This window comes from Mesoplodon mirus (assembly GCF_964341445.2).
Source record: "Mesoplodon mirus genome assembly, chromosome: 10".
Taxonomy (NCBI): Eukaryota; Metazoa; Chordata; class Mammalia; order Artiodactyla; family Ziphiidae; genus Mesoplodon; species Mesoplodon mirus.
The window spans coordinates 33879635-35026224 of record NC_138986.1 but is presented as its reverse complement, the minus strand read 5'-3'; the positions used below and the strand labels follow the sequence as shown (position 1 = coordinate 35026224).

The window sequence follows — 1146590 nt, the reverse complement described above, 5'->3', positions numbered from 1 at the left end:
GTCACGAACCCGTGTCCTCTGCATCAGCAGGTGGACTCTCAACCACTGCGCCATCAGGGAAACCCAAAAAAACGATTTTTAAATCATTAAGTAGTGATGATTTAATGACTTGATTTAAAAAATTAATCTCGGAATAAGTTGGAGGAGAAATAATTTAGTAAGTTCCTCTACTCAATAAAAAACTAAGGAAAGACATTATTTTACACTTCTTAAAGAAGTAGTTTAGGGCTTCCCTGGTGGCGCAGTGGTTGAGAATCTGCCTGCCGATGCAGGGGACATGGGTTCGTGCCCCAGTCCGGGAAGATCCCACATGCCGCGGAGGGGCTGGGCCCGTGAGCCATGGCCGCTGAGCCTGCATGTCCAGAGCCTGTGCTCCGCAACGGGAGAGGCCACAACAGTGAGAGGCCCGCGTACCGCAAAAAAAAAAAAAAAAAAAGAAGTAGTTTAATAAAATCAAAACAAAGAACCCAGAAAAACAAAAATAAAAACACTTGGTATTTAACATCCAAGGGATTTTCCTCATGTGGTAACTATTTAGAAGCAGATCCTATTTATCACTAAGTTTGCCCCTACTGATCTTTTTCCCATAACCATTAAGAAACAGTTATGACTCATTTTAGGAACACACCAAATACTATGGGAAAATAGATTATAGTTTTATCCAAACCAGCAGTGAAAATAATTTATGAATCCAAAATGTCAGAGACAAGCAGAGTCAGTTTAGGAAAGTGGGTCATTTTCATGCAAATGAGTCCTAGCTTTCTTGATTGCCATCTTAGTCTCCTTTTAAATGTTGAAGTTTTTAGGGTGGGAGGGGGGAAAATGAATTATTGTGGTAAACCAATATTTCCACTTGTTGACTGTGGAATATTTAAAGCATAGCTTAATATGCAACATGTGAAAGGAAGGGTCAAGAGAATAGAGCTTAATTTGTATCCATATGATCCAATCAAATGCGAAATGCTACGATTTATAGAAAGGAAGAGATCATTAGAATGTGCTGCTCCAGGTCTCCAGATTTTTCAAATTTATTATGAAAATTGTCCTTTCCACAATCATCAAAATAGATTGTTTGGGGCTTCCCTGGTGACACAGTGGTTGAGAGTCCACCTGCCGATGCGGGGGACACTGGTTTGTGTCCCGGTCCGGGAGGATCCCATGTGCCACAGAGTGGCTGGGCCCGTGAGCCATGGCCGCTGAGCCTGTGCATCCAGAGCCTGTGCTCCGCAACGGGAGAGGCCACAGCAGTGAGAGGCCCGCATATCACAAAAAAAAAAAAAAAATAAAATAAAATAGATTGTTTGGTCACAGCCATTCCTGCAGGCCAAAGCAATTTGAAATTCAGGGCCAGTATCAATTTCCTTGCCTCTACCCTTTCCACCACCCACTGCTTAACAACCAGTCAATTAGATAATAAATAAATTAAGACTAAATTAACAAGGAACAATTAAAAATTAATAAGTTTAAAGAAAAATTGCTGTAGAAAAGCATCAATTGTTTCAGGTTTAATATAGTCACTAGGGGAGAGTAATATAAAACCAGTCAGTAGATGTATTTCCTGTCTGTCTTAGTCCCTTTGGACTGCTATAACAAAACAGCAGAGCCTAGTAGCTTATAGATAACAGTTCTGGAGGCTAGGAGTTCAAGATGAAGGCACTGGAAGATTTTGTGTCTAGTGAGGGCCCACTTTGTGGTTAACAGATGGAAACTTCTTGTTGGGTCCTCACATTGTGGAACAAGCTAAGGATCTCTCTGGAGCCTCTTTTACAAGGGCACTAATCCCAATCATGAGGGCTCCACCCACATGACCTAATAACCCTATCTCCTAATACCATTACAACAGGCATTAGGATTTCAAGATATGAATTTGGAGGGGGACACATTCAGACCATAGCACCATCCACTAATTAGGTATCATTTAAATGAATAAATAATCAAATGATAGATTCCACCATCCTTATTGTATTGTTAATTAACAATAGTGCTTTGAGGGGCCAATAGAGCTACCCAATTAGATTTAGTATTTCCATGTGTATAGGTTACATATTCTCTTAAAATTTTCTGTCAGGTCTCCAGGTAGAGGTTAAAGCCTTATATTATTTTGTAATAATTTCTCTACAATCCCTGGCATCTATAGTAAATATTAATGTTTTTCAGCCTGTAAAATGATAAGAAAACATATTATTGCTTTTGTAGATATATAACTTTATAAGTTTTGATACCAAAAAAAAAGAAAATTTGAAAATACAGAACTCTAGCTTTGCAAAGAAAGTGATTTAATTATCAGTTTGAAGGAAAAGTCTTTATCTATGAAAATAAGACTGAACTACTGAACTAGCTAGCAAAACTAAGCACTATCCAAGCAGTGCTTCAAAAGATTGAAAAAAAATACATCTTTGAGTAGCATTTCAGATGGAGAAGTAGGTGGGTGTAAGATTATTTTGGACCCTCAGAGAAAAGTAGCATATTGTCCTGCTTTTCCTTGTGTCACTTAAAACACTATACAAAACTCAAATATTAAGTTAAAAGTGAATTAAGAAGACAAATTCATTCCCAAATCACTTCTTAAAGCTTGGAAAGAAAAACAATGCTAAAGAAGAAGAAAATAATTAAAAGTGGAATCCCCTGTACATTCTAATTTGCAAGATGAAACTTCAGATTTACTACAAAGTGCTGCATTATGGTTCTAAAGACACCTCACCAGCCCTAATCCATAACTGTCCTCAGTGCTTCCCCAGCCTTCATTGGATACCACATTTCCAGCTTCTTCTTTGCACGGCGTCCAACCTGTACTCCCAGAAACTCAGTGCTAGATTTCCCAATAGAAAGTCTAAGGGATTCGCAAAGCAGAGGTAAAGAAAAGCAATCTTTGAAAAAAAATTACTGTTTTATATTACAAAACAATTTTTGAAGGAAAAATGCTATTCAATATTGCCGAAGTGGCAGTGAAGTTGTCACAATGAGAAAAATGAGAACTTTGTTGAACTTTCTCACCCCTGTTTTACAGTTTAATATTGTTTTACTTTGCAACACATAAAGGAAAGGAATGACAGCATCGTTCAATACAGGAAGCCTCCACAACCTTGATCCAGCCCGACTGCACTGTCATAACCACCTACTGTCCACCCTCCTCCACACCTCCCTGGTCCTAAGCCTGGTTTGAGAAGCACCAGTGATGCTATACAAACACGAGGAACTGCTCTCCATCCTGGGTGCCTTGGGAAAATCTCCAGCTATTCCAGTTTCAACCTGGACAGGAGCCAGATTTGTAAGCAAATGCTCGAAGCCCCAGTCACCCTTTCTGCCTTGTGTTTCTTTCATTTCCTGTGTGAGATAACTGGTCCAGAAGCTCAGCTTTTCCTCCCAGGATGAATCATGTAAAACCTTACAGGACAGGAAAAAATAAGGAAAAGAAAGAAAAAAAGGAAAAGAAAATTCCAGAGTCCCCATAATGAAAGAACATGAGAGGAATGAGAGAGAACATACTAGAGGTTACCAGACACTCCCATTCTTTCTAGTGCTGGGTAGCTTTAACCCACACCCACGTCAATTGTCTTTACTTCAAGAAGCTGTCTCTCTATAAATAAACTGACCAATGTATCTTTAAAACACAAACGGCTTGGACTGTAAAAATAAACTTTGCAAAATAAATACCAAATAACATCTGGAGGCAAAACTTTGGAGGGGATGGGGTGAGAGAGAGTGCTAACTTCTTAGTTCTATCACTAAAGTATGGGCTTCATTTTTTAAATTTAGGACATGCTTTCCATTATTAACCAAACACAAACCAAAAATGTACTAATTTTACTTTAAAATCCCAAATAATGTAATACTGTCTGTAATTATGTCTTTGAGCTAACCTTAGTGATATTTTAACTCTGTTTTCTAGTATTTGAAACTAAGTGTTCAGTTACTAAGCCACTTCATTTAAATATGAAAATGGTTTGTATTTAGCTCTAATTATTATTTGTGCGGGTAGCCAAGAAAAATACCCCCTTTTGCCTTGGGAAACTAAAATCTCCAATGTAATGTGCTAGGAAGATGCAACATTTCCATCCTAAAAGAATACAATAGTTATTATTACATTAAATTATTTCTCCTTGCAATGACAAGCAAAAAGGCCATGTTCCGTCTGCTTCTCATATGCATCCAACTTGTGGGTAGTGATCCCATTCAGTTAATATTTATAAAGACAGCAACTGGTCAGACACTCTTCATATGCAAGAAAATTATAAGGAATGCTTGAGTCTCTCCTACTGAATTTAAGGATTATTGTGTGGATACTTGCCCCAGAGTCACTTTGCTTATTTTGTGTAAAGCTCTCATAAAATTTTTGTAGGTGACATAGGCATTGTATGTCCAATGCCAAAGAAAAAAACATTAGAAACTTCTGTAATTTTGTAAGTAAATTGTAAGACCTCCAAAAAGATATATATCTTCATGCCTAATTTATAGTGAATAATAATAATCAGCTTAATTATTCCAAACTTATGTACCCTCAGTTATTTCTTCTTCCTACTTCATAAATCTTGATTTTTTTAAATAATGAAACAAACCTATCCATTACTAGTAGGATAATAAATATTTCTCATTAGTCAAATAAATATGTAAGGATGTTTAATCTCACATAAGTGTTTTTTAAAAGTGCACTCATTTCTCTTTCCATAGGGACTAGAGTTTGGCAGAGGATGTTGCTGAGATATGGCCTGAGATATCATCTCATCTGCTAACAGTCTGCTTCTCATGACACATATTCTATTTTTCACATATGGCCTAAACTATACCAGCAAAATGGGGAACTCAGTTTTCCTATCTAAAAAAAAAGACACCATTTGACTGCATCACGAAACACTCCAAATGCACTTCAGAAGAAACAGCCAAGATGAATAGTTAGATGGGCTTGCTGGAGAACATTGGGTGACAAGTCATCACACATTTCATTACAATTTTTTTTTCTTTCTTTTTCTGATTAACCAAAATGCCAGTTTTAGGCAGGCTGCATAAAGGATGTTTTAAATTCCAGTCTCTTCTATCAGGAACTGTAAATGTTGGCAGTAGGTCAAATTTACCCAGACTACAAGTTGTAATAAATTTAAAAGACTCTTCCTCAGCTTTGATGATTAACCATTTCCTCTCTTTCAACAAACAAAACTTCAGCAAACAAAAATAAAAAGGTATTCATATTGCAAGTTTCAAAAAGAGCATTTGCTTTTCATTCTACAAGTTTTTAAATGTCACAAAGTAAAACATATTTAAGCAGAAACAAATATCCCATAGCTCCACAGAAGGGAAGAGGAAGTGCAAACATGGGAGGCACAGTGCTGGCCATTTTCCCATCTCTCTACCTCCACTGCCCCTTGACTGCCCTCTTCAGTGACTCCTGGCTCCTGTTTCTCTCCTGATCAATAGACGCCCATTTGTCAGCATCAAGAAACAATCCAAATGTGCTTCAGAAGAAAAAGCCAAGACGAATAGTTGGATGGAATCATTGGCGAACACTAGGAAATAAGTCTGGGGTTACCTTGTTGAGTGAAAGTTAATGGAAAGGGCACAGTCTTTGGAGAGTGGAAGAGTTGCCGTTAAATCCCTCCATCACAGACTAACTGTGCAATCCTGGAAAAGTAATAATTTAAGTTCTTTCATTCTCATTATCCTCTTGTATAAAATGAATATATTATTCCAGACTATACAGAGTTGTTGTGAGGATTAAAGGAAGCAAAGTATATGGTTTGCAAAATAAATTAATTAATTAAAATAAAGTTTTAAAAAAGTATACAACTTGCCAGGCACATAGTGGGTACTCAGTAAGTTGTTGCTGTTATCGTAAGATCTTATATGTGCTTTGTTTAAAATCTTTAGAATTTCCAAATCACTCGAAACGGAAGTTCTTATATATACAGCCATGTTCTATTGCAGTTTGCTTCACTGCACTTCACAGCTATTGCATTTTTGACAAACAAGGTTTGGGACAACCCTACTTTGTCAGATGATGGTTAGCATTTTTTAGTAATAAGATATTTTTGTTTTGTAGATATCAGCAATGTATTTCTAAATATTCTTTATTTTATTTTATTTTTTTATTGAAGTATAGTTGATTTACAATGTGTTAGTTTCAGGGGTACAGCAAAGTGATTCAGTTATACATATATATATATCTATTATTTTTCAGATTCTTTTCCTTTATAGGTTATTACAAAATATTGAGTAGAGTTCCCTGTGCTATACAGTAGGTCCTTATTGGCTATCTATTTTATGTGTAGTAGTGTGTATACATTAATCCCAAACTCCTAATTTATCCCTTCCCCCTTTCCTCTTTGGTAATTGGTAACCATAAGTTTGTTTTCTATGTCAGTGGGTCTATTTCTGTTTTGTATATAAGTTCATTTGTATCTTTTTTTTTTTTTTTTGAGATTCCACATATAAGCGATATCATAGGATACCTCTGTCTTGGTATCACAGTGCTTGTGTTCAAGTCACCCTTATTGTACTCAATAACAGCCCCACAGCACAAGAGTAGTGATGTTGGCAATTCAGATACACCAAAGAGAAGCCGTAAAGTGTTTCCTTTAAGTGAAAAGGTGACAGTTCTCAATAAGGAAAGAAAAAAAATTGTATGCTGAGGTTGCTAAATTCTATGGTAAGAACAAATCTTCTATCTGTGAAATTGTGAAGAAGGAAAAAGAAATTCGTGTTAGTTTTGCTGTCCCACCTCAAACTACAGAAGTTACAGGCACAGTGGGTAATAAGTGCTTACTTAAGATTAAAAAGGCATTAAGTTTGCACAATAAGACATTCAGAGAGAAAGAGGGAATAATCACATTCATTTAACTTTTATTGCAGTATATTGTTACAATTATTTGATTTTATTATGTTATTGTTTTTAATATCTTACTGTGCCTAATTTATAGATTAAACTTTATCATAGGTATGTATGTATAGGAAAAAAACATAGTATATATAGGGTTTGGTATTATCTGCAGTTTCAGGCATCCCCTGTGAATAAGGGGAGACTACTGTAGTTCTTTGCCAGTGAAACAAGGTAGGAGAGAAGTGATGGAGTCATAGGCCATGAGAAGAGTCTGGCATAAAAGAGCATACATATGCTGTTTGCAGAACTCCAAGTAGCTTTTGTGTTCTCTAGCAAGAGATTTGGTGGCTGTGTGGGCAGGGAACAGGTGACAAATGGCCTTATAAGCTATGTGAAAGACTTAGGACTTTATCTTGAAAAGAGTGATGAGTCTGGGAAGGGTTGTGAGAAGGGCAATGGAATGATTCTATTTGGCTTACAAAGATGGCTTTGGTGACAAAGAAAGGATGAACTTTTTTAAAAAAATGAACAAAAGAAGACTCAGATGAGGAGCAGTTTTAAGTATGGGGTATAAAATTATATTACTGAACTCAAAAATAAATAGAGCCTGAATTAATGAAGAGAGAAAGGTGAAGGAGAGTAGGGAATAGATATCGACATCATTTGAAAGTAGGAGCTACAAAATGTAGTGACCAGTAGGAAAAAGCTGGTGAGTGAAGTGAATCCCATGTTTCTCTTGGTGTGTCTGAGGATAGAGGTGTCACTACCCAGAGAATTGACTACAGGTAAGAGTCGATTGCTTCTTTGCTTTGTTGATTTTGAGATGTGTGAGGAATTCAAAGGGGATGAACTCAAGGGAGTCTGAAATACAGGTCTGTCTCTATTAAAATGTATAAAATGTAGAAATATCGAATTAGGAGTAATTATCAAATAAATAAACCGGAGGGCATGAGTGAGTGGATCTGAGCAGAATACATTAAAAGAAAAGAAAAAAGATTGAACACACTCAGCAATATTTAAAGAGTGAGCAGAGAAAAGGGAAGTTATGAAGGGAACTGTAAAAGTCAGTCTGTGAGGTAAATAAAGAACAAAGAAAGTGACAACACAGAAACATTAGGGGTGGGAATCAAAAGAAGCTGTGATAATATCAAACGCTACAACAAAATCAGTTAATCTAAAGGCCCCATGTTGCCAGGGTTTGCAAATCTGGTAATCTTTCAACTTGTTTCCTCAAAGTTGCGTGAACAGAATTCAGATTCCAATGTGCTGAGAACAGAATGGGAAGTAGGGAACTGCAGACATGGAAGCAAAGCAGTGGGGAAGCTCTCCTCTTGGTGAATGAGAAAGGGAACCCAGAGCAGGGCCCACACAGAGTCAAATTATCTTTTACTTGGGTCTGCTTTCAAAGAAAGAAATTGGACTAGAGCCTGTTCACCTGCTAAAGCAAAGGAGAAAAAGGATTTTCCTGGTTTCACAGACAAGGAGTACAATTATGCTAACCTGTAATAAAAGTAAAAGTACAACCAAAGATATTGTAATAAGCATGGAGGACAAATAGCAATTTAAACAGTATTTCCATTTTAACATCCTTCTCCCAACACATCTTCCAACTCTCTCTCAAATCCCCATATCACTTTGTAATTCTCAGCAAGATCTTTTTTTTTTTTTGTCTTCTCCTTTATTTGTCTCTTTTTCCACAAAAATGCATTCGGTAATGCTATTTTACCTTAACTGATTTTTCTATCCAAAATCAATCTATATCACTGCCCTCCTTAACACCCAGGTAAAATTTTTCAACTTTTAGACAACATTGCCTTCTCAATTTTTTGCCCAAAACTTGTATATACTATATTAATTTCTACTTTTTGTTACTTTATAAATGAATTACAAGTAAAATCAAAAAAGGATGAGTCCTTTTAAAAATATAAAAGACTGAAAACTTAAAGTATAATAATAAAGTATAAAATATAAAGTATAATATATTATTAGTATCACTTTAAGGATGCCATATCTCCTCCTCCATCAAATTGTAAGTCAGTGTTTGAATCATGAGTACAAGTCATTGACAAGAAGGAAAGCTGTTCAAGTCAACTTATCACTACCTAGTAGAAAATTTTTACAAAGAAAAGTTTAAACCTACTAGGTATAATATATAGTCTATGAAGCATAAATTTTTGGCTCCATATTTGCTTTCCTTTTTTCAAATACATGCAGCAGCAGTCCAATGTATGCAATCCTGTTTAATGAAACCAGTTATATTTTGTTGCAGTTTGTAACTCTGTCTTTCACATATTGGCACAGTTTCATCTATTCAATTAAAAATTAGATGTTTTACTCATGTGTTTAGTTGCTGATAGGAAACATCTTGTGCTCAGCATATTCAGCAAAAAATTGGGCTAAATTGTCTCCATTAACTTATTTGGTGTCTAGAAACAGAAACCTAATGTAATGCTTATTGTATAGATCCAATAGTAAGTATAGAATTCTAGTTTTCTGCCTGATAGAAACTCAGATAGCCAGTAAAAATCACATATCTTCACAGTTCCTCCTAAATAAAAAAGAGAAAAACTTGCTTTCAAGTCAGATTTTAAGAATTTTCTTAAATCTGTTGTACATTCTTTTGAAAAACAACATCAATTATGTTTTATCACCTCCTCAAAACAGCTCATTTTTTAAAATTACTTTATTTTCAAAACATATTTTCTTTTGCCTAAATAACAGGGCCTGCCCTGAGGAACAAATGTAGATTCTGAAGACTACACCAAAGTCATGTGTTTATATCTAACAAAATTATAAAACTAATATTAAGCTACTGACGCAGAAGCAAGAAGACCAGACATTACTTTCAGGGGAGACTGTACAGGCCACCGAGGAATTACCACAGCTCTCAGACATCAGGCTCTGCCTTACAAATCACACTTTTCCTTTCCTGTCATGTTTTATGGTATAGGAGATTTTGGGGGGTTTTGTCTTGTTTTGTTTTTAGAGTTTATAAAGTAATAAATTAGGGAAATTTCAAACACTATCTTGAATTTCAACGAGTTTCTCTGGATATTTTCATGAATAAATTTACAGAAGTGGCTACAATTAGATGGATTCATATCTAGCTGAGCAACATTATAGAAGGAATATTGGTAAAATTCTCTGTGTCAACCTGCAGTTTCTATGATGGTGCACCAAAGTCTTTGTCCTTCATCCTTTACTGTTATTTCCTCTCAATAGGTTGGATGAAGCTAAAGAAATTTGAAAAAAATATATGAGAATGCTGAGAGAAATAACTGATGCTTTGGATGAGAAAATAAGAATTGTAAAACAGCCACATAAACTGCTATGTCAGTCCGGCACCAAAATGATAAAATCAGGAAGAAAAGAAAGCATAGACCTACATTAAAGTACAACAAACTAAAAAGGAGCAAGGGAACTAATAGCCATTGGCATGGAAAAAATCAACCCATAGAGGTTCTAGTTGACCACAAGCTTTGTAGGGCTAAGAGTTTGATATGGTATGTAAAGGAGCTAATGAAGGATGGTACTGTGGACCAGCCATCCCTCAGGGCTGCTGCTATTTCCACCTCAAGGGCAGGTCCTGGGAATTAGCTAATCTGAGTGTCTGTACACCTGGACTAGAATGTCTTCAGAGACCCACAATAAAATCCCCTTATCAGTTAGCTTAGAATCTTGAAAAGTGACATTTCACTCATGTTCTCAAGCCACTGCCTGTTCAAGTTCACCCCTGAGTTCTATGGGGAAATGGGAGGTCAGTGAATCCCATAACATAGGTGGGATTTTCTCAGGAGGGGAGAGGATTCAGGTTTGCCTGATTAAATACCAACTCTCTCTCTCCAGGCCACCCCTGTCTTTGAGAAAATTAGTCAAATTTCAGCTAAAACAAAGAAATGGAGAGCTCAGTTTATGAAGAATTTGGTAACATGTTGCATTCTAAGTATGGGGTTGGGAGAGATGAAAGGGAGGAGTGGATAATTCAGACTTGAAGCAACATAGATTATACAGAGAAAGGATCCAGTTTGGGGGAGGTGACCAAGGATAAGAGGGATGTGCATGAAGGAGGAAGAGCCAGAAAAATGAGATTTCCTGTTACTGTTTTTAAGCCTTAGCTTCTCCTTAAAACTCAGGACCTCTAGCATAATCAAGCTTCACACTTACAAGCAATTGCCATTTTCTGATGTCCTACTCACTTCCTGCACGCTTATCAAAGGCTTGAGCATATCAATCATAAGGTCAGGTTTTTGCCCCTATTTCTACTGCATCTTGGATGACTGCCACTTCTGTGCAGACAGCATACCCAACACTCCAACCTCACTGTCTATATATCTCTATAGGGACACCCTGGACCATACAACATCCAGAATTCTTCCAGCTCTGAATTTATAATTTCTGGATCTCCACAATCTATGGTGATCTCATCTTTTCTGCTCCCTCAACCTATTGGTCTACAAAAAATATTGTTGAATCTCATTAAGGACTCTAATCTTTTGTCCTTCAATTTATCTTAATCTTTCATCCTCCTCATGGCTTCATTAAATTATTCAGCTGAGCTTCATTTTCCTCATTTGTAAATGAGAGTAGTAATACCTATATCGCATATTTGATGTGAAGATTAGATATAAATTACGTAAAACACATAACATTGCTCCTTGCTAAGTGTAGGCATTCAATGATCATTATCAACTTCGATCCATCTAAACTTCATAATTCATTACTTAAAAAACTCTCTTGCCAAAACCATCACTGTCTTTGCCCTTTTATCCTTCTGCACCAAATTAGCTCTAGCCCAGGATCAACCAGTCACTTCTTTTCTAGTCTCATATCTGGCTGCCAAGCACTGCTAAAAACAAATGCCACAACCGCATGGATTGATGTCACTACAAATTCATGGTCTCCCACATCAGTAAAACCTCTACCCCTAGTCCACTTCCTCTCTAGTTCTCCACAACAATATTTTCAAACCTTCACCGCTCTGATTTTTTCCATCACTCTGAGTAAATGAACTCTCATTTAGAGAGAAAAATAGAGACCATAATACAAGACCATTCTCCACTCCATGTGTCTCCCCCAAAGACAATCAGATGTAAATATAGTTAGAGCCACCTTTACTCCTTTTCTTTATATTTTAGCTAAGTGGTTGTCCTTCTTCATTTCCAATGTTAATCCTCCCATCTTTTCTTTGAAGTACATCTTTCCATTTCTTTGAGAACCTTACTTAAATCAAGTGTTTTTTCCCCTCTTCTGTACCTTTAACTTCTCTTTTTTTTCTAGCATCCCCCATCTTGTCTCTTTATCTCCTTCTAGTGATCACCTGACTTTTCTGTTTCCTCTTAGAACCATGTTTCTCCAAAGAGCAGTTAGTACTTACCTCCACTTCCCCATTTCCTAGGACTGTCCGAACCATTATATCGATGCTTCTTTACCTCCACTAAATCCAGTCTTACAAATGTCTCTCTAGGTGCTAAAAACAGTAGACATATCAGTCCTTACCCTACAGGACCTCTCTACTACTCCTGATGTTATTTATCATTTTTCTTCTTGAAACTCTTTCCTCAGATGATTGTTATATCACCTACTCTTGATTTTCCTCCTTTATCTCACATAGAGAAAAATCTCATTCACTGACAGGATTTTAGCTACCATTTAACATTAATACTCCAACATCTAAATCTCCAGCCCTGGTCCACTCCAGATCCATGTAGCTAATGCATAATTCAAGAAAAACAACCAAACAAGCAAACAAACCAAAGGTCTTGACTTGGATGCCCTATAGCATCTCAAACTTGTTATGTACCAAATTGAACTCACTATCTTCCACCTACCTTCAAATTTGCTTATCTCTTTTTTTTCCCATCTTGGTAAACTGCCACTTCCCATCCATTTTTTACAGTCAGAAATGGCATTCAACCTTCACATTTATCCAATGATTAAGTCCTCTCAATTTTTTTCTTAATGTTCCTTAAAGCCATAACTTTGTTATTATTATTACTCCATGATTACTGTCAAACACTGGCCTTCCATGTGGTTTTCTACAAGACGTTCCTCATCATTTCTGCTGAAAGTCACTGGAGCCATATTCAAATAAATATTGCTATTTATCCTTTCTTACTTTTATAAGTAAGTACTTATGGGCCCCTTTGCCCAGAAGCCTCTGGAGAGTCTCATCGTGTGAGAGACTTCCCTTCTCATGCAACTCTGTCCAAGCACTGCCTAATAAAGCTTGCCCTGTGTTACTGTCTCTCGTGAACATATTTTTTTCCTTGATGAGCCCCAAATTCATTTAACCTGGGCAATGACCACATTATACTTCTTTCAGGATAAAACCCAATATTTTTAGCAGAGCATATCAGAGAACTCACCATCTGGTCTATTTCTCCAGCCTCACTTCTTGCAGATACTTTTCTTTGTACCTGCTACAATCCAACAGTACCTTATTAATTGCATTTCCTCAAATGGCTATAATCTGTCTCATGTTGGTTCTATGATAAATTCTTTATTGGGATAATAAAACAATACCCAAATATCAGTAGAAAAATTTAAATCAACCAAGGTTAATAAAAGGTTAGTTAACTGTTTATGCTGTATTCTTCAGAGGCTCAAGTCAACAACCATTCATTTATTCCTTCAACAAATATTTAGCACATACGTACTCTGTGCTTGGCATTCTTCTAGGTACTCAAGGTAGATCAGTGAATAAAATGGACACACACACACCAATACCTGTTAAGCTTCATTCCAGAGGGGGATAGGGTGAGTTGGCAATTTTAAATAGATTTCAGGGCGGAGACACGTGAGTGAGTTTGGGATTTTACTTTGGGATGAATGGGGAGCCAATAGAGGGAGTGAGCAGAGACGTGTCATGATCTGACCAAAATTTCAACAGAATAACTTTAGCTTCTAGGTTAAGAATAGATTTAGAGGATAAAGAACAAGGGAAGAAGCTGAGAAAAGAGGGTGTCCTAGAGTAGGGTGATACCAATGGAGCTGGTGATAGAAGGAGAGATCCTAGAGTATTTTGAAAACAGAGCTACCAGATTTGCTCATAGGTTATAAGTAGGGTGTGAAAGAAACAAAGGAGTTAAGAATGACTCCAATATGTTTTGGTCTCAACATCTAGAAAGATGGAGTGGCCATTAACTATGTGATAGGGAAGACTTTAAGTAAGGTCTTAGCATTTATTCTTTCTCTTCAAGCTTAACCTTTCTCCTCAATGAACAGTAATTGTTATTGTGTACCAAAGCTTTGAAAACATACCTTGATTCCTGGAGAAAAAATAATCCAAACCAAGCAATCCCATCTCATATTATACAGTGAAATAATTGCAAGTTGGGTGGAGCAATGTGTTCTAGATACTCTGATATTCCATATGGTCTAAAGCACAATACAATCCAAATTGCATCCATAATAATGAGTCACAAACAGGAACTGTTTAAGACTTGGAAAAAATACAGGATAAATACCAGAATGGATTTTGAGATTTATGGTGAAAAATCGATTTTTCTTTAGTTTTGTTTTATAACCTTCTTTTTCCTCTTCATCCTCTCTTCTATTACCTTCTAGTTTGTTATTCTTTTCTCCTTTCTAAAATTGCATTTTTTCTTGGTTTCTCTTTGATCTATTAAATTTTCAAGGCATTGGTTTTATACTTAAGTTAAAATATGATTTCTGAAGCATGTGTGGATTAGAGTTCATCCAAATCATCATGTTTTATTTTCATCAGCCTCTTTCTGTTAGCAATACAAAAAGACCCAAGTCTACTACAAAGCCGAACTGGTAACAGAGGGGCACTGATGATTCTTTTCATTGAGAGTAAGCAGAATAGGTACTTGCTTTATTATTTGCTTGAGCAAAATACACACATTGCTTTAAAAATAGAAAGTCCCGGGCCTCCCTGGTGGCGCAGTGGTTGAGAGTCCGCCTGCCGATGCAGGGGATACGGGTTCGTGCCCCGGTCTGGGAGGATCCCATATGCCGCGGAGCGGCTGGGCCCGTGAGCCATGGCCGCTGAGCCTGTGCGTCCGGAGCCTGTGCTCCGCAACGGGAGAGGCCACAACAGTGAGAGGCCCGCGTACAGCAAAAAAAAAAAAAAAAAAAATAGAAAGTCCCAGGATGAGGATAATCAAATATTTATGTCAGTCTGGGGAAAAAAAAAGCATAAATTTTAAAGTCAGAAGACTTGGGAACTGCACATTATATCTTGTAAACTAACTTTGGGCAAGTCATTTAACCTCTCTGAGTCATAGCTTCCTCAGCTACAGGCATCATTCTATAGTTTTTGTCTTTTTTTCCTTCCTGTTTATCTTATTTATTTCTTCCATTCGTCTTTACTTTCTTTCACTTCCTCTCTCCACCTCTTCTTTTTCTCTCTCCCTTCCTTCCTACCTTCCTTCTTACCTTCTTTCTTTCTTCTTTTCCTGCTTCCTTTCTTCCTATTATACTTCATGCTATATAGAATTTGAGATTTCAATAAAAACATGCCCAATAAAAAGTAGAAAAATGAAAATAGGAATAGGAAGCCAAGAGTACAAATAAGTAACCTATAAAGCACCAACAGAGCTGTAATAGTTGATCTCTAAGCAATTAAAATTGAAAAGATTTAGCTTAGATTACTATGCTTCGATTAGAAGAAAGATATTCAATCAACACTGTCAGCTGGAGAGAAGCAACTACACCACTTTATGGAGGTGTTTGCACCTCAGTTCTCAGTCTACTCCATCACTTGCACACATGATGTAAGTATTTATTTCCATTCCTAATATGGTCTTTCTAAAACTCTCCCTATCTTTCCATACACTTACGAGGTCGGTAAACATTAAGTTGTTTAACCTCTCTGAAATCAGTTTCATTATCTGTAAACACTAAAATAAAAACATAAATCTGGGCATTTCTACAAGAATGAAATAACAGATGTGAAAGTGTTTGTAATAGTTCTTTATTACTATATAACCATACTGCCACAAACCTAGAGGCTTAAAACAACCCAAATTTTTTATCTCAAATTCTCCAGGGTGAAGTGTCTGGGCATAGCTTAACTGGATCCACTGCTCAGGGTCTCATAAAACTGTAATCAAGGTGCTGTTCATGATGCTGTTCTCATTTGGAGCTCAGGGTTCTCTTCCAAGCTTAGTCATTGATGAGAGAATTCAGCTCCTTGCAGTTGTAGGACTGAGGTACCCATTTTCTTTGTAGCTATTGGCTAGTGATCAAAAGTCACTCGAAGTTCCTTGCCATGTGGCTCCCATAGTCAGTTCATAGCACAGAAGTTTGCTTTCTTCTAAGTCAGTAGGAGTGTATTTGCTGATGCTTCTTATCTCTTTTATGAGCTCACTCAATTAGGTCAAGCTCACTGAGGATAATCTCCATTTGAGATTGATCAGTCAACTAGTTAATAACCTAATCATAAGAGTGATACCCCATCATATTCACCCACACTCATGACCCATGACTATACAAGGTCATGGGTCATTGGGGATTAGCCTAGAATTCTGCCTGTTGTATGTAACATATCATAACACCCACTCCCCACATATAAAACAAGTTTTTATAAAAAGTGCAACTTGGTTTAATCTTTTGGCACACCAGATCTTGACTGGTTCAGTCTGGGTACCACTATAGAACAATATTACCTTAAGGATTTCTCCAATTCCTGAATTTTTTGCTTTCTTCATTCATCTCTGTCATTCATTTAGCAAATATTAGTTGACTATCCACTATATGCTATGCACAATGCTAGGCAGTGGTGTCATAGTAAGATAGGCATAGTCTCAACCTTCATGGAGCTTATAGTTAGTCCTGAGAGAATAAAACAAATAAACAAAACAAAAAAACAAATAAGTAAACAAATAGATACAATCTTTGCAAATTATGGTAAGAGCTTTCAGTCATTAAAGGGATTTTAGCAGAAAAGTCACATTATTCAGATGGCATTTTTAGAAAATGACACTGAACATTCTTGAGATTAATGTTTATTGAGATTGACTGGACCCATTCATGAAATGAGAATTTGGGATTATTTACCCCAAATAAACATAAATATGTTGGCCTTAGGGAGAACTCAAGACTCTTTCATAAGCCTACTTTAAATTCCACTCACAATTAAGAAAAACTCTAGTCTAATTTTATTCAAGCCTCAGAGCACTGAGCTTGGGCCACAGTCCTAGTAAGGGGATTAAGACGTGTCTGCCCCAGTCTAGTCACTCAAGTCCCTTCTTTAATCTCTGTATATTTTTGCCAGTAAATGTGATCTCAATTAGAATTTTCTCCAACTGGAATGGCTCATCATTTAGGATTAGTTTGGCTGCATATAACATAATAATATTGACTTAAACAAGAAATACATTTATTTCTATCTTGTTTTAAAAAAAGCCAGAAGATATGTGTTCCAGGGCTGATATGGAGCTCCATGATATCATAGACCCAGGTTTCATCAACTTCAGCTCATGCCTTCCACCTCATGGTCCAAGAAAATGAGGCAAATTCTCTGGGAATTGGTACAAGGGAACAGCCAGTTGAAAAGAAGGAGGCATGAAGAAGAAATGGGCAAAGAGCACATGCCAGCTGATCATGAAAGAAGGTTTTTGAGAAGCTGTAAAAACAAAAACAAACAAACCAAAAAACCTTCTGCTTACATATCATTCACCTCAATTGCATGCCATACCTAGCTGCAGGGAAGATTAGAAAATGGAGCCCTTTTTCCAGGCAGTCATATTTCCAAATAAAATCCAGGGTTTCCATTACAGGAAGAAAAGGGAAATGAAAACCAGAGTAGGCAACTAGCAGTCTCCGCCATGTGGTCTAGGCCAAGACATGAATTTGAGTGGAATAGGCAAAGTCCTCTGCTTTGGGCCAGTTTTATTTTGGGCCACTCAGGCTAACTCAGTCTAGACAAAAGGGGTGCTCTACCTGGGCCAGCCCCATCAACTAGCATTCTCAATATAGAATTTGAAGTTGAAGCCCCAACTAGGACTGGTAGAGCAACTTTTTATGTAAAAAAAAAATAGAGCAATTGAAAGTCTTGATGTATTAGTCAGGATTCTATCACATATAAGTGACAGAAACCCACCTCAAACTAGCTTAAGCAAAAGGGGAAGTTTTATTGGAAAGATATTTGTCTAATGTTCAGAACTTAGAAAAATACCAAACAACCTAGACTTTGGAAGAATAAGGGTTGAACTTGTCTCAGGAATAAACCAGATACTGGGGGACTCTTCTGTATATGATAATATTCTCAAGACATTCTCCCTACTTCTCACCTCTATTTTAGGGGGTAGCAATTAGCTTTATTTTCCTGAGTTTCTCATTATGGTCAATATGTAGAATGCCTCCTGACTATTCAGTCACATCCTACAGTTTCTGACTAGAGAGGAGATAGAAAGAGATTAAATTCCTGGAAAGAGACTCTGATTTGCCCAGTTTGGGAAATATTCCCATCCATGGACCAATCAATCTCAGCCCCCAAGTGAACCAGGTAGATGAAAACAGGAATGAATGGGTGCTTTACATGAAGAAGGAGGAAAGCAACTGAGCAAATAAACTCAACAAAGGTCTGCTGGACTCGGAGCTGATATACTAAAGTTTTGGAAGTCCTGAACATCAGTTCAGGCAAAAAGAGGCCAAAAGAGAATAGATGTTTCTGAGAGGCAAAAAAGAGAATAGATGTTTCTGTATATAATATAGAATTTTAATATTTCTTCAGGAGTAAATCAAGAGTAAGACCTATTTAAGGGACTTTTCATTTCTCTGTGGGAACAAAGGGTGTTCTTGATTAAGAGAAGAAGTTCATTTTGCTTAGATTTATAGAAAGAAAAGAGTTTTCAGACACTTTATATTTCTGGCCTCATATAACTGAGATAAATTAGATAAATCAGGCTTTTATCTGGTGTATGTTGCATAACTGGTTAGTTCTTCCACCCAGCTGCATAAGAAAAACCAAGGAAGGGATCTTCCTTGAGTTCCTCTCCCAGCCAACCCAAAAAAATGTAGAGGGAGGGAATACAACCAGCTCTGCCCTATGCCTTGGGCCAAACATTTTCTTGGTTTTTGTGCTTTCTTCCTGATTGTTGCTTGATGGTATGCTTTCCTTGACTCAGAGTGCGACATTCAGAATTCAGATTTAAACTTTGGAGTAGAAGCAAAGAAAACAAGTAGGTCTTCTGCCGGACTTCATCACTTAGGACCAATTAACCAAGTCAAAAGAATTAGAGTATGGTCTAGGCTAGCTCAGCCACTGAAGCTTTCCATGGGAGTTTGGAATCAACATCAGATAGCAATAAAGTGTCCCTATGTTTGTTTGTTTCTGTGCTTGGTTTTTCATTTGTTTGTTTTTGTTTTTGTTTTGTGAGTATGGTTAACTGTTAAGAATAGAATCAAAGTACTTGGGATGCTCTGTCACGGCTAACCTTATCTCTTTCCATAAAAGTTGCAGTTCACACATATGTATATTATGCACACTCACACACTCATATACATTTTTACAACTATATGTATGCATACATATGGGATTCTGATATACTAATATAGTAAAGTTCTAAACTAGACGTTTAATTCCTTTTTACTAAGGAGCTTATGAGAGCCCTTTAGCCAGAGTAGATGAGAATATACAGTATATGTACTGCTTCAATCTGGAATCCTCTTATATTCTCTTCTACAGCTGTGATAGTTTTTATCAGGCCACCTACATTGGGATTTGTGTTTTTCTTATTTAAAAGCCCTCATTACTATTTTCAGAGTATCTTTTTTTTTATATCTACATGCTCAAATTTTACTACCAGTTGATTTCTATGGAGAGTTGATTCTTCTAATTTGTTCCATAAAATACTTTCAGCCTGTTTTACTTCTTAACCTTGAAATGCTCCCTCTCTCCCTCCCTCTCTCTCTCTCTCTCCCCTCTCTCTCTCTGTCTGTTTCTTTTTTGGATGTATGAATGGATGGCTGGTGGATGGATAAGAAGAAAGGGAGGAAAGGAGGGAGAGAGAAAGAGAGAGACAGAAAGAAAGAAAGAAAGGAAGGAAGGGAGGGAGGGAGGGAAGAAGGAAGGAAGGGAACAAAGACAGTAACAAAGAAAGAGAAAGTTCTCAGAGAGCACTGGTATTATGTTCCAAAGACATTGGTAAGAAGGATTATCTCCAGATGGGTTGATAACAACTTTGATATTGACTAAAACATGAATATCATATATGACATGTCCTATGTCGACACTGACTACAGCATTTGTATTTAACAATTTCACATACACCACCGTACAGGTTAAACATAGTTAATACTCAGTTTCCTTCTCCATTGGTTGAGGATAAACACAAAGGTGATAGAATCACAGGAGCCCCAGCAGTGGCAAAAAGAGGCTCAGAAAAAAGAGACTGAGGCTGCTGAGTACAAACTTTACAGCCTCACTGCTTGGCCTTTTCAGGGCCTTAGGAATGAGTCGGGGAAAGGCTTTGCAGGACCTAGGAGTGAATTTAATCGTCCATTTGGCACTTTGAAATCAGGGAATCAGTAAGAGATGGCATCTCCCTTAACTTCCATTGTTTCATGGTGGCCCGGGTCATGTCAGAGAGCCTAACATAGTCAGAACAAGTTAGCTATTGCCCTCCCATTTAGAAGTCTTCTTGACCTGAAAATGTCAATGAGCCTGTGATATGTGTTAACCTTGGAAAACCTCTTCTCTTTATTACATCATTATTACTTGTGCCAACTTGTAAGTATAATTAGAATGTAAGAAAAATGAGTTTGAATTAAATTGAAGGCAGACAATAGTTACTATTCTTAAAAAAAATGGACAAACTAGTGTCTAATCTAGTTACATATAAACTGTGTCGTTATGACACAAGAAGTAGAGCAAACAGATGTGGAAAATGCCACCTGCTATCTGTTAAAGCACCAACTCCTATGAGGGACTAAAATTTAAATGTAAATTTGAACCAATTCAAATTTCATTGCTAAAATGTTATCACTCCCATTTCCTGCATTTTGATATGTGCAGGGCTGGGGACACAGTGTTCTGCCCAGATCACCTTGGATCCCCATTACCTGCCCTCTGCCAGTTTCCTGTCTGTACCTCAAACTCTTTTGGAAACTGCCTAAGGCCAACTGGAGCTGCTTTTTGCCCACAGACTTGGAGCAAAGGAGCCGAAGGTGCCTGAGAGCTTATGTACCTCTCACAGCCCCAGCCCTTGGCCATTTACTTACCGACACAGAACTATGAAGGCCTAGCTCTTTCCCCTTCCAGTCAGAACATATGTCGCTGTGAATTTCACCTTCCAGAGAATTTGACATTCCCCCAGATCAGGCTAAGGCCCCTCCCTGGCTTCTTTTGCTTCCCTGTCCTGCTAGCCTGACTCTCTTCCCAGTGTCTCCTGAGCACTTCCTGTACAAATCACATGGCTGGGGCTGCTATACTTCTGAGAAACCTAGCCTAAGACAATATGCTGTCTTGAATAGAAGAGAAAATGATAAACATGGAGACGGTCTGTCAGAAACTGCACAGGGCTCCAAGTTCACCCACAGAACCGCCCTTCACAGAAATGCCATCTGTTAGACGTGTCACTCCAAAAAAAAAAGGGTTGAAATCCCTCCACAAATTAAGCCTGGTTGAGGAATCTTTTTACATATTCAGTCTTTGTGCCTCAGAAGAGAGAAATAAAGTTAGTGTCCATATGAGCTTAAAGATTCTTACATCAATTGAATTTTTGAAATTTTGAAGAGAGAGAAATGTATCACAATCTACTTATCTTTTAAAATTATTAATGGGAATGTTGAATTATATGGATTTATTCTGAAAATAATTAAATTGCCACTTCAGTTACTTTCTAGAGAAAGGTGAAAAACAGAGGAGGAAAAGAGCAGAGTACAGGAATGCAGACAAGGAGACACAGTGAGAAACAAAACTTATAATTCTGACTATGCTTAGAGAGTGCTTCTTGGGGACCAATTACCATTTGCATATGCACACACATTTGTATGTGTACACAGACACACATATACATATACCTATACGCATGTGTGTGTGTAGGTACATATTTATCCTCCTAACAATTCTATGATTGGGCACTATTATCATCTTCATATTTCAAATGGGAAAACTGTAACTCTGAGATGTGAAGTTATTGGTCCAAGGTCATTGCTCAGTATATGGCAGAGCTGAGGTCTGGTCCCAGGCAATCTGGCTCCAATGTCTGTACTTTAATCTGCTATGCTGTACTACCTGTCCTGGGAGAGAGTGAGAGAAGTAAGTAGAAAGTGGCAGAGACAGAAAAGGAAAAATGGAAAGTTAATTAAACATGTAAAAATTGACCCATACATAAAGGATTGGGCAGAAAGGTATCAACAGAGAGAACACACACACACATCCCACAGAGGCAATGGGAAATTGATATAAAAAGATTCATACTGTAACACAATCACGGAGAGGGATTCATACACACAAAAAAGGCATGCAGACTTTATAAAGACAGACCAATATACAAACCAAGGTGGGAAAAGGCATACATATAAATAAGCAGGACTCAGGAAGAATGGGACGGACCAGCTAAAGGAGACTGGGAACTGGAATTCAGGCAGACAGAGCTTTACTTATTGCAGGAATGGCTTTGTTGGCGTGATTTGAAGGGAATCATCCATCTTCCTGGATAGAGAGAGGAGAAGAACTGACATTAACTATCCTAAAAAGGAAAATTAAGTCCAAGATTCAGAATATCCATTATCTACTGCTGTGTTAAAAATGACTCTGAAACTTAATGGCTTAAACAATAACCATGTTGTTATATGTCATCATTTTGTGAGTCAGGAATTTGCATACACTCAGCTGAGCAATTGTTTTGCTCCACAGGGTACTGACTCACTGGTTTTCACCTGGTGCTGTGCTGGGTTGTGCTGGGTTGTGCTGGAAGGTCTAAGGTAGCTTCACTGTCACTCTTAACATCTTGCCACAGTCAATGGGAGGGCTGGGCTCAGCTAGACCTCTCTGTCCCTCTCCTTGTATTCGCAGGCTTTGCCATGTGGTCTCTCCAGCACTGTAGTCTGACTTCTTATTTTGTGGTCTGGGGCTTCAGGAAACCAAAGCAGAAGCTGCTAGCCTCCTAAAAACAAGGTCTAGAGTGGCCATAGTCTCTCTCACTGAACTCTATTAGTCAAAATAACCTCATGCCAGCCCAGATTCAAGAAGAGGGCAAGTACACCCTATCTCGTGATAGAAGGAGTGTCAAAAATTTTGTGGCTGTCATTCATCTGTCACACCATCCAAGCAGAAACAGGCTAGTAATGCACAGGTGTCAGAGGAACCAGCAAAAGCTCAAGCCTTGGACATTTTGCAGAAGGAAGTGTCATGGGAAGCTAGAGTTTAAGAACAGAAAATGTCTCTGAGGCAAACTGAGGGTTGGATAATTATGAGAAAAGAAAGAAAAAGAAAGAAAGAAAATGACAGACTATGTGGTTGCAGTCCCATACTTCATTTAGAACTAACTAAACATGCTGCATTTCTTGGCCCAGAAGGTTGTCTTCAGGTCCTAAATCACATGTTTACATTGTGCATATTGGCTTGACTTCCTACATAGCTTTCTCGTTCAGACTCTACAGCCATATTTTTAAGATTGTCAGTTCTGGTGTGTTTCATTGTCCTTTGTATTTCTGATACATCTTCATTCTGTAAATATATCTGGGCACATGTGATTCATTACTAGTACATAGCACCATCACGAGAAGACACACACAAAGGAAGGAGTGGATACGTGCCTGGTAACAGGACTGACCGATAAGTAATTAAATGAGCAGAATTTTCTTCTTCCAAGGCAAAAACAGAATAGTTCGAAATAAAGTAATTGATGTGGGCAAAGTACTCACTCTGGTGTCAAGTATAAATCTACCATACCATTTGAAAGGTGACTTGTTTATTCTATATTTAATATGAAGTGAGTACTACTTATTTTCTAGGATTGTTGGGATTATTCAAGAAAATGTATATTATGTGGATAGCACATAATAGTCATTCAACAAATTATAGCAATCATTATGAATATCACAATTCTTAATATCATAAAGCAAGTAGAGAACTAGAATAAAAGAATAAAACTCATAGGTGCAGCCCTAGGATCTGGTTGAACCTCTTTGCCTCTAGAACCTTAATTTCTAAGTATTTTATTTATTTTATGTGTGTAACTCACATAATTACACAGATATTATGTGAATAGTCTATATGTATAACTCATATGATTATGTATTGTATTAAATCAGAAAATACATGTTACATTGTAGTTTTTACCAAAATTTATTTTTAGAAATATCGTTCATTCTACTGTAAATTTGATCTGAGTTGACTAATTATGTTCGCTTATCCTCTTCATGAACATGAAAATTTAGAAGACATTATTGTTAATGATTTAAAATCTTTAAATCTTTGTAATAGATTTAAAAGTGACTTTTTATGACCACAATGACTGCTTGGTGTTATTTCTTAATTTTTCCTAGTGTATTTAAAAGTAATACACTTGAAGAATGCATGTAGTACTGCAAAAGAAAGTTCCAAATATGTTAGTTGTCTTCTAATATAGAAGAGAATTTAAAATAGGTCCCCATATCTATTATATAGATTCCCTTAGTCTGGCAGTTCCTATTTTCTTTATTAACAGAATCTGGTCATCAGGTCATAACATATTATTTGTTTCCTCCTCTCTGTACCCTCCAGTTAGAATTAATCTCTCCTTCATTCTCCCTTCTTTGTAAGGGGGGTTATGTTGTGTTTTCTTAAGAACTATTTTGACAACTTAATTTGATGCTTTATTTAAAGTTGTTTGTGTTTTTGCCTGCCTTCCCCACTTGGTAATGAATTCATGAAAGATAGAAGACCCTTAACCTATGTTCAAAATACAAACCAAAATACAAATCAAAAGACTTTGTATATAAAAGTTATTCAGTAAAAGAGATTAAATTTGCTAACACATACAAATAAACCAATCATGTACTTCATTAACCAGCCAAAACCAGATGATAATATAAAACAATAAATACTGACTTTTTATAGCAACAGAAATACTTTTTTATGATGGACTATTTAAAACACATATCCTTACTAAAGTATTTCTGACTAGTTTTTTTTTTTGTTTTTTTTTTCCAGTACGCCGGCCTCTCACTGTTGTGGCTTCTCCCATTGTGGAGCACAGGCTCCGGACACGCAGGCTCCGGACGCACAGACTCAGCGGCCATGGCTCACGGGCCCAGCCACTCCACGGCATGTGGGATCTTCCCAGACCGGGGCACGAACACGTGTACCCCGCATCAGCAGGCGGACCCTCAACCACTGTGCCACCAGGGAAGCCCTCTGACTAGTTTTAATCCAAAAATATATCATCTAGTGTCTTGAAACAGAATTGCAACTAGTATAATTTCTAGAGTTTAGACAAGAGTTACTCCAAGTGTAGTCTGAAGACCAGCAATAACATCATGACCTCAGAACTTGTCAGAAATACAAAGTATCTGACTTCACCACAGATCTACTTAATCAGAATCTCTGTATGCAGGAATCAGGAATCTGTGTACAAATTCACTGGATGATTTTGAGGCATGCTAAAGTATGAGAGATACTGTTCTAAGTACTTATTAAAACAAAACAAACAAATAAAAACACCTCTAACCTGAAAGAGAATTAGAGGGTATTATAATCTAGCCCTTTACTTATTTGTTGGATGAGAAATTGAGGCCAAGAAGGGATAAGGTAATTGCCTAGATGGTGGAACCAAGACCACAATCAGAACTTTTGATTCCAGACCAGTGTTTTATTATTTTTTTCACAGTAACCTCCCTAAAAAAAAAAATCATTTTCTCTTAAAACAAAACACATAGTCTTTGGGATAATACTACATGGAATTTGAATCAATGCTAGGTAGAATTTGGGATACAAAATATATTCATCCTTTGTTACAAATTGTCAAGTTAACCAAAAGTTATTAAATAAAGAGAAGCATGGAAAGGTTGTATTCCTTTTTTACATATATACATCTTTATTGGAGTATAATTGCTTCACAATGCTGTGTTAGTTTCTGTTGTACAACAAAGTGAATCAGCCATATGCATACATATATCCCCATATCCCTCCCTCTTGCATCTCCCTCCCACCCTCCCTATCCCACCCCTCTAGGTCATCTCAAAGCACCGAGCTGATCTCCCTGTGCTATGCTGTTGCTTCCCACTAGCTATCTATATTACATTTGGTAGTGTATATATGTCCATGCCACTCTCTCACTTCATCCCAGCTTCCCCTTCTCCACCACCCATGTCCTCAAGTCCATTCTCCATGTCTGCGTCTTTATTCCTGCCCTGCCACTAGGTTCATCAGTACCGTTTTTTTTTTAGATTCCCTATATATGTGTTAGCATACGGTATTTGTTTTTCTCTTTCTGACTTACTTCACTCTGTATGACAGTCTCTAGGTCCATCCACCTCACTACAAATAATTCAATTTTGTTTCTTTTTATGACTGAGTAATATTCCATTGTATATATGTGCCACATCTTCTTTATCCATTCATCTGTTGATGGACATTTAGGTTGGTTCCGTGTCCTGGCTATTGTAAATAGTGCTGCAATTAACATTATGATATATGTCTCTTTTTGAATTATGGTTTTCTCAGGGTATGGAATCTGGCAGTGTGTGACCTTTCTATTCATTCTATCACTGAGCAATAAACAATTAGGCACTTGCATGTGCTCTCACAGTTACAAATGAGGGAAATTTCACTCCAGATGTGCAACTCCATCATGATGTAGCCCTTCCTCCCAATGACGGATTTAGGAAGAGCCAATATTTATGTCTTGTTTCTGACCTTAAAGGGAAACATTTGTTCTTTTTTTTTTTTTTTTTTTTTTGTGGTACACGGGCTTCTCACTGTTGTGGCCTCTCCCGTTGCAGAGCACAGGCTCCCAACGCACAGGCTCCGCGGCCATGGCTCACGGGCCCAGCCGCTCCGCGGCATGTGGGATCTTCCCGGACCGGGGCACAAACCCGTGTCCCCTGCATTGGCAGGTGGACTCTCAACCACTGTGCCACCAGGGAAGCCCAAACATTTGTTCTTTTACCATTAAGTATTATGTCAGCTGTAGGTTTTTGTGGATTTCCTTTTCAGGCTCTGGGAGTATGCTTGTGTTATTTCTTTGCTGAGTATTTTTATCAGGAATAGATGTCGAATTTTGTCAAGTGCTTTTTCCATTTGTTGAGATGTTTTCGATATGATTTTTCTTTTTTATCTTGTAATTTAGTGAATACGTTGATTTATTTTCTGTTAAACCAGCTTTATATTCCTGGGATAAAGCCTACTTGATTACGATGTATTACCCATTTAATATATTTAGGGGCTCAATTTGCTAAAATTTTGTCTGGATTTTTTGTATAGATGCTTATGAGGCATATTGATGAGTGTTTTTTCTTATTTGTTTGTTTTGTTTAGCTTCTTGGAATGCCTTGCCTGGTTTTGGTATCACTTTAATGCACAAGTTGGAAAATATTCCTTACTCATTAATATTTGGAATAGTCTGTGTAGAATTAATGTTGCTTTTCCCTCACCAGGTAAGCAAGATGAGGCTGGAATTATCTTTGTGGGAAGTGTTATAACTACAATCTATCTCTTTAACAGATACAGAGGTATTCAAATTTATTCCTGCTTGAGTGAGCTTTGGTGATTAATGTCTTTCAATTTAAAAATTTCCTCCCTTCTTCATGGCCTGGAAACTGCTCCCCCCAGCCCTTTGGGGTTACTTTGTCCCCAGGCTCAGCCCCCAAGTGTCCCTGCATGGCATATGGTGTCCACTCCCAAGCTGTGAGTATACATGGCCAATAAACATCTGCCAGTCTCCTCTGTCCATTGTTGAGTGCCATGTGTTTGGCTACCTCATACTATTTAGAGTGAAGGATACTGTTGAACAGTATCCAAAGCAGCCTTCAGTCTAGGGCTAATGTAGTCCCACTAAGGTGATACTCTTCTGAGAATTCTTTCTGATGAACTCTGTGTTGTATGGTCTTTACGTGTTTGTTGATATGAACATGAACAATTCCCAACCCTGAGTGATTTCTAGGAATTATTCTGCCTACTCCTTCATGGAGGTTCTTTCTATGTTCCTCAGATAGTTTTTCTCTTATTTATATGTAGGTCACTTCTCAGCTAAAGACTCAAGAGATCCCTCTGAAAACCTCTGGAACTCTTTTTGCACAGTTTATTTCTCTTCAGAAATTTCACCAGCAAATTCTAGCCAACTCAGGCCCCCAAACTCTTACTTTTTTTCTCTTCAATTTTGCAAGACACTTAGGCTGTTCAGGTTCCTATAACTGTATTGCAGCATGAAAACTGTCTCTGGGCAATAACCTGGTAAAAACATAAGTCTTGCACTGCTTATTTCCCTTCTCCCAGGGGTTATAGTCCTGTGCTATTTGCTATCCAATGTCCAAAAACTTACATTTCCTGTGTGTCTCTTTTTGTAGTTGTTTAAGACAATAGATGTGGGTAAAATCTGGTCTCTATTAGTTCATCTTGACTAGAAGAGGAACTTCTAGTTAAAAATTTTAAAGTGTATTCTTAAACAAATAATTATGTGCTCATAAACTTTTAAAAACATAAATAAAAGCTAATTTCCCCTTTTAAAATTCTGAGAATTTATAGACACATAAAGGACTTCTTAGCTTTTAAACATTTACTTAGAAACTCTGAAAACTGTTCATTTTCACCAAGATGTATGTGATATTACATTTGCAAACAAAGCAACTGACAGGGGATCAATCTCCAAATGTACAAACAGCTTATGTAGCTCAATATCAAAAGAAACAAACAACCCAATCAAAAAATGGGTGGAAGATCTAAATAGACATTTTTCCAAAGAAGACATACAGATGGTTAAAAAGCACATGAAAAGATGTTCAACATCACTAATTATTAGAGAAATGTAAATCAAAACTGCAATGAGGTATCACCTCACACTGGTCAGAATGGCCATCATCAAAAAATCTACTAAGAATAAATAAATGTATGGAGAAAATGGAACCCTCCTACAGTGTTGGTGGGAATGTAAACTAGTACAGCCACTATGGATAACAGTATGAGGTTCCTAAAAAACTAAAAATAGAACTACCATATGATCCAGCAATGCCTCTCCTTGGCATATATCTGGAGAAAACCATAATTCAAAAAGACACATACATCCCAACGTTCACTACAGCATTATTTACAATAGCCAGGACATGGAAGCAACCTAAATGTCCATCAACAGAGGAATGGAAGAAGATGTGGTACATGTATACAATGGAATATTACTCAGCCATAAAAAAACAAAATAATGCCATTAGCAGCAACATGGATGAACCCTAGAGATTGTCATACTGAGTGAAGTAAGTCAGACAGAGAAAGACAAGTATCATATGATATCGCTTATATGTGGAATCTAAAAAAAGGCTACAAATGAATGTATCTACATAACAGAAATAGAATGGCAGGTGTAGAAAATAAACTTATGGTTACCAGGGGGTAAGGCGGGGGAGGGATAAATTGGAAGATTGGGATTGACACATACACACTACTACATATAAAATAGAAAACTAATAAGGACCTACTGTATAGCACAGGGAACTCTACTCAATACTTTGTAATGGCCTGTATGGGGAAAGAAGCGAAAAAAGATTGGATATATGTATATGTATAACAGACTCACTTTGCTGTACACCTGAAACTAACATAACATTGTAAATCAACTATACCTTTATAAAAATTTGTTTTTAAAAAGATGTATGTGATATTTCTTGGCAGTGTTTCCTTTTTCTCAATTCTGACTTGCAGCTCTTTGTCATCATATATCTCTAGATTAAAAAACAGATACAGAAGAACAGACAAAGAGCAATGCTACAAATGGAAACTAAGAAAATGATATTCAAGACATATACCTCTCCTTAAAAAATTCCTCATAGGGAAATCAAAACTCTTGAGTGCTTTCACAAAATTTGTACAAAATAATGACAAGAAAATAAGGGTCCAATCCAAGAGATTAGAAAAAAGAATATAGTAAATGAAAATAAGATACAGAGGAAAGGAATTAATAAAGATAAAAGTTGGAACTTTTATCTTAGTTAAAAGAAATTCAAGGCAGAATTGGAAAGCAGAAGAAGAGCATGAACAAACACGGCGAACTGAGCTGGCGTAGATGGCTTCCCTCTGACTATAAAGAAAATTCTGAATGAAATATTTTTTAAATAGCTTAACACAACTCTCAGCTTGAAAGGAATACAAGAAGACTCCAGGAGCCATAAACATAGAACTAAAGCAATAGTAGAGAGGGAAGTTGAAGCTACGTCTTTGCCCATGGAGTATTCAAAGAGATATATCATAGGGGCTGGGATTAGAAGGCAAAGAGGAAGATTGAAGTGTGACAAAGTGTTGCACAATGGAAAATTTTAACACCTTTCTCCCAGGAACTGACAGTTAATGCATAGTTACTGATAGTTAATGTTAAAACATTTTTTAAAGAAGTGAGCAACAACATTAATAATTTAGACAACAATTAGGGAATGCACATTCTTTTTAAGCTCTAATAAGACATTTTCAAAGGTTGATTAGGCTTCAGACAACAAAGTATTCTCAACAAATGCCCCCAAAATGAATAACATATACCACATTCCATAACTACTCTGCTACAAAATGAAAAACCAATCATGTATACCCTAAAAAATAAACAAAAAAATCAAAATCATAGTAGCAAATATCTGGACATTTAAGCGAGCACAATTCTAGATAAGTCATGAGTCAAAGAAGAAATAATAACGGACAGTATTTATTATTAAGTCATGAATTACAACTAGACTCCCATACAGCAAACCTTGTGCAATCAAAACAGTTTTCAGAGGAAAATGTATAGGCTTAAAATGTATATATTACAAAACAAGAAAAACTAAGAATTAATGAGCCAGTCATCCTTCCAAGAACAGAAAAATAATAACAGGATAAGTCCTAGAAATAGATAAGGAGAATAATACAACTAAGATCAAATATCTATTAATGTAAGAAACAAAGATACAAACCAGAGAATCAAATTATTCAAAAAATTATTTTTTGATAAAACTAATAAAATAGAAAAATATATAACAAGTTTGATGGAAGAGAGAGAGGACAAGAGGGAAAAAGGGAGAGAAGGGATTGGAGAGAGAAAGAAAGAAAGAGAGAGGGAAGGAGTTATGCTGGTAAATCAGCTCTCTCTGGTGTGGAGGTAGGTGCTAATTTGTAAGATTTCTGATTTCCATAGTTTAAATATTCCCACTATTTCTGATTTTAATCTACAGACATGATGTCACTGTGCACATGTTGGGAAGAGATACACAGAGTTGGGTCTGGGAAGCTGGTACAATCCAGCTCCAGCACACCACTGGAGAGAAGTCACAAACAAACAATATTAGAATTGAAAAACAGAGCGCAATGTACTAAAGATTTAAAACATTAAAAGAGAATATCCTGAATAATTCTGTCAACCTAAGTGAAAATGTGGACAATTTCTTCGAGAACTATAACTTACCAAATCTACCCAAAAGGAAACTAGACTAGAATTAGGTCATTAAGATAGTGAATTAATATTGATAGTTTCAAATTCACCCACTACTTAAGAAAATAAAATGAAACAAACAACTTGGCCCATGAGATTTTATAAATAAATTTTACCAAATACTTAAAGCAGTAGTTTTTAAAGTGGAGCTCTCAGAACATAAGCATCAGCATCACCTGAGTACTTGTTAGAACTGCAAATTCTCAAGTTCCACTTCATACCCACTAAATTAGCAATCCTGGGTATGAGCCGATGAATCTGTACACGATGCAGGCTGAAGTTTGAGAATTTTGTTTCAAGGAAAAGATCAACCTAAAATTATACAAACTATTTTAGAGGACAGTAAAAACAGAAATTCCTCTCTAGTGATTTCATTTTATAAAGCCAATAAAGCCTTCACTCCAAAATCAGATATAAACACTACAAGAAAGAAAAATTATAAGCTAATGTCACATGGGATAAAAACTCTCTAAACAAACTATTAACAAATGGAATCCACCAATGTTTGTGTGTGTTTGTTTCTGTGTGTGCCTTGACTAAGTTGAGAATATGAGGAAATCTGTTACTCTATTTGCCACACTGATGAATTAAAGGAGAAAAGTACCGTATGATGATCTCTATAAGTACAGAATGTATTTTTGATAAGTTTAAATATCCACTCATGATAATAATAATTAACTCTTAGCAAAGTAGAAATAGAAAATTTTTAACCTGATAAGAATTATCTATTAAAAATATTCAATAAACATAATAGTTTGATAAAATTATAGATTTTTAAAAATTAGGAACAAGATAAAAATACCTGCTATTGCCACTTCTACTCAGCTTTGTATTGGAGATCCTATCTATGCAGTAAAATAATAAAAGAAATAAAAGGATATGGAATAGAAAGAAAGAAAGCTCATTCTTTTTAAGTGATGTTATTGTAAATACAAAAATTCAGGATACTTTATAGACAAATTAATTAATAAAGTTCAACAAGGGTGCTAAATATGAGATCACTATACAAAAATCAATAGGATTCCTCTGCAATAACAAATTTTCTCATTTACAATAACTTAAAAAACTTTAACTCACTTAGGAATAAATCTAACACAATAAGCCAGATATAAAACCCTAATGTTTAGTGATATAAACACTAAATAGATGGAAAGGATAGAGTGTTTTTGAAAAGGATGAAAATATTTAAAGATATCATTTCCTTCCAAATTAGGTTGCCAGAGTTATCAAATTAAAATAGAAAATAATTAAACTTCAATTCCAAATAAATAATTTTAAAAACTCTTTTGTAGAAGTATGTCCCAAATATTGTATGGGATGCACTCGCACCAAAAAAATTATCACATATATATAATAATTATACAAATATATATATTTGTTGATTATTTGAAGTTCAAATTTAACTTGGCATCTTGGATTTTATTGGGTAACCCTATGCTATTGATCCAGTATAATACAAACAACCCCAACAGGTTTTTTATGGAGTTTAGAAATAATCCTAAAAATCATATGGAAGAGTAAAACATGTGATATATAAATATGAAAATGGCTTTTCCAAGAATAATGGGTAATATAAAGAAAACCTATATTACCCCTGTGTTTCTCCTTTACTCTCACATTACTATAAGACTCACAATACTGCTGACATCAGCTATGGGGGGCTTTCCACACACCAAGAAATTCTGTGACACCAGCTGGGTGTCCTACAATTTAACTCAATTCTGACACTATCTACTAAGAGATAGCATCTTACACCACAGGTTAAAGGCTCAGTCTCACAAGGCTGCCCCCATCCTCAGAGGCCAATAACAAGTCTAGGGTACAGGTTGTTACCTGTACTTCTGACTGATCAGCTGTAAATTGGAGTTCCCATAACCACCTCCTCAGGTTCAATTAATTTTCTACAGCTGTTCACAGAATTCAGTAAAACAGTTTACTTACTGTTTACCAATTTATTATAAAAGAATATGACAAAGAATACAGATGAACAGCCAGATGGAAGAGATGCATAAGGAAAGGTATGTGGGAAGGATTGTGGGGTTTCCAAGCCCTCTCGGGGCACACCACTCTCCCAGCACCTCCACTTTGTTTAGCATCCCGGAAGTTCCTTGAACATGGTACCTTTGGGATTTTTATGGAGGCTTCATCATGTAGATGTGATTATCATCGACTCAGTTCCAGCCCCTCTCCCCTTCTTGGAAGATAGAAGGTGAGGCTGAAAATTCTAAACTTCTAATCATGTCTTGGTCTTTCCAGTGACCAGCCCACATTGAGGAGTCCACCAAGAGTCACTGCATTAGAATAAAAGACACTGCTATCACCCAGGAAATTCCAAGGGATTTAGGAACTCTGTGTCAGGAATAGGATCAAACACCAAATATTAGACAAAAGGACACTCCTAGTTCTTTTATCACTTAGGAAGTTCTAAGAATTTTAGGAGATTTGTGCCAGGAACCCGGGGCAGATATATACATGTGTATATATATATATATATATATATATAATTTTTTTCTATTGTCTCACAGGCAGGTTTCTGCTTTAGACCTATGGTTAAAGAGATTAAAGAAATACTTAAAGAGACATTTTTAAGAAGCCTAACACAAAACAAGGGAGTGTCTTTCCCAAAGATAAACTCAGCTTTTCACCCAGAACTCATAAACCTCAGCCCTGATTATACCTGCGTTGGCCTATTCCTTCCTGCTAGGTGGCAAGGCCAGGGGAAAGGAGACCCTCCACATCACTGGTCATTATTTTCATTCATTTTCTTCTCTTTCCTTCAGGGACTCAAAGAGTGCATTTGATTTGAGGCAATGAAAAAGCAAGACAACTATTATCATTTGAAAATGAGTCATGACAGCTATTTTACCTCAAGAACCACATTCCAGGCATGATCAGATCTTAGCCTCATCCTGGGATAGATCCAGCATCTCAAGAGAAAGTAGACCAGATCAGTGAATGGTGTTGGTAAGATCAATGTAGGATTCTATCCTGGTTGATAGATGCAACTGAGTAACAGGAAATTTAGAGAAAAAGCACACTTACATAAAAATGTTATCATGAGTAGAACTTGTATCACTTAGACTTTTAGGTGCAAGAAACAAAAGTCAACCCAGCCTAACAAGCACAGAGGAATATATTGGAGGATTGAAGAACATGGGACATCTTTACACAACCTCAGAGTCAGTCACGGAAAAGTCAAAAGCCAAGGTTTCTATGGGGAAAATGAAAAGGAAAGGACAGTCACAGCCAGATGGAGTTGATCCACTCCAACTGCTTTTTCTACCTTTTCCCACATTCCACATGAGCTTCAAATTCCAAGGAGAGGAAAGGATCTGATTGGTATAGCTTGGGTCACATGTCCATCCCTTGGCCATGGGAAATAGGGACATCTTGATTGATAGTTCCGTGGTTGCACCCAATAGTGAAGGAGTAGTTCTCCCAATGTAAGTTCAGGGTACCATTTCAAAAGAAGGAGAAGTGGATTTTTGGCAGCCTTATACAATAGATGTCCAGGGCATGACTGAATAACACAGGTTTTGAGAAATGTACCAATGTAGAACAGTATTGTGATTACAAGTAGAACCTTGGTGCAAGACCATGATTTTTTTAGCAAGAGAAAGGATTTTCTCAAGATCAGTCATTCTAGGAAGTGGTTAATGCTAGAGGAGGAAATGAGATAGGCCTCTGTCTGGAAGAGGAAGGGTCTTTCTTCACTCTCTGGAGCTGCAGGCATCGTGCTGATGCCAAGATGTTATCTTAGAACTACCCCTGCCTGTGGTGGCTTCTGGGAATCTCTGTGTGCTGTGAGAGGTGCAGTAGCGACAATGAAGAAGGATAAGCTACATTCTGGAGCTTCCTGTATCCGTGACAGTGGTTGTGGAGTCCTTCCGTTTCATGGACAGTACCCCTGAGTGAGTGGTGCATAACTGGTGCATGGTAAAAAAACAAAAAACAAAACAACCCCCCCCCAAAAAACTGCCCTCCCCAACAACAAAACAAAAAACCCAGTTATTTGCACTGCAGGAGTTTCTTCTTTGCTTAAGATCAGGATGGGGTTTCCTCAATGGTGACCAATAGATGGTCTGTGGCCAACAGAGTAACACTCAAGAGAATCAGCAGCAGCAACATAGCATAGAAGCCAGATGAGAATGCTGGAGTGAAAGAAACAGCTTAGTCCAAAGCAAGCATTTAGTGAAAATCCATGTAACCATATCTTGCATAATGAGATTCATATAAAAAGACAAAGAGTAAGCTAGAAACACATACATATATATGTAATACATATAAATGTGTACATTTATGTATGTATAATAAACACAACGCATATTTCACTTAGGAAATAACTGCTCTAATATTTCCAACAGTTTTCATTCCCCTCTTAATTTATGGTATTTTTGATGTACAGAAACTTGTCATTTTTATGGTATCAAATACCTTCCTTTTCCACTGTAATTTCTTCCATTTCTTTTATGCTTGGAAAGTGCTTTTCTGCAAAATGCCAGTGTTGTGGTATCTATAGTTCACTTTAAAGAACTTGAGCATAGACAGTGTGCTACAATGTATGTGCTACTTGGCTTAAGCTACTTGTTATGTGTAGCTATTTGCCCTAATTAGAATTTCCCATCCAAACGGTAATCAGCTAGCACTCAGTCAGAAAGGCCACACTCCAAATAACCCAAGCTAGCTTCAGCTAGCTTGTCTCTAATCACCACCAGAACTTTTGCTAATCGATATACAAATGGTAGAGAAGGATTTTCGTTGGGGAGATGAGTTCTTATTGGTGAAGCTAATGGCATTTGAAATATGTATGTTGGATAAAAAATTTCAGAGACACTTCCTACCCTTTCTTAAATAGTATGTAAGAATTTAAGGAGCCCTATATCCTGTTTGCTTAGGGATGACACCAAGACTTGATCCCTGAGATGTTTTGCCTACTTTCTAATAAAAATTGGATAAATGGCTGCTTGTGGGGAAAAATTTGGTCTGAGACTTGCTTTCTCTATAATCTGATAGAGAGGTTGTGATGAAATAGTTAACCTTCACTTACCTCTAACCCTTGGAGGTTACCATTCTTTAACAAAAAAAACCCAAGAGTTAGGCCAACTCACAAGAACCAGTTAAATATCCACCTGTGTTTTCTTCTAATTTATTTCATGGTTTTATCTTTTATATCTAACTCTTGATCCATCCAGAGTTTTTCATCTCAAATGGCTACAGGACTGGAGCCACTTGTCTAAATGCGTGAGGCAAGCTGGCATAAAATGGGAGGCAGGGGCTTCCCTGGTGGCGCAGTGGTTGCGAGTCCGCCTGCCGATGCAGGGGACACGGGTTCGTGCCACGGTCCGGGAAAATCCCACATGCCGTGGAGCAGCTGGGCCCGTGAGCCATGGCCGCCGAGCCTGCGCGTCCGGAGCCTGTGCTCCGCAACAGGAGAGGCCACAACAGTGAGAGGCCCGCGTACCGCAAATAAATAAATAAATAAATAAATAAATAAATAAATAAATAACAAATAAAAATGGGAGGCAGGAAGAACTGTGCCCAATTGCTGAGCACCAGGGGGGCCACCACCCCTCTGCTCCTGCCAACTGCTGCCATCTGGGAATGTGGGTCCAGCACTGCTCTATCTTCCGATTTACTTTTTCTTCCCAAGCTGTTTTTTTTTCAACTTTTATATTTTGATGTACATTTTTCTGATTTTTAAAATACAATGCAACAGACAGTATACATTTGTGGCCCAATTATGGTACAAGGGTGGCCAGCTTGCAATCTTTGCTTTACAGTATAAGAGGTGGAGAGTAGATATTTTTTCCTCCAAGTATGCAAGTTTTCCCCAAAACTGTTTCATGAAAACACACAGCCTTTCTTGTTAAGATCTTATTCTTCCTTCATCAAACACTGTACACTTGTTTACTAGCAGCTGTCAATTATTTCCTGCACATTTGGGTAAATTTAAGACTAACTTGTCCATCTCCAACAACGTCCTTTCAGATTTTGATTTGAAATTTTAATTTCAAAGTAAATCCTCATTAATTTGAAATTTTAAATAATATTAATAAAATAAATAATACTTATTTTACAATTTTAATAAAATATTAATTTTTATAATCTATTTTATATCTAAATATTTGACTTAAGTTTTTTCTAGTTCTAAGAATTTTATAATTTATTCTTTTAGATTTTCTAAATGTATAACTGAATAAGTGGGCATCATTTTCTGGGCTATCAAACATTTTATATAACATGGAGAGTTTCCATTTATTGAAAGTTTAAAGAGCTCAACATTAAAACTGTCATGACTTGGAACTCTTTTTTGAAGTAATTCCATGATTATTGGATATATGTTTTGTGAGTCTTATCACTTTTTACTTTCCTAAAAAAGTATTTTATTTTTTAAGCCTTTTATTGATATCAGCTATGTGCCTCTGTTCTATGAGCTTTGGGCAGTAAAGACATACAAGGCCCCTATTCTCAAGGAACTTACATTCTCAGAAGCAAAAACAGATAATAAACCAAGAAATAAAATTTTCAAATATCATGTAACAAAAAATGCTTTGATGATATTAAGAATGTGATATGATAAAGAACGGCAGGCTGAGGGATGGTTGGAGAATTATGAGTAGTCAGAAAAAAACTTCTCTGAGGAAGTGACATTTAAGGCAAAGACATCATTGACAAGAAAGAACCACCAAAGATCCAGGGGAAGAAGTTTGTCTTAGTCCATCTGGGCTGCTATACCAAAATACCACTGACTGGTTAGCTTATAAAGAACTGAAACTTACTACTCACAGTTCTGGAGGTTATAAGTCCAAGATCAGGGTGCCAGCATGATTGGGTGAGAGCTCTCTACCAGGATGCAGACCTCTCCTTGCAGCCTCACAGGTGGAAGAGCTAGGGAGCTCTGTAGGGTCTCTTTTATAGAACACTAATCCCATTCATGAGGGCTCCACCCTCACAACCTAATCTCCTCCCAAAGGCCCCACCCACTAATATCATCACCTTTATGAATTTAGGATTTCAACATGAGTTTTGGGGAGACACAGTTACTCAGACCATAGCAAGATTTTATGTAGAAGGCACAGTTAGTCCAAAGTGTAAGAAAAATTTCTGTGTGTACAAAAAATTAGTATGTTCCAAGTTATTCATGTCACTGGAATTTTCAAATTTATTAGTATAGTGTTTTCAAATGATGTTAACTTCTTCCATTATATATGACTGTTTTTCTTTCTTATTCTTAATAATAATGCTTATTTATATTTTACATCTTTTCTTAATAAAATTTGTCCAAATTTATCTATTATATTGTGCATTTATTTTTAAATCAAACAAAACTTTTGGATTATTGATTCTACTTTGATTTTTATATCTAGGATTTTATTTCTCTATTCTTGTGTCCTTTTAAAAATTCTTGGTTTTGTTCTTTATTTTTAGTAATAAAACATTTTAAGTTTTTGAAATTTTCTCTGAAGTTAGTTTTGCCCATGTTCAAAAAATGCTAATACATTGTGTTCTTGTTATTCTTGTTTTAAGATTGTCTCAAATTATAATACTGATTTTATTGTTGGTCCAAGATTTAGAGACTTTACTTGGAACTTTGAAATGAATTTTTTCCCATTTAATACTTTGTTATTAATATCTAATTTAACTACATTGTTTATCAGAAAAATATGGCCCAATAAACTTCTGAGAAATTTATTGAAATATTCTTTGCAGTCTAAGTATATGAGTTTTTTTTTTCTCTTTCTCTGTTTGGTAATTATTACATGGACACTTGAATATAAGGTATATCTTCCTTATAGATATAAAGTTTATTGTATATCCATTGATTCAGCCTTAAACTATCATGCAGTTTCTCCTTGTCATTATCTTTTTTTTTACTATGTACTCTGTCAAAGGTTGAAAGATGTATCAGTTGTGCAAAACAGATTTTTTTCACACTTGCCTTATATTTCTAACAGTTTAGAAGGATTGTGAAAGTGTGAGAGCCAGAAATATGAAAGTTTGTAGCTAGACTATGGGATTGTTTGTTGCCAGCACTAGGAACTGAATCATGTATCAGGTTGTTTCTTGTTGCAAATACTACAAGAAAACCTAACTCAAACTGACAAACAATATAGGGGCTGTATATGAGCTCACATAATTGAGAAGTTCAGAGAAAAGACAGCTTTTCAATGTGCTTCAATGAGGCCTCTGCCTTTCTCTAAGTCTTGCTGTCCTGCATCTATCAGTTTCATCTTCAGCCAGTTTTCCTCAGGGTAACAATACGGATGAGGCAGTTAAAGGTGTGACACCTGCGCTTGATGCCATCCAAAGGAGGAGAGGGTCTGTATTCCAAAACTCTCTGTAAAAGTCCCAGAATTTCACATCCTCCACTTACAAGGATGAAGTAATATTTCCTAGAATCTCATGGACCCCTATGGATATCAGGGACAATGGGAAGAACAAAAGGGGAAAACTCAGTTCTAGTCAGAGTTGTAGCACATTCCTTGCCTGTTGATGCCCAGCCTCACATTGGCACTTGTATATTCTGCTTTATATCTAAGGGAGCTGGAAAAGTTATTTTCCAGAATCCACTGACCACTGGTTTCCTGCGTGGTTCTTTCGATGGAACATACTTATATGAAAATAGAAGGAGGGGGAGGGAGAATGTGACTCTTTTCTTGTTCCTGGCTCTGGCAGTAGTGGGGTTGGCGACTGCTGGTCGCCATGAGTTCCTGGATTCCTGTAGGCTCAGTGAGCATATGGGTCCTGGCTTCCTGCTGCAGCAATTCATACAGAAGTGCTCTATAGCAGCGTATGGGGGTATATGAATAGGCTCCTGGGAACATCAATAAACCCTTTGCTCCACCAACCTTAGGAGAGTTAGTGAGTTTCTGCAGTTACTGATTTCAGGGTATCCTCATCTTCCCTCTTTTGGTCCTCCAGTTTCATAATACTTTTAATGCAGTTCACTGCATTAAATTCCCTTTGTTTGAAATACTTAAGGTGGTGTCTGTTTTCCAAACAGGACCCTGATACACCACAGTGAAAAATATTTCAAGTTTCTAGGTTATAGTTGTATTAAACTGATCATTGATAGACATATAATTCCATAAATAAATAAATAAGAATTCAAATATGCATGATTATAAAACCATTTAACATTGATTTCCTAACCTAACCATTTGGAGGCAAATGTGGCATTGCAAAACATATTTGCTGCCCGTAAGATTGTAAGCTATTTCCTTTATGTAATAGGGCGCACTGTTTAAGTGTCAGGTTGCCTCTTCCGTTGTGGAGCACAGGCTCCGGACGCGCAGGCTCAGCGGCCATGGCTCACGTGCCCAGCTGCTCCACGGCATGTGGGATTTTCCCGCACTGGGGCACGAACCCGTGTCCCCTGCATCGGCAGGCGGACTCGCAACCACTGCGCCACCAGGGAAGCCCTAAGTGTCAGTTTTATTAAAATAATAATCTAGCTTTAAATTAATAAATGGTTCTGCCAATAAATAAAATAGAGCATTTATTCAATACAATGCTCAATGAGGTCATGTCTAATGAAACAAGCATGGACTTTGGAAATAATATAATAGCTAATATTGTCAATATAAAACATCTAAAAATCAATACATACATCATGTACAGATACAATCAGGGTTAGGAAAGGCGTGCTTGCCTTTACAAACTATAAAATCTGACTCAGTGACTGTTTCGTGTTGGGCTATTTCCCAGGCATACAATTGTCATAACTCAGTTGTAACTTCCACGGCTGCTGTAGAAGCACTAAGAATGAGCCAAAGAGAGAGAACTGATTATCACATTAGGTAAAGGATGAGCACCAGCAAAACTGTCTAGTCTACTACTATTTACAAAGGAATTCTAGTAGAAAAGTACATATTTTTGATAACTGAAGAGCATGTCAAATGGTAGGACAGAGAGCAAGCTATATATCAGCTCTTGGAGCAAAATCTTCAACTGAAATGGAAAAGTTTGCTTTCTAAAACTTCCTCTTGGCTTTATTTCTATTCATCTGCTAGCTATAATGACTGGTACATTCCTGAATCTGGTTTGTTCTGTATCCAGACACATGAGAAAGTTGTGTCCACAGTTATCAGATGACTGCTGGCATGTGGGAAGAAATCTAGCTTAGGGTTGGTGCACAAAATAGTCCCAGACTATTTTACATTACACTAGAACTAGTGTTCTCAAAGTTCTTGGTCTTGGGACCCCTTTATACTCTTAAAACCTATAGAAGGCTCAAAAGAAGTATTGTTTATATATGTTAATTTATCAATATTTACCAGACTAAAACTGAGAACTGTTTAAAATAGTTATTAATTCATTAAATTCATTAAAATTAATTCATCAATTAAAATTAATTCATTAAAAATAACCCATTAATGTTAACACTAATAACCCCATAAATATTTCCTGATAAATAACTAGTTTTAAAACCAAAGTTAACTTAGTGAGAAGAGCAGTATTATTTTATGTTTTGCAAATTTATTTAATGCCTGACCTAATTAATATAGCCAAATTCTAGAATCTGCTTCTACATTCAACCTGTTGTTATATCACATATCATGTGGCCTCTGGAAAACTCCACTGTACTAAAGTGAAAGGGGGTGGGGGAGAAACAAGGCAACTAGAGTCTTTGTATATATTATTATCCAAATAATTTTTACCTCTGGGATCTTCTGAAAGGATCTCAAGGACCCCCAGGGAACACTAGAAAACACTCTGAAAACCACTGCCCTAGAGTAGCTACATCAATTGTTTTCAAAACATTTTGCACTGTAACACATACAATTTTCTCATGCATGTTTTCATGGATGTCTTCAGATGTTAACTAAACAGAATATTTTGATCATTAAACTAACAACATCAAACATTTTTATATGTTGGGGGGATAGTATAGGGAGGAAGGGGGTACCTGAGACGTGTGGTATTCATGAACACATTTTATATGCTTGTGGAAAATAGACAGTCAGTTATGAATAATGAGCAATTCCTAGCAGTCTTTTGCAACTCCTTGATTCAATGAAGCAAAATAGAATGAAAATGATAATAACATTATCACAGAGATACCTTGAATCTGTTGGGCTCTGATTTATTTCTTTATAAATAGAGTTTGGGCATCTTGACAATTACTGGAAACCAATTACTTTTCAAATAATTCTGTCCATGTTGAGAGGTGCCCTCCTGTATTACTCATAGACAGAAACTCATACTACCTTTCAGGTGTGGTGAAGGTGGGGTGCATAACATTCCATACACTCAATTTTCCTCTCTATATACAATTGCTGACAAATAAGAAGTTTTTATTCATTTATATATATATATATATATATATATATATTTTTTTTTTTTTTTTTTTTTTTTTTTTTTGCCGTACGCGGGCTTTTCACCGTTGTGGCCCCTCCCGCTGCAGAGCGCAGGCTCCGGATGCGCAGACACAGCGGCCACGGCCCACAGGCCCAGCCGCTCCGCAGCACGTGGGATCCTCCCGGACCGGGGCACGAACCCGCGTCCCCTGCATTGGCAAGCGGACTCTCAACCACTGCGCCACCAGGGAAGCCCCATTTATATATTATTTAGTATATAAATGTGTGTGCACATATTCATTCAATCATTCAACATATATTTCCAGAGAGCCTCTCTAAATGTGTTAGGTGCTATTCTTGGCAGTTGGAATACAAAATAGAACACAAATTCTTGACCCCGAGAGACTTAGGTTTTAGTGTGCAGAGACACACGATAGAGATAAACAGGTAAACGAAGTCATCCTTTACATTGTGCTAAGTATTAGCGAGAAAAAGGTGAGAGGAATAAGAAATACTGGAAATGGGGGAATGTCACGATTTAAAATAGTTTGGCAAGTAGAGGCCTGACTGAAAAGATGGCATTTGAGCCCAGACAGAGGGAGAAAGCCACTATGGTGAAGAGTTTTCCAAGCAGAGGAAAGAGCAACTGCAGAGACCGAGGTTGAGAGACTTTGTAGAGTCTTCTTAGAACACAAAGCTAAACAAGCAGTTTGTGAGGTCAGGGAGGTAATGAGGGGAGAGTCTTAGCACCACTCTTAAGGACTTTGGTTTTTACTTTGTTTTGGGAAGTCTTCCAACAAAGATGTGGTATGACTGACTTCCTTTTTAATAAGTTTACTGTGGCCTCGGGGTGCAGAACAGACTCAAAGGAAAGCAAGGACAGAAGCAAGAAAACCAGTCCTTGGTCTAAGAGATAATGTAGGTTGTAGTAGAGGCGGTCAGTAGTCCAATTCAAAACGTGTTTCGAACGAAGAACCAACAGATTATTTGCAAAGTGGTTATGGGGCATAAGAGAAAGAGAGAAAGTACGGATAGGTGTGAGCAAGGAAAGATGATGTGAGCAAGAGCTATTCACTGAAATGACTACTAAGACTATGGCTGTGGCTGAGAGAGAGTTTGAAGCCTGTAACGGCGTTTTAGTGGGATTCCTGTTAATTCCTTTCTTGCACGCAGATGGATAGACAGACAGATCAGCAGATAGGTAGACAGAATAAAAGAAAATGCACATATATATAAACACTGAAAATTTTCCAACCTTGAAAATTAACCATAAACAGTTAATGAGAGTTCAAAATGCAACAGCATTGCAAGTTAAGAAGATGTTGGTAAGGAATGTTGAAACATATATTCTTTTAAAAATAAAAAAGCATGCTCTTCCACCTTTTTCGTTTTACTACAAATTAAGAAAATACAATCAGTTCCAAAAAAAGATGATGTATATGCTAAAATGAAATGGAGGGTACTGCCAGGATTCTGATGTTTGAAACCAAACACGTGCAATAAAATAAAGCCATTTCTTTAGTTTTAGATTCTTATGCTGATGAATCTCTTCCTCCAGCTTCCTGGGCCCTAGTCTAAGAAAAATGAGCCCAAAGCAAAGTAAGACTTTTTTTTCCTATTAAATTGCTCAGTGGTTCAAAAGATGAATAAATTGGAACTTTTTTTTTTTTTTTGAAAGAGAACAAGTAGTTTTGCCAAGGACTCTTCACCCCCAAATCCAGCTAGGCGTCCAAAGGGCTTCTCCTGGATCTCGAAGCTGGGTTTCTGAGCAGCACCACCTGCTGGTCCTACACATGTCTTACTTCCTCGGCCCCAAATCTCTCTCTGGTGTACTTGCATTCTTTCAGAATTCTTCGGCACCTAATTACAAGTAAAGCAAAGTATAAAGCAGTTAGAAGCGGCGGAACTACAGCTCCCCAAACACAGGAGAAGGTAGGCAACCTGCGGCGTGCGTCAGGAACGGGGCGTGGGGAACTAGGGCGGAGCTGGGCTGGCGCTAGCTCACGGGTGCGCGGCGCTGCTTCCGCATCGCGCGGCCCCGCCCCCGCGACGCTACCGGCGGTCACGTGACGGCCGCGCGCGCGTCCCCGGCCGCTGCGGGTTCCGAGGCCGAAGAGAAAAGACTGCGAGGCGACCGCGGCTGTGGCCACAGAGGTGCGAGTAGGGGCGAAGCCCACTCGAGGGGCAGGGTGAAAGTTAGCCGCTCCGGGATTCTAACTCGGGGAGAGAAGTGATGGCCCGCGGTGTCACCTCCAACGGCGACGCGCTCTGGGTCGGCCCTGCGCTCCGGGCCTGAGAGGGGCGGCGGCGGCGGGGTCAGGGACCGATACGTAGGTGGACGCCCTTGGGCCGGCGGGACCGCGGCTGTTGCGCCGAGCCGGGGTGGGACAGCTCAGCCCTTTCCGTCGCTCCCAGCTTGGCTGCTGTCGCAGGCAAGAAGACGGTGACGGGCTCTGCGTTGGCTGGGGCCGCCGCAGCGCCTGCCCTGGGCGACAGCCCGGAGCTGGTCACGGTCCGGGTGCGAGAGGCGGAGCAGCGGCCATTACTGCGCAGCCTCTTCCGCCGGGGTCCTCGTCGCTGCCTTTGGTGGCAGACAGGTCCCTCTCCTCTCCCCTCATCGGTGGTGTCAGGCCTCTACACGGGGACTTTTGGCCTCAAGATTTAGGGGCGGCAATGGTTTGAGGGGTATCCTACTCGCAGTTTCCCGTGCGGAGGCCTCTACCCGGGCCTTGGGTCAGGGCGTAGAGTTCCTGCATTTTGTCTTTTTCCGGAGTGTCTTTGGCTTCTTTCTCTTCCCTCTTTCCCTCCTCCTCCTGTTCAGTTTCTGGGTATTGCCTAATATGACGAGCAGTCCCTCGCCTTGCTCTCGTTAAGCCCAGCTCTGTTATTAAAGCATCAGAATCATTAAGAGATCTCTCAATACCCGTTGAGCCTCCAAAAACCTTGGTGCATCTTAACAGCGGAGGCTGTTGCTTTGTTCTTCTGGTTGCTGGGTGCGGAATTCTCTCCCTACCCCCCATCCCGACTGAAAGAGTACGGGTCTTATATCGTTGCCGCTGTTTTATTTCCGTGGGCATCTAGAGAAAGGCTGAAAAATTGTTTTGAGTTTACACACACTTCTGGCAACTAGATCTTTTCCCCTTGATAGCGCTTTTAATATGTTCTTCTTTTCCCTAAGTGCCATTTTAGTGAGCACTTATTTCTCAAGTTTCTAAAGTACGTACATTTTGTTTGTTAAGTAATATTTTGTTTATTAAGTAATATTAAAACTGTGGAATTGAGAGAAGAAAGCCCAGAAATGATAGAAAAATGCATTGTCTTTGGATGATTGACATTTCAGGTACCCCTCCAATGTGTGTACTTTTAAAATAGAATTTGAAAGTATGACATTGGCGTTAAAAGCAGTATATACTTACGGAAACTGGAAGACTTAAAACTGTTTTTGTTTTTTTAGTAAGTGAATCTATATTTAGACTTTTAAAAGACGTGTCATATAGGACACAGGAGGAAAATGACCTGCACAAATAACAGGATTTATGATGTTGGCTTTGCTGTTTTTGTGACCAGCAAATACTGTTTGTGTTGAATGTCTGGGAGTGCTCTAAAAATCATGAAAATACGTCAAGTAATCCAATTTTAAAGAGCAAACCGGAAAAGTGAAAAACCACTTTAGAAATAGATTTTGGATGTGTTTGTTTTAGCTTGTACATCTTAAATTGGAGCATTTTGTTAAGCCGAATCTTTGATTTAGAATTTATGTTTCAAGTGGGCCAGTGTAAATTGTGGGCAAAATGAAAATAATGGTAAACATTTGTAGGATTTGGTTATTTACTCGTTGTTAAAAACTTGGTAGAATTATAATCATCAGGAAAACTGTTTTTCCAAATAGCTGATCATTAGACAAGCGGAAGAAAAAAAGAATTTTTTTTTTTTTTTCAGGAGACATGTGTCAACTGGTAAAGTATTTTGTTTTTGAGTTGTCACAAGGATAGGGCAGGTTTTTTTTTTTTTTTGAAAGGATCTAAAAATGATTTCTTGACTTAGTAGAAGAAAAAGATAGTATTAAATTTTTTCTTTTCACAATATTGATCTGCATAGAGAATATTTTCTCATGTATTAGCAATTTACTAGCATAAAACACCTGACACACTGTCAGTTGGGTATTTGAATGTTTTTTTCCCCCCAGTGTTAGTAACAGAAGGTGAACCTTTTCCATCCTCTTGCCTGGTTTTTGATTGTGCCTAAGGAACCTGATTTTGTCTGACCAGCTGGATTAGAAACTGTCTTTGTGGGTATGGAATCCATCTTATTTACATTCTGCTACAACCACTTGTGCTACTTATGGACTGTTGAGTGTTCATGGCTTATTACCCTTTGAGTTAGTTAAAACAAAACCCGTTGTTAAATCGTATTAATTAAAGTATTTAGAATTATGGACGTATAGAGTAGGGTGAAATAACTAAGACATGGGAGTTGTGACTTGACCAAGGTCACACAGATAATTAGCAGCAGAGCTTTTCTTATTTACAAAATGGTTGCAGGCTATGCAACTTCTGGTTTATGTGATTAAAAGAAAGTATTTGTTCACATTCACATTTAATGTTTTGTTAAAATAAAATGCAAAGCCCACCTTTTTGGGTGGAAAATATAAAGATTTAATTCTTGGGTATGAAGATTGTGAAGCCCGGAGATTGTCATACAGTAATGTTTTTTATGGGAAGTGTTAAACGCAGTGGTGGAAATAATTCTTTAACATAGAATACTGTAAAATATTGAACCCCATTTAGTTGAAATGAGTTTTGACCGAAGACTTCTGTCTCCCAGTATGACGTGTGCTTTCTGTAAGCTGAGTTTTAGCAGATGAGAAGGAAAGCTAAAAATGGAAACATTAGGGCATTTAGTTACATCTCTCAATTTGGGACTCTTTCTTAAGAAATATCAAGATGTATCTGCTAAATTACACCCGATCTCTCTCTCTCTCTGTTCCTTCTTTTACTGGTCCTTGCTTTTTTTTCTTTTTTCTTTTTTGACTTTGTATACCAAAAGTTGTAAGATTTGTAGTATTTTTCTTTTCTGGCACTGATATCTTTTATATAGAACATTTCCTGTTTTGTGTATTTTGAATAAAGAGTAAGGACTATTTTATTAAACATTAGCTGTTAGTATAATTGGAAAAATACAGGAAATCTTCAGATCTTTGTAATTTGATATTTTAACTGTTACATGCTTATCTTTTTCTTTGATGAGTTCTTTTAAAAAAGATAATCATTTATTTGAATCTGTAATCTAAAAAAACCCTTTTTTTTTGACTCCATGACTGACTTGAAAAGTAGACTTGTAATTAAGCCTATTTTCAAAGATAACAGTAGGTGCAAATAATAGGAGCCTGAATTTGTTGAGTGCTCACAAATTATAAATAATACAATATTCATTTTCAGTTATACTTAATTGGTTGAATGGGTAAATGATTTAAATTAACTGATACTCTCTAATCTCTTTTATATATTTTTAAATTCAGTCTGCCACTTTTTTTCTTTAGAATTGTTAAGGGGCAGAAATATCTCATTTAGTTTCATATGTTTTCTCTTTCTATGTTACCTTCTTAATGGTTCATTTCTGTATAAGTTTGCACCTTAAGAAGGAACCTTAACCCATTAGCTAATTGGTATTTGCATGTCAAAATGTTGTGGTAAATTTTACTGTAATAATTCATAAATTGTGTTGACTTTGGTCATAATTTACAAATCATTCATTGCAGAAGGAATTATGTATGTTTGCCAAGTTAATTCTGGCCTGTACTTAGAATTATACTATTCTTTTATCTTTGGTTGAAAGTAAAAGCGTCCCCCTCCCTCCATTAAAGAAAAAAATATTCGGTTTCAAGTGTAGAAGTTTTCTGAGGGCTACTTTACATGACTGTTCTGAATATTACTGATATATGCCATACCCTATGTTGTGCCCATTGGCATTGTAATTCTCAGAGGCTAGAGTTGATGGATCTATTTGGTAGAATTAGGACTAGCTAAACCAGTCAGTTTTGATCACAGCAAAATATGCAATTTTTTTTCATCTGTGCCAGCAAAGATGTGAGTAAAGTAACATGGAGTTCATTTTCTTTATTCAACAATTCTTGTAGTAAATTGCCAGTTTTGTGTTGGAAAAAACCTGTTGGTATGCAAGACATTCTAAACCTGCATTACCAGTCTGGTAGCCACTAGCCATATGGAGCTATTGAGCAAACTATGTGGCTAGTCTGAATTGAGTTGTGCTATAAGTAAAATACACACTAGATTTCAAAGAGTGTACACACACACACACGCACGAGTGTAAAATAGCACATTAATAATTTATATTAAATAACCTGTGGAAATGATAATGTTTAGAATATATTGGGTTAAATAAAATATATTCTTTAAATTAAATCTGCCTGTTTTCTTATTATTGTTAATGTGGCTAATAGAAAATGTGAACTTACATATGTGGCTTGCATCATCTTTCTATTAGATAATGCTATTCTAGACCTTTTCTTTGAGATACAGCACATTGAGGAAAATATTTTTTTAAAGATATACTTGAGCTTGAATCTCATCTCCCAGTATTGATAGTTTCGTGATTTGGGGTTAAATCCTTGTGGGCTTGGGTTTCCTCATTTATAAAATTTCTCACAGAGTCATTTTGAGGATTCAATGATGTAATGGGTCTACTAGTGCTTCCTGAACTTTAATATGCATATGAAATACCTGAGATCTGATTCTCTTGGTAGGGGGTGGGGCTTCAGATATTTTGTCTGTAAGGAACTCCCAGGTAATGCTGATGTTGCTAGTTGAGGACCACAGTTGTCATAGCTAGGCTCTAGATGACTACATAGGTTTTAGTTCATTTTCCTCCCCTCAACATAATCCATTTAGAGTCAGCTTTGAAATTTAGCCGTGGGATACAGGAATTGGAAAAGTCCCCGTAGCTTGCAAGATTTACTAAGATTGGTTTTATTCCTAGATTTTTATCTGCATTCTGTAGAATTCATTGCCAGTGAATAAAGCTGGATAAATGATGTACTTGTCAAAAGATATAAAGATGGCATGAATTTTATATTTGTAAATGTAGTAACTCCCTCTGTTAGATTTTAAGTTGTTTAAAGAAAGGGTTAGAGCTTAGATATCTTTATGTCTTTTGTGGTTGGGTGCCTATTCACAATTAGAATGCAAATGTTGTGTTATGTTAGTAAATAAATTTAGTTTTTCATTCATCCAAGAAATACCAGTTCAAGTTGTCAACAACTGATTGGCAGTTTACTGGCCGCTTAGAGATATAAACAGTCCTTGTCTTCAGGGGGCTCATGGTTTACTAGAAGAGTCAGAAGCGAACAGATGATTGCAGTGCATATGATAAATTCAGTAATAGAAGAATTACAAAATAGAGGGGAGGGAACAGTTTTTTGGAGGTAGTCAGAGAAAGGTAGTAGCATTCTTTTTAGCCTTAAAAGAGGGAGACTATACCAGGCAGGAGGAAATACAGAACTACAAAGGGAAGTTTGGAGAACTGAGTAATTAGGTGTAAGTAGAGTATTAATTTGTGAGAGAGAAATAAGACTAGAGAGTTATTTAGGTTTCAGGTCTTTAAGGCTTTTGAATATTGTCTTAAGGAGCTTTACCTTTGTTGTATAGGCTGGAGAGCCCGTATAGGGCTTCGCGTATGGAAGGCTTCATTTTTCTTTTTAAGTCTATCACACTCAGAGACTTGGTGAATAAATTTAAGGGGTGATACTGAAGCAAGATAATCAGGCTGAACAGTAGTCCAGGAGAGAGAGGATAAAAGTCTAAACTAAGGGACTAGCAATGGCAAGAGAATGGAGGATAGATTCCAAAGGTGTTAGGGATGAAAGTTGACAGAATTTGGTGTGATGTGTTGGGAGGGGAATGAGAAAAAGGATTTTGTTTTTCTCTGTCAGCACTCATTGGTTAAGGCATGGAAGCTGAGATGTCACATTGTATGATATATGCAGAGATGGGGGTGTGTAGAGTATGTGTAGATGAGAGAGATATGAGAGAACCAAGCATTCTCTTAAGAAGTTAAAATGGTTGGGCTCCAGATTGGGCAGGAAAGGAAATGAGATCAGGTATTGGAGAAAGGAAAGTAGGTGGTCAAGAGACTGGAGGGCCCCTTGAAATTAAAGGGTGGGTGTGGGAATGAATAAGTGAGCCGAAAGGACCGGAGCTTGTGATCTGAGAGTGAGATTAAGATTCTAGAGAGGCAGTAATTTTAGGAGGCATCTAGGTCCAAATGTGGCCGTCATTTTTTTGGGGGGGGAGGGGGGTGATGAAGTTCATTGAATTTAGGATTTTAGGAATTGAAAAACAAGGACAGTGTTTCTCAAATTGTATTCGATGGACTACCTGCATCAGCATCACTTGAGGTGAGATTCCTGGGCTGAAACCCATCTCTACTGGCCTACAGTATCTCGGGTTAGAGCCCGAGAATGTGTATTTCTAACAAGCCACCTCTGTGGGGCAAGTTCAGGAACCTCTGAGTTAGGTGTTGAATGGCTTATTCTCAAGGATATTTAAATAGGTTCATAGTGAGATGTCAGGAGATAAGATGAATAGGATGACCAGTAATGAGTAGATTAAGTCAGTACCTTATAAGGGTTAAGAGAGAATAGCTATAGGGGATTATAGCCAATGGTTGGAGACTTCGAAGAATAAGTGGGGGGGTTTTGTTTGTTTTTAAGAGTAATGATGTTAGAATAGTAGAGTGTTTCTTACTGTCCTGTGTGTGAAACTGGACAGTTTCTATTTTGAGTAGGCTACAGGAGGGAAGTGAATGATGGAGTATTCTTTGGTGCCATTGAAGTTGTAGGCTCTTGGAGGGTAAAGTGAAAGCGCTGTGGGGGAAAGTCAGGACAGTGGAGTCCTTCTCATGTAAAGACTAAGTTCTAAAGTCAGAGTAAAACAAAAAGTCAAGTTGTTTAGAAACCCTCTCTAGTCAGTTACTTTTGAAAGTTCTCCAGTTTTGAAACAGATTGCATACTGTTTGGCCTGTTAAACATTTGGTGAGATAGGCTGGCTTGTACTTAAAGGCCATATATCGTCTTAAAAATCTTTAAATACTAAAATTACAAATTTTTTAGGGAGATGGATTCCCACACTGAGTGGCACATGGAACTGAAAGAGTATTTGTCTCTCCTGTCTTGTGGTTACTGTGAAGCCCCTCATCTCTTTAGTCATCATGTATGCCTGATTCTGATTTCTGTGTGGTAAAATGAGCCTCCTACAGTGGGCATGATGAAGTGGAAGGAGGAAATACTAAATGAGAAGAAAGAGGATTAATGGCTGAGATGATGCTTTAGTTGGTGACTCTGGACCTCCTGGACAACAGGCATCTTGAGAGAAGGTTGGCTTAAACTTGGACATACGTATAAATACCAGGAGGTCCTAGTTAATGTGATGATGACCTTGCCTTCCCATACATTACCTTCTTGTAGGAAGGCAGTGGCTATGGAATACATTCCATGTGGACTACTTTGTCCATAAAGAACTTGTTTCACTTAAATTTTTTTTCTTGTGGTAAAATATATCAGTTGGCCATAGATGGGTTTATTTCTGGACTCTCTCTTCTGTTGGTATCTTTGTCTATCCTTATGCCAGTACCACCCTGTCTTGATTACTACAGATGTGTAGTAAGTTTTGAAATCGAGAAGCTTGAACTCACCAACTTTGTTCTTTTTCAAGATTATTTTGGCTATTTGGGGCCCCTCACAATTCCATATGAATCTGAGGATTTGTTTCTTCATTTCTGAAAAAAAGACTCTTGGAATTTTGATAAGAATTATGTTTAATCTGTAGATCACTTTGGATAGTTCTGTCATCTTCATAGTCTTCCAATCCGTGAACACCAGTTGCCTTTCCATTATTTAACTCTTCTTTAATTTCTTTCAGCAGTGCTTTGTAGTTTTCAGTGTACAGGTCTTTCACCTCCTTGGTTAAGTTGATTTCTAGGTATTTCATTCTTTTAGATGCTATTATAAATGGAATTGCTTTCTTGATTTCCTGTTTGAATTGTTGACTGCTAGGTACAGAAACAGAACTGACTTTTTTGTGCATTGAACTTATAACAAACTGCAACTTTTCTGAATTTGTTTATTAGCTTTAATAGCTTTCTTGGGGATTCTCCAGAATTTTCTATATAGAGAATAGAGAAAAATTTTACTGTCTCTGCAAATAGTTAATGGTTTTACTTCTTCCTTACCAATCTGTATGCTTTTCATATCTTTTTCTGGTCTAATTGCTCTGGCTAGAACTTCCAGTAAAGTGTTGAATAGCAGTGGTGAAAGCAGGCATCCTTGTCTTGAAATTTTTCCACTTTTGAGATAAAATTTGCCAGTGAATTTTGTTAAATGAAGAATCATACATAATTGACTGAAATTAATTTTTAATGTTGTTGATCTTAGTCTGTAGAGAAGTTGATGTTGAAATTTTTCTTTTGCAGCACAGGATGATCCAGCAATGGAGGAGAAAATATTGCAAACTGGCTGATTGCTCGTGAAGATGATGTTTTATTTTTGTGACAGACATCTGTGGGATCTGTAATAGAAATGTAAGTATGACATTATGTTTGTTCCAAAGCTGCAGTAAATTAACTGGACTGGTATAAAATGTAATAAATCAAGTATCTGTCATAGTTAGTTTTAATTATACAAAATGAGCATTTTATATAGACTTTTAGATCTTTGAGTTGAAAATTTTATTCACATTAAATTATTATTAATGTAGATTTCTTTAAAAAAATCTCTTCATAGGGAAAAATCTCTATTAAAAAGTGGAACTGAAGACAGAGAAATTTGCTCATAGAAGGCTAAAAAAAAAAAACCTGGAAAGATAGATCTCCAGGTCTTCTAGGTTCTACTTTTTCTTTACATAGTAATTTACTTAAATAACCAACCTAAGGAGATAATATCAGCCTTTATAAATAAGAAAGACTTATGGGTTATAAAACACTAGTTATTAAAAACATGTTTCACTAAATTAAATAGGTTTTTTTAATTAATTGGTTTTTTTAACAAGTTAGTACATGCATTTTAATTCCTATTGGAGTCACTGTAGTCCCCAGTTTTACTAGTTCTGTTTTCCTGTCAGTTTCTCTTTCTGAAGCATGCTTTAAAATGTTACTACTACCTTGATCTTGCCCATATTGAACTTCATTCTGTTATTGATGAAACTTTTTCACACAATGAACATCATATTTCTGTCTTCCAAGTTGATGTGAAAAAATATCCAACTTGAGTCACTCATGAAAAATGCAGTGAACACTTTACTTTTACAGTTTGGTGATAACAGTGTTTAATATACTTGACCAGAGAGTGACCCTTATAGATACTATTTCACATGTTCTCCCAGTTTGACATATAACTATTGTTATCTACTTTTCCAATATGGTGCTTTGATTATATATTCCCATTAAAAGTATGACCATGTCATTCTTAGTCGGTGTTGAGAATTTGATAAAAGACAATTGAAACCAGTAAGCATTTTTCTTTAAAATTGGGACAAATATATTTTTTATTTAACCCTGTTCATGTATTATCTATCTATATACATATGTATATTTTTTAATCCTGTAGGTCAGATAGTCTGACCATCAGACTATCATGGCCATCAAGGAACTAGACTGTGGTGTAGTCAGTAAGACACATATGTAATTAATAATTATATAGTGGAAGAAATACTATATTGAGGCAACAATAAAATGCTTTCAGAACTGAGAGGATTTATTCCATCTGAAGGGTTCAGAGTGAACAGGGAGCTTTTGGTTTGGTCTTAAAGAATGAATAGAATTTTAACAGTCTGAGAAAACTAGGAATTATTTTTTAAGCCAAGGGAATGGGGAAGGGCACAGCTGTCTAAATATCAAGGTATCTTAGGGGAGTCGGGGAGCAGTCCTATGTGTGAAGGTGGAGAGGGAAATAGAGACTTCACAGGGAATGAGTGTTTATTTAGTGCTTACTTATTGCCAGGTGCTTACTGGGTATTTTACTTGGATTATTGAATTCAGTCACAAGATAGTAGTAGCCTTATTTACTGATGAAGAAACAGAGATGAAGTCATTTTCCCTGGGTCAGTGTTTACCAAATATCTCTGAGAATAATCTACTAGAACACTTGTTGAAAACTGAGTTTTAGACTCTAACCCAGATGTGTCCAGATTTCCAGGAGAGAGCACACCAGCTAATTCTTATCTTTAGAGAAGTTTGGGAAACACTGTTCTAGGTCAACAGTAAGAATAAATGATAGACTTTAACTAAGTCTGTTTTACTCTGAAGGCTATGTCAGTGTAATTGAAAGCTAGTGCTTAGGAATTTCTATGAGATTATGTAGGCAATAGAAAACTATTGAAGACTGAGTGGAGGGGAGACTAATTAGACATAATTGAACGGAGGAAAGATGAAGAAGAAGGGACTGAGGTCAGGAAGGCCACTTGGGAGGTCAGTATTTTGTACAAGAGTGTGTCCAAGAGGCCAGAATTAAGGTCACAGCTTTAAAGGGAACACATTCTAAAGAAGTTTCTGTTGCAGAAAAGCAAAGTGGCCAAGGAATAGGGGAGCACTGAGGATGACTCCCAAGTTTTATCCAAGATAGAGACCAAAGGAAGAGGGTGTAGGTTTAGGGGAACAGATAATTTTGGTTTTATTAATGTTTGATTTCAGGTGACTGGAGAATATTGAGGTAGACTTTTTGAATACAGAATTGGAAATACAGATTTTAGGTATCCAGAACAGTTCTGGATATTAGATTTGGGGACTCATGGGGGTTTATATATATATACTATATATCTACTGAGTATTCCAAACTAATACATACATATAAGTTTGGAATATTCAGTAGATTGTCTAGGCGTAGAATGTAGTATGAAAATTTGGTCACCCACAGAGCACCTGTGAGGAATACTGGTATTTAAGGGAAGCTAAAGAAGGTAGAAAAAAAATGATACAGAAAGGAGAATTAGGAGAGAGTACCATCATGGAAATGAATAATATAAATTTTTAGAAAGAGAGTCGATGGTTAATAATATCATTTAGTGCAATGTGATGGAATAGATCAGACTGAAAGAGGTCATTAGACTTAGCATGTTAGTTGATTTTGAAATTTAGGGATGGAGAATATTAATCGAAATCTTGGAGGAATTGGGATGGTTTAGCTTTGAAAACTAGCAGTACCCCATCTTGGGCCAAGAGGAATGATGATGAGGTAGAGTGAAGATAAAAATAAATTTTGAGGAGTCATTCATACCTAATTTCTTAATAAGGGAGTCCAGAATATCTCTTTACTAAGAGGTTGGAGAAGTTTTGTAATAGTCTTTGTGGGAATAGGGAAAGAAAGATGTCTTAGCTGAGTAAAAAGTAATTGATAGCAGGCTTGATGGATTCTGGGAATCAAAATAGCTAATCATTGTACGGTGCTCACAATTTTTGCACCATATATTTCACTACAAATATAGAAATTTTCATAAGTTGAAGAGTAACTTTTGTAAGTTCTCTCCTTGCTTGACCCTTCTTTTTTTGCAAATGTCTCCCCTTGTGGCTTTTGAGGTGGCAGTCTTACTTTATTCCCCATTCCTCTCTGACCATTCCTCCCATCCTTTGCCTCACTTATAAATGTTGGAGTAATCCAAGGTTCTATCGTTGGCCCTTTTGTGTGCTCTCTCTACAGGTTTAATTTGGGCATTTGTACATTTTCATGTCCCAAGAACCATGTATGTGTTGGTGACTCATGAGACTTCTTTCTGCTTAGATTTCTTCAGAGCACCTATCTAGTAAACTCAACTGTCATCTACCTGTCTTCATCTGAAGACTTTATACATATCTCAAAGTCATTGTGTCAACTTGCCTCAAGTTCTGAATCTTGATGAATGATGCCATCATCCATCAGTAACTAAATGCTTTCATTTCTGTTTCCTTGGTATTTCTTATATTCTATTGTTGGAACCTTACATCTGCCCCCCCCCAATTATCTTATACCTGGATTACTATAAATTTTAGTTTCCTTTTAGCCCCATGACATCAAGTCTTCCTCCAGACTCCTGTCCAAATGGTCCTGATAAACTACTAAACTGACTGTCACTTCCTAACATAAAACCTTTCAGTGAATTCCTGTTGCCTCCTTAGGGGTTCATATATGGACCAGCTTCATAGAGATCCTTGAACTCCTTGACGTTATATGTAAGATTTCCTTAATAAGACTGTGACCTAAAAATGTTTAAGAACCATTTGTATTTAAAATAAGTGTTTAAACTTACTAAGCTTAATGTACAAGGTCTTTGCAATACTTCTTGCATAGTACATTTCATCCATTCAAAATGTATCTATCCCCTCCCTGCTAGTTACTGGGGAGTACAAAGGAAGAAATGGTATCTGTTACACTTATCAGAAACCATTAGGTAATGTAGTGTTCTTTAACTCTGATGGCAGGTTTTATTATCCATTTCTCTGCTAGCGCCATGGGCATGGTAGATGCTCAGACACTTTCTCTGTTCAAAACTGAAAAGGAGGGCTTCCCTGGTGGTGCCAGTGGTTGGGAGTCCGCCTCCCGATGCAGGGGACACGGGTTCGTGCCCCGGTCCAGGAAGATCCCACATGCCATGGGGCGGCTGGGCCCATGAGCCATGGCTGCTGAGCCCGCGCGTCCGGAGCCTGTGCTCCACAACGGGAGAGGCCACAGCAGTGAGAGAGGCCTGCATACCACACACACACACAAAAAAAAGACTGAAAAGGTGTAAGGAGAAATACATGACAGCTCTTGCAGCAGGTGATAAAAATGTCATTCCTTTATCTGTCTGTGTAATTTCTTAGTAACTTCCTGAAGTCTTTTCTAAAATTATTGATGGCGGTTCTTATATTTGGATAGTCATGATTATTTTAGAGGCATTCTGTAACAGTTAAGGGTAAAGACTATGAAGTCAGATCACCTGGATTATGAAACCTAGATTTGAGGCTGGCTCCATCACTTAATGAACTGTGGCTTTGGGTATTTCTTCACCTGAACTATCTGTACCTCAGTTTCCTCATCTGTAAAATAAGGAGAACAGTGGACCCATTTCGTAGGGTGATAAGAGGATTAGATATAAAGTGCTTTGCAAAGTATCTGCCACATATTATGCAATCAGTAAATGTTAGTTGTTATATTTTAATGTAATAAGATATGCATCAGCAGCCATCCAACAGAAATCAAACACCCACCAATTACAACACTGTACAATAGGAAAAGTTAAGAATTTTGTCTTAAGGACTTAGGAATGGTCATTGTTAAAATTAAAATTTTAATGTTATATTTTTAACTTGTACTAAACCTCAAACTCTTTATATTCCAGCAGAACTAAAGATTTGAGGAATTTTTTTCTTTTAAAAAATAGTCAAAGTTTTGGGAAGGAAGATGACATTCTTTTTTGGTCTGCACAAGAGATGTTGCAGTACCTTATTCTTTATTCCCTTTTTTATGTTTTTAATTGGATTCTGAGCCCAGACTTAAAAATCTGACTTTTAATACTTGTAGTTTTTTTTTTTTTTTTTTTTTTTTTGCTGTACGCGGGCCTCTCACTGCTGTGGCCTCTCCCGTTGCGGAGCACAGGCTCCGGACACACAGGCTCCGCGGCCATGGCTCGCGGGCCCAGCCGCTCCGCGGCATGTGGGATCTTCCGGGATCGGGGCACGAACCCGTGTCCCCTGCATCGGCAGGCGGACTCTCAACCACTGCGCCACCAGGGAAGCCCAATACTTGTAGTTTTTATTGCTGGCAGAAATTTCTTCAATACTATGTAAGCTAAAAGGTCTTTTTAATTTATAGTAATTTTACCTTTCTTTTGACTAATGAAATGTCTTTAAGAAGATAAAACAAAATCTGAATACTTGGAGATTTCCACTAAATCTGCCCATATCTCTCTATATTTGGTCTTGTTGAAGAGAGAAGCCTTACTAGCATTAATAGATGTTTGTCTTCCAGAAATATTTTACATAGTTTAGAAGAAGAATGGGATTTATGCTTAAAAGTCATAATATCGGGCCTCCCTGGTGGCGCAGTGGTTGAGAGTCCGCCTGCCGATGCAGGGGATGCGGGTTCGTGCCCCGGTCTGGGAGGATCCCATATGCCGCGGAGCGGCTGGGCCCGTGAGCCATGGCCGCTGGGCCTGCGCATCCGGAGCCTGTGCTCCGCAACGGGAGAGGCCACAACAGTGAGAGGCCCGCAAAAAGGAAAAAAAAAAAAAAAAAAAAAAAGTCATAATATCACATTAAGAGTTCAGTTAGTAAAAAAGTCTTGGAAAATGAGTGAAACATTTACTGTGTTCTTCAGCAGAGTTGGACTAACGTCATTCCAAATTTCTACATATTATTCTTAATTTAGTAACCAGGAAATAAATTCCCTTTTTCAAAATGATCTCTGAAGTTTCCTGAGACATTTATTAGTTAGGGAATACCTCTCTTTGATTAGCATTCTCTTTATCAAATCCTTGCTCTACAAAAAGGAAAGGAAAAAAAACATTTCTTACATATCAGTATGATCCTCTGAACATACTCAGTCTCCAACCTATTTGAAGATCATTGAAACTATGCAAAGAAAAAAATCTGTTTTGTAGACTAGATTAAAATGGTAATGAAAATTACCTTGAAGTGTGTCTATAGATAGATAGGCTAGTGGTTTGGGTTGCTTTGTCTCTATCTTGTTAAATATCTTAATGGTATCTTGTCCACTGTATGTGCCTCATCCAGAGTTACGTAAAAAGTATAAGTTCTCTCCGTGTCTTAGTTGGTGATAGACTAGGAGTGTACTTGGTGGGCTAAACAGAATCAGAATTTGATGTTTGCTATGGCAAATTGATAGTTGAAAGTGCTTTAGGTGAATGAAACTTTAACTATCTTGTTTCTCTCTGTTTTCTGATGAAGTTTATTCAATTTTACTTCATTCTAATGAGGGAACCAAAATACCTGCCCCAAAAGAATTGTTTTGCCTTTCTAAATAAGCATGTTGCTTTCACAGTTCATGTCTTCCCCTGGGATGGCTGTAATTGCTTTTTTTAGTTTGTTAATTATATGTTTATGTTTATTTGTGCATGCAGGAGTAAGAGTCATATAAAATATTGATCATATTAAACAGGATGGAGAGTGATGTTTCTAGGTTGAAAACTTTCTTTTTTGTAGATAACTGCATCTAATGGAAGATCGACTTTTGGGGTTAATTTTACTTAAATACAACAGGGTTTGGGATTATGTATCTTTTAAAAGTATGGCGTTCATCCAAGTTGCACTGTTGGATATTTTATTTACATTTTACTAGACATTTTCTTTTTAAACTTTTAAATTTATTGGCCTGTCCTTTGCCCAGAAGGTACCTAGATAGTTTAGGATATGGACTTATTGTATATGAGGTGTTGCTATTGTTTTTTCAAAGTACTGATGAGCATTAGCCCATTTCAACATTTTGTCTTCCAAATAGAATCAAACATCTCTCTTACTCAGTTAAATTATTACTTGTGGATGGAGGGCTTCCTTATTTTCTTTTTCTTTCTTGGGTTTCAAATAAATTTGGAGATTTAAAAAAAGATTTTCAAGAATTTCATTGACAACTGATTTCTTTAACTTAAATTGAAAGGGATGAAAGAATATATGTACTAATTGTTCACCCTTTCTACAGCTGATTTTAGTTCTTTTTGTTATGAAAATGTTTAAAGTTATCCTGAGATTTAAATGTAGCGATAGAACCTGATGAATTAAAACTAGGTAGCCAGTGCCTTACAACTGTTTTCAGAGTTCCTTTCCTGAGCATAGCCTATATATAGCTTTTGCCAACAAACAGAAAAGTGAGAAGCTAAATTCAGTTAGCAAGTATTTATTATGTACTATGTGATGAGCATGTATTAGATATCTTAGAAAAGGGAATTTTGAGTCAAAACATGAATTTTTCCTGTTTTACTGATGAGAAAACTGAAGTCCCAGAAGCATGGTGTGTGAGATATTTTTCCTTTTAAATCTCTTAAAGATACATTGGGCACTGAGTATAGTATTTGGCCAAATTGAAAGTAGTGTACATAAACTGTTACCACAGTGTAAGATTACCTGGGACAGACAAAAGTATTCTGACTCTTTTGCTAAATGACAAATGAAATATGTGGTATTCTGTCTCTTGCCATTTTGGAAAGTACTTAGATTTTGTATTCAAGAAATACATATGAGTTTTTGAGAGCCTAACAAAATATTCTGTGTACAGCCAGTTCATTTTAGGGGAAATAGGTGGGGGATATTAATTGACCGGTTGAGAAGCATGTGCTTTCACTTTATAACTCAGATTGTTAAATTACGAAATCTTTGAAGGGACAAGTGTATCTCAAAATACTCTGAAGCTCCTGTAGTGCCTAACACATATTAAGAGATCATATTTGGTTGACTTAGAATTTACCATAGGTTAGGAAAAAGTTGTATTTTACTAGGTTCTGTAACTTAGGTTTTGGTAAAGGAGTTGATTGGAAATGAAATTAAAGGTTGAAAAAAAAGGATGGGAAATAAAGCATTTCATGGAGATCAGTTCTTTCCCTTGAGACTGTGTGTTGCTTCCTTTTCTAGATAAGTGCAGTCTTTTCAAAAACTTACTATCATTTTGAACCTTGCCTGTTGAGGAACCAAGGACACAGAAAAAGCAGTAAGAGAATGTATTTTTGTTTGATTAGATGTACTGTGATGAAAGCCTAAGAGATAAGTGTAAACATTTTTACTGACTATACCTTTTGTAACCATCGAACCCATTTTTGAGAGCTTGATCTTGGGAAAAAAGCAAATATCCTTATAGTGATTAAATTCTAAATATTCCGTATTTAAAATGATAGAACCAACTAGTAGAGAGAGATTGCCACTCACTTTAAGCAGCAGTTAATTAAAGGTTGCTAGTCTCTGTGAGGTCTTCACCTCCATTTCTCAGTCTTTCACTTATCACTCGTATACTCCCCCTTATCATTTTCTCCCCCTTTAAAATATCTGTGGTTTCCTATTACTATGGGATTAAACCAAATCAGATGTTTCTTTAGCAGGGCACAATAAGGTTTTCAGGTTGGACATCTGGTTACCCTTTCAGCTTAATTTCCTGCTGCTCCATTGCTTATGACTCAGTGCTTTTGCACGTCTCTGCCTTGAATCTCCTCCACTCCCCAGCCTCCTGCACCCCAAATTTTCTAACCTCTGTCTATCCTCTCATCTCTCTTATCATTGTTACTTTTAATAAGTATCCTAACACATTTCAGTTATTGCAGGAATCAGGTCACATTGTGAATATCTGCTTGTTTGCATGTACGTTTCCTTATTTAACAGAGAAGGTATGTGTCTTATTCATCTTTAGATCCATCAATACTCAGAATTGTATACGGACGATAGTAGTAGTTTAATAAATGTTTATCTGAATCAGTAAGATGGAAGTTCCAAATTTTTATGCCAGTGTTTAAGCTTTATACATCCAGTTTGACAAATCTTTTTGATTTTTTAATTTAATTTTTAAAATTTTTATTGGAGCTTAGTTGATTTACAGTGTTGTGTTAGTTTCAGGTGCATAACAAAGTGAATCAGTTATACATACACATATATCCACTATTTTTTTTTTAATTTTTTTCTTATAGAGGCCATTATAGAGCATTGAGTGGAGTTCCCTGTGCTATACAGCAGATTCCTATTAGTTACCTATTTTATATATAGTAGTGTGTATATGTTAGTCCCAGTCTCCCAGTTTATCCCTCAAACTTATGGTACCTTATCCCCTGGTAACCATAAGTTTGTTTTCTACATCTGTGACTCTACTTCTGTTTTGTAAATAAGTTCATTTGTACCCCTTTTTTTTTTGGATTCCACATATAAGTGATATCATATGATATTTGTTTTTCTCTGTCTGACTTCACTCAGTATGACAATCTCTAGGTCCATCCATTTTGCCACAAATGACATTATTTTGTTCTTTTTTATGGCTAATATTCCATTGTATATATGTACCATATCTTCTATCCATTCCTCTGTTGATGGACACTTAGGTTGCTTCCATGTCCTGGCTATTGTAAATAGTGCTGCAGTGAACATCAGGGTGCATGTATCTTTTTGAATTATGGTTTTCTCTAGGTATATGCCCAGTAGTGGGATTGCTGGGTCGTGTGGTAGTTCTATTTTTAGTTTTTTAAGGAACCTCCATACTGTTCTCCATAGTGGCTGCACCAATTTACATTCCCGCCAACAGTGTAGGAGGGTTCCCTTTTCTCCACACCCTCTCCAGCATTTATTGTTTGTAGATAGTTTGACAAATCTTTGGGGTTTTTTCCTCTCTCCTTTCTCTTCAGGGCAACTTCGGTATTCATGTCATTTTCTCCCGTGGTTATATGATTGTAACATTTGTTGAGCCCTTTTTTTTTTTTTTTTTTTTTTTTTGCTGGGGTGGTTTCCCACTTAAGTTTTATGAATTCATGGAGGCTTTCTCAAGAGAGATATAAGATGGGTAGTAGTTTGTCCATGGTGGGGGGCATGAGAGGCAAGAAGTGAAGAAATATTCCATATAGAGAAAAGCTATTATTGGAGGGAGTAGCCACTGTGGCTGGAAGCCTGATCAAGGGGAAGTTTGATGTGAGATGAGGCTAGCGTGGGAGCTGGCATCCCGACCATGCAGGGCATATAGATCCTGGTCTTTACCCTAAAATCAACCTTTTAAAAAGGGGTAGGGCTGGACCCATTAAAAGGCATATGCAGTAATTTAATAAATAGTGTTTGCTTGGTGACTAGGGAAGGTTAGAGGTGGATAGTAGATGGATTTAGGGGATATTTAGGAGATAAAATATAAAACTTGCTGATTTTTTTGGTTGGGGAGGGGTTAGGAGAAAGACAGCTTCAATGATGGATTTCTGGCTTGAAAAGCAGATGAATAGAGGTGTCTCCAGAGGGGCATTTAGGGAGTGAGTAAATAAGGAGGAAGCAGATCATAAATTCAGTTTTTGTGCCTTGAAGACATCCAAGAAGAGATCTAAAATAGGCAATTAAAAGTATAGGTACAGGGCTGAAAGGAGAGACCTGGGCTGGTGATTGTCAACTTATGAGTCGGTAGCAGTTGAAGGCATGAATATAGATGAGATCGTCTTGAAAGAGTATAGCAAGAAGAGCATATATATGGTTTAGAAAGAGGCAGCAACAACAGAAAAGGCCATAAGAAGAGAGCGTTTCACAGAGGGGGAATGAAATGACTGGTTTAACCAGTGTTTTTAGATTATACAGCAGAGAAGGGGAATTTCTAGAATTTAAACTCTGGTATTGATTTCATATGGTCTTCTTGTCAAGTACCAAAAGTACATTAATACATGGCAATATTTGCAAAACTGCACCTAGTAGTATCCTAAAAGGCTACAAAATTTGTTACTTTCTGCAACTGTAACCTGAATTACTTTTAGCGATTTTCTGTTTCTCTACTTTCCAGACTGATTGTAAAAGTCTAGATGGGTTGTATTGATATATTTTAAAATCTTTGCATTTAGTTCTATCTTGTAAGTTCTGTGAGTGAATAGAAATGGTGTATTTATTTGAAATATGTACTTTGGTTGTATGTTTTTATTCTTGGCTTAACATTTGTGTGCCTCATTGCCCCCCGCAAGTAAAAATTAATACAAATCAAAAAGATTTTTCTGTACAAGTTAGAGTTTTTTCTCTACTTTCATTTTTGTATCCCCATTGTCTAGGATGTGGCTTGCATGTAACAGGTACTTAATGTTTTCTGAATTGTTGAATTAAGGTATTGGAAGAGTTAAAATAAGATTTTAATACTATATGTATTTTCTCTCATTTTCTCAGGATGGCTGGCTGTGGTGAAATTGATCACTCAATAAATATGCTTCCTACGAACAGGAAAGCAAATGAGTCCTGTTCTAATACTGCACCTTCTCTAACTGTCCCTGAATGTGCCATTTGTCTGCAAACATGTGTTCACCCAGTCAGTCTGCCTTGCAAGCATGTTTTCTGCTATCTATGTGTGAAGGGAGCGTCATGGCTTGGAAAGCGATGTGCCCTCTGTCGACAAGAAATTCCCGAGGATTTCCTTGATAAGCCAACCTTATTGTCACCAGAAGAACTCAAGGCAGCAAGTAGAGGAAATGGTGAATATGCATGGTATTATGAAGGAAGAAACGGGTGGTGGCAGTATGATGAGCGCACTAGCAGAGAGCTGGAAGATGCTTTTTCCAAAGGTAAAAAGAGCACCGAAATGTTAATTGCCGGGTTTCTGTATGTTGCCGATCTTGAAAATATGGTTCAATATAGGAGAAATGAACATGGACGTCGCAGGAAGATTAAGCGGGATATAATAGATATACCAAAGAAGGGAGTAGCCGGACTTAGGCTGGACTGTGATGCTAATACCGTAAACCTAGCAAGAGAGAGCTCTGCTGATGGAGCGGACAGTGTATCAGCACAGAGTGGAGCTTCTGTTCAGCCTCTAGTGTCTTCTTCTGTAAGGCCCCTGACGTCAGTAGATGGTCAGTTAACAAGCCCTGCAACACCATCCCCTGATGCAAGCACTTCTCTGGAAGACTCTTTTGCACATTTACAACTCGGTGGAGACAGCATAGCTGAAAGGAGTCATAGGGGGGAAGGAGAAGAAGATCATGAGTCACCATCTTCAGGCAGGGTACCAGCACCAGACACTTCCATTGAAGAGACCGAATCAGATGCCAGTAGTGATAGTGAGGATGGATCTGCGCTTGTTGCGCAACACTCCTTGACCCAACAGAGACTTTTGGTTCCTAATCCCAACCAGACAGTATCTGATCGATCTGATCTATCAGGAGCTGATCGATCTGTGGCAGGGGGTGGAACAGTGGGTGTCAGTGTCAGATCCAGAAGGCCTGATGGACAGTGCACAGTAACTGAAGTTTAAGAAAGTTTTCAGATCCGTGCTCAAGGTAAAAATGGTTATCTGTAAATTTTTGCCCACATAACATTATACTCATCCCTAGTAGTGCATTTTGGGAGTTGGGGTGGGAAGGGGTATGGTAAGGATAGACCTGTAATTAAAATGCCTAACATGTCTCTGTTGAGAAATTTATTTAATATAAGGAACTTGGGTGTTAATAGTTGAGAGCTGTTTAGTAATAACCCAGTTTTCTTGAGGTCTGTTTATAGTTTTTTTAAATATCTTCAGTTCTTTTGGCCAGCGTGTATTATCTGTGCATTAACGATCCTCATCTGACTCTTGCATTGTCATATTTTTCTGCATGGAATGACATAAAACCATTACTAAAATTTGGCACCTATGAGATGTCTGGGATCAGTATGAACAAGCAGCTTAATTAATGTGAGCATAGATGTGAATTTGGGGTTTTAAAATAGATGAATAACAACTATTTAATAGTAAAGTTACTGAAATGGAAATGTAAAGGAAACAGCTTATAACTTATGTTTCAGAATCTTGTCTGTAACACACTTCATGGCGTTCCCATAGGCTTTGCTGTCTAGTCCTTGTAGTTTGAGGTGTGTCTTGATCCACATTTTTCTTTTTGATTACAGACTTTATAATTTAATAAATACTAGAGTTTATCAAAAATAATCTGTCTCTTGTTTGAGTCTGGAAGGGGATGGAAACATTTGACATCTGTAGCCAAAAGGTAACTAAAAAGGGGGTGATTTGAATTGGTGGTATATTCAGCTTACATAATCACCTGCTCAGAAAAGTTTGATTTCTTCATAGAGGATATTTAAACAGAGTCTACAGGGAATGTTCATGGAATAAATATGTATGGAAATAAACCTAAAGCCTGTGAGACTTAAAGGCCTTAAATAACTGATAGTAGAGACAGTGTATATATATTAGATTTTCTTTGCCAGTATTCATTAATGGCTAACCCTAATCTGAATTAAATGGCAGGCTTATTTTTAAACAGCATTAGTAGACACAAAGTGATTCAACACAAAATGTTGTACAATCTATATAGCAAGGTAGGAAGCATTGGGTTAACCTGGTAATCCAGAATTTGATTCTGAAGAAAAGTAACGTGAGTTTCTCTTCTGTATTTTCCTAAGTAAAACAGTAGGATCACGAAGCATACGCAAGTTGTCTTTAATATGATTTTTCAAAGGTGAGTTGAATGTTACAATAGCAAATATAAATTGTCACTACTTTTTAAATTTATTTTTTTACATATTTATTGGAGTATATATATAATTGCTTTCAATGTTGTTAGTTTCTGCTGTACAACAAAGTGAATCAGCTATATGTATACATATATCCCCATATCCCCTCCCTCTTAAGCCTCCCTCCCACCCTCCTTATCCCACCCCTCTAGGTGGTCACAAAGCATTGAGCTGATCTCCCTGTGCTATGCAGCAGCTTCCCACTAGCTAGCTAGCTATTTTACATTTGGTAGTGTATATATGTCAGTGCTACTTTCTTTGTCCCAGCTTCCCCTTTCCCCACTGCATCCTCAAGTCCATTCTCTACATCTGCGTCTTTATACCTGCCCTGCCACTAGGTTCATCAGTACCATTTTTTGAGATTCCATACGTATGTGTTAGCATACGGTATTTGTTTTTCTTTCTGACTTACTTCACTGTATGACAGACTCTAGGTCCATCCTTTTACCTCTTGTTGTGATAGGTTAGAATTAGGACTTAATTCTTTGACTTACGTTTTTTAAAGTCTGTATTACTGAGATGATCATAAAAGTTTGAGTTGCACATTATTATTAACTTTACTTTTAAAAGATAGCTAGTTATAAAAGAAGAAACGCTAGCTACTTTTCAGAAAAAAATAGAAATCTGATGTAAAATGCAAACGTATGTCACAGGATGCTTCCTCGGTCTCTGCAGTCTTTGGCAGTTTTGATCACAGTTAAATTTGATTACTACGTAAACTACAGTACTTCTTAACTACTGGTTTGGAAATTCTAGAGCACACAAATGAACTGGCCAATTTTGTAGCTAGTAGACTTTCTATATGGTGGCTATCATTGTTTTGTAGATAATTTAAAATAGAAGTCTAATAATTATTTAAAAGATCAAATAAATAAGGCCCAAATTTGTAGAGGGTTGAGGTGAGGAGCATCTTTATTTAAAAGAAGGGCTGTTACCCATGACTTCTTTACTCCAGCTGCTTGGCGCAGAAGAAGAGGACTAATCATACCTTTGCATATTTTCCTGTCCCCTGACCCCTCTCCACTTTTGCTCTCTAAGTTTCATTAAGCTATTTTTGTAAATTATTTCCAGGTAAGGCAAGACAAAGACTTTATGAAAAATAACACCAGAAATAGATTTTGTGTATTTTTTTCTTTTAAAAACTGGTCTTTGGTTATAGCCTAAGAACTAATATGGGAATTTGGGAATTGCTAGTAATTTTTAAGCTGAAAGTGTTGCATATTTTAGTCAGATGCTCAAAATTACTTGTTAAGTACCCAAATAGACTGAAAACTAGGCCAATGAGTTCAGGTATTCAAACAGTTGTTTAAAACTGAAATACTAATAGTAGCCTTCAGAGTAGTTTTGACATTCATATTTAATATCATTTAACTTTTATACATATTAATCATTGGAGTTTTACTTGCAGTACATATTTTTTAAAACTATTTGTTAAACTTTCCTTTCCTAGCAATAGCCTCTAAATTTGCGGGTCCACCCCAAACTGTTCCTAAAAGATCTCTTTCAGTCTGTAATGCCTCCTCTAAACAAAGCTCTTTGCTTGAAGAAACAGATTTTTTCAAAGCTCTAATTACTTCTGGTGGCCCTTTGATAAACTGCTGTAGCCACTCTTGTGCCTCTCTGAGACATTCGGTTTCATCTGAAGACTGCAAGACCTCCTCAACCATTCCTATTTGTAAAGCCTTTTTTGAATCCAGCTTAAGGGCCCCACTTAACACTTTGAGGGCTTGTCTACTGCCAATTATTTCAACTAGCCGGGTAGCACCTCCCCAGCTTGGTATTACTCCCATCTCCTTGTGGACAAATCTGATCTCACTTTCGGTAGTCATTAACCTGCAGAAGAAAAAAGAAAAAACTTAATTGAAACTATATATGCTTTAGTCACAAAGTACTACCTATTCATAATCTGATCTGAAATCTCCATAGCTCTTTACAGGTAGGTGTGTTGTATTAAAAACAATGTTCAAAAAAATCTGGCTAAGTATAGAATTCAATTTATTGCACAGTATTTAGCACTTACCTTTGAAAACATGGTCAACATTCTTGTGCTCGCTTATCTTTTACTTTGCATATAAGAATCTAATCTTTCTTTATGTTTACTTCTAAAAGCCCCAAGTGTATCTTTCTCAAGTGAGTGGTGGCCTACTGAGAAAACCCGTATTCAAGTGAAAATATGCGCGTAAGGAATGTTAGGTGCATACCATGAAAAAAATGCATAGTAAGTTAAACTCAGTAGTCCTGGGGGGGGGGAAATGTTTGTTTGTTTTTTTTAACTCAGAATTGATTGATCCACTCTTCCAACAAATATTTCCTAAGCACTACCAATGCTAGATGCGGGACTACAGGAATGACCGAAATAAAATCCCTATGCTGAGTTTACATTCCTGTTAGGAAAGACACTGCACAGATATAATGTCAGTGGTGATAAATGCTATAAAGAAAATGAGGCAAGGAACTAGAGAATGAGGCTGTGTGTGTGCTATTTTAGATGGAGTCCTCTGAATATCTGAGCAGCTTACCCAAGTCAGTGAGCGATGCAAAATTCTGGGAGGGAATTCCAGGAAGAGGGAATTGCAAGTGCAAAGGCCTTGAAGTAGAACTGCTTAGTATCTCTGGGGAACAGGCTAATGTAGCTTGAATAGAGCCAACAGAGAGTAATGGGGGATGAAATCAGACAGGTAAGCTTATAGGCACTCAAGAGGTCAGGTTTTATTTTTTAAGTGTGAAGCTCTTTAGGAGGAGGCTGACCTAAGGAGTAGTATCTGATTTGTAAGCGTAGCCTATTTAGCATTTAATAGCACACCAACTATTTAAGGAACTTTATGTTAACTAATCCTCAGAACAACCCTATGAGGTACAGTAACACGCTCATTTTACAGAGGGAAACAGAGGCAACAGCGATTAAATAAATAGCGAACCCAAGGCCATGCAGCTATAGCAGGACCAGAATTTTAAATCCAAGAAAGTCAGCTTCATTATGTGTGCTCTTAACCTCACAGTACATAAAATAGTTAACTAGATGAGTGGAAGCAGGGATACCATTGAAGTTGATAGTGGCTTGGGTTGGACTTGAGTGATTTCCTATAGCAGGGATTCATTTCCCCCAAATCTTGGGACTTCTATGAATAGGGGGATGAATAATCAAGTGGAACAATAAAAGGGAATAAACACAAAGAGATTAGTGGGCACAGCAATCACATTTGCCAGTTAAATATGTGTATAGTATTAACAGGCTGCATAAAGCTATACTGTTTAGAGAATGCAGCGTATGAGTTTTATTTGGACTGCATTCTTCAATGCATTCACTATGTTAAAATCTCTAATTTGGACCAAAACTCATGTCTGAATTTTAATTTTTTAAGAAAAATTATTGCTTTCAAACTACTCATTACAAAAACGAAGACTTTAAGATAGTTCTGGTTTTCCAAAGAGTTCAATGCTTAGCTGCAGGTGGTTTGGTTCTTTTAGCACCAAGAACAATAGACTTTCAGTCTCTGACCCTTTAATCAAGAGAAATATTCCAGTAGAGACTTCTCACAAAAGCCTATTTACTAACCCACTGGGAAAGAGAACTTTCTCTTCACAGCTGTGAATTCCTATAAGAGAAAATCTGCCTCAATTATGGACAACTGCTATTAGAAGCAAATAGCCATGAAAATAGTAGTTTTCAATAAATAATTTTTAAATGGGAGGGAAGAAAGAACAAGTATCTTAATCTGAATCTAGCCCCAAGTTGTGAGAGGAGTACTGTCTTATAATAAACAGAAATCAAGGTCAAAAATTAAGGAAGTAGAATAGACATTACAATAATGTCTAATAGACTTGGAAATAGGAATATTGTTAATGAAAATCCTATAAAGCTTTTCACAGAATAAATGTGTCACAGTTCCTAATTATATACTGGAATTGACACTGATGGCTCAGATCTATGCCTACAGTACAGAAAAGGATTATGTCAGGGAAAAATTCATTTAAAATCAGCTGAACATAAAAGTTGGTTAAAGTTCTAGATGCTGGGATAGTGTAAATGAACTTATGACAACAAAAGTTATTATAGGGCCTCCCTGGTGGCGCAGTGGTTGAGAGTCCGCCTGCCGATGCAGGGGATACGGGTTCGTGCCCCGGTCTGGGAGGATCCCATATGCCGCGGAGCGGCTGGGCCCGTGAGCCATGGCCGCTGGGCCTGCGCGTCCAGAGCCTGTGCTCCGCAACGGGAGAGGCCACAACAGTGAGAGGCCCGCATACCGCAAAAAAAAAAAAAAAAAAAAAAAAAAAAAAAGTTATTATATATGTAAGCATATTTATATTTGGAATTATTTGCTTCTAAAGAAGAATGTTTATTACCATCTTTATACCATGTGTGGTTTTTCCCTTTTGCCTTATTTTACAAGGTGAGGTATGAATTTTGTAACTAACAAATCCTGAGGTGATCTTTATAAAAATACCTATTGTGATCAAACTCTGACATCCATTCTTTACATGTCATGCCTAGGGTGTACTTGTGTACTGATGTACATATTATCAGTACATTAGAAAATATGACCAAAAAATGTATTAGTGACAAAAGAACACAAAATAGTTCAGTCTAACAATGAGAGAAATATGGAACATTCAGATGATAACCTTTCACAATACTCTTTATTAACCTAAAAGTTAGTTTAAATATAAAATCTTTAATGGTGATAACCAGAATTTATGAAGAAAATGTCATATCAACAAGATGCATCCAAAAACAGAAACTGCTTCCTGATAGGCCTTATAGGATTATACACTAATTACTGCTAGAGTTTAGATGCAGTTACCTGGTACCACCTGTAATGTAATTTAGTGCAAGGGATAATCTATTAATCTATGTAGAAAACTGGAAGACCTGAATCTTAAGATTCTGAAGCCTTATAGCCAACTCATTTATAAAACCATATTAAACTCTCTTATTTTTAAAAGTAAAAATTATAAGTATCATCTGTTTATTAGTGTCATTATTATTGGCAAAGTTGAAAATTTCCTGTGACACCTTGGGGGAGAGGAGGAAATTAATCAAATATGGATATACCTGGTGTTATAGTATGGATGCATCAGTGTTATAGGAAACACTACCCATAACTTGAGGAACAGTATCACCTTTGACAGGTGTTGCAAGGTCAATGTTGATACCTGAAAAGACTCTTCATTGTGCTACTACTTTCTGATGAGTTAGCTATAAGTTGCAGGACTTTGAACAAATGTATTCAAGAAAAACAATTTTAAAACAATTACCAAATTTTACTAAAACAGGAAGCTTTTTAGTAAAAGTTATAAAAAAGTTTTTTAAAAATCTTTATTATTGGGCCTCCCTGGTGGCGCAGTGGTTGAGAGTCCGCCTGCCGATGCAGGGGATACGGGTTCGCGCCCCGGTCCAGGAGGATCCCATATGCCGCGGAGCGGCTGGGCCCGTGAGCCATGGCCGCTGAGCCTGCGCGTCCGGAGCCTGTGCTCCGCAACGGGAGAGGCCACAACAGTGAGAGGCCCGCGTACCGCCAAAAAAAAAAAAAAAAAATCTTTATTATTAAAGAAAGGTACTTTTACTGATTTCTGTGGCAAAGAGTTAGAAACACATAAATAACTGCATTGGGATAGAGTAGGAGCTTTGATGTGAAGTGCATAAATGTAAACCAGGCTGCCTGGCTTGGCCACTAGACCAGCTGCATTTTACACCTTGTAAAATACAGCAAAGAAAAAAGACACATGGTATAAAGAGGATGAGGAAGAGTAGATTACTTAACATCCCTGGGCCTCAGTATGCTTGTTTATAAAATAGATATAACAGTAGTACTTATGCCATAGAATTACCATGTGTATTAAATGGTTAATATATGAAAGTTACTTAGAACATACATACACCACAATTCTTTTAAACAGAATCTTAGAGGAATTGTGTTTATATATGTTTAAAAAAAATCAGTGTGAAATTTTCTGTCTGAGCCACATCTATAGAACACAGTATTATTTTTACTTTTATTTGGAATATAAAAATTGTATGTATTTTGTAGCCTCACAGTGTACACATTAAACTATGTGTACTAGCTTTTATTAGCAAGTTGGTTACATTAATAGATAAGTCATTACAAATACAGCAGATGTTTCTGCTAGAAAGACATTATAAAGTTGTTTCCTGGACTAAACTCACTCAGTCCCTAAAGTATTGAATGTAAAAGAGCTATACTCACACTGGAAGCCCAGCAAATAATGATATACTACCTTTCCTCAATATCTGTTAATGGAGAATACAAAATATATACAATTTTTCATTTCCAAATAAAGGTAGAAATAAAACTGTTCTGTTATAGATATGGCTGAAGCAGAAGATTCCAAGTTGATTTAAAAAAAGAAAAATAGACGTATATCTCTCTAAGACTAACTTAAGGAATATCGTGCAATATAAGTAAAAGCTGAAATATTTAAAAATTTTAAAGAAAGCAGTCCTGTTACAAAATTAAATCACATGATATCAATTTAAAGTCTGAAATCATTGATTTAAATAAACTTTAGGGCCAGAAACTGCTGGTCCTTATACATGGTATTAAGAACGAACCGGGCTTCCCTGGTGGCGCAGTGGTTGAGAATCTGCCTGCCAATGCAGGGGACACGGGTTTGAGCCCTGGTCTGGGAAGATCCCAAATGCTGCGGAGCAACTAGGCCCGTGAGCCACAACTACTGAGCCTGCACATCTCGAGCCTGTGCTCTGCAACAAGAGAGGCCGCGACAGTGAGAGGCCCGCACACCGCGATGAAGAGTGGCCCCTGCTCGCTGCAACTAGAGAAAGCCCACGCACAGAAACGAAGACCCAACACAGCCATAATAAATAAATAAATAGAACGAATCAAATACAACAAAGCAAACTGGTGATATGGGGAAATATGGCACATAAAATTATATAATAGCAACAACATATCTGACCACAAACAATACTTTAAAACCATGCTTTGAACGCAGACACTTATTTGTGCATGTACTTTCCTGGCACCTCCTTCCTCCTGTTTTCTACCTGCCATCACAACATAAGATAAATTATGGACAATAGAAGGAAAGACCCCAAAGATTCTCCCCATACCTCACTGTTCTGATTTCCTGCTCTCAGCTGATTGTCCTCATGAGGCTCCGTGTATTTTATGCAAAGAGACTGCTTGACTAAGAGAGTATGTGGTTGAATGAGTGAATATTGTGTGTGTGTGTGCATGCGTGTGTGTGTGTGGTACAGTGAGACAGAAACAGTAAAATGCTTTGGGATTATAGTCTGATTTTAATAGTCAGTAATCCTAGCATGCTCAGAGGTGCATTTTCTTGATATCACAGGCTCTAAAATAAGTCTTTCCGCATAATACAGTGATAACTACAAAACAAAGCAACATGCGTGGGCAGCGTGACTGCTTCCTAAGGTGGACATCTCATATTTAGAGAACAGGCACTGCCGCAGCAAAAATGGAATTTGTTTTCTAATGACTCTGGGATGTGCTGGTTGGTGTGTGTGTGCACGCGCACATTTGTGCAAGTGTGTATATATATATATATTTTTTTTTTTTTTTTTTTTCTTTTTGCGGTATGCGGGCCTCTCACTGTTGTGGCCTCTCCCGTTGCGGAGCACAGGCTCCGGATGCGCAGGCCCAGCGGCCATGGCTCACGGGCCCAGCCGCTCTGCGGCATATGGGATCCTCCCAGACCGGGGCACGAACCCGTATCCCCTGCATCGGCAGGCGGACTCTCAACCACTGCGCCACCAGGGAGGCCCGCAAGTGTGTATATTATGTGTATTTTGTGTTTTACCTATTAAATTAGTATTTTAAGAAAAGAGCTACCTACAGTAGCTCCCTTGGGACAAGGCTGTTTCTAGCTCCCCTTCTTTGTAATATACTTTGAAGTAATGGGTAGCAGCTGGAAATGCTAATACCTTTGGCTGAGGGTTATTTATATTCATGAAAGCAATGTTAGAGATTGAAAACAAATTAGATAGGCAGGCTCTAAATTGCATAATTGAGAATCTTATTTCTCTAGGGAGATGGAGGAATAAAAATGTATTTTTCATCCAGTGTATATAAACAGCTAAATCTTAGATACTCCAAAGAAGAGCAAAAAGAAAATGCAGACAATTCACACACACACACACACACACACACACACAGATACACATCAATGAACATGGGAAAATTTATGCCTCATTGAAACCTTTAAAAATTGCAAATTAAAATAAAATTTAATTTTTGATTATCAAAATTAGAAAAGATCTTTTAAAAGAGTAATACTCATTGTAAGAAAAGATGCTCTCAAACAGACACTCATATACTGCTGGTAGTTGTATAAAGTGGCAGAATATTTCCTGGAGGATAACTTGGCACCATATATCAAACACCTTAAACATTTTCACATCCCTTGACCAAGTACTTGAACTACTTAATAAGTACTAGGATTTATTCTAAGGAAATAATCCAAAAGAACAAAGCCTTATTTATAAGGCAGTTCTCACAGCATTAATCATAATAGAGAAAAATTAGAAACAACCAAAGGAGGATATTTTAGTAATCCAAACTGATGGAATATTTTAAATTTATTAAATTCATGTTTTCCAAGTACATTAAATATAAACTATATGTCATATGATCCTAATTTTAAAAAAATAGTTATACATCTGTTTTAAAAAGATGTGAAGAAAGCACACCACAGTGCTAATGCTAATTATCTTTGAATGGCAACAACTTTAATTTTTAGTCTATAACTCACTGTACATTTAAAAAAATTTTTAATGTACAATAAGGTATATTTTACAATATGTAAAATATTTCTGAAATAAGTATTTTCAAAATAATCTAGAACCTTGTTATTCAATGTGTGGTCTGTGGACCAGCAACATCAGCATCACCTCAGGCTTCACCCCTGAGATGAAATCAGAACTGCATATTATTAATAAAATCCCCAGGTGATTCATATTCACCAGAATGCACACATATCCTTTTACAACCAGAAAGCACAATAAACATTTTAAAAATATCATCACCTGTATTATTTACTATTGATGTTATAACACAAACTTACTGGCTTAAAAATAAATTATCTCAGTTCTGAATGTGAAGAACTCTGACAACTAAGTGCAGTACATGATTTCACAGTGGAGGAAAAGTCCAGGAGTGCTATACTGGATATTACTGCTGAATCGACACAACTGGAATATGGATAGTATGTTAGATAAAAGTATGGCATTGATGTTAAACTTCCTGCATTTGACAACTGTGCTGTGGTTAAATAAGGAAATACTCTAGTTCTTAAAAAATAATATATATTTATGTGAGTACGTGTGTGTTTAAAGGAGTAAAAGGGCAAGACATTTGCAACCTACTCAAATTTCTCAGAAAAAAATTATTATATATATAAAACATACGTATACACACACACACACACACACACACACACACACACACGAGGTGAAAAACAAAACAGCAAAGTGTTAAAAATCGGTAAATTTAAGTGATTATGTAGTATAGGAAAATTCTCTGTCCCGATTGGTTCCGGGACCCCCCACATATATCAAATCCTCAGATGCTCAATTTCTTCATATAAAATAGTATTTTTATGTAACCTACACACACCCTCCCATATACTTTAAATCATCTCTAGATTATTTATAGCTAATACAATGTAAATGCTATGTCAACAGCTGCAAGCACATGGCAAATTGAAGTTTTGCTTTTTGAAACTTTCTGGAATTGTTTTTCCAGAATATTTTCAATCCTTTGCTGAATCCTTGAATTTGGAACCCGCAGATACAGAGGGCTGACTATATTTCCAAACAAAAAATGCAATTCCAGTTTCTCTCTTATACCAAATTAAGTAGCAAAAACTAAATATTAGACATGTAATTAAACTGTTTACATGCTTTTGATTGCCAAAAGTTGATGCTGAAAAGCCAAGCAGTCTGAGTTTGTCATTTTCTATTTTCTAGGGTAGTTCTGAGAGATTTTCTTTTCTCTCCCCTTTGTCCCACCTCGACCCCCTTTTTTTGAATGACATGGAATAAGACAGAAAGCAGAATCAAGGAATGAGTGTTCTAAGTACCTCCTAAAACACATTCTGGAAACTTGAGCTTGAAACCAATCTAAGAAACCATACTATAGTTACACTTAAAATAATGTTTATATCAACGAACCTTTATAAATGTGGTGTATATAGGAACTCTTATTGTTTTCTAAAAAGTACCTAAATAAAAGTTTAAAAAGAGTTACAAAGGTAGCTTAGAGTAACAAAGTTACCAATTTTAATTGGTGATCAAATAGGAATATAAAAGCAAAAAATCTGGCAACTATATTCTCTATGCCAAGCCCATATGATGTAGGTGGAATGGTCCCACAAAGATGTCTGGGCCCTAATCCCTGGAAGCTGTGCATAGTAAACATAGTAAAAGGGACTGTGCAAATGTAATTAAGGTTATATACATCAAAATAGGGGCATTATCCTTGATTACCTGAGTGGGCCTAATCTAACCACATGAGCTCTTAAAAGCAGAAAACTTTCTCCAGCTGGAGTCAGAGAGATGCAGCAGAGGGGAAAGTGAGAAAGATTCAAAGTATGAAAGGAACTTAACCCACCACTGCTGAAGGGGGGGCCACATGGAAAACATGAGAAGGAATGCAGGCATCCTCCAAGAGCAAAGACTGGCCCCTGGCTGACAGGCTGACAGAAAAACAGGGACCTCAGTCTTACAAGTGCACGGGCTGAATTCTGCCAGCTGTAACCAGGATGAACCTGGAAGTAGATGAGCCCTCAGAGCCCTCAGAGCCCAGTCCAGCCAACATATTGATTTGGGCCTTGTGTGACCAGGTTTAGAGAAGCCAGTTGAGCCCAGCCAGATTTCCAACCTATACCTCTGTGAGATAAACTGATGTTGTTATAAGCCACTAAATTTGTGGTAATTTGTTATGGCTGCAATAGAAAACTAATACTCAAATAAATATTTCCTTAATTTATATTTCATTCTAGATATTTTAATCAAGACAGATTTTAAAATTTGAAGCAAATGATTTTAACACAGTTCTAGCTTTTTATTTCCTCATCAATTTTGTCACTAAAGGGAAAGATAATGTTAGAGTGACGAGACTGTGAGCACTGTAGAATGTCATTTTTTAATTCGTAAGTTAATGTTTTGCTTTAGAAAATGTTTTTAAAAAGCCATTTTCTCTAAGAAAGTTTAAATGAAAATTATGACTCAATTGAAGGCAATTTAGTATGAGGGTCTATATATGCCATGTAGACCTGTTTCTGACATTAATTCATTACATGTATTATCAGCTGGTGCTTAAAGGGTTTTGGGGCAGGGAGTAGGATAATGCTAGAATGGTGCATGAGCTCAATTCTTTGGAATATTCATAGTAAGATTATTTCTCTTCTTCTTCTGTCAGTTGAGTGAATTCCAGGCAATTCTCCAAGGTAAGAAAGTTAAGCTAAAAAGAGCCAACCTAAGGAAGGAACTTATCTTTTTAGCAGAATGCTATGAAAGCTTTTGGTGGTTTTTTTATAACAAGCAGGTGTTTTTATAATATAATTTGTCATAGAAGATAATTGACAGGGTACTGATCAAGTTGGGGGGAAAATCAGCTAGAGTAATTTGTATTGATTTATCACTACCTTGTAACTGTGGCTAGTAATGTACTTCAGTATACAACCCTCTCTATTAGCCTTTATCTTTTAAGAACTCTTGCATTTAGTATAAAGATTTAAAAGGGCTGAATAGTCTAGGACAATGCTTTTCACACTTCTATTGTGAAGGATCAGTTTCTATTTTTTTAAAAATTCTTATCAGTTGTGAATCAGAAATTTTATAAAATGTAATAAAACTGTATTACTAGAAAAATCAAACAAAACCCCAAGGCATACAAGTTTCTTAAATGGCAGTGCCTAGCTAGCCATGGTGCTAAACTATGTTTAATGAATGACTCTACTGAATGCAATTTAATATGAGGGTCTGTATATGCCAAGTAGTTGGTCCACAAATGAATATGTCTTCATTGGAAAAGTGACTGTATCTGGTTATGTTACTGAATATATCTGATGAGGGCAGTACCCTCAGACAACTCATAATCAAAGAAACTAAATATTTTATGAGGCTCTAGGAACACATGATGCTTCATTTAGAGAATAACATAGCAAGGTAAATTAGCAGTATTAAAGGACTAAATAATCTCTATTTTTTCTGTGATTTTGCCTTTTGGCCTAAACCCTAACTACACCCAAACACAGGTCAGGAATGAATATAAAGGATGATGCCAAAGTCTAATAAATGCTTAAAGATGAACACCAGACTCTGTGTTAGAGGGTACACTTTCTCCAGAGTGCATCTATAAAGTTTTAACTTGCACTTACTTTTATGCAGAGAATGTTGTTTTTTTATGTAGAGAATTTTTAAGTGTAATAATGTATACTCACATATACCTTAGGATTCTTTAAATATATTAAATTATACTTAAATATATACTTTATATCTTATATATATTATATAATTATATATTTAAATTATATATTCCACAAGTACCTGTGTTTCAGGGTAAAGTGAGAAAGCATTTAATCCTTTCACACACAGAGAGCATTTATATTTAGTCTCATATTGTCCATGAAGCCAGTAACTGCTTCCTCCTCACAGAATGAAATGTAGCTTCCTGATGCAATCTGCACTGATGACAGCAGAGGTCACTGTCATGTGAAATCACCATTTTTCGTTGTGTACAAGAATCCTCCCCAGTTAGTAAGTACTAGTTTTCAGAGAGACTGGGATCTTTGTAAATTGTCTTATACACCAAAACTATTTTAAAATCCCGATTTATGTGAATACAAAGTGATATATTTCAACTTATAAATTGAAACCTGTCATAAATTTAAAAGAGAAAAATTAATATATCAATAAAATGTTACTACTTTGCATGAATTAGCTTACTGAATCTTTCCTCATAGTATTTCTATTAGTATATGATGCCATTTATATTAAGTTCAAAAAGAAAAAAAAATAGAATATATTGGTTACAGAATAGTTAACTTATAAAACTATACAGGAAAGTAAGAAAGTAATTATCATAAAATACAGGGTAATAGCTTCCTATAGATGGAAATGAAGGGTCTATGACTTAGAAGGTGCATGTATGAGGGTTCAGGAGTGCCAGTAATCTTTCAATTCTTTTTTTTTTTTTTTTTTTTTTTTTTTTTTGCGGTACGCGGGCCTCTCACTGTTGTGGCCTCTCCTGTTGCGGAGCACAGGCTCCAGACGCACAGGCTCAGCAGCCATGGCTCACGGGCCCAGCCGCTCCACGGCATGTGGGATCCTCCCAGACCGGGGCACGAAGCCGTGTCCCCTGCATTGGCAGGTGGACTCTCAACCACTGCACCACCAGGGAAGCCCCAATCTTTCAATTCTTGACCTATAATATGGTTACATAGGTTCCTATTTTGTAGCAAGTCATTAAACTGAACATTTATGTTTTATACACACAAAACCAAAATATAGAAGGCCTTATCAAAATTGTGTCATTCCTATAAAGTACAGCTAGCCAATACTAAAAAGAATTCTAGGGATTGAATGGTTAATTGGTCCCAAATAACTTTCTCTAATTAAATTCCCTAATCAGCCCAAAATCTCCACAAAGTTACTACAAATCACAGTAAAGATAGGAAATAGTTCTCAGAAAACCTCTTGTTATTTGTAAGAGGAAGACTTAAGCAGTCTCTTTCTCTATTCTCTTTACTTTATTTCTCTGGGTTTTTTTAGTTCTTTACTTTTCTTGTATAATTCTTGGGAATCTTAAAGTTTCATATATTTTCTCGGTTTCCTTCCCCAGGGACTTTGCTAATATGGATTTGATTTATTCAAATCCTTTTGTTAACTTTTTGAAATGCATAGTAATGAAATAATTATGGAGTTATACTAGGCTGACTAAAATTATCTACTTTAATGATTGGCAAAAAGAAAATATTCACTAATTGATTATCCTGTTTAAGAATAAATAAAATATTGATATTCGGGCAAAGAATGAATTTGAGCATGTTAATTACACCTGTGCACGGAGTCATACAATTCTTTTCCTACCTGAAATCACACGCTGTAGTAACCTCTGCTCCTCCACCCAGGGCCCGACCTTGAACTAGTGCAACACTTATTAAAGGAAGTCTGTATATTGAAGGAAAAAGGAAAAATGGATGTTAATATTTTTAATTTTGATATTAATTTACAAATACTTTTAAAACTTAAGGTGCAGTAGAAACAAAATTACTGAACTATGTTTATAAAAATAATCACACCTCAAAGTATAGAACTATTAGCCAATGTATCATGAGCAAAACAGTATAATAATGAAGATAAAATAATTCATACTAAATGCTACGTAAGCTTATCAAAATACCTCCCCAAATCATTATATATTTTTAAACTATAGACATATCAACTTTCTTCCAAATAAATGGATGTTTTTGTATAATGCAGGCACACCTCATTTCATTGTGCTTCGCTTTATTGCGCTGGATTAGGCTTTGACTAACAGTTACCAAGTTGTGAATACAAAGGAAAAGTTCTTGAAGGAAATTAAAAGGGGTACTCCAGTGAATATATGAATGATAAGAAAGCAAAACAACCTTACTGCTGATAGGAAGAAAGTTTTATTGGTCTAGATAGAAGATCAAATCAGCCACATTTCCTTAAGCCAAAGCCTAATCCAGAGCAAGGTCCTCACTCTGTTCAATTCTATGAAGACTGAGGTGAGGCAGATACAGAAGAAAAGTGTGATGCTAGCAGAGGTTGGTTCATGAGAATTCAGGAAAGAAGCCATTTCTGTAACATAAATGTGCCAGATAAAACAGCAAGTGCTGATACAGAAGCTGCAGCAAGTTATACAGAAGATCTAACTAAGGTAATTCATGAAGGTGGCTACACCAAACAACAGATTTTCAATGTAGACAAAACAATCTTATATTAGAAGATGCCATCTAGGACATTCATGGCTAGAGAGAAGTCAATGCCTGGCTTTAAAGTTTCAAAGGACAGGCTGACTCTCTTGTCAGGGGCTAATGCAGCTGGTGACTACTAGTTGAAGCTAATGCTTATTTAACATTCTGCAAATCTTAGGGCTTTTAAGAATTACGCTCAATCTACTCTGTGCTCTATAAATGGAACAACAAGGCCTGGGTGACAGCACATCTGTTTACAACAGGTTTTACTGAATATTTTAAGCCCACTGCTGATTTACTGTTCAGAAAAAAAGATTCCTTTCTAACTATTACTGCCCAGGGCTTCCCTGGTGGCACAGTGGTTAAGAACCCACCTACCAATGCAGGGGACATAGGTTCAAGCCCTGATCCGGGTAGATCCCACATACCACAGAGCAACTAAGCCTGTGCGCCACAACTACTGAGCCTGCACTCTAGAGCCCCCAAGCCACAACTACTGAGCCCGCATGCCACAACTACTGAAGCCCACGCACCTAGAGCCTGTGCTCCGCAACAAGAGAAGCCACTGCAATGAGAAGACAGCGCAACACAACAAAGAGTAGCCCCTGCTCACTGCAACTACAGAAAGCCCGCACACAGCAACAAAGACCCAATGCAGCCAAAAATAAATAAATAAAATAAATAAATTTATAAAAACCAAAAAAACAAACTATTACTGCCCACTGACAATACACCTGGTCACCCAAGAGCTCTGATGAAAGTGTACAATGAAATTAATGCTATTTTCATGCTTGCTAACACAACATCCATTCTGCAGTCTGTGGATCAAGTAGTAATTTTGACTTTCAAGTCTCATTATTTAAGAAATACATTTCATAAGGCTATAGCTGCCATAGATAGTGATTCCTCTGATGGATCTGGGCAAAGTCACTTGAAAACCTTCTGGAAAGGATTCACCATTCTAGATGCCACTAAGAACATTTGCAATTTATGGGAAGAGGTCAAAATATCTACATTAACATGAGTATGAAGAAGTTGATTCCAAATCTCTTGGATGACTTTGAGGGGTTTAAGACATCAGTGGAGGAAGTAACTGAAGATGTGGTGGAAACAGCAAGAGAACTAGAACTGAAGCCTGAAAATGTGACTGAGTTGCTGCAATCTCATGATAAACTTTAACAGATGAGGAGTTACTTCTCATGGATGAGCAAAGAAGGTGGTTTCTTGAGATGGAATCTACCCTGGTGAAGATGTTGTGAAGACTGTTGAAATGACAACAAAGGATTTAAAATGTTAAATAAACTTATTTGATAAAGCAGCAGCAGGGTTTGAGAGGACTGACTCCAATTTTGAAAGAAGTTCCTCTGTGGGTAAATGCTATCAAACAGCACTGTATGTTACAGAGAAATCATTCATGAAAGGAAGAGTCAACTGATGCAGGAAGCTTCACTGGTGTCTTGTTTTAAGAAATTACCACAGCCATCCCAGCCCTCAGCAGCCACCACCCTGATCAGTCAGCCACCGTCAACACTGAGACAAGACCTTCCACCAGCAAAAAGTTTACGATTCACTGAAGGCTCAGGTGATGGTTAGCATTTTTTAGCAATAAAGTATTTTTAAATTAAGGTATGTACATTTTTTTAGACATAATGCTATCGCATACTTAATAGACTATGGTAGAGTGTAAACATAATTTTATATGCACTGGGAAACCAAAAAATTCTTGTGACTTGCTTTATTTCAATATCACTTTATGCAGTGGTCTGGAACCTAACCTGCAATATCTCTGAGGTAGGCCTGTATACAGCTCCTGGAACTTTTCAGCAGCTGGCAATCGGGAATAATTCAATGTGATATTGTCTTAGTCCATTTTTATTGGTATCAAATTATGGATGGGGGCTTCCCTGGTGGCGCAGTGGTTGAGAGTCCGCCTGCCAATGCAGGGGACACGGGTTCGTGCCCCGGTCTGGGAAGATCCCACATGCCGCGGAGCGGCTGGGCCCGTGAGCCATGGCCGCTGAGCCTGCGCGTCCGGAGCCTGTGCTCCGCAACGGGAGAGGCCACAACAGTGAGAGGCCCAAATAACGCAAAAAAAAAAAAAAAAAAAAAAAATTATGGATGGGAAAATTAAGGCTGTATCCAAAAGGAAGAATTGTGGTACAGAAGATTGAGCTCCAGAACTGTTATTGAAGGTTCCTATCAAAAATGTTTTCATTACTCACTGAAATGATCCAGAGACTGATCCTATATAAAAGAATGGTTCTGAAGTAAAAATAAGTCTTAACCTTTCGTGTTTGCAAAGACCCACTTTGAAAAAGTGTGTATTTAAAAGGTGAATTTAAAATGTTTTTAAAGTACAGAATTTTTTGTAGGTCTAACCAAAATGAAAAGGTGCAGGTCTAAAGTAATTGCAAATTTCTTAACACACACTGCTTCCAAATAAAAAGGATTTTTTTTTTTTTTTTTGGCTGTATCAGGTCTTAGTTGCGGCACGCAGGAACTTCATTGAGTCATGCAGGATCTTTCGTTGCAGCATGCGGGCTCTTCCTGGCAGGGCACGGGCTTCTCTCTATTTGTGGCATGTGGGATTTTTTCTCTCTCTAGTTGTGGCACACGGGCTCCACAGCACGTGGGCTCTGTAGTTTGCGGCACGCAGACTCTCTAGTTGATATGCGCGAGCTCAGTAGTTGTGGCACATGGGCTTAGTTACCCTGCAGCATGTGGGATCTTAGTTCCCTGACCAGGGATCGAACCCACATCCTCTGAATTGTAAGGTGGATTCTTTACCACTGGACCAACAGGGAAGTCCCTAAAAAGGGTTATTTAAAAAAAAAAAACCTAAGTTTTAAGATTTATTTAAGAAAAGTCAAATGTAATTGGGAGAAGTAGGTGAATAGGAGCTAAGACAATGAAGAAGGTATTTTAAACAGTAATGTTGATTCCACTTTTCTTTCTAGACTCACAAAGAGTACCAAAAATACAGTGACGTCCAATGAACAAGTATGCTAAATAAATACGAATTTCCTTAGTTTTAATTATATTTAAATTGTTTACATTCAGAATATAGAAGTAGAAAGCTAATCAGCCCAATCATTTCACAGTTTGTAACCCCAAATGCAAAATGACAGGCCCAAAATTTTCTCCTTTTTCTTCCTCATCTAGGTGCAAAGTGAATCCATCTTCCTCGGAAATCTGTAAAAGCCTTCTCCAATTAGTAACTCTTTTTCTGTCTCCTTGCGGATACAGACCACTTCACTATACATTCTACTAATTTTGAATATTAGGTAATCTTTATGTGTCATCTCTTGACCAGTGTCTATTCTGCTCTAGTAACAGTATTTAACTTTCCCATGTCTATACCTAAAATATAGCCAGATTATACCTAAATATTAGCTCTTTAGGGAAAAGTGCTATGTCTTTAATTCTTTTTATCTCTCATCTCTTATTTTTTAAGAGACATACTTGTATGTCCTTCAGTAATATTTAATTATATGACAATCCTTGATGGCACAAATAGTTCATCATTAGAATAAATATGATTAGAAAATCAGTGACTACTTTTTAACTACTGCAAATCACAGAATGAAGAGCTATTTTTGGTTTATTAGAAATTATATTTTAAAAACAAAGATACATTACCTCATAAATCTTGTTAAGGTGTTTTGCATGAACATGCATAGGGCCATTCCATCCTTTAAATAAGAATAAGCACAAAGATACAATGCAAATGTATTATATAAGAAATTATTAAAAAACACTTTCAGGATTTAGAAAGTAATAAAGCCAAAAATATACCAAACTTTATAAAATGAGGTTATCATTTAAAACTCTTTGAAGCTGTCTGAAATGCAAATTATGCGGTATTTAATTGTGTTGATCTTCTAGGGTTCCTTGAGCTCAGCTTTGCATGAGCTATTAGTAAAGACTTAGGTGTGAGAGAGAGAGTAACTCTCACACCTAAGTCATATACCCCAGAAAAGAGGAGAGTTCTACTCAGGGTAATTTGGAGGGAAGAGGCATAAGACAAACCCACCTATTATCCCAAACTCTGATCCCCTAAGAATATAAACATAAAAAACAAGTTTCCTAATAGTAGTGTAAACTCATTGCCTCTTCTTTTTTCCCTCATATACTTTCTTCAACCTAGTATAATGTGGTCTTCAGCCTTCTCTCAAAAGACTCTCCTCAAAGCTTTCTAATAATCTCCTGTTTGTTAAATTAAATGGCTTTTCCTTATCCTCATCTTCCTCTGTGTCTCCATAATATATATAGCATCTTGCTCTGACCAGTTTCTTCATTTTGATATTCTCAGTTTCTAGCAACATCTTCCACTCCTGATCCTCTTCCTATTTCTTTGATTGTTATTTTCCACTTTTCTTCTTTATCTCTTTTTATTCAGCTAAATGCTATTACCAAAAATCCAATCCATGATTCTCTTTCTCCCCTTTATCTACAATTTCTCCCTTGGAAGTCTCAACCATTCCCATTGCTTCAACTACTGGTTTCATGTAGAGTCCCAAAACCTGCTAGAAATTTCACATTCTGCTAAGACTTCAAATTCAGCATGGCAAAACCAACTGCTTGTGGAAAAGCTGGGTTTTAATCCTAGTGTTGCCACATAATAATAACATAAACTTGAGCAGGTCATAACTATGAACTTCAGTTTTCTCATCCATAAGGAAGGAATGAAAAATTTAAAAACCTGTTCTATCTGACTTAAAGAATGGTTGGAAAGATGAAAATGTACCTAGATACTCTGTAAAAGATCACAGAGTGAGTTCTGAGTTAATAGGCAAGGTTTTCTGGTCCAAAAGGCTCAGAATTTTGGTATTATCTTTAACTCTTCCATTTTACAGTCCTCCCATGCTCAATGAGTTAACAAGCATGTCCCCTCAATCCTTCCTTTGAAATATTTCCAATGCAAATCCCTTCTTTTTCTATTTTCTCTGCCGCAACACTAGTTCAGACTTGTGTTACTCATGCTTAGATTATTACAACAGCCTTGCTTCCTAACTGGTCTCTCTATATTTTTCTTTTTCCTCTGTGATATATCTTGCATTCTGCCTGAAAAACCTCCCTGTAGGATGATAATTTCATATCACCAATAAAATGAAGTCTAAATTCCTTGGGAAGGATTGATCCCAAACTATTTAACCAACTTTATTGACTACTGCACCCCTCATCCAAGCATCTTAACTTCTGCAACGACAAACTATTTGTCATTCTTTTAACACCTTACAGTTATGGTTGTTCCTGTGTCTTTGCTCACATCATTCCCACTATTTGGAACAGCCTGTCCTTTTCTCTACCTATTTCAAGGAATGCCCAGATCAAATATTTTTCCATCAAGAGTTTCTAAATCCCACAGTAATAGTTTTCTCCTTTGTGTTTCTGCAGTATTTTTACTTTTCTAACTTAACTACAGAATTTATAGATTGTATACACTGTGTTTGGATTTATTATCAGTCACATCATCTATACAAAATAAGGATAGGGAACGTAATCAGTAGAATGTGGTCCCAGTTCCCAGTCCTCAAAAATCTTGTGAGAAATAAAGAAATGCAACATGCATCAAGGTATAGTATAATAAGTATTTTAAGAAATGCTTGAACAAGCTGAGAACAGTGGCAAATAAGAAACAATTCATTTCAACTGGGTTGGGGTAGTTGAGAAGGCTTTATAGAGGAGAAGGGGAGATGGCATTTGCTACGCCTAGATAATAAAGTCTTTGAGGCTAACAAAATGCCTTCTTTATCCTCAGAAGCTAGTAGTACAATGTTCTGCATATAGTATGTGCTTGCTGAAGTTAACTGACTCAGATGAATTTGAGATGGAGAACTATGTTGATTCATAAAACAAAGGCAGTCAATGAATGGTAAAAACCAGTATGATACAAATTTCCTAACTGAAAGCCTTTATCAGGAAGGTTAGTCTATACAATAAAGTGATGAGAAAATTAACACAAGCACAAAGAGCTAGAAGGTTTAAAACTAGAATAGTTTATATTCTATTAAAAATCTTTCCTATAAAGCCTGTTAAATTATCTCAACAAAGTAAATTTAATAGGCTTATTTTCTATTACTAGATTTTAGAGTACTTAAAATACTGATGGAATTATTTAGAATTGGTAGAAATAAAAGTGAAGTGGGTATTAACCTATGTACTATTATACTTCTCATTCAAAAGATAAAAGTCACACTAAAAATGTTTAAGAGCAATATGGAATAATGGATAACAACACAGACTCTAGAGCTAAACTGCCTAGGTTTGAATCTGGGCTCTACCACTTTATAGCTAGTTTGAATTTTGGCAAGATACTTAACCTCTCTGAGCCTCAGTCTCCTCACCTGTAAAATGGTGCTAGTAATAGTACCTATATCTCATTAGGGGAATTAGTAATAAATAAGTTATAACACGGAAGAGCTTAGAACAGTGCCTGACATACAGTACTAGAACAAGAATGTTATCTATCATCGTTATAATTAATATCAGTAATAGCAATCAGATAATAGGTATGCTTTGGCTTTAAATGTATCATAAAGTAGAGATTACATTGCACTAGCCAACATGACCTAGGGAGAAGAAATATTTAATTTATTAAATTTATTCCCCAAAGCTATTGAGCCAACAATGACTAAATGTTCAGGCCTCTTCCTAGGCTACAGGATGAAAATAAGCCAGTGACAGAGAAACCGTGACTTGTGATAGAATAAACTGAAAGAAAGGAACCAATGAAAATCTAGACCTACTCTGATGAATGAAAGTTGGGAGCTCCGAACTTAAACTTAACAAAGCTTTTCAGAGCTGCTGCAGAAGGGGATACTTCCATCCTATCTGGATGATACCCTGAGACCCAACCCTCTTCCTCCAGCTCCTCCTAGAATAACAAAGATGAGACGCACGATGCCCAGCCTAAGTGCCAAAGGGAACTATCAACATCATATTTACTCTAAGCCACATGTATCCTGAGTGGAAAAATGCCCAGCCTGTAAACATATCTTATCCTAGAACTGTTAGTGAACCACTGACAGAAATCATCTGCCCTGGCCAGGCAGGGTCATAACTGCTTGAATGAATTATCTCACAGCAGGAGGTCCCGATAAGGAAAACAGAACTGACAAGCTACCACCAGCCGGAAGAGGGGCCAAAATGAGGGAGGAGATGCCAGCCCATAATATGTCCTGCCAACCTCCCAGAAATCCTCACGCTGGAAACCATCTTGACTGAGAGATGTATGCGCTGCCAGGAATTGGACCAAATATGGGCACAAGCAAGACAATTAGCCAGAGACAACCTGGAAAGCTAACCCCATTACCATAAAACCTGAGACTGAAAGCCACGTGGCACAGCAGTTCTCCTGGGTTCCTTATACCCGGCTGTTTTCCGCCCAGGCACCCCTTCCTAGTAAAGTCTTTTGCTTTGTCAGTACAGGTGTCTCCTTGGACAATTCAATTCTGAGTGTTAGACAAGAGTCCACTCTTGGGCCCTGGAAGGGGTCCCCCTTACAGTAACATAACCATAAATGAGCCTCTTTTTTTTTTCCCTAAGTGCTTGTTGTATGAATTTATTAATTTCCTCAAAATACATGGAAGGGTTTCAAGAAAATTATAATAGCTTGTCTACAAATTAATAAGGCTACAATGGAACTGTACAATAGTCATAGCGAAAGCAAAGAAGTTAGACAAGAACTTTGAGGTCGCTGTGGAAATTTAAGCAACAGAGAAATAGGGGGCAACAGATTGGTAGAAAAGTAACAAGGGAGGTCAGCGGACAAAGGAGGATATTATCTTCCAGCTAGATTAAGAGTATAAAGGTTTCTAAAATGCCAGACTTTTCCTTGAGGCATTAAACCCAGTCACTGCAGAGTAAGCAGGGTTTTATTACCCCAAATCTTGAAACTTCTAATTGGATTTTGATTATTTCTGCCCTCTGAAAAAAGACTTCTTTTAGTCTGCAGAACATTGGTAGTATCAATTCAAATCTTATAAATGGGTTAATACTTACACTAGATTTTTTTCCTATTTTATTTTTTTCCGTCCCATAACTTTTTCAGGGCTAACGCTTGAGTTATGCTAATTCATCTCCCTGCCTGGACCTTCTCAACCAAGGATTAACTGCCTAATAGAAACAATTAGAGCTCTTTTCCTGCTCATTAAACAAAGGGTACCAATATGAAACCAACCTCTTAGGAGACCATGTACATAAAGAAAAAAAAAACTAGAATGACAGATAAGCAAATATAATGTTGATGACTGTTGATACTATTATGAGTACATGAGGGTTTCAACGTATTAGTCTGAGAAGAAAAATAGTGCCTGTCATGTCAGTAAACAAAGGATGTCACAGCCATCAGTCACAGCAGCCACTGCCAATGGTTAGCCCCGAGGGAACTCGGGATGGAAACAAGGAATGCCCCCCAACTAGCAGTCATTAGACTGCAGCCACCCCAACAGTGCAGATTTAAGGAAACTCAGGATGAGAAAACACAGGACACTGGTCCCAGATAGCTGAAGTGCCTATCAAAGGAATGATTTCAGTGAGCCCAGACTCTTACACCTCCCTATACATAGAAAAGCAGTAAATTCCTTAACTTGAGATATCTGGTTTTCTTTAATTAACAATAATCTTTTGACATTCCGACTACCTGCCCTTTGTTGCAAATACTCCTATATATTCTGGTTCCCCCTCACCTCCTCGGAGCAGTTTCTCAGGGTTATTTGAGATGCTGTCTCCAGGCTTGAAGTCCTAAGAATGTCCGCCAAAAAAACCTTTTAGGTCATGTACTTTTTTTCAGTCGACGCGTCTACTTTTGTTTATATTTGATAATTTTCATTAATAAAATATTTTTTCAAAACTGAAAACATATAGTGGCAAAAACATCAGCATAATTATCTTTTTTTTAAAAGCCATTTAATAATCACTTTCATGTATCTTATTATAATGAGAAGGGAAAGTAACCCAATTACTAAAATCATGTATTCTACTTATCTCATCACCCTCAGAAGAGCAAATTCACCAAATAAGCAGATGCAATGACGCATTTGCAACAACAAAGAGTAAGTATATTAGATAAAGAAGAGCTTTGTTGAGAGAAAGGCTGTTTATACTCAAAGTCATGTTAAGCATCTCAGCTGTGAGGGACAGATGCGTTTATATGTGCAGCTGCAATTCATAAACATGTACGAGCCTCAAAAGTCCCAAGGCCACTGAAAATTTCAGTTTTACACATATTTATAGTTACTTCTCAGGCATACAGGAATATGTTCTATATGAGAAATGGAAATAGTTAACAGGAACTTTATGTAAACTGCTTCCAGTTCTTATTAATTTTAAAAATCATGTGACAAATACACCATACTTTATAAATATTACTGTGTTTCTTAATATTATCCATGAAGAGACTTTACTCAAATTGTTTATTTCTATGCTATACATTTCCTATAACTATGACTAAGAACGTTTCATAAAAGTACAATAAAGGATCCATCTACACAAAAAAATGCTTTAAATAAAATAAGGTATTTTAAATACCAATCTGGGCTTGAAGCATACACACTGTAAAGCAGAAGCACAATTCCAGATTTTTTTTCCTAATGAGACTGGCAGATGTGCATAACTACAAGGGACGAACACCAGCAGTGTTATTTAAGCATTGGGGTAACACCACCCGAGTTCTCAGCTGCTGATCAAAAGTCAATCTTACTCTACTGCAGGCATTCAAGACAGCAGATTACTTGGAGAATGTCCTTACTGGAAAGAATAAACTTTATTTAGTGATCCCTTACCTGAAGTCTGAATAAAAATGATACATATTTTCCTACATGATTTACATCAGACTGGCTATATATATGTGAAACAATTAGCATGTCTCCACTTTTAGTTTTTACATTTATAGGGAAAAAAATGCTGGCCGCATAATCTAGTTAGACAGAAACAACCTTCTAACTAGAAGAAAGCAAAATAACCTTTCACATTTTTAGGGGTGTTTTCCTCTCTATACATTCCCTGCTCCACCAGTGCCTGCTTGACCTACACCCTACTCACATGACTGACCTTCCTACATACCTGCCCCAGGCCCCAGTCAGTGACTGTTCTTAACAACCTGAGGTTAATTCCCCTTAAAATTGGCAATCTCCCATCTCCCCTTGCCCTTGGAGTGAAGACTGTCCTGCCCTGTCCCACCCGCCATCTGCTGCAGATGGTGGGGTGTTGCTCCAGGACCTTGCTTCAGACGCTCCCCCTATCCACTGAACCACTGATGTCTCTGTCACTGACTCCGGGCTCTTTCTTAGGTCTTAAAGCTGGGCAGATACAGGCCTTGCAGGCCTGCAGGGTGCAGCCCAACGCTGACAACACACCAGACCCACAGTAATCTATTATCTCATTCTACAGTATCTTTAATACTGTCTTTTGTGAACAAAGTAAAGTGCTTAGCAATACAATTATTCTAGAAATGGAAAATTATAATCAAATGACTTGCAGGTCACATAGTTAATTATCAGTAAAGCTTGGGCAAGAATCCATATATTCAGATCCCCAGCTTAGTGCTCTTGATAGGGACAGATTAAAGGGACAAAGTAGGTGATTAAATAGTTAATCCCACTAGGGGACTGTAAGTAAAGACAAAGTATGGGAGACCCTGTAAGTTAATGATCACTCAAGAAAGCAGGTTTGCTTCACCACAAAACCAAGCAGGCTTGCTTAGCAGCAAAATCATGTAACAGAAGCATGAGACATGCCCCAAACAATAAAATAATGGTGGATTGAGACCCACATCCTGTCCAGTGAGGTCAGTAATTTAATGATTTCTAGGACATGCTTCTCTGCATACACTGAAAATAAAAATATAAGGAAAAGGTGACATTATACTGAAAGCTGAGATGATTTACCATATTTTAGTATATGTTACCACCTTTTTGCTCATTTCCATTACACCATGACAGCCCCAGTTTGACCATGTAGGGACAAGAAAAACCCCCCACCCGACATGGAGGAGGAACCAATGTTGGAAGCATGATGTCTACTCAAGAATGAGGAAGAAGGTGGTCTTCTCCCCCTCCCCACTTTTCCTTTGATTATAAAACTGTAGCCCACTAAGTTCTCAGGGCAGCACCCTCCTGCCTGCCTGCTTGTAAACCTATAAGCATCCTATTCTAATAAATCATTTCTTATCTGTCACTTTGCCTCTTGCTGAATTCTTTCCGATCTGAGACATAAAGGACCAGAGCTCCTCGGAGGCCCCCCACCCCGAGATGCATTTCTGCAGTTTCACTCTAACCGTTCAGAGGCATTACAAATTTAAGGCTAGTGCTGCTACAAATTATGGATCATCATGGATGATGATCTTTGAAATAAAAATAATAGCTACCTTTTTCAGACACCATGCTAGTAGGCACTTTATATATATTACCTTGAATCCTCACAATAGCTCTGTGAAATATACAATTCTTATTTAAAGATTAGGAAAATAAGACTTAGAAAGAATAAGTGATTTACCCAGTCACTTAGCCAGAAAATGTTGAAACCAGCATTCAAATACAAATCTATCAAAATTTCCAAAAGAGAGATCCTTCCTCATATATTATGCAGATCGAGATCATTATACTACATAGAGTGGTAAGAGAGTTGCGCAATAACATTAAAACATTATTACCTACATACAGCTCACATCTATAATTAAATGGCAACAGATATCTTTTTTACTTTTTCTTCTCTCTCTCTCTCTCTCACTCTCTCTCTCTCTCTCTCTTTTTTTTTTAATTTTCTGCCTAGGGGATGTTAGTGGACGGCTGAAATCAAGAAAAACAGGTTGCTTGGAGGACAGATAATGAGAGATGATTTGGATTCCTTTTCTGTAATCGTAATTCAAAAGAAAATTTTTTAACTGTTAACATTTTTTGAAGTCTACCATGTGCCAAAGCTATGCTAGGTACCTCATGGAAAACTCCTTATCATGAGATGCTAAGGAACTTCCACTTAAAAAATTAAAATCCTTGCTGGCTTTAATAATGAACTTTTTATTGCTAGTCTTCCTGTCCTTCATTTTATTCCTCATTACTTCACACTATTACAAGCTAATCTTTACTTTAAGAAGCAAAACAAAAACTCTGATCCTTGGAAAGCTATTAAAGAAAAGCTGTCATGATAATAACCATATAAGTAGAATATAAGTATCTTAGCCCAGATGTCTGACAAACATGTAGAACCTATTGTATAATTCATACAATACTTGCCTCTGGAGTTCCTAGTGCTTTCACAGCATTCAGATCAGATCCTGAGGAGAAAGTATTTTTTGCTCCATGGACAATAAGACCTTTCCCCTCTGTCCAATTTTCCAACTCAATCACTTTTTCCAGAAGTTGTAGCATCATTACACCTGCCAGAGGGGAGGGGGAATCAAAAACACATAAAATATTGGACAAATAGAAATAATTTAGAAACTGTAAGGTGTCAAACAAGACTCTTAGGTCACAAATTTTACAAATATTTACTGAATGTCTATCAAATGCCTATCATGTTGGTACTAAGGAGTATATACAAAAGAGGCAAGCATGACAGTCTCTGCTTTAAAAGTTTACAATTTGACAGTGACCTCTTTCTCTCTCTCTCTCTCCCTTAATTAAGAAGTCACATAAATATGTGGTTAGGTAGAAAAAATAAGGCTGGCCCTAAGTATGAGAAATCTGTACCAGTAGTTAAAATAATCTTTTTGACTTTGTAAAATAAACATAAGAGTTGAAACAGACCTTAAAGAGTATCTGGTTGGCTGATTTTCAAACAAGGGCCTTGAGAGTTGTGTGGTGTGGGGCTCATTCATCATCTCACAACCCAACCCAACCCAACCACCATCATCCAAATCAAAGCAGTTCTCCTTGTATTAGTTTTAAATATTAGGCATCAAATTAATACTTGTTTCCGTTTGAATAAAAAGTTTTACTAATATAAATTATAAATTGTAGCTATTCAGTAGTAAGTTAAAACAAGTATTTACCTAGTCTAAATCTCTAGAGCAGTCTTACCTTTCTAATTTTATTTTTCCTAGGCTAATATAAAAATTGGCTTTTATTCTCTGAACCAGTTGAAGGTATGCAGCTGCACTGTCCAGTAAAGTAGCCACCACCCACATGTAGTCATTGAGCACTTGAAACATGGCTAGCCTAAACTGAGATGTGCAGTAGTGTGAACAGCTTTTGGCAGGAAAGGCCTCTTTGCAGGAAGGAGCTCTCTACAGGAGGCCCCTTTTGTCTTGTCACTAACCTTAAGCCAGGCACCCCCATCCTCTACTCATCTCTGGCCCTAGCACAACTTTCAGATCTTTTGATCACACAATACGTTGCCTAACCTGTTGGCTCTTTCCGTAGATCAAAGAAGTAGAAATGAAGAATAAGAAATTAAGAGATGACCAGATCTCTTCCCTAGCTTCCCCTTCAGAAATCTCGAGAACAAATCTGTGTGAACAAGACAGCATCTAATGAAAAATCACAAGAAGTCAACAAGCCTGCACACACTGGGGGATGGCGATGATTCTGACCCCTTATCTCAACGACTGATATTACTTCCCCTTTTCCCTTTAAGACTTTCATGGCTGAGCAGAATCCTCAGAGGTGGTTTTTGGGGGACATTGAGTCCAACGTCTCCCCAGATTGCCAGCATTCTGATTAAAAGCTACTTTCCTTTTTACCAACATTTGTCTCTTGAGTATTGATTTTTGAGTGGCAAGCAACCAGACCTGATTTGGTAACGGTAGTGTAAAATACATACCAGATTTCAGAGAATTGGTATGAAAAAAAAAAAAGAGGAAAATACCTCATTAATAATTTTTGTAACAGTCATTTGTTGAAATATTTTGAGTACACTGGGTTAAATAAAATGTTATTAAAATTAATTTTACCTTTCTTTTTCCTTTTTAGAAATATGGCTACTAGAAAATTTTATATTATATATGTAGCTGACACTTGTGTCCTGCATTATACTTCTATTGGTTAACATTAATAGAGATATCTCTGAATTCTGCTGAATGTAAAGAAAAGTCATCTTGTGTTTAAAGACCCACCACTGATAATTTACAAAGTTTAGGGCTTCCCTGGTGGCGCAGTGGTTGAGAGTCCGCCTGCCGATGCAGGGGACATGGGTTCGTGCCCCAGTCTGGGAAGATTCCACATGCCACGGAGCGGCTGGGCCCGTGAGCCATAGCCGCTGAGCCTGTGCGTCCGGAGCCTGTGCTCCGCAACAGGAGAGGCCACAACAGTGAGAGGCCCGTGCACCGAAAAACAAACAAACAAACAAACAAAAAACCAAAGTTTACAGTCTACTGAATTATGTGTATAAGTATGATTATATATAGACACAAGAAACTTTACTGGGATATTTCTGAACCCAATATTTCAAATGCTACTATAAAATATAATTCGCTCCCCCCACAATAAGTATATAGCTAACAAATAGAGATTGCCAAAATCACCTGGAAACACGAGCGCTGGGTAGTCAGGAAGGTAACTCATGAGCTCTCGTATAACATCATGGTAGAATAATTCAAATTTGAGCTTTGGCAAAAAATTACAAATTATCACAGGTCCTGGACTTTGAGGTCTCTTAAATATAAAATTCTTATATGCCAAGAGTGCTGCCTAGTAAATAGAAGGTATTTACCTGTATCTCAGAGTTAGAAAAGGGGCAACAAGTTAGGCAAGTGCAGTGTTTTCAGTGATTATTGGAACTACATGGTTAAAATGACAGTCTTATTTCAGTTCATAGAAAAAAAAATTAAGCTAAATAATTTTTTTTTTTCATTTTAGGCTTTTCTCTTTAGGTTTTAAAATCTTTGAAACATCCTTCCCTTTGTCTCCCAGTGACATTAGCTGAACACAAACAAATGAAGTTATTAAGCAGTTAAAATTTCAATGGAGGGCTCCCCTGGTGGCGCAGTGGTTAGGAGTCCACCTGCCGATGCAGGGGACACGAGTTCGAGCCCTGGTCCGGGGGGATCCCACATGCCGCGGAACAACTAAGCCCGTGCGCCATAGCTGCTGGGCCTGTGCTCTGGAGCCCGTGAGCCACAACTACTGAAGCACATACACCTAGAGCCTGAGCTCCGCAACCAGAGAAGCCACAATGAGAGGCCCACACATGGTAACGAGGAGTGGCCCCCCGCTCGCCGCAACGAGAGAGCCACACGCAGCAACAAAGACCCAATGCAGCCAAAAATAAATAATAAAATAAATGAATAAATTTATAAAAAAAAATTTCAATGGAAAAAATAATCAAGATTAATTTGATGGTTTCATTTTTACCAACATCCATATTCACGGATTTTTAAAAAACATTAAAATATTCACAATTAGTAAAAGTGTTCCTGGTTCAGGTGATAGTTTTGTTTTGTTTTCTCATGTTCTACAAAGAGTACTATGACTTTCAAGAATTCTGTCAACAGATTTAAGGATAAAAGCATGGGATAGCAGGTTAGATTTAGTGTCATTTTTTAACTAACAAAAGAAAGCTCTCTATACCTGAGAAGGCATTCATTTTACTTGGATTGTTCAGAGTAAGAATGCCAATGCCACTGTCTTCCTTCCGAAGGTCAATGGATCCACCAGGAAACTGCTCAAGTTTTCTTTTCACTTCTTCCTCATGGAAGCCATGAGAGGTATTATAAAGTGACAATCCTATTTGTTGTAGCAACTTTGTCTTCATAGGGATGGGTGATGTCTTCAAAACACAACTTGCCATTTCTGGAAAATAGAGGTAAGTATGCAGTAGTCTGGATAAACAGACACATTTAGAATATTATACATTAATAGGCTTTAGTGAGAGACCTTTCTGTTTATTGGGAGGACCTTCCTACTTCTCAAAATACTCTCTGAGAAGTGTATAGGATTGCTTCCCCTCCCCCCCGCTTCTCAAACCAAAGGATACAAGTTACATTATTTCAGTATATCATCAGGAGATGATGATGTAGTTATAGGGCATTTACTGAGATCCAACACACTAGGAGGACTTAGAAAAATGTTGCTGTTCTGTAGTTAGCACCATCTCCTGCCTTCAGGGAGTTTTCCTCATAACAGCAGTTCTTCTTCCTCTAACTCTAAATCTAAGAATAAATTCAGTCCAGAAGTCCCCTTGGAAACAATCTCTATGCAGAAACGCTACAGAGCAGTTCCAGTCTCTAACAGAAAATTTATTTTTAGTATTATCCTTACCTTATGTAATGCTTTATAGAAAAAGCTGGAAGGGGTCCTGAGGAAAGTGGGCAAAGAAATAGGAATGTATGTGTGTGGTTTCTGTGTTCCCCAAAATTCTGTCACTCTTCTCACTTTATATATCTCATCTCTGGGTAATCTCCTATCTGTCCAAATGCTTTTTTGCCCTATGTAAGTACTTTTGTTCACATAAAAAATACATTCAGAAAATTATACAAATCATAAGTTACAGTTCAATGAATTTTCACAAGGTAAATACATTCAAGTAAATAGCGCTCAGATCAAGAAACAGAACATGACTCCAAATAAAAATCACAACTATCTTGACTTCTAATACCCAAGATTAGCTTGCCTGCTACTGAACTTTATATAAATTGAAAAATATAGTAAATATTCTTTTATGTCTGGTTTCAACTACGTTTGTGACACCCATTACTATTATTATGTGTAATTAGATTCTAAATAGCCCATTCTTTTCATTGTTGTATTTTATTATATGAATATACCACAATTCATCTATTCTAATGTAAACAGTCATCTGGGTTGTTTCTGGGTTTTGGCATTACAAGTAGAGCTGCTGTGAACATTTTAGTATCTGTCTTTTGGGTCAACAAGTATGCATTTCTGCTGGCTATATCTAGAAATGGAATTAGTGGGTCAGGCAGCAGCTGGCTAAAACTGCTTGTTAAACACTGAAGAATTTTGCAAGTTTCTTTTTAAATCATGGGTAGCTTGAAATTAACCATGGTGAGAGTATTAGCAAACTCTACATATCAATCTCTCCCCCACACCCTCCCCCCACACACAGCCATTTTCTGGGTACACCACTGGTCATAATGATCACATCTGTTTATTTATTTCACTTTAAAAGATGCTGCCTAAGAGTTTTCACACCCACAGCTAGTGAACGTTCCAGTTGTTCCACAACCTTGTTATCACTTGCCAATGTCTTTTTTTCCCTTTCTTTCCATTTTAGGCATTCTAGAGTGGTATATCATTGTGGTATCACTTTGCATTTCTATGATGTCTAATGAAGTCAAGCTCCATTTTCATATGCTTATTTGTTATTTGCATATCATCTTTTGTAAAGTGCCTCTTCAAGTTTTCTTGCTCATTTTTTGCCTTTTTAGTACTAATTTGTCGTAATTCTTTTATTCATTTGCCTACAGTTGTTTTTTTTTTTTTAACAAGTATGTATTACTTTTAGTATCGTTCCTTATTTTTTATTTATTTATTTTTGCTGTGTTGGGTCTTCGCCTCTGTGCGAGGGCTTTCTCCAGTTGTGGCAAACGGGGGCCACTCCTCATCGCGGTGCGCGGGCCTGTCACCATCGCGGCCTCTCTTGTTGCGGAGCACAGGCTCCAGACGCGCAGGCTCAGCAATTGTGGCTCACGGGCCTAGTTGCTCCGCGGCATGTGGGATCCTCCCAGACCAGGGATCGAACCCGTGTCCCCTGCATTAGCAGGCAGACTCTCAACCACTGCGCCACCAGGGAAGCCCTGCCTACAGCTTTTATTAAAACTCATAAGACAACAAATCTACATTTCCATCTCTAGTTGAGACCTTATGCCCGAGTACTCCTAAATCAAACAAAAATCTACTTCCTAACTCCTCACCTCTAGATGTACCACAGGTTTCTCAAAATCACTGTGTAAACCTAACTCACACATTTAAAACCTGTAACTACTTTATTCCTTCCCTTAACTATCCATAGTATCTTCAACCCAGAAAGCCACAGCAGAAAACCCAATCTCCTTCCCCACCTTCATTTCTCATATGCAACTTTTTTATTTTTCCCATCCTTTACTTCTTCTATGACTAACATAGTTCAAACCTATGTACCTGGATGAATACAGTGGTCACCAATTAGTTGTACACTACACCTTAAAATCAGAGCTATCTTTCTACTGTATGCCTCTAGAAGTACAAATCTTCATATACATTTTCAAAGAAATTGAAAAGATTTAAAATTAGTCCTTCTCAGGACTTGAGCATGAACCTAAAAAATGACCTGAAGGGGAAATAAAGTGATAAAGGTGGGAAATTTTAGGTTTACGGGAAATGAAAGGGATGGGGGGGGGAAATACAATGTTTTTACTAATTAAAAAGTATGAAATAGTTATGAAAAAACACAAGGATTTTGGAGGCTTCCTAAATTATCAACTAAATATAAGTATCAAGTTCTCTCAAGATTCTCTTAGCTAGCAGAAGAAATCTACACTAAAAAGTTCAGGAGTTATTGAGAAATTACAAGCAATGGGGCTAGAAATAAGTTAAATTAGCAAAACTTATATTCTCATGACAAGATATATATGTATATTTATATGTATGCTCACAACTCCAGCAATGTGCAATAAAGCCCTCTCATCCCCAACCACTGTTCTTTCTTTTTCATCTCCCCTTTCACTATCCCTAGATTCAAGTTCAGTGATAAAAGTCTGTGGGAAAAATAAGGAAATATGTCAAAATATATCATTCAAAATGAGTTTGGAAGCCTTCCTTGCTTTTTAAAAGACAAATTGCAAGAAACATACATAATAACTAGATTAGCAATTAAGATAAATCTTTTAAAACAAGACAGTATTCTTTCTTGGATTATTTAAAGTAGATAATAGCTTTGTTCTAAGAATAAAAAATGGTTGAATAGTTTCTTTGCATAAAAGCCATTAAGTAAATTACACCATGTGTATATAGGTTTTTATAGCCAAGAAGTTCAAAGGACTGGGATCCTAGTATATAAACATACATGCATATGATAAGAGCATTTGGTAAGATATAATTGGTAACAATTCAATTGGTATTTATTGAGTTCCTATTTAGTGATCTCCCCTTTGCTAACTAGCTATTTCAGAGAGAAAAAAAAAGTATTTTTAGTTTTATCAAAAAAACAAAATACATACACACTCAGCAATAATATTCAACTCTCTAGTTGAAAATAGAACAAAATCCCTCCTTTTATTAAGCTCTATTAGAGACCTGCATCAAATTTAAAATATAGCCTTAACTTCATAAAAGGATTTTTTTCTCTTCACCAATAAACTTTTATCATGAAGTCTAAGAATTTTCTATAGGCAGAAATGGATCCAAAGACATTAAATCGGTGCATAGGATTATACTTTATTTCCCTTCATTCTTTCCAAGTTTTAACATTCTAAGCAGAAGTAGAACAAAAATCAAGCAACATCCTAGTTCTGCTGGGGAGTAACCAAAGAAAGAAGTAAACTCAGATCAGCTCTTTTTTTGCAGTGTCTTGTGGCCAAAATACTGGCAGAGGGCGCTACTTTCAAAATACTCTCATCTTACGTATTTCCAGAGTATCAGTTCTTCACCTGATTACGTTAGCACTAATCTATTAGAATGAAAATTATATAGTCCCACTACCCTCCCAAAACAAATCTAGAAAACAAACAGAAAATAGGGCCCACATTTCCAATTTACAAGTAATGAAAGCTTACCTTTATGTGAAGCTTTCCTCTAGAGAGTGACCTGCTTACTGTCAAATTCTGAAACAACAGGAAAGCTCTCGAAGTTCTCACTCTGCTTTTTCTCCAAATAAATACATGTAACTTTTTAAAACAAATTATCAATTTATAAAAACCTTTAAAACTTCAGACACTATTTTAGGTAACTAAATAGCTGCCTAGAATCACAAGTCTTTTGAATAGACAAGAACATACTTTACATAAAGGCTATCAGATGAAATCAAAACATTTATGAGGTTATATGAAACTGTGCGACACTACTATTCATGTATTACTTCTATAAAAGATTGCTTTCATTTACTTACTTTGAAATCAGGTTGTATTACAGTTAGCCAGAATGAAAATAAATGTAGACATGAAGAATGAAGAAAGCCAACCTAACATACTTTTGAAAAAGTTAGGTTTCAGAATGAATGTGTTGTAGTTCTTAACCTAAGTAATGGATACACAGGTATTTCTTTTCATTGTTGCCTTTCTTTAAACTCTTCTTATGTTCTTTTCACTATATGCATGTATGCTACATTTCTCACTAAACATTTTTTTAACTGAAGGATATCATTCCAAATTTGGGGGGGGATGGTCTCTACCTTTGCCACTAATCTCTCCCAACCTTCTAAACTGCCAATTTCAAAACTAGTTTTCTAAGTACTCTGTTTTTTGCATAGAAGATATTTCATAAAGCACACAAATATTGCCACTGGTGGCCACATAGGTGTCTGAAGGTTCTGGCAGGTCTGACAACTGAGCAAGTGTCCTTATTAAAGGTAATGATATTTCTTAAAAATTGATGTACAACTAGAAACCAGATAAGAAAGAATTAGAGATGAAGCTCCTGCCTCCAGTAAATTCAAAAACTCTTATGGGTAGGGGCCACATCTTATTCACGGCTTTAGCATACAGAGCTTTACATTTAATATTTGTGGTACTAAATGATACCTAATGTGGTTATCACCATACAGGGATTACTGCACCTAACCATCATTTCCCAAACTAAATAAAGATCTCTATTTGCCAGATAGAAAGTTTATTTCATTGTTAGGATTCTAGGAAATGCAAGTCCAGGATATATAGCTCCAAGTGCTCAAGGGTATTACAGTCAGCCAGAGAAGGAGATCTCCTTTTCACTGGCCCCTGGTCAGTTTGATCCAGGACCACCACTCCGCCGTCAGTCCTAGCTTCAGAGCCCCTGCTCCTTTTCACAAAAAAACACAAAAGCTTTGGGTCTGATATTTTTTTTCTTTTCATGTTTACAAATTGGGTTTGCATACAACACAATCTCTATTGGATCATTAATCAAAATACTAACACTTTTAAAAGTAATAGATAACAAGACATCGCTCTACTTATTTATAATGTTTGTAGTTGGTAATACGTATTTTACAAGGGTCTGGTTAGTAGTATTCTTCATACTTTAACTATATAACCAGATTTCCCTCACAAGGGTTAGGACTAGCCTGTTACATTCTCTAACTTCCTAGGAATGAGAGGCAATTTACCCAGTGAGCACTGAGGTTAAGACCATGTCACAGCTAAGACCCGGCGCAACCAAAATAAATAAAAATTAATTAATTAATTAATTTTTAAAAGACCTAGTAACTGTTTGTGGCAAATTTAAATGGGGAACCCATGACTTGACCTATTTTGCCCTACCTTCCCCACTCCTCCTTCAAAGGAAGACACTACCGGTTTTGAGCCAACAACATTCAAATTACTACAGCTTTCTGTAGAAGGCAACAGAGTGAAACTGTTTCCATTGGCACTGCTGCCACGTTGGATCTCTTTGTTCTGATCTCCCTCCTTTCCTCCTTTACCTCTCTACTGGGTTCTCTCTCTCTCTCCTCTTTCTTTTTCAGCTTGTGTGGTACATGGAAGCAGGGGCTGCCTTTAATCTTCGGAAGGCATCTGAAGAAGGTTAAAGGCAGTAGGGCTCAGGGCTTCTTAGGCCTGCTTCTAGTCTAAGAAAAATAAGCTCTCAAGGTCACCTGCCAGATCAGTTCACAAAACTGAGAGGTCTACATAGAGGGTCAGAGCCAAACACAATATGACCAAGCTTGCTTTTGCCTAGAATATGCTCTATGCATGTTCTGCCCCTGGGGATAAGTCATATATAGAAGAGACCACTCAATGGAAAATTCAGTTGGGGCAGAGGTCTTTTCCACATTGACCATGACTTCAGTATAAAAGAACTGTGCCAAAGAAACTTGATGAGAACTTAAATGGCTATTTAAAAAAATAAATAAATTTCCCTATGCTTTCCATAGTATTCTGTTTAGGGAAAAGAATAAGGAGTTAAACTAGAAAATAAGAAGGGGTAAGGCTTATAAAATCATTAGCATTTTTAAGTATTATGAAGGGATAATAGAATCAATAAATGTTATCTTCTCTCATTGTAAGGAGTCTGTCTGTTCTGTCTTCATACACTTCCCCACCTCCAATAACCAAAACAAGGGCAATTAATATAGACATCATCAGATCTGTATCTCCTCATACTTAAATCATTACAAATTTAAATATTCATGTTACTAATATTTTTGCCTCATCGGACAACTTTGATATGCTGATTTTTCCATGGAAACCTTATAATAAAAACCTCATTATCCTTTTTCTCTATTGATTCCATATTTTTTTTCTTTTCCCCCCTCACTCTTGTCCCCCTTCCACTAACTCTCCTTTCTTTTCTCTCCTCCCCTCATATCCCTTTGTCTGTGCCACACACGAGTACCAGAGAAACTCAAGGGCACTGCTTAAGCCTATTAGATTTGCTGACCTCAAGTTTAGGGATCCAGTTCTTGACATTTGAAATAGCCTATTATAGATACTTTCATCCCAATTCTAAACTGAGATTAAATTAGACAATAGTTCAGTACTTAGAAGATGACAAGGTGTAAACCGCTATTAAACTACCATATTATCTGAAAGTATAAGTGAACAAACAAGGGCTGAGATTCTGGTCTTTCATAAGCATGTAGTTAAGCAATCGGCATTTTGGATTTGTTCCAGGATCAGAGGCAACGAAAAGGTTCGGAGGCATTTTTGATTTTATAAATTTTCTTCAGGACAAAAAGTATGTTAACTGCTAGACAATAAACACAAACACATACTTAATAAGAAAACAATTAGTTTAACACAGGGAGTAAACAACAAAAAATCAAAACTATTCTACTTCAGACTGTCAGTATATGACCTGTTTTTCGTATTTTAGTTTGGTTTTAGGCTGTCATTTATTATCCTACCTTTCAAGTTTCATTACGTGCCATACATACCCTTCTTCCTCTCAGCCAAAATGAACTTCTTTCAGTTTTTCAAATCCTTCCGGTGTTCTCTTCATTCTCTCCAAGCCTCTGAATATGTGCTTCCCCCACCCATTACACTTTTTTCTTCCTCAGAGTAACTCCAAGTCATCTCCTTTAATACTCGAAACTATACAAAATACTTCTACTATCTGTTCTCACAGTATTTATATTCTTTATTAACCCTCATTCACGCTTTCCTGTAATTACTGCTTTAACCAAATCTTCCCACTAGATTTAGCTGCAAGAGGGCATTTGCAGTGCCTAGTACAGTACTTGACAAATAATATTCACCAGCAGTAATTTGGCACACAATGCTCGAGAATCCATAATGCCATACAAGGCTTAAGAAGCTGTCCACACACCAACTCTACCTACGCGCTTTATTATTCCCACCACTCACCCGGTTTCGGCTCCATTCTTCCTTGCAAGCTGGTCTCTCTTCTTGGAATGCTGATCACTGCCTGTGCCCCAAATAATTGAGATCTGCTCATCTTTCAGATCAGACCAATAAAATATCAAGAAAAGATCCTCTGTTTTATTACCATGCTCCTCCCTCCCCCAGCAGATTTCGCAATTATACGTGTGTGTAGCATTAAAAGGATTAATGAGGCTCAAAAGAATTGTAGAATGAAAGAACATTTATCAAAAATGAGTTAGTCATTTTTGTTGTTGTTGAAAAGTTGGCTGCATGAAACGAAGGATGCAAATTTTACTTAAGCAAGGTAATTTTTTTTTTTTTTTGCGGTACGTGGGCCTCTCAGTGAGGTGGTCTCTCCCATTGCGGAGCACAGGCTCCGGACGCGCAGGCTCAGTGGCCATGGCTCACGGGCCCAGCTGCTCCGCACCATGTGGGATCTTCCCGGACCGGGGCACGAACCCGTGTCCCCTGCATCGGCAGGCAGACTCTCAACCACTGCGCCACCAGGGAAGCCCAAGCAAGATAATTTAATACAGGTAGTGAGAAGGACAATTACAGAGTTCCCAGGGAATATTACCTACTGTTGAAATCAACTTCTAGGCCCAAAATGGAGCTGTTCTTGCTACGGGTGCAACATCAGCAAACCAAAACTTAGACAACCTCCATTAGATAACTTTCTGTATAAAGGCTTTATCCTTCCTGTGAGCACTCACTCACTTAGCAGTTGGCCCAACTCCTTTGGAATCGGGCTGTTCCTGTTGGAACTGTGCTGGTATTTGACCTGCAGACCGTTTAGGAATTTTCTTTTGCTCTAGGAAAAAAACCTGAGAAATGGGATCTCAGTAATCTACATGTTGGAGTTCCCCCCCTCCCCTTTCGGGGACTCTGGACAGTATTATATTTAAAAATTGCAGTCCTACCTCATGCACGTTTCAAACGAAGAAAGAAAGACGTGTCTTCTGAGGTCTCTCTTTCCCCTCCTCCAATTTTCTTTGTCTCAGGCCCTGCCTCCAGTGCCAGCTTCCTCCTTCCCTTCTCCAAGACGGGTACTAACACGGTTCAGATAGTGGGAGTCTCTGCAATAGGCCTTTTTTTAGGCCTTTTGAGACATGCCCACTCTTCAATCCTTAACTTCCTCTGCCCCCTATTCATTTATTAGGCCAAGACTTTTTAGAAAAGTATCATGCTGGGATTTCTTCCTCCCCAAAAAGGAAATAATAATTCTAGAATTTGACAGTAGATAAATAAGCCTTCAAAGCAATAAACTCATTCCTTGTAATACCCCTATTTTACCTGTGCGAAAACCCGAGGCCAGGGATGGAGCTTTGTCCAGAACCTCTGAACAATAAATAACACCGTTATCCCTCAGTACCCTATTGTTCCTAACCCCTGCAAGCTACTGACATCCATTCCTACTGAGATCAAATTTTTCGATAAACTCTTCTATTCTCTACTTTGTTATACTATGTAGATAATCTGTTTCTCTGCCCCCCCACTTCTCAAATTTCTTCACAGAAAGACAGCATCCACCTGTTAAAATGTTTGGCCTTAAGGGGATGTAATGTCTCCAAAGAAAAACTGCAGTTTGCTCAAACCCAGGTTCAATATTTAGGACACCTGATCTCGAGGACAGTGGAATGCATTCTTTAATAGGTATGCAGAAATTTCTAAAAAGACAAGAGGACTCCGAAAAGACAGCTCTAAGAGGGTCCTTACAGTATGCAATTAAACAGGTTAACTTAGTCCATCTGCCAGGAATACAGTTTGGATCCAAATATTCTCTTTGAGTTTTGTACCAGGCTATAAGATCTGTGTGTCTGTCTGTATGTTATGTGCGTCCATATATGTGTTATAGATATGTGTTCTTTTTATACCTCCAGATGGTATTGCCAAAATTAATTTATAAAAACAGTTCTATTTAACTGGCCTAAAAAAATTAAGTACTTATATAAATTAAATTATCAGAAATATAAGAGAAACTCAAACAGATGCTTTTGTGGTTCATGTGATCTGGGAAAATATCTGGCATTAAAGCTAGTTTAAATTTGTTAGTCTAATTGAAACAGGCATGTCTTTAGCGTTATCAGCATTAAATATAATACTTTTATTCTACTTGGGTTTACTAGTCAAAGAAGTTCATGTTATCTCTGTTGCAAGTTTGTTAGAAAAAAAATTTGCTTGAGTTGATGGCTGACTTTGTCTAATGTCTCATGAAGTTTTTGTGAGTAATTTAAACATAAATGTTGGGAACAAATAATTCAGATAGATGAAAATGGGGTTAAGAGTTTTTAGGTGCAACAATTATGTTTTATGATATGTGTCCTTAAAAAAAATAGCAGACTCAAATCTTTATTGAATGTCTGGATCATTCTCCAAACATGATAAATTACTAAAACATTAATTACTGAACACAGATCTATTGACTTTTGGCTTTCTATTTTAGAGAAACCAAAGATAAATTTTTGCCTTTTAGTAACCATGTCTTGTGTCACACTGAAAGACTGTACTATTTAAAAGGGCATGTGCCTTTATAAATTTTTGTCTTTTAGTAAACATGTCTTGTGTCACACTGAAAGACTGTACTATTTAAAAGGTCATATGCCTTTGGAAACTAGAAAATACATTTATAAATTTGCTAGTCTAAAATTGCTTACTTCTTAGTTTTCACTAGAAATCAAAGTTTCTAAGGGTTATATATCTGATTAATAAATATGATTAAAGCTACTAGAAATAAGGAAGACATCGCTGTATGCAAAGGAAGTAGTTTTGTCCTAAAGTAAAATGTTGCCAGAATAAAAAGGAAAAGACAAAATCTAAATGTAAAAAGAAAACTGTAGAAGGGTTTGTGAAACAAGAATCTTTTGAAAGAAATTTTATATGCAATAAAGTAGGATAAGATTAAATATACTTGCTATAAGAGTTTTTAAAGTGAGCTTTAATATCAATAGTGTACTTAAGTAAAACTGGAACTTAATTTTCTTTCAGCTGCTAAAAGCACAAAGTTTGCTTGGCCTATTGGTCTGCTCCTGATAAGAGATTGTGAAAGGTTTTTCCTTACTTTTTTGTGTTTTATCAAAATTATTTCCTGTGCTTTTATAAAAAAGCTGTCTCTTTTATAAAGAAGAGCTAAGGGTTTGGTTTGGTTTTTTGTTTTTGTTTTGCAGCTATGTAACCTTCTCTATTTGTCTTTTGAAATCTTTTTGTCATTTTGATTAAATAGATACTTAGTGTTTTGTAATCTTCGGTAATCTTATTTGGTCAAATGTCCAAAACCTTTTGATATTTTTGAAACACTTCCCCAAAATCAAACTCTAAATTAAGTCATTTTGACCTGAAAATAACTTTGGGAATCTCCAGACGGCCCCTGGGACTTCTCAAAGGACTTGTTCTCTCTTCTTATAAAAAGGGAGATGTTAATCAGGTTTATCTGATATGTCAAATTATATGGGAAGCTTTGTCAAATAAATGATGATAAACTTTCTTAGGTTATGTTGTATACGTGAATGTTATTAAATGTTCTAGAGATGGTATGAAAATTCCTATGATTCTGATGTGTCCTGGCATAATGTTATCAGCCATGATTTTAAGGATGTAGTCACAGAAATAACCAAATTGACTTGTCAACTACATTATAATGAACCTTCATCAGATCTTTAATCATTACTATTTTTAAGTTTTTGTCAGTTATAGACAGTTGTTGTTTTACTCTGGTGCTTTTGCAAATATCAATTCTAGCACCTTTAACCGCAGAAAAGATCCTGACAAATACTCTAGAATGCAGGTGTTAGATAACTATAAGATATTACACAGAACTAGATTTAAAGGACCCTTTTCTTCCTCTCCTTTAAGAAAACGTATCTTTGTATCAAAGGTTAAAACATTTTTTTCTCCTGTCCTGATCCCTCCAGAATTCAAAAACTTAAGTATGTTTTTCATGACAATATGTGTACTTGCATAAATTCAATGAGAATCTGTTCTCCTCATAACAAGACACAACTGGAAATATTGGCTATATTACCAAGGCTTTGGCTGGATTATCATATTCAAGAAAGATGTACATAGACAGATATGACCAGAAAGCTTTAAGGAATTTCTCAAAAATAATAAATAAATCAGCCTGGTACCTTGCTTACAAGATTCCAGCAAAACAATTTTGAAAAAGAGCTTATATGGTCAATCACTATTCTTGCTGCATTTATGTAAATAATCAAACCAAGTTTAATACCAACAAATTAGTTTTACTATGATTATCTTTGATAAAAGTGAGGACAATCATAGAGAGAAAAATCATGTTTGCACTTACGTAGCTATTAAGTTCTAGTTCTATCAATTATCTTCAAGGTTTTGTCATATACCTGCACACTGGACTGGATCCTACATTCTTCTAGTCTCCAATAATGTCTGGCTACTCCTCTCCAGACTAATGTTTTCAATTTTCTTCCACTCTTCTGATTTGAAATCAGTAAGAACAAAGACTGCCTTGAATCCTCTTGGAAGGGACTATACCAGGTCCTCCTCACTACCCAGAAGGCAGCCAAACTTCAGGGACTCGAACCTTGAGTACACATCTCACAGCTAGAGAAGACAGCACCTGACATGTGGTCCTACACACACACTGGAAACCTCCAAATCGAAATGACTAGGAAGAGAAGCAGCTGACAACGGAGGCATACAGCTTTCCAAAGATGACCTGACCAGGCCTGTATACCCTTTTTCTCACTGTTGCTTTTTTTTTACTCTCTCTCTCTTTCACAGAAAGACAATGCCCTTGTTTGTATTTCCCAAATCCTCTTCTTTTGATAATGGCCTTTCAGAAACTACCTCATCATCACCCCATAACAAATTAGTCTTTTCACCTGCTTTTTTTTTTTTTTTTTTTTTTCAAAGAGTTAGAAGGTTCAGAATTCACTGAAGTCTTTCTTTCATCTGGACTATAAACTGTTTCGGGATTCTTACCTAGATTCACGGTCTCTAAATTTGCAAGCTTACAGCTGTCTTGCTGGATAACACACTTGGTTCTAAACAGCTCTTTTGGGATAACAATACTATTTTAATATGTCTTTGAAGTTCTGCTGTTTTTGCAAAGAGCTCATCAGCTATTGCTCCATACTTATTCCTGCCCTGTCTTCCCAACATGCTCAGTTAATTCTCACACGGACCGCGCCGCCGAACCCCCGCGGGTCGCCGTCTGGAATCCCTGTGGAGAAACACTAAAGTCTGTTACGCAGAGACAGCTAGCGTCCTCTCCTAGACGGTACTTACTTAAAGCGAAGCCCCTACGGCCACAAGCTCCCGCAGCTCCCAGGGACGCCAACTTCCCCTTCCGCCCCGCCGCGCCCCTCTTCTGCTCCGCCCGGATCCTCTTCCGTTTCCCCGCCCCCGACCCCGCCGCGGCCGCTGCTCTCCCCTCTTCCGCGGCCCGTTTCCTGTTTTACGCGTCGGCTCTTTCTCCCGGCGCTCCTGTGCCGCTCCACGGCGGGCACCCCAGACCCAGAAGCCCCGCCGGCGCCGCGTAGCACCCCGTTGTTGGCCGGGTGCCCGCCCTCGTGTCGTGAGCGAGCCCTGAAAGCGGGCTCCTATCGGCCGAGCTTCGCGACGCAGGGCCGGGGCTGGTGCCCGGAAGCCCCGAAATCCTGCTCTGTTTCAGGCTCCTGTGTAAACGTGGAAAGAGTGAAGGAGAAGGAAGCCAGTTTAGGAGAATTTCGAAAGGGGAGGGGAGAGGAAGTTATCTAGGCTGTGCCTTCTTACACATGTCATCTGTGTTATTGAGTGGAGAGAGGCATTTTTGTGTTTTTTGTTTTTGCCAGAAAGCATATGCACCGCGTGTAATAGCGTCATTGTAACGCTCAACAAGCTTAAAATTATTTGCCAATCCAAAGTGCTTTGGAAGGTAGCTGAAAAGGTGCTCAGGAGTTTGGAGGAAGGGGAACAAGTTTGGCAGCTACTGAAGATTCATAGAAGGTAGCACAGAAGATGACAGTTAGTCAGTACTGTGACTAATACGCTGATAGACCAGTATTTCTTTTCTGTAATCGCACTTCACCCACAGAAGTGCCTCTTCACCCACAGCTATGGGAATATAGTTAGAGTAGATGGGAATCTGCAATGACGTGTCAGTGGTGGTAGGCAGTGGGCCTAAATAACGAATTCTATTGATATTTACTTGAATTTCATGTTGAAATTCCCTCACACCCCCTACACACACACACACACACACACACACGTGTACATTTGTAATTAGCCTTGATAAATTGGAATCTACTTTGAGGCTAAACCACAAAAAGTATTTATTTATTTAAGTGTCCTGAGAGGACAGGAAGGTGGGAGCTGGGAGGGCTGAGACCAGGATATCTGATACTGGCTTCCCATATCCTGTAGAAAAAGTTTTCTATTCCAAGAGCTAGTCTTCCACATTTTTTTTGTTTGTTTTCCAGTAGTGTTCTGGTTGCCCATCTGTATGAATAGCATTTCAGTGTACATTTACATACAACTTAGTGTAAAAACACCATTTACTACAATAACCGTTGTGCCGAACCACAAACTACAAAGTTAATGTGCTGTAATATTAGCATGTCATTGCCTAGTCTACCTTTAACTGCTGGCTCAATCTGCAAATATTGGATGGCCATTTCTTTAATCATTTGAGTTTTCATAAAATACATATCCAGTTATTCTTCCCCTCCTTCACTTGACTTGCTGTTAAACTGCGTTTCTTCCTTTTACTCCATCTCATGTTCTACAGTCAAGACTTTTCAGTATCTACTCTTCTGAGAGATTGGCTCAAAATAGCTTTCAGTCTTGAGGCACATAAAATTTTCTATGTCACAATTAGTTTTTTTCTGAATTTTTATAACAATTCCAAAAGACTTTTGGACCTTAAAAAGTATTATGACCCAACTTTATATCTGGATAGGTCACCATTCATCCCTTTCTAAAGAGTTTGGATGTCCAAGAAAAACCCAATTGAGAGATAAAAGTAGATATTTTTATCAAATATGAAAAGCATCAAGTGACTATAACTTCTGTTACTTTGCGATTTTCTTCTCTTCTCTGTCTCTTCCATGCATTTCCCCTCTCCCTCTCTCTCTTTCCGACACTTCCTCACTTCCTAAATAGCAAGAGATATTCCCTCCCATCTATTTTTAAAAGAGTGTAATTCTCTGTTGGCATTAGAAAAAAATGTTTTTTTCTGTTTAGGAATATAATGTTACTGTGCACATATGAAAATTTTAAGGAAAAACAAAAACCTTCCCTAGTCCCATTCACAGAGATAACTGCTAATATTTGAGTATATTCTAAAAATATAAATTGATAGAGTCTATCTATAGCAATATCTATATCTGATGGCCATATGTATATATATGTATATATATATAAAGGAATATTATTCAGCCATAAGAAAGAAGGGAAGTCCTGCCATTTGCTACAATATGAATGGATCTTGAGGGCATTATAGTAAGTGAAATAAGTCAGAGAAAGATAAATACTGTATGATATCACTTATTTGTGAAATCTAAAAAAGCCAAAGTCATAGAAAAAAAGCCAAAGTCATAGAAACTGAGACCAGAAAGGTGGTTACAAGGGGCTGGGGTATGGGGAAAATGGGGAGATATTAGTCAAAGTTACAAAATTTAAATTACATAAGATGAATAAATCCTGGAGATCTAATGTATAGCATGATGACTATGGCTAGTAATACTGTATTGTATACTTGAACTTTGCTAAGAGAGTAGATCTTAAGTGTTCTCACCACACACACACACACACACACACACACACATACACACACGGTAACTGTGAAGTGATGGATATGTTAATTAGCTTGATTGTGGTAATCATATCACAATGTATACATATATTAAAGCATCACATTGTATACATTAAGTATATACAATTTTATTTGTCAATTATACTTCCATGAAGTTGCGGGGGGGAAGAAATAGGATAATGACACCTTCAACTATTGCTGTTGAATTGTGTTTTTCTAAGTCTGTTTCTCCCTTCAATTTTGTAAATTCTTCCTGTATTTTGTGGCTCTAACTTTAGGTAAACATGTGGTTATGAATGTTTTATCTTCCTAAGGGTGACACTGTTATCATTTTTAAAGTCCCTCTTTGTCTCTTGTAACATTTTTTAAAAGTCCAATTTGCTTTATATCAGCATACACATTCCAGCTTTCTTATTGTTACTATTTACATGATATATGTTTTTCTATCTTATTACCTTCAACCTATTTGTATCTATAAATCTAAATTTGTCTACTCTCACAACATATACTTGCCTGTTATTTTTAACCAGCATCACAATCTCTGCCTTTTTATTGGATTGTTTAACTCACTCACATTTAATGTTATTATTAATATAGTTGATTTACACCTGCCATTTTATCTTTTGTTTTCTGTCTCATTTCTTTCTTTCCTTTACTTTTCCTTCACTTCTTAGTTTTGCATTAATGATTGTTTTCTCTTGTTACATTTTTTTTTCCTTTTACAGTTTTTTCATTATTTGGGGGTTATTTTCTTAGTGGTTGTTCTGGGGTTTGCCATATACATCTTACCTTATCAGAGTCTACTTCAGATTTATACTAACTTAATTCCAGTAACATATAGAAATGTTACTCCTATAGAGTTCTTTTTTCTGCATTTTGGTTCCATTATTATTATTATACATACTGCATTTATAAATGTTACAAACTGCACAGTACATTGTTATAAGTGTTAATTTATATAGTTGTATATCTTTTAAAAAAACTGAGAGGAGAAAAAAGCAAATGTATATTTATATCATTTATTATATTAACCTTATTTATCATTTATGGTTCTCTTTCGGATTTGAGTTACCATCTAGTGTCATAGCCTTATTCCAATACAGCTTTGCTCCCACCAATCTCCTCTGTGCTATTATTGGCAAATATATTACATTTCTATATGTTATAGACCTACTTATATACATGCTGTTTTACATAATTGCTTTTTAAATCAAGAAAGGAGAAGCAATACACATTCAATGTTTTATCATTACATAATTATTTTATCAGTATCTTTTTTCTTTTTTTCATTTGGTTTCCAACTGCTGTCTGAGGTCACTTGCTTTCAGCCTGAAGAGGTTCTCCTAGTATTTCTTGTTAGTTGGATTCACTTACAATGAATTTTTTTCAGTTTTTGTTTACCTGACATTGTCTTTATTACAGCTCCATTGTGCTGCTTTCAAATTTTTCTCTTTAGACAAAGATGTCTTTAGACAAAAATGTCTTTGAACATTTAACTGTCATGTTGCTGGGTAGCTCTCTTTGTGTTTTTCCTACTTGTAGTTTGTTGAGCCTCTTGGATGTGTAGATCAATGTTTTTTTAATCAAATATGAAAATTTTTCATAATTTCTTTGAATAAGTTTTTGCAGTTTTGTTTGTTTGCTTGCTTCATTCTCTCTCCTTTCTCTGCTCTGGTAATCCTATTATGTGTATGTTGGTGAGCTTAGTGTGTTATGTGTTTCTCTTAGGCTCTGTTCATTTTTCCTTCATTCTTTTTGTCCTCTCTGTTTTTTTTGGATTGTATACTCTCTATCAACCTTTCTTTATATTTGCTAATTTTTTCTTCTGCCAGTTCAATTCTATGGTTGAGCCCTGTAGTGATTTTTCTTTTTTTGGTTATTGTATTTTCAATTTTAGAATTTCTATTTGTTTCTTTTTTGTAATTTCTTTCTCCTTTTTGATATTCTCTCTTTGGTGAGGCATTATCATTGTACCTTCCTTTAATTCTTTAAGCATGATTTCCTTTGATTCTTTGAAGATATTTGTGATAGCTGCTTTGAAGTCTGCTATGGTCAACATCTGGGCCCCTTCAAATAAAGTTTCTATTGCCTGCTTTTAAAAAAAAAAAAACTGTGTATGTGTCACCGTTTCCAATTTCTTGCATGTCTCCTTTTTTTTTTAACTTTACATTTTAGGTAATAGATTGTAGTAACTCTGCATATGATTCTCCCCCACCCATTTGGTGCTTATCATTGTTTACTTGTTTATTTCTTTAGCTACTGCTGCTGCTATCTTAGCTTGAAGGCTCTGATGTTGCTCCTGAGAGAGTACTGCAAACGTTCCTGGGATGATAGTGGTTTTAACAGGGCTTTCTTTGACTGTCTCTTTCCCTGATCACACCCAGATGTTAGACTCCTTCAATTGCTGGCTGATCTTCTGTATTGTTTTATAGTGCCCTTGGGCATAAATTGCTCCACAGTTTGATGCAATTAAATTTGGGCCTCATTTTAGGGGTAGTATGTCTGAAGCCAGTGTATGAAGATTGCTCTGACTCCAGGAGTGATTTTCTTGGGCATCTCTTCCCCTGTTTCCCTCTAGCAAACTTGCTGGCCAGCCTTTTAGCTTGGCATTCTCACTCCCAACAAACAGCTCCATTGTTTCTAAGAGCACCCTTAGGCTCGACCTTTCCCACACTCTGTTTCATATAAAGTTAGTTCATCTGGTAGAGTTTCAGAAAGAGCTTCAGCTGCCAACAAGGACCAGTGCGAGTATATTTCTCAGCTTGGCACTTAACCACCCAGGAGATTTAAAATAAAACCCTAAGACTGCTTGAACCATGCCTGTGTTTACAAATTCTCAAGGGAGATGTCTTTCCTCACTCATAGCTCAAATTAAGTCAGACACATTTTCTGGATGTATAGATATTGCCTCATTTATCATTTTTCAGAAGGCACAGCCCTTCAAAGATCACAACTTTGTGCAGGGGTGGGAGGGCAGGACTCAGTTTAACTCTCCACCTGGAATGGTCCCAAGGTCTTATTTCTTTTCGAATTTAGAACACAATTAGAACACAAACCTCTAGATAACCTAGATCAGAAAATACCCTGAAGGCCACTTTAACTCACCATTGTAAAGCACACAGAACAGTAACCAGCAGATAGAAAGCACTGTATATAAATAGAATTAAGTAAATAAATAGAAAATATCATGTAGGAAATCGTTGATGGTATCAGGAATGTTTAACTTGGAGAAGTTGTGACATTTTGTCAGGATTGGGAAGGAGTAGACAGATCATCTGACAGCTCTCTCTGCCTAGTTTCAAATATGTGAAAGGTGAAGAAGTTGAAATAGATTTGTTCTATGTGACTTAAATGAGCAGGATTAAGACTGATCCCTCATTGAATATTACAGCTATTGTTGTCTGGCAGTGGAAAACATAAAGAACTGAAATATTATCATTTGATTTACTTTCTTTTTTGTTTGCTTGTTTTTTTGCGGTACACAGGCCTCTCACTGTTGTGGCATCTCCCATTGCGGCACACAGGCTCTGGATGCGCAGGCTCAGCAGCCATGGCTCACGGGCCCAGCCACTCCGCCGCATGTGGGATCTTCCCGGACCGGGGCACGAACCCATGTCCCCTGCATCGGCAGGCGGACTCTCAACCACTGCGCCACCAGGGAGGCCCTACTTTCTTTTTTACAAACTTTAATGGTCACATATGTAAAATTTTACTCATGAAATTGCAAAAAATTAACATTAAGTAATAAACCTTTAAAAGTAATACTAAGTTTTCAAAACATGGCTATGGGCTCCACAATATTACATAATGTAGAAATGGCATGATTTGTTTAACCATTCCCTTGTTGTAGAGTTAATTTTTGCTCTTAAGAACAGTACTGTGCAAAACGTCATATTCCCTTTTTAAAAGATCACTGACAAATTCCTTAGGTAGATTGTTAGAAGTGTTAAAATGTCATGAACAAGTTTTAAAGGCATTTGATATTTGATTCCAATTTGTTTTCTAGAAAGGTTAGACCAATTTACTCTTCCACCAGCAGTACATGATCATGTTCATCTCATTTCTGTAATTTCTGGGTGCGTTTACTTCTATTTTAAAAACAGAAACTCATGTTTGCAACCTGTAATACTTGAAGTACAGGTGTTGCGCATAAAATATACAATAGATTTGTGTTGTAACAAGACACTAAGATAGTTGCCAAATTGATGGACATGCACGTGTTATTGTTTTAATAACTTCCCATGTCCTCATTCTGCTGTTTCTGTTGAATTATCCCCTCATTTCTGTTGCCTGGAGGAGACTACTCACAGTTCCAGATGGTATCTGTTTGAAAGCTGTGTGGTTTTTAGATGCCAACTGTAACTGTCTTTTGCAGCAATAGACATAGAATCTAAAAGTAAATCCATTTTAGATTCTTTCTCATATGACATTTTCTCTTCCTAAAATAGCATGAAGTCCTTGATATCTAAGAAATAGTTTTTATTAAAGATCAGAGACTATACTCTTCAGAATTGGAAATTTTTTTTTTTAAGTTTGAAGGCCTTGGGTTACAATTTAAATTTTACTCAAAACACAGATTCTGCTGTTTTGGGTGGTAGGAAAATCTGAAGCTGCATTTGCTAGTATATCTTCTATAAGTTATTTAGATAAGTAAATAAGTGATCCAGAGTGTTTACTGCTATTCCACACTGTACAGAGTATATAGATATACTATGCAAACTTACCTTGGGCAAAGAGAGCTGTGATGTGTGGTCAAATTATCTCATTAGATCAAAAGTGAGTATTCATGAGACTGGCATGACTGAATCAACCTCATTCATTTATATCTTCAGGCAAATGTAAACCAACTCCTTATATTGCACAGAGTATCTTCACTTAAAAGTCCTCTTTTTAGAGAGAATAAAAAGACATCAGAAGTCAGTCTATAGACAGGGGAGTTGTTTTGAGTGACAGGTACCTTTTCTGTTATCCCCGAAGGAACATTGCCTAGGCAGCCACTGACTCTTCAGACAAGTAAGGGTGGCTTTGACATCATGGCCTCTTGACCTCATGGCTAGAACACATTTCGACACACAAGCCATATCCCACTGGAACTCACTTGCTCTTACAGTTGAGTTCAGTAATCTGTATGCCTTTTTTTTCTTTCTCTACTGCAGTCATCATTTATATTTTAGAAATGCTTCCTTTGAGATCTTTAAAAATTGAATTTCAGGAAAGAAAATATCACAACTGGAAAAAAGCCATACTTGTAGGGAAAATATTTGTGCCATCTGTCTTTAAATTGATCACCAACTGTTTTTGTTTAGGTGAATGTAGCAATTTATATTTTAAAAGATGGCAAGACAAACAGAAAATATAACTACCACCCACTTTGAAATTTAATTAATTGAAATATTATCCTTTATCATCTTTCAGAAGTGCCAGCCTAAAGTTTAAGTCCTCTGTTCATCAGCCTCCGAGACTCTATCTCAAGTTACATGGCTGTAGAACTGGGGCTATTACCCACCGTGCTGTGCCCCTGTCCACTCTGCCTCCTCCTTGCTTGGCTTACAATGGCCTGTGATTCCTTGTTCCCTGATACACTTCTCAGAGAGACTACTCTCCTTCTTCTCTCTCCCCTTTATATTCTCTGTTCATCCTGTTCACCCAACCAGAGAAGTCTCATAGCTTTTTACTATCAATTAAAATTCTACACTGTCTGACTAATGCCAAGTTACCCATTAACATTTTACTTGATGTGTACGGAAACATACCTCTCCATCTTGCTTATATCATATAACTTCACCTTTAGAATTGTATTCAGGTTGTTTATTTTTGTATACTTTTCATCTTTATTGTTTTGAACTTATCTATTTATTGCTTTATTAAATTTCATAATATCTAGTACAAATATGGATACAATAGGCCTTTAACAAATACTAGTGATCTAGAAATAATTTTAGTTCATTCTAAAATATGTACATTTTGCAATGATCAAAGAGTTGAAATGTTATCAAGATAAAAGATTACAAATGGGATAATAATGACAACAGCAAAAACTATAATTTTCTTTCTTGGCTTTTGGCAACATTTGAGAATATTTTTTCAACCAAGATTAAATAAAAGATGGTAATGCACACCCTTTGGGTCTAATTTTTCAAGGGTGGATACATAAAAGTGTGGAAATATAGGTGGGGATGGTAGATGGTGAAAAGAAAATTCCTTGCTACCTGTAATGTTTAGTGTATGAGCCTAAGAGAAACACAACAAACCACACTTCTGTTGGGAAGTAAGTTGACCACATAAGTTGTCTGCAAACTCCTCAAAGACTGAGCCGCTGTTATAGTCAACTAAGGCTGAAGATGGCTTCTGAAACAAAAAATAATAATTTTGACTGAACTTGCCATTAATGTTGAGGCAATGAATATTTCTCATACCTAGCACATTAATTTGAGTTTTTAAAGATATCTTGCCTACATTATAAAAATATTTGAAACTCTTTAAAAGTTAAAGGAAATATAAAAGTAAAAGAGTTAAAACAGTGCAAAAAACACTTGACAAAAGTAAATTGATATTTATTACCAGGAATCTGACTATAGTTTATTATGGCAGGTAGATATTCTGTTTTACTTTGAGATTTCTGACAGATAAGATACAGAGGAAATCAGATGAGGTGTTATAATTCTAGTGATCTTATAGCAGAAAGTGTGTCATTTGGATTATAGTGACAATCTTTTTCTTACGCTGCATTTAAAGAGAAATTTTCAAGTCAGTTGCTATGTAAGGGAAATTAGGTACTATTTTGGTAAATAATTTCATGCTTTGTTCAAATCCTTTTGGAATTTGGAGTTGAGCAATCCTGAATTTGAATCCTGGGTCCTGCTAGTTGTAGAACTGTTACACACATTCTTTAAGTTTGAGTTTTCACATATGTAAAATAAGAATAATACCAGCACCTATCTTGTAAAATAGTTTTGAATAAATATATAGGATGTAGAAAGTGATAAATAAATGATAGAAATATAACACTGTTATTGTTTCACTGAGGGCTAATTTATAATATAGATGCAGACTAGAGATATTAGAGGATTTGGAAAATGAGCAGGTCCACTACACTCCCTTTGCAATTTCAGATATCCCAAATAATCTTGTGATAAGTGTCGAATCACAGTCAACTTGGGGTGATTTTTATGCTATACTTCAAGTGTTGGTATTTCACATTTCTCATCACAAATACAGCTAACTATGAGAAATCACATTGATATCCTACTGTAAAATTTTAAGAACATAGCTTATTCTTACACAAGGTAAGCAAGCAATAAAAATCTATCAAGAATAAACAATATTTGGAAAACAGAGGTAAGTGAAGCTGTCAGAAGTAAAAAAATGTATTTGTTAAAATAAAACCAAAATGGATAGTTAAACAGTAAATTAGAAGAGAATTACTTAAATGGAATTTGTAACTGAAAAAATATTACAGACTATAGGATAAAGGGAAAACAAATATATTAAAGAGTTTTTAAAAGAAATGCATGAAAATGTCTAACTTTCATCTAATTGAAGAGCTAGAAAAGATAGATTTGATAGACTGGAGGAATAACAATGTTCAATGAGATACCGACTGAAAACATTCCAGAACTATTGAAAAATATGAATCTACAGATCCTGGAAGCAAAAAAACAATTTAAGATATACTGTAATTTATAAAAAATAAATGCATACATAGCAAACCATTGTGAAACTGCATTAACACCAAAGTCGGGGGGAGTTCTTAAATTAGTTGAAGAGGAAGAACAGATACCTGTGCATAATCACAGACTCAAACTGTTCAACAGACTCACACAAAACACTGAAGTGTATTCAACATCAATATCCAGGAGACCCCAAACTGTCAGACCCCATTTTCAGAATCCCTTTCCCTCACCAGTATGTGGTTGCTTTTAGAGTGTTGAGAACTGAGTATGGGCCAAGTTAGCACAAGAAAGCCACTGTACACACCTTCCTTTCTTCAGTGCAACGGCAGTTTATAAATTACAGATTATTTACAGTGACCAATCTGCATGGAACAGATCCACCATGCTAAAAGCATTCCTAGCTCTGTAATCAGCACATCGAAACCCCTGCATAACCCTCATGGATTTCTTAGTCAGTAAGTTCCACCAGTTAACATTTGCAAGGAGTTCTGCTCAGGGTCAAGCTTGCCTCTGGTGTCCTTGTGGAGCAAGGAATGGCTTCCAGACCCATCGTTATTCTTTCCATTCCAAACTACAGAGGAGTAACCACAATAATAGGATTACAGCAAACTTTTCAACAGCAACAATGAAATCTAGAAGAGAGAGGGGTAAGCTGTGACAAAGCGAAAGAGAGGCATGGACATATATACAGTACCAAACGTAAGGTAGATAGATAGTGGGAAGCAGCCGCATAGCACAGGGAGATCGCTCCGGCTTGGTGCTTTGTGACCGCCTGGAGGGGTGGGATGGGGAGGGTGGGAGGGAGGGAGACACAGGAGGGAAGGGATGTGGGAACAGATGTATATGTATGACTGATTCACTTTGTTATAAAGCAGAAACTAATAAAAAAATTAAAAATAATAATAAAAATAAAAAATCTTCAAATTATTGAGAGAAAATAACTCTCAACTTAGAATTGCATGTTTAGCAAAACCTTTTAGAATGAAAGGAAAATAAAAATATTTACAAGTAAAGAACTGAGTTTACTACCTTCCCAGAGTCCACCATAAAGCAGCATTTAAAGACACACTTCCGAAGAAGTAAGATCATCTTGGATGGTCTGGAATGCAAAAGGCTTGCTGAACTAATAAAATGGTAAGTTTTATTATGTGAAAGTTATATAAATTAATATGACATTTTTCAAAAAGCAAAGAAGAATGTCTGACAGAAAGATAGACAAAGACTGTTCTAGTATGTTTCCCTTCAAAAAAGTGATATGGAAATATTCAGTACCACTTGAATCCAGAAGAGGAGAGCCCGAGTTTCAGTGGCAAGAAATGGGCATTTTAAAGGAGTTTCAAGACGCTGTTAGAGCAGAACATGGATTACACGGTACGTCAGAAATGAGTATAGAGAGACACAAAGACTGAGGTCTTGTGGGTTATACCAAGCTCTGTGGATCTTATGCTTTTTATATGCCATCACTGCTTCTAATATCCACTTCCATAATTGTACTTATACCAGATTATGGTCATTTACTTACTTATCTTTCCTGCTATAATGTGAGGCCCTCTCTAGAAGTATCTAATTTGCCTTTGTATGACCAAATGCTTAGCAGTTCCTGGTAATAATCATTGCTAAAAGCATGCTCATTAAATGACTAAATAGTTAATATTATGTTCCTTTGCCTTGTCACATAGATTTAAGTACTTTCTTGTTTGTGGCCCCATATAGCCTGTACATACCTCTAATATTACCTGTTATTGTTAAAAAATTTTTCTGTTAGACTATTAACCCTTAGAGGGTAGAGTTAGTCTTTTTATCTCCCATTTCTGTCACAAGACACTTCATAAGTGTTAGTTTAGTAAATGAATATAAGTATGCATGTGTCAGTTAATGAAACCAAACACCATAATGGACTGAGGTGTGTGATAAACACCCTCCAAGGAAGAGGATCAGTGGTGTGTTGGAGTTTACCTATACCAGCTCATGAGAGTCAACTGATAAATATTCAGGAATTTTGTGAGCTACTTGATATCACACTGGTACCTGGAAATTGGCCATGTTAGAAACAATGTACACCATGGAAATCAGCAAATGCTACAATCACCGCGTTTTTTGTTTACTTTTCCCCCCCAGAAAACCAGTTGTAAAACATTTACCAGCACCCACGTTCAGAACCCTAACTCTTAGATCAGATGTTTATACATGTTATATCCTGGAAAGAAGGAAAATTTTGTAAATAGGCAGGATCTAGTTGCTCTGCAGCTGTTTTAATCTAGACTCAGATCACTCACCAGACAATAACCTCCCTCACTCCATTCAGCCAAGCCCAGGATGTGAGGTTTCTGCTTCTACTGCTTTGTAAACTGCATTAGCTTCACTAGATGCCCACCAGCCCACCAACAGATGACTTACTTTCCACTGAACAAGAGGATCAGATGGAGAGGGACCTCTCTTCTTTCTCACATGAATGAATGGATCAGAAAGAATAATCTGTTGGGTCACCTGTTTGTAGTTCCTTGCAAGTACATTTTTGTTATTTTTTTGTTAGTCAACACTTCATCATTTTTCATGTTTGAAACTCAGTTTCTGAGTAGTCATGATCTTACGCTCATGAGTTCAGGATGAACATAGCTCTATAAAACAAAGGAACTGACCTAGGTTTAAGATTTAGTAGAAGAAGAAAACTGTATGCCAATATAAATGGAAGCCCTGCAATAAATCAAAAGAACATAGTATTAACAATTATATGGTGGTAATACAAAATGAACTTAGCCAATTTTGCCAAATGGACCATGATAAGGATGATAAGGTGTCTAGCTCATTAAGTGTTTCACTCAATAATATTGGCACAACCATGAAATGTCAGGCCCTGTGCTAAGGGCATGGGATTCATTAATGTGCAGATCACTAATGTTCCCTTCCTTTGTGAAGCTTACAGTCTAGTGGGGAATCTGACAATGAAACAGACAATCCAAGTAGAGTGTGTTTAGGTGCTCTGATGGGGCAGCACACAATCACTGGCACAAGCTTCCACTGAAAACCAGAGAATGCCAATTCTTCCATGCAATCTCCTAGGAATGTGCCTTTCTTTAACTTCGAGTCATCTCTATTTTAAGAGCATTCATTACATTCTTTTGGCTGGGAGCAGTAGGAACCAATTCTGACTAGCATAAGCAAAAACAGGGAATTTGTTGGAAGACAGACATATCTCACACAATCAAAAGAAAAATGAAGATGCAAGAAAGGAAGGAAGGGGACTTCCCTGGTGGCGCAGTGGTTGAGAGTCCGCCTGCCGATGCAGGGGACACGGGTTCGTGCCCCAGTCCGGGAAGATCCCACATGCCGCGGAGTGGCTGGGCCCGTGAGCCATGGCCGCTGAGCCTGCGCGTCCGGAGCCTGTGCTCCGCAATGGGAGAGGCCACAACAGTGAGAGGCCAGCGTACCGCAAAAAAAAAAAAAAAAAAAAAAGCAATATACATAGGACCAGACACATGTGTATATTGATATTCTGTAAATCCAAATGGCTGAACTTTCCTAGCTCTTTATTTCCTAAAAAGTCTTACCTCTTCCCTGCTTCTCCCAGAGATGTTAGCTTTTTAATTTCATTCTATTGTTATTCATCCATTTGTTTTTTATTTATTTTTACATTCATTCATTCCATATTTATTGAATACTTGCTTTTTATGATGCACATTCCACATCCTGAATGAGATATAAAGATGTATAAGAGATGTTCCTTATCCTGAAGGATTTCATAGTCTCCTGTGTCACACAGGCCTGTAAACAGATAAATTAAAATACCAGAATACCACAAAAATGATAGAATTGCTACTGGAGCACAGGGGAGGGTTGTTGCTTGGTATGCTTGGGGACATTTGAGACAGAACACGGAGGATGAGAAAAGTTGGGCAGACAGAAAGAACAATAATTCCTTGCAAGTAACAGCATGTACAAAAGCACAAAGTTCTAACAGGAACTTGTGATGTTTGGGAAATGATGACCAGTTTCATGTGGGCAGAATAAAGAGATACATCTGATGTAACCAAGAAGTTTGACTGGATGGATGTTGGAAAAAGCAGCTCCAAGTTTTCTAGCTCAGGAAATAGAATAAATACTGCATATAGTAGAAATGCATTAAACAAGTCTAAGAATATAGCATAGAGTTCAGTTTTGGACATCTGAGACTGTATAAAACCCTGAGGTCACTTGTAGAACAATTATACTGTCTTTCCAGTAGTTAAAAAAAGTTTTCACTAGTATAGATGGTCTTGCTTTGTTCTCAATAATCAGAAAATAAAAGAATAGGTAAATATACTACTAGCTTAAAAAAAAGACTTTATTTCCTGCTATTGATAATAATACTGGAAAACTGGACCATATTTCTACTACACTTATTTAATTAACTCAGGGGGCTTAAATAGAAGTGTGGTCCAGCTTTCCGGTATTATCCATTTTTTAATTAATTGAAACAGTAACACAGATAACTTGCAATGCTAGTTACTAAAATAATTGAAATTAGAATGGATGCAGATGGATAGGGCCAGAGCAAAGTTGTAACATCCATATTGAAAATAAATTAGACCCTCTTGCACTGTTGGTAGGAATGTAAATTGATACAGCCACTATGGAGAACAGTATGGAGGTTCCTTAAAAAACTAAAAATAGAACTACCATATGGCCCAGCAATCCCACTGCTGGGCATATACCCTGAGAAAACCATAATTCAAAGAGTCATGTACCACAATGTTCATTGCAGCACTATTTACAATAGCCAGGACATGGAAGCAACCTAAGGGCCCATCAACAGATGAATGGATAAAGAAGATGTGACACATATATACAATGGAATATTACTCAGCCATAAAGAAACGAAATCGAGTTATTTGTAGTGAGGTGGATGGACCTAGAGTCTGTCATACAGAGTGAAGTAAGTCAGAAAGAGAAAAACAAATACCGTATGCTAACACACATATATGGAATCTAAAAAAAAAGGTTCTGAAGTATCTAGGGGCAGGACAGAAATAAAGACAGACGTAGAGAATGGACTTGAGGACACGGGGAGGGGGAAGGGTAAGCTGGGACGAAGTGAGAGAGTAGCATTGACATATATACACTACCAATGTAAAATAGATAGCTAATGGGAAGCAGCTGCATCACACAGGGTGATCAGCTCGGTGCTGTGTGACCACCTAGAGGGGTGGGATAGGGAAGGGTGGGAGGGAGATGCAAGAGGGAGGGGATATGGGGATATATGTATACATAGAGTTGATTCACTTTGTTATACAGCAGAAACTAACACACCATTGTAAAGCAATTATACTCCAATAAAGATGTTTAAAAAAATAAATTAGATCATGATGGGGGAGATAAATCCATTATATATCTTAAAAAGTTAACTGATTTACATCACAAATTTGGTTTTCTACTAATTTGGTGTAAATATGTTTGTTTTATGTATATATCTACATGAAATAATCTATTATAAAGTACTATGAACTATTGGAATAGAATAATATAACACATTTCTTATATGTTTTCTTTTTTTCAAACTTTTTATTTTAAAATAGTTTCAAATTATAGGAAAGTTACAAGAAAAATTTGAATAACTTACACTACCGCAATATCGCACTCAGTAAGTTTAGCATTGATACAATAGCTTTATCAAATCAACAATTTATATTACCATTTGGACAATTTTCTCATAATGTTTATGTGGTCTTTTTTTTCAGTATAAGACTAGTCTAGGCTCACACATTGCAGGAAGTTGTCACGTCTCTGTATTCTATCATCTGAAATAGTTCACCAGCCTATGAGGTTGATATTTTGGAGACTATGGTCAAGTTATTTCATAGAATATTCTTGAATATTTATTTGTCTTTTTTTTTTCATAGTTAGATACAGGTAGTGCCTTCCTGGCCAGAATGCTACAAAAGTGATGTTGTGTTCTTTTTAGGGTGTCATATCTGGAGTCACATGATATCCACCAGCCCCTTCTTGGTGATGTTAATTTTGATCACTGGTCAGTATGTTGTCTGGTTTCTCCACTGTATCCTTACTAACTTCCTCCTTGAAACTGATAAATAGTCTATGGGGTTAAAACAATTCTGCTATTCAACAAACTCATCAAACTTAACCCTAGCCCCTGCCTTCATATCCATCTATTGATTATTCTTCCCCAAATCAATATTTACTATAATGGAGGCAAAATGATTTCACAACTCCAGTGCTCGTTCCACGTGTATTAGTTGTCATTCTACTCTAAGTAAGGGCTTTTCCTCTCCTCTATTTATCTATCTGTAATGTGGACTCATGGATTACTATTTTATTTGATGATATTACCATCTTTATGTATTTGAATAATTAAAATGTCTCAGATTGCCAAAGTGGAGACACTTCAGGCTGTCTTCTGTATTACTTATTTATGCCCCCATTGTGGGGTTTTTTTGTTTTGTTTTGTTTCCTTTCTCATGAGTACTTCCATAATTTCTGGCACAACAATGGGTTCCAGGATCATCTTGTACCTTCCTTGCCCCAACTCTGAAATAAGTCATCTTATTTTATCAGCTTTATGGAGCCATTTAAAACATTTTACTTTTTAACATTCAAAACATAAGCCAAAGATTTACTCTAGCATTCTGGATCTATTCCTCATTATCGCTTGCTAGGAAGAATATTAAAAGTGTTCTCTTTTTAATAAATATGCAGCTCATTTTTAAATATAATCACACTTCTGTGGATTAAAAATATCAACACTAAGAAATCTCTGATAGAACTTGTAAATCAGAGAATATCATGCTGGATTAGAATATTTTCCTTGGCCTCTAGGGCATGTTAACAAGGACTGAGGTGCTAATCACACAATTAAGTATTGCTCAAATGATGGGAGCAACTGTGGAATCTATGTTTGTCTGCCCGACATCTGTTGCTCGTTAGCTCGGTACATCTATCAGTTCTGGTGATGCAGCTCTTTGCATTCTGCCAAAACTGTCAGCAGTAAAAATTTGCTTTCATGACTAATTTTTAAACAATTTGAAGCACCACCTGTTATTTTTCTTAATATGATCTTTTAATCACATGATCCAATAATATGACTTTCTGCTTCTCAAAATGAAATACTGTATATTCATTGATCAAAAATATCTCAGTTAAGTAACATTAGAATACAAAGATGGGGTAAGTTTAGGAATAGAGTAATAGACCCTGATTCTAAGACAAGCTATTGCACAATGAAATGAAATTGCAGTCTGACCCATTTCATTTCTTTAGTGCATTATGCAAGTTATAGAGATCATACGGTAGTACTTTAAGTAATGCAACTTATATAATGTGGGATGCACATCTGAGTAAAACCTTACAGCAGACAAAGGAAGAATTTTGAAATTAGTGTTCTTGGGCTTTTCTGTGAGTACTATTTTTCCTTCTAGAATCTTTTTTATATTTCTGGACCCGTTTGAGAGACAGCAAGGATAAATAATTATCCTATTATTTTTTTTCATTTTTAGTATTTTAGCCAATATTTCTAAAGGGAAGAATACGGTATGGTATGATATTGTATGATATGAGAAATATTTGATAACTTCTGAAGGCTTTTTCTAAGTTTTTGATGTGGCACCAGCAATTTTGGGGATAGAAGACCCAAAGCTTCCATTTCATCAGTTGAATTAAAAGTTGAGCAAGGCTTGACTGACTGCATATACAGTGGTTTTCAGCGTTGCCTTCCTGAAGATTACTCCCAACATGTGAGACACTTTTTCTGTGATAGCAGAGGGTATGCCAGCATGCAGTTGTCAGAAAGCATGAGGCTGGGAGCCAAATGGGTCTCTACTTGAGTGGTGACCACTTCAAAGCTGTGTGAATTTACAAAGGACACTTACACTCACAGATTTCACTCTACAAATCTATTAAGTGGGTGATGGCAATAACCATTTCATAGGATTATGTGAAGTTTAGGTGAGATAAACTAATAAAAGTGTTTTGAATATTTTGAATTGTTCCTTCTTCTTCTTCATGTTAACATTAGGCTTGTCTTCATCTTCTCTGGATTGTCAATAAATAACTTTGGAAACAATGCACTTGGACAAATACTAAACATATGAAAACCATAGAAAAACACCTCTACTGAGAATTTTTATTACATCAAGCACTATCAAAATACTTTTATAAATACTCATTTATTCTTAACAATCCTATAAATTATAACTTACTTCCATTTTGCAAATGAGAAAAATGAAGAATGGAAATGTAAATAATGTGCCATAGGTCTTTAAGTGACAAAGGTGGTGTTTGAACTTAGATCTGCTGGACTTCTGTCTTCAATTTCTGTATTCAATGTTAACTTTGTTATGTGTCTTGCTATTTTCATTCACAATCAGAAGAAAGATGAGATGTTATAAGAGGAAAGAAATTTCCATGGGCTATAATGAACTGTGAGTGAGACTGGGAGTGCTCATCTGTGAAATTCATTGAAAACAACCAAGAATATCATCAGAGAACATCACTATTAAAAGTGAAAGGCAGGAGCTTCCCTGGTGGCGCAGTGGTTGAGAGTCCGCCTGCCGATGCAGAGGACACGAGTTTGTGCCCCGCTCCGGGAAGATCCCACATGCCGCAGAGCGGCTGGGCCCGTGAGCCATGGCCGCTGAGCCTGCACGTCCGGAGCCTGTGCTCCACAACGGGAGAGGCCACAACAGTGAGAGGCCCGCGTACTGCAAAAAAAAAAAGTGAAAAGCAAAGGAGAGCCAGAAAGAGAAAATTTGCTTTCTGTTTTTTCAGATGGTAGACTTCATCCAAGAAAGAACTGTGAGAAGTTCTGTAAAATGTTGTTTTTTAAACATTGGCGAGGAAGAGAAGTTTTTAAAAAAATTTGTAAATTAAAACAGAAGAGACACATCAACCAACAACAAAACCTAGAATCAAACAGGTACGAGTTACTCTGAGAACAAAAGAATCGGAGAACCTGAAATCTAAAGTATGGCTCCTACTAAGAGAATGAATCACAAAAGGAGATTAAGAGGTTAACTCAGAATTGGCTTACTTTCACATACTATCTTGTCTTAAAGAACACTTATCAGATCAAACGAGGAAGAGAGTACGAGGAAGAGAGTCAACATACATGGTTATGGTTGAATTTGTTTGACTTGCTTTTTTCATTTTTATTTCTTATGCTTAAAATGTTAATTTACCGATTATATATGTTGGATTTCGCTTCATGGCACACTACACCAAAACTTAGCTCCATGAAGCGACAAACATTTATTTGGCTCATGAAATTTTGTTTGGCCTGGGCTCCACTGGTCTGAGTCTGCAGGTCTTTTTTTTTTTTGGCGGTATGCGGGTCTCTCATTGCTGTGGCCTCTCCCGTTGCGGAGCACAGGCTCCGGACACGCAGGCTCAGCGGCCATGGCTCACGGACCCAGCCTCTCCGCGGCATGTGGGATCTTCCCGGACCGGGGCACGAACCCGTGTCCCCTGCATCAGCAGGCGGACTCTCAACCACTGCGCCACCAGGGAAGCCCCCTGGCTCCTTATTTTAAGTTCTTGCTCTTTCAACTTCATTTTGTAGCTTCATTTTGGATCAGGAGAAGTGGGCGTTAGGGAAGCTTTTCAGGCAGAGCAAATAACATGAGCAAAGGAGCAGAAAATGGCTGTTTGGTTTGGCTAACGCTCACTGTGTGTGTTCAGAAAAAAATAGAAGATGGGAGAAAGAGCAGGGCTGTGGTGATGAGGCCTTGGATGTCAGGTTTGGGATTTTGCATTTTACTCTGAGCATTGCGTGCCGTATATATATTTTTCGAGAAAGTAATTGAAGTAAAGAAACCTTATTTTTATCAGTAAAAATGCTGTTGATTTGCTCTTGAGATTAAGCTGATTTTCATCTTAGTAGGAACAGGAGGAGACAGAGAAGTCGTTCACTTTGCACTTGCCAATGATAAGCTCCCAAGGCCCACGCCTTCCTTCATTCCCTGTGTGGGAGGAAGCACCTAATCCTGGCCAGCTGGCTCCTCTGTGTGCACTGGGCAGGAGAGTGACACGGTTAGACAGGGTGGTTGCATCAGCTCCACCTTTGCCACCATTTTTCTGCCAAATGCCTAAACGAAGGAGCCACATCTTTGTACAAAGGACAAGGCATTTCTTTTTTCGATTGATAGATACTTCTATGGACTCCTTGTTTTCAAGGCAAAGGAGAATTATTTGTTTAGATTTTTCTTTTAAATTCTCAACACAGCATCAGAGCCATGCCTTTAAAACATGTGTAAGATCATGTCGTTCCTTTGCTTAAAGCCCTGCCAGGGCTTTCTATTTTGCTTGGAGTGGAAGTGTAAGCCTTTAAAACATCTCAGCCGGCCGGCCTCACACAACCTGGCTCCCCATGACCCTTCCAGTCTCTTCTATTTTTCTCTCTCTTGCTCGCTCTTCTCCAGCCACACTGGCCTCTTTACTGGGTCTCTCACTCCCCAGACACTCCACTGCCTCAGGACATTTGGTCTCCTTATTCCTTCTACCTAGAACACTTTTCCCCCAGATACATACAGAGTTCACTTCCTCACCTTCTTAAGATCCTGGCTCAAATATCCTCTTCCCAATGAGCCCTCATTAATCACTCTGTTTAAATTGAATCCCCATTCTAGCACATTCTGTCTTCTTTCTAGTTCATTTCCCAACATCTTACTTCCCACCTGGTGTCCAAAATCTTTTCTCTGTATGTTTTTTCTTGTTTTTTCTTCCTTCATTAAACTGTAAGCACCAAGGGAAGGGATTTTATCAGCTTGTGTTCACCCAGACCCACGACAATGCCTAATACGTAAAGGTGCTTGATAAATATTTGTTGAACGAAATAAATGAGATCTTTTATTCTCTGAATATCGTGCATAGCATTTCTTTGGGTCTTCTGGCTTATTAAAATGACCTCTAATCTTCTTATGGATTTCTATGAACCTAGAGGAATTTCTTCATCCTCCTGCATATTTTGGGTTACAGTGTTAGAAGCTTCATTTTTGTTTTATATTCAGGACTGGCAATGTCATCAGGGTTTTAATCAGATGGAACAAAGATGACCTATTTTATGTAGGTCATAGAATGGGGTTTGGCAAATCCTGGGAACTTGAAAAAAAATCTCCATCTGCTGAGTGGGACAGAGGCACCATATGTGGTCAGAAATATTATGACTCAATCCGTCTAGTCTGTCATTTCTACATGTATGCATTTAACTTGTGCTATTACAGTATTGTTTTATGCTTACTGACTGCTAACTTTGGAAATGCTTCAAAGTATGTCTGTTTTTCTCTATAACCATGTTTTAATACTTGAGGGCAAAGGCCCAGGTTACTGTGATGTCTAAAATGGTGGCGTGTGCAGAGGCTCAATAAAATATAGGTTAACTCATATTTATGGTTCAGTGATGACTGTCTTTTAATTCTGACAGTCAAATAATGCCATAAAAATTATAATCATATTCCATGGGTATCAATTATACCAAGCTATTCAAGATATACATAAGAACAAATAAATCTTGCATGTTTTTAAAATATCAAGATATGTGGAATCAGAGAATAGAAGAAAAGGAATAAGTGAAAGAATAACTTGCCATTATGTTGCTTCAACTTTTATCTCCAGTTATTTAAGCATGAGAACAGTTTCAGAATGTTAATTAATCTTATCCATCCTGGTGTGTCTTGTTTCCATATAGTGTTATAAAATTAACTGGCATAGTATTCATAAGAACAATGTTAATGAATCCTGCAGACTCATAGATTCTCCCTATGCTTCACTGACAAAGAGTTTTAGAAGAGGGACAAAGTTGTGTTTGAGAAAGAACCAGTGCTATACACCTTTATTCTATTGCAAGATGGAAGCTAGTCAGCTCTGACCTGGAAAAGAAAGACAAAGAAGCAATGTCCCCTAACCCCAGACTGGAATCTATTGGCTGTCTTAAAGCCTCACCCAGTAGACTCCAAACCCATGTCACTGTTGTACCATTCACTTCCTCTCTGCCATGCCTCTTCCCAGTTTCCTGGAATCTCAAGGATTGAGAAACAACACTGCCTCAGAATATGTTCAAAGTCCCTGAAAACAAAGTCTATTTATTAAGACAACAATGACCTAAGTTTCTTAACCAGAAAAATGGTCCTCAGAATCTTGGGGCATTCTACAAAGAAACAGTTGACATGAATGGATATCCCTTAGCTACTATCAAATACAACAGGAGCATCTGGGAAGGGATTTTGACAGTTGATACCTATAACATTTTTGCCAAGTTTAGTGGGCCAAAAATATATTCTGGCATAGTATGGCAGTCCCGAGTTCCTAGAATTAATTTCTTAAGAATATGAAGAACGCTTTTGACTCATATACTTTATTGAAGCCTACTGTCATTTTCTTCAAAGATAAAATGTCACTGGCTTGTTTCAAAATTTTCATTAGTACCCACTGGTTTACTTAATAAAGTATAAACATTTTAGCCTTATTATTCCAGTCTCTCCTGAAGCCTCCCCTCCAGGTAACCTCGTCCACTCACTGTTTTCCAAATTCCAGTGGAGGCTTCAGGAATTCCTATTTGTCATGTCTTTGCCAACAAATTTGTCTTTCACTTAACATGACCTATGTGCCTAGGTCCAGTCAAATCCAGCATCTGTCATAAATGCTCCCCTCCAATTTTGATTTTTAGGCATTTAATTGCATAGAATACTCAGAATCATGAATTTGATGTCAGACTTTATCTCTTACTAGAAGTGAAATCTTAGACAGGTTCCTGTTTCCCTAAATCCCAATTTCTTTATCCATTGTATGGTGGTAATAATACCAAATTCAGAGTTTTAGTGAAGGCCAAACTTTGTACACTTTAATAAATTATAGAAATATTGTGTATATCATAATTTTTGTTTAATACCATGTATTGTTTTAGTTACAATTTTATGTATTGTATTTTTGTATTGTATTGTATTGTATTTTTTCTCCATCTACATCCTGAATTCTTGAGAATGCTGTATAGTTCTTATACTATGTCTTCTCAATACTCCTGTCCAAGTACTTTTCTATTCTATATAAACAAAGATATTTGTCAACTAATGGGGTGGATTTGATAGTGATAAAATACTTCCAGAGTATCTCATGTTAAATATTTTATTAGTTGGTAAGCAATATGTGAAAATAGCACTTAATTCTTTGTTGTTGTTAATTACAGGGGACGTGGGGTAATTTAAAACAGAATTGTGACAAAGAGGAGCTAAGTTCTGTATATTAATAAAAAATTACATATCCCTCCATTTTATCTCTCTGCCTGAAAACCGATGCTGAATTTGATCAAATGTAACCTATTACTCACTGCTTTAGCTTTAAAAGCTAGAACACTGACTTGAATCTCTGACTACAGAATGACTTGTAATTCAACCTGTTGGGGGCTGGCTGTGTATCAAACCACAGTGGCTTTAATTAGATCTTTCAAACAGCTGACAAAAGTGGAAAAGCTGGGGGTGGGGTAGGGAGAGAGAAAAGATGCTTTGTTTTAGGGACCTATTTTTTTTTAATCCATTGATCAAAGGACCTGAGTGGCTGCTTCAGAGACTCAAGTCAGTGGAGTCTCCAGGGTTTACTTTAGTCGGTCTCTAGGGTAAACAGGACAGCCTGCAGCAGAGCAAGAAAAATATGTAATGCAGCCAAATAGATTATTTCAAAGTCACCTTTCAGTTATTAATTTGAAGTTGAGCAATCTGTTTTTCTATATGAGGATACAATTATCACAAGTGTTCATTAAGACTTCAAAGCATGGGCAAAGGTAACGTGAGATTCATCCAGTATTCCTTCTCCTCTTATCTTTGGTAGCTGCTATTGACTTGTCAGTGATGGCTCACTGTCAAGTGATGGCTTCCAATGAGGGCAAAACGTGTGGGCTCTCCTTATAAAGAGGGAAAAAAATAACAGGACTATTTTTTTCATGATTCCCAGTAGTTCTAAATGCTTTAGATGATTTAATTGGATTAAGGAGAAGGAATTGTTCAAGTCACTTTAAAAATCATAGGAACTGTGCAGTTGCTTGAAGAATGAGGGAGAGAAAAATTACTGGATAAAACATACTGTGTTATTTAGAAAAGTGATTTTTAGCAACTCAGCAACATCTATCAAAAGATTTAAAAGGTTCATTCTTATTTACTTAGAAATCTTATTCCTGATAATCTTTCTTTTTTAGAAATATTTATTTATTTAGGCTGCGCTGGGTGTTAGCTGTGGCACGCAGGATCTTTGTTGCAACATGTGGGATCTTTTAGTTGCAGCATGCAGTCTTAGTTGGGGCATGCGGACTTTTAGTTGCGGCATGCATGCTGGATCTAGTTCCCCGACCAGGGATTGAACCCGGGCCCCCTGCACTGGGAGTGCAGAGTCTTACCCACTGGACCACCAGGGAAGTTCCTCTGATAATCTTTCAAAAGAAAATAATGTTAAATATGCAGGAATAAAAGCTTTATCCACCAAAATATTAACTGCTGTAAAAAATGAACCATAATGCAACAATTAAAATGTTACCATTAAAAGCGATACTTGTAAATAACATAGGATAATGTTAAGAGAAAAAAGTCAGACACAAAATTATGTTTATATGGTACAATTAAAGCTATAGTAACAAAGTGACATATAAAATATCATAAAAGAAAATATGCTAAAGGGATTATATCTATGTATAGGTAGTAACAAGATACCTCCTTAACTTTTCTTATAATATTTAAGGGAAAATACAAGTTAAAAATAAGAGGCTTATTTCTTTTTGTTGAAAATAAGGGAAGAAATCTTCCTCTCTTCCTTTTTCTCAGAGCATTTACTTTAGAAAACTTGTAACTGTAATTTCTCCTCTTTTTGAAATATATGTAAGTCCTTTTGGAGACTAGATAGTCCTTTGTCAGCTTTATGAACCAGGAACATTTTCTCTTAAAGATCTGGGAACCAGGGCCTCCCTGGTGGCGCAGTGGTTGAGAGTCCGCCTGCCGATGCAGGGGATACGGGTTCGTGCCCCGGTCTGGGAGGATCCCATATGCCGCGGAGCGGCTGGGCCCGTGAGCCATGGCCGCTGGGCCTGCGCATCCGGAGCCTGTGCTCCGCAACGGGAGAGGCCACAACAGTGAGAGGCCCGCATACCGCAAAAAAAAAAAAAAAAAAAAAAAAAAAAAAGATCTGGGAACCATCTCTTTGAAATGTAAACATCAAACTTTTTTGCCCTGTGAGGACACAGTGAGCAGAATGAACCTGGAAGGGTCCTCACGAGACAACAAACCTGTCCAACCTGTTGGCCGCCTTGATTTTGGACTTCCTAGCCTCCAGAGCTATGAGAAGTAAATATTTAAGGCTTCCTGCCCCCTCCACCACCCCCATCACACACAACAGGAAACGTAAACATTGAGGAAGACGGCATCCCTATCTCCCAGTCTCTGTGGATGGGCAGGAGCCTAACTTTAGTGGGCACCGGGCTCCAAGTTGCAAAACTACCTTCTGTCATAAGAACGTGAGAAGTTTGTTTTCCCTCTGGATAGGTCAGTTAGCTAACACAGATGGCCACCCCAATTACCAGGTGAATTTAGGATGAACTCTACGCACCAGGCAGTGCTGCCCGGTCCTCCCTTTGAGGATTAGTTATTATTACCTTGAAAATAGATGTTCTAGAGTCTGTCATACAGAGTGAAGTAAGTCAGAAAGAGAAAAACAAATACCGTATGCGAACACATACATATGGAATCTAAAAAACAAAATTGGTTCTGAAGAACCTAGGGGCAGGACAGGAATAAAGATGCAGACATAGAGAATGGACTTGAGGACACAGGGAGGGGGAAGGGGAAGCTGGGACGAAGTGAGAGAGTGGCTTGGACATATATACACTAGCAAATGTAAAATAGCTAGCTAGTGGGAAGCAGCCACATAGCACAGGGAGATCAGCTCGGTGCTTTGTGACCACCTAGAGGGGTGGGATAGGGAGTGTGGGAGGGAGACGCAAGAGGGAGGAGATATGGGGATATATGAACATGTATAGCTGATTCACTTTGTTATAAAGCAGAAACTAACACACCATTGTAAAGCAATTATACTCCAATAAAGATGTTAAAAAAAAGAAAAAGAAAATAGGTGTGCAATGGACTGTATCAGCTTGGCTATATAAGAGGGTAAGACGCCTTTCTGTCTTTGCAATCTCTTAGCAGGTTACCTGTGATGTGCATTATAGTCTGGTTTAACACCTATTCAAAAACAAAAGTGCTGTCTTTCTCTATTACTTTTTTGGGTTGGGAAAACAGTGTTTTTAATTATATTTCTCTAACAATTTCAAATTTTATATAATAAGCATTATTATGAATACAATGGAAAAAATAGTTTATTTTGTAATTAGCTTCTATTTTGTAATTGATTTCTTAATCTTTTTGTTAACAGTTTATAACTACTTTATTAGTGTATCCTACTCTAAGCTATAAACTCCTTTTAGCTCCAGACTGACTTTTCCAAGTCAAAAGAATTCTTTTGATTGTTCCATTTTCTTCTGAGCTGCATGTTGTAGGGTTTTAAGCTTGAGAAATACATATCTTGCAGCAACTAGGAGCTCCACCGGTCTCCCATGGAGATCAACTTAAAACCTCCTCTGCTTTTCAAAGCAACCAGTTTATTGTTAGTCTGGTTAACCCTTCCCTTGGTCTCTGCTTTCTGGTTTAAAAATATTTCTTTTTTCTTTCTTTTCTCTATTGAGAATCAGAAAACAACAAGAAATGTTTTAGCATGTGTGTCCCAAATATTGTGTTCTACCTACCTACCTACCTATCTATCTATCTACCTATCTATCTATCTACCTACCATCATCATCCATCATCTATTTATCTATCTTTGTGTTAACAATCGGTTCAGAGTAGAATAAACCAATACAGTGATTATGAACCGATTGTTGTTTATCTGAAGTTCAAATTTAAGTGGGCATTCTGTATTTATAATTGTTAAGTATAGCAACCCCACATGTATGGTCATCATAAATATGCTTATTGGAACAGTTTTCCTCAGGATGGTAATTTCTTAACCCGGGTCAGGGTCATTAACTCAGTATTTTATAGTCTCTTATTTAAAATAAGTTAATAGATTAAACACAATTAAGCTAACAGATAATGCTTATATAATTTAAATGAATAGAAAGTGATTTATTTATAAGATAAAAATATTTTTCCTTATTCTTTAGAGGAAAATTAAGTTAATTTTGTAATTAGGACACTAGAAGATAAAAATCATTTGAAAGACTAAAAATAAATCATATTTTGTTTATATCTTTTAAAATTTGTTTTCCCTTTACACATATCTGTTTCTATAACATTTTGAGTAGAAAATACAAAGGTATTTGCTATATATAAGTGAAATCCCATTACATTTTTCCACTCTACAGTATAACAACATTTTTTCCTACAGTCAAAAGATTAAGTGCCTATTTGCTACTAAGTCCTCTAAACTTCTCTAAATTCTTTTTTCTCTTTCCCTGGATGCTACAGTTCACAGATATAAGGAGAGACACCTTGAGATGGCTGGTGTCAGTAGCTCATTTCCTTCCCCTTTTGGTAGCTAGCTAGACTCTGATCTGAGTCAGCCTGATGAAAGAACAAGCTGACAGCAGTGTCTGAGCTCTGGGGCTCCCCCTTTCCAACAAGGCTGTTTTTAATGTCCCATGACATTATTAAAAGAAGTTCCCCTTGTTACACGTTCAAAATCAAGTGGCCATGTCCTACCCTTCTTGCTCTATTAGTATGTAGAATAGTAGTATCTGATGAGGTCTTTCTCCTAGAGCCCTTTCTATGATGAGAGAGTCCTGCTCTCCCCTCCTCAGCTTGCCTCTGTGAGCTATGCAGGGTGTGCAGGTCAATGGGATGGAGTGCACCTTGCTGTTGTTGAGTGTGCCTGACTGTATGTTTCCCCAGGACAACCACTTTACTTTTTTTAAAAAATTTTTTTGCATTACGCGGGCCTCTCACTATTGTGGCCTCTCCCGTTGCAGAGCACAGGCTCCGGACGCGCAGGCTCAGCGGCCATGGCTCACGGGCCCAGCCGCTCCGCGGCATGTGGGATCTTCCCGGACCGGGGCACGAACCCATGTCGCCTGCATCGGCAGGCGGACTCTCAACCACTGCACCACCAGGGAAGCCCCCACTTTACTTTTATACCTCTGGTTGCTAACGTGTGTGTCTCTGCCCCCGTTGCATGACATGCACTGCCTGAATTTGGTGACAGTAACAGCCATGTGATTTAGAACCAGATCTGTCTTTTCATTTAAATAATTATGGAAGTTTTGTTTAATAAGCCATGAACATTTTAGAGTGTAAATTACAGAGTTGGAGAAGAGATAACAGGTGAATGAATATATTTTCAGGTTTTGTAAATTAAATTAGGATGACCTGGGTAAGAGGTGCTTGCTTAGGGCACAAATGTGAAATGCAGTTTAAAGGATGATCCTCAGTGATTTATTAATCTTCTCCTTTTTTGAATGGATTGAATACATTTACGGTATTCAATACCATAAAAGAAGAGCAGACTTATTCCTTGCTCTTCTCCTTCACACAAACAAGTTAATATCCTGAGTACAATTTGGGAAAACCCCCCCACAAATTTCTTTGTTCTCTTACTAGCAGCTTGAAATTTCTATGTAGTGTGCCAATTTAAGCCTATAAACCCTCTTTGTCACTTTTACTGAGATCTATAAGTAAATGATCCTGCTACGTATTGGTGATAATTTCATTTTGCTCTAAAATATTGGAGTAAAAAATAAAGTTTCCCAACAGGTGCCACGTACTATCATTTTTCCTGTTAAGGCATTTTAAATCAAATGTTTAATTTTATAATAAGTTCTGCAGAAGCATTTTGGATTTTCCCACTTGCCTTTGTAGACCCTGCTGTGTATGGTCAGGGCTGGAAGACTACACATCTTAAGCTCCTTCGATACTGGCAGGAGATCACGATGATAAAGGAAAAGAGAAGCTTCTGGCTTCTAGCTCCCACCCAGTGGTAATTGCTGGTGTCATTGTAATGGTAGTGGAGGTGAGGTGATTTCAGACTCGACAGTCCAAATGGAAGCTGCACTTTTCTATATGAAATGGTCCTTATTTCAGATCCTAGAATCAGCCCTGACAGAGCTTCCAACAGCGCAGCATCAAGTGTGTGCTCCAGGCCAGGAACATTAGCTCCTAATCTCTAGGTATTACATCTTCTTCTTTCTTGCTCCTCTAGTCCCCATCATCAGTTTGTTCTTCCAGAAATGCCAGTACCTTTGTTATCAATTTCCTGTTCTTTTGTGTTTAGATTCCTACCATTGTTTCTGCTTTCCTGACTGGCCCCTGACTGATAAAGTACTGATACGAAGCCACTAGAAATCCTACACTACAAACAGGACATCTGTCTTTGACACCAGAATGAAGAGGCATCTTAGGAATTATGCTCTTTTTATAGCAAGGTATATGGTTTTACAAAAGAATGACAAAGTACATTCATGCTTTGGAAATGTAAATAGAAGTGGTTTTTATATTATAAACTCAACGCAGCTTACTGGAATGTATATTTACTTTGAGATTTGTGTTTAAAAAGACAATATTTTCTTCATGCTTAAAAGTTTGGGGCAGAAAATTTTATTAGTGAATTCTACCAAACACTTGAAGAAAAATTAATACCAATCTTTCACAAACTCTCCAAAAAATAAAAGGAGGAACACTTCACATCACATTCTATGAGGCCAGTATTACCAATATTACCCTCATACCAAAACAATGTATAAAGGTATCACAAAACATCTACAGACCAATATTCACTATGAATATAGATGCAAAAACCCTCAATGACAAAATACTAGCAAACTGAAGCCAGTAACATATAAAAGGGATTAAACACCATGAGCTAGTAGGACTTATTACAGGACTTCAAGTTTGGTTTAGCATATCAACTCAACCAATGTAGTCCACCATATCAATTGGATAAAAGATAAAAATCACATGATTATTTCAACTGATGCAAAAAAAAAAAAACATTCAGCAAAAGCCAACCCCCTTTCATGATAAAAAAAAAAAAAAACACTCACCTAACAACAACAAAAAAAACCACTCAACTAAGAAATGGAAGGAAATTTTTTCAAATTGATAATGAAGAACTGTGAAAAGCCTATAGCTAACATCATACTTAATAATGAAAGACTGATGTTTTCCCCCTAAGATTAGAATAAGACAAGGCTGTCCACTCTTGCTGCTTCTATTTAACATTGTTCTGGATATTCTATCCCAGTCAATTGGTGAAGAAAAAGAAATGAAAGACTTCCTGATTAGAATGGAGGAGTTATAACTATGTCTATTTGCAGATGCTAGGATCTTGTATGTAGAAAATTCTAAGGAAACACCCCACCATACACACACAAATATTAGCACTTACAAATGAATTCAGCAAGATTGCCAGACACGGGATCAATATATAAAAATAAATTGTATTTCTATAGACTATTAATGAGCAATCTGAAAATAAAAAGAAACAATTCCATGGACAATAGCATCAGAAAGAATAAAATGATTAAAACTGATTTTAACAAAAAAAGTGCAAAACTCATACACTGGAAACTACAAAACTATGGAAAGAAATTAAAGAAGATAGAAATAAATGAAAAGATATCACATGTTTGTGGATCAGAAGACATAATAAAGATGGCAATAGTCTCCATATTGATCTACAGATTGAATATAGTCCCTACCCAAAACCCGGCTGCATTCTTCTTTTGCAGAAAGTGATAAGCTGATCCTAAAATTTATATGGGAATGTAAGGAGCCCAGAAACTTACTCTAAAGCTACAGTAATCAAGACAATGTTGTACTTGCATCAAGATAGACATACAGATGAGTGGAATAGAACTGAGAGTCCAGAAATAAATCATTTATTTTTATCAGTTATGCTGGGGAAATTGGGTATCCACATCCAAAATAATAATAGTTAGAGCCTTGCTTCATGTCATATACAAAAATTGACTAAAAATGGATCATAAAACTAAAAGTAAGCTAAAAAGCAACATACTTATAGAAATATAGAAATGAACCTTTATAACCTTGCATTAGGCAATGGTTTTTTAGATATTACACCAAACACACAAGTGACAAAAGAAAAAATAGATAAATTGGACTTCATCAAAATTAAGAACTTTTATGCTTCAAAGGACGCCATTAAGAAAATTTAAAAAAAAAACAAAACAATAATAGAAAATATTTGCAAATCATGTATCTGATAAGGAACTTGTGTCCAGAATATGTAAAAAATTCCTAAAAGTCAGCAAGACAACAAAGTTAAACATTGGGAAAGAATTTGAATAGACTGTTCTTCAATGAAGACAAACACATAGCCAATAAGCACACATAAAGATGCTTAACGTCATTCATCATTAGGCAGAAGCAAATCAAACACACGGAGATACCACTTCACATTCAGCAGGACTGCTAAAATAAAAAATCCTGGGCTTCCCTGGTGGCGCAGTGGTTGAGAGTCCGCCTGCCGATGCAGGGGACACGGGTCCGTGCCCCGGTCCGGGAAGATCCCACATGCCGCGGAGTGGCTAGGCCCATGAGCCATGGCCGCTGAGCCTGTGCGTCCGGAGCCTGTGCTCCTTAACGGGAGAGGCCACAGCAGTGAGAGGCCCGCGTACCACAAAAAAAAAAAAAAAAAAAAAAAATCCTGACAATATAAAGTGTTACCAAGGATGTGGAGATATTGGAACCCTCGTACATTGCTAGTGAGATTGTAAATGGAGAAGCCACTTTGGAAAAACATTTGGTAGCTCCTCAAAATGTTAAACGTAGACTTACCATGTGAGTCAGAAATTCCATATGTAGCTATCTGATCAAGAGAAATGAAGCATATATTCTCACAAAAACCTGTACCTGAATGTTCTGAGCAGGATTATTTATAATAGCCCACAAACTGAAACAACCCAAAAGTCTATCAACTAATGAATGGGAAAAAATATGTTCTAACCATACAATGGAATATTACTGGGAAACAAAAGAAGTGAAGTACTTACACATGCTACAATGTGAAGGAACCTTGAGAAAATTATGCTGGGTAAAAGAAACCAGTTATAAAAAGCCATATCTCATATGATTCCATTTATATGAAATTTCCAGAAAGCCAAATCCATAAAGAAAGTAGATTAGTAGTTGCCATGGGCTTGTGTGGGGCAGGGGAGGGGAAAGGGGAGTGTAGGGGATGAAATGGAGAGTAACTATTACTAGTACAGGATTTCTTTTTGGGGTGATGAAAATGTTCTACAATCAGATGGTGGTGATGGTTGTATAATTCTGATAATAAACTAAAACCGACTGTATTATGCACATTAAAATGATGAACTTTATGGTTTATGAATTACATCTCAATAAAGCTTTTACAAAAAGAAATTGCTTGGTGAAGACTTCTTATTCTAGCCAATATGAAGTAGCCCAATTCTTCCCAGGTCGTTTTTCTTTAAACACACTGGACATAACACAATAAACAAACATCAGAAGTCTCTGAAAGCTGGGATAAAGATGGAAGAGGGACCAGTTACCCCAGGATGTGAGGCACGGTGTGGGATTCAGTTCCTTGGTTTTTCTTTTGGCCTTTCATATAACTCAGACAGGGCACCGGGGAAGCCTGCAACCTGGACCACCAACAGGCACAGGCAAAACGAACTCCAAGCAAAGCCTATTTGTTCTGATCAAAGGACCAGGAAAAAGGCAGCCTAACAGAACATAAAAGCTTCTTGACAATACCCACTGTACTCCAGCAAAATACCACTACAGTACAATACACTGTCCACCTCACTGACTGCACACCCTCTATGGTTTTGGCAAAGATAAGTGGGGAGCCAATCTACCTCTTAATCAGTAGAGGAAGGTGGCAATCCTCTGGTGTTTCTTCCTGGGTAGTAGTGTTAGTGGAGTCCAGCTGGAAGCTGAGCCTCCACCCCACTACGGCATCAATGAAGTAGAATGAGGAGGTGCAAGCTGTGCTAGTCTTTAGTCTGCATACCTGTTGTCTCCAGGGCCAAGTGGAGAGCCAAGTCTCCATCCTTGTCTGGCATCAAGGTGGACAGGTGGTATGAAGTGGGCTGGATGGCACTCTGGTTTCCTCCACTCTGGTGGAGGAAACTGCAAACAAAACCCACAGGGAAATGCAAACAAAAACCACAATGAGATATTACTACCTATTAGAACATTTAAAATAAAAAATATAATAATAACAAATACTGGGGAGGGTGAAGAGAAACTGGATTTCTAATACATTGTTTTTGGGAATGTAAAACGGTACATCCACTCTGGAAAATGGTTTTCCGGATTTTACAAAACTAAAAATACACTTATCATACTACCCAGCAATTGTACTCTTTTTGGGCGTTTACCCCAGTGAAATGAAAACTTATTTCACACAAAAACCTGTGAATGTTTAGAGCAGTTTATATAGTAAAATACTGAAAACTACTCAATGTCTTTAAGTGGATGTATCGTTGAACAAACTCTGGTATATCCATGCAATGGAATACTACTCAGCAATAAAAAGTAGTGAACTAATGATACATGCAACAAACCAAATGGATCCCCAAGGACATTACATTTACTGAAAGAAGTTAATTTCACAACATTTCATTGTATATGATTCCATTCATATAGCGTCTTTGAATTGAGAAAACTAGAGAAATGGAGAACAGGTTAGTGGCTGCCAGGGCACAAGGATGGGTGTAGTGCAGGAAGGAGGGAGACACAAACACGCAGAGGCAGGAAAGGATGTGCTTTTGTGATGATAGAACAAGCAATTATTTTGATTGTGGTGGTAATTATACAAATTTGTGCATAAAAAAAGTGCATAAAACTACACACAAACACATGAATGCAGGTTTTAAAACGGTAATATCCTAATGTCAATTTCCTGGTTTTGATTTTACACTAGAGCTTTATAAGGTGTCATCATCAGGGGAGGCTGGGTAAAAAAGGATGCATGGGGGATTCTTTGTTCTATTTTCTCAACTTCCTATGAGTCTATTATTACTTCAAAACAAAAAGTATAAGAAACTGTGTTTAGTACATGCCAACTCAATGAAAAGTAGATACTCTGATTTTCTTTGTTGGTGAATATTTTGCTGATTTTATGTAAGCCTAGAAAGCATAACCTGCTTAGGCACGATTGTTGATTGGAAAATTTGGTACTCCCGTGCTGAGGGAATAAAGGGCTGACAACATTACCATCCCAAGAAATTAATCTGAACATGCTACTAGGGGAAGAACAGAGTGTGCTAAGGCACTGGCTGCTAGAGCGGAAAAGCTGAAAAGCGAGATTTTGTCACGTCTTCAGAGACCTGCACAGCCAGTCTTTAGAGAAATTATTTAGTTACTGCAAGAGTCAGTGTTTTCAAACTTTAGATTACCTGCCACGTAAAGTCATTGATTCCAAAAAGGAGTTTAAGAATTTCTAACAATTACTGTCATTGTGTATTTTGTTTACAAGTGCTTGATTCCTTCTAAGTTCTACTTCCTGCCAATAGCAAATATATATACTAAAAAAAATCTGTACTGTGTGTTATCATTTTTTCACTTATACATTTAAAATGTAGTAATTTTAAAATTGTATTCCCTACAGGAAATACACTTTGTGATTTAAAACAGGAAGTTTGGATCACAAGCTGAATATTGAGTAAAATAAAACAGATGATTTAAAATTTTTAGTACATCCAGAAATCACCAAAGGTCAGAGAGATGAGTTTTTCCAGTGAAAATGATGGTGAAAAGGTCATAGACCATTCTCTTTACTACTGAACTAGTACTAGGTAGCTGCCATCTAAAAATAGTAGGATGTACTTAGAGGCATATTTCAAATAGGAGCTATAATATCGTGGACCTGCCAAAGGTCTAGTCCTTTATATATTTCAGTGGATAAAACCCTACGAATAATTGCATAAACCATCACTGTTCTTGTGGTTAATATTAAAATGAACTGTTCAAACAACCAGAAAATGTCGCACCAACAGTGAAAAAAAAATATTAGGTAGGAATGAAAAACACAATTGAAAAGTTAAAATTTCCTGATGATTAAAGTCTATTTAAACAAAAAAAACCCCAGACCTTGGTGAAACTCCATGCTATAGCTATGGTTATACCTGTTTGGGGCTTAAAAAGAAACTGACAAGGTGAAAAAGATACAATTATTAAATGATGTTCAATAGTTCTAACACACCAGAAGTATATCCTGGAATGACTGACTGAGAGACGAAAATTAACTTTGCTCTTTATTTTTTATTTATTAATTTTTTTGCTGTACGCGGGCCTCTCACTGTCGTGGCCTCTCCCGTTGCGGAGCACAGGCTCCGGACGCGCAGGCTTAGTGGCCATGGCTCACGGGCCCAGCAGCTCCGCGGCATGTGGGATCCTCCCGGACCGGGGCATGAACCCGTGTTCCCTGCATTGGCAGGCAGAAGCTCAACCACTGCGCCACCAGGGAAGCCCTTTGCTCTTTATTTTAACTGAAAAGCATGGACACTAATAATTTGGCAATTTAATTAATCCTTGCCCATTAATTTTATATGGATGATTTAGAGTAAAATAACAGTAAAAATAAATTTTAAACTATATATGAGATTTATTTTTAATGAATGAAAATACACATTGATGAGTGTATGCAGAGAAATGAATCTATGATGTTGACATTGATGGGGAAGGTCACTTTTTATATCCTGCATGAATCAGCAGCCCTGAAGCCGTGCATCAATAATACCTCCTTTCAAAGAGTTTGTTTTTTGCTTTTCTTTGTGTATTACTGGGTTGGAAATAAATGCTGAATTTTGTTTAAAATTAACAAAAATAATTATTTAGACGCTTATCTTTTAGATAAACTTATAAGGAAATGGGAAATGAGTCTGAAAACTTGCACTTTGACATGTATATGTGCTGGTTTAGACAGAGAAAAATGCTGATCAGATTTTCAATTTAGTAGAATTACTCTTTTTTAAATGGAGAATTAAAAACTTGTAAAAATGGCTAAAATATGGGTTAAAATGATGAATCACTGCTTTGGCTAATGATAAACAGCAGTTCTCAGAGTTGGCTTATTTAGCAAAAACTTGTTAAGATTGAAATCTTTGTGAAAGTGAAATTGTGAAAGCTTTCACTGGGCGTGATAAGACTGCAGCAGAATTAAAGTGTGAGAGTTGTAAAGAGTTGACCTTATCAACAATGAAATTTTGTAAATTTTAATTCAATGACCTGTGATAAAAGTTAGTCCATATACTGTTTTTTTTTTCCTTCACAAAGGCCCTTCAACTGTTTTTCTCCTAAGACAATAAAAGAGACAGCATTACAATATTTCATATAACATGTCAACTTTTCAGCTAAAAGATACTTAACAAAATTTCTAACAGCAGTCAATTCAAACATAGAGGAATACTATCTCTTTGGTAGTGATCTTGTATCTTGCCTCAGTGATTATGCTTATAAAATTTACAAAAGAGTGAAAAAAATGATCTCAATTTGTATGCACATTTTAAGTGCTAAAAATATGGTGACACACGGGGGCCTCCCTGGTGGCGCAGTGGTTGAGAGTCCGCCTGCCGATGCAGGGGATACGGGTTCGTGCCCCGGTCTGGGAGGATCCCATATGCCGCGGAGCGGCTGGGCCCGTGAGCCATGGCCGCTGGGCCTGCGCATCCGGAGCCTGTGCTCCGAGACGGGAGAGGCCACAACAGTGAGAGGCCCGCATACCGCAAAAAAAAAAAAAAATATGGTGACACTATGACAAGAAGAGAAATGACTATACAATGTAAATTCAGGTGGCTCAATTTTAGGAAATAAATAAATTCAGTCCAGTGGTAATTAAATAAGGAAGCAGACAGGAAAACCTATTTTGAAGTTCCTGATAGGAGGTGATTAAAACATTTCATTCTGGGGGCTTCCCTGGTGGCACAGTGGTTGAGAGTCCGCCTGCCGATGCAGGGGACACGGGTTCATGCCCCGGTCCGGGAGGATCCCGCATGCCGCAGAGCGGCTGGGCCCGTGAGCCATGGCTGCTGGGCCTGCGTGTCCAGAGACTAACATTTCATTCTGTTTTGTTAAACAGTTAACAAAAATTTTTTGTTAATTTATTCAACAAACATTTATTGAGCTTACTCTCTGCTAGCACCTTCCTAAGTGCTTGGCAAAGGCAGTAAACAAAGCAAACAAAATTCCTGTTTGTTTAAGGACTGTAAAAATTTTCAAGTTACAACCCCCCAAAATTAAAGAATTTTAGACAACGTCAGAGACGTTTGGGTAGTGATTTCTTTTCTCTGCTCTTAGAGAAGACTTCCTGGAAATAGTCAAAGAACACCAGTCTAGATGCTCTCTTACTTCTCTCAATATCTAGGTCGTTAATTTGAGAATCAGAAGGTTGCTTGAGTTAGTGTGGAAAAGTGAGCTGATGGCATTGGGTGACCTCGTGGCACAGATCAGTGTGTGGGAACCTCTTCCTGCCGACACAGAATGGAATAATCCTGTGGTCAGAAACTTCATGTTCTCAGACCCTGGCCTTTTTTTTTTAACTGGACAGCAGTGGATCAACAATGGATACTCTTGCTCTCAGGTACCTTTGCCTCTGCTCCATGAAATCTACCTCCTTTCCATTCAGATAGAGCTCAGAGAAGTTGACTACGTTTCACTTTCTTTAGTTATAATAACATTGCATTTCTTTTTCTCTAAGACTGTATTCTATTCTCAGATGCAATATGGGTGTTACCTATGCTGATCCACTTCATATATACAGTAATTTTCTAAGAACTTCTTCTAAAAATGGTGTTACTCTTTGATGATGTGCCTATTTTTATTTTTTATTGAAGAAATATGTCACTTTCAAGTTCTGGGGTATCTTAGAGAAAAACATAGGCAGAACACTCTATGACATAAATCAGAGCAAGATCCTTTTTGACCCACCTCCTAGAGAAAGGGAAATAAAAACAAAAATAAACAAATGGGACCTAATGAAACTTAAAAGCTTTTGCACAGCAAAGGAAAACATAAATGAGATGAAAAGACAACCCTCAGAATGGGAGAAAATATTTGCAAATGAAGCAACTGACAAAGGATTAATCTCCAAAATATACATGCAGCTCATGCAGGTCAACATCAGAAAAACAAACAACCCAATCCAAAAACGGGCAGAAGACTTAAATAGACATTTCTCCAAAGAAGGTATACAGATTGCCAACAAACACATGAAAGGATGCTCAACATCACTAATCATTAGAGAAATGCAAGTCAAAACTACAATGAGGTATCACCTCACACCAGTCAGAATGGCCATCATCAAAAAATCTACAAACAATAAACACTGGAGAGGGTGTGGAGAAAAGGGAACCCTCTTGCACTGTTGGTGGGAATGTAAATTAATTCAGCCACTATGGAGAACAGTATGGAGTCTCCTTAAAAAACTAAAAATAGAACTACCATACGACCCAGCAATCCCACTACTGGGCATATACCCTGAGAAAACCATAATTCAAAACGAGTCATGTACCACAATGTTCACTGCAGCTCTATTTATGATAGTCAGGACATGGAAGCAATTTAAGTGTCCATCGACAGATGAATGGATAAAGAAGGTGTGGCACATATATACAATGGAATATTACTCAGTCATAAAAAGAAATGAAACTGAGTTATTTGTAGTGATGTGGATGGACCTAGAGACTGTCATACAGAGTGAATTAAGTCAGAAAGAGAAAAACAAATACCATATGCTAACACATATATGTGGAATCTAACAAACAAACAAACAAAAATGGTTCTGAAGAACCTAGGGGCAGGATCAGAATAAAGGCACAGATGTAGAGAATGGACTTGAGGACACGGGGAGGGGGAAGGGTAAGTGGGATAAAGTGAGAGAGGGGCATGGAAATATATACACTACCGGGGCTTCCCTGGTGGCGCAGTGGTTGAGAGTCCGCCTGCCGATGCAGGGGACATGGGTTCGTGCCCCGGTCTGGGAGGATCCCACATGCCGCAGAGCAGCTGGGCCTGTGAGCCATGGCCGCTGAGCCTGTGTGTCCGGAGCCTGTGCTCCACAGTGGGAGAGGCCACAGCAGTGAGAGGCCCGCGTACCGGAAAAAAAAAGAAAAAGAAAAAGAAATATATACACTACCAAATATAAAATAGCTAGCTAGTGGGAAGTAGCCACATAGCACAGAGAGATCAGCTTGGTGCTTTGTGAACACCTAGAGGGGTGGGATAGGGAGGGTGGGAGGGAAACGCAAGAAGGAGGAGATATGGGTATATATGTATATGTATAGCTGATTCACTTTGTTATAAAGCCAAAACTAACAGACCCTTGTAAAGCAATTATACTCCGAAAAAGATGTTAATAAAAAAAATTAAGGGAAATTCTCAATGAAAGCAAAATAAACAATTCCATTGTCATGCATAAAACATAAGTGAAAAGGAACTATTCACTCTTTGCCTTCCTCTTCTCTTCTTTGGGAAAAGAACCTGAACTAAGAGTCGAAGAGCCACCTATTTATTTCTAAACATTATCTTGGGAAATATTTATTCTATTATCTTGGCTATTTAATTTTTCCTTCTGTAATGAGAAATCACAATGGCTGCCTTGGAGCTTGTTGTTAAGAAGTAAAAAACTCAAGGCATATGAATGTGCTTTGCAAACCATCAAGTCCCGGATGCACATGGGTGTACAAGAAGGCATAACACTGGTGTTTGAATCTGGCTGGGTTCCTGGCCCTATAACCTTTGCAGCCATGCAGACCTCTCCAAGTTTCGGGTTTCTCTCCTCTAGATGAGATTGCTCTGTGTGGTTTCTAAGGTCCTTCCTATTCTAGATTCTTCTCTCATTTCTAGACTCCATCACAGCTTCATATAAGCAGAATTTTTTTTTGTTTTCAGAATTTGCCAGTCTTACCTGTTGGATTCATGAGATCATTGTAATATATGTCAGGTTTTAAGTCTTATGATTTTTTTTCCCACTGAGACAAAGATTAAAAAATGTTGGGGCTTCCCTGGTGGCGCAGTGTTTGGGAGTCCGCCTGCCGATGCAGGGGACACGGGTTCGTGCCCCGGTCCGGGAGGATCCCACATGCCACGAAGCGGCTGGGCCCGTGAGCCATGGCCGCTGAGCCTGCGCATCCGGAGCCTGTGCCCCGCAACGGGAGAGGCCACAGCAGTGAGAGGCCCGCGTACCGCAAAAAAAAAAAGTGCAGAATTTGAAGTAAAATCATACTATATTAGAAATTGTAATATGCCTAAAAATAATTTAACTAATTTCATCATGTAAAAGCAAATTTCAGAGGAGTATTCCTTTTTCAAAGAAAACTTAATCGGACTCAATAAGCAGAAAAATGGGCACAAAATGGTGTCAGTACATGAGAAACTAGACGTGTTGGCATACGGCCGGGTGTAGGAATCAGGCAGGCTTGGTCTTTAGACTCTACTATCTAGAAACATGTTAGGAGAAGCTAGGTTGAACTGTGTACATATTTGAGTTTAGACTTTGAAAAACTCTCAGCTGGAGTTTCACCAGGAAAGGAGGAAAATAAAAATGTTCCTCACGTATACCGATGCCACAGCAAGTGTCTCCCCACCTATTTTACTTGATAGTTTCCAATGACTGAAGAGATTTCATTATCAAGTAGTTGTTTGTCAGCAAGTGTGCCTCAAAATAATTTAAAAAATCTTTGTAGGAAAGCAGATTCTCCTTTTGAGGTCCAGATGTTTTCTCAGGATGACGTGGAGTCTGGCTAAATCCTCTATGTAGAGGTAAATCATGTTTTGTGCATGTTAATATCTTGTCATCTTCATTGTCTATGTAAAAATAAATGAAACTTATGGATAATTTTTGATAAAATGAATTATGCAACGTTATTTATATTTGGCTTCGGGCATAAGGGAATATGGAGAACTCGGGCAAAGGTTGTGCACGTGTGTGCACATACGCACACCCACAGAAACTCAAGCACTCTTCTCTGCCTCATTCTTATTCCTTTCTGAGATCAACCTACAATATCAATAACCCTCTATTGAAATAATATAAGAATTTCCCCCCAAAAAAAGTCTGCCAGGGAAAACTTCTAATCAAGTGCTTCTGAAATGTTTACAAATCCCTTAAATCCAGCAATGATGGCATAATAAAGGTATGTTGTTGGGAAGAAAATGCCCATCCAAAGTAGAAAAACTACTGGTTAAAAATCACGATACATCAAACATGTATTTTCAAGGATAATTTCCATTTAACTCGTAGGTTTTTCCATAAAAATTGTAAAATATTTTAAAAGAGAAAACAGAACATTCAAATAATCCTTGTTTTAGTTTTTCCATCTTTACAATCAAGGAGTTGGACTAGATGCTAAGTTTTTTTCAGCTCTAATATTCTATGATTTTTGTGAACATAAGATGTTAAAACGTGTCCCCCTTTCATTCAAATGGTTAGAACAAGTGGCATAAAATTGTGATGCCTGACAATATTACCCTTTTAATTTACAGATAACAAAGGCAAGTTCCAGAGAAGTAACATGACTACCCAGTGGTGTCCATCCACTGGGGTATGAATCAATGTCACTGCTTCCAAATCTCCCTAATCATCAAATATTTTGCTTTGTTTCATTAAGGACTCAAGATTCCCTCCCCACCCTTGGAAATTCTGCTTTAGTAGTTATGGGGTGAGGTCAGGAATCTAATTTAAAAAACAATCTTCAATATTCTGACTTGTAATTCAAGTTAGGAACCACAGATCCACGTCAGACTACCTGGAATGCAGTGAAGGAGAGGAGCAGCTATGTCACACAGCCCTTGGGCAGGCTCTCCAGTGTTACACAGCAGAATCTTCCTACCAGGTCCATCAGTTCATACCATAGACTACCACCTCCCCAGTGTTTTCTCCCTTCTAGATGAAAAGCATGTTATATGAGTGACATCATTTGATGTCTAGGTTACTTTTCTCTGATAGTCTTCCTATGGAAAAGGATATTCCTGAAAGAAACAAGAATTAAAAGACTGGATCTATAGCCTTTACTTATCATCTGCTCCAACCTCACATTCTAGAAGTTTAATTCTGCTCAACTCCTGGAAGCTCTCCTACTGGTAAGTATGAATCTGTCCATCACCATGCAACACTCTTGAGCCTTTAAGGCAGTCTGGGATTTGAAAATTAATTACTTTACCTCAAGTCATGGTATAATGAAGTGAATTTCTCTAAATTGTTAGAGAATGTATCACAAGGAGAAGGTTCTTTGAATACTTTTGCCATAAGAATTCCTTAACCTTTTTGCTAGTAAAAGAAAAGCTTAAATAGAATTACTATCTAATAATGTAGCTGGTTTTACATAGAGACAATGGAGAGCAAAGTTGCTTCTAAGATCTTTCATGTAGAATTCCAAGCACCTCAACATTCATATTTCTGTCAGTTCTCAATATAGATATAATATGCTCACTATTCATGAACTGTGGCCCAAAAACAGTTTCTGCCCCTATGCTGCCCCATGGATGCCAAAGGTTAGTTTAAGGCTTTTTTAATGTAGTACACTATAAGAAATATAATTCAGCTCTCAATGAAATATCATTCCTGATTTTCTTTGTTAATAAAAAATTGAATTAGTCTCTTATCTACTAATTCTAGGGGAAAGGTTAGAAAAAGGAAAAAGTGAATAACTTACCTCTCAATATGTATGACTCCAAATAAAGTAGCTGAACAAAAATTTACTATAATTTTACCAAAGAGTAGAATTCAGCATAATTGAATTTCTTTTTATATCCTATTTAAGGTATTTTGTTACTGAAGTTGCCAAAATGAATTCATGGTTTAGTCATCACATCATTTATAAAGCAGTCTTAGGATGCTGGCTCTGAGGATCAAGTATACAGGGAAAGCTGCAATAGACTGCTGAATGATATATCAAAGCTTTTGTGAACATTTTATGTTTGCTTTAGAAGGCTAATCTGTTTAAACCTGTAACACTTTTATTTTTTTAAAAGAGTAAACAAGGAGATCAATGGTATTAGTCTATCTTTATATGGGTTAAGGAACTATGAGTTGTCTGTAGAAATCTACTAACGTTAGATATATGTATAATTAGTTTTGTGTGTAGTTGGGACCAAGGAAGTGGTTAGTTAATATAGGTACCTCAAGAGCCTTAAGTGGATACCTATTAAAAGGTATAAAAAATATAAATAATACTGTATATTTTTAAAAATTTTAAATAAACACAAAGAATATATAGGTATACATGTTATAATTTCAAAGTCAACACTAGCACATAAGTTTTTCTTATCTAAATACATACTGATACTTCCTATATCAACACATGCACCTACAAAACACACGGCCATGCAAATAACCTTGCTTTCTGCCACTTGCAAGAAAGTTGGAATATACAATATAGTACATTGTTTCAACTTAAATCATACTGGCAAATTAATGAGGATGGCATTTAAAAATTCTGATCTAAAAAATCAAAATACAGGAGGATAATTGTTCCATAGATTAAAAACACTGAAGACTGATGGGAAGTTAAGATTTCAATTGTCCCAGTAATCTTGAAAGATACAGAAGAGACAGAATTGGTTGTAAACACTCAGAATACTCTGTTTGGCAATTGGGACTTTTGTAATCCAGCAATCCAGGCCAGAGACTCACACCATCGATGCTTCTGATCGCAGAGCAATGGGAAAGTTGTGGACAGTTCTCCGCAAGGCAGGGGGTGCCGATGGAGATCTGGATGCCCACCTGGACGGGAGACGGCGATTTGCTGGTCTAGCAGGTCGGGAAAATCCTTTTCCATGTGAGCATTTCACTGCCACGGATTCCTTAAGACACAAATGAAGACATTCATCTCACTATTCAGGCACCAACATTGAGCTTAATATATTATGGATCCCAACTATAGGATTAATGTATTGTATTACCATGTTTACAAGCAAGAAAAAGCATTGAAAATTAAATAAGCTATTCCTGGTCTTGAATGTTTTAATCAAAACAATTCACTTTTAATATGAATATAGCATTTGATAATCTTGTAGATATCCACACTGACAAGTTTTAATACAACTGATTTCTTTTTAGAACTAACTATGAGTTAATGTTATGTTAGAACTCAAGTTCATGTTAGATAAAATTGATATGATAGAACTAAAGATTTTTCTTAGTGGAGTGTTAGGATATTTTAGTGTTTTTTTAAGATAATAATTTAAAGAAGAATTAATTTATGTCCAGTTATTTTATGTCAAGTTGACACTTTTAGAGATCATAAGCAAAAGGCACACAAACCACCAAATGATTTGTCGGATGCTATCTTTTTTTTTCCACTAAGAACCACTGTTACTATCTTTAAAAAGTTTCAAAATTATCATTAAAATACTTTAAAATATAACTTCATTCTATTTGCTAAGAAAGAGTTGTGATCTATCTTGGGTATCTTCCGAAGACTGAAAACTCCTCCCTTCTCTTCCTTTCGTTTTCTTTCATTTCTTCCTACTTCTCTTTCTTTTTATTTTAATGGAAGAAAAGCATTCTAGGACTCTTGCCATTAAGAAACAGTTAAAAAGCTTTCATGACACATTTGTACTTTGATTCTTATTGACCTTCTTAACAAAGCCTGTGCTTTTTCACCTGAGACGGGCAGTAAGGACAGCCTTTATTTCTATGAGAGTAACCTGCATTTGCTTTTTCTCTCTTTGGAGTCTTATTTTTTTAAACCTGTTCCTGGGGGGGAGGGATGGAGAACTACTCTTAACGATCGACAGCAGAGGACCCTTCCCAAACCTCCTCCTATCAGTACAAAAATGGGAGATATTTAGTAATATTTGTTCATGAGAATTTTGGCTGATTATTGTATATGTGCTTTCATTTCCCATCTGAAGCCACAGGACCTTACAGGTATTTATGGGCTCAACTAAAAAAAAACAGAAATAGAAAAGCAGAATAATTATTTGTGCTTTGGGCAAACAGGCAAAATTTCTGATAAACTACATGTAAACTGATACTTTTGTAGGGCTTGAAAGCCTCATAAAAATAATTTCTTACACCAGAAGGAGGCAACCTGCCTCGTTTAAAACAATGGTGCATATACATTGCACTATGTAAAACCAGGATTTTCAAAGCATTGGCTAATTATAACTGTATGTCACCTTGTAACTTTTTATAAATTATGCATAAAAGGTGCTGATGGATAGCTCTTCACTGTAAATACAAATCTCTTCAACCTCTTTTTCTCCTCTAAGTTTATACTCTTTTGCAAGCAAACTGGAATAAAGAAAGGATAACAGTTTATTTAAATACCCATTTTTTTGGGGGGCAGGCAATTTCCACACAAAGAATTTATACAAATAATAATGACCTTAAATTTTTTTATGCTATACTATCATTTTTCTTTTCGTATACTGCCTTTTAGCTCCACAATAAGAGAACTGCAGTAAGGCACTATTTTAAGTGATTTTTTTTTTTACCCAAACTCATATTCATGTGACTAATCCCTTGAGGAAGAACATGAATCAAATTCTGGGAATGACTGAACCAACCATAGCTAATAACCGAAAAGTGCAAGTTATTTATAAATACTTCCTATATACTTTAAAAAATATAAACACTTTAACAGAATAAGATTCTATAAATGAACAGACGCACATTCAGAATATTTTTTCAAGAAAGAAACACAGCAAACATGTGATCTTTTTGAGGTTCTTAAGAATTTATTAGATTGTGTTGTGCCATTTCAGAATTTAAATAAAAGTTATAATGTGCTAAACCCAGACTTAAAAACTATGCTTTTAAAAGTTCATGTTGAGTTACAATTCTAAGGTTTATATTTACTCACAAATGAAGGGTCAAGGAACTAAGAAGATGCCAAAACATGTGCCTACATTCTATTTATATGAATGGGCAATGACTGAACTCTGAGCCATTGCTAAATATGGATGCAGTTCTACCAAAATATGTTAAATTTCTTTCTCACCTCAGTTACCTTTTTCCGATCTGCTCCTTGCTTCACTTGCTGTGCTCCACACATAGCTGGCTTTTGCTGAAGCTCTTGTTCTATTTGGAGCTTTTTTAAATGCTGACTTAATGTGGCTCCACCACTGACATCAGAATTACACTTGGTCCAATTAGCCTGGAAGCATTTAGAATTTTGCAATGAGGACCCCGCTGATGTCTCATAGGTTTTCAGCAGCTTTTCCACCACACCATAATTTGACCTGGGATCAGCTGACCTTGGTCGGCCAGACAAATTACTTGGTCTCCAGTCATGCTCGTGGAGCATATTCCGGTAACTGCTAGGGCTTATGTGTTCCTGCATTTGTCCGAATAGGCCTGTTGTGGGTTTTTTGGTAGAATTATCATGCACATTTTCCCTGGGCACAGGCACGGGGGCACTGGTTTTCAGAATGTCAGAAACACTGTCACTTTCTGAGATGTTACCTGTGCAAGAAATTAAAGTATCATAGGGCTGAAGATCTTCAGATGGTTCTCCGTAGCTTTGACTTTGCTGTACTGCATGACAATTTCTATTTGTTCTAAATACGATTCTGTTAAATTCATCAGTCTTTGTTGCCAGCTTTTCATTCCTAGTAGTCCTTTCAAAGCCACAACTGAAACTTCTCAGCGGGCTGCTGCTCTGTGTCACCAAGGAGCTACAGACATTGCTTATGTGAAGATCAGGGTGAGATTTAGCAGGGTGATCTGGAATCACCTTTTCATATTTTGGCTTATTGGGAATAGAGCAGGTTTTCTGAAACCATGGTGTAGAGGGGCTATTTTTTGCACCAATCCCAGTGTCGCATGACCACATGGTAAGTCCAACATTTTCATTACATGAAGGCTTTTTATCTATTTTGGTTTCTGGTGCCAAAGAAGAAAATGTGATACCATCTTTCAAAGTCTTCCTTTCATTTAGACACAGCGTAGGCATCTCATCGTGCCTCCAGAGGAAATGAGGGTTGCAGTTCTTTTCGCCTTGACCTTCTTGGGCCACCCAGCCATTGTGGTCTGAACTTTCCTTCAAACTTTCATGGGCTTGTGCAGAACATGAGCTGGGAAAATTTCGAGATGTACTTCTTGGAGGAGGAACTGGTGGGGTTTCACTTCTTTGCAGGTCAGTTTTATCAGTTCCACCTTTTTTCTTAGAATTGTTTTGGAAAACATCAGTACAGCTCAGATTCTTTCTATTTTTCTTTTTCTCTTTTTCTAAACTGGTTGAAGTAATGCACTGGTTGTTGCTGATCATGTGATCTCCATAAGGCATATTAATTACAACTGGTGTTTCCTGGAGAAAAGAATCTGACTTCATCCTAGACAATTATAAAACATGGTATATTAGTGATGACTTTATTTATGATAAGCTCTTAAAAGACACTGGGGCTAAAGCAATGGATTCTGTTATAGGAAAAGGAGTCACAACTTCCTTAAACATTATTTTTATATAAATCCCATAGTACAAAACTTCAAGTCCCTTCTACTGCCGGATAAAGGCCACCTCTCAGTGCTGTATTCAACTCTATATACATAGTTTGACCCAAACTACCTTTTTAACTGTGTCTCTCATTTTTTTCTATTACCTAAACTTCACCTACACTTAGACTCGACTGTGTGTAGTCTCTTGGGTGTCTGCTATTGGCGTTCCCATTTCTATAGGTTTTCTCTTGCCATTTCCTTATATCCGCTTTGCCTACTGAATTCCTATTTATAATGTCTTCTGAGCTCAAACTCCTCCCCTTGAATTTGAAATAACATTCTAAGTAGTGTGACAGAAATCTGAATCAAAGCGCAAACAGACGTGAGCAATACCAAATGGAAGGTGTTATTTGGGCATGAAAGAAAAGTGATCATCTTTTTTTTTTTTAATGAGTAAAGGACATATAAGCAAAAGAGAGCTGCAGTACAAATAGTGTGGCTATTCTAGGAACAGTGAGTACTTTGGTGTGGATGGAATATAAAAAAGTGGGAAGGATGACGGCAAATAAAAGAGAAATATTAGGTCAAACTGTAATGACTTTGAATTACATACTAAGGATTTTGAGCTTTTCTCGAAAGGCAATAAGTGGCAGTGAGAACTTTATACCAGGTGTGGCTTGTAAAAAAAAAATTGGCAAGTAAGAATTATTGAAATAAAAACCTAAATATAGCAAGAATGTGGGTTCACAAATTAACATTAATTAATCATACTGATACATACAAATCATATTTATATCTCTTCAACTTATATTATGAGATAGCTTACAATAAAATGCATACAAATACCCATTAGCAGAGAGTAGTAGGCAAAAGCTCAATGGAAAAGTGGAAGGCAAAATTATGTAAAAAACACGGTTGGGTAAGAAAATCTGTTGTAAGTCAGTACAAAAATTCTCTCTGAGCTTCCAAAAAGCTAAAGAAAAATAAGGGTCCACATTCCTATAGCTTCTAAGAGAAGTATACTGCCCCACTAGGAGATAAATGGTGATCCTAGAACAATCCATCTTTACTTAACTTGTAGAGAATTCCAATTTATTTTTCAATTTGGCTAAAACTTATCCTTACGGTTATAAGGGTGCTTCTGAACTAAAAGAGCATGTTTTACAGCACTGTATAAATATGTTTGTGTGTACATATTTACAATATGTTATTCTGAAAATTATGAATGCTTCCATTATGTAGAAAACTAAATGGCTCAAAATGTTTCAGTAGAACATCATTATATAATTAAAACACCATTGTTAAATTTGACATAGTTTAAAGATGTATTTAACTAGATTAATCCAGTATACTCTTCCACTGGCCAAATACTCAAAATCAAAAAGAACTCCATTGGAGTATACTTGTTAATTTATTATTTATTATGGTTAGTATAACTTCACTAAACACCAAAAAAGTAAAGTACGCCTAATAGTCAAACTACAAAGAGAACTAGAAGATTTGCTTTAAGAATTAGTGAACAGAGAAACATACACTTTAAGTTTTTATCTCCTAAGATAACATATTTTAACAGCATTATTAATTCTCACTAACAAAGTGTTAGATGCTAAAGGAAGTTTGGATTCATTAACTAAAAACAACATTCTTTTTGATTTTCCAACATAAAAATCATCATAGATGTACCAGCCTACCTTCTGTGGTTAGAACGCTTTCGAATTTCCTCTTGAAAGCTGCATAATTCTTCACTAACTTTGGCAAGTTCTTCAAGAGCCTTTATACATATAAGCAATAGCATGTTAGCCCTTTGAAATGTAAATATGTCTTTAGAAACAGTTCTAGGCCAATCCTGGCTTACTTACTGTGTTGAGGGCGCCAGAGCAGCTCTTGTTCTCTTCCTCAGAAGTTCTCAGGTCAGGCGGGGTCTCACATTCCTTTTGGTTGTCTGTGGCCATAGAATCTATTAACCCTACTTTTGATTTTTTGATTGTTTTTTGTTCCTTACACATTTGATTTCTTTCACTGAGTAAGCTCTGCTCTGTTTTACCTTTTTTTCCCAGACCATCCCTGTGATTCATCCCTGTAAATTCACATTGTCTTGAATTGGGATAATTTGGAGAAGATTCCATCATTTTGTCTTGAATGGCCTTTTCACGATCAAGATCAATAATCACACGTTCACTCATGTTGATTTTCCTCCGAAGCTTTACTTCATGGCAGAGCTGTAAAGAAAACAAAGATAAAAATTTCCCCCTAATCCACTCTCTCAATATTTTTGATACTAAGCATACTGTTCTGAGCTCTCTCTGCCATATTACTACATACTACCCCATGGTACGAATGCTTATGCTTCCAAATAACACTTCTAAAGTCTGGATTAGCTGGAACAACTTTGAGGAACCATAAAGACTACTTTCAGTAGGTCAAAGCATGGATGGTAATTTCTATTCTTCTGAGTAGAAATCAACCCATTCAAAAATGAAACAAACCTGTGTTTATGTATAGATATCATGATCATACAGAAGCACTGTTAACAAAATTGGAATGACTCAAATCAATTACTGGCAATGCTCTCTAACTGCTTTCAGAGAGAAGCAAGAGTTTAACTAACATTAAGGTCATATTTTAAAAATATATGATCCTATATGCCAACATTTAACTATCTAAATAGTTGACAATCTCATATAGTAACTCAGCTAATTCTGTCCCTAAGTAGACATTTCGCAATCAAAATATGTTACTTTTGGAAGTACATTGGTGAGGGACAGGTAATTCTGAGACTTTTTTTTTTTTTATTTCCAAGGCTACATACATTCAAAAAATGTTTCCTGTCCTAATTAAAACAAATGTGACCCTGTCCTAGGTAATACAATAGAACTCTAAGGCGTTGATTATCTATTAGTCTATGCTAAAGTGGGCCCCAAATTAGTTCTTGAGAGTTCAGTTTAATCTGCAGGCTATTACTGGCTTTCTCTTCAGGCTTGTGTTCTGGGAAAGCTTGTCAAATTCCAAAGACAGTCAGAGAACTATTAAAGCAAATGACTCTACATCTTACAGTCACAACCTATATCTGCACTACATCTAGTATTCAAAGAATAACAGAGAACTTCTGCTCCCAGATCCTTGCCCTGGCCGTGAGCCCCAGCTGAGCCCTAGCCACCACCCCCCTCTGCAGAAGACCCTCCAGCACTAGGAGCCAAGTGGCTTACAGGATCTTGGTGCTCCAGCCAGGGGTCAGGCCTGAGCCTCTGAGGTGGGAGAGCCGAGTTCAGGACATCGGTCCACCAGAGACCTCCCGGCTCCATGAAATATCAAACAGTGAAAGCTCTCCCAGAGATCTCCATCTCAACACTAAGACTCAGCTCCACTCAACAACCAGCAAGATACTGTGCTGGACACTCCATTCCAAACAACTAGCAAGAGAGGAACACAACCCCATCCATTAGCAGAGAGGCTGCCTAAAATCATACTAAGTTGACAGACACCCAAAACACACCACCGGATGCAGTCCTGCCCACCAGAAAGACAAGATCCAGCATCATCCACCAAAACACAGGCATCGGTCGCCTCCACCAGGAAGCCTACACAACCCACTGAACCAAACTTACCCACTGGGGGGAGACACCAAAAACAATACGAACTACGAACCTGCAGCCTGCGAAAAGGAGACTCTAAACACAATAAATTAAGCAAAATGAGAAGACAGAGAAATACACAGCAGATGAAGGAGCAAGGTAAAAACCCACCACATCAAACAAATGAAGAGGAAATAGGCAGTTTACCTGAAAAAGAATTCAGAGTAATGATAGTAAAGATGATCCAAAATATTGGAAATTGAATGGAGAAAATAAAAGAAACATTTAACAAGGACCTAGAAGAACTAAAGACCAAACAAACAATGGTGAACAACATAATAAATGAAATTAAAAATTCTCTATAAGGAACCAATAGCAGAATAACTGAGGCAGAAGAACGGATAAGTGACCTGGAAGGTAAAACAGTGGAGATAACTACCACAGAGCAGAATAAAGAAAAAAGAATGAAAAGAATTGAGGACAGTCTCAGAGACCTCTGAGACAACATTAAACGCACCAACATAAGAATAGTAGGGGTCTCCGAAGAAGAAGAGAAAAAGAAAGGGACTGAGAAAATATTTGAAGAGATTATTTCCTATATTCCTTCCCTAATATAGGAAAGGAAATTGTCAAGTCCAGAAAGGGCAGAGTCCCATACAGGATAAATCCAAGGAGAAACGTGCCAAGACACATATTAATCAAACTATCAAAAATTAAATTCAAAGTAAAAAATATTAAAAGCAGCAAAGGAAAAACAACAAATAACATACAAGGGAATCCCCATCAGGTTAACAGGTAATCTTTCAGCAGAAACTCTGCAAGCCAGAAGGGAGTAGAAGAACATATTTAAAGTGATGAAAGGGAAAAACCTACAACCAAGATTACTCTATTCAGCAAGGATCTCATTCAGATTCGACAGAGAAATTAAAACCTCTACAGACAAGCAAAAGCTAAGAGAATTCAGCACCACCAAACCAGCTTCACAACAAATGCTAAAGGAACTTCTTTAGGCAGGAAACACAAGAGGAGGAAAAGACCTACAATGACAAACCCAAAACAATTAAGAAAATGGAAATGGGAACATACATATCGATAATTACCTTAAATGTAAATGGATTAAATGCTCCCACCAAAAGACATAGACTGGCTGAATGGATACGAAAACAAGACCCGTATATATGCTGTTTACAAGAGACCCACTTTAGACCTAGGGACACATACAGACTGAAAGTGAGGGGAGGGAAAAAGATATTCCATGTAAATAGAAATCAAAAGATAGCTAGAATGGCAATTCTCATATCAGAAAAAATAGACTTTAAAATAAAGGCTATTACAAGAGACAAAGAAGGACACTTTGATCAAGGGATCAACCAAAGAATAAGATATAGCAATTGTAAATATTTATGCACCCAAAATAGGAGCACCTCAGTACATAAGGCAAATGCTAACAGCCATAAAAGGGGAAATCAACAGTAACACAATCATAGAAGGGGACTTTAACACCCCACTTTCACTAATGGACAGATCATCCAAAATGAAAATAAATAAGGAAACACAAGCTTTAAATGATACATTAAACAAGATGGACTTAATTGATATTTATAGAACATTCCATCCAAAAACAACAGAATATGCTTCCTTCTTAAGTGCTCGAGGAACACTGTCCAGGATAGATCATATCGTGGGTCACAAATCAAGCCTTGGTAAATTTAAGAAAATTGAAATCATATCAAGTATCTTTTCTGACAACAATGTTATGAGCCTAGATATCAATTACAGGAAACAATCTGTAAAAAATACAAACACATGGAGGCTAAACAATACACTACTAAATAACCAAGAGATCACTGAAGAAATCAAAGAGGAAATCAAAAAATACCTAGAAACAAATGACAATGAAAACACGACGAAGTTTATAGCAATATAATCCTACCTCAAGAAACAAAAGAAATCTCAAATAAACAACCTAACCTTACACCTAAAGCAATCAGAGAAAGAAGAACAAAATAACCCCAAAGTTAGCAGAAGGAAAGAAATCATAAAGATCAGATCAGAAATAGATGAAAAAGAAATGAAGGAAATGATAGAAAAGATAGAAAAGCTGGTTCTTTGAGAAGATAAACAAAATTGATAAACCATTAGCCAGGCTCATCAAGAAAAAAAGGGGAAGACTCAAATCAATAGAATTAGAAATGAAAAAGAAGTAACAACTGACACTGCAGACATATGAAGGATCATGAGAGATTACTACAAGCAACTCTATGCCAATAAAATGGACAACCTGGAATAAATGGACAAATTCTTAGAAAAGCACAAGCTTCCATGACTGAACCAGGAAGAAATAGAAAATATAAACCAACCAATCACAAGCATTGAAATTGAAACTGTGATTAAAAATCTTCCAACAAACAAAAGCCCAGGATCAGATGGCTTCACAGGTGAATTCTACCAAACATCTAGAGAAGAGCTAGCACCTATCCTTCTCAAACTCTTCCAAGATATAGCAGAGGGAGGAACACTCCCAAACTCATTCTACGAGGCCACCATCACCCTGATACCAAAATCTGACAAAAATATCACAGAGAAAGAAAACTACAGGTCAATATCACTGATGAACATAGATGCAAAAATCCTCAACAAAATACTAGCAAACAGAATCCAAGAGCACATTAAAAGGAACATACACCATGATCAAGTGGGGTTTATCCCAGGAATGCAAGGATTCTTCAATGTACACAGATCAATCAACGTGATACACCATATTAACAAATTGAAGAATAAAAACCATATGACCATCTCAGTAGATGTAGAAAAAGCTTTTGACAAAATTCATCAGTCATTTATGATAAAAACCCTCCAGAAAGTAGGCATAGAGGGAACTTACCTCAACATAATAAAGGCCATATATGACAAACCCACAGCCAACATTGTTCTCAATGGTGAAAAACTGAAACCATTTCCACTAAGGTCAGGAACAAAACAAGGTTGCCCACTCTCACCACTGTTATTCAACACAGTTTTGGAACTTTTAGCCACAGCAATCAGAGAAGAAAAATAAACAAAACAAAACTCTTCTTTTCCAAATCGGAAAAGAAGAGTAAAAATGTCACTGTTTGCAGATGACATGATACTATACATAGAGAATCCTAAAGATGCTACCAGAAAACTACCAGAGCTAATCAATGAATTTGGTAGTGTAGCAGGATACAAAATTAATGCACAGAAATCTCTTGCATTCCAAAACACTAATGATGAAAAATCTAAAAGAGAAATCAAGGAAACACTCCCATTTACCATTGCAACAAAAAGAATAAAATACCTAGAAATAAACCTACCTAAGGAGACAAAAGACCTGTATGCAGAAAACTATAAGACACTGATGAAAGAAATTAAAGATGATGCAAACAGATGGAGAGATATACCATGTACTTGCATTGGAAGAATCAACATTGTGAAAATGACTATACTACCCAAAGCAATCTACAGATTCAATGCAATCAAACTACTCTCAAACTGCCAATGGCATTTTTCACAGAAGTAGAACAAAAAATTTCACAACTTGTATGGAAACACAAAAGACCCCGAATAGCCAAAGCAATATGAGAAAGAAAAATGGAGCTGGAGGAATCAGGCTCTTGGACTTCACACTATACTACAAAGCTACAGTAATCAAGATAGTATGGCACTGGCACAAAAACAGAAATATAGATCAACGGAACAGGATAGAAAGCCCAGAGGTAAACCCACGCACATATGGTCACCTTATCTTTGATAAAGGAAGCAAGAATATACAATGGAGAAAAGACAGCCTCTTCAATAAGTGGTGCTGGGAAAACTGGACAGCTACATGTATAAGAATGAAATTAGAACATTCCCTAACACCGTACACAAAAATAAACTCAAGATGGATTAAAGACCTAAATGTAAGGCCAGACACTATAAAACTGTTAGAGGAAAATACAGACAGAACACTCTATGACATAAATCACAGCAAGATCCTTTTTGACCCACCTCCTAGAGAAATGGAAATAAAAACAAAAATAAACAAAATGGGACCTAATGAAACTTAAAATCTTTTGCACAGCAAAGGAAACCATAAAAGATACGAGAAGACAAGCCTCAGAATGGGAGAAAATATTTGCAAACAAAGCAACTAACAAAGGATTAATCTCCAAAATTTACAAGCAGCTCATGCAGCTCAATATCAGAAAAACAAATAACCCAATCCACAAATGGGCAAAAGACCTAAATGACATTTCTCTGAAGAAGATATACAGATTGCCAACAAACACATGAAAGGATGCTCAAAATCACTAATCATTAGAGAAATGCAAATCAAAACTACAATGAGGTTATCACCTCACACCAGTCAGAATGGCCATTATCAAAAAATCTACAAACAATAAACACTGGAGAGGGTGTGGAGAAAAGGGAACCCTCTTGCACTGTTGGTGGGAATGTAAATTAATTCAGCCACTATGGAGAACAGTATGGAGTCTCCTTAAAAAACTAAAAATAGAACTACCATACGACCCAGCAATCCCACTACTGGGCATATACCCTGAGAAAACCATAATTCAGAAAGAGTCATGCCCCACAATGTTCATTGCAGCTCTATTTACAATAGCCAGGACATGGAAGCAACCTAAGTTTCCATCAACAGGTGAATGGATAAAGAAGGTGTGGCACATATATACAATGGAATATTACTCAGCCATAAAAAGAAATGAAATTGGGTCATTTGTAGTGAGGTGGATGGACCTAAAGACTGTCATACAGAGTGAAGTAAGTCAGAAAGAGAAAAACAAATACCATACGCTAACAGATATATATGGAATCTTAAAAAAAAATTGTTCTGAAAAACCTAGGAGCAGGACTAGAATAAAGACACAGATGTAGAGAATGGACTTGAGGACACAGGGAGGGGGAATGGTAAGCTGGGATGAAGTGAGAGAGTGGCATGGACATATATACACTACCAAATGTAAAACAGATAGTTAGTGGGAAGCAGCCGCATAGCATAGGGAGATCAGCTCAGTGTTTTGTGTCCACCTAGAGGGGTGGGATAGGGAGGGTGGGAGGGAGACACAAGAGGGAGGAGATATGGGGATATATGTATATGTATAGCTGATTCACTTTGTTATACAGCAGAAACTAACATACCATTGTGAAGCAATTATACTCCAATAAAGATGTTAAAAGAAAAAAAAAAGAATAACAGATTTACTGCTGCTCAATATTTACCTAAATCTCAGATGAGTGAAGCACTATAATATAGTTAATGCCTGAAGGATATGCCATGCATTTATGCTGTAAATACTAATAAATCTGTAGTTGGATGAAGTCAGGATAGCATCAAATTGCAGCCATGAATCAACTGTTTTGGTGCCTGTAAAATTATCTGTACTGAACATTTGTGGCCATTATAATTTTGGCTGACTTTGAGGGACATTATAAGAAGCAACCCTCAAAACACCATGCTAAATCTAAGGATGCTATTGGTAGCACCGTCCTCTTTTAGAGGAGTCATGGGTGGAAACAAAATTACTTTAGTTGCAAAATCAGGGACGAAAGTGCTATTTCTGGGAAATAGGTTTGCTTTTGTTTTCTGAATACTGAGAAACATGCATTTGATCATTTTTTGTCACTTACTAGAAAGAGATTTGTTGCATGCATTTCACAAAGGATACTTCCTCTTGTCTTCATTTCATCTTTCTCTTCTAGTTTTGGAATACTTTACCTTACATAGAATTTTATTCGACATCTTAAATTCTCTTGGGGACTTAGGTGAAGTATGAATAAACAAATATCATTATATTATTGATGGAAAACCATTTATTTTGTAAAAGGAAATCTGTGTTACTCGGTACCTAGCTCTTTTCAATGGTTATCTGATCAAAGGAGACAATCAGGAAAGATGGCAATGTGATAAAAAAAATTGCCAGGCATCTAGTAACTCTATTAAGGGTATCTATCTGGATTAATCTAGGTTTCAAAGATCCAAGTACGTACATCTTCATCTTGTAATAGCAAATGCAATGATTGTGGATAGTTGCTGAACAAAGAATCATTAGCATCTTAATACCTAACATTGATCCTCTCACTAATGACATTTTTACTTGGAATCACAGAAGTTATATGCATGCACCGGGAAATGTATAATTTTCTAATATATGGCTTAATAAGTTGTGTCTGATTTAATACACAGAGCTTAGTGATAAATACGAAAGAAATACAGTCTATTATGCTTGTGGCATGTTACATTTTTTCCAAGTGTTGATTTTTAATTTTAGTTAAAAATATTGTCTTGATTTTCTGTGACATGTGCGGACAATTTCCTCCTGTTTTCTACTCCCAGCTTTGTAGCCTCTAAGAAGGTACATTCTTACAGGTACAAAGCTGGAAGTGGGAAAAAATACATACATACTATGCCATTTTATATAAGGAACTTGAGAGCATCCATGAATTTTGGTATCCACAGGGGCTCCTGGAACCAATCTCCCATGTATACCGAGGGACAACTATATTAGTATGATAAGGGGAGCACAATGCTAGTATTCAGGTATTGAACAGCATCATCTCTCGGTGGGTAGTTTGGGTAAGCACATTATGTAAACATATTCCCAGGTATGGTGTTGTATACTGCAGGCAGAATGACATAAATAGCACCACAGCTACTATCCAAGATAAAGAAAAAATATTCCAGCCCTTCTGTCAGTATTTCTATGGACTATCACCTATGTTTAAAGTATGTTTAATGCCTGCTAATTGATAAGGCTAATGTTTTCCATAGATGGAATCTACAGAGCTGTCAGAATAATTATTTGACAATAACAAATTTAACCGGACAGCAGAATATCTTAGCTACATGGCTTAAACAACTGGCTAGACTAATCCTGACTCCCTTAATTATTTTGCTTGGATGCTAGAATTATCTGAGATTATTACTAACTGGACCTTCCAAACCTTTGGAAGCCAATGAGTTCAGGTTTCGAATTGGAGTTGTGGATTTTGATTTGACCTAGCCATCTCCCTGTTGATCCAATCTGAGCCTCTGGGTGCAGAAGTTAAGAGAGCAAGCAAAACGCATTTTCCAAACTATAGAAGGATGAGAAGTAAATTCTCCTTTCAATCTGTAATCATCTACTACAGGGCTGCCTTCTCAGCTTTATTTTAGAGTAGTCACATGGCTATTCTTTTTTATTTTTCCTTTTAGCATGCCCATTTTATTTTATTCATAACCAATTATAGGGCTGTTAATAAGAAAAATATTTGCACTATAAACACATAAAGCACCAGCTTTGATTGTCTGTGAATAAAGGCCAAGGAGTCTGTTAAAATAACTGCCTTGGCAATGTGCACAAGACCATATAAGTCAACAGCAGGGAATGTTACAAGAAAGCAAGATAAGTATAAATAATTTTCAGTTGGAACAAGCTTGAATATACATCAATGCAGATACTTAAAGGAAATATTCTGGGCCAAACAGGGTGAAGGAATAAAATTATTATTTGTATTAGAGTCTCGGCATGTCATTTTTAATAAATTCTTTCCAAATAAATGTGCCACACCTTGCCAGGATAAATACCATGTCCACCTCCATTTTCTTTTTGATATATGCCACTCTTTTGGATTATACTGAATTATCTAATACATAACTGTCTTTAGTAGACATTATTCATAAGTCATCTCTGAAAAGATCTGTATTTTAATGCCCAATTATAATTTTACTAAAATATGTTCTACTAATTATATTTTTCTTCTGTTTTCACCCTGGGCCCGGAATTTGAAAACTTATGCAAAATACATACCTCACTTTTGATACCACGGCACTCTAGTCAGAAAATAATAAATTGATACACTTTAGAAAGACATTTCAAGTTCTAATTTGCATGCAAAACTATAAAATAAGCATAGTCTCTACGGTAACATTGGGTTAGGTTATGCTATTTTTGGTCTAGTAAATATCACTGAGACATGCATCTTTTAGGTGGAATTGGAAAGTAAAAATAGTTTCCAATACAAAACGAACCAACAGAATTTTCATTCTGAGTTTTAAGTTTCCAGTGCATTCAAAACAAATCAACTTGTACCTCTTCTATCTTCTTCTGCATGATCTTCCATTGACTTTCCCATTCCTTTCTTTCATTGTCAAACTGGTCCAGTAATTCCATCTTTTCCTTGCGCCAGTTAGTCTCTGTGTTCTCCCACTGCTTATGTAGGTCCATGGCAACCGTGTGAGTGTTAGTGAAGGGGTGTTTCTGCCCGTCTCTGCCTTCTCTTAACTGTTTCTTGGAAGCTTGGAGCTGTTTTATTTGAAGCAGTCTCACTTGCCTTTAAAACAAAGCCTAATATAAACATAACAAGAGAGAGTTCCAAATCCATGTGCTTTCTGGAAACATTTTATCAGTTTGTCAAGAGCCATTGACATAAACAAACTTTAGGAAAATTGGACTCAAAAGAAGAGATGACAAAAATATCTGCCTAAGGAGAAACTAACACAGTCAAAGAAAAAAGTATCATCCAAACTTTTTTTCTTCCCCTTTCTGAGACCAGACAGGAAAATTACAGTGGACAGATTGGTTAAATGCATGTGTGAGATATAAGTATTCATTTAACTAACCACCTAATCTGAACATAGAATTTTTCATGAATATCTAAGAGTGGAAGTACGAAATTCAACTGTTTAGTCACATCTACACAACTGTGGTGGATTCTGCTGCAATGGAATTACTCCTTCTGTTCTGATGCAACCAGATTATATATTTCTGTGACTTAAAGTCCTGAGATGGTATTGGGCTACAATCTCAATTTTACACTCAGAGTTCAAGCTTGTGGCAAACGTGATTACTGTATCAATAAGACCCCAATGTTGGTAGTAAGTCTGGGACTGATGTATCAGCAAGAAACCAAACTAAAGCATAAAAAATACTGTCATTATTTTATTTCATCAAGTAAAATGTAAAAGCAGCAAAATTATCCTGAAAGCCATATGTTAACACTTATCCATGCTCTTTTTTCCTTCTAATAGACTATATATCAGAACCTATCTTCTGATACTGAATACAGAGAAATGAAAAAAACGTTTTCATCAGTTTGCAGGGAAATTCTTTATCATATTAAGGAGTGACTGAAATAATTAGGTTTCTAGCATTCAGGGCATGTGTTTTCAGGATCTGAAGATGCACTTTAAAATACCTGATTGGTAACTCTGTTATAAATCACCTAAAATTTCTGAGATTTAGTTTATTTATATTAAAATGGGGGATATCCACAGGGTTATTACCAAGATTAAATGACATATGGACTGCAAATTGGTTTGAGAAATATAAAATTTTCCCTATTTTTTGATTTAAAAAATCTTGTGCTGACATCCACTGAGAATATTTTTATTACTAAAGTCAGATACATTTTTTAATGGGTAGAAATGCACATTTAAAATGTTTGAATCTCCTTCTAAGATAATCACGCCTATAAGAAGTCTTAACTCTTTAGCTTTTAAAAAGCTAAAGAGTTGGCCAAAAAAAGCTAATTTGGCCATGACCAAAATGTCTTAACTTACCAGGTGGTAGCTGATGCTAATTTTGAGCAAAGTTCTCGAGACTCAGTAGCTGCCTGGGTTCTGGCATTGTCTAATGAAGCCCACATAACCAGGAAGTAAGCCCCATTCTGCAGTCATAGAAGACGGCCACATATTTTATATCCCAAATATAACATAAACATTGAAGACATTCGATTTTTGTCAGACTGCTCTGAACATGCATATCCAAGTGGTAAATTGTTCCAAACATGTATTTTTGAGTTGCAATCTATTAATGAATTATAATAGACTAATAAGGATTTTAAAATGTCAGTGATATATGCAGGGCTCCACCCTCAAAAACACCCTAATAATATTGGGATCTATATGGTTACTCTTCTATCAAAAATTTTGCTACAGATACTTTGATCATCCTTACCTATTTCTTTGGCACTCATAAAACTATGACTAATTCAGCCAAGAAAAACAAGTAATTTCAGATTTAGCCATTAAAAACACTATCACGTCTCATTTTATCCACTCAGCCATGCCTTTTTTCTAATCTCATTTTCCATCCTCTCTGTCATCCTTCCTTCCTTTTGCTACCCTCCAATCCTGTGAGACAGGGACCACAAGTACCTGCCACAGCAAATGCAAGTTGTCCCAAAATAAATGTGTCGATGGAGACATAACAAAATGAAGATAGTAAAGAATGTACAGAATTTTGTGTTTTGGTGAATCTGTTATTGATCTTGATTACCTATTAATTTCTAGGTTCATCTAATAACTATTCGCAGGAAATGCAGACAGTGCTAATTTTGAGACTGCAGACTGCTTTAAACTATATGTAATTAACTGTGAGCTGAAACTATCTTGCTGACTAGCAGGTATTTAACATTGAAACTACTTAGGAAGAGTGAAGTGGTTTCAGACATCAAGAGGTAGTTCTAGATTTAACCAAGGGTGTTACAGAAAGAGAGCAAACTAATTTCAAGCTACCTGGAGAAGAGGTGCTATGATACTCCATGTTTCATTCCATCTTTAAACACTGTAAATGTTCAGAAATCATCATGAAGTTTCTCCTACAATTATGTAGCAAATGGCTCCAATTTTTCTTTTTATTTCTAACTCTTCTTGAACCACTTCCAGGTCAGGGTGAAAGGGCACAAGACCCTTTTCTTTTTTACCTACTTGAAGAAGATCATCCAGGAAAACCCTCAATCAGGCTTGCCCCTGGTAACAGGACTATACATGAACCCAGGTAATGTTCCCTAAGCAGACAGAATCCCGCACTTCATTGCAAAGAGCCAAATTCATCACTTAATACGGCGAAGGGCCAATCTACAGAGCTTCCCCTTTCCAGGACCAGAGCAATATCTAGTGCCTTAAAATGTAATGGTTATGGATAAAAAACAAGCCTTGGAAAGAAAATTCCTATAGGGCAATATCTGTGCCAATTTCTGTGGGAGGGTTTATTTCACCTTTCTAGTATCTATGTCTTGTCATAAATGTCAAATGTAATACGGCTAAATATATTGCTTTCTCCTCTAAAAATAAAGTGGGGTCCATAGAGTTTTGGGAGAATTAAATGTGCACGAAAGAGAATGCTTAATCAAAGCGACTAACACTGCTTTGGACCATAATGGATGCTCAATAAATGCCTGTTTCTTGGTTTCTTCCTTCTGTCCTTGTCTCCCTCCCGTTTTGTGTTCCCCCTACTCTCCTTCCTTTTATTTTGTGTTCCCCCTACCCTCCTTCCTTTTATTTATCTTCCTCTAGAATAAAACTGATTTTGATTTTGATTTAATTAGAAGATTCATAGAAGCAAGTGTAATTGTGTGAACTCATATTTTTAACAGTTTTCCTTTGCTCTCAGTATTTTTCAAGTATTTTACGAATACAAGGCAGGTTAAATATTTAGGAAACTTTTTTATTGTTAGCAAAAATTTGAATAGACAAATCTTATATAAAACTGCTTTTGTTATAATTCTCCCTAAATGTTAAAAAAAATCCAACTAATAGAGCAATCTTGTAGGGACATAACGTTCTGTAATGAAAAGTTATGGGGTAAAATGGCTCAGCCGATTCAAAAACTCAATCTCAGTGCTTTCTGCTGAGGCAAATATAAAAGTTCTCTTTGTTCCTAGTTGTCACTTGTTTTCGCCCACAGATATTGGTATCTCTGTGGGAGATAAGGAAGAATTTCTGCGATCTACACCCTTCACTCTCCATTTCATTTCACTCCCTCCAGAATGTCATTCAGAATAAAATTTGATTAGAGCAAATGTAAAAGGACAGAGGGAGCTGCACTACTTAGTCATGCACACGTTCTTCCCCCAACAACTCTAAGCGAGCATTACATAATCCATTTTAACCTACTTCCCCCTCCCCAAGGCCGGAAGCCAGAATTGTAGAAGGGTTGTGAGTGGGTTGCATAAGTATGGGGATGGGAGGAAAAGAGTTCTGCTAACCTTCCGGCCCTACTAGGAAGCAAAATTTAAAAGTAACACAGAAGTTTCACAATAAATCATTTCTATTTCCCATGTTAGCCTCAAGTAGGTCATGGTAACACTTCTTCGTCTGAGGGGTGCTCCCTTCTCACTACACCTTGGTTGTTACCATTTCAACCTTCATCTCCCCCATTGAAAACTGGACTTTAGCCAAACAAATGAAACAGCGTTAGGGGAGTTGACTCGATTGCAACTTCTCTCTTCTGAGAGTCTTGTTCAGAGTGTTTGTTTCTTGCTCTCTGATTTCCTTTTTATAAACATACTGCTTTTCATATAATTGAAAAATTTTCACTTGTAGGAGGTTACATATTCCAATAGGAATGCCACACACAGTAGGTACTGTCAATCTCACAATTCTTAGAACCATCATTTGCCTTGGAGATGCTTTGCTTCCTCTTAACTTTGAAGAATTAGGAATTCCCACATCTATACCCATCAAAGTTATGCACCATTTGCCTCCAAGATTCTCTAGCCCTTTCTCTAGGCTATTATGAATCACTTGCATCATTTCAACTGATTATAAGACCTTATTCCTCCCCTACTGTTCACTGGCGAATGCATTTTTTCAAAGAAAACTGACTTGATTTTGTTACAAAGCAAAAGGGAATTTAAAAAAATTCCTATTTCTTGCTATTTCAGAATTGTTCCTCATGTTCCAATAGGGTCAAAGGGATACTACCACGTGCAATTCTGAAATCAATTTTGCCTTTTCATTTTATTATCTTCTCCTTGTTTCCTCTCCAGTTATATATTCAAACTAGAAAATATCCCAAATACAGGAGCACTGATTTTACTTCTCTTAGCTCATAAAAGCTTTGAAAGATGCATTTGGCTTGGATAAACAAACACCTAAACTTAACCAGCTTAAACAGTAGAAGCTCTAGTGGTAAGGTTCCCTCCTAATTGCAGATTAACCCATTATGAATGGCATGCACTTCAACTCAAATCACAGAAACACTTATCATGCAGTAAGCAAACCATCATCTTGGATGAATTTCACTGATTTATTTTTCACTGCAATTTTCAAATACCAGCAATTTCAAGGGTTGTGAACTTTACTTTGCAAATGTTAAAAAGTCTTCATCCTAATGAAAATAGTGTTCTAAAAAATAAATTTAGTGAAATCTTATGGTAGGGAAAGTGGTGTTCAAAGTACTGAGAAGCAGTGTTTCAAAAACACAGTCTCAGAGAGCAGATGGTACCATCAGTCCAGAGTCAGGAAATCCACTCACAGCAGCTGGACCTTCTCTTCCCTGGGAGTCAGTAAAATCCGTTACGCACCCTGTTCCACTGTTTTTAAGCCAAGACACAGACACTGAATCAGACAGATGTTGAAATCACCCTCCACTTAAACAGTATCCACAGTTTCAAATATGTCAACAGCGGCCCTCTATATTTTGCCACAATTAGTCACTTGCTTTCAAACTGCCAGAAAGAAACATACCTTTTTGCTCTGGGGAGAAATCCTATGGATGTCCGACCACTGGTCAATCTAGCAATGGGAGGACAGCCGGTTGTTTTAAAGAGAAAAGTCTCAGCACGGTGAATCTTGCTTCTTTGCACAAAATGGGAATGCAAAATAAGTCCAACCATTTAACAGAGAGATACTGACAAGTCCCTTTGAAACCTCCACCATTTCACAAATCAAAAAGCTACTCAGCTCATGTCACAGCAGCAGCTGAGGTTACTGTGACGTCAGTTTCTCGGAGGCGGCCTTCAAGCCATCTCTTCCAACCAGAGCTCTGTAACTTTAGAGCAGCTCCTACTCTGGGTAAACAACTCCAGGTCCAGGACATTTTTAACTTTTATAAGGGAGCCCAGTATTTCCAAACTTGCCAAAAGAGCTGGTGTTAATATCACACAATGACAATGGCCAATTTTACATTCCATTTATTTGGAAAAGTTAACTCCTTTTTTACAGGCAATAATCATCTCTTTGCCTACCTCTCTCTTTCCCCTTTTAAAAATGTACTTTTCGATGCCTTTGGAAGTTGGTCTCTGGATGTGGCAGAACAATATGTGCAGAAATTTTACATATATAATCTCAAAAGATTTATGAAAAGGTATCAAACTTCTGTCTTGAAATAAAGTAGAAATGGCATATATGAAGACCAGCCTTCTAGTTCTTTGTGATTCTATGGCAGCTTGCTGCTTATATCTATAGTGATGGTGATGTCTTTCTGCTAGTGGAAATCAAAGCCCATGGGAGAGGATGATACTTATTGTGATAAGGAAAAAACCAATGAGATACCCATGTACTTGTTTTCAATAAAGGTGTGCTGCAGCCTAATTCAGCAAATAAACTACATAAAAGTTTAAATAATATGGGCTTATCCTAAGTCTAAAGTCTGTGTGGTCATTAAAGCATTACATAATCCCTGTCACATTATTTTTGCCTGCTTCCAGATTCCAGATAAATATTTCATGGGGAGTTAAAAAGTTGACTAAGAATGACCTGTTCATAGTAGGACTTTAGTACACGTAGGACAATTGAATGAAATCATACTCTGTGTTTTGAAAGCCTGGCATCAAAAGCAAAAACCACCCCCCCGCCCCCAAATCTCAAAAGCAATGACAACGACAATAGTTAGAGTAATAATAGTGATGACTCATGGAGAGACAGCTCTCTGCAAGGCTCTGTGCTAAGTACTTCTAATATCTAAGGTATCTTTATCTTAGCTCACTCTCAGAAAATGTGTCTGTAGATATTAACCCAAGTTTACTGATAAAACCAAGGTTCAAAGAGGCAGAGTATCTTGCCAAAATTCACAGAAACTTGACCATGCAGAGAAGTAGGTCTTGGAAACAGTTTCTCTAACTGAAGACCCTGGAATTTTGTCACAGAGATATTGGTTTCAAATTACTGCCACTATTTATCTGTGTGAACTTCGAGTTTGTTACTCCTGTAAGGGGATAATTATATTTACTTTGCAAGGATGTTGTAAGAGTATGAGGGGGTCCTTACAGTGCCAGGCACTTAAGAAATGTTAGTTCATTCTGCCTTTGCCCTTATCAGGACACTCCGGACCTCTCTTCCACTCCAGACCTCTTAACTTCCATGTGTCATTGGTAAATCAAATTAAAACTGTTTTCTACACCCTATCTGAACTTCAGATAATCTGTAGCTAATTACAGGAGGAATTATGTTGTGCTATCCTCTATACTATCCCTCAATAGTACCTGTTTCGATGCCCTTTTTCATGGATGTCCCAGTGATTATTTATTGCAGGTGCTTCATCTGCTTCTTGTCATGGTAAAGTTGACCTTAAATTATATCAAAAATAGAATAAAAAACTAGGGACAAAAAACTTTGACAGAATTTCTCCCAAGTCTACCATTAATTGTAGTACTTACCAACCCTTTCTGTTGAATAATTTTTTATGCATATTAGCTAAAATTTCCATGCTATATTTCATACCCCAGAGAAATAAAGCAATGCAATTAGATGACAGCACACAAAGGCAATAAATACTCAGCTCAGGTATTTCTGAACCTTTCCACTAAAAATTTCTAAGAAAGCTTTGTTTTAAGAAAAGATCCTGCTGTTATGTACATAAAACGAATGGATTTTGAAAACAGATGCTGGTATACCCAGCCCTATAGTGATATTCAGACATCTTGAAGTGCCTGACATTTTCAAGCAGGTGTCAAATGGCTGAAAACCTTATGGAAAAAAATGCAATTTGTTGCACAATCCAGGTCACTTTTAATCCATTTAAATATTTAAACCTTCAAATATGAAAGTGACTCAAATTACTGCTCTATATATTAGAGAGAATTTGGAAGAATCATTCATATCTGATGTCATACTAATCCCATTTCAGTGTATAACAAATATGCAAAGAAATGCATGTAACAATTCTTAATGTAAAGTAAATGTAGAAACATGAGCTGCTATCAAGAAACAAAAAAAGGAAATCCTGGAAAGGGTTTGAAAAGATCTATATAAATGATGCTATTAAGCCACAAACTAAAACATTTTGGAAAGGGGGAAAGAGCAATGAGTGCATAAATGTCACTAGCAGGTGTTTCCAGACTTACAGAATTTTAGAGCCAGAAAGAACCCCTGAAATCATCTAGCCAAGCTTCTAATTTTACAGCTGAGGAAAGAGGCCCTGATGTTAAGCCATTTGCTCAAGGTCACAAAGGCACTAACTAGCAATGCCAGGAATAGAATCCAGGTCTTCTAATTCCTGGAGAAGTGCCTTAAAGTTTAAAATTCCAAGGAGCTCAAGGAAGGGAATAGAACCCAGGGATAAGAGTTTGGGGTGTGAGACATTTATTTCTGGCTTCATTAAATCTTAAATTCAGTTCTCTTCTAAGTCCCAAATGAGGGAGCTAATACTTCATCTTCCAAGTATAACACAGGAGTCATGTAACAGAGTATTTATCTTCATGGCTATTTATTTAAAGAGGTTTGTATCCTTCAATAATGTAAATCCTCGGTCAGAATACGAAGACAAAAGAACTTTAACTTAGTGATGGAAGAAAATCTAGGGATAAATGCACCAACTTGCCTTTAGTATACCACTGCACAATTACTTTACAGTTTCCTGTCTGAAGGATGATCTTGAAGCACCAAGAAGCAGTTATTTATTTAATCTCTTTATACTGGGTGGCTTCTGATTTTTGCTTGTATAGTTTTTCAGCCCCTTTTTCTTTTACTCTTTAAACATATTTACCAGTTAAAGGGGTACTGTATTTCTATTTTCATTGTAAACGATATGGAAAAAATTGGAAAAGAGATGACTTTGAAAAACTGAACTCATTCTTATAGCATATTATAATTTAGGAACTAGGGGACTTCGCTGGTGGCGCAGTGGTTAAGGATCGCCTGCCACTGCAGGGGATACGGGTTTGATCCCTGGCCCGGGTAGATCCCACATGCCGCGGAGCAGCTAAGCCCGTGTGCCACAACTACTGCGCCTGCGCGTTCTAGGGTCCGTGCTCCGCAAAGAGAAGCCACTGCAGAGAAGCCCGCGCACCGCAGCAAAGAGTAGCCCCTGCTCGCTGCAACTAGAGAAAGGCCGTGCAGCAACGAAAACCCAACACAGCCAAAAAAAAGAAGCTATTACATGTGGCATTTTAAATAATCCTTCCTTCTAGAATAATGTCTGCCCTTTACAATTTTCAAAGCGCTTTATGATACATCTCAGTTGTTTAGCAGAACTCTCTTGAACATGAAACGATCTTCCATTCTTAGGGAGAGGTCTTGGGCATTCCAATTAACATTCCACTTAAAAAGTATTTGTGAGCACCAGCTCTCGGCCAGCTGTAGTGTTAGATCCTGAGGACTGGAAGAAGAATAAGACAAATCTTTGTCCTCAACAAGCTCCATCAACTCTGAAGATCCCTGAAATGTGACCTGCAGCATGACTGTCCACTTCCTGAGTATTCCATGAAACAAATTTATAAGCAAATGTGGGGTGCTTCTCCTGGTAATCTCCATAGTGTTCCACCAAGGGGACCACAGTCCCGTGTTGTGTTACTCCCAGGCCTTGCTGCACACTGCAATCGCTCAAAGAATTATTTAAAAGTTCCTAAAGCTGGAAATTTCCTCCACTTTCTGAACTAGACCATCCAGTGGTGAGGCCCAGTTTTCTTAATTTTTATAAAGTTCTACAGCTGAGTCTGTGAAATTTGGTCCTGTGTTATTTGAGTCCTAGAATGACAGAGTTCGGACTCTGTGTTAGCAAAAGAAATAGGTTGACACTTATTAGAATCTGTTTTAGATTATACAATAATGAGAGTCACACACAAAGTATTTATTATCCATGGAAGTTACATGCTTAGGTTGTTGTGTTTCAGCTAACGTGCTATTTTCCCAGTGCTGGATGTTTTTTCCCTAGAATCACGGGATGCTGGCTGTCTCTTCTATTCTGAGGGATGGTGACATGTCAACAGATTTTTTAGCCAAGCAAATCTGTCATGGGGCTTATGTACAGGCATTTCCAGACGACAGAAATATTCAAAAGAAATAGTTTCAAACTATCTGTTTTATTTTATTTTTTAAAGTACTGGTCTATATTTTGAGGAAACAAAACAATAAAACATTTTAAAAATGTGAGCTATTTAAGACTAGAGACAGATCTTCCTTACGGTTTTCAAATTTGTTTTTAGCATCTCACTATATTATTTTCAGATTCTTTACTTGGGAGATGTTGATAATGATGACAACAAAAGCTAAGTAATACAGGAACTGTTCTAGGGCTACCTCTCATTTCATTCCAGAAAAGGGCCTTGGGAATGCCTTTCCACCACAAGAGGGCCACCCTGAGTCACTTCTGTTAGGAAGTTCTAGCAGGAAAGCAGGTCTAAGAGAGGCCATTTAGGGAGTATAATATGAAGGACAAAGGAACTGATCTGTATTCTCCCAGTCCTGCCCCATCCCAGAGTGTTGCTACCCCACCTATATCTTCTACCAGAAATAGGAGACAGCATTATATTTTTAGTAATTGTCTAATCAAATGCCATTGACAAAGGAAGCGATTACTGGCTAGTCACAACTTTGCTCAGAAAAGGAGAGTTGCTACTCCCAATTAAAAGAATGAGAAATCCCCTGAAAGAACAAACAGTGAAACAGATCTCTCCAGACTACTAGACCCCTAGTTCAAAAAGGAGGTAATAAAAATGCTAAAGGAATAAGAAAGATGATTGATAGAAGTTCAGAGCACTGTAACAAGGAACTGGAAACTCTAAAGAGGAACCAATTGTAGTTTAGATAACTCAATTGCTGTGATTACAAACCCATCTAAAAGAAAAAAAGAAACAGCTAACACACAAAAGGGCTGGAAGGAACAATCAATATAGGTAAGCTTTGATCGGAGCCTGGGGAAAGTAGTCTTTTTCATTCGTGGGCCGGGGAGCAGGGAGAGAGACGGAAGATCAAAAAGAGGAACTGTATGAGTGGTGCTAGATTTTGAGGGGCTAATGTGAGAGGTCTTGGTGCCCAGGTGCAAAGAAATATGGCATCATGATGTGAGAAGGCTACGGTAAAGGATCTGGAGATGAGGGTCCAGGAAGGGAGGCCCACAGTCACACTTCAGTGTAGCCTTGGGTCCACTCCAATCAGAGACGTCTGCAGAGACAGCTGGACCCACTCTCTACACCAAGATCTCTTAGTTAAGTCCACAGAGACTCTAACAATGCCTTGACGCCTATGCTTGGCCCTTACACTATATTCTTTTGTTGTCGTTGCCACTGAAATATTTTGCACAGTAAGATTCCTTCATTCTTTCTTTTCCAATTATTTTGCATCTACCCTACTGTTTTTAATCCATCTACTTTCCACAAATATGAGTACTTCAAACAAATAGCTACTTGGGAATAAATTACATTCCCTCGTAAGTGACAAGTGTGACCAGAGGCATGAGTTTCTCTTCCTGGAGAGCTTTCTCACTCTAAGATTTGAAGGTCCATTGCTGGGGGATCCTCATTTTCCTTCAGCTACCTCCTCTGGCTGCTTTCCTGGGGCTTTTCCCACTACATGGAGTCTAAGCAGGTAGAATAATGCTAAGACCTTCCATACAGTGGTTCTGGTGCTTCTGCAGATACACATTTCCTTTCAGGTAAAGGAGCTCAGATTCCAAAATCCAGAATACATTAATTTTGCTGACTCATTATGTTAACCACCATCCCCTCCCCCCATCGAAGTTCTAAACGACTGATCTAGGCTGACACATAGGATGTCTATTTAAATAGTCTAAGTCTGTTTTATCTGTCCAGGAGTTAATAATACAGAGGGAATGACAAACGGAATGGATTGTACAAAAACTGCACATGTTCATGAAAAAGAAAGGGAATTACAAACTAGATGCTAAACTGAGTTCTGACATAAACAAATAAAAGACACTATATGGTATTTTTTTAAAAAAGCTCTTAAATTCTCTTTCCTTACTAAGCCATTTGAGGTAAGTGGACAAACTGATGAGCTTCTCTCTGCCCCTCAGACTCTTTAAATTTTCAAACACATAGGTTAAGGCAGGAACTTTCAACATGAACTCAAAGAGCTGACTTGCTGACTTCACAGGTACATTATGTTGAAGTATCTCAGAAAGGAACAAATGTTTGTCAGCCTTCGATGATCACTTATGCCTCTTGCTTGTTAACACAGATTTTATAAGCAGCTCAGCTCAAAACACTCAGAAGAGACTACAGAAAAAAAACATGTAAAGCACACTTTTTCAGAATCAATGATTTCCAGAGTTCCATCTTTGGAGTTGGCAGTATAACAAAGCTACTGAAATAGTTGTATCATTCCTGAATACTTCAGGGTCCCTTCCCATTTTGTGAAATGAGTAACTCTTCTAAACGTTTCTGAAAGGCTCTAGTTTTTCAATTAGTGCAATCCTCCAACATACTGTTTATTTAATATCTATCTTGGTACAAGATAAAACTTTTAAATTATTTACCTAATATGCCTAAAAATGTTCTGGTAATTTAAAAGAAAAAGAATCAAAACAAAAGCAAAATATTATGAACTGAACTTGAAATACCCTAAACAGAAATTTTGGTTTAGACAACATTCAAAGAAACATTCTCATCCACAAGTCAAAACAGTTACATGAATATTTTTTGAAAGGCTGAAAAACTGCTAAACACCACTGATTATATACTCTTATAGTAAATTTTATGAATTTATAAAATCTTACAATTTTATTTTCAGATGTTGGATTTTCATGGTATTTGATTTAGCTATAGGAAAACTTAGATAACTATGAACTAAAAAAACCTTTTATAATTGTAACAATGAAATTGAATAATCAAGAAATGTCAATACATTTAAGCTTAGTAAACATAAACATCTGAGTCATAAGATAAGATGAGGTTCTTTGAGACATCACAGCCTGGTTTGACAGTGGGAAGTGAAAGGTGGAGATTTTTCCTTATTTTTAACAGGCAAGTGTTGTCTTTGCTGCTCCTGTTCTCTGATCAAGCGAGATTATAACAGCACTCTACTTGAAAGTGGTTTCTAAAAATGCTGTCAACTTTTCCCACTTTCTGATATTATCCTCTACCACTTTCTCTTCAATCCTTATATTCAATTAGAGCATCTCAGCCAAAGCATGACTCTACCAGAGGAAAGTGGGCTGTGGTTCTATAAGAATATAGCTACCAACACTGCATGAATATTTAGAGTTAAGGCTTAGCTACCAAATTGACATTCCAAACTTCATTGGCAGCTGATGAAATAACCATATCCCACTCTACCACACAGATTGAAATGAAGGCTGGAGAACGCAAGCCAATACGCATTCCAGGCTGAGCACTGAATTTTCCCTTGTTTTATGAGTTTGAGCCTGTTCTGCTTAAAAGTAGCCAATTGAATTCTTTTTTTCCTTAAATCTAGGCCAAATTACCAAAGACACTCCTTCCTACACACAAGAATGTGCACACAAAGGAATTTTTTGTTTGTTTGAACTTATTTTCAGTGTGATGTTTAAATAGCACAGATTCAAAGGTGCAAATATGAGAAGATTCCTTGTCTCAATAATTGAAGGATTTTGTTTTCTTCATGAACAAAGAAGCCTGGGTGTTCCTCTTTTAGAGCTAGCTTTATACAACAAAGATAATGCAAGGAACAGGATCAAAGGAGAGGGGAAGGAGATATTGGGGGCTCTCTTTCTGAGGTCTTGGGTCATCTTTGTTAACTTTTCTTCCCATGACTATGCCCTGTGGTGTAAGGGAGAGATGCACCCTAGATCCTTGGTGCTCATAGAACAGCCTGAAGTTTCAGGGAGAAGGGACAAGGTCACCTTGTGCCTGCTGGCAGTTTGCTGAGACCACCTTCCAACTACCGGCCCCCAGCAGTCCCCTAAGATAGATGCAGGTCTGAATTCTCTGACACTAGGTGCATTTCCTATTGTACACCACAGTGTGTAGAGGTGTGTGCGTACACACAGGCACAAACTGAGAAGTCGGCTATGCAGTGGGTAGAGCACAGTTGGAAAGAGCCTCCAAGTCTGTCCTGTTTCCCCTCATCATTATCTTACTGGGGTTGCATATATGAAGAGCCTGGATGGAGTTCAAAATTGTCATAAAATTCTTCTATAAAGTCAATGCCTTAGGAAGCCATAGGTAAGATTGATACCCTTGTTGCCAGGATGACTTTAATTCCTCACAAGAGATCTGAGGGCAAGGTTGGTGTTTTGGTTAGCCCAGCCATCCCTTGGTTAGCATCTCCTTTCTTGTTCAGGTCACAAGATATTGTTGAGGTATATGTACCAGCCCTGCATTGCTTTATGGTATTATTCCATCCAAGAATGCCTAGGGATTTTATTGTGTTCTCTTAGGGAAATCTAACATGCTCTCAGGTATGCAATGAACAATAAATTGCAACCACAAACCTTTTTGTGCACTTCAATAATAGTACATGTCAAAGTTAGCTGTTTACATGTCTGTTCTGGTCAATCAATCAATTGAAAGCTGTGAAGTAGAAACTGAACCTCAATTTCCTCTAGACCTAATATAGGGACACTTCAAAATGTTTGTTAAGTAGACAAAGGATCCATGCTCTATCTTTTTGCTCCATTCTCACATCTCTTTGTGTATGCTTTCTCGTCTGGGTTTGGAGGGTAGAATCAGCTGGCATCCATCATTATTGCTGGGACACCGTATCCTCTCTGTGGATCACATGGGGAAGCTTTGTAGCAGAGATGACTGTATAATGACAAAGTGGTTGTTTGTTAGGGTGTGTGTGAGATCATCTTGAGGCTTTAATTCAGCATTCACATGTGTCTGTATCTCCAAGTGTGTGTGTGAGCCTGCATACACAATATTGACCTCGGTTCTCCTTTCTGTCATGTATTACTCCTATTTGTCTTCTCTGATATTGTTTGCTTTAAACACCTGTATGAATGAAAGGGGAGTTTTCTAACACTATCACCAGTGTGGCAAGAGAACTGCTTTGTCATTAGAGGACTTGTGGCAAAGGCCGTATGACAAAGGTGGAAATGCCCTAGAGAGGATACGGATATCCACTGAATGCCTGGGACTTTAAGGTCTACTAAAACCTAGACAACTGATGATTCTATACGGCTATTATCACATGGTTTACTATAACCGTGGTATAAGCTGTATCTACATATTTTTGATAATTCAAACATCTAAAGAATTGGTTCTTGGGAGTTTAAAAAAATATATATATAAATGCTTGGGCTCATACATTCAGTTTCAATTAGTGTGAAGTAGGGTCTCAATTCTAAAAGCATGCCAGGAATTCTGATGCATGGCTAAGGTTGAAAACCACTGATCTAGATATTTAGCTCTTGATTCTCCTTGTGGTAAAGAAAGTTTCAATTCTAAAGCCAGTAGAAACTGGCTTTAAGAATAAAGCCACACAGGGTACTGAATATCCACAATCCTTCTGAAGTGAACAAGCGCACTGCATGCCATGCTTCCCCACAGGGATAATGTTAGGAATCTGGGAAGGACAATTATTTGAAATTCTGACCCCTTTCCTCTAAATGCCAATGAGCTTCCAGTCATTGTGACTGGAACCGGCAACACCTCCATAAGCTACCAAATGCTCCATAGGTAGCTGGGAGTCATTGTTCAGCTGGCTGTATCTGGCTCCCAAGGCAATAAATATTTCAGATAAATTTCAGCCTCAAACATTTACCTTCAGTTCCACTTCCATTGCCAACATGGTTCCTCTGAGATGGTGGTCTAGGGGTTGACCAAGGATCTAACAGACAAACTTTGATTTTTAAAGTGGTTGCTTTTCCTGAGATGAAAATTTTTTAAAAGTAACACTTGAATAATTAAGTATAGCATTTATGTTATTTCATTTGTTCTTGTCATGACGTTCTATCTAGCCATTTGAATCTCTAAGACAAAAAGCCACAAGTATGTAGTGACAGATTCGAACTGTTGGTCAACCACTCCTCACTCCCGGTCTCTCCTCCCCACAAAACAAAATGAAAACCAAAATAAATTGAAAACCATGGAGATTAAGAGCAGGTATTATAAACTAAATTTTAAACTATTATGTAGTTTTTTTTTATTAAATTAATACTCAAAGGGAAACTGACGTGCTGGGTGATGAGGACTCAAAAGACTGTTGCCAGTACCAAATTTTGTATTAGAGCAAAGATTTTCCATATATTATTTTTTATGTTGAGGGCAAGACACTTCACTTTACTACAGATTTTCATATCCACCAACCAACATGCAAGTATCTCTACGTCTGTGACGTCAACGAGTGCTAGTATTTCTGAATCTTGGTGACAGTAGGGCAGTCTAGCTTTCCACTCTGTAAATTGCCAATGAGGTTGACAGAGTAGGACCTTTTGGGTACAGGGAACCTATCCAGGCCACTTTAGGTAGGAGGAGAAAGGGTAATGTTGAGGTTCACCAAAGTAAGTTTGTCTAGAGAGCAACTCCCACTGGAACTATGCTACTGGCTTTGGACTGTGATTTAATGAAATTCTACAGAATGACTATTCTTTTCTCTACTCAAAATATTTAATATATTGTATTTCTAGCATATTTCCTGCTCCAGAAGCAGTTCTGTGTGGTAACCTATTATAGAGGACAGGACTCCAGGCAAAAACTTGATTAGCAATATATAGCTCCAAGTATAACAGGTAAATGCAGAAATGGTTGGTTTGGTTGGAATGGCTGAAGCTGGCCAAGTGCAGTAGGATGAAGATAATTACTTTCTCAACGAACTAAGGCCTAATCCACTCTCATGCTTCCAAACACATCTTTTTAGACAGAACACCATTAGTATCACAATAAATAGTTTAGTTCCCATGATGGTCACATTTCATTTGTTCACCATAATTTTCATTGATGTTTATTGGTTATCAAAATTATGTTGTTAGTCTGTTGCAACCTAGCAAAAGTACTTTATAAATCTATATATTTTCTAAGATGTGACCAACTTGTGAATGTCCAGCTTCTGAATTATCATAATAGTCAAATACTGAGAAATAATTGAGAGACCTAGGCAATTTTTACAGTCATTCTTACAGTGATTTAAGAAGAGTGCAAATCAAGATGTAAAAGAAAGAAGTAAAAATTAAAATGATTTATAAAAAGAGAAGTCATACTTACTCCCTTACCTGAAACATTTAATGCTCAGGCTTCTTATTGAATTTAGTAGTGGTAAGATGTGTCTTTTTAAAGAAATAAGCAGTCTTCAGTGTTTTTATAGCATTGGTTACTACAGAAATTATACTTCTTTTACTTCTTGTCTTGAAGGGTGAACAAAACAAACAAACTGAAAATACTACAATGAATGGTAAATGATGAAAGATTTACAGTACAAAAAACAGTGTAAAAAGGAAGACAAGTTTAAATATTGTTGTGTAAGAAAGTGATGAAAATAATACAAGAATGAGAATAAGTAAAATGATAGGCTGGAACATCTGGGAAGGTAAATGCAAAGACAAAAAGAAGAATTCATTAATAATAATTTTTAAAACTTAAGTTTATATCAACTAATCTAAGCATTCATTCAACTTACAATAGAGAACCCTCCCTTATATATATTTATAAAGTCTGAAAACCTACTATTATGTACAGTACTTTCTCTCACTCTGATTTCTATCTCTTCACCCTGAGAATATAACTGAAAAACCACATGCTCAAAGTATTCAAAAATTTGAAACTAGGAAATTAAAAACCAACTATGTGATATAATACATAGAGGAAAAAAAATCTTTAACATTTAGAAATTCAACAAGTTTTATTATAAAATTTTTTTTTTAAATAGCAAAGCAAAGCAGCATGCAAGATAAATAAGCAATAGGGTTGCAATTTTTCTAGTTGTGACTAACAGGCAGTTAATCTAATATCATGCTTCTGTGTATAAACTGATTTTTAAGTTTAACCCTCTTGCGTGTCTTAAAAGCCATGCATGCTGTTGTTCTTCCGTGGGTTCTCCAATGGATACAAGATACCAGCCTTGCTAGAGGAGTAGCACTGCCTGTTTGTTTTATAAACTCTCTTCCGTGCTTAACCCTGACAAAATGCATCAGTCTTTGGCCACCATACCTGGCTAGAGCAGATCAGTCCAACTCATCGGGTGTGCCTCTACAATTAGGATGAAGGAAAAATGCTGGTTTTCCCTGTTCGGGAATAGTTATTACTATTTCTCTGAATTAGTGTTGCCTTAAAGCTAAGGTATAACACTCCTTCCCCAGTCCTGAGATTCTCCGTTATAGAGCCGACAGTGATTTTCTCTAGAAATAAAGATCATGTTACTTCGACGTGTGGTAGGTACATCAGTGGCTCCTATTTGCTCCTCTTGGTAGGGATCCAGACACAATATCATCTCTCTTTACCTCTGGTTTCTACATTCTTTCCAGGAGTTATGCATCAATCCTGATCATTTAGTGATTTGAAAATATTTAAGCTTAATTTTAATCTCGGCTCGAAAACCACAGATCAGCAATGGAAGATTTCTATTCGGAATCTTCTTGCAGCTCAATCTATTAGAATCAGTAGAGTAATATTGAAAATGTCGACCTTCAATAATCATATATTTTAGAAATCCTTTCATCTTTACACAAAAACTGGGGGTGGGGGGTGGAGAGAGGGGGAGGCGGGTAAACTTCCCTTTTAAGCAAAACAGAGGGAGAATAGTTACTAAGTGATTGGATTACGAAAACCTCAGGCCTGAAGAAGGACAGTGTGAAAGAACAAGTGCGCCATGGGGCTTCCAAGCCCAGAGAGGCTCTGAGCTGGGACTTCCCTAAAGCGGGGCTTGGAGGTCGGTGCGCGGAGTCGCCCCTCCAGGGACCGCGGCTCCGCGGACCAGCCTCGCCATCGCCGTGGCTCGCAATAGGCAGAACTGTACCTGACTCACGGATATGGGCTCCTCGGCGCCGGCATCGTCTGCGGACTTGGGCACCTCGAGGCGGTCGATGAAGGTCTGCAGCTCCTTGCGGAAGGCCTTCATCTGCGCGTTGATGCGGTAGAGCAGCTCGTGCTCGCGGATGCGGCTGCCATCGTCCTCCTCGTCCATCAGTCCGAACAGGTCCCCGTTGGCCACGTAGATGCGCGCCTCGGTGATGATGGTGCTGGTGTCAGCAATGAGCCGGTCGATGGTCTTGCCCAGGCGCTCAGCCTCCGAGCGGATGTCCTTCATCTGCTGCCGGTCAGAGAAGCTCTTGGGCCAGGGCCCAGGCGCGGGGTAGAAGGAGCGGGTGGGTGTGAGGCAGCGGATGTTGCGCACCTCCTCCGAGTCGCTCTCGCCGCCGATGGGCCCTTCGCGCTTGCGGTGCGGCGGCCGCGAGTCGTCGTCGCTCTCCTTCTTGCCCGCATCGCTCTCGGCGTCGCTGTCGCGGGGGCTGCCGCGGATGCCCAGGTGCGAGGCCAGGTCGTAGCGCTGCATGTTGGACATGAGCACGCGGTTCTCGTACTGCAGCTGCATGACCTTGCCGCTGAGCTCGTTGATCTGCAGGCGAGCCGCCTTCAGCTCCTCCTGCAGGGCCTCGGTCTTGGCGCTGTCGTGGTGCCGCGCGCTCTCGTGGCCGCCCGACTTGTACTTGTACTTGTTGAGCTCCGCCGTGATGCGCTTGTTCTGCTCCTCCAGGTCGGCCACGTTCCTTCGCAGCAGCTCCGTCTCGTCTTCCACCAGCTGCAGGTGCTGCCGCAGCTCCGACAGGGATTCGCTCTGCTCCCGCAGGAGGGGGTTGGCCGAGCCGTTAAAGTCGTCGCCCTTCAGGTCATCCAGTTCCGCCTTCAGGCCTCTGTTCTCCACCTCTAGTTCGACGATTTTTCTGCCCAGGATGTTGGCTTCTTCCTCCACCAGCCTCAGCCGCAGCTTGAGCTCAGCCTCTCTGGTACTGGGAGGCCCCCCGGCTTCTCCTTTAGGCAAAGGACTGTCCAGATCCCCATAAAAGGATCTGTACTTCTGGAGCTCGTGTTCGAATCTGTCCTTTTCTTTATCAATCTTGGCCATTTTCTTTCTCATCAAAGCAGCTTCTTCCTTCACGAACTGCAGCTGGCATTTCAGATCTTCATTGTCCTCCTCATTTGGGAAAAAAAAAGGGAAGCGGACAGGGGATCATTTTTATGTAAATAAAACAACCAAAAAGGGACACCTGCAAAAATAACTCCTTTTTCTTGTAAATAAGATTTAATGAGACAGAGAGCCAGAGAAGTAGATGCTGTACATTTTTTCCAAATCATTTAAATTCTTTGGCAGAGAAAAGATTAGGACAATATTACATCCTGGAAACCAAAAGAGAAGGGAATATAAAAAGAGAAAAACTGTGGTCATCACTATTCAGAGAATTATACGTTCTCACTGCATACAACTGTTTGGCTGTCATTTTCAACAATGTTCATTTTGTTTGTTCTGTTTTTCTCATGGTTTGAGTTCCCCTGACTGTAGTAAATATGAAACCTCTTCCCTGGAAGGAGCATGTGCTTAATATGTACTCACTGCCATTTACTGAGTTCTGACTCTCAGCCAGATACTGTAAAGTTGTTCACATGTATGACCTAATTTAACGTGCAGAGTAAGCTTATGAGTAGGTATTAAAATTCCTGGTTTAAAGATGTTCAATAGCTTGTTCAAGGTTACATAGCTCATAAGTGGCAAAGGACAAAGATGAAATTGGAATTCGGTTCTGACACTAAAGCTTAGTTTGGCACATGATCACTCGGCCATACAGCAAGTAATCTGTCCTCCATCTTTATTCAAGGAAGAATTGTTTTTAAAGGGCTTAAAAGTAGGGAAAGTTTAACACTGGAATGGTCCATCCAAGAAGAAATTGGTAAGTGTTCCATCTAGATCACTCTTAAAATTGGATTTATTTCCATCAGTCTGAAATGGATAGAACTAGTTCTGCCTGGTAAAAGGATGATGGGGTAGACCCTGTAGAAGTTCTTCTCACACATTCTCAGGACAACCTTCAAACCCTAATCATTAACTAAATGGAAAACTACAAACAGAAAAATGGAAATCAACTCTTTCTCAGAGAGCTAATATAAAAACACATTATTATGTCCAAGGACATATTTCCCAAGGACAATTTCCCCAAACTCTCTTTTAAGTATGCACTTGGGGCATACCGTGTAACTTCTGTGGACTTTGGTTTCCTCATTTTAAAAAATGGGAAGGAATAGGGCTTCCCTGGTGGCGCAGTGGTTGAGAGTCCGCCTGCCGATGCAGGGGACACGGGTTCGTGCCCTGGTCCGGGAGGATCCCACATGCCACGGAGCGGCTGGGCCCGTGAGCCATGGCCGCTGGGCCTGCGCGTCCGGAGCCTGTGCTCCGCAACGGGAGAGGCCACGACAATGAGAGGCCCGCATGCCACAAAAAAAAAAAAAAAAAGACTCAGTCTTAAGAAGATACAGATGACATAAGAGGAAGGGGAACATAAAGATGATGAGGGCCCAAAGAAGTGAACTGAGCTTGGCTTTAACCTAGCCACTACTGGAAGCTAAGTTGCACTCTGATAAATTATATATATTAACTCATTTAATCTGTACAACTCTCTATTATGACCCCATTTTAAGGATGAGGAAACAACTTGTCTAAGGCCATGCAGCTGGTACGTGGCAGAGATTTCCATGTAGGCAACCTGATCCTAAAGTTACTGTTTTTAACTGCTAAGCAATACCACTTCTCAGTATATAAAGTCACTGTGCTGCTGGAGGAACATGTGAGGCATACATAGAAGAAATTGAACAAAATGAAATAAAAAGCTATATAAATAATAGCAGGTCGAACCATATGAAATTGCCATTTGTGTAGGTCAGAACCAACAGCGTGTTGGCAATTTCATATGGCTCATCTAGAAAAGGGGGACATGGGAGTATTCAAAAGTGCATATTGATCCTGCTGCAGAGTGCCAGACACTAGACACTGATGAGTGCAAGCTGAGTAAGATGGCCCCTGCCTACAATATGCCCTGGCTAAGTACGGGAGATGAATATGTAAATATGAATTACAACAATATGGGATGCTTGCCCTAACGTAAGTATGTGACTCAATGGTCCTCAACCTTGACTGAGCAATAGAATCATCTATGGACTATTTTATAATTGAGATCTCCCATCTGAGACAGTCCAATCAATCTTCTGGGGTGGGTTTTTGAAAAAAGACAGGTAATAACCTCTGAAAATAAATGAATTGGAAATGATAGCAGGGACTTCAAAGGCCATAATAGCATCCTTGTAAATTTCCCAGGACATTTATGTGCATGAAATAAAAACTGGTGGATTGCAACATGTCTTGACTGTTGTAAGGCCCCAGGTCCCACTGAGAAGTTGATGAAAGATGCGTATGTCTTTTGCAGAAAAGTGCCCCTGTGCACATGGAGTGGGGGTCCACAGAGCCAGGAACAAACAGTTAAGAATTCCTGGATTAGAGAATGTTGTTGAAAAAAAATAAATAAGCTTTACCATGGGAAGTATAAGAATAGGACAAACACGAGTTAAAAAAAAATAAACTGTCAATTAAAGCTGACATAAGATTTTTAGAACGGGGAGCATATAGCCCCTCTCCCTCAGTGAGGTGGGGAAGAGAACTGATGCATAAAATTATGGCAAAGACACAGTGGGAGAGTTGTGGTGACAGAGCATATATGAACTTATTAAGGGGATGATGAGAAAGGTGCAAAAAGGAGATGATTTTGGTAGAAGACTCTGGGATTCTAGAACTGCCGAGGCCTATAAATGTTCATGTGCAGCACCAGGGGAAAAATTAACTAAGGACAGCGCAGGGAGAGCGAGGAAGAGGAAAATTAACAGTTAATATGTTATGCTTTTTAAAAAATGAGTGAGATCAACTTTTTCAACTTTTGAATATTTAAGTATTGCTTTAGTTAAAATTATCTAATGAGAAAACCCCTTGTAAGAATTAAAAAAAAAGTACATATGCTACAGTCCTATAGATCCCAAATTATACATTTAAAAATCAATATCTAGCCAAGTATTTTTAACGAGCCATAATATCATAGCTGTCCCTAAATATTTCCTCTTCTGTTTTAAAATCTCCTTTATTACATCCACCAGCACCTCTGCTCACCCTAAATGTAGACCTAGTCTTTACTGTGGCTGTGTTTCTAAGTCTCTTAACAAGCCCATGTTGAAGACATGTTTTAAGTTTTATTTTTATTCCTTAATTTCCTTTCTTTTGCTTCCCCAGTCATTGGTAGAGAGAACTACTTCATTCTAGGACTCTCCAAAGCCATCAGGAGTCTCTCTCTCCCCTCTGCCACCCTTCCTACAACATTCCTTTCTTTACGATCTCCTGATACTATAGGAATAGCTATTCTATTGTCCTTATTAATTATGAGTGAACAAGACCAGCACCATGGGTACAGTTCTTAAATGTAGCAACACATAAAGTACTAATGACATTCTGCTGTGTGCTTACAATGCAAAAGCAATAATAACAGGGATGTTAGTGCTAGCTTTTAAAGAAAAGATACTGAATGCTTTATATTGTCTCCTGCATCTACAGCTACATAATTGATATGCATAATTTAACTCTGTTTTACACGAGTGTATCTGGTTACTATGTCTACTTATAGATGTAGCTTATTATTATATACATTTAGAGATGTTTGATGTACTAGCTGAAATTTTATTTCCACATACCTCTGTGGGAGTCTGTTGAGCCTTCTTTTCAGATTTTGGCAAATCTTTGCTTCCTCTTCTCTTTAAAGATAGCTGAAATAAAGCATAAATAGATTTAGTTTGGTAAACTACAATTTTAATTCAATTTTATATTTTTAAGTATCCTAATTTCCTATGATAAAACCAAGCCAAATGAAAAGTGCTAGTTTAATAGCCATAAGGGAGGGAAAAAACCCCAAACCAGATAGATTTAGATATATTTTACTTTGGATGGGGATATATATCACAATAGAAGAGTAGCTGGCAATTATCAAGTTGATTTGAGAAATACAGGAAACCTACTATAAAAATGCAGAAAAGCAATTTGGAGAAAATTTAGATTGATAATTCAATATATTATATTATTCAAATGAAAGAAATACTTGTTAGCATTCTACATCATTAAAGAAAAAAAAGGAATACGGTATTATTTGCAGTTGGACTTAGGTTGTTATAAGCTTATAAAGACAAACTTTCAGTGGATTTATGTAGAATTTGAAGAATTTCATTCTTTCCTCACCACACATGCATGTAGACAAACATGATACACATGTTCATATACACTCTTCCACACACATGTAATACAGTAGGGAATAGTAGGCGTTATAGTAAAATGGAGATGGCATGCTCCATCTAAAGGAGCCGGCTGAGAGGGAATTAGGAATGTAGACTTTTTCAAAAGAAGCTGGAGATCTGGATTTTTATGTAAAATCTCCCCCATTTTATTGGCTGGCTCTAATTGAAATTCAAACAAATAACACTTTGTAGGTCAAAAAATACACACCTAGTATCAAATCCTTTCATGGACCAGCAGTCTTGATCTCTGGTGCTCAGTTCCATTTCTCACCACCATTAAAATAAAGTTCCGCTGTATGAATAGTAACTGTATGTATGAATATCTACCATGTACCAAATACTGAGCTGGATACACAATTAAATAATGTACCTACCATTAGTAAGCTCACAATTTAACGTGGGAGACAGGGATGCAAACAAAGTACAAGTTGGCAAATGACATGCTTTAGGTTCTGTAAAGAAGGGACTTTGTCCTAGTGTGGCGTCACCACCATGAGAATAATAGTTGTCACACAGCAGATGTTGAAAAAAATATTTGCTGAACTAATGAGTGAATATGAAATATGAGATTCTGAGGTCAAACAGGAGGATGGCGGTACAGGCTGACAGTAAAAGGAGGCACGGTTTCTCTAAAGAGCAGGTTTCATGAATTTGCCAAGAACTGCAAATTAAATTCTTCACATGTTAATTTCTAACCCAGTTCCAGTGTTAAATGCTGGCATACGTTCATGCTGCAACTGCTTTCATTCAGTATAAAAAGGAAACTACAGAGCCAAATGAATAGTCTACGTGGTTATTTATTTCTAGTTCACAGACATTCTCCATGTTGCTTGTATAATTTTCTTAGAAACAGAAGCTGTGGGGACTGATTCACCATAACCAAAAGTGATTTAGGAACCAAGCAGCAAAAACAGTCTCAAGAAAACCAAGAATATAGTGAGCTGAACTAGGGAATCCTGGAACATTCTGTATAGGGGCTACCTACAAAGAACCACCTAAGTTTATTTTGTTAAATATTTATGGAATGCTCTTACTTTGAATTTACTCCATTATATGTTTATTTAGCACTTACTAATGTACTTCATAAGGTACCATAATAAAAACAGCACAGTCTCTGCTCATTATGAGGTTCCTGATTTACTTGGCAAATGGCCAGTTCAGTCTACAATTTAATACAGTGCGATGTAAGCAATGATAATGCAGAAGCAATATTAACTGGCATTGATTGAGGACTAATTCACGTCAAACACTTTATATACATTACCCCAACTAATTCTTAAAACACCCCTTTAGTCTCCTTTTGCAGATGGTAACACTAAAGCTTAGAGAGGTTAACTAGATTATTTAAAGCAGTGGTTCTCAAAGTACGATCCCCAGAACAACATCATCGGTGTCACTTGGTAACTTGTGATAAATGCAGATTCTCGGGACCCATCCCAGAACTACTGAATCAGAAACTCTGGAGATGGGACCTTGTGAGCCACAATTTAACCTCTCCAGGTGATTCTGATGCATGATAAACTGTGAGAAGCACTGGTCTAAAGTCACCACTTGGTAAGAAGCAAAATCAGATTTTGACCCAAGTCTTTCTGACCTTTATTATTTACTAGATCACAAAGAAGAAAGGCTTAATCAGTCTAGGGCTGGAGATGGTATGGGGAACTAGAGATGATTTCCAGAAAGAAGTAACAGCTTATCTTGAATCTGGTAGATGAGGACTAACACAGCTAAAGATGGAGAGGAGGGCGAAGGGAAGAACAAAGCATTCCATGTAGAAAGACCATTTCTGGAACACAAAGAAATTTGGGATGGCTGTAACAAAGTGTGAGGAGAGGGTGACATGGGATTTACTATCAGATCTTGAAGGACATTGAATAAAGTTTGGATTTTACCTCGTCAAGTCAAATTATTGTCCTAAGGTCAATTAGAAGTATTAAGAGGTTTAAATGACTAAATTATTAATTTACTAAATTTAATTATCCAGTTAATTAGAATAATTAATTAAATCACAATGATTAAATTGCAGTATTAGATTAGTTAAATTTAATTATTACATTAAGTTATTATTAAAGGAGTATCCATAATCAGATTGTCATAGAAGAAATACAAAGACACAAAGGTGGCAGTCCAAATGACCATGAGGTAAAGGGATGACATGCAAGTGAAATAAGGGAAAGTGTGCTCTGGTTCTGAGAACTTTGGGGGGGGGGTGTTTTTCATTCATTCCATATATATCTGTTGAGTTCTGGCATATATACGGTACAGTATGGTTATGCAAATATGAGAAATATTTTACTCTCCTCCCAAAGAGCTAACTGTTTATGATGGTAAAAAGAATGCAGATAATTAGTTAAAACAGTAGACAGAATTAACTGCATTTATGAATAAAGAACAAACAAACAACTGAGAGAGCAAAGAAACAGCTATGATTCCAGATGTGGGGAAATCAGAGAAAATCATCCAAGAGCACTGACCTTTGAAGGATGTGCAACATTTCAACAGAAATAAAACCAAGTAAACAGCAAGGGCAAAGGTGTGGAGGAATAAGCATGCCTTACAGATGAATGGTGACAGAGACACTATAGAGACGAGGCAGAAGAAGACGCTTCCGGGACTGAGGTCAGCTTCTGGAGATGAGAAATTTAGATTTTATCCTGTGGGCAATGTTAAAATTAGCCCTCTAAATTAATACAGGAGAAATGCTGAAACTAGGCCATCCTTTCTTAAGAGGCATTTTCTATTTTACTTTTATTTAAACATCACTCAAGTGGTGGGTCAAACTCAAAGCTCTGAGAGGTTTCCCCCTAAATAAAAATATATTGCCTTTAAGGAACCCCCAAGACTACCTGTACCTTTACGTATCACATTTAAATTTTCAATAAATACTTAATCATCGTTTCGTATTCCTGTAAGTTTTTATTAACTTTCTGACCCCAATGAAACAAAGATGAGAGATTCATTTGGGAAGAGAAAGTTGGAGAAATAAGGTAAGTCTAAACAGTCTCTTTCCCATGAGGATAAAATTTTGTCACCCGCCCCAATCACCCCATCCCACGTTCATGCACTAAATCTAGGGACCTCTATAAGGGGACCAGTTTAGGAGGCTAGAACTACATCTCACATTTTCATCTTTGTTCTCAGAGTAGGCACGTCAGGTGGCTCTCTAGATAAATATGTTGAAAACATGTCTTGTCCACATCTTAATCCTTTGCATTCCCATCCTCAGCTATCCAAAAGAGACTGCTGTTCTTTTTATCCACGTGAAGGCCAGGAATTAGAGTTTTACCAAAAATTGTTTGCACAGCAATTATATAAATTGGATTTGTGTTCTAAAATGTTTTGAGACTGGCTTTCTTCCTTGATTAAAATTTGGTACATTTCTTAATACGTCATCTCTTTGTGTTTTTAGCAATTAAACAACAGAGAAGAACCTGTCTAAAATGTTATTTTTATACATATTATTTGTACAAAAATCTCCTATGTTTTTAATAAAATTAAAGAGGGACCCACTTGTATAGTGATTAAATCAAGAAGGAAACTATAACTGTATTAATATAGGATTTATGGAGCACTAAATGTGTGCCATGTACTTCCCTAAGTACTTAATATGTATCCATTCATTTAATCTTACCAGTCTTAGGAGTTTGCTACCATTATCCAAAGCACACAAAGGATAAACCACTTAGCTAGCAAATGTTAGAGCCAGGATGTAAGTTATCCAGCTTCACAGCTTTTGCTCTGAACAATTACATCCCACTGCTACTCCAAAAGAAGTAAAGTAGAGGGTTGTATTACTTCTGGGCATATCCTTCTGTATGCTATTACATCATAGCTGCATGGGTTTGAGGCACTAGTTTGCATGTATTACACATGAGCAATGTATTTTTCTATTGTCAACACAGAAGTCAGCAGAAGTGACATATACACTCACTGGTTCTTATAGCCATCCTGTGAATGCTTGTGACTTCAGGGTGACATTGGAAGTGAGGCATGGGGATTTCTGACTGAAGGCTGGAGGAAAACTGAAAGAGCCAGGAACTCTGGCTCTGCTACCATCTGAATGTTTGTGTCTCCTCAAAATTCATATGTTGAAATCCTAATGCCTAAGATGGTGGTAACAGGAGGTAGGACCTTTGGGAGGTGCTTAGATCATGAGAGTGGAGCCCTCAAGAATGGGATTAGTGCCCTTTTAAAAGAGACCCCACGGAGCTCTCGAGCCTCTTCTTCCATATGAGTATACAAGTTTGTGACCTGGAAGAGGGCTCTCCCTTGGCCATGCTGGCATGCTGAGCTGGGACTTCCCAAACTGTGAGAAATAAATTTCTATCATTTATAAGCCAACCAGTCGGTGAGATTTTGTTATAGCAACCCATTTTGAAAGGGAACAGGAGAGGCTCTTGTCCCTAGAAGTCCTCCTCCTTGCCTTGTGTTACATCCTTGACACCTGGCAGAGGAGAGGCAGGTAAGAGCACCCAGAGATCTTGCCCACAACCACATTCTCCACTCTCTCCCCTCAATGTATGAGGCAGGGTCCCAAGCTTTATACAAGACATGATCTTGAGAAGCAAAGGGAATGTGGGTGAAGGAGGCATGCTAGGGTGATCAGGTCTTGTTACTTTTCTCTGGCAAATCTTCCAGTGGTTTTCCAGCTTGCTCAGTCAGAGCCATGCTTTACTAAGGCACAGGAGACCCTGACTACACAGTGGATTTGTCCTGGTAACATTTTAAAAAGACATGACCAGGCTTCAACCCAGACAAATTTCAATAGATTCTGGGGCTGGGCTCAGGAATTTTTTCCAAGCTCCCACAGTGGGTAAAATGTACAGCTGGCTCTGAACCACAACCCTGCTCTATGTGGTCAGCCCTGCCCCCCACCCCAAACAAGCTCTCCAACCTCATCCCCACCTCAATCCTCCTCTGCTCTCCCGGCTCCAGTGTCACCAACATCCTTGTGGTTCCTCAAACATGCCAAGCATGCTCCAGATTGGGCCTTTCCTCTGCCTGCAACACTCTTCCTTCATACACTCTCACTACCCACTCCCATAGCTCATTCAGGGTCCCTAAGAGGGGCCTTCCCAGACCACTTGGTATAAAAAAACAGGGAAGCCCCTATAAAATACCTCCTCTTCTCTCTTCTCCACACATTCCTTGTCTTCCTAACCCCGCTTTATTTTTCTCCAGACCTCCTCTCACCCTCTGACGTGTGTATCTGTTTCACGTCTGTCTCATTCTGGGAGGTGAGCTCCACACACGCAGGACCTTTGTAATGTTCTGTGATAGCTCTGGCTCTTAGAAATATACCTGGCACAAAGTAGTTGCTCAGACAATGTCAGTTGAATGAGAAAGTAGCTACTTCAACCTTATTTTTTACGTAGCTTTGTTTTTGAAGCATCCTAATCCAAGAAATTGGTAGGTTAAAACAAACAAATAAGTCCATTTAAAAAGTTCCATTTAAAGCTTAGAAAAACAAAGTGTCTCAACCTTTCCAACAAAAAGACTAAAGAGTAAAAAATGTATGAGCTGAAAAGTATTTAAAATGGAACATATGATACACCTTTGTTCTGTTCTAATACTTTTTTTGATTTTTACCAATTCACTTTCCCAGCATGATAAATTAAGATTCTAGGTCTCAAAATCATTTTGTAAAGGATATTTGCTACCAACACTCTTTGATGGCCTATCTGCCTTTGTGGCTTCTTCTCATCAGCACCTCTCCAACAGTTTCTCTTCTGCCCCTGGCCCTGGAAGTCTACAGAGTCTCTGCTTCTCTTCCTGCCCTCAAGCCCAGATCAAGACAGTCTTCACCAAAGTGCATTCTTAAGTGACCTCTTCTTAGCTCTCAGTCGTGGAAGGAACCAAGTCAATGACTCTCCATACTCTTTCACTTTCCCTAGCCTTGGGGAAACATCAATGTGATAATTCTTATGTGAACTAAGTTACTTTCCATGTAATATAATTCACCAAGGATTTATAAAACATAATCTGGAAATTATGGGCATAAAGGGACCTAACCTTTGGGTTCCTACCAGTGTCTCTTATACATTAGACTTAAGACTTTATTAGTGATAAAGGCTTTCCACAGTAAAACTCTTTACAAAACTGGCTGTATTTTTCCCCTCCCAGTAAATAGTCCATTTACAATATGCCCCATTAAGAGGCAGAGTCATTTTCTGCACCTCTTCAAACTGGGCTGGCCTTGTGACCCGCTTTGACCAATAAAATACAGTAGGAGTAAAATGTGGTAGGAAAGATGACATGCTAGTTCTGACTCTACCCTCAAGAGATCGTGCACATTTCTGCTCATTCTCTCTTGGAAACGTGCTGCCCCATGTGACAAGTCTGGGGTAGCCTGCTGGATGAAAAGAGTCACATGGCCCAGTTATTCCCATTGTCCTAGCCAACAGCCAGCCAACTCCCAGAAGCAGAGCTTCCCAACTGACTGTCAGCTGACCACAAATATATTTGGGGACCCAACTGAGACCAGAATAATCCATACAGAGGGCAAAAGAATTAGGCAAATAAATGACAGTTTAATGCCACTAAATTTTGTGATAGTTTGTTGCACATAAACAGCTATTACATTTACCAAATACTTTTCATCATTGAGTTTGAAAAATTGAGTTGATATTTATTTTAAAAAATCCTTTATTCAAATCCCAGAAAAGCAAAAGACATACATAAAAGGCCAGGTAAAAGAGCTGAAGGGAGGATCAAAAAACATAGGAAAAAAAGAAAGTCAATGTACTTTCTTTGTTTTTATTTTTCCCCTACTTTTGTCAATATTTTGATTCCATAAAATATTTTTTTAATAAAACTGAGCTTTAAATAAGTTATCATAAAAGCTTACAAAAGGCAGATGCTTCTCTTAAGATGCTTCTTTTAATAGAAGAAGGTGTTTAATTAGCACCGAAGGCGTGATATAAGTTAAATGCTAATAAAGTTCATCCTAACCGTCAAGCTTAATACAGGGTCTGGCTCAGCACATTTTTGAAGTACTTCTTCTATTTGAACTTAGCTTTTATCCTTTCTTTTTCAGAAGAAGTGATGTATACATCTTTACAGTGCTTCCCTCGATCTAGGTTTCTAATTTATATCTGTCAATTTTATTTGTCCTTTTGTTTCTATAGTTTTCTTAGGCAAGGGAAGAAAAATCATCTTACAAAACTTCCTAATTCAGTCAATTTACAAAGTTGAAACATAAAAAATTCAAAGAAAGCTGTATTGAGAAAATTCTCAATTGCATTTTAAGGACTAGATTTCCCAAACTCCTACTGATTGTTAGTTTAAAAGGCCAGAATTTAGAAAAGAACAGAATAGAGAAGAAAGGAAAAGAAAGTTGTCATTAATTAATCTATTCCAAGAAACAACTTTGGAAGATTTGGGGAAGAAAATTAATCAACAATTTAAATCTGGGATTTGTTCCCAGCAAATACTAATATTTATTAGTATTAGTATTAGTATTTATTTAAAAAACTTAATTTTTCATTCTTGGGGAAGATGGGGATCCCCTTCTGAATATTATCACAGAGGTACATGTCACACATGGAGAGGTGTATCTGGCATACAGAGTGTGTGTCATGGCGGTGGAGACCCACATCTGCAAGAATAAATCAACCCTCTTCTGCCAGAAGGTTATCTTCTCCTTCTGTCCTGTAAGCCCAGGCCCCTTCTGAGTTATGAGGCTTCAAAACTTATTTTTTCTTACCTACAGTGAATGCCTAAGTAAACACTTTCAAAAGCTGGAAAAGCTAGTTTTCTGCTCTACTTCGAACCAATGCCAAATTGAAATAGCTGGGATCATGTTCTTTGTTATTTAAAGAGATTTTTTAAAATAAAAGAATCCTATGAATTTTCCTTTTCTTGGCTCCTTCATGCTTCTCCCTTTGTGCTGATGTAGATATCCACAGCAGAGGTCAGACTGAATACAGAGTTGTATAAATTCTTTATTGCTAAAGAATATTAATGTGTGAATTCTGTAGAGCATGCTATCAAACCAAACCACCAATGAAAGAGAAAACATTAGAACTTTTGCCTATGCGGGAGTCAGGATTATCTCCTCAGGGCCACAAGGCTTTGAATGGCTCTAGAGTTGCATAGTGTCTTTCCTTTTTAAAAGTCATTCCTTGGTGCCAATCATTATTTTAGATCTCTTCTGCTCTCTTCCTAGAATATTGCTTGTTACTAGTGCTTAAATGTTGTTAGATTGGAACTCACTTGCCATAATTAGTACAGTGAAATTTAGGTAAGCCAGAAACTTGAAAAGCAAAATACTGAACTTAACTCCAGAAAATCCAAAAGGTCTGAAGGACCATGTGGTGTCAGAGGGAAAAAAATGAAGGTTTCTCTCATTAATGGGATGTGGTTGCTATAGAACTAGAGGAAATGAAATTGGGAGGAAACTGGAGATAATACTATAATAGTTGGGGCTTATAAAATCTTTGTAAAAAACATCCCTTTTAAAAGTTAGGTTTGGACCCAATAATTGCCTGCCTTCCATTGTGTGCCTTATAGTATATGACCAAACACCTCCTGTTCCTTAGACAGAGTTAGTCTCTGTATTCTCTAAGCTACTTGAAGATATTCAAAGGGTTCAAGGCTACTGGTGAGAGAGTTTCTGATACAAGAATCTCCTACATCATTTTAGAAAACCTCTATTGGAGTAGGGTGTAGGTTGTTAGAAGGTCTTCCAAATTATCAATAATAAACTGATCCCCAAACAAGACCACCTTGCTTTAAAAAAGCAAAGGCAACATGATAAGAGTGCTTCTCTGATATTCATATCACATATTACACTTGGATAGGTATATCCTGAAAAGGCCTCAGAAAGTCCCGCACAAATGAATAGATACAGGACTGGAAGCTTTCTCAATTGAGACTATTTTTTTTTAAACCTGAGAGCCTGGTTAATGACTTTTGAAGTAATAATCATTAAAAAATTATTTTATGTCTTAGATACTTGATCCACAGTAAATGTATGCTTACTAAGCGATGAATGTCATCAGCAAATGTGGAGATTTATATTCCCTTCTAATTTGCTCTAGTTAATGACTTGAGTTCTAAGCACCACTGCATTTAGTAATTAAAATGCATTTAGAAAATTATGGCTGGGCAGTGAAAGCAGTTTCTTATGGCTTTTCTCTATAATAAGGCAAAGAAAAGAATCGCTGCCAGCATTTGTATGTTAAAATAATGATTTGTCCAGTTTTTATATTGTGTATCGGCCAGCTTCTACTTAATTAATGCAGTGATATTAACATCATTTTTGTATCAACTTTAGAATCTTGTAAGAAATATGTTTGAAGTGCCATTAAAGATGACAGGATGCTAAGGGGTGGGTATTACACAGGTGCTTTACCCTTTACACAGTCACACATTTAGATATTTTGTGATAAAATTTCAAAGGTCAGAGTATTCAGTAATTCCCAAAATGCACTTCCGAGGCAGGGGAGTAGAATCAAGTTTCTGGGATAATTCCTAAACTAAGTTAAAAAGTGATAGCCCATAATTGTGCTTTAAAAATTTTGGAATTAGTTGCTAAATTTTAAAATGTGGACAGTTTACATTTTAGAAATTAAGATTTCTAGTTTCAGTTGAAAAATTAGAAGACCTGGTAAAGTTGGGTCCTGATTATGGCGTGGCAACCTTGGATTGGAACTGACTACTGAAACATACATACAATATCCATTTAGCCCCATCACTCAACACAGATAGCCTCACTCATTCATATAACCTGTTTGACCCCCGAGTGACAGCGGAATGGTCAAACTCTGCTCTGGACTGCTAAGGTCACATATGTGGAAGGAGCCCAAGAAACTCAATCTTCCATTCAGTACCTTACAGGAATGCTTTCTATATACCACCTAGACCCTGCCTTTGCTCTTCCAGGAGCTTGCTTCGATAGGAGGCAGGCAATACAATCCCTTTACAAATGGCTCTAATGGATAAAATGTCTTTATTTTCATCTCAAATCCACTTAAAGTAGAAATCACTTAAAGTGATTCAAAGAATAAATCTACTTTATCGTCTATATTAAATCCTTTCATTTAGAAGGGAGTGATCACATCTCAAGTATTTCTCCTCCAGTCTGTATATAATACCCAGTACTTTTAAGCATTCATCATGTGACACGGTTTCATGTCTAGCTTACAGTCAACTTAACTCCCTAAGCCTTTTTTGTGTAAATAGCTATGAATATATTTCTCTCCTTTTTGTATTTGTGTAAATTAAAAAAAATCAAATTGTAAGACATCACATTTATTCATATTAAATTTCATTATTAATTTGGGTTTACTGGTCTAGTACGCTAACCATTTTTTTTTTGTTATGTCCTTGCCTGTATTTTTCTTGATTGCTACAAAAGAGGATTCTGCCTACATATTCTTTTATTAGAGTATAAGGAATGTACTAGACATGTAGTTGAAATAACATGAAAACGTTTATAAACACAGCATGCCAATGACAATCTCTATAACCTCAATCCATGCATCAAGTAAAAATCATGAATAAAGTATAATCATAGAATATTTTCTCCACAAGTCTTAAATGGATTGGAAAAAAATCTTGTTTCCATGGTTTAATTCAATGATAATCAACTTATTCCTGGGAAATTGGCCTTTTACCATTTTTATTTATTTATTTTTTTTATTTTTTTTTTTTTCTTTTTGCGGTATGCGGGCCTCTCACTGTTGTGGCCTCTCCCGTTGCGGAGCACAGGCTCCGGACGCGCAGGCCCAGCAGCCATGGCTCACGGGCCCAGCCGCTCCGCGGCATATGGGATCCTCCCAGACCGGGGCACGAACCCGCATCCCCTGCATCGGCAGGCGGACTCTCAACCACTGCGCCACCAGGGAGGCCCCCTTTTACCATTTTTAAAGCTAGAGAAAGTAAAGGCAGAAGTAATTGGTTTTAAAAAAATTCAGAGTATATTTAAAAGCACAAAGAACCAAATCCAAACTTTTAAAAGCAAATAATACATCCACAGGCTGTGTTTTGTTTGCATGTATATATGCACATTCATAGAGCAAGTGAGTATGAGTGTGTGTGTATGTCTATGTGCATACATGCGTATGTAAATATGTGTGTGTATGCATCGGACCATGTGAGAGTATGTGCATGTGTACACATGTATGTGTTTTAGGTCCTGGAAGGAATTTCAGCACATCTTAAAAATTGCTCAGTGAATTCTAAAACACAAAGATAGAATCTCTGTAACCTCTATCCATATACCAAACACATAGTTTGAAATCTATTAGAGATATGAGAACACATGCTCACTGAAATAAGTTATAATCTTATTTTACTTTATATTAAGGGATATCTTGATATTCTTTGGAAGTGTACTGTTTTTGATCAAACCAGCTCATTTCAAAGTTACTTTGGAATAAATGGAAAATCACTAAATTTCAGAAATTTTAATTTGAACAAAAACAAGTACCATATTTTAGGCTAAATAAATTTACTTAATTCCTTAATACAATGTTAAAGAATGCACACATATTCACACACATCTTCTTTAGACATGAGAGCAACTTAACAGCTACACATACATTAGTCCCTTTATAAATAATAAATAAGTACCTGGAAGATACATGCATGAGTAGAGCATGAGCTATCACCGGAATAGGAAGAAAATATTCCATATATTAAGGAAGTTATGGAAAGTAATCACAAATGAACCAGATTCATTTCCTAATGTATTATTTTTTAAAGAAAATTTACCCTGTTCACCTTGTTATTCTAATTAAAAGAATTTGGGATAACATGACATGAAGCTATCTCTTTCTTCCTATTAAAATATACTTGAAGGCAAAGATTAAAATGTACATGCAGTAAGACTGGAAACTAAGATTAATGGTCAAGCATTTGTCAGAATCTGAGAAAATTTTCCTTCAATGATAGCATCAGTGGAATTCAACAAAGAAATAGTGTATCTCATATGTAGCCTTTACGGTCTGAAACAAAAGAATTGGAGCTGCAAATCAATCAGGACTAGACATCCCTGTTTCTTAAAAGTTAAACACAAATTTGCCATATGACTCAGCAATTCCACTCTTAAGTATATACCCAAGAAAAATGAAAACTTATATTCACCAAGGACTTACACAAGAATATTGTTAAGCATTATTCATAATAGCTCAAATGGGAACAGCCTAAATGTCCACCTACTGATGAGTAGATACATAAAGTGTAGTATCCATGTAATAGAATACTATTCAGCAATAAAAAATGAACTACTGATACACGATATGACACAGATGAGCCTCAAAAACATTATGTTAAGTGAAAGAAGCCAGGCAGAAACACTGTTATGATTTCGTTTATATGAAATGTCTAGAAAAGGGAAGTCAATAGATATAGGAAGTAGATTAGTGGTTGGGGATTAACAGTAAATGGGAATGAGGGATCTTACAGAGGTGATAAAACTGTTCTAACACCGATTTATTGTAATAATTGTACAACTTGGAAAATTTGCTAAAGAAAAAAACATTGAATTGTACAGCTGTAATGGTTAACTATATCAGGGGTCCCCAATCCCTGGGCCACAGACTGATACAGGTCTGTAGCTTGTTAGGAACCGGGCTGCACAGCAGGAGGTGAGCAGTGGACTAGCGAGCGAAGTTTCATCTGTATTTACAGCCGCTCCCCATCGCTCGCATTACCGCCTGAGCTCCACCTCCTGACAGATCAGTGGCGGCATTAGATTCTCATAGGAGCGCGAACCCTACTGTGAACTGTGCGTGCGAGGGATCTAGGTTGCACGTTCCTTAAGAGAGTCTAATGCCTGATGATCTGAGATGGAGCTGAGGCAGTGATGCTAGCACTGGGGAGCGGCTGCAAATACAGATTATCATTAGCAGAGAGGTTTGACTGCACAGAGATCATAATAAGTCAGTTGTTTGCAGACTCATAACAAAGCCCTAACAGTGAGTGGCAAGTGACAATGAAGCTGCATCTTATGGAGTAGACTGGACATAAGCAACACGCTTCGGGTGTCACTGTCTCCCATCACCCCCAGATGGGACCATCTAGTTGCAGGAAAACAAGCTCAGGGCTCCCACTGATTCTGCATTATGATGAGTTATATAATTATTTCATTATATATTACAAGGTAATAATAATAGAAATAAAGTACACAGTAAATGTAACGTGCTTGAATCATTCCGAAACCATCCCCCCCTACCCTGGTCCATGGAAAAATTGTCTTCCACGAAACCAGTCCCTGGTGCCAAAAAGGTTGGGGACCGCTGAACTATATGATATATAAAACATACCTCAATAAAGTTATTTAAAAAACCCCAAACAACTAGGCAGCCAACACTTCTACATCCCTACTTTCCCCAACACATGCAAAAATATTGCACAAGCTCTACTTTGCCATGTATCTGGAGAAATGGCCTGGTCCCTTTGCGATCAGCAGCTCTCTGGTTATTAAAACTCCAGAACAAGTAGGAACCAAGTAGGGAAGGAGATAGATAATTAATTGTGCAATGAGTCAAGAGATATACTCTTTCCTTATCCAGGGCATCATGGGTAGAAGCATAGACAGAAAAGCCTTGAGGGCAACTATATTGGGGTTTATTGTTTTTCTTATATTAAAGTAGGCAAAGAACAACTACAAGCTGCTTCAAATGTTTCTGAGATTCAAATTTTCCTCATAGTCAGTGTGCCTGAGTGCTGCAGTAGTAGACTTTCCTATGTTCTTTCAGAATAGGCCAAAAAGATGAATGTCTACTAGCCAACAGAAATTGGGTTGGAGTCGTGCATATCAAGTTGCACCACAGCTTTGGATCTGAGAGCCGGCACCAAGGGGGACTAAGAAAAAGTTACACAGTGAGTGTCTTGAGCCAAGACTGAATTTAAAAAGAAAATCTGACGTTCAATGATAACAGTTTCTAAAAAGAAACAAAAATTAGAAAAAGAGACGGAAGTGCATTGGACAAAAACACTTCAATAGGGAAAGGATAGTCTTTTCCACAAATGGTGCTAGGGCAACTGGAACTCCACATGCAAAAAGATGAATTTAGAAACCTAACTCACACCATACACATAAGTTAATTCAAAATTGATCGTAGACCTGAGTGTAATTTCTAAAACTAGGAAACTCTTAGGAAAAAAAAAACAATAGAATGATTTTCCTGTGGGTTAGGTGAAGATGTCTTAGATGTGACACCAAAAGCACAAGTAATAAAAGAAAAAACATTTATAAATCGGACTTCATCAAAATTTAAAACTTTTGTTGCATTTTAAAAAGCACCATTAAAAAAGTGAAGACAATCCACAGAAGAAAACATTGCAAATCATACATCTGATAAAAGGCTTGTATCCAGAATATATAAAGAGCTTAAATTCGAACTCAAGAATATGTAGACTAACCATCCAATTCAAAATAAACAGAAAACTGAATAGACATTGCACAAAAGATATATGAATGGAAAATAAGCACATGAAAAGATGTTCAGCATTATTGGGGAAACACAAATTTAAACCACAAAGGTATCCCGCTCAACATTCAATAAAATAGCTATAATAAAAAAGGTAGGTAATAAGTGTTGACAAGGATGTTGATAAATTGGAACCCTCCTGCATTGCTGGTGAGAATGTAAAGTGGTTGGTACAGCCACTTTGAAAAGAAGTTTGGCAGTTTCTTTAAAAAGTTAAACATAAATACATCATATGACCCATAAATTCTACTCTTAGATATCTACTTAAAGATATTGAAACACAGGTCCACACAAAAACTTATATGTGAAGGCTCATAGCAGCATTATTAATAAAAATGGAAAAAAATCCAATGTCCATCAACTAATGAATGGGTAAACAATGTGATGTATACATATCTATATATATATACACACACACACACAATTGAGTATTATTTGGAAATAAAAAGGAATGAAGTATTGATACATGCTACAACAAGAATCAAGCTCAAAAACATTAGGCTAATTTGCAGCAACATGGATGGACCTAGAGATTAGCATACTATGTGAAGTAAGTCAGAAAGACAAAGACAAATGCCATATGATATCACTTATATGTGGAATATAAAATATGACACAAATGAACTATTTAAGAAACAGAAACAGACTTAGGGTTACCAAAGAGAAAAGGGGTGGGGGAGGGATAAATTAGGAGTTTGGGATTAGCAGATACAAACTACTATAGATAAACAACAAGGTCCTACTGTATTGCACAGGGAACTATATTCAATATCCCGTAATAAACCAGAATGGAAAAGAATATGTATATATATGTATAACTGAATCACTTTGCTGTACAGCAGAAACTAACACATTGTAAATAAACTATACTTTAATAAAAAATAAAACAAAACAAATCAAAACATTAGGCTAAGTGAAAGGAGCCAGATGCAAAAGGCCACATATGGTATGATTACAATTATATGAAATATTCAGAAAATACAAAGCTATAGATGTAGAAAACATATTAGTGCTCGACTGAGGTCAGGGGTGAGAAGAGAAGGTGACTGCAAATGGCCACTAGGAATCTCTGTGCAGTGATAGAAATGTTCAAAAACTGATTATGGAGATGGTTGCACAATTCTGCACATTTACGAAAAAACATTAAATTGTACACTTAAAACAAGCGAACTTATGATATGTAAATTACACCTTAATAAAGCTGTTAAAATAAAATGTATTGGGTCAATTTTAAACAACTATTCAGGGAATTCCCTGGCGGTCCAGTGGTTAAGACTCAGTGTTTTCACTGCTGTGGGCCTGGGTTCCATCCCTGGTGGGGAACTAAGATCCTGGAAGCCACGTGGCACAGCCAAAAAGAAAGAAAGAAAGAAAAGAAAAGAAAAAGTTCAGATAAAAAGAAAGGAAAAAAACAAAAAAAGGCCTGAATATTATTTTGAAATAATTTTCAAAGTACAGAAAGCAGCTTTGAAAACTGCTTAATATGATAATAAATTCTTAATAATCTTACTCTTAATAAGATAATAAATATGGCCTCTATGAACTAAAAATAGAACGTCATAGAAGAGATTACTCTCTGAAACAGGGAGCTGTTGGGAATAAGAAAATTCACAAAGGACACTAAAATTCAATGCAAAAATTAAATTTTGCACTGGAATCTTTAAAGAGCATGACGGACACAGCAATTAACTCAGTGATATTAAGAACAAACTTGAGAAATTGTCCAACACAGGTGAAAAGGATAAAAAAGGTGAAAGGATGAGAAAAATATGTATAAGAAGTACAAAGTGAAGAAAATCCTAGGGAAAAAATAGAGCATATGTGATTATCAAGCCTAGACTACAAGAAAGTTCCTCTGAGATAATTAATAAATAGATGTTAATTTTCCAATTAAAGGGTCTATACATTTTGGGTATATTACAAAGACCATCACCTAGATATGCCCTGGCAGTGTTTTTAAACTGGTTATTCTCCTTCAGCTATCCAGATTCATTCTTGCCCCTTCTCTGCCCTGCTCTGTACTTTGAGAAGTTGACCTTTGCAGACTGTTTTACCCAGGCTCCCTCCCCTATCAATTACCTTCTATTTGGGTTTGGCCAATTGAAGGCACTGGCAGAAATGCTGAGGGATAGGGGGCAGGAAGAGAGAGAGTTCAGGGGCATTCTCCTTGCTCCCTCACTTTTTTCAACACCACATCTTAGTAGTAGCTAAGACCCCTCCAGATGACAGCTCCCACTAGGTGGATCCTCTCCACAGTTCCAGTTTTCACTGGCTCCTGTAACACCATTTCCTCAGCAATGTCCTCATTTCTAGAGGTATTGATGGCTTCCAAGTGTTGTTGCTAGTCTTCTCTGAATGCCTCACCAGCTCAAATTAAGAGTTTGTTCCCTTAATCTTACCTGCACCACTGTGAGTAATCCTATTCATTTGAGCCATCTAGGGTGAATTTTACTTCCTACTGAAGGACGCTGATTTATACAAAGGGTAAAGAAAAATATCCATAAACATGCAGAGAGAAAATAATTTGATATACAAAGGACTCAAAGTCAGACCAATCACACGCTTCTCCACTGCAAAACAAATGCCAGACGCTAATGGAAAAAAAATATATAATATGAGAAGAAAAAATTTTGACTCAAAAATTTCATTCTGCGTTCCTATGTGAAGTCAACCAAATGCTAACTGGTTGTATTAAAGCTGTTTGCTATGTATTAAAAAAAAAACAACAAAAAACCCCTCAAAGTTAACACTAGTAGAATTAAAAATATCTTTAAAATATCTTTAAAACTTTTTAAAAATTTATCTTCTGAATCACTGTAGAACATAATTATTCTAATTTAGCCTTATCTCTAAGTAAATGAATTTGATAATTGCATTTTATCCTTGAAGGACAATACTTTCCATATAACAGATCCTCCTAAATACAAACAGATGGCTACCGTTTCATAAAGTTCTATGAAAACCCTTTCTTCCATGTGCAAGGAGGCAGTGGATATAATCAGATACCAACATATTCGTTACTCATTATGCACTTGAATGCAATAATCAGTTGGGCTGTCTAATTATTTCTACTATTACTCAAGGCTCTTGGCCAATGTAAGAATGTTTACTTTGTGAATGAAAGAAAAAATAATGTACTTAATTTTATTTACCACTTTGATTGATTGGCTAGACAAATTAGAAATAACTGAGCTAGCCAGAAGATGAATATAGAACACTTTGAATTTTTAATTTTAAGCGCTTCTGAGTTGTCATGCTGAATATAGATGGCTCCATTAAGTAAAATATATAAGTATAAAATGGAAAATGTCAGGAGAGCAGCTAAATGACATCTTTAAATGTCATCTTCAAATGTCATTTACCATCTGGATAAAGATCACTTTAACTGACCCTGAAATGTAAAAATGGAATCAGAACAGACATCAAATAAGTGACTGTATTTCCATTAAAATGCAATCAAGTATAAAATATTCAATATATGACTGAATTTTAAATTTGGAAAATACTTCCTAATATACAGTGAAATTGCTTGTTATATTTACTCAAACGTAACACAAGTATTGGAAAACAGAGAAACCAAGTAAATTCTAATTTTGGGAGCTAAAGCTGGGCTCTTCTGACAGCAATCATGTCTTCTGAAACACTGCTTCTCTTGCCTGTGCACTTATTGATAGTTTTTGTACGTATAACGGTGTGTGTGTGTGAATTAAATGAAATATGGTTATTAAATGCAGAGAGCACAGAATTTAGCTGTGGAGTCAACAAAAGCTACAAAACAATCTAAAGTATCTTGTGCTTGAATACAAGAGCCCTCTCCTCCGTGCTAAGATGTTTCTTTTTAAGAAGAATGTTTATAGGGCAGCAAAGGTAGGAGAGAAACATTTATCCAGACAAATTAGTGCTGTTAGCCCCTTTGATGGATGCAGGGGCAGACAGTGCAGCCTCATTGTAAGCACGTCCCCAAAACCATTGCAAATGTGAGCTAATGGATGGTGAAGCAGCAAGGACTAAGGACATGCCCCATGCCTCATATCTTAGGACAGACAGAAGTTAGAATGGTTCCATAGTGAAGCTAGATGTAAGGGGGAACTTCAGAAAGTAGCAGACATTCGTGGGAAAAGAGAAAGCAAAAGTGTTTCAAAGGCCTATATAAAAGAACAAGCGCCCTAGGTAGATCTAAAGTTTCAACCTCATGGACTTAAAATTTCTTTCTAGGAGTTGTCTTAATCAGCTAATCTAGAGCTATGTGATAATCATAATATTATTATCACATATTATATTATTATACTAACAACAACAAAATCGGATGTCTATATCATCATACCTTACAGTTTTTCAAGCACTTTCACCCATGTTACCTCCTGTTATCCTTGTGAATAGACTGGATAGGGAAAACATTTATTTTCCTTTAACAGGTGATTAAATTGAGAATCAACCATTAAATAACCTATCTGAAGTAACACAGGTATAAAATCTGTAAAAAGAAGAGCCAGGAGCAACAGACCTGAAAACATTTTTCTAGCTTTATGTTCTCAGTTGTTTTTGGGTTTTTTTCCTCCAAAGATTCCCTTTTTGTGAGATAAAATAGATTTTTCCTATAGACACACCTTGGAAGTATTCTCTCAAAGCCTGCCCAGAGCAATCCTTAAATGTGTGCTACAGGTACAGAACTTAAAGATTCTAGGAGTACTGAGGTCTCTACCAAGGGCAGGTCATGTGTGGGTCAGGAAGAAGACGGAAGGGGCAGCCTGAGTCCCTGCAGTGAGGCCAAGCTGGCTAGTGGAGACCATGGGCTTGGAGGCAGATGGACTAGTGTGGACCTGGCCTGCTTTCTGAGCATTGAGTGTTCAGCTCTAAAATGAAACTATTAACAACACGATACATAAAGTGACTGGCTTATAATTAGTACTCAACACTGGTAGCTATTGAACAACTGCAGCCCTGGGGTAATTTTCCACATCTCCCCAGCCAAATTAACTGCTGAATTGACTGTCCCAAACATTGAAAATTTAAAGCAAATTTAGATAGTTTTGGGGAGTGAAAGGATCTGCAGCCTTCTCCCATTCTCTAAACATGCAGTTCACACTTTCTCACCAAAGAACACAGAAGTTAAACTGCAGAACTGATACCCAGGATATCAGAGCTGCCCTCTTGTTTTTGAACTCCCGTCCTCATTCCCCCTCCCAAGAAGCCTATGAGATCTTGTTTCGGGGAAGAGTTGCTGCTTCTGGAGAATAACTGGGGTTTGCAAGAAGCAAGGTAGAAGCGTGGAAATTTCTAGGAGGCAGCAAAATCTCAAGAGACCTCTAATTCTGGAAGTGGGGTGAGGCTGGAGTTAGTCATCTTCTTCCTTCTCATCATATTTGTACAGCCTCAGCACCATGGAAAGAGCCCTGATTCTGAGTCACATTTTTTGTTCTCTCTGCAAAATAGGGCCTGAAACACCTCTCCTAATTTCCATTCGCTCTCTCATTCAAAATTATTTATTGTCTGTCAAATTTTGTCAACAACTTCCAGTTGTTGTGGATACAGTGATGAGTAAGACAGACTTAGTCCTTAACCTCAGGGAATTTACACTCTAGTGCAGGAAAATGTTCTAGACAAATTAAATATGAAATTGAAGTTGTTATAATATTACAAAATGTATGGTCTAACTGACTACAAGCCAGGCACTGAACTGGATGCTGAAGGTGCCACAGTGATCAAAATAGGTAGGGCCCTGTCTTCAGTGTTCACCACACTGAGACAGTGAACATCAAAGTATTCAGTACTCAGTATTCAGTATTCAGCAAATACTTTGCTGTCAAATACAACCTCTAGAAGGTTGTCTTTTCTATCAGAAAGTAATTAACTTTCTGATAGGAAAGACTACTACTCTCATGGCGACATTAACTGTTATTCCCTTATACACACTATACACATACTCAGTAAATGTTTGTTTAAAAATATTTGCTAAATTAAAGTCAGATCAAAGTCTTGGGATTTTAGCCTCATGGAAAAGGCTGAGACAGAGAGTAGATGCTATTTTCTGCCACTGCTAGAGGCAGGGCCGTTCTCAGGAGGCCAAGGGTGGCCATGGGTAGAGGGCAGTGGTAGAGAACAGTGTTGACCATTACTGCCCCAAAGCCTAAAAGCACCACAGGGACAAGTTAGGTCACAACTACACCCCTGAGTAAGGAAGGGACTAGGTTGTTTAATGGGGGCTGGCTCTACATGAGGTTTTTGTATGTCACACACACAACAAAGGCCAAAGGACCTCAAAAAGATTCTTATTATGCTCTTGGAAACATAAAGACTTTCACCTTCAAAAAACATCGGAGAAGTCTCATATTATTTTAATAATAGCTAAAGACAAATGTTTGGATGTTTAACTGATGACCAGCACTCATTAACTTGTGCCACACACCATAGAGTGAGAACCTGGCAGCCTTCCGGGGGCAGATTTCACTGCAGAGAATTATACGTTTAAAGAACTCACCTCAGAGACTTTCCGCACAACTTAGAATGTCTAGGTACCATCATTCAATACTCTGGTTTATTTCTTATTGGAAAAGATGGTGAATTCTTTGGTCATCATGATGTCTTATTGGCCTCCTGGGTTGGAGAACTAAGACTACATACAAAGTGGGGCTCAGATTATTCAGAAAGCTTCACTTATTCTCAGCCCTGCACATCGGGTCTTCAGTTCTGATTTCTACACTAAACCAGGTCCTTGAATGCTGAATAGTAGCAACAACCAGAGAGTGTTGTAGGTCTTGGTCTCTGTGGTTGAAAACCCTTCAGCAGAGCCCTCAGTGAGTGCAAACTCTCAGTTTAATGCAACATTCTGATATCTCTGTGTGTGTGTGTGTGTATATACACTGCCCAGTGTATATATTCTGCCCAGTGTATATATTCCACTACAGCGGAAGCGCAGAGTCTTAACCACTGGACCACCAGGGAAATCCCCTGATATCTGTATATCTGTAGCCTCCATGGTATCCATATGGCCACATTCTAGCAGATAATAAATTACTGTTCAATAAATACCTGTTGATTGAATATACAAAAAATTACAGTAATAAAATAATAGTAGTGATATGAAGTGGCATCCTGACTATGAATAGAACTTTCAGGAAGCACAGAGATGGATAACGGATAATGTCGAAAATGACATTTTCATAGAGACCTTTGAGAGCATTCAGTTTAATTTCTGCATTTATGGATAAAGAAACTGAGGCCTAAAAATTTCACATTATTTGCTCAACATAACAGGGAATGAGAGGTGAGACTTCAAAGCCAGTTTCTAGACTCCATGACATATGTGATTTTTAATAAGTCACCCTCAAATTCACAGCTAATGACAAAGTGTCTTCACTTTATTTTCTACAAAATTTAAATTCCTAATTTATTAAGTGTATAGGTGAGAACTGACAATTTTTACAAAGGCTCATCCATCCATTGGTTGCCATCCATCATCACATAAAGTCTGTTTATAATTGTCAACATTCTGCTGTACTATAATTGATTTTCTTCATGGTTATTCTGGAGACCTCTCATGAAACCTGGTGTTACCTCCATATTAGGTCACAGCTAGGTAAGAATTTCATTCAATATTTCTCTCCCTGACTTGACTGCTACTAAACTTAGATTAACAGTGTACATCCCCTGGACTAAGTTTTCCTTCATGTTCCCAGAATTCTTCTGTGACCAAAGTTTTAAACCCTTATTTCAATGGTTATGATTTACCAAGAACCATTTCAAACCCCTTTTTAAAGTAGGTTGGATAGAGAAGTCAGAGAAGTAAACCACTCTGCAATAACTACGTGGTAACATGCTTCCATGAAGATACCGAAACACAGGTTAGCTGCTCAGCTTTCAGGGGCAAATCACTCAAAGTTCGGCCTAAAGCCCCAGGTCCTCTGTTAAACTGGCAGAGTCCAGGGTGAGAGACTTAGCTCCCATGGATATGGTTTATCAGCAAGTGCAACAACCATTTCAAAATACATTTATCATTTATTAAACAAGTTCTATGAAGCCATGGGAACTGCATGTGTACTCAATGGGAGGTGCTTAGTCCATTATTGTAAGAATACATCATTTGTACAGTGCCTTACTGTTTCAAGAATATAAAGTTTGAAATTCCAGCCAAGAAAAGAACTGAAATCTGATCCATTGTACAGGGTGTGTAATGCTGATGTGTACTTTTATATAAAACAAAACCCAGAAATTTGAGGTTTATAATAAAAAAATCAATATTTTTCACAAAATAAGCCACCAACAGGGATTTTCTGATCTGTGTACTACTTCACTTTTACTGGGAACTCGGCATCAGGGTAAAAGAAAAGTGCCATTTACCCAAATGAGTCTTGGGATTCACTTCAAAGTGCATATAATTGCATATGTAATTTCGTTTAAAAAATCCAATAAGGTTTATAATTCCAAAATCAATATATCTTTAAAAATCCAACAATTGGTAACCTGGAAGACAAGCTTTTCCATGCTTACCTGGCACATTATTCTTTGCTTTTAATTTAGTTTCTTTTATTTCTGCCTATGTTATTCAACAAACCACTGCCTCTGAGAAGATGTGACTAAAGTCATAGTGTTTAATTGATGCATTTCAAAATATTTATGGTAATTTCATCAAAAATATCAATGATTACTGTTCCATTTTTCAAATTATAAGTTAACTACCAGAACCAGGGGGAAATACTTGAATGCCAAAGAAATTCCCCATTTAAACTGTGTTTTGGGCTGCTGCTTTGCTGATTTATCACTCAGTATTTCTTTTTGCACTTAAACATGCCCTATCAAAACCAAGTATGGTTACAATCAGCTCTTTATTTTATATAAGAAAATAAGTAGGTAGTTGTAAACAGTCAGGACAAACATTTGTTTATTAAAGTGTTCTGCCTGTACAGAGAGTCTGAGTAAACAGATATATTCTCTATGTACTCCATAAATTTTTTTTTTTAAAAAACAGAGGCATTACTGTTGAAATTTATAGTACTAATTATTTTTGTGTTCTAGAATGAAAGTTCATTGTAATAGATAGGATATATTAACCAAGTGCACAGAAAATAGAAGTCCCAAGATAGATGGTGCTATTTCAGTAGGCCAGTTAACAGCCCCCTAGAGCAAAGGCCAATAAAAGCTAAGAAAAATATTTTAAGAGTCTTGGGTTGGGGTGAGGGATGAGACAACACAAAGAGATTCTGAACTGAAAAAGATCTAACAAACAGTTCTCATCATCATCATCTCAGTTACTGCTACTCTTTTTTCCTTTTCCATCTTTAAAGATCCTCTGTTGGTTCATTCTTTTCTCAAATATCTGTCAGCAGTGCTTCTCCAAGTACCAGACTTTAAAGGTGACATGAGAAGATGCCTTTCTCCTGAAGAGCACAGGGCTTTCAAAGCTTTGAAAATAAAGGCTGTTCCCACAGCAGTAGGACTTCAGAAAGGGCAGTGATCCTCAATTAACTGTAGCAGAGATTCACGCCTCATAGAACCTCCTCCATACTGTATATAGCCTACTCTATATTCTCACTACGTGTGCATGAACCCATCCTGGCATTCAAAGAGCTAGTTGTAGTTTCCATTAAATAACATTTACAAAAACCTCTGTCTCACTGATTGTTTGTGATGCTGAAAGACAGAAAAGCATTTTCCCCAGGTTACATAAAGGTAAAGGCATTTTTCTACTGCAAGAAAGCATAATGCCAGTAGTAATCAATGTTTTGTAAGTGGGATGAGAATGCCACTAAGATTCTAAGGCAGCATCCTAAGAGATCCCTCTTGTTTACAGGTGGCAGAACATCAGCTGTTCAACACAAGCAATGAGTAGCAGTAGAGTCAACTAATTATCTCCATCCTGCCTCTACTCAACTCTCTTTCCCCCAGTACCGACTCCCTACTCTCAGGGGGAGAAGATAAGCAGATGGCTGTGAGCAGGTACACAGGACCTTGTGCAACCAGCCCTGAGAGCAATTGGTCAACACCCTTGAAGCCAGTTAAACTCTTAGAAAATGGTTTCCAAACTCCAGCAGATGACCTACTGTTCCCAGTTGTGCTGTTCTACATCTATATGACTCCATATAAGAAACTAAAATCTGCGAGTTGGAGGATTGCTTCTCTCTAGTATATTCTATTGGGCATTTTATGATTTTACTCCATAACTAGTGCATTTTCTTCATAATGGAAAGCTTGGCCTGGTTCTGTTTTCTCCACTGGTAGAACGCCTCAAAGTGATAAAAGTTGTGTAGTTAACACTCACCAAAGAGTTGAATATGTTTTCATTTTACAAACAAGAAAGCAGATGATTAACTGAAGTTGTTGTAGTTAGATGGGGACAAGTCAGGCTTCAAACTCACAACCTCTACCACACAAAGTAAGCCAGTTATGATTGCAATTCCGTTTTTATATTTATTTTTTTGGAGGATAACAAAATCACCATTACAAAAATCTTAATTTCAATGAAACACTTCTGATTTCTAAACTATTTTTAAACTACTTTTTGTTTCTGACACTTTTCTGAACACTATGAAGGTCAACCTCTAGTGAATGATTATGGAACTTTTCTACCAGAATATATTTCATTTTCTCTTTATTGTACCATTTAGAATCCTTCAGATATTTAACTTCTGCTTTCTCTCCCTTCTTCTCTATTTCCATTTCTTTCCCCTATCACCACTCATCTACTCAAACTGTGAATGCTATTTTAGAGCCCATTTTAAAACTAAAAGGTCACTTTAAAAGCCAATGTCCTGCATACCTGCTCCTAAATTTTTTACACTTTTATTGTTGTAGTCTCTAATTAGGGATTGGAGTTTGGCTTTTATAAGTCCAAGGAGGATGAGAATTTCTTCTTTGGCATGAACATATACCCACATTGCCTAATGCAGCAAGAGTATCTTCCTAATTCAGAGTTAGAACCCTGATGCAGGAAACAGTTATAAGAAAAAGTGTGGAAAACAAATGGAAATGCATTTTTACAATGATTCTCCTGAGGACATCCCCAGATTCCAGTCATTTTTTTCTGGTAGCCAGATTATCTTGGCTTTTATTTTAAGATGGGAAAAGTCTCATCTCTCTGGCTAATGGACAGCCAGTCTACAAGAATTTCCCCCTTTTCTGGACACAGGATGAAAATCAGAAAGCTCTTATGCCATTCTTAAATCCAACTTTCCAGATATCCACTTGAAAAACATTGATATAATGCCAAATCACGAGGCATTTTTTTATCCCTTATAATCAGTGAAGTTTGTTTTGGCTTGAATATTTTTAATTGGATAAACGAAGAGTATGGAAGAAGGCAAGTGAGGTCTGAATATGGAATGGAGCCTTATGGAACTGACAATGAGCTTTCTTTTTGCTTGTCCATAAGAAGGTATTTAAGAGCTATTCTTATAGGTTGAATTGTGCCCCTGCCCCAATTTACATGTTGAAGTCCTAACACCAAGCAAGTACCTCAGAATGTGACCTTATTTGGCGATAGGGTCTTTACTGAGACAATCAAGCTACAATAAAGCCATTACAGCGGGTCCTAATCTAATTTGGTGTCTTACAAGAAGGGGAAATTTGGTCATAGACAGCTATGGGGAGAATGTTATGTGAGTGTGAAGATGTATATATATATATATAAGCCAAGGAGAGAGGCCTGGAATAGATCCTTCCTTCACAGCCCTCAGAAGAAACCAACCCTGCCAACACCTTGATTTTGGACTTTTAGCCTCCAGAACTGTGAGAAAATAAACTTCTATTGTTTAAGCCACTCAGTTTGTAGTACTTCCTTATGACAGCCCCACCAAATAACAGCTACCTACTTAATTTTTTCAAACTTTCAATTTTTCACAAACTTCAACTGTACATTATTATCGAAGAAACCTATCCTTGTATGTATATTAATTTAATATTTGATCTCTCAACTTTAGAATAAAATCTATGCTGTTCTTTAATGGTAATGTCCTGGACTTCATGATAAAAGTCATGATAGCTGCAAGAGGTGTGGAGATTCATTGAAAATAACATTTTATAACTGAATACACTGAGGCAAGCAGAAGTTAAAGGACTTTTAAGTCACCCGATTAGTTACTGGTGAAGATAGTCCCACGGCCCCCAGTCGCCATGTTTTTCTGCTGTAGCACACAGCCACCCTTAGGTATTAGCTATCAGAACAATGATTTTTTTTTTTTTTTTTTTTGGTGGTACGTGGGCCTCTCACTGTTGTGGCCTCTCCCGTTGCGGAGCACAGGCTCCGGATGCGCAGGCTCAGCGGCCATGGCTCACGGGCCTAGCCGCTCCACAGCATGTGGGATCTTCCTGGACCGGGGCACGAACCCGTGTCCCCTGCATCGGCAGGCAGACTCCCAACCACTGCACCACCAGGGAAGCCCCAGTACAATGATTTTGCCCTAATCTGTCATGTTAAAAATGTTTAAATTCAGGATAATATAAGAATAAGTGGAAACTTAGATCACAGAACAGTTTACCCCACTGAAACAGTGTTCTACAAATTCCTGCCACACATTCTTAATTGATAACTGATATTTTCACTGTTACACGGTAGTTATATTTTTATACCATTTCGAGATAAACACAGCAGTGGAACGTGCCAATATCTCAGTTAGTCTATGGGAAGATTAGGATTTTCATTTAAATTCTGCATATTTAAGCAGAGGAAGTATTCAGAGGACCACGTGTGTATTTGCTAATTCTCAATAATGGTTTTTACAAGTTGTACTGTACATTTTCAGGCAGTTTTCAAGGAAGAATATTATTTTAATTCAAACTGTTACTTATCACAAAGCTATTTTTTTTAAACATCTTTATTGGAGTATAACTGCTCTACAATGGTGTGTTAGTTCTAATTATTTCTTGATACATCTTTCTGTTTCTTTTATTCTCATTATTTTCTTGGATACTGATTTTGTGCTTTGAGAAGATTCAGGGGAAACATGGTAGGAATCTTCTAATAGCTGATGTGGAAGAGAACACTGACTCTTGTATCCGAAAGGGTAGGACTGAGATGAATTTATTAAAGTTACAAATAGATATCGATTTCAACTCAAAACAAAGAAAACCTTAAACAGAGCTATGCTGTGATAAAATTGGCTGCTGGAGGTGATCTTAAGGGCTAGTCACTGGTGAAGTTCTAAATATTAGACCATTTGGGGCTTTGTTGTAAGGAGGAACCAAGCAATGATTAGATTAGATTGAATGGCCTTTATGGTCTTTTTCATCCTAAAAGTCTGTGCTTCTATGAACTCAGTAGTAATCTCACAGGATTAGCGCTTCCCCTCAACTAACAGAAGGCTTATTCCTTCATACTCCTGATATCTTGTGTGTTTGGTATAGCTGTGTAATTTATTTAATTAACATCCATTTAGATATCACACACGAAACAACCGTCACAGCTCATATATGTCAAGTCAGAGGTAGGGTGGAGGCCAGAATTTCTTCTTTGCTACTTATTTATTAGTATGAAATCATGTATCTGTTACTATATTGGGTGAGAAAAACAAACTGTCCTATAATCATAAAAAATTGAATTATTTTAACAGTCATATTAGTCTTTGGTACTCTCTATGAAGAGCTAAATATATATAGCACGCCATGAGATAACTGATTACTAACCTCCTTCATTTTTTCCAGTTCATTCTGCAGAGCTTGCTTTGCTATCTCAACTTCTATAAGCTGTTGCCTCAGTTTCTCATTTTCATCTTCTGTTGTTGTTCGCTTTTCTTCCACATTTTCCAATTCATGGTGAAGTCTCACAGATACATCCTTTGCTACCTAAATTAAAGTGTTTTTAACAATAAAATGTAATTAAAGACAATACAATAAATGGGCTAAAATTATATTAAAAGTACTAGAACCAATATGTATATAGTGTCTACCATATGCCAGGCATCATTCCAGATGCATTACATATAAGCCATTTCACTTACATAAACCATTTAACTCTCTCAACAATCCCATGAAATAGATCCTATTATTATTCCTGTTTTATAGATGAGGAAAACTGAGTCTCATGGAGGTAAAGTAATATGTTCAAGGTGACACAGCTAACAAGTGGCCAGGTAGTCTGGCTCTCCACTCTGTTCCCCTAATGTCTACATGACATCATGGTTATAAATGTTCAATTGTGTTTTATCATGTGTAGAGATTTCACAAATCTCTAATTCCACAACAAAACTATGAGGTAGATGCCTCCATTATCACTTATTTTAAAGACTAGAAAATAAAATATTCCCAGGTAGGGTCTGGGGCTTGAATTTTGATCCTATCATTCCAGGTGCTTAGTTTTAAGAAATATTTTAGTCTTTGAGACTTTTGTTTGTTTGTTTAAATCAGTGTGTGCATTTTTGCCTCCTGTTTTAAGATTACCTCAGAAATTTTAGGGTTTGGAAGAAAAGTGGGGCAGTCTGGTGCTGTAGCTCAGGACACAGGCTGTGGTTTTGGACTGGGTGGGGAGCCAGCCTGACCAACTACTAGCCAAGTTCCAGGGCTAGGGGCTGGGCACTTAACTTCCGTAAAAGGTTAATCGTGGGCACCTGTAAAATGATGCTATTCATAATCCCTTCCTTACAGGTTTTTTTCCTTGAGAACTAAATGAAATAATAATATGAGTAACAATGGTTGCCACAGTGCCTGGTGCCTAGTCAACACTCAACAAATGTCAGAAATGATACAACGGCTTTCATAAAATGTTTTCCCATGGCTTTCTTAAAAAAAAAAAACAAGATAATTACACTCGGCTTTTGAATCTTCATGAAATTAATACAATTAAAATTATATTTCGTTTGCTGTCCCAGACCATGAAGATAACATCTGATTTGCGTTGTCAGTGAATCTGCCTACAGTGAAACCGAACAAACAGACCACACCTATCTAAAAAACGCACTTCAAAGTTGAAATTTCTCCACTGGGGGAGACTCTGAAGAAGCAATCTCACTAAGAACATGGTTCTTTCATTTAGCGCACTCACCCTTTACTTTTCCAAAAGGGACCACAAGCTGGACAGTTTTCCTTTCTGGGAGTTATCTAAGTGGTAATTACAGAAAGGAAGGAGTTCTGGAAGAAGGCGTTGGGGACGGGGGCGTCTTTCAGAGAGAAATCTTAACTCTAATATCTTCCCAGTGCTGTTCCTATTCTGGGCTTCAACTCCACTAAAGGAGTCTTCACCGCGCTGCTCCAGAGGGCCTGACTCCATCTGGCCTGCGCTTGGAGGACAGTCTCTGGAAGTCAGATCAAGGCCTGAGCTCTGCCACGCCGTTTCCGCCGCGGAAGGAGGCGCCCTCCTCCCACCACCTCTGTAAACGTCACCGTGGCTCCCAGAAGAGCCCGAAGAGCACGCTCTCTGCAAGACCCTCCCCCCACACAGGACTCTTCAGACCCACCTGTCCGTTCTTCCTCTTCCCTTTCCGGGACCTTGACATTCTGTGATTGGCGCTGCGAAACTCCGTGTCCCTAGAGTTCTTTGCCAAACACCACTGAAGGCCTTTCAACGCAAAGCGCCCTTGACCGGAGTCCCCACCCACCGCCCCTGCCGCGCGCCCCCCGGGCCCCGGCGCCTCAGACCTTGAGGTCCTGCTCCAGGCTGCGCAACAGCTCCCCGTCGATTTCCCCGGTCTGCGCGTAGCGGAGCCTTTTGCGCTCGGCTTTGCGGAGGCGGTACTGCAGGATCCGGCAGTTTTTGTTGGCTCTCTCCAACTCGTGGCGCATTTCCTGCAGTTGACAGGCATCCTCCTCGAAGAAAGTGTCCCTCATCTCGTCCATCTCGGTCCTCAGTTCATCGATCTCGTTCTGAGGCGGTGACAGGCCACGGGTCAAAATTAGCTTCGCCTCCCACCCCTCGGACATATACCGTCTACACCCCATCCCAGCTCCAAATTCTCAGCTTTACTGCTCCCTCTCCATGAGACAGGAATGACCCGGAGCTGAATGAACGAGAAGAAACTAGGAAAAAACGGGTCTTCTTTAGGCCTTCCCTCGCTCTCCTACTCCAGCTCTGTCCGTGAAAAAGTGAGCCAAACCATAATAATCGGAGAAACGAAGGCCCAGATTTGGATCTCAATAAAAACCTAACGCTGCTGATCGCAAGCCCTTTTAGATCCGGAAAGGGCCTAGGGACCCCCTCCCCTCATTTCCTGTTCCCCTCCCTCTTGAAGGCTCCCTAACAGGTTAGCAGCCTCTCACTCCCGCCGGGACACGCCCTAATGCTCCGAGGCCCACACCTCCCCTCCTCAGACCCGTCCCCCCCACCCTCCTCACCTTGAGAGTCTCGTTTTCCTCCCGCAGCTTCTCCATCTCCTCCTGCATTTCCTCCTGCTCCTGGAGCTGCTGCGGGTGCGGCTGCGACGAAGGGGGCGCCGCTGCCTGCATGCCGCCGCCGCCGCTCGCGCTGCCCTCTGCGCCCTGTTGGGGGCCCTCTGCTGCCGCCGCCATTGGGGAGGTGGGAGGGAGTGCGAGGGGCTCACAAATGGCAGGGGCGCCAGCGACCGGAGAGCTGCGGTTGCTGCCGCCGCCGCCGTTCTTAGAGTGCATCTGAGCCGCGGCCGCCGCCGCCGCCGCCGCCGCCCGCTCTTTCTTGAGATGGAACTGGATGAGCTCAGACTGCAGACATCCTTCCTTCCAGTAGCTCCCTCCGCCACCGCTGCCAGGCCCCACAACGCCAATCCCGGAGTTTCTGCTGCCGGAGCCTGGGGTTTTGCCCGCAGAGGAGGTGGATGGCGAGGAGGAGGCCCCCTCCGCGCCGCTGCCGCCCCTCGGCTGAGCGCGTACGCTTTTCCCTCGCCAGCCCCTGGGCGGCGGCGGCGGCGGCTGCGGAGCGCCCCCCTCCCTTTCCCCAGAGCCGCTGCCGGCTCCTCCTCCTTCCCCACCCCCTCCTCCTCCTTCTCCGAGCGGAGGGGGTTCCCCGAGTTTAGAGGACGCGGGCTCTAGCTCCCGGGGCGGCTCCTCCGACGCGCCAGGCCTCCTGACACCCACCGGGGCCAGGGTCGCCACAGGGGCCGCTTCAGCACCAGCCAAGGACTGGACAGCTCCCGGCGCGGCCCCCTTGGGCGCCAGGGGCGCGGCCTTCTCCGCCCCTCCTCCGCTTCCTCGGGCGCTGGCCGGAGGCGCCGTGCGGCTCCCGGTCTTGTTGCCCTGCTGCTGCTGCAGCTGCTGCTGTCGAATAGAATTGAGTTTAGTGCCAGCCCCTACCGGGGACCGGGTGACCGCGGTGGTCTGTCGGACCGAATTGTCCCTCGGTCTAGCGGGTGACTGAGCACGCTGCTGCTTTCTGCTGCTGCCCTCCGGGTGCAAGCGAGCCTCAGTGGCAGCTGTGGCGGCAGAAGCTGCGGCTGTGGCAGGGGCAGCGCCCCCCGTCGGTGGCTGACTCATTGCGGTCTAGGAAGAATCTATTAGAGGCGATTTACAATAGTCTATCACCAGATCACTCTCTTCCCTCCTCACTGCCAGCAACCTTCCTTTCTAATCTGGGACAGAAACAAAAGAAGGAAAGCACACAGCGTGTCTGCATTGTTACAGAGCAGAGAGTGATTTTCCGTAACAAGAGAAGCCCTAGAAAATGAGATTTGGACGGCGCTTAATAGAAGACTAGACTTTAGAACTAGGATGTAGGATCGTCAATTCTCATTTTGCCCACGGAGGCGCTATCTCCATCTCACGCCACCTCAGTAAAATGAAGGTCTGAAAGCTGCTGAACCTCCCATTCTCACGGTAGCAGGTTATGGCAAGGATGGAGTCAGAAAGGAATTGATGGGGAGTTTTTTGTTTGTTTGTTTGTTTGTTTAAGAAGATAAGGTCAAGAAGCTTCAGAAGGAAAATAAGTCCAAATGCTAGGACTGTCAATACGCTGATTTTTCAGCTTTGGTTTCCTCACTATCAAATCTGCGTTTCAAAGCCTAATTTCATGGAGAAAGTTTTAATTGATATTCCCAAGTGTCAGTTAGATGAAAAGGGTTATGAAAGGGTTTTCCTTAGAGAACACTTGTTATGGATAAATGATACTTTTCTCAAACAGCTCTAGCCCTTAATGTTGCACTTTGTGAGAGAAATACACCCAATTTCCTTTAGACTAGAACTAAAAGAAAATATAAATGAATGACTTTAAGCCAACTTCAGTTTCAAGAAAATATGGCATTAAAAATCATCTATGTGGTTTAGTCATTAGCAGCGCTGAAGGGATTTTTCTTTTTCTTTTAATTAATTTATTTTTTAGTTTTGAGAAATAAATTAAAAATCATTTGGAAATATTTATTGGTGGCTCTGCACAATTTCTTAAATTACAGGTGATAACTTTTTCTACACTTATCTAAATTTCATTGTTCTTGTGAATTGCTTTAGTTTTAAGTGTAATTGCTAAACAGAAAGTATTTTCATTATTAAGGCAAAGGTGTACTTTTAAAGTGCCCAGTCCTTTCCATGAAGCCAAATTCTAAGACACACCCTGCACCCAAGAACGCTGGCGCATCCTCACTCACGGTGGTTAAGATCAACTTCTGTTTTGTATTTTTTCCAAAATAAATCCATCACTGGCTTTTAAAATCTGGAAAATAGCAACTCAAAACCCATTGCCTCCTGTTTTTTTCTCCCTAGTGATCCAGCTGCTTAGTCAGCTAGTCAGTTAGGTGCCTTTTCCTTAGAAATATAATTTCTCTCTTAAGGGCATGACTGAAAAGGGCATGACTAGGCAGAAAGTTCTGCTTAAAAAAAAAAAATCCTATTAGGGGAGGAGATACTTGCTAGTTACTTTACTAGCATTAGTCCTGTTATTGTCTAAGTATCATAGCTTAGTCAATGTGTAGTAATCCCTCATTTTATAAAGAAATATTACTGGAAGACTCCTCCACCTCCCTTTCTCTTTCTGGTATCTCCTTCCAACTCAATTTGGAAAATAATAGTGAACAAAGAAGACATGGGGAGGGGGAGGGAGGAGTCATCCATCAACTTATTTTCTACATGTTCTCCCAGAGCAACATGCTCCTAGAATACCTGGTCTAGTTCACTGGCAGGTCACACTAACCGGGATCACCCAAATAAGTTATATTGCCTATGCAAACTTATTTTTGTTTTGAATTAGGCAGAACCACTCTGAAGCTGAGAGCCACCAGAGAACGCTTAATTCGCCCCCCGTACAGTTCTACCGCAGGAGAAAGCTCGAGTTCCAGGAACTCGGCTCCCACAATCAAAGGTACCTGGCTGCTGTCACGTGGTTCTCACAAAGTACCAGGATGCTGTGTCTCTTTGAGGCTTCTCCTATGAAATTCGCCAACCCAGCAACCCCAGCACGGCCTAAACCAACAATTTTAATCTCAAGTTTTATCTGCCCATTCACCCTCCCCATCCCTTTAGAAAATCCAGAACTGCTCACTTCTTGGCAGAGGCGATGTTTTGAAGCTGGAGCAAATCAACAGCGCTTTCCTTCTGATCTTCCGGGGACCTCAGGGTTCTTACTGTGTCTTTTCGGAGGCGAGGAGAGTTTAACTTCTTAGTTTTATATATGCGACTATCTGGCTGAGCACTTTTGACTTTGGGCCGGTTCGCCCCAGCTCCACACCCGCTCTGTTTCTCCAAACAATGGCGTTAACGTGGAGGCTCAGCGGCCGGAAGAGCGGATTACTCCTTGGCGGCCCGCGGCTGGGCTGGAGTTGCGGCTCTGAGCAGGCGAACACGCAAGGTACCAAGCCGTGCCAGACGCTCCCCGGGAAGTGCACTGATATTCGTGAGCTGGCCTCACCGGACTGGGCAGGGGAGGGGGCGGGATTGCAAGGGAGGACTGCGTAGAAGTAACCAAAGAGAGGCTACTTTCAAAAGGGAAGAGAAGAAGGCGGAGTGCGGAGACGGAGGGGCGGGCGGCAAGAAGACAAAAAGGCCAGAACCACGCCCGCGATGGAAGACCGGTAGTCAGGCTCACAGTCCTCGCTGCACTCGCATACCCCTTACTCGGCGGAAGATTCCCAAACCGCTCGAAATCGGATGCACTGGCTTTCCTCAAAGCTTTGTCCTGGACCGCGTCAATCGCCGTCAATTATTTACTTGAGCTTTTCGCAGGGAGGCGGATTCCAACAGCCTTCCGGGCTTGACTGACGTCTCCTGATGCAGTGGCAAGGCGCTGGCGGGCGCCTGCTGGGAGTTCTCTTTGTTCGCTCTCTTTAATTCTCAGTCGAGCTCCCCACGCGGTGCGCCTTCCCCACCCCCAGCCCGGGCGGAGTCTTCAGACGTCCTTTCCACGGGTAGATAAATGGTTGCCAGACTAACGGTCCCACAGACAAAGGGTTCTTGTCATGCCACGACTAGTTTAGTACAAACCGAATAAATACCGGTTTACAGCGATCCTTTACAGTTGGGTTTGCCTTCGGTACATTTTCTTCTCTCCTTTATTAAGTTCCAGTTTCCACTGTGAATACAAGGAACAATTACTAGGATCCATAATCTTTATAGTAGTGCATGCGGGTAACAGGAATCATCTAATGTATTTATTATAAGATAGGCATTTAAAGGAAATTCAGGGGAAAAAGGGAATTCAGAATATGTGCCTTTACGATGTACAAGAATCCATACTGCTTCACAGTAATAGTATTTTTAAATGACCGGAAAATTCTCTTTTCCCTTCTAGTTTTGTTTATTTTTATTTTTTGGTGGTGATGGGAGGGGGAGTGGTGTGGAGGGAAGTATGAAGTTCTCCTTACCTTTAAGAATTCCTTGGTGAACTTGAAGATAAGAATGAAAATAAACACTGTTTTAGAAAGGGTATTTTATTTATTTTAAATTTCTCGTACATTAATATTGTGGTTTTGTATGTAAAATGAGGTCAGTATCTTGAATAATTTTTTATATTAATATGAATTTTAGTGTAACAGATTTTATTTTCCAAGTGTAATATCTTGCATTAAAAATGAAATAACACAATTTAGGAGTGTTTTGCATACAAACAATATCATTACAGCAAAATAAAAAGATGTTCAAGCCCTGGTGATTAGTATCTCCAGCAATATATACGACAAATATAGCAGCAGGACAAAATCATTCAAGTACTTATCTGCTCCCAAATAGTTAAATGCCTAGCTTATGCCTGGCACTGTCCAAGGTCCTGGGTATGCAAAGATAAGAAATAGTTCCTGTCTGGGAAGGCTTAAGCATATTGATGAGAATTGGGATAATTTCCATATAATCCTTTAAATACTTTTGGAAAGTGGAAATGTGATGTCTGTGACTCTATAATGAATAGCTCAGACTTTGACTAGCATACCAAAAATACAGAGAAAAAGGCAAAGTAAAATGTAATCACAATTTACTTGGAATTTATGCTAAATAATAAATTGTCATTATGTACTCAAATTTGAGTTGCGATTTCCTTAAGAAATACTAAGATTCATTTAACCAAAATGTATAAAATATTTTTCAGGTTAATCTTTACAAATCAAATAATATTATAAACATAGTCTGTGGACAGAAAACCTACCTGGTCCTGCTTCTTTAAGAACTTGTACTCTGTTCAGGCATCTATGCTTCAATTTTTCCTAAGGCAGTATTATTTATTTCAATGCAATTAGTAACTTTAAGTCTAATAAAAATCAAGATTTCATTATCATGCATTCTTAAGCACATTATCATGTGCTTAGGTGTGTCATTTTATAATATAGTATTATGCAATTTCAAGGTTTAAAACTTTTTAATAATAAAGATTAAGTATGAGCAATATTTAGGATGCTTCTTTACTCATGTAAATATGCCATAAGAAGAACTTTTGAATTGGAAATTTATCTTATTTATTTTATTTGCTAGTTAAAATTATATTTCTCCAATTAAGCAAGCACCAAAGATGATTATTCAAAGATTTTTGTCAGGGGCTTCCCTGGTGGCACAGTGGTTGAGAGTCCGCCTGCCGATGTAGGGGACACTGGTTCGTCCCCTGGTCCGGGAAGATCCCACATACCGCGGAGGGGCTGGGCCCGTGAGCCATGGCCGCTGAGCCTGCGCGTCCGGAGCCCGTGCTCCGCAACAGGAGAGGCCACAACAGTGAGAGGCCCGCGTACCGCAAAAAAAAAAAAAAAAATGTTTACTGTGTTTCAGAAGCAGACTGGCCAACTGACCTTTTAATGTGTGTAATAATAAATCATCCACTCTGTAGCACAGTAATGTGGATCTTTGATCAAGGGAAGGCTAAGGTCTCAACTTCGAAGCCCTTAAGAAATACATAGATTAAAATATCTACCCTTTGATTCTCATCACTTTAACTATATAACAGCTCTTTACCTACATAGCTTTACAGTTTGCAAGGGACTTTCACTTTGTATGCTCAAAATACTGTGAAGTAAATACTATTTTCTCCATTTAAAACCTGGAGTAACTGAGTTTCAGTGATGTTAAGTGACTTATTCAGGTTCAGTTTCACAATCAGAACTTGAACTTAGGTCCTCTTCCATTGTCTCCTTTTTTATATTTTTCCCACATGCTTTTCATACCATAACTTAAAAATCTTAATCTCTAAGCCTGATTTTTCACCGGTATCCTAGTCTGATCTTTTCACATATGTACAGGCTCTCTACATGTGGAAATAATACTATCACCTCAAATGTCATGTGAATTTTTCCTCTTTCCTCTAACTAGCATCGATTTCTATTCTATTTTTCTTTTAGTTGAGAAAAACTGTATTCTATATCTTTTTTCCTTTTAGTGAAATCATCATTTTATATACTTTCCCACTAAACACTGGGTTCTTCATTGCTTAATATTTTTCCTTTGCTTCTATATCCATTATTTTCTTTCAAAATATTTCCTAGGCTTATCTTTTTTTTAAATTTCCTGTGCAATCACTATCAAAACCCAGATCCTAAACTACTGCAAATACTTTCTATATTAGATAGATTCTTTCTGCTAAATCCACACTGTCCAATGCTGCCAGTTTACACCTTTATTAAACAAAATTTTCCTCACATCATTCTTACAGTCACTGTGTCATGTTCAAACTCTTCTTCCTAGACTTCAAGGGGCTGCACTGTCCCCATCCTATGCCAAAATGTATTCCCTAATACATATTCTCTGTCTTCTTAGACTTATTGTCTCTTTTCCCTATAAGTATGTGGTCTTGTTTTGCTTGTATACTTTTCCTCTTGTCATTTTCCATACTTGGTATGTCTGTCTTCCTTTCCTGTCCAAAAGTTACCCATATTTTAAGGTTTAGTTTAAGTTTCAAATCCTTCTTTCATATGAATTTAGGCAAGTTATTTAAAATTTCTGAACCTCAGTTTTTTTCACACTAATTCATTCATCTTTTTATAAATTTAACATATATTATTGAATTTATTTTAATAGACCTAATTTATGTGATAATTATTATACAATAGTGAAAGTAATTCATATCACAGTGCATGAAACATGCACTAATTATAACTAATGATCAGTGATAATTACTATGTGCCTGGCACTGTAAGCTATCAATAAATGTTAGCTATTACTGTCAATTAATACTTTAGGAATATAATTATATTACACAAAATTCTACTATTTTTGAATTTCCACAGAACTAATAAACAACGTGACACTGTTAGAAACGCTTGGTTAATCTTGTATTATTTTATAATTGTCCACTCAGATAGTAAATATCTTAAAATAATACTCTTGTTTCCCTCAGTGTCTTCAGCAGAGAGCTGGGCACATTGAGGCTGGTTAGTATAGAGATTGGATTGGTTGGTAAATTTCTAGTGATGGAGAAAAGCTGATATTTTCAGATCCATCCTCTGTTTTTGGAGAGTAATTTAGCTTGGATATGTGCCATTGTCTTGACCTTTACTGACATAGGTATGCATTCACCTACCACATTTGTTATCTGGATTACATTTTGGATAATAATTTAAGAATCATAGACTGTTTGGGTTGTAAACACCATGATTTATCTTTTTATCTCTAAGCAGGCTACCCAAACCATATAATACTTTGGGTTTAGCCTAATTTCAGCCTTCTCAATAAAGTCTGTTCTACAACCTCTTGGACTAAATGTACACATATTTTAACATTAGGGGCAAAAACCTATGGTTTAATTCATATACTGGATTAAGATTGCTACTTGTGAATGGCAGAAATTGCTACTCTACCACAGATGTTTTATTTACTCTTGCTTCTGCTGTTGTGGAAGTTTGCAATTGGGTATTGCATAGCCAAACTTCTGTTGCATTACTTCTATAAATGCTCATGAATATCAACCCTTGATAATTCAATTTAATGTCTAGCCACTCATTATAGCCAAAATATTATCAGGCATCTGATTTCAATCCCATTCCATATTCAATCTTAATCTTAGTGGAGATTTTTAACAAGTCTAGTAGTGATTATGTAAATGTTATACACTTTTAAGTTTGTTGTTAAATTTCCCCTAATTCTACTAGTTTAATAGCTCAGAACTGTCAAATTTCATATAACAGTGCTTTAATAATTTTTTATCTTCTTACCCTAAATCCTCCTTCATCAATAATTAAATTTCCCTAATATGAGTATAGTAGGCATCCTAAGTTACTCTATACTTCACTGGGAAATTTTAGTACAACTTTTTCTATATTCTATTTGTAAATATTGTCTCCAGAATGTCTTTTGCCTTTTGACTTTATGGTGTTTTGCACAAAATTTTTAATTAATATGTGGATACATTTTTCAATCATTATATTTATAGCTGTTAGTCTTTATGTCTAGCTTAGAAAGGTCTTCCCATTACAAAATTATAATTATATTTTCATGCATAGCTTTAATTCAGATATAATTAAAAATTTTTTTAAATCAGTTGTTTCAAATAAATCTGGAAATTATTTTTGTGAACGATGTGATATAGTAATTTAAGTCTGGTTTAAGTAAACGAATAATCAGTTATCCTTTCTCCACTGATAATCGTAGTAGTTGTTGTTGTTCTTTGTCTTACTGTGATGATGAATGTTATAAATAACATCTTTTGATTGCTGATGAAGGTAGTCCAACTTTTCAAGTATTTTATATGATTTATAAATTTAATCCTAAAAATATGTAGGTACTGTTACTACCCCCATTTTATACATTAGGATATCAAGGTTCAGTGAGATTAAATAATTTTCCCAAGGTGACAGTTTAGTGTCAGACTCAGACTTGAAACCAGCCATGCTAGCTCCAGAATGCATGCTGTTAATTATCATACTATTTTTATAATATTCTATATTCCGATAATAATGTTGTCTTTTCTGCATACCCAGTCTGTTCACTGATCTATTCCTATGCTGATATATGCTACTTTAATTATAATAAATTCATAAACCATGTTGATTTCTGGTAGGGCTTGTCCCCTCGTATTCTTTTAAATCTTTTCTTGTTTCCTTATTTCCATTTTCTCTCTCATGTGAACTTTAGAATTAGCTTATCAAGTTTTATGGAAATCCTGCTGTGATTATCTAGCTTTATACATTTACTTGGGAAAATTCATGTCTTTATAATATTAGAGTATTTTTGCTAGGAACATAATCTACCTGTTGACTTTGATTATTTTAAATGGTCCTTAATAATGTTTCTTTTTTGTCATTGTTATAGTCTTGCACTTATGTTTTGGCCTTATTTTCAGGTATTTCAAAATATCTGTTTCAATTGTAAACAGCATATTTCTCAACTATATTTTCCAATTATTTGTTGCTATGTATGAAAACTATAATTAGTTGATTTTTGTCTCTGCCATGTAGCTGAATGATGTTGTAAATTTCATTTTTCATTCACTATTTTAAATGTTTTGTAGAAATGAAGAACATGAAAACCTTTTGAATTGCCTTTAGAAATGAAGAATGTAAAATCGTTACACAAACGAATAAACATTCCCTGAATCTACCCACTAAAAGTCAGTAAATTTTATGGATTTTGAGCTAGTCAATGTGCATGTGAACAAATTTTCTTCACTTGAATGATTTTTTCTTTGCTGTCTTTTTTTTTTCACCTTTTCTTTTTCTTTTGCATAAAGAAGTCTAAGAAAAAATGATATGCCTGTTTACATTATTAAGATAATCTAAAATCTTGCTTAACCAACTACAGAGTGCCTGACAAAGTGAAAAGATCAGTATTGTGCAGTGATTCCTTTCACTACGTTTTGTCAATCTCAGCACTTTTAAAAGGCAAAAACTTCATACTACTAATGTCATTGATGGTCTGAGACAACCTGAAGAATGTTTTGTTTAAAGAACACACACACACACACACAACACATAAAAGTATACACCTCTGAAGTGTAAAAAAAGTCAATGCAACAAACTAGTGTCAACCATTCTAGATGAAACTCCCCATTTTGACCAAAAGCATCTTGCCAAAGATGGACAGAACTAGCATAATAGCAGGTTTTAGTGGTTTAGAAAAATATGCTACCTTTACAGAATGCTTCAAACTCTATAGTGTTTCCATACATTATTTCTTTTAATCTTTATCACAAAGTAATAGTGCTTTGAATCAGAAATATTTCAGAGGAAGTTAAAGTAACATGCAATGCCTGATGAAAGGAACCTTTAAATCACACATCTCATGATTGATAGCAATTGTACAGAATATGTGGAAATAGTACAGTTGCTTGATTTAAAGTCTAAGAACTAAAATTAGGGAACAAGCATTGTACTAAGTCTTTCAACATTTAGTGGATTCCTGTTTGGGATGATATATATATATCTCATATATATATCTGTATATATAGATGAATATATATATATTCAAAAGGTGGAAGTTTTCTGGACTTTTGGGAAGACTCTCCTACCCTTCCACACTCCTTTTCCAAAAGCATTTTAAAGCAATATAAGACATTTTATAATATTCAGGTATATTTTGTAATGTTTTTACAATATTTAGTGTTCACAAATTTCAAAGAAAACTAAATAAGATCCTGCTTTCATGTTTACATTCTAGAGTATAACTTATGGATACTTCTAAGAAAATATAAACCTAAGTGAAAATCAGATAAGTGCTGATTTTATGTAGGTGTTAAGGAAACTTATTGGAGAGACATTTAGTTAGGGAAAACCTCATGGAAGGAAAAAACTCAAGCTGGCCTTGAGAGAACTGCAGGTTTGACCCATTTATTGAATTCCCCTGGCTGACAGTGATCTACTTCTGCCTTAATTCTGTTTCATTCTTTCCATATTTTTCATTGAACTTTCACTGAACTTTCAGCATATGTTATAAGCTTCTTGAGAACAGGGGCCATGTCTTGCTCATAGTTACATCCCTACTGCATATGTACCTATTCACTGTTCTTTGCTCACAAAAGTTTATTTATCCATAAAAATGTGCATATTTGAATGATATTGCTATATTATCACAAATGCATGTAATATTCCTCTCATATAGATTGGGATGTGTGAGGCCACATCTTACATATTTTATACCCTTCCCAGCTTTTAGACCAGGGTTTTGCCAATTATGAGTGCTTCATAAAGATTCTCAATTGAATGGGAATGTTGTGAAAGGGAAGAGGAATCTAAGCAAAGGAAATGAAAGATATAGACTAAGGCAAGGAAGGACGCCAAAGTGAAAGATGTAGAATCTTTCTGTTAATGACTACTCAGGTATCTTCAGGAGTTTTCCAACATCAGTAATAACTCCACCTTTCCAGTTATTTAATTCAAAATTCTTGACTCCTTTCTTCTTCCCTACACACCCCCTTAAGCAATCAGGTAGTCTCGTCAGCTGTAGATACAAAATAATTTCCATATAGACTCATTTCTCACTACTCTCACTGCTCCCACCACGGTCCAAAGGAAAATGATCACTTCCCAAAGAGCATCTCCCTGCTTCTACACTTGCTCTCTTTCCTATGTAAGTAATGTCCACAGGGTGACCAGAGTGATATTTTCAACTGCAAGTCAGAACATGTTGCTCTTCTGCTCAAACCTTAAAACGGCTTGCCATCTCTCCCAGGGCAAAACCTACGGTACACGTATGGCTCACGGAGGCCAGGGGGTCTGGCTCCCTCACTCTCTCTGCCCTGCTCCTGTCCCACTCTCCCCTTTCACACTGGACTCCTTGCTTTTTCCTCAAACACCACATGCACACTCATGACTCAGGATTTTTGAAGCATTGTTTCCCTTCCGTTAAGAATGCTCTTCTCTAAAATAGTCACTTGCCTCACCTCCACACCTCCTCTGGTCTTTTTTCAAGTGTCACCTTCTCTGACTGTACCAATATCTTAATTTCTTTGTACAAACTTGTGCCCATTCAACAATCTCTATCTTCCTTACCATGCTTTTTTCCCCCCTTCATAGCACGTATCTGCATTTAACATACTCTATAGTAATTGATTTTTCCTGTCTAAAATGGGAGCTACAAGACGGTAGAGCTTTGGGTTTTTTCACTGCTCTATCTCTAGGACCCAAAACACAGGACATTAGTAAGCACTCAAAAATGTTTTTATTTATTTGAACAAATGAACGAATAAATACAAAGTCAGTGCATAAGTAAATAAGAACTCATGGAGGTTTCAAATGTCAAAACAGAGTTTTGCTTTGATATACAAAGAAACAGAGATATACTATGGATACTAGAAGAAAAGATTAAAGATTATTTGCAGTCAGAGAGAGAATAAATCTCAGGAAGACAAAGAGAGTAAGGAAGAGATTACTGTAATCCAATCTGAGATCACTGGAATCTGGTTTAGGAACGGTTATAGAACTGGAGCAAAAGTAATGAATTCAAAAGGGACAAAAAGTGAATTGGCTGAAATAACTACAGGGGGTGGAGGCAAGTAGCATTTCACAGATATTCTTAATAATACTGTGATCTTCAAGAGCTGGAAACTGTTGGGCCGCTTTCAGCAAGAAAGAAGGTGGGAAGGTTTGGAAGAATGACACTGCTGTTACGGAGGAAGAGTGATGGTTTATTGAGATTTTTTTTTTTTTTAATCGTTTTGAACCCACAGTGTTCTTTATTGCAATGATGTAGAGGATGAATGAAAACAAACTTTTTAAGGTCATAAAACACTTTTTTAAAGCATGTTTGTTTTGTTTTGTTGGTTTTTTTTGCGGTACGCGGGCCTCTCACTGTCGTGGCCTCTCCCGTTGCGGAGCACAGGCTCCGGACGCGCAGGCTCAGCGGCCATGGCTCACGGGCCCAGATCCGCGGCACGTGGGATCTTCCTGGACAGGGGCACGAACCCGTGTCCCCTGCATCGGCAGGCGGACTCTCAAGCACTGCGCCACCAGGGAAGCCCTAAAGCATGATTTTACTTTTTATGTTTTATATCGCTCCTCCATACATACATCAGACAGCTGTATTTGACCTGCATACCAATCAACAGAGCAGCGATTCTGTACTGCTCCAAGTTAATTTAGGGTATGTTCCTGCTGGGTCTGAAAAAGTCATGAAACAATAAATGAGTCCCCAGGTTCTTTCTGATCCTGTCCCCCAGTAGTGTCCCCATCTTAAGAGTCTGCTTTCAAAGACATTAATAGACTGCAAGATACTACATTTTTCTGCTGAGACAGAGAGAGCTGGAGAAAAAGGGAGAGGGAGAGGAAAGAGAGAAAGAGAAAGAGAGAGGGATCTACATTGGTTTATTGCTTTGAGGTTCTGCACCAGAACGCTAGTATCTTCTACTATTTCCTTTAGTCTTGAATTTCTGAGAACGTAAGTACTGTGAAATATATATTATCCCATTAGTTTTTAAGAGTAGAATCAGGACCACTATAAGTTAACAGAATAAAGTTATGCCACTTACCTACCCTCCAAAACTACTGATCTTCCCAGTAGCAGAATATCTGGGAAAGCTGAGCCATCCAGACTTTTAGGACTGAAGTGATGGTTGTAAGAGGTAACATCCATTTTCAAAGGGCTTGGCATTTCTGGGGAGGCACTTCCTTTCAAGGTTCTACTCATATCTAATGGGTCACAAGCTTGGAACTTATTCTCCTTATTTTGCCTTTTGCCGTCTTTGCACTTTTTCTCTTTTGGTATTATTAAATACGATGGGAGTTAGACTTGAACAGATTATGGGGTAAGGACTTAAACTGCTCGCTATACTTTTGAATGAACAAAATGAGTGACCACCTGGATTAGTAAGAATTCCTCTGGCTAAAGTGATGATAACCCAAATCAAACTGCGGCAAAAAGGGATATTTATTGGAGGGGCACCCTGTTTTCAAATGTGATAAAAGAAGTGTGACTAATCAACCCTTGGGACTTGAACACTGCCAGGACTCTCTTGGCCTCTTGTCTCTGTGTCTCTGCTTTTCAGCTTCATCTTTTTCTACTCAAGGCCAGTTCCTGCCCTGCTTCCCCAGCACCTGCATCCCACATCTTGGTGATCCCACTTCCAAGGAGGCACTGACTGGCTTTTCCTAATTCTAGTTTGAAAAAAACCCAGGGAGGGATTCTGAATCACTCTTTTTAGGTCATAGGTTCACCCTTGGTGTATTCTGCCACGACCAAGAGGCCATGACGTGGGGTCCTGCACAAGGAAAGACTCTTCTGCTCATTTCATGGATGAGGAAACTGAGGGACAGGGATGATAACTGACTTGTCCAAGGTCATTCAACTAGTACAATGCCATTTGATCACTATCTATAGAAGTCGTTAAATAAATATTAGTTAAAATTGGACTTGCAATCATTAAAAAAGCCATCTGGAAGGAGCCTAAAACAGAAGGCGGTGAAAACAAGATGGTAGGCTATATTTAATAGGTTATATAGCACCATCTAGTGGTGATCCAGAGAATTTCATTATTCACATTTCACTGTAATAACCGAGGAAGTTTTGTTTCCTGTCATCTTTAAAAAGGGATAATAAATTAGAAATATATTTACATTCACAAATTTACATATTTTATGGGCCTAGCCATAAAACAGTGCACATTTAAAGGATCATTCCAATTAATATTTAAGAAACCAGTCTTGTAATGCTGATGTTAACAATAACTTTGAATTGAAAAAAAATTAGAATGAATTCTCTTGCAGAAAATAGTCATTTGTTATCAAATGCAGTATAAAATGAGTCAGATTTCAAGGTTGGCAACCAACAGTCTAGTAAAACAGATAGTCTTCTTTCTGGGAAACAAACAGTTGCTACTACGAATGAAGTTAAAAGTAAGTGCTAGAGACCTTTCCGGAGAAGTGCTTGCTTATCCTACAGGCGAGCACTGGCCCTGCTCTGCAGTTTGCTGCTAGGATAGGAGAGAAGGAGCTGTAGGGTGCTGAGCTGGCCAGTCAGCCTGGTTCTGAATCCATGTATCCACTCTGGTGCAACCAAATGTGTGATTTACAACAGCAGGATTCTAGCATTTATCATTTCTACATAGTACAACACAATTTTTAGGTAAGGGAAAAGTGATTTCCTTACACAAAAATACTGACACTTGACTGAATATTTTTAAGGTTATATTTAATTCAACATCATTTGATAATTTTTTAGTATAAACTTACATTTCTATTGCAGAAATGATATTTCATAGTGTTGCCAAAATACCGGCTTCCCTGTGCACCAAGGCCAAACAGAAATATGGAGACAGGAATTTTGGAGGAAGAGAGAGATGGCTTTATTTTTCTGCTAGGCAGAAGGGAAGACACAGCAGGCTAGCGCCTCAAGAACTTTGCCCTCCCACCTTGGGAATCAGGGAAGATTTTCTATGTGGGGATCGCAGTCCAGGTGGGGTATATGATAATGATCAAAGCAGTGAAGGTCTTGCATTCCTCCTTTCCTTTGCATTATTTCAAAACAGTCATCGCTGGCGTCAGGCCACCGGGTAACTGGGGTCCAGCAGTCTGGTAACTGCAACCGTTTGCCTCTGGTTTATCGGCCCATGACCTTGTTTCTGACATGCAAAAACTATAGGGGGTGATTTGTTACGAGGGGCATATAGAATGTAAGTGCCGGGACATAATAATAGGGAGTGAGAGACACGGGATGTAACTCACACAGAGTTAGGGGTGATAGGTGCCGAACGTAAACTACATAGTGTCAGGGAGTGAGGTTAGCTTTGTAAAGTACAAATCTAGTTACTACAAATTAGTGACAGTTAAAGTAAAACAAGGAGTGATTAACTCTTTCAGGCCGGGTTATGTTTCTTCTCTAGCCTGTTCACTGTTCCCTTTATTTTCCTTGTTCTCAGGGGAGGGAAAACTTCATTTCTATTTTTGCTGCAACAATAGTACATGTGATCAGTAAATTTGTTCCTGGAGCATTAGAAGGGTAATAAGAGATTTTATATGTCTTTAGAGGATTCACCATACCATGCTCTATAAGACTGGAATCAGGCTAATATTTATAACCCTCCAGTTATTTGATGAGGTCATTCAAATTATGATATGACCCACAAAGGGAAAAGAAAAACCCATGAGTAAGAGGTAACTTGAATGTGATATTTTCTTCCCTTGAGGCAACTAGATTTCATGATGTGTGGAAATATCATTCCATCCTTCCCTTAGGTAAAAAAAAGAGCTGCTATTCCAGCTTGTTAATTAGTCTAGTTTTCAATTTCTGTATCTACTGCCATCATGGGAGCAGTTTACAGGGCCCTGGTATACTAAGGTTCAGGCAAATGCAAGGAATTGAGGAGTAAGATATAAAACTAGATACATTTTGCATATAGATCTCTTTTATGTGGAAGCAAGGTTGTCCTTCCTTTTTAACGGAGTCTTAAAATAATAAAATATATATCTGTAGTCATTACTATATTTTATTTGGAATTAATGAGTGGGTAATATATTCTACTAAGTATATCTGGAATATTTATTGAAACCATCTGGATTCCTAATAGTTATTTTAAGTATCATGTTAACCACAATTTTAAAAATGTTTTACAAGGCTATAGAAAGCAGCATGTCCTGCAGTATCTCCCCCTCTACCTCATTCTTTCCTTGTAGAGAAATTTGGAGGTGACATAGGAATTGCCTGGGATTCCTCCGGAATCAACACTGGTATACACACTCAGGGCTCAGAATCTCGGGGATCGGCATTCGGTCATGTTCCCAAGACTGGGAAAGTATACTGGAGAGCACTTCTGTATCCAAGCAGGATGCAGGATTCCTGGCCATCCTCCAGGCATGGTCCACAGCCTTGCACATTAAAATGAAGCGAACGCTATTAATCACCAATTCTCCATGATAAGACATAACTTAGCCTTTTCTTGGCAGTGACCAGGAACAGTTTTGCAAATTATTCAGTGACACTATGAGACAAGTCAGCTCAGGTGTGGCTAGAATGGGATCCAGGAAGGTGTGTTTAAGGGCTAGGAGTGTCTGCGCATCTTCAGCACACTGTCGGAGGTCCTTCTCCAAGGCCTAGTGCAGTGGACTTGTCCTTGCCTGGGTCAGCTGTGCCTGGCCCTGCCTCTAACCTGACCTAAGGATTTAGAAGCACAACTGCCTCCATGACTCTTCCTAAGGTCAGTCTTTAAAAGGAGAGGTTCGTTGGGCCCATCACTAATGCTGACAGGACTCCAGGCTTTAGCTGAGTTGGTTTGTGATGGAAACCAGATGAAAGAAGAAGTCTCTTCCCTGGAGCCTCTGAAGGATAATTCAAAGAGGGGGAATGGGGCTCCAAAGAAGGTGTGCTTTAATCGATTTTGTGACCAAGTCTCTGGTTCCATGTGGTCTTTTTAGACCCTCCAGGTAGGACCATCCCAAACGAGTTGATTCTCAAAATGGGTCCCTTCCGATGAGGGCCCTAATATTGATGAAATCCTTCCCCTTCCTTCCATGGGCCTTGAATGAGAATCAACTCCAAATTGCTATGTTCTCTACAAATATTTCCGACATCTTCCTCAGTCCTCAGTTTCCTGCTGGAAACTCACAGGTCCAAAAACCCCAGGAGAACTTGCAAATATTCTTTTGCCTACCTCCGCCATGTTTCCTGCAGGCCCACAATTTTCTATCCCACCTCACTACTCATTTCCCCTCTTCTCTCATATTAGGCACCTGGGTGCCTTTCTAAGCGTACCATTTACCAAGGGGTGGGAGACTTTTCCTCGCCCAGGGGGTGTGCAATAGGGAGACCAGCCCTCTACTAGACTGTTGTTCTCACTCCCTGAGCCTGAGACTGGGGCTTTTGCTACCGTTGGCGACCATGGTTCCTATACCTACCCTTCTTTCCAGGACCAAGTATGAGGCAAACCTTGGATACAAAGTCACCTTTTGGAAATGCAATGTGAAGTAAGGGAAGGGGCAGAGACAATTTAGCAAAATACCCCTAAGGAGACATGCAAGGAAGGGGCCCTTCTTGGTTCTTAAATGCTTCCCACTGCTCCACTCATTACTCTAGGTCCTTAGAAATGGAGGAAATGGAGCACGTGACAACCTGTACCAGGACAGGATGAAGAGAAGAGGCATGAACCTAGGTGAGAGCAAAAGGATCCCCCCTTCTCCCTTTTTCCTTCTTTTATTTCCTTCTTCCTTCTTTTCTGTCCTTCCTTTCTTTCTCCCTTCCTCCTTCCTTCCTGATAGTGTTCTCAGATCTTTCTGAAAACTGTCCATCGACTCTCCAGGTAAGCTAGAGAACTGCTGGGTGGTTTGTCTTCACCAAGCTCAATCTCACTGTAATCATGTCTTCCGGAAATTGCTGGAAGTTATTTTTCTCTGATTGCTCTTAATTAAAAAAAAATATTTCTTTACAATGTCAATGGGTATAATGTAAATAAATCAGCTCAGCCAACAAACTTGAAATGGTAAATGGCTCTTTCAAAAATAAAATCTACTATTTTCAATTCTTAAGTGTCAAAATGTAAGTGAATCTTCCTTTAAGTATTAAAGACGGATGGAAATGATATACTAAAACTCAGCTCCAACCATACACCAGTGGTGGTAGCTCTCTAAAAAGTGTTATCCTGGGCTGCCCTGGTGGCGCAGTGGTTGAGAGTCCACCTGCCAATGCAGGGGACACGGGTTCGTGCCCCAGTCCAGGAAGATCCCACGTGCCGTGGAGCTGCTGGGCCTGTGAGCCATGGTCACTGAGCCTGCGTGTCTGGAGCCTGTGCTCCGCAAAAACTTCTGTAATGCTTGATTTAAAAAATTAGTTTCTTGCAACAAAGGGATGCCACTTAACACCAAAGCTGTTTTCTCAGTTGTTTGTATGCTTTTAAACTTAGTTCACAATTCAAAATGAGTGTTAGTGCCGCCTCCAGTCTATGCCACTGTACCTCACCTTCATTCTCATACCCAGACATCTTCACTTTTACATCCTCATTTTATTTCTTCAGTGGAAAACAGCACTTTGGTCCCAAATCAAACCTGTTCTCTCTGTCCGCACTCCATGCTTGGAATCTCTTCTGTTTCTTTATTTAACTCAATTAGATCTCTGACGCCTATAATCCAGTTTGCTGGCTGATCTGTCAAACTAATTCTAAATCTAGCCGTAGTTGTCTTCATTTTCTCTAAGATGTAATCTCATATTAACTCATTATTGTGACTCTATTAAAGATACCATAGGACCAAGGGCTTGTGTTATTTTTTCAGGGACTGAATACTTGGTTTGACAGCTCTCTGCCCTCAGCCTGGATATTTACAATAATTCCCATGCTTCCAATCATACTGAAGCTGATACATAACTAAGGTGTCCTTAAAAAAAATGTCATCTCCCTCTTCTATAGCTGTCAAATTGAAGTAAGTTAACATCTCAAAATTCTATAAAGTCCGGGGCTTCCCTGGTGGCACAGTGGTTGAGAGTCCGCCTGCCTATGCAGGGGACACGGGTTCGTGCCCCGGTCTGGGGAGATCCGATCATGCCATGGAGCGGCTGGGCCCGTGAGCCATGGCCACTGAGCCTGCGTGTCCGGAGCCTGTGCTCCGCAACGGAAGAGGCCCCAACAGTAAGAGGCCCGTGTACCGCAAAAAAAAAAAGAAAAAAATTCTACAAAGTCCCGAAACAAGTTGTCTAAAATGACACAAACTGTGGATGGTAAGATTTATCTTCTTGGTAACTTCTTAGGAGTATTGAAATTTTTTTCAAGAAGGTAGCTGTGCGCCCCCTGCTGGCAGGCTGTCTCATTGGTATGGCAACCCTGCAGAAACGCTCCCCTGTTCCCAAGAACTGTTTGTTCTTCCATGTGGCCAGAACCATCTCCAGCTCACTCTCTTGACTGGTCCATTGCTACAACCTTCGAAATGTAGGGCACATCTCTTGCAAATAAATGTGCCAGATGGAAGAATCGTAATAGCTGGGTTGTAGGCCTGTTTCTATTCCTGATGCAATACGTGATTTGGGACAATGTCTCTGGACTGGACCTCAGTTCCTTAGGACATAAAATGAGTGTTTTGGATTATATGATTTTTCATGTTTCTTCCTGTTCTAAAGTTTAAAACACTCACTCATCTCAAGGTGCCGTCCCTATTTATTACTTACTATCATGGTCCACTGGCTCCTGAGAGGGAGAATGAGGCAGGTATGGTAACTGTTAACTCAAAATTGCTAGGAAATTAAATCCTAGCCCATATATGTGTTTTATTTTTCTCTTCTGTATACCTTATAATTTATCGCCACATGGTAGCTAAAAGTTAAAATAGAGATCCATCCTTCCTTCATGAGGATTTTATTAATCAAACCCAAATGATAAATTTCCTTAAGAGAAATGATACATGATCTATGTGTGTTTCCTAACATCAGATTCTGGATGGTGGTTAGCATGTCTGAACCATAGGACCATCCTCTTCTTATTAGTCCTGCATGGGAACAAGGCCTGGACTTACCAGTGAACCTGTTGGCTTTCCTTCATCTAGATCAGGGTTTCTCAACCTTGGCATTAATTTACATTTCTGGCCACTTAATTATTGAAGTGGCTGGCATGTGCGTTGTGGGATTCGTAGCAGAATGTCTGGCCTCTGCCCACTAGATGTCAGTAGCATGCTCTCTTCCAGGTATGACAACCAAAAATGTTTCCAGACAGTGCCAAGTGTCCCTCAGTTGGCAAAATCGCCCCCAGTTGAGAACCACTGGTTTAGTTCAACACAGGGCCTGAAAGTGCTCATGATCGGATCTCTTGAGTCTATGTTCCTGGGGAACACAGTGGTGAGTAACTATGACAGCAGAGTATTTAATGCTCTTACTGATTTTTGGTTTGTGTCCTGGCCAGCAATCTTCTGTGAGTGGCACATAATGTCACTATGTTTTGACTTTAGAGTTTGTTGATGGAACGTTCATCGTTGGTTTATGGTCTGTTTGTCCATTAAATTTCTACAAGGAGAAGTGTTTGTCACCAGGATTTGGAATACATCATTAGTGCCTCGTCTATTTGCTCTTTGTATGTTCTCCCTATCTCCTTCACCATATAGACCATCATTAGCCAAAACATCGACCAAAACTCTGTTGCTCTGAGTCATTCCTTGTATATTACCTTTGTTATATTTTGCTACTCTCCTCTTGATTCTGTTAAACAGGGGCTCCCTGAGTTTGAGAGTCAACAATCCCTTGAAGGAAATCCCAGTTCCTAAGAGCAATATGTATTGTAATTTTAATTTCTGTGCTGATTGATACATAATGACTAAGGCATTGCTAAAATCATTTTGAAAAAAAGGGCAATTGAAGGATTTCTAGAGAAAATATTATTCCCAATTTTAAAATGTCAATTCCTTAAGAAAAAGCTTTTCTGCTATAATTTATCATACAAATAAAAGGACTTTAACTTTGAATCAAGTTAATGGCCATGCTTACAATGTTACTGTATAACAATTTATAACACAAATTGATATATAACAGAACTATAGGTCTTTAAACAATGTAAAAGTAAATGGGATAAAATGTAAAAATAGTTCAAGTAATATCCTAAAATTTGATAAATACTTAGAACCTTAGACTAGGTTGATACTATCTTCTGGATTTTATCAATAGTTTTACAATAATGCTAACATAATATTATTGTTTTTAGGTTACAGTTTTACAGACATAAAGTTGTATTTTTATAGACAGCTGTCCATCAAAGGCTAACAGTACTTCAACAAAATCTTAGGATTACAAACATATAAACATATATGTTCAAGGAAATTGAATTGTAATAGCTGGGGTTGACTCTTGTAATTTTTTTTAATATGTTAAAAATAGCAATTATTATTCTGTTATTTTCTGACCATCTTAATTCTAAAAGAAACTCTTTATACACTCAACTCATATATTAGATCCAACAAAGACATAATTGTATCAGAAAAATTAATAATCTTTGTATTTATTTAAGCCAACATAATCAGAGTTGGAATATATGCCTCACATTACAGAAAAAAAATTAATAACCAGTCCATATTATATAATTAGATTATATAAATCATTAAGAAAAAGAAATATCCCAACACAAAAATAGATAAGAAAGTGAAGAGGCAATTAATTCAAGAAGGAGGAACTGGTTAAAAATTATTTGCAAAGGTTCTTGATCTTACAAAAAGAAAAAGAAAAGAATTAAAATTTTATTTTATCAGTTATATTGGCAAAAATTACAGCAATTTATAATAGCATTGCTAAGAGTTGTTGGGATGTGCACATTAATAAGATTAATAGTGTAAATCAATATTATATATCCTTCCTGAAGTTCCATATGATAACATCTTTGAAAATTTAAATTTATGTATATTTTGACCTACAGGAAAAGGTTTCCTACTGCAGGTATACTTTAAAAATATTTTTTAATTGAAATATAGTTGATTTACAATGTTGTGTTAGTTTCAGGTGTACAGCAAAGTGATTCAGTTGTACATATATATATATATATATATATATATTGTTTTTTAGATTCTTTTCCATTATAGGTTATTACAAGATATTATATGTATAGTTCCCTGTGCTATACAGTAGGTCCTTGTTGGTTATCTATTTTATATATATAGTAGTGTGTATATATTAATCCCAAACTCCTAATTTATCCCTCCCCGATTCCCTTTCCCCTTTGGTAACCATAAGTTTGTTTCCTATGTCTGTGAGTCTATTTCTGTTTTTTAAATAAGTTCATTTATATCATTTCTTTAGATTCCACATATAAGTGACATCATATAATATTTGTCTTTGTCTGACTTACTTCTCTTAGTATGATAATCTCTAGGTCCATCCATGTTGCTGCAAATGTCATTATTATATTCTTTTTTATGGCTGAGTAATATTCCATTGTGCATATACACCATATCTTCTTTATTCATTCACCTGTTGATGGACACTTAGGTTGCTTCCATGTCTTGACTATTGTAAGTAGTGCTGCCATAAACATTGAGGTGCATGTACCTTTTTGAATTATAGTTTTCTCTGGATATATGCCCAGGAGTGGGATCGCTGGACCATATGGTACTCTATTTTTAGCTTTTTAAGGACCCTCCATACTGTTCTCCATAATGGTTGTACCAATTTACATTCCCACCAAGAGTGTAGGAGGGTTCTTTTTTCTCCACACCCTTTCCAGCATTTATTATTTGTAGACTTTTTGAAGATGGCCATTCTGACTGGTATGAGGTGATACCTCAATGTAGCTTTGATTTGCATTTCTCTAATAATTAGAGATGTTGAGCATCTTTTCATGTGCCCATTGGCCATCTGTATGTTTCTTTGGAGAAATGTCTATTTAGATCTTCTGCCCATTTTTTAAAAAATGTGTTGTTTGTTTTTTTGATGTTGAGCTGTATGTGCTGTTTGTATATTTTGGAAATTAATCCCTTGTTGGTAGCATTGTTTGCAAATATTTTCTCCCATTCTGTAGGCTGTCTTTTCATTTTGTTTATGGTTTCCTTTGCTGTGCAAAAGCTTTTAAGTTTAATTAGGCCCCATTTGTTTATTTTTATTTCCATTACTCTAGGAGACAGATCTAAAACATTTCTGCTGCAATTTATGTCAAAGAGTGTTCTGCCTATGTTTTCCTCTAGGAGTTTAATAGTATCTGGTCTTACATTTAGGTCTTCAATCCATTTTGAATTTAGTTTTTGTATATGGTGTTAGAGAATGTTCTAATTTCATTCTTTTACATGTGTCCAATTTTCCCAGCACCACTTGTTGAAGAGACTACCTTTTCTCCATTGCGTATTCTTGCCTCCTTTGCCTGGATCATATGGTAAGTCAATTGAAACATTTTGAATAAACTCCATATCGTTTTCCATAGTGGCTGCACCACTTACATTGTCTCATATGGGAGTGAGTTTACTGCCTCCCTCCAGCAGCAGTGGTCCTTTCCTTGGTATCAGTACAGCATCTTGGATATGAGGAGGCTTCTGCCCCTTGCAGTAGCAGATGTCCTTTACTTCTATTTCTCCCTCAGCAGCAAGTAACCTTTTCCTGGGACCAGGAAACAATAGGGTTTTCTGTCCTCCTGAAGCATCAGAGAGTTTTTTGTTTCATATGAGAGAATGGTCCAAATATTGCACCTGTCTCTTAGCAGCAATCATCTATGGAGGGAACTCCTGCAGGTCTCCTGACCTGTACCAAATCTTTTTCATGAGCCATATGATGCAGCTCAGGAAGAAGAGCTGCTGAGTAAATCTGTATTCCTATTATGTCTTGGGGTCCCAGGGATTCTAAACTGTCATATTAGCCCACACACAGCTTTTAAGAATTTGTTAGAATTTCAGTTGCTTTCCTCTTACCCATATTATGGCTGCCACCTCTTTCCCTGTGCTTTGCCAAAAGCAAAACTTCTTAGGGCTCATCTCTCTTGGAAGGGCTTGATGTTCTCTAGGATTCAGCTCACCTTTTTGCCTTTGATTGTATTTCTCCATGGGCCGAAATAAATTTATGATTTTGAATATTACATGACTTTTTTTTCTCAGTATGAGAGTGATATTCTCCCATGGCTTCTGCTTAAGCAGAACTCCTTCATTTTTATATACAAAGTGCCTTGATCACCTCTGTTCATTGAGTTGCTAAGTAGTGTAGAAAGGACACCTCTTTTGCCATGTTATCTAGCATATAACAGCACACAATGTAGAAAAAGTAAAAATCCTGTAGACTTTTTTTTACTTACCCCAATGTGTGTTTGGAAAAGAAAAGCATAGCAATAGGAAGTCACATGCCATAATTCTTGTTTTCCCTAACTTTTATGTTTTTAAGGTCTATTGAAATATTCAGTAGACCTGGGCAACCAAAGAAACTCAGGAGAGCCCTCTCTAAAACTTCAGGAAAACTGACTGCAAGTTCTGGAGGAAACCTCATCAAGGGCCCTTCCAACATGGTGTGGTGTGAACGAGGCTAAAGAGATGAGCCTGAGGCAGCAGTCATGCTTCCCACTGGGAACAGAAAGAATGATTACTGGATGAGGAGACATCCAGCAGTAAGATAAATCATCCATAGTATGGAATTACATAACTCATAAAGGTCAGACAGCTTCCTGGCATTCACTGTTATGGAAAGAAAGGCCTGCTGGCTACTCTGGCAGAACCAATGACTATCTCTGGGCAAGTAGGGAGGTGAGAACCCTTTGCCATCCTACTTCTTTCAAGAAAGAAAAGATTAATTTCAAATAGATGCTAACAGCTTATTTCTCTACAAAATAATTCATTTTCTCACTCATAGGTAGGTGTAGTAAGGTCCGAAAAATGTCTCACAGCTGTAATAATTTTAAAATAAAAGCATTCTTACTTAGGCCTTATGCATGAAAAAGGCATTTTGGGCAGGATTTAGTTGAAATAAGTACCCTCTACAGATGGAGTAATTTGAAACTATTTTGAGATCTTGGGTAATTCAGAGCAAATAGCACACTCTTTTACTGATGCATAAGCTGAAAAATAATCACTTCTAAAATAAGCTCATGCACGTATTCAGACCTCTACCAGACATCAGTGACATTGTGCTCTCAATATTATTTATGACCCACAATATAGTCTTCTGAGTTTGAGCAGTAATGACAGTAGGAAAAATGAGAAAATAAACCAAAGGTTGTAGAGAAGTTACTGAACCAGAAACAAAGATGGCTCTTTTTCGCAGATTTTATATAAAATCTGAGCCCCACTGAAGCTGAAGAACAGGTGGGATGACTTTAAAAAAGGAAACCATCAATACAATAAAGAAACAAACATAGAGTGGTATATTTTTAAATGAGAGTTTAAGTGTAGTGCCAGCTTATAGTAGAAGTGAGAAAAAAATTAAAAGTAATAAATACAGTACAGCTGAGAGAGGACAGCTGATAATCAGAGGTGATAGAAAGTGGGGGTCTGAGGATGCACAAAGGATAAGGACTCAGAGTAACATAGCAGCCTGGGTGTAATCAGTGAAAGATCTGAAAAGTTTGTCATAACATTTAAATAGTCCTGGTCTGAAAATGTGCCATCCACTACCCCATGCTTGAGGCATCAGTAAACAAGCAGAATAAATTGTTCTCCATATAATAGTTCCTCACATCAACAAGATATTTCAGGTAGTGCAGGCTATGAAACTGTGAACACTACAACAGGCCATGGAAGCATTTCCTGTGACACAAGGAAAAGCTAGGGCAAAATACAATGAGGCACTGTTGCCTGGGCAGTAGGGTGTATAGAAAATGATAGAACATAATAATGTAAGGTAAAGTTACAATTAACTTAAGCAAGAGAAAAAAAATCTATGCTCAATTTCAGTCAAGCAGAGAATATTTCCAACGGGTCAATTCATATATATTTTATAAATTAAGACTTAATAGGGTAATTGGTAAAATCTATTTATAGAACATGAACAAATGTTTTAAAAAGTGAAAATATTAAAAAACATTTAAAAATATGTTTCCATTTAAGATGAAGGACATTTCAAAGTATTAGACATTCTCGATGTTGCCATATGTATTTTGCTGCTAGAGAGTTGTAGAGATAAATCTGAAGAAGCAGACAAATTATCAAGTAATATTACTACTTTTAAATTTATTAATTAGAAATTAATATTAATTAATTCATAAATTAATACTACTAATTCAATAAGAAAAAGGTAATACGCCTAAAGAAAAAGTGGGCAAAAGATGTGATGGGAAAATGCAATAATAAAGAAATACAGATGGCTAATAAATTTATAAAAATATTTATCATCACAAGGATAAAGCTTAAAATTAAAACTGACTTATCAAATCAGAAAAAAATATGTAGATACTATCAGTCCAGTGTTAGCCCTAGACTGGGAAAATAGACTCTCATTAGCAGCTATATCATAAATTATTGTAAATTTTTCATCGCAATTTGGCAGTATGTATCAAAAGCCTTAAAAATGTTCATATCCTTGGATTCGGAAATCCCAATTATAAAAATATATTTAAGAAACATAATTGAGCAAGAGTGGTAATATAGAATGACATGGAGGAAAACTGGAGAAAGTTCTAATTGGATTTCAGTTTTGTTTCCTCTTCTATCAAAATGCCAATTTAGAATAATTCCTGATTCCCTCCTCCAAGATTAGCCCATAGGAAAAGCACCAAGAAAAAAATAGAAAATTACAGAAATCCCTGAAGTGACTGTGTGAAGATGGTGGTGGCTTTCACCTGGAACAGGATGCAGCCAGGCAGTGAGAAAAAAATAAAATAAAACGACCACATTTCCTGCTGCTTTTTAAGGAAGAAAATCAGGGCAGTATAAAAGGCCCCTGTTTAGAAGTAGCTAAGGAAAACAGGAGATGAATTAACTTCTGGAAGTCACATCCTCACCTTTCCTCTTCCAAACTACCAGGGCTGATGAACTACAATTGCCCACTTGGAAGGTTGGTGTCCCAACCAGTCTTAACCGACTCAAGCTCAAACTGGACACAGCTGATTCCAAGTTCCTGAAAAACAGCTCAGATAAACATCTTATTGTTTAGGCTGTGTGATGCTTGGAGGACATCTAAGTTTTTGTAAAAACAATAAGAGTGAGCTTGATCAGTGAAAGCAAGTTACAGTTCATTATCTATTAAGCAAGTCATAGTTGAATGGATCTGATGACTACCCTCGATTTTACAACACATGTACTTTACATTTGGTATTTTTCTAAGACGAAAAGAAATTTTATCAAGGTGTTTAGTTTTATTTGACTGCATAAACTTCATAGATCTCTTGCAAGATCTCTTAGACTTCTTTCTCTTGTTTAGAATACTTCATTCAAAACTCATTCAGTCTTCTGAAATCTAAGGCCTCAGGTTGCAATGAATAAACTTTAATGTGTTTGATTATGGGATTTGGCTCAGACTCTACTTGAGGTTATTTAATGCATGTATTTTCTTATGTCCTGAAACGTAAATGACAGTTTGATAGGATATAAAATCCTCAGATCTAAGGTTTTTTTCCTTCAATGCTTTGAAAATTCTACTCCATTGTCTTTTTGCAGTTACTGGTGGAATATCTAAGTCATTTGATTATTATGTTTCTCTCTGCAAGTTTTTAGAATGTATCATGATTTTTTATATTCTCAAACTTACTTAACTTTCTAAAACCTGAAAAACTTTTGCATTCTAAATTACTAGTGTATTTGTATCAGTTGTCTATTGCTATGCTACAGGTCACCCCCAAACTTAGCAGCTTATAACAACATTCATGCATGAACCCACTGTCTGTGGGTCAGCAATTTGGGTTAGGCTCTGCTGGCAGATTTTCTGTTGCTCTTGCCTTGGCTCACTAATGTGATTTTTTAGTAATCTCGGGGCTGGATTTAAGCTGTATGATATAGAACAACCTCAGCTTTGGTGATTGGCTTCCTGTCATCTCATTCTCCACCATGTACCTCTTCAGCAAGCTAGATGGAGCTTGTTCACATGGTGTGTGCTTTCTAAAAGGGCAAGAGCAGAAACAGCAAGGCATCTTAATGTCTAGGCTGGCAAGTTGCTCAGCATCACTTTCATTACATTCTATGGGCAAAGCAAATCACCAATCATCTCAGTTGAAGTGGAGAAATACATTCTATCCCTTCATGGGTGGAACTGCACAGATTTTGTGGCCATTATATCTAACACAGTGATATTATCCATACAGGATTATGGACCTACTTTATCACAAGAGGGTGAGTGTCAAAACTATCAAGGAAAATATTCCTGTTTCTACTGGAGTGTCTAATTCTGAGAATTCATTTTGACTTAATGAAAGATAGAAAATAAGGAGAAACACAACAGGTAAGGTTTTAAATAGAACATTTAAACAAGGAAGAATTATTGTTAAAAATCCACAGCAATCACCAAAAGAATGGAGAAATGGAAGTGAAAGTAAATGAAATGATGTTATAGGAATGTGTCAATAAGTTGTTCAGTGGGGTAATTGCCATCTTGGTGAGTCTGCCTGGTAGTTACGAGTTGTAAGTGAATAAGGATGCCCAGGAACTATTCTCCATGGAAGACAAATGTCGAAGGAAAGACAAGTGTCACTAAAGACAAAGCAATGGAAATGGAGGGAATGTCTATGAAGGAGGTGAGGATTATATTTGTCAATTATTTAAAATGGAGCAACTACCAAATGTAAAATAGACAGCTAGTGGGAAGCAGCTGCTTAGCATAGGGAGATCAGCTTGGTGCTTTGTGACCACCTAGAGGGGTGGGATAGGGAGGGTGGGAGGGAGACACAAGAGGGAGGGGATATGGGGATATATGTATACCTATAGCTGGTTCACTTTGTTATACAGCAGAAACTAAGACAACAATGTAAAGCAATTATACTCCAATAAAGATATTAAAAAATAAATAAATAAAATAAAATAAAATGGATCAGAGAACACAATGGAAAAAGCTCAAAGAGGATTCAGTGTAGCAAAAGAAAGGTGAGCCTAGGTTCAAGTATTTTGAAGGAAACTATCTGTGCTTGAGAATATTTGCTACAGCTATCCCCCCAAAATCTCATTTTTCTGACAGAATGACATGTCTCTAGCTGTTGATTGTGATCAACAAAGGATGTGAAGACCTTGGGAAAAAGTTTTGTTTGGATAATAAAGAAAGGACAGTCAAAGCATCACTGTACATAAATAAATCAACTCAATGACCTGGCAACTTAGAACTGGCAACATATCAAAAAGAATAATAAATATTAATCTACCTTTGTACAAAGATGAGTTGCATTGAATTCTGAGTTATTGTGGTTTAGGTAATCTCAAGGCAAGAACACACTGAAGCTGGAAAAAGACTTAAGTTCAAGTCTTCCATTCCAAGGGTGAGTCTGGAAAGAGTTAAACCTCTCGCCTAAGATTGGATGGATATACAGTGGCCTTGGGGATTCTACCCGTATGTGTCTCAAGCCAAGCCAAATATCTGGGAGTCACCTTTCAGATTCCCCTTTCTTTTCACATCCCATGCACTTCAGCAAAAAACAATATTATTTCTTACAAGGAAGACCACAGAGAGTCTTGAGAAAGGTTCCTCCATGTGCAAACAGAGAGGGGGAGTAGCTGCTTCTGGAAGAGGGACAAAAAACTCCTTTTGGCCCCTTCTCTCTTATTCTTTTATGGAACAAAAGCCCAAATCTCTGTGTGTGGGAATAATATGGCAACAAATTGTCACTCTGAGGACACTGGGAGAAGGTAAGATAAAAACTGTGTAAACATGGGGAAAGGGGAATACATGGCAGAAGGCCTAAAACTAGAACAAGAGAAGGGTGAATAGCACTTTTGCACCTAGATGACCTAAGTTCCAATAGCTCAGAATTCAATGTAGCCTGTCTTTGTACAAAAATATATTAATATTTATTATTCCTTTTTGGTACGTTGCCATGTTCAAAAATTTTTTTGAAGCATATGAAGTCAAAGAAATGAATGTACTTCCAAGCTGGAAAGAAATTAGCACCAGACTCGGATATCGAAGATTGATATGTTAAAGTCCCTAATGGAAGAGGTGGTCAACATACAAGATCATACAGCTAATTTCAGCAAAGGGATAGAAACCTTAAGAAATAAGAAATGGAAATGTTAACAGAGATGAGGAATGTCTATGAAAGATATATCATATCTCATTAATATACCTTGCTGAGGCAAAAAAAATTGGTGAACTTGAAAATAGGTGAATGGAAATTACCAAAACATAAATGAATTAAAGGTAGGGAAAAATAGAAAAGAAAAAAGAGAATGGGCAGAAGAAATATTTGAAATATTAATGACTCAGAATTTTCCAAAATTAATGATACACATAAAACTACAAACCCATGAAGTACAGAAAACACCAAACAGGATACATAAATTAAAAGAAATAATTAGCATATTATATGCAAACTGCTGAAAACAAAGAAAACTCCTGAAAGTATCCAGAGGAAAAAAAGAAACATTACGTACTGTACTCTTCAGAGTAACTGAACTCTTTTTACATTGGCCTATTCAGAATATATTCAGAATACATCTCATTTCTTAAAGGCAAATGAAATTAAGTCCACTGAAAGTGTATCTTATTGCATGCAAAGCAACGTGCTGAATCATGGAAGATTTGTGAGAATAGAACTTGAGCTGATTGAAAAAAAAGTACAATAGGGTAAAGTGGAGATGAGAAGGAGAAAGCTACAATCAAACATAAAGTGTGAAAACAGCAAATGGATTATTCAAAGGGACAGTGAATGAGGTATTTCTCTGTAACGAAGATAGCTGGATAAGGTTGAAAAGCTGACAGGTGATCAAAACATTGTAGTCTGGACTTGGTTAAGTGGAGAGCAGGGTTTATAGTAATATCTTTTTTTTTTTTTTTTTTTGCGGTACGCGGGCCCCCCACTGCCGCAGCCTCTCCCGTTGGGGAGCACAGGCTCCGGACGCGCACCCAGCGGCCATGGCTCACGGGCCCAGCCGCTCCGCGGCATGTGGAATCCTCCCAGACTGGGTCACGAACCCGTGTCCCCTGCATCGGCAGGTGGACTCTCAACCACTGCGCCACCAGGGAAGCCCTATAGTAATATCTTGAATGGTGTCATAACAAGATCAAAACAGTGCCATGAGATCTTATTCTAAATGCACTGCATAAGATGGACTGGATCAGGAGGGACAAGAATTCGGGGCAGCAGTACCCTAACTTTGCAGTGTTCCAGGAATGGAGTGATAGCTCTTAAAATTAGGTAATTTTTTAAAAAAGGAAAATTTAAAGAGATAACCAATAAGACTTGTAGAAAGCTGGTGGAGATTGTAGGGACAGTGCCCTCAATCAAGGGGTAAGAGTTAGGTAACCAAAATCATGTGTAGATGTGATTTATCTCGCACTTTCTTCTCTTCCGGGGTTTCAAACAGGGTTCTAGTGATATTCTCCTCTTGTGGCTCTAGATCTCACAAAAAGTTAATGTTTAACCTGCATACCAGGTCAAGGAGTTCAGGGTACATCTTTGTTTTAAATATGTTTCCAGTGTATAATTTTCAAGTATATCCATGTCCTTGTTCCAAAGAAGATGCAGTTTTGGTGGTTTTTTTTTTTTTATTTTGGTTTTGGTTTTTGCTTTTTTCCCTTTATATTTCATTCCATAGTAGAGGGAATAAAGATAATTTTACAAAGGAGTTAATAATTACCCATTTCAGACAAAAAGTATAACCAAGGAATATTTAATCAGGAAAAATATAGCCTATCTGCTATACTATTACACTTGTATAAATATATCACGTGTAATTAAAATATTAACTATAAAAATATTTTACATGCTCTTAAGTATAAACCAGTTAAATATTTAGGGACCTTATTTTATTTTATTTTATTTGTTTTTTAAAATTAATTTTTACTGGAGTAGGGATACTTTATTTTAGAAATGTTGACTATACCTTCTGTTTTGGACAGTTCAAAAAATTTTATTGATTACTAGGACTCTTCATTTGTGAGCATAAAGCCATGTGCTTTGCATACAAAAAACTCTAAATCTTTTTACTCTTCGACCAAGGGTGGGGAATAGAAGAAGGATGAAAGTATGGCTCCATAGTTCTCTGGGATCTAGCCTTGCATTCTACCATTCCCAAGATAGTATCATTGTCCATAAGTGTAGAGATGGAATTTTAGCCATCACTTTCACAATCCAAACCACAACACAGATGAAGGGATAAGGAAGTGGCATGTCCTCTTCTTGTAAGGGACATGTGGGCACCATATCTATTTATGTTCCAGTGGCCAGCAATTAGTAACGTGGTTGCTTGGGCCAGGGATACTGGAAATGTAGTCTTAATTCTGGTTGTCCATGTTCCTAACTAAAATTGGGAATTAACTAGGAAAATTGGGGATTAACTAGGAATTTTTGCCAACAAACTGGCTTGGTCTGCTGGATACACAGGCACACTTCAAGCTTCTCCCTTGCAACAGAAACTTCTATTAAGTGGATCTTTCATATATTTTTCATAAATCCTAGTATATCAACATTCATATATACTGTGCAATATATTAAAGCTTTTTTTGAGAAGGAAGTACTCTAATATCATATGTGATATATTTTTAAATCATAATTTAGGCTTGGGAACTCCTGGAAGGTGTCTGTAGCTTTATCTATAATATTACAGGCCATCCTAACCTCAGTTATTCTTTAGGTTCTGATGCAGGAGTTCCAAAATTCAACTATTTTATATGTTAGCCAATATATCAATTTCACATACATTACCCCCCCAAACACTAGTTGAATAGCTTTTGCATGGAGAAAACTCAGCCCTTTTAGAGGATTCCATTCCTTTATAATGAAATTGTAATCACCAGGAATTTTTTTTTATATTAGTTGAAAATTACACCTGAAATTAGAATCGGTTAGACTTTGTCTTTCCCTCTGGAATCTAGAGATATGTGATTCAGTATGGGAGCTAGTAGTTTTCATATTCAATAAACATACTTACTAAATGTATAAAAAGTTTTTTCTTAGTCTTTGGTGAGAGATAAACTAATGGGCATCTGAAGGTTTTCCATCAGGGACCTATAATCAAACATTCTCTAGAAGTACTCACAGGACTCAGCATGTAGTTATACTCAGGGATAAGATTCTCTACAGTGATGTAGTAGGATATGCAGCTGAACCCTAAGGGAAAAGACACAGGCAGAGTCTAGAGGAATGCATGTGTAGGTTTCCAGGTATGCTCTCTCCCTCCCGTGAGAGGTGACACAGAGCACACTTTCTGCCCAGCAACAAACATGCAGCAACATATGTGTGATGTTTCCACCCAGGGATGCCCATTAAAAGCTCAGTGCCCAAGATGTTTATGGGGGGCTAGTCACATAGGCATCCTCTGGTTTACTAGGGGGCTGGTCACATATGAAAATTCCAGACTCTACAAGGAAGCAGGTGTTTCACACATACCTTATTGTTTGCACAGTCTAGGTAGAGTTAATCACCTTGTCACTTAGCTGTAGATTGGGAACTTTGAGAGTCAAGTACACAAATGCCAGCCAAGGGTCAACCTTGTCAGCAGGTTTTTCTTATAATAGCAATCTCAGGTTTGCTATGTAAACTCTTTTCTGCAAAGACAAGTAAATTCCATGTCTTTATATTTCTAGATGAATAAGGTCAAGACAGATGTGTAGGAGTGTGCTTAACTTCATAGGCATTAAAGGACAATGTAAATATAGTAGCAGTTTCCTAAAAGTGTTTAAAATATTGACTCATTCAACATTAAAATTTTCAACAGCTTTTTTCAATTGTCATGTGAATAACATATTGATGATGTTATTAAACAAGGGAAGCCCATTTTTTTCATTTTCTTTTTTTAAATTGAAGTATAGTTGATGTACAATATTATATTAGTTTCAGGTATACAACATAGTGATTCAACATTTTTATGGATTATACTCTATTTAAATTTATTACAAAATAATAGCTATATTTATATATATATAGTGCTGTATAATATGATCTTGTTGATCACTTATTTTATACATAGTAGTTTGTATCTCTTAATTCTCTACCTCGAACTGCCCCCCTTCCCTTCCCTCTCCCTTCTGGTATCCTCTAGTTTGCTCTCTTTACATGGGGAAGCAGCCTGTTTTCACTGGTAAGACTTTCCCAGGGAAGGACTATCATCTCCAGGAAAAAGAACAGAGATTTGATATGCTAGGATATAAGCAAATACCATGACTTCTTCCTCCACTTCCCAATAAAAGCTCTGCCACAATCTCCACCCCCAGCTCTGGCATGATGGCTTTCCTTCCTCCCTGGGCCTGTGCACTAGTTGGTTGCATTTCTGTTTCTTTAGCAGGAGCTTTCAGTCTCTCAGATCTGTATCCCCCCCTGTGGGATGAGAGTCCTGGTCAGTTCAGTGACTACAGGGTGGAGAATGGGAAGTATGTTATTGAACCCTGGGTATACTCTAAGAGAATGGGGATGTATAAAATCCTCTTGAACAAAACAGCCAGTTATTTTGAGAAATTTGAACCAGATAATGAACAAAATTTTTTATGGGGATTGCCTTTGCAGCATGGCTGGCAATATACTACAGGTAAGAATGGCCCTTGTTTTTATTCTAATGATCTTCCAATATAACCATGTTGTAATTGGGAAATGGAACTCTGTATACACCATAGCATGTCTTTGAAAATCGATTCTTTTCTTTTTCCTCTTTTCCCCTCATAACCATTATTTTTCTACTGCTTCTCCTTCTCCTCCATCAATCTTTCTGTGTTGCCTGTTTTGACTAGAAACTGCAATGGGGCATATGGCATAGTTGCCAAACACAAAAAGACTTCATATCCAACCTATTGGGCATTCTACAAATATTTATTGAACTCCTACTAGGTGCCAGACTCTATTCTAAGCACTGGGATGAACAAAACAGTCAAGGAGATATGGATTAAAAGCAGAAGGTGATGTCAAATTAGTTTGAATTTTGTAAAGTTCTAACTATGATAACCTATACATGGAGATGGAGAGAAGCAGGAGTGGCACCTTGTTCCTGAGGATGTTTCTCTGCAAAAGATTGATTCCTTTCAAAAATAAAATACATTCTAGTGTTTAGTTAGAAGATATGTTTGGGCCAAAGACTCACAAATGATAAGATATTTTGGCTGATGGAGAAGCTCATGAAACAGAGTGGTGGTGCCTCCTTCCTCCATACTGGTAATACCACCAATAAGGAAATTTGTTCTGTTCTGATGGAAAAAATATAGGGAGAAGATTAAGGTTTATCTAAGATCTGAGGGGGAGTCACATACAGGAGCTACTGAAGTTGGCAATTCATGCACCTTTGGTCAGGTGATGTCTTGAGACTCAAACCAACTCCTGTTTATCTGGCTTTCCTCAGAGTCAAAAAGATAGAGATCCAGGAGAAATCATTAGCACACAGTCCACCATGGGAGGCACGCCAGACTCCGGGGCCTGGGGGCCGGCGGTAGATGGAGGCTGAATGCTTTTCTTATTCTTTCATTCCATTCACATATTATGATCAAGCCTGACTAAACTCATCTAATGATGGGCTTATATGTCTCCAGCATTTTCTAAAAGCAGCTGTGGGGTGCAGATAAGTAAGTATTGCAGACAGTTTCCCTGTCGTCAAAGACCTTACAACACAACTGAAACAGAAAAGGTATTAGAAATTAAACAGAGAACAATAAATAACAACTCTTTGTTAAAAATTAAAGTGCAAAACAAGGGACAGAGTGGAGTCAGCTGGAGTAATCAGAAAAAAAGAATGCATTTGAACTGAGATTTGAAATGTGGACAGAATTTCACTGTGGAAAAAGAAACAAAATCTACTAGGGTATAAAAGAATGAACAAAAGCAGAGGTTCTCGCATGTAGCTGCAGGTTGAAAACAAATATCTAGTTTTTAAAAATATCAATGTCTAGGTCCACCACCAGAAATTCTATTCTGATTTAATAATATGGAAAATTAAGCTACAGAACAGAGCCTGGAAATAGCATGGCATAGGTATATGTGACTGAGTGCAGGTGTGTGTGCACACTCACGTGCGTGTGCAGTCTGAGGAATAATCAATTAGGAAAACTCACACTTGTAATATTCATGCAGGTTAACAGCATTAACAAGTTCTTTATCAATCATTGCTTTGAGAACGATTAGGTTAGGAAAAGGAGAATAATTACAAAAGCAAATAATATTCAAAACAGATAATCCAAAAGTGGAATACTGCGGTGATGTTAGATCAAGGAATAGAAATTGGTTCTGAGATGGGAAATGAAGGGTGAAGAGTGATAGGAAGATAAACACAAGTCATCAAAAGAAAAATGTTTGTGCATCTTTGCAAACAAACTGTGCCTAGGTAAGGAACGATTATTACCAGCTTCAAAATGTGCATAATAAATAATCTGTGCATACTCTCTCTCCTAGGCAGATTAGTTGATCCCAGCCGAAGGACAGACTGTGGCTATGAATCTGGAGATCGTTTGTGCATCTCTGTGGACAGTTGGTGGGCTGGTATGTTCATATAATAGCAAAATAGGTAATAACCTTCCCGCAAAGAAAACATTCAACCTAAAATCTGAGGGACAGAGACAAAAACAAAAACAGCACTATTCCTCTGTAAAAAGGAATTTACTTCATCATGTACCTTGTGGCCTTTATGTCACATTCTAGGATTTATGGCCACAATTTTAATAATGATTCCTTAGGACATATTTCACACGGGGACTGAATTGAGGAACAGCAAAGGACGACGGCCTTTGAATGGCCAGCACTGGCGGTTAGACGGGAGGTCCCACAGGCCAGAGGGTTTCCAAGGACGAGGCAGGATGAGAAAGGAGAGGACAAGAAAATGATGCTTTCTCCTCATTTTGCTCAGATAAAATGTGTTTAACTTTGAAACTCAAAAAAATGTCAGAGATTAATCTACCACAAATTGTTCTATCAATCAGTAATCTAAGGCCTCTGTCGGATATTTAATACTAAACTAATTAGAAGGTAGTTTCTAATTCTTTAACTTTATTTTATGTTTTAGTAGTGAAATTAATTTACACACACTTTCTTAGAGATATTTCCCAATAATTAGAAACCAAGTCACATTAAATTTCACTTTCTTGCAGTGACACCCATCATATACACCTTTACCTATTTTTCTCATAGGATACCACTGGAGTCTTTTCAAAGACTCACAGATAGTCATGACTACAGATCTAGAATTCAAGCTTCTTCTGTCTCACATGGACTCCATAGTTTGGAGTGTAAGCCTGCTACCCTGGGGCATAGGACTGCATTCAAAATACATGTCTATGATGAAAAATGTTCTGCATCACCAGTGGGAATCAGTACAACAAGCTTTATAGTCAACTATATCATGATGTCTAAATTTGCTGGAATAGGTTCCGTTTAGAGAGAAATTTTAAAAATCTTAATTCAGTGTTAATTTAATTATCCAAAGATCTATTGCCAACACTTACCCAACATTTTTGCTTTAAAGACCTAATGTAAGACAAGGACTTTGTGACATCATGGTTGCACATTAAACTTGGTTAAATAAAATACAAAATATCAATACTATAACCATATTAAGATAATTTAGAAAAAAATCACATTTCATGGTAAAACCTCAGCTAGAGGTGTTGTATCACTCTGTGCACAAGTAGATATCTTTCTTCCATTTTTACATAATGCTTTGAAAACTGAATGGTACCAAATTCATTAAAATTACTTTTTGTTTTAAAATATTGTAGTCAACTATTTTAACCCATATTCATTTCTAATTGTAGGGTTATTAACAGAAACATGTTAAAGTTATGTAATATGATCCTTAGGGAGATTCTCAATATTTTGCAGTGACTTTTTTTCATGTTCCTGGATCTGTGAGTTTTTGCTTAATGGTTTACAGATTACTTTAAAATATCCTCTATCACATTTGTTAGCACTTGTGGTAATAATAAGTGTTTTGCAATTACAGATATAAATTACTTTCTATGTGCACTACCCTTCCTTGCTGCGGTTGATTCTGGCATAATGGGGATATCATCAGATCAAGTCCTGCTTTTGCCACCACCTAAGGACCAGACAAAGTTTTGTCTTAATATTTCTAGTTGTCAGTCATCCTTTCCTAAGACGATGAACAAGTGGAATGCCCTTTACAAGGTGCCTTTATTAAGTTTTATAATTTATTCTCTTAGGAGGTGGTAAGATAATTTCTTTTCTTTTTTTTTTTGTATAATGCTTTCTGTTTAGGTTTTTGTGTGCATTACATGCTATAAAAATGTAAAATTTTATGCCAGTTATATTAATGTCATTACATTACAGCAGGGCATTACATGTCATTTACACCCTCTGAACCAATGCAGCATTAATAGAAAATCTATCCACTCTTCTCACCCTAAATAAGCCATACATAAATGTGAGAGCACATAGGATATCTCACTGAATGAAAAGATTATTCTGGTAAATTGAACCTTCAAGTCAACTGAGCAATAACACTTGGGAGAAATATGATTATGGAGTTGGTTTTAGAATAGTCAATTAACTTATTTCAAGTGATTTGATAAGTGGTCACAAATAGGTATATCTAAACAATTATGTGGCAATCAAAACCAAATATTCAGTGACCAAAATAAAATACATTGGTTAAGCACCGTCATGAACCAAAATCAATGCTAAAAGACAAATTTACTAGTTCTATAGATTATTAGTTCATTTTTAAAGATGTGATTAAATTAAATATTCTGGTAATTCCCCTCCCCCCCCCTTTTTTTTTTGCGGTACGTGGGCCTCTCACTTTTGTGGCCTCTCCCGTTGCGGAGCACAGGCCCCGGATGTGCAGGCTCAGCGGCCATGGCTCATGGGCCCAGCTGCTCCGCGGCATGTGGGATCTTCCCTGACCGGGGCACAAACCCGCGTCCCCTGCAACGGCAGGTGGACTCTCAACCACTGCGCCACCAGGGAAGCCCTCCCCCTTTTCTTAATGTTAAACTTTTGTGGTAATTTCAACTATGGTAGCAGAAAAACTACTGATAAACAAAAAGTAAAGTTCTCTTGGTCAGTATAAAATGCTGACTTTTGGGAAAACACATGCAGTTCATCTCTTATAGATGCACTCAATATTACTACTAATAATAGATAATTATTATAGTCTTTACAGAGTGTTAGTCACTAATGGCTTACACAAATTAATCCATAGAAACAAAATTTTCCTGTCATGTAGAATATTGCTAAATTGTAAATGTGAACAAAATTAAATTGCAGAGAATTGTTATAGTTGCTCAAATATGAATAAATTTCTTCTCTTTAATATAGCATTTGCAGTCACCTTCTAGTAGCTTTGATGACTTGTTGAAGTACTTGTGGGATGCACATCTCTCATCCTTGAAAGATGCTTACAAAATTTTTGAAGATAGGTAAGAATGGATCCCAAGTTATTTCTACTTAATATGGCAAATAATTTTTCATCTTATTTATGCCTTTTTATTCATTTTCTAATATCAATCTTCCTATTAAATGTTATATTTAATCATTAGGGATTTTAATGATGATGTGTGATTATCTTAGTATGATCAGGCTTAAAAATTGTTTTATGAAGAAGGGGCAAAAATTTGAGAAAAAAATCTTGTACCAACCAACCAACCAACCAATGAACCAACCAACCAACCAGCTAACCAACCAAACAACCAAAAAAACATACAACCAATTTCTCTCTATTAAAAAAAAAAAAGAAAAGAAATTATCACTGTTTTTTTTAATCATAGGCACATAATATGGTAGCTACATACTTGGGGAAGAAAATTAAGTAGCATCAGGGTTTGCATACAAAATAGCCTAGAAGATTATCAAGCTACTCCACAGGTACACTTAGAAGTATTATACAACTAGATTTGAGAGTGTAAGAATGATTTGTGTTAAGATGTGAATAGCACTGTATTAGTTAGTGTTCTTCACAGAGACAAACCCAATAGGAGATGATAGATTTATAGATAGATGATAGATAGATATAGATTTTTTATTAGGAACTGGCTCCTATGACTATGGAGGGTGGCAAATCTATAATTTGCAAAGCCAATGTCCAGTTCAAGTAAAAAGGCTGCAGCTGCTATAGAACCAGGAAGAGCCTATGTCTCAGCTTGAAGGCCATCAGCCAAGAGAATTCTCTCTTACTCACTGAAAGATTAGTTTTTGTTCTAGTCAGGATTTCAACTGATTGGAGGAAGCCTATCCACATTATAGAGGGCAAGTTGCTTTACTCCGTCTACAGATTTATATGGTAATATCTTCCAAAAATACCCTCACAGAAATACCCAAAATAATGTTTGACCAAATATCTGGGCACCCTGTGGCCCAGTCAAGTTGGTGCATAAAATCAATGATTACAGACACTATTTAGGGGGTGGAGTCAATCCCCAAGAGTGAAGTATGGGGCTAGAAATCTGGGTATAGTATAAAACAGGAACAACAACAACAACCAAAATCAGGGCTCACTGGCCTTATACAAGCAAATTTTTAAATCCAGGCAAGAATGTTGGGTACCTCATAGTCCACTGGTTGTTGTCTGTCTCACGAACTCCATCATCCAGTAAGGTAAATAAATCACCTGATTAGCAGGTTCACAGCCTATGTCCTCCTTTACCTATTGGTTTCAACAACTAGGTATTAAATTTGAGCAATCCAAACAGTGATAAACTCAGTTTTCTCATCTTTGAATTTGTAATAATAACAGTACATACTACATAGGGTAATTTTGGGGATTAAATCTATCTGTGCATCATGCTTAACTATCATCATCACAAGAGGCAGTAGAGGGCAGTTGTAAAGAACATGAACTTTAAAGCCAAGTTGCTAGGGTTTCAGTCCTGACTCTGCAATTAATTAGATGTGTGGCCCTGTATTGCATCCAGTCTTTCTCACACGAATGTGAGGCACAATAAACAGCCATTAACCCTCAGCGTCATATGACAGTAAGCGTTGATTGCTCACGTGCCTGAGGCTTAGCTGGGCAGCTCTGCGGATCTTTCCTGGGCTCATGTCATGTTGGCTGATTTTTACCGGCCCCACAGGGGTGAGTGGGAAAGTTCACCTCTGCTCCACCTGTCTCTCGTTCTCCATCAGGCAAGCCTGGGTGTTCTTCACTGTAATGACAGAATACAAAAGAGAGAAACCAAGTGTGAAAATGCATTTTAAGCTTATGCTGTGTCAAGTGGGCTAATACATATTTTTTAATTTTTAATTGAAGTATAGTTGATTGACAATATTGTGCTTTAGGTATACAGCAAGGTAATTTGGTTTTATAATATATGTATATAAATATATATGTATATACATGTACATGTACATATATATATTTATATACATGTATATGTACATATACATACATATGTATCTATATTCTTTTTTATTCTTTTCCATTATAGTTTATTACAAGATATTGAATATAGTCCCCTGTGCTATACAGTAAATCCTTATTTATCTATTTTATACATGGTAGTGTGTATCTGGGGAAGGGGCACTGGAAAATGACAAGCCAAAAAACAGGGACATAGAGAGTATTGAAGAATTGAGGCCATGTTTACAATCTGTAGAGCCTGGGAACTTCCTTAAAACCTCATGAGTTACTTTCTTTAAGTAAAAATAAATACTAGGAGTTGTTTCTTTACATGAGACAATACTGAACCCTGTGTAGTCTACATATACTTACATAAAACTCTGGTCCTGGATCCACAGATTGGCTGGTACATGTATATATTTTATGTTTTAAAATATATTTTAAATTAAAATGAGCCTTTTAAGGTGTATTTTTCTTTTTGCTTGGACATATTTTAACTGACTTATTGGTTGAATTGTTCAATAGCACATTCAATAGAATAATGTGAAAGGCTTCCATTGAATTTCATTTGTGCTCCTATGGCCTCTGTGTCTTGATCTGGTGCCCACATCCCTTTCCCCCTTTCCTAGTGTTGCTGACTCCCTTGCAATTTGTTTAACCCATTGTTACTAGGCTATGTGGCTATCGGTCAAAATCCTTATGAATTCACATTTCCTTTAATCCTTACTTCATAATCAGCTGTGAGGTGACTAAAAATAGTCAACTGTGAATCCAAACCAAACTCTTCTCTCATTAAGAGTCCACTGTATGCAGTCTTCCACTTCTGGAGAGGCAGGGAGGAGCCTGTGTGCATGTGAAAGTTTCACAGCAAGGTTTCTTCTCTGGGTTATGTTATGATTTGCTTAACATTGACAAACATGATGCAAATGTTTTCTGTTTAATAGACCCTGCATATGTACTTTGGAAACAGAAAAATTAGAATATAACTTAATTACTAGAAAATTGAATATAATCTAATGAGAAAACAAACTTTTAAATATATGAGTAATATAGTGCTTTGGGAATATAGTGGAGTAGGAAATAGTTGATTCCACCTCAGGTGGGATGGCAGACTTTGTGAAGGAGGTGACACCTATGATGAGACTTAAAAGAGAATGTAGCTGGTGAGCAAAGCAGGGAGTAGACAGTGTTTCAGGGGGAACAACTTCATTCAAAACCTGCAAGTTGTTCAGCAGTGGGTGGGGACAGGAGCCATGAATTATATAGTTATAAAACTAATTACTACACCCTAACCTTTCCACTGTAATAACTTGTTCCCCAAATAGGTGAGAGTTTGGTTTCCCGGCAGATTTCCTCCACTAGAAAAAAACCCATGTATTCAGAAAATCAGACCAGAAAAACAGACATCTGTCTCTCTAGGGTGCTCAGTGTTTTAGGGGTCTCCTGACCCTAGGAAATCAACAGTTTTACTAAGGCTGCCTGAGTCTAGCAGAGATTTTACCTTGGAAACTTTGATTTTTATCTGCACATTTCTACTACTTAGTCATAGTCTAACACCTGGTTATATGATTCCCAAGGTATAAGGTATCTGGTTAATAGAGATAAAAAACTCAAAATAAAATATAAACAAGTGATGGGATGGTCCTTTCCAAATTTAAAATTTTAATTAGTTATATCTTCAAAGGCAGGCACTCAAGCCATCACATTCTAAAACTAAAAGCTACATTCTTAGTTTGTTGGCAGAAGGTGATCTTTCCTAGAAAATGACGAGGCTGAAATTCTGAGTGGAGTAGTTATAATTGTACATGTTTCCACTTGTCTTTTAGGTTAGAATATTATTCTAAACCAGAAGCAGATTTTGGAAGAGATTGGTGTGTGGCTTTGGACTATTTAGCTGCAGCCTGCTTTCCTACAACCTTTATTCGAGTATCTGAGTTCCAGAAGGGCCTGCCACCACGAGTGCTTGTTGATGGGGATAAAGCCCCCTTCATCAGTGACTTTACTGACTTTCAGAACGCAGTCCTGCTTGGTCTAAATCTTCTTCATGAAGTGGATAACGCTACAGGTAAAGGCCTTATAAACAATACCTTAAAGAAAATCAATATTGTGTTGAATAGATAAAAGAAGAAATAATGATTATCAGAGATATAAGTTGTTAAAGCACATACTCTCAAAGAAAGTCATGGTTTCTTAAGGGTATCCATCACACACATTTTGGTCCTTGCATTCATGGCTTGTCCTTTCTTATGGGTCCTGTTAGACTGCACCCCACAGTCCTGCAATCCTTGCAACAGCCCAGCCATGTCAGCTACAGAGACGTCAGCCATTTATTGGACAGGAAATCTTATGAAGTCAGAGGCAAAGGGACTGGAGCAACACCCTACGGTGGTACAGCCAATAGCCGGCAGGACACAGTAACAACCTTTGCTACACAGGGGAGGAGGAGGCTATCAGTTATAAGGGACGTGACATCAGAAGGGCTCCTTGGTTTCCAGGGGGATTGTTGGAATATGCCTCCCCTCAGCTCTTTGGGTTAGAAACTTGCAAGGGCCACTGTTTCCTATTGAGTACCCAACATACTGGAGCCGTTCTGGTCCGAGGACTAGAACAATCATTAGCTGAGGGTTGAGCTGATCACGAAGGTAGTTACTGATTAAAGTTTCAGCTTAGGAGGGGGAGGCAATCATGCACATAAATTAAGGGTAAGGCAGTGCTGGGTGGAGCAAGGCATACACAGACAGCAAGAGAGCAGCCATCTTATGGGGCCTGATCATACAGGTCCTTATTTACCCATGAAACTACCAGACTACTTTGTGTACTTCATTAATCTACAAACCCAGATATATTCTTTTTTGTTGTTGTTGTTATAGTATTTTTTTAAAGAAAAACCTTAATATCACTCTCAGATTTAGAAAAAAAATAAGAAAACCTGCCGTGATTAATGAGAAAACTAGCAAACTGACTTATGTGAGTTCCCTCCATCCAGCCTTACTAGTCATGGCAGAAGTATTCTGCTTCAGCCCCTCAATTGTAGGGTTTCCTAGCAGAGTGAAAACCAGAAGAAATCTTTAATTGCAAGTTTGAATTACTACATCATCCTAATTTTCCAGACATGCTCTTATGCAGTGAACCAAACTTAAAACATAATTAAAATATTAGTATTTTAAAAACAAAAAAAGAATCTGAAAGATTTAAAAGACATAAAAGCAAAGTAAACATTAAACTATAAGTTTTTGAACTCTTATTTGCATTAAGTAGAGTAAAAAACCCAAACGTCTTAGGGGCTTCATGCAACTGAAGTCTTTTCTTGCTCCAGTAATGGTTCCAGGGCAGTGTTCTCAGTCCGTGGCAGCTTTCCTTCACACAATGAGTAGCAGACTGAAGATCCTTACATCTGTGGTTCTTCCAGCCCCTGGCCTCTACATTATTCACATTTCACCAGCAGAAAGACACTATAGTGTTGGAGAAAGCCTGGATATTTCTCTCACTTCATCTCATACTCTATTGGTATGAAATAGTCACATTGTCCCATATCTGTACACAAAGGGGGCTAAGGAATTAAATTGTTGCCCAGGAACCACTCTTGTGTGACAAATCTACACCATGAAAGGAGATGCATGAATTTTAGGAGTCGCCTAGCCATCTCTGCCAAATTATTACATAGTATAATTGCATTCTAGGCCTGGATGGTATAAGCTGGCTCTTACCTGTTAAGATGCAAAGGGTAAAGAACTGAGTCAAGAGTTGAAAGTCCTTGAAAGCTTGGAAGGCCCATGCTACAATATTTTATTAAAAGATTCAATTTTATTGAAATTTAGCTTTGGATTTAATGTGTGGTTTTGAGTTACTCTCACAAGAAAAAAATTTGTGATTAAATATTGAAAACTACTGATTTAAAAAAAATAAACCTTGATAGCATAATTGTTTAGATATCACATAATAAGGCATTTACTATTATCTATCCATTATTATCATGGCCAACCACTCTCCACACTCCCACTGACACTCAGACTTCAGTAACAGTGCCAAAGGCCTTGGAATTTCCAAATAAGCAGAGGATAGGGAAAACATATATTAAAAACAAAGCATAATTAAAATACAAATAGTGACATTTAAAAATGAACATTTTAAATTAATTCAGTAGAAATACATATTTACTTTCACAAAAATACTTTCAAAGTATCATTTAACACTTTTTAGTCTCCAGAAGTATTTTATGATGTTCTTCACAAGGAACCTGAGTTAAATACATATGAATAAATAAGTAAAATCAAACTTTTCAGGCCTCAGGTTAGCTCTTTAACATTTTCACTGATGATAAGAATTGGCATGGAGGAGTTTTTTAGTTTCTAATTATGTAAAATTCTCAACAACCTTTCCATCTTCAGTGGCATCAGCTTTTAATCCTTGACTACACATATTCTAACACTAGAGAACTCATATTAAAGCTGAGAAATAATATTAGGTAATAAATAAGCAGTAAGAAAAGAAAGCTTGCATAGGTTTTTTGTTTTTTTATGGGTGATATTGAAAATAAACAGTGAAGACTGAGTGAAGGTTCAAATCTGTCAGAAGCTAGATTCAAGGTAATGAAATTCAAAGTGCTTTAAAAACTTATTAAACTTTACGTTTCAAGGCTGAGGCCAGCTGACCCCTTCACTGCCCCATCCTGACCAAGAAGGTCATTGCCTCATCCTCCTTTCTTTGAATGGGGACAACTGTTTGCTGAAGTGTGATGAGTGAAGAAGTGGGAGAAAATGAGCTTGGGCATCTCAAAAGCTTCAATTCAGATAGCAACATAGGAGGCTCCTGAGCTTACCTCTTTCAATAGACACACCTAATCTAGGGCTACATACAAAACAATTCCTTCTGGAAAGGATCCAGAAACTAGCTGAGAGACTCCTACACATCAGGCGAATGAGAAAAAAATCCCACATTGAAACAGGAAGGAGTATCTGTGCTATAAACCCCACCCCTGGCACAGTGACACATGCCTCGGAGGGATCTTACAACTCCCAGATTCTCCCTGAGTAGTGGAGGGTTTGGATCTGGCATCTCAACTTTTAAGACTTCCACCTGAGAGATGGGCCGCCAAAACAACTAGCTTTTTTTTTTTTTTTTTTTTTTTTTTTTTGCGGTACGAGGGCCTCTCACTGTTGTGGCCTCTCCCGTTGCGGAGCACAGGCTCCGGAAGCGTAAGCTCAGCAGCCATGGCTCACGGGCCCAGCTGCTCCGCAGCATGTGGGATCCTCCTGGACCGGGGCACGAACCCGCGTCCCCTGTCTCGGCAGGCGGACTCTCAACCACTGCGCCACCAGGGAAGCCCACATCTAGCTTTGAAAGGCAACAGGGATTGCATCCATGAGACCCAGGAGGCTAAAGTGAACTAAGAGATACTTCTCAAAGGGCTTGTGCAAACTCACTGTGGCAAGCCCCTCAGAGCCCAAAGCAGAGGCAGCAGACTGAAATGGGCCCAGTCTTTCCATGAAAGAGGCCTATTTGCTTATCTTAATAGCTGCAGACTGAACGGCAGTCTTCTAATTTAATGCACATCAAGGGGCTAGCTACAATATTCTCCAGAGACTGGAATCCCATTGGGTGCCATCTTCACACTCTTCCTCTGTCTCACTCCAGATTGCTGATATATCCTGGAAAGGAACTTGTGCACACATTTGGTGCCCCACTTTTTTACAGCTGCCATGCAGGGGATACCCCTTGAGTGCCTGGCTGCAGTCTCCAGCAGAGTTTAAGTTCATGGGTTCCACAGGACTGTAACAAACAAAAGCTATAGCCTGAGGATCCAGCTTACAATCAGCCTACATCTAGGTGCTTCCTGAGATCCTCCCCTTTGGGACACTGACAGGTCTTGGCACACCCTCAATTACTGGGAGACACTAAGAACAAAAAAAATTGCTTAGACAATCACAAAGATTGAGAAACAACCAAGAGCTGGGTCAGGGTTAAATGATAAATTTCATGTCCTATACAAGGCCACTCCTTCAAGGCAGAGAGGGATGGCTGTTTTATACAATGCACAGAAATCAACACAGAGAGTCAAGAAATGTGAAGAAAAAAGGAGTATGTTCCAAATGAAAGAACAAGATAACACCTCAGAAGAAAACCCTAATGAAACAGAGATAAGTGATTACCTGATAAAGAGTTCAAAATATTGGTCATGAAATGCTCACTGGGGTCAGGAGGACAATGCATGAACATTGTAAAGTAAAAAAGTAAAAGTAAAAAAATTTGACACAGAGAAAATACCAGACAGAAATCACAGAGCTGAAGAATACAATAACTGAACTGAAAAATTCAATAGAGGGGTGGATTTGACCCCTGGTCGGAGAACTAAGATCCCAGTGTGACCAAAAAAAAAAAAAAAAAAAAAAAAAATTAAACAGAGTAAAGATAGCTTAAGTTCCAAATAAAATGAACCTAAGGAGACCCACACCAAGACACATTATAATTAAATTATCAAAAGTTAAAGACAAGGAGAGACTCTTAAAAATAACAGAAGAAAAACAAATTATGTAGAAGGGAACCTCCATAAGACTGTCAGCAGGTTTTTCAGCAGGAGCTTTGCAGGCCAGAGAGAGTGGCACAATATATTCAAAGCGCTGAAAGAAAAAACATGCCAAACAATAATGCTCTACCTGGCAAAGCTGTTTGTCAGAATTGAAGGCAGCTCTTTGAAGAAAAGCAAAAGCTGGAGTTCAACACCATGAAGCAGCCTTATAAGAAATGTTAAAGGGACTTTTTAAAGCTGAAACAAAGGGTGCTAATTAGTAACAGGAAAACATATAAAATATGTCTCATTGATAAAGGTAAAATACAGTTAAATTCAGAATAATCTAATGTTGTAATGGTGGTGGGTTAATCATTTATGAATCTAGTATGAAGATTAAAAGACTAAAGACTAAAAATAACTATAACTTCAATTACTTGTTAATGGGTACATAAGACAAGAGATGTCAATTGTGACACAGAACATAAAACTTGGGGGGTGGGGCATGAGAGTAAAAATGTAGAACTTTAGAATGTCTTCAAACTTAAGTTGTAGGCTTAAAGTAGACTGTTATAAATATAACATTTTATGTTAAGTCTCATGGTAACCACAAAGCAAAAATCTATAGTAGATACAAAAAAAGGTAAAGAGAAAGGAATCTAAGCATACCCTACAGAAAATCATCAGTCACATAGAAAGAGAGCAAGAAAAGAAGAAAAGCACAAAGGAATTATAAAACAACCAGAAACAATGAACAAAATGGCAATAAGTCCATACCTATCAATAATTACTTTACTGTCAATGGACTAAATTCTCCAATCAAAAGACATAGAATGGCTGAATGGATAAAAGGTAAGACCCAACTGCATGCTGCCTCCAAGAGACTCACCTCAGCTTTAAGGAAACTCAGACTGAAAGTGAAGGGTTGGAAAAAGATATCCCATGCAAATGGAAACCAAAAGAAAGCTCAGGTAGCTACACTTATATCAGAAAAAATAGACTTTAAGACAAACATTGTAAGAAGAGACAAACAGGATCAGTATATAATAATAAAGGTTCAATTCCACAGGAGGATACAACATTTGTAAATATTTATGCACCCAACATAGGAGGACCTAAATATATAAAGCACGTATTAACAGAACTGAAGGGAGAAATAAATAGCAAAAAAATAATACTAGGGGACTTCAACATATCAATAGATAGATCATCCAGGGAGAAAATCAATAAGGAAGCATCTAGGATTGAAAAGTATTTTGGAGATTATTAGAGTTTGCAAACCACTGGCCCAATAATGGATCAAGGCATTTTTGTTTGCTCTACAAATATATTTAAAATATCAAATTATTTGTGAAAATATAATAATGATAAATTTCATGAAAATCTAAATTTCTGAGACTCTCCTAAAAACATTATAATGCAGGGTATGGTGGGGCCATATTTCTGCATGTCACCAAGTTCCTGAAGTTGAATAGGAACTGCCTCTCCTTGAAATAGTTTTTATAGCTACCATCACTACTAATTTTCTTTTTTATTTTCTCTTTATTATTCTCCCTCTTCATCTCCATCCCAGATTTATCTTAAGGTGAAATTCCAGGATCCCTGAATTCCCTCCATGGGTTTTTCACATGGCCAGGTCTGCAAACACCTGGCCCCAGTGAACAGCGTCTCATGGACACAGCAATCCTTGGGTGCACAGCTGTACCGTGCACAACTCCCACTACTAATTTTCTATATTTATCTAATCTCAAACATTTATGTTACCTTCCTAGTCTCTGTGGACATTAGTTTTTGCAGCCTCCAATATAAGTGATGACTAGTGTTATATATATGAGTTAAATCCCTCAAGGAATGAGTACTGGTAATTGTGCAGTATCAATATATCACATTTTTTTTGCCCTTATCCAAAATCAAAACCAGTCAAGACAAGCAAAGGAATGAGTGAATGGAACCTCAGCTTTAATGCTGGAAAACAATTGAAGAATATGATTTAGACATGCAGCAACAATGTTCTCCCTAAGACATACCCCTACTCTAGACCTGGGAAAGGGCACCCAAGGGAAAGTTTGCAGAATAGGTCAGTATCCTAGTCACTTCCTCACTAGTCTAGATAGAAAAAAGAGAAAAAGAGCTATTCCTGGATCTTAGGACTTTAGTAGATTAGCTCTAGCCTATTGAAAAGCATGAACTGAAGGCTCATACCCATTAATCAGGTAACATGCTTTATCTCCATGGAAAGGAGCAAAGGATGTTCATGAAAATAGCTCTTAATGGAAATTAAGCATTATCCTCCTATCCCCAAAGAGCCTAGGAAGAAAAAGAAGTATACCTGGGACCAAGTATTCTGGATACTGCCAAACTGTTACCTCTTGTACAGTAACAGATCTAACCTAAAACATTTCTTCTTTTCAAAAACTGTTTTTAAAACTCTAACTTATTTTCTTTTTACTTAAAATGCACTTTAATTGCTGTACATTTTACTGATTTATTTTTAAGTATATGTAATATATTCAAACTTAAAAAGTCTAAGTGACACATCAAATGAAAACAAAGTCTTTCTTCACTTGTATCTCTTGGTCTTCCACCTAATTTTAAAAAATCAGTCCTTGGTGCAAATTTATTGAATTTTAAAAAATACTTAAAACAGTGCAAATAAATGAATAAATAAAACCCATGTTGTCTGTACAAATGAAATCATACTCACTGCTCTGCACTATACTTTTTACTAGAAAATCTTCATGGAGCTTTTTCTGTATCAGGACATATTGATCCAACCCACTTTGTTTAAATGATATGTAGTGTTTCTTTTAATGAATATACCATAACTGTGGACATTATTTTCTGTTATAAGCTGGTAGCAATAATGTAACAATGGCATTTTATGTATACATTTCTTGCCATAATTTATTATTTTACCAATAAATGTGTAGAAAGGAAATGTATTCAAGTTGATGGGTCATATATTGCCAAATGGTATTCAAAAAAATTTTCAGGAGTTTACATTTTTGTTATAAAACTATGAATTAAGGTTCTTATTTTCTCCAACCTACTATCATATAGCAATTTCTATAATTTGTGTGTAATGTAGAAAGTGCTACTTCACTCATATGAATTTACAATTCTTTGACTGTGTTTGTGTGCTTTTCCTAGTTTTCTGGTTTATTGCTTATACTTCTTACTGAGTTTTGCATGAAGACCTGGTCAATTATTTTTATTTATTTATTTATTTATTTATTTTTTTAATTTAATTTTATTTTTTTGCTTTATAACAAATTTAATCAGTTATACATATACATATGTTTCCATATCCCCTCCCTTTTGCGTCTCCCTCCCACCCTCCCTATCCCACCCCTCCAGGCGGTCACAAAGTACCGAGCTGATCTCCCTGTGCTATGCGGCTGCTTCCCACTAGCTATCTACCTCACGTTTGGTAGTGTATATATGTCCATGCCGCTCTTTCACTTTGTCACAGTGGTCAATTATTTTTAAATTAAAAAACTTTACGTGTATAATTATCATGTAATGTACATATATTTGTATCCAAAACACATAGAATTTTTTTAAAATAAACATTTTAGCAAATGCGTATACATTTAAATTTACATGTAATTATTTTATATTTTTCCTAGATTCACTATCTTTGACTATATGGAAAATTTTAATGAAGACACAGGTGGCAAAGAAGCTAGCTCTAGAGACTTTTGAAGCAATCCTTGCAATCTTTAATCCAACGTTTCTGGAAATGATTAATGAATTAAAATGAACAATTCTAACAAATTGAACAACAGTAATTTCAAAATTTAACACTATCATAATCATATAGTTTTCCTGTTTTTGGTGTTTTTGACTTATGCTCATTTGTTAGTATTTTGTCCATACATTCCTAACTTTAAATTCAACGTAATGCAATGATTATTTTGCTCAATTAATAATTCTTGATTTTTGAATTCATTAACACTTAAAATGTTTAGGATCTAAAGACAATTGTATTAAGCTATCACAAATCACTAAGAAATTAATAAACAGACAATAAACTTGTATGGCTCTTCTGTTGTTATCCTAGGTAACCCAATTTCATGAAATTTAGAGCAATATGTCTAGCTGATTTATAACCAAAGTCCAGAACATTTTAAAATGAAGTACTGACATTCAATTAAAGTTTTAAAACTCATAAAACTGACTTGGCAAATAGAATATATAATGTTTGTTAGGGTTTTTTGTGTGTGTGTTTTCAATGACAACAAGTGTACAGCAATTAGGTAAGTTTCCCCTCCTTTGGCCCACAATTGATAATGAATGCTTAAGGATCAAATTTCTCAAGGTTGCTCTCGTAGGAGACAGTATCCACTGGCTAGGAGGTGGTGACTTGTAGAGCCACATGAAGCTTTCATATAAAGGTTTTCCCAGTGATAGGGACAGAGTAAAGGAACAAAGTAGGTCAGTTTTGGGGGGCTCCAAGGAGCTCCGGTTCTTTATGGCTCAGCAAAGAAAGAATTCAGTGAGAGGCAAAGTGATAAATAAGAAGTGATTTATTAGAATAGGACACTTCTGAGGCTTACAAGCAGGCTAGCGAAAGGGTGCTGTGCCCTGAGAACTTAGTGGGCTACACTTCTATAATCAAAGGAAAAGTGGGGAGGGGAAAAAGACCACCTTCTTCCTCATTCTTGAGGAGACGTCATCGGTTCCTCCTCCACTTCAGGCGGGGGAGTTTTCTTGTCCCTATGTGGTCAAGCTGGGACTGTCATGGAGGAACGGAAATGAGCAAAAAGACGGTAACATATGCTAAAAGTGGTTAATCATCTCAGGTTTTAGTATAATGTCACCTTTTCCTTATATTTTTGTTTTTAGTGTGTGCAGAGGGGTGTGCCCTAGTAATCATAAAATTGCTGAGCTCACTGGGCAGGCAGTGGATCTCATACAACCACTGTTTTATTGTTTGGGGGCAGGTCTCATGCTTCTGTTGCATGGTTTTGTTGTTATGCAAGCCTGCTCAGCTTTGTGGTTAAGCAAACCTGCTGTCTTGAGTTACCATTAACATACAGGGGTCTCCCATACTTTTTTCTGTACTTACAATCCCCTATCAGGATTAACTATTTAATTACCTACTTTGTTCCTTTACTCCGTCCCTATCACCAGGACTCATCCATAGAATAAATCTACCCACTAATGGGTAGAAAAAGAAATTAGAGAAATTGGTTTGAATGATATGGGCATCAGAGTAGAAAAGATATACTTTAAATCTCAGCTCTATTGTTTTCCAGGGTGACTTGAGCAATTTTTCTAACCCCCTCCGTGCCTCAGTTTAGTTATTGTTAAAATGAGATTATAAAACCTACTTGCAGAATTATTTTGAGAAGTCAATAAAAACATAGATATAAAGTGACTAAGACTCTTCCAAATGAGTAGTAGGCATCCACAAAAATTAGCATACAATAACTGTGCTCAAAGATCAATGACATGCATTGTATTGTTGGTGCAGTAAAAACATCTTTGATGAGCCAAGACCATGATTAAATTTTTATTGAATCCAAAAGCACACAAAAAATTTCCTGGTCGCTGTAGACAACAGAGGCAGTGCAGCAAACACTCTCCCAAAATCTTCTACCCCAAAAATGTGAAGTAACTGTCCATTTATGAAATGTCTACACAAAACCAAACCCTCAATATTACTTGAAGACAGACAATGCTAAAAAGACAAAATAACTCCCAGTAAAAAGAGAAAAATCAACAAATTCCAGTGCCCCAGGAACACAGGCTTTGACTCCATCTCAGCAAGCAAAAAGGCAGACCACGAAAAACTGTAGGGTAGGTGAGGAGCGTAGATAACAAAGAATAGCAAGAAAAGGGAATATACTATATTTAATAGGTTATATACTACGATCTAGTGATTGTCGACTGAAAAAAAATTCATAATCTAAAAGTTGAGAGGTATGTTTTATTCGGCAGACATTCTTAGGACTTCAAGCCTGGGAGACAGCATCTCAGATAATGTTGAGAAAACTGTTCTGAGGAGGCAATGGGGGAGCCAGGATATATAGGAGTTCTTACAACAAAGGGCAGGTAGTTGGAACGTCAAAAGATTGTTGTTAATTAAAACCAGATATCTCAAGTTAAGGAATTTAGTGCTTTTTTAAGTGTGGGAAGATGCAAGAGTCTGAGCTCACTGAAATCATTACTTTGGTGTACATACACCTCAGCTATCTGGGGCCAGTGTCCTGTGTTTTCTCATCCTGCGTTTCGTCAAGCTGCACTGTTGGGGGTGGCTGCAGTCTGATGACTGCTAGATTGCAGGCATTCCTCGTTTCCATCCCGAGTTCCCTCAGGGCTCACCATCAGGTTGGCTACAATCACTGATGGCTGTGACATCCTTTGTTTACTGATACGGCAGGCAGCATTCTTAGTCCACGTGATGATCTAGAAAATTTCGTCATTATTCATAGTTCACTCTATTAATAACCAAGGAAATTTTATTTTGCTTAATGTAAATTTTTTTAAAGTATCACAAATAGAAAATATATTTATAATCACACATTTACATGTTTTATGGGGCCAGTAAGAAAACAGCACATGTTTAATGATAATTTCAGTTAATTTTCAAAAACCCAGCTTTGCAGTGCTGAGGTTGACAATAACTTTAAAATTTAAAAAAATCTGAATAAATATATTGCAGAAAATAGTCATTTGTTCTCAACTGTAATATAAAATGAACCGTATTTCAAGGTTTGCAACAGACAGTCTAGTAAGACAGACAGTCTTCTTTCTGGGAAACAAATAGTTGCTATTATGAATGAAGTAAAAAGTAGGCATATGTGTCTAAGGAGAGGGTCTGTGAGCTTGGATATCCCCAAAATAATGAACATATCAACCACTCAGATCCTGACTTCAAAACACCATTTTCCAATAAACAAAGAAGGATGCCTTTGAGAAATGGTTGATTCTAGGGTTGAGGCAGGTAAAGGAAAAGATGAGCTTGAAATACCTTGTAATTCCAGAAAGCAATGAAGTGTTTAAAAATAAATGGATATATATGTCAAAAGGGACTTCCACTAGCGAATACTAGGATAATGGACTATTAAAATATATAATAAAATATATTCACCTCTATATCTATCTATCTGTCTGTCTATCTATCTACCTATCTGCCTACTTACCTACCTACCTGCTTTTAATCTATTTATATTGAAAATCCTGAGTTCACACCAATACCTCCAATTCTAATCCAACAGCACAGGGGTTATTTTAGTTTTCACACTTTTCGTGTTTGTAACTCTCTAACAGTGAAAAAACGTTTGTCTTCCATTACTTTTAAATATGCATTTATTTAATTTTTCTGTACATAAGTCAGTCTTTCATCTATGCCACAACCTCTCTTCTGTATGGATGCCCTCCTCACCCTATTTGGGCTCCAGTGTCCCATTCTATATAGCCTCTATCAGTGAATCCCTCTGCATATTGTTAGGGCTCTGGCTCCCTAGGCTGGGTCTTTCCTCTCAGGGAATGTCTTTCTAGCCGTTTCTTTCTTTCTTCTTTTTTTTTTTTAAACTTCAATCATTCTTTGGCAGACTAGTCCTTTGTTTTTTTTAATTTATTTATTTATTTATTTTTGCTGTGTTGGGTCTTCGTTTCTGTGCGAGAGCTTTCTCTAGTTGTGGCAAGCGGGGGCCACTCTTCATCGTGGTACGCGGGCCTCCCACTGTCGCGGCCCTTCCCGCCGCGGAGCACAGGCTCCAGATGTGCAGGCTCAGTAGTTGTGGCCCACAGGCCCAGCCGCTCTGCGGCACGCGGGATCCTCCCAGACCAGGGCTCGAACCCGCGTCCCCTGCATTAGCAGGCAGACTCTCAACCACTGCGCCACCAAGGAAGCCCTCTTTTTTTTTTTTAATGGTAATTTTTCTGTTTTTTTTGGCTGTGCCAGGTCTTTAGCTGCAGCATGCAGGCTTTTAGTTGTGGCATGCGGGATCTAGTTTCCAGATGAGGGATGGAACCCTGGCCCCCTGCATTGGGAGAGCAGAGTCTTAACAACTGGACCACCAGGGAATTCCCTCTAGCCGGGATTAAATTCTGTTTTCCTGCACCTAGGCCTCCACTTTGTGAGTGCACCTTTTTCACCTTTCTTGGACTCTGGATCTCCATGCTGGGTCACCATGACTCCCCTTCTATCCCCAACTCCTATCTTGCCCTGTTTACCTATTAGATTTTGTGTGAATTATTCAGGAAAGTTAGGGAAGGGAAGGGAAAGAAAGGGGACAAATTTGGAGTCATTTATAATATCTTTCTTCCTTTCATATGGCACTATACTCAAAGTATATCCAGAATACAATCACTTATTACCATTTCTATTATGGTCCAAGATAACACCATATGTCCTCTGGATGATCACAATAGCCTCCTTACTGATTTCACATTACCTCTACAGTACAGTCTCAACTGAGAAGCAAGTTTGGTCACTCCTCTGCTCAGAAGCCTTCTCTATATTCTCCATTTCCTTCCAAGTTAAAAAAAGAAAGTCCTTATGGTGAACTACAAGAGCCTACATAATCTGCCCTTATATACCTGAGTCCTAAACGTTGGCCTCCCAAACCCATTATCACTCTGATTATATCTCCTACTTCTTTTCTCCTTGTTCAATGGCCTTTCTGCTCTTCCAAAAGCACACCAGGCCTACTCCCAACTTTCAAACTTTGTGGTTGCTCTTCCTCTTTGCCTGGAGTAGTCTTACTCCAGATATCCTCAAGGCTCCTTCCCTCTCCTCCTTCACATCTTTGCTGAAATATCTCTTTCTTAGCAAGACATCACTGATGAACCTTTTAAAATTTAAGTGCTCAATGTCGGCTGAAAAAAAATGCACAACCTAAAAGTTGAGAATTATGTTTTCTTTGGTGAACAAAGGAGGATAAGTATCTTCCCAACACACACCTAGATGCATCATATTTAAACTGATGGAATCCGAAGATAAAGAAAACATATTAAAGGACACCAGAGAGACAAATTACATGCAGAAGAATAAAGATTCCAACAGACATCTCTTCAGAAACTATACAGATTACTATAGATTGAAATCTGTGTGCCAAAAAAATATAGATGAAAGAAATAAAGACATTTTCAGTAAAACAAAATGAAAATAAATGCCACCATCACCACGACCGTGAACAATACTACTATCAACAACAGAGAATTCATTACCTGCAGGACTGCATTAAAAAGATATTAAAGGATGTTCTTCAGACACAAGAAATTTGATACCAGACAGAAGCTAAAAAAATAATGAAGACTGCTAGATATGATTTAAAAAAGCAAATATAAATTTTGCATGCTTATTAGTAATTTCTCTAAAAGACAATTGACATTTAAAGAAAAATGATAGCAATTTGTTTGTATCATATGTAAAAGTAAAATTATGACCATAGCACAAAGAAGAAAACAAAATGAGAATATTCTAGTACCACACATGCGGTAACACAATATTACTTGATGATAGACTAATTAATTATGGTTGTATGGTGTAATCCTAAGAACAACCGATTTATTATTTTAAATAATTTGTACTTCTAAAGTGATATGAAGTAAGCAAATAGTAGAGATAAAATGATATCATAAAAAATACTCTGCAAAAAAGGCAAGAAGAGGTAAATGTGATTACAAAGAAACATGCCTCTTTGTGATTGGTAGATTTAATCCAAAGATTTAAAATTATGTTAAATACAAATGGCCTAATCATAAAAGTTAAGGGCTGTCACCTGAAATAAAAATGCACCGCATGAGAGCTGTGAGTTCAGTTTTATTTGGGGACATACCGAGGATTATAGCCCAGGAGACAACCTCTCAAATAACTCTGAGGAACTTCTTTGAAGAGATAGGTGGGGAGGCCAGTATATATGTAATTTTGGTGAAGGGGTACTTGCAATCAAGCACACATTTTGGTAGAGGTTACTGCTCATCATGGGAGACAGATATCTCAGTTAATGATTTAAGTGCTTTTCTAAATATGGGAAGATGTGAGAACCTGGGTTTATAAAATCTTCTCCTGAAAATGTTTAACTATCTGATGGCCTGTTCTTCCAATTTTCCCAGAGCACAGAGTGCCTTGTTCTTGATCTGCACCCTGAATTCTTTCTAGGTTGTATTGTAGGTCAATGACTGCAGTGGCTAATGACTCAATTCTTATAGAACCGGGTGGCAAGCAACCTTCATTAGTTGGCAGAATTATGATTGTTTTTTCTCTGGATAAAAAAAATCAAGACCCAATTATATGGTGTAAACAGAAGATAGAGATAAAAAAAAATGTAATATAAAAAGACAAGATAGGGCTTCCCTGGTGGCGCAGTGGTTGAGAGTCTGCCTGCCAATGCAGGGGACACAGGTTCGTGCCCTGGTCCGGGAAGATCCCACATACCGCGGAGCGGCTGGGTCCATGAGCCATGGCCGCTGAGCCTGCGCGTCCAGAGCCTGTGCTCCGCAACAGGAAAGGCCACAACAGTGAGAGGCCCGCATACTGCAAAAACAAAAAACAAACAAAAAAAACAAAACAAAACAAAAAGACACGATAATTAAGAGAGTCATATGGTAAGAATTCTAGTCTCTAAAATTTTCTACTTAAGTTTTATTTCCTGAAGCTATAGTGCAAATATGAGAACACTAAAAACATGGAAAGCATTTTTGGAGTTATCTTTTATAAATTTTTTAGACTACATATGTATATATATCCCATAAACTTAATCATTATTGTGAAGTTTAAAAAATAATTTATCTGAACCAATAAATCACTTCAGAGTTTTTCATTATTTGATCTGAACCTCAGGTGAGGGTGGGCATCTGCGTATAGTTTGTATATTAAATGTTCAGTCCATATGTTCCTTTCTGAACATAGCCCACTCATTCTCTTCATAAAATGGATCAATTGCCAATTATTTTTACTCTGTTACTGTATTAGTCTTTGTTCACAGCTCATTGTAGCCCGAGTGCAAAACTAACAGGAAAACCAATACAGAGGGTACATTTCACCAAACAAAATTTATCTCTAGGTAGTTTGTGTTTGGACAAGGATAGGTCAGTTAGTTATGGGCTGCGAGCCTGTAATGAGCTTTGGGCAGAAATAATGAGTCATGTGCAAATAGAGTAAAGGAAGCCAGTTTATATATAGCAAGGGAAGAAAAACTACAATGCACAGTGATAAATGGAAATGAGCTCTCCTAAAGCTCAAGAAATATAAAAAGTACTTTACTTGGTATCTGATGATTTTTTTAGCTGTTAGTTCTGATATCCAATGACAACCGTTTGCTCTTTCATCCCACTGTTTCAATGCAGTAGCATTCTTGTACTCCACAGAAATCCTCCAGCTTTTTTCCTTAATTTACTCCAGCTATTTCACTCCACAAAACTAAATTACTCTAATTTTAAATTTGTAATATAATTACTAATCAAGATACTACCAACCACCATTTCTGATATGAAATAGAACAGTTCCTATTGTATTAAAGCCATCAATAGTAAAAACATAGTATATTACTTTGTGATGATGAAACTTATCATGTGTTTATTGCACTGCAACTGTGCCATATTTTCATATCTATCCTTGAATACATATAATACAGAGATAATCTTATGAATGCTGTGGTAGCAGAAATAATGGTTCTGAAAAGATATCCAAGAATACATGAATATGTTGACTTAGATGGTGAAAGAGATTTGCAGATGTGGTTAAATTAGGATCTTGAGACGAGAGACTACCCTGGATTATTTGGGTGAATTCATTCTGATCATAATGGTCCTTATAAGTAAAAAAAACGAACACAGGAAGGTCAGAATCAGAGAGAGGTTTGAAGATGCATGGTACCGGCTTTGAGGATGCAAGAAGAGGCCATGAACAAAGGAATGAGGACACCTTCCAGAAACTGCAAAAAAGAGAGGTGATTCTCCCCTATACCTTCCAGAATAAACTCAGTCCTGTTAACATCTTGATTTTTGTCCAGAGAAACCAATTTCAGACTTGTGATCTCCAGCGCTGCAATGCAATTTGTGTTGTTTTAAAGCCTCCAAGTTTGTGATAATTTGTTACAGCAGCAAAATGAAACTAATACAAATGGTTTAAAATATTAGCACATGAAGATTTCTATGAATGGTAGAGTTGCTGGAGTTCACTATGGGTATATTTCATGGTTCTAGATTCCTGGAGTTTGTATTAAAGTAATAATTGATTTTTGATATAATTAAGTGTCTTGTTCATCAAACGTGTGTACTCTGTGCCACAATTACTGTGTTGTATGTATTATACAGAATGCTCACTACCATCTGGTTATTGAATTAGTCAACCTTTATAACGAAAATCTTGTAGACTCTTCATTAATCTTCTTTATGTCTATAATCTTAATTTTTTCAACAGGAATATTGAGGTACAGGGAAATTTGATTAGTTGCTCTAGGTTCAACTAGCTGACACCAATTGGAAAATGGCAAGAGCTTAGCTACAAACTCTAGTCTTTCTGATGTTAATGCCAATGTTATTTCACCAAGCTCAATTTATTTATTTTATTTTTCCAAATAGTTTGCTAGTGGGTATACTGTGCCTGTGGATGGAGTCCTATGTAATCTTGTGTAAGCAGGCTTCATAAAAGCTTTGGAAGGAAAGTCACCAAGAGGACTAGCAGTAGGCAGAGCCACCTTCTTGTGTATTATCTCTTCTTAAAGGAGAGAAATATTGTCCTCTGTGACCCTGAAGTATTCCATAAAAATGAAGTATCCCATAAAATATGAACTAAAAAAATCTGAACATAATTTAAAAAATTTTTCAGAGGGAACATTGCTAAATCAGGTAATACATTCTAAACCAATAGTTCATTTTTAAGCACTTTAGAAATTCAAATTCACTATTCAGATTTTCATTTAAAATATTCTGCCTCTTGACTTCTGTCCACGAAAATCTATTCCTCTAAATTTCATGAAATTAATTTAAGTAGAATAATATCCCAAAAGTCTAATCAGCATTTTATTACATTTATTAACTTATCAGCATTTGCCAGTTATTCAACTGAATCTATACTGGACAGTTAACACTTTAGTTATTATTGGAGAACACTGTTCCTTGAAAATTTATCATTGTGGATTTTTATTTTATTATAAATTTCCAGGAGCATTTCGTTAAAACAATGAAGAATGAATTCCAAAATCTCTAGAAACAGTTTCTTGTAACTTTTAACTTCATTAAAATTTTCCATATAACGAGAGACAGTTTTCCTAGAAAATTTAAAGACATTTAAAAGTTGTAGGTAAAATTTTAACTTTGATCCCAAAAGATGAAATTATTTCAAACAAAATTCAATTTAACAAAATTCATTTCGATTTCAATTAGTATAAAATTAGCATGTTTTCATACATTTTAAAATAAAAGATGTTTTGCTCTTTAAAATTATGTTATGCCTTCATATTCAAATTTATAAGATACATAAGTAACTGAAGAGAATAGTGGATACAGCAGTGATTAAAAGAATAAGATCCATAAAAAAGTGAAGTGATATTTTTTGTATATTAGACTATTGCAAATTTTAAAGTTTGCTAATACTCATTTTTGGTGTCTATGCAGAAATATGAACCTTAATAAACAGTTTGTGTGGGTTTTTTTTTTGTTTTTGTCTTTATTTTGATAAGAACATAATCTATACCACACTCTTTCATTGCCATTTGGCAATACCTGATCATAAATTCATTCCCAGTAATTTAATCTGTCACCATTCCAACAAATTAAATTAATGAAAGTAGACATCAAATGTCACTTTGCATTGCTTAAAATTGGAAAGAATATAAATCCATTCAGTGGAAAGTTGTGTATTATTTAAAGAGAATGATGTCTGTTAATATTTGTTGACTTGCTAATATCTAAAATATACATGATTAGTTAAAAATATATAGCATAGAACAGTGCCATACATATAATCTCTTTTATACAAATACAGAGTTTTTATCAAATAATTTATTCATTTATTTATATTCACTAGTTCATATAACTATTTTTGTAGAAGTGGGCCCAAAACTTAAATATATGTAAGTATATATATCAGGCAAGAAATCATGGTATGGAGGTTAAGTGATGATGATGGAGAAGGTAAGTTTTATTTGCATTTAATAACTTTCTGTAGTGTTTGAATTTTAAATAACAGACATATACTGAATATATTTTAAAAATAAGGAAAATAATAGTCATAAAATGAAATGTTATTATGAAATAGAAAAAAGTAGTAACGGTTGTGAATTTTGGGTAGACCAAATATGTCAGAATGGATTGATCAGTTAATGAACAAGAAAGAGGATACAGAAGCCTTGAGCTTGGCCTATTGCCCTTTTTTCTTCTATTAGTTCTCTGTTGGGAAAATCATATTTATTTCCCATTACTTTACTTTATGAGTAGTTATTTCCATTAACATACCTGGACTTTTGCCCTACCCCTAATTCTTCTACAGGAGGTCCTTGACTAGAATTGGTTAGAACTTACACATCAAAGTCTCAGGAGTCAGGAATCACTCTTTTCCCCGTATTTTTCCACATTAAGAGTGAGGCAGGGCAGCCACACAAGCAAGTGGTATAATCTGCAGACTAAACTTTCCCTTGCATGACTTTTCCCAAGTTTGGTTAAGGTAAATAAATATTTTTTTTAAATGCCAAAGTAATGGAGACTTGAAGTCACAAAAATATCATGGCATAAAGGCTAAAATACAAGAAAATTTAGTGCAGTTGCTAGTGTAAAGAAAAATCTTAAAATTTTTTATATCAAAAATGTAGTTGAATATTATGTTAAAAAGTTTAATATGTTAACTATGAACCAGACATGTTCAACTGTAAAAATATTTTGATTAATGATATTCTATTTATTATTATTTTGTCTATACTTGAATTAACTAAAAATATCTGCCAAGGTTTTCAGCACAGTTTCTGAATTCTGAGCATCAGTGGGAACATGCAATTACTAGAGGAAGTGAGGAAGCTAGGTAACTTGTTTAACTGTGTTCCAATTTACTGTTTCTTTTCTGCATCTTTTTCTTTTTTATTGTAGCCTACAGTGAATTCAAAACTCCTTAACAAATCCAAAGCTAATTTTAGTAAAAGTAGAGCTTACAAAAATTTAGAAATATTATAATTTTTAAATGAAATAAACTCTAACCATTCATCTAATCCCTCATTCTTTACATACTAAGAAGTTCAAGTTTGTTAAATCATCTTGACCTAGATTTTACTTTCTGTGTCTGACAATGTGGCAAAGATGACCGGCAATTCAACAGATTTTGAGATTCCCCTATCAGTGGGGCTCAGACAAGAATGAACTTTCCCAAGTGCCTCCCATCCTCCATCCAGTGGGGCTGTATTTTTGCCAAAGGTATGTGAGATAAAGTTATGCTTGTCTCTTCTAGTCCTAGGCCTTTAAAAGAGGGTCTCTCTTTAAGGTCTCTAATTCCTTTGATTTTTGTACTGAGCATACAATGGTGAAGCTGTAAAGATTGACGAGCCACAGATTGAAGGATCCTAAGTCCCTGAATTACCATGGAAGAAAGCCTCCTTTCAATTGAGTAAACATCCTGAATCATCATGTGAGAGAGAAATAGAATCCTATTGAGTTTTGCCATTATAATTAAAAGTTTATTTATTCAAATATCGTGTTACCCTAAGTAACGCATACACAATTTTAAATTTACAATGCATTCATTTTTATTTTGACTCATATCTTCTTTCTGAATTTGGCTTTAGGGAATAGAAATTAGGTATATGTGTATATATATATATATATATATATATATATATATATATATATATATATATATATATATATATATACACACACACACATATATATATATTTTTTTCCTCAATAGAACAAGGGTAAATGGTAAATAGTATCTGGGAAATTGAATGATACAGTAATTTTCGAATTTACCATTATGTGATTTCTTCTGTTTTCCACTATTAGTAAGTCTAGGATTTGGAAATTTTGGAGAAATATACCTCCTCCAAAACCAGAAATTTAGGGGGTCAGATTTTTTTCTTTATGTCTATAATCTGTAGAACTGGCTGAAGAAAGTTCACATAACAAAATTATTTCATGGCAAGTATCATTATTATATTTATTATGTTTTTCATTTTAAAACAAAATAAAATAAAATAGCAAAACTTATCCAAGAAAGAAATAGAGATTTCTCTTATCTCCTTGTCAAACTAAAATGTGGTGGTACTGACCTGCTGTTTTTGTGCAAAGACCCCAGAAGAGAGGACATGCTAAGTAAGGGAGGGCCTATAATATGTCCCATTAAATGAAATCCATCATAAGCCCACAAAGAGGACTCCCCTGGTGGCTCAGTGGTTAAGAATCCGCTTGCCAATGCCGGGGACCCAGGTTCGATCCCTGGTCCAGGAAGATACTACATGCCATGGAGCAACTAAGCCTGTGCACCACAACTACTGAGCCCACGTGCCACAACTACTGAAGTCCGCATGCCCTAGAGCCCGTGCGCTGCAACTACTGAGCCCGCATGCTGTAACTACTGAAGCCCATGCGCCTAGAGCCCATGCTACACAACAAGAGAAGCCAACACACTGAGAAGCCTGTGCACCAAAACGAAGAGTAGCCCCTGCTCGCCACAACTAGAGAAAGCCTGCATGCAACAACGAAGACCCAACACAGACAAAAATAAATTAAAAAAAAAAAAAAGCCCACAAACGTTATTGTGAAAACTTTGAAACAGATACGTACAGGAAGTCAAAATTTCTTTCTTTAGACGATCTGTTGTAAGGATTCATAATTATGATTCTAGTGATATTTCATTACCTATGAAGTCAACACAACATATAGAATTTACAAAAAAATAAAGTCTCTGTGTCACCTACCTGTATACTTATACACTTTGTGGAGAAAATTTAGACCAAGCAGGACTGTGTTCTGAAAGCCTGTAGAGTCACTGATGAAGGGGGCTTTATCCCCACTAACAAGCATTTGTGTTGGCAGGCCCTTCTGGAGACAATATGTTCTAATCAAAGCTGAAGGGAAGAGGGGTGGAGCTAAATAATCCACAAACAAAGCCCTGCTGCTTTCAAACTCTGCTTCTTGTTTACAGCAATGTTGTAACCTAATAGACAAGTGAGGGGAAGTATGCATTTAGAATTAGTCTACTCAGAACTCTGCCAACTGAACTTATAAAACAGCTAATTTCTTCAAAACTACATTATTCTAATTTTTAGATTACAGACTGTAAAAATGTGGTATTGATTTAGCCCCTAGATTTGAAGCTTTGAAGAGATGTTCTTAGAATTTAAATCTAGAAATTATCATCACAGAAAATATGGACTTTTAGTCAAATGTTTTGCCTTTTTCTTAAAACATGCTCTACTTGAATAAACTCTGGAATGTAACCAACTCTCATTGTTTCAAAATGTAAAGATATAAATCAAAGAGGATTAGCAATTTCTGCTGGATTTGGATATCTCTTTAAGGACACGATTTTCATTTCAGGTAACCACTGAAAAATGAAATAACATATGGAGAATTTTTCCTGATTTTCAGGTAGTTTGATATTTTTTCCTAATGATATATACTAGACAGACAATTTTTCTCTTTTTTTCAGGTGTACAACATAATGATTTGATACTTGTGTATATTGCAAGATGATCACCACAAGTCTAGTTAACATTAGTCACCCTACACAGTTACAGATTTTTTTCTTGTGATGAGAACTTTTAATATCTACTCTCTTAGAAACTTTCATATACACAATACAGTACCATTAACTATAGTCAACATGCTGTACATTATGTCTTCATGACATTTATTTTATAACTAGAAATTTGTACATTTTGACCCCTTTCCCTCATTTCACCTACCTCCCGCCTCTGGCAACCACCAATCTGTTCTTTGTGTCTACGAGCTTGGTTTTTGTTTTTTGGGGGTTTTGTTTTTAAGATTCTACATATAAGTGAGGGCACACAGTATTTGTCTTTCTCTGTCTGACTTATTTCACTTAGAGTAATGCCCTCAAAGTCCATCCATGTTGTTGCAAGTGGCAAAATGTCCTTCTTCTTTATGGCTGAATAATATCCCATCGTGTATATATACCACATTGTCTTTATCCATTCATCTGTCGGTGGACACTTAGGTTGTTTCCATGTCTTGGCTAGTGTAAATAATGCTTCAATGAACATGAGGTGTGCATATATTTTTTTCAAATTAGTGCTTTCATTTTTTTTTTCAGAAAAATACCCAGAAGTGAAATTGCTGGATCATATGGTAGTTCTATTTTTAATATTTTGAGGACTCTCCATACTGTTTTCTATAGCGGTTGCACCAATTTACATTCCATTTTCTCTTCTTATTGACAAAGAAATTTTAATTTTTAATTTGTAATGAATAATGTTATCTCTGTATTATTTGTATCACCTGGTCTGGAAATATACTTACTTATAAAATACTTTCAAGTTTTATCCAGTAAAATGTTTTCTTATCAGTTTTATCTTTATCATAATACTTCCCGATGGTTGACATATAGGTAAATTGAAAAAGATTTCAGTGAAAAAGATAGTGTAAGATAGAAAGATAGTATAAGATTAAAAAGATAACTTTAGATCCATTCTTATCTATTGTGAAATTTTTGATGAGCAACCTTCAAGGATGAGACATGTGTAACCCATAAGTACTTCAAGAGGTCATCAAAGTTACTTGAATATGACTTTACCTGCTATCCAAGAAGGAAAATGTTATTAATATTTAGGCAATTATAACAATCCCTCTTTCTGAAAATCAATTCTATTTATAAATATAATTTTTCAATATTCTAAATGAGGGGAGAACATTTAAGAGTTAAAGTATAAGAGACTTAATGCTTAATTCTCCCCAAAGAGCTTAATATTAGCTATATTGATTACTATTATTACTGAATCCATTTGAAAGAAATAAACCATATGATTTTCCTTTTTCATTTCTAATTCTATTGATTTGAGTCTTCTCCCTTTTTTTCTTGATGAGTCTGGCTAATGGTTTATCAATTTTGTTTATCTTCTCAAAGAACCAGCTTTTACTTTTATTGATCTTTGCTATCGCTTCCTTCATTTCTTTTTCATTTATTTCTGATCTGATTTTTATGATTTCTTTCCTTTTGCTAACTTTGGGGGTTTTTTTGTTCTTCTTTCCCTCATTGCTTTAGGTGCAAGGTCAGGCTGTTTACTCGAGATGTTTCCTGTTTCTTAAGGTGGGATTGTATTGCTATAAACTTCCCTCTTAGAACTGCTTTTGCTGCATCCCATAGGTTTTGGGTCATCGTGTCTCCATTGTCATTTGTTTCTAGGTATTTTTTAATTTCCTCTTTGATTTCTTCAGTGATCACTTCGTTATTAAGTAGTGTATTGTTTAGCCTCCATGTGTTACAGATCTTTTCCTGTAATTGATATCTAGTCTCCTAGCATTGTGGTTGGAAAAGATACTTGATACAATTTCAACTTTCTTAAATTTACCAAGGCTTGATTTGTGACCCAAGATATGATCTATCCTGGAGAATGTTCCATGAGCACTTGAGAAAAATGTGTATTCTGTTGTTTCTGGATGGAATGTCCTATAAATATCAATTAAGTCCATCTTGTTTAATGTATCATTTAAAGCTTGTTTTTCCTTATTTATTTTCATTTAGGATGATCTGTCCATTGGTGAAAGTGGGGTGTTGAAGTCCCCTACTATGAATGTGTTACTGTTGATTTCCCCTTTTATGGCTGTTAGTATTTGCCTTATGTATTGAGGTGCTCCTGTGTTGGGTGCATAAATATTTACAATTGTTATATCTTCTTCTTGGATCGATCCCTTGATCATTATGTAGTGTCCTTCTTTGTCTCTTCTAATAGTCTTTATTTTAAAGTCTATTTTGTCTGATATGAGAATTGCTACTCCAGCTTTCTTTTGATTTCCATTTGCATGGAATACCTTTTTCCATCCCCTTACTTTCAGTCTGTATATATCTCTAGGTCTGAAGTGAATCTCTTGTAGATAGCATATATATGGGTCTTGTTTTTGTATCCATTCAGCCAATCTGTGTCTTTTGGTGGGAGCATTTACTCCATTTACATTTAAGGTAATTATCGATACGTATGTTCCTATTCCCATTTTCTTAATTGTTTTGGGTTCGTTATTGTAGGTATTTTCCTTCTGTTGTGTTTCTTGCCTACAGAAGTTCCTTTAGCATTTGTTGTAAAGCTGGTTTGGTGGTGCTGAACTCTCTCAGCTTTTGCTTGTCTGTAAACGTTTTAATTTCTCCATCAAATCTGAATGAGATCCTTGCTGGGTAGAGTAATCTTGGTTGCAGGTTTTTCTCCTTCATCACTTTAAATATGTCCTGCCAGTCCCTTCTGGCTTGTAGAGTTTCTGCTGAAAGATCAGCTGTTAACCTGATGGGGATTCCCTTGTGTGTTATTTGTTGTTTTTCTCTTGCTGCTTTTAATATGTTTTCTTTGTGTTTAATTTTTTACAGTTTGATTAATATGTGTCTTGGCGTATTTCTCCTTGGATTTATTCTGTATGGGACTCTCTGTGCCTCCTGGACTTGATTAACTATTTCCTTTCCCATATTAGGGAAGTTTTCAACTATAATCTCTTCAAATATTTTCTCAGTCCCTTTCTTTTTCTCTTCTTCTTCTGGAACCCCTATAATTCGAATGTTGGTGCATTTAATGTTGTCCCAGAGGTCTCTGAGACTGTCCTCAGTTCTTTTCATTCTTTTTTCTTTATTCTGCTCTGTAGCAGTTATTTCCACTATTTTATCTTCCACCTCACTTATCCATTCTTCTGCCTCAGTTATTCTGCTACTGATCCCATCTAGAGTATTTTTAATTTCATTTATTGTGTTGCTCATCGTTGCTTGATTCATCTTTAGCTCTTCTAGGTCCTTGTTAACTTTTTCTTGCATTTTGTCTATTCTATTTCCAAGATTTTGGATCATCTTTACTATCATTATTCTGAATTCTTTTTCAGGTAGACTGCCTATTTCCTCTTCATTTGTTAGGTCTGGTGGGTTTTTATCTTGCTCCTTCACCTGCTGTGTGTTTTTCTGTCTTCTCATTTTGCTTATCTTACTGTGTTTGGGGTCTCCTTTTTGCAGGCTGCAGGTTCGTAGTTCCCGTTGTTTTTGGTGTCTGTCCCCAGTGGCTAAGGTTGGTTCAGTAGGTTGTGTAGGCTTCCTGGTGGAGGGGACTAGTGCCTGTGTTGTGGTGGATGAGGCTGGATCTTGTCTTTCTGGTGGACAGGTCCACGTCTGGTGGTGTGTTTTGGGGTGTCTGTGGCCTTATTATGATTTTAGGCAGCCTCTCTGCTAATGGGCGGGGTTGTGTTCCTGTCTTGCTAGTTGTTTGGCATAGGGTGTCCAGCACTGTAGCTTGCTGGTTGTTGAGTGAAGCTGGGTGCTGGTGTTGAGATGGAGATCTCTGGGGGATTTTCGCCGTTTGATATTATGTGGAGCTGGGAGGTCTCTTGTGGACGAGTGTCCTGAAGTTGGCTCTCCCACCTCATAGGCAAAGCACTGACTCCTGGCTGCAGCACCAAGAGCCTTTCATCCACACGGCTCCTCAGTTTGGGATGATTCGTTGTCTATTCATGTATTCCAAAGATGCAGGGTACATCAAATTGATTGTGGAGCTTTAATCCGCTGCTTCTGATGCTGCTGGGAGAGATTTCCCTTTCTCTTTGTTATTCTCACAGCTCCCGGGTCTCAGCTTTGGGTTTGGCCTCGCCTCTGCGTGTAGATCGCCGGAGGGCGTCTGCTCTTCGCTCAGACAGGACGGGGTTAAAGGAGCAGCTGATTCGGGGACTCTGGCTCACTCAGGCCGGAGGGGAGGGAGGGGTACGGAGTGCAGTGCGAGCCTGCGGCGGCAGAGGGCGGCGTGACGTTGCACCAGCCTGAGGCACGCCGTGCGCTCTCCCGGGGAAGCCGTCCCTGAATCCCGGGACCCCAGCAGTGGCGGGCTGCACAGCCTCCCCAGAAAGGGGGTGTGGACAGTGACCTGCGCTCGCACACTGGCTTCTTGGCAGCGGCAGCAGCAGTCCCAGCGTCCCACGCCCGTCTCTGGGGTCCACGCTTTTAGCCATGGCTAGCGCCCGTCTCAGGAGCTCCTTTAAGCAGCGCTCTTAATCCCCTCTCCTTGCGCACCAGGAAACAAAGAGGGGAAAAAAAGTCTCTTGCCTCTTCCGCAGCTCCAGACTTTTTCTCGGACTCCCTCCTGGCTAGCCGTGGTGCACTAACCCCTTCAGGCTGTGTTCACGCCGCCAGTCCTCTGCATGCGCTCTGACCGAAGCCCGAGCCTCAGCTCCCAGCCCCGCCCGCCCTGGCGGCCGAGGAGACAAACCTCTCGGGCTGGTGAGTGCCGGTCGGCACCGATCCTCTGTGCGGGAATCTCTCCGCTTTGCCCTCCGCACCCCTGTTGCTGTGCTCTCCTCCGCTACTCCGAAAGTTTCCCCCTCCGCCACCCGCAGTCTCCGCCCGCGAAGGGGCTTCCTAGTGTGTGGAAACGTTTCCTCCTTCACAGCTCCCTCCCACTGGTGCAGGTCCCATCCCTATCCTTTTGTCTCTGTTTATTCTTTTTTCTTTTCCCCTACCCAGGTACGTGAGGGAAGTTTCTTACCTTTTGCGGGGTCTGAGGTCTTCTGCCAGCGTTCAGTAGGTGTTCTGTAGGAGTTGTTCCACGTGTAGATGAATTTCTGGTGTGTTTGGCTCTCGCTCTGGCTCTCGCTCTGGCCCTCGCTCTGGCTCTGGCTCTCGCGCTCTCTCGCTCTCGCTCTCGCGCGCTCTCGCGCGCTCTCGCTCTCAACCGTATGATTTTGAAATGCTCAGAATTTTATACTGTAGTATTTCATTTACTTGTTTTTCTCTTGCCATGCAATGAACTTTCCACAAAGTTTTAAAAGTCAAAAATGGGAGGAGGTATAAGAGTATTTTCACCTAATCTTATGCAGCATAATGAACAAGTTCTCTAAAGGGAAACCTGATCTTTCGTTGTTTACTCTCTCACCTGTGACACTTCACTTTGGACATCAACATTTGATTCTGATTGTCAGATTATCATTTTAGTCAGTGCAGGTGATGGTTTATAAAGTGAGTTGAAATAAGCTGATCAAATTCACCTCAATTTATTCCCTAGTAGTATTTATAGAGTTTACTGCTCACTTGACCTGAAAATGTGATGAACATGCACTATGAAGACATAATTTCTACAGGTTTTGAATATAATTTATTTGGTGTGAAAAGAATGGATAGGGCAGTCTTAATATTAATGTGGGTGCTAATGAGATAGGATGTCATGCAGTAATCTACTCATATTAATATTGTTGTCATCCTAATAAAGATTTAGATACTAGAACTTTATTCCTTAGGAACATACTGTTCAATGCATAAAAAATCTTACATTAAATATTATTCAAAATTTACCTGGCTACTCTCGAAGAGTATTACTTAAAACCCTAAAAAAAACCCTGCCAAAACCTGGTAAAATTTATTCCATTTTTTCATTGTATCTGGAAAGGATGAATAACAGCTAGAAACATTATAACAAAAATTCATCTGATCCTTGGATGGTGGCAGAAAGGTGACATTGTATGATGATATTCCCATCATGCCAGAATCAACCACAGCAAGGAAGAGTATTACAGAGAAATAATTAAGGTCTGTATAAACAAAAAGTTATTAATGTATTACAAATTTTGTAATTTGTCCTATGTAATTTGTCCTACTTTTGTCCTATGTATTTAAAGCAAGTTTTGAGGTTACTAGTTTTCTCTAATTGATATTTTCATAATTGGATAAATTAACTACTAATTTTTAAAATACTATCTAAAACCTCATGTCAAAACATTCACAATATTTGGGTCAAAGAGATTTTTCTTTTTTTTTTTATTTTTGTAAAAGCAGTAGTTCTCATTTCTATTTTCGTTTCTATAATTGGGATGCTAGATTGAATTCTTTGAGGAAAGGTCATCAATTTGAGTTTTGATTGTTACCTTAAACTCACCAGCCCACCAACCGTCCACAGAGATACATAGATGATCCCCAGATTCATGGCCACAGTCTGCCCTTTGGGTGGGATCAGCTAAAGAGAAAGGATCAAGGGCTGGGTTTACAAGGCTCATTTTGAAGCTGTAGATATACTAGATACATTAGGTTTACAGAAATGCACAAAATATTTTTCTTTTAAAGAATTGTGTCAGCCTTCCCATCACTGTTGTAAAAAAATTAATAAACAGAAACCCAGGGCTTCCCTGGTGGTGCAGTGGTTGAGGATCTGCCTGCCAGTGCCGGGGACATGGGTTCGAGCCCTGGTCCAGGAAGATCCCACATGCTGCCGAGCAACTAAGCTCATGCACCATAACTACTGAGCCTGCACTCTAGAGCCCGCGAGCCACAACTACTGAAGTCCGCGTGCCTAGAGCCCGTGCTCCACAGCAAGAGAAGCCACTGCAATGAGAAGCCCGCGCACCGCAACGCAGAGTAACCCCTGCTTGCTGCGACTAGAGAAAAGCCCGTGCGCAGCAACAAATAACCAACACAGCCAAAAATAAATAAATAATTTTATTTATTAAAAAACCCAACAGAAACCCAAATTAGATTAAATTAAATTAAAATTTGGGAGACCAGAATGGAGAGCTCTCACACCTTGCAATGATAGCAGATCCCAACAGGAAGAAGAAAAACTCCTTTTCTTTCCTCACAAGGATTCAGCCAAGGAAAAGCCATGGACTCTTTGCTTATTATAGCCCTACCAACTTCCTTTTTCTTCTATAAAAGTGTGCTCCTTCCCTTGCCATGCGGGCACTTGCATGTTGTTTTGCATGGTTGCAGACCCTGAACTGCAATTCTCTGCTGATCCTGAAAAAAACCATATTCCATAGAGAAATATTTGGCTGTCTATTTATTTGTTTATTTGGTCAACATTTTGGCGGTCCACGCAGGGACCTGAGAAGATCCTCAAAGGCTCTGGGCTTGTGGGCAAACAGGTGTGGTACACACAACTGACCCCATTATCACTCACTGCTTTCTCAGTGACCCTGGAGCTTGAAGGTATGTCTTTCTCCTAGATCTGAGCTCATGCTCTCTTTGTATTTGATGCTCTGTAGGCTTTATTTGGGATCTATTTTAAGTGTCGTCTTTCTGGTTAAGTCCTTGTTCTATATGCAAGTACCTGTTTGGCATTTTGGTCTGATTTTGAGATTAGACTGTTTCAACTGAAAAGCCTTAGACCCATTCTTTTGGAACAGGGGAAAGAATCCCTTGCTTCACTGAAATCGTGTTGGTTTTTTAGCCTTTGACATATTCCTTTGGAAAGGGTTATTTTCTGGAAATTGGCTGAAAAGACTTTTGGCCTGGTTTCTCTGAGACCAAGCTGTTTTTTAACATTGGCTGGTATTAGGCTTGCAAGTTGTTTGAGCTGTAAGCTGTTCAAGCTGTTTGAAAATTGTTCTTTGATCTCAGAGAGGCAGCAGTTAGTGGTCTTGAAACAAGATCTTAGTTCCCTGCCCAGGAAGTGAACCTGAGTAGCCTGGATGAAAACCAGGAATCCTATCTGCTAGACCACCAGGGGCTAGAGGCTAGAAGCAAAGTTGCCCTGGCTCTTGCCCCCATTTGAAAGCAAGAATATTTCAAGGAGGCAAAAACTGCAAAAACAGGTACAAAGTTTATTAATAGAGACACAGCACAACATGTGGGAAAGCACACAAAGAGTTTATTTAGACAGAAGCAAAACATGAATACACACCTGGAGAGAAATGGTGTGGGTATCCTCCTTAATGAGGAGGAGTACAGTAAAGAGAAAGTCAAATCATTTATACAGGGGCAGTTCTTCTGAGTTTTTGTTTTCCTCTGTCCAATTATCTCATTTCTTTTCTCATATCTGACCTATCTTAGGGCCCTATCCAATATGTGCACACATCTTTTTGCCAAGATGGATTCCAGCGGAGGCTTATGGGAGGCTTTAAAACACCTACTATGGGATGGTGCTCCCTCCCTTTCTGACCCCCCAAGGAGCCTTTCAGTTGGGGAGGTTTCCTTGACCTCAGGAGTGATAGATGTGGTCATCTTATCTCTTTACTCCAGCAGGGCTCAGCCCCTGCCACTAATTTTGTCCTTGGAGTGTCAGGGAAAACAAAGCTCCGATTTACTCCACTTGACAAACCCCAGCTGCTCAGCCCTGGGGCCCATCTACCGCCTACCTCACTTTCACTCTAAAGAAAAACCTCTGAGAAATGGGATCCCAGTTACCTAAGAATTTTGAGAGTGCCCTCTGCCCTCCCCCCGGACTCCAGCCAATTTTATATTTAAAAACAGTGGTCCTTCCTCGTGCACATTTGCAACTAAATGGATCAACCTGGCCAAACAACAATTTAAAATATCCATGGCCATTATGGGGAATTTTTGAAATCTCCATACAATTTTCTTAAAACCAAATTGGACTACAATAGCTTAAAAATTTCCAGAACTGAGTGAAATGCTTATTTCAATTGGTATTTTGAGGCTTCCCAATATTATTGGGAGTCTAAAATTGTATCTCTGCAAATTAAGATTTTAAGATGAACTGAGACAAACAATTCAAAAAAGATAAAATGTCTCCCAAAGCCTCATGCTCTTCTCCCTTGGCTCCTCCTTCAGCACCACCTGTCTCTTTCCCCAGCTCTCCCTGTCCAGACTCCACCTCTCATGCCATCATCCCCTTTCCTTCTACACCACCCACACCTCCTCTATACCCTCAATTCCCCCACGCCAACTCTGTCACCTAACTTCCCCTTTCTCTGAAATTCTCCCCATTCCCTTTTCCTCTGAACTTGTCAGAATCTGTCCCTTTAAAATTAAGCCTTCTGAGGATCCAGAGAGCAAACCCTCCATTTCTTATATTCCCTGCACTAAATTTGAACTGCAAGTCATTGTCAAATCTTTTCCCCAAATAACTGAAGATCCTCACAGATTTGCTAAGGAATTTAATATTGTCATTCAAACTTACCAAACTGGTTTATCTGACTTATATTAGCTAGTTCATATGCTTGTTGGTGAAGACCAGGCTCAGCATTGCATAAAACCTGCTAATAGGGAAATCCTGAAAGATCTCTAGAATGACAACGGGGAGATCAGCCCACTAACTTACTATATGATCAGGCTCAAGCTATCTCTAGGTGACTTCATCAAGCAATTTCTAGGGTTTTTCTAAAGCCTGTTGATTGGAACAAAATTCAGCCTTGCACACAAAAATCTGATGAACATATTCATGACAATTACAACCAACTTCAGGTTGATTTTAAAGAAAATTCTGGCCTTCCTTTAGATGTTGATTCCACCTGGGTAGTTTTTAACTCTATGTTTATTCATGAGTTGAAGTGAGACCTCTCCCTTATAGTAAAAAGGACCAGGATGGAATAGGAAACTAGGTCTACTCTAGAGTCAGTTAATCTGGCCAACCAGCTGTCTCATATTCTAGATGAATCACCTCAAAGGAAGACTGCCAAAATTCTTCATCTTCAACTCCAGGAAATGAAGGCTCTTAAATGAAACAAAATCCTCCCAGTTTCATTTATTATTGCAATAAGCCAGGACATTGGAAAGAGATTATTATAAATGTAAGTGTTTTATGAGACTTCAGTCTTCTAATCAGGCTTTCCAGTGTCCTTCTGATTCTCAGTGATGGGGCTTTAAGGAATTACGTTCTGTGGAAATAAAATTTAAAATGGCCCCTATATTCAGTAATTATTGAATGCCATACTTTTACCTGCAACTTTAGCTATTATTAAGATTCCAGGGCATTCTAAACTTGATTCTGTTAGCTAAGTAAAATCACCCTGCCAATATTTCCACAAGGAATGCTGCCCTTAAAGGTAGCATTAGCAGCCAAACTTCTGTCATGTTCCAAAGGGCCCCCAAATGGTAACTTAGAAAAACTGGCTAGAGAAGTCCAACAGTGGGCCTCAGGAAAGGAAAAACAAGATTGTAAATTTAACAGTTGTTGGTTTGGTAAAAAAAAAAAGAAAGCTCTGGTTTGACCAAACAACAACCAGTCTCACTGGAGACTCTAAAATTCCCACCCTTCACCACTGTCAAAATGATAGCCTTCATGAATCAATATTGGGGGAGAAACATTAATAAGGCCACAAAAAGTGCCTGTCTTACTTGTCCCACTTATCTGAAGTACAACGCAGAGAAGCCTGTTCGTACTGCTCCTAGGCATTTTAAACTGCCTAACGGACCAAAGTCTGGAAAATGGATTTCATACAACTTCCTTTGTCTCATGGGTAAAAATGTTTTAGTTACAATCTGTATATTTTCACATCAGACTGAATCCCTCCCTTGTAAACAGCCTACTGCCTCTTCCGTGGTAAAAGTCCCTTTGGAAAACATTTTCCCTACCTGGGGAACTCCTCTAAAACTTCATAGTGATTGAAGAACTCATTTTACTGGCCAAGTACTTTAAGTCTGTGCTGTTTGGCCAGTTTTATAACTATTTCACTGCACTTATTATCTTTAACCCTCTGGTTTAGTTGAATGCACTAATGCATTATTATTATTTTAAATTCTATTTATTTATTTTTTGCCACATTGGGTCTTTGTTGCTGTGTGTGGGCTTTCTCTAGTTGTGGCGAGCGGGGGGTTTCTCTTCGTTGCGGCCTGCGGGCTTCTCATTGCGGTGGCTTCTCTTGTTGTGGAGCACGGGCTCTAGGTGCACAGGCTTCAGTAGTTGTGGTGCATGGGCTCAGTAGTTGTGGCTCGCAGGCTCTAGAGTACAGGCTCAGTAGTTGTGGCGTATGGGCTTAGTTGTTCTGAGGCATGTGGGATCTTCGCGGACCAGAGCTCGAACCTGTGTCCCCTGCATTGGCAGGTGGATTCTTAACCACTACGCCACCAGGGAAGTCTCCACTAATGCATTATTAAGACTCAATTGGCGAAATTTGTAGATGCCCTCCAAATACCTTGGCCAAAAGCATTGCTGTGAGATCCTTTTGGAACTCACAAACTCTCAACTTTTGAGATAGTCATGGGATACCAACGCACTTGATTCTTGCTTCTTTTGGCCCATAGCTGATGAAAAGGGAAACACTTATATATTGCAAAGGCGTAATTGTTTCTATTAAAAATAACAGTGTGGCTTCCCTGGTGGCGCAGTGGTTGAGAGTCTGCCTGCCGATGCAGGGGACATGGGTTCTTGCCCCGGTCCAGGAAGATCTCACTTGCTGTGGAGCAGCTGGGCCCGTGAGCCATGGCCACTGAGCCTGCGCATCCGGAGCCTGTGCTCTGCAACGGGAGAGGCCACAACAGTGAGAGGCCCGCGTACCACAAAAAAATAAAAAAATAAAAAATAGCGATGCTTCGGTAGAGCAATCTTCTCACAGTGTGCTCTTGGGAGATAAAGGCATTAAGAGTTACACTTTGCTACCAGGAAATTCTGTCTATTGGAAAAGACACTTCTAGAAGAACTCTCTTCAGCCTCACTGAAGAGACCCCTGTCAGGTACTGTTAACCAAGAAAGTTTGTCTATCAACTGTTAACCACTTCTAATTTATGCAAAAATTTAATATAACCTGGAAGTGAAATCCACTGAAAGTTTATTTGACAATATTTTTTCTTGGTTAACTATCAGTAAACATGCAATAAATATTTTCACCTGCATTTTCTTTGCTAAATCCAATGTATCTTCTATCATTTAATCTGTTGAAATGTCTTCAAATTTACCTGAGAAAATAAACTTGGTGCTTTGTATAACGGGATGACATAGTCATCTAAATGTGTGTTGACACTGAAACAGAAGTAGCCGAAAAATTACTTAAGGACATTATAATCTTCCAGGACATGAGGTGGTTTACTACATCACAGATTGCAGGCACAAAATTAGGATTCTTGCACTTTAGTTATAATCTCTGATGTAAAACTGAATAAAGATAATATAAAAACTGTAATTAACCTGCTTCTATTGGTGTAACCTTCTAGTGGTGTAATCAAAGGCAATATTTGTATGTGTGAAGCCTGAGTATGTGTTATCGTTTTGATATGTTATTAGGTTAATTTGTATATGTTAGGATTCAGTTTTTTGTTTTTAACCTGTCTTCATTTAATTTTATTTTTAACATAGATTATTAACATTTTAAATATCAAAACTTTGAGAAACTATATATACAAATTTTTATTTCTTTCCCTACCCTTTCCCAACACATTTTTGCTCACACATCATGGGTAACAAATTAAGTAGTTTCTGGTTTATCCTTTCTTTGTTTTTTTAAAATGAATATATCTATATTACATCTATATTTATCTGTCTATTTATCTATCTCCATATTATTGTATCTATCTCTTATTTATTCCATACTTCTACACAATGTAGAATATTATGTTTATTCTTTGGTTGCCTGATTTTTTTCACTTAGTTTTTTTCCCTGGGAAATTACTCTATATGTCTTCATAGAGATTTTTTTATTTAATTTTTTTTTTTGCTAACTACTTAGCATTGCTCTGTGCAGATGTTCAATAGTTTTTTCAACCAATATCCTATGAGTGGTCATTTCGATTTTTTGGCCAAAGTGGCAGGAGGAAATTCCATTCCATTTCAATTTCTGCCCCACAGCCAAGGCATGAATGTACAGTCCTACCCTCCAAAAGGCCAGTAGCATGAAGCCCTGTGTCTCTATGGCCTCCACACCTGCAGTTTCTGCCCCCACCTAGATGGTCACTCAGTGACTACAGGTGCCTCAGGGAAGCGACCTTTACCTTACAGATGACACCAGCAGAGATTGAGTGGGAGCCCAACAGCACCAGAAGAACCACCAGACCGGAATATCATTGTAAGAGCTGAGAAAACTGTCATTAAGATTAAAGACTACAAGAGTAGACAAGATTCATATGCTTAACCTAAACAGGGCTATTCCCTGCTAAAATGGAAGATTTATATAGGCCTTAGAATCTTCTAACATAATAACCAAAATGTCTAAGACACAGTAGAAATCACCAGATATGCTAAGAACCAGAAAAACCACTATTTTCATGAGAAATTACAATCAATGTCAATACCAAGGCAAATCAGATGTTGGAATTATCTGTCAAAGATTTTAAAACAGCCAACATATAAATGCTTTAGGATCTAATAGACATTTATAGTACATTCCACCCAATAGCAGCAACATACAGATTATTTTCAAGTGCCTGTGGAACAGTCACAAAGATAGAACACATCCTGAACATAAAATAAACCTTAACAAACTTAAAAGAATTGAAATCATAGAGTACGTTTTCTGGCCACAGTGAAATCAAGCTAGAAATTAATAACAGAAGGACAACAAGAAAATTACCCAGGATACAAGATTAACAAACAAAAATCAATAGCATTTCTATATATTAATAAGTGGAAACCAATTTTTTTAAGTACCATGTACAATCGCTCCAAAGAAAATGAAATACTTAGGTTTGAATCTAAGAAAACATGTAAAACAATCTACATGATGAAAGAAATCAAAGAAAACCTAAATGCTTGTGGAGACATACCATGTTTGTGGTTTGGAAAACTCAATATAGTAAAGATGTCAGTTTTTCCTAAATTTATCTGTAAGTTTAATATAATTGTTACCAACATATCAAAATGTAGGGTTTTTGTTTTTACTAGCTATAAGCAATCTTACTCTAAAATTTTTACAGAAAGGGAAAGACCCTATAATAGCTAAAAACTATTTTGAACTAGAAGAATAAAGTGGGAAGAATCATTCATCTTGGCTTCCTACATAGCCACAGGAATCATGACAGTGTGGTACTGCTGGTAGAATACACACATAGAAACACAGAAAATATAAAAAAGACTCAAATCAAACTCCTAGAGATAAAAACTACAAATGACAAATATACAACCAATTAGATAATCTATTGGTGATATTAACAACCAATTAGATAGGGCTGACAGAAGAGTAGTAAACTTGAAGTCAGAACAACAATGACAACAAAAGTACCTACAAGAAACAAAGAAAAAAATAATTTAAAAAAAAGACATCAGTGAGCTTTGGGATAACTCCAGTTGCCATAATATACATGTAATTGTAGTCCCAGAAGAAGGGGCAAGATAGAAAATTATTTTAAGAAATAAGAGCTGAAAATTTTCCAAATTTGATGAAAAATAGAGCCCATAGATCCAACAAGCTCAATGAGCTCCATATACAATAACCATGAAGAAAACTGCACCAAGGCATATCATAATGAAATTATTCAAAACCAGTGATTAAGATAAAATCTTAATAGCAGAGAGATTAAAAAGACATATGAAAAAACCCCCACGAAGATAAGTTGATTTCTCCTTATACACACACACACACACAATGCAAGTAAGAAGACAGTGCAACACCTTTAAATAAATAAATAAATAATAACTTAGAATTACACACCCAGTAAAAAATATTTTAAAAGAGATGAAATAAAGGATCCTTCAGACATACCCTAGCTGAAAGAATTGATCACCTGCAGATCCACAGTACTGGAAATGTTGAAGGATATTTAGGCAGAAGAAACAACATATCTGATGGAGATGTGGATCCGCAGAAAAGAGAGAAGAACACTGTAAATGGCAAGCATGGACAAACAAGTATGATTTTTTCCTTAAAATGTAAAACCCTGAAAAGATAGTTGGCTATTTGAACAAAAATGGTAACAATGTACCGTGAGGTTTATAATATATATAAGTCAAATATATTATGCCTAGAAGGGGAAAATGGAAATATATTAAGATTCTTATACTGTACATGACATGGTATAAAAGTCACTTGAAAGTTGACTGGGATAAGTTAATTATGCATGTTATAAACCCTAAAGCAACCACCAAAAGTGCAAATCCAAGAGTCATAGGCAATAAGCTATATGTTTATTGAGTCTAAGATTCAGTATTAGCCAAAATGTCAGTTCTCCTAAATTTGAAATTTAGATTCAACGCAGCCCACATTAACATCTGAGAAAGGTTTTTTTTTTTTTTTGTAAACATGGATAAGCTGATTACAAGATTCATATGGAAAAGCAAAAGAACTCAAATAGTAAAAATGAATCAAAAAAAAAAAAGAAAAAAGTAGGAGCACTAGTCAATTCGAAGACATTATACAGTTAATCAAGACAGTATAGTATTAATTAATGGGTAGGTCAATGGAACAGAACAGAGAGCCCAGAAATAGACCCATACAGACACTGTCAACTTATTTTTGACAAAGCTGCAAAGGCAGTTGAGTTGGGGTATTTTTAGGAAATGGAGCTGGAATAAATGGATGTCCATATGCAAAAATACAAGTCCTGGCATATGCCTCACAGTTTGTATAAAAGTTAGCTCAAAATGGATTATTGACCTACATGTAAACTACAAAACTAAAACTTTCAGAAGAAAACATAGGAAAACATCTCCATGACCTTGATTTTAGTGATGTTTTGAGATATAACACCAAAAGCACAATCTAAAAACAAAACGAAACACACATATGTAGATAGATAGATAGATAGATAAATTGGGATTTACCAAAATTAAAATTCTTGCTCAGCAAAAGACACTGTTAAGAGAGTAAAAAGATGTCACTGACAGAAAGTATTTGCAAATCACATAGCTACTGTAGGTCTTATATCTAGAATACATAAAGAACTCTTAAAATTTAAGATTTAGAAAACAATATACTCAATTAAACATGTGTAAAAGTTATGAACAGATATCTCATCAGAGAAGATATATGGTTGACAAAAGAACACATGAAAAGATGCTCAATATAATTTTTCAATAGGAAACTATTAACTAAAACCACAATGAAATACTAAAACACACCTATTTTAATGGTTAAAACTGAAGGGAAAAAACCGACAGTAATAAATGCTGGCCAGAATGGGTAGTAACAGAAACTCTTATTCATTGCTAATGGACATGCAAAATACTAGAGCTTTGCTGGAAACTAGTTTGTCTGTTTCTTATAAAGTTAAACATAGAATTACATAAGACCACATAATTTTTTATCTAGATATTTCCCCTAATTATTTGAAAATTTACCTTACTTCAAAAAAAACAACAACCCATACATCAATAGCAACTTTAATGTTTGCTAAAATAGCAAAAAATGGGAAACAATCCAGAAGTTGTTAAACAGGTGAATGAATAAACTAGTGTGTCCTGCTTATCATAATGGAACTCTAATCAGCAATAAAAAGCAACAAATTATTGATTCAGAAACAACAAAAATGAGTCAAGTTCATTTTGTTAAACAAACCAACAAAAAAGGCAAGACCTAAAAAGCTACCTGGGGGCTCAGGGGAAGATGGCGGAAAAGACGCGGAGATCACCTTCCTCCCCACAGATACTACCAGAAATTCATCTACACGTGGAACAACTCCTACAGAACACCTACTGAACGCTGGCAGAAGACCTCAAACCTCCCAAAAGGCAAGAAACTCCCCACATACCTGGGTAGGGCGAAAGAAAAAAGAATAAACAGAGACAAAAGAATAGGGACGGGACCTGCACCAGTGGGAGGGAGCCGTGAAGGAGGAAAGGTTTCCACACACTAGGAAGCCCCTTCGCGGGCGGAGACTGCGGGTGGCAGAGGGGGAAAGCTTCAGAGCCACGGAGGAGAGCACAGCAACAGGGGTGCGGAGGGCAAAGCGGAGAGATTCCCGCACAGAGGATCGGTGCCGACCGGCACTCACCAGCCCGAGAGGCTTGTCTCCTCGGCCGCCAGGGCGGGCGGGGCTGGGAGCTGAGGCTCGGGCTTCGGTCAGAGCGCATGCAGAGGACTGGCGGCGTGAACACAGCCTGAAGGGGTTAGTGCACCACGGCTAGCCAGGAGGGAGTCCGGGAAAAAGTCTGGAGCTGCGGAAGAGGCAAGAGACTTTTTTTTCCCTCTTTGTTTCCTGGTGCGCAAGGAGAGGGGATTAAGAGCGCTGCTTAAAGGAGCTCCTGAGACGGGCGCTAGCCGTGGCTAAAAGCGTGGACCCCAGAGACGGGCGTGGGATGCTGGGGCTGCTGCTGCCGCCGCCAAGAGGCCTGTGTGCGAGCGCAGGTCACTGTCCACGCCCCCTTTCCGGGGAGCCTGTGCAGCCCGCCACTGCTGGGGTCCCGGGATTCAGGGACGGCTTCCCCGGGAGAACGCATGGCGCGCCTCGGGCTGGTGAAACGTCACGCCGGCCTCTGCTGCCGCAGGCTTGCCCCACACTCCATGCCACTCCCTCCCCACCCCCGCCCTCCGGCCTGAGTGAGCCAGAGTCCCCGAATCAGCTGCTCCTTTAACCCCGTCCTGTCTGAGCGAAGAGCAGACGCCCTCCGGCGATCTACACGCAGAGGCGGGGCCAAATCCAAAGCTGAGACCCAGGAGCTGTGAGAATAAAGAAAGGGAAATCTCTCCCAGCAGCATCAGAAGCAGCGGATTAAAGCTCCACAATCAATTTGATGTACCCTGCATCTTTGGAATACATGAATAGACAACGAATCATCCCAAACTGAGGAGCCGTGTGGATGAAAGGCTCTTGGTGCTGCAGCCAGGAGTCAGTGCTTTGCCTATGAGGTGGGAGAGCCAACTTCAGGACACTCGTCCACAAGAGACCTCCCAGCTCCACATAATATCAAACGGCGAAAATCCCCCAGAGATCTCCATCTCAACACCAGCACCCAGCTTCACTCAACAACCAGCAAGCTACAGTGCTGGACACCCTATGCCAAACAACTAGCAAGACAGGAACACAACCCCGCCCATTAGCAGAGAGGCTGCCTAAAATCATAATAAGGCCACAGACACCCCAAAACACACCACCAGACGTGGACCTGTCCACCAGAAAGACAAGATCCAGCCTCATCCACCACAACACAGGCACTAGTCCCCTCCACCAGGAAGCCTACACAACCTACTGAACCAACCTTAGCCACTGGGGACAGACACCAAAAACAACGGGAACTACGAACCTGCAGCCTGCAAAAAGGAGACCCCAAACACAGTAAGATAAGCAAAATGAGAAGACAGAAAAACACACAGCAGGTGAAGGAGCAAGATAAAAACCCACCAGACCTAACAAATGAAGAGGAAATAGGCAGTCTACCTGAAAAAGAATTCAGAATAATGATAGTAAAGATGATCCAAAATCTTGGAAATAGAATAGACAAAATGCAAGAAAAAGTTAACAAGGACCTAGAAGAGCTAAAGATGAATCAAGCAACGATGAGCAACACAATAAATGAAATTAAAAATACTCTAGATGGGATCAATAGCAGAATAACTGAGGCAGAAGAATGGATAAGTGACGTGGAAGATAAAATAGTGGAAATAACTGCTGCAGAGCAGAATAAAGAAAAAAGAATGAAAAGAACTGAGGACAGTCTCAGAGACCTCTGGGACAACATTAAACACACCAACATTCGAATTATAGGGGTTCCAGAAGAAGAAAACAAAAATAAAAGGACTGAGAAAATATTTGAAGAGATTATAGTTGAAAACTTCCTTAATATGGGAAAGAAAATAGTTAATCAAGTCCAGGAGGCACAGAGAGTCCCATACAGAATAAATCCAAGGAAAAATATGCCAAGACACATATTACACAAACTGTCAAAAATTAAACACAAAGAAAATATATTAAAAGCAGCAAGAGAAAAACAACAAATAACACACAAGGGAATCCCCATCAGGTTAACAGCTGATCTTTCAGCAGAAACTCTGCAAGCCAGAAGGGAGTGGCAAGACATATTTAAAGTGATGAAGGAGAAAAACCTGCAACCAAGATTACTCTACCCAGCAAGGATCTCATTCAGATTTGATGGAGAAATTAAAACGTTTACAGAGAAGCAAAAGCTGAGAGAGTTCAGCACCACCAAACCAGCTTTACAGCAAATGCTAAAGGAACTTCTCTAGGCACGAGACACAACAGAAGGAAAATACCTACAAAAACGAACCCAAAACAATTAAGAAAATGGGAATAGGAACATACTTATTGATAATTACCTTAAATGTAAATGGAGTAAATGCTCCCAACAAAAGACACAGATTGGCTGAATGGATACAAAAACAAGACCCATATATATGCTATCTACAAGAGACCCACTTCAGACCTAGAGATACATACAGACGGAAAGTAAGGTGATGGAAAAAGATATTCCAGGCAAATGGAAATCAAAAGAAAGCTGGAGTAGCAATTCTCATATCAGACAAAATAGACTTTAAAATAAAGACTATTAGAAGAGACAAAGAAGGACACTACATAATGATCAAGGGATCGATCCAAGAAGAAGATATAACAATTGTAAATATTTATGCACCCAACATAGGAGCACCTCAATACATAAGGTAAATATTAACAGCCATAAAAGGGGAAATTGACAGTAACACATTCATAGTAGGGGACTTTAACACCCCACTTTCACCAATGGACAGAGCATCCAAAATGAAAATAAATAAGGAAACACAAGCTTTAAATGATACATTAAACAAGATGGACTTAATTGATATTTATAGAACATTCCATCCAAAAACAACGGAATACACATTTTTCTCAAGTGCTCATGGAACGTTCTTCAGGATAGATCATATCTTGGGTCACAAATCAAGCCTTGGTAAATTTAAGAAAATTGAAATTGTATCAAGTATCTTTTCCGACCACAATGCTAGGAGACTAGATATCAATTACAGGAAAAGAGCTGTAAAAATACAAACACATGGAGGCTAAACAATACACTACTTAATAACGAAGTGATCACTGAAGAAATCAAAGAGGAAATTTAAAAATACCTAGAAACAAATGGCAATGGAGACACGATGACCCAAAACCTATGGGATGCAGCAAAAGCAGTTCAAAGAGGGAAGTTTATAGCAATACAATCCCACCTTAAGAAACAGGAAACATCTCGAGTAAACAACCTGACCTTGCACCTAAAGCAATGAGAGAAAGAAGAACAAAAAACCCCCAAAGTTAGCAAAAGGAAAGAAATCATAAAAATCAGATCAGAAATAAATGAAAAAGAAATGAAGGAAATGATAGCAAAGGTCAATAAAAGTAAAAGCTGGTTCTTTGAGAAGATAAACAAAATTGATAAACCATTGGCCAGACTCATCAAGAAAAAATGGGAGAATACTCAAATCAATAGAATTGGAAATGAAAAAGGAGAAGTAACAACTGACACTGCAGAAATACAAAGGATCATGAGAGATTACTACAAGCAACTATATACCAATAAAATTGTAAACCTGGAAGAAATGGGCAAATTCTTAGAAATGCACAACCTGCCAAGACTGAATCAGGAAGAAATAGAAAATATGAACAGACTAATCACAAGCACTGAAATTGAAACTGTGATTAAAAATCTTCCAACAAACAAAAGCCTAGGACCAGATGGCTTCACAGGCGAATTCTATCCAACATTTAGAGAAGAGCTAACACCTATCCTTCTCAAACTCTTCCAAAATATAGCAGAGGGAGGAACACTCCCAAACTCATTCTACGAGGCCACCATCATCCTGATACCAAAATCAGACAATGATGTCACAAAGAAAGAAAACTACAGGCCAATATCACTGATGAACATAGATGCAAAAATCCTCAACAAAATACTAGCAAACAGAATCCAACAGCACATTAAAAGGATCATACACCTCGATCAAGTGGGGTTTATTCCAGGAATGCAAGAATTCTTCAATATATGCAAATCAATCAACGTGATACACCATATTAACAAATTGAAGGAGAAAAACCATATGATCATCTCAATAGATGCAGAGAAAGCTTTCGACAAAATTCATCACCCATTTATGATAAAAACCCTGCAGAAAGTAGGCATAGAGGGAACTTTCCTCAACATAATAAGGCCATATAGGACAAACCACAGCCAACCTCATCCTCAATGGTGAAAAACTGAAACCATTTCCTCTAAGATCAGGAACAAGACAACGTTGCCCACTCTCACCACTCTTATTCAACATAGTTTTGGAAATTTTAGCCACAGCAATCAGAGAAGAAAAGGAAATAAAAGGAATCCAAATCAGAAAAGAAGAAGTAAAGCTGTCACTGTTTGCAGTTGACATGATACTATACATAGAGAATCCTAAAGATGCTACCAGAAAACTACTAGAGCTAATCAATGAATTTGGTAAAGTAGCAGGATACAAAATTAATGCACAGAAATCTCTGGCATTCTTGTACACTAATGATGAAAAATCTGAAAGTGAAATCAAGAAAACACTCCCATTTACCATTGCAACAAAAAGAATAAAATATCTAGGATTAAACCTACCTAAGGAGACAAAAGACCTGTACACAGAAAATTATAAGACACTGATGAAAGAAATTAAAGATGATACAAATAGATGGAGTCATGTACCACAATGTTCATTGAAGCTCTATTTACAATAGCCAGGACATGGAAGCAACCTAAGTGTCCATCGACAGAAGAATGGATAAAGAAGATGTGACACATATATACATGTTCCTGGATTGGAAGAATCAACGTTGTGAAAATGACTATACTACCCAAAGCAATCTACAGATTCAATGTAATCCCTATCAAATTACCATTGGCATTTTTCACAGAACTAGAACAAAAAATTTCACAACTTGTATGGAAACACAAAAGACCCTGAATAGCCAAAGCAACCTTGAGAAAGAAAAACAGAGCTGGAGGAATCAGGCTCCCTGACTTCAGACTATACTACAAAGCTACAGTAATCAAGACAGTATGGTACTGGCACAAAAACAGAAGGATAGATCAATGGAACAAGATAGAAAACCCAGAGATAAACCCACGCACATATGGTCACCTTATCCTTGATAAAGGAGGCAGGAATGTACAGTGGAGTAAGGACAGCCACTTCAATAAGTGGTGCTGGGAAAACTGGACAGCTACCTGTAAAAGTATGAGATTAGATAACTCCCTAACACCATACACAAAAATAAACTCAAAATGGATTAAAGACCTAAATGTAAGGCCAGACACTATCAAACTCTTAGAGGAAAACATAGGCAGAACACTCTATGACATAAATCACAGCAAGATTCTTTTTGACCCACATCCTAGAGAAATGGAAATAAAAACAAAAATAAAGAAATGGGACCTAATGAAACTTAAAAGCTTTTGCACAGCAAAGGGAACCATAAACAAGACGAAAAGACAACACTCAGAATGGGAGAAAATATTTTCAAATGAAGCAACTGACAAAGGATTAATCTCCAAAATTTATAAGGTGCTCATGTAGCTCAATAGCAAAAAAACAAACAACCCAATCCAAAAATGGGCAGAAGACCTAAATAGACATTTCTCCAAAGAAGATATACAGACTGCCAACAAACACATGAAAGAATGCTCAACATCATTAATCATTAGAGAAATGCAAATCAAAACTACAATGAGATATCATCTCACACCAGTTAGAATGGCCATCATCAAAAAATCTAGAAACAATAAATGCTGGAGAGGGTGTGGAGCAAAGGGAACACTCTTGCACTGCTGGTGGGAATGTGAATTGGTACAGCCACTATGCAGAACACTATGGGGTTCCTTAAAAACTGCAAATAGAACTACCATACGACCCAGCAATCCCACTACTGGGCATATAACCTGAGAAAACATAATTCAAAAGGAGTCATGTACCACAATGTTCATTGCAGCTCTATTTACAATAGCCAGGACATGGAAGCAACCTAAGTGTCCATCGACAGATGAATGGATAAAGAAGATGTGGCACATATATACAATGGAATATTAGTCAGTCATAAATAGAAATGACATTGAGTTATTTGTAGTGAGGTGGATGGACGTCAGAGGGTGTTCTTCCTATATTTTCCTCTAAGAGTTTTATAGTGTCTGGCCTCACATTTAGGTCTTTAATCCATTTTGAGTTTATTTTTGTGTATGGTGTTAGGGAGTGTTCTAATTTCATTCTTTTACGTGTAGCTGTCCAGTTTTCCCAGCACCACTTATTGAAGAGGCTGTCTTTTCTCCATTGTATATTCTTGCCACTTTTATCAAAAATAAGATAATAGGGCCTCCCTGGTGGCGCAGTGGTTGAGAGTCCGCCTGCCGATGCAGGGGATACGGGTTCGTGCCCCGGTCTGGGAGGATCCCATATGCCACGGAGCGGCTGGGCCCGTGAGCCATGGCCGCTGGGCCTGCGCATCCGGAGCCTGTGCTCCGCAACGGGAGAGGCCACAACAGTGAGAGGCCCGCATACCGCAAAAAAAAAAAAAAAAAATAAGATAATGATATGTGTGTGGGTTTATCTCTGGGCTTTCTATCCTGTTCCATTGATCTATATTTCTGTTTTTGTGCCAGTACTATACTGTCTTGATTACTGTAGCTTTGTAGTATACTCTGAAGTCCAGGAGCCTGACTCCTCCATCTCCATTTTTCTTTCTCGTGATTGCTTTGGCTATTCGGGGTCTTTTGTGTTTCCATACAAATTGTGAAAATTTTTGACTAATTCTGTGAAAAATGCCATTGGTAGTTTGCTAGGGATTGCTCTGAATCTGTAGATTGCTTTAGGTAGCATAGTCATTTTCACAATGTTGATTCTTCCAATCCAAGAACATGGTATTTCTCTCCATCTGTTTGTATTGTCTTTAATTTCTTTCATTAGTGTCTTATAGTTTTCTGCATACAGGTCTTTTGTCTCCTTAGGTAAGTTTATTCCTAGATATTTTATTCTTTTTGTTGCAGGGGTAAATGGGAGTGTTTCCTTAATTTCTCTTTTAGATTTTTCATCATTAGTGTATAGGAATGCAAGAGATTTGTGTACATTAATTTTGTATCCTGCTACTTTACCAAATTCATTGATTAGCTCTAGTAGTTTTTTGGTAGCATCTTTAGGATTCTCTATGTATAGTATAATATCATCTGCAAACTGACAGTTTTACTTCTTTTTCAATTTGGATTCCTTTATTTCTTTTTCTTCTCTGATTGCGGTAGCTAAAACTTCCAAAACTATGTTGAATAATAGTGGTGAGAGTGGGCAACCTCGTCTTGTTCCTGACCTTAGTGGAAATGGTTTCAGTTTTTCACCATTGAGAACGATGTTGGCTGTGGTTTTGTCATCTATGGCCTTTATTATGTTGAGGTAAGTTCCCTCTATACCTACTTTCTGGAGGGTTTTTATGATAAATGACTGTTGAATTTTGTTGAAAGCTTTTTCTGCATTGAGATGATCATGTGGTTTTTATTCTTCAGTTTGTTAATATGGTGTATCACATTGATTGATTTGCATATATTAAAGAATCTTTGCATTCCTGGGGTAAGCCCCAATTGATCATGGTGCATGATCCTTTTAATGTGCTGTTGGATTCTGTTCACCAGTATTTTATTGAGGATTCTTGCATCTATGTTCATCAGTAATATTGGCCTGTAGTTTCTTTCTTCGTGACATCGTTGTCTGGTTTTGGTATCAGGGTGATGGTGGCCTCGTAGAATGAGTTTGGGAGTGTTCCTCCCTCTGCTATATTTTGGAAGAGTTTGAGAAAGATTAGTGTTAGTTCTTCTCTAAATGTTTGGTAGATTTCACCTGTGAAGCCATCTGGTACTGGGCTTTTGTTTTTTGGAAGATTTTTAATCATAGTTTCAATTTCAGTGATTAGTCTGTCTACATTTTCTATTACTTCCTGATTCGGCCTTGGAAGGTTGAGCTTTTCTATGAATTTGTCCATTTCTTCCAGGTTGTCCATTTTATTGACATATTGTTGCTTGTAGTAATCTCTCATGATCCTTTGTATTTCTGCAGTGTCAGTTGTTACTTTTCCCTTTTCATTTCTAATTCTATTGATCTGAGTCTTCTCCCTTTTTTTCTTGATGAGTCTGGCTCAGGGTACATCAAGTTTATTGTGGGTATTTAATCTGGTGCTGCTGAGTCTTCACGGAGAGATTTCCCTTTCTCTTCTTTGTTCGCACAGCTCCAGGGTCAGCTTTGCTTTTGGCCCCACCTCTGTATATAGGTCGCCGTCAGCATCTCTTTCCTCCCAGACAGGATGGGGTTAAAGCAGCGGCTGATGAGGGAGCTCTTGCTCATTCATGCGGGGAGGGGGGGAAGGGAGGGCTTTGGTAGTTATAATTGGAATGTGGGGGCAGCCTGCGGTGGCAGAGGCTGCCATGGTGTTGCAACAGCCTGAGGTGCTCGTTGTGTTCTTCGGGGGGTGGGGTGGGGTGGGGGGACAACCGGCTCACGCCTGTCTCTGGAGCTCATTTAGGCGATGCTCTGAATCCCCCCTCCTTGCACACCCGAAACAATGGTCTCTTGCCCCTTAGGCAGTTCCAGACTTTCTCCCGGACTCCCTTCTGGCTAGATGTGGTGCACTAACCCCTTCAGGCTGTGTTCACGCCTCCAGCCCCAGTCCTCTCCCTGCTCTCCAACCGAGGCCCGAGCCTCAGCTCCCAGCCCCGCCCGCCCCGGCGGCCGAGCAGACAAGCCTCTCGGGCTGGTGAGTGCCGGTCGGCACCGATCCTCTGTGCGGGAATCCCTCCGCTTTGCTCTCTGCACCCATGTTGCTGCGCTCTCCTCCGTGGCTCCGAAGCTTCCCCCCTGCCCACCCCCACCTCCCTCAGTGAAGGGGCTTCCTAGTGTGTGGAAACCTTTCCTCCTTCACGGCTCCCTCCCACTGGTGCAGGTCCCATCCCTATCCTTTTGTCTCTGTTTTTTCTTTTTTCTTTTGCCCTACCCAGGTACGTGGGGAGTTTCTTGCCCTTTGAGAGGTCTGAGGTCTTCTGCCAGCGTTCAGTAGGTGTTCTGTAGGAGTTGTTCCACGTGTAGATGTATTACTGATGTATCTGTGGGGAGGAAGGTGATCTCTTCGTCTTACTCCTCACCATCTTGAAGGTTCCCCTCCAATGATAAATAACTTATATATATCAGATCTCTATTTGGAGAGGTCATCCTAAAATTTTAGAAAGTCCCACCACCTCAAAAAGTGTACAATATATAATTAATTAAGACATGCCAAAAATAAAAAGAAAGTGTATGATACTTTGAAGAATTGTGTTAACAGGAGAAGCTGTATTTAGAATAATTTTGAAAAAAGAAATCAATATGTCTCCTGTTCTAAAAAGGCCAGAGGGAAATGCCATAGTCTTCTTATTAATTGATCATTAAGGAAATGAGAATGCATCAGAATACCTTAGTTTGATGATACAAGCCTGTGGGTTCAAGCCATTTATTTGCCCAGGTTCTCTGTCCGTGAAGGAGTTTGACTTCCTCTGGAGAGTTCTCTGCAGGGACAAAAGGTCACGTCTAAAGAGCATGAATATACAGCCATGCTGGCTTATCTGTTGTAAATATATAAATCAATCCTGTGTTTAAAATAAAGTTTTGTTTTGTTTGGCTTGATTACTGTGAACCAAGTGCCTAAGTTCAATCAATGCTGGGCATAAAAACAAAGTAAACTTTGTGTGCATAAGGAGGAACAGCAAATCCTGGGCAAGGACTAAGGAGTCTTTGCCTGAGGAACTGGCCAAGATCACTTCCATCCATTGGGTTTTAAATGTTTCCATCTGTTCAATTTCCAGTAATTAAGCAAAAATTTATTGAGTGTTTAATATGGTCTAGGTACTGTGTACGTGACTGGGAACAAAAAATTGAAAAAAGCATAGTTCCTACTATGGTGGAACATTGTCCAGTTTACGAAAGTAGATAAATGAACAAGGCTCATGTTGTAAATGCTTACATACATGTGAGTTCAGAGTCTTCTGATAATACAGAGTAAAAGCATCTTAGTAGGAGAGGAAAGTCAATAGTAATTCCCAATTTATATCTACATAGGCTTGAAAGGAAGGGGTCCTTGCTGCGGGTGCTTCTCTTCCCTAGGGTGGGATGCTAATGTCATTTAGTATGGAGGGAAGGGTGAAAGACTTCCAGAGACATAGAGGGAAATCACACACACACAAAAATTATCCTATATCCATACTCAGCTAAGTACTCATGTAGCTGAAAATAGGCAATTCTGAGCCTAGCTCTTTTTTTTAAATTGAAGTATAACTGATTTACAATGTTGTGTTAATTACTGCTGTACAGCAAAGTGATTCAGTTATACATATATATACCATCTTTTTTTACATATTCTTTTTTATTATGGTTTATCATAGGATATTGGATATGGTTCTCTGTGCTACACAGTAGGACCTTGTTTTTTATCCATTATATATATAAAAGCTTACATCTGCTAACCCCAACCTCCCACTCCATCCCTCCCCCAAACGCATCCCTCTCGGCAACCACTAGTCTGTTCTCTATGTCTATGATTCTGTTTCTGTTTCATAGGTAGGTTCATTTGTGTCATATTTTAGATTCCACATATAAGTGATATCATATGGTATTTGTCTTTCTCTTTCTTACTTCACTTAGTATGATAAACTCTAGTTGCATCCATGTTGCTGCAAATGGCATCATTTTGTTCTTTTTATGGCTGAGTAGTACTCCATTGTATAAATGTACCACATCTTCTTTATTCACTGCTCTGACAATGGACATTTAGGTTGTTTCCATATCTTGGCTATTGTGAATAGTGCTGCTATGAACATAGGGGTGTATATATCCTTTTGAATTACAGCTTTGTCTGGATATATGCCCAGAAGTGGGATTGCTAGATCATATGGTAATTCTATTTTTAGTTTTCTGAGAAACTTCCATACTGTTTTCCAGAGTGGATGGGCCTAGATCTTAATTCCATCAAGTAGAAATGACCTGTCGTACATTAAATATTCATTTTTTTCTATAAGTGCCACTATGAGGTAATTCAAGAGACGGTTGTTACAATATGGTGTTGGGTGATGAGTTTTTATAATGTTGGAAAAAAGAAATTGCTGATAGAAAAGCCATTGATGGCATTTTTACTTCTAGTACAAATATATATATGGGTATATGGGTCTGCATTTATAGCTGTCATATTAAGATGATTTTATTTAAAGTAAGTGGTGTGATTGTGCTTCAGCACTGACATATTAAAATACATTTATTTATTTTATATTTCTTTTGATTTCCTTTTCATGTTTCCTGAGTCTAGAGAGTAATTGTCTATATATATAAAATATTTTTGTACTTTAAAAATGTGCTTAATTTTCCAAAAGTATAATGACCATACATTTCAAAGGAAAAATGTATATACTTTTGTTCAGAATTGTGTATTTTTATCATTTTGGAAAATGATGTCACCAAAGGCGATGCTTCCCATGCTATTTCAGTTATTAGGAAAATACTCATTTATCAGGTTTCATTAGTAGTTTTCACAGTCGTGTGATTTGTCATATAAGTGCAAATATCTAACTATTTCAATATCATTTCTTTAATAGTTGTGTCCAGCATTTTCAAATCCAGCAATGGCAGGTGGAGTCCTTTTCATTGTGCATCCCTCTGATCCTTCCTCTGTCCTCACATCTCTCTCTAACCCAGCCAGGAAAGGTTCTCTGATTTTAAAACCTCTGATCCAGGGCTTCCCTTGTGTCGCAGTGGTTGAGAGTCCGCCTGCTGATGCAGGGGACGCGGGTTTGTGCCCTGGTCCGGGAAGATCCCACATGCCACAGAGTAGCTAGGCCCGTGAGCCATGGCCGTTAAGCCTGCTCGTCCGGAGCTTGTGCTCCACAACGGGAGAGGCCACAACAGTGAGAGGCCCGTGTACTGCAAAAAAAAAAACAACAACAAAACAAACAAAAACCTGTATGGTACTGGCCCAGAAACCGATACCAAGATCAATGTAACAAACTAGAGAACCCACAAATAAACCCACCCTCATATGTCACTTAATCTATGATAAAAGAGGCAAGATTATACAATGGGGAAAAGACAGCCTCTTCAAAAACTGGTGTTTGAAAAACTGAATAGCTTCATGCAAAAGAAAGAAACTCCACAAAAGTGTACACTATATAATTATGTCAAAAATAAAAAGAAAGTTTATGATACTTTGAAGTCTTATGTTAACAGAAAATGGAACTTTTTCCATTCTATCCATAGTATAATTTCATAAAATACCTTTAGAAAAGGAAGAAAAAAAAATAGCATGTCTCTTATTCCAAATAAGACCAGAGAAATGTAATAAGAAATGTCTCTTATTAATGTATCTTCAAAGACTTGATGCATCGGAATGACCCAAGCCTCTAAGACTAAACAGTTAACTTAATTATCCAAGCCCCTAAGCCCAAACTGTTGACTCCTGCTGCCCAGATTTTGTTTGCACCCACATGAGGACTTGACCAACTTCACTTCTAACACAGTGTGTTGTAAATTCTTCTTATTCATTAGGTTTTCCAATAAGTCAGCTGACACTTTCTGAGTGCTATTAAGAGGTAGGCATTGCCGGGGCTTCCCTGGTGGCGCAGTGGTTGAGAGTCCACCTACCGATGCAGGGGACACGGGTTCGTGCCCCGGTCCGGGAGGACCCCACATGCCGCTGAGCGGCTGGGCCCGTGAGCCATGGCCGCTGAGCCTGCGGTCCGGAGCCTGTGCTCCGCAACGGGAGAGGCCACAACAGTGAGAGGCCCGCGTACCAGAAAAAAAAAAAAAAAAAAGAGTTAGGCATTGTGCTAGACACTAGGACTGTAAAATTGAAAAAGACGTTGTTCCTGCTACCTGGAGCTCATTCTGTGTAGAAATACTGATAAGCAGATAAGTGAACATGGCTTATACAATGAATGCTATCATCAGCACAGAGTACTATGGGAACACAGAGGAAAAGCACAGCAGGAAAGGAGAGTCAGGCAGTACTTCTCACATTAGAGCCACATAGTTTTGAAAGGACTTCATTCCTCACTTAGATGCTAATCTTCCCTAGGGCAGGGCACTAATAACATTTAGTGTGTGTGTGTTGAGGGGTGGGGGAGACCAATGTGAAAGTCTTCCAGACAAATTAGAGGAATGTTAACCACAAACAAAAAAAGTCATATATCTATGTCCTGTTGACAACTTATGTGGTTGAGAAATCTGTTTATAATTATTTGAGCCTAGGTCTTAATTCCATTTTATTTCTAAACAGAGTATTTTTGCATTTTTAATATTCACTAAATTTCTAGAAATATCACTATGAGGTAACTCCAGGGAAGACTGCTGTGTTATTTTGTTAGGTGATTAATAGTTTATCATGTTGGAGAATGACATCATTAATGGGAAAGCCATTCATTTTTTTTTCCTGCTTTAAAAACATACAAGTGAGTCTACACTTGTAGCTGCCTTATTTAGATTATTACACTTATAGGAATAGTGCGGTTGACCATTTATATATTAAAATACATATTTCATTAATATTTGTTTACTTTCATTTCTCTTTCATGTTTCAATTGGAGCATACTGTTGTTTTTTAATTTGTATGTAGGTAGTTTATATTTTCTGTGATTTTCAACTTCTAGTTATAAAGTAGGTATCGTCAAGTATTTAATGTTAAAAGAGGGTCATGTTTGATATGATTCTTTAAAAAAAAAGAAAAAAGAAGGAAGGAAGAAGAGTCCAAAATTTGTGGCTTTTACTTTGTGTAAGCATTTGTGGGAAGTTGAGAAAGATTGAGGTGTTTCAGACTGGAAACCTAGTGATCCGTGCTCTGCACTGGCAAAATATTTGTATAAACTATTGCCAGGTATACAATAGACTAAAAACCTTGTGCAAAGAAAAGTTGCACCATTAGAAGACGTGACTGAAATTTTCAGAATTTTGGTATTTTTTCGATTCAAAGTCCTAAGAGAGACAGGAATTTAAACTGAATGTAGCCAACCTGTAAGCAGAGGTATAAGAGACTACAACTCTGCTATAGGAAGCACTCTGCCTTGAATTTATAATAGAAGATGACCAAAACTCAGGTAATTTGGGACTTTTCCATGCTTTCATTTTCAGAAGGAAAGTTTTAAATTAGTTATGCTCTTTCTATTGTATACGTTGTATTACATAGTAGGAACAGAAAAAAAAATTTTTTTATTTATCATCAATTCTATTATGAGGAGTTCACCTGGATCATATTGGCAGGACCACACAGCACCCAAAAATTGTGAACACTGGTTAACCAGGTTTTAGAAGGATTTTGAGGTTGGCTTCCTTGGAGAGGGAAATGGCAAGAGCGTTAGACTTGTGGGGAAAGGATAGACACAAATACTTGAGTGGATAGGAGTACAGTCGGTGGCAAAGACCTCTAGCTGTCCTCCATGTTCACTTCCCCATTATCTCACAGCAATATAACTCAATAAAGTTTTACACATAATACCCACTGCATCGTTTTCCCCTCCATGCACATACCTTGAACAAAGATTACATTTTCCAGCATCCCTTTCAGGTAGATATGGCCCTGTGACATGTGGAGTGGGACATGAGCAGAGTCACGTGTAGAATTTCCAAACGTGTCTTTCAAGATTTTAGGGACCACTCCTTCATTCCTGTCAATTGGAATGTAAATGTAAATGTTGGATGAGTGAAAGTCATCTTGTATCATGTGGATGAGTGCTAGACTGGAGGGATGAAGAGCAGCAAGATATAAGATACCTTATTTTTACTGCAAATCTTACATACTGTGCACTGTGCCCCATCACTTGAAAAACTATGAGGGCTGTCTTACACCAGAGTTACACAACAATACCAATTGTTCTGTTTTCTTTCTTTCATACTTATATTGAAACCATTCTGTGTAAGAATAATTTTGAATAACACTTCACTTAACATCTATTTATTATCTTATTATAAAATAGTATTACTTTGATCATTATTTGTTTCTAACAGGGGATTTTGTTAAAACACAAACATAAGTGACATTAAAGTTAAGATTTATGATTTAAAACTGATTATCTCAACATTTAACTGAGAGGAAAACTGTGCTGAATAAAAACAATTAACACTTTAAATAGCATAAATATATATTTTTATGTAACATAAAGTTATACATACATATACAGGTGAGTACTGTTCTCTAAAAACGTGGGCTGCATGCTTGTGGCAGAATATAATCTGGAACGTGTGTCTGTCGATAATAAATTGGTCAGCAAAACAGTAATCACTCTAGATGTTACAGGCAGAAATATTAACACTAAAAATTAGTTGATTGCAGAATTATTGTTAGGGCTGGAGGAACAAAGCTCAAGGAAAGCTGCCACTGAATCCAGCAGATAAGGAGACTGAAATATAGAGTATTTTTCAATATTTTTAATACTCTCAGATGCCTTCTTTTTTTATTAATTTAATTTAATTTTTTTTGAAGCAGATTTTTCATAGGATAGTTCCCAGAGTCTGATGCAGACATCATCTGCAACCTGCCCGGGTATCTGCCCACGTCTGTCAGAGAAGAATTAGGGCTGCTTCTTCTTCTCTTCCACCTTACAAATCCTGCAATTGTATCCAGAACTTTCCTTCACACGTAAATCAAGGAAATGTCTTCCCCGTCAGTGCAAGGGATTAAAGATGATGATGAACTAACAATAGGCAAATTGTCACAGTCCACACTTCTGTTAACTCAGCATATGTAAACATCCTTCTAGCCTTATTTAATTTTCAAATGCCAACAATAAAATCAACCTCGTGTTCCATCAAACGTGACAGCACCATCCTTCCTACAAATGAATACAGGTTCTTCCTCTATCCAGAAAGTGGTGAACACAAGTTTTGTCATTTACTCTCTGTATCCATCATGATCATTTCCCTTCCCTTCTAGGTTCAATCAAATTTCCCTTGGACATTCTACAGCCCAACAGTAAAATTTTAGGGTCAAATTTATATTAAATTATAGGGAATGGAAAAGAAGCCACTTAAAAGATACAAATATATAAATAATCAAACAAGGAAGAAAATAAACCTATCCTCAATAGTAGCCATTATTGGAACTGGTTGGGGGAAAATTGTGACTTACCTCTTCTAAACCTAATCAAAATTCTTGTCCTTGTAGAATGACCCAAGACTTTAATCCCGAAGTGTCTAAGCCTATAATAGCCCTGCATGTATTGAGTTGCTGCAGAAGTCCACTTTTGACTGTTATCAACATATCTTGCAGAAAGGTCAATTAACTCAGCACATTTTTCTTTATCTACCAATCTGAAATAGGAAACTCCTTGAAGCCATAAGCGATGATGGAAGAAGAGCTAGAAGTGCAGTATAATTAGGTGTTTCTAATTACTACTTCCAAGAGTTGTTACCAGTATGATTAAACAGCTTTCAGAGAAAAAAAATACTACTTACAACAAAATTTATTGCAAGGGTAACCCAAGAACATTTGTCAACAAGAGGTACACATTTGATGAGTTTTTTAGCACAAGGATAAGAAATATTTGTCTATTTATTGCCCATCTCATAAACAGCCACCTCCATTAATTCATACTTGACAGCAGTGTCATGGCTCATGTAGATGTACCTTATTTATTTGTTCTAGCCAAGGATGGGTTGAAAAGAAGTAGTAATATTATCTCACTATGAGCACCCACAGTGATCTTTGTAATGTATAATTCAAACCAAGTTTCCCTCTTGTTTTCAGTCTACTTTAACTTTGAATTCTGTAGAAGACTATTAAAAAAAGGTTCAACTTTAGTAAATCTATAAAGGTATTAGTGACCTGCTTCTCAAATGAAAATACATATGGGTATGTGTGTGTGTGTGTGTGTGTGTGTGTATGTATTGCATATATTGCAGGAAAATAGACCATGAAATACATATTTTAAAAATATTTTTTGTGACTGGGGCTATACTTAATGAACATTTAATAATGTTGTATCCACTTTTTGGCACCACACGGTTGTAATAAATATTCTCTTTCTCATAGCTTTAGCTTTGGATATTTTAGAATGAGCTTCACTTCAGCATTCCTAGCTAAAATAGTTTATGTTTGTTTCTTAATATTATCTACATATTATCTGAATAGATGAGTGTAATGCATCATAATTTTCCCCCCAACTAGTTATTTCTTTTAACTTTATTCTTTCTGGTGGGTGAATTAATGGTATTTCATTGGGTTTCTTAAATTTGCATTTTCCATTGGTGTGGCTGGACATGTTTTCATATATGTACTTATTTATATGTACTAAAATTTGGGTATCATGATCTATGAATTTACTGTTTGTATTATTTGCCAATTTGGGATATCTGATTGGTGAAAAAATGTCACCCCATTGCTTGTTTATTTATAATTTACATTTCCCTGACTACAAGTGAGGTTGAATAAATTTTCATGTGTTTATTGACAAATTTTATCTCATTTGCTGTGATTTGACTGTTTTTGCCAATTTTCATTTTCTACTCAAGTTATAATGTCACTTTGCATTTTTCTATACAAACTTCATTTTCTATGTGACAAAGAATTTTTAATTTTTTCTCTTTTTGACTTTTGAAATACTTTTAAAAGCAAATTTCTTTCACTTTAGTTTTTTTAACTTTTTAAAATATTGAATTAAAGATACTACAAGTTCTATAGTGCTTTACAATTTTCTAAAATTTCACACACATTATTTCATATAATTCTGTAATGACCCTTTTTTTAATCCCCTACCTTTATATTGCCCCTTCCCCTTCCCTATCCCCACTGGTAACCACCAGTTTGTTCTCTATGTCTGTTAGTCTGCTTCTTTTTTATTTTATTCACTAGTTTGCTGTATTTTTTAGATTCCACATATAAGTGATATTATACAGCATTTGTCTTTCTCTGTCTGACTTATTTCACCTAGTATAATGCCCTCCAAATTCTACTCATGTTGATGCAAATGGCAAATGAAATAGTGACCTTTGCCATGCATTTTATTATTTATAATCAAACATACCCATTTTTCAGTTTGTGAAATCTGAATATACATCCTTGATTTCAAAATTCTCTCCCACGTCAATTTTATGCAGATTCACATAAGTTGTATTCTGATCATTTTACTCTTATTTTTCACCACATGGTCTTTTAATCAACTAAATCATGTTCTTTATAGTTTGATCCAAGATATTAATATCATTATATTTATTAAAAAATAAAGAAAAAACATACTTTAAAAAATTTAGCCAAGAGAAAAAAATAAGCTTTTTATTTTATACTAATAGCTGGGAAATTATACTTTTTAAAAAATAATTTAATCTATGAGGAGTCTATGAATACAAATTGTATGCATTTTCAACCAACATGTTCTGGTGATCACATCCTCTTTCATTTTAAATCAAGTCCATAACACTGATGGAAGAAATTTTCATGTATTGGGGTATGGGGAAGTCATTCTGGCTTATACATGATTTGGCTTGAACTTTATGTTAGTTAGGCAGCCTGTCGTATGGCCTGTCAAACATGCATTGTACATCTGCTTTAACCATTAAAGAAAAGAATGCATTTAAAAATCAAAATGGAGTAAGAGTGGTCCAGGCATTCAAAATGGAGGCAGGTGGCCATTGTGGATATGGTTTCAGACATGTTATTGCATCACTGAGAACTTAAATTTCCTGAACTCTGTCAAACTCATGGACACCACCAGCTGTTTTCAAAACAACATCTGCTAGCAGCTGCCAGCTGCAACCTTATGGTCCCAAGGTCTCCCGTTGTATTTATGTAACAATTTTGGACCCCAACCAATCTTTGCTTAACAAGTACCCTTACTTCTAATCCTAATTCTTAACAATTTATGTAACTTTGCATTTTTGCCATTATAGGCTTCCCCATTTTGTGGTCCCTTGGAGCACAATGTAGGTGCTTCTTGAATCTGTATCTCCCAGGCTACGGTGCTCAGTTTGGCTCAAATAAAACTCTCCTCTATTTCTTATTAGAGATTATTTATTGATTATTTGCTTCAACACCACTATTCTATTTTTCTTTTAATCCAAGAGAACTTGATGTGTCCTTTTTAAATGCTACTGTAAATCATACAGATCAGCTCATACTATTTTATCTTTAAATTACAATACCGTAAAATTGACTTTTTTTCCTTTTGGTATACAGTTCTATAAATTTTGAGATGTGTATAGAGTAATATAAACACGAACTATAGTCAGGACACAAAAGAGTTTCATCACTCCCAGGACTCTTTCATAAAGATAATCTACCCAGTAAAGTTCACACTGTGAATTTCTACCCATCTTCTGTAGGCTATGGTTTCAATGTCAGCTCAGTTTTTGAAGCCTTGCAATGCCACAGCACTACTGGATATGTGCCCTATTTAGCAGTCAGTCTGGGATCTGGGAAATTCGATGTACTTAGTAGCTCAGTTCTTAAAATATTATGCTAATTTGAAATAGATCTACGCATATGCAAGTCGAAGTATGCTCAGAAGTTCTTAATTTGTGGATGGCCTTTCTGAGCTCTTCCTTATCCATGAATCTGGAGATAGCTTGTGCTTATCAGCTGACAGCTGATGTACTCTTAGATTCATTTGAATAATAAAATACCCAACTAAAATCCTATTACAAAGGATCTGTTCAACTGAAAGCACTGTTAAAAAACAAAAGAAAACAAATAAATACAACACTTTCTAAAAACCAAACTGCCATATAGTTTATTCCTATGTCATATCACCACCCTGTGGTCTTTATATCCTAGGACTTAACAACACCACAAATCAAGTTTTCCTTTAGGATATTTCCTAGTTTTCCTTAAAAGTGGTCTATGAAACTGCACAAGATAACAGGACTCTGCAGAACTGCCAGAAAGGTGCTTTGAACCACAAGGTATATGGAACCTCTTAGATAAAGAATTATATGGAACGAGGAGAAAATTATTAGTTAGCCCATATCTAGAATCGAGACTCAATCTTCAGATTAGCTTGATTTTTATGAACTATTTCAGATCCTTAGGTCCCTATCTTTAGTCATGGAAATACACTCAGAAATGATAAAATCAGCTATGTGTATCTATAGTAAAAAATATTCTGAAATACCTATGAAAATCAATAGAAACATAATATCCAACTTACCCCAAATAATGGATGTTCTAAACTGGGCTGTCTTTTTTTCTTTTTTCTTTTTTTTTTTTTTTTTGCGATACGCGGGCCTCTCACTGTTGTGGCCTCTCCCGTTGCGGAGCACAGGCTCCAGATGCGCAGGCTCAGCGGCCATGGCTCACGGGCCCAGCCACTCCGCGGCATGTGGGATCCTCCTGGACCGGGGCACGAACCCGGCATCGGCAGGCAGACTCTCAACCACTGCACCACCAGGGAAGCCCCTAAACTGGGCTATCTTTAAGTGGATATTTTAAAAATTAAATTTTGTGAATATCAAGTTCAATTATTCACAAATTATTGACAGTAATTTTATGATACAAAATTAAGCACAAAATATGAAGAAACTGTTTTACCATGTTGATAGATTAAATTTAACTAAACAAAGCACCATCCTTCAAAAAATCATCAGTTTTACATAGAAAAGTATAAATTGTAGTAATGGCTGTCATGGTTTTTACAATTATGAATTCTTATCTATTTGAATTACCCTTCCTTGTTTCAGTTGATTCTGACATAATGAGATATTCTCAGACCAATGGACAATTTTGATCAAGGGATCAGCTAAATTTTAGTGTGTATAACAAAACAAAATTATATGTATACAATAAAATTATAACAAAAATTAGCTGCCATTCATCTCTCCCAACAGCAGTAAAAAATCAAAATGCATTTTAACTATTTTGGGGTATAAAAGGACAATTTTTTGTATTTAAAAACAGGTAAAGTATTTGGTGTGTTGAACTTTACATTTTTCTAAGAATTGATTCTTATAATGAAAATGTAAATTATTATTGTAGTAGTAATGCTACTATAGTATGATGTATCTTTATCAATTCTCTTCAACAAAGTATTGACAGGTACTCATCTATTCCTTTCTTTACAAACAAAATTAAAGATATAGTCACAACATCTTGAAGGATGGAGAAGGAGGGGTTTAGTGAACTGAAATTTCGAATCTACCAAAACTAACTCTTTGTATGGATATAATTGTGGAAATGGTTTTTACAGAGTTGATCAGGAACAATTTTGTGCTTAAAACTGAGCATTTGTTGGCCAAAAGTAAGGCTTACTGTAGAAAGCAGACATGGTCTAAGTTTGATTATGGAAAACATAGGTTTACTACCCTTTTATAAAACCAGGTTTTTTAAAGATGTTATTAGATTAAATGTTGTATTTTTTCCTCAGTTCTCACAATTGTTAACATTCTAAAAGGAAAACACATAAGCATATACCCCAAATCTGATTCTAGCCATTATGAATATGATACACTTTGAAAGCATTTCAGATCATTCCAGATGCATATCTAATACTACGTAAGCTTTTTCCTGTGTTTTAAGCATAAAAGGCTTTACATATATATAATAACCACAAATGGTGTTCCTCCCTCATTTATAAGACTGTAAAATTACATGCATAAATAAAATTGATTTTCAGTTAGAGTGATTTTACTGTTGCCTAAATATCAATAAGACCCTCGCCCTTAGGTTAGTATTCACAGGCATCTTCCAGTAATCTTGTTGGCCTATTGAAGAACTGATGGACTGCGTATAGCTTGTACCTGACAGTTACTGACATTTTAAATGATGAGTAACATTAGATTCTTATTACTTCAAATCATCGTTTCTTCTTGATGTAAAAACACATTTTCGGTCTCATATTTTTCCTCCAGAAATATCATTAAATTTTTAAATTTATTAATATAATAATTGTTGAGGAAGCAAACCCCAGAAAATATTATATTGTGTTTATAAATTAAAATAGGCAGAAAATACTGTGTGAAAAAGCAGTCATGTACCCTCCCTCCCAAAGCAAAAAATTACAAGGACATTTTCTAAAAGTTCACTTATTACCAATTTCTGCTTATAACTTTTTTTTTTTTAATTGGGGTATAGTTGCCTTACAATGTTGTTTTAGTTTCTGCTGTACAATGAAGTGAACCAGCTATGTAATGGGGAGTAAATATCTTCATATCTGAATATTTAGATCACAGAACTATACATCATCACAGCACTCTTGAATAAAAACAACTAGCAGTATGATATGACAAATGAGGCAATGCACAAGAGTGAAACAAGGTTAACTAGAAGATCACTCCCTAACATTCAGTATATAAACAAAACATAAAGCTGCTTGTTAACATATAACACCAGAAATGTGTGTGTTATCAAAACTGGGTGTTAATAAGTGATATAATCTAAAGCCATCAACTATCCAGAGTGAGACTGATGTGTGTTAGAAATAGTGTATCCCTACATTCTTGCCTGATAAGAAGTTTGCCTGCACTTTGTTCAGTGGCAGATACTATCTAATCGTCTCCTTGACAATTAGGGAAGGTGAGACTCAGAGAAAACTCAATAAGTCTGCATTTACTCCTACAATTTTTTTTAAAGATTTGAATATTATGAAGCAAAATTTGCAAAAAGCTGGGTTTCCTTTGTGGAGTGCAGCCCTCATTCCTACAATTTTTTTTTTTTTTTTTTTTTTTGCGGTACGCGGGCCTCTCACAGTTGTGGCCCCTTCCGCTGCGGAGCACAGGCTCCGGATGCGCAAGCTCAGCGGCCATGGCTCACGGGCCCAGCCGCTCCGCGGCACGTGGGATCCTCCCGGACCGGGGCACGAACCCATGTCCCCTGCATCGGCAGGCGGACTCTCAACCACTGCGCCACCAGGGAAGCCCCCTACAATCTCGATAAGAAATCTTTTTCTAAAGGATCTATCACAGTGGATTCTCATTACTGGAGATTAACAGCCCTTCATAGTGACTTTGCTAACTTATAGGACAGTGTTGCCTGATTTAAGTTTTCTCCACAACGCACCTTATTCTACAGGTTCTACGAATTCTTTGATATATCTTACATTGTATGGCATGGATAGGAAAAGAATTAGAAGTTCAATCATAGATATGTCATTACAATGCATGATCAAAAAACGAAGTGTGACTTCTAGATATCATCCAATGTTTTTGCAACATTTGCTGGGCACCTTTATGGCTCTCCAACAGTTGGCCTGACCTCTCCATGGGGTCCTCAGATAAGAGATCCTTTGCAACCTGCCCTTTGATTGACCTGGAGGCAATGTGAAGTCTTTCTGTTCCTTTCCTGGGTCTCACTACTTTTGCTTCCTTCAGTGCTCTTGAACAGAAAAAAAAAACAAAAACAAAACTACAACAACAAAAAACATTAAACATGAAAACCTGCCCAAAGAATGGAAACAATAATTAAAACTGCCTTACCAGAATTTTGCCTGTCCAGTTCTGCAGTTTTCAGACATAACCGAAAATTCTTTCCCCGAATCCTAGTGTTCTGCTCCTTCCCCAACTCCTAGGTTATATCACAAAAGAAACAGTCTATAATTGAAAATTTGACAGTTACTCTTTCAGTCTAGCTCCAGAATAAATGTGCCTTGTTGGACCAAATTTTACCATAACTGAATCATTTGTAGTGATTACAGTAAAAATATCTAAATTAATATGGGCATGGAAAGAGGCAGCTTACGCATTTTTAATTATATTAAGAATAACTTTTTAGATATTATAAATAAATTCTAGGTTTGGAAGGTATAACTATCTCTTACCTTTTAGAATATAAAGAAAAGAAGATTGAGTGGAGACTTAGAAGGATTTTTTTAAAAACTTGGATGTCACAAATTTTAGCTTTTTATAAACTCCAATTTTACTGACAGTCAGCATGGGATTAGATATTGTGTTTGGAAAACATTGGTGAAGATAAGGGAGAAGCAAACTTTTGAGAAAATGGCTGCTTAGATTTATAAACTAGACAACTAGCAACATCTAGTGGTCATCCATATGATCAACCCTTCTCTTCATTTCCATTGTTGCTTAGAATTCAGTCACATGCCAAAATTCTTGGTAGGTATTTTGAATTAGGTTAAAATAAAATAAAATAAATACAGAAAACAATATAATCTGAAATCTAAGCATTAGTTCTAATGTATATATAATATAAAAATATAATACACATATTGTTATTCACAACTGTTTGGTTTATGAGCAATAGGATTTAATACACTGAGCATTAAACAGTGTTCAGCTGCTTTACTTGTCATAAGAAGGGCTAAAATTTTGCTATATAAAGCAGACAGGACTTAATTTTACCAACTTTAACCCTAAAAGTTAAATTAATATTTAAAAACTCCTGTTATAGATAACTCTTTATTATTTTAACTGATAGAACTGGCATGGATTTTGAACCATTATTTATTTTACTCAACTGTTTGAAATAAGACAATAAGAACAGGTTTCAATCCTTGAATATACATACAGTGATAGTGAGGGCTCATACACATGTAAAGAAATAATAGCTAATAGTTACTTGGGTCAAAAGAAAGCTTCTTGGGGTTTTTATATTTTTCATGGCCAGGCTATAAATAAATAAGTAAGAGTTGAATACAGGTTAAAAACTCTCAGAAAATCGATGATTCCTTGGGAGAAAATATTTACAAATGGTGCAATTGACAGGGGCTTAATTTCCAAAATATACAAACAGGTCATGCAGCTCAATATCCAAAAAAAAAAAAAAAAAATCAAAAAACAGGCAGCAGACCTAAATAAACATTTCTCCAAATAAGACATACAGATGACCAACAGGCACATGAAAAATGCTCAACATCGCTAATTATTTGAGAAATGCAAATCAAAATTATAATATGTCACTTCACACCAGTCAGAGTTGCCATCATCAAAATGTCTACAAATAATAAATGCTGGAGAGGGTGTGGAGAAAAGGGAACCCTCTTACGCTATTGGTGGGAATGTAAATTGGTGCAGCCACTATGGAGAACAGTATGGAGGTTCCTTAAAAACTAAAAATAGAGTTACCACATGATCTAGCAATCCCATTCCTGGGCGTATACCCAGAGAAAACAGTAATTCAAAAAGATATATGCACCCCAATGTTCATGGAAGCACTATTTACAATAGCCAAGACATGAAAGCAACCTAAGTGTCCATCAACAGATGAATGGATAAAGAAGATGTAATACAATGGAATATTACTCAGTCATAAAAAAGAATGAAATAATGTCATTTGCAGCAACATGGATGGACCTAGAGATTATCATACTAAGTGAAGTATGTCAGACAAAGACAAGTATATGATATTACTTACATGAATCTAAAAAAATGATACAAATGAACTTATTTACAAAACAGAAATAGACTCACAGACACAGAAAACAAACTTATGGTTACCAAAGTGGAAATGGGGGAGGGATAAATTAGGAGCTTGGAATTAACAGATACACACTACTATAAATAAAATATATAAACAACAAGGTCCTGCTGTATAGCACAGGGAACTATATTCAACATCTTGTAATGACCTATAATGGAAAAGAATCTGAAAAATCATATATATATATATATATATATATATATATATATACACACACATACATATACATATATATATCTGAATCACTTTGGTGTACGCCAGAAACTAACACATTGTAAACCAACTATACTTCAATTTAAAAAAAGAAAATAGACAATTCCTATTAACATAATTCAAATTCTCAAAAAGATTATTTCAAAAATTAATATAACATATAGTATGGATACTGAAAACATAAACAGGATTGCAATCTAAAAAGAGAGGGAAGAAATGGAGGAAAGAGATTAATGTTTATTTATGCACATTGCAAGTGCCAGACACTGGGTAGTACTTCATGTGCATCTGTCATCGTAATTCACTTCCATGGTAATTCTGGAGACAGATGTCATTGGCTGCCCCCCTCCACCCTATTATATAAATAAATGAAGTTCCACTTCTGTGATCATTCAACCAGTAAGTCACGAATCTAGGTTTGAATTCAGGTCAATCTGACTCCAAAATCAGTGCTCTCAAAGTTTTACATATGATATCAGCATTTATTTTTTAGTTTTCTAAATGTTTTGCAAGCCCAGGAAAGAAATGGCTCCAGGGTCACACATGTTGTCTTGAAAGATACCCCACTGGTCAAGTCTCTCTTTTATTCACTATTGAACAAAGTCTTTCATTTCATGCTTTCATTTAACTATTATGCATTCATGATACTAGAGAAAGCTTAAAATAACAATCTATGTTGAAGGCAGCATAGTAAATTAAATTTACACATTAAAAATTTATTCATTTAAAAATTATGTATTACATACCCACAATGTGTCACTGCAAATACAAAGACAAATGACACAAACCGCCTGAATACCAGGAACTCAGTGAAAATATATGCAAACAAGTATTTTCAACATTGAACATATGTTGTTGTATGCTATGTACTGTAGTAGTAGAGGAGAAGTGGGGATGATAGTGTCTGCTTGAATGAATCTTGCAGAATTCACAGAGATGTTTGAACGCTGCAGTTCACTAGCCTGATTGAGGTGGGATAGAAGATCATGCCAGTTAGAAAAAGGAGTCCATGTAACTAAAGGCAAGAAAGAGATGGACAGAAGTAGATGGATGTGACACACATTTAGAAGGTAATAATACATCAAGGATAATGACTCCCCATGGCCTTAGAATAATGGGAAATATGCATCATCACCAGGATGCAGGAGAGCCTGGTGTGATGCCCTGACCCCGTTCCCAACAGTCACTAATTATTCATTTCCTATTTTGGTATCACTTACTATATAATATAGTTGTAACATTTTCTCTTATTTTAAAAACTGTAATACATTTATTGCCCAAAAGTCCAGCTATATACTTCTATAATTTAGCCCTCACTCCTTGCTTTACATGGTAGTAAGTAAGGGACCATAAAAATGACTGTGCAAACTGAAACTGTGCAAAGTGCTCTTAATAGTCAATGGGAACTATTAAAATTGTTCCATGACCTTTAAAAATTTTGTCTAGACATTAATCATATTGTCATTTATAAATGTACAAGCAAATAAAAAATAGTAAAACTAATATTTATCTAGTACACTATAATTTAAAATGGCAACATTGAGAATTGAAGTGTCATGTTTCTTTGTAAAACGCATCAGAAATAGTGTGAACAGTCCCTGCCTTTTCTCATTGTATATCTTACAATACAGAGCAAGCACACCTTCATGAATTGTCATACTTCTAAGTTTGGATCCAACATTGTATCCCTTCAAAGTTGTGAAATATCTCAGAGGGTTCCTGTAATATGTAAATTTGTGCTGTTGCTACCTCTTCTGAGATGATTCATACTTTTTACCACACCCACTTTCCTCATTTATGCCTTCACGTTCCTCTCTGGCTGCATACTTTAACTCTCTCAAACGGCAGCAGTGCCAACATTCTCACAGTGAGCTGTTCTTCCACAACTCCATTCTCGTTTGAGTTTCACTGTCAGTGTTCTCACGTTTCTTTTATTTGCTCACTTTCATTTTGGTTGGATTCTTTGAAACCCTCTTTGGATTATCCAATTGTGTAAAACGTCAGGTGAACTTATCACTGGGAGACCAGGAAGCAATACAACTACATTCTTTGCTGTTCTTGTGTAACTGGGTAATAGATGTGCAGTAAGTGCCCAGTTACCAACATACTTTAAAAGAATCGATGTGATGGGCTTCCCTGGTGGCGCAGTGGTTGAGAGTCCGCCTGCCGATGCAGGGGACATGGGTTCGTGCCCCGGTCCGGGAAGATCCCACATGCTGCGGAGCGGCTGGGCCCATGAGCCATGGCCGCTGAGCCTGCGCGTCTGGAGCCTGTGCTCCACAACGGGAGAGGCCACAGCAGTGAGAGGCCCGCGTACCGCCAAAAAAAAAAAAAAGAATCGATGTGATTTGTCACTGATCAATATGTACATGTGTTATTTACACAGGGATTTGTGGACTGAAGAGCTAGAAGCCATCTTTGCTCTTTGTGAAACTGAAATTTGAACTGTTTTGCTGCGGGACTGGTGTTATTTGGTGTTAACTAAACCATAGACTGAAAACTGTGCATGTTGGAACTGTGCAAGGCAAGAATTGCCTGTACACACATGCGCACACACACACACATTGGACTTACCACACCAAGTGTGGAACCGAAAATTTCATACACTGCTGATTGAAATGAAAAAATAGGACTATCATGGGAATCATTTTGGTAGTTTCTTAAAAAGTTAAACACATACCCACTATATGACCCAAACATTTTACTCCTAGATATTTACCCAAGAGAAGTAGAAGCATCTCTCCATAGAAGGATTAGTACAGAATTGTTCATAGCACATTATTTGTATAGCCAAAAACCTGGAAACAATTTAAATGTCCATCAACAGGTGAGTGGATAAACAACTTGTGGTCTATCCATACAATGAAACAGTACTCAGCAAAATAAAGAATAAACAATTTTATATGCAATATAACATGTATGACACTCAAAATAATTACACTAAATACAAGAAGGCAGACAAAAAATTATATACTACATGATTCCACTTATAAAAAGTCTGGAAAATACAAACTAATTTACAATGATAGAAAGAAGATGGAAAGTAGTGACATAAGGACAGGGAAGAAAGACAAAGAAAAGTAAGAGGAATGGCATGTTGTTCATTATGTTGATTGAGGTGATGGTTTTATGTCTATAAATATATGTCCAAATTTATCCAATTTTCCATTGTGATTATGTGCAGTTTATTGTGTGTCAATTATACCTTAATAAAGTTGTTATAAATATTAAAATATATTTCATTTTTGTCTTTTTTTACTGTTATTAACTTTGTATATACTTAAAATTTGTATTGCTTTACACTTGTTCAATGGTAATATAAATTAATTAAAATAAATTTGGTTTAATCTTTTTTCAAAAATTTGTTCTGACCTTTATAACATGACAAGAATTTTGACTAATTACTGCCAAGATATCATTAAAGTTCTAAGTCATTCTTATTGTCCAGAAAATTTCTAAAAATAGGTAATGAAACCTAAAAGGTTTTTAGACTTTTAACCTTAATTATATGACTAATAGATCAGTCACATAAAAGTGACTGATTTTATCATTAAAAGTACTTAGCATGGCTGCCAGCTGTTGGAATATGGAGGTAACTGGTCACAGAAACATTTGAAAATAGAAATTGTGTTTTTTCTTCCAATGAGTAAATTTTTCAATAAATTTAGAAAAAATAAATTAGGATAATTCAAAATATTGAATTAAATCCTGGGCAATCCTGAATTTCAGTCCTGGGCATATTATTCAATATAAAAGTGTATTTTTTTAAAAACTTACTGAAATTCCTATCTATGATGGGTTTAAATATACTCTGTAGAAATAACATAACAAATGGGTGGTATCCTAAAATGAATTTATGGAGCAAGACATTTGAAATAATATTTTAAAATATTAATAAGTTTATAGTTGCAGAAATCATGGAAAATCATAGGCCTTCTCCTTCCTTCTTCATAACTTAAACTTATGTTTTGACATTAATTGAGTCAAACTTCAAGGTGGAGAGGTCTATGAATCAGAACAGGAGCATGTAGGAGAGAAGCACCACGATTCTTGTTGCTGTTGCCATGTTGTAACTGGGTATTTGTGGCCCCAGCTGCTGCTAATGGTGAGGTATTCTTGCAAATAAAATTAAAATTAACAAGTTTACATGCATAGTTTACTTCATACAAATTGACAAATAGTGTTCCCCAGACTACCAAGTTTCAGAAGCAAAAGAGCCATTAGTTTGGCAATTTGGACCCTTCACTCTGTGAAGTATTGTTAACCTTGCTCAGAGGTTGGAATGCTACAGTATCCTAGTAATGTTGCCTGGCATTTCCAGTGATGAACTATTTGCTCTAGGCTGTAGCTCTTTGTAACTACTTTAACAGAAGAAGTGCAAAGAGAAGAAAATAGGAATGCTGTTCTTAAATACTTTGACATGAAATCAGAACTGACCTGAAATCTAATATAGCCTAAGCAGTATTGATTTCAATGGCAAAATCAAAATCAAGCAGACAAAATATTTTTATTGTTAAAATGGAAATGAGTCTATGGGAAATAACATGTACATTAATACCCAAACTTAATAATTCAACCAACATCAATGCAATATTTTCTATGTCTGAAATATTTGTCTCAAAACAAAGATCAAGATTATGGATTGGGACAATTACTGCTTCATGTGGTATAACATTTCATTTTAAAAATAATAACTTTTAAATAATAAATAATTATGTTATTATCATTTAATTTTTAATGATTTTAAGATTTATTTTGTTAATATTCCCTTCTTTAAATGTTTTATAATATCAAATACCTACTTCAGGTAAGCAACATTTTTACATCTTATCACAATTTATTATTTCTTAAGAGAAAAACATGCATTTATTACATTTTATTTCTTACTGAAAACCTCTGACACTAAAATTCTGCCACACAAAATGATTCACTGTTTACTATTATGGGCACTAATTATTATTTAAAAAAACAAAAATTATTATTTTAAAATATAACAAAAACCTACAATTTGGAGAATTCCCCAGTTTCCCATGAATTCTAATTACCTATTCTCAAATCCCCAGTATTAATATCTATAGAGAATTTGAAAAGACTCTGTTAGCAGTTTTATTTATTTCCCACTCTAACAGTCCTGATTTACAGATTTATTTAAAATCTACCTTTACCTCTAATTTCCACAGCTTGGGGTATGAGCCCTGGAATTAGATTGTTCTTGCCTACCAAGTTGTCCAGGATTTTATAAACCCATGTCCAAAATTTCACCTCTCCATGACTTTGTTGTGAGAATGGAAAGTAGTAGTATTTTGAGTACATCTTTCTATACATATACCAAAATGAAATAATTAACTCATTCATACACAAACCATGACAACAAAAACCACAAAAAGTCATATGAAACAAAATATATGGTCAAATTCCCACTCTCCTAAGGGAAACCCTGATAAAGCTAATTTATATTTTAGACTTTTAGTATCTAAATGAGAAATATATATGGATAACTTTTATCTTTTAACACTTCTAATATATAATCCAGTAATCCAGATGAGATTATTATCAGGGAATTATTTCCATGTGATGAGAAGAGAGAAATGATACAGCTTTTCTCCTCCAATAGCATACTATTGAGATGGAGGGAAGGGGGCAGGGCACAACCCTTAAAGAATGACACAGCCATTGAGACAAAAATATGACAAAAACTGGTTAGAACCTGTAAGGCCTAAGATGGTGGAAGATTTGACTTCCAGTAGACCTTGAGAGCCTTATTATATGCTTATTGTAATACATTAGCATATGCTAAATGACACACCCACAGGTGCCGTGACAGTTCCTCCTCCTGGCATTACCAACCCAAGTGAAAACATACTTCCTTCCACTAACATAAAGCAGTGTTGCCAGCTCTTAAACTTAATATAAAAGAAATCATGCAGCATATACTATTTCTGTGTCTGAATTCTATCATTCAGTGTTATGGCTTTGAAATATATTCACATTGTTGCATGTATCATCGCACTCATGTTGTTGTAGCATTTTCCACAATCTAGTTGTCTATTCTATGGCTCATTGGCATGGATTATGCCCAGTTTGAATAAGGCTGCTACAAACATCTTTGTACATGTCCTATTCGTAGGTTAATGCACTCAGTTTTGTTTCATTTACACGTAGGAGTGGAAATTCTGAGTCATAGAGCAGTTATTTGTTTAGCTTTGGTAGATACTGTAGTTTTCCAAAGTAGATGTATCAGTTTAAACTCCCACCAGCAATATGTGTGAGTTCTGATTGCTCCACACTTTCTTCAAAACTTGTTCTTGTCATTTAAAAAAAAAAAATCTTAGCCATCTGGTGGATTTGTAATGTTATATGTCATCATGGCTCTAATTTGCATTTTCCTAAAGATTGCTGTGATTTTGAGCACATTTACATATGCTCATTATCCATTTGGATATCCTTGTTTATGAAATGCCTGCTTAAGCCCTCTATCCTTTCTTAAAATTAGGTTGTCTGCATTTTACTTAATAATTTGTAGGAGTTGTTTATATATTCTGGATATAATTCTTTTGTTGGATGTGTATACAGCAAATACAGTCTCCCATTCTTTGAATTCTCTTTTAACGTACCATTCTTTCTTGATTCTCAGATCTTTATTTCTGGATTTATTTTCTTTCTTAGAGTACATCCTTTATACAGTCTTGTGCTGATAATTCAATTGATTATAAGTCTTCTCTGTTTTTGTTAACCTGTAAAGGTTTTTTATCCTTATTTTTTTTTAATTATGTTGTTTCACAGTTCTTAAGAGTGCTTCCCCCAGTACCCTGGCTTCTGGCTTCTGTCTTGGCCTTGGTAAAGTTTACTGTTGCCCCAGTTGATATCCCAGCCTTATCTTTGTAGACATCTTCTCAAATTTCACTATTATATGATGTGTTGGGAAATTAGTTTTTTATCCTTCTTGAGATATTCTGTATTTTTTAAATCTGAGAATTGGTATCATTTATTAATTCTAGAAAGTTCTCTGGTATCATCTCTTTGAATATTGCCTCACCTCAGCCTTGCACCAGTCTCCCAATTTCTCTTGCTCTAACTCTAATTAAACAAATATTATGCCTTCTTAAACTGATCTGTCTTTTAACATCTCTTTCATACTTCCCATCGTCTTTTTTTGCTGCATTCTGGGTGATGACTTAAGAACTACTATCCCCACAATTTTTTCTTCTGTTGTGCTTAAACATTTTAAAATTATTACTTCTTTTCTAATATTTTTATGTTTATTTTGTATTCTTACAAGGACAAGACCATTAGAATAAGTTTCAGTTTCAGATTGTCAATCAATATACAAGACACATTAGGCTTGCCCAGTACCAAGTTTGCTTACCTTAGTAAAGAGTAATAAGTAGGAAGAACCAGGTGGGGTTGGGGTCCCAGTTTGAGGTAGTGTGGTCAGGGCAGGTATTTGTATGAAACCTGAATGAAGTGAGGGACTGACCTGTGTAGATATCTGAGCAAAAAGCTTTTCCTGGTGGAGAGAAACCAAAGGCAAAGGCCTGGAGGCAAGACCGTCCTGTCCTGTCTGATGAACAGTGAGGAGGCCAGCATGACTTTCGCACGTTGAGAAAGGTGATAAGAGGTCAGAGAAGTAACAGGAACAGATCCTGTAGGGCTTTGTAGATCACGTTAGGAATTTTGGCTTCTACTCTGAGTGAGATGGGAAGCAACAGTGGTGTGAAATAATATATGTTTTAATGGATCTTTCTGACTACTGTGTTGAAAATAAACTGATTGGTAGCAAGAGCAGGAATGGGGAGAATGGTTACAGGGTTACTGCAGAAACCCAGGAAGAGATGACTGAACATGGGTCACACTGGTAGCCCAGTAGAAAGCAGTAAAAAGTGGTAAAACTGTGCAAATGTTTTGATGGTAAAATCAAAAGAGTACTTTCATTCTGTTAGACTCAGTTTTTAGTATTCCAGCCTATCAGGATATATTCAGATCCTAATTCTGACTCTTCCTCCCAGGAATTTTACATACCCTTTTCCTTTTAGAAGTAACTTGTAACTTAAGACTTTGGATAAACATCCAGAAGTTTCATTAATGTTGACTTTGATCTTAAAACAAAAACTTTTTATATTAAAGTCTTGGTTATAAGAGCCAAACATACCTCAAAGAACACTCCTTTCTTCATTTCTCACTCCCTTTCCATCCCCTTCCCCAAACTGTTTGATTCAGTTAGGAAGAGGGCAGCATTGATCACTGGAGGTCTTGGCATCTAGCTATGCAGCCCCATCATCCTGTGAAATCTGGTCATTGTGCTCAGCACTATAGGTCCCTGGCTGCAGGGAACAGGGTGAGGAGGTAAAGAGGCCTCTTCTCCTGGCCTCAACACAGGTAGCCTCTTCCTTAATAGTTAAGAATTCATTTCAATCCTAGTTAAAGAATATCTTAGCTGTTACAGGAAGATAGTTATTAAACGTGACAGAGAACATACACACACGGGAAAGAAAATTTATTTTCAACCTCCCAAAATCTTCCATAGATGAACATGAAGTTTATTATACCTTTCAAATTCAAGAGAGCTGGAAGCACAGTACATAAAAGGACTTACATTGTTAGAAATGTTATATATAATTTCCACTAGAAAGCTCTTGATGATTTACGACCAAACTAAGACATACATTCTCTTGATCTTTTTTTTTTTTTTTTTTTTTTTTTTTGCGGCAGGCGGGCCTCTCACTGTTGGGGCCTCTCCCGTTGCGGAGCACAGGCTCTGGACGCGCAGGCTCAGCGGCCATGGCTCACGGGCCCAGCCACCCCATGGCATGTGGGATCTTCCCGGACGGGGCACGAACCCATGTCCCCTGCATCGGCAGGCGGACTCTCAACCACTGCGCCACCAGGGAAGCCCCTCTTGATTTTCTAATCAAAGAACTGTACCTACTAAAAGCACAGATTTGATTGTTCTCATATACCAAATAAAAATACTAGCCTTTCATTATTATTTGAAAAATAACAAACTGGCCAAGGAGTTCTATGAGTTTGCCAAGGTTGTTGAGAAAGGATTCTCAGTGGACTTCAATAATCAAATATGGGGACATAAACTTTTAAAAGTTCTTGTTCTTCTGGGCACAAACAAGCAAAATAGATAAAAGTTAAACCATCTTAGAAAATTTTAGAAATCATAAATAACAATACATTACCACATCAAATCCTTAAATAATCCTTAGGGTATTGGAAATCAGGGTTCATTTCCACTGAAAAAGGAAGAAAAAAAAGATACAAAAAGTAAGCTAAATAAGAATATAAACATTGTATGAAAGATTTCTAATTTTTTTCTGTTGAAAAGTTTTTTTATGATTTGTTATCTTCAGAAACTCTTTAGTACTAAGCCAATGAATAATTTCTATACATAATGTAAAATAATTATGATATGAGATTACCTAAATTTTTGTATAGAGTACAACCTGTGAACCAAGTCCAAAGTTGGCAATTAAATTCCTGTATAATTCTCTGTCTCTTCATTTTGTTAGAGGCAAAATAATGTTGTACCTGTATACTTAATACATAAATAATAAATAAATGAAATGGCTTTCCTACTATCCTAATAAACATTTATCTAAAGAGTTATCTAGTGTACAGTACATAAAATAATAAGGCATATTATCAGATCTTTGGTGATATTGCAGTAATGAACTCTGGTTATTAGGGGACAGGGGAGAAAGTAATGGAAAATTCCTGTAACTAACAATGGCTTTGGCTGTCAAGTCTCAAACACACTTATTCATCATGTATTTCTAAAACAAAATGAAAATGTGAAGTCAAACTCATTTCCACAGCTCCAAGGGAATCAGATAAGAAACCTGATTATTTTAGATCACTCTCAGATCTAATTATTTTTTGTTATTTTTAACAGTAACGATGGTAACACTAAAAAAAGGTAAAACAAATTGAGAAAAATGAAAATATTTGGTGAGCTTTTATCTTATTTTCAACTGGTTTTACTCGGAAACTAAAATATAAAATTAATTTCCAATTGCTTAATTGTCAGCAGTGGGAATGAGAACCACAAAAAGTGTGCACATCAAATAAACATGTCCTAAGTAACAATAAAACAATGCACATAGATTATGGCACAGCAGAATAGACTATGTGAATTCCATATCACAGGTTGCTCTTTAAGTTTTATCTGTTAAAACTTTTAAGGTTGTTTCCTCCTTTGCAGTGGCCAGTCAAGTTTCTTCTGGGGTCCACTGGGAAATAGCTGTTTTTTTCAGCTAGAAGGCTAGGCTTGCTTTTCCATTGCAACATTTATGTTCACTGCCCAAGTGGCTTCAGTCACATCTCATTATTTTTGACGTTTTTCATTTTTGAAGATTTCTGTAAGAAAAAAAGATTAAGCGGGGTCCATCAGAAATATGCATTAGAAATAGGAAAGACACTACTTGCTTTCAAACACTGTCTGTAGGAAACTCACATGCATATATGTTTTTTTTTTTTGACAACTAATTGAGAACAAAATAAGAGAGCCAAAAAAAACAAAAAAACAAACAAAAAAAACCCCAAGGAACTAATTCAAACCCTTCAGAAACAAAGTAGATATTTCTGTGAGATAATACCTTAAATTTATAAAGTGTTTTTCCGTTTACAAAATGCTTTTCTTTGCATTTTAGTTTATCCTTATAAAAACTCTATTTTCTAGGTAATGTAAGGTAAAAAAACTGAACTTGAGGTGTAGTTAAGAGACTTGCCGAGCAATCACACAGCTAGTAAGAGGCTGGAGCTTGACTGTGTTCTAAAAAATGTCGATTGCAGACCCATTACCTCAGCTGTGACACAATGGCTATGGAATGGAGCCCAAACCTAGTGGAGTTCTAAAGATGGCAGAGGAGAAAAGGGTACCTATAATGTTAAACTGAAGAAAAGCAACAGGCCTCAAGCATAAGTTGTACGATCTCTAGCTTCTAATGAACATATACACAGACTTGACATTAACACATCATGTCACACTTGCAAGGAAAGCAAGCTACATGGCAGAGAGGAATTCTGTCTGTGTTCAGGGAAGACAGACATTTCTTTCCATTATGGCTTTGTGGAGCATGGGTGGTTTAAGAAAAGAACCCTAATAGCATGAACTATAATGGTCAAGAGGTACAGAAGACTGATCATTTCTTTCACTCTCCCACACCTCATTGTACTAGTGGTATGTTAAGTGCTAGCCACGTGGACCCGGAGAGGAACCCTCTGAGCTCACACCCTTGAGCGCTCATTAGCCTATGACTTCCTCCCTGCCTCCCTCCCTTCCTCCCTTCTCCTCTTCTTCCTTCCTTTCTTCCTCCCTTCCTCTCCCTTTTCCTCCCTCTTCCTCTTCTTCCCTTCCTTCCTTCCTTCTTTCTTCCTTCCTTTTCTACTACACACTGGCTCTATATAACCTTAAGGAAGTTAACTAACTTTTACGTACCTTGTTTCCTCATCTTTGAAAACAAGAGTGGGGAAGGGATAATAATGCTTATTTTATAGGGTTATGACAAAGATTAAATGAGTCAATAAATGTAAAGAGTTTTATATTTTACAATAAAGAGGTTTACTGTCTCACCAACTGTTAGCTATTTTTACTATATGTGTGAAATATAAAGACAAAATATACAGTTTTGTGACCTCTGAGGAGCTCATAGAATAACTGGGAAAGAAGAAAGGGGATGTCAAAGCAGAAAGAAGTAGAATTTCTCAGCACATCATGTTAGTTCCCCTAAACAGCCTGAATTTACTTTCCTCTGTCAACATCTCCCCTCAGGGCTAAGTGATGCTGGGGGTTTGGAGGTGGGGTCCAATGAGAGGAAGATCGCCTGGATCCCATGCTTTCCTTGATTTCATTCTCTCTCCTCATCATCCACTATCCCCAACTGCTGCCTTTAGATTTTCAGGTCTTTCTTTTATCACAAACAGCAATAAAACTACACACTGTACAATGTATATTACAGCTGAAAGAACACAGGATTTTTAGGCAGTATGCCCAGATTTAAGTCCCACTTCTACCATTTACTATCTTTGCGCCTTTATCTGCATAAAGGGATAACAACCGAATTCTTCCCTCACAGCGTTGCTTTTCCTGAGGGGAGAGGTGGGGAGGGCAAATGAAATAGATATATTGTAGTACAGAGAAACAATCTGAAGAACTCCGTCTGACTCCTGATTCTAAGACACACTCGCTGCGCGTCTTGAGGAATCTCTGAATTCTATTTTCTTACCAATGAACGAGTTTTGGTAGTAATAACTGAATCATAGAGTTGAGGAAACATCAAATGAAATAAAGGACCTGCAAGTGCTCTGTAAAACATAAAGTGCAACAGAAATATTACTTGCTATTACTAGCTCATATTCACATAAAACTATTATAAGCCTGTAGTTTGAAAGTTCAATTTGTCATCTTGACAGTTATTAGTCTCACTCTCCCTTGTCAATAAACTGATTTAAGATAGTACAGGGTTAAGCAGAAAAATGGGAGGTGAGGGAGTAGAATAATTAGATTATCTCAATATAAAATAATAGGATTTAAACAATCTTAATTTTGGAAGGGAGCTTATAAGTTGCCTCTCCCTGCCTGATCTAGCCCCATCTTCCACCCAGGGTAGGGATCCCCTAAATAACGCCTGTGCTTTAGTGGTCAGCTGAAGTAGGCAAAGCTGACTTCACATTGCATAGAGACTTTGTTCTTTATTGCATTAACTTTCAAGAAATCTCAAAATGTGAAAGAACCGATTTCTCTGACAATTATTTAGGTTTTAAAATTCAAATTGATTTAAAGCCCTCAAATCTTCTGGCATTCATCGACCACTCCTTTGGAAATGTCACAAACTTAATTTGGAGGTGATGTTTCTTACTTTGAATTGAATATTGACTGATTACTTTAGAATACTCATAGTTACTTAGATGATCATATTAACTGAGGGACATGGAATCATGTACACTCAGTTCCCTGGAGGTCAAGCCAAATACTTCATCCGTAGAAGAACAGATACAGAATGAAGTTTTATTTTGTTTCGTTTTGTTTTTCTCTCTAAAATATATTCTTTGATAGTAAAAATGTCCTTCCATAGTCAAAATCTATATCTTTGTAAGAACAGACTACTGTTTAATCCACAAAATGAAGCTTTAAAAATACCATAAAATTAGATGAGTAATTTTTTGAATGAGAGTATTAAGTCAAATAAAATCTCCGTTTCATCTTATTTTTGAGGAATCCAGTTCAGGTATATATAAAAATGCTTTACATTCTCTTATAAAGCTGGTGTTTCCTAAACAGTTACTTGAACCAAGGCTAGTCACACCCTACATTTTCCCTTTGGGGAACTTTTGAGTGTCACTGTCCTCAAATTGCTCAACCTGATGGTGAACAGTAAAACCTGCAGTAAGCACATCTACCTGCTTTAGGAAGCAGCTTCTTTGTGAAACTTCCTGAAATCTCTTCCAAACATTTTCAACTGAATTTTCATCCATGTACCCATTTTAATATTTGTACCCATCCTCTACTTTCTCTCCCTTAGCATCTTTTGTAACTAAGTTATTGGTTGAAATTGAAAAACAAATGATACAAGTTAATAGCTGCTTTATTCTTCTTCTCATCTGTGGTGGTTACAAGATATTACATCATTTTTCAAAGATGACTCGTATATTTATACTCCTGGCAGCTGTTTTTGCATGTTTGATAAGTGTCATACATTATCTGTCCAGTACAGAATGGGAGTTTGGGGTTCATTTCTCTATTCAAGAAATATTTATTGAGAACCCACAGTAAGCCAGGAACTCTTTTAAAGCTAAAGATAGAGCAAATTGATAAAAATTCCTGTCCTCATGGTGCCCTCATGTGGGGAAAGTGGCTCACAGTCAAAATAAAGAAACAAAGTGTGTAGCATGTTAGTTGGCATAAGGGAGATCGGTAGTCCCAGATAAAGAGATTACAATTTTAAATAAGGTGTGAATGGAAGGAATCGCCGAGAAGGTAATGGCTAAGGAAAGACCTAAATGAGACAAAGATAAAAGCCATGTAGATCTCTGGGGGGAAGACTATACCACTTAGAGAAAATAGCCTGTGTTGGTGTTGAAGATGGAGCACCCCTAGCGTTTCTGAGGAGCAGTGGGAAGCCAATGTAGCTAGAATAGAGAGAAAAGAGAAGTAGAGAGACCACTGGAGGACTTTGAAGAAAAGAGTTACATGACATGACTAAGGTTTTAACACATTCACTGTGGCTGTCATGTTGAGAATGGACAATACTGAGGCAAGGGCAGAAGAAGATTGACTGGTTAGAAAGCCAATAACAAGAATCCAGATGAAAAATGATGATGGCTTGGACTAGGTTGACAGCAGTGAACAGGTAAAAAATAGACAAATTCTAGATACTGTTTGAGGATAAAGCCAATAGGGTTTGCTGATGGAGTGGGTGTGATGAAGAGAAGGGGAGAAGAAGAGACAGGTTGTTCACAATTCTTCTACTGCATTACCTTTCAAAGTGTCGTCAAAGATCGCTGTATCACAGTCACCCAAAAAACATGTTGAAAGCAATTCCTAGTTCCTTTCTCAGAACTTCTGAATCAGATTCTCTAGAGCAGAGGTTAGCAAACTTTTCCTCTAGAGGGCCAGATCGTAAAAATTTTAGGCTTTGCATATGGTCTCTGTTAAAACTACTCAGTTCTGCTGATACAGCACACAAGTAGCCACAGGCAATGTGTAAATGAATAAGCATGGCTGTGGTCCAATCAAACTTTATATAAACATTGAAATTTGAATTTCAAATAATTTTCATGTGTCAGAAAATATTTTTTTTCAACTTTTTAAAAATAAAAAAAACACACAAATATTTTTAGCTTGGGGGGAGTACAATAACAGGCAATGGGACACATTTGACCCACCACCAGAGGTTGCCAACCCCACTCTAGAGAGCACATCCCAAGAATATGTATTTTTAACATACTCATTAAGTGACTTTTTATGCACAAGAACTTAGAGACTCACTGAGATAAATTTCGAAAGTCATCAGTTCCTTTTTGCTTTGCTTAATTCATTGGTCAAAATAAAGATGGGTCTCATGAATGAAGTAAGAACCAGAATTGACTGAAATAATGGATTAAAAAAAAGATTATCGCTTGCCAATAAGAAAAAAGTTTAGAAAAAAAAAGGGAAAGGAAATTTAAAATGATAACATTAGAAGTTATTAATAAGGAAAATTAGGAAATTGGGGAGAGGCTTATTATTTATAGGAAAACTCTACAGTTTCAAAAAATGCATTTACCATTAAAAAGGATCAATCAATGATTTGCATGTGACTCCATAAAGGTGAAAGGCAGAGGTCACCATATCGATCCAACCCCTTGTTCTACCCAAGTTAAGATACTGTCACTGGTCTTAAGAAAAATATTATTTTGCCATGTGAAAGAATAGTACCTATTGTAATTTGCACTCCATGCACAGAGTTCCTGTCTGTTGTAGGAGCACTGTATCAGGTCTCAGTTGTTATGGGTTTACACCATGACATCTCTTTTTCTGTTTTATCATCTAATGCTTCAATTGCTTTTCTTTCTAGTATTGCACACAAATCATAAAATCATATGGGAGAAATAAGAAAAAAGATATTTACTTAAACAGACTTGTTAATCATACTACTGAAAGAACGATCATTCTGGGCTTAAAATAATTGATTTTGTTTCTTCATTTGGTATCTCTCAACTTTATCTCTACTTTGCTGACAATCTTCTTTGTCTCAAGATTTAACGCACCAAAGTTTTACTTCTGAGACTGGATCAAACAGAAATTGACAATTTTTATTTTAGAGAAAATAATTTTTAATAAACTCAAATGCAGTTTCAAGTCTGAACAGATAGACCTAAAACTATTAGAAAATAGCTTTTGAAGTTTTTAAAGAACTTATTGGTGAAAAAAAATAAGTTCATAAGTATCTAGCGAGCATTATGAAAAATATGAGTAGTAATGAGAAGAGAAAGGAAATGAAGAGTAAGACAAGACTTCAACTAGGCTATCTCAATAAGGTGTCTTGGTCTCATATGCCTAACTCCTAAAGCTGAAAGATATATTTCTTCAAATTTCTAATAGATTCCTTTATAAACTAATATGAGACATGGTTAATATTATGCCACAGCAATCAATATGCAGTAGGTGCTAAATGAAGGCTATAATAATGATAAGAATAATTTTCTAGTGTCTACACTGTGCCAGCCTCATTATAGAATTTCATGCGAGGCAGGCATTTTTATCTTTATTTTACAGATAAGGAAACAAAATCCCAAAGAAATTCAACATTCTTTGAATTAGAGTTTGGTCTTGGGTCTGTCTGGTGGCAAAGCCTGCACATTTCCTCTATACCCCACCATCTTGCCGAATGTTTCCCGAGGGGATAATGTTCCTGTCCAGCCACAGACTGAGGAGAGAACGAAGTGGAAAGAAAAGAAAAGAAAAAGGTTGCACTGCCTGGAGAATTTTTTTTCCCTTTCAATATGGTATATTGTTTTGCTTTTATAATTAACATTCAGCTGATGAGATCTCCCATTGGTGAAGGCTGACGAGTCAGATTTTCCAAGAAAAGCAAGCACTGCAGGAAATAAATTAATCTCTAGGGAAGAAGAGGGGCAAGGCTGTCAGTACTCACACAACTGCCTAATAGGAAATGATATTTCAGAATTGTTCAAAGAATTAAATGACTGCGGTTCTCCTTCCAGCATATTCTTAAACATTTAAGCCTTCCAAAAGGAGGGAAATAGGTTGCTATAAAGTGAAGAGCAATCTTATAACATTTTACTTTAGGCTGTCAGTATTTCTAAACTGAAAACAGTATTCCCTGGAAATGTAAGGGAAATTCTACTGGTGTCATTATTTTGTTTACATTATGAAAAATCTGCATTGACGTTAAGTAGAAGAACAAAAGATATACCAGATTTTAGGATTACCAGTTTGAAATTATCTAATATCTTAAACAATGATTTATTTAGTCCTTAGAAGTAAAAGTAATTATTGTGCTTAGAACTACACATTATCTAGAATAACAGTGAATTACTGAAGTCCACATTTTTTTAAAATTGAGAAACAAGGATATATTTTATTATTTCTAAAGTACCAAACTCTTGATAACACATATTCAGTCATTCAGTCAAGGTCTTTAAAATAGAACCTTGTCTAATTCTCAAAATAGTTTTAATAGAGAAGTGCCTTATGCTTTGTTTCCCATCATAAAGGAAAATCTGAGGTTTAAACATTAAGATTGAGAGTACCCTTGTCCCTGTGCTTAGCCACAGCCACCCCCTGCCTCTGCAGGAGATCCTCCAACACTAGCAGAAAGAGCAATGGATCTGACTCAGCTGAGAATCACCAGAAAAAATAGAAGCATTTAGCAGGAGAATCTATTAAACACTGCCCTAGACAAGGCGCTAGTTAAACCAGCGTTAAAAAGAAGCCTGGGGGCTTCCCTGGTGGCGCAGTGGTTGAGAGTCCGCCTGCCGATGCAGGGGACACGGGTTCGTGCCCTGGTCCAGGAAGATCCCACATGCCGCGGAGTGGCTGGGCCCATGAGCCATGGCCGCTGGGCCTGCATGTCCGGAGCCTGTGCTCCGCAATGGGAGAGGCCACAACAGTGAGAGGCCCACGTACCACAAAAAAAAAAAAAAGAAGCCTGGGAGAGACCTTCAAGATGGCGGAGGAGTAAGATGTGGAGATCACCTTCCTGCCCACAAACACATCAGAAATATATCTACATGTGGAACAACTCCTACAGAACATGCACTGAATGCTGGCAGAAGACCTCAGACTTCCCAAAAAAATATTTTTTTTTCCTTTTTCTCTTTTTGTGAGTGTGTATGTGTATGATTCTTTGTGTGATTTTGTCAGTATAGCTTTGCTTTTACCATTTGTCCTAGGGTTCTGTCTGTCCTTTTTTTTTTTTCAGTATAGTCTTTATGGCTTGTTATAATTGGTGGATTTGTTTTTTGGTTTTGTGGCTCTCTTCTTTCTTTCCTTTTTTAAAAATTATACATTAATTCTTTTATTTTTAATAATTTTTTTATTTTTATAACTTTTATTTATTTATTTTCTTTTTTTTTTTTCTCACTTTTCTTCTGAGCTGTGTGGCTGACAGGGTCTTGGTGCTCTGGCCAGGTGTCAGGCCTGTGCCTCTGAGGTGGGAGAGATGAGTTCAGGACATTGGTCCACCAGAGACCTCCCAGCTCCACGTAATACCAAACAGCAAAAGCTCTCCCACAGACCTCCAACTCAGCACTAAGACCTAGCTCCATGCCAACGACCAGGAAGCTACACTGCTGGACACCCTATGCCAAACAACTAGCAAGACAGGAGCACAACCCCGCCCATTAGCAGAGAGGCTGCCTAAAATCATAAAAAGGTCACAGACATCCCAAAACACACCACCGGATGTGGTCCTGCTCACCAGAAAGACAAGATCCAGCCTCATTCACCAGAACACAGGCACTAGTCGCCTCCACCAGGAAGCCTACACAACCCACTGAAACAACTTTAGCCGCTGGGGGCAGACACCAAAAACAACGGGAACTACGAACCTGCAGCCTGCAAAAAGGAGACCCCAAACACAGTAAGTTAAACAAAATGAGAAGACAGAGAAACACACAGCAGATGAAGGAACAAGGGAAAAACCCACCAGACCAAACAAAAGAAGAGGAAATAGGCAGTCTACCTGAAAAAGAATTCAGAGTAATGATAGTAAAGATGATGCAAAATCTTGGAAACAGAATGGAGAAAATACAAGAAATGTTTAACAAGGACCTAGAAGAACTAAAGAGCAAACAAACAATGATGAACAACATAACAAGTGAACTTAAAAATCCTCTAGAAGGAATCAATAGCAGAATAACTGAGGCAGAAGAACGGATAAGTGGCCTGGAAGGTAAAATAGTGGAGATAACTACCGCAAAGCAGAATAAAGAAAAAAGAATGGAAAGAATTGAGGATAGTCTCATAGACCTCTGAGACAACATTAAACGCACCAACATAAGAATTGTATGGGTCCCAGAATAAGAAGAGAAAAAGAAAGGGACTGAGAAAATATTTGAAGAGATTATTTCCTATATTCCTTCCCTAATATAGGAAAGGAAATAGTCAAGTCCAGAAAGGGCAGAGAGTCCCATACAGGATAAATCCAAGGAGAAACATGCCAAGACACATATTAATCAAACTATCAAAAATTAAATACAAAGAAAAAAATATTAAAAGCAGCAAGGGAAAAACAACAAATAACATACAAGGGAATCCCCATAAGGTTAACAGGTAATCTTTCAGCAGAAACTCTGCAAGCCAGAAGGGAGTGGAAGGACATATTTAAAGTGATGAAAGGGAAAAACCTACAACCAAGATTACCCAGCAAGCATGTCATTCAGGTTCCACAGAGAAATTAAAACCTCTACAGACAAGCAAAAGCTAAGAGAATTCAGCACCACCAAACCAGCTTTACAACAAATGCTAAAGGAACTTCTCTGGGCAGGAAACACAACAGAAGGAAACGACCTACAATAACAAACCCAAAACAATTAAGAAAATGGTAATAGGAACATACATATCAATAATTACCTTAAATGTAAATGGATTAAATGCTCCAACCAAAAGACATAGACCGGCTGAATGGATACAAAAACAAGAGCTGAATATATGCTGTCTACAAGAGACCCACTTCAGACCTAGGGACACATACAGACTGAAAGTGAGGGGATGGAAAAAGATATTCCATGCAAATGGAAATCAAAAGAAAGCTGGAGTAGCAATTCTCATATCAGACAAAATAGAGTATAAAATAAAGACTATTACAAGGGAGAAAGAAGGGCACTGCATAATGATCAAGGGATCAAACCAAGAAGAAGATATAACAATTGTATATATTTATGCACCCAACATAGGAGCACCTCAACATATAAGGCAAATGCTAACAGCCATAAAAGGGGAAATCGATGGTAACAGAATCATAGTAGGGGACTTTAACACCCAATTTCACCAATGGACAAATCATCCAAAATGAAAATAAGGAAACACAAGCTTTAAATGATACATTAAACAAGATGGACTTAACTGATATTTATAGGACATTCCATCCAAAAACAACAGAATACACTTTCTTCTCAAGTGCTCATGGAACATTCTTCAGGATAGATCATATCTTGGGTCACAAATCAAGCCTTGGTAAATTTAAGAATATTGAAATCGTATCAAGTATCTTTTCCGACCACAACACTATGAGACTAGATATCAATAAGAGGGAAAAAATCTGTAAAAAAATACAAACACATGGAGGCTAAACAATATACTACTAAATAACCAAGAGATCACTGAAGAAATCAAAGAGGAAATCAAAAAATACCTAGACACAAATGACAACAAAAACACGATGACCCAAAACTATGGGAGGCAGCAAAAGCAGTTCTAAGAGGGAAGTTTATAGCAATAAAATTGCACCTCAAGAAACAAGAAATTTCACAAATAAACACCCTAACCTTACACCTAAAGCAATTAGAGAAAGAAGAAGAAGAACAACAAAAAAAACCCAAAGTGAGCAGAAGGAAAGAAATCATAAGTATCAGATCAGAAAGAGATGAAAAATAATGAAGGAAACAATAGCAAAGATCAATCAAACTAAAAGCTGGTTCTTTGAGAAGATAAAGAAAACTGATACACCATTAGCCAGACTCATCAAGAAAAAAAGGGAGAAGACTCAAATCAATAGAATTAGAAATGAAAAAGGAAAAGTGACAACTGATACTGCAGAAATACAAAGGATCATGAGAGATTACTACAAGCAACCATATGCCAATAAAATGGACAACCTGGAAGAAATGGACAAATTCTTAGAAAAGCACAACCTTCTGAGGCTGAACCAGGAGGAAATAGAAAATATAAACAGACAAATCATAAGCACTGAAATTGACACTATGATTAAAAATCTTCCAACAAACAAAAGCCCAGGACCATATGGCTTCACAGGCGAATTCTGTCAAACATTTAGAGAAGAACTAACACGGATCCTTCTCAAACTCTTCCAAAATATAGCAGAGGGAGGAACACTCCCAAACTCATTCTATGAGGCCACCATCACCCTGATACCAAAACCAGACAAAGATGTCACAAAAAAAGAAAACTACAGGCCAATATCACTGATGAACATAAATGCAAAAATCCTCAAAAAAATACTAGCAAACAGAATCCAACAGCACATTAAAAGGATCATACAATGTGATCAAGTGGGGTTTATTCCAGGATGCAAGGATTCTTCAATATACGCAAACCAATCAATGTGATACACCATATTAACATACTGAAGAATAAAATCCACATGACCATTTCACTAGAGGCAGAAAAAACTTTCAACAAAATTCAACAGTCATTTATGATAAAAACCCTCCAGAAAGTAGGCATAGAGGGAACTTACCTCAACATAATAAAGGCCATAGATGACAAACCCACAGCCAGCATCATTCTCAATGGTGAAAAACTGAAACCATTTCCTCTAAGATCAGGAACAAGACAAGGTTGCCCACTCTCACCCCTGTTATTCAACATAGTTTTGGAAGTTTTAGCCACAGCAATTAGAGAAGAAAAAGAAATAAAAGGAATCCAAATCAGAAAAGAAGAAGTAAAGCTGTCACTGTTTGCAGATGACATGATACTATTCATAGAGAATCCTAAAGTCACTACCAGAAAACTACTAGAGCTAATCAATGAATTTGGTAAAGTAGCAGGATACATAATTAATGCACAGAAATCTCTTGCATTCCTATACACTAATGATGAAAATTCTGAAAGAGAAATAAAGGAAACACTCTCATTTACCATTGCAACAAAAAGAATAAAATACCTTTTGTCTACCTAAGGAGACAAAAGACCTGTATGTAGAAAACTGTAAGACAATGATGAAAGAAATTAAAGATGATACAAACAGATGGAGAGATATACCATATTCTTGGATTGGAAGAATCAACATTGTGAAAATGACTATACTACCCAAAGCAATCTACAGTTTCAATGCAATCCCTATCAAACTACCAATGGTATTTTTCACAGAATTAGAACAAGAAATTTCACAATTTGTATGGAAACACAAAGACCCCGAATAGCTAAAGGAATCTTGAGAAGGAAAAATGGAGCTGGAGGAATCAGGCTCCCTGACTTCAGACTATACTACAAAGCTACAGTAATCAAGACAGTATGGTACTGGCACAAAAAGAGAATTATAGATCAATGGAACAGGACAGAAAGCCCAGAGATAAACCCATGCACATATGGTCATCTTATCTTTGATAAAGAAAGCAAGAATATACAATGGAGAAAAGACAGCCTCTTCAATAAGTGGTGCTGGGAAAACTGGACAGCTACATGTAGAAGTATGAAATTAGAACACTCCCTAACACCATACACAAAAATAAACTCAAAATGGATTAAAGACCTAAATGTAAGACTAGACACTGTAGAACTCTTAGAGGAAAACATAGGCAGAACACTCTTTGACATAAATCACAGCAAGATCCTTTGTGACCCACCTCCTAGAGGAAGGGAAATAAAAACAAAAATAAACAAATGCGACCTAATGAAACTTAAAAGCTTTTGCACAGCAAAGGCAAACATAAATGAGATGAAAAGACAAGCCTCAGAATGGGAGAAAATATTTTCAAATGAAGCAACTGACAAAGGATTAATCTCCAAAATATACACGCAGCTCATGCATCTCAATATCAGAAAAATAAACAACCCAATCCAAAAATGGGCAGAAGACCTGAATAGACACTTCTTCAAAGAAGGTATACAGATTGCCAACAAACACATGAAAGGATGCTCAACATCACTAATCATCAGAGAAATGCAAATCAAAACTACAATGAGGTATCACCTCACACGAGTCAGAATGGTCATCAAAAAATCTACAAACAATAAACACTGGAGAGGGTGTGAAGAAAAGGGAACCCTCTTGCACTGTTGGTGGGAATGTTAATTGATACAGCCCCTATGGAGAACAGTATGGAGGTTCCCAATAAACTAAAAATAGAACTACCATATGACCCAGCAATCCCACTACTGGGCATATACCCTGAGGAAACATAATTCAAAAGGAGTCATGTACCACAATATTCATTGCAACTCTATTTACAATAGCCAGGACATGGAAGCAACCTAAGTGTCCATCGACAGATGAATGGATAAAGAAGATGTAGCACATATATATAATGGAATATTACTCAGGCATAAAAAGAAATGAAATTGAGTTATTTGTAGTGAGGTGGATGGACCTAGAGTCTGTCATACACAATGAAGTAAGTCAGAAGGAGAAAAACAAATACCATATGCTAACACATATATATGGAATCTAAAAAAAAAAAGAAAAAAGGTTTCTGAAGCACCTACGGGCAGGACAGGAATAAAGATGCAAATGTACAGAATGGACTTGAGGACACGGGGAGGGGAAAGGGGAAGCTGGGATGAAGTGAGAGAGTGGCATGGACATATATACATTACCAAATGTAAAATAGCTAGCTAGTGGGGAGCAGCCGCATAGCACAGGGAGATCAGCTCGGTGCTTTGTGACCACCTAGAGGAATGGGATAGGGAGGGTGGGAGGGAGATGCAAGAGGGTGGAGATATGGGGATATATGTATACGTATAGCTGATTCACTTTGTTATAAAGCAGAAACTAACACACCATTGTAAAGCAATTATACTGCAATAAAGCTGTTAAAAAATAAAAATAAGATTGAATTAAAGCTCAGTATGAAGTCTTCTTTACCTTCCTATAAATGCATTCTTTCTTTCTAGCTTCCATCTTGACCTCGGTGAAGAGCTTTTCCATGGAGCTTGTTTCCTGTTACCTGTTTAATTTACCACAGTAAGAATGTCCCTAAATGAGGTGAATCATTTCTATGTGGGTCTTACTTAGAGGTGAACAAGAGTGCCATGACTCTATGATATCAGAATAGGCCATGTAATCACATGCTTTCAGAATTGACAGGGCACAAAAGTTTCCTGGGGTACCTCATATTTTGATGAGGGAAATATAACTCAGAAAAATAAAATGGCCTGTGAAAGACTGCACATCTAGGATGTACAGAGCTGGGACTAGACCTTATGGTACCTGCATTTTGTTTTCTGGCCCAGGGGTCTTCTCACTACTTGACAAGTCTAATTAATGGAGGATGAGTCTAAAGATGTAAGAATAATTAGAATATAGTGGAAGCTTCAAAAGCAAGGAAATTCCATTAGAGAATGTTGATCAGGAGAGTATAAAATTTACTCAGTAGAGAATATTTATGTAGAGTAAAACCAAATAGGTATATTTTAAAAGATTATCCTTTCTGGCAAAGATAGAAGTTTCTAGATAGACACATAAAGAGGAAAAAAGAAAACGGCCTTCTATTTAGCCAGTCAGATCACCAGAAGCAATCTCTGCAATTAATGTGTGACCTACATAATAACCAGATCCTCCTCACAACTAAATGATAATCCTCTGATACCAGATGACTTTGCCCTGGGCTAAAGGAAGTCACCTTGCCCACAGTCATGCCCCCTTCTCAAAGGCAGCTGCTTCCAATGATCGACTGAAGCAGGGGCTATAAAAACCTGGTCCCCTCGCCCTAATACAAGACAACTCTGAAGAGCCACACCAGCTCCAGAGCTCCCTGTGTGATCAGCTGAAGTCTTTCTTGTGACTCTATTATGATTTCACTTCTCCCTCTGTTCAGACCTGCTTTCATTCCTCTGCCTTATGTGTTGTTCCTGAGAGTACTTCTCAATAAACTTTCCACTTGCAAGTTCATCCTGGGAACTGGACATAAAACAAACAGCTTAAAACAAACATTTGCACTTAACACATGTCATCTATCAACAATAGCACTGTCACTGATTAAACAGGGAAGCTCTGTGCTCTTCCTGAGCTACTGCAGCTGAGTTAAGGAGGGGAAGGGGTCCATTAGGGAGGCTCAGGGCTTCCATGTCTCTGCACAATTATATTGTTTCTTAGACTCAGAGGACTCAGTGACTCATCTCCAAAAGATTTCTAATCACTTCCCATATCCACAGAATCCATAGAGACCATGAAATTCCCAAGAGGATACAGTTCTCAAAGGAAAAAAGTACAGAAAGAAACTCAGAGACTGTAAGAGCCACATCAGGTGGTCACAGCCAGCACTTTGCAAAATATACTGTCAGGAAGCAAATTTTTCCTTGGCCATTAACTCATAAGTATGCAGAAGTTAATTAGAATAGCTATGATTCAACTGGAGTTTGTTAGGTACTATACTAATTTTAACCTATTTTATCTAATGTAGTTGTCAAAATAGCCTATGGTGTAGCGCTATTACTAACCCAAGTTTACAAATAAAGAGATAGAGACATGGTACACAGCTTGCGAGTAGGGGAGCCAAGGTTTAAACCCAGCAGTCTTAAGTTCAGACTCCAAAAGTTAACCACTTAATCATCCTACTTTTAAAGAACTGTTCTTTTAGTAATTTATGGACAAAACAACGTACAGACTTAATAACAATGTTCCCCAAATAAGACATGGGCCTTGTTGAGCAACCAGAGTGAATCAAGTACCCAGAGAGGAAGGTCACCCATGAGATCTGGTGAAGCATTTTCACCAGCTTCTTAACTGAAGAGGAGCTGGGACTGACAGCACCAATCCTGAGGTAGAGTTTCCTGTGCTCCTGGCTTCAACAGAGCAAACTCTCATTAGATAACATGTGTTCAGCCATTTACAGCGAATCTTCTAGTTTTCTACAGTGAATTTCAAAATAAAGACTTCCCTTTAGTATAATTATTAGATACATATCTGAAATGGTTCCACTTCATCTAACTGAAAGAATAAGGTCTGGGTGTCCAGAAGGAGCAAAACTGGAGATGCAGCTCCCCTGCCTTAATACGTTTTTTTTTGTTTTGTTTTGCTTTGTTTTCTCTGTGATACGCCACAGAGCCTCTAACACTGCCATTCTCATCCAAAGAGAATTTAGGAAATGACTGACTTATGTCTCAAATTTAAAAAGAGGAGAAAGCTCAGAAAGAGTATGATTTGCTTATCCTGAACTCCAAGGTGGTTAATGAATATTCAGAGATGAGCTATCCATTCCAAGTACAGTAAATGTTAAGTACAGATCAAAAGAGGGTTTTTTAATGAAGAAAATATATAATATTTCACAAGACAAAAATGAATTTTGAAGAATTATATTTCTGCTTTACTTTTGTATTTTTATGTATGGAATTATCATTCAATTATAACTCATAATGAAGATAGACTCTATAATTTATTGTAATTTCAAATGGGAAAGCAAGTGAAAATATTGCCCAGATCCACATACTAAGTAATTTTTAAATAAATGCATGTCGAAATTAATGTAAGAAAGGAGATTTCATTTTACTCTCTTGAGTAAAGTTAGTAAGTCTTACTACTAAGTGATGGTTAGTAGAACCATCACTTTAATTTCAGGTCCTCTTTTTTTCTTAAACCATCACTAATAGGCAATAAGTTCAAAGCAGTTTCTGCCCTGGTCTGTAACATACTCTGCACTATTCACTCAGAGCACAAACCTGGGGCTGTCACGTAGCATCCCAGGAAGATGCACACACAGGGAAAGATCAGATAATAAGTTTTCCTATGATTGAAACAAAAACTTTGATCTCAGCAATTGTGTTATCTGGTACCTTTTAGGATCCATAATCTTAAGGAAAAAATAGTTTCCAATGAATTAATAATAGCCTGAGACTCAATACAGTGCAGTAATTTTCACTGCAGTAGTTGTTTCTTTTATAGTCACACTTGGTTAGTATTCGAAATTTGGAGGAATTGCAATATGCATGGTTTTCAAAGCCCTTTACAGAATTTCATTTTTATCATTCAGAAAGAGTCAATGAAAAGGTAATAAGAAAAGCTCTATGGGATATTTTTATAGGAGTGTCAGAAGCCAGTAAGTTAACTACATGAAAGAACCCAGATTGTACAGAGTTTCAGCAGAAACACTTCAGAGACTTTATATGCAGTATTTTGACTTTTACATGCCCTGGGAGGAAAAAAGAGTGCTGGCTACAAAATCAAATAAGGAGGGGAAAAGAACAAATCATATGCTTAAGAATAATTACAGTTTCAACTTTTCTACAAATGAAATGTGAAGTTTTAAAGATAAAGTGTAATGAAATTGAGCTTCTTTGGTGTGTTTAAAATATTGCCAAGAAAGAAAATTCTCATTTCCCGTGCTAACTCATCCAAGATTTCCACAATATGGAAGTTAGTCTGGGTAGCTTAATTGAATGATATCAACTTCTCCACAAGTCCATTGGCTCTTGTTTTGCTTTTAGTAGAGATGAAAAATATCAGATCGCTATCTCTATAAACTAAACTATTATAATTCAAGTCTGCATTAGGTCACTCATCTGACACTTTTAAATTAAAAGCATCTCAATTATTTTGACCTCTTCTCAAGCCATTAAACCTTCTTGTTAATTTTAGCAAACATTTACAAATATTATTGTCATGATAATAAAAGCAATATTAAAATAGAACACTTCCTTGGCCATGAAAACCATAAATGAGAAGAAAAATCTAATAACAGCAAACAATGAACAGACCTAACATCAATATGAGTGCTTGATACTATGCTTCACTTAAAACTAAATTTCAGTGAGATTCGCAGGTCAGGTCCATCACTTTGACTAAGTCATATATTCCAAATAAAATGGCAGTAAGAAGCTGTACATTGTGCATTTGTCATAAAGGCAGTTAAAACCAATATCATGTGGCTTAACAGACCTGTGGTTGCATTGGTGCCTGCTACTGCAGTTTCCCCAGTCTTTCTCTTCTCCTTCTCCAGATCAGCCAAATCATTTTGACAACCAACTGGTACTTTGGAATCCAGGCCAGGTTGATTTGAGTGCAGTTTCTTGGATCTGTCTACACGGAGACTCTGAAATGACATAGGCCGGGGTGACTGATTTCACAAGTAAATTATCAGTCCAAACTAAATGTTTCCCAGAGGTAGGACAAGGATAAACATTTATCATATGGCAAGTTATTTCTGTATATCTGAAACAGAACATTCTATATGTCAAAGTGAGTTATGGATTATATCTTCATCAACCTAATTTGGTAATCTAGGTGTTGAATTTTTTAGGCAATCTAAGTGACTAAAATAAGAAGTCATCTCAGACACAATATCATCTTCAAAGACCATTTGTGTATATTACTTTCTTCTTGTGGAGCTTATAAAATATTTTTATTTAGAACTTTTTCACTCAGTTTTTATTCTTATAGTTTAGTAATCCAGCATTTCATTACACATTACATAATTATTTATTATATAATGAACAGGATTCATTTTGTATTACCTGTACCTTTTATATTATAAAACTAATCATAATATTTACTTTAAAATAACCCACATTTTTATCAGCGTTATCCAAATTTGATAAAGCTCCTCTAGTCAATTTTAGAATGATAATTCATCCTAACAATGAATTAATACAGCAAAATATCAATGGACTCTAAAACACATCTCACATATAAGAAATGTCATAGTGTTTGATGTAGTACTGACATATTGTATTCTTCAAAAGAATCATCAGATAGGAGCAAACACTAAAGACCTAAAAAGGAAATTGAACTTTCAGCACATTGCTTCATAGCGAAATTCAGAATAGAAGTTTTTCAGTTTGAATCTGATTATAAAATATTCAGATTCATAGAGTCAAAAGTAGCCAGTCAATTTGGGCCATCCACACTAGCCATTTTGGTTCACTAAAGGATAGCATAATGAACAACTTTCCTTAAGTTTCTCTTACAGACTGTGTACAGCATTAAATTCATTAAATATTCATTAAAAGCTTGAATCAAAGGCTTTTAAAGCTTGGAAAGAGCCAATAAGGAAATTAGGGGCCAGAAGGATTAAACAATTTACCCAAATTAACAGAATGAACAGTGCCACGCCTCAGGGATATGTCTCCCAACCCTTAGTCCAGTGCTCTTCCCATCACTCTGTGATCCATTTGTTCATTTATTTATTCAGTGTGGTGGACCAGTTGCACCAATGGCCCCAATTCTTCACTTCTCTCTGTATCCATGTCCTTTCTGTGTAATCTTGCAGTGCCCTCCTACTGTGACTTTTGACTTGTCCATGTGACTTTTTCTGGACCAATGGAATATTGACACATGTGACACAGAGAGTTGAAAGATGCTTGCACAATTGGTTTTGCTCATTCTTGTCCTTCCCCTGTGCCATGAGAACATGCCTAGACTAGTCTTCTGGAGGTTGAGCAGGACAGAAAACAGAATCACATTTCCTTAGTTATCCAAGCTAAGACAATCAACAGCCAGAAGAGACTCAGATATTTGGGCAAACCCAACCCAGATCAGCTAAAACTAATTCAGGTCAGCTGAACCCCAGAGCCTCATGAAAAATGTGTTTTTTGCTGGGTGCCACTAAGTTTTTCTGGTGAGTATGCAGCATTGCGTGGCAATAGATAACTGGCATATCCAACAACCATTTATATATAGTATCCCAGATACTAGGAGTATTGTGAGAATATAAACATAAATATAACTTAGCCTCTAAATTATTCAACTACAATTTCTTAAACTGTTTAAGCAGAGAATTAAGAGCGTGGTAAGTCATTTTTGTAGATAATTCTCAAATTCCTTCTTAAATGACAAAAGATGGAATCCTGACGGTACTACCAAGGACAACTCAAAAGATCAGAGTTTGAATGTTGATATTAACTAGAACTAACCCACTACACTTGTTTACATTTGACTCATCCACAGCCCACAAAAAGCTAAGTCCATCACTTGATATGAATTTTAAAATTTATTGTCAAGCATGCACCACCACATAGCTTTGAAAAAAAATACTTTTCCTGATTTTGAACTAGATACTTTGGAAAAAATACTATTATTTCAAGTTATTAGATGAGTATTAAATCATAGTTTCTCAGTACTGAGCAGTAAACTAGATTAAAGAAGGAATGTAGCTTCCTGCTTTTTCATACCAAATTCAATTCATGATATTAAAACAGTGAGGAACTGAAAATGTTAGAAAAAGTTCATGCAAATTATGTAATTTATAGTATATCCCAGACTTCAGAGAAGAAATGCAGAATTTAAAAAAAATTGTTAAACCTGAAAGCTTAACATGAAAGGTTGAGGAGAGAAAATGAACTCTTGGTCAGAATGGATCAAGTATTGCCAAGGCCTGGTGCTTCTTGGTGCAAACCTCTGGCAGGTTGGACATTTTATTTATTTATTTATTCTCTCCCGCCCCTTTTTTTTTTCTTTTTAACATGTTTATTGGAGTATAATTGCTTTACAGTGGTGTGTTAGTTTCTGCTTTATAACAAAGTGAATCAGCTATACATATACATATATCCCCATATCCCCTCCCTCTTGTGTCTCCCTCCCACTCTCCCTATCCCACCCCTCTAGGTGGAAACAATGGACCGAACTGATCTCCCTGTGCTATGTGGCTGCTTCCCACTAGCTATCTATTTTACATTTGGTAGTGTATATATGTCCATGCCACTCTCTCACTTCATCCCAGCTTACCTTTCCCCCTCCCCGTGTCCTCAACTCCACTCTCTACGTCTGCGTCTTTATTCCTGTCCTGCCCCAAGGTTCTTCAGAACCATTTTTGTTTTTAGATTCCATACATATGTGTTAGCATATGGTATTTGTTTTTCTCTTTCTGACTTACTTCACTCTGTATGACAGACTCTAGGTCCATCCACCTCACTACAAATAACTCAATTTCGTTACTTTTTATGGCTGAGTAATATTCCATTATATATATGTGCCACATCTTCTTTATCCATTCGTCTGTCAATGGACACTTAGGTTGCTTCCATGACGCTGGACATTTTATAATATTAGCATTTAATGCTAATATTAGCCTATTAGCATTTCAACAATTAAAAATCCCACTTTGCTAGAGGTAGTCCCCACATTTTGGTCTCCTCTAGTGAAGTTCTGGCAGGCTTTCCAGGCTCTTCTTTGCTTTAGTTATTACAGCCAAGCTCCTGTTCCCAGGCCCTAGTGAGGCAGTCATCTCTTAACCCTGACATGTTCTCTAATCCTTGTTTCCTTAGCCCTTCCCTCCAGGTCCCTGAGTCTTCAAACCATCTCCAGGTATTGATTTTCTGCTACAATAAAATTCCCATAATGCTCCATTTTTTACTGCCAATTGCTCTCCACTGAGCACCACTTCCCCACCCCACCCCACCTCCCACTCTGCCCCCGTCTCTCTCTCCCTCTCTTCTCTCCTATCTCTCAGATCCTTCCACTGTGCCTTTGGAAATTTCACCACATACTAAACTTTCTTTCAGAACATTTCCTCTACCTTCCAACCTTGACTAAAATTCCTCTCTCCATTGAGGACAGCACTTCTGTTGCAAATGAAGATGGCTCCTTATTCCTCAACACCCTAGATACCCTCAGGCTGATGATACTCTGGCACCTAGTGCTGTCCATTGCATCCTTAACTCCTTTCAAAAAATCCCTGCTGCTTTGACATTCTTGCCATCTAGCTATGCACTATCTCCTTTATTGTTGGTATCATTTACCTACTAATCTCTAGTCACAATTCATCCTTCATAAAAAGACTGGAGTATTGTTTTCTCTTCTAGCCCCATGATCCTGAATGATGTTCACAAACATTCCATTCAACACCTTGACTGGATCTCCTTATTACAAATGAACTTTTCATTTCTCTACCTTAGCCTTTCACTCCCAGAGTCATGTCTGAAACCTGACATAACCTGAACATTTTCCACTTTCAAAATCACTAAATGTCCTCTCTCACCTAATCTCCTGTCATCAAGTAGAGTGTCTCTCTCTACTACAGCGAATGCTCTCACTTCCTAGAGTGCTTTTGCCACCAAGACTATACTTGGATCTCATGGGACCTCAGATCTACTAGCTTTCTAGAATCTTTTCCTATTTTTCTCTACATAGCATCCATCCTAATTCTAAAACTTAAGTCTGGTCTGTAATCTGTCACACTTTACCTTTTTCCCATCGGCAGTATTTGCTGTGTCTAGTCACCTCCCTATGCTTGGCTTCTGATCAATCATTCTTAGTCTTTTTTGCTGGTTCAACCTCCTTTACCTAAACATTGACTGTAAAAGTTTCTCAAGGTTTTGTTACTGACCCAGCTTTCTTTTTACCATCCCTAGGTAATTCAAACAATCACATGGCTTAATTTACCATCTACTGTGTATGTTTATGATTCCAGGGGTGGGTGGGGAGAGATTTATGAAATGGGATGAGGCAGGGGTTTGAATGCCATGACAAGCACTCTGGGCTCCAATTCTAATGTCCTTTAGCTCTACAATCCCACCCCTCTCCCCTCCTGTCTTGTGGCTCAGCTATTTCATTTGCCTAGAACATTGTTCACTAACTTTTCTTCCTTAATTTTACTAAGTCTGGGGCTCCTACAAGTTTCTCCTCAGCAATTTTCACAAATGCAATTAAATAATACCTGGTTTAATGTTTAGTGTCTGTCTTCTGATTAAAATAGAAATCCACTGAAAATAAAGACTATGTCTTTCCTATTCACTATTCTTAGTCCTTATTTCAGCATTTAAATATAGTAAACATTAAATAGCTATATATTAAATGAATGAAGAAATGCATGAATAATATACAGACTTAATTTTTATGACTTTTAAAGAAAAAGAGGCTAGTTTATCAATGACCAATACATAGTCACATGTTCACATGTTAGGAGTGATAGCCACTCACTCCTAACAGTAAAGCTTATTATATAGTTGAAAGGCACACACATTTTTAACTTCTTTTATCCATTAAAAAAACACATCGCAAATCCCATGCTTTTAAATGAACTCATTGCTGCAATCATTGCAAACACTATGGTTATGTAACATCCCATACATATGTCTGATTCAAGTTAGATTGGTCACTATCTATGGAAATTATAAATCAAATAATGGTGATGCCAGGTAAAGTGAGAACTTAAGAACTGAGTGTGTATGCACATATTCCCGAGGCATGAGACTGTGGCCTGACAACAATAGAAGAAATAAAACCCTCTGTCAGGCACTGCTGCAGTGATGTCAAGCTTTCAACCTGAAGATCAAGTCCATAGAAAAATGAGAAAAATAAGATGTGTGCAAAGAATAGAGAAGAGCACAGATAAATTTGAACTGGCAGGCCCCGGACCTTTGTGACCACTCTATAGTACTTGAAAAATAGATCCTGTTCATTTTGTGTAATTTCCATTTAACTTGTCATTAGAAATGAGTCATTAACATCCTGTCTGCTAATATAAAATGACTATTAAATTATTTTTCATGTTATTCTTGGCTTGGAGTTTGAGTATGGCTTTTAGTGTTCCTGCTGAAAGCAATGATCCAATTACAAGGTACTGGATATTTTCCTCATGTACAAAGAAAGGAACAAATAAACACTGCCCCAAAAAAGTCAACCCAGGTGTCTATGAAAAAAATTGAAAGACTTTTTCAAAACTATCTTTCAACTCATACCTCAGGCCATGTTGTTGGGTAAAAATTACCCATTTCCAAACAATTTATTGAGATTCCCAGTTCATGATTACATTCACTTTGTGTCTTTTCTCCCCAAAGGCAAATAAGGTTTGCTTTTCAAACTTAGAAAGCCATATAGGGACTGTCTTCGCCCAGGGACTAAACATCATCCACATTTAAAACAACATGAAGTATCCCAGATAATGTACTTTACTTTTTACTTTGCAAAAAATCAATCACTCTCCTAACAGACTAAAAAAATTGACCTCCTTCTCTGCTTATGTACACAACTGCTCCTTTCCACTGCCTGTCCTTTTTCATTTCAGAGTAGTGAACTCAAGGGATAGCTGAGAAGAAATTTCAAATGATATTTAGGAAAAAATTTCTCATGAACTTTCTTCCTCAGAATTAAATTCTACTTAAGACAAAAACAATAGTAACAATAATTCAGAGCCTATACATTAAAATAAAGGATCAAAATCCAATCACAAGAACTACAGGTTTGCTGTGCACATTCAAATTATCATTCCGGGAGAACATGTAATCCTCTATATAGTCTTTCTAATGTGTGTGTGTGTGTGTGTGTGCACGCATGTGCGTGTTTGCATGTGTTTTCTGTTTTGTTTGTTATATGGTTGAATCACCATAAATAATTTAGAAAGTTATCAAGTGGTTTAAAAAAAGTAATAAATTCTCATTGTGCACTATACAGATTCAATTAAATGGAGACAAATGTTTGGGTTTTTTCCTGAGGAAAATATTCAAACAAGCAAGACTAGAAACTGAAAAATAATCTAAAATTGATCAATCCATATAAATAGTCCTCTCTTTCAGGCAATAATCTGAGGCTTCACACAATTATCCATGTATACAAATTAACTGCCTTTTCTGCAAAGAAAACATTCTTCATACCAATTGAAAGAGACTGCTTTTGAGCTTCCTCCGCCCAATTCCAAAGAGAAGCCACATTTGACACCGTTCCTGTCCCTTCCAACCTTAGGTTGTTTGCGGGCAGGGGGTGGGAGGGCATGGGGGTTGCCCAGGCCTGTAGTAGGCAGGCCTCATTTCTTCAGCCCATCAGAAGCCCATCTCCACCTTTCCCATTCCCAGAGCTTCAGGCTGTGGCCTTCCTGGGTGAGACCCTTTGCTGGCATCACTTACCCTCCTCAGACAGGGCTCTTCCCCCCTCAACCATGCACACCTTCTTCTTCCGTTGGGATCACACTGGCCGGGCTCTGAGCTGGTGAATGACTGGGGGCCTCAGCAACAGTCCCAGGTGCATGCATGTGGCTTGACACTTAGATGCTCTTGCACCTAATTGTGATTAACAGGTGGGACCAAGCCCCCTTTTCCCAGCCTGCTCCATGTATCATCAGAAACTCAGACATTTAAAAGAGTTGGGGTTAATATTTGCAAATGAAGCAACTGACAAAGGATTAATCTCCAAAATTTACAAGCAGCTCACGCAGCTCAATAACAAAAAAACAAACAACCCAATCCAAAAATGGGCAGAAGACCTAAATAGACATTTCTCCAAAGAAGATACACAGACTGCCAACAAACACATGAAAGAATGCTCAACATCATTAATCATTAGAGAAATGCAAATCAAAACTACAATGAGATATCATCTCACACCTGTCAGAATGGCCATCATCAAAAAATCTAGAAAAAATAAATGCTGGAGAGGGTGTGGAGCAAAGGGAACACTCTTGCACTGCTGGTGGAAATGTGAATTGGTACAGCCACTATGGAGAACAGTATGGAGGTTCCTTCAAAAACTAAAAATAGAACTACCATATGACCCAGCAATCCCACTATTGGGCATATACCCTGAGAAAACCATAATTCAAAAAGAGGCATGTACCAAAATGTTCATTGCAGCTCTATTTACAATAGCCAGGACATGGAAGCAACCTAAGTGTCCATCAACAGATGAATGGATAAAGAAGATGTGGCACATATATACAATGGAATATTACTCAGCCATAAAAAGAAACGAAATTGAGCTATTTGTAATGAGGTGGATGGACCTAGAGTCTGTCATACAGAGTGAAGTAAGTCAGAAAGAGAAAGACAAATACCGTATGCTGACACATATATATGGAATTTAAGAAAAAAAATGTCATGAAGAACCTATGGGTAAGACAGGAATAAAGACACAGACCTACTAGAGAATGGACATGAGGATATGGGGAGGGGGAAGGGTAAGCTGGGACAAAGTGAGAGAGTGGCATGGACATATATACACTACCAAACGTAAAACCGATAGCTAGTGGGAAGCCGCCGCATAGCACAGGGAGATCAGCTTGGTGCTTTGTGACCACCTAGAGGGGTGGGATAGGGAGGGTGGGAGGGAGGGAGATGCAAGAGGGAAGAGATATGGGAACATATGTATATGTATAACTGATTCACTTTGTTATAAAGCAGAAACTAACACACCACTGTAAAGCAATTATACTCCAATAAAGATGTAAAAAAAAAAAAAGAGTTGGGGTTTTCTGTTTGCCTTGCCCTTTCCTTTGGGTCAGAGAAGAGACAATTGGTCCATGGAAATGAAAGATGCCTGTATCTGCTTCCCTAGTTGCCCTGATAAGAGATGAGAACCTTCCATGTCTGCCCTTCAAGGACCTCCTCTTCCTGCTGGACTTGCTGGGACCAGATCCAAAGAAGACTATCCCTTTTGGAACTGTGATTAGAGATCTTATCACCCATCATACATCATACATCACAGATTATACGATGTTTTCTGGGAAAGAAGCCCTTCATTTACTATCAAGCCTACTTTAAACCTTTAAGCCTACTTTCAAAGACCTGTTTCCAGAACATATTATGTACTAAAGGAAGATATTATAACTACTCACATATTTCAGTTGCATCATTCTCTCTTTGCTGAAAACTGGCAACTAGAAAATTTGACATCTAGAAGTCCCATCATCCTTATGTGATGTTGACTTGGCCACTGCCTTGGGAAAAATCAAATACTAGCTTACAAATGCAAGAAGAACTCAATATAATCACACACCTTGATTGAAAGAAATTTAAGAATTTTCCTCCAGACTCTCAGGGCAGAGAACCTCTTTTTTTTGTGTGTGTGTGTGTGGGTGTGGTACGCGGGCCTCTCACTGCTGTGGCCTCTCCCGTTGCGGAGCACAGGCTCCGGAAGCGCAGGCTCAGCAGCCATGTCTCACGGGCCCAGCCGCTCCGCGGCATGTGGGATCCTCCTGGACCGGGGCACGAACCTGTGTCCCCTGCATCGGCAGGCGGACTCCCAACCACTGCACCACCAGGGGAGCCCCAGAGAACCTCTTTACACTGTTCTGTCAAGCTCAATTCAGTCTACTTCTTGACACTCTAATATCCTATGAATCTAGCCAAAGATGAAATGGACACGAGGTAAATGCTTAACCAACAAATCTTTATTTTAAAATAAGGTCAGAAGAGACAGCTAACCTATACATTTGTTATTCTTTTTTTTTTTTTTTTTTTTTTTTTGTGGTACACGGGCCTCTCACTGTTGTGGCCTCTCCCGTTGCGGAGCACAGGCTCCGGACGCGCAGGCTCAGCGGCCATGGCTCACGGGCCCAGCCGCTCCACGGCATATGGGATCCTCCCGGACCGGGGCACGAACCCGTATCCCCTGCATCGGCAGGCGGACTCTCAACCACTGTGCCACCAGGGAGGCCCCATTTGTTATTCTTAAGGAAATAAATGAGAAGTCTGGCTGCCCTCAAAGATGTTTGCCTCATTAGATAATGGACAAGTGTGCAAAAACGTTTGCTATTTTAGAGCTGCTGTGACAAGTGCATCCCCTACAAAATACCAAGGTTGCCTTACTTATAGCGTTGCGATTATGAACACTGGAATAGCTCTTTGTGTATAAATAAATTTTCTTCTTTTTCTTTATTTTGTCTTCCTGAAAATTTAAAAAGTATTAATTCACATGGTTATTATTTATAACTTTCATGGCTCCTATCTTAATTGGAAAATCCTAACTCTTAGACTCTGTAAGGGTAATTTGTGGCCAAAGGGCAGGAGAATTAATCTTAATTTGAATTGGAGAACAGAAATTCCAGCAACATAAATTATGTGACACATTTTTTTGTTTAGATTAGTTTTTGGTGAAATTAGTTTTGAATCAGTAGACATATGAATAGCATTTGAAAAATGTCCAGCAGAGCAATGCTTGCTGCAGATGGCAGATGGGAACTGCAGTGTACCATATAATAGTTCTGTATCTATAAAAAGAATTCTAAATTCATTTCTTAAAAATTACATTTGAAATGTTTTTAACCTTCTGGGTGTTAGAACACAGACTTTCACATGAGTCTTTGAAAGGCATCCATCCTGGCAACCTGATTTAAAGCATTGCTATACTACTATTTGAGCTAGCAACAATTTTGTTGAGTACAATTTACTATTTCTTCAGCTATTTGCATTATATGAAATGTTAAATGGCATTCTTGCCATCAAAGTGTTGCTAAAATGTAAAAATCCCCTGCTATTGTGAACAAGAGACCAACAAAGGATGTAGTCCTCGAAGGCTGCTTCCCACCCCCTCATCTCAAGCCTGGCAACATTCCTTTGAAACCCTTTCCCATGAAGGCTGACTTTCTGACCTCTTTCTACTCACACACCCTATTCCCCAACCCCTTTATAAAGCATTGTCTGGCACCACCATCCAACAACTTCTCTAAATTTCTACACAATCCTGGCATGACCCTTCCATCATCTCCAGGATCCTCTCCCACTTTGCTCACAATGCCCTCTTCGGCTCCTGTCCCGCTCTTTGCCATCCCTCTACCAGCATGACATCAGAGGACTTTCATGCTCACACCTCTGTGGAACTTTATTTTCTACTCTTTTTTAACCTCTTGTAAGTACAGTCAGAACTTGGACTTCATTGTTCCTCAGAATTTCTCCATCATCAAGATCTTGAGTTCTAGCACTCTCCTCTGTGCTCACACTTGCTTAGCCCTGTTCTTTCCTCTCAGTCTTCAAGTCACTTCTATCAGCCTCCTCCTTGCCTCACTTGTTTTCCTACCCAAGGGGTCCTTAGAACCCACATGTTAACAGTTTTCTCACTGTGGTTGTGAGATTCTCATTTTCCATTCCACTCTCTTTGCCAATCCCTAATAGTCACTTTCTGTTCTCTCACTCACAAAGTGGTAGCTCATTGCTGGTTTAAAAAAAAAGAAGTCTTATAATTTTCCTATTTGTCTCTGACATAAGTTCATGTTGCCTGGTGACATCGGGTCCTCAGTGTGGCTCAGTAATCTGAGGATCTCTGCTTCAGTTCCTTGTGAGGCACCCATAGACGATGTTCCAATATCTTTTCCTCCTTTATCAAGCTCACAGTTGCAACCTGGCATTCCTCAGTCATAGGACGTTATGTAATCACTTAATTTATTGATATCCTGGCCATCTGAAATCAATTTCCACAGCTTCCTTGTCTCTTCTTAGAAAGTCACTTAATCTCTTCTTTCTGACTTACAAAGCATCCTGCCCTCTTTATAAAGTAAGTGCCTCTTCCTCTGACTGTGACCCTTTCTCTCTCACTTTGCCCTTGACTCAATTACTCTGCCCACTTCTCTTCTACTGTATTCTCTGACTCTGTCTCTCCATTTCTTCATTCGTTTTCTGCCAAACTTTAGTGAGAGTGATCTATTCTTACTGCTCCTTTTCCTTCCCTCCCACTCATATATTAACTGGTATTTACTGCATGGAATCTGGTTTCTGTTCCTACCACTTGATTAAAAATATTTTCACCAATAACTTTCTAATCATCAGTCATAAATCCCATGGCCTTTATTCAGACCTCGTGGTTCCCAAGCTTTCGGCTGCACATAACTGTTAACCAGCTCACATTTCTTTAAATACGTTTTCCCCTTGGTCTCCAGAAACACTGTACTCTCTTGGATCCTCGTTCACTCATCTCTTTCTCCATCTTTTCTCTTTCCTACCATCCTCTAAATCAGTGATCTCTAAACCATTCTGATCGCATGTTCATAACAAAAAAAAATTTAAGTATAAAACATAAATTTGATGCATGTGCCAATACATTAAAGTACATATAGTTATGTGCATTTATTCTACTAATTAATCATATGCATTATAAAACTCAAAGTAGAAACTTTAAAAATAATAAAGTTGAAGTAAAAATATTTTAAGCAAAATTTTATTTCATTTATTAATAATACTGAGAAAAATGATTGAATAGTTTTCATTATTTTCTAAATCTTGGTTTAACACTTTGTGTTATAGCAATTCAATTGTTTCCTTCACAATCCAGTTGATTTATAAACTGAGTTTAAATGGTTAAACTGAGTATAAACCACAGAAAATGATGCTTCACAAAAATACATTGATCCGAATGGGAAAAGTACATTGTTAATTGCTCTCACTAAATCATGAGGCATATTTTTCAACAATGTCTACTAATTTTGCAAAGATAATGTTGAAGTTAGCTAGTAACACCCTATCTTCCCTAATGTACAACTGTTTTTTAAAAACTAAACAGATTTGAGTTGATAGTTAATTAATTGATATTTTAACTATTGTGTTCAAAACCCACTGAAATTCTTTGGAGGAATTTGTAAATGGTTAAAAATTTTGTTTCTAAGTTTTTAAAGTTTGTACGATGAGAGGTTTTATATGTTGCACATTGTTTTCAGGAATGAAAGCACATAGCATTCAGAAATATTTCAAAACAATACATTTTTTAAATCTTTATTATAGATGATTCTTTTATGACAGTTATTTTTTGTCCTTTTAATTGAAGGGCCAGCTCAATTGTGAAAGTGTGTGTGTATTCCTCTAGGTTACAGATTACTGACAGGCACTTGGAGTCATGGATTAGGTAGGCAAATTTAAACACTTGACTTTTTGTAAAATAAATCTTAATACTAATAATCTTCAATTTTGGAAAAATAATGTCATAATTTATAAATAAATCTTTATATGGCACAAGGGAATGCCATAATCATTCCCCACCTCACAAAGTTTAATGAGGATACTACTATAATTTTTACTTTTGTTTCTATAAATTAACCATATTCAAAACATCCTGCAGGACTTTGTAAACTTCTGGCTACAATTTCTTTGCTATAGTAACTTGCGTATAATGACACAGGGAATGCATTTCATTTGTGGATTCATCACTCTAACCTTCCTGTAGGATCACTTTTAAAACTTCTAGACAAGGCAGCTCCTCTATCAACTAGTTGGACTTAGTTCACCCATAAATCAATGCTTTCACTAAAGAAATTATTAAGGCATAGAATCATGGCTTCTCCAATGCATCAAAAAATACTTTATGGGTTTCATTACTGAAGCACAATCTAGCAAATATAATAAACATGCATGTCAGGAAAAAACTGAACTCTCTTGCAACTTTATGGAAAATCTCCCTCACTGAGTCATTTGTTTGTACAAATAATAATAATAGCTAACATTTATTTTGTGCTTACTAAGTGTCAGGCACTATTCTATGCCTGTTACATGTATTAGCATATTGAAATCTTCAGCATTTTTTGTCTATACATCTTCTAAGAGTATTTTCATAAAATGAAATGGTTTTAAGTTGTCACCATATTGCTTCTTTGTATTACATTAGTCATTTTTAGGAAGAACTAGTTTACACAATAATATGTAATTCTTTTCTTTACTACTACTGGAAAAACTCAAAAGAGTTAATATTAATTTTAGTGAACTTTAAATATAATGAAGTACTGGATTCAGAATAACATAATTATAAACAGCACTGACTATTGTCTTCATATTCTTACTGTTTAGTTTTAAAATATATTGTTAATCATGAAGGTTTCATTTTCTCAGTTGCTAATGTCACATAACACAGTACAAAATATGGTGAAGTTCGTTGTCGCTTAGAGTGGTTGTAAATCCTTCTTTCTATCTTTTTGATAATTTCAACTTTTTGGCTGACATCTTGATGGGGATGATTAATTCGTCTTTTTTTTTCCTTTTAATGTGGCTGATGGAGAAATATTAGAAGTGTGAAAATTGTCAGTTTTTTTTGTTTTGCTTACATTATAAGTACAATATTTTAATTTATTTACTAAGGTATATAATACTCTCAGAAAAATGTACACATAATGACAGCTCAATGACTTGATACAGATTGGATGCACCTATGTAACCACTACCACCTATGTAAGATCTGAAAATAGAATGTTAATAGCACCTCAGCAGCTCCCTCATGCCCCAACCCACTCACATTTCCAATTCCTCTTCTCCAAAGCTAAACACTACCTTGACTTCTAATATCATAGATTAGTTTTCTTTCTTGTTTGGAAACTTTATATACTGTGAATAACAGAGTATGTTCTCTTTTGTGGCTGGATTCTTTCTTTTTATCTATAACTTCATAGAGTATTCTGTTGTATGAATATACCAAAATTTATTTATGTACTCTACTATTGAAGAACATTTGAACTGTTTCCAGTTTTTAGCTATTACAAATAATACTGCTACAAATATTCCAATGAATGTCTTTTTGTGCACATATATACACGTTTCTTCTGGGTGCACATATACATACATTTCTGTAGGCACATAATTGTTAGGTCATAGAGGGTGTGTATGCCCAGCTTTAGTAGATCTTGCAAAATGATTTCCCACATTATATTCTTATAAGGAGTATATGAGTTTCAGTTTCTCCATATTCTTGCTAAGATTTGGTACCGTCAATGTTTTTATTTAACCACTCTGTGATTCTGTAGGGTTACCTTACAGTGGTTTTAATTTGCATTTCCCAGATGACTAACGAGATTAAACTGTTCTTCAGTGTTATATTGGTCATTGTGAAGTACCTATTTTGTGAAGTAAACATTCAAGTGTTTTGCCCATTTTCTCTATTGTGCTGTCTGTATTTTTGTCATCGATTGGTAAAAGTTTTTTATATACTCTGAATACAAGTCTTTTTTACTATCCCTTATTTATTTTATAAATAGACTTCCTCACTCTGTAGCTTATCTTTTCACTCTTTTAATGGTGTCCTTAGTAGTACAATCTTTAATCTACAGTATTTTTTTTGTAATTTAAAAAAATTGTCCATTTTGTGAGATTTGGTTTTGTTTAAACTGGAAGATACAGTTTTCAAATACCTTGACCAGGTTTATCAAATCTGCAGTGTAGTGCAATTTCCTGAAATCAAGGGTGCCACTGTGTACCTAGGCAAGGTCCCATCTTAGGGATACCCACTCTCTGGAAACAGAAACAAGATCAGTGGCCAGAACTGCTCTATAATTTGAGTTAACAATGATCATCAAGAGCTGCTAACTTCATAAAACCAAAACAAAACAAAACCCCCCAAAACAAAAGACAACCAGATGTTATGTATCTCTTGCTAGAAATACGTAGCACTTTTTATAGAGTAGTCTTTCCAAAAAATCAAATCTGTATCTTTCGAGCTTCAAGATTCAACCATCAATGCACAAGAAAACACATCAGAACATCTTGAAAGGAAGCCCACTCACAGGCAAAGCAATCTTAGGATGTATGACATCTAGAACATATTTCATCTAGAATATATCACGTGGTAGACCAGGAAAAAAAAACAAACTGATATACAGAAATCCTAAGTGAAGTGTAAGAAATCTAAAAATAGAAGGTTTTGGAAAACAACAAAGGGCCCTAAAATATCACAGTTAATTCCAGTTTCTAAACAAGTTGCTCTATGTAACTGGCAAAAGAAAAAGCATTTCCACTCCTGCTTCCCAGCAACCACAGGGAAACAATCGGCAAACTTCATGCTGTGGAAAACTATAGAACTAACCCAGTTTCTCCAACAAGTTGAGAAAAAAAAGGAAGAAATCTATAGATTAAAAGAGACTTGAAAACATGTCATTCAATTGCAATGTATACACCTTATTTAGATCCTGATTCAAACTGTAAGAAAACATTTATGAGACAACCAGGCAAATTTGAATTCTAACTTGATATTTTATAACATTAAGGAGTTATTGCTAATGTTTTCAGGTATGACAACGATATTGTTTGTTCTAAGAATCCCTACATTTTAGAGATATCCACTGAAGTATTTGCTGATGAAATTAAGTAAAATTATGTCTGCTTTTTTTTTTCCCCTCTCCAAAATATCAGTGGGGCTGAAGAGTGAGGGATATAGGTGAAAAAAATTTTGTCTTGAGTTGGTAGTTGATGAAGCTGGGTGAGGGATACTGGGAAGTTTATTATGCTCTTCTTTCTATGTTTGCATGTACTTGCAATTCTCCAGAATAAAAAGTTAAAAAGTAGTTTGGCCTAACTTGAGATCAGGACAATAATAAACTCATGTACAATGTGAGGACACATGAAAAATATAGTGAATTTCAGAAAATAGGCTATAGTTTCTTAAATCTTCTTCTCTCTCTAAAGTTGAGGTTGGTGGTTAGTTCTTGGCCAGGATGATATAGATAGGTCTCCTACAGTCTCAGAGGAGGAGAATTTCAGAGATCTGACTCTACTGCTCTAGGAGCTACACAAGAAATTGCAGTTTTGGGGCTTCCCTGGTGGCGCAGTGATTGAGAGTCCACCTGCCGATGCAGGGGACACGGGTTCGTGCCCCAGTCCGGGAAGATCCCACATGCCACGGAGCAGCTAGGCCCGTGAGAGCCATGGCCACTGAGCCTGCACGTCCGGAGCCTGTGTTCCGCAACGGGAGAGGCCACAACAGTGAGAGGCCCGCGTACCGCAAAAAAAAAAAAAAAAAAAAAAAGAAATTGCAGTTTGGACAATGTTGCAGGGAGTGGGGGAGGAGTCAGCGAGCAAGGCTGCAATCTAACAACAAGGCGGAGTGAAGGAATAAAAATAGGTTGCCTGGTGGCCTGTTCAAAGTCAACATTGGGGATCATGAGAGGCACCTCGAAGAACAAAAACTAGCCAGACAACTTCTGAATCAGGCAACACTGCGTTCAAGAAGCCCTGCGCTGTAGACCAGGGACAATCTGCCTTGCATATTGAGAGCCTTGGAAAGCCCTAAATGACAGTCACCAGGGAAGCTCCTCTGAATGGTAGGCATTAACAGGTGATGAAGCTGTTTCTTACATGGGCAACTCTGTGTTGCCTGCTCTAAGATGCGGAACATAGAGATGTATTTATTTCATGATGATCAGTGTTTCTCCCAAGGGACTCCAGGAAAATCAGCTAGTATGCATTCTTCTTGAAGATTTTTGGGGCACTAATCTTCTAGGCATTCATCAAACTGCATACATTCTTGGTTAATGAAGTTAGTCCAATCATATAGATCTGGACCACCCCCGGAGGATTTGTTAGCAACACAGACCAGATCCTCCAATATGGCCAGTTCATCATTCATGATGGCATTTGTTCTCGGCTAATTATAGTGAATAAAGAGAGAAGAGAAGGATGTTTGGATCCAGGTGTCTTTTCTACCTATATCTGAAATTCTCACTTAAAAAGCCCCCTAATTTAGACATATCTCTTTTGATATTTCAGTAATTCATGTCTAAAGTATTATACTGAGAGGAAATTAATTTTACTATGTATAATTTTTACACTGAGTGGAGAGACCTTAATTTCATACTAAGAAAACATTGAATATGGAGTACAGTTAACATACACATACCCATACATGCATACATACGTACCATTTGAAATTCTACAGAAAATGCTTCAACTCACTTTCACATTACTCTGAAGAAAGAGGAATTCAGTAAAGAGTAAAATTGATGATAAGGGATATTTAAGAGCGATGTACTGGTATGAGCTTTATAAAACAAAAATCTAGACCCAGGGTCATATAAGCACTTTTAAAATCTCTACACAAGTACATGATTTGTCATTATCATGTCAAGTTGAAGCTCAGTTGAAAGAGAAGCCATGAACCAAAACTGATAAATGAAACTCAAGTACCAAAAGATTAAACAATAGCCTCAAGAGCAACAAGACAAGAGAGTCTAGGCTAAAGGCTCATCATTATGATTCAGACCTATTTTCAGATTACTTTTATTACTTGCTTTTTATTTATTCCTCTATATTCTTCTTGATCTCTAATGCAATTGTAGTTGTGTATTATATCACCCTTATTGTCATTAGAAGGTTTGTTTCAGTTTCTGAAAATCAGAAAATGATGAGTAGGGAAAACTGAATAACCAAATGGGATAAAAGAAAAATATCTATCAGTGCCTTACTTTTTCATGTCAGAGAAAAAGTAAAAGAGGAGAACAAAAAACAGGAAGGGACTCACAAAACAATAATAGTGCTTTGGTTATTAATTAAAACACTGCTCAGGGGGTGTTTGATTTAAAATATCATTTTACTCTTTGCCTTATTTCACTCAGTATGACAAGTCAGACAGAGAAAGACAAATATCATATGATATCGCTTATATGTGAAATCTAAAAAAAGGGTACAAATTAACTTATCTACAAAACAGAAATAGAGTTACAGATGTAGAAAACAAATTTATGGTTACCAGGGGCGTAAGGGGTGGGGCAAGGATAAATTGGGAGATTGGGACTGACATATACACACTACTGTATATAAAATAGATAACTAATAAGAACCTGCTATACAGCACAGGGAACTCTACTCAATACTCTGTAACGGTCTATATGGGAAAAGAATCTAAAAGAGTGGAGATATGTATATGTATAACCGAGTCATTTGCTGTACACTTGAAGCTAACACAACATTGTAAATCAACTATACTCCAATAAAAATTTGAAAAAAAGAGCTTTAAAATTTTAACTCTTGAAAAGAATTTTAAAATAAAGTAAAATATCATTTCACTCTTGCTTTAAAAGTTAGGTTGTAAGCAAATATTGATAAAGCAACAGGGAGGTTGTGACTGTGTTTTAGTAGTAATTTTATATTCCCACCAGATGGCAGTCTTCCCTGACTCTTCGCAGCTACCTTCCAGAGTCTAGTTGTTCACTGCTGACCAAGCAATGACATTACATCTATGTACTCGGATGGAATATGGGAAATCTGCCAGAACTCCGTGGCTCCAAGATTAAATATCTCATTTGAAGAGAGACTTCCATGGGCAGAGAGGTTTTTAGTTTTTCAAGTGATATGTATATCTTCAGGACAAAGGGTATTTACATAAACTCTAGGCTTACATTGAGTTTCTCAGGATCACAGTTGGCACCTTTTCTTGATGTTCAGGATGCCAAGAGGCTGGTAAATGCACTAGTGAAGGTTTCAGAGTATTGTATTTCTCAAAGCGGAGCCAAGTAAGAAGTGTTCAAATGCCACCCGTATCTCAAGTATTCTCATCTAATCTCAGCTCCTATAGTGTTTACTTAAAACATTTTCATTTCCTTGGCAAGGAGCTATGTAAATACATTCAATTTTACCTCTTTTATACATATGTCCCTGAGACATTTTGACTAATGTGTTAGGTTGGAGAATTTTACTCTCTACATGTGCATGAATATATCATAAACTAATTCTAGAATAAAAGGCTTATCTCAATGATCAGTGACATTTGCATTCAGAAATTATAGCAATTGAGAATTTATCCATTCTTTGCATTGCTAGCGAGAACCTTATTGCATTTTCAAACTTAATTATTTTTTATTTGTACCTATAACAAATTCACATCCCTGACAGGGATCAGTATTAGTGGACTACTTTTTCAATTTGGGAATTCACACAACCCCTATACTTTATATAGGGAATAGATTAGCAATATTCTCACAGGGGCCTTGGGAAAAGAATCTTCTCAGTCAAGGGAATGATGGTGACTGGAGAGACCAAATCTGAGGTCGGGCTCTGTCATTTTCTCCTTGGGTCTTTCCTACTGAAGGTAGCAGAACATGTAAATTCAAAATATGACTGTAGGAGTTCAGGACATGCCACCCCAAAATATGTTGCTTTGATATACTGATTATTTTGATCTGTGGGCACTTGAAAAATAGCAAATGCAGGGAGAGACTGTCTCTGGAGTGCCCTTATCTGACTAATGGACAGATCCTTCAAAAGGAACTCAATTGTCATAGATTTCCCTCCCTAGGAGTTTCATCAACCAGGCCAGGATTGGCTCTTATCACAGAAGAGACCAGAAGTCGACAACACATTCAGAAAAACTTTCTCACAAACTGTAATAGCTCCCATCTATTCTTCTAAGGGCCCCTTCATCTTTCCTAAAAATCATTTACTCTCCCCTAAGGGGCCTATGTCGCCCTCCCCTTTCCTGATTAAGATGCTATTTAAACATAAATTCTAAAGCTACCTCTTTGGGATACTCAGCTACCCTGGGTATCTCCTATGTACACATGAGGTCTACATGTTAATAAACTTCTGTTTGCTTTCCTCTTGTTGACCTGCCTTTTATTACAAGGGTCTCAGCCGAGAACCCAGAAAGTAGAGGGAAAAATATTTTTCCTCCCCTACACTACTCACACCAACAGAGAAAAGTTCAACTACTGAACAAAGCTATGGGTAAGTCCCACTCTGCCCCAGATTCTCGTTCTCTCCCCGCCACCCCACTTCATACAACACAGTCTGCTGCACATCTAGATAATTTAAGTTATTTTTCATATATATAATATAAAGCAAATGTTAGAATTCAGTATAAATTTAAATTAAAAAAATTCATTATCCAGAACTAAATTCACAGTCGTCCACAGAGAATGGGATTGTAATCAGTTGCCAAACAATGTAGCATATGTGGATACAGTCATGCATAGAAAAGGAAAATTTCCTCTGGATGGGGAATTGGGGACCAAATCAAACAGGGAAACAATGCAACAAGGAGAGGCTCTGGTATGTTCATGAGAGTTGAAAACAGAGATATTTCTATTTTATTCAACAGTGAAGAGTCATAGGTTTCTTATATAAAATTAGAGTTTTCAATTTAACTTCTCTGGTATTTAAAATTCCTCTGTAAGCGCTATTCTATAGCCCAAAGGACAACTTCCAGACTACTTTCTGTGACCTTTAAGTTTATTTCTCAGCCCCATTTCATGCCTCCTCTTCTGTGCTTTGCTTTGTCGTTGCACTAACAGGCCCTGACTTTGCTTATTTTCGAGTCCACCCTGCTACATAGTGTGCTGCTGGCAGTCTCTCTGCTTGTTCACCTTTGAAATTTCCAGTGAGTTCTTAATACATATGTGATGGATTAGTTAATCGATTAATTAACTCACGGTTTGTTTTCTGTCTAGCCTATTTCTGCAAAATTCTAAAATGCCTGGGAAATAAATGCCTATTCATTACTCCCTGAGAAGCCCTGAGATACCTGGGTCTGATATTCATTCCAAAGCTCTGCTGTAGCAAATTTCCACAAACTGGGTGGCTTAAAACGGCAGAAATTATTCTCTGAAAGTTCTGGAGGTCAGAAGTTTGAAATCAAGGTGTCAGCAAGGCCATGTTCTCTTCAGAGACTCTGGAGGAGGCTTTTTGGACAGCTGCTGGTGGCTGTTGCTATTCCTTGGTGTTTCTTGGCTCACAGCTGCTTCATTTCAGCACCTGCCTCCATCTTCACATTGCCTTTTCCACTGTGGTTCTGTGTGTCTAAAGTTCCTCACTTGCTCTCTTATAAGATATGTGTGATGTCATTTATGGTTTACCTGTTAATCCAGGAAGACCTCCTCCTCTCAAGATCCTTAACTTGACCACATCATTGCCATACAAAGAAATATTCATTCTTTTGTCATACAGGGTAAGAGTTAAATTATCATGTAACTAAAATGTAGACATTTTTAGGGACCACGTGTAGCCCACCAAAACCTGAGAGCAAATAACTAACCATATGAGGACACTAAGTCCAAACTGGGTTCAGGTTATCTGTCACTAACACAATATTTTCTTGGTTAGACCTAAGCCTAGATGTTTCTATAGCTCTGAAGAATAACTTTTACATATAGTACCCAGATGAATTGCTGTTGCTAAGTGAACTACAAATGAACTGACACCTCCTAGAGAACAAGAGGATGCAGAGACAGAAGTGAAGACCCTGGTGATAAAAGAGTAACTCGGGAGACAGATCTGATCGATGCCTTCTGGTCCTGTATATTGGACAGGCCAGTGCTGTGAACACCTGGGGATGGAGACCTCAAAACATGCAGTCCAAAGAGAAGCATTTGGGAGCTAGATCCAAAAGGTGGATAAGAAGCCCAAGACAGAAAACAAATTTTCATTTCCATGGAACAAAGGAGTTGAGATAGCAAGCGTGAGCAAACTGTGGGGCAAAAATAAATGAAAGTTACTTCCAACTAACTCCAACGGCTAAGAATAAAGAAAAAAACAGCCAGTGGGAAGGAGGAGGTGGAATGTGAAACAGGGAGGGCTTAGGCAGCCTACTTAATGCTGTAAACCTAACAAGTTGTTCCAAACTAAAATGAGGCTTTGTATAAATCTGCAGTCTGCCACTTTGCCAATATTCTTGTACTCTATGATTCTGTTATACTAATTGTTAAAAACATAAAGTAGCTTCAATATCATTAATTGAAGGGCTCACATTCAGCTGATGTGCACTGGTACCAAGCAGATCAGCATCTCTTTTCAAGTAAGACATGGCCTGAAAGACCAGTGCCCATGTCCATTTTCTCCAGTATCATCTGGTTGTATGCATGGCCATGTCAGGACAGGGCTGGAAAAAGGACCACTGGAGAAGGGATCCTTGGACCTTGAGGCAGAGATTCTCCCCTGATTCCTTCAGGGGAAGAAATAGAAAAATAATTAGAGCTTTGGCAATAGGAACCTAATTAGGGTTTTTTTTTTTCTGCTTAATGGGTCTTTTCTGGGAAGCTGGGAATATCTTATCACAAAGGACATCTAAAATCACTTAAAATACCCGTGAAATTAGGTGCTAGAAACTCAAACACCTTCAGAGCCCATAAAGCAGGGCTGAAGATGAACAATGAGAAAAAAAAGTAAGGACTGTATTTGTGACTGACTCCAGAGTTGAAGTTACCAGTTTGTGACCCTGTTTAATGACAGCATCTTGTCAGACAAATACTACTGAAGTTTGGAAGACTCTAGTGGATTTGAACATTGCTAAAACTTTTTATTGGATGTAAATTTCAAGATGTTCATAGTCATAGCCCAGCGGTTAAAAAAAATAGAACAAAAGAGATTAATAAGGTTATTTATTATAACCTTATTATTAATAAAACCCAATTGCACAGCCAATCCAATTGATTCTCCCCAAAGTGCCTCTTAATTGGCCTAAAACCTCCCAATGGAATTTTAAAATGTTGATCATATGTAAGACCTGCCTCATTTTGCTGCATTGCTATATAAAGATATGAAGGCATAAACAACCTGACCATTTTTTTTTTCTTTTGCTATTTAAAAAGAGAGCTAGTATGGTTACAAATGGCTGTGGAGAAGGGGAGGAATTATTTATTGAAGCAATCTGTGATGGATACAGCATTAGACCTCCAGAGAGCATTTATGCGTTACTAGGATTCCAAAATGCAACTATAAACCATTTCCTGCAATATTTTTAAAGAAATTCTAATAAGGACTTAGGAGGTATTTTATGATATATACATGTCTATATATATAAAAATCGAAAGCTTTAAAAAATTTTTGCCTTTGTAATCATGTTTGAAAATATTTTCACCTTCTTTTCCCCTTCACTGTATATATAGACATTTGCACATATTTGCTTGCCCACACCTAAAAAGTACTTAAATTTTATAGATTCCATCTATGAGAATTAATAAAACCCTACAAATACTGTAACTCTGTAGGAAAGTGAGCTTTAAATCTGCAAATATACTATCTAACCTCACTATTTTCAACAAACATGTGGTTAATGGAGCAGCAAAAGATAACAGTCCACAATACATAAATTATAAACATATGGATAAGCTTACTATTTCCTTTAAACTTTGCTATTAATTTTTCTGGTGTGTTTTCAGTACTTTTAAAGGTCAAATAACCTACAGCTCATTTAAATATAAAATCATGGTTTTTATTTCTCTTGATATTTCTTCTGATCTTGAAAATAGCTCCTAGAATACCATTGTTTGCTGTTGCTTATCAAATTGCATTTGCAACATAGACTTAGAATCATAGAGGGAGGAAGAATCTCCCAGACATATTACGCACTCTTTTCCATAACAAAATAAAAATGCAAAATGGAGCGAATGAGGAGGATAAGCCAACAAAGGATTTACAACTGTTCTAGAATAAAATTTTAAGGCTTAAAGCATACAAAAATCTAGAGACACAACAGAAAGTATTCAGCTAGGAATTTAGAAAATGATTTTACAACCAGCTTCCCCAATTCCCTAAGTGACCTGTGGAAGTCGTTTATGGTTACTCTGCCTTTCAGTTAATCCTTTGCTATGCCAACTCATTCTCATAACAGACCTGCTCATCTAGTCAATTTCTCAATCTGCAAAATAGGAATAACAGTCACTGGCTGACCAAGATAAGGGTCGAGGTTACACGAGGATGCTCAGGCTCGATGGAACACAGAAGAAATCATTGGAACACAGAAGAAATCATTGGAACACAGATACTTTCCCATCAGGTGACAGTTGATCCCCAAGCAAATAATAAACTGACACCAGTGAAAAATGCTAAAAGAAGTGGTTGCTGCAGAACAAGTAAATGAAAACAATTTAAAGAAGTTCTTTACAGAGAAGCCAAGAGAATTACATGAAATAGAGGGGAGAAAAGTATATGGATCATTGTGGAAAACAGCATGGTAGTTCCTAAAGAAATTAAACACAGAATTACTATATGACCTAGCAATGCAACTTCTAGATACACATCCAAAAGAACAGAGAGCAGGGACTCAAATAGATGATTGTATATCAATGGTCATCGTAGCATTATTCACAGTAGCCAAAGGTGGAAGCAAGCCAAATGTCCATTGACAGAAGAACGGATAAACAAAATGTAGAATATTATTCAACCTTAAAAAAGAAATTCTGACACATGCTACAACATGAATGAAGTTTAAAGTTATTATGTAAGTGAAGTAAGCCAGACACAAAAGAACAAATATAGTATGATTTCTTATATGAGGCACCTAGAGTAGTAAAATTCACAGAGGTGGAAAGTAGAATGGTAGTTGCCAGGGTCTGGTGACAGTGGCGGGGGATAATGGGGAGTTATTATTTCATGGGTACAAAGTTTCAGTCTGGGAATATGAAAAAGTTCCTAAGATGGATTGTGGTGATGGCTGCACAACAATATGAATACACTTAACCTCACTGAATTGTGTTCCTAAAAATCAATTAAAGTGGTAAATTTACTTCATGTATATTTCATCACAATAAAAAAATGACATGAAGAATATTTCTTCCTGAGTTAAAAAAATCATTTATTAAAAAGGCTAACAAATAAAATATCAAATTACTCTTAAAATAATATACAGTGTGTGAAAAGATGATTCACAAAAGAAAGGAGAGAGAAAGTGGCTACTCTCTTGAGGAAGGTCAGCATCCTCATAAGTGGTCCAGAGGAGACTAAAGGGCAAGAAGCACCAGTAGGTGCCTGTCTTCTCTAGGTTAAAATAATGATATCTCAGCTCTGGTGCTAGTTTTGCATTAGAACCTCTTAATTTCAAGTTTGTCACTTGTATGCTAATCTGGGCACCAAACACTCCACATATGAAGTCTAAGACTGAGAAAATGTCATCACCCTCAATTTTTCTCTTATCCAAAGTTAAATTAAATGCAAAAGTCAGCTTAACATTTAGAAATTCATGGATGTGAATGGAATGAAAGAAAGAAATTCATGTTAGAAATATGCTTGGTGTTTAAGAGGAGTTAAAGAATGAGATATCTGGGAAAAGAAGAGGGCAGAACTGTAATGTTCAGAGGATGAGCTATTCAGTCTTTGAATGTAGTGGGGATGGAGTATAAAGGTTTCTCAAGATAGACTCTCTTAAGAAAGATGCACAAGCATTTTCTAGTTGCTATGGTAGTAGCTTTGTGGACAGATGCTGAATTCAAACAAAACTACAGACATCTTATTGTGTCCCAGGCTGCTTGACATGTGTGTGATGATGAAGATGAAGATGATTAACTCAATTTCTTTCATAAATCTTAACCCAAATTTCTCAGGCACACAATGTATCATAAAAGCAAATCTTGCACTTAGAATAAGTTATGCTGAAAATATGAATAAATAGTGAAAAGTAGTGTATGTTAATTATTCTAGTAATTTCTGTATTATGCCTATAAGTGTTTCCTTAGGTAAAAGTACAACAGCTCACTAGGCTTTACTTTTTAACAATTTAATATGTTACCCTTTGAAAATTGCTTTTGGCACAGAAAAAAAACTAGGTAGTAAAGACAAATAACTGAGATCTGGAAATAAAGCTTTTATTAAATCACTGAAATTGACCAACTTTCCAAAATCTGGTATCAGATACAATAATCAGAGTTGCCCCTAGAACAGACTTTTCATTGCCTGCTCCTGGCAATTATTCTTCAGTAAGTTACAGAAGCTGAAAATGTCTTTATTGGATTTTCCAGAATCATCTGCTCACTGACCTCAGAAAGTTAAACAGTGGTTGATCCTTTGGAAATTTTCAGCAGAAACAAAATTTGTCTTTAGTAGTCTCTTTTTGCTCATTCTTCCTCCTTCAATTTCCCAACTCCCCTTAATATCCTTATATTACCCCAGGTCCTTCACATTGTATTAAATGTACAACTGAAAAGTATGGGAAAAAGACTAACAGAAAGAAATAAAACACAGTGGAACTTATGCCAAGATGGCCCCTGAGCTTTAGAGATATTTAAACATAGTCCTCTAACTTCACAAAGCAATCAAGCAAGGTGACCAAAAAAGCACTCTCACACATACTAACTTGAGAGAGCTTGAATTATTCCCCAACTCTTATGGAAAGTGATTTGGAAATAGGTATCAAGGCTTTTAAATATTACTATGCCCTTGGCCCATAATTCTACTTGTGGGAAATAAGCCTAAGAACTAATCTTAAATATAAAATGTTTTATAGAGAAAAATTAGAAACAACCATTCAAATGACAATTAAAATTCCAAATAATGCAGAATAACTAGAGAAATTGTGGTGAATCCATAAGGTAGATATTTCAAGTCATTTAAAAAGATGGCCTATAATACTTATAAATATCTTTATGCTATAATTTTGAATGGAAAAAACAACAGTGCAGGTATGTTATACAACAAACTTGCACTGCTGTGTCAAACTATAAGTACTTAAAGGTATTATGTTAAATGAAATAAGTCAGATAGAAAAAAATACAAATATTATATGGTCTCAGCTCTAAAAAACAAAACAAAAACAAACAAACAAAAAAACACCACGAAGCTCATAGATACAGAGAACAAATTGGTGGTTGCCAGAGGCGGGGTGTTACAAGTGGGTAAAATGGGCGAAGGGGGTCAAAAGGTATAAACTTCCAAGTATAATATAAATAAGACATAATTATGTAATATACAGCATGGTGACTATAGTTAATAATACTATGTCACATATTTGAAAGTTGCTAAGAGGGTAAATCTTAAAAATTCTTATCGTAAGAAAAAAGTTTTTAACTATGTACTGTAATAGATGTTAACTAGACTTACTGTGTTGATCACTTCACAAAATACACAAATATAGAATTACTATGCTGTACCCCTGAAACTAATGCAATGGTGTATGTCAATTATACACTGATTTTTAAAAAAGAAACAAGGATGTTAATGTCAGTTCTGTTACTACTACATAACATCTAGAAAGTCACAATTTCTCAGAAACTCATTTTCCATGTTAACCTATAATAATATAATTATGAAATGCTTTACTTAATTAAAATTTGATATTCATACCTCAAATTATTTTATAGTGAAAGCAGCCTGAATTGAAAGCCAGGAGATTAAATGTCCATTCTCAGTTCGACTCCTAACTTTTTATTGATTCCAGGCTAGACAATGTATTAGGAGCAAATAGCATATCTGTATATGAAGGAGTAGCATAAGATGAACTTTAAGGTCTCACTCGGTTTAACATTCCATGATTCCTTCAGTATGGCCTCTATAACAATTTCATATGTCAGAATATTGCCATTGGTAAAAAATTTCCTCATATGTAAAACTTGATCCAGCCCTGAGGATGTTATACCTCGTTGAATCTGGAGCTCACTGCAGGGTGAAAGTTATTTTTCCTTTATCTGGAAAAGCACGTAATTATTCAGTCTATGCCCCTCACAGTGTGAGCAACTTCTTTAGTCTCCATTGTTCAGATATGACAAGAGCATAAGGATATGTGGTGATTATAAACTGACTGCAAGCAAAGCAACTGAACTCGATATTTATTCCAACCCCAGGATTGATGCTCTCTATGTCAAGTTAATGGGGAAGAAAAGTCTTCATGAAACTAGATATGAAGCAATGCACATCAGCAGCTTATTTTGAAAGAATATTTGAAACAGAAAAGAATGATTTATATTCATAAAAGGGCTGTATCATATTTTCACTTCTCCCTCAGGATTTTTGCTTCATGTCCCATATGCCTTCACAGGAAGTGGCATCACTAAGGTAGTAGTAAACTTACAGGTGAGTCTGAAATAGATGCCTTGATAGGACCAGAGATTTTTTTAGAGAATTTTTGAAAGGAGGTTAAGACTCCAGTTAAGCAATCTTATTCTATAAGACCCCGACAAAGCATTACCAGGCCATAGGGTTAAAAGTTCCTGGACCTTACTAGATTGAAGATGAAGTTTAAGCTGTAAAATAGGCCTTATCCCCTGGACTGATAGCTGAACTGGAAGTTTATTAGAGCATAATACATCATGGAGAATTGCAGCCAGCTCCACTGACCACAAAAACACCATGTTCTGAGTATTACAGAATATAGAAATAGATTTGGAATTTTGGGTAGATCAAGGTATTAATAGAAAAGCACTTTGCTTGATCTTTTCTGGGATACTAATAAAAAGCCATTCCTAACCTCTGCTCATTTCTTTATAAAATGGGAGCACTATCTCCCAGAGCATGTGGAAATACTTGTCAAAAATGTTTACACAAATAAAGTGTCATTGGTCTCATTATAATCATTGTTATTAGGAGATATTACCACACTTCTGTCCAGGTCTCAGTTAACTAACTCTATGGGACCTGGGTTGTAATGAGAAAGCTGTCCTTGCAGCAGAGAGAAGAAATTATTGGTATCCTTTCCAATAATTCCAATAAGTAATAGCATATTCTGATCACCTGCAGTTGAAAAAATTTTTCTCTTAAGTGAGAGAAATGACATATTATGGTTTATATATCATCTTTTTGAGTCAACCATAGTTTTTCACCATAGCCTTGACCTACGTGGAAAGTATCACCTCATATATATTTCAAGTACTGATTTTGTTTATATAGTCAATCTGAAAAAAGAAAACACAAAACAACTCATTAACTGTAGGCACAATTTTATTTATGCTTAATCACAAATTCTAAATCAGGATGTCAATGCATCATTAATATAAGAGCTATTCTCTTAGTAAATGTTTGGATTTAGATTCTCAAATGGTAGCACAAAACATGGTCAGACCCAATCTTTTTATCTGATTTAAGGCAGGAAAAATCTGTTTGTTCCAAGACTGGACAATTACTGACATGATTTTAAGTTAATGGTTGAAATTTATGGGAAAGTTAAATTATGATAAAGAGGCAACTTAATATTCATTGCACATTACTTAAATGCTTTACAAGGCATAGATTACACAAGCAGTCCCCACCCTACAAAGGGTTGTATTCCTACACTTGGGTAAGTGATTCAGAGAATTTTTCTATAAAAGTATTCTTAACCATATGTCTAGACTTCTGGACTTTCTCATAACAGTTGTTTTAATGCAGCTGAACTTTAATACAAATGATATTTTCAAACTGATACTTAATACATAATTTTTTACAGTGAAATGTGTATGAAGTTGCAACTCATGATGCTGTGGCGCAATGATGCTGTTATGGACCCAGATTCTTGCTTCTCTCCACTCTGCCATTCTTAGCATGTTAATTCTGTCCACTGTCCAACTCTGGTCACAGTCACAAGGTAACTACTAGCAGCAACTCCACAAAATGCTTCTTTGTTCACATCCACTGTAAGACAGAGACACCTCTCCCTCAACTAAGGAATATAATTTCCTCTCTTTGGTCTCACTGGGCAACCTTGAATCATGTGCCCATCTCCTGACCAATAATGGTTGATAGGAAAATTGCTTTAAATGAATCATAAAATAATCTTGGAGCTTGGAACAGAAGTTTTAAAGAGGGTTATATTAGGAAGGAAGATAGCAATGCATTCTGGACATTCAGAATGCTGCTTTAGGGATTTGAGAAAGACAACCCTGGAGGTAACAAAAACAGATGAGGAAAGAATGGTGAATTGTGGCAACTGTTCAAATTAGTGAATTGTTTATAAATTACCTACTGACAATTTGGGGAATTTTCATAATGTTCATAATGAAATATGTATGTAGGGCTATGCTTCTAGCAAATATTTAACTACCTGGAAAAATTTCCCAAGAAATCAGGTTAAGTGTTACCTTAAAACTTCATCACATTCATTCTTTTCAAAAGACCTCCTTAAAAAACTGTATGACAGCTTGTTATTTTGGTAATAGATTCTTTAAAGAAAAGTCTTGGTCTTCTGGTATGCGAGGCCTCTTTCTTCTAAAACTGCCAGCGAGTACAGAACACATTTCTTCCAGGAACACATAATGCTCCCAAACTATATGTGGCATTAGCATCACCATCACCAATTAGATGCAGGCAACACAATTCAAGGTTATAGCACATGAGAGGCATTAACTCCCTAAATGAAAACGACCTAAATACTTTTCAAATTAAATGTTATTCTAAGAGATTGGTTAGCTCGACTTCCTAGTCTAAGCAAGTTTTGGATTTATAGCTGAGACAGCTATGGAGATATCAAGGAACAAGAATTGTGAGTTTTCCAATAAAATGTTTAACATTTCATGTTGTGATCCAAAATAAACATTTTTTTCCAACACCCTACAGAATGCTGGAAGAAACCATCTGGCATATCAAGATACCATAAAAAAATTTTTTTTACTTTGATATCAACTTACTCTAACTTTTAATTGTGTATTGTACCAACAATATCCACAATCAAAGCAGCAGTAGTTAATCAGCAACATTCTCATCCTACATGTCATGCTTCAGCAATCAATAGTCAACACTAACTCATCCAAGTACAGAAAAGGATTCATGGTATGTAACTAAGGTATGTCATTAAATTATCTTCCTTTTTTGAAAAAAGAAAGACTTTATCATCGTTATCTTTAAAAAATTAGGAATTTCATTTCAATCCTGTTCAATGTAACCTCTTAAAAATCTACATATAAAACTACCAATATGCAAGCAGGTACTCGTCTATATGACTTTGTAAGAACAACCGTACAGGGCGGCTTGTCAGGTTAAAAAGGTAGCACACAAAAATCTCATTAACTTGCAGATCAATGCCACAAAAGCAACTGTGAAATCTTGGACACATTTTACTATACCTAACGTTATTACTAATCAGTTTCACTTTTAGAAGCACAAAAGAAGGAAACTATTGTGACATTTTCTAACAGAATATTTCCATGACGAAATTCAATTTTATTCAACATGGCTGAATGCCCATTGCCTCTAATGGCTACTTTTGACAAGATGATAATAAAAATAATAAGATGAGAATGATCAGTATACAGAACATTTCAGAAAGCATTCTGGCACTTTTAAATGAAGCTTTTGGCTTTTTCCTCTGACTCCCTTAACTGTCACTCAAATGCATCATCTAGTATTTTTCACTAATTATTAACTGCTTACTAAAATGACAGCTACTTCATTTAGCTGAAGAAATAAAGTCTAGAGTGATAGTGTATTTTGTAGTATTTTAATATACTCATCAAATTAATTCTAAAAGTGAGTTTCATCAGAGTGGCTCACTATTTAGCTCTTATAGGGGGAGTGGTAATGTCACTTTGAACTCTGAAATATGCCTGTTCTGCAGTCCAATTATTTATATCCTAATAGAAAATGCCATAACAATTTATCTTGGGTTTTTCATCTATTAAGTGGACAACATATAATGACTTTTCAATTCAGACATTTCCTCATTAAAATGCTTCTGCCAATTTGAGATATTTTGTGGCAAAAATAATAATAAAATAGTGCCATGATCAAAAAATGGTCACCACTTTATTTAGAAGGAAAAGTAGGAAATTAAAAATATCTGTACTGCAAGTCAAAAGAATATTCTTTTGTTCTGTAATAGAACTTTCCAACAGAACTTTCTGGGATGACAATAATGTTCTATATCTGTGCTATCCATTACACTAGTCACTGGCCACATGTGGCTATTTGAGCACTTGAAATGTGACTAGTTGAACTAGGAAACTCTATTTTTAATTTTAGTTAATTTAAATTTAAACAGCCCCACATGGCTAGTGGCCATATTAGCTATGATGTATGGTATAATATGTTACTTGTTTCTACAATTATACTTGGAGTTACTGATGATGTATCTAGACCTTAGAAAAAATACATAAATTTATATTTTTGAATAGACAAAAATGTACTTAAAATGTAATAATCTCTAAAGGCACTAATATGTTTAGGTACTTTATATGTAAAGAGAAATCAATTCACTTATCACATAGATAGGTAACAGATAAGATATACACACATACATGCATGTGTGTATGTATATATATATATATATATATATATATATATATATATATATTAGTAAAGTGTATTAGCTTAAATTAGTTACTTGTTGTATCAACAATCACCAACTCTTAGTGGGTTACAATATAGGTTTATTTGTTATTCCTGTTATATGCTTTTCATGGTTCAGCTGTAGCTAAGCTCTGAGACCAAGGTGACGAGTGGCTACTACCTAGGACCTACTAATTTCTTGGCAAAGGGAACACAACAATGGCGGAACCAAGTACAGGCTCTAAAAGCTTTTGCTTGGAAGTGGCATATGTCACATGTGTCACATTTCATCAGCCAAGTCAAGACACTTGGACCAGTCTGATACCAGTGGTACCAAGAATATTATCTTCCTTCAGTAATAAGATGGTAAAGAACAATCAGACAGAGAAGGGCAGTAAATATTTTGATATAATACAACTTACTCTCCATAGATACATATAGATGTAGTTATAGATATATCCACAATATGTACATGTATATACCTAAGCATATATGTACATATACATATATACTTAGCTTCATCACGAAAGAGATCTGAATTGATTACAATTATATATAAAACCAACAGAATACAAAAAATTAAGAATTGAGAATACAACAAAATTAGAGTCATAAAAGAGTATACAAACATCAAATCATAGGTCCTCTACAGTTGAGAGAGTTGGATTGTAAAAAAGATTCTGAACTTCCTAGTATACTAAATGAGGGCAACATTATCAATTCTAACACTTATATTAATTTTAAGATAAAAATAAATCAGTTTCTTAGAGAAATATATGAAAATTCTATGACAATGAAAGAAATGAATTCCTTAACAATTACCTCGAAATAAATACATATTTTAAATATATATCACTACAATAAATAAAGAACTCAGAGCCTAGCAGGCTTTCAACAGATATTTATTGAATTTAAAAAATAGCAGGAATGTTGAGTTTCCTACAGCAGCAACACAAAAAGTCACTTAATGTGTAAAAAAGCTCAATAAAGTAGAATATATTTTACAAGAAAGCAAGTATATGAATAATTGTGTGACTTGATACAAAGAAAAAGTTTAGAGTATATCGAAGAATGAATGGACTACAGATCATTTAGGTAATCATTCTTAAAAGAAAGTATTACTGGATCATTTTATGAAAAATGAAACTGGCTCTTTATTGGTAACATGATCAGAATTATAATAAAAGTTTACAAGACTTTTTAGTCTAAATTTTATACTTTTAAGCAGATACTTAGGTAGTTGGTGCAATTCTATGCACAATTTAAGGAAGTATAAAATACTCAACTAACAAAAGAACTCAATGCTAGAGATTCAAGGAGTCTTGAAAAAGATATACTAAAAGCCTGAAGTCATATTAGATACTCGCTTTTAAAATGACTATGTGGGGACTTCCCTGGTGGTGCAGTGGTTAAAGAATCTGCCTGGACTATTTAAAAGACTTTTTAAAATTTTTGTCTTTACCTTTTATGATCTCTTCTTCATAGAACAGCTAAAAGGATCATTTCAAAATATAAATTAGATCATGTTACTTCCCTATTCAAAACTCTCTGTTAGCATCCTGTCTTATTCAGAATAGAAATCTAAAGTTATTATTATTGCCTACATGATCTGGCTCCTGGCTAAACTTCAAACTTAGTATTCTACCTCTTATATTTATTCCAGCCATAACAAGAACTTTATCATCTCAAGGCCTTTGCATTGTCTGATCCCTTGGCCTCCGTTCTTCTCCCAGAAATACACATGATTGCTCACTTCATTCCCTAACCACTCTAATTAACTAAAATAGCTGCACCCACCCTCCCACATCATTTTTCTCTAACCTATCTAAACAGTTTTCAATATTTATCAGTCACTGAAAATTATATTTGGCATTGACCTTTGACCTTGCTAAGTTAATCATTTCTATCATCCTTTCTACATTATCTCTTCTTCCTGCTATTTATCTCTCTAAGCATTTCTAGGCTAAATAAACAGAAGTAGGACATTCAGTGTTGTCCACCAAACTTACTAAAATCATAAATATCAAAGAAAAACCTAATAGGCTCTTTATTGCACTGAAAAAAAAGAGATAGATAACTTCTAATGATTAGATAATCATAGAGTCCTACAAAAGTTTGAAATATCTAAGTTGGAGGATAGGTCTTTGGTCCTAGCTTTGCTACTCTCCCTACCCACCATGACCCATGAAAAAAAATTAGCTCATTCACTTGCAAATAATTGAAAATACATAATTAGAGATGACTTCCTTTAGCTTAGTTTATTCTGTCTTTATATACATCTGCATCATCCAATATGTAACTAATAGTCTCATTGGCTATTGAATGCTTGAAATATGACTAGTATGAACCGAGATGTATGTAAATGTAATATACACACTAGATTTTTTGAACTTAAAAAATGTAAATGATCTCATTAATAATTTTATATGATTACATATAAATCAATGAAATTAATATGCTGTAAGTACTGGGTTAAAGTATATAAATCAAATTAATTTCACGTTTTTATTCTTGTTCTTTTTTTGGTATGGTTACTAGAAAATTTAAAATTGCATATATGGCTCATATTTGTAGTTCACATTATATCACTATTGGAGAGATAATTCTTAGAGGGAACATAACAGATAAATCTTATCATTTCCTAAAAGCTGGCTTAATTAGATTTAATTAAGAAAGAAAAATGAGAGCATAAAGTTATCAATCACCAGTTTAGAAAAACACAGAAAAGGATGCAACATAATCTGTATCCTAAGGTTGGCTGATAAAGGTGATTGCTAACACTGAGTGCTTACTAGGTACCTGGGATTGTGTAAGCTTTATCTCATTTAATACTCACAAAACCGCTCAGGACCAGAGTTATTTGCTGCATATTTTTCCATTTGGCCTATTTGTCATTGCCAAATATTAGCTTGTCTTTCTCTTTCATGTGAAGTCTACAAACTTGGGGACTTTTTACTCTAGTAGCTTCCCTTTCGTTTTGAGTAGAATTAATATTAAATAAATGTTAAAACATTAAAAAGTAAAAGTGGTTATGAAATGTATGTGTGCAGGAGAATACTGTGATCAACAAGATTAAAGTATAAAATAAACTGTTCATTAAGTGTGTACAGAGATATCATAGCCTCAACGAGGGACTGAATGGGACTCTAGTTCATTAACACCTTCCCTTGTCTTCACCTTGACTACTTAAGGCTTTATTGTCTAAAATAATGCCCTTGGTAAGGATTCAGGACAAACACCCTGTGTCTGGCTCTACATGCTGGCTCTACCCTAAGGCAATGGCGATCATTGGTAATCACATCGTGACTCGGTAATAGCTTGTGTATTGTCTTACTCCGCACATTCTCTCATTTGATTTCTGAATATCTATATTTTGTTACTTCTTACTTAAAATCTCCAGAAACTGTTCCAACACTGCTTTTCCTTACGAGACGAATATAAATGTTATTGTTTGTTTTGTCCTCTCTCTTTCCTTCCACATTATAATAAAATTAGACCCCCCCAACTGCAGTAGGAGTTTATACTTCATTTTGTTCTGACATCTCCATTTGTATGGGCCACCATGCGGAGGGGAAAGGGGGAACCTCATTAACTTTGAATTTCAAAGCTTCATGTAAACTACAAGTGTCCTATAAATCTATTCCTGCTACAGGAGACCCTAGCATTCTCAAGGGATACTCCCTGAGACTTTCAAGAATTTTCAAAGTCAAGAATACTATTATAGTACATAATTACTTCTTTCAAAATTCAGTAATACAGAATGAAAAAAAAAAGATAAGTGGTTTCTTCAGACTCTTAACGGTCCTACAAACACAAGGCTAAAATCATGCATAAAGCTATTTGAAGGTTAAGAATTGCTACTTTCTTAGGTCTCTTTACTACTCACCAACATTATCAGTTGGCTATTTTCTGGGAAATATTTCACAGAGCAATAAAGTTTTCATCATGGAGTGTAGCTGTGTAGAAGATGATGAAGAGAGAACAATAAAAGCCCAAGTTGAGATGGATGGTGAAGCTAAGTACAGCACACTAGCTTCAAAACATAAGAGATTCAATTTCAGTTGCGGTAAATTGCAAATTGTTACGTATTATTGTGCCTAAAGATTGTTAGCAAAATAATGAAGAGACTTTTGTAATGCCAAATAAAAGAATTACAAAAGCAGTTTAATCAAAAGTATACTGAGTAGGGCTTCCCTGGTGGCCCAGTGGTTGAGAGTCTGCCTGCTAATGCAGGGGACACGGGTTCGAGCCCTGGTCTGGGAGGATCCCGCGTGCCGCAGAGCGGCTGGGCCCGTGAGCCACAACTACTGAGCCTGCGCGTCTGGAGCCTGTGCTCCGCAACAAGAGAGGCCGCGATAGTGAGAGGCCCGCGCGCCGCGATGAAGAGTGGCCCCCGCTTGCCGCAACTAGAGAAAGCCCTCGCACAGAAATGAAGACTCAACACAGCCATAAATAAATAAATAAATAAATAAGCCAAGCATTTGAAGCCCTTTAAAAAAAAATAAATAAATAAAGCCCTCAAAGTGGTTTTCAATGCCCTGTAACATTTGATCCCCTATTAAAAAAAAAAAAAAAAAAGTATACTGAGTATATTTGAATGCTAACTGACCATTACAGTATTCCTTAAAAAAATGTAATTAGCCTTAAATAAATCCTTATTGATACACAATCTAGAGCAAGGTTTTATTGAGGTGCTAATGTAGATGAAAATGGATCAAAATTTAGCCTGCAAAATTCAGAGCATCTGCCCTCATGACTTTCAATTTGTGGGACCCATCTGAAATCACTGTTTAATTTTTCCTGTCCATGGCACCTTAACATGAGAATTCTAACAAACTCTGAATCATCATCCAGTGGGCCCATTACATTGCAGTCTTAGCTCTTCTTAAGAGTGTATATCTTTATGATGCCCACCAGGAACCCCCCTAAGTGAATTTCATACATTCCACATAGCTTTTATTTCTCTGATACAGTAACAAATAATTTTATTGAATGTAACATAAACCATGAATTGAGTAGTATTTGGAAATCTTTGTTTTAAAAAATGTTTAATTTATACTATTGGTAAAAACAGTAGTTATTAAATACACAGTTAGCCTCTTTTCTATTCTACTTCCAGAAATAAGAGATTTCCCTTTCTCAGGTAAGTAAAAATATAAAATTTATTCAACAGGTCCAATAAATTGGTGAGTTATTTATTAATGGTTTATGATAGAACCCCCAAAGGTCCATAAATATATCTTCCTATTTCCTCTTACAATCTCTTTCTCTGAGCACATGCACACAAACACACAAATTGTCTATTTAGTTCTGAGCTTAGCTACTTAATGATTTTTCCATTCATACAGATTATAAATTGGTAGAGGAATATGATGCTTCTTTCATTTAATTAAAGAAGTGTACTTTCAGAGCAAAATAAATGTTAACTAACATTATTTGTATTCCAGGGATTCATCTTCCATCCCTTCTAACTAACTTAAATGCCATGCTGTGTTTCTGGATTCATTAACAACTCCAGGCACATTTCTCTCCACTTGCCTCTGTCAACCCAGCAAGCTGTTCCTTCTGACTTCAAAGTGTGAATATTTTTGCTTCATCATCAGTTTTGTAGTCTGAAGGGAGACTTGGCTTACCTAAAAAGAATCCATACTTTCCAATGAAGACAACAGAATAGGGATGCTAATCACCACTTCCTTTTAAAATATGAGTATGCCTCATCCTCCAAAAAGAAAAAAGACAAGGGAACTTTCTTTTTTTGAAGGAATAAAGGCAAAATGTGAAAGAGATCTTCAAACAGTATTAATTACATTTTTAAAATTCAGAATATTAAAATTACACAACACGATTATCAGCTGAATTATTTATGCATTCAGACAATTATTCAGATCAGAAATTTAACAGTTCCAGTAATATTATCATGTTTCTAAACAAAGTTCCCAAATTACTCAGCGTTTCTACAAAGTTACTTAGATAAAGCTCAATGTTGAGTGTAGAAGTACCACTTTGTGCTCCTCTTATTGGCTTTGCTTTCTAACAGGTTCTAATAGTTTTGGCAGTACTGGTCTTACTTAGCTCCTGTGGCACAGAATCAGTCTTTCTTGCTTATCATATGGCTAACCCTGAAGAATCTTTTAACCTTAAACAATACAAAGTTGAGCTCAATTTAAAATGCAAGAATTACAGTGTTTCAAACATATCACAAGACAACGTTCATTTCTAATTCACTTTGCAGACCTTCCTTTACCAGGTGGCGTTCTGAATTCTGGTCAGCTTATGGCTCTACAGCGACATGGAAACATTTACTTATATTTAGAAGAACCATTTGATTTGCTAAAGCTACATTTCAAGTGAAAAGTTTAATGAGGAAAGAAATAGAGTGGAATAAAACTAACGTTTTTAAGGATTCTGTTAAATTGGGTTAATCATTTGGGTTAATGCTCCCTGGCTTTCTTCACTTTGTTCTTTGTTAATCAGTGACTGAAGATGTTGTTTTAAATTTCTAAGTTTGTTTTATTTATTATGAATAAATTAAAATAGGTATAAATTTCTGAGGACTTAGGTGCTTGGCAGCATATGAAATATTTTCCTACAATATCTTCTTTGATCTCCCCCAGGAACTTACTAGGTTCATTTTACAACTGAGGAAAGAGAGGAACAGAGGTGAAGCAACATGTTCAGTGTCACTAAGTCCATACACTCAGGCTTTGCTGTCTATTGTCTATCATGTTTATTGTTCTGGATTACAAAGATTTTATTTATACCCCATTAGATAATGGACCTTAAAAATTACATTTATATTCCATAGCAATCACTAACCTCACTTTGAAAGTTGGAATTATGAAAGTATTTGATTATTTATTATTTACCTAAACATAGTTTAAAACCAAAAAAGGGATTCTTTCAAGCTGCACCTTAAATTTTTCCCATTCTTTTTATTTCTGTGTAATTACAGAATTAATATATGCAGAGCCCTTACTTCATTATTTTTCCTTCCTCCTGCCCCAGGGTCACTATACTAAGCATGGCATGCATGTATACATCACATATGTGTATCAGAATACATATATGGTCATACACAAACTTGTAGTTTTGTTTTGTGATTTTTTAATAAATGGAAAAATATTGTGTATTTTGTTTTACAATTTGCTTTCTTCACTTAATAATATATCTTGAATACTTTTGTTTTACAATACATCTACATCTGTCTCATTCTTTTAAAATGTAATTTGCAGCAACATGGATGGACCTAGATAGTATCATACTAAGTGAAGCAAGCCAGACAGAGAAAGACAAATATCATATGATATCATTTATATGTGGACTCTAAAAAAAATGATACAAACGAATTTATATACAAAACAGAAATAGACCCACAGACATAGAAAACCAACTTATGGTTACCAAAGGGGAAAGGTGGGGGAGGGGTAAATTAGGAATTTGGGATTAACATATACACACTACCATATAAAAAATAGATTACCAGCAAGGAAGTTATAGCACAGGAAACTATACTCAATATTTTGTAATAATCTATAAGGGAAAAGAATCCGAAGAAATAGATATATATGTATGTATAACTGAATCACTTTGTTATACACCTGAAATTAACACAACATTGTAAATCAACTATACTTCAATAAAAAAAATTAAAAAGTAAAAAAATAAATAAAATAAAATGCATTATGGATATCCTTAGATTATATAATCATCTACTATTAATATATATCTATATTGCTTCCATATGTTCATTATTTGAAACAATGCAACAATTTTTATACTTATGAATGCACATACGGAGGGATTTCTAAAGCCAGATAATGGTAAGTGGAATTGCCAGGTCAAAAAGTATTCATACAGGGTATAAGAGAACCTGTTTCCTCACACTTTTTAACTTATTATCTTTCCTTTTTTCCCCATTTTTGCCCCTAGTGAATTAAAATATCATATTTTTAAATTTGCATATTTGTGATTTTTAGTGAGATTAAGAAGTGTTTCACATATTTTTTGGTCATCTGTATCTCTGTAAATTTGCTATTCATATCATTTGCCCACTTTTCAGAGACAGTGTTTACCTGTTCACTAGGGATTTTTAAGGAAGAGTCCTTATATCTGAGCTTAAAAAAAAATGTTTCTTTATAATTTAATTGCCTAAAGATTAAGCTCTAGAGGTTATCCTCTGGAAAAAACTTGGATGTGATAGTTTGTTTCTGTATAGCCAGAATCACTCAAATATTTTCCTGTTTCTGTCATTCCATTCTTCTCTTTAGTAAGTATACTTGCCAACAGATTCTAATTCCTAAGGCTTTTTCCTGGAAACAACAGCAATAACTTTTAAATCTAATGGCACTATGATGTTTAAATCTAATGGCACTATGTACACTCTCAGAGAAGTCTAAAAATGTAAAAAGTTCTAGTGAATAATTTAGAAGTCCAATCTTTTCATTTAGGTAGCTCACTTAAGGGGGGGAGGTTGGAGAATACTCAGTCTCCAAGGAATTCTTGTTCTATAAAAAGTAAAATTTGTTTATTACACTTCTCTTGGCTCTGCCAGTCATGAGCTACTTAGCATAAAAATGAAGTTATGCTAAATCAAGTTGATAGTACTGGATAAATTCCAGAGTTCAATGTCTGTGTGTGTATAAAGATATGTTGATTCAAACTAAATGCCAAAAGGCTCTAAGTTACTTTTTGCATGGTTTTGAGGATGAAAAATAATTATGAAGCTAGAGGTAATCCCAAGATTTTGATGATAAGCGAATAAAACTTTGGCCTGAAATGCAGTTCCTTGAGGAATAAGGCAAAGAATGTAGCTTTTTGTAATGGCCTCCTATAATTAAGCTAAAGTGGAAGCATTGAGACCTATCAGAATGTTTTTGGAGTACCAACTTATTAAAGAATAGCTGTTTCTGATCATCACACATACTCCTAATATATTTCAGCATGACTAGTATGCCAAGTTCTAAGCTAGAAACTTCCAAAAGATTAATTTACATTTTTAGAACATGTTTGAGTCTCTTTATCCCATTTTCCATCATTAAAACAAAAACACTATTAAAAGTACTTAGAGATCTCTTTAAAATACTTTATGCATTAAAAAAAAACTATCTGCTTTCCTGTGACTGATAGCAGATACAAATCTAAACTTCCACTAAAGGATGTTAAAAGATTTTTTTAAAGACAACAGAAAGATTATGAATATTTTCATCACATATGTGACATCTGGTATCTTCTTCATTCCAAGATCTATAAATGGCTTAAACTTTCATTTAACTTTGTAAAAAGCAACCTTAAGAAAGAAGCTAAACAACCAAAAGCATAATAATTAATACAGCAACAGCTGTACAAGATTCAGTGGCCATGTAATTACATACCAAAGAAAAAGAGTTAACCTTACTCAAGTTCAAAGTGAGAAAATTATAATTAGCCAATTTATTCATTTTTATTCTATAAAATCTTATCTTTAGTGGCTTGTATGAGTGTCTCAGTTATCTATTACTGCACAACAAATCACCCCAAGATTCAGTGGTTTAAAACAACACCATTTTATTATCTTCACCATTCTGCGAATCAACTAAGCTCAGCTCTATGGGATGTCATCTGGGTCTACAGCATCCAAGGTGGCACATTATGTGTCTGACACTTTGGTGGAGAATTCTGGGCTCTGCTGGGATGCTATGATGATTGAGCATCCCAATGGGCTCTTCAACAAGAGAGCCAATTTTTGTACCTGGCAGCTCAGGGCTCTCCTATAAAGCAAGGCAGAACCTCCGAAGACTTCTTCAGGCTTAGACCAGGAATTGGTTCAATGACAGCTGTACTACATTTAGTTGGTTAAAGCAAATCACAAGGCTAGTGCAGATCCAGTGTGATAGAGGACTACAGAGAGACTTGAAGACCAGGATGTGTGGTTCATTGGGGGCTGTTAAGAGTATAGCTAAACGACTCCATGGTATTGTTGTCTTGGCCTCCATTTTGTTTGGCCAAGCAGCCTGTGAGGGGCTTAAACTAACATCAGCCCTTCACGTAAGCACGTGTCCTAGATGACAGCCTTCAGAGTCCCAAGCAAATGTAAGTTCCTGATATGACTTCCTCAAAGGCCCTTGTGATAGTCTCCTTTGCCTCCTAGGTCTTTCCCTTATGCACCCCACAGATAAGACCCCCATGGAGCTTACCAAACTTCACTTTTTTGGTTTGACCAATCCAGGATTAGATCAGAAACCCCAAAGCACCCCACTGGGACCCCAATAAAGGCATGTGCCCCAGTTCCTGCCAGCTCTCTCTGCTGCGTCCTGCCTTGACCTTGCTATGTGGTCCCCCCAGGCTTGCCATGTACTTTCTCCAGCACCTGTGAGTAATAAATTTCTCAGGCTTAATTCTCGTGCAATCTTTTGTTGAACCTTAGCTCACCATCCAACAAGCTGGGACTCCACTTAACAAATGTTTATTTAATAAAGTCACAACAGGGGACTTCTTTGGAAAGTAGCTACCACTGTTATTCCTCTGGCCAAAGATGATGCACATTCCTCCTGCTTTCAAAAAACACTCACAAAACTCCCTAAACCCTCAAAGTTGCATCCCATTTCAACATCTGGATCACACTTTAAATCCAGGATCACACGATGCAAATCAGACCCAGGTGCAATTGACGTTAGTCATGGGTACCTCTTCTTGATCTGTAGATCATGAAGTAAACAAGCTATGTGACCCCCACATACCCAACATACAATGGGGAGACAGGATCAGAAGAACTATAGTAGATACTTCCACTCAAAGAGAGGAGGAAAAATGGGAGTAACATAGGGGTCACTGGTCTGAAAAAATTCTGAGATCCAGGCGAGCACAGTTGCCATTTCACTTTGCTCAGAAGGCAAATATGTTGATTAGGACCCAAATATGTTCCCTGGTGGTGGTCTTCTTGACTACTGGCCCCATGCTCAGGACTCATGACACTACCCTCTGAGACATCGTCTTTCTTTAAGAAATGGTTCATGTTTGCTGCTGAGTAGTGTTCTCAGGCTCTTTCCTGCCAGGACAAAGTTTGAGGGCTCAAAAGCTTTTTTTTTGTTTTAAATAATTTGTTCCTTTCAGTCTAAGCTGGTATAATTCTTTTCAAAACCTGTGGGTTTGTTATATATAAATTATATTCAAATTCATTAGACAAAAATGATATCCATATATTTTCTAGGTGGGATCTTTATTTTGGGTCAATTATGAGGATGCAGAGGCTCACAGCAGAGAGGGTCAAAGAGGCATGTCCTCAAGATTTTTAGAAGTAATTTCTACTGAGAGGAAAAATGAGACACTCTTTTACAATTTCCTGAAGTCTCAAGAGAATTACAGACACACCTTTGGTCTGATCTTGAACTGGAGGCCACAATACTTTACTAGCAGCACTCTGGGTTTGCCATTTTTCCCCTAAGAAAACAAAACTTTTAAGAATATTCCATCACCCCCCCAAATTATTTCATGCCTCTTGTTCAGTGAACGTCTCCCACCCCTGACAACATACGACCTGCTCTGTTCTGATAGATCAGTTTACCCTTTCTAGAATTTTATATAAATTAGAATCATATTTGCTCTTTAATGACTGTCTTCTTTGGTTCAGCATAATGCTTTTGACATTCATTCACGCCTTTGCATTCCGTTTCATTGCTGAGTAAGGTTTCATGGTGTGACTATACACCAATGTGTTTATCCATGCATCTGTGAAATAACATTAGATTGTTTCCAGCTTGGAGTTACAGTAAATAAAGACTCTATAAATATTCTTATACATGTCTTTGTGTGGATATATATGTTTTCATTTCTTTTTGGTAAGTACCTTAAAATGGAATGGGTAAGTCTTATGGAAGATTTATATATAATTTTTAAAAAACATCTGTCATATAGTTTTCTAAAAAAGTTGTTTCACTTAATTCCCATCAGTAGTGTATGAGAGTTCCAGTTCCTCCAAAAGCACATTAAAACTTGATATTGTTAGTCTTTCTAACTTTAGCTATTTGGAAATTCATAGTGATTTAACTATTAATAATGATGATTTTAAATGTAGAACATTTTTTCATATATTTATCGACCATTTAAATGACTTCTTTTGTAAAATGTCTGGTCAAATCTTTTTTCTCTCTTTTTTTCAATTGTGTTTGTGTGTTTTATTGTTGAGTTGTAACTTTTTGGAATGTATAACAGATACGAACACTTTGTCAGCTCTAAGAATCTCTAATATTTTCTTTCGGACTGGGGCTTTTCTTTTCATTTTCAATAGAGTATCTTTAAAGGAGAAGAAATTTTTAAATCTGAAGATTTTTTCCTTAAAATACAAAACAGAGAAAAGATATATGATAGCATAACCTAAAAAGGACAAAATCATTATGCAAATAATTATGTTTTTAATAAAAATAATAAAAAACAATTTTGGCTCTTTCAAGAATAGCATGCTAATTTTTAGACTATGAAAATTTATTTAGTGCTGGATCAAGAACTAGAAGGTGAGTGCTGCTTACCAGATGATGGATAAACACCACTGTGCTAGGGCTATGCTCTGTTACCCACAGATTCTTTGATATTGTGTATTCAATTAATAGTTATTTACATGATAAAAGGGCTGGCTTTTTTAAAATATTACTTGAACTTTCTGAGTAGGATAATTCATTAAAGATTTCTCTTTTACTTTAGAGCATATGTGGAAAGGACACAGACATCCATGAGTTTTGTAACTGTCTCTGGAGGAGCAACTAGGTTTCCTAACATATTAATTATCAGAATCTATTTGTCATGAAATCAAGACTGTAGGAATGCTGTTTAATTTACTATTACAGAGGTGGGAACTTGACAAATACACAAATGCAAACACACTAATGGGGTGCTTTCCAGAATTTTGTTGAGTATGTACCTACACAGCTGAATGTAGAAATTTCAATGCATTCTTAATGCTGGAGGAATTATTGAGGGAGTAAAATAATAATATATGTAATAAATAATATATGTAATAATAATTGAAATAATAATATATATGCTAATGCTCCAAAGTAGCATATCAGTTGGCACTATATAACAAACAGAAGCAAATATAAAAGAAAGATGCTTTCTCACAATTTTGCCTATAGCACAGAATATAGGAAATGAATTTGAGACTAAATTAAGATTTAGAAATGAGTGAGCTTTCCCTTTTTTAACTGCTTCTCACTCCCAATGGTGAATATTTGTATAACCAATGAATACATATTTCCATTCTTCTACTTTCAACCTGAGTTATTATATTTAAAATATATTTTCTGTAGATAATAGTTGGGTCTCTATTTTTTATTGTCTGAGAATTTCTGCCTTTTATTAGCATGTATACCCATTTACATTTAATATGCTTATTGATTATCATCTCTTTCTAGGAATCTAATTATCAGATAAAATTTGAAAATTTCTTACATGCTTAAACTTTTTTAATTTGCCAGCACCTTTACATAGAACAGGCAGAATGCTAAAGGTATACCAATACAGTGATCTTTTTTGTCTTACATAAACCATTTTTTCTTTGAAACAAAATCACCAGAGTATAAGGTTTCACTTTCTATATTGTACAGAGCATGCAGTTGCATTTTATTTTTAGTAAGTTACAGAAGGCAGTACTTCATCCAACCAGATTAGTTTTTTCTTTCTTTCTTTCTTTCTTTTTTGCTTCTCTCCACCTTTATTAAAGTATAATTGGTATACAAAAAGCTGCACATAATCAATACATACAACATGGTGAGTGTGACATAGGTATACACTCGTGTTACTATTACCACAATGATGGTAGTAAACATATTCATCATCTCTGAAAGTTTCCTTGTGACCCTTTGTTTTTGTTGCTGTTTTGTGTTAAGAACACTTAACATGATATCTACCCTTTTAACACATTTTTAAGTAAACAATACCTTATTAACTATAGGCACTATGTTGTACATTAATCTCTGGAGTTTGCTCATCTGTTTTAACATTTATCCATTGAGCAACTCCCCATATCCCCCTCCCCCATCACTGGGTAACTACTGTTCTATTATCTACTTCTATATACTTAACTACTTTAGATGCCTCAATAAGAGAAATCAAGAGTATTTGTCCTTCTGTGACTCACTTATTTCACTTTATATGTCTTTCAGGTCCATCCATGTTGTCACAAATTCATGTATTTCCTTCTATTTTAAGGCTGAATAATATTTCATGGTATGTATGTATCTTCTTTATCCATTCATCTGTCAATGGATATTTGGATTGTTTCCACATCATGGTTATTAAGATTGCAACAAAAATGGGAATGCACATATCTCTGTAACAGCCTGATTTCATTTTCTTTGGATATATACCCAGAAGTGAAATTGCTGGATCATATGGTAGTTCTATTTTCAATTTTTTGAGGAAACTCCATAATGTTTTCCATAGCAGCTACATTTTACATTCCCCCTATAATGTACAAGGGCTCCAAGGTCTCCACAACTTTAACAATATGTAACATTTTTTCTTTTTTATAATAGTCATCCTAATAAGTGTGAGATGATATCCCATTGTAATTTTGATTGGCATTTTCATGATCAGTGATGTGAGCACCTTTTCATATACCTATTGACCATTTGTATGTCTTCTGTGGAAAAATGTCTACTCAAGTCCTTTGCCCATTTTTAAAATCAGTCTTTTTTTTTTTTTTTTTTTTTTACTATTGAGTTGTTGTAGTTCCTTATATATTTTGGAAATTAAGCTCTTATCAGATATATAGCTTGCAAACACTTCTTCCATTCCATAAGTTGCCTCTTCACTATGTAGAAAGTTTTCTTTGCTATGCAGATGCTTTTTAGTTTAATGTAGTCTCACTTTTTTGTGTGTCTATTTTTGCTTTTGTTGCCTGTGCCTTTGGTATCATATCCAAGAAATCATTGCCAAGACTAATGTCAAGAAGCTTTTCCTCCATGCTTTCTCTTTGGAGTTTCAGATCTTACACGTAAGTCTTTAATCCAGTTTGAGTTAATTTTTGTGTATGGTGAAAGCTAAGAGTCCAATTTAATTTTTGCATGTAGATACACAGTTTTCCCAGCACCATTTATTGACAAGTAGGCAACCTTGCCCACTTTCCAGATCTCAGAGAAAAAGCTTTCAGTTTTCACCACTGAGTATGTTAGCTATGGGCTTTTCATTTATGGGTTTTTTTTTGTTAAGTTCTGACTATACTTAATTTTTTGAGAATTTTGTCATAAAAGGGTCTTGAATATTGCCAATGCTTTTTCTGCAACAACTGATATGATTATGCAATTTTTGTCCTTCATTTTGTTAATATGGTGTATCACATTGATTGGTTTGCATATGTTGACCCATTCTGGCATTCCAGGGATAAATCCCACTTGGTTATGGTACATGATCCTTTTAAAGTGCTGTTTAATTTGGTGTGCTAATACTTTATTGAGGCTTTTGGCATCCATGTTCATCAAGGCTATTTGCCTGTAGTTTTCTTTTCTTGTGGTATCTTTGTCTGGCTTTAGTATCACAGTGATGCTGGCCTCATAAAATGAGTTTGGAGGTGTTCTCTCTTCTATTTTTTGGAAGAGTTTAAGAAGGATTAGTATGAATACTTCTTTATTTATTAATTTTTAATTAATTAAATTTATTTATTTATTTTTTGGCTGCATTGGGTCTTTGTTGCTGCATGCAGGCTTTCTCTAGTTGCAGCGAGCGGGGGCTACTCTTCGTTGCGGTGCGCAGACTTCTCATTGTGGTGGCTTGTCTTGTTGCAGATCACAGGCTCTAGGCACATGGGCTTCAGTAGTTGTAGCACACGGGCTCAGTAGTTGTGGCTCACAGGCTCTAGAGCACAGGCTCAGTAGTTGTGGTGCACAGGCTTAGTTGTTCTGTGGCATGTGGGATCTTCCCAGACCAGGGCTCAAACCTGTGTCCCCTACATTGGCAGGCAGATTCTTAACCACTGTGCCATCAGGGAAGCCCCCAATACTTCTTTAAATGTTTGGTAAATTCACCTGCAAAGCCATCCTTGGCTAGTCCTTGCTTTTCTTTGTTGGGAGGTTTTTGATTACTGATGCAATCTCCTTATTTGTTATTGGGTTGGTCAGGCTTTCTATTTGTTTTGATTCAGTGTTAGTAGGCTGTATGTTTCTAGGAATTCAATTGCCCAATTTGTTGGTTTATAATTGTTCATAATAGTCCCTTATGATATTTTTATTTCAGTGGCATCATTTGTAATATCTTCTCTTTTATTTCTGATTTTATTTGAGTAATCATTCATTTTTTCTTAGTCTAGCTAAGGGTTCATCAATTTTGTTTACCTTTTCAAAGAACCAATTTTTAGTTTTATTGATTTTTTGTATGTTTTCCTATTCTCTGTTTAATTTATTTCTGCTCTAATCTTTATTATTTTCTTCTTTGTGCTAATTTTGGCTTAGTTGGTCCTTTTTATAGTTTCTTGAGGTATAAAATTGCGTGGTTTATTTGAGATTTTCCTTTTTTAGTGTAGGTGTTTTTAAACTTCCCTCTCAGTATTGCTTTTGCTGTAACTCATTTTGGTGTGCTTTCATTTTTGTTTGTCTAAGATATTTTCTAATTTCTCTTTTAATTTATTTTTGACCCAATAGTTGTTCAAGGGTATATTGCTTAATTTCCACTAATTTGTGAGATTTTCCAATTTCCTTTTGTTATTGATTTCCAGTTTACTTCCATTGTGATCAGAAAATATACTTGAGATAATTTCAATCTTCTTAAATTTGTTAAGACTTGCTTTGTGACCTAGCATGTGATCTTTCTTAGAGAATGTTCCATGTGCACTTGAAAAGAATATGTAGTCTGCTTGCTGTTGGGTGGAAAGTTCTGTGTATGTCTGTTAGGTTCATTTGGTGTTTAGTGGTGTTCAAGTCCTGTTTCCTTAGTAATTTTCTGTCTGGGTAATCCATCTATTATTGAAAGTGGGTTATTTAAGTCTCCTATTTTCACTGTATTGCTATCTATTGCTACTGTCAGATCTGCCAATGTTTGCTTTATATTTTTAGATGCTCTTATGTTGGGTATATATATATATTTAAAATTGTTTTGTCGTCTTGTTTAACTGATCTTTTTATCATCATGTAATGACCGTCTTTGTCTCTCGTGACAATTTTTTACTTAATGTCTAATTTTTTGATATATAAGCTCAGATAAATATATCTATCTGATATAAATATAGTCACCTCTGCTCTCTTTGGTTCCAATTTGCATGGAATATCTTTTTCTAATCCTTCATTTTTAGTGTGCCCCTCTGATGGCTGCAAGGTGACTGGTTTTTAAGTCGACCACAGAGATGAGGAGAGGAGAAAGGGACTAAAGCCAGTTTGGGATGAATTTTTTGGTACTAACAACTAAAAGAGTCTAATTATCATAGGGTTTACCTATGAAAGCATCTTCCTTTCCAAACCATCAAATAGCAAAGGCAGTCACACAATATCAACATATATATAAAATATCCATGGTACACATGAAAAGATTACATGAAATTAAGTAACAATGTTGATTCTTAACAAATACATTTTTTTCAGAATGATATATAATTAGAAAGTTTTGTGTGAAGTGTATTTATCTCCCCTAGATCTGATTTGATGTAATCTTTAACATATAAAAATACTTCAAAAATGTAATAAGTAAAATATCTCAATTGAGTCTTAAAGATGAAGAACATCTGGTAAACAAACAAAAGCATCTTTGCTTGCTTATTCAAAAATCAGAGTCTTGAGAATACTGACTAAAAAAGTACATCCCAAAGGAAAACATGAAATGAGTATTTACATGACTATTATGCTCAATATATTTATAAAATAGAGAGCAACTAACTGATGATTTTTCATAGATAACTATTATTGCTAAATATTCCAAATTATCCATTTTGGTTGTATATTAAACCCATTCATGTAATTCCAATTTACTTTCTCTGACAGGCTCAAGTTTGCTGATATTTAAGTCACTGAAAGAGCCCCATCTTCTAACATCTACTCACCCTTGGGAGGAGATCTCTTAAGGAAGCATCTTTGTTTGTCATTAAAATATTTCATAAAAACTTAAAGACTTGATAAGCTAGGTATCTCATAAAATATTATAAATTTTATATTTTCATCTTGAGACAATCCTCTCAAAAAGTGCAATTTTGTAAATCACATTGGAAAAATGTACATAAATAAATGTAACAGGCTTATTTTTCTGAAGTAACAAAAGGCATAAGTACCCTGTTTTAGTGTGATTTTTCAGCCTACATATTTGAACAGTAAGTATAATCATAATATCTCCAACAGGTTGGCCATGTATTACTGTTTCAAAAAGCTTTAGGAAATATGCAATGTAATGGAATGTAAAACATTAGCAACTGCTGTGGTCTGAAACTTTGTATAATATAATCTATAAATCTATCTACCCAAATAAACGAATTCAGAAAAAATAAAATGTGATTATATTGTAAATATAAAACCAAAATTTTAAAAAGGATAAGTTTGTTAATATCTGAACATATGTATTTAAAATGAATGTAACTGATCTTGTTGGTCAGTGTTTATTGGGTGTTATGTGCCAAGTACTATTCTCAGTGCTTTTCCTCAATGGATTTGCCTAATACTCACAACAACTTTTCTGAGGCATGTTATTATCCCTGTTTCACAAATGTGAAAACTGAGGGGAAAATGATGTTAACTAATTTGCCCAAGATCAACAGTTAGGAATTGTGGTCTAAGGACCTCCAAACTGCACTCATCCAAAAAAGCAATGAACACTGGCAAAAATCATCAGAATCAACTTTCTAAGAACTCTAGAGATTAATTAAATATTTTGCAAGAATCCAAGAAGTCATTATTCAAGAAAAATGACTGAATCTCGATGAGAACAGTGTGCTTTGTAGGGTCTTGACTTGCTTTAGTCCTATTTCTCTCTCTCCAGCTCTGTTGTAGCCTTGAAAACCAGCAGCCTTGCAATCACAGTAGATGTGAAAGCCAGCAACCTTACAGCCAAGCAGAGTGGCACACTGGGTTTTGAGTTCCTCAAAAAATTAAAAATAGAACTATCATATGATCCAGTAATACCATTTATAGATATTTATCCAAAATAATTGAAATCAGGATCTCAAAGAGATATATGCACTCACATATCCATTGTAACACTATTCATAATAGCCAAGATGTGAAAACAAGCTAAATGCCCAATGAGAGATGAATGGATAAAGAAAATATGGTCTATACATACAGTGGAATACTGTTCAGCCTTAAAATAGAAGGAAATCCTATGAAATTGTGACAACATGGATGGACCTGAGAAACATTATGCTTAGGGAAATGTCAGGCACAGAAGGACATGCACCTCATTATTCTATGTTTATGAAGTATCTGAAGTAATCAAATTCATAGAATCAGAGTGGAAAGGTGGTTGCTAGTGGAAGGAGGGGAAAATGGGCATTACTAATCAATGGACATAAGTTTCAGTTAAGCGACATGAATTCGTTCTGGAGATCTGCTGTATGATATAGCACCTATATTCAACAATTTTGTATTATACACTTAAAATATGTAAATAGGTAGCCCTCTTGTTAAGTGTTCTTTCCACAATAAAGCAATTTTTTTTTTTAAAAAAAGAAAAAGCCTCATTCTTAGAGCATTCCCACTATTACACCAACCTGGCAGCTCTCTGGAAAAGCTCCTTTTGTAGGACTTGCCATTCTTTGACCTGACTCCACACACTCTCTAGGAGTAGCCCTATCCTAGGACTTTTACTGAAAACAACCGTCAGCAATTATTCAGCATTGCATCTTCTTGAAGCTGTGATACCCGTTGTGGCAATCAAAATATAAGGTATCAGGTTATCCCTTTCATATTCTAAATCTCCTAACTTTCTTGTTTCATTTACCTCTCTCCATCACCCTTGCATGCAGATACACATACATACACACAAACACATGTATACCATACATACCACATCACCTTCTTTTAACCAGAAAGCAAAAACCTTGCATAGTTACTCATGCAAAAAAAAAAAAAAAAAAGCTCCAGAGATCACCAATCCACTGAGTATGCCAGCATGACACCCTGCTGCACTCATGTCACCATGTTCTTTATATGACATCATATCTATACTTAAACATATTATGTTTCAGTGAAATTTAGACTCATCATCACAGCCAGGGAAATGTTTTCACCTATCCATCGGAACAATCCTGCAAGTATGTGTGTGTGAAGAACTCGATATGTATACACACATTATTTCTGGGATCACTTTTTTGAATGTATCATAGAGAACAAGTGACACAGAATATCTTGACAACTAATATCATAAAATGACTCTCATTCCTCATCAATACAAACATCACTATGGCATGAGCCTCATGAAGGGAACACATCAGTGTATAATCTGAAATTGTGATGGGTCTGAGACATTACTTATAAGATGAGAAGTCAGACTACCAATGTGATAGGTGGGTAGATAGGTAAATAGTAGGTAAATGGATAGATACGTAGGGAGATAGATCAATCAATTGATCGATCAACAGATAGATAGATAGATAGATAGACAGATATCCTGACAGAAAACACAAAGTCTACGGATCAGAACACAGTTTATCATTTACAGAGCATCTTAGTACTGGCAAGGCTATGGCAACATGATATTACCCTACACAGAGGGATTGTACCACAGTCTCACAAAAGCGTGACACTCAGAGATTTGGCTGGCACAGTGGTCCATCCTCCCCTCTGAATAGGGAGAGACTTTTACTCTGGGAAATAAGTGAATATGTACAGGAAAGAGAAGTCTCATAATCCCTCTGAAGCAACATACTACCTCTATATTCCAGGACATGGTTGTTCTTCAATCACCCTTTAACCAAGTTTGCCATTGGTCTTTCCTCAGAAAGTTTGGACCCTGGGGTAGCACAATAGCATTCACAGAGAATTGACTTCCAGTAACCAGATCTAGGGATTGAGGCTAAACAGTCTAGCGACCTTTCCTGATTTATTCTACAACTCTCTATTATTGAATAATAAAAGTTTAGGAGACTAATGTAAAGGGGGAAAAGGTAAAATGCTTTCTTCATCATTATTGACATTTTCATGAAAGAAATCAATGATATTCATAATTATTGTCTTAGTCTGAACTACATGAACTTTTTTGAGAGTAATCATTTACTGGCAGTACCATGGTACCAAAATATATTTTTAGACTGTAGTATCCTAATTGAAAATAAGTTCTTTTTACATTTTATTCCTATGTCTTTTCTTGAAAAGATACAACAAAAATGATGTCAGCAGAGATTCTCCCTTTTTATCTGAATAGACAATACATTTTTGTATGTTATAAATTCTGTTCAGACAAGGTTACCTCACTTAATCCTCATTACCCTCTACCTGCTTGCCCAGAATATGACAAAATATTAGAGAAATAAATTGACTTTATTTATTTTGATATAGTAAAAATATTTTCAAATAAATTTCAAAAGTATAATAAAATGGTCATAATATCTAGGTCACACTGTAGAAACGAAGCTTTGCTGTCTTGAGCATTGCTGATGTTAATAATTTGGGATCCACTTAGGGCCATAGTGATTCTTTTAAAGCATAAGTCATATCATACCACATCTCTGCTCCAAACCCTTTGGTGGTTCCCTATCTCAGTCAAAGGAAAAAAAACATGTCCTTTCAATAGCCTGTAATAACCTACATGGCCTGACCATCCTGGGTTACAGTTGTTTTTGTTTGTTTGTTGTTTGTTTTGTTTTGTTTTGTTATACCTACATATTCCAACCAATAGACAGTTTGATAAGTAATTGAGTAGGATTAGCATGTAGTTTAGAAAGAAGTCCTAAAGTTATTTAGCTTTGCACTGAAACTACATGAGTTCTGTATATAATTCAAGTGTTTTTCTCTGGTAGATATTTCAAGTGCCTTGAAAATTTGTTCTCTTGTTCAACCCCAGACAAAGACTTAGTTAGCATCTTTTGAGGACAGTCATACACTCATTTGAAATATGGTATTTGGTGCACAGACTATGCCAGTCTAACAAAGGAGATATGTATATCAATATTAATTTTAGCAAGTAAAGTAGTAAATAAAAATTAAAATGCTAAGGAATTCCAAGGAAACTATGGCCAAGATAACTTCATTACTTGGTCCGAACTGGAAAATTCTCCTAAGTGAGGAATACCCAGAGACTTAGATCTGCTCTCTCTCAGAGGAAGATAGAACAGAATTAGAGAGTCATTAATTTTATAAATTTCAAAGAAAAGTTGGTAGCAACGCCAATATACAATCCAAGTGTATTGGCTTAGCACAGTCTTTTTTCTTCTGGTTAGCACACAGAACTACAGAAACAGTGCAGATCCAACGAGGAAAATGGTTTACAACATCCTTCTCTCTCCAACAATGTGTAGCAACAGCATTTTTATATAAAAACAAATATGTGCTTGCTTCTAAATTTAAGTTACTGATGTACCTCATCACAATGCCTTTTACCTAAAGGAAATAACTTTATTTCAAATCATGAAATTTGCATATAAAACAACTGAAATTGAGCTTTTAGGTGAGGCCATAGTAAGTCCCTTTAGATATGTTAATTTTTAGACATGTGTTATTTTTTAGGATTTTGTCGTTACAGTCACCCCGCGATGAAGGTACTATTGCTCTGTTTTGCCAATGATGGAAAAATCAACATGGATTCCATGCAAGGAACAATACAGCAAAAAAGTGATTGAGTCATGCATACACTATCTTTCCAGGAGGCATCATGGGACCATAAGAAGCACAGGGGCTCTGCTGACGGGAGAGCAGGAAGAAAGGCTCACCCTGACACTGAGCAAACTGGGAACCTTGGGCAAGTCTCCTTAGCTATAAAATGGTGATAATGGTACCTATATTACAAGGCTGTGTTATAGGGGTCAAAGGAGATGGAGTACACAAAGCCACTGTGTGTTATTATTATAGTTGCTAGGAAAGACACAACTTGAAAATTTTGTAACATATTTATCGATAACCTAATGTTAGGAAAATTCTGAGAATCATCATTTTGAATTGTTTCTGGCTCTCTCAAAATGCTTCTCATTCTGAACTATTCACTGAAAAGCCTATGTTGCCAATCAAATCTGAATTACTGCTTACCTCTACAGACCACTCTCTTGAACACTGATTACCTTTTAACCATGACTCAAGATTTAGTTTTCATAATAGGAAATAACAGTTGTACAGAGTGGTCTGGCAGGGCTTTATACAACAGCTTCAATCAGGCTGAGATGTGCTTTTGTTAACCATATTTCCTGTAGCTGCACAGACAATGAGAAATCCACTTCTGTGAGCTGAACCAATTATAACTAAGCAAGTATACTTTTTCCCTGCCCTGGTCATGATGTTAAATGTTTGATTAGGAAGGTCTTGTGCTTTTAGCTAAATGGGAGTAAATTTCTTTCCATTTGCAAGAACAAGCTATTTCTGTCTTTCATTCCATAGCCTCTTATTTTTTTATTTTTTTATTTTTTTAATTAGTTTCTGCTTTATAACAAAGTGAATCAGTCATACATATACATCTGTTCCCACATCCATAGCCTCTTAGTGTCTTAATTCTGGTCTCTCAATGCCAAATAAAGTCACAAATGTAACACCCTTGAGATGGGGAAAACAATATTGTTACATTCCTTTGAAAACAAATTAAGTTAGCATCTGGAAGGACTAGGCTGCACCATTGCACAGAATCAGATGCACTGCATGATCTAGGTGAGAACAGAGACAAGTTACACACAAAGAATGGGTTCTAGTGGGCAACATGGGGATGGAATTGGTAGCCCTAGAAAGGAATCTCAAGAAGGGTGTCAAACACAGGGAAACTTTAAGATGAAGTGGATAAAAAGGTGATGGAGATATTGCTGTATGAATGTCTAATGGAGTGACACAACCACAGTAAAACAGGTTTTGGAAGTGCAGGACTGAGATAGGGAAGGGTGGTTCTGAAAAAGGCAGTTCCTGGGAAAATTTTCCCAGAGAAGTACAAAAAGAGAAAAGAGAAAACAGGGGCCAAATCTTACTAAATGCAGAATTAATAAGCCAAAACAGGCCCCATTAAATCAAGCATTCTAGATAAGGGCTTCTCTTATAGGCAATGTCACCAGGCAGACCACCATCCCCCCAAAATACCATAAGCTTATTTTTGGATACTTCAGTTTCTTCTCTTTAAAATTATTTATGAATGGCAAAGCAACCTGTTGATATTTCATGGCACTCAAATGAAGAGTTTCAGTTACTTTTAACTCTTTACCAGTGTATAAATATGGAATCAGAGATTTGTAGAATACTTCAGCTCAAAGAAATGGTACTGATTATTTACTCCAACCTTATTGTACAGTCAAGGATGCTAAGATTATCCCAGATCACATGACAAATTAGTAACAGAGCCAGGACAAGAATCATGTTCTCCTAATTTCCAGGTTTTTTTCTGTTTCTTTTTGTTTTTTTAAATCATAGCCATCTAAGATTAAATTTTCAATATTTTTAAAAGAGAATTATGCCCATATAAAGTCCAAGAGAAGAAAATTATGTTATTAAGAGAAACCAGGTAGAAATAAGCTAAATTTAAAAGGTCAGCAGTAGAGAAGTTATAAGATGAAGATTCCTTATTGAAAGTAAGAGGGAAAAACACAACCCAGAAGACATATTTTTGGCTTTGCACTCGAAATACTTCTAGAACTCACCATTTCTTATTACCTCCATTGCTACCACCCTGGTTCAGGACAGCATTATGGAGACATGTCCCCCAGTTGCTCTCCCTGCTTCCATCCTTGCTCCCTTACTGTCTAACAGCATCACAAAAGTAAGAATGAGTTTAAAATGTTGTCAGTTTATGTCATTCCCCTACTCAATCCTCCAACTGTTTCATGTCCCATGAAAAGTTAAGTGAAAAATTGCTTCATTGTGGTAAGAACACTTAACAAGAGGGCTACCTATTAACATATTTTTAAGTGTATAATACAAAATTGTTGAATATAGGTGCTATATCATATAGATCTCCAGAACTAATTCATCTTGCTTAACTGAAACTTATGTCCATTGATTAGTAATTCCCATTTTCCCCTCCTTCCACTAGCAACCACCATTCCACTCTTTGATTCTATGAATTTGATTACTTCAGATACTTCATAAACGTAGAATAATGAGGTGCATGTCCTTCTGTGCCTGACATTTCCCTAAGCATAATGTTTTTCAGGTCCATCCATGAGCAGTTATTCTCTGAGTTTCAGTTTCCTTGTCTATAAATTAGGAATAAGAGTAACACTCATAGGGACACTTAAAGGATTTAATGAGAATTATTTAGCTATTTGGAATTTAATAAGTCCCCAATGAATAGTTGTTAAAAAAACAAAAATAATAAAATTCCATTTTCAAAGATTGGGAACTCAGGAAAGAATCAAGTCTTTGCAAACTACAAATTCGGTATGGCTGAAGTGTAAATGTGAGGCAAGGTACAGAGAGGAGGAAGGCTTTAGAAATAAAGATGATAAAAAATTCAAAGGAAAACCACAGAGAGCAGAAGAGTTTACTCAGTAAGATTTTCCCTTTACAATGATCAGTATATCAGTGATTTGTATAATATACTTGAATATAGTGTGACCAGAAATAAAGGTTACTATATTTACTGTAAAAAAAAAATCTGCATACAAGTGTATGCACTCAATTCAAACCCGTGTTGTTCGAGAATCAACTGTAGTTAAAAGATGGTCTCAATAATCCATACAAGAAATGATGAAGATCTGAAGTAAGGTGGTATTTATTTAAGAGATATTAAAGAAGTAGAATCTATAGAATTTAATGATTGAAAAGTGGGAAGATGAAGAAAAAACAATTGTTCCTAGGTGTCTGGTTTAGGCTACTCAGTAGATGGTAGTGGCATTTGGAAAGATAAGAAATACAGAAGGAGGATTAAATGTGATTAATGTTATTAAAGACAGTATAGTAGTCATTGTATTGTTCACTAGTATCAGGTTTCCTTCTATTTCCAGGAATAAGGGAAGGTTACACTTTCTCACCCCAATTAGACATGGACTATACTTTTCTTTGGCTAATTAAGTATGTGCAGTGGGTACAGCTAGAGCGAGAGATCTCTCATCAGTGCCTTATTCCCAGGTCACCATTCTCTAGCTTCCTTTATTCACACAGTGACAACCCGCCATGTTCCAGAAAAGGAGCCTCCATCAGTGAGGTTCCTTAATAGAGGATGCCGTGTTTCAGAAAATTTTCCTTTGACAATTTACAGTCCCATGAAACTTTAAGTTATGTACAAATTAAGTACATGGATGATTTCTACAACTTTTTGTGAAGAAAAATAAAAGCATCAATCAGTCGTGGTTTGAATTTTGATTCTAAAATCACAGGCACTTTCAATGGCATTGAGTCTCTTTAAATATTGTTCATTATTTCTACCTGAAGGGTAATACTCCATACTTTTGGTCTTGGAAAGTTACACAATGTTGATGAGCCTTAATCACCTGTAGAATTGAGATAATAATTTTGGGACTACCTTCACTGGATTTTTGTGAGAATTAAATGAGTCCATACAATGTAAAGAAGTTCAGAATGGTGACTGATTCATTGTAAGCATTTAGTTAATAAAGTTCTCCAGTTGTTTATTTTTAGGCTTTTTATGTACTGCTTTTGTCCCTTATATGCTGGACTTCCTCACAGAAGTCCATCTTTTTTTCTCATGACCTACACACTCTCCAGCTTCATATAATTCTCTCACAGAACTTCATTTACCATTTATATTTGCTGACACTTGAATCATCAACTTCAGCCTGGAATTCTTTCCCAAGCTACAGACTGTTGTTAACTTCACACCAGACACCTCATCTCAGACATCTCACAGATATTTCTAACTGAGCATACTTTAAGATAAACTCTCACCTTTTCCCTGCAAAACCATCCTTCTACCTATGTCCTGTGTTCCTGAGTTAATGAATTTCATCACCATCCACTCTGATGCTTATGTCAGAAGTCTGGATATTTTCCTTACACAGTGCCTTTCTTATTCCCTACATTTCAACAATCACACATCCTACAGATAGCATCGCCTAAAATTCACTTGAATATTTCTCTTTCAGTCACAGAGGCAATCATCTTCTATCTCTTATATTAGTACTTTAGCTTTCTAACTGGTTTCCCTGCCTCTATTTGAATGGATTATTTGCTTTATAGAGTGTTTTTCTAAAATAGACATTTGAATAACTTTATTGAGGTATAATTGATGTTGTCACCATTATAAGTGTACAATTCCATGAACTTAATAAATTTATATTTGTGCAACTATTGCCACAATCCAGTTTTAGAACTTTTTCATCACCCAGAAAGTTCCCCCATGCTGCCTGTTTGCATTTCATCACTACTCCTACCCCCCATCCTAGGCAACCACTTCTCTGTTTTCTGTCTCTATAAACTTGCCTTTTCTAGATGTTTTGTATCTAACATAGAAATTTTATTGTATTTCCCAACTGGAAACCCTACAATAGCCTCCATTTTTTCTCTTTAGAATGTCCAAATTCCTTAAAAAACAGCAGTTTAGAAAGGACCAGTCTTTTTTTCTTAAATATGAAATACAACTGATTTTGTTTTTCTTCATTTTTTGGTGTACTAAAACAATGAAATGCAGTATTTCTTTTTAACAGTTAGGAGGATAAGGAGAAAATGAGAACTAGTTTGTTTCAAGTGCTAAGATAAACATTTAAGCTGTGGGTTTCATGGGGCACCAAAGTTTATTGTCAAAGAAGAGGTGAAAGTAACAAAAAAAGTACCTCTTGGAAAAACAGAAAAAAATAAATGATTATAAAGGGAGGAAAACTCAGGAATGGTGGGTGAGGTCTCCAAGAACATGGTAACAAGCCTTAGGAAATTGGCTAAGAAGAGAGAGGTCCACAATCATGTAATCACCTGATGGTGGAACCAGGTAATAGATAGGTTGAGTAACATGAAAACTGAGTTCTGTCCATTGGGAAAGCATGGTGTGGCAGGAACACTAATAAGTCGGTATTGAGGAAGTCTTATTCTCCATCTGAAACAGAGTGATTAAGAAGTGAACTGAACAAATTGTGAACCCTGAGCTAAGAAATTAGGTAATGATCCACCTTTTACGTCTGACCCTCTGTGGTCTTCTACCCTCATATTAATCACTTTTTTGCTACAGCCATTTTAAGCATCTCCTAGATCCTGATAAGGTTATGTCTCCATACTATTGCCAACACAGGATGTTCCTTCTGGCTAGATCACACTAAACATCACTTTACATCTGACTATTTCTACTTGTCTAAACTTACATATTTCAACCCAAACATTAAATATCATTTTCTGAGCTCAATCCCACATTTCACAGGAAATCTTAATAAGCTGTCTTCCAAATCCCTATACTGGCCCCCTAATAGGACTCTTCTCTCCAGTTTCCATACTGTAATTGTCTGTTTTCCTGTGTCTAATACATTAGACAGAAAGTCCACTGAGCACAGATACTGCATTTCATTCACCTAATGTGTCTCCAGTGGTTCTCACAGCAAATGGCACATAACTATGGCTTTGTATCTATGGAACTAAAGTAAGTGTAAACAATTACAATTATTTTTAACATTTAAAAATAATTATTGATATAAATAATTTAAAAGCATTGTATGTACAATGCACAAGTAGAGTAACATTTAAAGAAATGCAAGCCAATAGATTTTTTAATCTTTCTCCTCAATCTTTTATTGCAATTATATAGTTCTAGTTTTCCTCTATGTATCAGTAATGTGCTTTGATTTTTCTTGGCTTATTAAGAATGTCTCCATTATTCTGAGATCCTTTACCCATTAATCCTTGTTAGTCTTTTTCCTTTTATAGGTCCATAGCTCCCTTAATGAAGAAAAGGCTTCTTGTTCTCTCTGGATCTGTGTTATCACTGACTTGATGGGAAATTTCAGAATTACTAGTCCTAGTCCTAGTCTTAGTTCTAGTTCCTGAAGTTTATTTCAGCTAAACCTGAATTGTTACTGAAGAACATTCTGCTGATGCTGGAAATGGCCTTAGACCTTCCCTAAAATTCTAACTTCTCAGATAATTCAAGGTATTCTCCAGCCTTTTCCCATTACTGGATCAGAAAAAAAAAAAAAATCCTGAGTGCAATAAACCCACATTTACAAGAATAACATACTAGAAGGAACCATCTTTATGTAGTCACTTGCCTGACATTTGACATCTTCTAGAGGTATGTGAAAAATGTGAACTGCTATAGACCAGACATGCTGTTACAGGCTGGCATCTTTCAAAGACTAAACTTTCCTTAAAAGATGACATCCAAGCACATTTAAATAGATTTTTTAAAAAATAGATCATTTCCAGTTGCTTTCCTTAATAAATCCTTATACATGACTAATTCTACTGAGCATTTTATATGTATAAAATGAGAAATTTGTGAGTATAGACAGGAACTTAAAAAGTGAGCATGGATAGAGAAGAGATTAAGGATTGTGTTCCAAGGCACTTGAACACTTAGACATGAGGAAGACCAGAGAAAGAACCAGCAAGAAGTTCAAAAGAAAATTCAACCAGTGCAGCATAAGGAAACCAGGAGGGCATGATTTTCCAGAAGACAAAGAAACAATTTCATAAAGTAGGGGGTAACCAACTGTGCCATTCACTGCTTAGTATCTAAATAATATGAGAACTAAGGATTGACCATAAAATTTGGCAACCCAAGTGCCACTTGTAACCACGACCATTACATACTTCTCAGCCTCAATTACCTCCCCTGCAAAAAATAACAGGACCCATTTCATGAAGCAGTGTGAAGGATTAAATAAGATAATAATACCTGTAAGCACCTAGCATAATATCAGCAACAGAGGAAGAGCTCAGTAATGGGCAGGAGGTTTTTTAATTACTGATACAGACCGAAGCTGTCTGTATCATAGACCTTACAAAATTTTATTGAACATAGGATGCTTGACAACCCTGAGAGAGAGAATTTGGCTGGAAAAGAGTCCAGTGTGAATGGAAAAAGCAGAAATGATTACAGCTCAGGGAAGAAGCTGGAACCAGAGACAATGAGGAGAAAAATAGCTTGTGTAGGGCAATTCCTATCCTTGGATAGCAAATAAAGGAACACACCTCTTATGACTTTGTGTTTTATCCTATCTTACAACTGGTAATTGCATACTTTTTAAACATTAGTTAATATTTGGAAAACATTTGAAAACAACAAACTTCCCTTAAGGACAAACAGTATGTAAAGTTTAGTCATCTAAATAAGCACAGGGCTTCCCTGGTGGCGCAGTGGTTAAGAGTCTGCCTGCTGATGCAGGGGACGCGGGTTCATGCCCCGGTCCAGGAAGATCCCACATGCCATGGAGCGGCTAGGCCCGTGAGCCATGGCCGCTGAGCCTGCGCGTCTGGAGCCTGTGCTCCGCAATGGGAGAGGCCACGACAGTGAGAGGCCTGCGTACCACCCGCCCCCCACCAAAAAAAAAAAAAGTATTAAATAAGCACAATGTCACAAGTTAAAATTCCATTCTTATCTCCTACACTATATATTGTCTAACTCCATAATTTTACAATCAGCCCTTTTACATTTTGTATCTGCATAAATGATAGACTTATTATACAGCTCTTGTGGTCTTTGATATATAAAATTATTCCATTTTGGCTAATTTTTTAGTCAATGGCCTTCTGATTTTATAAGATTTCTCCTAATTTTTTCCTCTCCTCATCAGATTTAAAATTAGCTATGTACTTGGTTCATAGTAAAAGTCGTAAACGATGGCATGTCTTACAAAATAACTAAAAGCAATTTGTGTTATTAGAAGTGTTTTTCATCATGATCAGCAAGACCAGGACATCATGATCATATTGAAGTTAGAGTCTGGATGAAGTATAATGAAAAATAATTTAATGTTGTAAAAGGCTGGTTGAAAGTTTGCCCCAAATAATGCATTTTTATGAATCATTTCTTTCTCTATAAATTTTTTGAAAAAAATACTAATTTTTGGAAGCCTATCTTATGCATTCTTTCAGAACCATCTTACGCTCATTTTCTATCTTAACATTTACACAGGAAATTTGGTTTGCAAAGCAAAGCATATGTTCTCAGTTATGTAGGTCTGACATCAGTGATTAAAAGTAATGGTTAGGCTTCCCTGGTGGCGCAGTGGTTGAGAGTCCGCCTGCCGATGCAGGGGACATGGGTTCGTGCCCCGGTCCGGGAAGATCCCACATGCCGCGGAGCGGCTGGGCCCGTGAGCCATGGGCACTGAGCCTGCGCATCCAGAGCCTGTGCTCCGCAAAGGGAGAGGCCACAACAGTGAGAGGCCCATGTACTGCAAAAAAAAAAAAAAAAAAAAGTAATGGTTGACTTGCAAGAAACGTATTTGCTCAAATATATAGCTTATGTCTTATTAATTTATTTCGAGGCAAGGTTTTTATTCTAAAATAAATTCAGAACCGATAAATATAGTAATGAAAAACTCAGATAAATCAGTTTTGGGAAGTGCAAAACCAGTTGGGACTTACCTTCACTAGCTTTCTCCAACTACTCTTTGGATTTTTTAAAAATTTTAAAAGAAAATGAAGGTAGTGAGCTCAAAAACCAGCAGTTAAATACCTAGTGAGCCCACACTCAACTCAAAGATTCTAGACACTAAAATCACTATAGGGGTCTTCCCTGGTGGCGCAGTGGTTGAAAGTCCACCTGCTGATGCAGGGGACATGGGTTCGTGCCCCGGTCCGGGAGGATCCCACATGCCGCGGAACAGCTGGGCCCGTGAGCCATGGCCGCTGAGCCTGCGCGTCCGGAGCCCGTGCTCCGCAACGGGAGAGGCCACAACAGTGAGAGGCCCGTGTACCACAAAAAAAAAAAAAAAAAAAAAAAAAAATCACTATAGGGATTATAGGAAGTTGGAAAGTCAAATGCCCTCCTTTCATACATACTGTGCATCGAACATTCCAAACTGCTGATTCTTCTGTTATAGCTGCTCATTTCTAAACAGGTTATGGACATTTAAGAAAGTGAAAACTATTCTAACCTTTGTAAAGGCCAAAAATTTAATGTGAAATGATTTACTCCAAATTTCATTCAATGATTTTGCAAATCCACTGGAAAAATAAATACTTTTTAATTTACATTTTTTGTGGAGCTAAAAAGTAATACTAACACTGAAAATATAATAATCACACATTTGGTGGTATTTTAGTTCTTGACTCCAAAGATGGGAGAGAGAAGCAAGGAACAATATTAACTAATGTTTTTCATCAGCCCTTCCTCACTCCCCCAGTGAGAGCATTCTCAGTTGGTAAAAAGCTCAAAGACGGGTAAATTCTTGATTCATTCAAGTATTTCCAAGCAGGAGTGTACTTCAACCACCCCAGAATGGAAACAATGTTCTCTGGACAAAAGCTCTTTAGAGAAAATAATTTTTTTTATAAGTTTGATAGCTTGTTCACTTGACGCTTGTAATTCCCTTAAAATCAGGCAATATTTTCTAATGTCTTACTTTAAGCAATTATTTTTCATTTAAAACTCATCTAAACCATTCTTCGGCTATTCAGCTAGAAGTATTAAGGTAGTACATGTCATAACTAGAGTAAAAGTTTGAAAGTTCTGATTACCCTCCCACTTCCAAAAGCACAAAAAGAACTTATAAATATTCTGTGTTTCCCATTGGGCACAGATTTCTACCTGCAAGGTTTCAGTTGGAACTTGAGTTTGGCTAATTTTCAACTCAGCACTTCCTTTATTCATCCTTTGACTGTTTCTCCCATCTTTTTCACTTCTTCCTACTACAGCTGGCTGTTTACAAGCTAATGCCGTTTACTAGACCACAAACCACAGGCAATTCAAAAACCATGATGTAGTAATCTGCCTTAAGAACAGCTTAAATATCTGCTAAAGTATGCTAAAATTGTATCTCACAGTTAAAATTTGTCTTTTTAAAGGAAGATCATGGATTCCCTTAACTTTCCTTGTTATTTGGATTTAAACCTCCAAATTTTTAAGTATGTCTATGTTTCACATTCTTTGCCTTTGGTCTTTGAAAATGGCTGAAATGTTAATTTTCTCTCTTCACAGGGAAACAGACTTTCAGCTTCTATGTTAGACCAAGAGGACACACCAAGAATAGACAGGCATCAATCTTCAGAAGTGCAAAGTTGGTAACAAATCCAAACATGCTTAATGTCTTTACACCACATCAGGTTAACAAAAACAAAAACAAATCACACCCTTTGGGACTATATACTATAGACAACAAATGAGTGGATGTCTCTAAAGATCTAGATTTAGCCTAGGAGTGTGGGCATCTTTACCACTTTTCAGCCACCCTGTCACACCAGATCAGAAATGAGTCTTAGCACCCAGCAGCAGCTGCTGAAGTGTTCTCTCTCTGCACTTCCCAGAAACTATTGCTTTCCTTCTGCCTTTTTCAGTTCTCACTCTAATTCTGGTACAAGGTTTGTTTTCTGCTCAATTCACAGTAACTTCTCATAACTGCCTCCCGTGCTCTTTGCCTTAATGTCTCCCATGCGTGTTCTTCTCCAACAAAATCTAGAAATTCCGGCAGCAAAGTGGACACTTGGGCATTAAATGGCCAGAGTTAGTGAAATGCAAGATTTCTGGTCCCAGATGCAGTCTCCGAAGGAGTGGAATATCTCATCTTTCAACCAAAGGTTTGTTTTTCTATCTGGTTATAGACTTTTTCATGAGAATGCAGAAGTTACATTTCTCCTATGTGGCACTCAGAAGTCATAGCCATATATATCCACGACAGGCAAAAACCCCAGCGAGAATATGCTCTTTCAAACTATGTGAAACTAATTCTGACATAGAAACTAACCACCAGGGAAGGAGGGTTTACCCCAAAACACTGCTATTTAGAACAGAATTTTAGGCCCAGCCTCATTTACTTAGTCACTTTATAATACTGTTTTCATCTGATCAAGTATCAGAATGCACAGATCTTAAAGGTACTATTTTTACATTGTTATAAGCCTAAGAGGAAATTTGAAGGGTCACTTGGTACATTCTCATCCCTTTTTTTTAGATTTCATACATTATTTTCCCAAACAGTTAACGAGCACATTTAAAAAACAAGAATAAAATCCCTCAATGTCAAACTGCATGGGCCTGGAGGTGTGCAGTCAATTCTGTTGAAATCCATCCCCCATCTCATCTGCCCCTGCTTATATCCAAACCACAATTCTCAAATTTCTACTACAGTTGTTTTTCTTATTTATGTATTAGAGAACAGTTGACAATCTTACCTTGGAAAACAATTCTTTCTATTTATCCTAGTTCCAATAACCTGTCCTCAGATAGTCTTAATTTGTAAACTTCTTAGGTGAATGTGTAGGGTTCATAACCGACAATGGATACCTACTACAAGTGAATTTGGCTAACACTGAGTACATTTAGTTTCTTAATTAGACAGCCCGTACAACTATCTTGTTGTGAAATGCAAGAAATGATCTAGAAAAGCTAATGACACTAGGAAGACAAAAGTAAACTATATAATGAAGTATCTGATATTCTTCTCTACATATGTAATAAGGTATTTTAATAAGTTAAGTCAGTTTGAATAGTTAAACCCTGAATAACCGTTACAAATTGTTCTTGAATTTAAAGCAATATTCCACATACAATCCAAAACCTTAGAGGCTGATTTTCAGTGGCTGCTTCCTGCCTGCAAAGTGCTAAAAAAAAAGCCTTATCCAACCACTTCAAACGTATACATAAATAGAAGAGCTTTAATGTAGATATCAGAAGAAATATAAAAGAAATATATAAAAGGATGACATTGTGATCATAAGAAATGGTTGGCTGTGAGACTTTTCGAGTACACTATGCAGAAACTGACAGAGCATCTGTTTAAATTTCAAACACAATCTACTAAGTGGAGTCCTACCTTCATGGTGAGAAAAATTGTTGAAAATAAGGAGGTCAGTAGGTCTGCACACAGGTAAATTATAGCATCCTCTGACATTTTAAACTGATTTCAGAGAAAATATAGCTTTTTATCGACCACACCAGAAATTATGAAGCTTATCATAAACAAAGAATCATAGATTCTCAATGAATTGATAAACTTTCAACCAAGCAGGAATCTCCTGACACCATTACTGACCTAGGGTTTCCTAGCTTCTGCTGAACCCTTTTCAGGGATAAGAAATAAGTTCCAACATATTACTCCAAGATTGTCCTTCCTTTCACTCTCAGCTAGTGTTGTAATGGAAAATAAGAATGCAACCTTTGCCACAAAATAGCTCTTTAAATGTATAAAATAACTAATATCACCTAGTACCAAGTCATTCAAGTTTAGACTCTCACTCAGTTCCCTAAACCATTTACAGAAGGAAATGGCTCCTGGACTTTTTAACATCTTAACAACTCTTAGTATCTTAACAAAGTTCAGGTAATCAATATTCTTTAGGAGTGGGATGCAACACTAGACACAAGAATCCATACGGGGCCTGAAAAATGAACAAGTAGTTAAGAACTATTAAGTTTTTCTGGAATCCTACATGTATGAATTTAGTCAAATATTGCATTTGTTTTCTTTTAGTAGCTGGAGATAATAGGAAATATATGTATTGGTCTCTGGCCCTGGTTCCTGGCACCAAGCTCCTGAAGCCCTTGTAACTTCCTAAATGGTAAGAGCACTAGGAGCATCTTCTTTTTAAATATTTGGTCTTTGACCCCAGCTTCTGACACAGGGCTCCTAAATCTCCTGGAACTTCCTGGGTGATAGGAGTGTCTTTTGTTCTAACGAGGCGATTCTGGGTGAGCTCCTGGATGGCTCCTGGATTGGGGCTGGTCACCAGAAACACCAAGCCATAATTAGAAGCTTGGAATTTTCAGCCCCAATCCCCATTCTCCAGAGAGGGGAGAAGGACTGGAAAAGGAGTTAATAATCGATCATGCTTACATGAGGAAACTTCCATAAAATTCCCAGAAGTACACAGTTCAGAGAACTTTCAGGTTAGTGGACACATCCACACACCAGGGGGGTGGTGTATCCTAACTCTATGGGACAGAAGTTCCTGAGCTCTCGGGACCCTTCCAGACCTCACCCTTCATGTCTCTTTATCTGACTATTCATCTGTATTCTGTATCATATCCTTTAACTGGTAAATGTAAGTAGGTGTTTCCCTGAGTTCTGTGAGCCACTCTAGCAAATTAATGGAACCTGAGGAGGGGGTCCTGGGAACCTCTGATTTGCAGCCAAGTCAGACAGAGGCTGTCGGTAACCTGAGGACCTACTACTTGCAATTGGCATCTGAAGTGGGGAGCAGTCTTGCGGCACTGAGCTCTTAACCTGTGGGACTGAGCTCTTAACCTGTGGGATCTGATGTTATCTCCAGGTAGACAGCGTCTGACTTGAGTTAAGTAATTGCAGGACACCCAACTGGTGTCAAAGAATCGCTTGCTGAGGGAAAAGTTCCATGCATCTGGTGTCGGAGGTGTTGTGAGTGTGGCAGTAGTGTGAGAGTAAAGGAGAAACATAGGAGGAGGACTGAAGGTTTTTCCAAGCAGTAACCTCGATGAAACGTTGTTGTTTTGTGAGTTTCTCTAATAAAACGCGTAGATCATTTTCATTTGACATTCTTTCAAAGGGCATTTTAAATTTATTAAATTTATTGTTTTCTACAAATGGTTTCTTAGAAGTTTAGGATTTTTTATCTCTTCCTTTCTGATTGTAATAGGCATCTACTTTTTTATATCTCCAGACCTTCACATACTGTTATTTGAGACATATTTCTATTATTGGAGACAACGAGTCCTTATTCCCTTCCCCACCAATCCTGGCTGTAGCTGGGGCAGCCAATGAATTGATTGAACCAAGAGATGGGCATGTGATCCAAAGTCCTTCCCTTTTTAAAAATTGGAACTAAACAAAGAGATTATGTTCTTCTCTAGTGATGAAACTACAAGATGCAGGAACTGTCAGAAGTAATGTCCAATGTGTGATGAAAAGGAAGACTCACTCTGGCTGTGTTCTAGATCCTGTTTCCAGTTGTCCCTGAAGCCTAGCTGTATACCCTGAGGTTCTCCAAGGGTACCTGAGCTACTACTTTCATTAAAAGGAAAAAGGGAAAAAGAGCCACTTTGCCAGCAAAACAAGTCCTAGCTTAAATACAGACTTTTCTATCTAAAGTTTTTATTTATTCCTCCCTCCCAATTTTATGTCCTATGTTAGCTTTCTATTGTTGCTGTAACATAAACTTGGTGCCTTAAACAATACGAATTTATTATCTTGGAGTTTTATAAGTCAGAGATTCAACAGGAGTCTCACTGACTAAAAGTAAGGTGTTAGAAGAGCTGTGCTCCTTTCTGGAGGCTCTAGGGAAGAAAGCTTCCTTGTCTTTCTAGCTACTAGAGACCATCTGCATTCCTTGGCTCAATGATCCTTTCCTCCATCTTCAAAGGTAGCAATGCTGCATCTCTTTAAAATTCTTCTGTAGTCACATCTTTCTCTGACCCTGACCTTAAGTGAGAAAAATATTTTAAGGACTCGTGATTAACTTGGACCTACCTGAATAATCCAGGATAATCTCATCTCAAGGTCCTTAATTTTAAGTACATGTGCAAAGTCTCTTTTACTAACCAATGTAGCATATTCACAGTTCTGGAGGCTTAGGTATAGACACCTTGGGTGGGGGGTGAGAGGATGGGGGTAGGGGGATGGGGCATTATTCTGCTTCCCACTAAAAATGACAACAGCATTCCATCTCTCCCATCATTCAATTCAGTAATAAAAATATATTAAACAGGAGAGGCCAGGCACTCTGCACATTAATAGCAGCCTGTTAATCAACATTATTTGGAAACAGTTGTTTAGTTCAGTTTCAAAATGACTCCTTCAAAATTGATTTTTCTGGAAAGGAAATTTCTGCTGGTTTTATCTTTTCCTGAGGATGAGTTTGAAGATGTTTCCTGGATTTCCCCAGCACACAATCAGAATTCAATCTTTGAAATGGAGAATTAAATGCATTTCCATACCCACATTCTTGAAGCCTGAGGCTGCTATCATTCCTGAGTATAGAGAGTAAACACAGCATCTCTCTTTGTTTTACTAATTGCTTTGTTTCCCCAAGCTGCTAGCACATCATCTGCCAGGGCAGAATGCACTATTTCCACACACCAGAGAACCACTGCCTGCCAGATAAACGACTTAAGCTCCGTGGTGTAAGGGCAAGTGCTTTCCAGGCACTCAGCAGGCAGTTTTCAAGAGGCCAAAACTTTAAGCAGAAATGAAGCTGAAACCCCTCCCCTCTCATCTTTAGAGTGGTTATGGAGTTGTGGATTCTGTAATGATATCATACTGCCTGCAATTTTATTGATTTTGTTTTTCAATAGAACTGTTAAAGATGACAATTCTCAGACAGGCAGAATGTGGGCAGATGCCCATGTTCTCACACAGTTCTGCCAAGATATTTTTACATCTTTCCACACATAAAACAAAATGAAGACATGTGTTATAGATGCATGCTACTGGTACCCCCGCCCCCAGAAAAAGGGAGTTGATTGTGTGCTCATTTCCTGGATGAAGTATTAAAACAACTCCACCTAGAAAAAACTGAACAGCACTTCCAAAATAAAAGAGGTTTGCTTCTGAGGCACCTTATAAGCCATTCCTAATTACCAAAACACATTGAAACAGCAGTTTGTAATCATGTGTCATCCCTGCTAGTTCTAATTCCTAAACTTCTTGTCACATATACTGGTTAAGCATCAAAATACAAAACGCCGTAACAGCTTAGGCTCTGTTGATGTTCAATCATCTACTGTGCACCAGAAAGGCTCATTTCAAATATGGCATGAAAGGAAGAAAAGTAAGCAAAAACCAGACTCAGAAGAGACTTGAAATAACTTGCCCCCAGAAAAACACTCAAGAGGAAAAACTGCAAAAGCATAGCCTTACCTTGGGAGACTTGGGCAGACCCACTGTCTTTTCTTCTGCTAAGTTGAGTAGGCTTAACTCTGTTTCCTCCAAGGAGGGATGTTTGGGAGGGCGAGGTGGGGGGTACGAGAAAGAGTTTTCATATCTCCGCATCATATAATACTGTTCTTCAGGGATCTCTTCAACCAGAGTCCTGACTAGAAATGATCCTGGATCCCCAGACAAATTATTAACTAACTGAACAGTCATATTCACGCGGCCAGCAGGAATTTCCCAGCACTCCTTGGGGTTGGCAAAGTCACTTATGAGTAGATAAGAGTCTGTGATAGCTTCCTCCAACCGTAGTCCTGGTGTAGCAGCCAAAATGTCTTCTTCAGTGAAAAGATCTCTCACAGAAACCTTCACATTGAAGGGCAAGTGGAACTGTGCACAGAGCTCAGAAATCTGGTACTGCTTCTTATCATGAATCACCTCTACAAAACCTCCTTCCATGTACAAAGGGAGCAGTGCTGCCTCATAGGATTTTTTGAGGATTTTTTCACAAGCCAGAACGTTCACCACTTTTTTGATCCCTTCACAGAGGACTTCCGTCGCCTGTGAGTGATGCACTAGAAACTGGTCCCCGGGAGATACAGATGACAGCTCGTCATGGGGGGAATGAAAGGCTTTGGTGGCCACCACGTGGAGAGGCTCCTTTTCACTCTTTGCTATCTCAAGGTCATAGGGGGTTGGGAACTCCCGAGGTCGCCGCTTGAATTTGCCTTTATAGCTAGGGGGGATCAAGAAGTGTCTTTTAGGAAAATTGCTTCTAATTTCTGAAGCTAAGATCCTCGATGCCTGGCACTTTTTGTGGATCACAATGGTTTTCCCAGGTTGTAAAACGTTTCTGGGTAGCTGGTTTCCTTGGGGCGCTTCTATGACTTCAGCCACTATGGGGAACTCTTTACTGGTCATTTCAAAAAGATCTTGTGTAGATAACAGCTGAAGAAACCAGTTGGAATCATAACTGTCTGTAATGTCTTTGACTTCAACATCTAAACTGGGGAGGATACGGACTATGTCCTTTCTAACTGGAAAACAAAAAAACAAAAAGACATTTTGTGTATCAAAATGTTGCTCTGAAGTAGTATTAAAATCACTCCAGGGGTACCATACATAAATTTCATTAAAAAAAATCTCAGATGCCCATGATATAACATTTCTTATGTATGACTTTCCTTTTTTAAATTTAAAAATGAAATAGATGGTAAATAAAAACAATACCCATAAATCTGCCTAGTTTTAGAAATAGAAATTAACCAGTATCTCGGAGCCCTACAAACCTCACCAAAATCACATCCTCCTCACTGCAACCTAAGAGTAATCATTCTCCTAATTTTGGTGTTAACCATTCCCTTGTTTTTCTTTGTAGTTTTATCACACATAACATACATGAATATATGTGCACGTGTTTAAACGTATATGTATGTGTTTTTCCAGAAAATTTATTATATCATTTTAGGTCATGCTTTTGAGGTCCAGATATTGTACGTAAAATTATCTTAGAAGAAAGTTTGGGGACTCCAAGTAAGACTCTTCCTGCATAAGGCCCAAGACACATTCTATATACAAATTCTATCCTGTGGGATTTAACCATATTGCAAAATCTTGGGATATAAAGTACTCAAGATTAATATATGGAAATGGATACCAAAATGCAGTCTTTTTCCAATGTGAAAACTATTTCTTTCTTCTGGTGCTATATTAACATCTAGTTAGAAAAGGAGTGGCATAGGATGGGTTACAGTCAAAGGAGCCACTCAGGAACCCTAGATTTGCTGGTAGAGTGCTTACCAATGTATTCTTTGCCTAATGTGTCCCTGGGGACTAATGAATCTCTGTATTCTTTCCAAGAGCCCACTGTCTCAGAAGCCTTTCTTTGAGACTACAGAGACACTTAAAATATTGTCCTGAAATCCTCTGCTCTCCATATACTGTCCCACATAGTATCCTTATAAATGGTCTTGCATTAAAAAATAAAGTTATATGTTAATATAAACAGGATTTTATAATGGTTTATATTTTCTTGACAATTTCCTAACACTTAATGTTTTATAGCCTTTTCACAATCTACCATTGTTTCCCAGTACATCTAGCCACCCCCCGTCTATCAATATTCTTTCTTCCCTGTATGCTTCTGAAAATTAATAATTTGGAAGATTTAGAAGACAGAATGTTTCTCTTATAAAATATTACCTATATTATTATACTTTATATTACTCTTTATGCAGCCTCTGAAAACTATAATTTGTGTCATATTACTTGCACATGCTGTGTAAAAGAGTTCCTAAAAACACAGTATGAAATTGCATTATTTTATTTTCTTGAACATAAAATAGAGAAAAGAAAAAAACCCGATGATTGCCTATAGGCTGAAGTTCAATAAAAATTATAAAGATTCTCCATTAAAAAAAGAACGGGGTGGGAGGAACGCTAAAAAAAACCTTTACCAGTTCATTTTATAAAGTTTAGCAAACCCAAACCTTTGAGATTGTTACCACAGGTTTCCCTGAACCCCAAGGTAATTTTAGAAACTTTAAAATCACACTTATTGAATCAAAATGAACTGTGTTTAAGAATTGTAGAGCTAGGACTAGATGGGTTCATAGACTCAGGTCATTTCTCAAGTTGAGGGAACAACTTGACACTGGTAGAATAGATGCCATTAAGGACTTTCTGAGGGCTTTAAATTGACCATAGGGACCCTAATGCAAGCTAGATCCAGTCTGTATTTGGGCACAATGGGTACGGTGGGGAAAGAATTGTCTTAATAACTTAGGACAACTTTATTGCCAGAGAAAGCCTCCGGGCCAGGCTATCTAACTTCTGTTAAATTTTTATATACCCAATTCCTGACCTACCTTCAGTACTTCTGTACCAAATTCACTGAAGATGTGCTAGCCTATCTCATCCTAGTTGATATATCAGCAGCATTTGACAGAGTAGATTAGACTCTTTGCTAGAGTTACCTCACTTATTTCCTTTTTATCTTATAATTCTTCTCAACTTTTTTTCTGATTTCTTCTCCTCTACATACCACCCACTCCCCCCCCCCACACACACCTTTTAATGTTTCTTCATTCTCCTCCTTTCTCTGTCCACACTCACACCCACATGATCTTACACAGTCTCATGTTTTTAAGTACCATCTGTACGCTGATGATTCCCCAACATGTATCTCTAGCTAAGTAATTCTCCTGCACTCCAAATATCTATTTAAGATCTTCACTTGGCTAATAGATGTCTCAAAGTTAACATGCTTAAACTGAAATTCTGATCTTCCCAACCCAAACCTAATCTATCTGTTGCTCATTCTCTTTGTTTGGTGCAGAAATCTGAGACATCCATAGCTTCTCTCTCTTTTTTCCTAACACTCTACATCCATTACCTCAGAACTACTCTGACCTAAGCAACATTATTTCTTGCCTGGTTTATTGCAGTGGCTTCCTAAACAGTCTTCTTACAGTCATATCTTTCTAGGGAAGCCAGACAGTCTTTTTAAATGTTAAATTGATCATATCTTTCTCCTGTTCATAGCCCCACAGTGGCAGTCCTTTTCACTTCAGTAAAAGTGAAAACCCCTACTGAGGTCCTAGGCACCACGTTGATCTCATCTGCCACTGGGTTGCCTCATTCTAATTTACTGCTCCCTCCATGACCTCCTTGTTGTTAATTAGGTTTTCAAAAAGCTGTTTCCTCTGCCTGCCGTATCCTTCAGCCTGATATATTTATGGCCAACACCTCTTCTTCTTCATGTCTGCTTAAATGTCATCTTCTCCATGAGACTTCTCCAAAATGTGCTTCCCATAGTCTGAACTTTTGTTCCCCTCCCCCAAATTCATTTGTTAAAACCTAATCCTCAATGTGATGGTATTTGGAGGTGGGACCTTTGGGAGGTAATTAGGTAATGAGATTACTGCCCTTGTAAAAGAGACCCCAGAGAGCTCCCTTGCCCCTGTGAGGGCAAGGAGGACATGTGAGGACACAACGAGTAAACAGCCACCTATGAACTAGGAAGTAGACCTTCACCAGACACCAAATCTGCCAGCACCTTGATCTTGGACTTCCCAATCTCCAGAACTGTAAGAAATAAATTTCTGTTGTTTATAAGCCATCCAGTCTACGGCATTTTGTTATAGCCACAAAATGAACTAAGACAGTGCTCTATTTAAAAATGCAACTATCTCTGTCCTTTGCCCTTCTCTGTTTCTCTATTTTCAATGTCATTCTTTACCTTCAATCATTACATATAGTTTGCTTATTTATTATCATCATTATTTATTGTCTGTTTCCCCAAAATGGAACTTATGCTCCACAGGGATAGGAGTCTTTGATTGTTTTGTTCACCAACATATCCTAGTGTCTAGCATGGTCCCTAACACATAGTAGCTACTCAATAAATGAACTGAATGAATGAAAAACAATTGCCAGAACAATGTTCTTGGTTGAGCTGTAAAAGTTGTGATCTAGTAAGCAAGTGGAGTTCCAAGTAAAATTTCACTAGGGGGAGAAAAGTTTCTACTGCTAAAACTCCAGCTATACATCATAGAAGGTATTGTATATTTCATTTAAAACTTGTTGCTTTAGGTTGTAGTTTATCTTACTCAATGACTTATTCAATACAATAAATAGTTTTATTGTTTAATTTCTACAAAATAATAATCTAGACATTTTAGGGTATAAAATTATCATGATGTATACCCTTTAAAAGAATATTCAATACAGGGAAATAGTACATGCAGTGAAAATCAACAACTCTTCTTAGATCCATCAGATAATTGAAGTCACAGGAAAAACTGTCACCTCTAAAACTAGAAAGATGGGTGAATACAGAAAGTTACAGCTTATAGGGGGCAGAAACCACTGATGGAGCCAGCAAAGGTAAGAACACTTTAAGAGTAACTGACTAACTGCTGGAGATTAAGCATGGACAGGCTTGAGAGATAAAAGTTCTGGAGGGCCAGGCTTAGCAGGATCCCCCCACAGTTTCCTGAGTTTACATCCAGGAGCCCCACCAGGTTCTCAGAGTGAAGATCTGAGAAACTTCCCCTCATGCGTTAGGCAGGGTGCCGGGAAAAGTAACCATTTTGAAATACACTCAGATCACTCACTTCTCCTTAAAAAAGGCCTGAGTGAAGGAAAACTATTTTACCACAGCCTAACCAACTTGGGTTTTACCAGTCTAATAACTGATGTGCGGGAAAGGAATTCCCCAACTCCAGCCCCCGACAGACATTCTGTCTCACTAAGGAGATGTGGGGAGAAAAGCTGAGAAGCAGGGTCAGTAAAAGACTAAGACCTAATTACAGGATTATAGAATGCTTCCCCTCCCCTACACCTCACCAACCATATCAGGAAGACTTCTATATAATAACAGGAGATTACAATGGAAAGAATGGCACTTATGACCCTATTTAAGAAGGGGTCTCTAGGGAAAGACAACAGGGAAAACAATAAACAAGGGCATTATGTAAAATTTTAGCTTCTGACACCTACAGGTACAGTAAACAGTGAACACAGCCTAACTCCTAGCCTAAAACCTCACACAAAAGGCCTATTTACCTCAGTTTCTTTTACCCTATACATCATGCCTAGCTTTCAACAAAAAATTACAAGGTATGTTAAAAGGCAAACAGCATAGTCTGAAGAGACAAAGCAAGCATCAAAACCAGACTCAGATATGCAAGAGATTTTGAAATTATCAGACTGGCAACTTAAAATATGATTAATACATTAAAGGCTGTAATGGAAGAAAATGCAAGAAAAGATAGCTAATGTAAGCAGAGGGATGGAAACTCTAGGAAAGAACTACAAGGAAATGCTAGAAATTTAAAACCCAGGAAAAGAATTAAAGAATAACTTTGACATGTTCATCAATGGGCTATACATGGCTAAGGAAAGAATCAGTGAGCTTGAAGATAGATCAATAGAAACTTCCCAAACTGAAAAGCAAAAGAATGAAAAACAACAACACAGAATTTCCGAGACCTGTGGGACAATTACAAAGGTTGTAACGTACACGCATAGAAATTCCAGAAGGAAAAAGGGAGAGAAAGGAAAAGAAGCAATAATGAAGTAATAATGGCTGAGAATTTTCCAAAATTAATGAAGTTTAGAGAAAAAAAGCAGGATAAATACAAAAAGTCAACACCTAGGCATATCATATTCAAACTGCAGAAAATCAAAGAAGAGAGAAAACATGAAGAAGCCAGAAGAAAAAACCCACCTTGCCTGTGGAGGAAGGAGGATAATAATTACATTGGACTTCTCTTTAGAAACCATGAAAGCAGAAAGAGTAAATGGCATATTTAAAGTGTTGAAAGAGAAAAAATTACCAACCTAGAATTCTATATGTGACAAAATTATCCTTCAAAAGTCAAGGGTGGCAGATTATGCCATCCCAAAATATATCACTTTGGTTTAAGGATTATTTTGAGCTAAGTGCACTTGAAAAACAGCAGATTCAAAAAGAACATTCTAATCTCCCCTTTCTCCCTGAAAACAGGAGCTAAGAACTCTCATGTTAAGGATGCCCTCAGCACCAGGAGAAAGAAAACACTCTTCTAACAGGGAGTCAAAGCCAAGAGAATTCTGTACAAACAGACCTTGTTAAAATAATTTGTATCCTCTTAGGCCTCACCTCATAGTTTACTTTTCCACAGTAGCTCAGTTGTTCAACCCAATTTAAAAGCATGCAGCTTTCACCATTTCTTTGGGTCTTCATTTTCTTATGAGGGCTTCCATGTCAAACTTACGCAAATTTGTATGCTTTTCTCCTCTTCATCTGTCTAAGGTCAGTTTAATTCTCTGGCCCAGCCAAAAAAACTCTAAGAGGGTAAAGGTAAAATTTTACCTCCCCTACAAAAGTGAAAGAGAAATAAAGACTTTCTCAGACAAACAAAAGTGAGGGAATATGTCAACAGTAGACCTATCTTGCAAGGAATATAAAAGAAGTTCTTCACAGAGAATAAAATATGTCAGAAACTCAGATCTACATAAAGAAAGAAGAGTATTAGAGAAGGAATAAATGAAGGCAAAATAAAATGTTTTATTTTTCTTATTTTTAATGGATGTAACAGATAACAGATTGTTCAAAATAATAATAGCAACAATATATTGGATGATTATAGCTCATGGATAATGAAATGAATGACGGCAGTGTTACCAGGGACAAGAGTAAGTAGTTGGGAATACTCTGTTATAAGGTACCTGCCATAGCCATGAAGTTGTATAGTGTTAGTTGAAAGTTGGACTTGGATTATATATGCATATTGCAAACTCTAAGTCAATGACTAAAAATATTTTTAAAGTATAATTGATATGCTGAGGAAGAAAGAAAATGGAATCATGTAAAAGGCTCAATTAAAACCATAGTAGGCAGAAAAAGGTGAATAAATAACACATCTAATTTTTGGATGGGGATAAAGATAGATATTAGGAAAGAGGTGGCTACAACATGAGTCTTTAAGGATGGAGAGATATTACAAGCCAAGATAGGGTAGGAGAAAGAATATCATAGGTGGTAAGAAAACCACAGTCATAGATAAGGAAGCAGACTAAATAGGATATAGTCAGTGATTAACATGTAATTCAGTCTCAGGATTTTAAACTAGGGCAGGGAATCGGGACAGGAGACCCACTGAAAGTAAGACTATGTCTGAAGATGGATCTGCCCCTGGAATATTTGAGATTAATAACAACCAAATTAAGTAGATTTTGGCAGATTAATTTGACAGCACAATAGGAAGAGAAGCTGGATTCAGAGCATTTACCTTTCTCTACTAACTGCTATGAAGCCCATAGATAACCAGTATACTGACAACTCACTGTATTTAATTGTTTCTGCATCAACTTCAAACTTTATATATTTTACTGTTATATTAGATAATACATTAAAACAAAACCCTTCTTATTGCTTATACTTTTCTCTTTACTCTTGCATGTTTTAAGTTCTCCATAGCTAAAAGTTAAAATAAAAACATTTTTAAAAAGTTACCTAGAGGTTGTTTGCCCTGAGGCCAATTGGTGGGGCGAATGGTGGACTCCAGGAGGGCTCACACCAAGGAGTACTTCCCAGAACTTCTGCTGCCAGTGTCCTTGTCCCCAAGGTGAGTCAGAGCTGCCTGCACCTCTGCAGGAGACCCTCCAACACTGGCAGGTTTATTGTTAAGATTGAATAAGATCAGTCCCTCCCATCAGGAAGCTTGCACAAGCCTCTTAGATAGCCTCAACCACCAGAGGGCAGACAACAGAAGAAAGAAAAACTACAATCCTGCAGCCTGTGGAAAAAAAAAACAAATTCACAGAAAGACAGACAAGATGAAAAGGCAGAGGGCTATGTACCAGATGAAGAAACAAGATAAAACCCCAGAAAAACAACTAAATGAAGTGGAGATAGGCAACCTTCCAGAAAAAGAATTAAGAATAATGATAGTGGGGCTTCCCTGGTGGCGCAGTGGTTGAGAGTCTGCCTGCCAATGCAGGGGACATGGGTTCGTGACTCAGTCCGGGAAGATCCCACATGCCACGGAGCGGCTGGGCCTGTGAGCCATGGCGGCTGAGCCTGCACGTCCGGAGCCTGTGCTCCACAACGGGAGAGGCCACAACAGTGAGAGGCCCGCGTACTGCAAAAAAACAAAAACAAAAACAAAACAAACAAAAAAGAATGATAGTGAAGATGATCCAGGACCTTGGAAAAAGAATGGAGGCAAAGATCGAGAAGATGCAAGAAATGTTTAACAAAGACTTAGAAGAATTAAAGAACAAACAAACAGAGAAGAACAATACAATAACTGAAATAAAAACTACACTAGAAGGAATCAATAGCAGAATAACTGAGGCAGAAGAACCGATAAGTGACCTGGAAGACAGAATGGTGGAATTCACTGCTGCGGAACAGAATCAACAAAAAAGAATGAAAAGAAATGAAGACAGCCTAAGACACCTCTGGGACAACATTAAACGCAACAACATTTGCATTATAGGGGTCCCAGAAGGAGAAGAGATAGAGAAAGGACCCAAGAAAATATTTGAAGAGATTATAGTCGAAAACTTCCCTAACATGGGAAAGGAATAGCCACCCAAGTCCAGAAAGCACAGACAGTCCCATAAAGGATAAACCCAAGGAGAAACACACCAAGACACATAGCAATCAAATTGGCAAAAATTAAGACAAAGAAAAATTATTGAAAGCAGCAAGGGAAAAATGACAAATAACATACAAGGGAACTCCCAGAAGGTTAACAGATGATTTCTCAGCAGAAACTCTACAAGCCAGAAGGCAGTGGCACAATATATCTAAAGTGATGAAAGGGAAGAACCTACAACCAAGATTACTCTACCTGGCAAGGATCTCATTCAGATTTGATGGAGAAATCCAAAGCTCTACAGACAAGCAAAAGCTAAGAAAATTCACCACCACCAAACCAGCTCTACAACAAATGCTACAGGAACTTCTCTAAGTGGGAAACACAAGAGAAGAAAAGGACCTACAAAAACAAACCCAAAACAATTAAGAAAATGGTAATAGGAACATACATATCGTTAATTATCTTAAATGTGAATGGAATAAATGCTCCAACCAAAAGAAACAGGCTTGCTGAATGGATACAAAAACAAGACCCATATATATGCTGTCTACAAGGGACCCACTTCAGATCTAGGGACACATACAGACTGAAAGGGAGGGGATGGAAAAAGATATTCCATGCAAATGGAAATCAAAAGAAAGCTGGAGTAGCAATACTCATATCGGATAAAATAGACTTTAAAATAAAGAATGTTACAAGAGACAAGGAAGGACACTACATAATGATCAAGGGATCAATCCAAGAAGAAGATATAACAATTATAAATATATATGCACCCAACATAGGAGCACCTCAATACATAAGGCAACTGCTAACAGCTATAAAAGAGGATATCGACAGTAACACAATAATAGTGGGGGACTTTAACACCTCATTTTCACTAATGGACAGATCATCCAAAATGAAAATAAATAAGGAAACAGAAGCTTTAAATGACACAATAGACCAGATAGATTTAATTGATATTTATAGGACATTCCATCCAAAAACAGCAGATTACACTTTCTTCTCAAGTGTGCACAGAACATTCTCCAGGATAGATCACATCTTCGGTCACAAATCAAGGCTTGGTAAATTTAAGAAAATTGAAATCATATCATGCATCTTTTCCAACAACAACAGTTTGAGATTAGAAATAACTTACAGGGCAAAAAAATAAAAAACACCAACACATGGAGGCTAAACAATACGTTACTGAATAACCAAGAGATCACTAAAGAAATCAAAGAGGAAATCAAAAAATACCTAGAGACAAATGACAACAAAAACAAAATGATCCAAAACCTATGGGATGAAGCAAAAGGAGTTCTAAGAGGGAAGTTTATAGCAATAGAGTCCTACCTCAAGAAACAAGAAAAATCTCAAATAAACAATCTAGCCTTATACATAAAGGAACTAGAGAAAGAAGAACAAACAAAACCCAAAGTTAGCAGAAGGAAAGAAATCATAATGATCAGAGCAGAAATAAATGAAATAGAAACAAAGAAAACAATAGCAAAGATCAATAAAACTAAAAGCTGGTTCTTTGAGAAGATAAACAAAATTGATAAACCATTAGCCAGACTCATCAAGAAAAAGAGGGAGAAGACTCAAATCAATAAAATTAGAAATGAAAAAGGAGAAGTTACAACAGACACCACAAAAATACAAAGCATCCTAAGAGACTACTAAAAGCAGCCCTATGCCAATAAAATGGACAACCTGGGAGAAATGGACAAATTCTTACAAAGGTTTAACCTTCCAAGACTGAACCAGGAAGAAATAGAAAATATGAAGAGACCAATCACAAGTAATGAAATTGAAATGTGATTAAAAATCTTCCAACAAATAAAAGTCCAGGACCAGATGGCTTCACAGGTGAATTCTATCAAACGTTTAGAGAAGAGCTAACACTCATCCTTCTCAAACTCTTCTAAAAAATTGCAGACGAAGGAACACTCCCAAACTCATTCTATGAAGCCACCATCACCCTGATACCAAAACCAGACAAAGGTACTACAAAAAAAATTTACAGACGAATATCACTGATGAATATAGATGCAAAAATCCTCAACAAAATACTAGCAAACAGAATCCAACAACACATTAAAAGGATCATACACCATAATCAAGTGGGATTTATCCCAGGAATGCAAGGATTCTTCAATATACATAAATCAATCAGTGTGATAAACCATATTAACAAATTGAAGTATAAAAGCCATATGATCATCTCAATAGATGCAGAAAAAGCTTTTGACAAAATTCAACACCCATTTATGATAAAAACTCTCCAGAAAATGGGCATAGAGGGAACCTACTCAACATAATGAAGGCCATATATGACGAACCCACATCAAACATCGTCCTCAATGGTGAAAAGCTGAAAGCATTTCCACTAAGATCAGGAACAAGACAAGGATGTCCACTCTCACCATTGTTATTCAACATAGTTTTCGAAGTCCTAGGCACGGCAATCAGAGAAGAAAAAGAAATAAAAGGAATACAAATTGGAAAAGAAGAAGTAAAACTGTCACTGTTTGCAGATAACATGATACTATACATAGAGCATCCTAAAGACGCCACCAGAAAACTACTAGAGCTAATCAATGAATTTGGTAAAGTTGCAGGATACAAAATTATTGCACAGAAATCTCTTGCATTCCTATACACTAATGATGAAAAATCTGAAAGAGAAATTAAGGAAACACTCCCATTTACCACTGCAACAAAAAGAATAAAATATCGAGGAATAAACCTACCTAGGGAGACAAAAGACCTGTATGCAGAAAACTATAAGACACTGATGAAAAAATTAAAGATGATACCAACAGATGGAGAGATATACCATGTTCTTGATTTGGAAGAATCAATATTGTGAAAATGACTATACTACCCAATCTACAGATTCAATGCAATCCCCATCAAATTACCAGTGACATTTTTTACGCAACTAGAACAAAAAAATCTTAAAATTTGTATGGAGACACAAAAGACCCTGAATAGCCAAAGCAGTCTTGAGGGGAAAAAACGGAGCTGGAGGAATCAGACTCCCTGACTTCAGACTATACTACAAAGCTACAGTAATCAAGATAATATTGTACTGGCACAAAAACAGAAACATAGATCAATGGAACAAGATAGAAAGCCCAGAGATAAACCCACACACCTATGGTCAACTAATCTATGACAGAGGAGGCAAGGATATACAATGGAGAAAAGACCGTCTCTTCAATAAGTGGTGCTGGGAAAACTGGACAGCTACATGTAAAAGAATGAAATTAGAACACTCCCTAACACCATACACAAAAAAAAACTCAAAATGGATTAGAGACCTAAATGTAAGACCAGACACTATAAAACTCTTAGAGGAAAGCGTAGGAAAAACACTCTTTGACAGAAATCACAGCAAGATCTTTTTTGATCCACCTCCTAGAGTAATGGAAATAAAAACAAAAATAAACAAATGGGACCTAATGAAACTTAAAAGCTTTTGCACAGCAAATGAAACCATAAACAAGATAAAAAGATAACCCTCAGAATGGGAGAGAATATTTGCAAACGAATCAACAGACAAAGGATTAATCTCCAAAACATATAAACCGCTCATGCAGCTCAATATTAAAAAAAAAAAACCTAATCCAAAAATGGGCAGAAGACCTAAATAGACATTTCTCCAAAGACATACAGATGGCCAAGAAGCACATGAAAAGCTGCTCAACATCACTAATTATTAGAGAAATGCAAATCAAAACTACAATGAGGTATCACCTCACACCAGTTAGAATGGGCATCATCAGAAAATCTACAAACAACAAATGCTGGAGAGGGTGTGGAGAAAAGGGAACCCTCTTGCACTGTTGGTGGGAATGTAAATTGATACAGCCACTATGGAGAACAGTATGGATGTTCCTTTAAAAACTAAAAATAGAATTACTATATGATCCAGCAATCCCACTACTGGGCATATACCCTGAGAAAACCATAATTCAAAAACACACATGCACCCCAATATTCATTGCAGCACTTTTTACAATAGCCAGGTAATGGAAGCAACCTAAATGCCCATCGACAGACGAATGGATAAAGAAGATGTAGTACATATATACAATGGAATATTACTCAGCCATAAGCAGGAATGAAATTGGGTCATTTGTTGAGACGTGGATAGATCTAGAGACTGTCATACAGAGTGAAGTAAGTCAGAAAGAGAAAAACAAATATCGTATATTAACACATATATGTGGAACCTAGAAAAATGGTACAGATGAACCGGTCTGCAGAGCAGAAATTGAGACAGAGATGTATAGAACAAATGAATAGACCCCAAGGGGGAAAAGCGGCGGGGGGAGGGGTGGTGGTGGTGTGATGAATTGGGCGATTGGGGTTGACATGTATACACTGATGTGTATAAAACTGATGACTAATAAGGACCTGCTGTATAAAAAAATTAATTAAATACATTTTTCAAAAATTAAAAAAAAGTTACCTAGAATTTGGAAATGACATACTTAAGTTTTCAAACTGAAATAGGCTTAACTAATTTTTATGACAAATTTCATTATATCTAAGTATGTGTCTAATAGAAAGATAAATCAACATTTTTTGTTTTGGTTTTCTTATAAACAAGAAGTTACATGCTCTTATAAAAATATTTTTAAAATATAACAGGGGAGATAAAACATTACAGTCTTTATCAGCTTTAGACTACCACTGCTTACATTTTGGTATATCCAGTGTGTGTGTGTGTGTGTGTGTGTGTGTGTGTGTGTATGTGTGTGTGTGTGTGTGTGTGTGTATTATACATTTTTAAGCAAGCATTTTTATCTTACAAGTAACCCTCCCTCCCACCATAAATGAAAATGGTTACAGAAAATGAGCTAAATTAGAAAATTTCCCAAAAAAGTTATCTTGACTTCAAACTGATAAAGAGATAAGAAGACAGCAACTCGGAGCATGAGAGACATTCCTGATGGTGTTTATTACAAGTTTTTCAGTTTCAAACTAATCTAAAGTAAAAACAATATATACTCATGCAACCTTAGTTTACACTTCCCAAATTTTCTTCCTGGATAAACATGAATTGTTCTGGCTTGGGTAAGTTTTCTGTTTTTCCAAAGGGAGCTCTTGTGAACAAAATTTCCATTCCATCTTCTCTAAAAAGGTAGCATTGGTTTCTTCTCTCTGCTTCTGAGTCATTTCATTAAACATTGTGTTTCTGCCTGTTCTTTCAGGGAAAGTCCCTGTACAGTTAGGGCTCATGTTAATCATAATGTGATGCTTTTCTGCATTTCCCACTGCAACAACTCTTTTAGCCAAGTGTGAATTTGGGGGACGCCACTAAAAATTATCTTTAAAGAGAAAATAAAGGTATACATTTAAGCTTGGTTAATGTTAGGCAATGCATGTTTCCTTGAAGAGCTAATACTCAATTCTGGAATACTCTTTGTCTCAACTCAGCATTCAAGGACCTATCCTTTGCAATTAGGCCTGAATTAGCAGTACATGGTAGGAAATCTACTGAGACAGTCTTATTCAAGTCTTGAAGCAAGATGGTTGTTTCTACATATTTATTTTTAACAAATTTTGTAAATTCTAGCCTGCAGTTTTTCTCAATTTCTAGTTTCTCCTCTATAATTCATGTATTTTTTTGCAAATTTTCACTTTCTAAGATTGATTTTTTACTTTCCAAGACTATAGTTATTTTTTTCTAAAGTTCTTTCATAAATTTTGTCTCCAGCTCTCATTTATTCTGTGAATTATTTTGTTTACATTTTTGCATCACATCATACTCTTCATTACACAATGCACTAATAATTTCTGAACTTGCCTCATTCTAGACTTTAAATTAAAATTTGCTTTATAGTTCATCTATTTGGTCTCAATTTTCTTTACAAATATTCTGTGAATTAATTTTTTTCCATTTATTCAGTTTCATTTCAACTTAAGAGAAGCTATACAATGAATTTCCATTTTGTTGGGTGGTCCTCCTCTGGTTCTACTTCTGTTTGTATTTATAAATAGATAAAGTTCCTTTTGGATCACTCTCCAACATCTGTAGCAGAAAAAAAATCATCAGGACTTTCCTTGAACAATCTTGCGTTTGATATGGCTTTATTTGTAACACTACTCTGTCTTTTACATTTTCATTTAGTTTATAAAAGCTAAGAAAAGTGAAGAGCCATTTTCTTATACTGAATGATACAATTAACATGTTTTCTTCATTGATGTGTCAACTTGACTGGCCTGTTGTAGTCAGCTATTTAATCAAACACTGATCTATGTGTTGCTGTGAAGGTATTTTGTAGACGTGGTTACCATCCAAATAACCTGACTTTAAGTAAAGGATGTTATCCTCAATATGTAGATAAGCCTCATCCAATCAGCTGAAGGTCTAAAGAGCAAAAACAGAAGTTTCCCAGAGAAGAAGAAATTCTACCTCAAGACTGCAGCATAAACTTCTGCCTGAGTTTCCAGCTTGTCAGCCTGTCCTATAGATGTAGAACTTATTAGCCCCCATAATTACATTAGCCAAAGCCTTAAAATTAATTAAATAACTAATTAATATATAATCATGTATAGATAATATAATACAATTACATATAATATCAATTTATATAATATTATATACTTTTTCTCTGGAGAACCCTGAATGATCAAATGTTAATTACTGGTAATTTAAGAATAAATAAATAAATAAATAAATAAAAATATATATGTATATACATATATATATACACACATATATAGTAAAAACTGTACTTTGCTTGCTGTTTGATGTTTTTACTAGCAGTAAGATTTCTGCCTAAAGGAAGAAAATGAAATGGAAGCTGGCTAGAGCATCCACGGGTTCTAAAGATCTTGTTATGTCACAGTACTTTCATGGAAACATTAGGAAAAACATCACTAATAAAAATTGAACCTGTTATATAAATATAAGTGATATCAACTTTGGTGCCAAAAAGTGAATATTCATTCTCCTTAGCTATTAAGTTCATAAATATGTCATTGTAACAAATCAAATCTGGATATGGTGGGTGAGAAAACCTTCTTGATACCTAAATAGGAACTTTGTACTGTACAACATATATAGACAGAAGCAATTATTTTAGTTGCTTCATTCATTCATTCATGTATTTAATTTATTGAATAATGAACATTTACTTTGTCTCAAGCATTGAGAAGATAAAAAGAAATACATAAGAAATTGACTCAGATACTTCCATAAATTACTAAAAATTATGTTGTGTTAAAAAGATTAAGTTTATAAATTACACTTATCACTTAGTAATATTAGCAACCAGTCCTTTCAGGGTTATACTAGGTCCAGGAAAAACTCTGGCCTAGGACCAATTTAAGTAAGTAGTGAGGTTTATGGGTGAAATATGTTGCTTTTCAACTCTTTCTTCCCTCAAATTTTCCATAGGATAAAAAGGAGAAAAAGAAAAAAGAAAAAGTTTCAATGAATCTAAAAGATGTCTGCAATCCTTAAACTAGATAAAGATTGAACTCAGATGGAAGAATGGTCAACGATTCAGTAGAATAGAAAAAGGAAAGCCTATGTGCCTAAGGAGTTCGAGTCCAGTGAAAAGTCAGCCTTTTTGGCCCCACACAACTCCCCAAAAGTTTTCGAATTGGAGGCATAAAGCCCCTCTGAAGGTGGAGGAGAAGGTAGAGGACAAAACAAGGGGATTATGTGAATGTCTGAAGCATGGTTAAACCCAGGTCTTCAGCTTTAATTTGGGGAAGACAGGTGACAACCCCTCCCACCTCTCTCTCTGCAGGAAACAGTACAGGGTCATAGAATCTGGAAAGTAGGCATAGGTAAGCAGGGGAGAAGCATGGAACTGAAAGCAAAGAAGGGAAGTCTAAATCTACGGGGGAACAGTGAAAGCCTCAGCAACTTCTCCACTCAGTTACAATAGTTTCATAACCCCCAGGAGGTATCAAGAAGATTGTTTTCAGATGAAATTGAACAAGTCCTGGAGAAAAGACTCACAGGATCTGAATTTGGGGAATTCTCCAATGAAAAAGCCAACAAAATGAAACCTAAAATTCATAAAACAAAGAGCTTGTATATCAATAGTGCCTCACTTGTAAATTAAATTAAAAATGTGTCTAACATGTAAATATGAACAAATGGGAAATAATCACCAAGAATTTGAGGAAAATGTTTAACAAGAATGACAGACTAAAACTTTAAAAAAGGCCAAAAGAGGCCGATAAAATGCAAGGAACAGTAGAAAACTTTAAGAAATAGTAGTATATTCTCAGAGAGATAAGATATTGAGTTCTTAAAACAAGAACGTGTTAACCGTTAAAAAATGATATAAGAAATAACTCTTAGAAATTAAAAATATGATAGCTGAAATTAAAAATTCATTGAAACAGTTGGAAATGTAGTTAAGAAATTTTCCCTGAAGGTAAACCAAAGACAAAAGAGACATAAAATAAAGAAAATAGTTCTACATTAGTATGGGAGCTTCAAAATGAGATTAGAAGTTACAGAAGGAGAGAAGAGAAAAAACAGTTGAAAGGCAATTATCAAAGAATTTATCCTAGAAATGAAGGACCTGAATTTCCAACCTGAAAACTTTCCTCACAATGAAAGAACAGACCTACCACAAAGCACATTACTGTGAAACTTCTGAATACCATGTAATCTCTCAAAGGCAACACTGGAAACAATAAGTAATTTGAGTCCAGAAATTGCTAGTAAACACAGAAGCAAGTCAAAGAGTAGCCACCAGGATGGTGTTAAATTGAAGTCCCAGGACAACACTGTAATGGAGTAAATGTTTGTGTCCCCTAATATTCATATGTTGAAACTCAACTTCATAATGTGAGGGGGTCAGGAGGTGGCATCTTTGGGAGATGATTAGAATTAGATGAGATCATGAGGATGGAGCCCTCATCAATGAGGTCAGAGCCCTTATAAAAGTCACCAGAGGGCTTCCCTGGTGGTGCAGTGGTTGAGAGTCTGCCTGCCGATGCAGGGGACGCAGGTTTGTGCCCCGGTCCAGGAAGATCCCACATGCCGCGGAGCGGCTGGGCCCGTGAGCCATGGCCTCTGAGCCTGCGCGTCCAGAGCCTGTGCTCCACAACGGGAAAGGCCACAACAGTGAGAGGACTGCGTACCGCAAAAAAAAAAAAAAAAAAAAAGTCACTAGAGGCTTTGCTTCCCCTCTCTGCTCTCTGTGTAAGGATGCTGTAAGGATAAGGATACTGTAAGGATAAGGATACTGTAAGGCTGCAATCTGCAACCTAAAAGAGTTTCCTCACCAGAATTCCACGGTGCTGGCACCCTAATCTCAGCCTTCTAGCCTCTAGAACTGTAAGAAATAAATTTCTGTTGCTTATAAGCCACCCAGTCTATGGTATTTTTATAATAGTACCCCAAGCTAAGACAAGAACCTATGTATTAGTTCTAGAGAGCCACAAATACAGACCGGAGCTTGAGGTTGGAGGGTTCCAGGAGGAATACTTCAGGATAAAAAAAAATAACAGAAGAGGTAGATCTCCTGACAGTTTGCACTCTGGAAAATTGCAATGAATGGCTTTTTTTGTTTTCTTTTACAAAGATGTTGGAAAATACTTCAAGACTTAGGAGAGGATTGAAGAAAACTAAGAAATGAAATAGTAAGGTCATTATTACAGAAAAATAAAGTTATAAAGAAATGGAATTATGGTCATTATCTACCACTTGATTCAGCAATGAACTGTCACAATAATGAAACTGCAAATGCTTAACCATAACTTATCATATACTGAGAGAATGGGGAAAGGGAAGAGGAAGTAGGAATATAAGACCATTAAATCTTCATCACCCCACATGGAACTCAGTAGTTACTGTCTAAAACTGATCACTTGAAACATAGCAATATCCGTATATTATTGGAAATGTGAATGGAAATACAAGAAAGCAGGAGCAAAATATTTAAGGGAGTTACCTCAGAGTAGCAGAATGTGGGGAAAATTTGGGAATGGTCAAGGGCACAAGGTTTGTTGGTAACTTTGTCTTTTTACTACTATTTGACACTTTTGACTTTGATTAAAATGGAAATTATTTTTGAAAATACATGAGCGAAAGACAAAGTCTCAGAATACTAAAAGATTCATGTATTTTTTTTCTTCTATTCATTTGTCATCTATTATACAATATTCAGATACTGCCTTTCTGATATCACCATTCTGCTCATGTGATTTCAGCCCTCTGTTTATAAATGAATTATGTCATATACTTGAGCAGAAACTTTTTCCCAAATTTGAATGGCATTAAGTTTTTCTCATAAAGCAAAACGCAACTTTCCAACTCTTAAAATTTCCACAAGTAAAGAACTACTTATCAATCAATACACCAAAACATAACTCCATTAAAAAGTTTTAAAATCAAGATTTTTTTGAAGCCGCTTTAAACGGCTGGCTCCATTTTTCATTTGCAAATATTATGCGTTCCATTTGTTACGCTAATATGAATTTTATCTTCCTGTTAAAGGCACAAACAGAGTTTGCTATGACTTATGTGAAACCAGTAGTTAGAGGTCTTGGATGGTTATTTATACCTCTTTTCCAAAGAGATTTAGTTTTTAAAAAATCATTAAATGTAGCATAAGAGTTAGAGGGGGTTGGCTTGTGACCAAGAGTTCTCAGGAACAAATATTCCATTTATAAACACTTTGTGCTACATTTCTTTTTTATAAAGCCTAAATTTTCTCATTAGTAACATTAAAAACTAGTACTAGGAGTAGAATATCTTATATTTCCTCTTTTCTCTATTTACTTGCTATGTTCTCTTTTCCACAAATCAATATTTCATAGCTTCCTATAGTTCTCAGTCTTTTCCATCTTGCTTTCCCCGCTAAGGTTTCTCTAAAATCTCCTACCCCTGACAGACCTATTCTTTTTCTTGTCACTTTAGAAAAGAAGGACTCAAGTCAAGAGGAGTTTGAACTTTGAGTACTTTGAGTATCTGACACTCAAAGTCACTGGAAAACAACTTAGCAGGCAACATGCCCTTGATTTCAAGGCAAGTTTGAATCTTCAATATAAGAAAGAATCATGTAAAACAGACCACAATTGATTAAAAAACAGTTTACATTTTATATTTAGAAGAAAAATGCCCATAACAACAATAATTTTTTAAATTTGACTTTTTGTGTTGGACACCCATCCTCTATTTTCAGGAAATATTCTGTAGTCAGTATACATGCAAAGCAGTCTCATATAGTATCTGTCCTGAAATTGCTATACAATGAGAACTAATGTTTAAAATAATCCTTAAGAAATTAAAGGCCCAAAATAATTAAAATCGAAATTCAATTTTAATATCATTAAAGAATGGAAATTGGACTAAAACATTTGGGGAAGGATTTTACTTCATCTAAAGGCTTTCTTCTGGGACCTTAGCTAGCATGAAACCATATTTAAGTCCATCTAAACACTTCTGTTAATATCCCTTGCTCTTCTGTCAATGTTTCTATGTAATAAACTGCACCACCATTCAACCAGCAGATCAAGCCAGAAGCCTGGGAATCAGGTTAACTTCTTTCCCCTTCCAATAGACCTTCAGATCTGGCTAGTTGTACTTCTGAAATACCCATTAAGAAGAGCTGTCCCTATCACTATTGTATTAACCTCCCAGTACTCTGCCACAGAACCAGTGGCCTCACTACAATTCTCCCACCTTGTTTCTCCAACTGAAAAACCATTATTAATTTGCTCTTTGGACAGATGTTAACCCCTTAACATATATTTCAAGATCCTCCATGACTGATTCCACTACCCTATTGCATGCTTTGATATCTGTCTCAGCCTGCCTTCTCCTCTCTTTTCTCACACCAGGTGCACTGGAACCACAGTCTCTTGCTTACCTGCTTTCCTGCAAGTTGCGTCTGCTTCCTCCAATGTTGTCCCCTCTCTCTCAGCCTGCCCATCTCCTATTCAACCTTCAGATCTTAGTTTAAATGTCATTTCCTCAGTGAAGGCCTTCGTGATCCCTAACCTAAATTCATTAAATGCTGTAACCATCTTGTTCATGTGCTTAGGTTCTGGGTTCACCTTCATTTGCATCTGCATGATAGGAGATGCCAATGGTTTTAGAAAAATAACAAAATTTAAAATGAGAAAATGCTATCCATTATTTAGGAAAACTCAGTTATCAATTTTGATTGTACCTTTTGGGAAAACTGACAAAACACTAATGTGAGGTCTAAAGTTTGCTGCGACTTCAATTTTTTGTCAACTTAAAAAAATAATCATGCTGTGGCCTCAATTTTTTGTAGTACAAAAAAAAATCACTACTTGAGTGGAATTCCTTACCTACACCTTTTACTCAAATGAATTAATTGATTTCTGGTTAAATATATGTATGTAACAAAATTTAACATAGCTCTAAAACCTACTCAAAAGGCACGTCAAGTTTTTCACAATTGCATGTGACCAACAGTATTAATGGGAGCAGAGATAAATAGAATTTGAGATATCCAAGGGGTGCTCTTTGACCAAACATTTTTACATATTGCTTTTTTTCTCGGGTGTATTACATATAGTATCTTAATAGAACCTTATTTCATTCTCAAAACAACTCCAAGTCATAGACAAAAGGAATATCATCATCCCCTTTGTATAGACGCAGTTTACATGGCTCACCCAAAGCCACCACCTGTTAAGTTATTGACCAGAGTTAGAATCCAGGACTTTTTACTGCAAATACAGAACTCTTTGTTCCATACTTGTCATGCTTATGTGCCATAATCTTAAAAAGTCAAGGTGTCAGTTTCTTTAGGATTACAATGCTCTCTCCAGCTATTCCTATTTTAAAATGCAAAAATCTTATGAAGATTACATATTAAAATACAGTTATGTGGGAAGAGGGAAAGGGGGAGGATCAGGATAGGGGTATGGGATTAAGATATACAAAGTACTATGTATAAGATAGATAAGCAACAAGCATATATTGTACAGCACAGGGAAATATAGCCATTATTTTGTAATAATTCTAAAGGGAGTATAATGTATAAAAATATTGAATCACTATGCTGTACACCTGAAACTAATATATTGTAAAACAACTATATTTCAAAAGAATCCTTTGGGGCCTCCCTGGTGGCGCAGTGGTTAAGAGTCCGCCTGCCGATGCAGGGGATACGGGTTCGTGCCCCGGTCTGGGAGGATCCCATATGCCGCGGAGCGGCTGGGCCCGTGAGCCATGGCCGCTGAGCCTGTGCGTCCGGAGCCTGTGCTCCGCAACGGGAGAGGCCACAGCAGTGAGAGGCCCGCGTACAGCAAAAAAAAAAAAAAAAAGAATCCTTTTAACCCACACTTATGTGTGAATTAATTTGTCATATCATTTTCCCTTAAGTCAGAAGAACTCCAAGCTAATAGGAGGATTTATGACCAATGAGGGATGGCTGGAAAAAAAAAAAGAAAAAAGGCTCTCACAAAAATAGGAGTAAGGGACACATAAAGAAACTTTATATTCTTACCTCTTTTTTGACCACCTCCATACAAGAAAGCTTCTTTCTAGCCAATTAATTCTCTATTCTAAAAAGTAGCTCTTTTCTGATCCTGTTTTAACTGTCAGTGATAAAAATAAATATTTTAATCTGTCTGTACCTGACAATTACAGCATTTTACATTTGGATAGCACCACACAATTTAAAATATTTGCTTACATACAATACTGAATTTGAGTCTTGCAACAAATACATGATTTGCTTATTTATAGATGAGAATCTGACTCTCAGTGGGCTTAATGGGCAAGTCAGGGACAGAGTTCCATTCTTTAGACTAAAGCTTTTCTCTTTCCCAAACCCCACAATCATGTTCATAAAGCATCATTCTCAGGGGATACTTACATTTCATCACACCTTGAATTTCATAAACAGGCTTGAGAATCACAGCACCATAAAAGCCTTTAGGGAATGGATTTGTTAGGTCCCACTTATTTGAAAAGTCTGTAAGTTTCACAATTCGTGTTCTGTTCTTGGGGATCTTCCATTGGACAATTTCCTTTAGGGTATAAATATGTTCATCATCACACTCATAGAACTCTCCTTCTTGTGACAAAGGCAAAGTAAATGAGTGATTTTGATGATTCCTTAGCACACCACAGTTCACCATTATTTCTCCATTGATCTCTTCGACTGAGTTGAGCATGATTTGCTCACCTTGCTTTATGATGAGATTCTCTAGTTTTATATCCTTCTGATGATAGAAGCAAGGATGCCCCAGTCTACTTGGTCCAATATGGATGGTTCTTGTAATTTCTTCCATAGTGAGGTATGGACTTTTATCAGCCACAATCTTAAAAAGACCTGAGAACAGAATTCTGTGAATTAGAAAGTTCTCATAAGAAAATCACAGCGAGAGAGTTATAAAACAAGTAAAACGTAGCATTTAAAAGTAATGTACCTTTTTCAAGATTAGAGATATTTGTTTTAATCTTGAATTCTTCTAGGTAAAATCTTAATGTATTTTCTGTAGGTTACTGGATTGTCAGATCCAGACAGGCCACATAGATGGAAAGGGGAAAATAGCGTGAGATAGAAAAGGCCCACTTCTTGGAAATGCAATCTGCATGAGATACTGGCTATCTCCCAACCATATGTGTGATCTTGAGCAAGGCATTTAATCTCTCAAGATCGCATTTTTAATTTTTAAAATGAAAGGATTGGATTAGATCAATATTTCCATATATATTCTCTGGAAACACCAAAATTAAAAGATATTCCAGGGCTTCCCTGGTGGCGCAGTGGTTGAGAGCCTGCCTGCCGATGCAGGGGACACGGGTTCGTGCCCCGGTCCGGGAAGATCCCACATGCCGTGGAGCGGCTGGGCCCGTGAGCCATGGCCGTTTGAGCCTGCGCGTCCGGAGCCTGTGCTCCGCAACGGGAGAGGCCACAACAGCGCGAGGCCCACATACCGAAAAAAAAAAAAAAAAAAAAAAAAAAAAGATATTCCAGAAGGAAACTGTTTCATGATCAAATTAACAAATACAAAGCTATTACCTGGAACTAGACCATGGTGATGGTTGTAACGCATTGTGAATGTACGTAATGACACTAAATTGTACACTTTAAAATGGTAAATTTGATGTTATATGCATTTTACCACAATAAAAAATATCTACATATTTCCAAGTAATTTAAGATTTCTCAGAAACTTTATATGCGCTGTGACTCACAAGAGGGGAATATAACATGCAGAATTTCCCAAATTTCTTTCATTCTAAAACTCTTGGGGAAACATTCATAAATAAATTACAAAATAGTATGTCACAATATATTAGTGATCCACATGACTCTCCTTGAGAAACGCCAGGTTAGGTAGTTGTTCTGGATTGAATACTCTTGATTATATATCATTCATTCTTCTCATTACTTTTCTAATTTTGCCATGGTTTCACTATTTCAAATTTTTTCCTCTAATACTATTGGGATAGTCACTGATACAATGAATTTTTGTTCTTTAAGACACAGCTTTTTATGCTTGCATGTTTAAGTTTCATTCTTCTCTGTGAATTATTTTGCTTTTATTTTATAAGCACATGTGTTTTGTAGCACTTTCAGAAATTTATTTATTGAATAAATTTTAATAAATTCCAGAGAAAATAAGAACAAAGGAAAAATGAGGTAATTGCTTTGTTAACCTCAAAGTAAATTAAGACAATTATTATATAATAGCATACACTAAGAAGGCAGTGTATAAAGAATCCTATTAGAATGATATAGCTTGTAAAAGTTATTTATTCATTTAGTCAAAAATACAGTCCAATTAAATTTATCTATGTATCAAATAATTATTAACCAGGTTACAATGTCTTTTATGTGTATTTTGGGTTATGGTACAAAGATTTATGATCTTATTTTTTAGTCGATCTTTGCTCAAACGAAAAAAAATACAGGATTTTGGTTACTTTTAAATATAAATGTCCTGAAAAAGTGGGTGATACAATCCTGGCAAAGGCTGAGGAAGGTAGCATGTGCAATCTGTCCTGAAAACCTTTATAAATCGAATAGTGTTCATTCCCTGCATGGTGTGCTTGAAGACAGTAAGGCAAAGAAACATTTACTTTGAAGGAACTTCTTATTTTATTATGTCTTGTATCAGGGAAAATCCAATAAAATAGTACTCTCGAATTCTCCACAGTAACTGAATTTGTGTGTGTGTGTGCACGTGACCGTGTGCAAGTGCATGCACATGTTTAATCTCATTTGTTTCCATGTGAAGATTTATTTCTAAGAGTCCACAGTCATCATCAGGGTATAAAAAATTCAGCAGTTTTTGTGAAATAAGTTTAACTAATAGCTACCTAGAATCTCATAAGCGTAGAGAAACATGGTTTCATTTCTATCCTCACTATATTGATGACATAAGTCACAGAAGAATTAAGTCAGCATCTTCTTTCCTGGGGAATTGGGTTCACCTAAGGTAATAACAGACCCAAAATGTTATGAAGTAGAAAAAGCCTGAAACCCTAAGGGCCACTATTATTTCAAATTAATCACACACTTCAGAGCTGTCTTGTTGGATGTCTCTATTGCAAGAAAAATCTATCTAAGAAATCTGTGTGTTTTCCCTTAGGAGATGATTAAGGACACAGTTTAGCATGCTAAGTGGCAGAGTACAGGAAAAATATTTTATTAACTTATTTCTTTATATGTTATTGCAGCCAGTCCAAAGAGTCCCTTCTTACAAACAGCCGCTCGATACCATATAAACTAGGGCAAGTATATACAGATATATATGTATATATACATATATATGTGAATGATGTCATATTGGAACTTTAATTTCAGAATACACTATAGCACCATAGATATGATCAGCTTTAAATTCAACCAATTTTTTCTCCATCTTTTTCTCAGAGTGTAATAATAATTTTATACTAGAGAAAATATAATTTGTTATTTTTTCAAAACACAAAACAAAACATATTTCAGGAGCTGAGTGATCATTAGAGACATAATAAAATAAGCCAATATGTAATCCTCACAATGTAAGTTAAAAAGCAGAAAGAAAATAGATTTCTATTTCCAAATTTGATTGTCACCTATTAAAATGGATATTAGTGTTATTTTTACCTAGGAGAAATTGTTCATAAGGAGTATGTTACTTGAGAAACAAAAATTATAAGGAAATGCAATTAGTTGATATGCTGAAAAACAGTCAATAAGTAAATTTAGTCTTTAAGATCTTGTCCCTGAATCTCAGCCTTTTCGGGAGTTTATATTTTTATCCAATTCTTAATGATCTGTAATCATTATTATTAATAGTAACAGTTGAAATTTGCTTAAAAAGTTACAAGCTTGAATAATTTTTTTCATATGCATCATTTATATTCTTTCAAGAACAGTAAAACAAATATTATTACTGGGGGATATAAAAACGGTCATGATTTTCATAGTCGTGGCTATGGAATCTCAAGCCAGACCTTTTAAATCCAAGTCTCATAATCTTACCTCCACATCAGGCCACCTCCCTGTCACACAAATGACTTACAAGGACATTTCCTATGTTTATTCCAGTTCACAAGATATGTATGTGGGTCTCACAGGTTGGCCCTCCCTTTGCATTGGTCAGCTTTTCCAGACCCTCCAGTATGAGAAGAGCTAAAATAACTTCCTGGTTCACAGTGAAGAATTTACACTCATCAGATTTTTTTCTACTTTTTTCTCTATCTCATCAATTCTCACACAAATAGGGAGTAATTTAAAACATTAAAATTTCCACCTGTGTATCACAATACTATTTATATACATAAGATCATTGTGTATGATGTGTGAAAAGAGCTCACAATCTTTTTTCTTTGTCTAATCTCTAGCTTGCTTTCACAGTTCCAACCAAATATATTCCCTCTATCTCTGAGATAAGGAAACTTAGAGTGAACTTTATGTACTAATTCTCATCTTCCTCTCATATTATCAAAATTAAGATTATTAAAATATTAGCAGCTTAGAATGTGCTGGAAATTTACATGTCTGATAGAATTCAATTTTCCAAATTACAATATGAGGTAGCTAGAAATAAAAAAACAAACACTTCACAAATAACCACAGGAAAGTTTGAAGAGATACCATAAATTCTCTATCATCACACAGCTCATAAGATACAAGTAGGATTTTGTGTCTCTAAAGCTCAAGGGCTTAATCACAGGGTTACATATTTAAGCCTTTCATTATTATTGTAAATTGTAAATTTGTTTGTCCAGCCTTTCACCCTCCTTTTGGGTGCAGAAATTTTTAAAACTTTTTAAAACAAGCAACATATGAAAGTGAACTTCACTGATATTTGACATTGATTGGCACTAGTCTCATCTCCTCATACATCAGATGGCCCCATGCCTGGAGGTACAGGCACGTGGGAGGCCTGGGAACTGCACAAGCTGAAGGGGTTGACAGCGCTGTCCACAAGATCATGTTCTTTGAGTGTGCTGCAGACCACCTGGCCATAAGTAAGTGGGTTTCCAGAATACATTATCACAGTTTTTAAATAAAGTAAATCTCACAAAATGGATAAATGGCTTCACACATTTCCTGCAAAGAAATCACGTATTGAAAATAAAACTAATATAAACACAAGTGAACAAAAAAAGGACAAAGTTGACATTTCTACTTTATCTCTTCTTTAGCCATATTATGAAATAAAACAATGGCACTCTTGTCTAATAAAATATGAAGAGTGGCTGAAACTTCTTTAACACTTTAAAGTTATCAAAATGTGGATTCACATCCACTATCATCATAAAGAAATTTGCCTTTGAGATATAGATTAACAACACATCAAATATACATGCATATATATGCATAGCTGCCATGATTTTAAATAAATACATATATATTTGAGATACTGCTCAAAAATTTCTAATGGACTGAGCTATGTGAAGAAGATTTAGAGACAAATCAGACTGCTACATATTTTTGATCATGTGTCTTTTCTCTCTGCCAATGAAGCAAAGTGTGTTTCACTTATTTGTGTGAGTGTATGCCTCTGCCTCTTTAAAATGGTACTTTGTCCTGCAATCAAGTTCCTAAGCATCCTTGTTATTTTATATTTGCCTATATAGGTTTCTCATTCCACATTTTCCTATTATTTTGTTATATTTCCAAGACAATTCTTAGGTCAGCACATCCTACAAAAACTATCTTCTTCAAGACTATCCCAACTCTGGTATTTTGACTAGAATCTTAGCTCAAGCATCTCTATTTAACTTCAGATTAAAACGAGATGCATGAAATACCTTATCAAAGCAAAAAACTCAAAATTCTTGAGCAAAGTAATGAAGCATATAATAATAATAATGTAGAAACTGTGAGAAAATTCTCCAGATTTCTGAGATTATTGAAAATCATCAACTAATGAGTGGTTCAAACAATCCTGACAGAAGTCTCCAAGGACAGAAACAAGAAATGTGAGGAAAGTCAAATTCATAAGAAAATTTTGTGTAGTAATTTAATGGAGTATTTAGGAGGGGGAGAAGACATATCTAAGATGGTGACCAAGTTTGTTAAGTGTTAGATGCTAAGTGTGGCTGTAGAATTCCTATGTGTGAATGTCTTTACACGTACAATGAAATCAGAATTATCTTTAATAGCTATTAACAATTTTTAATGGTTCTTTTACCTGGCGATAAAAAGAATAAATCGTAAAATCTTTTGATTCATTTTTACCTTGATGGTTCAACCACTGCATGAAAAAACACCTTTATTTTTCCAGTAAGGCCTTTAAAGGAGCGATATGCAATATCTAATACATTTGAGATATTTAACAACTAATTTACATTAATAATGTTAGACTTTGAAATCAAATGATATAATTTGATATCAATGCCTAAATCTCTGTTATAATCATGACTTTACTATTAAAAGTGCCATACATCCTTGTTCATGTTAAAGCTTTCTCTCTCCTAAGCAGTGAGAATGAGTAATAGACCTAGGATGAGGCGAGAAGATGTCAGAAATTCTTCTCATAAACCTTGGCAAGAGCACAGTTCTCTGGACTCTTACAGTTCTCCAGGGCACGGCCCCTTTTGTTAGGAGAAGACACATAGAGGTATCAGGACTGGAAAGAATGCCCACAGACATTAGGTCCCCCAAATCTCTCACAAGGCTTTATTAGGAGACCGTCAAAATATCACACATTTACTACTCCTGGCTCTTGCTGACTTTAGGCAATAGAATTTTCAGGCCCAGCAACATACTACTATCCCAATAGGAAAGTGAAGTGGTTAAAAGTATGAATTTTTGATTCAAACAACCTGGGTTTAAGTTTGGCCTCAGTCCTTTCCCCACTGTGTAAACTTGAGAACTTAAACTCTCGGGGTTATAATTTCCTTTTCTGTAAAATGGAGAAAATTGTTTTATCTACCTCATAAAGTCATTGTGATGATTAAATGAGTCAATACATGTAACATGCTTAGATAGCACTTGACACAGAGCAAGCACTGAAAAAGCAAAATACAAGAAATAATAGCTATTCTTTCATACCATTTTCTTTCACTCTGGAATTCTAAGCCATTGTAGGATGATTATAACATCAGAGAGATGAATACTTACAGGGCCAAAGAGGATCCAGTTTGGATCAAATCAGATGAGACAAAATATGTAGAATCCACAGTTCAGTATCTGACACAGGCTGAGCAAAAAAAGTTCCCAGCTACCATTACAGATTTTGCCAGAGTGTCTGATTATGGAAAAGAGCCTCAGGTGACCTCTTTAGGTGCACTGCCTTTGGGGAAATATTTCCAGGTGGCTTTGGGGAATTTGTCTGACTCCAGGCTTTGATAAATTGCTTAGAATTTAACCACCAAAATTTTATGCCCATAATAAGCCGATAGGGAGATGTAAGCACACTTTAAATGCAAATATTGTGCTGGTTGTAGTTATTCACAAGGTATACATTATACACAGTTGCTGAAGTTCCGTTGAACAAAAGAAGCAGCAAAATGCCAAGGCATTTTTGAAAATGTGTTTTATTCATGTCTCTGAAGGGTAGTTGAAGCCAAATGAGGGAGGAGTATACCCTCCCTCTATTTTAATGATCTTAATTTTGCTAATGGAATGTTAGTGGAAAGAGTTTGGGAGCCATGTGGTGCTGATTGCGTTGTTCAGTATTGATGTTGCTTGCAAATTAAATGTACCTAAGTAGCCACCTGTTTATGCTTATGATTATATAAAACCCCATATGTTTCCCTCTCTACACATGGGAGGTAAATATTGAAAAAATTATTCTGGTGTGAAGGGTGAAAACAGCAGCAATTCTTCTATAACTGTCACCATATGCTGTGGTGTTTCCTTTAATGTTGTGCTTTGTCTGACATATTTGCTGATTTTTACCATGCAGTGTTCAAAAAAATCTGTTACCCATGGTTATGCAAAACAATTAAAAATCAGTTTACATTAAATTCAAATTAGGAAGAGAGGTAATTTTCCAACGTAACCATAAGTTTTAAATGGATTTCAGAGCTTAAGATTTAAATAGATTTTGATTTGCACAATAAAGAAAACCAAACTTTTTTTTCCTAAATTCGCCAGCATATATAAAGGAACATTTTCTTCCTAAGCACATCCTTTTGATCCCATATTACTAGGCAACCAAAAAACTAACTCGAGTAACCTAAATTTGAAAATCCCACCTGAAATTGGCAATAACTCTTCAACTGGCAAGCCCACCATCATTTCCACTGGATTGGCTCTGGAAAACAGTTTGCTGGACCTCATACAGAAGATCTGACTGGGTATTTAGTCAGCAAGAGCTCATGAGCAGTTTTTGAGAGAAGTCTTGTTAGAGCATTGGGAGATCCGGCGCAGGTAACGCCTTTGGAACTAGTTCAGACTATTCAGAGATAGGCCCCGACTACAGCTTGCAGGAAAGATCAGAGAGACCGGACTTGCTGTTGTTGATCACTTTAGACACTACAGATAGACAAACTGGAGCTTCATATGGTTAATATCTGATCAAGAGGGATTTAAACGTAAACTGTCTAGCAGCCTAGACGTGACAGTCTCTAACTTCCCAATAAAGTATCACAAAAAGACACAGAATATGTTAGAAAAAGATGAAAATTTACCCCATCCTCAAAAACTAAGCATAATAGGTCAGCTGCCCTCAAAGGCCAGAAGAACTTATTTTCATAATAAGGAAGATAGAGCTGAAATGAGAACATCAGAGGCCTAACCATGCTGGGTCTCATGAAACAAAGAAACCTCTCTAAAGTTTTTTAAAGATATTTAACAATCACTGAGTACCCTCTACAGCCCAAAGTTTGTAGTAAGCACTTAACAATTACCTCTTTTCATTTATTTAAATTCATGTTGCTAAAAAAAAAAAAAAAAAAAAAAACCTGAGACAGAGACACTAAAAACCATTAAACCGTATACTTAAAACAGCTGAGGGCTTCCCTGGTGGCGCAGTGGTTGAGAGTCCGCCTGCCGATGCAGGGGACACGGGTTCGTGCCCCGGTCTGGGAGGATCCCACATGCCGCGGAGCGGCTGGGTCCGTGAGCCATGGCCGCTGAGCCTGCACGTCCAGAGCCTGTGCTCCGCAACGGGAGAGGCCACAACAGTGAGAGGCCCGCGTACCGCAAAAAACAAAAAAAACAAAAAAACAGCTGAATGTTATGCTATGTAAATTATAGTCAATAAGGCTGTTAATTTAAAAAGTGGGAGTGAGGAAGGATAGACAGTTAAGTAATAGCTTGAAAAAAGCAGGTAAATGGGCCCTGTCATTAGTTCCTGGTGGGATGTAAATTGGAAGAATCTTTATTGAATGTGATTTGGTAATATGCATCAAAAGCTTTAAAAACATTTTTACTTTTGAAGTCATAATTTTATGCATATGAAATTATCATAATAATCAGAAATGCAGGCAAAACTTCAGTTAAAAGGCTGTTCATTATAGCATAAATTGCATAAATGACCATGTTTGGAATGAATTTATTAATTATGGTATAAGCATATGATGGACTATTATATAGAAAATAAAAATTATGTTTTGAAGAATATTTAATGACATAGGCAAGTCCTCAGAAATAGGCTTACTTCTCATGATATTAAAACATGTCTGTATGTGTGTAGGTGTACTACCAGAAAACAATAGAAGGAAACTAAATATTAATGCTAAATAGCTCTGGTGATGAGATTATAGGGAGCTATGCTCTCACCCCTGCATTTTCTTCCCTTTTCTAATTTTCTACAAGATAGCTGTGGCATTGGTAAATTTGGGAAAAATCAATACATTTTATAACTTCAAAAAGTTGTGTTCCTTATGTCCATACAAAAATCTACACATGGACGTTTATAGCAGCTTTATTTATAATTGCCAAAACTTAGAAGCAACTAAGATGTCGTTCAGTAGGTGAATGGATAAATAAACTGTGGTACATCCAGACAACGGAATATTATTCAGCGCTAAAGAGAAATGAGCTAGAAAGCCATGAAAAGACATAGGGGAACTGTAAATGCATATTACTAAGCGAAAGAAGCCAATCTGAAAAGACTACATAGTCTATGATTCCAACTGTATGACATTTTGGAAAAGGCAAAACTACGAAAACAGTAAAAAGATCAGTGGTTGCCAGGGGTTGTAAGGGAGAGAGGATGAACAGACCGAACACATAGGATTGTTAGGGCAGTGAAAATACTCTGTATGATGCCATAATAGTGGATACATGTCATTTGTCTAAACCCATAGAACATACAACAACAAGAGTAAACTACAATGTAAACCATGAACTTGAATGATTATGAGGTGTCAAGGTTAATTCGTCAGTTGTAACAAGCGTACCACTCTGGTAGGGGATGTTAACAATGGAGGAGACTATGAATATGTAGAGGTATATGGGAAATCTCTGTACTTTATGCCAATTTTGTTGTGAAAGCCTAAAATTGCTCTAAAAAATAAAGTCTACTGAAAAAAATCTTTTGTTCCAATGACAGAAACTCTAAATCTCTGATATGTAATTATGTATAAATACAGTAATGTGTTTCACCAATGTCCACTTCAGGAAATGAAGACCGAGTAGACAATTTGGACAGTCTGGTTCCTCTCATGAGAGTTCCTCCATGGTGATACTGTTGAGGCAACACCATAAAGAGCTTTGAAGGAATTGTGCATGAAAGAGAAGGAGATGGTAAGAGCAAAAAGTGATGAGATAGATTTTTAGAAGATGTGCACAAAATATTAATACTATGAGAACTTATAGAACAGTGCCAGTTGTAGAAAAGCCTATTTTAAAATGGTATTTCTGAAAGAATTCCGTTCTGATTCTCAAATGTACATGGGTGGGTGAAAAGAACATTTTGACCTAGAACTGCAGTCCATTTGTGTTCCAGATAACATATATTTTAGTTATCAAAAGACCAAAGACTTAGAAAAGAAATCTGATCATGTACTGAAGAGAAGAAAACATAGGTCAATAAAAAATGGAACTAAAAATTAGTGTAAAAGTCTGAATTTTTTGTGCATTTAGATTACTTCACATTTTCTTGCATCGTATATGCAGAATACCCCTTTTTGTCTAGGAAAATATTTTGTATAATAAGCATAGATGAATCTATTTTGCTTAAGTGAGCACAGTGGGGATGAGATGCCTTAAGAGAGGTTGACTGAAAAAACTTGGAAAAATGGTCCATGATTCCTTGAATAGAAAATTGTCCAAAAAGCAGGGAGCCCTATTTAGGGCTTTTCTGAATCATGTGTCATCATAACATCCAGATGGAAAAATAAGAACAAATTCTGCCCTGTAGCTTACTTCTTTTAACACAAGTCATTTAAAAAACAGAAGACAAAAGGTTATTTACTATAAAGCTATCAAATATATTTTAAATATTTTTACATAATTTTCCTATCAGGTCATTTTATAAACTGATATTATAGTAAAAAAAATAGCTACAATCATAAAATGGCTAAATGTGAAAGATTTAGTCATTTCAATGGTACATGAAATATAATAAATTACCACTGAATGTAATATTACATGTTTTCGATCGATTAAGTACATAGTTTCCCAAATGAAACAATGAGAAAATTCATTCTGAATTTTAAGTGAATTATTATTAAATATATTTAATGTATGAATGTACATACATTATGTATTCATTAGGTGTTTTGGTATCCATGCATAAAGGAGCAAGTTTCATAAATTTTAATCATTTAACCTTAATCAATTTCTTGAAGAAATAATTATATTATTAATCCAATTTTGTCATTGGTTATTCTTACTACTTTCCTATATTTTTCACACTTATAATTAAAATGATTTTGGAAACAGTCTTACTGCTAAGGGATATAGATATGTTGGGAGATAATCCTCCACAGCATTTCTACATGCCTCAGAAACTGGAGGTAAAATATTTGTTTCCTGACCAGTATGGAAATGATAGGGAGTATATCCTTCCTGAGAGGGATTTTAGGATATTAAAGTCTCCCTCCTCTCCTCCAAGGAGATTTTCTTACATCCCAAGGTAATAAAGACATGTTTTCTTCAAGGGCAAAGAATGGCAGATTGGCCATCAGCCTCTTATACTTTGGGGATTTCCTAAACTCAGTGTTCCTCCACTGTGCGTTGGGCACCCACCTGGCCTGTTCTATCTCACCCATGGGAGATGAGGCTCAAGGGGAACCATTAAAGCATGATGCTCATGCTGTCTGCTGTACCATGAGAAATCAACTACTACATTCATATAGGCTTATTGTTTCATTACTGATCTAATTTATGAAGTGTGGCAAGTCGGCCTGGCAGCTGCGAGGCTACTTAAAGATGGCTTGACCTCTTGGCAGATGAAATCCATTTTTCCATTTATCTGGTAGAAATTAATTTATGTAGGAAGCACTGCCTAAAGTTTGTCTTTAAAGCATGACTCAAATCCATTAAACATATGAAGGAAATCTTATAGTTAATAAATTTTCTAACATTCATTTAAAAATTCCTATGTCGTTATTTAGGAGTAGCATTAATTTAGATTTTTTTAACATTACAATGCTTACTGCATATAACAGGAAAGTTAGAAAGGATGTCACATACCCAGGGGATTTGTGGATCCCCATTATAACACTGATGTTGGTTGACAAAAAGACCATCTCACTCTTTTCTATGATTAAGCAAGAAGTGCTTCAGAGCACAGACTCTGGAACAGTTTAGATCTGTATTGGTGTTCTCCAATACAGTACCACGGTTGGAGCACTGTATTGAGCATTTGAAATTTGATCACTTGAAATTTGCATGGCCAGACTTGATATGTGCTGTAAGTGGAAAATACATGCTGGGTTTTAGACTTAACATGAAAAGAATGTAAAATATCTCAATAATTTTTCTATTGATTAGATATTAAAAGGATAATATTTTAGACACATATTTTTAACTAAAATACATTATTAAAATTAATTCACTTTTTTTTTTTTTTACTTTTAAAAATATCTGTGCTAGGTAGCCTCTAAGATGGCTCTAGTGATTCCTGTCCCTGCCACCTGGTTGTCACACCTTTGTGCAATCCCCTCCCAGATTGCACCAGCATGTGTCTGTCTGATCAAAAGAATATAGCAGAAGTGATGGTGTTTCACTTCTAAGATTAGGTTATAGAAGACTATGGTTTCCATCTTGGGCTTGCTCTGATCACTCACTCAGGGGAAACCCTATGGAGTGGACCATGTGTCGAAGAAGTGAAGCTTCCTGGGATAGCCACATAAATAATGTTGGATGAATACACATTATATTTCTATTCAACAGTGCTAGTGTAGATTTAACATAACCACTTACTTAATTATGTGATCTTGGGCAAGTTACTTGACCTTTCTGTAACTCTGTTTTCTCATATGTAAAATGTGAATTCAATTTGTAACCTATATATACATAAAAGTGTTTAGAACAGTTTTATATGCAAAAGTATTTAGAATGGTGTCTGGCACATCATTAGGATTCTCATTTGAGAGTGTGATGTGGTCAGGATAGACTGTAGAATAGTAGAGAATGTTCCATGTCTAAGCTCTACTATCACATTTCTTACACATTTTGTTGCCTCCAGCAACAAAATTCCTCCACAATAATAAAATTCATAAAATATGATCTAAAATTTCAAACAGAAAAATATCTTCAATCTAGCCTTGTAATTTTAATGGTGGTTTTATAGATGCAACCACAACCTTCCTTGAACATATGGTTTAGAGATATTATGTAAACTTGCTGTTTAGAAATAAACTCTGTCCATCAGAAGAAAATGTATTGAAACTCTTTCAGGATATTTCTTATGTCTAAAGAGAAAGCATTTATTATTCATGCTTAATAGCAGTATATAGGAGGAACAAATATTTCCAAGAAGTAATCCAGAAATTTGGAACTTCATTATAACCCAAACATTACATGATTTACTGATCTATGTGGACAATGCAATCAACTACCAAATATCAGAATATATTTTTGTTGTGTTTGGCAAGAATGGCATGATTCCTAGCTCATAAAAGGACTTATCTATGAGGGCTGTCTTCTAAAATAACAAATTATGCTTCTAAAGCAGTATGTTTATTTCCATAAAGAACTGGAATGATTGCTTTTTATTTCTTTTAATATATTGAACATTTTTTGAGATGACGCAATAAAGATATATGGAAACATAACATTAATATAGGATACGCAACCAGTTATGTATATTACAAGTTTAGTTCCCCACTCACATTTTAGTGAAAAATCACCTTCCAGTTTGTTCCCTTAAAGAGTCCTTGCCAAATTAACAAAGCTTTTCTTTCTTAATTGTTGCTGAGTTTTCATTTGCTAGAGCTGCATCTATAAAGCTATATTTACTGGTTGAAGGCTGGATATCTTTCTTCAGTAGAGCATCTTTATTTGCAAAGAAAGGGTACCTTAGGTACCCTTGACAAGGTTATGGTCATCTTCATCAAAACTTTTGAACTACCAATGAGAAATTAAGGATCTGTGTTCATATACTTTACTTCAATACAGAACACTGGATGATGTCAGTGAAATGGTGGAATAAGGACCTTTGAAAATTGTCTCCTCCAAAAAGCAGTAGAGAAACTGGTAAAAAAAAAAAAATCATCAGGATTAATTTTTTCAGAATTCTAGAAATTAACCAAAGAATTGCAGCAATCTGGAGAACATAAATTAATGAAAAAGTAGCTGAATCTTGGTAAGAACAGCAAACTTTGTGGCATTTTAACTTGCTTGTATTCCCATTCTTCCAAACCCCTTCAACTCCACAGTAGCCTTGAAAACCAACAGCCCACAATCATGGCAAAGCCAGCAGCCTAACAGTCACAAGATGGAGGAGAAAGAAGTTGGAGTTCCTTCAAAGATCATTCTCAGAAAATTGTCATTATTTGATATGTCTGGTGACTTCCTGGAAGATTCTATTTGTAATGCTGTCTCTATTTGATCTATTTTGAGCTCAATGAGTGGAAAATACTTTTCCTCAGAGCATTTGTCAAAAACAATGAGAGGCAATTATTTAATTTTTGTGGCTGCCTGAAGTGGTGTATAACAGTTGGGGGGAAAAAATGGGCTAACCAAAAACCCTAAAAGGAAAAGCTGAGGAATGAGATGTCCATAAGGACATTGAGAAATTCCAACATATTCCTGGGAATCTAGAAGACCACATACATGTATATGACTGTGCACATGCCCAGAACTGTGCGCATGCTCAAGAAAGACCTGAGAAGTCTGTAAGCTCTCAAATCTGGTTGACTTTGAAGTGCTACATGAACAGGAAGTAAAAGCTAAGCAAGAGTTTTCAGTTGCCTGGTTGGGTGTTGAAAGCATGCCTCCAAATGAACAAAGAACCTCTTAACAAAGACTGGAGACTTCTTGGTTCCAGTTGTTTAAGGAAATATCTGTCCAGACATTCATTGCCCACCAAGCTAATTGAGCAGAGACTTCAATGACCACACATGACTAAGAATGCAGACTTTACAGATTTAGTTCAGAAAAATCACTAAACAACCAGCAAAAACAAGCCCTGAGGAGGGAGGAGAATTCAACTCATAGAGCTGACACATTATATTGTTGAAAATATCCAGTTTTCAACAACAAACTGTGAGACAGGCAAAGGAACAAGAATGTCTGGCCCATAAACAAGGGGAAAGAAAATCAATCAATAGAAACTGTTTCTGAGGAAGCCCAGACACTAGAATTCCTGGAGAAAGAATTTAAACAGCTATATTAAATACGTTTTAAAAACTAAAAGAAACTATGTTTACGAATGAAAAGGAAGTATGGAAATACTTAATAAAGTATTTTATTAAGTCTTAGCAAATAGAGAATATAAGTCAAATTTGAAAACAGGTCAATTGAGATTATCCATTCTAAGAAATAGAAAGTATGAAGAGAAATAAACAAAGACTCAAAGACCTATGAGACACCATCAAGCATATAATACACCCTCTTTTTTTTTCTTTTTGTTGGCTGCACCCCACTGCTTGTGGGATCTAAATTCCCTGACCAGGGATCGAACCCACGGCCCCTGCATTGGGAGCGTGGAGACTTAAACACTGCACCACCAGGGAAGTCCACCATTAAGCATATCAATATGTGAATAATGAATGCCTCAGAAGGAGAGGAGAGAGAGAAAAAAGTGTAGAAAAAATATTGCAGGAAATAATCACAAAAACTTCCAAAATTTGATGAAAAACATTAATCTACACATTTAAGAATCTCAACATACTCCAGGTGGAATAAACTTAGAGATCCATGGCAAGACACATCATGATTAAACTGTTGAAAACCAACAGAGAATTTTGAAAAAAGAAGAGAAGACAAGATTCATCATATACAAGGGTTTCTCATAAGATTAAAAGCTAATTTCTACTTAGAAACCACGGAGGACAGAAATCACTGGGATGACATACTGAAAAGTGCTGAAAGAAAAGGACTATTAACCAAAAATTCTCTGTCCAGAAAAAAAAAAAAAATCCTTTAAAACTAAAAGAGAAATTAAGACATTTCCAGATAAACAAAAACTGAGAGAATTTATCACTACCAAACCTGCCATACAAGAAACACTAAAGGGGGTCATTTAGGCTGAAATGAAAGGACACAAGTCAGTAACTCTATTCCATGTGAAGAAATAGAGTATCAATAAAAATAACTCTGAAAGTAAATTAAAAGAAAATTTAAATGTATGTTTTGTTTTCAATTTTTTTCTCATATCTTATTTTAAAAACATTTGCATAAAAAATAGTTACAAATCTGTGCTGATAGGCACACAATGTATAAAGACGTAATTTTTATAATAATAAAAATTTGAACCAAGGGGTAAGAAACAGAGCTATATGGGAGCCAAATTTTATATGCTATTGAAATTAAATTCATTAATCCAAACTAGATTGTTATAAATTAAGATGTTAATTGTAATCCCCAGGCTACCATTGATAAAATAACTAAATATATATATATATGGGTATTTTTTAAAAAACCACCAGATTTCTGGTTTCTGGCATGGCATATAAGGAGTTTGGAAGTTGTCACTCTGTCCTAAAAAAAAGTGAAAAGTTGAACAAACTGAAAAATCAACAACTATTCTTAGATATATCAGAGAAGTGAGATCACAGGACAAACTCCTGCCTCCAAAACTGGAGAGACAGACAGGCAAGTATAGAGAATCTCAATTTTCCACAAAATAAACTGCTACAAAAACCAATACCAGGGTAGACAAATCCGACCTGTAATTGATGAATTGCTAGAGGCTCAGAGTGGACAAGTCTGAGTGTAAAAAATTCCAGGGAAACTTAGTCATGGGGGGCCCACAATTTTGTAAGTTTTACTACCAAAAACTTAACCAGGCGCTCACAGTGAATATGAGAGAAAAATCCCCTCATGCTTCTGGTGGGGGGAAGGCAAGAGAAACCATTTTGAAATAGGACAGAGCATTCTGTTCTTAATAAGACCTGCCCTCGAGAGAAACTATTGGTGTTTTATCAGGACTCATTGACCCAGAGGGATGAAAATATGCAACTAACACCCACCCTAGCCTTCCACTTAGGGAAAATATGCAACAAAAGCCCACTCTCACCTTTCCACTTGGGGAAAGGGAAATACCCAGCTTTAGCCTGCTCTGGTCTTCCACAGGGGAGAAGGGAAATACCCAACTCCAACCCACTCCAGCCATCCGTCCCACCTAAAGATGCAGAGAATGGGACTGAGAAGCATTCGTGAAGTTCACAATTCAGAGGCACAAGCTCACAAAAATATGATAACAATCATAGGACCAGAGAATGTTTCCGCTCCTGCCACACCTTACTGCCACATTACTAAAGGCCTATTCACTACAGCTCCTTTTAACCAGTACATGATGCCTAACCATCATGAAAAAAAGTACAAGGCATACTAAAAAAAGCAAAAAAAGACAATTGAAGAGACAAATCAAGCATAGAATCAGACACAGATATGGCAGCAATGTTGGAACAATCAGACCAGGTATTTAAAACAATTATGATTAATACGCTAAGGTTTCTAGTGGATAAAGTACAACTGGTGGGCAACGTAAGCAGAGAGACAGAAGCATAAGAGAAAATCAAAATGAAGTGCTAGAGATCAAAAACACTGTAATGGAAATGAAGAATGCCTTTGATGGGCTCATTAGTAGACTGGACATAGCTGAGGAAAGAATCTCTGAGCCTGAGGATATATCAATAGAACTTTCTAAAACAGAAAAGCAGTGAGGAAAAAAATATAAAACAAAGACCCAGAACAGAATATCCAAGTACTGTATGACAACAGCAAAAGGTGTATATGCATAATGGAAATATCAGAAGGAAAAGAAAGAGAAGTAAGAACAGAAGCAATGGGCTTCCCTGGTGGCACTAATAATACGCCTGCCAATGCAGGTGATATGGGTTCGAGCCCTGGTCCAGGAAGATTCCCCATGCTGCAAAGCAACTAAGCCTGTGTGCCACAACTACTGAGCCTGCACTCTAGAGCCCGTGAGCCACAACTACCGAGCCCACGTGCCACAACTACTGAAGCCCACACGCCACAACTACTGAAGCCCACGTGCCTAAAGTCCATGCTCCACAACAAGAGAAGCCACCGAAATGAGAAGCCAGCACCGCAACAAAGAGTAGCCCCAGTTCTCCACAACTAGAGAAAGCCTGCATGCAGCAACGAAGACCCAATGCAGCCATAAATAAATAAATACATACATACATAAATACATACATTTATTTTTAAAAAAACAGAATAAATAATTGAAGAAATAATGATTGATAATTTCCCCCAAATTAATGTCAGACACCAAACCACAGATCCAGGAAGCTCAGAGAACACTAAACAGGATTCTAAAAAAAAACTTCATAAGAACATCATATTCAAACTGCAGAAAATCAAAAATAATGAAAAAATCTTGAAAAAGGTCAGAGGAACAAAATCTTACCTATCATACCTGTAGAAGAACAGAGGTAAGAATTGCATTTAACTACTCCTCAGAAACCATGGAAGCAAGAAGAGAGGAGGGTGAAATATTTAAAGCATTGAGGAAAAAAAACTCCACCAACCAAGAAATCTGAATCCTAATATCCTTTAAAAGTGAAGGAGAATTGAAGACTTTCTCAGACAAACAACGACTGAGGGAATTTGTTCCAATAGACCTGCTTTGCAAGAAACGTTAAAAAAAGTTCTTCAGAGAGAAGAAAAATTGTATGTCAGAAACTTGGAATTACATAAAGGAAAAGCAGCAGAAAAGGAACGAGTGAGGATAAAGTAAAAACTTTTATTTTCTTATTCTTAGTTAATCTTACAAATTTTGTTTGCTCATAATAATAATATCAACAATGTATTCAATTATAATCTGAAAGAATCAATAAAATCTCCTAGAACTAATAAGTATAGCAAGGTTTCAAGATATAGCGTTAATATACAAAAGTCAATCACTTTTATTATACTAGCAATGAACAAGTGGAATTTGAAATTAAAGGCACAAAACCATTTACATTAGCACCAAAACAATGAAATAGGTATAAATCTGACAAAATATGTACAAGATCTATATGAGGAAGACTACAAAACTCTGATGAAAGAAATAAAAGAACTAAATAAATGGAGATATATTCTATCTTCATGAATAGGAATATATAATATTGTTTAGATGTCAGTTCTTCACAGCTGCATCTATAGCTTTAATGCAATGCCAGTCAAAATCGCAGTAAGGGCTTCCCTCGTGGCGCAGTGGTTGAGAGTCCGCCTGCTGATGTAGAGGACACAGGTTCGTGCCCCGGTCTGGGAAGACCCCACATGCTGCGGAGCAGCTGGGCCCGTGAGCTATGGCGGCTGAGCCTGTGCGTCCGGAGCCTGTGCTCTACAACGGGAGAGGCCACAACAGTGAGAGGCCCGAGTACCGCAAAAAAAAAAAAAAAAAAAAAAAGACAAAATCCCAGTAAGTTATTCCGTGGATACTGACAAACTGATTCTGTGGTTTATATGGAGTGGCAAGAAACCTAGGATAGCAACATTAAAGGAGAACAAAGCCAGAGAACTGACAAGACTTACTATAAAGCTGCAGTAATCAACACAGTATCATACTGGTGAAAGAATAAACAAATCAGTGAAACAGAATGGATAGCCCAGAAATAAACCCATCTAAATACAGTCAACTGATCTTTGACAAAGGAGCAAAGGCAATACAATGGAGCAAAAATTGTATTTTCAACAAATGGTGCTAGAACAATTGGACATTCACATGTTAAAAAAAAAAGAATCTAGACCCAGGTCTTAACACCCTTCACACAAATCAACTCAGAATAGATCACAGAGTTAAGTGTAAAATGCAAAACTATAAAACTCTTAAAAGATAATGTAGCAGAAAATCTAGATGAGCTTAGGTTTGATGATGAATTTTTAGACATGACACCACAGGCAAAATCTATGAGAAAAATAGCTGGTGGCGCAGTGGTTGAGAGTCCGCCTGCCGATGCAGGGGACACGGGTTCGTGCCCCAGTCTGGGAAGATCCCACATGCCACGGAGCGGCTGGGCCCGTGAGCCATGGCCACTGAGCCTGCGCGTCCAGAGCCTGTGCTCCACACCGGGAGAGGCCACAACAGTGAGAGGCCTGCGTACCGCAAAAAAAAAAAAAAAAAAAAGAGAGAGAAAAATAATTGATAAGCTGGATTTCATTTTTAAAAAATTGCTCAGTGAATAATATTGTCAAGAGAATGAGAAGACAAGCCACAGTCTGAGAGAAAATATTTGCAAAATATTTGCAAAGGACATACCTGGTAAAGGACTTGTATCCCGAATACACAAAGATCTCTTAAAAGCCAACAATAATAAAACAAATAACCTGATTAGAAAGTGGGCAAAAGACATGAACAGATGCCTCATCAAAGAACGTGGCATGGCAAATAAGCGTATGAAAATATATTCAACATTATACGTCATTAAGGAATTGAAAATTAAAACAATAATAAGATAGCATTATTGTATGCATATTAGAAGAGCCAAAATCCAAAACACTGACAGCATAAAATGCTGATGAAGAAGCAAAGCACCAGGAATTCTCATTCAATGCTAGTAGGAATGCAAAATGATGCAGCCATTTTGGAAGACAGTTTGGCAGTTTCTTTAAACTAAACATATACTTACCATATGGTCCAGCAATCATGTTCCTTGGTATTTACACAAATCAGTTGAAAATTAATATTCACACAAAAACCTGCACATGAATGTTTATAGGAGTTTTATTCATAATTGCCAAAACCTGAAAGCAACCAAGTTGTTCTTCAATAGGTGAGTAGCAAAATGAACGGTGGTATATACAGACAATGAACTATTATTCAGTGCTAAAAAGATATGTTACACACCATGAAAAGACAGTGGTATTTTGATATTGAGGAAGCTGTGCAAATTTGAGACAGGTAGTGTAGTATATGGGAAGTCTCTGTACCTTCTGCTCAAATTTGCTAACGAACCTAAAACAGCTCTAAAAAATAAAGATTTTTTTTAAAAATGGAAATAAAATTGTACACTGGAAAATATCTATTTAACACAAAAGCAGGCAAAAATGGACAAATAGAGAAACACAAAAGACCTAAGACATATGGAAAACAAATAGCAAAATGGAAGATGTAAATCTTACACTATCAATAATTACACTAAATATAAATGGATTAAATAATTAAAAGGCAGAGGTTGGCAGAATGGATTTTTTTAAAAAAGCCCATCCAACTATATACTGTCTACAAGAGACTTACTTGTAGATTCATACTTCAGATTCAAAGACACAAGTTATTTGAAAGTAAAAGAATAGAAGAAGGTAGACCATGAACATAGTAACCAAAAGAGAACTGGAGTGACTACAGTAATATTAGAAAAAAATAGATTTTAAAACTAAAATTGTTTAGAATATTATATAATGATAAAAGGGAAACTCCACCAAAAAAGGTAACAATTATAAACACATATAAACCTTACATCAGAGTCCCCAAATACATGAAGCTAGAGCTGACAGAATTGAAAAGAAAAACAGACAATTCAACAGTAACAGTTGGAAACCTCAATACTCCACTTTCTAAAAGGGATAGAACTAGACAAAAGATCCACAAGGACATAGAATACTTGAACAATCCTATAAACCAACAGACATCTGTAGAACACTCTATGCTGCAACAGCAGAATATATATTCTTCTCAAGTGAACACAGAGCATTCTCCAGGATAGGCCATATGTTAAGCCATAAAACTAGTCTCAAAAGACAAAGTATGTCTTCTGACCACAATAAAATAAAATTAGAAATCATTACCCCCCAAGAAATGGAAAATTCACAAATAAGGAAGGATGGTTTAAAAATATATTGGATTCTTTGAGTTTAAAATCTAACTGGGAGTCTATTGCTATATAGGATGGGGTAATGAGGAGTAATTAGAATTAAACAAGGAATAAGATTTCAGTTGAAAGGGATAAAATATTGGAGCACTTGGAATAATCCTCTCCTCATACAGTTAATTTATTTTAATTTTCCAAAGCTCAGCTCAAGAATAACATTCTCTGAAAAGCTTTCCCTGACTCCACCAATGATGATAATAATGTTCATAATGGTAATATAAGCTGACACTTTTTTATAGCCCTTGTTATATGACAAGTATCACTCTAACCAATCTAAATATATTTCAATATTTAATCCTCCCAACAACACTAAGAGATAGTATTATTATTCCCATTTTACATGAGAAGAGGGTAAATAATTTGGCAAGGTTACCTAACTAAGAAGTGACAGAGTTGGGATTCAAATATAATGATTCCAAAATCCATGTTCTGAAGCATAACCAACTGGAATTAGATCCATCTTATCAAGACTCTCACAGAACCCATGCATACTTCAGTTATACCATACACTAATTACTTTGTAACAGCTTACTAGATTGTTCTCTTTCACTAATCATTCATTGATAAACAATTATTCAACCAACAGGAAATTATTGAGCACATTCCCTGTGCCAGAAAATGTGCTTGTTCATAGAAATAAAGCCACATATGTCATATTTCATCTGTCAAAGAGTTTTAGTCTCAAGCAGAGTTCAGCAAACTATAGTTCACAGGCCAAATTCTGTTGGCCACCTGTTTTTGTAAATAAATTTTTATTGAACCACACCTGTGCTCATTGGTTTATGTAGTGCTCATTGGTTTATAAACCAATTGGTTTATATTGGTTTATCTGTAGCTTCTTTCATGTTACAACATCAGAGTGGAGTAGTTGTTATGGAGACCATTTGTCAGGCAAAGTCTAAAATATTTACTATCTGGTCCTTTACAGAAAAAGTCTGCCAACCCTGGTCTAAAGAATAAGACAAATAAGAAAATCATTAATTACTACCCAATAAGGTGCATGCTACAGTGCCCAAGATACTACAGGAACATAGAGATATCTAGATTAGATTATAGAGTCAGCAAAAGTTTTCTAGGAGACCTGATATCTGACCTAATTTTTGAAGGTTAACTAGTTAAAGAAGAGCAGCCAAACTTGTCAGTATGGCCAGACAGTGAAGTTTAGCAGTGATCCAGGGAGCTAGGAATAAAGAGGGTAAATATGTTTAGGAAATATTAATTAGTTCTACATAACTTATGAAAATATATCTTTAATTTCTTCATTCCCACTATCTGGCACAACTAATGGTGCATATAGTTAAACTCACTAAATATTTGTTATCAGAAAATATTAAGTCCTAAGTAAACAATGTTTACTGAAAAGGGGAGAAAATATTTGCTTTCTATTAGTCCCTAAAATCACTAAACTATAAGAATCCCAATTCTTTCACCCACTGCCCTAGAGTAAAAAAAAACAAAAACTACCACTTTTTCATTGTTTTCAGTTGTAGAGACGTATATAACATTTAAGAATACAGTTTTACAAATGAGAAATGTTTGTAAAATACTGTACCTGGAAAATTCATAGGCAGTTCAAATGGTTGTGGAGACTCACAACCTTCAATGTGCTCACAAATTTCAGCTATGATCTTCTTAATTTTGAGGCCAGTAATTTTAATCACTTCTCCTGTTGACAAACAGCATTCATTTCCAAACATTTCATAAATAGAACCTGAAAAATAAAAGAAAAACAGCTTTTAAAAGAAGAATTCAATAATGAAGAACAAAGTAGGAGTCAAAAGTCTCATATGAAGTGTTTTTATTCAGTTCCTCTCAGATACCTGCTAAACAGGAATTTAATCAAGCTTGGCAAAATATACAGCATGTACCAGGAAAAAATATTAGATTTTCACTTCATCCACTGGGCAAAGTGTAAACAATCTTATTTTTGTTATTATTGTAAATTGAATTTATGGTCCTCAGCACCTTTAGCTCATCTTTCCAAGGTCAAGCTACAACCATGTCTTCCCCTGCTGGATTTATGATCTTTTTTTGGCTAGGTCATAGAATTAAATTCACATGAGTCAACAATGATCTGAGTAAGTACTGCAAACAAGGTTGTAATACAATCTAACATCCAAAGACAGAGCATTTGTACACCAGGGCTTCATATTAAGAGCACCATATCTATTTATAAGACCTAGTTCTCTTCATCATTATGAATATAACATTTTGTCCATTTTATCTCTTGTTTTTGACAAGCTGGAAACAACTCTCAACATCTTTATGGCAATAGGGGGCAGACAAACCCAGATAAACTGAAAAGCTTCATTTTAGTTCAAGATTTCAGTCTCCTTCCTAACAAACCTTTTATCATAGATGTCAAAGCTTAATTTTTCATCCATTTATTTCCCTTTTATATCTCCTGATGGAGGAACACTGAGCAGTGAAATAACCGAAAGATTAGCAACAGGAAAGAGGAGGAGCAAAAGTTCTGGGTAATCTAGCCCCGGTAAAAAGGAAACAACCCCAAAACCACATCTCTGGGATATTATCGCTTTACAATAAAGCAGTAAACTAGAGGTTGATGTAAATAAACATTGCAGAACTGTGGGGTTTGAAACATATCAATTTTTCCTTGCTTCCAATATGATTTATACCCTCTTTACCACACTAACATATAAATAATATGAGCACAAGATTTTAGGTTTATTGGTTGGTTTTCTGAATTCTTCTGTTGAAACACCTCTTCATAGAATCTTGCCTGATACGTAGCAAGTACCTGAAACATTTTTATAGCATTAATGGTTATCATAAAAGTTATTAAGCCCAGCATTCAATCTAGCTTTAAACAACACTGTGGTTTTATCAGAGTCTCTACAGAGAGCAGGGGGCACACGCAAATTAAAACAATTTAAGGAGATTTTAACAAAGGGACAATTTACACACAGGCACAGACAGTTCTTGGCAACACAAGAACATAAATGTCCTGATCTCACTCTTTTTCCTCCATTGGATCATCTAACAGGGTACCCCATTGCCCCAATTCAGCCAGATGCCAGAGGACAATGGAGCTGCTGACTCCACAGAAGTCAGCCTCCCAGGCAGAGTGGAAATGAAAATTTGCACACCAACCTTACTGTCTATTATTTAATGAGGATCATTTTTGCAGACATGCTAGTATATGAGCTCCTTGTATACTTCTAAACTCCCTCCTTTTCTCATACTATTGCCTTAACTACACATGCGTTCATACTTTTTATTAACTCCAATACATTGTGTTGTCAGCCATCTCAAATCCCTCATGGAAAAAACTGGTATATTAAAAAATAATAATAAATCCACAGTGACATTTTCTTCCAGTGAACTCAGAATAATTATTTTCTATGATCCTCTTCCGGAAATTAATCACATAGTAACATTTTACTTCTACAGTATTATCTCATCCTGTACTTAACCTTTTATGACTTTAGTTTCTGTTACTCCCAATTCAATTTTAAGCTTCATGAAAAAAAATATTGCATTATATTATTGCATAACTACCAACACATCAACCTCCCTTCCTCATTCATTCAGCAAACTTTAATGAATACCTACTATGTGTCAGACATTGCAATTGGCAGTAATACAAAATGCATATGCCTTCCCCATAGAAGCACTGTTTTGAAGGGAACAGACAAGTAAGCAGACAATTGAAGCAGATTATGAGAAAGTTATAATATAGAAAATACAGGGCATTGTGGGAGTAAATTGGAGGCATTTAATTAAGCAGTTATATGGGAAAGAGATTAGGGAAAGATCTGTGGAGGAGATGACAGCCGAGCTGAGTTTTAAAGGAAGCATCACAAAATGTTAGGACAGGCAGAGGATATAGTATTTGAAAAGGCAGTGAGATGCGCAAGAGTCTGATACATTCTGGAAACTTCACATAATTTGTTATGTCTCAAATATAAAGTAAGAAATGGGAACTGGTACGAAAGGAGACTGAAGAAGTAGAGGGAATCCGGATCGTGCAGTGTCTTTATAAAATTACCAATAAACAAAAAAGCCAATCAAAGTCTGAAGCAACCTCAGAGTCAGAGAATTTACATTTTCAGTTATCAATGTCCAGGAACTAATGCCAATTTAATGAGAGGTCATATGTTTCTAGGCGCTTGCTATCCAAAGTGTGTCCTGCTGCATCACCTGGGAGCTTGTTAGGATCTTAGCCAGACCCTAGACCTGCTTAATCAGAACCTGCATTTTTAAAAAGACCCCCAGATGATTCGTAAGTACATTAAGGTTTGGAAAGCACTGGTCTAGACAACAAATGTATAACTGAAATAATCTCTGTTCTGAGATTGTTGCAAAACTCACCAAGAGAGAGAAGGACATGTCAGGTAGAGGAAGCACTCAGCGTCATTGAGATGGAGGATGTTGTAAGTAAGGACAGGGAAACGGAAGGATTTTAAACAGCAAAGTGACATGGTAAGATTTTTCTGTGTCACACGAAATACAACGTAATTGGACCTATTCTGTTTCAGCGGAAGTCTGTTTGGCTTAATTTCAACACAACAAATGTCTAATTGCAGATGTAATGTATAGCAAACTGACTCACTTGGAATGCCATCTTTCTTTCAAAGGTTCCATTGGAATTCAAAATTAAAAGATGAGTTTATGTGAGATTACATATCAATTCACAGGGGACAGAAGCCAGAGAATTCTAAGAGAAAATTCTGTGAGTTTTAGTCACCACATAAAAGGCTTTTGACACCTCAGGTCTCTTTCTAATCATCCCTCTCGCTTTGAAAAAAGAAAATCACTTTTTTCAGTCATGTAAGGAAAAGAGCCTCATGGAAATGTTAATCTTTAACATTTATCTTTAATTCTTTGTGACTTCCAATTTCCTCTAAGCAAGAAAGCTATTAATTCATTTTAATAAAGAGAGAGGTCAGTGACACCCAACTCTAGAAAGTTATGTCCCTAATAGGTGACAAGAACATACAGCAAATCTCAAACCCCTGAAACTTGAACAGTTCTTGTACATCATTATCATCATTATAGTGTCTCTTAAAATACATTTTTTTCAGTGAAAATATAAAATGGTTAATTTAAAAAACAGCCAACTTTCATAATCTCAGAACAAGCACATATAATATGCCTAATTGCCTTTTAAAAATTTGCTGAGACGTGTCTGAACTATGTGTTTGTGTAAATATAGATATAAAAATAGTTTTCATTTCATTTTTAACCACAAGACATGCATTTTGAATATGCAAATCTAGAATCTATTAAATCTTTACAGACTGATTCTTTCCAAGTCAGAGCATATGTGTTCACGATAAGGCCAAACATCAGAGAAAGCTGAACAAAGCAGCCTGTTTTCAGTGATCAAACATTGCCCCTGAAGGCTGTAATGAAAGTCATGTGCCTCTGAAATCACCTTTTCTGAAATGCTACTTTGCTCAATAAAAATGACACATTAATATCCTTTTATGAGCCCATCCCTTATTTGACAATCCATATAAGCAATGCTGTAATCACATGGAAGAAACCAAAACAATTGGTTCCATAGATTTTCTTCCTTTTCCTCTACAAAGCTGAAAATGTGTGGCAGTCAGGGAAGAAGAAACTTACATTGTTTAGACACTTTTTCCCCTTTACTCAACATATACCCATTTCCTCATTCCCCACCCCACCATCTCCCACCCCCACCATACCAGCCACTCATCCCATCATCAGCCTTTCAAAGTTCAACCAATCCTAAAGATTCAGCTCATATTCATTGTCTTCTTGAAAGCCTTCCTTTATTCCCACCTAAGTAAGAATTAATTCTTTGCTCTGTGCTCCAATAGTACTTTGCATGTATCTCCATTATGGCCCCTATGTGATCACTATCACAGCCTGCTGTTAGGGTATTATTTTCTGACCATTGATATTATGTATACTTTAGAATTTATTATGATATTCTAAAGAAGAGACATCATCTTAACTATATTTATATCCCTCCTCACATACACACAGCTAATTGCACAGTTTTGTCAATTAGTGGATCCTTAGTGAATGTTAAATTATAACTTAGCTTTACTGTAAAATGACAATAAATTATTGTGAATATAGTAGAAGTCCTTCTCCATTAACAGTTTAAAGCATAGTCAACCCAAGGCTTTGGCATGGGTTATATCTTCATTTGGTATAACTAATAACAAATGTACAAGCATATGTGAGATTAGCTGGTCACCTTGTGAATTCCCTAGACAAGGAATATTAAGGGCAGGTAATTCTACAATATGAATCTCTGCTTGTTAAATTTGCCATTTTTCACTATGTTTACCATTTTTATATTGCTGGCCTTGAGGATGAGGCTCATAAAATGATCTGAGATATGTTTGGAGGAGTTAGGAATTTACTCTGTAAAGTAGGATTGATGTTGTATGACAGGTTTAGGAATTTACTCTGTAAAGTAGGATTGATATTGTACGACAGTGTCTATAGACTGGGCTTGCTGGTAGAGATTTATCCTTGCTCCTCATAAACAATTGTGATTATTCTTTATTATTATTATATGGCCAGTATTCCATAAAGACTATCTCCATCTCCTGTAAGGCAAAGTCATCCCCATGCACTACATGAAGAATATATCTAAAAATAGATGAACATGATATTTGAATGTGGTTTGCATAAAAATAAGCATAAAACAGCAAGCTTGCAGCTTTACTAGGGATGGATTCTACCAGTTAGATACTGGGTATACCACTGAGAGGTATATCTGAATATTGATCGAAAATGATCTTTCAAGGTCATAGAGGCTCTCTTCCCTTCTGCCAATATATCAACATAAAGAGGGCAAAACAGTGGCACCAAGTATTAAGGAAAATGATGGCCAACACCAAGTAGAGCTAAGGTATAATCTCTCTTACTTTTGAGAATATGGAGGTTTTTAACGTGAATTTAGGGTTTAAGTGTTATCCTGGAAATCAAGTTTAAAGACAGAAATATGCTAGAAACTATAGTGAATATTGGTGAGTCTTAGAAAATTTGAACATGGGGAAACAATGAAAACCACAATGGGTGGAAAAGGGTGGAGCCTGAGAGTCAATAAAGCAGGTTAAAATCATAGTGAGCCCAGAAACCAGAAAATGTCCAACTTTTCAACTACTCTGAGTGAAATGTGAGGCATTTAGATGATTAAGTTTTAGTGGTTGAGGAAGAAAGATTAACAGTTTCCTTCACCAGCTAAAAATCTGATGTTTGTTTAATGGTAGAATCAATTTAATAGATTAAATAAAACTGTACTTAGAGCATTTGTAAGTTGGTGTTACGATAGAAGTCATCATCACAGCTCTTTGTGTCAACAAGTATCAGACCAAACGGATTTGAGATGTATGAAATGGATATCCCTCCTACATATCTATGAAATATTTCCTTATGATGATGGAACAAATCAGTGATTCTGCATCTCCCGACATTACAATTGGCCAGATATTCCCCACGTTTTACCCAGATTTTAATTCTCAAAATTACATCGTAAGTAATGTTATAATTTCTTATATGAACAATGTTGCATTGGGAGTTGGTTTGTTGTTTTAGGAATGACTTGATTTCAAGTACATTTTTTATACTTAAGTATAAATACTTGCCTATGTTTTATATCCTAAATGTTAAATAAAGCTATCATAGACCTCCATAGCCATTTAAAATCATAAAATCAATGCACTGATTGAATTGTTTATACGTGGGCTCCAATGAACTATAATGTGTTTATCCGATGCATACAAAATGAAGCTTCACTATATTACAAATTTTCCCTAAGTTCATTAGCATTGAATACTTCATTAACTATTTTGCTTATGAAATATGAATTTTGAAGTTATTTTATGTTCATTGATTTAAATAATTTAAAAAATGCTTGAATTTTGTATGTCTATTTTTAATTTTATTTTTATAATAATTCATTTGTATTGCATTTTATTAAAGTACCAGTCCATAATGGATTGGGAAAAGAAAATAAATTGGACCTTCACTACAGATAGTTTGAGAAGCACTTCTCTAAATGGTTAAGTACAAATATGACCACAGTCAGTCAGTGCAGGGAAACAGGATGTAGCCTCAGGGAGTTAGAGAGTTAGAGTAAAATTTGAACATACTGGAAAAAGAAAAGTTATAGCCTAATACACAAAATTTTAGTCAGTATTATTAACTCATCTATCTCAATGTCACCAGCAGCCTGAGTGCCCTGACTAAAAGACACAGGAAGTTTAATCAACTTGACAGTAATAGTCCTAATTGCAAATTACTACATTGGCATTCTGATTTGTACATTATACTCTTCTGAGTTGTATGAGGCAGTGCTTGAACCTAATTGACCCTGGACACTTTGCACTGTTGGATCTACACAGTAAGAACCAAAGCCAGGAGCAGGTGAAATCCCCTAAGAGATGAATTTTGTGAGTTCTATCTAACTAATTTGCCAGGTATTCTCCATGAGAGAGATGGCAAATATCTATACTATATTCTACCATTCTCCCTTCCCATCAGTAATCATCCATGGCACATTTCCAGCTGAATCCAGATGAGGCCTAATAATCCTCCTCAACATAAAGTTCCTGGTGACTATCCATCAATTGAAAATGGCAAGCCAGGTATAAATTATTCCAGCCCAGTCCTGTACTATGACTTTTCTTGCTTTCTTTAAGCCCCCTTGGGTGATATTTATTTTTAAAGATTTTAATCTTCAGAGTGAACTAATTTACTCTCAAAGGCTTAGTAAAAGAAATCTGGCAGAAGAATACAGGGTCCCTCAATCCATCATTTTTTTCCAGACAGCTGTCTGAACTGAGGCATAAAACATCTAACTTGATAATAATTGCAACTTTATATAGCCCAATGGCAGCTGTAGGATTAGTTTAAATTTCACTTTATATTTCTAAGCCAAGTGCCATTAATTCTAATGATCTCTTGAATCACAGGTCTTAGTGTCAGGAGCTTAAATACCATCACATCCTACTAACATATTAAAATGACTGAGTGTCTATACAATATCTCTACCAACTGGTTGTCCAAACTATATCTGAACACTTTCACTGATGGAATTCCAATTATTTTAAGGTGACCCACTCTACTTTTAAGCAATTGTTAAAAAGCTCTACATTTTAAGTGTAATATGTGTTCTTATGGGATATACACACAATTAGAACAATTTTTACCCTTAGAATCATACAGAAAACAACTATTTAACTCTTATACATAGCAGCCTTAAAATGTGTGAAGATAGCCATCACCAGTTGCTCCTTATAACAAATCAATGTGTCAAACGATTGAAATATGTTCAGGGCCACTGCTTACAGCATAGGTTGCTCATTATAAAACTACCTGAAACACAAGTTATAAGGATGTCAGTGGCATTTTGGAGTTGTGTGACAAGGTATCATGCCCCTCAAAAACACACATGCCCTTGACTGTTCCAGAAGAGGTTTGATAGTGCCTGTTGGGTATGTTCTAAGGTGGCTGCTTCAGCTCCTACCATCATGTTTGAAATTCAGCTAGTGAGAAAGAGAGATAAAGAGAAGGAAACATTCCTTTTGTTTCAGTGGCGTGCAATAGAAATTTCACATGTCAAATACTACTATCACAACCCATTGGCCAAAACTTAATCAAGTGGCCACTTTAAGCATCAAGAGAGCTGTGCAGCATCTTTAGCCAGGCAGCTGCATTCACAGCTGAAAGCTCTATTACCACAGAAGACCGAGAGAACAGATATAGTTAGAGGGGCAGCTAACAGTCTCTGATCCAAAAGGTGAGGGAAAGGTATGTATATTTCAGGATTTAAATTAGGTTGCATGTGCCTATAAAACTTACATTGTCTTATGAAGAAAAAAATGTATATTTTTATTTGAAACACCAAAGACAGGAGGTCTGTTGCTGAGATTGACTACAGGATGAAATTTCAGGGTTGAACTTTATCTCCCTTAAGACATACAACTGTTAAACACACACACACACACACACACACACACACACACACTTCTTCTCTCCATTCATTCCTAGGCATTTAATTAGGTAAAAATCACAGATAAGAATGCCTTCTCTAGAGTCAGTTTCAAAACCAGGATCTACATTTGATAAACGTGTGACTTCAGGCAATATCTTCTTCTATAAAATGGGGATAGTGCCTCAATTTCTTTGTCTTTAAAATGAGGTGGTAATTTTACTTCTGATAGTTGCTTTGAGGATCAAAGTAGATAATCAATTTTTTTTTTTTTTTTTTTGCGGTACGCGGGCCTCTCCCGTTGTGGGGCACAGGCTCCAGACACGCAGGCTCAGCAGCCATGGCTCACGGGCCCAGCCACTCTGAGGCATGTGGGATCTTCCAGGACTGGGGCATGAACCCGTGTCCCCTGCATCAGCAGGTGGACTCTCAACCACTGCGCCACCAGGGAAGCCCCTAGATAATCAATTTTTAAGTGCATAGCCCAGAATGTGGCATCTATTTAGGGTTCAGTAAATATTAGCCATTATTGGTTTCATTATTATTATTTCATATGATGTTGTTTAAGACCGAATAATTCAGTATAATGTTACACTGTTGTAAACTGGTGTGATTTTCTTGGTTAAGATGAAAATAAATGTCTTCTTATGGATAGGGATGAGGTTTTCCCTGAATAAAAAATTGTTATTTTCTTTGTCATCCTAAGAAAGAGAAAATTACTGAAGTGAAAATAGAAACTTGAGAAGATGGACTTGGGCTGGGAATAAAGATACATCAAAGGTCAATTTTTTCCCACCTTGTACCAACGAAACTTGGTATGCCACAAATGGGTTACAAGTATGCCAACATGTTGAAATCCATCTTCCTTGAGGTGACCAACTAAGATAGGTCTGGGATAACTAGTGGCTTTGGCTGGTGGCTCTGGCTGCAAGTTACCTTGTCTATTTACCCCACCCAAACAAATACAGTTGACCCTTAAACATCGCTGGGGTTTGGGGCACCTACCTTCCAGGTAGTTGAAAACCTGCCTATACTGTACAGTCAGCCCTCTGTATCTGTGGTTCCACATTAATATAATCAACAAATTAACTGAATATATTCTATGTGCCAAGCTAAAAAACTATGGTAAGTACTACTGATATAATGGTGACCAAATGATATGTAGTCTTAACCTTCACGAAATATTTAATACACTGAAATAAAAGGCATTAATCAAACAATCATATAAACATATGATTACAAAATGATAATTACTATGAACGAAAACTGCATGTACTAGGAGAAAGGGCCTGGGTTTGGGTTCCATGAATAGTACATCTGTATTATATTTATTTATAAAACCATTCAACAAGTATTTATTGAGTGCTAGGTGTATTAATCTCAAGTTTGTAGTAAAGTCTTATTAAAAGGCTTCAACTGGGACTTCTGTTTCTGGAAAGATGAAGTAGACATACATTTTCCTAACCTCATGTATTCCAGACTTGAAGCTGAAGATACTAGCAACCTAGAAATGCCAATGGGTACAGACAAAAAAAAAAATCTCCAATAAATCCTGTTCTCTCTAGCCAAAAATCCAGGAAAGGAACAGCCTAGTAAAACAGAAAACTTTTTGACAATAATCACTCTACTCAAGCCAAATACCACAGAAAAATGTTTGGTTCCACAACCACCTACACCAGGAAAGGCTGAGTAGAGTCGTTAGAATCTCACCCACAATGAATATAATAAGACGCTCACCCACCCTTTGCTGAGGTGGTGTCAGAAAAGGCAGAGTTGAGAGATGGGACTTGCATCTTTGTGAGACAGTAATAAACTCCCATTTTCTGTCAGGGAAACCAAGTGAGAAGCCCGGACTTCCAACCCTACCGAGCAGTACTGAGGCACACTTTCTCCTCCCCTTGGGGTGATGTCAGAGGATGTCCAGTGAAAAATTAGGACTTTTACCACTAGCCAATGTAATAAGGCACCACTCCATCACAAGGTGTAACTGGAGGCCATGTGTGCAAGAGTAATAAGCACTATTATCCCTCCTATCAAGAGTGGTATCAGCGAAAGCCTAGTGAGGAGACAGTACTCCCACTCTGACCAGCAGTAAGAAGGATCCCTTCCTTTTTGAGTGTCAACAGAGGCTGAAAGGGGAAACTGGGCTTCTAACCCCATTATTATGGCAATAATGAGGCCATACACCTCACCCCCTGTTGGAGAAACAAAAAACAGAAACCAAACAGAAAACTAAATATATAATAGACTTAAGCCTTGACATATCAATAGTTACATGAAATGTAAATGATCTAAATACATCAATAAAAAGAGATTGGTAGAGTGGATTAAAAAAAACATGACCCAAACATATGCTACCTACAGAAGACTCCTTTCAAATATAACAATATAGGCAGGTTGAAAGAAAATGGATGGAAAGAGATATATCACACAAAAATTTATCAAAGGACCGAGCTGATCTCCCTGTGCTATGCGGCTGCTTCCCACTATCTATCTACCAGCTCGGTGCTTTGTGACCGCCTAGAGGGGTGGGATAGAGAGGGTGGGAGGGAGGGAGACGCAAGAGGGAAGGGATGTGGGAACAGATGTATAGGTATGACTGATTCACTTTGTTATAAAGCAGAAACTAATAAAAAAAATTATCAAAGGAAAGCAGGAGTAGCTATATTAACATCAGATAGAGTAAACTTTGGAGTGAAGAAAATTACTAGGGCCAGAGATAGATATTACATAATGATAAAAGGGTCAGTCTACCAAGAAAATACAGCAATCTTAAATATGTATATATCAAACAACAGAGCTTCAAAATATGCCAACTAAAACTGATATAACTGAAAGGAGAAATACACAAATCCACAATTATAGTTGGAGACTGCAACATCCATCTCTCAACAGCAGATAAAATATTAGATAGATTATCAGTAAGGATATAGAAGAACAAGGACACCTTCAAACAACGGGATCTAATCTACCTTTACAGAACACTATACCTAACACAGCAAATACACATTGTTTTCAAGTGCCCATCAGAACATATACTGAGATATCCTGTGCCATAAAACAAGTCTCAACAAACTTAAAGAACTGAATCATAGTATTCTTTGACCACAATGAATTAAACTAAAAATAAATAACAGAAAGATAATAAAAAACTCTCCAAATACTTGAAAATTAAATACCATACCTCCAAATAATCTGTGGACCAAAAGAAAATTGCAACATCTCAAACCACAAATTTTCATAAGGATAAGGAAGTATTGAGGGGAAAATATATATTACTAAATGCTCATATTAAAAAAGAGCAAAATTTCAAATATTCTAAGCCTCTTCCTCAAGAACTTGGAAAGAAAAACATTAAAAAAGAGAAAATCAATGAAGCAAAAGATGATTCCTTGAAAAGATCAATAAAGTTGACAAACCGTTAGCAATTCTGAAAAAGAGAGAAGGTACAAATTACAAATAAGAGGACTAAAACAGAGAATATGACTACAGACCCTCCAGACGTCAAAAAGGAAAAAAGAGAATCCTACAAACAACTTAGCCTACAATTCAACAATTGAGGTGAAACGAACCAGTTCCTCAAAAAACCACAATATACCACAACTCACCTACAATAAAATGAATAATTGGTTCAGTCCTATAACTATTAAGAGAATTGATTCATAGTTACAAAGTCCTAAAAAAGAAATCTCCAGCCCTTGGTTGTTTCAATAAAGAATTCTATAAAACTTATCAGGAGGTATTTTCACCAGTTCTACACAATCTCTTCCAGAAAGCAGAAGAGAGAATATGTACCAATTTATCTTATGAACCTAAAACTACCATTATACCAAAACCAGACAGACATCACAAAAAAGAAAACTGCAGACCAATATCCCTCATCAATACAGACCAAAAAAAATCCTTCAAAAAATTTTAGCTAATAGAATCCAGCAACATATAAAAAAATTATATAACATAACCAAGTGTGCTTAATCCCAAAGATACAAGGTTGGCTCAATATTCAAAGAGCAATCAGTGTAATCCTCTATATCAATAGGCTAAAGAAGAAAAAGCATATGACCAAATAAATTGATGTAGAAACAGCATTTGACAAAGTTAAACACACATTCAAAATAATAAAAAGAACTCTCTGTAAAAGCCAGTATGAAAATGATGAAAAGACAACCTACAGATTAGGAGAAAATATTTGCAAACCATGTATCTGATAGAGAATTTATATCTAGAATTTACAGAGAATTCTCAAAATCAAATAGTAAAAAAATCAATCCAATTAGAAAATGGGCAAAAGACATGAACAATCATTTCATTGAGGAAGATATACAGATGGCAAATGAGCACATTGTTAGCGATTGCTGAGCGCAAATTAAAACCACAATGACAATCACTACATACCTATCAAAATGGCTAAAATAAAAAATAGTGACAACAACAAATGCTGGCAAGGGTGCAGAGAAACTGAATTACTAGTACATTATTGAGGAGAATGTAAAATGGTACAGCCACACAGAAATACAGTTTGGCAGTTTGCTAAAAAAAAGTAACAACATGCAACTACCAGCATTTCACTCTTGGGCATTAATCCCAGAGAAATAAAAAATTATTTTCACACAAAAACTTGTCTACAAATGTTTATAGTAGCTTTATTCATAATAGCCCTGAACAGGAAACAGACCAAATATTCTTCAACATGTGAATAGTTAAACAAATTGTGGTACATTCATACTATGAAATACCCCTCAGCAGTAAAAATGAATGAACTATTAATTCATTCAAAAATCTGGATGAATCTCCAGAGAATTATGCTGAGTGAAAAAGCCAATCCCAAAAGGTTACATACTGTATGATTCTCTTTATATAACACTTTTGAAATGGCAAAATTATTAAAATGCTGAATAGAATAATGGTTAAAAGGTGTTAAGGAGGAGATGAGGGAAGTGGGAAATGGATGTGGCTATAAAAGGGCAACATGAATCACAGTATGATAGAAATGCTCTGTATCTTGACTGTATCAATGTCAATACCCTGGCTGTGATGTTGTACTCTATAGCTTTGTAAGATGTTACAACCAGGCGAAACTGGATGAAGAATACATGGGATTTCTCTGTATTATTGCTTATAATTTCATGGGTCCACAATCATCTCAAAATAAAGGGTTTAATTTAAATATATGTGTGTGTTTGTGTGTGTGTGTGTAGTATGCGTGTGCTGCAGTGCAACTTCTCATACCAGTGTCAGACTGAGAAAGCCTCAGGCAAATACAGGAACACATGCAGACAAAGGGAAGCAGTAGAAGGAGCCTGAAGAAAATGAATAACCCCCAAACTGCAGTAAGTCCTTAGGAGAGTCATGATAGCAGAAATAGAGGCAGTGAGTTATACTGATACTGGAAAAGATGTGAGCCTCTTCCTACCTTTGGGACTTCTAGAGGGACTCTAGAGCAGAACTGTCCATTAGAACTTTTTGCAAGGATGGACATATAATTTGAGCTGCCCAGCACTGAAGCCAACAGCCACATGGGGCTCATGAGCACTTGAAATGTAACTAATGTAGCTGAGGAACCCATAAATTTGTTTACTTTAATTAATTTAAATTTAAATAGCCACATAATGGCTAGTGGTTACCGTATTGAAAAGCATTTCCTTTTTCTACTAAAAGAAAAAAAAAAAGCTTATACGAGAGCCTAGGTTTTGCTGTTGGTAAAGTGCTTCAGAGCTTGGGTAGTTTGGGCATCCCTGTATCACCTTGATTGTCCTCTCATACTAATGATGTCAGCAACAAACAACTTAAAGTATAGTCTCTTACACATGTAGTAGGTGATGTATGATTATGGCCAAACGGGGTTGATGTGGAAGGCTGGTTATTAATATTCATGGGACAGGCATTCCAGAAAGTAAAAATATCACTTTTCAGATTTAAATAAATTAATATGTATTAAAGAATAATCTGACATCTAGTGTCTTTCCAAGATGATCTGATTACAAAATAAAAAGCCAGTGGTTGGAGAGAACTTAGAGCAGATTTGAACTGTAGGCAATATATTGCTATGGTTCTAAGAAAGTTCTCCTAAGAGCTGCTTGCAGAGTAACAAAAGACAGGAGAGGCAATGAGAAGTTACCAGGTGCCATGGGGTGTAAGTATGCAGTGAGGAGAGCCCGAATATAATTGCAGCTGCAAACACTGAAATGGTCCTTCACAAACTGGTGAAAGAAAAGCAGAAAAATGGGGCCAAAATGACTCCCAGACCACGATGCTGGGGCACTAAGAGAAGGTTGGTGTACTAAAATGTGGAAAAACTGGGAAGGAAACACTGTGCTCAGTTCCTGATATATTGTTTCTAACGTCAAATGGTCATCTTTAAGCAGAGATGGTCCTAACCAGTTCCTCTTAAACAACTGTTTGCCAGCAGGCTGCACCAAAATTAATTGGGGAAAATTTTAAAATACAGATTCTAGGGCTTACTCCAAAAATTCTAAATCAGATTCTCCAGGGTAGAACCCAGGAATATGTTTTCTTTTTTTAAAATTCCCTAGTAGATACCAAAGTTTACTTAGGTTTGAGAAATACTGTTATAAATCATGAAATAAGTAAAAGGAAATCAGCACTACATATGTCAACCTGGGAAATGATACAAATTTGGGAGTTAGTTAGTTAAATCTTCAAGAATAAAAACAAAACAAAAGCAACTCTGGATAGATCTGCTCCCGAGAGTGAGAATAGAGTATCTGGGACACGTGCAAAGATAAATATTTAATGTTACTACCTGAAATACGTCAGTATAGACAATGAAATACACATGTATGTGTTCAATACTTTTAACCTATAGCCCTGAAGAAGGGATGAGAAAAATGTTAATATTTGAAGTACACTAATCAGAAATATAAACCCAGGGTGACTAGTTAACACAAAAAAGATTAATCAGAAGTTCATACTCTTAAAACAACTATCACAAGTGTCACCTACATTTATCTTATATTAACATAGTTTTCTTAATTAGAATAATGAATACCAGTCTTAAGATTGCCTTATTGGTGAAATGAGTGGTGTTTAAAATGTGTTGATTTGTTTCAAATGTAACACAGGAGCTCCTGTTCCTACAAAGGGGTATAAGAATCTAGTGAGCCCAATATAGGCCCTGGGCTTCACAATCCTGGTTCAGCAGTTGATTCAAAGCAGTTTTGTCATCTAACTAGAAAGATAGCTGGAATATTGCTGCAGAAGTCTCTAATGAACCTTTCATGCAAGGTGCTGTCAAAGTATTTTAAAAGACAAATAGATGGGACTACATCAAGCTGACACACAGGTCATATAAGTGTTTTGATGCCTGCTTGCAAATAAACATCTTACATTTGACAAAATTTCATTGTATGAGACCACGTACTTCCAAAGATTGAAGACTACCAAAATCTACCAAAAATAACCTAATAACGGTGAATGACAAAATCCATTCTGGTCAGTTTGCAACAAAAGTCATTTTCTCCAGAAAGGTTGGCATGACTTTTTTTTAATCAGTCACTCTTAATAAATAGGATGAAATTAATATTCACCATGGGTTTATTTCAATAAATAAGAGCTACTAAATTTTACTGAGCATTGAGCTTGTGGTTTTTTAAAACACGATGTTCCCTTGAATAATTCTGCTTTGTTTTTTAGAGAAAACTGAATTAGAGAACCAACCAGCATGAAGCCCAACAGTAAAAATACAATGCTGCAGGTCATTTGTCAGATGAATGGCATCTATCAGTAGATAATTTCACTGTCAAATTTTTAATGAGAACTTGCAAACGAATGGCTTATTGTTCCAAGTAAGAAGAGAACGTTCTTAACAGCAGAAATTAAAATTTCCATTCTTACTTCCATCTTTAGTGGTTTAAAGCACTCATTTAAACTTTAAAGCACGTTGCAATAAGAAGTAGTTTACTAAATGTCATCTTTAAAGAAGTCTTCTTCAAAATAATGTTATTTCTATACCAAAAAAGTTTCCTTAGGTATATTATCAGAAAATTCCGATGTTCTAATTAGTAGTTGACCAAAACTATATCATGTATCAATCCAGGAGTGATCACACAATGCGTCAAACATTTGTTAGTGTAGAGCACATGTCACACCTTTGTAGCTGTTATGTCTGACTTCATGAGGATTCTTGAGTTCTTTAAGAGGGCTATGGTGACTTAATGAGCTTTGTTACTGCAAATTCAGCATACTGCCAGGTATTCAGCAGCCATTCAGTGAATTAGCTGAATAAATGGATATTCTTGGAGATTTATTTAATCATTTGATTATTTATGTTTCCTTATAGTTAAGTATCATTAAGAAAGATAATTGTTGATCCTGTTATTTGAAAAAGAAAGTTTTGTTCTTTTTATTAATAATCAGTGGATAGAATAATTGCACAAAGACTTTGTGGATAGGTCTCTGCCTCTATAAAATGAGGTTAATTTTGTTGATCCAGAATGCTGTCTTATTCTAAAAAGAGTAGATTTACTAGAAATGTAGAAAATCACTTTTTTTTTTAAAATGGACAAATTACGAGAGGGCAGGGTATAGAGAAAAGAAAAAGAAAATGGATACTTGGGGCAGTCAGCTGCTTCTCCTGTCGCGGCTCTGATGCACTGGGAGAGACCAGACCGAGGCAGCCAGCGTGGGGACGTCAGCATCGCAATCGCACAGCCTGTGGCTGACCTTCCAAGCTCAGAGCTGCCCCCTCCGCGTCCGATCCGACGGGTCTCACTAAGCTGGTCTTCCAGGATTTACAACCCTCCCTCTCCTGGCCGGTCCCGCCGTGGCGTATTTTCCTACCTGCCAACGGAAGCTGCACCTGCCTTAACCTTCCTCGGGCGGCCATGATTTACACCCGACCCCGGAGCCCGCTCCCAGCCCGGTCACTAGGGTCACAGCCACCTCCTAATCCTGATTTTTTAAAGCATGCAGTGCGTGTATAGTCGACTTGGAATTTTTTTAGGTGTCATCTCTATTATTATCTTCTTAATTATTTGTCCTTTCTTTGAGAGAAAAACTTGATAGCAGTGGATGTTATTTTATACGCTCCCCCCACCCCAGCTTCTGTTTTACTACAGCACATAACTGGTACTCAAAGTACATTTCTGTCAAAGAGCATATGTAAACGTATCCAGTCGCATATGACTACAGTACAAAGGAGAATGGAAGGGAGGCAAGGAGGGAAGGAAGGAAAAGAGGAAGGTCCAGCCTGTGTCTGTTCTAAGACAAGTTCAAATTTTTATTATTGTCAAGTTTCTATTATCTCTCTGAACATGCTAAATCGTTGCTGAATTTTTTTTTTAATTACTGGAATAAATACGTACACTATAATGTATTTAAATAGGGATTTATTTAAATTAGTAACGATGTTACTAATATTCAAAATCAGAGTGGTCTCTGATAATGAACACAATTCAAAACTCACATGATTTGATTTCATAAGTTCTGGGAAAAACTGTTTTAAATATGTTTTAGGCCTTTCCGGATGTCAATAAAGAAGTAACCAAAAAAAGTCCTTCGGTCTGTGGTTAGAATTCACACATGGTTTATGGGGCAGGTGTTCTTTCCTTAACTGACACAAGTGCTGAATCACTAAAACCAATCCTTCTAATCTAGAGTAAAACGGTTTAGACCTAATTATAACAATCAGAAAATCAGAAAGTTAATTTCATTACATAGATTAGTAGAAGCTGTCCCCATTTCCTAATAAATTATTTTTCTTTAAAATAACAACAAAATCTTCTCAAATAATGTCTTTCGCCATTTAAAAACTATTATTTCACATGAAAAAGTTCTGTTTCATTTAAGTAAATTTCATCTAACAGCTTTGCTAAAATCTTAGTTTTAAAATGGTGCAATCTTTCCAAATATTTGTTAGAAGTAGAAAAAGCAGATGTCCCAATTAAAATGTAAAGTTTTCAAGTTCAAGACTTTGAATACTGCATCAAAGATAGACATTTCTAAAAATAATTTTTTAGATTTTCTTTAACACCTTACTTGAAATTATCTTCTCTCCCATTCTCAGTGCTTACTCACCAGTCATTTAGCAGGGCCTAACAAAATTTATTAGTATTATAGTATACAAAAGTGTAAACTACTACATGTAAGGCAAAGTTGTTTCATTTTCTTTTCTTTAGTGTTTTTCAATGTTAAATAATTGACTGAAAATTTGTATCTATTCAAATGAATTTGGTAGTTAATAACCCTAACCAAAATGTCTATTTCACAGCAGTTGAAAATCTAGCATCCAATAAAAAATACAAGTTTTACTTAATTTATTGCTTAGTCATGTCTTTATACTTATAAGATGAAGGAAGTATATGAATAATCTATATTTATATGATTATATGTAAAAACATAGGCTAGCTCTCCATTTTTTTATATTTTTATTACATAGTCAAGGTTGGTACTTAACAATGAAGTTAGACAATTTTAAGTATGAACATTCTACAATAGATGTGAATAACGTGTGCCATTATTGTACAAAAATGCCCACATTTTGGAACATTTCCACTTAAGTAAACAACACAAAAATTTTGCTGTCAGTTATTTTCCTCCACAGCTTTTGAAAATAATACAACTGATATTATCTTATCTGAGCTTCTTTTGCTTGTTTTTAATGTACTTATTTTAGGGATTTTTCCTAAAATAAGGCCTGCTTCAGCTAAGTTTTAGGGAAAAATGTGTTCCGTTCAAGTATAAACACAAAATTGTCCTAAACTTTAAAAACCCTTTTACATTTTTAAACTTCAAATATTTTGATTCTATTTTTTAAAATGTAATGTTTAATTATACTAAAAGGGTGATTCATTGATCTGTAGTGTATGGCCTAAAGGCAGTCTAAAAGCCAAATTGTACAGCAGCTACAATTTGGCTCTTAGAAGTGTTAAGCCTTAGATAAAAAATGATTCCAAAGTTTTTATAGGAAAAAATTCAACATCATTTCAAATAAGATTATGCCATAATGAATGTAATTTTTGCATATTACCAAATCAACATTTTTTCAAGTAAAACTGAACGTTTAGGTTTACCAAGTTCTATTCCGACAGTCATTTTAGTGTCCAACCATATACCACTGACACAAATGGAACAAACTTATATTTATTTTATAAATCATATTATCAATTTCAAATATTGGGATATAATGTTTTACTTAATTTTAAAGCTTAGATATAAAAAGTATTCAACTTTCACTCTCTGTGAACTTATGTCATCCAGAATCAAGAGTAGTTTTAAACCTGTGAAGCTCAACAGAATATGTTACAAATATGTAGCAAATTTTACTGTAGAAATGTAATTCTTGTCTTTAATAAATCGTGATAAATATAAGCTCATGTAGAGAAATACTGGTGCTCTGTTTTCAGTTAGCTGAAATTCTTTTTTAAGAATGTGACAGGCCATATTTCATTAGATTTATACATAATTTTATTCCTCTTGAGTCTGTATAAACCACTATCAATACTGTGAATTCATATTAAAAAGTGAAAAAAGTTTTCTTTTGTCCTAATATTTAAAGCCTATGAAATATGAATAAATGCAAGTTGAATACAATGCTATAATTTCCAAATTTTCGCTGATTTTACTACCATATCCCTAGCTGATTAAATTAAGACTGAAGAAAATTAAATTCAATTAGCCATAAAAGAATTATGTCGGCATTAAAATAGCACAATTTTTTGCCATATGAACTCATATATGCATCAAATTAATAAAAGTCATGTTCATATAATGCATAATTCACTATCTATCGCTATTCAATATACTTGTCTAACTGGTTTAATTTTTTAATGTCATATTTCAATACTTATCAAACTGCAATTGTAACCAGTAATAAGATATTAAAATACAAAACAAGTGTTTATCTAATTCAAGTTATTTCTTGTGTATGTTTATAACCCAACTGTATAGTCAAACAGTAAATAGTTATAAAATTTCTAAAAGCATTGATGGTTCTCTAAGGATAAGATTCACTATAGAATTTTTTAAACTCTTCAGGTAGGCAGAGCAAGAATAAACTTCACTATAAGTTTTATCCCTGGGGCAAATAGGCAAACAGGTGACTTGAAAATATAAATAATAATAATAATTTCAGCAGATAACTCCAAGGATTAAATATCTTTATAATACAATTAATTAAAAAATTTAATAAGATTAAATATATATGTGTACTTGTACTAAATATGTGTATAGATGAGAATATATAAAGTATTATTTAATTAAATTGTGCTAATGTGTTGTATTAGATATATTCACATACATTTATGTATAGACATATACATATATAAAATACATTTATACATGTATTACATATGCTTACACACCCAAATCTATACAAAGATACCTGGCCCATAATAATCCTTCAGTATTTAGAGCTATAATCATAATCACTAAGCTACCATAAACTATGTGCTGATAACAAACATTTATCTCTGACACTTTCTCATTCTAGTGCTCTAATTCATTTATTTTCATTGACAAACTAGCCCACTTTCTCCTGTTTCTCCTCCAACAGAGACTTTTTTTTTCTTTTTTCTTTTTTTTTTTTTTTTTTTTTTTGGCTTGACCAACTCCTCCTCTATCCATATTTTCCATGTTGGTGTTCTTTGAGATCCACATATTTCTTCTGACCTGACACATGGACTACAGGGCAATCCCTGAAACAAACTTCTTTCATGCACTTACTATTCTGTAATATTAAATCTGAGAATTTTACTATGCTTTTTACTTCAGACATACATTTTTTGGGGTTATTGTTCATCTGCATCTGAATGTCCGACAGGAGCTTCATACTCTTTGGAATGTAACTGAATCATGCCTCTATCTCCAAAACGACTGCTGCTCTTGTGGCAAGTCTTATAAGTAATATTTTTATCACCTACCACGTTTACTTAGCCCAGAAACCTCCAGTCTGTCATCAACCCCTCCCTCTTGCTCACAGCTTCTCATAAATTGTCAAGTTCAGAATATTCTACCCAAAAAGACCACCGATCCTGTCTTTTCCCTTCTATTTGTAGCTGCTATTAGCTCCTTGTTGTTTGTCTCATATCCATCTAGTAAACCTCTATTGGAATGGATGTCTAATCTACCATCTGAGATGATTTTTTTGCCTTAAACATTTCAGAAATTCTTTAGCTTTATCTATAATTTTCAAACTTACAGTGAACGTGATCTACTTTTTTACAGTCAGGAAAACACGTTATAAAAATAATATCCTTTTAAAGGTTCCTATTGATTACAGCATAAATTCAATATCCTTATTATAGTTCAGAAGCCACTTAAAATATGACCACAAATTATCTGATCACCTATTATTCCCTGAGCTGTTCTTGGATCATATTTCGAATTTCCAAACTTGTAAAATGATCTAAACACTTTTCTCTCATTCTGAAATTTTCTTATTTGCCTGCTCATCTTCTATATAGGCTGCAGAAAAAAAAATCACCACCTCTTGGTAAGTTTTTTGTGTGATAAGCTGTTTGGGTGGTAAGTTCCCAGTGTTCTCAAAACAGTTTATATCTATTAAAGCACCTTTCACATTGTATCACAAATATTGATTTTTTTAAAATCTATCTTCTTTCACTGGCCTAAGGAGGCCTTAAGGGCAAGAATCAAACTCTATTCATTTTGTAGAAGGAAGGATAGAAGGAAGAAATGAAGGGAGGTAGATATACAATTTAAAGGAATAATTTCCATGATTTTAACATATTTTGTCAGGAAAAAGAAATATGATATTTACTATATTCAAAACACAATATTTAAAAATATTACCTCCTCCAAATCTTACTTTTCCCAAGAGGGAAGAACATTTTCATGGTATTTAAAAATTGCTATAAGAAGCACTTCTGAACATTATATTTATGGGTTTATTTAAGCAAAACTATGCTCTGACTTCTGCAAATGTACATGTGGTTTCATCAGTATTCTTTTTGATAAACAAAAGAAATGGCTAATGGAGTCTCTAGCCATAGTGAAGCGAAGAGTTCTAGCATTGCTTTAGTTGTTTTTGCTAATGTAGATTGACATCTCCAAGTTCCCAATTCTTCTAAGAGTAAAACTCTTACAATATCCAAAAGGACCATATATGGTTCTCCACCATTTCCTCTCTGATATCATTTCTGTTCACTCTCCTCCTCCTTCCAGCCTTACTGGTTTCTCACTTTTTCTGGAATATGCCAACACACTCTCACCGTAATACTTCGCTAAAGATATTCTCTCAACTTGGAAAGCCATTCACCCAGATATGTTTGGTTAACCCCCTCACCTCTCTCAGCTAGAGAGAGCTTGTTGTACTTAAATCATCCCCTGCATGCTTTGTAACTGTGTAGAAAGTTGATTAATTCTTCTGTTACTTGGAATTAAGGCTTTTGAAAATTCTGGCTAACTCAAATGGATCTTAGATCTAAAGATAAGATAAAACTCTTATAAAAAAAACCTGTGCAGTAATGGGTTAACTATTACTTGGGGTGCTCAAACTCTGCACATTTCAAAGAAAGGACTATCCCTTGCTTGGCTCCTGAGAGATAACATCTAAGCCCTTGGAATATCCTGCCAGATAGAGTGTTTCTGTATATCTGGGATCTTGGGCCACACCAGATAGTTTATGGGAACAATGTGATCTATGGTGAATGCCTGTTTTTGTTCACTTGGGGTCCTGGATCATACCACTTAATCTCTAGAGGGCCTAGAGACCCAGTAGCTAAGGTCAGTCACACAAATCCTCAATGCCTATGTAACTGCTCCCATAAAAACATTGGACACAAAGGCACAGATGAGCTTCCCTAACTGGAAACACTTTGTCCTTGTTGTGACACATCATTGCTAGCAGAATTAAGCACTATCCATGTATCTTCACTGGGAGAGGATAACTGACAGTTTGTGCCTGTTTTCTCATACACCTTGCCATATATGCCTTTTTCCTTTGCTGGCTTTAGTTTCTATTCGTTCCCTGTGATAAACCATAACTCTGAGTATAACAGGTTTTCTGAGTTCTGTATTTCTAGAAAATCAACAAGACTGGGAGTGATCTGGTAGGCCCCCAACACAAAACAGGAGGAAATTTTTGTGACTTGGGGTTAGGTAACATGATAACAAAAGTATGAGCCCTAAAAAAAATTGATAATTGGGCTTCTAAATTTAAAACCTTTTTGTTTCAAAAGATAATATTATGAAAGTGAAAAGACAAGCCACAGAAGGGAAGAAAATATTTTCAATTATATAACTGAAAATATTTGCAAATCAAATATCCAGAATACAGAAATAAGTCTTATAGCTCAATAACAAGAGGACAAAGATTGGCAAAAAAAAAGAGACATTTTATTTCAAAAAAGACAAATAAATTGCTTATAAGCACAGGAAAAAAATGTTCAATATCACTTGTCATTAAGGAAATGAAATTAAAACTACTATGAGATACCTTTGGCTATAATACAAAAGACAGTACCAAGTTTTGGTAAGGATTTGGAGAAATTGGAATCCAAATACATTGTAAATGGGAACATAAAACGGTACATTATTCATGTTATCTCCAAAGGGAAATAATACAAATGACCTTTAACTGGTGTTGGATAAACAAAATGTGGTATATCCATACATAAAATACTATTTAGCAACAAAAACACACCAGAATATTAATATATGCTCCAACATAGATGAACCTTAAAAACATTAAGCTAAGTAAAAGAAGTTAGTTTCAAAAGACTACATACTGTGTGATTTATTTTATATGAAATGTCCGGGAAAGGCAAATTTATAGATAGAAAGCAGAGCAGTGGTTGTCTGGGGCTGGAAATGTAAGCAATAATGATTGGCAAATAGCTCAAGGGACTTCTTTGAGGTGATGGAAATAGTCTAAAATTGGTGGTGGTTGCACAACTCTATAAATTTACTAAAAATCATTGAATTGAATACCTATAATGGATGAATTTTATGGTTTAAAAAATTATACATCGGGCTTCCCTGGTGGCGCAGTGGTTAAGAGTCCGCCTGCCGATGCAGAGGACACGGGTTCGTGCCCCGGTCCGGGAAGATCCCACATGCCGCGGAGCGGCTAGGCCCGTGAGCCATGGCCGCTGAGCCTGTGCATCTGGAGCCTGTGCTCCGCAATGGGAGAGGCCACAACAGTGAGAGGCCCGCGTACCGAAAAAAAAAAAAATTATACATCAATTAAGCTGTAAGAAAAATCTAATGGGAAAGGATAGAAAAATAAACAATAAATAATAACCTACATGATATATAAGAAGATAGTGTTTTGGTTCAAAAAAATGAAGAATATAATAATGAGGATAGGGAATATAGCGAAGGAGGAACAGAAAATTTGCAGTATTAAATAGGGTGGTCAGGTAAGCCTCACAGAAAAAGGAGTTAGCCAAGTTGACATCTGGTTGAAGAGCTTGCCAACCCAAGGGAAGAGTGTGAGCAAAGCTTTAAGGCTGGAGCACAACCTCAAGTTTGAGGAACAGTGAGGAGGTCAGTGCGGCAAGAAGGAGAAGATTAGTAAACAATAAACTCAAAGAAATAATGGGAGTAAGGAGAGAAAAATAAAAGGTCTTATTACCCAATATAAGGTCCTTATTTTAAGAAAAAATGGGAGAGCTATAGGAGGTTCTTTAACAGAGGAATGGCATAATCTGGCATACCACTTAAAAGCATGACTCTGGATGCTATGAGAATAGACTTCAGGAGTGAAAGAGAAGTAGGGAGACAAATTAGGTGGCTATTTTGATAATCCTGGCAATAAGTTATGATGATTTGAACCAAGGGGGAAGATGGAGGTTGCAGTGCGAGTGGTGATATTCTGGATAAAGCATGGGGGGAAAATTGGCATCAATTTTTCTCCTTTTAAAAGTTAATTCATACTTTTAAAAAAATTAGAAGATAATACATCAAAATGTTAATCATATTTCTCTCTATTTGATGAAGTTATTGAATATTTGTGCTTCTACTTTGTCCAACTTTCTAGCCATGTGCATGTATTATTTCTATAGAGAAAAATAGAATTTTTTTCAATATCCAGTTCATTGAACAAGATCATAATGCAAACAAACTTTGTTTTTGCAAAAATTTTAAGTCAACACCAAACTGGTTACATATATGAAGTAAATAGTGATAGATGGTAGGGCTTCTCTGGTGGCACAGTGGTTGAGAGTCCACCTGCTGATGCAGGGGACACGGGTTCGTGCCCCGGTCTGGGAAGATCCCACATGCCGCGGAGCGGCTAGGCCCATGAGCCATGGCTGCTGAGCCTGCGCGTCCGGAGCCTGCGCTCCACAGTGGGAGAGGCCACAACAGTGAGAGGCCCGCATACCGAAAAAAAAAAAAAATAGTGATAGATGGTAATGTTAGCAATATGCAGAATAGTCAAAGAAGCAACAGATATTTCCTGAATACAGAGTGGCGAACTCACCTTTCCATAAACACGCGGTAACATTATTACCAACTAACTTTCCTGGCATTATATGACTCTCTCCAGAATGTCTAATGTCTAATTTTTTTAACTGATAGTAAGTACAGTTCCAGTCATAATAAATATAACTTATATCAGTAAGGAAATTTTGTTATGCTGAGATAACGAACAACCTCAAATTCTCAGAGGTTAAAGTAACAAAGGTGTATTTCTCATTTCATTACATGTCCAGTTCAAGTGGGTGAGGGCAGAGTCTCTAATAATTATAGTTACTTAGGGACCCAGACTGTTGAAGGCTCCATTTTGACATGATCTACTAGGATGAAATATGTTAAATTATGAACTAGTTCTTAAAGCATCAGTCCAAAATGATACACTTTATCTCTGCTCTCATTACATTGGCCAATGCAAGTCCTATGGCCACAAAAGTGTAGGGAAGCCCAATTCTATGATGTACTTGAAAGAAAGAGAAAAATCTATGATAATTATTTTTACAAGATGTGAGATAAGAGAAGAAAATATTAGACCTTCAATTCATACTCATTTTTATATAAACAAAATTAACCTATACTAATATTTAATACAAAGGTTTTCTAAAATTTAATTTTAAACTCCATTAGTATTTAATAATAAAGAAATCTTAATTTATTCCTACATCAGATGGTCACATGACATGTATAGTCCACAATATATTGAGACAGATTGGGAATTCCAAAAGAATGAGAGTTAAAAGAATTGTCCTAATTCATTCATATACTTGCAATACTTCCATATAATGGATTTTACATGTGTCAAGTAAAGTTGTTTTAAGAATTATTATAATCTAATTTCAACTCTCACAAAATAGACAATAACTTTGTAAGATGCCTACAGAGACATCTGAGAACTGAAAATTGCAGACCCTATCAAGAAGATGGCAGAATGACACTTCTATTCCTAGTACAAACTTGTCATCAGCTACATACAATTGCTGTCTAAAGAAACTGCCAAAACCAGATTTATAAAGAAGGTTATTTCACATATGGATTGATGGCCACCAACATTAATGATAAATCTTCCCTAAGCATATATTTTATATGGTGTATACATGCTGTATACTGGACCTTTATAAGATATCTTTAAGAGCTATTATTTATAAGTACTGAAATAAATACATTATTAGAGCTATGTCTTTGAATCAGTCTATCACGATATTAAATCAACATTTTTATAAATATTGAAGTATTCAGTAATGGAAATGTTTAATATTTTCAATAATGTTCAATAATAGTTAATATGTTATAACAAAGTTAACTTTTATGAGAGAAAACGGGTTTTATTATTAATAAAAATTTAAATTTAAATTGTTTAAAATACTATTAATTTTATATTTACTTTATCCTCTTACAATTTTAATTATTTTGTATGCCTTAGAATGACCATAAATATCAATAAAGAAACTGATATAGTAAGGTTTATATTATAAATAAAAATAAATTATATATAATTTATTTTTTCCACCAAAATTCTCTCTCCCCAGATCTTCACAACTTTGTCAAATGCACAAACCTAATCATTTAGGTCAAAGTCCTCCCATGCATCCTTTAGTCTTCCCCTTCCTCACACCTCATATCAAATCCATTAGCAAGTCTTGACATTTCTACCTCCAAAGCATATCCTAGATTGGTCATTTCTCTTCCAGCTGAATGAAGGCACCATGATCTCTCTTCTGGATTATTACATGGTCCTAATGTGTCTCAACCCACTTTTACCCCACTAACACCAGAGCAGCCAATGATTCTCCTAAAAAGGTGATCAGGTCCTGTCAATCTCTTGCTGCAAACTGGTCATTAGCACTGATAAAATCTAAACTCCTTGAAATGCTCTTGCCCACTCCTTAAACCTCTTCTCATAAGATTTCCTCTCTGCTTTCTTCTGTATGTTCAAGGTACAGGGATATTTTTCTCTTCCTCAGACTAAGCCCCTTTGGGCCCCCAAATGTTTGCACTAGCTGTTCACTCTGTTTGGAACACTTATCTCCTGGATATTTTCTTGTCTGATTCCTTCTAAACATTCAGGTCTCTGCTACTAAATCAGCTCTTTAGAGTGGCCTTCCCTGATCATTTTATCTTAGAGGTCTCCACCTGCTTCCCCAGCCCCACTCTGTACTAAATTATGTGTTCCATGGCCTTAAGGCCTACAAAATTTGTACATCCCCACGTCCTCAGCCTCATCTCCCACTACACTTCCCTTCAATTGCTCTGCTTTATCCTCACTGTCTCCTCTTTGTTTCTTAATTAGATGAAGAAATCTGTTATGTGGTTTGCACTTGCTCTGTCCTCAGCAGAAATGTTCTTCCAGAAATGTGCAAGGCTCATTAGCTTAGTTTATTCTGGCCTCTGCTCAAATTTCATCTCATCAGAGATATCTGCCCTGATCACCCTATCAAAAGATCATCTCTTCCCTCTGCTTTGCTTTACTCTCTACCTATTTAGATCTTCATGGTACTTGTGTATATTTTAAACCTGTGGGTTGTTTGTCATTTGTTGGAACATAAGCTCCAATAGGGTAGTGGCTTACCCCATCCCCTCCATGATTCTAGGCTTTTGAACAATGCTTGATAATGTGTTATTGTAATTTATATAAGCTAGTCCATGCTGAGGCTCACTTGATGTTTGTCTATAAAACATGCTGCTATGATCATTGTAATATAATCATTTTTGCTTTTTGTAATTATATTTTAAGTTACTTTCTAGAGGTCAGATGTTTATGTACATGTTATACGTGGATGCTTATTGCCCAGTTGAGACCTAAAAAGTCTGTAACCATTTACACACCCACCGCCTGTGCCTCCCCTCATTTCTACACATTCACACCTACATTGGGTTTTGTGGATTTTTAATATCTGTGACCTAAGAAATGACTGAGTGATTTAGTGCTTTATTTGTATTTTATTGTTAGTAAATTTGAAAATTTTTATATGATTCTGGCATGTAAGCTGCCTTTTATATCTTTTTCCCATTTAAAAATTTTATATTCAGGTTTGTTTATTGTTATTTAATAAATTCCTTATACACTGAGGATATTTACATTCTATCTGCTATATATATAGTGAATATTTTCCCAGTTTGTAGTTTGTCTTTCATCCACATTTATGTAATTTTTTTTCAAGAAGGAAGTTTTCTATTTCATAAATTCGATGTTTTCATCTTTTAGAGTCCCTAGTTTAATATTCTTCTGTGGCTTCTTTGAGCACTTTTATTGTTAATATTTTAACTTTTAGTATTTTTTCTCCATTTTAACTTATGTTGGGATATGCAGCAGTAGCGGAATTCAAATTAGTTTTACTTTTTAGAAATGGTTGCTCAGTTTTCCTCATAATATGCCAATATTATGGTAATCACAATAATAATAGTTAAGATTTACTGCAAGATTTCTATTGGTCAGCCGTTTTGCTAACTATTTTGTATACAATAGCTCAATTGATCTTCACATCAAAAAAAAAAACTTCACATCAATTTTCAAGGTTATGATGAAGCTTTTTTTTTTCTTAAGAGAGGGACAAAGCAAATGTTGAATGTTGTAAGTTGACCATGAAATCATCTCTCATGTGTAAACAGTCAGGAGGCCAAGTCCTGAGTTTATAACACACAGATCTATGCCTTATCTCATGACGTAGGGCAATCCAATAAGTGCCTGAGCAACATGCTATTGAGTGTATCATGCTGCCTATTATCATTGTTGTTGTAAACTGGGTACCACAGAACCTTACATGACTTCATGTCGCCTTCCTCAAGTTCCTTCAAACCTCCATTCCCCAAAAATCTCCTGTCATGGAGTCATCACCACAGCATGGGTGAAGCCTGGTTCCACTTCCTGCACCAACACGAGAAAGCATCAAGAGGAGGAAGAATATGTTTCCTTGCACTTAAAACAAGAGACACCCAAAAAATGGAAATAAATGCTTAGAAAAAAATATTCCAAACAAAACTGGAGTAGCAATATGATTATCAAACAAAATAGGACTTAATAAAAAGCTATATAGGGAAACGGATGATAATAATAGAGTTGAAGATATAACCCTCATAGCATAAGGACATGCAACAACTAAACCTCAAAAATATGATGGAACAAAAGATAGAAAGAAATGAGGAGTGAACTAGAAAAATGAACTGCTGAAGGACTATTTCACATAACCCTCTCAGAAAATGACAGGTAAAGCAGAAGAAAAATAAGCAGTGAGAGCAAGATCTGAACAAAACAATTAAAAACAAGCTATTTGGTATATATAGAGAGATAGTGTACTAAACAACAAAACATGCTTTTTTGAGCTCATATGAAATATTTCCAAAATAGGACATGTTTCATGTCATAAAGGAAGCCTGAATCAATTTCAAAGGAACAATAATATAATACAGACTATTGTTCTCTAACAACATACAATAGAATTAGTAACTAAAAGCAAAGAACAGCTAAAGGAAATTTTATATTATCAGTAAATTAAATAAATAGCCATTGGATTTAAAAGGAAAAAATGTTCTTAGAACTGAGTAAGAGTGAAAATACTACATGGCAAAATTTATGGGAAACAAAGAAATATTTAGAGAAAAATACAGGTTTAAGCACACTTACCAAGAAGCAAGAAACGTTTTTAAAATGACTGTGATTTAAACTAGGAAGCTAGAAAAGGAGCAAGAGAGAAAACAGAGGATGCAAGAAAATAATGAAGATCAAGTCAGAAATCAATGAGAGAAGCAAAACAACAGAGAATTTTAACAAAACCAAATTCTGATTTCCCTCCAAAAAATTCCATGTCCAGTAGTTCTTACAGAATTCTATCAAATTAAAGGAAGTGTTTAAAGCCCATTTCTTTTTTTTGCAAATACCTCAGAAAATAGAAAACAACAAAATCTATGTAGCTCATTTTAGAAAGCTAGTGTTATCTTGAATCTAAAATAGAAGATGAGTCTATTAGCTCATTTCAATTACGATCAAATACAAAAATCTTAAATATAATATCAAACTCCTACACTGTATTTCAAATGTATATATGTATAATATGAAAGGATCTTTCAATTTGAAAAGTCTTTAAAGGTAATTTACATTAGCAGACTAAAGAAACCAAACCACGTTATTATCTTAGTCAATGATACAGTATTAAGTTCAATACCTATTTATTATGAAAATACCTAGAAAGGAATAGATAGGAACTTGCTTAATTTAGTGATAGTTAAACACCAGTTCTAGAGCATTATACTTAATGGAGGAATTTTAGATGCATTTTCTTTATGATTCAGAATTCCCATTATTTAACACAGTACTGGAGGCCCTGGACTATACTATGAAGGTAAGAAAAAACGGACAGTTGTAGAACATAGTAGGGAAGAGACACAACTCGATATTTTCTAATGACATCAATATCTATTTAGAAAAACCAGAGAAATAAAAAAGATAAACTACGAGAATTAATGAGAGTTCATCAGTACTGCTAATAATATTCACCTGCATTTTTCCACTTCAGTGGTAACCAGTGAGAACAGAGGAAATACGATATCTATCAACATAGTAATATAGTATGTGTACGTGTCTGCATTCTTGGAACTAGCTTAGAATACACAAGATCTCTATGGAGACATATTTTTAAAATTCTAATACATGATCCCAAAAATGAGCTTTTTGTTTGTTTGTTTGTTTTAATGAGAGATAAACTATGCTCATGGATGGGAAGACCTTACTGTTTAAAAAACTGAAGTCATAATTAAAAACATGTCTAATTTAGAAATCCCAGCTCAGAATGGCTTCATTTGGAATTCTACTAAATATTTAAATAAAAAATGACATCTAATTTATATAATATCTTTAGAAGGAGAGAAAAAGACTTAACCAAGAAGTTCTATAATTTCAACATAACACAAAAACCTCGGTAGGATGTTATAAGAAATAAAAATTATAAGCCAATTTCAACCCTAAAAGAAATATAAAAGTTCTTTACAACTAATAAACTGAATTCAGTGATATATCACCAAATTGATTTTATTCCACAAATAAATGGCTTAACATTCAAAAAACGTCAATGTAAAAAATCATATTATCACAAAAGTTATAGAAAAATATTTGATAAATTAAACATACATTCATGACTTTTTAAAAAACTGGTAAAAAACTAGAAACTTCTTTAAACTAAACAAACATTATATTTAATGATAAATTATTAAAACTTTCTCTCTATGGTTGTGAGTGGGACAAGGAGGTCCTTTATCATTACTCTTATTCAATATTATACTAGAAGCACTAGCTAGTACTTCAACTGAAGGAAAATAAAGTACAATCATTGGAAAGAAGACATAAGATTCAATCAATATACACAGAAAACTTAAATGTGTATATAACAAATCTAAAATAATCTAAAGATATATTCTTAGAATTCAACAAACACAACAAAGAAAAAATGAAAACTTCAAAAGATACCACTTATAATGGAATTTAAAAAATCAAATAACTAAGAATAAATCTGAAATAGAAATGTAAGAACTCCACAAATAAAAATTATAAAATGTTATTGACAGGAGTGAAAAGAGGTCTATTCATATAACTAGACAGATATACTAGGTTCATGGATCAGAAGACTTCATTTAAAATGATGTGAATTCTCTCTAAACCAATGCACTGCTAATAACAAATGGGAGAACCAATTTTACAGTAGTAGTTCTCAAATTTGGCTGCATTTTTAATCATCAGGGAGATTTTTTAAAAACCCAGTGCTTATCACTTACATAATTAAATCCTTGGCTTTTGAGGAGACAGCCAGGTTCTGAAAGTTGCTAAGAAAGTAAATCTTAGACGTCCTCATCACAAGAAAAAAATTGTAATTACATGTGGTAATAAATGTTAACTAGACCTACTGTGGTGATCATTTTGCTATACATACAAATATTGAATCATTATTTTGTATACCTGAAACTAATACAATGTTATACCTAAATTAAATCTCAATTACTTTAAAAAGACTGATAATATCAAGTATTGTCAAAAATATGGGTTAATTAGAGCTCTCATATTCTGCTGGTAGGAATGTAAAGTGGTATAACTATTAGTACTTAGGAAACTTGTTTTCCATTACCTACCCAGGCTGAACATATACACACTGTGTGATGTGGCAATTCCTCGCATTTATACACCCAGTTGAATGCTATACACATGTGAACACACATGTACAAGAATGTTCATGACAACATTACTGTTGACATCTCCAACTGGAAATAATCCAAATGTCCATTAGTAGTGGAATGGATAAATAAACTGTGATATATTCATCCAATGGAATATTATACACACTGGAATAAATAAGCTATATAGAAGAGCATGGATTAATTTTACAAAGATAATATTAACAGATATGTCAAACATAAAAAGATACATATTATAATTTTCCATTAATATAAAGTTCATACATGGGCAAAATTCATGATAATGGTTACTTTTGGGGAGGAATGTGGATAATGATTGAGAAAGGGTATAAGATGGAACTTCCAGAATACTTGTAAGTTTCTATTTCTTGACCATGATGGTGGTTACATGAATGTACTTAATTTGTGAAAATTCATCAAGGTGTACGCTTCTTTCTCTTAATTGAGGTATAACATAATAGTAAAGTATTAAAAGATGAAGATAGTCTGAACACATGGAGAGACTATGTTCTTTAGTAAGACTTAGTGTAAGACTCAATTCTTCCCAAGTTAATCTATAAAATCAATATAATCCAATACAAATTTCAGTTGGATTTTTAAAGTAATCAGTTGATTTATTTAAAGACATGTTTGAAAGGTCTATGAATAGCTACATCAACTTAGAATAAAGGAGTAAAAACAAGAGATTGGTTTCTACAGGAACTATTATTCTAGAGCCATAGTTACAAAAACAATGCGTCAACACAATTGAGAAAATACAGACTAATGACATAGAAGAGATACTTCAGAGACAGACCAACCCAGATGTGAGCATAATTTTAAGACAACAACACAAATCAAAGGGGAAAGGATAACTAGCTTAGTAAATGGTGCTGAGACATTGTGGTTACTATACGGAAAAAAGCTAAAATTGGATTCCTCTCCCCTTCATGGCATAGTTTAAAAATTAAATGTGAAATATAAAACTGTAAAGTTGATATAAAATAAAATAGGAAAATATCTTTGTAAACCGAACATGAAGAAGAACTTTCTTATGAGAAACCTCAAAAGCACAAAAAAATGAGACAAGAAAATGACTTGGGGCCAGCTTAAGAACAAAGATACATTTCATGATATTATATATATGGAAAAATATGGTCTGATTCAAAATAATCAATTTACAAATGAATTAAACAAAACGGTCTATATAAAACTGAAGGCTGCCTGCACCAATTCATTGCCTACAGGTGTGTGTCTGTGTGCTTTTGTGTGTGTGTGTGTGTGTGTATGAACTGGGTCTGACATTTGTCAAGCTTTGTTTTATTTCATAATACCCCAAAAATTATTTTGTCTATAAAAGGGAAAGATTTGCCTACCAAAAATTCTTCATCTTCCCAGTAGTTTGTCTGTATTTAACTCTACTACTACCTCAATTCTACGACTCTGGGAACCAAAAATGCATATTTGCCCAGAAAATGACTCTGTCTTACATGTATTCAAACCACTGCTTAAATATTCTAGGGTATGCGTTGCATGTGTTGTAGGTCTTAATGCTCTTTTACTGAATTAATACAGTAAGTTACAACAAGGCACACTAACTTATTCAATAATCTTAGCTGAACTCTGACTTTAGAACTCTGCCATAGATTCTTTAAAAATTACCTTGCAATTAGTGAACATTAACTTCTATACCTTCAAATAAGAATGCCATTATTTAAGAAATTGGAAGTTAGGCCACTACAGAAAGAGTGAGAGAAGCGCTGATACAAGCAACTTTTAGAAGTGGTTAAGAGTTTGGTGAATTTTTCTTTCTAAATGCTGTGCTTTTAATAGTTGCTTTTTTTAAAACTATATTTTATATTCTAGAAACATAGATATGGAAAACTTAACTTTTCACTCGAGTTACAACCAATTTCAAAGAAAAGGCAGAAATAATTCATCATTCGTGTTGAACTATTTGAAGGCCAAGAAGCTTCACTCAATTCCTAGTCCCTATCCACCCCCCAGAGTCCTATCTCATTTCTTCTTTCTCCAATACTATTGGGTCTCGACCATTCCTCAGTTAATTACTTTCCCTGATGACCACTTTTCCTCTAACAGAATTCATATATTCTGTTAAAAATTTCCACTAAAATTCCCAAGAGTATATACCTTATGAGCACTTTCTAGCCAGAGATGGGAAGGTGCTTACCTTCAAAATAGAAGCCTGACTGGATTTCTAGGACCCTGGGGAGGGTCCTGAGGTCAAGGGAGTGGATGAATTCTTCCAGCGACAATGCCATTGCTTTGGCTTGGGTCTTGTGCAGACCTGGTACTTACAGAAGCTTTTGACTTCTGGGTGTCACTTGTCTGCAACTGTAGTCTCACCTCATCATTCCTTTCTCAGGCAGGAATGTCACACTGGAGCCCGACTTGGGTGGAGTAGCTCTGTGTGGGGAGGGCAGTGAGGAGGCAGGGGACAAAAGGTGTTTCATCTCTTTTTAGTTCTCATTGTGGCTTCATTTCCTTTTAACACTGAAGTAGAACAGGATGGGGGTGTGGTGAGCATATCTGAACAGACACTGCCAAAAAAGCGAAAACTGACAAGTAGCTCTCTTTGTCGCTGGTCCAGGTGTGCATCTCAAGCAGGGGCTAGGATGTTTGAGGTCATGGTTGCTTCTGGTTTGTCAACCAGGAAAGAACAGGAATTCAGGACTAAAGTCCAATCTTAAAAAGGGCACCGTATTAATTCTTTATCTCTTTACTTCACTTCTAAAGTTTGGCTCTGTGCTTTATTTGCATACTCTCAGTGCTTTTATATTAAATTTGGTTACGAAAGTGCTTTGTGTCAGCTCTTTTCAGAAATCTGATACTCTGAAGAGAGGGGATCAAAACCACTTTTATTCTTCCACATTAAAACTGAATATTAAAGGAGAGTGGGGGAGGAGTGCACTATGCAAAGTGATACAGTAAATTAATATTAATTTTCTAATCGTCGCACTATAGTGAAAGTATCTAAATCCATTATTAGGAAACCTGAATTTCCTGGGTTTAGCTCTGCTTTTGACTTACAGGTGACGTCAGCCTTGTCTTCTCTGTCCCTCATTTGTCTCATTTATTTAATGGAGAAAAAGTTAGAGTCAAATAAATTGTATCATTTCTTCTAAGGCCAAAATTCTACAATTCTGATCATGAGGTCCAAATTTGCAGTGGGGAGGGGTGAGGATGACCAAAGTCAAAGGAAGAAAGAAAAGCCTCATAAAAATAAATCTCTTAAAAATCTTCCACTCTCTAGTCTTTGTATTTAAATAAGACAATATTTTAGAGCTAGAGTATACAGTTCAAGGTGGTATTTTTTTTTTTTTTTTTTTTTTTTTTTTTTTTTTTGCGGTATGCGGGCCTCTCACTGTTGTGGCCTCTCCCGTTGCGGAGCACAGGCTCCGGACGCGCAGGCCCAGCGGCCATGGCTCACGGGCCCAGCCGCTCCGCGGCATATGGGATCCTCCCAGACCGGGGCACGAACCCGTATCCCCTGCATCGGCAGGCGGACTCTCAACCACTGCGCCACCAGGGAGGCCCCAAGGTGGTATTTTTAAAGTCTCTTTAAGGGTGACTAAAAGAACACTGGTTGGTATAAATACAGTGAAAGAAGCTAAGAAGCTGCATATTCTCCTTATAAATTGGACTCCAGGCTCCCTGTCTAGAAACTGTTTTAGCCTTAGGCTGCAAAGAGCATACATAGCCAGATAGAGAGGGTCAGGGCACATCCCAGCTCCACCTTCATGTAAATATCTAAGAAAATTAAAGGCACTGCCTTATTTTGATATAGAGCTTATAAAACTCTTTCAGCTCTTAAAATCATATTTGATACTTGCAATAATCTGCCTGGCTTCATTTCTTTCTTTACAAAACTAAAATTTATAAGGCCACATCAATCGTTTTTTCACCAGTAGCTTCTACTTCCTCATTTGCAACTTTTTTGCGCAAAAACCTGCTAAACTTGATCAGTCTGCCTTCTGCACCCCTTCTCCCAAGCTTAGGCCCTTCAATCGACTACAGAAATTGTTTACAGCCTAACTGTATCTCACATGGTTGAATATATGAAAAGAGCTGCTATGGACTGCTCCTTAAAAATTGTACATTTGTTAGAACTGGTACCACAGCAAATTTCATTTGATATCTAAACCAAACTGGACTTCACTTGATTTTTTAAATATTTTCCCACATCAACTTTCTATCTTACTAGTCAAAGAAGCTATTTCAAAATATTACCAATCTTTTACAATTGTCTTTGCTACTCCTGCTTTTGCTCTTTCAACAAATGATCTTCCCTTTCTGTTACATTCTGTTTCTTTCTTTCTCTCAATCTTAGTTAACGACACTACAATTCTCTCACTTTCTCAAGCCAGAAGTCTGAATCATGGGAGATGCCATATCCAGCCTCCAAATCCCTCATGCACTATAGGTGGCAATAATCAATAACACTCACTTTGTTCTTGCTCTGTATCTCCACTATTACTACTTCAGTTCAGATCATAATCACTTCTGACACTGTAGGCAAAGAAATCCTGACATGAACAGCCAAGATGAAATTGACAAATAAGAATAATAAGAGAGTCCCTGAACAACCAAGTAGTAAAATCAATTATTAAAGTTTAATAACTGAAACAGCAGATTACCGGTGTAATAATAGTCTGATCAATGAGAATTCAGAAATAAAGCAAAGCATTGCCAACTAAAGACGGTCCCTCACCACCCAGTTTTACAAGAACTGAGTCATTAGCCACTGCAGTTGCTGGTTTTCAACACATCCTGAAAAGAGTTCAGGACAGAGATCAGGAATGAGGCAGTCAGTGCTGCAGGAAAACTGGCAGAACAGGCCTTCAGATAGTTAGATATTCTCAGGAGAAAATTTTAAGAACTCATTTTCTTGCATCTTCCCATTCATAGAAAAGTACTAAAATCATTAAATGAAATATCTGTTCCTCATGACTAGCAGCAATCTTCCACTGAGCTGTGTGCTTGATTGCACGTATGCCTTCTCCAGAATTACATATATGCTAACCTCCCACCCCACCCCTTTTGAGAAGTTCCTCAGAGCTAACTGAGAGGCTGTCTCCTGGGCTATAGTCCTCAATAAGTCCGCAAATAAAACTGAAACTCACAGCTCTCATGTTTTGCATTTTTATTTCAATCAACAGTATAGGTAATAATTTACTATATGAAAAAGATGAAATTTCAAAGCAGTAGGGGAAAATATTTCATCCAACAAATAGGGGTTAAATAATTTTAAAAATAAGTTTCCCAAAGTTCTATGCAAAAAAATTAAATTTATATCAATTGAAAAATTAAATTTAAGTAAAAATAAACCAAAGGAAAAAATAGAAAAATATCTGGAGAAGTAAGGAAAGAACTATTTCTTAGCATCAATGAAAGTCTTAAGGGAAAAGACTAATAAATTTGACAACAGACATATGAAATACTTCTATAAATTAAAAATGAGCTTTAACAAAATAGAAAAAATACTTTAAATAAAAAATTAATGTCCTGGATCCACAAAGATCACTAATTATTCACACAAAATAAAAATATTTAAGAATTTCTGCTTCTGGCTATTAGCTTGGATTTGACCAACTCTTCCACCAAGGACAACTTGAGAAGTGGATACTTTTTTTAAACCAGTTTTAAAGAACAAGAGAGCCATCAGGGAAGTCAGGACTTGAGAATCAAGATCTGGAAAGGCAGGGAAACACAAGGTGAGGGGATTCCAATATTCTACACTTCTTTTCCCCTCAAGGCATTTGTGGATTAGTAGTTGGCACCAAGAGAGAAGCTGAAAAGCAAAGCAAAAAGTGGTAGTAAAGAGATTGGTTCAAGATGGTGGAAGAGAAGGACGTGCACTCACTCCCTCTTGCGAGAGCAGCAGAATCACAACTAATTGCTGAACAATAACTGACAGGAAGACACTGGAACTCACCAAAGAAGATACCTCCCATCCAAAGACAAAAGAGAAGCACAATGAGATGGCAGGAGGGGCACAATAAAATCAAATCCCATAACTGCTGGGTGGGTGACTCACAAACCGGAGAACACTTATACCACAGAAGTCTACCCACTGGAGTGAAGGTTCTGAGCCCCACATCAGGCTTCCCAACCTGGGGGTCCGGCAACGGGAGAAGGAATTCCCAGAGAATCAGACTTTGAAGGCTAGCGGGATTTGATTGCAGGACTTCAACAGGACTGGGGGAAACAGAGAATCCGCTCTTGAAGGGCACACACAAAGTAGTGTGTGCATCAATACCCAGGAGGAAGGAGCAGTGACTCCATAGGAGACTGAACCAGACCTACCTGCTACTGTTGGAGGGTGTCCTGCAGAGGAGGGGGGTGGCTGTGGCTCACCACGGGGACAAGGACACTGGCAGCAGAAGTTCTGGGAAATACTCCTTGGCATGAGCCCTCCCAGAATACGCCATTAGCCCCACCAAAGAGCCTGAGCCTCCAGGGCTGGGTCGCCTCAGGCCAAACAACCAACAGGGAGGGAACTCAGCCCCGCCCATCAGCAGACAAGCAGATTAAAGTTTTACTGAGCTCTGCCCACCAAAGCAACACCCAGCTCTACCCACCACTAGTCCCTCACATCAGGAAGCTTGCACAAGCCTCTCAGATACCCTCATCCACCAGAGGGCAGAGAGGAGAAGCAAGAAGAACTCCAATCCTGCAGGCTGTGGAATGAAAACCACATTCACAGAAAGATAGGCAAAATGAAAAGGCAGAGGGCTATGTACTAGATGAAGGAACAAGATAAAACCCCATAAAAATAACTAAATGAAGTGGAGATAGGCAAACTTCCAGAAAAAGAATTCAGAATAATGATAGTGAAGATGATCCAGGACCTCAGAAAAAGAATGGACGCAAAGATCAAGAAGATGAAAGAAATGTTTAACAAAGACATAGAAGAATTAAAGAGCAAACAAACAGAGATGAACAAAACAATAACTGAAATGAAAAACACACTACAAGGAATCAATAGCAGAATAACTGAAGCAGAAGAACAGATAAGTGAACTGGAAGACAGAATGGTGGAAATCACTGCCATGGAACAGAATAAAGAAAAAAGAATGAAAAGAAATGAAGACAATCTCAACCTCTGGGACAACATCAAACCCACCAACATTTGCATTATAGGGGTACCAGAAGGAGAAGAGAGAGAGAAAGGACCTGAGAAAACACTGGAAGAGATTATAGTCAAAAACTCCCCTAACAAGGGAAAGGAAATTGCCCCCAAAGTTCAGGAAGCACAGACAGTCCCAGGCAGAATAAACCCAAGGAGAAACACACCAAGACACATAGCAATCAAATTGACAAAAGTTAAAGACAGAGAAAGATTATTAAAAGCAGCAAGGGAAAAATGACAAATAACATACAAGGGAACTCCCAGAAGGTTAACAGATGATTTCTCAGCAGAAACTCTACAAGCCAGAAGGCAGTGGCACAATATATCTAAAGTGATGAAAGGGAAGAACCTACAACCAAGATTACTCTACCCGGCAAGGATCTCATTCAGATTTGATGGAGAAATCCAAAGCTCTACAGACAAGCAAAAGCTAAGAAAATTCACCACCACCAAACCAGCTCTACAACAAATGCTACAGGAACTTCTCTAAGTGGGAAACACAAGAGAAGAAAAGGACCTACAAAAACAAACCCAAAACAATTAAGAAAATGGTAATAGGAACATACATATCGTTAATTATCTTAAATGTGAATGGAATAAATGCTCCAACCAAAAGACACAGGCTTACTGAATGGATACAAAAACAAGACCCATATATATGCTGTCTACAAGAGACCCACTTCAGACCTAGGGACACATACAGACTGAAAGTGAGGGGAGGAAAAAGATTTCCCATGCAAATGGAAATCAAAAGAAACCTGGAGTAGCAATACTCATATCAGATAAAATAGACTTTAAAATAAAGAATGTTACAAGAGACAAGGAAGGAGACTATATAATGACCAAGGGATCAATACAATAAGAAGATATAACAATTATAAATATATATGCAGCCAACATAGGAGCACTTCAATACATAAGGGAAATGCAAACAGCTGTAAAAGAGGATATCAACAGTAACACAATAATAGTGGGTGACTTTAACACCTCACTTACACCAATGGACAGATCACCCAGACAGAAAATTAATAAGGAAACACAAGCTTTAAATGACACAATAGATCAGACAGCTTTAATTGATATTTATAGGACATTCCATCGGAAAACAGCAGATTACACTTCTTTCTCAAGTGTACGTGGAATGTTCTCCAGGATAGATCACATCGTGGGTCACAAATCAAGCCTTGGTAAATTTAAGAAAATTGAAATCATATCAAGCATCTTTTCCAACCACAACAGTTTGAGATTAGAAATAAATTACAGGGAAAAAAACGTAAAAAACACAAACACATGGAGGTTAAACAATACGTTACTGAATAATCAAGCGATCACTGAAGAAATCAAAGAGGAAATCAAAAAGTACCTAGAGACAAATGACTACGAAAACACAATGATCCAAAACCTATGGGATGCAGCAAAAGCAGTTCTAAGAGGGAAGTTTATAGCAATACAGTCCTACCTCAAGAAACAAGAAAAATCTCAAATAAACAATCTAACCTTACACCTAAAGGAACTAGAGAAAGAAGAACAAACAAAACCCAAAGTTAGCAGAAGGAAAGAAATCATAAAGATCAGAGCATAAATAAATGAAATAGAAACAAAGAAAACAATAGCAAAGATCAATAAAACTAAAAGCTGGTTCTTTGAGAAGATAAACAAAATTGATAAACCTTTAGCCAGACTCATCAAGAAAAAGAGGGAGAAGACTCAAATCAATAAAATTAGAAATGAAAAAGGAGAAGTTACAACAGACACCACAGAAATACAAAGCATCATAAGAGACTACTACAAGCAACTCTATGCCAATAAAATGAACAACCTGGAAGAAATGGACAAATTCTTAGAAAAGCACAACCTTCTGAGACTGAATCAGGAAGAAATAGAAAACATGAACAGACCAATCACAAGTAATGAAATTGAAACTGTAATTAAAAATCTTCCAACAAACAAAAGTCCAGGACTAGATGGCTTCACAGGTGAATTCTATCCAACATTTAGAGAAGCGCTAACACCCATCCTTCTCAAACTTTTCCAAAAAATTACAGAGGAAGGAACACTGCCAAACTCATTCTACGAGGCCACCATCACCCTGATACCAAAACCAAACAAAGATACTACAAAAAAAGAAAATTACAGACCAGTATCACTGATGAATATAGATGCAAAAATCCTCAACAAAATACTAGCAAACAGAATCCAGCAACACATTAAAAGGATTATACACTATGATCAATTGGGATTTATCCCAGGGATGCAAGGATTCTTCAATATATGCAAATCAATCAATGTGAAACACCATATTAACAAATTGAAGAATAAAAACCATATGATCATCTCAGTAGATGCAGAAAAAGCTTCTGACAAAATTCACACCCATTTATAATAAAAACTCTCCAGAAAGTGGGCATAGAGGGAATCTACCTCAACATAATAAAGGCCATATATGACAAACCCACAGCAAACATCATTCTCAATGGTGAAAACCTGAAAGCATTTCCTCTCACATCAGGAAAAAGACAAGGATGTCCACTCTCGCCACTATTATTCAACATAGTTTTGGAAGTCCTAGCCACAACAATCAGAGAAGAAAAAGAAATAAAAGGAATACAATTTGGAAAAGAAGAACTAAAACTGTCACTGTTTGCAGATGATGTGATACTATACATAGAGAATCCTAAAGATGCCACCAGAAAACTACTAGAGCTAATCAATGAATTCGGTAAAGTTGCAGGATACAAAGTTAATGCACAGAAATCTTTTGCATTTCTATACACTAGCAACGAGAGATCAGAAAGAGAAATTAAGGAAACAATCCCATTCACCACTGCATCAAAAAGAATAAAATACCTAGGAATAAACCTACCTAAGGAGGTAAAAGACCTGTACTCAGAAAATTATAAGACACTGATGAAAGAATCAAAAATGGCACAAACAGATGGAAAGATATACCATGTTCTACGGTTGGAAAAATCAATATTGTGAAAATGACTATACTACCCAAAGAATCTACAGATTCAGTGCAATCCCTATCAAATTCCCAATGGCATTTTTTACAGAATTAGAACAAAAAATCTTTAAATTTGTATGGAGACACAAAAGACCCCAAATAGCCAAAGCAGTCTTGAGGGAAAACAATGGAGCTGGAGGAATCAGACTCCCTGACTTCAGACTATACTACAAAGCTATAGCCATCAAGACAATATGAATACTGACACAAAAACAGAAATACAGATCCATGGAACAGGATAGAAAGCCCAGAGTTAAACCTACGCACCTATGGTCAACTAATCTATGACAAAGGAGGCAAGGATATACAATGGAGAAAAGACAGTCTCTTCAGTAAGTGGTTCTGGGAAAACTGGACAGCTACATGTAAAAGAATGAAATTAGAACACTCCCTAACACCATACACAAAAATAAACTCAAAATGGATTCAAGACCTAAATGTAAGACCAGACACTATAAAACTCTTAAGAGGAAAACATAGGAAGAACATTCTATGACATAAACCACAGAAAGATCCTTTCTGACCACCTCTTAGAGTAATGGAAATAAAAACAATAATAAACAAATAGGACCTAATGAAACTTAAAAGCTTTTGCACAGCAAAGGAAACTATAAACAAGACGAAAAGACACCCCTCACGATGGGAGAAAATATTTGCAAAAGAATCAATGGACAAAGAATTAGTCTCCAAAATATATAAACAGCTCATGCAGCTCCATATTAAAAAAACAAACAACCCAATCAAAAAATGGGCAGAAGACCTAAACAGACTTTTCTCCAAAGAAGACATACAGATGGCCAAGAGGCACATGAAAAGCTGCTCAACATCACTAATTATTAGAGAAATACAAATCAAACTACAATGAGATATCACCTCATACCGGTTAGAATGGACATCGTCAGAAAATCTACAAACAACAAATGCTGGAGAGGGTGTGGCGAAAAGGGAACCCTCTTGCACTGTTGGTAGGAACGTAAACTGATACAGCCACTATGGAGAAGAGTAAAAAACTAAAAATAGAATTACCATATGATCCAGCAATCCCACTACTGGGCATATACCCAGAGAAAACCGTAATTCAAAAAGGCATATGTACCCCAATGTTCATTGCAGCACTGTTTACAATAGCCAGGTCATGGAAGCAACCTAAATGCCCATCAACAGATGAATGGATGAAGAAGATGTGGTACATATATACAGTGGAATATTACTCAGCCATAAAAAGGAACGAAACTGGGTCATTTGCAGAGATGCAGATGGACCTAGAGACTGTCACACAGCGTGAAGTAAATCAGAAAGATAAAAACAAATATCGTATATTAACTCATATATGCGGAATCTAGAAAAATGGTACAGATGAACCGGTTTGCAAGGCAGAAAAAGAGACACAGATATAGAGAACAAATATATGGAGGGTGGGGTGGTGGTGGGATGAATTGGGAGATTCGGACTGACATATATACACTAATATGTATAAAATAGGTAACTAATAAGAACCTGCTGTATAAATAAATAAATTAAATTAAAAAAATAAAAATAAAGTGATTATTGCTAGGTATGTCCAAAAAAAGGGGGGCGCTGGTAAAGGAGGAAAGAAGCCAAGTTTAGTCTTTAGCAGCTGCACATAGCTAGGGAGACAAAAATTGGAATTTGGGGCTAGCAAGGCAGCCAGGGAAACTCAGAGGAATGAGTTATTCAGCACAACGTTTCCCCTTCAGGGTTTGGTCCATTCAAAAGCAGCACAGGGTTGACTGTACGAGACAGCAGCTAGAAAGTTTCTTCTCTAAGAAGTTGAAGAATCCAGCAGTGCTTGTCAGAGTCTCATAGAGCTGGGAAGACAGGGCCTGCAGGGAGGGGCTCCAGTAAATGCCCTGTGTCTTCAGCAGGGGCCCCAGAAGACTGCTCCCTAAAAGAGACAGTTGACTGTGAATAAAATAGGCCTCACAAAAATCAAAGCCCAGACTAAATTGAGATCAATCCCTGATTGGATTAAGGTAATCTGCCCATTTTAGCTGCCAGATAAAAGCTTCCTTAGGAGAAAAATAACAAGAACTCCAGAACTTCTGAAGTTTTTAAAGATAACATCTAAGATAAGGAAGGAAGGAAGGAAGGGAGAAAGGGAAAAGAGAGAATAAGCATGTCAGAAGACAGGACAAAGAAAAAAAAGAAGAGGCCATTAAAACAAACCCATCAGGGTCTCAGATATAGGAATTACTGGGTGTGCAATTTTAAATAATTTTTATTAACATGTTCAAAACTATAAGACAAGAAGGAGGAATTTCAGAAGAGAACCACCATTCATAAAAACTATTCAATGAATATTCTAGAGTTGAAAAATACAATAATTGAAATTAAGAATTCAATAGTGATTTAACAGCAATGTGGACATGTATTAGTAAGAGAAGATTGTTGAACTGGAAATAGGGGGAGCAGAAAATATCTACACTTTATCTACAAAGAGATAAAAATTAAGGGACCATTAAGAAAAGGATATAAGGGATATTTCCACCATATTAAAAAGGTCTTTAAGTGCATGTAAATTGAGTCATAACATGAAAGGAGAAAGAGAATAGAGGGAGAAGCAGTATTTCAAGAAATAGTGGTTGGAGAGTCTCCTAAGCTGAAAAAGACATTGATCTTTAGATTGAAGAATTGCCAAGAATACCAAAGAGGATAAGTACAAAGAAAAACATACTGGGGAACAACATACTAAAACTTTTAAAAACCAAAGTCAAAGAGAATTTCTTAAATGCAATACAAGGGGAAAAAATCATCACCTTCAAAGAATTAACAGTAAGACTATAGCTGACTTATTTACAAAAACGAATAAAGCCAGAATACATGGAATAGCATCATTAAAATGCTGAGAGAAAATGACTACCAATTTAAAATCCTACATCCAGAGAAAATGATCTACAAAAGTTAAAGCAAAACAAAGACATTTTCAGACACAAACTAAAAAAATTTGTCTTCAGTAGACCTTCACTAAAACAAATTCTAAAGGGTGTTTTTCAGGCAAAATGAAAATAATCTCAGACTGAAAGTCAAAATGCAAGAAGGAATGAAGAGGGTAAATACATAGGTTAACTAAATATTGACTGTACAAAACAATAATTGTAATGGTTTAAAATTTTTTAATATATGCAAACTAGTTATAGTTCGTGTGTATACTGTAACATATAACAATGCAAAAGAAAGAACTAGTAAATGAGTTTAAATATCCAAGTTTCTAGGCTTCTAGAGGAGTTGTAAAAGTAACTGTTAGCACTGGACTGAAATAAGGATTGCATGTTATAATTTCTAGGAAAACCACTAAAATATAGTAAATGGAATAATAAAACTATTTTTCGATTAATACAGAAAAAAAGGCAAGGAAGGAAAGGAAAAGGACCCTAAAATAGTTGGCAAATAATAAGGTGGTACGTGCCGTGGAGCGGCTGGGCCCGTGAGCCGTGGCCGCTGGGCCTGCGCGTCCGGAGCCCATGCTCCGCAATGGGAGAGGCCACGGCAGTGAGAGGCCCGCGTACCACAAAAATAAAATAAAATAAAATAAAAAAATAAGGTGGTAGAAATAAACTCAAATATATTCTTTGTTGAATTAATTTAAATTAAATATACAAATAAATATTAAATTAACAGTGAGTAATAAACTAATATTGGCAAATTGCATTTTGAAAATATATGTTGCTTTAAAAAGATATACTTTAAGTACACAGAAAAGTCTAAAGGTAAAGGGATGGGAAAAATCTGTACCAAGAAAATATTAAGCAAAAGAAAGCTCAGGAAACTACATCAATGTCAGATAAAGTAGATTTAAAGACAAAAAAGCATTATTAGGCAGAAAAGGTACTTAATGAAAAACTGATCAACTCACAAGGAAGATGTCAGGTCTAAATCTGTAATGTACCCAATAACATAGCTTCAAAGTATCTAAAGAAAAATTAACCAAATTAAGACAAAGAATCCACCTTCACAGTAAGAAACATTTATGTATATATTCAATAGCTGATGGAACCACCAAATATTTAACTCATGAAATCCACATTGCTGAGGGTGCAGAATATAGTCACTCACATATAGTGAAAACTGATGTGATCTATCTTGAAATCCATATGCTCTAGTAACTTACACCTAAAATAATTTGACCTAGTATAATCAGATACGCAAAAAATTTATATCATTCATGGAAGCGCTTATTCTTTTTAATGGCCAAAAAAGGCAAAAAAACCTTAAAGTATGAGAATGGGGAAGTATTATTATCCACATGACTATACTATGCTACCACTAAAAAAAAAACTTCAAAGAAAAAACTGTTATGAGAAAATACTAACAACATAATGCTAAAAATTGAGGATAGAGAAGCAGCATAAAAAAAACAGAGTAGGTAACAAATTTTATATTCTAATGTGTGTGAGTGTGTGTTTTTAGAAGAAAAAATTTTAAAGATTAAAAGTCAATGAACTACTAAGGTGTTTTTTTCTCTTGAACAAATAAGGATTACTTTCCTTTTAAATTCTGTGGTTTCTAGCACCTTTTTTGCACTGTTTTCACCCAAGCCACCTATTACCCTGTTCCTCTTTATTATAGCCTGTGGACATTTTTTATTCCTTATCTTACCTTCATATTCACAATTATGGCCTTTTCCTTGAAATACCCTTTTTTTGGCTTTCCTTATTTTTCATTCTGTTTTTCTACCTGCCACTTCTTGGTCTTTTTTACAGCCTCCTTTCTGTCTGCTTTTTAAATATTGTGGTGTTTTCACTCACAACATTTGTTTTGGGTATTCAAATGCAAATTTTATCTTAAAAGTAATGTAAAAGGTAATATAAAGCACTGAAAGGTCTGAGTTCAAGAAAACAAGGCTGTTGCAGCTCCAGCTTTTTCAAATTTTTCAAGAAAAATTTAAGATGGTGTTTTTCTTGTTAACTCACCTTTATATGTTTGCAACTAATACTCATTTTAAAAAATGATGGCCACATTATTACTTTTATGTGGAATTACCTGATCTCTACTAAATGTGTGTAACTTATTCTCAGAAAAGGGAATGTTAGCCAAAAATTAATAGATCAAAGGGTTTCCCATTATGATCTTTGATCCTTTGATCTGAACTGGTATGGTGATGGCTTCTAAATCTGTCTCTCTGGTCTCATACTCTTTTCTGAGATCCAGATCTACATAAAGCCTTTTGGATATTTTTCAAACCTTAAATTCAACATGCCCCAAACTGAATGTTTCATTCCTCTTGCTGTCCCCACTCCCAACCTCCCCACCCCCCATACACACACAAACACCACCCTCCATCCAACTTTCCAAGCCAGAATCCTGGGTCTTATTAGTGACACTTTCCTCTCTGCCGTCTGCTCTACCAAATGATCACTGAAGGAATCCAGGTCTACTGCTGGGACATTTCTCAAGTCTTCTACCTCTCCCCAAGCCTACTGTGCCTATGTAATGAAGGCCACCACCATCTCCTGCCAATATTAGGGTAAAAGCTCTTAGACTATCAGATTTTTAGAGCCTCCTTCCTCACTGTTAAGCCTGAGTAATCATTCTAAAGTATGAATCTTACCAAGTCATTCCCCTTATTAAAACTGTTCAGCATTTTATTCTTCAGTGGTTATTATCTGAAGTCTCTCCCTTGCAATAAATAAATTACAAGTGACAGGAACTCAACCCAAACAGTCTGCTCCACAGGACTTGTGGCCAAATTGACCCCTTTATAGACGAAGCATCCTGTGCATGAAATTTGGTCCTTTCTTTTAGGAAAAGAGGGAACAAATACTTGTGACTGAAAGGTTTTGTTCTCAAGTAAGCCTCATCAAATGTCTAATGGCATTTCTCTCAGAAAGATGCATTTGACATCATTCCAATAATTCAAACATGCTCCTAAAGTTCCTGTTGAAAAAAATCTATTTCTACTGAGAAAACTCTCTGAGCTTGCTCCTCAATGCTTTTACTAAAGAACAGAGATGGACCTGCCCACCAACACACCTCGAACGAGATACTAGAGTTATAATTAGTGTTGTCATTGCCAATGATTTCTGCCCTAAGAAAAGTAATGCTGGAAAAAAAGAAAAATAAAGAAAAAAATAAAGAAAAGCTAAAAACAAGCTTTGCATAAAATGTCCGTTCCTTTGCTAATCTCTCTGTAGCTACTTTGTTAAAATGTGAGAACTACCCGAACACTAAAAAAACAAACAAACAAAAAGAAACAAAAACCCCTCACTGCATAAACTACAAAGCAGGGATTTAATACCAGTATTTTAATATCTGAATATGACATACTATTCCTTTGAGTGAAGACTCAATCTTAGAGATTATTTTGACTGATACATAAATCTCTTCATTTTCTAAAACTTTCTCTTCATTGTTTATTCTGAAAAGTCAAAAATTTGGCCTTGCCTAGAAAAGAGGAATCACGCCCTGATTTTTGCTTAATATGTGGAATTTACTGGTTCAAGTCATTGATGAGTTAAGAAGCAATTCTAGCTATAGGATGGCTGCTTCTGGAGAGCTACACAATATTATCAGGGCATCAGGCTCAGCTTTCTTCTGCACGGGTTGCATTTCAGGTTGTGTTGACCCCTGGCAATGCAAGACCTACATCTTCATAGATCCAAGTGCAATGGAAAGAAACTACAGTCATCCCTCAGTATCAGCACAGGATTGGTCCCAAAAGCCCCGATTGCCATACCCAAATCAGATGTTCAAGTCCCTTATATAAAATGGCACAGTACAATGAATACAGTTGGCCCTCTATATCTGCAGGTTTCCCATTCACAGATTCAACCAACTATGGATGAAAAACCTGTGGATATGGAGGACTAAATGTACTTTCTTTTTATACCAGGAAAAGTCCCAGGATAAGCTCTGATTGATTCAACTTGTATTACATGTCTATCTCTAAACCAACTACCAGGACTTAGGAAATGGAATACACTAGTTGCCCAGATCAAGTTCATGTGCTCTACCCCAGATTTTATTAGGCAGTTGCCCTGGCTAAGTCACAAAAAACAGAGTTGGGAGAGATCTCTCAAAGGAAAGGCAGTGCGATATTACCCAAAAAAGGAGAAATCGGTGTTCGATGGGCAAAATCATAGTATGTCTACCAAAAGTGTTCCCAGTGCCATAAATGGCTCCCTGTTTCCAGTACTTTGATCACCTTGCTTTTCCATCTCCAAGTGGAGATGTAATTGTGTACATTTTTAATTCAGAGAAATGAGTACAAATTATTTTAATAATCTAGAAAGAAAATTAAAATCTGCTATAAAACAACCTATTTATCTTGTCAAAATCCACATGGGCATCTTTAAAACTGCACATCTTTAAAAGGATTGCTAAATTAAAATCTTTCACCTTCCCCAGTGACTCTCTGTGTAAGTATCTCATAACCTTCATCACGGCCCCACTTTCAAAGTAGCTTATGCCTCCTAGCATTTTTATTCTCTTTTCGGATAAAGCTCAAGGCAGGGCTCATATTTCTTCCCAAGTAGGTTTATCATTCTGGTCATCCTGTTTTCCATCCTAATGCTTAATGCTTGTTCTTTCAGCAAACATCTGTTGACCCTCCCTCTGTGCCTTTGGTTATACAAGGCACTGAGAATATAAATAAGCCCTTAGATAGGTTACATTTTAGCAGACGATGCACACAAATTAAGATCACAATCCAGTGTATAAAGTTGTATAAAGTTCTCCGTAGAGATGAGGAGCCTACGTTATGGGAACACACAGGAGGGACACCAGACCCAAGACTGGGTTTCCCTAAGGAGAATGTTCCTCAGGTTAAGCCGCAGTTAGGTAGCTAAACCTGCTCACCTTGCGGAGGCTTTATTCAAATGGATGGATTTCTTTGCATGGAGTTCTGCCTGTTGCCAGACAGTACAGAGCAGGAGCAGCAGTCGAAATATGAATCTTGGGGAGAGGAATGATGTGGATGTTGGCATCATCGTATGAATTCGTCACTCGCATTTCTCCTTGCCATAGTTCTCAACCCCTCTCCTCAGAATCATAATGACTAATCAAAAAATAAAACCCCTTCACTAATAAAAGAGACTCCATCTTTTCTCTCCAAATGGTGCAAGTTCTGTGATATAACTCTAACGTTTTCTTCTGACGATATAACATTATTTAAAAACTTAACTGCAATATGCTTGCAGAAAAGATATTCCCATTTTTAACAGTTCTTTTCTCTTTTTCACAAATTTCTTATATCTGAAAGATAATCGAGGATGTCACGTTTCAGTGTGGTAATATCTTACAGTCTCTGAGAAACAATTCAGTCCTAAGCATTAATAAAAATAAATTTTAAAAATATTTAAAATAATTTACAATACAAATTAAACACTGATAGGTTGCCAACCTCTTTAAAAAGTCAGGACTTTTCTTTCTGAATTTGGACCTAAAAATAAAAGAATGTATTAAATATAAATTCATTATAAAAATAAAATATATTATCAAAATAAAATATTAAAACACATGTTAAATGTAAATTATTTAGCTTGGTAAATTTAACTTAGGTTATATATTTCTTTAACCCAAGTCAGTTTTTTGAGTAACAGACCTTTCTCTTCAACTGAAATTATTCTTTATAAACAACTCCTTTTTGTACCTGGTGCCACCGGATTAAGGCTGGGAGGTAACAGGTGACCAAAACTCTGTAATATCAATAGCAAACTGATTATGGGAGAAGTGATAGAGATAGCAATAAAAACATACAAACATAAAATAACAACCCCCACTAAAAATATATTATTACTTTTGGCATATATATATGCTAAAGAGAGAATGACCCAGGATTCCTACTTCCTAAAGTACTTAAATAACTGAAGAACCTAATTTTCTCCCTTGGCAGATAAGCAATACAGACTGAGATCATTATGCTTTTCAAAGTTCTTCTATTTTACAAAGTAAGCACATGATACACAATTTGACTGAAATAATTTTCAAAGTTGGAAAAGTTACAGATTTTTGTGACAAGAAAACCCAGGGCAGGAACTACTTATGGAAAGAAGGTAATTTGTTGAGAAACTATGTTCCCTTACCCCACCCCCGTCAAGTAAAAATCTCAAAGAAAGGGACTGAAAAGGTAGCAACTGGAGAGGTTTACAGATTCACTTTGTACAAAAAGAATGACTTTAGATTTCATTACTTTCTAGTGCATCCAATTTCTTTAAGAAAATTTTTTTCTGTTTATGTGAAATAGCTAAGAAAAAATGAATAAAAGGCTTGTTACAGATGACGATTCTTCACAAAAATTTATAGTCATAGTTCAAATTACCTTCTCAGTGACTATGTTTTCCAATTAAACTCTGAGAGCACTGTAACCGGCCTCACTATTTTGAGAGCTTATTGTTTTAAGATATGTATTTATTTCATTCTTTATCTTCAAGAGTTTGTTATCAGGGAAGAAAATTCTTAACATCATAAACAGTAACAACCACATTATGTGAGTATTTGTTTTCTGATGGTATGTATTCAAAAGTAAGTTCATATTTTTAATCTATTTCCCAACACTATTCCCAAAATAAAACTGTCTGAATAGAATAAGGTGTGGGGAGCCAGTTCCTACTATCACCACGCCGCAAAGATCATTAGAGGACTTCACATTTAAAATGGAGCTTATAAAGTAGAGCAATAATCATTTTTTGTACTTAAATAATTAATTTTAGAACAGGTTGTAGATTTACAGAAAAGTTGCAAAGTTAGTACAGAGATTTCCTGTAACCTCCACACCCATTTCCCCCGTTGCTAACATTTTACATTGCTGTGGTGCTTGTCACAAGTTAGAAACCAATATTGAGATTAACTAAACTCTGTACGTAATTAGAATTTTATTAAATCTTTACTAACGTCCTTTTTCTGTTCTAGAATCCCATCCAAGATACCTATTCACATTTAGTTGTCATGATTCCCTAGGCTCCTTAAGCTGTGACAGTTTCTCAAACATTCCTTGTTTTTGATGACCTTGCAATTTGAGGAGTACTGGCCAGGTATTTTGTAGAATGCCGCTCAATTTGGGTTTGTCTGTTTTTCTCATGGTTGGACTGAGGTTATGGGCTTGGGCAGAAAGACCACAGCGATGAAATCTATTCCCATTTCATCGTATCAAGGATTTATGTTGCTAATATGACTTGTCACTGATGATGATAACTTTAATCATCTAAGGTAGTGTGTTTACCAGGTTTCTCCAAAGTCAATTTACATTTCCCTTCCTTTCATACTATTCTCTTTGGAAGCAAGTAATTAACATAGTCTACCCTTAAGGGGTGGGAATTTGCGTTCCAGCTCCTTGAGGGGAGGAGTAGCTACATAAACAATGTGTAATTCTGCTGAATGAGAGATTTATAAAATGTCTTCTCCTTCATTTATTTATTAATTCAATCATGCATTTACATCAGCATGGATTCATGGATACTTATTTTATACTTTGGGTTATACTCTAATACCACTTTGTTTTATAAGCTTTGTAGCTCAAATTGTTCCAGCTTTGACCATTGTAAACATACATACCTATAAATATTTCTATATGCATTTGTCTGTATCTACATAAAGCTAGACATGAATTCATACTGATGTCTCCAACTCCAAACCAGTACTTCTAGTTTATTCTAGCCTTCTCCCTTTGCTCATTTGTAACCTTCCACTCCAAACAGGAGAAATCTGCCTCCCACTATCTGCCATTCAATTACTTACTTGTTCAATCCCAGTATACATGTACAAAGATTTCAGATACGTTAACCCATGCCCAGAACCACTTATTCTTCCAGGAACATGCAGCTAATCCAGTGGAAAAAAGATCATTATTGTGTGCTTTTCTCAGCAGTCTGGCTGGGTTATTCATCCATCCCCGAAGAGCCTCAGCAGCCAGGAGACTGGAATGCTCTGACTGGCCAGGTTAGGTCTGAAGCCCATTCGGACACTGAACACAAAACACCTCGATGAAGAGTGAAGTAGGAAGTGATTCCTCCCTTGAAGAAAGGCAAAGAGATGCTGGGTGAGAAAGAAATAATAATGTCTCCTACACTCATCTTTTAAGGTTCAGCTCTAATTCCTTTAGCTCTATGAAGCCTTTTCTGATCTTTCAACCATTTTCAAAATCCTCTCTTCTTTCACAGAAGTCTCATTAGCCAAACATCTCTTATTAAGTGGCCTTTTGTGTACTTTTTTCTGTTTCTAGATTGTAAATTCCTAAGGGAAGTATTTGTGTCTAATTCAGCTGCATGTGCTTCATAGTTCCAAGCACTGTGCTAAAAAATACTTTCTAAACGAAGAAATGAACAGCTTTCACATATTTGTATTTAATTGAATTATCTGAAACTGAAGCAGGTTAAGTTCTACTTCACCCTCCTCTTCTTTTCCTCAAGATGACAGAGTAAGGTCAAGACCAGACCTGGTCACAGGCCAATGCTAGGGCGTTTGTCTCAAGCAGAGACTCTCAGTTGAAGTAGGACTATAAATCCAGGCTTTGAATTTCCAATGCATTATTTAATCTGTCTTTGAAGCAAATATCAACCACATTAAGAGGCTAAATATTTTTTTTCTGAGTAAGATTTTATAGCTCATACCTTAGAATTCAGTCACATGTACCATATTCCTGGACTACCAGTATTGAATCAGTGGTGACAATCAAGGACTGTGTGTGTCTTAGGACCTAATCTCGAGGAAATATTTTTCTCAAATCCCTTACTGAATAGTGGAGAAATGGCAGATGCTAAGTCTTATACTATTATTCCTATAAGGGCATATCTGTGAAGATACTAAGAAAAAATTATATTCCTTTTTTTTTTGGTTACTTTGGAAATCCCTATGGCATGAAACCCTTATGCTATATATCATTTCACATAACAATAGAATTTTAAAAGTGAAAGGATCCTTTTCTACAGTAGAGTCAGGACATAGCTGTATAACCTCTATAAAGTTCAATTTTGTTTGAAAGAATTTAGTATTACAGATAAAATTCCAAGTACAATATTTTATAAATGTACATGGTTTGGTTATCAGAAGAAGTGACTTAATACACAACTTGACTTTATTTTACATTACCGGTGAACCCAAAGAACTGTTAATTGTTGGTGCTGAACCATTTTTAGAATCAACTCTGTATTATTTGTTTCCAGCTTTACTGAAGTATAATCGAGAAATAAAAATTTAAGGTGTACAACACGCTTGATAAATGAACACTGTGAAATGATTACCACAGTCATTAATTAACACAATCACAAACATATCCATCATCTCAAATAGTTACCTTTTTTAATTTTTTTGTGGTGAGAACACTTGAAATCTACAAATTTCAAGTATACAATACATAAATACAGTCACCATTCTGTACATTAGGCCTCCAGAACTTCTCATCTTACAAGGGAAAGGTTGCACCATTTGATCAATATGCCCTTTTTCCCCCGCCCCCCCCAATTTCTGGTAACCATCATTCTATTCTCTATTATAATGAGTTCAAGTTTTCTTTTTCTTTATTCTACATGTAACTGAGATTATGTGATATTTTTATTTCTGTGTCTGGCTTATTTTACTTAAAATAATGTCCTCCAGGTTCATCCATGTTATCGCTAATGGCAGGATTTCCTTCCTTTTTTAAGGCTGAATCATATTCCACCCACCATATATATCACATTTTCTTTATCTGCATCCACTAATATACACTTACATTGTTTCCATAACTTGTCTACTGTGAATAATGAGTGGAAGTACAGATATCTCTTCAAGATCCTGTTTTCATTTCCTCTGGCTATATATGCAGAGTTGAGATTGCTGGATCATGTGGTAGTTCTATTTTTAATTTTTTGAGGAACCTCCATATTATTTTCCATAATGTGCCAATTTCTATTTCCACCAACAATATACAGGGTTCCCTTTTCTCCACATCCTCAGCAGGACTTGTTATCTTTTGACCTTTTGATAGTAGTTGTTCTAACAGGTTTGAGGTGATATCTCATTGTGGTCTTGATTTGCATTTTCTGGTGATTAGCAAAGCTGAGTATATATTTTCATTTACTTACTGGCCATTTGTATGTCTTCTTAGGAAAAATGACTACTTAGGTCCTTTGCCCATTTTTTAATTGGGTTGTTTGGTTTTGCTTTAGTTATGACTTGTCTGAGTTTCTTATATATTTTGGATATCAACCCTTATCCAATAGACAGTTTGCAAATATTTTCTCCCATTCTGTAGGTTCCATTTTCATTTTTGTTGATGGTTTCCTTTGGTGTGTGGAAACGTTTTAGTTTAACATACTCCCACTTGTTTATTTTTTGCTTATGTTTTTGGTATCAGATCCAAAAAAAAAATCATTGTCAAGACCAATATCAAGGAGCTTTTCCCCTATGTTTTCTTCTAGGAATTTTATGGTTTTAGGCCTTATGTTTAAATCTATAATTCATTTTGAGTTTGAGGTTTTTTTGGGAGTGTCCAATTTAATTTTTTTGCATGTGGCCATCCACTTTTCCCAATACCATTTATTGAAGAGACTATCTTTTTCCCATTGGTGCATTCTTGGCTCCTCTGTCAAAAATTAGTTGACTGTATATGTGTGGGTTAATTTCTGGGTTCTCTATTCTGTTGCATTGTTCTGTGCCTGTTTTTTTATAAAAAGTACCATACTGTTTTGATTACTATGTCTTTGTAATGTCATTTGAAATCAGGAAGTGTAATGTCTCCAGCTTTGTTCTTCTTGCTCAAGATTGCTTTTGCTACTTGGGTTGTTTTGTAGTTCCACCCAAATTTTAATATTGTTTTTACTATTTCTGTAAAAAATGTCGTTGGAATTTTTATGGGGATTGCACTGAATTTGTAGACTTCATTGGGTAGAATGGACATTTTAACAATATTAAGTCTTCTAATCCATGAAGATATCTTTCCACTTACATGTGTCTTTGATTTCTTTCATCAATGTTTTATAGTATTCAGTGTACACATCTTTCAATTCCTTGGTTAATTTTTTCCCCTCAACATTCTATTCTCAACTCTGCATTATTTTAATTTTACGTATATTGAAGTCCCAATATAACAGTACATTACTGATGGATCCATCTTTTGCCCTATTTATAGAAAATGTACTTTTAGAAAAAACCACAGAAAAACCTTTTAAAGCTTTTGTTGGGGTGTTGAATGGGGCTTAGTATTCCTCCCCTTTAGGAACAAACAAAACTGAAAGCAAACATAGGAAGCAAAGTGATGATGGCAGTATGTTATCTATTTGTTGTTTGTTTGGTACAGCTGGGGTAGAGAACAGATCTGTGAATATCGGCTAAATTAGAGCCTCCAACCACCTTCCTCCAAGTCCAGAGTATGGAATTGACAGTTGAGAGAGTTTAAGTTCCAGATTCTAAACTTTAGAAAATTCACAACCTCCTTCACAAGTCATACTTTCTGGCTTATCTCTAGAAAACAGGTCTTGTGCTCTGACTTGGCTGTGCTTACTAATTAAAGCAGGGCAAAGAAAGATAAAGTAGCCCACCTGGGGGCAGGGGAGAAAGAGAGAAAGAAAGAGTGAACCACACATGAACCTTTATCCCAATCTTACCAGAAAAGGATTTTTTCCTGTGGGAGAAGCAAGTAAGGAAGATGAATGGGCAAACTTTTTTCCAGTATTTAAGTTCCTATTTTTATGGAAATGGGCAGAGTCAGAAAATTAGCTTTATATTTGTTTAATTTAAAAATTATTTCATATTTCAAAACCTAAAGTGTTAGAAAGAATTTCTATTTTTTAACATTACAATCAAATTCTTTCATTGGAAAAAAAAATAAACCTAGGGAAAGAGTTAGAAGGATGACCAAAGTTAGAACCATATCCTCTCTGTGGGAAACTTAAATGTTGAGAACAATAAGATAAAGAGAGCAAGAAAAATAAAATGAATGAAGTTCATTCATTTCGGTGGTTAACAACACTAAGACAAGATAGTTAATTACTTCCTGCTGCACTGTTAGATTCTAAATCTGACAATTCCACCTTCTAGTAGTCAGTGAACTCTTTAATATGCTTAAAATAAATTTCCTTTTTACTTAAACCAGATTCAATTTCTGTTGCCCGCAGCCAAGGACCTTAAATAACATACTACCAGGCAATTGTTTCAGATTGCCCCAAAGCACAAGATAGAGACCATTAAGTTGTTTGACCAGTCAAAACATCTAGGCTCAGGTTCACTGATAAGAAATTGAGACTCTCCAGCCAGAACTAGAATCCAAGAGTTTGATTCTGTAAAATCACTGGGTTTGAAATCTAGTCCATAAGTCCAGGAAATAGAAATAGACAGAAGCAAATGACCAAAAAAATATTTAAGAGTTTTATTTCTAAAGAAAATAAAGCCTGACAAATGACAAAGTACTGGATTACTCAAACTCTAAAATAATCCCAAATCTCACAAACTATAAAATAAGGTTTACAAAAGTGGGATGGTCTCCAAATCCTTCCAAAGCTATCTCAGATGTGGTCTGGAAGTCAGTCAAGAGAGCAGAATGGAGTTGGTCCTCTAGTTATACTTTGCGACTGTAACACACAGTAGCTGCTTCTGGTACCAACCTCTGTGTCATCCAGAGTCCTCTGTGTGCAAGTGACACTTATGAATGCTAATTAAAGCAACATGGAGGAATGTATTAGAGGAATAATGTAATAATAATGTAATTGATAGGATGCTAAAAGCAAGACAGGAATCAGGGCAAAAGAATCTGGAATGTATGAGCATTCTACCTAGTCTTTCACATTAGTCCCCCAAATCGGCAGCTCTAAGCGCTTCCTTGTGTCAAAGCTCCTCAGGATGATCATCGTTTAACATCCTTTTGATCTATCTGCCAAGCCCTTGCTCTTGGAATGATTAGCTGGGGTGCCTCCCAGCCATAATTGTATTGTATGATCACTTTCTGGACCATAGCTGATTGAGGAGGGACCAACATCCATCCTCAAGGGATGAGACAAGCTGGGTCAATCAGATTCTTTTCCCCCGAATTTTAGATTTTGGACTAAAGACATGCTGGAAATTGGGAATTAAGTGTCTTTAAAGACAGAACGTTTGCAGAATTAGTCACAAACTCCTGCTTCTGAGATCTGCTTTTCCTGGTTTCCACATTTCAAAGGCCTAATGGTTTTTAACATTTCCTTGGATTATATGAGGTATCATAATATGCTTCTAATACATTTCTCCTTTCTGCTGAAGTTAGCATGACTCACCTTATCTCATTGATATCTGAGAGAACCTTAACCACTAGGCTGTTGAAGTTCTCACTCCAAAGTTCAGTGGTGGTTGTTAAGAATCATGCATGACTTGACTAAACTTAGAGGTCATTCTCTATTGGCCATTTTCTTAGACAGACCTTAATGGCAGTATAGACAGTGTCTTATCATTAAATCCAAACTGGCGCTTAAGACTCCAAAGGACAGACTCCCACCATTAAAAGTAAATGAATAAACCCATAACACTTTCCCTATAGTTAGCATTTTAATCCTAAAGAAAGAGAAGAATTATCAACCTGACTCTGCTGGTAATGGCAATCTTTTTTTTTTTTTTAAAGAAATTCTTATCTAAACTGTGTCTGGCTACTTGAATTGGCTACTTGAAGGAAGAAAACCCTGAGACTATATATATATATATAACTTGTGATAACTATGGCCCTCAAAAGTCTTATGTAGAAGGTACTATTCTGCAAAGAGCTGTACATTTGATCACAGAGGCTGATGCTAAGAATTACTATCTACATAAGGGCACTGGAGCAGCCCAGGTCTTCTCCTCTCCTAAAGGGAAGAAGGGTGCCATGAAAGGCCCCTCCCCCTCACGCCCACACACCAGCAAAGGAGGTCAACGTAAATATAAACCTTGTAAAGGTAAATATAAACCTTGAGTCTTCAGAATGCTCAATTTGTGAACCTGGTATGTCTACAAAGCGGTGTGGAGCTCTAAAATCTTGATGTGGTTAAACTCAGATTGGACCAGATTCAGTATTTTCTGCTGTGTTAGCTGAAAGTAACAGTTAGATTAATCTGAAGAGTAAAATTATTATAAGCTTTCAGAATTGTTTAATGGCAAGCTTGTAGCTGGGGATCAGGTAAAAACTGGAACCACAAATCAAAAAGCCATCTGGAACTTAAAGTGTTCTCTCTCCATCTTTCATTTTTATTTTCTCTGCATGTCACAAAAGAGTCTAAGTAACCCTCTCATGTTCACTCAGCTAGTTTGTAACAGAGGTGGAATTGAAATCCAAATCTTTTGACTTCTGGTTTTGAGCAACTTTCTACTTCACTTTACTCTCTGTTTTGAGAGCAACTATAATCAGCTATGCAAATCTAATGTCTTCCATGTTTGGTAAATTTACAATTGGTAAATTGCACTGAATGAATACATATCAAATGAGGTTGAATAGTTTCATGAAGGTCCACATATTTCCTTCCTATTTCCTGTCTGCCTCTTTTCCAACACAGTGTAGTAGGTGATGTTATTGACCATGAAGTCATTTAGTTCCTGTACTGCACCTCACCAGGCAGACCCTAAGCAAGTCATTTAAAGTCTTGGCTTTCTCATCTTTAAAACAGGATAGTAATTGTATCACTCACAGGGTATTGCCATAAGAGTGAAATGACATATCACACACACACACACACAAGGCACCAAGCACATGGTGAACCTTTTGATGGTTCTAGAACTATTAGTATCTCTATTCCCATGTCAGCCCTCCAAACAGCTCTGCCATCTCATCTCCAGTTCTAAACACAAACACCATGGCCTTGAGCATTCTCAAAGTAGGGGTATTTATATTGATGAAAACAATCTTTTCATGTTTTTATGGAGGAAGAAGTGAGGTGAACAGATGAACTGACACTCATTTGCGACCTAATCCACGTGTCAAAGTCTGGTTTCCCAAAGAGAACGGCCAGTATTTCTGGGCAGCTGTCAAACCTCCTTGATTTACACAAATGCAATAACACCTGCTGAATTAACCTGTGGCATCTGTCAACACCCACCTCTGCCAAAAACAAATCTTTCTCCTCCTGGAATGCTGAATAAGAGACAGAGAGGCATTAAACATTTACTGAGACACTTCAAGATATTCTCGGGTAACAGGAAGTGTTGTGAGACTTATCTGGCATACTTTAAGTGCATATAAGACAGCGGGAGACACACAAGGAATGTTCCTGAGGTTTTTTCTTTCAATCAGCTTCCTCTGTGGCTTTTTCACTATAATTTATTTTTAAAGAGGCATCATAGTTTTCTGGGTGCCATAATAAAATCTAAAATAAATGTTTTCACCCAGATAAGCACTATTAAAAGGAAAGGATACTGAATTCATTTAAATACATTTGCAAAAGACTGATTTTCCCAAGGGAGGGAACACATCCTATTTCTTTAATTAGTTTTGCCTATCAACTGACAATTTCCTACAGAAAGGAAGCAAAACAGCCTGCCTTTCCTGACAGCAAAGAGCTATAATACTAGAATGAAAACAGACTTGTCACTTTCCTTATCTATTCTAATGCCTGAGTTACTAGGAGTCAGAAATGAAATAACCCCCACTCTAGTGAACACAGTTGTTAAGAATATATTAAACTGAAAGTTAAATTCAAAGTCAACTTCTTCTAGTTTTTGAAGATCAGTGTATGCAGCCTTAACTCTAAGCAACAGGCATGATGAGTTATACAAAATTAGAGAAAATATAGTCATATTTTCTTCATTTTTCCAACTACTTTTCTACTCTTCTCTAAAGCCCAGCACCTGCCATCACGGCTGCTAACAGCAGGGTATCTGGGTGATACATAAGCACCTGATTAAGCCCTCTGCAACCCTTGCACTAAGCCTAGGTCACCAGCCCCAAATCTTTCAGTCTTAGCACAGTTCCTCTTTAGACGCTGTGGTTTCTTCCTTGTCACTGAACTTGGTTCAGGTCTTCATGAACTGGTCCTCTGCCAAAAGCAATGATTTCTCTTGAAGAGTGGTGATCCTTAGACAACATTATGAAGGTATCCAATGGACAGCATTGTGAAATGTGCACTTAAAATGGATTAAAAATGGTAAATGTTACATTGTGTATATTTTACTGCAAAAAAAGTAATTATCTCTAACTTTTATTTCTAGGCAGCAGAGGGGGCTTGCTTCCCAGAGGGTCCTGGCCTTTTTTTTCCCAACAGGTCCACCATCTCTATATTTTTGCATGCCAAAGGCAAAGGCTTTTTGTACTAATCACAGGTATACAAAATAAAACTGTGCCTTTATACACTTTCCCTTCTCCTTCAAAAGATGGAATGTAATTTCCCCTTGAATGTATAGGGGCTCTCGAAACCAGCTGAATATGGGAGGTACCATGCTGTATAAATTGTGAGGATAGATGCCTAAAGGCATTTCACCTTCTCTCTTGCTTGCTCAAACTTTCATGCTGGTTCCCTCACCTACCACATAGGCAGTCCAACTACCCTGAGGCCATCATGCTGTAAGGAAGCCCAAACCAACCCACATAGGGAGACCAATAAAGAAGCCCTAAGACCACAGGAAGACAGAGGGATGCAGCTCTCACCTTCTCCGGCTTCAGTCACTGACTGCAGTTGCATGAGGCTCTGAATCAGAACTACACACTCAAGCCCTTCCCAAATTTACCACAGCAGAGAATAAAATTATTGTTGTTGACCCATAAGTTGTAATGCAGCAATAGAGAACTAGAACAGAATTTAATACCTGAAAGTGGGTACCATAATAAAAACCAAAAATATGTGACACTGGATTTGAGACCAGGCAGAAGCTGGAAGAGCCTTGAAGAGACTATTTAGGAAAGCCTAAAAGGCCTGGAGAAAATTTTAGTAAGGTTTTAAAAGACCTCAAGGAAGCTGTCTGTGGAAGCTTGAAGGAAAGTAAGGAAAATATTATTAGAAGGTTAAGGAAAGGAGATCCTTTTATATAGTGACAGAAAATTGAACAAAGCTGTCATCTGAAGTAACATGGAAAACAGAAAATGTACTTGATGAACTTGGTTATCTAACTAAGGAAACTTCCAGGCCACCCGTTGAGAGCGCTGACTGGTTTCTCTGATCTGCCTACGGTAAAATAAGAGAAGAGATGAACTGAAAAACAATTATTCAGGTTTTGAATTGGATTTGAAGAGTATGCAAAGGCCCTCAAAACAGTCCTTTCAGCCAGCAAAAGCCTCTCAAAATAAGGAAGGGTCCCAAGCCAAAGATCAAATCCAAAATGTGACTACGGAGTATCAGAAAAACCTAAGGCAGGGCCTCTTGTGACCTTCTGGACAGACAAAAAGGCTGAAAAAGATCTTAAGGGCATGCCTTTCAGTTAAACAAAAGGATTTCTGTGAACCTTAAGAGCATGGTCCCTCATCAACCTCACAGGTAAACTGAAGGTAGAAAAGGGCTAACCTTGAAGAGATCTGTGGGTGTGGCTTTGGTCCAATGAAATAAATCAGAATGAATACACAGGAAGCCTATAATGTTTTAAAAGAATTGTGTTCGAGAATACTGAAAATTAAAAGAGGGCTTTGGACTTTTCATTTCCAAAGACTGGAAGCAGGATGAGAAAACTAATCAAATGCAAATACAGGCTTCAGGCTCATCTTGTTTATTTCCTGCCCCAATCCTACAATCAGTCATTTCTCCAAGGAGTCCTAGCTCCTTTTATTGCAGGATGGTACTAGAAGCCAATATCTGAGTACTAGGTGTACTCATTGCCTCTGGGATGTCATTGTTTCTAGGCTTATTCAGAATGTAGAGCAAAGAAATATGTCTATGTGTATAGAATCCCTCACGTACATGCATATTTATAAATATTTCTATATATATATCTGTATTTCTATTAAGCTAAACATGAGTTCATAGTGATGTCTTTAATGCCAGTCTATTACTGCATGGATCATTCTAGCTTCCTCCCCTTGCTTATTTCTAACCTCCCACACCAACAGTGAGAGACTGGTTTTTACAACCACCATCCATTTAGTGTTTTCCCATGGGGGTATGGGATATAATTCTGACACTGCTATACATGTATACTGGTATTGAATAATTAAGTAAATGGATGACTAATTTTAGGACTGGGGCAGGAACTACACAGGATGAGCCTAGAGTATTTCGTTGTGCCAGAAATGAAGTACTCAAACACAACAGAACACAAACACACACACACACACACACACACACACACACACACACACACTGATAGGGTATTTCAAAGGGACACAGAAACCAACTGAAAGAATCTCAATGGCCAAATCTAGAAACGATTTGAAAAAGAATATCGGATTATAACCCAAAGTAAAAAATAAATATTCATGAGTCCATACAGATATAAACAAATGTTTGAATAAATAAATAAATGAAGGAAAAGACAAATATCTTATTCAGAACAATTGCAAATAATTTATGTAGATATATTCCCCCCTCCCCCAGAAGGTAGAGCATAATTCCCCAAGCTTTGTGTCATGTTTATAATGACCTCCTTCCAAAAAGTACACTTTGGAAAGCGGGAGAAGTTAACTCTATAGTTGAGAAACCTAACACTACCTTAACTAGATAATCAAAGTCAACAGTGATGTCATGTTGATCACATGTACCCTTGATATGATGAAATACTAATAGCGCTTCACCTCTAGAGTTTTCTTCCCCAAACCTATAGCTCTAGTCTAACAATGAGAAGACCATCAGACAAACCACAATTGAGGGACATTCTACAAAATATCTGACCAATACCCCTCAAAACTGTCAAGGTCATTAGAAATGGGTAAGTCTGAGAAACTGTCACAGCTAAGAGGAGCCTAAGAAGATGTCACAAGTAAATGTAACACAGTATCCTTGATGGGATTCTGGCACAGTAAAATAACATTAGGAAACAAGTAATAAGATCTGAATAATGTCTAGAGTTTAGTTAATAATTGTGTATCAATATTGATTTGTTAATTGTGACAAATGTACATAAGATGCAAGATGTTAATAATGGGAAATTGGACATACATAACAATTTTCTGTATGATCTTTACGATTTTTCTGTAAATCTAAAACTATTCTAAAATAAAAAGTTTATTTAAAAGAAAAGGGGGCTTCCCTGGTGGCGCAGTGGTTGAGAGTCTGCCTGCGAATGCAGGGGACGCGGGTTCGTGCCCCAGTCTGGGAGGATCCCACATGCTGCGGAGCGGCTGGGCCCGTGAGCCATGGCCGCTGAGCCTGCGCGTCTGGAGCCTGTGCTCCGCAGCAGGAGAGGCCACAACAGTGAGAGGCCTGCGTACCACAAAAAAAAAAAAAAAAAAAAAAGAAAGAAAGAAAAGGAATTACAGAAGGAACTGGATCATCCTAAGGGTATCACAGGGTTGCTATACCAATCCAGGATTACCTACTGCTAGATTTTTTATTGCATTGAGAAAATTTCTGTGTTGCTAATTACTCTTGATATAATTTTCAAATCCTTCCTATCAGAGCAAGAAAATGAAAAATGAGTATACTGGGTCTCAGGTGTGAGAGAAGAATGACAGGACTGAGAGAAGGAAGAAGCATAGAAAGAACTAAGTTCTTTGTGAAGCTGGGCTATTATCTTCTAAGAACCCAGATTCTGATATCATATTTGTGTGAGTAACTACACATTTTTATTTTTAACTGAAAGAATGATTCACCTTCCACAGTTGAAGAAAGATCTCTAATTGTTGTTGTGGGCTGTAATATGGGAAAGAAAAGGATATTAAAAGAAACAAACAAAACAAACAACAAAAAAAGCCATGCTGGGCAGAATCTAAAAACAACCTGAGGTAGCAAACAAAGTTTGGCAGGGACCAGTGGGAAGAACAAAGTTGACAGAGTATTCGGGAAGGGATTTTTAAGATGTGATGTATTAGAAGGATAATTGGATATAAAAGGTGGTGTCACCTCAGTCAAGAATCCCTGTGTTACCTGTGATCCTGAGAGGATTATTCTTGTCTGGATGGCTGGAAGCCCCTACCATCTGCAGGGCAAAGCGGGTGATATACCTGGCAGTCCCTTTGAGATTTTGTATATTTCTGAGCAGGGGACACAGAGCCCCAGTTCATGTGTGAATGTCTCGGAAGACTCTCCAGAAAGAGTCTGGGCCTCTTTGGTTAACTGAGTGGTTCACCTAGTTACTGTCCAAGGTCAAGGATGCCACATCCACATCATCAATTACATGGGCAATTAAGAATTGCATTTAGATTAGAAACCCAGATACCTGTAACTGAGGAGACGCAAAATCAACAAAATAGAAATATAATGAGATCAGAAATAAAAAGCAGAATGTGGTAACCAAGTAAAGCCCATGACCCCAGCAGTGGAGGTACAGTGAAGCGGAGGAGAGATTGTAATTTTTGTTCAGGGGTTATTAAGAAGAAACACCTGAAAACAAATCACTGCAAAGAGGATTTATTATCTGTTTGCTTCTGGTTATTACTCACTCTCTAGAAGCCCCTGAAGGTGGTATCTACATCATTTCCCACAGGGTTTTAATGGGGTGGATATGGAGGTGAAATTTTGGTCCCCAAATTTGACAACCTAGGAATGGAAGGGATTCTAGAGACAAACTTTCATTTTATTTCCTTTCTCATAAAACCCCATGTCTCATTTCATAAATTAAAAACTTGGCATGATATATTTAATTGTAATTTCTTCCTCGGCCCATGTAAAGTTCAATCTGAAACAATTTCAGAGTGTTTCATTTTAATGACTGAAATGTGTATTCAGTTCCTATAAAAATCCAAAGCTCCATTCCGAATGCAGCTGACATTCTCCAGTACATCATTTAAATTTCTCCTAGTAATTTTCTGCCTTCTGTGAGACAGTGATATTACATTGCCTCAAGGCATTTTGCATATTTTGTTGATTTTAACATTTAAAGTCCTGGTGGTTTTTACTCTCTCATTATGTCCCTGTTCATGTCCCATATTTTTCTCTACTCTTCTCTAAGAAGCAGTGAGGAAGTTGAAATAATTTGTGCAAGTTTAAACAGCAATTTCTCAGAGATGGGGACAGAAGAAGGTTTGAGATAGAAGCATCAATGAACATATCAAGAGTCAAGGAAGTTTGTTCTGGTTATGATGGCTACGAAATAACTGAATTCTTCTACCTACTATGTGGAAGTCTTCAAAATAAAATGGAAGCTGAGGTCTAGAATCACTTTCAGCATTTAGGGAATGAAAAAAATTATAAAACCACTACATTATTTGAAATTTCTTAGGCAAAAGAATAGGAGAGACATGGCGGAAAACGGTAGAGTACTCCAAGTCTCTGACTTTTCAAAAGTAAACTCTTAAGTGGAGAAGAAACACTTGAATGAAAATAGGAGAGAAGAATAAGCCAATCTGATCAAAAGACAATGCCAAAAGCCATTATGCCTATTAAAATTTTCCAAATACCTCCATTCCAATGTATTAGTATGAAAAGGAAGAACCTGTGTCATATCTAACATATGTATGTATTGTATCTTTTACCTATATATTTTCCATTGTAATATCTAGAACATGACACATGTTCCCAGGTACTTGTAAATTTTAACTAGTAGTATTCTTTGTAAATATTTTTATTTTTAATGTTTACCCCTCATTTCTTCTCATCCATTTGCTTTCCTTGGCCTAGATCTTTTTCATTTATCCATCCATTAATCCACCTATCTAACACCTACTGAGAAACTCCAGCGTGGTAGATTAAAGATGGCCACACATTCTTTGACACTTTTCAAATTGAGATCTGGTGAGGTGGCGGAGGGTGTCTATTTTCCTTCCTTTTGAATCTAGATGGGCTCTGCAAAAGCTCTGACCAATTAGAATAATTGACTGGGCAGAATTACTGTTGTTCCTTTTTTGAGCCAGGCCTTAAAAAACTGGTAGCTTCTACTTCTTATTTTCTGAAATGCCTGTCCTGGGGGGAAGTCAGTCACCTTGTGAGAAGGTTAATGCCCGAGTCTCACAGTATGAGGAAGCCCAGGCTAACCACACACAGAGGCCATGTGGGAGAGACGGCCGACGGGCCCTAGTGACAGACATGTGAGTGAGGAAGCTTTTTGATGACTCCAGCCACAGGCCATCTGACTGCAACCACATGAATGACCCTAAGAAACAACCAACCACTGAGTCTGTCAACACCCAGAAAAAAGATACATTGTTATTTTAAGCAACTAAGTTTTGGAATGGGTTATCATGTAGCAATAGATAACCAGAACAGCCATATCCAGTGTAGAATGCTGGGAGGCTACAGGGAAAAGTAAAACAAGAATCTCTTTCTCAAGGAAAAAGTAGAAAAGTTTTAATTAACATCATGAGAAGTAGTTTAAAAGTGGCTAATTCTACAGGAACATAGAGGAATAAAGGATTAATTATAGCTAGGGTCAGGTTTTGTAAATGTTCATTGTTGAAGTAAAAGAGAGGTGATTGAACTGTGTGAATTATTTAAATTCTCTGAGATGCAGTTTCCTTATTTATAAATCTTGTAAGGATTAAGTAGATTAATCATGTAAAATCCTTAAAATATGGTCTGGCCCATGGTAAACGATCAATATATGTCAGCTGCTATTATTATTTTATTATTATCATCATCATCAACAGCAGCAGTAGCAGTGACAAGCATCTCCATCCCAAGATGTAACTGAAAAGACCAATAACTCTGCCAAGTTAGTTCTGCTGGCCCTTGGTGGTAAAGGAGTCCATAGTTATGCTTCTGCCTCTCACGCTAATGTTCTTTTGAGCATCTTTGGTCCTCAACAGCCATCAAATATTTGTATTGCTGCTAGTTACACCAGTCTGTCTAAAATCATTGTTTCTAAATGACGTATAGAGGAACGACACTATGGCATAATGTTTAATCCTGTTTTGCACATAAACTGGCTGTGTGACTTTCTGTGCTTCATATGTCTTATCCTTAAAACAAAAAAAATTGTTTATCTACCCCAAGAAGTTGTAGTGAGGATGAAATGGATTAATATATACATGTGGAGTCCTTAGCACATAGTGTTGAATAAATGTTTGTTTTATTATTATTATTATTATTACTATTACCGCCACTGGCAAGTGAAAATAATACAGTCCCCACTATATGCTAGCCATTTTTTTTTTTTTTTTTTTTTTTTTTTTGCAGTACGTGGGCCTCTCACTGCTGTGGCCTCTTCCGTTGCGGAGCACAGGCTCCAGACACGCAGGCTCAGCGGCCATGGCTCACGGGCCCAGCCGCTCCGTGGCATGTGGGATCTTCCTGGACCGGGGCACGAACCTGTGTCCCCTGCATCGGCAGGCAGACTCCCAACCACTGCACCACCAGGGAAGCCCCCTATGCTAGCCATTTTTATATATCACTAATGAGCCATTCAACAACATTTGACCATAATTGTTACCATTTCTATGAGAAAACTGAGGTTCAGAGACAAATTATTTTCCCACTGTCACCTAGTAAGATACTGATAAAAATCACACTTTAATCCACCTCTAGCTGATTCCAAATCTCTTTCCTTTTCTACTATGTCATTCCTTCTTGAAAAAATAATATTTATCATAAACAGAAGTTAACACACATTCTCACTTTAAGGTTGCCAGATTTAGCAAGTAAAAATAAAAAATATTCATTGTTTACCTGAAATTCAAATTTAACTGGGTGACATAATTATCTGACAATCCAGTGTCTTTATATATTTTGTATATAGCTGTTAAACCTGAAACATTTTTTCTTTTTTGCTAACCACTGAAAATCAGAGATCTAGCCTTTTGACACTTAGGTCTTCATTTGTTAGATGAAGTTTAGTTGAGGGAAGGAACACATTTTTGTATTAGATATATCCTACCCTTAGACCTAGAGATTATTACCCAAACAGATAGAAAGTGCTCCTTGGAGAAAGGGACTTTGTCTAACTCGAATTTGGGTCTCCCAACACTATATATAACATATGTGGGCTCTCAAAAAAATGCTCATGGAATCAAAACAGCAGTCAGGGGTTCTTAGGAGTCCTTCAGAGGGAAGATGTGTGCAGTGAGAAAATGTTTAACAAATGGTGTGCACAGCAAACATGAAGCAGCAAGAACTTTGTGTAGCTGTTTGGCGAGTTAGAAATTGACAATAATCTTTCTTCTAATACAACCAGAAGAAACTTCAAATCCACTTATCCAAGCCTTAGGGGTAAATATTGCGACTACTCCCTTATTCATGATGAAGCTCTAAATACACAGACTTGACCGATACTAGCATATCTGGAATATTATATACTATGGCCAAAGTTTGATTCAAAGTTGTATTATAGGAAAGTTTCTTCACCAACATCATCACGATCATCATCATCATCATCATCATCATCGTCATCGTCATCATTATCATGTTATACCTATTTGCACACTGCATCACCTTCAGGATTACATTCAGTGAGAAAATCATAAAACTAAGGAAACCTTTTGGAGAGAAAAAGAGAAGGCCTGACTAAGGTTTAGTTACAGGGAAGGACAATGGAGAACCTAAAATAAAACTACCACAAGAGACAGAAGCAGTGGATTGGAACAGAGGACAAAGAGAAAATAAAATGTTTGATCTCTGAGCTGAAAAAAACTGGAAGGAGATCTGATGCAGAATAGACTGACACTCTGGGCAAGTGAATGCATCTCAAAAACTGTAGCCCTGACAGCCCTGGCCAGTTTTTGCATGGAGATCTCTTGACATAGTATCTCCAGAGGAGTGGGGTTTATCCCCTCTGCCCAGGCCAGGAATCTGCACTAGCAGCCATCAGCATGGCAAGAAGAGTGGAATAATCCAACTACATCTCTGTGAACTTGACCATCAATGATGATACTTATTTACTGTGGACAATTCTTCTGTTTTACGTGATCTTGTGTAATTTACTTAACAACTCTGTGCCTCTATTTTCTCACCTGTGAAATGAAGTTAATAATAGTACCTATTATTAACTGCATGTCTGTCATATAAGCTAAGCTTAAAAGCAATGTAATAAATTCTTACTGTTAATATTACCTATTTTTCACTGTAAACACTGTATTATGCAGTGACAACACTTTATTGTAACAAAAGAAGCTGCAGCCTTGGGAACCCAAAACAGTTTTGGCTTTGAACTTCTCTGACACTACACTGAGGAAATGAGAGGGAGCTTCCCTCTTTGAAGGCCCATCTACCTTGGACAACAGGAGGAAGTACTCAAGCCTTCCAGTCCACCCCTATAATTCTCAGGCCTACAGGTCCACCAGAGTGCCAGGAGTACCATAAAAAACCAATAATGTGGTGGGTGCAGACCATTCTCCAATCTCAGGGCATACACTGGGGGCCGGTACCAGCTCTGAGATCTCGGACTGAACAGCACTGGCAAACCTGGCCAACGCTAGACACACAAGATTCCTGAACATGGAAGGGGAAGAGGGAGTCTCTGACAAGGGCAGGCATCTGTTTTCCCTTTATGCTTTGGTCACCACCTCAAAGTAAGACACTCTTCACCCAATTAGGTGCAGAAAATACAGACATACCTCGGAGATACTGTGGGCTCAGTTCCAGACTACCACAATAAAGCAAATGTCACAATAAAGGGAATCACACAAATTGTTGGGTTTCCCAGTATATATAATAGTCATGTGTACACTATGCTGTAGTCTGTTAAGTGTGCAGTAGCATTATACCTAAAAACAGTGTACATGCCTTAATTAAAAATGCTAACCATCACCTGAGCCTTCAGCAAGCTGTAAACTTTTTGCTGGTGGAAGCTCTTGCCTCGATGTCTATGGCTGCTGACAGATCAGGGTGGTGGCTGCTGAGGGCTGGGATGGCTGCGGTAATTTCTTAAAATAAGACACCAGTGAAGTTTGCCACATCTATTGACTCTTCCTCTCATGAACAATTTCTCTGTAGCATGCAATGCCATTTGATAACATCTGACCCATAATAAAAGTTTCAAAACTGGAGTCACTCCTCTCAAACTCTGCTGCTGCTCTATTAAGTAAGTTTATGAAATATTACAAATCCTTTGTTGCCATTTCAACAATCTTCACAGCACCTTCACCAGGAGTAGATTCCATCTCAAGAAACCACTTTCTTTGTTCATCCATAAAAAGCAATTCTTCATCCATTCAAGTTTTGTCAAGAGATTGCAAGCAACTCAGTTGCATCTTCAGGTTCCACTTCTAATTCCAGTTCTCTTGCTATTTCCACTTCATCTGCGGTTATGTCCTCCAGTGAAGTCTTGAACCCCTCCAAGTCACTCACGAGGGTTAGATCAACTTCTTCCCAACTCCTGTTATTGCTGATATTTTGACCTTTTCCCATGAATCATGGATTTTCTTAATGACATCTAGAATGGTGAATTCTTTCCAGAAGGTTTTTAATTTACTTTACCCCAGTCCATCAGAGTAATTACTATCTATGGCAGCTATAGTCTTATGAAATATATTGTTAAATCATAAGATTTGAAAATCAAAATCACTCCTTAATCCGTGGGCTGCAGAATGGATATTGTGTTAGCAGGCATGAAAACATTATTCTCATTACACACCTTCATCAGAGCTCTTGGGTGACCAGGTGTGTCATCAATGAGCAGTAACATTTTAGAAGGACTCTATCCTCTGAGCAATAGGTCTCCACAGTGGGTTTCAAATATGTGGTAAACCATGAGGTAAACAGATGTGCTGTCATCCAGGCTTTGTTACTCCATTTATAGAGCACAGGCAGAGTAGATTGAGCATAATTCTGAAGGGCCCTAGGACTTTCAGAATTGTAAATGAGCATTGGCTTCACTTAAAGTCAACAACTACATCACCTCTAACAAGAGAATCAACCTGTCTGTTGAAGCTTTGAAGCCAGACATTGACTTCTCCTCTCTAGCTATGAAAGTCCTAGTTGGCATCTTCTTCCAATATAAGGCTGTTTTGGCTACACTGAAAATCTGTTATTTGGTGTAGCCATTCACGCAGTAAAGCATGCTTTACATTTTTAGCAACTTAAATATGGTTGGGGTTAGAAGTTTGATAACAGCATCATGTAATATTTGCTCTTTTAAAAAAATCACGGAACAATTCTCTACCCTTTGAGTAGACCTTGGTTAAATTGCAAGTAGTTTATTTGGAAAAATAAAAAACCAAAAGAACAAAAATAATTATATATTTGTCTTTTGACATTTTCTTCCTCCTGATGATTTATCTTAGTTTTGTTTTGCTGACTCACCACTTCTTTGGGTGTTGTGACCTTAAGGCAACTACTTTACTGTTTTTTGCTTTTTTGTTTTTAGAAAAATCCAGTCTCTTGGTTAAATCACATTCACAGTGGATTATTTTCTTCTTTTCCCCATCAGCTCTCAATACAAATGCAGTACATTTCATAAAATGACAGTACCCACTGCTCTTTTCAACACTTTCAGAAATACATTTAGTGGTATCTTTGTCGATGACAAAATGATGTCAACGCATTTATCCATCTGCCTTTCTACTAAATTGTAGATCAATGCAGGGCATTTGATGTATACCGTGTATTATAAGTGCTGTCCTCAACACTTCTGAAAATGGGTTATACCAAAAGCTTTAAGCATGAATTCATGACACTATTTAGAATTGGAAATCCACAAATTTCAGACTAGCTTATTCTATATTGACTCTCCTGTGGAAGAGATATAATGTTTAGAGACTACGTTGGCTAGAATTTTCTCTCTTAAAAAACAAGCAAACGAATCAAATAGCAAAAATCATTTTTTTTTGTTTCAGAGAAACCCTTATAAGTGTTCCTAAGAACAAATAAATAAGACTCATCAAACAGGACTTCTACTTCTACTTCTGTTTATGATGTGTGATATACACATGCATGTATATGTATATATACATACATATATACATATGTCTATATGTATGTCTATATGTATGTATATATATACCACACACACATATATAATTTTGAAGGTGCTGGAGAACTGCTGAAGCACAGAACTTGAGGAGCCAGGTCCTACAGCCACCACATAAGCAGTCCAACCGCCCTGAGGCCAGCATGCTGTAAGAAGCCCAAACTAGACCACATGCAGAATCCATATGGAGGTACTCAAGACTACATGAAGAGAGAGGCCCCAAGATTACATGAAGAGCCAGTGCCCAGCTGTTGCAGCTTCCACTGTTCTTGATTCGCATCACTGACTGCAACTTCATGGAATACCCTGAGTTGAACCTTTCCAAATTTTTTACCCACAGAAACTGTGAGAGATAACAAAATGATGATTGTTGTTTCAAGCCACAAAAAGAAAAAAAAAAGAGATGGAAAACATACTTCCTTCAGGGAATCTGCCAATTTCTGGAACGCAGTGAGAGACCAAGGTTCTGGACAATGGGTCTAGTCAGGGGGCAACTGAACTGAGGCAGAGAACCCACAGAGAACTTCTGAAAATATCAAGGAGCTGAAGAGACAAAACTCGGAGTTCAAGACTGCCATGCAGCCAATATTCAAAACTAACAGGTAGGTTTTACATTTTATCAGCTGCTGTTTTCACATAACATGCACAAAAATGCCTAAATGGAAAAAGACTGATCATAGCAAGTATTGGTGAGCATGTGGAGTGACAAACTCTCATATGTTTAAAGTGTTACAGATACTTGCACGTCTATTTGGCATTCAATATCTACTAGTGATAAACCTGTATATTCCACTCCTAGATATAAACTTGGATATACACTTAGCAGAAACAGCTACATATGTTCATGAAAAGGCATGTACACTAGTGCATAGCAGCACTCTCCTTAATAAAGTAAAAAAGGAAACAATTCAAAGGTTCATCACAGCAGAATGAATGAATAAATGATCTTACATTCATACAATGAAATGCTATGCAGTAATGAGAGTGAATGAACTCCTTCTATATGTAATAGCACAGTTTAATCTTACAAACATTATGTTGATTGAAATAAAGCCAAACACAAAAGAATTCCTTCTTTTTGATTTCATTTACATAAAGCTCAAAAATAGGCAAAACTAATCTATACTGTGAGAAGTTAGGATAATGATTACCTTGGAAAGCATAGTGACTGGAAGTGGTCATTAGTGGGGTTCTGGGATGCTGCCAATGTTCTATTTCTTGATCAGGTTGCTGGTTATATGGGTATCTTCTCTTGGTGAAAATTTATTGAGCTGTACACTTATGATTTGTGCATATCTCTAATAAGCTATATGTCAATAATTATTCTTTTAAAAATAAGACCTTGCTCCTATACTTTCATTGGTTTTCATTCTGGGAACCCTCCAGGTTTTCAGTGAAGAGCTATGAACTATTCCATCCTGGCTCTGGCAGGCGGAGGAAAAGTAATCATTTTGAAATACACCTGGAGCATTCTCTATAACAAAGGCCTGCTGTCCAGGGAGAAAGACTCTACCAGCAACTTACCCTAGGTAGAAGGAAGGGTCTTCACCCAACTCCAGCTCCCTCTAGCCTTCCTGTCTCACCTAAGGGGGAAAAAAGAAAGCAAAGAAACACTTATGAAAGTCAAAACCCAGGGACACAGGCCCACTAAATGACTGACTTTTAATCATAAGATTATAGATCACTTTTCCACCCACACACCCTACTACCACACCAACAGGACTCCAGTATAATAACAATAGATAACACTGAAAGAGCTGCAAGGTACAGACTTTATCTAAGGAGGAATTCTTAGGGAAGCTTCCAAAAACAGGGAGACAAAAACAAGTACACCCCAGAAATCTGAAGCCAGTGGCACCTATGGCTAGAGCAAACATTAAACACAGCCCAAGTTCTAGCCAGATTAACATAGAACCTCACACTAAGGGCCTGTTTATAATTCCTATTACCTCATGCCTGATCTTAAACAACAACCAAAAAAAAATCACAAGACAAGCTAAAAGGCAAGAAAAAGGAAGATTTCCAGGCTGGACCAATATATATATTTAATATACAGTATAACCTCTCTCCTGAATAACTGAATTAATCTACCCGATTCAAGGTAATTTTTTTCTTCATTGGGCAAAAGGTTTAGTTATCTGTTTGAGTTATAAATAGTATCAAACTTTTGGAGATTGTAATACTGAATTTAATTAACACATTTTCTGCTGACATGCTGAATAACATTCTTTACCTCAGATCTCTGTTCAAATGCCACCTCATCAGTGAGTCCTTACATCACTTAAAATAGCAGCACTTCTCCGCACTCCTGATCCGCTCCTCCTGTTTATTTTTCTTCATAGCACTAATCTTTCTCCAACACATTATAAATCTTATTTGATTGTTTATTATTTCCCTCCCCCCGCTATAACATAAGCTTCACGACGGCTGATTTGTTCATTACCTTTCCCCAAAGTTCCTATGACAGTTAAGTGTTTGGTAAATATATGTTAAGAAAATGAATAAATATACACTCCATCAACATTTATTTATAGTGAAATAAAGATACCAGGTTATACGACGGTGGCTCACACTCACTGAATTCTTACCGTGTACTCAGAACTGTGCTTGGGATGGCCCACGTGCCGTCAGGCGCAGGGTCAGAACGTCAGGCCCGCGGTGGCTCCAGGGGCCAGGGCTGGGTGCAGGATGTCAGACCTGTACAAGGACATGCTTCTGAAGGACCAGTACTGCATCCTGATCCTGGGTCTGGACAATGCCGTGAGGACTACTGTCTTGGAGCGGTCAAAAGCCGGTTTCATAAGAACTCCAAGGGGAGGAGTCTGTCCAAAATCACCACCACCGTGCGTCTAAACGTCGGCACTGTGGACGTGGGAAAGGCTCGCCTTCTGCTGTGGGGCTTAGCGGGGGGCAGGAAGAGCTGCAGTCTCTGTGGGACAAGGACCAAGCAGAGGGCCACGGCGTCCTCTATGTCATGGGCTCCACGGAGGAGGAGAGACTGTCCGAGTCCAAGCGTTGGAGAAGATGGTCACGAGCGAGGCGCTGGGCGGCGTCTCCATCCTGGTGCTGGCCAGCAAGCAGGACGTTGAGACTTGCCTCGGGATTTGCGACATCCAGACTGCGTTAAGGGACTGCACCTCCAAGATTCGGAGAACGCGACAGCCTGACTCAGGCCTGCTCGGCCCTCACAGGCAAGCGGCTGCGCGAGGGCGTCGGTGCAGTGCGTCGTGCGTAACGTGCGCCGGCCGCCGGGCATCAGGACGTCACGCAAGCGCAGCCGCGCCCTCTGGCGCCCACCGCTCATCCCCAGAGCCGCAGGAGCTCCTGCCCGCCCTGCGCCGCCCATCCTGGGGCCTGCGGTAGCTTTGCCTTGTGGTTTTTCCATTTGTTTTGTTTAAAAAAAAAAAAAAAAAAAAGTGTGTTAAACAGCTGTAGCTTTTACATGGATTACCTTATTTAAGCTTCACAACAACTCTCTATGTAGGTACTATTATCTTATCCCTTTTGCAAATGAGAAAGCTAAAGAACAAAGAGATAAATTATCCACCATACCCCAGAGATAAGTTGAATTTTTTTTTTATCATTTAGAATTTTGTCTAAATTACCAACCTTATAAGTCACAAATGATAGGAACCCACTCAGCCTAAAGAAGGGCCAATATACACAACTCTGAGGGACTTTGTTGAAGGCATGTCAAACAATTCTGCCATCATCAGACCATCACCCACATCCAGAGAAGACCAGAAGTTTGGAAAGGGTTTCTTGGAAGTAAAAATAGTTGTCTTTTCAGATAGTCATTACTAGATTGAAGAAAAGGGCTGTGGCTTTTCCCATCTTCCTTTCTTCTTTTTACATCCCTCTTCTCCTCAAGAGCTGTGCTGCCCAAGAGAAGGATCCAGAGATGCTCATCTCATTCCCATATTTGCCAAGTGTCAGAAACTCATAGACCCTCCCAAGCTCACTGCACCAAGCTGGGGTGCAGTGAGAGAATTCTCAGTAGCTTAACCTGTGTCCTCTGGAGTTTGGGAGCATACACAGACATAGAATCATATATCTACCTCGTATCTGGATAACGCTGAAGTTAAGTGAAGTAGCCCCTTATTGCAGGGCCTGAAGGTAGGGAGCCATAAACAGTCACAACTCCCAACAGTTTGCCATGACAGAGCCAGGATGAATCTATGTTGAAGGTCCCCATTTATGAAGGTGGATGGCTGGCACAGTGGAAGCTCAAAAGTGAGAGACTGTGGAATAAACCCACCAGGTGTAGGGTCTGAGTTGGGCATGACAAGATGTCAGCCAGAGAGGACATCGTCGATATCATTAAACCATGCAGTGCAGAAGTCCCCACAACTCCGCCAAAGAATGAAATGCAGCACAAGCTGGCATTTGGATGTCTGTCCCAGAGCAGGCACTGACAACCTATCAACAGTAGCCAAGAGAAAATAAAATTGCAGGACCAAAGAAGTAAAAAGTAAATTAAAAGCTTACACTTTGGTTCTAATCTCTTTTCTCCTTCACTGCGCTGCTTCAGATTTCTTTCATGTCAGGTAAGAGGGAGGAGGAATAAATGAATAGGCCCTCCACTAATTCAAGACCACAAGCCCCAGGTCAGCGTGAGTTAGGTTAGGGAAGGGAGTTGCTTTTAAAAGCTGGATTAAGATGTAAGTCATGTTGTAGTCTGTTGTGGAACTTATAACACATAAACTCCTTTTAATTGAAAGTTCTCAGGAAGCTATGACATCTGTCTGCCCTTCTTCATCAAGGGATGAAGAAGACTAGATCAAACCAAACAGGTTGAAAGCAATAGTGAAGAAACATTACACTTTCCTGCGTGTACCCTACCAAGATTGGATTATTCTGTAAACATGTTACAACGATAGCACTAGTACTTTATCTAGCCTTAATATACCCCAAAATAAGTAATTAAAAAGGAATAGAACATCATCCTCATGATCTCTGAAAACACTGAAATATGGCAAAATCTGGACTAAGGATCCATTTCCTAGTTTGGTTCCAAGAGTCTAGACTTGTAGTGTCAGTCCTGGCATAAGTGGGTTACTTTTGACACAGGTTCCACAGTTAATCTCAGTGAACCAGTTTGCATCTGGCCCAACAGCAATATGCGGAATCTGAAATATGTGGTAAAGACCAACACAACACAATAGAGAAGACACTGTGTATCTAATCTGCTAAGATACCATAAGATTATCAAGATTATATATGAAGGGATAGCAAAACACCTACTTAGACAACAAAATAATAACCACGATCATTTATTGAGTGATGTCAGTCACCATACAAAGTACTTTTCTTAGCTCATTTAATCCTATCAACCCATGAGGTAGGTTCATTACCTTTCCCATATATTTAAATATGAAGAAACTGAGGCGTAGGGAAATTTAAACACTTGTTTGTCATCCAGCTATTAGGTGGCAGATAGGACTTGAAACCAAACATTTAGGATGCAGTCTATGCTTCCTCTAATTTTTATGCAAAAGAGATGTCTCAAGTGGCAAAATGGAACTACTTAAAATTCTTTAAAAGTGGTTATGAAATTATAAGAGAGTTCCCCTGTGTTTCCTTAAGAACCAGAACTCCTAGTGTCAGAGGTATCAGTTTTGAAAACTTTCCTCTGCCTAAAGTTGATTATAACATTATTATAAAATCCTCACTGCTTGTCTTTTCTGGGTCTTCAAACCTGGTATGCTGGGCAGGGATTTCTTTAAAGTCAAAGTCAAATTTAGCTGGAGGGGAAATATAAATCATTAAAGGTGGACTGGCCCCAAAGGCTTAGTGCTTCTGTTCTTTTTTTTTTTTTTTTTGCAGTACACGGGCCTCTCACTGTTGTGGCCTCTCCTGTTGCGGAGCACAGGCTACCGAAGCGCAGGCTCATCGGCCATGGCTCACGGGCCCAGCCTATCCGCGGCATGTGGGATCTTCCCGGACCGTGGCACGAATCCGTGTCCCCTGCATTGGCAGGCGAACTCTCAACCACTGCGCCACCAGGGAAGCCCTGCTTCTGTTACTTTATCTTTCCACTTCTTGTAATACAAATATTACAAGATTACATATTTCTGCATGTTTTTCTTTTTTTTAAAGCCTAAATATATATTGGTTTCATATTTTGATTATTACTTTAGTAACTTTTAGTAACTTTAGTAACTTTTTTCATACTTTTGATTATTACTTCAGTTGAAATAAATGTTAAGGGCTCAAAACTAATGCATTCATTCTCTTAGCTACCAGGAGTGTCGCTGCCAATGGCTCTCAACTGAGTTCATCTCTAGAATTATCCTTGGTTGAAAGAAATAGCCTTAGTCAATATTAAAACACTTCCTTGAGGGCTGCTTGAATTTAATGAGTAGTCAAAGTTGTGGTACAAAGTTCTTGATCCTCCTGACTGAACTGAGACAATTCTGAAGGGCTATCCCAGTTTCAGAAACCTCCATAGGATCAGGTGAGGCCTCTGTTACAAATAATCACAGTTCAGTTTCATCCTCTGCCCTGTTTTGCCTTCCTCATCCCTCATTTGTGTTGTCCCCCAGTAAAAGCACTCCCCAATAAACCTGCATGCAGATGCTAGAGTCTTAGAATCTATTTACTGTGGAATTTAACCTGAGAGATTTTGTACTAGGAGTATACCTAGGAAGCAAACTCAGAAATGTGATTTTGGATCCAGATCCACTGCTGGCTATGTGACAATAAGGACCCTATCATTTTCAGTGCAATTCTTAGAATTTTTACCAATGGTGAACTGGAATGAGATACTGGTGAAATAGTGCAGACTGCCATGTCACCCACTACTGTTGCACCAACACTCTTCTCTCATCAAGTAGCAATAGCTAAGTGAGAAGTGACCATGTAAAATTGGAGGAGAAAAGGCCAAGCTAAATTCATAAATTGGTTGACTCAGCATATGGGTATAGGCTGAAAACAGACAGCTATTTCACTACAGCCCCACTTAGTGGTGACCTTGAAAGACAGTGGCTAGAGAAAATTATAGCACTCAATAAAGTTTTGGGCAGTGCTCCTGGTCATTGACTTTGTATGGAAAGAGAAATAGTCATGTATGAATATACATTGATTCATGGACAGTGACGAATGGCTTGGCTATTTGTTTGGGGCCCTGGTATGAGAAAAATTGGAAGACTGCAGGTAAAGATATTTGGGAAAGATGTATTGGCTATATTTATCAAGGGGGATACGTTGTATGAAGATCCTTGTATTGTATATTAATACCAGAGAATATCCACCACAACCAAGTGGACAGAATTCAACAGCTAATTGATGCTTACACAGCCTATGTCCTTAGCCACTAGCAAATGTCCAATCTGACAGCAACTGAGACCAATACTGAGCCTCCAATGTGGTACAATCCCTTGAGGAGATGAACCAGTCATCTGGTGGCAAGTTAAGCACATTGGATTCCTTCTACACTTCAAAAACCAGTGATTTATATTGACTGGAACCAACAATTATTCTGAGTACGGGTTACCTTTATTGCTTTCAGGACCTCAGCCAGTATCACTATACAAAGATTTACAGAGTTTTAATCTACCAACATGGGATCCCTCAAAACAACAAACAAAACCAGAGGAAACATTTTAAAGAAAAAGTGGTCCAGTCATGAGCACATGGTCATGGGTTCCATTGGTCCTGTTACATTCTGTGTTACCCGGAAACTACCAGCTTGGTGGGGTGATGGAATGTGCAGATGAGACACCAGCTTGGATAATGGGGCACCGTCCTTCATGATATGATACATCCCCAAAATCAACATCTGTTATATTGTGCTGGGTCCCCAATATATAAACACCTGGACACAGGAACCAAGGGGTGCTGGTAAGAGTGTCTCTAATGGTAATCAATCTCAGGGACCTACTTGGAGTTTTGCTTCCTATAGCTTTAACTCTAGACTCCAAGGCTCTAGATATTCTGGTTTCCAGACAGAGAACCCTTCCGCCAGAAGACACAGTAAGAGTCCCACCAAACTTTAAGTCAAAATTGACCCCTGGACAATTCAAACTTCTTGTACCCAGAGTTCAGCAGGCAAGCAATAGTGGCACCATCATGGCAGGTATAATTGATCCTGGAGGCTAGGCTGCTGGTACATAATAGGGACAGGGAAGAATTCATTTGGCATCCAAGTGGTCCACTGGGGCATCTGTTGGTTCTCCTGTGTTCGTTATTGACAGTAAATAGTCAAGTACAGCAGTTATTGCTTGGGAAATGCACACGACTAGGGGCTTTCATCCCTCATGGATGAGTCTGCATCACTCAACCACATAAGCCATCAAGACCAGCAGAGAGCTAGTCAATGGTGAGGTAAATCTAGAATGAGTAGTAAAGGAGGGAGATGATGTATATCCCTGAACTGAGCTGCAGCAGTGGGGTCTTCAGTTTGTGCTGTTAACTGTTCTCTTGGATGTTTTCCTGGTAACAGAGGCCAACCAGAATCCTGGAAGAGCTGATTTCAGATAGGATAAATTCATTATGTGAAGTAAATGGATACAAGAGACACGCAGGGGTGAACTGTAATAAATGCTGCGGTGTACCTCCCAGCTCCCTCCTCGGAGCCTATGTGCCCATTCCCCAGTTGTCAGAAGTGTTGACTATTGACAGCTCTTAGCTGAACGCTTCTCTGAGAATTACCCTTGGTTTGTGGAAGTTCCTCATCCAAGGTTACGTCCCTTCCCTCTGGGTAGCCTGGTGCCAGTGACTGGTTGATGCAGGGGTACAAAACCTAACCTCTTTGCCTCAGTTGGGGCAACGTGCAACTCTGAATAGTCATCCCAGCTCTGCTGCAACTGCATCATGGTTAAACTTTTCCCTCTGCTCAATCCTGCTTTCTTCACCCCTCTCATATGCTGTTCTCAAGACCACTTCTCCAATAAACTGCTTGCATGCATGTCTCTCAAGACCTGCGTGTCAAATTTCAGTTAGTCTCCTTTTCTTGCCTTCTTCATGAGATAAGATTGCCAGTGCTGGATACTGAAGACACAGCCTAGGAGATGTGGCACTTACTCATCTAATATTAAAAAGTGCCAAAACCTATTTCCTTTGAAACCCCCGCAGCAGCTCTTTTTAATATGAAACAATGTAAAGTCTTTACCAAAGCCATCAATTTCCTGTATCTTTAAGCCTCGTCTCATTTCAAGAACCACAAAAACACTATCATTAACAAAAGCCAGCAGTATTTCTCAACCTAAATTCAAATTGGATATTTCAGTTTGTTTACTACAAAAACCATCTCCAGAAGTGTCGTTATGGTTGCCTGAATAATGTTTCATTGACGACAAAATAAAATCAAAACCCTTGCCATGGTAGGTTCTCCACTTTGTCTTTAAATTAGTCTCCACTATACTCTGCTCCAGCTACACTGGCTGATATACAATTCACTAAGATGTCTTGTGCCATTGTTGGAGTGCTCTCCTCTCTCACCATTCTCCCACCCGCTAGTAAATCCCATCTCTCATGTCATCTCTTTCATAAAGTTTTCATGACCAACAGAGGTCATGAAAATGTTTCCCATAGTTCATGGGAGAAAGACACTAATCCTTAACACAGCCTAGAAGCTTCTGCATTATATGGCCTTTCTCTCTCTCTCTGTCCAGCTTTCTCTTGCATGTTGCTCTCGAAGTTTCAGTCCTACTGGCATTTTTCTCTTTATAGCACCATATTCTTCATTCTAAAATGTTATTTGCATACCAGCCCTCATTCCTATAACACTTCCTCTGGCCTGAAAGTTCCAGTCCTTTGCCTGGTTAATTCTTATTCTTTCACATCTAAGATCAGTCTTCACGTCCTCAGGGAAACTTTACCTGATTTCTCAGAATAGGTGAGAATTCCTTTATTGTATGCTCTCACAGAACACATAATTCCAGTTATGGCAGCAGCTATGTGCTAGTTACTCTCTTTCCCTCGGTGATTCAGTGCTTTTCTTATTGACTCAGAAAGGTTTGTGTAGAAGATCAGAAATACTTAATGTAGCTACTTCCAGGAAGAAGGAATTAAATATGGGAATGCAAAGCCCACACAAGTCTTTGGAAGGGTGGGAAGAGTGAAGCCTAGGGGAAAATGCCATTCAAATTCAGGATAGGATAAAGTACAGGAGTCCCTGGTGATCTCTGCTGGACCTTAGTGGCTAATTCACAAGAGGAAGCCTAGAAGCTGCTAGTGATACCTCCAATCAGCTGTTTGCCAAAGCTCATGAAGTTTCCTAACACCTCATAGGAGAAAACTACCTTCTGCTTCTTTTCTTCCTTCTAAATCTCCTATGAGAACCTCTCATTAGTGGGATCTAATCTACTAGGAATTTTGGGCAACATAGTTTCCAGGCTTCCAGATCAGAGTCAACAAAATTTTTCTGTAACAGGCCAGTTGGTGAATATTTTAGGCTTTGTCAATGTAGTGTGAAAAGTAAATACATAGAGACACTGAAATTTGAATCTCAGATAGTGTTTGTATGTTATAAACTCTTATTCTTCTTTTGATTTTTTTCTCCCAACCATTTACATTTGTAAAAACCATTCTCAGCTTTGAGCAGTACAAAACAGGTGGCAGGCTGAATTTGGGCCACAGACAGTTGTTTGCCAACCCTTGTCCTAGACCCTGCAAAACAAGAAAGCTGGAAATGGTGCTGACATGTCAACAATCTGGCCACTGACTAATAAGACCACGATGACTTTAGGATCTCAACAGGCCAGAAGAGTTAGGGAAGAGAAAGTGAAGAGAGGAGCAGATGTCAGTGGAGTCTGAGCCATCACTCCTGAAATTTACTTGTGGTTTCTTGACCCGCTCAGGCTCAGTCTTACACATACATACATACCAATCACATTTCATAAGGGAATGAATGCTGTTGCACACATCCAACTTCATAATGTCTTCAGCTGATGGTAGACATTCTTTCTTTTTTTTTTTTTTTTTTGAGGTATGCGGGCCTCTCACTGCTGTGGCCTCTCCTGTTGTGGAGCACAGGCTCCGGACGTGCAGGCTTAGCGGCCACGGCTCACGGGCCCAGCTGCTCCGCAGCATGTGGGATCTTCCCGGACCGGGGCACGAACCTGCGTCCCCTGCATCGGCAGGCGGACTCTCAACCACTGTGCCACCAGGGAAGCCCCAATGGTAGACATTCTTATAGTCCATTCTTAGAGTCGCGTGGTGTTCTACACCATATTGGGCTGTTCCTTTTCTATTAGAGCCTAGTAGTAAGCACAAAGCAGCTTTGCCACTGGAAAAGAGTGGTGGGAAGAAGAGGAAATAAGCTTCCTTCCAAAACCTCAGGGATCTGCTTTGTGATGGTACTATTGCTGGCACATACTTCATCCCTTTCTGCCATAAATTTTTCAAGTACCACTCGGTCTTCTGGGTCATAGGCCTAAGTGGCAGGTCACCTTGTGTAAAAGCTTGGACCTGCTGCAGACCCTCTCTTGCTCCACATATCTCTTGCAACAGGAAGCCTTACAAGTTACCTTGTAGATGGATCAGAGCAGTATGCCCAAATATAATGCCTTAGATAAGCTAAGTCCTAGGGCTCTTTCCGCTGTGGGCTGTGCAAAGTGAGGCAACTTGTCTCTCATTTAAGAGGGAATGTCTTGACGTTTTTATACCATCGTCCTACTAGAAACTTCATAACATCAGAGGTCTGTGAACTTTCACATGGTTGCCTCCCTTCCTCAGCTACGCTTTTTCTTCCTAAGGCATCTGGTTATTAGTTTCTTCCTGATGTCCCAACATGATATCCTGTTCCATATCAAGGTAATCAAGGTCCCCCCAGACCAGAATATCAGCTATTCAAAGCCATGGTCTGTGACAATGATGAAAAGAGCTTATACCAGAAGGTAAATCAATGCACTGCTCCCTCATCTGAAAAGTCTTGCTAAGAAAAAATTGTCAGCTGAACAGAACAGTGTCCTTAGTGTCATAGTTCACATTCTGGTGCAAGCTCCCTAATTCATTGGGAACATGTAAGAAACATGGACCAGAAACCAGTTCACAAATGACACTTGGTGAGGATCACTGCTCTAGACTAGACTATAATATGACAGAGATCAGACATTGCTTTGATAAAAGACAGCAAAGGTGTACTGCTGAACCCCTGGGCAAAGGTGAGATGTTGCAGGTTATACTTGCTGATGGAAACTAAAGGAAAGACATTTGCTAGTTCAGTAGGCACATATCACATGCCAGAGGCAGATTTGTTTTAATGAAGAAAACAGTTATTGTTTGCCTCATATTACCAAGGTCCCATTTCCCATTGGTGAAGAGTTCATCCACGCACTCATCAAATGTATAAATGACCTAATTCTGTAATCCAATTTGATAGACTATGTCTTAGGGCAACTTCTGGAACCAGTTAGTGTATCAGTCAAGATTTGGACAAGAAATAGATGGTGTAGTCAAACAGTAAATTGAAAGATTTTAAAAAAAGACTGTTTACAAGTTTTAGCAAGTTTAGGGGACCAACAAAGATTGGTAAAGCACCCAGGAAGTAGCAAGGGATGAAAGTCATTATCAGCTTGAGACCCGAAGGATGAAGCAGTGTTACTAGAATTTGGAGAGCTGAAGTCAGAGGTGAAATGTTGCCCTCCAAAAGGTTGGTAGAGGGCAGCCACTATAAAAAATGTGGACCAGCAGGGGGAAAGCACCACCACACTGTCCTCCTGCCACCTGGTCTCCCATTGGTGCCTAGCCTTGGCCAAACCCAACACTAAGTCAGAGAGCAAGGGAGTACCAGTGATGCTGTCCCACGAGGTCAGCTTCCCAGGACACACAGCCAGGTAGAGAAGGGCAGAGGATGACTCTTAAAAGATCATTAGAGAAAAACATGCACTCTTGAAAGGCAAATAGAGAATAACATACATTCCTCCATGAGAGAAAATTTCGATAAAATAGGTTATATGTCTACAATCAAATACCATATAGAAATTTTAAAAATTGAACTAGCATTCCAAAGTAAGTAAATCTCAAGAATATAACAAGTGAAAAACAGGAAGCAGCAGCAGGATACCCACACTATAACATTTATATAATATTTAAAATCCAATAAAACCATATTTTATGGATACATAAATATGTAAAAAAGGATAGTCTAGCAGTAACCACTGCAGATGCAGTTCTGTATACATCACTGTTATGGGATGACTATGTCTGAAAATATCTTCATTCCCCCCTTACACTTGCATAGTTTGGCTGGGTGTGTTAATTATCTGTTGCTGTGTGTTGTGGCTTGAACTGTGTCTTCCAAAAAGACATGTTGAAGTCCTAACCTCCAGCACCTCAGAACATGAACTTATTTGGAAATAGGGTCATTGCAAATGCAATTAGTTAAGTTAAAATGAGGTTGTACCATAGTAAGGGGAGCCCTTAATCCAACATGACCCGTTTCATAAGAGAAGAGACACAGGAGGAATACCATGTGAAGATGTGGGTAGAGATTAGAGTAACGCAGCTGCAAGACAAGGGGTGTTAAGGATTGCTGATAACCCACCAGAAGCTAGAATATGCAAGGAAGGATTCTCCCCTATAGAGGTCAGAGAGCATATGGCCTGGCCGACACTTCAATTTCAGACTTCCAACCTCCGGAACTGAGACAATAAGTTTCTGTTGTTTTAAGCCACCTGGTTTGTGGTAATTTGTTACAACAGCCTTAAGAATCAAATACAATTTCAGGATTCTTACCCAGAGTAAGTAACATGTTTCTCGACTTTGAGTCTCTATTAGGTATAGGTGGGTGATGCCATCTTTCAGTCAAGGGCAGGCTGTTCTTCTCCTGCCCTGATACAGTTCAGGCTCCAATATGAAGACACAGTGTGGTCCAAGAGCTCACAGTCAGCCCTGTGACTTCAGTTTGGGGCTAGCCCATCTTCCCTGACACCCCCAGGTTATACAGTTTCAGCCCCTACTTGCTGCTGTGGAGTTCTATATGCTTTTTAGGAAAGCCTCTCCATTTCTGATTGATGAGATTTTCATTTCCAGTTTTCATAGTAGCCTCTGCGCTTCTATGTTTATATGTTGCTGTCATTTATGTGTTTGGACTGGAATGGAGGAAGATTTTGCTTATATTCCATCAGTGATATTGAACTGGATGAATTGCCATAGTCTCCTTAGATCCAGATTTATTTTCTGTTTCTCATGGTCCAGAGTCAAATTACTCACTAAACAGCTCATTGAACTCATGAATACTACGTATGAAGTGCCAAAGTACTTAGGGGAATGAGCTACCTAGTGTACTCAAAGGAAAATCCTGGAAAGTTCCCAGGAGCAGATGCCTGTGGGTTTCATTTATTTGTCTGCTTTTTTTTTTTTTTTAGAATCAGAGACACTGTATGATGTTGTGAGGAAAACAGAAGGAAAACGAGGCTTAGATTCCATATCTGGCTTAAATTACACCTAATAAACATTTATTGAAATCTGCCATGTGTAATACAATCTGTTAAGCCATGGATTTTACAGTGTGAGGGGGGAGAGAATGGAGGACAAAGATGAATAATATATCCAAACTCTTGGCTGGTTTACTAAGCCCACATGCCGTGGACCACTCTTGCTGACCTCACATTGTACTACTCTGCTCAGTGGGCGCCAGCCTCACTGGCCACTTTCTCTTCCTATACACATCCAGCTTCTTCCAATTTGGGGGTCTTGGATTGAAAGGATTCTTTCCCTTATTATCTGCAGCTAGCCAAGTCACTTGAAACATCGTCCAATTTTGTCACATATGTAGGGTCATTCACCCACCACCACAGATAAGATACCAAATGGTTCCATTACCACAAGGATCCTTTATGTTGCCCTTTTATAACCACACTCACCTCCCATTCACCCACCACACCCACATTCCTAATTATTGGTAACAAGTAATACAGTCTCCATTTCTAAAATCCTGTCATTTCAAAATGGTATGTAAGTGGAGTCATATAGCATATACCTTATTGGGATTGGCTTTTTAGCATATACCCTATTGGGATTGGCTTTTTTCACTTATTATAATTCCCTGGAGATTCTTTCAAGTTGTTGCCTATATCAGTAGTTTTTTATTTTTTATTGCTGAGTAGTGCTCCATAGTAGGGATGTAACATAGTTTGTTTAACCACTTACCTGGTATAGGCTCTCTGGGCTGTTTCCAGTTTTGGGTTATTACAAATAAAGCTGCTATGAATATTCATGTGTGAACATTAAGTTTTCATTTTTCTGGGATAAATGCCTAGGAGCATAATTTCTGGGTTGTATGTTATTGCATGTTCAGTTTTATAAGAGTCTGTCATGCTCTTCCAGAATGGCTCTGCCATTCTATCAGCTATATATGCCTGGTCCAGTTTCTCTGCAACCTCACCAACTTTTGGTATTTGATGTTGTCACTAAGGTTTGTCTTAGCCATTCTGATGCATGTGCAGTGACGCTCATTATGATACCCATTTTCCTAACGGCTACCAATGTTGAACATCTTCCCAATAAGCTTGTTATCTGTATATCCTCTTCAGTGAGATGTCTGTTCATGTCTTTGGCACATTTTTAAATTGTGGTTTTTTTTACTGTTGAGTTTTGAGAGTTCTTTATATATTCTAGATGCTGGTCCTTTTACTGGATATATAATTTGTAAATATTTTCTTCTAATCGTGGCCTTCATCTTTTTCACATGGGTTTTCACAGAGCAAAATATTTAATTGTGATGAGGCCCAAATTATCAATTTTTACTTATAGGAATCATGTTTTGGGGGCTAAGTCTAAGAACTCTGCTTAGTCCTAAATCCAGAAAATCTTCTATTTTTTTTCTAAAACCAATACTGCCCTCTTCCGATTAATATAGCAATATAGATGCCTCAGTATTGGATGGAATGATTCCCTCCCCCCCACATTTTTATTCTTTGTCAAGATTATTTAGCTATTTTAGCTATGCATTTCCATATGCGTTTTAGAATAAGCTTGTCTATATCTAAAAAAAACTTTTTTTAAGAAAATTTTTATAGAAACTGCATTAAACCTATAGATCAATTGAAAAGAGCTGACATTTTTACTATGTTGAATCTTCCAATCCCTTCCAATCTTCCAATCCCAATCCCTGTATTTCTCCATTTGTCTAGGTATACTTTGATTCCTTTTATCAGAATTTTGTAATTTTCAGCATGTAAATCCTGTACATGTTTTGGTAAGTGTATATCTATATATTTCATTTTCTTAGGAGCAGTTATAAATGGTATTGTGTTATTCAGTCTCATAACTTTTATTTTTAATGTATAAGAATGCAATTGACATTCTTGTGTTGATCTTGTATCCTGTGAATTTACTTAACTCACTTATTTGTTCTAGGATTTTTGTAGGTTCTTTGGGATTTTCTACATAATCATGCCATCTGTAAACAGGAAAAGTTTTATATTTCAAATTTGTATGGCTTTTGTTTCTTTTTCTTGCCTTATTGCAAGCTAGAAATTCCAGTACTGTGTTAAATAAAATAGTGATATGTTATTCGCCTTGTTCTCAAGATTAGGGAGAAAGCACTCAGTCTTACACTATTTTTTATGAAGTTAGCTGTAAATATTTTTTAGATGTTATCAAGTTGAGGAAGTTGCCTTCTAGAGAGTTTTTATCATGCATGAGTGTTGGATTTTATTAAATGGTTTTTCAAATTAATATAATCACATGCTTTTTTTCCCTTTAGCTTGTTGATATATGATGCATAACACTGATTGATTTTCAAATGTTGAACCAGCCTTGCATACATGGAAATCATCCCACTTGGTTATGTGCATTATTTCTTTTTACTTTATTGGATTCAGTTTGCTAATATTTTGTTGAAAAATTTTATGTAAAATTCATGATATATATTTGTTTATAATTTTACTTTTTTTGTACTGTGTCTGTTGAGTATGGTATGTTAGCACTTAAATCTGCCTTTTTATTATTATTATTCTGTTTATTTTCTCTGGTTCTTATTCCAGTTTTGTTTTCCTTAATTTCCTGTGTGCTGTGTAAACATGTTTTAAGATTTTATCTTCATTCATATATAGTGTTTTTGAGTGTGTCTCTTGGTGTAGTTTTCTCAGTGGTTTCTCTGGGCATTACAGTATAAATATATGACATTATAATCTAGTGGTATCATTATTTTTCCACTTACAGTAAAGTCTGGAAACCTAACTTCTATTTAAACCCCTTTTTCTTTCCTACTTTAAAATATTACTTTCTTGAATGTCAGATGATATTGTAATTTTTGCTTCAATCATCAAATAAAATTTGTAAAACACATACATGGGGAAAGGGTTATTCTATTGTATATACCTATAATTCTGCTCTTTCCACTGTTCTTCCTTTCTGATGCTTGAAATTTCCTTTTTTAAAATTATTTCTTATTTTGTTTGAAGAATTTCCTTTAGCCATTCTCTTAGGAAGGTCTAACAACAAAGGTAACGAAGACCAACAGTGGGCAAAACTTAAAATATTTATTATCTGACCCTTTACTGATAGACATATGACTCCTCTAGGTTTTAATTTCTTAAATTTAACAATAAGGGCATTGGATTTGATAATCTCTAATATCCCTGTAACATCCATGATTTCATGCGGATTTCTTATGTGAAGGTATTTTTTTCCTCAATGACCACATTTGAGCACTCAGGCACTACAGAACTTAACACTGGAAAGCAAGTAATTAACAAATACTTACTATCATTCCAAGAATATAACATGAAGGTGAAGAGAAATCCAGTCTGCTGACTGTGCGCCAGGTAATTAGATTTATGGAACTGGAGTTCAGGTTCCCACTGTGGGCTGGCAAGAGCCCAAAATGTTTTGCACCTGCCAGGTAAGTCAGCATGTACCATCACAATCTGGAGTGTGGCGCTTCCACAGATGCTTTACTGCACTTGTGCTAAAACAGTTCAGGCTATCCCATGGCTCACAGAACAAGGGCTCCCCTTTTGAGCTCTCAGTACTATTATTTCCAGAAGAATTATTTTCTAGTCATCATTTTGGGGGTGCTTATTAGGTTAAATGTGTGAATTACTTTCTGAAATATGCTCTTCTAAATTTAGTCCAGGTAGGAGGGAGCGGGGACATTGACCTTGTTTTTCTTCATCTTAAGAGTTAAGCTTCAACTACATATATTTTTAAAACAGAAAAATATGTGAGAAAATAAGGTAAATAGGAAACCAAGAACAAGCATGAAAAACAGTTATGATAGCCATTTAGAGACAACTAAAACTCATGTTTCTCTAAAACACATTTTTAGAAAGTCAGAACAGTAAAACAACAATTATTCTACAATGCAGGTCACAAACTTAGACAACCAGATGCAGCCTTCTGACAGGTTTTGTTTTTCAGAGTTGGGCCAGGGGTATATTTTTGTTTTTGAGTTTAACTGGTTGCTAATATTCAAAATTTTTAAGAATTCACATAAAAGTTTAGATTTCCACATCCTCTTGAGAGATGACACTGTTGGGCCATATTCTCGTGCGGCAAACACTGCTGGGAGATGAGGAGCCTTCTCTTTGGGCATCACTTGTGCTTTCGGGTCCAAGTGGGAGTCAGCCTCCCCACATCGTTGCCTCTGGTCCCCATGTCAAACAACAGTTGTCATTTGTCATCAGTTTCATGCTATTGTGTTTCTTGTAGTAGAGCTGAAGATGGCAGAATATCTACTATCCATATTTCAGTCAAAAGTAGGAAAAAGCCAAGTGAACCAAAAGGAATATGTGTTTTAGTAAAAATGGGAAGCAGATATATTTTTGTTGAGATGAAAAATACCTCTACTAGAAATCCATACACTGAAGATATCTGTTGTAATAATACAACCTGAATGACCATTCTGAAATATACCTGGCCTACTTCTCTCACTCATAATACCCACTGGCTCCACAGGCATCTCCTCTTTCTCAACAGATAACAAGTGGATGCCATGACGATCTTGTTTTCTCTACTTTTCCAGTTTGATTTTATCTCTAAGACTGTGCAACATCGTAGGAACACATGGCCTTTGTCCGTCTGTACATTCAAACATCTATTTAAGGAAATAACTCATTGGTGACTCAATTTAGATATTTTTATTCTTCATATTCTATATCTACATAGATTGCACCTAAGTACTGAGGGTTTGTATTTTTGTCCTAAATGCTATATTTCCTCTATCTGAATTAAGACTGATAAAACCAATAAGACTAATAAGACTAAGTTGAAATGAACACAACTACATCAGAATAAATCAGCACACAATTTTCTGGGTTAGATTTCAGGCATCGTAGCTCCTTTTCTACAACTGGCAAGTGCATCACGAGAGACAGTATCTGTCATAAAATCTCCCTACCATTCCCCCCCAAGCAGATCTGAACATTAAAGAAAGAGCTTTCAGATATTCAACAGGGACTTTATGTTTGCTTCAACAGTTTAGAAACCCCTTCCATTGGTTTCTTTCGGGATTTGATAACAACAGTGTCTCTCTGGTGTTTGTTATCTTCCAGGTTAGCATTTCAATTCACTTTGGACGAAGCTGGAAGTTTGGAAGTGTTATATACCTACCACATTTCCATTGATTTTTGGACAATTTATATTCCAGAAGCCACTGATAGCTTACTTAAAGCAGATCCCAAGACAGAGCTTTTCTTTTTAGTTTCAGAGAGATAATTTTCTAATACTCTGCAGACCGCTTGAATAGACCAGAGTTGTGAACAAATTCAGATAATATCTCTCCCACTCCAAGCCTCCCTAAGCTGTGGGGAGACGTTATGAAATAATATGCTGGGAACATTTTTTACGGACACCATTTTCTGGCAACAGAGCAGATTTGAGAGGGAGCAGCTGTTGATGTCTGATCTCCAAGCTTATTACATGAGGACCTGGAACCCAAGAGATTGCGAGGTGAATACTGAATGAGCACATCAGTAGAGAGGTAAACACATCTCCTCTCCCTACTGGTCCAGTCAGAAATATCTTCCTTTTTGTTTATCTCTCAATGTCAGAGATCATTTGGCTGCAACACATTCATGCAAAATCCTTCCCTTTCTTCAAAGACTAAATATTAGAAAAAGGCTAGGCAGCACAGACAAGAAGGTTAACACTTATTTTCAAGACTGGTTAAAACTCGAATCCCCAGTTGCTGTGTGTCTCTGCCCACCCACTTCCAACATTTCCCTAGTGATAATATAGAGGAAGGGGATCTATAAAATTCCACGTCATGACAGCCATTTAAGGAATAACTGACATAGAGAGAGGAGGCCTTTAACTGTGAAAAGCAGAGCACATTTTAAGAGTTCTACCAAGACATCTCCTGCCTAAAGGGACACAGCTGAGCGGGACATGGCCATGCATGGGACTACTCCAAAATGGTATAAAGTATGAATTTTTGAATAAGAGTATTAAGAAAAACAGATTTAGCATCCCACCCTTCTCCCCCAGTACAGTTGTCTCCAGATGCACTGGCCTCTGTGGTGGTACCTGAACAAAGCAAGCATGATATTTTTATTTTCTGTTAGAGAGAAAGAGGACTCTTTTTGTTCTTTGCTTGAATTTTGGAGGCCACACGGACCTCTGAGTTTTGTGGTCAGCAGTATTCATGGTGATTTTGGTTACGTGTGGGTTTAATCCTGTGAATAGAAATGAAATCAGGGTCATGCTGCAAAGCAGAATCCTTCAATTAACATCATGAACATTACTGGGTAATGCAATCTTGAGTGAGTTTGTGGATTTTTTGTCAAATGCATCTGTGTTTAAATGAAAATTAGTCTTCCTAGGAAAAGATAAGTTCTCTTATCTAAATTCTTACTAATGAAAGTCACAAATGTTCTAATAATGTACACAGCAAGTGGAAGTTTGAAGATACCCATAAAGATAATACTTTATGAGAAAATCAATTAATGAGGAACAACAAGAATGAAGTGCCAGATTTCCCTTGCCATGCCATCAGGGAAGCAGTGTGTTTACTGGAAGAGAGTGAGCTGCTAAATCAGACTCAGATTTAAATCTGTTGACAAAACATTTACCTTCTCAGCTTCAATTTTATCATTGGTAAAATAGGGATGACAATTACTATCTGTCAAGTTTGTTATAAGGAAGAAATAAAGAAATGTATATAAAGGGATAGTAACATATAAATATAGTAACTTTAAAAAAAAATCAATGTCAATCCCCTGGCCTTTTTTTCTTTCCACTCATTTGGAGTTTTTGAAATTCAATTTAAAGAACAAAAGTGAAAGAAATTACTGCTTGGACATCAGTTTTTTGTTTTGGCTGTGCCACACAGCATGTAGGATCTTAGTTCCCCCACCAGGGACTGAACCCGCACCCCCTGCAGGGGAAGCGTGGAGTCTTAACCACTGGACGGCCAGGGAAGTTCCAAGTTTTACTTTTAATAGATTTTATGTGGTCTACTTGTATCAATGAGGATAAGGTATTTATTTTGGAGTGAAGGTATGAAAATTAAGGGGAGAAAATGATGTGCAAACAATAAGTGTTGTAATTATAAAAATTTTATTTCACTCTTACTTTAATTAAATCTTCATAAGCACCATGTCATGAACTGGCAATCTAGAAAGAGGATACTGGAATGCTTTAGTCAATAACAAACTGCAAGCTGATGATATGAAGTTACAGCTACATGGAGCATGTGTACAAGACCACATTTAGAAAGGTTCACTTGAGAATCCCACGATGATGCACAAAACAGGATTCTGGCATCGATTTGTTCACACTTCCTATGCTCAGAACCCAAAGCTTGTGCATGTACACATCAGAAGAAACACTGGTTCACCTTGACAGTTTACAGTTTGCTAACACTTGACCCTGAAAGCATAAATGTTGCCATCTTGATTTCTTGACCAGTGCGTGGTCATAGGCTGAAAAGACCAATTCCTTTAAAATTTAAATTATGCTTAAAGGTTATGTTCAACATTATGCAAGTCATCAGCAAGGCCTTTGAATGTGTGCAATTCTCATATATGATCACCAAACCATTACTGACCTAAGGAAATCGTGGAAAATTATATATTTTCAGCAAAATGTTTAAATTTGGTCCTACATTAAAAGACCCAATTGCCAAGGTGTTTTACACAAATTTAATTCACAAGCATGTACACAAGAGATTCACTATAAAGAACATTGCTTCCTGGTTTATGAATAAAAAGTTTATCCTCTACTTACACTAAACATACAAAAAATAATCTACAAAAATTGTTTACAGTTGATTTTAGTGAAAGAAAAAGCTTTCTTCAGAAAAAAAAAATGATTGTGTGGTGGTAGTAGTTTAGCCGTCAAAAAAGGAATGTAGTAACCAATAAATATAATGTGCTTTCTCCATATAGACATATTTACACTTGAGTCTTTGGCTTATGTTGTTTTCTAAAAAGAACTTTAAATGATCCAGCCATCATTGCACATTAAAGGAAAATAAGCCAGTTATATATATTTATATATTTATATAGAGATCTGCTACACTTGAAACATATTAAAAACTGAACTTTCCTATGAATTTGCACAGCTTTTCTTTCTTCCTCCTTGAAAGATTTAACATCTTTTATCTGAAAAAGGGAGAAAAATGCCACATAGAAAGTATTAATTCATGCAACATGTGGTGGCTGCTCTACCAAAGCCAGGAGAGAAAAGGCTGCATGTTCACTGGACAAACACTGAGAAGTTCTCATTTGAATCTGCTTCTTATTAAATAAAATTTATGTGGCACGAAATGTTGATGCTTTCATACAGTAATAGAAACTGAGTCCTTTTTATTAAGATACACAACTTCATAAGAAAAATACTTTTACCTCTCAAATGTAAAAGCCTCCCACCCCCCACATTAAAATCTTTCTGCACAGGTGTGACACGTACAACAGCTGCTGGCTCAACAGATGAATGGGCTCTGCTTGGATGCACTTTGAAGTCTCCCCCAACTAAGATGACTCCAGGTACTCCAAAGCTACGTCGTAGCAGAAACGGTACTGCTCCTGAAAGATGTTAAAACAAAAGGGTGGAGCAAAGTTAAGAAAAAGGAGAAGAATGGAGGATAATAGCTATTAAATGAATACTTGCATTCAATTTAGATTTTTCAAGAATTACAGATTTTTTTTCTATATACAAGTTTAACATCTAGGCATGCATATTTTACATTTGAGTCTAATGATTGCTGTTTAAGAAAAAGGAACTTGATGTAAAAAGATATGTTGTCTTTGCCTCATATTTTATATCAAATTAAAAAAATCTTCAGTATTATCTGATTATAATAGTAATACCTGATCAGTACAGAAAAATTTCCAAGTATAGAAAAAGATAATCAGAAAAAGTTTCTATAAATCTGTTATCAGAAACAACTGTTTAAAATACTATCTTAGTGTTAATTCAGTCCATTTTTATGCATGGTTGAAATAATAAATACTTTAGAATAAATATTAATTGCTTATCTATGTTTGGGGATATAACTTTATATTTTATTTTCTGTGGTTTAGCATTGTTATGTATCCTTTTCTTATGTTATTTAACACCTCTTTTAATACTTCATAAAAGTCTAATATGTGGATTGACTGTAATATTGCATTTATGTTTTTCTTTACTATAAATAGTCCTAGAGTGAACATGCAAATATTTTTCTCCTCACTTCAGATACTTTCCTTAGTGGTATTAAAAAAAGCCAGTCATTTCAGACTGCCACTCAACAATTCCAAATTCTTAATTTCTTCTTCCAGTTTTACTGAGATATAATTGACATATAACACTGTATGTTTAAGGTGTATGGCATAACGATTTGACTTACATACGTGAACATCCAAAATCTTAATTTTTTTTTTTTTTTTTTTTTTTGCGGTACGCGGGCCTCTCACTGTTGCTGCCTCTCCCGTTGCGGAGCACAGGCTCCGGACGCGCAGGCTCAGCGGCCATGGCTCACGGGTCCAGCCACTCCGCGGCACGTGGGATCTTCCCGAACCGGGGCACAAACCCACGTCCCCTGCATCGGCAGGCGGACTCTCAAAAACTGCGCCACCAGGGAAGCCCCATATTCTTAATTTTTGACACAGTTTTTGGTCTATCAGGGAATTTAAGTAAATTTTTCAAAAATGGTTAGTGGTTCTTAAATTTTTTTGAGCTTATTTTTACCAGAAAAATTTATTTCTTCTGCCTTTATTTATTTAAGACAACTTGGTTAACAAAACTTTTTTGAGTTAAAACTGCCTTTCCTCTCAGTCCATCTGTGTGTCGCTCCATTATGAAGAATTTAGAAAAATTCAGACTGCATTACAAATTATTACTTGCAATATGTATTAAAATCTTCCCAATTCAGTCCAAGTGGGTAAAATTCAGGCTGAATTAGAGAACAATCTAAAACGCATATTATTTCAAAAGAGAACTTCCAGGTGTCTCCAGCAATAAATGAGGGAAATAAAAACTTTCCCCAAGAGGTCTTTGTCAATCCTACCCTAATTATCAAGTAGCTGTGATTTAAATTAGCCTACCACTGTGGCAAGTGCATCTCAAGAACCAAAAAGTGCTTGGGAACTGTTACATCTCTTTAATCAGTCTCTAGCAATTTGGTTTACTCTCTAACTTTTCTTACCAAACTCATCAGTTCAATTCAACAGCACACTGAACTAATCATTAACCTTGATTAAACACAAATTGGGTGTTTAGTCAGGATTCATGGGACATGAATGTAAAGGTAAATAGTAACTTTTAAGAAGGTTCTAGAATGGCAGAGTTTAATCATAGACTTTTTTTTTAAGGAACAGTGAGAAATCAGAGTTAAATTTGGAAGTATGATTTGAATGCTGCGGCCAGAAGTGATCTTATTGATGATTTTGGAAGATTTGATCTGAGAGATAGAGGCAGAGTTTACATTAAAAACTCTTCAGACAGCAGACAGTGTAAAGACCTAACCATTACCCGCCCATTTTGTAAAAAGACCTCAGAGTTCTGCCTCAAAATTCCCTCAAATCTATACCCCCCTTCCTCCAGCTCCATTGCCAACACCCCAGTCAAAGCCAATATCATCTTATTGGGACAACAGCAATACCTAAGGTATGAGCTGCAGTAGAGGGGCTTTGAGGACTTGTAGAAGGGAAGAAGTCTGTGACCGTTCTTCAAAGTGCAACAGTATAAATGTAACTCTTCAGATTTTGTCTCAGGAAGCAATGCACCTCTTGTGTGAACAATCCATGAGCAGGAAGTGGTGAAAATACTTTAAAGGTTTATTGAATTGCTCACTTTTGTTATCTGATCATCTTGATAAATGTAGGGCAAGCAACAATGATGTCTTGGTTTTTCTGGTTTACTTTTCTGTGAGCATAAACTACACAGCTGCCCCTGACCTTATCCTGCCATGCACATATGTGTAACCCACAGCCATCACTTTAGAAGTCGAATATGCTAGAGAAGTTTAACTTTCTTCCTCTGCATACAGCTTCAACCAGACGAGCTCCTACATACACCTACCTCCCTGCTCTTATTTTGTAATCTGTGTTGTGATTTTGTGAGCCCTGGCTAATTCAAATAATATCACATGAACTACGTTCTAAAATTGGTAAAGCTGAAAACTGTCAATGGAGATAGTTTAAAAAATTATAATTTGACCAGCAATGAAGAATTATAGATAATGACTAAAATAAATTTCATTTGCCCTTTACAAACACTGGGTGTCTAAAGTGCTAGATGCAGGGCTTCCCTGGTGGCACAGTGGCTGAGAACCTGCCTGCCAATGCAGGGCACACAGGTTTGATCCCTGGCCCGGGAAGATCCCATATGCCATGGAGCAACTAAGCCCGTGCACCACAACGACTGAGCCTGTGCTCTAGAGCCTGCGAGCCACAACTACTGAGCCTGCATGCTGCAGCTACTAAAGCCTGCACGCCTAGAGTCTGTGCTCTGCAATAAGAGAAGCCACCGCAATGAGAAGCCCACGCACCGTGATGAAGAATAGCTCCCACTTGCTGCAACTAGAGAAAGCCCGTGCGCAGCAACGAAGACCCAACACAGCCAAAAATAAGTTAAAAAAACAAAGAAACAAACGAAAAAACTGATATAAAAAGTGCTAGATGCAACCTATGAGTATATCCCTCAAAATGTTTTACCAGTTATCTCAATATTGTTTAAGAAATAAAAATAAACAAGAATAAAACCTAGATAGCAGGATTTTCTTATTATAGAACCATTTAACAAATTTTACTGTAGCAAATATCTATTGCTCAAAAGAAACAAACAAAAATCCTATACATTTCCCAAGTTAAATGAAAGTAGTTTTCTTCATCATGAGCAGTTTAGGCAATATGTGATTACGTTTATGTGGGTAAAGAGGGATACTTGGCAATTCATCAATTAGGCAGGAAAGTCCCCACAAAGACACATTTATACATATGATTCACTATGTGTGTATCAAGTCAAATCAACAAGTAGGTATATGATTGACTAATATCTACCCTCCCTTCTGTGTACAAGACTGTGACTCACCGGGGCTTCCACCATGTTTGGCTTGCTGTTCCTTAGCGTCTTGACCGCATGGAACACGTCGACAACATTTTGCCGTTTCACCATTTCAACAACGATGCCTATAGCACAGAACATGCCACTTCGCCCACCACCATTTCTAAAAGCAAAGAAAGCAAAGGCATTTTAGATTGAAGCTTTTGGTGACCATAGGTCACACAATCATGTTTGGGAAAAGAAAACATTATCTTTTTAATTTTTTCCCTTTGTGTTTTAATTTTGTTTCACATGTGTGCATATATGTGTAGAGAGCAGAAAGGAAAGATCCTTGAGGATGACATTAACTCAGTAGCTTATACTTAGGGACATGTTACAGCCATAGATGGCTGCAACCTAGATACTTTGAGATTTTGATAGATTTGTACACAGTGTAAATCAGAAAAGTTATTCAGAGTAGTGTTCAAAAGAGTTTAAACTATATAATAACTATACAATAATCAATTTAAAAAATACAAAAGTTGAAGTTAGTAGTGAATTATAGAATCAAGAAACAGGAAGATTGTTTCAAAAGAATATCTAGTCAAGGTCTGTAAGATGGGAGTTGGTTACTCTTTAACATAGAAAACGTGAAGGCTAATGAGGAAATGACCACCAAGGCCCCCCAAATGGCCAAGCCAAGCCGCCACACTCACAGGCAGTGGATGATCGTTCGGCCCTCCCCGTCCTCGCATTCCTCCTGCCATTTTTCCACCTGCAGTATCAGCTTCAAAAATGACCGTTTGGAGCCAGGCACTTCTCGATGAGAAGCCCATCCTAGATACTGAAACTGCTGTACCATCAGATAACCTTCCTGTGGCTGCAGAGGGAAAAGTATTTTTATGTAAATAAGTTGGGGCTAGAATTTTTACTAAAAAGTAAAAGGTTCATATCAATTTACACCATGACATAAATGACACTGACAATGGACTGAATCTAGCTGATTCAAGTCCAAAATATGTACATACCAGTGCAGAAACACTCTAAGTTACATGAGAATTATCCGTTATACAAGCTTCTCCATCATGCTCCATATCCAATAATCAATTCCTATGTTTATACTTCTTAAATAACTTTCAAATTCACCTCCTCTTTATTGCCACTGACATCTTTGCACTCTCAATCACAAATCATAATAATCACTTCTTAGTTGATCTCCCTGAACAAACTTTGATCTCCTTTCAAACCATTCTTACTGAAGGCATCATGATTAGTTTTAAATGCAAATATGATCTTGTCACTTCCTGATTTAATGACTTCCAAATGATCTTAGCATAAAACCCAAATTTGCTGCCATGGCTTAAAAATACCTATATGATAAGGCTCTACCTCTTTCTCTAACTTCCCTTTATTCGAACAACCTATTCAAGTTCCAGACACATTGGCCTTCTCTTAATCTATTTATCAAGTCATTTCTTGCCTTGGGAACTTTGCACATACTCTCCCCTTCACCTTGAACATCTCCTTCTTGCTTGCTTTTCTCAGTCCCAAACAGAGTGATCAACTTGTCTTGGGTTTGCCTTGGACTTTTCTGGTCTTTGCACTAAAATTCATGTGTTCTAGGAAACCTCCCTGTCCTGTGTAAACCAAGGTAGCTGGATATCCCATGCCCAAAGAGCTCCTACAAATTTTTCAAATTTTGACTTAAATATCACTGCCTCAAAGAAGTCTTCTCTGATCACCCAGCTATGTCAGATCACCCAAATCCTCTGTATTTTGTATTTTTTCTCTGTAAAATTTCATTTATTTGTAAATGATTCTATAAGTTGTTTAATGCTTGTCTTCTCTGATAAAATACAAATTCTTTAAGGACAAGAAAATCTCTTTTTCCCTTAAAATCTCTATCCCTAGAACTTAGCAAAATACTTTCCGAAGAACAGTATTGTTGAATGAATGAATCAAGACCTTGAACCTTCATATGAAAATGTAAGGAAGAATTTGTAATGCACAAGTGAGCCATATCATAAGGCATCAGATCTAAAGCTTCACATGGCAAGGGCTCATGTATCTTTCGGTAGGACAAGGAACTACCTAGTATAACACCCAACCTCTAGTTGGCGCATACTAAATATTTGGTGAGGTGAATGATATTAAATAATGAGAATGGGAACAGAAAGAAAAATCACGCACTAATAAGGACCAGAATACCAAATATAGAGGAAGATAAATATGCTGACCAAAAAAAAATGTAACACAAATTTCAGTTCCTATTCCTAGAATGTTTTTCATATAAACAGCTCAATTAACAGACAGGTCTTACTTTCTTAGTTTAGCAGCTACGGTTTCTCAGCTAAAATATTACTAGAACCATAATGTAACAGATGTGCAGACATAATGAGATTCCTTTAAATTAACATCTAAGATATGCATGAATATTATGACATGATTGAAGTTATCCTTTTTTTCTCCACTGAAATGAGCAATAGAATTGGATATGAATTTCTTCTCTACTTATACACAAACAGACTTATTAACCAGAAACACATATAGCCATTTTGATGTGAGAAACACTGAAACATGACAATTCTAATCACACACTTAAAACAAGACATATACATAGAATTGCTGCTCTAAAAAAGAGTAACCTAGCTCTTTAAAAAGACCATAATTCCATGGAAGTTACTACTGTTTTCTTTTCAAATTCTGCTTGCTATGTGGTTATATAATCTAAACAGTTTTTATTAGTACTTTTTGGTTTTTTGAAGGAGAGACCCCACACAATTTGTCACTGATGGCAAAACACATGAAGTGTCAAGGAAAGAAAGACTTCTGAAGGACACAGTTGCTACTTAGCTGCTGGGAAAAGGCACAGTGGTAGCAGCACTGGATCTAGCTATAGATTTGGGCAAAGCCAGATGCTGGGACATTTAGAAAGATGAAATTGTAGGGCTTCCCTGGTGGCGCAGTGGTTGAGAGTCCGCCTGCCGATGCAGGGGACATGGGTTCATGCCCCGGTCCGGGAGGGTCCCACATGCCGCGGAGCGGCTAGGCCCGTGAGCCATGGCCGCTGAGCCTGTGCGTCCGGAGCCTGTGCTCCGCAACGGGGGAGGCCACAACAGTGAGAGGCCCGCGTACCGCAAAAAAAAAAAAAAAAAAAAAGAAAGATGAAATTGTAGATGAGCTGTAGGAGGAGAATCAGTGATGGCTGTGATTTACCTTTTCCTTCATGCCTGGGGCCCTCTCTTATAAGCAGAACTGGAATAGTGACATGGAACCCTTCTATAATGGCTAGTCCGACATACCACTTCCTCCTGTCATCAGTATTATACTCTTATTTTTCGGTTGCATGCCTCTTCTGGGTTGGATTATCACTGCTAATAAAACATGCAGTGAACCTCGAGATAAGTCTACTTATACTCAGGGGCCAGGCACAGACAATCAAACTCACTTGAACCTAGGAATCTGAATTTAGATTTCCATATAGAATACAATAGGCTAGTAACTGACAAGGAAACCTAGCTTCCAGCATTTCTGCTTTCCTGTTTTTAGAATGCATTTTTATTCTAGTGCTAAGGCATAAGATGATTACTAGCTTTGGGAATGATTATATAATGCTTATTAGCTTATTAATTTTACTCTCTCTTTTGTCTGAATGGAAATATACCCCATCATGATTATGGTCACCTGGTTCTGGATCAGCTCAGTTAAAATCATTAATGACTTACTCTTGTTAGATTGCATATCCTAAAAATCCGGTTTATCACATCACAGTCCATTGAACAAGACATACATTCCACTTGGATAGGGCCATATCGTAGCATCCCTTCTTCTGGCCAGTACTGAGGGCAGCCCTAGATGATGAATGTTTTGAAAGAAAAAGAAAATAAGCATTATTTTTTCTAAATAGGGTAGTATAAAGCAGATTTTACCATTTTATTACTACCTTATTAAGTTGTGCGTAAGTACAAAAAAGCAACCTATAACCATTAACCTGGGACAAGTCGACTTCATTTAACATCACAATGGAGGTACAGCCGTAATCGTACACTAATCTCCAGAAGTCTTTCACAGTGTTTGGCAGAGGGTACTGTGTGACGATGAAAGCAGCTGGTTGCCTGTAGCTCTGTGAAAAAACAAGGTAGATGGGGAAACATAAGAACTTCAAATGAATAATTAGTTGTACAAACAGATTCAGTACACTTCAATGCAGGGCCAGTAAGACACAACAGCTTCATATGGAGATGGAGCCAGCCTGCTGCTTAAGCCATGGAATAACAGATTTGGACCACTGCAATATACTGCAACTAGTCATCAGTCAATCTGTTGTATGACTTTGATGCCTCAGCAGTAATTTAAGCCAGGAATTTGTTTTATTTTGTTGATAAAAGTAAATATAGCACAAATACCAAAAAAAAAAAAAAAAGAAAAGAAACTTCTTGAGGCTAACATCCTTCATGAGGTACCTGTTGGGCTGTTTCAGTCTTCCAAAGTCTAAGAGGTTAAAGGCATAAAATTCCCTGGCATGTGTGTGTGTCTCCGTGTATCTATCTATGTCTATCTGCTATCAGCTGTGAATGGAACTGTTTGGCTCTCCTCCACTCCAAATAAGAAAAACACGTGTGCCTCAAACTCATGTGCTTTTATATTATATCGACATTATCAACACATCTTGTAGGCAATCCACTTTCCATAGTTTTCTGGGCATTTCTAATGTATATCAATGATCAGAATGATGGTTTCAATCATTAAAGATTTTTCAAGTGCCAAAGAGTAAAACCAATGCATTTCCTGGGCCCACATAAGAGGGAATGTCTCCTTGTTTACCAAATGCCCCTTGATTGGGACATAGCACATTATCTCTTTCCAGAAGGAGAGGATAGGTTCATCTGGCCAATCTGTCATTCTACAGACTAATGATCTGCACTAAAAAAGAAATATATATTTCTATGAACTAAAATAATGATTTGTAAAAATATAACTAGACAGTTGCCTGAGATGGATTTCTTTAATGCTGATAAAAATTGTCAGTAATCTCCTAACTCATTTGTATCATACTACTCTTTAAGTCCTTCAAGTGTCTTAAACCAGTGTAGAAATTGACCTTTAAACTTCATAGATCCTATCACCATTTGGGAAATGCTGCTAACCATAGTGCTTCACTCCATGGAAGACTTTAGGATAAATCTGAGGAGATAGTAATTCACCGGCTGCTTCTATATGACCTTAAGACCTCACAAAGTCACACCCACAGTTGGGGTGAGTACCCTCCTACAGAGAGTATGAAAGCTCACGGGAAAGGATCAGAAGAAAGAAGTAAGCTTCCCTTCCAATTAAACGTCTGCTCCATGGGAAAGTAAGTCAAGGAAGGCTAAAAGGCTTTTATTCCTTTTTTGAGTCACAGGGGAGGGGAGATAGATGAGGAGCAGATGATGTGAGAGAAGACTGAAGATTTCCTTTTCCCTTCCTCTCTAGGTGCAAGAGCACATCTAAGGCTTTGAAATCGCAGGATCCTTGGCCTTACCTCCTAATTCTTCACAGGGATGGCGTAGGGTATATGACCCTTATGACGTGGGTAGAGGGCAGGAGAAAGTGGGGAGTGTTGACCAGTGAGCCCACTCTTATTAGCCAAACCGAACCAAAATTTCTGAAGCCCTAACCACACTACTAAATCCACAGGGCAGTTTCAACTACAAAATATATCTGTGTTGAATCACAGGGAATTAAACAGAGAATAAGAACAGGTAGAATACAAGCTTCAGTCTTCATATTGACTAGAAAACAATCTGAAAATTAGGAAAATATTTGAAAGAAATGCCAAAGACAAAAAATGCCTCAAACACATGCCTCATCAGTATTCTTTCCTAATATTTTCTTTTTCCCTTTTTCACACGGCCTTTTTTCATCCAAATCTAAACTGGCTCAGAAACAAAAAGTTCTGTGTGTTTTCTCTGTATTTAGTATGTTTGCCTTTCCAGACAATTAAATTTGGAAGAAAAAGTACAGTGAGGATCCAATGTGGTTTCAGGAGATATGAGTAATGACTAGGCAAGACTCTGGTCACAGCAGGAGTGGCATCTTTCTCCTTGAGCTTGCCTTTAAACTATTCTGCGCTGTAGAATAAAAAAGATCAAAGCAACTGGGTGAAAGTTAGAATTGGAATGTGGGCTTTTCTAAGTCTCTACTATCAGAAGCTAATTTTGGATATACAATAGGAGCAATTACTTAGAAAGCTTCATTATTAGTCACCCAGGAGTGAAACCTGACTTCTGATTTCTCCTTACTACAGTTCCATAACCTAAAGGGCAAAGACTAGAGATGCTTATGAATGAAGGTGATAAACTAAAAGGATTCTGAACTTGAAACCCTTCTTACTTCTTCCCAAGGTAAGCAAAACAAGGAGACCAAAGACTAATTTAAAATTCTCTTTCCATATTGTTCTGTCTATGGGATGCTAACATGCTAAGTACATGCTCTACCATCTACAGTGTGAAGATTGGGGTGGGGTAAGAGAGTTCCTTCATTATGATCGATATGTTAACATGATATCTTCCATGCCTTCCTTAGTTATTTATATCTAGTCTCTATTCATTAATAACATACATACAAGTTAGCTATAAATTATTGGAACATTAAATGTCAGAGATAAAAATTTCCAAACTAACACAATTTCAGTAGAATATGGCATTCTGTGATTTTAAAACTTCGAAATAGATAAGCATGATTCTCTTTCCTGAAAATAATTAGGATAAAAACTATCACCTGTAGATATTTCCTGTACAGAAATTTTATAATAATTGACAACCAAGTGCCAAACTTATAGTCAAGTCTAAAATTTATGGTGCCTAAGAATCACTGTAAGGGAAATTCAAAATCATTCTCCAAAGAAAAATTCGTATTTCAATGAAAGTTTCCAATTTTCCTTTTTAGGCCATTTAAATTTTCTTGAAAAGAGAACTAGCCAGTGTTCATCAATTTTGCAGCTTTTCATGACACTTTACACTAACAAAGAGAGCAGTCTCTTACGTCCATAAGAGCAGCATTGATGTAGTTACTACTCTCCCCATCAATTGTAATTAAAAAAGGCAGACATCTGTCAGGTGGCAGCATGTCCATGAAACGGTTCTTGTCATGGTTCCTTGGCAGGCAAGCTATACTGCAGTCCTCAGCTTGTAGTCGAGGGGTGACTGAATTCAAGGTCTGAAAAGAAAAGGGAACCCAGGTTAAAAGACAGTGACCCATTTAATAGCATAACACAGATCTATCAAGCATTTAGGAGGCCAAGTAGAATGTGAAGGATTTGTGCAAGCCAGTGGCATTTGCCACGATGACACGCTGATAGACTTTGTAGTTAAAGCTAATGAAGCCAGAGAAGTGACAAAGAAACAATACACACATTGTACAATGGGCCTCTTCTTAAAAGGGAAAGGGATGCTAAACAACACAGCAACCTGCAAAATGTATTGCCTAACCAAAGAAAATGCAGAGTGGCCCATGATGATGACCCATCATAAAGTTATCATTTGTAATAACATTTTAATATGCCATATTTGAAGACATGCTATTGCATGTTGGAAAGAGCACTGGGCAAAGCATCAAAGTATTAGGTTTCTAGAGTTATTCTTGACTTCACAGTCACATAGCTTTAGGGGTGTTTTAAGGGTAATGAAAACATTTAGAGATGATATTTAGCACAAACTCTAGCTATTATTATTAATGTTCTTGATCTCACATTGTGAGTAACACAGAAGGTTAAAATCCATAAGACTGAATTTGGAAAAAGGTTGTAAACACACCCAAATTACCACTAAATTTGACTTTTATGATACCTTTTTCCCACATTTTTCCCTGAGTCTGAACTCATTTGCCCTTCAAGATACAGCAGATATGAGCTCATTAACACAAAAGTGACTCCATAATACATATAATGAAAGAGATGGGTATTATATTATACTTAAAATAGGGTCAAAGTTTATAAATTTGATTTGAAAGATGTTTCTTAGAAGAATTAAGACTGCCCAGAACAAATTGTAATAAGTTGTTCATAAAAGAGGCTGTAGAAATAGTAAATACCTGGAATTCATCTTTGAGATGTGAAGAGTTTGTCTGGGAGTCTATTCTAATCATATCAAAATATGCAGCTTTAAATTCACAGACAGGTATGGCAGTTTCTCCACATAAGCAGGCTTCTAAAATGGCATCATGAATAAAAATGTACTGTTCCTATCAAAAGAAAGAAAAGGAAAAATTTCATAATATTTAATATAAATGTTCTTTCATCAAAGCATTTTTTCTATATGACTTGATGAGCTAATATCGATTCTATGTGAAAAACACCTAGTATTTAGTTTGTTAAATTTTGGAAAGCAAACAACATAAAAAAGCCACTAGAGGTTAATCAGCAATCAACACACCTCTGTCTGGACCATATTGATACGACGAGATCTTAAGGCTTTGACACAGTTGTAGATGTCAACAACACCCTCTCTTTCAGCCATGTCCAGCATGATGTCAATCACAATGTAACAACCAGTTCGTCCAGCACCAGCACTGAAAAATAAACAGATCTAAAGAACTACAGGAAGCATGTCTATGAAAATTGAAAGATCCTTCCGATTTTCAAATGAGTGGAATCAAACTGATTTAACAAAGTATAAGACATAATCTGTACTTACTATGTAAATGCTTATTAATGAACAAATAACTTCATGTAGAGTAATCTACTTTGGTGTAAACTGAGGATTGGAACGAATGAAAAGATACAAGCTTTGCAAATCAAACTCTGTTTTGAAAATAATGTATATGTGTCACTCAAGTTCCATAGCTCTCTTACAGTCTTCACTTTACATAAATTTCAAGCTCATAGAATTGATCAAGGAGCGGATTTGTGCTTTAAACTTTCACCTGAGACTGAGAGACTCACACTCACATAGTTGTGGGCACTCGGGCAAAATGCAGGAATGCTGTCTTAGTCAGACAGACTCTTGTCAAGGCAAAAGAACATTAATTCCAAAACCTTTAAATGGAAAATCTGAGGAGTCACAATTCAGGGGAAGTGTTATTAGTGAGGGTGGGGAAGAAAATGGCGGTTATCAATGGGGAGAAGACCAACAGTAAAAAGAATATTTGAATGGTGATCCAAAGAGAAAACGAAAATGAATTGTGAGGTATGAAATATAATTCTTAACAGGTCACAAAGATGCCACTATCTTACTGTATTTAATTCAGTAGTTGAATCATAATTCACTATTGATTATTTTACCCACTGGAAATATTTCTACAAATACTTCTCCAATTATATATAGAAGTCAATGGAGCAAACAAGATATAGTTGGGATTTTTACAGGAAATTCACTTTGTAGTTAGCTTCCTCTTTTCCATAAATTCAGATACCCAAGTGTAAGTAGAAAATGACACTTCTGTTTCAAGAGAGTATCTGAGAATCTTGGAGCACTTCTGAAGCAAGCAATTCATAGGAAAGTAAACCTCTATGATAAGTCAGGACACCCTATAATTGAAAACCCATTTATCTCATTTTCTAAATGCATAGAGAGACTATTAACATTATGTCTTTGTTGTCCAGATTTGGTCATTTCTCTTAAGCTTACTGTTATTTAAGAAATTTAAGTAAAAGGTATTGTGGCTATCTCTATTTCTTTTTTTTTTGCCTACCATCTTCTCAATCACTGTTCCCAGGGTTTGAGACAAGAAAGTAATTGAAGAGTACATCAGATTTCTTGAGGAGGAATGAACAGATTTTTTTTGCAAGGTACACAGTATCTGATCCTAATGGGACGCCTTACTTTTATTGTATTCTCTGTGCTTTATTTTTCCCCTTTTATACATGGTCATTTAACTACTGAATAGTCTGGATTTTCAGAAAGAAAAAAAAATGCTTAAGCACAACCTATTATGTAGCTTGGAAGGGATAGTATTTGAGAATAGTGTGCAGCATTTAGGAAAAGCTTTTCAGATTCAGTACATATTTTTCTGTTCGTATCTCAAAATGAGGCCATGTAATTTGCTTTTAGTGTCTCTGAATGCTTGTTTTAAGAGAAGTTTCTAATCAGAAGAAAGTCTGGATAATCAGATTTTTCTGGCATATATTTGCTGGATTTTACTGATGTAGTCTTCAAGGTTCTCTGATGGATGGCTTTAAAAAAAATCTTAAGTAGCTGTTTTACAGCACAAATTCTTGCAATTTAAACCATTTAATAACTCTGTATGCCTCAAATTTAGTTTTTTTTATTCTTAGAAGCTTTATTCATACTAACCAAAAATTGGCACCAAAGCCAATATTCATCAACAGGCAAATGGATAAACAAATTGTGATATATGTCCATAAAATAGAATATTATTTAGCAGTAAAAGGAAATAAACTACTGATAAAAGCAACACACTGGATGAATCTCGAAAACATTAAGTTGATCAAAAGAAGTCAGACGCAAAGAAGACATAAGTATGATTCTATATATGTGAAGTTCAAGGCCTGGCAAAGCAAGTCTGTGGTGATAGAAATCAGAATAATGGTTGCCTCTATGTGGGAAGGACAATAAGCTGGAAAGGGTATGAGAAAACTCTTTTAGCAATGATGGAATTATTATCTTTTTTTTTTCCACACACATACACTGTATTTTATTTTTACCAAATTTAGTTTTAAAAGCTAGGATTCTATTGGGAATTTACTAGATAGGCAAGAAATCTCTATCTTTACCTACCATTCCATAATATAATATGGGATTTGCAAAAGTGATTAAAAAAAAAAACAAACCACCACAACACACACACAGATGGTGCCACTAAAAGGCAGAGTTTCTACACTCGCAATTATAGACAATACTACACACATTACGATGAATATATTTATTTCTGAAGGTTCTATTTTATATCTTCCTTAGAGTTAACTTTTATTTTATTACTGTTTTACCTTATCTGTAATACATGAAAGCTGAAACCTTGTAAGCCAGCGGTCCCCAACATTTTTGGCACCAGGGACCGGTTTTGTGGAAGACAATTTTTCCACAGCCAGGGTTCGGGGGTTGGGGGTGGGTAGGGGGATGGTTCAGGCAGTAACGCGAGCACTGGGGAGCAATGGGGAGCTCCAGATGAAGCTTCGCTCTCCCTCTCTCTCTCTCTCTCTCCCGCCGCTCACCTTTCGCCCTGCGGCCCAGTACCCGCCCAGGGGGTGGGGACGCCTGTTATCAGTATGCCTTAGTTTTTGTGCTTACAAGCCTTGTCTGGATATTTTTAAAAAGCTGGCTGCACACAGTCAATGCCATTTGGACTACCACTTACCTGCAATGCACAACGATGGGGCCAGCGCTGGGAGGGTTGGAGAACTTGACCCGCCGGATGAAGGAAAGAAGGCCTGTAGCATGGTAGGGTACTCCATGGTCAGGCCAGCCAGTGAAATGGAACTGTTTAACTTCACGCATCTCACTGTATCCCCTCTGTGAAAACATGTAAAGAAGTGTTTTCAAGAGGACCAAAATAGAGCCATTAAAGACAACCACAAGTACTAGACCTGATTGACAATGAAAAAAATGAGAAATTTATCAAAGACCATGCTTTTTCTGAAAAAGGGTGCTGACATGGCCTAGGAACTTACCTTTATTGTCAGACAACTGCCAAAGAAAGAAAATTAGAAGTCTTGCTCAGTTCTATAAGTCTGGGTAAATTTTATTTACCTTGACAGTCCGTTCCTTACTCGGAATGACAACACATAAAATGATTAGGGGAAAAGGAAGAAATGGGAAGTTAAAATGCTGCCCTACTGACCCAATGCACTGAGTTCTCAAGTGGTGTATAAAAGCAACTTTCTACTTCTCACCTCACAAAGAGATTTTGATGCCTTGCTTATCCATGTTGAAAATAGTTTTGAAGCATAGCATGTAGGGATTTTCCAGAACAGTACTACTCTAGATTGGTTTGTAAAAATATACAGACAGCTAAACTGTTCTTTGGGCAGACTATTTTTCTAAACTCTGTGAAATAATTCAGCACACAGAGGATTATTTATGGCAACAAAAATACAAAATGAAAGAAGCAAAGCATCCATTGTTGTGTCTCTCTCCTGTTGGGTTAATTTAAGAGAACCCTTTCAATACACATTTCAAAGCTCTTCCCTTCCTGCCCACCCCCCCCTTCCTTTTTGTTAAAAGAAGCCTGTACATTGTAGTAGCAGTGCTTGGAGAATATAGATCAAATGCTGCATAATTTATTTTTAAGAATCCACATTTGTAGCCCCCCAAACCTCCCTATGATCCATATATTTCCAACTCTACTGTGAGATATCTGTGAATCTCAGTCTCACTTGTTCCTCAGAAAAGGTGGGAAAATTGCATGAAATAAATGAACTAAATTGAGAAAGTTTGTCTTTAGATTCCATCTTTTTTTTTTTTTTTTTTTTTTTTGGCAGTATGCGGGCCTCTCACTGTTGTGGCCTCTCCTGTTGTGGAGCACAGGCTCCGGACGCACAGGCTCAGCAGCCATGGCTCACGGGCCCAGCCACTCCGCGGCATGTGGGATCCTCCCAGACCGGGACACAAACCCGTGTCCCCTGCATCGGCAGGCGGACTCTCAACCACTGTGCCACCAGGGAAGCCCTAGATTCCATCTTAAACAGACTAATACCACCGAAACCTTGGAAACCAGTGATCATATCTTATAATTCTTTTTCTTTCCCATTCCTAGTACAATACCATACACAAAGCAGGGCTCAACAAATAAGTAAAATAGTGACAGTGATAAACATCACCATGGAATTGTGCAAACAAAATCACTTTCTTAACTACTTTTCAAGTCAGCTCCAGTGAGGAAGGCCATAAATTATTCAAAGATCTGACTTTAGACAATCACTTCATCTCCTCTGCATTGATCCTTTTGCTGGAGTTGCTGTAAGGACCTCGCTCTTTTTAGAAAATTTTAATATCTGGCAATGCATGTTCCCTTATTGTTCATTTTACTTAAATATTCCTGAGTAATTTTCAAATATGTGATGTAAAAAAAAATCACTCTTTTCAGTGTTTTTTCTAAATAACAAGAAAATAAATTAAAAATAAAACCCCAATAATGTTACAATGTTAACAATGTTAGCAAGTCTCCTTATTTTTCTAATATAATTAGAGTATGACTATAAATGTCTTTTAAATAAAATTAAGTGCATTACAATATCTATTAATAAAATCATATGGTTTTGCTCCTGTAATGCACTGAAATGATGAAATATCCTGCTCGATTTCCTACCACAGTTGTAAAATCCTTGCATTCTTAAAAAACAATCATGAAAGATCATGTTGTGATCTTTTCTTAATTCACTGCTGGATTCAAATTTTCAACATGTTCTTGAATGAAATTGGTCTGCAATGTATGTGTGTGTACATACCTGAGAAAGGGAGAGAGAGACTGAAAAAGAGAGAGAGACAGAGAGAAGAGCTTGAGAGAGTCCTATTTCTATGTGGTTCTGTTATCACAGTTATGCTAGTCTTTAAAATACATTTAGTTGGTTTTAATGATTTTCTATGGCCTAAATAGTTTGATTAACTTAGGCATTAGCTATTCATTAGTTATTCTTTAAAGGTTAAAGAAACCTCAATTATGAAACCATAATACAATTTTAATGGCAAATTTTAACACTCATTCTATTTTCTTTTACTATCTGTTCAGATTCCTAACTCTCTTTGAGTCAAATTTTGGAAATTATTATTTGCTAGAATATCAGTGTACCTAGACTAAAATCTGTCTCCAAGTTCACACGTACTATTTTTTATAATTTTCCTAATAGCACTGTAACTGTAGTTATACACCATTTGTGTTGTCTAATGTTGCATATTTTGTTTTGATTGTTCTTCATTTGGAATTGACAAGTGGTTTAGTTACTTTATTCCTCTTTTCAAGGAAATAGCTCTTTGATTAAATTTATTCTTTTCTGTTTGTGTTTTGGTTTTATATTTAATTTTTCCTTTGTTTTATTGACTTTTTTCCTGATTTTCTAATTTTATGAATTTTCACAAGATTTTAGACTGCCTTTCAAAATAGAAATCATTTTTGAGTATATATTTTTCTCATAAGATAACTTGTGGGAAATTTTGACGTGAAATTGTTTATCTTTACAAAATAATTTTAGTTTTAAGGCTATAGTTCAAAGATTATTCAAAAGAGGCTTTGGTGATTTCTGAGCCTAATTTGGGGGATCATTGGTCAATGATTTGTTTTTATTTTCCATTGGATTTTGGAAACGTCTTGAATTTCTGTTATATATTCAGATTTCCTTTATAACTAAGTACATGATTGATTTTTTATAAAACTTTAATGAACTTACAAGAAGAATGTACATTCCAAATTCTCTCTTTCCATAATAATGGGATCTAGCTATTCATTAAATCATGCTTGATGGTTCTTTTCTTGAAATCTCCTATATCTTTGCTTATTTTTTTCTACTTGATTTGTCTAGGAAATTTTTATACATACTTTATAGTTGTGATCATCATAATTATGTTGTCCTGTATGATGGTACTTTCCATTTAATATTTCCCCTAATTATTTTTTATGATGGTAAAATTACTTATAAATATCATCTGTAAAGATGTATGATCTGGTATTTCCAGATCATAGATGTATAATTTAACTATCTATTGTGGACAGTTATGGTTATCTATAATTTTCTATGACTATATATGAGTCATTGTATTTTAAATAACTTTTTTAGGATAGATTCATAGAAGGTAAGTTTCTTGGTCAAAGGACATCAATATTTTAAAGTTCTGTAGATACACTGCTTTACTGATTTACCGAGGGTTTATGTCAATTTAAGTACGATCAGCTACATATGAAAATATCTGTCTCACCATATCCTTAAAATCAATGAGGATTATGATTCTTTTTTTAAAAGTTCTGGCTGATTTGAAAGTACAAAATGGTATATCATGAGGTTAAACATTTTCAATAGGCAGCTTAGCAGTTGCTTTTTCTGGGGGGATTCTATTGTTTCCTTTCTATTTATATTAATGCTATGAATTAAGAATATTAAATAATCACAGTTTTTTTTGTTGTGTGTGCATCTTTTAATTAAAAATTTTTTGATACAGATAATTTTACACTTTTGTGTGGTCAAATTTATTAAACTTTTCTGCAACAATGTATGTTATTGTTCCTACGTCTTACTTCAGTCTACTTACACTGCTCACTCTGCTTCAGTCTTTCTGATCCTGTTAAAAAAAAGTCAGATCATGTTACTCCTGGGCTTAAACCCTCCAATGGCTGGCTACTTTTACCTTTAATACAAACTAAAATCATCATAGTAGCTCATAAGGGCTCACTTATCTGGCTCTGTTATTTCTCTGACTTTATCTCATATTTCTTTCCCCTTCACTTACCCATCTCTGAATACCCTAGACTCCTGGCTGTTTCTCATGGTGACAGGAATAACATGCCTTTAGGTCTCTGAAATGACTCTTCCCTCCATCAGGAATATTCTGCCTGGGACAACTTCCCTGGGATATAATCCTTCCCTGGGATATATAATAGTTATATCACTCACTCCCTCATTTCCTTCAAGCCTTTACTCATGTTACTTTCTCAACAACTCCTTTCCTGATCATTCTGTTAAAACTGTAGGCCATTCCTTCCTCTACCTCAGCAATTTTCCCTACTTCTATTCCCAACATTATTTTTCTCCATGGTACTTTTCAAAGTATATGATGTATTTGTTTATTTGTTAATTTTTAATGTCTTTCTCCCCTCAACAGACTATAAGCTCCACAGAGCAGGGATTTAATATATGTCGCAAGATTTAGAAACATGCCCGGCACATGTTATGCTCTCAAATAAATATCTGTGGAATGAATGAATGAATAGATTTGATAGCATTATCAAGACAAATCTTAACATGGATTTTAAGAAAAAAAAAAAAAACAGTTTCAATATACATATTTTTGTAGAACTTTAGGGTACTTACCCTTTCCAGGGTGAATGTCCTGACTACATATTCAGCAAGTGGTTCCATTTCTACACAAGTTACTTTGAAGTCACCATAAACTTCAGTATCATCAGGCCAATACTTATAGCACTTAACCTAAACAACAAAAAGTATATATAGGTGAACCTGAGTATATAATACACATTAACCAAGATGATTTAATTTCAGTGATAACTCTTCAGGTCACAATTAAAAGACTATAAAAATCTATAAATGAGATAAAATAATCTGTTACGCAATAAATAGAAAGATTTTGTGCAATTTCATAAAAACATACAAGCCTGATAATGCAATTAGATTCTAGTATAAAATCAAAGCTTATTTTATTTTATTATTTTATTTATTAAATAAGAAATAATTTGTCAGCAATCAAACACTCACTTAGGAGCACTCACTTGAAATGGTATGCCTAAGAATTTTTTTTCAAACAATTGAATGATATTCTATTTTAAGTGTGTTATGTTTTGCTATTCAACTTACAGTCATACTCTGTGACACACAGATTTTTTTGTGCCTCTTACCCGGCCAACTTCAACTAAATTTGTAACCATCACAATGCAGGCAGACTGCTCTTGCCAGATCATTCTCCAGAAATCATATACTGTTTCATGAACTGGGCCTATAAAAAATTAATTTGAATATTACGTTATCAGAGAAATTTTGTAATTATTAAGAAGTTTAGACAAGATAAAAAGCAATATAAACTAAATGACCCAAAGAAGAAAAATTAAAGGTCTAACACAAAATGTCACTAAAAGTACTTAAATTCAGTTCATATCTAAATTCACACTAAAGGCAAAAACAGAGGCATGTACAAGTTTGTTTGTTTCAATTTGCCTTCTATGTTTTCAAATTCAGAAGAAGAAATCACTAGTTTTTAGGGTACTTATATCTGTCTCTAAGTTATTTTAATGCATCTTCATGTACATGTCAAAATAGGCAGTCTTACACCACCATCAACCAAACAGCACATATTACCAATTAAATATACACACATCATTTATAAACAGTGCATGTTTAGGGGTTAATGAAGAACTATCATACATATAAAGACACATTCTAATCTTACACTATCATCTCTGAACTGCAAAAGCAGCTACTGGGCTCTCCTCTACCCTATACCATGAAACCAGAATATTATTCAGCATGGATGATCTTTCTAACTGTAAAGAGTTTATAATTAAACTCAATTACACCAAAGATATGTGAAAAACACTCAGAAAATGACCTCTGTCAAAAGGGCAAATTAACTTTTGTTTTACTTTCCTCTTTTATAAAATAAGATGTGCAGGTATCTCTTCTGATGGCCAGTGGTCAGTTTCGGGAGATAACTAGAGTAGTTTTGGTGTTATTGTTAGTATATTTTTATTTCCCAGTGTGCCACTATAACAAGATTTCTTTACTGTCTTCTTATTTTCCACGAAGAATGAACTTGACTAAGTTCCCTTTAGCCCTTTGTTTTGTCTTATTCTTGACTTTTAAAAAATTGTTGCAAGACAGTCCAGTATTTCATTATAGTAGTGTTGGTCTTGGGTACTATTACGTGCCAGGCCGACAGACTCTGTTGCAAGAAAACAGGCACCTTACACAAGATGAGATCTAACTTGCTTTCATCAAAAAATAAGTTATTTCTCTGCCCATCCCTGTTGACTAGTGTTCTGGGACATCACGATACTAAGAACCAAATCTCAAAACTACCAGCAGCTTCTCTTTTACTTTTAATTAAAAAAATGAATCAAGGTTTAATTTATATACATTTTAAACAGAGAAAACAATTTGTATTATACAAATGAATAAAAAGCAGTGTTAAGCAGAAAAGCTGATCTTTTTTTTTCAGTTAATTCAGATAAAATTACAAAAAAAATCACATGGATGATTTAAGCAAGTTTGGTTACTGTATTACATTTAAAAAGGCAAAGTTTTACCTTGAGTTGCAATGTAGTGGCTTGGTCTCTGGTAGCCCTAAAATAGGAGAACAAATTGGTCATCATTTTATATCAGTGTCAGAAATAAATGAATGAAGGCATAAAAAGATGAAGACAACCACCTGTTAAGATTAAGTTACAGTAAAAAGTCCAGAAATGAGTAGTGAACTCATAGTTCACTTCTCAAACCTAGGTTATCTGAAAGGTAAAAATAAAGCAAAAATTAAATATTTTAAGGACTCTGATTAAAATATATATTACATAATTGAGTTTTGTTTGCTAGGAAATAACTTCATAGATTTTGTTTGGTTTCACTAAAATGTTTATGCCTTCATGTTAATCTTTAGTCATTCATTCCCGGCAAAATTGTGTTCAAAAATATTAATTCTTATTTTATCATCCAAAAGTACAACACACTGCATTACAAATAGACAACGACATATTAGAACCATAAAAAAATAACAGAACATTCCAATGTTAGAGCTGGACAATGCATGTGTGCACCAAGTCAAAGTCCTGCTGAGATTTTTTAGAGAATATTTCTGTTCTATAATATGTTCAGGAATCTGCCAAAACTATTTTGTGTGTGCTGATAATATTAATTTACACACACATAATTATAGGTACACACATATATAGGGAAATAAATCTTTTAAAAAATGCATCTTATCCTGAACAAAAGGTTTAGTATTTTTTCTTTCTTTTTATAGTGTGCCTTGAGTTCTATGTGGTTAAGCACTTAATATTGTTTCAATAAAGAAATTATTCCAGATAAGGGATAAGTTATTAGCTGCTTTCAACTGGTTTGAATTCCAAAAGACCATGAATAGCAAAAATCTTAGTGGTATAATAAGGTTAAGCTTTGTCTTTGTTGTGTCTTGAGCAAAGGGCTTTAGTAAGCCTGAGTTAGCAGACCATTTGGTCCTAACCAAAATATCCGTAAGACATTTGGTCCATGTCAAGGTTCTTGATATTTACAGGATCCCTTGGTTGTGTCCAAAATGTCCATAAGACACTTAGTCTATGCTGAAAGGTCCTTAAAATTTGGTTCTATCTAAAATGTGCATGAGCTTACTAGGTCCATGCCAAATGGTTCTGGATGGCACCAAATATCAAGGACTTTTGGCATGGACCAAATGTCTCCATGGACGTTTTGGACAGGACGAAATATCAAGGACCATTTGGCATGGACCAAATGTCTTATGGATGTTTTGGATAGGACCAAATGTCCTGCCAGGGTCTTGGCAGAAAACCAAGGTTAAACTAAATAGGTAAGAACAAGTACAAATATGTCAGAGAACTGCTGATATTTTTATTCTAGAGAGTAGACCGTTAAGGTTAGTTTTCCATGTTGAGATGTCTGATAAATTCAAAATATTGAATGAGAGTAAAATGATGATCAGAAATTTAACCAATATACTCAGAGACTATACTTCATAAAATTCATTAATTCAAATATATAAATAATGACAATTCACAAAATAACAGTAAAATATGAGCTTAATAAATGTGATAAAAATTATTTCCTATTTATAGAAATTAGAAAAAGTTGGGTCCTCATTTTCATATCTTTTATATAACTAAAAATGTATCATATATGCTGCAATACTTGATATTTCTATCTTTTGCCTTACAATTAATGCATATTTAGAATTAATTAATTTCAGCATACCTAGGTTTGGATTATTTTTTTTAAAAAATAGCTTAAGTTTAATGAGTGCTTAATATGTGCTAGGCATTGTGCTAAATGCTCAACATGAAATACGTCATTTAATTCTCACAACAAAATGATGAGTTTAGTGGTATTATTATTACCCCTACTGTAAAGATGAGGAAACTGAGGCACAGAGAGATGAATCAACATTCTCACAATTTCCAGTGTGATTTTGAACCAGGAAGTATGAACAGAGCCTGTCCTTCTTATATGTAATGTAATATATTGCCTCCTTAATATTTTATTTTATTTGATAATTACTTTCCATTAAATAAAGAATTTACATGTAATATGTTTGTAACCAAAACTGAACAGCAGAATGTATGATCAAAACAAACTTTCATTTGTATGATTCAATATATATGTGTGATATGTGTATTTTACAAATGCAATTTAGGAATTATTTTGCCTAAGTAATTTCAATACTTTACAAACCAATACCACACACCACAAAATAGTCTCCCTACCCATTTTTAACATCAGAAGTCAAATGTAAAAAAGTAAAATTTCAGAAACACTAATACACATCATACTATCCAGCTTCTCACATATGTTTGGGGAAGGGTAAGGAATAAAAACCAGAAACAGAAACCGTCAACAAATAAAACTCGAGTACATAATAAATTGTCAAAAGCTAAAAATGGTCCTGTTTTTCTAAACATAGAAAGGGGAAAGAGGTAAAATAGATCTTTACACATGTAAAGGAGTTACAAAAAAATGAACATAGGTACACTGTATGAGGCTAATTAGGGGAAGCATGCAGAGATAACTAGTAGTAAGCATTAGTAGTAACTGTAATTGAGCAGTTAACATTAAATATTTATAATAGGGTGCTGTTATTTACATATAGTGGTACTTACATCCCTGTACAGCCAAATCTACAGCCCAAACCAAAGTCAGGTGTGAAAGAAAGCACAACAACGTCAGTAAGTACTAGGACGTAGAACAAGGAAAAGTGTACAGTTTGTTCTTTATTTTAAAAAGCTAGCAATCGCTTTATAGGTAATAACAAGCAAAAAGATTTGCATATATAAGCCAACAAATTGGGCATACTAAAGGATAAAAATACTTACATCTATATAGTTGGCATTAATGTAATCTGAAGAAGGATCATCCTCAACAGGTTGCAAAATTACTCTGGAGTGATCATCTAAATTTTTTAAAGGATAAAATAAAAGCTATTAAAATTTCCCCCTGTTCTGAACACAATGACCCTAGTAGAGACTTAAAATAATTCAGTGGTTAACAACTGATTATCCATAATATACTTTCAAAATTTCCTTGGATACCAGTCATTTGAAGAAATGCAAGAACTTTAATGAGCTCATTACTTATTACAATGATAATATTCTGTTAATAAAGCTTCAATGACTAGCATTTATAGTCAGGAAGCTTTTATGGGACATGATAATGTCTGATAAATTATCATTTGAGTCATAAATTTTTCTAAAGAACTGAACTTGCCTTATCTCCTAATTTTGCTTGTTAGGCATGATTCTATATGGGTGGGATCTTTTCTCCCCGTACTTTACAGCAAATGAGCCACAGAACTAGGGAGTGAATTTCGAACCCCTGCTCTCAACTTATTTTGTGAGAGTCACAGTTAAATTCTGATGTATTCAAAAGACAGTGTAAAATAATTTAAATTGAGAATAAAGTGGTCTAAGTAAATCAGCAGTTAGTTACAAGCTAAACTATCTGTTACTTTTCTTACTGCCCCTTTGGTTTCATATGATAATCAGTTTATTTATCTCATGAATACATTGTAAAGACTTCATGAGGAGGAAGTCCCTTATGATAAGTAACATGGAACACCTGGGGTTCAGGCACTAGCTCCAAGAAAGGAAATATGGTATATGGAAAGAATAACACTCCCACCTTGAATATGTTTGGTGGAAGAGTTATAGCAACTTATCACTGAAAAAATCCCTCATATTTGTTATTCTAATATTTTCAGCTGTTAATGACACCCCCATACATTTATGTGCAAACAAAAAATCAAGCGGCACATTATCTCCACAGGGTGAAGAGTCTGAGTCAATTAATTAATGAGGATGATGGCAATTTCTGAATCCCTCCCAATAACCAATGCTGTTTTAATATTAAATAGATTATTTTATGAACAGATGTGTCACCCTCTGGGATTTTTTTAAAGTTTAAAACCATATAAGGAGGAATTGCAAATTACTCTTTATCTTCTACACACAGTATTTACATTCACCAAGAATTGTAAGAGAACTTACATGCTATAATGTTTCCATATCGGTTTTTTGCTCTATTTTGATCTTTTTTAGCTACATCCCAAGATGCTGACTGTCCTTCAAAGAAGCTCTAGAAAAAAAAAAAAAAAATTAACAAGCACACTGAATTTAATTCCTTATCTTGAATCAGGTCTGTCTGTTCTGAAGACCAAAATAGTAAAAGCCATCTTCTCTGGGAGGAAGGGAGTACTACAGCAGTAAACAAGTTCAATTTTCAGACCTCAAAGCTTGTTTGTTGGACTCCTACTTGTTCATCTTGGATTGGACTGAGTTCAAATTAAGGACAAGAAACAACTTTGGGGGAAAAAAAGGACCTTGAAAGTATTTCAAATTTAAGATCACTATAACTTTGTGAGATGGAACTAGAGGAAGCATCAGAAACTTCAAAACTACTTTTAATGAGCATCTTTCAAAAGTATGCTTCCTTTAGCATTTCTAACAGGGAAAAGAAAACCTGTTTTCTCCCATAATTATTCATTAAATCGTGTGCAATACATCACATTTCATTTTCTTTGAAGATCGTGGAAAGGACTGAGTCTCTACAAGAGACCATATGGAAATTAAAAAGAGCCACTGTCTCCAAGAATCTTGGAACAGATGAAATTGTTGATTGGTTTAATTACCATATGCAGCAATTTAAAATATGGGTATAGATTTCTTTTTGCAGAAAAACTTAAACTTTGCTCAACACAGGAAATGGGGTCTTCAAAGAGTCAACGGTCTTTGAAGCGAGATATACAGGAATATACATGTAATGAGAAAAAAAAAAAAAAAACACCCCAGCTCTGGCAGAATATTGTAATTCCTTGCACTGTTTTGTTACCACAGCATAGTGTTTCCTGCATATACCTAAAACCAACATTCAAAATTCAAAAATAATTTTACTCATTCCCAAATTAAGGTATAACAAGTAATCTTAAATAAAAGGTAGTGTTTAGAAGATTCCTTACAAAGTTAGATGTATTTTAGGTGGTCTTTCAAAGTAAAGTACTGCTTGTTCTCTTTTACTTTACATATGTGTGTATAGTGGTGGAGGAACTTTCTTGTACATCCCAGACTGATATTTCTCAGTAATTGAAAAGTGTCAGAGGAACTGTTTCTTTTTTGCTATATTATGTTTATTGGGATGTTTAGTTTAAATCACTTCTTTTGTAGTATAATCTTGGTATTTTGGTTTGAGTAGCAAGGGACAATAAGGATGAAAGAAGAATGTCCCATGTCCTTTTTTGGGCTTCTTTTTGTTGTCTGGATTTTCCGTGCTCTGTTTTTCTTCCCAGCCCCCCTCAACCTATAATCCTCAAAACAAAACTCAGAGTGACAAGTAGTATATTTAGGGCACAAAGCTAGATCTTATTTCTCAACAGAGGGTCAACAAGCAAAGAGGCAGAAAAGCATCCACTGCTTAGGTCTTTCAAATAGCAGAACCTGCAGTGATACAATGGGACTCAAGGTATCTTTCTATGGATTTTTGAGTGGGGGAAATATAAAGTCTAACAAAGTGGTTTTTAAATAACAGTCAAATAAGTTATGGGATCCAATATTTTTTATTTCTTAAAATGAATTTTGACCCAGATATATCCCCAGGAAGTACCCTTTTCTTTCAATCCATCTATCCCCCTCTCCTCATATGTACACTTGATTGTACATTTACAGAGAAAGGATTAGACAGTCTAGAGTATTCCTCTGCTTGCTATGTTAAAGCTGTTAAATGGCGCTGGGTATCATGGTTAGAAATGAAATTCAATATAGTATTGAAACTTTCACCTCATATTCCTCTTTGAACCCATAGCTGTCTGATGTCTTCATGAGATTAATGTGCTGCAGTAAGTCGGCTACCCTGATGGCTGGGTGCAGCTGTCCTGTCTGGTAAGGGGATTCTGTCCCCTCACACAGGTAGCGAGGTACATCTAGAAGACGACTGGATTCTGCTGTAGCACTGTGGTTCTCATCTGCCATTTTTCAGATTCCAGAAGATTAAAAAAAAGACAAAGTTACCTTGTTTAATATATATCTATGCAAATAAGATTTTAAGATCTTATGATCTTTCTGATAATAGGAGGAAGGGAAAGAAATATAGTATAGACCTAGGGCAGCACCCCTATAAAGACAAAGCCTTTTACTTCAGCTCAAGGTAGGAGGTCAGCATATATTATGTGTATATCAGGAAGACAATACATGCTGTGAGATGTAGAGAGAGATACCTGATCCACTTTTAAAAACTATAAGTGGGAGATTTTGCTGAGTTCTGACTTTTTCTTGTACCTGCAGTCAGAGCAGTATAGAGTGGGACCAGAAGATCAAGTTGCCAATTGGAGAGTGTTTTCATTGTTGATTAAATTGAACAAATTCTTTCCCACCCATATCCCAACCTCCCTCTAGGCAACCCATCCCCACAGGGCTGTTCTTCTTGCCCTGTGGCCGTACTATGCCCTTCCACCTCCGGCTTTTTACCACGATACACTCCCAGACTGGGAAACATGAACATTCTACAGAATCAGCCCCTGGGCCCACTACGTCTGCTAGCCAGATTACATGTGTATTTATAGTTGATCTCCATTCCCTTGGTTTATTATTATTGTTGTGTTTTTATTGCTGATACATTTTGACTTTTGTGGCAACTGTATAAATGAAATGGGGGTATGTCTCTGGGGCAAAATATTTAGGTACTTCCTCTGGAATTCTTCCTCGGCCCATCGAGGCTGAGCTACAAAGCACCTGCTTTGTGTTCCCATGGCCTCCTGTTCTCCTACATTCATTTCACTTACAATGTATTTTAATCATTTACTTACTGATCTATTTTCCTCACTAAACTCTCAATACTTAGCATGTAGAGACAGGAGTCATATTTTTCTCTTTATTCTTAGTGCCTGGTGCAAAGCAGTCACTCAATACATATTTCAACGACTCAGTTAGTTAAAATCCATTAAATCCCTCACGACCCACATTTAAGTATAGGCCCCATCTCAACTGTGTTGTTAGCTTAAAATGAAAAGAAACTCTTAAGTCTCTGTCATAAGAAGGAAGAAAAGAACAAGAACATTTTACCTCTGAAAAATAAATATTATTTTAATGACCACAGTACTAATCATTACAATGAGAAGAAGCATGCTTATAGTTATCACATTTAAACTTACCATGTTAAAAAAAAAACAAATGTTTTAAGGGGTGTTACTTAAGAAAACATTACACTGCCATACTCATTAACAGAGGAGAAAATACACTCTTAGGGGAACTTTTGTTTTAATGATAATGCATACTGTAGAGAACGATATTTAGTTAACAGTTAAACATATTTCAAGTGCTGGTACATTTGCCTGTTCTATCACCAACTCTACAAATAGGATATGGCAAAAAATGAATTGTTGTCCCCATGATAAACATTTTTTCTTCCTGGAGAAGGAAAAAAAAAAAAAAGAACCCCACAATCAGATTTGTATGCTTCTATAATTTAGCTTGATTGCATTTACTTTACTTTCTCTTATTAGGATGAATGCATTTTTTCTTTTTGAATTTACTTCTAAAACTCTACATTGAACTAAAAAAACGAAAAAAACAAAATTCTGCTGGATTCTGTTGTGACCTAAAAACACCCAAATGAATTAATGCTCTTTACTCTGGTTTCCCACCCCTCTACACACAAACATTTGCTAGCAAACATGATTTATGAGAGTTTCCTATTTTTTCTATGAGACAACACTCAACTGATCTATCTTTGCTAAAATATTGTAATCAATACACTGACACAAAGAATATATACATCTCCCCAGTAAAATTAAATTCAGAAGCCACGGATTTGGGCACTACCACAGAATATAAAGCTTAGGATGAGAAGTAAAGAGAATAATGTCAGGGAGGCAAAACGCAATGACCCAAGCTGGAATAAGGTAGTCAGTGCGCTGTGAAGTAGCCCCAGAGCGCACGTTGTACCTGCTGGAGCAGTGGAATATTTACATTTGTAAAAGGCTCAGTGAGAAACACAGAATTCACCCATATTCCAAATCTTACATGATTATCAATATGAAGTAGACAGTGCCTTTTGTTTTGCATTAAGCTTTAATACATTAGTACAATGAGCAGTATTTTTTTAAATAATCACACATGAATTATTCATCTCTATACATTTCTACCTCATTAAATTACCTAATAATGTGACTAGAAGTAAGAGTACATGTACTAATCATTATCCTTATCACACATTTATGAATAACTTCAAATATTTCCTTGATGGAAAGGTTTCCTAGAGTTCTTTGTAATACACTTACCAGTTATAGGGACTTTAACCCAATGAAGCAGTAGAACACAAAAAAACAAAAATATGAATCAATACAAAAATTTCTAACTTCTTTTTAAATCAGTAAGCAGATATTAATATCAAGCAATATTTGAAGTGACTTCAAAAATTGCTTTATAAATACAAAATCAACTGGATGCAAAACAACTGTAAACATGGTGATTCCAAGAATGATGAAAAAATGCAACAAATCATTTCTAAATCTGGTATGATTAACGAGCTTTTTAGCTTTTAAGAAGAAATATAAAAAACAAAAAACAATCAGCTTGACTTTCAAAGTGAAATAAAATGCACAATGACTGTTTATATGAACAGATTTTATAACTCTATTGTGTTAACTCTAGCCTTCCTTAAACAAAAATATCCTCTTTCATGGGGAAAATTATTACAATAATCTTTTAAACTTTATACATTATCTCCTTTTCTTTTTACTAAGCTCTGTGGAAAAGGTATGGTAAGAAATATTATATTATTTTACAGATGGAGAAGCAAAGACAAAGGTATTTTCATGAGTTCACACTGTGAGTCCACAAGAGGACTGAGACTTAGACCCAATTCTACATGTCCTTGAATATTACTGTAATGAAATTTTAACAGTGAGGTAACTATCTTTTTCCTTGAGTTTTTAGTAACTTAATTGAATTTAACTTATTAGTTTGATGCTGACAGCATTCTACAGCACTCAACAGAAGATGACATTTTCAGAGGCATTTGATGCCTCCCAAAGATCATGATTCCTGCCTCCTTCCTACATGATCAGACCATCCCTTAGGGCGAATTCCCCAGCTCACTTCCCTGCCATTACTGGTGTGGACATCAAAGGGAGAGTGCAATCAGAGACAGATTCTTTTAGAATATATCTTTATATTATAAAATTATAATTTTTAATAATTATTTTAGTGAAAAAGAGGTATATTTTGCTTAACTGAGTTAGTTGTATTGTTCCAACATATTTTAAAAATATAATTAAACATTGAATACATGGATAATAAAAACATGCATAAGCTAATGTTTTATGTTCAAAGAAATTTAAATATAAAACATGAGAACTGGGAACTTTTAAGATACATTTATCTGGCAATTTCTACATTTCTCTGGTTAAATGTTAAATATTAGAAGCAGGGGGGTCAAACTGATAAGACAACTTGTGAACATACGAGCAAGCTGGTCATGAATCATTGGTGTATAATTAGTCAAGGAATAGAGTACAAATCGAAATGAAACTCATTCTATTCTTAAATACCCCATTGGATTAAACATTATTTTAATTTTAGAGCTGAAAAGGTCTTATTCATCACTAGCAATATCAGTTGTCTTGGATGTTATATAGTGGTAAATCTTGGCTTATTCTAAATTTTTTGAAAGATAATGCTTATGTAAGATGCACATAGAATGCAAAACTCCGTATCAATATTGTAGCAACTTTACCTGCATTTATAAATTCTTAACAAAGACAAAACTAAAGCAAATGCACACATTCCTAATGTTTACTTGGAAATGTGTTCTTTAGTTGCTATAAAATTAGGGGGATTTAGAAAATCCCTTTAAATCAGGTAGATTTTTATATATAAACTAATTATTCAGGTAGCACTGGCCCCTGAAATGTGTGCATTTGGGTTCATTCTACTTACTTGCATATATAAACATTAGTTATATATTGGGGGCCCTTATACTTTCACTCCAAATCTAACAGAACCAAAAATGAAAGAATATGTTGTTTAAAAAAAAGCATACCTTACTAATTTGAAATGCACTAGATCTAATTGTGTTGACCACAGTTGCTCTCTTTGATAAAACCAGGACTATATTTTCGAAATCAAACTGCTTCCTGTGCTGTAAATAATTACTGCGTGGACAAAGCTATAACCCATGCAAGGAGGGGTGATCCATGCAAAAAAAGATGACAAAGAATTAGGGCCTCACCTAACACAGCAGTCGGCACAAGTGGATCATTGGGCACTGTAGGAAAACAAAGCTCATGAAGGAACATATTGCCCTAAAGTTGTATTTTATGCTCTTTTTTTCCTTTAAAATAGATTTATCATTTCTTAAGAAATATATCTATTAAACTTTCTTTGATTACTATAACCTGCAAAGGTAAAATTCTCTTTTTCAAAGCTTGGGTTATCTCAAAATACCAGGAAAGGTGCATCTATAATTATATTTCAGTAGTCATTTCAATTTTAAAAGCCAAGAAGATTCAGCATGACATTATAAAGATTATAAAATTAGGGGGGACAAACATGTATTTTAGATTTATCAAGTGTGAGGTACTTAGAGAAGTAATTATCTTATATTCATTCCAAATAAATATTTTTAGTTAACTTGGGGAAATAGATTTAATCCCTTCTCCAAGTTCATAAGTGTATATTTATAGTTATACTGCTAAATTCATGCCTCCTAATAAGGTACACAGTCAGTAGATAGAAAAGCTTTGGAAGCAAAAATCCTTTCAAATCCTTAACTGATTAATTTTTAAATCAAGTGATTAGAGAGATGATACATCTATATTTTTAACAAAACTTACTTTCAACAATAATAAGATTTTATGTTTTTTCTCTATCATTTATCTTATAGTGAAATGAAAATAAAATAGATCAGAAAAGCTCTATCATTATTAAAACTAAATCCAAAATGACTCATTACAACATTTCTAACTAATAATTTGGTATAGATATATATCAGGGAAAATGATGGCCAATAATTACTAATAGTTTTCACCAAGCTGAACATTTCAGAAAAAAATCCCTTTCTGAAAAGCCATAAATGCATACAACCTACAAATACTTTATTTTCTCAATCTTACCATTCCATATGTTTATAATCTACTAACAATACTATCTAACAATACTTCTATTGTTTACTTCTTTCCTTATACATGGGTTTCCCCAACTGAGGTGAACATACCTCTGGGATCTGTGACAAAATGCCTCTGTGTACACAAGGCCAAGGATAAACAAAATTTGCCTTCTTCAAGTACCAATTTTACTTGGGAATTTGAAGAGACAGGTAATTTAACTTAAAGCAATAAAATAAAGACAGTGCTATAGAACAAGATATAAAAATCATAGAAAATTTGAAGATAATAATATTGATTGTGAAGCAGTAAACTACTTCAGAGGAAATATTTTAAAAGACAGTATTTTAAAAGATCTGCCTTCATAGATCAACATGAGGAATTCTTATATGGATGGGTGAATGGGTGGATTTCACCGTTCCCTGCCAATCCCTCAATTCAAGTAAACTTTTGGACTTCACACCAGATACTTAAGAGTATGTAGATTCCTCTTTCCCCTGGTTAACTTTTTATTACTGAAATTCTCCAGGAGTCTATAGAATAATTAAATAGAATAACCTTCCCATGCCAATAACTCCCAGAAAGAATTATGATATTTCTTATCTCAAAAGGAACTTTATCTTACACAAAGGAAGACTCAAATGGCAAAACAATTATAAATAAGCTTTGACATGAACTAATTTTGTGTAGGCAATCAAGTATATTTTAACTTAAAGCAATAACATAAGATTTGGTGAGTGGTATATGGATATGTCTTATAACATTGTAATAAAATTCATACAGTTTGAAGTTAAACTAAATCCAATATCAAGACTGAAAATAAGCCTTCTGATGAACTCCATAATATTCTATATCACTTTTTCTCTTTCCAGCTACTTTTCCCATCTCTCTTTCTTATTTCCCCTCACTATTCAAAAGGTAATGTGTTGAATTCAGAGAGACACTAAAGAACTTTAAAAATCTTTGATTAAAATTTTGATGAAGAACTTACATCTTGGACTAAAATTATGTTGGTCCATGAAGGTGATGGAAAGAGGGTCTTCTGCATGCAGAGTGCTCTGATCAGCGTAACTTCGATCCATAGCATTCACCATGTGCGTCATCTCCTGCCGGGTGTTCCCCAGAGCATCTTTGCGTTTTTTAGCAAGTTTGCTGCCAAGACAAATACCAAAGGGAAACCTTAGTGTGAGGCTTGAAGGAGAGTTGACACCAGCAGTAAATAGTTCAGGGAAGCCCGAGGATAAGAATACAGATTTGGTTTAGAAACTCTAAAAACATGTCATAATTTCAGGAATTAAGTTTGACATCCAAACAATATTTGTTTATTGCTATAAAACTGTTTTGTCATATGGATATTTCAACATTCAAGCTGTCAACCCAAATGTCTCATCACTTCTTGTATTTTATCATTAAAGTAAATTATCATAAAGCATGACTATACTTTATTAGAACAGTAAGTAAATACTTCCTTAGTAGAGTTGCTCAAGGAAAACTTAAGCTAATGCTCAATTTTGGTTTTCCTCCTGGGTGATTAACACGCTTCAGCAACTTTTAGAAGTTCTTCTGGGGGAATAACATGACTACTTTTTCAAGTTTATTTTACTATAGTCATCCAACTAAAATAGATAAAGAAATCCCATTCTTCACTCTTTGTTCTATTGTTTAGTAAAAATGCAACATGTAGAATTAACATATGTAGCAATATATTTATAACATTAATCCAAACCTAACCTAGAAACTTGTAGAATCAACCGCAGCTAGATATAATGCAAATACTCAGGAATATATGGAAAATTATATACTTTGTAAGAAAAGTACTTTAAGAAAAGTTTGGAAAATGCTATGCAGAGGTATTATGCAAATGATCATAATACTGAATGACAAACATGGTCAAATCCTAAAAATGTGTTTCAGAACCCCATGGCAGAGTACCAACTACAGAATGGCCTTATGAATGCAGCAAGGCAAATGACACAGGGGATTTGGAAATTAGCAGAGTTAGACTTTTGAGCTACTCAAACACTGATATCTTTATCTTACATACCAAGGATGTGAAATACATTCTGGTTCTTTGTGAATGTTACACATGAAACATGCAATTAAAAACCTATAAAAGGCATATAAAACATTTATCTCACATTAATAAGGCACTCTAAAAAGAAATAAAGAAACTCTAAATGCCTGTAGTAGCCAGATTATGTTTCTAAGTTTATGGCAGCAGTTTACGTTGCTTTGGAAGTATTTTTCAGTTGTTTTAAGAGTAACATTTCTCTGCTGGATTATTAGCTAAGACAAATTCTTCTGATTCTCATGAGTATCTGTACTAGAGTAAATATACTACAAATGCCTAAAAAAAAAAAAGACTCATTTAGTAGTTGTGTTTGTGTCCAAAGGCTTTTCCTTTAGAAAATTAATCTGATGATTTGAGAGCTACTCAGGTGTAGGATATTTTTCTTTGAGAATTATAGTACTTGGTCTCAGGGGTACATACCCAACAATACTCAATATATTGGCATAGCAGATCTGATACTTAAGTAAGATAGTCATAAACTAGGCTTTAGGGATGGAAATGGCATTAATGTTTTTAGAAATAATAATAATGATAAGGACAATATTATCAATAAGAAAACAATGACAAAACTGTAACAAGAACTACCACCATCACCATCACTACCACTACACCATCACAACCACTGTCACCACCACCATCACTTAGTAGCAATATTTGCTCTATTCACTGAAAGATCTCTTATCTCTTTTATCTAGGTTAGGGGGCAAAAACCCTGTAAAACCCTTACAGTTTTCACACAGGGAATATAAATAGTGCTGCTGCCAGTGATGAGACACCACATGGTAGGGTGGGGACTGCAGAGAACTGGAGAGCAGTTTAGGGGGCAACTTGCCTAAGTGAATATTGGCATTTGATCCCAGAGTTGAGTCTCTCATTTTAAAATTATTTTTAAAGAGAAGACATGATTCTGAATATTTATGTTAAATTTCCTTATTCTTTAAAGTGGTTCTATTTTTTGAAAGAATGTGTGGGGCAAATTACACATCAGCAGGTCATATGTTAGTCTATAGGCTTCACTTTCCAAACTTACCTCTAGGACATTTCCAAACTTACCTATAGGATATTTGTTCTCTGACCTACAATGTTTTTTTTACCTCTAGTATCTGGTTAACTTCCATTCTGTCTTGCCTCATCAGGGAGACTTCTCTGACTGAACCCAATACAACCTCTCTCAGGTTAGGTTTCCCTGGTAGGTATTTTTATAGCAACATGTTTTCTGCCTATAATAACACTCATCACATTATTGTGAGTATCCTTTTAATTGTTTTCCCCACTGTATGTTCCATGAAGGGAAGAACCATCTGTATATCCCTAGCACTTAGAGCAGTGTCTGTCATATAGCAAACACTCAATAAATACTTGTTGAATGGGTGAATTAGGTCTGGTATATGCTTGGCACTTGTCATTTGTTAACTCAATTAATTCTCAGATCAATGAACTGAAAAAGCCATGAGAATTCTAATTGTATAGATGAGCTCACTCAGGCTCAGACAAGTTAAATAACTTGCCCAAGGTTATTAATCTAATAAGCAGTAAAGAATGACCTGGTTCCAAGGCCTAAGCTCTTATACTATATCCAGTTACTCACTTTTTTTTTAAATTGCCACATTACCAAGTGTACTGTAATATGAAGCACCCACTGCTCTAGGAGTTAAACATTAGTTGTTATAAATTTGAGAATAATATGAATGTAGCACAAATGTTTTGCCATTTTAAAGTTTAAAAAAATAGTTTAAGAAATAACTTTCAATCTTTGTTTCTTGGATAAGAAGAAAGGATGAATTTATTCCTCAAAAAATTTGAGAGATTGAAGTGGATAAAAATAAGACAACTTGAAATTTGGATTAAAAATAATGTAAAAAATTTGAAGATGGATAGTTCAAGGCAAGTGGAAAAGATGTTTAAATTTTGAGGCTTTACTTTAAACATAAAATTTAAACATATTTTATGATTGAGGAAAAATAAGAAGTAATGAACTTGTCAAATGCATGACAGGTAGAAGTTTTCATGGCACTGAAGGACTTTTCAGATTCACAAACCTTTGTTAATGGACAAATTATGGGTGAATATATATAACCTTTGTTAATATCTGCCAACTGTATACTATCACCTCAGTTCTTATACCTTAATCCTCACAACAACCCTGTGAGGTAGGCTTTAATTCAGGTTATTACAAAAGAAATAAAAATCAGCATTAGAGTTAAGTGTTTTGATCAAGAACTGACAGTTTACTATGATGATGCCAATGAATTTTAGTTCAAAGATCACACCTGGTTTTCTTTTAAGTTTTACTCTATTTTATTTCTAGTTTTATTTTAAAAATGTCTAATTCATAGTAGCTTCGCTACATCTATTTAAGCAGGTTTAAAAAATATATGTCTGTGGCATTTTTTCTAATTATGATTGATAATGCCAGTAACCCTAAGTATTACAATGACAGTATCAAAACCTACTACATAGTCTAGAATATAGAAATGCTACATATCAACTAAAAAGGCAATCCCATTCTAACATTATAGATAAGTGGATGGCTAATGGTAAGCTTATTGATGTTCTCATAATTAAACATTTATTGATTCCTGCATGTTTGACTCTTTGTCTCTCTCTGAACAACCAGCATATATAATGTACACTTCAGGACAGTTAAGCAAATCATTTTGCAACTCCTTGAGTTTGACAGATGTGCAAATGACTTCCATTATCAAAGCAGCCAACAGCATAAACTTCTGCAGGTGGATATATGGGTGGGCTATAAAGAGGAAAAGTGCTCCATCATTGTATGAAATGGTACATTTAATTACCTTTGGCTTCATCAAACATGATTTAACAAGGATATTATGATTCATCAAAATAAGCTAGGAGTACTGCTAGTTTACACCTGCTTATTTTAGCAGATTTTAAGAAACCAAATGTTTATAATATTTAAAATGTTGGCAGAATTCCGTTATAGTCATTGAGACTCTTACCAAAAGTTTTAGTAAAGCTAGCTTAAATTTACCTAGTGAAATAATATTGTGGGATATATGCCCCAAAAGTACTTAATCACCATCCTTAAGTCTCAAAATTTGGTGGATCAAATACTGATCAAGCAAAGACCAAGAAAACTTTGTTGTATCATTCCTTTGGACTGGATGAATACCCTGGAATTTAAACTGAAAATGATTAGTAAAATAGAGCGGACAATACTCGCCTTCGTCATCCAAAGTAGCATTTCATACCTAAGCATAGGAAGAGCTAAAACTGGAGGACAAAAGGAGATATGTGACACCTAGGTGTGTTTTGTGCAGGTTGACAGGTTTTCTACTTCTCTTTTTGGTCTTGGTTTTACAAAATCATTTTCCTATTTAAGTCATAATAAACAAACTCAAAATTTCTTCTCTAAAAAGAATTTTTTATTTCTTTGTCACTGCAACATTATGCTTTTAGCAGCCCAAAAGGTGTTCCGAAGTTATAACCCATCCTGGATTCCTGGAAATATGGAGAGAGATGTTATCACAGTAAGACCTGACCTGATTCACATTCTGTGAAGGCACTTTGAATGTTCTTCTATGAATACATCACTTGGCTCATTTTGTCAAACATAAGTGTTATGTAAAGATAGGTATTAGTGAATTAATTACAAACCCTATCTCTACTTTACCAGATAGTGAAACATCACATTGATAAGGTACAGGTTTGACTTAAGTAAATAAATGATGCTTTAGGCTGTAGACTATGGCTACTTATGGAAAACTGTAAATAAAAATTAAAAGTAGCTGAACATACAGAAATACAATATCCCTTTTTAAAAAGATTAACAAAATAGGTTAATAGGTAAACTTTATAGTTTTAGAGTCCAGGAAAACATATTTTTTGAAATGTCACCAAAATTGCAAACATTCTGTTTTTTGGTTTGGGTTTTATTTATTTATTTTTTTGAAAAGGGATACTGCATCTTTAACACATGTAAAGTCATATATCACCCATTTTCTACTTACAGGTAGTAGGAGTAAGAATAGTAGCTCCTCCTGGCAAGCAAATCACAGACAGTGGAAAAAGAGAAGCAATGGTGAATGAAAAGCGTGACTCTGTCACATTCAATAAAGCAGAAAAATGTGCGTTAAAAAATAAAATAAAATAAAATAAAATTCATGTTTTTTTGGTTTGTATTTCAATTTGCTCATGCATTGGTTAGATATCTTTTGCCATGCAATTAAACAGATACGCAATAGAAAATAAAATATAAAATACATAATTTGGAAAAAATAACATGCTGACTTTTTTTAGCCAAAAAAATTGAAAAATTAAATGGATTGTGTATTTTCAACATGCAGTTAAGCATAATATCATCCATTACCATCTAAATGTCATGACAGATGGAACAGCTGTGTATAGAACTTCTACACTAAATTGACTATTTTTTTTTAGATACAAAACATAAAGATCTATTAGGTTAATATAGAATATATGCAGAATGACACCTAAATTTCTATAAATAAGTCATTATATGTTATTAATACACAGGTACATACATATATTATGTGAATATACATATGCACCATACACTATATATGCACAAAGATATTTCTACAGTAGATGTATGTGACCATGATATCACACACAAACATTTACTGTACTGAAGCATAATTTCAAATTTATGTTTGGAATTATTAATGTATTCATGCTGCAAATTTAAAATAATACATAACCAATGAAAAAATGGCATACATTTGGAAATAATTCAACAGTGATTAAATTAAAATGACATTGCATTTTGAAAGATGCATATCCCTTTTCTTAGCCTAAAAACTTACTTTATATATACCCTTAGCTGTAGAATTTTACTAAATTAAATTCCAAACCATTTCTTTATACAACAACCAAAAATACACAGATTTTTTTTTTCAACATGAGAAATATACCTACATATACTATTCCCAGTGAGGGATAAAGTCTTGAGAATCTTAACAATTTCCCACAAAAATAAAGAACCTAAGGGGCTAAAATAATTTGCTTTTTCATTATTTTTATTATAAATTTGTGTATTAGTATATAATGTAGGGAAACTACATTATATACTAAAATTGTTAACTTTGATACTAACCAATACTGTTATGTATCTATGCTTTTGTGTATGTATAATAAACATATTTGTGATTGTCATACACAATATATGTGTGACACACTACATACAACTAAAAGTCATTACAAAGTTTCTTAGGTAAGTAAGGGATTCTTAGTTATATTATACACTAGAAGGTAATATATCTAAACATGTAACTTCATCTATCTATAAAATTGCAACTTTTCTAGTCCTAGAGGTAGTGATGAGGAAGAGAAACAAAAGCCCTAGCATACTTTCTAGTAGAAGACAATCAATTAAAGCATAATTATAAAAACTCAAACATTAAACATTTTAATAGAAAGGCTCATTTATCCAACCATTTAAAATATGAACCAGAAAAAGAATTTGATGCATTAGGCAATTTTAGAGAGCTGTCAGAGCATTTTACCCACACAAAAAAAATCATGCTTAGAGATTGTTTTGTTGTACTTTAGAAAATTTATGTTTCAATTTTTTGGTTATTTTTAAAACAGACGGCCACAGATAAGAAAGGCTACAATAATAAGTGTTTTCAAATAATTAACCAATAAAATCAGTAAGTTTAACCCAATTCTAACTGAGTGAAGACATAACCAGAGGCCATTTTTATGTTTTCATATCCAATCTGAAGTGGCTGAGATAATTTTAACTCTAAAGCAAAGTTTAATTAACTCTCTAAACTGTTTAGTTTAACTCTCCAAATATAAATTTAAACTAAATAGAAACATAAGATCTGAAAGTTATATTCAAAGATTTTATTGATCTTGATTGGCAAATTTGTGTTAGTAAAATACTTAAATCTTCCTGTCTCAAATATGATGTATTTTCCAACCACAGAGGTAGACAGCAGCAAAAAGAGAAAGCACTATTGGGGAAAGCACGTATGTAGCTAATTTAACACAAAACACTACAATGCATACCTAATGTTTCTAATGCAGATGTGTCTTCTCCAACATATATATCTCCAGGGGATAATTGTAAAGAGGCAATACATTAAAATAAACTCTCATGGAATCATTAAACATGTAGTATGAGTCTTATCTATATTATTAATGATTTATTTTGAGTACAAAATAACAATCAAAATAGTACATTATATGATTTAATATAATGTAAGCAACATCTTTTATTATATTCAATATAATTAATGAATGACAAACACTTCTTCTGTACACCAAAGTATTTTAGGACTATACTCTGTAAAGATTTGTTTTTAAATCCTTCCAAATTTTAATATTATTTAAAACATACGATTGGAAAGATTGGAGAGTTGTATTAATTTCTAAAACAATGCCTTACATATAATGACACTTTATGGAATAGGAAAAAGTTCAAGTTATAAAAACTGTATTTGAAATGTTTTCTGGTAGAAGTATACCTTAATCTCCCAAATAGAATTCAATTTAAATTCCTGTAGGTCTTAATATCTTCATATAATTCCAGAAGATGGCGATATTGGTTGATATAGTATAAAAGACTAATGCTCAATTTAAAAAAATTGACTTCATATTAAAGTGCTGAAATATTTAGTCAGTGAATATTAATATACAATTTTGTAAAATAACACCCATATTCTTCTTATCTTATTTGTAGCCAACTTTTAGAAAAACAGAGTAAGAGTACAAAATAATTCATAGACCATAACCCAAATATCATAATAAACTCTTATTTTGCCATTCGCAATACATAATGCTTCAAAACATAAGATACGTTAATAACTCAAGCGTTTGAGGAATTTAAATTCATACATTAATTTCAAGGTTAAATTGACAAAAAGTATATTTTATATCCAAAATTAAACTGTAAATAACCAATAAGAATTTATTTACAAAGCATAAGAAACAGACCCAGATGCTGGCAATGTTGTTAAAATTCAATTCTTGTTGTGTGTTCTAATTTAAAATCACTCAGGGAAACAAAAAAGTGCTTCAAAACTCGTGACAGTGACATATGGTGAGTGGGAGGGACAGAACAAGATCAGGTCTTACCTCTTCTTTACAATTAATATGACAACCAGGAGCAGAAGGACGAACACCAAAATCCCAGCACTGATTCCTGCTATTTTCACCACTCTGTCTGTCTGCTTGGCTGGGTCTGGAATCACTTCTGGTTCTTCTGTTGCTGCTGCTAAATGAATCAGAAAAATAAGTTACTGAAAGCAGCTAACTATCACAGAAAGGAAAATTATTCCCAGGTAAGCTTACCACAAAAAGACAACTTATTTTATTTGAATAAAGATAACCTGAAAATATAAATACAGTAGCATGCTAAACTCCAGCATGAGAGACTTATGGTAAAGGGAAACTTTTGAAGAGAGATTTTGTTAACATAAAAAAATAAAAACTTAGAAATAACTATCAAAGGGAATGGTGAACTGTTTTTCTCCAAGTATCCTTAAAAGTAAGAACACAGGATTTTTAGCAAATAGTACAGTGGAAAGAGACAGGGTCAAATTTAGAGATTCATTCTTTTATCACTTCATTCAATAATCACTTCTCCACTAAAATGCAAGGTGTTGTGCTTGGGCCTTTAAAGCAGTGTCAACGGCATTTGTCTGGGACACAAAGGGTTAGGTTAAATAAATGCCTAGTCTAAGTGCTGGAGGTGTGAGTTTATGATGTGGTAAAAAAGATTTGAAATAAACAGTTAGTTTGGAGGAAGACAAGAATAAGCAAAGGAAAACAGATTCATTAAGGAATATTTCACATTCTCTTAACAAATAAAAGCCAGGTAATAAACTTGGGAAACAGAACTTTGAGAAGATGAAATTTTTTTTTTTTAATTCTTTGTAATCGCCTCACTTTCTTTCTTTCTCAAAGCCACCACCATCCTCCACATACATACACAACTAATATTATAAATCCTACTCAATTTACAAGCTCCAGTAACCCTTGGAATACATCTCCCTTTTACCTCATTTGCCTTGAAAACTGGCAAGGAAAGCATTATTATCTACATTTTACAGATTAAAAAACCGGAGGCTTAGAGATATAGGACAGATTAGAAATTGCTCAAGAACAGAGACAAAAATCTAACATATCTTCTATCTTCTAAAGCAGCCATTTCTCAATGTTTCCAGATCCAAGGCCCCTCTTGCTAAGAATCTGTATGACAGAGGACAGGTGATTCTTAGAATTAGGCACATTTGGGAAACTGTCTTAAAGCAGCCATCAGTGTCAAGAGATGATGGCTGAATGAACAAACAAAAGGATCCCTAAATCCAACCTCAGACCTTCCTAATGGATAATTTGATAATTCCCTTTTAAAATTACCCATTTTTCTACATTCCAATCTTTTCTTCTTTAGCTTCTCTCTCTTGGCTTCTTTACCCCCAACCTCTGCTTTCACCTCCAGTTCTGCACATTTAAATATCCGCTTCAGTTTTCCAACCAGCCACAGTTTCCTCCCAAAGGGGATGGACACAAGGTCATTAACTTTTAATTTTTCCAAGTAGGAAATTAAAAAGAACTAATATATCTAATATCAGCATCATTTCATAAAATGGCGATTTAAAGGTAAACCAGTAGGAACCATAGTTTGAAGAAAAGTGTTAGAGAGAACACAGTTAACTTTGGAAAATAACTCACTATAACTGTCTTAATTTATCTATTTCAATGGGATAGGATAAAATCCCCATGGACCAGTATTTGGTAACCATAATTCTCAAGAAAGAAAAACAAGCCTTCAGTTTGTTTCTTCTGGTAAGCAAGGGAGTTTTCTTTTCTGACTTGACACTTTCCATTATATCCAGGCTTCAAGGAATTTCCAATCTCAAATAGAGGTAGTTCAATGCTTACCACATTTCAAACTACATATTATGTTTCAATTCATAAAAACATGCATTAAATATAATGGAGATCTCTTCTTTCCCAAGAGCAACTTTAGAAATACATACATATATCAGTGTGTGTGTATGTATAAATGTATGTGTGTATTTATGTACGTATACATATATATTCAATAAAAACTGGGGGAGTATATTTCAAAGTTGGATATAAAGCTAAAAAGAATATATTTATTGTTTGTAATTCTCAAATTGGATTGGTTTGACACAGTTACTGCTTGAAATAGGGAGGAAATGTTTGATGTAGAACTCTCTAGAAAAAACTTTAGGGCATGCAACGAATCATCATTATTCACTATTTAAAGCTTATGCTCATAAGTTTCTGTGCTACGTGTGCCTTTCAAAGGGTAACGATAATGATCGCATTGTGATTTTCTGACTTAACTCACAGAATTAAACTTTCTGAAAGTCTTTGTAAGATTATTTCTTGTTCAGTGAGGTAAATATATTTTTAATATAACATTTTAATTCAATTAAACACATGCTATTATGGAATAACTTTATAAAGATATTATGCTGTAAGTAGCATATGTTATATTTCATAAGAATCTTCAGAACTGCTAAGCTCCACCAGAAGCAGACAACCCTCACAATATACACAGGTGCAAAATGGACTATCATCACGAATCATCCAGCCTTAATACTAACTGTGATTAATTATTATATAACAAAAGTGACATGTAGGTGATGACTAAACAATTTCAAATACAGAAGATGAAGAATTTTTTAAAAATCTCATTAAATAATATAGATTTGCTAATAAATTAATCTAAACATATTTACAGAAAAGAAAAGCCAAATCTAAAAGTAAATTTCTGACCAAGGATACTGATAACCTTACAGGTGTATTCAGGGTGCAAAGTAGTGAAACATTTATAATCTATTATGTAAAACAGTATTACTACTTTAAAGTCATAGAATATATGTACTTGTAAAACAATGGACTTCAATTAATATTTACCAAGGGGTTAAGAAAGAAAAAAACACCAAGTTCATTCATTTGAGTTGGGTAAGATTGCTTGTTTGTCATGATTACAACTCTGGTGCAAAAGAGTTGTTTGTCAATGCTTCAAATCATTATAAATCTTGAGCACTGAAGGCTAATCAAATTCTCCAGGAACGTATGATTTGGTGGTTGTTTTCCCTTGATTGTGAATCCTCCTCAAAGTCTTTAGCTATGACTTATTATTATTATTATTACTAACAGCATTTTTATTAAATGTCTGTATAAATTTATTACATTAGATACCTTAATCACATGTATTTCTCCCACTTCTTGCCCTGCTAAACCAAGGAACATAAATATCCTATTTAAAATCATTCAACCTTAGAAGATTCATTAATGGAAACACAAGCAGTAGCCCCTAAGTGAGCATTTTCTATTTTCTTCAAAGAGAGCAAAAAGCTATTATAGTGACTGCACCCCTGAGCCCCGTTTATAATTTATGCACGTGCACAAAGGCAATGTGGAGCACCTTTTTCAGAAATGCTTTCCTTTGCCATAAATCTTTACCTTTTTTATCTGCCAAAGAATATTCAAAGAGTTCCCAGTGTTCTGAAGCCTAGAGCAGCATAATATTTTGGACAGTGGGAAAAAAAACTAAGGCAGTATTTTATTTTTATGGAGCAAATTTATGAGATGCATTTTTTTGGGCAAAAATAGTTAAAGCAACTTTATAAATTGTGTCCTTGCTCCCACTACTTAAAAAGAATTTACCTAAAACATTTAGGTAAAAAATATACAGATACCTAAAAATACATAAATTTAAAAATTAAAATTACATAATAGCTGCAATCATACAAATGCAATCCATCTACATGATGGATATTAGAGATAGAAGCCTCTAAGTACAATATATTAGGTGATCTCACAGCGGCTTTAGAGACATCATGGCCTGCAAATTCTGCATATTCTCCAGGTATTTCACTAATGCTTTCTTTCCTCTTCAGTTATAATTCTGAAAAATTGTTCACACTCACTTTCCAATCATTACTTAAAATCCTATAATCAGGCTTATGTCTCCCAATGCCACCAACCCACCATCACCACCATCTCTAATGACTTACTGGTTAGTGAGTTCAATGTACAACTTTTCTTATTTCATGCAGCCTCTTGATAGCATCTGACATTGCTATCCACTCTCCCCTTGAAACACTCCTTTCCTAGGGCTTCCATTACTTGGCCATCTCCCAGTTTTCCTATGACTCTAGCTTTTCCTTTCCAGATCTCCTTTGTGAGTCCCTCCCTTGCTTCCCTTAAAACTGGGTGCTGCTTTGAGTTCCTCAGCAACAACTTGAACCTCTTGATACAGTTTTCCATACTTTCTGGCTTGGTAATTTCATCTACTTCTGTCACTTCAGTTGCCATCCATGCTGGTCTCCCTCAAATCAATACACAGTAGTCCCCCCTTAACCAGTTTCACCTTCCATAGTTCCAGTTACCTGTGGTAAACTGTGGTCCAAAAATATTAAATGGAAAATTCCAGAAATTAACACTTCATAAAATTTAACTTGCATACTGTTCTGAGTAGCATGATGAAATCTTGCACCATCCCAATCCTTCCCACCCAGGATACCCAACCATCACGTCATTTGCTCCTGACATCCAACCATCGACTTCATCATGGCTCCATGATTCAGGATCACCTGAAGCAGATGATCCTACTTCTGATACATCATTAGAAGGTCAATAGTAGCCTAACACTAGGACACAATGCTTATGTCATTTACCTCACTTCATCTCACCAGGTAGGCATTTTATCATCTCACATCACTGCAAGAAGAAGGGTACATACAATAAGATATTTTGAGAGAGAGAGAGATACCGTATTCACATATCTCTAACTAAGGTCTCCAACCTGAACTGCTGACCCATATAGTCATCTGATTCTTGTTATATGTCCTCACCTCAATGTAGGAAAGTCATCTTCAACACACTATATCCAAATCTGAACTTATAATCTTACCCTCAAACCGGTTCTTCCCCTAGTGTGTCACCTTTCAGAAAATGACACAACTTTCTACACAGTGTTCAAGCCAGAAACCTGAGCATCATTCTTGAATCCTCCTCTCCTTATCTCTAGGATTAACATATAATTTATCATCCAAACTGGAATGCTTTTGAAAGTAAAGGGGGATACTCTTAATAATTATGACAGGACAAAAGGCAAAAACTAGAATTGTCCTGGGCAAACTGGCATGTATGATCACTTGACCTTTTTTTTCCTCATACAATTCGTTGCAAAGTACTACTACTTCCTAAATATCTCCTGTCTCTACTTTTTCCATCCCCACTGCTACTGCCTTAACTCCGGTCAACATCATCCTTCACCCAAATTATACAGCTGCCACCAGTCTTATCTCCCTGACTGCATTCTCTAAGCCTAATCCACATCAAAACCAACATTGTAGCACATAGACTAAGACTGTACCATGTCACTCCACTAATTAGAACCCTCCAACGGCTTCCCACTGCTGTTAAAATAAAGTTCATTAAAGCAGGGACCATGTTTATTTTGCTTACCATTTTATATCCAGTAGGACCTGGAAAGGAGCAACAGTACATAGTATTGGTTGAATAAATGAAAGAATAAAACTAAACCTGCCTATGGTTGATTGCAATGGCATAAAGAAAATCAGTTGTCTTTTTAAAAAAACACAAGGATATATTTGACCAGACACATATCTTGTTTTTTTGGGTGTTGGCATAAGACGAACTTGGTACATGTATTTCTAAATTGCCTCTAGAAATTTCGACCCCTTCTGCTAGCCATTCCTTCACAAGGCTAACCTTTTCTACCATCTGCCACATCTACCACCAAACCCAAGTGCAGGGAAATTCCAGCATCATGCGAAGTACAGGAGATTTGATATCAGCAAGACTCTATTTTAATTCTTAGTTCCTTCTCTTATTTGTTGTCTGGCAATAGCAAGTTAGCATCTCTTAGAGTTAATATCTCATCAAAAAGTAAAAATAATAACAGTGCCTATGCTATATAGCTTTTAGAAATAGTAAGTGACATAATGATGGGAAATATTTTTTATAAACTGAAATATTTTTTATAAACTTGTAGTGGAGAGCAGAAGTAGATGCTGCTGCCCTGGGTAGAGATGGCCTAGATGTTAGCCCTTTGGGCTCATCATATAAAAATTAAAAATTATGTATAGGGGAACTGACATTACTGAAAAAGTTTTAAAAAAATCTTAGCAGTCTATTGTATAAATATATAATGATGAGTTTTGTAACGTGCATGTTATTAATTAAATAGTTTGCCGCAGTGGATGTCTAAGCCTTAAGGGCATCTTGAAGCATGCATTATTTAACTCAGTGATTTTTTTGAAGTCACTTGTTTCATCATGTCATATGATCTTATGAAACTTGTCTTAGATTATTGAATAAAACACAGGGTCTATCAGAGTTTTATATTGGTGAAAAGGGAAAACAGCTATATGTCACACATTTTCTTTAAATAATAACTAGAATATAATTTTTGTTCTTGTTTAATAAAGATATGGGTATTATCTGAAAATTTCTGATGTGGAAAATAACAGTGCAGAAGTCTATGGAGGCTTTAAACAACTATGAAATTAAAGTATAGATTAATATTACAAATAATTAAACTTAATTTCACACTACTTAAGGCAACTTTTTGTAGTCTTAGATTCTCTGAATTTGTTTTTAAAACCATAGTTCAAAATGCTATATAAAATCCTGAAGAAATAATAGAAATACTTTTTGAAAAACCAAAAGAAATAAGTATCACATTTCAGGAATGGACTTAAAAGTCAAAAACCATGTAAAATATTATTTTTTATTTCACAGTAATTTAATGAAAGGCAAATATTTAATTTTACATATGGATTTTCCATTAAGCTTCCCATTTCAATTTATTTAATTGGGTGAAGTAGAGACTTAGTGTGTTCTCTTACCTCTTAAACACAGTGGAGTCTGTCTACCAAGTTATCTCCGAAATCTGTCCTTAATTCTCCATTCCATCTTCTAACTGCCTCAGATCAAGACCCAGTCATCCTGCTTTTTCACTGAGCCTTTCTTTTTTTTTTTTTTTTTTTTTTTTGCTGTACGCGGGCCTCTCACTGTTGTGGCCTCTCCCGTTGCGGAGCACAGGCTCCGGACGCATAGGCTCAGCGGCCATGGCTCACGGGCCCAGCCGCTCCGCGCCATATGGGATCCTCCCAGACCGGGGCACGAACCCGTATCCCCTGCATCGGCAGGCGGACTCTCAACCACTGCGCCACCAGGGAGGCCCTTCACTGAGCCTTTCTGCTTCCCATGTAGGCCTCCTCAGATTTATCCACTATATTGCCACCAAAATGAGTTTTCTAAGATGAAAATGTGATTAAATGACTCCTTTAATGGCTTTCCATTCAAGAGGAATGGCAAATGCTCTTGGTATGGCATGTAAGGCCTTTCAATATGAGGCTCTAATCAACTTTTTCAATCTCATCTACTGACAATCACTTTAGGGCAGGGGCCCCCAACCCACCTGGGCCGCCCAGCAGGAGGTGATCTGCAGGCGAGGGAGTGAAGCTTCAACTGCTGCTCCCCATTGCTTGCATTACCTCTTAAACCAACACGTCACCCCACCCCGTCCGTGGAAAAATTGTATTCCACGAAACCAGTCCCTGGTGTCACAAAGGTTGGGGACCACTGCTTTAGGGTATCTTACAACCCGAATCAGTTAAAAGCATCAGCCATTCCCCCAATACTGAAATACTCCTCGATCTATTCCAGGGTTTGGCAAACTGTGCTCCCTTGGATGGCATCCAGCAGATTTTGACTGCAACTATTATATGATTGCAAATATTCCTCCTTACAAGATAATGTCAAATTGTTACTGATTTAACATACCCATAGCAGTGTACGTAAACTCTGTTTAAATTACATCTTAAAACTTTGTATTATCAGACTTTCGTAATTTTTGCCAATTTAGTGCTAGAAAATGATATCTAATATGCATTTGATTACTAAAATCATCTTTGAGATACTTATTTGAAATATTTATACGTACTTCTTTTCTGAAATGCTTGGTGTACAACTTTGACCCATTTTTTCCATTTGGGTTTCATCTTTTTCTTATATGTTTATAGTAATAGTTTATGTAGGGACACTAATCCTTTGTCAGTTATAAGTGTTGCAAATACCTTCTAGTGGGTGACATTTCTTTCACTTTAAATATAGTATCTTGATGAATAGCAGTTCTTAATTTTAGTGGAGTCAAATATATTAATCATTTATTTGAATTCATAAAAACAGTATCTTCTTTTTTCTCTAAAAGTTTTAAAACTGTATATTTCATATTTAACCCTAGCTCTATCTGGAATTGCTTTCTGAGTATAATATACAGTAGGAAGGTATTTCAGGCCCCTCCACCTCACATAAATATCCAGTTATCTGTGGACAAGTTTTCAATTGATCCAATGATCTACAAAACCACTTCTGTCCTATATCCAAATTATATAAATGGAGGAATTCAGTTTCCAGATTTTCCATATTTCCCAAGAGGCAATATTCTGTACTGACATAACATTGTTTTAAGTACTATAGCTCCATAGTATGTTATAATATACGATGGGTATGTTTCCATGCCTAGTCCTCTTCCTCTGAAGTATCTTGACTGATCTTTATGTTTTGCTACGGGTAACTTCTTCAGATTAAAGTCCAGCTGATAAATGATCCCTTCACTTCTGTTAAAGCTGCTGTCAAAGTAGTCCAGTCACAGCCAAAGACTTATTTTTCAATTTGAACAATTGTGCTTCTCTTCCTAAAAGTTCCATTTGGTTCTTTGCAAATGGTTCTTTGTTTAGTAACTCCTGATAGTATCTTGCTAATCTTTATGATTTGCACTTTTGTTTCTTTAAATATTTTGTACACAGCTCTTAGCTCTTTTGTATTCTGAACCTGACAATCCTAATCCCTGCAGTCCTTTGGGAATTAAGGTCTGTTTTTTCTGCTATCCCTCACAGTGAATTACTTTCATGAATGCTTGGGGACCTTTGATTGTGAGTTAATTGCTTTATGTTAGTCTGTGAGAATCCTGCAGACCTAAATTGATCATGCTTTCATCTAAAAAAGAGAACTTGCATCAGCTTCTGCCAGTAACAATGAGGTGACATAGGGCTTGGACCATCTCTGCACCCCTCAAAAGTACCAGCTCTATATTCTTGTTATAACAAAACAATAGATCTGGGTTTCAGTCCCCGCTCTGCCACTCACTAGCTGGGTAATCTTGAGTAAGTTATTTAACCACAGCATTCCTAAGTTTTCTTATCAGTAAAATAGAAATGATAAAGATAACCTAGGTTCTAGGTCGATGGAAAGATGACATGTGCTAAAATACATAAAGTCCTTAGGACAATACTTGGTACATAAGGTCTCAGTAAGTGTAATAATTAAATAAAACATAATTAAATTCAGAAGAAACTCTTTTTACCAAATCTAGATTTTGGAACCATAGCTAATACGTGTTCAAATAAACAGCATCAAATGTAGAGAAGTCTAATTTCTAAAAATACAGAGTTATTAACATTACTCTTTATCACATCCCATATTTGTTGAATACCTCAGGGGTACAAAAGACGGTATTAGGCTAAAAACCAGAAAGATGAACAAACGCACTTCCTTTACAGAGTATATAATCTAGAAGCAAAATGATAGTACTTAAATAATTGTACTTATTAGCAGAATATGCCAAGTACTAAAAAGAGGAACAACCGGGGGTCCTGAATAGGGGCATAAAACTGTATCTGGTTTGTTGACATCCTAAAACATTTCTTAGAATTATTCAACATCAAAGTCCAACTCTGATTTTTAGACAAGGAAAAAACTCAGAAGAGGGGAATGGCTTTTTCATGGTCACAGTATTAGTTATTGACACAATTAAAAATATAGTTCATGCTTCCTGACTCCTATCTAGCACTTTCACTTGGGAGAAATGTGATTAGCCACCTATTTTAGGAAAATTTTTTGCCACTGTGAACTCAAAGAGCGAGAGAGTGAGAGAAACAGATCAGAGAGGTATCAACTTCAATCACTACTTAAACATAAGAAAGGAGTAAAATTGGAGAGATGAAAATACAAATAAATTGGCAGTCAAAACAAATCCTTTCTAGAAAAAATCAGTCATGAGTAGATAGATGGATGAATGGAATCTTAAATCCATGAAGAAGGCATGGTTTTCCTTCCTTTCATTAATAAATGAATTAACTGTTGTCCCTGGCATGTAGCTGGCACAGTTCTAAGCTCTGAAGATTCACCATTGAGCAAGACAGAGAATATCTCTGCTCTCAGGCAATTTACATCCCTGTGTTGTGAAGCAGATGAGACGCAAGTAAATAAGCATCATCTGATAGTGAGAAGTTATACACTGGGAATTAAAATAGGGGATGAGGCAGAAGACCACGGTGACCTCTTTAGATTCAAAGGTGAGGGACGATCTCTCTGAACAAAACCTGGAGGTAGATAGTGTGGCTTTTTACTGAGAAAAGGAAGAGTGTACCATATCAGTAGCAAAATGTTTTGAATACCTTTTCTCTGTACTAGGTATTAAAGGGGGTTCAGAGATTATAGAGCTGTCTACCTGATTTTTTTAAAAAAGGTTTTTATTTATTTATTTATTATTTTATTTTTTATTTTTGTGGTATGTGGGCCTCTCACTGTTGTGGCCTCTCCCGTTGCGGAGCACAGGCTCCGGACGTGCAGGCCCAGCGGCCATGGCTCACTGGCCCAGCCGCTCCGTGGCATGTGGGATCCTCCCGGACCGGGGCACGAACCCGTGTCCCCTGCATCGGCAGGCGGACTCTCAACCACTGCGCCACCAGGGAAGCCCTAAAAAAAGGTTTTTTTTTTAAACCTCAAGTAATACAGGTGATCAAAGAGTAACAATAGAGTGAATTAAAATTAACTTGGGGAAGTAAAAAAATAAGAAGACCAATAACATAATGCTATGACCCTGGGGAATAATGAGCTGGCTAACATTTATGCCAAAGGTACAGGAAGTGGAAAGGAAAGTGTAAATGATAAGGAACTACACTTTCCATATACTAATTATTACGTGTAGGACATCCAAGTAGTAGTGGCCTATTAAGAATAAAGTAGATTCAGCTGAAGATTACTGAGAAATAAGAGGAATAAATCAAAACAAACAACGCTGGATCACGTATCCACACACAGTGTTTATAAAAGTAGACTACAGAACAACTAAACCTGAACCTTAAAGTGAAATGTTTATAAAGTGATAATGTAGACATCTGGTGTTGTTGAGGGAAGAAAGCTTCATGATAATGTCAGTGGTTTTTTTTTTCTCTTATAAACTACAAGATCAGGAAAGTCTCTTCTTCAGGGAAAAATCTGGAATATTAAAATCCAGGCACTGCATTTAATTAAAAGGCAAATGCACTTGACATTTTTGTTGGCACAGAACTCAGAATGCCAGATCTGGGCCAGTCATCCCAATATGTCATTTAGAGCACAAACAGGAAACACACACATGCACGTGTGTACACACACACACACACACACACTTGAATGTAATATAATTTGAAATAATAGAGAAAGAAACAGAAACCAAAGAAAACCTTTATTAGTGCTCAAATGTGGATGTGATAAGGATGTGATGTAATCTAAAATAAATATGACCTACCTTTAACCTATTTCCATTTTCGTTATTTGTAAAATGGGGTTAAGATTAGCTGCTTTATGGCTGCTTTTAGTTATGAATCCCACTTTCATTTTCAGCAGGTCATTTTCCACCAAGCCTTGGAAAATTCATGAATCTGGCATATCTCAGGAGAGCATGCAACATGGTTTAAATCATAATAATAGAGATTGCAGTGCAATTTTCACAGGTGTTTATTTACTAAATTATAGCCTGCCTAATATTGTAAGAGGAGACAGATTAAAGTGATTTTATTTGAGTTCCAGCTTTTCTAAGATAATTTAGTATAAAGTCTAAATTATTAATAAATGTTTTAGGACTTGAGATTGGTTTTAATCCTAAAATATCTTTTGGCTGTGAGCGAACAGTTAGGAGCCACATTTTTAAATGGTTCTTGATGGTCTAAAGTTATCTAAGTCCTGGGTATATTTCACAATTTCTACCTCTCAAAATATCTAGCAAACACTTAAATCCAAGGTACTTTAATCAATTACATTTTGTACACTTCTAGATAATAAGCTTTTTTTTAACACTCAAAGCCCTCCCCTTGTCTAAACAGGACTCCTTCAATAGAAAATTTCTATCTCCTCAGTGAAGGCTTCCTCTGTTCTTCAATCTCATCCTCTTCTGAATTCCTATGCCCTTATAGATTCTGTTTCTTACCTGTACTGTAAATCACAGCCTAATAGAGGTAGGGTGGAGCTTTGGGAGGAGCAAGGTTAACATTCACTGATTATATGAACTCGGGAGAAATTAGACATCTTCTTTGAATATCAGTTTCTTTTCTTTTTTTTTTTTTTTTGCGGTACGCGGGACTCTCACTGTTGTGGCCTCTCCCGTTGCGGAGCACGGCTCCGGACACGCAGGCTCAGCGGCCATGGCTCACAGGGCCAGCCGCTCCGCGGCATGTGGGATCCTCCCGGACCGGGGCACGAACCCGTGTCCCCTGCATCGGCAGGCGGACTCTCAAACACAGCGCCACCAGGGAAGCCCGAATATCAGTTTCTTTTATGAAATGGGGCAATAATACTCTTTCATACATATTCTAAGGAGCAAATGAGATAATCTTAAAGAAAGTTCATCACGGTTTGTTTCCTATATGTGTTTTCCATATCTTTTCTTCTTTGAGGGTATACACCAGCATCTCTCTCTCTCTCTAGCAAATAGTAGGGATTCAGGAAATACTTGATCTCCAAATCCCTCACATGAGTTAGAGATTTAACCACCAATAATCTGCACGACACTGTTTGGGAGACAAGAGTTTTATAGAGTAAATGCAAATAGGCTACCTAACCCTTTTGCCTATTATTTTAAAAGGTATGTATTTGGTATAAATTCACTCTCAGAAGAAGGATGCCCATCAGTGGTGGCTTCAGCTCTCCCATACCCTGAGAAATATCCTCTTCTCTTTTATCCTCGCTTTATATTCCACTGTGGCTAATTTTTAAACCACGGTGGGTTTTTTGTTTTGTTTGTTTTGTCTTTTTGCCTGTTTGCCATCCCAACTGTTGGTCCCTTACTTTTCTTCCCTTAAGATCTAATTCTCAGAGCCCTCAAACAAGTGGCCTCATTTTTCTTTGACCTTTAGTATATTTGCCTTTTCAATTACCTCCAAGCTCACTGAATCCACTGTTCACATACTTCTTCCACTTTCTGTTTTGAATTCCTTAAAGCTGGTTTCTAAGCGCCTCACTCCAAATGAGTCCTGCTACTGTCAAGGACTCCTAGCTTATGAGGAAAAAGAAAAATGTCATTTATTCTGAAGAGATCTCTGAGGCACTGTCCCCCAGTATCACCAGGTCCCACAGCTGGGTTCCCAGTCCTCAGTACTCGCTGGCAGATCTGCTCTTCTTGGACAATGCTGAACCACAACTCTTCCATTAACCTCAGTGTGAACTTGCTCTTTTTCATGGGCTTCTCTGAGCCTTGGATTTTATAAGCATATTTCTTTTTCAGTCCCCCCCAGCCTAATACGTTTTTATATTTTGGGGATATAGAAAGCCCAACGTTTCAAAGGAAAATTGTGCTCTTCTACAAGGTTTATACACACTTGGTAGATGATGTGTTAGATCCTGTCTAACCTTAAGTACTGGAGATCACTACATAAACCAACATGCTCTGACACAGAGATAAAACACTTTCTTCATAAAATCCCATCCTCAATACACTGTTCTTCTTTAAGAATACTGAACTTCTCTTACCTGTTGAACTCAATAGTGGGATCAGCAGAAGCCAGGAAAAGGGCAACAGAGGTAAAGCAAAGATTAAAATCTAAACAACGAAGTATAACTTGAGGAACTGTGATCATTAAAGATAGTCAATAAATTATTACTAATAACATCATGTGCATATTAACAATTATTCCAAGATTCTTAACTGAAGATTGATTTCTAATTGCCTTGACAAAGAACAAGGTGAAATTACAAGCAAAAAATCAGGTAAAATCATAGGCTCTACTCTGTTTTTCTTATTGGTTTTTGCAGCATAATAATCCCTTCAATTTTGCAAGAATAAAGATTGTGTCTGTTTTAACTCTTTCATTTCCTTCTTTCAACTTCTTTTCCTTTCATTTCCTCTAGAAAAGGTTCACTCGGTTTGCTTCACATCTCTTTTCCATATCATATTAGATCTGGGAGATTTCTCCAACAGCTTAGTCTTGAGTCTGCAGAAAACAAGAGCAGTAGTGTGTGTGCATCTGTGTGTGTGTGCCTCACACAAGCTCTCCACTCTCACCTGCACACCCATGTTGCACCTGTGATTTCCAAGCTGCATTTATAAGGGGTGAACTGGCAAAATTCCACCCACTACTCTTTCATTAGAAGTGGACACAGAATTAAAAGGAATTCAATCCAAATCGACACAAGACAGCTGGCCCCATCCCTCTCTGGTAGCAAAATGAATGAGCCTTGACAAGGAGTGTGAATTCACTTGTGAACAGGCAGTTCCCAGGTAGTGCAAACTATTTGCTCAGTCATGGACATGTTTACCTGCTACCAATGGATAGTGGGAATGAGTAGGTCTGATTATTCTAAATGATGAGCCCCAAAACATGCCGATAGGCGACAAATTCAATCCTGGGTTTCAACTGTGCTGTGTTCAAAGAAAAAAATATTCTTCTCTTTGCAAGGTATCCTTATATCACAGGGGATTTCATAAAAGGAACCAACCATGACACAACTCTCCCTGGAAGGGAAACTGCACTGGAATTAGGTTCCTGCAGTCATATCATAATCCACCTGAATTTACCTTCTCAACGTCCTCTAACCTGCCTCATAGACCTGAAGAAATAGAACATCTGGCTAATGACTGAGGGCTTCATTTTGTAGCAGGAAAGAAGGATGCCAAGTGTGACACATTCTTCTGAGGGCACACTTGATGGTTTCTAAAAGAAGGCATGAGAGTCTGAAGACTCTCAGGGTAGCTTTAAGAAGGAAAGAATGGGGAAGGAAGGAGAGGTGTCCTTAAAGGAAACCTCTTGTGGAAGGTCTAAGTATAGAAGGATGCTTCTCACTGATGGTAAAGGAACTAAGTATACTTAAGTCAGCTATAATTCCCCTATTTATCCCTTCTTCACCATTACAGTCTTCCTTCAGGACAAGACCTTGAATAACCATGTTGCTTGCAGTTTGAACCATTTAATCTGGTGGAACAAAATGGGGTGGGTACATGGGTGGGAAGGGATTGGCCTGATTTGCTCCATTTCCTTGGATCTGGAAAGCCAGTTGGCTTTTAAAATAGATCAGCAAACTATGATCTTATAAATCCTCTTGTTTTCCAGTAACATTTTTAACGAAAAAGACAAGATTAATGATTCCCTATTATGTTTGCAATACAATAAATGTATAAATTGAGTATCAAGTTTAAAAAAGTGTTATTTTAATAGGGTATGAAGCTAGAATTACTAATTTTAACTAATCTCTGAAAACTACTAGAATTTATCAGAGAATTTACAGGCAATTTTATGCAGCACACCATGGTAAGAATAAACATATTTTACTGTTCTGCATGGCTAAGTGAAGAGACCCACCTCTGGACAGGAACAGAGAGGGTGCCCAGCTATACTAGCATTCCAATTAAGAACTGAGAGTTGGGCTTCCCTGGTGGCACAGTGGTTGGGAGTCCACCTGCCGATGCAGGGGACACGGGTTCGTGCCCCGGTCCGGGAAGATCCCACATGCCGTGGAGCGGCTGGGCCCGTGAGCCATGGCCGCTGAGCCTGCGTGTCCGGAGCCTGTGCCCCACAACGGGAGAGGCCACAACAGTGAGAGGCCCGCTTACCACAAAAAAAAAAAAAAAAAAGAACTGAGAGGAGGGCAGGGAGTTTCTATCAGAGATCAGTGGTTACCATTCACTTGGGAATCTGCATGACTTAAACGTGTATATTGAAACCAGTACCCCTCTTTAGAGAGGACCAGACAACCTCAGACCCATTCATGTGTTCTGTAGCCCTTCCCTACTAACTTCTTATTGGCTCCATCTCTCTGGAGAACTCTGAGTAATACACTACCATTCATATTATTTCCAGCACTGAATTTGCCTCCAGCGTGTTTGAACGTTCTATATTTTGCTATGGTTTACTACTAAAACTCTTCTGGGAAGTATTCTTTTCAAAAATATGATAAACACAAAGAAACAATCACTTCTCAAGTAGTATATTTTAAAATAGAACCATTTAATCTCTTATTTTTGCAATCAGAGAACACCTCTAGGGCAATCAGATAATTCAGAGATTTTAGTCTCTGTCCATCCATATTTTTGTTTTCAAAACAGTCATTGAACCTACTCATGAAGTTCAAAGCTACTTAAATATTCCAAGTCATAACAGTAACTCAATCCTTTAAATACATAACATTTCACGCCATATGAACGCACTAAAATATTTCTTTGTTACAGCTGTGTAAACATCTGGATAAATCATATCCTATCATGTCACCATGTACTTTAGCAACTGAAAGTCGATTCTAAGCACATGACCACAACTACTTGCAATGTAACAGACGATGTTCTCAATATAAGACTATGTTGCTATGGCATCAGCAAACCACAATCTTATGAATCCTCTTGTCTACCCAGTACATTTTTTAAGTGAAAAGAAAATATTAATGGTTACTATTATATGTTTGCTTTTACAATAAATATAAATTCAGTAGCAGGAATGGAAATTAATAATTTAATAGTTTTGTAGTACATAAAATTAGAGCTACATTTGAACTGATCTATGATAATTCCAAGAATTTACCAGTAGACTCTGCAATATTATCACTACATTTTTGCAGTCATTAGCATGTACCAATAAAATGAATATGAAAGAATAAAATGTAACAGCAATATTTACCTTTTCAAGGAAGGCCACACAGTGCTAGTTTATTTTGCAGTGCAACAAGCATATCTCTGACATATATGGAATAAATTCTACAAAGCTAAAGGAATTTACCAGCCCTTTTAAATTAGATTATCTCAAGCTATTTCCAAATCCCCAACAAACATTGAAACAGAGTTTTGTATTCTGGGTATGTGAACTTGGCTAACAACAAAGATTTGCATAAGACATTCTTTCCCTATGAGGCCAAGTTTTGTTTTTCTGCATTAGTTTCTATAAATTCTTAATCCAAAGTCTCTGATTCAGACAGATTGTTTTCTCCAACTTTTGTAATATCAAAGTTATCTAAGCTGAACCTCAAAGGAGACAAGATATTCTTATAAATCTTTGCTAAATTGTCCTACCTTATAGAGATAGACTACATAAACACATTTAAATAAAGATGAAAATCAATGGTTTGTAGTTTAGAAAACACTGGTTATATCCTTGCTCAAAAAAGATAAAATGCCAACTAAACAGCTACACCTAAGAGAAAAGTTCATAAAATAAATTTCTATCTACATATTCGTTTCCAACTGTCTCTGTAACAAATTTACCCAAACTTGGTGGCTTAAGACAACACCCATTTATTCTCTTACAGTTCTGGGGATCAGAGGTCCAAAAACAGTATAACTGGGCCAAAATCAAAGTATTGGCCTGTTTATTCTCCCTCCAAAGGCTCTAAGGGAGAAGACCATCCTTGGCTTTTCCAGCTTTGGCAGCTGTTAGCATCACATCACTCCAACCTCTGTCTCTGTGGTCCTGTTGTCTTCTCTTCTGGGTGTCAAGTTTTCTTTTGCCTCTTTCTTATAATATACACATGATTGGATTAGGGCCCATCCAGTTAATACAGGATAATCCTCTGGTCAAGATCCTTAACTTAATTATATCTGCAGATATTCTTTTTCCTTATGAGGTAACATTTATAGGTTCCAGAGATCAGGACCTGATAGTTTTAGGTGGCCATTATTCAGCCTATTAAAATCTGTATACTTTCTAATGTGTTTTAAAGAATATTTTTCAAGATAAACGTGGTAGGTAATCAAAAGAATCCCAAGGGAAAGAAATCAAAGTGATGGTGCTGAGTGGCAGGGAACAGAGAAGACAAAGATGACAATTTGCCACCTTTGACAGTGCTTGTCACAGGTCTGCTTCTTTTCATTCCCACTGTTTAGTTATTTGTTGTTATTGCTAACAGAACCTCTCCACATTCTACACATACTCATACACACAGTAGCTAGAGAAGGGCCTGTGATGTGCTTCAAAACTTTATTATTCTATGTGTACATGTACCAAAATGGTCCTTCCTTTAAATCAGGTAAGATAACACAATGCAGTCATAATAGCTGTTTCTCAAGAGCTGAAGGGCTATATTTGGAAAAGGTATGAGAATCATTCATATACTCCAACCTTATTTTCACAAAGCCCTTAATATAATGAAAGAAGTATATACCCTAATTCCTCTCGCTTCTTCACATGTTCCAAACTCATTGCATCTCCAGCTGCAGTCCTGCTCTATTCCTTTGCTGCAAGTCCAATCTCCTTTGTTCCTTCAGTGTCTATCTCAAATCCATCTTTTCCATGACGCTTCCACCACTTGCTCTGGTAACAAATTACCACTTCATATATGAAAATCTCATGGTCTTCTTTTTAAAAAAAATCTTTTTAAAATTAGAATCTCAGTCTTTTAAAAAAAGTCTGGATTATTCCTTGTTTCATACTTCATTAAATATACATATATTTTCCCCATTACACTGTGGGCTCCTTAAAGGCAAGGACTGTCTTACTTAGAATGGAGGTTCTTTGACCTGATCCCCATCCCTATCCATCCATATGTTGCTGAAGAGACTTTCATATGGCTGAGGTTCAATAACTGTTCAATTAATTAAGCTTGTTCTCTACTTTGGGCAAAGTAGTTCTGACTATATGACTTTGCTTCCCCAGTCAAATTATAAAGAAGAAAGATGATCTTTTCTTAGTAAAAAGGATAGTTACTATAAGACACATAATATTTATTTCTTAAGGATTTGAATGACTGAAAAGGGGCAAGATTTATACTTGAAATTGGTTATTTTAAATAGCTACCCAGAATAAAAATTATTGTTTCAAAGAAGAGAAATAATTGTTAAAGGAGTACATTATAGCATATGCTTTAGTCTTTCAAATGATATAATTTCTCTGGGGACAAAACCTCTTTCAAAGTGTACATTCAAATAATATGCACTATCAAATAGTACATCACTTTTAAAATTTCAAAATCTAGGAGATCATAGACAAATTTATTTTATCCAAGCCAAGAAGTATAGAGTCTTTATTTGTTCAACAAATACTTGAGTACTTTTACATGCCAGGTGCTGGATAGATGCTGGGGATGTATCAGCCCGTAAGAGTTAGAACCTATCTTTTTAGCTTAAAGGGGAAAAGAGACAGTATACAGCTAATTGTGATAAATCTTCTGACATAAAAGATAGTGTATTATGAGAAGATTCTAATCTAGTTTGGGGAATAAGAAAAGGATAATTATACTGAGGCCTCAAGGGTGTGTGTCAGTGAGACAGAGATGTTGAATGAATAGATACTGCAGTCACAGGGCTGTAACTATGCAGAGAGGTCAGAGTTAAGAGAAACAGGTTTGCGAGCATCCTACTATAGAATATTAGTATATTGTAGTATAGTGACTGCAGCCATACTAAAATCTTGTAGCAAGAGTACAAGGAAGAGGGCCCAGATCCAAGCCCTGAGTAGGGGTTAAAAACAAAGGTAACAGGGTGGGTAAGCATTTCAGACAGGTTCAAAGGTCTTCTTGCAACAAGCAATTAAAGACAGCTTAGTGTAGCTAACTAGTGGGAATTGACACAAGGCCACACTTGAGAGCTAGGTTACAACCAGATAATGCAGGGCTTTGTAGGCCACACTAAAGATTTTAAGCTTTATTTTAAGAGCATTTAGAAACCACAATGAGTATTTTAAACAAGTGTCATAAACAGATTTTCATTTTTAAATGTTCTCTCTGGTTAGAATATGAAGAGTCAGTAGGAAGAAGGCAATGGCAGACTGGAAGGACCAGCTATGGTGATACTACAGCGGTGCACACAAGAGATGAAAGTGGCTTTGACTGAACTAGTAGCAGTAGCCATGGGGAAGAAAAACAGATAGATTTAAGAAATGTAGGTAGTGGATTAATAGTGTTTGATGATTGGTTGGATAGGGGATGTCAGGAAGAGAAAAGAGTCAACCATAATTCCCAAGTATTTGAACTACTCAGTGGATGGTAGTGATATAAACTGAGATAAAGAACACTGGAATAGGGGCAAATTGTAGGGGGGAAAGATCAGATTAGTTTTGAACTTCTTGAGTCTACGTGCCAGTGAGAAAGAGATATTACAGCTACAGGGCTGTAACTCGGAAGAGATATCTAAGAGATACAGGTTTGAAAGTCATCCTAAAACAGAACATGACTGCAGCTATGGTAAAGTCTTGTACAGCAAATCCAAGTGAGAGGAGAAGAGGGCCCCTATCCAAGCCCCAAGAAACACCAAAAAAGGAGTAGAAGCTGGCAAAACATGCTAAGAAATTGTGGATGGAAAAAACCCCCCAACAAACCATGATAGTAGGTTATTATGGAAGAAGCCAAGGAAAGCAAAACTCTTGGTTTAGTCCTATTCTAAGTTTAGATAAACAGGGGAAGTATTTACCCAAAAGGTTATTTTTAATTGTGATTTTTCAGTATGAGAACTAGAGGGCAAGGAATATGTTTATTTGGACATTTTCAAATTGCACAAAAGACTTAAGTTCTTTGTAAAGTGAAAAAAAATATATATATATATATTATTTTAAACGTCATGCATGGAATAAATGAGTTACTAAGTATGATACTTCTAAAGCCTATAATCCATTAATAGATAGCAACTAGAAATTGACAAGGAGCATTTTGGGGACAAATTTGATAAAGCAGTTGACAGTATATCAATAGTTCTCCAAAAGTTTATGGTGCATGAAAATTTTATCTACATATGTGGTTTTGTATTCTAATGATGAAAATCATTATGTCTAGCTTGTATTTTTATGAGATCTCTCTGTAAATATCTTAGAATGAGTTTACAGGTTTGTTTTACTGTTATTAGAATAGCCAAAAAAACAGGTATGACACCATTTTACATATCAAAAGGGCAGCAGGAAAAATTGCTGTGTACTCTGGGCAAGTTACTCTGCTTTGTTGAGACCCAATTTTCTCAACTTTAAAATGGGATAAATCCTGCTCTTTAGGTTTGTTTTGAAGATCACTGAATACATATTTAGATCATTGAATATACATCTGCAAGTGCTTTGCACATAGCAGGAACTGAATATATAGATATAAGTATCAAAATTATGGAGTAAAAAATTACTGGCATGCAACATACAACACACTTTGGCAAGATTACATAATTTTGCAAAATATTACTAGCATTTTTTTGCATAGAGTGTCTCATGCAAACCTTTTTTCTTTTTTTTTTTGCGTTACGCAGGCCTCTCACTGTTGCGGCCTCTCCCGTTGCGGAGCACAGACTCCGGACGCACAGGCTCAGCGACCATGGCTCACGGGCCCAGCTGCTCCGCGGCATGTGGGATCTTCCCGGACCGGGGCACGAACCCGTGTCCCCTGCATCGGCAGCCGGACTCTCAACCACTGCGCCACCAGGGAAGCCCCATGCAAACCTTTTTAAAATTATTTTTTAAATGGAACAGGGATTCAGTGGTAGATGAGGAAGTTATTAATCATTTTATATTATTTCCCTTCCCCTTGCAATAAACAGAACACATCTTCACACTGAAATTGTGGCTTATCCAACATTCTAACTATCTCCCCATTTCATTCATTCAGTTTGTATTTGTTAATTCATTTAATAAATATTTTTGAGCACCTGTTGTGAAAGCGGCTGAGGGCAGACTCAAGGGTGACCCAAGCCCTGCTCTCATGGAACCTACAGTCCAGAAGGGGAGACAGATGTTAAACAAAAAATATAACTGAGTTCAGTGCCACAAAAGAAAAAGACAATTCACTTCTTTTCCAGACCTGACTTATATTTCACAGTGCCCAGAGAACTCTGGATTCTTGAGGGACCTCACCACTTGTCTCATAATTTACAACAATCACTAGTCTGGCCCCATTAATGTACACAGCTAACACACACTTTCACTAGCAAGAGAAGAAAATACCTAACATCACCATGTGAAGACTAAAGTATTTTCACTTATTCATCGTATCTTGCAACAGCGCATATATCATTTTTCTTAGAAGCAGACTCTACTAGCATGATTCCCAATAGACAGAATTGTTTGTCCATCTAGCAAATAGGTAATTATTGTCTGGCTGTTCATTAGTTCATTCATTGAAGAAATATGTATGTTGGGCAAAAATGTAAGTCAAATGGTATAGTTAGCACATGAAAATGAGTTAAGACAGCGCCTGCCTTCAAAGAGTTCAATGAATCTTTCAGGAAACTGTGCGCCTAAAAGTCAAAGTGACCTTCTAAAAATTTTTTTCACAACTTCCTCCGTTGAATAAATGATTACTTAAGAGCTTCTTAAATGCCAAGTTCTTTTGATATATTATTTCAATCAACTTTCACAAGCACCTATAAGGCTGGGGAGGAGGTATTTGTATCTTCCTTTACAGATGAGGATGAAGACACAGAGGCTGGTATCACCACTTCCCTGATCTACCTGGCAGTGCTTCCCTTATTGAAGTTTCTGATTCCAAGTCCCACTCATCTCTATCTATCTCCAGCATTCATGTGTGGTTTTCCTACTATTGGCCTGTTTAATATCTTACAAAACTTTCAGAGAAAATGAAAATGAGAATGTAAATTAAATAACAGTATTTAGCCACCTAAAATGAAAACATAATGTGGGACAAGCTCATGATACAACAGTAAGTACAAATAATAAGAAATTACAATTGCTACAATTATGGAAAATATTTATGTAAGCATTTGATAAGAGGAAGGAAACAAGCAAAAATAATAATAATTCTGTAAGGATATAGTTTCAAAACATTTCATGTTATAAAATTGTTTTAATAATTTTTTAAAGCAGAGGAGAAAATGAAACCCTAAAGAACTATTGATAGCTGGCTCCTGCTCTCAAGGTTAAGTTTAATCCTGAGTCTTACAGTCCTCCTATAACCCTGCATCAACATACCTTTTAGCCTAAGTTCTCTACATAGTTTTTCTGGAACATTCCATTAACTTTGCTCATACTGGTCCCTATTCTAGATAAGGTTCTAGATAAGGTTTCTGGTCTTTCCACCAGCCGGTCGCATTTTGTACAGCATTCTTTTTTCTGTCTTGGCACATTCTATCACAATTGTTAGCTCATCTGTCAGGCTCTCTCACTATTCACAATTCCTTGAAAGCATGAGCCACATCTTATTTTTTTCAATGTGGCAGAGGGTAGGTGTGCAACATAATTATGTTAATTGAGTATATTTGTACACTTCCATCAATGAGAACCTTTTCTATTTGATAAGATGTTTTGACAGTTTCTGATGGCAGGTTAGGATGGTAAATTGATTCCACCTTGACACGGTCATAATTCTGTTCCCCAATTCTGCCAACTTCCTAATTCTTTTAGTGAGCTAAAAATTCAGATTCAAAGTAAAGTTAAAATTGTGCTACACTGCTTGTGACTTCAATTATCCATATTTCACAGTGAGGACTTGGCCAATGGAAGGTCAAATTTCTTACTTTGCCCACTCTTCAAAATACTTGTGAGCGTGGTGTTCCAGATATGCTGGAGACTGAGGATGGAAGAGAGAAGATGACAGGATCAATGCTCTTCAATGCATCACTGCTTTGGGTTAGGTTCCCTAGAAGCAGAGCCTGAGAGAAGGATTCGGATACACATGATTGAAAGGAGTGCTCTCAGGAGAAAAGGAGAGAGGGAAGCAGGAAAAAATAGGTAAGACTGTGGTCTCAGCTGGAGTCTAACTTCAGACTGATCCCAAGGGGAAGCTCAGGAGCGTGAACTGCCCCAGAGCCGACCTCACCTTGAAATGAGGGAGCTGGCTTTTGTACCCTCATGTCAGTTAGTTATTGGCTGTAAGCTGACAGAGTTGGGAGGTGAGCACATAAAGCCCTGGGAAATGTGAATGCTTTTAAACCAGAAATGATTCTGAGGAGCAGAGGGGCGTTGTGAGCTACTGGCAGCTAACACTCACAGAAACTTGGGAATGGGTCCACACGCTTGGTAAAAGACAGAGCGCCCAATGTGACAAGAATCATACAGAAGCACAACCTTCAAGTGACAGCATAACCAGCTCTTTAAAAGAAGAATATAAAGCAGCAGAGACATTTGGAAAGATACACATCATAGGATTTCTAACTTAGCCGGCAGTGTTTCTAGCTCAGCCAGAGCTGTTCATATTTATCTGTATATCCTGACATTACCTGTAGAAGGTCCTTAAAACCTGATTCTTCCATTAGGTGACTGTGTCACGTGAGATATGGATGTTTCTTAGTTCCTGTTTCTAGCTGTGTGTCTTGAAATTGCTTCCTTGGATTATTTTAATCTTATCAAAGCCTTCATATGTGTGACTCAAACTGAAAAAGGAAGGTTTCTTCATTTCCACAGAATCAATCCTACATGGTTGATCAGATAGCGGCTGGATTATTCTCTTAAAAGCAGCTCATTCTCTGCACAAAGCACGTGCACATCAGGTTTGTTTCTTATTTCCCTAAGTCAGAGATCAAGTTCAAGAAAAATTTCAAGCTGACATGAAAGGAGTTCTCCTCAAAAGTCAAAAATGTCATTCGCCACAGGCTACACAAAACTTTTCGCATGGAAATTGTTATGAACATCCGAACATTGCATGACTGAGTCACAGCATTAATTTTTCTCCCCTAACAAATATTTACTAGACACTTACTAGGTCCAAAGAAAGACACTAAAGATATGTCTGGCAGATAAACTAAAATAAAATGAAACTCCATGTTTGGAAGTGATGTTAGACAACACCATATCATCGAAATTTTTAAAAAATGTAAAAATCCTATGTAGAAGCCCAATAAAAGAAATAAATGAGAGGGCAGACATAGTAGCTGAAGCAGAGATAAGGAACTTAAGCTTTGAATGCTCTGACTTCACCTTGCCCCACATCCTCGAAAACTACTCATCTAACTGGATGTACGGTTTAGGTAATGCTATTGACTGATGATTTGGCTAAGGCCACACAACTTGGTTCGTAGAACCCAGATTATCTGATTCCAAAGCCTGGTATATTTTCTTTCACATCACAGCTAAAGGTATAGTTCCTGTCTTCTGAAACTTTGCACCTTGTCTGGAAATAAAATGCACAAAATCACAGTACAATTTGTGTGACTATGTAAATGCTGCAGAATAAATGTTGGAAACTCAGAAGAGGAGAGACGTGAAATTGAACTCTCCTGAGTCATTCTCAGAAAAAAACTGATGCAGTAATTTCAGTGTCGGTATAAAACTTCTGTATGTTTTATGTAAGACTAGACTGTGGTAATTAGCTTTATTGTGGGGTTTTGCAGGGAGCAGACAGATAATGAGAAAAAGCCAAGTACTCGAAACTTCAAATTCCAGTTTTAAAAATCACCTATGCTTCTGTTCCCCAACAACCCATTCCTCCAAATATTTCTGCAATCAAATTGAGCCCAGCCTTCTTTTCTCATCTTTCCTTGTCTCTTCCTTTGTCTTTCAATTTGTAGATTTTGAACTAAGTTAAGACAGCTTAAGAAACACTAAAATTTAAAGTGACTAATAGATGAATCACCCCCTATTTTCTTTCCCTATAAGAAAAGCACCTGACCAGTTGGTCTAGTGGCCTGTCTGAATCAGTGTCCTGGAGCTCAGGCCCTGTCTTTTGCTGCACCCTCCCCCCAGGTCAAGGCCCTCCAGGTGCGACAAGCTACCAAGCTGCACTTGTCTCAGCTTCCAGCTGGCGGCAGTCTAGTAGCAGTCACAAGAGCAGGGACTTCCTGTGGAAGGTGGGCTTTATTGGAACAGTTCAAGCACTTCTTGTTTGTTGTGCCTGCTCCGATCTCAAAATCCTGTCTGATTTTGACCTCTGGCCTGTTCCTAACTTCCAGCTTCTGCAGAAGGCAGACTTTGGCGGCTTCCTCAGCTGCTGCCTCTCACCTCCAGCGTGTAAGCTCTGCCTGCCAACTCAGTCTTCCCTTCAAGTCAGTACTGGTTGGTTCCTGCCCCACCCCACCCCTGCTTCTGCTGTTTCTCAGACTCCTTGTGGTTTTCTTCCTTCTGGCCTCTGGCTCTGTGTGATGCGTCATGCTGATTCCCACAAGCTTAGCCAGTCACCTAATGAAGATCAGTAACAGGACTTTCCCTATTTTGTTAAAGGTTTGTAAAGGCCACCGCTCCAATAGCTTCATCAAGTCATACTTCTAGGAGAGTAATTCTAAACTCTGATTATAATCCAGGAAATTTTTAACCAAATATAAAGGTCATTATTTATAACGTTTTACTTGCCTATAAACTGATGATAATTAGATTAAAAAACCAAGCATCAAATATGAACAGTCAAACTATCAGGGTGAAAACATACAGCTCTCTAAGAGAATGGACAGATGCAGTAATTCTGGTTTCCAAGGGTTGAAAGGCTATGTAGGTTCTACAGTGTTTTATATTTTAAATCAGTCCCATGAAGAAAGGAGTCAGTAGCATCTGGCACAGATGTAGGTCTGGCTGCCGAAGGAAAATCGGCAGCAGTGAGGTTCACCAGGTGAAGCGCAAAAGCACAGTCACGACAGGATTGCCTGCACCTGGCACCAGATCTTATTCCCTTGGATAATAAATATATATATATATATATTTTTTTTTTTTGCAGTAAGCGGGCCTCTCACCGCTGTGGCCTCTCCCGCTGTGGAGCACAGGCTCCGGATGTGCAGGCTCAGCGGCCATGGCTCACGGGCCCAGCAGCTCTGCAGCATGTGGGATCTTCCTGGACCGGGGCACAAACCCGTGTCCCCCACATCGGCAGGCGGACTCCTGACCACTGCGCCACCAGGGAAGCCCAATAAATATTTTTTTAAAGATTTTGATAACCCAGAAGTGTACCTTAAACTAGTTCTAAAGCTATGTGATCTTTCCAAAAAGAAAGCAGCTGAGTTTTTATGTCTGAAACTGATGGGAATGTGGGTGAAGACAATACGGGGCTTTTGGGAAGTGGAGAAAGTAAGAGATGTGAAGAAGATAGGAAAAGACTGAACACATTTTCAGTACTTCTAAATCGTTTCCAGTTGTTTGTATTCCCTGCTTAGTAACTAAGAAAAGAACTACAGACTTTGGTACATAAGGGGAGCACTTAGGACCTGACACAGATGCCAGAGCTATGCTCTTAGTCTGAAAGTGGATTTTGCTGAGAAATGTCTGGAGATACTGAGGTATACTGGCTAAACTGTGGTAGAAAGTAGCAGTTGTTGAAGTCAGATTTAGAGCATGAAAATCCAGCTCACAAATCTCTTTCCAAAACGTTTAGGACTATATTCGAACTTCATGAGATCATAGCTATGTTCACAATTTTCACCTTGCCAGATTTCTGAGGGTTTTAGAATAGAACAGCATATGTCTGCTATTACTGCATTAAGATAAATTTTTGTTTTATTTTACTGACACAGATTTAGAAGTTAAATGAAACGGTGGTTTTATATTTAATGAAAGATTTTGTATTATAAGGTAACTGGTGATTAAAGGTCAGTTTCACAAGTCAGGAATAGTATTGTACACAATATTGGATCTGATTAGGGTCCTATGAATGCCAATGAGAATTTGAACCCCTCAGGTATCACACATCTTCATATAAAAAGAAATACTCCTTTACACATATGACCAGTTTCTTGAATCCAGATGGGTTCTCCAGTACAAGCTATGCCCTGGTCAAAATGTACACATGGTAACTAAACCATCTTCAAAATTATGTTATCCATATTATTTTTTTATACAAAGGGCAGTGCATTAAAAAAATAAAATAAAAAACAGAAAGAACTATGTGCACAGTTAAAGCCATTAAAGTCTAAATGTGTCTCACTACAGAGAAAGGCAGCTAAGGCAGCCCAATCAACTTCTTTAGGTTTTCAGGAAATAATTCAACAACGTGATTGAAAAGCTATAATACACATTCAAATTGATGGCCTTTTTGTGGTCAGCAGTGTTTCAACCAAAGTGTTTCATACAAGCTACCCTTTGGTAAAGGAAAAGAATCATTGAAATCCTCACTGAAGAAATATATTTACTTGTTTAGATTTTATATTTGCATGTTTATCAAACACATTTTAATCATTCACTCATTCATTCATTCATGTAGCTAGTACAAAAATAGTAAATATCCGGGGTACTGTAAAGTAAATGAGGTGATGTAGAGACTGATACCAAAGAAGAGAAGGGATCTGAGTTTTGTGAAACCTATAGTCTCCATAGATTTTAAAACAGGCCTTCAAAAAAGTTTTTAACATTTTTAGGGCTTCCCTGGTGGCGCAGTGGTTGAGAGTCCGCCTGCCGGTGCAGGGGACGCGGGTTCGTGCCCCGGTCTGGGAGGATCCCACGTGCCACGGAGCGGCTGGGCCCGTGAGCCATGGCCGCTGGGCCTGCACGTCCGGAGCCTGTGCTCTGCAACGGGAGAGGCCACAACAGTGAGAGGCCCCGCGTACCGCAAAAAAATAAAAAATAAAAAAAAAATAAGTTTTTAACATTTTTAAATGTTAACAGTTTTAGCATTTAAAACTGTTAAAGTTTTATACTTTACAATTCCTCTTTGGAGAGTAGAGTAGTTGTGTCAGATGCTATTTTTGTTTTGTTTTTAATCTGAAGCAAAAGGATTGGGAAATCAGCAGTAGATGGACAAGATGTGATGCTGAAACATGAACTGGAGATATGTAAAGTATATAATTCCTTAATATTTGTGGATTGATTTGAGTGAAACGTTTAAATCAAAGTGGTATATATAAAGTGAAAAGTTGGTAGAGAAGCACATATGTGAAGGAATGTCGTGTTCTGTGGCTATGTGAACTGTGTGACAAAGAAATAGCAGCAAGAAGAAAGAGGAAAGTGAAATACACATGATTTTGAAACTACTTATTTAATATTGTTTGTGCTGGTTAAAAAAAATTAGGGAGTTCTCTCTTTTTTTTTTTTTGCTGCTTAAAATGCTGTCTTCCCACTCAAAGGACATTACTTATTAAAAACAATTATATTAATTCTCTTTCCATGAAACATTACCAAATCCTTCAGTGAGTGGTTTCTGCCAATACATCTGGACACATGATGGCAACATGGTAATGATACAAGGAAATTCAGATTTTCAATTTATAATCTACCACTTGAAGATATGCTCACTAAAATGTATCATGTCCAAGTGTGGCATGTCTGAGTTCTATTTTGGGAACTCGAAAAAGAAAATATTCTATGATTCTGTGCTCACAGAGGCTCCACAGCAAAGCGTTCCTTGGAGCAACCAAATAGAGACAAATGCCAAAAATATGCACTGGTATGGAAGGTTAAGTTCTATAACAGTGGTTCTCAGTAGGGCAACTAGTGACTTCTGGAAGCATCTAGAAAATGTATAGGGACGTTTAGGTCTCCCAATGATTACAGTTGAGGCTCTATAATATTTAGTTGTGGGAGGGCAGAGCAGTCTGCATTAATACATGTTGCAGTCTGTGATTCTAAGAATAGCAGCAAACATCAGAGTATTCCATATGTTTTTTGTGTGGTTGTGTCCAATCATGTAGGTAATGAAGTACACACTATCTTAAGTTATTTCCTTTAGCTCTTTTATATATTAGTGTTGGGAAACTTTATTGATTACTTTTAAAAATTATGTATGTTCTACACTGAATGGATTTTGTTTCATGACAGTAAAGAAGGTCTTACCAAATAGTTGTTATTTTGAGGACTAGTATGGTTTGGGAACCTCTGTTCCATAAAAATTCCTCAAAATATGAACAAAAAGAGGTCCAGGCAATTAAGGCACAGGGAATCCAAGGGCCGAGGGAGAATGAGTTCAACAAAACCACTGAGTTTTACAAAATCTTATATTCTGTGGTGGCCACATCATGGTCCTGGGAGCAGCTCCATTCAGGAGATCTTTGGAGACAAATGGTTTTTCAGATAACCAAACTCTAAGTTGGCTGCTAGTAATATAGTTGTATAGAGAACACTACCTTTATAGGTAAGAAATTATTACCAAAAAAATATTTAAGAGGGGAAATGATAGTTATAAGCCATAAACAAAAGAGAAGATAAATAACCTTCATCAATGGAAAATGGCAAGAAAAAGAATGTAGAAAAGTAGGGTGTCAGTGCCTATGGATCAATAAACATATCTCATTCATCTTTGTTCTCCTGAGACTGTTTATACTTAATACACAGCATGACATGTTCTTAATAACATATTGAAATAAATATAGGAAATAAAGAATTAACAAAATGTCCAAAAAAAAAATAGGTACCTCACAAAATTATAAAGGTTCCTTGAAAAGGACTACCAATAATCCCTTTTTTAAAAAATTTAATGACCTGATTTCTTTCAGTCTTCCTCCTAACTCAGTCTTTTAGTTGTGAGTCTTGTTCACAGTGCCACCCGCCCCCACCCTTTTATTTTGAGCTGATCAGATTTTTCTGCCTCCTCTCAGTAAGCACTCCTGTGTATCTGATCACTAGACCTGGGTCTCTGATGCTCATAGATCCTCTTTGGGAGAAACAAGAGACATTATATACTAAGTCGTTTAAGTCATCCCAGATAAAGACAGAATTAATTTACATCTCAGGGGAAATTTGAAACTGGAGTCTCCTATCCTGAGGTCCTTCTACTTCCTTCAGAAAAGTTAATTTAGGTCATTTCCCGATACCCACTGCATGATGAGCAACTGTTCCTGTGAATGAATACAAATAAAAGCATGAAGAAAATGCGAGGCAAGACAGTCTTCTGAGAGAGTTCTCCACCTGAGGCTCCAGACTTCTCAGAGTCTCCTAGACCTTGGTCTATCAAGGCTTAAGATGCTTATTTAAAATATTTAGAAAATCAAATTTAGATTTTATTATTCATATGACACTAACACATGTAAGTCTAGCATAATTAGGATTTTATTACATATTTATTTCAATGAAGTCTTTATTTCGATACAGAAGGATAGAGAGAAGGAAGTCATGTTTTAGGCATCTGCAAAAATCATTTTTAGTATCATTTCAGTAAATAAATATCTTGTGATCATGACAAGAGATTAGGGAGATGAGCACATCACAGGTTATCTGGGCAGGTCTAAAACTGAATTTCTCTGAAACAGAAGTAATCCACAGTTTAGCAGTGTGAAATATTCTTATATTTTCTCTGTAATATATTACTTCAGATGACTGTATATATCATGGTGAAATTTCCCTTTGTTTTTTAAGAATTTTAAAACAATTATTATATTGAGAGTAAAACTGTAATTTTTGCTTTACAATAAATTTCCATGTGGTTTTAACACCGATTCCCCAAAACGTATGTTCTTTATCAACAAACAGGATATACAGCTTAGATGTTTTACAGCAATGTTTCACAGACATCATATATTGAACACTGGAAAAGATTTCTATCAAAACATCTGGTAAACACAATTCAAACTGAACTTAGCTGGTGATATGCATATTTTTCTAACTTTTTTTCAGCTTGGATATCTTAAAAGAGATGTAACCACTTTTTTTTCCAGGAGAAATTTAAAATACTAATGTACTTTATGTATTTTTTTATGATTGTTGTGACATTTGTCTTCTTGTCACTCTGCAAAGTATTGTGTGACTTTTTCAAATAGCTACTTTAAACTGGATTAAAGATTTTTCTTAGCAGTGAATTTAAAAATACTCTCCACATTTGCCTCTGCCAACCAGCTTACCAAATGAATCCCAACTTATTCCTGTGGCTACTCATGATTTCCTCCACTTTGATTATTTTTTGACATATTTTGTTTGCTTTTAAAGAATTTAAAAAAAGGACTCTTTTCACAACTTCTATGAATACTGCCCCACTCAGTGTGAGAATGTCTGAAGAATTCTGAAATCAGATGGTCAGTGATTAATAAAAGTGTATCATAAACCAAGATGGTTTACAATCTATTGTGGCTCAGGAAATGTAACAAAACCGCTATGCACTTGAAGATATTTCAAAGCAAACTGAAGTATTTCCAGGTTTTCTCAAAGCAGCAGACTTCAATAAAAGACTTTGGAATGTTTGTTAATTTTTTTTCATTCATCATCTTGAAACAAAATTCACCACATAAATAGTTAACTGTGTTCCTGTGATCATCTCTGCATTCTTTATGGGACGGTTTTAAAGCAACAATCAGTGGTATCATCATGTGGATCATTTAACAATAAAACCCATTAGATAAGCAAAATCTTAAAAGACTGGTATCAGTTAGTAGTGACAAGGGTATGGAGAAGCCAGCATTCTAATATACTGTTTGAAATGTAAATTTATATAATTCTTTTTGACTGTAATTTGTAATATTTTAACATATATATATGACTTAGAAATATTACTTTTAGGAATTTGTCCTATAACAGAAAATATAAACATCTTAGCCAACAACGTTTAATTCACTATTGTATGTGATAGTAACACTTTTGAACATCCTAAATGTCCATCAATAGGGGAAGGATTAAACATATATTCACACAATGGAATATCTGTATTTTCTAAATTGAAAATATGTCAAAGACATTTTAACTTAAAAAATGCAAGCTTCAGGGGGGGACTTTCAAGATGGCGGAGGAGTAAGAAGTGGAGATCACCTTCCTCCCCACAAATACATCAAAAATACATCTACACGTGGAACAACCCCTACAGAACACCTACTGAATGCTGACAGAAGACCTCAGACTTCCCAAAAGGCAAGAAAATCCCCATGTACCTGGGTAGGGCAAAAGAAAAAAGAAAAAACAGAGACAAAACAATAGGAATGGGACCTTCACCTCTGGGAGGGAGCTGTGAAGGAGGAAAAGTTCTCACACACTAGGAAGGTCCTTCACTGGCAGAGACGGGGAGTGGTGGGGGGGGAGCTTTGGAGCCACGGAGGAGAGCGCAGCAACAGGGGGGCAGAGGGCAAAGTGGAGAGATTCCCACACAGAGGATCAGTGCCGACCAGCACTCCTGAGAGGAGAGGCTTGTCTGCTTACCTGTTGGGGCAGGTGGGGGCTGGGAGCTGAGGCTCGGGCTTCAGAGGTTGGATCCCAGGGAGGGGACTGGGATTGGCTGTGTGAACACAGCCTGAAGGGGGCTAGTGCGCCACAGCTAGCCAGAAGTGAGTCCGGGAAAAACTCTGGACCTGCCTAAGAGGCAAGAGACCATTGTTTCGGGATGTGAGAGGAGAGAGGATTCCTTCCCTGTCTGCCCACAGAAGGTAGAGCACCGCCTAAACGAGCTCCACAGACAGGAGCGAGCTGCAGCTATCAGTGCGTACCCTGGAGACGGGCATGGAATGCTAATGCTGCTGTTGCAGCCGCCAAGAATCCTGTGGGCAAGCACAGGTCACTATCCGCCCTACCACCCCACACCCCCGAAGCCTGTGCAGCCCGCCAATGCCAGGGTCCCGTGATCCAGGGACAACTTGCCCAGGAGAACACATGGAGCACCTCAGGCTGTTTCAACATCATGCCAGCCTCTGCCACCACAGGCTAGCCTCACATTCCAATTATAACTACCATACCCCTCTCTTCCCCCCAGCCTGAATAAGCAAGAGCTCCCTAATCAACAGCTGCTTTAACCCCATCCTGTCTGGGTGGGAACAGATGCCTGAGGGCAACCTAGATGCAGAGGTGGGGCTAAAACCAAAGCTGAACCCCAGGAGCTGTGCGAACAAAGAAGAGAAAGGGAAATTTCTCCGTGCAGCCTCAGGAGCAGCAGATTAAATCCCCACAGTCAACTTGATGTGTCCTGCATCTGTGGATTACCTGAATAGACAACGAATCATCCCAAAATTGAGGCGGTGGACTTTGGGGGCAACTGTAGACTTGGGTTTGCTGTCTGCTACTGATTTGTTTCTGATATTCATGTTTATTTTAGTATAGCTTTCAGCGCTTGTTATCATGGGTGGATCTGTTTACTGGTTTGGTTGCTCTCCTTTTTTAAAATTATTATTTAAATTTTTTTATTTTAATAATTTTTAAAATTTTTATTATTTTTTTTTCTTTTTTTCTGCCTTTTCTTCTGAGCCATGTGGCTGACAGGGTTGTGGTGCTCAGGCCTGGTGTCAGACCTCAGCCTCTGAGGTGGGAGAGCCGAGTTCCGGACACTTGACCACCAGAAACCTCCCTGCCCCACATAATATTAATCAGAGAGAGCTCTCCCAGAGATCTCCATCTCAATGCTAAGACCCAGCTCCATGCAACAGACAGCAAGCTCCAGTGCTGGATGCCCCAGCCAAACAACTAGCAAGACAGGAACACAACCCTGCCCATTAGCAGAGACACTGCCTAAAATCGTACTAACTTCAAAGACATCCCAAAACACACCATCAGATGTGGCCCCACCCACCAGAAACACAAGATCCAGCTGCACCCACCAGAAAACAGGCACAAGTCACCTCCACGAGGAAGCCTACACAAGCCACTGAACCAACCTCACCCACTGGGGGCAGACACCAAAAACAATGGGAACTACAAACCTGCAGCCTGCAAATAGGAGACCCCAAACACAGTAAGTTAAACAGAATGAGAAGACAGAGAAATATGCAGCAGTTGAAGGAGCAAGGTAAAAACCCACCAGACCAAACAAATGAAGAAGAAAATAGGCAGTCTACCTGAAAAGGAATTCAGGGTAATGATAGTAAAGATGATCCAATATCTTGGAAATACAATGGAGAAAATACAAGAAACATTTAACCTATAAGAACTAAACAATGAAGAATGATGAACAACACAATAAATGAAATTAAAAATTCTCTAGAAGGAATCAATAGCAGAATAACTGAGGCAGAAGAACGGATAAATGAACTGTAAGATAACATAGTGGAGATAACTATCACAGAGCAGAATAAAGAAAAAAGAATGGAAAGAATTGAGGACAGTCTCAGAGACCTCTGGGACAACATTAAACAGACCAACATTTGAATTATAGGCATCCCAGAAGAAGAAGAGAAAAAGAAAGGGTCTGAGAAAATATTTGAAGAGATTATAGTTGAAAACTTCCCCAACATGGGAAAGGAAATAGTACATCAAGTCCAGGAAGCGCAGAGAATCCCATACAAGATAAATGCAAGGAGAAACATGCCAAGACACATATGAATCAAACTATCAATACTTAAATACAAAGAAAAAATATTAAAAAGCAGCAAGAGAAAAGCAACAAATAACATACAAGGGAATCCCATAAGGTTAACAGGTGATCTTTCAGCAGGAACTCTGCAAGCCAGAAGGGAGTGGCAGGACATATTTAAAGTGATGAAAGGAAATAACCTACAACCAAGATTACTCTACCCGACAAGGATCTCATGCAGATTCAACAGAGAAATTAAAACTTTTCCAGACAAGCAAAAGCTAAGAGAATTCAGCACCACCAAACTAGCTTTAAACAAATGCTAAAGGAACTTCTCTAGGCAGGAAACAAGAGAAGGAAAACACCTACAAAAACAAACCCAAAACAATTAAGAAAATGGTATGAGGAACATACATATTGATAATTACCTTAAATGTAAGTGGATTAAACGATCCATCCAAAAGACATAGACTGGCTGAATGGATAGAAAAACAAGACCTGTATATATGCTGTCAATAAGAGACACACTTCAGACCTAGGGACACATACAGACTGAAAGTGAGGGGATGGAAAAAGATATTCCGTGCAAATGGAAATCAAAAGAAAGCTGGAAGAGCAACTCTCATATCAGACAAAATAGACTTTAAAATAAAGACTATCACAAGAGACAAAGAAGGACATAATGATCAAGGCATCAATCCAAGAAGAAGATATAACAACTGTAAATATTTATGCAACCAACATAGGAGCACCTCAATATATAAGGCAAATGCTAAAAGGGGAAATCGACAATAACATAATAATAGTAGGGGACTTCAACACCTCACTTTCACCAATGGACAGATCATCCAAAATAAAAATAAATACGGAAATGCACCTTTAAATGACAGATTAAACAACATGGACTTAATGGATATTTACAGGACATTCTATCCAAAAAGAACAGAATCCACTTTCTTCTCAAGTGCTCATGGAACATTCTCCAGGATAGATCATATCTTGTGTCACAAATCAAGCCTTGATAAATTTAAGAAAACTGAAATCATATCAAGTATCTTCTCCGACCACAGTGCTATGAGACTAGATATCAACTACAAGAAAAAAACTGTAAAATATACAGACACAGGGAGGCTAAACAATACACTACCAAATAACCAAGATTACTGAAAAAATCAAAGAGGAAATCCAAAAATACCTAGAAAAAAATGACAATGAGAACACGATGACCCCAAAGCTATGGGATTCAGCAAAAGCAGTTCTAAGAGGGAAGTTTACAGCAATACAACCTACCTCAAGAAACAAGAAAAATCTCCAATAAACAACCTAACCTTACACTGAAAGCAATTAGAGAAAGAAGAACAAAAAAACCCCTAAAGTTAGCAGAAGGAAAGAAATCATAAAGATCAGACCAGAAATAAAGGAAACAATAACAAAGATCAATAAAACTAAAAGCTGGTTCTTTGAGAAGGTAAACAAAATTGATAAACCTTTAGCCAGACCCATCAAGAAAAAAAGGGAGAAGACTCAAATCAATAGAATTAGAAATGTAAAAGGAGAAGTAAAAACTGATACTGCAGAAATACAAAGGATCATGAGAGATTACTACAAGCAACTCTATGCCAATAAAATGGACAACCTGGAAGAAATGGACAAATTCTTACAAAAGCACAACCTTCTGAGACTCAACCAGGAAGAAATAGACAATATAAACAAACTAATCACAAGCACTGAAATTGAAACTGTGATTAAAAATCTTCCAACAAACATAAGCGCAGGACCAGATGGCTTCACAGGCAAATTCTATCAAACATCTAGAAAAGAGCTAACACCTATCCTTCTCAAACTCTTCTAAAATATAGCAGAGGGAGGAACACTCCCAAACTCATTCTATGAGGCTACCATCACCCTGATATCAAAACCAGACAAAGACGTTACAAAGAAAGAAAATAACAGGCCAATATCACTGACGAACATAGATGAAAAATCCTCAATTAAATACTAGCAAATAGAATCCAACAGCACATTAAAAGGATCATATATCATGATCAAGCGGGGTTTATCCCAGGAATGCAAGAATTCTTCAATATATGCAAATCAATCAATGTGATACACCATATTAACAAATAGAAGGAGAAAAACCATATGATCATTTCAATAGATGCAGAAAAAGCTTTCAACAAAATTCAACACCCATTTATGAAAAAAACCCTCCAGAAAGTAGGCATAGAGGGAACCTATCTCAATATAATAAAGGCCATATATGACAAGCACACAGCCCACATCATTCTCAGTGGTGAAAAACAGAAACCATTTCCTCTAAGATCAGGAACAAGACAAGGTTGCTCATTCTCACCACTGTTATTCAACATACTTTTGGAAGTTTAGCCACAGTAATCAGAGTAGAAAAAGAAATAAAAGGAATCTAAATTGGAAAGGAAGAAGTAAAATTGTCACTGTTTGCAGATGACATGATACTATACATAGAGAATCCTAAAAATGCTACGAGGAAACTACTAGAGCTAATCAATGAATTTGGTAAAGCAGCAGGATACAAAATTAATGCACAGAAATCTCCTGCATTACTATATACTAATGATGAAAAATCTGAAATAGAAATTAAGGGAACACTCCCACTTACCAATGCAAGAAAAAGAATACAATACCTAGGAATAAATCTACCTAAGGAGACAAAAAACCTGTATGTAGAAAACTATAAGATACTGATGAAAGGAATTAAAGACAATACAAACAGATGGAGAGATATACCATTTTCTTGGATTGGAAGAATCAACATTGTGAAAATGACTATACTACCCAAAGCAATCTACAGATTCAATGAAATCCCCATCAAAGCACCAATGGCATTTTTCACAGACCTAGAACAAAAAATTTCACAATTTGTATGGAAACACAAAAGACCCCAAATAGCCAAAGCAATCTTGCTTAGGAAAAACGGAGCGGGAGGAATCTGGCTCCCTGACTCAGACTATACTACAAAGCTACAGTAATCAAGACAGTATGGTACTGGCAAAAAAATAGAAATATAGATTAATGGAACAGCATAGAAAGCCCAGAGATAAACCCACACACATATGGTCACCTTATCTTTGATAAAGGAGGCAAGATTATACAATGGAGAAAAGACAGCCTCTTCAGTAAGTGGTGCTGGGAAAACTGGACAGCTACATGTGAAAGAATGAAATTAGAACACTCCCTAACACCATATACCAAAATAAACTCAAAATGGATTAAAGACCTAAATGTAAGGCCAGACACTATCAAACTCTTAGAGGAAAACATAGGCAGAACACTCTATGACATAAATCACAGCAAGATCCTTTTTGACCCACCTCCTAGAAAAAAGGGAAATAAAAACAGAAGTAAAGAAATGGGACCTAATGAAACTTAAAAGCATAGCAAAGGAAACCATAAACAAGATGAAAAGACAACCCTCAGAATGGGAGAAAATATTTGCAAATGAAGCAACTGACAAAGGATTAATCTCCAAAATACACAAGCAGCTCATAGAGCTCAGTATCAAATAAACAAACAACCCAATGCAAAAATGGGCAGAAGACCTAAATAGACATTCTCCAAAGAAGATATACAGATTGCCAACAAACACGTGAAAGGATGCTCAACATCACTAATCATTAGAGAAATGCAAATCAAAACTACAATGAGGTATCACCGCACATAGGACAGAATGGCCATCACCAAAAAATCTACAAACAATAAATGTTGGAGAGGGTGTGGAGAAAAAGGGAACCCTCTTACACTGTTGGTGGGAATGTAAATTGATACAGCCACTATGGAGAACAGTATGGAAGTTCCTTAAAAAACTAAAAATAGAACTACCATATGACCCAGCAATCCCACTATGGAGCATATACCCTGAGAAAACCATAATTCAAAAAGAGACATGTACCAGAATGTTCACTGCAGCACTATTTACAATAGCCAGGACGTGGAAGCAACTTAAGTGTCCACTGACTGATGACTAGATAAAGAAGATGTGGCACATATATACAATAGAATATTACTCAGCCATAAAAAGAAACGAAATCGAGTTTTTGTAGTGAGGTGGATGGACCGAGAGTGTCTCATACAGAGTGAAGTAAGTCAGAAAGAGAAAAACAAATACCACATGCTAACACATATATATGGAATCTAAAAAAAAAAAAAAAAAAAGGGTTCTGACGAACCTAGGACAGGAATAAAGATGCAGATGTAGAGAATGGACTTGAGGACACGGGGAGCAGGAAGGTTAAGCTGGGACCAAGTGAGAGAGTAGCACTGACATATATAAACTACCAAATGTAAAACAGATAGCTAGTGGGAAGCAGCTGCATCACACAGGGAGATCAGTTCAGTGCTTTGTGACCACCTAGAGGGGTGGGATAGGGCGGATGGGAGGGAGATGCAAGAAGGAGGGGATATGTGGATTTATGTATACATATAGCTGATTCACTTTGTAATACAGCAGAAACTAACACAACATTGTAAAGCAATTATACTCCAATAAAGGTGTTAAAAAAATGCAAGCTTCAGACCACTGTCCTAGAATGATGGCAAATTTTTAAAAAATCCATCTTTAGGCAGAAATATAAATATAGATATGCCTCTATGATCATAAATAATTCTGGAAAGAGATCCCCACATTAGGTAAACATGTAAAGTTTTGTATCTACAACACAACCTTAGATTGGTGACTTGTTTCATAAAATCTGAACAAAAACACCTCCATAGTTTTCATACAGGAAGATATTTGTTTAATGGAGGTTATTAGTTAATTCTAGATTATAGCAACTCTAAAACATAGACTGTAAATATCCTACCAAAATGAAGAGAAGCATCCTATTTCCAAGAACAGATCCTAAAAGGAGTTGAGGAATCTCCCTGAAGAAGATGATAGCTCATGATTTAAGACAGATGTGGCCAATGACTGTTTTTACCCCAAACCTGCTCTGCATAATAACTGAATACAGAGGTCCTGCTCTCCATCCCACAACCCTCTACTTGAAGCTCAATATCTGGCTGAGTGCCTGACAGAGAGTAAGCACACAATAAATACATTGTGGATGGATGACCAAATTCCCAATGTTTAGCAGCTGGTGGAACAGGTAGGTGTAGGGAATTAAGCAATGGACAAAGATGTAGTCCAGGGATGACTACTGTCCACAATGATGATGTGAAACTTAAATTTTAAAAAATCACAGACCAACAAAAGTAGTTTTTACCATGAGCACTTCTGAAAATCGATATGGTAGGAAGCCTACAGAATAGCTAAATTATGTGAGGTGAAGTCTTAGCTACATACTTCCTAGGACCTTTAGTTTTCTTTCTTCCTTATTTCTCCACAAAAATTTTCTTATTTGCTCTTGTCTTTAGTGCACTGTTAGATCACCACCAATGAACCACATTTACTTCAAACTATCTTCCCTACTGGCTGAATATGTCAGAAGAATACCTGGCCAATACAAAGCAGCTTTTTATAAAGGAGTCAGAACTGAGATGACGGTATCAGGGAGAGCAGAGGACAGTTTTACTAGTAGAGTGAAATCCTACCTCAAAGGCATGGCCTAGTTGGATTTTCACCTGGGAAAGAATAGCAGCAAAGAGACCAAGAAAGCAGGAGGTGTACAAGAATTGATGGTTTCCTCAAAGACAAAGACTGGGACTTTAAAGGTACAGATATAAAGCCAGGTGTTGTAAATAACAGCAACAGCCAGCAAAGAAAACACTGTCTTCTTGAATTTACAATATGGAAGGCACACCTGCACACACAAACATCTATCAGGAAGAGTAACACTGGTTTAAAAGGACAATTTGTATATTTCATGAAAGGCCAGTGATACTTAAACTGTAAACTTCCTTCTGCTACCACCAGGGATATACAAAATGTGGTGATAATCACTGTCACCTCTAGCATCATATTTACAAACATGAATTTCTGCATTTCCTAAAGCAAGGACGCGTAAGTGGTAATCCCTTTGTCAGTAAATACAGCAGGGGCTCTTGGAATAAAGAGTAGACAATGAAAGAAGTAAACAAGATTCCGAATTTTAAAGTTCAGTTGAAATTCGTGTAAAAAACGGAAGGTGACAAATCTAGAACTATTTCAATGTTTGGGTGATAACATTCATTTTCTGTCTTTAAAATGAAAACACACTAAATTATATGTGTTCAAGTATGGGGCATTTTTTATATCTCAATTTCACAAAATCTTAGAAATTTTTATTTTTAAAAGAAATTAGAATTTTACCATGATTTTTACAAGGGTAATAGGTGCTACATAATTTACTTGAGAAAACTGATCACAAAAATACCCACTTTACTAATCTAAAAGTTTTAAACACAGAAAACAAATTAAAAAATGTCATTCACTGTCTTTTCCTCCTATCAATCACACATAGTGGTCACTGCTCATTCAAGGAAGATCCAATTAACTTTCTACTCTAATGCCATTTATTAAATCAGAGAGATAATCTTTAAAGTAATCCACATTTCATTAAAAACTGAATAGAATGCATAATTTCAGACACTAAACTGATAGGGGATAAAGAATACTTTGTGTATTATGGAGCAATAATCATAAACCAATGCTCTATAACACTCTGCGAATGTGTTTCAATGAAGCCAAACTGGATTTTAATCTTTTATTCCTACAATCGGATAAATACAGAAAAAAAGAGAGGCAGGGCTCATGTTGCCATAATACTGCAATAAAACTAATGTAATCCTTTTGATGTGGGGATTCACTCTAAAGACCTGCTTTTAATTACTAAGAATAAAAATAATTTAAGTTTTCTATTGTTTAGCATTTGCCTTGTTCAAAATCAAAGGATTACAATAGGGAATCTGTACTGCCACTATATAAAGATAATAATATCAACAAATAATAAATGTGTGTGTGTGTGTGAACGTGTGAACGAGCAGAAAGGTTGTACCTTCAACAGTGCTTAGAAATCTCCTCACCTACATATCCAAATCCATCGTTTACAAATTTTGCTTCCCATATAACTGCAGGACACAATTCAGCTAAATTTCTGGCACATAAAAAGGATCCTTTTTCTTCCAGTTTCCAGCAACACGTTCCTTGTTTTCTTCTGAGCCCTTGTCAGTAGACACTTCAGCATTCACATTTCTACTGACAGTCTGTTAAAGGCAATTCAAGCTTTTTCTGTCTTCCTCCTCAAAATTCTTCCAAGCCCCTGACCCTGCCCACTTCCAAAGTTATGTCCATATTTTTAGGTATTTGTTACAGCAGGACCCCACTTCCAGGCGCCAAAATCTGTATTAGTTACTTTTTATGCTGTAACAAATTGCCACGCATTCGTGAGTTAAAACAACACAAATTTATTACCTATGGTTCTAGATGTCAGAAGTCCTAAATGAATGTTATGGCACTGAAATTGAGGTTTGGCAGGCCTGTGTTCCCTTCTGGAGGCTCAAAGGGGAAAGTCATTTCTTTGTCCTTTCTAGTTTCCTGAGGCCACCTGTATTCCTGGCTCATGTTAATATTCTGTATATAACAGGTGTGTGTATGTAAGCATTATTTTCAATTTTTTTTTTTTTTTTTTTTTTTTTTTTTTTGTGGTACGTGGGCCTCTCCCTGTTGTGGCCTCTCCCGTTGCGGAGCACAGACTCCGGACACGCAGGCTCAGCGGCCATGGCTCACAGGCCCAGCCGCTCCGCGGCATGTGGGATCTTCCCAGACAGGGGCACGAACCCGTGTCCCCTGCATCAGCAGGTGGACTCTCAACCACTGCGCCACCAGGGAAGCCCTATTTTCAATTTTTAAAAATAGTTTGTTACAAAAATAGAGGAAATGCTCTTGAAATTTCTAAAATGTCTGCAAAATAAACTAGTAATATTTTCTTAATGTACAACCGCCAAAAATTACAAGAAATAAGTATAATAATAAGTAAATAAAGTTCAATTGGCTTCTTAAAATGAATTAAAAATCATCACTAGCCAGAAATTTCCCATCAGTAACTCTTCTGTTTTTGAAAACTGCCCATTACTTTAGCAGAATACTTACACAGTATACATACTTACATTACATGCACAATTTTTATTCTAGTTTTTCTAGTCTTCAACTACTTTTTTTTTTTTTGCGGTATGCGGGCCTCTCACTGCTGTGGCCTCTCCCGTTGCGGAGCACAGGCTCCGGACGCGCAGGCCCAGCGGCCATGGCTCACGGGCCCAGCCGCTCCGCGGCATATGGGATCCTCCCAGACCGGGGCACGAACCCGTATTCCCTGCATCGGCAGGCGGACTCCCAACCACTGCGCCACCAGGGAGGCCCTTTAACTACTTTTTAAACCTACTCTCCTCATAAAGAAAAAAGGTAAAAATTAATATAAGAAAAAATAAAATGAATAACTCAAGCAAAACTTTTCTTTCTACATAATTTTTTTCCATTCTAAGACTGTAGTATATCTTAGATGGAAGGGAAGAAAAACTGACTGGAATACCAAGAGGGCAAACTTTTTATTCATTCATTTTTTTCTTTTTCTGTAGATTAAAAAGAAACACTTCAAATTATTTCTAAAGTATGTCAATAAAACAAAGATGTAGTAAAAGAAGACGACTAATATATCTTCAAGGCATTGAAAAGTGAATAATTCTGGGCAATTAATATTCATTCATTCCAAAGAGACTGCATTTATATTAAATATCAGGCATGGACTTCACAAATATAAGTGGATGTTACCCCTACCCTCATAAACCTTACAGTCCATCTAGACAGTTCTTCATCCTAACAAATTTCGGAATAATATATAATTTGGAGAATCATTAGCCTTTGACTTCACTGTAGAAATATTATGCTTTTCTTCTGCTCTAGCTTTTTTTTTTTGCTGTACGCGGTCCTCTCACTGCCGCGGCCCCTCCCGCTGCGGAGCACAGGCTCTGGACGCGCAGGCTCAGCGGCCATGGCTCACGGGCCCAGCCGCTCCGCGGCATGTGGGATCCTCCCAGACCGGGGCACGAAGCCGCATCCCCTACATCAGCAGGCGGACTCTCAACCACCGCGCCACCAGGGAAGCCCCTACTCTAGCTTTTTAAAAGCAAAGGAATATTTTAGTTTTGCAAATAAGTTGAAAAAAATCTACTAGCTGTTAATTTTTTGTAACTTTCTCTGTATTAAAAAAAAAAAAGAATTTACAATGATAAGGCCTTTGACAGAGCACCAGGAAATATTGCTGCCTGACAGAGGTTAGTTCCAAGCCATGAATCACTGATTTAAGCTTTATTAAAATTGTACTTCCTCCCTGCTTGGTTTCACTTAGATATACTTTCATTTTCCTCGGGCTGCAGTCTATTACTAATATACTTTCCTGCAATTCCCTCCCTTCTGAGTTGAAGAAAAATGAAACCCCAAATCAGATTAATTTTTGAAAACGAGTACATAGATACAATAGGCAAGAAGAATGATGCACATTCTTTTCCCTCGTGAGAGAAAGGAGTGTGAGTACCAGCAAAAGTACTTAGGCATTCAGAGGAAGAACAACAAAGTTAGTCTCACTGATTACAATTTTTCAGAAGAGCTAGCAGCTTCCTCAAAGCTAATACTATCCTCAGGATCAAGAAAAGCCACACCCCTACCCAGGATTTCTTAATAGCCAGACTAAAGTATCACAGTTGACCTTAGTTTCCATCAGCATAAAAAGCGGTATAAATGGATCTGAAAATTTCTTCCTGATGCTTTACCATTTCCTTCAACACGTAGCTGGCAAATTATAAAACATCTTCGTACAATTTAAGAATTAAGGTTAGGATTTTAGAGCCTGAAATCCAATTAAATATATTTTTTTCTTCAGACCTCACCCCTACTTTCAAATCTCCCTTCTCTGCAGCTGTGAAGGATACTGCTCAAGAGTGCAATTTAAGAGCCGAGATTGTTGAGATGTACTCAAGTTCATGTGTGATAAATATGGTGGGAATGAATTCAGTCAGAAAGATTCTACACACATGGTACAACCAAATGGAGCTTCCATGGTATTACTGTAACTTCTTGACAGGCTCATGCTTGTTATTTTTGAATGCCTGATCACTTAAAATAAGGCACTTTCATCCATCTGCACACTCAGAGAAAAGGGCACCAATGAAAAATTTGACAAAAGGAGCATAAGAAAAAATTAAAACTATGAAGCAAATGCTTTTTAAGAAACTATTCTTTATCCAGTAATTAGGGAATAAATAGAAAGGAGGGAAGAAAGAATAAAGTAAATAAAATATTACCAGTGTTTGTATGCTTCCATATATATTGGATAAAGTCTTCCATGCACACCTACTCTTTTGTAACAAGCAAATTTTTCTTAATATTGGAATGCATGTTTAAAATGCATGCTAGCAGTGAAGTCAAGGTATTTTGAGGGGTTGGCAAAGACCTATATCATCACTGCTTAATATAAGTAATATTCTGAATTAATAATGATCTGATTTAGACCATTCCCAGGATGGGAATATACAAAATAGTTAAACCAACACCTTTCACAATCACAGGTCAACTTTGGGTTTATCAAAAGAATAAATAAGCTGATATTAAATGAATGGATGAATGGACATAGGCATGCTTTAGTGTTTGGAATTCTCTTCTTTCCATGGCTTCTAGAAGAACCATGTGGGTTCCTCCTTTCCAGCTCCTTCGAGGACCAAGTAAGAATAATCCTACCAAAGTATCTATGCCAAGGCAACAAATGGGTTCCTGATATTCTAGACTGACACCTAACAGGAGATTCCCTACTTTTAAAGGTCAGTGATTGAGTTATATGGACTTTAAGTGCTCTCTTCCAATTGTTCCATGAAATAATTGGTCCTTTATACCTCATCTTGGAACCAAACTACTATTTTTCATTATTATTCTTAAGGGGAAATAAAAATCAAATGTCAGTTCAGACATTACCTGCTGCAAGTAACAGCTTACCCACCAGTAGTGGTTTTGATAATAAGGACATTTATTTTTTTCACACACAAATATTTGGAGTTAAGGAGTTCCAGCAATGGGTATCTCAGCTCAGAGTTGTTAGAGCTTTGAGTTGGCTGATTTGTTTTCTTTAATGTTCTTCTCTTTTTAGCCAATTTGGTTCTCAACTTTCTAAATATCACATCCTTACAAAATAATGCTCAAAATAAGACGGATGGGTTGGGGGTTGTCTCTGCTATCTCTCCTTCCAAAAGCCAGGAAGAAAAAATTTTCTTAGAAGACCAGTGACTATCAAAGTGTAGTCACCTGAGCAATAGCATCAGTCTCAGCTGCAAACCTGTGAGAAATGAACATTCTTGAGCCCCTCTCCAGGACTACTGATTCAGAAACTGTGGAGTTGAGGCTCAACAATCCGCTTTAACAAGCCCTCCAGGTAATTCTGACTCGAGCTAAAGATTGAGAATCACTAATTAAGACCAATCTGATTCATCCTCTGAGTCTGAGCCCACCTTCCCTGAGCAGCGAAGGTACTTTCTCCTCAAGGTCTTTGCATGTGTTCCTTCTGCCGTGAAAGCTGCTCCCCTACATGGGTCCCTCTCTCATTTCCTTCACCTCACCAGTGTGTCTTTCTCTGATAACTGTATACAAAAGAGCAATGCCCTAGACACAAGTCCCAGAATTCCCTATCTTCACTTACTGCTTTATTTCTCTGCAAAGAATTTGTGTCTGGTCTGTTTCCCTCTATTGGAATTTAAGTTCATAGAAGTTAGGGCTTTGTCTATATTTATTTACTGCTCTATCTCCAAGGCCTAGAACATTGTTTGGTGTATAACAGGCATTAAATAAATGCTAAATACATGACTGGCATATTGATATCCAAATGATATTGGAAGAAGTCAAAGAATGGTTAATGGGTAGACAAACAGCAGTTTGCCAAAGCAAACTATTTACAAATGGAGATTTGGAATAAAATCCATTCTTGACTTGAAAACTTAAGGGTTTGTCACAACATAAAAAGTAGCTGTATTTCATTAACTTAAGAAAAAAATCCTCTTTTTCACCTTAAATGCTATGTTCAAATAAATTTACTTAAATTACACTTTTCTGTTCTATTAAAGTTGACAGCTTTTACTGGAAATGGACAGACTTTACCAACATAGGAACCTTCATCGAAATAAAATTTTAAATTACCAGTTTTCTTCTAAAGAAAACCAGAAATGCACATGAGGGGAAATTGGACACAATCAAAATAGTTTCAAAATGTAAACTACTTATATAAACAGATGATAATACTTTCAATTTCATATACTATTGGTCTTATTTCTTAGTTTTATTCTAGGGAATTATTTGATATCTTGATTACTTATCAATGCTTGCTTGCTTATAGAATAATTTTATGAAAATTGAGTATGTGGTTCCATAAATGATTATTTATATATTGAGAACATTTTAAATGACATAATATGAGAGATATTATTGACCAAGATAAAATAAAAATTCAATTGAAATGCATGTCATTAGTTTAATATGGATAAAGCATATTTCCTGAGAACTACATTTGAAAACCCATTGAGTAATTTCTATTATAATCATATAATATTTTCATATTTAAATCTAACCATTAAAATATCACTCACTGAATAGTTTCCTCGAGAAGAAAATAAAGTTATAGTGGTATACGTTCTTTATGGCACCATGGCACAAGATTCTTAGCTGCTAATTTACAAATAATTTTGTGTGTGTATACCAATTTTGAGCATTGTTATAAATTATATGTAATAAGACATAAAGCAAAGTGATATCAGTCTAAACAGTGTTCTTTCAGTGGTCAGAGAGACTTGTGCCTATACATGTTGAGCATGCAAGTTGCTCTTCACTGGACAAGTGACTTTCCAAGCTTGGCCCTTTTTCTTGATGTATGACAGAAACCTTTCCTGAGACTTATTCTCCTTTTTGCTTTCCAAAGATAGCAGCGGACTATATTCCTTTTCGTATGTTTACAATTTTGGTTTTGGATATGCTATTTTATAAATGGTATGACTTTCATGATTTCCAGTATAATTTAGATTAACCCTTCCACTCCATTCCTGACACATATCTTCTCAAGGACTTCTTAACTAAATGTGAGTCAGAGAGCAGGACCAATGATCCCAACTGCAATGAACCTAACTCCCAGAACGCTTCTTTTGTCTCATAATATATATTCACATCACTATTTATTTTAGACATTATGACGTTGATTATTCATATGTTTTCTTTACCAGTCAAGTCAACATCTGTATTCTCTTTATGTGTTGGCTACCAACAGGTATGACTTCCAAGAAGGCAGGAAACAATCCATTACATTGGAAATTTTTAGAATAATTTTCACAAGTCAAAATATTTTCAAAATGATCATGCTATTGTAGTGTGTGGGCTACTTGGTCTTGGCTTTTAAATTCTTTCACATTTCCCACAAGAATTTCCAGTGTCCTAAGTCAGTACAGTGCACACATTAAAAAAAAATTTATTTATTATATTTTTATTTATTTTTTGCTGTGTTGGGTCTTTGTTGCTGCGTGCGGGCTTTCCCTAGTTACAGCGAGTGGGGGTTACTCTTTGTTGTGGCTCGCGGGCTTCTCATTGAAGTGGCCTCTCTTGTTGAGGAGGACAGGCTCTAAGCACGCAGGCTTCAGTAGTTGTGGCACATGGGCTCAGTAGTTGTGGTGCGCGGGCTCTAGAGCGCAGACTTAGTAGTTGTGGTGCAGGGGCCTAGCTGCTCTGCGGCATGTGGGATCCTCCCTGACCAGGGCTCGAACCCGTGTCCCCTGCGTTGGCAGGTGGATTCTTAACCGCTGTGCCACCAGGGAAGCCCCAGTGCACACATTTTAAGTATACAGCTTAATAGGTTTTTGCCTATGTATACTAGACACCTGTGAAATATTGAATCATTCCTTGCCCAGAAGGTTCCTTCTTCCCTTCCTAGTCAATATGGTTATGTCATTTAATAAGTCTATCTTCAACATGCCCTGCCAGAAACGTTTTAATTTTCATACTGAAAATTTTTAGTATGAAAGCTGACCATACTTTATGTTGTTAGTTTAAAACGTAGTCAGGCAAAAAGTAATTTCACCTTAATAATGTGTTTTTTTCCTATGTAGAAAAATGCTAAGTGTCCAGAGAAGGCATTACATTAGATCTGGATAGAAACATATTAGAAATAAACAAATAAAAAATAAAAACAAAAACCCTTACTTTTTCCCCAAGTAATCTCTATCATGAAAACTTAGTTTCATTTTTATTTTTATTTCTTTCCTTACTACATAACACAGATCTGAAGCAAGGTACGAAAGGATTATGATAATTATGGTGATGATAAAATAGCAGTTAACTCTTAACTGATAGTTATAGTATACTAGGTACTATTCAGGCATTTTGTACATATAAATTATTTAAATCTTCACAATAATAGTAAGGGTTAGGTACTCTAATCATTCTTATTTTTAGAGTGAGAGGTTAAATATTTTGCTCAACTTTAAAGAACAGTAAGAAGGGGGCAAAGTCAGGATTTGAACCCAGGTAGTCTGAGGCCAGATTTCTTTCACACAGTAAACCACGCTGTCAACCTGAGACCCAGAAATACAGCAGGGCTAGATTATTAGGCAAAGAAGAAACTACCACAAATGGACCCTATCTTACTACCTCTGAGTTTCTGGCAAATATTCTATGCCACATGGTAAATCTAATTTCCATAATCCCAGATCTCCTGCAGTCAAAATATAATATGATATTTGTCATCATAATTTTATTTGTATTGAGCGTGGAACAAAATGACACTTAAGCTCATGTAAATGCAAATAATTAAATAGCCAAATAAGAAAATTTAAAATTTTAGAATCATTTATCCATATCTAAAAAACTTCTCGCAGGCTGACATGAGATCATTTTACATTTCTGGTTCTATTTCAAATCCGGAAAAGCATAGGTCCTAAATGCCTTCTGCTATTATCTTCTAAAAATTTCAACTTTAACTCTTGATCCATATGCCAAGTTTTTAAAATAAAATAAATGCCTATACATTATATGCATCTGTATATACTTTCTCTTTTCCTTCATTTAGGATTGCTTTATTGTTTAAAATATCATGAGGAATCTTAGTATTTGAATTGAAAAAGTGTATATTTTTTCTCTTCTGTGAAGCTTTTTTATTACTCCTCATGAGTCAAGGGAATAGTCCTTTGTTATTGCCTTTACAAATCAAGAGTATAAAACAAATGCTTAATTGAGCAGATTGATGATTAGATAGAGAAAAATGATGAAAGGAAAGATGCCAGCACAAACAGAATATGGCCATTCATTTTTACTCCAAATGAATCAACTACTGCTCATGAATGGGGGCCTAATACTAATTCTGGCAGCAAACCACCCAAAGCACCAACCCTCTGCGGAGCCCCACCTCTGCATGCGAACAGCTTTTTCTCATTTCTCTTGCTAGAATACATACACCAAGTAGCTCTCTCTCTCTTGCTGGCACAGTCAAATAACTCTTAAGTGAAGGATTATAAACATTGTGAATGCAGGAGACTTTCTCCCACTCTGAACTCTAAATATTCGTTCAAAGATGAAAATGTTTTCTCTTAAAGAAACAAGGCAACTAAACTATAATATGCAATGTCAGGAGGAAAAGCCTTGGCTGTTCCCAGATCTAATTTCTTGGCATCAGTTGGATTAAAAAAATTTTTTAGATAAAAAAAAGTAAAGCATCTTCAATCAAACTGCACTACCAATATGGACCCGTCTCTGTCCATACCTTTGCATATGCCTAGACAAGGCCATCTTTTTGTGTTTGATTGTCTACCACAGAAAGTAACAGAGGTTTTTAAATAAGGAATATGCTATTTTCAGCTGATATTGCTGAGCTTTTCCTAATATGTTGGCTGATCAGCAGCATAAGACCATTCAGATACTAAATGGCAGAAACAAGTCCTTCTTAAGTTTTCTAAATCTTTCCTACTCTCAAAACAAGATTCCTCCAGTCAAATACTAGATGGAAAGTATCACTCCATTACATGTTAAAGACACCCAAGTGAGTCAGAGAACTTGGCTGGCAGTTTAACTAGGCCCTACTACAAATACTCTGTAATACAAGTGCCACATTTAATTAGCCCTGAAACAGGGAACAAAGCTCTTTCATTTTAGAAAGTTGGTGAATGGAATTTGGGGGGGTGGGGGAAGCAAACCTCTTACCTTTGGTAGCAATTCTTACACACTGGGTTTTAGTTTCCTGAGGGAGTAAAAAAAAAAAAAATGAAAGGAAATGGTCAGTTATAGATATTTCATAAACCATAACTAGTATGAAGATCAATCTGGGGTTATAAAACAGGTTTATAAAGAATAGTGGTATTAAGGACATGATTTTTTATTTATGTTCATGCAGAGACTTTTAAAAAATCTAAAATAACTTAAAATTTTAGTATTTTCTAAAGGTGTAGGTATCTGTCTTCACCTTTTAATGAAACAGGCTAACTTGTCTGGGACAAGCAGTATAGCATTCTATTTGCATTTATTGTACTTTCTGAATGATCAGAAAGAAAAATGTATTTGCAAAGCTAATACAAATCAGACCCAAATATAAATTTCTCCTTTTCAAAAAAAAATTTTATTTATTTATTTGGTTGCACCAGGTCTTAGTTGCAGCAGGCGGGCTCCTTAGTTGTGGAGCGCTGGCTCCTTAGTGGTGGCTCCAGGGCTCCTTATTTGAGGCATGTAGCCTCCTTAGTTGTGGCATGCGAACTCTTAGTTGCGGCAGGCATGTGGGATCTAGTTCCCTGACCAGGGATCGAATCCAGGCCCCCCTGCATTGGGAGCACGGAGTCTTATCCACTGCACCACCAGGGAAGTCCGCCAAATATAAATTTCATTTTCACCTCATAGCTGTAGACTCAGACCAAAGCTGAACATTACATACTTTCACTTGGATCCCAGCATGACTAAAGAGCTAAATGATGAAAGTTAGAAAGATCATCAAAAAACTGCATCACAGTTGCAGCATATTGTATCTGTTCTTTTTTCCTTTTTAATCTAGTTGTTACAGATTAAATATTTCTTGGTGGGATTATTTTCCTCCTCTTGCTAGACAGATGGGATCAAGGAAGTAGAAGTAGAAATGGTAAAGGACAAGACATTTCAGAATTTTAAAAATCTTTTTCTTCTGCTTTTAAATGTTGTGGGTTAGTACTAGAGTGTGGAGCACAGTGCTAGGTCTGTACCTCATTCTTTCAGGACTTAGTTCATTCAGCTTATATCTTTGAATATACAAGAGGTTGGAAAAGATGTGAAAGACAGTGAACAAAACAGAGGCTATTTGTTTTCAAGGTGTATTTGTAACTCCATCTTGAGCAGTTCTATAGATTGATAAACCAAGACTTTATATACTTTTCTCTTAGGCATTTATTATTTTTAAATTAAACAAAGTAAAGCATTGAGGGGGAAATTAGTAATTAAAAATGAAAATCTGCACTTCTATTACTTAATTGTGACCTGAAGCCTTCCTAGTAAGCTCCAAGAAACTGTTTTACATTCCCATAAAGGCTCAAAGGGACTTTGATTTCCTAAAAGCAGTTGCTGTTAAGTCTATCAGGATTACCAGCCTCTGCTGATAGGAGCCATGTCAATTTTAAAACATTTTTCCAAGATAACTGTGAAATATATTCTTGCTACTCTGTACTTTGATTAAACCACATGTAGATATATTAGCAATTAGAAGAGAAAATTCATATCAAAGCTTTTAAAGAGTGCCAGAGGAAATTCTTTGTAAGTAACAGACATTCATTAACACTTCTCTCGTACCACAGACCAAGTAATAAAAGTTAATTTGGAATCTCTCACCTTTCTAAAGATGAATACCCAAACACAGAACCATGCTACTTTATACCCAGAATAGAATAAAACTTCCATGGTTGTCTCTTTTTTGAGCAGTCCCATCATGGTAGTGGCATGGAATGATGTGTGGGTGGGAAGTGGGCAGCCAACTCCCACTTAGGTAAAAGTAAACTAGAAGATGAGAAGAGCATTTTAAAACATGAGCAGCCTCTGGCTTTGAAGTACATCTTAGAAGATGCTGTGGCATTTTTCTTTCCATATACTGTAAAGCAGCCATGCAGGTAAGCACAAAGATAAAGCTTTTATTCAAAAGCAGACAATCAATACCCTAAGTTCTCATGGCCCCTTACAGAAATGCAAATGGATTGTTATATCTTTCAATGAAACTATTCCAAGATATAATAGGGCTTTTGCAATTGGATAGCACATATTTCACATCTGCCAGGTACCCACGTCAGGGACTCAATTACCCAAACCCAGCAATTTCCTATATAGCTACAAGTACATAAAAATGTCATTCTTCTATTGAATTTTAAGTTGTAAAAGGTTTCTACTCTCAACATTTTTTTTTACACCTCCCTGCAAAAAAAAAAAAAAATTAAAAAAAATATGTTTTAGGAAAGAAAATCTTTCAAGAGAAGAGCATGAGATATGAAAGGCCAGGTTATTTCCCCAAGTATGGAACCACTGGTAGTTTCTAGCTTCCTGTTGTGTTTCCGTCTTCAATACTCATTGGGATCCATGGCAGTGTTCAAAAACAACTGTGTCCAGAATGGGAAAAAGAAGAGAAGCCAGGGAGATGGAAAATGGACTTCTTTAACCGCACAGCATCCCACCCTCGCCAAGCTGCCTTCTGTTTCGGTTTTGTCACGATATACCACAGGTGCCCTATTACTTTGTAATCAGAGGACTGTTACTAGTTATTTACTATTTGGCTTGTAACCCCTGAAAAGTTTATAAGGGTTTATTTGCCTGCTGTGGAACATGCATTCTGTTTATCCTGCAGTAAATTCAATCTTCTGAAGCGTGCCACTATTGAGCAAAGAAGACAAAACAATGCTCCATATTTACTGGGGCTGGAGTCCTGGTAGCAGCACACCCACCTTTTCAAATCATTTTACTCACAATTGCCCTTGTGGGCTTTCCTGAAGAGGGCTCAAGGAGAAGCAGTTACTAGGAAACAGGAATGCTGTGCGATGTAACTGGCATGGAGCCCCAGCCCTACAGTAGGCCCCAAACTGTGCATGTTGCTGGGAACAGAAACAACACACCCCCTACACACCGATTGTTTCTTACTTTTTTTTTTTTTTTTCACCTGACAAATGTTACTGAGTATTTATAAAATTCGACAGCAGCTTTTCCTCGGGTCAGTGAAAAAGCAAAATCTTGGAGGAAGCTCACCTTCTCCACACTGCTCATAGCCTGGAAATAGATGTTGTATCCTTTGCGTGGAGCCAAAGGGGGGTTCCAAAAGCCCTGATAGGTCCTATTATCACCCACAGTGAATGGGGCAGGTTCAGGAAGATTCCCTGGGGGTAGTTCAGCAGCGAAGTAGTACGGTGAACCCCCATTCATGGCATTTTGGTATGTGACAGGAACCTGGTAGCATTCCATGGCTCTGGCTTCTCTCTTGGTTCGGTGAGGGTGCAATTCCTCCACAACAATCTGATAGGCACTTTTTGGAAAAAGAAAAAAAAAAAAGCATACATTTAGAGATTCTTGACAGTGAGATTTCTCAAAAAAGGAACAGGGTACTTAATGTCAACACACAACGTTTCAAAGTCTTTCAAGTCAGACTTAACCTCCTGCATTCTGGTTTTCAAGCTATTTTGCAGTAAAATAGAATTTCACATGGATTCGGCTTCCCTCTAACCCCAATGTAATTACTAAGGACTTGAAGAAAAAAAAAAAAGACGAATCACCACAGAACTCTACACATCTTTAAATGTTGAGAGATGAACCACCCTAATAAGGAACCTGACATTAAGCTTTTACACATCATACATTAAGTTCTTTGTCTGATATTTTAAAATGTTTAAACTTAACATTTTCCTTTGAAATCATAGTGTGGAAGGCCCAGCTCCAAGGCCCAACAGAGTGACTGCCTCAGGGCGGGGCTTGAAGCCCCAGTTTGTGGTTGTCATCGTGTTAGAGACAGAATGTGCTGACAGGCTTCTCCACCTCTTGACCTTGCCATGGCATCAACTTCGGCTCAGAGCTATGCAGATCTAAAGCACAAGTGACACACTGCAATACGGGCACAGATGGACAGAAATCTGTCCTCGCCACCGAAATAGACTGCCTCCTTCTGCTAGAGTTGTTAATAATAAAATGTTACAAATTGTAGGAACAGATGGCATTTGGCCTATTAAACCTCAAACTTAAACCTTCTAATACCTTTCTTAAAAGTCTTAAAACTTTTCTCTAATAGCTTATCTTTTATAGAGGAAAGGAGAGAGAAAATAATGCAACTTTAAAATAAAGATCTGCCTCATCACTAATTAAAATTTTAATCAATTTCTGCAACTAGTATATTAATAATTTTCTTTGTAGGACATTCTTTAGGCAAACTGTTTATAGGTAATGTACACCTGAGAAAATTGACATTATCAATATATTTTTATATATTACATATATTACATATATATAATGAATTTAAAAGAAATATATTTTTAAATTCCTGACAATTATGAGAGAATGCGCTATGGTCACATATAAATTAAATATATATAAGCTGTGTGTAGGGATGTGTGTTTGAATCTTGAATTTCCAGGCAAATATGCTCATTCTATATAGAGAAACCAGTTGCTATTCAAGGGATCTCCAGCAGCAATAGAATATTTTCTTTAATGAACTTCCAAAAAATAAAGAAAGGCGAGAGAGAGATAAAATTTGCATCGAAGGCAATTAAACATTAAATTTTATGCCAGTTTAGAATCTAGTATAAAACTCTAATTTAATATAAACTCTGTTATACCTAGAAACAGAAAACTTAACATAGATTAAGAGAAAGGAGCTTTATAAATTAAAGATTTTCTTTTCTTCCTAATTATTCAAGTTCCCATTTTCCATTAAAATAATGCTAAGAAATTGGCAGGTTGGTATCCATCTCCTTTCCTTTAGAAATAGGACAGAAATTGTACTAATGTCAGAAATTGAGATTTGGGCAAGTAACTAAGGAAGAATTCTATGTTATTTGAAATTATATGTACTGTATCATTCTCTATACCTCTGCCAAGTTGGGTCTCTAAGCTCCAGGGAACACTATTGACAAGATACATGCTCTCTGAGGGGTCTGTGGAGCAGGCACTTGTCACTTTTAAAATACAGGAAATACATAAGCATAGCCCTTGGAGAGAAAAAAAAAAAAAGGAGACAGATCATAGCTGACATATGGTATGTTAGGCAAACCTAGTCTTTTCTTTTTCTGTTTATTTTTAATTTAGAATCTATATCTGTATGTTATACATCTGTGTATCCTGTGGATACATACATATGTGTAGATAAACTCTCACATGCACACTCCTCAAATAAATCTAACCTTATATTCTTGCGCTAATGGGCAATAATGATAATTACCCATCCTTGTTAATCATTTAACCTAATCTTTAAAAATAAATTCCTTGTTAATTAGTCCATACCTCTAGAAAACTCCAGAACATCTGGTGAACATTCAGTCTTAACTAATTCTATTAAAATGACATAGGTTGTACCTTCCAAATTAAGGAACTTCACACAAGACAGCTTGTCTCTTCAGATCTATTAAGAAAAAAAGCAAACTGCCGATGTTGGAGGGGAGTAAAGGAAGAAAAGGTATGATCTGCTCTTTGGGAAAGATCTCATCGAACTTGAGATGGAGCCCCAAACTAAAAGTTATAAAGTTCTTTTTAAAATAAATAATCTTACCTTCATTGTTCAATTTGTCTGAGTAGGTTGTTCTTTACCACATATTCCGCATTTTTCTAAAGTTGTTTTTTCCCTGCTACTTTCTTATTTATCAATACAAATTAATTAAAGGACAGAAAATAAGGAATGGGAAATCAAATTAGAAGTGATTTGACCGATTACATGTAATGGGTCTGTGCTCTTTCATCCTTGTGGGGTCTAATTACCTAATGGTACTTAACTCTAGCAAGATCTAAATATTATTTGAGCTTAGTACTCTGGCAAATTTAAATATTCCAAAGCCACCAGATAGTTTTATTCACTCTACCTATATTTCATGTTTCCCCATTCCTTTTAATTAATTTTTAAAATATTTCTACAATTAAGTTAAAATCAATATACTGGCATCATGAATCTTTACTTAACACTCAAAATATGATTTATGTTAAAAAACTAAAAATGATTTCACTATACTGTAATTTAATTTGATTAAACATTGGTAGGTAGTCATTTTTAGTTTTTTAGGAGGCCAAATAATGACTTCTCATCATACAACTTCCCTTCAGTTATAAGACTGTAAAAAAAATATACACAGGGATTTTGTCATTAGCTCAAAGCAATTATATGATAGACATGGTAGATATTCTTCCTTATTTAATGTTTAAAAATGTTGGAGATGAACTCAAAGTCACCTATAACAACCTACAATGGATTTTTTTTAACCCATTAGAAAGTATACCCTCTGTGATTCTGGTTTAAGTTTTAGCTTGTACAACTTCTAGGTGATATCAAATAACAAATTATACAATTGTATACTTCCTCATTTTTTATCTAAAATGTCTGCTTAAAGCTTCAGGAGAAATTCCCTAGCTCCACTCCAATGTTTTATAGTTCCTCTCATCAATGGACTTCCCAAGATCTCATAACCACCATTGTTCCTACTGACTGCCCCAATGCCAACATTTTGATAATGCACAGAAGTAAAGGTTTAATGACCATTTTGGTGCACATCACTTTTCCTGCTCTCCATTTCTTCATTCCTTAAACATATAATCCAGGTCTATCACTTTCCTATTTCTGTAAGAGGAACTACTAGTTTCTGAATCAACAAAGCTCAAAATGCTTGCATTAACTTTAACCAATTTTATTTTTAATCATGTTCTAGCTCCCTTGCAATATACCATTTCTTTTTATCCTCATTGCTTCCATCATTAGGGAGGTATTTATAACTTTATGTTCATATTACTGGTCTAGTTTTCTTGCCTTCATCTTCTCCTTCAGGTAATCTAGGCACACACCTACCTAGCCATACATTCTGTCAAATATCTTTTGAGCATTCTCTGTACGCCATGAACTGTTCACGGAGAAGGCAAAAGAGAATCATTTTGAACACTGCTGATATTTTCCTAAACCACCACTTTGGACATTAACTACTCTTCTCCAACATTCAGCTTTGTCAAAATTATGTGATGCTCTCCGATTATCAAAATCTATTCTCACTACACTGGGGTTAATATCTTACCACATCCTGGTATCTCCATCTTGCTCTCACTACCTCCTAATGTATATCATCCATCTCAAACTTGTATGACCATTGTTACCTAAACATACCAAATATACTGTCAAAGAGTTTCCTCCTTTCCCCTTTCTCCTTTCCTAGCTTTTCTACTTCTGATATAAAGCCTTCTCTAACTAGTTCACTCAGTAATTACTCTGTCTCCTAAAGCCAATGGAAGTAATTCTTGAGGTAGAGGTAACGAAAGGGTGAACTATGGGTAGAACTCAGTCATGTGGGATGTCTTTTCAATTTAGTCTTTAATCCACCCACAAATGATAACGCCACAGATGCATTGATAGGTACCATCAGTAGTATCCCTCAGGAATTCTGGGGTTGAGAAAAGGCCAAGAACCACTGTCTTATAATATTTATTGCTTTTATCGCTACCATGCTACATTACAAATACTATCTGGTATTATACTATTATAATAGTATCCATGCACCATTTTAAGTGCTGAGGTTACAATAATGAACATAGTAGTAAAAGTCTCTCCTCTCATGAAGCTTACATTTTACTAGGGAAATATAAAAAAATAAAAATAAATTTTTAAAAAGCTACACATATGTTGAAGAGGGGATAAAACAATAAAGAAAAATAAATCAAGATGGGGCATAGGGAATGACAGGATGAAGAGTTCTATTTTATAAGCAGTGGTCAAGAAAGACCTATGTGCCCTTTAAGCAGAAACCTGAAGGAAGAGAAAGCTTCAGCTTTGTGGGTGCTTGTATTAGTTATCTCCTGCTGCATAACAAGTTATCCCCAAACTCTATGGCTCAAAACAACAGGCATTTATTATCCCACAGTGTCTAGGGATCAGGAACTTGGGAGTGGTTCAGCTAGAGGTTCTGGCTCAGAGTTTCTCAAGGTCGCAAAAGTTGTTGGCTGGGCTGAAGTCCTCTAAAGGCTGGAAAGAAGATTTAACACAAAGGGCACACCTCCTCACGGTTTCTATTAGAAAAAAAAAATTCTACCTACTGTGATTCTATAGAATAAACATTAAATTAAAATAACATCTATTTGATTTTACTTGGACCACATGAGCTGTGTGCCCATAAAATGGGGCAAAAGGATTATTTCCATCTTTGTTTAAATTTCAAAGGACTTTTATCTGGAATTCAAGTAAGTTCTGTGTCATGATAGTGGCAAGAAAAATCAGATGCAACTATTTGATCTCTTTAAAATTCTCGGATGTAATGAAATATTCTGCAGGTCTAGGAGGACGGTAGTCCTAATGTTTCAAGCTGTGTATATGTGACCAACTGACTCAGGCAATAGCTCCAACATACAAGGTTTGAACTCCAACTAAACTGAGTTCTATATTCTGATCTGTATTTCTGTTAAGCTAACACTGAGCATCAGACAATTTCTTTTCCTAATGTAACTGTGGAAGAAATGATGGTTTTGATGGCATTTCATGACTATATCCTAGTTACCTATCTAAAAATACGTGGTACTTAATATTTTAAAATGCAAGTTTAGGTTTTACGTACAAAATAAACATTTAGTTATACCCTAGAATAGATAGCTTCCTGCCAGCTTAAAATAGGTAGAGCTTATATTTGGAAACTGCTGTGATAAAACACACATTCATTATTACACCTTACAATAAACTGAGTTCACCAATGAGGAATTCTTCTCTGTGTTTTAGCAAAATTCTGCTGCTATTTTCATTATTTGAAAACACAGCTACATTGGGTCAATCTTTTAATAAATGGGACATTCTACACATTTTAATTTATAATTATACCTACTCAGGTTAGAATTTGAGTTCATTTAAGAAGAATATAAAATGTTTCAGAAAAAAATAAATTATGCATTCTAGGGAACTGATTCCAAATGTGGGTAATATTCATTTTGAATCATAGTAATGATTGTCAAGTGAGGACAGTTTTAAGGCTAGATCTCAAAAAGTTGGTAAGGAGATTCAAAGGTCTAGTTAAGTCAACTTTCAACCTTTAGAATGATTATATATTCAAAAATTAATTTTGTCAAAGAACCACACTTGCCAGAACTACATTGCACAAGTTTTACATTAGCATATGGACACCATCTTAATGAATACTGAAGAACAAAGTGGTTGGTGATACTGAGTTCTGCATTATTCAGAACAGGATTTTTCACTGGGGTGGTACAATATTTTGTACACATCATGACACCCTAGAAAGAAAGCTAGGTTAAAGCACTGGTAAGATAGGCAAATATACAAAAATATTATATAATTTATAATATACCAAAGAACTCATTCCAAAGAGAGGGCATGCCTTTTGTTTGATTTGGGGTAGCAATCAAATAAAACAATAAAAATATTTGTTATTACTTGAAAACCTCAAAAAACCAATATCTTGAATTCTTAGATGACTTTTTGCTCTGTTATCACTTCTAGAATAAAAGCTACCATCATCTCTCATCCATAGTCTCCATTCTATCACTCCTCTCACCAAACTTTATACACCCTACCACTGTAAAACCTTATATGGGAGGCATAGCCTCACCTGCATTTCCATTGCTTTCATTGTAGTGTGGTCCAGTAGCTCTTCTCATTGAGACCATTGTGCCTTCAGGTCTGGTTTACCCTCAGTTCATTCTCCATGTTTCTACTCAGAGTGATCTTTCTAAGAATATACAATTGCTCAAGATAGTTTCCACTTAAAATCCTTCTGTGGCCACCTTCAGTTTTTAGATGGATATTAAATAGCCTCTTGCTAGGGCTCTTGCTTTTTTCTCCAATCTCAGCTGTTACTTCTCCCACACACCCTTCCTTCTCAATGACCTGAACTACTTGCTGTTCTATCAGTAGAACACGCTACACTATGTCATATATCCAGTCTTTCTCTTTGTGGTCATTTGGAAAGCCCATTGCCCCTTTTCTTCTGAGCAACCTCTCTCTCCTCTCCTCAAAGTGACCCTTGGCTAAGCTCATTTCTACTTCTCCTTCAAAACTCAGTTCTAGTACCACATTTTCTAGCTGCTGTCACTTCACTTATCATACTGCATTGTTACCATTCATTTATGAGTCTACCACCTCCACTTGAGGGTACATACTACATTTCCTTTCATGATTTCTATTCTAAGTATCCATCTCAGCTTCTGGCACATACTGAATGCTATTGAATCAATAAATTTATATGGAAACCATTGGTAATTTTAGCTTTCTTGATACAACTAAACTAAACTAAATGTACAAACTCTGTGTAACAAGGATTTCCTATGCGCTATAACAGAGGAAATTGGAGTTTGTTTGACATTAGGAAGACCAGAGGAGAAAGATTTATATTTTCACTGGAGTTGGAACAAACTGATGGTAAAATGCAGTCTGGCAGAGGCTAGTAGTACTGTAAAGTAGGGAAAGATAGAACCTAGTATTTAGGGCCTGTGATAGCAGACAAAGCTAACAAATGGATACTCTAAGGAGGTTTAGCTAGGTGGTAAACAGGTCTGGCTTTTATCCAGAGGGGAGGTGATGGGCCACAGACAAAGTGGAATGGCAACAAGCATTAGCAGAAAAGAGATTCTGATAGACTGACATAAATAAAAAAGAAATTGGGTAGAAAGTCAAATATTTTCAAGAATCTGAAGGAAGTGATGAGGATCCGATCAAAGATTTGAAGTACCATAAATACAGTGATATGAAAATGGATTACATCAAATTGGGTTCTCATTTTCAAAGAAATTCAAGCATTGGACAAGATGAGCCTCAAGATCAGGCTCCAGTTACTGGTAGCAGTGTTGAAGGTAGGGATGTGGTCAGAGGAAGGAAGACAAGATTACCCGACTGGATGAGTCAAACAAGCAAAGGAGGCAGGGCTCATCTGAAGCCTAATAGCTTGACTAGACCAGTCTGGTCCTGCCACCAGGCCCCACCTATGGGTGATCCCAGGTAGCTGGGTAAGTCAGTTGGAAAACATTTTTCCTTGGTAGTAACATTCTTTTAAAAAACTTCTTATTTTAAAAAGTATTTAATTATTTCTTCTTGTAGTATTCCTAGAAATTAGAAATTTTGTGGTAAGTAAATGTAAATAAAGTCAAAGAAAGACTTTTGACTTAAAAACATGTTATCGATAATATACTCACTAATACAATAAAGTTTGTGAACACCAACTATGAGCAAAGGATTTACAAGGTTGCCAACCCCTCTGATCGTCTATGACAAATCTGGGCAGGATTTGTGTTTTGTTGTGATCATTTTATCTTTGATTTACAATGCTTAGCACAGTGTCTGGCACAAAATACATGGTCAGTTAATGTTTGTGTAATAATTTGATTAAATTAATAAAGAGGGTAATTTACATTATGTAGCACTATTGTGCAATAATAATAATATACTGTGTGCAGCTTATATTAAGTAAAGCTGAGTTCACTCAAATATCTAACTCTTAAAAGATAATTGCAAGTACCTGGTAGCTCATTAAACAGTAGCAGAACTGAACAACTATTAAGTAAATTTTATCACAGGTAGGAACATGTGAATGACTCTGATTACTGGTCAATAGTAAATGATGTTGAATGCAAGCATTTTCTCATTCTCCTTTGGATCAGCAATGAGACTCACAGATCACTCATTCATGAATAGCAGTATGGACTTTGCATTTTCACGTAGCCAGTGTTTCACAAGTGTTTATATTACAAATGTATCCAATCATCTCTTTTTCTCTGGTGTGGTATTACCATGATTTTCAGCCAGACATGAGGTAAGAGTCTCCTTCATGGACTCAGGTTCTTTTATCAATTTTTTTTCAATTAACAAAAATATTTCTTCCTTTCCAATGATATAGGATTATTTAAATAGTTAATATGTGCTCATAAGGTCAAATGTATTCATTTTACACATAGAACAAACATTAATTTTATTTTTTAATGAATACATAAACAACTTGATATAACTCAATTATGAAATACCTGTACTAATTTCTGTTCCTTGATTTATTTCTCAACAGAAGTATGAAAACAAAAGTATCCACAAAATCTACAAGTTTCAAATGGAAACTTCCCTAAGTTGACAATCTGTCTAATTACAAACACACAGGAATTAAAATTGTTAGAATGATTTGACTCAATTCCTGAAAATAACATGGCTCATAATTTCTGCAAGATGAGGATAAGGTGGGAGATTTTAATACTGGATAGATAAAGTAAATGGCAAACTGAATTTTAATATTTACTATGGAATTCCCAATAAGCAACAATTTAGGAATTAAAGGTCACATAGGCTGCATTCATTTTAACTATTCTCCTTTTATTTCCTCAAAGCTTCCTATTTTTCAATCACTCATGAACTTATTCATAACAGATTTAATGCAATGGACAGGAGTTATTTTCTCATTCTATACCTGACAAATACCTTCAAATCTTGTACACCATAGATGCCAACAGAGGAAGGGAAATGAAATGGGACTTGAGAAAATAAAATCAAAGAGCAAAGCTGTTAAATGAAACAGCACAGAGAAGTGAATGATTCAGTTCATGAATATCTCAAAATCCCCTCCCCCTCTTACCTGATAGGTGCACCTTTAGCCTGTGCTGGTCTCAACAATACAGTTATTGTGGTGGCAGTTTCATTGAGAGAGGCATCAACTCCTTCATAGTCAGGTAAAGTTGGAGCTGATAAATGATTAATGAGGAAAAAAAAGTTTCAGTCAATGAACAGAAATATATCATAGTTCAAGATAAATAAATGATCCCAACTAAGGGAAAAATCAATACTTAATATCTAATCTGTACCTTAACATATGCCACTGAATGTGAACTCCAGGAACCTAAAGCAGCAGAAGATATGAAGCAAAGATTTGTTGTTGAAATTTAAATTATAATCTGGCAACTTGTGACACACACTCCAAACATTTTGTGAAGATGTTTTAGCTTTTAGTGTCCTGAGATTGTGAAATCAGCATTGATGGGATGGGAGGAAGGTGTTAACAGCCTAGGCCTGGCTGCACCTGGAGATGTGGAGACAGAAATGGCAGGAACCTAGGTAAAGGGCTGCCTGGGAGAGGTGGTGCTGCTTATGACCTAATGGTTGTGGAATGACCCAGCATTAGCTTGGACTGCTTTCACCACTGTGGTCACAATAGAAACATATCTAGGAAGTATGTTGAATGGGAATGGGAACTTTAGCTGTTATTTACCATGAACTAGTGGATTAGTTGCCACATTCTTGAAAAGAAGAAACAAAATTTTTCAAAATATTTGACAGTGCTTGGAGGTGAGAAGGCTTCCTAATCTTGAACTGGGTGAATAACCTCAAATGGCTTTTGATTCTTTCCATACAGAAAGATGTTTAAGGGAGTATATGAACAGTGAACTCTGTGCATTAACAGAAAAACTGAGAACAAATAGTATTTAATAAAAATTTTAGAGTATTTCATTCATTCATTCAACATTTACTGAATATTTATTATGTGTCAAATTTTATGAGATGTGCTATAAATATAAAAGCAAATGAAGTGTGGTTTCTGACACTTATAGAATTAAAAGTAGGGATTCACATTTATCAAGAGTGAGAGTCTTATAAAAATCAAAAAATATATAGCAAAATTTAGGTCACCAAAAGAGGGGACAGTTAATTAGCCAACACAGTGGTTCTCAAACTAGGGAGATCAGAAGCACCTGGAGGGCTTCTTAAAACACAGATCGCTGCCCCTCTCCCCTACGGTTTCTGATTCAGTAGGTCTGGGGAGGGGCCTGATAATGTACATTTCCAGGATATTTCCACGTGATCTGGATGCTGGGGGACCACAGCTGTCTAAACTAGTTGATGCTGGGGGACCACACTTGTCTAAACTAGTGTCGGGGATTAGGAAGATGAAACAGAAGACTTTCACTGTTTAGGCAGTGCTTGAGCTGAATGTTAAAAGAAGAGTAGGGGCTTCCCTGGTGGCACACTAGTTGAGAGTCCGCCTGCCGATGCAGGGGACATGGATTTGTGCCCCGGTCCGGGAATATCCCACATGCCGCGGAGTGGCTGGGCCCGCGAGCCATGGCCGCTGAGCCTGCGCGTCCGGAGCCTGTGCTCCGCAACGGGAGAGGCCACGACAGTGAGAGGCCCGCGTACCGCACAAAAAAAAAAAAAAAAAAAAAAGAAAAGAAAAGAAAAGAAAAACTCATCAGAAAGAGAATGCATGGAATAATATTCCAGAGAGAGGAAACAGAATATCTGAAGATCTCATCATGTGAAAGGACACAGAGTGTTCTAACAGCTACAATTAGTTTGCTATGCCTGGAACTTTGGATTCATGGGTAGGAGTGGAGGATGGGAGGGGCCATAAAATGAAGGGCCACAAATGCCAATCATGCAAGGATGTTTGGGCTTTATCATATTGGATATAATATACTTGATTTTGAAAAAAATTAAGGAAGAAATATATGTTGTACAAAGATGAATAGAAAAAAACACTGGAGCAAGGCAAGTCTAAAGGCAAGGATGCTGCTTCAAAAGATATGTCAATGATCTGCTTAAAATATGATCCAGATGGAAAGAAAGAAACAGTTTAGAAAGAGACAAATTATCTGAGAGTTATTTACAAGTAGAATCAACAGATACTATATAGGCATAATATGTATATGAGTATTATTTTATGTGGGTGTATAACATATCATATGTGTATTATACATACACGCACACACACACATACATATAAACAATACTGCCAAGCATCATGCCTTCAATAACTTGGTTTCACTTTAAGTTGCTTTTAAAATGCTGAAAGATAGAATTACTGGACTCAAGGGATAAATAACAATAAATTACCTTAAAAGTTCAAGTGAGTCTGAGAACCACACTAACCATAAATTTCATTAGCCTTGACTTGATTACTATGTGTTCCCAAGATACAGTGACTGCAACCAAGTTTTAAAGTTCAAATCAAGTATCCATGTACATAGGTTGCTTCAAGTGAAACTGCAGTTAAATAACAAAGAAAATGCTAGGTGGGTGTTCTGGTCTTTATAAGTTTTTTACTCAAAAAAAAAATTGTGTCTGAACCACAATAAATTTTGGCTCTCAATAATGTTCATTTGTTCAATGTTCTCAGTTTTATAAAGTTTATGTAAATTTTGTACATATCTCTGTTGAAGGATCTTATTTATAGCACTATTGCTAATTCTAAAGGGTAGGAAATATGTTTTACTATATCATTGTGTCACCAAGTCATATTTTCTAGTAAAATAATTTCAATAAATATTTAAATTGATGATTTAGAATTGTTCCATCAAGAAAAGAATTGGCAATTTTAATACCTTGCTGTTTTCTAACATAATGAATACTATTTTAAAATTCTTTTTTATTAGACTATTAAGATATATCAAATGCTATGCAAAAGGAACCATAACTCATATTGGAATAATTTTTTCCATGACATAAATTTTTAAAGTTTCATATTATATTAGAAATTTCCAAAGAAAATTTTAGACTTAAAAAAAGTTAGAGAGTATGTGGTTTCTTTCTGATTCAAATTATATAATTTCAGAAGAATGGTAGAGATTTTTTAATGATGTATTATGATACACCACCAATATATGCTATGTAGAACTATAATAAAAACAAACATGAAGGAACAAAAAGAATTTACAAATTCAAAACTAGTATTTTAATATATTAAGTGGTTGACTCTTTAAAACATTTATTTTTCAAATTTAACTTTTCAGTTACATAAGTAACATATATCCATTTTAGTAATCTTAAATAAATAAGATAAAATATTAATACACATACGCTGGGGTAGATATAGGGCATATTGCAAAGCTAATTCCTAGCAAACTGGGAAATTGTGAACATAACATAATCTGAAATTTAATTGTATTTGTTAATCAACCTAAAATTCTCCTGCACATTACCATTCTGACATTTAGTTGAATTTATGTGAGATCTCTAAGAGAAAGAAAAGTTCATATTTGTTTGTCATAAAATTATCAGAATGTCAGGGAAAAATGGAAGAGAGACAAAGTATGTAGTACTGCAAGGATCTTCTACCATGCTTTTGATAAAATCCATTTACAGTAAAGATCAGATACCATAATAATTACCAACTCCTCAAACGTATAACAGGTTTTTAATATGAACTTTCATAATGAACTTTTAAAAATTTCTAATTAAGATATAATATAGTCTTTAAAAAGACCTTTGTCAATTAAAAAATGACAGAGATTTTGAGATTTTGGGGGTTTGGACATATAACAAATGATAATCTGTATTCAGATAATTCTTTAAAGTGCCTTTAATCATGACTATTTATATTAAAGATTCAATAAATGAGGTGAATTACACTCAGTGTATATGTGATTCTCTAGGACATACTATTACAAACCAATTCTGTTTGCCCTGTATTCATTTGCATACCTGAGATATTGGTGGTCACATTGATGGCTGTGGCTGGCCCAAAGCCTTTGACTGTGCTGGCTCTTATGAAAAACTGGTAGGTGGTTCCAGGATGGAGATGCATGAAGACATGGTGTGTACTGTTCCATAAATTTGATACAGTCTGGGGAGGTCCAGCCACTGGAACTGCAGGATCAAATGATCTTATGCTGCTGTAACTGACCTGTTTTAAGAAATATGTTTCCTATTACATATCCAATATAAGTCATAATACATTCTAAATAAACCCCCTTTGAGTAAGATAGAGTTCAAGGGCATCTGTGTGGAATGAATCACATTTTTTTCACTTCTTTTCCTTCTCTTTTTGATATGGGTATTTCACTGTCATTCTGTATCTATTGTCTGTCTGGCTGTTTCTCTATTTATTTATCTATTCATCCACAGATAAACCTAGAGTTATCTGACTGGATCAATATACATCTATTTTCTTCCATCAAAAGATAAATGAATATACTTAAATATGAATATATATCTATATATAATCTTATGGACATATATAATATAATGCATATGAAACCCAGAAAGTCCCACCAAAACTGCATCAAGAAGAAAAAGATAATTTGAACAGACCAATCACTAGAAGTGAAATAGTATAGTGTAATAAACTCTCTGCAAACAAAACTCCCCATTCCTGTGATGTACTCTGTTGCCACTAGAAAGTAAGTATTTTATGCTATAATCAACACTGATTACACAGGAACAGAACTACACATTCGTGCAATTAAAATGATGCTTTCTTTTCTTCTTTTCAGGTCCTCATATTTAAAAATAAGATAATGATTTATATTCAAAGTTGAGATGAAGCTCTGTAATAGTCAAGTTTATGATATATTTTGCTTTTTAGGTGTTTCTCCCCTACTCTGAAACAACTGACATTGAATGGCCTCTCCTAAATCATAGTGTGAAATATGAGTTTCTTAATTTTATAAAAATTTATTCTTTACAATCACCAGTAAGTCTTTTTGACAAGGCCCATCCTACTTCTCTGAAACAACAACATTTACTTAAGAATTTGAAAACTCTAGGTGCCATACAATATTTGTTTTGATGCTTAATTTTGGAATCAAGGAATTGATAAATTAAAACAGAGAAGAACTAACATTGATTTTAATCCCCAATTCTCACTTACTTCTTTACCATTATTTTTCTCTAACATTTTCTTTTACTCTCCCCTTCAATCCATGTTTCAATAAACTTCCTTATTCTCCCAGTACCTCATATTGAGTGATGATTCCATTTGGATCCAAAGGTTCTTTCCAGTTCAAGAAGATCTTATTTTCAAAGGATGTTCCTTGAAGAGAATTGACTGGTACAGGGCCAGGCACTACAAATAAATACATTTTTGGTTATAAGGATCCTTACATCAGAAACAGAAAAAGTAAACATATAAGCTAAACAGGTTAAAAGTAAATAAAAGAAATACAAATGTGTTCTTAAAAAGAAAATAAGCTGTATGGCAAGTTTTTAATAAATGGGAATACATGGGAATTCAAAGTAAATCAATCTATAAGCTTCTAATGCAGATTATGTACAACTGCAAAGTTATTTTTATTCAGAAGAATATTCTATCACCTTAGAGAGCTGAATAAATTGTGTAGTCTAGTTTTCTCTGTTGTATACCTCTAATGACATGAAGATCTCATTTGTAATTCGTTTCAAGAACAGAGCTTTCCCTGAAAGATCTCCCTGAAAGATTTTTTGAAGATTATTATAAGCCCCTAAAGTGTCTCCATAAACAGTGTTCATACAATAATAAATTATAATAATAATTAACACTCCTTAGACTCAAAAGCCAAACTATATAGTACTGAATTGAAATGTTCATTAACAGTCAATCTGACTTTTATAGCTATATTTATTACATTTCTATAACTTAAAAAAAGAGCATTGATCATTACAATTTTTTAAAAACTCCTTAAGATGAATAGGTTTTAAAGTCATTGCTTCAGTCTTTCGAATGAAATTCCCTTTTTCAAAGCTAAGAATCAAACCATTTTATAACGCTGGACTTGTTTAGAACTCAACTATCAACATAACTGGTTTTGAAGTGTCCCCAGGTATGACAAGATTTGAGAAACCATTCCAGTCCTTATTTGCAAATGTCATATAACCCAGTGGCAGCAATGAATGATGTGTCAGCTTCTACAGACAAAATACAAGATACGAGATACTTTTGCTATTGTCTATTTTCCTTTTATATATTTTATTTAAATATTCGGTTGCTATTTATTTACATAAATCTCCAGTTTCTTGTTCTCATAATGCTTAAAAATATATCCTATCCATCCTACTTTGCTTAAAAATATGCTTTCTCTTGAAAATATCAACCCAATATTGGGCAAATGTGTTTTTTAATTAATATTTTTCCTTAATCTAACGTTTCAGTGAACTTTACACATGACATTATCTAGAAATGTAGTTTCAGAGTACACAGCAATTTTGTGAGGACTGAAATAAATTAAAAATCACTGGATCAAAGTAAATGCATTGCAATGTGGCCAGCAGCATCAAGAAATTCTGAATGGTATGTCAAAAGAGTAAGATTTATTTCAATCTACAAGCAGATGATGAATGATGTTATGACCTCTGGGAGAGCCAATATAATTTGGCATATTAATAATGAATTCATAAAGGAAAAAACCCACAGTAAACAGAAAAGATGCCAGGACTAAACTCTAGAAGATATATTCATTCATCTAACAGCTGAGGGCTTGGGGAAAAGTTAACCTAAGGCATCCACTCCCCTCGACCCCCAGGTCCACAGTATTGGCACAGGCTATGCAGTTATCGAGGCTGAGGGACCGTGATGGCCCCTGTGTGTAATCTGTGGCATCTGCTGAGGCTACCATGGGCCTTGGTTTGTTTCCTAAGAGAATACCTGTTGTTTCCATTCCACTCAAATGACATAAGCTTACAACTGTAGTTAAGGGAAAGTATTTATTTGCCTCTCCACACCTCTCATAGAGGGTGGCTGTTGGGGGGAGGAGGAAGTAAAGCCCCAACTAGTGAGTAAATGTTTATTTGATGGTATTATAATTACTACCTGTATTCACCAAACACGATTTGGTCAAAAAAATAATATGAAATGGCATGGATATGTTTCAAATTCTTCACAAATAAGGATAGTTTTTTTAAATTTATTTTTTTTAATTTTATTATTTGAAAGCTATAGATGGTATTTTACTTTATTCTATTATTTTATTCTATTTTATTTTACTTTTTGGCTGCATTGTATGGCATGCAGGATCTTAGTTCCCTGACCAGGGATCAAACCTGTGCCCTATGCATTGGAAGTGTGGAGTCTTAACCACTGGACTGCCAGGGAAGTCCCAAGGATAGTTTTAAATGTTTGTAAATTCTACATTGAGAGAAGGGTAGAAATGGAAAGTAGCCTTCCTGGAATTTGTGTATTTCTCTGCTCTTCTTATACATGTTCAACTTTGTCAACAGGATTCACTTCATACACTTATGGAAAAGTTTGTGTGAAAATTATAGCCAAGAGAGTTCCACACTACTGATCTTGCACTGAGACCAGCATAGTGAATGAGGGAAAGAATTACACTTAGATGAACTACAAAACACACACATAAAACATATGGAGGAAAGGGGTGAGGGCACAGACAAACTATATTCAATAATTTTCTACAGACAACCTGTATTCAATAATTTTCTATGTTTGAAGGAAGACAATTCTTTATACAGACATCTATATGTACATATGATTTGTGCAAATACAACATGAAGTTACTAAGATCATCATCATGGCAGTCTTCATAGTGCAGGAAATGTCCTCTCACATTTCCACATCAACAACTTTTAATGGAGACAGAATGCTGACTTTTATTCCCCTGCTTATAATTTATTTGAGAGCTGTTTCAGCTAAATTTTTTTTTTGCACATAAAAAAGTCCCTTAAAATATAACTCTCAAAGTGGAAGAGAAGAAAATGAAATGTGGGTGGGGCAAGATTATATTAAATAAGCTTTACAGCCTATAAAATATAATAAATGTACATTTAAAAATAGCTTTGTATTAGTCAAAAAATGTCCCCAAACCAGGCTTTTCTGCTGAGTTAACTTCACAATATTGATTTTTATGAATGCTAGAATAAAAAGTGAAAAAAAAATCTCTTACACAAAAGTCTACCCATGCATTAAAAAATGCATACAATAAATTAAATATAAATTCTACCTTAGGGTTCTGGTGGGAAATCATTCTAGCTTTGCTCTCATGGTTTATGGATGTACCCAGAATTCTTATTTATTTATTTATTTATTTATTTATTTAAATTTATTTATTTAGTTATTTATTTATTCTTTTGGCTGTGTTGGGTCTTCATTTCTGTGCAAGGGCTTTCTCTAGTTGCGTCGAGCGGGGGCCACTCTTCATCACGGTGCGCGGGCCTCTCATTGCCGCAGCCTCTCTTGCTGCGGAGCACAGGCTCCAGACACGCAGGCTCAGTAGCCGTGGCTCACGGGCCCAGTTGCTACGCGGCATGTGGGACCTTCCCAGACCAGGGCTCGAACCCGTGTCCCCTGCATTGGCAGGCAGATTCTCAACCACTGCGCCACCAGGGAAGCCCCAGAATTCTTTTCATGAAATTATATTCTTTTATTAGATGGCCGATAATTTATTATTTTTCTATGTATACAGGGCAGCAATAACTTAGCAAGACTGACTTAATTAGATCATCATAATCCATTGATCTTCCAACAATAGATTATGATTTAGATATTCTGTCACCCCCCCCCCCAATTCAGGAACATTGAGACACATCAAGTACTCTATGTAGAAACTGGAGTTTATAATGAGCAGATTTGGAGCCTGAATTATTTGCAAATACTTCATAGAAAGCTTGTACTTCAATCATTTAGTTTTATATAAAAAGCAAAAAATTAAAAAAAACCCTTACAGTAGAAGGAATTACTTTGTGACTATACTACCATGAAATAATAACGTGCACCTCAATACATTACAAACAATAAAAAAATTCTTCAAAACAGAGGTTAAAATAAAACAAAAGTAGGAAATATTATTGAAATTAGACCGAATAGTTAATGCCATTTTACTTTTACAAAACTATTTCTAGATGAAATAAATAACACAGTCATGAGTTTGATCAATTTTAAGACATAATTTAAATTTCCATAGCAATTCACTTCCTGATTAGTAATCTGGTCATATGTGTACCCAAAAATACATTTAAAAATTTAATGCAATGTGAAAAAAGATTATGTAAGCCTGACTGCATTCTTTGGTTTGTGGAAAGAAAAGCAGACTAAAAACTCATACCAAAGAATACCATCAAAATGAATTATATTGTTAGAGAATGACTGACTGAAGAACCACAAAACTCACATAACTGAGACTAATATTACCAATTAAGAAATTAAGTTTTTTCATATATATGGAATCTAAAAAAAAAAAAAAGGTTCTGAAGAACCTAGGGGCAGGACAGGAATAAAGACGCAGATGTAGAGAATGGACTTGAGGACACGGGGAGGGGGAAAGGTAAGCTGGGATGAAGTGAGAGAGTGGCATGGACATATATACACTACCAAATGTAAAACAGATAGCTAGTGGGAAGCAGCCGCAGAGCACAGGGAGATCAGCTCGGTGCTTTGTGACCACCTAGAGGGGTGGGATAGGGAGGGTGGGAGGGAGACGCAAGAGGGAGGGGATATGGGGATATATATATATATGTATAGCTGATTCACTTTGTTATAAAGCAGAAACTAACACACCATTGTAAAGCAATTATACTCCAATAAAGATTAAAAAAATCTTTTTTTTTCAATTTTAAGCCAGGCAATAAAACATGAGTACATTCTTACTACAAAAATCACGGATTATAAAATGTATAGTGTACAATGAACAAATGGGACCTAATCAAACCTAAAAGCTTTTGTACAGCAAAGGAAACCGTCAATAAAACTAAAAGACAACCTGCAGAATGGGAGAAAATATATGCAAACAATGCAACTGACAAGAGGTTAATACCCCAATATACAAACTGCTTGCACAACTGAATGTCAAAAAAACCCAAACAACCCAATCAAAAAATGGGCAGACAACCTAAATAGACATTTTTCCAAAGAAGACATACATATGGGCAACAGGCACAGGAAAAGATGGTCAATAACCTTATCCTTAGAGAAATGCAAATCAAACCCACAACGTATCACCTCACACTGGTCAGAATGGCCATCATCAAAAAGTCTGCAAATAATAAATGCTGGAGAGGGTGTGGAGAAAAGGGAATATCTGCACACCTTTGGCTGGAATGTAAACTGGTGCAGCCACTATGGAGAACAGTATAGAGGTTCCTTAAAAAACTAAAAATAGAGCTACCATATGATCCAGCAATCCCACTTCTGGGTATATATCCAGAAAAGACAAAAACTCTAATAATTCAAAACAATACATGCACTCCGATGTTCATAGCAGCACTATTTACAATAGTCAAGACATGGAAACAACCCAAGTACCCATAAACAGACAATTGGCTTAAGAAGATGTGGTATATATATATACAATGAAATATTACTCAGTCATAAAAAAGAATGAAATGTTGCCATTTGCAGCAACATGGATGGATCTAGAGAATCCTACACTTAGTGAGGTAAGTCAGACAGACACATACTATATGGTATCACTTACATGTGGAACCTAAAAACAATGCAAATGAATCTATATACAAAACAGAAACAGACTTACAGACACAGAAAACAAACTCATGGTTACCAAAGGGGAGATGGAGGGAGGGAGGCATAAAGTAGGAGTATGGGATTAATGGATATGAAGTACTATACATAAAATAGATAAGCAACAAGTATTTACTGTATAGCTCAGGGAATTAAATTCAAGATCTTGAAATAAACTATAATGGAATATAATCTGAAAAAAAATAACTGAATCACTTTGCTGTGCAACTGAAACTAACACAATTTATAAATCAACTATACTTAAAAATGTTTAGTATAATATAGACATAATATTTATCCCACTTTATAAAATGAGATAGAGATTTTTCAGAGCTTTTGAATCCATGCTTAGACTTCCCATTTTGATACTCTACCTATGAAACAACTACACTCAACCACTGTTTCTTTCATAAGCATGTGTTGTATGTGTGTTGTGTGTGGGGGGGCAGGGGGGTAATACGAGTGTTTGTGTGTTTATGTATAAAAGCAGGGTTTGTTCTTTAAAATGTTGTTAATGTTTTGATTAAGTGCAAGTTCAAACATGATAGCTGAGGTGACTGTTTTATTGTCTCAAAGATGACAAAAATACATTTATCATGAATAAGTCTTAGGCTTATTCTTTTTTTTTTTTTTTTTCATACTGAACAACTTAATCTTTTTCAGGGATTACTATTTTCAGGTCTCTCACACTTCATCCCAAATGGTTTACCAAGCTTTTTTCCCAAAAACATGGTTCCTTCCCCAAAAGTAATTATGGTGCCAGTTGGTTACAATAATGGTTTTTTAAATCTTGACAAAAATAATTAAATTTATAGCAAAAAAGTTAAGAAATTACACTGTTATGAATTTAAATACAAGGCTATTATATACTTTAATTATTTCCTTGATTCAATTATATTAAAATTGTTTCAGAGATTTATATTAGCTTATTGTCACTTACACTTCTGTTAGGAAGCTGCTCTGTACTTTTACAAATAACTTGACAATAGTCCAAGTGACCAAGTGAACTCTGAATAGCTAGACTTTCTCTTAACCTAATCACAGATCATTTATCTCAATTAGATTGATTCACCTTTTTTTTTTTTTTTTTAGCACTAGTCAATCTCTGGCCTAGATCTGTGTACATGCACTTTTTTTTTTTTTTTTGTCTCCCTCCCACCCTCCCTATCCCACCCCTCCAGGCGGTCACAAGGCACCAAACTGATCTCCCTGTGCTATGCGGCTGCTTCCCACTAGCTATCTACCTTACGTTTGGTAGTGTATATATGTCCATGCCGCTCTTTCACTTTGTCACAGCTTACCCTTCCCCCTCCCCATATCCTCAAGTCCATTCTCTAGTAGGTCTGTGTCTTTATTCCTGTCTTACCCCTATGTTCTTCATGACATTTTTTTTTCTTAAATTCCATAGATATGTGTTAGCATACAGTATTTGTCTTTCTCTTTCTGACTTACTTCACTCTGTATGACAGACTCTAGGTCTATCCACCTCATTACAAATAGCTCAATTTCATTTCTTTTTATGGCTGAGTAATATTCCATTGTATATATGTGCCACATCTTCTTTATCCATTCATCCGATGATGGACACTTAGGTTGTTTCCATCTCCGGGCTATTGTAAATAGGGCTGCTATGAACATTTTGGTACATGTCTCTTTTTGAATTATGGTTTCCTCAGGGTATATGCCCAGTAGTGGGATTGCTGGGTCATATGGTAGTTCTATTTGTAGTTTTTTAAGGAACCTCCATACCGTTCTCCATAGCGGCTGTACCAATTCACATTCCCACCAGCAGTGCAAGAGTGTTCCCTTTTTTCCACACCCTCTCCAGCATTTATTGTTTCTAGATTTTTTGATGATGGCCATTCTGACTGGTGTGAGATGATATCTCATTGTAGTTTTGATTTGCATTTCTCTAATGAGTAAAGATGTTGAGCATCCTTTCATGTGTTTCTTGGCAGTCTGTATATCTTCTGTGGAGAAATGTCTATTTAGGTCTTCTGCCCATTTTTGGATTGGGTTCTTTGTTTTTTTGTTATTGAGCTGCATGAGCTGCTTATAAATTTTGGAGATTAATCCTTTGTCAGTTGCTTCATTTGCAAATATTTTCTCACATTCTGACGGTTGTCTTTTGGTCTTGTTTATGGTTTCCTTTGCTGTGCAAAAGCTTTTAAGTTTCATTAGGTCCCATTTGTTTATTTTTGTCTTTATTTCCATTTCTCTAGGAGGTGGGTCAAAAAGGATCTTGCTGTGATTTATGTCATAGAGTGTTCCGCCTATGTTTTCCTCTAAGAGTTTGATAGTGTCTGGCCTTACATTTAGGTCTTTAATCCATTTTGAGCTTATTTTTGTGTATGGTGTTAGGGAGTGATCTAATCTCATACTTTTACATGTCCCTATCCAGTTTTCCCAGCACCACTTATTGAAGAGACTGTCCTTTCTCCACTGTACATTCCTGCCTCCTTTATCAAAGATAAGGTGACCATATGTCCGTGGGTTTAACTCTGGGCTTTCTATCCTGTTCCATTGATCTATCTTTCTGTTTTTGTGCCAGTACCACACCGTCTTGATTACTGTAGCTTTGTAGTATAGTCTGAAGTCAGGGAGCCTGATTCCTCCAGCTCCATTTTTCGTTCTCAAGATTGCTTTGGCTATTCGGGGTCTTTTGTGTTTCCATACAAATTGTGAAATTTTTTGTTCTAGTTCTGTGAAAAATGCCAGTGGTAGTTTGATAGGGATTGCATTGAATCAGTAGATTGCTTTGGGTAGTAGAGTCATTCTCACAATGTTGATTCTTCCAATCCAAGAACATGGTACATCTCTCCATCTATTTGTATCATCTTTAATTTCTTTCATCAGTGTCTTATAATTTTCTGCATACAGGTCTTTTGTCTCCTTAGGTAGGTTTATTCCTAGATATTTTATTCTTTTTGTTGCAATGGTAAATGGGAGTGTTTCCTTGATTTCACTTTCGGATTTTTCATCATCAGTATATAGGAATGCCAGAGATTTCTGTGCATTAATTTTGTATCCTGCAACTTTACCAAATTCATTGATTAACTCTAGTAGTTTTCTGGTAGCATCTTTAGGATTCTCTGTGTATAGTATCATGTCATCTGCAAACAGTGACAGCTTTACTTCTTCTTTTCCAATTTGGATTCCTTTTATTTCCTTTTCTTCTCTGATTGCTGTGGCTAAAACTTCCAAAACTATGTTGAATAAGAGTGGTGAGAGTGGGCAACCTTGTCTTGTTCCTGATCTTAGTGGAAATGGTTTCAGTTTTTCACCATTGAGGACGATGCTGGCTGTGGGTTTGTCATATATGGCCTTTATTATGTTGAGGAAAGTTCCCTCTATGCCTACTTTCTGCAGGGTTTTTATCATAAATGGGTGTTGAATTTTGTCGAAAGCTTTCTCTGCATCTATTGAGATGATCATATGGTTTTTCTCCTTCAATTTGTTAATATGGTGTATCACGTTGATTGATTTGCGTATATTGAAGAATCCTTGCATTCCTGGAATAAACCCCACTTGATCATGGTGTATGATCCTTTTAATGTGCTGTTGGATTCTGTTTGCTAGTATTTTGTTGAGGATTTTTGCATCTATGTTCATCAGTGATATTGGCCTGTAGTTTTCTTTCTTTGTGACATCCTTGCCTGGTTTTGGTATCAAGGTGATGGTGGCCTCGTAGAATGAGTTTGGGAGTGTTCCTCCCTCTGCTATATTTTGGAAGAGTTTCAGAAGGATAGGTGTTAGCTCTTCTCTAAATGCTTGATAGAATTCGCCTGTGAAGCCATCTGGTCCTGGGCTTTTGTTTGTTGGAAGATTTTTTATCACAGTTTCAATTTCAGTGCTTGTGATTGGTCTGTTCATATTTTCTATTTCTTCCTGATTCAGTCTTGGCAGGTTGTGCATTTCTAAGAATTTGTCCATTTCTTCCAGGTTGTCCATTTTATTGGCATAGAGTTGCTTGTAGTAATCTCTCACGATCTTTTGTATTTCTGCAGTGTCAGTTGTTACTTCTCCTTTTTCATTTCTAATTCTATTGATTTGAGTCTTCTCCCTTTTTTTCTTCATGAGTCTGGCTAATGGTTTATCAATTTTGTTTATCTTCTCAAAGAACCAGCTTTTAGTTTTATTGATCTTTGCTATCATTTCCTTCATTTCTTTTTCATTTATTTCTGATCTGATTTTTATGATTTCTTTCCTTCTGCTAACTTTGGGATGTTTTTGTTCTTCTTTCTCTAATTGCTTTAGGTGCAAGGTTAGGTTGTTTATTCGAGATGTTTCCTGTTTCTTAAGGTGGGATTGTATTGCTATAAACTTCCCTCTTAGAACTGCTTTTGCTGCATCCCATAGGTTTTGGGTCGTCGTGTCTCCATTGTCATTTGTTTCTAGGTATTTTTTAATTTCCTCTTTGATTTCTTCAGTGATCACTTCGTTATTAAGTAGTGTATTGTTTAGCCTCCATGTGTTTGTATTTTTTACAGCTCTTTTCCTGTAATTGATATCTAGTCTCATAGCATTGTGGTCGGAAAAGATACTTGATACAATTTCAATTTTCTTAAATTTACCAAGGCTTGATTTGTGACCCAAGATATGATCTATCCTGGAGAATGTTCCATGAGCACTTGAGAAAAATGTGTATTCTGTTGTTTTTGGATGGAATGTCCTATAAATATCAATTAAGTCCATCTTGTTTAATGTATCATTTAAAGCTTGTGTTTCCTTATTTATTTTCATTTTGGATGATCTGTCCATTGGTGAAAGTGGGGTGTTAAAGTCTCCTACTATAAGTGTGTTACTGTCGATTTCTCCTTTTATGGCTGTTAGTATTTGCCTTATGTATTGAGGTGCTCCTATGTTGGGTGCATAAATATTTACAATTGTTATATCTTCTTCTTGGATCGATCCCTTGATCATTATGTAGTGTCCTTCTTTGTCTCTTCTAGTAGTCTTTATTTTAAAGTCTATTTTGTCTGATATGAGAATTGCTACTCCAGCTTTCTTTTGGTTTCCATTTGCATGGAATATCTTTTTCCATCCCCTTACTTTCAGTCTGTATGTGTCTCTAGGTCTGAAGTGGGTCTCTTGTAGACAGCATATATATGGGTCTTGTTTTTGTATCCATTCAGCCAATCTGTGTCTTTTGGTGGGAGCATTTAGTCCATTTACATTTAAGGTAATTATTGATATGTATGTTCCTATTCCCATTTTCTTAATTGTTTTGGGTTCGTTATTGTAGGTCTTTTCCTTCTGTTGTGTTTCTTGCCTAGAGAAGTTCCTTTAGCATTTGTTGTAAAGCTGGTTTGGTGGTGCTGAACTCTCTCAGCTTTTGCTTGTCTGTAAACGTTTTAATTTCTCCATCAAATCTGAATGAGATCCTTGCTGGGTAGAGTAATCTTGGTTGCAGGTTTTTCTCCTTCATCACTTTAATTATGTCCTGCCACTCCCTTCTGGCTTGTAGAGTTTCTGCTGAGAGATCAGCTGTTATCCTGATGGGGATTCCCTTGTGTGTTATTTGTTGTTTTTGCCTTGCTGCTTTTAATATGATTTCTTTGTGTTTAATTTTTGACAGTTTGATTAATATGTGTCTTGGCGTATTTCTCCTTGGATTTATTCTGTATGGGACTCTCTGTGCCTCCTGGACTTGATTAACTATTTCCTTTCCCATATTAGGGAAGTTTTCAACTATAATCTCTTCAAATAGTTTCTCAGTCCCTTTCTTTTTCTCTTCTTCTTCTGGAACCCCTATAATTCGAATGTTGGTGCGTTTAATGTTGTCCCAGAGGTCTCTGAGACTGTCCTCTGTTCTTTTCATTCTTTTCTCTTTATTTTGCTCTGCAGCAGTTATTTCCACTATTTTATCTTCCACCTCACTTATCCGTTCTTCTGCCTCAGTTATTCTGCTATTGATCCCGTCTAGAGTATTTTTTATTTCATGTATTGTGTTTTTAATCGATGCTTGATTCATCTTTAGTTCTTCTAGGTCCTTGTTAACTGTTTCTTGCATTTTGTCTATTCTATTTCCAAGATTTTGGATCTGGGAAATAGAATCTTGGATCATCTTTACCATCATTATTCTGAATTCTTTTTCAGGTAGACTGCCTATTACCTCTTCATTTGTTAGGTCTGGTGGGTTTTTATCTTGCTCCTTCTCCTGCTGTGTGTTTTTCTGTCTTCTCATTTTGCTTATGTTACTGTGTTTGGGGTCTCCTTTTTGCAGGCTGCAGGTTCGTAGTTCCTGTTGTTTTTGGTGTCTGTCCCCAGTGGCTAAGGTTGGTTTAGTGGGTTGTGTAGGCTTCCTGGTGGAGGGGACTAGTGCCTGTGTTCTGGTGGATGAGGCTGGATCTTGTCTTTCTGGTGGGCAGGTCCACGTCTGGTGGTGTGTTTTGGGGTGTCTGTGGACTTTTTATGATTTTAGGCCACCTCTCTGCTAATGGGTGGCGTTGTGTTCCTGTCTTGCTAGTTGTTTGGCTTATGGTGTCCAGCACTGTAGCTTGCTGGTCGTTGAGTGAAGCTGCGTGCTGGTGTTGAGATGGAGATCTCTGGAAGATTTTCGCCGTTTGATATTATGTGGAGCTGGGAGGTCTCTTGTGGACCAGTGTCCTGAAGTTGGCTCTCCCACCTCAGAGGCACAGCACTGACTCCGGGCTCCTCAATTTGGGATGATGTGTTGTCTATTCATGTATTCCACAGATGCAGGGTACATCAAGTTGATTGTGGAGCTTTAATCCGCTGCTTCTGAGGCTGCTGGGAGAGGTTTCCCTTTCTCTTCTTTGTTCTCACAGCTCCTGGGTCTCAGCTTTGGATTTGGCCCCGCCTCTGCGAGTAGGTCACCGGAGGGCGTCTGTTCTTCGCTCAGATAGGACAGGGTTAAAGGAGCAGCCTCTTCGGGGACTCTGGCTCACTCAGGCCGGGCGGGAGGGAGGGGCACGGAGTGCGGGGCGAGCCTGCAGCGGCAGAGGCCGGCGTGACGTTGCACCAGCCCGAGGCGCGCCGTGCGTTCTCCCAGGGAAGCCGCCCCTGGATCCCGGGACCCCGGCAGTGGCGGGCTGCACAGGCTCCCGGAAGGGCGGTGTGGGCAGTGACCTGCGCTCGCACACAGGCTTCTTGGCGGTGGCAGCAGCAGCCCCAGCGTCCCACGCCCGTCACTGGGCTCCGCGCTTTCAGTCGCGACTCGCGCCCGTCTGTGGAGCCCCTTTAAGCAGCGCTCTTAATCCCCTCTCCTCGCGCACCAGGAAACCAAGAGGGAAGAAAAAGTCTCTTGCCTCTTCGGCAGCTCCAGAGTTTTCCCGGACTCCCTCCCGGCTAGCTGTGGCACATTAGCCCCCTTCAGGCTGAGTTCTCGCCGCCAGCCCCAGTCCTCTCCCTGCGCTCTGACCGAAGCCTGAGCCTCAGCTTCCAGCGCTGCGCACCCCGGCGGGCGAGCAGACAAGCCTCTCGGGCTGGTGAGTGCCGCTCGGCACCGATCCTCTGTGTGGGGATCTCTCCGCTTTGCCCTACCCAGGTATGTGGGGAGTTTCTTGCCTTTTGGGAGGTCTGGGGTCTTCTGCCAGCGTTCAGTAGGTGTTCTGTAGGAGTTGTTCCACGTGTAGCTGTATTTCTGGTGTATCCGTGGGGAGGAAGGTGATCTCCGTGTCTTACTCTTCCGCCATCTTACCCGGAAGTCCCTAGGCTTATTCTTTGAAATTTTATGAATACGCATAATTTTAGGACAATATTGTTTCCTTGAATGTCTGAGCTAAATGAGGTTAAAAGCTTTCACTTCCCTTTATTATGACAAAAACAACAGAACAATCCAAGATCATTTCCATTTTTCAGAGTGAGAAAGCTTGAAGTAATAAGGAGAATTTCTAGAAACTATGGAATATTGACCCATTTTATGGCAATCTCATACTTGGTAGGCATCAAAATATACATCTGAGCCTAAAGTTTAGAACTCGAGGGAAATTGGGAACACTCAGGTATCAAATACATTCTGTTTTCTGAAACCCAAACAAAAATGTAGATGGAACCTTAGAGATCATCTAATTTAACCTTTTCATAATAGAGTTGAGAACTAGAGAACTAGAGGGGTGAAAGGATTTGCTAAGGTTACAGAGTTATTAGAGCCAGAACTGAAAACTCATGATTCCTGACTCCAGTTCGGTTTTGCCTCAATTCACTATATAGCACACTTTTTCCCCCTGCACGCTTTCATTCATAAAAGGAAATATTGCAAATGAAATGTCTTACATTGGAAGAATACAGTGTTATTATTAGATTATCATTTTTATACATTTTTGTCTAGGATACTATTTTTTTAAATCAGAATATGTATTCAAATTCACATTAATGACATACTATATTATGTGTGTGTAACTTATAATATTAATATAAATGTTTCTTCCTATTATTCAATAATTTAGAAGTAATACACATAGAAATTGGGCAAGTTATAATTCAATTACTTGGGTGGTAAAAAGATAGATAAAAGATGATAGCTTGCCAATATCTGATAAGGACCTTTATTTAGACTTAAACATATAAACTTTGACCTTCTTTTATATTTATAATTACATAAAACTATCTAAAAATAAATAGAATGGGTAAACAATGCTGCTTTCAAATCTAAAGGAAAGAAAGCTATTACTATTGATCTGTAAAATGCAAAAAACTATATTTTTAACTAAGTGCATTTCACCAATAGGTAATCGATGTAGTGCCACAAATGGTGAAAATTATTTTTGAACATTTGATAAAAACTTTATTTAGACTTTTAGGGTAGTTGCTACTTTTCTAATATTGTATAAAAATGGAAAACAATAAAGGAATAGTTCATTTAGTATTTGATGCTACCCTGAAGAATATTAAGTTTTTTGTTAAAGGCAAACCCTTTCCAAAGTTAACCCTGTTAAAAGTATTTAGCAGATTTCGGAATCCAATTCAATTTTGGGGACTCTAGGCAAAACTGTAAGCAAGTACATAATTCTTGTCATATAATTCCCCTCTTTAAAAATAAGGAAGTATGAGCATACCATCTTCATCAGTTTGAATAATCGTCTCTTCACTCTCCTTCCTGCCTTCTGGATTGGTTAGGATCATCTTGAGGCTGACGTTTGTATAAGGTGGCAGATGGTTCACAACATGCTGAGGGGCTTTGGGGTCCATGTCCAAACAGTCTGCCTTGCTCTCATTGTGACCACGGAAGTAATGGTAGCAGATAGTGACATTAAAAGTGTGGCAACGAGTGATGTTGTAACCCAGGGATTCCCAGTCCACAGCAATGCGTCTTGCCTGTATCTCAGCAATCTTTAAAGTCTTTGGGGTTCGCATAGGTTCTGAAAAATAAATCAAAGACACAGATAGCTGTCAACTTTACCATGAATAATCTTGAAAAAATTTAACACTGAGCATGACATAGCATGTGTAAACCTAGGAAAATCTGGAAGTCATCGTTTATTCTCATTTTCTTTATTACTCATGATCTTATTCTTAAAGGTTTCTGTTAGGGCTATGATTTACCAATGGGAAGAGAAATGGGAAGTAAAATGTCCACAATCCATAGTACTCAGGAACATGGAAGAAAAATAAAAACCTGAAAATGTGGCCACAATGCTTTTATAGTTGTTTCTGTTGTTACTGCCCTATTCCCCATCTTTCTTTGGTCATTATTGAGCAAGTGAATTAGCTAATACATCATAATGGATGAGAGTCAACATGTTATGCTCTCTGATTTGTCATGTCACCAAGCTATGCTGTATACTAATTAGTCTAGTTGTAATACTAAACTACCATTTACAAAAATGATGCAGATATTAATTAACATTTATTATTTCAGTAATGATGTTGTTCATCAAAGCAGAAAAATATCTGAGAAAAATTGCAAGAACACATGTGGATATTCATATTGTCATCTATCCTTCTTGATCTCTTTTTGTCTTTCTCTAGGAAATGCTCAGGTTTGATAATCCATTCAGTGTCACTGAAACCAAACTGGGAAGTGAATTTCCATTCAACTGGAAAATGCTGGCAGAACTAAACACTCTGAAGACTGGAATCCATCCATCACTGCTTCCCAAGTGTATACTTTTCTCATGCAAGACTAACTTTAATCATCTAACTTAATCAAAATAATTACCCTATGAAAGTCATGGCCATGGCAAAGTCTACACAGTAAACAAACCAATACACAGCAAAACTTTAATACATTGATTTGACAAAGAGATTAAAGTCAAGGTCAAGGTTGAGGCCTTGTTGGTGCCTCCATTAGCTCACGAGGGATTGTTAGTTCTCATGAAAAATATAAATCAGTAGGGAAAAAGTGAAGAAAAATAAGTAATACAAAAAGCCCAATATGGGTGTTTTTTATAAATTTTCATTTCTGAGATTAAAATCTTAGTTGTGTGAAAATAATCAGCATGGCACACAGATGGCACACCCAAATTGGGATTCCAGTTCAATATATTTAATGTGCAATGTGAAATACACTCTGGTGGCCATTTAATTTAAAACCTCAAAACTATAAAAATACATATATATATATATATATATGCAAATTAATCTTTGGTAGAATCCAAAGTTTAGGTTTTAAATTCTGTCTGATCTTCTGATTATTTACAATATCCAGTCCCCCTATTTTACCACTTTTGTTTCAGTGTTAAGTAGGCTGGAAGAAAGATGTGTTTTTTTAATCATTTAAAAAAATATCTTTATATGTCTAGCTCTATGTTATCATTTTCCCCACCAGGCACAAGAGTGAGATGATATTTTCCTTTCCGTCTAGTTAGACTAAAAACACAGTCTTTGGCATCACTGCCCACAAACTGGCCAGGCACTTATAGGTAGGATCATCCAAAAACTTCCCAGATAAATTGTGACTTTGCTGCCTGTTAGGTAGCAATCAGATACAACTGAGTGGCCACATTGCAGTTAGTCCATACGTTGTTCTAAAAGTGTCTAGATTGAGAAATTTCTCCAGAAAATACCTGATGCATATGAATGCAAGTATCCTATATAGCAATAAGAGAAAACACCAATAAATATTTATTCCTCTGCTTTAATTTTTTTAGGTCTAGTAGTCATATACCTGTTTTCATACACCCTTCATTTTGAACCTGACATCTTATTCCTTTATAAACTTCTCTTTTTCCAAGTGATCATTCTCTTTCATACATCTTTTCATTTTATGCCACTATTCAATTTGCACTTACCCTGCATTCTAATACAACTTTAAAAGACTAAGAAAAGCATAAAGAAATTGAAGAAGACACAAATGAAAGATACTCAGTGCTCATGGATTGGAAAAATCAATATTGTTAAAATGGCCATACTACTGAAAGCAATCTACAGATTCAATGCAATCCCTATCAAAATTCCAATGGCATTTTTTTCGAAGAAATAAAACAAATAATCTTAAAATTTGTATGAAACCACAGAAAAACCCCAACTGGCCAAAGTAATCTTGAGAAAAAAGAACAAAGCTGGAGGCATCATGCTCTCTGATTTCAAACTATATTACAAAGTTAAAATAATTAAAACGATATGATATTTGTACTAAAACAGACACATAGATGAATGGAACAGAATAGAGAGCCCAGAAATAAATGCACACATATCTGGTCAATTAACTTATGAAAAAGGAGTCAAGAATATACAATGGGGAAAGAACTATCTCTTCATTAAATGGTATTGGGAAAACTGGACAGTCATACGCAAAAGAGTGAAACACAACCACTGTCTTACACCATATACAAAAATTAACTCAAAATGGATTAAAGACCTGAAAGTAAGAACTGAAATCATAAAACTCCTAAAAACAAACAAACAAACAAAAAGATGGTAAGCTCCTTGACACAGGTCTAGGCCATGACTTTTTTTAATCTGACACCAAAAGCAAAAATAAATAAGTGGGACTATATCATACTAAAAAGCTTCTGCACAGCAAAGGAAACCATCAACAAAATGCAAAGGTAACCTACTGAATGGAAGAAAATATTGGCAAATCATATATCTGATAAGCAGTTAATATCCAAAATATATAAAGAACTCCTACAACTCAATAGCAAAAAAACCCCAAACAAGCTGATTAAAAAATGGGCACAAGATCCAAAGAGACATTTTCCCAAATAAGACATACAGATGGTCAACAGGTACATGAAAAGATGTTCAACGTCAGTAATCATCAGGGAAATGCAAACCAAAAGTACAAGATATTGCCTCACACCTCTCAAAATGGCTGTCATCAAAAAGATAAGATATAACAAGTGTTGGTGAGGATGTGGAGAAAAGGGATCCCTTGTGCACCGTTGGGAATATAAATTGGTGCAGCCACTATGGAAAACAGTATTAAGGTTCCTCAATTAAAAACAGAACTACCATATGATTCAGCAATTCCACTTTGGGGTATTTATCTGCAGAAAATAAAAACACTAACTGAAAAGATATATGCACCCCTATGTTCACTGCAGCACTATTTACAAGGAAACAACACAAGTGTCCATCAAGGGATGAATGAGTAAAGAAAATGTGTTTACATATACATATCTATGCATATCTATATATATACCATGGAATATTATTAAGCCATGAGAAAGAGCAAAATTTTGACATTTGCAGCAACATGGATAGACTTCCAGGGTATTATGCTAAATGAAATATATCAGACAGAGAAAGACAATACCATATAATCTCTCTTATGTGTGGGGTCTTAAAAACAAAAACAAAAAATAACCAAAAAAACAAGATCATAGATCAGTTAGAGAGAACAGATTGGCAGTTGCCAGAAGCAGGGGATGAGGGGTCAGAGAAATAAGTAAACGGGGTATAATGTATTAAAAAATAAAATGAAATAAAAATTTTAAAAGAATCTGTTTTACAGATGTATGACACAACTTCATTGGTAGTAGTGGAGGAAAATTTAACCTTAGTAACTTTGGCAATGAGTAGAAACTACAAGACCAATAAAACTCCAAAAAGCAGAACAAAAAACAACAAAAAAAGTGGATATTCATAGGAATGGTTTAAAGTTTACACATGACTTTAGTCATCACAGAGGGACTATATTTCTGAACAGCAAATTTAGAGGCCTCTTTTAAAAAAAAGAAATAAAAAAAAGTGTACACATGAAAGTGAAAAAAAGTGGAGATGCAAAATGGTAAAGAAAAAAACCCTACTTAACACTTCATGTACTAAAAGCCTCTACCATTTGCCTGTCAAATTTCTGACTACATATTTACATTTTCTCCCAAACTAATAATAAAATAATTTAAAAAATTAATTTCTCTATTTATAAAGTTAAATAATTATAAAAATAAATAGAAATTTTCTTCTCCTAACTAATCTCATTATATCCAATTTCTTTTGCCTTTCAGCTTCCTTTATTCAACCCTTTTATGGAGCACTGAAAATAGGGAATATATGTGCTATTCAATTTCTCCTCAGCTGCTGCAGCTAGCTGACTGCCTATTAGAACTGCTTGACATTCTGAATAGCCCTAGAGCAAGTCAAAGTTTGGAGGAACTTGGTGTTTCTCTAGGCTTGGAAAAGCCAGAAGAGATGTAAATGTGTGCATACTGAGGGACTCGCTGTCAAAAGCAGAAGTAACTCACTACCCCCACTCTTTTTATTCTCGTATTTGAAATTTAAAAAAAAAAAAGTAAAATAAAAGCATACCCAGACACTGTGAAAGACACAATAGCTCTACACCCTCAATTATTCATTTTTAAGAGTTGACAAAAATATATTTATTATGTATTGGTAGTATGTAAAAAATACATAGAGTTCACTTTGAGTGAGAATTCTGTTTCGGTGTATTTAAATGCTGCTAACTTTGACACTAATATAAATTAGATTTTAAAACTCTAATTTAAAATCTGGAAAAGGTAGCTTTAGAAATTCTATACATATGTGCATAAACCACAATCATAATATCAGTTGCCAACACTTTATTAACTGGTAAAAAAACAAAGATTTGTGAAAAGAAATAGCTTTTTAATAGGCAAAGAATCTTTCTACGAGGTCAATATGGTATTTAAAATCTATATTTTTCACAATGGCTTGAAGAAATGCTGCAAAATGAATTGTTATTACTAAAATAGTGCTTAAAATATAATCTTGCTGCCATCTAGGGCAATATTCAGAAACCAACATACAACAAAGTAAACACACACACACATGTATGCAGAAACACATCTAAACTCAAAATTCAATTATTTTGAGCTATAAGGCATCTGCAGTAATTCAGAGGAAGTCACTGTCTAATTACACTTATTTAGTTGACACGTGCTTTATTTTTTTCCAGTTTTTATTGAGGTTGGATATTCTCAGCTGTATTTACATATATGTTATAATCACATATATGTATTCATGTACGTATATCTATGTATATATTCACATATACATATATAAGCACATACAGATACATACACACATACAATAAGCACTCTGCTATGCAACACCTCTGAAGTCTGTTAGCGCTGACATGGGCTGACAACCACATATACATAGATTTTTTAAAATCAGGATATAAACAGCAGGGACTTGAGACTGTTCTACTACTATGAAATCCATTCACAGAAAATTCTATCAGAGAATTAGACAAGAAAATTACCTAAATTCCTCACCCTGATCCATTAGTCTTGTGCCTCACCAATAATTGTGTTGTATTTCTGAGATATGAATGCATAAGTAAAAATTTAAACTTTTAAAATTGGAATAATTAACTTTTGTAGAATAAACGGAAGTAGAAGGATATTGCTCAGGACTCACTATGTTATATAAAGCTGGGCATAAGTGCTGTTTTAAGGATTAAATAATTTAAAGAAAAGACCTAGTGTGGTGAATGGCACATAGAGACGTCACAGTATTTATAACAACATAGGTCACCACAATGATGATAAGACAATGGGGATCACATTCATCAATGCACTACGTGTCAAGTGGTTTGAAATTTACTAAGTGTTCTTTCTTCTTCCCAATTTTTAATTTTCCATTTTCAAATTTTTGTTAGGTATTCCATACATGTGTTTATAAAACAGTTCTCTTTCCTTCTCTCTCATTTTGCTTTTCTAGTAAAAGGAAATTTGAGAGAGAAACAAGGAATTGGAAAACGTTGTGGGGCAAAATTCTGGCAGAAACTTGGGAATAAATATAGCAAAGGAGTGACCTTCATGCAGCAAAGGATCATATTAAAATATTTTGAACAAGTAATCCATCTATTGTGAAACAAAAATAGATTGCCTATTATATGAAGTGTATGATACCAGACACTGTGGAGGATTCTAAAGTGAATAAAACAATAATATACCTCAAGGAGCTTAACATTTATTTAGTAAAGATGATAAACTAAGAAAAAAAATTAAAGCAGTATGATATAAATGGTATATGAATGGAATAAAATACTATAGGAATTCAAGAGAGAGAAACAACTTCCACCTGTCAAATGGAAGAGATATTTGCATTTGGTCTCAACGGGTAAGGCAAGAAGATCTATAGACATAGTTTGAATAAATAATAAAAATGCAGAGGAAACAAGATGAATAAATACAAACACAATTGGAAAAAATATGTAATCCCATTTGGTTGCTGTACAAGTTATCTAATAGGAGGTTATATAGGAAAAATTGGTTGGGAAAAGATTGGAAAAACTTTGGATGTCATGATAAGAGGTAACTTGATCTAAGAGCCAATGGAAAGTAACTGAGTAGGAAATTAACACAATTAATTAACTACTTTAGAAAAATTACTTTGGAGGTTTTGTCAAGTGTGCAGACACTGGAAGTGGAAAAATCCAAAGATTGCAATGTGTTAGGGAAGAATAAGGGGCCAAGAACGAGTGTGACTTCAGGAGACAATGGCTTTCTTTATTTTCCTGCCAAAAGTTGATCAGCTAGGTTTACTAACTTTTCCCATCCCATTTTTCCTTTTATCATTCACCTATTTCCTAGTTGTTACAGTGAGAAAAGCCACATGAAATCAAGAAGAAATAAAAAGAGATAGCAGAAAAGTTATATATCAAATCTATGACCAGTAATATACAATTAGCAGATAAATAAAGAAATAACATATCACTGTCCTTACTTAAATTCTAAACAGATCAAGCATGGGATTTATCCTTGTAATAGTTTTTGTGTCAAATATTTAACACAACTTGATAGGATAAAATGAAGAACTACTTAAGAATTCTTTGAAGATTAAGAAAAATTAAGGCAACATGAGTAGAAAGGACCTGTTGACTTTGAGTCACCTCTCAACAGCAAGATGATTTAATAAGTGGTTCTAGATAACAGATAAAGGGAAATTCAATTTTGGGTATTTGTTAAACAACACATGACATGACAGGTCAATATCCAGGTCCTTCTCTAGTGATAATCTCTGGTTACTCTGAAAGAGTTGTGAAAACAAAAGCTTTAGCAGCTACAGAAGAATCGAGGGCAGGGATCACATTTCCCTAGAATCAGTTTTTAATGATAAAACTTATTATCCAGCTGTCAGTCAGAGAGAAATAGAAGATGTCCCAAAGCTCATGCCAAGAAGAAAAGGAAGATGTTGTCAAAGATGTCACAAACTAAGAACACTGAAGCATGACAGGGAGCTTCTTGCTCCTGGCTGCCTTTTCATCAGAAATCTTAGAAGCTGACTGCAAAGCACAATTTCCATTCCATTTATCAAAACAAACACAAGGAAAGTGAACTTCCTGACTGTTAGAGAAAATATTGTTGGTGTAAAATAAGAAATAATTGAGATGAAATTTCTGAACAAAGTTGAATTTTTTTTCTAAAAAAAAAAAAGGAAGAAGACATTGGCATACCTTGGGGGAGGAAAAAACTGAAGTGCTTTGGAAGATATTGTCTTTACTTTTCTCTATTGATGCTTTGTACTTTTATTTTCCTCATGGTAATGACTGAGGATAATCAAGGTTTTACACTGCACATCTTTTTAGTCTTAGAGCATCATTAGTCTTGCCAAAAAGATTTCATCTCTGCTCCCACGGGTCAAATTGAGTTAATGATAAGTTGGTGAGATGACTTGATTAGCACTGTAATATGAAGGAGCCTCAGGTCCAGGAATAACCACAAACCAACTGTCAGCTCTTTTGGCTTTCTGGCTGTGTTGTTGAAATGACATGTTTGCCCTCAGGGGATATAGAATGACGGGGGGGGGGGTGCATGGCTCACTCAGCTCTCCTGCAGAGTCACAGAAATATTTACCCAGTACCATCAGAACAATACTAAGTACATCATCAAATTAAACCAAAATATGTCATCTTCACTGCTCTCAAGAGTCTGACTGAAGTACATCAGATAATTCTAATAACATTTGCATACTCTCTATAATAATGCTAAGGAAACTGTTTGATTTTCAAAAGAACTTACTACCAAAATGACGTGGAAAAAAAAAGACAAAAATAACTATTTTTCCAATAGATAAATCCTACTGAATGTCTTATTAAACCTAATTCTCAAAACATGGGGAGTTGAAAATTTGGGGGTTCTTTAATGTTTTTCACTTAAATTTTTATCTAATAATATCAGACTGTGTTGGAAGAACCATGTAATTACAGTCAATCAATCCACTTCAATTCATCTCTCATACTGCATATTCTGCTTATATGTTATACTTTAAACAATACAAAAAATAAAACATTTTGTATAGCTAACCACCTATACTTGGATAAAACATAAAATAGAAAGAGAAGAGGTTTTTTTTTTCTTTTTTTCTTTTTTTCTTTTTTCTTGCGGTACGTGGGCCTCTCACTGTTGTGGCCTCTCCCGTTCCGGAGCACAGGCTCCGGACGCGCAGGCTCAGTGGCCATGGCTCACGGGCCCAGCCGCTCCACGGCATGTGGGATCTTCCTGGACAGGGGCATGAACCCATGTCCCCTGCATCGGCAGGCGGACTCTCTACCACTGTGCCACCAGGGAAGCCCGAGAAAAGGCATTTTAAAAATTTATTGAAGGAAAAGAAGAAGAGAATAATCTACCCCTAGTGTAAAAACAAACTTTATTTTTCATAAAAATGTTTAGCAACAGCATTAATCACATACAAAACGTACAGTGGGGCTTCCCTGGTGGCGCAGTGGTCGAGAGTCCGCCTGCCGATGCAGGGGACACGGGTTCGTGCCCCGGTCTGGGAAGATCCCACGTGCCTCGGAGCGGCTGGGCCCGTGAGCCATGGCCGCTGAGCCTGCGCGTCCGGAGCCTGTGCTCCGCAACGGGAGAGGCCACAACAGTGAGAAGCCCGCGTACAGCAAAAAAAAAAACAAACAAAAACGTACAGTGAGTTGTATATTACCCTAAAAAAGTAATATGGAAAAAACTACTTCACCATATACAGTGTATAAAATAAGATGAATGGAGAGGAGCTGTATACAGCAATGACAAAACTCTAGAGGGAATTTTCAGTGCCTTCTCCACCCCTAAAAGGAAGATAAATGACACACTTCTTAGGTTGTACTAAAAAATGAGGTAAATATTTTGTATGCTAAGCAAAGTGGTTGGCCCATAGTATATGCTTGGAAACTTAATTTTCTGAACAATAAAGCAACTAATTTTAATATGTTTTATGTTCAAGAGCTAATGAAAATAGAACTTAAGAACTCAGTTATGTGATGGCTCCAATTCTTCACTTCTCTTTGCATCCACACTGTTGGCCATGTGATTTTACAACCCTTCACACCAAAGAAGTGGGGTTTATTTCCCCATCTTTTGATTTGGGGCTTGCCTCATGACTTGCTTTGGTCAACAGAATGAAGCAAAAGTGGCGGTGTGCTCATTTTCAGCCTGTATCTCAAAGAGTCCTGTGAGCTCCTCTTGCTCTTACACCTCCACCATCACTTCTGGACTAAGAAATGCATGTGGAACAGAGCTGAGTTAGTCACCTCGTCGTGCCAGCAAAGGTCATCTAGACCAGCCAATTGCCAGTCCACCAGCAGATCTGTGAGCCAGACAAGATCATCAGAGGCTTTCTGCCACTGATGAGATTTTGTGGTTAGTAATTGTTCAGCATTTTGATATAATCCCTATCCCTAATCTCTTCACTTGGTAAATTACCTCAATATTTTTGTGAAGTTTATGTCAGTGATCCCTCTATAGAACAGTACTTTACAAATTTTATTTCTCTAATAATGAGTTGTGCTGAGCCACTACATGCTTATTTAGTATTCTTTTTTTTTTTTTTTTTTTTGCAGTACACCGGCCTCTCACTGTTGTGACCTCTCCCGTTGTGGAGCACAGGCTCCGGATGCGCAGGCTCAGCGGCCGTGGCTCACGGGCCCAGCTGCTCCGCAGCATGTGGGATCCTCCCGGACTGGGGCACGAACCCGTGTCCCCTGCATCGGCAGGTGGACTCTCAACCACTGCGCCACCAGGGAAGCCCAGTATTCTTTTTGTATTAAAGTAAACATTTATTAAGGGCCTGGCATGTGCCAAATATTGTGGCGGTATGATATAAGATTTAAAAAACTACTTTAAATGAATATATTTTTGTCTTTATTTCCTGTATGCTCTTTGAGGGCAGGTTCATTTCTTCACTATGCTCCCAAAGATACTAATATATTAAATATTGGACTAATAATTCTATGAGGTTTAAGACATGTCAATACTTTATTCTAAGCTATAATAATTTAGAGTGATTTTCTAGCACCCTAATCCATCGCTGCAACACAACATTTATTAAAATATTTTAATTTTTATATCAATATAAGTTTACAGGTATATATAAAGTGAATCAGCAATATAATCTAAATTTCTTTACTTTTGAGTGGATAGGTCTAACAGAAAAATACATTTACATATATATTTTTATCCAAATCCCTCTAATAATATTTAGATGCAGAAATAGTACATGTTTTCCTCAACTACGTATCTCCTTTGTAAACATCCTACATCTGTCCTTGAATGAGTCAAGCCAGTCAATTCAAACTCGGAAATTATTATAAAGTATATTAGTAAATGAGAGGTTAGGAGGGCCCATTTTAAGTGAGGCTATCTTATGCCATGAAGTCCCCCCAAGACCGCCCAAAATAAACTACAACAATTACATTATAATGATATTCCAAGTATGTATGGCTCATTTCACTCCCAACAAAGATTATGATTTTAATACACCGACTTAGGTCCTTCTTTCATTCCTTCCGGAAACTTACAAAATAAACTAATTTGCTTTGGATCATTTTTCTGAAGAAAGACGAAAAAATTTCTAAATTATAATGGAAAAAAGCTAGAGTAATACAAATTTTGAAAGTGATAATGGTTATTGACACACTTTAATACATCATTTGATTTAATAAAGTGAAAGTCTGGTAACATGCTTGCTTCAGGGGAACAAAAAGACAGATAAGGACTGCAGGGGTGATGATTATTTGTCCATTTCCTTTTCTGAAGCCACCATTTATTCTATGCTTTCATGCATGATTAACAGCTAGAGATCCTTCACATGTAATCAATAGTTGTGAAGTTTTATATCAGGTTTAGAGATTAGACAGCCTTGATTACAAATTTTATCGATTTGTATAGCTTAGCTGCAGAAATCCCTGTACATTTTTCAGAAATTAAATTAAAAGGAGATACATGCTCGACACACACTAGAAATGCCAGTGTGATGATAAGGTGTGACCTCTTTATACTCATTCCTCCAGATGAATAAAACCCTTCTAGTACACTAAAACATGAATCAGCATGTCAACAAGTATCAAGCTGAGATAGTAAACAGAGAGAATATGTGACAAAAAGAATTACAAAACCACACGGAAACCTGCCTACACTATAATTAATACAGGAGACTTGCAAGAATTAATTGCTTCAGCTCATTTGTAAATTAGGAAATTGACAGAGATAAGAATAATGAACTCCTTAACTTCCACCTGGGACAACCTGAGCCTATATTACAACTGAAGATTCATGATCTCTTTTAAGATAAAGGAACAAGGACAAATTTAATTACTAGAAAAATAAATATAATCATTTTAAAGTTAGCAAGTAAACTAGTGAATATAAAATTCATATCCAAATCTGATTTATGAATATTCCTACCTTAAAAACTTTTAAGGAACTGCTGTATATTTTATGTCCACTATTTGAAGGTCTGAGATTGTCCAGAAAAAAATCAAGAAACATCTATACACTCAACAAATGCTGAGGGGGGGTGGGGGTGGTGCTAATATTTTCCACAATAAAAATCTTACTTTTTTAATGTTCTATTACAGATTTCTGAATATTATTTCACCTTTATTCCTTTGTGAAATATCTTTCATTATTCTAATTGAGTATGTCCCAGATCTGCATTAAGTCCTATATATGATGACACCCAAGGGAGAAATAAGTAAAAGGTGATTCATCTTAATGAGAATCCTGAAGAATTCCTCTCCTTATATTTGAAAAGTTATTCAACAATTAGTTTTAGAGCACGGACTGCCTTGAGCCAGTCTACACGGTTAGGCAAATGTTTCAATGTGTTTTATAATGGACTTGAAAAAAATGAAATCCCCTTAAATTGTAAAAATAAAAAAGGAACCTATTTATCATACTTTATGCAAGATAGGTGATGAAGATATTTTCTATTAAAATTTGCTAACATTTTTAGGGGGAGAACTTCAAGATAACAGAAGAGCAAGATGTGGAGATCAACTTCCACCCCACAAATACATCAGAAATACATCTACATGTGGAACAACCCCTACAGGACACCTACTGAACGCTGGCAGAAGACCTCAGACCTCCCAAAAGGCAAGAAACTCCCCACATACTTGGGTAGGGCAAAAGAAAAAAGAAAAAACAGAGACAAAAGAATAGGGACGGGATCTGCACAAGTGGGAGGGAGCTGTGAAGGAGGAAAGGTTTCCACACACTATGAGGGCCCTTCGCGGGCGGAGACTGCGGGTGGCGGAAGGGGGAAGCTTCGGAGCAGCGGAGGAGAGCGCAGCAACAAGGGTGCGGAGGGCAAAGCGGAGAGATTCCCGCACAGAGGATCGGTGCAGACCAGCACTCACCAGCCCGAGAGGCTTGTCTGCTCACCCACGGGGGCGGGCGGGGGCTGGGAGCTGAGACTCAGGTTTCGGAGGTCGGATCCTAGGGAGAGGACTGGGGTTGGCTGCGTGAACAGCCTGAACGGGGCTAGTGCGCCACAGCTAGCCGGGAGGGAGTCCAGGAAAAAGTCTGGAAGTGCCTAAGAGGCAAGAGACCATTGTTTAGGGGTGTGTGAGGAGAGGGGATTCAGAGTGCAGCCTAAACGAGCTCCAGAGACGGGCGCGAGTCACGGCTATCAGCACGGACCCCAGAGATGGGCATGAGATGCTAAGGCTGCGGGTGCAGCCACCAAGAAGCCTGTGTGCAAGCACAGGTCACTATCCACACCTCCCCCACCGGGAGCCTGTGCAGCCTGCCACTGCGAGGGTCCCATGATCCAGGGACAACTTCCCCGGGAGAACGCATGGCGCGCATCAGGCTGGTGCAACGTCATGCTGGCCTCTGCTGCCACAGGCTCGCCTTCTGTACCCCTCCCTCCCCCGGGTCTGGGTGAGCCAGAGCCCCCGAATCTGCTGCTCCTTTAACCCCATTCTGCCTCGGTGGGAACAGACACCTTCAGGCGACCTACACGCAGAGGCAGGGACAAATCCAAAACTGAACCCCAGGAGCTGTGCAAACACCCAAGAGAAAGGGAAATTTCTCCAAGCAGCCTCAGGAGCAGCGGATTTAATCTCCACAATCAACTTGATGTACCCTGCATCTGTGGGATACCTGAATAGACAACAAATCATCCCAAAATTAAAGCGATGGACTTTGAGAGCAATGATATATTTTTTTTTCCTTTTTCTCTTTTTGTGAGTATGTATGTGTATGCTCCTGTGTGTGATTTTGTCTGTATAGCTTTGCTTTTACCATTTGTCCTAGGGTTCTGCTGCCTTTTTTTTTTTTTTTTTTTTTGTATACGTTTTAGCGCTTGTTATCATTGGTGGAGTTTTTTCGTTTGGTTGCTCTCTTCTTTCTTTCTTTCTTTTTTTTTTTTTTAAGAAGATGTTGGGGGTAGGAGTTTATTAATTAATTAATTTATTTTTGCTGTGTTGGGTCTTCATTTCTGTGCGAGGGCTTTCTCTAGTTGTGGCAAGCGGGGGCCACTCTTCATCGCAGTGCGCGGGCCTCTCACTGTCGCGGCCTCTCTTGTTGTGGAGCACAGGCTCCAGACGCGTAGGCTCAGCAGTTGTGGCTCACGGTCCTAGCTGCTCTGCGGCATGTGGGATCCTCCCAGACCAGGGCTCGAACCCGTGTCCCCTGCATTAGCAGGCAGACTCTCAACCACTGCGCCACCAGGGAAGCCCCTCTTTCTTTCTTTTTTATTACATTAAAAATTTTTTTATTTTTAATAATTATTTTTTATTTTAATAACTTTATTTTATTTTCTTTTTTTCCTTCTTTCTTTCTTTTTTTCCCCCTTTTCTTCTGAAACATGTGGCTAACAGCATCTTGGTCCTCTGGCCGGGTGTCAGGCCTGTGCTTCTGAGGTGGGAGAGCCGAGTTCAGGACATTGTTCCATCAGAGACCTTCCAGCTCCACGTAATATCAAATGGCAAAAGCTCTCCCAGAGATCTCCATGTCAGCGCTTAAACCCAGCTCCACTCAATGACCAGCAAGCTCCAGTGCTGGACACCCTATGCCAAACAACTAGCAAGACAGGAACACAACCCCACCTATTAGCAGACAGGCTGCCTAAAATCATAATAAGGTCACAGACACCCAAAAACACACCACCGGATGCGGATTTACCCAACAGAAAGACAATATCCAGCCTCATCCACCAGAACACAGGCACTACTCCCCTCCACCAGGAAGCCTACACAACCCACTGAACCAACCTTAGCCACTGGGGGCAGACACCAAAAACAACAGGAACTACAAAGCTCCAGCCTGTGACAAGGAGACCCCAAACACAGTAAGTTAAGCAAAATGAGAAGACAGAGACATACACAGCAGATGAAGGAGCAAGGTAAAAACCCACCAGAACAAACAAATGAAGAGGAAAGAGGCAGTCTACCTGAAAAAGAATTCAGAGTAATGATAGTAAAGATGATCCAAAATCTTGAAAATAGAATGGAGAAAATATAAGAAAAGCTTACAAAGGACCTAGAAGAACTAAAGAGCAAATGAACAGAGATGAACAACACAATAAATGAAACGAAAAATTCTCTAGAAGGAATCAATAGTAGAACAACTGAGGCAGAAGAACGGATAAATGACCTGAAAGATAAAATAGTGGAAATAACTACTGAAGAGCAGAATAAAGAAAAAAGAATGAAAATAATTGAGAACAGTCTCAGAGACCTCTAGGACAGCATTAAACGCACCAACATTCAAATTATGGGGGTCCCAGAAGAAGAAGAGTAAAAGAAAGGGTCTGAGAAAATATTTGAAGAGATTATAGTTGAAAATTTCCCTAACATGGGAAAGGAAATAGTCAATCAAGTCCAGGAAGGGCAGAGAGTTCCATACAGGAGAAATCCAAGAAGAAACACGCCAAGACACATATTAATCAAACTATCAAAAATTAAATACAGGGAAAAAAATATTAAAAGAAGCAAGAGAAAAGCAACAAATAGCATACAAGGGGATCCCCATAAGGTTAACAGCTGATCTTTCAGCAGAAACTCTGCAAGCCAAGAGGAAGTGGCAGGACATATTTAAAGCAATGAAAGGAAAAAACAACCAAGATTACTCTATTCAGCAAGGATCTCATTCAGATTCGACGGAGAAATTAAAACCTTAACAGACAAGCAAAAGCTCAGAGAATTCAGCACCACCAAACCAGCTTTACTCAAATGCTAAAGAAACTTCTCTAGGCAGAAAACACAAGAGAAGGAAAAGACCTACAACAACAAACCCAAAACAATTAAGAAAATGGTAATGGGAACATACACATCGATATTTACCTTAAATGTAAATGTATTAAATTCCCCAACCAAAAGAAATAGATGGGCTGAATGGATAGAAAAACAAGACCTGTATATATGCTGTCTAAAAGAGACCCACTTCAGACCTAGGGACACATACAGACCAAAAATGAGGGATGGGGAAAAGATATTCCATGCAAATGAAATCAAAAGAAAGCTGGAGTAGCAAATCTCATATCAAATAAAAAAGACTTTAAAATAAAGACTATTACAAGAGACAAAGAAGGACACTACATAATGATCAAGGGGTCAATCCAAGGAGAAGATATAACAATTGTAAATATTTATGCAACCAACATAGGAGCACCTCAATACATAAGGCAAATGCTAAGAGCCAAAAAGGGGGAAACTGACAGTAACAGAATCATAGTAGGGGACTCTAACACCCCACTTTCACCAATGGACAGATCATCCAAAATGAAAACAAATAAGGAAAAACAAGCTTTAAATGATACATTAAATACTATTGACTTAATTGGTATTTATAGGACATTCCATCCAAAAACAGCAGAATACACTTTCTTCTCAAATGCTCATGGAACAGTCTCCAGGATAGATCATATCTTGGGTCACAAATCAAGCCTTGGTAAATTTAAGAAAATTGAAATCGTATCAAGTATGTTTTCTGACCACAACGCTCTGAGACTAGATATCAATTACAGGAAAAAATCTGTAAAGAATACAACCATATGGACGCTAAACAATACACTACTTAATAACCTAGAGATCACTGAAGAAATCAAAGAGGAAATCAAAAAATATCTAGAAAAAAATGACAATGAAAACACGACTACCCAAAACCTATGGGGTTCAGCAAAAGCAGTTCTAACAGAAAGTTTATAGCAATACAATCCTAGCTCAAGAAACAAGAAAAATCTCAAAGAAACAACCAAACCTTACACCAAAAGCAATTAGAGAAAGAAGAAGAAGAACAACAACAAAAAAAACCCCAAAGTTAGTGGAAGGAAAGAAATCATATAAATCAGATCAGAAATAAATGAAAAAGAAATGAAGGAAACAATAACAAAGATCAATAAAACTAAAAGCTGTTTCTTTGAGAAGATAAACAAAATTGATAAACCATTAGCCAGACTCATCAAGAAAAAAAGGGAGAAGACTCAAATCAATAGGATTAGAAATGAAAAAGGAGAAGTAACAACTGACACTGCAGAAATACAACTGATCATGAGAGATTACTGCAAGCAACTATATGCCAATAAAATGGACAACCTGGAAAAAATGGACAAATGCTTAGAAAAGCACAACCTTCTGAGACTGAACCAGGAAGAAATAGGAAATATAAATAGATCAATCACAAGCACTGAAATTGAGACTGTGATTAAAAATCTTCCAACAAACCAAAGCGCAGGACCAGATGGCTTCACAGGCGAATTCTATCAACATTTACAGAAGAGCTAACACCTACCCTTCTCAAACTCTTCCAAAATATAGCAGAGGGAGGAACACTCCCAAACTCATTCTATGAGGCCACCATCACCCTGATACCAAAACCAGACAAAGAGGTCACAAAGAAAGAAAACTACAGGCCAATATCACTGATGAACATAGATGCAAAAATCCTCAACTAAATATTAGCAAACTGAATCCAACAGCACATTAAAAAGATCATACACCATGATCAAGTGGGTTTTACCCCAGGAATGCAAAGATTCTTCAATATACGCAAATCAATCAATGTGATACACCATATTAACAAACTGAAGGAGAAAAACCATATGATCCTCTCAGTACACACAGAAAAATCTTTCAACAAAATTCAACACCCATTTATGATAAAAAATGGCGTTGATAAAGGCCATATATGACAAACCTACAGCCAACATCATTCTCAATGGTGAAAAAGTGAAACCATTTCCACTAAGATCAGGAATAAGACAACGTTGCCCACTCTCACCACTATTACTCAACATAGTTTTGTAAGTTTTAGCCACAGCGATCAGAGAAGAAAAAGAAATAAAAGGAATCCAAATCAGAAAACAAGAAGTAAAACTGTCACTGTTTGCAGATGACAGGGTACTATACATAGAGAATACATAGAGAATCCTAAAGATGCTACCAGAAAACTACTAGAGGTAATCAATGAATTTGATAAAGTAGCAGGATACAATCTAATGCACAGAAATCTCTTGCATTCCTACACACTAATGATGAAAAATCTGAAAGAGAAATTAAGGAAGTGCTCCCATTTACCATTACAAGGAAAAGAATAAAATACCTAGGAATAAACCTACCTAAGGAGACAAAAGATCTGTATGCAGAAAAGTATAAGACACTGACGAAAGAAATTAAAGACCATACAAACAGATGGAGAGATATACCATGTTCTTGGATTGGAAGAATCAACATTGTGAAAATGACTATACTACCCAAAGCAATCTACAGATTCAATGCAATCCCAAACAAACTACTGATGGCATTTTTCATAGAACTAGAACAAAAAATTTCACAATTTCTATGGAAACACAAAAGATCCCGAATCAAGACCCCGAATCATTGCCAAAGCAATCTTGAGAAAGAAAAATGGAGCTGGGGGAATCAGGCTCCCAGACTTCAGACTATATAGTACAGTATCAGACTATACTACAGACGAAAGCTACAGTAATCAGAAGAGTATGGTACTGGTACAAAAACAGAAATATAGATCAATGGAACAGGATAGAAAGCCCAGAGATAAACCCATGCACATATGGTCACCTTATCTTTGATAAAGGAGGCAAGAATATACAATGGAGAAAAGACAGCCCCTTCAATAAGTGATGCTGGGAAAACTGGACAGCTACATGTAAAAGAACAAAATTAGAACACCCCCTAACACCATACACAAAAATAAACTCAAAATGGATTAAAGACCTAAATGTAAGGTCAGAGACTATAAAACTCAGAGTAAAACATAGGCAGAACAGTCTGTGACATAAATCACAGCATGATCCTTTTTGACCCACCTCCTAGAAAAAAGGGAAATAAAAACAGAAGTAAAGAAATGGGACATAATGAAACTTAAAAGCTTTTGCACAGCAAAGGAAACCATAAACAAGATGAAAAGACAACCCTCAGAATGGGAGAAAATATTTGCAAATGAAGCAACTGACAAAGGATTAATCTCTAAAATTTACAAGCAGCTCATGCAGCTCAATATCCAAAAAACAAACAACCCAATCCAAGAAAGTGCAGATGTCCTAAATAGACATTTCTCCAAAGAAGATATACAGATTGCCAACAAACACATGAAAGAATGCTTAACATCATTAATCATTAGAGAAATGCAAATCAAAACTACAATGGGCTATCACCTCACACCAGTCAGAACGGCCGTCATCAAAAAATCTACAAACAATAAATGGAGAGGGCGTGAGGAAAGGGAATCCTCTTGCACTGTTGTTGGGAATGTAAATTGATACAGCCACTATGGAGAACAGTATGGAGGTTCCTTCAAAAACTAAAAATAGAACTACCATACGACCCAGCAATCCCACTACTGGGCATATACCCTGAGAAAACCATAATTCAAAAAGAGTCATGCACCACAATGTTCATAGCAGCTTTATTTACAATAGCCAGGACAGGGAAGCAACCTAAGTGTCCATCGACAGATGAATGGATAAAGAAGATTTGGCACATATATATAATGGAATATTACTCAGCCATTAAAAGAAACGAAACTGAGTTATTTGTAGTGAGGTGGATGGACCTAGAGTTTGTCATATAAAGTGAAGTAAGTCAGAAAGAGAAAAATGAATACCTTATGCTAACACATATATATGGAATTTAAAAAAATGGTTATGAAGGACCTATGGGCAGGACAGGAATAAAGACACAGACATAGAGAATGGACTTGAGAACACGGAGAGTGGGAAAGGTAAGCGGGACGAAGTGAGAGAGTGGCATGGACGTATATACACTATCAAATGTGAAATAGATAGCTAGTGGGAAGCAGCCACATAGCACAGGGAGATCAGCTCCGTGCTTTGTGACCACCTAGAGGGGTGGGATAGGGAGGGTGGGAGGGAGACGCAAGAGGGAGGAGATATGGGGATATATGTATATGTGTAGCTGATTCACTTTGTTATAAAGCAGATACTAACACACCATTTTAAAGCAATTATACTCCAGGTAAGATGTAAAAATAAATAAATAAAAAATAAAATAAAATCTACTAATATTTTCAAATGATTCCACAGAATAACATAAAACGTGACAACACATAGAAACAACAACCTGGGAGATTGCTTTCTTTTGTTTCCACAAATAAGTCCTAGTAGTGCTAAATTTAGAAGTATTATGAAAGTTCCTAATTTCTAGACATTCACAAACTGTAAATGAAAGTGTGTAAAAGCACTTAAGAATTATTTTTATGTTTTTCTGTGCATATGCTACTTTAGTCATCATATCCTTTCCATATCCAAATCCATATGACCAGTTCCAAACCATCTCTTGCTGGCTCTGAATTTCAATTGCCTGTAGATTTCCACCTGGATGCTCAAATACAATACCTTTAAAACAAGATTTATCATCTTCTTTGCATGAGTGCCTCATTCTAACCTCCCTGCTTCTATTAAAGGCTTTAGTTCCTAGACTAAAACCTTGACCATATCATTGATTCCTCTGTTCCTCACATAGCCCCTCATAAATTACCACATCTATTTACTACATCATTTCATAAGATCTATGGCATTTCTCAGTCCCTCTCTTTAACCCAGGGCCTGAAATTCTTGTTACTACCAAGACTTCCCAGTGCCTTCTTCACCTAGATCTTCCAAAGTGTATTTCTAATTACAAAACTTGTCCATTCAAACCATTGTTGGAGGTTTCCTAGGTAGGCTAAACAAATATAGTTTAAAACAAAACAAAACAAAACAAAAAGCAAACAACCCAAAGCCCCCCCCAAAAACTTGGTGTATAACCTAAGGATCTCTTAATACAAAGTACATAGAAGTACTCCCTAATACAACTTTATATCATATACTTCTCCCAATGCCCTGCACTCTAGTCAAACAACTCATCAGGTACCAAAGCTAGTACAGAGCTGTCCAACATATGTACTATTGTCCATTTCATTCCATCTATTTAGAATATCTTCCTTTTGTAGACCTTCCTATTGAAGTAGTTCAACATCCAGTTAGAAATATACTATCTTCCCAGTGAAAGTTTGCCCCAGGAAGCCTGACAAAGTGATAAATGATCTTTAATTCTCAGAAACTTTTACCTGTACCTGTATTAAGGCATTTAATGCATAATATCTTCCATTCATTCTGTGTGTCTGTGTGTTCAGGTTTCCTATATTAATATGGAAACTTGAAATCAGAAACTATGCCCTATATAGAAATAAATAGTACATATAAAATGGGCCTTGAAGAAATAGTGCTAAATAAATGTTAAAATAATTAATCAGCTAATACATTTGCCATATAGAGTCAATTTTAAAAACATAGAATAAACTCTAAAATCAACTCTTACTAGAATAATTAACTTTAACAAATATTTAGCAAGTAAATACAAATGGGCCAGACTAGTTCCTTAGGATTAAAAAAATAATTAAGGCATGACTCCTTTCCCTGTGCAACTCACAATGTGGTGAGGTACAGGTCCACAGGCAGGTAAGCTGTATCTTAATGTGGTAAGAATAAAACACGATTGGACCAAAGAGGTAAATGAAACTGTACAACTTCAACGACAGGAACAATCAGTTGTTTCACCATAGCAGTAACAGTCAAGCTCTTTTTTGGATAACTAGATATTTTCATTGTGAAGGGAGTGGATATGAAGGGCCTTCAGGAAAAAACAAAAAACAAAAAACAAATGAACAAAAATAACAGGGTTGCAGAGAATCCTGGCTGCCATTTTGGACAGAGAAGAACTTCCACCCACATACTTTCAGTATTTCTCCATCACTGTATTCATTCATGTAGGGAGAAGCAGTGTGTATGGGAAAGATAAACACTTTTGAATATTAATCTCCAGGTGGCTCTCTCCCTGAATTCCAGATTCATATATCCAATTACCTTCCAAACGTCTCAGGTGAGTGGTGTAATGGGCATCTCAAACAATATCTGCAAAACTGAGCTACTGCTATACTACAGCCTATTTATCATTAAACAATTTATGCAAGTCTTCCCCATCTCAGTAAAATAACTCCATATTCTAGGTATCCAGGCCAAAAACCTTGGAGTCCTCCTAAGGCCTTCTTTCACCTTATACTTTACATCCATTTCATCACCAATTCTATTCCTACTCTCTGCAACATAAGTTTAGCATCTGACCACTTATGGTTACTTCCACCACTGTTATTTCTTTGATGTTAGCCACTATCAGCTGGGGCTGCAATCAGTGAAACTGAATCCAGACTAAACTGGAATGAACCCCTACTTCTTCTTTTGCTCCTCTTTCACACAGTTGTCAGAGGGACCCTGAACAATCCTCCAGTGATACCCACCTAAGTCAGAGTAAGAGTGAAAGTCAGTCATCACAATGGGCTTCTGGGTGCTGCACATTCTCCTACCCACCCCACCCCCAACCTTGCTCCCAGTCTGGCCTCATCTCCCACTACTCTTGGTCTAATCTACACAGTAGACTCCGCTTAAACATGTCAGGCACATTTTCTGTCTCTGGCAGGGCCTTTGCACTTCCTCTTCTCTTTGCCTAGAATGTTCTCCCAGATAGCCATTTGTCTCACTCCATCTCCTGCTACAGGGCTTTATTCAAAGGTCACATGTCAGTGAACTTTCCTTGATCATATTATTTGAAATCCAGTGTCTGTTTACTGCTTCATTTTTCTCCCTAGTACTTACTGCCATCTAATATCATTTATATTTTACTTTTATTTTTTTGCGGTACGCGGGCCTCTCACTGTTGTGGCCTCTCCCGTTGTGGAGCACAGGCTCTGGACGCGCAGGCTCAGCGGCCATGGCTCACGGGCCCAGCCTCTCCACGGCATGTGGGATCCTCCCGGGCCGGGGCACGAACCCGTGTTCCCTGCATTGGCAGGCGGACTCTCAACCACTGTGCCACCAGGGAAGCCCTTATATTTTACTTTTATTATTTCCTGCTTTGTCATACTGAAATGCTTGGTACATAATCACTATTCAATAAATATTTGGGCTGATGAATGAATGATGAATTAATGGATCTTTGTATCTTCTGCAGTCAGTAAGTTCCTGGCACATAATAAATGAGCTACATATTCTGGCTGATTGAAGCTAACTTTTAATAACAGAAAAGCCACATTTAAAATTCTACATCTGAATTTAGCTATAAAATGAAATGTAAAGTACTGACCACATGCATCCTCTAGAAATAGCCTTAACATGTTTTCATGCTAAAGAAGCAAAGTAAAGATTTCAATTTGAATAATAAAAATGTCAAATTACTGGGAGAAATCAAGTGGCAGGAGGGGAAAACGTTCTTGCAGACCTTCGAAAAACTAAGGTGGAAAATCTTTGACAGAGGAAGTGTTCATTTAATGTCAGAAACTTGAAAAGTACTTTAACATTTTTATCTATCATGAATATCAGGCTGGTTTAATGATATTCATTTAAAACTGCCTTCTATTGTTTTTTGATCTTTCAAGTATTTTTCTTATTTTCTCAACTAGAGAGCAAGTTTCTCCAGGGCAAGGAACATATTTACTACTTTACTTATTTTTATTCAGTGCTAAGCATAGAATAAGAAAGCAATGAATATATTAACTTTAAGCAAATTTACCCTAAAGGGGTTGTTATGAAATCTAAGGGCTTTGAACACTACATATCAAAATAAACCTCATCAAGACAGAAAAAAAAAAATCCTTGAAGTCAATGGATGTTATTTTCAAAGCATAAGAAGAATAAACTTTTGGTATCTTAGATTGTTTGATACTTCAGCTTAAAAATTAGATATTCTATATAAATTGAGCTTAATTCATAAATAATTGATTTTGTTTTAGGTTTCACTGTAGAACAGATGCTGTCATTAAACACATATTAAACATCTTTTTCATTTGTATGGAGACGTAAAGAATTAGTTCTTTAGGGCTTCCCTGGTGGCGCAGTGGTTGAGAGTCCGCCTGCCGATGCAGGGGACACGGGTTCGTGCCCCGATCCCGGAAGATCCCACATGCCGCGGAGCGGCTGGGCCCGCGAGCCATGGCCGCGGAGCCTGTGTGTCCGGAGCCTGTGCTCCGCAACGGGAGAGGCCACAGCAGTGAGAGGCCCGCGTACAGCAAAAAAAAAAAAAAAAAAAAAAAAAAAAGAATTAGTTCTTTAATTAGAGCCTGCCTCAGTATGGTACTCTTTACCATGAGTTTACTGTCAATCATGCTCTCTGATTCCTGGGGCCAAGTTCCTTTGGGCACTGCTTTTATTTATACTAGCCTGTTTATTTTAGTGACCTAGAACAAATTTCACAAGACTATTTCTTAGCCTCTATGTGTTTCTACATGTGGTACATTTCTTAAGTTACTGAGCATAGCCACAACAGGAGAACAGAGACCTCTGCTCGTGAATAGACCATATACATATATGAAATAGGTTAAAGGGAATGGACTGTGGAATCAGACTTTTGGTTACCAGAGTGTAAGTTACATAACATCTGTATGCATCATTCTCAAATCCACAAAATTGGGGAAAAAATAGTACCTACCTCAAAGAATGGTAGTAAGAATAAAGTAAGATACTATATGTAAAGTGCTTAGAAAAATACCTGGCACATTTTATAAATAAAATGTAGCTATTAATTTTATTATAATTCTATATTGATGGTCTACGAACATTATCACTTGTAAGAATAAAATCCCAGAGAAGTTTGGGAAGAAGTTTTCACCCCTCCCCAGCCTCGCCCCAAACTGGACTACCTGTCACCTAAGGCTAGTTATCCATCTTCTACTCTCCAAGAAGAAATTAAAAGCATTCATTTATAATTTTCAAAATGTCAAGTTAAATAAACTTTTTAAAGCATAGTTTCTGGATTACTTGGCCCATTTTCAGGTACTTAGAGAATATGTGTGTAAGGTACTAAGGGAAACACCAACTTGAAATAAAAACTAAAATCAAACAAAAATCTAACAGAGAACTTTACAAATGGATAGATAATGCTGCTGAACATAAACTGAATCCCTTGAGCCTACCCACTCATTTTCACATGTGAATGCATACACTTTTTCTCTATAAGTGAAGTTTTCAATAAATAATTAAACACTAGGACTGAAAATTTCAAGAAATCTTGTTTTGAATGTAAAGCTATAGGGAGAGTTAAGAGGTTTTGCTGTTTATTTACCTTCTATCTGAATGGTTGCTTAACGACATTTCCAGCAACCAAATGTCATGATCAAACTTTAGCTATTTTTAATATTCTAATATACGCTAATGGTTTCTTGGAACATTTTAGCATGTCTTTTGTAAATGTAAAAAAAGAACTTGGCAAGCCCAAACTATCTGAGTGCTTAACAAAAGGTACTTTACTATGAATTCTTCAAAATTGGGTTTAATTTAAAGAAATATCCAAGTGGTTAATTTGGATTCTTCTGAAATTATGATAATTTGTCTTAAATATAGGACAATATATTCAGTCATCTACTAATACATTCTCATAAATAAACCACATATAAAAATTCAAATAATTATATTTCAACAATTAAGGTTGCTGAACTTCACTTGCATGTAAGATTTCTGTTCGTTTTTAAAAAAATTATACCATAAGGGAAGGGCCTTTAAAAAAACCATTAAAATTAAAATGTAGTACTCAGCAACTGAGGTTTGGCAGTTCCATCTCATTTTTTTTTTCCCCCCTTCGAGAATGTATTTTTGTGTGCATTTTCTAAAGTAAAGCATAACTCATTTCTCTGGTTCATCAAGGAATGAAGTACATCAGAAATATATACTTTAAAGACATTTTGAAACATTTTCCTTAAAGCATTCCCATTTTGATTATTATAACCATTTAGGGAATCTTTTTTCAAGAATGTCATCCATATTTTCCTGACATCCTAAACACTATATATGGAAAATATTAACTAAAACAATTATTCAAGCTCATCATCATGGCTGTTACTCTCCTGGTAAAGTTAATAGTCTCTAATTTGAATATTTGCTGTTTTTTTAGAATGTCTTCTCTCTTCCAAGGGAACTATGCATGTTGTGAAGACAAAGTTATGCCATATTTCTTTTCATCCATCATGGATTCAAGCACGATGTCACATAGTAAATACTTCCTTAAAATTAACCTAATGAATGAAAGAATGAATAACTTGCAGTAGTTAACACATTAAATCTGCTTCCTTTAAACACAACCATACAGTAAATTTAATGCTTCCTCTATTTGACGCTAAAATAGCAAATTAGTCATGTTGCTAAATAAAAATTAGCTAAGACAATTAAACATTGTCAGTAAAAAAAAAAAAACACAATAAAATGACAAAAGAAGCAAAACAAAATTTAAAATTTTTGATGTGGTTATAGAACGCAGGAAAAAATGCAGGCATCATAGCATTAAATACATACTGCATGCCATGGAAAAAGCTTCAAGTATATTATTTCACTCAGTGCTCACAGCAACCCTAAAAGGTAGATATTTTTTCCCCAAAATTTTATAAGACATGAACCTGAGACTAGGAGGGATATGAGTAACTTATTGATGGCTCAACCAGAATTCAAATTTTGGTGGACTCGAAAACAATACTAGTTTCTAATAGTGTACAGAATTTGTATTAAGGAATCTGGAAAAACATAAGTAATGATATATAGAGAGAGTTTTCCACAGAAAAGGATTAAAATTTACTACATTTTAAAAATGTAAAATACCTACTATGTTCTAGTAGTTGCATTTAATTTATACAATTGTGACCATATCTCTTTAAATAACATCAGAGTAGCTAAATTCAAATGAATAGCCAAACTAGCCTTCTAAATGAGCTCATCCTTTCCATCCTTGCCCTTTTTCACGTGTCAAAAGTCTGAAATGTAAGGTTCATTATGATTTTCAGTGTAACCCACTTAACATCCTTAATAATTGTTACATTATTAATGGCACACACCTGCCATAAGTACTGTGCTGGTCTAGTTCTCTCATCTATTTATTTTCAAGCTGTGTGTGCTATTATTCACACATGTTAAATTTTTTTAATTGTTATTTTTTGTTGCTAAATGGCACCAATTAAAAATGTATTAATGTCTCAGAATTGGTTTATCTAAACCTAAAAACATAAGGAACAACATATCCATGTCCTTAAAATAAAGAGTGAACAAGATTCAAGTGTCAAAATATAATGTAAATCTCTTTGTGCTAAGACAAGCAGTGATTTTAAAAGACCAAAAAAGGGCTTCCCTGGTGGCGCAGTGGTTGAGAGTCTGCCTGCCGATGCGGGGGACGCGGGTTTGTGCCCCGGTCCGGGAAGATCCCACATGCCGCGGAGTGGCTGGGCCCGTGAGCCATAGCCGCTGAGCCTGTGCGTCTGGAGCCTGTGCTCCACAATGGGAGAGGCCACAACAGTGAGAGGCCCGTGTACCGCAAAAAAAAAAAAAAAAGAAAGAAAAAGCAATTAAAAAAGACCAAAAAAAAGAAAAGTTACGTACAACTTAAGTACTTGAAACTTGCAGTTTCTTACATTTCTAAATCTCATTGTACTGTCTGTAATAAAATATTGTCAAATAGTGGCTTAGATCTATTGACATGTTCTCAGCATTTATAAAACAAGCTCAGTAATCTCTGTAATAAACCAAACAAGTCTTTACAGAGTAAGAGCAAAATAATGCTTTCCATGATGCAGTTGATAACTTTAGTCACCAAAGATGAGATGGGACCAAAAGCAGATTTCAAATTCACACTATTTCTGAGAGGCTCATAAAGTCACTGAGACAATTAATAATAAATATTATACACTCAAAAAGTCAGGAAAAACTATTGACAAAATGTCTACACCAATGAACATTGTTAGACATTGCATAATGTCAACATGGAGGAACTCTATGATGTGGGAGAGCAATGCCTCTTGGAAGTAGTAACAGACATTCCATTCAACAGCTGACCAAATCCCTGATGTGCAGAGGATTTGCTCTTGATGGATATGTGGAATAAACTTGAGGGCAGAATGCTCCATAAATTTGGGTACTGGTCATCCCCCCAAACCAGGACTACATACAGATGTGGGAACAAGGCAGTGAATTCACCACGGTGGAACACAGCTAAGTATGCAGAGGGGAAAGTTGGCACTCTGAATAGAGAATTAAATAAAACTCAAATGTCAGTACAGATATTTTATTCATTGATAACAGCCAAGAGTCAAGCATAATGCTACCAGATCTTCATTCAGTGTTGAAGGAAATAATAAAGTGGGGAATATAATCACGTTGATTTTCTGTGTATTGAGTGAAGAAATGGGCAGAGAATACAAAACTGTCCTGCCATACTGGTGTATGCTGACTGTCAAGGGGAAAGAAGCTCACACAGGTTTTCGAAATGAAGGATGTGATAAACACATTTCTTCCTCCACAAGACCATTTCAATGATTTCAAGTGGCATGTCAAATAACCCAATTTCCACAATATATTCAATTTACTGAATAGTGTAAATCTATCATATCAAAGACAAAATATCACCATATTTAATTCTGAGGATCAGAAAGATTTCTTAAAATGACTGAATAGCAATACAACAATACAACTGCTGCAACTTTAATCTAGTTCAACACAAAATGGTTTTTTATATTTTTAGAGACAGGTTGGTGTCCTGTTGGTACATATATTTAAAAACATATCCAATGCTGCAATGAAACATGAAAAAAAATTTCTAGTCCTGAATTCAACAAAAGAGTATATTAATATCAATTTGTCATTATGTCTTAAGTTAAAACATTTAAATGAACATTTAACTATCTTCTGAGTAGGATACACTTGTCAACTTAGACTCTGACAATTTGCTAAATGTATTTTCCAATAAAATGTCTATTCATCATCTCTGGTTCCACATTAGCTCTAAACAACCCAGAACTGAGAGCCACTAAACACTTGCTAGAGATAATTCCCATTGACCTATAATTAAGAGTTAGTACTTACTAAGTTAGAGGAAATAAGGAAAAGAGAAAACACAGAATGGATCTAGAACTTAAGGTGTTTCTCAGAATATTCATCTTAAATTTACATACAAGTAACAATGAAAATTGCAATTGACATTTTTTCTAATATGAAACAAATATCAATTTTAATTGAAAATAAAGTTTTATTTTAAAATGTACCTATAACTGTGTTTTCTAAGTTGTTTTAAACTCCCACATGCCATCTGTAGATACCAAAATTGTGAATAACACTGACCTAATTGGTAAAGTTCAAATTCCTTGGCAAAGTACATAATACCTTCATTGATCCAGGCTCCCTTTACCTCTTCACTGTCTTCTCACCACTATTTCCCTTTTCATGTTTCTGGAATACCAAATTATCTGTAGTTCTTCATATTACATGCATCTTTCTTACCTCCATAATTCTGTTTTGCTGTGTCCCCTAATATAACACACTTCCCTCTCTGATAGCCCCTCCCTCTTTCAACACTCCATCTGGCCAGCTCCTCCCTGCCATCCTTTAATATCACTTAGCTCAATATCATTTAGATATTTTCTTTTTATATGAGCTTAGATGTTCTCCAGGGATTTTTCCCTGATCCCACATCTTCTCCTTGCTCAGTTATCTGCATTTATAAGGCTTTGTGATACTGATATCATGGAACTTACACTTTTAAATTATCAGTGTTTATATTTATCTCTACTACTAGAATGTAAGCAACTCTAATTCCTTTTTGTTTTTATATTTTCAGAATCTAACCCAATATCTAATACACAGGAGATGTATCAAAACATGACTTACAATCAAATGAATGCTCAATTTTACCTATAAGAATGGAGGGAGGGTAATGGTAAAGGTTTCATAGCTTTAATAAAATTATTCTTCTAATCACTACTCTCACTATCCATGTTTGAAGAAGGTGAAGTAAATCGTGATGAGTCAGACAGATGGTTATGAGGATAGTTACAGATTTACTTAACAAAAAGTTTACTTTTTATAAGTTGACTTTAACTTAATATTCAAACTTTTTAATATACCTATTTAAATTGTAGCTTTTAATGATGCTAAGCCCTTGCTTTCTGCACTTAGTTTAGGTCACACTGAAAAGAAACTGAATGAAGCAAATGGGGTAAAAAATGCAAAAACAACTGCATTTAAGACTAGTATATATGATACAGTTTTTGAAGCACATGTTACAGTTTTCTCAGATGAAAACTCATTAAAAAGAAAACTAAGGTATTGAAGAATTAGTACTTTTTAATTTAATATGAGATCTTGACATTTATTTTATAATGGAGAAAACATATTTTAGTAAATTACAATGAATTCTTATTAGCTTAGCAAAAGGAAAACATTTGTTTATGAAAACTGTGGTACACAAGAAGCATGTGATAGAGTCAAGATAAAGATAAGTTATCACAGAATCAAAGCTCTGGGATGTGAGAGTTCTTGACAGGTTATCTGGGCTGGCAATTCCCTTGCCTTGGCAAGATCATTTTCAAAACACAGCAGACAAATGCATTTGTGTATGAAAAAAAATGCCTCTAGGGGAAGAGGAGTCATAATCTCCCTTAATAATTCACTAAGCCTTTTTTAAACATGGTACCTAAAGACAGTTTAGCGCATTGAGTTCAGAGGCCATATTCTTTTGTTTTCACTTTAGTGGTGAATTAAAATAGCCTAATTCACTGGGTAAATGTAGTTTGAGTTCTTACAAGCAACTCAAACTCATGTCAGTAACTGAACTCATCATTTTCTTTCCCTATGTCTCTTTCCAAACTGGTTCCTCCTTCTACATCACCCACCCGTTTGCTCAAACCCAAGAGTCACCCTGTATAAACTGATTGTCCCCATCTTCCATACATTCACATCAAATCAACTTCCAAATCTTACTATTTATTACTCTAATATTCATCCCTTCCTTATTACTCCCAGATCTCACTTAGAACAATGAAAGAGCCTCCGAACTAATCTCCTTCAGTTCTGCCTTCCCTTGTTTCTAATTACACAGGAAAATATATTCTTAGTATAATAGCCATACAATGATGGACACAAAACATATCTATGGACTCGTTTCAGTTAACCATACCCAGATACAATACACATATGTACACACAGATAGAAGAAAAATATCTAGAAAAAATTACAAAGCGTCATTGTTAACTTTTTCTGCACACACACAATAACAGATATACATATATATATAGAAATACACACACATATACAATACTGCCTTTATTTATATAATATATATATCCTACTGGTATCATATATTGTTTAATTAAAATTGTGATTACTGTTTTAAAGGTAAACTATAAGGAATTATGACAACATACAACAAGGGAGCTTTGACTGGTAATAAGGCATCAAGAAAGCTCCCCTGAAGAAGAACCATGTCATCTGCACCTTGCAGGGGTATGAGAACTGATTAATCAGTTGTTGGAGGAGTGTTCCAGGCAGGCAGCTCAGCTTGAAAGCCCAGAGGCAGAGCATAGGGCAGCCCAGAGAGGCCATGGAAATAACGGCAGGTGTGGTGGCGATAAAGAAACAGGAGTGGCAAGTGCAGGCGACGAGGCTTATGAAAGAGGTGGTGCCCACGTTAAGTCGTGCCATAGATAAAAAGACTACAGTCTTTACGTTTTTCTGCAATCACCAGTCTGTTCATGCATGTGTCTTAATTTGCGATTGAAAAAAAAAAGGAAAATACTGTTCTCAAAGGTAATATTCCTAATATGTAATGCCATCATGTCAATCCTCAACTCCCTATCACATTCAGGATAATGTCAGACAGCCCTGAAAGCACACGCATTCTGCTTTGTGGGCATTTTCTGATTATTAGCCTGCACCTCTCATCACACCCACAATCATGCTGGACTCCAGCTAACCTGAACACAGTCACTTACTCTCTGTGTCTTTGAGTCAAACACACTTGTCCCCCGAGATCCTCTGGCTCATACACGTAGGACAATCAGAACTAAGCAAGTTCTCCAGGCAATACAACCTCTGTGCTCATGTATAAATTAGGATTCTCCACCCTGCCTCTATTTTCCCATGTGTGTTTCCCTCGCACAATTCAACATATGCTTAGGTCAAAATGTGCAGAATGCCAAAAGATATATACAGAAATGTATACAGCTACAAGAAAATGATTTTATCAAGAAAAATGGATTATAAAAATAAACTTTGGAAGTACCTGGTAAATAACAGAAACGATTTAAGATTAATTAAAAGAGTGAGAGAAATTTCACACTACAATTTTATGGAAGATTTTTTCTATCAATAAAATGGGAATACTAATACCTATCTTACAAGAGCTCTCAAGGCTGATATGATTATGACATTAAGTAATATATATGGAAAGGGATTTGAAAATATATATGTCTAAAAGTATATTTTATTATTAGCTTTGAGCTTAGAATTAAAAATCTCAATGTTCACATGTTCTTATACTGACCAAGTCTTACCTTAAAAATAAAATAGATGAGAATTAATTGAATACGTTATGTAATGCATATCCTTTTTTACACTTGAATCCTTAATGCATACTAGCCACAAACTTAAAAAAAATTAATTTCAAAACAAATGCATAGAATGGTATACAATCACAAACCTCTCTCTACTCTCACGCTGAATTCCCACTACTACCTTCCCCAAGCCTAATCACGGACTACTGTTAATATATTTGTAAGTCACAGCTTGTTTCAATGATCTGTTGCTTCTCAAAAGATTTTTTCTGTCTTCGTTATGTTTTTAGGGAATCTATGATGCTTTTAATTGTATCTTCGATACTTGATGTCTTAGTCTGTCTTCTTCTGTCCACAGTATCTGTTAACTGGTGAGATATGGCTTAAGGTTAACAGGGGCATAGAACTATCTAAATTTAGATTTAGAGTCTATAACCTCTTAGAAGTTTTATATGCTTCTTGTCTTTCCTTATATAATTTATAATTAATTAATATGTTCGATACTTAATCTTTGAAATGTAGTAGCAATATCATCTGATCCTTATTTAAAATATCAAGTCATTTGATTTATTCTTTGATTATGAAAAGGTCATGCTACAAATTCATGTTAATATATTGATAATTATGTATCTGGAAGAAAATTAGGAGTCTTCTCTATAATAATCTTTCAAACAGATAAGACATGGCATAACCAAAGAGAAACAGGTAAGATGTGGCAGATAGCAAAGGTGTTTTGCTGAACAATTCTATCTGAATTCCAGAATTATGGATGACAGCATTCATGATCTCCTAAAGTTCCTCCCAGAAGACACAGTTCTATAAAATGCAGTTTGAAAACCAATTTCTGTACTAAGCTTTGTGTGATTGTAACTTGGGGTAATTATCAATATATATACCATAACAATTGAGCAAAAACAAATTGATTAGGTAATACTGCTAAAAGGAGTATGACATTCTTAGTTGTGCAGACTTTCAAGCTTTAGAAGGAAGAATCTCAAATTAATAAGTTTGACTGCATTGTTTACACAAATTGGTATTTCCGAAAGATGACATTTTATAATATTATATTTATATTCTCCAGCTTTCTGTATTTTATATCTCCAGCCTAATTTTTTTTTTATCCATTAAGATCTACATAGCTTCTTTTTCAGTGTTATTTAGTTTGGGGGATATAAGTGTTTATTGATATATTCTTGTTCCAAAGTTCTAAGATTCTTGTGTTTTCATAATTAAGCTATTTATTTGTGATTGAGCCAGAAAATGCACAAACTCCACAAGAAGGCTGCCTCAGTGCAAAAAGTAGAATGGATCCAGGTATCATCCAAAGGTTTTCTGATTACAACAACATTCACAGGCAAACAAAAATGATGCTAATAAATAATAATTATAGTGACCTATGATTTAAAATAACTCCACTTACTCTTCTATCCATCAGACTTTACAGTAAAGGGATCTCTGACTTGATTTACATCCAATGGCAATAAATCTAGATTACCATGGACGTGCATCATGGCATGCCTGCATTCAGCAAATACCATGGCACTAGTGTCAGCTATCTAGTCTCAATTCAGGAATTAAAAGAAATAGCAGTTTGCTCTAAATATAGTTTTGGTATGTGTGTGTGTGTGTGTGTGTATACACATATACATATATATATATTATTTTTCCTTACTATATTTTTCTCTAATATGGAGACTTCTTTTGATGAATGGGGAAACAATTCAGAAAAGCAAGAAGAAAGCTGAATTACACATCATTTCTGGTATGTTAACAGTAAAGCTTGAAAAGTTTTCTTCCATCAGTTTCCTCTGAGTCATTAATATATAGGACAGATAATGTATAGGACATTAATGTATAGTCACTAATGTATAGGACAGACAAAAGTTTGGAATTCACTCTTTTGATTTTTATGTTTATAATGACCTATGAATTTTTTTAAATGCACTTTTTCTTTAAGCTATTTTCTTAATCTTTCCCTGATTTTATGATAAATAAAATGATGACATTAGCAAAACTTCTCCATCTTGTCTTCTAAGTCATTAATAGATTTAATACCATCAGTACTAAAATTGATCCTGAGGGCACCCACTATTAACCTCTTTCCACTTGAGAAGTCCATTTATTTCTGGTCTTGCTTTCTATCAATTCTACAGTTTTAAATCTGAGAAGGAACTTTTCCTGTTAATCCTTGGTCATCAGCTTTCTTTAGCTTTGTCTTGTAAAGAACTTTTTCAGAAGTTCTGAACCACACAAGCATTTCCCTTCCCTATACATAATTTTGCCAGTACACTTCATTTGTTGGATTTCTCTCAGGTAAGGGTCTATTTAGTCTTGAACAGAACAGTCAGGAACATAATTTAAATACCCTAATAGTATAAATCAGCTGCTTTGAAAAAGCCAGGCGAACAAATTAAAGTGACATGAGTAAATTCAAATTTCACCCATCTGTTAGACTCATACATAATCCATTAATTAAATGAAATCTAATATGCTAGTAAAGCATACTTATACGGGCTTGATTCTCTCTAGTAATAAAAACATATTTAAAAAAAATTTTAGCATGAAAATATAACTAAACAAAAAATTGACAAGCTGTGGATCTGTTAAAGACTTATACTTTTTGATTGTTATTCCTTTTAATTCTCTAAGATCAAAATGACATTCTATTTTAGATGGATTGTTACTTAAGTATCAACTTTATTCTCCAAGTGAAGAATACAAAGTCTCTTAATATTTAAAAATGTTTTGAATATTTGCCTTCTTGCTAAAAACATTTCACAAACTTCCTTAGGTATGTTTTAAAAATTCAGAACTATATAATAGTGGCTTGAAAGTATTTCCTCAAAGGATTTATTTCTAATAGTGATGCTGACTTTGACAGTTATTTCCAGGAATAAGCTAAAGCTGTCTATGAGAAAATAATAGCTAGAAAGGTAAATTTACTCAGGACCAAATTGACTTTATCCCAAAAGAGAAAGACCTCAGTTTTATATAAGTTTCTCAGTCATGGCTTTTGCCTGTTTCCAGATGAATTTTGCAACACCATGATGCGTTTAAGAATAATGGAAAATCAGTAACTACAATGCTTATTAGAAAAGCTTCTGATGTATTTTTGCTAGACGTCCCCTGATTTCAATTGAACTACTGAACATATTTTAAAAATTAATTAATGACAGCATATATTAAAGTGGGTGTAAATCGGGAACTTATGTGCTTTACATATCATTCCCTTTAATTCCAACAACAACAATATGAGATTATTCCTATTGTTATATCCATATTAAAAATAAGGTTAAGGGGCTTCCCTGGTGGCGCAGTGGTTGAGAGTCCGCCTGCCGATGCAGGGGACACGAATTCGTGCCCCGGTCCGGGAAGATCCCACATGCCGCGGAGGGGCTGGGCCCGTGAGCCATGGCCGCTGAGCCTGCGCGTCCGGAGCCTGTGCTCCGCAACGGGAGAGGCCACAACAGTGAGAGGCCCGCGTACCGCAAAAAAAAAAAAAAAAAGTAAGGTTAAATGTTTTGTCCAAGGCCACAGTAATATAGGAAGAAGTCTGGTTCTTCAATTTTGCAATCCAATAAAATTGTTTAAAAATGTTAATTGAAATAAATGTTCTTAATTTATCAAAGAGTTTCCAGTTTTATATTTTGTTATCGTTATATAATTTTTAAACTTAATCCTACTTTCAAAGATAATACTATTAATATTTTTTCATATCAATCCTAGTCCTTTCCTATACAAATCTCTTCTCACAGATGTGGTTAAAAATTGAGATTATAGTCCCAATAATGAGTTTGGCATTTTGCTCCTAATATTAAGAAATACTTGAAATATTATTCTTAAAAGTCTTCTATCTGGAAGTGCAACTTTTTTCTTTTTTTTTTTAAACAATTTCCAACTCAGAAGCTTCTGAGCTGTTTCCAACCTAAAGCAAGAGTGTCACTGAACATAAATCTTTATCTCAATTTCAGATTATTTATCTTGAATACAGTAATTCCACTATTTGAAATCTATCAAAAAGGCACTGCATAAACATTGCCATGTGGGTGGCGTGACAATTTTTTAAAGCTAATGTATTACCAAAGTCATAACCTAGATACCAGGTAAGAGTGGAGGTTTGTGATAATGATTGTATTTTACATATATAATTTCTTTTGGAAAACTTTACTTATTGACTATTCACCATGATCAAGGCAGAAAAGTAAAATGTCTTTAACTTCACAAGAAGAAGGAGAAATTTAAAGCACCAGGTTTGTTGAAGAATATTTTAGACAATAGAAGTCAAATCCTGCCTTTCAGTTTGATTTTTTTAAAGGATTTCAACATATAACTTGATTTCAACTGTTATCATAGGGAATATAATGTTAAAGGAAAATTATGAGCTACTTCCATAAAATAACATTTATATTACTAAAATCCAACTTTTCATTACAAGAGAAAAAAGGAATATACCACAATAAATACTTTCCTCCATACTAATTCGCCTCCATACATTAGATGGACAACTTAACAACTTTAAAAATGTGTTACCAAAGATATACATTTTAAAGTACTAAATGAATTAAAGGAATATTTTCCCCCTAATTTTTAGAGAAAAAACTCCATTCTGTTTTTCTTGCACAGAATTGAAAGAAAAGAAATGCAATTAAAAATAGATTACTTAGAATGTTTTAATCAATCAAAAACATTGATATTTATTGATTAATAACTATTTGTCCAGCAATAAAGATGATAATTGAGAAGAGTTGTATTTATGTTCAAGGACTTTACAAAATAGTTGTGAAACTATTATTTTGTAAAACAATAAAGCCAACAATTAGAAAAGCATAACGAAAAATTAAATGACAGTAATATAAATAAGCATTAAATGATGATGCTGAGTATAGCTCAAATTCAGAGATTCAGTGTTACTAGAAGTTAGAAGGGAAGTGAGGAAATCTCCAAATCTTATCAGACAATATCATTCCTGGTGGGAACTGAGATTCATTTAATACCTCCTTGGGCTGATAGCTGCAACTGATGGAAATGCTAAATGGAAGTGCCAAATATTTATTCTTCACAATACAAAAATAAAATTAAAATGGCAACGCTTGACGGATCTAATTTATGTATGTAAGTGTTTGTCTTTGTTTTCAAATATTTCTGGTCAAAATGATTAAAACATTAACAACATTAAAAGTTATATTTTCTCTTCATTCTAGTATAATGCTCTTAAGGTTATAATGAAATATATACAAACTTATCTACACAGAACCTTTTTTTGAAAATAGTATTATAATATTATTTTGCATATGAAACTTAGCTAATTTTTTAAAACTCAAAGGAATACTTCATAACAGCTGCCTCCTTTTCCCTAAATGATTGCCTTTTGGACTTTGTACCTTCCAAATGTTGAGTGAATTTTAAATGCCTTTTTATGCTCAGGTTTTTTTTTTTCCCCACCCCAGCAATCAACATTAAGATTACACCACACCTGCTCTCCTGTTTAAGTTTCACTTTTGCTGAACTTAGCACTAGCCTCCAAGAACTGAATTTAGTTCTTTGATTCATGTCTAAAAAAATGAGCCAAAAGAATTTTTACTAATTTGTGGCCATCAGTCATTTAACTGTGCCTCTCTAGTGTTCAGAGATGTCTCATTCCATGATAGAAGGGCAGTTAACACCTGTAAGGTAATTATATCTACCAAATGCTGTTGGCCAGGAATATGAATACATAATTGTTCCTACCATCTGTTAATTGTTCTATTTGAATCACTTATTTCATTACATACATTTACTTGGCAACTACCTACTTTTATTAGCCTCTAGAAGTGCTACATTTTCTTGTAGCAGAGTTTTTGTCTTTACATCATTAAGATGGAATTTTTAAGTTTTGGGGGGAAGACATGAATTAAACTGATAAAAAAGCATATGTGTGCATGTGCAGGAAGGAGGGGGAAGAATATTATACTAGTGAGAGGGAAATCCAAATAAGAGAGTAAATCATTTTCAGAGGGAAAACTTGAAACTCCAATTATTTACTGTTGCTACAGAAATAAGCAACTATTTTATATTGACCTTATATCATGTGACATTTTTATATTTGCTATTATTTCCAAGAGATTTTTAGTAGGTCCTTTGGGATTTTCAACATAAATAATTATGTTATCTTTGAGTAAGGACAGTTTTATTTCTTACTTTACAATCTGTATACAGGTTATTTCTTTTTCTTGCCTTACTGTAGTAACTAGGACTTCTAGTACAGTATTCCCCCCTTACCCACAGTTTCTCTTTCCACAGTTTCAGTTACCACGGTCAACTGTGGTCTGAAAATACTAAATGAAAAATTCCAGAAACATACAATTCATAAGTTTTAAATTGTGCACCATTCTGAGTAGCATGATGGAATCTCAAGCTGTCTCACTCCATAACCCTTGAGACCCCAACCATCACATCATCTGTCCTGACATCCAGCCATCTACATCAACATGGGTCAGTGATCCAGGATCACCAGAAGCAGGTAATCCTACTTCTGACACATCCTTAGAAAGTCAATAGCAGCCTAAGGCTCGGACACAATACCTAAGTCACTCACCATTTTTTATCTCATCACATAGACATTTTATCATCTCACACCATCACAAGAAGAAGAAGGGTTAAGAAGTACCATACAATATTTTGAGAGAGAGACCTCATTCACATAACTTTTAATGACATAACCTTTTTTTTTTGTTCAATTTCATTGTTATTGTTGTTACTCTCTTATTGTGCCTAATATATAAATTAAGCTTTATCATAGGATTGCATATATAGGAAAAAACAGTATATATAGGGTTCTGTGCTATCGGTGGTTTCAGGCATCCACTGGGGGTTTTGGAATGTATCCCCCCATAAAAAAGGGGGGAGGGACTACTGTATGTTGTTAAATAAAATTGGTGAGAAAGGATATCTTTACCTTGTTCTCAATCCTAAGGAAAGGATATTACTTTTAGGTATGTCCAGTGCATTCAGTTAAATTTCAAACCAAGCTGAGGTACATACCTTTGGCTCATGTTCTTGTCATGGTGAAGATATTTTTCCTAATTTTTACCTTCCAACTTATTATATAATTGACTTATTTACTACATTATTGTCCCCAAAAGGCAGAGATCTTTGTTTTGTTCACCAATATGTTCCAAATACCTTGAACAACTTTCTGGCACATATGAGGGGGCCAATAAATACTTGTAGAATGAATTTAAACTATTGGGTTCAGTTGTGGGTACTGCTTATTTAAATTTTAATACTAAAATATTTCAAGTGATTCAAAATAAGTACTACTAAAAAAATTTCTGAAGAAATTTGATGATAGAAGGGTCAAGATTGTAAGGATCAATAATAAGTGACAGATCATATTTGTACAATGTAATTTTTAAACCTGTGTAGACAATATTGACAACAGTATAAAAGCAGTATATCCAAAATTAGCACTCAGAAGCAAAGGTTCATCTAACATGGAAAATATTATGATTACTTCCTGCCAGCTGGGTTCACTATTTGTGGCAATAACAAGTGTCTGAGACCTCAGTGTGTAGAATGCAGTGAAAATCTGAAAAATTATTTCAGGGAGGAATCAAATTATAACATGACCATGGGATAAACAAAGTTCTGAGTTTGTTTTAGCATATATTCTATAATGTCATGCTATTAAAAACCAACAGAATTTATGTCTGACATTAAATAAGTACTTAGTTTTAATAACAGTGTTGACAATAATAGCTACAAATTGTTGATTACTTACTGTATTAGTTTCTAGGGCTGTTATAACAAATTACCACAAAATGGATAGCTTAAAAGAACAGAAATGTACACTTTTGTCATTATGGCTAGAAATCTGAAATCAAGGTGTTAGGGGAGTTGGTTTCTTCTAAAGGTTCTGAAAATAAAACTGTTCTGTGCCTTTCTCTTAACTTCTGGTGGCTGCTGGCAATCCTTGGTGCTTTTTCCTTGGTTTGTGTCAACATAACTCCTACCTTCGTCTCTATTTTCACATGGCCTTCTTGCCTGAGTGTCTGTTCTCCTCCTACAAGTATATCGGTGATTGGATTGAGGATCCACCCTAATCCAGTATGACCTCATCTTAATTAATATTCAAAAATACTATTTCCAAATAAGGTCCCAGTCACTGGTAATGGGGATTAGGACTTCAACCTATCTTTTGAAGGGACGTAATTCAACCCTTTATAACCTACTATCTGCCAAGCACAAGGCTAATTATTTAATAGACGTTAGCTCTTTTAATTCTCACAACTATTATTATGAAATAGTACTAGGATTATGAAATATTACTAGGATCATCATATTATCCAATTAGGGCCCTGAGCTATAGAGAGGTCTACTCAGTTGTCCAAGACCACACAGGGCAGCACGTTAGGAAAATGCCATGGTATTGGTGGGAGCAAGTGCAGTGGCAGCTTGTACAAAAGTAAAGGCTGAACTACGTGCAGGCAGCTGTGATGTGCTGTACTACCAAGCACACTCTGTTTAGGAAGGACAGCATCTTTGCAAACACTGTGAGATAATGGCCTACAACTTGTATTTCATAGTCACGAACAGTGTTAAAATAAATTACAGCAGGGACTTTCAGAATTTCTTGTTACAAACCAAAGCTCACTGCTGCTCATAAGGCAAGGTGTTAATCAACCACTGGAAATGAGAAGAATAATTACTTTTTAAAATTTTTTCTGCTGAGGAGTCCTTTTTAGATAAATATCTCAACTGGGACAGAGATGCAATGTTTTGGCTTGCTTTTGGCTTAGGATTTTATTTAGCTGAACAAACTCACTTTCTTGATGCAGGGTCAAAATGTTACCTGCCGGGAATATGTCTTTGATGAAACTAAAACTTGCTATTTAGACTCAACGTACAATGTAAGGTAAAAATGACTTTACAAACTTGTACTGAAATATCTGACTGAGTAGAACCTTGACATAATTGAGAGTATTTTGAAATGGTACCCTACAACATTTTGGTTTGCTTCACCCAAATTGAACTCTTTGCTAGTAAGCATTGTGAACAGCAGCTGAAGTCTCTTAGAGATTCTGCACTAAAACAGCAATTTCCAATTATTCTTTTAAGCCTCTGAATAAGCTTTATAAGAAATTATCCTAAGATTGCAAAATAAACTGCTAAAATACATTCTTTCAATTACATGAATTATCTACATGAATTGAGATTTTCCTGATACCATGAAACCAAAATAAAGTGCAGAAATCAACCTGATGTTGAGGCCAGTAAGACAGCAGCCCTCACCCCAAACCAACAAAGTTCAATTTTTGTTTTTATCAAAATACCCTTGGTTTATAAGAAAAGTTTATAAACTTTTGAAATAAATGTATGTTTATAGAAGTATCTGTTGGGCTTTCACATTGATTTCATTTTTAAAAAATGACTTTCAACGCTGAAGAAAAACTTACTGTATGAGGACCCAAATCCTTAGTTTTCAAAGTAAGCCAAAAAGGTGGTATCTATCCATCTTCCCATCTTCATCTTTAGATACTCTCACCCTATCCTCCAGGCACGCTGCTTATGCAAGTGCTGGCACCTTCCTTGAGACTGGACGGTCTTCTCCTTTTCTTTTTCTCAGGGTACCAAAAGCACTCCTATCCTTCAAGGCCTTGCTGAAAAATTTCCTTCTCAATGGACACAGGCCCAGCCATCACCTCCCTTCCCAGAACTCTCAGAGTACTCAGAGCACATGTTTCAAAACTTCATGGTAAAGTCCTTAAGAGCAACATCTGTATGATACTGTATCTCAAATGAGGGTATATGTGTGTGTGTCCACCAGAAACAGGAGGAACAACACGTTAACTATGTCCAACCTTCCTTGGATTCCAAAGATTTAGGAGAGAAATTACGTTAAAATGCCAGAAGAAAGAATAGAAAATTCACATGAATTTTTAAGACACAGCCAAAACTTTCAAAGGAATTGTCCTGTTGGAGATGAATAAGTCAGGCTCTCCCAGAGGTTGTGGTCCATCTCCTCTAATGCCAGAGTTCTTTGATGGAAAAGTCTGATGGCTGAGTTAATTCTGTATATTTTCAAGCTAATATAAGGTACAAAAAAGGTGTTTTTGGAATGGATGACAGATGAGAGCTAAATAAGCCACAGAAATGACACAAACTAATACTTCAATACTTCAACCAAGTACTGCAACAAGAGTTCTTTCTATCAAAGATGTTACCAGTGCCCATTTTGAAAAGTGAGGCTAAAAGGGAACTACTGATTCCATCATGAAATACTTCCACTAGTTGCATATACTGTTTATTTGACTCATGATTTGTAGAGCCAAAGATCTTGGTTTAATATGGGTCTTCATTCTTGCTTTGAAAATTATACAATTTGCCTTATCCGTTATCTGTTTAAGTTGGCTTGGGACTTTGCCTACATCTACTTATTTCTTGTAATTCTGATTGTTCTACTCCTTGCTCAATGTCTCCACAAATGATTCTTCCATACCTCTCAGAGTAAGCCATCTCATCATAGCTATTCAAGATATAATATTTAACCAGTATTATTCATGTGTGGTGCATGTTTTCATACAAGAGGCAGTTTCACAGTACCTTAAACAGAGAAATTACTCAATAAATGTTTGCTAAATTTAACTGAAGGGAATAAGAAATGCCATCACTTCTCTGAGACACAAGAGTCAAGGCAAAAGTGAGGTGATCTATCACTGCTAACAAAATCAGTGCATGCACATAAATGTAAAAACATAATAGCCCATTCAATCCATTTACAAGTTGAACATCATTACCTTCAGAACAACCTCAAACTAATAGTACTTAGAAAAAAATTAAGGTAGTGCATTTTATTAGGCATGTCCCTACTCCCATGTCGTACACTCTTCATTGTCATTTCATGACTAGATGTGTCATCATGTCAGTTGAGAACATTAATCTTGCTTAGGCTCAAAGAAAAAAAAATTCCATCCAAGGAAAGCAATGAAGCATTTCTCTGTATCTTTTATGTTTAAAGGCTTTCTGAGTGTCATTAGATAATGTCACATTCAGACAATCATCTTGCCAGTTCGGAATGCACAACTCAGCTCCTATTGTTGGGTGAGAAGATTTAAGAGAATACAGCAAGAGTTATAATATGGCATATTTTGTCTAAATAATAGAATATTTTTAGATGATAATAATGCATAAATTAAATAATTGCTTGGGTCAAAAGATTAAGGCTTGGGTCAAAAGATTAAGGCATCTTAATGTGGAATATAATTTGTTTTAATTATTCAGGCTATAATTTTTCTAGTTCACACTTTTAAATTCAATTTCCTCACATAGCTAGAATACGAAACCTATTTCTGTAAACATTACATTACTTCTAAGGATGTGCTCTCAGTAGTAAATCTTGCAATGTACTGATTGACCAGCTTTCCTTCAATGCAAGAACAATAGGCCCACTTTGTTGCCAGGACATATACATCAGTGTCCCATCTCAGTGAGCTGTACCATCAGCCCCTAAGTTACAAGTTGGAGACCTAGGAACCTGGCTCACCTTACCTGCATATTCCTATCTCATCAAGTCATATCAATTTTTCTTGTCTGTCTTTTGAATCTATGCAATTCTCTTATCTACACATTAATCCAAGATAGTGAGAAAAAAAATAGGCATCATAGGGTAAAAGTGTTTTTTTGTTGGTTTGTTTTATAATTTAGGAAATGCTGGGTTAAGCAAATTAAATACAGGTATTTACCAGAAGACTTATTGAGCACTGAACATGTCTGTTGTCACTTTAACTCTCCACGTCACATTTTGAAAATTCACTTGGCAATTAAATGCTTGGGGACTAGCTGAACACTAAACTGTTTTTCCATAGAAAAAGGATGGCATTGGTACAGAACGTATATGAAAATGGGGAGATTGCACCTCTAATTTAGAAGCCCAAGATTCTGGAAACAGACACACTAACTAATAAGGAAACAGTGGATATGAAACACATTCAAACAACGGAATAATTGAATTATATTTTAAAGAACTTGATTTGAAAGCTACAAGGTTCTGGGGTCAGTCTTCCACTCCAGAATTATATAATTTGCTGTTGCATGAAAGAGGAATTGTTGTCTTCTGTCTTATAATTTCCATCCATTTCACATCCTCATGGGACTGTAAGTGCCTACTTTCTGCTCCTCTTTCAAACACCTTGTGCACTAAATTTTTTTTCTTTCTCTCTTCCATTTCAAGAGGAGAGAATTGAGGGGACGGTGTTATACTGAAAAGAAAAATCAATTCCCTAAGATGCAGTAAAAAGCATAACTGAAATAATATATTACAGATTATGCCAGGACAGAGTTTTGAGCATTCAGTTCATGCCGTGGCTTTATTTCAAAGTCACTGGAAGATAAAGCAGCAATTGTGACTTTGGCAATCTTCCAAATCTCAGCTGTATGTTACTTGAAAAACTACTCTTGGTGGCAAAACATGGTGATCAGGTGGGGGCAACAAAGGATACATGACCTAATAAAAATCTAGGGGGAGCCACGTCAGGTGAGAGACCACCACTAAGCATGCTCTAGTCTGCATCTGCTTGTGAGGGGATGGCAGGTGTGCATTTGGACACAGGTAGGCTATTAACTATTGCTCAACAGTAAAATTAGCTTTTTTCTGTTCCCAGACATCTCAGCATCTCAGTATAGAATAGATATCCAACTCTCACTGCTATTTTGGCTGAAAACCTTCCAGTGTCCCTCCAGCCAGAAGTAAAATTAGGATAGCTGCAGAATAAAATGCCCTCCTTCAAGTCAAGTGAAGTTTTATACTCGTGCTTTTTTTTTTTCTTTTAATGAGACTGAGTTTGAAAAGGGATATCCCCAAACAACCGTCTCACAGTTTATAAGAAAGCATGATTAACTCTTCTAGGATTTTTTTCACTATTTTAATTTAATAATGTTGAGTTAGAAGCAACTAATGCTATGATAATGTGATAATGTGATTCAAAATCTGCAAACTGAGTCATTAGTGTTTTTTAATTTTAGCTCTGATTTTTGCACTAAAGAAAAATGATACTGGTTAATAGTTTGTATACAAAATATTTAAATAATTATTGCCATTGATGTCTTCAAAGGCCAAATACTTTTTTCAGACACATAATTATAAACCACTGTACTACAAAATGCTCTACATCTACAATCAAAGCAGTGAAATAAAGCACACACTAAAAATATTTTATAAGATAAAAGATCAAGAATAGAAATATTGACAGGCTGTGCAATTAAACAAGAACTAGTGTCATGAGTTACAGCTGCTTCCCTGATTCTGGAGAATATTACTAATATCAAGCTTTATCATAGATCTTTCCAGAATCACACAGATGACACCACTACTACATGGACAAAATATAAGCGACATTAGTTAAATTTATGGCATACTTGATTTTCATTTAGTATATGAATATCATGTTCATTCTATCTTCCACAAAAATTTTCCCACCACACACAACCTGAGTTCTACCTATGCTGATTTAAGTCTAATGATAAACTAGCAAATATTAATAGCTATCCTTCATGTCATTTTCTAAAACCTGATGACATGTAAACTAGAGAATGATCATGATTTTCCCATCAGCCAGATTTGAACACCTGGATGTCAACATCTTCCATTCCAGTAAGAGAGCAACTCTCCATAGAGAGACACTCAAAAGCTACCGAGACTGTCAGAGACTGACTCACATTATCACATCAGTTACAAAATGAAGTAGAACAGATACCTTTCTAACAAGGTGTCATTAGTCAAAATTCAATCTTAAGGATGAGAGAAACATGCTGAAAATGTTAGCTCAGAGTATTTATGTAGGAAGAGATTAAAAACAGCTATTTAGGGCTTCCCTGGTGGCGCAGTGGTTGAGAGTCTGCCTGCCAATGCAGGGGACAAGGGTTCGTGCCCCAGTCCAGGAAGATCCCACATGCCACGGAGCGGCTGGGCCCGTGAGCCACGGCCGCTGAGCCTGTGCGTCCGGAGCCTGTGCTCCGCAACGGGAGAGGCCACAACAGTGAGAGGCCCATGTACCGCAAAAAACAGACAAACAAACAAAAAAACCCCCAGCTATTTAATATCAAATGTTGAAAATGAACATTTAGAATTTAGGCATATAATTTACAGATGAGTTTGATATCCCTTGCTCTATACAGTAACTTTCCTTTGGACACTATGAATAGAACGATGTGATTTATAAGACATGATGATCCTGACAACCAATCTCTAAGATCTCTTCCACTTTAAAATGTGTATCATTCTGATATCTAATGTAAATATCAGAAACAAAACATATTTTTGTACAGGACACATACAGGTGATGAGCTAAACTTAAGAATATTAGGAATCTTGGTATTTCTCATTTGCCTGGACAAAATTTTAAAAACAAAACATGCAATGACTTTAGATTTTGGTTTTTTTACTTTGAAACATCCTTATGAAGGGATTACATTTGATTCAAGTTTATGAATCCATAATTGATGAAAAAATTATAAATGAGATAACATTTTAAAACTTCATTTGGAGGATCAAAACAACAAGAGTTTATATTTTGAAGAAATGCATTTCACAATGTAAAAATTCAAATTGGAAATCTTAATGAGTACGCTGTTAAAGGGCAAAGCCACAAGTATAAAACAGTAATACTTTCATCACTATCTGTATGGAATAATGACTAAAGGAAAATCTTCAAAGTAAAAAGTAATACACTGGATGCTGTGGATCTCAAATACTTATCGCAACTCTATGTCCTTTCTATTCCAGAATGGTCCCAATGCCAAACATTCTAGCATTTTTCTACCTATAAATCATTAGAATGGTATAAAATACCAACTACTTTAAGATTCAAACACTGTTCCCTGACACAAAATTGGCAAAACAGTTTTGGCACACCATGAGTTCTGATTTTTTACTTTGAATGGTTTCAAAAATAATATTATTGCAATACTGATTAATAAAACTATTCACTACTGATTAGCACAGAGTAAACTGCATTTGTGGTGATGCATATATTTCCATTTCTGCAGCCAAATGCACCTCTATGATGCCAAAACAAACATACATGCATATTTATAGCTTCTCTTAAGCATGCACAACCTGAAAAAAATATTCCTGAGTTCTAGCTGCTCTTATCTCAGAGGCTTTATTTTTTTTAAGTTGTACTAAGAATACAAGTATATTTTCCTTTTTTATTGATTAAAAATTTTTTTTATTGAAGTATATAGTTGATTCACAATGTTGTGACAATCTCTGCTGTACAGCAAGGTGACTCAGTTATACACATACAGACATTCTTTTTCTATATTCTTTTCCATTATGGTTTATCACAGGATACTGAATACAGTTCCCTGTGCTATACAGTAGGACCTTGTTGTTTATCCATTCTAAATGTAATAGTTTGCATCTACCAACCCCAAACTCCCAGTCCTTCCCTCTCCCTACCCCCACCCCTTGGCAACCACACATCTGTTCTCTGTGTCTATGAGTCTGTTTCTGTTTTGTAGATAGGTTCATTTGTGCCATATTTTAGATTCCACATGTAAGTGATAGCATATGGTATTTGTCTTTCTCTTTCAGACTTAACTTCACTCAGTATGACAATCTCTAGGTTCATCCATCCATGTTGCTGCAAATGGCATTATTTCATTCTTTTTTATGGCTGAGTAGTCAAATATGATATTTTCTGAAGTATTTTTTATAATATTGTCATCACTGTGCTCTCCTCCTCCATTGTGAGTGTGGTATTCTTCATTCATCAAATTTGGGGAAACTTTCCTAGTCACCTGTGCTGGTTAATGTTAAGTGCCAACTTAGCTATGTTGCCATGGTGCCCTGTTGTGTGGCAAACACCAAACCAGATGTTGCTATAAAGGTAGATTTTAGATGTAATTAACATTTAACTAGTAGACTTTGAGTAAAGCAGATTAATCTTCATTTTATCAATGGGCCCCATCCAATCAGTGGAAGGCCTTAAGAGAAAAGATTGAGATCCCCCGAAAAAGTCTGCCCCTACACTGCCTCTGGACTCAACACTGCAACAGCATCTCCTGCCAGATTTTATGGCCTGTCAGCCTGCCCTGCAAATTTTGGACTTACCAATCTCTACAATCCCATGAGTCAACTCCTTAAACATCAGTCTTTCTCTCTTCCTTTCTATCCACCCCCCTCAGCCCCCACATACACATACACACACACACACACACACACACACATTCAAACTGCTCTGTTTTTCTGGAGAACCCTGACTAATACATCACCACATTTTGTATTTTCTTCTTTATTTAGTCTTAAAGATGAGGGGCAAGGTATAACCATGATTGATTGTGTTCACAAACAAAGCCTGTGTGACCTCCTCTTTTTGCCCTCATAGTTCATGGCAACTGCTGTTGAACTCTGTTTTTTAACAAGTTGGAGGGCTATTGATGGAGAGTTGGAGCTCTTGGTTTGGTGAAGCCATTGTGCCAGGGTCCACCTTTCACTGTGGCTTAGGCTCCCCCAGGTGGAAGCCATTGCTGAGTCTTAGCCACTTGCTGCTTCTACAACAAAAAGCCCCTGTTGACTCTTTGCTTAAACTCAGCCATGTGAAGCCAGGGTTTCTCAGTACTGCTTTTCAGTGATGTTGAGATTCCGCCTAGGAAGTGACCTTGAACAATGTGATGCCCATCTGGCTGCTAGAACCCTAATACACTTTCAAAGTGGACACTCTGGTGGAGTTGCATGAGGGTCTGCACCATCCACTTTCTTTTAGGAGCAAGGCTTTCTTAGCTAACTTTGCATCTAGGATATTGCTGTGATTTCTGAGTCTCTCATTGCTGCTAATTTTCAAATGCTGCTGTTTTGTAACAGTGAACCAAGTCTACAGGATGTGCTCTGAGTTTGCCTCTGAGTGTTACACTCAGGTAAAGAGGTTGACCATTTCTATCAAGTGCTCAAGAAAGAACAGCATCTGGTAGAGTTTTAAGAGGTCATCAGATACCTGATTAAATATGGTGTTATGGGCTGAATTGTGCCCCACCCCAAACTTGTATTTCAACCCCAGTACTTCAGAATGTGATGGTATTTGGAGAAAGGGTCTTTAAAGAGATGATTAAGTTAAAAAGAGACCCTTAAGGTGGGCCCTGGGTGTTATAAGAAGAGGAAATTTGGACACACAGAGACATCAGGGATGCAGCAAGTGCACAGAGGAAAGACGATGTGATGACACAGCGAGAAGGCTGCCATCCGCAAGCCAATGAGAAAGGCCTCAGGAGAAATCAAACCTGCTGACACCTTGATCTTTGAACTTCTAGCCTCTAGACTGTAATAAAATAAGTTTCTGTTTTTTAAACCATGCAGTCTCTGGTATTTTATTATGGCAACCTTGGCAAACTCATACATGTGGTATCAGAAAATGAGGAAAGAGTAGAACATCTGAGAAAGGCATTACAGACAACACAAAGTTCTTTCTGGGCCTCACCTATCAAACATACATCCCAACTAAGTTCCTCAGATCTGGGATCCAAATGTGTAAAGGAAGATGTCCAACTAATTGAATGTCATGGCATCTTCAGAGTCTTACTTTTTTCATGCATGTTCTATGAGGGTGTATTTTCTAAATTCCTGCTTAATAAAAATGCCTTTTTGTTGCCTTCTCATATGAATGTTAACCAGACTGGTATAAAATTCCTGACTCATTATTTTTCCTCAAAACACTGTAGATGCTGTTGTATTTTCTTCAGGTATTTACTATTGTTGACTAATTCTGTAGTATTTTTATTTAAAAAAAAAGTTCCTATGCTACTTCTTTGTTTATGTATTTTTGGATAAGCCTAGAGCTATACTGAACTTGGGGTGATATCTAACAAAAACAATGCATTTTTGCTATTTGTTCCACTCCATATGTCCTCTTGTGATGGCTGATCCCATGGCTATGCGTTGGCTAGTTGATGTGCATGGTTCCTTTCCAAGCTCTAGAATCTAGCTGACTATCTCTGGTGAAGCTCCACAGTCCTAAGGTGGATCTTATTCTTCTCCCATTTTAAGAAGTCTAATGTTCAGAACAGCTGGAATACCCTAAAAATGAGAAGCTCCAGCATAATCTGCTACCTGGGATTTTCCTCTTTTGTTTATAGTGTCCCACTTGCAGTAACTTTACTCTGCAGGGTGCAAAATATAACCATATATTCTCTCCTCCCTATTTCTCATTTATACTCTGTTACTTTCTTGAATGTACTTTTAAACCAATAGGTAGGTACTTGAAGATGGGGTTTACTTTGAAAAGCAAAGTATAGGAGTAGTTGCCCAGTTTTTCACTTTGAGAAAAACTTTTATTAAGTCAGGTTCAATATAGTTTTTACTTAGTGCTTCAAGCAAGCTTAGTTAGATTTATCCAGAAGCACGGATAACCCATCAACTGCATTTAGAAATCCAGTTCCAACAACTGAGCTATGGATATATGTATGACAAAGAAAGTAGAGTAACATGATAATAGCTGGTTAGTATACAGGTGTTCACTATAATATTACTTCAACTGCTGTACTCTTGAAGTCTTCTGAAACTAAATACAGGAAAAACATCCAGAATTCCTCACAAATTCTGGCAGCAAGTTGCCCAAAAGTCTATGTTTTCCATATTGTGAACTTTCATCTTTTTCTGGGTCTTTATAGTCATTTTGGTGGGAAGTTTAGAGATGTTATGTCCAGTCCTGCTAGCCAAACACCATTTAAAATAGAAATCTCAGTATCTCTTAACAGTAACAAATAGCTATTTACTGAACCCAAATAGCATCCAAGATACTCTTTTTGAAGCAAAGGGAGGCTCACAATCTAATGAAGAACAGCCAAAGTAATTATACTAAATGTTCCCACAAGCTAAAATAATATAGCAAAACAATATTTAGTAGATCATATGTTACTTTCCAAGCAGTAAATGCAAAGATTATATATCTCTTATGAATTATTTCCAAGAATACCAACTATTAATCAAGAAAAACAAAGGAGGATCATCTCACAAAATTGGTTATCTCTCCCTTCAGTTTTTTTCTTGTCCATTTGAAACATAAACACCTGCTACAAATTCATTAAGCAACAAATATTTCATTTTCAACATATATAGTTTTATAAAAATAAAGGCTTATTATTATCAAGGGAACAAGTGTTTCTGGATTTGGGCCAAATTACTTTTCTTTAGAAGAGCTAATATATACTCAGTCCTCAAATAAAAAATGGAAATCATCTACATCTTCTTGTTTAGATATTAAGAAAAATAAAAGAGATGTTGAACATTCACCGTCCCTGTAAATACCAGAGATTGACCAGATAATTTTATCTTGCCTACCAGAGATTGTTTTTTGGCCAACCTCATATGAATATAAAGTAGGTATACAAACCATATACAGTAGTTAAATTACGTGTCTCATTTTCCCTTTTTGATTCTTTCCTGCCTTTCAGCAGGGAAGATCAGATAGGCAGTCTGGGTACAGATTCCTGAGCAGTGATCAGTAAAGATGGGGAAACCTCATGAAACTTCATTTACTTGCATATTTCCATAATTTCATTTCCTACTCAAAATGATTCAATGTTTTTTCTACATCTTAGAAATTATTGTCCAACTGACTTACCCAAAACTTCTTAAACTCTCCTTGATGCTTTTACCACCTTGACTTTTTCTGAAAGTACTAGTTTTGATTATTTTCATCTCTCTTTCAATTAAGTGAAATCATGCTCATTTTTCTTTATTACTATTTCATTTGCTAATCAATTTCATTTTTATACTGAAACAATGATTTTTCCCACCCATTATTCAGGATTCCAGGGAACTAGACAACCTGTCTTTGGAGCACCCGCAATCCTGAGCCTTTCAGATCCTCTGTTTAGTTTTCGGAGTAGAAGCATAATGGGCGACAAAGTAAGGGTCTTGCACTGGGGAAGCGTAATGGATGTATTATATAATCACTTGAGTGCTTTCTCTGCAGACAGCCTTCCTCATCAGAGCAGCGATGTGGGAAATACAACAGAAATGACAAGGTTTCTGTCTCCCTAAGAGACTTCAATCAAACGGAGTGAGGGGTAGGCAACTAAGCAACACATGCAGGGGTATTTATCAGTGAAAGTTCAGAGAAAGGGAGAATCACGTGAGCTGGAGAAAACAGCATGAACAACCCTGTGGTCAGGAGATAGTGCAGAATGAAAAGAATGTATCCAGGGGAAGTTTTGGCTCTGGTCAGAGACCAGTAGGAGGTAAAATTACACAGAGAATAGCCACATTATCGAGAATCTTAAATTCTAGATGAAGAATTTGGACTTTCTGCAACCAGTGCTAAGCCCTTACAAGTTTAGAGCATGGAAACCAAGTATGATAAAAAGCAGTGTAAGAAAAAAATAAATCTGTTGGTGTATAGAATAGATTTTTTTTTTCTAGGAAAGCCTGGAAAAAGATAAGTCAACCTGGAAGCAGCTACATTGGTCCACATGTGAAGTGATGAGAGCTTGAATAGCTTTATAGTTATGCAGACATTTTAAGAATAAAATGTCACCAAAAAAAGACATGTGAAATGTGGAATTTCATGAAATTATAGTTTAAAGAGCTCCTATCTTCTTTTTCCTCTCAAAGGTCCCCTATTAAGAGCATCATAGTTAGGAAAATAGGTTTTTACACTAATAAAGAAACATAAAGCTTTGGGGAAGTCCTTTTGAATGATTAGGGTTCCTTTTGATCATAAAGTTAATGCAGTCAATAAATCTCTCTCCTCTCCTCTCCTTTTCTGTCTCTCTTTTTCTAGCACTAATCCTAATATGTAAACATACCTAAATCCAGGTCATCCTTCATTGACAGTTTCTGGATTTGAGAATCAACATCTGGAGCTCTGGGTCAACTACGGGGTACTGAAGAGCTAAGGAGAGTAGACTGCTTTAGTTCTCCAAATTCAACTGATGTCAGATACCAATCGCTTAGTTTTAATTCTACACTTTAGGACACAGTGGTTTTGCTTTTATTTCTCTAGCAACGTTTCCTTTTAAACCCAAATAAACCTGCATTGAGAAATTAAAATTAAAATTGAGAGAACAGAAAACAGAACTCCAACAAATGCTGTGAACAACCCTGACTACTCGGACACCATCATTCCATCATCCCCTTTTCTGCAGTGGAGGAAAACGTATCCTCATTTCCTGTTCAAAATGCTACTGCACACTTTTATTCCATCCAAATGCATACATTGCTTCCTGACTCTTTAACACAGGCAATATGTAGAATTCATTGCACACCTGGGAAGCTAGGTGTATATGACTGACACAACAGCTAAAATATTGTTCACACCACTTTGAAGAATAACCCTAAACATAAGGCATCATTTAGAATCAGATAAACAAAATGAGGAGACAATATTATAATGCTATAGGGATGAGATGTAATTTGTACAAGAGGCCTTTGAAATTGGTGAATTAAAAAATATATATATAAGCATATTTACCTTTAATTTCAAACATTACCTTTGAAATAAATAACTCAAAGTATATTTAACAGCAGTTAAATATCTCACAATAAATGTCAAGATGCTTATGACATCTCTATTTTACCAGTCCCATCCCCAGCCTGAATTATTGCTATGGTGTCTTTTGGTTCCATGATTCTTACAACAAACGTGATTTGAATACACTGACTACTGAGTCTTATACATGTAATTTTTCAGTGATTTGTGGGGAAAATTGATTTTTTTTTCAAAAAGGAGTAAATTGATTATTTGAGCTACTGAATACACTCTCAAGAATTACTATGACTAGAATTTAGGATGCCCATTTTACAGGTAAACATTTTCAGGAGAAAAGACCAGATACTAATGAAGGAGGTAGAGAAATGCAATTGGTCTTACAAGTTTAATTTTTTTCTTGGCTTTTGCATTTGAAAATACTTTAAAATTCATACAAAAGATCAGTTTTCATTTTAACAAAATAATCTCATATTGGCAGCAATAATCTATACCCCTTAAATATGAAGATTAGCTATGTAAAAAGGACACAGCATTTTGCTTTCACCAGGTAGCAGAAGACTGTATTTAGAAGCAAGGATCATAAAGGAGAATTGTTTCCATGGCTTGAAGCCTGTTTTGGTGTCCGTCACTTTTCTTGTAGTAAGCCTATTAACTGGCACTTTTACACTCAATGCATTTTGATCACCTATTAAACACAACTTGATTTCATGATTGGTGAGAAAAATTTAAGCATGTGAACGCTTTATTCTTGATGAAATTAAACTACAAAGGAAGATCTAGATTATTTTCTTTTGTGCAATATTTTATTAAATAGTATGTCAATGTATTGTACCATAAAGGAAACTTTGAAAATATATAACTAACATTTACTACCCTTGTGGCTCAAGGGAACAATTTTGACAAAGAAGCTTAAAATTTCTGTACAAATTATTGACTAATATTGTCGTATCTCCAAAGATAAAATAATATTCTTCTATATATGTTGAGAAAAAGATAGAGATTTTAAAAAATGGGACAAATTCTTATTTATATTTTCAACTACTACCAGAAAAGTTACAAAGAACATATTAAATAATAAGCTCTTCGAAAAGAAATAAATGTGAGAGGATGATTTTAAAATACTTTTAGTCCTTAACATATACCTTAGAACAATAAAAGCATAAACAAAACAAAAGAAAACTCCTCTACTAAAATTCCATGGTGTTTTGAAGTATGGAGTCCTCGAACAGCTAAACGCAATATCAGAAAAATACAGATCTGAGTGCAAACTTGAGGAATAGCCTTTGACTACCTTTTAAAAAGCTTTCTTATGTGCTAAAGCAACAATATTAATTCAACCTTGGCTGCAAAAGCATTTTATATTTATTCGTTTTGATTATAAAATTGTTCCCTCTCACCTTGGCCTTGGGTTTCTGATACTTTGCCCTTTTTTATGTACTGAGATGCATTTTAACAATTTGTTTAAACCTTCTTTCATAGAGAAGCCAGAAGGAAAACATTTCAATGTTTTCCAATTTTACCTTTAATTTTATAAGACTGATCATTTTTTTAAGTAGAAGGTACACTATACTGCACATCTAAATTGAGAAAGTATTTTTTCTTCCAAGAATCAAATTCTTTCTGATAATCAATAACCAGCTCTTTTCCCTTACTCCTTAAATACCCCAAAGATACACTAACATAAATGTGTGCATATAGTTACATATTATTAATGTGTATCTAAACATCTAAGTATACGTATATATAAAGACCATATAGATATAATACAACCATTGTAAATGACAATCATGAACTTGCTTTCGATTCTTTAGTTATCATCCCAGAACCAGAGAGCCAACGTAGCTCAGAACATGGGCTCAACAAGCAACACAAATTCATTCATTTTTATTTTAAAATTCAAATTGAGAAGCCTGCAGAGAAGCTGATAAGCTGTCTAGTAGAGTATAAAGTCTACCACAGGCCTTAAGATCTTGCACAGGTGGATTATGTGTAACGAAGTAAAAGGAATAAATATCGTCTAAGGTGAACAAATCCACCACAACTCTCATCCAGGCAAGTCAAACACAGAAGTACATTGAAAGTTATGAATATAACATTCCTCTGGAGGTTATGAATATAAATACCACAACATATATATATTGCTTTCACAGACATGTGTCTTGCAAATAAAAATATATTTCTTATAGAGATGGTAACATAGAGGAAACTTTTGAAGTGCTTTTTTTATACAGAGGTGGACTCAAGAAGAAAATACCAGTAGATCTTAGTCTTTAACAAAAAATAAAGTCTAATAAGGCATGAATGCTCTTCTATTCATGCAATACCTCATCATCTAAGTATCCTGATATTATACATATAAACGCATATTTCACACACAGGAAGGCTTTGGTACTATCATATATTAAGCCACAGCGAAATAGAGACAATTTGGTACATTGCTTCTTAAACATAATTTTATATTATTGTAATATAACTCTTCAAGACATTTATAGTCTCTGATCTAAAACACTGACTTATTCTCAAAAAGCTTTTCAAAACCTATCCATGTTAAAGATGATTCAAAATGTTCAGCATTATTTTTCCAAAGCTGATTGGTCCTGAAATTTATTACACTCCCCCCCCTTCTCTCCTATCATGCATATCCCTCCACTAGAAATACCTCCTCTCCAACTCCCAGACATAGTGGAGCTAAAAGAAAAAGCAAGAGATTGGTATTAAGCTACATGATATCAGACACAAAGATTGTAACTCAACTCCTCACTCTCTCTTCCCTTTCTTCCAGTATGTTGACATCACCAAACACAGAACAGAGTTCACCTCTCATAAGACACAGAAATGGAAGGGAACTAAACATTCACTTAATGAGAGCATTTGATGAAAAGTTTTTTAATGATATGATTTGAAACGTTAAATGTCATTGGAACAATTACGTATTTTTCTTTTTAATGGTGACAGCTTCACCCAAAACTGTGGTAGTGTAGCGCTATGGCAGTGTAATGCTATGTTGTCCTACGTTAAGTCTGAAAATGAGGCTTTTCATTAGTATTTTAGCATGTTACCATAATCACTGTGACCTCTTTCCCACCTCAATCATTACCAAGAATTGCAACATTTCCAAAACACCAATTTGGGCATCCCTCTCACTGACTATCTATTCTCACCTCTCAGGTCACGCTCTCCAATACTCCCCTTGCAGGATCTCTTTGACCTCACTGGGACTTCTAGTCCACTGATCATCATTCTCTTATGACCTCTCTTCCCACCTTGCCCAGCTTAGATTCCAAGAACATCATTATAAGTACATCCTTTCATAAGCTCTCAATTCTTTTGCTCCTCTTAATACTTTCCTGGAGAAATCCCAACTCCCAGTTAAATTCCATTCTCTGCCTATTCTGCACTTGTCATGAAATAGCTGAAATTTGCCCAAGGATAAAAAAAACCAAAACCCTGCATAACCATGATGACTGGTTTCACATTCAATTTTTGACCACAAACCTGAGGTGGGTCCTCAGAATAGCCAGGCAACTACTCTATTCCCCAATCTATTCACTCCCCTGGGAGGACTATTTCACACCTCTCTCCCCACATCTTTTCCATCCCCACTCTTACTCTTAGCTGCTTAGCTTGGTTCTTTTTGACTCAGAAGAACCTCTTCATTGTCCTATAGCAGCTCAGTGATCCAAGGTCCTCTCTCCTTACACCAGTGGTCCTTTCTCTTCCTCTAACACAGTGTTTCTCAAATTATCTTGGGTATAGGACCAGCCCCTACATCCCAATTTAATGGGAACCTAAACTTCTGTTGAATACAATAGAAATAAATGATTAATACTGAAATAGAAAAGCAAAGACACACACCATGTATCAAATACCAGATTCAACACACACAATTACTATATCAAATTGCTATAAAAAGCTCACTCACTCTCACGTTCTCTCTTGCCTTGTTGTACATCAGTGATAAACAGCTTGTCTCAGGCACCAGCCCAGTGATCACACTTTGAGCAGCACTGCTGGGGTCAGGCCTAGCTATGGTTGTTTCCCTTGCTGGAATATTCTTCCTCAGAAAGCCACATGGCTTGCTCCTTATCTTATTCACCTCAGTTCTCATGTCACCATCTCAGAGAGGACTTTCCTGACCATCACTGTTATTTATCAAAATAAAACCTTGCCGACGCTTTCCATCCCCTTGCATTAGTTTTCCTCCTAGCTTTTATATTTTACTTAGCATTCTTACATGGTTATTTTTTATTGTTTGTTCTTCCAACACAAGTTCAGTTCCATGAAGTCTATAATTTTATTGTTTTGCTACTGAGTTCCCACACTACCTGGCACACAGCAGGTATTCAATGGTATTGAATAACTCTATGCATTTCACCAGATATATAACCTAAGACAACTAGTACAGCATTCTCACAAGTATTTGGATAATGGTGAAAGGTTTCTGTGGATCTGTAAACATACATGTGTACTTTCTTTCACAATGATACACTTTTTAAAAATCGAAGTATAGTTGATTTACAATACTGTGTTACTTTCATGTGTATAGCACATTGATTCAGTTATTGTTTTCTGATTATATTCCATTACAGGTTATTATAATATATTGAGTATAATTCTCTATAGTATACAATAAATCCTTGTTGCGCTTCTATTTTATGCATAGTAGTTTGTATCTGTGAATCCTATACCCCTAGTTTGTACCCCCTTCCCTTTACTTTCCCCTTTAGTAATCATAAGTTTGCTTTCTATGTCTGTGAGCCTGTTTCTGTTTTGTATATAGATTCATTTGTATTATTTTTAGAATCTACATACAAGTGATATCATATGATATTTGAATTTGTCTGACCTATTTCACTAAGTATAATATACTCTAGGTCCATTCATGTTGCTGTAAATGGCAATATTTCATTCTTTTTTCTGTCTGAGTAATATTCCATTACGTGTGTGTGTGTGTGTGTGTGTGTGTGTGTGTGTGTGTGTGTGTGTATATATATACCACATCTTCTTAAGCCGGTCACTGTCTGTTGATGGGCACTTGCTTTCAGGTCTTGGCTATTATAAATAGTGCTGCTATGAACACTGGGATGCATGTATCTTTTCAAATTATACTTTTAATGTTTCTTTACTGTGTGCTCCAAAGTTAGGGAAAAAATAGCAGGCATGAGCTCCATCCCTCAGGAAGGGTGGTACCGTCATGACAGGGGCTAAGTTTTAACTGTTAGACATGTTGTTTAAAGTTTACTTCACAAAAGCTATGCAAGAACAAGTGTCTACAATTACTTTAAGATGTCTGGGATGCAATCACCTGTAACAAGCTTTATACAGAAAACCACCTAATGAAATGAAATCATGAACAATTAAATCACATTGCCTTTCAAGAAAACTGTAAGTCAATTCATAACATATTGCTCCTTTACTTATGAAGTGACCTGAGTCTCTTTGACTTTGGATCAAAGCTGATTTTACTGTGTACTCACTACATTAAACAACAAATATACTTAGGTGAGATTCAGAGTATTAAAACAAGTTAAAATTAAAAAGTCATATGTTTTTTATTCTTGAAGTAAAGAAACAGGAGTGAAAAATCTATTTTATTTGGAGGAGTTAAACATGATCAAAAGATTACCCCTATTTTTTAATAAACAGTAAACGTAAATTCAAATTATGTGGACATGATAAATAAATTTCCTTTTACATAAGATATATCTATTACCTTGCAACCTAGATATCTTACAGTTAGCATATTAAGTCTTTCCTTTTTTAAAAAAAATAATTGTAACTATTTGGTTAATTAATTTTTACCAAATTAGTATAATGAATAGACATTCATTATTTTATGTTCCTAGCACTCCAAGCCTGTGCCTTTGGGAAGACAAAGCATTTTCTGGGAAGTGCTCGTTCTTTGATTTGGTTTGACGGGTGCCCCATCTCCTCACAAACCCAGCCTTGGCCACAGCTGGGTCAGGTGTGGTCCTCTGCCCCTCCACATGTGGTTATGGATGGAGGGGTGGCCCCTGACCTAGGTCAGCTACTTCCACTGAATCTGGGGTTAGAGGTTTACTCCCTTTCTGGTTGTGGCTCTACAAGAATGGAGACAGTAAAGCTACTGACATTGGAATGTGACTACAGAGGGGCATGAGGAAACTTTTGGGAGTGATGGAAATGTTTTATAACCTGGTTATGGAAGTGGTTTGTGATAACTAATATGACCGTGTCTTGAAAAGGGCAAATTTCATTTTATTCTATCTAAATAATACCTCAACCTGATTTAAAATTTTAAAATTCCAATGTACTTCTTTATATAATTTGTTGTTTGTTGGAGTTGTGTTTTACCATGTGGTTTTAATATATAGATGAATTCAGCAAAGTGACATTTTTCTGCAATCCATTCTGCAAATATGATATAAGAAGCCAAGGCAGGTATAAAATTAATATTTTAATATCATTCTGTGGAGCAGTGTACAATGCTCAACAATTGCATATCTCACTTGAACAACCTATAAGCATCATATGATTGCTTTAACTTGGAACATGTTTTAATACAAACGAACAGCTTGAAAAAATGGGCACTTGAGAACTAAAGTGGGAACATTTCTTGTATTCCAATCTAATTAGCTCATTCTTCCACCTCAGTTTGCTCTCCTGTTATCTTCTGAGGTATTGCTTTATATAAAAAGAATATTACTTTCATTTTTTAACTATTTGCTTAAGTAGCAAATATACTGGTTTTCACCATATATAAAAATGTAATAGAAGTTTTAATATATATTGTGTAATATAGATCTACACATACTTTATATGGAATTTTTGCAGTCACTGATTTAAACTCAACATATTCCCAAAGATAATTTGATATTGACTATAATAATTAGGAATAATGCAATTTTTTCCAAAGTAATTAACAAGTGAAAACCAAATAATGCAAGTCTAAAGAAGAAACCAAGAAAAGAAAGACAAAAGAAAATAAAACAAAAATTGAGCTAACTCTACTCTTTGACAGGATTTTTTCAGGATGTTTTCTATTTAGTGGTTTGGGGTGGGTTTTTTGGTTTGTTTTTGCATTTTAAATTATTTATTTATTTGTTTATTTTTATTGAAGTATAGTTGATTTACTATTAAGTGGTTTTGAACAACCTAATTTGTGATGGCCTGTGAAATAATTGACAAAAGACAAAGAGATTGTCCAAAGATAACCTAGAAAAGTTGCCTAGAAAAGTTCTGAGTGAAAATCATCCACATAATATTAAAATATATTTCTGTTAAAGCAGTTTGATCTAGAACTAGTGCTGTACAGCCCAGGTAAACAGAGAGATCTCCAAGAATAAACATTTCTAAATTAAAAAAAAAAGTATGATGTATAGAACATAACATTTACACTTGGTTTATGCAAATAGATATGGGAAACATTTATGAATAAAAATGATAACATTTAGAAGTACTTAAACATTCTAATAAAGTAATAATCTGCTTAAGGCTAAATAATTATACTTTTTCTATAATTTTTGTATTTAAAATTATAAGAAACCAGGGACATTTTATGTTTTCAGAGGAAACATTCATCCTTCTAGCACTAAACAGCAAAATACTATTTTTTTTTTTTCCAGGATGGTCCTTCAGATGGTCATCATTCAAACCAGTGCCTCTCTTCCAGGGGAGAGCTATTTCCAAACATCTATAAATTTTATAGAGTCTTAAGACTATACATTTGACAAAAACATAATATCATTAGGAATAAGCACCAAAGCTTAAGAAGAAAATGGATGCACGAAATAAAAGTCAATAGCTTTCAATACTCAAACAAAGAAATCTTCACTGACTGTGAGGGTTCAACAAAGAGCACTACAGTTGTGTTTTAAAAATTCTCTCATATAAATGCATATGTGTATGCCCTGGCCCAACAACAGTTCATGTGAAAACAATATAAGATAAAACAAACAAACATACAAACAATAAAACCTGAGAAATGAGACAGTATTTTGCATAAGAAAATATCTGAGGGACAAAAACCATTAATGTGGGCTTCCCTGGTGGTGCAGTGATTGAGAGTCCGCCTGCCGATGCAGGGGACATGGGTTCGTGCCCTGGTCCGGGAAGATCCCACATGCCACGGAGTGGCTGGGCCCTTATGCCATGGCCGCTGAGCCTGCGCGTCCGGAGCCTGTGCTCCGCAATGGGAGAGGCCACAACAGTGAGAGGCCCGCGTACCGCAAAACAACAACAAAAAAACCATGAATGTAAGTTTATAGTTGTCCTTCCTCCCTACACCCACTAAAGCAAAGGCTGCTCGCCTGCTCAATTTCCCCCATCTCACTGCTCGTACAGTGTGTGGAATCTTCCTTGTGGTGGAGAAGGTTAAAAGCTCAACTTATCTAATAATCATATGATGGAGAGAAACAACAAAAAACACACAGGAATTTGAATTGGCTGGTAACTTGAGCCAAGAAACGGCTGCCAAGAATTGCAATGTAATCTTAGTGACCAGAAAAAGAGAGGCGAAAAACCTATCACCTCCAGAATTGGTTGAACCACTGAATATTTTAAGGGGGACACTGACGAACTTGTTTGAACATCTGCAGGACCATCACGGAAGAATAATTAGAGTGTTGCTAGTTAGTGCCAGAAGGATGAATGAGAATACATTTTCTTCAGTAGGTAGATGCTGTCTAAAAATAAAAAAGGGTTGCTTTGTGAGGTAGAAAACCCTGATTATTTAAAAATATTCACTCAGAAATTTTATTAGCATATATTATCATATATTATATAGCATACACTATACAAAGGGCTATGCAAGGCAATAGGAATTACAGTTAATAATTATAACAAAACAGTTCTTCCTTCAAAGAATTTCTACTCCAGAAATGATCTGGAAGGTACCACTAACTCCTGTGTTGGATAATTACACGGGGCAACCCTCCCTTGGTAGGGAGAATATACAAATGTTCTTCTATAATCCCTTCTGGCTCAGATGGTTAATGCTAACCATTAGCATTTTGTTATTCATTTCCTGAGAAGACTTGATATTCCTTAACAGGTTACCAATATATTATTAGTATTTCTTCAATGTACCAATCAGAGCAAAAACCGAGAATTGGCTGATTGTGCAGAAAGAATGCATTAGCTTTCTGTTTCTTATCTTTGCAAGACTTCCAAAACATGTTAGTGTTATGAAAATAAAAATGTTTAAAATTTTTCTGATTAAAAATATTTCTAGCTACATTGATTTACGTAGTAAAAACAATTACTAGTATGTAAGAAATTTATTTGCGAGTTAATTACCTTTGTGGGAATGAGATCTGGTTTACTCTAAGATTATGTAATGTCTTTCCAGAAAAAGAACAAAGCCAAAGTTTGGGAAAATGACAGAACTTAATTACCTGTTCCCATGATTTCAAGGGGAATTCATCTACCATATCTTACATAAATGAAAGATGCATTTTAATCAAAGGGAACCATAAATTGAATCAGCCTGCTTCATATTATGGTATAGGCTGTCACTGAATATCAAACACAATCTTTATGACATAGCATAGCTAATGAAATAATAATACATTGATGATAATCATAAGATGAAAATAGAATATAATAAATGTGAAATGTGCTGTAATGGTGTTTTAGATTTGTCTGACTTAAGAACACTATTTTAAACCTTTAATAGTTGTTATATTGCAGTAGCAATACAGTATTGTGCACATGCAGTAGACACTTTTGGAATCTGATGAGCATAAAGCCCAATCTCGATCTAGCATTCACTGTGTGACACTCGCCTAATCTCGCTAAGGTTATAGCTTCACTTACTTTAAGTGGGGTTAAGGATATGTACATTCTGGGTAGCTGTGAGAATTTAAATAGATAAAGCATGCAAATACTTGGTAAAGACTCTAGCACTTGGTAAAGTCTCAATAAAGGCAGGGGTGGGCAAAGCCTCAGTAAATAGAAGATTATACAGTGTTGGAAGCATAACTTTATTTTTCAACACTGAAGCCCATTTTTATTACTCTCATCATTCCTCTGTCCCTCTTCCATTCTGCCAAACTAAATCAGCTTTGGATATGTGTGCAAATAAATGATAGGTGAGAGAAGAAATAATCATTGCTAAATGCCTTTAAAACTGAGATCACTTTCAGGTAATTATAGATGTTTGCTATGTGGAAAGGTGTCTGGGAGTTACAACATGCCAGGATTTCATAAGAATTATGGGCTCTTCCTCAGTAACCCTAAGGGATTCTTATCATTCCACTAGGTGAAAGAGACAGAACGCATGCTCCTGGGCTAGAAGCAGGATGTAGTCTTACAACATTCAATAGTATCAATTTGGGTTGCTGAGAATGCCAAGAAGTTCAGTGAATTCGGCTGTAATTTTTGATACAATCACTGTAGCAGCAAGCCAAAAAATAAAGCCCCCAGGGGTTGGGGTGGAGATGAGGTAACAGATCTATAATTACTGCACTGGGCCTAGTGCTGCTTTTTAAAGCCTTTAATATCACATAAAATCATTTCTGATTTTACTCCTTTGACTTAACACAAATATGTACGAGGCAACAGGCCAAATAAACTGAGTGTTCAAAAAACCAAAAACAACTGGACGTGAGAGAGGAGATATGTAACCCTTCCACTGTTTGTGAAGCAAACAACCGAAACCAACTAAATTGGTATATGCCCTCTATTCTAGATTCACTGGACTCAGAAGGGACTGTACTTCGCACTCACCGTTCCCTCTCTCGGTGATCCGAAATCCCTTCCATCCCCTGCCTGTCTTGCTCATCTTCCCAGAGGCTCCCAAATGCCACTCCTTTTGCTCAGCCTTCCCTGCTTCACTGCAACTTGCAAACAGCTGACTGCTACCAATGCTTTGAAAATGTGCCTTGTTATCATATAACATAAACATCTGTTTATCTCTCCCTTTCTTCCTTCCTTGATCTCATATTTTTATTGAGGAGTCACAAGTTTATAAACATACAAATATGGAAGGAAGAAAACGCAGGCTATAAAAAAAGGCAAATTTAAGGTCAAACCCAGACTGTGTCTATGTGATCTCGGAGAACTAACTTAAACTTCCTATGTTTATTCCTCACTACAGGAGAACATAACATCAACTTTAGTAGATTATTTTGTTATATTAGATATGAGAAGAAAATATAAATGGTAAAAGAACCCAGGCAGAGATCAATACTCATCTAATGAGCTGATGTCCAAAAAGTAGAAGAAAAAACAATAAATTCTTCATAGATGAAATTTTAAAACAAATTTTAAAATATGTATATATTCAGATGTAGCATAAATGTATGCAAGTAATATGCGTATCCTATAAATTTATGCTTACTGTATTTTACACAAAATCTTCTCCTCTAGAGGTGGTGTGTAAGAGGAATGACTTGGGTTTGCCTATTAGAAAGTTATTACAAACTTCTAAAAGAGAAGTTTCAACGGAGTGTTCAAAGAAACAGCATAACAGACGATGAACGAGTGAGTAAATACTATACGGACAGAAAGTATAGTAGAAAAAGGCAACTCTTTTGAGGACTTTATTAGTGAAGGAAAAAAAGACCATTGGGCCCAAAATAACAGGGTTTTTTTCTTTGATAAAGAGATTTAAGAATATGAATATTTGGGCTTCCCTGGTGGCGCAGTGGTTGAGAGTCCGCCTGCCGATGCAGGGGACACGGGTTTGTGCCCTGGTCCGGGAGGATCCCACATGCCGCAGAGCGGCTAGGCCCGTGAGCCATGGCCTCTGAGCCTGAGCATCTGGAGCCTGTGCTCTGCAACGGGAGAGGCTACAACAGTGAGAGGCCCACGTACGGAAAAAAAAAAAAAAAAAAAAAGAATATGAATATTTGCAGGCTGTTTGAAAGAATCGATGTGATGAATGAGAGAAACACATAAGACAAATTATTTGAAGGAAAAGGTCTCTGGAAAGATACAAGCAGCCAAGATTAAGTGGACTTGGAAAAGGGTTATTATACGTGAAAAAGACATAGGACGTACTTGCCACATGATCAGAAGGAAGGCAGTAAGTAGTAAATTCTGGAAAATGGTTACGTTCAGGAAAGAAAGGGAAGAAAGAGTAATCAATTGTAGAGTTGAGATCAGATGGCTTTGATTTTTCTCACTAAAATCAAAGGTGAGATTTTCAAATGAGAGTAAAGAGAGTAATTAGGTGTTTGAAAGAAAGGGCCATTATTAGGGTCAGCATTTGCTCTCAGAAATGAGTTGAATAGAGTACTGATGAATCAAAGTACTGATGGTAAACTGGGCTTGCAGTAAAGCTAATCAGTACAGTGAAACAACTTCTGGTCACACGGTATCAAGAAGGGGGAGACAGGAAGGTTTATTCAACTGAGCCAAGGACTAAAGTGGTAAAATACTCAAGTAACAGAATCTAATAGAGGGCAGAGGGTGTGGACAAGCTGAAAGAGACTGAGGAATTGGGGCTTATAATGGGACTAGAAAAAACAGAATGAGAGTAGTACAGAGGAAGAGGTTGAATTGATAAGTTTAATGCTAGAAATCAAAGGGTCTGAGGAATGCATGCATGGATTCATTTAAAAAGAAAATACTCTAAGAAATGAGTTACCTATCTGGCTAGTTAAGGCACCTAAAGTGGTAGCAGAGTGAAATGTGAAAAAAGCATGACCTAGGTGGCAAAATGACAGTGAAAAATAAGAAAAGTTCGCTGAGAGCAGCATTTATATGTTGTGACTCACAAAGAGAGAGCACCTCAGTAAAGAGAGAAGATGATGGACTTATCAGGCACCACTTAAGTCTCAGGGGAAACACCTAGTGACCTGCCTGAGACAGGTCAGAACTCAAACATATCTGAAGAACTGACCCACGGAAGACCAACTGCTCTTTTTAAAATTAAATAACTCAAACTAGAATTTGTCACGTGCCTTCCATCTCTCTAAAACGGAATACAATAAGAAATATGGCCCAGAACTAGGACAGTTTTTGCCTTCAAGGAGCATAGAATGTGTTTGGGAAAAACAAAATAAAATACATGAAGAAATTAGTTGATTAACAAAACAAAACATAAATAACTGGTATATATTATATGTGAAATCAAAAGAAGATCAGAGACATGAGAAAAACAGAACTGCAATAAGTTAAAATGGCAAAGGTGAAAAAAAGGCAAGATGGTGAAGACTGATAAAATGAGACAATTTTCTCAGTAAGGTACATAGCACAATGTGCTGCAGCCACTGGGACATGGCTGAGAAAGCTATTAATATATAGTATAAGAAAAATAATTAAATCTATTTAATCATGTTCATCTTTCTCCAGCATGTGGGTTTTCCCATTAGTTAGAGCATATTATGCATTTGCTATCAGAAGAAAGAAAATGTGTTTTCCAGAATTTGACTTAACTTACTTGGGTATAAAACTGTACTATCAGAAGGTGACTGGACCATTCAAACTACAATTAGCATTACATTTTCACCACAGCTCTACAGATTGAAATCCATCTTTCAGGCTACAATGACTATGTAAGTAAAAGCACTGCCCTCCCCTTCAAGAATCAGCCAGTTTAGAAAGAATTTAAGATAAAAGCATTACATTGCTGTTCTGACAGACAACGACAACATTCTAGATACAATTCCTGCTAAATGAAAAATATGAACTTCATCAAGGCCTTGTTAATCATTTCATTTGATGGAAATGTCTTCATGCAATATTCCCATAAAAAATAGCCTTTTCGGGGCCTCCCTGGTGGCGCAAGTGGTTGAGAGTCCGCCTGCCGATGCAGGGGATACGGGTTCGTGCCCCGGTCTGGGAGGATCCCATATGCCGCGGAGCGGCTGGGCCCGTGAGCCATGGCCGCTGGGCCTGCGCGTCCGGAGCCTGTGCTCCGCAACGGGGGAGGCCACAGCAGTGAGAGGCCCGCATACCGCAAAAAGAAAAAAAAAAAAATAGCCTTTTCTTCTAAATATTAAAATAGCTAAAAAGGGTTTACAATAACCAATATAAAGGTGCAGTTACAGCCTCCATTTATCAAAATAAGCTTCACTCTCCATGGTCCCAAGAAAAAAGTAAAACTCCATAAATACCATCAATAATGATGATGGAAGATTAGGAATTTGGAAATAGGTATTCTTTAGCTAAGAACTGATTTATGACTGAAACAGGCTATGAGTATGATAGAAAAATTCCATAAGAAGGAAAGAGAAAGCTGAGTCAGGGTTATTTGCTTAGACTTAACAAATGGGTCACAATTGTTATAAATAATTTAGTGATCCCATTTGCATGTCACATCTCTTATAGGTATTTGCTACTAAATGATCAACATATTAATAATTAATTGAGGTACTGTATACTGACAGAGATAATTTAATTCATAATAAATAACTGTTAAACTACAAAAGAGTATGTATTTAAGACTATAGTATTAGAATAGCAGCAACAAAAAATATAGTAAAAAAAGGAGAAGATCAAAATTTATTATTATTTTTTAAACATCTTTATTGGATTATAATTGCTTTACAGTGGTGTGTTAGTTTCTGCTTTACAACAAAGTGAATGAGCTATACATATACAAATACCCCCATATCTCCTCCCTCTTGTGTCTCCCTCCCACCCTCCCTATCCCACCCCTCTACATGGTCACAAAGCACCGAAAAGCACAAAGCACAAAGCAGATCTCCCTGTGCTATGCGGCTGCTTCCCACTAGCTATCTATTCTACTTTTGGTAGTATATATAAGTTCATGCCACTCTCTCACTTCATCCCAGCTTACTCTTCCCCCTCCCCATGTCCTCAAGTCCATTCTCTACGTCTGTGTCTTTATTCCTGTCCTTCCTCTAGGTTCTTCATAACCATTTTTTTTTAGATTCCATATATATGTGTTAGCATACTATATTTGTTTTTCTCCTTCTGACTTACTTCACTCTGTAAGTCTCTAGGTCCATCCACCTCACTACAAATAATTCAATTTTGTTTCCTTTTATGGCTGAGTTATATTCCATTGTACATGTGTGCCACATTTTCTTTATCCATTCATCTGTCAGTGGACACTTAGGTTGCTTCCATGTCTTGGCTATTGTAAATAGAGGTGCAATGAACATTGTGGTACATGACTTTTTTGAATTATGGTTTTCTCAGGGTATATGCCCAGTAGTGGGATTGCTGGGTCGTATGGTAGTTCTATTTTTAGTTTTTGAAGGAACCTCCATACTGTTCTCCATAGTGGCTGTATCAATTTACATTCCCAACAACAGTGCAAGAGCGTTCCCTTTCCTCCACACCCTCTCCAGCATTTATTGTTTCAGGATTTTCTGATGATGGCCATTCTGACAGGTGTGAGGTAAAACCTCACTGTAGTTTTGATTTGCATTTCTCTAATGATTAGTGATGTTGAGCATTCTTTCATGTGTTTGTTGGCAATCTGCATATCTTCTATGGAGAAATGTCTATTTAGGTCTTCTGACCATTTTTGTATTGGGTTGTTTGCTTTTTTGATATTGAGCTGCATGAACTGCTTGTAAACTTTGGAGATTAATCCTTCATCAGTTGCTTCATCTGTAAATATTTTCTCTCATTCTGAGGGTTGTCTTTCCATCTTGTTTATGGTTTCCTTTCCTGTGCAAGAGCTTTTAAGTTTCATTAGGTCCCATTTGCTTATTTTTGTTTTTATTTCTATTTCTCTAGGAGGTGGGTCAAAAAGGATCTTGCTGTGATTTATGTCATAGAGTGTTCTGCCTATGTTTTCTTCTAAGAGTTTTATAGTATCTGGCCTTACATTTAGGTCTTTAATCCATTTTGAGTTTATTTTTTGTGTATGGTGTTAGGGGGTGTTCTAATTTCATTCTTTCACATGTAGCTGTCCAGTTTTCCCAGCACCACTTATTGAAGAGGCTGTCTTTTCTCCATTGTGTACTCTTGCCTCCTTTATCAAAGATAAGGTGACCATATGTGCGTGGGTTTATCTATGGGCTTTCTATCCTGTTCCATTGATCTATATTTCTCTTTTTGTGCCAGTACCATATTGTCTGGATGACTGTAGCTTTGTACTATAGCCTGAAGTCAGGGAGCCTGATTCCTCCAGCTCCGTTTTTCTCTCTCAAGATTGCTTTGGCTATTCGGGGTCTTTTGTGTTTCCACACAAATTGTGAAATTTTTTGTTCTAGTTCTGTGAAAAATGCCATTGGTAGTTTGATAGGGATTACATTGAATCTGTAAATTGCTTTGGGTAGTATAGTCATTTTCACAATGTTGATTCTTCCAATCCAAGAACATGGTATATCTCTCCATCTGTTTGTATGGTCTTTAATTTCTTTCATCAGTGTCTTATAGTTTTCTGCATACAGGTCTTTTGTCTCCTTAGGTAGGTTTATTCTTAGGTATTTTATTCTTTTTGTTGCAGTGGTAAATGGGAGTGTTCCCTTAATTTCTCTTTCAGATTTTTCCTCATTAGTGTATAGGAATGCAAGAGATTTCTGTGCATTAATTTTGTATCATGCTACTTTACCAAATTCATTATCTCTAGTAGTTTTCTGGTAGAGTCTTTAGGATTCTCTATGTATAGTATGATGTCATCTGCAAACAGTGACAGTTAACTTCTTTTTTTTCGATTTGGATTCTTTTTATTTCTTTTTCTTCTCTAATTGCTGTGGCTAAAACTTCCAAAACTATGTTGAATGATAGTGGTGAGAGTGGACAACCTTGTCTTGTTCCTGATATTAGAGGAAATGGCTTCAGTTTTTCATCATTGAGAATGATGTTGGTTGTGGGTTTGTCATATATGGCCTTTATTAAGTTGAGGTAAGTTCCCTCTTTGCCTACTTTCTTGAGGGTTTTTTATCAGAAATGGGTATTGAATTTTGTCAAAAGCTTTCTCTGCATCTATTGAGATGATCATATAGTTTTTATCCATCAGATTGTTAATATGGTGTATCACATTGATTGATTTGCATATATTGAAGAATCCTTGCATTCCTGGGATAAACCCAACTTGATCATGGTGTATGATCCTTTTAATGTGCTGTTGGGTTCTGTTTGCTAGTATTTTGTTGAGGATTTTTGCATCTATGTTCATCAGTGATATTGGCCTGTAGTTTTCTTTCTTTGTGACATCTTTGTCTGGTTTTACTATCATGGTGATGTTTCCCTCACAGAATGAGCTTGGGAGTGTTCCTCCCTCTGCTAAATTTTGGAAGAGTTTGAGAAGGATAGGTGTTAGCCCTTCTCTAAATGTTTGATAGAATTCACCTGCAAAGCCATCTATGGTCCTGGGCTCAAAATTTATTTCTGATAATTCTATTATTAGCATCTCTAAAAGATCACTGTAACCAAAAGTGACATAGCTGACCTTAATAATATAATGACAAAAGATTGATTTATAGTAAAATATCACATTTTAAAAGAGAATGCCTACATTTCACAGTACACATATCTGTGCAAAAAGAAAAAAGCACCATTTACTTGGTTAATGAAGAAAAGTTCAATAAATTCTGAAAAGGCATAAATTGTACTATCTCATTATGTGACCACAATGTAGTACACATAATTAAAACTAACTGGATATATGGTACAAAATAAAAGATTCACCTAAGGAATTACTTCATCAAAGAGGAGATAAAAATGTAATTAGAGATAATTCCAAATATAATGAAAATGATAACCCAATTTCTAGCTATTATAAATTCTCATAACTTGTTACTTGGGTAGTGATACAAGATGAAAATACAGTTAGATGCACAAAGTTATATTTCATTTTTCTATTTATTATGGAAAATGTTAAACATATGGCAAAGTAGAATAATGTAATAAACCATCACATACCTAGTTTCAATAGTTATTAGTTGCTTTGTTCAAATCTTCATCTAATTTTGTTCTGTGTTTTGTCATCCAAGTATTTTTCTATTATCTGTCACAGAATTGCAATACCTAGCATAAACTAATAATTTATACATTTTACCTGAAGTTAAAACACCAAATTTGGAATTTCCAGAAAAACAAACTAAATATAAGTTATATACAAATTTCAACAATATTTATTAAAATAGAGAATAAAAACTTAGTTAATATATATTAGCAACAAAATTTAAATGCAACATAAAATAGTTATTATTATAAGAATATAAGTTTTATTTAAAACAATCACCTAAATGATTGGAATTTTCAGGACCCACCTCTAAATGGGTCTTGCTTGCTTGCTTATGTGTAAGTGTCCCTGTCTGTAAACATGCATGCACGTATGCACGTATGTATGTCAGAGAAGCAACCACAGCATCAGGGGTTACAAATATGGATTGTTGGAGCCAGGGTGCCATAGTTTAAATCCTGGTTCCTTCTTTTAATAACTGTGTGACTAAAAAGAAGCACCTAATTTCCCTTTGTTTCCGTTTCTTTGCCTTTAAAATGGGGTTAATACCTCATCTTGATACTGTGAGAATTTAAATGAGTTAACACAGGCCTATAATCGTTTATCCAAATTCTGAATGATGATGAAGTAATTTATAGTGTTTGGTCAGCCCCCTTCTTTTTTCTGCAGAGGTATAAATGTGTCTGATCACGGAATGTTGCTCTAGTCCCCACTGGAGAGTTACTATGCTTTCATGTCTGAGCATAGGCTATGGATTTTTCACAGTCTCCTTAAACCCCCTGAACACTATTGCATCCTTTGGACACTATCACTTTTCCTTTTAAAGAGGAAAGGTACTTCAAGACTTGTCAGGATTATCTCACCTCTTAAAATATATAAATTATATTATGTTATTTATTATCATTTTTGACATATATTTATTACATTAATTGGTATATATGCATAAAGTAAACATATGAAGTACATCACATTTGAGTAAAAACAACCACAAGCACTACAAAGAATGACATTTTTCTAATATCAGTGACCTGATTATTTGTTTTAGATTATTATGACAATCACCATTGTGGAATGGTCAAAAACATTCCACAATCATTTGAATATCTGATTTTCACTCTCATCCAAAGGCATTAAATATAAATACTCAAGAAAAATAATTTTTAAAGCATCCATGATAAAACGACAACTTTTTAATGAATGGCCTCTCTGTGTAGTTCTTATTGACTGAGTTGAGTTAACCCTGGGATGTGAACACAGTTAACAGTAGAGGGGCAAGGCTGCTGAGGGAAGCCTGAGTACTTTTTCCACAATGCACAGACATTTCAAGATAAATCGCCAGGAGTTAACTTACAGAGGTCTACATCTAAATCCACATGAAGCACTAGTGCTCTCAAATACTTGACTGTTTAAGTAACTTGAAACATATTTGCAGTGGCCACTTTGGATTTCTCTGTCTTCTTCAGAGACCTTTATCAAATAGTCATTTATTTTAGCTTTTTTCCCTTTTCTCTCCATTTGAACTGGAAACCTGTTTAATTCTTCTATTTCATTCACTTTGATATATACTACCCTTCTTTTCCATATGTATCTGGAAAATGTCACAGTTGGCAAAAGTCTCCCCTCACAAGTGATAATTTCTGAAGTTCCTTTGAACTCCTCAGGACTAATATACATGAAAATGATTTTGAGGGCCAAATGTGTTGCTTTCAATTTATTATATAGCATTCCTTTTAATTTCTGGACATAGATGGGGTCATCAATGAGGTCAAAATTAGTTTTAGGTGACAAAAGACACTGCTGAAATGCCTCTCTTAAATCTGAAAGGTTGTAAAATTCAGTACAGAACAAAAATAACTTTCATGAAAAAAAGAAATGGATACTATTATGAAAGGAAGATTCTAAAACCTAAGTTGTCAGTTTCATCTGTGAATAATTGCATATAGAGTGTACCTCCAAAAAGGTATGAAAATGTTTCAAGAGTCAGTTTTTCACTTTTTTGATCCAATGAAGTAGATCCAAGTCCCAGACTAGAAACTTTCCACAGACTACATTTGGAAGCTCCAAGTAACTTCTCTCACCTTCCGGTTTCTTGCCCAGTATAAGAACCAACCAGTGAGGCTTACTCCTAACTGCTATATTCCTGCAGAACATGACAAAGCTGGATATGTTTAGTTAGTACAGTTTCTTAGCCAGTGGTATAAGCTAATTTGAGGTATAAAATAAAAATTGTGTAAAACCAATTATTTTAACTCTTTATAAAACATCACATTCCAATATGGTTATTGAAAGAAATCACAGAATGAAAAGCAAAGTTTATACACTTTCTAAAGCAGCAATTTGTAACTCTTGAATTTTAAAGGAAAATGAAGATGAACATAAAACAAAGTACATTATTTTTAAAAGTTTGCTGGTGCCAATAAAGTCTATTTTTTCCCCTGACAATCTCTTTATGAACCTGCTGTGAAGACAGAAAGATAAATGTAAGGTATCAATCATTTCTCTGGTAATAGATTGTGATGTCAAAACAGAAAAGGATATAGATTTATAGTAAGAATGGGATGTGTGTAGATACAAAATTTGGCACAAGGTCTACAAAATAGACAAAAATGGCCGTACTGCGTTTACTTATGTCCTGAGGGGTTTTTTCCCAGTAGCACAAATTATATATTGTTAAAGAAGTATCATGTTTCACTTATGCCCTGATATTTATACAATTATTCAAAATTATTCTTCTTTTCTCAGGACACTGAAAAACTCATTTAATTTGAAAAAGGATTACTACCGATTTATTATTACTCCTTATACAACAAATACACATGTCATTAATGTCAAGTAAAATAACTGTGTACTTATACAATCCAAAAGATAGAGTAATGGAGATGTACCATATTCATTTTCAAGGGGAGCAATTTTACCCCAAGGGGATGAAAATTGGTTCTTGGAGGGGACAAAAAATATTACTTTTTTAAATATACAGTACATAAACAGGTATATAGTGTGTGTGTGGAATTAAAATTTCATGGGAGGAGATTTAAAAAATTCTAAAATGGCTCTGAGGGGAGTGGGTGACAATGAGAAAGTGGTTGAGAAGCATCGATTATACTCCCATTAGCTAAGGAAAGGAGTCAGTAACATGTTACAAAGTAGAGGAACCACAAAGCCATGGAAATTTAACTTAAAGAGGGAAGAAGGAGTTTGGGCTCTCACACTGAGGAGACAGTTCAGTGGAAAAGAACTGAGTCAGAAGAATTTGAATTAAAGTTATAGCTCAAGTTTTCATTGGATGTCTGTCTTGTCCACATTACTTTCCTTTGTTGAACTGGTGCCATAATGTAAATGAATACTTAGTACAGTGTCTAATGCACTGAAAATAATCAATACATACTACTAAATAAATACTAATAAATATGTAGTTTAACAAATTTATATTGACCACTTGAAACACTGAGGTGATTTAGTCTTCAAAAGCCTAGAAAATGACATTAGAAGATGGATTTAAATGAAAATAGTTTGAATATGAGTTCCTGAGCAAATAGAGTGATCAAATGAGTTACTGAAGGAAACTTTAGAACCTCTATTTCTATAAAATTTTAGGGGACTACACCTCCATCTGTTCAAGATGACTTTTATACATTCATGAGCCTTAAGGAAAGGGGCTAGACCAGATGGTCTTGAATTCTCTTCCACCTCTATTATTTTCAAACCTCAAATAGTTTGTATTAAATATGCTAGCTTAAAATCATATATACTGGATATAATTGAAAGGATAAGACTCTAGCCCATGTTCTAAAAGACACAATAGCTTACATTTTGAAACAATTTGTTTAGCATGTGCAATTTTGTCAAAAATAATAAATGATGATTGCATTCATAATTAACAGTTCCAGGGCTTTCTTGGGTATAAATCAGAAGGAAATAATATTTGATTGATGCATTACCAAAAGTTCATGTTCTAGTAGCCCTATGTGAATTGTCAGTGTGTATTCCATAGCTCATTTTGATTTATCTTCATCAGCCATAGGCCAAAATTACCAGACTCCAATTACTTTGCTTCCTAGATTCGAGAGAGGGAGAGAAATTATGTCATTCTACCACAGGAGATGGCTTAAAATGCCTGAGGTAAAGAAAGTAATCTACTGTTCTCTGACATTCACTGCCTGAAAGTCATTCACATTAACAACCATTCAAACTTGTTTAGTACAAGCCAATTGCTTCTATTTCCCTCTTGTCAGTTACATTAGCTTCAATTCAAATTTAACTCTTATAAAATTAAAAAAAATAAAACTCTCAAAAAGCTTGACAGGGGCATATATGGGTCCTGACAGAACATAATGCTTCTGAATTTGCTAACTTTAATATAATAATTTTCAAATTTTGATTTTCACAAAGAACACTCTACCCTTTAGAATGTATGCTCATTTTCATTCTCTTATTTTTCACCCTGAACCAGGGTGTAATGATGGGCAAATAAATGTTTAACAAGATAAAAAAAAAAATCCTTCATTTATACTAAGTACAGCATCAGCAAAAAGAAACAAATGTTCTTAATTTCAAGCAAGACTATGTCATTATTACGAGATAGAGATCAAGTTACATTTCAAACTGCATAACATAATCGAATATTCTTTCACTAAGAACTATTATACTCATATAACAGACCATTAACTTCCAGACAATTTAGAGCTCACAAGGTTAACATCAGCACTAGAAAAAGGAAATGGGGATGACATTTAAATAACAGTAAGTGAAAATATACTATTTTACAACCTAATGGAGATATTAGTTTTGATGTTTATCTTTTATGTAGGGCTGCAAGACTTTGATGTTTTGCAAGCATTTTAACTAATGTTTGATATTATTTAAGACATAGATTTTACATATGTGAATGAAAATATATGCTATATAACACAACTACCAATGAACTGAATCTTAACCTTTTTTTTTCTAATTTTACTCATTTTATCTTGTTTTCTCCTCTATGTCTGTGGGTGTGTTTGTGAGTTTGTGTGTAAGAGAGAGAAAAAAAAGATAATGGCCTAGATCTTTTAAGCTTGACCAAGTCTATCTGTGGTAGGAAAGCCAGAATGTGGGCATAGTTAATACACTCACTAAAACTGTCTTAAACTTGTTACATATAGAGAAAGAGCCTGAGGTAAAAGCAATAGATCCAATTATATTTAGAAATAATTGTCAAATCCTGGGCAAAGGCTGCATTTCAATTCTAGAATGAGCTAAATATGTTCTTATGTGTTCAATTAATCAAAGAATGAGTAAACTCTCTTTCCAGTTAACTCTATCTGGGTGAGGTCCATTAATGTTCAAAATTGAGCAGTGAAACAAATTACAGAAAGCTGCAAATATTAATAAGATCTGCAGAGTGTCCTTCTCAGAGATGGTGATCAAGACCTCAGAAAAAAATAGTATGTGGACATCAACAATGACATGCTTTTCCTTTTTCTTTTCTATGTGATTAGCACTATTTTAGGTGTTCTTATTACTTTATCACTGTATCAGTAATTCTTCTTAGAATTATTTCAAACCATCAAAATGAAACCTAAGATTATTAAGGAATAGAACCTGTGATGTTTCTATGCCATCATTTATTAAAACAAAATCCTTTTTTTCTAACGAGAAATTTTTGTAAATGCAGTTATCATTCTGCTTTTTCTCCACTGTGATGTTTTAAATGTCTTTGGGCTGGAACAGACATAAATAAGTTACCAATTTGTCTTTCCCCCTATTATTTGGGGTACACTTATTCCATAAAAATAAAACAATGTGATAAACAGATTGGTAGAAAAATAGTTTTCAATTTCAAAGTTCAATTTCCCTTAGAACTTTATGCTTGATGGCAGAGAAAATGGAGAGATGCTGTCATATTTGGAAAAGGAAGGTTAAAAGCAAGCTGAGTTAGCTTACACTTATAGCAAAGGTTCCTACACTTTTTTATGTCATGACTCCCTTTGGCAGTCTACTAAAGTCCAGTCCTCTTATGAGAAGAAGGTTTACAAATGCATAAAATACAGAGAATTGCATTGGAAACAAGTTATAAATGAATAACAGGTATATATTATCATCTTTTAAATATGTAATACAGTAATAAATGTGTTTAGTAATGCATTAAATAGAGACAGGTCTATAAACTACTGCAATTTAAAAGTAGTGGTAAGAGTAAGTGATATTTCAAGTTATCTACAACATCTGTAATGTGATATGAAAATATCTGTGACGTTTGTTAGAAATGAAGTCATCGATGTTACTATCATGGGTTGTGGTCTTTATTCACAATTAAAGGAAATACTCAGAGTTGGAAATTAGAGAAAATAAGATGTAATTTTTTTTTATGTACAAATTCTCCAGCAGTCTGAGTTCAATTCAAAAACACCCAGGTTAAGAACACTTGTTTCAAAGGAATATTTTCCAGTCTCCTCCATCATCTTTCCTAACAACTCCCTCCCATCACACACACAAATCCCTCATGAATATCTCCAACCATTGTCTTCTAGAGGACATGCCATAACCAACGCTATACATCGCCCAATAATGGCCATCACTGAAGCTAGATGGCACATCTTACCCATAAATACAGACATCCATGTATAAATAAAGATACTCGAAAAGGAACTTTAATGATGATCAGAGACAGAGGCAATACTCTGACACAAATGTTCAAATTCAGAAAAATTTGTAACTCTCATCATGGAGAAAGTATGGCGTCTGTTCTCAAATAAAGCATGATCCTATAGTCTTAGTTATTACAAGTTGTGACCCTATGTTTATGTCTCAGCTGCTTTCTCCATAAAAGAAAATCTTTACCCACTGGTTGTACTGGATTATTAATAGCTTTAGACTTTGAGTTTTATACATGATATTACATGAAATTGCCTGACCAGTATATTATGGTTTATTCTGGTAAAACTACAACTCTCCAGCACCTCCAACTTGTGATAAAAAATATGAGTTGGCTTTGACACCATTAATACAGAATTAATATCTCCATCTTAAAAAAGTTATTAAATACAGAACTTGGTCTTAATTTCTGCATTCTAATCATTAGTTGGAATGAACTAGTTTGCTGATGTGCATTTAATAAATACTGCTGTAAAAAGGCATAAAATAAAGATACAGTTGGGGATGGTGGAAGATTAAAAACATTTAGCAAATCACTGAAGGTGGGAGGAAGGCCAGAGGAAAGGAACATTTGTAAAAAGGTAGACAATATACAGAAAAATGAAATTAGCTGAAGGAAAACAGGGAGACATTCAAGTGATTCCATATTTTCAAAGACATTTCAGAGAATAAAAATGTTCTAATTGTAAACAATTAAAGTTCAAAGAAGGGGCTATAAAACAAAAGGAGATGAAAATCAAGTTGCCACAATTCACGAAGAAGGAAATCCAAATGACCAAGTAAGAAGATGTTCAAGCTTGGGTTAATTAGGTAAATAATTTAAATATGTAAATATAAATTAAAATAACAAATTTCAGTTTTACACTCAGGGTGCCAAAAGTTAAAGTTTGATGATATCAAATACTAGAGAAGAAGTACAGAAGTTGGGACTCTAATAACTGACGGTCAAAGTATTAACAAATATAAGACATTGGAATGCAATTTGATAGTTTCTAGTAAAAGTGAATATGGATATACCATATGACATTACCATTCCAATTTTAGTTATATACCAGAGGAAAACTTGTATATTCTAGACGACGACATACACAAACATGTTCATTACAGCATTGTTTATAATTGAAAAAAACCTGGAAATAATGTAAATGACCATCTACAGAGGAATGGTACTAAATGACAAGTCACAGATTGGAATAATTTTTCAGCCACAAACTAATAAACTGGACTGATGTGGTTCTACATGGATAATTATCAAAACTTACAACTAAGAGAAAAGGTTATTTGATATATTTGTTCATATATTTAATACATTTTTAAAAATACCTTCAAAACACCACATTCTCCAAAACAATCTACTGGGAAAATTCCAGTCAAAAGGCATATATCAAATGAAAAACAAAGGAGTAGATAAATCATAGTAAAATGACTGGTTACAAGCACTTAAATGTGGAAGTAGTGTGAAAAAGCAGTAAGAATTATGGCTACAAAATGAAATACAAATGTTACATAACATCACAATGTAAAATAACAATATTTCTAATAGATTATTAATTAATTAATAATTAGTGGTAGTGAACTAGGATATTCATGTTTATAGCAAAAAGTCAGGAGTTACCACCCAAAATAAATACTGAATTTCAAAAAATAATGATTTTGACCCTTTAATATTTATTTATGATCCATTTTCTTACCTCGTGTGATCTTTAAAACATACTTGACCTCATTGACTAGATTTGTTTTCCCATATTATAACAAACATAACACTCCTTCATACAAATCTCACAGATGCAATTCTACATGTTTTCATGGATATTCTATAAATTTTATGTGTGCAAGTTTATGTTTAGAATTGCTATAAAATCACCCAGGACTTTTTGGTGCATTGCATTGAATAAAACTTCTATGAAGGAAGGAACCAAAGAAAGAATGGAAAGAAACACTTGTGATGGAAAAATTTTACCTAGCTGATGGTCATTATTTTAGTTTTACCTAGTTTCCTATTTTATTATATAAAAATTAATTAAATATTTATTGTTAAGAACTAGTGCATATGGAATACATTTTACAAGTTATTTTATCCAACCATTAACCTTTTCCTCTTTTTCCTCTTTACACACATATGCATATGTACACACATATGCACATAGAAAGTGATGAATGAAATGAAATTCACCAAAAGTTAATGATCGAATTTTTTTTTCCTGCATGATAGAACATTTAGGCAATTTTGTTTTCTTTTCTTGTACACTTGATTTCAACCTTTAAGACTATGATAGGAATGCAATAGAAAAATCAAACTGACTTCACGGGCACTAAAAACAATTAGGAAATACGAACCTTATTTTTAAAATATCTACATACATAAAGTAGTATAAAGCAGACCCAAAACCTACACACAACTATGTAAGTAAAATAATCAAGATTTTCATAACCACTAATGAAGATATTTTTAATTTTTTTTGCATTGCCTTCACTAAGACAAACTTTCAAAAATACCTCTACCTTAATAAAATAAGTAATAAAGTTTATTATAAAGTTCATGTGGTACTGTGAATGAATATTCAAGGATTTATTAAAAATTAATGAAACTAAAACCTAATTTATCATCTTTGTAAAAGTTTATAAAATAGAACAATTATAGTTCGATAGGTAAAAGATGATAGAAAAGCAAACAGATATGTAAAAATGGTTTAAAACTATGTAATATAGCATTGGATATTTATCAAAATTCTGTGTAATAGATGAATTTCTAGATTAGGTATCAATTGTATGAGTATTTTTTCTAGATCTTGATGAGGAAAAAGATACTAAAATTCTGACCAGCAAGTTTTCCTGTGGCTTTAATATTAACTGTTCATAGGAGACTAGCTTTTAGAAAATCAATTTGCTCATAGCCTCAAGACAAAATAATTTGGTAGCAACAAGAGGAAAGAGATACTCAAAAGAATTGCCTGAAGGATATGCATTACAGACAGTCCTCTAGACAAGCTCCATTTTATCCTTAAACCAAGGCTGAGCTCCAGAGAAGATATTTTTTTTTTCTTAGCCTCAGAATTAAGACAAGGTATATTTTCCTGAAGAAACTGACTTATTTATCTTATGAAACTATGACTTCTGTGGGTAAGACTATGGATCTTGGAGTCAGAAGTATCTAGATTCACATCCGAGCTCAACCAGTTAATAGCTGTGTGACCTGGGACAAAACTCTTAACTTCTTTGAGATTCCTCTCTGGCATACGTAAAATTGAACAAACCACCACTTTGTGGGGCATTGCAATAATTAAATAACATAATTACGTGTCAAATACTGAGCACAGTTCTTAGAATGCAGTAAGTGATTGAAACGTTAGCTTTTTATTATAAACAATATCATAGTTATTAACTGACAGATTTTGCTTTTACTACTAATAAACTCAGAACCAAATCCATGGTCTCCCTAATAACACCAGATTCGATGACATAAATGTTTGTTTACTCTTATTTCCCCCTAAATCTATCTGTTTTTTCCCCCTAGTGTCCCTTTTTCTCCCAAGTTACTTATCAATTCCTTTTCTTCTGTTCAATCTTGTATATTCTAGTAAACCATCTCAAATTGTTCTTGAAATTAAGAAGGATATAAATAACACATATAATTGTATGTAAATATGTAAATAATAAAAGACTATTTGAATAATGTTTTATATCCTGTAAAATCAACACTGGTACTATGTTTTCTGTTACTTAAGTTCACTTAGGTTATCAATATCATCAAACAACAACTAGCCACTTCAGGATTAAAATATACAAATTTCCAAAATTAATCAACAATGATAACAAAAAAAACTTCTTTGGAATCATTCCAGTGTTTAACCTGAGACAAAGCCTGTACTGTGCCTTATAAATAAGTATATGTTCAAACCTCACCACAATACAAAATACTATTACAACTTGGTTGGTGAGAAAAGCAAAATGGCACAGAATATGTACAGAGCCAGGAAAAAAACAATCCAATTTTAATAGTAAAGATTTCATTAATATCATGTTTGATGGCAAGCACTCTATCAAATGAAATCAATCTTAAAGGTACAAGTTTAAATTAAAAACTATATCAAAAATTTTTCCCAAAAAGTTTATTACATTGCTATTCACTATGGAAAAAAGACTGTAATCATTAGCTTCTAAATTAAAAATCATATATAAAATTATTTTTATACTTGTTATGCTTTTGCTCAATATAGGCTACTTCACTGAGAAAGAATGATAAAGAGGCTAAAGACATGAATAATTCCTTTGTAATCTTGTTTGGGGGTTCAGAAAAACTATTGATTTTAGTCTGCATTTTCTAAAGTTAATATTTCCTAACTCAGTAACTTTATTTAAAATACAAGCAAATCTTACCTGGCATATTAAGTTACCAGAGAAATGACCTCTTTCTCAGGAGTGCCACTTTGGGAGTTAGCACAGAATTCATGTGTCATCTTTTAAAGTAATAATGTAATAAACCTTTCATTTCCTCTCCAGGAGAGATATAGCAACTAAGAAGATGTAGCAACTAAAGAAGAAAAAAAGTAAAACAACTACTTCCAAACCAGGCATGATTGCAAAGGACATTTTAGGAATACAAAACTTGTAACTATAAAATCATCAAAGCAAAAAGGCTTTGTTTTTTTGTTCATACTTCACACCAGCTCAGAGACTATGAATGACTCTAAGAGGCTACGTTTATAAAAACTATACAATAGGTCTTTTTAGGAAAAAGGGCCCCAGTAAGAAAGCAAAAATTTTGTGAAGCCCTTAGACTTGGTGCATGTGGACACAGATGTGCATACACAACTGGGAAAATATAAACAAAGAAGCAAACTACGAACATCCATGGAAAGCTTCCTTCAATTTCACTGTAAGACATTTTCTGGATATAATGATATAGCTTATAAAGGAACAAGGAAGTAGGATGAATTTGAACTCAGGGCAAGAGTGAGGGTAGGCTGGGGTGGGAAGAGAAGAAAAGGAAACTGAAAGAAAAATAACACCTTAAATAAAATTTTACTTTCCTCGATACAGTTAATCCAAAGTTATTTCAGCCAGAGTGTCACAACCTATATATGTATCAACTGGGTTTGTGTGACGAAAATCTGCCAAGCCAGAAGTGATGCAGTATTTGTCAAAAAGATTGAATTGCCCTTTCATATTAGTACAAAAAACGACAGTGCATGATTATTGCCACAAGCATGAGGTTGTTTAGGGATAATGTGAGCACCTTAACAGTAGGTAGTAATGGGAAATGTCTATCTCTTTTTCTTTCCTTTCAAGGTAGGCACTTTAACATGCCTTGTTACACTGCCAAACCATTTCTCACTCCAAACTTCTTAAATACCACCTGTCCAAGCCAAGGATATATTTTTAACTGAAGACATATGCACTATTCATTGCTAAAAACCATAATATAATAAATGGTTTACTAGTCCCATGAAAATTAAAATATTGTGTACTGTTTGTAATATGGGAGCATCTCTGCTCTACTGTTCAGCTGCATGCAGGTCCATGTTCATTTCTCTATTATTCAGACTTTTGATGACAAGTATATTAAAAGGCTGTGATTATACCCTCTTATTTTTTTAAAAAGAATATTTCTAACTCCTAAAGATGTCTGCATCAGATCAATTCGTGATTTTAAATTTAAAATAATAGTAATATTACCCAATTTTAACTTTACTGTTACAAATATATGTATACATGTTTCTGTCAAAACATATTTCCAGGAGCTTAATAGATTTCCAACTTAGACACTTTCTCTCAGAGTCAATTTCATAATAAAGGTCATATCAACTCATCTTCTTAAAAGATAATAAAAGAATTGATTAACCAACTTTAGAATGTATTTTGAGAATCCTTTAATTGAAATTGTACACAACTAAATGATTAGAATAAACAGAGCTTTAAAAAGGGCTTACTGATTATTTACAAAATTACAATTATAAAATATTGTAACTGAGAGAAAAAGTGATCAGCTAAAAAAAAGTAGAAATCCAATTAACCTAGCCCATATAATTAGCATTATACTCAAAGACTAAGGAATAGTTTAAGGAATAAATCACTAAAATTTCTGTTTTTGTTTTAATAATAGGTAACTGTAGAGTCATTTCCTTAAGAAGGTATTTGTACTGCTGTTTTACAATACAATCTCAGTCTTGCCGACCTACTTTTTAGACTACAAGAACATTCCACTAAAATCTGACAAAGAAACACTTATTTTCTGCTAGTCACTGAAATAAGTACTTTATTTCATTTGCTCGGGTGAAAATCCTTGGAAAGTCTAGTTATTTAAATTTGTCCTACAGAGGCTTCTGGTTTAAGGGTATAAAGAATCACAATAATTATTTTAGTTCATTTTCAAAGCACTCAAGTGTAGAATTTGATACAAAATTGAAAAAAATAAGTTGTTATAACTCAAAGTTCTATTAGGATATCAGTGCAAACACAACTGTTTGTCCCATACTCCCATCCCAAAGAATGACCAAGCCCCTGCTGCTGTTCATCCCTCCTACACGTGCTCATGACCCTCTCCTGTCATGGTGTGGAGTTCCTGAAGGGCATGCATTCTGCATAAGAACACCATGAATCTTTGAGATGAGGTACCAAAGGAGGTCAGAGAGCAAATGGGAAAGAAGACAGAAATGCACTCAACAGACGGCAAGTTCACCTAGGATCAGCTGGTGAAAACCAAAACTAAACCACATTTTGATTCTGCCTTTAGCATAATGCTCTGAGCTACCCATTATGGGGAACACTTAAAATGTTACTACGGATGTCATAATTCGACAAACTAATCAGTCTTTTTAAAGTATATACTGATCAAGTTTAATGCATTGTAAATAAAAAACAGCCACTGTATTTTTTAAAGTTGGTTCTACATAAAAACATTTAACAGTTTCAGTAATCTGAATAGTTCATGCAAAAAGATATTAACGTATACAATATAATTCAAATCCCCCCCAAATTTTTTTAAATGTGGTTGAACAAAATTTACCTGAATTTCTAATTCAAGGAAAGCATACCCATGACTCCAACATCACAAATGAAATGGTGATGACGCCCAAATCTGTACATCCTGCTCTCAACCCTCCCTATTGAACTGTAGATCCACGAATATAACTGCCTACCCAATATCTCACCTCTAAAACTAAACATAGCAACCTCCCTTCCAACACTTTCCCAATGTTTTACTCCTTCAAGTTAAAACCTGTCACTATACCTTACTTTTCCAAGTCAGAATTCCTTCCAATGTGTCACAAAATTCTACTGATTGTAGCTCTCAAATCTCTTTCATCTCTGCCTCAGCACTGGAATCCTTATCTGCACTGCTTCAGTTCAAGTACTAATCAATTTTTTGCCTAGACTGATATTGGAAGCCTTCTAAATCTCCCTTCAATCCTTTTCCCAACAACCACTAGAGAAATATTTCTAAAAACCAAACCATTCTAAACATTTCAGTAAAAATATTCAAACTACTTATTCTTTAACTATTCTTTAAAAATCACTCCCTTGAACAAAATATTCTAATGTATTAAAAAATAATGTTAAAAAGTTAAGATGTACTGATAGACGAATAAAAAGTTGGAGAGATGGATAGATATGTGATATAGGAAGTACAACAAAAGGAAAATTGTAGTGGTGTTCAATGCGTAATTCTTTCAGATATCCTACGTGTTAGTAATTCTTTAAATATCGAAGAAAAGTTGTTTTTAGTGAAATGGCTTGTTACGTAGAAATGGCTAATATTTACTGTGGGTTGTTTCTGCACTAAGTAAGCATTTTGCATGCATTATCTCTGGTGGTGTGCTGGAAAATGTTTATCACTTTCAGCATGGTTTTGGCTCTCCAGAAAACAGAGGAGGTGGCGAGGGAAAATAGTCCTGATTTGCAGCATTTGCCAATCTCCATGCTCTAATATTCCCATTACAGTTTTAAGCTTCCCAAGACAGAACTGGAAGAGATAAGCATTAATGTGTCATATCTCCAACATACAGATAAAATAGACATAGATAGTCTCAAGAATGTAGATCATAGTTCACTATATTAAAATAGTTAGGAACCTTTGAGTATGTATTACTTTTGTTTAAAATATAATTGATATAATTGTAAGTTTGTATGATTTATTCTTTAATAATGATTTTTAAATTGGCTGGCAAAATTCCTGAAAATTTAACAATCAGTTCTCAGCTTTAGCACATGACTGATTATCTCACAAACAGCAAGTTGGGCAGGTACAATTATTGATCATAATTTTACAGATGACAATATGAAACATTAGAGAGATTCTTACTTGCCCAGTAGTAAATATTAGAGCCAGCTTTTAATCTAGATTTTACTGACTCACAAATCTCAGCTCATAATTGCTCATGATCTGCTGCTTCATAAAATTCTACTCCTACTTCAAGGCTCCTTTGTGCTTCCATAAAGCCTGAAAGCACATCTATTATGCCACTTATTGGTCTAATTATTTACCTATATACCAATCTGCTAAACTCTCTGGGCAGCTCAGCAAAGATATGCAATCAGGCAGCCTAGATTTGAATCTAAGAGTTTACACTAGTGCCTGGTGCATAGTAAGTACTCAATACATGGTAATTACTATGGTCATGATGCCCCAGATTTTGAGTGGCTGCAGAGCAGAGTCTTCGTTTTAGAATACCCAGTGCTTAAGGCTCTATCTGGCATGTAGGACATACTCATGTAAAAGAAAACAAGAAAATGCAATTTGTGGGAGTTCCCTGGTGGCGCAGTCATTAAGAATCCACCTGCCAATGCACGGGACACGGGTTCAAGCCCTGGTCTGGGAAGATCCCACATGCCCCGGAGCAACTAAGCCCGTGCCACAACTACTGAAGCCCGTGCACCTAGAGTCGGTGCTCCGCAACAAGAGAAGCCACTGCAATGAGAAGCCCATGCACCACAACGAAGACCCAACGCAGCCAAAAATATAAACTAAAAAAAAAAAATTCTTCTTTTAAAAAGGGAGTCACATGAATGTTTAAAAAAACAAAAAGAAGTGCAATCTGAATAATAGTTTTGGTTTTCTCATCAAATAGCTGTAAGATATTGATCAGATCACCTCACTGAGTCTCAGTGTACAGAATAGGGATAAATGGGAGACATGGACTTGATTAATTATAAAGTACTTTCTTGGGCTAAAACTGCATGACTGAATGCATGCCCTTGCTGGTCCATTAAAGTGTACTAATACAGTACTTACAGAGTAGTTGAAGAATATGTGTCAAGTACTTTTCAGCCACGTAGAAAAAGGACAAGTGCATAATCCTCACTGCAACATTCACAATAGCCAATCATTGGAGTTAGCCTAAATTTTTATTAGAATGGTTAAATATATTCTAGCACATATATCCAATAGAATATTAAGCAATCACTAAAGATGATGGTTAGAATGTCCCTTAGAAACATGGGAAATGAGTTAATATCACAACAAGTAAAATAAGCAGAATGTAAACTTGTATATATCTTATACTTAGATCTTAAAGAAAAAAGCATGGGCATGGAGAAAACTAATACTGCATTGACAAAAATGACAATAGTTGCATAAACACTGTAGTGTTGAAAATGCTTTTTAAAAAAATTCTATTTGTGAAATTTAGTGTAATGCTTTGTTATGGATAATTTATAAAAACTATTTGGGTGTATGTATTCTAATGAAGTCTTTACAAAATCTGGGACTCCTAGTAAGGCACTTCCAAAAAAATTAAGCTTAGGGATAGTTAGTGCTCCCCTAGCACATTTTCTCCTCCTAAGCAGAGCAAAGCTGGTTATTTTAGAGAGCAGACACATGCACAGTGCACACATATACCTATGATGCAGAATTCACCAGAAGAGAGAATGGAGAAACACAAAAGGGAACTCTGGAACAATAATTCTGTTTTTCAGTATTCCTCAGTTATATAATTTTTAAGGTGGTATCCAAATTGTTAAAACTGATTGCAAACATTTTAAAGGAAAACCTAAACTGGTTCATTTAAGCTGAGAAAATCAAATTATTAATTTAATTCAATGAGCTGACCTGTTGTAAAAGTGAATGGTTCATTGATATAACTTAGCCTTACAAAAATGTGTGTTTCTCTTGGAGGACAGTAAGCCAGAAATAAAGAGGAGGCAGAAATTAAAGGATTATCTGACCAGCTGGAAGGAGTACTCAGAAAAAAACTTTTCTCTCTGTTGCTTTCCAAAATAAGCAGAGTTCTGTATTCTACTGATGTACTTTATGTGAGTTGGAAATACAGAGGAAAATAACCCATTTAAGTAAAATTAAATAGAATGAGTCAGTTTCCACATTCTCTCACTTGTTAGAAGTTAACTAAGTTACTTGTTAATTTTACTTTTAAAAACAAGATAAATGAGAAAAGTTGTTACTTCTTCACTTTTTGCCCAGCTCTACCATAGTGCTGGTAGGAGTTCAAAATTCATTGACTAAATCAAGGACAACAGAACTGCTGGCCCAACCCATCAGAAAGTCTATGTTAATAATCTGATGTATATAAATTGTGTTTTAAGAAAACAAAGCTTCATGCTCTACAGCATCATCACGTTTCATGATAATGCACGGTGAAGGAACAGCTATTGTTACCTTCATATTGCAGTTCTTAAACAAACTACTAGAGTGAGCTCCAACATATCTGTCCAAAAATCACAAATTCACCAATATACCAATTTGTTTTTAAGTTACATTTTTCCCCAAAGCTTTAAAATGCCATCATATAATGGTGATAAAATGAGTGACAGCTTAAGATTATATTGTTCAGTATTGGAGAAATTAAGCCTCTAAAACATGTTCTTAAACTTCTTTTATTGTTATAATTTACTGGATGGCAAAAAAAGAGTTAAAAAATTTAATGAAGTATCTAAACAAACTTGTCAAAGAATACTGCCATTTATATTTCAAAACTACATACCCATTCCACTGTTCACCTGTAAGATATATCTTAGAGACAAAAAAGGTCTAGCAAAGCAATATATTATGATTTCCAATAAATGTTACCGTAAATTTTGAGCAAGCATCCTATGTATATGGTGCTCTTGACTTAAGAAATGCCTAATAATGGGCAGAGAAATTATTTCACTTTCCTTCTATAATTACTGTTAAAAGGGGATCCTATTATATATATATATGTATATATAATATGTTAAAACAAAGGTATTTTGACAATATAGTATTATAGATTCACATGTAACAGTACAAAAAATATGATGTTCACATATTTTAACAGTACTGGCTTAAAAATACAGTAACATGTAAAAATAAACTTTTTTGATGATTATTTTTTTTATTATGAAGTACTACATAGAGGTAGGAAATAGTAACAAAGCCAGAGAATGAAAGATGAGTTATTTTAACTCAAACTTCACCCATATTATTTGGCTGAGACAATTAAAATGGACATCACTCAATAATTTCTAGGCCATATCATATGTAGTGACAGCTGAATTTGCACGTATCTTGCTTAGGGTGACATGAACGCATGAATTTCTGCCTTTGAAGTTCATTTTTTGTTGGGTTCACAAAGTGTAACATAACTTACAATACTCAAGATTAGAATCCACTCATTATTTTTCCTTCAAATATGCTTTTTTCTCCTCTGTAGTTTATATACAGGTTGGTGGAAAGGAAAAAGGATGGAAGAGTCATCCTTAAAGCAATTATTAGCTACAATAAGGCCGTATCTTGTAGGAAGACAGTGAAGATCAAAAAATGAAATACTCAGATGATGATCTCATCCTCAGATTTTAAGAGTAAAGTTAAATTATGAAAATAATGCGATACATCTTTATAAAGTAATTTTTTCCACTGAAGAAATCATACAGAATGACCAACACTCTTCAAAAATACTAATTATAACTAGAATGGTTCTAAATAAGTGAGTTCCAAAAATAATAAGCTGTACTCCTCCCCCACCAAACCCTGCCCAAGAAAATGACTGCAATTTTTTTTTTTGCCAAAGCCTGACTTTAAGAATTTTGCTTTTTATTCCAAAGCAAAGAAAATAAATTATAATTCAAATAAGGAAATAAACAGGCAGTGACAATTGAAGACAAATGTAGATTCTCCGGGTAAAAAGGAAGAAAATCAAGGACAAGTCTGTGCACCAGTGTAACCACAATGGCACCACTGAAGAGGTCTGAAGTTCACAGGCTGAGTCTCTTGAGCCCATCCTTCATACAGAACACATCCCTTACTGTTTGATATCTTGACCCATAGCTTCTTTTTTTTTTAAACATCTTTATTGGAGTATAATTGCTTTACAATGGTGTGTTAGTTTCTGCTTTATAACAAAGTGAATCAGTTATACATATACATATGTTCCCATATCTCTTCCCTCTTGCGTCTCCCTCCATCCCACCTTCCCTATCCCACCCCTTTAGGTGGTCACAAAGCACTGAGCTGATCTCCCTGTGCTATGCGGCTGCTTTCCACTAGCTATCTATTTTACGTTTGGTAGTGTATATATGTCCATGCCACTCTCTCACTTTGTCACAGCTTACCCATCCCCCTCCCCATATCCTCAAGTCCATTCTCTAGTAGGTCTGTGTCTTTCTTCCTAGCTTGCCCCTAGGTTCTTCATGACCTTTTTTTTTTCTTAGATTCCATATATATGTGTTAGCATACGGTATTTGTCTTTCTCTTTCTGACTTACTTCACTCTGTATGACAGACTCTAGGTCCATCCGCCTCACAACAAATAACTCAATTTCATTTCTTTTTATGGCTGAGTAATATTCCATTGTATATATGTGCCAAATCTTCTTTATCCATTCATCTATTGATGGACACTTAGGTTGCTTCCATCTCCTGGCTATGGTAAATAGAGCTGCAATGAACATTTTGGTACATGACTCTTTTTGAATTATGGTTCTCTCAGGGTATATGCCCAGTAGTGGGATTGCTGGGTCGTATGGTAGTTCTATTTTTAGTTTTTTAAGGAACCTCCATAGGGTTCTCCATAGTGGCTGTATCAATTTACATTCCCAACAACAGTGCAAGAGGGTTCCCTTTTCTCCACACCCTCTCCAGCATTTATTGTTTCTAGATTTTCTGATGATGGCCATTCTGACTGGTGTGAGATGATATCTCATTGTAGTTTTGATTTGCATTTCTCTAACGATTAATGATGTTGAGCATTCTTTCATGTGTTTGTTGGCAGTCTGTATATCTTCTTTGGAGAAATGTCTATTTAGGTCTTCTGCCCATTTTTAGAGTGGGTTGTTGTTTTTTTGATATTGAGCTGCATGAGCTGCTTGTAAATTTTGGAGATTAATCCTTCGTCAGTTGCTTCATTTGCAAATATTTTCTCCCATTCTGAGGGTTGTCTTTTGGTCTTGTTTATGGTGTCCTTTGCTGTGCAAAAGCTTTGAAGTTTCATTAGGTCCCATTTGTTTATTTTTGTTTTTATTTCCATTTCTCTAGGAGGTGATTGACCTATAGCTTCTTAATTCTACCCATGTCGTTTTCTTCTTCAGATATTCTTATGTTATTATCACTTAAGACATTATTAAGATATTATTTTACTGCTATTTCTACTTCCTAATATCAAATAAAAACCTAGGACCAGAGGGGTATCCAGGATATTTAATGGAACTGATGCTGTTATTCAAATCATTTTCACCTGTCAGCTTTATTGCATATGTAAAATTCAATAAAAACAAATGAAGCCAATAAAAATAGTACTTAATGATACTGTTAACAGACTCAGCATGTAGTAAAGCACTGTGGATAAATTAAAAGTGTCATTTTTACTGGTTACCAAATGCTTTCTAGCAGCGAAATGTCAAAAGAAGACAATTTTAAGCTGAAAGCAGCCCAACTCTATTTAATTAGTTACACAGCTATTAGAAAACGTGCCATAAACTGTATGTATGGTTAACAGTACATCCCATGCCTGAGGCAAAAAACAAAAGGGGCAGTGGGAAAGAGGATTTCATATTTGTTCAACTTTCATGACTCTTATACTGGGGTTCCTAGCATTATAGACCGTTAGCAGACTTAACAGAAGTTGCTTATATTATAAATTAATCTGTCTCCCCATCGAAATTTAGAATAACATTGCTATAATCCATGGGCCCCAGAGAATTCAAAAGCAACCACACAAATTACTTTGATAATTTAAATTAGGATGTGAGGGATTTCCCTGGTGGACCAGTGGTAAAGAATCTGCCTTACATTGCAGGGGACGCGGGTTCGATCCCTGGTGGGGGAACTGGGATCCCATATGCTGCGGAGCAACAAAGGCCGTGTGCCACAACTACAGAGCCCACAGGCCCTGGAGCCTGCGCGCCACAACTAGAGAAGAGAAAACCCGCACAGCACAACTAGAGAGAAGCCGGCGCACTGCAACTAGAAAGAAACCCCAGCGGACCGCGGGCCGAATGAAAAAGATCCCACATGCCTCAACAAAGGTCCTGCATGATGCAACTAAGACCCGACGCAGCCAATAAATAAATACATTAATTAATTAATTAATTAATCTTTTAAAAAATAAAAAAAATTAGGATGTGAATTATATTTTCAATTTAATGCCTCCATCTGTGCATATAGTTTCCCTATGTGTTAGAAGAAAGGAAAAAGAGAAGACAAATTATCCTTATGGTGACTACCGGCTGCACATTGTTTTATACATTATTTCACAGTTAAGGAACTAGGGATAAGGCTAACAGAAGTGTTAATCCAGCTGTGTTCAGGAAAGAATGGTTGATATTGTTTTCAAACATATTGCTTGAGAAAAATGGTTTTGGGGTCAGAAATTAACCCTCTCATCTCTGGAGTTCCAAAGTGCTTTGTATTTTTATTATATAACTTACTATGCTTTTATTGGTATTATGGTTTCTAACTCTAGACTGTCAGTTCCTGAAGAGTAGGAAGTCTGTCCTACTAATGTTGTATCTTCTACGATCCTCAGTATGGCAATGTATACAACTGCAACCTCAATAAAATTTATGAAATGAATAAATATCCCATCAAATACACAGTAGCTCTTGAATTTCTCTCCAATCTTTCATAATTTTCTCCTCTACAATAACGTATTATAACATGGATTTTGCATGCACATTAAGGACACTGGTTGACCCACATATTTGAAAAAGAAAAGTAAATCAAACAATAAAGTAAGTTAGATCATCTATAAAATATCTTTAAAATCCCTTTAATGAAAGGAACTTTCTTGATTATTAGAAATGACAATATTTCCAGGAATTTATAGATTTCCTATTTCCGATCTACAGTAAGAGAGACATGCTATAGTGAAGATAATAGACAGCATATTTTGATTATAAGCATGATTTCATGGTCTTTCTGCTCCCAGTCTTTCCTTAGCTCTAATTCCTCTTCCACAGAGAGATGACCTTTCTAAAAGCAAATCCAGTAATGTCAATCTGCTTCTTAAAAACAACAGGACAGCAGCCTGGGCTACATTAGCCCTGGCCTCATCCCACCTGCAGCTTCTGTTCTACCACAGCCCAGAGTCAGCCAATGCTCCATCTAGTTTCATAATCCAATAAACATCAGCAATGTTAACAACTGGGATAAGCATATGGTTCCCTCTGTTCTTTATTGTTTTCTGTTCTTTCTGCCTTAAAAACTCATAGTCAATTTTTAAGATCCAGTTTAAAAGCCATCTTTTCCTGGTGACAGCTTCTTGGAAACACTTTCTTGAAAAACAGGAAGAGCTTCAGTGCTTTCACTTTGCATTTTGCTCTTTGTTTATAGGGCTGTCCCTCGTGACTACTAGAAACTTAAGTGCAAGGCACTGCTTGTATAACTTTGGAGACCTAGTACTTAACCCAGTGCTGTTAACAAACAGCGAAGCCAATAAAAGTTTCTCTGAATAGATAAATGTCTTTCAAACTGAAATATTCCCTACAGAATCTGAAAAACAAAATCAGGTTATTACTCACTAAAAAAGAAAAAAAAATCTATAAGAGGGTTTTACTCTTTTAGATTTTTAAGAAAATTGAAGAACTGTTGTTTTCCATTACTTTTCTTATGGCTTTTTATATTTAGTTTTTTTTTACTTTAATAATAATAGCATTGCCTTTTAAAATTTTTGCTCAAAAACAATAAAGAAGCCATGTAAAAATCATACTAATAAATTTCAAAAAAATTTTAAAACAAGCACTGATATAAGCCTTCAACTGAAATCAAACCATATGGCAACCTTATACTGTTAAACCATACCAAGTCTTACAGAGCTGTTTATTTTGTTTTTTGTTTAACTGCAAGGCTGAGTTTCAATGATAAATAGTCTTTGTGATTGATAACTATCTTAGACCACAATAAAAATCAATATATGGTTCCACTTTGCTGATGATACTATAGTCAAAAGGCCAAAATTTAATTCCTTACTCTGTGGTTTCTGGTGTATGCCTGAGTATTGTTTTGTTTTGTTTCCTTCCATTTTAGACTCAGGAGAGAAAAAAAATGCAGTTTTAGTAAACGTTTACGTTTAAAATAAGACACTCTCTTTTTCACTGCTTCATAGATCTACATTTTTCAATGAGAATTGCCAAGAGCACTGAACTTCAATATAAGAGTAGAGAGTAGCTTTCCCAACTGTGTAAATATACTACGTTCTGGACACCCTGAACTCTTGACTTTCCCTATGAAGGAGATGCTGTTAAAATGTCAGTTAATCATAAAGCAGTGCCACAACGGGTTACCCAGAAGCAGAAGGCAATTTAAAAGAGCAATTTTAACATACAATTGCCAAAGCAAGCAATACAGACAATTTCTGATGATGGCATATTTTATTTCTATTTAATAAGAGAAAGAGAAAACTGTATTTTCTTAGCTTCTGTACCAGATGGTATACCCAGAGGAAATAGACACACTGAAAAAACAAGTATGCTTTCTTTCTCTTTGACTGTTCAGTGGAGTTTTTGAATTACTTCCCATTTAAGACAATGTCACATTTATACCTTTTTAAAAATGTATAAAATGCCTGAAAAAGCATTATGTGAACAATAACATGGGTCAGGCTGTAAGCTAACAACGAAGTAATCATACCCCTCAGGCACATAGAGAAGCATGAGGCAAGTGTAGGTGGCTACAGCCACCAGAGGCTGTAATTACCACCTCTCCTAACTTGAGTAACCCTGAAGCAGGTAATTGCACTTACCAAATGATTTTAATGTACTTCAGAAAGAAAACAAAGACATAGCTTTGGCAACTAGGTAGGACATTTTCAGAAAAGGATAGTGTAAAATATTTTTTACACTTCTTTAACTGTTTAAAATATTTAAGAGTGTATACTTGAGTGTTAAGCACACTAACCAATTGTGCTTTTAATAAAATTGAAGTTGCAAACATTAAGCTATGTTTTCTCAAGGAATAATTCAGCCATGAAGATTCAATTTTTTAAAATGTACATCCCTCTCAGACGTCATACTTTCATTTACTCAGGCTACACTCTTCTTCTGAAAGGGGGGAAAAAAAGAAAGATCGCCTATAGTAGGAGAAAGAGGGGAAAAATTTCAGGCTTTTCAAGTTCCAGAAAATGGGTGTGAGCCCCAGTTGCCCAGTTGGCTGAGGTTAGACAAATCATTGTTTTTTATTTTGCTTTTCCTGAATCTTAGATTCACCAGCTACAAAACTGGGATAATAATATTCAATTAATTATAAAGCAGTACCAATCAATACTGAATTATGAAAATCTACACTTGCATTTAAAATACAAATATACTCAATAATACATAAATAAAACCATTTCATTAACTTGCTGTAAAATTATTTATTGACAGATATCTGCCAAGAAAGAAAAAGTTTACTATTGCCAGAAGTAAAATTTCAAGGGTTTAACTACATTAAAATGGAGTTTTTAAGATACTAAATAGTAACTAATTTACTCTTTGATAGGTCCCTAGTAGTCAAAATTGTTCCTCTGTGATACACCAAAATAAAATAAGAATTTCTGAGAGACTGAAAGTAATCATCATCCCTTTGTTACTTATAAGAAATTCATGTGAAATTGATATCAGACACATACATATAGCTAAAAAAAATTTATACTTATCTTCAAAGGCTTCTTGGTGGTCTAACATGTAGAATGCATTAAAATAGCTATTTCAAAACAATAAATATTTACTCAACCAGATGATATTAATGGTAAAACACTACCCTACAACATGACATTCTCCTAATATTTGTTAAAATGGAATGGTTTATAGAACCAGTATTCAGAGTTTGCACAACTTAATAGAATTAGATGGGAACTTCTCCAAAAGTTATGTTTGGTGTCTTAAAGGGATCATTTCCCCAGACTAAGAAGTTTTGTACTAAATATCAGATAATATCATAGCGTAACTTGTGTTCTATTTTCTTGTTATAAAGCACCAGGCTGAGTCTAGTGATGATGCTGGTGTTGGTAGGGTCTGAGGGATCTTAAACCTGGGGAAAGGAATCTTGAAGAGAAGTGGATGGACATCATAAATTTAAACTTTACTGACTCTGTATTTAGATATGCAATGTTTATCAGTTATATCCAACTTCTGCTTTTCAGGATTATTTAAAAATTAATAGAATATATAATTGCATAAGCTTTCCCTCTTTTTCTAATAATAGAGCAAGATTAGTAGACATTCCTATAAAACAGTAACCAGTTTCTCTCCAATCTACAATGTACCTGGAAATCTAGTCTATAAGCACTTTTTTTTTTGCCATAAAACCTGCATCAAACACACCTTATGAGGACATAAATAAATTAATAAAGATATGTGACAAAGACTCACCACATGTGAAAGTTTTAAAAAAAACTTTTTACATTTGGAAGTAAAACTACAGATGAGTAAGCTTGATACCATTTTATGCCACAGAGCCCACAACTTAAATGTTTCTCAAATAACATATCAGAAAAAAAGACCAATATTATTTCAAAATGTCAAGACATTTATAAATTTGAAAGCAGCTATGAGTGTAAGTTATTTTTACTCTATCCCCTCCCATACAGATAAGGTTATTCTCAAAGTAAAATATCTCAAACACTTTACAGTCCTATTTTTACTTACTGCAGCTCAATATGCATTCTGAACATAAGTATTCAATAGGGATAAATCAATGCTCATCAACATGTTCTTTTCATCCACTTAATACAGCATAACTAGCCTTAAAACACAATTTCATTATCCATTCATCTGTTGATGGACAATTGGAAACAGTGTAAACAGTGCTGCAATGAACACTGGGGTGCATGTGTCTTTTTAAGTTATGGTTTTCTCAGGGTATATGCCCAGTAGTGGGATTGCTGGGTCATACGGTAGTTCTATTTTTAGTTTTTTAAGGGACCTCCATACTGTTCTCCATAGTGGCTGTATCAAGTTACATTCCCACCAACAGTGCAGGAGGGTTCCCTTTTCCTCTCCAGCATTTACTGTTTGTAGATTTTTTGATGATGGCAATTCTGACTGGTGTGAGGTGATACCTCATTGTGGTTTTGATCTGCATTTCTCTAATGATTAGTGATGTTGAGCACCCTTTCACGTGTTCGTTGGCAATCTGTATGCCTTCTTTGAAGAAATGTCTATTTAGGTCTTCTGCCCATTTTTGGATTGGGTTGTTTGTTTTTTTTTATATTGAGCTGCATGAGCTGCTTGTATATTTTGGAGATTAATCTTTTGTCAGCTGCTTCGTTTGCAAATATTTTCTCCCATTCTGAGGGTTGTCTTTTTGCCTAGTTTATGGTTTCCATTGCTGTGCAAAAACTTTTAAGTTTCATTAGGTCCCATTTGTTTATTTTGTATTTTATTTCCATTACTCTAGGAGGTGGGTCAAAAAAGATCTTGCTATGCATAAAGAAGATGTGGCACATATATACATTACTCAGCCATAAAAAGGAACAAAATTGAGTTATTCATACAGAGTGAAGTAAGTCAGAAATAGAAAAAGAAATGCCATATGCTAATGTACATATATGGAATCTAAAAAAACAGTACTGATAAACCTAGTGGGAGGGCAGTAGAGAATGGACTTGAGGACACAGCGGGGAAGGGGAAACTGGGATGAAGTGAGAGGGTAGCAATGACATATATACACTACCAAATGTAAAATGGATGGCTAGTGGGAAGCTGTTCCACAGCACAGGGAGATCAGCTGGATGCTTTGTGATGACCTAGAGGGGTGGGATAGGGAGGATGGGAGGGAGGCTCAAGAGGGAGGGGATATGGGGACATATGTATGCATATGGCTGATTCACTTTGTTGTACAACAGAAACTAACACAACATTGTAAAGCAATTATACTCCAATAAAGATATATTTTTTAAAAACCCACAGTTTCATTTATTTGCCATCTCCATTGGCCTTCACACCAATAGCCGATTTCAAATAATTCCTAAGTTAAAAAATTACATTATATTAACAACACATTGTGTGGTACTGTGAATTTTTAAGGATCTATTTTGATGAAATAAGAAAATAAGAAGGCAGATGAGATACTTAAAAGAAAGAAGTTAAGGCACAAAAAGTCACAAGGAAGATCTCTGGAATAGTAAATCAATACTTATTATTTTAATTTGTATATACCTTGTAAGGATTAAATGTAGGCAGAAAAAGGTAATTTTATCAGAAGATATGTGTAGGCAATATCTTCAGCAAAATGGACATAACTATTCATCTTTTTATGTTAGCATTGGATATTAATTTTGGAAGAGTGAGCTACTTCTCAGTTTCCATATTGTCTCCTTTTTAAATTATTTCTCTGACTAGTTGAGGTTGTAGAGTTAAATTGCTTTTCCCCTCAGGAAGTTCATCTACTACAATAAGAATAAGCTGTCACATTACCTAGAATGAAAAAACATAGCTGCACAACAAATTTGAAAAGCAATTTGTGTGATTTAGGCTGAGCCATGGAGACTTACCCAGTGTTTTTGAGGTTAAGCTATTTTTCAACCACAGGATAAATGTATGACACCAATCAGCAAATTACTAGACTCTCTATTGTCTACATCTGAGACTAATGATGGAGCAGTTAAGCTTCCTATTGGTGAGCAATTTTCAATATTAATATATGAAATATATTAATAGTTATAATTAATATATAAATATTAACATATAAAAATTGAGCCAGAATAAAAAATATTTGGGGATGACAGTACGTTAGGTAATTGCACGGATTTTGCTTTGATCTTAGATCAATACTCTTGGTGGGTAGCCTCAGAATACTGTAACTGCTAAACAGATGTTAAAGAAACAAAAGACATTTTACAGGCATTTACATTTTCATAGATCCCTATGGTCTTAGTTTTCAATTTTCAGAACCTAAATCTATAAATGTTCAAGACGCATAGACCCAGGTACTAACTTTGTAGGTGTTTCAACATAATGCATGATGGATAAAAAATGTCTCTTTCAACTGAACTAAAAAATTAAACTATTTTCAACAATAAAATAAACAGTGCACTAAAAGTATACTCTAATAACTTAGACAAACTTTTCAGTGGCTTTTAATAAATAGCTAACATTTTCTCTCATTATAACAATCGTACAATAAGGAACTAGGATGTATGCTTTTATATTACTTTTTATTTCACTTTTTATGCTTTCTTTGTGTTTTCTCCATGTGCTATTATTTTCACCACTTTGTTTCAGGCATTAGGAGGGCAATACAAGGCTTAAAAACATAAGGAAAGCCTCTGTATTTTACAGCTGGGTGCCAAGCTGCTGCACTAATCCTCAACAGCAGGATTTTCTGAATAGGAGGGTTATCTTACTGAGGATTGGCTCAGAGTAACTTTTCTTATGTGTATTATCAGATATGGCCTCTGCACTGACCATAACAAAATGATCGAGGAAGACAATTTACACATAGTAGAAAGGTATTCAACATTTGCTTGAACTGCAAAGGTTTTCTCTCTATATAATACATTCACCTGCATCAAGCAGAGATTTTGGACTAAATACGCAAGCCGAGCAAAATTACCATGCAAGAAAAGACTGTGGATTCATAATACTACTGAAAAATAAAAGAGAAACATTCACACTGCCCTTAAATCAGTCAAATTTATGACATACTTAAGGCTACAACTGGAACTCTTAGAATAGTGTGACTAATCATGTACCAAATAATTAGTACTTTTAATATTGTATGAATATTATATGTCTTATGCTAGATTCCTTCACTGGCAGTGTCCGGCTCTTCAGTCTTACCTGCACATTTGGTTCTGGTGATGAGTGGAGGTCCTGGAAGCCCCGTCCCGCCTTCACCAGGTCTTGTAAGTAGAACACGGATCTCATATTCAGTATCTGGATCCAAATGCCATAATTTATAAGTTGGAGCATTGACTGCATGGGTTTCTGTCCAGGATCCTGATGTCATTCTGTACTCTACTTCTTTCAGAATGATGGGACCATCACCAATGATGGAGTTGGCATTTAGCTGAATCAGCAAATATGTAGGCCCAACGCCAAGCAGCTGGGGAGGAGCAATGGGTCTTGGTGGTTCTAGGAGAGACAAATGTGCAATCTCATTACTTAAAAATCCAAACGACTATAGTACATAGATATAGTAATATCTCTTGAAGTCTAAAGGCCTAAGGAATAATTTATTTAGGAGTTCATAATAAATACTTAAAATTGGGAAGGAGTGGTCTGGAAACTGTACTTTTAAAGAGCAAATACTTTCACAGATGGAATATGACCCTTTTACCACAAGTTTTCTTTTATTAAAAACATACCTCTCCGGGAGATAAATTTGTAAAGACACGGTAACCAAGGGAAATAAAGAGAAAATATTTAGAGATGGATAGCTCTGATTAGCTACTAAACACCGTACAGTTGATCTTTGACATTCTTGGCGTACTAAGACCTTTACAAATCTCGAAATTAATTAATACTGCTATAACTCATTTCGTTCATGAAATATGGCCAAATATTGTTTTTGTTTTTGCTGGGTTTGTTTTTTTCTTTCTTTTTACTTCTGCAGACTTCCTGCAGATGAAATGAAAAGAAGGCACAGCAAAGCTGAACTCAGGGGCTGATGCCTGGTGCTGACTTGTTTCCATACATCCACCTCTCAGTGTAGGAAAATGAAATTTACATGGAGGAAAATCACAAATCATTGTATATATCACTGGCCTTTGGGAGTAGCATGTGATAAGGCAATGCATCAAGTATTAAACTCAAATGTCAAAGGTACACTAATTTAATTTTGAATAGCTTACATAATTTGCTTGAAAGAAACTTTGGGAAACATTATACCAATGTTTGAACTTATGGAAATGATGAATAATGAATTAGAGCATTTTTTCCCTTAACAACAATGAGGTGAAATTTGATACTGAATTTTATGGACCCCATAGCTCTAGCTTGTCCATATGGTCTCTAATTAGTACATTGCTATCAGGTGGGATCTTCTTTGAATCTCTGGAAGAACATTTATTGGCAAGGCCAAAAGACTTTAAAGGAAAGTGTTAATCTATAAAAAGTGATAACTGTCCCTAAATTCTTTTTTGTGGTACGTGGGCCTCTCACCACTGTGGCCTCTCCCGTTGCGGAGCACAGGCTCCAGACGTGCAGGCTCAGCGGCCATGGCTCACAGGCCCAGCGGCTCCACAGCATGTGGGATCTTCCCGGACTGGGGCATGAACCCGTGTCCCCTGCATCGGCAGGCGGACTCTCAACCACTGCGCCACCAGGGAAGCCCCCCTAAATTCTTTTGAAGGTATTTTTAAAATGAGTTAAAGCAAATTATATGCAGAAAAACTATTAAATGGGAGGAGCTTCAAGATGGCGGAAGAGTAAGACGTGGAGATCACCTTCCTCCCCACAAATACATCAGAAATACATCTACACGTGGAACAACTCCTACAGAACACCTACTGAACGCTGGCATAAGACCTCAGACTTCCCAAAAGGCAAGAAACTCGCCACGTACCTGGGTAGGGCAAAAGGAAAAACAGAGACAAAAGAATAGGGACGGGACCTGCACCAGTGGCAGGGAGCTGTGAAAGAGGAAAGGTTTCCACACACTAGGAAGGCCCTTCGCGGGCGGAGACTGCAGGTGGCGGAGGGGGGAAGCTTCGGAGCCGCGGAGGAGAGCGCAGCAACAGGGTGTGCGGAGGGCAAAGCGGAGAGCTTCCCGCACAGAGGATAGGTGCCGACCGGCACTCACCAGCCCGAGAGGCTTGTCTGCTCACCCGCCGGGGCAGGCAGGGTCTGGGAGCTGAGGCTCAGCTTCGGAGGTCAGATCCCAGGAGAAGGCTTTTTCTTGCCTCCTTGTTTCCTGGAGCATGAGGACAGGGGATTCAGAGCGCCGCTTAAAGGAGCTCCAGAGACGGGGGCGAACTGTGGCTAACAGCGCGGATCCGAGAGACGGGCATGAGACGCTAAGGCTGCTGCTGCCGCCACCAAGAAGCCTGTGTGCGAGCACAGGTCACTATCCACACCTCCCCTCCCGGGAGCCTGTGCAGTCCACCACTGCCAGGGTCCCGTGATCCAGGGACAACTTCGCCGGGAGAACACACAGCGCTCCTCACGCTGGTGCAACGTCACGCCGGCCTCTGCCGCCGAAGGCTCGCCTTGCACTCTGTACCCCTTCCTCCCACCGGCCTCTGTGTGCCAGAGCCCCCGAATCAGCTGCTCCTTTATCCCCGTCCTGTCTGAGAGAAGCACACACGCCCTCAGGCGACCTACATGCAGAGGTGGGTCCAAATCCAAAGCTGAACCCCAGGAGCTATGCAAACAAAGAAGAGAAAGGGAAATCTCTCCCAGCATCCTCAGGAGCTGCGGATTAAATCTCCAAAATCAGCTGGATGTACCCTGCATCTGTGGAATACCTGAATAGACAACGAACCATCCCGAATTGAGGAGGTGGACTTTGTGAGCAACGATATATATATATTTCCCTTTTTCTCTTTTTGTGAGTGTGCATGTGTATGCTTCTGTGAGTGATTTTGTCTGTATAGCTTTGCTTTTACCATTTGTCCTAGGGTTCTGTCGGTCCGTTTTTGTTTTTGCTTTTTTGTGGTATGCGGGCCTCTCACTGTTGTGGCCTCTCCCGTTGCGGAGCACAGGCTCCGGACGCGCAGGCTCAGCGGCCATGGCTCACCGGCCCAGCCGCTCCGCGGCATGTGGGATCTTCCCGGACCGAGGCACCGTCCCACGTCCCCTGCATCAGCAGGCGGACTCTCAACCACTGCGCCACCACGGAAGCACTGTTTTTGTTTTTTAGTATAGTTTTTAGCGCCAGTTATCATTGGTGGATTTGTTTTTTGGTTTGTTGCTCTCGCCTTTCTTCTTTTTTTATTACTTTAAAAAGATTTTTTTAATAATTATTTTTTATTTTAATAACTTTATTTGATTTTATTCTATCTTCTTTCTTTTTTTTCTCACTTTTATTCTGAGCCGTGTAGATGACAAGCTCTTGGTGCTCCAGCCAGGTGCCAGGCCTCTGCCTCTGAGATGGGAGAACCAAGTTCAGGACAATGGTCCAAAAGACACCTCCCAACTCCACGTAATATCAAACGGCGAAAATCTCCCAGAGATCTACGTCTCAACGCCAAGACCCAGCTCGACTCAATGACCAGCAAGCTACACTGCTGGACACACTATGCCAAACAACTAGCAAGACAGGAAAACAACCCCACCCATAGCAGAGAGGCTGCCTAAAATCATAATAAGGCCACAGTCACCCCAAAAGACACCACCAGGCATGGAACTGCCCACCAGAAAGACAAGATCCAGCCACATACACCAGAACACAGGCAATAGTCCCCTCCACCAGGAAGCCTACAAAACTCACTGAAACAACCTTAGCCACTGGGGGGCAGAAACGAAAAACAACGGGAACTATGAACCTGCAGCCTGCAAAAAGGAGACCCCAAACACAGTAAGTTAAGCAAATTGAGAAGACAGAATCACACAGCAGATGAAGGAGCAAGATAAAAACCCACCAGACCTAACAAATGAAGAGAAAATAGGCAGTCTACCTGAAAAAGAATTCAGAATAATGGTAGTAAAGATGATCCAAAATCTTGGAAATAGAATGGAGGAAATACAAGAAACATTTAACAAGGACACAGAAGAACTAAAGAGCAAACAAACAGTGATGAACAGCACAATAAATGATATTAAAAATTCTCTAGAAGGGATCAATAGAATAACTGAGGCAGAAGAACAGATAAGTGATCCGGAAGGTAAAATAGTGGAAATCACTACTGCAGAGCAGAAGAAAAAAGAATGAAGAGAACTGAGGACAGTCTCAGAGACCTCCGGGAAAAGATGAAACACACCAACATTCGAATTATAGGGGTCCCAGAAGAAGAAGAGAAAAAGAATGTGACTGAGAAAATAGTTGAAGAGATTCTCTAATATGGGAAAGGAAACAGTTAATCAGGAAGCACAGAGAGTCACATACAGGACAAATCCAAGGAGAAACACGTCAAGACACATAGTAATCAAACTATCAAAAATTAAATACAAAGAAAAAATATTAAAAGCAGCAAGGGAAAAACAACAAATAACATACAAGGGAATCCCCATAAGGTTAACAGCTGATCTTTCAGCAAAAACTCTGCATGCCAGAAGGGAGTGGCAGGACATATTTAAAGTGATAAAAGGGAATAACCTACACCCAGATTACCCAGCAAGGATATCATTCAGATTTGACGGAGAAATTAAAATCATTACAGACAAGCAAAAGCTAAGAGAATTCAGCACCATCAAACCAGCTTTACAACAAATGCTGAAGGAACTTCTCTAGGCAAGAAACACAAGAGAAGGAAAAGACCTATAATAACAAACCCAAAACAATTAAGAAAATAGTAATAGGAACATACATATCGATAATTACCTTAAATGTAAATGGATTAAATGCTCCAACCAAAAGACATAGACTAGCTGAATGAATACAAAAACAAGACCTGTATATATGCTATCTACAAGAGACATACTTCAGATCTAGGAACACATACAGACTGGAGTGAGGGGATGGAAAAAGATATTCCATGCAAATGGAAATCAAAAGAAAGCTGGAGTAGCAATTCTCATATCAGATAAAATAGACTTTAAAACAAAAACTATCACAAGAGACAAAGAAGGACACTACCTAATGATAAAGGGATCAATCCAAGAAGAAGATATAATAATTGTAAATATTTATGCACCCAACATAGGAGCACCTCAATACATAAGGCAAATGCTAACAGCCATAAAAGGGGAAATTGACAGAAATACAATCATAGTAGGGGACTTTAAAACCCCACTTTCACCAATGGACAGGTCATCCAAAATGAAAGTAAATAAGGAAACACAAGCTTTAAATGATACATTAAACCACATGGACTTAATTGGTATTTATAGGACATTCCATCCAAAAACAACAGAATACACTTTCTTCTCAAGTGCTCATGGAACAGTCTCCAGGATAGATCATATCTTGGTTCACAAATCAAGCCTTGGTAAATTTAAGAAACTTGAAATTGTATCAAGTTTCTTTTCCAACCACAACGCTATGGGGTTAGATATCAATTACAGGAAAAAATCTGTAAAAAATACAAACACATGGAGGCTAAAGAATATACTACTTAATAACCAAGGGATCAAAGAGGAAATCATAAAATACCTAGAAGAAATCAAAGAGGAAATCATAGAGGAAATCATAAAATACCTAGAAACAAATGACAATGAAAACACGACGACCCCAAACCTATGAGACGCAGCAAAAGCAGTTTTAAAAGGGAAGTTTATAGCAATACAATCCTACCTTAAGAAACAAGAAACATCTCAAATAAACAACCTAACCTTACACCTAAAGCAATTAGGGAAAGAAGAACAAATAACCCCAAAGTTAGCAGAAGGAAAGAACTCATAAAGATCAGGTCGAAATAAATGAAAAAGAAATGAAGGAAACAATAGCAAAGATCAATAAAACTAAAAGCTGTTTCTTTGAGAAGATAAACAAAATTGATACACCACTAGCCCGACTCAACAAGAAGAAAAGGGAGAAGACTCAAGTCAATAGAATTAGAAATGAAAAAGGAGAAGTAACAACTGACACTGCAGAAATACAAAGGATCATGAGAGATTACTACAAGCAACTATATGCCAATAAAATGGACAACCTGGAAGAAATGGACAAATTCTTAGGAAAGCACAACCTTGCAAGACTGAGCCAGGAAGACATAGAAAATATGAACTGACCAATCACAAGTAATGAAATTGGAACTGTGATTAAAAATCTTCCAACAAACAAAACCCCAGGACCAGATGGCTTCACAGGCAAATTCTGTCAAACATTTAGAGAAGAGCTAACACCTATCCTTCTCAAACTCTTCCAAAATATAGCAGAGGAAGGAACGCTCCCAAACTCATTCTACGAGGCCACAATCACCCTAATACCGAAACCAGACAAAGATGTCACAAAGAAAGAAAAGTACAGGCCAATATCACTGATGAACATAGATGCAAAAATCCTCAACAAAATACTAACAAATACAATACAACAGCACATTAAAAGGATCATACACCATGATCAAGTGGGGTTTATCCCAGGAATGCAAGGATTCTTCAATATATATGCAAATCAATCAATGCGATACACCATAATAACAAACTGAAGGAGAAAAACCATATGATCATCTCAATAGATGCAGAGAAAGCTTTCCACAAAATTCAACACCCATTTATGATAAAAAACCTCAAGAAAGTAGGCATAGAGGGAACTTACCTCAACATAATAAAGGCCATATATGACAAACGCACGGCTAACATCATCCTCAATGGTGAAAAACTGAAACCATTTCCACTAAGGTCAGGAAAAAGACAAGGTTGCCCACTTTCACCACTATTATTCAACATAGTTTTGGAAGTTTTAGCCACAGCAATCAGAAGAGAAAAAGAAATAAAACGAAGCCAAATTGGAAAAGAAGAAGTAAAGCTGTCACTGTTTGCAGATGACATGATACTACACATAGAGAATCCTTAAGATGCTACCAGAAAACTACTAGAGCTAATCAATGAATTTGGTAAAGTAGCAGGATACAAAGTTAATGCACAGAAATCTCTTGCATTCCTATACACTAATGATGAAAAATCTGAAAGTGAAATTAAGAAAACACTCCCATTTACCATTGCAACAAAAATAATAAAATATCTAGGAATAAACCTACCTAAGGAGACAAAAGACCTGTATGCAGAAAATTATAAGACACTGATGAAAGAAATTAAAGATGATACAAATAGATGGAGAGATATACCATGTTCTTGGATTGCAAGAATCAACATTGTGAAAATGACTATACTACCCAAAGCAATCTACAGATTCAATGCAATCCCTGTCAAACTACCACTGGCATTTTTCACAGAAGTAGAACAAAAAACTTCACAATTTGTATGGAAACACAAAAGACCCCCAATAGCCAAATCGATCTTGAGAAACAAAAACGGAGCTGGAGGCATCAGGCTCTAGTGGTATCTCGTGAATAATACTAAATTTAAAAAAAAATAATTTTTTTCTCTCCAAAATCACTTGAAGAATATAAAGTTACTCCCATCAAAAATCATGGCTCATTATTGCAACAGCTTTCAAACCAGTTATCAGTAAAATTATATGAACTTGTGCTTCACTACTGCTCCCGTTCAAAGTGGAAATAAAGCAGGACTTCCCTGGCGGTCCAGTGGTTACGTCTCCGTGCTTCCACTGCAGGGGGCATGGGTTCAGTCCCTGGTCTGGGAACTAAGATCCCGCATGCTGCATAGCACAGCCAAAGGGAAAAAAAAAAATAAGCGAAAATAAAGCTAAGATTAAAAAAGATAATTCACATGCTATTTAAACTGTTTACATTTAGAATTATTTCTATTTCTATGGAAAAGTAGTGCTTAACACCTGATTTATAAACTTTAAGTACAAAATCTCTTCCTTATGGTTTGAAAATTGTTTCAACAATACATAGTCAAAATTGGGTAGAGGGTGAATTATTTCCAATATCACAACTGACTTCAACTGAGAAGTTACAGAAGAAAATGTTTAAATAATACCAAAATAGTTTAGAATTTTCATTTATCAGCTAAAGAAAGATAAAGCTAGACAATTCATATCATGAAGTTTTACCAACTAGTCTAACAACTGTATTTCAAGTTCACAAAATTTTGGTAGACAAACAGAACATTGATATACTTTCTGAACCTTAAACTAAAATGAAACTGAATAGAGAAATGACTGTAATAGAAAAAATGTAAATATCTTCCCAGACTATCTAAATGTTGCACATATTTTAAGAAGCAATCTGTATTTTGCGAATAAACTGAGCTGCGTCATATGTGCAATGTTTGTTTTCATTCCAGATGGCTCATATACTGACTAATCTAAGTAGGAAATGATGCTAAATTCACAGCTTACTGGGGTTCTAACCCAGAGCAGCAATGCCTCACTCACATTATAGCTGAACAATAACCTGAAGAGGTCTGATATTTAACATGACAGAACAATTTGTCAAATGAATTATAAATAACAAGCCTTGGTTATTAATCTATAAATTTATGGGTATTGTGAAACCTGACCTAATAAGTGTATATTGAATGTTAAATCTCACCCATCAAAACCCTGCACATCACTGTCATGGAAAATGAGAAAACAGAAGAGGAGAGCAGAAGATGGAAGTGAGAGGAGGGGGAACGCACTACAAAACATATTATTAGAAACAAGTGAAAAAGTAAAGCATAACATTTCTTCTATCACTTCTATCTTTAAAGAAATGACATGTAAAAGAAAATGAAATTTAAGGTCAAGAGATCTAGTTTCAAAAAATGCATACACTAATAGCTGAGTAAACTTGAATTTGTTATTTAACTTCTAAGCATTACAATTTCCTCATTGGTAAACTAGGCATAATTTTAAGAATTTTAAAAGACTTCACATTTCTAAATATGTCAACAAGCCCTGTATTTGATGCTATTTTGTTTTGTTTTGTCTCTGCCAGAGAGCATATAAATTTTAAAATGGAAAATTAATATTCAACACTAGTGTTTTGTGTACATGAAGAACTGAGTTTGATGTAATCAGGTTCTTGGCCCAAAGAAGGGCACCAATTCACTCTGATCAGTTTTACATCTCACTTACAATGGTCAAGCCAACAAAAGGAGCAGTCCAGTAATCAAAGCAGTAGCTCAGATTTGGAACTGTGGCAAAGTTCAGAGAGGCTTAAAAACATATACATTGACTAACAGCATGATTATAAGTGAAACCTAGCATTAATGAGACTAATATACCTATACATATTAAATTTTTATGGTGGAGGTAAAAAGTAGCCTCATATTAGCATATGCATTTTGTATTTAGGCCCTTGAGAACAAGGAGGCTTATTTATAAAATCTCTATTCATTTCAATAAATTATGCGTGAATTTTAATCAGTTAGCAAATGAACAAGTAATTGTTCAGCAGCAATATTAATATTCTTCATAACTTAATACACTATCAGACCCAGAGGTGTGGTGTGAATAAATCCCAAATGTACAGTAGGTAACAACTGAAGCATGCAATCCCCAAAATACAAGATAAACTTTGCCGATGTTACCAACTAACTTTCTATTAATGACTTATATTCATTATTCTAGAGCTAAACCTATTATAAAATTGCACTTATACATTCAAATTGCTTTGTCTTTTTTATTTCAAATAATTTTTAAGTGTCTTGAAATCAAGGTAAGTCATTATGAAAGAGTATTCTCATCCAATTATTCCTATTACAATGCTATATTACAAACATATGTGTCACTTATCAACATTGAGTTAATAAAATGCAAAATCAGATGTAGAAGCTATGAAGCTAGAAAAAGTCACTCAACAAAGTAAATATCAAGTAAATGACACTTCTACATTTGTCTTTCCAAATACATATATTAAATACCTCTCAATTCTATCTCCTTCCAAATTGTTTTATTTACTTGTCAAAGAAGCCTTGACAAAAAAGTATCTCGAGATTAGCCTTCTCACTTTAGAAGCAGGCAATGACAATGCCTTTGTCTCCTAAGGCCGCTGTAACAAATTAACACAAATGTGGAGGTTTAAAGTAACAGAAATTTATTCTTTCATGATTCCGGAGGCCAGATGTTCCAAATCAGTATCACTGGATCGAAATAAAGGTGGTAACAGGACATACTTCCTCCAAAGGCTCTAGGGGAGAATCAGTTCCTCGCCTTTTCCAATATCTGCTAGCTGTTGGTATTCCTTGTCTTGTGGCCACATCACTGCAATCTCTATTTCACTGTTCACACTGCCTTCTCCTCTTCTCTCTGTAGTCAAATCCATCTCTCCCCTCTACTTATAAGGATACTTGTGATTATATCTACATGCAAGGTCCACATGGATAATCCAAGATACTCTCCCATCTCAAAACTCTTAAGCACATCCTCAAAGACCATTTTTCCAGATAAGGTAATAGTCATGGGTTCCAGAGTTTAGGATCTTGTATCTTTGGTGCCATTTTTCAGCCTATCACTGACATGGACTATGAACTCATCCTTCCTCCTGGGAGACATCTCAGCTCCATCTTTTCTCCAGGTGGTAGGAAGCTAGGAAAATAATTCTTCTAGGAAAATTTCCTGTCTAGGTTCAGAGCAGTGGAATTAAGAGACAATAATGTAACTACATTGTCTGGTTTTTGCTATTTTTTTTAATGAAATGAAAATAGAAATGATAAAAATTACTACTCAAAATGGCTACAAAGAGTCAATGTTCCCTTACTATGTCCTGTAAAATTCCTGTAAAAATCAAATTCGAATATTTGCCTTGGAGATAGATATTTTCTTATTTGCTATCATTTGTTTACTTAAATGAACAGATCACTTCAAATCAATGTTATTCTATTTCTTTATCATTCCTCTCATTAAAATTTTGATCTAGTTCCAGTTAAAAAATAATATTCACAAGTTCACGCTTCATGTTGTTTAATCTTCTTCCTTATCACATATTAAATGCTCAAGTAAACAGAAAAGAACATTAGAGACGGAGAGCAGGAGGAATAACATCAGTGTACTAAATAATTCAAGCATTTATTTATCAGCTACCCTATAATAATTTTAAATGATCTTAAATTATGCCTCAAAAGGATAACAATATAATGTAATGGTACTTGAGTGTTTCAAGAAATTTGAAATAATAACACTGATGAATGGAAGGTGGCCGTTTCTCCCATAAGAAATGGAAAGCAGGTTATAGATAATTAGAAGCAGTGTTTTGGCACACTTAATATCATATGTATGGCAACATAATTTGTTCCATTTTTTCCTTAGAGGCAAAAACATGAAATATATATTTGAAAATATTCAGACATATTCAACAAGGTTTCTCCTGCAGCCACATTTTATAAACTGTAATGCCGATTTATGAGAAGAGTAACAGTTCTTTCATGATTTTCAATCTGTTATCTCTCTGAAAGCTCAGATTTCCAGTCCTAACAAATTCCTTAGGCAGCCACATACCTCTCCTTTCACTCTTTTGGCTACTATCTCATAATGTTTGCTCCTATTAATTAAGTAGTCAGTAAATTCTATAAATCATCTTTCGGATAAATTACTATTTTAATTATGTTTATACATTTGTGCATTGATAGATTTTTAAATCAAAAAATTTTATTTAATATATTAAAATTCTTTTAAATCCAACAATCCAATGAAAGATACTTTTTTCAAATCATATCATTCAGGTGGCTCATAAGCTTGAAGTGGTCAAATAAAGTTAATGCTAAGATATGACAAAGTTTGGACGTTGTTAAACCTGAGGTTCCTTTGCCAGCACCTAGACCAAGTATCAATCAAAAGGAGCCATTGTTACCTATTATCATCTGCATGAAAATTACATGGGTGTAGACCATGGAAAGAGTGTGTGCTGTGCCCCACTGCCCACACTCACAAAATTTCACATATACAAAAAATTCTGAGAAGCATGAAGTAAGCACCCATGATTTTACAGCTATAGGTACGCAGAAATAGTTTAAATAAAGTGAAAAATGCAATTGAATAACAAAGTCCTTTTTCAATGATATATTATGTATGTTTGTTTATATTATGTGTTTTTTTATCAGCATTAATTATATCCATCTAAACAAGAGTTTCTTCATTCTCTCCCAGTGATTTTCCACTGACAGTATTTGTTCAAATGATTGAGGAGTGTCACTTGCTTTGAGTAGGCTGGGGCCAGGATTACTTGATCATGAAATGCATAGGATAGTCCCAAATAATGAAGAATCCTCCAGTCCAAAATACCAAAGGCTCCTTTGGAGAAACACCACAATGTTAAAAATAATCTCCCCTCAGCAATTCATGGGTTATGCATACCTAAAATTACATCACTTACATTTCTATTTCTCAAAAGAGTATTGGAGCAGAATTTTGAAGAGGATGTGAACCCTAAACATGTGACCATTTACTTACACAGGCTTGACCATTGTCAGTGAGGCATAGTTAAATGGGCATGTGAGTATACAACTTGCTCATCGACGGCTGAACTGACGTTTTTGGAAAACTATATATCAAGAAATAAAAACGTGTTTATAGACTAAAGTAATCCCACTTCTGGAAATTTAATGTAAGGAGATGATTAAATCTATATTTAGAAGAGCAAAAAATTAAGCAATCAAAATATTCTACAATAGGAAAATGGTGACACAAATTATGGTTTTTCAATAGAATTTCACCATACAGTTCAAGAACACAAGTTGTGAAGATTATACAAAAAATGTCATTTGTTTTCATTTTAAAAAGTAAAGGGTATATCCCTATTAATAAAAGAAAGACAGAAAGAAAGAAAGAGAGAGAGAAAAAGAAAGGAAGAAAGAAAAAGAAAGGAAGGAAGGAAGGAAGGAAGGAAGAAAGAAAGAAAGAAAGGGAAAGAAAGGAAGGAAAACCGCCAACCACCACCACCGGAAAGAAATACACCAAAAAGCTAGTAACAGTGATTGGGGAACTGTGAGACCACGAGTGATCTTGCTTTTTCTTTTTTCTCTATTTTCCAATAAAATTTGTAAAGTGCTCATAAAACTTTCTCACCATTACAATCTCGGTGTCTGTCACAGTGTCTAAGTTCAATAATATCATTACAGAATGAGTGGCTGGCTCAATATTTTTTTTTCTTGAAAAAAAAAGTTATCCATGCCACTGTAAGAAAAATTTATCTACATAAATTCTGTCTATTCCATACAAGAAAACACAGATTGCTACGTCAGTGTGAGAACCATAATTTGGAGATGGCAATAGTAAAACTTTGTGTATTTATCTATTAATTTATTTTTGGATGATGAAATTAAGTCCTCAAAATGTAAGATTTACCACCTTGAGCTCTGAACCATGTAGCTAGCCAACTGCTCTGACAATGATACACAGCACCTACAAAATGTTACTATTTAATTAAAGGAGTTAGTTGACTGGAACAAAGGAACACTTTCTAGGCAATTGCTTAGTGACTGAGTGGCATCAAATGATTTATCTAGCTTGTAAAAAAAGGCACAGTTACAAACCCATATAATAATTATTTTTTGTCTTTTAGTCAAGTCAAATCAATTAAACTTTAAAAAAAAAGATTTTCCATGTGAAGAAAAATTTCATATATATATACAAATTTGAACATAAAATATCAATCATTTTATCAAAATATACAATTGCACTAATAATAGCAGAATGTATACCAATAACTTGAGTTTCTTGAACAAAAATTTAATTCAGGGTAGGAAAAAATTTTGATACTAAATATGCCACTCTTCATATGAAACAGCTATTTTGTCTTTCAGTCCCCATGTGATATGTATTCATTGTTTTTTAACTGCAAGGTCTGTGGAATTACAGTATTTAATCTCAATGACATGGCTCTTTCCTGCTGGCTAAAGTGCTGAAATAAGAAGAATCATTTCAGCAACAAAACTGCAAATTTTGCATACTGAATTTTATATCCTATACATTACCATGGCATTTTATTCATCTTGATTTGAAAACACTGCTGCAATAAATTTATTACCTGCTTGATATAAAAAGGCACAGCAGCAGCATACTGTTTTAGATCTGCCAGCAGAAACTTAAAACAAGGTTAGGTTCATATTTAGGGTATATGAAAAGGGATTTTTAAAAGTAAAGTTTATTTGCTTTTTAGCCCATGTAATATAAAACTGTGAGATAACTATACATTTTTATCTCATTTTGTCCCCAAACTGTACTCTAATTGTATCTATGCAATGAGTTGGTTCAGAATTATGAATTACTGTAATAATTCAACAACTTTACAAAAGACTCCATCACTACCACAATCCATATGGCACAGCAGCAAACCACATATGTTATGATGAAAATTATAGATCCATTTGATTGAGTCATAAACTAATACAGAATATTTCTCTTATGGCTGTTTAATCCCTCATTTCAGCTTGGTCAGAGCTCAAACTGTTCATGCATTCCAGGGAAAGAACATCCAGTTGATTTCAAGAATAACAATCAGGTAAGTAGTAAAACTGGGAGAGCCTTCAACTCTTTGTTTGGATCCCTCAAGTCTAGGGTCATACACAGGTAATCACATCACCATCTCATCAGTCACCTTTATGAGGTAAGACATTAAAAAATATATGGTAGGAGAAAGGAGGGGAACTGTGTTTGGCAACGATAATATATGTCCCAGTAATATGTTAAATATGCCTAGAATTTAAATAGGCCAAAGGATTTGGAGTAATACTATTTGTATTCATTTTATATTAATATGTGTAAAGACAAAATGGCTGACTCCATTAAATCAAAAGATAGCAATTAAAAGAAAAACTCCACTGCAAAATCTCTGTAACTAGATTATAATCTCTTTTTTCTCTTTCTCTCTTTCTCTATCTACACACATATACACACATATATACATGTTTACATACATGTATATGTAACACGTATAACATAATCAAGAAAAAGGTATTATTTAAAAATATCCTGAATCTTCCAAATCTAGAATATTAAAAACATTTTAAAAAATCTCATGAATCTAAATTCCAAAATAAAAAAAAATTTAAACCTATGAAATTAGAAGAATTTTCCAAAATTTAATTATAACCAAACACAATATAAGTTGGCCATCTTGATCGTTGGGTTTAAATACTCTTCTGTGTTGACTCATTGTAATATAACACATAATAAGCATATGTTTGTTACGAATACGTACTTTGTGATTATTCCAAGTCAATTCAAAATGATGCATGAAGTTTTTGTGTATATGTAGCCAGCAACAGATGGCTATTTTTCTTTAGTGTAATGACTTAGTCAAGTAATGGAATCAGGAGATACTATTCACTCCCTCCATTCAATGACACTGGTTCCCAGGCATGTAAAATCTAACACTTTATTTACCCCAAGTTAATCAGGAAACTATCATTTACCCGTTATTTCTACATGACTCTGGAAGGTAGAGAGTGACCATCTTTTAGACAGGCATATTCCTCTATGTATATAAGTGATATAGTTACTTTTTTATGAGAATTTGTGATAACATAGTAAAAACAATTAAATAAGACTTCAGTCCTAAAGATAGCTCCTTTAGATAATAGGCTTTATGAATGTACTACTAACTCCAGCATAGTCATAATTTTTAGGATGCTTTCCAGTTCAAAAAGCATAAATTTTCAGACTTTCAAAATCTTCACATCAAAGAAACTGTCATTAGCTAATACAGACCCAAGTCAGTTTTGTAGTTTAAAGATTCCTAATATATATTCATTTCAAAGAGCAAATGATACAAATTAGCAATTATAGAACATTTCCTCAATTCTGAGATTAAACAAAACAAAAAACAACTATGTGTCCTATGGGGTTAGATGCCCTTGATTAAATCAGGAAATCAAGAACTTTTGATGTGAAATGGGTTTATCAGATGTGGTCAGTGACTCTAGATCGACTCTTCCTGATGGCAACTTTGAAAGAGTCAGGGGATTTGAACAGAGGACCAGAGGACAGATTTCTGAACCTAGTCTCTGAACTAATAAAAGCAGGTTTTTATGGGTAACTCAAGAGTATACAGGTATAACAATGAACAAAAGGGAATGCCATTAAAATAGAGCCATCAATGTGGTCACCATAATTACAAGGACTCCTGAATAATTATTTTAATCATCCCCATTAGTCAGAATGTCATAAAAAATAAGATAACCACACCTAGTTTTATAATCAGATGGAAATAGGAGGCTGGCAATAATTACAGACCTATCTGATAAAGTAACAAGATAGTGACACTTTAAAAATATTTAGCCATGTAAACAGTTACCTGCCCAAGGACGTTTTACACTAGTGTGACAGCTCAGCCAGCAAGAGACCTTTTATTTCCATTCCATTCAACCACCCCTATTTCCACACCATAATGGGGCATCTAGACATTCAGAATATCAAAATAAAGTATATCATCTAAACATAAAATGTTGGAAGGCAGTCCAAGTTGTAAACCATCAGTGCACAGCTAGGGAAAGTTTCTAGGAGTAAAATAAAGGGTGTCAAGACCATAAGTAATGCAATTATACAGCTAAGGGGTTGGACTCTTCTTCCACAGCCGCTGCTACTAAGTGACAAGAAACCTCCCTTTTCTACTTTGATAAATATCACGCCTTTTACAAATAAGGGCATGAAATGGCTACTGATGCAAACTATTCATATATTCTTTCTGTGAACTTCAAATTTCCCAGCCTTCTGCAACGTTACCCAGATCAAATGAAAATTTGGTAGGGGGAAGAAAACAAACATAAGTAAAATGTGCAAACATTTTCATAGGCACCAAAGAGTCTTGTAAACAGTACCTCTATCAGTGAACTTAAGATAATTAGGTATTGGGTAAGGAAGCCTACTATTTTAAGTATTATAAAAAGAAGGAAAAAGTATCATACTTCTTTGGTATTAATTTTTGTAAAATGACACACTTAAAGAAGTAGATAGCTGAGAGATCTCCCTGTTGTACCTGAAGGATACCATTTCTTGTTCCAAAACCACACACTTATATTTTTAAATGTATGTCCATGTTTGAGTTTTAAATTAAGAATCTGACATTGGGCAAAGGTCAAGAAAGTTATTTTGGAAATTAATCATAGAGCTATACCAGATGTATTACTCCTGTAAGGCATAATGTTATGTTTAAAATGTATAGGCACTAATTTGTACCTGTTTATTTTTCATCTTACTTCAAAAGCTAATTTTAATATATAAATGCAAACTATGTTAAATGGATACTTTACTGATTGTAAATTCATATTCTTTTTTTTTTTTTTTTTTTTTTTTGCGCTATGTGGGCCTCTCACTGTTGTGGCCTCTCCCATTGCGGAGCACAGGCTCCACGGCCATGGCTCACGGGCCCAGCCACTCCACGGCATGTGGGATCTTCCCAAACTGGGGCACAAACCCGTGTCCCCTGCATCAGCAGGCGGACTCTCAACCACTGCACCCCCAGGGAAGCCCGTAAATTCATATTCTTTTCCTTATGAAATCAAACGTCAATTAGGTGATAAGGAAGAAGTCAAAGGTCAAGCCTATGCACTCTAAGCCATGGTGCCAGGTGTTGGATAAAGGCAGAATGGCTAGGGAAAAAAATACTAGTTTCTGTGATTACAGGCAGAATGGCTAGGGGAAAAAAATATTAGTTTCTGTGATTATCACAGTACTATAGATAACACACAGGAAATTTTAAAAAAACATAAAATAACATAGTTACTGTGGTGATTTGAAAACACGGCCACAAATTTTTTGAAAACCCTCCTTTTGAGAGGTTGCATCCATGTTCTATCTTCTCGAATCTGGGTGATATTAGACCTGCCTAAATACATAGAACACAGTGGAAGTGGTGGAATGAGACTTGAGGCTAGGTCACAAGAGACCATGCAGCTTCCCCTCTGTTCAGTGGAACCTGGAATATTTGCTCTTGGAGCCCTGATAAAAGTTCAGTTAGCTGGTGGAGTTATTCCAGTCCAGGTGTCAGACATGTGCATGAAGAAGTTTCTAGATGATTCTCACCTCCAGGAGTTTGAGTCACCTTCAGCTTTTCAATTTGAGTATTCCTGGCTGAGGATGCAAACATCCTGGGACAGGAAAAACCCACCCCTGCTGTGCGTTTCTGAATTTCTGGTTCCCAGAAGCTGTGAGCATTATAAAATGGTTATTGTTTTATGCCAGTAAGTTTGGGGTATTTTATTATGCAGCAGTAGATAAATGGAAAATTATGTCTTATTAAGAGGTTGAAGGAAAACTTTGATGAAAGTTGCAAATTTCTTAACATAAAAATACTGCTCTTCCATGATCTGTCCCCTGCTTACCTGTCCAGCCTCACGTCTTATCACTCTCCAATTCCAATCACATGTTCATATATAACAACTTGTATTTTCTATGGGAAAATTCTTTTGTGTCCATCTACCTTCACCATTTATATGCTGCCTGAAGTGCTCTTTTACCATTTATAGACTTCGCAAAACTCCCAGCTCATTTATCACTGCCTCTGAGAAGCCTTCCCCAGCACACGCTCTCTAGCCTGAAATAAATGTACCTTTTCTTGTAAGAGATTTATTTATATATTTCTCTCTCTCTCTTTAGTTATCGAGCTCCTTAAAGATAAACATTTTATATTGTCTTTAAGTCTGTGACTTCAGACTTCAGTGCTTAGCATATTAGGCAGTCAATCGATGATTGTTGAATAAATGCATTTATGAACAAATGAAAGAATGAACATAAAAAGGTAATTTAAGGGCTTCCCTGGTGGCGCAGTGGTTGAGAGTCCGCCTGCCGATGCAGGGGACACGGGTTCGTTCCCCGGTCCGGGAAGATCCCACATGCCGCAGAGCGGCTGAGCCCGTGAGCCATGGCCGCTGAGCCTGTGCGTCCGGAGCCTGTGCTCCGCAACGGGAGAGGCCACAACAGTGAGAGGCCCGTGTATCGCAAAAAAAAAAAAAAAAAAAAAAAAGGTAATTTAAGGTAGGATAGTATCTAGTGTTGGTGAAGACATGGAACAACTAGAACTTTCAAGCTGAAAGGTGGAGTATAAACTGATACAGTAAATTCAAAAAACTGCTATACCTACTGAAGCTGAACATAAGCATATGCTATTACCTAGCAATTCCACTTCCAGGTAGACACTCCCCCAAAATGAGTGTAACTGTTCCTTAAAAGTCAAATGCCTATCATCAGTAAAATGCATAAATAGTAGCACATTCACAAGATAGAATATTTTACAACTATGATGTCAAATGATCTACAGATACATACAACAATATGAATGAATTTCACAATGTTGGAGAGAAAAGCCAGATGAAAGAGTATAAACTGTAGAATTCCATACTGTAGGTATACTGTAGGTATTCCATTAAATACCTAAGTTATTTATTACTATTAGAAACCAGGGACAATTGTTACTCTGGAGCAGTTGGGTTAGTGACTGCAGGGGAGTGATGGAGGCTTCTGGGGTGCTGATAATATTCTATTTTTTGATGTGGATTCTGGGTATATTTAGTTTGTGAAAATTCATCAAGCCATACATTTATCAAGCTATATATTTAATGCACAATTTTCTGCATATCTACACTCTACTTAAATAAGAAATTACAAAATAAGAGAAAGGTGCCTCTGTATCTAATTGGTCCCAGACTCCTGCCCAGAAACCCTCATGCCACCACACACACACACACACACACACACACACAACTCAACACAATTAGAATGTCATCCTGAGATTTGAAACTTAAAGTCACTATTTATGGCAAAAATCTAATTAGGTCAAAATTTCTCTTGAAAATTCCTGAATCACTCACAAAGACTAGTTTATGTCTTTTTCCTTATATACATCATTGTACCAGCACTTTTGGCTTGTAAAATGTAAGAATCTTTGAGTTCAAAAGAAACAAGAGGTATGTTTATCTGCAAAAGTTTAGGCATTAAAATCTTTCTGCTTTTAAGAGAAGTCAAGTTCATCTTGGAGGGAGCAGTTGAGTTCTTTATATAATAAAACATATTATGTGGTGACTACATTATATACAAGCATCAAGTGAACTTCTTCTGCTTTTAACTACACGTTCTCGAGAATTACTTATTTGAATTCATCTATATATGGTATACTACTTTTACACAGTTCACACATTTCCCATAGCATCTCTCTATTGAAATTTACTGTTACTTAACATTATTCTGGAATCATGCCAATTTTAGGTCATTAGTGTCTTGACGTTATTTGAACTTCGATTGCATTGTCACTGTTAGTTCAAAGAAAAACTCTGTGAGCCCATCTCATAGCATCTCTCTGGATTTTTACTCAGCAAACAAAGAAATGGAGCTACCCTGCAAGTGAATAATTTGAAAATGAGAATCTGGCTCCTGATTTGACTTTCAATGTGAAGAGCTACTCAGAGCACATCCTTACCTTGAATATAAAAATAGAGTAAGTGGAGGAGAAAACTTCCTCCAGAGCATACATTAAAAGTTTTCTAAATCCTACTTCACCAAGCTAAAAATGATAAGATGATAGAGGTAGTCTATAAAGAAAGAAATTTTAAAAAATACGAACAAGACTGAGAGTCTGAGATTTTCATCTGACTTGATCAAAGATAAGTAGACCAAAGAAAAACCCACCTTGCTGACTGCCATCCAGGAAGCTGCCTGAAACTTTTAATATTCTTATGATATTAAGGATAAGAGCTGATGGACTTTCTTTTACTACCAAGCACTGTACCCTCAGAAAGAGGACAGGCTATTGAATTTTGAATAATTTATTTTTTCCACAATCAAGGAAGCTTAAAATCCAGAGAATCTTATTAGAGATGTAAAATATTTCCACAATTTTGTAGAGCTACAGAGGCAATTCATAATTCTTGATGTAAAATCCAAGAAGAATGTTCAGGGAAGAGGGGAAGAAGAATGCAGAAGGAATATCAGAATAGTTAGTTTCCTAGCTTTTCATAAACCACAGATGTGCAAGATTCTGCCTAGATTCTAACAAAGCCCTCCTAGGCTAGCTGAAATCTAGCTTGAGTGAGCATGTACAATTTGACATGTGAACGTGAATGCACACAAATGTTTATGTTAGTACATCAGAATCTAGGATAGGGACATGTGTGGTGGTCACAGTTTTTAAGTACCCTGTATTTGATTTTAAAAGTGTTATACATTCCCTGTTCTTCTGTTGAGAATCACTGGTATAAAATGATAGGTTATAGGTATCATGCTACTTGTCAGGGCAGGATGTAGTTAAAGACAGAAGTCAAGCAGTATAGCACATGGTATAGCATAGTGTTGCCATGGCGAGGTGAAAACAGTATGAGCTCTGGAGTTAGACTAGGGTTACAATCTGGGGTCAGCCCCTAAAGCCCATCTGATCTGAGCAACTTTACCAATCAGCCTCAGGTTCCCTATGGGTAAAATGGGTATGTTAAAAGTTGTTAGTATGAAATTAGAGAAATAATGCATGTAAGCCATATATCACAGCACCTGACACATTGTAAAATTATTATAAGTGGGTGTTTTAATTACAGGTTATACTAAATATTTATATTCTGATTTATTAAATTTACATTCACCTAGAAAGAAGAATAAATGGCTTACCCATGTATACCATCCCCTTTTACTTCAACCAGTTACTAAAATAAGCTTATGAGTTGGTGCTAAGCTACACTGACTACCAACATAAAAGGAAAGTGAAGAAATTTCAGGCACAAAAATTCAGGAGGAGAAACAAATCCCTAGGGACATGCTCTCCTTATTGACATATTTCAGTCAAAAGAAAAGTCACATTTACAGATAACTTTTTAATTTCCATGTACTTCTTACTAACTACATCTGGAATAGTTATTTTTTAGTTGCAAATTAAAAGGAGAGGCATAAACAGAAGTTTCATTGGCTTCTTGGACTACCATGGAAAAAAACTAGAAAAGAGGGATTATAGTATTATCATGCACACAGAAGAAGTATAATAATATGTTATAATTTAAAGACTTAGATATCCCCATAGCTACATATAGAATTATAAGACCCTAAAGATCATGTGTCTTAGTTATTTTTATAGTTATTTTTATTCGTAAAAATTACAATGATCAGCCTATGGTCACTGCTCAAAAATGTTAATCAAATCAATGAATAAATTGGAGTTTTTAATGTTTATAATAAAATAATATTTTTGTTATTTAAAGTGAATTGAAAAGAAGTGAGAGAGAAAGAATAAAAGTCTGATGATATTTGAAACAAACTCTATTTTATTTTAGTATTTCAGAGAAATTCTCTTATAGGAATCAAAGAAAACACACACATTCAGCAAGAAGGTATAGTTCTAATACCCAGCAGAAAGAAATGTGCTGCTAATGAAAAAAGGTATTCATAAAAACAGTTTCAATTGTATCCTGAACTGTTGCTAAGTCATTCAATCAAGGCATTGGCAACAGAACATTTTATTTTCAGTATCAAAAGAAGATTATCAGTATCACTTGCTTAAACCCACTGTAGATAAACAAGGTAGTACTTTAAAAATATAGGCAAGTAAAGCAAGAAAATTTAAAGTGTTGGAGAATTTTAAAAAATAATTGTGATAAACTTCTTATAAGTATCTTAAGAATAGTTTCATGTAACACCATAGGCTCAAGATGATGAAAGGTCACTAATATATTAACAGACACATTTTTATGAGATAAATTCAATTATAATTGCTGTGACTATTCCAGCCACAATTTAGACATAGAATCCAATTATCCATTTCATTTTCATTTATACCTCATGGGCTAGATCATTTATCATGTTTCATGATAATGATCAGAAGACACACGGAAAGTGATTTCTGGAGGTAACAAATTACCTACCATATTAGCATAGCTTATAAGATCCCGTTAACAACTACTATGCATAAATATGAGGTAATTAAATTTACAATGTCAGGAGTGTTTGATATGCTACTTGCTTCCTTAAGAGCTGCCAAAAATCTGGGTTGCTAAATGCAGCAAAACCATTTGGTTGCAAATCAGGAATCATTATGCCGCAGATCTCCAACAGGTAGCTGGTATGCTATGGCTCAAGAGGCTGAGATGCATCTTTCATCATCTGGTATTATTACTTCTTGCCACCAAACCATCCATCATTACTGCACAGACAGCTTGAAACGATAGTCCTGGACCCTCACATTACTGATCCTTGAACTCTGTCTCATCCATCTTTTGCATCATTCTTGATTCACAGCTAAGTACCCTCTCCCAGCTGCAAAACCAAATGTGAACCTGTAATGCCTTTAACCTACAGTGCCTTTCTAATAGTAATTGATTTCTCTTTATTACAGAGCCACAGTTCAGAAAAGAATACCAATGCTTACTGATGCCGAAAGATGATTTTTTAAAAATCCAAGTTACAGAATTCCAATAATTGTAGGAAAATACATTATTTTGTTTTGTTTTGTTTTGCAAGTTAGGCTTCAGAATTGCATTAGTATTTCTACTTGAATATTTATTCATAAGACTCAGAAACACAAACAGATATAGACAGATATAGATGCCTCTGAGTGCAAAAGCACACAAGCCAGAAAGAAAAGATAGCCTATAATATGTACATAAATGCAATACTTTAATCTGAAAACTATTAATCAGAGTTTCAAATATACTTAATAGTAAAAATCAGAACTTTAATGTACTTAGTAGGTTGAAACTGCAAGATGTGTTTTCATCCTTGACACAATGCAAACAAAAGACAGGGATTAAAAGTTAAATGCAAGAATATTTGTCAAAACTGCCTTTTAAAATAAATCTTTCACCTACCCATTTTTTTCCTTCCTCACTGATTGCTAAGAGCACCTTCAAAAATGATACCAGTTACACAGTGGTTGGTGTACCATAAACTATCCAAGACTAAAAGGTTTTAATTCTGCTCCATCTGAATGCTGTTATAAAAGTTTAATAAATCAAAATGATCAAAATGTTCCCAGTGGCAGATTGGGATTCGTTTTCCAATTCAAATTCTCTTTAATATACAGCTCCGCTGACATCTTGCATTTCCATCATCCATGTTGAATCCCAAACACCCCGCTTTTCATCATTGTGATGCATCAGCCAGTCCGGTCATGGTAACTACTTTTTAACAATCCTGCACAATACAAAGAAATGTCAAACCTGATGGGGGTTGTAACATAGCACAATTATGGCAGGTGGAAACTCTTTATCTATCCTTAAGTAAATATTTTTAAATGACCCGCTGCAGTGAATGACATTCTTTGAGGATTGAGAAATGCTGTTGGCCAAAAGTCTTAGAAAGAAAACCTCCCCCCTTCCAATCCTTTAAAAAATTGATGTAAGAAAAAGACATGTCTAGGAGCATTATTATCCGGGGCACTCAAATTCTGAAGAGCAGAGAAAGTGAAGTCTTTAGAGAGCTTGCTTTGTTTCTATGAAGTAAAAAGTTTTTACAGAGAACAGGAAAAAGATTTCCACTTAACAGATAGTCTCAAATCCAACCAGGAATCTACATGAAGCAGCAGGGGAAAAAGTGTTTACACATGATATATCTCACATGTGTTTTTATATATGAATAATGTCAGGAATAAAGTCAGACATTATATTTAACCATGTCAGGGTTCTCTTTCTAAATTTTCCATTTAACAGCATATATCTGCTTTCATCCTAAGTTTAACAACATGAAATATTCTAATGATATTGGCTAAAGACAATGAAATGGAAGCTTACAAAATACAAAGAATTTCTATACACCATCTATTGTTTAATTTATCTTGTGTTGAATCCCTGTTTAATAACCTTCAACTAGTTGAAGTCTTTCCCACGTGCCTAAAGATTTAAAACCTGTCTCTCCAGTACCCCAATCAAGAGTTTACAACTAAAATTACCATCTATGCTCTCAAATAAGTTCTTCTACAGGCCTTCCAAATTTTTGTCCATAATACCATATTTTGCCTAGTATCCCAGGCTGACTATTCTTTCCCATCATTTCACAATGTTCTTAACAATATCTCCACCATTATCTCTCAACCTTGACTTGCCTTTCCATCACAGTCCCCCTCAAGGATGCCTTACCATCTCAAGTTTTTAAGATTTTTAGAGCCCCCTAAACTTACTCCCTGCAAACTCATCATTCTCCAAATCATCTCTCATCCTAGTTCTATGAGACATTTATGAATACATGAGTAACCTACCGCAAAACTCCCAAAAGTTCCCAGATCAAATGACATAATAATTTATATTCCTTAGTCTGGCATTCAAATTGCTCCACAGTTAGGCCTCAAAGTATACTTTCAGGCTCATATCAGACTTCTTCCCTGGAAAACACTGTGTTATGGTCCATATTTAATACTACTTGCCAAGAGCATATGTTTTCCTACGTAACACCCTCTGCTTGAAATGCCCTTACTTATTTTCAACCATCCAAATCCTACCCATCCATCAATGGTAAGATGAAACATTGCCTCTTCCTCAGCTCATTCCCTGACCACTAAAGTCAAGGATGAAACTGTCCTCCTCTCTTCTACACATGAAGACCATGTCATTCATATGGCACTTTACAATCTATGCTACATTTAGTTTCTTTAAAAATTATTTGATTATATCTGCTGGGTATTGGCCATGGTGCTGGCTATAGAAATACAATAGTAAACAAGCAAAAAGCAAGGGTCCTTGACTTAGTCAATCTAGTGGTGGAGACAGATGTTAGGAATGCAGTAATATATTGAAGACTTGTGAAGATGCACTGCAGACAGAAAACACCTAGGCCCTAAGGTTGAAGACAGCATAGCACATTAAAGCAAGTGAAAGAAAGCCAGTGTTGCTAGAGTTTGGTGAGCAAAGGAGAATCTGGACTGGAGAGGTGGACAGAGCCAGATGATGATGGGCCTTAGAGATTGCGATGAGACATCTGGGACTGATACTGCATGAACAAGAAGCCATGAGAATGGGAAGAGCACACACTGACTTACTTTGTGTGATATAGTCAGTCTGTCTACTATTGTGTGAAGACTGACCTGGAGGAGGCAAGTGCTGATGTGGGGAGACCAGTGAGCACTTTTAGTGAAGTAAAAAGCTCACAGATATAGAGAATAAACTAGTGGTTACCAGTGGGGAGTGGGAAGAGGGAAAGATAGGGGTATGGGATTAAGAGATACAAACTACTATGTATAAAATAAATAAGCAACAAGGATATATTGTACTGCACAGGGAAATATAGCCATTATTTTGTAATAACTTTAAATGGAGTATAATCTATAAAAATATTGAATCACTATGTTGTACACCTGAAACTAATATAATATTGTTAATCAATTATACTTCAATAAAAAATAAAGAAATAAAGTAATGGCACAAAAATTTTTCTTAATTTAAAAAAAGTAAAAAGTACAGTAGAAATAAGATGGTGATATGGATAAAAGCAATGGCATTAAAGGTAAAGAAAGTGCTGAGCGCCCAAAGGATATGTAATAAAATTTGGAAAATTAAAGAAGCAGTCAAATAACATTCATATTTCTAGCTGCTGTATTTCACCCAACAATGTGAGTGTATTTGAGACCACTGTCTTGTGCAAATATTTGTTCTGCACATAGTAATGGTAGGCATTACACAAAGATCTTTTGAAAAGTTAGAGCTAAATAACTCTGGAGAAAAAAGTTGTAAAACAAAATCAATGAATTTTCTTCTGTACTAGAAAATAACTATCATTTGGCCTTTAGGTATTTTGGGAAGAAATGAGAGAAACATGAATGAGATAAGAATGTGAAAGTATACAGGTATTTGAGGGAACGAAGAAAGTTCAGGTGGAGGAAACAGCAAGTGTAACAGCCTTAACGCAGGAGTATGCTTGGAAGAGTCAGTATGCTTGCTGTGGATTAAGGAAGGAAGTGAGTGATAGGAAATAAATTTTGAGTGGTACCCAGGGCATATTTCACTTAAAGCCTTTTGGACCAGTAAAGTGCTGTAATTTTTCTTTTTCCTTAATGTGAAGGAAAGTCACTGGAGGGAGTAACCTGGTAAGATGAGAATAGCAATGGTTTCTTCCATATGCATATGAAGATGACAGAAAATGCTAGTGGCAATTAGGAAGATGTAAGTAACCACGTGGGTAAAATTTCTTTCTAACAAGCGTACAGGTTCATTCATTTGCAGTTTCTTTGTTGCCTTAACACAAGAACAAATTCTATGCCATCGTAACTAAATCTGATTTCGAATTGCACAACACTGCAGAAAAGACAACAAAATATGTTCTTGGTTTAGGGGTCAGAAAGCAGGAAATGGAGAGCAAAACAAAGTTATCTTCCAAATTATATCCTAAAGTTAAATGTAATCCTGTCCCTATAGCCCATAAGAGATGAGACCACCTCTGTAGGCCACTTCTCTGAAAACAAACATCAGAGCTAAGAGAAAGCTGTATAAGGAGAGGTTCTTATGGATTTATGTACTGAGAAAAGCTGCACATACACTCCCAAAATTATTTAACCTCTGTCCAGTCCTTAGTCTCCAAATCCTCACTGTTAACACTAAAATGGTACAATTTTTTTCTTTTTTATAAAAACTAGTAACTATGAACTAAATAAAATCCATGCTGAGGACTAACAAAACATAAATGTTTATCTGTACTTATTTGTGTTGACCTTACAATTGTTTTTATTTCTTACTAGACTAAATGTTTCTCAGAAAAGGAAATAACATGATTTATATTAACCCAGCTGGAAAGAAAAGTGCTTTCTACGGTAATATGATAGACTTTGTTGAACAAGTTGGTTTTGACTGATTTACCTAATATTTAACTTCTACCTAACATTTCATGAGTGTTTTCTGTTTCTGTGTATTTCCTAGTTTGTACTTAGTAAGTCAAGTTCCTGATGCCATTTTATTAGTAAGCAGAATGTGTATTAGCTAGCTTTTAAAAAGATGTGAACATCTAACTGGCAAATAGTTTATGTTAACTACAAAAAGCTAAACACTGAAATTCACCTGTCAGTCATACACTGGTTGGGAAGCCTGCTATTATCAACTCTCTAAGAAGATGAAGTGGTGGGAAAGTGGAAGAAACTCAAGTCATGTCCCACCACAATACTTATACCACCATCTATACACATTGTACCACTGAACACTATGAATTATCTCTCTGCCTTGATGACTGATTTCAATCTGTCAGCTAAAGAGCTTCTGGTTATAATGGTATAAGACTCTATAGTACAACATTATTTACCAAAATAGTGCTTAATAAATTTGGTAAATACCCATTGGTATATTTTCTATGTGTTAGGGGATCTTATTTTTCCCCCCTATGGAATTAAAAATGTGACCCAAATCAAAGTCAAAACTCTGTCAAAATATTCAAGAATTCTACATTTTTCTATACAAGTAATTAAATTATAAATTGCTTGAGAGCTGAAACTATGTCTGAGGTTTCTTTGTAATTTCCTGGTGCCTATTACTTACCATTTTAAATACTCAATAAAGACTGCTAGCTGATTTTTCAATGAAGTTACAAATTGACTTCATTGCTTCCTTTTTGGTTTGGGATAGGTAAGAGAAAGAAAAAGAATGAGCAGGGAGGGGAATATAAATTAGTTAGTCCCAAACTGTTGGTCTGGGAAGTTGATATATATCCTTTAGAACAAACGAACGCAAATTACATTTATCACAGACCCCAAGAGAACAGAATTAAGAGGCTCAGAAGGAAAATATAGTGCTCTGAAATCAAATTCCCTAGAGTTCAACAGAAAGAATTATTTGGCATGCAAATCATTCTGCTTCCTCTTTGATCTTTCTCAAATTCTTAAGAAGAAAGCTTCAACAAAAGCAAAATCCCCAAAGACACACTCCAACAAAAACAGTGACCAGCAACTCAACTGCTAAACATTAGGTAGAGCTCTACGCGTGACTCACCAATGCAAATACACTCAGAAATCCTTTGGGAAAGAACTCTCATTGCATTTTCATTTTTAAAACAAACAAGAAAATAAATAGCATGAAAATAACCACTCAGGCAAGACAAGTGCTACACTCTACCATTTTCATCAAGTAGCATAAGGAAACTCGGAGGAGGAGAAAATTAATAGCAAAAAGTATTTGTAATAATGGTACACAAAAGTGGATAGAACAGAGCTTCAGTAATAATATACTATATGAAATAAGGACCTCCAGTATCCTTTTGCTCATTTAGAATTTAAAAATGTACCAGACATCTTGTACATTGAACCACCTGAATTACAAGTAGCTACTATGGATGAGAGGAGACTCCAAATGTTCCTTTTATCATACTCAAGGGTAGCAATGTAACATTTTTAGATATGCAACATTTGGGATCTCCTTCATATTTGAAACATTTGGTATCCCCTGACTGACTGCAGGTGCTTTCCTAGCCACGTAGGGGCAGTTGGGGGAAATTTGTATGTGGTTTATCCATGCATTCTTAGACTTTTATTATAGTTCAGATTTTGTAAAACATAAATGTTTAAATTGAATTCTCCAAGGTAACTCTAAATTTCCTGTCAAGTTGACTAGTTTTCACAATGGAAGCAAAGAAAAGGGGTCTTCAAGTCACCATTAAGAAAAAGGACCTTTATATGAATTCAAGAGTCTGGCAGCTGTGCTATGAAAACTAGTTAAAAATCAATAATGTGTGGTATTAAGCAGAATGCTGAAGGACTCAAGCTAGAAATTCCATGGCTTTTCACCACCAACTAACAAAAGTATTAATATGTCATGTTTTCCACTTCCCAAATGTCCTTGCTTCTAATATAAAAATACTAAAATGAGACAGTCAGATCTGATTTTTAACTGATATACACACCAAAAAATAGAATACAACATATTAGTTAAATCAAGCTTGTTTTTCAAGTGAGAAGAAAATTCATGCTAAACAAAAAGTCACCCTCCCTAGTTCATATGAGAAGGAAAGCGACAGGTTCAGACCCTACAAAAAACAACTGCCATCATCTTTTCCTGTATGCCAGCAATCTTCCCTCCATCTGTAGGTAAGGGGGGAATGCGGTTCATCATCCATTCCATGTATCTTTTTTTTTTTTTTTTGCGGTACGCGGGCCTCTCACTGCTGTGGCCTCTCCCGCTGCGGAACACAGGCTCCGGACGCGCAGGCTCAGCGGCCATGGCTCATGGGCCCAGCCGCCCCGGGGCATGTGGGATCTTCCCGGACTGGGGCACGAACCCATGTCCCCTGCATCGGCAGGCGAACTCTCGACCACTGCGCCACCAGGGAAGCCCCATTCCCTGTATCTTTTTGGGTCAGCCCCACGCTCTGACTTCAACTACATTTTATTTATTGTCTTTGTGTAAAAAAATGTGCTAGGTGCTCTAGCAAGCAAAGATGAACTAGACATACTCTAATGGAACATAAACTACACCCTTCTCCCACATTACCAAGTTCCGAACTCTGCATGTCCTTCAAGGTAAAGTTGTACCTTCTTTTGAAAAATTTCCTCAATTCCTATTTTACCTGAATAGAATTAATGACTGCCTTTGAATAGCATTGCTATGCTCTGTAGTCCCACTTACAGAAGTTCTCTACTGGCCATTCCAGTTGTCTCTCTATATGCAGCCATGCAATTTTTGATACCTGTGAGAAGTCGTAACCTCTCTATCCCCAAGTGGATGAGACCAAAGAAGTATGTAGCCATATAGCTATCCTATGACCATAAAGAGACACTGGCTTAGGATAAAAACCAAAACTATGAACTGCAGAGTGAAGAACCGGAAAGAACCTGGATCCTTCCTGACTAAATGAACCAACCCTAAAGCCTATCTCTGCACCTTCTAGTTATAAAAGTCAGCAAATACATTTTTATTTTTTACATTAATTTGTATTGTCTTACAAAGGGAAGTACCAACAAGAATCCAAAGTCCTCATGATTTTAAACACCAAAATTTGTTTTACAGGCCACCTACACTGGTACATGTGTTGACATTCACCTCACTTTACAGCTAGAGGTCAGTGGTATTCATTAGGAATAGATAAAAATATTAACAGAATATGTATGTCTAGAGAATTTTGATAATGGCTAATAGTTGCCACTAAAATTTTAAAGTCCAACCAACAACAAAGACAAACAAAATGCTATGCTTTTCACATTAAAGAACCTCAAAAATGTAATTGGATTTTCACAGATAAAAATAATAAAAAAAGCACAGCTAACAAATGGGAATGGAAATTGAGTGTCAGTTATCAGAATTTTATAGTTCATTGTGGGTCAGTTGGCTAGAAATTTAGTTGGGTCTTTGATTCAGCCAGGTAGAAAAGAAAGGAGAAGGCTGCAAATGAGATCAAGATTGTGAATCTATAACATAACTTAGACTACAAAGGTGGTGCTTTTAGTCTGAAGCTTGTAAACATCATTTCAACTATTTCACATTTTTTTACACTTCCATTTTGTAGAAACATGGAGCAAAACATCTGCTCTTCATCTCATCTCTGTAAAAACTTCTTTGTCAATAAAGATTGGCTTTCACAAACAAAACGTTATCATTACTCAAAACGATCTGGAAGCAAACCTAAAGTCGTGATAAAGTACATTCTGTTTAAGCATACTTTATTTTTTCTTCCTTTGGCTGTGGGAGAACAGGGATCAATACTCTTCAACATGAGAATTTTGCAGTGAAATTTTCATTTGTAACAAACAGCAACCAAAAAGCCTTAAGCATGCCCTGTCACTTTCAGTTTAGGAGAAAATGCACTAATAAACTCTTACCCTTGGGTCATCTTTGACAACAGGCAATACTATGCCAGATCTTATTAAGGACTATTCATATCACTGCCCCAAAAATTTCCTTTAAAATTACCATCTTTTGTATGCATGTAACAGGATGTCAGCTTTGAAAGTGCCAATGAGAGACAAGACCTGTCACCATAGTTAATTCTCAGCACTATTTCAACACCAGGAGAGCTGACCCTGAAGGGTGTGTTTTGTGGTTAGCAATATTTATTCGGTAGTTATCTGGGCAAACAAGAAAATGTATTGCTTTATATTAGTTTTCAAATAAAACACCAAGCAGAGTATCACCTGTAAGTATTAGATACATAACAAACTAAAATATGTTGAAAAGAAAAAGAAAACTGCCAAAACCATCAAAATACATTTCTAAAATGTTAACACACTCTGGACAGTACATTTAAAGTGCCATCATATCTTAAACCAACAGGTACAATATAAAATCTAAAACAAAATATAGGTTAAGGGCTTCCCTGGTGGCGCAGTGGTTGAGAGTCCGCCTGCCGATGCAGGGGACACGGGTTCGTGCTCCGGTCCGGGAAGATCCCACATGCTGCGGAGCGGCTGGGCCAGTGAGCCATGGCCGCTGAGCCTGCGCGTCCGGAGCCTGTGCTCCGCAATGGGAGAGGCCACAACAGTGAGAGGCCCACGTACCACAAAAAAATAAATAAATAAAATAAATAAATAAAATAAAACAAAATATAGTTTAAATGCCAGGACTTTCTTAAAAAATAAAAAAAAGTTTAAAAAGGGAAAGAAAAACAGCCAAAACTTTCTATGAAACTCAAGGAGTGTCCTTTTATAAATCTTACTGAAATAATTATTCACTCCACAAGCGACACTCCTAGAATAGCCATAATGGAGTTTCTCCAAGTAAAGAACACCAAGCTTTGATAAAATCTACTTTTCAGATCAGGTAAACAAGAGAAATCTAGTAATCCAAAATCAATCTCTTTTAAAATAAACAGGCATTGGGCTTCCCTGGTGGCGCAGTGGTTGAGAGTCCGCCTGCCGATGCAGGGGACACGGGTTCGTGCCCCGGTCTGGGAAGATCCCACATGCCGTGGAGCGGCTAGGCCCGTGAGCCATGGCCACTGAGCCTGCGTGTCCGGAGCCTGTGCTCCGCAACGGGAGAGGCCACAAGACTGAGGGCCTGCGTACTGCAAAAAATAATATTAATAAAAAAATTTAAAAAAATAAACTGGCATTAAATGGCTATCTGAAAGAAGGAAATTTATCTTTAAAGAGAACACCAAGATAAAAGCTTCAACTCTGCCTTCTATGAATTGTTGAATACATCGGGGGCCACTCCCTCAAAAATTTTTGTATCTATGTACCTATGTCTATATTGATATAAGTATATAACTGTAAGTTATTCAAAAGCACTGTAGCTTCACTATTAAAAGCCACCATCTCCTTCAGGGGCTGCACATCATGCATGCACATACAAGTACCGTGAAGATACAGTGAGCATGATGACTCAAGAATACACCCACCTTCCTGTATCCATAGCATCTTAATCACTCTGAAGATTACCCAAGGACACTTTCAGGCTTTTCAAAAGTACCTTCAGGCTCAGGTGAGAAAGATGCAGCAACAGGGCTCACCAAAGATGAATATACAAACATATATGAACATAAGTTAAACTGCCTCTCTATCTAAACACTAGAGTTAAATATTATCATATTTTCTTATTTGTCAATGAATTGGGGCTATGAGTTCATGAACTTAAGCAGGTGATATAAGCTAACTCAGGAGCCATGAGAGAAGTTCTATTTATAATAGAGTCCTATCCAATTTACAAAGATAAACTTTTTTTTTGGGGGGGGGTACGCGGGCCTCTCACTGTTGTGGCCTCTCCTGTTGCGCAGCACAGGCTCCGGATGCACAGGCTCAGCGGCCATGGCTCACAGGCCCAGCCGCTCCATGGCATGTGGGATATTCCCGGACCGGGGCACAAACGCGTGTCCTCTGCATCGGCAGGCGGACTCTCAACCACTGCGCCACCAGGGAAGCCCAAACTTTTTTTTTTTTTTGATGAGCTACAGAATCTCTTGTGACAAAAGCATTACAAGTGGCTAATAGCCTTATTTAATAATGTTAATGCGAGATAAAGCTGTGGTGGAAAGGAATGAGCCTGGCACCAGGAGTTAAGAAACATGGAATTAAATGCTGGCTCAGCCAGTTATTAGATCTTTGTGGCTCTGGGCAATTATCAAATAGTCTGAATTTCAATTTTCTTCTAAAAGTATTAAAGGTTAAAGTATTAAAATCAAGTAAATCTTAAAATGAAATAATACATGACATCAAAATACATTTGATGTCAAGCATTATAAAATATATTAACTTGAATATGGATGTACCTCATTTTCTCCTTCCAGACTCTAAGCATTGACACATGCCTTGCTCTCTGCTTTCTGGTCCTTCTGTTTCTTACCCCTGCCCTCACATCCACAACCCTCATCTGGGCAACTTTTTCTCAACTTTCAGATTCTATCTCAAACAAAGTCATTGACAAAGGCCTTCCCTGATGTCTCTGACAAATCTCAGTCCACTTTAGATGTTTTTGTTAAAATCTGCTAAACTTCTCCTTGAAGAGACTTACATGGTTTGTAATTATTTTCATTTGTATCATAATCGATTGATGCATGATAGCCTATTCAACAAAGCTGCTTTTCCTCTAAATTTTCACATGGCTGACATCGTCATTTTTTTAAGGTTTCAACTCAGTTGTCACGTTCTCAAAGAGGCCTTCCAGATAATCTTAACTACAATATCAATCCCTGTCATTTTGTATATTTATTTTTATTCATAACACATACCATGACTTGATACTACATTTTCAACATCTTCCTATATGATGTGCCTAATATACCTCAGTGTTAAGCTATATATGAGCAGAGCCTTTGTATTTTACTAACCACTGTATCTCCACAATCTAGAACAGTGGAATATATAGGGACTCAGGCAATTTTCAATGAATGTAATATACATTGAGCACTTGTACTTGCTTTTCCAGTATTCACTAAAGATATGTACTGATATGTCATAATCCCTCACAATTCTTCTGGTAGCCTTAGTATCCCAGAATACTGAGGACCTCTTAGAAAGTGTAATTGTCTAAGATTCTACAGGGGGCCAGAATTAGTGAACATCCACAACTGGGTTTTAATACCGATAAAATTTACAGGTATACACAGGGAAACTTTGACCTTGACATAATTGCTACAATGCTTTGAAAAACTAAAGTACCTAGAGAACTATTGTAAACAGGAAAAATCAATCTAAAGTTAAAATGCAAACTAGATGATGGCAATATGGAATAAAGTATTTTATATGTTTAGCCCTATTAGAGCTTTTAAAAATAGATTCCCTTCGATAGAAATCATTTGTTGAAAACTTGCCTGACAAACTATACAACTACAGTCTTAATTTGACCTTAAGACATTTTCAGAACTTTTATAATGATATGGTTTTATAGTGACTTGAGATGAAGAGTACTTGATTTAAAAATCGATCCAAATATCTACAAAAGTTGCATTTGTTCTAATGAAGTGATGTCATTTCATGAAGTGAAAGCAATTTTACTTTACCTCTTACAATAAGTTGAGCAAAATTGGACACACCAGAACCTCGTTCTGACTGAGTTACACAGCGATACAAATCCTGGTCGGTTTTTGTCACTTCTTGCAATCTGAAGGAAGCAGCAAATCTTCTGTGATTGATGTTCTTAGTCTGGGCTACTGGTATATCTTCTCCATTTCGCCTCTATAAACAGAAACCAATCTTTAAAAAACAGGTTCTTAACATTTCCAGAAATCTAAAGCATCTTGGCAATGAACATCTGTGATAAGTTATTCTTGTTTGTTAAAATTAGGCGGAAATTATCTGTGTAGCCCCACAAATTTTTTACCATTGTCTTTCAATCAGGAAAAATATGTAAGTAAACACCGCTATCCTTTAAGGGGTGAAGTGCTGAAACTATATAATAGTAATATCAGTTTTCCATAAAATTGTTATTAGCCCAGAGTATATGAATTAGCAGGACAGTTAATGGCTCTTTGGCAAATGATCCACTGCCCCCTCCCTTCTGCCAGACTCTATACATACAAAGTCTTCTTTTCGCCCTTATACTATACTGCATGTGCTTAATAGGTTTGTCCCCTTCAGGAGACTGAGACCATGCCCAATGCATCTATTCTAAATGTGTAGCATGCGATCGTGACTATAAAATACTAATGAATAATGTAGAGTCAAACCAAAATCTGTGCTCTTTGCAAACTTTTATCTCTTTGGCATTAATGACAGCCGATTTATACCATTTAAAAGAAATAATCAAAGGAACCTAAAAGTTAAAAGCATGTCTGTCAACTTTTAAAATAAACTATTGGAGAAACATATTTACAGTATCAGGGTGCCTCACACAAGACCATAAAGAAAATGGTTGAAATTTTCAACTATAATAAAATTTCTAACTTCTATATATTGAAAGACATCATAAATAAAGTGAAAAAAGCAAGCCACAAACTGTAATAAGATATTTGTCATGAAAATAATCATCAAAAGATAAATAGCCAGGTTATGTAAAATTCATCTACAGTTCAACAAGAAAAAAGACAAACCACCCTATCAAAAAATGGACAGGCTATAAAAAGAGAAAATGTGTATGTCTAATAACCATGAAAAGAGATCCTCAACCTAAATTTTAAAATTCTTTATGTCAAAGAGAGCACAAAGGGCAAAGAAAAGCTACAACCATGAGAGAGAATTGGTCATGATCCTCATCCTAACTTCTTGTTGGTAAAATGCTAAGTATTCCTGGTACCCTTTCACACTACTTGAAATATCATTTCATCACTAGATATGGAAAACAGAACTGTAAAATTACTAGAAGTGTAAATGGTTACAGTCATTTTAGAAAATAATTTGTTACTATCTAGTAAAGTTGAAGATGCATAAAACTTAGGACCCAACAGTTCCACTTCTACATTTCTATGTTTGGATCACTCTTCTATGTGTGATCACACAGATATGTACAAGAATGTTGAACTCAGAATCGTTTGTAATAGTTAAGTATGGGAAAGATCCACATATTCCTGAGATTTATCCATTCAGTAAAATTCAATGTGGCAGTTAAACTAAGCAAACTAAAACCAGTAGGGTCCTGGTAAAAATAAAAAAGTTGAACATCTCCTGCATTCCACTGAAATCTATGTTTAAATCTTAAAAAAAAAAAAAAATTCTTAACAAAAATTAAGATAGGAGACAAAAATGAAAAATGTCAACTTCTATTAAATTAGAGTGGTGGGTATGTTAGTGGTCAATTTATCTTTTTTTATAATTGTTTTTTTATGTTTGAAACACTTTGCATTTTTTAAACAGATAAATAATAAAGGAATCACCCTATTACTTTAATAATTTTTAAAATCCTAAAATCCACTGTACCTTTAACACCCTTCTCCATATCTGAAATGATATATATGTGCAAATCATGTTATACATATGTGTATGTGTCTGTATATGCATATATGCCAAAGGATAAAAAAGTCCCAATTTTGACTAAAGTCAAAATTTTTCACTCATTCACTGTTTTGTTGACTCTTCTTTCCTGACCCACATACTCCATGATTTTTGCACCAAGATCCCCTGCTCATTCACCTGATAATAATAAAGAGAAAAAGCAGCTTATATTCAAAAGCCCTAAAATATAAATCCATAAAATCTAGCCTAAATTCTCTGTCCCTATAAACCACATGAACAAACAAACAAAAAATTTACACGTGAGAATCTCAAACAGCATTTTTTTCAATTATTGTATCATTTGATACCATCTTTCTAACTGGAAGGCAGACCATGACTCAGCACTGTTTAGACAGGTACATGCCCTCACCTCATCCTCCCCTAATTTACCCCTCCAGTGGTGCTCTCCATCTTCCATCACCTTTCTCAGTTCTTCCTTTGGCAAGACCAGCCAACACCTTGCCTTCTAAATCATCTTGCTTGTGCACACACAACACTCACGTCTTTTAACACCATGTCTTTTTCAAAAATCCATCTTCTCTTGTGAAGAGTTGCTAAGTACTCTTAATGTTTCCCTCTGAATAATTATTATTTCATCTTTCCATCTTAATTGACATTCATCTCACAATAACACTTTCCTCCAAACTTTTCTCAAAGGAGGGAACATTTTCTTCTACTTTCTTACCCTTTATCCTGGTTCCTCACTTGCAGGCCACTCTTTCACTATCCCACTCAACAGCATCTCAACTTCCAGAGTTCCCAGCTTGCCCAAATAGCCTTCCAGTCAGTTATCTATCAGGTCAGGTTATCCTCTCCACCACAGTTCTGTGAATATTCTCAGTGATCCCAAAACTCACTCTGGCCTCAGTGATGCCCAACAGCCTTCGTTACTACCTTGTCCCTATGCTAAGATAGTTTTCTCAGTCTGAATCACAATTGCCCGTGACATTGTCTCCTATTCTTTCAATCTTCCGCATTGTCAGTGAGACCTTACTTTCTGACCCTTTACTTTTATAAGCAGCCATTTCAGAGATTTTCACTAGCCTGAAAGAATTCTGGATTTTTAAAAACTTTCCATTGTTATACACTGCCAATACAGGATATACACTATTTCTTTGCAACAATTACAAGACCACTACTGACTTTTGCTGCAATCAGTCATTTACTCTCATGAAAAATCTGAATTACCCAACAAGGGAGACCAACAGCTCTTAGATATTCCTAGTTGAAGCCCACAGTGCCACAAGCTATGAAATCTGACAACGTCCTCTCTGCCTCAACTTCACATTTCATCAACTTATACATACTCTTCATTTTCCATTCCCACTGAAATTACTATGAATAGTGTCTCAAAAACTCAAGGATCATCATAAAAATGTAATCACCAGCGTTTCTATCTTGAATCTCTTCTACAATATATTCTATATATGTCCTTTTACCTTTTTGTGTACTGAAATCATCCTGAAGGTAGGGCTTCAAATTTTGTATGTTTTCTTCCACAGCATCATATATGTAGTATGTTATCATTATTTAGTGGGTACTCAAGTTCTTTGTTAAAATGGACTAAATTCGCTGATAGTTTTAGAGACAAAAGTCATGTAAAACTTCCTTAGTTTTTCATAAATTTTTATAACAAAATATATAAAAATCATTAATTAAAATTAATAAAAGGAAGCTACAGAAATACAGAACCTCAAGGACATCTAGAGATCATTTGTGCCAAGCTCTTTCTGAACTCAGAGATGTTGAGGACCATCAGGAGATCACAAAGTTGACTACATTGTGTTTGTATTTGTGTATATTACTATACTAACATAACTATATATGCTTATATAGGATACACATTGCCTCTATAATTAATGAGCATAGTACACTTAGGTGCTATTTATCTCTTCAAATATAACAATAAAAATAATTATAGAGTCATAATATTCAGATTTTTCTTCAAAAATCATTTAACAAGCATCTCCATGTACCTCATATTATATTAGCTATTACTTTGGTTCTGTCACTGTTCTCTATTACAAACCTTCTGTGATAGTCATTTCCATTTAAAGATTATAAAATCAGAATTAAGAAAGATTAAAAATGTGATACACAGCCTGTTAGTAGCAGGATTAAAACTCAAAACTAGGTTTAAAGACACAAAATCCAGTAGTATTTCCTCTAAAATAAATCAAAGCTGCTTTTTGTTTCATTTGTATCATAGGTACTGTCCAGTGAGTTGATTATTTGTTGTTGAGCCTTGATCAATGCATTGTATCAATGTGAAAATGTAATCTACTATATTAGACATTGCTTTATTTGCTTCATTTGCTTTATTTACTTTCAGTAAGGCATTACATTTCAAAGTAGCAATTCATGATATGTACATTTCAGAAGTCAAAAATAATAACTTTTTCTTTTATAATCCAAAATAATAGGTCTTTGCCTGCCTACAAGCTATCAATTTAGCAGAGTAGGCAGGGCTATGGAAGAAGGAAACAAGAAGTAATGGTAAATTTATCTCTTACACAGCAGTGTTTGCATAGTTTTCTGCCTTATATTCTTCAGTTCCGGGCTCTTTATCCTGCTTTGAGACTTTTATGTGATTCTCCATTTCAAAATCCCCAACCCTGAGAAATACTAAGAAATGAACCATAAAATTATATGATCCAAGGATTATAACCTAGCACTTTGTTTTTTCATTCCTCTCCCCTCCTCCCCAGATCCTTGTCATGCTTTCTTATTTATTCTGTCTCCAGTACAGGTTGATGAGACTCGTTACTTACCAAGTAACTCTAGGCAAGTCACTGGAATTACTATTATGACTCCTCTAGTAAACTAAGTAAGCTTCATCATGCAGGGTGCATGCAGTATTTATTTGACAAATTCAGTTCCTGGCATTAAGTAGTGTAGTGGTAATATTGGTTAATTCTCAATATCTATAATAAATTGTAGCATTAGGATCACCTGTCAGATTGTTACAAATGTACCATTAGGATCACCTGTCAGATTGTTACAAATGCAAAGTCCAGAGATCACTCTAGATCTACTGAATCAAAATCTGCATTTTTACAAGATCCCTTGGTTATGCATCAAGATATTTCAGCTTGAGACACTGGTTGAAAACATGATGGAGGTCCTGTTCCCATGAAAAGATGACAGGTCTAAAAATGGGTGTGATTCTGGCCAATGAGAAATAATAGGAATAAGCCAAGTCATTCCCAGAAAGGTTTCCTCACTTCTAGAGAAAACACAGTGGGTCCTCTTTTCTTTTTCTCAATGTCATGACTAAAATGCTGAGGATGGCACATTGAGGAGAAGGACAGGATCAGGTTCTTGATCGTGTCTCTAAAATGGTGTCGGCAGCTACTCACCTGAGTCTGCCCACTCTCCCCCTGAGAGTGTACTACCGCTTAATAAACCCTTACTTTGTTCTCTTGAGAAAAATTTAAAATTCAAATAAAATAAAATGGTGTCAACAGCTCTTAGAGCCCCCTTATTTCTGGACTTCCTGTTAAGTGATGTAATACGTTTGGTTTTCTATTACTTACTTTCAACTTGAAATCCTAAAAGCTAATGGGGTATGTTTAAAATATGGAACAGTTTATTTCAGCTTCTCTTTTCAAAGTTTGAGGAATAGAATTAATCCAATTTAATTTTAAGTTCAATAATGCAGCACTTAGAACACTTACAGAGATTATTTCACTCTATTGACTTGAAGAAAAAATTAAATTACATTTATTGCTTTATTTATTTTTCACTGCCTTTCCTGGGCACATAATGATACATGTCTCCTCCATCCTCTTAGAGTTGGAGAAACTGGAAAGAGACTGTTTTCCTATGTTTGGTATTTAAGTTCCTATTGAATAATATTAAGAGGACCGCAAATAATTTGTCTGTACTTGCTGTTTTTCCAAAACTAATGTCTGTAAATTTGCACACTATAATTAAGTAAGGTTGATGTGACTCATACAACAATCCAGCCAAATTAATTCCAAGGACCCGAGGGTTCCTTACTGGGGCTTGTCTACCGTATGAAATGTTTTTCTTTCTCATAGGTATGATAAAGCTATCATCATCATCATTATTATTGAACAATTAAATCAAAGAATTTTAGAAAAATGAAAGAGGATCATGGCAAACTTAAAGGTTTAGAAATTTATAAATTTCTAAAATTAGAAACACTGTTACTATTTTGAGAAAAGCACTCATTTATATCTGTTAGAAACTATTATACTGATTTCAATAGATTAAACCATAAGAAAATAGCATTCCTCTAGGAGAAATTACCCTAAAATTACAATACTAAGTTCACAACATATTTACTATACAGCAATAAAAGTACTGAACAAGGCAAATGATATTTGACACAGAAAAAGAAAGAGGAGGCAAATATTGTATTTCTGATATAAAGTAGGATAAAAATGTGCTGGCGATAGCAAATTACTAGAATCAGGATCATTAACCAAGTTTCACAAAAACTGTCAGGTATTAACAAGAAAATGAACTTTGACCTAAGAAGTGAAGGTGTCTTCGCAATATTAGGACAAGGTGACCAATACGAGGAGCCACACAAAGAGGGCAGAGTAAGTAGACCGAACTATGGGAGATGATACCTACGTTCTAGTCCTGCAATGACTATTTATTAGCTTCACAGTTTCTCATTACTTCTCAAATCTCTGCCTTTTCATCTAAAAATGGGGATATCAATTTGTAACAGCTTATTCAACAGAGATGCTGAGAATATTAGGTGAGACAATTGTGCAAAAGTTCTAACTGCAAATCCTGATAATAGCAATATTATGAAGATAATAATCAAAACAATATCTAAGTGAATAATATATTTGATAACTGTCATGGTCTTTTAATGTATCAACTTGACTAGGCTACAGTCCCCAGTTATTCAATCAAAACACTAACCTAGGTGTCTCTACTAAGGTATTTTGCAGATGGGATTAAAGTCCATACCCAAATGACATTAAATAAGGGAGAATAGCCTAGATAATCTGGGTGGACTTGATTCAATCAGTTGAAAAGTCTTAAGAATGGATCGGAGGCTTCCCTGAAGCAGAAGAAATTCTACCTGTGAAGAGCAACTTTAGCCTGTGCCTGAATATTCCAGCCTGCCCTCTTAAAGTGCTTGACTACAGACTTCAGACTTGCCCAGCCAGGTTCCACAATCACATAAACCAATTCCTTGGAACAAATCTCTTGAAAAAAAAAATCTATCTGTCTGTCTATCTATCTATCTATCTGTCTATCATCTCTCCTTCTGATCTGCTTTTCATGTTTGAACCCTGACTAACAGAGATGATTTTGTTACCAGAAATGGTTCTGGAGGAAAAGAATTTTAGGGATGAGTTTTCTGATTTGGTTTGGTTCTGGGTTTTCTGGAACTGGTTCTCTAATCTGATTAGATTTAAAGGTACAAATAACTCCAGTGTCATTGGTAAAGAAGATAATGCTAGTCCATAGCATGATGTAGTAATAGAGATATGCAAAATATCACCATTAGATAAATATTCTTGATCAAATACCTACAGAAGTTTAAGTTCTGGGTAACCATGTATTTGCTACCTTGATATAGATTCTTACAAAACTAAAATCTTTAAAGAAATAGAAAAAAATCCTTTGACTATCTAGAAAAGCAAGTAGGAGACTTATAAGGAAAAGAAAATTTATTATCAGACTTTGACAGCAAGGCTTTATGCCACAAGAAAATGAAGTAACACATTTAAGTTACTCAAGGAAAGAAAATGCAAATGAAGGATTTTATAACCTTCAAAATTGACTTAAGAACCAAGGGCACATATAAACTATTATCAACATCCAAGAACTCAGGGAATATTATTTACATGAGCTTATTCCTGTGGAATCTCCCAGAAAATAAGTTTCAAACAACCAAAATTACTAAGAAAACATGACATACATACTGATGATGAACATTAAAAAACATAGCTACACATAGAACTAACACCAAATAAGGGCTAAATGGGAGAGAGTACAATATGCAATGGCTCTATGCTAACAATGGAGATAGGGTACAAGTATTCAAAATAACATGAGATTTAAAAATGAGTGATTATGGGATATTCTAATGGTCTCTTTCTCTGTGTCATTGAGAACCAAAAATATTAGTGTGGAAAAAAAGAAGATGTAACTGACAAACTGTAATAAAGAAAACATTAAGTGAAAAACTTCAGGCTTGAATTTGAAATAACAATATAAACTAATAGTTATTTTACCTTTAAATATATATGTATATTTTTCTTAGTTCTGTTCACTGAAAAGATCTAGCAATGAATACCCCTCAGCCATTCACATAATGGTCCTGAAATATAATTTCTCAAAACTGTAAAACAGGGCACCAGGTCTGAAAGAGAAAATGTGCAAGATGACACTGACATCAGATAGCAATACAAGAAAGCTATCAAAGATTACTGAAGTTATATCAAATGGACACTGAAGCCAACCTGGGATGACTTGAGTCTTAAAAATAGTATTAATTGCAATGAATTGAAGTCTATTAAATATGCCTAAATCCATAAGTTCATGATATTAAAAAAAAGAGGAAAAAGAATCAATCAGTCACCTTTGGAGGATGATAGGAACCAACTAATTATATTGAAAACCAATAATTAAAGCAAAGATTTGAGAAGTTACCAGGCCTTTCCTAAAATGAACTATGTCACTGGGTAGTCAGATAGGAGATGATGATAAGTGTGTCTTCATTAATTAAACAAAATACAAAAGAAATAATAAAATTAGAATATCACAATTTACAACCACCAGGAATGAATATAGGCATTAAGCATCAGTTGGTATCAGAATCACAAAAAGAAATAGGAGACATTTTGTGCCTCTGGTAATCACACCATGCACCTCCTCTAGCACTGCCAGAGGATCAAACTTGACTCTAGATCTGGCTGCCAATTTTCAGGAAACTCAAAGGAACATGTTGAACTGAAGAGGACATTTGTATGCAATCAGTAAAATGCAGACTGTGTGAAAACTACAAGTCAAATGGCCTGGGTTCCTCAACAGATAAATTGTGACAAACACAAGAGAGGACAAACACACAGATTAAAGGGATTCTAAAAGACATATTTTTTAAAATAGACAAGACTAATCTATAGTATCTAAGGAGATTAAATATATGTAAGTGGAAAAAAAAAACAGGAAAAAAATACAAGGGCTGAAAGTCATGATAATTATTATTTGTAGGGGTAGGCTACAACTTATTTTTTGTAGAGAGATGGCTCATTTGTGTCTGGGATGGACCACTTGGAAAGAGCCTCTACGATGGCTGGCAAAGCCTTTCTTGACCTGTGTGGTGGGTATCATAAAAATTCATTGAGTCATAGTTTTTTGTTTTTGTGAGGTTTTCTCTATGTTTTATTTTAAAATAAAAGAATTTTATAAATATACTATCTTTAAATCAGACTGCTTTTCATAAAGAAGAAACCCAGCCCACTGCCAGAGCCCCATGTTGTAACACTGATCACAGGAGCTCAGTGGAAAGTTGTAAAGTGCTTGACATGACCTGAAAAACACACTGAAAGGGCAGCTCTGAGAACAGTAGGAGAGTGCATTATTCTTGTACAGAAAAAGCAGTAAATTGTTATTTATATATATTGATAAGAAGAAGTCCTTGGGCTTCTATGACTGCCAGGCCTTTAGAGTCATGTTCCAGGGATACATAAAGAAGATAAAGACTATTCCACACATCATTCATTTATAGTCAATTATGTAATCTGTAGACAACAAACTCAGAGTTTATGAATTATTGAAGAAGGAAAAGAATGCATCGTATCTTTAAGGCACTGAACTGTTTATGGTAGAAAGCCACACAAAGCCAACCAAAATGACCTCAGGAATATTTGGAAATTCTAAAAATTAAATGTGATTAAACTTTCTGATGCTCATTGTTACATAAATACACACCCAAAATGCCAAGGGTAAAATATAAACATTGCAATCCATGATACTTGGTCAGTGATTTTACTTCAAGACCAATGATTATAATTCTTTACATGAAGCCATGAAGGAAGAATATAATGCCATGAACTCGAAAAAAAAACAAGGTCCTCAGGAAAAGCAGGACTGATAAGAGTGATAGCCATTAGCTACCAAATAGAACATGGTCTCTTAAGTGGAGCAGAATTCATTGTAAATCAGCATATACACAGAAAAAAAATCACTAATGCTTAAACAGGATAAACAGAGAAAATTAGAAGTAGCAGGCTAGTGTTCATCTATCAGTTTACAAGGAGTCAGGAAAGCACAACAGACATGGTTAATACTCTTCTCTGACACGGGTCCTGTTCTGTGAGCCACAAGATACAGAAGGCAAGGCTGGAAGCACCAACAGCCTTTCCAGAGATGAATTCTCCTAAGTGAAATCAGGAACACCCAGAGGTTTTTACTTTGGCCACAAGCTTCAAACTGTCTTGGTAAAAATTTTTTAAGGCTAAAGAGTCAAAAGGAATGGGAATGTCTCCTCATTTTTCACTCCTATTTAGGAAAACTCATATGCAATTGTCAAGGCAGAAGGGGAAAAAAGTAAACAAATGTGTCGGGCAGGTAAATTAGTTCCCAGAAAGAAAATGAGAAAACAAATTCAGACTGGCTGTAAAAAATAAACGTTTGAGGAAATTTAAAAAGCGATCTTTATTATTTCACTCTTCCAAATTCTTTCACCTGGTACCAACCAGATCCAAACTCTGTGTCTTCTTTCATTGGTCCCTCTCCTCCCCTCCTCACATTTTTCCCAAATCCACCGGCATTGTCCAATCCTAGGCCTTCACTACTTGATGTCTGTACTGCCAGCAGTAGCTTCTTTCTTGCTTTTGTCTCCATCATGGCCTAGTCCCAACCCTGCCATAAACTATATTTACCTCTACTTCCCACTGTGAACCTTACACTTCCAGAAGATTCTTCTCTTGATGTTCCTACCCCACCAGCACACACATACACTAAACCGCAGTGATAACCATGCCCACTTAATCCTTGCTTATCCAAGTCCTATATGTCCTTCAAAGACTCAAGCAAATCTTCCTTAATGATTTCACCAAACACTCCAGTCTGTGATGCTCTCTCTCAACTCTGAAAAAGCACTGGGCTTAGATTCCATATGATCTTTTCTTATTCGGTTATACAAGCATCTCTCAGAGCTGAAAGGATCTTAAAAAAGCATTCAGCCTCATGCTTAAATGTCCTCTACATCTCTAGCAAGTACTTAACCAGTTTATGCTTGGACACTTCCCCTAATTTTACTACCTGCTACAGTAGCTCATTCTAGGTTTCAACCGCCCTACAATTACAGAGGTCTTCCTCATAATCAGCTTATATCTCTCACCAAATAGCTTCAAACCACTAGTTATTATTGTACTTTACTATCTATAAAAAAAAACAAAACTAAATCCCTCCTGTATATTCCCAATATTCTAAGATTTTAAGAAACTTATCCAGTCTCCCACAAATCTCAAGATATATTTATACGATGTACCTTTAGCCACTCTGACATCATTTCTTCTATTTTACCAAATGTCCTAGTAATTATATGCTGCCTTTTGTTATTCTAATATTTCAGATATGTGTCAGCCACTCTTAGGGCCAATCTCAAAAATATCAGAACTTTCACCAAGTCTAGACATTAGGACAATTTCACATTATCTCATTCCTTTCTCTCCCCACCCCCATGGTATCCAATGTGAGCTGATCATATATTAAATGTTTAATCAGTTTGGCTTTGAAATAGTCCTCTCAAATTAGTTCTCGATGAATTGCCCACTGTAAACTGCATGTTTCTAGGCATAGATTAATTTCCTCCAACATTTTCCCTTCATTATAATAAATGGAAAATTACCAGATATTTTTTTCTCAGAAAGAAATAGTTTCAGGGATAGTAAAATATCTTGTGGAAATTAAACATGATACAAGGTTCCAGGCACTTCATTTGACAGTATAAATAGACACAGGAAAATACTATAGCATGGCAGCATCAAAAAGAGCTTTGTGAGCAATGACTAGTTGGCATTTGAAACATTGTAGTGACATATTTCACCAGATACAATTTTTGTACTTTCAAATTATTCATTTTTTTTAAAAATCATGCTTCTCATTTCCAATGCTACATGACGATGTTCCCATGTAGTATAGGAACAAGGCTATTACATTTGCCTGGATAGATAAAACACTTTATGGCCAGAAGTTTCAGACCAACCATTTTCATTGACCCTCAGCTGGCAACAGTTGGTACTGCAAAAGGTCAGCCTCTCTCTGGTTGTTTTTTAGAGCAATCTGCACCTAACTGTACTAATTTTACTCTCAATGTATTGCTTAATTATCTATTGCTCCAGAAGGAACGACATTTCCTTTGGCTGAGAAACTAGCTGTATCACACTACATTAGCACCAAGGGCAAAGTGATGGCTGACTTTCCTGTTTTGGCAGGCCTACTCAGGAGGCACCGTGTCAGCACCTGGGGAGATTACTGAAAGACTGGCCCAACTGCCACAGCTTTGATGGCAATCTGCATAGAATTACCAGTCACACATTAAACAGCCTCATTTCAATTCACCAAAATGAACGGGGCCACCAAATCTCCCCACACAATTTCCTGCTTTCAGTAACTCCACTGTTGAATTTCTCTGTCCAACCCAATGATGCATGCCCACCAAGCTCTGTAATGATGGATGGAGTCATTAGCATTTTAGTTTCTACACTGAACCTGAGGCCAAAGCATATGGTCTGACAGATGTTCCAGCAATGGGTTCTATTTGATTTGTCATGTAGGTGTCCACTTACACTGGACCTTCATGAAAGAATACTAATTTGTAAGTTACAGTCCAACTCCTGTTTCAACTCTTTCACATCCTCGAACGTTATAACACGTTCTGATAATAGAACACTCAGAACATGCTTTATTCTATATTTCAGTTTACACTGATGATTAAAAATCACCCTTGAACCCAATCAAATGACTTCAAATGGACAAGATGGACAAAAATGCAGGTAATGTTTGTACTAGGCTATCACCATCTACGGCAGGGGTCCCCAACCCCCGAGCCATGGACCGGTAAGGCTCAGCTCCCCATCACTCGCATTGCCACCTAAACCGCACCCCCTACATCCGTGGAAAAACTGTCTTCCACAAAACCGATCCCTGGGGCCAAAAAGGTTGGGGACCGCTGATCTACAGCATGATTAGTACTGCCAGTGATTTGGTTATTTGAGGAAATGTTTCATATACTCACTTTCTCCTCATTCATGGTTTATTAAGGTAAACTATATACAGCAAATTGGATAAATCTTAACTTCTGACAATGTATATACACCCATAGACCCAAAGCCCCAATAAAGCTATATGACATTTACTTTACCTCAAAAAGTTTCCCTGCTCACTTCCAGTTCCTAATCACCCCCCAACCCCAGTCAAATACATTTCTGATTTCTATCACCATAGATTAGCATCTAGAGAGTCATAAGGCATGAACTCTTTTGTGTCTCTTCTCTTTCAGAAAGCATAATATTGCTGAGCTTTATAAATTCTGGTATCAGTAGTGCATGCTTTCTAATTTATTGCTGAGTAGTGTGAATGAACCGCAAATTGTTTATCCATTCTCCTGTTAACGGACATTTGGGTTCGTTACAATTACTGGTTGTAATGAATAAAGCTGTTATAAACATTCTTCCACAAGTCTTTTTGTGAACACATGCTTTTATTTCTCTTATGTAACTACTTAGGAGTGGAACTTCTGTGTCATATGTTATTGTTCCCTTATATATTCACTTTTTCCTGCAATCACTTTATCTACTATCCATATTATTGTGTTGAAATAAAAAGGACATGACTAAAATTTTTAACCCATGAACATATATAACCTATTTTTTTTCTTTCCTGTGAGAAAATTATCTGGTACCTCTCAGGAATATAAACAGACATTTTTATTATTTTATTTCACTATAAATCGAACACTGAAAAACATTAAACATTAAACCATACATTAAAATCTCACTTATGATCTTATTTCCTATAACCTGGGTTTTATCATAAGCCTTAAGTTATGATCCACAAATTCTCTACCATTGGGGGTTCCTTAGGAACACAAAATGGTATAGTTTTAAAACTTGTTGTAAGCATTATAAAACATCTGTTCACGTGGGGAAAACTGCAAATTGTAAGCTAAAAAAAAAAGTTGTGTTCATATCTAGAATGCAAGCTACTTCATTGAGCGTTATGAAAGAAAACAAATTTGGAAATTCTCTAGGAGCAACTAAAGACTTTATCCTAACTCCCTTATCCAATATGAATGAACTGCATAACATACTTTTTTAAACTATGTTCCACAAAACCTCATGATTTCACCAGATTTATAGCTTGCTGACACCAATGGACTTTTTTTTTTTTTTACACAAGAGCATGATATATTTTATTGAAGGTATTTCTTTTGGTTGTGCTATATCCATTATGGATAATGCTACACCAATGGACTTTTAAAAACATTCATCCATATTGTTTTATGCATCAGTAGTTTGCTCAGCATGTGCAAGGAGGTTAATTTGGCTATATATTTTGTCATTGTTTTCTAAATGTCTAGAGGGAATGACCTTATTTAAGACTCTCTCATTTTATAATGAGATCTTGCAGGAAAGAAAACTCCGTAAAGGGACTTCCCTAGTGGTCCAGTGGTAAGGAGTCTGCCTTCCAATGCAGGGGACGAGGGTTCCATCCCTGGTTGGTGAACTAAGATCCCACATGCTGCAGGGCAACTAAGCCCGCGCACCACAAATACTGAGCTCACGTGCCGCAAACTACAGAGCCCATGTGCTCTGGAGTCTGCACACCACAACTAGAGAGAGAATACCTGCACACCACAACTAGAGAAAAGCCTGTGTGAGGCAACTAAGACCCGATGTGGCCAAAAAGATAAATTTAAATAAATAAATATTTTTAAAAAAAAGAACACTCCTTAAAAATATAGCAGACCCACTATGATATGTTTTATGGACTATCCCAGATTATCTCAGGTAACTCACTAAGTATCTGCTTTTTTGTGCTCCATTCTTTAATTTACCTGATTTGTGTGTCATTTTAAACAATAAAAATGATTGAAATATCAACTGTAAGCTAAAGACAATAAACAAGTGCGAAGTTATTCTCTAAATGTATTTCTATACATAAATTACTTTGAATGTCATATACTATCAGGTATTCATGGCAGTTGTAGTGTATCATTTTTCATTTAAAATAGAAAATTGGACGCTTCCTAGTTTTTGCTCTTTTACACCATATTCAAACAACATTTACCAATTGAAGCTCAATATTATTATATTATATAAATGATTTGGAGGACATAAAAAGTTGATGGCCATTTTATTACACCTGACCATGGCAGGTGTAACAGCTACTCCATTATTGCATTACTTTTGTAATAGGATGCAAAGACCTTTCATTCTGAGTTACTTCAGAGCACATTCGTTCACAGCAGTCAGCAGAGATTTTAAGCAGTTGTTCTCAAAATGATACTTAATTTAAGGAACGATTTTTTTTCCCACACAAAACTAATAACTTAAAAGTTTTAGGGGGCTTCCCTGGTGGCGCAGTGGTTGAGAGTCCGCCTGCCGATGCAGGGCACACAGGTTCGTGACCCGGTCCGGGAAGATCCCACATGCCACGGAGTGGCTGGGCCCGTGAGCCATGGCCGCTGAGCCTGTGCGTCTGGAGTCTGTGCTCCGCAACAGGAGAAACCACAACAGTGAGAGCCCCGCGTACCACAAAAAAAAAAAAAAAAAAAAAATTTTTTACATTCCTCCATGAAACAAAAAAAGGTGATCAAGGCCATGTTTCAGACCATCAAAAATAATGTAGAGACCTGGTTTAGCATCTTACAGCTGGAAGGGATTTTGGTCTCTACCCACACCTCCTTTTATAGATAAAAAAATCTATGGCCTGGAAAAGTTCAATGAATTCTCTAAGCCAATATAATTAACTGGGTTATAAGAATTAAGAGTTAGAATTAAGGTTAGAATTAAGAACTGGGCCCCTTGACCTTTAGGAAGTTGTTCTACACCAAGCAAAAATAACTTGACATCTATCTGTGTGTGTTGGCCTGTAGATGCATTGTGGAATCAAGATTCTTCTTCCTTTATTATGTTTCTACTAGTTTCAGCAAAAGATGGATCATTTTTTTAAATCATTGGCCACTTTCTGATTCACTCACTCTATAGATGCACACATATCAATTATATTTGTATATCTACACCTTTATCTCTATGTCTCAGTCTTATTTATTTGAAAACAACCCTAAACCAGGCAATTGATAATCTTCAATGTTTCTTAAATATGGAGAAGAATGATTCAAGGGAATAAGTTAAGGTAATTTAAGTGGTATTATTGAAAAGGCAGAAAAGCTTTTTCATGAATAAGCATGTAAATTGCTGAAGAATTGGGCAATGTCAAAATAGACGAGAAATATATAAATTCACCTTGGAAAATGTAAAGAGAAAGAAGAGGAGAAAAAAGAAAGCAGAACAGAAATTGAACAGAATATTTTTATCTCTCATCTTTATTTAAAAAATGGCAAGAGGAAAATTTTTTAAACCTATAATGAAATGAGCCAATATACAAAAGTAAGAAACAAACAATAAATGAGCAGTATTTTTACTGCAACCCACTCAGACCAGCAGGGCCAGAAAGTCTTTGTTGCCACAAGGCAGCTGGTGTCTAAGTACACAAAACCCTTTTTATTTCAACGTCCCATTAAATCCTGGGGCGTAAACCCAGGGGCAGACTGCAGAGTCTCTGGTTCTCCAAGACAAGACTATATAGATAACAATAAAAATTAAATGCCAAAAATGTCTCTACCTAAATGAAAAACAACTAGCAAAGTAATTAGATAATATATCTAAACACATTCTTAATACTATCAATATACAGGCTGAGAGACAGAGAAAGTAAGAGGGATTCTAACTAGATGTTTAGATGATGAAACAAGTTGTACATTATACAATACACTCTACAGGAAGAATTATCTTATATTTAAATACCTGTAGTGGAAATTAGCATAATCACAGGGAAAAAAGGAGAGAGTTCATTTCCTTTTCACATATTCAGGATGGTATCCTGATATGCACATATCAAATAAATTACAAAAGTAGCTATAATTAGATTGATATGAAATACATGTGTTATAACATCCGACTGGATGTGGGAATTGAATGAAAAAACACATTTATAACACCCAGTACAATATCAGGCATTATATTGGTATGATTTCAATAATCATTTATTATAATTATTACCCCAACTTCCTGAAACCTAATGATGATCCTTGACACTAATTTTCTCTCTCTAAAGATATCATAAAATAAAGCCTGATGTCTATCTATGTTCAAGAAACTAAGCTAATGATTTTCCTTTTTGGTCTCTATTGGCAGTCTCAGGAATTTAAAATTCTAACTAATTAAATCCCTTTCCTCATTCTGATGCAAACAGAGTTAAATAATAATAATAATAAAGGTGCTCAGAGAATATTATTTCTTACATTCTAGCTTCAAATATTTAGCTCAACAATCATCTGCCCTAGGTCCAGCCTCAAGGCTGTAGTTGCTCTTAGCTCCTCCCACCTCCCCACCCACCTCTGCCCCTAGGATTGACAGATATTCTCTGAAGATATGGCACATTCCTTAGTGACTGTTTTCTCACAGGTTCTTTTAAAGCTCTTTATATGCACCATTCACATTTCCCCAACATGTATGCTAAACTGCAATTCATTAAATACACATTTATTGCGGATTTAATATGTGCAAGGCAAATATCTTGTCCTCAGATCTGTGATTAACCCTTATACACAAAAATCCTGAAAAAAAAATTTTAATTGGCTCTCTTCCAATTCACATTTCCAGAAATACTCCCAAAGGTTTCTTAAAATACTTTTGAAAACTTTATCAGACAGAGTATGACAGCGCCTGCTTAAGTACTATGCTCTTGTAAGTTGTTTTCAAAATGTTAAATGGGACATTTTTCATTTTTTTCCTATTTTGAATGGATCTAGAAAAATTGTTTTTACAGTTTGGACATAACATTAGAGAATTATGATTCTCTAATGAGTTCATGAGTAACTCACCCAAATACTTATTAACTATACACTGTTATATTTTTATTCATATTCCAAAAATGGAAATATCTGAAATGAATCTGCAACTAATTAAGTCAAACCTACACAAAAGACAACCTGTCACACACATATTCCACCCCCCACCCCCGCACACACATGCACAGGGAAAAAGAATTTGTGATTTTTTAAAAATCAAGTGTACCCTTTAGTTCAGCTGACAATGTGGCCTTACCTGCAGCCATAACTTGTTATGTACAGCGTCTCTCCCTGTAGCGATACACTGAAATGTAGCATTCTGCCCTGCATTGACCTCTACGTCCCCCAGACGGAGGAAATGAGGAGATTTATCTGTGAAGACAAGAAAAAAATTACTTTTTTCCACATGAAGAAAACATGCCGTGTTACTTTCTCCCAGCAGAATAATGTTGTTCATACTTTTACCTTTGGCCAAGACTAATGTCGTATGGAAGAAAATTGAGTTTTCTCTGTGCTGAAAGACACGGTTGCCTCTCTCACGATCAGTTCTCTTTTTTTAATAGCTTTATTACGTATCGCCCCATAATTGCTAGAGCAATTCTATACAGAGTGACCACCAACGATTACTGCTGGAGGACCCCCGTAGTATGTTGCATACGGGTGATAATAAAACAGTTACAAGTCAAAGCAAACTAAAGAGATCAAATAGGCACAAAGCAGAGCATAATAGAAAACTATAAGGAAAACACAGAATGACAGCTCAAAAACTGACATATACATGGCCGTTGAACTATTAAGTTACAGTTTAAGCAGTTACATCTTTCTTTTCTTTTTTAAAGAAATTTCAATAACTATAATCCTCTAGTACTTCAAAGAACAAGGTAAGGGACTGTTCTTCTTCCTCTCAGAGTATTAGCTTAACTGTTGTTAAATCCACCTCCTATTCCTTCATAGTCCTAAGAAAGTTACCCAAAAGAAATATTAGACCAACAAAAAAGTGATGACTGCCATCAAAATATATACATGAGTTATATGACCATCAAACAAGCATTCTCTATAATTACCTTTTAAAACTGAAGCTTATTCAGGCTTTCAACTGAAAAGAAACATAAATGGGAAAAGCTAAGCCTCAGTGAGTAAAGATAGTGCATGGAGGACCATATCACAATGAAACTACTGTTGCGCTCAATTTCTGTATTTTTTAACTTGTTTACTCATGAAAGCCTTTCTTTAATATCTTCTTTCAAGAAGTGTAAATGAACAGTAGATGGAAACACCATTCTCATATATGAATGGATTGAAGGAGTTTAGTAAACCAACTTGAACTTTGAGTGAGATAATTTCTCCTTTTTCTTAGAATACACCACATGTAATAAATCATTTGACCTTTGCCTGCTACATCTTTCTCCAGTGCCTCATCTCAGTAGATGCTTCAGAAAAAGGAATGCTTGAACTAGAACACAAGCTAAAACAGTGGTTCTCAAATTGTGAACTCAAGACGATCAGCATTAGTATCACCTGGGAACAATCAGAAACAGGTGAGGGGCCAAGCAATGTGTGATTTGCCATATCCAGTTGGAGATTCTGAGGCACACTAGGGTTTGACAACCAGTTAGCAGGAGCAGGAGCCTTGGCCCCTGGTACGGTGGCCCCTGTGCATGCTGCTTACAAAGTATTAGAGAATTTCCACCAGGAGGGTTATTGAACAGATCATCTAGCATTCATGGGCCCTATAAATCACTGCTGTTGGGAGATATAGCTTAAGTCTGAATTTATACCAACCGTTTTATGCCTGGCTCTACTGAATGCATGAAGTAATTGTCTTTCAGAGTATGTGATATAAACACAAATGTAGTTACCCCATCTGAAGACCAATCAATGTGCATCTAAGGACATACCAAACTATGTGTTAATAAATTGAGTTTCTTGTTTTGTGTGCTTTCTATTGTTTTGTTGTTTAATATGAATTAGCCAGAAATTTATTATGACATTAAAAACTTAGTCTTAAGTTTGGAATAAGATGAGTTAACTCATTTTCTTCATTTCACCCCAACTTTCAACTTAGCAGATCACATAAGTTGGTGAGGCTTCTTTTTATTTTCTTTTCACTGAACTGATTTGTTATTCTTTGCTTTCCTAGGCAATTTAATAATACCAAAAGATGGAACGAGTCCTACCTAGAGTTTCACTTACATTTTAAATTTTTTCTGTCAAAAATAATGTCAACTAAATAAACTGAAGATCTAACAGGCTTTATTAGGGGATTCATGAATCAGGCAGCATCCCAACTATTAACTATAAGACAGATCGAAGGGGTTGTACAAAATGGAAGGTTTTTATAAGAAGGAGAGTGGGGCAAGGGAGCTACTAGCAAAAAGAAAATAAGTAATTATTTTTAGGCCAGGACATCTTCTTTGAGGAAGAAAAGGAACAGCAAGGGTTTTATGATTCAGATCACCTCTTCTTCCTCTGAGAGATGGAGAGGGATCACAGGACAGATTATCTTACTGGTGCTTGACCATGAAATCCAGATTGGTCAATTAAGATAACATTTCTGGAAGAAACTGAAACTGTAATTGGATCAGGTATAAATCTAGGTTTTGTATCATGAACTTTTAGCATGAGTGATGCCATTTTGGGACTGTGGTTTTCTTTTGAACAGTAATTAATTAAAAGAATCCTTTAACATGTGTAGTACAAGTCTGAAAAATATTTGATTCAAAAACTCTAGAAATATTTCAGTGTTCTTTTAAAACTGAACAAAAGGCTAGGAGTAACAACAACAAAAGAGAGAGCAATGACCAAGTGATAATCAATAGTCACTACCAATATAAGACAAGTGTTGAAAGGATATAGAAAAATACAGTTCTTAATCACAACCTACCACAAGGATAACTCAGGACTTGGATGTCATCAATGGCAATATAACCACTTCTTCCTCCTGAGACTTCAGCTTCAAATATTACCTGTCAGGAAGAAATAGAAAACACTTACAACAATCATTTTTAAGGAATTTTCACAGTGAAGGAAAAATAGCTATAACACACTTACGAAAATTAAAATTTAATTTTCGTCCAATAAGAATTAAAATTTCATCTTATAATGTGAGTAATTTCCTAAACCTTGTACAGGTAAACAACATTTTTTTGAAGAGCAATTAAATTATTGAGGTCAAGGAGTTCTCACTAAATTTCTTAAGCAACTATTATTAAGTGTTGTAGATTTCCTGAATGGGCAATATACAGGCAGAATGAATAGGCAGATATAGCAAATCTCATATCTCTAAATTTTCCTTTATTGACTTTTTCCATTTTTGTTATTTATTTAACATATATTGAGCACCTACAAATGTGCCAAGCAGTATGCTAACCAGCGAAGACATCAACTGATCTAAGCTTTTAAATAGCTGAATTTTCAAAGACAGAAGTCATCAGATAGATTAGTGTTACTCCAGGCAAAAGGAACCATATACAATGGAATAGAACAGAACTCTGTGTTTGGGAAACCAAATGAATGTAATCTGTATAGCTACAAAGACTCAAGAGGGAAGAGATGAAATTAGAGAAGTAGGCATGGAAGACTTTGAATACCATGGGAGTGAAGTCAGGAGCATATCCTGTCAATGATTAATCAATTAAAAATTTATATTATTAATAAATATTTGAATAAATATATTTTTAAAAATCAATGTTCAGATATAAGCTAATGTTTTAGAATTTTGTTGTTACAGTCAATCACAGAACTTCGTAAAGACTTTCCCTTAGTAACGTGTGCTGTGACTCTTCAAGAGAAAACAGATTAAGCATGACACATTTCAACATTTTATTTGACTATGGGCTCCTTTATTCATGGAGAGACATAGGTTATCTTTGGAGTGTTTCGCAAAACGTTTTAGGAAACATTGGAAATTGATATTTAAAGTAGGAATAAAATATAATCAAATTGGTCTATTACAAATATATTTGGCTCAGGACTTCCCTGGTGGCGCAGCGGTTAAGAATCTGCCTGCCAATGCAGGGGACACGGGTTCGATCCCTGGTCTGGGAAGATCCCACATGCCATGGAGCAACTAAGCCTCTGTGCCACAACTACTGAGCCTGCGCTCTAGAGCCCGCAAGCCACAACTACTGAGCCCACGTGCCACAACTACTGAAGCCCGTGCGCCTAGAGCCTGTGCTCTGCAGTAAGAGAAGCCACCGCAATGAGAAGCCCGCGCACCGCAAGGAAGAGTGGCCCCCACTCGCCGCAACTGGAGAGAGCCCGCACAGTTGAGAGACCCAACGCAGCCAAAAATAAATGAAATAAATAAATTTTAAAAAATAAAAATAAAGAAATATATTTGGCTAAAAGGTGGAGGATGGCCCCAAAGAAGGTAAGACTAGAAACAGACAAATAATATGCTAGTAGCAGTGAAAATAGAAAGATGAGAAGAAAAAAGGAGAGATAAAAGAAATAATACTAAGGACACAGACAAAATAGAAATTATTGATTCATTAGTTGTATAAAATGATAGGAAAATTCTCATTCCTGGCCTGGGTCCCTAGGTAGATAATGCTATTGTCTGTTGTCAAGAAGGAGGAAACGTCCCGCAGGTCTCATAGAAATGGGACCTAAGAAGTGGCCAAAGCAGGTAGCTTTTATGCTTTTTAGACAAAGAAACAATAAATTTGTGAGGAAGTGACAGGAAATAGTTTTGGGTGCTCAATTAGTGAAGAACCTAAACAGAGTTTGGACCTGGGGTAGTAAATTAGTGAAGTAGCAAGTTTTGTTTACACAGACTTTTCAACTCGGCATTCTCTATCTCTGATAAGAGATAAGGGTGATAAGGGTGTTCTTCTACCTCCAGATGCAGGGGGTACACCTTTCACCTGAGAGATTTATTTCCTGCTTTCAGAAAGACAGAAAGAAGGGTCAGAGTATCCCTCTTGCACTGGCCATTCCTTAAGAAACTAATTGAAAATAATCAGTATACCGTTGAGGCACATTTTGAGGCAGCCTACCCCATGACCCAACACTATCAGGATCCCTAGCCAGAACATGTGATACAGAAAAAGATACAAATTTGAGGGAGAAGGTAACTAAGTACATTTCAGACATTTCAGATTCGATTAGCCTAGGATACATATGGGGTAAATGCTTAGGAGATAACTAGACAGATATATCTCAAAGAGAAGAGATGGGTTTAAAATAAAGCTATAGGGCCTCCCTGGTGGCGCAGTGGTTGAGAGTCCGCCTGCCGATGCAGGGGATGCGGGTTCGTGCCCCGGTCTGGGAGGATCCCATATGCCGCGGAGCGGCTGGGCCCGTGAGCCATGGCCGCTGGGCCTGCGCGTCCGGAGCCTGTGCTCCGCAACGGGAGAGGCCACAACAGTGAGAGGCCCGCATACCGCAAAAAGAAAAAAAATAAAAAATAAAAAATAAAGCTATAGATTTGGAAGTCATCATCATGGCAGTGAGTAAGCTACAGATTTGAAAGTTACAGGGATTGGTGAGTAAGACAGCATAGAAGATAAAAAGCAGCAAACCATGAAATGGAAGGCAAGAAGACAGCCAGCAGAAGTAAGGCCAACAAAGTACGATTCAGACAGAATGGTCGAGGAAGGCACTCCCCCCAGTCAGGCAGGTCAACACTCCCACCAAAAGGATTAGAAAAGGCCAGATAAATTACAATGACCATAATTTTAAAACATCAGATATCTGCATAAACAATGGCATCTAGATGAGCACAAATTTTATGAGGACAGGATCTCTCCAATGTGATCCCAGGATCTTCTTTCCCATGGGACTATTTGCCAATTCTGGAAATTCTGTGGTTCTAGCTCAGCACAGATTTAGGGCCTCTATGGGAGAAAGTGAAAACACTGAAGCTTGCTGTAACTGTGTAAAAAGAACAACAAACTAGAAATTTAAGAGTCTGAATAAAATAGATGTAGACTATGGCAAAAAACATGAACTGTAGGAGAGAGGTCAAGGAAAACTAAAAAAGTATCAATTAAAGTTAGCCATTAAGGGTTCTCTGGTAACTTTTGACACAGTTTTACTAAAGTCGAGGGGGATAAGTTTGACTGTTTTTATTGTTTTTACTGAGCACTTACTATACTCAAGAGACTGTTCTAACTGAGCATGCTCATTCATGCTCACATCTTCTGTTGTTTCCTCTCTCTTTCTCTCTCTCTCTCTCTACACACACACAAATTCATTACATCTTCACTACAATCATATGAGGTAGTTATTATTTTTATCCTCAATTTAAAGAAAGTTAAGTGACTGCACCAAAGTCTAACAGCTAACAAGTCGTAGAGCCAGGGATGGACCCAAGTCAACCTCCAGGATCTAATCTTCCATCAACTTCACTACACTTCCTCTCAAGATCAAGAAACAAACGCAGTAGAACATTTAATTTAAATAGACTTTAAATTTCCTTTAAAAGTTTAATATGTTAAATTTTTAAAGTGTCATTTTAAATAGCAAACTAATTATTCTATTGACTAAACAGCAGTATCATCAATCAGCGATTACATCCTTCCCATTCTCATACCATATCTACATCCACCCCAAAGCCAATGACAATGGAACACAGCAGGCTGGGTGGATGGTTCATCTCCCCTCCGATCACTCCCATCATAAGCTACCTCCTGTGTTAGTTCTTTTCTACTTCAAGTTTGCCCTTTATGACTATTAATTTCCCTGGAATAAGTTAAAGCTGAGAAGTAGGAGAATGAGGTTTTTGGGGGAAGACAAATACTTCATGATGAAAGGAGGGCTAATCTATAAAGACAGAAATATATGTGTGTGTATGTGTGAGTGTGTGTATACATGAGTGTGTGTATACATATCATTTGCATTTCACGTGAAGGTATTTGATATGATAACAACTGTCATGTCACTTTCTAAATATTGGAACAAAGGTTTAGCAAGAAATAGAGGAGAGAAGTAGAGACTTTAAATAATGTATAACTTGGAGCAGTTGTGGTACAGGCCACTATCTTGGGGGTGAGAAAATTTGTATTTGACACCCAACTCTCCTATTTACAAATTCTTGAGCAAATCACATAACCTTTAAGAGCCAAGTCTCAACTCCATAATATGGAGATAATGCAGCTTTCATTATAAAGTTTTGTGAGGATTAAACAGTAGCATCTGTAAAAGTGCTATATAAACCAAAAGGTAAGATTATGAACATTGTTAATATAGGACATTTGTATAAGTATATTCCAGGAAAACAAGTTTTACTTGCTCGAATGCTGGTTCAAGGAAAGGGAAAGTATAGAAAGAAAAAATGAGAAAATTATTTTTGGAAAAAATACAGTCTTATGAATAGACCACACAGCTGAATAATTAATCAGTTCATTATTTCAGGTTTGTTACAGTCAGCATTAATTAAATTATTTTAATTCTAGGCTTATCTTAGTTTTACTTTCTCGAATTGTTTTACTTCGTAGGTGGTAAGTTTAAACATATTTACTACACCCCTGAGGAAAAGTTTCTTATTTATTCATTTAAATTGAGCTTTATTCTGGACAATAAATTTAGGCCTTGATTTAAAAGGGAGTGAAAGAATTGGTTCTTTAGTAAAGAAAAAAAAATTGTTTCTCTTGTTAGTGACCTCATTTTCCCTAAGTGTTGTCTCTGCCTCATTAACTAGAGCAAGAGGAAATTTCTAAGATCAGATTCCTTTACTGCTAAGTATCTAATCAGCTTTATCACTTTAACAGAGCCCTCACCTTGTAAGTCTCTTCTGTCCACTCAGGGAAAACCAATCTCAATAGCTTAATTATGCAAAACTTGCTTGGGCTAATGCTCAGGTCAGAGCTAATGCTGGGTGTCAAATAGAAAACTAGGGCTTCCCAGGAGAAGACAGCAAGGGAAGCCATACCAGATGTCAACTTGAACCCATCCAGGAGGCCAGCCTGAGAACAGAATGAAAGGGCTCTGCTTTTTATGCTGTGTCCACTCTACTCTGTTACCTGAAATACTGAAGGTGATGATTCTAATCAAATTTTTGCTACTCTAGCAACATTTTTGGATTACTAACTAAATAAGTGAAGTCAAGTCAAATTAAAGGAGGGGAGGAGGCAAACCCTAAAGAACAAGAACAACTTTACCTTTTGGCAAACTGAATTAATGCAGAAGAAGTACCTCATACAATGGAAAGCTGAACTCAAAGTAAGGAGCCTGGGCTCTGGTTGCTGGTTTGCTATCACATGTAACCCAGGCAACTAAATTAACCATGTCTTCAGAGTCTCACATGGGCAATACTGGCCTTGCCCATAACTCAGGTTTGTTGTGAAGATTGAATGGTATATATGAAATGATTAAATGATATATAGAATGCTATGTAAGACAGGACATTATGGACATGAGAAAAATCTGAAATAAAAACTTGCACTTAATTTTCTTTCAATATATCACAGTGTTAAAAGTGTAGGCTCCAAAGTCAGATATACGTTGAGTTCACATTCTTTAAATGTTAACTTAAACTTGTAGAAAATCATATGTAAAGTTACTTATGTAACTTTAACTGATGTACAGTCTAAACCTAAGTTTCTTTTTCTATAAAAAGAAACTATTAGTATGCACCTCAGGGTTAAGGGGGAATTAAATGAGATAACACACGTGAACCATTTAGCACAGCTCCTGGCACACGGTAAGCATTCTAGGTTAAGGGGCACCACTGTCATCATGGGAAGAAAATATCCATAAAGGATACATGTACTAAAATGAAATTTCTTCCCATTCCCTCCTCTCTTTTCAAAAACTTAACTCCCTGCCCTGAATTTGGAAAATTAAAAAAACTTTTTTAAAAACTTAGAATAAACTGGTATTTCATTCCCATAAACCTCCTCAAATATGTTTTCTGTGATTTGAAGTTTTAAACACTGAATACTGTTAATGTAAAGTTCAAAGTAAATTACACATTTGTCTTCAAAGAATAAATGTAACAAAATGAAAACCTACAGAATAGAAATAGGTTTACTTCTACACGTTCCTGTCCAAATTTGGATAATGAATAAAATAGTCATCTATAATAAAATAGTCACCTGAATAAAACAGTCATCTTAACCGACATTACTAAAGCTGCAGGTCCATCCATATCAGTGCTAGTAAAGCACATACATCTACATCTATGATGTCAATGTGAGGCCTCAAAGTAAGGAGCTGTGCTTGACTCAACTTTGTGTCCTCAAAGCTTATTCTTACTACCTGGTACATAGCAGACATTCAATAGATGCTAGCTGAACAACAACAATAACAAATTATATATAGATATGTACACACACACAATGTATAATATACATGAACATAATAAGTATGTTAGCATCATTAAATATAATTGACTTCTCTTTCTCTCATGTAAACTCTAAATATTGGATTCTCAAGGATCCATCCCAAGCCACCTCTCTCTTTTTGCCATACTTTTCACCCTGACAGGATAAAGGAAGATGAGCCTACAAAAAGACAGAGGAAACCAAGAAAAAATAAAGTGTATAGAGATATAAAAGGGAAATGGAGGTACATGGTATCATAAAAGCCAATAAAAGAATATCTGAAGGAGAAGAGATGTCAGGACCAAATGCTGATCAAACACTAAGTAAGATGGAGATTAAAAATACCCTCATATATATCTTATAACTAGAAGTTTGTACACTGTGACCAGCATATCCCCACTTCTCCCAAACCCCAGACTCTAGTATCCAACATTCTAGTCTCTGTTTCTTTGAGGTTTTTTTTTTTTTTGATTCCACATATAAATGATGTAATACCAGAGAACACAAATTTCTGGTTATAAGATGAATAATTTCTGCGGATCTAATGTATAGCATGGTGATTGTGTTTAAAACCACTGTATTACATACTTGAAAGTTGTTAAGAGAGTGAATCTTAAATGTTCCCACGACCAAAGAAGAAATGGTAATTATGTGACAGGGTGGTGTTAGCTAATGCTATAGTGGTAATCATTCTGCAATACATACTTGTATCAAATCAGCACATTGTGCACCTTAAACTTACATAATGCTATATGTCAATTATATCTCAGTAAAGCTGAAACAAAACCACTCCTTATATGTAACACTGTGGTTAAGAGTGACCAAATGAAGCACGATGATATGAAGTAACAGAAATGGTAACCATATTAGACAATAATGAAGAGAGCAAAGGAGTGGAGATGTTTGTAACCCTCCCACAGGAAGTATGCCTGAATCGGTGGAGAAATCTAACCAAGGATGGAAGAAGATATGCGGTCAAGGGAAGCGTTCAACTTTTTATTATCACTTTTAGGACAGAAAATACTTAGATGTTTTGAAGTTGATGAAGATGATTCAGTTTGAAGGGAATGTTTGAGTGTACATGAGAGAAATAACTGTTAATGTGAAATAGGATAGCACAGGATCCAAATCACAGGTCAGAGGAGGGGCTCTACTTCTTTTATAACGTGAGGAAAGAAGGAGAGGATGAATGAAGATATGAGTAGGATTTGTAGGATTGGTAGATAAGGGAGTTTCTCTTGTATGGCCTCAGTTTTCTCAGCTACAAGGGATGGGCTAGTGGGAAGGAGGAGTGGTTGGAGTTTGGAGAGAAATGAATGGAGTAGAATGGACAGAAGAGGAGAAAAGGAATTGAAAAGAAAAATGTGATAGGATCTCCAGGAGTATTGTGGGCCCATCTGAAGTCAGTGACTGTGAATTTCTAGTGATCCTGATCTACTATGGAGCGTGATTCTATTTAAAATAGAATTTGCTTGATTTTAAGCTCATAAAAAGTAGACAGAAAAAAAGGAATCAAGGAGTTTATGGAAATAGAAAATGTGACCAAAAAAAGATTACAAAGAAATCAAATTTTGATACAATGAGCAAATTGATGAATTAGCAAAAGACAGATGGTTTGATCAACGGATGCTCCCCATGAGGCTGATGAATGATCTCAGTGAAATTAATCAAGTAGAAAGAGATTAATTTATGTTATGGTCAGAAGGTGAGATGCTTACATGTAAAGCTAGAACACTTGTGAGATATTATAAAGTCTGTATAATAAGAGCAGTAGGTTAAAAAAGGTAGGTGATTTTTGGAGACGAGGAGGTGAAGGAACTACCTAGGGACTTTCCACAAACATACCAAAGCCATCAGGATAATGGTGGGCCTTGGGAGTGAAGAAAGCAAGTCTGACACCAGTAATAAAGTTCAGGATGAATAGAAGAAAATGACTTGGGATCCAGAGGAAGGCAATCATGAGGGTGATGGCATGGTTGAAAGAATTCAAAGGGGCAAGGGTGTTTCCCATGCATTAAACTGATCCTAAGTTGCAGGGTATTAATATCTGCCCTTTTAGAGACTGTTTGGGAAGAAGTGTCCTCAGTCTAGAGCCACAAACAGAGCATGATTATTATAACATAATTAATTGTCTCAATAAATTCTCAAGGTTTATCTTTACTACTGAAATATAAGCTCATTGAGGGCAATGACCTGTTTATTCCCCACAGCATCAGTGAATCACAAGAATCCTGTTGAAAACTGGGGCTCAGAAAGAGTTTCAACATGTTACAGAAAGGAACCGTGCATCAGTTAATTCTAGCTAATAGTTTTGCTTTCAGGGGAATTATGGGATAAGGTATTTAATTCACTTTTACCTAACTCATAAAATTTTGTTGACATAATAAAATGACTCTCCCTTGAGAAAGTTTCAGATAATTTTCCCAAGCTAATTTACAAATCATGAAAACATAATTACTTCCCTTGAATAGTTAAATAATGCTGTGAGGAATAAATTTCTGCTTACAGGCCCCAGAAGATCTTAAACTGAGTAAGTCAAATACCTATGTGGAAACTTCAAAGTATAGAATCCAGTTTCTTTTCTTTTTTTTTTTTTATTTTTTATTTTTTTTCCTTTTTGCTATATGCGGGCCTCTCACTGTTGTGGCCTCTCCCGTTGCGGAGCACAGGCTCCGGATGCGCAGGCCCAGCGGCCATGGCTCACGGGCCCAGCCGCTCCGCGGCATATGGGATCCTCCCAGACCGGGGCACGAACCCGCATCCCCTGCATCGGCAGGCGGACTCTCAACCACTGCGCCACCAGGGAGGCCCCAGTTTCTTTTCAAGTGTGAAAATATTCTATTTCTGTTCATACTTAAAAATTAATATACACATAAATGGCAGGTGATACCAAAAGTCCAGCGTATAGCTAGCCGTCACTGTTAACCCACTGTAGCTCCTCTCACAGGCACTATCAGTCTGAGGTTCTGCTTCCTCAGTAAAGATTTGCTGAAAGTGTTATAGAAAAGGAGCTTCTCCCTGTTAGACCCCTACATGCCAGGCTGGCTTGCCTATTGAGTCATGTAATAGTTGGTTTCTAAGAGTCTAACACGTGAAAATGTCTTTAGTAAAGGCCTGGGGGCTTTCTGAAACAAACGCATTGTTAACAGCCCTTGCCTACTGCTTGCTTACTTGTTTATTTAGCTCCTGAAAAACATAAATGCCTGCAACTGCAAAAGGTACCTAGAAAAAATACGTAAGCAAAAGAAATACTGGTATATTCTTTGGTTTTAAAGCTGCTTGAGAGAATAATTAGAGGATTCTAATTATAATGCATACTAAATATGGAAGGCAGTTAAGACATATAATATAGCTGAAATTGATTCTTCATCTAAAACCCTTTCATATTTCAGATTTTAGCTATCCTTACACCTCCATGACTTACAGGTATGAAAAAACTCAAAATCAGTCATTTTCCTTAAGATGTCCTGAGATTAAATATGATCAGTTTCTTAGGAGGACTAGTCCTGTCAAGACTTAACATTAGGACTGTGCAGTCTGCAGAGAGTAATGAGGGTTCCAGAGATTCTAAAACATACACTGTTACCTGAATACATACAGGTTTTTTGTATAGTTACAAGGCTTACAATGCAGAAGCACACGCACGTACGCACGCACAGTCCTATCTTTCCACACACAATTATAATAATATAATAGTGACCTAAGTAGATTTTTGAATGCAAATTCTGTGTATAGTGGAGACAAGTATTCTTGAATAAAATGTCAATATTACAAAAATATCCTGAGGTTTAAATTGCCTAAGTGATGAGAGGGACTGCTACATTATCTAACATGGATGACAACAGCAGGTATAACAAGACCGCACTTGCATCAAAAGCAACTGCAACCCTTTCCAGAGTGGTATTGTGTTTGCCTGATAAAAAACAGAACATCAGTGAAAGCACATGCCAGTGTCCAGGCAAAAGTAAAAAATGCAGGACCACAGATCAAAAGGATGAAATAAAACCTAAGAGATTTCACACCAGAGTAGACTGTATAAAAGCCCAAAGAAGGCTGTCTGAGAAAGCTCCATGCTAAAACGAATATGCAAGCATAGTACATTCCTATGCTTCAAATTAGCCCAGGCTATCTCTAATGTAATCACCAAAAGTATCTAGAAGATCTAAATAAAGGAATTAATAATAATCATTTTTAGAGCTTAAGCCAGAATGCTTCTGCTCATAATAATAGTCCATTAGTTATTTAAATTAACTTTCATTCCTTAAACACACACTTGTAAAAAACTGTCAATGGTCCTTTTAATTTGAATAGATATTGATGTAGATTCATACGTAAAAAAACACATGACTCTATAATATGGCTAAGAGACACCCAAACTCCATCTCTGAAAACAGATAAACTTAAAACTTGAAACAAGAATAAATAATACTTACAAAATAAATGCAAGAGGAATTTTTGTGTTCTTTGCATGTTCTCTATATTATTAAGATGCCTTTGGGGGGGCTTCGCTGGTGGCGCAGTGGTTGAGAGTCCGCCTGCCGATGCAGGGGACATGGGTTCATGCCCCGGTCCGGGAAGATCCCACATGCCGTGGAGCGGCTGGGCCTGTGAGCCGTGGCCGTTGAGCCTGCGCGTCCAGAGGCTGTGCTCTGCAATGGGAGAGGCCACAACAGCGCGAAGCCCACGTACCGCAAAAAAAAAAAAAAAAAAAAAAAAAAAAAAGATGCCTTTGGGGAGGAGGAAGGCATATACTGCTTTCTCAAAAAGGTTTTGAGGGACTTCCCTGGTGGCGCAGTGGTTAAGAATACACTTGCCAATGCAGGGGAGATGGGTTCGAGCCCTGCTCTGGGAAGATCCCACATGCTGTGGAGCAACTAAGCACGTGTGCCACAACTACTGAGCCTGCGCTCCAGAGTCCGCGAGCCACAACTACTGAGCCCGTGTGCCACAAGACAAGCCACCACAATGAGAAGCCCACACACCACAAGGAAGAGCAGCCCCTGCTCGCCTCAACTAGAGAAACCGCGTGCGCAGCAGCAAATACCCAACACAGCCATAATTAATTAATTTAAAAAACAAGGCTTTGATATGTCTTTTATTATAATGGACACACACACACACACACACGCAAAACACAGATAAGAGCACACCAGCATCAGGCAGAGCCTCAACTCCGAGTCACAGACCTCCACTCAAACCCCTGTGCTGACCTCATGGAGTCATTGTGAGGATTAAAAGAGATTATACACAATTTGGAAGGTTCTCCATAAATGTTAACCCTTTCTTCCCTTTCCTACCCTTCTCCAGTGACTGATCCAATGGGCACTGCCCTAAGACCACAGCCTTTGAGAAATAAGGCAAGAGGGCAGTTTCAGGTGGCAATGATGCCAGAGACCATGAGGAAACAACTCTTACCAATTTATTTATGTTTTTAAACATCTTTATTGGAGTAAAATTGTTTACAATGGTGTGTTAGTTAGTGCTGTATAACAAACTGAATCAGCTATACATATACATATATCCCCATATCTCCTCCCTCTTGCGTCTGCCTCCCACCCTCCCTATCCCACCCCTCTAGGTGGTCACAGAACACCGAGCTGCTCCCCCTGTGCTATGCAGCTGCTTCACACTAGCTAACTGTTTTACATTTGGTAGTATGTATATGTACATGCCACTCTCTCACTTTGTCCCAGCTTACCCTTCCCCCTCCCCGTGTCCTCAAGTCCATTCTCTAGTAGGTGTGTGTCTTTATTCCCATCCTGCCCCTAGGTACTTCATGACTTTTTTTTTTCTACATTCCATATATATGTGTTAGCATACAGTATTTGTTTTTCTCTTTCTGACTTACTTCACTCTGTATTACAGACTATAGGTTCATCCACCTCACTACAAATAACTCAATTTCGTTTCTTTTCATGGCTGAGTAATATTCCATTGTACATATGTGCCACATCTTCTTTATCCATACATCTGTCGATGGACACTTAGGTTGCTTCCACGTCCTGGTGACTGTAAATAGAGCTGCAATGAACATTGTGGTACATGACTCTTTTCGAATTATGGTTTTCTCAGAGTATATGCCCAGTAGTGGGATTGCTGAGTCATATGGTAGTCCTATTTTTAGGTTTTTAAGGAACCTCCATACTGTTCTCCATAGTGGCTGTATCAATTTACATTCCCACCAAAGTGCAGTAGGGTTCACTTTTCTCCACAGCCTGTCCAGCATTTATTGTTTGTAGATTTTCTGATGATGGCCATTCTGACTGGTGTGAGGTGATATCTCATTGTAGTTTTGATTTGCATTTCTCTAATGATTAATGATGTTGAGCATTCTTTCATGTGTTTGTTGGAAATCTGTATATCTTCTTTGGAGAAATGTCTATTAAGGTCTTCTGACCATTTTTGGATTCAGTTGTTTGGTTTTTTTTGATATTGAGCTACATGAACTGCTTGTAAATTTTGGAAATTCATCCTTTGTCAGTTGCTTCATTTGCAAATACTTCTCCCATTCTAGGGTTGTCTTTCCGTCTTCTTTATGGTCTCCTTTGCCATGCAAAAGCTTTTAAGTTTCATTAGGTCCCATTTGTTTACTTTTATTTTTATTTCCTTTTCTCTAGGAGGTGAGTCAAAAAGGATCTTGCTGTGATTCATGTCATAGAGTGTTCTGCCTATGTTTTTCTCTAAGAGTTTTATAGTGTCTGGCCTTACACTTAGGTCTTTAATCCATTTTGACTTTATTTTTGTGTATGGTGTTAGGGAATGCTCTAATTTCATTCTTTTACATGTAGCTGTCCAGTTTTCCCAGCACCACTTATTGAAGAGGCTGTCTTTTCTCCAATGTATATTCTTGCCTCCTTTATCAAAAATAAGGTGACCATATGTGCATGAGTTTATCTCTGGGCTTTCTATCCTGTTCCATTGATCTATATTTCTGTTTTTGTGCCAGTACCATACTGTCTTGATGACTGTAGCTTTGTAGTATAGTCTGAAGTCTGGGAGCCTGATTCCTCCAGCTCCATTTTTCTTTCTGAAGATTGCTTTGGCTATTTGGGGTCTTTTGTGTTTCCATACAAATTGTGAAATTTTTTGTTCTAGATCTGTGAAAAATGCCATTGGTAGTTTGATAGGGATTGATTTGAATCTGTAGATTGCTTTGGGTAGTATAGTCATTTTCACAATGTTGATTCTTCCAATCCAAGAACGTGGTGTATCTCTCCATCTGTTTGTATCACCTTTAATTTCTTTCATCAGTGTCTTATAGTTTTCTGCACACAGGTCTTTTGTATCCTTAGGTAGGTTTATTCCTAGGTATTTTATTCTTTTTGTTGCAATGGTAAATGGGAGTGTTTTCTTAATTTCACTTTCAGATTTTTCATCATTAGTGTAATAGGAATTTAAGAGATTTCTGTGTATTAGCTTTGTATCCTGCTACTTTACCAAATTCACTGATTAGCTCTAGTAGTTTTCTGGTAGCATCTTTAGGATTCTCTATGTATAGTATCATGTCATCTGCAAATAGTGACAGCTGTACTTCTTCTTTTCTGTTTTGGATTCCTTTTATTTCTTTTTCTTCTCTGATTGCTGTGGCTAAAACTTCCAAAACAATGTTGAAGAATAGTGGTGAGAGTGGGCAACCTTGTCTTGTTCCTGATATTAGAGGAAATGGTCTCCGTTTTTCACCACTGAGGATGATGTTGGCTGTGGGTTTGTCACATATGGCCTTTATTATATTGAGATAAGTTCCCTCTATGCTTACTTTCTAGAGGGTTTTTATCATAAATCGGTTTTGAATTCTGTTGAAATCTTTTTCTGCATCTATTGAGATGATCATATGGTTTTTATTCTTCAATTTGTTAATATGGTGTATCACATGGATTGATTTGCATATATTGAAGAATCCTTGTATTCCTGGGATACACCCCACTTGATCATGGTGTATGATCCTTTTAATGTGCTGTTGTATTGTATTTGTTAGCATCTTGTTGAGGATTTTTGCATCTATGTTCATCAGTGATATTGCCCTGTAGTTTTCTTTCTTTGTGATATTGTTGTCTGGTTTTGGTATCAGGGTGATGGTAGCCTCGTAGAATGAGTTTTGGAGTGTCCCTCCCTCTGCTATACTTTGGAAGAGTTTGAGAAGGATAGGTGTTAGCTCTTTTATAAATGTTTGATAGAATTCGCCTGTGAAGCCATCTGGTCCTGGGCTTTTGTTTGTTGGAATATTTTTAATCAGAGTTTCAATTTCAGTACTTGTGATTGGTCAGTTCATATTTTCTATTTCTGCCTGATTCAGTCTTGGAAGGTTGTGCTTTTCTAAGAATTTGTCCATTTCTTCCAGGTTGTCTGTTTTATTGGCATAGAGTTGCTCGAAGTAATCTCTCATGATCCTTTGTAATTCTGCAGTGTCAGTTGTTATTTCTCCTTTTACATTTCTAATTCTGTTGATTTGAGTCTTCTCCCTTTTTTTCTTGATGAGTCTGGCTAATGGTTTATCAATTTTGTTTGCCTTCTCAAAGAACCAGCTTTTAGTTTTATTGATCTTAGCTACTGTTTCATTTCTTTTTCATTTATTTATGATCTGATCTTTATGATTTCTTTCCTTCTGCTAACTCTGGGGGTTTTTTGTTCTTCTTTCTCCAATTTCTTTAGGTGTAAAGTTAGGTTGTTTATTTCAGATGTTTCTTGTTTCTTAAGGTAGGATTGTACTGCTATAAACTTCCCTCTTAGAACTGCTTTTACTGCATCCCATAGGTTTTGGGTCATTGTGTTTTCACTGTCATTTGTTTCTAGGTATTTTCTGATTTCCTCTTTGATTTCTTCAGTCATCTCTTGGTTATTACATAGTGTGTTGTTTATCCATGTGTTTGTATTTTTTACAGATTTTTTCCTGTAACTGATGTCTAGTCTCATAGTGCTGTGGTCGGAAAAGATACTGGATACAATTTCAGTTTTCTTAAATTTACCAAGGCTTGATTTCTGACCCAAGGTATGATCTATCCTGGAGAATGTTCCATGAGCACTGGAGAAGAAAGTGTATTCTGTTGTTTTTGCATGGTATGTCCTACAAATATCGATTAAGTCTATCTTGTTTAATGTATCTTTTAATGCTTGTGTTTCCTTATTTATTTTCATTTTGGATGATCTGTCTTTTGGTGAAAGTGGGGTGTTAAAGTCCCCTACTATGATTGTGTTACTGTCGATTTCCCCTTTTATGGCTGTTAGTATTTGCCTTATGTATTGAGGTGCTCCTATGTTGGGTACATAAATATTTACAATTGTTGTATCTTCTTCTTGGATTGACCCCTTGATCATTATGTAATGTCCTTTTTTGTCTCTTGTAATACTCTTTGTTTTAAAGTCTATTTTGTCTATTTAAAGTCTATTTTGTCTGATACGAGAATTGCTACTCCAGCTTTCTTTTGATTTCCATTTGCATGGAATATCTTTTTCCATCCCCTCACTTTCAGTCTGTATGTGTGCCACAGTCTGTATGTATGTATCCACACCGGTCAGAATAAAAGGGAGAAAGAAAGAAAGAAAGAAAGAAAGAAAAACTAAAGTAAAATAAAATTATTAAAGTAAAATATAAAAAATTATTAAAATTAAAAAAAATTTAAGTAATGAAAATAAAAGAAGAGAGCAACCAAAACAAAAACAAATCCACCAATGATAACAAGTTCTAAAAGTTATACTAAAAAAAAAAAAAAAAGTACAGACAGAACCCTAGGACAAAAGGTAAAAGCAAAGCTATACAGACAACATCACACACAGACGCATACATATACACACTCACAAAAAGAGAAAAAGGAAAGAAATATATATATCATTGCTTCCAAAGTCCACAGCCTCAATTTGGGATGATTCGTTGTCTATTCAGGTATTCCAGAGATGCAGGGTACATCAAGTTGATTGTGGAGATTTAATCCGCTGCTTCTGAGGCTTCTGGGAGAGATTTCCCTTTCTCTTCTTTGTTCGCACAGCTTTGGATTTAGCCCTGCCTTTGCGTGTAGGTCACCTGCGGGTTCTTCACTCAGACAGGACAGGGTTAAAGGAGCAGCTGATTAGGGGGCTCTGGCTCACTCAGGCCGGGGGGAGGGAGGGGTACAGAGTGCAGGGTGAGCCTGTGGCGGCTGAGGCTGGCATAATGTTGCACCAGCCTGAGGCGTGCCATGTGTTCTCCCAGGGAAGTTGTTCCTGGATCACGGGACCCTGGCAGTGGCGGGCTGCACAGGGTCCCGGGCGGGGAGGTGTGGATAGTGACCTGTGCTTACACACAGGCTTCTTGATGGCTTCAGCAGCAGCCTTAGTGTTTCATGCCCATCTCTGGGGTCCATGCTGTTAGCTGCAGCTCGCGCCCATCTCTGGAGCTCGTTTCGGTGGTGCTCTGAATCCCTTCTCCTTGTGCACCCCGAAACAGTGGTCTCTTGCCTCTTAGGCAGCTCCAGACTTTTTCCCGGACTCCCTCCCAGATAGCTGTGGTGCACTAGCCCCCTTCAGACTGTGTTCCCGCAGCCAACCCCAGTCCTCTCCCTGTTATCTGACCTTCGAAGCCCGAGCCTCAGCTCCCAGCCCCAACCCGTCCCGGCGGGTGAGCAGACAGGCCTCTCAGGCTGGTGAGTGCTGGTCAGCAACGATCCTGTGTGCAGGAATGTCTCCACTTTGCCCTCTGCACCCCTGTTGCTGTGCTCTCCTCCGTGACTCCGAAGCTTCCCCCCTCCGCCGCCCAAGAAGGGGCTTCCTAGTGTGTGGAAGCCTTTCCTCCTTCACAGCTCCCTCCCGTCCCTATTCTTTTGTCTCTGTTTTTTCTTTTTTCTTTTTCCCTACCCAGGTACGTGAGGAGTTTCTTGCCTTTTGGGAGGTCTGAATTCTTCTGCCAGTATTCAGTAGGTGTCTTGTAGGAGTTGTTCGACATGTAGATGTATTTCTGATGTATTTGTGGGGAGGAAGGTGATCTCCACTTCTTATTCTTCCGCCATGTTGAAGCTCCTCTCTTACCTCTTTAGTACTGCAGTAACACACCCACTACCTTACCCATTCTTAATCTCTAACGCAAAAAACATTTTAAACAATCCTACACCGGCACCACTAAACTATCCTTACATGAAACCTTTTTTTTTTTTTTTGCGGTACACGGGCCTCCCACTGTTGTGTCCTCTCGCATTGTGGAGCACAGGCTCCGGACGCGCAGGCTCAGCGGCCATGGCTCACGGGCCCAGCCACTCTGCGGCATGTGGGATCTTCCCGGACCGGGGCACGAACCCGTGTCTCCTACATCAGCAGGCAGACTCTCAAACACTGCATCACCAGGAGAGCCCCACATGAAACCTTTTTTATCTCAATTAGAGGCCTACTATGGTGAAGCCAGCTGAGACTAGAGACCACAGTATAATGTGTCCAACTACCTTCATTGTTTAGAACACCCAATTCCAAGACAAGCAGACAGACTGAGCATAATACTATATTCGAAATGCCTTTAAATATGTATCAGAAATAAATTGAAGTAGGACCCACTATTCATGGCACAGCCTAATTTATGTTAGAGTATGAATTTAGCAATAAGAAGAAAAAGTCAAAAAGGCAATTAGAAGAAGGAAATGAAACAAAAGGTAACTAAAATAATCCAAGATCTAAAAATGCCATTCATCACATTTTTCATCCTATGGGTCTGTCCTTAAATACATAAGCAAACAACTTACATCATAAAAGATCTGGTATAAAACTGAAAGTGGAGAAGCAAAGGGTAGCAAATTCATCAGCAAAATGTCATTTCTGTATCTTTGCTATCATAGCTCCACCATCTGGGTTATATTTTATAGTTAGTTGTCTGAGCCAGAAATAAAAGATAACTGGTTAAGGTTGCTATTTCTATCAACATGACACTGAATTTCAGCACTATTTTTCCTTGCTTCTAGAGATGTGCCATTTGTCTTCCTGCAATCCACAGGCAGAACCTTTAAAATTTTAGCACCAACAGTCCAATCTCACACATAGCAGAAGTAGATCACTTCACTTGCACAACTATATCTGAAAAAAAATGCTTTCAAACTAACACAGTAAGACTTTTTCTCACCAAACATAAGTGACTCTCAAGAGCTTTAATCTATACTCATGGAGCTCAATTAAGAAAATTAAAATGAGCAGAGCAACCTATACGTACTATCACACTAAAAAATCTATCAACATACAAAATCTGTTGGTAGTATGCATGTATATTATAAAGAAAAGCAAGCTTTAAGTGAACTAGGTAATTAAATACCATTCAACAGGTAGTATAACCAGATCAGACTACATCAAGGCAAAGTTCAACTGAATGCTAAACCTGAGCCCTCACATCACAAATGCAAACATATTAATAAGTAATTGTTTTGTTAAGACCACGTGTAAAAACAGAACTCTTTATTTTCATCATATTGGCTTAAGAATTAAGTAATTTCAAAAGTACTACAAGTAACCTTTCCCTCTTGAAAAAAACAGGTTAGGGTTAGGGAAGGGAGAGATTTTTACGCAAAGTTAATTAGTGTAACCAACTTGTGTATTTAGTTGAACATAGGGATAAATAACTCCATAAATTTTTTTCCCATTTTATTTTGCAGGTAAATGGGCAAGAACAGTGATATCTTTGGCTCTAAGGATTAAATAGTACAGATATAACTAGCTATTATATAATTTAAGATATTAGTGGGAAACTTTAGAAGAAATCCTAGCACTACAGTAATGCTAGACATCCCAGCACTGCTGAAAAATGGGTGCATACACAGAAATGTGCAGACACATATTTGCCTTGACATTTTTATTAAAAAATTCTGAGCTTAATTAACTAAAAGTATACATTTCATTTAATTCTTTACAGAATATCAACTAAAGTTCAGTGACATAGTTAATAAAGTAATCATGTGTCATACATCAGTGAACGACACAGTCATACTTTAAGAATCTTTCTTGATAAAACTTTAAGACAAAAAGTTGTTATCTAGAATACTCAAGAGATCTGAAGTTGGCTAGTACTGAAGTCTGAAATCTCAATCAAAAAAGGAAAATGGACATCCCTTTCTATATTATAAAATCAATATTATTTCTGAAGAATACTCATAACCCCTCAGGGTATCTGGAAATCAATAAAAAATGGGTTATCTGAGGCAGAGAATTTTAGAAATAACAATACTGATGAGAAAGAAATCATTGGAACTCTTTGTATAACTACAAAAGCCTAAAACTATATAAAAAAATGTGATTGGTTCATAAACCATTTTTGATACCCACAACAGACAAAAGGATGGAATAAAATTGGCCTTCAAAGATAGTGAAAGATAAGCTCTATCTTTACTGAGAAAAGGGAATGAGAAAGGACGAAAAGCCTTAATTTTTTTTGCAGGATTTGATTATAGGTGAGGGAATGTGACAGTCACTGTAATGACCAAGTTTGTTCTTTAATGAACAGCATAAACAATAGAAACCAACCTAAAGCGATTTAGGTGACCTGAAAGAGTCACTCAAATGAATCTAGAAGTAGATTAGAAATTTTTTAAGACAAAGGCCTTTTCCAGAGACTTCAGAAGATATTTAACCTTCTTAAACTTTGCCCTGGTTCTGCACAGTGACATTAATATATTAGCAAATCATATATATGTTGAAGGTTGCAAAAATACCTTGGAGAGGCCAGGCCAATGGTCCAGCATCAACAACATCTGGGGACTTGTTAGAAATGCAAAATACTTAGGCCTCACCCACAAAGTCTCTCCAGTTGATTCTGATGCAGGTCTGAGAACCATGCATCTGAAATGATCTACCTTGGTTTAGAGATAAAGACTCGGAGCTAGAAGTCTTTGTCTTGGTTCTACAATTAGTAATGGAAGAGTTGGTTCTAAGAACCTGTTTTCTTGCTTCAGTATCTTTCTCTTTGCATGGAAAATCAATTCATGGTTGGACTCATGGGTTTTCTTTTTCAGATACCCAGCTAAAATTAAAATATATGAATGTCTGTATAAAATACTAATTTTATAAAGTTTAAACAATTGGCTATTCATTTATTCATCAAAAAAATGTCTGCAGTGAGTAATATTTGAGAGTCACCAGAAAGAAAGAAGTACCTAATGTGATTGGTTTGCACCTACAAAAGGACACTGGCAGCAATAACTAGAATGAAGGACTGGAATCTCATCAGAAGGAACTAAACATCTAAAACTGCACCTAAACATGCTTGGATATTACTCAGCCTATCAAGAAATATCTATTGCACACATGTACAACAATGTGAGAAGATTTTATCTCTATATTCATATACATATTTATGAAGAGAGCAAGTATGTATTATTATATCTCCAGGAAAACGTGTGTGTGTGTAGTTTGTTTGTTTGTTGGTTTTTTTAATCCAAAATTTTACTACCAAAACACCAGTGTTTAAAGTAAATAATCTTAGAGGCTTTACTTAAATTTAATATGAGACTGAAAATAATGTCATAAACGTTGCCTTCACTCTGAGATTTATAAAACAGTAAGTGAAGTTCATGTAATAAAATGAAAAGTTTTTATTCCTTTCACTCTATGTTAAACCCAGTTTTCATAGATAGGAGAGGGATGAAAATTCATCTTTAATTTTCCCTATATTGTATGTCACCAAAAAAGCAATGATTTACTGAACTAATTCAAACTCTGGACTCTCAAAAATCAGAGGGCTCTCTGAATTGTAAATAGACCTAAACTTTACTGGTGAAAAGCATGGCAGAAAGAAAAATAGCCAGAATGTATTTTTTATTCAGAAATGAATTAGAACCACTAAGAATTACTTAAATATGATATTTTGAGGAGATGCACCAGGAGGAATTTACAGGAAATAAAATGATTTCCTTTTTACTTACACTATAGCTCTATTCATTTTTAAATGACACTAGTTTAGCTGTATCTACACTGTTTGTACCTATTTTCTTCTGTAAAAGGATAAAGGTTATGGGAAATCCCTTCAAATTTCTTTAATAAGATCACTGCATAATGTTAAATCAAGCAAGGTAATAACATGATTATGCTTAAAAGATCAAAATATTTTACACATACAGTGATACCACAGAGTTAATCATGCATGGTTTAATTGGCTAGTAGATTAGTGGGGTTTTTTTTTTTTTTTTTGGCCTCACAGCTTGTGGGATTTTAGTTCCCCAACCAGGGACTGAACCTGGGTCCTTGGCAGTGAGAGTGCGGAATCTTAACCACTGGGCCGCCAGAGAATTCCCAGCTAAGCCTTGATTTTATATTTTCCTTTCCCTTTTCCTGAAGTGCCCATGCTAATACTAGAGATAATTGAGAAATCCAAGGCAATGGGAAAGTAAAGGAGATAAATATGGAATTAAAATACTGGCTTCATTGTCTACTGACCCTTTTAGCATAGCATATGCATTTGAATGTTATATAGCTATCTATTAACACCTAAAAATGAAGAAGAGATAAACAACATGGAAAAACTTGGTGCCTTCATAAAAAACATTCTAATATAGAAGGGAGACAATAAGTGAACATATGTTATGTTGACAAAGAACAAAGGATGAGACGTGATCAGGGAAATCTCTGAGAAGGTAAAATCATGACTGTAATTTCATAGAAAAAAGTCTTAAAGCATATAGACCCAACCAATGGTAGTCACCTCGAGGGAGGTGTTGGGTAGAAGGGGTGAAATAATATGGAGGAGTTTCACTTTTTTATTTTTTCAACTTCTGTATTTGGATTTTTATAATTTATTAATATATTACTGACATAATTTAGAAAATCTTTTTTAGGCCCATAGATTATATTATCATTCTCTGAACTACATTTTTGATGACATGGCTTCCTCAAAAGTATATTTTAAAATCCATTTTTTAAAAAAGAGATCAGATTTTATTCTAAATGTAGTAGAACAGGCTTATAGCAGAGGAGAGACTTAATCTAAATTATGATCTAAAGAAACTGTTTGTGACAACTGTTGGGATAAGTATTTTGTGGGAGAGTAAGAGCCAGAAGCAGAAGCAATATTAAGGGGACCACTGCAGTTACTCGATGAAAGGGTGATGATGGTATTAACTAGGGGTATGGCCTAGGAAATGGAGAAAACGGCCCTTGTCTTTGCCAGCCTCAATGTCCAGCATAGCAAGTGGCATGTAGTATGCCTTCCATACACACGTCTTCAGGTACGAAAAAAGGAAGTGAGAGAGTTAGGGAGGCCAGCTAGTCATAGGGCTGTAGGGTACCACTTTTCTAACTTGGGTTGGAGAGATGGGAACACTCTCCTTGGAGACACTTGTGTAATGTCCATTTCTGAAAGCAGTTTATTAATCTCCTAAGCAATTAAAGATTTATATAACCACTATTTTAAAAAAATTATTTTCAACAAACTTCATTTTTAGCTCAAGTCCAGTATTAAAGTATGCTGTCACTGAAATTTCAAATACATTAGAAGATTTTACAGAAAAAAAAATAGGATGTCATAACACGTTACTCTAAAGGTGCCTAAGAAACACTGCATTAATAGCTTAACATTTAATGGTATAGTTCCCCTTTAAAATATGAAAAACAAAATATTAACCTAAATTACAAAACTGATTTGCAGTCTCTTAGCTTTTCCACTTCTCTTGTTAGTTACAGGCTGAGGTCTCTAATCAATTTTTTCATCCTCAACCTGTTTAGCCATAATTTCTTTTATACCCAACTTGATCTGTCACTCTATCCAGCTCTGAACTTCATTTTCTATTTTACCTGCACAAATATAAATCCCATCTTGTCATAGGTTTTTTACTCTATATCAAACCCAATGCTTAAAATTAGAAATTAAAAATAAAACTTCAATTTCTTTTTCAACATATTAGATGATTCACTGTTTTATCATTAACTATATTTCCCACACTGTACATTTCATCGCCATGACTCATTTATTTTGTAACTGTAAGTTTGTACCTCTTAATTCCCTCACCTATTTCTCTAATCCTTCCCATCCCCTCTGGCAACCATCTGTTTGTTCTCTGTATCTATGACTGTATTTATCTTTGGTTGTATTTGTTCATTTGTTTTGTTTTGTTTTGTAGAATCCATATATAAGTGAATATAGTATTCGTCTTTCTATGTCTGCTTTATTTCATTTAGCATAACACCCTCTAGGTCCATCTATGTGGTCAGAAATGGCAAGATGTCATTCTTTTTTATGGCTGAGTAATATTCCAATATATATCTATACCACAGCTTCTTCATCCATTCATCTATTGATGGGCATTATGTTGCCATTTTTAGCTTTCATTAAATTTAAATAATTACATCTACCTAGTCACTACCTCATTGGACAGTAGAGCTCTGAAATATGCATTTCAACAAATTTGGAGAATAGCATTTAGGAGGTATATTAAGGATAGTGAAGTCAAAAGTAAAAAAGACGTAAATGGAGTGTCACAGTAAATTTTCATATAAGAGCAATCTAAATTCCATAAGAATCAAGAATAGGCTCTACTCTTAAGGGAAGCTTTGAGTTGAGCCCTTACATGGTGGACTAATTATTTAATGGCACCAACAAGCAAGAGTAACATGATTAAATCTAGAATCCAATACCAGTAGCTACTCAGCCTGAGGAAAATCTCTCCATGTGTACAAATGACAAAACAGGTCAAGGGTGCTATATATGGATCATGCAGAGCTGTATGGTTTGCTATTACAGTCAAATATTACTTTCCAAGTTTGGATTTCATCCCAATTTTACGGAAGACAAAATAAGCAGCATGGGTGAAAGTTATACTACAACACAAAATTGCTGATACACCAATTTAATGTCCAATTTCCAACATGCTTGCTCCCTAGATTCAAACAGTGTGAGACAAACTCAAGATTAAATTTTTGAAACCAAGTAATTTTATGTAGTGAAAATGTATTATAAACTATACTCTCTTAAAAGGAGATTTTTATCTTAAGGGAATCAGATTGAGTCTTAAGTTAAAATACAACTGTTGATCATCAATATGTGTCTTACAATCCTAAATTTATTTTTATTTTTTTATTTTTTTATTTTTGCGGTATGCGGGCCTCTCACTGTTGTGGCCTCTCCCGTTGCAGAGCACAGGCTCTGGACGCGCAGGCTCAGGGGCCATGGCTCACGGGCCCAGCCGCTCCGCGGCACGTGGGATCTTCCTGGACCAGGGCACGAACCCGTGTCCCCTGCATCGGCAAGCGGACTCTCAACCACTACGCCACCAGGGAAGCCCAATCCTAAATTTTTGAACCTTTTTTTTTGTAGGAGTGAATTCTTTAAAAAGTGTTAAACTCTCCACATACAAAGAGAATACTAACTTCCCAAGGAAAAGAAATGAGAGTGTTTATTTAAGTTTTCTTTTAAAAAGATAAACCTTAAACTATCCCACCTACAGGCTATGGAGGGTGGTGGGGCAGAGAAGAAGGGAGAGAGTAATAGACATTTTACCCAAAATCATCTAAACTGTCAGTTGCTTTAGAAAATCAGTTTAACAGCAGAGCCTTAGACAACAGAAATATCTACGTTTTACTTTTATTAGTTTACATGTCAATACGAAACATCGACATGAAAAGTCTACTTTGTTAAATAACTAAAATATATAAAATATTCTGGCTCTTTTAGTCTTTTTAGAATAGCAGATTAACTGGTACTTCTTTTTTGCAAGAATTTGAAACTGCCGTACAAAACCAAAGGCAAAAAATGTTCTAAGTATACTTGACATTCTAGATAATTCAGAAACAGTTAGAGCCTATCTTCCTTCAGGGTTTGCTGAACAATGGCAGGTCCAGCCCTACACAGCCCACTAACTTCACAGACAGCTGATCTGACAAAGGAGAGAAATACATTATTGTCCATGATGGGCACGTCTACCTCTGTGAGGGAGGGGAAGCAGGGAACCTTACCCCACGGGAACCTTTCCAAGGCCAAGTAGAAGGAAGTTCTAAAAGAATCACTCATCAGGACTGGGAGTACCTGTGAGAAGGCAAATGGCTCCCAGAAAAATGCTTCCTGAGAAAGCCCTTGGAAGAATTTGGTAAAAATCACATAAGAATGAAGAGGAGACTGTTAGCAGAGAGACACTTGCTGTGGTGGCTACAGCGGTAGGACCAGAAGGGACCATAATGTAGTGAGCCCAGTGGTGTGCTGGTAAATGTTCAACAACTTACTGGGAAGCAGGGGAGATGACAGATCCTGGTTTGTGGCACTTATTATTTCAGTGGTGAAAATACTCCCACCATGGCCAATTTCAAGCTACAAATGAGAAGTTACTGAATGCAGAGTGGGAAGAGACTCTGTAGCATGCTATTATATAGTATGTTCCACCATAAAAAGACAACAGATGCAAACAACATCAAGAGTATAGATAATAAGATGCAGTAAATTAACTAGGAAGTGATCAGTTTTAAATATATATTACTTTGTTTTTAATATAATTTATTTGATTATTCACTTATATAATGTGATTAGTAATGGCTATGTTAACAGCAAGATCACAAAATTCCTAAAAATTTAACAATCAGCTTTTGTGAGCCAGTACAAGCCAGCTCTTGCACAGCACTAATGTGTCTGGAAGGTACAGGGGAGTTTCCTTGCTGTCCTGCGGACATGGGGGCAGTTCGCCTGTCTCCACATGGAGACTGTGCAAAGAAAGGGAGATGGTACTGGGAGCTCCAGGTCTCCACAGGCAGCAGCTACGTGAGGGGCCACCCCAGCTGGAAAGGTCAGAGTGGTGGACCATTGGTAAAGGTTTGGGAGGGACATAGTAGCCTCTTTCCAAGGGAGTCCTTGAGGATAGAGGGGGCTGATGTGAAGCAGAATACCATGTCAAGTAAATCATCCCTATGGCAGCTATGAGGAAAGCCCACACCCATCAGTGGAGCTTTGAAGCAAAGCAAAAAGCCATAAAAGAAGCAAACTCAGAGTAAAATCAGGGGTTCCTCCCCACAACTGACATAGGTCCAGTTAAGGAAGAAGACCTCTGCCCCCCTTATGTCTGCTTCCAAACCCAGTACTGGCAAAAAGACAAAAGAAACAGTCAGCTGTATACTGACTTCTCTCCTTCAAAAGCTCAACTGCAAGTCTAGGTGACAGTGAGTTGAGGAAAGGCAAAATTAGAGCATGTAAGCTTAAACTGGGCTGACCTGGATTTTAATAACTGAAAATGACCAAAAATTATGAAATCTGTCCAAAGTATAAATGAAAATAATGGCTAGTGGTTTCCTGAAACCTCTCATCAAACTGGTTACATATATGCTTAAGGTATTTAGAGTAGCATGCTAGGTATCCACTGCTAACAAGAAAACCAAGATTTAAAAAATAACCTTTCCTTTACAGAAAAACAACCTGCTCTTTTAAACAATGATGCCACACAGTGGTGATATATGCTGTCCTGCTATTTCTATGTGGACATCTTTTCTCCATCACAGATTAACAGCAAATGCGAAGGGCTATAAAGTGCTCTAAATATGCAAGTCATCATTATTAAGAACCACAGCATTATAGTATCTTAAGGCACTACTTTCTTTTATTTGCTTCACAGAAAAGAGATGCAAGGTAGGTAGGATGGTTATTAACAGTCATGCCCTACAGATACTAAAAATGAAGCTGAGAAAAATTAAATACTATGCTCTCCTACAAGCCAAAACTTGAATACACTCAAAGGCCTACACAGTTAGGTATGAGCTAAAGAACACTGGTTTCAGAAATCAGGCCCGGGTTCTAATCCTGGTTATGCCACTTACAGCTGATACTGGGTCAATGTCTCTGGGCCACAATTCTTTCTTCCATAAAATTAAATCACTGGACCATAATATCTGTAAGGTCTCTCTAGAATCATGATTCTAGCTTGCCAGCAGAGAAGGCAACATGTCTGGAAGACCAGGGTAGTGATTACACAACTAAGTATATAACGATGCCAAAGGGAAGAATTCAGGCAAGGCATACAGGGTGCCAGAAATAAAACAATCTTGTACTAAACCAAGTCTCAACTCAAAAGCTTTTATGTGCTTCTTGGGAACAACATTTCCAAGTATTTCCAAGTTTGTTTAACCAACAGGGCTTGCCTGTGGATGTAAGTGAAAACATGAAGTAGAATATGAAGGCATATAGAAGAGTGTAATTTTGGGGGAAAATTGCTAAGCAATCCACTCGAATATTAGATCTCACTCTGTTCTAGAGATTATCAACAAATATTACAATGAAACATTTTATTATATATTATGAGATTGGCTATTATGTTATTAATCTTATAAAAGTACAGCTAATTAAATGCTACTCTTGATATTTAAATTTTCAGGAACAAGCAGAAACAACATATCCACATATTAATGCACACCCAGAAAATAACAAATCAATATCACTGATGAGTCTGTACAAATTAACAGGAAAAGGAGGAAAGTCTTTGATTCATCTACATGCTATAAATGCATCTTTGAACAGGCAAAAATGTAATGCATATCTTAAACTAATTTACAAGAATAGAAGTCACTAGGTCAGTCAATAAAATATGAACTATTTTATGTTCTTTCTCTTATTTCTCTATCGTTTATTACTTCACCAAAACCTATTAACTGCTGTATCATTTAAAACTTGTGTTTCATGGGATGAAAAATCTCTCCTTTATTTATATATTTTTTTCACATCTATAATAAAAACAAAGAATAAAAACATGTGGGCACATATATATATGTAAAACATACAAACCAAAAATAGCCATGATTAGGTTTATAATTCAGCCTTGACCCACCTGGGCTGGGACCCTGGGTCATCATTTACTGTGTGACTCTGAGAATGTTATATGAGCCCCCCACATCCCTTCTTCGTTCTTTGAAACACAGGGCTGATTTGAGGGGCTCATGTGATAACATGTGAACTGTTCTAACATGGACTCAATACACAGGCATTCAATACATTCTTCATTTCCTATCAGAGTCCCATCAAGAAAGGTCATGGCTTCAGTGAGGCTTCCTACAGCTCTCAGCACAGGTCTCCAGTATGTTGACAAGAAACAGTTATAATGACCTTTCAGGATTTCAGGAATCTCTTGAGTAACTCATGTTATCCCCAGGAATAGAACAATGCCTGGGTGTCTTTATTCGTGTCTCTATACAAAGCTATCAACCACTACCTCAGACCCACCCACCCGTTCAACACACATAGTCCAACCAAACTTATGAGGGCAAACATGAGATGGAAAAAACAAAGAACTACTATTCGTTGAACACTTATTTGCCAGACAGTGCCTTAGGCCCTTCTGAAAAAGCATGAGGTCTAGACGCCACAAATAAGTTTATAAGGAAAAAGGTAGCTAGCGATTCAGCTGGGATTTTACTATAACTGGATTTAATCCTAAAGCCCATGCTTTTTAAAACTGTGTAACTCTTCCCCCAATATTCAGCTACTACCAACAATTCACAAAACATCTTCCCCAGAAAAATTTACACTAAGTACTTGACCAAACAACCCACAAGACTCCACAGTTAACAGCAACAACATATAAAACTCCCTTGTCTGTGGTCTTAGAACCATGGCTATGTATGGCCCCTGAAACACTGAGTAAAATGTTCATTTCTAGCTTAAATACCCTAAGAATAGTGCAAATCCACACACACAAGAATGTATATCAAAGCTGTCAGTAGCAATGGAATATAAGTTAAAATCTGAGATTTATGAAAAAAGATCTGGTAAGTCTTATTAGGAAAGGCATGAACAAAAGATCTTAAAAGAATCTATTTTCTCTATTATATCAACTTCTTGGGCTAATGGACCATTCTGATTTCCTTGTGATTATAAGGAAATATACAGTTGAGCTGAAATATATACTGAACCATCATAAAACTACCAGCATCTTATTTTTTTTTTTTTTTTTTTTTTTTTTCTGTACGCGGGCCTCTCACTGTTGTGGCCTCTCCTGTCGCGGAGCACAGGCTCCGGACGCTCAGGCTCAGCGGCCATGGCTCACGGGCCCAGCCGCTCCGCGGCACGTGGGATCTTCCCAGACTGGGGCACGAACCCGTGTCTCCTGCATCGGCAGGTGGACTCTCAACCACTGCGCCACCAGGGAAGCCCCCAGCATCATATTTTAACATCATACTTTGAGAAAAATTCTACTATTCTTCTTTCAGTCTAATAGAGTAACGGAAAAAAATGGGACAGTAGCGGCAGGGAAGACTGGAATGAAGCACTCAGTTATTATGAAATAATCATCATGTCAAAGGAATAGATACATTTGTTTGCACCTTTCCCATTCTTATGCCCAGAGGTGTGTGATTATCCTATAATCATTACTGTTATCATTTTGCTTCATGATACAATTTTTTAAAAATGAAAAACATATTGCCAGAGGTGCTTGTTAAATTGATGGTGATGACTTAAATTAACCCACCTTTGTCACTAAATTCCAAGAGTAATCCGTTATTGAACACAAAAAGACATATTTCTTACATGAGAGGAAATATAAAATGCAAAGAAAGTGAGAGAACCATTAATTAAAGTTTATATAAAACAGAGAACTATTAGAAACACTTATGCTTTCAGTCTTCTTGGGAAACAGGGTCCATATTCAGAAAGGCAAAGCATCAAAGACAGACAAAAAGAGTAAAGCAGTTTACTTGTATTTGCCAGCTGCATTACCAATAGAAACTATCATTATTCTGTAATAATCACTGTGCCCCACTGAACAGTAAAATTATTTGTAACAATTCATTTGTTTTACAATCTCTAAAACATAATGGCTCTAGTTAAATTACTGTACAATAATAGGATCACCTACCCCTAAATCAGTCCTTTATCTGGAGTACTAAGTCCTCTTTAATATCAATGTCAGCTAAAGGAAAATATTTTCAGTATCTTGAACCAATCCTTAGTATTTTATTTTTTGCTACCTATATAGTCTCTTAAGACAAAATAAGATAAAGTGTTTATTAATGAGTCTACAAACAAAAGTAGAAGATTTAATGTATTGCCTTGAGAGATACTTTTCAGATTTCTTTCCTTACCTTGTTAGGAAAGGGAAAACTGTATGCTTAACATCCTGAGGGAAATAATCATTAGTCTTATCCTTTGCTTTCTGCCAATAAAATGTAAATATGAACTCAATGAAGATGCCTTGTGACTGTTCATCTATTAGGCAATCTTCTTCAGTCATTTCTTGTACTTTTACCCTCATGAAAAGAAACAATTCAGGTGAAATCGTATACAATAAGCTATCTCTCTGATGTTACAGACAGAAAAAAGAGATCACATCAATCAGTAAGTCCCTTGTCAAGTTAAAATCAGACAGGAGAGCAACGTGGTAAAAGTGTCTCAAGCTCACAAGCTCAGGGCTAATTAGTTCCAGAAAAGTCCCAGAGGGCAGGAATTTATTCCCTTTGATAAAACAAAGGCAAACAGTTTAATAAAATGGCCTGCAAAATTCCAGAGTTTATCAATCTTATAAAAAAAGAAAATGGCATCTAACTGTCCTGCAAAAATTTGTAACTAATCCAGTTATTAAATTCATTAACTTCTCCATTATTAGAATAAGAATGAAATTGCCTAATTGTAAGGCTACAAGTAAATGCTGTAAACCTGTCACTGAAAATACATGAAGAAAAACTAAATTTCCACAACTACATGTATAAAAAGTAGTACGTGATATTTTAAGTACTAAAACTAAGAATGCTTTGAATAGGCAAATATCTGTGAAACAAAAATCATTAAATAGCATAAATCAAAAATACAGAAGTACTTAAATTGAGATAAGGGTTCAAGTGGCAATTTTTAATTTTAGCAACTAATTTTGTGCCCAGCACTGAGCAAGACAATATGGAGAAGAGAGGTTACAGTAGAATACATAAATCCTGTGCTCAGCAGCAGAAAAAATAATTTTTAAAAGCATCTATTTATAATGTCAGGCAATGTATCAGGACATTTGGCTACAAAGCTAAAATAAAGACAATCCGATCAATCAAGAAGCCAGAGACTAGGTAAAATGAAGGAAGTTACAAAACAACATTATATGGGCTATGGTAGCTGTAGCTACATAGATCTGCTGAAACACAGAGGAGAGACTAAAAGTTAGGTAAAGCTGGAGAGGCTCAAAAGGTTACATTTCAACTAACATGAAAGCAAAAAAGGGTATGATTAGAGGGGCTTGAAAAACAGGCAAAGGGTTTTAAATCCCCAAAGTCAGTTTGCAGGATGCCTTAACTTTGTATACTGATGCCAGAGAGACCAGTTAATCAGGAGAATGACATATAGAAATCTAGCTAATGGTGGGAATAAAGAATGCTACCCAGATATGAAACACATTACAAAGACAATGCAATTCAAGAACCGACTTTATCGTGAAAAAATGAAGAGCAGTTTGGGTTATGGTAAAGTTGAATCAGTTTCAACTGCAAAGTTTCCAACCAGAGAGATTCTGAGAATGTTGTGTCACTGATAGAAATACAGAAATCGGGACACAGTTGAAGTATAAAGAGTAAATATAAACAGTGCATGTCTAAACTATTGATAACTGAAAACATAAAGTAGCCAGCTATGTTTATGCAAAATCTTTGTTTATTTACATGCATTTCCTTTACCACCTGCACAAGTCCTAGGGATAAGAATTGACAGATGTTAAGTTTGGGATCGTTGTTTTTAAGTATCTTAAAATCATTGGTGTAGTATGTAGAAGGTAATATATTCTCCAAAAGTAACTCCTCCTGTTTAATGAATGTGCTGCAGTTTTTCTATCTAATAAGGCAAAATCAATTCAGCATTCTCTGTGGCTACAAGAAAGTCTTTAAACCAATTAAATTAACTTCCCTTCTGCTGACTGTACTTTCTAGCCAGTTATCTTTAACCCATAGCAGGCAGTCCTTACTTTTGGGCCACGATGGTTTCCTAGAAACCACATCTTACAGATAGCTGTAAACAGGATTATGCTTTCCCATAGGAATAATGTTATAAGTTGGGTAGAGTTTCTGACATCAATAAATTATGACGATGTCAATCATAACTTATAAAAACAAAAGAAAAATGCAAATATATTCATACACAAATATAATCATTTTAACTAGTAAAATTATATTCCAAGTCATCTCCTAGAATTTCAGTACTGAGGAAACCTTAGGAAGTGTCTAATTGCAACATCACATTTTTTCAGATAAAAAAAGACACATGTAGGTTACATTGGATTCAAAACGATTTCAGTATATTAGAGACAGAAACAGGACTTTAACTGAGTTCTACTGGTTCAAAGGTCAAGATACTTAAACTTCATTCCTCAACTTTACAAGACCATATACAATGGCCATAAGTAATTAGTACACATTGGCTATAAGAGGAGAGCCAATGTGCTACAAAGTAAATGTATTCCACATAAAAGAGGCAATTCCACATATTCAGTTCTGAGCATTTTCCACATATGGTACAGATGCCAGAAATCTCAGAAACATCATATATACATGTGTCTCTAGGGAGTGTATAGTATGAGCACCCAGGATTTTAGAATGCACTTCTGAAGATTATTTAGATAGTGCACATATGTTTAAAATGCTACTCAGGAAATTTTTAATTTATTTCTCCACCAAAAAAATAAAAATAAAACCATCTCAGGAAACAGTCTGTTTAAATGTAGCCAGTGTAGCATTTTGTCACACAGGAATCAGTGAACCAGTCAGGCATCAAGAAGCCAAGATTCTAAGTCTTGCTTTGTTTTTTAGTATATATGCTATATAAAACAAGAGGGCAGGACTGGGTAGCTATGGTCCTTTTTTTTTTTTTTTTTTTTTAAAAATTTTAAAAGAGCCAGGATTCTGACTTCGATTGCCAACCCATGGCAAGTAAGACTTGCTTTATTCAGCTCCTTAACATCAAGAACAGCCTTGAAGAAATTTTAAAACAAAACAAAACAACAACAACAAAACAGACAAAAGGCTGCATGAGTGCTGTGGTCTGTGGAGGTAGAGAATAGAAACTGCAACCCTTTGCCTTGATAACAGTAGGAGAAACATAAACCTCCAAAAACCAGTCATCTGAAGTTAATCCAAGGTAACTGAGATGGCTGGCAGAAACCAGGTGCCAAAGGCGCCACAGCAGTTGCCATGTTAATAGCAAAGGAAACATGGTACCCAACTGCCCTGGAGTGAGAGCAATGATTACTAGTTAAGAGCTTTAACCTTTGACAGGGATGGAGAGGGGACCGACCAGGTGTCCACACACTGTAGATGTGGTCCTCCCTGGTTCTTAAACAAATCATGATGAAAGCACCACAGGAAGGTTGAAAGCACATGATTTTATTCACCCCCCACACTGTTATCAGTTTTACAAGAGCTGTAACTGGAAAGTGACTGATAAAACCAATGTAGTAATCTCCCCTGCTGTGCTTTGATCTGGTTTTCTGGCAGAAGCAGCTACTATCTACTCAAAAAAAGAAAGGTCTGATCAGGTGCAAATCTCTATTGGCAACCTGGCCTAAGCTCTGAAGCCCCCCTCCTCGATCAAAGTCTAAAGGATTCAAAAAAAATGCGAGCACCCAGGTGTTCTCAACTTTGAAGAAATCATTACTCAAACTTGGCGAACTGTGATTATAGTATCTCTGGTTCTCTTCCAAGACTATTGTTGAATAATCTCTGGCCAATGCTCTGTGCCCTTAACAAACTTAACAGGTTTATTCACTCTATTTGGGAGAGATGGAACAAATACATGGAAAGTTAACATCAAACTGAGAAGTTTAATTGGAAGTTTATCAGGAAAATAAGTATTATCATATTAATAGCACCCTTAATTATATTAACAATTCAATCTTCTAAAACAAGAACCATAAGGTTTTGCATGTGTTAATTATAATGGATTTAAACACATATGGATTAACCATGAAAACGTAAGTTAAAAATAATAAACAATGGATTTTTAGTACGCTGTTAAAGAATATATCAAGTACTTACAGAAAGCAGTGGTATTTAAACTTTGTGAAGTCCCAAAACCCACTCTGTGAAAACCACAGATCCTCTACCCTAGTAGAGTATGTAAAATTAAGTTTATAAGCAGTTCAAGATCAAAACTGGACAACCTAGTGATCCACAGACCTCAGATTTTGAACCTGAGGCTTTGAAATTCCTTCAAATTTACAATCTAACATGCAATGTCTTTGGCTGTAATCACTTCAAGATTGAACTCTAGACCAAAGGATGTCCATGTGAAATGGACCAACAGTCCTTCTATTTTGGATACAGGAATATCTAGAATCATCACCCTTGAATACATTCATGGAAGTCCCAGTTAAGAAGAATTGTAGTAAGGATATGTGGAATGTCAATGCAGAAGTAGCAATTTATTACTGTAATGTCTCAAGAGCCCCATAATAGTATGAATTTTACAAGCTTTCTTCTCACTATCAAAATCAAATAATTATTTAGTGAATAAAATTTAAAACTATTATTATAAAGTTATATCCCATCTCTTTCCCAAATACATAATTATAGATAAGCCAGGGTTCCTTTTTCAATTATTAGTGAACATAGTTTATTGTATATATTATAGTAAAGTGAAAACAACATAAACCACTAGACTAATGTCACTAAAAGATCAAGATCTTATTTTGTAAGGGGCAAATGTTTAAATTCCACTTTTACTATATAATTATAATTTTTAAAATGTTGGCCAATAGAAATAGCAAGTCCAAATAATGACCCACTATTTCAAATAAACAAGATTTTTACAAATTACAACAGCAACAGCAAATTGCTGTTTTTGTTGTTATTGTTTTTATTTTCCTGGAAGAAGTGCATTCCTAGGACACAGGACACGGGGTACAGTCTCCCTGCCCAAACTTTGTCTCTGATAACTAAATCAATTTTCCATCTCTTAAAGAAACTGCCATTCTATAAAAATCAGAAAACTACAACTGTAAGCAAATATTTGGCTAAATAAATTATTACTATGAGTCTACAAAGATACCTCAGTATTAAAAACTTAACTTGAAAACACTTTTGAGAGCATTTTAAAATTTACTATCGAGTCATAGTGAACTGCTTCCTAGGACTTAAAATTCTCCTAAATAAATTTAAAATTATGTCACAGCCCCATGGGCAGATATATCTGCAGAGGAAATCACTGGCATTCACACTCATATAAAAAGCCCGGGTTGTTCCGTTGGTCACCACAGAAACACACCTGAAAGCATTTTTATTCTGGGTACAGATAAATGATTCAGAAATACCTCCTAAAAGTTACAAGTAGGTTGTCTCACCATTAAATCTGTAGGCCAGCTCATGAAAGAGTGTCAAGTGAAATAGCCTGATTTGGATAAAATGAATACCCGTCTGTACCATTTTTGATTATCATGGAAAAAAGTCAAAAGGAAAATTCTGGTTTAAGCTAATCAACAAAAGCAATATGAATGAACATGGCCTTTTTGTTGCTGCTGAGGTCTGATAATTAAAATTATTCAACAGAATCACATTTGAAAGCACCTTGCAATACTATCAATTCAATTACACCATAAGCTATGTTAGGCTCCTGAAGAATAAGTAAATCTGTGTGACTGCAATACATCAGACACTAGTATGAACACTTACCATGTGCACAAGTACCTTGTGCTTCAACAGCACGTGCAGCACATGACACTGCTTCATTTTATTCATAACAACACACTTATGATGTACGTATTATCCCTATTTTAGAGATGAAGATACTAAGCTTCACAGATGTTGACTAATTTCAGTGAGTTCACAGTAAATGAACTCAAATGATTCCAAAGCTTGTGCTCCTACTTTGCATGCAACACTTCAAGAATTATTTCTATATATTTTTGTTTACTTTTTTCAATGTGAAGCTGAATGCTCAGAGCCCTGAGATGGTTTACTCTATATATTTATTTATTTGTGGGGTTTTGTTTGTTTGTTTATAACTAACAGGAAGATTCCATAATGTAACCTGAAAAGGGTAAAGAAGGAGTTTAGGTGCCTATAGCCCCCTCTGCGTCTATTTGTCTGTAAAGAGAAAAGAGGTACTAAATTGGTAAGTGAGGGCAGTACTTTAATTTTAGGTATGGTTGCAATAATGAGGGACTGAAAGGAGAAAAATACTGAACCAGGATTTGAAGTTTCTGATGGTAATCATCGAGAATAAGGATTAGACTACTCAACTCTACTGCAAGGGGTAAGCCTGGTCTCAGTGAGTAGACTTTACAAGGAGATTTAATATTCATTTGAGTGTTCTGGAATGGGAGTGGACAACAGCAACAGGAGACATGGCACAACACAAAGAGGACTGGTTACTGAGAGATAGGACTCGAAATCCCACCGTCAATAACCCATTGTACGATATCACATGAGTGGCAAATTTAGGACCCCAATTATTTTCACCCATAAAATGAGAAAGCTGGACAAAATGCTTTCTAAGGTCCCTTTAAGTATTCATTTTTTCTGGGGCTAAAAAGATAACTTGTTATATTTGATAAATTATAAGTAACTCTTAAGGTTCTTTCAAGATTGAGTATCTTACTTTTCTTTGCCACATGACATATTTTTCTTTATTTTTTGGGGCAAATCAAAAGCAATCAACCCTCCAAAAAGGGGGTATTATATATAAGCCATGCTTACTTTGTAGAATTTAACCAGTGTAATGGTACATGTAAACCTTTAAAGAGTTTTGAAATATGTACATAAGATAACCTTATTTAATTAAATATCAATTAAATATTAAGATAATTTGTTAATATAAGATAGTATGTCTTAATTACAAATGCCAATGTACTAAATCATTGAATAAACAAGAGCATAAGATCCTGCTCGAGGCAACATATGTAAAGTTTTATGATGTCTGTAAGTAATTTAAACATAAATTTATTTATGTCTACTAACAGCATTTACCAGTACATCTTAAGACAGCAAAAATATTGTCTTTAAACATAGAACAGAAGTTCAAAAGAAGTTCAAAAAGAAAACAAATTTATTTCTTTCCTAACTATTCCTTCCTGCTTACAGATGTTTTATATTTATTTATTTAGATCTGCCTCCTTTCTAGAAAAGACTAAAGGCAGCTGAAAAGATACATTAACCACAAGAAAATTCCACAAGTGTAAAATCAGAGAGAAAGAAGGAGAAAAATGAGAATAAAGACACCAATTAGAGCCAGAAATAAAGCTCAAATATGTTTACCATAAACATTTATATACTTCATATTAGAGAGCCATAAATTGGTTCTAAGCTTTCTAGCAATAAATGTAGCATGCAGCTCCCAGTGTAAGTTGATTCACTAAAATAATTTCTTTGGGAGTCAAACTGACGTGTTCCTGTGCTAGTCTCTGAAGATCTGGTTTGATTTGGAGATGGCTTTTAGATAATATGGGAAACCTAGAGGAGAAAAGGATTGCCTATCTTTCGAGCAATCTTCCCCAAATATTGTTTCTCTAAACTATGAGCTCCAATGAGTTCAAGACTGCTCCCCTCCTTGAAAGGGGCTATGGCACAAAACTATTCAACAATGCCAATCAAATGCAGCCACATGTTTCAACAAACTCTAAATTTTAAGAAATTATGTATAAGGAGTTCATATACTTTAATGAGAATTAAGGAATCTTGCCTTAAAAAAACTTGACCATGTCCACACGGGTGCCCCTTCGTTGTTGAGGGCAACACCACAAGAATAGAGATTTCCTGAGAAAAGTTTTTCTAAGTCTTCTCTAACCAAAAGTGCATGATCTGCTGCCTGGAAAGTCTATTCCTTATAGCATGGCAAAACAGTGTGAACCTGAGAAAAAGTTTCACTAATGCGAAAGCAGCTGTCTGCTTCAGTTGACTGGAAAAAAAAAAGTAATTCAGTAAAACAAACATAGGAAGTTTAAATTGGAGCTAAGCTTAAGAAATACTACCTGTGAAATATAACCCAAGGTAACTTGTATGGGTCCTTCAAATAAATGTCAGTCACAGTACACTGACAAAAGAAAATAACACATTAACAGCTGGAGCAGTTGTTAATGTATGCCACTTTCAGACTGAGATAACAAAATGATGAAAAACTATCTATAAGAAAATGGTTATATTTTGTTCTCTATTAGAGAACAGGCTTGTAAGAGCTCTGTCAAAACACTGCGAATCAATTTAAAAAGAGAGGTTAGAATACAGTCATATTTTACCCTAATGAAATATGGAACTTCTTCTCTCAAAACAATATTCCTGCTGACCCTGACTCTAGAAATAGTAATATAGAGACTGATTCTGAAATGAGATCAATAACTGGGGTGGAGAGTCGGTGTTGAGCTTTGGCAGCCTAGCTCCTAAGAGACTCCTGGCCAAAGAAGTAAAGGTTGAGGAAAGAAGAGATATTCGTTTCTTTGTGGTTAGAATAACATTCTAGCATGATTTATGAAATGACCTCAGTCAATCGCTTAGGCTTAAGTTAATAGCCATCTTGAATTAATTCCAGCCTCCTAGTCCAAACAACTTACACTCTTAAGTTATGGAGAAAACTTGGAGAAGTACATGGTCTCCTCTCTAGTACTTAAAACTATTTGCTGAATGAATGGCTGAATGATCCAATGTGCTGTTTGTGAATACTGAGAATAATAAAAATGAGTGTAATATACGAACACAAGGACAAATACAGTCCCATTATTTTACAAACTGAACATACTGAGTTAAAAATCCTACGAATCAATGTTTCCAAGTTCTCGGTGAAATTCTCTTAATATTGAAATGAGTATTTTCTGAGTAATTCCAACAAAAAGCTAGAACTACCAGAATAATAGATAAAGGAAACGATGCAGTTCATAATTTGTCCATATTTCACTAAAGCATTTTTGGTAAAATCTCTTGTACTCCCCTTATGGGCAGTATGCAGAAATGACAGATGGATAATAACATAGTAATGTCACTTTCTGACTCGTCTAACTTCTATACTGGAAAAAGAGGCGACTAATGCACTGTCATCAAGCAGGAAGAAGCCATCCTGCACAAAGCCACAGGGCTCAGTCTTTAGCCTTAGTCTATTTATTATTATTATCAAACACTTGAAAGAGAACATAACTAGCTAATACTTACCAAACACACACAAGACCCTAGAGAATACCTAATACACTGGCTGAGAAAATTAGGGGAAAAAAAAATTCTTCACAGGCTGTGATAATGTGATAAATCTAACAAGATAAAATGTATTAGAGACAAAGTACAATCCTTGGTTCCAACACAAACTTCCTGATTTCTCAGGTTAGTGCTCCTGCTACACCCCAACATACTCATACAGAAAAAAAGAGTGGAGACTTCCAATCAGTAATAAGAATAATCCAGGAAGGGGACCTGGGCCAATAGGCCAGGGAAGGGAATAGAATCAGACTGGTCTGTTCTGGTCTTCAGTCTACAAAGTGCTGTGTTTACCTTTCCCACTCAGTCATTAATCACCCTGAGATATGGCCTAAGCACTTATTTAGACTAGAAGTAGCTCACACTGTGAGCCATTATAAGCTGAATATAACAGAATTCAGAGCTAGAAATCACACCAGTCCCTGGAGGAACAATTCTCCCAAATTTCTACTGAGGACAGATTTTTAAAAGCTGCCTGGAAAAAACTGCTTAGGGCTTAAGTCTGTTCTTTGAATGCGTTTCAGCCTGATTCCAATTAACAACAAAGAAATTAATGTAAATCAGACCCTACATTAAGAAAAATAAAGAAGAATTGACTTGTGATGTTTGAAAAATGGAAAAGCAACAGGCACTCCAGCATTAGACACCTTTAATTAAAAACACAAAGTAAAATGGACTCATTCCCCAGTGAACGGTTTTCCTTAGCAGACTACAGAATTGCTTGCCAGGTAAATCTGTTACAGCAACAGTCATCTGATAGGGATTGATGCAGTTGGAAGCCAAGTGGATATACACTTTAGCAGTAAACCAAAAAGCTATTTTTCCCACTTTTTTAAATTGAAACCAATGGAAGAAAACACTCTCAAGTTTCTTTTGAAACATTTCAGATAGTTAGTCATGAAAAGGAATGCAAAAATGCATCCCCAAAGTGACTATTAAAATATTACTCATTGTATTTTGAGGGCTTCCCTGGTGGCGCAGTGGTTGAGAGTCCGCCTGCCGATGCAGGGGACATGGGTTCGTGCCCCGGTCCGGGAAGATCCCACATGCCGCGGAGCGGCTGGGCCCGTGAGCCATGGCCACTGAGCCTGTGCGTCCGGAGCCTGTGCCCCGCAACGGGAGAGGCCACAACAGTGAGAGGCCCGCGTACCACAAAAAAAAAAAAAAAAAAAAAAATTATAATCACAAAAAAATGTCAAAATGAGGTGGGAAAACTTTATTATAGTCAAACATCTAGATTTTTCAAGTGGATATGATATCTTACTTATACTATGATCACAACTATGAAACATACTTAGAAAAATCTAGAAAATGCTAATATAGTCATCACAGTTATGTTCAATGTTCAGGACTCAAGAGTAATTTCAAAATCTATTTTCCATACTGTTTGTAGCAACTTACTCGAATAATTGTTTTCAAAAAAATGCTTTGTTCCTGAAGCAAATCAAACTTCCAAGAAAAAAATTTATGTAATAATGATTTCATATTTTGACCATTTAAGAGAATTAGAGTTGGTAAAGGAAATCTACATTTGCAAATATTCAGCCACATTTTACAGCACAAAAGCAGCAATTATTTCTCTGCATCAACACAAAAAGATAGTTCGACATGGTGCTGACCCCACTAACTGGATCCCCTGTGCAGAAGCCTGCAGAGGTGGTCAGGGATGAAATGGCCATCCAAAGCCAAGGCAGCCGGGGGGCAGCTGGGGCTAGGGTGGGGTAAATGGAGAACAGGGCCTGTCCAGACTGGGGTTCTCCAAACAAGGCAAAGACCGGAGGCGAGGACTGAGCTTTAGGGTCTAATGGCAAAGAAAACAATCTTTAGCTTTTGTCTATTCAGAAATAATCTGTACCTTAGACATATAAGAAAGATAAACCCCACTGCCCCCCCCAAACATTCCCTCCAAATGCATGTGAAAGGGAGTTCAGGAGCCCAGCAGGAGGCTCTCTGAGGCTAAATGGTTGATAAATTAGTTTTCCTTTAATTTCACTTTTACTACCCCACTCTTCCTCTTACAAACCATCAGGAACTCCCTCATGCCTGGCACTTGGGTGGTCCAGAATCAGGGCCTTATATAAAACTGGAATCCTATTTCCCATAAGTCCTTCCCAGGAAGGAGTACTTCCCTTCAATCTCAGTGATAAGAGAACACCTCCCCATCAACCTGGAGCCCATATGCTTACACATTAAAACAACTTCTCGGTCTTCCTTGGTGGCGCAGTGGTTAAGAATCCTCCTGCCAACACAGGGGACACAGGTTCGAGCCCTGGTCCGGGAAGATCCCACATGCCACGGAGCAACTAAGCCCATGTGCCTCAACTACAGAACCTGTGCTCCAGAGTCCGCGAGCCACAACTACTGATCCCGAGTGCCACAACTACTGAAGTCCGCACGCCTAGAGCCCGTGCTCCACAACAAGAGAAGCCACCACAATGAGAAGCCTGCGCACCGTAACGAAGAGTAGCCCCCGCTCGCCACAACTAGAGAAAGCCCGCACACAGCAATGAAGACCCAATGCATCCAAAAAAATAAATAAAATAAACAAATTAAAAAAAAAAACAAACCCAACTTCTCTCTGCGCTTGTCATCCTACAGATTCCAAGCCCATGATACATCCCTCTCTATTGTAATCCTGATAGAAGACAGAGAGGTGCAGAGTAGCAGCCATGTATCTACACACAGACTCAATTTTCTTACAGTTCCCAAGATTCTCTGATACACCCAAGAATCCCCACCAGAATTAATCTGCTATCTTTGTGTGTGTAGACAGAATGGGAATCTAGGAACAGTACTTTCCGACTTGTTCAACAGTTGCAAGAGTGGGAAGAGAAAGGCAGCATGCATAAATTGAGCAAAAAAGAGAAGGGAAGAGATAGGAAGACCTCCCTTTCCAGCCCTCCCTCTCCACATCACTTATTTGCTATTTTCCCAGCGAATCCATATGATACAATGGGGGAAATACTAAGGCACCTTAGAACTACATCTTGCTTTTAATTAAGAAACATAGTGAAGCTTCCTGCCTTAAGTCAGAAAGTCTTTAGCACAATTTTGTTTTGAAAAAAGGGTAATCCAGATGAGCCACATAAAGCTCTATAAAAGCATAAACACCTGCCTTGGTTTCAATAAATATTATCAGTATATCAAGACAGAAATACTAATTATATAAGTCAATCAAGCTATTCTATACATGGACATGAGTCTCACACATGGCAGAGGAGCTTGCTGTGATTTTTAAATCATGCTATCAAGAATCAGAGTTTGTCACTTGCTGGAATCCCAGTTCAGTAGCTCACTGCCCCACCTCCCCTCCCCTGGCTCCCTAAGAGACAAGATAAAGGAAACAAATCTATCCAAAAGAGGTTCACTGTGTGGATAGGAAATAATTCTTTAAACACCAGAAGTTGATAAACCATGCTTTACAATTCCAATTTTACGCCACAGCATGTTCATATTTTTGCTAAAGGATTCGGTTTACATCTATCTCTACAAATTTATGTACTCAATATATAAACAATTTAACATAATAATAATCCTCTGTCATAACAGAGAGATAGCATGGTCTAGTGAATTGTGTGCTGAATACCCTTATCCAGCCCTATCTACCTCATTGGGATTCTGTAAAGATTAATTAGTAGATACCTCCAGAAAGCACTGAGCTCTTTTCCAAAAATACCTTACAAACATCATGTATTTACTATACCAGAAAAGAAAAAAGAGGCAATAATATAGCTATGAGAGTAAAACGAAATGGCAGTTGGGACCAAAGTGAATGAGATAAACGCTGAAAGAGATTAGAGGGGAAACTAAATATAAGAAATATGGGTATATTAGTCCTACAAATAAACACGACAAAGCCTGGTGCTTCTTCCATGGGCATTGCAACAAACCAGCCCGCCACAAGGGGTTAAAACAGGCCACACTTTCCCTGGACAACATGCCCCATTCCTCCTGGAAGGCAAGTAGAGCCAGAACCCAGCTTGCATTCACCCCTAGGCTCCCTCCTTACCTGCCCTGGCTACAGAGTCCTGATTGTGCAAATGTCCTTCACAGACCATTTCCTCCAAGGGTGCCCCCCTCAGTTTAGAAAACGACAAGGGTGACAGGGAACCAAAAAGGAGAAGGCCTAAAGTAGAGCCCAATCTAGTCAGCAAACACGAGTCAGAAATATATATTAACCTAGGAGTAAAAGTTATTTAGGAGAGCTAAAAATACAATTAGTACCTTTTTGATTTATGAGAGGAGTTTCACAGTTATGTAACCACGTAGAAGATAGTTCTTCCTTCTCATATCCGTAATATGGCTTTTGTGGGAGGAAAGCATTTTTAAAAGCATATAGTTTTATATGCAAAACATTATTTTATTATTATAAATTCATAAACATTGCCTAGTAGGTTAAATAATTTTCAGTGTTCTAGTCCACAAATTAATCATTCCTAAATGATCATTTTCTGATACAGGAATATAGACTGAAAAACAATATGAATAGAAGCAATATGCATATTTACACTAAAATTAAAAACAGTAGCATTTATTAGAAAAATAGAATAAACAGTTAAGAAATAATTAAACTGCCCTCGAAGGATGCAGCAAAGCAGCAACTCATCAATCTAAGGATCCATTCATTTTGTTGTATAATATAAGCAGTTCCTAACAATATCTCTGATATCCACCCTTCACTTCTCTTTCACACTGTACTCCACTCTTTAGGCCCTTAGCACACTATACCTAGACTACTACAAGAGCCCACTAACAAGTCCACCTGACTCCTGTGATCTAGAAATGGCAGAGACTTAAATTTCCCTAGGGCTTCCCTGGTGATGCAGTGGTTGAGAGTCCGCCTGCCGATGCAGGGGACGTGGGTTCGTGCCCCGGTCCGGGAAGACCCCACATGCCGCGGAGCGGCTGGGCCCGTGAGCCATGGTCGCTGAGCCTGTGCGTCCAGAGCCTGTGCTCCGCGACAGGAGAGGCCACAACAGTGAGAGGCCCCTGTACCGCAAAAAAAGAAAAAAAAAAAGAAAAAAAATTTCCCTAAAGCAAGGCTCCGAAGATATTCATCACAGGTAAAGCTTCAGAGTGGTTCTCTATTTTTTTCCTGAATACAGCTCAAACTTGTTAGCCTGGCATTCACAGGTCTTCACAATCTGGCCACATTCAGGCTGTTATGTTCTGGCTCTCCATTTCAAAACTAATCCTAAATTCTATTAGTTTGGACTTTCCCAATTCATTGAAAAAGCCCAAACACCTTTTTAAATACCACTCCCTGTTCCCAGGAGTCAATCCTAACCATTCAAATCCCTCTTTAAAATCCTTAAAATCTTTTCTACATCATGTTGATTAGATGCGCACCTCCATACTCAGCCTCCCTGCTTCACAGTCAGAGCACGTAGCCTGAGCTAATCACGTGATACTTTTCATATACTGATGTGGCCATTAATACTGACCCTTGTGTTTATTCTGAAAGGACAGAAACTGTCTTCTCCAACTCTTGGCCTCATGTGGCCCCTGCTTAAAATGTTCACTCAATGAATGGTATAGAATGCAACAATGAATGTTGCTACTTTTCAACAAGACTCCTAAAGATTTTTCTCAATTTTATATGAGTCTGGAAGGACAAAAACACAGTGACCTATTTTTTTAAATCGGCATGATATTTATAGAAGAGATGCATTTACAGCACATTTTATAAAGTACATGACATTTTATAATTATTGTTCATAATACATACTAAATAGGTCAGAAAGCATCATCTTCCCTTTAAAGTTCAGGAAAGTAGACTGCAAATAATATTTCCAGAAGGCTCTACCATACAATTATTTAACAAAACTTCAGGCCATTGTGATTGTTCTTGGCTGGTATGTGGGATTTGTTGCAGATTTTTTTAAATCTCAGTTTGTTTCTGGTATTAAAGAATTGCCACCAATTAAGAGAGCATGGAAAAGTTCATTAAATATCTTACTAAATCCCAAGTTATGGGCCAGGCACTGTGCTTTGCCATGAGAATATAAAGTTGAATAAAACAAGTGTAGTCCTCATTCTTCCTGAGTTTATATACCAATACTCTGTACTCATACACAATATTAAGAGGAAAGCTCTCTTCTTCCTACCAACATTTTACAATAACAACTAAAAACTGATTTCTGCCATCCCTGTTCAAATGTTGTAGCAAAGCACACCACTGTCCTGAGGCCACACTGGTCACTGTCTGAGATTCTTAGCCATTTCTAATATCAAAATGTCACAAATCAAAGTCAAGAACATTGAGGCTCTTCATTACAATCCTGGTACTCCTCAGACACCAGAGGATTAGTTTTCATAGTTCTACTCAATCTCAATGACTCCCTTCCCTCTCCCCCTAATCCCCCCAAAATGCTGTTCCACATGTCCTCCGGAAGATCCCTGCCATTGCTAAATTCCCCTCTGTGTGGGACCCAGTCACCTAGCTCTGAATGCTGCTGGCTGTCTCAACCCACCCCAGGGTGAAACTGCAGTCCAGCTCTATTGTGAGTATCTTCTCCCCAAGGCAGAGACTGGGGTTATGCCTATTTCCTCTGACTGCTTTTAGAATTTGCTCTTTATCCCTGGTATTCAGTCACTTTACTGTGATTGTACCTTGGTGTGGTTTAATTTCCATTCATTCTGCTTGGAATTCATTGTCCTCTTGGATCTGTGAGTTTATAGTTTTCATCAAGTTGGGAAAATATTGGGCCATTATTTTCCAAATATTTTTCTGTTCTCCTTCTCTTGTCCTGTGGGACCCTGATTACACATGTTAGACTGCTTGATGAGACTCTGAGCTCACTGAGACTCTGTTCATCTGTATTTTTTCTCTTCTTTAGTTTTGATACTTTCTATTGCTATGGCTTCAAAACAATAGGAATATCCCTTGAAGTTCCATTTGGCTCGTTTCTGTATCTTCCATTTCTCTCCTTATCATCTCACATTTTCCTTTGTCTCTTGAGCATATGGCACATATGCATAAAATAGCTGTTTAACATCTTTGTTTGCAAACGGCATCATCTCTGTCTTTCCAGGGTATGTTTCTTTGATTATTTTTTCCGACTACTAGTTAAAGTTCATAGTTTCCCGCCTCTTTGCGTGCAAGATAATTTTTTTATTGAATGCTAAACATTGTGGATTGTACATTTGGTGCTAGATTTTGTAGTATCCCTTTAAAGAGTATGGCGCTTTGCGGGGGGGGGGGGCACACACTCTTACATGTGATTGGATATGATCCCCTGAAGTGTTGTGGTTTTTTTTTTTTTTTTTTTTTGCGGTACGCGGGCCTCTCGCTGCTGTGGCCTCTCCCGTTGCGGAGCACAGGCTCTGGACGCGCAGGCTCAGCGGCCATGGCTCACGGGCCCAGCCACTCCACAGTATGTGGGATCTTCCCGGACCGGGGCACGAACCCGTATTCCCTGCATCGGCAGGCGGACTCTCAACCACTGCGCCACCGGGGAAGCCCTGAAGTGTTGGTTTTAAGCTTTGTTATGGTGGGTCTTGAGCAGCCTTTAAAATAAGGCCAATTTACTCCTCTGAATAGGCAATATCATTCTGAGGACTCTCCCTAATACTCTGTGTGTAATGAAGGCTCTCCATCCTGGCTGGTGGAAATGCAAATAAGCCTGAGCTCTGGGTGAATTCTGAGAATTATTTGTCCTACTGCTTTCCAGTGATTCTTCATTCTGCCTCTCGGAGTTTCACTCATGTATATGCCAACTTGCAAGGATCCTTCTGCAAATACCTGGAGCTCTCTCTCTCTCTGTGCATCTTTCTCTACACTTCCGTTTCCCACAAATTCTCACCACTTCAACCTCCCCAACTCTGACCTCAAGTCTCCTGAGATAAGAGAGATCTCAGCGAAAGTGCTGGATTCTGTTCAGGGTCTTCTCCCCGTGCCAGGATTGGAAACTACCTCCAGGCTAAACTAGGACAATCTTAGGGATCATCTCATTTGTTTCTCTTCTATCAGGGATTACAATAATCTATTGCCTGATGTCCAATGTCTGAAAACTCTTGCTCAGGAGGACAACTCCTACGGCAGTTAATCATTCATGGACAAAAGCAGGATTTCTCCCAAGGAACATAATTTAAAATCCCCCCTCACTTTCTGCTTTTACACCTAAGAGAAACCTCCAATGCGCCAATGCTTTATTTACTTTAAACCCCACAGTTGATCATCGAAATTCCACTCTAACTTGTAACCCTGATTCCTTTGCACTGCTCGTTTATCAACCTCACATACACAGTAAGCCTCTTCTCTCAAACTTTATCAAGAAAAATCAAAGAAATCAGACACTACTTCCTTTAACTTGTCATCAAGCTATAAATTTCTGTGCATGCCCAACATTGTTCCTGCTTTCCATCATTGTTGGACAATGAGTTCACCTCACCTTTTCATGGCCAACTCTATGCTTTGACTACTTGCTTTCCTGGATCTCATTTCATCTGTCATCAATTTCTTCTGTTATCTTTAGTATTTCCTTTCTATTTGCTCCTTTCCATTAGCCTTTTATAAATATACTCAAGTAGTTCCTTTCATTTTTAAAACCCTTCCCTGGATCATGATTATCCTGTGGCTACTGTCCAAACATATTCTTCTCATCCAAATTTCTACTCTCTACTTACTTTCTGTATTTTATAAACTCCAACTAACTTATCAACCCACTGAGATATGGCTTCTTCACCCGAAACTCTACCAGAGCCTTTTTCATTGAAGCAGGATAATTATTAGACACAATGGTCATTCTTCAGGTGCATGGCTTGCTTCTTGACATTGAAATGCCTTGGCTTCACAACAGTGAAAGTTTTTAGTTCACTGTACGCTCATTGGCTTATCTCATTTTGGGGTTCATTTTATTTAATTTATTTCATAATTATGGATGTTACTCAATGCTCATTTCTTGGCCTTCCCCAATCCCTCTCTCTATATATACACATGCACATATACACATACACACATGTACACACAGATCACACACACACATACACACACACACACACATGCACCTTCTATGTCAGGCTCCTGACCTTTCTTCTTCCTTTTTAGCACTATTTTGGCCTTTGTCCATTTTCCATCTTCAAGGATCCATTCTTTCTCCCATCAAATCTATGCCCACCATCACTATAACCTAGACCAGTACTTCTCACAGTGGGGTCCCTGAGTAATTTGCATCTGAAACATCCAAAATAAATGCTATAAATGAGAATTTCTAAATTCTACTGAAGATATAGTGAGTCATCATCTCTGAGTGGTGGAATCCTTTGGACCTGCATCTTTAAGAAGCAAACCAAATGATTCTTAGGCCCTCTGACATTTACAAACCACTGGTGTAGACCCTAAATTCTAGAGATTCTTGTGCATATCAGAGTTCTGGGAGCTGTGTGTCACTGAGATCTTTCAATCAACATTAATATTACAACAAATACAACTCGTTAGCAATGAATTAATGTCTATTTTAAGGGAGAGTCTTCTAGGAAATGAGCCACAAATCGAATTTATAAAATCCAATTCCAGTCTGAGTTCAAAAGTATTGAGAAAGAATGTTTGACTTAAATAGTTTAAATCACTCAAAAGTTCAAAGTATTTCAACATTGTATTTGATTCTCTGTTATTATCCAATCAATGCGATGACCTTAAACTTCTTAAAGAATCATGTTTTTTAAAACAAAAAACACTGGATTCTGTACAGCTGAACTTTTTAAACAATACATGAAGGTTTTAATGAGACTTTTCTGAAGTCTTTTTCCCTCTCTTTAAGATATCATTCTCTACCACATAGATAAATACAGAAAATTTGACCTGTGCCGTCATAATATACTTTATGAAGAAATTAGTTTCAGAAACTTATTATAGGGTTCTATAGCAAAGTAAATCTGAGTTTAAACATGGCACAAATTGTTAGGTATTTTATAGTACTATAACTCAAGGACAATTTCAAGGATGTGTCAAACAACATTATTAATTTAACATTTTATCTTTCATGAATAAAATAATTTTGCCCCATGTTGCAAAATAATGGCACTATGTTTACTAACTTCAAGACAGTATTATTAAAAGACACTTGATTTGTGAAGCAGTAACACAATCAGATGGAGAACCATTCAGTTTTATGATTTTCACAATTGCAAAACTGCCTGCTAAACTGACTGAAAAAAAGATGTGAAATAAGCAAAAAATCCACATGAATCCTGGTCAGATAGTCTTCCTTGGCTATTTTTTAAAAATCTAGGTCCAGATTTTTTATATCTACTCCATGGTTATAATTTGCTTCACTTCAAATAACAATGTTTTAGAGACCATATTTGCATTCTGGATTTAAAGAAATGCTTATGCGTTTCCATTAAAAATTAATAATTTCTACCACTACCCATATCTTATCAGTATTTAAGGAGCTAACAACCAAAACAAAACAAAACAGAAAACACAGAGATACACTTAGGGGCACACAGGAAGAAAGTCAAATAAACCCCATTTTCTTCATGGCTATTTTTAGAGCAGCGGTTCTCAAAAGGCAGTGGTTCCAGACCAACAGCATTCAATACCCCCTGGGACATTGTTGGAAATGCAACCTCTCAGGTTCTTTCCTAGTCCTAATGATTCTGCTCTGTGGATGGGGCCCAAAAATCTAAGTTTACCAAACCCTGCAGGTATTCTGATGCCTGCTCAAGTTTGAGAACACGGTGTAGTTTCACAGAACAGGAGCATTAGGATATAGGATAGAGAACAGAGGATGCTTTGAAGGATTCTACATATAAGCAATTTAATTTTTTAAGCTCTCAAAACTTCTAACTTATTTAAGCCCTTCTGTATGCTTATTAGTATGAAAGCAACACATCTGAAACTTCTAATCACCATAGAAAACCTGTGAAGATTGATTTTTGAAATACAGAGCACAATAAGGAAGTGGAAGTGCAACAGGAAACGCAATGCAGGAAACAAGAAATAACAGCAGATACCACTTATTGAATGCCAGCTACTATATACCAGGCATTAGACAAGGCACTTAATACAATTTATTGTCTTTGTTGTTAATCTTTACAACAGTCTCATTTGACAAATGAAGGAACTAAAAATAAAAGGTTAGTAGGCAGAATAATGGCCCCAGAAAATATCTACATACTAATCCCCAGAAACTGTGAATATGTTGTTACGTGGCAAAGGGGAATTAAAGTTGCAGATGGAATTAAGCTTGCAAAAGGGCATTAAGGTTGTTAATCAGCTGGCCTTGCGATGGGAAGAGTACCCTGGATTACTCAGGTAGGCCCAATATAATCATAAAGAGTTCTCAAAAGTGGAAGAGGGACATGAAAGTCAGAGGCATGTAACTGCAGAAGAAATCAGAGTGATGCAATGTTGAAGGGTTTAACCCGCTGCTGTCTGTTTTGAAGATGGAAAGGACCAAGGGCTAAGAATGCATGTGGGTGGCCTCTTGAAGCTAGAAAAGGCAAGGAAACACTCCCTGCAAGAGCCTATGGAAAGAAACACACTGCTAAACACAACTTGATTTTAGCCCAGTGAGACCAGGTCAGACTTCTGACCTACAGAACTGTAAGATCATGCACTTGGGAGTTTTAAGTCACTTAATTTGTGGTTGATTTGTTACGGCAGCAAGAGAAAACTAATACAGTGAACAACATATTCAAGGCCACAACATTTGGAAGGGGGCTGAGCTGTAGAATTTGAACTCAGAGGCTCTCCATGGGGTGGTGTTGTTTTACCATCAATACCCATTGACAGCCAGAATTTAACAGCTCCTACAGCATACTGATATTTCTAATGCTGCTCTGGTTACAACTAGCAATCTCTTCAGGAGTATTACATTCTTTACCAGTTGGGATCACCTAAGAGCAGTCCTTTACCTGAATCAATCTGCATATGTGTTGTGACTGACTGACACAGTGTGTTAAAAGAATACCCTCCCTAGTTCTCTGGTTCTGTCACTTTCAATTTTCTTACAACTGGTCCAGCTCGCACATCTATGTTATTAGGTTGGCCCTGATAAGCATTTGTTTTTATTTCTCTTGTTACAGATAAAGAATAAGGTCCTCGCACCAGACCTTTTAACTCCTTTGACTACTTAGTGGAAATCTATGGTTTTAGAAGTTCATGCCAATGCACTATAGCATGAAAGAGAAATAAAATACAACATTGTTAGAGAGGAAAAGATCTATATGGCATTTGTCTCAGAAGATATCATTGGCTACTAATAAAATACTAAAAAAAATTTGAATTAAAAAGTTGGTCAGATGTCCATAAGAAAGATTACTACATATTTTATGAACTTGCAAAAAACAGTTGAGAATATACAAAGAAATATATTAATATACTCTATAATATTTGTAGTGTATATTTGTACACTATAATAAAAAATTCGCAAGAAAAATAAAACAAATATTAGTAACACATATACAAATAAGTTTTATATAATTGTGTGTTGCTGACTTCATGATTGTAATCCATACCTTTCTCATAAAAATTATGCCATATATTTTAAACATAAATCTTTTAATATTATATTTGAAAAGAAAGTTCAAATGAACTTTTTAAAAAGACTTTGAAGAACACTGGTTTACACTGGTTTATATGAAGACCAGAATATTTTTAAGCGTATTAAATAACATTCCTGTTGATATTCTAACTGCAATTTAATCAAAACTAAAAATTAGTATGTGTATAAATGAGAACTTAACATATATTTCCCTTTCAAAACATTGACTTCTATGTCAAGTAGTTTTATACATTTATTTTTCCCAGGCTCCAGACACAAAGAAATACATTTCCCAAAACATCTCTTTAATATTCTAGATTTATATGTGTTACATTCTCTGTCATGAACTTCCCCCTTTTCTCCAAAACAAAATGCAATGTTTCTTTCAGGACAGGGTACATAGTGCCCTATGAATTCTTTTGCCAGTCTCAGGCAATAGGTAATCATCTTGTGTTCCCTAATACACTGACATACATCCATTATAGCACTTGAACTTTAGTGTAATTATTTGTTGTTTCCTTTGTATCCCCAACAAGACAGGAAACTACTCTAAGGTAACAGCATTGGGTAATCCATATTTTTTGGGGGGTTTTGGGGTTTTTTTTTGCGGTACGCTGGCCTCTCACTGTTGTGGTCTCTCCCGTTGTGGAGCACAGGCTCCGGATGCGCAGGCTCAGCAGCCATGGCTCACGGGCCCAGCCGCTCCGCGGCATGTGGGATCCTCCTGGACCGGGACACGAACCCGTGTCCCCTGCATCAGCAGGTGGACTCTCAACCACTGTGCCACCAGGGAAGCCGGTAATCCATATTTTTATCCCAACATCTACAAGAACGCCTATCTGGCAGAAGGAATTCCAAAAACCTTTATTAAAAAAACAAAATGCCTTAGTGGTCAAACAATAGCCATTGGAGTGTGGTGGTCAAACAATAGCCATTGGAGTGTGGTCAAACAATAGCCATTGGAGTGTCAAACAATAGCCATTGTGGTCAAACAATAGCCATTGGAGTGTGATGGTTTGGTGTTCAATGCACAAGTGAAATTAACTAGCTTTGTGACCCTCGTTAAGTAAAATTCACTAAGTCTTTAGTTTCCTCCTTTATAAGTTGGACATGATATTTCACTTCATCCAGTTGTTGTGAAAGTCAAAGTATTGACAGATGATGCAAGTAAAGATATCAGTATAAAGCAAGTAGAGGTAGCTTGTTGTTACAAAAATGATTCTGTGTTTCAGACTTCCATAGAGCTATTCTTTGTTTCACGTGGCTGAGATTTCTAAAACCTTACCAGAAATACCAAACTTCATTCACCAGCCTATCTATGACAGAGGTAAAGTGCCTAATAAAATTAAGGGAAAGTAAAACTCAGACCTCTTCCACAGCAATATAATAGATCAAAACATTTTTCCAGAAATTATCTGAGTTACAATCTGTTGGGTCTACTAAAATTAAATAATAATAATTAAACAATCTGAGGAAAGAGGAGGTACCCCAATGACTGAAATAGAATTCGATTCATTTCAGCAACCTTTTTGTGACTGAGTAGCACAGGTAACTCATGTGCAAAAAGCACAGGGTAGATGCCCAAAAAGAAGGTAGACTCAGTTCCCTGCTTGCATTTTACATACTGAGTTTTATTAAGTTAATTTACTAAATTAAAGTTTTAGGACAAGAGATAAAGCTAATTGCATTTCATCGCTCTCATTTTGGTAGACAGACAGTATATTTGAACCTGGAGTATACCTGCAGTAACCAACAAAACTTTTAGATTTAGCTAAAAATCACATTGGCTAGGAGTCTAATTTTCACCTTATTCACTCTGATGGCTTAAGATATGCTAAATGTAGAGTTTACATAATATTTGTATAATATATATTCTGCCTCTGCTTTATCCTAAATTCAATTAAGTTTTATTAAATAATTCATGACTGTAGAAATTATTACCATTCTGCAAATATGAATAAATGACAGAGGGCTGACCAACTCAAAAATAAACCATACACCTCTGGGAGCAAAGCTAGAGTCATTAAAAAAAAATACAGTTGTGCAGAATTACATTATGAAACAGGAAGTATATAATATCCTACATAAGCAAGTATGTAACTACATATGTGATTTCATTATACTGTATGGAAATCCTTAGGTTATGAATACTGGATTTTCTTCCATAAATTAACTATATGATTAGCTTGCACTTGAGGCATAGACTATACAATAAACTATGTATGTGTTGCCATATGAATATTTTTGAACCACTGTTCTTCAAATTTAAAATAATTTAATAGAAACTTTATGGCCCTTATTTGTTTTCACCGTTTAAAAGACAAAAGGAACCTTGACCAGTCCAAGAAGGATGAGATAATTCAGAAAAATAAAATGTAAAATACCATTAGTGTTATTAACCATTCAGTTTAACACAGTCATTTATATAAGGCAATTAGGAAGTTTCTGCAAAGGCATCTAAGTCAGGATAAACAGGAATATATAGAAGATTTTATGTAGAAAGGACAGAGTAGGAAAGAAGGAATGGATATTTTTATATTAAAATACACTGAGATATGTTAAGAGCACAGTGTTTGAACTAGGTCTGCTGCTCGGAGCAGGCTGCTTTAAGGTTCACAGAAGACAACCTTTTCCACTTTCTTCCTCCAGAATTGGTTAATGATTGTAAGACAGGGGAAGTTCAGCTAAGATAGGCATTAAATTCAAGAAGGACCACTTTAAGGCAACGGTATAAAATGTGTTCATTCTGTGGCCTGGCTGGATTTGGATTGCTTGAGAGTAGAATCCAGAGTCTCAGGCTCCATCCTATACTGATGGAATCAGAACCTCTGAGAGTGATGATGCCTGGGAACCTGGGTTTTAACAAGCCGTCCAGGCAACTCTATGCATAGCAAAGTCTGAGAAGCACTGCTCTGGGACAGAGGTCACCAAACTTTTTCTTTAAAATGCCTCATAAAAAACATTTAAGGCTCTGAGGACCATATGATCTCTGTCACAATTACTCAACTCTGCCACTGCAGCATGAGACCATGGCCATGTGTCAATAAAGCTTTATTTATGGACAACAAATTTTGATTTCATATAATTTTCACATGTCATGAAATAGTCTTCTTTTGCAAAAACCATTACTGGATCACGATGTACAAAAACAGGTCATAAGCTAGATTTGATCACAATTTTCCCACCTCTGCTGCAGGATATGCAAAAACCATCAGTCAGGAATGGACTATAAGTATGTATCAAGGTGCACATAAAGCAAGAATGCTTAAAAACTGATCCTGAGGAGGAAAGGAAAGATTGATTCTGATACAGTAATTAATAGGAAAGACCCAGTAGTAAAAGCAATGATCCACTCAGACCTGGACAAAGAAATGTGTTAAAGATGCAGCAATGTAATTTAAGTGGTGAAACTGGATTAGAAGAAAATTAATAAGGCACTGAGTACAAATCTGATCATAGTAGGTAGTTTTTGGTTCTCGCTTCTAATTCTCATTTATATTCGGGAAACCTAAACCCTAATCCTAGCTCTGGCAAATCCAACTGAGTAATCTTAGGCAAATTAGTTTCCACATCTACAAATCAAGGTGCTTATTTTAAATAAATCTTAATTTTCCAAAATTAAACTTTTAGGATTCTGAAAATGAGGCATATGCAGAGCTGACAGACCTTAAACTTTAGGATGCTATAGAGTCACACAACAATTCCATACATGGCCTGTAGGCTACACTGTAGCAATTATCTATAGCACACTGTTGTAAACATTAATAAAAAAAAGTTTAAATGTACAGTCTTATAAAGTATGTGCTAAAGAACATGAAAAACAATTAAACTCACCAAAATCAATTCTCTCCTCTACTCAGAAGCTTCCAATGAATCTGTACACCCTCTACCCTCTGAGTAAAAGTCAAGTCCTTCCCGGGCACTACAAGTTTCAAAATGAGCTGACCCAACCTCCATATAAACCTCACCTCCTTCTCTTCTCCCCGGTTCACGGCCCTCCAGTCATTGTGGCCTCCACAGTGGCTACTCCTGAACACACTAGGTATGTTTCACCATATGGCCTTTCCCTGGCTCTTCCCTTACCTGCAATGCTTTTCTGACAGATAACCATAAGGTTTATACCCTTATCTTCTTTCCATCTTTGCCCAAGGGCCTACTCAGTGAAACCCATCCAGAATATGGAGTGTAAAACTACAACCAGCCCCCACCATCCTGCTCTATTTTCTTTTCTGTAGCTGTTACTACCTTCTAGTCTTACTTATAACTGTTTACTGTCTCCTGTGACCTGCCATAATATAAGTTGCTTCAGAGTAGCAATTTACTTGTTTCTTTTACTCACTGGTACACTGTGAGTACCCAGAACAGTGCCTGACATGATGAAGGCCCTTGAAAAATATTTGCTGAATAAATGAATTAATGTTTGCAATAATAGAAAGTAAATATCACTACTTTATTTTTAATATAGGCATAAAATATAGCAATTGTATGACTGTAAATAATTTTAGCATAGCTTTTAATACAATTCTATCTTTCCCGAAATAACAATATTTTACTCACATTATCTTTTTCAGATCTTAAAATTAGAAATGTTCTTGTCAGTTTTCTCAACTGCCCTGATGCTTGGTGATAAGTACAGAAACCAAAATAGTACTTTCCATCACTCTATCAATATTTTAAAGTTGTTCACTAAAAGTATGTTTCACATTCAAGTGTAGGTAAAGTTTGTGTTTTAATCATTAGCTGCTTTAAAATAGAAGATAGGGATTTCCCTGGTGGTGCACTGGTTAAGAATCTGCCTGCCAATGCAGGGGACATGGGTTCAAGCCCTGGTCCAGAAAGATCCTAGATGCCACAGAGCAACTAAGACTGTGCGCCACAACTACTGAGCCTGCACTCGCTCTAGAGAGCCCATGAGCCACAACTACTGAGCCCGCGTGCCACAACTACTTAAGCCTGTGCGCCTAGAGCCCGTGCTCTACAAGGAGAAGCCACCACAATGAGAAGCCCGCGCACTGCAAGAGTAGCCTCTGCTCACCACAACCAGAGAAAGCCTGCGTGCAGCAACGAAGACCCAATGCAGCCAAATAAATAAATTTATAAAAAATAAAATAGAAGATAAAACATAAGAAATGTTAAACACGAAAGCACGTTATGATTCCAAGCATATATAGTATCTACATTTTAAAAATATTTATTTAAATTGTAAAAGCAAAAATTATGTTTTCTTCTTTTTAGAAGAAACATTTATTCTACAAATGCACATCTAACTCTTATAAATACAGCTTATGGAATTTTGTCTTAATATACATACTCTTTTAAAAGGATCATCATTGCTGCTATTCTTTGATAACTAGACTGTCTTGTTTCTACTGCTGGAAAACTGTATTATTTTATTCTTCTTTTAGGATAAGGATATTATCTCAATGATCTATCTAATCTAAAATAAAATTATGTACATTTATTGTCTTGCTTGCATCGGGTAGGTTATTTTGTAGCACATTCAGAAACATCTACTAAGAATGGCATATGATGCTGATAGTTTCATTCATTTTAAGTTCCTACCACTAAATTAAAAATTGTGAACAAGCAAAAAAGCAAACAAAACAAACCAAAAAGAAACAAAAAACAAAATCCCTCATTTTTATAAGCCAGGAAAGAAAAAAAAAGAATATCCTCTGCCCCAGAACTATTTACCCTTCTTTTTCTCTGTTTACTCAAAACATGTATTTAGAAGTTAAAAGTAAAGTCTTCCCTGTTAAAGTCTATAAACCCCTTTTATTTGATCTTCTTTGAGATTTCTGCAGGATTTGATATTATCAAACTTCCTTGAAATATTCTCTTCCCTTAAATTTCCTGTCACTCAATTTCATGATTTTCTCTTCATTTTTTGTATCTCCCGTCTTTCTCATTTTCAGACTTGACTTGCTGGACTCTTCTACAGATTACCAATGTTTATGAAACTCTCTTCTTACTCAATTTATTCATCCTGGGCAATACTAGCCTCCTCTGATTTTTATCAGCATCTTCATGCTTATGACTTCCAAATCTGTTTTAAAAAGAGCTTTCTCTTGACCTTTAGGATATCCAAACTACGAGTCAACTCCACATGGATGACCCACAGTCAACCAAATCAGCATCATCCAGGTCCACAACTCTCAGCACACACACACAAACACACACACACACACACACACACTCTCTCTCTCTCAAACATACCAATCTGCCTCCTCTCAAATAACCCATATCACAACAAATAGCATCACACTCCACGACACTTGCACAATTAGAAAACACGGCATTACCTCTTCCTTCTTACTCTAATCCCGCATGCCAAATCAACCTTCAACTCCTATCAATTCCATCTCCGAACCATTTCTGGGAAATCAATTGATTTCATTCAAGTCCGCACTGTCAGTTTCAGCCTATTTCTGGTCCTCTGTTTCTATCTCTGACCTAAATTACTAAAAGAGTCTTCTAAATGGTAAGCTAATTCCAGTACCCTAACAGCTCTGCATTCCAGCAAGATCTTACAAAGTTAGTCCCCTTTTTCGTCCATTGAACTCTACCTCTAGACTTTTTTACTATGGATCTCTATTAGTGGTCTTCCTTTAAAGAGTTAAGGTAGCTGTCAATCTATAGGAAGATGCCCTTGGCTGGTGGAGAGGAATATGGGTGAAGGTATGCCTATGGCTCAAGATGGGGACAGTAATAAATATGTGGAGATCACATCCATTAGTGTATTTGTCCTATTGTATTTTTCAGCAATTATTTTCCATGCCACTGCCTGAGTGTTTAAATATGGGTGGAATGCCATTCAATATTCACTCATATTACTTTGTTATAAATCATGTAGTCTCTAAGTAAAAGTGACTCCGTACTACCTCAAGAGGTTAACCTAATCTCTCCTATAAAGTGATTTTCTTAAGCTAGAAGACTTCAGTTAAAGCTGTGGCATTAAGATTCATTACTTAATTTTATTCCATTAAAATAAATTGTTCAAGCAAATCTTTTTCTAAAATGGAAAAGTTTTTCTTTAAAACGCTTGGACTATTTTTACACAGAATTTAAAGAGCAAAAGATTTCCACTGTTACTGCAGTTCCAAGAGTAGATTATTTCAATTACAACACTCACTTAACAATTACTTGAAGTCTTGATACCTGTCGAAATAACAGAGGCGTTTACAGTCAAAAAACAAAAGCTGCACTGTGGTCAGAATAAAACACAGTCATGGAAGATCCAATCACGGCCCATGACTTATGCAATTCCGGAGCATTAAAACTACTATTAAGTGTGTTCCGTATTTTGCCTGTGGCTCACTTAAAAAGACTAAGAGAGCCACACCAGTGTTTTCTGCTCTTCAATGGTAAATTGGGGATGATGTAAGAGCTCTTTCCACATAATCCTGCCAAGCAAAACCAAAGTATAATACCTAGAAAAAGGAACACAGCTTCTTTATGGAAAAAAAAATATTACAGGATAACCTTCAGAGTAATGTATTCTTTAATTTACATCGGTATTGAAGGTAGCAGCATTCATCATCAGGAAAGCAAAACATTACCAATATATTTTAGCTTATTTAACTATCCATGATTCATTATATTGTATAGAACAAGTAATTTCAAGGGATGCAAATGATAAAAATACACAAAATAATCTTTGACTTTAAGGGGAAGAAGTTATGTGATTGTGAAATGCTTAAAATAGCTAGTTATCTTGAAAGTAGTTGAACAGAAAGGGAAACCTGGCCCACTCAGACACTTTTCTCTTTATGACACGCACAGATCATGTAGCCTCAATCAGTCTCCAAAATCAGGGGTTTGGATAAAATGATCATTAAAGTCTTTCAGTTGAAAACATGTATAACTCAACCAACTACTAAATTTAAAAGCCATCTTTATGTCTATTAAGAAATGTGACTATGCACACAAAAAAAGCATTTCAAGATTTATTTGTTTAAGAGAATTGAGAATATTAAATTCCCAGAGAATTCATTTTAACATACAATCAGTTTGTGTTCCCTATTACATCTAGGAGAGTGGTAACAGGCTGATAATCTAAAAAGGTAAAAGACAAGAAACGTGTTTTATAAAACAAAACTTATGAGAAATGATTCATTCTAATCGTAGCAGTTTAAGGACTGGATTGGATAGCACAGCTCTATGCCTATTTTGTTATTTCTGTATTTCTTTTCTTAAATAAAAATGTTTCTGAAAATAAAAATAGCTCTTTATTCTACCTGTCTTCTAAGCATTTTTTTCTCGATTGCTTTAGAGTAGAGTTACTGTTTGCAAGTTTGAAAAGAGAGAAAAGAAAGGTTGATATGCCCTTCAGTAGATTTTTAAGAACCCCCTTTTCAAAGCCACTATTTCATTGATTTATCACTGCCATTTGGTGCAGAACAATTAACAGCTGAAATAAAATTGACTAATGGAGAGGCTTGAACAGATTTTCCATTTTCCTTCCTTTTTTCCCTACCTTGCATGAATCACCAAAAAATATTAAATTCACTGTCTATATTATTAGCAGCTTAGAGGATTTAAAGTTTCCTTTTCTCCACTATCTGGCTTGAATAGTTAGTCTAGGCATTTTTCACTAGTACTTAGACTGTTTATGGAAAATAGAAAGGAAAGAAAATGTCTATTAGAATGTGGAAGGATTCTTTCAGCAGGGATACTGAGAAACCGAAGAAAGATACAGGAAAAAAAAAAAGAAATCAAGAAAAAAACAGAAATTAACCACGTACAGTTAGCATTACAAAATACCTGTAATTTAGGAAGAAAAGACTCTCCATGGAGACTGAAAAATTGGATCTCTCAGAAAAACACAGAGTTTGTCACTTTCCTAAATAAAATTTGTTTGATGTAGAAATTTTTAAAACCCAATTCCTCAAATCAAATAAAATTTTAAAAACTCACCAAGGACAATCCAAATACAATTGCATTGCATAAAATTAGTATCCTTCTACTAATCCTTCTAATCAACCCACCAATATTTATTAATTATCTATTATGTGCTAAGTATTATGTGATGGGTGCTACAGGGAATACAACAAAGTAATTAAAATTGGTACCTTTTGTTCAACAAAAACCTTCAGAAAGTTATAAGTCAATGAATCATGAATGCCAAAATAATGATAGAAAGGATTTGATTTAGGTTTTCCAAGAAGTAGAACAATGGGTACAAGGGAATGATGTAATGAATGAAAATAAAAAGCACCGGACAATTTAAAGAGAAACTAATTTAGAAGAAGAGAGATTTTGTAGAGGAAGATAAGGTAAAGCAGAGTTGGGGCTAGACATAAGAAAAACTGGAAAGCCTTAGGGACTAGACTCTTCAGCATGAGAACGAGGAGTTAATAAAGGTATTTTAATTGGAGAGACTCAAAGTTTTGCTTTAGAAAGATTAATACCAACATAGTGCCGGCACCCATGATTAGGTTAGGGAAAATAGAGATGCAGGGAGTCTACTTGAAACATTACAGAGATCTGAGGTTTAGGTCACATTGTATGAAAAAGGCAGTAGCAGAAATAAAAACAATCAGATAAAAACTCATTTTAAAGGAAACATTCAAAGAATTCAGGAACTTGTTAGATGTAGGGTTGAGGGCTGGGAAAGCGTAGGAAAAGGAATTCTGTTTTAGGTATGAGTTTAAGGTGATGTACATCAACATGGAAATTTTTAGCAGGCAGTTGGAAAGAGGGCTCAGGGCTCAAGAAAATATATCAAAACAAAATGCAAATATGAATTAAATACATATACACACATTCAGAGACAGAGAGGGGAGAATACACATTCATGAGTTCAGCACCAATAAAGATGATCATAAAAAGCCCTACTTCACACCATATACAAAATCACTTCCAAGATCCCTAAATACTTAAATTTTAAAGGAAAATCATAAAATGTTTAAAAGAAACATAGACAAAAATAAACTCAGAGTTAGGAAGGGTTTCTTAAAATGTTTTTTTAATCTGTACATGAAATTTCAATAAAATCATCAACATTAAAGTTAAAATTTTGTCTACAGAACTATAACAAAAGTGAAAACTTAAAGCCAAATCTGAAAAAAACAAGTTATTGTCAAATGATTAATATCCAGACTAAGTAATGTTTACCTATTGATAAGAAATGGATAAAACAGCAGAAAAATGGGCTAACGACATAAAAAGGCACTTGAAGAAAGTCGAAACACAAATACAAACATTTGAAAATCCTCTCAACTTCAACAATACTAAGAAAAATTCAGAAAAAGAATTGCAAATTTTGATTACAATTTTACACCCACTCAATGGAAAAGGAAATCTGAAAAATCTAAAAATACCTTTCTGAAAAATCTGAAAATCTAGCAATATCAAGTATAGTTATTTTTGATAAGAATATACAATAATAGAAGTGTTTGCACCATGCTGGTTGGAATGCCAATATTCAATCACTTTGGCAAACAACTTAGGGTCATCTTATCAAGTCGAAAATGTATACTCCGTATGACTTTGCCATTTCACAACAAGAGAAGAGCGTGTACCTGCTCACAAAGACAGATGCACAAGAATGTATGCACATGCACATTTCTTTGTAACACAGCAACTAGGAAACCCAAGAGCTACCTAAATATCCATAGGCAGAAAACTGGGTAATTACTTTTAGCATATTCAAAAACAATACAATACAGCAGTGAAGAAAAATATAGCTACACAAAAAACATAGATGTTACGGATACTGAATGTTGTGGGGTTGGCAGCAGCAGTTAAGTGACCCAAGATGCATGGAGCATGATACCATTTATATAGTACCTCAAAAACATTAAAAATTTAATAAAATGTTTGTTTTAAATAAGTCAAGGTAAGAAAAAGAAAGTCTGAGTGGAAAGAGACTCTCAGAAGGGTCTGGTGATATTACTTCCGTTGATTTATGGGTACATGTACATTTGTTTTACTGTTCTTTGTATCTTGTGCATAGTCATATTTTTATAAAATATTTCATTAAAATAAATATTAATTTAAAAAAAACTGACTAAATACTCAGAACTGCTTACATTTAGAAGAATGAGACAGAAAAAAATACCAGAAAAGGATAAAGATGAATAAATGTTCAGAGACGTTTAAAAAAAAAAAAGGATAATATAGGCTTTTAGATTTAAGGAAGAAAAAGAGAGTCCAGGAATGTCAAATGTTACACAGAAGTCAAGGGGAATTGGAACGGGAAACAAATGTTAGAGACATCATCTCAAGACAGTAATTTTCAGATGCATGAAAGAGAGAACAACCAAGCTATAAGGTATGAGAACACCTTGAGAGGAACCTGAGTAAGCAAGTAACAACCACGCTCTGCAGAAGCTGGGCTGTGGAGATAGCTATGCATGGAATACACACACATTTTTTTCAGCTGGATGAAACTTTGCATGTTTGTGAAGAGACGGGCAGGCAAGTGGGTTCATGGGACATATTGGGGTGGGCCTGGAGAGAGGAACGAAAGACACAGGAGAAAGGAGGTAACTGTAGAGATTATATGTCACTTTTAAATAAATAATATTATAACCTTGGGCATTAAAAAATGATAAGGTAACTATCCCCTAAATGTCTCACTCAACAGTCAGAAAATAATCAATAGGCTATAAATTACACCTCTGCTACAGAATGGCTTCTTGGTTCAAAGAGTTCAACTTTCTCATCATTCCTTTTAACTCACCACAAGTCTAATCCAACTGAGCACTCCCTAGACTTTTAAAATGGGTCTTATTAAAGGGTATGGCAGAGCATCACTTCTCCCACTCCCCAATCCTCCTAGCTCCTGGTCCAAGGACAAGATTGTCCCTAAGAGGGACATTGTTTCCGTTGGGACAAGGGTGGTAGATGCTACTGGGCCTCTGGAGCAAGGATGAAGGCAGAGAGGGGCGAGGGAATCCAGAGTCTAGGAAGAGTCAAGAGTCTCTGGAAATGACCCAAAGAATAGGGAAGTGTCAGAGACCAGATGCAGAAGACCTGGTCTATAAGTGAGGCTCTTGGACCCTTCACAAAACAACAGCTATAGAGGGATGCAGGGAGCTGCTCTGTAAAACATCTTGAACCTCCTCTCACTGCAGGCACTGCCTCCAGAGTCTTTTACATCAGAAGGTGTAATTAACTTCTCATGGCCCTAACTGCTTTGTATTGCTGAAGGAGAGAACGTGGTAACACTTAGAAATTAAAGCAATTTTGTGTGGTCCGGTTGTGATAAAAAGCCCAAGTGCCTCTCTTAATGCATATGATTCCCTCCAAATTAAAATATTCATCATTTTAATAAATTTCTCCTTCTCCTCAAAGTTAACACCATTTTTATAGAAAATTTCCCATTTGATACCAATTCACCCCCTCCAGGCAATATGATCACAAATCATGGTTTAAGTAATCTCCCTATCCACTGCCATTTTAGTAGTGGCAATGAGATTGAAAAAATAAAAAGTTCCAGTCTCTGATTCTACAAACCAGTGTCATCCATTTATATGACAGCTAATCGGAGATGCAAAAGTACTAGACGAGGAACGACGCTTTTTCTTTCTTTTTTTAAAGTTAAGTGTGCTATCCCCTGTCTTGACTTAACAAGCACTATCCTCTACTAAGTTAGTTATACTCTTTATGGGCTTTTACTTGAAGAACAGAGGAAATGGATTGTGCCTGTCCTTCTGATTCCCAGTTATCACATAAGGTAGGTGATAGATAAAAGATCTCACCGGGTGTAAAGATGATTTGTTAGGAAGGTTTATGTTTCTGAAGTGAGAAGAATGTTTCTGCAACGTGAGCGCTCTCTGAACTAGAGTGGGGTTCAAGGCTGAAATTCAATTCAGGGCATAACCTCCTGACAAGGTAGCCCACTGAATTTAAGGTAGTAGAGTGATAACTAAGAAGCAGTGCATAACTTTGCCTCCTGTATTATTTGCTTGACTTTCTTCCAAAAAGAACCCTGACCAAGGAAAATCCAAAAACAAACTCATTTAAGACTTCTGTGCCTTGGGACTTCCTTGGTGGCGCAGTGGTGAAGACTCCACGTTCCCAATGCAGGGGGCCTGGGTTCTATCCTTGGTCAGGGAACTAGATCCCAACATGCATGCCAAAACTAAGAGTTCCCACGTCACAAGTGGGGAGCCTGACTGCCGCAATTAAGGAGCCGGCAAGCTGCAACTAAGGAGCCAGCGAGCCACAACTAAGACCCAGTGCAACCAAATAAATAAATAAATAATTTTAAAAATAAGTAAATAAAAAAAAAATGAAACTTCTGTGCCTTATAACTCAGGCCCTTGACTCAAGAACTCAGCTGGCTCCAAACTGAGAAGTAAACAGCAATGAAAAAAATCAGAAAGGACCTTTCACTGCATCACAAAGGCAGCACACTGACAATTATCAGGGACTAGCAACCCTGCCAAAGGAAATCTCAACGTGAACAAGGAGCTTCCTGCCACCAATCAATAGGGCACTCCTGGTTGTATAGTGAGCGAATGCCATTTACTAACTGGGTTGCATTAAAACCAGCAGGCTCGCTTGTGAACAGCAAGCCACTTTATTTTCCAGAGATCTTGGGTCATAGCATGCCCCTTTACGGCACAAGGAAACTTACTTTGTTGGCATATGTGACACAGAACTTGTCCAACTTGGAACCACTGGTACATAAAGCAAATAAAGGATTAGAAACCACCCACTGTAGGAGATTAAGGACTTAACGGGCAGATGGAGAAGAGCATCACCTGGACAGCCTTCATCCTTTATAATAAAGGAAAGTTCCCCCGCAATCCAGTGGAAGGAATAAGCTTAAATGAACAAAATTTAGCAATTCTGTTGACAAAGGCAGAATCCTTGAATAGACATTTTGTTTCAAATGTGAGTTTGTCTGCCAAAACCTGATTGCCTTTCATAATAAATAAATTTCTACCTAGCAGAAAGGGAACTAAATAAAAAAAATATGCCTTGCCCCCCACAGGTCTTCATGCAAAAATGTTGAACATCACAACTTCAAGAGTCTGATTTGAACATACGGAGCTTGAATAATAGCAGTGTGGGGATAACCAGCAAATGCTGAGTTAAGGTCCACCTTTATCTGCTGAGCTTAGCCTTAAAAAGAATGACTTTTAAAAATCATCACTGTCATCACGCTGCTCTGCTGATTAGACTTTTCTGAGTGGTCCGCAAACATTTAGGAGTCAAATTAACAAACAGATCTCACCACCTGGATTTGGAAACTTCTGAATAATAGGGTCCAACCGATTCAACATCATCTGTCACTCCTCTTCACGTCAAAACCCTCCACTTCAGCCAGACCAGTGTGGCTGTCCCCTCACACAATATGATCATTCTGATTTCTGACAGCAGAGGGCGCTATCTATGCCTTGCAATGAGGAAACCTAGACCCTTTTTACTCCTGCTTTTGCACACCCAGATCCCACTCCATTTTTGTCTGACCACAGGGCCTGTGTGTTGCTTCCTTCTTGGAGCTCCTTTAATAGCATTGTTTTCTTCACTCCTTTGGCCATTTAATTAAATAACAATACAAGACCGCCAATATGGAAGTTTCATCTCCCTCAGAAGACTTTTCTTTTCCCCATTGTTTTATTATGGCATTTTCAAATATATATAAAATTAGAGATAACTGTATAACAGAACCCCATTTAACCATCACCTACCATCAAAACTTGTCAACACATGGCCAGTTTCCTGACTGGACTCTATATTCCCTAAAGAAAGGTATGAAATTGTTTTCATACTTGTTTGTTTTCTTCCAGAGCCTAGATTAGTGCCAAGCATGTAATAACAACTCAGTAAATACTTGGTTATGGAAAGGAATTGAAATCCAATCCACCGAAGTTCTGAGCTGGCCCTTAAGTGTTCAGCTTACTTCATCCAATCAATTCTTGACAGACAAACCATAAAAATATTCAATGTTTTTAAAGAAATATTAGCAAATAATAATAAGGAAAAACTTCCTGAGATATTGCATGGAAGTGAAATAACTATAACCTTACTCTTATCTCATCACTTAATATTTAATCAGCAAATCAAATTTTCTTTTGAGACCGAGACTGAAAAATCATTATCAATAAACAAACAGACAGCGTGATACATAAGAGAGGAACTAGAATTTACCTTTAGGGGACCTAACTCAATTCTACTAGCAACATGACCTTAAACAAGTCACTTATCCTCCCTCAGTCCTTATCTCTAAAATAAAAATAGTTCTCCTTTTCCTAATGACCTCAAAATGCTACTATGAAGATGAATTTTTTTTTAATTTGTCAAACTGCTTTCAAAATACAAAGCACCACATAAATATTACACTGTCTTTACGGCACACCTGGTCCCTTTTCAAAGATGTTCTATAATCCGCTTGGGGGCACAAAACATAAAACTCTCTGAAATATTACAAGCTAAATGTCTAAATAGCAATGTAAGCAATACAGATATAAGGAGAGTGAAGTGACTAACAAATGCTTCATGGTAGAAGTGGGCATAACGTTGGGTCTTAAAGAATTAATAGAACCTGGGCGAGGCAAAGGAAGAAACAAAGGCCTTTTAGAAGGTATATATATAGTATATAATATATATTATATAATACTTATATATAAGGTATACATATTATATATAAGGTACATAGTATATATATATTATATATTTACATATTAAGGTATATATATATATAAACATGATATATATATCATGTTTACATTCACATACACACGCAAAGTGCCCAAAGAACAATTAGAGCATCTTGCAGTTTGACTAAAGCAGAGGGTGCCTGTAAAAAAATAATGGTAGGGCTTCCCTGGTGGCACAGTGGTTGGGAGTCCGCCTGCCGATGCACGGGACACGGGTTCGTGCCCCGGTCCGGGAAGATCCCACGTGCTGCGGAGCAGCTGTGCCCGTGAGCCATGGCCGCTGAGCCTGCGCGTCCAGAGCCTGTGCTCCGCAGCGGGAGAGGCCACAACAGTGAGAGGCCCGCGTACCGCAAAAAGAAAAAAAAAAAAGGTAAAGAGATTGGAGCAGTTGACTGAGGCTAAATTATGAAGGACCTCACATGAAGGCTAAACATTTTGACTTCAAAGCAAACACTGGCAAAATCTGAGGAGGTCAATATCAGCAAAATAGCATCCCCCCAAAAGTTTTATAATAGAATTGAAGGCAAGGGAAACAGGGAACTGTTACCATTATCAAGAGGGGACACAAGCAGAGTTGTGACTGGAGAGTAAGCAGTGAAAAGACTAAAGAATATATATTTGGAACATTTCCAAGATGAGACCAAAAATGAGTAAATAGAAGCCCTTTATAAAAATCTTTTCAGAAGTGTTGAAAGTCTTTCCTTGGATGACAAAGCTCCACATAACTAGAACCTGCCCATCTCATCCTAGAAAAGGTCTCCTTTGACCACTCCTCCACCTGTCCTCTGTCCCTCCACGATGCCAATCTCCCCAAATTTAGGGCCTTGAATTAGCTGTTTGCTCTGTTTCTGCTGCATTTCCCTGATCTTTGTGTGCCTGGGTCCCTTTTGCCATTCAGATCTCCAGGTGAAAATCACTTTCTCCAATAGTTTTCCCTGAACCACCTGGTCCAAGATGGTTTCCAGAACTCTAACTCACATTATTCTATTTTAATTTTTTAGTACTTATTGCATTCTGATATTTTGCTCATTTCTTTATCTATCTGTTTTCCCCCCCTCCCACCCCTAGAGTAGAACTCCTGGGAGAATAGGAACCTTGAGACTTATTCAGAACTGTATATCCCCAGCAGCCAGAATAGTGCTTGGCATAGATTAGGTTGCTTTGATAAATACTTGTGAAAGGGATAAATTAATGAGTCATTCATAGTGACATACAGAGAGAAAGTCAATGTTGTTGTTGCTATTCCAGGGCCCCTACCTTCTTCAGGCTTGGATATTCTACTTCCCTAACATGCTGTGACAGAATCCCAAATCTTTTCAATTCTATCTCTTTTTGACTTTGCTAGCTTTAGTTGGTACCTTTCATTTGTAAATAAGAGCTTTAAAGAGAAAGGCCCCGATAGTGAGAGGCCCGTGCACTGCGATGAAGAGTGGCCCCCGCTTGCCACAACTAGAGAAAGCCCTCACACAGAAAGGAAGACCCAACACAGCCCTAAATAAATAAATAAATAAATTTAAAAATAAATTTAAAAAAAATTAAAATTCCTCAAATTAAGTTAACTCAGTCAATAAATGTATTTGTTTATAATCTGGGTGTCCAGTCATATAGATGTTTTTAAAATATAAGAATGTAAATATAATGTATACACCTTATTTTTAAGCATAAAATGAGAATTGATTTACTGCTTCCAGAAAGCTGAGAAGAATGGTTTTTTTAAAAGATCATTCAAAGAATATTAAGGATCTAAATCTCATCAGGGAATTCCAGTGGTGTGTGCAGTGGTTATTTGTGTAACTAAATGCAGAAATAACATGTAGAAGCTAGTTTTATAATGACAGCTTTAAAAATACCTTTTGAAAATCAAAACAGCTAAAATTAACCATAATGTCCACTAGATTACATAAGTGGATGTTTTAATTTACAGTGTTCAAAGTTTGCTTTCCTTTAAATTCCAACTTTTATTACTAACAACAGAATAATCAAAAGGAATAGTAAACTAGATACGAAGTACAAATATGCCTGACATTTCCTTTATATTTCTTCCCTACCATACTCTCTCAATTGAAAAGCCTATGCTAAAATAGATAATTACAACCTTTCCTTTTTCCATTATGTTCTAAGAATGGAAACTGAAATCACCACAGCAACAAAAGTTAAATTTTAGATAAAAACATAATGTCACCCAGTTTAGTTTTGTTTTTCCCTTGAGGAAGCGATATTTTGTTACACACCACGTACAACCTAAAATAAAGAAAAATCAGTCTTTGACATGTAAATGGACAAAGAGGTCGCAAAGAAATTCAGATTGTACAGAAAATCAAAAGCCCTTGGGGGGGTGGGGGGGGGAATTCCAATTAACCATCAAAGTCAGCAGACAAAATCACTGAACAAGGAATTGATTTTAAATCGTTATCTACATTTTTCTCATTGATATGGTATTGCATTAATAAATGGTACAGCATTGTCAGATTAAACGGATTAGAAGGAAATCGTTCTTACATTTTTTTGTGTTTGGCTAGGAATTCTGCCCCAGTAATATACTTTTTTTTTTCATCTTAGTGTATGAATATCAGCCCATTAATGTATGTAATTAATAGATACTGAGGTATGGAAAACAAGGAATCAGTAGTGTGTTAATTTGGATTCAACAAGCTGGGCTGAACACAAGTGAGTGAGCAAGCGAGGTATGGGCATCTCTTCCACCCTTTGGAGCATCTGTCTTCCCCAGTCCCCTGGGATGAAACAAACTCCTAAGAAAAAGTCATAAGCTGAACAAACACTGCCTAACTCTGCTTACTGCTCATTATTTTTCAATCTGCTATTAAAAGTGCATTAATTTCATGGAAATATTTCTCAAAAGAATTAGTGAAGGGGGGCTTCCCTGGTGGCGCAGTGGTTGAGAGTCTGCCTGCCGATGCAGGGGACACGGGTTCGTGCCCCGGTCCGGGAGGATCCCATGTGCCGCGGAGCGGCTGGGCCCGTGAGCTATGGCTGCTGAGCCTGCGCGTCCGGAGCCTGTGCTCCACAACAGGAGAGGCCACAATAGTGAGAGGCCCGCGTACCGCCAAAAAAAAAAAAAAAGAATTAGTGAAGGGACACTTGACAGCTCCTGCTACACTAAATGAAAACAGGTATGATTTAGTAGAATAACAACAGACTTCTGTCATCTGCTTGCAATAATTACTGTGTTAACAGGACTCTTTTCTTCATTTGTTTACATTTGTTTACACACTGTAAGTTTCATCAATGAATCAATGCAGACAGAGTCCAAAGGAAAAGTAAAGCAGATGTTTTATAATAAAAGCAAATCACCATCAGGAAACAGAGAGAAGTCATCCTCATAGGATGATAAGTTTTAAGAAAACGATGACTATAATAACGTGAAAGTTTTTTCAATCCTATTTGGAGTACTTTAAATGAGACAAATAAGGAAACATTAAGAGTAAAAATGAGCAGCATAAAGCTGCTTTGTTAAGAGCCTATCAAACAGAAGGTATGGTACCAGTGTAAAAATGAGCCAAAATGCCCATGTTAGGTAATTACTGTTACCGGAACTAAAATAAGCCTATTTAGTTGTGAAGTTAGTCAACTTCAGATGTCACTGATATGGCTAAATTCCAAAATTTTAAAAGCAAGGGTTAAATTAGTAAAGAGGAAAAGGGGAATAATTTCAACCACTTAATAACAAGCAACTTAGTCCATGTATGAAGATAAGAAACATTCACTTAGCACTTGATCAGATATTAAAACAAAGTAAAGATGACATATATGGAAGTACCCAGTTCAGTGTCGTGTGCAGGGTAGACACTCAACAAATTACCCTTCCTTCCTTTCTTTCTACTCCCTTCAGTCATTGACTCATTCTATTACAGTCCTATTTACATTTTCAGGTATATAGCTTTGTCTTCTCCCTGCAACTGGACTGAAAAATATTAATTGTTTCATTCATAGATAGATATGTATACTTTTAATTCTGCCATATGTCTCACATGTGCTATCTACAAACATGTGTTGAGAGGTGGGACTGACTGAAAGGCCAACAAAGATGTGACATGATATATTAGGATGCTTTGGGCTGCATAGGAGAATACTCAACTAAAAGTGGCTCTGAAAGTTATTACTGTTATTGTTGCTAGTGTTATTTTCTCTGAGAGTAGGACCCTGGCTCCTTCCATACTTTCTTCTGTTACCCTCAGTTTGTTATCTTCTTCCTCAGAGTTACAAAATAACTGCAGTAGTGCCAAGCATCATGTTCTCATGCAACAACATGTATCTCTTTTTAATCAGGGAATAACACCTTTCCCAGAAGTCTCCTGGCTGACTTTCCATCATAACTCATTGGCCAGAGCTGGTCACATGACCACTGCTACCTGCAAAGTAAGTTGGGAAAGTAAGTAAGGTGGGAGGGTACCTAGCCAACGTGGAAAAAAGTGAGTAGAATGACTATTCAACAGGAAATTAATAATACCTGCAATATTGTCATACAAGATAATGAGCCAGAGTCATTTATAATGGTTATAAATGAAGTTACAGCTGTAAGATACACCTAGTGGTATGCACTGAATTGTGTCCACTCCCACCAAATTCATATGTTGAAGTCCTAATCACCAATGTGACTGTATTTGGAGATTGGGCCTGTAGGGGGTAATAAAGGTTAAGTGAGGTCAAAAGTGTGGGACCCTAATCCAATAGGCCTCGTGCCCTTATAAGAAGAGGATGAGACACCAGAGCTCTCTCTGTTCATTATGTGAGGACACAGGGAGAAGGTGGCCTTCTGCAAGCCAGAAAGAGAGCTCTCTCCAGGAAACAAATAGACCAACTCTTTGATCTTTGGCTTTCACACCATGAGAGAAATAAATTTCTGGTGTTTAAGCCCACTCAGTCTATAGTATTTTGTTATGGCAGCTCAAGCAGACTAGGAAAGAAAATCCATCTACAAAAGAAAAATCTTGCCACCCTCCTCTCTTCAGTGGGGCTCTACATGGTTGGATGAGGAGCAGTAAAAATTGGGAGCATTCCAAGAGCTATGGCACAGGAGTGATATCCTCTTTCCTCACTCTTTGCATGGATGGTTCATGAGCGTGCTCTTACTTCAGCTCCATCCTTCGAGATCAATCTTTTAGAGACTTTTTATTTAAGTAAAGTTATTTGGTTTAAGTCCCAATCTTCTTGGATCCAAAGCAGTAGTATCTCTGGAGTGCAACAAACATTCCATTGCCAAAATTTCAGTGTAATGCATGTTAACATAAACCTTTAAAAAGGAGACAAAAACAAAAGACCCCATGCTTGTCCAGTTCTTACAGTTTTTTAAACCAGTGAAAAATGTTAAGAAGAAAATGGGTGGCAAAAGTTCAGCATTTATTTCTCAGTGAATTAGGAGGTGAAAAAAAAAAGGCATATTCAGCTATATTATCACTTTCCAATTTCAGGCCAAACCCCTGTAGTTTTCATCACACAACATTTTTGTGATTATTGATGTGCACCCAGTTAATGGAAACCAGCAGATTAGGTTTCCACTAATAGTTCTGGAAGTTATGTCTGCCTGCCTCATTTGGTAACAACCTCACTGTTCAGTAAGAAACTAATGGATTTAATCCAAGAGCAGAATTTAGTTTTACACATACAAGACAGGTCAGATTTCCAGAGTGGAGAAAATAACACTTTTAGAGGTGTGCTGATCTTCAGTTGAAACTTAACAATGAGATAATAACTCATAATATTTGGGTTGCTGGTTTTTTTTTTTTCTTTTTACTTCTGTTTAGAGCAATTAAAAAATTTACAGTATGTACTTAAGGCCTATAAAAACAGGAAGAGTTAGCAACTTGTAACCATGGCAAATAAAATACATGTAATATAATACTTTCTATAATTAGTATACTGAGCTAAAAAGACATTTATTGCTTCTGAAGACACAGGTGAGAAACAGTTCCTTATATATTAGTTGTATCACTGCAATGCTTATGTCATAAATGCAATTTACATTTGCTTGTTGTGTTTCACTATAGAAAGTGTTCGTTCCAAATAACGGTGGTTTAACAAAAACAATGAGGTATGGTGGAAAGCAAACTAATCCAGGAATAGAGAAATCAAGCAACAAGAATTATAGTCCCATTTCTGCCTCAAATTACTTTGGAAACAAGTCTTTTGTTTTCATTTTCCCCACTACATTTTAGATCTGCCCCTCTTAAGTCATTTAATAATGCATTAAGTCATTTAATAATGCTACATTGTTTCAAGGTTTTACCTACATATATCTCACCTTCCCATCTGGACTAGGCTCCTTAAAGGCAGACCCTACATCTGATTTACATTTTTATCTTCTACAGGGCCAAGCTAGACTGTAATCTTCAAGAGAAGAAGGACTTTACCTGTATATCCCCAGAGGTTAGCATGGTGTGACCTCATGCTAATAATGTGCCAAAAAATCAGATGTTTTAATAAACAAAAAACCTAAAAAAAGAGAGTAGGGATGGGGAGGAATGAATAGGTGGAACACACAAGACTTTTAGGGCAGTAAAAATACTCTGATTCTATAATGATGAATACATGTCATTATAAATTTGTCTAAACTCTTAGAATGTACAACACCAAGAGTGAATCCTAAAATTAACTACAGACTTTGAGTGATTATGATGTGTCAATATAGGTTCAACTATTGTACCAAATATAGGTTCATCTGTTGTACCTCTCTGGTGGGAGTGTGATAATGGGGGCAGCTATATATGTGTGGGAACTGGGGGTATATGGGGAAATCTCTGTACCTTCCTCTCGAATTTGCTGTGAACCTAAAACTGCTCTAAAAAAAAAACTGTTCAAAAAGAAAAGAATAGTATGCTTTCACAATAGAAGAAAATGCTGAGCACTTATTAAATCCAAAAGAGTTCACAATTTTTTGTTTACTCATCATAACGTCAACCTAATTTATGGTAAACCTCTACTATGTGTCAGATACTTTTCTAAACACTATGTATTAATTCAGTACTTAGAACAACCCAGTGAGGTAGGTACTGTTGTGATCCTCATTTTTCAGATGAGGAAACTACAGTCTAAAAGATTAAGGAATACTCCCCAGGCTGCACTTGACTCTACCATCTAAATAGTAGAGTCAAGATTTGCCCAGGAAGGGCTGGTCCCAGAGACAAGGACCCTTATCCTGATCCTCCAGATAACCAAAATTCATTATTCAGGAAATCATTTTTGCCTTCATTTCACAATTTCATGTATCTTTTTTTCAAATCAGAAGTTAAGTTTCTTGGGGTTAAAAACTGGCATCTCCTCATTATTGAATAGTCCACAACTTAAGTAATTACATTACCACATCAATCTTCTCTTTAGTCATCTGCTAAGATGGAATCTCTGGGAAGGGAAAATCACACCAAAGGTGTGCTATATCTTTTTCAGATATTTAGTTCAACAGAAAAATGGAAAAGAGAAGAGCTAGCTTGTAAGGAGTATTTTGTTTTCACTCCCAGGATCACGGTTTTTATACAAAAGTTATCCTATACTAATTAAAGGTAGGAGCTCTCTCAGCCTATTTTCTTTTTGATTGCTTCTGTTGTTATTGCTAAAGTTGGGTGAAAAGGGGTTGTACCAAAGAGGTGGTCAGATAAGGAATGGCTCAAGCAAAGAAGAGAAAGGAGTCTTCACTAGACACACAAAAGAAAAATGAGAAGTTAAAAAACAAAGTTAAAGAACAAGTTTGAACAGTGTAAGATCTCTGGAGAAGAGAAGCTGAGTAAACTGTGGAACCAAGGAGAACAATTTCTATAAATATCATAACTCTTTAATCTAGAGTCTGAGAACATTAAAATATGCAGTGTTTCTTTAAGAATGAAAGAGTAAAAAAACAAAACAAGCAAACAAAAAAGAATGAAAGAGTAGGCTTATAACATGGCACATTGCAATGGTTATATTTTAATTTTTAAAAATCCATAGAGTCTGCATTAAGCAATAGTCAAAAGTTTTTCATGCTATTTCCTAATAGCAAAAATGCTACATTAATATAGTTGTTTCTAATAAACTGATATACAGATACCACTAGGTATCTAAATGACAAAATCGATGAAAACATCAATCAACTAATTTATTGAGCACTAAGCACATGAATAAAAAAATATTCTGCTCTGTTATTTGCTCTCATTGATTGCTAAGTTTTGCAAGTTAAGGAAAAGGATGTGGAAGCAAAGTAATCACTTAAGAAATGACCTATTGCTCAAATTTCAGTCTGCAACAAAGAGACATTTACCCACAGGTTCTATGTATTGAGCAATCATTTTCTCTGACAAGAGATTTCCAAAAAGATCTCACTAGCCAGGCTGAAACTTGCACAGGTTCCTTTTGCACTGTTTGCTTTAAAATACCACAGGTACAAGTAACCTAGGCAGCTTTGTCATGCAAAATGAGACTGAACAAAGAAGCGTTCATCCAGCTCTTGGTACTATAACTCAACATTAAAATTAACATTCCAGAAATCTGTGCCATAAGAAAATGTTATTGGGGGGTGAGGGAGGGATGGAGTGGGAGTCTGGGGTTAGCAGATGCAAACTATTACATGTAGAATAGATAAACAAGGTCCTAATGCATAGCACAGGGAACTATATTCAATATCTTGTGACAAACAATAATGGAAAAGAATATAAAAAAGAATGTATATATGTATAACTGAATCACTTTGCTGTACAGCAGAAATTAACATAACATTGTAAATCAACTATACTTCAATAAAAAATAATAAAATAAAATAGAAACTACAATTTGGTAAAAAAAGAAAATGTTATTAATATCAATGATTCAAAGATAGATCTTAGCAAAAAAATAGGAAAAAGTAATTACATGTATGCCATTTCTTAGTTACAAAGGATCAGCCGTATGATACCACAGATATATTATTTGCTGGATTTATCAAAATCTACTTCTATGGGTTTTATTTTCAAAGATAGAACTAACAATTTGATTCTTTAATGTACCATCTATGTAGGTAGCAAACAACAAACAGGGTTGAATATATGCAACCTTACTCCAGAACCCAAATTTTTAATAATTTTGCTACATTTGTTATCTGAGCTTTAATTTAGTTTAAGGAGGCTGAATCTGTGGACAGTTTTTTTTTTTTTTGCGGTACGCGGGCCTCTCACTGTTGTGGCCTCTCCCGTTGCGGAGCACAGGCTCCGGACGCGCAGGCTCAGCGGCCATGGCTCACGGGCCCAGCCGCTCCGCGGCATATGGGATCCTCCCAGACCGGGGCACGAACCCGTATCCCCTGCATCGGCAGGCGGACTCTCAACCACTGCGCCACCAGGGAGGCCCTGTGGACAGTTTTATTTTGCTGAATCAGAGCTTTTTCTTTTTAGTGTTATGTTAAGCTCCAATAACAGATTCTAAAGAAATCAGTATGATGATAATGTGCTGTAAGGGTGACCCAGCAATGACAGTTATCAACCCACTGTTGTCATAGATGAGCCCGTTAATCTTGCTTCAGTGCTTTAGCATTAGTTTCACACGCCTCCACCCACTCACCCACCACATAAGCAGCCCACCCAGAGCTATGCACCCTGAAGAAGCAGATGGCTCTCCAGAACTGAAGAGAAACATCCTTCTGTTCAGGAATAATGGAATCAACTAGTACCTAATAGAAATCCATTGAAATCTTCATAGACACATAACCCTGAATGGAGAACCTTACCTGTATGAAGTAAGAGACTTTTAATAAAATAAAAAATCAACTCAAAACAAAGCAATTAAAAGAATGCATTGATTTCCTCTCCCCTCTTCCCAGGAACAAAGATAAACCTAACATGCTTTTTTAAAAAGCAGAAATAAAACTATTAGCTTATAAATTACTCACCAACAAAAATAAAAAATATACTTTTACATCAACTCATTCCCATTAGGTTCTGTAATAAGCTAAGAACAGGCAAATCTTTTAAAAGTTTAAATTTCAAGATCTAACACAGAAGTGAATTTTCAGAAGAGGTAACTTTCGGTTACCAGGTGCTGAACCTTACAATGAAGATTACTGAACAACTTTCCAAACTGGTAAATGGACTTCTTTGGTTCAACCATATAAACTCTGTCACACAAATCACAATGTAGGTATTGACACTATTCATTGTCTGGTTTACTCATAATTAAATCAAAAATTTCTGGGGGGGGAAGATCCAAAGACATGTGGACAACTTTTTTTGTTGCTTGCTTATTTTTTTTATAGTTGGGGCTGGAGAAGCCATGATAGGCCATGTAAGGGAGACTTATGAGTAATAATAAGTACTTAGAGGCAGTCAAGTGGCAGTGGGATGGAATGAAGCATTCACTTCGTCACTAGAATGAAGACTCTAAGCTCTTACTGAAATTCTTTAGTGCTACCTTTAAGTCAAAACTGTCCCCCACTCAAGTCTTGGTGAGATTTTGTTTGCCTATTTTTATACTCCATATAATTGACAAAAATATTTTAAAATTATTGAAAATGCCTCCCCCTTAGATAACATATTTCATGAAACACTATTTCATGTTTTTTTTTTTTTTTTTTTTTTTTTTTTTTTTTTTTTTCCGTACGCGGGCCTCTCACTGTTGTGGCCTCTCCCGTTGCGGAGCACAGGCTCCGGACGCGCAGGCTCAGCGGCCACGGCTCACGGGCCCAGCCGCTCCGCGGCATATGGGATCCTCCCAGACCGGGGCACGAACCCGTATCCCCTGCATCGGCAGGCGGACTCTCAACCACTGCGCCACCAGGGAGGCCCTCATGTTTATTTTTTAAATGTTATCTTCAAGAAGCCAGTAAACCAATCCAGTCTGAATAGTACACTCAACTCAAAAAGCCTATTTCTTCCTGAACAGAGACAGAAATATATCTGTCAATAAGCAGCTCTTTGCCAAACAACCAACAAATTTTGTACCTAAACTACATTTTTCCATATGTTGAAATATTTTCTCTACTTTGCAGATTTTGTGCCAATGTAGTCAAACATTTCCTCAAGCATAGCACTGGAGGAGAGCTAAAGAAACAATCTTATTCCTATGGGGCTAGTATTTACCTCTAAGTATTACATACACAGTGAGATCCAATGACATCAAAGCATGAACCAGAAAAGAACAGGTGATTACCTGATATTCATTGGGCCAAAAGGTGCTCACTGCTAGCTCAGCCCGAAGCCAATCTCTACCCGTGAATCCAGTCACATTCCATATTGGATTGGCAAGAGGTCCTTTATTCACCCTAACCAATATGTTCAAAGTGCCAGGATTCAACCCTTTTTGGCTGTATAATAGGTAACTAAAGTCGATACAGTGAGTGTCGTTCTCCTTCATTGTAGGCAGCTGAAGTCTGGCTTTTTCTCCAGGGTCATGATCTGAAGAATCCACTATCATATAGGAACCTGAAATGACATTACATAAAATAAAGCTAAATACATATATAAGCAAAAGGGGAAATATAATAATAGAAAGAAAGCTAAAATACTAATCTATTCTGAGTATTAAATTTAATTTTAAAAGACTATCTTCCAGAGCAGAGGTATAAAAAGGTATCAAACAAGTAGGTAGATGAATTGAATTTATAGTGGGTAACAGATATTGTTCAAAGTACATAACATGTACAAATTCATTTACTCTTCACAACATGTTATTATTCCTATTTTACAAATTAGGAAATTGAGGCACAATTAGTAACTTATTCTAAGTCAAACAGACCATGTAGAGCCTGGTTCAAGTCCAGATCCCACTCTAAATAATCTCTAGTCTTGCTAAACAAAGGTCTTTTATCAAACAAACAAAAATAAATAAACAAACAAAAGAAATATGTTATTGGCCTGGTTTACATAGGGAGTGTATTTTTCCTTTTCCCCATTCATAATACTAATGCAGAGGGGGGCTAAGAGTGCAGGCACTGGAATCATTTCCGATTTCAAATCCCAAGATTATCATTTATGCAAGTTGTGTGACCTTTTGCAATGTACTAGAACTCTGGACTTGTTCGGGGAATATGGATACTTTGCAGTGTAAGTGTGAGGACTGAAGTTTAACATGCCAAACTTTTAGAGCTGAGACTCTGACACACAGTAGATTCACCTACTTGAAGCCTCCTCCACTAACCTGTCAGCTAATCACAATTGCTATTGTCCCCAATTCTGTAATAGTCCCTAAGCTCTTCTAGAGCTGCAAGAAATCTGGTTTGAAAATCACTAATCTACTCCACTACCTTTGCCTTAAACATTCATTGGTAATCTATCATGAGGAGGCAAAAAACATAAAGAGTCTCAGCCTCCCAATTCCTCATAGTTCCACCCCCAAACACACACCCTTTGCATGGCAGGCACAGTCATATAGTGCTAAGTATACATTAGCTGCTATTAGTTCTAAGACCTCTTCAGAAAAACAACCAGTTTTTCTCATGTCCCTTTGGATTTTAACAAAGACATGTATCACAAAAATGTAACTATTTACATTTTAAGTAATGACACTCATTTATCACACTTAAGGTAGAACACAAATTTTATTGTAAAATATCTTTCCCCAGGGTGTAATTTTAACCAAAATGTATTAGATGTAGTGTTACAGAACCCAGTGTTACAGAACCAAGTGTTACACTTGGACCTCTCTTACTGATGAACTTGAAGAATTTTTTTTTTTTTTCTTTTTTTGCGGTACGTGGGCCTCTCACTGTTGTGGCCTCTCCCGTTGCGGAGCACAGGCTACAGACGCGCAGGCTCAGCAGCCATGGCTCACGGGCCCAGCCGATCCACAGCATGTGGGATCTTCCCGGACCGGGGCATGAACCCGTGTCCCCCACATCAACAGGCGGACTCCCAACCACTGCGCCACCAGGGAAGCCCGAACTTGAAGAATTTTAATCAACCCTCTGTGTCTCCTCCTTAAAACACAGTAACTGCTGCCATGACACACTAAACACTCATTGACTACCCATCTAACTAGTTCAATTAACCCCCAACAACAAGTTCAAATCACAGCAGATAAGAGGGCTTCAACTACGTAGGAAACCGAAATTTCAAATTTTACTAATTCCTGATCAGTGGTACTTTACGGTTCAGAACTTTTGTGAAGATTTCATGTGACAACACTGTCAGTTACCAAGCCAAGTACAGAATAAACTTACTATAGTGATAGTAATTGACATGACTTTCACTTCATTTTTCCCAGTTCTCATCTTCTCTTGTAACCTGGAATTATTTTCTTTTCTCCTTTGTTCTCCCCTGATTCTCGCAGATCGCACATTAACAGAATAAAACGGCCATGTATATTTTGAAGAAATTATGTCTTTCTCTTTTAAATAGGATATCCTGGATCCCAGAACAATTTATAGAAGCAGGATGTTTCTATTCTTGTTTATACTCACATTCTGAAGTCCATGGCTGAATTGCAGAGATGTCTTTCATATTTACCACAGCAGAACAGATCAATTATGGTTATGGCTTTTAAGTAGGACCAGCCCCGAGATCCTGGATAAGTTACTTCGTGTTATTGGGCCTCAGTTTCTTCACAAACCTAGTGACCTATTTCTCCACAGCTATTACAACTTTCTTCAGTGACATATTATGGTAGTAGTGGGTCTTAATTATTTTTATAAGTCTGCATCAATTATGGCTTCTGATTGTCAATTTTAAAGTAGTGCTCTCTAAATGATTTACAGGTTTTCAAATAGTTATTTTCTTCCATTGTAAAATAAACTTTGAAATAAAATGTTTTGTCTCATATTTTAATTATATAGTATGATATTTACCATTAAGACCATTTAGCAATTTTCAGCCAGTTGCATTTTTAAGCTACAATAGTTTTCTTATTAAGAAAATGGGATCAGCAAAATAAATTAATTTGTAGGAATTATCAATTTGATCATTAGAAAGACAAAAGCCACAAAATAAAACCTTGTCCAAACTATTTCAGCATTTCAAGGGCATCTGGTGCAAGTTAAATAAATTTTTAGAAGTGCTGATATTTTATTTCTATAGACTGTTTCTGCTAAATGGGCTTCTTTCAATGCAGCCTGACTATTGCTACATTTTCTGAGTGCTATGGAATAATATGTATTTATTTCACAGTTCCAGAAAGGAAGAAGCACTAGCATCAAAAAGCCATCTAAATCCTTCTGCCATCTGACTTCAAATAGTGGCAATTTACCCCCTAGGCACCATGGAGGTAGCTGCCTGTTTGACACAAGGTTCCCTTCCATCATCCCAAACATAGAGAACCCTATGCTATTCTTATCAACTTCTAAAAATTACTTCCACAGACTCCCAGAATAACTGGCTACCAACCAGAAGAGTCAAGAAAGTGTGTAATACGTACTTCCTTCATTCTTTTTTTTTTTTTTTTTTTTTTTTGCTGTACGCGGGCCTCTCACTGTTGTGGCCTCTCCCGTTGCGGAGCACAGGCTCTGGATGCGCAGGCCCAGCGGCCATGGCTCACGGGCCCAGCCGCTCCGCGGCATATGGGATCCTCCCAGACCGGGGCACGAACCCGTATCCCCTGCATCGGCAGGCGGACTCTCAACCACTGCGCCACCAGGGAGGCCCCCTTCATTCTTTATGTTATAATTTAAGCTTATTTACTATTGTTTTGTTATCGGCTAACTAATCCCTTAGATTTCTGATGAGTTTCGTTCTATTCAGTTGTAATTTAGCTATCTCAAGGCTTAATAATGAAACATTTGTGTGCACACACATATAATGTACTAATTTTAATCAATGTAACTTCTTTAGTGTGGCCTTACAAATATTCCTTACAGTCTCGAGCAATAGAGTTCTCAAATATATCATTTAAGACAGAGGAGAAAAATGTAAATGGTTATAATTTTTTTTTAAAGTGTAACCTTCCTGTAAAGTTATTTGCCAATGAGAATCAAAAACCTTTATAAAAAGATATATGCCCTCTGGTCTGGCAATTCCAAATCTAAGAATGTACACTAGCAAAATAATCATGTATAGGTACAAAGATATAGCCTTAAAAAGATGTCTATCTCATCATTACACTGTTTAAAATAAAGAAAAGCAAAAATATTTAAAAATGTCCAATAATAGGCACTTTGTAAAATTATGATAAAATAGTTTGATGAATAATTATGAAGTCATTAAAAATGATATTATTAAAACCATTTAATGGAAGATATAATATGTTAAGTAAAATATGCAGGTTATAAGATATTATACTCATTTATGAAAATATATATTTATACTAAATAAATGCATTTGTGTAAGTGTGTGGGTGTATTCACATATGTACACATAAATATGCATATGACTGGAAAAGAACAAAAAATACATAGCAAAATGTTAACTGCACTATCGGGGGGAAGCTGTACTTTGTCTTCTGTTTTCTTATTTTTGTTCACGTATATTCACTGAATGTTCTACAATGAACATGCATTAGATTCGTACGCTTAAAAAAAAAGACTACATGAATGCTATCTTATATCAGGAACATCAAATGAATAATGATAAATACTTAGGAAATAAACACAGGGTTTTTTTTTTTTTTTTTTTTGCCTTTTAAAAATAAATCCTAGTTGAATCCTACAGATTAACAGCAACTTGGCTTTCAAAAACACACAATACAAAAACCAGGAACTTCTCATTTCTTTCAGTTCATTAAAAAAGAGAGAGGCTGCAAGTACTTAGACTAAGTAGCAGTTTTTATTTAAAAGAAGACACAAAGAAAACAAGTCCCATATTCATAAACACCACAGTCTAATATCTAGATAAATAATGTCCAATGGATTTTCTGTATTAATGAAAACTTTATCTTTAAGCTATACTTCTAGGAAAAACATAGTAACACAGACAATAGGATTAATTGCGAAGAAAATAATGAATGATAAATAGGTTTCCATACTTCTCCCTAAAACTCCTTTATTGTACATTAACAATATTTTTATTAAATCAGTTCTATTCAATGTCCATTGAATTTTCCCTATAAAGTAAGCACAGAGAAATTTCTACTTCTCTGCTTATTACTGACCACACTCCATGATCTTGCCCCAAAGTACTTTTTCCACATTACCTCCCACTACTTCTCTTCACAAACCAGCTTCCCCAAACTGACAGAGCACTCACTATTTTCTCCACATATCATGCCAGTTTTCTCCTCCAGAACAGGCTCATGCTTTTATAAGAAATCCTCCCCTCATCTCAGCCCCTAGCCAATTCTTACTCACTGTTCTTCTTCAGCCCCAGCCCACCTTGACCTTTCCCTGCCTTCAATACACAGTTTCTGCCTTTCTGGTTCTATCCCTTCATCATACAATACAATGTTCTTATACAAATTTTAAATAATTTACATAGGAACATTTATCTCCCACAGAAGAGTAATAATGTTCTCTTAGAAAGCACGTGATTTGGCTTCCCTGGTGGTGCAGTGGTTGGGAGTCTGCCTGCTAATGCAGGGGACACGGGTTCGAGCCCTGGTCTGGGAAGATCCCACATGCCGCGGAGCAACTAAGCCCGTGAGCCACAGCTACTGAGCCTGCGCATCTGGAGCCTGTGCTCCGCAACAAGAGAGGCCGCGACAGTGAGAGGCCCGTGCACCACGATGAAGAGTGGCCCCCGCTCCCCGCAACTAGAGAAAGCCCTCACACAGAAACGAAGGCACAACACAGCCAAAAATAAAATAAATAAATTTTAAAAAAAAAGAAAACACGTGATTCATTCAGAGTCCAATCAGAAGACAGAAGTCACACGGTAAATGTAACAGTACAAGTATAATATAAAGAATTATTAACTACAAGAGGGTAGAGACTTTAAAAGTATAAAGAGAACTCTAAAGGTAAGCACAATACCCAAGGCAGAAAAAAAAAATGTAGAAAAGGGAGTGAGGCTGCCTAGAATCAGATCCCCTTAGAAGGTGTGGTTGCAGCCCGCTGGGTGGTGAAGACCTTTGCTGGGTCACTCAGTCTAGAGCTGGTCCACACCTGCGGGGTAAGCAGGAAACGCTCACATATAGCAGGGTTTGGAGTGAGCTATGTGAATGCTGGGAGGAGAGGGCAAGGTAGTCACCAGGCCAGGGCTGGGGCTGCAAGCTCACGAGGCACTGCATGCAATGGGGACATACAGCTACGCAGGACCAGCAAGAAGAAACTAAAATACAAAGTTCAGTCAAGAGTAAAAGCTCCAGGGACTTCCCTGGCGGTCCAGTGGTATAGAATCCGCCTTCCAATGCAGGGGACGCAGGGGCCATCCCTGGGCGGAAAGCTAAGGTCCCACATGCCGTGGGGTAACCCATGTGACACAGCTGCTGAGCTTGCGCGCCTCAACTAGAGAGCCCGCGTTCTGCAAACTACAGAGCCCACGTGCCACAACTAGAGAGAGAAAACCCACACACCACTGCTAGAGAGAAGCCCGTGAACCACAACGGAAAGCCGGCACGCCACAACAAAAGACCCTGCGTGCTGCAATGAAGACCCAATGCAGCCAAAAAAAATTTTTTTAAAAAGAGGAAAAGCTCCTTCCCGCTAAAACGCCCCCTCAGCACCCTCTGACAAAGCTTAACATTGTGCTAGTTACAAAGGAGAAATGCTTAAAGGGTCAAGCTCCACTCTCATACAGCAGGTACTGCAGGGTAGATTTAGAGCAGCTTAGCAATGAACTGACACTGCATTAAACAACAACTTTGCATATAGTAGAGGTTCACTGAGAACTTCTTTGGTTAATTGAATGACTGAATGAGTGAGAAGGAGACAAACAGACTAGCTCTTAGAATATAACAGCATATAACTGTTGAGGCAGTACTAACTCTACTTGAGATAAATTATCTGAAAATGTCAAAACAACAACAAAAATAAAGCAAACAACTGGAACTGACTTATGATGCTTCCAAACAGAATCAGTTGATCAAAGAGTATAATGTTTGGAAGTACGCATGCACTTAACGTTTTTGTCAGAGCAAAACCTATTAGAGCAATGGTTCTCAAACATTTTAGTTGTAGGAGACCCCTTTTCCACTCTTAAAAAATATTGAGAATATCAAAAAGCTTTTGTTCCTGTGAGTTCTTGTCTATCAATACTGACCATATGAGGAATTAAAACTAAGATATTTCAAAAACATTTGTTAATTAAGTTAATATTAACAGTAATAAAGCCCTTCTATGTAACCCAAATAAAATATTTTTATGAAAAATTACTACATTTTCCCAAAAAATATAGTATGGAGGCATATTTTTGCAAATCTCTTTAATGTATCACTTAATAGAAGATACCTAGATTCTCATTTTTTACTTCTTCATTCAATCTGTTGTAATATTACACATCATGTAGCCTCTGAGAAATTCTACCATACACTCATGAGAAAATGAAAGGGAAAAAAGGAAAAGGAGTATCTTAGTGTTATTTTGACAGTAGTTTTGACCTCACAGCTCCTCTGAAATGGTCTTGGGGACCCACAGTGGTCCCTGGACTACATATGAAGAATCACTATATTTTAATATGCACAATTCTCTTTAACTTCATGCTATAATGAGAACATTATCAGTGCACTTATTTCTACTGAATCTACTTCCTCATTCAGTCACTGCATGGTTTAAAGATCTCTATAAAACAAAAGTCTTTACTGGGATGTTGGATGTCTGGAGAATAAAAATCAAAAAAACTGAATAGTTTTACACCAGTATTAATATAAAGGGTGTATTGATCAAGGTACATCAGAGAACAAACAAATACACACACACACACAAACACACAGACACACACACACACACACACACAAAGAAAGAAAGAGGTTTATTGGATGGAACTGGCTTATGTGATTACAGAGGCTGAGAAGTACAGACCCAGGAAAGCCAATGGTATAGTTCCAGTCCAAGTCCAAAGGCTAAGTAATATTCTACCTTAATAAGAAAAGCATTTTTGTGTGTTCTGAAGACCATGTTGAATAGCTACCAAAAGCTACCAAAACACCAGCACACTGTGCAAAACAGTTAGTTCTTGGCCCTGAGTGAGATTTTCCCAGCAGAAACAAAGAACATGCCACAAACTGTTGATGTGAAAAAACTAAAGACACTGAACACTAATATAATTTCATGCCCAGCCAGCTTAAGAAGCCATAATCAGGACTGCTGGATAGAGGAACTAGTGACAACTGAAATAGCAATTTGGGTCCCAGTCCATCTGGGATGATTTTTTTCTTTATTGTAAAATTAATATTTCTAAGCATTTACGTGGCCGTTACTAAGCTGAAGGCAATGTCTTATTTTTCACAATATTTTTCATCTTCTCATTTCCTTTCATCAACTTTTTTCTCCTCACCCCAATTTTGCTTCATCTGATTAGGTGGCAACATGATATACCAAGTAAATAAAGCTAAGAACCTAGAAATCAGTTTGATTTTTCCCTTTCCTACACTTTCCTCTTGTAATCCCCTGGCAATTCCTATTGCCTCTGAACTGTCTCCTCAATCCATCCAACTTTTCTTCATCCTCACTAGTTTATCAAGTCCCTCTCACCTCTCAGGAGGACAACTAGAAGAGGCTCCTAACAGGTTTCATGAATTCCACACTAGAAGTCCTACAGTAGTTTTCTACAGGCAGCCAGATTTTTTCAAAACATACAATCTTTTCTCATCTCCACACTGCAGTGAGAATTAAATCCAAACTTTTTAACCTCTCAGTTTCAGTATAATCTTGCCCCTGCCTTCCTCTCTCACATTGTCTCCTACCCCTTTCTGCTTTTACTCAACATGCTCCAGAAACAGTGGACTTCTTTCTGCCTTTTAAAGATCCAAGCTTATGTCTGTGTCAGTGTTTCTACACTGGATTTTCCTCCGCTTGGAATACTCTCTCCTCAGCTGGCTTATTTTTATCATTCAGGTCTCATCTCAAATACCGTATGTTTGTGAAGCATTCCTTGGTCTGTTAAGTAGTTCCTTCCAAGATTCTTTCTAACATGCCATTCTTTGTTATTGCCTTCATAGCACTTGCCATTTACCAAATCTAATTAATTTGTTTACCTGATTGAAAAACTCCACAAAAAAGTTGTACTTCATCTATCTTGTTCATTCAAAAATCTAGAACAACATCGGGAGTCTTCAGCATGGAGTGGAAGGCTTTTACGACAACATTTGACAACCATCTATTCAGGTTTCCTGCTCTGCATGTCTGTAGCATTTCTATAATGCTCTCTTATGTACCAAATATACCATATTGGTTGGTGCATCCCCCCAGCCCCAGTGCAATCTTTTCAAGATCAGAAACCTCTTTTTCCTCCTAGCACCTAACAGAGGAATTCTGCACATATAAACTCTTGGTGAACTCCGATAAAGGTCAGCAAAAATGAAGAATTTCAAAAATTGTAGCAGTGTTGTTTTTTCAAAGATAAAACAAAAAAGAAAAAAATCATTGAATCAAATAACTTTAAACAATGTTCTAAAAAAAGAGAGAGAGAGAAAAACAATGTTCTCAATGTTGACAGTTTCCCCCAGAGATTCCATTATTTTGGTAAGGTTGACATAGGTGCTCTCACTTTTTTCATGGTCTATTATTATTTTCTTCAAACATTTACCTTCCATTATTTCTTAAGATAATGCCTTCTACTAGATTCACCCCCTACATTATAAAGTTTGTTTCTAAAGGACAGAATGAGGCACATATTTAGGAAAAGTAAATTCGTCTCCCAAACTCCAACACAAAAGGACAGAACTTGCAACTTCACAGGATTCTATTCCAACAACTTTACTCTCCCGAAAATGTCCCTCCAATTGCCTTGACAAAACTTAAAACTTTTTCATCAACATTCTGCAGGAATAAAATTTCTCTTAATCCCTGAGTAAGGGCTTTGTATTTGTTCTAGGTAGCCAACTTACATTTGAAAATAAAAGTTTATTTTCAAGAACAGCATCTGAAACTTTCAGAAAACACAGAACTGTAAGAAGAAGGTTTCAGGTAAAATAGCACAACATTTCTCCTTCTTGGGAGACTAGTCACCTCAGGAAGTTTACCTGCTACACATTAAGATCCAGGAACAAGGGACTTCCCTGGTGGCACAGTGGTTAAGAATCTGCCTGCCAATGCGGGGGATATGGGTTTGAGCCCTGATTCAGGAAGATCCCATATGCCATGGAGCAACTAAGTCCATGTGCCACAACTATTGAGCCTGCAATCTAGAGCCTGTGAGCCACAACTACTGAGCCCGCATGCCACAACTACTGAAGTCCGTGCTCTCAAGAGAGAAGCCACCACAATAAGAAGCCCACACACCACAACAAAGAGTAGCCCCTGCTCGCCGCAGCTGGAGAAAGCCTGTGTATAGCAATGAAGACCCAACACAGCCATAAATAAATAAATAAATAAATTTATATTAAAAAAAAAAAAGGTCTAGGAACTGGGCCAAACATTGTGCTACAGTTTAATCTCCTTCCCCTACAACATCTTAGAAAGCAAAAACATGAACCTAATTGGCCCTTACTTTGGCTACCTGAATTTTCATTTTCACCTGTATGACCCAGAAAATCTGTGCAACCTATTATCAAAAAGACCTATTATTAATAATCACCCACCCCCTCTTAAAGAGACGCTAATTTTATAACGTGTGCTTTTCTCATCAGGATCTTTTAGGACTACAGTTTTCCCTACTCCTTAACCATCTGTTCAACTCTCTAGCTTGGGCAAATAATTAAACCTTTCTCTGTCTTGGTTTCTTTATCTTGGAATGCCTAAACGCCTTAGGTCTGCTGTCAGGACTAAATGAGACTGTCTGTATGATGTGCTAAAACACACTGATTAGGGGGGTCCTTAATACGTGTTCCTTTGTCATATTCATTCCTTTATCAAATAATACAGAGAATAAAACTGGAAAATGTATGAAAAGAACATTTTCAAAGTTGAAAAATGAGATAACAATGTCGAAGAATAGTAAACTTTAAAACTTCCAATACAGAGGCACTCAAACCTTTCTCAACCCTTCCCTTCCCTAACTCCTTTCAACCCATGTGAATCAACCCTCCTTCCCATCTCCTTCTTGCCTATTTCTTTCTAACTCTACCCTTTTCACTTTTTATCTTTAAAATCGGATATAAATACACACTGGAAACACACATACACATAACGTTACCAACAGCTATAAAACTCATAAATCTAAGTTTAAGATCTTTGTTCTAAGATTTCTCTGATTTCTGAAATCTTGGCACTCCCCCCCGACCATGGCTCTCCAAACTGTGTAGCTTTTGTGTTATGTGGTACTGAAATGTTTTGAGAAGCAGTTGCTAAAATGAAAAGCAACTTCAGAGAGAATAATCAGAGTTGCATTACCCCAAAAGGCAAGAGGGTCTTTATTCCATAACCAATTTTGTAATCATCACTTGCCTTTTCAAAGGAACCAAGACTGAAAAGAACACTGAAAGGTATGAGAAGATAGTATAGCCTGCGGTCTCTGGAAACTGCCTAAAGACTAAATATCACATTAACAATTCCAGCCTGTTGTCTGGATATAGCTTAATTCTGTTAATAATGAAAGACCAGAACTTAAGGTCAGCCCAGAATGAGCGTACAGTATTTACTTATTTCCATATAAACGGATATTCCCAAAAACAAAATACCCTACTCAGCAGTCACAGTATGTCTAAGGGTACCAAAAATCTATTTTAAAATGTTAATATACCATATAACAGAAGAATAAGACTTTTTTTTATTTAAAATTAGTAACAAGAGTCAACAACTACTGAATAAGGAAATGGCAAGCAATGATCAGTCAGAGAACAACTCAGCTTGAGCAAAAATTTCTCAGCTGAGTTCTCAGGTTCGAGGATAATCAGGCTACAAGAATTCAACTGGCAACCAAGGAAGTTGCTTCTTTTAGTAAACCCTAAAGTTCCAAATTACAATAGAAGACACTATATAAAAGATTTGAAAGGAAGGAATAACATTCATTCCACTCTCACCCAAAGGAAATCATATTCCCATCTATGAAAAGGTTAAGAATTCAGGCTCTGAAGTCAGAGACCTGATTCTGTAGCCTGGCTCTGACAACCACTCACCCCAGCCATCCACCTCTCCTCTACCATTTTACTGATGAAAATCAGTCCCAGAAAAGATAAGTGTCATAGATATAATAAAAATACTGTTTTAGAGGATTGTTATGCGGATTACAGAAATAGGAACTATCAAAGTAAAAACATATTTTTACTTTTTTACTTACAATGTATTATTTAAACCAAAAATCTGTCTGCTTGTTTTTGAAAACAGTGCCTGCCTTAGATGGCATAAGACAAAGTGTTAAAAAAAGCAAAAGGGAATGAGAACACAGAACATGAGAGAAAAGTGAGAAATCAAATATAGAGAAATAAAGAAAAGAGTCCAAGTGAGGTGAGAAAAAGAGAAAAAAGAAGTGCTTACACTTTAAATGTAAAATTTGGAAAGACAAGAGAAAAGAGGCACGAACGCAGTGGTAGAACAAACTGGGGTTACATTTATTTTCTGTCTTCCCAAGTCACTTCATAAACCATCCAAATATGATAAAAGAAACTGAAGTTCCAGGAAACAAAAAAGCAAAAGAGAATGATATCATCACCTCAAATGCAGAGATTGTTGCTTTTGGTCACAAGACGATTACTCTTCTATAATTCAAGGATGTGATATAAAAATTTTTAAAACTACAAGGCCCTTTTGAAGTCTCCTGAGCCTACATTAATTTAAGATAGCTCTAGTGGAATTAGTCATTCCCAATACTAGAACAAAGCATAATACTGTTCTCTAGGATAAGCTATTCCATCTCCAATGCTACCAATCCACCTGTTATTAAAAGAAAAAAAAAAGGAAAAAAAACCACCAAAACACACCTGGTCGACTGTAAACTGCCGTATTGGTCAATGGTGAGGAAAGGAAGAACAGGCAAATACTTCTCTGACTGCTGAAATACGATTAATTCAACTTCCTCTTAGCAAATATAATCACCCAAGGATATTCTTCCAACAAAACATTCCTTTTAAACATAACCAGAAAAATTGCATGATGCAAGTGAACAAGTGACCTCCACCCCAACAGTGCTCCTGTTGCCCTAAGAGCAAATAAGGACTGTATTTTCTTTTCATAAATGCTAACTGAAGGCTCAATGAGTGAACACAAACATTGAGAAATTGTAGCGCTTCAGTTCCCATGCTAAGTTTTTAAAGCTTCCCTCTGGGATGTACTGTAGAAGCTAAAATTAAAAATAGATTCAGCCAAAACAAGTAACAGTGGGAACTCTGACCAACAATCAAGCACAGGTGTTTCCCAAACCACCAGCCCCACCCCCCCCACCCCCCCAGCAAAAGGAGAATGTGGAGAAGGGAAGAGGGAAATTTCAATAACTTCAAAATTTTGACTCAATCTACTATTGAGATGTACTTTCAGGATTTCAGTAATATTCATAAGATAAGTGGAAACACCTTAGGCACACAGAAGAGGATCAAGTTTTTCTCCCTTGAGGATAACCAGAAGCAGGGATAAGTCTCCAAGATTTTTTCCTTCTAACTATAAAAATACCAAATATCTCCCTAAGAACTGTTTACATAACTTAAAAAAAACAAAAAGAATTACTGTTTAATTTTTTTGCGGTATGCAGGCCTCTCACCGTTGTGGCCTCTCCAGTTGTGGAGCACAGGCTCCGGATGCGCAGGCTCAGCGGCCATGGCTCACAGGCCCAGTCGCTCCGCGGCATGTGGGATCTTCCCTGACGGGGGCACGAACCCATGTCCCCTGCATCAGCAGGCGGACTCTCAACCACTGCGCCACCAGGGAAGCACAAAGTAATTACTTTTAAATGGTCCTACAAGTAGTGACTAAACTCTGCAAGTACCATGAACTGGCAGTGACACTCCAATCGTGGTGTTACACATCCAATAGATGTAACCAAGTGTACGCACAGACACAGATAATACCATACACTTCATCTGGTACTCAGAATCCTCACGAGTATGGTCCATATAAACCTTGTGTTGCTCATCTGCCATGAATCACCAGCATGAACTCATAGTTCACAATTCATAATGACACAACATGCTTTTTTGCCTTGTTTTACCCCTCCTTTTTGCTTAGAAGGCTTGTGATCTCATTTTCTCCCCTGTGGAGCCTAATTCCTACCTTCTCTAGGAATTCCTATGATTGAACATATAACTTTGTAAGTAATTAACAAATTTTACATTTCCTACCTTGGAGTTTATAATATATAGAATTTTCCAAACACAGTAGTAAACTTCTTAAAGTTAAACTTCTACTGCCTCTGATTCTGCACAGTGGTCTACACATAGCAGATGATGTGCTACACATAGCACATGATGATGGAGGCTAACTGGATTATATTAATGGAACTATTTAAAACAGTAAAAGTATCTTATTTAAATCATCCAACATTCCAGTGAGAAAGATATTGAATACGTAAAGTGCTTAATATTATACAGAAGAATGTGGGGTTTAGAAAAGTAACTTAACTTGCTCAGAACTCAATCCAAATCTAACACTAAAACCATCTTCTTTAGCCTCTATATTATACTGCCTATCAAAGAGGATAAGAAGAAGTTCAGTTTACAAAGGTAACACATAATTTAAATTTTTTTAATTGCTTGGGAAACCTAGTGAAATGTATTTAAAATGCTCTAACAAATAGCATTTCAGTACTTTTCCTTCACGGGGCTTGTCTACATGGATGAAGTATCACAAAAATAATCAAAGGGTCACAAAATATATGTCAAAACAAATCTCTGCCTCCTTAAAAAAGAGGTTGGCTGTGAGATTGTATAATGAGATCCTTTATCTCAGAAAAAGGAAAGGATGTGATATGAAGAAAGATCTATGATCTGAAGCATGAGAGTTATAGCTGAAGAGAAGAAGGAAGATCATTTAGGACAGTAGAAACAGCTTGCTGAAGGACCTGGAGCACGGCAGAGTATAATGAATAAGAGAGACTGAAAGTTTGGCTGGGTAGGAGAAAATGGGGGAGATGAAGATGGAGTTAGAGGAAGTGAACAGCCCAAGAAGGCCTTATAAACAAAATGAGGACTTTCACCTTTATCTTAACTGTTACAGAAAGACATAGAGAAGAGTTAAGCTGGGGCAAGCAGAGGTTGCTGTCCTAAATCAGATTTACATTTTGGAAAATCACTCTGGCTATAGTGTAGAGACCAGTTAGGAAATAGTTACAGCATCCCCGAAGAGAACCCTGTATTTAATTATGATAGTAGATGGTGAAGATAATGTGAAGCAACCATCCAAAACCTATATAAGAGGTAAAAATCAACAAGAATTGGTGTTGCATGAGAAACAGAAGTGAAGAAGAGACAGGGGTCCATAATGTACAACTATGTTTCTTGCTCAAATACCCAAATAAACAGTAGTGCAATTTCCTGAGCCTTGGCACACTAGACAGAGGTCATTTTGGGGGGAAAGTTCAGTTCAAGATTTTTATTGTAAACAACAGAAGCTACTATATCATTTTCAGCAAAAAAGAAACCCATTAAAGAACATTAGAAAGCCCAGACAATGACCGAAATATACCCCAGGACCTCTTTAATGGAGACCCATGGTTCACTGCAAACAACACTCCTCCCAACACCCAGGCTGTGTCCTATACATTGCTGGCCATGGATGTCTATGCTTCTGCTCTCTGCAGAAGAAAACCTCATGGTGCCTCCTCTTTCTGCAGCCAATAGCTTCCTAATCAAACCTCCTTTAGGTGGTCTGAATGGTGGAGATTTGGTCACCTATCAATACCCTAGCTATAAGGATGGCTTAAAGGTGTTGGACTTCTTTCTGAAGCCATGACAACTCACAAGGCAAGAAATTCACCAAATATAAGAAAGGCTGCCAAAAAGAACAATAAATATCATCTAAGGAAGAAGGAGCATTAATTTTGTTGAAACATACAAGAGAAGATGTCAAGTAGGAAATTGGATATATGATTCTGTATCTTAGAGGAAAGATCTTAGCTATAAATACATTTGTTAATTATCTCCACTTATATTTACACATGTAAGTAAACTCCATAATCCTACTGTGTTTTTTGCTTTTTATAAACTTTTCAACAAAATCTTATTTTATAAACATGATACTACAGAGTAAACTTATTCCAATTAATGTCACACCACATATTATTATGGAACACGGAACACAACAATCTGATTGCAAACCTTTTTATCACTAATATTAATAGAAATACTTCAGAAGACAAAAGAGAAATTCATTCTAAACCACTAACTTATATGGCTATCTCTGATAACTATGAATGCTCTTACCATCTTTTACCAAAATGTTATTTCAATAGTGATTAGCCATTTCAGTGATTTCCAAGACCTCACAACAGATTCTGTCTGCAGCTGGATGAAAGCGACTTAATCTTGCACTCACAAGCACACATAACTAGTTTGGGTATCTCGAGTATATTCACCTCTTGACCTTCACTAAACACATCTTTGAATCTGAACAGTTGTCTCCTGATTTATTTTTTTCAAATACAAAACCAAAATTCCCTGTTGAGTGTGTCGTATATTTATCCTGAGCAGCATTCATTTTAAAAGACAATGTGTTCTGGGGAAGAAAAAATTGACAAAATGCTAAAACAGACAAACCTATCTAGAGAGGGAAAATTGGAATTAATTGTGATTGAAACACCATTGTGATTATCCTCTCCACAGTAGTTTTGGCCTAAAATTGCTTCCTGGAACACAGAAAAGCACATAAATGTCCTTCTACACTTGAAAAAATGAAAATAAATAAATAAATGAGACTCAAACAAGTTTATGGATATACTAGCTGCAGCGACATCTGCTGAATGAAGAAATTCACGCTGATATCAACCTTGGGCTTCCACAAAAGGACACAGGGCTCAGGACTTCCCTTAGATTTAGAAAAGGTCCCATGAGGGACACCAGTCTTACCACAGGGACTCAGATTCTTCTTTTATAGGTAGAAATGGCCTCAGGATCAAGTTCCTTAAGGTAGTAATGGAAAGAATGGTTCCACCCACCTTTCTAGGTGCCCAGAATCATATGTAGGATGAAATCCAAAGGTCAAAATTACTACCCCAAGCCCCGTCCAATACAAAACAAGATAAAAAGGGAGGGCTTCCCTGGTGGTGCAGTGGTTGAGAGTCCGCCTGCCGATGCAGGGGACACGGGTTCGTGCCCTGGTCTGGGAAGATGCCGCGGAGCAGCTAGGCCCGTGAGCCATGGCTGCTGAGCCTGCGCATCCAGAGCCTGTATTCCGCAACGGGAGAGGCCACAACAGTAAGACGCCCGCGTACCGCAAAAAAAAAAAAAAAAAAAAGGGTGGTGGTGAGAGAGATGTAAACTGTTAAGGAGGTGAGCAAAGGAGAGAGGCAGATGCCTGAGGAATCTAGTTCTCAGACCAACTACATAGATTTGCTCAGATGACCTCCAAGAAGGATAAGATTTCTCCAGTGGATACAATTTCCTCCTAAAATTAGTCATTTTGTCTAAGTATAAACTATTTCTTGGTTCTCTATCAAATCAGTAAAAATAGCTAAGAGTTCATTGGTCTGAACGGTCAGAGTAAACCCATATGTCTCATAACATAAATACATAAATAACATAAATCTCATAACATAAATACGGAACCAGATAGGGTTTCAAGACTTTCTCTGTTGATAAACATTTGTTTCGAGCACCAGTCTCGGTATGCCAATCACATAAGGAATCCCCTCATTCTAGCAGACCCAGCAACTGAGTAAGCATTATTACTTTTACTTTAGCAAACTTCAAATGTGCAAGAAAGCATGGTCTGTTAAATCCCTACGGGCAGGAAACCATTTAGGACTAAACCCCTAATTCAGTGTTTCTCAAACCTGAGTAAAATACTAATCTTTAAAAAGGAAAACTTTCTCACAGACTTCAGTGTTAAACTATGCACAGATAATCTCTGAGCATTAACTTATTATAACAAGAGTTTCTGTTATCATACTCTTATCCATACAAACAAATGTAAAAATCAATAAAATTTAAATTAAAACTAATTTAATGTAATAAATGGTGTTTTGCAGAATCAATATTGCAAATATTACATTTAACAGTGAAAACGTGTATACGTTTTTGTATAATTACATTTCACTTTTGGATTTGATTCTTCTTTTGATTTTGATCACAATGAAACATCATTTCAGTCAGTGTTATTATATCTTTGTTATTTTTCTTTGATAGTGATTTATAGCCCCTGATTCATGTTTCTGTTGGGCCAATAATTTAACAATGCATCCCAAAATACAATAATAGAAAAAACTTAAAGCCATTTATAAACATTTATTTTCTGTTTATTTACTGTATTTATTGTTAATGAACTTTTTTCAAGCTAATATATACAAACTCAGGACCTAAACAATATATACGGTAAAAAATAGTATGGTATCAGCTAATATAAATGGCACAATTTACTATAAGTTTCTCACACTTATGGTATGTATTATCTGCCACATAGTAGCTAAACGCTCCCATCACTTTTCTCTGTGTGAACTACTGTTAAACCTTCATTTGTGCCCTAAACTATGATGCAATTTGTACTTTCCCTTAGCAAAGATATAACATCAACACAAATGCAAATAAAGCCTTTGAATTATTTCTTAATTATCTGCATCATCTTAAATATGTGTAATATTAATTTTAGACTCAAAAAATCCCACACAATTTTTAAAACTTGCACAGAACTCAGAGAATGTACTTATAGATTGTAGTTTGAGAAGCACTGCCCTAGCTCACTTAATTTATTATTAAGTGATGACCTTATTATTAAGAAGATGACCTAGTTCAGCCTCAAGGAAGATTTATCATTTACAACACAGATAGCTGTAAATGCAAATTTATCATTTATAATACAGATATCTGAAAGTTAAAGTTTCTTTAACTTTTCTAAAGAAAAACATTTTTCAAAAGGTATTCAGAGGGATTCACCCCCTTAAAGTAAGAACCACCACTTTATTTTCTATGGTTTGCTCTTTGCCCGCAGCTTTAGAATTTAGTATTAGGAAAGGCTTTGCTTCCCCTGAAAGTAGTAAAAACTAAACAGCTAATTATGTATTTTCTTTTCAAGGTGGTGCCAGGAAGTTTGCATCTAATTTGAAGTTCAGCTAGACCAGCAATGTAGGCCTCAGTGGCTGGAAAATTTAGGTTTATTGGCTGTGAACTTGATTTTATAATCATATTTGCTTTCTTTCATAGCAGGAGTCTTTTCTCCTTATTTATCTTGGTCATTTGGGTAATTATCTTAGAGGTAAGTCACCTCTAATTATTTGTGTAACAATGAAAGTTATATGAAAGTATATAAATTAAGTAATGAATGATTAGTAAATGAAGACAGCCCCGACTTGTTACTAAGGTCAAGTTTTCCATACATGTCTATACCACTTTGCCAAAAACCCGAAAGCCAATTCTACATAAAACTGTGAATGGAAAAGACAGTCAATTGTGATTGCCTGCTAAGCTAAATCTAAGAAGTAAAACCATCTACTGGTTATTTATCTCAATATTAAAACTGAACATAGTTAAGTCAAGAAAAAATGTGCATCGTGTAGTTATACCTCTGCCCCAACACCACCTCATCTTCCTTGAATAGCAGTGTGCTGGCTGTAGAACAGAGTATTATAAATTGCATTAAAATGTATCATAAATTGTAAATGGATCCCCACTTAAAGCAAAGCAGAAAATCCAAATTGAGAACAAAATTTAAATGATAGAACTACAGTAAAAAGTTGTAACAAATTCAAAGAAGACTTTGAAAAATCATCTTTTTATTTTAACAAGTTCATTCTAGCAAATTTTCAAAGAAGAAATCTCTTGATTAGAAGAAATCTTTCTTATCTTCAAAAGCACAGCTTACAAAACCTACATCAATCATCATTTTGATTAGTAAAAATTCACAAAGATTCCTTTTAAAATCAAAAAAGCAAGAAAGATGTCCCCTATCTTCCTAGAGAACACTGTTCTGGGTATCTGAACAATATTGTAAGACAGATGCTATAAATGTCTATATAAAACACTTTTTAAAAGTCAATAGATAGGGGCTTCCCTGGTGGCGTAGTGGTTAAGAATCTGCCTGCCAATGCAGGGGACACGGGTTCGAGCCCTGGTCCGGGAAGATCCCACATGCCACGGAGCAACTAAGCCCATGCACCACAACTACTGAGCCTGCGTGCCAGAACTACTGAAGCCCATGTGCCTAGAGCCCATGCCCTGCAACGAGAAGCCACAACAATGAGAAGCCCGCACACTACAAGGAAGAGAAGCCCCACTCACTGCAACTAGAGAAAGCCTGTGCTCAAAAATGAAGACCCAACGCAGCCAAAAATAAATTAATTAAACAAATAATTTTTTAAAAAATCAATAGATATTTTGTTATCATTAATGAAAGTCATACAAGGTTTTCTAACACTTAAATAATAAAAGTAAAATAAAGAAATAGAAGATGACCTAGTTCACATAAAAGGTTATTTCATATAGGCTATCTCTATAGTACAGTAAAACTTTCATTAACAAATTCCCTTACAAACTTTTAAATAGAAATTCAGCTGTTAAATGCTTTATCCAAAAACATTTCATAAATTTATGTGAAACAGAGTTGTTTGCATTTTTAGCTGCTTAAAAAAATATACAAGGGCAAAGTTCTTATTTCTCCCAAGTCCAGATGAAATAAACAGGACAGATCTTAAACTAAGAAACATCTGCAATGTTGTCTATTTTTCTAAGCACATAGTTAAGAGAATGAACTCTGAAGTCAGATCAAACTTGGTTCATATCCTGGCTCTACTGCTTAAAAGTTAAGTGATTTTCACAACTTGCTTCCCCTTTTAGAGAACTGGGCTCCTTATCAGCAAAAGAGAGATAACACCACTTGCTTTATAGAAATTTTGAGAGGCATACATGGAATAGATTTATCCCTTTAAATGTTTCAAATATTGCTTAGAAAAAACACCAACAAGAAACTTCTACGCTTTGGTTTCTTATGTCAAAAATCCTTCATCACTATTCTCACCACCTGCCCAAAAAAGCCCAAATCCCTCATATTGATTCTTTGTTGTAATCAAGTCAGCAACTGTATTCTGATCAACAGTACCAGGGTTCTCTTATGCCATCCTCTCTGCATCCACTGAGGGTGCTCCCACTCTCAGAAACCCTCCTATCACCACTCAGCCAAAGAAATCACACTCATCTTTCAAAAATAAACTCAAGTTACATCGGGATCCTTATCCTGAATTTGCTAACAATTGGAGATCTGTGTTTACCAAAATATTGTAAAACATAAGATGATACAGCACAATGTAGGACATATGCAGCCAGGCTCAACAAAATAAAACTATGATTATTCTCAGTCTTTCTTTCACTCTCTCCGATCACCCCTCATTTCTAAGGAGGACTTTTGTCTGTATTCCTCAGTTTTTGTCATACCCTTGTTGACAGAATAAATGGGGAAATTTTAAAAATTAATCGAGAGAAAACTATACATTTATTTAACAAAAGGCAGAAAGTTATCTGGGGAACAGAAAACACTGACCCTGAATGTAAAAGGTAGGTTTCTAAATACAAAGCCAATATAAAGATTTTTTTTTGCAAAGATGCACAAAATTAGAGCCAAAATTAGTGATGTGGACATTTGAGGAGCCATATAAAGAGGTTTTATAAAAGCAGTTTTTCCATTTATCATGATATGTATCATACACACAAACACAAATACATTGATACACACATACATACATACACATAAATCTGCAGGAGTGTTCAGTGAATGCATGCATGCTATTTTAAATGCTTTTTGATATTGAATATATGCTTCTCTTTGATGTGACACCAAAGGGAATTGAGCCTTCAGGTACGGACAAGAAGGTACATTTTTGTTCCCATTATATACATGAGACACTTAACTTTGAGACTGGCACAAAGGAAGTATCGAGTGGATGGTAGCTGCTTTCATCCTGTTGTCTATTCTTTAATTATTCTGTGTGTGTCCGCCATCTCCTCAAGACAAGTCATCTTGCTGATGACAATACCCTACACTGCTTCAAGCCACAGCATCCAGCACTGTACTAAAGAAGGGGTCAAGAATCAATAAGTATTGGCTAATTCAATCACTGACATTTGAGAAAATCCCAACATCTGAGACACAAATAATTAAGTTATGATGTGAAGCTCACCTTCAGGAGAAGAAAGAATGTTTTCCAATTAATTTCTCGTCCAACACCATCTAGGATTTCTCTTCAGTACATAAGTCAGACTGGAGAGATAATATATGTGCTAATCACCATGCAAAGGAAGAATACACTACCTGCATTTGTATCCCTTCTCACTGATATTATCTTGTTACCATGAAGGTGTTTAATACAGCCTTGCGTGTTATACCAAATGCTCTGAGATAATGAATCTAAATGTATAAGCTTTATTTCCATTAGAATTATATGTATCTAATCCTCAAAATAGAAGCACTCAATTTTAACTACAAAGGAAAGTGGTTGGTGTTCTTTTTTTAATACTTACTGTATCTATTTTTTTTAAGTTACATTTTAAAAGGACATATATCTCAGGCAATAAATGTCCTATTTATCTACTTTCACCTTTTTAGTGAAAAGCAGAAAAGAATGTACTTTCACCTTAGTATACACCTGCTGTCTCAAAAATATTCCGATGAATAACAGTCAGAAGCAGGAAAGAAAAGGGAGACAGAAGGGTATTATATTGCTGATGTTTCCCTGTTAGGCTCTGAGTGGCCACAATCTCACAAAATTCTGAGGTTTTAGGGACCTTAGAGATCATTTCATTTTGCCATATGTTTTACACATTAAAAATCTGAAAAACACTGAATTTGAGAGACATACCTAAATGACAAATATTTTAAATAGTCAAGGAAGCAAAGGAAAACAGAAAGATGAACACTGAGAAGCAGTCTTTTATTTTTGCCTGACAGTGAGTAATCCTGTCATTAAAAAAGTTGGAGGTTTTAGCCAATTTTCTGATACCTCCTATAGTATAATAAAACTTCAATTAATTTCCTGAGTATAATGATCTTATTAATAGATAGTCTGCTGTGAAGTCCCAATCCAAAACATTTCATAAATTATATGAAATAGAATTGTTTTTCTTTTCAGCTGCCTGACAAATTAATCCAGTGCAGATTCTAGTTCTCAATAAACGGACAGACCTTAGGGAAAGATAAAACACTTATAAAGCTTAAAATTATTCCCAACAATTCAGATGAGGTCAACCAACTCACTTGAATACATGTTAATATGTGATCTTGAGCACATTATTTCTCTTTTCTAAAACACAAGGCCTTTTACCGACCAAACAGGGATAACATAGCCTGCCTCATAGGATTGGCATGAAGAATATGTGGGAGAGTATCAGCAAAGCACTCAATATGAGGCTTGGAGCAGAGTAAATCTATGACAAATGAGAATCCCATGCTTGTTATCCTAATAACAATAGGAAAGGAATTAAAAAAATATTAATTTATATGCATCAAAACTCTGAACTTAAGTGATAATACTTTGACTCTCAAGCACATGAAACAGTAAATGAGGCTTCCTAACAAATGACTATTACAATGTTGCTATTACAATCTCACTAGGAACAATAATATAAATTACTCTTTTAATATTTGATCTGTGAGGGTGAAAGAAACCTTAGTCATTCACCAGCAAGCGTGGTGGGACAGTGGGAGTAATGGGAAGGAGAGATGAGAAGAGGTGTCATTTAAATCACAGTGGCTTTGTCTAGTGACTCAGGGGGAGGTCTGACTTTGTCTCCTTGAGACAATGAGAATAGCATCAATAGACCATACCTTCTCCCTTGTCAAAATGGTACCATAAAAATGTTGCTAATTCAGGCAACTGAAAGATGGACTAAACTCATTGCAGAGCCAATATCTACCATGCTGAGGTATATCTAAACTTGTAGAACAGGAATTAAATCTATAGTGAAGGAAGGTCAATGTAATATATTGAGATTATTTTTCATTCATTTGCTTATGTTTCTAAGAAGAAGAAAAGTCCACCCTATATCAGAGACCTTTGATTTTTTCATTTAATCTGTAAGTCTGTATATGAGTATGTATGAGAGATGGAGGGGGCGGCAGGTGAATGCAAAGGTAATCTCATACTTCATACATTTTTTAAGTTTAATTACTGTTCTTATTCTCATACAAAATACAGTTAAATATATGTACACTAATATTTAACCGTGACAAATTCAGCTAGTGAATTCGATTATCTGGAAATAAACTCTTAAGAAATCTAAAAGTTTCCTACATTTATATATTAATAACATTTCAATTTCTACCTTGTAATTGAAATTTAAAAGTGCAACCCAGCACCAAAACATAATATTTCATGACTTAGCAACATGAATTAGCTGTTTTCATTTTTGCTCAAAATGTTCTGTTTCATTTTTGCTCAAAAAGGGAGGGGATATGGAAACATATGTATATGTATAACTGATTAAATTTGTTATAAAGCAAAAAAATAAAATAAAATTAAATTAAAAAAAAAAAAAAAGAATTCTCATGGGAAAACTTTTTGCTTTCTTCACACAAGACCAAGGCAAGATTTCTTACTATTTCACCTGAAGGTAGAAATGGAGGCTTAAGAAAATTAAGGTAATAAGGTAAGCTGAAAAAGGAGTTAAGATGAGTACGAAGATTTGAAGGACTTGGAAGCCCATGCTTTTTTCTAATACCAAACGTCTTTAAATGACTTGAATTGTGTTGATATATGAACCTGACTTAACCCAGCTCTCAAGTGGGTAAACGAGTTAGAGCTTGCAGGAAGCAAGTCATGTCCAGCTACTAGAGTGGAGTCAGAAACAGCAGTGAGATAGGAGTCTGCAGAAGGTTTCTGGTTCTTCGTGGCTAACGCCTCTGTGAATTCACCACAAAGGGTCTGCTGGTAGACTGGGGCTGCTATTGGTCAGCAGAGCAGGCAGTCAGGTAGGAAGCTGGACATAGATCAGGGAGAGCCATACAACCTGAACCTCTTTGTTCTTCTATGACTTGAGCAACCACCGTCTTTTGAGCATAATGGCCGCTGCTTTACTTGACCTCCCAAATCTCATGCAAACATCTCCATGGGTGGCACTAACCCAGGACTATACAGAGAAGAAGATTCTGGGAAATGTGGTTCCAGCTTATCTAAACAACCAGCAAAGGAGGGGAAAAACTTGGCAACCTACATATGCTAAACACATCTTTCGCCATCTCTGAGCAAAGGAACTGTAATGCTTACACTCCGCATAAGTGACCACCGGCTGCCTTACCTTGTTACCACAAAACTTATCACCTCGAGAGTGAGTGTGGGAAGTTGTATACACAGTGCATGTAGTGTTAAACGTGTATTTATTTTCCTGGGGTGTTTGTTTCAGAAGCAAAAATACACAGTCGTTTTCGATCTATAATTCCTGCAACTTTTTCAAGATGCTGCTTAAAAATCTTTAGTTCCTGGACTTCTCTGGTGGCTCAGAGGTTAAGAATCTGCCTGCCAATGCAGGGGACACGGGTTCGATCCCTGGTCAGGGAAGATCCCACATGGCACGGAGCAACGAAGCCTGTGCACCACAACTACTGAGCCTGCACTCTAGAGCCCACAAGCCACAACTACTGAGCCCGAGTACTGCAACTACTGAAGCCCACGTGCCTAGAGCCCATGCTACACAACGAGAAGCCACAAGCAATGAGAACCTGAGCACCTCAAGGAAGAGTAGCCCCTGCTCGCTGCAACTAGAGAAAGCCCGCACTCAAAAACAAAGACCCAACACAGCCAAAAAAAAAAAAAATCTTTAATTTCTGTAGCAATGGAAAACTGTGAATGTTGGAGCAGAGATAACGGTAATGAATGCTTGCCATTGACTGGCACCTTCACGTAAGGCTACACACAAACACATGGGCAACTGATTTATTGAGAGAGAAATGTGACATTGACAAGTTAATGTGACCCCCCCCATTCAGTGGGTCAAAGTCATTTGAAACCCTGCAAGCTCTCTGAAGAATAGGATTCTCAACCAGCCCACCTTTTGCTTTTGAAAAAGACTCTCAGAAAGATGTGACTTTAATTCATGGTCCACAGAGTTTCTCTCAAAGAATATGTGTTAATGCATCTGGAGTCCACTTCAGTCAGAACAGACTCATATATTATGAGGCTTGTGTGTCTCCTTTCTTCCAGCCCCGAGCATAAGAACGACATAGTCTGAGCTGTACCAGCTACCAATTTTCAGCACTTCTGGGCAAGATTTACTATTTTTAATAATAATAATTGTCCTTATAATATTTAATAATATTAAAAAAAAAAAAATATTTCATGACTTAGCAACATGAATTAGCTGTTTTCATTTTTGCTCAAAATGTTGATTCTAAATTCTTGAAATCTTGCTTTGTCAGAAATATAGTAGCCATAGAAATTTGATTATGTCAATAACCCAAACATCATGACAAAAAATATTAAGACATGGTTCTCAACATAGGTCATCTATTGTAGATTTCACACAAACACAGATGCTTTGGTAAAAAGCTATGATGAAGAATAATATTCAAAAGTCACCATAGCATTATTAGTATGAAAACATCAAATTAAGCTATATGATTTCCAAATATGCATTTATTTACATAATTTGCAAATAAAACTCCCAATTAACTCATTATATGAAAAGAATGTAATGTTAACTGACACATCTGATTAATGAAAGTTCCAAGTAGTAAAACTGTGCCAAAAATGAATTATTTTAGTCAAATGTTGATGAAGACTTCTAGTTAAACTTTTGAATTCCAAACCTACCATCACTAGGCCAATAAAAAAGTACCCTACACTTGCAAATAAAATAGTTGTTCAGGGGCTTCCCTGGTGGTGCAGTGGTTGAGAGTCCACCTGCCGATGCAGGGGACACGGGTTTGTGCCCCTGTCCAGGAGGATCCCACATGCCGCGGAGCGGCTGGGCCCGTGAGCCATGGCCGCTGAGCCTGCGCGTCCGGAGCCTGTGCTCCGCAATGGGAGAGGCCACAACAGTGAGAGGCCCGTGTACCGCAATAAAAAAAAAGTTGTTCAATATATTGAAATGTCTCTTACTTATACTAACATAACAAAACCCTTCCCAAATCTTTAAAATATGATTGCAATTAAGACCTATGCTTATTGTATTTTATTCATAGTATTAAAGCCATAACAATTTATAAAAACTTTCTATGACAATTACAATCCAAATATCCATTTTTAAATTGAAATACTTCAATTTATTTTAACAAAATATACAATTTTTATTTTTTCATACTTGCATTATGTGAGAAGTTTTACCAGAAACATAATCCTAGCAAATTGAACAGAATTACTTTTCAGTTAGTTATTAAGTACTTTTAGTTATGCCCTTAATAAGCCATGTATGAAAACTTGGAAGGTCTATAATTTAATTTCTAAACTGGAGGTGGAGCAAATCAAACATCCTGTTGAGCACTGATAAGAAAAATAATCACTAATTTGGCTACCAATGAATAAAAATATGTGGCACCACAGCACAGGAATGACTGTGTCCTTATTAAATAAGAAAGTAAATGAAAACCCAACTATCTAAGAACGATAGTAATTGCTATGGGCTTTTGCAAACAGAGATTTCCATACCGTACCAACCTTCCCTTATACTACACATGAAGGCAATTATAGGTAAAGAAAGAAATGAAGGTAAATGAGAAATCATGAAAAGAAATATGAATAAGGCATAACAGAAAATTCTTATGAGAGTCCCAAAGAACTCAAGAATGAAATCCACAAAAAGGAAAAAAAATAATGCAGTCAACCAAGGGCAATGGGAATTACTACAGCAAACCTAAAAGCATGTGATGGTACTATTCCTCACACCTCTTAGGCTCTTTCACTTAGTGAAATGTAAGCAGGAAACAAAATCAGAAATAAATTGCTCATAAGTATTCCCCAGAGGATTTTTTTCAAGAATTAAATCCCTGAGATAGTGGTTTATAACTGAATGAACAAATGAATGAATGAATGAGAGACTATCAACAGGAAAAAACAGAAATTCATTCTAGCTTTATGCTTTCATGATCTCGTCCTTTTTATCTTTTTTTTATTGTATCAAATATAAATAAATGAATAAGTGAAACGTGCAGTGAAAGGCCCACTGAGACAATTTAGGTAAAGAGCTTCTGCTGTTTTACTGACTTAGTAAATAACAAATAAGCGTATCTTCAGAAGCTGATTATGCTAAGAGGGAAAGGTAACACAACTATGTTCACAGTACTCAACAGAAATCAGTGGGCATCATGGGCTTTATTTGTAAAATACATGCAGAATTTTGATGAAAAGAAGTGCTGTTGAAAAGACTTAGGTGTTATATTCTGTTTTGTTTTACCTGAGCAATAAGGAAATTTTATGCATTTGAAATCTACTTGAGTATTGGAGTTTGGGCTAGGTATTCCAACAGTGGAAACTCAGTAATGACTGTAAAAGAAAAGGCCCAGGGTGACCATTTAAGACTTTCTCCAAACAAAAACACAGAGTGAAACGGACACTATATATAATAATGCACAGGTAATTAATATAAACCAGGACTGTCCCAGAAAAATCAGGACAGGTGGGCAATCTACCCACCAGTTTCAGAACATGAAGCAGCATTTTCACTGTGGCTAGTACTGAGAGAAAACCATGTACCAAGTCCACGTAGGTGGACCTACCCATGCACGGACTTGATGGGGATGGCAGAAAGTAAGACCTAAAAACTCCAGGCAGCAGGAGAGGAGCCAGAAATAAGAGGCCAGAATGAACAGCTAGATGATCAAAGACACTAAATTTTTATGGGATACTCATAGACTAGCTCACAGCCAAGTTAGAAAGTACTGAAGGTACCAATCAGGGTCAGATATAAAAAAAAGTTCTTAAACTTCAATGGCTTCAGTCTGTTGTAAGAAAACAGCCCAGCAGATATTACACGTTTTGGGAGTGCAAAGGTGGAGGGTTGACAGAAAACTGACTTTGATAAAATTTAAGGACAAGTAGACTTATCAACAGTATCAAAATGCCCTTAAAGAAAAAGGAGACAGAGGGTAAGGATGAGCACCCAGAGAGGTATTCATCGATTAAACGAACACTGATAAAATCCAGTAATGTGTATTCTGGATCAAGGTTTTCAGGTTGATAGATGAAGGGTGCAACCTATCCACAGAAATGTTTTGCGTGGCTTACAGAGTGTTTTGTAAACACTTAAGCCAATGTTTTTAAAAAAGAAACTAACATAAAAATCGAGATTTCTAGCTTTTCTAGAATAACTGAAAGTAATGGAAACACTGGGCCTATAATTCAGCATGACAAAAAACAAGCAAACAAACAGAAAAAAACACTGTGGATTGGAATATTCTTTAATATTTAAACTTTAAATGGAAAAATTATCACTAAGCTCTTACTACCTATTGGCCTAGCAGATCTTTGAATCTGCAAACCGTGTTAACTCCTTAGGAACCAGAAAGCTAGTCTTTTATCTCCAATTTAATGTAGTACTCTTTTGCCCCTACTCTCTAATCTAGAAGTTAAAAAAAAAAAATGGTTTCAGCTCTGTCTACTTTTTCAATTCTAGGGAACTTTATGTAAATACAAGAATGTGTGACACTTTGCTAGGTATTGAATCACACCAGTGAGACAAATCCTAAAATCAGCCAGGATTCTAAAAATGGTTAAAAAATGACTCATTCAATCTTGAAGTTGTAACTTCTACCACATCCTACTAATTGAAGTCCAAGGGCCCGAACAGTGAGGAATTTGATCAAGAGTAAGGAATCTCAGAACCTCAAGGAAATAAAGGGTAGCACCATTGTGTCAAAATGAGTGGTGACTTGATAGAAATGTAGAACAAAAACATCTGTAAATCCAAAAACAACAGTAGTCCTACTTTGTATAAAGGGATTGGTGGTTTTATACCATAGAAAATGAAGTGCGAGTTTAAATACAACATGTTCATACAGGTAGGATAGAGAAAAATCATCACTATAATTCCTTCAAGATCTGACAGAAGATCTGATAGATAACTGTAAAGGACATGGCAACTTAAACTTCAAAAATAAAAGATATCTCTGAGGACATAATTTTCACAAGTCAAATTGATTAAATGAAAGTTCCTGATAGTTCATTTTCTCACCTAGGTCTTATTAAAAATGTATCCCAGTGTTTAAAACTTCCCTTCTCTAAATTAGAATTTACCAAGGTGAATTTCCAAAATGCTTAGGGTAAGGATTTTTGAATATATTCTTCGGAAGATTTTTTATAAAAATGAAATCATGCAATGAAATTTACACAAAAGAAGTAAAAGCTAAAATGTCATGGTTGAAATGGTAAGGGGCCTCTCTGCCATGTACTCCAGCCTACAAGGGACACTGTATTTAAGGTTTGAAGAGATGCAGTCAAGATCTGATCAGAAGCAGGAAAGGAGAATCAGGTGGTACTCTGGAGTCTGGACTGTCCACCTCAACTTTAAGCAGAATAGCTCAATTTTAACCAGTTTTACATTTTGATATTAGGCATTTGGGTTAGTATATAATCAATTGGAACCATTCTGCAAATAAAAATCATCCACTACCCACAAACACCAAAACAAACACAAACACTAGAACATCTCTGAATGTAAAACACTTCTATAAAGTATTAAATATTTTAGTTGTATTGTCCTACAATTCATTTTCCATACTGTGGTCAAAGGGATCTCTGTGAATTCCAGATTTAACTGGGTCTCTCCCATGACCCCCGTATAAAGACCACGTGTTGTAACACAGATTACAATATCTTTCTGACCCTGTCTCCTATCTTTGCAGCTTCTCCATAGCCCTTCTTGCACCATGCTTCAGCCATACTGAACTTCTTTTATTTCCTCTAAAGTGCTATGCTCTCTCATACCTCCAAGTCTTTGTATATGCAGTTCTCTCTGCCTGGAAGGTGGCCTTTCCACCTGTCTCTGCCAGGCTAGCTCTTATCCATGTACAGATCCCAAATGAGACATCACATTCTCAAAGGCTGTGAGCTTCCACAGCATCCTGTATATCCCCCCCTAACAAACCACATATCACATTTATAATGCTACAGACAGTCCTCAACTTTGCTTAGCAGTGTGGGGCTGTAAAAATGAGCATGCAAGCTAAACCTGTGCAAATAAACCTTTATAATCAATAAGGAAATTTATGATTATTCAAACATTCTTTAAAATTTTTTGTCAAAACTCTAAAAAATTCTTATTTTCAATCATAAATTTACAGGGAAATGAACAAAAGTGAAACTAGTAATTATTTGGTACACTCAAACATAAAACATTAAAAATGTTGAGAAAACATTAATATAAAGGACATTAAAAACTCAACAAAGAGACACCTCACTGAAGACATTTTAGACATGGCAAATAATCACATGAAAAGACATTCAGTATTACTAACCATTAGAGAAATGTAAATTAAAACCACAATGAGATCACTAAAAAACAATCAAAATGGCTAAAATAAAAACCAGTGCTAACACCCAGTGGTGGAGAAGATGCTGAGAAAAAGGATCACTCATACAATGCCAGTGGGAATATAAAATGGCTCAGACACTTTATAAAACAGATTGACAATTTTTTATAAAACTAAACATTCATCTACCATACTATACAGCAACTGCACTCTGAGCATTTATCAAAAAATAGAAATTTACAGTTACACAAAAACATGTAGAAAAGTGTAACGACTTTATTCATAATAGCCAAATAACAAACAACAAAAATGTCCTGCAATGACAGTATTGTTAAAAAAACACTGGTACATACATACTACAGAATACTACTCAGCAATAAAAAGAAACAAACTATAGATACACTCAATAACATGCATGGATCTCAAGGGAATTACACAGACTTTAAAAAGTACATACTGTACGTACACACACACACACACACACACACACTCCCCCTTTATATAACATTCTAGAAATGACAAAATTACTGAGAAGGAGAAATGTTTAGTGGTTCCCAATGGATACTGATGAAGGGGCAGGAAGAGGTGGATGTGGCTATAAAAGGGCGGCCCAAGGGGTACTTGTGGTGACAAAACTGTTCAATATCTTGACCATGTTGGTGGTCATATGAATATACACAAGTGATAAAATTGCACAGAACTGCATACATACACACACATGCATATGCACATACACGTGTGCACGTGCACACATAGAAGTTCATGTAAAACCAGCAATATCTGAATAAGGTCAGGGTGTATCAATATCATTTTCCAGGTTGTGCTACTGTACTATAGTTATGCAAAATGTAAGAGAGTATCATGGGGGTGAAATGGATGAAAGGTTCAGAAGAGCTCTATTATTTCTTGAAATTGTATATGAATCTACAACTATCTCAAAAATAAAAACTGAATTACACAGTTATCAAAAGTAGTTTGAGCAGGGCTTGCCTTCTTCATAAGTCTTATATATGGAGCTAGGGGGTATTTTATGCCTCCATCGTTTGTCATATTCCTATCTAAATCTGGATTAACTTCCAACATTTTATCCTTTGCACTTGTAATGTCGTGAAATAACTACGAGAATTCCTTTAATCTGAGTATTTTGCCAGTGTCACGTCTGGGACATCTTTTCCTTTATTGTCACAACCCCCTTCCCCATTTATGACAATGTATTCTCCTTCAGTAAGTTTCTCTGTCCATATATCTAGTCTCAAGAGCTTGAAGATCAACATTTCTATGGTCAGCAATTTCTTCTACTAACTCCATTTAAGTTCAATTCAAATTTTACTTCCAGCATTATCACTTTTTGTTTCTTCGCTGCACTTTCATCTTTGGCAGACAATTTACTCTTTAAATTACCCATTTCTATAAAATGTCATGTAGGTTGACCACAGAGAGACAAGGAGGCAACACAACTACATGCTTGCTGTCTGCTTGAAGTGAAGACAGATGAGCAGCGACCGCTTACCAACAGATTTTGAAAGAAGGGACATGATATGTCATTGATCGTGATGCACATGTGTTATTTATATAATGATTTGTGGGCTGAACACCTAGCAGTAAGGTTTGTGTTTTATGCAACTACTCACAGTTAATAAACCAGAGTAACTGAAATTTGACCATGTTGCTGGTGGATTGGTAAACAGCAGTACAAGCAAAGCCTGCTTGAACTTATCCCATATACCAACTAGTATGTGATCCCCTACTTTCCCAGGCATTATTGCCAAAAAATTCTTCATCCTATCCTTTATTTCCTCCTTATGTAGATACTGAGAGAGATTGTGATAAATGTTCCCAGTAAATGTGAACTCTCATAATAGGAAAACATAAGCCTGAAAAGAAACCACAAACACAGTCATACTGGTATTAATAACCATGTTAATACTGAACTCTAGTGAAAGAACACTGCCCAAATTCTGGAGTTTAAAATCATCTCATGACTATCTACTGTTAATAATGTAAGAAATAAAAAACCCTCTAGAAATAATTTAGACATGGTTTAGTGGGGTTTTGGTTTGGTTTTGTTTTTATCTTATTTTAATTTTACTCTTCTTTACCCAGCAATTTCCATGCTAAAATGCTGGTTTTCACGTCTTGAAGAGACACCCACTGACATTAGGATGAGCCATCTCAAAAGTGTGCTGCAGGGTAGCAAAAGAATCTTATCCCAGGATGTAAAATCTGCTAGAAACGTCCACTTAATTACCATGCTCATCGATTAAATCCAGAAAGTGCTTCAATTTTTTAGAAGGGAATTGCATCCCAAATATAAAAAGACTCATCTTGTATTCTTGTTTAACTTTGCATTTAATCTCCAAATATTTCATATTTAGAATGATCTGTATTATTTCATAACATTTGCTACATACATTTTACAAAAGTAATGCATGCTCATAGAAAATATGAAAAATGCAAAAAAGTTAAAATTAAAAGCACTCATAACCATACCACCCAGAGATAATCACTGTTTATTTACATTTTAACATATTTGTTTTTTCTATGGAAGTGATTTTCTCCCAAACAAAATTAGATTCCTAGGATACTCATTCTTATAAAGTGCATTTCTTTACATAATATATTCTGAATGTGTTATGGTTTTTATTCAATTATCTTTTACTACCCAACACAAGAATCAATACAAACAGCAATAAGAATGGCTAACGTCGTTAGAAAGAGCGGGGCAATGTGCTAAGCATTTTATAAATTTTAACTCATTCAATTCGTATGACAGTGCGAAGGTACTATTATTGTTCCTGTTTCATATGAAATATGAATCTTACACAGTTTAAACTAACTAAAAATTACACAGCTGATATATGATGGAGCTCAGATTCAAGCCCAGACCATTTTCATCTGGACTGCTCTCTCTCATGGTCAGCTCTTACCCATTCAAGTCCAAATTGCAGCATATTTTAAAATAAGTATTTTTATTTCACTGGCAAATATTTAACAGAAATTAAGCATAGTAGATGTTTTAATGAATTTAACACTTTGCTGGAGGGTTAAGATTATGTTTACAGAAACAAAAGGCTATGTTTTCCTTATGGCAACAGCGAACTCTGAAATTCTTAAAGGTATATTGACTTCATTATTGTACACTGTTTAAACATCCTCTCTTTAGCAGTGTTTACCCTCTGAATGTTATGTTGTGAAGATGAAAGAGTTTTCCTACACCTACACTCAGAACAACTGAGTTCAGTAAATTATGCTGTGTCCAAAAGTGAAACAGTATAGGCTGAAGCGGCTGGGCAAACCATTTTACCAAAGATAATAGAAAAGTACATTTCTATCCAGGATGTCCAAATTATTTGAAATTTAAAATAGCAGAATTGAAATACTTAAAATTTGATACTGTCGGTCTTGTACTTTCCCTTTCCATTCTTATCCAAGAAAGGTTTTTTAATATATTTAACAAGGCACAGTCCACACATATTTGTAGAGGGCCTAGAGTGTGTAGAGCAGCCGTTCTCTACCAATAATAAGGTACGAGTCTGAGTGTGTATGTGTACATATCATATTGTAAAATTCTAGCAACTGAAAAGAATTTAAGTAAATTAAAAAAAAAAAAATTTCACTACGGCTTTCCTGGTGGTGCAGTGGTTGAGAGTCCGCCTGCCAATGCAGGGGACACAGGTTTGTGCCCCGGTCCGGGAAGATCCCACAATGCCGCGGAGCGGCTGGGCCCGTGAGCCATGGCCGCTGAGCCTGCGCGTCCGGAGCCTGTGCTCCGCAATGGGAGAGGCCACAACAGTGAGAGGCCCGTGTACGGCAAAAAAAAAAAAAAAAATTCACTAAAGTTCCCAATTTTTCTACACAAAAACAGTTTTTTTCTGCTGGAATTTCATAATTTGAGATTGCTGCTGAATGCGGTTTTCCCCTAGTCATTCTCAAAGCATCCGTGGTTAAACATCGGTGAGCCAACTGAAAGGCAAATAGCTTTGGGTAAAGTAAATAAAGGAAAGTCAGTCCACACAATGTGTTTAACTGTGCCAAATGGAGAAACGTCTAGGCCACAGGTGTTACTCATCCTGTTCAGGGCTAAGCCTTCTCTCTAGGTGCAGGGCCTCACTCTCTTCCCGGTCCTCCTCAAACAGTTATATCCATTCTCTCCTGTCTCTTTAGTCCATCCCTCTTGACTGATTAGCCCCTATGTACAACCTCCTCCCTCGTCACAGCAACAGCAGCCCCTCATTTCAGTCCACATTCCTATCTCCTGTGTTTTCCCCATCTCCACCCAAGCTTACTGGAGGCGTAATCAATGGGGTTCCTCACTTGCACAGTGAGCTCACTTCACTGCAACCCTGCTTTTGTCTGCTTCTTTGGGTAAAACTATTTCCACCAAGGTCACCAATGAGTCCTTAATTAATGAATCTATTGAGCGTTTCTCACCTTAGTATATCTTTCCATAGAAACAAGAGGAATTTACCATTCTTCTGCATTCTTTAAATTCTTGTATTTTCTGACACAACTATTGCTATTTTTCCTGCTACCCCTCTGATGATCCTCCTCAATTTTCTTATGGCCTCCTCGTTCTCTGCCGAGACCTCAATTAAAGATTTTCATCTGAGTTTCTTTCTTCACAACATAAATTGCAATGTTTCATGGACAATCTACCACATAATCATGGCTTCAGCCATCAATTTGTGCTGATGATGCACACATCTCTATTTCTACTTCAGATCACTTTCCAAACTAGTATGGACAATGTAAGTCTGGAAATATTTCAATTTGCTCTACTTCATGAAGATAAACCAGGATCAGAGTTGAAACTATAAGCCATGATTTCTGACTCCACTTTAGTCCCGTGCATTTTCTAACATGGTACATAGCTTTTCTAATTCTACAAGGGAGAAAATGTTACATTTCAAAGAAAGAGTAGAAGAAATGTGAATTTCAGGACTTTACATAAGGGTAGTACTTCATGGTGAAGCTGGGACTTGGAAATTAAGAATGTTTAAAATTTCTAGACACAATTTAAGAATGAGATAGAGCCTGGAAGTGTTGGGAGATGAGACAGGGTACAAAGATCCATTCCTCATAAACCAAAAAACTGAGACATTTTTCATCTTCCATATTTTCTTTTGCTATATTTGCAATTACAGAAGAAAACAATGCAAGGTAGCATCTATCATGCTATTAAATCTGAGCTTTAAGTGTGTTCATTCTGTAGTTGTAACTTAGAAACTATTTAACCAGCTATGGATCAGAGTTCATATTTTAATAGTCTCATTTGATATCACAATATTAAGCAGCAGGAAAAAGGCAAAGATAGAGATCCAGGACCTCTGATTACTAACTGCCTTTTACAAGTTGTATAACATGATCTAAGAAGTAGTCACTTCCCTTACAGGGCAAGAAAGGCAGGAGTAGGAAAGAAGTATGGAGAGGGGTCTATTTTTCACTGCCTACACGGGGGGCCCCAGCACCCAGATGCCTAGTCCCACCACGTGTGTTAAGAATTCAGCATTTCTGGCCACTGTCACAGTATACACAGTGTTCCCAGCCTCAGCCTATTTATATTTATAGAATAACTAGCTCTCTGTAACCAGAAAAAGAGATCAACATCACCCAAATAGTTATAAAAATGCATGCTTAAATAATTATAAATATTCATAATTATCATTCATAATTATAATTATAAATATTCAAGAGCAACTGTCTTTATTTTTCAAAATGATAGAAAAATGATACAATATTTCCATTTCAAGCACTTTACTATAATTAATTTATCGTTGATCATATTGTATTGGTAATATGTCTTCCTATACTGGAACTATTGTTTATCTCTTTTACCAGTGCATTCTTTTCTAGAAATTTAAGATGCAGCATCACATTTAGGAATATATGAAGTACTGATATGTTTTAACAATAACTAGTAGTGATGTTATATAGCCATTCAATCACCTCTCTTTGCCATGACTACACTCATGAAATTTCTGTGAAGTACATGAATGATTATAGAGAATAGGCCCATTCGAAGAGCCTGCATCAATTACAATATTATTTCAGACTTGTAAACTTTTCTCAAAGTTAAATTCAATGTATTTTTATAACCTTTAATACTCAAATACATCAAAACAGGTTTACTTATTCAGAAGTAAAGAGCAGCCAGTGATAATCTAAGCAGTTGTAATAAAGCAGAGACGGAATTCCACTTCGTCTGCGATAATCACTATTTACTATAATGGTCCTTAGCCCTGAAGGAGAGGGGACATATTCAGGCCAGAGCCTACAATCCCATTCAGACACCATCAGTGGAGGGGGCGGGCAGTTCTCTCTCATACCTTTCTGTGCAAGTTGGCCCTTCCTCCTCCTGCACCACAGCTCATGGTTTCTGTGTCAACTAAAGAGTTCAATACCTGCCACCTATTCAGAACAACCCAGCTGTGTGCAGTTGAATGAAAACACTACTCCAACCACAGAGAAGTGTTAGTAGAAGGGGTTGCACATACCTAAGTTTCAGCTACAGCAGAAGAATGAGAAAAAGATGAAAGAAGAAACCTCGAGCACAGCTCTAGGGCATTTTCCAAAGACTGGGAGGTTTAGTCTACCAAAAATTCTCACTGGACAGTGGAATAACTCAACGATACTGGGCTTTCCTCAGTAGCAGATTACCTGGAAGTGAGATGTCTTTCTCAATCTGCTGTTTCAAAGCAAATAATTATCTTGATAAACATGCAAATAGAACTCTTGTTCAACTGAATAACAAATATCCAGTGCATTATCTCAGCACATGGGTAGGCAGAAAGATAATATGAAACAAGATGCTCGTTTCAGTTTTTAAATATCTACAGGCAGCAGCTGGAAAGCAGCAATAGATTTCAGATGGGAAGAGCAGTTCCTGAAAATATAATAGACTGCTCAGATTTGAAGGCAGAAGGAGAAAAGTGGGAAGACAGATACACACATGGATAAAGGCCTTTACCTATGTGATATTTACGCTCATGGTTTCCACCACATAAGCTAGTTAGGAAGGATATGTGATACAGGCAATATCCTATCTAGCCTTGCCTTATTAAGATACATACTCCCCCACGGTATTGGCACTCAAATATGGCACAGGATTCCAACTGGAGGGCAACCACACAACACAATGGTTGCTCATTAATAAGCACAATTTCCAGATACCACATTCTGATGTTTGGGCCCAGGAGTCTCCCAGTTAAAATAAGCACCCAAAGAAATTCTGATGTGTGGGGTCCTTGGGTCACACTTTGAAAAAGAGCGGCAGGATTTCCTAATACTCTGTACCCGCTCCATCCCTGGCAGCCCAAGAAAACAAATGGTGGATGACTTAAAGGAAGCTTTAGGAAAGTCAGCTTATATAACACTAGAAAAATCACTGTCTTGCTGAATCTCAGAGAGATTTATCGAGTAAGAAACAGTTAATTTTAAGAAATGGTTTCCATTTTCCAGTTTGATAGCCGCATGATATTATTAATTTTATGCTTGCATTTTGTGCCTCATGGATTACTACATTATATCGCATTTTATACACATGATTAAATATTTAAGAACCATGCATTTCAATTGCCTGCAAAACTTCTTGTTTTAAATTTACAATAGTACTTATACTCCATAAATTTACTAACATTTTCATTTTATTGGATTTAAAAAGAATATTTTCTATTTTTGAGTAAATCTAATGTTATTCTCTATACAGTGGTATAATTCAATTTTCTCTAAAGAATAAAATTTTTATAACATTTACCAGCAATCTGAAAGTGAAAATTTATGTGTGTATCTTTGCAGGTCAAAAAAAGTCTGAAACAGATCTGTGAGTGCCTCCCAACTAGCTCAATTGGTAAGTGCGGAATTAGCCATAGGCTACACAGTAATATTTCAATAGACTGCTCAGCTGGAATTATCCTTTAGTATAGAATCAAGAGAAGGCTGGTCTCTTTCACACACTGCTGTAGTTCAATTCACTGCTTCCTGAGTGATGTACGTTAGGGGAAAGCCTTCTTCATTAACATGCATTTATCTAAAATAAATAGAAATTTCTTATTTCCTTTCAAATATAAGCATGGTTACATTCATTGTTACTCAAGATTAGATCCTACAAAGTTTTTATAATAAAAAAAACTCTTTGAGATACGCATGATCTTTTGAGAATAAAAAAGTTTAAGAGAACATCCCATAAAATTCCCATCATTTTAATATAAATCTAAGAAAGTTTAAAAAACGTCTCTTATTTCCCAGGGCCTGTTCACTTTACTATCAGAAAAACAACCAACAGTTATTGATCTCCTAATATGTATAAGGCCAGACTACTAAACCTTGCCAAATATTATTTCATTTAATCCTCACTTATTCTTTGTATTTCTTTGTATTTCTTTACTGGCTCTTTGTATAAGGGCCAGTAAGTGGTACAGACAGGATTCCAAATCTTTGCTCTATTGAACAGCATCTTCTTGAAATTTCATCAGTCAGAGAACATTAAGACATGAGGACAGCTGCTATTACATAATGTCAAGGTGAATCACTAATTAGCATTTGAGTAACACATCCAGAGTATTAACCTAATATGGATGGTAAGTACAAAGCCATTTACTCGCCTCCAAATTTAGTCCATGTCTTCTACTTCCCTTGGCAGAACTCCTAGACTACTTCTCCAAAATGTTCATAATCTCTTGGACCCTATGTGATTCTCTTTATGTTGATTTGAGCCTTGATAAAACGTCAATGTGCTTTTATACGCTTTTAGATAAACACAGAGGAAACTAACAGGGAAGAAACTAAGCTGGGCTGGATGGCAATGTCATTCCAATGCCCCTTATGACTAAAATTAGCCTGAGCTTGTTTTCAACATAACATTACTGTACTAATATTTTTTTTTTAGTTTCAGATATATAAATACTGCCAATCCAGACCTCTGAGTAACATGAAATAACTTATGTCACAGCTGAAATACTACAATTTCAATAAAAATCAGAGAATTTCAATATTGCGTTAGAATGAAGAAATTTACAATGGTAAATATACAATAGCCTTTAAACTTTTTTGAAATAGTGAAAATGGGACATAGGACACTCACTACCCCTATTATTTCTTTCCTACACTTAAGAATTCAGAGCATATTAAGAATCATTAACTACTTGAAATGAATATGGCCAAGTGTCAAGTATCTAAATCTATAAGGACTAGCTTTTCAGTTATTTAGAATGTTTAACAATTAGCACAGTTTACAAGGATTCCAGAAGTTATTTCAACAATACAATTTTTAACTCTACATATAGGTAGTCCCTGGAAAACCATACATATAAAATTACTATCTCAAGAAAGAAAAATATTTACCTATGAGAAAATCTGCTCTCCCATTTTGTGCCTAGGAATGGTTATTGTTTTCCTCTATGAAACTTAACCTCTATTTCTCCATTAAAAAACATCAACAAAACAATATCTAGCTACTACTTTCCATTATTTTGTTTGTTTGTTTTCTTTTAACTTTTTATAGCACAGGTTTGACTCTTTGAGGGCCATTAAACACAGTGGATTATCCCTTAACTTATGTAAAATTTCCAATAAATATGGAACATTTTGTATATTTAAATATTATATTAAGTCATTTAATTCATCTAAATAGAGATAGCTTTGTCAAATAAATGCCTTGCAAATAACACATTTCATAGATTCCAGCTTCTTCCCACCCACTCATATACTATCTCAACATTTTAACAGAGTAATATATAAACCAAATTTTATTAAAATAAATCCATATTTTATATCTTAGAGCATGGAACGGAATCTTTTGTGTACTTAATTTGTAAATTTGAGTACACAGATATAACCAGGTCATTTTAAGTATGTACTACTCTGGAGAGGATTTATAAACAGAATCTAAATTATACTCAAAGTCATTTATAAAGGCAAGCAACTCTTTTGATTCCTCATTAACCATTGAGGAGAATTAAGAGAAAGAATGGGTGTGCAACTTTTTGCTAAAGAATAACAGAAATCGTGGTTTCTACATTTAAAACAACAGATTAAGGATTGTTGAATTGCCAGAGTTACAGAATATTAAATTTTGAATTAAAAATTTAACAGACCCAGGGGCTTCCCTGGTGGCACAATGGTTAAGAATCCGCCTTCGAATGCAGGGGACGCGGGTTCGAGCCCTGGTCCAGGAAGATCACGCATGCCGCGGAGCAACTAAGCCCATGCGCCACAACTACAGAGCCAGCACTCTAGAGCCCGCGAGCCACAACTACTGAAGTCCGCACGCCTAGAGCCCGTGCTCTGCAACGAGAGAAGCCACCACAATGAGAAGCCCACGCACCGCAACGAAGAGTAGCCCCCGCTTGCCGCAACTAGAGAAAGCCCGCACACAGCAACGAAAACCCAACGCAGCCAAAAATAAATAAATTAATTAATTAAAAATTTAAAAAATAAAAGTCATTTCTGGGTTTAAAGTTTAAAGGTCTTAGTGTCATTTGAGGCTTTATTTCATTTGAATAGAGGTAGAGGTGAAGGAAAATTGAGATGTTATTTATCTAAGAACAAATTTATTGGCAAAATGAAAGTACTTTCAGCAGATTAAAATTCAGATTATAAAAGTCCTTCCAAAGCCTTTTATAACTGACCTGAAGTGGAAATGGCTTTTCTTCTAGTCAGTGGCCATTCACACTCACGTGTACAAGTACCTCAATGGTACATACCCACTAGCATGGTGTGCCTACTTCAGCTACTGATAGCATTTTGGCACTTTGGGACTGTGATTTATATGTTCGTTACATAACCTGTCGATATCAGTCTTTTAGAACAGAGAGAACAGGTCCCTCTCCTAGCTCCAGGGTTGGGTGTTTTCCAAGACAATTGTTCTGCGTAATGTGTAAGTTAAATCAAAAACAGGGAAAACCTGATAAGATTGGTTTAAACCCTATCAGGTTTGATATCCAAATGCCAAGCCATTCTTGAGTACTCCAAAGAAACTATCAGGAGTATCAAAACCGTGATACCTGTCACCCATATCTCAAGCCACAGAAAGTAGTGTTTTCCTGGTTTCTGAATCTTTTTGCAAACATGGTGGAAGAACTGAGCCAGGAGATTTCCTCTGTGTTCAAATCAGTCACAAGATACGAGTTATTTGAGTATAAAACAGATAAGCCTTTCCACAGAGTACACCTGATGGACTAGCTCTTCAGCATTAGAAAAACTTGTCAGTATAGGAGTCAAAGAAGCCCAAAGTAAGCACAGAAATGAACTGAACCCGAGATGCTTCTGTGTAGCTTATCACTCTGACCAGCTCTTTAGCTGCTAAATTATAGATGTTAGGGCACTCTTCTGAAAAAGTCTGCAGAAAAGAAAGCTTGAATCACTTGGGCAAAAACATTGTAGTTATCCAAATCAGTTCTAACTAATCCAACAAATTTAGTTAAAGCACTTAAACCTTAAATTAAAGGATTTATAAAATTATGTCTCACACCTCTTCTGTTGTGGTACATTAAAGTTCTTATAATGTTCCTATTTCTCGATTTTAAGTATTAAATAAAAATTGCTGCTCCTTTCCATAATAACACAAATATTTCTGTTTACTAAGCATCTCTATATATACCAAGTACCAGGCTAAGGGCTTTATATCTGTCAAACCTGCACAAGATCCCTACAAAGTAGATATCATTTTATCATATTTATGGCTGAATAAAATAAAGGCCTGAAGAAGTTTAACGTAACAATCACTATAGGAGACAGAGTTGAGAAATGAACCAGGTCTTTCTGACCCCAGAGCCTTTGTGCCCATGCAGTTTTACAGCAATAATAATAATGAGGATGTGGAGGCAGCTCATGTACGTACTTAAATGATATCAAATTAACTGTATGGGTTCAAGAACCAGGAAAGATAGTGAATTAGAATCATTAGAATTTAAATGCAGTTTGCCTGCTTTTAGATTTAATGAACATGCATGTGAGACAACAAACGTGGATCTGCTATACCCTTCATCTTGTCACTTCCTTCCTCTAGCTCACAGTATCAGCTTCTTCAGATGCAGAGGATGACTCCAGTGTAAGAAAATATGTGTCTTCATAGAAGAGAACTTCTAACTCCAAGCAAACTACTCATCTGATCCTCAGCTGCTCCAACACTAGGGAGGTCAGGGGTGGGAGCACGGAGGATAGGAGCTGTGTTGGACCTACTAAATGAAAGTACCTTGGTCGTTATGTGGCATCTTCCTTTAAGGATCTAAACTCCATGGGGCAGAATAGTTTACTATCTTGTTCACTTTTCTAACCCCTGTGTCTGATACATAGCAGGTCCTAAATAAATATTTGTTGATGTGATGTATGGTTAAATTAAATGCAGTTCTACTGCATGTGGTAGTTAGTCTTCATGCTGTTTTCCGGCATTGGCAATAAACGATACTGAATTATCCAGGCCCCCCCAACCCTCCAACCATTGATTCTAGCCAGTTTGACAACATTTACTTAAAGAAAAATTACTAATATATCACAGGATTCTAAAATTTTAGATATCTGTAAAACACTCAAGAGAATACCCACTTGGGCCCAAAATAGTAGACTTCTCAAATCCAAATCTTGGTGAATTCAGAAATCCTCATAGTGTATCCAATATTCTCTGTCCTGACACACCTTGGAGCACTTTTAAAAACACCAACACTCTGGCCCTCTCTCTGGAGTTAAATTTCATTGGCCTCAAGTGGAACCAGCACCGGTATTTTTTTTAAGCTCCCTTAGAGTTTATGCAATCAGGTTTGATTACCACTGCCCTTTGCTGAATCTCTGAGTCGTGTTGACAGAGGCTCATATTAAAACAAATGATAATAGTAAGTATGGCAATAAAGAGCGTCTCTCTTTCTAGACACTCATAAGTTGTTTCATATATAAATCAAACCCCTAACTTGGGCCTCATGAATACTAGGTCTCTACATCAAAAACAGGTCTCTCAGCACATAATAGCAGTGCTAAAATGGAAACCATTAACTACTATAAAAAATCAAAGTAATGCCCTACTTGAGAGTTTGAGAGAACCTTCAGGAAAAAAATATTCTCACTTTGATGAGTTACAATGTTAGTTCAATGTTATAAAGTAATTAAAACGAAGTGAATCTAGCACCTAATTTTTATGATCATTGTGCTTATTTTATGTCATTGGCATTAAATCTACAAATGTCAGGAAACTGTAAAATCAATTTCACTGAAATTTAGACATGGAAAAGGAAGCGTGTTGGTGATAAGGAGGGAAACAGGAAGTACAGACTGAAGGAAAGAATAACTGAATTTAGGGTGACACAGATCAGAGAAAATAAATTGAAGGAGGGTCTGGGATGAAAAGAAAGGGACAGGGCCATGATCCACGCTTACTCTAATTAAACAAACAAAAGAAAATCAATTTGTGTTAGAGCAATTCCAATAAAGGGAGAGAGGTGCCCTAACAATTAACTCCTGTTAAAAAAATAAAATAAAAATGCAGGCAATCTGTGACAAGGCCAATGAGCAAGATCCTGTCTTTACGAGTTGCTTCCTCTGACTAGCTGTAGCTTCCTTTGAGTAATCCTAATTCTCCCCCAGTGAAGCTTTATCTTTATTTTCAAGTTATTTCCAATTTATTTTTAACACAAAGTAAGTGCTACTGACCCAAGATTCCTACTAACTGGAATGAGGAGTATCTGAGTCAGAAGTTCTTTTTTTTAACTCTTTAGGGTCACAGGTTCAGAGTGAGAGACCAGCCAGCCACCCCTATTATAACTGAACTCTAAGTAGCTCTATGCTCTTCACCAAGCAAGTATGGCTAATTCCCTGGGACTAAATTTTCATATCCATAAAGTAAGGAAATCGAGCTAGGTTTCTAAAGCGCTCCCTAGTTCCAAGGTACTGTAAGATTACAGACTACAAAAATGGTATTTAAAATTCAGATACCAGAAAATCTTTCCATTATTCAGAGAATATATAAGAATAAAACTCTTCACTTCTTTCCGAAAGAACAAAAGTCACCCAAGAGCTAAACTGCACAGTTGACTTAGTTCACTTTCTTTTAAAGAGCCTTGACTTTGCATGCAATTTAAATTCCACCAGCACTTCACAAGTCAAGATTTCTGCCTTTAAGATATAGTAGGAAGAAAAAAAAAGATATAGTAGGAAGAAAAAAAAAGATATAGTAGGCATTTCATCAAGGGAATGAAAGTTATCGTGAAAGTATATTTAGATGCTGATTTTTCCCTCCTCACTGTCCCACCACTCTTACCGAAGTTTCACTGAATAATTTCCTACTTATATACTCCTGAAGAAGAGATGCAGTTTTCAAAAGTGCAATAATAATGATTTTAGAAAGTAGGATCTTTCCAAAGTACAGTTTAACTTCAAAGAGCTCTGAAGAGAAAATGAAAAGTTTCCATAGGTAAATAAGGTTCAAAACTGAGCATTCTAAGTAAAACCTCAGTAGATAAGCACAATATGGATAGACATCTATAAGACATTCAAAATGTATCAGGCCATGATCTGATAAATCTAGATTTAATTTTGCCTTTCACCTGGTGAAATAAAATGCCAGAGATGAAAACTGACGATTCTTCATCCTTAAATTCTTGACATAGAGGTGGATATTTAAAAGAAATTTAGCTGTATTACATGTCCAAATAATTACATTTAGTTGATTAAATTTTATAGAAATTACTTTCTTCCAAACTCAACATACATTTTTTGAGAAACTTATAGATTATGAAAATTTAATAAATCTTTAAAAAAATGAGCTTTAGAAATTCTTAAAAATTTATTTAAGTTATATCTCTTCTTTTGCATTTCAGTGTATACCTAATGTGGCCTATGCCATATAGATGTGGATGTCATATTTCAGAAATCTACTTCAGAACTCAGTATTTCATTCTGATGAGGGAAGACAAGTAGAAAGTAGGGAACATGAGTCCCTTTTCTCTAAAGCCAACAGTTTTGTAGAGGGACAAACCATTCAAAATTTGGGGGAAAAAACTCAGAATAAAACAAAAGCACATAAGAGATTGAAATTTGAGGGTAAGGCACAGTTTAATCATGAAGGAAATAACAGTGAAGGCAAATAAAGTTAGGAGCTCTTGTTCAAAACAAAAGTCCCTCCTGATTCAGTTTGTCTCCCCCATACACATACACACATTTTATGTCTTAAGGTATACTTATAAACTACATCATTCATATTTATGGCCTAAATAAACATTTGCTGATTATTCCCATGTAGAAGATTCAAAGCAAGATCTTAAACAGACAGGATACAATAATGAGTAAAAAATGGAAGCAGCATTTCAGAGGCTTAGAATCTACCAGGAAGGACATGCCATTTGGTCTCTTGCACATAACATACCCCAAATAAATATCTTTTTAAATAAACATTTTTTTAAAAAAACAAGCAGTTCAATGATAACAGCTTGTGCTCATATTGTAGTACTTGCCTTCCCACCTACAGAGCTTAATGTACTAAATAAACATCATCATCCAACAGGGCATCCCTGTTATTGATGTAGCTGGAAAGTATTATTCATTCTTTACCCAAATGAGGAAATGGTTTTGGAAAGTTAAATTAGTTGCTCACAGCTACAGAATTAACAGTAAAATAGGGAATAGAACTCAGGATTCCCTAAGCTATTGCTCCAAATATTTTTTTTTCATTTCCTAAATAAAATATTTCTCTTTTATAGGCCTTTAGGGGTCTCAAGTAGTTTTTCATAGTAATATTATCCATGAAGCAGTGCCTTTTTTAACATCAAGATAATTCATCCTATCAAGTTCGCATTTTTCTATTTCAAAACCTATTTAAATGGACACTTTTTTCTGATGAAACTTTTCCACTCAAGAAAACTCTTTAAGTTTTAAATTCAAAATTATCACCTGGAAATAAGTCAGGTGAAAAAAGACAAATACGGTACAATTTCACTCACAGGTGATATATAAAAAAACTAATAAGCAAACAAACAACAACACAAAATAAAATAAGTGAACAAACCAAACCAAACCAAACATATAGATACAGAGAACAGAGTAGTGATAACCAAAATGGAAGGGGTGAGGTGGGAGGGGGGGTGAAATGGGTAAAGACGATAAACTATATGGTGACAAATGGAAACTAAAGTTTTGGTAGTAAGCACGATGTAGGGTATGCAGAAGTAGAAATACAATGTACACTTGAAACTTATATAATCTTACAAATCAATGTTATCTCCATTTTAAAAATAAAAATAAAATGTGCCCTAACAGAAAAATAAATTAAATACATCAGTAGATGGTTTATTAACTTGTCTATCATATTTCCAAAGTATAAACAATGATCTGCATTAAAAATTAATCTGGTGGGAAAAAAAACAAAAAATTATCACCTAAACATTTCAAATTTCGCTATAAAAGTACCACCCAAAAAGAAAATCACCATTTTGTAAACTTGTTCAAAACAAAGTCCCTCCTGATTCAGTTTGTCTCCCCCATACACACACACATACACACATTTTATGTCTTAAGGTATACTTATAAAACTACATCATTCATATTTATGGCCTAAATAAACATTTGTTCATTTAGATTTTTGTTACACTATTTTTGTTACTATATATTTTTTTAAATCCATTAACTTATTAAAAAGAACTTTTATTACTTTAAGGATAAAAAGATTACCTTTGTGATTTATTACAAAAAATTCACTGTTAAAGTCTGTTTGCCTTTGAAATAATTTTAAGTATTTGGTTCGAGGCAATCACACCAACACAGCTAAATATGCATCGTATTTTCTCATTTTGCCCTTTGTTAGCATAGGCAATAACTTTATGATGTCTTAGGGCTATTGTTTCAGTATAATTGAATTCTTAGAAGATTCCATTTGCCTCAAAACATTTCAAGAGCACAATATGAACAACTCAATTATAATCAGACAACTCGGTGAATTGAAACTGAATAAACAGAAATACTGCGATTTGTCTGTGAACTATACCATGCTCTTCCACACTCTGTCACTCCTGCCACCCCTACCAACAAGAGACTCACAAAACATTTGCTTTCTCTTCGATTCTTGCCCCTCTCCATTATTATCCTGCCAATTCATTTTATTAGTTGCCTCTGTTTAATCAGTTTGGACTCTATCTGTACTACAATGTGGAGTTGGTTAGTAAAAATAAATGGTTACTTCCATATCAATCACATGAAATAACACTTTTATTGCAAAGCATTTCTAACCCAAATTGCACAGCTTCTTAGCATATGTTCATTGTATATATTCTCATAAAAATATTTTAATGCCATCTATTTAGATTTTGACTACTGTTGTAATATTGTCATTACTCTTATCTGAATGGTAGTTACTGTAACAAATGTAATAACTCAATGTCTCCTCAATCTGGCACTGTCCTTCTCACACCTCATCAGCATATTTCCACCCTAGCTCATTTCTTTGCTACCCAACCTCTTTCCTCCCAAAAGGTCAAAATGGGATACTGGGAGCACTGTAACCACTAACCACCCAACCAAACACAAACTTTTGCTTCCCTGAATAACAAGTAAATGTGTACCTAACCCCAAGAAAGACAGGCCATTCCACATTTCATTCCTCATCCCAAGTTCTCAGCTCTTTGATGAAACTGTTTAAGCTATGAGTTCAATGGCATTTTATTGCAAGGAAAAATGCTTAGAGATTACAAACAGTTGCATGGAATGAACACTGTCCCAATTGTCCTAGGTTTGTCCCTGTTATTTTGGGCCTATGCAGTTAGCACGCCTTTCTCTAGCATAAATTAACTGGTTTACATAGTCTGAAGCCTAAGTCTTCTTATTCTATGGCCAAGTTATGACTACAGAACTTCTAAACTGCCAAATAAGGTTTTCTAGGAATAGCTCTGCTACCAGGTGCCTATATCATAATAAAGGAATGGACTTCAGAGGAATGGCACAAGCATATTAGGTAATGAATGGTGATAAACACAAACTAGAAATAAGTAAAACTGAGGGAGAGTCTGTAGAAAAGATTTTCTAATGCTCTGGATGTAGTGATTCATACACACATCCACAAGAACATCCAAGAACAAGAGAATTAAGCCAAATATTAGGTGTCAATCCATTCCCACATTCAATATATCCAGGAAAATCAAAGGAAAAGTGACAGGGGTACAGTAGGCACATTGTATACATTGTTCATTTAATCCTTAAAATGAATTTCAAAGAGTTAAAGAGTAAGCCAGAAACCTAAGGACAAATAAAGGCTAACTGGAGTTGGTCTTTTTTACTTAACTTTAAGTTACTGAGGACAGATAATGATAACTAGGACTGACAATTTTAGTTAGGCTATATTTTAAGTGCTCAAACATGATATTCTGATGACTTGTACAAATGATTACTCCATGGAATACAGAATAGACACTTACTCTGCTCTCAAAAGAGTGTATCTATGGGCAGAAGACCTAAATAGACATTTCTCCACAGAAGATATACAGACTGCCAACAAACACATGAAAGGATGCTCAACATCTTTACTCATTAGAGAAATGCAAATCAAAACTACAATGAGATATCATCTCACACCAGTCAGAATGGCCATCATCAAAAAATCTAGAAACAATAAATGCTGGAGAGGGTGTGGAAAAAAGGGAACACTCTTGCACTGCTGGTGGGAATGTGAATTGGTACAGCCGCTATGGAGAACGGTATGGAGGTTCCTTAAAAAACTACAAATAGAACTACCATATGACCCAGCAATCCCACTACTGGGCATATACCCCGAGAAAACCATAATTCAAAAAGAGACATGTACCGGGCCTCCCTGGTGGCGCAGTGGTTGAGAGTCCGCCTGCCGATGCAGGGGATACGGGTTCGTGCCCCAGTCTGGGAGGATCCCATATGCCGCGGAGCGGCTGGGCCCGTGAGCCATGGCCGCTGGGCCTGCGCATCCGGAGCCTGTGCTCCGCAACGGGAGAGGCCACAACAGTGAGAGGCCCGCATACCGCAAAAAGGAAAAAAAAAAAAAAAAAAAAAAAAAAAAGAGACATGTACCAAAATGTTCATAGCAGCCCTATTTACAATAGCCCGGAGATGGAAACAACCTAAGTGTCCATCATCGGATGAATGGATAAAGAAGATATGGCACATATATACAATGGAATATTACTCAGCCATAAAAAGAAATGAAATTGAGCTATTTGTAATGAGGTGGATAGACCTAGAGTCTGTCATACAGAGTGAAGTAAGTCAGAAAGAGAAAGACAAATACTGTATGCTAACACATATATATGGAATTTAAGAAAAAAAAATGTCATGAAGAACATAGGGGTAAGACAGGAATAAAGACACAGACCTACTAGAGAATGGACGTGAGGATATGGGGAGGGGGAAGGGTAAGCTGTGACAAAGGGAAAGAGCGGCATGGACATATATACACTACCAAACATGAGGTAGATAGCTAGTGGGAAGCAGCCGCATAGCACAGGGAGATCAGCTCGGTGCTTTGTGACCGCCTGGAGGGGTGGGATAGGGAGGGTGGGAGGGAGACGCAAAAAAAAAAAAAAAAAAAAAAAAAGAGTGTATCTAACTTCTTGGTATTTCACAAAGACATTTCTAATAAGTTAGTGTCATAAGTTATTTCAATTCCCCTTGCCAAATTTTGAATAGAACATGGAATGGGGAAATGAACAGAAAAGACTGGTACATCTGTGTAAGTGAAATTGGGTGTGTATATAGTCCCATGTGGATGCACCATACACTGTAAATGTTGGAAAGTGAGACAAGCAATTTCAAGGCAGGAAATGGTAATCTAAGACTGGAAACATTCCAATATATTTTTAATTAGTATTTCCAAGTAAAAGCAAGGTGCACAACAGCACACCGTAAGTTCCCGCCAAAAATTTTGTACTAAGGCTTCTAGTCAACCAACTCAATTTGTTCCTAGTGTTCATACGTTACTTTTAGAATTTTTCACCCAATGATGATATACTTAAACACAATTTCAAGGCTTAGGCCTTAAACTTTATTCCCTGACTTTATGCACTACGCGTCTATGTCAATTCACATTTTGATGTGCAGTACATATACATCAATCAGGCACTGATGCATCTATAACAAAACAGGATGGACCACTGTAACACAAAATGCTAGAAATGGTTTACACAAAACATACACAGATAAACATGCCCTTTGCTTCCATTACTTGATGTTTATTAATTTGATGTTGTACATTAGAATCTCCTGGGGGACGTTAAATAAATATCTATGCCCTGGCCCTAACTCAAACCAATTAAACAAGAGTTTAATTGGTCCTTTATAAAGAATCCCCAGATATTCTAAAATGCAGACAGCTCTGAGAACAAGCGTTCAACAATTGCTTTAATACATTCCCTAAATGTTACTTGAAATTATCTTCTCTTCTAGTCCTAGTATCCTAATAGTCCATTATGCTAATACTAATAATTACAAATTATTAAAGGCAATTATATAATAAATATATTTTCATATATAGTGATCAAGAATGTGGCGTTTTCCATCATCCAATTGTCCTTGTGTTAGTGGTCAGTCCAAATTTATGAGACAAACCTTTTGCCGACCTATGGGTACCTCATGGTCTCAGCACAAAAACAATCTCTTGAGTAGCAAAAATATTTCTACTGCATGTATGATTACATTTTATCATGTTGCAATTAACTGAATTTCATTTTTTTATCTGCTGCATAAAAAAAGACAGAAGGGCTTCCCTGGTGGCGCAGTGGTTAAGAGTCCGCCTGCTGATGCAGGGAATGCGGGTTCGTGCCCCAGTCCGGGAAGATGCCACATGGCGCGGAGCGGCTGGGCCCATGAGCCATGGCCGCTGAGCCTGCGCGTCCGGAACCTGTGCTCCACAACAGGAGAGGCCACAACAGTGAGAGGCCCGCGTACCGCACAAAAAAAAAAAAAAAAAGACAGAAGACAGTCACAGAAACAATAATATAGTCCCTATCTTCCACCTTTCCAGGACCTCCCCAGTGTACATTTAAATATTAATTTCACACCTTGTTTCATATTATTTTCCTTCTTTTATTGATAAAGATAGAAAAAGAGACAGATTTTTATAATTCTATGCTACTCTAAATTCACCTGCATCATTCTCAGTACTTGTTGCTGTATTTGTCAATATGGGGCATATTCCTCTGATGACATAGGCCATTAGTGCTTAGTTCACTCTGTATATTTCTCTTCCTGTTTGATCTCTAGTCATTGGCGTAATGCTTGGTTCAGATCTTGGAACCCTTCTGCTCCCTATTCATACCTACTATTGTGATCGCATATAGTTTTCATGGTTTCAAATATCATCTATATACTGAAGACTCCCAGATTGTCCTCTCCCCCAAATATCAGACTTGGAAAATATGTAGGTATATTAAATACAACATCTCTAAACCTAACTCCTGTTCTTCTCCAAATATCTGCCCTGCCCACATTCATCATTACCTCAGTTCACATCTATTCCATCCTTCCAAGTGCTCAGGCCGAAACAATTTTTATTCATACTAGACACAATGAATCCAATCTGTCACCCAATCCCATTAACCCTAATGTCTAAACACCTCCTTTGACTATATCCTGGTCCCAAGTCACAACCTTCTCTCACTTAGATTATCACAACAGGCTCCTAACTGGTCTCCCTGTTTCTACTCTTGATCCATTCCAGTGTCCACTCTTCACATCGTTCAGTCAGTTTGACCCTATCAAGATACAAGTCAATGGATAAAGAAGATGTGGTACATATATACAATGGACTATTACTCAGCCATAAAAAGGAACGAAACTGGGTCATTTGCAGAGACGTGGATGGACCTAGAGACTGTCATACAGTGATGTAAGTCAGAAAGAGAAAAACAAATATCGTATATTAACGCATATATGTGGAATCTAGAAAAATGGTATAGATGATCTTATTTGCAAACCAGAAATAGAGACACAGACATAGAGAACAAATGTATGGATACCACGGGTAAGGGGAGGTGGGAGGAATTGGGAGATTGGGATTGACACATATACACTATGGATACTATATATAAAATAGACAACTAATGAGAACATACTGTATAGCCCAGGGAACTCTACTTAATGCACTGTGGTGACCTAAATGGGAAGGAAATCCAAAAAAGAGGGGATACATGTATATGTATAGCTGATTCATTTTGCTGTACAGTAGAAACTAACACAACATTGTAGGGAACTATACTCCAATAAAAATTAATAAAAAAAGAAATAAAAATAAAAATTTAAAAAAGGATACAAGTCGGGGCTTCCCTGGTGGCGCAGTGGTAGAGAGTCCGCCTGCCAATGCACGGGACACGTGTTCGTGCCCTGGTCCAGGAATATCCCACATGCAATGGAGCGGCTAGGCCTGTGAGCCATGGCCGCTGAGCCTGTGCATCCGGAGCCTGTGCTCCGCAATGGGAGAGGCCATAGCAGTGAGAGGCTCGCGTACAGCAAAAAAAAAAAAAAAAAAAAGATACAAGTCAAATCACGTCACTCCACTTAAAACCTTGCAAAGTCCTGTAGATGGTCCTATACAATCACCATTACTGCCCTGACTTCATCTCCTACTACAACCCCTCACACTCACTCTTGTTCAGCCCAAACGCTGGCATGTTCCTCCTTCAGAGATTTCCCACTCACTGATCCCTCTGCCTGGAATGCTTTTCCCCTGGATATCTGCATGGTTTGCTCCATCACAATCTTCTAAGTCTTTATTTTTCTCCATGGCACTCAGAATCACTGTATATTTTACTTCTAACTTTTTACTATCTTTCTTCACTCAAAATATAAGCTCCTTGAGGGTAAGGATTTTCATCTATTTTGTTCTTGAATTTATCCCAAGTGCCTGGAAGAATGCCTGGCACATACGTTATTAAATGAATATTTGTAAAGTGAATGAATGAATGAGTTGGTAAGTAATAGGTGGTCATTAGAACTGACTGAATTATCTTCATCACAGTACTTAAATGTTATCAAAAATCTTGAGGAAAGTCAAAAGGGATCTGAAAGTGATCAACTTCATTAAAGCAAGAAGAAGCCAAAAAAAAAAAAAAAAAAACCCAGAATCAAAGTTTACTAGACAAAGAAAATGTACTTAACTCCAAAATAAATGAAAAAAATGTCCTAATTAACATGGAAGGTCAACTAAAATGAGAACTACATGCAATTTCCATTCACTCTACAGACTTTAATCCATTTCAGAACTGTTATAAGCATATAAATTAGGTTGTATTTTAAACATTAAAACTCTTCCTTTCTTAATGTGAAAAAGAAGACTTGTTTCTTGCCCTGTTTAATTCCAATACAGTCAAGAAATATGTTTCAGATGTAATCTGTGGACACTGTATACTTTTGAGGATCTGAAGTCTCACAAATCTTTACAGAAATACAACAAATTAACTATACATATTAAAGTGAAAGTTATATTTTAATAAATGTGAATTATAAGTTACTTTCATTTATATATATATATAAATTATTACATTTATATAGTAGAGAGTAAATATATTAGTAAAGTAAGGTAAATAAAACATAAGCTATGTTCTGCCTCTGGACAAGACTGAGTAGTTCCTTTTTTTTTGGCTGTGCCACGTGGCACATGGGATATTAGTTCCCCAACCAGGGATCAAACCCGTGCCCCCTGCATTGGAAGCATGGATTCTTAACCACTGGACTGCTAGGAAGTCCTAAGACTGAATAGTTCTTATTGAACCAACCTTCTCAAAGATGATAATTATAAACTATAGAAGTCTGGGATATTTATTGCAGCATTAATTATAATAATAATAAAAGAAGAAGGGAAGATATATATGCCTGGTATTGTGGAAATATTTTAAAATGTATGTCACTTTCATATGGCAAAGAATCTTTATATGTTACCCATTCCAAAATTATCTTGAAAGATAAGGAAATACAGATAATATATTAGGTAATAAAAGAAAGGGAAGAATCTTATATCCTATAGGGTCATTATTTTATCACATAAACATACATATACATACACAGAGATGTACACATAAACACTATGCTAATGCAATATAATGTACGCATACTCTCATTGGGAGCAAAATAAAAATAACATCAAATATTGATAGTGGTTTTCTCTTGGTTATGAAACTTCTTTGTGATTTTTTAATGGTTTTCTGAGTTATTTAAATTTTGGAGGACTTCCCTGGTGGTCCAGTGGTTAAGAATCCACCTTCCAATGCAAGGGACTCAGGTTCAATCCCTGGTCTGGGGAACTAAGATCCCACATGCTGTGGGGCAGCTAAGCCCACGCGCTGCAACTACTGAGCCCACGTGCTCTAGAGCCTGCGCGCCACAACTGGAGAAGCCCACGCGCCGCAACAAAGAGCCCACGTGCCACAACTAAGACCCAACACAGCCAAATAAATAAATATTAAATTAATAAATAAGTTTCTGTACACTATACATGTATAGTTATAAGATCAGAGAAAAAATGAGCATGACAAATCTCCACTGAAAATACAAATTAAAAAAGCAATGTTGAGAAAAACACCCATCATGAATCGGAAAGCAAAGACTATTCTCCAAAATAATTACTGTTAATGCATATGTAGAACCTCTCTTTTTTTTCAAAGAAGCCCAAATAATTCCATGAAATGTGCTACATAACTAAAAATTATATATATTCACTTTGGGGGAAATTTTACAGAGCAGAATATTGTCACTTCCTGATGTCTTCTATTTTCTCTTTTAAAATGCTAGTGTTACTTATGTATAACTATCTTCTACCTTTACCTCCATTCCAGTATAGTTGTTACATTATGTAAAGTTCAAATAAGATTGAAGATAACAGAATGAAATGATGAGTCATTTGTTATGACTAAAATGATCTTAGAGACTAAACTGTAAGAAGCTTTTTTAATTTTTGAATATTTATCACAGTAAAGTATTACTGTAGTCATTATTAGGAAAAGAAAGTAAAACATAGTACCTAATTATCGGCCACTTGCCTCATCTCCCTGAAAGTCTTCTATTAAGACTGCCTAGCTTCTAACTAAAAGCTCTACTCTGTTCTTTTCGGAACTTAGTCAACTCCTATTTTAGCCACTTTATTTCCACACACTCCAGTGTACCTGGTTCTTGCTTCCCACTCTCTCTCTACACTCTCTCATTGCTACCTATAGTCATGGGATAAGATACCATGAATCAATTATATGAAATATAATGCACTTCTGGGAACCATATAATTCACTCTCTCCTTTGAAGTACTGGCAACTAAAATGACATGGAATAATTAAAGACACAAGACCAATCCATGTACTTTACCAACACGATACCCTTAGTGCTTGTCGGGGTTATTAAAATCTACTTTCACTGTTTTCAAAGGATGTTCACAACCATGTATTACTTTGGTCCTTACAACTACCATCTGGGAAAGGAAGGGCAACTATTAATGTCCTGATTTTATCTTATTTTTTAAGATTTTTTTTTGATGTGAAACATTTTTAAAGTCTTTATTGAATTTGTTACAATATTGCTTCTGTTTTATGTTTTGGTTTTTCAGCCCCAAGGCATGTGGGATCTTAGCTCCCTGAACCCGCACCCCCTGCACTGGAAGGTGAAGTCTTAACCACTGGACCGCCAGGGAAATCCCATCCTGATTTTATCTTTAAAGAAGGGACCATTTGTCCAAATCATGTGGACTTATGTCCAAGTTGTAAGTGTTAGAATCTAGTGCTTCCATCTTCCAAAATAATAAGCTTACAGTAAAAATTGCTTTGATTACTTCCTTTTCCTCATAAGGTATTGGGTATATCTCCGCAAAACATTAAATCCTTTACAGGTTGTAGATATTCACAGACTCTTGGGAAATGCTTAGGAAGTCATATTGTCCTCTCTAACACTAGTTGGCTAGATCAGGGAGAAAAAGCTTTGAGTCCAAGGTATTGAGTCCAGGGTATTCACTTCACAGAGTGGAGAGCAAATCTCCTCAGTTTTTACTTTTTGTTTGTTTCATAATGTTTTGTTCTTATTTATTCTGCTTGTTTTTACTGATGGTTTTACCTGGAATAATCAACAATAAGTTGCAGGAAATGGAGAACACAATGAAGTATTTTATCTAAGCTTTCCCATGGACACGTACGTGGAAGAAAAAGTAGGGAAGGGACTTTCCAACTACTGTTCATCCTGGATATAAACCTCTGAAAATAAGGCTTCAATCCCAACACCATGTGGCATTAAGAACAGCAAAAATGGGTCCATCTATGGGCTTCCCTGGTGGCGTAGTGGTTGAGAGTCCGCCTGCCGATGCAGGGTACACGGGTTCGTGCCTCGGTCCGGGAAGATCCCACATGCCGCGGAGCGGCTGGGCCCGTGAGCCATGGCTGCTGAGCCTGCGCGTCCGGAGCCTGCGCGTCCGGAGCCTGTGCTCCACAACGGGAGAGGCCACAACAGTGAGAGGCCCACGTACCGCAAAAAAAAAAAAAAAAAAAAAAAAAAAACAACGCGGGGGGGGGGGTTCATCTAGTACAGAATTAACCTAGGAACAGGTTAATTGGGAGGAAAAAAGTTTCATTGAAAAATCCTTTGAAAATAAAGGATTTTAAAATCCTTTAAAATCTAGATATGAGTCTCTTTGAAGTAGTCAAGATAAAATTAAACGGACATAGGGGAAACTTTGTAGAAAGATATCATCTTTGACTGAGTCAGTACAAAATAACAGAGCAGGAGAGGAGCAAAGTGAGAGTTCTGCTCCCCATTAAAAACTCAACCTTCCCCTAAGAACTGTGCCTTAGAGAACTGTCCAATTTTGGAGTCTATTAAAGAATTCTGTACTATTCTGTGTGATTTTTTCTGATATTCAGCATCTAATATTTCCCTGGAAAATCACATACATACCTACACACAGATACAAACACCATATATACAATATGACAATTTTTAAAGGTTCATAAACCCCGTAAAAATTCATTATTAATGCAATATGTAGATGAGATGTATAAAGAGCAGAGGGAATTGAACTTACCTTTCTCTCATTCTTCAAAAGAGGAAACCAAGGCATCAAAAGAGCCGACATAATCTATTTTCTCATTAGAACAAGAACTTACAACTAGCAACCTGAGCATACCTCTAGTCTCTGATAAAAGGTAAAACTTTTTCCCAAATATGTAGATGCTGAGTAAGTACTTGTACAAGTTTTATTTTAAGCTATAAAAATCAGTTTGCATGACAGAAAATTCAGATTTGAAAGATAATAACAATAAACCATATCAGACAGATTCCAATGCAATTTTTCAAATGTGGATATTTACTGGTGTTTGCTTGAAAATATTTGTACAGTAACAGACACAGTTTTGGTAGCACAAGACACTTTTTAAAAATGTTTCCAGTTTCACAATGTTTCAAATGCTTCCACATATCTTCTTTCTATGCCTTTATGACATTATAGGCTGCAGGTGCTTTCAACATTAAATAAAATCCAAAGGAAAATGATGTATTTCATTTTTCAAATGTTAAAATAAGAATGATCACAGAGCAATTCAATAAGCCAAATAGAGATATAATTATGTAGAAAGTCTTAAAAAGTTGAGAAAGAATAAACCTTTTCCAAAATTACTTCCTATCCTAAATATCCTATCCTTGTTAAGAATAATATTTGAGAAGTTCAAGTTGACCTGCAATACTGTTCTGTGGAAATCATTTTCAGATATTATTATGTGTCATAGTGCAAAGCACCTGCATTAAGTGAACAATTATGTAGGAAAGGTAATTTTCTGAATTGGACATAATTCCGAATGAGCTGCTGAAAAAGTATAATGGGGAAAGGCAATTTATTCCTTGCTAAAAAAAGTAAGTGAAAGAAATTCAAATCAATTTCTTACAGATTAATAAGTTTACTAACCAGCCATGTCACCTTGGGCCATAGGGAAAAAGAGAAATAAAATTTAATAAGTATCAACTACATGCTAGATACTATCAAATGCTGCACAGACATTTACTTTCACTGATACGGCAAAATTGAGGGAGGGAGGGAAGAGGCAGGGAGAGAGACTGGGAGAGAATTTTAGTATTCCAAACGTACTGATGAGAAAATGGAAGCTCAGAAACGTTCTGTATCATGACCAAATAGCAAGCAACAGAAGCTGGTTTTGAATTCAGGTTACTCTGGTTCCTGTGTCAGTTAACCTATTCCTACACTATTCTATTTGTAAAATGAAAAGTTGGTGTAGAGACAATCTCTGAAGTCTCTTTTAGATTTAATGGAAACTCATTTTGAGGATGCTAAGGGTACTAGTCTGGTGCTACCACGCAAGGGTGGTACAATACACTGAATTTGGGGATTTCAAGTGTCAAAATACAAGGAAAATTGAGCACAAAGGAAAATGCCTTCTTTAATGGTATACTATTATTATTATATTATTATAGTATAGTATTACAGTAAAAACTTGTATAGTCAAGTGTCCATTAAAAAAAGAGGTAGTGGATATTTAAAAGCAGTGAGAACCTATATGAAAATTATAAATCATTTCTGTTGACCACTCATTTCTCTTTATTCATTCCACTTAAATGATTTCTTGGGGCCTATAGGTATCCACTTTCTAAATACAGATATAGAGCATTTGAAATTCCAAACAACATTTGGATCACTGCCACTGGTCCAGTAAAAAATTGTTCAGCCTGAACAAACTAGAGAATAACATGAAAGCTGTCCTATTTTTTAAAATGGATTTCAGTACAAAGGGTTTATATAAACACTGTAACTAGAGAGAAACCTGGACTTTATGATGAGGAATGTGACATATAACAGCAATAGTCAGCTCTTCCCACTGGCTTATTGTCTTCATTGACTTTAGTTTTGAGTAAAAGAGAACAGAAGAAATATTCACCTCTACCAAGCTAAGAAGACCCTTTCTCGATTTCACTGACAATGAATCTACATGAGCAATTCAGTAAAAAAGAAATTAAAAATCAGTGCCTATCACATCAAGCAAGGTTTCATTGTCACAATTATACTCTCAGTAGCCAAGTTACACTAAAAAACATTACATGAAATATCATCTTCCAAAACTGCTGCAAAGATCTGAAACCCCAAAAATTTCACATAGCATACACATAAACACAATGAAATATTATTATAGTGTTAACCATCAGAAAATAGTATAAAAATGACAAGAGAAGTACCAGAGATCATTTCTACATACAGAAAGATGAAGTACAACAGGGTTGGAATTAAACCCACTCAGACCATCCTTGTAAGTACTAGATCCATTCCATTCATCTACGTGGAAATGTTTAAAAAGGCCAATTTAGCAACAGAATACATTAACAGCAGTTAATTCAAATCATTTTCTAAAGCACATCCTTTTCTCTTTTTTATCAATATTATCATTCCTTATACTTATTTATGCAAAAATAATTTGAATTTCAAGATAATTAATATATGTGCTCAAGAAAAAATGTTGAGAAAAGCTCAATCATATTTTAAAAGATTTTGAGTCGTTCATTCAGCAATTATTTATTGCAGGTCTATGTAACAAACACAGTGCACGAAAGTGAATGGTGGTAATGTTTCACCTTATTCTTTATTTTTAAAGTTTCAGTCTCTTAACTTTATTTTCAAGAATTATGTAACTTTATGAACACTACCATATCTTTTAGCTTTGCTTTAGATATCAATGCATTAAGCCACAAATTGAAAGTCAAGGGACTTCCCTGGTGGCATACTGGTTAAGAATCCACCTGCCAATGCAGGGGACACGGGTTCAAGCCCTGCTCTGGGAAGATCCCACATGCCTCGGAGCAACTAAGCCCGTGCACCACAACTACTGAGCCTGCGCTCTAGAGCCTGTGAGCTAGAACTACTGAGCCCACATGCCACAACTACTGAAGCCCAGGCGCCTAGAGCCCGTGCTCTGAAACAAAGAGAAGCCACTGCGATGAGAAGCCCGCACACCGCAACAAAGAGTAGCCCCCGCTCGCCACAACTAGAGAAAGCCTGCACACAGCAACGATGACCCAACACAACCATAAATACATACATACATACATACATACATACATACATACATACATAAATAACTGAAAGTCAAAATCAGCAGTAGGGTTACATTCACAGGTCTTTTACAGTTGGACAGATTTTTACTTTCTGTAAAATTCTAAGTTACTTCTTAGCCCTGTATGGAGTAGAGTAAAACAGTAGAACCATAAGGCAAACTGCATACTAAATGCTATCTATAGTTAATACTGAATTTATTTCTTAAACATTTCAGAGAAGAATCATCTATTTGTTGAAGTAGCTACTAATTTAGGAAGTATATTTGTACCTTAACAGGTTTGCTCTTTACCAACAACTAAATCAAGACTTTGAAATTAACTTTTTCCTTTTTTAAAAATTACTCCTTTCTCATTAAAGAATAACTTTGTCGTAACAAACATGAAGATACAGAGAACAGGGTAGTGGTTACCAGAGGGGAAGGGGCTGGGTATGGGGAGTGGAGAAATGGGTAAAAAGGATCAACTGTATGGTGATGGATAGAAAATAAATGTTCGGTGGTGAGCACACCATAGTATATACAGAAGTAGAAATATAATGTGGCACACACAAAACATATAATGTCATAAACCAATCTTACCCCATAAAAAATAAATAAATAAAACCTTTGTCCTGACAACCAGCATCAGGTGAACTTCTGATACATTCCATACACAGGTGTTCCCACAAAATGCTTCCCTTTTTAACATTTTTATCAGCAGAATGATTCTTGATTTAATATCCAACTTAATAGAGATACCTCTCAATACAAAGATTTTTGGCCAATATTTTTTCTGAAAAGATATTTTTACTTATGGCTCAAAACATCAATATACTTGATAAATAAAACCATGCATGGCAAGAGTTGTGAGTTACATCCAAATACAGTAAAACATCAGAATTGTGTAAATATTTTGAAAAGCTCAGAGTGACTACAAGTGGTATGTGTGCAGATATAATGAATATAAAGCAATGTATTACATACAAAAAAACTCTGTAATAAATTTAGTTATTTGGATCATAATAATTTTCTTGGATCAGGAAAAAATTTTTTCAAGCATTATACCACCTACTTTGATAACCTATTATGTATGCTATGTTTCAGCTACATTTTAATTAACTGATCAGGCATTTTGGTTAGCAATCTAACACATTACATTTTTTCCCATTTAAAATAATAGGAAATTGACTCCTTGTTATTTAACATTCTCACATAGAATATCCACTTTTCAGAAACAGACTTTTGACATTAAGTGGAGATGCCTATGAACCAAGGGATGACCTATTATGTGCAAGGGAAAAGATAGAAAGTTTGTCTTAAAAGAAAAAATTAGTATAATTGTTTTAGAATGTTGAAAGAAATTAGTCCAGGTAAAACTTCAGTGGATATAAGAAACTGTAACAAGTTTGCAGAGGAAAATGTATTTATTTTGGAGTATTTTTGAAGTATAATACCTGCAAATAATGTGTCCTGAAAAGAGGCGATGAACTGTGTTGAAAACTTTGGCTCAGTATTGACAGGCTTTTTTGTAATTTTTTTTTTAGCTTTTACTACCAAACATCACATTAATGCCAGACTAGAATTATGTTTTCTTTCTGTTAAAATAACAAATTGATCTTAGCAATTTCAATCTCCTCTTAAAAAGAGGCTGTAAAAATTATTCCCAACTTTCTGTGTAATTTGAGCAGAGATTCTGTACCTCTACAGATAACTTCTTTTGTGCATTAAGCTGATTTTATTATGGTTTTGATTTTTAAAAACAAACACAACTTCATTACTTCTAGAAGAGTTTTCTTATAATTACATTATATTTTATTTTTAAATACTAAATATTAATAGAAATTAATATAATTACTATGGTAATAAATATTACTATGAGTAATATTAAAATATTTATACCATTCTTTGTTCTCAGACACCTATGCTACTGTCTTAGTCAAGTGACTAATCTCCTGCAATAAATCGTTTGATTCTGCCTGCATAATAAGACCCTAAATTCAGAAAAATAAAAATTTCAAAAAGCCTTTCCTCATAAACTGTGAAGTTTCCTATGGGGCTTTGGACAACCAGAAAGATTTGTTCCCTTGACTTATGAGACCACAGAAACTAAAAATAATTGTTTGGTATGCTCCATATATTTCAACCATCTTTTTTTGTTGTTGTTTTTAACAAGAATTATCTTTAGAGAGCATTTATGATCATAAGGGGGAACTGTTAAAAAAAGCTCCAAAACTTGGAACTAGGCAAAAGAATGACTATATATCCTTCACCCAAGAATTAGCTGATTCTTTAATTGTATGTACCTTTGTCTGAGTCACTATTCATTACGGATTAAGACATGTCATAAATCTGTGAGAGAAGATGTTAATTTGCAGAAAGCTCATGGCAATACAAACTTAAACGAGAAAAATACAAATAAATTTTGTCTAGTAGAGCAGCAAATGATTTCTGTTTGGTAGTAAAGATAACCTCAAAGGTTTCAAATGTATGGCCTTGATAGACATTAATTTATTTAGTATAAAATTAGGAATCTTACTTCAGCATTCTTTCTTTCAGTGACTATAAATGCCTCCCTTGTTCCTATAATCTTTTGAACCAGCCTTACTATATTGCTGGTTCCTGAATTAATGAATTAAATATATCTTTAGCATGTGTTCATTTACATTATATAATACTTCAGTCATTTTTAGGTTTTGAGTTTTTATAAACTATGTTGACTTATTTCTTCTATGTCATAAGAAAAAAGAGAGAATATAAAAACTCTCAATAGTAACAACTGTGGTTAGAAAACAAATTTACTAAGGTGGGAAGATTTCCTATTTCTCAAGTTTCCGATACAGTAAATGCTTTGAAATCAAGGAAAAACTCACACTAGGCTGACAAGCATTAGAGAATATCATGCTGCTATAATAACTGCTTTATTTGTTCACTCTTCTAAATCTCACAGCTGCTGAATTCTACTACCTACATATCTCTTCTACTATATCTGCATTAGGTAGTTTTGTAATGGGCACCATTGTTTACCTACCCAGTATCCTCCCGTCCTTACTCCATTACAACCTGGCTAGCCACATGTACCAGGAGAAACCGGCATTAACTTCAACCTCAGCTCCAATCAGGGGAGGAGGACAGGCTTTATAGTATCAGCCAATCATGTCTTATTCTGCTCATCACTGATTGGTTTAGGCACAGATATGGGACATAATTTTGGCCAGTTGGACAAAAAGAGAAATCTGTTGATGAGTACCTCAGAAAAGTTCTTTACGTTGATTAAAAAAATAAAAACAGACATAATGAAGAGACAACCTCTTTTTCTTCATGTCTGAAATTAATACCTAGAAGAGCTGCAGATCTTATACCCATGAGGGGAGCGAGCCTGAGATTAAAAGATGACCTTAAGAGTAGAGGAGCAGAGAGACCAAAGAACCTGGAACCTTGAGGACATCACTGAACCACTTAATTAGACAATCCTGGACCTCCTGTTATGTGAAAGCAGCTTTCCTTATTTATGGTTTAAAGACATTTTGAGTTGGGCTTTCCATTATTTGGAGCTGGAGAAAGCATGAGAGATATAACTTTTGCCATACTTCCAAGTCAGCCCTAAAGCTTTTTTTCCTGTATTCTCTAAAGAAGGATCTGTACTCCAATTTGTTTACATAGAGTTCAAAATTGAGATCTTTCTACTATATTTCTACATACCTGGATTCCCAATCTTGAGTTTCCCAAGACATGAAACCTCTGGAAACTTACTTGACCTCTAGGAACCTCAGTTCCCTCATCTATAGCAAGCGTTAATACATACCTGAAAGGGCTTTTATGAGAATTAAATGAAATGTTATATAAAAATGCCTACGAATGGGCTTCCCTGGTGGCGCAGTGGTTGAGAGTCCGCCTGCCTATGCAGGGGACACGGGTTCGTGCCCCGGTCCGGGAAGATACCACATGCCGCGGAGCGGCTGGGCCCGTGAGCCACGGCCCCTGAGCCTGCGTGTCCGGAGCCTGTGCTCCGCAACGGGAGAGGCCACAACAGTGAGAAGCCCACGTACCACAAAGAAAAAAAAAATGCCTAGGAATGGATAGAATTGGTCAGAAAAGCATTTTTTTAAAATTATCTATTAAGTCTAACCTAGCTTGGATAAAAACCACACACTCAAAACATAATTTTTAAATAGCCAGATTTGCCATTCTACTTTTCAATTTAATTCACCAACTATTTCAGAACTGGAGAAGGGAGGGAGGTACAGAAATATATAATTGACTTGATGAAATTTGTGGAACTGTCCTATTTAATTTTATTCTCATAAACGACAAGAAGCAGGTCAGCATATCTTTTTATTGTCCCGAGGTGAAGATTTCATGATGCTGCTGGCATTTATAAGTTGTCATGTGCTCTAAATATATAAAACATTCACTTTTGTTGAGAAATATTTCTCAATCAATAATTTCCTCTCTGAAGTAGGGGGAAGAGGTCTGTCAACATACCACCATACTCGCGACATATATAAGGTTGGAAAACTGACAGTCTTCCAAGATTTCCAAAGTATCTTTTTATGTAATGATAAATATATATGCATAGCTCTATATTTTTCACATTGTTAACTATATGAGAAAATTAACATCACATATTTTTAAATAATCTCTAATTTAATCACTTAGATTTCATTGCTTTTTTGCATAATTATTTCCCCAGTCATTCTTCTTGTGTTTGAAGACAAAGCTTTTAAGCTGAGAGTGTCTAAGAGAGTTCTTTAGCCATCATGAGGCAAGTTTATTTTTAGAGAGGAAAGTATAAGGTCGTAACTGTACTTTCAGTCACACACCCCCCAAGGAAAAGTAATTTTGTTTCCTTGGGCCATGTATTGATTTTAAGGCATATGTTAAAGGTGACTGCATAGTCTTTGAGATTACTCTGTATTCTTAGCCCTAATTCATTTAGGAGGTTGGAAGTTCTCTAGCACTGACACCAATATTAATTTCTTTTCTTCTTTTTTTTTTTTTTAAATACTGGCCTGTTTTCTTCCCCTGAGATATATCAGGACATATCTAACCTAGATACATTTCATACTTGAAATAACAGGAAAATATTCCTGTCTCAGCATGCCATTTCTGTCCACTGTAATTTGGATATTCTTCATGCTGCATTTATGTCCACGAGGGTAATAGTACTTACATTAAAAACTGGCCCTCATGAAGTAGCTCACCCTTCACGTAGTCCTTTACAGCCTTTCACTCTCTGACCCTGTACTGCCTCCAACTCCCACTGTTTTTAATAAGCAACTCAAATGTGGTAAACTGTCTTCTCTGTGCTGAGGGCAAAAGCACCAGCAGACACATGATGACATGGTTTTGGAAGAGCACATGGAAATAAGCCCATAATTCTAGTCCTAAAATACCCCATTGCAAAGTCCTAAGATTATTTTCAAACCCTAACCTTTAGTATGAGTTCTTTAGTCCAAAAATTTTTCTTCTACCATACATGCTCTAATGAGACAGCAGATAATATATGCCTTTCAAAAGGTTTGCTTAGACAGCCATGCAGCAAGTATTCATCAAATAACTAAAAATAACATAGAGGTAAATCAAAAAAAACGACAAAGCATCTCACTAGGGGGTGGGAATGTCACGGAGGAAACCCTGAAGCTCGGCAGAAATTCCAAACAACAGCGAGTCTCAGATTTCATTTCATATGATGATAAAGACAGAATCATTTAAAGCTTTTAAATTTTGGAAAGAAACAGTATTTTAAATGAAGTAGTAGGAAATCATTCTGCATTAAATCTAATATATAGCTCACTTTATACAGGATTTAGAGATCTAAGACCAAGTCAAGGAAATTTATCAGCTACACTACATCTATGAAGCAGGATGGCACTGTGGCAAGAGTAACTGTGATATTAGACAAACAGACCTAACTTCAAACTCTGCCCCTCGGTTGCTTTCAGCTAGCTATTTACTCTACTTATGTCTAAAATGTCAATAATTTTGTAAGGTTCATGTGAGGATTAAAAATATATCTCATGCTCCTGGTATAGTAAAACCCAGTAAACTACCAGTAAGTCACAGGTAATGGTAGCAAGTACCCTCATTTCAGAGATGCTTATCTGAAAGTGTTTGGTGTGCATATAACCATTGTTTGCAAAATGTCTCTTGGAGCCTTACTTCTGTGACTGTTTTTCAGAGAAGCCATCTTGATGGAGCTGGAAGGTAGAGAGGAAACGGGTAGAGGAGGGAGGTAGGGAGTACAAAGCAAGCAGGTTCTGGAACCAGTGGCTCCTTGTTATCAATTTTACATATTTGAGGGCTGAGAAGTATTGTTTTCAAAAAAAGAACTCTACCAGGGATTCCCTGGTGGAGCAGTGGTTGAGAGGCCGCCTGCTGATGCAGGGTACACGGGTTCGTGCCCCGGTGTGGGAAGATCCCATATGCCGTGGAGCAGATGGGCCCGTGAGCCATGGCCACTGAGCCTGCACGTCCAGAGCCTGTGCTCCGCAACGGGAAAGGCCACAACAGTGAGAGGCCCATGTATCGCAAAAAAAAAAGAACTCTACCATTTTTTTTTAACCTGAAAATCAAATGGTTTTGATGCATAACCTTTCGGCTTTAAAGTTCTGAGGTTTTCAGGCTCTGTCTCTTACCTTTTCCCTCTCTCTCCTTCTTGCCACCCTTCCGTTCTTCTCCCCACTACAACCCATCTCTCAAGTTCTCCTTAAGACAACAGCACAGGTTCATAACACACACTATCCTTGTTAGTATTCACAGACAATAATAACTAGATGACAAACAGAAAATAAACCAACATTTTGGCCTGATTTCCTCTATCCTGTGACATAAACAAAACCAGCAATAACACTGCAACTCAATATCTCTTAACAAACACTATACGCACATAACTTCATTCTACAGTTCAGTGCCATATTTTGGCTCTGCTGGATTTGCTGTCAAATAATTGTTAATTCAGTATGTGAAAATTTTGCAATTATGACCTTGTACAAACACATGCCTTGAGAGGGCAGACAGCAAAAGCAAGAATAACTACAATACTGCAGCCTGGGGAACGAAAACCACATTTGCAGCAAAATAGACAAAATGAAAAGGCAGGGGACTATGTATCAAATGAAGGAACAAGATAAAACAACTATATGAAGTGGAGAAAGGCAACCTTCCAGAAAAAGAATTCAAAATAATGACAGTGAAGATGATCCAGGACCTCGGAAAAAGAATGGAGGAAAAGTTCGAGAAGATTCCAGAAATGTTTAACAAAGACCCAGAAGACTTAAAGAACAAACAACTAGAAAAGTAAAGAACAAAAAACAGAGGGCTTCCATGGTGGTGCAGTGGTTGAGAGTCCGCCTGCCGATGAAGGGGACGCGGGTTCATGGCCCAGTCCAGGAAGATCCCACATGCCGCAGAGCGGCTGGGCCCGTGGGCCACGGCCGCTGAGCCTGCGCGTCCGGAGCCTGTGCTCCACAACAGGAGAGGCCACAACAGTGAGAGGTCCATGTACCGCAAAAACAAAAAACAAACAAAAAAAGAACAAAAAACAGATGAACAATAAAATAATGGAAATGAAAAATACACTAGAAGGAATCAATAGCAGAATAACTGAAGTAGAAGAAGGGATAAGTGACCTGGAAGAAAGAAAGGTGGAAATAACTGCCATGGAACAGAATTAAGGAAAAAAGAAATGAAGACAATCTCAACCTCTGGGACAACATTAAACACACAAACATTCGCATTATAGGGGTCCCAGAAGGAAAAGAGAGAGAGAGAGAAAGGACCCGAGAAAACACTTGAAGAGATTATAGTCAAAAACTCCAACAAGGGAAAGGAAATAGCCACCCAAGTCCAGGAAGCACAGACAGTCCCAGGCAGGATAAACCCAAGGAGAAACACACCGAGACACACAGTAATCAAATTGACAAAAATTAAAGACAAAGAAAAATTCTTAAAAAGCAGCAATGGAAAAATGATAAATAACATACAAGGGAACTCCCAGAAGGTTAACAGATGATTTCTCAGCAGAAACTCTACAAGCCAGAAGGCAGTGGCATGATATATTTAAAGTGAAGAAACGGAAGAACCTACAACCAAGATTACTCTACCCAGCAAGGATCTCACTCAGATTTGATGGGAGAAATCAAAAGCTTTACAGACAAGCAAAAGATAAGAGAATTCAGCACCACCAAACCAGCTCTACAACAAATGCTAAAGGAACTTCTCTAAGTGGGAAACACAAGAGAAGAAAAGGACCTACAAAAACAAACCCAAAACAATTAAGAAAATGGTCATAGGAACATACATATTGATAATTACCTTAAACGTGAATGGATTAAACCCTCCAACCAAAAGACTCTGGCTCACTGAATGGATACAAAAACAAGACCTATATATATGCTGTCTATAAGAGACCCACTTCAGACCTAGGGACATATATAGACTGAAAGTGAGGGGATGGAAAAAGATACTCCATGCAAATGGAAATCAAAAGAAAGCTGGAGTAGCAATACCCTATCAGATAAAATAGACTTTAAAATAAAGAATGTTACAAGAGACAAGGAAGGAAACTAAATAATGATCAAGGGATCAATCCAAGAAGAAGATCTAACAATTATAAATATATATGCACCCAACATAGGAGCACCTCAAAACATAAGGCAACTGCTAACAACTATAAAAGGGGAAATCGACAGTAACATAATAATAGTGGGGGACTTTAACACCTCACTTACACCAAGGGACAGATCATCAAGACAGAAAATTAATAAGGAAACAGAAGCTTTAAATGACACAAGAGACGAGATAGATTTACCTGATATTTATAGGACATTCCATCTGAAAACAGCAGATTACACTTTCTTCTCAAATGCACATGGAACATTCGTGAGGATAGATCACATCTTGGGTAACAAATCAAACCTCAGTAAATTTAAGAAAATTGAAATCATATCAAGCATCTTTTCTGACCACAACACTATGAGATGAGAAATCAATTACAGGGAAAAAAACGTAAAAAACACAAACACATGGAGGATAAACAATAGGTTACTAAATAACCAAGAGATCACCAAGAGGATAACCAACAGGAAATCAAAAAATAGTAGAGGGCTTCTCTGGTGGTGCAGGGGTTGAGAGTCCGCCTGCCAACGCAGGGGACGCGGGTTCGTGCCCCAGTCTGGGAGGATCCCGCGTGCCGCGGAGTGGCTGGGCCCGTGGGCCATGGCCACTGGGCCTGTGCGTCCAGAGCCTGTGCTCCGTGGCGGGAGAGGCCTCAGCAGTGAGGGGCCCACGTACCGCAAAAAAAAATTAGTAGAGACAAAAGACAACAAAAACACGACGATTCAAAAATGATGGGATGCAGCAAAAGCAGTTCTAAGAGGGAAGTTTACAGCAATACAAGCCTACCTCAAGAAACAAGAAAAATTTCAAATAAACAATCTAACCTTACAGCTAAAGGAGAACTACAGAAAGAAGAACAAAAAAAACCCAGTGTCAGTGAAGGAAAGAAATCATAAAAATCAGAGCAGAAATAAATGAAATAGAAACAAACAAAACAATAGCAAAGATCAATAAAACTAAAAGCTGGTTCTTTGAGAAGATAAACAAAATTGATAAATCTTTAGCCGGAATCATCAAGAAAAAGAGGGAGAGGACTCAAATCAATAAATTTAGAAATGAAAGAGTAGAAGTTACAATGGACACCGCAAATACAAAGCATCGTAATAGACTACTACCAGCAACTCTATGCCAATAAAATGGACAACCTGGAAGAAATGTACAAATTATTAGAAAGGTATAACCTTCCAAGACTGAATCAGGAAGAAATAGAAAATATGAACAGACTAATCACAGGTAATGAAATTGAAACTGTAATTAAAAATCTTCCAACAAACACAAGTCCAGGACCAGACGGCTTCACAGGTGAATTCTAACAAACTTTTAGAGAAGAGCTAACACCAATCTTTCTCAAACTCTTCCAAAAAAATTGCAGAGGAAGAAACACTCCCAAATTCATTCTATGAGGCCACCATCACCCTGATTCCAAAACCAGACAAAGATACTACAAAAAAAGAAAATTACAGACCAATATCACTGATGAATATAGAGGCAAAAATCCTCAACAAAATACTAGCAAACAGAATCCAGCAACACATTAAAAGGATCATACACTATGATCAATTGGGATTTATCCCAAGGATGCAAGGATTCTTCAATATATGCAAATCAATAATGTGATACAGCATATTAACAAATTGAAGAGTAAAAACTATATGATCATCTCAATAGATTCAGAAAAAGCTTTTGACAAAATTCACCACCAATTTATGATAAAAACTCTCCAGAAAGTAGGCATAGAGGGAACCTACCTCAACATCATAAAAGCCACATATGACAAACGCACAGCAAACATCATTCTCAAGGGTGAAAAACTGAAAGCATTTCCTCTAAGATCAGGAACAAAACAAGGATGTCCACTCTCACCACTCTTATTCAACATAATCTTGGAAGTCCTAACCATGCAATCAGAAAAGAAAAAGAAATAAAAGGAATACAAATTGGAAAATCACTGTTTGCAGATCACATAACACTATACATAGAGAATCCTAAAGATGCCACAGAAAATTATTAGAGATAATCAATCAATTTGGTAAAGTTGCAGGATACAAAATTAATGCACAGAAATCTCTTGCATTCCTATACACTAACACTGAAAGATCAGAAAGAGAAATTAAGGAAACAATTCTATTCACCATTGCAACAAAAAAGAATAAAATACCTAGGAATAAACCTATCTAAGGAGGTAAAAGACCTGTACTCAGAAAACTATAAGACACTGATGAAAGAAATCAAAGATGACACAAACAGATGGAGAGATATACCATGTTCTTGGATTGGAAGAATCAATATTGTGAAAATGACTATACTACCCCAAGCAATCTACAGATTCAATGCAATCCCTATCAAATTACGAATGGCATTTTTTACAGAACTAGAACGAAAAATCTTAAAATTTCTATGGAGACACAAAAGACCCTGAATAGCCAAAGCAATCTTGAGGGGAAAAAACAGAACTGGAGGAATCAGACTCCCTGACTTCACACTATACTACAAAGTAACAGCAATTAAGACAATATGGTACTGGCACAAAAACAGAAATATAGATCAATGGAACAGGATAGAAAGCCCAGAGATAAACCCATGCACCTACGGTCAACTAATCTATGACAAAGGAGGCAAGCATATACAATGGAGAAGACAGTCTCTTCAATAAGTGGTGCTGAGAAAACTGGACAGCTACATGTAAAAGAGTGATATTAGAATGCTCCCTAACACCATACACAAAAATAAACTCAAAATGGATTAAAGACCTAAATGTAAGACCAGATACTATAAAATCCTCAGAGGAAAACATAGGAAGAACACTCTTTGACATAAATCATAGCAAGATCTTTTTTTGACCCACCACCTAGAGTAATGAAAATAAAAACAAAACAAAAAAAATAGGACCTAATGAAACTTAGAAGCTTTTGTACAGCAAAGGAAACCATGAACAAGATGAAAAGACAACTCTCAGAATGGGAGAAAATATTTGCAAACGAATCAATGGACAAAGGATTAATCTCCAAAATATGTGAACAGCTCATGCAGCTCAACATTAAAAAAGCAAAAAACCCAATCCAAAAATGGGCAGAAGATCTAAATAGACGTTTCTCCAAAGAAGACATTCAGATGGCCAAGAGGCACATGAAAAGCTGCTCAACATCACTAATTATTAGAGAAATGCAAATCAAAACTACAGTGAGGTATCACCTCACACCAGTTAGAATGGGCATCATCAGAAAACCTACAGACAACAAATGCTGGAGAGGGTGTGGAGAAAAGGGAACCCTCTTGCACTGTTGGTGGGAATGTAAATTGATACAGCCACTATGGAGAACAGTATGGAGGTCCCTTAAAAAACTAAAAGCAGGGTTTCCCTGGTGGCACAGTGGTTGGGAATCCGCCTGTCAATGCAGGGGACACGGGTTCGAGCCCTGGTCTGGGAAGATCCCACATGCCGTGGAGCAACTAGGCCCATGTGCCACAACTACTGAGTCTGTGGTCTAGAGCCTGCGAGCCACAACTACTGAAGCCCATGTGCCTAGAGCCCGTGTTCCACAACATGAGAAGCCACGGCAATGAGAAGTCTGCACACCGCAACGAAGAGTAGCCCCCGCTCGCCGCAACTAGAGAAAAGCCCGCGTGCAGCAACGGACACCCAACGCAACCAAAAATAAATAAATAAATAAATAAATTTATATATAAAAAAAATAAACTAAAAGCAGAATTACCATATGACCCAGCAATCCCAGTACTGGGCATATACCCAGAGAAAACCATAATTCAAAAAGACACATGCACCCCAATGTTCATTGCAGCACTATTTACAATAGCCAGGTCATGTAAGCAACCTAAATGCCCAGTGACAGACGAATGGGTACAGAGATGTGGCACATATACACAATGGAATATTACTCAGCCATAAAAAGGAAGGAATTCGGGTCATTTGTAGAGATGTGGATGGACCTAGAGACTGTCACACAGAGTGAAGTAAGTCAGAAAGAGAAAAACAAATATCGTATATTAAAACATATATGTGGAGTCTGGAAAAATGGTACAGATGAACTGTTTGCAAGGCAGAAATAGAGACAAATTTTAGAGAACAAATGTATGGACACCAAAGGGGTAAAGCGGGGGGATGTGGGGGGATGAATTGGGAGACTGGGATGGACATATATACACTAATATGTATAAAATAACTAACAATAACCTGCTGTATAAAAAAATTAAAGTAAAGTAAAAAATAAAAAATAAATAAAAATCAATTAAACAAAAAAGAAACACATGCCTTATTATCAATTGTCTACAAGAGGGTAATGGAAATATTAGGCAAGGTGAGCCACTCATTTTAATGAGTGACAAAGGTTCCCAGAGAGATAGACTATAGGTTAGAAATGGTAAGATAACACAAAAACTCCCTTGAAATGTCTTAGATATATTAAAATATGATACACTGGATACTAATATTATTTAGTAAATTTTGTCTAAGTCTTTTCTTAGAAAGCTAAGAGACTATTATCATTACATAGAAAAACTTAGCTGAAATTCTGTTAGTTATATATGTTATCATATAAATCAAATATTTTATTCAATTTTCACTATATAACACTCTCAGAAGAAAGCCAGGCACAAAATCATGAGACCCATGCACGCTCACCATTGAATACAAAACACATTTAGTTTCTACAAATAGATATTGAAGAAAGCAAGCCTTATTTTAACAACCTGGCTAATAATTTATGTTTAAACTCTGGGATAAAAAAAAAAAAAGAAAGAAAAAAAGGATGCACAGTTCTAAAAATAATATGTAAATATAAAGACACATTTCATTTCTTATCGTTCTCAGTGTAATGCCATTTGCTCTCTAAATTTTAGTTTGAGGATTTGATAAGGGGGCAAAATTGAGATCTAGTAGGGCCTTAAACTACTGAATCACACCTCGCTAAGCTTTACAACAAAGGAGGAATGGTTTCTTACTTCAATCTTCAGATTAATTTTATGACAAAGGCCTTTTAGATACACAGATAGATACACAGATACACAGACAGAAAGAATGTCTATTCTATTCCATTTTACAGATGGAACTCTGTATAGTGATTTACATTATTATCAGTGAAAAGTACCAAATTCAAGGTAGGATACAATGTAGCATAATTCTAAGCTGTCAAATGGGTACTCTAGAGACTCTAAAATTCAATTAGTCATTTTACAAAAACCTGTTAAGAAGTAAAAGCAGTTATAATTACTCTTGAAGATAAATGTATTGAGATGTCAATCATGATCTCTATGCTCAGATCTAGGTCAGAACATGTAGTAAAATTATCCAATGAATTTGTTTCATGATGTCACAAGTATAAAGGAACATCTGACAAACAAGGTCATGAACACAGATATATTTGAGATAGAAGAACCATTCCAGCTCCCTGCAACATTTCTCATTCTCTATGGATTTGATTTTTATAGACTAGACTTTTGAGGAGTAGAAGATTGGGATTAATTTGACTAGCAAAAGACAAAAGAAAGAGCGAGATCCTAAAAGGGAGCTCCTTCTTTAGTATTAATAACATTTAAAATTATATCCAAAATAAATAGGTGAAATCATTTATAAAGGCAAAGCTAGGGCTTCCCTGGTGGCGCAGTGGTTGGGAGTCTGCCTGCTAGTGCAGGGGACACGGGTTTGAGCCCTGGTCTGGGAGGATCCCACATGCTGTGGAGCAACTAGGCCCGTGAGCCACAACTACTGAGCCTGTGCCTCTGGAGCCTGTGCTCCACAACAAGAGAGCCCGCGATAGTGAGAGGCCCGCGTACCACGATGAAGAGTGTCCCCCGCTTGCCACAACTAGAGAAAGCCCTCGCACAGAAACAAAGACCCAACACAGCAAAAATAAATTAATTAATTAATAAACTCCTACACCTAACATCTTCTTTAAAAAAAAAAAATACTATAATAGCAATTGAAATACGTACCAAGTACAGTGGGAAGCATATCTGAATGTGAGGATAGAAGAAATATTATATAAAAAGCTCCATGCCAACCAGGAAAATCTTCCCAAACAGATGGAACTTAAGTAGACATAGTAAGAATGGATAGGAGTTTGGTGAGTGGTAAGTGAACAGAGAATTGTCTCAACAGAGGGAAGAGAACATACAAAGGCTCAGAGATGTCAAAGATCATATTATCTTTGAATGTGAGGGAGGGGGTCCAGGTTGGTGAGAAAAAAGGAGTTTGAGCCCATCTGAGGTATCCTATTACATATCTTTCATTCTAAACTATAACATTTTTAAATTCTTAGTCTAGTTTCCCCAAAGTGTCCTTGTGAGCCTTGGTTTTATTTACTCTGTTTTTTGCCATTTTCTATTGCCATATAAGATACACAGAGGAAAGTACACAGCTCATAATTGTACAGCTCAATGACTTTCAGTTTGAGTATACCTGTGAAAACACCATCCAGATCAAGAAAGACTGTACTACCAGCATCCAGAAGCCCCCTTCATGCCACCTTCCAAGCACTAACCATCCCCAACCCCTGCCAGCCCTTCCTGGAGGTAAATAATACCCTGACTTCTAACATCATCAATTTGTTTTGCCTGGTTTTGAAATTTACATAAATGAAATACAGTACATTATCCTTTTGTGTTTCTTTCCCTCAAGATTATGTGTGTGGGGCCTCCCTGGTGGCGCAGTGGTTGAGAGTCCGCCTGCCGATGCAGGGGATACGGGTTCGTGCCCCGGTCTGGGAGGATCCCATGTGCCGCGGAGCGGCTGGGCCCGTGAGCCATGGCCGCTGAGCCTGCGCGTCCGGAGCCTGTGCTCCGCGACGGGAGAGGCCACAACAGTGAGAGGCCCACGTACGGAAAAAAAAAAAAAAAAAAAAAAAAAAAAAAAAAAGATTATGTGTGTGAAATTCATCCATATCATATATGGCAACAGTTTGTTCACTTACATTGCAGTGTAATATTCCATTATGTGACTAATCACCATTTATTTATTCATTGCACTGTTGACAGACATTTGGATTGTTTTCAGTTTGGGACGATTTTGGATACTGATGCTGTAAATACTCTTGTACATGTCATCTGGAAAACATATGTACTCAGTTCTGCTGGGCATATACCCCAAAATGGATCTGTTGGGTCATTAGGCTGTACAAAGTGGTTGTACAGATTTATACCTGACCATAGTACAGTATATGAAGAGTTTTACTTTCTCCATACTCTCACCAACACTTGAAATTTTGATTTTCATCTTTCTGCTCAGTGTGTAGAAGTTTCTCATTGTGGTTTTAATTTGTATTCCTTTGATGACTGAGTTGAGCAGGTGCTCACACCTTCGTATGATTTTTGGTCATTAGGATATACTCATTCTTTTGCATGCTATTTTTTTTTTTCCAGTACGCGGGCCTCTCACTGTTGTGGCCTCTCCCATTGCGGAGCACAGGCTCCTGACGCGCAGGCTCAGTGGCCATGGCCCACGGGCCCAGCAGCTCCGCGGCATGTGGGCTCTTCCCGGACCGGGGCACGAACCCGTGTCCCCTGCATCGGCAGGCAGACTCTTAACCACCAGGGAAGCCTTGCATGCTATTTTAAACATACTTAGCTGGCCTTTCAGCCACCATCATTGTCATCTGACAAAGGCAGTTTTGCTGAAGAACACTTTAAGCAATTATTGACAGCATTACATCTTCAAATGAGAAGAAATAATTTTCTTCTTTTCTACCCATCTTCATTCTTTTCTTATTCTTTTCTCTCTTTTTTTTTAAATTAATTAAGTTATTTATTTTTGGCTGCGTTGGGTCTGTGTTGTTGCGCGTGGGCTTTCTCTAGTTGCAGAGAGCGGGGGCTACTCTTCATTGTGGTGTGCGGGCTTCTCATTGCAGTGGCTTCTTTTGTTGTGGAGCATAGGCTCTAGGCACGCGGGCTTCAGTAGTTGTGACTTGTGGGCTCTAGAGCACAGGCTCAGTAGTTGTGGCACGTAGGCTTAGTTGCTCCATGGCATGTGGGACCTTCCCAGACCAGGGCTCAAATCCGTGTCCCCTGCATTGGCAGGTGGATTCTTAACCACTGCGCCACCAGGGAAGCCCAATTCTTTTCTTATTCTAATCTATTTATTCACCCTCTCTTTCATCTTCCTGTCTACCTTTTCATTCCAAAAAGATCAATAAACAAAAGTCAATTAACAATGTCCAAGTATTGTAAAGAGAGTTCAGTAACAAGTTTGCATCACAGGTCCAGCCTTCTTACTTTCGAGTTGGTAAATGTTTGAGTTCTCTTTTTTTAATAATTGAAAAAAGTAAGCATTAACATTTACTGACTATTTACTTTAAAATAAATTTATCATTCATAAATTTTTAATAAGATAAATCTAAATGTCTCCTTTTTCCCAATTTATGAATAGATAATGTTCAGTGATCATTTTAAAGGAATATCAGAAGGAAAATGAAAAAAACAGTATAGATTGTAAAAAGAGAACAGTAAAAGAAGAATATATACATGGATGCTTTCTTTCACCTTCTCTGAAAGCCAAACACAAATTATATTTGGCAAAAATAAAGTGGCTGTGACCTTTTTCCCTCCTCTGTATGATTAATTAATTAATGTCCTATTAATTGGAAGATGTGGCTGAATTTCTACCACTTTCATTTTCTGTGCACATCATCCCGTACTGTAACCACCGATTAAGCTGTTCATCAAAGGTGAACCAGCAAGGTCACCTGAGCAGTATCTCTTCAGCTATTCATTACCCATCTTCAATAGTAATTAACAATGGTAACATTTCCATAAATCAACATCTTTCTGATTGTTCTCTGATGATAAACAGTCAAAATATGTGCATCCCAGCCTACCCTTTTTACTTTTATATAAAAAATTCAGTCTAAATGTACCACAGAGAAAACTCAGCTGAAATATTACAGGAGTTTCTTTAATTAAAATGTACCAGAGAAATAAGGTTATGTACCTCTGACAGAAAAATACAAACCTACTTATACAACTAAATGAGTCTAAAACAAACAACCCAATCAAAAAATGGGCAGAAGACCTAAATAAACACTTCTCCAAAGAAGACATTCAGATGGCCAGTAGGCACATGAAAAGATGCTCAACACCATTAATTATCAGAGAAATGTAAATTAAAACTACAATGAGGTATCACGTCACATCAGTCAGAATGGCCATCATTAAAAAGTCCACAAACAATAAACACTGGAGAGGATGTGGGGAAAAGGAAACCCTCCTACACTGTTGGTGTGAATGTAAACTGGTACAGCCACTATGGAGAGCAGCATGGAGGTTCCTTGTAAAACTAAAAACAGAATTACCGTATGATCCAGCAATCCCGCTCCTGGGCATATATCTGGAAAAAACCATACTTCAAAAAGATAATGCATCCCAATGTTCATAGCAGCACTATTTACAATAGCCAAGACATGGAAGCAACCTAATTGTCCACTGACAGATGAATGGATAAAGAAGATGTGGTATATATGTGTACATATATACACATACACACACACAATGGAATACTACTCAGCCATAAAAAAATAATGAAATAATGCCATTTGCAGCAACATGGATGGACCTAGAGATTGTCATACCAAGTGAAGTAAGTCAGACAGAAGAAGACAAATATCATATGATATACTCATATGTGGAATCTAAAAAAAATGATACAAATGAACTTATTTATAAAACAGAAACAGACTTAGAAAACAAACTTATGGATACCAAAACAGAAAGTCTGGAGGTGTGGGGGGATAAGTGACAATTTAGAATAAAAAGTAGATTTAATTCACCCTACTCTCAAACAGTACATCACAGTGTGGACCAATAAGAAAAATTAGTTATAAAGTGTATATAATCATGATTAAAATACTGAAAATATATTTTAAAACTTAAGTTACTAATAATAGGCAATCATCCCATCAATTATGTATGATAATATACTATAATAAAGTGATTACATATTATTAAATAGTAACTAATGAATTACATTATTAAATATAATTATATTGTATATTATATATGTGAGCATAATTATATTCCATGCGTATTTCTAAATTTTAGAAAAATAATTCATTCTCTTTAGTAAAGTATTTTAAAATTCCTATCTGCATTTTCAATTTCTCAATTTAATAAGTTATTGGTAAACATATATGCACAGAGCTTGGAATTAATTCAAAATTAATATGCAGAATTGAAGGCACAAACATTAGTCTGCTAGTGTATACAATGGTATGTATATGTTAATATTCTATGTCAGTTAAGAGAAAACACAAACTGGCTTAAACAATAAGAAGATGTTCTATTTCACAAAACCAAACTTCAAAGGATATAACAAGGTCAAGGTAAAGAAAGTAGGGCTCGGCCCTATTTTTCTATTATCCACTCAAAAAAGATCTCTCCGTTTGACAGTTTGGTCTCCAGGCTGCCTCTCCTCAGAGCCACTGGCATGTTCATGGCCAGTGGAATGAGATAAGCTCTCTCCCTACCATGAAATAAAGATGTTTCCCTTCAGTCTGATTAGATAAAATCTTGTGATTTAATAGAATAGGTAGTAAGTGAGCTGAACTCATTTTTAGACTATTTGGCTTGTTCTTCATTTTATTTATTTTTTTATTTCTTGGTTTCATTTCCATTTTGCTTTTTTATTGAACAGGGGAAAAAAAACTAATGTTTCTATTTTTCCAGAGTTAGAGATAATGAAGATACAGTGAACATTCTTGAGGAAAATAGGATTATATAAAGTTACTGAGGGAAAGGCAAAGAATCCATCAAGGGTCTTTGATGGGGTCAATCAGTTTGACCACACTAGTTTATTATAATAATTAAATTCTTGTACTATACCTAACATAAGAAAATGCTACACATTCCAGACAGATTTTTCCAACACTGGATAAACAGAAGGATTCTCACCTTGTGGCATCTCGGGTGGCAGATAATGAGGTTCTTGAGCACTAACATGAACCCATTCAAAGTCATCATATAGATCCTGGTGGTAATCACAAACTCCCAGACCATCATCAAAAGTACAGCCACCTGAAAGGGGAAAAGAAGAACTACTGTTACATTCTAAACAGTAGAATGTGCTGGAGAAGAAAACATTATACTGAAATGTACAATGTGGTACTCATAAATTTAATAATAAATGGTACTCCTATTTATCACTATTTTCATTAAATGTTCACATAAAATGAAATTTCTATCCGTATCTTGTGTGAATTAGATAGTGGTTTGAGCCTCAGAAGTAAGGCTGAGATTTTTAGATATGAATAATATTAGAAGATATATGTAATAGTGAGGCTTTCCGGAAATATACAAACCACCTGCAATCTAAATAGTTTTTAACAACTTTAGCAGGGAGAAGGGGAGGAAAGAAAAAAGTGAAAATGGTCTTTCTTTATACAGCAAGTTCAAAAAGGTGACGTTAATAATTAAATTTACCAAATTTATTGCTTTAGAAGAACACTTTGAAATCTACTCATAATAGCAAATGAAATACTTACAGCTTTATGAGATCTAAAGTGTTTGAGGTCAGTGAAACATGCTTCCATACTTCATTTAGATTGCTTTCACACACAATTACGACTTAAAAGTGAGAAAAACTGAACGAAGCATAAAACTGATCAGATTAGCCTACAATCTCTCTCACTACTTCCACTTTATTTAATAATCTCTTTTTTAAAAATGGAGGTAGCCTTTCCCCATTACATCAGTCATTTTTTCTGGCTTTATTTTCTGGGGTAATTTTATGGCAGAAGTAGAATAATTACTTTTGCTTCTCAGCCTACATATACAGGCACACACAACTCAACATATTTAGTTTATTCAATTCATGAAAATCAGAACTGGCCTATATGTCTAATATTGAAAGAAAATGGATTAGAACTAATGAAAATTCAGCAGTAGGTTTAATGAGAAAAACCAATAACCTGTCTCCCTTCAAGTAGCTTATTTGTTTAGTTTCCACGGGGATCTCTGTGAAGAAGCTCAGTGAATTCTCTGACCAAACAGCAGGCTAGGGGGTGGTAAACTTCAGGCCTATAAATTCTTCTCTGTAAACAGAGAATTCACTTTCCTCATCAAAAATTTATCAATCTGAATATGCAAAAAAGTTATAGTCCTCACCAATGACAGAGACAAGCCAGCATTACAGGCAAAGAAGGCAAAAATCAGAAATGTCCAGATGACACTATGGCCCAAAGAACCTTTTTCAAAAGTGGAATATATATATATATATATATATATGGGTATCCTTGAATCACTCTTATGACCACATCAATCCTTTAAAATAACCAAACTTCAGCAGCTTGAAAGCTTAATGTTGTCTTTTAAATACGCCTAAAACAGCCTTTATATAAATGCTCTCATGAAAAATGATTTATTTTTTAATTTAAAATTAATCAATGAAAAGAGGTTGCTAGGAAATGAATCTTCACATAGCAAGGGGATAGTTTTTCTCAAAATATAATTTGCTCTCACAATCCTAAAATGACTTACTGCTGTGCAACCCATACCTTTAGGGCTTCCACTGACCTTTGTAATAGTGTCAGTGACCTCCTTATATAAATTTAAACTACCAATGGAACCTACATTGGCTCATTTGGAAGACAAATGGGCTTAATTGCTGTCCTTCATGGCCATTGTTAATTTTAGACTCCAGGATTCTTATTAGCAATAACAACTAGGAAAAGCTATACAAAATAAGTGGGTCAACCTCTGTTATTTGCTGCACTTCACTCCCATATCAGTCAAGAGTCTTGGGGAAAGTTCCTGGTCGATCTGAGTTGAGTGATAGAAGAATTTTTTAAAGACGACTTTTTATTTTATAATTTACAATAAATTCTAATCTAAGAGGTACAATATATCTATCCACCACATGTGTAACATAGGAATAAATCTTTGGTAAAAGATGTTTTGAATCTTTTTGTAAAGAATTTTGTATTTCAAAGTTAAGGACTAATACAGTGTATCAAACTGGGTATAAAAGATACAAAAAATACTATTATTGGCCTGATGAATGGGATAGAGAGACATGCATGGGAGAGTATATATATATATACATATATATATATACGTATATATATATATATATATATATATATATATATATATATATATATATATATATATATATATATATATATAAAATACAGCATGTTACAAGGGATCATAACAGTATGACCAAAGTCACAAAGAACACAAATGAGAAATGAATTGGCTACCTATACCTGAGTTGGTTTTGGAAGGCTTCATGGAGTTAGGCCTAAAGATGAGGAAGGATGTGCCAGGCCAGAAAGGAAATTGGATTGAAATTAGAAAAAAAGCAAAAGCAAGGGCATAACAAATCTAAAGAAACATGAGATGTTGGAGAGTCTCAAATAATCTCAAATAATTCTGTGTAATGAGCATGAAAAGTAGGTAGGGGACAAAATAGAAACAAAACTAAATATGAAAGATTTTTAGATACTATAAAACATTTAGATTTTATTCTATAATTGTATGAAGCCATTAAAGGATTTTATCCAGGAGTATGACACAATTCAAGCCACATTAATAATAATAATGATAACAACAATAATAACAACAGCTATGTAGCGTTTAAAGAGTAATGGGGGAAAACGGAGGTAGATAATTTGGTTCAACCTTACAACAGATAGCACATAATATAATTTGAGCTAATTCCATTTTGCATAATCCCAGTTTACCATTTAAGGCTCACTAGAAAGCCCTAAAAACAAAGTCTTCTTTAATACATAGTCTTCTATACACATGCTCCTCTGTTTAGACATTTTTACATATAGTATTATGATCTATTTAAAAGAGAAGTAGCAAGGTTCTAATTCATAAACAAAAACATAATTTATGAATTTAAAGTTTCACTGAGCTAGACAAAAGGAGGCAATACTGAAATGGTGCTCAAGAAATGTCCTGAGGCAGAGGGGATGAAAATGAACAAGGAAACACCTTACATTTTCAGTTTTTGTATTTGCTACTGGTGACAGGACTACAGGGAGTACAGCAAAATCATTTCAGCAAAACGGCAACTGCAAGTTCCTTGACCCTTGGAGGAAAATTACTTCAGAAGAGCCATTTCACAGATTGCTAATTCCTCTATACCAGTCTGTCAGCTAAAGGACAGATCTTTCACTGCAACAGTCTGCTTCCACTATGACAACCCATTTGTGGGGCTTTGCAAGCTGTTCACCTGAAAATAAAAGTCAAGCTAATTTGGACTTGCCTGAATTTCTTTACATTCCTAAGCAACTCAAAAGACAGATACTAAGAAACATTAGGTACAAAAAATAGAAGTATTCCTATCCCCAAAATTATATTGCCTAAACATCTAGCATTTAGTGAGATTCTTGAGTGTTTATTTAAACAGACAGTTCTATGAGAGAGTATGGAAATAGAGATTCTTTCTGTGGAATCATAAAAGAATGAATACTAAACTCAAATCCCTTCTGATATCAAACTTTTCAATAAAACCCAGGGTCAGGTTAATTTAGAACAAAGTTGAATTGGAAAAAAATAAAAGGTCAGTAAGGCCCTGGACAACTGTGAACATTTTATGGAGGACATTCTTTTGAAAGCTATTGTGCTAGGACCTTCCACATTCTCCCCTCCAAGGCACCTATGCAGCCTTAATTTTCTGATTGAATCTAATAGCAAGAAACACACAGAATTATCTTTCATGGTTCTTTACTACTTGTAAAGAACAAGCTCATTTAGCTCAAGATACAGATCATTTTTGTTTTTATTTTCTTAAAATGATTGGAATATACAGGGTTTTGAAAAGTAAGAGTAAAGTCCTAGACAAAATATGTTGGCAAATGCAATGTCCTTAACACTTGTTTTATGACCCTCTAAAATGGGCAAATTAATATTTTCCAATTGTGAATTAAGCTGTGATACACAAATTTGCTCATGTAAGTGATCATCAACTTTGAAATAATCTTTCTTCCATTAAGAACACATTGAAAGATTAATATATGTCACATTAGGACACATGAAATACTGAATTAAACTAACTTTGAATAGATCATCTTTGTCTATGCTAATCAGAACCATAATATAATTTTACTGGTATAAGCCCCAAAACTCATTACAAAGAAGGTGATACATTTCACACAAAAAAATTTAAAAGAACAGACAAGTAACTTATTACTGAATCTCTTAAATGTAATTCCATTCATAATCTGAGTCAATATTGTCTTCTCCCAGAAAAGCAGATTTTTACAAAGTGTAAAAATTGATGCTTTTAAATAAAGTTCATATTTCCTCTGAAATCTACTGGGATATCTTAAAATATTTTTTTTTCCTTTCAACTTTTGGGAATATTGAAGATACAAAATAAGAATTGACTTATCATAGTCAATGCTTAGGAAGTTTACCTCCAGTCTAAGGATAAACAATGCTTGTTCTCAATTTAAGTACTGAAATTCAAATAGGAAAAAAAATCCAAGTAGATGCAAAGGACGAATGCCTTTGAGGTCATAAGTATGAGTCACTGGTCTTAATGCGACACTCTGGTTCAATAACAAAGAAGATCTAATGAAGAAAAACAAGAAAATTGATGAATAAGAGTTCCTTAAAAGATAACAACTTCAGATCCAGAAAAAAACTATTTTGCCCTGCTAGTAGTTAAGTAGTAGAAGAAAATATTATTTGAGCCTAGCTCCTCCATAAAGGAAAAGGAACTTGAAACACATTATGGAAATCCAAACCCAACATTTATTGATAGATATAAATGACTCTTAATGATGAGAGAAGAGCACATTTCAAACACACCCATAAATTATCTAATTGTTCATCTCTAGAGTTCCATTTCTAGCCAAGAATATATGTTTAATACATACAATCCAAGATTATTTAGCTAGTAAGACTTCTATTCAAATTGTCTATGATTTGAAGCAAATGCTATACTCCAATTGACTGAATAATCTTCTTTTAATAAGACTAAATTAACCAGAATAGAAAAATAAGTCCAGTTTTACTCCCCTCCATCCTTGCAGAGAAGCAATATTAACATCTCCTCAACTTCAATTAGGAAGACTTAAGGAATTTTAAGGAACTGGTACATACCACCACTCAGATGGTAGAAGAAAGAGACAGCATTTCTAGATGAAGCATAGAGAGATGGCTAAGCACATATACAGCTTTCCTATTTTATTTCTTTGAGCTTCAATTTCCTTCCCAATAAAATCAAGATAATAATAGCTATAGTACAGTTGTATGAGGATTAGTGATAATGCATGTAAAGCCCTTAACACTCAACAAGTTTTTTTTTTAACAGCACCTTATTTTTTCATGTTCCATTCTTAACAGTGTACTCTGTATATATGCTATACAAATGCAAACCTATGCACATATTAAACAGCAAAAGTCAAAGAAAGAAACTTATGGTTTCCATATAGTTTATCCAGAAAGACTAAAGAGAGTTCCCATAAAGACAATATTATCATATTACCATTACCCAGTTTTCCCTGAACACTCATCAGACATGCTTTCAATAAGGAAACACCTTATTTTAGATCAAGGGTCAGCAAACTTCAACTGTAAAAAGCCAATTAATAAATATTTAGGTTTGGCAGACCATATCATTTCTGTCACAACTACATAACTGTTGTCATTGTAGCAAGAAAGCAGCCACAGAGAATACCTAACAAATGGGTACGGCTGTGTTCAAATAAAACTTTTATGGGACTCACTGGTGGTCCAGTGGTTAAGAATCCGCCTTCCAATGCAAGCGACCTGGGTTCAATCCCTGGTTGGGGAACTAAGATCCCACATACCGCAGGGCAACTAAGCCTGCACGCTCTAGAGCCCGTGCACCACAGCGAGAGAGAAGCCTGTGCGATGCAACTAGAGAAGCCCAGGTGCCGCAATGAAAGATCCCGCATGCTGCAATGAAAATCCCATATGCTGCAACTAAGACCCGATGCAGCCAAATAATAATAAAATTAAATTTTAAAAAAACTTTTATTACAAAAACAGGTGGCAAGCTGGATTTAGCCATCAGGCCATAGTTCACCAACCCCTGGGTTAGATCACTCTGATCTTAAGTATCCTTGAAAATTATAGGTAGTACACAGTCTGGTTAAAAGCATACAAACAAGGGTCTTTGATTTCTGCATCACCTCCATATGACTTGATTTTCTTTCTCATATATCAAGACGAGTGGCAATAGGCCACAGCCAGGAAACTCAAACTGGAAATGGGGTCTGAATGACAGTTCTACATCTAAAACCAAATCAGATTGTCTGGCTGGACAGAGGTCTAAATCAGAAAGTGAGAATATGAGAGAGCTTTCAAGGTCCCGTAGTCTGGGCTTCAAGCTTTTCAGACAACAAAGGGAAATATATTTTACACTGTGACCCAGCATATATCGATACATACATACATGCATGCAAATAGTCAAATATACAGTATGTGTGAACACAAATACATTTATTCACTCAATCATTTATTATCTCCAACTATGGGCCACTAGTCGGGTGCTCTTTCTGTAAGTGAAATAAAATTAAGAGTAATTGCGTGAATCAGGGAAGTATTGGGTTGGCCAAAAAGTTCATTCAGGTTTTTCCATAACTAACTTTTTGGCCAACCCAATAGACATGAGAAAAAGAAAACAGGATGGCAATCCTCTGTTTCCAAAACACACAAGCATATGTCCATTGTGGGAGGGTACCCAGAAGACAGATGTAAGCAATCCAAGTCTCTATGCCTAATTTTCAGGTCTCAGGTACAAGCTGAGGTCCAAAAATAAGCCTTTGAGACCTGGGCAGCCCTGACAGTACATATGTGACTTCATCCAGCCTCATTATGGAGCTAATGGATGATTACATGCCAAACAGCCATAGAAATGATTTCACAGATGAAAAGAGGTTTATTAAAATGTAAAAGAAACATATTAATAAAAAGTACCTCATACTAGAAAAAATTAAAATTTCCCAGAGTTACAGAGAAAGAAAGTGTCAGAGTCAGGATCTGAACCCAGGTACTATATAGCTTCTTTACTCTTGACCATGACATTAAATGGCTCCTCAAATGAAGTGTGATTAGACATCTTCAGAATCATACAGTACAGCTCCCTTCAATCAGCATAACCTCAAGCTATTGCTCAACAAAGGGAGCACTACCCATCTCACCCAGGTGATAGTACGGGGTGCTGCATCCTTTGTGGACAAAATGTAGTAACCTTTCAACCATATTACATGTCAAAGTCTCCTAGACTTGATGCCAGCAATAGGAAAGGTTCTTTATTGGACAGAGCTATAAAAGCCAGGCTGATTAACTCGTAACTTCAGCAAAGAATTGTATTTCAACACAGTGACTTAAGGCTAAGAATGTATATGATCATAGCACTGTCCTATCACTCTTACTTGGCAACCTTCACTTTCACATCATCTCCCCTAAAACACGTATAAACAAGTGGCTTTTCTATCTTTAAAAACATTAAAATAAATCAAAAGCAATTTTGTTCTGGCAATTTTTGCAGTAGCCCTGACATGAATCCTAGGATAAGAAACCAGGTGTTTTTGCAAAGATCATTAATGTATTTACCCAAGTTTCTTTTCCTATTTTTCATCATTTTTTTCTATTCCAGTAAAATCTCATCTATTTTGTCTAGCGTTAGATACACAATCTAGAGAAACCCATTGAACAAAGTAATAGAGAGTAAATGTACTGAAAAATAAAATTCACAACTGAAACCATATTTACATTTTGGTAAAACTGGAAACCATCCAAGCTCACATTTAAACATTTCTTTGTTTTGTTTTCTTTCTCATGGAGGGATTCCTGGGGGGCTCCACTTCACCCATATCAGACACATTCTGGCTTATTTCAGCAGTTGCTCCTGACTCAGCTCAAGCATGATGGGTGATGGATCATTTTTCATTTATGAAGGGAGTTCTGCAAAATGCTGAAGCCATGTAAAACAGAATTCCATAACCCAACCTCCTAGAGGAAGGGCAAAGATCTGCCTTGAGGTTTTGAATTCAAAATTTTATAGCAGGTTGGCAAAGGAATCAAATATGCTCAGCTACATTTTAAGAAGTTCAACAGTTCGGTTTTGTAAGACTGAAATACACTTCAAAAAAAATAACTAATTTAGTTAATTAAAATGCATCTTTAAAGTAAAAAGAAAAAATTATTTTTTCATTGATATGAAGCCCCTTTCCTATTGAAATGTTTCTAGACTTGGTGTAATATAGAAGGTATACAGGTCAATGTTTGGGTTTCCACAGTTCTTAAAATATATTCTTAAGAGTAAAGATAGTTCTTTCTGCCATTTTCTTTATTTAGGAAAAAAAAGCTGGACATTATCATTTCTATCAGTATATTAACTACTGATTTCAGATGTAGTAACCAGTTCTTTCATTCTAAGCATCATTTAAGCAGTCAGTTTGGCCTTTTACCAAGTCCACAGCAAAGAAGCCACTCACCCAAACACAGGAAATCCTTACATTAATATTGAGTGATGTTAGAGACCTTGTTGTCAGAGATCTCTACCCCCTTTCTCATAAAGGAAGTAATCGGGGCTTTAACTAATGTTTTGGTGAGACTTTTACTAGCCTTTAAAAACTTCAACTTCTGAGCAAGTCAGTGTTGAAGGCTGAATTATAACTTTCTCTGCTCAAATTTCCTTTCTCAGGACAGTGCATATGGTTACCATTTAGTGGAATCACCACATAAAATAAAGATCCCTCAACCAGCAAAAACCAATGCTCAACACAGACATTTAAGTGATATGTAAGTCAACAGTCAGTCTAATCTAATGAAGAGAGTCATAATTGGGAGAATGATGAATAAGGTATTACACAGGGCCTCACTGAGTGAGATTCAGATCTGGCTGTATCCTCATTTTCTCATTTCAATACCAAAAAAAACCAACCAATTTGGCTCCACTTCCCCATTTCTACTTCTACCTACTACATAGGAATGCTGTGCCAATTAATTTTAAAAATCTCTCCAAAATACCCCATGGCTAGTAAAGCTACATGCTATGCACATTTAGGCATCAAGTTTGGGTTTTAGTTCGGAAAACATCTAGGTGAGATCCTTATTATTGTTTCATATTTACATGACATTTTTAAAGTAGTATGACCAAAATTTGAAGGATTAGAAAACAGAAAATGAGCTTACAACAATATCCCATCATTCCTGAGCCTTTGTAAAAAGATAAAGCAGCTCATATGATAAAAAAAATTCAGTTATGTCAGAAATTCATGCCACCACTGACTCTACTCCCTAGCAGAACTCCTAAAATATAAACTACAATTCAACTATTCTTACATAATAAAAATATTTTAAAGATGTTGACTCTGCCTGAAATAGAATTTCATGTGAAATTCAAAAATATAAAAAAATGCTTCAGTGCAGAAAAGAGGTCTGGACCTGGAAGAATAATTTCGTACAGATAAGTTAACTTTCTTTTGTTGCAAACTCCATGCATATCAGCGGCTCTTGGCTCCCAAGAATAGTAGGTATAAAACTGTCTACAGACTTGAAATATCCTTTCTCATCAAATTTGGATGATTGACTGAAAGCACTATATCCCATTTATTTAACATACTTACTTTAATCTTCCCTCCAGGTTTTGCTCTAAAACATAATGACCGACTTTAAATCCATTGAACTGTACAGTTTACAGATAAAAGGCAAACACATTTCTTCAGAATGAACCATGAAAACCTGGAAATCTTTTATTTTCAAATATGAGGGGTGAGAAGCTGGCACACAGATTTGAATAATAGATTAAAAGCAGTTAACAGTATGGAGATAGCATTTGAAGTATGGTATCTGCTGTGCAGCAGGACAGCTTTCCTGCCTCACTTCTCACCTCAAGTCATAGTTTGTATTTTGAAACTGTCAAAGCTCTAAAAATAGATAAAATAAAAGACATTATTACAGTGCAAATCTGACAAGCCTATCCTAGCAAATAATTAGTAAAAACAAATTGCCCCTAATTAATGTCTTAGTAAACCTAAGTTTACCATCCTCACTATTCGAGTAAAGGCAAATTGTAACAAAAGTGAGCATTTTTGTTCATATAATTTGCAAAACTTTAAAGATTAATAATATCTAGTGTTAACAGTACACAGGGTAACAACAGGAGAGCAAAAGGCACTTTTGGCTGGGGGGGGGCAACTTGGTTTTTAATCACTTGCCTTTCAAACCAGCAATAAGACTTCTTGAAATCTACCCTACATAAATGTTCACATATGTGCAGTCCTCAGTCCTATAAATACAAGCTAGGCCAGCCCATTTCCAAAAAAAGAAAAAGCAAAACAAATTATGTATGGGTCTTCTCAATAGCATCCAAAGACAAGAACTACCTTCAAGCTTGAAGGACACTTATAGCAAAATTATTCACAAATAAAATCACAAACTTTGTACTAATGAGCACCAGGTAAGGTATTTTAATACTTAATTCACATGAGAAATGTAAATATTCAACACTATCGATTCATGAAGATAAAGATAAAGCATATATTAAGAGGCAATATAGAATCTACAATTATTTGGTAAATGTTAAGACAATAAAAAGATGCAAAGATAGAGGTAAAAAAAATGTTGAATCAAATGCACAAATGGGAAGAAGAACATGTCATAGGAGATCAGTGATATGAAAGTATCCCTCCATAGCCACCAATTCTTTCAACTGGATATTTAACCAGATTGGGAAAACAAAGAAAAACTGCTTATGAGAAGTAACAGTCTATGATAAACCATTCAAGATAAGACTGATTACAGCAATAGCATCGTCATTCCAAAATAAAATTATCTAAAAGAATGGCTTTGAGTATAACTTCCTAGTATTCTCCTGACATCTAATGATATAATGCAGTTCCTTTCCACTTATCACTTCAGTAAGTTCAGGCCTCATCTGAAGGTACAACCAGAATGAAAATTAGATTACGGCATAATAGAGAGCTAAACATGTCTAAAGCTTTTCTGATGCTACTTTATCTGCAAAGGATGGGTTAATATCTTTGTCAGAGAATGCATACATATATGTATTTCCATATGAAATGCTTGGATTATGATTATGACTATCTGGCTACTACTTATTATTTAATTCAAAACATTTCTAAGAATCGGATATTAGTAAAATAAAACCTATTTCTAGAAAAGCACTTTCAATTAGTAGAATATAACTCAATCAATTAGTGAAATCACATGTTAACCTTATTAGAGGAAATAGGAAAATACCTTCCAACTTCAAGTACCTTCCTAACCCCTCCTCTTATCTCTCAATTTTGCATTTAATTTTAGACTACAAGTTAGATGTTAACATAGATTTTAGTTTGATCAAGATGATGCATGGAGGAAGTAGAACTGGAGGAACTGAGACATGAAAATCATGGTTTAGAGCAAGCAGTCAGCTGATACTCCAAGTAGTTGTATTTGACTAAGATTCTTTCAGGAAATGCTCTATGGAGTGGGTAGTAACAGGGAGAAGGGCTGTTGGGTTACAGAAACTAGGTGACAGAGACACAGAGGAATGAAAGCATCTTTTGGGGAAGAAACAGAAGAGACTTGGGAGGGGTGGGAGTGGGGGAGCTGTGCTATAGACTAAGAGCGTGAAGGGTCCAAGGGGGTGGAGGGTAGGGGGCAGAGACCACTAAGGTGAGGCCTAGATGGATATGACAATGAAGTCTGTAGCTGACTCAATCTAAGTGACAAAGTCATAATTCAGGTATAAGTGGCCAACCACTCATGATACCATGAATCGTATGAAGTTGCATCTCTTTAAGAACTGCCCACATATACACAGAAGTTTTTAAGACAAGTAAGAGGCATTCAGATTCTTGTTCAGCAGGTTTTAACCTCCAACCTGTTAAGGACTGCCACACGAAAGGGAAATGTGTGAAGCTAGGAATGTTCTCCTTGCTTCGATCAGGTCTACAAGCAAATATCACCCCCCAAGATGAGCATAATCCATTTAAAGGATTCTGCAGTCCACCCCTACCCCACCCCTCAGTAGTCCATAAAAGGGATTGGCTATGCTTCATATTAGGATTTGTTTTTCATGTATGTGAAGCATCTTGTAACACAGACCAAAAGACTTATTTTTGCTGTGGAGATACTGGCTAAAACATGGTCATATTTTCAAGAAAAATTATTTCTACCAAAACATTAAAAGTCATTAAAAGCTAGTGACTTGTTATGTGGCCTTGCCCCAGGCTGTGGCAGTGTCTACAAAATGCAGTCTTGAACTGGGTTATCTGTAATTTCTTTAAAGACCACAAAAGCTTAATGAGTGAAAGACTATTGAATCTGACTCAATGGCATTAATTACACCTCCAAGGGTGAAGTGAGAATTGTGTGAGTCAAAGAATAAAATTTTATAGTACTATAAAAACCTGGTGTAGAAGGCGCAGGGAAAGGGAACTGCAAAGTAAGTAATTGAAGGCAGGAGAGTTGACTTCCTGCCCAATCACTAACTTGGCTGAGCCTTCAGTGGTAAAACTTTCTTCCCAGACTTAAATTTATAATCACAATAACAACCACAGCTTCCAAAGAAAACCAATGAACACACTCCTCGTCTTAAACATTTAAGACACAAAGTAAATCTCTCTAAGGACACAGTGTGTCTGGCATAGCTTTTTTTTTTTTTCCAAATCTCAATGTTACCATGGAGAAAAGGCAGACCTAAACCAGTCAACATGATTGTACACATTATACACCAGAACATATAAACACGTATTTTCATACAGAAAAAGGAGATTTTTCAAGTTTCCACTCCAAAATTGAGAGCAGCTTTATTTCAATCCTATGATCAATACTATTCTCTACATATTGACAGCTTCAAGCAGACATAAGTAATAGGAAATTGCAATATGTACCATTTGGTATGTATTTTTGCAATTACAATTTTTAGATGCATTAGAATTCACAAATAAAACTCAGAAAGGCTTTATGTTTCTCAGAGGGGATTAATGAAAATATTTGATAAGAATACAAACAAAGTGTAAAGCCAAGAGTTATTTTTCACATGAAAAAAATATTTAACACAGTTCACAGCACATAGTAAGCACTAAATATCAGGTTTGTTTTTTTTTAATTAAAAATAATCACATATATTCCCACCAACCAGAGATAATCAGTGCAAACATTTTGGTGTGTATTTCTTTCTAGGCTTTCCCACATTATATTATCTTACTGCTTATTGTTAAGATTTAGGAAAGCTACCACTTTCCTAAAATTTATAGTACCCAGCCATTTTGCCAATGCTGTAAATCTAATAATGTTACAATTCACGCTACCAGGACTCCAAAGTATAAATTCATAATGTCTATATAATGCTACTTTTGTTCTCCTTTGTGTGTTGGTGTATGTATAATTATTTAAATCCACAGGAATTTCTAAAACAATATTTATAATGGTGATATTGAACAGATGTTAATTTCTTAGTGCTCTTCCTCTTAGCTGGCATGTTAACTTTTTTGGTAGATTACTATCTCTCTGTACTCACCTTCAATGCTACTACCAAAAGGGGATATTCTTTATATCTTTATATTCTTTATATATATATAGGATATTATTTATACAGAAGTATAAATGTGTTAGAAGTAGTAAAAGAAACACATGTCACTATAGTAGAGATGAAAACTGCACCAGCAGCAACGGCAATAATTGCAGCTAACTATGCTGAGTGGCTACTATGGACAAGGTACTATTCGAAACACTTTATGTGAAGTAATTCATTTAATCCTCACAGTAACCTAAAAAAGTGGGTACTATCAGTACTTCCGTTTTGTAGATGAAGAAGCTAAGGTAAGCTTAGTTTACCTGAACTTCAGTTATTAGTTCGAGGTCACATTGCTAGTAAGGCACCAGTCCAGGATCCAAATCCAAGCAAAGTTGACATTTCTGAACTTTCTTCAAATGGATGGGAATAAGCATTTCAAAGGGAAGAGTAGCATCAAACTTGAGGAGAAAAGCCAACAAGCAAGCCAGGTATCACCAAATCAAAATGCAGACTAAACAAGCAGCCACAACCTATAGGCCAGATAACAGTCAATCCTACAAATGCAGGAAAAATCTCTAGAGAAATAAGATACATTTTTGCACAAACTATGACCAATTACAAGAGGTCCCTTAGGAAAAGCAGACTTCATGCTCCAAACACTCCCATGTAGTCAAGTAATGGCTTCCTCTCGGCCTAAGAATCTCATAGACTTCTCAAACCATGAATTTTAAGTAAGCTATTGGCACGAATTCTTTCACCTCCTTCTTCATTTCTTCTCTTCTCTTGGAGAGGGGGAAGGAGGCATAGTCTCATTTTAGCAGCTGTGACTCAGCTGTCTACTCTCCATGCCCACACCAGGAATTTGGACATCCCTTCAGAGATGCCATTTACAAGGGAGAAACTGTTGGGAGAGCAAAGGTACATGCCTCTTTCAGCTAGCATCTCTTTTGTGTAATAAATGTTTTTAACCCAGTTTATTTCAGCATCTACAACCCATGTATTTCTTTAGTAGTAGACGACATTTAATTTACTAGAGCTAGCTATTTGAGGATGGTGACTGTATTTAAGCCTGCCTACATACCACTAAAGGAGGACAGGCAGTGACATTCTAACCTGACTCCTGACAGAGCTCAAAGCAATCCCATAAGGAAAAAGAAACTAAACATCAGGGATATCTGCCAAGTGTCAATCTGCATGGAGTGCTGTTTATTTAGACCAGTGTATTAAAAGAACATTAATTTTTCCCTTACCTCAATGAAGTCCACCCTAGTTTTCTAGGAAAATGCAGGGCTCCACTTATTTTAAATGCACATTTATTTAAAATCAAAGAATTTGGGAACTCCCTGTCCGTCCAGTGGTCAAGACCCCACGCTCTCACCGCTGAGGGCCCGGGTGTGATCTCTGGTTGAGGAACGAAGATCCCACAAGACACACAGCGTGGCCAAAAATTAAAAAATTAAGAATAAATTAAAGGTAAATAAATGAAATAAAATTAAAGAACTTGAGAATGCGAGAAGCTGCAAAAGATCCTCAGGCTCACTGAGTACAATTCTCCACCCAGTACAGGAATGTCCTCTAGAGTCTCAGGACAGATGGCCTCTCTGCATCTGCTTGGATATTTTCACATCCAAGGCAAGGACCTCTGTGGTATCAATGGTATTGCACCATGATGGCTTTGAACTCACTTAACAATTCCGATGGAATGGTATGACACTTTTGAGAAATTTTATCTTCCCAAAGACTACAGCCTATTGTGTGTAATAGAACCATTAAACTTCAGAATTGGAAAAGACTTTAATGGTCATTTAAGCATAGGTCACATTTTGTTTAACCTTGACCACGATTTAGTTAAGTAGGAGGTCTACAGGTGTACATATGTGAAGCTTAGCCTATAATGATCACTGTATGAGGACTGCCCTCTCTTACTGAGTCAACTTTTCAAAACAAAGCTTCATTTCTGTTGACTTTTTCATATTCAAACTGAAGTCTATTTCTTAATTTTTCTCTTTCCATCCTATTGAATTGACCTTACAACCCTGATCCAAAAAAAAAAAGAGACTAATAAAAATTAATAGGTACCTAAAGTAAGCAGAAACTACAGTACTGAGATTCTGATGAGTCCATGGGTCACAACTTGGGGAAAAAAGAAACTAGATCTGTCCAGCCTTTAAGAGAAACTGCACGTGGAGAAAAAAATTCTATGTGATACTTCCCAAACTCTAAGGCACAAGACTGTTTGTACTAAATACATTTGTAATATTATGTAAAATGAATGCTCATAGAAAAAGACTACATTTTATCCAACTCCTGGTATGTAAGTATCAGAACGAAAAGGGACATCAAGATTTTACCTTAATCAGCTCCCTACCTCCAGGCAGGAAAGGTATCCCAGCCTCCTTTTACACTGGGGACTCTCTAAGGTTAACTGACTTTCCCAGACTCAGTAAATGATGAAAGAGACACTCTGTCCCAGGATCCCTTTCTCCTTGTCCAGCAATTCTTTTTCCTCTATTACACACTGTCCTCCAGTGTTTATCGTTCAGCTTTATCAGCCAATTTAATTTTTAAAATATTTTTTTTGCCAGTGCACACAAATGAAATTGCCTCAGAATGGAAGATTTTTTTAGATAGCAGATATTGTATATCATTCACCTATTTTTTTTTTAAATGAATCAAACAGAAGAGAAGTTGGATTGCTTTGCCACTAACTATTTTCAAAACTTCATTTTCTGGAGATTAGTTCTTTCACTGCCTTGTCCTAGTTAATCTATTGTAATAAAGCCATCTGTAAGCTTTTCTAAATGTGGTTTAGAATATGAGAAACCAAACAGTTCAAAACAAAGATCAACTTTTGAAAAAAGAAAGAAACTTAAGTACTTTTTGTAAATCACATATTATGTGCCAGATACTGTAGGTAATACTACCGTTTAAAATTTACAAACATTTTAAAATTTTTATATAATTAATTGAATATTTACAAATATTAACTTCCAGATTTTTTAATTTAATATGAATACTTAATTTCATTTAATAACTACAAACAGAGTCAGTGAAAATGTTCTCATTTTCAGAAAATGAAACTGAACGGATCCAGTTTCTTTTTTTTCTCCAAGTTGTCACCCATGGGGCATCAGAATCTCAGTACTGTAGTTTCTGCTTCCTTTAGGGACCTATTAACTTTTATGAGTCCTTTTTTTTTTTTTAAGTTCAGAAAACTGAGATACAGAACAGTTCATCAATTTGGCCAAGGTCCTATAACTATTAATTGGTAAACTGAAACCTGTATCTCTTTCAAAAGCTTGTACACTTTTCAATCCATGTGAAAAACAAAAGCAACTGGGGTCTTGATGACATACAGGAGTATGAGGAAACAGCAGTAACTGTTCATAAGCACACAGTCTAGATTAGGTGTTAGTAAAGCAGGTAATCAGTTTTTCTTTGATAAAATTTCTTTAATTTCTGCTCACTTGCTCCCATGATTCAAGGGTCAGCACAAACTGGAAGAGCTATTCTCTGCATGTCTCCTTCCAAATCTCCTCCTCAACAACCTTAGAATTCTCCAATGCTAAGGCTTCTATGTGAAAAATTTTAAAAAGAGATTTTTCTCTAAGAATTTTGCTTTTTATTCTTGAGAAAAACCTGGATGAGGCATCATATAAAAACTTAATTTGTGCTTAATGCCACAAGACAATTGCCACAATTGAAGAAAGCTTTTCCTTTCAATAAATAATATTTTATTATTTTAACAAACACACAAAAAGGTATTCATATTTCAGTAGTGAATAAGGCTCCATTTGAGATGTACAGTAGTGAGGAAAAAAAACATTATTTTCACAAATCACTCTCACAAACCACTTTGGCAGAGATGACTCTTGAGGATAATTTCCAATTGTCAAGTCCCCTTCTCAATTCTGAGAGAACAGACTTGAGCTAAGGAGTTGCACCTGAACACAAGAGGCAGCAGAAGAGCCTTGTAGAAGATAATGTCATGAAAAAAAAAACCCATAACCCAACAATTGTTACAATTACAGTAACAGTAAGTCCCCATCTATGAGAGACTGGATTTTGTTCCCTCAATCACAGTACGCTGTGTGAACATAGCTAGGTACATGAAACATAGAAAGGTTTTAATAAAAACTGTTGCAAATAATTGAAAATATAAGATGAAAAACCTTATTATTATATGTATGATTTTTAAAAAGCTTGGTTAAGTTTGTGATGGCTGGGATTGAATGTTTGGGGCTGATAACATCTTCTCAGGTACTATCAGAGCTCAATGAATCTAATTACCAGTAAAGAATTCAAATCAATAAACACTAATTGAAGTACCAGTTGTACCAGTACAGCATTGCATAATGGCCTAAGTGGCTGCCATAAAGGGAGCGGGAGAAATATAAGTAAGCGATTACAATATGAGAAATATACAGCGTATGTATAGCAACAGGAGAAGTGATTAATAAACACTATACTTGGGTAGGTAGTTAACAAAGATATCACAGAAAATCTGACATATGAACTAAGTTTTGAAGGAAGAATGAAGACCGCCAGACAAAGAAAACAGCAGGTGCAAAAATAAGGATGACTAAAATCGGATTAACTTTGTTTTGGGGGAGTGTCAGGTTTAAAGAGGGATCCTAAGAGAAGAGCTGGAGAGGTAAACAATGCTCAGTAACAACAGGCATTGTATGTCATGCCAAGTATCCCAGACTTACCTTATTATTGACAGACAGCAGTGAAACGTTTGTTTTTAAAAGACCAGGCTGGCGGTAGTGCAAAGGACAGATTGTAGAGGGCCACCCACAAGGGAGAAAGACAAGATGTGAGGAAGTGATTGCAACAGTCTGGGTGAGAGTTGGTGAAGGTCTGAACTAACCAAGGTTTAAAACCAGATCTACTGTTACTGAAACGGAGCCAGACACTATGGTCCTTCCCCCCATGTCCTCAGCCTGCCTCTTGTCTGTGGAAAAACTGTAGCCAAAGAATAAGTTTAGTCAGAGAAGTGGGAAAATGCAGAAGCAAATAATAATAGTTCACTCATTAACCAAGTCAAGGACCTTTAGTTCCCCCTCACAGGCTATAGATAATATTCTGAGCCATATCCTGTGAGCTGTCTTATAGATACTGAAACTCCCACCAGGTGGAAGAAGTTAACTGCATGATGGCCAGACTATAGCCATGACATAAACTGCCACAGTTCCGAGAACTGGCCTCAAAGAAATGGGAACAAACCGACCCTGGAACTGAAGATTAATCGTACTTAAAACAATCCAGATGACGCTGGTCAGACCACCACAGGACCAATTTCAAGATGACGGTCAGAGCTGACTGTGCTGTTTCTGCATGCAGCCCCCTCCCTCCATCTATAACAACCCTTGCCCCCTGGTTGTCAGTGGGGGGGAGTCGGCCTTCAGACAGGAGTCCACATCCCACCCCCGAGGCCGGCATCCAAAATAAAGCAAACATTCCTTTCCACCAGCTTTGCCTCTTTATTGGCTTTTGAGCGGCAAGCAGCCGGACCCCACTTTCAGTTACATTACTACAGTAGAATACACATATTTTCATTTTTGCAATTGATTGAGGAAAATAATTTAAAACTATAAATTGATAGGCATTATTTTTTAAATAAAAAGCTTACATATTCAATGTATCTTGGCTTTCCTTTAGAATTAAAATGAGGGGACGAGGGCTTCCCTGGTGGCGCAGTGGTTGACAGTCCGCCTGCCAATGCAGGGGACACAGGTTCGTGCCCTGGTCCGGTCCCACATGCCGCGGAGCGGCTGGGCCCGTGAGCCATGGCCGCTGGGCCTGCGCGTCCGGAGCCTGCGCGTCCAGAGCCTGCACGTCAGGAGCCTGCGCGTCCGGAGCCTGCGCTCCGCGACGGGGTGGGGGGGCACGGCAGTGAGAGGCCCGCGTACCGCAAAAAGAAAAAAGAGAGGACGATGCATGGATACACAAAAACATACCTATGCATCCATAAACACATGCATGCAAAAAAAGATGGAAAGGATAGGTCAAAAAAAATTGCTATATTTCTTTCAGACTAGTGGGGTTACAAGCTTCTATTTTCTAAATTCCTTAGTATGAATTCCTTTATCTTAAAGATTTTACAGATTTATTCTTTTCACTCTCTAAACTAATTTAAACAAACATTTTAAAACAAATGAGAACGTTCTCATCATTCAGTAGATATTTACTAAGTAAGGACAAATCATATGTTTACATATGTCATAATATGTGTATAAATCCTGTGAAGCAGAAAATTTTATTTAAAATTCATATTTTCCTCTTATTTTTGTATATACTCTGATATGCAATGAAAAAATAATTCCATTTTTTCCCCTCAGTTTAATGTTTATATTTTCAGAAAACAAACTACTTAGGTTTAAAACGTGTCCAGGATTAAAGATGTGGTATGTGTGAGGGGTAAGAGACCCTAGGAGTTAAAATACTAAAATGAGCGAGCCATTCTGAAGGTCGTACATAGGAAAACAACAGAGGGTTAACTCTAATTTCAAAATTGCTCTATAGCAGCCGCATAGCGCAGGGAGATCAGCTCTCGGTGCTTTGTGACCACCTAGAGGGGTGGGATAGGGAGGGTGGGAGGGAGACGCAAGAGGGAGGGGATATGGGGATATATGTATATGTATAGCTGATTCACTTTGTTATACAGCAGAAACTAACACAACATTGTAAAGCAACTGTACTCCAATAAAGATGTTTAAAAAAATTGCTCTATAGATAACACAATTCTCCCTGCAACCTTACACAAGGATAAGCCATTAAATATCAGTACCTCCAAAGAGAAGTTTATATACTGTTTTACATAGAAAAAATATAATGGTTAATAATGCAAATTCAAAACTATTATATTAGAAAGCATGAGAATCATTTAATAATGCTAACAGGCACAGATCACTTTAATACAAGAAAACTAATTTGCTGGTGTACCATTAGATGTTCTTTCTGAATCTAACGTTATTATAAATCACTCCAACTTCATCAACAAACAAATATTTAATAATTAGGCAATAACACTGAAGCTTCCATCTTGATTTGCTTAATAACATTTTCTTTGAAGACAGCAGTATTTTTGTCACGCAGTCCCTCTTCCTTACTTTTCTCATTCCTAACAATATTGTCATGAATTCAGAGTTCCCCTTTCCTCCCTTAGGAACAAACTGCATCATAGTAAATCTCATTTACCTGAGGTGTGAAAAAGCAAAAAGAACATGGCCCTTTTCTTCTCTAATTCCCAGAGACATTCTCAGCAACTCCTCTCCCACTCTTCACCGTCTGGGGTAATGCACTGCATTACTTCCTACCCATATCCATGAGATGAAAAGGAAAGTAAAAAGGGATCAGGTGCAAGTGGCTATGCTTTTTGATTAAGGTTTTTATAAAAAACATGCAAGATAAATGCTACCATTCCAGAAGACACTGTATCTTGTCACAAAAAATAATTAAAATGCATTTTTACCAATACTACCTTTAATGAATTCTATTTATTATAATGACCATTTAAAATCCATTAGGTGCCATTTTCTTAACATAGTTATAGTTCCTTCAAACTCTCCCCTCAAAATTCCAAATATTCCAAATGAAGTTTTTTCCTTTAGGAAAAAAATGTAGTTTGAACCAGAGACCACAGTCCTTATTAAACATTTTGCTGCATGTCCTGAAGCATGCACCACAAGCATATGTCTATGGCACCCATGTCTTGCAAACGTGTCCCTTGGGAAACAGCCTGTCTCCTCCTCAGTATCAGAACACTACTAAAGAGCAGCAGCAGGTAACTTACCTGACACATCACAGTTCTTACCAAATTTTAAAAGTTGAACAGAGTGTCTGTGACTTTTAATCAAACCACCTTTTTGTCTACACCATTCTCTTTTCCCATCCCTATTTTTTTTTAACTGAAGTATAGTTGATTTACAATGTTGTGCTAGTTTCTGGTGTACAGCAAAGTGATTCAGTTTCTTTTTCATATTCTTTTTTTTGTTTTGTTTTTTTTGGGTTTTTGTCTGCACTGTGCAGCTTGCAGGATCTCGGTTCTCCCACCAGAGACTGAACCCAGGCCATGGCAATGAAAGCCTGGAATCCTAACCACTAGGCCACCAGGGGACTCCCCTTTTTCATATTCTTTTTCATTATAGGTTATTACAAGATACTGAATATACTTCCCTGTGCTATACTGTAGGACCTTGTTGTTTATATATTTTATATATAGTAGTTCATATCTGCTAATCCCAAACTCTTATTTTATCCCTCCCCCCTTTCCCCTTTGGTAACCATAAGTTTATTTTCTATGTCTGTTGAGTCTCTTTCCATTTTGTAAATAAAAGTTCATTTGTATCATATTTTAGATTCCACATATAAGTGATATCATATGAAATTTGTCTTTGTCTGACTTACTTCACTTAGTATGATAATCTCTAGGTGCATCCATGTTGCTACACATAGCATTATTTCATTCTTTTTTATGGCTGAGTAATATTCCATTGTGTAAATGTACCACACCTTCTTTATCCATTCATCTGTCGATGGACATTTAGGTTGCTTCCATGTCTTGGCTATTGTAAATAGTGCTGCTATGAACACTGGAGTGCAGGTATCTTTTCAAATTAGAGTTTTCTCTGGATATACACCCAGGAGAGGACTTGCTGGGTCATATGGTAACTCTGTTTTTAGTTTTTTAAGGAGCCTCCATGCTGTTCTTCATAGTGGCTGTACCAGTTTACATTCCCACCAACAGTGTAGGAGGGTTCCCTTTCCTCCACACCCTCTCCAGTGTTTATTGTTTGTGGACTTTTTAATAATGGTCATTCTGACCTATGTGAGGTGATACCTACTGCAGTTTTGATTTACATTTCTCTAATAATTAGCAGTGTTGAGCATCTTTTCATGTGACTACTGACCATCTGGATGTCTTCTCTGGAGAAATATCTTTCTAGGTTTTCGCCCATTTTTTGGATTAGGTTGTTTGTTTTTTTTGTTATTGAGTTGTATGAGCTGTTTGTGTATTTTGGAAATTAAGCCCTTGTCAGTTGCATCATTTGTAAACATTTTCTCCCAGTCCATAGGTTGTCTTTTCATTTTGTTTATGGTTTCCTTTGCTGTACAAAAGCTTGTAAGTTTGATTAGGTCCCATTTGTTTATTTTTGCTTTTATTTCTATTACCTTGGGAGACTGGCCTAAGAAAACATTGGTACAATTTATGTCAGAGAATGTTTTGTCTATGTTCTCTTCCAGGAGTTTTATGGTATCCTGTCTTATATTTAAGTCTTTAAGCCATTTTGAGTTTATTTTTGTGTACGGTGTGAGGGAATGTTCTAACTTCATTGATTTACATGCTGTTGTCCAGGCTTCCCAACACCACTTGCCAAAGAGACTCTCTTTTCTCCATTCTTGCCTCCTTTGTTGAAGATTAATTGACCATAGGTGTGTGGGTTTATTTCTGAGCTCTCTATTATGTTCCACTGATCCATATGTCTGTTTTGTGCCAATACCATGCTGTTTTGATTACTGTAGCTTTTTAGTATTATCTGCAATCTAAGAGGGTTATGCTTCCGGCTTTGTTCTTTTCCCTCAGGGTTGCTTTGGCAATTCTGGGTCTTTTGTGATTCCATATAAACTTTAGGATTATTTGTTCTAGTTCTGTGAAAAATGTCATGTATAATTTGATAGGGATCACATTAAATCTGTAGATTGCTTTGGGTAGTATGGCCATTTTAACAATATTGATTCTTCCAATCCAAGAGCATGGGTTCCTATCCCTATTTTTGACGCCTCCCCCTGCTCACTAATACTACACTCCAATGATTCCCTCTAGCTCTGTAAAGCACTCTATTATGTCACCATCCACAACACTTCCTCAATATACTCAGTCAATTACATAAAGCCTTTGTTCTTCTTTCCTTCTGAAATTCTTATCAGGGCTTCATGGAGACATCTCCAAATGTCTACAAATAACTAGTATCCAATAACCCCAAGTAAATTATAAATAGTAGCACCAGGGTTCTTTTTTGATCTTACTACATGAAGCTCAGAAAACATTTGGGAGTAAAAAATATTTGGGAGAAAGGGGCTATTACTTGAAACATAGGGATCTATTCAATTTGTGTATTACAGACCAAGAAAGGAAGAAAATGCAGACCAAAAGGAGTAGATGTGGCTTTTAGTTGCCTCTTTCAAACAATGGAAAGTAGAAGAACAGGTCATTGGAATTCAATAGGAAATAGACCTGAGAACATGCTGAAGACTTTAAATTTCCAACAAACTTGCTGCCTTGGGCACCCCTCCCTACCAGTGCTGAAGAACCAGGCAAGAACAATTCTGGGATTGAAAAGGATCACATGTTCTTTGTGTTTTCAACAAAAAGCTGTTAAGCAAAAATGGTGAGAAAAACATCTGTTCATCTAAAATCTTCCCTACAGAAAAGAAAGTACCAAAGGATCCAAAAGTGTGCTTCCAAGATTCCCAGATCAACACTTTCCTCTTGTGGAAACTCAGGAGGTTGGTTTAGCTAGGTATGAAATCCTTCACAGTAGATGCTTAGTAAGGAAGCCCAATTAATACACAGCAAATGAATAATCATGCATAACACTGAACATGTATAAGATCTACTTTGTCGTGAGTTTATGCCAATACATTTCCAAACACTGTTCATGTTTACTCACTCTACTTTGCCTATTGCTTAAAATATTGCTGTTTGTTCTCCCTAAAAAAGGAAAGGGCTTTGATGTCTTTGGCTATAAAGTCTACAGAGAAAAACAGTCATCCCAAATGACTAACTCAAATTGAAAGATAAAGATATAACTTGTCCAATGAGGTTGGAATTCTGGGAATGGTCTTTTTTCCTACACATAATGAAAGTAATCATTAAAATAAATATAAAGCTATAACTTTGCACAAATTTGCCTGAAAGTCTTCCTAGTAAAAAGCTAAAATGTATTATCTTTTTCCTTCTTCGATCTGTGAATCAACTGTTGTTTTAAATCAATAACTGTTTAATTACCACCTACTAAATCCAAGACCCTACACTAGATAAGTGGCTCCTGCTTTGATGAATGAGACCTTGCAGCAGCCCTCAGACAGCTTAGGGTTGCATGGAGAAGCCTGGACAAGGATACAAAACAACAACACAGAGTGATCTGTGGTAATTACAACAGAAAGCACAAGCAAAATTACGTAACTGCTTAGAAGAAAGCAGGAACACTTTCACATGTGCCACTTATGGTCAGGATTTTATGGAAATGACAGCACCAAGACTAAGCCTTAAAAGATTCAGCCAACTAGCACTGAAAGGAGCATATTCAGACTGTGAACAGCATAGGACAGAAACAGTGTGTGCAGCTTTTATTTGAATGAGATGAAGACAAATTAAATGGTTGTTCTTAGTATAAATCATCCTCAACTCTAGAGAAAATGATAAAATCCAATTTTGGTGTTCAGAAGAGACTTTCTTTGCCCAGGTGAGATATCCTATCTTCCTGCCTCAACAGATCCTCTGCCTCTCTCAAACTTGCCCTTCCTACAACAGCTTCTAGTCGCTTGTATATACAAATTCATTCATTCTCAGATTATTTTAAACCAATATTCATGAAACCAGCAAGTTTATTTTTCCCACTTGTCATTTTTAAACAAATAAAAGTTTACTCTATTTTAGTATATTAACCAGTAAAGAAAACTATTAAAATATTTTGCCTTAAAAATTATTAAAGCAACAAAGGGGTTTTTTTTGGGGAGGGGGAATCTCACCAAATAAAATAAAGTTGGGGAATATAATTTTTGAGTTTATTAGTTTGGAAAGGTGGGAGTACATGGGGGTATAAAAACAGAAAAGGGGGACTGGTTGTCAGAAATAGTCCCATTAGTATGTATGTATGTATGTATGTATGTATGTATTTATTTATTTATTTATTTATGGCATTGGGTCTTCGTGGCTGTGCGCAGGCTTTTCTCTAGTTGTGGCAAGAGGGGGCTACTCTTCATTGCGGTGCACGGCTTCCCATTGTGGTGGCTTCTTGTCGTGGAGCACGGGCTCTAGGCACGCAGGCTTCAGTAGTTGTGGCACACGGGCTCAGTAGTTGTGGCGCACAGGCTTCGTTGCTCCACGGCATCTGGGATCTTCCTGGACCAGGGAACGAACCCATGTCCCCTGCATTGGCTGGCGGATCCTTAACCATTGCGGCACCAAGGAAGTCCTCCATTAGTATTTAAAAAGAACACTGGTGTTTGTGGCAGAAGATATTAGTCAGTTTTTTTCCCCTTTTTAGATGAAAGGATAAAAAAAGTGGATTCTCACTTTTTTAATGTAAATAAGGTAAGAGTGGGGAAATAAGTATTTATTGTTTGGTTGGGTGTTTTTTTTTAATCTTTTTTTTTTTTAATCAAACAGAACACTCTTCTGAGAGAGATTCTAAACTTCTTGAATAGTGAGAACAAGATTTTTTACAAAGCATTCGAGACTATCTTGAATACTCACGCTTCCAGAGTTACAATCCATTTCAGGAAGGAAGGACTCAGTAACTAAACAAGATAGCACCTCTCTGCTTCCCACCCCACACAATATACCCAGAATGAGTTGCTAAACAGTAGAATTAGTCAGTATTGTTCTTTTCAGCTGGAATCACAAAGATCTTCACACAAAAAGCAGAGAGTGAGAGGTTGATTATAATGACAGAATTATCATCAAATAATATTTCTTCAAGCTCCACAATAAAACTGAGAAGCTAAAATTCTGTTCTTAAAATCCTTCTGGTATAAAATGGGCCTGGGTTTGGTTACCGTTTTGGCAGGCCTGTAAGAACACCTTACTCTTGTAAACTAACAATTCATGATTCATGAGGCAAGATCCATTTAAACAAAAAAAACACACATTGCTAAGCAACATACAAAGGCTCACCCACCTCAGAGCCCAGGCCAGCAACCAGGAGCCAACAGAGCTGCTTTGTACCTCTATTCCGAGTTCCCCCTGCCTGCAACCCCTTTTTCATATTGTAGATTTCCTAAGTGTGCTGATAAAAGGTTAGGTTAGATTTTCCATCATGCATTATTTTTCCCCATGCACACATTTTTAATGTTATTTAAGCTATGAATTTAATGTTGTAGTTCTTGTGTGTGTGCATACGTGTGTGTATAAATTTATTTTGATACCTTATAATCATTCTAAAATAAAAATCCACTCCTCTCCACTTATTCCCAACAAATACAACTCTCTTTCTGTGAAAGATCTGAAGTACCACAAAACTGTCTTATACTCTGGAAAACAAAACACGTGCCACTAGGATAATTCATACAGATACAATTACCAGTAATTTATTCAGTAAATTTCATATCAAGTACCATATGCAAGTCATTATTTTTGCCATGGCCACACATGGGATTTTTGCACAGCACATATCTGTAGGTCCTACAACAGCCTCACTCCCAATCAACATGGTTATTCAGGGAACTGTAATGCCAGTTCCTCTGACCATTCCCTTTACCACAGTGAATTGGCACAAGGGTGGAATCAAACCCAACACATCAGAATTCCCTGCCTGGAATTTTGGGCCTGCTTAAGACTCACTCCACTAATAGAAATTAGGATGTAAAATTTAAGAACTCTCAACGGTTGTACTACTGTGTTGAAAAAAAGTGTTCCTCAAAGAAAGAAAAATGAAGCCAACACACAAAGAAATAGAGAAATGAAATGAAGGTGGCACCCTGAGGGGTTCTGTGTCCTGGTTCTACTTGTTCCAGAGGTCAGACTGCATGCTTGACCTCCCTATTACTTGTTTATTATTCAGTTTATCCTTGGACTTCATTAGCTCCCCATGTAGTTTTCTAATACATTTCTTTTCCCGCTCAAACCATCAGATCTTTGTCTACAACCAAACGATTCTTAACTAACAAAATGTTGGTCCCATTCGTTATAGCATGGGAGAATGCTTTTTTCCCAAAGATCTCAAAATAGTTTATAACATATCACAGATGTTTTTAAAAAAATAAACTGAGCATTTCTGATCTTTAGAAATGTTAAAAAACTGAGGTTAAAAACTTTAAGTGACTAACATAATAACCTGGGCAGTCAGTGGTATACATGATGTGCTAAAATAAAAATCCTCAAAATTACTCTCTGTGTTCCCTAATCTCTGCGGTTCAAATTCAGACTAGCATACAGTCATCTTAAAACAATTTCAGCTCTCTCTGGCAGTTAAAAACCCTCTGATGAGTAAAGTTGGGTGTGTTCTTTTCTGAGCACCTAAGATCAAATTAAAATGTCTGGCCGAAAAACCTTGGGAAGTCCAGATTTTCTGATTTAAAAAGAGGAAACTGAATTTTTCCTCTTGCTTTTTTTAATGAGGATGTGACCATTGGTTAGTAATAACAGCTCTGTGACTAACAATAAATAAAAACTATTTTCAGATTCTTCTCATGACCTAGGAAGACTATCAATCTAAAAATTATAAAAGGAAAAAGAAAAGCTTAACATTTTATAAAGTGACTAAACTCCATGAAACTAGTATGGACAAGTTCTGGGACTTTAATAGTTTTTGTTGTTGTTTCATTGAGGTGGCGGGGACAGGGGAGTAAGAGAAGAAAAAAAATACAATCATGAGTTTCATGACATTAACATTTATGCCAGTATATAGAGTCAAACAATATATTTCGGAGCAATGTAAGAATTATATATTTAAACCTTATGTCTTTTCATAATAATTTGCTGGATCGATATTTCTGTTTGGGCGGGAGGGTTGGTGTTTTCTCTTTAATAAACATTTCTTGAGTTCTTCAGACTGTAAGAATAGAATGTATAGCGGTGAACATATATTTTAATTTATTTAATCTTAAGGAAAAATAACAGATTAAATTACTCTGAAGAGAACTATAGCAAATAAAATGTGGTACAAACTTTTTCTTTTTCCAGCAAGAGAGTAAAGATCTTCTGAAGGGAAAGAATGGCTACCACTGAAAAATCACTTTGAGAAGGGAAGTTTAAGCCTGTTTATCTTGTCAAATTAATATCCAGAAGACTGAGGGTAAGGTCCACACCTCTCAAAAATGCAGCATTTAACCTCAAGGCACACTATTCACAGTGGCTGGATAAAATAGGGCTTAGAAAGTAAATACGTAAGTGATACCTGTGGAAGTTCAGAAGGATTCCCTCCCTTTAACTAACAGCTTGAAAAAGCCTATGGCAAAAATCCCGAGGTAATTCTGGTTCTGATGCTCAGTCACTCCTTTTCTCTCAATCAAATCTGAACTTCCTTTGGCCCAAACGACTGGAGGAGACTCTTCTGGTATCCTCTCTCTTCCAAAGAGGAGTAGAGAACATTGAAACCAAGCAGGACCCCGTGGGGCTCCTGGGTACAAATCCTTTCTGTGTCCCCTACTTCTTGTTTGTAGGAAATAGGCTTCATTCAGCCTTCTTGACCTTCCCTGAGTTCTGAAGGGTAGATTCTAACAGCTGTTAATCAGGGAAGGGCCGGAATGCAGAAACAAGGAAGGAGCAGTCAAGAAACAATAGTGCAGCCTTGGGGCAGGGTCCTGGTTCCTCCTCAAGGAATATATATCACAATATCTTTGAGTTCTTCTGCAGAACCAAGGCCCCCACCCAGGTGGAGGATGGCAACTTCAAGCTGAGGGCAAGATTCCTGGAGCACCCCCTGCTACCTCACCACCAACCAATCAGAAGAAAGCCACACACTCTACAGCCCTCACCACAAATTCTGCCTATAAAAACGTTTCCCAAAATCCATCAGGAAGTTCAGGGTTTTTGAGCACGAGTCATCCATTCTCCTTGCTTGGCCCTGCAATAATGCAAGGCCCTGTGGCCCTTGGCCCTGTCAAGGATACATTTCCCCCTCACGGCCTCCAAAGTGCATTGGTATTTATCAATTCCAGGCCCAGTTCAAACATCAACTCATTTTTAAAGCTCTTCTTGAGGTCCCTCATTGGAAGAAATACCTCCCAGAGAACATTGATTCTACTTTTCTTTCATTATCTACCACCTTCTATTTTCTATTAAAGCTACTTTTCTAGTATTTTATTCAATCTTTATAATCCCTTTGAAAGCAGCATCTGGGCCTTATTCACCTTTTTATTCTTCTCAGCACCCAAGAGTGGGTTTTGATTATTTCTTAAGTGAAAAATTCAAATGTAGCCTAATCCTTATAACTTCTTATAACTCCCTATGACCCTTATCACACACCATGCTCCATCGAATGCTTTCTGCTTTGAGAAAATGAATAAAAAGAGTTGGCACTTTCAATATTCACTACATCTTTAAAATTATATAGGAACAAAATCTAACATTTTCAAAAGAAACAGTTGTAGTTTTAAAGTTTTACTGAACATTTTTTCACTTTATCTTGTCATTTGTAACTAAAAAGGCTTTATAACCCATGTTTGGGGGGAGGAGGTGAAAACAAAAGAAAAGCATCTGTTCCTGAATAAGATAACCTTAAAAAGCCATTCTTTCTTAATTTACCTGAAATTAAATACACAATGTTCCAATTTCAAATTAGAACTGTCAAGGAAATGTTTTTCTTTTTTTTAATAAACTGATAACACTCTGAAGATTTCAGAGCTTTGACTTTTTCAGGTATTCATCAACTTCAACCTTCCATAGGGAGTCCTCCACTTAGCCAGCATTGCAACTGCCAAAGCACAAGTTCTCCTTTCAAAACATAAAACACCAATAAGTTGAAAGATTATGACCATCCTTTAATGTATTTCCCCATGATGTGTTCTAATGTGCATCAGTACTGAAGAGGCATGTGTTAAGGGTATAGAGCTAGCACTGACTGTATTAATAATAACAATTATTGCCACTCATGATGTGCCAGAGAATGCTTATGTGTTTTACATGCATTATCTCATTTAACCCTCCCCACAGCTCTATGAAGAAAGCACTATCATTATCTCCACAGATAAGAAAACCTAGGGAGGTGTTACATAATTCACCCAAGTTCACACAGCTTGGACACTAAGGATAGTTCTGGGACTTTAGCCCAGGTAATCTGACTCCAGAGCTCAAACTCTTAGCCACCATCCTCTCCTACTTGCCTTCTATAAAGCACACAAGAAATACTCTGCAATTACATTCAGTGGTTGGAGAGCCACTCCTCTCAACCAGCACACTTCCTGCCATTACTGACAGTCTGAAGGTACGTCAAGATACTGGAAAATAATGTCTGTACTCCTTCATAGACAAGTGAAATGTGTTCTCTAGGAAAATGACAGCATAAAAGACAAACATGATTTTCAAAATTTTTCATGATTTAATTATTTTTAGATTAAAGATTTAATTAATTTATTAATTACCTCTGTGTTCCTCAAAGTAAAATTTAAAAAAATTTGTCAGTTCCCAGATGACTGCCACACCAGAATCAGTCCTTTCTCCTTAACCTCTCCCTCCAGCAGCCTCCCCACTTCCAGTACCAACCACCACCAGCTAGCGAGACAATAAACAATAAAACATTTAGAACTGTCCTTTCCATATACAGTGAAATAAGGAATCATATAAGAATCTGTAGGCACTGTGGACTGATGAATCTTCTTCCTAAGGATTCACTTGCACTGAGTCTATTCAACAACTGAAGCTGCTTGGAATTCTAGAGCAGGACTACCCTATCACTGAGCATCATACCCCTAGGCTAGAGGAAAGCCATCCTAGCACTCTAAAGACGCACATCCATAGTAGACCACTAAAGAGATCTTAGGCCTAACTATCTATACAAACTTTCAGCTTGTTCTGTAAATATTTATTAAATGCCAGGCACTGTTCTGAGCATTCCGAAAACAAGACACAATGAAATATTCAGAGTCTACATTCCACAAGCAATGACAGATAAATTCGGGAATGTAATGCAGAACAGTGGTGGGGATGCACACCTCCCATAGGAGGAGCTGTGATGAGTGGATGAAGGATTCCAGTGTGAAGATTTGTGGTGAAGAGTCATTCCAGGCAGAGCAAACATCAAGTACAAAATGCCTAGGTAGAAGCAATCTTTCAGGAACCACCAGGTGGTCCACCAGGTAATAAACCTATGACTTCAAATTGACTGCTATATTATTCCAAGCAACTGAGCTAATTACCAATATCAAAATCTGTTTGGATTCCTGATAAAAATATTCATATTCCCTGATCCTATCCTACTAATTAAAAAATAATCTGGAAATAAGACCCTAAAACCTACCATTTTAACAGCAAGGGCTAGACTATGGTGAAACAAAGGTAACAGCACCACTTCCAAAGTGAGAGCAAAAAAAAGTCTGACAACTAAAAACATCCCTATCCAACTCATCTGTAAAACATATCCCCTTACAATGTATTCCAATGCATTCTAGTGATGAGACACAGGGGCAGAGAAATGTTTTAAAGTAAGAGGCATCACTGTGAATAAATAAATATAAATACAAATATATAAATGTGTATATCTATCTATCTATCTATATACACACACTAGAGGCCCTTCTAGAAGTTTGCCTTAGTGATTCAGAATGTAAACTTACTCTACACAACGCAGTGTATATTATTAATTGTATGACTTCTGTCTTGAAAGACTTAAAGTAATTAAGATCAAATACAATTGAGAACATCCACTATGATGAGATACGTTTGCATAATTTTCAATGCTGTATAAAGTTAATTTTAAATTATGGGTGTTGTTTTAATTTGTTAATTCACTTCTAAGGTATTTTAGTCATAAACAATCAGAATTCAATCCACAGTAGTTTGTAAGAGATTTTACATGTGATTCCAATGATGAAAAGGTTACTTGTAGGAATAATGGAATCACCTTGATAAATGAATGGGAAATTGGGTATGTTTTCATAATATGAGCAATTTAAGTGAAGAAACCTTGATTTGAAAATAGTAGACTCTACCATCTGAGTTTAGCAATGACTTAAGAAAGAAAAAGAAAAAAGCTGCAAAAAAACTCTCTGGAGACAGCTTAATACAGCTTTGATAGGAGACAAAAGAGGAGAAAGCCTAGTTCTGTACTTGTCAGCCACTTAGTTTCCTCATTGAAAGTAAAAAAGGTAAAATAGGGGGCTTCCCTGGTGGCGCAGTGGTTGAGAGTCCGCCTGCCGATGCAGGGGACACGGGTTCATGCCCCGGTCCAGGAAGATCCCACATGCCGCAGAGCGGCTAGGCCTGTGAGCCATGGCCGCTGAGCCTGTGCGTCCGGAGCCTGTGCTCCACAATGAGAGAGGCCACAGCAGTGAGAGGCCTGCATACCGCAAAAAAAAAAAAAAAAGGTAAAATAGGGATAGTACCACCTCTCCCAAGATTATTTGAAATATTATGTGGCACTGAATTCTCAAGTAACTAATGAAGAGCTTAACATAGACTAGGCAATCAACACATATTAGTTCCCTTTCTAAGTCACCCCCGCTTTGAACCCTGTTAGGTTTTATTTGACTTAACAAGCATTTATTGAGTGCCTATTATATCAGGGAGTAGTATTTTAAAAGCTGGTGATGTAATGATAACTAAAACATGTTACATGCCTTTAATGATGATAAAAAAAGACAGAAAGAACAATAACTAATGTAGCATAGTAGATACTATTATAAGAGTGTCACAAAACACACATAAAATATTTAATTCTGCTGAAATAAAAAAAGAAGGGAAACCAGAAGTGACTTTTAGATTTGACATTGAAATATAAGCAAAAATTTGTCATGGGAAAAAGACAAGGAAGGCCACATTGGGAAAAAAGGAGACATTAATTCAGTAAATACTGATTAAGCAGCCTAGAATGTATCAGGCCCTGGACTGGCACCAAGTATGCCTAAGCAGAGGTCTGGAGATGTGAATATACATGGCATCTTCCAGAAAGAGCAAGTATATACTAGGCCCTCCCTCTCCAATGCCTATCACACACTCCCACATAAAAATAAATATTAGTCAACAGGTGATTTTTAAAATATTCTTCATTATTATGCAAATGTTTGGATTTTGTGTTGTGTTGGGAATGTTCTTTAGAGAGGTTCTTTATAAATTTTAAATAAATAGACAGTCTTAAAACACAAGTGTCGGGCTTCCCTGGTGGTGCAGTGGTTGAGAGTCCGCCTGCCAATGCTAGGGGACACGGGTTCGTGCCCCGGTTCGGGAGGATCCCACATGCCGCGGAGCGGCTGGGCCCATGAGCCATGGCTGCTGAGCCTGTGCGTCCGGAGCCTGTGCTCCACAATGGGAGAGGCCACAACAGTGAGAGGCCCTAGTACAGCAAAAAAAAGAAAAAACCAACCCACAAGTGTCTATTATATCTAAAACATATTTTGAAAAACAATACAAACTGTCTTGTGAGCTTCGCATTCTGAAAAATGTTTCATTTTATAAATAAGAGAACAGATTCCAATCTCTCCAACTCAACTAGTAGTCAAGGCTGATGATACCAGAATAAAATCATTTTTTAAAATATGCTTTTAAACTGATCACATGCTACAAATAATGTCAAGAGCATATCAACTGAAAGGCAGTCCTCACTGTGAACTGGAGAAGCTCAAGACATGCTTATCTTAAACTATTAAATAGTCTAGCATCCTACTGGATCTAACTGCTTGTTTTTCTTTCTTTTTTAATGAAGCAAGAGTCTCTTATAAAACCTCATTTAAGTGCACAGTAAAACTTAACGTGAGATCTCCTTTTAAATCACGGATACCAACAGTAAAACTGTTTCCTTATAAAGCCAAGGGAAATACCCAAATGAATAAGACTTGGCCTAAGGACAGGGTAGAGATATCGTGGTACCCTGACATTTTCATTAAAAATTTACTGTTTTCCACCCCCTATCTTTGTAGAAATAGGAGGAAAATGTATTAAGTATTTTCTTACCTTTGATACAGGAAGAAAGGGAGGGAGGAAGGGAGAAAGGGAGGGAGGGAGGGGAAGGTGAGGAGGTGGAGGTACGGGGAAGGGGAGAGAGGAGAAAGTGTTGAAAACATAGCCCCTTACAGTTGTATGTAATATAATTTGTTAGAATTGTCATAAACCACCACAGATCACATTTATAACTACTATTTTCAAAGGATTTTGTTTTTAAAACCTCAAACAGAAATTCAAAAATCCTCACTTACATAACAGGTAAATTGTGATAACATATTATTGTATGCATACCCTGCTATATTTTAAATAGGATTCAGTTTCAAAGGGAAAAAAAGCTGCTGACATAAACTAAACTTTTTAGGAATTATTACTGTAATATATAAAATCAAAGTGTGCCTTTGGTGCATTTGAAAATGCAATAATGTAATTGAGAGCAGTTCTTAGAGACAAAGGGCTAAACAAATGTGAGCTATTATTATTGTAGAACTATGGCTATGTAGCAATTTAACATGCTTTATATAAAATTGTAGAACCTATCCATTACAAACCATAAGATTATCAGCTCTCATCTGAACCATACAAAAATATGCCTATGTTCCTATTTTCCTCCCAAGATGAAACTATTTAAGGTGGGTCATCAATTCAAGATTTCCAAAGTTGAACTAATATTCTCACAAAGGGCTCAGTTGTGTCATTTGACCAAAAGCATGAAACATGAGATTAGTCTAAACCAATGTTACCTCTAGCATATAGGTATGTTGTGTTTCACAGATACACACACACATACATACACACACACACATACATATCAATGTAGTTTATTCATATTTTTGCTTTTATATTTTTGCTATAAACTTTTATTTAGTATTTATCTTGTTACTTTAAATTTTCTTTCCTTAATACTTTCCTTAATCAAAGTATTCATTTAGCTGATTTTGTCATTTTATTTTATTCTGAGTTTAATATTTTAAATATTTTATCTTTTAAGTATTTTATCTTTTATTCTTTAATTATTCAATTTCCATAGCATTTTCTAATTTTTTTTTTTTTTTGGAAATTTCTAAGAAACTCTCACCCTCTTTTGAATAGATAATGAGGAAGGCACAAGAGCAGAGCAGATAGTCACAGGAACACAATCCACAAGCCATAATAGAGAAGACAGAAGGACAACTTTCTTTTGAGAAGTTCCATATAGAGCCACCCACAACCCAAGTCAGAGATCTCCCAGGCAATCCTGGAGAATTTGATCCCAACTATCATTATTAGCAAGTAGCGGCTGACACACCTATTTTTTAATCCATTTAGACAACAGCCTAGGAACCACACAGGTAAAATCACTCCTTCAGAAGGATGACAAACTAGCCTACAAAACAGCCCAGATGAATTGAAGTGACAATATTGCATTAAACGATAATATAATATTATATTATCCTCACCACCTCTCTGAGGAGACAGGTAGATATACTAAAACCCACCGTCTCTGTGCACAGTTACAGGATGTGGCTTCTTCTGAGCAAACCAGCCAGGATAGACAGGAAGGCATACAGGGCTTTGCCAATAAGGTGTTTTACTTAGTTTCAAAACTACTTGTACTAAAGAGTAAGGAGATACTTCTGAACCTCCCTTCCACCTTTTTTGGAGACATGTACAATACAGAGGGCAGAAGAGCAAAGTTGTCAGCAACAGTAGGGTAGATTTACCACTTAATAGCTATGTGACCTTGACCAAACTGCTTCACCTCCTGAAATCTCAGTTTATTTACTTGCTATATGAGTCAGGCATAGAACTTGACATATAAATATATACATCGAAGTATTAAATGAGGTTGTGCACATGGAGTATGAATGACCCTTCAAAAACTCAGTAAACGTTATCTAATTTATTTTTATATATGTATACGTATAGCTGATTCACTTTGTTATAAAGCAGAAACTAACACATCATTGTAAAGCAATTATACTCCAATAAAGATGTTAAAAAAAATAAAATACAAGTTTAAGAAAATTTATTTTTAAAAAATCAAATTCAAAGTACTAGAATCTCTCTTATGCTGGTCCATTCCAAGATAAACTTGAATAAATAGAATTATTTCACTTCAAGGAAGGAATTTAAATATTCTTCATGTGTAAACCTCATGTGTCTTTATTATACAAAATTTTTAAATGCCTATGGTTGAAATTCTCCCGAATAGATTCCACAGTTGTCTAAAACAATTCCAAAGTTTAAAACTTCCAAAAGCTTGGCTTGCAATAGCCATTATGACCGGGTCTAATATTCTGAGTCCTACAAATGCGTAATTAAATAGCTTCTCCTAAAAATCAACTGGACTTTTGAGGATGAAATAGTTTGACTGAAGGTATAAGGTACATTTATCACCAATAATGATAATTAAATTTATTTTCTTGATGTAGAAATGATCTCAACATAACTATCCAATGGCTTAGGTCTGAATTTACTATAGCACCCAGGAAGAGGCTGGGCAAAGACCAAGAGTCATACAGAACAGCCTGGGTCAGCTGATGAAAGTAGAAGAAAATGATAGTTTTCTATCTTGCTAGTGGGTGATTTTAAAGCAGTTCCTTATCTGTTACTTGAAAAAGAAATGCCGACCCAAACAATGATTAGAGACTATTCTCAAGGTGCAAGTCACAAAGAGTTGATGGATCAAGGGCAGGAGAGCAATCATGACTATTTGTGAAGTAAACCCCTTTTGTATTGTCATAGCTTGGCCAATATGTGAAGCTGGACAAAAACTGTCAGAAGAGCCAGTACTGAGAAATTAGACTGTAAACAACCTGCCTTTCTAGTCATCCAATCGAGCTCTCACATAACCAGAAATAAACATTTTGGCATTAGGACTGAATGTAGTTTAAGAAGAGAAGCCAACTAATTGGTTTGCCAAAATGAAAAAAACAAAAGATAAAAAATAAGACAATATAAAAGGCAAGAATTAGACTTCTTACAAGTTTTGGAGAGTCACAGGTAGAGTAACAAAGAATAACCTCCTAGGCGATATACAAAAAAATCATTTGTAAGTTACTCTTTAAGGTTTCAACCAACATTTTTCCAAATCATTTAAAACAATGCTTACTTTCCCAGGATAGCCCCCTAAAGATTGGTAGGCAGTTTAAATCCAGTTTTAAAGTATAGTTTTGAAATTCTGCATTTAAATTAGAAAATTACAGAAAATAATAAAGTAGCAATACTAGCAATTAAAATGGTAAAATAATCCAACTGAAGAAGGAATCTTTCAAAATGTATCTATCTCACCTGCTGGAGCTTAAAGAAAAGGAAATTTGAAAATTTGTGGAGGAGGCATATTTGGAGATACATAAAGTTTCTGAAGACAACTTTTGACAGTTTTGCTCACTTTAGAAATTGTTGCAAAGCTACTTTCTCTAAAGCACCTTTTCTCTTCCATGCTTTGAGTATATACTGACACTAATTTCATCAATTGAAATTATTTATGGCACATAAATGAAAGGGCACAGTGGCAGCTAAATAATAAAAGCTAACAATCAGTGGGTAACTTTTTGCATAAAATGACGTGCTGAGAACTTTACATACATCATTTTAGTTTAGCCTCAAAACAACCCTGTAAGGTAGGTATTATTTTCCCCATTTTATAGAAAGCAAAGACACAGAGTACAAGCTAACTTGCCCAAGACCACCAGGTAGGAAGAGGAATTAAAAACCCAGGCAGTCACACTCTACAGCCTTAACCTTAATGCTATACTGCTTTTGTGAAAGATTCTCCTAAAATTTAGCTGGCCAAATGTGGAAGAGAAAAAAGAATGGAGATAAAGAAGTTCTTGCTAGAAAGAAATTGAATGAGATAAAATTAAATGAGGTGAGTGGAGAAATTATGAAGGCACACCCAAAAGCAACAGTACAGGCAGTGCTGTTCCCTGTTGGGTGGTGCCATAGGGATATAGCACAAGGGCCCTGAGGAAAACAGACATTTCCTACCACTGGCCAGAAGGCGTCGCTATTCCTAGAAGTACTGGGTTCAATGGAATGTGTATGTTGAAGCTGATTCACTGTATAAACCACTTCACAGCACAGGGGATTCAAAAGAGAGGCTTGTCTCTGAGTGACCCCCACTGACATTTCCACCTCTGCTTAGGAGTGAAGGAATAAATGAAGACTTGGCATGCCACCTTTAAATGGCTGCCAACCCCTGGCTCTTCACTCTATCTACCCTTAACACACACATTAACACTCTAAATCAAAATGATTCTTCTACTCTAAGTTTCTTCTTTGAAATGGCAATTGCCAGAAGGGATTTCTCTAAGAAGAATGTGCTTTATCACTGCTGGGGCCCAGAGAAGTTTGAATTAAGGAAACAGCTGGCTGCTTGCCGCAGGCAGGGAATAGAGAAGAGAGAACCAGTCAGCCTTCATCCCTCTACCTCTGTCCAACTAACTACTTCTAGCTCTCATCTGCCTTTATCTTACCTCCTTTGATTTGGGGATCAAATCAAAGAGCTGTAGCCCCACCTCCGATGCAATGCATTATCAACTTACAAAGAGACATAAATAGCCAACAAGGGCTGCCCCCAGTGCCAAGTTAGGCTGAGAAAAGCCTAAAGAGAAGGGAGATAAGGCTCTAAAGCTGAAATGTGAACATGTTACCAAATACAAGTACCACCTCTTAAGCTCTAAGTGATCAGCTAGCTGCTTTTGAACTAATTATCAAATAATGGCTAGCATTTATAGAGCTCCTACTCTATGCCAGGCATACAATAAACACCTCCAATCTTCGCATCAACTCTGGGAGGTAGCTTTTGCTTCCCCACTGAAACTAAAGTTCAAAGACAAATACTTAAATATGACCATATAATTAGGAAGTTATGGGTCCGTATTCCAATCAGATCTCCAAATCTTATGTTCTTCCCATTACACAATGATGTATTTATAATACAAGGAGCACACCAAGATTTGCTTACAAAGTTCTTAGCAGCAATCAAGGAATTACTTTTAATTTTAATTCTCATTTTAAAAATGAGAAACATTTCTTAAGAGATCAAGAGTCCAATAAATGGTGATAAAGTTCTTTACTAAACGTGAATTGACTACTTAAAAGAGAAACAACAGCTGAGCAATTATGCATCTTTCACCTCGCCTCCTACTTCATAATATTTTACAATTAAATTACCAAAGGGCATGGGGAGGTGGTTATGAAGGAACAAAGTAGATAAACATCTTTTTCTATAAAACTACAAATTAAATGGCACCAAAACTGTCTGATTCACCAGTGAATTCACATAGCCATAAATAAATTCTGCCCATGGCAAGTGTACATTATATTTTTTAATAAAAGAATAATTAAGAAAAATGAAAAACTGTTCACACTGATATAATTTGAAACAATCAGCCTTAGTACGTAGGGTTAATTCAACTGTGAAAGAATTATAGTAGGTTTACAATAACAGAATCTCCTTTAACATATTATCTTCATGATTTCTAATATGATTTCAGGATTCTAAAATCTATGCTTTAGGGTAAGGAGAAAGCATGGGGAAAAAAAGGCCAAACGCCAAAGAGTAAAGTCTACAATGAATGACAGGGTCTAGGGCCCTGCAAATGATTACATGCTATTCCTAATTAGTCTTCCAAATGTTTGAGAATTAGCTTGTTGAAAGTGAAAACTCATTGCAACCAGACTTCTAAACGTTAAGGTTCCCAGAGTAGATAATTAAATATATTTGGCCTGTAATATACCTCAACCATGTGCTAATTCAAAGCTTTGCTTTAAAACTTGGTTCTGAATCTGATTTAAATTCTGATTCACACAAGAAGCAGGAGAGGGATAAGGAAGAAGAATGTCCCCATCCTACCTTTTGCTTTGCTTGGAGTTAGTTGGCTGTACACAAAATTTCAAAGTAATTTAAACTAGCCTTTGGCATCCTTTTACCTCCATTTTCTTGCAAAGCTCCTACTACCTAATTTTGAGATCTCCCAGGGGCTGCAAGATGTCCCCAATTGTAGGGAATGGGGGGGGGGATCTCCTGCCTCACCTGAGGACTGAATGCTAGGCAATTGCCACATTCCTCCTTCCTTCCTAATCAAAACTTTTCCCTTACCTCAGGGCAACTCATTTCAAGTAAGTGTTAAGAAGGAAACAATGTAATTAAATTATTTCATACTAAAGTATTGTTTTTTTAATTAAATTTAAGGGCTTCCTTGGTGGTGCAGCAGTTAGGAATCTGCCTGCCAATGCAGGGGACCCGGGTTCAAGCCCTTGTCCCATATGCCGTGGAGCAACTAAGCCCGTGTGCCACAACTACTGAGCCTGCGCTCTGGAGGCTGCAAGCCACAACTACTGAGCACGTGTGCCACAACTACTGAAGCCCACACGTCTAGAGCCCGTGCTCCGCAACGAGAAGCCACCGCAAAAAGAAGCCACCGCAACAAGAAGCCCGCGCACCACAACAAAGAGTAGCCCCCACTGGCCGCAACTAGAGAAAGCCTGCGCTCAGCAACAAAGACTCAACTCAGCCAAAAATTAATTTCAAAAATTAAATTTAAAATAGATAATATACTTGCATGTTTCAAAATTTTTTTTAAATTTAAAAGAATATAGTGAAAATTTCCCCTTCCACAGGTAACTGCAACCATTTATCTTCTGGATTCTTGCTAAGTTTTTTTTATATTCATGTATGTGTGTATGCAAGTAAATGGGAATACATTTTATTTTCTCCCTTATTTAATAGAAAAGCCAGCAAATTATACATGTTGTTGGGTATCCTTAAAATTTTTTTTTTATCTTTAATAAAATGTCTTGAAGACCTTTCCATATCGGTATATAAAGGACTGCCTCATTCGTTTTTCAACAGCTGGGGAGTATTCCGCTGTATAAATGGACAAATTGATTTAAGTAGTTCCCTATTGGTAGGCATTTAGTTGCTTTCAATCTTTCCTTATTAAAAACATACTGCATGAACATCTTGTACATAGATATTTTTAATAAATTCCCAGGGGAGGTGTTATTGGATATACCCATCTGTATTTGATGGGCATTGCTAAATTATCCTCTATGGTGTGTGTTCCAACTTACACACCAAACAACAACATGTAAGAGAATGCCTGTTTCCAAAACCTTTGCCAACACAGCATTATCCAATTTCTGGACATCTGTCAATCTGATAGGTGAAAAATTAGCATTTCTCTATAATTTTAATTTGCATTTCTTTATTATGAGGGTAATTGAGCATCTTTTTGTCTATTTAAAAGTTTGTATTTCTTTTTCTATAAACAGTTTATTCACATCCTACCTACAATAGGAACTTTGGGTAGCCACTTAAACCCCTGAAAAGCATTTGATGTTTTTTTAAGTAGACTTAATTATCCACATTAGCCCTTAAGTGGTGCTATTTCAGAAAATATGAAAATGTGAAATGAAAACTTCAGGCAGTGCAGGGAGAACATATGATTGGGAAGAAGTAATCAACAAAGAGCTAGGTCAGCCTGGCCTAGGTGTTCTGAAGTTCTCTTTTATGAATAAGAAAACCAAAGATTAGAAAATTAAGTCAGTTGATTAAAAGCACTTGTTTTCTTGCTTGTGAGGACCCGAGTCCACACTCAAAGCTCCTCTTCCTAAGGCCAGTCCTGGCCTCCCTATATTAAGGCACTTATCTTTCTCCTCTAGACAACCCAGAAGAGCACTAATCTATGTTAGCTTGGGAGTCAGACAAAACTGTCTTCCATAAAGAAAGGCAAAATAATAAATGTATAACCCAATTGCTTCCAAAAAAAAAAATTAACAGGACAGATTCACTAATATTGCCTTCCTAAAAGGTAATCACAGTTTAGTAATTTAAGCAGACATGTATAAGGTGGTTACACATGAAAGCTAGGCAGCTAGTGTTATTCACTATTACAGTAAAAAGAAAAGGTTAAGAAAGCACAAATGGTCTGTACCATCATCCTAAAAAGAAGCCAGCAGAAAAGAAAGCCGAGAAACAGTTCAGAAGAAACCACAGCCACCACTAACACTCAGTAGCTACTCACATGTAAAGAACATGCGTAACTAACCCTTCAGAGTCCTCAGACTTCCAAATCCAGACCAACCAAGGAAACATCAAAAGTCAAATCTCAGGTACTAAAAAGATATTTGAATAAATATCAAAAAAGACAAAGATGAATACTAGTGGATATGTCCTTAATATACTTTATAATACTATTATGTTAGTTACAATTCTGAATAGAGATGCAGATTTGTAAAAAGTTTAAATATGCAAAAGTTAGTTCTGGAACCCTAAATAAATGAAACAGGTGGATTTTCCTCACTGAATTCTCTCTTCCCTGCCAGATAAAATGCTTCTAGCCTTACTGCCATAGTCACCTCACTTTTCTGTACACTGTCTACCCCCTTTTGTAACTGTCTCTTCCATTACTTTATCTGTCGTTTATCTCTTTCTTTCCTTCAACATCGGTGGGACCAGAGTGTACGAGGAGTATAAAGTCTAACCTCCTATCCCCTCCTTTTCTCAGGCCCCACAAATCACCTCAATTAAACTACATTCCAAGTAAATAAACATTTGCTTGCTATCAAATGCAGCTTCATAACAAGCCCTTTGGCCTCCTGCCCACAACCCATGGCCACCCATAAGCCTCTCCCTTGTAGAAAACTGAGCTACCAGTGCCCATAAAACATACCTACTTGTTTCTAACCCCAGGTTCTTGTCCCCTAACAACCACCTATGTCGTTTCTCCTATGCAGTAATGAGATTCCAAGGAATAAAAGTATGTCTTCATACATACACGGCAAAAAAATATATTCAAACTAAAGTTGTACCAAAATGGTAGGGCAGTCTCCACTATGTCCTGAGTAGAGTAACTGAGGACAGTCACAGGCATACGAAGGGTTAACCGAGAGTGCTAATTCATGCGTTTCCATGGCTCTAATTAGTATAGCCAGTACATTAATACAGTATCTGTGAAGTATCGAGTGATCAGGAGCCTTAATGACTAATTGAGAAGAAAAATCAAGATTTACTGTAAAAGCAATTCAAATTCTGAGAGCATTGGTGACTAGCACACAAATGTGTACTTATAGCAGAATTGTAAAGCTCAAAACTTTACAAGTTGGTTGCAATTTTAAAATAAATCTGGCAAATCAAGTTATAATAACATTATAACATAGCAAGAGAGGCTACATTTCACAAAGAAATAAATATGAGAAACAAATAGATTAACTTCTTTAAAATGGTGGCAGAGAAAAACATTCTGGTCATTCTAAAACAAATAATAACAACAAGATAATTTATACTTTCTTTTAATAAGCTCAGTCTAAGTCATGGATAAGTACCACAGTTGAGTTAAACACAGAAGTCTTTAATGATTCCATTCGCCACATACCTGTAGAAGGGAGAGATAAGAAGATAAGAGAGTAGGAGTGAGGAAGATTGGAAAAGAAGAAAGGAAGGAGGAGATAAGGGCAGAGTAGACAGAGTACATAGGTAAGGGAGAAGGGAAGGGAGGAAAAGGGGAGGAGGAGAGGAGGAGGGAAAAAGAAAAGTAAAAGGATCATAATTACAATTTAAAGATAACATACTCTGTGAAGAATGGATTTGAGGGAACTCTAAATAAATTAGGGAGCAAATATAGTAGTCTCAGTGGCATAGACTAAAATGGTGAGGATGGGGTAAATGTAATAAAGTAGAAAGGGGACTTCCCTGGCAGCACGGTGGTTAAGAATCCACCTGCCAAGGCAGGGGACACAGTTCGATCCCTGGTCCGGGAAGCTCCCACATGCCACGGAGCAACTAAGCCCGTGTGCCACAACTACTGAGCCTGTGTGCCACAACAACTGAAGCCTGTGTGCCTAGAGCCCGTGCGCCACAACTACTGAGCCCACGTGCTGCAACTACTGAGCCCGTGCACCTAGAGCCCATGCTGTGCAACAAGAGAAGCCACCCAATGAGAAGCCCACTCGCCGCAACTAGTGAAAGCTAGTGCACAGCAAGGAAGACTCAATACAGCCAAAAAAAAAAAAAAAAAGAAAGAAAGAAAGAAGAAAGATCTGATAACGGACTAAATAGCACTTAATGCTTGAAGGCAAGGCAGGAGGGAGAGGGAGAGATTAAGACTGACTTCCAGGTTTCTGATAGTAACCACTGAGTCAAGGCTGGCAGGGAGGGATGGAAGAAGAAAACACAGATTTGTACAGGAATTCAATTATTTCAATTTATTATGACTAGGAAATAACCAAATGGAGACATGGAATGAGTGAAAGGAAGGTCCTGGAGCTAGACAGAGACATCTCCTTGACCAAACTTTATACAGGCTCCTCTGAGTCCTTTTCTTGATTCGGCCCCATGTTTGCCCCCATGTTTGCCAGACCTGCACAGCCCAATCTTAGCAAAAATCCTGCACCCACCCTGGAAATCTGATCAACCTCAATCAAATTCCTCATCTTCCACCATTTCCCCTCATGATATCTCATCACCCTGGCCTGCCTTCAGCAAGAATCCTGCCAAGGAGGTTCAACCAGAATCCCCCCTTACTCCTGATGTTTCCTCTTAGTAATTTTCCACCCACTGACACCCACCCTACTCCTTGGCTATGAATCCCCACTTGTCCATGCTGTATTCAAATGAAGCCCTGTTATATACTAAGGTCTCTATTTCCCTGTTGCAATAGTTCCTGAATAAAATCTGTTTTTATCACTTTAACTACTGTCCAATTCTGGTTTTAACAGGCTCAGAAGAGAGGTCAGGACTGGAGTTATAAATTTAGGGTAATGAATGGGTTTATTGATGGTACTAGTAACTCTAGGATTAAATGATGATCAAGAAGAGAATATAGAATAAAAAAGAGAAGGCCACTATGAAGCCCCAAGGACATCAAACTAAAATTGAAATTTGAAGAGATAATGGACTTCCCAGTTTGAGCTAAGCAGATGGGGCTAGAAAGGTAGGAGAAAAAACAGAGAATGAGATAATGAAAAACACAGGAAATAGCTTTCGAAGGAGCTTGTTGATAAAAGAGTATCGTCCAAGTACTGTCCATTCAAAGAACAAGAGAATTTCTTCCAAAGCCAGGACTTTCACATACCACTTAAATGGGCATTTAATTATTGACAGAAAAAACAAGAACTTAAACCTCAACTCTTCATGTATAAAAGAATACTTTACTGGGCTGCTAAGAAAATTTAAATATAGATATATATGGGCATTTAATTACTGACAGAAAAAACAAGAACTTGAGCCCCAACTCTTCATGTATAAAGAATACTTCACTGGGCTGCTAAGAAAAATTATATATAGATACATATATATATATATAATATGTGTGTATATACAATGTATATATAATTTCTGGCACATACTGATGTTCAAAAATGAAAGTTCTTTTCTATTAAAAATTGAAAGGCTGAGAACAAGAATGCATTAAATGAATATAGATCTATTTACGTTATACATTTTTTTCTTTCTACCATGTGGCCAACTTGTAGGAACCAAGCAAGGGCAATAGGTATGTAACATTTAAATATCTTGATTTTTTTTTAATGAAAATATGCCAGTTTTGTTTTTTCTTTTTTTTGGCCACACGGCTCAGCATGTGGGATCTTAGTTCCCCAACCTGGGTTGGAACCCATGTCCTCTGCTGTGGAAGTGTGGAGTCTTAACCACTAGAGGTGCCAGGAAAGTCCCTACATATCTTGATTTTTTTTAATGTTTTGAAATTTTTGGTTTTGCCTTAGGAATATATACTGATGTTTATATTATCAGTACAATTCTACAGTCCCGGTGAGAAAAACCAAATTAATAAGATTGTCTACTTTGAGAGAGTTCCCCAAATAATAATTGTTAGATGGGTAATACACTGTCCACAAATGCTGAATTCTTTGCCTCTCTTCCTCTGTGTTTTCGAAATTGAACAGCAGTTAACCTTTGGTACAGTTGCCAGAAACCTCCATGTGTAGATGGGCCTAACATGTCCCATCTTGTTGAGGTTAAGACTGGGCCCGTTTTCTTTGCTTAGAAACCTAGGCTGGCCTCTCACCAAAAAGACATGTTAACTGAAGGATCAGAACAGAAAACAAAACAAAAAACCTCGCAGATTTCTCTACGTAATGGTGATGAACTCATGTACGACTTTGCAACCTGTGACTTCTCACTAATGTCCTGAGATGTCTGGCTGGGTAAGAGATTTCCAGATAAACAAGAGAAAGCCTAAGAAACCTCTTACAGAAAACTCCCTCAATTAGCAATCACCTTCATTTAGGAACAGCACCTCCACTACGCCAGCTGCAGGGGAAATTAATTAAATTTAATAGAAGCCACGGGGGAAGTAACTAAATTTAATAGAAGTCATGGATTCCAAATGAAGATAAACTGTATTTGTAATCAGACCTACTGTGTCACTTACTCATTCCCCGGTTCGTAAAAGATTGAGCCAAACCGCCTTCCACAGGAACATCAAGTTACCTGGAATCACTCCCTCATTCTCACTTCAAAACGTAAAATGATTGATGCAATATGCTATGGAAAGCATCCCTAATTCTTTTTTTTTTTTTGAAGCTCTTTTTTTCAAAATAAAAAAAATCTGCACCACCGTAACATGTCAATTATGTGTAAAAGAGCAGATCTGAATAGCACAGAAGCCATAGCACAGATAAGAACTAATGAAAGGTTGGCATGTTTGCTTTGGGAAGGAAAACTAGCGGCCCATTCATCTAAATGCAGTTATGTTTCAATTTAACTAAATTACAAGGTTCAAAATTAGCAATGCTTCAAGCGCTCCAGGCTACCGTTCCCACCAGAACACTTCATCTTTAATACCTGCTCCAGCTTGCAAATCAAACTAAGGAAACAGTAGGGGAATAGTCTCAAAACATCTTTTTAACAAAGGCCTTTTCTAACAACTACAATCTTACGGTTTTTTACCCCTCAGAAAATCTAAAGCTTAAATGAGACAAAGCTAAGTAATAATCGATCCTTTTTTTTTCACTGTATGTTCTATGCCTAGTTATTTAAATACTTATCTTACTTATGATGATCAAGTGTAAGCTTCTTATGGACAAAGATAATTTCAGTTTCCAGTTTCTTACCTCTAGAATACTTAGCACAGCACTGTGTACACAGTGTGGGATTAGAAAATATTTATTATCCCACTTTAACGGAAAACAGTTGGATAGCATTACTCTCTACGAAATCATTACCAACACTAGTTTGAGCAGACAAGCTTCTCTTGGTTAGTAGCACGGGGCTAGGCAAGAATGCCAATATTTCCACCTAACCTGGGAAACAAGAAAGAAGTCTATTTTGGAGTTATTTTGAGGTCTAACTGCTATGTGATTTGTTAAAGTAGTTTAAGACAAAGTAATAATTGCTAACATATAACAAGCATCTACCATATGTCAGGCACCATGCTAAGCACTGTATGTAGATTATCTCATTAAATGCTCACTAAAACCCAAGGAGTTAACTACTATGTTTACTCTCATTACAGATGAAGAAAATACAGTTTAGAGGAGTTACATAGCTGATTCAAGAACCTAATAGCTGGGGCTTCCCTGGTGGCGCAGTGGTTGAGACTCCGCCTGCCGATTTAGGGGACACGGGCTCGTGCCCCGGTCTGGGAAGTTCCCACATGCCGCGGAGCGGCTGGGCCCGTGAGCCATGGCCGCTGAGCCTGCGCGTCTGGAGCCTGTGCCCCGCAACGGAAGAGGCCACAACAGCGAGAGGCACGCGTACCACACACACACACACAAAAGAACCTAATAGCTAATTAGTGATGGGATTAGGGTTTGAACCAGGCTTAACCTGTTAGGGGTGCTTGAAGGTAGTGGAAAAACCTTGGCCATTTTCCAGTGCACAGAATCAAGACCATGTTCTTTAATGATAAGAAATATGCACAATGCAAAAGCAAAGCCTCTCTCTCTTTTTTTCTTTTTTAAATTTATTTATTTATTTATTTACCTACTTACTTACTTATTTATTTTATTTTTGGCTGCGTTGGGTCCTCACTACGCTCGGGTTTCTTTTACTTGCCTCAAGCGGAGACTACTCTTCTTTGCGGTACGTGGGCTTCTCATTGCAGTGGCTTCTCTTGTTGCAGAGCACGGGCTCTAGGTGCACGGGCTTCAGTAGCTGTGGCACGCAGGCTCAGTAGTTGTGGCGCATGGGCTTAGTTACTCCACGGCATGTGGGATATTCCCGGATCAGGGCTCGAACCCGTGTCCCCTACAGTGGCAGGCAGATTCTTAGCCACTGCGCCACCAGGGAAGCCCCAAAGTCTCTCTTTTTATTTAGAAATATTGGTGTCATGTACATAAGAAAATATTCCATGACTTACTGAGCATTTTTCTTTACGTTTTAGCAAACACAGATGTCTTATTGATCTGGCCAGCCACTGGCCATGTTAGATGCCCTTCTGTGTATTTCACCTTCACAGTACTTATTACTATATTATACTGAAATTATGTGACTCTCCCACTAGACTGTGACCCAGTTAATAATAAGGACCAGGCCATTCATGCCAGCAACATTAGGGTCTGCCACATAATATATGCTACAGATGTTTCATAAACTTTTTGTGGACTAAACTAAGAACTATTAAGTTTTTTAATAACCTTGGTTCTAGAGTCCTAGAGAATCAATAAATGATTCCTATTTATAATTATTACATCATTTGAGTACATATAATTCCAGTTGGTCACCTGTTCTGCAAAGACTTTTCTGGTCTTTTCGTTTCACATACTCCCTTCTCCATAAAATTAAACTCTGAGCCCCCCGTATCTATTCCTATTATAGACCTCATAACACCTTTTCCTCACTTACATTCCCCACTGTCTCCCTCTGTTAAACTATAAAGACCTTATTATCTTGCTCCTCTTTTATCTTTAGCCCCCAGCACAGAGCATGGCATATATAAGGCACTAAATAATTATTGGAAATAAATTATTTATGTGTGTGCCTCTTTAAGATGCTAGCTCTTTGCCATCAGGAATCAAAGATGTTTTACTCTGTATGTTTGGAGTAGGGTAGGGGCAAGAAATTACACATATCATTTACAACTTCAACTGTAATCATTAACCTAGGGCAAAAAAATATTAACCAAGTACAACATTTAAAAGTGGTACCCTGACAAAATATTTTGCCATTTGTCAGTAGGAAAGATCACATCAATTCTTGTGCGTTCCTTTCTTATGACATTCCAGTTTTACAAATTGTGTTTAAATGTTTGTACTGAGTAATTTTTAAACATAAACATGCATATGCATCAGGAGGGGGCGTCACAAAATTGCATACTGCACATAGTTGAAAACAGGCTCCTGTAAAACATTTTTAAAAACCTATTCCTTGGGGGCTTCCCTGGTGGTGCAATGGTTGCGAGTCTGCCTGCCGATATAGGGGACATGGGTTCGTGCCCCGGTCTGGGAAGATCCCACATGCCGCGGAGCGGCTGGGCCCGTGAGCCATGGCCGCTGAGTCTGCGCGTCCGGAGCCTATGCTCCGCAACGGGAGAGGTCAGTTAAAACTATTCCTTTATCTATGTAACTTTGCATTATTTAAAACACAGACTAATATCTATATTTTATTATTTCATTAGAATTTACTATTTTGGTCTTTCCTGGTATTTGGTATCAACCTATGGAACTGTTTTAAGTTCTTGTATAACTTGAAAAGAAAACGCAGGGCTTCCCTGGTGGCGCAGTGGTTAAGAATCCGCCTGCCAATGCAGGGGACATGAGTTCGAGCCCTGGTTCGGGAAGATCTCACATGCCGTGGAGCGACTAAGCCTGTGCGCCACAACTACAGAGCCTGTGGTCTAGAGCCCACAAGCCACAACTACTGAGCCCGCGTGCCACAACTACTGCAGCCCATGTGCCTAGAGCCCGTGCTGTGCTCTGCAACAAGCCACCACAATGAGAAGCCCACGCACTACAATGAAGAGTAGCCCCCACTTGCCACAACTAGAGAAAGCCCACACGCAGCAACAAAGACCCTATGCAGCCAAAAATAAATATATAAATAGATTTATTCTTTACAAAAGAAGAAAATGCATTATAAGCATTATTATTGTTAGAAGGACACTTCTCTCATGGTTCTAACTAATACTTTAGTGTTGCTTTTTTCCCCACAAGGGAAAGCGGAAAGAAAAGGGGTGGGGGCGGGAAACAGAAAGACAATACAATCTCTGCTCCCCAGGTTAAAAAAAAAAATGGTTTTTTTCCCCAGTGTGCAATTTTTTAAATTGTTAACCAAAATTAGGAATAAATATTTAATACTTGTGTGTAGATTAGACCCTATGTGAATGCAGTAACTGAAGAGTCAAACACCCTTAACTTATTACCCTTGACTTATTATAAGACTGAGATATGGGGTGAACTAGCCACTCTTTTCATAAAGCACTGTTTTTTACTTGAATGAATAACTGAAGACAACCTATTCAGAATTGGGTATGACTAACATTTTCGGGAAAAAGAGCAAGTGAGCCTGTCACTTCAAGGAAAATAACTGACAGTGTCTGTTGCCAATGATAAAAACTGAACTTTTAAGTGAAAATTAATATCTTGAAAATTTTATCCACCATCCTGAGCCTGACAGCTTTCCAACACTTAAACCATCTTCTGATATTAAGAAATGTTATTGTTTGATTACACACATAATGAAATACGTCCACATCCAGAAGATCTGTACAACTAGTGAACTGATATTTTCCAATTGACCAATGCATGATGTTACAAATCATGCATAGATAAAGATCTATACAAAGAACAAAAATACCAACATATTTTACTGTAACAAAGTACAAAATGTTCACTGTAACGGTTTCAATTCTTCGTTGAAACTAACTTTTATGAAATTACAATCTGTAGAGTTTTAGTGCAGTATCAAAGAAGAACATCTTCTAAGTCTATTAAAATACACCTCCCTTTTCTTTCATATATTCCACCAAAAGAACATATTACAAGAGACTGAATGCAGAAACATACAAAAACCTAGCTGTCTTCTAATAAACTAGAAATTAAAGAGAATTGTAGGGGCTTCCCTGGTGGCATAGTGCTTAAGAATCTGCCTGCCAATGCAGGGGACACGGGTTCGAGCCCTGGTCCGGAAAGATGCTGCAGAACAACTAAGCCTGTGCACCACAACTACTGAGCCTGCGCTCTAGAGCCCGCGAGCCACAACTACTGAGCCCACATGCCACAACTAGAAACAGGGCCACAACAGGGCTCTGTGCAACTAGAGCCCTGCTCCACAACAAGAAAAGCCACCTCAATGAGGCCTGTGCACTGTAACTAAGAGTAGCCCCTGCTCGCAGCAACGAGAGAAAGCCCACACGCAGCAACGAAGAACCAATGCAGCCAAAAAAAAATAGATTAAAATAAAATAAAATAAAAATAAAGAGAACTGTAAAATATGTAGAGAAATGCCAGCCTTCTCACTAAATTTTTTGTTCCAGAAATTGTAGGGTTTTTTTCCCACAAAAATATGTTTTATGTTAACATGTAATGGATTTTTTAATTATTATTTCTTAAACTTCTCAGTTTTAATTTCTTAGATGGTATATGGTATATATCGTTAGACATAACCTACATAAACAAAAGTTCTTTTGTGTCCCCAATAATTTTTAAAATCATAAATGGATCCTTATGGGTCCAAAAAGTTTAAGAACCGCTGACCTAAACTAAAGGCTCATTAACTACTTTATAACATAATTCTCCAATAGGATTTTTACCAACCCCCTAATAAAATTAAGATACGCTTTTCCTATGCACACAACAGAGCTTATAAAATGCTAAGCACTATGTTAATTCCTCAGGATACAAGATGAAAGTGCTTAGTTCTTGCCCTCAAGTTGCTTACAGTCTCACAAGGAGACGTCCTCGTCATCCCAGGACTGTTTGGGTACCGGACATGTGGCAGCTTGAAACCATGCTCAAAGTCAGCATCACTGTTCTGCCAGTTCAGAATGCAGAATGCTTCTTACCAGTTCAAGTTGCCACTACTAATTTCTGCTTATCATATTTCCTGTGGTTTTTGTTTGTTTTGGTCTCCCTTCACTTTTTCTGGATTTTCCAACTCTCATATAAAAGGTCCCATTCATTCATTCATTCATTTATTTATGCGGTACGCGGACCTCTCACTGCTGTGACGTCTCCCGTTGCGGAGCACAAGCTCCGGACGCGCAGGCTCAGCGGCCATGGCTGATGGACCCAGCCGCTCTGCGGCATGTGGGATCTTCCCGCATCGGGGCACGAACCCGTATCCCCTGCATCGACAGGCAGATTCTCAACCACTGCGCCACCAGGGAAGGCGCCCCCCCCCCACACACACACACACACACTCACCTTTTAAATAAGCAAGGCCTGCCACCTGAGTCTTCCCTCCTTTTCACTTAAAGTATGCAAAAGTGCGTTTGGTATAACCTTCAAATCACTTTTTTCCCCACCAAGTTAATTTGTTGCTGGTTACTCTTTACTGCCAAAGAGTATTGTAGGGATTCACTGTATCCTCTTTATAAGCTTAAAGATTTTAAAAACTTTAGATAAGGTAAAATTATGTACTTCTAAAACCTAAGCTTTAATCACTGGAGAAAATAATACAAGCATACTTTCTTAAGTTTAAATTCCGCATCTACAATGAGACAAGCCACAGAAGAGTAAGATACAACAAGATCTCTTTTGAATGCTCATTTCCAAATAATGAGCAACACCTACTGAAAAACCACAGCAAAATTCTAAGATGGTCATGATTAGTCAACACCTTATTCCTTCACTGTTCAACACTAGGGAGTAACTAAAAAAAATGTAAACAGGCTACAGAGATATGAACAAGTTCTGACATTGAGAAAGTTAACTGGATCACACTCTCTAAAATTCACGTTGTTCATTGCTAGGTAGGTCTCCTGTACTGGCTGAGAAACAACCTTAAATGGCTTCTGGAAAGGTTATATGCTGCTCTCCAAACCACTCTTAATTCCTATTAACTCTTCGTCTACCTTGTCAGCATAAGGTGGTTAAGAATAAACCCTGTGCAGAGGAGCCTTGGTTCAAAGTTCACTGTGTGACACTGAACACTTAACTTCCTTAAGCCTATTTCCTCAGACATACAGAAGGACTAAACACAGCTAACCTGCAGACTTTATGATTGAAAGATATCATAAAGGTAAGTAACCACATTGTAACCATTCAAAAAATGCTCCTTATAATGGTCTAATAAAATTCCAATCATCATATACAACTATACATATGACCATTTTTCTGTGGCATAATCTGAAGGTTAAAAACGCAGAGTCATTTCATTTCTTTGCCACAGAATAAAAGTAAAAGAAATCCACACAAAGTATAGGATGGGATTAAACATAGGAAATATCCCACTCTGACAGGAGCAGAGAACCAGGATCCACTGCACAGGCTCTGGGTCTCCCAGCTGTCTGCACCTATCAGCCCCAGCCCCACCCTTTGCTAATCCCATGACTTTAGACAAGTAGATACATTTCAGCTTCCAGTTCCTCCTCCACTGCATGAAGAATTAGATTCTCTACATGAGGTTTTGAGGGTCAAATGGGCTAATGATTGTAAAGGGCTAAGCATAAAGCTGGGCACAGAATAAGCCTGGAAGAAATGTTAGCTAGCATATTATTATTTTCAGGTTGCCTTGAGAGTGCTTCCTCTATGGTTCATTTACTTTAGTTTGTAATTTAACAGAAATAAACAAGCAACTCCCAGAACACACCTACATAAGTTGCTTTGAATGAAGTCCATATGCTGTAATAAAGTTTGGCAAAAGAATATATCATGTAGTAAAAACAATAGCTATCTTGTAAATTTGCTTTTATAATAAGCAATAAGACTTTGGGATTTGAGATACATCCAAGATCTAGATTGGTGCTTCTCGATCCTAGCTGCACATAAGAATCATCTGGAGAAATTTTTAAAACTATGAGGCATGCTGAGGATCCAACTTAGCCTGCTGAAAACTGATACATAAGAGAATTGTCCCACCTTCTCATTATGAACTGTATTTCAAGGTAACCAAATAGCCCTAGCGGATTAAAAAAAAGTTCTTCTATAGAAAATATTTCTAGATAATATATGGAGAAGGAACGATATAATCAGGAAATCTCCATTTTGCAACCCTAAATGGAATAAGGCAATGGTCATCAATGAATGACAAATGAATCATTAGGTATAAGGTTGATGAGAAAGCCTATAATAGAACAATTAGGCTTTTACCACCTGAAGCCACTGGTCAATCTTACCACCACTAAATGTGAGGCAATCAGTCCTTATATTCCTTGAGATATGGTGCAGTAGACGAACTTCAGGGGGAAGAGGTTAATAGGAAAGGAGGAGGGGTTTGAGGAGAGGAGGAGAGGGAAAACAGAAGAGGAAAGGGAAGAGAAAGAGAGAGAGAAAAGGGAGAAGAGGAAAAAGAGGTAAGAGTAAAGGCATGAAGAAGAACGAGGAAACAGGAATAAGGGAGGGCAGGAAGGAGGGCAGGATACGAAGAGTAAGTGGGGAAGGAGATGGAAGCAAAAAAGAGGGTATGATGGAAGCAGAGAAGGGAAAGGAGATAAACAGACAAAAAGTTCCTGACTCTAGCTGATCCTGAAACTCACCATGTTCTTGTCCCTCAGTAACTAGGCACCCCAATGTCCTTATAATGGTTTTTGTTTCTTTGTTCAAAATAGCCAGTGCCAATTCTATTACTTACAATCTTCAGGGCTCTGAATACAAGTAGAATTTAGAGAACAGAAGAGGGATCTACTTTATTCCTGTCTTAAAACACTGGAATAGTCAATTACAGGGACTATTTCAGATTAATTCTAGATAGATATTCCAAATGACAAAACACTAGGAAACAAATGCAATCAGTAACTTAAACACATTCTAAAATAATCCGATCCAATGAGCATAAATTTGAATAGTAACAAGAACTTAATGAAAATTTTAAATGACCACAAAGAAAATTAAAAAGCAGAAAATCTGCCAAAGAAAAACACATTCCCTGCATACTTCATAATAAGGAAGGAAGGAAGGAAGGAAGGAAAGGGAGGGAAGGAGGGAGGGAGGGATGAATGAAGGGGAAAAACACAGGTTCAGATGCTGTTAAACAAACTTTGATGATAATTCAAAAATGATTGTCTAAACAGTATATATTAATGTATTGATAATAAAATGCCTCAAATGACACAGGTTCCGGACCAGGCTCTGGCTAACCAGCCATGTTGTCCTGAAGAAATCATTTTACTGTTCTCCTTTCACATCAAATTGACTAGTCTGAAAACCAAGGGTTCTTGTGAGTATTAAATATAATGCTGTATATGAAAGCCTTTTACAAAGAACTGATCTCTATGTAGAAAATATCAGAGTAATTTAGAAGGTAATTAATAGCCTAAAGAAGACTGAAGATAGAGTACTAATGTAAAATGAACTATTCTAGTAAGTAACTCAGAAGCTTAGTTTTTTCGGCTCCTAACTGATAGGCTAATTATATGTATCAGAAAAATAATAAAACTTAATTTCTACAAAATTATTTTATGATTTAGACTTTGTTAATTCAGACACGTGTTGCCCACAATTCTTAAATTAGTAAGTTTTTACTGCAATGCTATTAAGCTGCATGGAAAAAAATTAAATGATCCCAAAATGGGTATATTTGCTCATTTGAAATCTCATTAAAATTCTTATCATTAAGGACACTCATTTTCTTTTTAGCCTCATGCCAATTCTCTGCTTCTGTGACCTTGAAAGCAGGGATACTGCAGGTAGGAAACTACCATTCCCACTTAAGCTCTCACTACAGTGAGACTTTCTCAGAATTTGGAAACAAGCTCACCTTCCAATACTGAAAACAATAAAAATTAACAACAATAAAACAAAAAAAAAATCAGAAAGCAGCATATCCCACCTTAAAAAAAAAATCTATCAATCTGGATATGAGCCCAATGGCAAGTGCCCTGACTCCAGAATCAGATTCAAATCCCAGCTCCTCACTTATCCCAGGATGTGATTTGAGGCCAGTTACTGCATGCTTCTCTACCTCTTTTTCCCACTCTGTCATACAGGAAAGCAAGAGTAGTTATCGCCTAGGGTTATTAAAACAATCTGAATGTGATCACGCACATAAAGAACTTAGCACAATGTCAGGTACAGAGTAAACCTTTGACATACATTGGCAGTCATCGTCGCAGAGTCCCAGAGTGTATTCTTAGGAAAGTTAGAACATGATACATAAGTGAACTCTTACAAGTTTACTCACACTCTATTGTCTGAAGTAATAATTAAAGCAAGGGCGAAGATATGCAAGCCATTTTAGGGGAAGAAAAGAACATAATTATTGGTTGTTGTATGAATCAGGATTCTCCGAAGAAACAGAACCAATAGAAGTACATAATATAATATATACTATATATATTACACATAAATAACTAATTGCATAATATTATACATATGTATATACATACATATGTATACACGCACTTATTATAGGAATTGCCTCACAAGATTATGGAGGTCAGGAAGTCCCATGATCTGCCATCTGCAAGCTGGAGAACCAGGAAAGCCAGTGGTATAATTCTGTTTGAGTTTGAAGGCCTGAGAAGAGGGAGGCCAATGGTGTAAGTCCTGGGCTGAGTGGGAATATAATAGGGGCAGGGGTGGGAGCACAGCTGTTAGCTCAACCGTTACCGGGGGACCGTTATCGTGCAACTGTTATCGTGCGACAGCGCGTGACCATTAGCATGCAACCGTTAGTGCTGCGGTTAGAGGTCCTGCTCCATCAATACGCAGCCTTCGCAGTGGTCCTCGAGGCTGAGAGTGCAGCGAGAGGCGGATGGAGGCAGCCTTCTCACCAGCGCCCCTCCAGGCCCTCTGGCCTCCGGGCCCGGGGACATGCTGAGGGCTGTGTCCCGCAGAGCTCCAGAGTCCTCTTCACTGCCACCCACTGGCCAGGCCCAGGCCTTGAAGCAGCAGAGAACCTCTCCCCCAGCGCTACCTCCGTGACCTAATGGTGGTGGCAGTCTCCATGGGTCACAGTGCATGGAGGCCTCAGCAGTTGGAGTGTACAGACACTGCCATCGAGGTAAGAGCTTCAACCAGCTTCAGTCTCTCCGTTCAAGTTTCAAAACTTGGTCCAGCTTAGATCAGCCATCTTCCCCTAGGAGGTGGCCAGAGGTTAGGGCTAAGGTGCAAGGACACTGCAGATCACTAGTTCAGGTCCACCTCTGTGGCTGGGACTGTTCTCAAAGAAGGGCAATTGCTGTGAGCTGGGGGTTCACCTGATTGGTGTTTGCTACATGTATTCCTATTGATCCTATACAAATGATTCTCTCCGGTTTAAATGAAAACCCTGAGAGCCGGGTGGGTCGTGGGCACCTGGCTCCCTCAGTGATGACAGCTTGGCAGGGTCTGAGGACCTGGCCCCAAGGGCACCACCGGCTGAGATCTGCCTCTTCAGCGGGGCCTGGGCACTGGTGGGAGGACCCAGACTAGGTGCTGGACAAACACTCCCGGTCAGGGTAACCGGCCCACGCAAGGACCCCTCCTCTTAGCCAGGGCCTGGACCTTGCAGAGTGAAAGCTAAGCCTTGGGACCTTGCCCCTTCTTGTCAGAACAGAGAATAACATTTGTTTTGGTGGAGGTTTACAGGAACCTCGTGACCTGACCTCAAGAACAAAGGATCTGACACCAAGAAGCTTGTAAAAAACTAACCATGCCCCTCCCTCACCTTTCTTATAAAAGGGCTTTGCTGAAAGCTTTCGGGGAGTTCGGGGTTTTTTAAGGCATGAGCTGCCCGTCTCCTTGCATGGCCCTGCAAGAAACCTTTCTCCACTCCAAATTCCGACGTTTTGGTATTGTTTGGCCTCACTGTGCATCCGGCACACGGACTTGCGTTCGATAACAGGAGGCTCAAGAAGCAGGAGCTTCAATGTCCGAGAGCAGAAGATGGATGTCTCAGCTCAACCAGAGAGCAAATTCGCGCTTCCTGTGGCTTTTTGTTCTAGTCACACCCTCAGAGGATTGGATGATGCTCACCAGCATTGGTGAGGGTGATCTTCTTTACTCAGTCTATCAATTCAAACGCTAAATCTCATGTGGAAGCACCCTCACAGATACACACAGAAATGTTTTGCCAGCTGTCTGGGCATACCCTTAGCCCAGTCAAGTACACATATAAAATTAGCCGTCACAGCGGCAGTGGTGTCTGTCCAGTACAGTTCAGAGTGAGAAAACTCTTTCATCCTAGAGATGGTTAGCAGGTAACTGCACAGCAATGTCCAGAGACAATTTATACAGCAACCAAAATACTCTGAACACCTAATTCACCAAGTTCCAGCACTGGTTCACCTAGAAACCATCTAATCTATAATGCTATCTCTTTCATGGACTTGGTCATCAAAAGAAATTAATAGAGAGACAGAATCAGGAAATTACCTCCAATTATACATCATAAGTCAGTTTCTTTTCAGTTTGCTTATGATGAATCAGTCTCCTAAAAACAGATTAAACCAAAATTTTAAACCTGCAAAACTCAAATTCCAGCAGTCGAATGGAGTGACATCACCAAGGTTCTGAAAATCTGTATACCCTGACGATCCATGAGATCACATCTATTTTTCAACAAACAAAGTACCCACTGCCAGACACAGAGTATAAAGACATGGTCCCTGCCTTCACTATATAGTCAGACAGGGCAGAAGCCCAAACAAACTTGAATATGAGGCCAGCCTTATGACAAATTACACACAAAGGGCTATGGAACAGAGAAATGTCAGAAATAACTTTAGATTCAACAGAGAAGTTTGTTCATAGGGATCAAATCTAATTGTTTCCCCTGAGAGTTAGCAATTAAGAATGGGCAGAACTCGTATCTGGAATAAGTAGTAGAATACTAAATATTCTTCAATGGAGCACAAAATGACACAAGAAGGAAGGCAAAGTACCACCAAATCTTTGAAACTAAGCCATCCATACAGTGAGGAGGATCGTCTATAATTATGATATCCTAAACCAAAGACGAAGAGAGTATATAATTTAAGGCTGAGCTACCACATATTGACAGTTTATATACATTACTTAAAGAAAAGTAAGATGGTTCTGGACCTTTACTATTCTGTACTACTGACAACTGCCTGAGTTTCTAGTTTTCTAAGTTTCTGAGTGAACATTAAATCAAATGCAAATTCTTACTTGCAAATGTCACACAGAGAGTAAATGCCCTTCATTATGGCTTTGTATACACAGAAAGATAGAAGAGTATTCATATACTTTATGTATAGTTTTATACTTTCCTCTTTAAAAGTACACTTACTTTTTTATAATTTTTTTGGGGGGGGGGCTGCATTGGGTCTTTGTTGCTATGTGTGGGCTTCCTCTAGTTGCGGCGAGCAGGGGCTACTCTTCGTTTCAGTGTGCAGGCTTCTCATTGCCTTGGCTTCTCTTGTTGTGGAGCACGGGCTCTAGGAGCGCGGTCTTTAGTAGCTGTGGCGCGCGGGCTCAGTAGTTGTGGCTCGCGGCTCTAGCGCGCAGGCTCAGTAGTCGTGGCGCATGGGCTTTGTTGCTCTGAAGCATGTGGGATCTTCCCGGACGAGGGCTTGAACCCATGTCCCCTGCATTGGCAAGGGGATTCTTAACCACTGCACCACCAGGGAAGTCCCACTTACATTTTTTAAAAGCTTAAAATTATTTCCCAAAGATATTTAATTCTCTTTCTTAAAGACCTGGGCTTCAATAAGAACTCCCAATCCACCCCTGTAATCCAGATTCTATTTGGTCCTGCAGTGAAGTCAAATGTGAGATCCTGACATCAATTTGTTGCCATGGAAATAATTGAGATGTCAATGTTTCTGCATTATGACTGTACCATAGGAGCAGATGGGCTCCTTTGCAAATATCTCTCTAATAATTAACCAAAGTGTCAGGTATTATTTTAAATTTACATTATTATAAAAATTTGAGTTTAAGATCAATTTGAACAGAATACAACTAATTTCAACTTCTGAATTTTTACTGAGGAAAACGTTCAAATTATACAAACAGAAGGGCTTGCTATAGTCTTTTTATCCATTTCAGTGTTTTCTTGCTTGTTGTATCAGTTTTGTGCTGCGTAAAAATATAAATAACCACGTTCAGCATAAACCAAATTTGACAAAAGCAAACTATTTCACATAGAGAAGTGGTGACAATGTTAGATGATGAAGATACACACTCAGTCCTTGAACATTTTTCTACCATCTATTGAAAATATTTTCCTTCTGAAGAATACTGCACTTGGTTAAGTAACTCATACAACTAATCATTTACAATATACTTTTGCTACAAAAATGTTTGTGGGGTCCTCTATTTGCCACTGTCCTATGAACTTCTTCCAGAAAATTGGTTACTTGATATAAAGACCAAATTTGTTTCTGAATCCTCCACAGTACTTAGCCATATCTCCTGGACTAAGCTGAATTCACTTACAGAGAATTTTTCTAAATGTAACAAGGGTTAATATACTTAAATAAAATAGGCTGAGAGATTATGTATATGTACACGTATATACATACATGCCTAAACCATGAAGTATGAAACCATCACTCTCCTAATCTTTAGGAGATATTGTCACTCGGGACTTCCCTGGTGGCACAGTGGTTAAGAATCTGCCTGCTACAATGAGATACCATCTCACACCGGTGAGAATGGCCATCATCAAAAAATCTACAAACAATAAATGTTGGAGAGGGTGTGGAGAAAAGGGAACCCTCTTGCACTGTTGCTGGGAATGTACATTGATATAGCCACTATGGAGAACAGTATGAAGGTTCCTTAAAAAACTAAAAATAGAACTACCATACAACCCAGCATTCCCACTACAGGGCATATACCCTGAGAAAACCACAATTCAAAAAGAGTCGTGTACCACAATGCTCATTGCAGCTCTATTTACAATAGCCAGGTCATGGAAGCAACCTAAGTGTCCATCGACAGATGAATGGATAAAGAAGATGTGGCACATATATACAATGGAATATTACTCAGCCATAAAAATAAATGAAATTGAGTTATTTGTAGTGAGGTGGATGGACCTAGAGTCTGTCATACAGAGTGAAGTAAGTCAGAAAAACAAATACCGTATGCTAACACATATATATGGAATCTTAAAAAAAAAAAATATATATATATATATATATATATATATATATATATATATATATATATATAGGGCTTCCCTGGTGGCGCAGTGGTTGAGAGCCCGCTTGCCGATGCAGGGGACACGGGTTCGTGCCCCGGTCCAGGAAGATCCCACATACCGTGGAGCGGCTGGGCCCGTGAGCCATGGCCGTTGAGCCTGCGTGTCCAGAGCCTGTGCTCCGCAACGGGAGAGGCCACAACAGCATGAGGCCCACATACCGCAAAAAAAAAAAAAAAAAAAAAAATGGTCATGAAGAACCTAGAGGCAAGATGGGAATAAAGACGCAGACCTACCAGAGAAAGGACTTGAGGACACAGGGAGGGGGAAGGGTAAGCTGGGACAAAGTGAGAGAGTGGCATGGACATATATACACTACCAAATGTAAAACAGATAGCTAGTGGGAAGCAGCCGCATAGCACAGGGAGATCAGCTCGGTGCTTTGTGACCACCTAGAGGGGTGGGATAGGGAGGGTGGGAGGGAGGGAGATGCAAGAGAGAAGAGATATGGAGATATATATATATATGTATAACTGATTCACTTTGTTATAAAGTAGAAACTAACACACCATTGTAAAGCAATTATACTCCAATAAAGATGTTAAAAAAAAAAAAAAAGAATCTGCCTGCCAATGCAGGGGACACAGGTTTGAGCCCTGGTCCAGGAAGATCCCACATGCCACAGAGTAACTAAGACTGTGTGCCACAACTACTGAGCCCACATGCCACAACTACTGAAACCCATGCGCCTAGAGCCCATGCTCCACAAGAGTAGCCACCGCAGTGAGAAGCCCGCACACTGCAACGAAGAGTAGCCTCCACTCACCGCAACTAGAGAAAGACCGCACGCAGCAACGAAGACCCAGTGCAGCCATTAATTAATTAATTAATTAATTAATTAATTAAAAAAGAAAAAGATATTGTCGTTTGGAACCTCTTACTCTACCACCCACAGTGAGCTCTTTTTATCCAAACATGAAAACGTTGCTCTTCCCCACTGTGGGCTAATTACACCATCTGTGTAGCCACAGCATTATTGATGTTACTCCTTAACATTTCCACATGTGTTGCCCTCAAACACCTTGTACTGTCAAATGTACAAGCGGCAGACAAGTGCCCGATTCCTATTCACAACTTTCTCTGCTGGGGCAAAACTATGCAGAAATATGGGCAGATTTCCGGCCATTTTACCTAAATCTAATGGTGCGAGTTGTAAAGATAAACAATGACAACAACAAAATCAATCCCCTTCCCTCATCAAAACTAAAAATTGGAAAAGATGTAAATGTTTTGGGGAACAGATGGAAACAAAGCCAGGAAAGGGAGGAGAGATGAAGAGTAACTCATCTGACGGGCATTGCTTATCCTTGAAATTAAGCCAACCAGTTTATCGTCTTTATTATAAAATAAAGACAAAATAAAGTTAATAAAAAGCTACAAATCTCCTCACAGATTAGGAGTATGCAGCCACACACCTGCAAGATACATAGATAACTCTATACAAAGAAATTTAAAATACAACCTCAGAAAAGATCATAAATACACTAGATATCTTAGTGTTGACTAGAAATAAATGGTTATCTCATTTAAATTATTCACAATAAAAAAAACACACAACTTGAAAGAACCAGAGCATTTTTAAATGTAATCTTTTGTTAAACACATGAAAGAAATCCATTATATTCATCTTCTCCTTACTGTTCCCTACGCTCATCTCTATCACCAGTAAAAAGGCAAACACATATTGATCAGTAACTTTTCTCATGGCCATTAAATAATAAACATATTCCTTTGATTATTAAAGCCCACTGAATTTTGAAAATACATGCATTTATTTTAAAATTATATGCATATAAAAATCTATCCTCATAGCTTGAAAGCTGGTACATCTAAGGATGGGTACTATGGGTTAAATTTATCAGGAGTGTATTATAAAGGAAGAAAGAGGATGCTAAGTGTGGTGGGATCTTTGGTAGACTCCTCATCTGGAAAGTCATTATCTCTATGTTCCTTAAAGTTTTAATATCCAATAAATCAAAACATCTCCTTGTCATTAGATTATCACACTAACTAATATGCCCAGTTTCTACAAAAGTCAGGACACGGTACCAAAACATGGCAAAGTTCACTGCCCACTGTTACAATGGAAAAAAGAAAAAAGGAAAGGAAACCCACAGCCATCAGGGCACCTTTTCCCACCTCACTAAGTTCCATCTTGGAGGCAAATGATACAGGCCTCACACCATCTGAGTGCTTTCTATGGGCTCTGAAAAGATGACTTTGAAACCTTTGTACCCAGAGCTGCTATTAAAAAACAACCTGACACCCACAGCAACAACAGAGTCATTTGGACCAGTGAAAAAACAAAGGCCCTCAGGCTGGCCCCTCCCTCTACGGACTACAAGAAGCTGCTAGCATAGGCATATCTCAGAGAGATACCAAGAGTTCGGTTCCAGACCACTGTGATCAAGTAAACATTGCAGTAAAGCAAGTCACACAAATTTTTTGGTTTCCCAGTGCTTATAAAAGTTATGTATAGGGCTTCCCTGGTGGCGCAGTGGTTGAGAGTCCGCCTGCCGATGCAGGGGACACGGGTTCGTGCCCCGATCCCGGAAGATTCCACATGCCGCGGAGCGGCTGGGCCCGCGAGCCATGGCCGCGGAGCCTGTGTGTCCGGAGCCTGTGCTCCGCAACGGGAGAGGCCACAGCAGTGAGAGGCCCGCCTACAGCAAAAAAAAAAAAAAAAAAAAAAAAAAAAAAAAAAGTTATGTATACACCAAACTGTAGTCTGTTAAGTATGCGTAGCATTGTCTAAAAAAATGTACATATCTTAATTTAAAAATACTTTATTGCTAAAAAATTCTAACCAATATCTAAGTCTTCAGCAAGTCATAATAGTAAAATCAGATATTAATGATCACAGATCACCATAACAAATATAATAATGAAAAAGTTTGAAATATTGCAAGAATTACCAAAAATGTAACACAGAGACACAAAGTAAGCAAACACTGTTGGAAAAATGGCACTGACAGACTTGCTCAACACAAAGTTTCCACAAACCTTCAGTTTGTAAAAAATGCACTATCTGTGAAGCAAAATAAGGCAAAGCACAATAAAATGAGGTGTGCCTATAGTCTGTTACTATAGTTCTTTAAGTTCCTCCAAGTGCTAAACCTTCATGGACTACCATTTCTAATAAATAAGGCAATAATGGTGTTTATCTATCAAAATAACAACATTACATTGAAGATAACAGTAATGTCTCAGTCTATTTGGGATGCTATAACAAAATACCGAGACTGTGTGGCTTATAAACAACAGAAATTTCTTTCTCACAGTCTTGGAGGCTAGGAAGTTCAAGATCAAGACACTAGCAGATCTGGTGTCTGGTGAGAACCCACTTCCTCATTCATAGGTGGTTGTCTTTTCCTTGTGTCCTCATATGACAGAGGTGGGCAAGGGAGCTGTCTGGGAGCTCTTTTATAAGGGCACTAATCCCATTCACAAGAGTTCCACCCCCATGACCTAATAATAGCTCCAAAGACCCTACCTCCCAATACCATCACGCTGGGGATTAGGTTTCAACATATAAATTTTAGGATGACACCAATATTCAGTCGATACCAAATAGTCTATAATTAAAGGGAAAAGACGCAAAGAGACAGAGTCATAATACATCACTGATTATTTATTTGTTATATGGCCCAACTGTGGCTTGAAAACCATGAAGAACATCCTTTTCCTTCCAAAAGAAGCAATCATTAAGGACAATTATAATTGAAAATTTGGGGGTTCCTTGCTCATTAAGCTACTGGCACAATTCAGGTGATTATAATATTCTTCACTTAGGAGAAACAAAGCACACCTAACGTAGTGGAGACACAATTGCAGCTGATGGAAAAGATGCAAGAAAAAAGCTTCTCCATTAAAGACGCTGAACTTCTGTAAGAAATGATAAAACAGTCAAACTTTAATTTCTCCACTTTTTTCTCACTTAAGGTCAAATGGATGAAAGGGGCAGGTAGCATCTGTCAAAATTTATATTAGTTTTATAACTGTTTACTTACATATTTATTTTGAAGGTTAGAAAAGTAAGCACCTCAAAATGGAGGACAGATATAAAATAATTAACATTTATAGGTATAAATATAAAAATAATATTTTCTTAAGATATTACAACTTTCAGTCATCTTTAAAGGAAAATGGTGAAAGAAAAAACTGCAGGTTGAAAGGAATTGTTTAAAAAATACTATTTCAGACTAATCATTTTTCATTTTTTATAATGGACCAATTTAATCAAAATATTTCTCTTCAGCACACAGACCCATGTATTGTCCAGAACTGTTAGGAAAAAATATTTATGCACTTGTAGTATAAAATAGATATGTGTAACCATCTTGGAAGAAAAGATTTTTTTTCCCTTTTGTCACTCTTTTTTTATATATAAGAAATCCAGATGTCCTAATGAAAAGCTACAATTCATCAGACGTTGAAACATCATGTAGATATAAGGAATAAATAAAAGCTATAAGAATGCATTAAAATGATACTTAAATACATTTGCCTAACAAGTCCCCTGAGGGGGAAAACTGCATTAAAATAACTATTCTGCACACACACCAATTTTAAAAATGGATTGTAACTGCTTACAAAAGTTCCAACACATATTGACCTATTTTTTCCTTTTTTAAGACAAAAGCACCTGACCACTAACATTAAAAAGAACATACACTTAATTTCTAGGAAGGCTAAATTGATTAATAAAGAATAAGGAAAATTTGCCCTAAGAAGCAGAAAAAGGAAAGCGGAGTACCAAAAAGACCAACCTCATGACAGTATGGATGTGATGAGAATGATCTAGTGTTAACAGCTTTATTGAGATATAATTCGCATACCACAAAATTCATCCTGTTAAAGTATACAATTCAGTGGTTTTTTTAGTATATTCAGAGTTGCCCAACAATCACCACTATGTAATTTTACATCTCTTCTCTCCTAAAAAAAACCCAATACCTACCAGTAGCCATTACTCACAACAACTTCCCCCCTCCCTTAGGTAACCACTGATCTACTTTGTCTCTAGAGATTTACCTATTTTACACACTGCATATAAGTGAACTCATTTAGTATACTTTCTATTATGATTGGCTTCTTTCAGTTAGCATAATGTTTTTAAAGTCCATCCATGTGGTAGCATGTATCAGTACTCCACGGCTCATTATTGCTAAATAATCAATCTAACTTTCTTTTTTTTAATTGGGGTATAGTTGCTTTACAATGTGTTAGTTTCTGCTGTACTGTGAAGTGAATCAGCTATATGTATACATATATCCCCTTTTTTTTTGGATTTCCTTCCCATTTAAGTCACCACAGAGCACTGAGTTGAGTTCTCTGTGCTACCAGCAGGTTCTCAGTAGTTATCTATTTTACACATAATAGTGTATATATGTCAATCCCAATATCTCAATTCACCCCACTCCCCCTTTCCCCTCTTGGTGTCCATGTTTGTTCTCTACGTCTGTGTCTCTATTTGTGCTCTGCAAATAGGTTCATCTGCACCATTTTTCTAGATTCCACATATATGCACTAATATACTGTATTTGTTTTTCTCTTTCTGACGTACTTCACTCTGTATGACAGTCTCTAGGTCCATCCACATCTCTACAAATGACCCAGTTTCGTTCCTTTTAATGGCTGAGTAATATTCCATTGTATATATGTGCCACATCTTCTTTATCCATTCATCTGTCGATGGGCACTTAGGTTTCTTCCATGTCCTGGCTATTGTAAATAGTGCTTCAATGAACATTGGGGTGTATGTGTCTTTTTGAATTTGGTTTTCTCAGGGTATAAGCCCAGTAGTGGGATTGCTGGGTCATATGGTAGTTCTATTTTTAGTTTTTTAAGGAATTATACTTAACTATACTGTAACAGAACAGTAACTATACTGTTCTCCATAGTGGCTGTATCAATTTACATTCCCACCAACAGTGCAAGAGGGTTTCCTTTTCTCCACACCCTCTTCAGCATTTATTGTTTGTAAAGATAGTTTCAGGAAATTTGCCGTTTTTCTAATTTCTGACCTCTGAGAATATTGGGGCGGGGGCAATGAGAATAAAACAGGAAGGAAGGTGTCTGAAGAGGATTAGTAAAAAAAATCAGTAGAAGGATCTAGAGAAGCACTTTCCAACAGACATATAATTAAACCCATAGACGTAACTCTAAATTTTCTAGTTAGCTACACTTTATAAAGTAAAAATCATGACATTAATTTTAATATTTTATTTAATGTAATATATACAAAGTATTACCACTTCAATATGTGATCAATATAAAAATGAAAATATTTTCCACTCTTTTCTTCAAAACATATCCACTATGTAACGTACATTTATCTCAGATCTCAATTTCGACTAGCCACATTTTAAGAGCTCAAAAGATACATGTGGCTAGTTGCTACCATTTGGACAGGACAGATTTAGAGAGTAACAGGAGAGGGACAGCAGAGAAAAAAGAGAATAATTAGAAAAAATGAGAAATGAAGAACATAAAGTGTAAACAGAGTTGAGAATGGAAGACTATTGGGGGAAAAAAAAAAACAGACATATTTTCATTCTAAATGAAACATTTTTTGAGTCCTACATCTATAGTACTTACCACAGTGTATGACACATGGGAGAATTAACCGACTAACTGGGTTACTGGGGAGACTAGAAAGGCAATATATGCCTGTCCTTGATAAAATATCACCAAGAAAGAGAAAGAAACATTTTTTAAAACTCTAAGTTAGGGCTTCCCTGGTGGCGCAGTGGTTGAGTCCACCTGCCGATGCAGGAGACACGGGTTCGTGCCCTGGTCCAGGAAGATCCCACATGCCGCGGAGTGGCTGGGCCCGTGAGCCATGGCCGCTGAGCCTGCGCGTCCGGAGCCTGTGCTCCGCAACGGAGAGGCCACAACAGTGAGAGGCCCACGTACCGCAAAAAAAAAAAAAAAAAAAAACAACCTCTAAGTTAGAAAGTGATACCCCCTATATGACAAATGCAGATAAAGTGACTGGAAATGGTTTAGAGGTGATGGAATTTATTCACAACTGGAAGAATCCAGCACTACCCTTCCAAGTTTGCCCTGTCCTCACTCTGCTCTTTTACGCTTGAATTGCCTGTATTAGAACAGTTGAAAATTAAAAGCCTGCTTGATGTTAGTGTACTCATCACCCAGTAACCTCTAGCATGTGATTCCCAGGGTTAGTAACCAGTGTAAGATTTGGAGCTCTGCTTACTTACATATGCGTCATGTCTGTGATGTGCATTCTCTTCTTCAAACTACTAAAGCCTCAATTTACCTATAAACTATAACTTCATACCATATGTAGCCAACATCCACCAGCCACTCTAAGAATTCTTGTTGGTATGTAGTTCTACATCATTAGTATTCTACCCTAAGTCGTTTTATATACAACAAATTTACACTTTAATTTTAAATAATGTGCCCTTCTAGATAACTACAACATAAAGTTAAGGTAGCTATTAGCAAAATTTGAAACATTTTAATTCAAATTTTGTTATAATTTCTACAAAATCATTCGGCCTTCTCTAGAAAAGTCAAACTTTACTTTTAAATAAATGATTTCACCTTTGAACTCCATGACAAACTTAGAGATAAACTAAATTATGCCTGGTATGCAAGCATCTATTCATTATTGCATAATATAGGCAAAAAGCCAAATTAAAATCAACACAAAAGCTTCCTGTATCTTTATATAGATAAACAGTTGCTTCAACTGTGAAATCATTTGGAAAATCACAAACAATGATTAAGTCAGAGGGGCAGTCTAACCTCTAGATGGAAAGAAAATGCTAAGCCACAAACTAGATAAATACTGGCATAGAAGCCAAAGTAAATTCCTTAAAATCCTTAGAACTTTTGAGAAACAGAGGCATGCATTAATAGCCCAAAATATCCATTTGTGTGAGCTGCCTTAGTAGACGTTAAAGAAAGCTAAAAGTTAATTTGTATAAAATCAACAAGGCAGATCTCTGAAATCTAAAAAAAAAAAAAAAAAAAAAAAGCTGTACTGATATAACTCTAAATCCAAAGCAATAACTTAGCAGTCTTTGAACATCCCCTTATGTATTTCACAAAGAGCCCTTCAGAAACTTTGTTTTAGTTAAAACAACAACGACAGCTACCCAATGGCTCCAGCACAGTCCCCAGCCAGTAAGCAACTTTAACACCAGCATGATCAACTCTTCCAACTCATGACAAAAGAGAAAATTCAAACAAAAATACCAATATTTTTTTAATTTAGAAATAAAGTCATTGAGGTTTGTTTCTTTTTTTTTTTTTTAAGATAACAACAACATGACAAAACTATTGCTGGTCTACAGGAATGGTAATAACAGGTCACACGAGCTATGGATGTAAAGATTAAATACAACTTATTCTCTCTTTCTCTTGGGTTTGATTTTTATGCTGAAAAGCGGTTTGAGAATTTGCCATGGGCAGCCCTACACTACTCTTATGTATTAAAAGGCTTTGTCCAAAGCAAATATGACCGTCAGTAAAACAAATAAAATTTATATTTTCCATCGAAAGCAGTTTGATAACTTAAGTGCATTGAAGGTGAAAGAATGGCTGAGATGCACAATGGGGGTCAGGGAGAGGTAATGAATGATCGTGCTCAACTTAAAAATAAGTCTCCCAACACTGTCATGAATTGAAGTGCAATCATAATAAAAAAAAAGATTATGAAGAAGCCTTTTTATTAAACAATTACTATCAAGCAGCTTATTTTTCAAAAAAGGGTAAACATAACTGTACAATATTTGGAATTAGTTTTGAAAATCCATATTTTAAATTCAAATTCCATTTGTTACTATTGTGAGGGTATAAATAGCACAGTTTCAAAACTGTTTTTTTTAATGAAATTTAAACTGAAAGACTAACAGCATGATCTGTGGAAAGACAACCACTATTATAAAATATTTGGGTTCTAAGTACAATGAAATCCATTCATATGCCATGTTTCAAAGAAAACTGTAAACATACTGAAAATGTTTTATTGATAATACTGTAACACAGTAAGTTGCAAAGGTGAAGTTTGTTTCTGGGCACTAGTTCACTATTAACAGTTGTCAGGGCCAACTACATAATTTGACCAAAGCAAAATGAAAATGCAGGATCCTTGTTCAAAAACCAGGAAATATTTCTTTTATCCTTCTTTCTTTCACAGTGTCTCAATATTTCATAATATTTTTTATTTGCTGTTTAACGTCAAGCTCTCTTAGACGTGGGAATACTCATGGGGTGATTACAGCTCCTCAAATGTGTGTGGGCCCCTTTACTGTAACTTAATAAGCAGGAGGCACACACTAGGTTCAACCCACCCTGCACCAGCACCCAAGCTCCCTTCACGGGCAGAGGGTGAAGAATCACTGGACTGGGTGGGACAGAAGAGCACGTGGCCAAGAACCCAACCCATGGGGACAAGAGAGCAATGGGAGGTGGACCACATGTGAGCTGAGGGCCCAAGCCTCACTTAATCTCCTGCTCCATTGTCCCATGGGGCTCCATTTACAAAACTCAAATCAAAGATAAAATTAATACGAGTTTCAAGACAGCAATCTCAGGGCATTAAACCCCAAGTGTGGGCTTCCCTGGTGGCGCAGTGGTTGAGAGTCCGCCTGCCGATGCAGGGGACATGGGTTCATGCCCCGGTCTGGGAAGATCCCACATGCCGCGGAGCGGCTGGGCCCGTGAGCCATGGCCACTGAGCCTGCGCGTCTGGAGCCTGCGCTCTGCAACGGGAGAGGCCACAACAGTGAGAGGCCCGCGTACAGCAAAAAAAAAAAAAAGAAAACCCCAAGTGTGTGCCCTCTTCTGAATTTGAGGCCCTGTGTGACTGCCCATGAAGCAAGCCCTGACAACTGTGATTCAGATGAAGTGAAACAACTATTGAACTCTTCTTTGTAGCAGCTACTGCCACTTTACTTGATTCAAGCTGTCTTCATAACATCTACCTCCAAGTCTTTGTCAATGCTACAATTACAAATAGTAGGAATCTAACAAGAAGAAAAATACACTGGCTATACAATATCTTACCTATTAATTCATGTGTCAGACAATCCATACAAACTGCAAGTCGGTCCTGACATTTAAAGAAGACAATAGTATAGGCAAGAATGGCAAGTATACCAACAAATAGGGGGTTTTTTTACCTAAAAAATAAAACAATTACAGTTGAAAAGTTTTCTATGCATAATGTACAAGACTCCTACTGGCCCTAGGTTAAGAGCTGGTGGTAGCTGCATTTCAAGCCTTTGAAATATATAAAATGACTGGAAATTTTTACATTTTTGAAAATCTTTGAAATGCAAAGTGATTAGAAACATGGGAGAGAATTAGTTTCCTTCCTAATAACCAGGGCGGGGAAGAGCAGCTATGGTCAGATATACAGACATTTTTTAAATAAATCATTTTGAACTGGGGATGGGAAAAAACTAATAATGACTTTGCTAGTACAGGGGAAAGGGAGTATGGCTCATTCTAACAAACAAACAACTGAATATGAGATTAAAATGAATCAGCTAGAAAAGGTAGGGTATACTTAAAAGCAATGCACACAGTACTTTCTTTGAGCCAAGGTATTTCCTATACATAAAATTTAAATAAAACTAAGAGAATAAAATTACACAGATGAAATGTACCCTCAAATAATGTTGGGAGACTAAAGTTGTGAATGAACTAAGACTCCTGAGAGATACTAAAAATAACAAAAGATGCTTTTACTATTATATTTTGGACAAGAGGAACAAAGAAAAGTTATGTTCATATCAGGGCAAATAGTGCATTGTTAACAATGGCAAATCCTATTTTGGTTTTGAGAGGGTAAGTTAAATGAAGGAGGAAAAGAAGAAGAAAGTAAACCCTGCATACAGATGAGAATTCTATAAAATAGCAAATGACCACTTCTGGCAAGTTTAAGTATCCATTCCCAGAAGAATTACGACCCACCATAAGAAATAGTGCCATTGACTCCACTTTGACTAAAGTCAACAGGTGACTTACACATCACCCATGCAATGCACATTTCTCAGCCTTCACTATTCTTGATATTTCGGCAGAATTCAATACTGATGACCACTCCATCCTCTTCACATTCTTGCTTTCCATGATGTGTAGCTACTATTTCTTCCAACTTTTCTGGCCACTCCTAGGTTTTCTTTGCAGATTCACTGTCCCCTCACTGGCTATTAAATGTTGGAATCTCTTATCAGTATCAATAGCTTCAATTACAAGCTAAAGCAGATATCTCATAAAGTTCTCTAATCCAAACATCTCCTTTGCACCCTAGACCTATATATCCAATTGCCTAAGTTGATCTCTCAACTTGTCTGTCATAAAGACATTTTTGACATATCCATATCTAAGCTTATAATCTACATCCCCATCCTCACCCTCAAACGTGGTCCTCTTCCAGGGCTCCCTCTCTCAGTAAATACTACCTCCTATCATCCAGATTTACCCAGAAAAAACCAGGATACAATCTTGACTCCACCTTCTCTCTCATCCCCCATTCAAACCATCACCGAATCTTGAGATTTTACCTTCTAACTTTCTCTCAAGTCCATCCCCTTCTTTCCATATCCTCCAAGACAACCAAGTTACCAACTTCTCTCACCCCTATAATTACAGAGGTTTCAACTCCTTTTTCTGTACCACTCCTACCTGTTTCCATTCTGCTTTCTATATTGTAGCCAAAATGATCTTCTGAAACAGAAATGCAATTTTATCACCACCATTACCACTCCTTTTTTCAACCCTTGAATGACTTCCTATTGTCCACCCTTAATCTGAGCATCACCTTCCTCTTCATCTTCATCTCACTCAACACATTCTCCCACTCTGTACTCTGTGGATTCCAGCACCTTCAGTCACACAATCTTTGTAAATGCTGTTCCCTCAAACTAGAACACTTTGCCCTCCAATTCATCTCTCTTTACTTTATTTATATTTGTCCCTCAAATCACAACTCACCTTTTGGGGGAAGCTTTTCCAGATACTCATAGCAGCATGTATCTTAATATTGTATATCTTAATTAATATGTATCTTCCTCATTAGACTATAAACTCCATGAGGTCAAGGACTAAGTTTGCTTATATTTGGTATCCTCCACCTACCATCTGGCATAGTACCAGGTAATTATTAGACACTCAAGTCCTTGTCAAATAAATAAAGACTGTTCTAATTTGAGAAACCTTACTTGATAATCTTTTTTATTGGTGATTGGGTCATCAGGACAAATTAATTTGGGAGTCACACTTTCTACAAATATTAACAAGTTGATATTCCTATGTTTACTAAATATATATGCAAAACACACAGAACATTGGACAAATTTCAGTCTGGCAGCATCACACAAATCTTGAATTCCAAGGTTTTAGTTAAGTATACTCTTCCGCAGGAGTTTATTAGGACCCTCATTTAACTGTCAACACCACCGCTGGACATTTCTTATTATATAAAGTGTATTTTCAAGTAATGTAATTTGTCTCTATTTAGACTGACTCATTTTTTTCAGTGTTCGACTTCATATCACTGTTCAACCTATTATCTCTGACATAAAATTTTATAACTAAAAACTTCTTCTGGAATCGGTTTAAAGAAAAGGATTTCCTAACAAACCCACCAGTAGTTTCACGACTTCCAGGGACAGCATCCAAACCTCCTCACTGGCCATTCATTTATAGACATGTCCACCTCCCGTGCCCGGGCACAAAGAAACATATTGCTACTAGTTCTCTCTTCTCCTACCTCCCACCTAACTAGTGTTTGTCACTTTCCTTTAATCAGATATTTCTCCAACCCTTTTTTTAGAGTTGCAATGCATCTATCTCAATCAGAAATAATTTTCTAAAATCTGTGTACCAAACAGAAATACTGCCTCAGGCTGGGGAGATTCAATATACACATTAAACACCTTTTCCCAAAAAAAGTCTTAATGTATCTGATTTCATCACCACAACGTAAGTTCCTTTCTCACAGAAGCTCCCTTTGATAAATACATCTCACAACTTTGAAACAAGGTAGTCTGTTGATAGCAATGATAAATGTACTTTTCACAGTTGTAGCAAAATAAGATCACAATATCCACGGCAAGATTAACAAAACTAGACCAGTATCTAACCTTGAAAAAATAGAAATGACCGCTATAAATGAGTGCTTTCCTCCATTTATTTTATCTACCTAGAAAGCATATATTAAGCCATCTATCAAGAAACAAAAGGTTATCTTTGTGTTTAGCTGTAGATATACGCCAAGGGAAGTTGTTGTACAAATTATCAGGGTAAGAATCCGCAGGAAGAGAGCTGAGTTGCTCAACTCCCAGTAACTTGAAAATACCTCCAAAATAATTTATATCCTGACCTGGAAAGCCACTTCGAATCCAGTAAAACAAAATGCTGGCCATTTCTTATATTGTTGTTATTTATTAACACCCTAGAGTACCTTTAAGGAAATGCCCTAACATAAGGGTTGAGGATATGGGAGAAACAGGAACATTAAACAATCAAATAAGTCTGTATCTGTGCCTCCAAACAAATAAGCATTTAGGTGATTCTAGTCACATTTTTATTTTAACATGAGTACTTAGATTAATACTTGTGATGGAATAATGACCCCCCAAAATGTCTATATTTTATTAATCTCTGGAAACCATGAATATGTTAGATTATGTGACAAAGAGGAGTTAAGGTTGCAGATGGAATTAAGGTTGCTAATCAGCTGGCTTTGATACAAGGAGATTATCCTGAATTACCTGGTAAACCCAATGTAATCATTATTGTCCTTACATGTGGAAGAGGAAGCAGAAGAAGAGAACCAGAGAGACAGCACTGTGGCAAGTGTGTGGCCTGACCATGCTGACTTTAAAAACAGAGAAAGGGGACAGGAGCCAAGGAAGGTAGGTGACCTCTAGAAGCTGCAAAAGGCAAGGAAATGGATCCCTGCCTAAAGCTTCCAGAAGAAATCCAGACCTGCCTTGATTTTAGCCCAGTGAGACCCCATCTGCCCACTGACCTCCAAAAATATAAATGAATACATTTTTGTCATTTTAAGCCACTTTGTTGCAGCAACCATAGAAAACTAATACAATAAAAACTTTAAAACTAACAAAATATTTGATACATTCTGCTATTCCTAAGCATAATGGTAAACTAACCACCCCATGTAGTTAAAAAACAAAAACTCATGGTCTACTTCGGGCCTCACTAAAACCATTAGTTAAGTTACTTCTCCTTGGGCCTCAGTGTCCTTATTTTTTATATAATGGAGTTTGTTGGAATGTTCTTAAGATTCCTTTGATCTCTAAAGTTCTTTGTTTCCCGGTTTCATGAATGCTAATTATGTTGTTTGAATCTTGTTTTCTTTTCTATGAAATCATTTTGTTAACCTCTAATGAGCTTTATAACAAAAATAATCATGTTAAAGTAAATCTAAGTTAACAGAATTATTCATTGTAACCTACTGTTTTTTATTTAGGCCTCTAACAATTTCTTTGTTTTACTATGTCACTTCTCTCATCTTTCAAAAAGACCAAGTTCAAGCAAAAGAATGCTTCAGTTAGGACTTTCAGGCACCTTTTTTCATTGTTATTATCTTAGAAGAGGCAAGGCAGCAAAAAAAATATCAATGAAGAATCAGTGAAGAATTTTGCTTTTAAATAATTATTAACATACAGACCTTCACAGGTTCAATAACGCATTATCTAGAGAAGAAACAATATCTCCTTTTTTAATGTCTAAAAGCCTTTCCTGTAAACTATTGCAAGTCCTGGTTATATTGCTTAATATCCACAGTTTAAAAAAACTACTCATTTTCACTATACTTAACCATGCAGTGAATTTCTTTCTCTTAAAAAGGTGAGTGTGCCACCAAAGTGAAAAGCAACCAGATTAGGAGAGTTAAAGCCACATTACATTAAGGGCTAACTTAAGTCTCCTTTAAGTTGGAGAGTCAAAATATCATATCGTTAGAATCCGTGATAGTGTCTTCAACAAACACTACTGAAGGACAACATTTAAAAACAAATTTTATGCAACAATGTTCTCTTGGCTTTAAATGAATTCAGTATGCCTGAGAGTAGCTAACTCAATTGAGGCCAGTAGATGAAAACAGAGAGTACGTATATATGCAACATTTTCCCAACCACTATCACAAATATGCCTAATTATAAAGGTATTTGCAGAATATCCAGTTTTCTGATAATTATGTGATTTTATGTGTGTGTATTTGGAAGCAAAAAATGGGGCAGGAAATGCATAGGGAAAAGAAAAATGAACGGGGCAGAGGATTCTAGATATTACGGAATATAAGCAGAAAAGGATGGACAATCCTGTTCCAGAAGAAAAACAGTGATGATTAAAAAAAAAAGTCGTGGAACCACGACAGAGAACAGGACAGTGGTTTCCAGGGACTGATGGGGGTGGTAGGGAGGGAGGAAATGGGGAGGTGTTGGTCAAAGCATACACACTTTCAGTTATGAGTAAGTTCTATGGATGTAATGTACAGCGTGGTGATAATGTATAGTTAATAATACTGCATTGTTCACTTGAAATTTGCTAAGAGACTAGATCTTAAGTGTTATCAGCGCATACAACAAACATGGTAACTTATGTGAGATAGTGAATGTATTAACTTGATTGTGGTAATCATTTCACAGTGTGTATGTATATTAAATCATCACATCATACATATTTTTAAAATAAAATAAACACTGTTTTACATGCAACAAAAAAGGACAGCTGTCAAGAAGAGTTTGGTGCAAATGGGGCGATAGAGATGGGATAGGGACTATATTAGTGGGGAAAAGAGAGGTCTTAAAGGGAAACAATTACCAGTAAGTGAAAAATGGAAATCAGAAATGCACTTAATAGATACAAAACAATCTCCAACACACACACACACACACACACACACACAAACACACACACACACACACACACACACACACACACCAAAAGCAGGCCAATCAATACAGAGAAAGTAGCCTGACTGTGAAATGGACCAGACTAATGGACTCACAGTTGAACCACATTCCTTCCTATTTTTAATCACAAGCTAGAGGTCCAGCAGGTATATGTGAGTGTGTGTGAGGTTAACACTGGATATTTTCATATTGCAGTTTGGGGGCTGGGTTTCAAATGCTTTGAACATAGTTGTGCTGATTATGGTTTCTCTACAATGATTTTAACAGAGTTAAGGTATAAGAATATATCAGAAGCAAATCCATGTGTTACCTTATGAGAAGGAGGTGAAAACTAGAGGAAGCGAGGAAGAAAACTAAAAACAGGCCAACAACAGAAACACAAAGGGTGAGGAGGGGGGTGGGGAGAGAGAGCAGGAAAGGGAGACTGAGACTGGGACGAGGGTAAGGAAGGCAGAGCAAAAGCAGAAGCAACGCCTCCACATCTTGCTTTCTCCCCAAGGCTTTGTCCCTCAAGACAGCATAAAAGCCACGTGAAATCAGGAGGTTCTGCTGAGCCTTTGTTCTTAATTCTGTTGTTTTTTTTTCCCTCATGAATTCTGCCTATTTTATTTGAATAGTCCCCCAGAAGCCTGGTTTTGTAGCTTCTGTTTATTCACATGGTTCTGTATGTCACAGATGGTGCACCACAGCCAAACACAGGGAGTGGCTCTGTGTGTGTGTGTGTGCCCATGTGTGTTGACTGTTACTTTTGTTTTTTGCTTCCCTACCTCCTTTCAGTATCGGGAACTCTGTTGATTTGCTTTTACCTTTTTATTTTGAAATAATTTCAAACTTACAGAAAAGTTGCAAGAATGATACAAAGAACTCCTGTATATCCTTTACTAACCAAATTCACCAGTTTTCAACATTTTGTCACATTTGTTTTCTCTTTCCATATATTTAATATTTATTCTATATAACTGTATACAATTTAGTTATGTTTCCTAAACAATTAGACAGTAGGTTGCATACAACATGTCCCTTACCCCCCAGTATTTCCATGGTGTATATTTCCAAACCACAAGAATACTCTCTTGGGTAACCACAATACTGTTATCACATTCAGAAACTTTAACATTGATACAATATGACTACATAATATGGGGTCCAGCAAACCCTTGAGCCGAACCTGACCTACAAGTGATTTTGTAAATAAAATTGTACTGGAACCCAGCCATGCCCATTCTTTTCTGTTTTGTCCATGGCAACAATATGAACAACAGCAGAGTTGGGTAGTTGTTTCAAGAGAGACAGTATGGCCGGCGAAGCCTAAAAATTTTACTATTTGGTCTTTTACCGAAAAAAAAGTGTTGCTTATCCCTGATATAATTCATGCTTCATGTTCCATTGTCAGTTGTCTCAATAATGTCTTTTTACCTATATTTCCCAGTCTAGGATTCAATCCAGGAACATACATTGCATTTAATTTTCACATCTCTCTTCCTCCTTTAATCCAAAACAATCCCTCAGCTTTTCTTTGTCTTTAATGACATTGTCATTTTGAAGAAGTCAAGCCAGGTGTTTCTTAGAATATTCCTCTATTTGGGTTTATCTGATGTTTCCTCATGATTAGATCCAGCTAATGCACTTGTTGTCAGAACACTGCAAAAATAATTTTGTGTTCTTCTTATGGTATCATACCCAGGTGCATATGATATCTGTGTGCCCCTCCTTAATGATGCTAATTTTGATGTTCTGTTTCTCCACTATATAAGTACTCTTATCTGTAGTGATGCTTCAAGACCAGGTAAACATTCTACCCTCCATCAAACTTGTTTTGCCCCCAATTTAACATCCACTAATGATTCTTTCCCAAGTCAATTTTTACTGATAGATGCAAAATGGTAATTTCTTAATTTGTTTGTAATATCACAGAATCCAAGATGGTATCAGTTTATGATCAGAAATTAGATGTTCAGAAATATTAAATGACTCATCTGTTGCTAGTTATTTTTCAAGGAGCTCTTAGAGAATTTTAGAACTTCTAAAACTCTTAGTTTTTGATGGTCCTAAAGTCTCTCAGGCTCCAGAATACCAATTCAGGCAAATGTTCTCAACATTCAAATAATCAGAATCCCTTGCTCATCAGCACACAAAACCGATCTTGTAAAGTTCCCACTTATATTATACAAAACCTAACCTGTGAATTACCAGTTATGTTTAAAAGCTATATTTTTTAACTTCTACTGTTTTCACTCAAAAATGAACAGTGATTTCTGTAGTACAAAGTAGAAAAGAGACATCCAAGACAAAATAACACCAAAAAACCTCTAACATTTTGTGTAATCTCAACTGTGAGTCTGTGCATAAATCATTCCTTTCCACTTAACCTACCAGGGCCACAGGGTTCAATTACCATTGTCTTGGGCTTGAGGAATTAGGGTACAAAGTTTAGGGACTATATTAGTTTATTAAGGCTGCCCTAACAAAATACCATAGACTTGTGGCTGAAAAGAACAGAAGCTTATTTTCTCACAATTCTGGAGGTAGAAGTCCAAGATCAAGGATTTGGCAGATTGTGCTCTTAAAAGGCCTCTCTCCTTGGCTTACACATGGCCACCTTCTCACTGTGTCCTCACATGGTCTTCCCGCTATATTTGTCTATGCCCTAATTTCTTCTTCTTCTTTCTTTCTTTTCTTCCTAACCTCTTCTTATGAGGACACCAATTGCATTGTATTAAGGCCCACTCATAATCTCATTTTACCTTAGTACCTCTTTAAAGGCTTTATCTCCAAATACAGTCACATTCTGAGGTACTGAGAGTTGGGACTTCAACACATGAATTTTGGAGGTACACAATTCAACCATAACCGCAACCAATAATGAGGTTCTATTTAAGATATCTGCCACTGATATTCTAGGTGGCACTAAACCGTACCTATTTATTGTATACTTGGGTCTTCTAATTCAAAGTGGGACCATGATGGCAAAAAAAAAACTCTGAAAGTCATGTTGTGGGAGGAACCTGAATATGTATTTGAAAGAGAGATGACACAGGGGGACATGATGGCTGTCATCTAATAGATGAAGGGTTGTCATATGGAAGATACATTAGACATTGACTTGTCTGGAGTCATTCGCAAATGTTTGAACTATGACCGGGAAACAATACATTTTTCAATGGAAAAAATAATCTTTCCAACTTACCTGACACTAGAAGGAAAATCAGTGACCTCAGAAGACAGAGTAAATGTTTAGAATAAACTGTGAATTGAAAGAATGGTAAGGAGTTGGTAAAATGAGGCTGTATATTTGTATTTGTATATTCCTTTTCTCAAATCAAACTTTAAGACAAAAGGCTTTCAAATGGCTGTCTATCAAAATTTAAGTTTTCTGAACTTCTGCAACAACTGAAAACTCATGACTGCCTGAGGCTGGAGCAAGAAGTGAAGAATCTTCATACCAATGCTCAGTGTCATTATATTTTTCTCTGGAGCAAAAACCGTTTTCTCTACCGCAAACGGTCAACTACACAAGGACAGAAAAGGACACCTCCAAAAAAAAAAAAAAAGATCATATATGAGTGTTGCAAACACACTTTAAAATGCCTAATAACTCAACTAAAGCTGAAGCCATACAATGTACCTAATATTTTAAGAACCATTAGTAGTTATCATATACCAGCTCTCAGACCAAGAACTATTGCCTTTCCACACTAATTTTATACCATAAAATTTAAAACAATCACCTTTATAGGAAGTGGCAAGGCAGGCCACACACACAAGTGTATGAAGATATAAAATGAGTACATCCTCTCTCCATCCACTTTGGATTTCAAACCCTGCCTTTATGAGAAGCTAAGAAGTTAGAAGCATCATAGCATAGTTTTTACAGACAGTGGGTTTAGCGTCAGGCTCCCTGGGCCGGATTCGGGCCCTGTCATTATCAGCTATGTGACCCTGGGCCAGGTACTTAAAACTCTCTGTGTCTGTTTCCTCGTTTGTAAAATGGAGATAATATGGGTTAGTAAGTACCTCATTTACTTGCTGTGAGGATTATACAAGATAATATATTTAAAGGGTACCTCATACATAGAAACCATTTAAACGGAAAAGCTATATTCCTTTGGCCATAGGGAAGCAGTGAACGTTTAAGAAAGGACTCACATGATCAGATTTTTGTGTCAGACAAATCACTTTGAGAGCACAGTGAAAGATGGATTGGTTAGAGGAGGTTATCTATGAAGCCAAGGCAGGAGAGCAGATAAGGAGACTACTGCAATAGTCCAGGAAGGATATTTTGAGGGTCTTCGAAAAAGCAGTTGCAATAAGCAGGAGGTGCAGGTATGGGAAAATGTAAAGAGACAGTAGACGTTTTGGTGTAAGGAAGGAAAGAGAAAGAATCAGTTTGGTAACTGTAACTCTGAAGGACTGGTATGAAGCATGCTTGAGAGCAAATGGTACAGCTGCTTATAAATATGTTGAGTTTAAGATAAACACTCCTGAGCATCCCAGTGGGTTATTGCCTTAAATAGATCTGAAGCATAGAGGTAAGGACTGAGCTGGGATACCATTTTGGGTGAGAGTCAATCATATTTCACTGACGAGAAAACATTTTAAATTTCTTTTAGAGAAGAAACAGATGGCACTTCCTAATAAAGAGGGGGTTTACAGCCACATCCTAGTACCATGTTCAGTGTTAAGTATTTCTGTACAGTATTTCATACTTACATCAAAGTCGTTCCATCAACATTGCATCAATTCTTCAAAATTAGCACCAGTTTTGACAAACAGATCAAAAACCTAGAAAAGATGTTTTCCCAACTTAGGTTTTCCGTTATGTTTCATTCATTATTTCGATCTGTCATTCCCCAAAGAGGGCACACATAGTGCAGATTTAATTCCGCTGTCCATGAACTACACCTCCCAATGGCAATCCTTATGTTCACCAGCATCATTTCCTCTCACACCAAAAAGCAATCTTGTTTGTATTGGGGTCATGTAAACAGAGCCTCAAAAACATCTCACGTAGTATCCTGTTTGTGAATATGTCCAGCATGTCCTGTGCACTGGGGAGCATCCTTTTTGTCTGAGGTCAACTCATCCAAAACTATGTAAGCAGTATTGTCAGGTAGGTGTTAATCTTTGGATTAAATATGTATAAATAATACACTAGAAAATCATAAAGTTAATTTAATAAAGCAGGTTTGGTTTAATAAGTGTATAAAATATGTAGATTTTGTTTTATTTCAACACTCTCTTTACTATGATTTGGTAGACTTTTTAAATAATTTAGTTTCACTCATGGCTAAAAAATCATAATTTCATTTTGATTTGATTCAGCAAATTACTGCATATTTTTCAGGTTTATGGTTTATTACTTAAGTCCTGGAAACCTGCAAATAATGAATGAGGAAGTTTGACCATGCGATTTAAGGTCTAGATGATGATAAATGTCAACAAACATGGGTTCTTTCTAAACTGCTTTTTAAAAAAATCAATCTTGAAATTGAAAAAAAAATCAAATTTTACTAGGTTGTTAGTTACCACCAATATGTAAAATAAGAACGCTTCCATGTGTTTGGTTTTCCAAACACTTAATAAAAAGGCAATAAAAAGTTAAAACGTGATTTTAAAAAGAAACAGAACAGTCAAGAATGCCACATAGAATAAAAATGTTTATCCATTTTGGTGTGAAATTACCCTGCATTAAATGTTAGAAAAAGTAACACACTTATTGACAAATAAAGCAAGCCAATTTTATTTCAGAAAGCTAAAAAATTCTATTAAAAAAATACACACAGTTACACTTAGGAAACTCTTGCAGACATATTATAGCTGAGAGAGAGAGAGAAAAAAAGAAAAAGTTAATACCATTATTTTCATGGTTATAGTCAACATTTACCATGAAGCTGCAATCTCTGTTTTGTAACCTATAAAGTCTTAAAGCTAAACTTCAAGAGGAGTAACCACCATAAATCAACTAATATTATTTTAAAAACACTAAAAAAATGAACACACTTACCTAGTGCTTTCTAAAACACTCGGAGAAGAAAAACTTTTGTGTAAAAAAGCAGCCGATATTTGTGATGTAAACTTGGCACATATAGGACATATTCAAATATACAAGTTAAATACTGCCCTTTTTTTTCCTTTCAGAATACAGCAAAGTTGATGATAATAAAGCTCTTATTCAAAAACCACCCTCATTTCATAGGTCTGAGGGAAGAGGCAGAGATCAACTCTGAGACATTAATAGCTCCACTCTCTGCCATCATTCTCCATACGCCATTGCCACTATCATTAAATTAGAGAAAGAATGGGGCACTACATGTAAAGGGATGTGTTGATGCTATTTAAATAAAAGTAAATGAAAGAAGGGGCAAGGCATTCCTCCCAACTTGGAACTAATGAATGCAGGCAATCTTTGGAGACACTGTTTTGATATCAATCCTCAATGAAACAAAGATCAAAGAGTTTAAGAACCGGCACAATTTTGCTTGTGGTTCATGGATTCCTTCCCACCTTGCCCACATCTCTCCTCCCCATGCCTTTGTTTTCAGATAGCGATAACAGCATATAAATAAGAACTTCACTTCTTCCTTCCTCACTGGATCCAGTCCAGTGCCATTATTGTGTCTGAGCTTTGGTGGCTGCAATGGGATGCATGCACCGGTCAGAGGCAAATACTTGTAGTGGTTTATTCTCCCTCCCTGTGAACTGCCTCCTACCTGAAGTACTGCTGGGTACTTTTTTTTTTTGGTACGCGGGCCTCTCACTGTTGTGGCCTCTCCTGTTGCGGAGCACAGGCTCCGGACGCGCAGGCTCAGCGGCCATGGCTCACAGGCCCAGCCGCTCTGTGGCATGTGGGATCCTCCCGGACCGGGGCACGAACCCGTGTACCCTGCATCGGCAGGCGCACTCTCAACCACTGCGCCACCAGGGAAGCCCTGCTGGGTACTTTTATTTACTTATGCTGGGACTGCTCTCACGTGCCTTTGGTCACCTATCGCCTCTGGAAAGTGGAATACATGTTTTCAGGGAAACCGAACATGACCTTTATTTTGACAAAGGCAAACAAAATAATGCTGCAAAACAAGAGTGTGGATACAGGCCATTTTGCGTTTTTAGGATGCTTTTGTCACTCTAGGAAAGAGATGATCTCACATACATGTGGGGTTTTGTTTGTTTGTTTTTCAGCAAAAGGAAAGATAATCGTGCCTTGGGTTTCTGTTACTTAGCAGAACATTTTCATAGTTCTGCCCACATGAAAGAAAAGAAGTATTATAGCTAGAAAAAAATTAGTCAAACAATTATCTTAAAAGTCTTGTTAATTTGCAGACAAATTAAGAAGTACATTCAGGGACTTCCCTGGCAGTCCAGTGGTTAAGACTGCACACTTCCACTGCAGGGGACACGGGGTTGATCCCTGGTCCGGGAACTAAGATCCCGAATGTCTTGCGGTGAGGCCAAAAAAAAAAAAAAAAAAGAAGTGCATTCAGTTCTAGGATAAGATATACTGTTCAGAATAAAATTTCTAGGATTCACAAGTCAGCAGCCATTTCCTACAGCACTTCCTCTTCCTGGACTAACGGGTGAGTTGAGCATTTACCATCCTCCAGGGTTAATCTTCATCACCCAGGTAGTGGGGTACCCAATCCTTCCAAGAAGGTTACAGAGAAAGCCACATATTCTCAGTGGGTAGAAGGGTGGTTCTGAGGCTGGGGTGAAGCCTCAGCGAATACTGACTATACCAGAGTGGACCTGGTATGGTTCTAGATGGAAAAAAACCACAACTGCTCAGTGACCAGCCCATCTGAGATCCAGGAGACTTCTGGTCCTGCCACAATGTTAGTGTTGTACTCAATACTCCAGATGTTCACTAGTGCTTTACTTCCCCAGGCTCAATAAAATGTATGGTTCCAGTGCCAAGTTAGTGAAACTAATTAGATGTCTCAGATGGGGAAAAAAAAATCTGCATTTTACTTCTGAAATGACTACAACAATGAAAATTAGCTGGGGGGACGGAGGGAGACAGTAATCTTTGCCATTCTCGGGTAGATGTTACCTACTATAAATCCTCCCTCAGGGCTTCCCTGGTGGCGCAGGGGTTGAGAGTCCGCCTGCCAATGCAGGGGACGTGGGTTCGTGCCCCGGTCTGGGAAGATCCCACATGCCGCGGAGCGGCTGGGCCCGTGAGCCATGGCCACTGAGCCTGCGCGTCCGGAGCCTGTGCTCCGCAACGGGAGAGGCCACAACAGTGAAAGGCCTGCGTACCGCAAAAAAAAAAAAAAAAAAAAAAAAAAAAAAATCCTCCTGCAAGTTCTTATTTACAAGCTAAACAGCATCATAAAGTCCTGTATTGACTCAATCCCACTGTCCAAATTCCACTGTAACAAAATCCATCTGAACTCACACATAGCGTTTACAGATGGGGGTGATCAAACAAAGCTGGCCCAGGGCCTCTTTGTAGTAAACAGATTGGGAGGCGGTATACTTTTAATCTCAATAGTTATGGAAGAGGATATGTCACACACAGGTTTTCTCTCTCTGCCTTCCTGCAAAGGATATGCTTTGTTTGAGTAAAGGGTACTGCAGTTTAGGTAGGATATGAAAAAGGAATGATTACAAAGGATTGTAATTGCTCACTGAAGACAGACTTAAAGGGGGGAAAAACATTTTTCTTCTCTCTTGGCACACTGAATTGAGTGTCTTGAATCTTACTTCATAATGTTTATTTTCCTACTTATTAGAATTTCCATATTCTGTCCTGTGGTTAAAATAGGGAGTCTATTCTTATAATTTCTACTTCTTCCATAAAATTCTTTCTTACACTTTAATATTCTGGAAATAGTACAAGGAGACTACCCGAGGTCACCTACTGTCTCAAAACCAAACTCAGTGGCTTTCTCAACCTCTCGGGTCCCCTTGGCCTTCTCTCATTTCTCTAATTTATTATTGGCCTTAACTTCCACACCACTGGCTATAAATTACATGAAGGATTTTCCCCCATCTTCCCTCCAACCTTAGGCCCATGCTCTTTTCTTCTTCCCATTTCTTCCTCAATGAGCTCATTCATTTCAGTTCTGAAGACAGTCTGTGGCTGACGCCCAGGAGCCATCACCAGGCCTGACCTCTCTCATTCCTCTTTCACTCTGGTACTTCCAGATGCCTGCAGGACATCTCACTCAGATGTCAACTAACATTTGACATGTGAAAACCTGAGCTCATCTTCTTACCCCCAACAGTAAGCAAGTGTTCGCAAATTTCCCATAACTGTCAACAATGTTCACTCAGTCCTCCCAATCCCCTAGGCTCCAAAATGTAGAGTTATTTTTGACTCTTTCCCTCTTCTTCATCCTCAACCTTCTAACTCATCTGCAAACTCTGCCATTTCTTCCTCTACCATATCTCCCGGATCTCTCCTTTCCTCTTCATTCTTAAATGTCATTCCAGCCCAAGCCCTTACCCCTCACACATAAATTAATGTCTCTAGCTCATCCACCCACCTTCATTTTCTTCTTCTATAACTGAATTGTCAGAATCACCTTTACCAAATACCGAGGACACCTGACAGATCAGTCTAACACCCTTATTTTCCTGATGAAAAACAAAAGCTCAAAGAGGTGAAGTAACTTCCCATGTTTACATATATATCAATGGTTGGGAGATGGAGCTAAGGCTACAGAACACAGGGTTCAGGACTTCCAGTCTGGTGTTCTACCCACTGTATCAGGACACTTCCCCACATCACATCAACCACCATGGCCAAGGCCGACTCTGAGTCTTAATGCATCACACTATAGAAGGACTAAAATCTTACACTGGTCCATTCAAGCCCTTAAACATACTTTCACTGTTTCTCCAAACTCATTTCTCATTACTCATCATTATACCCCTCTTCTCTAAGTCACTCTTTTTGTTATGCTCATACCAACATAACTTTTAACCCCACTGCTGAGTGTACATACAATACCCTGCAAAGGCAATCCTCTATTTTTGACCCATGCTTGAGTCCTGACAACAGTTTTAAGATAAATATGGGACTCAATTAGTTTTGCATTTCCAATTCCAGTTTCAAAGAGCAAAAAAATTATTTAAGAGCCCTAATTGCACCTTATCTTTTGGAGTAATTTTGAAAATGCATTTTCATCTCATATGAATTCTTTAACTTCGTTCTACCACAAAAACTAAATATACAGCCAATTACTTAAGCTCAATTGTTAACTGGTCACTTGCCTTACCTCATATACCAATGGTTTTGTCAAGATTTAGAACATGAAATCCTTTATCTTTTTAAAATTTTGCAATTTTGCATACCAAATGTTTTGTATTTATACTGCTTTATAGTGTTGGATGCTTACAACCTACAACAATTGCTGAGGGACTAACCAGTCCAGACCTTGAGTCAGTGGGCTGACATAAGATGAATGAATGCAGACTCACTTTCTAAGTGATGATGTGATTCATTATTTTTCTATTTCCGCATGCAACATCTGCAATATTGTACTGCAAAGACTGTAGTATCAAGGCCCCCTTTATTAAAAAAAAAACCCTTTCACACCTTTTCCTCTTCCAGTTCTAAATCTATCTCCACCCTTCTTGATCAGATTCAAACATCACTCCTCAGTTACCTCATATTTTTGATCATGTTATATCCCTTCAGTTCATTTGTTTTAAACTGTAATACTGTTAACTTAGTGTGAGCTGGTCTTCAGTTTCTACCAAGAATTTTTATAAACAGACATTTCAAGAGTTGTCAACAAGATTTACATACTTAAAGGAACCAGGTCTTACAGGTCTTTTACCTCTTCCAGGACTATAGCATACTATTTTCCAGAAGACAAGCATTCTGTAAAGGCTTGCTAACTAACTCAAGAGTGGTTCTAAAATGGACCAACTGGCTGCTGTGCATTTTCTTCTCAGAATATAATTTTGTTCTAATCGAATCACTGCCAAAAAAGTAAAATACCTAAAAATAAATGAATGAATACATAAATCCTGTTGCATGGATTTCAGGCATTAATACAAATTAGCAGTTTACAGGGATTCTTATATGTTGTTGTTTGTCTGCCTGTTTTTAACCCTCACTCCTAGTGACAGAAAGCATCTTCTTGCTGTATTCAAACAAGAAACGTGACTGAAGAGCCCTAATAAGACCTGGATAATATTGAACAATATTCCCCAGCCCTCTGAAGAAAGTACCAAGTGAAATAGCCAGAGCTATAATATCCACCCCAGCCTATAAGTGAAATCAAAAACATATTCCTTGTGGTCTGGCAGTATCTATATTTTCTCATCATCATATTACACTGCACTGTGTTTGTTTTTAGCCACAATGTATGGCTTAAACTACTCTGAAATGGGAACAGACTGAAGGAAAATCTGCACTATCAATGATGTGTGATCATAGTGATGAGAAGTTAGAGGAGAAGGAGGTGGAGAAGGAAAAGAAAAACTAAAAAGAGAGACCTGTTTAAAATAAAAGGTATATTTCAGAAGAGACCAATAGAAACACAGTAGGAGATAGGCTCAACAGAAATGCTAAAAGTGTACTGGCAATGTGGACATTTTCAGATACTGAGTGGTTACATCACAGTAATAAAGAACAGCCAAATCACAGAAAAGCAGTATCTTCTCAAAAGCCACTGATGTGGGGCTTCTCTGGTGGCGCAGTGGTTGAGAATCGCCTGCCAATGCAGGGGGCACGGGTTCGAGCCCTGGTCCAGGAAGATCCCACATGCCGTGGACCAACTAAGCCCGTGCGCCACAACTACTGAGCCTGCGCTCTAGAGCCTGTGAGCCACAACTACTGAGCCCGAGTGTCACAACTACTGAAGCCCGCACGCCTAGATCCCACACACTGCAACAAGAGAAGCCACCACAATGAGAAGCCTGCGCACCGCAACAAAGAGTAGCCCCCACTCACCACAAATAGAGAAAGTCCGCGCAGCAACGAAGACCCAACACAGCCATAAATAAATAAATAAATAAATAAATAAATAAATAAATAAATAAATAAATAAATTTAATTTAAAAAAAAAAAAGCCACTGATGTGCCCCTTCAGTTAGTCAGTCAGTGAACAGTTTCTGCCACCGGTGGGCAAACAAAAACAGAAAAAGCTGGGTACGAGAGAATACAGAGAATTCCCTACTGTTTGCAATCAACAAGACACCGATTGTTCTTGGTTGAATGGCTTATTCTGGGAATTCTTCTGACAGGAGAGATCAGATAGCATCTGTCTCTTACAAGTAAAGGCTTAAGCCAGTGAACAGTTCTCATTATCCCAGACAACAATAAATGAAGTCAGAGCAAGGAGGAACCAGGTGGTATCCTGCTCATAAAACCACTTGATGCATCGACATCACGTTTTTTTCCTAACTGAGCCAACTTAGGGCTAACTTCCTTAGATGCAAGATTCTTGATAAAATAAAACTTTACTAATCTGAATATCTATTATTAAGTATTTAGACACGGGCTCTTAATAGCGCAGTAATACCACCAATACTAGGCTCAGTAATTTTTCTATTTATTCATTTTTAGTGCTTGAGCAATACATTACCTTATCAAGGCCTACAAGAAAGGGATTTTTTTTCTACCAACATATTTTATACTATTGACTCATTTACATCTTATTTTCCACTACTCTGAGTGTTGAAAAACAAAAAAGTAGCCTTTCATAGAAGTAATATAATTCAAAATTAATAATTCTGATTTTTCAATTCCTTTTCTTTCTCATCTTCTTTTCCTCATATATTATGAACAAGTGTAGTTTAAGTATAGTAATATTGAGCCTGACTCTTTCTAAGTAACTATTTACTCATAAAGATGAACAAGGGAACAGAAGACAATATAATAATGGGAATCTAATGTAGTAAAGGAACCCACACATTTCCCTCATGTACAGCTCGTGGATGCTACGCTGTGCATTCAATGTCATTTTGCATGCAATCATGGCTATCACTTGATATGAAGTCTTAAGTAAAATCTCTATACTCTATCATCAGATAGTGCCTACAACTAGTTTAGAATTATACTGTAATTAAAGTGAAACTCTAATTAAAAGTACTAGGCTAATGCAATATGAAACGTCCTTGATCGTCACAGACCAATTATGTTTCGGTTTGCCATTGTCTTCTGGTGTGTATAGATTATATCTTTTCATAAAAATAACGGAACACAGATTTGATAATGACATCCTGGGCAGGATGTCCTGGTAATTTCCAGAGTCAGTCATTTCTTTTTCAATTTATTTTCTCCTCTTCATGGTTTTGTTATATATCCCCAATGTCCCTGGATTCCTCAGAAACATACCCTGACTAGTGACCAAAGTGTCCTTCAAATATAGGAACTGATGATACACATATTACAATGGCCATAATGGCCACATTTATCAAATCAAAAAAAAAAAGCTGTTTTTTTTTCATGTGGTATTCATGGGCTTATCCATCAACCTTGGTCTTAAATTATTTCCAAGACAGTATAAAACAGGTTTAATAAGCAGTAATCTTTTATCAAAGCTAGATTTTCCCAAGAATAGTGGGTTTCAGTTCCACTAATTCTACTTTCTACTTCCTTTTATAGAAGCCTTAACAGTAAATGCTTAGCAACATTCTTAAACTCCTAAGAGTAAAATTAAAATCTAAATCTTCTTAAAAAGTAATGCTTTCTACTGGTTGTTTTAATCCTGTTTATAATCTTAACTACATTTTCAAGTGAATTATTAACCATCAATAAACATCTATCTCCAAGTTTTAACAAGTTAAACAATCTAATACCAGCTTCAACAAACTTGAGTAAAACTGAATCTGTGATACTAATTTCACTGTTGTTGAGCCAGTTATCAAATGATAAGACTATTTGTTCCCAGGGTCAGAAGTAAACTAGGGAAGAAAATATTTCCTGAGTAATCCTTTATAAAGTAAACTTTTAAAATGCAAATAAGTCATTTGTAAATGACTTTTGGTAATGCTCTATTTAAAAAACAAAATGTTAAGAAAATACTGAGTTATACTTCAGTAATGCAGAAAGAGGCAACGGAAAATTATCCCCATCTACATTTTTTCTACAAATAGTGTCCTCAAAAATAAATTTATTTAGCAGAGTTTGTTCAAATCAAATCACGTTTTAAAACTCAATCGTTCCTTCCTTTCAGGAAATACAGATCAGGGCTTCCCTGGTGGCACAGTGGTTAAGAATCTGCCTGCCAATGCAGGGGACACGGGTTCAAGCCCTGGTCCGGGAAGATGCCACATGCCGCAGAGCAACTAAGCCTGTGCGCCACAGTGACTGAGCCTGCTCTCTAGAGCCCACGAGCCACGACTACTGAAGCCCACATGCCACAACTACTGAAGCCCGTGTGCCTAGAGCCCGTGCTCCACAACAAGAGAAGCCACCGCAATGAGAAGCCCACTCACCGCAACTGGAGAAAGCCTGCACACAGCAACGAAGACCCAACGCAGCCAAAAATAAATAAAAATAAATAAATTTAAAAAAAAATACAAATCAAATCCACAATCCTAACTGCTGTAACTTTAATTTGCTTCAAAACACACACTAACCCCATAAAAATTAAATTTCCATTTTAGCTAGCAGACAATCTCAACAGGATGTTCATAGGATTCAAAGCATTAGAATGAAGTCTCTGAACCCACAATAAAAATGATCTACATATAACAACCTCAATTATGTGAAGTTTTAATGCTACCCACAAATAAATACAAGCTATATAATTACAATTCAACTATACGATTAGGAAAATTATCAGAAGTACCTAGTAGTATTCTTTGGCTTTGTTGCAATCAACCCATGATGACATTTTTAAAAATAATGGCATTCTAAATACAGAACAATTGTTTATAATAGCACACATTACAGATTTATTGTCAGGTTCTAGGCAAGAAACCAGTGCTTGTGCTATTAAGTCTTCACTCAGTTATGCCACCATCAAATTTCTAACAATCCCCTTCACTGGAGGAAAAATAAAGTGGAAAGGAGAAAACTTGCCTAACACCCGATACTAATGTGATCTTATAAAGATCAGTATCATTAAAATGCTTTATCTAACAATTCATTCGTTGAAAATGCATACAGGGACTTCCCTGGTGGTGCAGTGGTTAAGGATCTGCCTGCCAATGCAGGGGACACGGGTTTGAGCCCTGGTCCGGGAAGATCCCACATGCCGCGGAGCAACTAGGCCCGTGAGCCACAACTACTGAGCCTGCGCTCTAGAGCCGGTGAGCCACAACTACTGAAGCCACGCGCCTAGAGCCTGTGCTCCACAACAAGAGAAGCCACCGCAATGAGAAGCATGCACACCGCAATGAAGCATAGCCCCCGCTGTCTGCAACTAGAAAAAGCCCGCATGCAGCAACGAAGACCAAATGCAACCAAAAATAAATAAAATAAATTAGAAAAAGAAAATACATACAGATGATTATACTTAATACCGTACTGAACACTGCAATATGCTAAGAGAGTAGATCTCAGGTACACCCATTACACACACAAAAAATGGCAACTATTGAGGAAATGACATGCTAATTAGTTTGACTGTAGTAGTCATTTCACTATGTATTATGTGTATCAAATCATCATGTTGTACACCTTAAATACAAAGTCCCGTTCGTGGAGAAGACACACAGAGATAACTCATGTGTGTTGCTATAATAAATAAAATGAAGTGAAGCAAAAGAAGGAGGAAAAGGCAAGAAAAGAAAAGGGAACTATTTGGGCTACAGTTGCTGTCACAGGGATGCTAGTGAACAAAGGGAAATACCATGTATTGATAGCAATCGGAAGGAGATCTTCCACGGGGACCAAGATTGGATGTAATAGCCACAGAGAGGATGTAGAAGCAGAGGAGGAAAGCCGACAGGGTCCAAGAAGAAACAGAATGGTGCTCCTGCTAGAAACATGTTATTAAAGAACAAGTTAACAATAATCAGAAAAGCAAGAATGCAAAATACCTTCTAGGAATGAAGAAGCAGTTGAGTGTTAAACATACTTTGAAGAAAACCTGGCTAACAGTTTTTCATTTAATCTTTATAATAGAGGCTTTTTTTTTTTTTTTTTTTTTTGCGGTACACGGGCATCTCACTGCTGTGGCCTCTCCCGTTGCGGAGCACAGGCTCTGGACGCGCAGGCTCAGCGGCCATGGCGCACGGACCCAGCCGCTCCGCAGCATGTGGGATCTTCCCAGACCGGGGAACGAACCCGTGTCCCCTGCATCGGCAGGCGGACTCTCAACCACTGCGCCACCAGGGAAGCCCAATAGAGGCTTTTTTATCCCCATTTTGGACCAAGGAGAAGTCAAACAATGGTTTAACTAATGTAACTTTAGATAGCGACTGGCAGAGGATTTGTATTCAGTTTTATTTTGTCTCCAGAGTCCATGCTCTTTCATTATTCTGAATTCTGTGACAAAAATCATTAAGTGCCTGCCCCCCAACTGTGACACTGCTGTACCACACATTTGGTTTTCTCTCTAAAGCCAACATTTCTTTGGGAACAGAGAATACCTAATGTGAATAAGGACTCTGTCAGACTATTAGAATTTAAGCATTCTAAAAATTTAATACTTGTCTCATATCTATATTCTCTTTATCAATAATCTTTATCTTCCAAATAACTGTGAACCACGTGTACCCAAAAAAGGGAAAGGAGTTACGTAAGGATCCTGCCTATAAGAGAAAAGATACTCCCAGGGGTAATGAAACCAGTTACAAGTCAGCAAAGAAAAATTCCCTAGATTAGGCAAATTCTAATGATTTCAAGGGAAGCATATATTTCTCATAATTAACTTACATCCTATGTGCCAGATACAGTGCTAAGTATTCTACATGCATTATACCATTCTAAGATAGGTACCATTGTTAGCCCCATCTAGATTAGTGAATTGAGAATTTAATATTTGCTCAAGGTGACGCACTTAATAGGTGATGTAGATAAAATATGAGTCACAATGGGAGAGACTGGATACATTAAATGTTAGCTAGGGATTTATTCCAACAATACATGAGTAAATTGATAAAGGACTGAAATAGGGTGAAAGCAATAAAAATTATAAGGAAGGGAGAGATCATATGGTCTAAACAAAAACTACACAGGATTTGATAAGTAATTAAAAACAGAACATATTAAAATGTGTTAATTTTTAGAAATTACAATAAACAAAGCTGGTGCAATTATAGGTAAATGGTGGAAACATATATTGCTATTGTCAATAAAAATGTGGAATATCCATTCAGGAATCCAATATGGAATTAAACATTTTAAAAGAGTCTTATCTGGGCTTCCCCGGTGGTGCAGTGGTTGAGAGTCTGCCTGCTGATGCAGCGGACACGGGTTCATGCCCCGGTCTGGGAAGATCCCACATGCCGCGGAGCAGCTAGGCCCGTGAGCCATAGCGGCTAAGCCTGCGCGTCGGGAGCCTGTGGTCCGCAACAGGAGAGGCCACAACAGTGAGAGGCCCACATACCGCAAAAAAATAAATAAATAAAATAGTCTCAGCTTTTTTTCAATAATCAAGCGTTTAGAAATTAACCCAGGGAACACTACTAAAAATGTACAAAGTTCCTTGTTATTTTTCATTGAAAAAAACATTTTTAAGGTGTGAAAAGAAACCTAAATACTTAACATAGGTTAAATGACAAATTATAGTAAGAATTCATGTATCATACAGGTTTTTCTGACAAATACAAAGAAAATATTTAGGGGAAAAAATGCGTTATTAGATGTATTAACTGGGAAAAAAAACTTAAAACAAAATTGTATCCGTGCTGTGATTATAACTATTGACAATAATTTATGCATTAAAAAAGAGATAAAACATGAACACAGACGGCTTCCCTGGTGGCAGAGTGGTTAAGGATCCGCCTGCAATGCAGGGGACACGGGTTTGAGCCCTGGTCCACGAAGACCCCACATGCCACGGAGCAATTAAGCCCGTGCACCACAACTACTGAGCCTGCGCTCTAGAGCCCACGAGCCACAACTACTGAAGCCCGCAGGCCTAGAGCCCGTGTTCCACAACAAGAGAAGCCACCACAATGAGAAGCCCGTGCACCGCAATGAAGAGTAGCCCCCACTTGCTGCAACTAGAGAAAGCCCGCGTGCAGCAATAGACCCAAGTCAGCCACAAACAAACAAACAAACAAACAAATAAATTTTAAAAGAAATATGAACACAGAAAAAAACAATTTGATTATGAGTTTGGTCATAAGTGACAGAAAGTGAACTCAAGTTAGCTTAGGCAAAAGGAGAAATGTATTGACTTGTGGAATCAAAGGAAGTGTTGAATAATAAACCATAAAATATGCAACGAAAAAGCTAGTTCTCATAAATAGTTGAGTTAAAAAACAAAATTCAACTGGTAAATTTTAAAGATCTTATTGACTTTATTCAACGATTCACAAATCAGCAGCACCCAATCTAGCAGATAGGTAGCAGCTCCAAGCTGCTGTACAAAATGAAAGACTTTCATAGTTCCTAGCAAGAACAAAGAATATTAGGCTAGAAAGTGGAATGGTTATTGCAATGTTACTTTCCTTAGGGCCTATTAGGCAGATTACCTAATTAGAGCTGATCAGGTGATTCCTGATTGACTGGTTTAAGATTCCACTTCTGGGAGATAAAACTGTAATTAAATTTTGGTTTGGTGACCTGAGGCTTAGAATAAGCAACTCCATTTGGAGCCTGTTGCCTTGGTTTTAATAGTCGGAACCAGGGATTTTTAACAGGGTGGGAAATCTTCAGTTCCTCTAATACTCTTCTACTGCTTTCTCCACAAGGCAGGAAAGATGGATGCTATGAGCTCTAACATTTTAAATCTTACAAATTCACCACCTGTTAGCAAATGACTTTCTTGTCTCACTTTAAGAAATCCTAAGGTAAGATGCTTATCTTCCTAATGTGTCTCAGCTATCCACCTCTGGATAAAGGACACCCTGACTAAAAGTTCCTCCAAGACTGCATACAATGAGGAGGTGTACTTTCACAACGCAAAATCTGGATGCTGCTCTCAGAATGCAGAACAGATGCTGGGCATCCACAAACCACAGTTGCCTACTCTAGGACCCAAAATAATATAATATTTGGAACCTAAATAACAGCACATAATTATCCTTGAAACAAGGGTTCCACCTCACCTTCCATGTTGAGCACCGTGATACTGTGATTTATAATATGAAATATATGTTGGTCTTCAGTCCTGTTTCTAGCACAGAGCTCCTAAAACACTTGGCATTTCCTAAGTGAAAAGAGCAATAAAGGTCTTGATATTCATAACAAATCCCTTTCAACCACACCTGAGTTCATGTTAATGCGATGACCTTTGAAAAGTACCTAGAGAAGGGGGCTGGTTGCCAGAGGAACCCATCACGTGATTGGAGGGTTGGAACTTTTCAGTCCCACCCCCTCACAACACAAAACACCTCTGGGGAGGGAAGAGCGGCTGGAGGTTAACTCTATGGCCAAGGGCCAATTATTTAATCAATCTTGCCTCTGTAATGAAGCCTCCATAAAAACCCAAAAGAACTGGGTTCAGAGAGCTGCTGGGTTGGTGAAAACATGAAGATTTGGTGGGAGTGGGGTGCCTGGAGAGGGCATGGAAGCCCTGAGCCCTTTCCCTATCCCTTGCCATGTGCATCTCTTCCATCTGGCTGTTCCTGAATTATATCCTTTTTTAATAAACCAGTGATCTAGTAAGTAAAATGTTTCTCTGAGTTCTGTAGCCACTCTAGCAAATTAATTAAAGCCAAGGAGGACGCTGTGGGAACCACCGATCGATAGTCTATCAGAAGCACAGGTGACAACCTGGACTTGCGACTGGCATCTGAAGGAGGAGGGATAGCCTTACAGGGCTGAGCCCTTAACCTGTGGAGTCTGATGTTATCTCCAGGTAAGCAGTGTCAGAACTTAGTTAATTGCTTGGTGGTGTTGAAAAAAGAAAAAAAAATGCACATTGGCATTGGTGTATCAGAGGCCTGTTAGATAATTCCATGTTAAAACTGCTAGAATGCAGAGGAAAAAAAAAAAAACTATTTACAGTTAGTTTCGCCAGTAAGTAGCCCAGATTTAGCATTTCTGGGAGTGAGTATTGAGGGAATGTCATTCAGGAAGAAAATCGTTATACTTACATTGTTACAGTGGTATTGAAGTTTTTCAATAAATAAATTTAAATGTCATTTAATTCTTTAAAATCTGATTAGAATTCTTAAAACTGAATTTCATCTATAATGAAACATGCAATAATTACTTTCTTTCCTCTTTCACTGGCAAATAAAATGGTTTAAAATTAGACCAAGCTTAGTGACATAAAAAAAAAAAATTTTGCATTGACATAAAGTCATTGATCTCTAATGAGAAAGAAAATCTACTGTATACGAAAATAATTTCTTTTTCTCATAAATTACATCCTTTTATTTTTATTGTGACTAGGCTTCAGAAAAGAGCATACTTAAAAAAAAAACAATTCATGTGATTCTCTAATATACTTTCCACAAATCATAAGCCTAGTGTTTTGAAAATATTTCCACAGCAACCAATTTCAGTGACATAAATTGAGGAGGGTACATTCAGGTATTAAATAAGGTAACTATTTTATAAAGACAAGTATCTTATTTTGAAAATAAAATATATTTTCTACTGAAATTATACACAGAAATACAGAGATAACAAAGTGATTCCATGATAGAAAAAAAACACTTCATAAATCATTCTAAGGCAGTTTATGTTTAAAGTTTCACACTTAAAGTAAAGCATAATACCTTCTCTTGTTTCTTCCAATCTATCATAATAAAAAGTGAAGTGATAGTAACATGATTTCAGAAACTAAACTATGCTTATCATGTAATAGTCAATCATATAAAATTAAGTAAAATATAAAATCTTAACATTAATCACTACAGTATAATTATTTTCATCTGTGTCTAAATATCTGTATCAAATTTTATTTATATGAAAGGCACCTGACAAAGTACATAAAGTAGTCTCCCTTTACTTACATCTTAAAAGAAAGATCAGGACAAGAATCCAAGTATTCATTTATACGTTTTGCTTTCCTATACAACCTACACATTTGCAAATGCATGGGAAATGGTTAATAAGCTCAGAAATAATTATTTCCCAGACCAATCCCAATGTAGCTATGTATGTAATCCATTCTGTATGAATTTTCAGGCAAGATCCCACAGTGTACCTACCCTCAATGGTCACAGCATTTTTACAACTGCACCATTTCTTTAGGTCTAATGAGGTATAAGTAAATATCTACCAAAAACACTATCATATTTTAAAGACCATTTTAAAACATACAACATATTAAGCGTACTTTAAAATAATTAAAAAGCACTCAATCCATCAGTTAGACCAGTCTTGGGCATTAACATGGACACTTTTTTTTAATATAAATTTATTTATTTATTTATTTTTGGCTGTGCTGGGTCTTCATTGCTATGTGCGGTCTTTCTCTAGTTGGGGCGAGCGGGGGCTACTCTTCATTGCGGTGTGCAGGCTTCTCATTGCAGTGGCTTCTCTTATTGTGGAGCACGGGCTCTAGGCGCACGGGCTTCAGTAGTTGTGGCACTCGGGCTCAACAGTTGTGGCTCGCGGGCTCTAGAGCACAGGCTCAGTAGTTGTGGTGCAGGGGCTTAGTTGTTCCGAGGCATGTGGGATCTTCCTGGACCAGGGCTCGAACCCATGTCCCCTGCATTGGCAGGCGGATTCTTAACCACTGCACCACCAGGGAAGTCCCAACATGGACACTTTAATTCTAACAAATTTTCTTCTAATTTCTCCCTTTCCCTCTTCCTGTCCTTTCCCAGAAATTCCTTTCCAAAAGATGGCAATCAGGGATATACTACGAAAGCATCCTGTAACAGAAATAATGAGACTAATGCTGGGAAAAAATGAAGGTGAGTTTTGCTATCATTTGAGAAGTTAATGCATGACAAGAAAAATTTCAACAGTGTTTGCTGACCCTGCTCATTCTGAACCATGAAATTGTTTGAGCCACGCAAATTACTAACCATGATAAAAATAAGGGATTCTACAGATATATCATTCCTATACAGTACAGCCCAAAGTGAACACGCCATGGATACTGTGCACTAGAAAGCAAAGAGGTGGGCAGAGGAAAGGAGGGAAGGGAAAATGCCAGAGGCAGTGTGTAGTCACACAACCCAGGCCCACATGAGAACCAGTACAGCGTAGTGGTTAACAACATTGATTAAATAATCACACTTTCCAGGTGTGATTCCTGACTTGGTCATGTTCTAGCTGTATGACCTTGATCCAGTTGCTTAATATCTCCGTGCCTCCATTTCCTCATATGCAGAATTGCGGGGTGGGTGGGGGGAGAGGATCACAATTCAGTTCCTAAGAGTGTATAACAATAATACCTACCCTCAGATGATGTAGTGAAGATTAAATGTGTTAATTTACATAAGGTGTCTGGCACATGGGAAGTGCTATATAAGTGCTCACTATTAGGCTAAGTTCCATTAAACTTATATTTCTAACAAGTACCCACAAATCACAGCATCAGGTGGATGAAAACAGACATTAGTAATCTGTCTTTAAAATGTCTTGTATGGGAATGGTGATATCTTTGGGGAAAATGTAGGACACATTTGCTGGAAACATTTATCTCAATTCAAAACCAGGGTGGTTAATATAGAAATGTTAGTAGTTCCTAACCAGGAGCAAAACCAATATATAGGTTTGATTTTCTCACATTCCCAGTGGGACACAAAGGCTTTTTGTGTCTCAGGATTATGTACTGATAAAGAATGTGGAAAGAATGTTTATGAGGAAGCAGACAAAAGCAGCCTGGCTCCCCTGTATCCACACTCAACAGCTGTACTGTAGTTTGAGTTATACCAATAATTTCCAATTATTTTACCTGAGGTCAATTCCCAAGCTGGAAAACAGTGATGAGAACGTCAGATTAATTTAGACAGACTCAAGTACTCATACGAACACCAAAATCTACCACCAACTTAAATATTAGGCTTACGTTAATATATAATTTTTTATCTTGTTACTTTTTCAATCGCCCTTCATGATCCTGGTCAGGGCTCTGTGTACCACAAACATGACGGGTGCAGAAGAAAATGGCTGATAGCGGAAAGGACAAGGGTAGCAAAAATTACCACAAGCAAAGGATGCTAAAAGCTAAGCGAGGCTGCTAGGTAACTAAGAACCCAAGCATTAAGGCAGGAAGAGTTCTAGGTGATGAAGCTTCCCCTGGGAATTGATTCACCAATGTTCCTAATTTTTTAAATGAATTTAACATAATCTTCTAATTGTGGAAGTCTGATCCTATCGCTCTCCTGCCTAAAACCCTTCAATATCATCAGGTTGTCTCCAAGATAAAGTCGACACCCTGTGGCACAAGACCCAAGGGTTTTCCAATCTAGCCCCAACAAATTGCCACATTCGCCTCTAGTGTCTTCAAGGACACCAGTATCAGTTCTTACTGCTTTCTTTCTGGGCCCTTCACAGGCTACTCTCTCTACCTAGAAAATCCTCCTTGGCTGTCTCTTACCCTTCTCATTCCTGCACGTCTTTAGATCTCAAAGCTGCTATCACTTACTAGGTAAACTCCATCCAACCACCCCCAATTCAGTAATCTGGCTCTTCAGTGTGTTCCCACAATGCCAAAACCTAACACTATTACAGAATTTATCATACTGGTACGCTGTAAATATGTAAGCCACTCCCCTGTTCTTCATCTGGAAACTCCAAGGGTAAGACTTAACACAACTGTTCCCTCCTCTGTGCTGCTTTTCTCGACTTTTCCAGGGAGAGCCAGTTTTTCCCCAGTCTGTCCTCTCTCAGCATTTCATTCCTAAGTGAGTTAGAACGTTTCTCAACAAGTCCATTTCTCTCAACAGACTGAAGTTCCTGGAGGGCAAAGTCTAAACAGACCCCAACACAGTGCCTAGCATACAATCATGGCTTAACACATTTGCTGTTACTAACTGGCTATTCATGAATTTGCTTGAGGTTCTGCAGACTAGGTCTTATGCTGAAGTTCATCGTGACCAGTTTTTTAAAAGCATATAATAATTTAATTAAATCAAGTGTTATGTTAAATAATAAAATAGGCTACATTCTGGTAAGTTTTGACAAAGATTTTCTCTTCAAAATACATCTCTTACAATTCGTATTATTATACTTCAGACAAGACTTAGGAAGTTTTCTGACCAGCCAGAATTACAGTGTGTAAATAAAGAACAGCTTTGAAACTGCTGCCCAACAGCTGGAGGACTCAGTAGGAGCCCCAAAGTAAGAAAACACTTGTTTCCTGGGGGGTAAAAGCTGAGCCAAACACAATGGTACAACAGAAACAACAAAACAAGAAAAAAACGTTTACAGGATTTATCTTGACTCTTTGGGAAAGAAAATAAAATATTACAAGCCTTCAATCGAAGGGGCACCATGCCATCATGCAATCCAAAAGCATTTTAAAGTCTGCCCATGATGTTTTCCAGTAAACATTTCCCAAAGAGCCTGAAGCTTGATTTATGTGCATGAAAGGGAATTAGAGTGTACCTCCTACACTTTACAATTCACATTAAAATTGTCATAATGCCCTCAAAGTATGTGGGGAAAAATAAAAGTTGAACTCCTATTTTTCTGACTTTAGTAAGCAGCCAAATGGTAAAATCTTTGCTATTTTCCAAAAAAAAAAGAAAAAAAAGATTCTCAGTTCTTGTATGTGTCCATTTTCTAAGACAAGTCATTAAAGAAAGCAATTTTTTTAAAGTGTTCTTCCTTCCTCCATATCTTATTACACACCAACTCCATGCAATCTAAAAGAAACTGTGTATATATGTAAGGGTTGGGGCATACATATACAGATATATGTATTTATATATACTCTAAAGAAGAGAAAGGTAACAGGGGAAGAACTTCAAAAAGAGGAAAGGTTATCACTCAAGGAAGCTTAAGTATAAAGGAGAGAGAATCAATACAGAAAGGTGCCCAAGGATAAGGAGCCAGTTGTTTGGAACTGAAATGGGTAATTTTCAATGACTAAGTTTTCCACAGACACATACGTACATATATTTACACATATCCCTTAAACCACAGTAGAAAGAGAAACAATTTTGAAAAGTAAGAATATTCAGTCATGATGCCTAAAATAGAATCAATCAGGGGAAAAGTAACATGCAAATTTGTTTTTAAATTCTTAGGGAGGCAAAGGTCCAAAACACCCAACTTTCATGTTCTCTATCTTGGTAAATGTTACAGTTTAAACCAGGTGCTAGGCAGCATCTCTCATCCTTCCCTCTAAATCCCCACAAATCTATCAGTAAGCTCTATCGTTCTTACCTCCAAAATACCTCTCTTACCTGTCCGTTCTCTCACCCTACCCTCATCCAGACCACTATCATCCCTGAGATTACCAGGATGTCCTCCTAACTGGTCTCCCCCAAATCCACATGGCCTTATCCAAACCATTTTTCACACTGTTCTCAGAGTGATCCTTATAAAATGAAAATCAGATGATGTCTTTCGCCCACTTTGGTTCCCTTTTTCCTTATAACAAAATCCTCACAATTACTTATAGCCAAGCTCCTCTTCACAGTCTCCTCTCCAACCACGGTCGGTTTTTGTCAGTTGCTACAAAATACCACCTTGTCTCCAGTCTTCATGCCTTCATGCAGGCTGTGCTCTTTGCTTGGTATCTTCTGCCCAGCTTTCTTCAAGTCAAGAATTCCTGTTCACTCTTGGGTTCTCAATGACTTCAAGGCAAGGGTAATCTTCCTGAGAGAACTTCTCCTTATATTTCTCCCTACATTTCTTTATAGAACTTTACAACCTTATCATTACTTAATTATGTATAAGTATCTGTTTAACATCAGTCTACCCTAGACTTTAAGGACCATGAGGAAAGGTCCATGATGTAAGAGACCATATGCTATATGGCATATATGGCATTTCGAACCACACTTAACCATATATGGCCTAATGAGGAAGTCTGATCTTAGATTACAGCAATGTGATAGCTGGAAAAAAACAATTTCTTAAATCTTGAGGTTGAAAAGTAGGTTAGACAGAGAGGGAGCTAGTCGGGCTTCCCTGGTGCCGCAGTGGTTGGGAGTCCCCCTGCCGATGCAAGGGACACGGGTTTGTGCCCTGGTTCGGGAAGATCCCACATGCCGCGGAGCGGCTGGGCCCGTGAGCCATGGCCGCTGAGCCTGCGCGTCCGGAGCCTGCGCTCTGCAACAGGAGAGGCCACAACAGTGAGAGGCCCGCGTAACGCAAAAAAAAAAAAAAAAAGAAAAAGAGAGGGAGCTAGTCATAAAATCCTGTCCTGCAGTAAAGTGAAAAACAAATAATATTAATTATAAAATTCTTCCTATGATTGTTATATACTTCATCTAGTAAGGAATTTATCATATACTTTATATCTTGACAGTTTCTATCTAAATGCTATACATATAGTAGAATTTAATAAATGACTATTTTTAATATAAAATATTAAGTCAAGGGGCTTCCCTGGTGGCGCAGTGGTTGAGAATCTGCCTGCCAATGCAGGGGACAGGGGTTCGAGCCCTGATCTGGGAAGATCCCACATGCCGCGGAGCAACTGGCCCCGTGAGCCACAATTACTGAGCCTGCGCGTCTGGAGCCTGTGCTCCGCAACGAGGGGCCGCAATAGTGAGAGGCCCGCGCACCGCGATGAGGAGTGGCCCCCACTTGCCGCAACTAGAGAAAGCCCTCACACAGAAACGAAGAGCCAACACAGCCATAAATAAATAAATAAAAAATTTAAAAAAAAAATAAATAAATAAAATAAAATATTAAGTCAAAATGAAATAACTTAAATTTAATTTAGGATCTGGGATTTTGAGACGAGGTCCAGATTTAATCTGTACATGGCCTTGTCCTAGAAGATCCTAAAGACAGCAATATTTAAAATAAGGTCACTTCCTTTAGCTTGACCATTAATAACAACATACACAGCCTTTAAAAATATTATCATCGGGCTTCCCTGGTGGCACAGTGGCTGAGAGTCCGCCTGCCGATGCAGGAGACACGGGTTCGTGCCCCAGTCCGGGAAGATCCCACATGCCGTGGAGCGGCTGGGCCCGTGAGTCATGGCCGCTGAGCCTGAGCGTCTGGAGCCTGTGCTCCGCAGCGGGAGAGGCCACAACAGTGAGAGGCCCGCGTACCGAAAAAAATATATATATATATCATCCAGTGAAATTCATTATCTTCTAAACAAACAAACATTGTATAAACCAACTCTGCTTCTAAATAAATGTTACACAAGGTATGATAATGAACTAATGATGATGTGATGTGACATTTTCAGGTGCGGTTTGTGGAACTGCTCTCATTTTATGATAAAATTCTTTACAAACAGAAAAGAGGATAGTTTTCCCTCAGAAATTTTTACTCAAAATATGTTTATAATGCTTGGCATCACAGTAAACTAAAGAAGGCCAGAGGGCCTCTGGAATCAGTAAAACATAACAGGTAACAAACATTAGATTACTTATAAACTAAAAGGGATAATATCCGAAAAGGATAACAAAATAACCCTATGCCATAACCCTTCCACACACACAACAGCATGGGACTAATCACTTATAAAACTGCCTTATGGTAATTGTCAACATTGGAGATGCCGTATTCTACATTGCCAGCAGTGAAGTAAATTTTCACTTCAGAGGTATAAAATAAACATTCAAGTGCTAATCAGTAACAGAACACTAATCTTAATATAATAGTTTTAAGCTGCCAAGGAATGAGGGAATGAATAACGTTAAACTCTCTTTTTAAATATTTTTAACTTAATTATCCCTGGCTATACGCTGAAAAAATAAAACTTTTAACACAAAGTAGACAGAAATAAAATTAACTCCAAATACTTGAGATTTTTATCTTGCTTTGAAATGAGTAAATGTAAAATTTCACACTTAACCAAAAATGAGAGTCGTACACTTAAATACTTTGGCTTTCTTGGTTTGACTGAATCCTTCCCATTTCCCCTCCTTTATTTCTCATTATTCCATCACTCTTACACATTCTCTCCCAGTATTAATTCATGCATATTTTGAGAAGCCCTGTGCTCTTAGTTTAGATCCAAAGTTTAAGTGATTATCACTTATCAGAAGGGTTTTTCCCCTCCCTTTCTGTCAGATCTAACACAAAAACAGTAAAATCTCATTAATTGAAGGTGGTGTGAGGTGATGCTATGAATCATTTTAAATTTTGAATTGCTGAATACTTTAAAAGAAAAAAATTTTTTTACTTCGAAGTACTGTTTCTAACAGTAAGTGTTTTATAACATGTTGACTAACATTAAGTCCTCTAGAGGATTTTTCTCATGAATAGGTATGGGTGCTTTGCTATTAGCATACTGTTTATATCTGAAGTGTGAAAAAGTAAAACAATTAGTTCTCTTAGGAACTGTAAATAAATCCCCTGAAACTGTAGTTATCTTAACACTTTTTTTTCTCAAGTTGTTAAAAAGATAAATCACAGCCACACTTGCATTCGAAGGATGCTAACTTCCAATCTAAGGACAATTCCGGAAGGCCTGTCCCTCCCTGCAGGGGCCCAGGAATCCACATTTGGGGTATCTCTTTGAGAAATCTCAGCACTTGGAGTATGGGGGCTCTTCCTGCCCACTTAAACTAACCACCTCCCTCCAACCCACTCATGAGACATTTACTCAGCTCAATAAACAACACTTGGCAAAGAGCCTGCCTCTACTTAATTTGCATCCCAATATCCTCCTGTGCTTTTAGTTAAGACTAGACTCAGGAGCTGTTGGAGAAGAGAGGCATCAATGCTCCTCTGTCCAGATAACTGCCTGTTCCTCTAAATGTTGAGAAATCTGTTTAATGACGATAACATTCTAACTCCAAGCCTCTGAATGTATACTGAATTATGACTTTATTCCATACTGACATACAAAGTGCAAATATGCATGTTTTTATCATTATATCCTGAAATTAGGCCACAGAATAAATACGGAGTAAAGACATACCAGATGGCCACATAGATAGAAAGATAGATGACTGGGGGGAGAGAGAGAGAAAGAGAAAGAGTGAAAGAGAAAAGAAAGAGACAGAGACAGAAGGAGAGGAGACAGGCAGTAGACAACTAGCTACTTTACTGGCTACTTGTATTTATTAAAATACCTCCACTCAAAAGTTTTATAATCAGTTGGAGGTTTTATGTTTGCTTCCTGTTCCACTGCTGTTGTTTTTCTATACATCTTGGATATCTTTTTATTTAGAACTTTTTAGATGTTCCACTGAATATCACCATTGGTATTTCAAATTTTTGTTGAAAATCAAGTTTTATTTACACAGTGTTATTTTTCTTTTAAAACCAAGATGCGGGTTTATTTGAAGACAAATGTAGATAATGAGCTTGTACAGGTGTGTCCAAAGTACATTTGCCTTCTGTTGTTTTGTAAAGAGTATCACCAAAATAGGAAAAGTAAATATAAATAAAAATCATAGCTACTTTATTCACAACATCTTGTCATAGACAAGAAACAAAAACTATTAAAAGTGCTCGACAGGAATGATCTCTACTCTTGAAACAACGAATTGGAGACTTCTGAGTTTGAAAAATACTTTAAAAGGCACTTAAATCCGACCATCTCTAGTCAAACCTGGTAGTCAATGAAGCCTCTGAAGAGGCAGAGAGCAAGTTATTGTACTGCTAATACCTTATTTTGTGTATAGCTCCTTTAAGGTTAGAAGAGCATATTTACATCAATTACCTTACTTGATCCTTACAAGCCTGTAGAGTTAGGGTGGTGGTGGTAGCATTCTCCCCAATGGAGGGTAAGGAAAGAGGCCTGGGTAAGTTAAATCAGTAATTTGCCAAATTAAGCAAAACCTGTGCTCTTTGTAATCTGCTAGAAGTGCCACAACATAATAGCTAAAGAATGACCGTGGAGTTTATAAACTGTTGACTTTGGACACATCACAGACCTAGGATTACTTCATAAGACTGTAGCAAGCATTATGTGAAAAAAAGTGTAGAGGCTTTCCCACTTTTTTGGTCAGAGCCACAGAGAAAAATTCATCTCACATTGTGACTCAGTACACAGAAACATAAAGATAAATAAATCTATGTAATAAAGACCAAAGTTTCAAGAAACAATACTTCTTCTATGAGATACATGCTTATTTTTATTATTGCTGTTATTAATATATATTCTTCTATTTCATTTTTTAAAAAAATGGTTGCTACCAACTAAATTGAATTTGGTACCCACAAAATGGGTGGTCACGTGCATTTTGAAACTACTGAGCTGAGGCTTATAAAATTCTTAGCTCAGTGCTGGACCCAGTAAACCCTAAAATGTTAGTTACTGAAAATAATACTTCTAAAAATAAACGTCGGGCTTCCCTGGTGGCGCAGTGGTTGAGAGTCCGCCTGTCGATGCAGGGGACACGGGTTTGTGCCCCGGTCCGGGAAGATCCCACATGCCGCGGAGCAGCTGGGCCCGTGAGCCATGGCCACTGAGCCTGCGCGTCCGGAGCCTGCGCTCTGCAACGGGAGAGGCCACAGCAGTGAGAGGCCCGCGTACAGCAAAAAAAAAAAAAAAAAAAAAAAAAGTAAACGTCATCATAGGTTAGTGGACATAAAACATTAAAAAGGATATTTTTTTGCCCTTGAAATGACAGTCTAGACATTACATGTAAACAACCCAGAGAAATATACACTAATGGCTTCAGTTACTGACACAGAATCAGGTAAAATCCTGATGCTCAGGTAAAATCATTATTGTGTCATGTCATCAGGCTTCAGTGAAAAAGTGGCTAAATATAGTGAGAAATGAATTACAGATCTTTATCAGGCCCTGCTGAATAAACAGTGTTGAGATACAAAATAATGCAACGTGGAAGTTGTCTCTCAAAAACAGATGCTCTAAAATGGGTGGTCCCAGCTAATACAATCATGTGATTAACTCAGAATGGGGGTGGGGGGGAGTCTTTCATTTCAATCACTGTGACCACTCTTGGTAAGCTTTCCAGCCTTATGAATTACAATATACCTAGCATAATTAAATCTTTGATTATACAGCTAATTCAGTCATCTTTGTGAATATCAATTAATTGCTAGAGTATTCTAGGCATAAAGATAAGAGATTGAGTTTAAAGTCTACTGATCCCAGGTCACACAGTAGAAATTGATTTTATAAAGTAAATCCCTGAGAGTTTATATGAACATATGCCTCTTTTCTATAACCACGTAAGCGCAGAAAACAGAAGTTTCAATTACATACTACAGGCATAACTTGTTTTACTGCACTTCGCTTTACTACACTTTGCAGATATTGAGTTTTTTACAACTTGAAGGTCTGTGACAACCCTGTGCTAAGCAAGTCTTTCAGCGCCATTTTTCCAACAGTATTTACGTACTTCGGGTCGCTGTGTCACATTTTGGTACTTCTCACAATATTTCAAATTTTTTCATTATTATTATACTTGTTACGGTGATCTGTGATCAGTGACCTTTGATGTTACTACCACAACTCACTGAAGGCTCAGAGAATGGTTAGCGTTTTTATAGCAATCAAGTATTTTTTAATTAAGGTATGTACACTGTTTCTTAGACATACTGCTATTGCACACTTAAGAGACTCCAGTATAATGTAAACATAAGTTTTATATGCACTGGGAAACCAAAAACTTCGTGTGACTCTCTATTTCGAAGTTCACTTATTGCAGCGGTTTGGAACCAAACACACATCTCTGAGGTATGCCTGTACACGTTTTGTTAATACTGAGTAATAGTTGTCTCTTTTTTCCCACTTAGTTTCTTCAAGAATGGGAGACCACTAATTGAGAAGAATTAAAATCTATATTTTGTTTTGATTAGATTGGAAACATTTTGTTATGGAATTAGTTTCAAATTGTAAAGTTTGGAATGCTTACAATTTCTTGAAATTGTCTTATATGAGGGAAGACAGATTTTCCCCAGATATGAGATGAAAGATTTTGTATTAGATATACAGAGAGAAATCCATTTTGCCAAAATAAGTCACTTGGGCACTGTCAGCACTTTGTCATATTGCAAAACTCAATGAACACATACATACACACACACATACACACCCTCCTATCAAAAAGAAAAAAACACACATACACAACATATTCACTATCTGCCAATTTCAAAAAAAATCTTGCAATATACTCTAAAATATGCATATCTTACTTTTAGACACTAACTTCTTTGTGGGCAGAGCCTAAAAAAGGCATACGGGCATGCACAGGAATTTTCATTTAGCAGGTTTAACCTATAGGACATTTTTTAGAACATGGAATGTTCTTGCCTTATAGAAATAAATATAAAAGAGCATGTGTTAAAGCAAACATTTCACTTGTATTTGACACTGGTAGAGATTAAATAATGAAAAAAAATGTTTAAATCAAGTAAAAGAACCGAAGTAACTTTAGCTATCAACTGCATAATTCAGTGTATTGTCCATAATAATATAAAAATTTTTATATTATTTATAAAATTATTTATATTTTATAATATAAAATATTATTAAACCAAGACCTCAAATAAATTTAAGATAAGAACTATATGCTTTACATAAAAAAGGTAGATTTTGTAGGTGTTAATTTCATATGCATCAAGAAAAAAATCCACCAAAGCAATGTAAAGCAGAATGTGATGCAAATACATCCACTGTCACTGACATTTATTCTCCAAATATTTCTGAATACACAAATGCTGGGTGGGCCACAAGCAGTGTGTTATTACCAGGATTATATAATAATTTTTGTGCTATATTGGCTGGAAACCCACTACCTACTGTGTAATATTCTGGCAAAGATGGTGCTTAGCATGAAAATGCACATAGTTCAAAGGCAATGACAAGCTTACTCTTTAAGCAGACTTAGCAGGGCTCTACGTTAACTGTCCTTAAGGAGAGCCTGACTACTGACACCAACAACTTCCACCAAAGACATTCACCCTGGGCAGTGAGGAAACTTGAGTTAAACAGAAACACAGTCTTCTTGGGACTTTTCCCGAGATTAGGCTCTACAGTGGATGCTCCAAAGCCTCTGACATCAGCATTTTATATCACTGAACCTAAACCTTGTTGATAACCGAATCCTCACTAATGGGTTTCAATATGGACTTAGTCTTTCTCACACTAAATTCTGCTGTTCGGAAAGAGTGTTCTAGAAAAGCCCCATAATTAAAGAGGACTCCGTCACTGGGCCCCTCACACCCATATCCAAGATTATAATGCACCGCGTGGTACGCTTGAGCAAGCCTATACCAGCACCTGACAGTCAGTTATTAAAATTTTCAGCAATTTTGTGAGCCAGCTGTTAATCACAGCCATTAAAAAATAAATTATAAAAACTTACATTTGAATAAATTATATTTAAAACAGAGGTATTAACTCAAAACTCTTCACTTCCTAATTATTTTACTATTACTATATTTATGTTTTGAGGTTATTTCCTTCTCTTGTGTCTGTATGGTGCAAATACTATACTGTTGTGTGCTACCATGCACCCCTTCCCAACTCTGTGTCAGTGACGTTGGTAATCTGAAATCAGCCATAGGCAGGAGTATTTACATGGTGGAAATTGGCAAATGCTAAAACTTGAATTTCGGTGGGTTCTTTTTTTTTTTTTTTTTGAGAGTTGATTATTAAACATTTACCACCATCATCATTACTTCCTCATTTTTCCATGAGCATTGTGTGCCTGTTCTTGGGAATTCTGCCATGGTTGGCATTCTGATCCAGAAAGGCCTAACTAATCACCCCCCGAGTGAGTGTCCTTTGCCCATGTCCTGATGGTCCTTGCCCCATGTCTCTCTCATTCAGAGTACCCCCCTACTCTGAATTATACCTTATATATTTCTAGATCCCAACTAGTCTGTGAGGTCCTTGAGTATAGGAACTTAGTCAACCTTTTCATCTTTTTGCCCTCTGGGCTAAACACACTGCTTGGCACAAAATGGACAATCAAGAGGCCACTAGCTCACCAGCCTCTAACAGGGATCTTAAGCTATCATATGAATGCACATAACAATGCTGCCTGCCCCAACAAGGTATTGCTAAAAGGAAAGTGCTAATAATTTAGACTGGTATCTCCTACTTTAACAAGCTCAAAAGAATATTATATTTGACATGCTGTCATTAAAGTTTAAGTCTATTGCCATAATGTACAGAATAGATACATCCTTTTTGTCATTGCTCACATAAAAGACAACACTTGGTGTAGCCATAATCCCAACAACAATAGATGAGGGTGTCAACAACTATAAGTCTCCACCTCAAAGGAAAATTCTGACTGCTTTCAGGCATTGGCACCTGAAAAAATAAATGCTGATATGACATCCTGCCCCTCCTTTCTCTCCTCCTCTTTACTTGACTATCTTTGAAAGCAACATGAGACACTCTTAATAAAATTACATGCTTTTCTAAAATGTGTCGGCAACCAGGGAAGCTTGTGGTGTAATTATGAATGAGTGATGGGGTTGGATAGAGTGCTTCTATCTATTACTGTCCTGACTGCAAACTGTAAGCAAACTGTGAAGAGACCAGGAAAGATCTTAAATAGATACTTCACTGAACAGCATGTACTTGTGGGAAACCCAAAGCACTGCCCTATGGATTCCTGCACCTAAGCTAAAGAAGTGAACAACAGCCCTCAAAGCAATTCCCAGGCCTCACCTAGGATCTGCATTCCTGATAAGAGTGTGCCGGACGGTCCAGTGGTTAAGACTCTGTGCTTCCAATACAGGGGGCGCAGGTTCGATCCCTGGTCGGGGAACTACGATCCCACATGCCAAGCATCCAAAAAAACAAACAAAAAAAACCCCAAGATTCCTTATCAAATCCTCCTGGGTGAGGACACATAGTTTTCAAGGGCAGGAGCCCACTGTGTCCCCCTTTGCCTGCCAAGCAATAAAGCTATCTTTTTCTACTTCACCCAAAACTCCGTCTCCAAGATTTGATTTGGCACCGGTGCACAGAGAAGCTGAGCTTTCAGCATCAGGGGGAGGGGCCCAACAGTGCCCAAGATGGATTTCTATAGGAAGGCTGAAGTCTTAGAGTCAGAATTAACTTGATTTAAGGAAAATAAATTTAGCAAACTAAGATTCATACCCAATATATTTGATTGTGTAGCTCCCTCTTTCTTATCTCTCCTCTCTTAAAAGTGGATTACTGGGGCTTCCCTGGTATCACAGTGGTTAAGAATCTGCCTGCCAATGCAGCAGGCATGGTCCTGGTCCAGGAAGATCCCACATGTCGCAGAGCAATTAAGCCTGTGTGCCACAACTACTGACCCTGCGCTCTAGAGCCCACGAGCCACAACTACCGAGCCCGCGCACCTAGAGCCCATGCTCTGCAACAAGAGAAGCCACGGCAATGAGAAGCCCGCACACCACAACAAAGAGTAGCCCCCACTCGCCGCAACTAGAGAAAGCCCGAGCACAGCAACGAAGACCCAATGTAGCCAAAAATAAAAATAAATAAATTCATATTTTAAAAAGTGGATTATCATTTGTATAAGCTATAATATATATGTACATATTTTTCCCCATATACGCCCTCTCCTCACACACTCATAGCCTCCCCTACTCTCCACATCCCACACAAGCGTGGTGTGTTTGTTACAATCGACGAACCACATTGACTCATCATTATCACCCAAAGGCCATCTTTACTCTTGATGTACATTCTATGGGTTTTGACAAATGTATAATGACATGTATCCACCACTGCAGTATCATACAGAATCGTCTCACTGCCTTAAAGCTCCTCTGTGCTCTGCCTGTTCACCCCTCCCCTCCCCCACTGCCCCACAACCATTCATCTTTTTACTGTTTCCATAGTTTTGCCTTTTCCAGAATGTTATATAGTTGGAATTATACAGTATGTAGACTTTCAGATTGACTCCTTTCACTTCGTAATATGCATGTCTTTTCACGGTTTTATAGCTCATTTCTTTTTAGTGCTAAATAAATATCTCATTATCTAAATGTACCCACGTTTATTTATCCATTCACCTACAGAAGAACATCTTGGTTGCTTCAAGTCTTGGCATTATGAATAAAGATGTTATAAACATCCAAAGGAAAAAAAAAAAAAAGAATGGACCAGGAAAGGTCACAATCCACTCTCAAAATCTAAGACTTTGCCTTAAGAGCAAGGAGTCAGAGCACCTGGTCCTTCAAGAGATATCTGCAGCTGGTTGTGGGCTTGTCCAATTCCCTCATGCAAAAAGACTGGAAGCCACAGTCTGAACCACACTAACTAGAACTTACAGTTCCTGTATAGATTATTATATTTAAGTATACGGCCTATTATACATAGGTCTGTCATTCTCAGTATTTTTCTGATTCAATATCCCTTATGTTTGTTATGAAATATATAAGGATCAGTCGGCTTTCCAAATAACTGGGTCATGATTCTGGAGCAGAGAACAAACAGTCAAGGTACACATCCTCTTTTTTGAATGGATCTATACTTAAGATTACATGTGCTGGGACTTCCCTGGTGGCTCAGTGGTTAAGAATCCTCCTGCCAATGCAGGGGACACAGGTTCGAGCCCTGGTCGGGGAAGATCCCACATGCCGTGGAGTGGCTGGGCCCCTGTGCCACAAGTACTGAGCCTGCACTCTAGAGCCCACGAGCCACAACTACTGAGCCCACGTGCCACAACTACTAAAGCCCACGCACCTGGAGCCAGTGCTCCGTAGCAAGAGAAGCCAGTGCAGTGAGAAGCCCATGCACGGCAATGAGGAGTGCCCCCCACCCCCGTCGCAACTTGGAAAAGCCCGCGCGCAGCAAGGAAGACCCAACGCAGCCAAAAATAAATTATTAATTAATTTTAAAAAAACTCACTTAAGATTACATGTGCCACAGAAGTTTTGTTTTGTTTTTTACCTTAATAAATTTATTTTATTTATTTATTTTTGGCTGCATTGGGTCTTCATTGTTGTGCATGGGCTTTCTCTAGTTGCGGCAAGTGGGGGGCTACTCCTTGTTGCGGTAGGCGGGCTTCTCATTGCGGTGGCTTCTCTTGCTGCGGAGCAGGGGCTCTAGGCGCGTGGGCTTCAGTAGTTGTGGCTCACGGGCTCAGTAGTTGTGGCTTGCGGGCTCTAGCACACAGGCTCAGTAGTTGTGGCACACGGGTTTAGTTGCTCCACTGCATGTGGGATCTTCCCGGACCAGGGCTCAAACCCATGTCCCCTGCATTGTCAGGCGGATTCTTAACCACTGTGCCACCAGGGAAAGCCCAGAAGTTTGTTTTTTAATGCTCCTTTTTATTAAGGCATGAACCTGGTCATACAGTGTACCAAAATGACAACATTTTAAGAAACTTACTTTGTAAATGGAGAGGAGCTTATGAAGACACCTTCTACCACCAGAATCACAAAGACCCATGTCAGTAGGAGCATCCAGTGAGGATACAAAATTGCATTATTATGGTAAACTGAATATTATAAGAGCACTTAGTTCTGCAAGATTCAAGCCTGCAGTACAAATAGCTTCTCTGATTAAAAAAAAAAACTGACAAGAATGTTTAATTATATCTGGAGAGCAACCATTTTCACAGATATAACCCATGGAAAAGGGAAGTTTATTTCAATTAAAACTAGAAGAGATGCAGTAAGAAGGTGAAAGAGAACAAGAAATCCAAAGCTTGAACTGGACATGAAATCCTTGTTCAAGTTTAGAAGGCTTTCCTCTGCAATGACTGGCCAAAGGGCAACTGTGCAAGTGAGCTAACAGGTGTCAGAAGTTCAACCAGCCCCAGGCTCCATACAGCAGGACTCTAAAAGGGCTTTACCCTGTTGATAATGGCTTGAAAAAGCCTGGGGGTTTAAACGGATTTGAAACTATGAAGGCTAAGGAGGACTAAACATCAATAAAAAGAAAAAGAAAACAAAAAAAAGTTATCTAAAATTCATAGGTAAATGGCTATTCTAAATGCCAGTAATGCATTTACTTACCACGTGTCAAATGCAAATGAAGCAGTACAGATATCCTTTTCTATATCCTTTAATTAAACAACATTCTTTAGGAGCTAAGAAGCCTCCCTATCTCTGCTTAATTCTAATAATCTCATTTCTAAATCGGAGTGTTGCTCCTAGACAAGACACTAGTCTCACTGGGATGGACACTTCTTGAAGTGGTATAGACCACACTTAACTTTCTGGTCAATTCTCATTTTAATCTTATTCCTGAATTATTTCATATTTTAACTGAGATTACACCTCTCCAGGGGGTAAGCTGTTTCACCAATGTCCCAAATTTCCCACCTCCTGCAAGCTACCTAAAAAATGTTAAATGCATTTTCCACAGATTGTTTTAGGTATTTTACACCAAAAACTTGAACACATTCACTCTAGCTCCCCCACCCATCACTTGATAGCGTTTTTTGGTTTGTTTTGTTTTTGTCGTTCTAAGATTCGGATTCCTAGGAATCAGTGTAAATTTGCCTATTGTTTTCATAAACACTGAATTATATTCTTTATAGTGCTTGCTGTGGTCTTTGTTAACCGGCAGATGAGTTGATCTATTTCAGGCATCCTGTTATCTATTTTCTGCTGGTTTTATTTTAAAGTAAAAGATAATGCAGTCAGAAATTTTAAAAGATAACAGCATGGGATCAGGATATTCTGCAAACATTGTTTAATTTAGTCCAGTAATAATGATGATGATGGCCTCTCACCTTCTGAGACGGCCCACATTCTGTCTATGGAGTGTGTCTCTCTAAATAAATCCACTTCTTACCTACCACTTTGTCTCTCACTGAATTCTTTCTGTGATGAGACATCAAGAACCTGAGCTTCATTAAGTCCTGAGACCAGGAACTAAGGCCCCCCACCCAGGTGGAGGATGTTAACTTCAGGCTGAGCACAAGATTCCTGGAACACCGCAGTGTTACCTCACCACCAGCCAATCAGAAGAAAGTCATGCACCTTGCAGCCCTCACCCCAAATTTTGCCTATAAAAACTTCTCCCTGAAAACCATCAGGGAGTTTGGGGTTTTGAGCATGAACCCCAAGGCCAACTGCCCATTCTCCTTGCTTGGCCCTGCAATAAACATTTCTCTGCTCAAAAACAAAAAGATGATGATAATAATAAAAACTAAAGTGGATGAATTTTATTAGTGTGCCAGGCACTCTTTTAAGCACTTTAACTCAGTATGCCTCAAAACAAACATCTGAGATAGGTACTTGAATCATCCCATTTTACCAGATGTGGAAACTGAAGGAATGTGGTTGGGTCACATAGCAAGGAAATGTCGGAACCAGTATTCACACTCTGGCAGTCAGGTTCCAAAGTCTGTGATATTAAATATTATGCTATATATTCTGACTGTCCTTTGCTTAAATATGAAATGGGCATAAAATGTTAGTGACTCGACTAAAACAGTTTTCTAAATTTCTACTTTTGAAGCTTGGGTCTTTGTAATTTGGCAATTTTGATTTTGCTTCAAAAAAATTTACACATTTCCAAAATTACTTTTCTCCTTAATTCACCCACTGCAAGTCCTGTGGGCCTCCTTTAATACAGATGTTCAGAATCTCCATTTCCTAGTAGGGCAATAGGTGTATTGAAATGACAGTACTGTTGCTCCCCTTAAAAATGATTGACCCAGGCGCCAGGAATAGAATTTGCTCCGCTTCCAGTATGCAGGTGCAAGGGCAGTTTGGGGGATGGTCAAGGTCCACTCTCATTCCCAGCTGCCTCTCCGGATCCCCTCCCTAGTGCCTGCCCACTACTCAGGACAACACGCCCCCCTGAAGCAGTAGAGAGGAGACAGGTCAGAGTTGAGGCACCAGCGGCCATTGATAAGCAGCTGCAGGCACAGCCAGTATGAATCTGCGGCCCAAAATCCAGGGCCTCTGAGCAAGAAGGTTGAGGCTGTGAAGACATATTTACATACACTGTCCGCTGTGAGGATGCCTCCCCACCTTCCTCATCCTGCCTCAAAAGGGAGAAGAAGTGAGCTTCCAGCAAACAAACGTGCTCTCTCCTCTGCCCGACTTGTTTACACTTCCGATTAGTCAACTTTGGGGAATTTCCACTTGGTGGAATTTTACTATCACTGCAGCATATCTCTGCATATTTCTTTTTTGGTAAGCTTCTAGTTTTTTATGTGTAGACTCAAGGATATGGAAAGACTGCTGACACACTGCACTGTGGACCCACAAATTGTGAGAGACAGACTTCGGCTTTGAGACTTGCCAAGCCACAGGGGTAAGGCCAGTCACAAAACAGATCCAGGCTTCACCCGTGAGTTGCTAAATGCGGAGCTATGCGAAGGTTACCACAGCTTAATTGTCACAAAAGTCATATCTGTGCCCACCAGCATGCCACAGTACTGACACATAGTAGACGCTCAAAGAACTGTGGAGTGGAAGAGTAAATAAATCGATGCGAACCTTAAAATCGTGCTCTCACCAATTAGGCAAACCAGCTCAGAAAGCAAGAGCATTTTTTTCTCTCTTCATGAAAATATTCAAGAAGAAAAACTATACACACAACTTGCTATATATGAGCACAGTCCTTAAAACACATGTTCAAAAATTATCAGTATAAATATTTTATAATCACATAATCTTTATTAACCTATCTGGCGAAAGTACAAAAAATGTTTCGGAACACAAGAGAGTAAAACTTACATGCATATATGAAACTTACATATATATATATACCTTACATATATATATGAAAACTTATATAAGAGTAAGACTTACGGATATGTGAAAATGGGGGCTCAGTTTTATGATACATAACAAAATTACTCATTGTTCACAAGAATCTTACTGACTCTTCTTTTCCATACCACTTTCCCCAAAAGCTTAGATATGCAAACAACTTAGATGGCAATGCATAAACTTAGATATGAAAATATACAAAGCATCTATTGTTTTCATTTCCATTCTTCACCATGTATTTTGTGCCTTCAACACAATAATTTCTTTATTATCCAAGTTTCTATTCCCTCCCCCAAAATTTACATTTTTATGGTACTTTCCAATCAGAAAAATACTTTCACATATATTACTCATTTTACCTTTAAAAGTGTCCTATTGAGTAACTAGAGAAGCTATTAAAATGACTCTTCATTGTAATATTCCCATTTTAGTGATAAGGAAATCAAGGTCAAGTAGAAAGGAATTACTCCAAATCTCAGAGCCTGAAAGTGACAGAGCTAAGAGTGGGACGCAGTCTTACAGAAGCCCAATGCTCTCTGCACTAAAATGCTCTGTACACAGACCTCCAAAGAATCCAAAGAATCCTTCTGCTCTCTCTGAAGCAGATCGCTGCTAAATCCTTCACCTCATATACTCCCTAAGTACTTAAATACAAATTTAGATAAAGAGGCAAAAATGGATCAAGACTATACAGCACTCTGCTTCAAACAAGCAGGGTGTTAGGCAAATTATTACAAACTTCGCCATTCAGGAGTCACAGACATCACACCTGATGAAGGTATAATAAGGGGTAAAAAAAGAGTCATAGAGAAAACAGGCAACACAGAGAAGAAAATAATAATTCATTAAGTTCTTTAAGATAACAAAGGTGTGTGAAAGCAAACCTCCAGTGACAGAAGGAAGCATGCTGAACAAACAGCAGTCAACAACCTTCCTCCCTAACCACTGCCTTCACCAGCTAAGTGCCAGGCCAGCTGCTCTGGCCAGAGAAGGGAGGACACTCTAGTCTAAATTGGCACAGCCACATTTGGGCGCCTGATCCTCAGGCACAGCCAGGGGCAGGCCACCTATCTAACTCAGGCCCAGGAGATAAATCTCTCACCGTGAGAGGGGGAGGCTAGGCAAACAGCTGCTACTTCTCTGCACTTCATTCATTATTCAGTACCTTCTCACAGCAACTCTGTCTAACATCCCATGTTTTCAGATATGCATTATAAAGTCAGGCAGCAAGAGGTGAGAAGATCAAAACTATAAACAAGTTCACCTTCACCTCCTGAGTTTTTCAAAATTTGTTTCCAAAGTGAAGAGTTAACTAGGTTTTATTTCTCTGTGTCAATTAGCATCATTTACTATGGTAGTTTACCCTTTGGCATCTATTAAAAACACACAAATGCATACATGCAAACACCTGTTCACGCACATATATATGTAAATAAATCCTACAGGATAACTGAAAAAAACAAGCAATTACCTAAAATGGTCTCTTTCTGGGAATTCCCTGGTGGTCCAGTGGTTAGGACCCTGAGCTTCCATTGCAGGGGGCACGGGTTCGATCCCTGGTCAGGGAACTAAGATCCTGCAAGCCACACGGCGAGGCCAAAAATAAATAAATAAATAAATAAAATGATCTCTTTCATTCACAGACACACAACTTATTATCACCTCATACTTGGAATACTATTCTAATCAAAGCCAGTCAAGTCAAGTTTGCCTTTGGAAACACTGGTTTTAGAACTTCAGAGTACAAACTAAAATAATTTTTTAAAACCTTAAATAATAACTATCTATATAAATAACCACTAAGCAAAAACAATGCATATGTTTTAATAACAGTGACCAAATAAATCAAAATCTCAAGTTTGACCTCAAGTTCTTTCAAGCTATATGACTTTGGGCAAGTTATAGCAAATTACGAGGCATTTGTTTCAAAGGTCCCTTTTAACACTCAAAATTCTGTCAAATTTTAATGTTGGACTTATTCAATACTGAGGCAAAGAGAATACAACCATGAAAATAATAAAATGCATGCTTTAAAGAGGGCTTAAAGACCAAAAAAGAAACACTCCCTAAATGATGAACAGCTGATCTGCAATGCACACAACAAACCTGCCACAATCTGCCGGCCTCCTTCCTCTCTTCCTCCTTCACCTCCTTCCCCTTCGAGACAGGGTCAGAACACCGTGTCTTCCTGATGTTACCACCTCATGGTCTGGAGCAGGGAACTATCTGCTCCACCTATCTTTTCCCCACCACCTCCTTTCACCCCCGCTCAGAAGGATTATAAATATACACACAGGTGCACCCCTCTCTGCTTTCACTGCTCACGACTTATTTAATTCTATCTCAAGTAACCACACTGTGGTTTGGCTGCTTTTCCAGAACCTATCCCTCTATCTGTTGACAACTGATAGTTTCATCCACAGTCCCCTCGTCCCCATCAGTCCACATGACCTGGTTGGAGGATCTAGGGCTGAACCCAGAATGCTAGTAAACTAAGCCAATCAGCCTACTTCCCCTCAGGAGCTGGAGATATGATTCACCGAATCCGAGGCCAGTGAACCGCAGGGCCTTTTCAGGTGCCCAGCACATAGTGCACATTTTCTTAAAGGACCAGAATCTGGAAGCTGCCGAAAGCACCTGGCCTCTACAAGAAGCCTAAGACCGAAGTTCTGGAGCACACCAAAGCTAAGTTGAGCAGGCAGAGAAAGGTCACATCCCAGTGGAATTATGTGAACTCCTAAGTAAGGCTCCACCTGAACTGTTAGTTAGGAGAGACAATAAATTCCCCTTTTGTTGCAACCAGTCTAGGCTGCATTTTCTGCCACTAAGTAACCAAAAAACTGTCTTATTGCTACATCTGTGTATATATTCAATAATGAATCTTGGCTCTACTAGTTCCTCACACTGTCACCTGAGGCAAGTTAATACTTAACCTCTCTAGGCCACAGGTTGCAAAATGGAAATGATGCTCATCTTAAAGGATTTTAAATTACGTAAAACACCGATCATAAGGCCTGGCAGGTTGTAGGCACCCAGTAAATGGCAGTTCCTATTGTTGTCTGGGCAACTGCTTTTTGCTCTGTCCTCTCTAATGTGTGAGGGAATAAATGAACCTAATTTTTGCTGACAAGAATACAAGTAGAATTAGTACAAACAGCAAGAATTTGGTGTAAAACTAGAAAAGGTAACAAATCAGAGACTTTAGACTTTAAAGTTCTTCAAGATGTATGGAAGTACCTTTGAGAGTTTCTCTCCATCACTAAGTTCTCTAACACTGATCTGTCCACAATTAAACCTCTTCCTTTGAACACTAATGTCTAAATCAAGTAAATGTGGAAGTCCCTGATTTGTATTCATTAATCCAGTGACTATAGTTTGTGTATTTAAAACAATACAGTTTAAGCAGACTTTCACTTATAGTATCAAACATGTAGAGAATTCTGCTGTGCACTGCCCCAAACTCCATCTCCTGATATCACAATACAACCATTATGGGTTAATATTAATTTATATCTCTTGTTTTTCATTAATTTCTGCCATAACCATGTCATTATGCCAGTATTTTCTGAGTCGCTAGTGAATGGCAAAAACAAATAGAGCAATCGTGATTTAATCAGAGACTTCACTGTTCAAACAGCCAGCAAAAGTAGACACATTTAGAATAGTAAATGGATAACAAAACACACTTACAGGCTCGTTAATAAGAAGGCAATTAGGTCTTCTGGGAAAATTCATTTTCTCAAAGAATGCTAAAGCAAGCTACAAAATGCAAGTAAAATTGTGTTTTGATATGAACAGTGTGCACTGTCTATTACATCATAATTTTTCTCTGGAGAAAACTGACAAGAATCTCTGTTCTTAAATATGAGCACAAAGGATAGTAAAAAGAACACCAGTGATATTTAATGCATTCTACCTAACTCCCATTCATTAAATTTGTCCTATAAATGAGCTCCTTATTACAAAAATCCTTAAAATACACTTAGAAGAGAAAGAGACATATAAAACAAGAAACTGCAGTTACTACTTAAAAAGAGAGGGAGGGCTTCCCTGGTGGCACAGTGGTTGAGAGTCCGCCTGCCGATGCAGGGGACACAGGTTCGTGCCCCGGTCTGGGAAGATCCCACATGCCGCGGAGCGGCTGGGCCCCATGAGCCATGGCCGCTGAGCCTGCGCGTCCAGAGCCTGTGCTCCGCAACGGAAGAGGCCACAACAGTGAGAGGCCCGTGTACTGCAAAAAAAAAAAGAGGAAATTATCGTTTTCCATATCAACATGTCAATATGCAAAGTAAAAATGATTGGCATATATCATGTTTGGTTCCTTAGATAATATGTTTACCTTTAAATATTCTTATATAATACGTTCACAATTAAAAGTATTTAGCCTTATTTTTATTCTCTCATGAAATATTTTTTTCAAAATTGTCTGAGTATTCTTTTTTAAAAAAACCTGAACAGTATTGTTGTTTTGATGCATCTGGGGTGTTAAATTATAATTCAGTAAATACTGATCAAAAATATAATTCCAGGGAAATTTGTTTCATGTTATAATTAATCCTTTCACAGTACTCTTACAACTCTACAGTAAAGAGCAAGTGGCAAATCTTTTCAAGCTGATCTTTCTTTGTCCTAGAGCAGTGTTTCTCAAAAATTAAATGTTCAAGCAAATCACCTGGGGATTTTATTAAAATGCAGATTCTGAGTCAGTAGGTCTGGGGTGGGCTCTGATATGTGATCACAAGATCATTGCAAGTTCCCAGGTGATGCTGATCCTGCTGGTCCACGGACCATAATTCAAGTAGCAAAATTATAGGGCATCTTACCATTGATGAATCCAATGACCATGAAGCAATCAGCCATCAACCTTTAAATGGGCAGTGAGGGCATTAGAAAGTCTTCCTCTCTCTACTCTTGAATTTGCCGGACGACCTAAGTCGAATCACATCAAGGAGCTGTGGCCAGTCTGCCACTTAAGCAGCTGCTAGCACCCTACCGTCCAACAAGGACTAGGGGAATTTCTGTAGTTGATCAGCTGCTGCCCTGGACTGGGTTTGGACAATCAGCCTACAAGCAGCTGGTTAAGGCACAGGCTGCATTTGGATGAGTTTATATAAATAGATACCAATCTATTGGAATTAGGTTTCTTATTTTCTCCTTTAAAGTATAGTACAGTGCAGTATATTATATACTATATAGTTCATAATTTTCCATTTCAGTTTCTTCATCTATGAAATTGACAAAATAATTATCTACTTTCAATACTCTATCTAGAATATAAGTATAGGAGTTTGAGCCCATCTGTAGATATCCTTGGTTTCCCTCTCACTCGAACCTTTGGACAATGACGTTCTATCATTGTTAAGATATGCGTGTGTGTGAATACACATATTTACATCTTTCAATTTTCTCAACAAAATAAATGCTAACAGTAACTCTAGACACTATTTTATTTGGATTTGTTTCTGAGTTCTTCTTTTGAAAATAATTCCTAGAATGACACCTGTAAAAGGATTCAGCGAGCACTGCTCTGTTCATCATTTTTATTAACAGAGCTCTATCTACAATCATATAAAGTGGAAACATGGATTATTTCATTCAGGACCACTTAATTTGCTCCTAAAACAATTGTAAGTGACAAAATAAGCCACTTGTAATTTTCATGGATTACCAACACACAGAGGAGAATGCCAAAAAACTCAACCAGAGTTAAGTAGGGAAATGGCAATGTTCCACAACAGGATGGATGTGATTCTTACATCCCAAGCCCAATGTTTCCCAGAAGCTCAACAATCTGCAAAACCACACAAAACTTTTTTAATTATCTAAGTTCAGTTTTTATTACTAAAATACTAACTATAACTCAAAAGAATTCCCATAAGAATACTGCAGGAAAATAAACATACCTTTCCCAACAGAATTTTCATGGAATTAATAAAACCTTTTATGTGGAGCTATGTTTAAGAGCATTTCTCATAAAAACACAATTTCCACTAAGACGGAATTTGAAGTTTGTAAACCATCTACCTCCAGACTTCTCATTGACATCACACATTCAAACATAACTTTTAAAGTTTTCCAAAGCCCAGATGTATGTATGTCACTATCTCAAAATAACAGGCAATGTGGCACTCAATTTTTTTTCTAACCCCATTTACAAAAAGGAACTCATGGGCTTCCCTGGTGGCGCAGAGGTTGAGAGTCCGCCTGCCGATGCAGGGGACACGGGTCGTGCCCCAGTCCGGGAAGATCCCACATGCCGCGGAGCAGCTGGGCCCGTGAGCCATGGCCGCTGAGCCTGCGCGTCCAGAACCTGTTCTCCGCAACGGGAGAGGCCACAACAGTGAAAGGCCCGCGTACCGCAAAAAAAAAAAAAAAAGGAACTCAAAGTCTCTCTTCCATTGAGAGATATATAAGCACAAACACTCTGTGTCATTAAAAGATTATTTCATGGATTTACAAGTTTATTTCTACCCTCAATTGAAATAAAAATTAGCTTGATTGATGTACTTACTTTGTTATCAAATACCCATTTAAGACATCATGAATTGACAAAATACCATTATTCAGAACTATGACAAACAGCATGAGTTCTGATGAAAGAAAAACAAGTCATGTTCAAAAGCAATTATAACGTTTTTAGGCAAAAAGAAACACCATTTGATAAAGGAACACAAACCAGACACATATGATCAAAGGGTAAAGTCTGAGAGGAATACACAGAAGGAAGTTTTTACATCCACAGAATAAGAAATGAATGTGTTTGGGCAAAGGCAAAGGCTGATTCCAATAAACAAATCAAAAATAGGGCTTTTTTCCCTCTTTAGAAAATTAAAGATCAAACACACACACACAGATACACACACACGCACACACACGATCCCAGTGTTTTGTTTTGTCTTTAAGAACAATCTGTAAACTCCCCTGATGTTTCCTGCTCTCAGTCTTCCAACAATCCTCTTCCTGCCCTCCGTGAAGAGCAAGGAGGGGAAATAGGAAGAGCGCAAGGCAGAGGAGGACAGCATTTTCCATGCCTCAGAGAAGCAGATCCATATTTAGCATGACTTACACCGTCTTTAACACCATCTTGAGCAGACCTAGAACACAGCACTTCAAACGCATTAGTAGGCAACAACCTAGTTTCTCTATATAGGACCGTATCACATGAATTAAATGTTTGATAAAGGCCATAAAAACATGTAGTAAACCATCACTGCCTAAAATATGAGATTAGGCGGGAGGACTGGCGTTTGCTCTGGTTAATGGTTGAGTCATATTTCCAGTTTCTAAGAACATGATCAGCACCAAAAGATATTTGGTGAAAACAGAAAGGCTGTGATTTTGTGTATCTGCACGTGGGGCTTTGTTGTTGCTAGAGGGGAGTGGGAAGGAGTGTGGGAGAGGGGCAGAATGGCAGAGGGGTTGATTTATTTTTCAAATTCACATTTATGAATACAAAGAGAAGAGCTGTCAGCAGCACACATGCCAAAGCCCAAATAGCAGCCAGACCTGCCTCTCTTCCCGTCTGGGTTGGCCAGACACAAAACGACATCTTGCAATGTAGGAAAATCAACAGAGTCAGTTATATGGAGACTGGTGAAAGAAATACCAGTCCCAGAAATGTCTGGTTACATATTATTAATAGTTTAGAACTTGAAGTTTTAATGAATTGAGGGATCGAGAGATTCTGGCCAATCAAAACCAGAAAACCGACAGGCAAACCTTTAAAAAGCTGTCTCTCTGATGTATCTTCCCAGTAGCGATAATAAGTATAAGAGAAATTTAACTCACATACAGAGACAGCAAAGAGTGAGACACTGGGAAAGTGGCACTGCTTAGATGAGTTGCAAGGTTCTAAGGGATCAAGTAAGTAAACGCTTACAGTGTGACATGCCAGGAACTATATCCAAGGCAGGATCTGGAGTTGCATTTCCAGGCTCACATCATACTAGAGAGACAATAGTCCCTCTCTAGGTCACTGATAAGGCTGCATCTAAAAAGCCACATATTTTTCTCCCACTGAGATGAAAAGGGTGAACAGCCAATAGTTAAACAGACAGCTAAAGAAATCGACTAAAAATAAATTTCTTCTATAGTTTGAATACTATGAATGTTAATAGTGACTCTTCCACAGGTTCAGCTCAAGTAAGGATTTACAGAAAGTAAAAAAAAAAAAAAAATTAAAGGATAATTTCTCTCAATGTGCTGATAAAATTATGGTCTGGCCAATCTAGGATGTTTATGTTTAACAACAATTAAAATGAATGAATGGCTGAGTCACACACACACACACACACACACAAATACACACACACACAAACACACACACTCCTGAACAGTCTGTGCTTACTAGGATAGATTGGGGGAGCAAGAAAAGACTGAAGTCAAGGCACTTAGCTACTTTAATATACGATGATTACACCCCAGATAGCTGTATAATGTTTGACAATATACAGTTCCAGCTCATTTAAACTATTTCACACCATCCTCATAAAAAGCATGAGGAAAGGTCAGAACAGGTATTATTATCCCCATTTTACAGATGAGAAAGCTGAGTCTCCAGGTACCTCATCTATGACTGATTTTGTCAGTCATCTGAGTCCTAATACAAAAAACTTTCTCACATTATATCAAGAGATGGCAACTACACAACCCAGTAAATAAACTTCAGCACATCCTTGTGCTTCTATGCCTCAATTTCCCCAGATGTGACACAGATATGACACATTTTTTTAAGTGTTAAGTGAGCCATCAAACTGAAAGAATGTAAGTTGAGATTTATAAGAAGCTCTGGAAGTTCAGGTTTTCAAAAGGCTCACCATGTAGCATTTTTACACCTTAACCCCAAAAGCTAAGAAAAAATTCAAAGTGATGAAAATGTTCCTAAACTGTGGTTTAAACAAAGCAGACTGGATGAGTACATGATATATCAAAGATCCAACAATCTGCAGTCTTTCAAGTTTTGCTTTTGAGGCTCACCATGTTAGCAAGCACACAATAATATCTAAAAGTGGAAAATGGTCTAATAAGTGTGATTTTTAAAACATACTTTAAAGTTCTGAACATATATTTGTTTTACACTTTTAAAGCATTTTTATTTAAATTTCTCAAAAGAAATAAAAGTTCATCATTTAAAGTAGAATGTAAGAAAAAAACGCAAGAAAGAATACACCTCCAATCTCTGACCCCGTGTCTTTGCAACAAATCTGACTGCCATAAAATCTGATGACAGAAGAATAACAAATGACTTAGGTGAAGCAGAAAATGGAAATTTTTACAAAACAAACGTTTAGCTTATGGAGAAAGGCAGATCCACAATCTGAACTGTGGGAATAAAAGACATTCATTTCTGGGCATATATACAAATCCTGAATGGCAAAATTTTGAGATACAGTCCTGCCACAATTGCATTTGTTAGGACTGCACATTCTTTCACTTAACTATAAAATAAAGTCGAATGTTTTGCTTTGTCAAAAAAGAAAAGCCAGGCTTATTTAGTTAAATTACTTGGAACTGCATGTCTAAGAACATAACTGTTCATTAGAGATATCTGAACTCCAGGGATCAGAAAAGCTCATCTGTACATTCCGCTGGAGGAAATTTAATATTTACTTGCTCATTAAAGGGTAAATAACATTTGAAAAGAGAAAAAGAAAAGTTTCTTTACAGATGAAAATATATCCATCAGTTGTTGAGACATTAAATAGTTGCAAATTTTGAATACATGTAAGTTTAATCATGCAACTGGTAGAATTCCAACTTTCAATTAACAAACTACATGCCTTTTCAAGCGTAGGCTCTCCGTGCATTGACAAACACTGTGCAGAAATCAATACCCACTCCAACTTGCCTGCATGTAATGTTTTACATCAAGCACGCTTCCAGTACCAACGGGCATTATATGTCAGACATGCTTGCAGTAATGCTTACTCCAGAAAGAATTAAAATTAGGCTTTCGGATCATTCATTGCACATAGCTGTTGTCCTCTGTATACATCGCCCGTATACGTAACTTTTCGTGTACTCGCTGCATTTCATAACCTGCCTTAGTGCACAGCACATGCTGCCATCTGAATTTGTTATCTACCTCCTTTTACAGAGTTCTAAAGGGGTGAAAGAGAACGGAAGGGAAATAAACATTACTCCGGAAAACAACAATTTGAGTTTACTTCCAGGAAACCAGGCAGCCACAACAACGAGAGAAACTGACAGTGCAAAGTTCGTCCGTTCTCCGCTTCCTGTGGCCTCAGCCAGGAGCGCGGCTGTCGCTTCCCCCGTCTTGTCCAGCAGCCCTCGGCCACCTCTGCGTCTCCATCTGCACCGCGAATCAAGGAAGCAGATGCGCTCGCCAGCCAAGCAGAGCTGGGTGGGCTGGCCAGAAAAGTTGTCTGGACTGGCGGGAGGCAGACGATCGCCCGGGAGCCTGCTCCCCAGCGTCCACCTGGTGAAACTTCAGAGCCCCCAGAGGAGAGAACGAAAGAAGCAACCGCCAGGAAGGGTCACAGAACTGGAAGGGAATGGAGGACGGCACTGGGAGAAATGGGGTTTCACGGACTTCTCTAAGCGGTTTTACTAGGACCCAAAGGGCTAACTGGCGAGACCGCACCGGATGCCTTCACTTGGGTTCTCTGGGCGGGCGGCAGTCGTTTGTAGCCCCCATCACGCAGGCCGGCTCCGGGAGGAGATGGGCCAGCTTCGCGGTGGCTCTGCCGGAGGAGCGGGCTCCCCTACCGCGGGTAAGGCTTCCCGGACCCGGCGCCCAGACCTCGCTGCCCAGGACGGCTCTGCGTGGATCCTTAGAATCATGTTTCAAAACATCTTACAGGCTCCGCCAACACACACACGGAACCTACTCCGCGCAGCGCCCTAACCCACAGGGCAAACCCAGGAGCAGCCCAACGCTGGAGGAGGCGACAAGGACAGGGGGAGGGACGGGGAAGTAGTTAGACAATAGTCAGGAGAGGTTATTCCCGGGACAAAAAGCACCTGGCAAAGCGCGCCGAGGTCACTCCCTTCGAGTCTCCACCTTTCTGACAATGGCTTCCCCGGGAAATTTTTTTTGGAACGCTCTAGCGGCGGAGAGCAACAAGCCCGCACTACAAGCAAGAGAGTAGCAGTCCCCAGAGTCGTAACTACTTTTTCCTTCTCTCTTCCTCGGCGCGGTGCAGCCGGCGCCGGACGCCGAGGCTCCCAGTTTCCCAAGAAAAGAACTGTCTCGCGCACTCCCGCACAGCCCTGCCCGCCTGCGCCCGGAGCGATCCTCCGCCAGGAACAATGGGTCGCGACGAGGGAACTTACCTGCCCCCGTGGCGCCCAGCCCGGTGCCCCGCGTCCCAGCCGGCACGAAGTCTGGGGACATCTCTCCCTCTGCCCGGTACCCCCCACCCCGGGTCGCGAAAGCTTCCCCCAAACCCTTGCCCCCCGGCCCTAGAGAGGAGCCGGCTCCACCCCTGGCGAGCCCCGGGTCGGGGGCATTCGTCGGAGCTCCGGACGCCTCCTCGGCCACTCACCTGCGGAGAACTGGCCTTGGGCCGACCCCAGGAGAGGCCAAGGGGAGAGGAGCAAGAGTGCCACAAAAGCAGGCAGCGCCGCCGCCGCTGTATCCATGTCGACTTTGGGAGAAGTTTCAAGCCGCTTTGCAAAGAGCTGCCGGGGGGTATCGCAGCGAAATCCACAGCTGAGGGGTCGGCCGGCCCCGGCGGGGTGAGGGCGGGGAGTGGACAGCCTCCCGCCCGCACTTTTTCCTGCTCCGCGGTCGCCAAACTACCTCTGGGGCGCCAGCGTCGCCCGAGTCGCCGGCCGGCCGCGGCAGCAGCTCTCCATGCTCGGCAGAGGCTCTCCTGTTAGTCAAGAGTTACTTTGCTCTGGGAGGGATGGGGGCGGAGCCGGGGGTGACGTCGCCCCGCGGGCTCCGGGCGCTTCTGAGGAATGCAGGCTCGGGCGCGGCGCCGCTGCCGCCGCCGCCGCCGCCGCCGCCTCCCGCCGGAGAGACGCGCGCCAACCCCGGCCGCGCGCCCCGCGCTCCGCGCTGCCTTTGTTCGCCGCCCGGGCCCAGCCGCCCGCCGCCGCTCGGGGGCAGCGGGCGCGAAAGGGGACCCGCGCCGTTGTCTGCCCTGTTTCAGAATCGCAGTTTGAAAAGCGAGAGTTGGGTAAGCAGTGTGGCCGGACCCCAGAGGATGAACGCAGAGAAACCCCGCCGCCCAAGCAGAGGCGCCCCGGGGTTCTGTCCCCAAGGCGGAGGTCCTACCGTATCGGTGGCCGATAGGAAGAAGGGGGAGTGTAGAAGGGCCCAGAGGAAACACCCACCTGCATCGCAAATTCTCTGTTCCCTATTCGTGTAATAAGGAATGAGACACCCCACCCCCGTAGAAAACTTATTGTTCCTTCTTCATATAAAAATAAAACT

The 1146590-nt window shown here is 36.8% G+C and overlaps 8 protein-coding genes and 1 pseudogene across 23 annotated transcripts; 3 read left to right on the top strand and 6 right to left on the bottom strand.

The window, feature by feature from the left end:
- Positions 1–44734: 44734 nt before the first annotated feature.
- RNF146 (ring finger protein 146) lies at positions 44735–66246 on the top strand. Of its 4 annotated transcripts, XM_082634339.1 has the most exons (4): positions 44735–44819; positions 53151–53258; positions 61266–61341; positions 64503–66246. In XM_082634339.1, exon 4 carries the CDS (start codon positions 64504–64506, stop codon positions 65581–65583), a length of 1080 nt encoding a protein of 359 aa, XP_082490465.1. In that variant the 5' UTR covers positions 44735–44819; positions 53151–53258; positions 61266–61341; position 64503; the 3' UTR covers positions 65584–66246. The 4 variants fall into 4 exon arrangements, with proteins under 4 accessions (XP_082490465.1, XP_082490462.1, XP_082490464.1 ...); XM_082634336.1 differs by lacking the exon at positions 61266–61341 and having other exon boundaries at positions 53156–53258; XM_082634338.1 differs by lacking the exon at positions 61266–61341 and having other exon boundaries at positions 44746–44821.
- Positions 66247–68175: 1929 nt separating this feature from the next.
- ECHDC1 (ethylmalonyl-CoA decarboxylase 1) lies at positions 68176–110597 on the bottom strand. 5 transcript variants are annotated; one of them, XM_082633536.1, is made up of 7 exons: positions 110434–110536; positions 105154–105214; positions 97289–97510; positions 94016–94158; positions 85422–85474; positions 80929–81009; positions 68176–68669 (listed from the first exon to the last, which is right to left on the bottom strand). In XM_082633536.1, exons 2-7 carry the CDS (start codon positions 105167–105169, stop codon positions 68261–68263), a joined length of 924 nt encoding a protein of 307 aa, XP_082489662.1. In that variant the 5' UTR covers positions 105170–105214; positions 110434–110536; the 3' UTR covers positions 68176–68260. The 5 variants fall into 5 exon arrangements, with proteins under 5 accessions (XP_082489662.1, XP_082489663.1, XP_082489664.1 ...); XM_082633537.1 differs by lacking the exon at positions 105154–105214 and adding an exon at positions 101434–101481 and having other exon boundaries at positions 110434–110533; XM_082633538.1 differs by lacking the exon at positions 110434–110536 and adding an exon at positions 101434–101481 and having other exon boundaries at positions 105154–105191.
- Positions 110598–153641: 43044 nt separating this feature from the next.
- KIAA0408 lies at positions 153642–188469 on the bottom strand. 5 transcript variants are annotated; one of them, XM_082633531.1, is made up of 7 exons: positions 185209–186638; positions 175033–176852; positions 169652–169892; positions 159846–160205; positions 159678–159757; positions 156551–157883; positions 153642–154406 (listed from the first exon to the last, which is right to left on the bottom strand). In XM_082633531.1, the coding sequence occupies exons 2-7, from the start codon at positions 175179–175181 to the stop codon at positions 154233–154235; spliced, it is 2337 nt and encodes a 778-aa protein (XP_082489657.1). In that variant the 5' UTR covers positions 175182–176852; positions 185209–186638; the 3' UTR covers positions 153642–154232. The 5 variants fall into 5 exon arrangements, with proteins under 5 accessions (XP_082489657.1, XP_082489659.1, XP_082489661.1 ...); XM_082633533.1 differs by having other exon boundaries at positions 156560–157883; XM_082633535.1 differs by lacking the exon at positions 185209–186638 and having other exon boundaries at positions 175033–175143; positions 176769–176835.
- MTCL3 (MTCL family member 3) lies at positions 186839–228253 on the bottom strand. Its single transcript, XM_082633530.1, has 7 exons — positions 227547–228253; positions 224444–225648; positions 223751–223975; positions 221804–221962; positions 193155–193226; positions 188395–189570; positions 186839–186961 (listed from the first exon to the last, which is right to left on the bottom strand). Exons 2-7 carry the CDS (start codon positions 225551–225553, stop codon positions 186851–186853), a joined length of 2853 nt encoding a protein of 950 aa, XP_082489656.1. The 5' UTR covers positions 225554–225648; positions 227547–228253; the 3' UTR covers positions 186839–186850.
- A 30796-nt stretch (positions 228254–259049) lies between these two features.
- Positions 259050–276359, top strand: LOC309811174 (protein LEG1 homolog; the record flags this gene model as incomplete). Its single annotated transcript, XM_082633774.1, has 6 exons — positions 259050–259350; positions 261195–261281; positions 262738–262922; positions 264075–264175; positions 267918–268156; positions 276226–276359. The coding sequence occupies 6 exons, from the start codon at positions 259050–259052 to the stop codon at positions 276357–276359; spliced, it is 1047 nt and encodes a 348-aa protein (XP_082489900.1).
- Positions 276360–278836: 2477 nt separating this feature from the next.
- LOC309811173 (protein LEG1 homolog) lies at positions 278837–296719 on the bottom strand (the record flags this gene model as incomplete). The annotated part of the gene is made up of 6 exons (XM_082633773.1): positions 278837–279010; positions 281316–281428; positions 289459–289697; positions 291199–291299; positions 296076–296257; positions 296602–296719. 6 exons carry the CDS (start codon positions 296717–296719, stop codon positions 278837–278839), a joined length of 927 nt encoding a protein of 308 aa, XP_082489899.1.
- Positions 296720–343029: 46310 nt separating this feature from the next.
- THEMIS (thymocyte selection associated) lies at positions 343030–513580 on the bottom strand. Its single transcript, XM_082633696.1, has 6 exons — positions 513481–513580; positions 478350–478508; positions 454833–455291; positions 431891–432939; positions 360587–360740; positions 343030–343166 (listed from the first exon to the last, which is right to left on the bottom strand). The coding sequence occupies exons 1-6, from the start codon at positions 513569–513571 to the stop codon at positions 343135–343137; spliced, it is 1944 nt and encodes a 647-aa protein (XP_082489822.1). The 5' UTR covers positions 513572–513580; the 3' UTR covers positions 343030–343134.
- A 41337-nt stretch (positions 513581–554917) lies between these two features.
- LOC309811172 (ADP-ribosylation factor-related protein 1-like) lies at positions 554918–560329 on the top strand (annotated as a pseudogene). The gene is made up of 2 exons: positions 554918–555588; positions 560133–560329. The product of its transcript is annotated as an ADP-ribosylation factor-related protein 1-like (transcript).
- A 13331-nt stretch (positions 560330–573660) lies between these two features.
- On the bottom strand, positions 573661–1146020 carry PTPRK (protein tyrosine phosphatase receptor type K). 4 transcript variants are annotated; one of them, XM_082633381.1, is made up of 31 exons: positions 1145695–1146020; positions 1015985–1016107; positions 935222–935493; positions 856605–856686; positions 853977–854092; positions 835713–835887; positions 800645–800938; positions 700164–700466; positions 685655–685764; positions 684402–684603; positions 680563–680668; positions 671028–671301; positions 667992–668028; positions 616691–616829; positions 608540–608700; positions 606675–606710; positions 602225–602409; positions 600443–600530; positions 599273–599349; positions 596486–596522; positions 595082–595179; positions 594540–594656; positions 589880–590034; positions 586999–587134; positions 586658–586807; positions 585611–585784; positions 582579–582710; positions 582313–582438; positions 579304–579467; positions 578636–578771; positions 573661–575148 (listed from the first exon to the last, which is right to left on the bottom strand). In XM_082633381.1, the coding sequence occupies exons 1-31, from the start codon at positions 1145789–1145791 to the stop codon at positions 575095–575097; spliced, it is 4356 nt and encodes a 1451-aa protein (XP_082489507.1). In that variant the 5' UTR covers positions 1145792–1146020; the 3' UTR covers positions 573661–575094. The 4 variants fall into 4 exon arrangements, with proteins under 4 accessions (XP_082489507.1, XP_082489508.1, XP_082489509.1 ...); XM_082633382.1 differs by having other exon boundaries at positions 616691–616826; XM_082633383.1 differs by lacking the exon at positions 606675–606710.
- Positions 1146021–1146590: the final 570 nt, after the last annotated feature.

Coding starts and splice junctions, on each gene's coding strand:
- MTCL3 (XM_082633530.1), bottom strand. CDS start 225,553: ATGAGTCAGCCACCGACGGGGGGCGCTGCCCCTGCCACAGCCGCAGCT. Junction 223,976..224,443: donor AGGAAAACGAGACTCTCAAG/GTGAGGAGGGTG, acceptor TCACCGCCTCAG/AACGAGATCGATGAACTGAG. Junction 221,963..223,750: donor GCCTGGAGCAGGACCTCAAG/GTCTGAGGCGCC, acceptor ACTTTAATTTAG/GTAGCAAAGGATGTATCTGT.
- THEMIS (XM_082633696.1), bottom strand. CDS start 513,571: ATGGCATTGTCGCTGGAAGAATTCATCCACTCCCTTGACCTCAGGACC. Junction 360,741..431,890: donor GTCTGCCCAAGTCTCCCAAG/GTAAGGCTATGC, acceptor ATGTCATTTCAG/AGTCTCCGTGTAGACAGATC. Junction 343,167..360,586: donor AGGCACCAATGCAACCACAG/GTCTGTTAAGCC, acceptor TTTTTCTTACAG/AAATCTTCAAAAATGAAAAA.
- KIAA0408 (XM_082633531.1), bottom strand. CDS start 175,181: ATGGTTGGACTTATTTTGCATTCCCATTTTGTGCAAAGAAGCAAGATT. Junction 169,893..175,032: donor TTTCTCCCCAGAGCAAAAAG/GTATGTTTCTTT, acceptor TTTGTTTTAAAG/GCAAGTGAGACTGCTTCAAA. Junction 160,206..169,651: donor TGCAGAAGAAGATAGAAGAG/GTACAAGTTGAT, acceptor TTTTCTTTACAG/CTCTGCCATGAAGTAAAGCT.
- ECHDC1 (XM_082633536.1), bottom strand. Junction 81,010..85,421: donor ACCTTAACAAGATTTATGAG/GTAATGTATCTT, acceptor TTCAATATACAG/ACTTCCTTTAATAAGTGTTG. Junction 68,670..80,928: donor ACTACAGCGTGTGATTTCAG/GTAGGAAAAGAA, acceptor TTTCTTCTGCAG/GTTAATGACTACCGAAAGTG.
- PTPRK (XM_082633381.1), bottom strand. CDS start 1,145,791: ATGGATACAGCGGCGGCGGCGCTGCCTGCTTTTGTGGCACTCTTGCTC. Junction 856,687..935,221: donor TTTGGCCCAATGAATATCAG/GTAATCACCTGT, acceptor TCTTCCTGACAG/GTAATATTTGAAGCTGAAGT. Junction 590,035..594,539: donor GGACATTCACCCTGGAAAGG/GTAAGTACCCTA, acceptor ATGTTTTCACAG/AGGGGATACAGTGAGATGCG.